Source organism: Bombus huntii, chromosome 3, assembly GCF_024542735.1.
Source record: "Bombus huntii isolate Logan2020A chromosome 3, iyBomHunt1.1, whole genome shotgun sequence".
Classification (NCBI taxonomy): Eukaryota; Metazoa; Arthropoda; class Insecta; order Hymenoptera; family Apidae; genus Bombus; species Bombus huntii.
In genome coordinates, this window is record NC_066240.1 from 14935811 (window position 1) to 15784651 (window position 848841).

The 848841-nt window shown below is 39.7% G+C and overlaps 12 protein-coding genes and 3 long non-coding RNA genes across 68 annotated transcripts in view; 8 read left to right on the plus strand and 7 right to left on the minus strand.

Annotated features, from left to right (window-relative positions):
- The window catches only part of LOC126864009 (zinc finger protein 271-like), a 14782-nt gene extending 4739 nt beyond the window's left edge, over positions 1-10043 (minus strand). For 2 of the 14 annotated variants that reach the window (XM_050614880.1, XM_050614875.1), the window contains exons 1-9: positions 9257-10043; positions 8397-8502; positions 7197-7592; positions 5462-5973; positions 5241-5382; positions 4817-5149; positions 4498-4742; positions 4000-4265; positions 1244-1465 (exon numbers count right to left, since the gene is read on the minus strand). In XM_050614880.1, the coding sequence (XP_050470837.1) occupies positions 1244-1465; positions 4000-4265; positions 4498-4742; positions 4817-5149; positions 5241-5382; positions 5462-5973; positions 7197-7592; positions 8397-8447 (2167 nt within the window). In that variant the 5' untranslated portion in view covers positions 8448-8502; positions 9257-10043. Of the gene's footprint in view, positions 1-1243; positions 1466-3999; positions 4266-4497; positions 4743-4816; positions 5150-5240; positions 5383-5461; positions 5974-7196; positions 7593-8396; positions 8503-8880; positions 9047-9256 lie in introns of those variants that run through there. The other 12 variants (XM_050614879.1, XM_050614881.1, XM_050614878.1 and 9 more) reach the window with 12 other exon arrangements.
- LOC126864077 (uncharacterized) lies at positions 8833-10580 on the plus strand. Of its 2 annotated transcripts, none has more exons than XR_007689052.1 (2): positions 8833-8977; positions 9044-10580. It is a non-coding gene; the product is annotated as an uncharacterized LOC126864077 (long non-coding RNA). The 2 variants fall into 2 exon arrangements; XR_007689053.1 differs by having other exon boundaries at positions 8919-8991.
- LOC126864030 (uncharacterized) lies at positions 10184-32212 on the minus strand. 5 transcript variants are annotated; one of them, XM_050614937.1, is made up of 6 exons: positions 31981-32193; positions 30175-30309; positions 12784-13102; positions 12548-12700; positions 12334-12478; positions 10184-12090 (listed from the first exon to the last, which is right to left on the minus strand). In XM_050614937.1, the coding sequence occupies exons 2-6, from the start codon at positions 30185-30187 to the stop codon at positions 11476-11478; spliced, it is 1245 nt and encodes a 414-aa protein (XP_050470894.1). In that variant the 5' UTR covers positions 30188-30309; positions 31981-32193; the 3' UTR covers positions 10184-11475. The 5 variants fall into 5 exon arrangements, with proteins under 5 accessions (XP_050470894.1, XP_050470897.1, XP_050470895.1 ...); XM_050614940.1 differs by lacking the exon at positions 30175-30309 and adding an exon at positions 24914-25038 and having other exon boundaries at positions 31981-32188; XM_050614938.1 differs by lacking the exon at positions 30175-30309 and adding an exon at positions 24914-25050 and having other exon boundaries at positions 31981-32188.
- Positions 32213-33054: 842 nt separating this feature from the next.
- LOC126863999 (uncharacterized) lies at positions 33055-44574 on the minus strand. Of its 8 annotated transcripts, none has more exons than XM_050614852.1 (7): positions 44065-44574; positions 39731-40939; positions 37520-39628; positions 37241-37422; positions 36819-37137; positions 36526-36735; positions 33055-36223 (listed from the first exon to the last, which is right to left on the minus strand). In XM_050614852.1, exons 1-6 carry the CDS (start codon positions 44075-44077, stop codon positions 36533-36535), a joined length of 4035 nt encoding a protein of 1344 aa, XP_050470809.1. In that variant the 5' UTR covers positions 44078-44574; the 3' UTR covers positions 33055-36223; positions 36526-36532. The 8 variants fall into 8 exon arrangements, with proteins under 8 accessions (XP_050470809.1, XP_050470810.1, XP_050470811.1 ...); XM_050614853.1 differs by lacking the exon at positions 44065-44574 and adding an exon at positions 42934-44013; XM_050614854.1 differs by lacking the exon at positions 44065-44574 and adding an exon at positions 42730-42920.
- Positions 44575-44722: 148 nt separating this feature from the next.
- LOC126864012 (inositol polyphosphate 5-phosphatase E) lies at positions 44723-52473 on the plus strand. Of its 4 annotated transcripts, XM_050614897.1 has the most exons (7): positions 44723-44804; positions 44943-46481; positions 47659-47880; positions 48568-48877; positions 48954-49513; positions 49614-50082; positions 50154-52473. In XM_050614897.1, the coding sequence occupies exons 2-7, from the start codon at positions 46013-46015 to the stop codon at positions 50266-50268; spliced, it is 2145 nt and encodes a 714-aa protein (XP_050470854.1). In that variant the 5' UTR covers positions 44723-44804; positions 44943-46012; the 3' UTR covers positions 50269-52473. The 4 variants fall into 4 exon arrangements, with proteins under 4 accessions (XP_050470854.1, XP_050470856.1, XP_050470853.1 ...); XM_050614899.1 differs by lacking the exon at positions 47659-47880 and having other exon boundaries at positions 44741-46481; XM_050614896.1 differs by lacking the exons at positions 44723-44804; positions 44943-46481 and having other exon boundaries at positions 46510-47880; positions 48972-49513.
- A 1292-nt stretch (positions 52474-53765) lies between these two features.
- Positions 53766-67308, plus strand: LOC126864003 (ubiquitin carboxyl-terminal hydrolase 7). 4 transcript variants are annotated; one of them, XM_050614867.1, is made up of 18 exons: positions 53766-54258; positions 55331-55429; positions 55764-56036; positions 56143-56261; positions 56543-56677; positions 56952-57146; positions 57259-57430; positions 57528-57720; positions 57816-57969; positions 58121-58315; positions 60893-61114; positions 61396-61690; positions 61845-62064; positions 62139-62306; positions 62397-62901; positions 62999-63070; positions 63132-63231; positions 63399-67308. In XM_050614867.1, exons 1-18 carry the CDS (start codon positions 54165-54167, stop codon positions 63521-63523), a joined length of 3336 nt encoding a protein of 1111 aa, XP_050470824.1. In that variant the 5' UTR covers positions 53766-54164; the 3' UTR covers positions 63524-67308. The 4 variants fall into 4 exon arrangements, with proteins under 4 accessions (XP_050470824.1, XP_050470822.1, XP_050470821.1 ...); XM_050614865.1 differs by having other exon boundaries at positions 54018-54258; positions 63420-67308; XM_050614864.1 differs by having other exon boundaries at positions 54018-54258; positions 63138-63231.
- Positions 67309-67438: 130 nt separating this feature from the next.
- On the plus strand, positions 67439-71160 carry LOC126864024 (serine hydroxymethyltransferase). 3 transcript variants are annotated; one of them, XM_050614922.1, is made up of 7 exons: positions 67439-67620; positions 68422-68604; positions 69321-69514; positions 69601-69812; positions 69893-70217; positions 70300-70799; positions 70888-71160. In XM_050614922.1, the coding sequence occupies exons 2-7, from the start codon at positions 68440-68442 to the stop codon at positions 71052-71054; spliced, it is 1563 nt and encodes a 520-aa protein (XP_050470879.1). In that variant the 5' UTR covers positions 67439-67620; positions 68422-68439; the 3' UTR covers positions 71055-71160. The 3 variants fall into 3 exon arrangements, with proteins under 3 accessions (XP_050470879.1, XP_050470881.1, XP_050470880.1); XM_050614923.1 differs by lacking the exon at positions 67439-67620 and adding an exon at positions 67662-67678; XM_050614924.1 differs by lacking the exon at positions 68422-68604.
- A 1036-nt stretch (positions 71161-72196) lies between these two features.
- Positions 72197-76358, minus strand: LOC126864043 (Golgi to ER traffic protein 4 homolog). Of its 2 annotated transcripts, XM_050614969.1 has the most exons (7): positions 76216-76358; positions 75117-75279; positions 74953-75031; positions 74345-74579; positions 74119-74257; positions 73890-74030; positions 72197-73799 (listed from the first exon to the last, which is right to left on the minus strand). In XM_050614969.1, exons 2-7 carry the CDS (start codon positions 75275-75277, stop codon positions 73550-73552), a joined length of 1005 nt encoding a protein of 334 aa, XP_050470926.1. In that variant the 5' UTR covers positions 75278-75279; positions 76216-76358; the 3' UTR covers positions 72197-73549. The 2 variants fall into 2 exon arrangements, with proteins under 2 accessions (XP_050470926.1, XP_050470925.1); XM_050614968.1 differs by lacking the exon at positions 76216-76358 and having other exon boundaries at positions 75117-75477.
- LOC126864031 (uncharacterized) lies at positions 76281-82346 on the plus strand. Of its 2 annotated transcripts, XM_050614943.1 has the most exons (8): positions 76281-76429; positions 76511-76644; positions 76952-77194; positions 77351-77735; positions 77836-78223; positions 78324-78446; positions 78669-78801; positions 78888-82346. In XM_050614943.1, the coding sequence occupies exons 3-8, from the start codon at positions 76953-76955 to the stop codon at positions 78934-78936; spliced, it is 1320 nt and encodes a 439-aa protein (XP_050470900.1). In that variant the 5' UTR covers positions 76281-76429; positions 76511-76644; position 76952; the 3' UTR covers positions 78937-82346. The 2 variants fall into 2 exon arrangements, with proteins under 2 accessions (XP_050470900.1, XP_050470899.1); XM_050614942.1 differs by lacking the exon at positions 76511-76644.
- LOC126864041 (protein-L-histidine N-pros-methyltransferase) lies at positions 78465-121797 on the minus strand. Of its 2 annotated transcripts, none has more exons than XM_050614966.1 (6): positions 121438-121795; positions 105788-105999; positions 85465-85677; positions 82530-82917; positions 82352-82460; positions 78465-78741 (listed from the first exon to the last, which is right to left on the minus strand). In XM_050614966.1, exons 1-6 carry the CDS (start codon positions 121627-121629, stop codon positions 78737-78739), a joined length of 1119 nt encoding a protein of 372 aa, XP_050470923.1. In that variant the 5' UTR covers positions 121630-121795; the 3' UTR covers positions 78465-78736. The 2 variants fall into 2 exon arrangements, with proteins under 2 accessions (XP_050470923.1, XP_050470922.1); XM_050614965.1 differs by lacking the exon at positions 78465-78741 and adding an exon at positions 81376-81603 and having other exon boundaries at positions 121438-121797.
- Positions 121798-121984: 187 nt separating this feature from the next.
- On the plus strand, positions 121985-278807 carry LOC126864080 (uncharacterized). The gene is made up of 10 exons (XR_007689060.1): positions 121985-125067; positions 125824-126138; positions 126931-127166; positions 127239-127396; positions 128480-128629; positions 129358-129623; positions 132038-132637; positions 135672-135794; positions 135877-136465; positions 273694-278807. It is a non-coding gene; the product is annotated as an uncharacterized LOC126864080 (long non-coding RNA).
- On the minus strand, positions 162046-572228 carry LOC126863993 (zinc finger homeobox protein 4-like). 11 transcript variants are annotated; one of them, XM_050614828.1, is made up of 12 exons: positions 571902-572227; positions 555467-555545; positions 485504-485554; positions 453050-453134; positions 426029-426064; positions 387027-387115; positions 295582-298952; positions 289212-292048; positions 287736-288668; positions 285915-287570; positions 284736-285192; positions 162046-169639 (listed from the first exon to the last, which is right to left on the minus strand). In XM_050614828.1, the coding sequence occupies exons 7-12, from the start codon at positions 298748-298750 to the stop codon at positions 168921-168923; spliced, it is 9771 nt and encodes a 3256-aa protein (XP_050470785.1). In that variant the 5' UTR covers positions 298751-298952; positions 387027-387115; positions 426029-426064; positions 453050-453134; positions 485504-485554; positions 555467-555545; positions 571902-572227; the 3' UTR covers positions 162046-168920. The 11 variants fall into 11 exon arrangements, with proteins under 11 accessions (XP_050470785.1, XP_050470788.1, XP_050470777.1 ...); XM_050614829.1 differs by adding an exon at positions 202882-202952 and having other exon boundaries at positions 169482-169636; positions 285915-288668; positions 571902-572228; XM_050614830.1 differs by adding an exon at positions 202882-202952 and having other exon boundaries at positions 169495-169639; positions 285915-288668; positions 571902-572228.
- A 7693-nt stretch (positions 572229-579921) lies between these two features.
- Positions 579922-611225, plus strand: LOC126864255 (uncharacterized). Of its 3 annotated transcripts, none has more exons than XR_007689109.1 (3): positions 579922-596425; positions 596911-597279; positions 597383-611225. It is a non-coding gene; the product is annotated as an uncharacterized LOC126864255 (long non-coding RNA). The 3 variants fall into 3 exon arrangements; XR_007689108.1 differs by having other exon boundaries at positions 579922-593333; positions 596243-597279; XR_007689107.1 differs by having other exon boundaries at positions 579922-582570; positions 582845-597279; positions 597383-605490.
- Positions 611226-629788: 18563 nt separating this feature from the next.
- LOC126864179 (transcriptional regulator Myc-2-like) lies at positions 629789-844559 on the plus strand. 3 transcript variants are annotated; one of them, XR_007689085.1, is made up of 6 exons: positions 629789-629974; positions 630078-630144; positions 695714-695912; positions 751219-751512; positions 805103-807198; positions 831996-832128. XR_007689085.1 is itself a non-coding variant. In XM_050615221.1 (3 exons), exons 2-3 carry the CDS (start codon positions 812931-812933, stop codon positions 832631-832633), a joined length of 1398 nt encoding a protein of 465 aa, XP_050471178.1. In that variant the 5' UTR covers positions 806096-807198; positions 812926-812930; the 3' UTR covers positions 832634-844559. The 3 variants fall into 3 exon arrangements, 1 of the variants encoding a protein (XP_050471178.1); XR_007689086.1 differs by lacking the exons at positions 805103-807198; positions 831996-832128 and adding an exon at positions 792856-793982; XM_050615221.1 differs by lacking the exons at positions 629789-629974; positions 630078-630144; positions 695714-695912; positions 751219-751512 and adding an exon at positions 812926-813690 and having other exon boundaries at positions 806096-807198; positions 831996-844559.
- LOC126864180 (CYFIP-related Rac1 interactor B) lies at positions 700179-727332 on the minus strand. 4 transcript variants are annotated; one of them, XM_050615222.1, is made up of 7 exons: positions 726754-727332; positions 708402-708538; positions 707984-708208; positions 706158-706492; positions 704370-704449; positions 704120-704246; positions 700179-703784 (listed from the first exon to the last, which is right to left on the minus strand). In XM_050615222.1, the coding sequence occupies exons 2-7, from the start codon at positions 708508-708510 to the stop codon at positions 703647-703649; spliced, it is 1014 nt and encodes a 337-aa protein (XP_050471179.1). In that variant the 5' UTR covers positions 708511-708538; positions 726754-727332; the 3' UTR covers positions 700179-703646. The 4 variants fall into 4 exon arrangements, with proteins under 4 accessions (XP_050471179.1, XP_050471182.1, XP_050471180.1 ...); XM_050615225.1 differs by lacking the exon at positions 726754-727332 and adding an exon at positions 713878-714015; XM_050615223.1 differs by lacking the exon at positions 726754-727332 and adding an exon at positions 711017-711199.
- Positions 844560-848841: the final 4282 nt, after the last annotated feature.

Below are 848841 nucleotides of genomic sequence, written 5' to 3' on the forward strand. Positions count from 1 at the left end.
TTTTCTTATATTTAATTCGTAGAATATGTTGATATCATTCAGAGGAAAGAGTTTAGGATGAACACTGTATATAAATTACTGATTTACTGGATGTACTGTTTTCATACCGAGATTTAAATGTTTGTGAGAGCTTCACTCAGTTTTCGCATTACGTTTTGATAATATCTATATTATCAATGCTAGTCATTCTTACATCTATGAAATCAATTTTTGATCTTGCCATTTCCTTACGTTACATCGATGAAAAATCAGATCCGGACAATGATAAATATTCAATGAAAATGTTTTATATATATATATATATATATATATATATATATATATATATATAAATCATTACCATCAAAAGAAACAACAGAAAGAAAAGGAAAGAAAAGTAAAAATCACTATTCTGTAACTATGAATCTTCTCTACATTAAACGAAATCTCATTAACAAATTTTGCTATGAAATGAAATGAAATGAAAATGAGAATGGAATTATGTACATATCTCAAACAAAAAAAGGGGGCGATAATAAGTCGAATAAGAAAACGTTTCTACAATGCAGAGGCATTATGAGAACGTTTCATTTAGCGAGAAGGCTCTGAAATAGTTAATAAGAAGCATATATGAGAGCGGTGTATTAGGCAGAACAGTAAATGTCTCTATAGGATCTGATGATGAAATGGGGTAATTGTGATCAGTTAAACTAATTGCTAGTTGGACATAATGTGAACTGTTATGCACAAATGGCGAACGCATTATCTCTCGGTATATTACCATAAACAGTACTATTAATCAAAAAAAGAGTAAAAAAAAAAAAAGGCTGAACAAAAGGCAACAAAAAGAAAAAGAAATAAAAACAAAATTAAAAAAGAAGTGAAGATATGTACACCTATACATTTATCTTTTTCCACATGCAAGTATGCAAATCATAGTTAAACATTGGGTAGAAGCAAAACCGAATGATGTGCGTGTACGCATGTTTGGAAACAATATGCACTTAAATGATCATCTTTTATGTGAATGATGAAACAATGGATCGATTGAGGTTTTGACAAAGGTGTGAACGATTTCTTGGTGTATGTAATGCGTGTTATATAATACGTTACATGAATGTGGTGACTCAGTGATATAGTAAGTACCTAGATTCGTATTTCTTAACTAAATATGATTTCTCTATTCACATATAAAACTACTACTCTTAGAGACAAATATCACAATTGGTTGTTTGTGAAGTGGATATCTGCCAACCGCTCTCACCTGTGTGTTGGCGGATGTGGTTAACAAGGTGTTCCTTTCTGGTGAACGATTTGGAGCAGAAGCCGCATCGGTGTGGAGACTCACCCGTGTGCTGGCGAACGTGGTTCAAAAGATGCTCCTTTCGCGTGAATGTCTTCGAGCAGAAATCACAGCGATGCGGCGTCTCACCCGTGTGCCACATTATGTGGTTCGTGAAGTGCTCCTTTCTTGTAAACGACTTACCTGTATTCGCAGCGGTAAACAACCAAAAAAAGAAAAACAAAAGACCAATGCTTTGATTATACTGTAGTATCAATTGGATCTGTAATTAAACTGCCATTGACATGTCATGTATAACACATTATGGGACGATTCCAAGATGATGATTAAATTGGGCTATAACGAAATGCTGATTTGGACCATCAAAATGTTTTGGATAATTTATTTTATTTGATTTCTCATGGTAAAGAACCGAAGTAACAGCATAATTTTTTCATATATTTCATATATGAGAGATTATTGCTTAAAGCGCAAAGTAAAAATTAATTTGTGAGACATCTATCATCAAAGAGATAATGATAAACTGTATTACTATCATATTTTTAAAAATTTCCCATTAGAGATACTTATTTCTTATGCATTTCAATACACGCGTACTAATCTTATCAATTTGCGGAATAAACCAGGCGCTGCACAATACCAATAACAAATTTCAATGCAGTTTCTTCCAAAATACAATTTGCTCAACTAAATTTCTTGTTTTGATACGAAGAGAAGTATTTAAATTTTTTGGTAACAAAATATATTCGTGTCAATATTGGTATGAATATTGTATATGTACAGGTATGGGAATATGGGTATAAATATCGAAGTAACACGAACTGTAGAGGTAATACCCACAATATCTGTGAATACCTACGTAGCAGTCGTGTAAATGGAATTTTTGTAATCAAATAAAAAAATATCGTCCTTGTAAGATATAGATTTAACATTAAATTTCATGCCCTTATTCATAATTAATATTATTCTACAAAATAGTTAAATACACGTGGGGCACTGCAAAATTACTATTCCCACATATCAAAAACGAATTTTTATTCTACTTTTTAAATAAAAATGATTAATTATTAAATAAGAAATTTTTATTTTTTAAGAAATTTTTAATGATATCCAAATCATTATAATTTAAATGCAAAACGTAATTATGGACAGTAACATTCTGGCCTAATTTATAAAAATGTATTAAAAAAGCAAAATATACGTGTAAATAAAGTAAATAATAGGCATGAACTTCAAATTTTTAAAAGCCACATCTTAATATTTGGATTTGTATATACTTTAAAAATAGAAATTAATTTTGTTTAAATTACTAATTATTAAAATAAATCAATTGGATTAAATTAATATGAATAAAATTAAAATAAATAAAATTAAAATTAAATAGATAAACGCATTATACTCGAATATTTCGAATAAATATTGTTGCGACCTATTGACAAAGAAACGTGCTCGCAATATGTATATGAACCGCTTAGATTTACGAAATAAGTCGTGACATTGAAGAATGTGGTAAAGTGTAGATGCATGAAACGACGGTAAGTGACCCATCACTGATAGCAATGCTACAAAAAAAAATCATATACGATGGTCGAACTCACTGATAATTCGAAGGTTAGAAAGACATTTCTGCAAAGGAATGCGCGCAACCTGTGACAGGATATAGCTAAACACAATGCGCGATCAATTCTCACGAATTTTATTTCATATCTTCTAATCTTCAAATATTTTGTCATTGTATTTAATATATTTATAAAAAACATTCATACTAAACTTTTTAAATTGAAATAATATTATTAATTTACTTAATTTTGAAAACACAGAATAAAATATATTTTTAAGAAAGTGCTACATTATATGAAATCTAATGTTGCTTTATATCTTTTTCTAAATATATAAATATGTGAAAGCAATTTAAAATATTGTATTAAAATGAAAGGCGTTAAATAATTTTTCATAAAAAATATTGTATAATTCTTTCTGAATAAGAAATATATAAATGAATGGTTAAATGAATAATTAAATTAATGCTAATATTAAGAAGGATAGATACAAGTTCTGAAAACTATTTGTGTAGTGTGTAAGTTTCGTATTTTTCCTAATTCTAATTAAAAATATATAATTAATTTTAAAAATAACTAATACTAAATAAAAACCATAAGAAATATATGTCAGATGTAAAATATTTTATTGTCAATCAATGTATGACAGTTAAAATATAACTTACCTTCAAAATATCTCAAATACTGTGTAAACTCAATCAATTATAACGTGTTACATAAAATGTTTTTTGTAGTACAAGCATTACTTCTATTCCAACTACAACACATGTGATCTTTTATCATTAATATATTAATTTTTTAAATATTCTGGAATCGTCCCATTTATATTATATTTCAATTACATACATCACATAAAAATAATACTAAATAATTAAACATTATTATTTTATCTGTATAGATTACTCTCTTTAGTGACTAATTAAAAAAATATTAAACTTCTATAATTAAATATCTATTTATTATTCGTTATTTATTATCATTATTAGCATAACAGATACATTAAGTTTAAATTAGTGAGAGTTAAAGAAAGTGATCTTGAAATGGAAAAAATGGCTCACTTTAGATGTTATCTTAGTGATTTTATATAACGAGTACTCGTATACTTTATGTGTGTAATACTTTACATCACAGGAATTATTGGAAAAATAGAGTACTTACCGCATATTTCACAGCGAAACGGTGTATCATTGGTATGTGAACGCATATGATTTGCGAGATGTTCTTTACGTGTATATTTCTTGCCACAAGCTTGACAATGATGAGGAGTTTCTCCCGTGTGCCACATAACATGGTTCATGAAATGTTCTTTGCGGGTAAAGCTCTTTTTACAAATATCACATCGATGAGGTGTTTCACCCGTATGTTTGCGAACATGATTTACCATATGTTCCTTCCTAGTAAACGTCTTTGAACAGTACTGGCACCTAAAATATAAGATAATAGTATTACTTTTAATCGTGATTTTACTTAAACATAAATATTTTAAAATTTTATATACATTTGAGACAATAATTATAAAAATAATACTAATATTATTAAAATCCTAAAAACAAAATACAATTACTCATTAATTAAAAATTAGAAATGTTAATATATCTTCTACAGTAATCTTTATCAATTTTTGAAATTTTAGTGAAATAGCGTAAGTGAATTTACCTATAAGGTGTTTCCCCAGTATGACAACGCGTATGATTATCCAAATGTTCTTTTCTTGCAAAGCTTTTTCCACATACGGTACAATTATACGGTTTATCGGTAGCGTGTCGCTTCATATGACGTTCCAAAGAGGGTGCATTTGCAAATACATGAAAACAAACTGTACAAGTAAACATGGATCCACCTAGGTGACACTTCCCATGTCGTGTCAAATCATTTGCATTTAAGAAGGCCTTGCCACACACCTACAAACAAGAAATTCATATATATTTAATAAAAATTAAATATAAGATAAAATATGAAAACACGTTTTATATACCTGACAAGTAAAAGGTTTCCTTTCCGTATGATATCTACGATGAACGATAAGCTGATAGCGAAACTGAAAAATTTTTCCACATATTTCACATGCATGACTTCCAACTGATACAGGCGAAGCGCTTGGTCCTGGTGTAGCTTCGCCATCGCTTGATTTAATATCAAACTTATTTAATTGAACTTGTTGTACAATTGGAGTTCCATTTTGTATAGTGGTAACTGTTTGAGTAGGAACTGTACTTCCAACTAAAGTTGTACCAGCTGCTATTTCACTTTGTAGTTTTCCAAATACTTCATGATATGCTAAAAGCTGATTAATGTCTTCGACATTTACCTGCAGAATGTAATACAAATTTTATAATTATACGTTAAAAACTATTGTTTTATATATATTATCTATTATAATGTGCCACATTAACTCTCACCTTGTACATATTTTGCACCATTTCAACACCAAGTGTTTTTGCTAAATCTTGCTCGTTCCCAGCGCTAATTTTCACGACTGATCCATCAGCTGTTCTTACATCCATCATATGACCTCCTGGTTTTAAATCTGGCACTTGGAATCTATACAAAAGTTATAATACCGTTTGTCGAAGTACAAAAATTATCGAACGTAATAGATATATAAACTGTGTGAACGTACTGCGTCATATTTAGTTGACGCAATTCTTTCTCTTTTTCAGGCTTTTCTGTATTATTTTGACTTCCGCCTTCACTCGATGAATTTCCGCTTATGTTTACACCAATTTGTTGCTGCTGTTGTTGCTGCTGTTGCATAAGACTTTGTTGTAAATCTTGAGATGTTTGTAATTGGAGGTCACATTGAACTTGACAGTGAACTTGATTGTCACTGCAACGTTCAGTTGTGCAACTTCCACTTTCATCTTTCACCTTGTTATCATCTCTCTGTGCGTTTTGATTATGTGCAGTTGGTCCACTGTTCTGAGCGTTCTGATGACTTTGCATCTGATGGTGAGATTGTTGCTGCTGCTGCTGTTGTTGTTGTTGGGGCTGCTGCTGTTGCTGCTGATGCAGCTGTTGTTGTTGTGCTGCCTGCATTTGTTGCATTTGTGCATGTGCTGCTTGTAAATGACTGACGCTGGCAGGTATATGTGCCCCGTCTAAATTAAGGCCTGGTAGAGAAACTGGTATCTGCTAAATAAAATATAAAGAAAAAATATTACTACATTCTTTTTCAGTATAACTAAATTATAGTTCTAACAATTAGATAATTGAAAGTATCATCAAATTAATAATAACATATTTTATGCTCTTTGTTTTTTTAGCATATTGCAAACTAGAAAAAAAATAACAGTTAAAAACACAGTATCAGTTATTTATATACAGTGTATTCCATTTATCTGGAAATGTCTAAATATCTGAAAAACTATAGATGATACAGAAAAATGTTTGGAACAGATATTGTACGAAGCTAAAGGAGACATATCATACTGATATTTATTTTATCGTGTAATAACCTTAGAGAAACCTTATAAAGGTCATGTTTATAATTTAACTGTCTTAAATTGTAACAACATCTTTTTCATTCCATATTGTTGTAGCCACTATAGAAAAATTTTCAAAACACTGTTTACTTATACTTTTCGCATAAATAACATAATATCGGGATATTAAATTTCAAATTTGATATGCCGCCGGCATTGGCGTTATCCAATGTACACCACGGGGAGGTTGCTCGGTCGGACTTCGTACATCATGGTGGCTTTAAAAAGAGCCAATTGTGTGTGTGTGTAATTTTCTTTCTACTTGTTTACCATTGAAAAGGCTACAACTTTCCATCCTTCTTAAGAATTAATATCTTGATAGTGGTTTATGCGAAACATATGAGTAAGTAGCATTTCAAGAATTCATCGTTGTTGGTTATAAGAATATAGGATAAAAAAAATATAATATCCATCTAAAAATATAAATGTGACATTTATAGGTCTTTTCGAAATTAGTGTAAGATAAAATAAATATTGGTATGACATATCTTCCTTTACATAGTACGTTTCAAAAATTTGTCCGTATCATCCACAGTTTTTGAGACATATGCACGTTTTCAGATAAATGACATACACTATATATATAAATATTATACATATATAATTACAATTAACATACAATTACACATAATAAACAAAAAAATGGGAACAAAAAAACTGTGATAGAAGCAATACTTCAAATTATAAATGTGAAACTGCAAGCATTCCATGTGTATGTATTACAAGACATAACTTTGTTATCTACTCACACTTATATGAGATTACATACAATACAGTATATTACCACAATTCCTGCAAACGCAGATACTAAACCTGGGTCATTTTTAAGCTACACTCAATAACTAGTCATTGCATACCTCTAAGTAAACAAACCTGTGAATTTGGTTGTAAAGAACTATGATGACTGCTACTGCTAACTGAAGGTTGGTGATGATGGTGTGTAGGTGTTGACTGATGATGTGAACTGGAAGTCAACGCCATTTCTTGGTTCAATGAAGAGGCTGGCTCTTTGGAAGATGCCTCTCCACCTCCACTACTCCTATGTGAGGAGTTGTGGTGGGAATGATGATAGACTGAGACCTGAGGTAGCGGTCCAGGAAAGAGATTGGTGAGGACCCAATATTTAGCTACCGAGGAGGCTAACGCTACGGCTGTACCTACACGCAGGTCCGCGGATGAATGCGGGGTACTCCCTACATTGCCAAGACTGGTTGTTGTAGCCAAACCACCTGGGTATGAAGGACGACCACTTTGACCCGCGTTTACATCCTACCGATATACATTCAAACATTTGTACAACATTGATAGAGCATGCAGCAGCATGCATCAGGCTCAAATCCAATCAACAAATGCGCTAGTGTTCAAATTCCTTTTTCTAGCATTACAAAAGCTATAAATTAATTTGTAGTACATTCGTGCAATCATCGCCAGGATTTTATTGATATTTATATACCAAATTCATATTTGAGCAAAAATTAAAGTATAGCTATACCTAAATCTAAAATTATACAAAATATATACCTTACAGTCAAAAGCTTATACATTTATATCCAATATTACAGTGTAATGTGAATTACACTATAATGAAAATTATAAATACTATGCACTATATACACATATTTGGGAAAATTTATTTCTTTTAACATACAGAATATGCTTTATAAATACCTATATATTGCAAAAAGAACAAGCTGATAAATACAAAATATTCAAGCAAAAGCTACTTTATTTAAATTTACTACAAGCAGCAAAACTTAAAAAAAAAGGAGAAGTATAAAGTTTTATACAAAATTTCATCATACACAAAAAATTTTATTTCCTACTGCCAAACATAAATTTTATGTAAAACTGCACAAAAGAATAAGCAGGTATAACAGAGTTCTAAAAAAAATTAATGCATTGAAATAGTAGTAAGTATTTGTTGAAGAATTTATAAAGGGAATACATATACATATTTCAATGAACAGGGATTTCTCAATTTATTACACAATATTTTCAAAATGTAGTATTTAATATATCAGTTGCGCATTTGTGGTTTGGTAAATAGCCCATATCAGTTGAAAATGGTCTTACCTCTTGCTGTGCCTGCGTAGTCGCTGGCAATGCATGCTGCTCACTGTTCATCTTTATTCACTGAAGGATACTAATTAAACGTTTTTGATATATTTCATTTCTCATCCTGCAAAATAATTTAATTAAAATTATTTCTTGCCTAAATTCCTAATATTCTACAAAATCTGATAAGATATATTCATTACTTGTAAAATGAATAAAATTAATGAAATCAGTATTATTATGAAAACGATATGATATATAATTAGTAAAGTATCTATATTGCCCTTTGCACCATTGGAACTGACTAGTAAAATAAACCTTGTGATTTAACCTCGAAATCAATTGGTTTAATATCAATAAGAGAAATAACTCTTTCTAAATACAATGAACTCGAGACAGCATTGGGCGGATACTTATTATTATATAATGCTCCTATGGATAGGTTAATATCGTGAAAAAAGTATCGACACGTTACAAAAAGAAGAAAAGTAGTTAATTTAACCTCACAGATATTTAAGAGTTCTTTGTTGAGTGAGCGGGAAAGGGTGAGTCATCCAATACCATCTTTTGAAGGCGACAAAGGCTGATAGAGTGAAATGGTATAATGTTAGGCGTAAGTACAAACGGCTCGAATGAGTACGCAGATATATTTCCACATTTGTCAGGACTCGCCGCAGATCCCCTCGCAGTTAACGGAGGGTTCACGGGCACCATCTTCTGGTGTCTCAGGCATATGACGCGTCAATTATCGTGACTCGTAGAACGAGGACAAGAGGCTACAAGATGGAGGTTCCTCGGGATACGGGGGCAAGGGGATTTCTAGAAACCGTCGAAGAGGGCCGAAGCGATAATCAAGAGTGCTCGGAGGGTGGACTCACGTGGTGTACGGTGCCGTCGGCGGTTCTGGCATCTCGCTTGGTCGGCCCTAGGCCGTCTCGTATGCAGGGAGACGCGCGTCCCGACGCAGGGGGGGACGCCTTTCGCCGCCTCTCGACGTCTCACCTCGCCACGGGTACCCACAAGCAAATCCCTGATAATGGCCACGCGCCCTCGCCCTCCACCTCCACAATATATTCCAAGGGAAGTCTGCGAAATTCAGGAAACAAGCTTGCCAATTTTGATCCAAATAGACAGCAACCTGTGCAACAATTTCACGAAAACGCTGGCAAGGGCATACGTGCTCGCGGTTAACAGAAAATACGACGACTGTCATGGCGTCCCTCGCCCACCCCGCAGGAACTTACGCGTTTGGTGCATCATTTAGTCGATTAGTTTTTCATCGATTTCTATGAAAAAATCACCCGATAAATAAACTTGCCATAACGAAAAACAAATTTCCAACGAAATTTTCTGGAAATAAACCGCCTAATTGTTAATATGGCAAAATGAAATTTGTCAAGTGCTCTTTGTTAATTCATTCAGTATGCGCGCGCAGCATCCGGTTGCGCGCGTCGTTTTATTACTTCCTGTGTTACAACCCGCCAAATTAGAAACATCAAAATCTAAAATGTGTGAATAATTTTATTTAATAATTTTTATTTATCTAAATTTCTGATCGAAGTATTATGTTTGCTTAGAAGTCAATTAACAATAAAAGGAGATTAATTTCTGTAAAAAACAATTGATACAAACAATTGAATTTGTATAAATTATATAATTTTACCGCACAGAAAGAATTGTAAAAATGATAATATTTTAAACACAGCAACATTTTATTGTAATGTTATAATTGTAGAAAAATAGTTCCTTTGAAAATGGAAATTAATTAAAAATATAAAAAGATGGATTGATTATATTTAGATATATATATGTATATATATATATATATATATTATATTTATAATTATCTTACATATTTGCTAGTAAAATATTATTTACATCAATTTGTACATACAGCCGACCATTCTGGTCTTTTGTGTAACAACATATACAGGTATGTATACATACATGTGTTATATCGTAAATATTTTGCAATTTTTATTTAATAATGATATGTTGGTGCATCGATAAAAAAATATTTGTATTAAAGATCTAAAACTATTTTTATAGACTTACTTCAGACATTGGTAGTATAAGGACATAATTTCATAACATAATTCATATTCTTGCATAAAAGGAAATATTGACTAGTACAGTAAATTATATAATAATTATTAATTTGTAATATAGAAATTAAATAAAGAATATCATTTAAACAAAACGCTTACAATTAGCTGATAGTATCATAAATTCATTCTATCGCAGAACTCATACATATATAATACACAAACTAGGATACATACATGCATACAGACACATACAGATTTTTTCAAAATCATGGAATATCAAGAAAAACAACTTGTCCTAAACAAAAAGAAATTAAGAAGTATTTTATTAAGTTGTACAATTCAAAGATTTGGTTTGAAGATTTTAAGTGTTTTAATTCTGGTGCATGCTGTTTAGGTATAGGATCAAATGTGCATTAGCGCATCATGTGTTTAGATCAAAAAATATCTGAATAATGATTTTGAATGAAAGATATGTTTTACGTCTATTACATTAACATAGTAGATTACGAATAAATTAAGAACATAATATCTATTTTCTTTCTTACAGCTCTTGAATATTCAAAAAACATTGAGAAACCAATATTTTATGCATTCTACCATCTAATACCTGAAATAGTATGTGCTAGAAATATAGGCTGGAAATTTTTACTTTTGGTTCTTGAAAATCAAGCTTTAGGTACAATTTTTCTATTTGTTTTGGTATGAAAAATTTACTTGTCTCAATCAACCTAATAATTATGAAATATTTTATATATACTTGAATGTCTAAAGAATGATATAGAAATAATATATTTATTTAAAATTTTATTTATAAGAATGGCTGAAAATGCATTATATACGAATAAATTAGTCCAATAATATGAGAGTCCATGATATTTCTCGATTATGGCTTTAGATATTACAGTTTTAGAATGAATGAAAGAATAGAAATAAATGAAATATATATTTCCTATTTATAAAATAGAAAATTTTTTTATTTATAGAAAATATATATTTATGAGCAAAAACTATAAAGAAATATATAAATTATGTATATCATAATATATTATTTACAATTCCGTGGTAATTTCATCTTGTGGTCGGAAACCGAGAATTGTAAAGTCATCAATGAGGTATTCACGAGCAGGTGACCAATCTGATAAAATAGTATAGTTAGCAGCCTCTGTACTACTTTGAAATTCCCACTGAGGATTTAATTCACGATCGAGTCCATTTGCCTCGCATTCATCTATTGCACAAGTGGATTCTGTTAATGTTGCACCAGTATTGTATTTATGATTAAAAGTGGAAATGGCAAGTTCTTGGAAATGTGTATTCGAAGGTTTCAGTCGTTTTTGGTTATCATATACTAGTGGAGTTGTTTGTCCTATGCTAGATCCATTTGGACTAAGTTTCTCGTTATAAGCTCCAGAGCTGTTTTGCCCAAGGCTGGAGCTCACAGGGCTATCTTTTATATATCCAAGACTGGAACTTGCAGGGCTGATACTTGATTTGTCGCTTGCTTGAAATGTTGTAAGTGGTGCATTTGGTTGGAATGTAGTTAGATTGGTTGGAGTGGTTCTTGTTTCATAAGGCTGAGGTGATTGTGTGATTGTTACTTGCTGTGTTGAATTTATTTGGACGGATGCTGTTGGTTGTTGTAAGAATGTTATAAGTTGAGCCACCTTGAAGTATAAAATGTTATCCTTTAAATTTGATACAAAATACATAATTTTTTACTGGTTTATATAATTTCACTTAAAAGAAATTCTTTTTTACTCATGCATATGTAATTACTCCTTCAACGTGCATGACTCACCAAAGTGTTTTAGAGACTTGCATGAAAAAAAGCAAAATTTAGAATAACAAGCTCTTTGGAATTCGATTTTTGTTTTTCATATAAGTTTTAAACAAAGAAATTAGCTTACTTCAGGTGAGCTGTGCCTTTTGTATCTTCTTAATAATCTCTCAGCCCATGAAAAAAGTCTTTGCCAATCATCTGGAGGAATTGGTATTTCATCGTCTCTCCTATTAATAAGAACCAGTATCCTTGCCAAATCCCGCAAAACTGGTCTATAAATCATAATTATAATAAAGAAAGAATATATCAATCGATAGCTTATGCTAATTGCATAATTGTACCTATAGGCTTGTATTCCAACAGCACCATCTCCATTATTTCCTGAATAGTACAACTCCCTAACTTGTCTCCTTGTGTCATTGAGCATAGAAAGAAACGTGTTGCCTTCCCCTCTAAGCATTGCAAGATGTTTCAAAAATTCTCTTCTCTCTGCACTAAAACATAAATTAAATCATATTTTTAATATTATTCATTTTTAATCACACTTACAATACATTAAAGATTTAGCAAAGAATACCTGTCTTCAAACTGTTGGATTAGTTTAGCAGCTTTTTTCTTTCTTCTATGTACAATTATAGCCCCGCATAATATTATCAGAATACATATAGTTGCACCAGAAACAACTCCTACCAAAATGGCTACTTGACTGCCAGTAAATCCAAACATATATCCTGTTTCTTTACAAATTCTGCCCATGTATTCATCTCTAGTTGACCAATCTGCAATATGACCTGGAGGACAAGTATCGACACAAGTTCCTTGATGTAAAAGAACTGCGCATCTTGCACATGTTCCATCTCTACATCTCTTGCAGCCACTGTGTCCTTCAACACATTCTGTAATCATAAAAAATGTACAATAGTTTCCTCTATATAATAATAAATATTTAAGAATCAAATAACTCAAAAATATATAATGGTTTTTTAATGTTAATTATTTTTATAATTATAATATTAATATATTTGTAGTGCTATTAACGATTCATTTTTAATATATTTCTATTTTAAATAATCCAATATAAATACTATTTTATCCATTTTACTAAAAGCTATATTATTAAAAAACAAGTATAACTTGAACTGTTTTATACTTCTAGAATAAAATGTGCCACTTTATGAATCTCGCGTAAGAGGGACGTAAGAAGAACATGCAAGTCGAATTCTTGCGTTGATCAATGATCCATAGCCTGAAGCTGTGCCCCAAATGCTTGACACACATACTCGCCAAGTACCAATGTTAAATATACTTAAATATAAGGAATGCTAATATAAAGTGATCTTTAATTACGTTATTCGAATCAAAAATGTCTCTTACGTGAAATATATTTATCCCTAACGCAACTCTCTTTATAATTGCAATTCCATTACATAATTTTTTTAATTATTGTATTATTTATAAAAAATTTATATAATTTTTAGAATTTTTGTTTGTGTTTTATATTGTTTAATAAGTAAATTGTATTACGTATTAGATGACCTAATGGAAACTTTACAATTCTTCGTGGTGGTATGTATTCTAAAGAAGAAGAGCAATGACTCGTAATACAATGAAACAGAGTCCTCGTATCAGGTAGACCTTATGCAGTTGTGAGGGCCTATTTAGTACGTATATGAGGAATGCGGTTGTTGGTTTCATGATTACGTGTTCCATCCATTTCGTAGGGTAGCGGAAGGATCAACGATTACATTCTCTCTAGGTTGAGTAGAAACACGTTATCTCGTGTTTCTACTTCCTTTGTCACATTCTAAACTTTGAATTCTCAAATTTATTTTACTCGATGTATAAACTCAAAAAGTTTACATCGCTTGAGATAAGATTTCAAAATATACACAGAGTAGAAAGCAAGATACATTTATTTGTATACGTAATTATATTAATATTGTTATAAATTAATTTTTTATACATATGAAAATTCAATAACATTTCAATAAAAAATTTAGTTTGGTCCAAATTTATGTTAGTTTATTTAATTTAGCTCAGTATAACAATGTATCAACAAGTAACGATATTACAATGATAAACAAATTAAATATTTAAAAGATATTTCCAAATTACATAGCTTTGTAGAAAATTTAAATAAATATGTGACATGCTTGACAATGAAAAATATAAATTGAAAATAAGTTGAAAAATATAAATAGAATTTAATACGAAACAATGCAAAAAATTCTTCTACTATATATGATAGTGTATAGACGAAGTAATAGATATTTAATGAAATAAGTGAAACTTAACGTAGCATAGAATACGCATATCGATTCTAAATACTTATATTTAGTTACAATAGTTGATTGTTTCGAGCATGTGCAGAAACAATGTCGAATTTTGTCAATAACTTCACGATTCAAATATAAATTCCAAAGCAATTAGAAATAGAAAACTTACACTATATATGAATACATAATATCTAATATATAATAAAGCTGAATGTGAAAATTATATACCAATTAATCTTATTTAAAATATTATTTTTCTTTAATCCAAGGCGTTAAAGAATGCTATAATAAAAAAAAAAAAAAATTGAAATATGTATAACGAATTTTGTTTCATCAACTTTATCGTATAAAAGGGGGTTAACGACAAAGAGGGTTAAAAAAGGTATTTTTAATTTTAAATGACACGTCGCGCAAGCTGGCAGAAAGAAAACCAGAAAATTCAAAACGGTTCCAGTATTACCAGTTTCTCTGAAGCAAACAGATCTTTAGTTCGCACTTGTATCGATAGTTAGGTGAGAAAACGTCTTTTAAAATCCCTTTGATATGCAAATGATTACAAGATGGAGTAAAGCAAAGGAAATTTCTCGTAGATGAACATTAAAGAGTTCCTTTGTTTGCTTATTCAATTTCCTATCTACACGTGAATATTTTATTCTGTATTTAGTTTAAATTTAAATCTGTTCCGTCAAATACGTTTTTAAATTTCTTACCTTAAATGTAATTTGATTATATTTTATACTATCTCGATTTTTGTTTCTGGTAGCAGTTGAACATATTATATTCATAAACATTTGAATGTTTATGAATATAAACACAACCACAGCGATCATATACAAATTTTTGTAAATTCTTCTACACGTTTCTATAATTAAATAATTCATATATATATACAAACGATGGTAAAGAAATTTCATTTAAACAGAATTGAAATAATTAGAATGAAACCAAAGTAATAGACAAAGAAGAAAAGAAAGAATAGATGATATGATTGGGTATGTATTCGGGATTTTAGCAGCGTTAAGCGTATCATCTTGGTGGTATACCCGTGGAAGTTGTACGACTATAAAACTGCAATCCAATGAAGGGTATATGCCCCCAATGAATCAACGTATAGTCCACCTGACTAGCAGGAAGTACCATTACTGGTCAGGTGAAACTTTTCAACGATCCGCGCACGGCATTCCCCTCTTGTTGCTATTGGCGCACTGCTCGTAACATCAAGTGTTGGTGATTTACCTTGGAGGAGGTTCTCAACCTCTAGAGATTAATTAAGATACTCATTAATGTTATTATGCACGATAAGAAAGGGACGTTCGATCAAGATCAGTTGTTTCCCTTGATTATTTTCTTATTTTTCATTTGCTCCCCTTTATTTTCTCAATTTTCCGACATCTCCCATATAAAAAGTGAATTAGCGCAAGCTAAGGGAAGTAAAACGTGCGAACTATCGTAGAAAAAAATTTTACTAGTAAAAGAAGGAAAAAGAATTTTCCTTTTCGGTACATCGCAGAATTTTACACAAATCGCTCGTAACCGTATGTACTTTCACTTTTAAGGAATGTTCGATTGTATTCGAATGCAAAAATAATATAGTCTCTTGCAACGAAATTATCGCTTTCTAACGTTTTTACACCGACTATCCTGTAGTTTCTTAAGATTTCCGTTGTAAAACGATAACAGATATTGTTACAGCTCTATTACTTTTAACGTAGTTTTTAGACTCATCGTGTTTTCTACTTTCACAAAAGTGATTTTACAACTATTCCTCTGTGTGCGCGGCATTCGTATTTTGATAGCGCTATATCACGCTGCGATAATCAATAACGCAATAATCGTTTATTCTGATTTTCGTGAAATTATTTTTAACGATAAAAAATTACACGAGCCTGTAAGTACTACTTCAATGAATTCATCGCTGTAAAGAGTGAAATATTTGTCGAAAAAGCGATCATGATAACTATCCGATAAACGATGAAATTTCAGGAATGAAATTATATATTAATGAGAGTCGCTGCAAGGACGTTGAGAGGTCGGCAAGCTAAAGCAATGAGTCTATTGCGAAATCGAAACTCGCGATATACAAGATGCAATCGGCGAACTCGAATGTTTAGCCTTTTCCTGTACCGGATGCACGAGGGAAAGTCAAAAGGAGGTTCTTCATTCTTCGATCCGAAAAACCAAGTGAAAGCAACTAATAATTAATCTATAGACAAATCCAATTAATTCATTCGCTCTTCGACGATTGTGAGTAGATGTATAAGCTACGAAAGAAACGATTACTGTATAGTGTGAATTCATATGTAAAGTTCATTATCGTCGATTTTTATGTCATTTGGTGCGTAGAAAGAAAGTATTTTCATATGAAATAATGGAAAACGAAATAACTTGTTAATTTCAAATGTAGATGATGAATTCGTGAAGTTTTCGTTACTTTCATTTCAAGCTTTGTGTGACTTTAAGAACATAGATAGAATCCATCATTTTTTTTAACGAGTCACGCCAAGTTAACGAGTCAGAATTTTTCGTCGAAGAAGAAATTATACAATTTGTAGAAATTATAGAAGCAATATTTGACAAATTATCGTAGAATGCAAAGATTAATTTCTTAAATGTTCCTTTGGATTTTTTTGTCGCACTTCCCAAATATGAAATAAATTTCTGCGTAGTTGTTGATTGAATGAAATTCCAAATTTTTTTTTTATTTGGAATAAAGGAAAAACGGGTCAGGAAGTATCGCGAGCAACGGTTTCACTAGAAAAATTTTCTTACGATAGATCTTGATATTCGCGATGTTTTCACAGTAGGGAATCAGAATGTGGAACGATTCAAATGTTAGAGGTACATCATCGTGTATAATTATACGATGTTACGGTAACAGTTTTAAGGTTTTATTATTTTCGTGTGTAATCTGCGGCCGAGATTCGTGTTATTAGGTTACTCGAGAATTCACTACGGACTACTTCGTATTTCATTACTTCGGGGAACGATTCAATGATTGTTGATTTAAATGAAAGCATAATAGCTTTAGTGTAATGATTTTTTTATGGAACATTCCAATAACGATTCCTTTAATTACAGGTTGTTTTACAATAAAATATAAAAGATTATGAGAAATTGTTCAGGAAGTCGTACTAGTTATATGTAATAACTTCCACTGTTCTCATACTAAATGAGATAGTAAGTTTAATATAGGATGACCTTTAACTCCTTGCGTGACTAACGAAATTTTAAAAATTGTTTTAAAAGTGCTTATTTTTTCTCAATCGAATTGGGGTCTATAGTTCCATACAAGCTTCTCTAAAGAGAAATGAATTTTTTATTACTAACAAATCAATTAGGTGGAATAATTTTTCAGATAGTTGTTTAATAGTTTTTCGTGTTTGGGAATTTTGTGCTTCAGAAGGAAGATAGAATTTTCTGGTGGAGTTGATAATTCGTAATGTCTACGGTATATTTTCATTAACATCTAACTAAGCAATTAAGTATTCCAGGTTTAATTTTCAGATGGTTTATTCCTGTTTTTGGACATTTTAGCCTGCATGAAATCCATTAAAGCGACCAATTAGCACGAAGGAACGGGGTGTCGTGAAATTAACGAGCGCAATTGGTAAATGGAGCCGGATAGCAAGCAGATGCTCGTGACTGGCGCGTGCGTACGCGCGTTTACGCGTCTGATCTGACATAAAACGCGTAGAACAAGCGGTACTGTGTCAGCAGCGCATCTTTTCCATAAATATCCGGCAATGGCTGTTCTTCCATTTTATCGCGACCGTTCATCAACGATTGTCGCCCAAATCTCAATTGTTTTAACAATGAAAAGAATTTATGGTAGCGATAAGTGTTATATGGGATTGAATAAAAAGTACATATAGTAGGTTTTACATTGTTAGATTGTTCGAATAGACGATTGTTATATGCCTGAAACTTTTCTTTCTTCTTTCTTATACAGAAATGTATTTATGCCGTCGTTGTAAACGATTCTTCGTTTTTTAATATTAAAATATCTCGTCGACACGATTTACAAATTTTTATCGAATTAATAAAATTTGTCATATCTTTTTATAATTGATTTGTTAAGTTTGTTATATATTTTAAAAAATCAAATGCAGATTATAATACAAGTTTCAAATTATATCGTTTACTGATATAGATTCACTGTTTTATACCGTAAGGGTATTAAACGCATCATTGTCCTGATATGTCTCGTAATATAAATTCGAAATTGTATCTAGCAATTAGCATTTCTGTTAAGAAACTTCACGTTGTTAAATGTTGAACCGTCATTACGCTTTACTGACATCATGCACGGTAAGTTCACTTATGCCACTGTATTATCGCATAAATGCATTACGTCACTGATGCAACGCTTTTGTTCAGCGATCTGACTGACGATCATCGTGTTCTTTCGACATAAAAAGGAAGAACGCTCATACGTAAGTGCTATATGCATATAGATATAATCGAGTTGCTGCCAATTAAATTTTCATTCTTCGATTAAACGGATCATTAATAGACATTATGCAACCCAATTATAGCAGATTTTTAGAGAAATTTCCAAGAAGATGAAAGAGGAGTTTTGACGAGCTATTCGATGGAACAAAATAAGCGAAACTTATTCTATTTTGTCAGTAGTTTAAATAACAATACTCTATTATTAAACAGATTATTTAATATATAATATATATTAAACGAATTATCACAATTGAAATTGTTTGTAAGTTTTTATAACTTTCTGATGTGTAAAATAGAGAAGCAGATCATCGAAGTAATTTTTATGGATTTAAAAATAGTTAAACTTATTTCCAAACATTTGACAGCCACATAGAAAATTATATTATATTAAACTGAGTCAGAAACAAGCAACGTATACTAGTTTCAATACCTTAAAGATATTTTTTAACAAAGCTTTTCGTCGTTCTTTGACAACATGTAAATTTTATTAACTTTTATCAGACCGATGAATCGTATCGTGACATTTGGACAAAGAATGTAAAACTCACTTTCCAGTATTTCATGTGAATTCGCATCAACGATCGGTGAGCATTGGGAGAAAGTTCTGGTCTTTTATATTTCAGGCTAACATTTCGTAGAACTACGTTCTACGGTTTTGCCTAGTTGCAAAATGATCCGTATCTTTATATTTTAACCGATTATCCCTTCCGGCAAGGAACGCAGTCTACGCAATTTCCATGTAACTATAAACTTACATGTTAGAAAATGTATCATAATTAGTTTAGAAGAAATGTACTTTTCGCTTGAACAATTTCTCGTCGTAGGAAAAATCGCTTTCTGATACGAGGAGTAAAAAGGAATCATCCTTTTTTTTTATAGCAGAACAATTTCAGAATTCAGAATTTATTTGATCTTCTTCGTAATTTTATAAATATCGCTTGTCGCGATATTGAAATATCGAAAGTTATTAGAATATGCCTTGCGTTTGCCTCAGCGGTATAGCTTCCACAAGACTTTGTCAATTTTTTATCTAACAAGTCCTTTTCACTTTCTACTACTTTTTGGAAAAGCGTTCCCTTTTACTCAAAAATGGCTTTAAAGTAACAGAAGTCGACAAAAAAGTATTTTTATCGCGTTTCTTTACTGTGATCTTGATATAACAAAAAAAGCAGAAAAGAAAGCTAACAATCGTCATCGATCATTGATTTAGAGAGCATTGCTAAAAGTAACCCAGTTTTGATCGCGCACGAGTTCGTTTTCGGCCAATTGGTGAAAGAGAAATTGTCATTTAGCCGCGTACGAGAGCTTTCCACATACCCACGGTCAATTTAGCTATCTAGAACGACAATCTGCATCATTGCCAAAGTAGGAACCGAGTTCTCTCTCCTAAACGTTTCCTCGTTGCGGAATCCGTTCCCGTTTCGCAAAGTGGAAGTTCCTCGGTCACCGTGCGACAATCAATGTCTAAACCAAGAGAAACTTCGTGAGATCTTCAACCAGACTGTGAAATACTTGGTGAATTGATATAATTAAACGCTGTCACGCCATTTACATCGGTCCATGCTAATTGCTAGCTGTATTTTGTAGAAACGTACAAAAGCTTTCAATGCAACGACCGTGTATAATCATCATAGATGCTAACTATTGTTAGTAACGTCTTTGTACTATAGTGAAAACGGCTAAACGATACGTAAATTAAAAGAGACGAAGAAATTACGCGTTGATCGGTATTGTAAAGGTATTCGTCGGTTCTATGAAGATACCAGAGAGAGAGAGAGAGAGAGAGAGAGAGAGAGAGAGAGTTTATGACTTGTATCAAAGAAATTAAAATGTATGAGGCTATTTAAAAAGATACGTAACGCAAAGAAAATGAGCCTTTACCTGGGTATGTGTTTTACGTTACAAAAAGTCTTTAAAAGGCATTGTAATGAATCTATTAAATTTCTACGCGAAATTAAGAGAATTGGGAATTTTTAATTTGTAATTGTCCTCTGGTAATAGAAATTTAATTTTTAATGAGGAAAGAGAACACTGACTTCTTAATACCATTGTACAGAAGCATGCTGAAAACAATCGTTTAGGATCCTTCGCTTAAATTAGCTTCATTAATTGAAGCTTTTCGAAACTTTCACTGATTATTGTTTTGATAAAATAACATTTCACTGGAAGATTTTATCAAATCTATACTACATTGTTAAGATGATTATCGTATCGAAATTTGCAAAAACAGAAGAAACATAAAATTAATTAGGCACGTGAAAGTAGAAATACTGTAGAAATATAATACACGCTTCAACCAAAACTCTTTTAGACGATAAAATATAAAACGTATAAGCAATTCGATATTTGTGTAGGCGTTATTGTTTATGAAAGTAAACAGATTTATAGTCGATCAAACATTGACGAAGTTACATATAGTCGATTAAAAGTTGACAAAAACCACGCAAGTAAGAAACCATTTTTGTTTCTACGTTCATAGTGATCGCGTAAAGTTTTCCCTGTTTGGCAAATCTCGATACAACATTGTAAAGCGATACTTAGGAACTAGCTTTCGGATTTCTTTGGCACCAAAATGACGAGATTACTGTAGTACCAGGAAGCGACCAAATTCTATCGGAATCCTAATCGTGTCGTTGTAGTCGGCTAGCCTCGATTGAGTACTGCGCGCATGACTAGAATATAACAGTATACGTACATTGGGATCTCACCGTTCAATTATCATTTTAAAGCGACAAAGCCTTCGACAATTATTTTCATTCGTATATGATTTTGTTGAAAATGGCTGATTTAACCAAAGTTCTTTAATTAAAAGTGCAACGTACAGAAACCTAGTTTTTACGTTATTTTCTTTACGATTATGAAACGAACAAAACCTGGGTAAAAAATCGCTTCTATAACTACTAAACGTTAACGTTTCTACTAAATATTAATAACCAATAAAAATTCTGCATATTGCGCGTATCCCGTGTCCTTTCGCACCTTCAAATGTCCCATGAATGCATAAAGATCATCGATCTAATTTATTATGCAACGTAACGTCACTCGAACGACCAACGCAAAAGGATAGACGCGTTTTGGGTCCGTTGACCGGTGGTATCGTCGCTCGAGTTTCTCGTGTTTGTACAAATAAGTAACTGTACATCGGGATTTACTTGCGTGGTCCCCGAAGCGAGCGGTCTCGATGCCGCGCCGCGAAGAGGGAAAAAGAGGCAGGTCGCGCACCGAGTATTCATTCTCCGAGGAAACCAGTCATTACGTAACTTAGTTAATGCCAAGACCTATCCCGGTACCACAGAAATGTACAGTTATAACTCGTGGCCCGATCCCGTGAAATAATAATAAGTAAAACGTAGGGAGGGGAATAGAGCGAAGAATGAGAGAGACGTCGAAGCTAAGAAGGAGAAGAACCCTGGGGCATTGTCGCGTAAAATGCACCGGTGACCTAGCAACGTTGTCCGCATAACAATGAATCCGCATCCCGCTTCACGTTTTCGAATTCATTTTCCCCGGGTATTTGCCTCGCTACGCGAGAATCCGCTTGCCGGTAAATCGAGAGGGGAAACGCACAGGTGTAAAATCTTGAATGGCCTGGAGGTGTTGAAAAATGTTTACCAGCTGATTCGAGGATATTCACATACACACATATTTCCCGTCATAAGTAATCGGTAGATTGCAGATGTTTATGCGTGTATGAGAAATTTACAGGTGGAAAAGCGCACGGTATAGACACAATACGCAGAGATGTATAAAATATCCGAAGTGCAGCGATCGGCGTAATATTTGGTAGGTGAAACAGATGACTGCTTAGCTTTCATTCTTTCCAAGTATGTTCATGAAGATATGAACCTGCATAAACGCTCTGATAGCCAGAATCTTGATGCATTAATGTCTTGTTCGGATTGATCGAGTTACACGAGTTTAAGAGACTTTACGAGGAAAAGGATGGAAATTTGATAAGATATTTTATGTCAAGTAAGTCATGTAAGTAGAGATAAATTTCTATGGAGAAATGGCACGGAGTTGAAAAATGTCTACCGGCTGTTTTTAAGCATGTACATGTATACGTATACGTACTTCCGGTCATAAATACATAATCAGAATCTTGATGCCATTAAAGCCTCGTTCAAATTAATTATTTGAATTCAAGCGACTTGACTGATGTCAAGCGATATGACTAATGAGAAGAAAGATGGAAGGATGAAAGGATGTTTCAAGTTAGTTAACAATGTAAACAGAAATAAAGGTTCATTAAGATTTCAAATGATCTAATAAAAAAAAAAAAAAAAAAAAAGACAGGTACGCGTTGATAAAATGGTTTCAAATTGCTTGAGTTCAGATAATTAAAAAAAAAGGAAGAAGAAAAAATACTAGTGAAAGTATAACGAAAGATGATGTTGATACTGTAGGTCGAAAAAAAAGGAAGAATAAAAAACTGCACATAGATATATCTTGTAGCAATATATCGTTATGAGGAAAATTCCGATGAAAGAACAACGTATTTCTTAATGAACGTATACGTTCTTCCATTCACACGACACCGTTACACGTATATACAGAATATCGGTTAAACTGTACTTTCAAATATGGGTAACGATCTTCAGAATAGATTCACAGAACAGAATCGGCTCGTAATCCAATGCCGTCGTTCGCATAACAATTGCAAACACCTATTATAGATGCATACATAATTTAATAGCTCATATTTTTCTCAGCTCAACGAGAGATAATTCAATGCATTGCTAATTACTATCAATCCCTAATCATCAGAAATGTAAACTTTGAATAATTTCAAATATGTATTATTTACACGTATAACTGAGAAATATTTACGACATCTCTTTTCTATGGATAGCTTACTTTTCATTTTTCTTTTATTGAATATACTCGACAATTATATTTGTATGCTATCTTAACTTCTTCCCGCTACTTTTATGATTCTGACTCTACATTTGATAGAGTTCTTCGCTAATTGTAATTGTAAAAGCTATGTTTTTTCATCTACTTCGCGTTGTGTAAAACTAGATCAAACTATGTATTTACCTGCATACAATATTTTCGTTGGCGAAATACTACATTTACAATTTATGTTCCAAACTGAGATATTTAAAGGTAATCGCCTGTTAATATGCTTGAAAAGTAGATCATAGATTAATCATTTTTCGCAGAAATTCGAGGCAAACGTTATTTTATTGCATCGCACGAGTATTGTATTTCGAAACTGTTCTCAGCGAATTAAAGTTCTTTATAGCAGGTAACGAGATAGTCGAGGATAAGAGGAACGGAAAATGACGAAGCGGTAGACTGAAGAAGGATGCAGATGTTCCACTGACGATGAGTTACCAGAGCCGAGACGGAAGTTGTCAGGCCGGATGCCGATAGTAAGACTGCCTCAGTGCCTCGTAAAAACCTGCATTTGGATGATAAACTTACTGCTTTCTTTAGAGGGGAGTCACTCTGATGTACATATGTCAAATTCTGTGTCTTCATGTTCCGTTACGAAACTGCTGAATAATAATACTGCCGAATAATTTGCTGAATTATATTCGACTATCGCGCAAAAATTTATCCTAAACTTTATTATCGATAATAAAGTTTTCATTCCAAATTTACTATAAAAACCATTATCTATAAAAACTCAAAATTTTAGTAAAAAGTAATATAAATGAAATTTAGCGGTATGTTTCCTTTGTACTTCCAGGAAAACTGTTATATATTTTATTAACAAAAATAAAATAAAAAAAAAGTTTGAAAAAAAAGTTTGATTATTTGATTATTCTCTTTCGCATATCGGTTATGTTCTGTATATTGCTTTTTATAAATTGGGTTCATTATTTTCCCCAATGCATCGGCTATTCCTCGAAACGTTTTGCTTTATTATTTTTTGGCAATTTTTAAGTTTTTAATAACAATATCTTTTTTCAACAATGAATCGTTAACTTTTTATCGAATAAAAATGTAATCCTTCCACGTTTTGCTTACCTTTTTCAATTTATAATAGGAGCATTCGTCCTGCGGTCGACGTGTATATCTGTCGTTGCTTGCTTTTATCTGCACACCCCCTAAGGAATTTTTGAAACTAAACTCCGCAGTTAACAGGTCAAAGACTGAAGAAAAATCTAAATATTATTTGAGAAATTACAGTCACAAGAAACGCGTGGATAATTAAATATTATTAAAATATCATTACGTACATAGATATCATCAACCAACTAGCTCACTAATTAAGATAGTCAACACAAATTCACCATAAATGCAACGATCACGGAAAAGGACAACGAGAACACCTAAACAACGAACACACTTGCCAGCAATGCATTTCCAGAATACTTTGCGTGATACTTCCGCTGAAGTCGGTCGCATGCGATCGCATAAACGTTCAAATATATTTACATTGTTCACTTGTTCAACTCGGGACCATCGGAACTATGTACCTGTACTGGTATATACTGTGGGTAGATGAACAGTAAGGAAGAAAGAGAGAAAGAAAAAGAAGAATTCCACGTTGTACACGAGCTGTGGATATACATACTTGGAAAATGCGGATCTTGTTACGTGGGTAGGAGTTAGTTTGCCCTGCACCCAGACTCTGATGGATCAGGCTAGTTTCGTGGAAGAAAACGGTACCTTGGAAAATCAAATGGTAGTTCGGTGCACAGACTACTGTTCCCACTTCCCTTTCTACTAGCAGCTCGCCGCATCGAAAAAGTCTAGATTCCGCTTACCTACGGTGCCTTCGAGATCGAGTATAGTTCTAGATAAGAAACCAGCGCATGACCTTAACGAACCTGCTAGAACTGTAGTTACGATTGGCTAGCCTTTCGTTCGATCGTCGAGCGATGATTAATTGGAAAGTTCAATGGAAAAGTAATACAAGTGAATTCTTTCGTGAAATGAGGAAAAATTGGACAAAAGTATCTTTACATTTGATAAATATAATTATACGTTTATTTCGTTTAATCATCGAGTAAGGAAACGATACTACGATAAATGACATAATTCTCTAATATTCATAATCTTCGTAATCTAAAATTCTTGTTTGCCGTCTCAACGTTGACCTATGTACAAGAAATTACAGCTATTTTCTGGTCTGATTTCTAAGTGGATCTAAATTATTTCTTATGTTATTTCCTTTCAACTTCACGGAACGTAGTAGCAGCGAGTATCGGTGTCTAAAGTACTTATTAATCCCACAGAATCTGAATGACATTTATTCTCGTTTCGATATTACCAATTGATACAGGGACAATTTTCAACCAATTCAATAACCATCGTAATACAACATATTATTCTTGATCCGCGAATTATGTGCTTACAAATGCGTACGCGCACTCACTGATTTAAAATAGGAGTTCTGACCTGGTTGCACTGGGTATGTAATTTCTACGGCAGTGGTGCACGCAAGTAATTCAACTGGTGATACGTAATTGCTTTAATTAAAGTGACCACGGTGGTGTAAAGATTTAGTGGAGTGGAATAAAATTCAAAACGTAAAACGTATGATATAACGGAATGAACGATTTATTTCAAAGTTTATTTCAAAGCGAGAATCTAAAAAAAGGACAATTTGTTCTGAATAGAACATTAAATAATAATGTATTGTAGTAGTTAGAAAAATTCGACTTGTCGTTGAATGAAAATCGATCCTTTTAATTAAAAAAGATTTTCTATTCACAGACATTTCTATTCACGTGATAACATGATCGTTATACCATTAAAGTATACAAAGAATCGTCTTCTACGGTTATACTCTGTATCAGGAGCGAATCGTAGAGAGTATCGATGCATATGAAACAATAATTGTAAAACGACAGTCGCACATGATTCTGCTAATTAAAAAAGCTCTGGAGTAATCTTTTCATCTAAATGATAGCTATGGTACTATATTAAGCACGCTTCGCTCACAGGATGCCACCGCTTATCGGACTATCAGCGATCCACTGATGGCACGTGTATATGATGGAAGACTAAACGCACAGTGCTAACCCCGGACATGCTCGATGAATTAGAGGGAGAATAATTTTTCCAACGAGAGAATGAATCATAATGTGCCAGGAAAATGCACCTGCTCATTAATTGACTAACTATTGCAAAATTTTATTACAAAACATATCGAACAATAGTGGATATATATATATATATATATACATTTACATTTATTTACATTACATTTACATATACACATGCACATTTTCTGCTATATACGTACTTTATTTTATTTCTTTATGATCACAGCATATCCGATATTCCATTATACCGGGATCAAACGACTTAACGCAACAAAGAGAGAGTTTTCTAATGCTAATCGTCAGCTGAATCGTTGCTCGTCAATTTTTTTTACTATTAATGGAATATATGAAATAGATGAACTACGAAAAATGTAAAGAAAATATTTAGAAATTGCATGTTATTTTATGCGCATTAAGGAATCGAAAATAATTTTTTGACTAATTTCTAATAATTTAACAAGGTTTTTATGCATTTACGAAAGTAGATTAATGATAGAATATTCTATATTTATTTTAGAAAGATATAATAATTATTGAACAGATTAAATCGCAATTTTCATAAAACTTGTCATTGCTTTCCAACTTCTTAATGTTCTTTGAAATTTATTACTACGAGCCTATACTATGTATAATCAAAATATACTTTAAATTATTAGACATCATAAAAATTACTTTATAATGAAACTTGTTAGTTAGTAACGCATTAGACGCTGTAGCACTGTTACGATAGAAATTACCAGTAATTTAGTCTGTACAGGTAACTAGTAGGTACCTGCTTTCTACTTGTAATGTGATATAAAAAGTTGCAAGTATTTACGTACAAGTTTCGCTTTCATCATAACTACTGACAGTCGCAAAGACATAAGAAAAAAAGGAAAACGAAATATCCCCACAACTACGATATAATGTTAAACTCCGTTCAACGTTAAAGATATTAAGAAAGACTAACGATAAATTCACCAGGATTAATTATAATTCTTGCAATGAACGCACAGTTAAACATCTCGCACCATTACCTCACTAAGTAAAAATTCAAATATTATTACGTTGAATAAACGTGTGGCGTTTCTTAAGAAATACAGGTGTCTCCTTTCAAACGCATGGACATTTATTCGTATTTCAATTGTGTCTACAGATAGACGTATTATAAATATCATATATTGTTCAAGGCAATAAAGTAAAATACCTATGTATTTAGTATGCAAAATGATTATAGAGAAAGGGATACGAGGATTTGCAATACTCGTTAAGCGTGAAACTCTTCGCTAAAGTATAATTACTTTATTATGAAACTAATCGAGAAAATTATTGAATATGACGCGAAGGAAAATACTGTGAACAGTGATGTCTGTTAAAAATATATTAGGTTTTACGAAAAGTTTCTTTCGTTTCATAACAATTTCTGTTTTATATTATTTTATTGAATTAGTTATGATCCATTCCGTTCGTGCATAACTCAATAAACTAATATAAAACAAAAAACATTGTGCGTCTATTATTTCCTTATAAAACGAAAGAAACTTTTCGGACAAGCTAATACAAGATGGCAAAATTGTACGCGATTGAAATTGACGCTACTGGTAGGATTGTAGACACCAAGTAACTTGGCATCGTTGTTTTATAAATATTTCTTATGTGTTATTACATAATATTGCAACGTAACATAATTGTAACTCTTGATCTACAGATGAAAATCTTTATGGGTGACGTTAATTAAAATCATTGTAAGGAGATTACAGAAAGGAAAAAAACTATTACACCGAGGCAAAAGAAATTGCGCAATCGCAAGATATCTTTTATTTAGCAAGGTATACGTCTCTCATTGTGCCCTAGAATTGTCTGTTAGCTCCGATTTAGCTTAAAAATAACAGTCGAACACAGAGAGAAATCTAAATAAATAAACGTTCAATTTCATTTTTGCACGCTTCGCGGAAAACGAACGAACGTTTCATCAGATAAGATGCACGATGTTTTTTATTCTTCATTAGGGAAAGGATGTTACGATCGATAATTAATTAACAGTAGCACGTTTCTTACAAATGTTTTACCTAATTACATAATCGTTTCGATAATCTCCGCGATTTACAAGAATTAAATATATGTCCCCTGTATTGCACAAATATGCATCGTAAATATAAATTATAATACATTACGTAATAATTATGTCGTAATAAGCATTTTCCTTTTCAACTTTACGTAACCAATTTCTTTTCGAAAATTTTACGCTGCCGTATATATTACCATAGAATTAGGTAAAAATTTATTCCATATTTCACATCTGACGAAATAGTTACGCGTTTTAAGTACTAACATTTTCATTGGAACAGTGAGGTTGGTGTAGGTGCAAATACTTTTCGTGCGTACCTTTCACTATCCCTCTTCTACTTTGCATGTTTTCACGTGCTCCTCAAAAATCCATTGCTTCTACGTTCTTCTACGTTCTACGTAAGTAGGATACAGGTATTACGATCACACCTCCATTATGAATGAAATTTACGAGTAAAATAAATAAAACGACTTAAATGTATATAAATGTAAATTTTTATTCCTCGTTATAATAATCAAATTTTTAATTGCGACGTAATTAAATTATCGACTATAGATATTCTTTCACATCACCGTATATACCAAGCAAACATCGTTCCTTCGAAAAAATTACAAAGTCACTCTCGCGCCTAGGCTTGATAAATATTAACTAGGAGAATTCGAATTACGAAAGCTTCGAACATTATACGAAATGAATAACGAATCTTTAAAGTAATATCGTGAACCTGTTAAGGAATTCAGCGAAAGTTACGAGCTCAACCGATTAATTGGTATGTGTCCGATGGAAACAATTAGCATGACTGATGAACTCGTATAGAACGAACAACGAAACTATTCGGACACTGGATTGAATTTATCATTCAATAATTTAATTGCTATTTAAATTATGAGAGTATACTTTCATACGTGTATTCGTGTATGTGTATATACACTTGGGCACAAGTGAACTATACCTCAAAGAAAAAACCTACGCCAGTTTAAACTACGTTGTTTAAAGAATTGCTAGTACATATCTCTTTGAAATACTTTATCTCGGTTTCCTGAATGATTCATGGTATGTAGAGGATCGAAATGAAAATTTTCAATGAGTAGACATATGTACAACTATGTTAAAAGTGACGGCAAATGCCGCGATTTGCTTCTAGAAGGTTTCACGGAGTCACTTCCATCCTAGAGCTATGGCTATACCTTTCCCCTGCATCTACGCTCCTGTGCCCGGTGGTGGTCCGTCCTGGTCAGGGCCGGTGAGCACAGCCTTCTCTAACCTAGAGCTCGTACACAACCGAGTTCCAACTACGTAAAAACGATCCTCGTCTCCTTTCACTTGCACAAACAAGCCAAACATCGGTTTAGTATCATTTGGCTTGATTAATGGCACACCTCTATTACTGAACTTCTTCACATCTCTTTTTTTTTTTCTCTTCTTAGAACATACAATTCGCTGTTATTCAATCGAAGCAATTACGATAAGAATTTTTGTAAAATTTGTAATTAATTAATTGTTTGTAATTAATTGTTGATACTAATCTTTTTAATTCTTATCTTCGATAAAAGAAAATTTTTATGAATATTATAAAGCTGAAATTTTTGTATAATTTGCAGCAACGTTAATAACATAAATTTTATACAAACATTACAGAAATAATTCACAAATAATCATAATTAGGATCTCAAAGAAATTTACAATTACGATAACAATTGTGTTATGAACACCTTGATTAGTGCGCTCATTCGGCTGATTTAAGCCTTCCTAACTTTATCCTAGAAAGTTATTTAAAAATAAGATGTATTTACGTCCTATAAATTCTATAGAAAATCTGAAGGTATTTCAGCTATGAAAACAATTAAAATATCTCGTGGACTCATCAGTTTTCAAATGTTTTACTGCAACACTTTTATAATGACAAGATTGTTTGTTATTGAACATGTTAGAAATAAAATATGCATACTATGCAGTGAGTATTAGAATGTGCGAGAATTAATTCTGCTAAACTCTAGAAAGCTCTTAAAAACATGACAATGTCCAAAAAATACTTGCGAATAAATATTTTACGTAGAATTAGACTCTAAGTTATATTCATTGACATTTCCTATTAAAATCATATAATTGATATATCAATAATTTCTTTATCACTGCAATATGCATTTTTTAATTACTACCTTTTTGCTATCACTTTGTTAACATTCCAGAATAAAATAGGAAACAGAAGGTAAGAATGTAGATTACTCGGAATTTTTCTAAATATTGAAAATGTATCGACAGTTTAGATCACACAAATACAGATAAGTTACACATATTTACTGTTTAAAAATTCTTATTTAAATACATATATTTCTATTTAATTATTTTTAGATGTAAAAATCCTTTTATGAAAATAATTGTTAATAAATAATTCTACGAATAATTGTTAGCATGACAACACTACAATGAACACTAAGGAAACAGGGTTGATATGAAAGGAGGATTTCTGGTATAGTGCGCCTACGAACTCGCAAGCATTGTACGACAATTAGCTTCGAGATGAACTGGACTCGATTACTGTTGTGTTTAATAGGTATGCAGTGAAAAAGAATACTTTTCATGACATGAAATAGGCATAGTAATACAATACAAACTAATACTCGGATTTGTTAATTAAATAAACAAGATTTAGTCAAAAAGTACAATCTAAAAATGTAATTGTATACTTTGTAACATGGGAAATTTAATTAAAATTAAAATTTAAAGAACAAATTTAAATTTCTTTAAAGAAAATTAAAATTCAATTATGGATTATCATTTAAAAAATAAGAGCCAGTATGCAATGTTGACAAACGGTTGATTCATCTTTCAAGCTTATTAACTTAAGTGTTCTGAAGTGGATTTGACGGAAAGCAAGGGCGCCAAAATATTAAATGTCAGTAAACGACAGTAGGAATCAAGTAGATTAGGATAACCACGTGTGCTTGATGTTTGGAACACCATAATATAGATATACAGAAGATTTTTATTACCTTGTAATTCGTTATCAGCCCGCGTATAATCCAAAATGCAGGAGAGAAGTGCCGCACTAAACTTCACTAGCGTTGGTAAATTACCCATTTTGAATCGACATAATTTCTATGTCGATGCAAAAGTTACAAAACTTCATGAAAACTCAAACACCATACAATCACCACACAACACGTCCATCTCTCACCGCAGTCAGTAGCATACTGAAGAAACTAATCCTACATCCTACTAGAAAGTGGGAAGTGGGAAGACTTTCTCGTTCCCTGACCAATGACAGGAAGATTAAAACCATTGATATATTGGGGATAAGACATACAACATTGCATGCCTTTCTTTGAATTTCAAGATGGCGCATTGAGCGCGACGTATGACTTCGCACAAACATTCAAATAAAATATTTTATTTTTACAGCACCTGTAAATACACAATTTTTCATTATTTTAAGACTCTGTAATAAGTCATGAAATTTTGCTTAGTTCACGTTTGTATTATAAAAAAATTTAAATAAAAGTGATCAAAGATATTATCACCTATAATTAGATTATTACATTCATTTTAAATAACATGAAAAATAAAATAAAGTAGGTTTATTTTATTACTTGTAATATATTTTTATTAAAAGAATATTAATTCGTGATATATAACAGACCATAAAGTATTTGCTATTATGCACTACAGTTCTACTATGAATTATTATAATTTAAATATCAAAAGTAAAAATAAATTATTTGAAATTAAAATAATGTGCTTGCTAACATAAAATTTTGCAAATCTCTTTCAAAAACAAATGTATTATATTATAAGATTTTACTTTTAAAATAAATTTCAAATATTTCTGTAAAATTTAGTGTCTCTTTTATTAAAAATATTCCTTGCAGTTTATTTTTGTCCTCAAATTATTTTTAATTGAAATAAGATTACCGAATAAGACAATTCTAAATCTATTTCTATCGCTAGTTCTTAATATCTTTTTCACGACATTATTGCATGTAAAATAGAATGCTCGTATTATTTTGTTAGATGCCGTAAAAAAAAACTATAAATCATTGGTATATAATTCACAATATAACAGTGCATATTTTGGTTATGGATTTACTGTATTTAAATATATTTACAAAAGTTCATTTCATTACGCTTTATAACAAAAAAAATTAAATATTAATAATACTATCTCTTTTGTCATGTACATAAAAATTTTCATTACGCAACCGAAATTTGTGTACTTTTTGTACGTAATGTTTCTTTATTATGTTTTGATTAGTGGGATCAAAATTGGTACAAGAACTTCATAGTACTTTTTTTTTAATTTTGTACATTCACCTAATATATAAAGGGCCATTTTGAAATTGTCTGTAGTTATTCTGACTTGTGACGTGTATCATATTTTATTATTCATTATATTTATATTACACAAAGATATATACTTAGCTGTATTATTGTATCGACTTCAAATACATTTCGCGAATTTTGTTCTACTATTCGGGCATCAGTAAATGGATTAAAACCAATACTTTTCTTTTTCTATTGATTATTAATATTAAACCAGGTCACAGAAATTGTGTAAAACTATAGGTAGCTCTTAAAAGCAATATAAAAGCAAGAAAAGAAAGAGGACTGAACAGAAAAGAGAAGGGAAGATCCGAAACTAAATTAGACCTAAAAAATACGAAGGCAAGGAATAAAAATACCTATTGATTTTTTAACATTACATAATTGTTTTTTTGCTACTTTCAATTCGCGAACATTACTACCGTTACCTCTCTCACCACGCATCACGATGTGACAATTTTATTTTACAGATCTATATTTTATACAAATTATTTAGGCAATGTGATATTCAAATTTTGTTTGCGCATCAGTGCTTTAAATTATTTTCTCCGCAATTTACAAGCCAAATGAATTTAGCATTTATACAAGACAGATAATAAAACATTTTTCTTCCATTTCACTTTCAAAATTTGTTACATATTGATAAACTATGCGTACAAAGAGAATTCTAAAATCTCTAAAACTTCTGACAATATCCTGCTTTATACTTTTCTTTCACAAATAGTCTAATATATGTATACAATACTACAGTGGCTTATCATAAAGCTGATCTGTACAGGAATATGTAGATAATGCTCTATGTACGCAGAGTTAGATTTAAAGGAAGAATATACTGGAATTATTCATCACACCTTCCTATCCAGAAATTTTTTTGTATCACAAGTATTAATATTACAGTTATTCATCTAAGATAGAATTTTGTTTCCCTTTCATACACAATTGTATAATATAAGCGTTTTGTTTACAATTTAATTTTCGTTATTAAACTCAGTAGCAATATTTTTTGGCTGTTTGTTTCTTTGTTTTTATCTTACAAAGACTGCCCTTGAAGTGACGAGCTATGTCTTGAGGAGTTTAAGAAAAACCCAAATACGTTGACTTTTATGTAAACTATTCATCATCTTACATTAAAACAGATAGACTATAGTCCTAAATAAAATGCTTTTTTTACGCTCTTTGAATCCTTTTTACAAGACATTTGTTACTATATGATATATAATATGTACAAAGAATCTTTTTTCTTAGACAACTTAGTTTCTGTATCTATATAACTAACGTTTAAAAATGATTACTCTTGCTTTGCCATACTCTGTGTTGCGAGAGGAGGAGTGGCAACTATCTTTTTTAACATGTTTGCAGATTTATGTATATACAAATACATATACACATGTATGTATGTATATACATATTTCTTTTTATCTACTCAAATTAATATTATGTACATTTTATTCTATATATTTTTATACAATTTTCCTGTTTTTTTTACTACTTCTCCCTGATACATTAAGAGAATCGATATTATCCATGTTCTTATACTTGTTATTATAAAAAATTGATTCTTTTATATTCTTACAAAATTTGATGGAAACGACAATGACAATAATGACGGCGCAGATGATTACAATAATAGTAATATGAAAAAATAATATAAATCAGTAATAATTACCATAAATTTTATAATAATAAGTAGCGATTAATTTAATCACTGAATTGTATATATACTATTGAATCTTAAACACTGATTTCACACATTCATAAATTATAGTATACAGTGAAGTTATAATTGTCACATGCCGGAAAAAGAGAAGATAATATTTCTGGAACAAATGTCCATCTTTTTCTTAGAAATTTATTGTTATATTAACAACGATAATTACAATTATTACAAGTGTTCTCTTTTCAAGTAAACATGTGAGCTCGTTCTCTTTAAATAAAAATGATTTCAACACATAGTTATAAAATAGACAAGGTTAAGAAATAAAGGGAAATATTATATGAGCGAAAATCTATTTATTTACACCTACAATAGATTTATATGTCACAATTAATCTTCAAAAAATTATAATAGAAATAAGTATTGTTACACTAAATGTAGTTTCCCGCAATAAAGAACATAACTACACATGCTTACTAAAATAGTATGATTTTTAAAAATGAAGAATATCGCAATATCATTAAAGTTGTATAATAATATAATAATAATTTTTTTCACATAAAAACTTTGTTATTTACAGATGATTTCTTACATTCACAGGAGAACACTTGTCTATATGTTTCTTATCCACACTTCATTCGAAACACGTGTTCAAATTCCATTAAATTACTTGATTAATAATTCATTCCATTTTATATACACACATACAACTTAGAAGAAATTTAATGCTTTCTCATTCTTTTGCCGAATTCTGATTTTTGTTCAAATTTTAATACAATATGCCCCATATTTTATTCCTGCGTACATGATGTTTTAGGGAAAAATTTGTAACGTTTTCAAATTTCATAAATATTAGCAAGAAAGCAAATACTTTTTTGATTAACATTGTTCCTCAGCAACGATTCGTCTATACTACAAATTTTAAATTAAAAAATCTTCCTTTTACATTAGGTCGAAAAGGCCACTGTTCAAGGCCACAGGCCAAGAAAATTAATTAAATTTAATTAACGAGAAGAACTTCCATTTCTTCATATCCGTTAATTTCCATTTTCATTTGAAATTCTTAAGACAGTAACAGCATTCTCGTTTGAACATCTTGTACATTGGAAGATATTTCTGTCGAGCATATTGATATTTCGTGTATGCAAATTACCATATGTCTGTCCTTTATACATTTGACATTTATACTTTCACACTCCAAACACACTTATGCATCGAATGATGCAAAGCGTAATTTCAAAACTTCTCAAAATTGTTAAATGCTGAAAAATATAAATTAATTATTAGACTTGATTAAAATCTCAACTTTTTTCAACAAAAATATTGATTATATATAATACAGAGTGAACAAGAGGTTAAAGAGTTAAATATTTCTCATAGTATATATGAATATACAAAGATGTTTTGTTTTACGCTTTGTTAATTTTAACATATTCTTTTATAAACAAATTTGGATATAATTTTCTATAATTATTAATCATCATTCGGTGCTTCAAATTAAAGCCATACGTTGTGAAATAATGCAGATAATTTATTCCATAGTAACGCATACTGGCGAACTCACCGAAGTTTCACGTAACCCGATGAAGGTTGCACTTCGGTATATACTGATTAGTATCCAAGTGCCAGCCTTTCGTTAACGCACAGGGGTAATGCGTAACGGCTTTACAACCGCGTTTAACGCAACCAATATTTGCTCCTGTTAAACCACAAGAGTCACATATCGACTTTGCTGCATCCCATACAGCTTCTTGTAAACCTGTTACTCTTCCACCTGTAATGTAAATTAATTTTTTCTTAAGAATCTTACAATTTTTTTTACTGCAATTAGTTCTAAGAAAGTTGTTTTTATTGTACCTGCCATGTACACTCCAGCTGCCCAAACAGCACACTGTTCATGAAGCCATACTTCCCAACGTTGTTCTTCCCCGGGGAGTACGGTCATTCCCGTAAACATGGCATTAGTATTACTTTCAATGGAATTTCTTTTCTTTTTACCCATTTTTGCAGTAAACTGATCGGCTAACCCAGCGTACCTCAAACTCCTTTTATTCTTACCACCTTTCTTCTGTTCTGTAGTAATCTCTTGTTCATCAGCCGAAAGAATTCCATCTTCTAAACGTTCTTTACCAATCAAATATGGCCCAAATAAATCACTCAAAACACCAGCTGGAACCTATAATTTGATAAAGAATGTTATTTCTGAATGTTACTCATAATTTAAAATAAAGTAAAAAAATATTTAATATACATGCTAAAAAAAAGAATATTATACGCACAGTGTATGTTCCAGGTGCTATATGTGGACCAGCCAAATTAGGATGTGGTCGAGCAGGATCCCCAGGTATTACAGAATGAGGACCTTGTTTACAAAATACGCACACCCATGTGGAATCTGTTGTATGTGCGTCATAACGTGATGACAACGTTGAACTAAAGAGACCCGCTCTACTGACTTTACCTATATAAAACACATATTTTTTTTTTTAGTTTTGTATATACAAATTTTCGTTTATATATATAAAATATAAATATACATAAATATTAAAACTACACACCCCTATAATCTAAATCGTTTTGATGACTGAGTCTCTTACTCCTTCCCGCATTACCATTTCCAATACTCTTTCGTTTTTCTTTACTTTTTTCTTCTTCTTCTTCCCGTGGTGCGTTAACTACTTGAATGCTTAATGGACTGTCCCTTGGACCTTCAACATGAACTACTGGCCCACGAGACCTAATAGAACTTGCATTTGATCCAGAATCATATGCCATTTCTCTTATTCCGTCCACCTTTGCATTTTTCTTAGTCTTTTTCGAGGCGTCTTGCTTTTTTGAACTCTTAGATATCCTTCTCTTTTTGATTTCCTTCTGAGGTATATCATTACCCACAGTTCCAAAAATATTTTCAGATGATCTGGATATTTTTCGTTTACTACCTTGTACTTTAGTTTTTTTCCCTTTCTTTCCAGACATTTTTGTATCAACTGTAGATGAAACATCAGTAGGATTTATACTTTGCGCCTCTTTTGTGTGTAACACATTATTTTCTAAATTTTCGACTTTCGCTGTGCTCCCGGATTGAAGTTCAGGTTCTGTAAGTTCTGATTTTGATTCTTCCTTTTTGACATCTGTCTCTGTCTCAACAATACCGGCAAACATCTTTTCAAGTTCTGATTCAACTTCATTAAACGGATTTGTATTATTTACAGGTTTTGGACTTGTTACTTTTGAAAATTCAGTCGCATCATCGCTAGATTTTCTTCTAACCCTCTGATTCGATGGAGTTGAACTAGGAGGTGTACTTTCACTACTCCTCCGCCTTCTAATAGGTTGATTCTCCTCACTTGTTTCGTCTACACTTTCTTCAATCTTTTCAGATATTCTCTGTTCTGCTGTGTCAATATTGTCTTCTAATTTGACAACTGGAGTTGCATTTGTTTCTTCTGTTATTGGTTCACTTGTTCTAGGTTCTGTTGGTTCTGTAGGTTCTAATTCCATATCCTCTACTTCCGTTTTAGAGTCTTTACTAAGCCGTACAGGCTTTTCTAGTTTTCTTTTTCTGCGTTGCTTAGTATTATCATTAGAATCGTCATTACTGAATGCTGGAGATACTACTTCGTCTTCCCTATTTGGAGATTTCGATTTCTGTCTATCAGGGGACATGCTTTTAACACTCGATGTATCTCTTTCCTCTACTGGCATTACAATAACAGATCCAATATTTTCAGCACTGCCAAGTTTTTTATTACCACCTTCTAACTTTTCTAACAGAGAATCCACACCCTTCTTACCTCTTTTTGGTAAATTTTTAGGTGATCTTACATTCGTCTCTTCGATCTTTCGATCTCGTTCTGAAGACGATTCTCTTTTCGGACTATCTGTTACATCTTTGTCCACTCTAGAGGTAAGGTTTACAATAACAGGCAAAACATTTCTTGGTACTTGTGCAATGACGCTTAATGTATCTTTATTTTTCGTAACCTCAGGCTCTTTCTTCTCTGAAACTACCCTTTCAATCGTAACACTAGGTGGTAAATTTATAACTTTCTGCGTAAAATTATCTACATTCATCTCCTTAATCTTATCATGAAGATTTGCCACTCCTTTTAAATTGCTTTCAAAGTTTTTTACTGTTATTTTAGGTGTTGTAACTTCTTTTGTTGAGAGTGAAACTGGTTCACTAACAGAATTAGGTGTTGGAACCGACGAACTAATTCCACTATCAGATGAAGTTTCTCCATTCAAAGGTATTGGAGGAGAAATAATATTTCCATTTCTGCTACCCTTATCTACATTCCTTGCAGTCAAACTTATTGGGATATCTTGAGGTATGCGAGAATAATTTTCAGGAATAATTTCGGAAGTAGATGATAAATCTAGTGTACTTTGTGAACCTGGTGAGTTTCTATACTGACTTTGGTTCTGTCTATTATCTACCAGCATTTGTAAACTAAACAAAGGATTTCCTGGTGTATTGGCTGGAGTAACTGTTTTTGATGGAACAGTTGGTGTATGCCATGTTGGAGGTGCTTGAGTATGTGCAAGTTGTGGTGTAAGTTGTGATGTTATATGAGATGCTCTTGCCATAGATGGATGTGTGTAAAATCCTGCCGGACTCAATGCTGCACCTGACAAGGCTGTTGGATGAATGTTCAACCCTGAAACTAAGACAAATATTTTTAATATAAAAGAACAATGTTTATCATTTTATATTAAAAATGATATTCTTTATTTAAATTTTCTAAAAAATTGAAGAGAGGTATTACCTTGACTTTGTGCCATTGTAAGATGATTCCAAACTGTCTGAGGTGGAGGTGTGCCAACCGGAGGTCGGCTATGACCTGGATATTGTCCTGACATTTCGAAATCTTCCCAATTACTTAATGTTGGTTTGCAGGTATTTACAAAATACGAGTTCTTTGACTTATTTATCTGTTCGTCTGAACAAGATTCACTTTTAATACTTGTATCTTTGACATTCAGAGATGAATTTAGAAAAGAAAGATTTGTATTCTTTCTCTCACGCAAAAACACTGAAGTTTTATTAGTCAAATATTTATTAAGAGCAAGAGTACTTTCTTGTTCTAAGTATTTATTTGGTACACAATTTAACTTTGTTTCTAAATTTTTACATATTTTAGGTTTTGAAGCTTTAAGTAACGTTTTATCAATTTTTAATTTAGGAGATAAATCATCTAGATCTGAGAATTTTAATAAACCATAGTCTATTTCCTTGTACTTTGTGTTGTAGCAATTTTCTATATTACAGGAATGATTTGCTCGATCTGAAATGGCACAGTCCTTTAAAGATACTTTTATATCTGTAAAATTGCACAGCTTCTTTTTATCTTCACTTTGTTTGTTACAACAGCCTTTATTATCTTCCAAGTTTTTTACTAAATTAAGTGGCTTGTCTTCTTCAGAAGCACAAAGATTATAAATATTTTTATACTGCTCCAAAATTTTAGACAATGTCTTGTACTGCGTAATATTTTGTATGTTTGATTGTTCTGACAAGCAAGGAACACAATCAATAATTTTATGATGATGATCAATTTTCTTCTTTGTTTCAGATAAATTTTCGCTTTTATCTTTGCAAAATAAGTAGGTGCCTATGGTTTGGTTAGTATCCAATAAATTAGATGGTTTTATTTTACTATCGTCACTGTGACAGGTACTATAACTTTCCTTGTGATTTTTAAGCACAGGCTCTAAAAATTCTGATAAGCATTTATCAACTGTTCCCTTCTGTATATCAGAATCTACAATCTTTTTATTGTTTGTTGATTGTATGAAGTTTATAAATTGATTAACATAAGTTAAATCTAAATCCGACACACTTATATTTTCTTCCTTGTGACGTAAATTATAAACGTCAGGCACACCACCATGTGCTACCAATTCTTGTATGTAATCCCACTGCATGAAATTATTTGATAGCGCCCATTTTGGCGCAACTCCAAATATAAATGGCCCTGTAAACAAACATGTTCATTGAAAACTATGATTACAATTATAGATTGTTTCAAATAAACTTGAAAAATTAAAATAATTTTTTGTCTATGAAATAAGTTATGTGAAGAAAGTGTCAAAAATTACATTTACTATTGATAGGAACAATTCATGTGTTTTGACGATTCACATCATAATGCTGCTCTAAAATATTTACTCTTTGCTCATTAATATTATGTACACATTAATAACATTGATAATTATTTAATGAATTATATAAATTGGAAGTTAATTCTTCTGCCTTGTAATGTGCAATTACAAATATTTTCTATTTCTGAAAGTATTATAAGAAAATATTTAAATAAACTAGTTTATTTTCAACTAGCTTAGTTTAAATTAGTTTATTTTATACTAATAAATAATTGAATGTTTACATCTTGTTAAGCTGTAATTGATATAAAATTAAAATATTCCAGTGGTATTAATAGTGAAACAAATATAAACATAAGTATTATTGGCAATGAATATTTCTTTATACAATTGTATAAATTTTTGATTGACTTAACGCTAAGCAAAAAGAAGATTAATCTTTTCTGTTAAAATATTTCTATGTAACCCACATATTTCACAAAACGCAAATCCTTTTTGCAACAAGGTTTGTAGTTTCAATGTTTACATCTTTAACTGGTGTTTATCTTATATTTTTACAATATCCAGTATTATGAGTGAATGTCACATTATCAATAATTTTAAGGTATTTGTATTAAAATACGATACATTACACTAATAATATAATCCCAACATGAAAAGTTCACAAGAGCAATTTAAAGGACAAACATATCTACTTGTTCAACAAATAGGACACATAATTGGAAGTAACCCTTCAAAATATTTAAACAATAAAGGACGTAAAATCCATAAAACACAAAAGATTCGATATCTATGAACGAAGATTAAGGATGATGATAAAAAATCACAGTATTTGTCAGGGTGTCAACGTTGATATATGAAAAGATTCAAGAAGCACCAAGCTCAGTTTATTTTGGAAATTTCTCATGATGGATCGAGCGTTATATCTTTGAAAGGAACTGTCACAATAATATCGATGTGAAATTCTAACAGTATTGCACAGAATCACGATACAAGGAATAACACTGTAAGTGTTTCGTAGCCGATGTTACGATTTAGCCACGAGGGGAGCTATGGACATGCGAGTGTAACACTGTGTATCTCGATTTGCTGATCCAACGGCGTGGTAGCAGGATTACAGTTCATGTACTTTTTCGTGAATTCCGATGGCATACAGTGTGCGTAGACGTACCGCACCAGAGCACGCATATATACGAATGAAACACGTTAACCAAGCCGCGCATATACACCCATGGAAAATACACAGGAGCGCACGTATGCATACATGTATGAATGACGTGCGTCGCGTATGCACACGCCTATGCACGCACAACGTGCAAAGCGTGGAAAGAAGACATCTAACCCCGTGGATACCGCACACGCACACAGAGACACTAACGAAACACCGAAGCAGGGATGTAGTGTTTCCCCGCACCTGGACGGTATCGTCGATAACGCGCGAGTCGCGTGTTGCCGACACGCGGAACAACGTGTACTTATATATTCAAAATTTCCAAATTATTCGTACAATCTCTACCTGACGCCCAAATATCTCACACTCTCGGGGACACTCGGATAATCGAACGTTTCGTTCACTTCGGACAACAGAATCTAAGATCGACAGATTGCATGGTGCGCGAGGACAGACGCGTTGCATTGTACCGGCACGCATGCACGCACGTACCATGCACAATTCAGGCAGCGCACACAACACCAACACCCCGACAAGACGTACGACACGGACATGGGTGCCTCTTTCTTTCGCGTAAATCGATGGGCACACTCGATTTCACTGGCTTTCCCCGGTGGGCCCTTTTTTATCGCTAAACATGCTACTGACGGTAGCTATAGTGGAGCCATGATCCAAGGATTACCGCGGGATACGCACCTTCCGCACAGGGCCCTTGCCAGGGGCTGGCGAATTTACGATTTTCCGTCAAAAAATTGTCGGGGCATCAACCAAAGCAGAATTTCAACAATGGTGGCCGCTAGCGAGCGAGCCGCATGCAATGCTGACACCTTGCGGTGGCGGCGCGAATTACGTTTCTATCCCATTCCCTCTTTTGTTAACCCTTCTCGCTCGCCCGTTCACAGTCATACACGTTCTTCCTCGTATATGTACAATCTTTTTCACAATATTATTTTTTTTTCGTACAATTATCGGAATATTTAGTAATGGATATCAATTTAAAAATGTATTCCTACTTGTTCATAGTCTTTTAGATGTAGTCTACTGCAAATTGTTTAGCGAAGTTGATTGTATAAAATATACATAGGTATTTTGAACTCATTTGTTAAAAGAAATGTTACCAAAAATATTGCACTGCTAGTGTTATCATCTAAGTTAATATCTATTTATTTGTCAAAATTATACACGAAAAGAAGATTACATGCGTTTTAAAACATTTTTCGCAATAGTATGTGAAATGCATATAATTATAGTTGTTTAAATACTAATTTTACGTTTAAATGCACTTTCTATCGCGTTTTCTGTTGATACTGTTGATATTATAATTATTGTTAACATAGTAAAAAGTGATTGAAAATTTGAAGCCACCCTTAACACCGCCCACATTCGCAATCTATATCTATGAAATTTTCTTTCATTAGAATTCTGCCCATGTATTTGGTACGCCATGTAGAAGCGCGTGTATAAATTTTAGTTGAAAAACGTAATCATTGATCATAACTTAAAAGAGACAAAACATATTTCACTCAAGTTATTGTTAAGGACTAGAATTGTTATTGACGTAGACTTATGTTGTATGCATTATTTTTCTTCCTAAAAATTTCGTATATACTATACACATACATATATTTAGAAATTATTCTTCCATTATTTACAACAGTTTTTCGTACATGAATTATTTTTACTTTCCTAATATTTATTACGGTCAAAATTTGTTGTAAAAATGTTTTTAAAAATGTTTAATACATTTATTATTATTCATATGAATATGAATATATTGTAGAGTCTAATAAATATTATAGCCACAATCAAGTCATTAATATTACTTACCATGCCGTGGCATTTCTTTTACTACTTTGTTCGTATATTTATTAAAATGCTTCGTATCCGATATCTAGTTCTGTAGAAAATTCACTATAATCAAGTCTCAATGATGGATGAATCTATATTACATCGCTTTCGTCAATGAATAACATTCAACGAATGTTTGGAAAACGCGGCAATGTACTTATATGCAAACATTTATTCCCTACATGTGTATAATACCGCTTCTGCGTCTTTCTGGAATCTTCTTTGACACGAACATAAATTTATATAAATGATCATTTTTACAATAACCGCGATCATCGACATTTAAATATTTACTTTACACTGTTCCTCGTTAATCGCACACGATTATTTGCTTATATTTACAATTATGTGTTATTTACACGATCGACTTGCAAAACAGAAAATTATAAAGTTTAAATAAACAGCTGCCTTTTTTTGTTTACGATCAAATAATTATTCTAGTTGGACATATATGTATCTTCTAGCATAATTTAACTGTGTATTCGCATTTCTTTAAACGTACACTTATCGTCACGTAAACAAACATTATAGTGACGCAACCCGCCAAATGAGCCAACCAAGTACTTACTACATATATTCGTATACTTACATATGTATATCGAGTACATGAAATATATTGCGTCACAGATGGTTTTTGCCAACAGTGAGGCGCCAATGAATGTCGTCTGCTCGCTCTGACAGTTATTCTTTTAACTGGTCAAGAAATATCATTTTTTCAAGTAATCATTATACATTTTCTAAAATATCAGAAATTTCTTATTTCAGTATATTGTTTAGACTGAATATTAGTCGGTAAAATATGAAATTTTATAGAAAATATTGTAATATGGTAATATTGTCGTCTGCTTAATTGACAGCTGCGCAAGTTCAGAAATCAGCGCCGAAGCGGTGAAGAGATACGGTATTTGGATTTGTGAGAGCTTTACCGAAAATAAGAACAATTTATCGCTAAAATGATAATTATAGCGAAGTTTATATGAATTTTTGAAAATATAACATAGATGTTACGTATTTTGTTTAACTTTCTATTTAAACATGGAGGCGGAAGTTAGAGTTAATCGTCGTTCTTCAAGTATTTTCAATCAGAATGCAGTTTGTTATGGATTTTAGCGTGAATGACGTGTCAATGTATAGATGTATAGTCAATGTGAGATTCAAAGTCAAAGTGAATTTCGTAATAATACAAGAAAAGTGTATACAACTTGAGTCTAATTAACCTCTGACTTTCAATGAGCACAATGTCTTTCTATCGAATTTGATTTGTAACAACAAAATTGAAAGATACATATATACATCTACAAGTTCCTTCGAATAATTATGAAATGATATTCATGTGCAAAGAAAATGAATGTTATGCCTAAGGGAAAACATCAAGAAACTAAATAGTCATCCTAAATATTATACTTACAAATATGTATTATTTACATTTACTCTAAATATTCTACCTAAATTATTCGATATGAAAGTGTTAAATTTATTATATTTGAAGTGCAATTATTTATTAATGTAACATTAAATGTATTTCTTTAAATATGAGAAATATGCCAAAGACATAAACATAACAAAGTGCTATAGATGTTAACAAGATAAATATCTTGTTTTACGATTCTAGTCTATATTATACAATAAAATATATATTATTAGTGATATAATTGCACACTGTTCATATAAGAACTATATATATGCAAGTACTTATACTACAAATGAGCATAAACATTAAAAAAATTTTTATTTATATATGAACTCATATTAGAAGAAGAATAATTATAATTATATAACAAAATTACAAATGCTTATGTTTTGATTTATTTAATAGTCACATGTATGATAGATTGACTTCGTTAAACTTTTCATGCAATAATAAAGTACTCTATTCATTGATAGTGGATTAATTACATGGTGTTCAAAATATAAAATTTCAAATACCATGGAGCAGTGTGAAGAAGCTGATGTATCTAACGTGACAAATACTAAGGCAGATATTTCCCCTAAGTCAAAGCAAAAGAAAAAATCTCTTTGCCGTATGCTTATGAATAAAAAGACCAAAGTTGGATGTTTGGAGACATCTTACAAAGATGGTGATTCAAATAAAAATTCTAAACTGGAAAATTCACAACATGGATCTCATACTAGTACAAAACTTTCATTATGCTGTGCAATGACTGAACGCAGCAGAACACCGCCACAAAGTTTGACTGTCAGTAGATTATCTCCAACTACGTTAAGCCACACATCTGTTAAATCTGAGATAGCTTCTGCTAATGGAAATTGTCAAACAGATGTGACGATAGAGAAGGAGGAGATGTATATAGCAAGTAGTACGCACAATGTTGAAGAAAATGTAGGAAGGAATAGTGTTTTTACGGGCAAAGAACGACAAAGTACATTTATTGAAGGTAAGAATTAGTTTCATTAAAAATTAAACAGTTTTCAAATTATATCAATTTTAATGATGATATATTAGGTTCATAAATTTAAAAATTATTTGTCAATTCCTTAAATGATGTTTAATTATTTAAGCAATTATTAACTGATTGTTTAATTGTTTCCCCTAAATAATTTTTTTATTTATTAGCTGTTTAAGGGTAATTAAGATATATATAACACTAACCAATACATTCCTTATGATGTTTCTCTTTTTATCAAATCTGTAATTTGACTGAATGAGGTAGTGACCTTGCACATCCCCACCATATCTTTTTCTACACTAATACCTGCAAAGATTGCTTCTAATGTGTTTATGCAAGGAGACATAGTTCTTATTGACAGTCAGTTAGTACCTGATCTTTGGCATAAAAACGTATCTGAAGCATAGTGTTAAGTATTATGTTTTAAGCATGTCTAATCCAAGTAATAAAGCAAAGAAAACTTCTTTTTTTAATAAATTGTTTAAAGCATTTAAACGAAATAAAAGTGGCAAACTAGAGAGAGAAACAAAGCAAATATTAAAATTTGGAGAAGCTTCTGAAAAATGTACTGAAAATTTAAATACTAAATCTCATAATGTTAGTTGTGAAAAAGAAGATACATCTAAACTGCAGCATGATATTAATGTTGACATAAATTTTGACAGTAGAGAAAATAATAAACATAAAATTGATATTAAAAATTCATGTGACAATCAACATTTTAAAAACAATAAAGTGACATCATATGAAAATATAACTCAAAGTTCTAAACAAAATGATAATTTATATCCTAATAACTTATGTACAAATATATTAAACATCCAAAAACATAGGAAGGCATTCAGTGCAACAAATATTAATATAGAACAGGATGAAAAAGGATATAAATGTGGTTCAGATAGAAATTTAGATAAGAAAATTGCATTTTTAAATGAAGATTATAATATAAAAAATGTATATCTACAAAATAAAAATGATTCTTCAAACTATTCTGATTCTTTTTCAAAAATTGCAAATTCAGTATCACATTCTGATTTTGTCAAAATATCAAATTTAGTACCATATTCTGGCACTATAAAAAATTTACAAAATACACATAAATTTTTACTAAAAGAAAAAAGCATAATGTCACAAAAAAATAGTGAAGATAGTGATTTCTCTGCAGAGTCAACAGAAGATTCATTTGAGGAATCATCAGAAGATGAAAATGAACTTTTAATTGATTATGAGAGAAATGAAAAAAGCTTCAAGGACGAATATTTTACAAAAGGAAAATATATCACTTATTTCTTCTTGGAAATGGAACGGATGTTCTACAATCCTTTTGATGTTTACAGTATGGTTCAATACCATGAAACTAACAATACTGAAAGACCAGGAAAAGAAGGTATAATAAAACAAATGAAATATACCTGCTGCTTAAAATTTGATTCTCATGCTTCTTCAAACATTTTTATTTTATTAATATATAAATGTTACATTATTTCTTCTATTTGGCCACTTAAAAAAATTTCAATACCTGAACTATGAAATTATTAATAACATAGACATTTATTAAGGACATTAATATTGTGTAGATTAAAAACCTCCGAGGTAATTATTTTGGATTTTTTTCCAAGAAAATTTATATTATGTTATATTATATATACAAAAATAAATTTTTTAATATAAATTTTATAATATTTCTATATATATTTAAAGACAAGATTTTCCATCTTAAAAGGACTTTAATCTTGTTCATATATGTAATCATATATCAATACTATATTTAATTACATAAGATATGTCTCTTGAGAAAAGAATAAAATATTTGATTATAATATTTCAAATGAATCACATTCTTGCTAATTTCTGAATAACTGTGTCAGTATCAAGAATACAATAACTGGCAATTGAACCAATTTAGTTTCATTACAGATACAAGTTGTAATATCCTTTATCATTCTATTTTCTAATATTAACTTCATTTCTTCAAGACATTACTTTAAAATACATATGTGTTACCTGAATTTTGTATTTTCCTAAAAGGTTTCCATATAGTTCTACATAATTTTATATTACTTTGATGTTCTAGGTGAAAATTCATCCTCTGGATCTATTTCTCCAAGTGTTCCTACATATTTAAGGCAAAGACTAATTCATAGGCGATCTGTGGATAATTTAGTAGGAAATTCACCAACAAATTCTATGAGACATTCAAGTCCAGAATCTATAAAAAGTGCACCTGTTCAGCTTAAACCACGTTCTACATCTCATGATGCATTGTCCAAAAAAAAAGAGCGTCATCAATCTCAAACTGGAGCATCTATGGACAGTTTAGCAAAACAAGCATTACTAGCTGCTCAAGTTCTTAATCTAATTCCTACACAAAAAGCACGAGAAAGGTTTATAAATTTTAATAAAGTTTTAATTTTGTACTTGTCTTTGTCTTTGTAAATGTGTTATGATTTTTTGCTATAGAAATTTCCTTCATGGTAGGATTGCTGCAAATTCACTACTTGGACCAGTAGAACTTGAAAAAGTACTACCAAATCGCGAACTGAAAATTTTTATTGGAACATGGAATATGAATGGACAGAATCCACCAAAAGAATTGAATGATTTTATGTTACCTTCAGATATAGAAACTGTTCCAGACCTGTTAGCAATTGGAACACAAGAATCTTGTTCTGAGCGGAGTGAATGGGAGGCAGCTTTGCAAGAAACTCTTGGTCCTTCTCACGTACTACTCTGTAGTACTGGTTTAGGAACACTACATCTTGCACTTTTCTTAAGAAGAGATCTAATTTGGTTCTGTTCCATCCATGAAGATGCTAGCTTTTCAACTAGGACAGGAACTGCTTTTAGAACAAAAGGAGCAGTAGCTATAGCTTTAATGTTATTTGGCACAAGTTTTCTGTTTGTTACTGCACATTTAACCGCACATCAAGATAAAGTTAAAGAAAGGGTAAATGATATTAAAAGAATAGTTAGAAATCTTGATCTTCCTAAGGAGTTACCTACGAGACATAAAAGCAAAGGTGTGGATATATAAATGTATATTACTATTGTTGTATTATAAAAACATTGTATTACATAAGCTTATATTATAAAAATATTGAATGAATATTATATTTTTAGATGTAACTCAAAATTTTGACTGTGTATTTTGGTGTGGTGATTTAAACTTTCGGCTAGCTCAGCCAAGAGAGGAAGTTATTCAATGGGTCACAGATGCATGCTTTCCACAACAATTACCTGTAAATTTGCACAAAGATCAATTAAAAACAATTCTTAGTGAAGGAGCTGTTTTACGTGGTTTTGAAGAGGCACCAATTACATTTCCTCCTACATATAAATATGATCCTGGAACACAAAATTTTGACTCAAGTAGTAAACAACGCACACCTGCATATACTGATAGAATTCTCTTTAAAGGAAAAGGACATACAAGAGGTTACATCAGAAGAGTTAGTTATGAAAGTTCTAATTCATATAAAGATGGAGTTATAGAATGTTTGATTTATGACTCTGTACCCAGCATTTGTACCTCAGATCATAAACCTGTATGGGGTGTTTTTAAAACAACCATAAGACCTGGTATTGACACGTATGTACCATTCATATTGTATAATTTATTATATAAAACACATCATATTCTTTAATTAACATCTATTACAGTATTCCTCTTGGTGGAGGTTTGTTTAATCGTGAAATATATCTAGAAGGCATAAAAAGGCGAGCAGCTGCTATGGATGAATCTCATGGAACTTCAAAAGTATGTTCAATTCAATAAACATAGATAATATAAATTTCATTGGAAAAAATATTTCATATTAAGAAATTTATATAACATGAGCATTATATTTCTATTTATTCTAATTTTTTAATGCCAAAATGTGAAATCATAGTTATTGCAATTCTTACAATTAATATCACTTCTTTTTTTGTATGCTCTATATATATGATAAATTTGTAACTGTTCATAACTTTTTTATATGAATATCAAATACCGTTTTTTAGTGCAGTTTATAGGACAAGTTACTGTACAATGTGTACTTTGTAATGTCTAGTCAAAATAAAGTAGACTTCCCATTCCTATAACTAGCAATGAAAATGCTAGATATTATAGATATATGTGCCATTTCTAAAAAATATAAAAAGAAGAAGAATAAAAGATGCTTCATTATTTGGAAATTTAAAATATTTATAAAAGACAAATAGTTTTTACAGGTTCTCTATGTATAAATTATAATATGTTATTTCATAATTCATAATGTTATTTCATCACTGCATTTTATTTCTAGAATATCATAAGAATATTCAACAGTGATTTTCATTATAAAAAATTACATATTGCAATATATTTTCCACTTAAATAATTTACATAAAAAATATGTAAGGCCTAAAATATGTTAAATTACACACTCCAAGATGTAATAATAATATTAAAACACGTATAAGTTATTTTGTTTATGGTTTTATATTTATTATAACTTATAATAATTTTATAGTTTGCTTATTATATTCAACAGTATTCAACTTAAACAAATTTGAAGATATTCAAATTATTCATTCTTGAATAATTGAAACGCATTAAGTAAATCCTATTACATAGTTAAACTTTTAAAAAGTTTGTTTTTGCTTATATGTAATTACCACCACTTATATCTACTTTTATTGTAAATATTTAAAAATGCTGATAATAATTATTATATGAAAATTCAAAGTCGTTATCTTATTATATAAGACAACAACAAAAATTTCATCAGTATTATTACTGAATATAATATTATAAATTATTTTTTAATGAATGGTTCAATGAATTTAAAATATTATGCTATAGTGTATGAAAAAATATAAACAATTGCAATTAATGTTACTATTTTCTGAAACCATTTGATATTATTTTTCTTCAAAACAAACTAAATTTTTTTATATACATTTTTTGTATGATATTGTTGTGTATTTTTCTGCGTCAAATAAAATAGTTTAATATTTTAACTTTTAAATAACTATGGAAGTGCTTTATTTAATTAAATTTAGATGAGCAGTGGTATAGATATATTATTTATCTTGCTTTAATACAATATTATATCATCTTTGGAATAATACTTTCAATTAACAATTAATGGATATTTATAATAAAAAAATATCCAAAATTTGGTGCTTGTAAGGTAGTAACTATTTTCCATATACAACATAGCATAACTATTATTATTATTACACAAATGATCATATTTTATTAGTAATTAAATATTTATTAAAAGTGGATTATAATTATCATATAACTGTGATCATTTTGTTTTATATATATTGCAAGTATCATATATTTAATTACTCATACTAAACAATAATGTACAACAATAATATATTAATATAAGAATTTGATTTATGTAATACATCATATAAATATTATATATTTAAGAACATACATATACTCATAATAACGGATTAACATTAACCAGAAAATAAGTGTTAACTGCAAAATGATCTAGGAAGACAAAAAGCAGCACTAATATAAATTAAATACTTAAAAAGTGATTATTAATTCAAATATGCTTAATTAGACTGATGTTCAATATGTTTCAAAAGCTTCAATGTGTACAAAGTATTTTATATTGAAAGATATTTAATTTGAAAAACATAAAAAAGCATGTATTAAATACATTTCTGTTTATATAGAAGCAAATAATATATTCAGTTTGATTGAATCAATATTGTAAAACGTTTATCTACTAAAATGCTTATCAATTCTATTAACTATTAACTAACTTTAATTGTAGAATCCTCATTTGTAAATAATTTGCAAACATTGTATAAAACTTGCTAATGATTTAATATACATATTATTGAAAATCACTATTTATGGGAGATTTGTGCTAACATGCTTTTGTATAAATATAAGTGAACATTTTAGTAAGTTATTTATTTTTGCTGTTTGTGAAAAATATAAACATAAAAAGAAATATTTATTAAAATATCAAGTAGCTTTCAATTATTTTTTACAGTAGTATTTCATTTATACTATTGTATCCTTCTTTTCCTTGTGCGTACTTCTAAATTACAATACATGAAATATAATACAATGATATAAAATTGTAATATTGTAATTTTTGAATTACAGCAATAAATAAATCCAACCTATATCTATAAAATTTATGATATGAAATTGTTACATTTTCGAAAAGAAATGTTTGTCAATCTAAAGACAACAATATTATTGTAAAGCTGTTGAAACTGATTTAATTAGTTATATGCAGTTGTATAATTAAATAAATAAATGTACATAGTCGTATAAAGTACAAAGATGTAGGTTAAGCTGTTAAGTGTAACATATGATGATGATAACTAATTTTATTTTATTTTATTATAAATTACTAAAGTTATTTGTATAATCACAATTTATTAAAAGACATTGTTTCTTGTAAACTGGAACTTTATCTTCAAATATAAAGTAAAATTTTATCATCGGTTGAATATGGATTGAATATTATATAACTTTTCGAAATTCTTAACATATATTTCACTATATTTATCCATTTTTTGGTAGAGTTACTTTATTAAATAAATAATATTATAAACAGAAAACAGCACATACGACTATGAATTATTTTCATAATAATTTATTTAGAATTTATTGTATCAATGTACTATATCATATATCATTTACTATACTTAACTATAAACTTAAATATAAGAACAATGGTATAGAATAATATTTTTCAAAAAATACAGATAGAATTGAATCTAAGACTGGATTTTAGTAAGTAATTGATCTAACCCTGGTTTGTAGTTATTTATATTTGCCGCGTTGACAAGACAAAAGGTAGCATCGAGTGTGCTATCTAAAAGACGTTGAAAATTTCGTGACTTGTATGAATTGTATGCAGAACAGACAGGCAGGCAGTAGAACAGTGTGGTTTGTCGCCATTTTGTTTATTTTCGCGTAAAAGAGGTCTGAAAGACTATCATCGAAGCAGATCGTCCTGCTTCGTCCGTGAAAAGATCAGCTGAGTGTATCAGTGATCAGGTTAAAAAGCTGGAAACACTGTACGAAAGATTTGGTTGTAAAGGTGATCGTTGCCAGAGGCTGGATGAAATAGTAAGATCGAAATATAGTAGATTGGTGGTTTGCAAGAAGTACGTAAGTTTGACGATTAGTAGCGCGCCGGTCCCGCGGTGCGGAAACCGTTCCTCGGATCGGTCGAGAAAGAGCGAGGTGATACATAGTGAAAAGTGCGAGGAAGATAGGTTCGAGAATAAGGAGAGAAATAGTGGCGACAAGAGCAGAGACAACGTAGAAATTACGAGGATATCTCGCAAGGGTGGAATATATGCTGTGGGCGTCCCCCGAAAAAGCGGGGGCACTTGAGAGCTGCAGAAATTGGTCTCATCGCAAGTAAATATCAACCATCGTCGAGTGGCAAAAAGACGTCGTTCTCGAGTCGTAGTAGTGACGCGAGCCCGGTTGCGATTGGAATCGAACAACTAAATCAGCAACATTCGCTCGAGCAAAAATCTTCCGTCCCTGACGAGAATAATCAACCCGTCGAACGACAACAGTCCATTTTTACTCGAAACTCGTCTGCAGTTGCATCAGTTAAATTAACTTCAGAAGTAACCTCGACGGCGGAAGCCGCCTCCGAGGTTCCCGGCGCAATCAAGACGACCATCAATATCGGCATTGCGATGAACCACGTTAACGATCAGGAAAATCTTAAACAGCTCAACCTGGCACCGGTTCAGGTCAATGAAGTCGAAGAAATGGATACACAAGAAGGAGGTACGGGTTACCCTCATCTGTTTCATTTCATTGAAATTTTTCTAGTTTTTTCTATTAGTTTTATATGTTTTGATTTTTGCTTTGAAGGTTATGGGAAATTATTTCGAACTTTATACGTTGATACGAACATTTTACAGTGAACTTTCTTTACGTATGTACGTATTTTAGTCAAAAATAGCGTTAATTAGAATATAAGATAAAAATTATGTTGGTTTTAGAGTTAAAAATATGTGACATATTTATATGATTTCGATAATTTGTGTTATATTATGCTATATTTGGGATAGTTTTGATTCTATACTACTTGATTGGTTTGTTGCATAGTCATGCAGTTTATATATTCAAAAAGAATCAAAATCTATGTGTTGATGTTTATTAAAATTTTCATTATAGAAAATATTGCAATGGGATATGTATTTAATATATATGTATAATACGTAACACACACACATGCGCGCGCGCGCGCCAATATAGTATGTATGTTGTATATAATCACGCAAATTATATTAACTTGACAAAGAAAAGTAAGATTCTAAATATATTTTAAATGTACTGTTATTTTTTGTTTCTCTACATATCTATATAAATACTTTAAACACTTAATGTTAAGTTACTGAATGTATATATACTCTTTTTAACAACTTATAAATATATGGTTATAAGCAGATCTTCATTTGATGAAAACATTCATTTGTTTTCTAATTATGACACAATGACTGGAATTTGACACAGCATTTTTCATCAAGTTTTATGTGTATAAATTACTACATGGATATTTCTGTAAATCACTTTTTTAAGTTTATTATAAAACATTAAGTAAATTTTTTACTTTTATATATTAGTATTGTGGATAATCTACAATTCAAACAGCTCAAATATACAACATTCCTTTGGTACTGTTTATAAAATACAAAAATACTGTCAAAAATTTATATATTATATACAAAACAGCGCATAATTCATTGTAAAATGTAATGTTATCCGTCTAATTTATTGCTAAAATTGTTATGAAAGCTTTTTTCAAAAAGCAGCTTTTAAAAATTTTGCAGTAATAGATGTCTTAACCTTCTAGAAACACCAAATGATGGTGGAGGAGATGGTAATGATACTAGTCCTATGAACGGAGAATCAGAATTAGCTTGTATAGTTCAAGATCAAGAGATGGAGGAAGGTAGGAGAAAAATATTTAAAAAAAGATTATTTTATTGATACCACCTTTCTTACAAATTAAACACAATATTAGCATTAAAATCTTAATAAAAGGCATAAATGTTTGCTAACAGTGACAGCTTACTTAAATTTTATTAGTAATTAAATTCAATTAGCGATTAAAGGGAACTTAAAAATTGTGGTATATAGATACATAATAGATATTAAAAGTTGTTATAAAAGTTATAATAAGTTATGATGAGTAAGAATATTATAATGAGATGTAATCTAATGTTGCAATTATAAAAATTTAAATGCATATCATTAATTATAAATCTCAATATCTTTTTATTTAGATGAAGCAAGATCAGAGGCAACATTTCGTTATACAGTGGAAAATCTTTCTAAAATGAAAGAAACCCAGTTGTCACCTCCATGTTACGTTCGTAATTTACCATGGAAAATAATGATAATGCCAAGGTCAAGTCAGACACAAGATAGAGCTCCTCAGAAATCTCTTGGTTTTTTTCTGCAATGTAATGGAGAAAGTGAATCATCATGGAGTTGTTATGCAGTTGCAGATCTTCGATTACTTTCTTGTAAGGAAGGACAGGAACCATTTAGTAGAAGTTAGTATATATTTTCATATACTAATATTTTATTTTTACTGAAGATTGTTTTGTTTCATTTAATTTTTAATTTAGTTAATATTATGATTCTGTATTCTTATTTTAGAAATTCAACATCTCTTCTATAGTAAAGAAAATGATTGGGGATTTAGTCATTTTATGACATGGCAGGATGTCCTGGATCCTGATAAAGGTTTTATTAAAGATGATTCTATTACACTTGAGGTTAGTGTGATATTAGATTTTTTAAATCAAAGAGTAATAAAGAAATATTTTGTTTAATTTGATGTAAAAATTTATAGTTATTCATTACTTTTATTTTAGGCTATCTTCAATCAAAAATTTTTAAAAATTTCCAATTTTCTGGTTATGTTATAATTTAATTCTCTGAGGAGGTTTATGAAATATTATATAAATATTAAGTTTCAATCCATTTGTTTCGTAAATATTTTCTGTAAACATACACGTTTATAGCTATTTTTATAACATTAATTCTTTTTAAATAGGTTCATGTCATGGCTGATGCTCCACATGGTGTCAGCTGGGATAGTAAAAAGCATACAGGATTTGTAGGCTTAAAAAATCAAGGTGCTACATGCTATATGAACTCTTTACTTCAAACTTTGTATTTTACGAATCAGGTAGGTTAATAAATTCATTTCGAGTATTTCAAAACTTAAATATTAACTATAATTGTTATTTGTATGAGTATGTGCTGTGTATATTATGTTAATACAAATTTCTAAAGAAACATTGATAGTGATGGATATTATGAAATTATCAGATTAACAGAAGTAAAATAAAATTTGTTGTATTTTTTAAACTAAAAACTAATTAATATTCTTTACTTTCTAGATCTTAAACTTTTTGTGATTGTAATATAAATATTTAGGTATTTATCCTTTATGTTTCTAGTTACGTAAAGCAGTTTACAAAATGCCAACAGAAAGTGATGATTCTAGCAAAAGTGTTGCTTTGGCTTTACAAAGGGTATTTCATGAATTACAGTTCTCTGATAAGCCAGTAGGTACAAAAAAATTAACCAAAAGCTTTGGTTGGGAAACATTGGATTCATTCATGCAACATGATGTACAAGAATTTTTACGAGTGGTAAGGAATTAATGTACTTACTACTATTTATAAAATCCTTAACAATAATCTGTAGTATTTTAAGCTTTATTTATCAATGATAAGAGTTTTTCTTTACTAATAATTGCTTTAGCTTTTAGACAAGTTGGAAAGTAAAATGAAAGGTACATGTGTAGAAGGTACAGTGCCAAAATTATTTGAAGGAAAAATGGTCTCATTTATCAAATGTAAAAATATTGATTACAAATCAACTAGAGTTGAAACTTTCTATGATATACAGTTAAATATAAAAGGAAAGAAAAATAGTAAGTATACGAAGAAATATTTCTTATTAAATACATAAAAATTTCATGTTTTGCGTATTGTTTATAAAATTTTATATTATGTAAAAATTAACTTTAGTTTATGAGTCTTTTAATGATTATGTGAGTACTGAAAGTCTGGATGGTGATAATAAATATGATGCGGGGGAGAATGGATTGCAAGAGGCAGAAAAGGGTGTTATCTTTTCATCATTTCCACCAGTGTTGCATTTACATTTAATGCGATTTCAATATGATCCAGTTACAGATTGTTCTGTAAAATTTAATGATAGGTAAGAAATAACAAAAAAAATTATAATCTTAATACATAGAATCTATTTTTTCATATTTGCGATCTTTATGTCTATATATATTAAATTTCATTAAGGTTTGAATTCTATGAAAAAATAAGCCTTGGCAAATATTTACAAAATAAAGAAGCAACAAGTGCAGATTATACATTGCACGCAGTCTTAGTACACAGTGGGGATAATCATGGTGGGCATTATGTTGTATTTATCAACCCAGCTGGTGATGGAAAAGTATGTGCATTTTTTTATTCTAATTATTTTATTCTAATTTAGTTAGAAATAATTATGTATTTCTTTTAAACATAATGTCATTTTCTATTTAAATAATTTTAAATAATTATATGCAAATATCATTGATTGTGTATACTCAATTCTGAAACAGTGGTGCAAATTCGACGATGATGTCGTCTCAAGGTGTACGAAACAAGAAGCTATTGAACACAATTATGGTGGTCAAGATGAGGATATGTCTATAGCTGTCAAACATTGTACGAACGCCTATATGTTGGTGTACATAAGGGACTCTGAGCTGGAAAACGTCCTACAAGAAGTCAAGGAAGAGGATATACCTCAAGAGGTCAGAAACGTCCTACAAAGAGAGCTTTCCCAGGAGTTGAGCGACCATGAACGTGACAAAGACGCGACTGACTCAATCAAAGACTCACATACAGAGACTACGACTCTTCGTCCGTGCACGCAAAATTCTCGAAATCCAAATCTCTATATTCATGATTTTTGAAGAGATGGAAAGAGTTGCAAATTGGTTGAATTCTTTTCCAATAAAACTTCCCATTTCTTAAATATGTCTTGAGCTAATTAGCTCATAACATATAAAATCATCAAATTCATAAAACATTACATCAAGTTATATACAAGGATGAAATAAGTTTAATAACATAGGAACGTATTTGAATAGATTCAATATTTTGGATATGTGAATTAATCAGAAAATAATATCTACAAATTAAATTTAATAAATTAATATTTTTTTTAGCACCTATACATACATATATATATTTTCAAATATTTGTTATAAAATTTCTCTTAATATTTTTTAATAACCAGAAATTTATAGCGTTATCAGCTACAGGCTGTTATATCACCAAATGTTGATATTGTATACATTGTGTCCATTTTCAGATACAGCATGTTGTATGTAATACGTCACTCTTATGTGACTTAAAAGTGTTACGCGCGCATTACTTTGCTGATATTTATTACATATTTAAAAAAGAAAGGAGAAAAAAAAATATTTCATTACATTATATTGAATTGATGTCTATATACAAAGATATTTGGTTTGAAAATGACAGTTAATCAATATAAAATGTTGTATTACAGTTATCTAATATGTATATTATCAATAGATTTTTATTAGTTAATGTTATATAGAGATTTGTTTTATTCAAATGAACGTATTTTAATCTTTTTGACAGAGGATTTTTTTTGTATGGACGATTGAGTCATGTAAAAATTAGATCTTTGTTGATTCTTTTAATTTATTTTTCTCGTTACTTAAAAATTTTATATTAATTATATATTAGTTGATTGAAGGTTAAACAGCTATAATTAATGTACGCGTTGCACTTCAGGTACTATACAAAAATTGAAATCGGGTTGGCATAAAATCTGATTATTAGGCTATTATCATGGTGAGCCTTAGAATCAGTTTGAAATGTTTATTGTAATAAATATTGTATGATATTATACCTAAAAAAAATAATTGTATTGTAGTATTCTAAAGCTTTGGGTAACAAATGCACAGACATATCGCAGAATAGGTTGAAATGTGTGAATAATTATAACAAAAGTACAGGCAAGAAAGACTTATTAGTTTATAGAGTGAGATAATTATTCAAAATCTGATTTAAAATAATGAGTTATAACTCATGAAATAGATAATGCTGTGGGAAAAAGAGAAAATGAACAATAAGTAGGATTTATTAATGTCTGCTACTTCCTTAATACGTCTTCTAAGGTGTATTTGTTATTTAATGAAGATCGTTTAGTGAGTGAGGTGAAATGTGATTTATATTATTAAATCTATGATTTTCACGAATTAACACTTTGAATCAACGTTAATAATAAAATTAGGATATTGAACCTTGTAATGAGGTCTGAATCAATTAATCGAGTCGTTAATTCATTAAATTTTGTCAATGTTCATAGTCAGTATGACCATCAACAGATGCTATCTATTTATTTGTTGTTACGTATTAATAAATAGAAAAAATTCAATGCCTCATGAACAAAGTGAATATTTCATAATAACTATAAAATACCTATATATATATATATAATATATAATATATATATATATATATTACTCTTTATCTTAGACATAAAATGAATGAAAAAATATAGAATAAACTGTTGAATACTAGAGAATTTCAAACACTAAAAATCATATTAGTTAATTTGTTACCATTTTTACTTTTTACTTGTTAAAAATGTAGTTGTTTTATTATTTAAAACATCCGCATGACAGTAATTCAATATGTAAAGCATCTCCACACTACTATAGTTATACATTACATTCTTTTTATTATTTAGCATAAATGATGGTCATGTATTTTTGTAAATATTCATAGCACACAGGTATGATAGTCTAAGATCTGCAAATATCAATTATTAACATTGTATGATTCTTGATTTCAAAGAAATATATAATATAACATTGTGTTTTATACTTTAATCAAAATGTAGTAGACAAAATGAAGATAATAGGAAATTTATTTTTTAGAACTATGAAACAAAAATTTAGTACATTTCATAAATCATTATTTAGTTATTAAAACATCATCCCTGTGTAAAAATTTATTAGTATTTTATGTATTTTATATACTTTCTAATTGTTTGCATTAATTTGAAGTACATTACATGAAACCATCATTTACAGCTGAATAATTTTCATTGTGTAATTGTTTGACTTAGTAGTCTGTATTGCGGCAGATGAACAAAATTAAAATTATATAAAGGACAAAACAAAATTCATTCTTTTGATGTTTCGAATACTATTTGTTCTCGAATCTCAAAAGCATGATACTAGCACACTGCTTTTCTAAAAGTTTAAATTTTAGAAGACAGATGAGGAAAAATTACCAATGAGATGAATTTAGTACATATATGGATAATTTTAATTTTGTTGGTCTAGCTGGTGGAGAGGCTGCAAGAGGAGAAGAGGCTGGAACAAATACGAAGAAAGGAAAGAACAGAAGCATACTTGTATATAACCGTCAACGTCCTTCTTGAGGATAATTTTGACGGTCACCAAGGGAATGACTTATATGATCCAGAGCATGCTTTGTATCGTGTATTTCGCGTACGTAAGCAGTGTACCTTGCACGAGTTTCTCGAATTGCTGAGTGATAGCTTGGTAAGTGTTGACAAATTTTTCATGCTATTACTCTCATCATATTGTATTAAAATATGCTACTATCGATATTTTATTTTATCGATATTTTTAATTATTTGATATTGAAATATTGGTGTGACTTCATAATATGTGCTACTAATTGGTTATATATTATATTATTGTGATCATCTACGAACACGGTAGGTGATTAAAAAAATTGTACTTAAAAGTGAAACAACTATTTTATCAAATTGAAGGATACAGAATCTAAATAATTAATTTTATGGGATTTTTTTCTACAGAAATATCCAATAGAACAAATTCGTTTGTGGCCGTTGAATGTGCGTTCAAACCAGACTTGTAGACCAATGCCAATTGAATTAGAAAATGACCTACAAAAATCCATTTACCAATGCGCAGAGAACCCAAATGTTTGGAACGTGTTTGTTGAACTTGTTCCTCCAGATTCTGATCTAACAGCATTGCCACCTTTCGATAAAGACACTGATGTTCTGCTATTTTTTAAATTATACGACCCCAAAAATAAGAAGATTCATTACTGCGGACATCATTATATGCCTGTCACAGCTAAAGTCCGTAAGTTTTATTTTAAATAACTTCCTTTCTTTAATTTCATTTTTTGCTATAATGTTATTGTCAGAGATTAAGAAACAAATTTATATATTATAAAATATAATAGATTTATATCTTCATAACAGTGGAAAATAATTGTTATCACGGTTTTGTGCAGAGGAACTTATACCAATCTTAAATGAAAGAGCCGGTTTCCCACCTGATACAGAATTGGCTCTTTACGAAGAAATCAAACCAAACTTGGTAGAAAAGATAGACAACTTAACAGAACCATTAGAGAAAGTCCTTGAGGAATTAATGGATGGAGATATAATTGTTTTTCAAAAAGAGGGTGACAATCAAATGTATGAGCTTCCAACATGTAGAGAATACTTCAAGTAAGTTGAGAAACATTTGTAAAATTTGATATTTATACAAATATCTTTATACAAAAATTTTTGTTATATTTCAGAGACCTATTTCATAGAGTGGAAGTTACGTTTTGTGATAAAACAATTCCTAATGATACTGGTTTTACAATGGAACTTTCATTAAGAATGACATATGACCAAATGGCAAGAGCTGTGGCACAGAGACTTGGTACAGATCCTTATCTTTTGCAATTCTTTAAATGTCAAACGTAAGAATATATATAATATATAACTATGCAATTTTATATACTTTTATACGTCTATATTATATATACAAATATTTCTTATTACATTTGCAGCTACAAAGATTCACCTGGTCACCCACTAAAATGCACATTTGAAGGTTCGTTGAAAGATTTAGTTTCTTATTGTAAACCTAAAGCAAAAAAGTTATATTATCAGCAACTTAGTATTAGAGTAAATGAACTCGAAAACAAAAAGCAGTTCAAATGTATATGGGTTGGTCCGTCTCTTAAAGAAGAGAAGGAAATTATTCTTTATCCTAACAAAAATGGAACAGTAGCAACACTGCTGGAAGAAGCTAAAAAACAAGTAGAATTATCAGAAAACGGATCTGGAAAATTAAGGATATTAGAAATTAATTCTAGTAAACTTTCGCCTGGACCAAGGGAAGATGTACCTTTAGATAATTTAAATACATCTGGCACAAAATTATACAGGATAGAAGAAATTCCAAATGATGAGTTAAATTTAGCAGAAGATGAAATGTTGGTTCCTGTTGCCCATTTCCACAAGGATATTTTTTCAACATTTGGTATTCCCTTTTTCTTTAAAATCAAACATGTAAGTATAGTAAAATATGAAAAGATGTTTTTTCAAGTAAATATTTTAATTTTATAATTTTACATTGTTTGTATTTTCGTCGTTTATGTGTTTACAGGGCGAGCCTTTTCCAAAGATGAAAGAAAGACTATTGAAGAAGTTGGGGGTACAAGAAAAAGAATTTGAAAAGGTAGGCATCCTAATCTAATTTTATTTGATATTCTATGAGAATTCATAAAAAAACTTTGAAGTTTAAGTTCGCGGTGGTGACGATGGGTAAACCACACTTTATTATGGACTCGCCAGAATACTGCATGGACCTTGCAGATTTCCGTATTCATCCAAATCAAAGTAAGTGTTCAAATAAAAAAGATACAAATAAAAAAAATACATACACTCACACATGCATATAAATACAAACGTCAAAGTTTTGATAGAAAATATTGAAATAGGTGAAGTAGCGAATAATTTTACAGTAAAAACTTTAAATTGACGTTGATGAAAAATAAATTTTGTAGTTTATCCATTTTTAAACGCAGGCACATCGCCACTTAGGCCTTGGCTCGGCCTAGAACACGTCAACAAAGCGCCAAAGCGCTCTCGTATCAACTACCTCGAAAAGGCCATTAAAATTTACAATTAGATTTTCATCACACCAAGAAAAATGAAATTAGGCAGCCACTCATATAATTTATACGACTCTATAGTAAGAAAGCGACGTTTGACATAGGATGGTTGGAAATGCGTTTATGTATTCGGTTCTTCAACCAGATAGTGCGCGGTTTTAATATTATGATCATGTTAACAAAAGGTAAATCTACGCTTTGTATACGATGGATTAAGAGACTGTAATGAACATGCAATGATATTTTATACATCATGGAAGTTCTCCCTTTCGAATCGACAGGGATTTTACGTAATGGCTGGATCAATCATATATACTGATGATTGATTCCACTATACTGCAACAATGGATTCTATTTGTGAAATTTGTAAATATTTTGTCACTCAGTGACAGTTATTTAACAAATATTTTTGAAAGCACTGTTTTTCACTGCTTTTACGTTTATCAAGAGTAAGAATTTATTTAAAAGCATATTTTATTACTAAATAAAAAAATGCTTTTGTGTCAAGAAACAGTAAGGTATTTATAAATATAGCGCATTAGTTTAGAAAAGTATAATTTTTTTTTTAAATCTCGGTTATTTGATCCTGCCATGTAAAATCTTTGTAGCTGAATATAATGAGACCCAAAGAAACATTATGTACTGTTCTACGTGATGTAATACTTAACGCCCATTATCACAAAAGAATTGTCTACATATTCCTGTTTTATATTATATTCAGGATGTTTGAAACGCAGCCATACAATTACTTTTTATAACCTTCTTCATATTTCTTCGCAAAATAGCAAAACATTAACATCTTGTTTATAGATTCGTTGCTTATTATACTTTAATTGAAGGGGAATGTAATTAAACAGTACGAAATTGTTGCATAACAAAAATTATTATAAAATATTTACAAGATAATTCATAAATAAAATTTTCGATTTGCTTTCCAAACACCCTGGATCTTTTTATGTTTGAGTATATTCTTTTTTGTGTGTGTTCTCTACATCTTTTCCTATATATTTTACTGGGATTCTATGAAATTTTGCAAATATCTAGCAGTAGACTAACATATTAATGAAGCAGTTTCAATTAAAATAACAAAAAACTGAAAAAGAATGCATCAAATATGGTGAATGTTGAATTCACTGTGCTATGAGCATAACTATATGGAATGCATTGGAAGATAAAAGTTGTTGTTTAAAAAAAAGTGTTTTCGCCATTTCGTTAATTAAGCCTTTGTTTTTGTTTTATTAAACATTATTTCATAGCTTTGTTCTTTTTTTTTTATTCTTTGCATACACTCTACGCACGATAACTTGCCACGATGTTATTACTAGATCTCCTATTATTTATGAATCATCTTTTATTCAACATTTCCTCCTCTCTTAACTGTGATTATAGTCTTTCTTCGAAACGTTTAAATCCATGGCTCCACAATACCTAAGAATGTTACTAAATGTTGAAAAAAGATGGAGCAATTTATTCAATTTATTTAATAAATAAATCTTTTTCTAAGAGAGTAGTTTGTTGCAATTATTAAAAAATAAAGAAAGGAAAGAGTTTTAAACTTTAAAAGAACTCTTTAAATAGGTCAAGTTAATGATTTTAATTCGAGCTAATTAGCTGTTAGTCTATTAGAATAATAAATTGCTGCAGCTCAATTGGAGCGGTAATTTATATCGATTGAGTATATAATTTAAAGAAATACGTCAAATGTAGCTCTTACAATGAGTATGTATTATTCATGATGTCACATGTTTTCTAGAGCGTATTTCAACATCGACGAATAATTACTATGAATCGATAATACATAAGAAATTTATGCGATGTGCAGTAATATTTACGAAGACTGGACATGCTAATTGTGAAGATTGCAATATTTTGTAAACCTAAACGTGATTGTACAGCTAGTTTGACTAACTACAGCCGTAATTTTAATCATGTATATGCTTGCAAATGTTTCGTTATAAACATGCAACTTGCAGTCGCTTATCTTTGTTTTCGAAAATAATTTTAATATGTGTTCTGTTAAAAAATATAGATAGAAATTCTTAAATAACACATTTCATTACGTGATTTTGAAATGAACTTTCTTTGTTCTCTTTTTCTTTTTATTTCTTTTTCAATTCATAAGATTATTAGAATCATGTAAAGATAAGACACTAAAAGGAAGTACATATTTTTTAAACATTAGAAAAATTGAAAACTTCATTTTTCTTTTAATTAAATTATATACAAAAACTTAATGTTTAATTTTTTGTAAAAATATTAGTATTCATAACTGGTTTTCCTGACAAAAGTAAAGCGAAAGTTTTGATCAAAGGATGTCATGAATAGGGCATATGTATTTACCTGGAAACATATGTATTCATTATGAAAATATGAATTACACATTTTATTAAATATAGATATCAATTCCGCATATTAGTTGTATACATATACATTTTATTGTTATGTTCCTCAATGAATACTAACAATAACAATGATTTTAAAGTTGGAGATAGTATGAATATCACTTATGACGATGTTAATAGTATCTATGTATTTTTTGCACTAAATCATATGAAAGTTATATTTGAAAAGAATTATTTAAGTTATTGTATTATAATAAAAAAGAGAAAAGCAAACGAAAAAAAAATATCAAATTTACATGTAACAAATAATCCGCGAAAATATGCACTTCTGATATATAATATAATGCTTGTAATTAATTGTAATGCTGTTTCTGTTTTTGTACAGCTAATATTGTAGCAGCTGCTCAATTGTGATTGTAAAGTTCATCAATAATTTTTCACTAATTTTTTTCTAAGCAAATAAAAAGCAAAATACACACAATAAACGAGACTATACAGAATGCATAAACAAGATAATAAATAAGAAAAAGAACATTTTATGAATTTATTTGATTATCTTCACATGATTTCAGTGTGACATATTTCAATTCGTTTTTCTTCGTACGTTTACTTTAATATTATTTTCTTTTTAAGGATTGAGATAATATTTATATTAGAACAATGTTATTGTTCGACATTACATTAACTTATTTAAAATTATATAATGACACTAGTACGAAATACTTGATTAAAAAATTACATTACAAGAAAAATTCATTGTTGAGATAAAATATTGGATATAAATATTGTATATAATTAAACTGTTTTCCTTTTTAAAAGCGGTATTAAATTTAGCGGATAGGTTAATAGTAACATTAACGTATAATGCAGATATTTTCTATCATTTCATGATTCAATATTATCAATATCTTCTTCAAATACCCTTTAATTTTTTTAACATACAAATTTAAAACAAACTTAAAAAATTTCTGGGTTAATATTATGGATAAATATTTCTGGATTACTTTTTATTACTATTACTTTTACTTTTAATTATTTTAATAGTAAAAAAATGACAAAAGAAGAAACGTTTTATTTATCTTTAAATAGCATTTGTCAATCAATAGTACGTTGTGTTACTTTAGTGGACTGAGGACAAATATTATCAAATCGTATTGAATAAAAATACGACTTTTACTTAGCATATGATGATTTATATATAACGAAATTTAATTTTTCTTCAATTACCGGAAATTTCCAGGGATGCTAAATATTAAAATGCCAATAATAAATAACAAAAAGAAGCAAAATAAAAAATGCTGTGTGCGAGTATAAAATTGTTATGATAATCTGTTTATCACGACAAGAAATTAACTTGTAAACATTTTTTGGAATGAACATATAATTAACAAGTAATTATTACAAAGTACATATATACAAGTGTATTATAATCTCTTTAAATAAATTGTTAAATTTTCAAATGTTTGCCTTTTTAATTATGCGATCATTTTCATGTTTATAATGCTTATCCAATTACGAAATGGCAATTACATAAATGTTTGTACCCTAGAAATTTCGTCATAATTGTAACAACATTAATTTCCCAATGTAGTATTATTGTTCGTTAAGTTATCATTAAAGATGAGAAGGAACAATCAATCTGACGAAAATATTTAAAGTTTTTGTAATGTGATAAAAAAAGAACGTTTAAACGGTTCTGATAAAAGTGTGGAGTGCATTGGTCGCTAAGAAATGTGATATATACGCTATAGACTTGCGTGTATTCGAAGAAAGTAAGTATGTCGATAGTGAATTACATACTTTCAAAGCAGTATTGCCCATAGTAAAACTGTAAAATCTGTTATCATTATTTCTTATTAGAAAAACATTTAAAGCATGTACTAAGTTGCATTGCAATTCAGTGAAATATTTCGAACTGAATAATTATAAAGTGAAGTTAAATGGTCGAAGAATTTTAATTAAACTGGTACAACAAGGAAGTGTCTAGGTCTATTATATCCTTTATAAAGAAAGGCCAACAACAAGAAACTTTTTTAATCGCTTATAACAGTTATTAAAACATTTCAATTTGATAATTACAATCAATTTCGATTGTTCTAAAAAAATGTTTGAAATATTTTATTGAATTACAGAAAAAATTCGCTTTCTATTATATTAAATTTATACTACATCTCGTATTACTACGTATTCGATTTCTTTATAAATTAGTAATAAACAGGAATCTTATTTTTTAAAACATATATCTTCATGTAATAATATGACACTTTTTATTTGAAAGTTGTATATTTTATTGAGGAACAATTTTAGATTGCTATATAAATTAACAATTTCAAATATTTTTTATTATTACGAATCATTTAAATCACTTCTCATAGTTGAACAAAACGATTACACTTAAAAATTACGCGCGTGTAAATTGCGAGCCGTTGAAGTTAAAGTCCTACACAATTTTTAGGTTAAAGAATGCAACTACGCGAAATGCTAAATGTGTCAGTTACAATAAATATGAATGATTTAAGAAATTTCTAATCACCTTGTATATTTCATGAACTTTCGTATATATATGATTTAAGAAACTATTTGTTATAACAATGAATTGGGCGAATTTAAATCGTTACGGTTTTCGATTGGCTGACAATCTGTTAATCAGCCGTATGCAGCATATAAAAGATCGTGTTCTTCAAGGACTATCAGAAGTCTTCCAAGATTCAAATCCTAACGTGCATTTTTCAACCACGTGTCGTACACTTAAACTCGTGAGTGATTGCAAAAGTTATTTCTCATTATAATTAATCTTTGTTTGAACAATCAGTAGTAATAATGCTACTTTTTTGCATAAATAATATCTTATGCAGTTTTTTTTATAATTATCTTATATATTAAAAATTTTTTTATAATTATTTATAATTATCGCTGTATATTATATTTAATTTATTATTTTATTATTTGCATAATAATTAAATAAGTTGTATAAAAATGTTTATATATTTATATATTATATTATATATTATATATCTGATTATTAATGTATAATTTCTTTGGACAATTTTTTTATTTGTTAAAATGCTTCTAAGAATCTATATTATATTTCTTTAAATTTAAAAAATATTAATCAAAGTATTGATAAGTAATAGAAATAATTGAATATAAATAAGTAATTAATAGGGAGTAGTAATCAGAGAGTCTTGTATGTAAAACATATATGCCTCTTGATAAAGAAAATCTCATTGTGTCATGCTATACACAAGGTTATCGGTAAAAACACTTTGAACTTTATCAAGATAATAAAAAGACTAATAACTAAACACTATTTTGCAATATCCCCTGCAGACTTAAGAAATAAACAAGTATATATTCAGGAAATAGTATAGCATTATTCCAATAAATTATTTCTATTATATGAAGTAAATGATAAGTATATTGATAATATATAAAATAGGCACTAAAATTCTTTGAATTTTTAATTACATAGCACATGCCTGAAATAATTTATAAGAATGTCTGGGAAACAGACCCAGAACTTTTTGAATTAATGAAAAAGGAAAAAAAGAGGCAAGAGTCTGGTCTTGAAATGATTGCTAGTGAAAATTTTACATCTCTCAGTGTTTTGCAATGTTTGAGCTCTTGTCTTCACAATAAATATAGTGAAGGCCTTCCTGGTCAAAGGTATGTTTCTTATAACTTACAATTATCATTATCTCTTAAGGTATTTATATGTTTATCAATTGTTAAAACTGTCCTTATATATTTAGATATTATGGAGGAAATGAATACATTGATGAAATTGAATTGTTGGCACAAAAACGTGCTTTGGAAGCATTTGATTTAAATCCTGAAGAATGGGGTTGTAATGTACAACCATATTCAGGAAGTCCAGCTAATTTTGCAGTCTACACAGGTTTAATTGAGCCTCATGGTCGTATAATGGGTTTAGATCTTCCTGATGGAGGACATCTTACACATGGTACCACATAAAATTTTCATACTAAAACATTATAAGCTATGCTATTATAGATGTTAAACTCTTTTGTTTCAATCTTCTAGGTTTTTTTTCTGCAACTAAAAAGGTTTCTGCAACATCAATATTTTTTGAATCAATGCCATACAAAGTTAGTCTTGATACTGGTTTAATTGACTATGATAAGTTAGCTGAGGAAGCAAGTTTATTTAAGCCTAAAATTATAATAGCAGGTGTTTCCTGTTATAGTAGATGCTTAAACTACAAGCGATTCAGGGAAATAGCAGATGAGAATAATGCTTATTTATTTAGTGACATGGCTCATGTATCAGGATTAGTTGCAGCTAAATTAATTCCTAGTCCATTCGAATATAGTGATGTTGTATCTACTACAACTCATAAGACTTTAAGGTAATTGTTAGCAAATATTGCTTATTGGTAAATAGCTTCTTATTTCCTTATCAAAGAACATTTCTTTGTTTATCATTACTAGAGGACCTCGTGCTGGTGTTATATTTTTTCGTAAGGGAGTCAGAAAAATTGGAAAAGATGGTCAACAAATTATGTATGATTTGGAAGATAAAATTAATCAGGCTGTATTCCCAGGACTACAAGGTGGACCTCACAATCATGCAATTGCAGGCATAGCTACAACAATGAAACAAGTTAAATCACCAGAATTTCTTCAGTATCAGAAACAAATTATAGCTAATGCAAAGAGACTATGTTCAAGACTTCAGGAGCATGGCTATAAAATCAGTACAGGTGGAACTGATGTTCATATGTTTCTTGTAGATTTACGAAATAAAGGCATTACAGGAGCTAAAGCAGAAAAGATTTTGGAGAGTATCTCCATAGCTTGCAATAAAAACACAGTGCCTGGTGATAAAAGTGCATTGAATTGCAGTGGTATCAGACTTGGTACACCTGCATTAACCACTCGTGGTTTAGTTGAAAAAGATATTGATAAAGTTGTTGATTTTATACACAGAGGTGCTTATGTTTTAAAATAATATCTTAGAATAGAATTGAAAATATTAAAAGTGTACAAAAAATATTCTTTGATTCTAATTTCTTTTAGGGCTATTACTTGCTAAGGAAGTGTCTAACATTTCTGGTCCTAAACTTATTGACTATAAAAGGGTATTGAATACCGATGTCAACATAAAGGCAAAGGTTACAGCTTTAAGAGAAGAAGTTGAAACATTTTCTAGGCAATTTCCTATTCCCGGTTTTGAAGAATATTGATGGTATAATCTTGTTATGACATTATAAATATTTACTTACATAACTCTTTGTATTGCACACATTTTTTATTAATTTTGTAAAAAAGAATAAAATATGTTTAAAAGAATTATGTTTTGTAATTATTCATAAGAAACATAAATATATACATATATGAATTCTGTGTGAAATATGTATTTATATACATATATAATGCTTTCACGGATATAAATTATTTGAAAAATGCTTATTATGGGTACATTAAGAAATTAAATATAAGATAATTTTTAATTATACATTTAAAAGGTATTACATTATGTGAATTACAATATTGCATTACTTATACATACAGTATAATAAATTCCATACTCTTCATTAATTTTTAAGAACTTTGTACATTTATTATTGCAACTAAATATAAACGTATCTTGTATATGTGAGTTAAATTTTCATTTGAAAAATAAAGTTTAGTTGCATAAATTGCTATTAAGAGAAATTTGAATATTACATTTATATAAACACGAATATTAAAAGTTTTTCTCCTATATTGTTACATAAAAAAATTTAATATTTATACTTTATTTTTATATTTGTTTATAAGATTCTAAATGTTGCTGTATTAATCATCAACATTTAAATATTCCCATTGCTATTATTCGTTGCTTACCAATTCTAAATAAAAATATTAATAAAAATCAATCCTTAATTTTTTTAACTATATTATGATATTGATTATTTTCACGTTTCTTTGTTTAGAGCTGTGTATTTTTATTTAACAATCAAGATTTATTCACGAATTGATAATTGATATTTATTTAGAATTATCACATAAATTATCCTGCATTACTATCAATCAGTATCATTTTTCTCGATTACAATATTATAACTAATTTATAATATCATATATTCAGTTATTGCTCAATAGAAATGAATGTAGTTAGGAATAGTTAATTGGAATTAACTTTTTATATTGTTTGCTTCGTTTCAGATTAGTTTTTCTAATTGAGATACCTTGAGACATTGCATTTCTTTTTACATCCAGTATAGTTATATTTAAAAAATGGACCTGAAATAAGACGTTTTAAGTTGCAATTGTAAATAAAATAAGATTTCTACTTGTATGTTATTTTTGTTTACTATTATGTATAATATCTATATACGCAGTATTCCAATGTTTTGTATTTCAATTTATTTATTGTTTCGTGATAAATCTTTTAAGGATAATGTGTTCATATATATAATATTTGTATATGGTATAAATTTTAATAATTTCCTAAATAATATATGTAAAATTATATCAATGTTCGCGCGCATATTAATATGAAAAACAAATACATATCACGTCTGTCAATGTACTATACGAAAAATCTATTTTATCAACAAATTTTAATTTATTTTGTTTAAAGTGGAACCATGTGTGTTTGTAACAAATTTAAACATTGCATATTTGCAAAATGCTTGCTGTGTTCAAAAATTATGGAAAAATAAGCTATTACACCCATAATACATATAACATATACTACAAGAATACACATATGTTTGTATATGTATATACTTATTATAAATCTATATCCTTCATCATATTTTTTTCCTGTACTTTTGGATTCAATACACAGCAATTGTACATTATTCTTATTAGTACTGAAAAGTGCTTTGTTACAAAATCATGGCCACGTCATTTTCACAATTAAATATACATTCTTTTTTCGCTAAAATTTGTAAACAATATAAATCATATTAGTACAGAGTTTGATAAATAAATATTTTACTTCCCGCTATGACAGTTACATACATAAGATTAATTTCACTCATTTAGTATTTCAGCAACAAATAGTATTAAGCACTCCTTCTCTGTAGCTATAAGTGTATAATGTAACGTTTATTTGTCACACGATTAAGTTTATATAAAATAAATCTTCATTTCAGCAGTTACACTCAAATACATGTTTTTTTTCTTGAACATACATCATCATATATATATATAATTATTAGTACAAGGATTTTGTTCAAAGTTCAAGTTTGTTTTTAAGCTTCATTGTGATATTTAAATAAGATTCCATATGTATAATTTGAAAGTTTCGACTAAGTTGCAACATATCAAATAATAGTTCAAATATAGTATCAAAAGAGACCTTCCATGGTGATATAAAGAAAGACATGTATAAAGAGTCATTATTTTTAACAAATATCTTCTTTCTATGTAGTTTTACTTTCTGATGAATGAATTTTTGAAAACCGTTCCTAACTTATAACTTTGAAAAATTCCTCTAGGAATGCATCCCACATATTTTTATTTTAAATAAGTTTATCTGTACAAGTCATTTAAGAAAATTAATTTTAATACAATGTTTGAAGATCTACTAGATCAACGCAATGTATGTATTAAAAATATATGGGACACCATTATATGTGTGTATATATATATATATATATATATATTATGTGTGTATATATATATACATATATATAAAGTTCATTATTTACTTTCATCACATTGCACAGTGACGTGTAACTTTTAATCAGTCAAGCTCTTGTGCTGTTTGTGAAGTTGAAGCTGTGTTTCTTTGTTCATCATCTGAACCTTCATCTTCAAGACCATTAAAAAATGATTGTAAAAGTGTACCAAATAATCCTTGATTGCGAGGACGTGGGGATGGAACGTTAAAAAATAATTGCCCTATTTTATCTAAGTACTGTCGATAACATGGATCTCTGTTTAAAGATATTCGATATTGTTCACAAAGTACTGTGAACACAGCGAGTTTACCACTGAAAAATATGAAGTGCAGAATATAATATTGCTACAAATTTCCTACAACTTTCTAATAATTAAACAAATGAGATAAAATTTGTACTCACCTGTCAACTGTTTTTAATAAAAAAAATAAAAAATTCAGTAAAGGAAGAAGATATGGTGGACCACTGTTTATTTTTGGATGCTGTGATGTATAAGAATTGAAAACTTCCTGTGCAGTAGTTTTATTTTGTAAACAAAGGTATCTAAAAATAAGTTAACAGGATTTTCTAAATTGTTTTAAAGTACTTTAAATACTATTTAGATGCTTAAATTAATGAGGTGCGTACTTACTGCAAAACTGCCTGAGCTATAAAAAGATCTATTTCATTTTTGTAACCACGTTGCTCATGGAGCTCGACAAGCATCGCAGCACATCCAGAACCATCTCTACTATATATAAAATGTTGCCTTGCCATTATATAATTTTTTTCTACGAAAATGTATAACAAATTTCTTTAATATTATTATTATTATATGAATGTATATTTAAAGACGTTTATTATCTTAATCGATTTACCTCTCCAAAATACTTGTGCTACTTTCTGATGCAAATCTGGATGACCTGTTTTATATTCTGTACCTTTTATACTCCATCGAAGAGCAGATTGTACAAATACATCTCTTTCAGGTGATAAAGGACTCATTATACTGAACAAATTTGTAATTTTTTCGAAATAATCTTGAGAAGGTTCTGTCCCTGATTGTGTTAAAACATTTATAAATAAGATTCCTAAGTCAGCTCCACTTGCATGCTATAAGTAATAAAATATAATAATATTACAATACTTTTTTATACATCTGTATAATATGCATAAATAATTGCAAATATGCTATATACAACTCAATGTTATATAGTATTATCAATTGATATAGAACATAATCTCATTATATCTTAAAATATTCTAGAATATTCCACAACATTTTAATTTTTATTTATAAAAATACATTTTAATATAACAGACATTAATGATAACTGATAATAGAACTTAATTATAGATTGTTCGAGAAGGGAATTTGTAAATAACACTTAGGAATGTGTATTATGACATCATTTTGAAAATAGCTTTTTTCGCGACATATTTGTAAAATCAATGAAAAATAGAGAAAGTGGAATAGATTACGTACTTGCTCGTGTTGTAATAAAAGAGTAGAACCATTATATAGTAATTCCAAAAGTTCCGAATACTTTTTCTGCCCAAGATATCTGGAAGAAGAGGTTAAGCAATCATATCGACGATTCTATAAAAATGATTCTTTGACGATGTTGATTAATTACGTTGTTGGCCCACCTGAAGTATAAAGTTCTATACATTTGATGAGCTTCATAATAATTTTCCGAATTTATGGATGCTTCTAATTTTGCTAAAACTCGCTGAATAGCGTGATTATACCGCGAGGCCATGTTTACGCTCTTTGGAATATTTTTTTCTGCTTTTGTAATTGGTATCATTGCTGTGTGTGTAAGTAATTTAAATTTGAATTTTTTCTAAAGATGAACTTCAATATGTTCACTTATAAAAGGACATTATTATACAACGTTACAAATAATATATATGTAATACATTATAGTAGATATTAATATGAAATATCACAAATTAATATAAACTGATCGCTAATACAATTAGCTTTAGAAATTAAGTTGTGCATAAATGTATGTTCGTACTTATTTATCTATATATGTTTTATAAAAATATATATATAATTATAATGTTGAGAATGCAAACTTTATTTTTAGTTGTGTTAATTATACATATAATTTATACTCCTCATTAATAATTAAACGAGTAATTATAATAAAGTAGCATGTGTAGTTACAATTTTGCAATGCTTTTATGAATAGAAAATAATTTTCTATAAACAACACAAAACATTCAGTGTGCAATTATGTTACTTGTTATCATATTTCTAAGTCGAGAAAGAGTAGTGTAAGCACTACTAAATTTATAGGAGCAATATTAAAATACTGCTTTATATATAAAATTATTTCAAAATATAACTTATATTATTCAATTTTATATGTACTACATTTTACTATCCAATTACACATACTTTTAACATATGAAATATAAAATGATTGTTTTACTTCAAAAACAATAATTAGGGATACATATTAATGAAATACAATATACATATGTATAATCAAATATAGAGATTAAATTTTATGAAATATATTAGAGAGAAAATGAAACTCATTTCGTTGTAATCAAAATACAAAGAAGACAATACAAGTCGTTATATAGATGAGAGTCATAATATATAGTTTTTAGTTAAATCGATAGGAAAAATTGGAAGGCTGTCTCGGAGGTGATAGCAATTGCAAAAAGTAATATTGATAAATGCGCAAAGTGGCGTCGCGTAAGCGCTGAAATGCCGTAGGTGCATACATACGTGGATACAGTAAAAATCGTGAAGGCAATGCGCCTCTGGTGGCCAGCCGCGCAAACAATCCTTGCGGAAATAATTATCACGATTTATGTTATTTGTAAATGTGAAGAGAATCATTAATGAGGGTATGCCAAGTAGCGGCGATTAGGGTGATAAGCGGGTCCTGTAGTGTTCCCGGTTACACTTCGAGTGAGTGAAAGTCGTGCTCGGTAACGGGGTGAGTGTCCAAAACGTTCATTCCCCCCGCTTTTAAAGGGGGGCGGTGGCTCGCATCAGTGTTTTTTTATCGTTTCTTTAGACGTCTTCATCCCGAAAATAACAATGGCCGGAGGATTCGAATATGCATGGATTTTTAAAATGCCAAGCTTGCTACCCTGGCAACCTACACACATTTTCCTGACCCTTTTTTATTACATGTGTCAATTAGCATCGGTACGGCTACTGTACATCTTAATATTTTCAACAATAGCATTCTACGAATTAATTTATCCAATGTGTACTATTCTGTAAATTAATTTTTATGAGATGTAACTCATCAGAAATTAACGAAATTTTCTATGTATTATAAGAAAGAGAAATGTTACCGCCTACGAAAATTGTAACTGATATTACACATAACTTTAGCAATTCAGTTTAGTCTACTTAATTTTATATTTATGATGTGTTTTTTAATTTTTTAATTGTAGAAATTATATGAAATCTTTTTCTTTATTTTGAAAAGATGATTTTATTTGCACAGGATGGACTTAGCAGAAACTATGAAAAACATTGTTGCCAAAGGTATGCAAACCGAAATGGGACCACCAGGTGGAGGATCTGGTTACCCTGGTACACCAAGTAGTGCTGGTTATGTTACTGAAAAGATGTATATGTTATTACAAGCCTATCTTCAAAATAAAGGTTGGAATCCAAGCATCGAACTGCTGCAATGTTTTTCTGAATTCAAGGATGCATCTATGATACCAAGTGCTGCCTATTTGCAGTAAGATTGCTTGATCTTTTGTCTTTATGTATTAATATATTATATTGTATGTTTATATATAAATGTAAACTGTTTGTATAGTTTTTTTTTATAAAACATAACTTTTTATGTAAAATTTACAATCCTTTTATTACATTTTCTGTAATGTATAAATAGGATGATGGCATCAAGAATAGCTTTGGACTCTCAGGGAAGGCTAGTGCTTAGAGAAAATGGAAAAATAATATTGCCCTATGAACATTTTGCAAATGCTGTGATGTTAAAGCATATGAATGGTCCACATGGTCTACATTTGGGCTTAGAAGGGACAGTTAGAGCTGTTATGGAATCATACACTATCGGACGGGAATGTTTTGGTATGGAAAAAGAATTTATAATAGAGGTGGTACAAAACTGTCCAAATCCTGCTTGCCGTTATTACAAAAATCAACTCGAGTTAACTCAAAAAATGGGACATATGGCACCAACTTACATTCAAGAAAATGAAACAACAGCTTCTCTCTTACGTAGTAGTTTTCCTCATAACACAGATTTTCAAGCAGTAAGCACAAAAGCCATTTTTATTGATAATTTATTTATAAAAAAAGAATTAACTTTTACATATTTTTAAATCAACTACATTTGATGTATTTATATTATAGACATTAAGCAGTGCCAATCCAAATACTCACATGGGAGGAGGATCAACAGCAGATTTGGCAGAAATGAGAGGTGCTGGGAACCAAATGAATCTTCAACGTCCTCCAAGCCGTCCATCATTAAATATTCCACATAGACCTGTGTCACAAGAAAAAAAAGTAGCCACTGGGAAACAGCATTATGAATCCTTAATACCTAATATTCCAATGTCTGATCATAAATTAACAGACTTCTTAAGAACGAATTTAGATAATTTGGACAATCTTAGTGGGCTTGGTTTGGGAAATTTACAAGGGATAGGAAATGCAAATAAGGATTTGTTAGCCTTACATAATGGAGCTTGGCCATTAGAAAATGAGAAAGGATCTCGGGCATCTTCAAATTCAGAAGGTTAATAGATCATATATATGTATAATATTCAATCTATGAAATTGAAACTATGTTTATATTTATGTTTTTAAAAAATGATTATTTTCTTATAATTTTACAGGAGGACAAGAAAAAATAGTAAGGGCTTTTGCAGAAGTTATGAAGAACATGGCAAGGATGAAAGCTTGTGTACGTCCTGCAATGTGCAAGCCATATGGAAAACAATCAGAAGCTTTGCAAAAAAGTAATAAAATACATAGCATCTGTCATGATTTATCTTTTAATATAATATTTCCATTAGGTTTACAAATAGATTCTTCTTATAAATTATTTATATTTTACATAATATCGATGCGTGATGTTATTAGATATTAAATACTGTGTTTCTTTGACTACTTTTTAGATCATGCCAATCTTTCTCCATTGATGAAAATGAAATGTATGTTTTGTGTTGGTTTTGTTACAGCGCTGGTGGATACAATACAGCTTGTACAGTCGCTAAGAAGTTTCCTGCCACCTCCACATATTCCTGTCTCAAGCTGGAAAAATGAAGATAAACATCGATTAGATCATACGGGTACTCCCTATCTCCCATCATTGTAAGTATCTCTTATGGTCTATATTTTAAGTATACCCTCGTTACATGACTAGAGATATCAAATAAAGAGTTATAATTTTTATGCAGAAAGACTGGAGGTTTAGAAGAGTTATGCGAACAACGCAAGCTAGACTAAACAAATGTCTTCGCTTTTTAAGCGGCAGACAAGGTTTTGTCTTTGCGCTCTATGATGTTCTAGTCATGTGGTGTTTATGGGTTAGATGGGTGTTTTGTATTTAAACAACCCGAAGGATTGCTCAAATGTTGTTGGCGTTTAGGACTTCAAAATACTAAGAGACAAAACGAGTCATGCGTGGACTGTGATAAACGTGGGTAGCGAAGAAAAAAATTTATATATAGTCAATCGAATCTCCACACCGTTATTTCAAATTCGAACTAGCTTTATTTCGTGTTGCTATAAGTTTTTTTCGAATTTTTATAATCTGCCTATGGGGCTTACTTGGAAACTATGGGGTAAGATAATTTTAAATTATCTACCTCATCATGAATAATTTACATATTATGAATGTATTATAAAATGGCATTTATATTTTATTGTTGTGCATTGATTTAATAGCTCACCACTTGTGTTCCAATGATTACCTGATCAACATTGTATTATAAAGATTCTTTGTTATATAAGTAAATCTTTTGTACGTATTGGAAGTTTGGACAAAGTGTAAAGACTAAATTCAGTCTTGCATGTAAGTGTGAAAGGTTTGCTAATTAGATATTGTTATAAGTATTTTAAATACGAGAGTATAAATAAGCAATTGCAATTCTTGTTGTCGCTTGACCTCGCATTATTTAATTTTTGAATATTTATTATATAATTATTGGACTATTGTTTCAAATTAAATAATTAAAATCACGACAAAATTATCTAGTTAAAATAAATATTCAATTTCTATATACTATATATATACATTTTTTAAAAATTATACTTGTATAAATTATTGTTTATTTATAAAAATAGATCACAAACATATATTGTTGTTATGTCTAGTATTATTATCTGACAAGTTAATGTTAAAACTTGCAATAATTTATAAGCTCCATGGGCAGTAACATGCGGTGTGCACGTATAAAAAAATAAATCATTGGTCAATTCATAGATATTTTTCGAGAAATAAATTATTTCGTTACTATATACGATTAAAAAAAAAAAAAAAATAAAAGAACGAAAAGTTACATTATTAGAAAATTTTCGAAGCGTGATTTGCACTGATGCTCAAAAATTTCTCTCTGTGCACTATTACTTACAAACGGTATTACCTCTGGCAACCGCGAAATGCGTGATAAACCGAGAGAAGAGAAAATAGAAAATATTATGCGTTATCTTAATCGAAATTCTTCGATGAAATGCATTTTATTTTGGTTGTAGAAGTAAAATCGTTTTAAACTCAATTGTTATACGCATATCTGCGATGGTAAAATGTTTCCTTCTCGCTCGATAATATCAAAATATAAACTATACGTTTCTGAACATAAACAATAAATTTGTGTAATGAATGCTTGGAAAGTGGATGAATGTCTGAATCTTGTTTGTACACAGGTTCGATGGATGTAAAGTTTCGGCTATCAAATAGCAAAATTTTATATGAACGTATCTGAATGCGTGAACGCGTGATTCTGTTTAGATATCTTTCTATAAACGTGTCTGTTATAAAACGCATGTATATTTATTTATAACATCTGCAGCGAATATGTCGATCAATTGTTAGCAGGGCTCAGATTTCTGTGATCCACTATTTACATCTGTGTGTTAACTTCGTTTTTAAATTCAAACATTTTTGCATTTCTAGTATGTAGGATGATAGGATGAAAATATTTTGATCATCTTCTTTCGTTTACATTCGACAATATTGTCCTAACGATAATTTTTTTGCTGTTGATATATATATTAATTGACGAAACATAATAAAATTTCAATTTATTTAGGAATTATTTAATTCAATATTAGAAGCGCGAACTAAAAATTTCTATTTTAATTTTGTATAATGTTACATAACCATTCATAAAAATTCATTTATATCATCTATATTATCTATGTACCAATTATTATGTTAAAATATCTCAGTTGAATAAAATTATTAATATAATTGAGAAAATAAAATATACATATGTGTAGATAATAAAGAAAATGTGAAGGAGTGTTAAAATTTCTAGGAAGAAAGGTAGAAAGTATGAAAGATATTTCAAAATTAATTACATTATTTAAAATATGTTTTTTAGCAATTTGCTGCATATACAGGCTGCAGGATTGTGGATGCTACTATATATATAAAAGCTGTGCAAAGATAAGCATTTTATTTTCATAGTTTTCAAGCAGTATCCTGAAGAAATGCCATTGATAGTTTAGCATATCTCATCATGTGTATCTAGCGTGGGTGTAATATACACATTATGTATATACATAACAATATAAAAGTAATGTGAAAGATAAAATATTAAACCATTTACCTTTATTTTATTTGATATTCTCTTCTCTACATCCTAAATTAATTTTGTTATCTTGTCTTTGTAGTTTACTATTGGAATGAATATTGTGGAGAAATAATATAAGCCAGCAAACTGTAGTCTATTAATAAAATTTAATAATAGAACTTACAATCGACATAGATTTCAAATCAACGTTGTCTGTGAAATTGCTGAAATTACTAGGAACAAATCGATTTTATGGTTTCTGGTGTTCTGATTTATGCTTGAGATTAGTGGACAAAACAGGTACAGGTTGTGTTTTCAGTTACGGATCATCCACATTTGGCACACAGAATGTTATACACTGAGCAACACATGCAATCTGAAATATCACCGAAATTTAAGTCCTGTATATCCCTTGTTTTTTGTTAATCGACATGAATCTTATAAGTAAAGCTGCTGCAATATCATCTAAGTAATTTTTGACGATTTACCTGTTACACGCCAAAGTGTATTTGCAACAACAACTAAATGGAACTATTTCTTCTAGTAGCTATTACGAGACTAACGCGAAACGTATCATCGTTTGTCTTGTTGTCGAAGTGTCGACACGACTAAGCATATCCATGACTAAGTCGCTACTTGTATGCCAAATGAAAAAAAAAAAAAAAGAGAAAAAAGTGAAAAAAATGAGAAGAAAAAAGTAAGAGGGAGCACGGAAACAAAGTCTGATGATAAAAGGTACAAAAAACCGAGTCTCGAGACAAATTAAACGTTTTAGGTGTATGCGACATAGAGTCGCAAGCCGTATGAACTGTTGTTCAGAATCCCAGTTTCCAAGTTTTATCGCTCTCGCGTCATATTTATTATCAATAGGAACCGTGTACAAGTTTTCTGCACCTTCTGACTTTGACAGTAAGAGATCGTTGTAAGATGCGCACCGTCGTTGTTCATTTATCAATTCGCATAAATGGACAATCGATTAATGAATGATGAATTATAATACACCAATGCTACCGCTGTATTTGCACATTAAGCTCGTTGTCGCTTGCCAGTATTGCTCTTCTGTATTCTTGCATAATTCTAACCGATGAACAGCAATCATTAAAGTTTTTACAAGTGTGACTTGCCTGTATTACATTTCCGTTCTTGATAAGTCTGTTGTTCGAACATGTTCGGGCATTCTTTTCCAGACGGTTCCGTATCCATCCATTCCGAAGCTGAGTATCGCGAGCTATCCTAAAAGCTTCTAGCGTATAAGTGTCTAGAAATATTTCTCATTGAATATTCACAGGATTGTGTACTAACTGGCTGTGCTTCTAGCACGAATATTACGTCGTCGAGAAAGTAATACGCCTGGCCGAGGTCTCCCTCGCAGAGGTAAGGCAGTTTGCTCCATACGAGACACCTTAGGCTCAATGGTGCGAAAACTCTGTCGACGAGGCTGGCTATTTGACCTTCTAGACCGTTCCCTTTTACTGGCAGATATTCTGACGGTTTGTGGTCACCCCTTTCACCAACTTCCACGTAAGGGCTGAAGGGAAGAACCAGCGCTACGACCAGACGTCCACCCGGAGCCAAAGATGATTTCAGACGGCGAAGTAGAGTATTAGGTCGATCGCAACGATCCAACAGATTCAGGCAGAGGATCACGTCGAATGGACCGCTTTCGTGCCATTTTTCTACGTCCAGCACCCTATAAGATAATAGAGTATATTTTCTTCCATTTTTATTCTATTCCCATAGAATATTATGTCATATGTTGTTTGATATTTGAAAGGGGTGATAGTATGCTGTTATAATTAATTCACACAATCTGTTAAACATTTCCTCTCATCATCTTGTGTTTAAGATGCTTCGTTTAATGTTTTGGAATTTTATTTACGTGCATGCTATTTGGTCAAAGGTATAGGAACTAATTTTAAGAGAAGAATGCACATGATTTGTGGATTGCGTAGGATTAAATTTAGATAAAAATTTAGTAGCCTATTTTATATAGAATATTTCTTCTAACAGATTTTGATGATTTTCTTCTGTTAAATTTGAAACGTATTACATAAAAAGAAATATAAAAATTAATATGAAGTTAGTAAATTCAGATATTTTAAATGCAGGCCATTTAGGTACGGTTATGTTCTTACAAAAAGTATTTTATCTATTTTGCCTATTTTCATATTCTCGTTATTTTTAATAACACAAACACTTGGATAACAAATTAAATTGGATTTGGATGATAAATTAAATTTGCATTGTCAGTAAGATTTGAAACAGCGAAAAATCTAGCGCCACATAGTAGATATTAGATTTTTCTAACAAAGTTTTATCTAATTTTAAAATAGTAAGAAAATAAGAATGATGTAATTACAATTTAGATACTATAGTTAAATATAAATGCTGTAGCAGGGTGTAGCATCCTATGTGGGATTTGTTTTAATAAATTCAATACTTAAAAATAATAAAATATGTTTATACAATCACTCAAGTTATAAATTTTAATAAAACACATACAATATTTTAATAAAATTATCAAAACATAAATGTTATCCAAACAAATTAGTTAAATTTTGATTAGTAAATCAGAAAATAAGACTTTTCAATTCATTCATTTTACAAAATATTCTTCCTTTATTAATAATAAACTCAAATACTATAAATTATTTAAAAGTTAAGAAACCTTAATGAAACACTACACAGCATTAAACTGTAAAAAAAACAAAAGTAATCCTTGAAAGCATATCTCACGAAAATCATATTAATAATTAGATAACAAAGAAATTAGTCTTAGCTCCAAAGCGGAAGCAAAATCAACTCAACGCTCGTACAAACCTATTGTTTAATTATTTTCAAGCATCGAATTCGCTCGTATAACTGGATCCCACATAATGCCACACCTTGGACATGATCCGAATCAAAGTTACTGTTTACTTCACGGTGACTGCATCTCTAACTACTATCGTATTCTAAGTGTTAACACGTACTTCTCTTCCTATTTTCTCTTCGAAGATCTTCATTCGCGCCTAAGATCACGGGGGGAGGGTTCTAAACTCGTCTGGAAAAGAGCAAACGGATTTCTATAAAACGGTTACGGGTACATCGCACCCTACGGACATTTATTTAAAATTCGAATAGTCTCGGATTGCAACCGTATCGACGCGAGACAGGCCGGGTGTAAAACCACCGTAAACTTCTACTCCAATCAATTCGGTGCCATAAACTTGTTAGTAGCGCACCATGGTCTATTACATGCACCGTCCTCGACGACATTGAGTCGTTAGATGTTCCTCCAACTCTCGGATACCATTGAATTAAGCATCTACGCGCTTAATTAAGGCGACTACGAGGACCTTTGAAATAGTCGACGTTCCATGAGTGAAGAATTCTATGTTCGTTCTAGGGTGAACTGGTCGTTCGATATGAAACTTAAGAATAATCAATTTATACATCGATACTGCAAGAATGACCTCAACGATCAGTTTCAATTTTCATGAAATCTATTGTTAACGAAATGTATTTTCATTTTTTTTCTCTTCTTTTTTCGAACTAAAATTAATGGTTTTGTCCAGTTTTTAAGAAATAGACGTCTACAGGGCAAAGTGGTAAAATAACGTCAATTTAAATGTACCTTTGATGTGAATTTTTCTTGCTAGATATTATTTATCTTTTTAGATGGTATATTGCATATAGTATATCTATCGCTTTTCAATCGTATAGAAGAAACCTGTAATAGATATCTCATACGTTAAAATACAATATTCAAAAGAAGGATAGGATAATTTAGAAAATTGTATATTTATTTTCAACAAAAGTTTTAAAACGTTTGTCAAATTCTCTTGATTTATTTTAACTACCTATTAATATAAAAACTTGCATTTTTAGATGGTTTACAAATTTGCAAATATTTTTGGAATATTTGAAAATTAGTTAACATTCTTTATTTCATCAGTTACACTTACTTGAAATATTCATAGCATCGTACGAATTTTCATTGCACATACTTGAGCAAAGAATTTAATCTTCTGTATATTTTAAACACAGATGGAATTACGACATTCTAATATAAAAAAGGTAAGATAGATGGGCGAATAAAAATGTGGAAAATTCTGTGTATCGTAAAATTTTCAAATTTCTACCCCATCGATATTTCGTTAAATAACTAGAAATAGGAACCCCTACAATTTTCTTGTCCCTTTTAAGCTTTCATTTCGAAGAATGCAAATTGAACGAAAGATTGAACGTGACTTACGTGAACTTCCTTCTCGCCAGAGCCCATCTCATCGGTGCTGATATGTCTGTGGCGTAAACTTTTTCAAAGAGGTGGGCTACATGAGCAGTGGTGGCACCGTCGCCAGCTCCTAAATCCACCAACGAATGCCACGGCCCTGTAAAGCCGCTCGCTGCCATAAATTTTTGAAACTGTTCGCAGGAAAAGACATGCATGGAGCCGCGGCCTAGCAGCCTGAAATCATCATTTTACAATGTTGAAATGCGAAAATTAATAACATAGAATATATGTACACAGAATAGCTTGTCTTTCCTTTGAGAAATATATTTGATATTAATATTGATGAGATTTCATTTTGATGGAATTATATAACATATAATATGGTAAAGTACTATTTTACCACATAACTGTTCGTAATGTAATAAAATATAACCTTATATATAATAATTTCTATATTTTTTAAATAAGTTTTAATCGTTTAAATATGTTTATATGATATCGGTATAGAAATTTGTCTTTATTCTCCTATGTAAAATTATAATTTTTCCAATCAAATGTCGCTTAAAAATGCAGGCATTTACAATCGCATTTGGATTATAAAATATTTATAGTTGAAATGTGAATAAATTTTAAAGTATTGAAAAGCGAAGAAAGTTTGCAAACACGTATAGAAATTTTCGCATTTTCTGTCTCGTACAAAATATAATTCCGCTGTAACAACTTTGACAAGGTAAATCTAAGTTATTACAAGATAAAGTCGTAAACGTCGAGATTTGGTGGTGCGCTAGGTCGGCTACAGAAGGGTGAGACGAATAAATCAACGCAACGGTAACACATATTTCAACATCTCATTGTGCGGGTCGACGGAGCTTCCATGATCGATGAAAGGCAGCTGCATATAGAAATCAAAAGGTCCGACGTGTTTGTGGCTCGGTTTAGTCGGGAGAATTCGATGATGCCTCGTTTCGGAGGGAATCTTCCGACTAGCCGGCGGATGATGGCGAGGGCTGAACCATGGCTGAACGCACGAGGAAAAAGGGCGGGTTCATTTGAAAATACCAGCGCTGCCGCAACGCGGCGCACAACGGTGGCGATCCATCAATGCCGCGGAACGCGGGATTTTGATCGTGAATTCGGTTACCCCCGGCGTTATAAATAAGGCGATGGTGGTCTCATGGTCCCCTTCTTCGTGGGCCCACCTCGATTTTTCTCCCTCTCTACCGCTTCCTGCGCTCGACCATAGCCGGTGCCATCAATTAACGAGCACCTCCTGGCTTCTATTGAATAATAAATAAAAATCAAAAAGAGAAAGAAAAAGAAAAACAGACGAGATAGGAGGAGGAGGAGAAGAAGGAAGAGAAGAAGATTTCAGAGGAGACAGAGGAAAGAGGTGCAGAAGAGGAGGATGTAAAGAAGCGAATGGAAAGAAGAGAAAGAAACATGGAGACCCGGTTGCCGCATTTTTCGTAGCATCTTTCCGATTCTCTATCTTGTTCTTTATTCTTTCCACGGATCATTCACGGTCTATCTCTCTTATTTCTCCGTTTATTATTTGCTTCTTTTCATTACCATCTTGTTTTTGTTTTACCGTCTCTCTCTCTGTCTCTCTTATACAGTGCCTGTTTACTTTGCCGTACCGTTGGGCTTGTTTCCATTGTCAGTCTCCACCATGGTCGCGTATAACCTGTACACGGGTCTCCTTGTTGCACGCCGGAGACGATCAACCAGCGAAGAATGAAAGAAATGGAAAGGGAAGAGAGCGTGCAACGAAAGAGAAAACGAAAGAACCAGTGAGAAAGAGAGGGTGAGGGGGAGAGAGCAGAGGAAAGGAACGGGTAGATACACATACGATATACACGCGTGCGGCTCACAAATCAGGCTTGCGGATCGTGGCGGCTTCGTCGGCGGCGCGAGCGACAATTAATTCACCGCTTTTGCTCTCGGCTCCTCTTCTTGGACCCCATTGTGTGTACGTACTCGTTCCTCCCTTCTCCCCGCGTCGCAATGTTTCTCCCAATGGAGAATCGTTCGGGGCCTATCGGTGCTTCCAACGTCGCCCTGTTTTATCGAGCGATTCCGATCCCTTCTTTTCGTCCTTTTTGCTTTCCACAACTTCGTCGTCGGGGGCCCCCTACCTCTACCTTTCGAAGCCGCGTCTTTAATTTCGACCCTGGCGTCATGCGGTCTAGAGAAGTCCGGTGCGCGCGCGGCTACACAGCGTTGCCAGGTTTAAAAAGCCGATCCCTCGCGATCTTGCGTTATTACGCGGATTTTGAATCGGCCCATTATTTCTTTCCCACGCAGTTTCGTTACGTTGTTAATAATATATTATTATTTTTCAAATCGTAGAAATTAGGAGCCAATTGTTTTAGGGTAAGATGCATTTAGATAGTTTGAATGTAATACTTACTTTATAATTAAATTCACACATTACAATTACAATCGATACGAGTCGTACAATTCGGTATCGATTTAATTACTCGATATTCAATTAAAACACTTATTCTCATTACTAATAAATACATCTACAAATATGTATCGTGTTTTACCACATACCAATGACGAATTGCACATAGCGCGCATTTAAACACTATCGATTCCAACATAGTAAAGTGTTATAAAAGTAACTATATATGTACATCAATATCAATAATCATGTAGCAATCTCAAAGCATACATCATCGGGATTAAGAATAACTGATTGTAAGAAGTTTCGAAGCGCTGACGGCTAGTCTACGAGTCATATCTACATGGAACGGGACAGTGGCGGGTATAAAGGTGATAAGAATCTTTTTCCAGGGGTTCTGGACGATTATTTACAATTCCAGCCACCTACTCGGTCCGGGCGGTGCGGTGGTTGAATTTTTGTCGACCGACAGGCGGCGCTGGTTCAGTTCGCTATGGCCTCGGTGGCTTTTATCGGTGAGGGCCTCTCGCGTTCGCTCGTAAAATACCTCGAAGGGCGAGCGCGTAGTGTTAAAGAGGCGCTCGAAGGACCGTTTACCTAATAATAGCAATAATATGTAAATGCGATGCGTATCAAGTCGCCATCTAAAGAATCCACCCCGCTACGGGCCTATTGTTTGCAAATCTTCGTTTCAGCCGTGCTGCTCTCTGCTGGATTGCTGCAGAGCTCTCGATACACCTATCTCCGTCTCTTTTTGCACCATCGTTTTACCTGCGATCTGTCCTTTTCTCGATACCGGACGCGCAAATAATCGAAGGTAGGCTAGCATTACAGAAACACACCTAACGACACAGACGCGAGACGCGTCTCATCGTATCTCGGTTTTTCTGCAGTATTCTGCTGTTTGCATTCGGAGAATCGCGGAGTCTAGGACGATGGAAAACGAGCATATGCCACGATATCATAAATTTACAGGAAGCTTTACAACAAATTATTTTTTGAAAATGTTTGGTACTAAACTGTAAGTATCTCAATTGAAGATCGAAGTAAATGATAAATGGCAATTACTATCGAAATTCGGTTCCAGAATTTGTACTTTTGTTTTGAACGGTTCGAATCAGTTTAAAATATTAATATCGCTGCGTAAATATTTTGGAGTAATGGTGTGCGATTTAGGTTAGTCAAGATACACGAATTGAATTCAAGTAACTTGAAACTTTTCATAGTGCCAACTGTAACAACGGCGTCAGAAAAGTAAAAAGAACTACTCTACTTGTAAAGAGAGTACTAAAGTACTAGAGTACTATCGCATATTCAATTTTCGACGTGGTCATATAATTCTATCGAGAATGTAACACATGCTTGTATTTATGGATGCAAAGTTCGGTTCAGCGTAAACCGCTTTAAGAGGTTACATCGATGCGGTACAATTATAATTTGATTCAATCTTGTCACGCTCGAGATTTTTCAAGCTTCGAACGTCATTATATATTCACGTCGTTACATTCGGGACCGGTGTAACACTGTAATACAACGTGGAACTTTTCGAAGTACGCCCTGAATGGATTAATGAACCGAGTGACATGGGATCTGATTGGGGCAACACTTAAGGAATCCGTCCAGTCATCTTTACCTTCGTTTGTCGCCCTGAACGAGCATAACGCGCTATCCTGACCTTTCTCCTCCTTCTTTTTATTCTTTCTTATGTCACTTCTCTTTCCCCTTCTTCGGTTACTTTTTCATATTGTTGCTCTAGATCGCTTTTCGACCATGTCGAGGGACTCGCTTTTCGTTTCGTGACTTACATTGCTGACTGTAAGCATTAGGATATCATACTCATCTTACTGTACTGTAATAAAGTAATTAGAAAATAAAATCAATGGGAAATGTTCAATTTGTACGAAATATCAAAAGATGTTGTAAATGTTTTGACGTATAGATACATATATGTTTATGGTTGGCGTTATCTATAATTTGCCACTGCAATTGCCAAAATTTTGGATTCCTCTATTTTCTACCGCACTATTGCGTTACTATTATCGAAGATTGTATTATAGATAAGAGACGTCTAATTAACAAGTAACTGTCATCAACTGTGGTCTGTAATAATTACAACATATCTAATGAATAAAATTATAAATTAACCAAAATAATTGATAAAAATGCCCTTATACATAGAATAACCCACTACATATGTAGATATCGATAGAAATTAATTTCAATTTTGTATTTCCTAATTACAAAATCAAATGTCGAGAGACAACAAGGATCTTGAGTTATGTTTATAACTTCCTCGTTCGATTCAATAGTCAATTTCAGCGGTATTACTTTCCTAGGATGCACTCAATCAATGTCTGCCAGACTGAAAAATGTATTTCGAATTGGTGAGAAGCAAAGGGATCACGGTGGCTTGAGAAATTTCACAGATCGTTCGCCAACTTTTCTTCGAGAGAGCTTTTCCTACGTTTACAAATTCAAATCGACCGTGAAACTTTTAATTCTGAGTCTTCTGTATCGTACATATATTCGCTGACAATTCGCTACAAACATCAATAATGGAACGGAACCGCTGAACTCAGCTTCTACCTTTCCGCTATGAAACATTATTGGCATCGACGATATTTATCATGTGTCTTCGAAGATATCGAAAGCACAGACGATATTTTAAGATATATGTATTTCTTTGAATTACTTGATAACAAAGGATCTCTCAGAACAAAACAAAACGATTCGCATAAGCTTAAAATATAGTAGATTATAAAGAATTAAACTTATCATTGGAGCAAATATATTTTTGTTATTTTCATTTTATAACAATTCTTCGTTATCAGATGGGAAGCACCTAAATTTAATTAATAAATGATTCAAGCGGTTCAGCCGTCATCGGACTGTACGAAAGAAGAACGACCGAAAAGTCGCAAAGATTATTTGAAAGAAATCGAACAAGAAGAGAACCAAGGGTCTTTCGTTCCGATGTCATCGTTTCTTGTAATTCCTCGATCTTCTTCCCCTTTTCATTCTTCGATCACGATTATACAATCGACGCTCTAGGTTTTAGCAAAAGCGGGACGAGACACGAGCATAAGCATAAGCAGAAACAGAATCGGAAGGAACGACGCGCTCGACACAGCGTATGCGCAGCTAGTGTGCGTCCGCGGTGACAATGTAGACCGTAGCCGGTTTTCGGATTCGTTCGACTATTTTCGTGAGCGCTCGTGCGCCGGATCACCGTGGTGGGGGTTAGCTAGCTTCGCTGATGTGTACGAGAAGTCAGCGCGTGGTGGGGAATAGCGATAGTGGGGATAGCATGGGGAAAAGAAGGACGAAGAGAGGGAGCGAGAAAAGGAGGGGAAAACGGTGTCGTTCGAAGGAAAAACGAGAGGAACGAGAACGGAGAAGACAGAGAGAAACGTAGCGTCTATTTAGCATTCCCCCTACCGCGGCGACGGTATCTCGTTAGCTGGCTTTTCGTTCCTTCTCCTTCTGCTCGTTCGTCGTGCTTGGAGCGCGGGTGTGAGAGACGAGAAGTTCCGAGGACTATGCGAGACAGAACGGAAAGCGGAAGAGAGAAGCGAGAAGAAGAGAAGAGGGGAGAGAGGACGTAGTTGGGAGCTAGGGATGCTGGGTAGGCGTGGAACATGGACCACCCTGTCCACGAGCGGTGGAGGGGAGGCCACGCCGCGATAGTCGCGGTGGTGGTGGCAGATCGGCGGCTAAAGGATGGGGAGGGAGGGTGGATAGGAGTATCCGTGGACAATAATTACTATTATACACGTCGGAGTTTTGCAAATGCTGTCCTCCGCGCCGGGTAAGAACGAGGAAACGGGGGAAGAGGGCTGAGTGGGTGGCTGGTGAGCATGTTTGCCCGTTATTTCGCTCAGCTTCGCCTAGGAGTTAAACGGGATAAGGGTTTGTCTCACGAGAGGGGGATGTGGAGCGATTCTTAAACGGGATCGTTATGCGAGTTTTTCGCATACTCTCTTTCCCTTTTTGCATCCTTTTGCCTTTCTACTTTCCTCTCTCTCTCTCTCTCTCCCTCTCTCTTTCTCTTTTATACTTCTGGATTTCCTTGTTCTCCACGTATCTCGTCTTCTTTCCCCTTACCCCCACCTTTGTCAGTCTCGAGGCCCGTTTCACCCCTGGAAACGTTATCCATCTTTCTTTCTCTTTTCCGCGAGCGTCCGCGATCTCGAAACGTTCGCGTTGCGTTCGTCGTGACTGCGAATATCGTCGGCGAGCGTGTGCGCGGAGACGTGGATCACACGTCGCGTATCCGTTCGAACCAATTCGACCCTTTCCCGGCGAGGGTGGGGGGAGCGGTTCCACTCCCCCTGGTCTCTATACACCGCGACGCTTTTACGGAAGGGGCGCGAGCGAAGAAATCGCAACGCTCTGTATCCTTTCCTTTTGTTTCCTCGCGTCAATTTTTGAAGGATACGATGCTCCGTTTGTTTCGCCGCGATAAGTCGGCACTGAAAAGGGAAGTATACGAAGGAAAGAATTCCTATTGTTGGTTGTATCGAGGAATAGCGTTTGCTGAAAGGTTATGCTCGAATATGAATCGACTGTTTAGAATAAAACCATTTTTATTTGGTTTCGAGATTAAACACGCAGTTCTCTTCCTACGTCCTTCTCGTGCCTCGATTTCGAACAGTAGTTCGATCGAATTAGTTTACCTCGATTCACCGTATAATAATTCGATTAATCGGCGGTAGTCTATTTTATTCTGTTACCATACGATATCATAGTTTGATAAAATGGCATTCTAATATTTACTCCTTGGCGAATCTGTAAGAGTACGATATCGTATCAGTTTGTAATTTCGTCGCAAGTTCGGGAACATCGTCCGATTTTCAGCGAGATTGTCGTGGGAGAATATAGGAGCACGAAGTGGACTATTCGCGAGGGAAATACACGCTTTTATAACTCGTTTCTTCTCGGCGCCAGCTACAGCAAATCCTCCCCCCTTCCTTGGAGACGTTTCTGAATTTTAGACGCCTTAAACACTGTGATTCGAGTACGATCCCCAAGAGTTGTTGCGCCATAAAAGATAAAGAAGGACGGGCGTAGACTCGATTCGACCAACCAGCTACATATTGTAGCTTACTAGGTATAAGAAAGAATGGGGGCGTGCGTCGAAAAAAAAAAATAATTTTCTTAACGTATAAAATCAAATTGGAATTATTAAGAATCGAGCGTTTAAACGAAATCGCGGATAGCTGTCTAATGTTCGGCTACGTATATTCAAAGAAGCTGAGATCCAAAGATTTACAAATGTATTTCTGATCGCGATCGATAATCGAAGGATAAGGGGCGGATAAAAAGTTATTCGTTCCGAAGTATACGAGAAGAATGAAGAATCGTGACAACAGAGATTAATTGCGTCGAAGCGGTGCAAGATACGTTTAACCGTAGCTTGCAGGTGTCGTTATAATATTATCCGAATTTATATTCGTTTTTATCGAGCGAACGTTCCTAACGATCGAATAACGTGAAATAACGTTTGAAGATGTCTTTCCTTCAAGCTGAGCTTTCTTCGATCGTCGTGTGTAAGGTCAATGTATCTTGCCCCCACCGGAACCTTCCATTCTATCGACTGCAGCGTATATAATAAGTTACACATCTTTTCCCAAGTGCAAGTTCCTCGCGAACGTGTTCGATATATATAATAAGCGTAACGCTCCATTCTCTGATATAACTTTTCCGATCGAACGCAGATACCGACGTTGTTACAACTCGGTTTCACGGGTAGCGTGTATTATGCACAGTTTGGCCGCAAGCTTTTCAGAATGGTTTAACGGGATTAGGAATCGAGCGAAGATGGTAAATTTATTTTTTACATCGCTTGAAAAGCTGTCGAACGAGCGTGAAAATATTTTTCTTCTGAAATGATAATGTTGCTCTTAGAGGTACGTACTTTGATTATTCGAAACGAGAAACTCGACGATCAGATCTACTCGATATTTCAACTGGCAATAATTAACGAACGTATCGATGATTATTAATTCTCCTTGTATTTCTCATTCTGATTTTTCTCTGACAAACGCGTAACAGATTACATACGATCCCACTATCGTGATATCAGGAAATTGTGGTATATTCTGATCAAAGAACGAATAACGGTAGATGTTAACTGCAATTTTCACGCAAGAGCATTACCGGAAGGTATAAATAGCGAAGGATTATTACTTTTGTACTGTCGGACACGATACGAGCAAAGATGACTGCGGAATGCGTTTTCTCGCTGTAACGTTTCGGGATTAGAAAATTTTTCCTCGATATGTATCACCGGATGGTGTAATTTTTATCTGTCACGACACACTCGTACTACGCTTATAAATAAAAGGGTTACATATATCCAAGTTCTCTGGATTTCGAACGTATTCGTCCAAATTGATCTCGATTTTACTTACTTTATGTATAACTTTCAAAATTGCATTTACGGTGGCTAAAGATATAGCTCCGCCCAGTTGGCTGAAACACCCTGTATATCTATATAGTGTACGTGGAATCGAAGAAGACACTGGTTCGCTGTTCGTTAGGCGAATGCTCATGGTAGCGACGAGAGATGGTGCGGGGGCCACGGCTAGTTTTTATCTTAGACGTTAACGGCCATTCCGATTGGCTGGTTGGCCAGCCCCATATCGTTCGATTTACGTGGACGCGCTACTCTACGAACGACACCCGTGCATATGTAATTCGTAGGGTTGCTCGCGGACCATTGCTACGCGGTCTACGATTCTTCCTCTGCTCCTGGTCCCGTGGAAATACATACCGGTTTATACCGATACTATATACGGGGAAGATGCGTTCGTCACGCCTGTACCGCCGATACCAATACGCTGTCACAAAGGGATGCTTCTTGCTTTCCTCTTTAACTTCCATCGCGTCAAGCTGTTTATTTTCGTATCGGATAGGATAGATGATTGGAGCGGCATTCGATGCGTTCGATGGCGCGTTGGTAGACCGAGTATTACGAGCTGCGATCAGGAACGGGGTGGTTGCCCGTTTGCAAGCAAATCGAAAACGAGAAATAATTTCCTATTTAACGTTAGAACCAGCAAACCGCGTCGAATCGACGGGATTCGTTTATTTACGATTGTTTATCGTAACGATATCTGATTCGACGAATATCGCTATCGTTGAATTCGAACGCATCGAAGTACGTAGAAATATTGAAATATCCCATTGCAATTGAAATAATAAGACGAAAATATGAAATTGATCGCAAAGATACTCGCGAGTCAAAGCGAGCAGGCAAATCGAAAGCGAGAAATAATTTTCGAACAGATTCTGTGAAAATAGCGAGTCCCGGAGTTCTCCGATTTCGCGCTAACAATTCGAAAAATATCAAGCTTGTTCGAGTGTTAAATTCAAACTTACGTGCACGTGTTTCGAGGGTATTAAAACGAGAATATCGTAACGCCCGATCGAAGTTAAAGTATTCGATCGAATGTAGAATTGATGGTAAAACTACAAAAAACTGTAAAAAAACTGTAAGATCGATATAAATAAATGAATCATAAGAGAAAGTATAAAATATCATACAGTTCAGTTTCGTCAAACGGTTACGTATTATTATCCGTATATGTACCTATGTCGCGTGCGCGGCGAGGGTGAATTTTAAAATTCTCTGCCCCAATCGTGATTCGAACGATTCCTTTCTTTTTTCTACTCCGATATTTTCTAGGGAGACGTAGTTAATATAAAAATAATAAGGCTCGTTATATACCCTATCTGCCTATTAATAATACGAACCACCGTTATTTTCTTTCTTTGTAAATATCCAACTGCAATTCTTGGAATACTAACAGGTTTTAAACTTACACGTTTGTTCTTCTTTGAGAGAAAAAGCGATATACATTTCGTAAATTACATCATACTGACTTTTTATTATCTTCTTCCTTTTTATACTTTCTAATCGATATTTTTTTTTTTTTTTTTTCATCGTCATCGAAACGATCGATGCCGTAAGAGATAAGCGAGACGCTTTCTTTTGTTACTTCGATGGCGTTGTAATTTCCTCGCTATTCCTCTTTCTATCGACGAAAAGGCAAACCACGTATAATAACGCGTCTCCGAATAAAGCAAACTTTTCTTAATTCTCAGCGTGCAGTCTTTCGATGTTGGAGCGCGCGCGAGTTTCGTCGTTCAACCCCTCAGACATCCTGACAAACCCTCCCTCTTTCTTCGCTCGTCTCGTTTCTTTTCTCGGTCAGCATCCTGCGATTGGTCCACGGAGACGACGTTGGCTCGTTGGTCAGTAATTATCATTAGCGCGTTTGCGCGGCGCTCGGCTCTCCTTCCGATTGGCAACCCTCTCCGTAATTAATGGAGGGGCGCAGGCGCGAATTCTCGCGTCTAATGGAAAAGCGTCTCGTGGGCGTCGACCCCTCGAAAACCTCTGGATTTCTGGCTTTCTCTCTGTTGCCAGTGCTGTGGCCACTAATTATAAACGAGGGGCGGCGCTCGTTTCACGCATACCCCCCTCTTCGTGGCCACGCGCCCTCCGCCACGAGTTTGCGCCCTGCTAATTGCTCATTAACCCTTTACCTCGCCAGAGACTCGACAAATGTGGGCGTTCCTAGGTGATTTCTTTCAGGTCGACACGGTTTTCTAGGAGGAAGACGTAACACTTTGTCGACTGAGAGTTTTATCTGTTCCACGTCCTATCTACAGGGTGGTTGGTAACTGGTGGTACAAGCGGAAAAGGGGTGATTCTAGGCGAAAAGTGAAGTCGAAAATATAGAATAAAAATTTTTGTTTTAATTTTTCCATCGAGACAACGATCTACAGTGAGATCCGTTATAACGAGACGCGATAAAGTGCACGCGTACCGAGCGAAAATTCAAAGTCGATTTTCTCGAAAACAAAGCCTCGAACGAAAAATTTGTATTCTATATTTCCGACTTGTTTTTTCGCGTAGAATCACCCCTTTTCCGCTTGTTACCAACCACCCTGTAGATAGGACGTGGAACAGATAAAACTCTCAGTCGACAAAGTGTTACGTCTTCCTCTTAGAAAACCATCTCGACTTGTACCACCAGTTACCAACCACCCTGTATATTTTCTTATCCAAAGGTGTTCTAACAGGCATACCAGTAGTAGGTACTGTTGAGGTTGATAGAGGAACGAGTGGATGAATTTGTAATAGAAAAATGTACCGAAATAAGCAAAGGTACAAGTATAAGTTGAGGTATAGCGTATGCTGATCCAGATCCTCGCTCTTACAGTGTTACGATACAACGGAAGAAGCTATGATAGGGAGCGTTAGGGACGTTCGTATATTAGGTCGTTCGAAAAGTTTCTTTCGTTTTCTAAGGAAATAATGGATGCACGACATTTTCCGTCTTATATTATTTTATCGAATTACGTATGATCCATTTTGTTCTGTCAAAATAAAAATCGCAAGATTAGTTTTCATGTTTGTATAAAGATGCGTTGTTGTAAAAGACGTGTCTGTAAAAGGAAGACGCTTTTCGGGCAACCTAATATTTATAGCAAAGGACATTACCAAAAAGCTAACCCTGTGGCTGTGGCTGAAGACTACGAGAAACAGCAATAAAAATTTGGTTACAGCTCTTTTCTTTCTAGACCTTGTGTTACGTCGCGTAACACTCTACCTAGCCGAGGCCACACACCGCGGGCAATATGGCAACCAGATGTCTTCGGATACTCGCAGCGTATCCTCCATAGTTTCAAGGACCTTTCATAAATTTCATAGATTTCCTAGAAAAGGTCCTTCAAACAAAACAAACATCTGGTTCGGAAGAATTTCTAAAGACTATTGTCTACCACGGCGAAAAAGGGAAAGTTAGTTTTTGTCATGTACGCTGCAACTTTCCTCCCACTAACCACTTTCCCTCGAGGGCGGTTAAGACCCTTCGTTTAACCAATTAAAAACGAAGCTTATTCCCTCACTCTCCTAAATAACATCGTCACGAACAAATCCGATGGTCCCGTGCGCTAGACACACCCATCCTTAGCTTTCCTCCGTCACAGCATCGTCTCAAGACAGTACTGGTTTTGCATCCTTCGAACGGTCAACATCCTTCGAGCGGGTATACACACCCGCAGATCACTCAGTCACTCATCTCGTACATACGCACCAGTGTAACTATCAGTGTAACTAAGTTGTGGAATAAACGGTGAAATATAACTTACTACTGTGTCATATTCATATCAACCACCTCTGTTATCCTAACCGAAACAGGGGAACGACTACTTCGCGGCGTCGATTCACCGAATCGTAGCGAGAATTTACGCCTCTCGCTGACGCGTTTTCCTCGCGACCGCGTCTCTCCGCGAACGGTCGTAACACCTTGTAATCCAAAACAAAATTTACATTCAAGGGCACGATATTATGGACCTTTCCTTGTTTCTTTTGTTTCGCTAAATTCTATTCTCTTCGTAACAGCGGTCTTCGGATGACGGATATACAGAAGAAAAAGATGTAGAGTTTTTCTTGAAGTAATTACTTCGACAGGTATTATACTTTTCTGATCAAACTCGAGATATTTGAACGCGTTTTTATTTCAGAAAAGTGTGTATTCTAACACGTGTTGCTTATTGTTACGAAAGCTGAGAAATCAAAGAAGACTGGCGCGAGATAACGAACGCAGCAAAAAGAACGCGAATCGTCCGATCAAGTTGAATTTAGAGGAGCGCGATTAGATAAACTGCAGGCTGAAAAAATGATTGGACTACCAATTTACGAGGTACAAGTATTTATGTAAAAATTCTAATCCTAAATGAACTCGAAGGGGAGTTTAATAACGAAACAGAAATATAAAGTGGTTAATGAAAAAAACGGATAAAATTGCTCCTATAATCGACACGTGGTTGTCTCGTTAGTTTTCCGTATCCGACGATTTTTATAAAATCGACGCCACTTGATACTGCGAGGCCGACAAGCACTTACGAAATTATATCGATGTTTGGCCGGCGACGAACAAAAACGAGGTGGGACGTAATGACGTGTTTTCAAGTGATAAACATCGCGAACACGTAATTCCCTGGCAACGTGTGTTTCCCAATCGTTTCCGGAAAATTACTGATTTCATTGCCGCGTCGTTGTAATTACGAAAATGCTCGGTCTGGTTCCCTCGAATTATCGACTCACGTGCTTCTGTTCGCTCATTAAAATCGTATTTACTTTATAACGCCATAAGTTTACGTGACTTTGCCATTTGCATTGTATACGACAAATGGAAATGAACGGTTTTACTAACGACGACGTTTAAAAATTAACGTGTCTTCGATCGTAGAGCACCAAGGGATATCTACAACGTCTTAACCCTTAGAGTGCTATGGACGTATATATGCGTTTGTCAATTTTTTCGAACACCTATGGCGGAACTAATACTATTTCGTTTGTGTGAGATAAATATAAATGCATTCCTTATATATATAATGCATATATTTTATATCAAAAATCTACCGCTTCGAAACAAAAATTTCGTGAATTTCATTTAGCGTTGATACGAGACATTTTACGAAGATATTTTCAACGTAGAAGCATGTTAGGAGGAGGAAAGAGAAAGTCCGAGGAGGATTTACCATTTCGTTTAATCGATAGGCATTTTCCATCAAAATGCCCTAATCGTGCCGGCGCAACGCAATTATCAAGAAGAAGATGTGTTGTTTGTGTGAAAAATAAGAGAAGGAGCGACACGCGATACGAATGCAGAAAATGCGATGTCGGATTATTAACTCGTGTTGTATTTACTAAATTTAACTTTCTAGTTTATCGTTTTCTAGTTTACTACCCAAATTCTAGATTATTGTAAATTTCAATGTTTATGATAAACAACTAATACTAAAAAATAACGCTCTTGAATCGTTTAATCTCGTGTAAAAGAATTACTATAACTTATTACGATTTGCGCTTTGAATAGTCAATCGACAGAGTTCAGTCTAGCGAAAAAGTATTCGGTCCACAGCGATGGTCAGCGCCGTCCGTACGGGCCGCATAGGCCGCGAGTATTCGGCACTCTAAGGGTTTAATTAGTAATTTCTCGACAACCGACTGACAACGAAAATGTAAAGAATTTCTGATTCTCGGATAGAAAATTTAGAAGCGGGGGAGACAAGCGTGACGCGCAAGTTGCGGCACGTGTCGAACGAACGTCTTAAAAGTATGGCCAAGCAAAAAGATATCGTATATACCCATGAGAAAATAAGGATCTGGTCACCCTTTGAAAGTCAGGTTTACAAGGACAGAGGGGAGGTCGAAAAGCGGACAGGGAGATAACAGGTGGCGCGCGGAACTAAACAGCCCCTTTCCTCGATCGTCCTCCTTCAGCAGGTACGTACTCACGACCATTCTAAAGTTCCGCACACTCCGGGACCTGACACAAAAACTGGCTGCTGTGTTCCGTCCGACTGCGGAATCTGTCGGGACCTCCTTGTCTCGCTTTGTTACGATCGATCCGACGTTTTCCACCCTCTCCCTTTCGCGCAATTTCACGTTATCTTTCTCCTTACATCGTTAGTCGATCGATAGGTATTAGGCGATCTCGATTTAGTTTACGAGAGTCGGATATTTTATCTACGTAAATCTGCAGTTTATACGAAACGTAGAACTTCGCGTACGAGAAATATAGCGTTATCACGAACACCGAACAATTTATGAAACACGGGAACCATTTAGTAATTCGGAGAAATTCGGAGAAACTTCAGTAGGTAGATACTTTATGCTACGTGGAAATTTTCTTCCAATTATGGAAATTCTCTTTCGTACCTTTCGACTCGTGCAACAGTCTCTTGTGACGTATCTATTATCCCGACACGTATTCTAGTAACTTCGCTAAACGGATAACCCACTTTATACGCGTTTCTTGGTTTTCTCGTGTTCCTTTGGCATCGCGTTTACGCATCTTTCACGCGTTATTTCGTCGGTTCGCCCTTGATACGTAAATCTGTCGTTTCTCTATAGAGATCGAGGGAATAAACGATGCAAACCACGAAAACTACCTCTGTGTCGAGAAAGGACGATTCATTGATCGGAGCCACGCGGATGTTCGCAGACCCGAGCAATCGAATTTCTCTGAAATATCACGTTCGTTAGTCGGAGAGAATAGATTTGGCTAGACGCGTATCCGCATCGGTAAGATCAAAAGGATCGAACCTTGTGGATATTCCTCCGTATTTATCCAAGGAATCGTTTAATCGCGAATTATTATCGTACAAACGATGGTAAACTGACAGTAGCGAGAGCCCTGGCGACTATAACAGACTACGAGAGAGCGAAACATTCAATTACGCGTTCCTTGATCACGACTCTCTCGCTTTTCTACCATTCGCAGAACGTATCAAAAGTGGCAGGATAAACAGGACGAAGGCACGAATCAACAGGCACGTCGATGGAACACCGGTATTAGAAGTGAAACGGTAATGGACCGGGCTATAATTATTCCGTGTTCCGCGGAGCAAACAGCCAGTAACGACCGAATTTGCATCTGGATACAATCGTGCAGCCATGGAAATAACAGAAACTCGCTGGTTCAAGGAGAACATTTCCGGCGAACAATTAGAAATAATGGCCGTTCCACGTCGATGTAGCAATCATTGTTAATTGACATCGAAGGAGCTGCGAAACGATTCGGCTCGACGTGGGTCTCCACCTGCTCCCGGATCCCTCGAAAATTGCGCGCAATTTCGTTCGATGGTCGAAATTCATTTTCAGGTACAGCGAGTATCTGATCGTTCTTTTTTCACGGCATATGCGATTGTTTTTGCAGGAGTAGAATTAAAAAGCGTAGTAGGGTAGAGGTTGTTCGAGCTAAGATCGAACGTCTTGAAGTTCGATCTTGAATTTCGTACGAAATGATCGAACTTGTATATCGCCGGACGTCGTCTTTACCAGTCATCGACGAGATAACGAAAGAGAACGAGAAACGTATCGCACGCCAGATCTTCGTATATTTGTATATTTTTCATATATATATCGTTAAAACGATTGTCTCCTCGTCTTAAAACTAGCGTCTTTTAATTCAAAACTCGTCGTAAATTTGTTGTACTTTTTTCGTTCCTTTGCAAACTTCCGAGTTACGATATTACGCTATCGAAGATATTAAGGCATCGTTTGTTTCATTAATAATTCTACCTTTCACTTTCGTAAAACTTCGTCAATTTGGCTACGTTTGAAAGACTCGCGTCTATAGCCCGAAACAAGTAGCTTCTGTTTTCAATTACGTCATATTAAAAGTCCTCTGTTTAATCGCAGAGTGAGAAAAAAAAGTTAGAAGCTCGAAGTGTCCCAAGGGAAAGATGAAGCTGGTCGAAAAATAAAACGAAGACGACGTGGAAGATTCGAGAAAGGCGAACATCGAGACCTTCGTCCTGCGAGCGAACGGATGCACGCTTCGACCAGACTTGATTTTCTTTCTCGTCTCTCCCTCTTCTCTCTCTTCTATCTTTTCTCTCGGATGCTCTTCGATCCCCTCTAACCTCCTCTCTCCTTCGTCTTTTCTATCTTTCGTTCGCTCGAAATCGTTCGCTTCGCTGGCCGTTTCTCTCTTGGTAACCGATGGAGGACATCTCACCGCTAATTATGATTAATTTGTGAGACGAGCGAACGGGTCTCGAAGTCAGCGGCTACCAAGATGCAGGGGATCAGCCGTGGGGGGAATGTAATTAATATTCTCAGCGGGAGCGCGTTGTAATGTCACGTGAACGTCACCCAGGTGACTCCGTCGTTCTTCTCATCCTAGTTTGGAGGCTTCGGCTCTCCTCCTTCCATGCCAACGTTCTGCCGTGAATACGCATAATAAAAGCCCGGGGACGATGGCTGCTAATTGCTGTTTAAGCCGTGGCGAGTCATCATCGTAACTAGCGATGGGATCAAGTTCGACGCGTGTTTGCAAAAGTCCAAGTCGATCTTCGTACTCGAACTTCGTTTCGCGGACTTCGAATAGCACTCGCGCGAAACGATAATTCGTTCGTTATCGATTATTATCGTCGATCGTTATCGAACGATCGTTCGAAATCATATAGGAGCGAGATTTCAAACCGATTTTGACTTTTGGATAATGAAAAGAAGCGACAGGCTCTGAGATACGTATGCGTATCGCGCGTATACAATTTTCTTTCCACTTAGAAATTCGTTAACAGACTTTATGGACGAAGTTACAAGGCAGCCCCGTTCGTTACGATACGATATCATTATCGTGCAATTTCGTTTTGTATGTGCGGAATTTCGATACGGATAATTCCGTGGCACCGAACAGCGACGGTACAGTGGTTTCTTTATGGAAACAAGGGGGATCCGGATCCGTCGATGATTGATCGAGTCAAAATAAATTCGCATCTAGTATTATGTATCGAGTTAGGCTACTGTGTAGCGTGGATCGATCCGGTTTCTTTCCGAGAACGAGTTAGCGCATAGTTGGTCGTCCGAGAAAGAGTTTGCTTTGGAGAATAAAATCATCGGTGTCTTTGATTTAACGTCGATGATTTTCGACAGCTATTTTCGCTCGTAACAGCGACATCGATTTCCGCAACGACGAACGTGAAAAGTCGCTAGATTCGAATAGCAGAACGTCGAAAGCGTAACGAATTACTAAAACGATATACAGGTACAACGAAATGGTCGGGAGAAATTTTTAGTTAATTGAGAGATTGTTTTTCAAGATACGTGGAGCGTGCGTAGAAAGTAATAATCGGACATACCGATGAGATAATGTGGCTGGATTATGATATAAAAGTAGGTATTCACGTAACGATAGAACGTGAAAAATTGCGAAGAAAATAACGCGTGACAGGCTCTATTTTTAAAATAACAGCCTTAACTGCGAGATTATGGAAGTTAAGAGGTCGAGCATAACGAAAATTATCTGATAGCGTGGAATTACTATTTTGGATGGTATAAACGAAAGTTATCTTGATAGTCCACGGCACAGGGCCAACCGATAAGGCGATGCAATTTGGAACGCCGAATATTCTACCTATACGCTTAGTTACTTCCCTTGTTTCACGTCGCGAATAATACCCATCTTAAATTCAACTTGGTATTACGAATGTTTTTCACGAATATCGAGTATACCGTATTACGTAAAAATATTTGAAATATTCTGGCAATTTAATTCATAGTTTAATTCATAGTATTATGAATTGATAATTTCAACGTTCGCGGCGAAAACAATCCTGTCTACTATCGAATTTTTAATACGCGGGCAAAATGTATTTACCGATTTTATCGATTCGACGTCGAGTTAACGAGAAAGCGACAAAGAACCGTGCTTTCTCTACCGTTCCCATATAAAAAAAAAAAAAAACGACGAAAAAGCTCTTACTTCTTTAACGATACGACCGATAAAGATCTGAACTTGCGTAAACGCTATTTACGCCAGTCTATTTACGGCGTCGTACAATCAAATTTCAAGATATACCAAGTTGCCCCAAAAGATTCTTTCGTTTCGCAGGAAAATAACAGATATGGATATGTTCTATCGAAAGAAAATGGATCATACGTAATTCGATAAAATAATATAAAACAAACTACTATTATTCTACTATTTCCTTATAAAACGAAAGAAAGTTTTCGGACAACCTAATACTTTCTACAAACGTTAGATATATATGTTCGAGACACGATCAAAATCAACCTAACGAGAGAAAATCGCCAAAAATTTATCCCACGATGTACCCCTATCCAGGTATTCCCATAGCGCGTTAATTGCTCAATCCTGCCTACACGGTCTCGAAAATTCGTACGAGAGAGAAGAAAAGAAAAAAAAAAAAAAAGAAAGAAAAAAGAAAGCTGCGCATCATTCTAATTCATGAAGCGACCGGCGAGGCTGTCCCGCCTAGTAGCACGCGGATAACCGTGCTGGATTTTAATAAACGGTTCCCCGGTCAATCCCATATACACAGGCGGCACAGTGGATGCGGAGGTGTTTCGCCTGGTAGCTGCCAGGACGACGCGTAGCTCGGGGAGAGGTTAATCACCCGCGTTGGATTTTAATAAACGGTTCGGGGGGCAAACAAAGCTGGTCATCAATAACCATTCCCCTCTCCCTGTACCAGGTACCCCTTGCCACCTGTCTCTGTCTCTTTCTTTCTTCTTTCTAGCCCTTCGTTCCCTTCTCTCTCTCTATCCTGTCTAGCGGCCGAGAAGAGACCCAGCTCGAGAGCCGACCCAGCAACGGGGTACAACCGGCAGAGGAGCCTTTGCCACCAGGTTGTCGAGCCTCATCGGACAGCCAGATAGGCGGAGATCGTATCTGCGTGGTTATTAATTAACCGGCGAGAAGGGAAAGCCTCCTTTCATCACCTCGCAAACGATCTACCTTAGCAAGGCCGAGGCCGAGACCTTGCCCTAGCGAGATGCCAGCAGATTCGCAAAGAGACCCTGTGGATTTTCGGCACTGGCCGAGTATTTGTTAGGGGGCTGTGCTTCCGGTTATGCGAGGAGAAATTGTTCGATGTCGTCGGAAGATCGGAGGGTTTTACGAGAGTCGTAGAGATTATCAAAGTTAGCGAGACTTCTGGATGAAAGCTGTACTCTTGTCGAAGATACGAAAGACAAATTTCACGCGCTTCGCACGATCCGGCCAGAATCGTCGACGCTTTTTCTAGGTGTATTCACAGACGTATCTCAGCGTTTTAATAATCGTGCGTTTAATTTCGTTCCGGGTCTAACGATCTCGATCTGGAGACTTTGAACAAATTCTTCCACATCTCGCGCGTATGTCTAAGCGGAACATAACATTTTGAAGATCGATGGTACGCGTAAATTTATGTCTCACGATCGGATGAGATAATATAGAATTTGGAACAGCGAGCAATTCGTTTTACGTATCGTTAGTTGCTAGTATACGATGCATGCAGTTTGTATAGGGATAAAATTTTTATCCCTTTTTAAACGTGCGGATGATCGAGTCCATTTAACGCGACGATCTTCCGATCTTTCGCGTCGTGGTTTACAGTACTCACCCGTTTATGGAAGTTCGGCTGATGAACCAGGACAGAGCGGATCTTGCCAGAGAATGCCAGGCTTGCAACGGTAAAGAGTCCGATCTCTCGATGGATTTCATTAGGAAGATTTCGGCGGTTTTGTCGGGTTGATCGTGCTGGAGTCCTGTTCCAAGGGGAATCCATAAACGCAGCAAATCTTCCCGGATTTTCGTTCTGTCCACTTTGTACCACTGCAACAAGGCCAAGAATTGCACGCGTGCATACGTGTGTGTGCGTGAAATATTTTTCAAACCTAATACAAATACCAATTCTTAAAAGTATCTGCTTTCTTTTCTCTATAGATTTCTCTATAGATACAATTTAAAAAAACGTACGGACGCAAGAAGCGACACATACAAACGTTAAACCGATACGACCGTTGATGCGACGCTGCGTCTGTAAAACGACAATCTAAGAAACATACAAAGACACTAGAACTAGGTATAAAAATTAAACTACCGATAAGCTATCCCGTGATCGTTTCGATCGACGTCTAAATCTACCGACAGGACTTTCCCGTGGTCGAACGTAGCGATAATTGCAATACGTTCGAGCAACGACGTACCAAATTATAATTCAAAGGCAGGCTCGTCGCTCCGAACGAAGCAAGGAACGATCCAAAGCCACGTTCGAGTATCGGGCAGGAATATTTTCAATTTCGCAGGCAATCACGACACGCATCACGTTCCGCGAGACCGCGGCCTCCGCAAAATTTCGCGGTGGGTTAATGCGTCGAAATAAGAGCCGCGGCCCCCTTGCGATTCATTAACATCCCGCAAGGTGTCCGGCAAAAAGTGTTTCTCGCTTCATTATCGGAGCCGCGTATCGCGACATTAACGATATTCCTCCGGTGCCGGCGAACGGTTTCGGTGCGGAACCGCAAAACAGTCGGAGAAGCAATTACGTTGACCGGTCCTCCGCTGGCAGCATCGGTGGCGGCGGTCACCACCACCGGACCATCGCCACCGACCGTCGCTATGTATATATACCATGCCACTACCACTAAGCACCAAGCAACGCCAGCAACACCAGCAACACCGGCAGCACCGGCACAGTCTGGCTCGGTGTGGCTGTGGTACACGACAGATATCCGATTTCACCGTCAGCTTCCGAGAATGAGAACCAATTACGCGGCCCGGGGCATTAAGGAATCGATCTAATTTGCGCGCGGTGGTGGCTCTTAATGGCGAGCGCCGACCGATGAAATTATACGAAAATGTAATCAACGCGCTTTTTGTCTCGTTTCGCTCCAAGGGCAGGGGCGTAATTAGGAATGCTTTTGCGCCTCGCGACGGGGGACACTTGTTGCTTTCTCTCCCTCACCTTGCCTCTACCTTCCGCCTTCTTCTCTCTCTCTCTCTCTCTCTCTCTCTCCCTCTTCTCTTTTTCTTTATACGCATGCCTTCTTTTTTCCTCACCAGGCAATCGTCCGTTTTCCTCTCTCGCACTCTTTATTTTTTTGTACGTCTTTTTCTCCTGCTCTCCCACCCCATTATTCCCTGTTCCTCTTTCAGACTCGCAAGTCAAGAGACCTGGAAAAAACGAGGAGAACGACGACGAAGAAGAAGAAGGTAGGTGGGGAATGGTGAGATGGAAGGACCCGGCCACAGAAGGAGAGTAATTAACGCCGTGGTGCCCAGGTGCGCGGCCCTAAGAAGTCGTTTATGGATTGCTCGGCAGCCGCACCGTACGCGGCCATCAATTAGATTCTCTAATTAAAACAGTCCCTTCTCGGCCCCGGGGAATTAACTCCCGGCAAACCTCTGTAATATTCTGTCGACTCTGTCATCGTCGAGGTCCATAGGGCCTTGGCTATCTCTGATTTCCCAATCTCTTCTTTCCTCTTGCTTCTTTCGTATCTTTTGCCTCTTTCTTCTCATCCTATCGCTCGTATTTCGAGCTTGAGTTTTTAAATCGCTTTGCGAGTATGTAATACGATGTTCGTTCGAAGACGCAACGTAAGAAGGCAACGAAATGCGTATAATTGCAAGATAGAATGGGAAATGTTAAGAAATTTGTTGGACAATGTTAAAAGGAATTTTTGTTGGATCGTCGTTACAAGAACAAGTATTTCTTCCTTTAAAGACGGATATTTCGTTAAGCGTGACAATTTCTTAGACCAATTCGGAGTAGAATAGATTTAAAGATAATTATTTAGCTGTCGTCGTCGACGAGGAAAATAATTCGATACTGTACGCCTTTAATTTTCAAGGGGAGAAACGCGTGAATTTGCACTTGGAAAGTTTTACTCCGCTCGTATCCCTCTGCAACGAGCCATCGAGCTTTTTCGCGATGCATTTATATCGTTGTTCGACGAAAAGATAGAAATACCGAAAGAGGAAGGTAGCGAATTTAGCAGAGAATAAGCGCAACAAATACGCGAAACAATAGCCTCGGCCAGATTACTCATCTCGAACGAACAACGCCTTAATTAAATTAACCTCGAGTGAAGAAGAACCGGAGAAAGAGACTGGTCGACTCGGGGCCGCATCTGTCGAAGCAATGAATCATGTAACTCGATCATTACTCTAATGAACTCTGGACGACTTTTCCCTGGTAATTGAATTGGAACAGTGACAAAGGGGAGGTGGCCAAGAAGAAATCTGAAAATCAGCGATCTACGCGAGCTACGCGGACGAGAGAAGGAAAGACAGACAGAAGGAGTGGCGTACGATTTTAATTATAGCTGGCAGCATGCATCGCTAATTGCAAGTAGCCAACGTTGCTTCCACCTCCGTCATCGCACTTTCATTCGACTTTTTCGCGATTTTTTCGCGACTTTTTCTCACCACGAATTACAAATGGCTACCGAGGTGCTGGTGCGGAGACCGGACAGCATTCCTCTTTGTGTCATTAGTGGCGACTTTCTGCGAGGCAACCGTCGGACAGAGACGGGGCGAAATCGTCGAAGGGAAGGAGCAAAAGGGAATCAGATTCGCGCACCTTCCGTCTAGTCCAGCGCACGCACCAATCGCATCTCTCCACTCGGACAACAAGTAGCCAACTCGGAAATCACGCTCATCTAAATCAACGTCTCGCGTACCACCGACAAACGACACGGACGCCTCGATCTTTCTATACGTATACATATTAAGTATTACGATGCGATGGTACGACCCGTGCATTTGCGTGTTAAAATGAGACGAAAATGATCTATGGAAGGTCGTTGCGACGATGAAAAAGAGAGACACGCGTATAAAAAAGATATAATTATAGAAATGTAATATAGTCGGACGATATAAATGTAAAAATATCGCGTAAACATAATATAACTTTATAAACATCGATCGTAGAGCAGAATGCCGTACTTATTCGAACTTTTACTAAGCAAAATGGGTAATTTTCGTTAGGAGAATATTTCCTCCGATTATTTTGCGTATCATAAAGCAAAAGTCTCGTGTTTTTTTTTTTTTTTTTTTTTTAATTTCTTCGTAATGAACGTATACTCGATGCGACTCGCTTCTTCGTCGTTAGGTTTCAAGCGACCAGCGTAATAAACGAACGTCTTAGTAACGAAGTACTCGCGTAAAAGGATGAAAATAAAAAGCAATGCGACAAACGTGCTTGATAATCAGTACTTAAGCTAAGAAAGAAAGAGCAGTTTCGCGTCACAGTTCGAGTCTATGAGATCCGTGCTCCTCATCGCGCGAGACTCGTGTTCAACGCGCTTCGTCCCGAATGGTTATGTGCCTGTTTATGACGGTACGCTGCAGTGCATAGGAGAACTTGCGAAACGTAAACTTCGCCGTATAACCCGTGGCACCGTACCTACTACTATTCCTCGTCAATGAGAGTATTTCAAGGTTACGACATTTTTGACTGTCCTACTTACCTACAGCTTGCTCGTTGCGACGTTACCTCGATACTAAGATCGGTCGTTCGACGTCCATCGATAGAAAAGTTTTCGCCTAACGTAACTTTATTTAACTTCCAATTGCTCGTTCGCGCGATTTTCCGCAAACTTTCTTTCGTCGACGGATTACCGATAAGTTGATTAACATCGAGAAGAGTTAAGAACAAGGAGAGCGATACACCTACATATATCGTCTCTCTCTCTGTGTGTGTCCAACGATTATACCTCGGCGTAGGATCGTCCGTGCCTGCAGCTATCCGGCGTTCGTCCAATAAAATGGAATTTTGCCAAGCGTAGATCGAATCGCGAGATCTTGAATCTCCATTTCCTTTCTCACTCTCTCGACCATTACGACATCGCGATATACACGTAGTATTCGTTTCTCTCAACGAAGCAAGTGTTTCCTCGAGTTTCTTTTTCTGAAAATCTCTCCGGTATTCAGAGATGGAGAGGGGGCCCGAAGCACGCGTAAACCTGGCGTAGGTAAACTGCGAACGATAAACAACGCTCGTCGAGCGGTTTATGCTTTCCGCGAAGAATACTGGGGATGTTTGGTCGCTCGTACGTGGAACTCTTCGAATTCCAGGGTCGTGTTGGATCGCGAGTCAAACGCATTCTCTTCCTGTGCCATTATGTTATACCGGAGGCGGCAGCGGTGGCGGGCGCGAGCCAAGCAGGCGTTATATTGGCGCCGTGGGAGAGAATCGACGCCATCTTTCCAAGTTTCCGAACCTGTCTCGTGATTTCACCGGCGACCACCGAGTGCCACGTCCCCGAGATTAACCGCGCCGATGCAAATGCTACGGATTTTCGAATCGATCGATCCTTCCGATGCTCCTTTCTTCTCCGCGTCGAACCGCGGTCCGAGACTCGGCGAGCGAGATCGAGCTGTTGCGACAACCGTTTCGAACGGAATACGTCGTTTGTCGTTTATCGTTGCGCAGCTGGCTTGGCATAAGAAACTTCGTTTTCTTTTCCATTCCACGGCAATTAGTTATTCCGCTTTGCACAGGGCTCGTTGAATTTGCTATTCACTTTCAACTAGTTAACCGAGTTCAACGAGTATACGCGTCGTTCGAAATAAACAATTACCATTTACTACGAAAACTCGCAATTTTAGTAAAAAGTAACGTAAATGACATTTAGCGGTATGTTCTCTTTATACTTGCAGTGAAACTATCGTGTATTTTATTTAAGACGAAAAGAGTTTGAAAAATGAAAGTTCGATCATTCGATTATTCTCTTCGGTATATCGATTATCCTCTGTATAATATATTGCTTTTTATAAATCGATTCGATTATTTTCCTCGATGCGTCGTTTTACTTTATTACCTTTTCGCAATTTTCGAGTCTTTAATAACAATACCATTTTTCAACGATGAATTGTTAATTGTTTCCTTCGTCGTTTCGCTTTATTTTTCGTAAAATTTATAACGGGGGCATTTACCTCGCGATCGACGTATATACTCGTCGTCGCTTCATTTTATCTGCGCAGCCTGTAAAGGATTTTTGAAACTAAACTCCGCAGTTAACAGGTTAAGCGGTAACGTATCCTTGCACCACCTTCAGCGACATAAAAATCCTAAAATCAAGAAATATTCCATTCGTTGGGTTTCTAATAACGATAAAGACTGATTATCTTTTCTATTGCGTTATTGAAAAGCGGCAAGTATCAGGAAAAATTTCAATTAATTTCTCCGTTTCCTTGTGAGAGTATCGAACAAAATTTCGCAAGGGCAGAATGCAGAGATGGTGCCCCTTTTTAGAAGATTCACACCGCGAACATTTCGGGTGGGGAGTGTTGATTGGAAAAGCAGCGGTGTGCAGAAAGCGTCGGTGTAACTAACCGTGAGGAGTTTTCATCGAGATCGACGATCGACTAACGAAGCTGGCCGCGCCTAGAATATCAGTTCGTTTGCGCGAGAAGAGAGGCAATTCGAGTTTTCTAAATCCTCCAGGCTGCCGACACGATCTACGATAACGACGACTCTACATCGAAAATTTTCGTACGTTCGCGAAAATAAATCGAAGAACTACTTGTCTTTGTGATTTTATGCGTGCCGTCTCGTATCCACGTAACGACGTAGCGATAAGCCTATGGAATTTTGCAAAGATCTAACGAAGCTAATCTCGCGAATAGGCTGCGAATGTTGGTGCATTTAGGAAAAATTTAAAGAAGCAAAAATACATAAAACGCGTACGGTATTTTTCAAAGCGAATAAAAAGACAGCTTTGGTAACATGGAAATTAATCGATGGCATATCGAGTTCTACGATTTCCCCATGTTAGAATTTAACGCGTTGACTGCCACGCGCGTTTTCAAAGAAATCTCCGTCAGACCACGCGTACAGCAGTACCGAGCGTTCTCTGCTAGGTGCACCCATCGATATTTTAGTAATGCGAATCGCTCAAGTGGTAGTCTCAAGAATGATCTTTCGTTTCGTTTGTTCGCAACGTTAAAACCACTTGCTGTTGTCGAATATAACGAAGGAAAGTGTGGTACAGATTATTCCGACCAAATGGTTTCTTACGCCACCACGATTAGAAAAGGAATCAAATGGTACGGAAAACTTGGCATTCCTTCTGCGAATTCCTGTTGCAAACGCTTTGACCGTTTACAAAATTGCGACAAGGGAAGATATAAATGTTAGAATATTTAGACAGTCGTTAGTTGCAAAATCATCAAGGTTGTCCGAAAATACAAAAAATTCTTGTCTTCGTAATATCGCCGTTCGGAAAAACGATTCCGGAAGAAGCATTAGACGCGCGTGCAAACTATGTTATGCGAATAAAAGACGTCGAATGGACCGAACAAAGGCAGAAAAGTTTTACATTCTAAATAATATTTTTAATAAACCATTTTCGTATTTTTATTTTATAACAATTCAACTACTATTACAATTAATTATTAATTAACAATTTATTATTATGGAATATCTTTTCAAATACCTACGACGATCCTTCGCAAGTAGTCGAATAAGCGACATCCGAATATGGGTGTCGTGGCGGTCAACGTGTTAAGTGAGCGATATGGTATAATTAACAAAGTGAGCAGGTAAAGAATTTATGGATCGTTGACAGTTGGTCAGTTACTCTCAGACTGACCGTACATAGTGACCCATGGTCCCTTAAAAGATTTTGAACCCCACTCTCCATACAGTAGCGAGTATGACCTGTGTAAGTGTCCTGTTCAAATGCCTGTGCAGGTGTCTGTATAAGATTATTCGTGTCTGTGTGTGTAATATCGTTGTATTCCAACATTCCATTACAAAGTATGACTTTTATCGCGTTATTCGCTTGTTGTCTCCGCGTACAATTTTATATAATTCCACATATACAGGGTGGTTGGTAACTGGTGGTACAAGCGAAAAGGGGGCGATTCTACGCGAAAAAAGAAGTCGAAAATATAGAATACAAATTTTTATTTTTTTTTTAATTTTTCCATCGAAACAACAACATCTACAGTGAGATCCGTTATAACGAGACGCGATAAAGTGCACGCGTACCGAGCGAAACTTCAAAGTCGATTTTCTCGAAAACAAAGCCTCGAACGAAACATTTGTATTCTATATTTTCGACTTGTTTTTTCGCGTAGAATCACCCCCTTTCCGCTTGTACCACCAGTTACCAACCACCCTGTATATATATTTCTATGAAATATATATAAATTAATTATACAACTGTATAATCATAAAATAGATATATAATCATATAATAGACATTTACAACTACAAATAAAATCTAGTATAAACTAAATAATAATATCTATTCCTCGACATCTAGTTCGACTAAATAAATTTCTAATACTCTCGGATAAATAGGTACGTATCTTGGAACGTTTTAAGCCAGCGCCGAAGCCACGACCGAACTGGTAGCTAAACCAATCGCAATCAACTATCTTCTTGGACATAGTCTTCTCGCTCAGGAAACAGCTATAACTATTTCGCGAACGATCGTTCTCGAACATGGTCGATTCGAAATTATTTGTAAGCGCTATCCGCGATGATGCAAAATGAATCGGATCGTTATCAGACAGCGCATCGTGCAGACGTATACGTAGCTACGTATAGGATGTTCCAGAAAGTTGATGCCAAACTTTAGAAGCACGTGGTATTCGTCGAAACGATCAAAGACTCTCCATAAAAGGAATTTTAATTTATACGTTTAAGACAGCTATTCGTACAAACGCTACGCGTACTAATTTTTTATTATATATATATATATATATATATATATATATATATGTCTTGTACGTACCAAGCAAACGTTTCCTATAGATAGGTACTACGTACGGCGTACATTTTCAGATTTGAAATTTGACCGATACGATCGCGACAGTCGCGTCTCTTTATACCGCTAATGAAATTTCAAACGTACGACATATGGCAGATAATAATCTCACCGATGAGAAAGTCTCGCGACACCAAGACCGATGATATTTGGCCCAAACGTCCGAACGCTCGTTCGCTTCGTTTCACGAGCGCCGTCGTGTACGTACTTTCCAAGTTTGGCATAACTTTCTGAAACAGCCTGTATAAGCAAGTACGTATACCCACACGGATGGAACCGATATAATCGTTTGGAGTGCCTTTGGTTGGCGCGAGACGCGATCGATCATGCGTGAAACGGCTGGAAGAGCACTCTCTGGTTACGTACGTTCTACTCTCTGTACGTTCCTCGACTTACCGGTGGTGCCCCAGAGGAATATTTCGAGAACGAGCCGATAACGATCTGTGTCCGTCCCGCGGCTTCGTTATCCGATCCGTATAGCCGCGTAAAATAACTTGCAAATTACGATGTGTGCGGCTCGACCGTCTCATCGTCCCCTTTCTCGGCCTTTTTTCAACAGGCTTTCCAACGTTTTCCACGGCTTTTATGACAGCCTTCTTCTTCTTCCCTTGCATCGGTTCATCGATAGGTCCGTGTTCACGTACGGAAAGCACTATCGTATTCTCTCCTACATCCATAATATCTCTTCCTTTTCTCCGCGATATCCACGAGCCGTTCCTAAGCCGTTGATATTTATTTTACTCGTTCTTCTTTTTCTCTTGGTTTTTAACTTTTTTCCCCCCCTGCCCCTTGCTTTTCGTTTCCTTTACTTCTTTGTTCTTTGAGAGGAACGATATCGCGATGCTTTTGTCGAAGCCACGATAAGTATACGGTGCGCGCGAAAATCTTCCGTACACTCGCTAATTTAGCTTGTCGCGAAGGATAACACCTTGCGCGCGGCAATCTCGTTTTACCAACTATTTCGTATTACCAACTATTTCACTCTGAGCCTTCGTAGCGATGAATCTCCTCTACGTTTATCGGTCGAAGCTGCCACGCTAACGAGAGGAGGATCCGAAATGTTGCTTTTCGATCTTGATCTTGGTCCCGCGGGCTTGGCTAGAGCGGAATCTCTATCGCTGCACGTAGAACCGCGCATGTGGTTGTTTAATAGTTTCAAAGATGCGAACCTGAGAACGAAACGCTGTTTCTCTGGATACCGAGACGATTATCGCGACTAATCAGATTTTAGCGTGTCGAAAGGTTGCAAAGATCGAATTTTTTCTTTTATCCGTGATCGAGAGGATTACACTTTCCTGGTAGTAAAAAGATAAGCGAGTACCGAAGTTAATAATGAATTCTCCTTAAAGGTAACGAGTGCTCGAGTAGATACCCGTGTCTTTCTATTTTTACAGTAAAACAGATATCAGTTACGGTTGTTTGATCTTTTACTACGTCAAGTTACCTGGAAGTTATGCATCCTTCTGTCCAGCTTATTATCCTTCAAACTTCATTTCATTCGTTTATTCGTTTCAATACCGTCGATCGAGGTTTCCAGTTGTCGGTGATCTTCAAATTTCGAATTAAAAGAAAAGAAGAAAACGACAGTCGATCGTAACGTTGCTTTTTCACGAGCAAATAAAATTCTGATCATTATTAATTTATGGATTATAAAGATATATTCCGAGTTTCGCTTGATATTTCTTATCTACCTACGATTAAATTTAATATATTAAATTACGTTTAGATAAAGACAAGTTGCGTGCAATTCTTTTTGTCGTCAAAGGCATTCGTCGAAGTCGACCCTGGAAAATCGGAAAAAATTCCTCGGAATCTATCGTTTACTTTACGAAATTACCGGATCGAATACCGAGTTAAACGTCACTTACGTTGACACATTCGGTATACTCGCGCAGAATCCGAAATATACCTATCACGTCGATTTTGATCTACCTTTACGAGGTAATAGCAACTTGTTGTTATTGCGTGTGAAACGTAAAGTGTCTGGTCGACAATTTCAGAGACATAAGTGGTTGAAATGATACACCTTACGAAGTGTTAATAAAACTTGAATTGACCAGGATGAAGGCGGTACAAGCGGGCCTCTGTTGGTAGATCCCGAATCACAGGATCCGATCCGGTTTACATGATATTTTTTGCTAATTGATTCCTGTTCGCAATGGCACCAACGAGGCACGATAACGAGTGGCCTGATAGTTATCGTACGTGCGTAGAGTTACAAACGGAAACTTTTTATTGGCACGATACGATACGTTAACGATTCTTAGCGATCGAACAGCATCTTCTAATCTCCTGTAATCTTCTAATAACGATGTTTAGATAAAAAAAAAAGAACGCGAAACAACTTGACGGAAAGGTACATTCGCCATCGAATAATTTATACAATCGTTTTATTAACTTAACATCGACGCGTAGCTGGAGCTCACGAGTCGAACCTTGTCGAGTCGTTAATTCCCAAAAATCAGCGATTCGAGTCAAAGCCAAAGGTTCAGCGACGTTGATACGAAGCGTAGCAAATGCGAAAGAAATCTCTAGTAAGAAGGAAAAAAGAAAAGTATGCCAGGCTAACGTCGCTTATCGCTCGTTGCTTTTTCACGGTCTATGCTCGACGAAAAGCCGGCGCGGAAGAAATCAGCAAAAATGCGAAATACCAAAAGAGCCGGGAGGGACGGGCCTAATGAAATCCTTCGTTTCACCGAGTCTCGTCTTGGAACCGTGCCTTTTTTTGCCCCGCGACTTTCAAATCGGTCGGCGGCACCGCCGGCCCCCTCGCATCGGCAACTCGCGTCTCGTGCGCAAGAAGTTCGGCGACAAAGCGTATCGTGTACGGCGAACGAGAATTCTGCCGAATGGATCGGCGTTCACGGTGGAAACCGGTATCCTGCGTACGAATAAAGACATAAATACGACTTGTTCGGTCGATCGAGCGTCGATCTACGCTGCAGAAATCAGTTTTTCGGCTGGTGGATCCACTGCGCACGCATGCTCGCGCACACGACGCACGCCCGCGATTATACGACTTGATAAACGAACATCCACCGACCATACGGATTTATCGCCGGTCCTGACAACATCTTTCGCGATTCTTCACCGTGAAAGTGCCGCGAAAGATCCTAGATCTCGCTTTATGTTCATGAACGATAGTCGTATTCACCGTTGGTCGTTCTTTTCTCGAAACAATACCATCTCACGCGAACGATAACGCACCGTATACTCGTCTTCGTTCCTCTCTAGATTCGTTCGTTGCACCGCGCTCTGCTACTGCGTCGCGTAACAACTATCGCGACTCGATATTATTTACATTGTCGTTATTTAGTCTGAGCCATGCGTGTCACGTGCTATTCTCCGCTGCTAAGTATGTACGTGTGTACGTATATGCCCGGTCTGTGTATTTATCGTATGTGAGATTTATCTCGAAGAACGCTTCGAAGCTATGAATACGCGCTCGCGTATACATTATGTATATTTATTTTTGTCCTTTGCGGTTTTTTATGCTATTTCGACGGAGATGACGAATCGTTCGACCGGCCACTTGTTTTGTAAATCGTCATTCGTGTTTGTTTTGATCTTTTCGGCTGTTGTACGGTGTCCGATTTCGTCAGAGATAACATCGAGACGAACTGTTGCAACACGGGCTACGATACGATGTAGCATTCGTTGGTGATTAATTAACTTAAATAAACGATTTTGTTAAACTTTTAGACTTTGTTATATATACGTTATATGTAATAGGCACGTATGTTTCGATCCACTTGGAAGTCGAATATTACTCTTCGCTAGCGTCTTCTTGTATTAAAAATTGTCCGAGATATCTAGCCTCTTTAAACTCTGTTACGTTGCGTGTCACGACAAGAAAATATTATTACAGTTTGACGTAAGAGACGAGTTACTGTTAGAATTCTTAATGTAGCACGCGACGAACGATCGTGAATAATACGACGGACAAATATTCCCGAAGAGTATCTTTTTTAAATTACAGTAGTATCGTATACGATATTACGTTCTAAAAAATCATTTGAAATTCATTTGCAATTAATATTCGTGAAGTAACGTTTCATTGATAACGCGAAGGACGTAAATAGCAATCGTTGTTCGGATACTTGACCATTATGGTACGCGTCATAGTTAAATTTAACTCGCCATAACACAATTCCGTTTAAATTAGCATCTACTTCAAAACATATCATTATAACACGGAGCTTAAGAAAAAAAAGACAGTCTTTGGAAAATATACTCTTCGTGTTTTGCGTTCAAAAATAACATCTTCCTCTCAGATCGTACATAATATTTACATTCTTGCAACAGATGTATCATCTTATGTTGCGTAAGCGCAACCTCTTTCGCTGATCAAAAATTTTTCATAATTTCAAAATCCATATTCATAATTCCGATATAAATTATTACGAAATATCTGTCGAGATTCCTTGATTGCTAATTCACGTTCACCCAACTATAATACCGCATAAGTAGATACGTATATTTGTACAGTAGCTACTTGTAAAGTCTCCTGGGCCACGAACGACATACTTGGCCATGAAAATTTCATTCGTGTAATTCGTTAAATATTTCATCCATAATACACCAAATGATCTACTTACATTCGCGACGACGTCGCGACGCACCGCAAACGTGAAGGGGTTAAACTTAAAATCGCGTCTCGTAGTTACCAGTTGGGCCTCATCAAGCAAACAGAGAAATTCTATTTAACATGGTCAAAGCGAATCGTCATTAGCCTCGCCGAAGTTGCTCGCAATCAGGACTTCTCTTTGCCACACTTCACGAAGGTAATAAACATTATTATCACGAGCGTTGCTGTTATTATTACGAGCGAGCTCGAGATACGCGTGTTTCGCAAGCTGCCGTGAACTGGTTGGCGACAGCACCGAGGACGAGTTAAAATTCCTAAGAAATGGGACGCGTTGTTTAGGCTACGGGGTGTAAAAGTGTACGGAAACGTCTTTCGGTGGTAGTTGTCTCGGTTGCAGGAGTTTTCTCTTTCTTCCCCTCAGGAGTCTCATCCATCAGTTACTTAATATTTCAAAGCAGCGTTCCACGCGACCCTCTTTCTCTCTATTTTTCCATCTCTTTCCTTAGAGGAGGATCCGCGAGGAAACGAACGGCGCCGCCAGTCTTTTAAAAACCTTAAAACACCACCGGGTCGACGCATCCACGCCACTCGGTCTGAGAGTAAAGTTTTCAGACTGCTCAGGGATATTAGGCGATGGCAGGCACAGAGAACTACCTAGTGCTACGCAAAGAGAGAGGAAAGGGTCGGGAGAGAGAGAAAGAGAGAGAGAGAGAGAGAGAGAGAGAGAGAGAGAAGGTGAAGCGACGTCTCGCCTCGATTTCGGTCGGCAGGGGGTTGAGGCAAATCTCGCGGGGGCGTCCCTCCGCACGAATTTCAAATTTCTCGTTTCACGCGACCGAATGGGATTCTTCCCTTTTCCTGCGAGCACCTGCTCGAGCGAGCGGCCCTCCGAATCGATTTGCTCTCTGTCGCACGCGAAAGGTTCTCGCAAACACCGATAAAAGCTTCTTTCTTCCGCTAGATGAATAAATACGCGATCGGACGCGCCAGTCGACTTTCTGCGGATTTCCAACCTATGCTAGCTACGTAATGGAAAACGTAAAGAGGTGTGTTTCTTTTTTTCTCGTTTTCCTTCTGGCCGCGTGTGAAACGATATAGATGTAAAAGGACGCGTTCGAGATCGTCGTGCGAAGGCATGTTCGAAGCTGAGAATAAGTTCAAAGCGAAGAATGGTAGGCGAAAACTCTTCGAGACGTTGCTTGCCTGTGAAATTTGTAAATTCGTTTGGGACGATACTAAGGAAAAATCTGCTCAATTTTGTAGGAAGAATTGAACGTGTATTTAAGTTCTGCGTTCTACTTCCAGGCTTAGATTATATAAAATATGTGTCTGTTTACAAATGTTGAAGAATTTAAGCGATTAATTGAACAACACCTCGTCATTTAAATTTAACCGACTTTATACCTTTCCTATAAGAAATACAATCATTGAACCGACGATAATACGGAGTATACATCTGTTATAAATAAGTATTGTTTATCACAGTCTCGTTAAATTACCTAACAGAAGGTTAAACATTACGCGTAACTGCTAATTTCAAAATATTTCAAACGCAACCGCTATCGGTCATAGGAATTTTATGCTTTCGTCGTCTTAGTTTCTTGCATTTCCAAATTCAATTTTTCTCGCAAAAGCGAATTTTACGTTTTAATCTTACTTTATGGTAAAATTAAAAATCTGTTCCTTCCGAACTACGCCATTATTTTCAACGTTCCTTGTAATCGCGTAGCATGAGTAACGACGAATCGAAACGCGAACCATCGCACGCTGTTGTCGGTATTAATAGATTGAACGTTTGAAGTTGTGTAACTAGCAACTAGCGCTGTTAGTAGCTTCCAAGTTGGCAGACTTTTGTCTTGTGATCGTTTTCATAGATTCAACGCGATCAACGGTCTCGGCATGATCGCTCGTGACTTCGAGGAGTTGAATTGAAGGCAACCATAAAGATATAATTATAAATAGAGCGAGGCAAGACGCTCTGGACGGTGTTCGGGACTGGCGTTTGAAGATGTTTCAGGAATATCGAGAACGTAATTATCCTGTAATTACTGAGCATGCTCTTGACTCTTGAGTAGCGTCGTTCGCGGAATGAGAGGGCAGTCAGTGGTTGGCCTTGTGCGGTAATTGTACTAATTATTACTGCTCTCCTTGCTCCCTCCCCCTTGCTTTCGCCTTAGTGGCTACTTCCTCCCCCGACAACCCAATTACCCTGCTGGCCCGTGCGCCACTCGGAATTTACTAAGACCAGATTCAAGAGATCCTTCATTCACGGAAAAAGAAATTTCTCCTCGACGTTATTTTAATTAAACGCGACTAAGGTCGACACCGAACATATCTCTAGTTATCCATCAAATAATACGAAAATAAACGCGCGAATCAGTTGCATTCCAAATTTTGCTATCTTATCTGACCCACTAAACAAATCTTACTTTTCAATATAGCACGATCAAACCTGTATCGAATTTGGAACGGCCAAATTCGTTACGTGAAGCGATAACACGAATTTCCCTTACAACGTTGAAATACATATATATATATATATATATATATATGTATATATATATATATATATATATATATATATATATATATATATATATATATATATATATATATATATATATATATATATATATATATATATACATCTATATATATTGAAAATGAATTCATTGTAAAATTAATATAACAATTGTAGTAATGTTTAGAAAATCGGTTAAATAAAAATGTAATGTAGTTGTGTCATTTTAGCTGGAAGCGCTATAACGTATCTACGGTCCTGAGGCCACTGACGTGACCTCAGGCGGCGATACGAAGAACGGAGTACGCGCGGGTTGGCTACAGATATGTATGCAGAGGATTGAATAGGAAATGTAACCTATTTACGTTAATATTTACCTGGGTTTTGTCGTACGCTTCGAGCTGTTCATCCGCCTTCTGCTTATCATAAAGTAACCTGGCGAGGCTCCCATGTGGTCTATAACTTCTTACGGCTCTACTCGTGGGTGAATCCTGATTGACAGCGGAACAGGTAGTCAAATCCTTGACGTTGCAGGTGCACCGTGGTACAGGCACGTCCACACCCGCCATGCCCACGAGGAGCACGTTAATGACTGCTAGTCACCACACGCGCATCATATGACTATACCCGATACCCAACACTGTAATCTCACAGCTAACACTTTGGTATATGAACAAGAAAAATACGAAAGATGACGCAGTTCACGTAAACACGTCTAGCACGTGGCCATGTTGGCGATGGTGGCGGCGACTACAGGTTGATTAGCGAATTACGTTTCCCGTAAGCAGCTACAGTCGACGATGTAGGAACACGGAATGACGTTTAAACCATCGACGATTTTCCAGGCAAATATGATATTCGACGCGTGTATCTTTCATTTATATAATATAAAGCTAAAACGATTTCAATAATTTCGTAAGTAAAATAACAATTCTCGATTGAAATGATACGTTAAGGAGACTTGAGTTTCACGAATAATGCTTGATAATACGTCGATAAATCTGCGGAAATAAACCATTGCGACAATTATACGACTGTTACGAGACTATTGTTCATAACTAATCTTCGTTATAATTGATTTCTGAAAATCCTTGGAAAATTTTATATTTTTATACTGTTATTAACGACAATTACTTACTATTTAAATGATTATATATGCTTCCTTTATTTAGATAGTACAATACAGACTGAAGTATAGCTATAGCATAATATAGTACCAACAATAGCAAATGATACTTATTAAAAAATACTGATAAGCACACTGATTAAAAAAATTTAGGTGACGAGAACATTGACGACTGCACAATGTCTTCGCAATTAAATTCCACTCATTTATGTCGCACGGTTTAATTCACACCTAACCTTGATTTGAATCTCATTTCAATGCGCTTCTTAATAGACTTAATAGATTCTAAGTGGAAAAGAGAATGCACGATCTCTTTGTTGAAGTATGAGACAAAGGTAGCGAAAGAATAGTGATTGAGAACAAGAAAGTATGCAAGCGTGAAGGCGAGGAAGAAAAGGACGTATACGAGAAAAAGACAGTGAAATGAATAGAGGTTAAAGAACGCGTCGAGGAGAATCGCGGAACATCGACGTAGTTCTTGACAGTGGACATAAACATACCAGTTCGTATTGTGAGTCATAAACATACACATATACATACATGTGTATTTCACTGGTGATCGTGTATTCTAATATCACTTTAGTTATTTTATAATTGATATTCTTGTCATTTTACCAATTAATTAAAAATATTAGAAGTTGCACGATCTATGGTTACATAAAATTGAATTATTTATCAATTTTTAAGGAGTACTATAGACGATGACGTTGATGGCGTTCCTCAACAACTGCTGATGGGTCCTCCCATTTATAACTACTGTAAGCACACGTCTTGACGCTATGTTTTTCATCGGTGTTGTCACCCCAAAGAATTTTACCGTCATACATAAAAGTTTTACGTGATATAAATACGCCTTAGAGAAAATTTCTTGTACACCGGAGTGCATCGATGAATATTTCAAATACCATATTGACGTACTGCGCGCGCGCGCGCGCGCGAACGTTTCTTCCTCCCTTATGCTCCCCATATCGAGTACTGATAATTCATTAATTTATGATAAGCTAGCCTCTCGCCTACAACCTGCATCTCTCCCACCTCACCCCATAAATCATTTTCGCCGCTGACATTAATTGCACGCCGCCCCTCGTTACTGGGAGAAATGAGATTTTTTTAATTGGCAAATTTTTCACCGTAGCTGACACTGTGACACCCTCTCTTGGGGTTATCATTTCTTTTTTCGTATTGCGATTACATCACGCAAAAGGATGTGTATGTGTTTCATACGATATATATGTATTTTTTATATGAAATATTTTCCTTTTTTGCACCTATGATGACCATGATTTTTATGGTTTATTACTAAATGTAATAAAAATACTGAGATTAAATATTAATGCATTTTAAATACATAAGATAAGAAAAGTCGAAGTGAAAGTAAAATGACAGAATGAAAACTGTATGTGTCAAATATAATTTTAAAGATATACATATACTTGTTTAAATGATCTGTAAACCATTAGTTATATAAAATATAAATTCAAAGCTCAAGAAAAAGATACAAGACTACTAGTTCGAAATTAATAATTCATTAATCCAATTAAAAATTTTAATAAAGCTGATGTATTGTGATAAACTTCACGTGCGATATATTTAGTACGGATACTTAAGGGTATTATCTTATTTACGAAATAATCTTAATCTCTTAAACAACTAACAATACGATATCATTATGTGAGCAAAAAATGTAAGATAACGAAAGTTCTCGAGTTGTATAGGAAATCGCAACATTCTCATAAAACTATTCGTCTCGTGTACAATACTGTACTTAATTTTACGATCTTTTTTTCAAGTGGTTTATTAGATTCGGAAGCGCGTTGAATCGCGGAAGGTTAAAGAAGGATGCTGCCGCGGTGAGTTGTGTGAGCTCTAACTTGTCCGCGACATGTTTGGACTGTGACCGTCACTTAAAGCTTAAACATGTGGTGCACGTGTCTCCCTTACAAAGCACGCCGTGCCACCGTCCCGTGGTACATTCCACCGATTCGAATCCCTAATCTTCCCTCCGGCTATTCAGAAGTTTCACATACGTCAGGTACTTAAGGAGCTGGACATTAGTGTAACGATATCGTATTCTATTTTTTTTTTACCCAACGAAGACGATGTACACGACAGTGATCGTGCTACTCACTTATATTTGATGAGTAAAAAGAAAGAACAGATTCTGTAATATTACCAAAAAATTCCCTATATTCTAAAAAAATGATTAGAAATGGATATTTTTCTCTATTGACCATCTGTTTGTAATATTTACAGCATTAAATTTTAAAGAAAAAAAAAAGTATTTTTAGGCGGAAATGGAGAGTTTTGTCGTTTAGAAAAAGTGAACATTTTTAAATACTGATCTAGTATTAAGATATCACTGAAATTTATCTCTCGTCGAGTAATTAAGAAAGATTAATAGCCTGTGTATGGATATCGACACGATAGCTAATAATTAGCAGCTCACAGCTGACTAGATTAAGTTCCTCGTAGACAAGTTTCCGTAAATGTTCCAAATGTCACGCGTTTGTACGGAAATTTACATAACTTTCGCTACCGCAATCTGAAACGGCAATTAGTTCCTTATCAAATATTGCATCATACTTTTCTGGTTTTAATTTTTAGTACCGTTCTATAGCATATGCGAATAAAACTTCTTAAGTTATTTTTAAGTATATGAAACCTTGATCTTTTCGTTTTATTCATAAATTCGAAATTTCAAAATTATTTAAACAATGTTATTGAAGTATTCTATAATTTTCTTAAGTGAACGCGGTTGGACGACATTAAGTTAACTATAAATCAGAAACGATTAAACTAAAATCCTTTATTCATGAGAAAGTGATTTAAAACGTTTATGCGAACGGGGTAACTGCTGAAAGCACCAGTTGAAAATGTCAAGGTAAGAATACTAATAGCTTACATGTATAAAATAATTCATTTTACAACAATGTAAGACACACTAATTTTCACGTAGGTAATATTTACTCTATAATATAATATAATCATATCTGTTATTTCTATAATTGATACAAATTATCACTTTTTATTGTTATTTATATTTAGCAATATATATGTTCGAAATTAGATAGCTTTGCATATTAATGGCAAAAATTAATGTCACGTGAAATTTATTTGCAATAATGCAAGAGAGTATTCTTATAATTAATTATACTTAAAAGGTACAAGGTATCATTATTTATTATTTTCGTGCAATTATTTTTACTTAAAACTCTTAATTGCAACTTACCGCTTAATGTATCAACGTACCTCATTTTACATAATTAGAATGCCATCTTTTTTACATCGCCATAAATCTGTCTCTCTAGAAAAAAGTGGTTTCTTTGCAAAATCTTCAACTTGATTTATTTGTCTCTCCTTCTCTTTCAATGAGAAACTTTATTTACCTAAAAAGTGAAAAACAATTGCACGATAAAGAAGTCGGACGAATCAATTTTCATTTCCTTTCTTCATAAAATTAAATATTCGCACACATTTGTATATTTTCTAAGATTATATATTATATATCTCTAAGACTACGTGATTAAATATTCTAATATAACCTCTTTCCTTAAATGTAAAGTGCTAAATTGCTTACCTTTCTCTCAGTACGAAACGCATTAACCTTTTACTATATTATTTTCCTTTCATCGTGAAGGGGCCTTCAAATCTTCAAGAAAACGTTCTATATTATTTTACACACTTTACGCGTGAATCGTGAATCGCCAGTGTAAGTGTAAGTGAAAATTCGTTTTCCACCGAGGGGGTATCGTTCGAGGGAGAGAAGACGTTGTTTGGTGTTCCATGGTTGGAAGGGCCTTAACTCGATAAGTCCTCACGGTACCTGAAGTGAGCTCATAATCGTGAACGAAGCGCGCAACCGCTTATTACAAGCGAGGGCATTGTAAATTTGCAGGGAAGGAGGTTAGAAAGAGGCCGAAACGAGAGAAGGATGGACGCACAGAGAGATCCAGTAAGTTGGAAAGAGAAGAGAAATAGAAAGGAAAGTGGTTGAGGGAGGCTGAGAGGAGTCGAAAGGACAAAGCAGCGCGAAACGTGCCCCCCAGCCGTGTTTCCGAAGTTCTCGTTCTACGTTGAAAATTTATCGTTTGGCTCGAAGAGAAAACGCAGGCGATCGGTCTCTGTGTGGTTTTATTGCGCCGTTCTCGTCGATCGACAAATCCAGATTTTACCGAAAGCCGGTGTTTAAGATAATAAGGACATTTTTTTAAGGACGCGTAATTAGCGGTACAGGGAGTGGGAAACGTTAATTAGCCTCGGCAGAGGTGCAAACCGTTATTAACGAAACTCGTACGTAGACACGGACGCGGATGAACAGGTCGCATGCGTGTGCGCGCGTCGATGAATTATCGTACCTGTAATTACGTAGCTGAAACCCGTGGTTTGTGTGTGTACAATCGTGCTATCGGGCGATATTCTAAAAGCGGTAAAACGGGTTAAATTCCTCGCAGGCTTCGAGAAATAATTTAATTACACCCAGCTAACGATAATTGCCGGAACGATAATTCGATGTTAACCCGCACCGAACCGAGAGTGTACATTTCCTGCGCACGGCGCTGCGGCTTTCTTATTTCACGCATACGCGACTTGTCGGCCGGCGTTGCCGAGTTTCAATTATCCGACGAATAAAAAGTTGCTACTTCGCTTATAAATCATCGCTACGTTATTATGATTATCTTCTAATTTATGAAACCAACTTTCCCTTCCAATTTCGACTTACTGATCGATGTTTTAAATTTTAAAGGACTATGCTTTTCGTCGGTCATTGGTTTGTTCGTCCACCGAGCAGGCGGCGCCTCAAACGTCAATTATACGCAAAAGTTCGTCGACCCGACATTGCCGATCGTACAGAAACATCCACCTAACCTTAACCTAACGACAAATTGTCAGTAGTTTCCCTTGTGGGGAAAAGATCAGTTAGAAACAATTAAGTCGGTCTGTGCAGCAGCTTAAATCAGAAACGACACTAATACGTCTTCCGTAAGTTTCTCTTTCTCTGTGTTTCACCTTGCCCCTCCTACCTAGCAGTCAGGTCCGGCTGTCTGATTACAGGGGAACACCGAAAGGAGATCCACGCACCGATCCCTGCTGTTTCTCTCTCCCGGCTCGTTCTTCTTATCCCTCGTAATAATAATTACCAACACACCGCGGTGCAGGCACACCGAGAAACCAACGGCAGCAGCAACACGGAACGGACAGCTATCTAAAAGGTGAGGTCGCCGGCGCTGATGTTGCTAGTGGTGGTGAGGGTTCACACGTGGAGTGATGTATGCCCCGTGTGCGGCACGATGCGTAACACGGGGAGCCTATACGTCTACATGCCCTGAGGCTTCCAAAGTCGAGCCTTCTCCGCTGCTCATGTCATACATGCATACACGTGGCGCGACACGCGTACATGTGCTCATGTGTGCGTGTGCGTGCCGTGCGTGCATCTAGAAGAACCGAATCGAACTTCTTCTCGCGCGAGAACGCCATTTTATGAGTTCGTGTTGTTTGCTCGACCGACAGAGGAGCGCCAGGCGTCGTTGAAAAATTATGGAATCTCGTTGCTTATGGGTCGCGGGTACTCTCATTAGCGGAAGATTAAAGTGATTACGCTCCACGTGAACGTACGTTTCTCGAGCGTAGATGGAAGGTGAATTGCATGATAAATTTTAAAGTTCTCTCGTAAAAACGTGGCGAGGTGGGCGCGATGCTCGATTTGGAAGCCAAACTAGGCGTTTCAGAGGTTATACACACGACAAATTAGAGGGGCGTGAGAATTCACCGGATTATGCCTCTTAACTTCGATCGCGGTATCGAAGTATCGTTTAATCACGCGTTTTGGTTTGTCGTATCGATACCTGGTTTAATAATTTGAAATTATGATGACTTTTGTGTGAGTATCGGTTAACTTCCTATACTTTTTCAGTGTATTTATCCTTAAAGTTGGACCAACGAGAAAAAGAATTAGATAACGTATGAATAGGTTAGAATTAAGTTTCGAATTTAATACTTTTTTTTGAATAGTTTAAGATTTAATTATGCAGTCAAAGGAACATTAGCTCGTTTGTTCGAACCAGACTTTCATCAAAGTTTAGATAGTTAGGAACGCCAAAGAACTGAACAAAATGCTAAGATATACATAAATAATAATAAATAAAATAGTAATCAAATTTACGATACGTTTACTAGATTGCATGAAATAAAAATTGAGTCATGCTAGCGATATCGATCTAACCCAAGCTACAAACTATTTATTTATCTTTTCTTATTTATATTAAAGACGATTAACATCGATCAATTGAATTTAGGTTGGGCTGTATAAAAATGTGGCCACCTGAGATGCCAGAATAAAATGTAATGGAAACTGAATCTAATTGAAGGCTTATATGAATTTCTCGGAAACTAAGACCGTACGGCGGCGAATGGCAACATATGTCAAGGTCATTAAAATCGACGAGGTGTGTCCTGATGTAAATATTTATGTAAAAGCGAGACTTGACTGATACACATAAAATTCGGGTAGTATGCATATTAAACGAGCGGATGAGGTACCTAGCTCGAAAACTCAGCCGCGTAGCCGATGTACGTCGATTTCTTTGAAGTGGCGCTGCATAATTTTTCTAAAACGTATCTCATGGAAAAGGTCTTTAAAATTTCGTTGGACATCAACAACCGTTATAAATCACGCCTAATCGCGTTTTTTAAACACTGCTCGTCAGTTCATCCCTCAAGCGAGCAAAGCGTTTCTCTTTCCTCACCGAGTCTTTTAGAAGACCAACTGTATGAATTGAAACGTATAGAAAAATGACGATCAGAAATACTTTTTTTTTGTAAATTCTCCTTAGAATCCTTTATTGTTTATATCATCTTTTCGCGATGTACAAACTTATTTAGCTTCAAAATGTAATATAAAGAGAATCTTGTAAATAGGCAGTAAACCAAAATTTTGCCGCAAGAACTGCTTGCCCGCGAAAAACAGAAAATGTGTCTTATCGTCTTTTTCATCTGTAGTCTTCGTGTAGAATCACTCAAGTTTCCCTTCTATCTTTTTCTCTCTTACTTACGTAGTCGTAATACGTAAAACGTTCCCGCCCCTTCATAACGATCGAGTTTTCGAGATTTATTTGGTGCGTGGCTGGTACTCTACACGAGACATGGCCAATCTTAAGGTAATCCTGTTTTTCAGGCCGTTCAATCAGCAAACCTGGGAAAAAGAAGTTTTGGGAATCGTGGCGCGTATAAAGCATCGAAGGTGCTAACCGATGCCCGAGCGCAGGTACACTCGTACGTCTTCGGGGACGGTGAGGATCAGGGTCGTTAACACTGGTTCGCGGCGGGTACATCGACGTCCGACGGGGGTCGGCACCTTCTTTTTTCGATTCTACATACGTACCGACGGATATACACATTGATTGCATTTTTGCGTCCGTGCCGGGTAATAATGCTAATTTGGTAAGTAGAAATGGGCATCAGCGGGCGGTCAGCCAGACCATGGAACACACGGTAGCACGGGTAGCGCTAATGCCTCGTTTTTGTCCTCTTCCCTCCTCGGTTTACCTCCACCTCCTCCTCCTCCTTCTCTTGTTCTTTCAGCCGCTGTTGCTTCGTTCTCCACCTTCTTGATCCGCTACCACAGGTCTTCCCCACCTCCTTTTGCCTCTCCATTCTCCTTCACCGCCGCCACCTCGGCGTTCTTCGTCAGACAAGCCGCCAGCTACGGCGGCAGGCGACATAATGACGGCCAGACCTCAAACCTCAAACCTCCTAACTGAATCATGAGTCCTCTTGGTCGTCCGCACCCGGACGGCTCCTCGACTCGCAGCTAGCGGCGCAGCTTCTCGATTTACCTCGCGGTGGAGCCTGCTGCGGCCCCCGATGTCGGCTCGTTTTGTCTTTTTCCTTTCGGCGACTCGCCAGGGCCCGATGTTTCTGTCGTATTGAATCGCAAACAGCCAAACAGCGAAAGGAGCAGAGCTCCGGACGAGCAACTCTCTCTTTCTTTTCTCCCTTTATTTCCCTTTCTCCACGTAGATCCCGCTTTTTCGACCAATAAAACCAGGTAGAGGCATTTTGTTGAATGATTGCGGGCCGTTTTAATTTCCCCCGACGAGCTTTAGATTGAGAGAGGCGGCGGATGCGCGCAGCCGAGTCATCCCCGCAGCTTGTATTTATGTCCCTCGAGCAGATGACACCGAGAACATCGTAATGATAAACAGATTTTGTTTAATTTGGACATTAGGTTCGCTGGGATGTTTGTTGGGCGTTTGTATTTTGATTATAGGCTTGTGCGATGAGTAATAGCATGAAAGAAGTCGCGTTATTAATGATTAAACGTCGTTAAGATTTGCCTTTGGAATCTGACTATTTCAAAAGTCAGTGAAAGCACGAAAGAAGAGCTTTCCAACATTGTATTTGCGCCTATTAGTCGCACTTTCTTAATTTGAAAATTCAGAACTAAACAATTCAATATAGATTTTATCATAGTCGACGATAGATAAACATTTTATCGAGCGTTATTTTCATTTCTTTATTTAACGCGTAACCGATAGTAGTTTTAAGTATTTTGTTCGTAGATTTAAGCAAACGGTTTTGTTGTGGCAACCCTACATTCAATGTATTTCTCAGGCGGTGGATGTTGCTGGGGTAGGCTGTCGAAAACTTTCTGAAAACCTTTATAATGGTTCCGATAAAAAGCACCCCTACGGGACACATATGCTACAGTGGTTTTTCTTTCAAACCACAAGTCCGCTCAATCTCCTATTTGATTCTGGCGACAGGTAATCGATAACTGTGCGATTGGCGTCCATCAGATCGTCATCCTGCGAATCTCCTAATAAATATAGTTTATTAGCGCGCATCGTTTTACTTTTCCGAATGTTTAGATCAGGAATACGATATATTCGTTAATGTTTTTGTAAAATGGATTCAAGCTTAGAATCGGTAACAAGATATCTATAGCTTTAAAATTATAACATAAGTGTTAAGATAATAATGATAATTACGATATTGTTAACAATTTTATCACATACTTAAGGAGTAATCTACAACGTGTATTTTTTTTTTTATCAAAAAAAGCAACTTTAAAAATAAACGCGAAGCATTTTGACGAAGATGGTTCCTTGGTAATGGCAGTCACGTACAGTTTTCTCTCTGACTGAAATGTCGAAGTCGATGAGGCTAGAGAGCTCCCTATCACATTGTAACTGTTACTGCTTAGGGGTTTTAAAAGGGGGTTGAAAGGACATTATGTCGACGAGCGAGAAAAGGGACGGCAGTCTACGAAGTTAGAGCACGAAACTCTAACCACGGTATGAAAAATGTTGTGACGTTGCTTTCAGCTGTTCATTGTCGAAATAGCGATAAATTAGTTGCAGCGACTTTAAGAAAGAGAATATCAGGCAATACTTTTCGACATTTATTTTACATTTCATCTATTTTTTTTAAAATGTGTATCGGCATTCAATGAATATTTTTAGATCCAATTTTTGTCAACCAATTTTATTAAATAATGCTTTTCGCTATAACTTTGTTCTACATATATCTGTCTACCGTTCTATCGAATAACAGTACCAGATATCAACCGTGTGAGTCGACGGTATTTCACCGTTCCATTTTTTTATTTTTGACATTTGTCTTGAAATCAATATCGTACGATGTGATGTTTGTATTTCTGTTATTGCAAACCGAACGTGATTCAACAAGACGATATTTGGCATTAATCTCCGTTTAAAATACTCGGAAGAAAAAAAGCCGTAATCAAAATTGAATTCATCTTACTTCGCTATCAATTTTCTGATCGAACGATGAAAAACTACACGAGGGTAACAACCTGTCGCCGTAATTTCCATATCTATTGCTTATTTCAGGCGCAAATTATCTTAGAACAAGGCTCGTTAAGTCAGACGTTGGTCGGAACGTGTGTCACGAATTTGCAAATGGCGTGAAGCTGACGAGACCAAAGAAGCGGCAACCGTGACTCGAAGTCACGGGCAAGAGAACGCGTGACAATAAGTGCATCGACTCTTTGAACGTGTCAGTCGAAAGTCGGAGCTCGCGAAGAGGATCTGTCGTCACTTGGTTGGTATAGTTGATTTCTTCGACAAGATGGAACAGACTGGCGAAAGAAAGAGGAAAACAGACTATTCCGTGGACCGTGACGGCGCACATACCGTCTTCGATATGGCATATACGAGGAAGAGTACTACCGATGGCCTGGGAATTTTCGTCGCGAGGATCTCTAACGCGGATCCGATGTATCTTCTCGAACGAAGAAGATCGAAAGCGCGAAAACGAAGCAGATAGACGGAAGAGCGAGACCGAGGAGACTGTTCGGAAGAAACAGAGAGAGAGAGAGAGAGAGAGAGAGAACAAGTAGAAATTGCTGGAGGTTTGAAGAGGCGCGAGTAATTTTGATAAAACAAGTAGGGAGATCGGTAGCTGAAACGAAGAAGGAAAAAACGAGGACGGTAAAGTATGGGTTAATTTGCTAGAAGGGGATGGGGATTGTAATTCCACGTGACGAAAGTTGGCGCAATATCGCATTAATCTTCGGGGATAGACGTACATATGTATCGATCGTTGTTGGAAAGGGTCAGACTCGGGGATCGACTGGAAATCGATTCCAGCAGGGCGATTCCGGAGTATAAACACTTTATACCTCCGCGATCTTTCGCCCCTTATTTCCTTCTTCTCTTTCCTTCTCTTCTCTTATCCTTCGATACTTGGATCGAGCCACCGTGTATTTCAAACGTACTCCTTTTCCTGGCGGATTTCTATAAAACGAGGCGAGAGCAACACGGCGTTGAGGCCGCGGCGAAGGGGGCAGAAAAGAGCGCGACGACATTAACCAAGAGACAGGAATGAAAGGATAAAGGAGAGATAAATCCTAGAATTGTAACCATCGGCAAGGTACTCGCGCGAACTAGCGGAATGGGGCCGAGAGGGGAAGAAGGAAGGAAGAAGGGACGAAGAAGGGACGAAGAAGGGACGAAGAAGGGGCGAAGAAGGAACGAAGAAGGAACGAAAGAGCGATCCGAGATGGAAGAGGATCGAGGGAAAAGATCCTTTCTGTGTCGGTGGATGTAGAGGGGAAAAATATAATGGTGGCTGGGGCGAGGAGGGGGATATACCTACCATCGATGGATATCGAGTAGGCGAGTTGGTACGTGAGATAATAAGGCGTGCTCGGGCATGCCGATGGAAACCGCACGCGGCATTATTCAAATTGAATCCGGTAAGAATTATTATTGGCGGGCAAGTCGGGGCCGAGCCGGCTCATTCCGCGGGCGCATTTGCGAATACGAGGAGGAAAAGAGGAGCTGTAGGAGTCAGGTAGAAGTAGGAGGAGGAGGAGGAGGAGGAGGTGGTGGAGGAAGAATAAGCAGGAGAGGAGAGGGAGAGAGGAAGCTAGAGAGAGAGAGAGCGTGGTGGTGGTGATGGTGGTGGCGTTCGAGGTGGTTCAGGTGGAGGGAACGACCTCGCCATCACGACCTCGCCGTATGATCCACTGCAGTATCGCTCGATGACCCTGGTGTCATTACGCCTCACTCTGGACGTCATTACGCTAATGTCCATCTCCTTTTCTTCTTCTTCATCCTCGAGACCCGATGCCTTTCGTTTCTTCTGGTCACCACACCTCCACGTCGAAGGATACTTGACACGGTTCGCGTTCCAATCCTTGAACAGCCGATGCCCTTGCCGCCTCCAACCTTCCTCGAACGACGCGCGTAAGGCTATTTCGATTGGTACTTAACCTTCGAGTCTTTTCGCCTTTTTCTTCCTTTTTTTTTACGCCTCTCTTTGTCTCGTTACCAGGTGGTCATTCCTGTTTTCATTGTGTTTCGATTCTAAGGCACCTCGGGGATCGTGTGTCCACTGAGATCTTTAATGGATGTATCGTTACGTCGTGTTGTTTATAGCGTTCTGAAGGGATTTTTGAAACCGCAGATGTTTATTGATTTTGAGCGAACAAAATGGCAGAATGGATGTTTCGATAGGCGCAAGAATTGCGGGTATTAAATGCTTGGTTGGTTTGGTTTAAGGTTTACCAATTCATTTATCGGTGATTATTAACTATTAATTTTTAGACGTGGAGATATGTTCTCGAAGGTGGAAATGCGAGGCTTGGTTGGAAACTAGTAGATATTGTTATTCCTACACAGGTGATTGCTTGCAGAAACCGATAAACGCGGTACAGCTGGTAACTTATTAATTTTATTTGTTGAGTTATCGAGCAAGTTTCGATCGCTGAACCGTAAAAAAATGTATGCCATAAGGGATGAGATAACGTTATTCCAAACGTTCCATCTTTACCACACGCATGACCCAACATCTAAGCCGAAAATCCTCTCACGAAGAGAACAATGCTCGCTTACATAAAGAAGACTAACCCTGAAGAAATTACTGGCGGTATCCCATTCGTATTCGAAACGAGACGAGCTGTTAACGAGGCGCGCTTGCCACTCGAATTCGCGACCAGAGGTGGTTCCGTCGTCCACCACGCATTCCGTTTCTTCTTTCGTCTATGCTCGTGTTCGCCTCGTTCTATTCTCTCTCTTTCCCATTTCCTAACCGTGTTCGCCTCTCTTTCTGTTATTCTACGTTGCAGAAGGCATCCTGGCGAGGTGTTTGGACCGCAGACCACACCGAGTCACGCACAGTAATAACCCTTGGCGAGGGTGAATACGGTTACCTACGGCCTACGGTTACCAGTCGGGTTAAAGCCCTACGGAGTTTCGTTCCGGCCGCTATACTTGTTTTTACGGTTCATAATTCAGCCGAGTGTATTTCAAACGCCTGCCAATGCGGGACCGTAACGTCGATGCGCTTGTGTCGTCGTTCGAACGGAGCAAACCCCGCATTACGAGGCGTCACTTTGGGCCCCGGGGAGATTTAAGCTCGTCGTACGCGACGCGAAAACTCGTCACCCACGATTGCCCGGTTATTTATGCACTTCGTCCACGGCCGGACGTTCGGGAATTAGCCACGAGGCTAACCGAACGAAATGTGCGGTCGCCGCGCGGCTCCTTCGACCGTTTACAGCCCGATGGAAATATGTCGCGCACGCCGGACAATGAGGGTCAGCCGAGTAATGAAATACGATCGAACGGCCGATAAATCTTGGTAGAACGGTCCGTTGTTCCGTAAAGAATCCGAAACGTCGATTACGATGGACAGTGGGGACGAACGGCAAGGGTTACGCGCCGCGAGATGCCACTTTGTTGTTTCAGGGTGGGGAAGCTTTCGGTGGTTAGGTCTCTGAAGCTTTCTCACGACGATCGTATGTACGCGAGTAACGCGACGAGAGAACGCGATAAGTTTATTTCTCGTTTCTCGTAGTAGAATAATTTCGAAATTTGTTGCATCGTTAACCGATTCTTTATCCTCTTTGTCGGTCAAGGATAAAGAAGGCTTTAGAGAGTCGAATTTTCAAACTTTCTTACGATGATCGCTAGGGGGTAATATGATGGGTAAGAGATTCTTTTTGTTTTTTTTTTATAGCTGTTGTACATCGATAATGGTTCGATGATAGCAACGAACGTGTTAAGAGCGAAGAAGGCTTGGATGGTGAGAGTCAAGATTTTGTAGCTTTTCTACAACGCACGTGAAGGTAGAGAAAAAAAGGTACGAGTAATAAGTCATATATTTTGCTCGTTTTAAATTTTGACTCTATACTACAAAACCATTTTTTTTTATTTCATTTTAGGATCGAATAGGTATGGACTACATGTCTCAACGACACGCAGCAAATTGCAATGTTACAAATTGTCCACCGAATCTCTTTCGATTGTAACAGCGCGGCATATCTTAGAATTCGTTACAGTCATGTCTGTCAAATTTCGAGGCTCACCTCGAGTAGTCAGTCGAGCATGATAGTTTATTGTTCCAGTATACGAGTGTACGAACACTGATATAAACACAGGCCAATTCTATGGCGTGTATGGTGTACAATTCTGGTTTACGGTACGCTTGAACATTCTCTGTGCAGAGCACAATGCATATACGTTATGTATGTATATAAAAGAAGAAAAAGAAAGGGAGAGAGATGCCTCGGAGGTGTTACGGCGTAACTCCGTCATTATCCTCGGCGGCCGTGATCGTCCGGGGAAAATTATATTCAGATGAGAAGGAAATCAATTCCACGATAGAATCGGCGAGCCTTCGATTAGAACCGAAGCTGGTGCGGGAAATGCAACGGAAAGTGGATTAAATTCCAACGGATGTTTCTTTTTCGAGTATTACCGTCGAGAACATTGCTTCCTCGGAGGCCAGATCGTCTTCGACGTTTCCAGTCGGTGAGTCATTTAAAATATTTCTGAAAATATCTGAAACGTCTTATATTTTCTTCTTCCTTTTGTACGACGAGTAAGCGTTCGTTAATTTTAATATCACGCTTAGCTAGAATTTTTTGCTCTTGAATTACAACATTAATTTCGTTTAACGTCGATCGTTCGTTAAATTTTTGGAAATATTACTCGGTGAATATTTGAAATGAAATTTGTAAATATCTAATTGTAGAATGATAATATTAATTCCAAAGTTTAAGCTGCTTTCTATTTTGATCTTCTCTGAAATTATTCTTTAGGTTTGTTTATTTTAGAAATAATCGTTACTTCTGCCTATACATTTTGATATTACATTGCAATATCTGGATCATTCGAGTAATTACAAGCGCTACTATAAACGAATTCGAGGAAAGAGCGTAAAACATCGATATGAAGCCACTGAAAGTATCGCTTAAATACCTTCCGATCGTTTTACAGCGTTATAGGGAAACATTTAGCCATACGATCTTCCTGTCCCTTCTTTCTTTTTTAATTTTCCCTCCTCTTCCTCGTCCCGCTTTCGGCCTGGAGCCTCTCTCCAGTTCTCTCTACTTACATTCCGCAGCCGGCTCCGTAGCGCACCGTGGCTTAATTGGCGATAAAACCTCGCGGCCTCGTAAAAAAATCTCGCCTACCCCTACATTGTATTAATTAGGGCCCTTATAATGCCTTAAATAAGGCGTAGCTTAGTTATGGGTTGGTCGAGGCCGAGTTGCGCCGTGTTATCTCGCTGGTTAACCACCCCGCCGCCTCCGTGTCCATCCTTTGCCTCTCCATTCTCTCCTTTGTCCATCTCTTTCTTTCTTTCTCTCGCGTGTTCCAGAGATACCTGAACGACCAATTATCAGCCATAATATCATCGAGGCCCGGCGGGCTCGGATTAATCGTATCCGGTTTCCTATCTCGCGGAAAAAGCGCTATAAAAGAATTTTCTGCCGCGGGAGATACGACTGGACGTGGCGGTCGTAATAAAATCTATCGGTCTATCGACCGTCCTTGACGATGCTTCGTGCTGGTTCGAAATCGTCCGCGCGACGATCAAAAATTTGTCACGTGGATCCCGTTCTAAGTATTTAGACGAAATTTGTCGAAATTCGATTCTATATCGTAGCGTTTATCTTGTAATACGGAGGATTCTGTACAACTAATTTATCCAGTTACACCGTAATCCACGTTGCTTTTCTTCTAAATATTTTCGCGGAACTTTTACAAAGTAGATTTTACATCGTTTTCCAACTAAACTCTGACGTCGGTCGTATCGTAAGTTCGTGGTAGAAATTTTTACGAATGAAATTTTGTGTTACGGCATATTATGACGGTTAACTCGTATTAATACAGAACGTTTCAAGTAGCTCCTTCGCTCAAACTTTAGCTGCATCAACAAGGGATTCCAAGTAGTTGGTCTCCGGTCAAACTTTGATCGGTATTGGCTTCGGGCGACTCAGGTATTAGAGCTACTCATCTCGAAACGGTATTTCCGTATCGTGCAACGATTTAAATATTACACGTTAATCTTTTTCTTTCTCTTCGCTTCACGGAATGTGCACGCGCGCACGATGACTGGAACGCGGGAAACGCGTTTAAATGGTCAGCGGGATGATTCGGTGCTCTTATTACAACGTCTGCTACACGCGAATGTTGCCCCTAATGATAGTCCGCTTAGTGGGATGATTACAGCCAGCAGAGAATACGGCTATCGAACGGCGTGGCGGAATCGATGGATTACGAAAATAAATCGAACGCCGCGATACACCTCTTTAAGGATGTTACGCTATGATTTAATATGCCCGAATCTCGGCGCCACGGTGATTCGTCGCCTGCGGCCTTGCTCTTCGTTTTGATTGTACGTTCGTTTAATTTTTCGTCGCCGCATTTTGCCAGCGAAACGCGTATTTCGTTTAAATCCCTATTTTCATCCTAAATATCGACCGATAATCGCTGAACAACCGAGAAACGGAAATACAGGGTGTTTCAGGGATTATAGGCAAAAGAACGTAACCGGCCAATAGAATTCGCGGAAAGGGAATAAATCGGTTTCGATAAATGTAGACCCGCGGTCTACAGGTTGATTTTAGACGTTTAATTTTTTTAACTTGGAAAGTTTCTCGACCGTACGACTAGGAGCTATATTATACAATATTCGTTATTTCATGGCTTCTATATGAGATTGATATTTCTAGAACCATCGTTACTCGTAAGTATCGTTATATCGTGTATCGTATATTATACATAGGTGTATTGTGTATCGTATTTGTGAAAAATATTTATATAGCTCAATACGTGCCGTTTGAACGGATTCTAACTATTCGGAACAAAAATTGCGATAAAAAGACAACGATAACATAGTTTGGAACCAAACGGGTTAAACCAATACCTACTATATATATACACACACACACACGCATATATCAGTATCACTTAAGAGGGATAATTGCTCGTCGCTACATCAACGATTCTTCCTTTCTAATGGCTTCCATTAAAACGATTCGTTTTAATGGAATCGCGCTAGCAAGTTGATTCAGAGTTACGGAGATCAGGTTGTAACCCTGTCGATTCCTGGGCGTAAACGGCACGCGCTTGGGTGGGTCTGGAACCAGGACTCATTGGACCCGACTTCTTTCGTTCGATTCTTATCTGGTCCGAGGCCGCATATAATTACAATTAAAAGAGATGGTCGTCGATAAGGGAAGAGGACCTCCGTGTGTCGAGGGGTTCTTCTTCTTAGGCCCCGGCTATATCCTCCCTCTTCTGCCTATCTTCTTCTTCGTTCTATCGCCTGTTCACTCAGGGGTCCAGTCGATGCACCCACCTATATGGTTATAAAAGGGATGGTCAGGGGAGGCCCGGATTACAGGGGGGAAGGGAAGAATGGTGGCATAATATCCGCTTGAACTTAAGTTATATTCCTCCTCGTGCAGCCGAGATATCGGTGCGGAGGTGGAGTTCGGTTCGAGGGTATGCTAATTCCGGCCTCGGGCCACCACGCAGCCCTTAATAGCCAGCTGAGCAGCTCTTATGCCAGCAACTAGCGCTCGTATATACAGCGTAGAGGGACGGTGTGCATCTCTCGTAGTTATAGAGGTCTCCCGGAGTCGATGGTACCGTCGGCGAGAATCACCGGTTTTTCGGAATGTTAATGTCCCGGTAGAGGCGCCCCTTGCTCGGCTCATGTCGACGATTAGCGCTCGTACGTGTAATTGGGATAATGCGTCGGGACTCTCCTTCTCCCTTCCTCTTCTTCTCCTCTATTACTCGTTTTCCAGGTATTCGGGACTTTTTATCGTATTTAAGCGAGGGAGTTTAAATGGCCGTGTACGGATACCTCCGGGGGTATACGTGCGCTTCCAATGGCCGCGTGATTGCTCTATCTCTGTTTCTCTTTCGCGCGCCGTTCCGTCGTTTTTAGCCAGAATTTCAGCTCGTGACTTTCCGCTCTTTGGATAATCCACGGAGCGGATTACCTACGCAGACGAATCGGGATCCTGCGGTTCCGGGAACCCCGTGTTTTCGAAAACACGGTTTTCAACGGAGATTGCTCTTCCTCTTTACCAACTTATTCATTTTCACCAGTTTCCTCTTCCTCTTCTTCTTCTATTTTAGCCTTTCTTTTAAGGATTTTGTCCTTCTCTTTCTTCTTCTTCTTCTTCTTCTTCTCGCGATAGAGGAAGCTTTTCTCGTGCAACGAGTCGTGCCATTCGAACGATCGTTATCTTTCCTTTCTCGTTACAAGGCGATAAGCGAAATAAGACAGGAAAATCTTGAACGTTTTTCACGTTGTAAGTAGGAGGTTAAGTAGTTTGGTCCTCTCGCGAGATTATTTTCAAGACGCCGGTATATTTATTAACGCCAGAGGTTTCAAGATATAATTTGCAAGGGGAAGCTAATTTTTATATCCCGGACATTCGGTACGACGTTTTAAACAAAAACTAGACAGATTCCAAAATACAGATTCGCGAGTTTGATACATCTTGCCTAAACAAAAAGCGCAAACCTGAAACGACGGAAGTGTCGTTCCAAACTGCATCTATCCGGAAACGTTTCGAAGTTCACGTCGAAGGATTCCTACAACTTCGAGACCTGTCTCGGAACTGTCTTTCATCCCGATCACGATTTCCAACCGGGAAGACTGACTCCATCGGTCGTCTTTGGGTGCCCCCTCTCCTCTCCTCTCCTCTCCTCGTACCAATCGCTCGTTCCAAACGCGATACGCGGTTCGGTCGCGAAGCGCACGATCGATCGTTATTTATCGACTAATTCGTCTCCATTTAGAAAAAACATCTGCCGTTTCCGAACGAGGGCTTTTGCACCGCGAGCTACGATCCGGGGCCCACGGCGAATAATTCTTAGGAGAGAACGATCCGACGCCAGCCGACGATTCCTACCTCATAGGCAGATAATCGCCTTTGATTTCTCTCTTCGATTCCTGCTCTCTACCCTCCCCTCCTCCGCTCTCTCACCCCCGGTTACCCTCCCTCGCCCTTCATCTCCTTCTGCTCGAGTCCGCGCGATCGGAGATCACTCCCTTCTTATATAATTACCTTATTTCCGAATAATTGGCCAATTTATACTCGAGTCCCAGCTGAAAACAATCCACCTCTCTCTCTCCCCCTTCTCTCCTCCGGTCTCGCTCTCTTTCTCTCTCTCTCTCGCTCTCTCTCTCTCTCTCTTGTCGACGTTCTTTCGTCCTGCTTGGTCTCTCACCGTGGACCCTGTATACACCGTGTGCCCCATAGGGCCCCGTAGAGCAGTTATTTTATGTATATGGGAGTGTGATTAGATCGGACTCCGTGCCGGTGTGTGGGTATGATAATTCTGCCCGTAGGGCTTCGTGGGGCAGTCTCCACCCACGCCACGCACACACCACGTATCCGCGTCTATCTCCCTTTTCCTTCCTCTTCCTCTATCGTATCATGGTTCGTTCAGTTTTGTCCCTTTCTATCTGTTGGCCCGGCGCGCTCTGTACCCAGTCGTCCCACCTTTCCTTCCGTCCTTCGATTCTGCAATTCTACGTTCTACCGTGCCGGTAACATTGTAATCATCCTCGTACCGTGCATTTTTGCGCCCGGTAACCGTGCCGTGGTCGTTTCGGCTCATTTGAATTCGCGCCCCTGCGCGATCTAGTATTAGGGATCACGAGAAGGTGCCGCGCCGTTTCCGAGCCTATCTAGCGTTGCCTTCTCCACGACCGATCGTGCGCTCACAAAAGACCATTCCTACCGATTCCACCTTTATGATCGCCGTACGCCGTGAATTGTTGCGTGAGATAAGCTCGCGGACGGCCTCGTCGCGCTTTCCGAAGATGTAGGAGGGGGTGGATTAATTGGAAAATTTTGCACCAGGCAATTGTTATTTTTTCGTATTTTAAAGCGTATCTTAAATGTTTTCTTCTTGTCAGTAGATATCAGGCATGTTTGATGATATCGAAACTACGAAAGTTTTAGGAAATGGAGTCGAGCCTTCTATATTCCAGTTGGAACGTTATTCGTTTTATCATCCTTTGCCTACCATATATAAATATTATATTCTCATATTATTTATATTTATTTGGTCATGAGACGTTCCACCTAATTGTCGAGTTTGTTACGATAAAATAGGGTAACGTTGTTAGTTCTACGTCAAAGAAACCACGACTGTTATATTCCTTTAAGCTTATTTTTTGAGCGGGACACGTTAGGTACCGAGGATGACTCTGCCAAGTTCATTGGACACTGGGAGAAAATAATACCTTCAGTAGTAGGTACATGTAACAACGAAATAACGATGTAAGATTATGTATAACACGAAAAATGATTTTTATATTAAGTATGACGTTATAATGCATACCTTTGACTTTGTATCACATGCCTCGCAACATATCGGAACCAATCTTCTCGATGCACGCGGAGCTGCGTCTCAGGGATCTTGATTACGAATCTGCCGAATCATTCTTGTCTGATTCGAATTGTTGAATGAATGCTTGTCTTGTTACCGCTGGTGACGCGTTGAAAATAACTAGTCAGGTTAAATACATTAATGATTGTCAGAAACAGATTGCGCACTTTTAATCACTGCGGGAAGAATTTTATCGATTCAAGAGTTCGCACGATACACCTTTTTCGTATTACGCGTACATATAATTTCGTCCCGTGATGTTTCGCTTTAGTTTCGTTTAGTATGGCATAAATTCTCTTTACCTACAGCGTTGTAATTATTCATTTAACGACGGAAGTTTCCAGTCGAATTAAACATGCATTGAAATTTTTGGATTTTTAAAAAATCTCTATCGTTAACGATTTATCACCTTTGATATTCGTACGATGCAGGTCTGTGGTTGTTTAATTTCATACGTCTCTAGAATTGTTCAATATCCTTCGAAATGATTAATACCGATATGTTCTCGTATCAGGTTGTAGTTTCTAATATTTTTAATATTTTTAATATTTCTAATATTGATATCAATCAGCGTCAGTCTTACACGTGACTTTCTTTCGTGATTTCATGGATATTATCTTAGTGTCGTGCATTATTAGAATTGTAAACGAGCGGTTGCTGAGCGTGTGCATGACGGGGCTTAAACAAAAGATATCAGACAAAAGTCAAAAGAGACATAAACGAATTAACAGCAGTATGAGTTGTGAAGCCAGAGAGTGCGGATTGCGTTGTCGAGATAGCGTTATTAGCGTTGTTGAGAGAGAGAGTCGAATCTGTGTTGACGAGAGTTGTTAATTAATTATAATACGTTGATACGATTAGTTCACGTTAAGTAACCATTGTTTTCTGTTTAATCCATCTGTTATTAATAAACTAATTATTATTATATTTACGATACTACATTGTCGACAAACGTCATTATCTCGAGATAACTCTCGAAATTTATTTAAAGCGACAAAGTGAATCCACGAGTCGTAAGGCTAATCGCATAATGCGTCCTCTTGATATTTCTCGGAAGAACAAACAAAATTATCCAGCGCGAAGGAAGTAGGCGAGTATCCCTTTCAGCGGACAGGCTCTTGATTCTCCGAGCGATCTACGTCCGAATGGCAACGAACGCGCGGGTCCCACGTTACACTTTTGCTACTTCCTACTCGGTGAGAGGTTCGCATGGAATCAAACGAGACAGCGAGAGAAAAGGCGAGACAACGATAGGAGGAAGAAATCGAAAGAAGATCGCGATCGGTTGCTTGGGAAGGGGGATGAAAAAGCGGGACCGATCGAAAGAAGAGGCAGTGTGTGTAGCAATTAAGTTGGTGCTTACGAGGATAATTAGCGAAGGATCGAACGAGGAGGCAGCTGGCCAGCGGTGGAATCGGGACCCATCTTCGTTTCTTGCCTCCTCGAATCTTCTTCTTTTCTCTCTCTCTCTCTCTCTCCCTCTCTCTTTCTTTTTTCATCTTGTAATTCCCTTGTAGCCGCATTTACCTACATAATTATCGTCATGATGATTATGACTGGCCACGGAGCCAATGGAACCCACGGGCACGTCGCCGCGTGGCAACGCGTTTCCCTCGACGCCGTACTTCTCTTTCCCTCTTCGCGGTACGAAAACTTATTACCGAGTGGCCCGAAGAAGCGGTCGCCCCGAGCTGTCCAGGAACTCGTTGCCAGGTTTAACACGCTATAGACGTGGATACGTACGAATGGTATTCGCGTACACGGTGCATTTTCTGACGTATCAGGATAGGATAGTAACTTAAATCGTTTTAAAACAAATTTTATTGGACGCAGACAGCTGGAATAATTAAACGGTATTCGTTGAAAGAGAAAGAAAGGTTTAGCTTTGACGTCGTTTAGTTTACAGATTTCATATTTAAAGGTCTTAAATCGTTAGTATCCTATCAAGCAACTCGATTCGTCCGAACAAGACTTTAGAGCGTTACAGTACGCGTAAAGAGAAGCAGAAACGCGTCGAATAAATACGTATTGTGGACGAAAAACTTGTAACGATAGAATACTAAGGGTAAATGGTACAGGGAGAGGAAGAAACGAAGGAGATGATCGAAACACGAGGGCCTGGTAATTGCTGCGGACCGGTCGTTAGGTGACTACGGAGCCGGGTGAAAGTTCAGTTAATTCGATTAGAATCGGCTTGGTGTATAAACCGCGGTCAGGATTCGCCGTGAGCGACTCTCCATCGCGGATCTGCTTTACGTTCGGATTATGAGAGGCTCGCTCGGCTAATCTCCTTTCTCGGGGTCGTGCGCTGTATTATCGGACTTCCTGGTGTTGATGGCTCTCTTCGATCCTTTCGCGTTTTAGGCCCCGCGACCACGGTGTTTGCGTTTCCTTCGCGCGGATTAATGGCCTTCGTATTTAGGAACACAACCGTCCCGGCTGGCGTTGCTCGTGAAATCTTGATTTAATAGGCCGACAAGGAAATTATCGTTTCGTCGTGCAACGTTCGGGGTTACTCGAGCTGCGATCATTACCGTTATTATTACTGTTATTTCATTACTGTTAGTTTTGTCTTCCATGTGATTTCACAGATTTTTTATTCGGTCGAGCGTGATTACGATTACGAGCGTGTTGAAATTCGTTTGACGCGGTTACGATTGGAATGCGTGCAAATTATCGTGCTACCGGGCGCTTTTATTTCAATGGAAATTTGTTTTTAGCCTGTTCGAAACACTTTAGATGCCTTTTGGTTTTTGTTTGTGCTAGACCTTTGTGCGTGGAATTGAAAATTGAATTGACATAAAAGTTTTACTCTTATCGGAGGGATTTCATAGAAACGTATGTTACGAAGTCGACGTTATGAGATTCCGGCGTGTGGAATCGTGCGAGTTGATCCTTCAGTGACAAATTATATCGTACGTCGTTTCGAAATAACCGATCGCAAATCATGCAAAATTTATTCGAGATGCAACGCGAATAACAGCGCGCTGGTATTGAAATCGAATTAAATCGAACATGTATCTACCGAGTCCACTTGTTGTCTGAAGAATACGTATTTCCATAAATGCTAGATAGTCAGAATGAAACTAGTTAGAATCGATCCATTGGTTCATATAGCACAGCAATAATAATCATAATTTACGTTGAGATATTCGATTTTAAAGTTTATACTTACAATTTGTACTTTATCCGCAGCAAAGACTGTTAATTACCGATTTTTATCCAAATATAGAACGCCAGAATGAAATAAGTTAAAATTAAATATTCTAACAATCCAACGATTCCTAGTCCAATGGTTAACACGTGTCCAATGTCCTTAACAATATCGGTTCAGTTGTGCAAAAGATTTTCGATCGAAAGAAACCAGTCTCGATCACCCATCCGTTCTCTTTCTTCCTCGTTCAAACGATCTTCCTGATCAACCCCTTATTTACATTCGATCAAGTATTCCCTTCTGTGCAATCTCAGCGTCCAGGGCGCTCGCCATGCAAGAACTCCTCACCCTTAAACGCGATTCACGATCGCTCCACATATGGATAATATCGTATCCCTTGGCGCGGCATCGGAGAAGAAAGAGTGGTTCTAATGCAAGGCATAAACATTCGGCGAGCAGGGCCACTGCAGGCATGCAGGAGTTGCCTGGCGGAGAGCAAGAGGGTGGAAGTGGTGGCGGATGGGTGGCAGTAGCTCTGCGAGATGACGAAGGAGCGTCGGGCGCGGGGTGGTTCCCCGGATCGATGTGTGTGCCCCCGCCTTCCACGGGGAAAGAGTCACCCAGCTTCTCCTACCCGCTTTCGCCGCTCCTGGGGGTAGTTATACAAATTTCCAAGAGTGTCTGCCTCCTCTCCCTGTCACCCTCCTGGCCCACCGTTTCTCGAATCTCCTTTTCTTGGCCCTCCACCCTGCACCGGCTACCTCTCACGCCGGCTCCTAGAGTTTCCATAGCAACCCGGAGGCGGGTCTTTGCATATTATACTCTGTGTGTGACAAGCCGACTCGTTATGTATGCCACTGTGTAGGTGTGGAGGTGTGCTGTACACCATCGTACGGCTGCGTGTGTGTTTGGCCGCCTTGGTGCGTTTAGCCGAACGAGAAACCGCGCTTACGTACACACCCGTTCATAAGTGAAAACTTAAGCGCGCACCATTTTTTGTTTATGTATACGCGGTTCAATCACGCATTTTTATACAAGTTTACGTTTTTGCTAACGTAGTTATGGAAATAGAATTTAAACGGAGACTCGTTTTCTCTACTAAACGTTGCAACGTGTACTCTACTTTGGGTATCTTACGTATCTTTTTTGTGTTTTGTACGAGCGCAGCAGGGTAGCCTCACGATCGAACCGACGTTATCCATAAAATCTCATTAATCGCGAGTTATAAATTACCGTTGCTAATAAACATTCTTGCACGTGTGTAATAACAACGAGTTCGCCAACGAAAGAGCAAACTTTCACGAACAAATTTTACAAGTTACAAATTTACAAATTACCCAATCGATGGAAAATGAGAAAATTTGTAGAAATAGGTCAGTAACTACAAAATTGGAGTTTGTCAATCTTCAAACGTTATTGCTTGGTGAATTATCGTACAATTATCGTGCTCAGGTATCTTAATACTTCTGAACGAGAGTGTACGTACGTACGTGTGTGTATGCCTAAGCACGATGAACTGGTGTCTCGCGTGTATGTATAGGCGATGTTAGTCCGTGTGGTGGTAGAGGGGTTGCAAAGGAATCGGGCGGAGGTGTGAGCAGAGGCAGATGAGGAATTGTCACCTCCGACGGAACCGGTGGAAGGGTGGAGAGTGCAAGGAGCGAGAAAGAGAGAGGATGGCGAAGCGAGAAGAAATGTGACGATGGGGTAGGGGTTGCACGGCTATGCCGGTTCTTTGTACTTTGCAGGGTTGCTGCAATCTCCCATACCCCACGGCAGCTTCCACCTCGCGAGTGAACTCACCCCATGCCGGTGGAGGCTGCCACCTTCCTTCCAGCTTTCCAGCCATCCCCTAGCTCCTTAGCCTAGCTTCCTCTCTCACCCTGCGAAGCTGGAATTTCTACGAATCCGTGCTATCTTATATATGGAGAAACGAGAACGGCGGTGAGCCGACGCGTTGTGATTTTTACCGGGGCTCTCGTTCAATTCCGGGAGCCGTGGTGCGAGCGCACTCCTGGGGGTGGCTTTGATTCTTTCCAAGGAATCGAAAGCGACGGTTACACGCGCTTCGCTGAAAGATAGCGAGACCATCGTCCTTCTGTAACTGTTTAGAGATGCGGTTGCAATTTTTGGCGACGTCGAAATTTTAACGCGCGATGACCAGGTAACCGAAGGATCAAATCGTATTTATTGAAAGAACAAGAAAGATGTACGAGTTTCATTTTCAGAAGCGTAAAAGTGTATTGCTATAGATATCGGTTCGCTATGAATTCGTAGCACGTTTCAAAATCTGATACAATTTTGATCGACTCTGAGTTTGTATTTCTTATTTTATTTCGATTAACGAAAAGCTGCCTTCTTGTCGCGACTATCTCTTCGATTCGTACTAATTTTACAGGTAATCGTTAGATACGCGTGTACCTGTGCATATTACGTACAACGAGTAAATAATTCATACTGGTTTCGTAGATAATTTCCGGCTACATGTTACGACACAAGTTTCAACGATTATGACAATACATTTGCATAACCATCGGTGCCAATCATTGCTTTCGATGAAGATACAAATTCTAGAAATTTCAAGCTTAAAAATAGTCTTACCTTATTTCGAATTGCCACCCTATCGCGTCGTTGAACATCTCGGAGTTAGGATATTTACAGTGGATGGCCCAGAGCATACGTGGGCCGTAAGGGTATCGCCGAATACGTAGGACTTTGTTAGGGTAGCGGCGGCCTTTCCACGGGGTGACATGTTTTTCTGGCAGCCAAGGGGTGCGAGCCCCTAATTATAAAATAAAAAAAATCAATATCTTACCCTAGCCCGGGCAGGGTGCACAAAAAAATAGGGTGACTCCCCCGTCTTCTCGTCATTTCCACCAGCGATTCTCATCCCACAAAATCCAACCCCGCGTCTTCCAGTCGTCGCTCCCTGCTCGTTTCGGCCACGGGGCTGATTTTTTTCTCTACCTCTCCGTCGCTCTTCTCACCCCCTTTTGGGGCTGTATTTCTGGTGGATGGAGGTAAAGACGAAGGAAGAGATGTTGGACGAAAGAGGAAGATGGAGCAGGGAGATGAAAGAGTAGCGAGCGCACATGGGATACGGAGTTGGGAAGTGGCGTAACTGGAAGAGAAGAAGGGGAAGTATAGCGGATAACGGAAGAAACTGCACGACTTTATTTCGTTGCGCTTATTGCGTTTCCTGAATTTTTATACGCCGCATGCGGCCCATACTTATGGACTTTTAATACCCAGCTGGCACGTGCTACACGCTCGCAATTTCGATATCTACTGCGAATAAAGATGCTAAAGTATTTTAGAGAACGACGAGAAACTGTTCGGGGGATTCACGTGCGTACGTTTTTTCTGCATCGCGAGAGTTCTTTCATCGGATGTAATTTATATGCGATTAGTGGCGAATATGAATCGTTGTTTAGCCGAGGTTATATTTTAAGCGCTTTTCAGTCCGGTTTCTGAAAATCGTGCTCTTTTTCATATTGTTACGAGTGACGATTCCTTTGCAAGAACAGCGATTGGAACGAAACGAATTTCAGAGGAGAATACGTGAAGATTTTAATATATGAGAGTGAGGCAGTGTATTATACGCGTTGGTTTATTAAAGAGACGAGTGATAAAATTGTAATAGTCAGTGTATATTAAAATACAAGTACAAAGATAGTGTATGCCGGTCGTAATCGTCGCTTGCTCCTTGCTATTATTCAACTCTACGCTTGCTATTCGACTCTATGACTCCGTATAATGATTCGCTATAATGATTGTCCTAGAGAGCACGTTCGTCTATTTGTATGGACCGGTGGTATCGTAAAAAGTTCAAATGTAACTCCGGTTGACGATTGCAAATAACAGCGACAATTTTTTGTCCGGAGTTCGTTTACCTTTGAACCTAGCAAACCAAAACAACGTTGTCACTTCAAGGCGCAACAATACGAGTCTCTCCCGATTCGAATCTTCCGTTGACTCATTTGCCGCTACTGGAGCGAGGATAAGAATTTGTCAGATTATGGCGGCTAACGTATGACACCGAAATATTAACAACTTTGTTACTTTTCAACGATTCATACAAATCGTTGATCTATATCTTGGATCATCACGCGAATAACCGCTTTCCTAATAACCCGTGTCGATTACCAATTTTAAACCCGATGGTGATACAACCAATCGTTAAACCTACCGAAAATGCGGCACAAGCGCAACGGTCGACGGGTTCAAAGCGACAGAAACGATATTACAAATCTACCAACGGTGGATCGTATCTCCACCGATACCGCTTACATTCATCGATTCGCGAACACGGCGGAGCAAAGCGTCCCAGAGAAAACCGCTCCCTCTCACCGGGGTCGATTTCACGTGAAACAAAAGTGCCTGGAGCGGTGGCCGGTGGTGGCGGTACTCAATCAATAGATACATAAATATCATCCTCGGGGCCTCTGCCCGACAAACCCCTGCGTGCACCCAGTACACGCGTGCGTCGCCTATTCTTCTGTTACGTCTTCAAACTTTTCTTTTCCCTTCCACGATTTCAGCCAAATGGCGATGCGGGTGAAAGAGGTTTTCGGTGGTAGTGGCACCATGGCACATCGATTCCGTGGATTCACCGGCGTCGTTTTTGTCTCGCGCGACGACACATTCAAATAAGTAAGGGCATCCCCTCGCCCCTTGGAGAGGTTCACCCTGTGGCACCCATCCCTGGGACCTTGCGTTGCCACCCCTTGGCCGTAAGGTCCTTCTTCTTTCGTTTCCTTCGCCTTCTCTCTCCTCCTCTTGCCGGCTTCGCTAGCGTCACCACCCCAATCTCCACCTCCTCCCTTTCCCCCACAGCTCAGGTCGACTCGAGGGATGGGTCGCGACGAGATTAAAAGAAGAATCAATAGCGCCTCTCACCCCACACCATCGTTGCGCTCCTCACTTCCACCGTGAAGGTGGGTGCCTCCTCTTGCCCTCGAACACCCTAACTCCCGCAACCTCAAAGGCCCTTGCCATATATTGAAATGCTCTAAGAGAGGACTACCTCGGAACCAACATCTTCCCTCTCTTTCTCCCTCTCTCTTTCTCTCTCTCTCACCACTGCCTGAGTTCTTCCGCAACAGCCACCACCCACACGTGGGTGGCCAAGGATGGGAGGGGTGACCACCCTCTCTCTATGTGCCGACCTCCACGAACACATTCGCTATACTTCTTCGAATCCTCTTGGACAAACACTGCGAGCATCGTTTCTTTTCTTCGCTGTCTGTCCTTTCTCCGCTCCCCTTCTCTTACCTTGCCGCGCGTTTTCTCCTAACCGTAGCTTTTGCAAGTAGGTACCCTCTCCCTTTCTCGTCTGTCTTTGGCTATTCTCCGCGTAGGAAAAGAGATTTGTCGTCAACCACCCCCTTCCTCCTGCTCTTTCTCTCTTCGTTTCTCGCGCTGTTCGGCCTTTCACTAAAGTCACCGAAAGAGCCAGAGAAAGGGATTAGAGAAAGGGTTGGCGAGGGTAAGATGGAGAAGCATCGAGGAATTGTCAATTTCTGTCTGCGCCTTACCTTTCTTTTGCATAGCGAGATAAGGAGCATCTTGGTGAATGATTTTAGCGGGAAATAGCGGGGGTCTTTGAATCCCCTTCCTTTGGATCTCCGGTCGGTAACGAAAGGCCAGAGGCAACAACATCACGTGAAATCGCCTCGAAGATAGGCTTTGGCCGCAGCCGCTGGACGTCGGAAATGCCATCTTCGAAATTGCTCTTGCAGCTCAGCCACCCTAGCCACCGTTTTTAATCGCTGCGAACGATGGACGGCGATCTTGAATTTATAATGGCCGATCCAGTTGCTCCTTTTATCGTGTTTATCCGATAATCGGCCGGATAGTCCCTTTACAACGGCTGGATAGATTATTATCTTATTAAAAGATGCTTGGAATGTTTCAGCGTTAACCAGAACGCGTAAAGCATCATGTTAATTTACCGTGGACCTTTCGCGATCAAAAGAGGGGACGCTTCAGGCTGAAACAGTAGATTTATTATAATAAATCTACCTTGATCCGATATTATTCGTCTTACCAGCGGAATTATGTTATTAAGATGGATTTTTAGGATCGCTGGAATGCGATAGCTTACGTTGTAATCGACTCATGCGCTTTGAAGGAACGAAAATTGTTTATTACAGCTTCGTAGATACGTGTAGATAACTGGTTGATAGCGATGAACATGTTGAAACAGGGATTTTTACTGTAACAGGAAGCGTACAACGCTATCTTCGTTTGGAATCGATGTTTCGGAATCTGATAAAAGAAGCGTAACAGAAGGAAATCGTTGTAGGTAATTTTATTAGTTTTCTAGTCGAGTATTTAACGATATCGTTGTTGGTAGATCGTTACGATTAATATACCTGTATTCACTGACGTAACGATTAATACGTCTTCTTCAAATCCATAACTGATCGACGTCGATACTTTTTCGATCGACTTGTACTTTTTTATACGGTTGTTACATTTGTACAGTTTTTATATTTTCGTAGTCTATAATTTAATAAGAATACGATTGAAATTTATAGCCGAGTATTATATTTAATCGATTTTAATCAACGCGTTAAACGGAAGTTTTAATCTATGGCACGTACGAATATTTAAGACAAAAATTTTTATCGCTACGATATGACGCAACTGTTGTATTATCTTCCATAGAATTAAATAATTATACTCTGGCCGAAGAACAATGGGCAATATGCGATTATCTAATTCGAATAAGCGTGGCTAAACGTCAACCATGATAATACGCACATGTCACACGGTCTGTTAATAACATGAGACGCGATAAAATCGGTTACAGAGGAGGCGAAGCCTACGGTAATTTCACGTGAAATCTGTTCGAGGCTGGCTGGCTGTTGTCCAGCAGCTAAACACACATGGAAGAAGCTATTTCGGAAATTGCTATCGCTGTTTGCATACTATGATTATGTTAATGCAGTTTGTCTTAATGATTCGATAAAACGCGTGTATCTTGCTTGCCTGTGTGTGTGTGTGTGTGTGTGTGTGTGTGTGTTATGCGATCGTAGAAGGAAGAAAAAGAAAACACATTTTTGTACACCGATCTAGATTATTAGTATATCGATAACCGTGATCGATGTGCCATCAGTTATATCAGGAAAATGTATTGTGGACAGTATAATTTAGAATAGATTGCGCTTTATACGAATCAAGCTGTTCTTTCGAGAACTTCCAGGATGTTTGATGGTAGCTACAATTTCTTCGTTAAAATTGAATGCCATTGTTCCCGAATTATGTCTATTTACATTAACAAACTTGGGAAATTTTACTTGGAATAAGAATGAAAAATTGGTATTCGCAATAACGGATCATTTTAACTACTTTATTACTTTTATCTTAAAGCGATATTATTTCGCGTTAACATGAAACAAATCATTTCCTCGGGTAATTTTCTACCTCAATTAATTGTTTCGGATAGAATAACGAATACTTTGGATTTTAATGTTAATTTCATTTTAAATATTGCGTACATTTTGCATACGTTTGAGCGATGAACGCGAAACGTAGTCAGATTATTCTACGACGTAACAGCGTTTGCTCCTAAACTCTAATCTCAATTTTATTCTAATCTCGACTACCCTTCGGTAACAAGCCTGAGCTTAGTACCTAAAACCCTGTGAATTGTGCGAAACTCGTAGCGCGAAAAAGAACAAACTCCCAGAGTTTACGTTACAACGCAGGCTTCAGCTATTAAAGCTCGAACAATTCTAGCTCGATTTACAAAAAGATAACGTCGTTCGACCTTTCGTCGTCGAAGGAATGCGATTATTATTTGAAAACAAATTCGTAGCTAGCCAACGCCTGGTACACGGAGGTACACGAAGATAAAGCGCACTTTTCTAGGAGGATCGTTTTTCTTTCTTAGTCTCTGCGTCGCTTTGAATTCGGTAGCCACGGAAATTGCCGTCCACATTTTGCGGCTCGGCTCTGACAAGGTGAATATTTTAGCGGCACCCCGTAGCTTGTTGGTTCTCACATACATATGCGTGCACACGTGCACAGGTTGAAGATACGCCTCGGTCAACATCGTCGAAAAATGTATTAAAGGCAAACACATGCATTCTAAGGAGGTTCGCCCTACGTCTCACCCTCTCCTACCTCCGTCGTGCGCTTTTTCGTCCCCGCGACATACATCCACGTATTCATACGAGCACAGAAGATACTTTTGCCAATCCCCCTGCTGTCCAAGTCTTTTATTTTACACATATACGCTGTTCCACACTATCTAACGCGTACTACTGTACGCGTGCCTCTGATCGATAATTTCTTGCTGGACCTTTCCGAGGATTCAGGAGCTTCCGATAGTGCTTGTTGGTATTTTCAGAGAAAAGTGGTCTTACCGTGTTTTCGCTTGAAATTTCTGGGTAAAATTGAATTTTCATATAGCCTTTCGCTTCGTTTTCCTCCTTCTGCTAGCGTAATCGTGTTCTTTTACAGTGAAATTTGAATTAACGCCTAAACGGTAAGGCGAGATCCTACGGCTAAGGTTGTCTCTGGAACGAGACATTTGCAAATTAAGAGAATCGATAAGTTTTCCACGTTCCTTGTTGCTATCTTGCGAAGAAGACGATTTTAACTCTGTTTTCACTTTGAGATTCTCGATAGAATCGAATCGCGCGCATCGTTTCCTTTCATTTTTTTCTGCGTATCGAGCGTTTAATTGTAGCGGCAGATACGTCGTTCGGTGCAACGTATTTCGCGATGGTGCGTCGTGATTACCATGGACCTAAGGTGTTTGCGTTTAATGAACACCATATACACTCGAATAAAGTTGCGGGGATATCGCGAAACGATGGTCGTGCCAAGGGGAAGAAAAGAGAAGAAACACCGGCTGGTTTTCTGTTCGAATACGATTTGCTCTCTTTCAGCTGGCCGCGTATTAAATGCTGTTAAACGAGCCGCCAATCAGCACCTGTCAAATTGTAATCAGCGAAACTGTGTACTTACATATACGTGGTTCCTCGTAGCTTTTCCGAATCTTCGTATCCTTCTGTACGATACGATACGTAGCAAGAAAGTGGGAACACGACCGCGAAGAGGGGAACGTGTTTGTCATTATTTGGCCATTAATAACGATGAGAATCGTCGATTGATTGACTACATAGATTATTTATTCCATGATTGGCGTACTTATACGAAAATAAAAGAGAAGAAGAAACGATCGGTGGCGCGATGCAGGAATTATCGATCTTTCGTTAATTTCCCATTGAACTTCCTCTGTTTAATGCGAAGAAGCAGAGGCCGATCGATGGAAAAAGGTTCGCTTTATTTTCCCATAAATATTTGTTACATGTTAACGAGTAGAGGTGTTTTCTATGTTAGCTGAACGCGTTGATACGGTTCACAGATCATGACTTTGTATTCGTGTATTATTACAGCCACTCTAATGCTAGAGCAACTCTCATTACCATTGGAATACAACGTGTATAAAAGGGCAGAAAAAAATAATTTACATTAAGTTGTCAAGCACTTGTGAAGACATGATTAAATTTCATAGTTTAGTGGCTTGTTTTTCGTGCGCTACATGCTGCAGGCTTCTTGCTATCTCGAATCCAACGGCTTTTACCGTGGCTCGCAATCGAATTAATTAGTTAGTCGAGTTAGTAGAAGCGAACGGAATACGCTGAATTCTGCTAGTTCTTGTTTACTTAAAAGGGAAATCTTCTGTAATTTAAGATGTGAGATTCTCTGATCCTGAGAAAGTCGAATGTCGTTTTTATTAAATTTCAATAAATTTTTCATCCACCTCGGTCATTATTACAAAATGTCAGGCCAATAGCCGATAACTACGTAGTATGCCCCGTGTAATTAAATTTATCCAACTAACTGTATGCTTTCTAATTTTTATTCCGCGACCGTTACAATTATAAAATTAGAAAGAAACATTAGCATTTCCGTGTATACCAGTTACATATAGATACTTTGTACATATCGCATATACGTACTATACACATTACGATAGCGACGCGCGTTCACTTCGATACACGTCTAATGGAAATTCCAGACTTACACAACTCTTCTCCAAAATTCTCAGATATTCTTACCAACGTCCCTTCTATAATTCAAAATTCTCAACGATACTCTAAACGATAAGAGTCTCGATAATCGATCAATTCGATTACAACGCGGCCGAAACCAAAATACACGCACGCACGCACGCTTGGTCGTGCAACAGCACACGTAATCCAAACTCAGTTCGTTTCAATAGCGCCACGTACACGTACCATAAACATGTCCGTAGGTTCGCGAGTTTTCAGATTTCCAGGACTCGCGCGTGCACAGCTCGGCCGCGAAATAAACATCGCCTCGTCGCGACGTGTCACCGTGGAATTCGTATTAATTGCAAGTGGACAAGCGGTCCAGCTCGGCTTGCCTCCGAACAGGGCTGGCCAAGCGGGACGAGTTATGTGGCGGAACGAGTTATTATTTACTTATTAGACGGCTGGCGAGCGCGGCGCCCAGCGAGGGGGTGTGAAAATGAACTAAGGCCAGCCCGGTAGAAATTAAAAACGTGACTCCACGGCGCGGGTAGCTTCATCGCGCGGCTAACGAGAAGATACGACCTCCTGGTAAACGTGTAACTATATACGCGTCTGTCTGTGTGCGCGTATAGGTATAGCAGTCTTATATGCTGCAACGTCCGAAGACGTACGTTCCTTATATACCGGGTGCTCGTTCCGAGAACGATGTTAACACCGGGGAATCGGTTGTGCTTGCATTCTTTTTCTCTCTCCCGCCGTATAATAATCTTCTCTTTTTTTCTTTCGAGTTATTAAAGCGAGCCGGAGTTTGCTCGTCTTTTCGATTCATTTTGTGGTTTCGTTTCTTTGGTTCTTTCGATTCCGAGGATACTCGGTTGATTGTGTTAACGTTCCGATAACATGGTACGTATACTTCTGCTCGTAAGTGTTTGAACGCAGTTGATTCGTAGCAAGAGTACGCGAATGTAGCGAAACGTATAGATTGATGAGAAACTAATTGCTAAAAACAACGTCTCGTCGTCTTACGGAATCGATAAATACGATACATCTTAGTTATTCGTTTGAAAACTGACCGGCGGTGTATCGAAACTCGAAACGCGTCTCGTTACGCGTTATATTCGATGATTTCAAATATCATTGCTCGAATTAATCGCGATAGCCTCTCTATAGGTCTAGAAAAATCGTCTTAGGACGGAGAATTTGTTTAGAATGCTTTGCTGTAAATTTGCTTGGAAAATTATTTTCTCCGCTCTTGTCGAATGCCAATATTTCATTGCATACCTATTAGCTTCTTTTAAATTACTTCCTTATAAGAGACAGAAGATGATTTATCGTATTTCTTTCCTGTAGTCTTCGATCATTACGAACGTACTTTTCCTATATATTTTACATCATCGTAAAGGAATGTCTCTTTAATTTTAACGTTGCACGAACGCGAAAGGAAAAAGAGGAGGAGGAGGAGGAGGACACAGAAGAAAAAGCGATAGCTTCGATAGAAATTGTCTCAAACGTACAGCGTGCTGTGTTGGTGACTAGATACCGAGATGTACGTAATGGTAAAGATGTACTAGATGCGATTGAGTGGAAATAGGGAGGATAAGAGGAAAACTATGTAGGTGGATGCATCTCTGCCTTCTTTCTGTCCAAAGGAATCTTCAACGGAGCTTCTCGCCATTTCCTTCAGATCCGCGTGCTGTCTTACGCCGTACCCATTCACTATTTCGCGTTGAATGCATTTCAGATGTATTTGCAATATGCAATTTTAGATTGCCACGTAATTCGAAATAGTAACAGTATACCGTGTTACGCGTTATATATTCTTCTTCTTCTTCTTCTTTTTCTTCTTTAAATGTAGTTATGTACATTGTACATTTCGAGTACTCTTTGTTACAAAGAATCTTCAAACAGATATATATTTATATATATTAAAATCGAAGAAAATAGTCATGGTAGATTAATTTACATTACGAAGTGATTTAACAAACGACGTTACTAGGTAATCTAACAAATAAACTCCTGTTCGTGAGAAGGGAAAAAGTACGTAGCTAAGGGTTACTTATCGTTTATGGATCTATCGTGACCGTGAAAAGTTTGGAGTAATTCTTTATTAGTTACAGGTTTTATAATTTTTCGATATTTCATTTTTATCTCAACTTCCATATATCACGGTTTAAAAGTATTTAGATTTTTCAAAATTACAAAAAGATCCACTTCATGTAGATTTTCGTTCTTCGTTGACAATTTCAGCTCAAATGTGATTATCAACTTTTCAAAAGAATAATCGGAGAGTTATTTCGTTATATCCTCCGATCTTTGGCATCGATGGTAATTGTTTCTTTTTTAGAAACTAAGCCGAGAACGATAGAAAAATCTAATTAATATCTTCACTCTGGATCCTAGCATAGCGCTCGCCGCATTACGTCTAACCGCTATAGATCCGTTTCAATAATGTTGGAATATAAACAATTTTATCGTAGCTCCGATAATTTATAGAAAATCCTATTCCATAGCGAGATTATTACCTTCAACCCTTCCATTTCTACTCTACGTATTCCCATTTGGCAGGCAAAGATACGATATTTAAATTTTCAAGTCAGTCGCCTATGGCAATTTCGCAAAAGACCAGACGCGGTACGAACTTAGCATTCGAGACGAAATCGCGTCGTGAAGACGCTTTGGGGGTTTCTCAGAGACGGGGGTTGAATCGGGGTTGGCTGAGACGTAGATAGAGCTGAACGATGCTCTCGCGTCCCAGCCAGCTTCCCAAAGGTTACGGATGGCGAGGGTGGGTCGCATATATTTTACGTGTCGCCTTTATTTCGATACGACGGAGCTTCGATCCCGTCTAAACCTAATTTGCGTTCCATTTCGCGAGCAAACACTCTTTCCAAGACCTTTCGAGATCCTTCTTCTCTCATCCTCTTCCGGACGAGTTGCTTCGTTCTCTCGAAACGCTTTTGATTCGTCGCGAATGCCACGTGAGTTTCCTCGTTTGCCTCGCGTATAGGGCTGTATCGAGCTCATTTTTCTTCGAATTCATGCGAATTTTTTCTTAATAGAATGAAAAAAGATGGCTTTCTATTTGGAAACTTGTATCTTTTTGGAAGAATTGTTTTGACAAATATCTACGACGGACGTGGTTTTACGACGGTGGAAAGTTCGATCGTGGTAATTGTTTTATTAGATGCGAATGTTTTATGTTTCAGAATTTCTTAAAATAATTTCTCAGTATTTACTGATGTGTCGTGACAGTAATATAGTCGAAAAAAATGTCTGGTATTAAATGATATAAAATTATAATATACGAATCGAACGTAAGAACCAGATAGAAATTTTATTATATTCATTTTTCCGTGATTTGTTTTTATTGAGATGGTATTATGGTTTATTTTATCGTTGTTTTATTTTACGAGCGAAATCCAAATGTAACTCGCGTGTAACGATAAATTTGATAAGCAGATCACCCTAAAACTTGACATATTCGATCCCTTAGAAAATTATAGAATTTTTACTTGCGTGATCAAAGGTTTAGAATATTCGAAATATTTGAAACTCGTACTTACCTCGACATCTGTGTCATCAAAAGTTTCACAAATGCACCTTTCGAGGAGCCTTTAACGATAGAGCGCTGCGACCAACGACGGACGCGAGTCTCGTGCAACGAAGTCGTTCGAGAAACATCGAATTTCTTACAGGTAATACTTACCATTTAATGGAACATGTGGAAATATATCATAGTAGAATGAATCCTCCTCGTTTGAAGCGAAAAAGATAAGTTTTAGTATTTTATACTAGAGTAATATATTTCAAGCACAAGGAAAAAAAGAAGAAAAGGAAAAGTACTTGATTTCGAAGTAGGATTCCAATAAATATAGGTATCCGTTCTTAGTCTCGAGAAGAATAACCTGGAAATCGCGTAGGAATTTGCCAGTTCTGTTCAGCAATTGCGCGAAATCACGAAATTAATAAATTCGATCGTATCGACAGTGACTGGAGACTGTCACGGCGATTGTTCGGAACGCTTCGACACCGAATGGAAATCCGTAATGGCGTCATTGAAAAATTGCATCGGGTCATCGTGGTACGAGCGTTACCGATGTCGCGTTATCACGCGACATCGCTCGCTTAAGCGGCCGTGTTTTCCGTCCCTATGCAAATTAGCAGGTGAGCTAATATTGGAACTCGGAAATGGGACGCTCTGTGGACCGGAAATAAAATGAAATCCCGCATAATAGAATGATATTCGCGCTCGGTGATTCGTTCATCCGCGATAGCGCACGGTACAATTGGCGGAGGAGTTTCCGAAAGTTTTGTGAAACTTGTATTTTATATTAAATATTTTTATATCTTTACATCCTTATCCTTTTCTCTTAACGATATTCCTAGTTTCTCATATCGATATTTCAAGTGTTATTCGAAATTGGTTAATCGAATTGAATCGAATTTCAGACTCGTTCGAGCCTTAAGCGAAATATCTTCTTTTAATTCAACATGTTTCTCGATAGAGTAATAAATATCTGGGAAAAACGAAAGAAAAACTTAAAGAAAGGTAACTTGCTACGTCTTAAAATAACAAGGGACAGGATACGGTAGTATTACGTGAAATCCCAGTGTTTTAGTTTCATAGAACGGTTCGAAGGAAACAATTGTATAAAGAATTCTAGCGTTTTAATTTCGTAGAAAAATTTCATGAAAGCGAAATAAATAATAACTGTAAAAGGAGACCGCTAAATAAACGATATATATCGTACTGTACGCAGAAGGAAATTTTTGTTTCGTCGTAAAACGATGTTGGTAATCGTGTTCGATGAAAGCTCCGTGTCAAAACTTCCGTTGGATAAAAAGTAACTCGTTGAGGCAGAACGAATTTTCACCTTTGGTGAAACGACGAAGACGTTCACCGTTGATGCATGCTGGACAGGAAGCGAGTTTTTTCACCGATCAGAAAGAGGAGAGAATAGTATTCGAAGTATTTGAAGTCAGTAAATTGGTAGAAAGACCCCGGAAAAATAAAGCGACGATGGAAAAACAAGATCAAAACAAGCTATTTTCGGAGAAAGATATTTTTGCAGAAAGATACTGCGTGTCCTGCAGTTTATTTTTCTCGCGGCAAAATCTACCGGAGTAACACGAACACGGAGTTACTTTAGAAGACACCATCGATGGGCGAAACGTTAGGAATCAAATGTTTTCGTTTACTTTCCCTCCTCGTTTTTCTTTTTTCGAAGGTCTTTATTTTTTCTTACTCGTACCCTTTTTCCTCTTCTTTTCTTCTTTTCACCTTGCCACGGCGTTTTAACGATTTCTTTCGGGACGTTGCGATTCTCTTTTCTCGTAAGAAAATATTCGACTCGAGATTTAACACATTCGAGATCCAGATGCAATTAAACAAGTCGATGCGTATCATGGTTAACTTTTATACTCCTTTTTCTTATTGCTTCACTTTCGTACAATATCATTTCGTTGATAGATTCTCATCGATAAATGATCGAGTAATATGAATTTATTTCGAAGAAGCACGGTATCGCGTGGATCCCGAATGTGTCAGTATTCGCTTCGGCGTAGCCATTTTATTATATCGGAGCAAAGATTGAAAATCTTCGAAAATCAGAAATTGAGAACTCTTTTCACTAGACGTTCGGTTAATGGCAATTCGATAACAAAATAAAAGGGAAAGAAAGAAAGAAAGAACGGAAGAGAACGTAACATCTCGCTTCTCACCCCTAAGCGGAAGAAGTGTCTCTGTAGTTAAACGAACGATTCAACTTACGAAAGAACGTTAATGTGAGGAGTACGCGCGTGAATTTCGTTCTCTGATTTTCCATGCAGACGCGAAAAAGAAACGAGAGATCGATCAGGGGAAAAGACGTTTCAGCTTTTATCTATTTAAGAAAAGGATTATAGGAAGGGGATTATTCATCAGTTTCACAGACTAGATCTATATATAATCGTATCGTATGTATATATATATATCCAATAATATATATATAATATCATTATATCCTTCTTCATCATTTATATTTAGTGGTATAATTAATTACTCGCTTAGATATGAAACCTAATAGGAACATGATTGCACCGCACCCATTTTGCCGTACGATGTTGATGCCAGATCGCAGATCTCCCTCGCCTCACTCTTAAATTCCTATTTTTTTTTTCTTTTTGTTCTCTCTCTTCAATTACTCTTTATAGGAATAGCGCACGTAAATATGTGCATCACTGTATGCTCGCGTATATTTATATACGTATACAGGTACAGCCATCTTGCATGGCACGTGTGTGTGTATGTACGTATGTATGTATGTATGTACGTATGTATGTATGTATGTACGTATGTATGTATGTACGTATGCATGTATGTATGTACGTATGTATGTATGTATGCATGTATGTATGCATGTACGTATGTATGTACGTATGCATGTATGTATGCATGTATGTATATAATATGCGTATGCATGCGCGCGCGCGCGCGCGCGCGCGTGTGTTTGTGTGTGTGTGTTTGTGTGTGTGTGTGTTTGTTTGTGTGTTTGTGTGTGTGTGTTTGTGTTTGTGTTTGTGTGTATGTATGTATGTGTACATGTAACGCGTGTATGCATGTAAATATGAATTGTCATGTGCTCGTGTATGTATATGTGTGCTCGTATGTCGATACGTTTTCGCGCTTGCATGTCGCATTTTCTCTCTCGCTCGCTCAACTCTTATTCCTTTTATTCTCTCTCTTTTTTTTCATCATTTTCTTTTCTCTATTATAAAATCTAGATGCGTGCGCGAACACGGGATCTTGTTCGCGCGCACATAACACATATGGCACCATAAATATATATTTGTACACAAGGGCGAGCGTGGGTGGACGAGATGAACAAGAAAGAACGTACGCGATGTCTCCATCTCTCTCGGCCGCGTTTCGCCTTCGTTTCTTATCGTTCCTCGGCCTACATCGTGATTCCCGAGTTTACGCGGCTTTTATATTTCGAGTTAATCGATCGACGATTAATCGGAGATCAACGAAAGGTGGTGGTCGCTGATACGCGACGAAAGAAATCGGACGAGGTCGATTTGATAGGAACGTGAAAATTGTCGCGCGATCGAACGTGACAGGCATCACAGAAGAATGCAAACTCGACAACGAAAAAAAATAAATCCTTGCTTGAAAACTTCGCTCGAAAATCACAAACGATTGCCAAATGATTAAAAAACAACGACACTCGGTACGTCTCTCTTGCGCATCTTCGCCAGCAAGTACGAGAAACGCACGTCTGTTTGCATGCTCGCGCGCCCTTCCACATTTTTCTCTCTTCGGTTATCGTTTTTCTCTCCTTTACCTCCACCTTTTTTTTTTTTTTTGCTTGCTCTCTTGTCTTATTTTTCTCGTTTATCCTGGTTTGTATTCGATCGAAGCCGTCGGTATCGTTTCCTCTTTTTTTTTCTTTTTACCGTTTCTCGTCAAGTGGGTCTCCCCGCGTCTCCGCGAGTTTTACAAAAAAAGGGGCGAGGCGCGAGGCGCGAGGAGAGAAACGTTATTATTTTTTTTTTTTTATAAGTATCGCGATCGAGTACCTTGCGACAGACACAGACCACGATCGCTCTCGAAAAAAAATTGCTCTCGCACGCAGAGGAACGGATCGCGCGCGGCGCCAACATCGTCGGGGTTCTTGAGCCGGCGTTTACGGGGTTGACCGCGCGGCCACGCTGGTTGCACGGCCTCTTCCGGCCCCATCGGAGGGCCACGGGCCCCGTAAGTGAGTACATATAAGATATACACATGGCAATCTCTCACAAGAATTAGTCGCTATCGTTATCAATTAGTATCCGTTATTAATTAATAGTCAATGAAAATGTAGCTCGGAACAAATTCACAAAATATTCAATCGGCGATAAATGTGAACCACGATAATAGTGACAATATTAATAATAATATTCATAATGCAATAATAATTATGATAATAATAATAAACGCCCTTTCAATCATTGCATTAATAATAATAATAATAATAATAATAATAATAATAATAATAATAATAGATAATAATCGCAATAGCAATAGAAATAACCAATAGGGTTATACCAATAAGTATAGTCGTATTCAACATATTTCATACAAACTCAACGACAGTTATAGAAAACTGAAAAACTTCCTCGCCGCCAGCCGCTCTTTTTCTCGTCGAATCTTACACGACGTATCGTTTTACCACTTGTGTTTCCATTTTCTGTGCTCTCCGATAAAGAAGAAAAAGGAAACCGCGATTCTTTCGATTTTCGTCTTTTCTTTTTTTTTTTTTTTTTTTTTTAACGAATCGATCTTAACATCGTTCCCATTCCACGATCAATCTTCTTAAAAATCGACCGTATGACCCTGTAAATACGTGTAACTGATCATCCGAATAGTTTCTTTTCCACTGATCGCATATATCTTCTTCTTTCTCTTTTTTCTTTTTTCTTTCTTATAAGCTTCGGTTTTGCAGCCGCGTCTATTCGTACGAGCTTCGTCGACGATTATAGCAGGCCGTGGATAGAAAAATCGATCGTGGAATCGAAAGGACGTATCGTCGAACGTTCTCGGGTCGCGTGATCTCGCGAGGAAATGTCGCACGATCGACGAGAGAAACCGGAAGGTGACGGGCGGCGATGGGGCGGTGAAAATTTCTCGCAACGTAATAATAGTTTCTGCATACTCAATTGCATCTCTTATAGTTCACTCCTTAAATTAATCCGCGCACGCTTATCACTCATTCATCATTGTTGATTTTAGGAACAGCTAGTAGCGAGGTTCGGTTACTCTATCACGCAATCTCCCGTACTCGAAACTCAAAACGCCAAAACCCAGTTTTGCGTACACGCGCACGTACGTTGCCGCGTTTTGAGAATTCCACGCGCGTATATGCGATAAACGTTATATCGATTCGAGACCATTCTCGATGTTTTCGATTCGCTTCAATTCTCGATGTGTGGTATCCACGTATATACGCATGTTTCGTGTGTATTACGTCTACATGTTCATATGTGTGTATTATATATGCGTACGTGTAGACAGTGTGAGTATATGTTCGATGTACATGTTTTTTCTCGAAACAAGTTGCGCGTTCGTCGATTCGTCTCGTGCAAATCTCCTGCGTGTGTATTAGCCGCGAATCGATTAGAAAAATTAAATATTCCGTGTATACATGTATACGCGTCTATACATATGTGTATGTATACAATTAAAAGGAACACGATGTTGATTCTTTTGTGCGCCAAAGTGCATACCATTCTTTTTCCTCTTTTCGTTTCTGTTTTCATCCTCTTTCGCTTTCTTATTCTCTTTCGTTAGAATGTACGCGCGATAAAAGGGGACGCGTTTCGCCCTTTTTCCAAGGTCTCGCGTCTCGTCTGCTAAGATTAGTGATATATCGTGTGTATGTATAGCCGTTCGGTTAGGTCGTTTGCAATATACAGGCTTGATGAGAGCGTTCGAGATCGACGAAACGTGGTGAAAGCCACGATTTCAAATAAGAGGGGGCTCGCTACTTCGTAATCTACAGATTAACATCTACGCAGATTTTTAATTAGCCCGTGATCACCGGATAGTAACAATTGTCCTATTTTGCGAGGTATCGGTTACGAACATTTCTCTTTCCTTTTCTCCATTCGTTTCGATGCTCCGTGTTACGATTTAACTAAAAAGGGAATCGCCGCGGAGCACCGCGATCAATTGGGAATTTCGATTTTCATATGTGTATACGTATATGTGTTTATATGTACGTGTGAATTCAATAATTACACGTGTCTCTCTTTGCGTGTATAAATACGTGTATATAAACGTGTGTGTACAGTGTCCCTAAACAGGTGTCGTATGTGTGTGATGTGTGCGTGTTACCGTGTGTCCATTCGTTTCAGTTTTAGCCCAACGCTATAACTTTTTACATAGATAATAATAAATACATGACCACATATATGTAAATATAATATAGTAAATCTATAATAATAATAATAATAATAATCGTAATAATAATAGTCGGTAATAATCAAATATAATATTAATAATCGTCGTCATCAACGTTTACATTAGAAAAATTATCTTTTGCAGACAGGAACCTCGAGTTGCTTAGTTACCTTACAAATAGTTATTACTTTGCGTCTCGTTCGACGTCTAACGACCACTACGCGTTTTGCGCCCGCCTTTCATCCCCATAAACATCCCCTTCAACCCCTCTCTCTTCTTCCTAATTTACTTTCCACGTAGCCGGGTAGTACCCTCTTTATACTACATATATATATATTCGTTTTCTTCTTACTTCGTCGTACGCTCTTTACCTTCGCTTTAACTCCTCGGTTTTTAATTTTTTTCGCTTTTGAGGTTAAGATTCGGAGCGCGACCCTTAACAGGTTCTTCTCACATTCTCTCTTGCACATACGGTGGCACAACCCCCGCTCTTTTTTCACATTCGCGATATCCCCGATTCACCATTTTTCCAGATAGTTTTCAGGCTTTTTGATAATTCGCTTACTTTTTTTCCTGTTCTATGTACGTGTGTATGTGTGTCTGTCTGTCTGTGTGTATGTATGTGTGTTCGATTTCGGCGCGTAAGCGTGTTTAAAAGATTAAACAAAACGCGAGAAACACGACGTACGTACGCGCGTATACACGTGGCCGTTTCGGATATTACCCGCGAGGATTCTAGTACGTTACAACATCATATATTTATATATATAATATATATATATATTTATATAATTTTCTACATAAATATATATATACTTTTTGTTCATTCATTTTATTCATTTATTTATATATATATACCTTTTTTTATATATATATATATATACCTATGCATGAGTGTGTCTTGTGTGTCGTCTACCGATGCATATCCTCCCATATTCCCCTTAAAATCTACAGTTTAATTGTAATTAACCGTTAACTTACGAGCTAATAGTGGATTCTCTGTCGTTCCCGAGCAGACCTTTACAAAAACCCCGTGTCCGTCGATCGAGAGGTGACTTTTATTTACGTCTTTCTTTCATTCATTTTTTTCTCTCTTTTTCTTCCATCGTGTCCAGTGCTATGCCGTGTTCACCCGATTCAACTGCGTTTAATTCTCTTTTCTTTTTTTCTCTCGTAACCACGGAGACCCGATTTGCGCGTACGCGAACTTCGCGCTTTCCTTCGGTCGACCCCGAAAGCATCACACGCGCCGCGCGATCCACCGTTTCCGGCTTTCCAGTGAGAAAGAACCAAAAAAGTTCACGTCTTGATCAGCACTGCGCCCGATCGCGGTCTCTGGCACGGCTGACCGATTTGCTATCGTATCGTCGACCGATTAACTAGCGATAATCAATTACAGCTATCGATAGCTATAACTATTTACCATTATTACTATCGTTATTATTACTATGTTTATTATTATCATTAATATTAATCATTAATCGTTAGGTTTTTTTTTAGCGTTATTAAATATAATTTATTAAATATAGGAACCATGTTTCTGGGTCTGCTTGTTCGTGAACGCGAACCGTATCGCGACGGGCACCGGGGCAACTTGCCCTCTCGCGTTTTTCTTCCCATTTCTTCTTTTTGCTTTTTCCCCGTTTCGTTTCGCGTCGTCGTTCTCGTTTCTCTCCCACGAAACTTTACTCTTCTTTCCATTCGACGTTTCTCCTTACGAGCGTTTTGCTCTCACGGCCAGAGAAAAATGAACGGATCTCACGTTTTAAAATTCGCGCGCCGGTAGCGACGTTTATTACGCGTTTTATCGTACTTAAAAAGAACCCCTCCCAGCCGCGGGGTTACCGTGCCCTGTGGGTGTTTCTCGAAACTATAGAATGGATATTACTAGGCTTGTGTATGCGTGTATGCACGTGTATACGTGTCACGAGTGAGTGCGTGTGAGTGTGCACGTGTGCGCGTGGGTTCTCTCTCCATTTTTTTTTTTTTTTTTTCGAAGAAAAAATCCTTCCAGCCACCGATTTCCTCAAAAGGTCGTCCGATCGTCCTCCGACACGTGAACCTCTCTGGCCTCTGTATGTACTTTCGCGCGTTCACCTTTTGCGGATTAAAAAAGAAAAGAGGAACACGCGGTGATCTTCCTTTCTTCTCGCGATTCCCTTCCGTTTCGTGTCTTTCATCTTTTTTCGTGGTCACCGTCGGTGAACAACGCTTCATCCGATTCTCGCATCCTCCTTGACACACGCTACTTACGCAGTACCACCCATACACACGCACGTAAAAAGAGAAAGAGAGAGACAGAGAGTGAAGATTCATTTTTTTTTTTTTCATTTCTTAGAGATGAATATGTACGTATGTATTCGCAACGAGCGCGACGCTATTAGTTTCGCGAACGCCGCGCCATCTATCCTACTACGCCGCGTCCTTAACGTCTGTCCGCTTGTTTTAGTAACTTTTTTTTTCTTTTGTTTCATTAAATCTTTATTATTACTTTACATAGGAACGTTTAAATCAGCCCACCTCGACGCGTCTTCCCGGCGTCGTCGATGCTCATTCTTTTCCTCTCCCCCACGTATTTATTCTCCTCCACGTGCTTCTTCGTCGCCTCGCGGTTTCCGCGCCGCCATCTCCATCCCCAAAATCCTACTTACGAAGCGACCGATGCGTAAAGTCAACGCACGTATAGAGGCGATGTCGCTTCGTAAAGAGAAAAAAAAAAAGAGACACAAAAAAGAAAAGAAAAGAACGACGATCCATCGAGAAAATCGCTCGTTTCTCGACTCGTGCAAACGTCTCTCTCAATTATCAAACAACAAACCGATAATCCTTTTGGTCGTTCGTTTCTCTGTTTTCACTCGTCCCGTTACGTGTGTCCGTCAAAACTCCGAAGCATTCTTCATTCTTTCTATCGAAGGAACTTTGGTGAGCGCGCTGCTTTGGTGGCACGCTATGTGTGTACATATATTGTAACAAAAATATTAGTTAAATTGGTGATTACGCGCGCGACAGTGGCCCGTGCGCGGCCCGAAATTAAAACGAGAATAAAGAGAGAGGTCCATTACGCGGCATCCTCGTTGATTGGTCCACCGTCCACGCGCGAGTATCTGGAGCCGGGGATTCCCCGGTGCCCGGAGCGGAAGAAAAAGCCCCCCCCCCCCCCCACCGACAGTTCCTGCCTTGGTTGGAACCCCCTCCCCTTTATTTAGCCAGTTAGGAACGTTGTTTGCTTTCGTTATCGAGTACCCCGTCGAAGAGGAGCACCCATCGAACACTCTCTCCCAGCTTCCGTTTTCTTCCTTCGTTCTCGTTTTCCTCTTCATCTTCTCCTCCCGAAGAAATCGTCGGCCTGCGAACCGGACGATTCGCGAACGTTCGATGGCTCATCTCGTCGTAGCACCTCTGCCTGACGATTCTTCTCCGTTGTCTTTGTTATTCGCTTCTTTCGCGCGTGACACGCTCCGTTTAACGCGCGCCAGCCAAAGCAGCAACCTCTTGGACCAGTTTCTGCCTCTTGACGTCGGGAGCGTTATTGTTGTCCTGGTTCGCCCTCTCGTTAGCCTGTGGCTGGCCCGTGGTGCTCTCAGCGGCCGCGCGAGCAGCCAACAGGGTGATTTGATTCACCACATCCTCCATCTCGTCCGTGAGCGGATGCACTTCCTCGCCACACTGTCCCACAGATTCCGCGCCGATGTTACCAAACTGTTGTTGCTGTTGTTGGCGTTCTTGGTTCGCTTCGAGGCGAGCTCGATGCTGCAACGTTTCAGCGTGACGCCGCCATTCGGTGACCGTCGTGTAAGTTCTCGTCGGGGTGTTTCCATCGCACAGAGAACAGGCGTAACGAGATTGGACGAGGCGCAACGCACCGCGACGCTGTTGATTGCCAAGATAGCAGGAGCGTTGGTGAGCGAGCAGCGTCGATTCTTGCGGATAAGCTCGGCCGCATCGGCGACAGACCAGGCACAGTTCCGTCTCGACTTCGCGACAGTGCTGTGGCGGCCCGTTCTCATCGGAGCCGCACGGAGGCGTCGGCAATCGGACCGTTTCCAGGCCTGGATGGTTCGGGTCTTGCTGCAGGAATGCTTGCATCAGAGAGCGCGGCACCTGGACCTGAGTGCCCCCTTCCACGTGCAACGACATTAGCCCACTGCCGTGCATGCTGCCGCTCAAACCTGGAGCCGCTACTGGAAACAAACCACAGATTCGTTCCGTTAGAAAATCGGTTTCTTAATCCGTTCCGTTTTTAAATTTCTACAAAACCATCTTAAAGTTGTATGAAAAACGCGGAAACGCGATTTATCAGGATCTTTTCTTAGAATTAGAAAGAAATTAGAAGCCAAAATAGTCGACTTGGTCTTCTGACAGTTTCGCGATCTTTCGTTGCTTGGAACACGCGACTAACGTTCGATATTTCATAAATCAAATACTATAGACTTCAACCAAAATGGGCAGCTTCGCTTAATCGCAACAACGAACGTAACCGGTGTCTGACTATCAATTTGCAATCTATTGTACCGAGATTCCTAACTACCGAAGCGGTTCTTCTTTCAAATGATTTCCAAACGCGGATAGGGTTATAATTGATTTGTGCCGACTTAGTTGTCATAATAACGTCAACGATGTAACCAGCAGAGAATTTATATGGAACCTGTTTTTGCTTCTACGAGACAGGTAAATTGGTAGTTATTAGCCTGGCCGCGGGGCGACGCGCATTGACGGGATAATTCCTGCGGCCGCCTCCAGAAAGGAGCTCAATGTCATTCCTTACGCTCTACACCGGCTTGCCTAACCGTGGCATCGTCTATCCACGGATAATTTCAATTAGACAACTATCGTCGTTGTTCGATCCGAATCAAGCAACCAGCTTGATCCGGATTCCGTTTTTTATCGCAGGATTTTATTTTTAACGAAGGATCATAGGTAAGGTAAGGCTTATGCGACAGATCACGAGCAATTTGCTTCCTAATTAACGAGATTTGGTTCCGCACAATGTCTTAGCAATTACGCGTTAACAATTCGATGACGATAGTCTTTTACAGGCGTAGAATTTCTACTCATCCAGCGATAACTGGATTAATATTTCGTGATATTCTGTAAGCGTTACTTCGCCTCTGAAACTTATTTTCTTGCTTATTCTGTTAATTTTTATACGTAATCACTTTCCGATATTTTCTTCTTCTTAGACCTGAAATATCAAATATTTTCACTTATTCTTTCGTCGCTGTATCGCAAACCGATAGCGCCCCGTATTGTACGAGTCGTAGTTATTCCACATAAAATTCGAGATTGAATTACAAGCTCGGCTAATTCGAATAAAGCTATGGCCTGTAAGAATGCAGGAACGCCTTCGTTGAACCAATTTTCAACGAAATATAGCGCGACACGGCAATGTATTTCAGACAAGATTCGATCGAGGCGATCCCGGTGAGATGTTCGAACGATCCTCGAGCGATCTTGGAGCGATCTTGGATCTCGTGGTCGGCGAGGATGCGTTGTTGCACGTCGATTAGGCGGGTTGACAGGTTTACGCAGTGACGCGCATGGGTATATCGCGTATCGTGTATCGGACGAGGAGTCGTTACGAGGCAGGAAGTGTTAATGATACCCCTGCTCATTCGCTGGACGTTCGCCTGTAATTATCAGGCTTGGTGGGGCGCGAGCAAACCTGGACGAGAGAGCGGAATATCAGGCAGGATATCGTCTCTGTCCCTCTCGCTTTGGTCCGTCTGTTCCGCGTCAACGTGGAATTGATAGTTATTAGAGTCGAAGACCATACTTGCCGTGCCTCGAACATTCGCTTCTTTTAACCTGAAACCCTAATGAGAACCTCTGCCGATACGAAGTGTGGATTTAGCCCTGTTTGGTTAACGCTTTCACCGTCTTCTTCTTCTTCTTCTTCTTCTTCTTCTTCTTCTTCTTCTTCTTCTTCCTCCTCCTCTCCTTCCTCTCTTCCTTCAGCTTCGTTTTCTTGACCGTCGGTAATTCGCGGCCGCGTGGATTATGGTTCGCGTCGATCGCGAGGCCAAATAATCCGCGTTTTTATGTCCTTGAACGTCGAAGGGACCTTTCTTGGAAGGAGTTGCTCGTGCAGTAAAGACGGGAGAAATGTGTTACGGATAAATGGCGGGATTAGCGCAGCGACATTCACCGCGGTATAGTTCTGCGAGAGATGGCATCGAGGAATTTTGTAAGAATCCAGAGAATTCGCCCATCGTCGTGGAGGATGATCTATTTGTATTCGTTCGAACTCCTTCGTTTGTAAATTAGGCAACAGCCAGAAGCTGCCTGTTGTATAAGTTGTCTGTTAGATCGCGGGCGAATTAGATATTCTAGAGAAACCAAAGGAATGGGATTAAAATAGAAATTTGCTTAGAAATAAAAAAGAAATTTACGCGTAATTTCCAAAGAACCGGAATTTAATCGCGAAACGAAGTAGCAGCCTGCAAGTATGTAATCGGTTGATCGTACGATGACCGGAACCGTCCAGATGTCGACGATCGTCCTCGACTCCGTGAATTAAGCGTAACAATTTCGTGGAACGCAAGCAGTCGCGCCTCCGCCGGGGATTTCAATCTCGCGACGGCTAACGCAACTTAAAACGTTTCCTCTCGAAACGATCTTCGCCGAAACCATTTCCTCATCGATGATAACGCAAGCCGAACGACGTCCACGCGTTCATAATCCCTTTCAGAAGTAACTAATCCCTTTACTTTACAAGTCAGACTCGCAGTACGTTGTTTGTTTTCGTTCGTTGCGCTAAAGATCGGCAACACACGGCGACAGCAGTATACGTTTCTTCCGCGTATACTTGTTGCTAACAACGAATATCGTTTTCAAATCCAACGCGAATATTCCATTAATTACGTGGACAAAATGTTTGTGCAAGTTGATATTCGTTCGGAACATGCGTCAACCACAAGCTACGAGAAGTAGCTCGTCTTTGTTTCATCGTCAAGTTCCCGATTACTTTCTTCAGCGTGGACAAAACGCATATACAAATTGATATTTGCAACATGTATGGAGCGACGAGAAGTTCTTGGCTGTTGCTCGAGTAAAGACGGAGCTCGAGAATATCGCGAGGTTCGTGAGATCTCTTTCGGCACCAAGGCCATTGGAGGACCCCGTTACAACCCCGAACGAGCTAATATAATAAGGAAGAGCGTCGAATGACGCGCAGTAGATCGCGCAGCTGTCCCGATCCGTGTGACACCCTTGAAACAATCGGCTCGACCGAGAGAACGGAGGGGTTATTACTCTTAATGAGCACTGGTTATTTCTTTGAGTGGCTGTGATTTGCCCTCTCCCTCTGCCCTCCCGCGATCCTCCTACTCGTCCACGCATGTGTACGTACACGCGGCCGATCATCACGGTACGTGAATCGAACAAGAGAAACTCGCGCGCGTGAAACACGTACGAGCCGACACACGCTCGGGTCTGGGCAACTTTTACACGCGCATCGCTCTCGCTTCGTCTCCTTAGAGGGCAGGAGAAGCTCATTTGCGTACGGATTGAGATAGTAGTGCTTCGGTACCACCTCGATGTGTGTTTTTGTTTAAATGTGTGACTACGTACGAGATTCTGATTGCCGGCCGCTCCCAGCTCGACAGCGGCTCTCAATCTTCCTTCGATATACGAACCGTTCGGACGTCGCGCCGATCAACTTTGTAAATTAAAATTCATACGACGATGACAATTAGAAACATCATTTTTCGAAAGTTTCGCCCGAATTTACGATTATCGACGCTCTCTTCTCGTGACAAATGAAAATATAAGATTTCTCTTTTCAGATATTCGCTACTAATTATATATCGTATATGCACACACCTAGGTAACGTGGAATTGATAACTTTATAAATAGCGGATTTGGCCAATTTGGCTTCTACGAGACTCTTACGCTCGAGTAACCGATCGACTACTTTTTTTTTGTAAATTTCTACCTGGACGTTTGATTAGTATCCAATTTTCCACTAGGTTTGTTTGTTACAACAGATAGGATGCACGGTTATAAATTTCGAGATAATTTTCAAAAAAATATTTGCGATATCGTCGCTTTTCTCTATTTTTCGATTTATAGATCGATAAATGCTTCTGATGCGTTTTGCTATAGGAAATACCGATTCGTAAAACGAATTAAACCTTATTTCAGTTGGAAATTTGCAAGCAAATAATTATTTTAAATTCAAATTTGAAATAACTTTTTGACGTATCTTCGGAGTAGTCGATCGATTCAATTTTTTAGCGGAGTTAGATAACGATTCGTTGTCGGTTGAGGACCACTGGACCTAAGATAGCCGCGACACATGCTGGAAATTTGTTCGGCGGGAATTTACGAGCGAGTTTCCGTGTCAGACGCAATACCGTGGGTTCCGCTGGTAAGTAGGTATATGTCTGTATATCCTGACAGCTATAAAACCGCATTCGAAGGGCGTCGAACAGAATAATCGGGAATGTCGTTAGTTAGCGCCTCCAGGAATTTTAATGGATGTTCTGGAACAGCGTAACGACAACGCGCAAGTTTGTCAAATTGAAGCTGGTTTGCTAAGCCGCGCGTACTGCGTCCCATCCAGGACAGTCGAACGATTCCTCTACCGATTTTAAATTGTATTTTACAATGCATTCCTCGACCGTGCTTAATTCTATCGCTGCGAGATTCTTTACAACAAGCTTTCAGTTATTACAACGAGAATTGCAACAAAGAACTTTGCGACAAGGGACTGTATTTCATTCTTTTTCTTTGAAATACTTTCTTAATTTTCTCGTTATTCTAATGAGTATTTTAATGACTGGAAGAGGAGGAATTCTCAATAGAAGAGATTAATTTTTTCGCACCGAGATATTTACATTTGTAAATGCGACTAGTCTCAAAGGGAATGGAACTTGATTTAAATTCGTTCATTAAAACTACGCTAATTCGTCGTTTATCCTTTTACGGTTTATTTAATTTATACGTATGGAAAATACCATCCGATATATTTGATCTTCCTATGAAACATATCTCTTTTATCTTTTTATATGGGTAATATCATGTTGTAATATAGAGCGTTAATAATTTTTCATGCCAAGGAAATAAGATACGAGACGTTGGTGTAACGCATTGATACGAATTTTGTAATATTTTCCTCGCGATACCAGCTTGCCCTGAATCTATTTTTACTTCGCATCGAATGTATTAATGATAATGAAGGAGAAAGAAGGGACACTGGTTATACGAATTTATATATAGTTACCAGGGAGACGAGCAATTTTGTGTCTATTTACACTAATTGCTCGAGCATTTCTTGAAAAGAAAATTACGGCCTAACAGTCTGTCTTCCAATTACGACAGCGAATGAGGTAATTGCTGCTGCGGAACGTTGCAGCCTCGATATGCTTTCTTTCAATATTAACTCTCGATATAAGTTTACTTTTTTCCCTTCGCTTCCATTCGTGACATGTTCGTTTCGATAGCTACGAAGCGTTTGTGGATAATTGACGCAAAGAATTACCGTCAGGCCAGAAGTCTTCGACACTATAGAACCTCTAGCAAAACGAAAACACAAGCTCCTTCGTTGTCGTCGTTTATGTATTTCTACCTTAATTAATTTCTTCCACGATGCAATTCTCTTTCTTATGCTCGTCTATCTAAATCTTCGTTAGCAATTATCTTTGCGTTTCATTTTAAAGTTGAGATTCGATCGACCAACGTTTTTGGTATATTAAAGAACAACTCAATTTCTGTCTCCGTTAATCAAGAGACGATATTACCAGTTTCCTTAAATACCGCGTTGATCTACTTTCCTCGCAACTCTCTATCGATGCTCGATTACCAAAATTTATCCAACGATAAATCGTAATTAATAATTTCAATTTCCACCATCGCCGCCTTTCTTTATTCTCGTTCGTTTATCCACCTTTTACAATCGATATCACAAACCAGAGATCTACGACAAACTACAAATCTCTTCTCCCAGCTGTCTAGCAAATCGAACTTCGTCTCGCCCGCAAAATTTCGTTTCCAATACATCGAATACCAATATCGTAATTAACAAATTTAGTCGTCGACGTGCCGTCGAACGAAGAATTCGTTGGACGATCAGGATCGCCCAAAAGATCAGCATGCCTATCGTATCTGCATAGCCGAAGATTGACTCGACAATATCAACGCACCGAACCAATACCATTTATACAATTGGTCGAAAGGAAGGTTCTCGTGTAAGGGCATTAATCTCGCGGCGATCCTGGGCGCAGTCGATCACCCGACCGATCCGACCATCTTTCAGCGCTCGGGAAGTCAATGCCACGGTTGGGGATCGATGCATTCGCGCGTTCATAAGCTTGCTACGCGAAGTATGCAACAACGGTGCATTCCACGTACGTCTACCAGCGTGTTCTCGCGCGGTGTGACCGTACACACCGACATAGGAAAACACGTTGTGAACGTGGGCGTGCATTCCTTCCCTCGCATTATCTCCTCTTCGCCTCTCTTTATAACCTTCCTCGCTATCTCTCTCTTTCTTCTTCTCGGTCGATTCCCATTCGTGGTGTCTCCGTCCCTTTTTAATTCACCGTCCAACCGAAACAGAGAGGGACCTTTTCTTCCTCTTTTTATTCCACATCGAGGCCCGTTATCGTGGATACCACGGTTCAGAACGGCTGTTTCACACCTCCGCTCGCGCGAGAATTAGGAAATAAATTAGCGGCCGGGCTAATTTCGTTATCTCGGCCGACGCGAGACCCTCCCGCTTGAGACGTCAAGGGACCGATGTCCCGAGCCTTCGAACCGCTGCTCGGACATGGGTGAAACCGTGTCCCGAACACCAGGATCAATGGCTCTTTCCATGATGTTGTCCGTCCCGTTTCTTCCAAAGAGTATATCTTTGCCGGATCGGCGAACGGGTCTTCGTTAGAAGACGCTTCGGTTCCGATTGAGATGGTGCCCGATGGGACCACGGTGTTTTATATAGAAAAAGTTGTCGCGCCTCGTACCAACCGTGCAATCTGTGTGCTTTCGTTCTCGAATCCGAAGGCTGTGGCTCTTTACGAAGTTGTTGGCAGGGAAGACACGGTTCACTGTATGGATGGAAGAGCAAATTGTATTTTGCTTCGTGCGAGTGTTTCTTGCTTGATTTTTTGTCGATCGTTGGTATCGGAGATCGTTGATCGGACGTATTGTTGTAGCTTTGTAAAATATTATCGCGTGATAGATTTGTGGTAACACGCGATGTTCGTATTACGAAATACCTTACGAAATTTTAATATAATAATTAGTTTACACGTATCAAGCTAATCGATAGAATATCGCTTTATCCATGTACGAGTTTTTGTATTCTCGAATTTTACTCTCGTTTGAACGAGCAGAAGGACCTTTCGCGTTACAAGAGAGACTTTGAATCAAAATATATATACGAGGCGAGTCATTCTAAAATTTGTTGTTTGCAGTCGTACACCGCAGCTTCTCAGGGAAAATTTATTGAAATGGTTATCCAACGATTAATGCATATATTTCTTCAACTTAGTTTAACATTAATTAACATTAATTTAACATTCGCCCGAGCCCTATAAAGTTCCCGCTATTTGTAATTCCACTTCAACTTTGTGCTCGTAAAAGATACAACACTGCAAGCTCGTATTCGAAACTTCCATTTATTATTCTACAATATCAACGACCGATAAGGTCTCGTTATATGCAATTAAATGCAATCTCCGAAACGCGTATCCCGATATCCGAGGAATCCAATAAAATTTACAACCGTCCGTCTAATTATACGCGTTAACAGAGTTTTACGAAAAGTCGAATAATTAAACGACCAAAAGCAGCTCCCATCCAGCTATACGTGCAAGTGTACGAGGTTGGCTGTGTACGAAATAAACGGTGGAATAGTTATTTATAACGGTGAATGGGCGACATTCATATTCGAGGGACCAAATTTGGGTTGGACCATCGAAGAGTCACCTGCCCACCCATTTGACGTTCGATACAGGCCAGGAGGTTTCGTTGTAGGGGCATTCTGCGCCTCCCTTTGGAAATGTTGGATGTCGAGGATCACGAGGAAGTCGTAATTTCTACGGGAACGAGGCAGCCGAGTGAATTGACGACGGCTTATCTCCCTGCACGGTCACAAAATCGTTTCGTACGCGTATCGGACAAGATAACGGCGGTGGCGTATCGATAAATTCTGCTAATTAATTATTGACGTGTCTCGGAGCTATTTTTGCGTTCGCCGCGCGCACGTGAACCTACGGGACCAGATCCCTTTCGCTTCTCTGCTTTTATCCTTCGTTCGCCGTCTCCTTTCCTTGCGAACGTCCTTCGACCGTTTTCGTCGCACCATGGTGGCCCAACAAAATTATTCGTACCACCGTATTAATCGTGAAATCGATTCTTTATTTTTTCTCTCTTGCTTCGTTCGTTTCGAGGTGGCCGTTTTCGTAACGAGATCGATAAATATCGCTCGATAACCGGCCGATTCGAATTTCCTTTCATTTCTATCGTCTCTTTGTGGTGGATCGTACGGTTGCCTTGTGTCTGCTATATTTCGTTACTTCGCTTTGTTCGTGAGATATTTTCGATCGTTTAGTTTTTTATGAAATTAGAGCAGGTGTATATATAGCGTTATTTGCGGGTTTTCTGACTCTAACCAAATACTATGGATGAAGAGAGAAAGTTGAAGAAACGCGATCTTTTTCAAACTTTGGCAACGATCGTTGTTTGAGAGTGAAAACATATAACGTAACGTGCAGTTTCGTAGAAACTTCGTGTCGTAGCGATGTTTCGCGTAAAACGAGGCAAAAGGGTAGCTCAAAGATTCGAAAGTAATACAAGGCGTTCGGAAAATATACGATTACGAACACACACGACGTATTTAATTTGTTTTATACAAGAAACGATGATTTTTTGAAAATGTCGAGGGGAAGAAAATTGAATCTCGGACATGACACGCATATCGAGGAAACGTCGCGAACCATCTTATTGGGCAGGTGTCTTTTTTCGACACCTGTGTATGAACGTCAAACTCGGTGGAAAAGGCGAGATCAAGCAAACGCTCTTTACGAGCAGCGAAAGAAACTCGAGCGTCCATTCGTTAAATGTTTTACGTGACACGATATTAATTCTTCGCATCGATGACTCGACGCTTTATCGCTGAATTACGACTTGTTGAATAGGACCGTTATAAAAAACTGCCGGCAAAAGTACACGCTTATTCGTCGTGAAACTTGAAGATATCAACGCCAACCACCTGTACACTTGTGTCACTCGTTATCCATCTTTTTGGTTAACTGCTGAACGATATCTGCTGAATTCTTTGGTGACCGGGTGGTTTACAGATCGGGTCGCGATGACGATTGCAACGATCCAAACACACGGACGAAACGAATTATGTTTCGATATGATCGTGTGTTCTCAATGGCTTGTATTACTTTACAAATATCTGACTCGTATTTAGTAACCCCCGCGTAAGAATTAAAGAGCACAGAGGGAAACATCGTGTCTTTTATTGGGAGACAACCTTTGAATTACTCGAGATATGTTTGCGATCAATCCAGTCTAAACGAAATTGTCTTTCTGTTGGATCATCGAATTAAACACACAGTTCCTCCTCTTGAATAATTAAAAAATACAGCTTGCCGTAGCATCAGTTCGATGCTTGACATTTTCAAAATTTTATAAGTTCATCGACGAATTAATTCGATCGAGTTAATTAGATCGAGTAATTTTAAATCTAGAAGCTTGTTCCTCCTCCCACTCGTACGTCATGTCAAAGTGTTCCTTTTTACCTAACAATTACCACGGAAAGATACGAAATGGAAACAACAAAGCACGATTTATTGCTTGGTTCCGGTGCACGATCTTCGTTGCGAAACGTCAGCGAGACGCACTAAAGGACTCGCCAAGGTCTCGCTAAAAGGCCAAAAGACAGCCTACGATTACGCTTCACGCTATCCATCGCTTAGGTTTCTCGAAGTTCTGGACGCGCGAGAATCGTGAGCGCGATCCACCGAAAGCCGGTGGCCGCTGGTATGTATTGAGTCTGCAAAACGGGAGGACGCGGCAGAAGCCAGGAGGTGGAGTTCCCTGTCAGGTACCTGATTCCCCGTGCTGTGACGAAGAGGCAGAGGAGAGGTCTTCGACCGGTAGCCTAAGTCGAGAAGCAGTCCCTAAAGAGGCACCAGGGTCATTAGCGAACGGAACATTTATCCTTGTCCCTCGTTTCTTCTCTTTCTCTTCTCTCCTGGTCGGTTGTTCGCACTTGATTCGCCGTCGGTATCAACGGGTGCCAGGCAGGAAGACCCGTATTATCGAGTCAATTGTCTCTCTCACCCTCCTCCCCCGGCCAGTTCAGCTGACTATAAAATCATTATCACCCGTCCACCACCACCGAGGCATCGTCACCAACCACCAACCTTTTTCTCCCCACCCACCCCCCCGTTTGCTGCCTTCCCCTCGCCGCTCCTCCGGCCACTTCTCGTTCGACGTTGAACGCTCGATTATCCCATTAATACCGACGAGTCCGTGCATCCATCCGTCCCGTCGGATCTTTAATTATTTAAATGCAGAGCAACGCTGCGGATCCGACGTGAAGGGTACACGCGGACCCGCCAAAGTCAGGGGCGGACCACGGCTCCAGTCTTTCGACTCGTTAAAGTTTATGCCCACCTTGCGTCGCCTTTACAATTTCGTCTTCGCAGTTTTCTTTTTAGGAGATTGGCAGATCGGTATTGTACGAGTGGATGGACATGTTTGGACGTTGTTGGGATTGCGAAGCGGTGTTTCGTAGTTTTAAACGGACTACGGATTTAGCTTTACGGTATATCGTAGCGTTATGAGAATCGACGACTCGAAACGGCAAACGACGTAGACAGTGACGGAGGTGGAGATTCGTGACAACCAGAGCAATGTTATATCTTTTAGGCGAGCTTTTCTTAGTTTATTCTCGACGTTGGTTCATTCCTCGGAGGCTATGGAGATTCAAGTTTGCCATAATTATCGTTTCGTCTCTTCGTCCGGAGTATGTCCGAAGATCGTAATTGTATCAGTGTCGATCGGAAAGAGAGAAAGTTTCTTGAAAAAATTCCGTGATATCCTTTAAATTCTCTTTTACGGTAGACACTTCCTTCGGGTTACTTTAGGATCGTAACTGTAAGAAATGACGAATTAGTAATTTCTCATAGAAATTTTATAAACTCCTAGCGGTCGTTTTCTCGCTTTCTTCCTCCTGCGTTTATTACGCTTTTCTTCGTACATCTCGATTTTGGTTTCTTTGGTTCGCGTCTCGCATCTTGGCCGTCCTCGTGGAAAGCGAAGAGTAGAATGCAGAGTAAGTTCGTTAAACGATCCGGCCCTGTTAGCGAGATTGGTCCCGTTGGGAATGGTGGTTGTGACGCGGTCGTAAATGGGTTTAGATCAACAATGTATCCGGTAACAATCCAATATTTGTCTCAACGAGTAGGTACGCGCATATAGGCCAGCCTGACCCTGACACGATGGCAAGCAATACCCCTTCGAAGATTTGCCTTAATGATTCTTAACTGGTCGACACGCGAATCACAGGGTTCTCACAGCACCCCAGCTCAAGAAACAGTGACGTACGAGATTGAAACCTCTTGATCGTACGTAAACTCTCTTTCGCAGATTAATTCTGAAAAGCTTGACTTTTTTGATCTGTTAACCGGCTCGTTTCTTAAACGCAAACGTTTCGTGCGCTTGAAAATCGACATATCGTAATACGACAAGTTGAGAAACTTATTAATTCGCGTGTTCTGGAGAACGTGGGAATAAAAGATCTTTCGATAGCGACGTATCGACGTAACTTATTTCAACGAATCGTTGAATTAACGTAATATCGGAAGATCATGGAACATCGTGCACGATGCAATGTCAAGAAAATATTTTAAATACATATAGAATATTTCGAATAAATTACGATGTTACAAATATTGGCCGATAGAACGACGAATTAACTTCTCCTTCTTAGTCAACTTAGATTAATCATTGTATAATCGCGAAAAGTAATCGAGAACATTGTATCGTGTCGTTTCGTAATATTCGACGTAGGTATAAGGGCAGATTTATTTGTGAGCGTAGCAGGTAACGAAATAAACGGGATTAACTAATACATGGTACGACGATCATGACGCGCGTTGCCATAACCATAACGGGTATAGACCGCAGCCGATTGCAGGTATCATTAAGCGACGACTTAATGAGCGAGGCGTGCCGGACGTGGGAAGTCGCCTATCGTACTGTAATTATCGTGCTGTAATAGCGATCGAAAATAGGAGTGGACTCCCTCACGTGATCACGATGATGGTCATGCTTCGCCACTTTGCGGCGACCGGGATTGTTTTGTGCAATTGTGTCGATTGTTCGTGCCGATTGTAACGTGGGAATACAGAGAGGAATTTTCCTGCTCTCTATAACTTCGTCCACCAAACTATTCGATATTTTAAACCAAACAACGGCCGACCTTCGATACTCTTCAATTTCGGACATATGTATATAAAATCGTTTCGACCGTCATTCGTATATTATGTTAAATATAAGAACGCAGTAATTTTCATCGTAACAGTCGCACGAGTGGTAATATAGAGAAGTAATTGTCTGATGAGACAATAGAAATGATTTAACCTTATGATTTAACCAAACTGTGTTCGTATGCTTCCACGTGCACGTTCACCCCGAAGGTTTCCATTTTAATTCACTTGCCGTTGACATTTTACGTTCATCGCGTCTATCCTCTTTCGTTATAAGGATCGATATATTGCAACATAGTAACGCAAGAAATACGGGAAAGTCGAGTGTCGAAGAATTTCATTTTTCTTCTAGGAACTGAAATTATCGAAAAATAAGCGAAGAAATTAATTAGAAGCGACGCAAGGGGTAAATCTATGTATATAAACTCCAGCCTATTCTCTTCTATCTGCTAAGACGCTATTATCCGAATTTCTTTGAACAAATTCTCAATAATATTGCCAAAGACAGAGTGATCGTAATTCGATAAGAAACGTCACGAGACTACACTAAAAAAAAAAAAAAAAAAAAAAAAAAAGTCAGAGCGATTAAAAGGAAACACGATAAGGGGACAACCTTCGACATCCAGCTTTACCATTCCATTTTGTTATTTCTTTGGGAAGAGACGCCACGTCGGCGGATTAGGTCTCGTTAGGATATCGCGGAGTCGTTAAAAATAATTGTCAGCCGGATAATTAAGGGGTGGAAGGTAGAGCCCGTTCGCGAAGGGAAAGAAGAAATCATTTCCATCGTCCGTTTCTTAGACGTAACCCTCTGCAACCTCTTATATTTGTCTTCCTCGTTTCCTTTTCTCCCTCTGTTCTTTTTTTCCCATTCTTATTCCCGACGTACGTAACGTCGTCTCCTCGTCAATCTGCTTACGTTCCTCCTCGAAACAGCTCTTTATCCGCGGCTCGTATTTTGTTAGCACATCGTTAGGAAGCCCAGAAGAGGGTGCGCGATTCCTAACCATCGGAGGGTGGAACGTGGATCCTCGACTGACGGCCATGCGCGGCTTGTTACGCAGATCAGACACGCTCGGATTCCAACTTTCCTCCCTTTTTCCCAACCCCTTTTCGGTTTGGAACAAGTCTCCGCTTATTTATATTCCTCGTTGAACAGTCTACGCTCGAACAGTCTCTGGACATCGAATTACATCCACCTACAGGAATTTCACGTTTTTAAGTATCATATAGATTCGTTTGCGTCGGCCGAGATTGCACGTCTTAAAATTCAATTGGACGTCTTTGTACAGAATAATTTTAAACTTGTCGTGTATTACGAGATGTTGAAGTGGTCACCACTTCTAAGAAAACTCTACATCTGGTCTTTTTAGTTTTCTCAAGCACCGAAGTCATCGACAGCGTGTAGACAAAACACTGCGACGAAGACAGACCACAAACAGTAGACAGGCGACGTTGGCTTCGGGGTTTACAGTTATTGGGTAACACAGCTAGCGTACGGATCTGGACCAGCTCAAATTGTATTCTTACTTATAATTACACTTCTATTTAAATATATTTTCTGCCTTACAATTTATCCACGAGTTTTCTCTGTTTACACATCGAATAACTTCAATACGAGACAACATCGGTCTTCCATATAACGACGAAACAACGAGAGCCTAGTAAGACAAAATGTTTTCTGTTATAACCATAAATCTACAATAATCGTATCGTAAGCGTAAATTTAAATATCTATAAATCTATAGTAAGGTTATTTGAGTTAATTAGAGATGGTTGTTATACGTATAAAAATTAACAAATTAAACAAAACAATTCGCAGAAATAGAACAATATATACACGCTATTAAACTACGATCATTGTGTACGAGACGAATGTTAACATTAGCATCGGCCACACTTTTTTCTCCTTTTGATTAGTTAAGGTTACGTGTATCCTCGTATAGAAGACTATGATCATCGAGTCGTTAACGTACGTGATAGATCTCGCTATTCGTCGCGCCGTAATATTGTAAACGAGGTAAGCAGTCCGATTTCAAACGTAGGTCGTTTACGAGTTGTTCGCAATCAAATTTGGAGAATCACAAGGTGAATTCATTAGCTCGACACAAATCAGCCTATCTTATCTTATTGAAAGTTTCGAGTGGCGATATTTCTTTGCACTGTAAACCTTACAAGAGCGTGCACGTAACGAACTAATGCGAACGTGGTCGAACGACCTTGCTCGTTCGTACGCTGCTTCCTTTACTTCTTACTTGTTTAATCGTTTTATAATGAAATTAGTGGACCAGACGAGAAATTACAGGGGTGATTTATGTAAAGGGATTTCGTAGTTAATCGAATAGAGCTGTCTGGGCTCGTTTCTTGCCAATTCGCTCGATTCTTGGGTATTTTCATGCGAATTGATTTACTTGGTTTTATCGATTTTGTCGGCAAAGCGTTTATTCATCGATATTTTGTTTATCTCGGTGTGTATTATCTCAGTTTTATTTGGCGAACGCATAAAAGGAAAGAAGTTAGAAAATTTCAGACGTTCAATGATTTTTTGGTTTCGAGTTTTGCGTTTTGTATCGCAACATTTATTTTTTGAAACCCTATTTATATTCGTAGGTGTATTTTTAAGGATGCGATTCTATGTTTTTATTTGTGGAACGAACGATCGAGAGAAAGGAATCTGCGAGACAGAATATCGAATGATTCTCGTGCGTGTTACAGAAATTGAATACGTCGTTTCGTAAGAGTCGAAAGATTTTCCGCGATTTGCTGTTTTAATTTTGTGTTTCAAGAGTTTGTAATATTTAAAAGTTCATGCGTGCCGCTATAAAACAATAAGAAAAATAAAGCCGAGTTAGAGAAAGTTGTTGGAAACTCTTATTTCACGTTCATTCCACTTTCTGCCAATCTCGTATTAATTTAGTATCTGATTCTCGTATAATTCATCTGATAAATTCGAGTACCTGTGTCTCAACATGTAATCGTTAACTGTCTCGCGTATGCGCCAATTAACGATCGTAAACAATTTTAATTAAACTTTCGTGAGATGTAATGCGCTTACTGGCTATCATTTTTTTACAATTTTTATATATAGGTTTTATCGATAAAGAAAAAGAGAGAGTACAAATTACGTTCCATCGTCCGTGGATAATTACTGGACTTAAAAGTTCAGAATATTTCATAACTCACGGATAATACGTGTATTACAACCGTGTAGCGAATTTTTTTCAGACGTTTCCCCTAAATTCAGAATGTAGAGTAATTTTACAGTTATTGCGGAGAGACAGGTACGATGATTAAATCGTTGTGATTACTATAATCGTAACTTAAAATACATAATTGTGATCGTAGAGTGGATTTGCATGAATACGAGCGAGTTGACATGAGAATTGATCAAAGTACGAGCAGCTCGTCCTAATTTAATTTAGCTCTGCAGCCGAACGACTGATGACGTAAGTTAGAGTTTTGTCCAACATACACGTGCGTAGTCTTACTTAAAAAATGTGGATGATTTTGAAAAATGGAAAACAATTATTTCGAGACAAAAGGAAAGAATAGCGAGTCGTTACGATGTTCTCCTTCGCAAACCAACTAATTCTGTTCTTGAGTAATCTTTTTTATTTTAATTATAATAACAAAGATATTAATGATTGCGATACAAAGAAAATATTACTAAATACACTAAATAATACTGAAGCAAATACATAGATATTCCGGTGTAATATCGAAGGAATTTGATATTTTCAAATTAGAAAATATATTTAACTAGAAATCGAAAGAAGCAGAAAATGTACAGGGTGGTCCTCGGTGATGGAAACGCCAAGTTCGCGAGGGATGCGAGTGTCGGGGTTTGCGTCGTAAATATTAATGCGACCGCGCCGGGGTAAAGAGAAATATTTGAATAATAATTACCGAGGCACCCTCGTCTCTTGTTATACCGGGTATAATAAAAAAGCTTCGGAGGAAGAAAGCGTGCGCGAAGACGGGGTCGCGACGAGAATTTCCTAATTAGGAGGATTCGACTCTGGCTCCCGCAAACAATGGTCCAGCAAACGCCCAGAGAAACACTCGAATCAGAGATTTTAATATCGAAACCTCCGTTTATTTATCACCCCCCCCCCCCCCTTGTTATCCTCGCGGAAGGAAAACGAAGCGTATTTCTTCAAAAGAGAAAGAAGGATCAGCTAAACAGGAAACGGGAACTTCGTCCGAGCTGAAGAAGCTGAAGAATTCCAAGCCGAACTTTCTTCGGTTTTGTAATTTACGGTTCGAACGAAGGGATAAGGAAACAATCCCCAATTAACGATTATCCCAGGTATCCCCTCTTTGCGTTGGCCGGTTTATCATCCACGAGATCGACGGGATGCGTTTTAATTTATGCGCCAATAAGGAAGTCCTTGGTGAAACTTGTTGAGCTGGTAATCGATACCGCGAGCTTTAATTAGCAGGCTGAGAATCATCGTGTTGTAAGCAAGCGAAGACTTTCAGAATCTGTATTCGGAGCGTTCTTACAACTTGTCACGTATTCTTACAGCTCTTACGAGTATCGTCCTTTCAGCGTATCACGATCGATTCCACGACACGATACGTTTCCATGCTTTGAACAAATATCGGATTATTCGAAGAGTTCGTGGTGCTTTTATCTCGGTGCAATTGCATTTATCGCAACCGAGTTCTAGTTAATGCCCGATCGAACGAACTTTTGCCGCTTGACCTCATTCGCGCGAACGCGAGATAAAATTCAGCGAGGAAAATTGGCGAGCTTCTGTTATATGAACAACCATTATACAAACTGTTTGTCATTCGACGAGTTCGGATAAATGGAGCAGCAGCGTGATAAAGGCACTATGAAACAACTCTATGAACTCTATAAGGAAACGATCTTTCGAGACTCGCTGGACTGCTGTCTCGAACGCGATTAGCGGTGCCGATACATCGAAATTAAGAAATAAAGTGGCAGTTACAGGGTGTAATAAAAGTGCTTCGAGGCGTTAATTGGATGAACGACGGTACTTATCACGGGAAACGCGAGATTCGTTCGGTGCATACCAGGGTCTTCTTCTTTCGAGTTCGCGCCAAGAGATTCCGTTGTAGCCGGACATTAACCAGTCTGCCGATTGGTCGATCCTCGTGACGCGACACCGACACGTGATTAGAGTAATTAAGTAGGGGTTCCGCGTGGAAGTAGGGCGTTAGCGTTTCCCAGAGGGGATTAAGAAACCCTATCGAGATGGCGACCGGTACCCGTATAATTTAAATTCGCATTTATGTGCCCACGCTGCCTACCATCTACGCTCCGAACGAGAGTTCTTCAACCGACTCTTATGTATTTCAATTTTGCTTCTAGCGTGAATTGTATTTAACCGATTGTTTTGTCTTTCGTCGTATTTCATTTCCTGCTCTTGTGCGATGGGCACAATTGGAATCATTGTTTACAGCTCGTTAACGAATAGTTTACTATTTAAGAAATTCAAAGTTCCTTTTAGACTTTCAGTATGCGTATATGAGACCTGTGGACGTTTCTGTACAAAATTTTGTTACCGTGTTCTGTGGTTACATGCGAGTAACACAGAGGCGTAGAGCGAACGAAGGTTCTTGAAAATTTCATCAAAAGGTTGTGACAAACGATGGATTTAAGTAAACAGCGTGAAATAATCGTAAAGTCGATCGCTGTTAGATCTTAACATTGATACGGCGCATTAACAACTGTCTAGAGGAGTTTCTAATAGTATTCTAATAATTAACGTTAACTTAATGTACATAGTTGGATACGTAGCTAGATAATTATCGGAAAATATCATCAGCTAGAAAAGAAGATCGGGAAATAGAAACGTAGGTAGGCGATTGATGCTAATTTCTCGAGTTTGACACAATCTGGGACGAAGCTTGCCGGGCAGAGGGTAAGAAACTGGGACGTCAGATTTGTCTGGTAAGATTAAGAAGCCCTATCGTGATCAAGACACGAGCGTCTAACTATTAGATACTCCGATGCCGTAATGAGAAATAAAGATTTCCACGGGGAATCACGACGCGTGAATCGTCGATTCTCGCGATACCGTGACTCGATCGCCGTTCCATTGCAAATCGTAAAAAGAGAAACTTTACACGGATAAGCGTATCGATAACGAAGAAAAACGAAGGAGAGAACGCTGAGAAACGGCGAAAGTACGGAATATGCAAAGGTTGGTCGGTAAGTTCAAAGGGGCTACTCGGAATAAATCAAGCGGATGGGCCCGCGGTACGTGGTTTTCTTCTTTCCTGCTGCTTCTCTGACAGTCATTAGGATAATCAACGAATTAGCGTTTCCGCGCTAAGGACTGGATAAGGTATAAGGGAGTTAGGAGGACAAAGTGCGTCTCGACACGCGATCCTCCGAAATTGTACGGGATGCACGCTCCAAGATTCGTCTTTTCGTCGATACCAGCTGTGTGCTTCAACCATCCTTTCGCTCTTCTTTTTCTTCTTTCTATGCATTCTGTTTCGAATGGAAAGTTTGAGAAATTGTTTGAAGTTTTTCAAATGCAAATCTCAAAGGATTGAATGTATTCACAGTGGTGGATACACGTATGTTTGCCATTCTTTTTATGGTATTTTAGGTATTTTAATGGTTTGGACAATGTACGAAGTGGTTTCTAAAGCGCGGATTTATCGTTGCTTAATTTTCCAGACTAACGGCACGTTAGAATTCGAGTTGGCTGTTACGAAGGTATATGAATGTATTTTCTCTGGAAATACGTTCATTCGATACAGTTAGAGGATTGCAAATACGAACACAACGTTATCGTATCGACCGATCAAATAAAACCTGAAAACTTCTGTAATCTGATACATCGATCGTAAGATTAGTCGAAGTCAATCGATTAAAAATATTGTACAAGCACAGGTACGAGAGCCAAAATAAAAGTGACGCGGAAAATGATTTTCTAATTGTTCGAAGCAGTGTATTTAAATTTATTATTGATCTTGGAAAAGAAATAAGTGCAAGAAATAAGATGGAAAGATTAAACTATCGCGCAGTATGTACGAACAACGAAAGACATTATCTCGATGGTGGCAGAAGTGACGAACAGTTTCCGGTCGGGGTTAAGGAGCATTTAATTAGTAACACTTAACATAGTCGTCTATAGTCGTGGTCAATTTCACACGCGAGCGTACCCCTTATGGACACGAGACGAACGATCCCGTCTTGGGGCGTGAAAAACACGATGAGATAGTTCAGCTCTCTGACCACGTGGGTTGGTTTATCTTCGAGGAAAATCTTAGGACACAGCTCGAGCAAATTCCTGCTTTCTCGAGGGTTCCATCGCGAGGGTAAAAAAAAACTCGTCTTCGCGTGCACGTAAGGTTCTGCGCCATTAACTTTAATACCTCATCCTTTCCGCGGTATTAAAATGTTTACACAACACACCGTAAAATACTCTGATTTCCTTTTCCTGTAATTTCAAATTTCACCGTGTTACCGTACCGTAAATTTAGCTTCGTTGGGAACAAAGATAATATTATAAGATTCCTCTTGGATTATTATATACGGCAGAATTCTATTTACGTCGAAGATCGAAGATTTTTATTTATGTCGATGATGAAGTTGACCGATAAATTTTTGATCAAACGATCAACATACGCGTTTCTCAGTTAACTGATAATCCAATTAACTAATGATCAACGCTACTTGTCACGCCATCGATACGATCGAAATTGAAACTTCTCTCGCGGCGATCGACTCTGCATAAGTAAATAGATCAAAGAAGAAAAGAAACGTACGCGTCATAAATAAGAAGATATTCGAATTCTTCTCGTCTCTCATTTGCTCCCACACCAGAAAGAAAAGAAAAAGCGAGAGCAAATAAATTACAATTAAAACACCTCGTTATCACCCCATTTCTCATTCACCCGATTCGTAACAGAACGTCTTCTATCGCGGTCCCATCAACCCGCCTCTTTAAGGGATCCTCCGCTTTAAGCCTTTAAGCACCTGACCATAAAGTCACTGGTAATTGTCTCGGTGAATCTGAGCGACTCACCCTCGCCGACAGGCATGCAAATAACTCGGGGTTAGTTAGCTAATGGGGTTGCCGGTGGCTCGATGCCCGTTCACAGAGTTCATTCATTAAGGGGTTGATGGCTTAATTGCCAGCTCGCGCAGCATCACTGCCACCCCCAAAAGGATCACGACCATCATCCTCTCTGCTACCTTTCCCTCTCTTCCTCTACGATCCTGGCTCGCCCATCCGGTTGATCTCTCGAGCAACAGGTTGCAACGGGAGACGTTTGTATCCAGCTCTCTCTCTCTCTGTCTCTCTCTCTATCTGTCTTGTTGTCTTTTGGTACATAGGATCCAACTCGTTTGCGTCCCGAATTAAACGGCCGGGCCGAGCATTAATTAATTGTCCCAGGTCGGTTGCCGAGAACAAGGGGAAGGGAAAAGAGAGACCATCCGGCGGGGTTAATTGTCGAGCACGTCGTTAACGCGATCCTTTCTGCCCTTTTACGCGGCGGAGAAAGTACTTTGGTTTTTAATGAGCCTCCAAACGATCCCCGTCATTCTTTACTTCCTTCTTTCTTCGACGTTTTTCGGTGTTACAATGACGAGTGTCATCCTTAACTCTCAAATAGGCGATTTTATATTGAACAGAACAAAATGATCTGTGGAATAAATATACACGCGAGCGACGATCGTTTGAGAATATTCACATCAGCCGAACGAGACTTATTATTATCTTTCGATGAGCAGAAATGACATTTCCGTAGAAAACTATGCATCGAGTATATAACGAGTTAAATGGTCTGTCATTAAATATAATATCGTTTGGTTACAGATTACTATGATATTTTTTGTTAGACTGCTAAAATTTGGAGTATTTAATTTTATTTTGTAGTTGATATCCGTCGCGATAGAGGTTAGTGGTAAAATTAAATTGAAAATTACAAAATTAAGCAATCTAAAGCTGAATCGTTATGGATACTCGTTGTATGCCCAGTGATACCAATTTAAGAGTATTATCTGTACGATTTATGCGACCGAAATATCAGCCTACTATTCATCGATAATATCTATAAGCCGTATATTATGATATATACATTTCTGATTTCTTCTACATTGATATATTTATCCCTTAAGAATATTAATAACGTTCTTCAATGTAGCATGTAAAGTCGTACATATGAATCTGTCGTTCATGTAGCTTGTCAAATCATTCTCGAAGAAAAATAAGCAGGCTCTGGAAGCGAAAGAGAACTGCTGATATTAGTGTAACAAGGTATAATCATGTACTTTTCTGACAGAACCAGTCCGTACGTATCCACTGGCTAAGTGCAACGCGTAACTAATTTTAACACGTTTGAGTATTAGTTATTCCTGAACTTTCGAAATCTTTTCAACACTTCGTTACGGCAATCGCGATTCTTATAGTTTTCGTAAAATAAAAACAAATTATTATACTTGACATTTAATGTATTACTAAAATTAATTTAATTAATCGAATAATATAACATAACACGCATCAAACGACACAAGTAAGGAATAAAAAATAAGAAATGAAACGAATAAATAAACGAAACGAAATTAATAAAATGATATATGCGTTATAGATACAATGGATTTCAAAAGAGTCGATAAACCGAGGAATTAATTTACCAGACACGAAACTCGCAGCAGTAAACATTACTTCGTACTGTTCGTCATTTGTTAATTTCGTTTCCAACGCGAAGAACAGGATCGCGTTATCCAGCGCGAATGGGAAACATTTTTTCTCTCGTTTCTCCATTTCTCTTCTTCGTTCAGCTCGGTCATGGGAGATTCTTTCTGTCTTTCGTTTTTTTCTCATTTTACACGAAGGTAACGACCATACGAATTTTCGCCATTTGTATGCGACACGGCGGTGCTGTCAACGTGGGTCGACGTGAATTATCGCGAGTGTCAGGCCTTACGACCCGTTCGTATGAACGGTTTAATTTAAGGTCGCTGGTTTAATTCCTGGTAGAAAGCGCGTCCTCGTAACAGTAGCTGGAACAACAGCGCCCAGGGAAAATAGAGAGAACGTTAATTTTGACTCGATGGCTCCGTTACTTTGTATGTACGTTTCGTCTGATTTCTGAAAACGATGCCACTTAAAATCCGTTCTTTGTATCAAATCGTCCGTGACTCTTTTCATACGTACGATACAACTAAAGACGAAGTTTATCTAAATATCCTTAACCAGGTGAGAACGAAAAATTATAGGAATAAATATACTTATTATGAATTTCACATTCACGTGAAATAGAGTTAGTAGGAATTTTATGAAAATAATACAGCGTTTCACAACGATGACATTGATTCGACGAGATACATTTCTTTCGATCAAAACTGAGACCCTTTCTACGTGGATACGTATCTTCACGGTCGACTTTTCTGTGATTCTTAAAGAACAGAACGGAAAGAATAGAACAGTTGCGAAGGAACTCGATTTCATTCGAATTCAATTTTTTTTTTTTTTTTTTAATAAAAAATTGTCTCTTTCGCTTGAAACGAGATTTCTACGAGACTCGAACTTACAGCGATTTCTCCTTTGAAATTCTCAATCCTCCTCGTTTTCCGTACCTAATCCACCTTTCCGTTTCATCAAGATTTCCAGGGAAATTCGGCAAGAAACGGCAAGAGTAGAGTAGTTTGCCGGATTGGAGATAACCGATCGCATAAACCGGCGATGTGCCGTGGATGAAAATGGCCGTGGTTAGGGTAGAATCCAGAAATTCCCATCTACGCGATCGTCTATCTGAAGGCAGCGCGAGGAAACGCGAACGATGCTCCGTGGGCGGGGATGATTTAGTAATGAAGATATTAACGGACCGAAAGCGCGCCACAGAATACTGAGATTCAACTATCCAACGGCTGACATAACTCACGTTTATGACTCGAAGCCGGCTGCTTCCACTCTCCCAGCCTTCAGACCCTTTTTCTTTTCGTACACCCGTTACATCGTGGCAATTAATGCCCGAATCGCTGGGGAAACGTTTAGTCTGCGGTTTCGACGCGGCACGGGGATGTTTTTATGTCTTCTGTAATTACGTGGATTAATTTGATGACTTGATTAAGTGACCGAGAATGCTTTTGTTTACGATCGAATGGAAACCGTTAATAGCTATGTTTAAGTAATGATACTACGTTTGGAACGAGGATGTAGAAGTTTTTCGTGAGTTATTAACAGCCAAGTTAATTTGAACGTTGGAAGTGTCGAATAAATGTGCGCGTGCCAAAGCTAAAGTTTTGTGGCAAACAGTCTTTTGTTTATCAGAACGTTATTTATCGACCGAATATAACGATATAATGTAACGAATAAATATAGAAAAGTATATACAAATACAAGAAAACTTATTTACACGTGCTATACTGTTTTGTATCGTAACTTTATAATATTTTTACTTTTAATATATCAAAGACTCGTTAATTAACAGTAAAAAAGAATTTTATATTTCAAGAAACGATGTAAGTTGTATAGCTTCCTTAAAAAGGTTGTAAGTGCCAAGACAGATTTTCTTATTCGATGGAATAATTGAAGCAGATTTGCTTTACGCACATGTTCAAGTACGAAGGAGTGGCACGTGACACATACAACTTAATTCAGGAAAGTGATCGTGTAACATACATCCTGTATCACACGCGAAACGCTAAAAACTGTACGAATTACTGTGATAACGCTTCCCTCCGTGATTATTGATATTGCTCCTGATAATAAAGAACCCGAATTTTTACTTCCGCTCTTCGATTATTTTGTAGAAATGGCGTGTAAACTAGAATCAGGTGAGAATCGTTTAAACTGTAAGAATCTATCGTTGATCGACGAAGTTAGTAGTAATTGCACGACAGCTTCCATTTTACATATTTCAATCTACTGTTAACAAAGTAAACAAGATTTTAACGAAACACATTTCCACTAAATAATTGTCTTCCAATCTGGCTAAATATAAAGATATCACTTGTTAGAAATGACTATAAATTTTCCAAACAACGTAACGTTAACGCTTCTCGCGTTTCTGTATTATTACTAATAACAAGAATTACGATAATCTATGTTAACGAAAACGTACAATCTCTCGTAGCATTTTGTAACTTTGATAGTAGTTTTTATAAAACTGAATGAAATTGAACGAACTTCGAAGTGTTCTATATCTGTGTTCGAACGTTCCTAACTAGTCCACCAAAATATAGAGATAGAAAATTTGCAGCTTTCGCGTTTTAGCGAATGTAGATCCTAATACAGACTGTTGCCTTTCTTTATATTAGCGGAGAAATAGGTACAGGGGTTGCAGAGGGTTCGGAGAAAGGGAAGAGACTTGCTAAAGGGAGAGATCGTAGCATAGAATAAGTTTCGCCAGGATACATTAGCAGAGTTATGCTCCCGGAGGCACTGCTGGCTCCGCCGTATATCTTGGTTATTTTTTACTATCACCCCTGGCGGTACATAGACACACGCGGAAAGGGTGATTTCTTCACCCTCCGACCGGCCCCTTTGTACTTTGTACAAAAAAAGAGCCAGTCAACCATCGACTATCCTAAAACCGTCGTAAACGTTTCCGTAGAAGTGTACCTTCCTAAGTTTTCTTCAACGTTTTTACAATGCTGTGTCGTTGATTTTTAGCTGGCATACTATATCGGACCAGGAATTTCTATCGCTAACAGTTACAACGCAACGAAACTGAAAATAATCGTGGCGTTTGTTTCCACGTAAATATGTTGGAAGGTCAGCGACTTGAAGAGATTTTGTGATAGAGATTATTTAACATTTTTTAAAAGAAATATAGATATATAGAGAGTATCAAATTGCCTACGTTAAAAAAACGTGTTAAAAAGTAATACGAACTCTTTTAAATTGTCACTTGAATATTTGCCGATGATACACATTCTCTTTTCACCGAAAGAATCTTCCATCGGTAGCGACGATCGAACAAAAGTTCCATATGTCGGTTTCGAATTGTATTTTCCACGGGCCACATTTTCCCGCATGGCTGATAGAAATTTATCCTAGGGGTGAGGGTTATTTTTATATTTATAGCATCACGAAGGGCGGGGACAAGGGTGGTACTAATGTCTATATCCCCACTCTTCTTTCTTTTGTTGTTAATAACCAGCGACGATAGGCACGCAGACCAAGAAGAGTCGAATTATGGGGTGGGTGAGGATATTTTACGGGGTAGAAAAAAAACTATGCTTCGAGAGGCTGTCTATGGACCGCACTAGATGATCATATTTTTTATACGAACCGTCACGTCTTTACGCGACCTATTCATCGTGTACGACGCTTTTATCCGTACTTCGATAAAATGTTCAGTCGATTTGGTTAATTAACACCTTTGCATTAATCTTTAAAATTTACAAAACGCTCGTGCGAACTCCAATTTACACGTATAAAGTTAAAAAACAAAATACTGTGTCTAATTAACCGTTGTGGTCGAGTAAAAAATTCAACTAAATATTTTGAAATTTAAAAAATATCGTCTATTTTCATAGAAACGAGATTTTATTATTTTATTGAATGTCATGCACGAGTAAACTTAAATAAGTTGGGGTTGTGCCGTAGCAGAGTAATGGTAGGTCGACGATAGGTTGCGTGCCCTTAAGAAAGGGTCGAAAAATGATAATGGAAAAGATTCCACATTATTGTTTTTTGCAACTAAATAACATTCAATTTACAAAATTTCATGCTTCGATGTTAATTATTCATTCCCTTCGCAGGTAAAACTTTACCGGGGGTTCGTTCTCTTCCTCTAGAAATTTAATATTAAAGTTTCTGCTTTGTCATACGACGCAACTCGGATAAATTATTAAATTGTTACACGTTGACGATCAAATTGGAAAACTTTATGTTCAATTTTATCTTGGACCTTCAATTTTGCGCTATTGCAGTTTAACCGTGAAAACTTTCATTCTTAATATTTACAGACAGTTATTGATCTTAATTCTACTATTTCGATGAATTATTTATTATATTTTCGTCCTAACGATCTAGTCGTATCTTCACACGAAACTGAAAGAAATTTTGCCAAAATTGCAACAAATTTAAATACACGTTTAGTTGTTGTTTCACGTTAAACGATGCTAATTTCCAAGAAATACAAACATATACAGGATGGTTGGTAACTGGTGGTACAAGCGGAAAGGGGGTGATTCTACGCGAAAAAACAAGTCGAAAATATAGAATACAAATTTTTCGTTCGAGGCTTTGTTTTCGAGAAAATCGACTTTAAATTTTCGCTCGGTACGCGTGCGGTACGTTATAACGGATCTTACTGTAGATCGTTGTCTCGATGGAAAAATAAAAAAAAAAAATTTTTATTCTATATTTTCGACTTCTTTTTTCGCGTAGAATCACCCCCTTTCCGCTTGTACCGCCAGTTACCAACCACCCTGTATATAAATAAATGTCAAAATATCGAAGAATAAAAGTACGGTGAAATTGTTCCTGTACTATTTTTATCAGCACCTTCGCGTAAAGAGCTTCGCAAGCACCCAATTATAACATGTATTTTGTATGTAAAGCCACACTACCCTTATTAATACTTCGTTTCAAGCGGTCGCTAGTTCAGTATACGGGGGGTGGCAAATTAGTTCTTCTATTTTTTCCCCCCTTATACGCGGATATCCGTTATTATGGGAAGTATGGGGGATGCGTGCTCACCCCAGTGATTCTCGCAAATGTATTCCGATTACATACATAGTTTCTTTGTGTGGTTGTGCGTTGCGGGCCGCAATTGCCGCTGGTTCTTACGGATAGCAGGCGTCGAAACAAAAAATAGCTTTATGTCACGAACGATCATTACCGAAGTTTTTTCAAAGGGGGTGGACGCGTGGCAGGGTCAGGGATGACCCGTAACCTTGGACAATGCGAGGAGACGGTCATTCGCCTTGACGATCGTGAGTCCTGCAGGTGCTGACCAATCCATCGTGTCATAAAATAATCATGTATATGTCTCTTTGTACTTCTTTACTTTCCTTTTTATCATATACTGTATTTCATTCGGGACTCTGAAACTTCGTCGCTTCACGATTGTCATTTCGCTGTGAGTTTTTCTGTCTACGCGAGCTTAACGCGTTTGCTACCGACGTCGTGTATTTGTGCGACGCTTTAAAAGAGTAATTTATATACTTGGATCTAATTTTATGCTGCGAAATAAGCGATCATATGTACATATGAATTTTATAATTTATAACTTTCGATTTAGAATCACGCGGACCATTTTCAAGCTGAGAGAAGGTAATTTATACGACATCGTTCCATCGGACGTGATCAACCTCGAATCAATCGGCGAAGGAGGTAGAATACAAAAAGACTATTTATACCGAGCAATTACTGTCATTGCTATTTAAAACATTTTAATTCGGACGTCGACCCTCGGTATCTCTGTCGTGACGTTTCGATACGCGACAGAGTATCGTCGCGAGCAGACACGATGGTGTACTAGTCACGAGATCCACCCTCTCGAATATATATTCCCTGAATGCACAATCGAAAGAAATTATTTTATTCGTAATTGAGATGGAAAAATTACGTTTTATCTAATCTTGATAAAATTTCTTGCAACGTTGCGCGAAGATAACGCTAAGTCGTTAAAGCGAAAATATAGTATAATAACAGAATTAAGATTACTAATGACGATACCTTCAAACATCAGGAATAAAAGTTTGCGCGTTTAAACTGCCATATAAAAGATCGAAATTTCAAGGTAAAACTGAACGCAAAGTTTTCCACTGCGATCGTCAACATGCATCCGTTTAATCGTTTATTCGCATCGAACTGCGAAATTTTACGAGTTGTATCGTTTAACGATGCGGCGAATTCGCTATTGAATTTGTAGAGAAAGAGAAGGGGCCAGACCCCCCTCACCCTTGCAAACGATCGCTAAACGACGAAAAGTACGGAAGATGGAAGCGTTTCGAACGGTACATACATCGTTTTCACGGTCCGTGTCGTCTGTCTACGAACGTGACACGCTGTTTAGTCGATACGACAACGCGATCGCTGGTGCAACCAGCAGCTGGCACACGTGATTTTCCAGAAAAGAGTAATTTCCACCGTCTAACAGCCTTTATTTCACCCTCTGCCACCTTCGTAGCCTTCTTTTTATTTTGCCCTTTCTCCTCGTTCTTCATCGGGCTCGCCTCATTTCTCGTCGATCGAAAGTCGACATTCGACGATCGCCCTGCCTTCAACTTCAAAGCGAGGACGTCTCATTATCGGACTTTCCGCTTTCTTGACACTGCATCCTCGCCACCTTCCGTTTACCCTCTCTTCGTCAACCATCACCCCCTTTATTCCTTACGGACGGAGCAAGGCTATCCGGGGAATTTATTTTTGCAATTCCAGCACGATCGGATGTCGTGACCAGGCGATAATTGGATACCCTTCCGCTTTTAAAATCCTTTTGTGAAACGTTTATTAGAACGCCGCGGTATGTGATCGAAGGGTGGAGGTTTCCAGGCGCGGAATTGACGATCATTCTCGTGAGATCCTGTGAACGGTGTCTTCGTGACACCGATGATATTCGGATGCCTGCTTTTTTCCGTCGTTTGATCGATAATTTGTTTATACGTTGCTTTCGATTAACGGACGAGAGGTATCCACGGTGTATGATATACGAGCGACGCTGTCCATGCAAATGGTTCTCTTGTATTTAAATTACACTGGAAATTGCTCTGTCTACGCGAATGATAATTATAGTTGGATTTTTTTTATATTTTACTTGTATCGGGCTAGTACTGTACGCGTAAAATATAGAACGATCTGGTTATACCAACGTGCAAGATCTTTTAGAATTTAGATGGATAAACGCGTCGAGATAATCGAGATCCAGCTTTAACATATTCGCTAGTTTGTTTCATTCGAATCATTTAGCATTCGTCCATCGCACGAAAGAATAAAACGTTAGTGTTAAATAGATCCTTAGCCAAATCTATCCCAACGCATCCCAAAATTTGTCCACACACACGTATTATAGAAATTTACGTTTTGATTTTTGCACGGTTAATCCCCGGTTTTCGTACCGAAACGATGTAAAAGCATCGTTGTTTTCATAGAAGACTCTCGAATCTATCCGTATTAAAAGAGCGTGTAGGCGTCAGGATAGTACCTTCGAGAGAAATCGATTTGGTTCATAAGTGGGGTTATAAATCATTGAGTAGTCGAGCTGTGCAGCATTGTTGCTGCATACGTACCGAGGGGTTCGCCTTTAGATATCGATCAGACAGTTTATCTTCTCGGTACAATAAAATAATCGTTCGTATCATTTGCTCGCTTTCACCGTTTTCGCGTCACCACGGAAATATTTCTTCTGCAGTAGAATATTTTTAAGAACTTTCTGTCAAACCTACAATCAACACTCGTTACGAAATGACGTACGTTTCGTTGTATTTCCTTCGTACACAAACGATTACGAAATCCGTTATTTCACTTTCAATACCTAATCGTGATAAAGAATATCCGAGTTTTTTAATTAAAGATTTGTAACCGTTCGTCGCTGTATTATTTTTCCGTTGTAAATTAAGCGAGCGTTTAAACAAAATATTTTTAATAGAAATTTCGTAGAACGATAACGAAAGAATTATTTAATTAAGCCAGATTTTTAAATCTAGAGCAATCGTTAATTCCATTAAAAATAATTCGCGAAATTACACGTACAAATTATTCTCGAGATTTCTGCTAATTCTATCGTTTCCTGGTATATTGTTGATTTACAAAATATAAAAATTCTTCTATAACAAATTTTGTCATCTTCCTAAGAAGCTATACGTAGTTTAATCGGATCAAAGTGAGTTTAATTGCGATTCAAGGTTCGATATAAGTCACAAATATTTTCCATCAGAATCTATTTAAGAAGATGGCGCTAAATGAGAGAATAATCGAAACATCTAAAATACCAGGCAAAGAAATCCAATCAAAGCGTAATTTTACAGCTAGATGGCCAATCATCGTACTAATGCAAGGACTGGTAGAAATTCAGCTTTTCTTTGTCGACATGTTTCTTTGTATCGAGGCATTTTTTGTCGATCGTAAGCAAAGGTTTCAGAAAAGGCTAAACACAGTGAATACCAGCGTGACTTTAATAAGCATTCACACTATTCCTGGGACTGAATGCCTCCATTGTTTGGTACAATGCGGAAGATTACGAATCTACATGACAACAGGAGGCAGACTTTGACGGTTTTTGGGTCGTGTTAAGGGTCGAGGTGACGTCTGGTAGACCTCACATCGAGTTTATTCTTTCATACTTAATCGTCTCCTTTATTTTCCTTCTTTCATTGCCACGTCACTGTTTTAACGCCAGACAGGTTATATTAAAAAGAGAATTTTCTCTATCTAGGATGCTTTATGAAATACGAAGTAAGATTAACAAAATTCAGGAGGGTGACTTTTATATCGTCTTGTGTATAAGAAATATGAATATTTATTGTTTCGACTAGAATTGTTAATAACGTTAGAAAAACCGCATGCAAGTCGTTATACCAATATAACGTAATATTATAATATTTTAGTGACATAAGGTGCTAATAACGTAACAGCGACAGTTGATACTAATCGAGTTAATAAAATTTATAGTTTGAAATTCGTTCTTCTCTTTCTCAACCATGGTACATCGTTGGCAAAGTATTTAATCGTAGTTAACGCAATTTCGCACGCGACAAGTTAATCAGTGCAACCCCAACAAACAGAGAACGCGGCCAAAGCCACAAAGAGAGGCGTTCTGCGTCGAGTATTTCCTTTCTAAACGAGACGAGCACGCCCTTGGCACGGGGCGAGGAAGATCCGCGATACGCTCATTTGCATGAAGGGTGAGATACGCTGGAGTAGAATTGAAAAAAGGGGAGGGCAAAAAAGCTTCTGGTCGCGCGACCCAACACAAAACAAGGTTACCCACCGTGCAGGTTTCGAGTTTCGTTGGCCAAAGTAGGGAAAAAAAGAAACAACAGTAACGAGACATAAGGCAGAACGAGGGAAACATTGGATGTTTGACGGGGAGCTAATTTGAGGTTAGACTAATTTCGCACGCAAAGAAAAAGGTCGTCCATGGCGAAGGCAACAGGGTGTACGGCGACGAAAAAAAAGTTGAACGCGATTGGGGATTGGAGAAAACAAGGGATGGTCGTTTGGACGTGCGAGGATAACGATGGAAATTATTAGGATCGTAAATTAATTCGGTGCCTATTTAATCTAAAATTGAAATTTTAGATACGGATTACGAGATACGTCGGATTTATCTTTAACGAGGAAAGCGGAAGACGCGTAAAAAATTAAAAATTTGTTTAAAAGTCTATTCTGAATATATAGATATTAGATTTTTAAGTACGTTAAAAGATATACTTAAATTTTAAGTAGAAATGGCTAGGTCTAAAGACACCGAATTAATACATAGATCTAACAATTACGACGATTTAAAGTTTCACGCGTATATTGGGGGTAAAAGATATATAAAAATTTGTAGAATTTTCTACCATGCTAGATATCAAGTAATATGTTTCGTAGTCTGGTAGATGATATTCGAAACGCACTGAAAAACAGCTTCGAGAAGCCTTTTCCTTCGTTGTCGGTGGTCAACAAGTTTCTTTGTTCCCAAGTTGTTACGTTCCTGCATAAAACGCGCGACAGTTTACGAGAAAAAGTTTAAGCGAACTATCGAAGTATGTTTCGTGAAACGATAATCGATAGGGCCACGACGCGTAACAGTGGCAGCAACCTGTTCTACGACTTTCTCTTTCACGGACTATTAAATAAATAATTGCACTGCCACGTTGTAATTGCTCGGCGAGGTTTTCTATACGCGTTATGAATTTGTCGCTAACCGATGTAAATCTCGTATTATATTGCAGTTTACACGTTATGGACAATATTTCATCTTTTCGAGCGTGCGTTCAATGACGTAGTTTTAACGATTATTGGTCTACTTAAGACAGGATTTGAAAAAGTGAAATTTACATGGAAAAAAATGATCAGAAGTAGAATAAATTATACTTTGGAAACGTTCGCTTATAGTATTGGAACGAACATTGAAAAAATTGATTTCAATTTCGTAATAAGAAACGTAGAGTAACTGCTACGTAATCATAAAAGTGTAAAATTTCGAATCTGTGTGAGCTGCGAACTTCGAATCTCGAAACTTTGAATTTCAAATTATTGCTCGAACTATTTCAATTTATTACACAAAGCCTTTAATGTAGAAATGAAATAAGTGAAATATCCGTCTCGAGCTAACGAAAAATCAACATATTGGTTATCAAAATTTGTAGGTCGAACGTTCTGTGGCAGATTAAATTGTACGTTGATAAAATTTTCCTTAGGAAGAATTTAGAATTTTATAAATCTTGCTACACCTATAGCTTTCGTTTCAAAAACTCATTATCCGAATATCATCTATACGTGCTACAGGTATCTGGAAACGTTGGAGCACCTATATATTTATCACTATAGTAATATCGAAATAAGATACCTAACTCACACAGCATAATATTTTTAAAAATTTCAAACTGGTTATATTATCAGGCTAAACGAACCAGCAGATACCTTATCCGACTCATTAAAATTAATGTACCTTTTCTTTTCAATAATTTCCATTTACTGAGAAACCAAGGTAAAAAGGTTACTCCTCGTCTGACACAGGCAAACACATCAATACTGTTACGAAAACGATACTATCTACATACAAGTCAAACACGTGCGAATGCGTGCCATGTAATTTGCGCACCGTTATCTACGCTATCACGTGTACCGTCATCATCGCCGCTTTCAATTAAACGATCCATAATGCGTTAACAACGCAACTATACGCTTCTACGATAAAACGCCGATTATCCGGATTTTACCGATTTTTTTACGTCTCAAATTGTATATTCTCCTATTTATCCAGATAATCAGCGTCATACCATTATAACATAGAACAGTGTTCTCGCTCGTCTGTCTCTATCCGCACGCTTAAGTTTCAGTAATATGTATGTATATTTATCGTTGTTACTGACCTGTTGATGGCCAGGACGCGACTGAGGCTGGGAGAGAACCTGGCCTGCATGGTCTACTTGCACCGCTGAAACTATCACAAGCATTTGGTGTTTTATTCGGTCGTGATGTATTTTCCTTAATTCTTTCTTTTTTTTTTTTTTTTGTCTTTTTAATTTTTCATACACGAAATAATTTTGAATAAAAGGAGAAGAGGGTCAGGACTAAATCTATGCAATACCTCTAACGAACATCGATTAGATTGATTCGTTCTGTTCTATTGGAACAAAATTATTGAAAATTTCAACGTTATCAAAGACGATTAAAAAAAAAATTAAATTTTTAACTTGTTCGAAATTCTTTTCCAACGTCTTTTCGTTAAAAATGAAATTGCTAACTTCGGAAATGGATTGGAGATAAAAATCAGTCGTTATTAATTTTGGAAGCCGATCGAAAGAAACCACAGAGCAGGCCAGACTCTCTTTCGCCTCGAAACCGGCGCCTCCGTCGCGTCGCCGTACTGCAGTAGAATTCTTTATACAGCCGTTTCACTCTGTCTGCCGTGAACAGTCTCTGTTCGCTTTTTCGGCGGGTTCGAGCATTCCCGCGAACGATAAACATCGAGGACGTTGATCGTTCAAGTAGTAGAGATCAATAATATTGTTGTTGGTGGGTCACGTTATGGTCGATTGTTGTTTCGTTACTGGCACGCGGAGGCCGGTTTAGTGCGGCCGTGGACACTTTCGTGCAGCGTGATTTATATTTCGTAGGAAAGCGGTACGAGAGTATCGTATGCGTCGATGGCAACACCACGTAGGTGCAGCTTGATAAGCGTGAAAGTTTATGCTACGCTTCGAGACTCGATTGTTTTGCACGTCACTTTCTATTATATAATCAATTTTTTCTTTCATTTTCTTTAATTGACTTGTCATTGTCTGGTTTTTAGCCAGCCTACCGATACGTTCATCGAGCCAAGTTACGCGTCTGATCGAAATCCTACGATAAAGCAAACTCGATTGAAAACGAAATTTAAAAGGGAAATTTCACGATAATTCGTAAACGAAGCGCACATGTGTGAGGATAAACGTAAATGTGGATTCTGTGAGAAAATATCTCTTATATTACACGTTCGCGAATTAGATGCTCAACTATCGACGTTATTATTCCTACAATCTGCAGCAAAAACTATAACCCAACACGTATTATTAAAATATAAACAAGACAAGGTAATACAGAACTTTTAAACGAACCTCGTATTCAACTTGTTCGACTATAATTTTCTACATCGTCGTATAATAATGATGGCAGTGGTTTCAGAAAGAGCAGAGATAATTCACAATTACATTTGAACAAGCCGAAGATGCCGAAGCATCGTTATTGCGCCTAACTGCGGTACAATTATAACGCGAAAAACTATATGATTAATTAAAAAACCCAAAGGGATTATACACATCAGCGAGTCTTTTTTTTTCTTTTATATGCTACGTTTACGAGCATATGCGTAAAGGGTTTCACAACGTAACGATGGTATCGGGGTGTTATAGTTTTTACTACGAAACTTCGTAAATCTTTGGCTTTGTACGAGCGAAATAATTCACCCGGGTCGAGTACAACGCTGTGGTTAAGTATCGGCACAAGGTAACGCAACCCATAATTAACATGGTGCGCGGATTGCGCGCATATAAAATAGCAGTTCGTCGAAGCATGTTAATAAACCGCGCTACGCATCGAATCGTTTGGAGTCGAGGTTCGACTCTCGAAATGCGATTTCATTGCTACTCGGAGAAATCATGCGTTCCTGTTGAATCGTTGAATCGTTAAGAAGCAAAGCACAAAGATCGATGCTCGATGATACGAGAGTAAATGAAATAATACGACACGGTTATAATTGAAACGGACGTCGTTATGTTTATAGCAGAATCGTACAATGTACTTATTTATCCAGTTGTAACTGTGCGTATGGATCTTTAGTTGTCGTTGTTGCGTGAAAACCATAATTTCGTATCACTGACCCAATTCTTCGAATCTTTTCTCCTTCGTGTTATTAATTCGGAATTACTACTCGACCGACCAGGTATTTTTCGCCAATTGTCAATGCAACACGATTTACGGATAACAGTTATTAAGCGTGACGTATATATCTCTTTCGAACATTTTTTGAACGAGATAATATCTATTATAGTACTGTGCGATATCGTTGCGAGTATTTCGCAGCGTGGAACGCGAAAAAGTCTACGCGTATCGTGGCGGGAAATCGAGAAGACGATCGATCCTCAACGATATCCGACTTATCGATTAAATACAAGAGGATGCAGAGACGTTTCGGGCACTTTGCGTAGAACGCGCGTATTCTATGATTATCGTAAATAAATGATAATTATACGAAGCAAGACGATCAGCGTCCGCGAAACGATATCTTGCAGGGTATCTGGATATAACGAACGCCTTAATAATTTTCTGCTTAAACCATCGATACACGAACGACTGCCATAGAATGCTCAATAACATCGGTACTAAAGCTATGGAAAAAAGAACGCAGCACGATAGGAGGATGGAGAAAAAGCGCGTGGAATTAGAATGGCGTGGTAGTGGATGGAGGCGGTGATCGCGGTCGTCGATGGGGAGCGGTGCGGTTCGAAAACGGGGCCCGGAGAGCCGTTTCATCAGCTCGTCGTTTCCGTAAATCATGCGAGGCATCCTTTCACTTTTATTCCGCGGCGTGCAGAAGGAGAGAGAGAAGAAAAAGGCTCGAAAGAAAGCGTGGCCAAAAGAACGAGGACAACGGGCCAGCGGAGCAGCTCGGGGCAAGAAAAAAGGCTATCGGGGTCCTAGGGGGAGATCACGAACCAGCAGGGTGATCCCGCGATGGAATTTAGTTAAACAGTCGTCGTTGGAGACGACGAGGACGAGGACGTTGCTCGGTCCACCCGGGTGCTTAATAAAAATCGAAGTCGTTCGTTCGTTTCTGCCCCTCGAAGCCCTCTCTCACACGTTCTACGTCGACGAAAGAGAGGAAAGGACGATTCAAGAGAGTGTCCAAAGGAGAAAACAAGAGGGAACAACCACGATGGTACCCTCGACTCACGGATGTGTGTTCCCTTTACACGGATTTTACGGGGAAGCGTGTGTTTCCTCTGGCTACACGTGTGTCCTTCTCGTGTTGTTCCGCGATGGTACACGTGTGTATATAGGTATATCTATTTCTATGTGTGCACGTCCGTCTCTTCGTCCGTCTGTACACGTTAGAAGAGCGCGAGGAGCGCGCGCGAGCGCCCCTTTGGCCACGAGTACGGTAGCGATACGTTTCTCCGACAAATAAATAAAACGAAACCGTAAGCGAGGGAATAAAATGTGATTTACAACGGTGGAAAGACAATGGCCGAGGCTCCGCACGATAATGTATGCGGATGGCGCGGACTGGTACCCGGGGATACTGACTTCTGATTGGTCGTGCCCCGACGCCAGCGCTACAACGGAAAGCGATAAATAACTACGAGCAGATAAAACCTTTCTTTCTGCCTTGGGCTTAGCCTGGCCACTCTCTCGCATCGGGCTTAGCACTCGAGGCTTCTCTTTTCTCTTTCTCTCTCTTTCTCCTCTCCCTTTCCTTTTCCGTTCCTCTATCATCTCCTCCCTTCTTGTCTCGCCTCTCCTTCGCCCTCCTTTCTCGCTTTTCTCCCTCGTCTCCCTTTCCTTTTCTTCTTTTCTCGCCGTTGTCTCCCGTTCCGCCGCTTCCATCGACCGATTTCGAATCGTAAAGGCCGGTTCGCACGAATCACGACACCCGCGATACGCCATCCCTTCTATTCTCTTCTCTTGCATTTCCACCCTCGCATGCATCGACCGTCCCGTCGATTTTTCTGCGATTTTTCCGATTTCTTCTTCGTCGATCGTTCACGCTGGATGGAACGCAGATTCGCGGAAGGACTTATTTTTCTTGCCGCGGTTCGAGGAACGGGCTTTCCTTCCGTCCGGTTTTCGTCGAACAAAGATATCACGGCGACAGGAGTGGCTCCGGTGATTTGAACGGAAGATCGAGAAAGTCTTGTCGCTCGGTTCGGCGCCGCCCGGATTCGCTTTCGTCCTTTTCTGACACTGTAACTGGTCGTAGATTGCAGCGTGGTCGTAGAACGAGGTGGATTTCACGGAGGAGGCGGTTTATCGCACTGATTTGTGGTTTGGATTATTATCTCGAAATTTTGATTTGCAGTTTGCGTTATTGTTTTACCGATATTTTACGATCTTTATTTTACGCGCAAAGATGTAACTTTTAACCCATTTAACAAATAGATTGGCAATGTTGAGGTTTAACAGTTCAGAGAAAAGATACGCGTTTATGCGAAATTGAAATATTATTGTAGGAGTAGTAACGATAATTGACGCGAATTGTCGATACTCTGTCGTTGTTGTTCCTACTTACTCGATAATTCGCTATCAAAAACGATTAAATTCGGTCTATATAAATATTATGTAACAACGTCGTTTCCCTGTCAATCTTTTTATATCAGTCGGTTTAAATAAAAATATGCTATTACGTGCACAATAACCAACGCGTAACCAACCACATTTACATTCATATTCAGTCAATCGCTATAAAAACGTTCTTCCAACGTTCGATACGTTTTCCATGCGATTTCTCGTCACGTTTGTTCGTAGCTAACCCAAACACGACCATACTGTCGCAATCGAGGATGTAAATTTTTCCAGCAGTTTTCCTCGCTTCACCCTCGGGCCATGCTGTGACAATAGAAGGGAGAGACGGAACCAAGACGATCGATCGTTCACCGGCTCGAGATGGCAACTAAACTTAAAGGGGGACGTCAAAGGGAGACGCTCGAGCCGCCTTTACAGAAATATGATATTTTTCCCCGTGGAGCAGCTTGTTAAAAAATATCGAAAAGCGAGGGTTCGATACCCTCGAAAGCGAGGAAAAGGTCCTTTCTAATTTTTCAGCGTTGCCGTGTCTCTATCCAGCAGTGTTACACCTCTAACGGCCATTATAATTTGCATCAAAAAAAAAAAAAAAAAAAAAGAAAAAAAAGGGAAAAAAGACGAAAAGAACAAAGAGGAAAGAAAAAAGATATTCATTGACCACCGAATTCACTGAAATCAATAGAACAGCCTGTTCAAAGTCCTACTCTCGTGCGAATGGAATTTCCACGGGAACACGATCGAATTTCCATTTCAATCCCGCAAATGACTTTTTTACCCCCGTCGATTCGCGAGTATTCGCGCTCAGCTTGGGCCGATAGCCAATTTCATAGAATCCCGTTTGGCAACGTGTCGCGCACGAGTGCCAACATTTTTCTTTTCATCGATCTCGGCCGCCAGTCAGAGAGGATTTAATTAAAAATCGCGAGTTACCGAAGCCATCCGATGAAAAACGTGGAAACGTCGCGGAGGGGCGAGTGTCGGAGAAGGGATAACCCAGGTCGATTTCAAATATTTTGCGCAAACGAGTCAGGAAGGGACTCCGCGACCGGATAGGTATAGAGATGCAATTATTTAAAACAGCAATCACGGAAATGAAAGAGCGGATTGAATAGAGAGCCACCAGAAGCTCGGTGAATATTCGAACGGCTTTCCCAGCTGGAAAAATTCTCTAAAGGCTTTCCTTCCGGGCCGGCGAACAGCAATGCAGATCAAAAATCAAACGTAACCGTGGAGTTGCTCGTTTTTTTTTCACCCCCGGTCTTTTTTCTCGTCCCACGTTTCTCGTTTCGAGCAGAGAAACTCGCGCACATGTGCGTTTGCGACACCCTCGCTTTTAATCTTCAGTGTTTTATTTGCTACCGTAACACGCGTGCAGCGTGTATCGGAAGAATCGATGGGAAAGATTCGTGTTACGCGTTCGAAGACGATTGTAAAAATGTTTGAAACGAATGAAAATAGTCTTGTTGAAAATTATGTCGCATGGATCACATTGAAACATCAAATTTCGTTTTTGAAAATGACAGTAATCGGTATTAGAAGTGGGAAGATCTGTGATTGCATCGGCGGATCAACAACCTTTTAACCGGTATACCAAATTTTCTAATTCATCTTAATCAAATACGTTTACTTGTCAATTTTTATAAATCGTTCATTCCGATGCTCCATGCGTAAAATCGCTGAAAATGGACATTGTCTATTTTTCTTTGTATTTTTATTCGTCGTATAAACGAATACTTTCATATATAGCTCTCTAGCGTTTAATCTACTTATATTCGATCAGGCGGCGGAATTGTTTGCCTTTTTCCTTGGATCTCGTTACGTTGCGTACCATTACCGCTGTACCTTTTACCGGAACCATTGTGCGCAACTAATGCGCCGGAAAATGCAACACGCGGAAGGGATTTTTATTTGTTCGTTAGCGTGCCGTGCGCGTTACTTGATTGTTCGGCCTGCTTTGTTCGTAAGGGAGCAGGCTGATTATTATCTTCTTATTGAGCTTCTATGTAGTTCGTAGGTTACGCGTTGCACGGAGATTTTCTTTTACGAATGTCAATCGCGTTTCTGGATAATCGTGAATAGCTTTCGTTTGGGTCTCTTTTTCATTCCAAGCACAATGGCAAATCTCGACTAATTTATTCTTTTCTCACGTACCGATCCTGTTATATATAACAGATATATCGATTATATCAAACGTTGTCTCTTTGGACGATCCGAAGAAAATTCCTCGACGATTGATTTACTTTAAAAAAGTTTCGTTCATCGTTGCATCGATAGCAAAGGTATCCTTGACAAAATCACTAAATGTACGTTGGTTTCCTTTAAAATTCTCCACGATACGCTTTCCAATACGTACAATGTCGACTACGCGAGTCGCGTTTGTGTAATCGAGGGATCATCTCTCGGGCGTTCAACTTTTCACGCAGTTCGACGCGAAATGATATTAAGTTTATTGTGGAAGCATGATCGATGGTCGGTCGAACGATTACGCCGATTACGAAGAAGATCCCTGTATTTACTCACACGAGACGGACACCCCTGATCAAGGTTCGAGAACGACCTTTGCCACCTTTCCCTCCCTTGAATCTGCCCTCGGTGACTTCTGCCGCCTTTTACCGGACCCTCTTGAAAACTGGCTGTCGCCTTTTGTGTTTGCCTCGCACCAGTGAGAAGGCAACCCTCCCCCGGTATTCGCTATTGACCCTGATGATTGATCATTTTGATTTGATAATAGGCTATGATAGCATCGACGTAGAGTAGGCGGAGACCGCCGATAAAATGCTTGCGATATTCTGGACGCTCTTTGGTAAATTAACGTGGAAAATATCGCGATTTCTGCTTTCAACGTATTACCAATCGTTGGTGTAGATTTCTTTGTACTAAAGTTTCACGCTATGGATATTAATATAACGATTCCTTATTTTACATTACCATTGTAATGGAATAATTATCTGTTTGATCGCATCTGCCGGTTTTAAGAACTTGACGATTTCTTCGCAGCGATTTTATTTCTATAATATTTATTGTACGATAATGGAGCTAACAATGCTCGTCAAAATATTCGAGTATTCTATATTAATCGGCATCATCGTCAAGTCGAATATTCTCGCAATATTACATTCGAAAATAATCGAGTCGTAGCTCTTGGTTCTTGAAAGCTAATCACGGTTCCTAATTGTTGAAAGAGATGCTACAATTAACGTCGATATCGGTCATGTTCTTCTCCAAATGATCTTTCAAGCCATGCCTAAAATATAAATTTTCATATAAAATTAGCAGAAGCCCCGCAAATTTTTAAAGCTCGTTGAAAGCTTCTTCGCTCGTCGCTAACAAATCGCGTAAGAAATGCATGGGCTAGGATTTTGCCAACAGTTCTTCTCTTTTCTAGAGGCTTCGGGTATCGGGGCTTTAATATTCTTCGACAAACGTTCCACCCCTGAAGACCAGCGAGACGAAAGGGGGAGTTTTCGCTCTGGTCGCCTCGCGGTTCGCTTCGAATTTTAATAACTCGGAGAATGCTCAGAATCCAATAATGTCCCCCGATCGACTCTGCTCGTACGAGTACGCGCTTTTCTTCGCGTACGAGTCGCCAGATTCGCCGGCTTATGCCCCTCAGCCGCTTCGGTGCCCGTTATATCCGCTTCTCTTTCTAGCTTCTCTCGCGAATTCTCCCTTGGACCTTCTTCGACCCTCGATCTCTTACGTACGACCACTCCCTCGCCTGGAACTGCTGGAAATCTCATATTCTGGAATGACGACGCGACTTCGACCCCTCGATTCCCCACCCCTTCGTGTCTTTCCGTGGATATTCTTCTTTCTGGCACCGAAATGTTCGCCATACCGCCGTTCCAGCCTCGATTATGAATAAATTTCGACCGTGTTTCTCGAGATACGGACGGTTTCATAGTTGATGGCAGATGAATTGTTTGGTAGCTGTCTTGGAGGCCGGGGAACGTTTGCCTCTCTCGCTTGGTTTCGACGTAATACGAGTTCTATGGTATTTTATATAGTATTTGAGCTTAGGTCGTGGATACGGTAAATTACACGAATCATATGGCGAACCAAAGTATAAATTACAACGCGAGTTATGTTATAAATGATATTTTAATTGCGTAAATAAATGCCTGTTTTAGGAGGTAGAAAGTTTTGAAGAAATTAGATTTGTGCATCGGGAATGTAGAAAGATTCGCGTTCCTTTCGATGTATTATCGTTTCATCGACGATTTGCGGTTTCCCTCAATTAAAATGTATTTTACAATTTGTTCGGTTGATTTTTGATCGATGGTTGGTATTTGGTGGAACTCTAAAGTAAATTCTAAGTCCTTTATTCGTAGTTCGTGTATTTGTTGTGTAACTATTCCATCTGAAACGAACAATAAGATTCCACGAGGAAATAAAATTTGCATTCCTCTCGAAAAATTCGAAACGTTTGTTTCTTTGCTACGCGCTCAACGGAATCATTAAACCGTGAAAGCTAAATTACCAACGATACCACCGTTTTTCTCTGTACGATCGGTATGCGATAGATCTCTCGAAGAAACTCCTTTCCCTATAGTGATATTTCGCCTGCATATTTGTCACGGCCGATGCTCATGGTACCGAGCCAAGCATTCCGGGATCAAACTCGAAACGACTAAAATTCGAATAAAACCGTCATTGTGTCCGCGCCAATTGCGAAAACTTTCTCGTAAAATTCTCCTTTACTTTAAAAGACAATAAATAGCTAAAAGCCATCGGAAAAACTATTTCGCGTTTAGTCATCGCCGAGTAACGTTAAAATCCGGAAACCGATAAAACTGGACTTACTACCTTCGCACGTAAGATCGGCTCTTTCATTTATAACGCAAAAGCACCTAAATGAACTTGATGAATCAAACTATATATTAATTACATTCTTAAACGAACTTCTAAACTACAAGATCAAAGATAAAAATTGTACGTACTGCATAAAGCGACACAAGAAATCCATGTGGATATACTTGGGACAACGTAGAGTAGAGAGAGCTTTTCCTACCAGATAATTTTGTTATGAATTCCAAATTTCTTCTCCAGATATCGACAGTAATTTACCTCGCTTTAATTCATTTCCTACGAAAGAATTGCCGAAGCTGCAGAATCCTTCTAAGCTCATTTTCTCTTTAAATTCTTAGATCTACCTGGAACGCGTACCGATTCCAAAGTTTTGACCGATTTTTTCTCAACCTGCAACTATTTCGTTAACAAACTTCCTCGTGGTAAATCTTGTCGATTATATTCACCCTAATTTCCACTACTCCTCCTTATGCTACCCTCATCTTCGTCGCTCTAGCCCTTTTTCCATCTCTTTATCCGTGTTTCTCAGTCGTAGTCGGAGCCTTCGCGAAGAGGATCAGCTCTGCGACGAAGGTGAAAGACCATCGGGGATTTCGAGGGTAGTTGCACCCCGAACGATAGATTTCCAGAGCTCTCTGATCAGGCAGAAGGGAAGGGGGAGGGGTTTACGTGGAACGCGAAGTCGCTCGCGATAGAGTCACTCTCGTCGATGTCCCGGAACGAGAATGGCGAATCGAGGATCGTAGAAGAAAAAGAGAGGTTCGATGGGGGCTGGAGGGGTTCTCGGAATAAGGTAAGGATAATCGAAGCAATCGAACGCCGCTGCCGGGCTATAGACGAGGGCGTTGGGCCGCGAAATGAATTCCACCCTTGCAGCTCGAGCGGGGCTGGAAGAAAGCGAGCGCCCTCGCGCTATCTCACACGTATGCACGGACACATGGTCGCCGTGAAACGACGCTCCGGGCTGCTCGGAGAATGATAACGTCGCGCTAGAACGAAGATTTGTGAATACATTAGAGAAAATGCACGGCAGTCGGAGGAAAAAGAGGGTGAACTGTGAGGGATAGCGGGTTCCTCGGGGGAAACGCCTTGGAATCGTCTTCTGTTGGTGTATTTATCTTCTTAGGATCGCTTACGACTCGTGGCGAGTCAACGAACTTGGAACTCGGCCCTCCCTGGTATTCCAGGAGAGATTGTCGCACCCCGAGACAACAGACGAGGGTTGTGAGCGTTCTTTGATTGCTACGAACTTTCGGCGATGTGTAACAGTGTTATTTGTATGGCGGTGGACTTGACATTTGGTGAGGAAACGGACGGAGAGAATGGAAAGTTTCGTAATAGTAGAGAGTTTCGTGGTTTTGAGTTTCGAACGTGTATAAATTGGCTGAAACGGGTTGTTCGTTACGTACGGTATGCTAAGTTTCGTGATTAAATTAGAATTGCAACTTTTCTACGTTTCTGCGACTGTGTAACTTTAACGAGCAACTTAAACTCATAGTCTGCTGTTATTCCATAAATAGATAGCAAATACTACGTCTAATTACCGATTCGTTATTAATTTCCATTCTTTTGATCGAATACCGAATTCGAATACCAGATTCAAATAGAAAATTCGAACGATACGTAGAAATGCTAAATATCAAATTTAAGTGGCCATTTCAATAAACGTTGTTTAAAATATCGCCATTAAGAATCAAGCAATTTATCTAAATACTTGCGAACGATAATCTACGTATCATATACACTGGCGTGTGGAACAAGTAGATCGCGAATCAATTTGCGCTCGTTTAAAAAGCTTGTTAGCGCCTGGTAGAGATCGTTTGTTCTCGGTCCCAGTTCTATCATCCTCGAGGACGCCTAATTCTCAGCTGGACGAAGCGATCGACTGGATCTAAATTGCCCCCGTTACTCTCGTTTCACGAGGCTAGACTCGGAACGTTCAAAGGGCAACGTGTTTCGCGACAGTGATAAAAAGAGTCGTCGGTATTACGAAGGTGGAGACATCGTTTCGTGGGTCTGGGTCGAACGTGTTTCCCTTCTCTGTTATTTCTCGAGGGCCACCTCCGCCACTTTCTTGCTCGCGCACTCTCCTGGCGAGAGACTGATGGCGGTTTATATTACGCGGATTCATATTACCACCAATTAAACTCCTATACTACCTCGAGCCTGTGGTGTTCATACGTTATACTGGGGGATACGGGACGTTGGTACCTGGTGCACGATTCTTCTACACGTTCGCGTTTAACGTTTTCTAACGGGTGTTTCTACTCGATCTCTATTCCAGGTCCCGTGTTTAAGATTAGATTGCGGATTTTGGTGCATTTACGAGGAACTCGAAAGTGCAAAGTTGTACACGATACGAATATCTTTTAACGAAACAGTTGTTTCCAGCGTATGTTTAAAAATAGGAATAGGCATAAGAATCAGCAGTCGAGTTATGACAGATAAATATACGATTTTAAAGATTTTTAGATGTCTCGTGGAATCCGGTTTAAGAATGATCTTCTGTACGCTGGTGATTAATATCTTATCTTCTCCTGTGTCTATCTTCCGAGCAGCTTATTCGTTTCGTCTCTATCCATGAATTTTAATTCTGTGGATTTTTTGAACACCGTTCGCATACATATTTCACGATCGTGACACTCGAGGAATGCAGATTGTTCGATTCAGTTGGTCATTAGTCGAAGAATCGACGGTGTTGCTTAGTCCCCGTGTATCGGTTTCAGTTCATTATCGCAATTAGAAGAATGTTTGCTCCTTCGGAAATTACCTGGCGACCTTTGCGTGCAACGATTCCGCTTGCGAAAAGTCCCCTGGGCGAGGTGACTCGCAATTATTGGCAAAAGTCATGCAGTCAGAACGAACGAAGAAGAGTCAAGGAGGGTCAATGATTTCGATATCTTCGTTAATTCTCTCCTTATCGCCGTTCTTACGGAAACGAAAGGCTATCCGAAGTTTCCTCTTTCGATAAAGAGTCAACGTAACGAGCCACGTGAAACGTAAGCCCAGCGATTGAAAGCAGTTTCATATTTTTTGGTATCCTCAAAGATTTCGTGACAATATCGTTTAGAAAATTACCCAAAGGATATCTCACGTTAGATATAATGTTTTTATCCATCTAAGTTTAGATTTCAGCGTAGAAATTAGACAATTTGATACTAATTTTAGCTACGAAATATTGATTTGAATATTATTTAGAAAAATATTACTACTTCGATCGTCGACTTTCCAACTTTCTAACGTAAATTCACTTTGTAATGTCTTGTTTCGAATATCGTTGCACGTCGTTCAGAGTCACCCGGTGTGTATGGATGCGAGGATACCACCGCGCGAGAGGAGACATTAATATTAAGCGTCCCCACTCGGGCAGCACAAAGATCGCCGATAAGATTTTTATAGTACGACCGGGTGGCGGCAGACTCGCGCATTGCCAAATCGCGCTAAGCTTCTTCGTCTTAAATTTTACATTGACCAATATTACACGTCACCTTTTTTTTGCATCCTCCTGTCTGTTCAGAAATTAACTTTTTAAGTCAAACTGATCAACTTCTTCGAGCTTAATCTTTTAATTAAGATTAAAAAAAGAAAAAAGAATCGCATATCAATCGCGCGTTTTAGTAATAAAAATTTTTTGAAATTAAGATTAAGAAATATTCGGAAGGTCGATCGATTTAACTTGCGAATGCTATAAACATTTCGAAGTATTTATAGAAATATCCATAGTCTAGCGATTTCTTAGTTACAAAGATTCTACGAAGCAATATACGAAAGCAAAATTAAACGCTTCTGTCCGAGTTAAATTATCCTACTCCTGCGTCCTTCGTCACTAAGAACTTCCTCGACCTCCAGCCTCTCAGAGAACGTATTCGTTTCATCGACTAAATTTCCAGTGAGGAAGTTGCCAGCCGAAAGATTTATTTTAAGAATCTCTGGCCCGTGACGTGGAAGGACTCACTGACCGTCGGAATGTCTTCGGCACGGAATTATCCTGCCGGATTGAAATGAGTTCTAAGAATCGGGGTACGAGAATTGGCTCGCTCCGGTACCGTTCTAGAGAGTCTAGGAAATTAATAGCTCTTCTATCGTTCAAACTGCTAATTTTAGATGAAATGTTTTTATACATATTTTTCTCCTTATTCTTATTGTTTCGTTCATTGGAATTATCTCATCGGGAGACGTTGATTTTCGAGTATCGATCCACTCGGTGCTGACTGAAATAAGTAAATGCGCTTTTTAAGCAATTTGAATTGCAAAATTCTTGTGTAATTTTCGTTCTAGAATTTCTATTGCCGCATAAAAGAAGGAGCAATACGTTTGCTTCGATAGTGCAAGAGATTTCACGAATATTGCATAACGGAGGATTCTACGTTTTTTTGCAATGACTATTTTAACGTGTTTGGACTTTCACGGTGATAGATTTGCATATTTTCTCTGGTTATGGCTTGTAACCAACGAAATAGGAGAAAAGTCGTAAACGTAGCTTTGCAAATCGAGGTTTGAATCGCTAACTACATCAACTATCGTCTAACAAATTTAGAAAAGAGAAACCTTTACGAAATTTGTCATTTATACAAAATGCAACGGCACAAACTACCAACGTCTTTCTCGAATCTACGCTTTAATTTTTTATTTCGTTCCTAAATAACAAACTAACAAAAAGAAAAAAAAAAGAAACGACAAAAGTAAAATGACTGTCTCTGAAATTCACGTGGACGATCCTGGCCGAATCCTGGCGATTCGATCTTGGCCGGAGAATCATAGTCCGGCCAGTCTGACGAGGAGGAAGCTATCGGCTCGAGACACGAGAATTCAGCGCTGGACTAGCCCGAAGCTTGTTCGGGATTGAAAGTTCACTGGCATTGGAATTATCGTGAGGGCAACGATACGTGCGAATCACGTCGCGAGTCACGGCCCCTTTCGTGACCGGCGCTCGTGAATGCCGATGGGCGTATTCGTGTATACGTCCGAAAGGGAGAATCGATCTGAAAAGATCGAGCGGACTGTCCGTACGGAGGCATCGGTAGCTGCCTTCTCTTATTGATTAACAGAACGTTACGCCTTCGCTCCAACGTTTCGAACGTCGATCACCTTTGAATCGGGTGATGATCGTGCGACGTCTCATCGTGATCGAGTTGACGGCAGGATTTTGTCTCGTAATTGGAATTTTGATGGGATAGATACGTATTGGGTTGATGCATGTGAAACCGTTTTTCCACATAAGAGTTTGATCGAGACGGTTTCTTTGGAACCTCGTATTAAACCATAGATTCTCTCCTTGAAATCGTATTTGCAGTGCATATAGAGAAAGTAATTTTTTAGCAGGTCTTATATCTCGTTGTCAATTTCTTCTTTTTGCAATTATTTGAAGATGCGATTAAATGGTACGAAATTTAATATACAATAGACCTGTATTAATTAAAAGGAAATTGCAATTAGTGCACGGTTAACTGGACTTTTGTCCATCGAGTACATTCGTCTGAACGCGATCTTCTATTGTGCGAACGAAAAATAATAAGCGGCGGACAAAACGCCGTATTGAACTTGTATTACGTAAATTCCGCGGTTATATCAACTGTTTGCCCCCACAAGTTCGGACAAACGGAGTTTTACTACAAAATTTCACGCGTTCTCCGTTCGAATGCAACGTCGCGCGTAGCCGAAGGTGGGTCCGTAACATTGTTATCATCGCCGGACGTGTAAAAGTCAGTCCGTTTCGTAGCGCACTTTGAAATTTCGAATCACGTCGCAGAGACGCGGCCGTTGTGTCCGCGATCCTTCGCGATCGGTTGTAAACGCCGCGACGTAATTTGTGGAAATTCGCTTTATGGCCGTACGCGATCGGTGTTCGATCCAAGCAACCTCGACAACGAACGAGCTTTTCACCGTGAATGTTACTCGAAGTTGGCAGAATAGTCGAGAACCGAACATCGATCCTGTACTTACGTAACGAAGTCAAGAAATCAACAAAAATTGATCGGTTCGACTGCGTACAGGCCCGCACGTATTTCTCTATAAGCGAGCATCATCAACGAATGTTTCTCTTTTCCACGAACGTTCGCCCTCTGTAAAAGCCTCGGCAACCACCACTGTGGTGTCTAACTTTTCATTCGTCCGCTAAGTTTCTTTCTTTATTGGGCGACTGTGCCGCAACGAAAGCGTTTAGCTTTCGAGGAAGAACTTGGTGAAGATAAATAAGGAGAAGCGACGGCGAAAAGGAGAGCTGACCGTGCGACAGAGAAAAGGGGAGAGGGTGGAATCTGTTTGCGAGGGAAGCTGAATAAAAGTGGAAGAGCGAGAAGGAGGAGAAGCGCGAAGCAAGCAAGTGGCCCTTTTGTAGTCGTTGGGTGATAATTTTTAATCAGTGCGCCCGTTGGTCCACCGTGAACGAACTCGTTCCTTTGTGCTCCTTTCGCGGGCAACTGGCCAAGGAAAGGTATTGACCCAGACCAAAGGCTTCCAGGCGGAAGGACAAAAGTTTCGGGATAATTGGAAGTGGTCGGACGCTGCGGACCCGAAAATGCATAATCGTGCCGCGCTGATTTTCAATGGGACCCGGCGTTATCTTTGAAATCGTGGTTTTAAGGGCTCCTTAGAGGCTCACGATGTTTGTTGTTAATTTAGAAGGCGATCATCCGTTTCAAGTTGCATTAGATGGGTTATTCGCAACATTTTTTGTCGCTTTGCTGACAACGGCGTAAGATGTAGATCGAAATAAGATGTAGATGCTTTTAATTGACCAAATATATATTTATTCTAAGATCGCTATAAGCTACATAGCTTACAAGCGAGAAAAGAACGCTTCTGCAGAAAGAACGCTCTTTTCTACTTCTCGTACCATTTTCTTTCAACATTCGTTAAGAATACTGTCCGAAATTTCATATTATAAAAGCGATAATTATCATCCGCAAGGACAAAAATGAAACTACAAAATCGAATCGGCCGACTTACACGAGTACGTCTTGCATGAAACATCATCGATCTCCTCTGAAATCTGCATTCTCAAAATTCCTAAACCTTTCCGACTTCTGTGCAAATTTCTTACCTAACCTAATGCAGCGTTGCTTATACTCGGAGTTTTCAAGACGACCCGACCATATTCAAGCGTGCAGTAAACTCATTTCGGTTGGCGAGGCGTTCTGACGATTTGCCGGTCGCGCCTCGTGCACCCAAAAGAACGAAACGAAATTGCGTGGCTACCATAACCCCGAGGTCCTCCGCCGCGTTAGTCGGTGAGCTCGTGGCACAGCTTCCTCCAGGGTCCACGAAGGTATGCGGCCACGAAGAGGACTAGACTGCGGGGCACGCGGAGCGCCACCGGAGGCTATTAGGTGTGCGGCATTCCGAGGTTCCTGGCTTTGCAAGGGCAAACCGCGGCGATCTACACGTCCACGCAGGCGAAATCATTCCTAGCGGCTTGAGAGTCCTTGCTTAACACACTTCCTATCAATCTGATTTCGAATTGCCAGACTGCGCGTTTATGGGAAACAAATGGATGCGAATGTATTAGGTTGGCAATTAAGTGATTGCGGATTTTGTCATTTGGTGGTATTGACAAAATCCGCAATTACTTAGTTGCCAACTCAATACAAAGAAACGTGTACAATTTTCAAAGCGAAAGATAAAATATGCAGAGAAGTCGGTGATGATGATAGATAAAAAAATAAAACGAGAAAGTCATTTTATCCTAACTATTACTTTGAGACGAAACCTTACAAAAAGAAAAGAATTTCTATCGACGTTAGTTTACGTCACGAATTCTTTACAAATCATCGTTCGAAACGCGAGTCGTCTGAAATAGGTTACTTTATACAAAATTCTATGAAAACAATATGAAAATTCAAATCGTACCTAGTTTCCAAATGTTAAGTTAAATGTTAAATGAACCTGTTACTCGGCTCGTCGATTATTTAACGAATCAATTGTACGAAGATACTGTCGGCTCGTTAATGGATCCACGCGAAAAAATAAAAATGTTGGAAGTTGTATATATAGAAAATACAGGAATAGAATTGGTTTGGTATCCGTCGTTGATGGAGCAGCTATTGGTGGCGTGGGTGAGCGGTCAGGCGTATGTATACGTGTTTGCGTATAAAGGGAATACACCGGTGGTGTGGGTGCCGCATTCCAAGGCCCATTCAGACGGCCATGCCCAACGATGTCAGACATGCCCACAAACAGACAGGCAGACGCCCGGGCGAACCTTTTCTCAATCAGGCCGATGCGTTCTAAGTTAATTGTCCCGCACTTTTGGTATGTCGTCGTAATTCTTTCAGTCCCGTCTCGTTAAAACGTGACCCACCACGCAAGAAAAATATCCGTCCTTTGTGCATCGATTTCCCGTTCATTTTCGTTCGTCTGTTTCATCGTCGAACCTGTCTGTACGATGACGTGTTAAACAGACGAGCTTTAATCGTTACAGGGGGATAATAAAGCAGACCGAGTTCATAAATTACAGTTTTTAAAATCGCGTTATGAATATTACAAGTAAATTTCAGTCCGACAATTATGTATAAAATTTACCCACGTTCGATCGAATCGAATAACACAATGAAAATAAATTATACAAAATAATTATATAGCTAAGTGAAATATAGAAGAATAATCTTACGTTGTCACGATAACTTCAGCCGAATCGACGCGACGCTTCGACACAGAACCTTAACACAATGAGAAACCGAATACCAGCTTTCCAACTCCAATAAATTCATCCAACCGAGCGAATCTCGTCTAACCACACGATCAAGCCATCCTTGCCATACGAATATTAAGAAAAAAGAAGAAGCTCATTAACTATGCGCGGCGTACGATTCCAAGGAACTCAGCATGGACCTAAGGGATCCGAGCAAAAAGATATCCGAGACGGTTTCGTCCGCCGTTTCCTAGTCAAATTAAAGCCTCTGCCAACTGTTCGGTGAGCGAGTTTTAATCCAACGAAACGAGAGAGGACTGGCGATCGCGTTTAATCGGCGAAGACCAGCCGCGGATCGGCATTGTTTTGTGGAATTAGGATCGAGATTCGAGAGCGGCCTGGCCAAACGTAGAAGAAGAACGGGTCGTCGAGAAGATCGAAAGAAGAGCGAAGAAAGGAGAGAGGAATGGAACAGGGACGAATCCTCGAGGAGGAGACGGAGATGCCGGTGGTTTTCGCATACCTTTAATATCTCCGCACACAGAAGAGGTCCTTTGGATAGCTGTTGGACAGGCACGGCGATGACGTGACACTACTGGAGTTAAGTGGCGAAACGCGCGGACAAAAAGCCCCATGAAAAACCGAGGCGAAACCGAGGCGAAGCGGCTAAAACAAAGGAGGTGTGGAGGTGTGACGAAACGCCGTGAAGAGAACTGGAGGAACAGCTCGCCGGAACCTTCTATCGGTCTCTCTTTCTCCTTTCTTCCGTTCGCCATAAAACGCGCTCCCAAAATTCGCATTTTCGTTTCTTTGTCCTCCTTCTTTTTTTTTTTAATATCTAATTTATTTTTAAGGTTTTTGTAGTTTCTTGGAATTTTCAGAGATTTCTTGATTGGACAGAGTCGTGGTTTATCGTTAGTGTTAAATCAACGATATGTCGATGGAAAATAAAGTCGATGGAAGATATCGAAGTCGTAATGAAAAACTTTTGAATGCGGTGGAATCTTAATTATCTGTATTATAATTATGCCCCGCGATATGTAATTTAATTTTTTCATTTTTTCTCCACTTTTCAATAAAAATCTAACGATTTACTGTCAGTTTCTATCCTAACTTTCCGGCCTATGTCTAACAGAGTCGAGTTTTAAAGAAGACATTTACTGGCTGCAAAAAGGCAAGAGAACGAAATATCCTCGATGCAGGAGGACCATCGAACTCGCAACGAAACTCGATCAGACCCAGGGAAGATTATGAGGCTAGCTCGCGTGAGTCGGGATAAAAATTATTTTTCGCCTTGATTGAGATCTCTTGGGAACAGGTTCGTGAGGCAGTGGTACGTACGTGTGAACCGTGTTACAAGATCCAGCCCTATGAAATATCAATGGCTTATTACTAATGTAATCTTTCGTTCAATGCTCGATGATTGCCAGACAAGCTACCGTGCGCTTCGGCGCGGATGTTCGATCGAAAAACTTTTTTTTTGTTTGTACAGATACCACGGATCGTCGATCCTTTATAGAATTGATACAACAAATTATTCATCTACCAAAGTATATTGTTACATTTGTTAGTTAGAAACAAAGAAATATTTGTATATTATTGATTGCATAGATCTTTAAACTGCGAGGTTCGTAGCTAGCAAAGGTCTTTCGATAGGATTTAACCGATCGTTCCTCGCAAAAATATTCGTCGCTTATCATTCAGATAACAGACATTGGAAGGGATTTAAACAATTTTTCAATAATGACATTTTTCTTGTCAAACGATAATAATTTTTATTCGACGAAATAATGAAAATTCCATTCTGAAGAATATGACATCTCGCTCTTAGGATTAATCTTCCGAAAATATCTCTAAATGTACGACTGTCGTCCAAAAGAAGAAGTGCATCAAGAAAAATCATTTTTAGAACGAGACAGGGATACACGACCGATCAAAGAGTGTTCTTTCATTCTCGATCGGAAGGAGGACGAGGGTGAAGTGACAGGGGTTGGAAAAAGTAATCGAAATAAATCCAAGAGAGCGGAGTGAGCTCGGGCTTGCATGCCAAACGGCCATTTTTAAAACTCCACCGGGAAAATAAGAAAAACTCATCAAGTAGGGATGATTGCCGTTCCCTCCACCGTGAACCGCCGACAACCCTCGCCCACGGGAGCCACCACGGGTCTCTATGCTATTCCATGTCTGTAATCTAGGCTTCCCCCCCTTCTTCCATGGGTCCTCAGGAATTCGCCTACGGGTTATTGTCCAAGTATCTTCGCTATGTTGACCTTCAATAATGAAAGAATACCTTGGAAGAACGATACACAGGAGTGGATCTGCAGGGACGCGAAAGATGCCGAAGATTAGGCCGAGAGTAATATTAAACGAGCCGGTTGGGCTGTTCCAATGGTTGGAAAAATTTGATGAAAATTTTAGGTGAATTTAGAATTTGTCTCTGTATTATTGTTATTGTTATTATTATCATGATTATTGTCGTAACTAATAATCGTGGTTTAGTTTCAAATTTTGATTGTACGAAGGTCGATGAAAATTTTAGGCTAATTTGGAGGCAGTTTTGTTATTTCTATATTGTTATTGTAACTAATAATCGCGAGATATTATGCGCGATCACAACGATTGCTTCGTATTTTACATAATTTCCCGAAATTTCGTGACTATGGAAACACGTAATTGGGAAGTGACGGAAAGAAACGGATAATCCTCGCCTGATAGAGACTCGGTTATCTTCGTCACGAGTATCCAGTATGTTTTATTTTATAACGACAAAGCAAAGAATCGAACGAAAAGAATTTTTCCGACGCCCATTACATATTCGGTTAAATGTTAAAGTTGCTTAGGTAATTTAATGAAATAATAACACGTCAGTGTTACCTGGAAAGTTACGTTTCTGGCATATTTCCGTCTCAAAAATAATATTTAACTACGGCCCAATGGAATTATTATTTCTCGTAAAAATGTTCGTGAGATCCCTTCGAGTGATATTTTAAAACGGTGGAAAACGGAGAGGGTCGCGAAAAGAAAATTGACTGAAGAAAAGTCGAGCTCGTAAGGCAGCCAGTCCCGTGTGTAAACTTTTCTGAATTTCCTTAGGCAAATATTGGCCCTGGTCGCGTAACAGGGGCGTACAGCGCGCTGGCTCTTAGGGGAGGTCGCGAGGGCGAGGAAAATGAGATTTCTCTTCGATAGAGAAGGTTTCGTCGCGCGGCTCTGATGGCAATGGCGAATTTCAAATTAACTCGTATCGTGCTCTGACGTGCCGCGTAATATCCAGAGACGCGTGTTCGGTTGAAATCATTTTGCAAAATGAAAAGTAAAATCACCTCTGTGTAATTGACTCAAGCTGTAAAGACACGTCAACGGGTTATTACTTGCGAAACCTACGAAACTTTATTATTTAAACCTACGTTTAAATTACGTAAATCTACGATTATATTCGATATCCTACTTAATTTTTTCACTTTTACATCGTATATAGAAAAATATATCTTTACATCTTTTTTTACAATACAGAAAGCGTCGTTTAAAATTTACCGTGATCGTTTCCTATTCGATCGAAATTCGGCTAATAAAAATAATAAGCTCCTCTCCTAATAGCCTCTACAAAAGAAAGCAGATGGTTCCCCAACGTGCCATGAACCTATATCGAAAACCCTTTCCATACTGGGTTTCTGAAAATCGTAGTTCTTTGCCTTTACCTAACTTCTTCCTTCCTTTCCCCTCTCTTACCTCGGACGTTATCGAGTAATATGCTTTTCAAAGGAATTATCTTAGAGAAGCTAGTAAAGGCGACACCTAAAGGTACGTACTGCTAAAGCCTAGTGACATTTACGAGATAATACGCGACAAAAGCGAGTTAGGAAATTTTACGGGGTCCCAGTCACGGTGAAAATATATATATTTTTTTCTTTTTCCTTCGGCGGATAGCCGGACGGGACAGAAACCGCAATTATAGTCGTATTATGTGGCGTGGTTCGCGCGCATTTTCTTTTTGCCAAGTCGGCCGGACCTGGTCACGTGTAAAACCCGCGTTTAAAGGCGCCTGCTCAACGCGGCCAGCCCGTAAAAAGAGCGGCCGGCGACAATTCGTGAGATAACATTGGATTCTTTATCCCGTTTTATGGCCGGACAACTCGGTTCCTCTGTTTTAGGCTCGAACGTGTTATGTTTTACATTTCCACGTCCACGCACCGCGTGATTTTACTGTTTCCTCAGCCGGGACGCGCCGCCACGAGCCTTCGAACGCTCTTTTAAGAGCGCGACAGGCCATCTTTTTTTCCCGCGGAACTGGAAATCGGTTTTACGAGCGTAGCTATTCGAATATCTTAGCCAATGACAAAGAACTCGCTTAGAAAGTTGTACGAGAGATGTTAGAGACGCGAGAGAATCGAAGGAATTTGCCGAATGATAAATAGATCGTGAATATTTATGCAAATTCCCGCTTTTACGAATGTAATCGAAGAACGAAACTTTGGCAGAAAATCGTTGTATCTATTAAATATCTAACAAAGAGTATTTAGTATATTTTATTGCATTTGCCAGATTTCCCATAAATCTGTAAAAATGCGCATCTAACGATAGATGCACAGCGTAATTACGTTTTAGAGAACTGATCCTGTATATACTTGACTCGTTCGAATTTGGCTCGATCGTTGCTTTCGTAAGAAGGAAAATTTCAATAGATTCGCTTTCAATTTGACAATTTACGAGTGAAATTGATTCTGCTCTTTAATGCTTTACGCCATCGTTACATGGACGCGTATTCGGACGTACTGGTGTTCTTACGGGCGGAACATGCGAAGACCGTGATGCACACGCTCATAAAAATCTATATACATACATATTTGATTACATCGCCATATCGAGACCATCAAAACGTCAATTCGTCCGGATACGGATCCATTGTAACCACAGCGTTAGGAATATTCGACCGGCGAAGAATACGCGAGACTTTCGAGAGAATTTTGCCTTTTCACATTTGATACTTTTAATGGCTTCAACGCTTAGATTCCTGGGAGAAGCAATTTGGAAATATACAGACAACGTTGCTTGGATTTATTCGTAATTTCAATGGATTCGTGCGACGACAAACGTACGTAAGATTTATAAGAAAAATGATCGTTTGATAGCGATGTCTGAGTTTGCTTTAGATACGTCAAATTCGAATTATCGCGAGAAATATTAATTGTCTGCGACTGAAAGAAACTTCGACTTACAAATTGTGCGAAGAAGGGAGAACCGTGATCTCGTTTCTAGTATCGACTCGCTCGCAATCAGACTTTTTCCTCTAGAATAAGAGAAAGGTAAAAAGGACTGGTACGGTGCAAGATAAATTTCTTTTCTGGTCCACGATCGTCGACGGGTCAGAAAAAGAAGTTTCCGTCAGTTCTTGCCGGTGGAAGAACCTTGGAGGGATTTGAATACGATCGATTCCCAATAAATAAGGATTGCTCGTGATTATGGAGCTGGTCCTTCCACGTAGAAAGCGAACGAGGTTGAGAGGGTACGGAGGTGGGTCTCGCTATCTGTAAAAGATAACAGGACAACCCTTGGCGATGGTAGTTGGGTTGGGCTTCGTTAGACCGAGTCCCTTTCACGGGTCCTTCGATTTTATTCGAAGAACCGATTGGGAAAGAAAATCCTCGTGTTAGACTTTCGACTTCACGAAAGAAGCTTTTTTTTCATCTGATATCGACTATGCGATTGTTAAACGTATATATAAGGTAAAAGTATGGCAAAATGTTAAAAACATTGGGTTACTGGAAATGAAATAAGTCGATGAAAGGGAATGGAGCAGAGCGTGAAACGGGAGAAGATCAAAAAGCTTGAATTATTCTGAATGCGCGAAGAAAAGAGAATGCCGAAATTTGATTGCGAGTGAAACTGAAACGGAACAAACGATTGCGATGACGCGTCGAGTTAAAAAGAGAAGAGACGAGAAGAAAGCTGAAATTCCATTGCGAATCTATACGAGGAGCAAGAGCAAATGTAATGGTGACATGTTGAGGCAAGCCGAGTGAAAAAAGGAAGGCGAAAAAGGAGAAGCTCGAATTCCATTGCGAATCAGACCGAAACGGAACAAACGAGTGCACCACCAACATGCCGAATCACTACGGGAAACAGAAGAAAAAAAAAGACCTAACTCGAACCTAAAAAGGAAACGTAAAAAAAAGAAAAACAAGGAAAAGAAACAAGTATAAAAGAAAGAAAGAAAGAAAGAAAGAAAGAAAGAAAAAGAAAAGAAGAACAATCGAATACCTGGCCGGTAAGAATTCGCATCGCAAATCCGTCCCACGTCAACAGCGGACCGAAATCACGAATTCTCGGACTGTTGCGTGATCCGGCGTTGATTTATGACAAATAAGAGAATTCGGCCTGGCTACGCACGTTTCGAGCGGTATAACCAGGCGCGTACCAATAATGAATACGTATAAGGAAGAGGGAAGGAGCAGCCCCAGAGTCGAAACGGGGGATGGAGAAGGGGAGAGCGAGAGGGAAGCCCAGAGCGTACGGAGCCGTCGACTTATTTGAAATGTAAAGACGCGCCTCTCTTTTCTCTCTTCTTCGTCTTCGTCCCTCTGGCCGCGAATATTCCATTAGCGGCGCTCTGTGTGCGTGTAGGGCATTGCGCGTGGCATACATGCATAATCGTATATCAAATTATTTATATGTGCACCGGTGCACGGCAATGCGTCTGCGGAATGTACGTGCACACCGTATGGGAGAAATGTGCGCGCGAGCGAAACACACGGGTAATCCTCTAGCTCTGTCGCTGCATGATTTTCGTATGGTCACCTCTGTATATATACACCGTGGTCCTAAATTCGCGATACGAGTAAAGTCAAAGGAGATGCTACGGGTCGAGATAAAAAAAAAAAAAAAAAACACACAAAATCACGAGAAACGAGATAGCATTGAACGCGATCGGTTCGAAGGAAATTTAGTTTCCTATGGTTATACTACCTATAGAATCATACCGATTTGCTTTCGACTACGAATTTAGCATCACGATGTATATGTATTGTTTGTGTACGTGAGTGAGTTTTATAGCATCGTGTACAGGAGTACGAGTACGTGGAAACGCGAGCGTGAGAGCACGATGGCGCCGTCAGTCAATATTTATAAGCTACAGAGAGTTCTGTCCGTTTGTTTAACCTGCAGACGGAGACGCTCTTTTTTCTTATTTTCCCCGCGAACGATGTAAAATACGACGCAATAAATTGCTGCGAAAATTTCAGTCGGTTTCGGGGTGCCTAAAGGTTCGCCAAAGCTCTGTCACCAGCGAGGCGAATTTTGAAATGAGTGGAAAGTTGTTTGCTTGAAGTTTCTGTCGATCAGGTGTTTAAACAAATTGCGTAAATATGAAATACAAATATATATTTCAAGCGATACGTAATTCCTATAACGTTGAGCACGCGCAAAATAACGTAGGAATAATAATCGAAACCTCTTTGATGTGTCCTTAAATTTTCACGCTAATATCTTTGTTAATTCGAACACTAATCGAAATTAATCGGTTTAAAATATACGTTTCGAACAAAATGAAAACTCTTCATCGACGAAACGTTGTAGCTTGGAATAGAAGCAATCGATGGTGTTGCAAATGTATTTCTTGAAAATATATTAACGATTCTTAAATAAATTAGAAGGTAGACGGGAAAATTGTACGCGAAGAATCGAGTACGAGAAACATCCGACTGAACGAGGAACGATTGTACGAAGAAGTATATAAATATAGCTAAAGAAAATGCGATCGGCAATGAACACATCAATAAACGTCATCAAACACCACCTTCCATCCTCGTTGCGCGTATTTCTCGGAAAATCCCCGAAGAATTCTCGAGTTGTCCTCCTAATTGCAGATGCACGCGCGTACGAGATACTAGAAGTAGCGTATCTTCGAGCAATCATCGAATCGGAATTCATGGCTCGTATCATTAGCAAATGCCGTAATGCGGTGACCAATTTGGATTCCCAGCAATCTCGCTACATACCGTACCAACTTTTCCTTTTCAAAGTATCATTTAACGTTTTTTGTCGGTCTATTTCTGCGCATCCTGCATCGATCAAATCGAATAAGCATCGAAAAGGAACAAAAGGAGGAAAAATGGAGATCGTTCGAATGACGATCGTTTCATACCACCGCGTCCACCTGCGCTTATGCTTGCGAATCTCTCTGATCTATGTGTCGGTCTGTTGTATGCGTGATCTTGTACACTTTACAATCGCGTCTTCGGGCTATCCTTTGCGCGTGTATAGGTGGGTATACTTGAATCGATACATCGAACGTAGGTACGCGCGCACGGATTATCCGCAAAACGTCTGCCATTATGATTATGTTACTCTACGATCCAGATGTACGTGGCACGTTCGATCGAGCTCAGCTTTGTACGTGATCGGTAAGAGGGTACTTCTCCCCCCTCTCTTTCTCTCTCTCTCTCTCTCTCTCTCTCTCTGCCTCTCTCGATATTCTTATTTTCTTTATGCTCGATGGAGCACCGCAGCGTTACCGATCGATTACCGAGACTTAATATTTTTACTACGTGAAATTTCGCTAAAGGCGGCATTACCATATTTTTTGTCATTGGCCTACGCCTACGTGAAGGGGTATATTGAAACCGCGAGAGTGCATCGAGGGTGAGCTGCACGGTAGAGATATTATAATGCGATCTCTTCGTACGCGCAACTTCTGTTTTTTGTTGCTTTGAATTTTTCTTCATTTATGCGGGCACTTGGACGTTTGGTTGGCAATCGACTTTTGATAGAAATTATTACCACGTAATTCATTCGATTTCTTTCTCGGTTTTTATGATTCTTTATAAGGACGTTTCTGATATAATTGCTATATAATGCGGGTTCTTTGAATGCCAAGCTACATTATTTGAATTCGTGATAAACTTTCGACGGAGATTATTAAAACGTAATTTACTCGATCGCGATTTTTCTTTCTTGTAAAATCTTATTTATAGCAATTTTGTACAGAGCTACATCGAACTTCCTGCAAAGCTTGAAAGAGACATTTTCGGTTATCTTTTTTTTTAAATTTATACTACGATCCTTTTCACAGAATATTAGATAAACGTTAACGTACAGTACTAAGTTGAAAAGTCTGCGGTCAAATGAGAATGTATTACACCACATTTAATTGCGATAATAATAACGCTGAAGAACCAGCGTACGTTGTTCGACTATCGATATTTATTCGTATTTACAAGCATAAAAATGCAGCGCACGTTTCAAAACCAACTCGTATATCATGTACCTACTTGCAGCGATACAATTGAATATTCAGAACGAAGTTCAGGATTATTTCAGGGTCATCATATCACGGGTCATCGAACCCATTCTACGTCTACGCATTCATAGTAAATAACACGTTACTTTCTAAATATACGTTGCCTTAGTATTTAAAGGGTCCTGGAACGATGTAAGATATACCTGCGCATATTATTTATATGGTACTCCTACTTAGTATGACTACTATATAGTAATTTCGTTTAAGAAACCCTTTACCATTCAGCAGGCAGGCTTAATAATTGATGCAAACCCTGATGACAGTAGGAAGAACAATATAATACGTATTCTACACAGAGTGATGACAAAGTTTAACTTTCCGTGTACGGTTTGCATACTGATCCGGGCTGCATCTCGTATGCACGCGCATTATCCGTGAAATTCTTCCCATTATGATTATCTGTTCGTTGCTGGACGATCCAGACGCCGCAGCGCCACGGCCGCTACGTTCGATCAAGCTGATCGTTGTACGTGATCAGTGAGAGGGATATATCTCTTCTTCTTTTTGGTATTCCTTCTTTGTAGTTGACCGCGTAAATAGATGTCAGTGATCTTTGCGTTAGACTCTCTTCCTACTTCCTATTTAAATTCCCTCTTCTCCGTCGTTTCGAATATTTCGGGTGCTTTAGCTTTGCAAAGTTTTTTTAAATAGCTCGGAGAAATATATAGTTGTTGGAATTTAGAGATTTAGAAATACTTAGTTGCAATTATCATTATAGTGTCTGGTATTAGGTTGTCCGAAAAGTGTCTTTCTTTTACAACGACGCATCTTTATACAAACGTGAAACCTAGTCTGTCGAACGTTGTGATCTTTATCTCGAAAATGGATCGTACGTAATTCGATAAAATAATATAAAACGAAAAATTCCTCGTAAAACGAAAGAAACTTTTCGAACGACCTGATATAATCTCGACACGCTTCTCACGAAAATAGCGTACGTACAAAACAACGAGTGGTATTTCCTATCGTAAAGAGACTATTTTTATTTAAAACTTTGCGTTTTCTGATTTAATCGAGTCGAGTGTACAAAGAACGAAAGTAACATTCTAGATGCAACATTTGCCTACAATGTCCGTCTGCGTGAACTTTAAATATATTTCGATATCCAATCTACGATTGCTGTTGTACATTTTTCTTTTTTGTAAACAAAGTAAGATTAAACTAAGACTATTCTAATTTTCAATGAACCAAAATTAATCCCCCGTTAAGCTAGAAAAGGAAATTCGAATTTGTTTGGAGGCAGGCACTGGGCTTGTGGCAACAGAGCTCGTAAGAGTAGAAACCGTAATGACATTCTCTCCGATCAAAGGAAGCCACCCTCGAAATAGTCGAGGAAATTTAAAACGCTCCCTTTTTTAGCCAAAAAAGCAACGAAGACTGACGAGGGTTAATGCTGATCACGTAGCCGTGTACGTGTAACCTCTCTTCCCCTCGACTTTCTCCGGCGTAAAATCCATCCCTCGTCATTTTTCCCGCTGGCCGACGGTGCCATCGATCAATCAGAAGCTTTTGAAAAATTGTGGAAACCGGGGGACTGCGTTGAATTAAAAGTCGCGATTAACCGCACGTACGAAGCTCGTCCCATTTCTCGGATCTTCTGCGTTCCTTAAACGATGGACGTTATTCGACTTTCGTAAGCTATATAATTGTGGGAATTTGTGGTTCAAGCGTCGTTGAAATGGTCCATCGAAAGATAATTGGAAGAGTCGTGAAGATTTTTACGATTTGCGTTGTCACGAGTAACGTTGTTACGTCTGTTATTATCGTAGATAAAATTGCCGCGTTCGATATTGTTCGAGGTACATCCAGGTGTGATATATCAGCGAATATCAGTGCGTCCGCCGACCCTTGACGAAGCTAGCTACAATGATAGCGAAACATTGGCAACTTTTTTTTTTACACGACTCGCACCCGGAACCCTCGACCAGTGTAGATCGCAACGGTATCGTGTGCGATATCGCTAAGCGTAACAGAGTTGCTTGCGATAATTGAAAGGTCCCTTGGAATTCAAATATTTTGAAGTTTCGAAAATTAGATCTCGCTAGCTTTTCATTTCCAATTCAACGAATAGCCTTCCATTCTCTATAAACAATCGTCGTTTTCACCGTCAATGGGAAAGCATTTTATTTGTTCCCCTAGTATTCACGGTGAATCGAATTTTAAATCGGACAAACAGAAACTGCGTGATCGTTCTTCCGTTTCCATAGCAGGGGGAGACGACACGTTAGCACGTGGAATGATGATCGTGACCCGAAAAATGGCAAGGGGAGAGTATCGTTCGGAGTATTGATTGCCGATCGTGTCGCGCACCCCTGACATGAATTATCATCGGCGATAGCAGTAAAAAGAATAGAAGAAGAAAAAAAAAAAAAAGAAACGCCTGAGTCATCGGGGCCATTCGATAGCCACCCTTCATCGGAACATTCAACGCGGGACATTCGACGATTTTCGTATTCCGTGCGCGATCTTTGCATTGCTCGCTGGAGAAACCTCGATACCATTTATCATAATCCATCGACATCGGCGAGATAAGACGACGAATTAACACGTAACTACCGTACCGATCACGTGCAGGAACAATCGGAACATTGAACAATGTGATTGCACGCGAAACGATGTAACGTTCTACTCGCTAATGGAAAATTAAATGTAATAGCTGAGGCAGTGGAAAGAGACGCGTGTTTGTTTTTAACGGATATTTGTGTTTCAACGTATTTGATCGCGTGAATTTTATAGCAGGTTTCCTTGGAAGGGGTGAATTGTGTTATAAAGAGGGATACATTAAAAAAAAAGTCGTCAATTGTTTGATTTGCAAGAATTAATTCTAAAAGTAACTTATTTATATCGCAGTTCGATGAGAACGTCCAAATATTTTCGTGACAGGCTGTACTACGATGAAGATCAGAATTATTTTAAAGATAATATTTATAATTCACAGTGGAATTGTTTTATAAGTTTTTTTTTTTAAATAGCAAACAACACACTCGAGCGATATTCTATTGGAAACTCTCAAAGTTAGAAAACTCAAGGAATATTAAGCAAATAGTAAAAGAAGAGAAATTGTTTATTGTTCGAGTAAACGCTGGAACGAATAAACTTTACGTTCGAAATCAATTTATTGGAAGATTCATTGCGTCAGCGTTCTGTAATTGCCTTAAAACTACGTTAAAATTCTTCTGTTATCCAACAACTGCAACTTTCTTCAAACTAAATACGCTTTTACTTCTGTCAACGATTGTCACGATATTCCTCGAGTAGGAACACGCTTGTTTTTTCCGTTTCCGGTAACCTTGCAGTCAAACGACGTTAGCTTAAACGTTTTTCGCGTCCTCCACACCGCCGTAAATAATTCTGATAAGCAACAGCGCGCAAACGTGCGAACAGGAAGCAATTAGCATCGCGCTTTCGCGGATTATTGTCGGACGGTTGCTTTCTCATCTCATTTTCTCGGTAATATAATTGCGGAGAAAATAACACGCGTAACGATTTCCAGCTAGACCGCGGTTAAGCATTCCCGTAAAAGCATTAGCCACGTTTACCGCCTCGGGAGCAGCGGAAATTTTTGTATCAGCTTGCATAATTTAGCTATTTGCTTGTCGTTTTAATGGGCGACCCTAGGCCGCCATTTTCCTTCACGATTTTCCACGCTGCTCTCCAAGCCGTTTAGATGACTTTGTCAGCGTCTCGTCCGCGACAAAAACATAATTACCTCTCTAATTGCGCCTAATGACACTACCGATATACCATCTTTTTGCGGGGAAACGAATCTCTCGGGCAAATTGAAGACTTCTTGCTTGGAGTCAACAGACTAAAATAGACGATGATAAGTTTGAGGTTCATTTTTTTGGAGAAATAGAATCGTGCGATTCGACTTGTTAATCAATTTGGTAACGAGCTTGCTCTGTTCGTAAATGTTAGAAAACATAAATATACCGTTTTCGATTCGTGTTCGTTGTATAAAACACGTAAATTGTATTTTCTCCGCACATGTGTTACGTTTTAGAGTAAAAATGGTATAAATTATTTGTAGTAAATTAACGCGCGATAAAAGCAAATGGACTTTTCCTCGTTCGTGTCAATCAGATCTAAAATTGACAGCTGAAACCACACTGCCCGAACGATTCAAAGAATTTCACACTGTCCAGTGTAAATCAATCTAACGCGACGCTTCAAAGAAAAAAAACTTTCTGAAGGCGTTACCTAATTAACACCTACGTAAAGCATACACGTGTAATCAGTGAGTTAACTACTAATTTTAGGAACCGAGACAACATCTTGTTAACGAATTAAGTATCAAACATAGGAAGAATAAATCTCCGAAACAATGCTAACGACGTGGCTTCTGTAAATATTTCGTTCTTCGATTTTTCGATAGATACACATCCTGAGAATTGTAAAATATCGTACTAGTAGAATTTTAAATAGAATACACTATGATGTACCTTTTTAAAGTTTAAAATGCATTTAGATTAAAAGAAGCAATGTGATAGGCAGTGTATTAGATTGAAAAAATATTGTTTAACACAACTTGTTCCTTGTTCTAAAAATTCGTGTACATTTCTCTAACTGATCGTAAATAACGGAGAAATTGATTCGTTTTGATATGTATCTTTTAAAATACGGACAATACTTCGAAACATATGTCGCAGCGTACAGTAGTGAACACAATCGCGAAAATTTATTGTAACAACGTGATTTGCATTGCATCGCTTTACGTTTCCCTCTTTTTATCACTCGAACGACACCGCGTGAAAATGAACGTGAAATTCGATTATGTCCATGCGTGTCAGACGTATCATAAATTATTTGCATTGTACGCACTTATTCCTTTCCCTCAGCTGTTCCCTTATTACGTCGTGTTTCAAAGGAACCTCACTTTGTTCAAGTATCCACATCTAGTACACGAAAAATATATAAACCATATAATAGGACATATAATATCCTGTATTTTCTGTCGTATCTATCTATTTCTGGCCTTTATTGGCCTTCAACTTGGTAATTATAAAAATTTCTGGTTAAAGAATACCAGCTCAAAGACAAATAATTCAACTTTAACTAGTTGCATTTAGCTTCGTTCGAACAGCACCCTTATCCCTATGGCACTATAATTCTACTTGAGAGTGGCAATCATAATTCCATTTAAGAATACCATTTATTCTCATATTCAAAATCACATTTAATATAACAGTTCCTCTTACATTTCGTCTTAACGTAGCGTCTCTGTTTCGTAGAAACGTAGCAAATTCTACCTCTAATCGATAATTCCTCGTTGATTCCTACACTCCGGTGAAATTCATATACGTGTTCTCACGTAAACCATAACTTTCGAAACAGGAGAATGCTGCACACTGCGTTCTCGGTAGACCCAAGGAAAACAAAATTCATGTACGCTGTTTTTCCCCGTTCCCGTTTAACCCGTTCTCGCTATTTTGGATAACAGCGAAGACGCACGAAAGAGTGGAAGGAGCAACGACTACCAATATCAATCAGCTTCCCAGTGGATCAGAAGGAAAACGAATCACCGAGCGCACGATCACTGCGGACTACCCGGGACCCAGCCACGTAAGATTGTCCATTCAAAGTAAATGGCGCGCGGCCCATTAAAAAGAGGCTGGATGCCCATGAAGAATTCAGAAGCTCGCGGACGCAGAGGGCAAGAAGAAGGTCGAAGGTGGCGCGACGACGCCGTGGTACGCGGTTTTTCCTTTCGGTGGCGTGGCTTACGGCACCCAAGAGGCGCGGCCGCTTCGACGCCGGGCATACCGAACAGGCATTACTTGATTGTCTCGTCAGAAACGAAGCAACGGAGCTGCCATGGCCTTAATCTAACTTTCTTGCTCGCTCTGGTGGATATCGTCCGGTGGATATCGTCCGTACACGTGGTTCCAGAACGTACGATCTCGGAACGGAGAGAACGAATCGAGAGACACCGAGGAACGCGATCTACGAATTGCCTCAGAATTGCGTTTTAGCGAGTCTCGTATCGGAGCGGCCGTGTCGAGCAAGTTTGAGCGAGTTGCATGTGTTTGTTGGTGAAAGGGTTATTTTCCTAGGTAGGTTTTCTATTCTAGCAAATGTCGTTAAAATTGCGATCTGTGGGACGAATTTACAATTTTTATTCTTTATTCGTATTTCTGTAAGAAATTCCATCCGAAGAAGATCGTAAGATGTTGAAGTCGATCCTATATTTAATTGAATTCAATGTTCTAGGCGGAGATTTTATTTCGTATTTTATTTCGTAACTGTCACAAGGAATTTATCATTTTTCTCTGGTTGCTAGCTTTATGTTCTTATTGAAAGAGGAATGTGAAACACAGAGCGGAATATATGAAAATGAAAATGAAAATGAAAATATAGAAGCAGCGTTTTGAATTAAGCGAGATAAGGTGAGAATGATAGAACGTTTTAGGCGCTGCGATTTATCCGAGATTAATGCGAAATATCACGAAAGAAGCAGCAGTCGCTTTGAATGAATTACATTTTGTTTTAATCAAAACATTACTAATTACGTAGAATCGGTATAGTTTTATGAGAAGCTTGATTATGCTTTAGATAAGACAGTAACAGGGCGTGCAAGAGAAGCGAAATCTTTTTTCCCCATCTATTCTAATTTATTCATATAGAGAATAAATATTCAGTATTCGGAATAAGCTAATTTATTCTGATTTTAAGCAAATTGCTCCTCCTTCTTTCAAATATACATAACTAATTGATTTATACCGATATAAAGTATCTTTTCTCGATGCATATAAAACTATTATGAACTACTTAGGGAAACTCAATAAGTAGATTTTTTTCTTCCTGATTAGCTACGTTATTGATCCGATCGAAATCGAAGAACGAATGGAGAGCAAATTAGACTGCTTCTGAAAACTAGTTAGTGTCTAGTTATTACTTTGGTTTACGCGTCCAGCTACACGATATATTTTTAGAAATTATTTTAACCCGTTACGCAAGTGAATATTTGCTTCGACTAAGAGATCAGCAAGGTAATTCTACACCTACGTGACGAATAAAACTGAGTTGTCCATTGAATTATTTAATTTCAACTCTATTTTCGTTCAGGCAACATTTTATCTCTGTTGAAATAAATAAATTGCAATAGTTGATCGTACACGGAAATTATATGATTTTTACACTTCTTCTCTTTGTCCTCTTCCTTCTTCTTTTTTTTTTTTTTTTGAATTCTTTCTGTTGCTCGACGTAATTTCACGAACTTTTACGCGGTTGTGAAACTTCTTTACATATGCGTGGAATCGTACAACTGGGAATAGTACGGAATAACTGATAAAACTGTTCGATGTCACGTGGACAGACCCGGGAACAGAATTAGGAATGTAAATGGAGCCAGACACGAAGACACTTCGCGTTTCGTTCTCCTCGGTTCATTACTAACAATGCAGCAGCTAGCATGAGCGGAGACTACAAAATTATATTACTGTTTTATTTCTAAAGAAAGAAGGAATTTCAAAAATGAAACTTCTGTCCGTTCTAGAGGAGAAGTTTCGGGAAACTTTACTTTTAAGCAGTTTGTTTCGAAAATAAGAGATGCCATATTTGGCGAATGGACCGTACAAGGATATAATTATGTCTCTCAATCTTCCATGCTTTCTCGTTGAGAAACGAAGTTTTTTGAGTTAATCAAATGTAATTTCTTTTTGAAACAGGAACGGTATTTGCCCGATACTTGACAGAAATTCACGATTACACGGAATAATTATGAATTAAATATAATCACGAGTACGTAATACAATTTTGAATACTTCCTACATCGTTCTGTATTACGTGCATCGTTTAAATTTCCCACGAACGTTCCAAGCAATCTCACAATTCCAAAAACCCTTAGATTCCCCTCGAAAAAACAAGGAAGAACTTGTTAACAGCACCCAAGGCGGTTTTCCTCCGAGATGCGGACAATTACTCTTATCCACGGTCGCGTCGATGCGACGATAAGGCTAAGGTGAGGTTGGCTCGGCCTCGCATAATCGCGATCACTCGCGGGACGCGGAAAGGGTTCGGGGAAAGAAAGAAGCGCGACCTGTGCGCGCGTGGTCAGGGCGGGGACCACCTCGCGAGGCCGAGACGTTAATCAGAATATAATGCGACCAGTTTGTAGGTGGGCGCTTTAATCGAAGCTACGTCCCTGGCCAAGAAGACCGGACGTCTTCAGCCGTTTATCTTTGTCCGCGTCTCTTTTCCCCTTTCGCGGTCAATTAGGATCGGCCGTGCGCGTCGTGACAATTAGCACGGCCCAGTCACGAAGCCGTTTCAAGCCTCAAACGATGTTCCGAGAGAGTCGAACGATGATTAGCCTACCGTGTTAACCTCCGATCCGACCGATGCCTGTGTAATTAAACAATTAACGCTCTGTTCTGATTAGTTAAACAAATTAAGGTTGACGCAAGAAACGTTAAGTGGAGGAACCTGGTCCCGTACACGGCTAGCAACATCATCGGACCAACGTCTTCTTTGTCTTCCCCTTCTTCTTTATGTTATTTCTCTTTGTCCTCTTCCCTTTCCATCGTCTTCTTCCCAAACACTTTCATCTTCGTCTAACGGCCGTTGAGCGTGGCAATTAGAGGCGTGCATAATTAAGCCTCGCTGATTGTTGACAATGGCTGTTAGCGAGCCCACGACGACTGTCTTTCAAGGGAGCGTCTCAATTAGTATAAGCCGGACGAACCAGAGTTAAAGTGTTTGCGCTGCCGTTTCGCGTGTCCCGGTAATTCCGTCGATGGCTGGTTTATTAATTACTGGTTGGGTAAAGGAGACACCGTCGCGACAAATTGCTTGCAAGTCGCGAAAAACGAGGCGCACCGAACCGCTGGTCCATGGAATTCTAATCGGTGTGCAAACAGACGCGGGACACGTGTGTTGAAATCACCGAGAAATGGTGTCCGCTCGTTAAGATCGCTGGTCTAATGAGTTTCGTGGAGGAGATAGAAAGTCGAAGAAGTTATCGTTTTGGTGGAATGTTTGAAAGTGTTTTTCTGGGTAATGTGCACGACTTTCCAATGTATTCTAACTATTTCCAGTGTGATATGCTAATGACTTTATGCCAGAAATCAATTAAATACAATTTTTTATATACACGCTGCACGATTTTATATTTAACCGCGAGAGTTGCACGTATGTGAATTATCATCCTCCGCGAATCTTTTCCAAAAAATATTCGTCGCAACGTGCATCTTTATCTTTTTCTTCGAGTATCTACACGTGGAGACCTAGGTTTCTCGATTTTTTGGTTCGATATAAATTAAACAATGAGCTTAATTTTTATTACAAGGAAGTAAGAAAGGTGGGAACGTTTCGGCCGAATGGAATAATCGGTTCTACCATTCGCATTCAAGGTTATGCTTAAGTATAGAGTACACGTGGTACGTGATTCGAATGACGGCTGGGTCAAAATCTTTATTTGTGAGCGTGATGATCTTACGATGAACGTGAGATAATTAAGTCTTTTTTAAGAAGCTAGGGGTCGTGAGCGGATTTTCAACGAAATTCGACGGTGGAATTCCACAGGACTTACTCGAGGATTACTCGGAACACCGCTAAGAATGCCTCAACATCGGAGGTTTCTGACGTTTTTAGGAAACGCTTTCGTAACCGACGCGTCTTCCACGGTGTCGTATTCTTTCCGATTTTTAGAATCTTTAACAATTTTTTATATCATTTACAATGTCTCTTTTTTTGTTTTATGTATTCTCCACAATTCCTGGAATTATTAACAACTTTTTACATCATTCGTTATATCTGTTTCTTTTCTTTTCTTTTTCTTTTCTTACCCGCTATGTATTCAAGCTATATATCGAAAGGTAAGTCTCAAACGACACTTTCGTAGACGAAGAACTTTTTTCATCTTTTCGATATTTACAATCGGCTAGAAATATTCCTCGCATAATATCATTTACCGTAATCATCTACTGTAAATATCATTTACCGCTTCAAATTTTCACCATTACGATAAAATATAAAATAAAATAAAGTAAAATATAAAAAGTCCGAAAATCTTCATTCCGATAGATTCTGCTCTTGTTTTTTATTAAGAGTAGAAGATAAACGTTTCTCGTCTAGCCTGTGTATTTACATATCTCGAAAATTTCCTCACGAAGCACCAAAGGAGATCACGACGGCAGCGGTTTCCGTCGCCGTGCCGGGTCCATCCTGTGCCCGTCCTGCCAGTGGTTCTGGCCTTTATTTCCGTCGAGCCGGTCGTTTACTATCGGCAATCTGCATAAGCGTTTAACCGAAGCGAAGCTGAATCATACGCGCGAGAAGAATAGGAAGGCAGTCGAGGTGTTTGCTGCGTGGGGGAATGTTCCTCGGCCGTAGAACCGTGAAACGAAGCGGAGAGAGAGAGAGAGAGAGAGAAAGAGAAACAGATAGCGAGAAGGGGACCAAAGAGGAAGAAAAAGGGTGCAGAAGAAAGAGAGGAAGGTGGACCAAGGAAGGCGCGAAGCCGCTCGCCGATGGAGGCGAAAGTTTACGACGCGTCGCCTGGCAGAGTTACCGACGCTACCACGGAGGCTCTTCGCTCTTTTCGCTCTCCCCTTCTTCTCTTTACTGTCTCTACCTTTCTCTCTTTCTCTCTCTCTCTCTCTCTTTCTCTCTCTACACCTACGTAACAACACCTCGTACACAACAACCGTCTTGGTGTATCCCGGTAACACTATACACCGTCCGGTGTAACAATGTGCCGACCCGCTAGTAGCGGATCATTGGCCAGCCTCATCGCTCATTCTGCCGCCTGCAATTGTGTGTGTGCGTGTGCTGCTATGGCTGCACGTATATGCGAAGTTTCACGTGGAACACTCGGGGTTAGCGGAATTTTGTTTGTTTTCCCGCGTGGGCGGTGGAGAGCCGGGAGTATAGGATGTTTGACGAGGATTTGGATATTTGGGAGGAAGATTTGGAAGGATTGCTTTTTCGAGTGGATCGATGTTTCACCGGCAAAGACAGCTGGACAAGGTGATGTTTAAGGAATTGGTTTTTTAAGCAATTGATGTTTAAGTCATTTTGCCGAGTACGTGGTAAGTTACATCGGGGGAGAGATCTGCGGTTTGTAGAAACGAAGAGATTCGGAAGGGTTGTCTTTTGCAGTATTTCTGTAGAAATTCGAAGGCAGAGGCGAAACTTGAAATATAACGCTTAACGAGGATGAAAAGTTATACGATATTCCATTACTCTCTGATCGTGGCAACGAAGAAAAATTCAGTTCCTACGCGTATAATCGGAATTTCATAATTTAAATCCCTCCTTCGATCTGACGAGGCTCGTGACGCGCGAAAGGTCTGCGCTTGCACGCGTCCGTTGCCGTCCCGTTTCGGGAAAGTCAGCGAGCCACGCAAAAAGCGAAAGGTAAACGCGACGTTTACGGCGCTCGATGATGATGATCGTTCTTCGGGGAAAGAGGTTAGCCGACAACCTCTATACAAGTACGTAGCAACGGAACGGCAAGTGGTCGACGATGGATCATCGATCCACCTCGGCGAGGAGATCGTTCCCCCTTGGCATGCAGCGGGCCTATCGTGTTTCTTATTCCCGGCAGAGAGATATCCGCGGCTACCTGAAAAATCCGACGACACGTGGACAAGCTCCGTCGTTAGATTCATCTCGGTGTATCGTTTACTATCCTTGGACACGGTTGGTTTAGCGTAATATAGATAATGTAGCTTAGTGAACGCGATTGCTCTCGTAGACGAGACGCAGGGCAGAAAATCAGAAGAATCTGAGGATGGAAAACGGTTGAACGTAAGATCGTTTGCAACGTGATCGACGACGAGCGTGTTGGAGTCGCGTGTGTAAATCGTTGCGCAAAATCTCTCGCTCCTACCCGACCATTATATCGTTCGTTGTGTCTATCGACGTTCGTATAATTGACTCTTTATTTTCACTGGTCGACCACAATCCACTTTAAATGTTAAACTCGACTGGACAGCCAGAATGTGTCTATATACGTGTGTGTGTACGCGTGTATGTGCATTTGCATGAGACTCGCTGGCTTCTTTGTTCCCTACTTTTGTTCCAGCCAACGGAAGACACGAGCTACGTAATATGTTTTCGCCTATCGAGACGCCATTACACCGTATCACTGTAAAATCGCTACGTATTACCGCCACGACTGGTTCGTCGCTGTTACGGGCCATCGTTATTCCTATATCACCGAGTACCTTTGACTCTCTGTCGTCGCTATGATTTAAATCGCTGGAATGTTCGTAGTTTCTAACGCCAGAAGAACGCTGCTGTCGTTTGTTTATCGAACGAAGATACCACGGAAACGAATCCTCTACGGGCATCGTATTTTCCGCGGGATTAAGGTCTGAAAGTTTCGTAAAGTTCTCTCGTGCCAGCAATTAAATTAGAGAACGAACCAGGATGAAATATTGAATTGCAGGGTATTGAAATAAGACGTGATCGCTCAATAACTCGCGGAGATCTCTGTTGGAATAAACGAGCGGTGGTAAATCGCCGAACAGAAGTGAAATATCGGATTCGTAAAACGGCCATGGTATGGAAATCCAGCGATGAAGATCGTTTATGCGGAGAGGCGACTCGTTTTAAAGCTAGCGATATTTTTAATCGATGGGTTTTAAATGGCGAGATTCTCTCTTCGTTTTACGTCGTAGCCCCCTCTCTTCTAACGACACTCGACACGTTTTAATCTGCGATTTAAATTTGACGAAAATATGAAAGAACGTCGTTGACACGCGTGATATTATTCTATTTCAAGTATACGTTCGTATTTTCTTGGAAACGTTCACGATCTTCTCGCTTATTGCGGCAACAGCAAGCTTGGAACAGAAAAATTAGAATGGAAAATTCGTATCAGAGTCGATTAAATTCCAACTTGGATGCTGCCAGATAGATCGTACGCGAAATTATTTTAACCAGAACGATACACCAGACGCCGAAGGGCAGAAATTACGTCGGAAGTGGTACGGATGGTCGAAAGCTTTCGCGGTTCCGGTTCCACTGGGAGTCGTGAGCCGCGCTCGGGTGTCGGCCACGAACGAGAGAGAGATATTTTTACGAGTCTGGCTGAGGTTAGGCTCTCCGGGTTCGACTCCTCGCGGTGGAGTTATAATTTACAGCCCTTTGCCTTGCCTCTCCCTCCTCCCCACGTGCTCACCCTTTCTCACTTTTCACACGTACTCTCGAGGAAGATTGTTCCGGCGCGCTCGCGAACTCGCTAGAGCTTTAAGCCAGCCACGCCGCTTAATAGTGTGTCTGAGTCCGCCTGTCTGTCCGTCCGTCTACCCGGCCCCCACTTCGGCTTCTTCCGCGGCTGAACAGAGTACGTGTGGGTTGTTAGTCGGCCAGTTTATGCCCAGCCTGGCCGCATACTCTACCTACTGCGTTCGTTTCTTCCAGATTGCAAACTCTCGCCCTCTACCTGTCCCCGCGAAACTTTAAATTGGATCTGGTTTCATCGATGCGAACCGCCACAATTTCTTCTTCTTCAGAAAGTTTGGTCTATAAAGAGGAAGAGTTTCTCGGTACTCTTCGTGGAAAGATGACTAGCAACACCGTTCGTCTATTTTTTTTTCTGGTAGAGAGTGCCGTAGGAAAGGTACTCGTACGTCATTTTGTATTTATTATTTCCTTCGTACAAATTCATGTTCATTTCGTGCAAGTACATTAAATTTCAGTTAGTAGTACCACTCGGTAGTACTTTTGTATCGGCACGAGATGTGGTACTGTAAAAATAAAATATACAGGACCCGAGGGAAGAAGGTTTCGTTGGAGAATAAAAAATACGCACCGATAACTTTCCGTAGGCAGACTTTGACTGGATTCATAATTTCACGTTCGTAGAAACTTCCAGTTAGAAAATTCGAGTTTCGAAGGTTTTAAGACTGAAAGTCCCTTTGGTCGCAGTCGACTGCACCAAAATATGTTGTATACGTGTGTTCCGATAATAAATTTTGAAAATTCGTAAAAATGGAATCGATCAGTCTGATTTGTGAGCGGGTCGATTGTCGCGAGAGGCAACGTAAAGGGAACATGGGAAGACTGAGTAGTTTTTACCGTACGTAAATCAAAGGTGCCTTCGTTCGGCCGCCTCCGCGTAGCTTCCCTGCTCGCTAGTTCCGTTGGTGTCCGGGTCTAAGTAATAATTTCGAATTAAACGTTCGAAGTAATGTAATAAAGTCGTTCGGGGGGATAAATTTAGTGCGGTCCCCGTGGCTGACGCGGTGGCGGCATGGCAGTGGTGCTGGCGGCGGATCGCGGTGTGTGGACCGGGTCAACGGAGCTCGGGACGGATACAGTTGTGCCGCGGCCATGTAGGTAGGTGTTGGACACCCAGCGGGGTTTACCGGGAGTGGGCGGCCCGTTGCACACGTTGCAGAAGGACCCTGACAGAGCGCGACGGAAAAGAAGAACGAACGACTCAAGGAGAAGGAAAGGGAAGAAACGAGGGAGGACACGAGTGAAAGAGAATAGTAGAGAGAGGAGAGAAAAAGAGAGAGAGAGAGAGAGACGAAGAACGGAGGTCCGCAGAAAGAGAGTGGCTGTGTTATAGCACCAGAGAAGTTTGGTATCTGTATTTGTAGATACCAAAGTCCAACGGTGAGCGCGAGCCAGAGAGAAGAAAGAATGAAAGATGGATAGAGATAGATAGATAGATAGAGAGAGATGGAGTACACGGTGAACGGTGAGTAAGAGAAGAGAAGAGAGCGAGAGAATCCGGCCGAAGCAGCGGAGGCCCCCGAACCCTCCCAACACCCACACACAACGACGCCGAGCAACCGGCCATAACAATAAATAACTCTATCCTTCCATGTGTTACCGCAGGATTCCTCCTCGCGGTAGAACCGCGCCCTCTCCTTCCTTCGAGGAAGTCGCGTACCACCGTATTGCCACCACTTCCATTGCCCGCGAGGAGGTTCCCCTTGGTCCAGGTTGCCCTGTCGCCTCCTGCTCCTCCTTCGCCATCGCCTCTCTTTCTCCTCTTCCCCTTGTTTCCTCTCGCTCTATGTACAGCGAATTTTCTTCGTTTATCTCCGTCTTTTTGCCTGTTTCACGTTGCACCCTGTTGTCCCCTTTGTGCGTGTGTGTGTTTCGCTTTAATCGAGTTACCTTTCGCGCGAACGAGTGTGCGCCTTATGACCGGATACACTGCCGATTCAGACGTTGCGCCCGCTCCACCTCGACAACGCGCCGCGATAAAACCACGTGTCGACTGATCGCGTCGTGGCCCCGCGCGACGATGCCTCTGCGAAGATTCGGTAACACGCTCGTACGTCATGCGATAAATTCTCTGCCCCGAGCTCTGCGCGCGGATACCCTTTGGTATTTATGCATCGAATCCGCGTAGAAGAACGGGCGGTTTCGACTTTTTCACGTCGAATGCTTTCTTCCTCTTTCTTTCGGTTTTCGTACCGAAGAGATTGCTTGACTGCCTACGCGTGTTACATATATGGACGTATTAAAATGTCTAGGAGGAAGGTGCACTTGCATCTAGTATCAACGAACGTTCCTATTACGGTGTTTCTCACCCTGTTCCAACCGTATTCACGCTCGGCAATTATCACGCGATCATCGACTATTCGTTTCCAACCAATCACCGCCCTCAAAAGACACCAATTTCCACCACAACACCTCGTGTGTTTTCCGAGTTTAGAAAAGCGTCTCGTCGTTCGGATTAACCCGTTCTCGCGGTATTACACCGTTGGTATTGGAAATGGGATTGCCGTAAAGTTGGATCGCGAGGCTATCGACGGAGATCCGGCAAGGAAAAGACCGAAGGTGGAGAACGAGTGGCCGGTCTGTCTGATGGTTTTAACTAGATCGAATGGCAGCCTGGCGAGAACTAGGTAGTCGAAAGTTTTTGCGCGGCTAGTTTCTTCCCTTCTTCTTCCTTTTCTCTGCTTCTTCTCCGAAGCCTACGTTCGTGTGCCGATGCCGGTGAGAGCGGCGATATTCTGACGACCGGCTACGGGCTACGAGGCGCTGTCGAGCTCACCGGGACGAGCGTCGAACGAGAGGTAAAGAGAGAGAGAGAGAGAGAGAAGGGAAAAAAGGAAAGAACAAAACACGGCAATAAACCGAGAAGAGATAGGCGATCCAAGGATTCGCCAAGGATCCCAGACTGCTTGGAGTCTAGCGGTATGCTGGCCGCGACTCTCGACTCCGATTTCTTTTCAGAGACGATAAATCCACCTCTAATCAAAATTCCCATTACGAGAGAGAAAAGGCAACCGAGGCGGAATGCGCTCGCTATGACGGGTTCGAGTTCGTCCGAAGACGCGAGATATCGATGCCACTTCTGCGAGAGCTGATCGCGATCCTCTCGGGAAGCTATCTAGGCGTTTCTCCAGAGTACAGAAGGCTTCTTCCAAGTGGAATTCTTCGCAGTAATTTCTTGCGAATTGTTAGGTATCGGGAGAATGCCGGATGTTTTGTGTATTTTGAAGGAGATTCGGCGAAGATTCTGGAGAATAGGACGGTTCGCTTGAAAATAAGTTGAATATAATTTTTTTTCTCCCTTCAAATCGTGTTAACGATCTATGATTATAGCGTATAACCACCGTAGTGAATTTTCTGATAGATAGAAATTTCTCGCGATATTGTACATTGTCTAGTAGCGACGACGATGGAAGGGTGCAAAGGAGGCGACCACCTTCCCGTATGAACACATGCTGTTATACATATGCTTTCAATGATCTCGATAATTTCCAAAAACTCGAAGACCGCAAGGTATAAATTTACGCGTGGACAATGAGAAATTCGGTTCCTTGCAGTCTATTTCCATGGGCCAGTCTGTCTGTCTGTCAGTGAATGTACTGTTAAACGAATAAGTACAATTATTGATTGGTATAGTTATTACCTCCTTACGCTACTAGATCTATGTTACTACCAAAAGTCTATAATCTACAGTTCGTCACCTGTCCAAAACGAAACTGACCAAATTGATCAAATGGAACAAGCGAAAAAGGAAAAGCTTGGGTAAAAGCTTGGACAGTCTAGAAACGCGTTAAAACCCGTCAGAACGGTACGCGGTTTCGCGTATAACGACGCCACGAGACGTTCACGGGTCGTGGTTTCTTCTTCTTCTTCTTCTTCTTCTTTCACGGTCGGTCGTCTGGTTGTTTTTTTCTTTTTCGAAGAGGGCGAACGAGGTGTCGGAGGGCCAGCGTTTATACCCGAACCGATGCACACCGAGAGCCTCCCCGGCACTTGTTGTATTTATTTTAACGGCATGCAACGCCTACGTCTATATGCATTTAAAATATAGCACAGTTGGGCCCTAGTTTATGAAGGGTCAGGTCATGGTGCGCGGTCAGCGCTGCGAGGATGGAAAGGAAGCGCGAAAGAGAGAGAGAAAAGAAGAAGAACGAAGGTGTAGAGGAGAATGAGTTAGAGAAGGTAAGACGAAGGTGTGCTGCTCGTGGAGAAGGATATCGGTGCCAGGGGACCATGGAACCGTCGAACCTTCTTCGTTGGCCTCGGGCCCCGTTTAACGAGACTCGGTTAATGCAACTCATAGATCATCTCGGTATGCACTAAACGCTTGAAATATAAATACGTATAAACACCGTGTAAATCAACGTGATTAGTTGGAAGTATAAGCGCGACGCTCAAGTGATTTCCCACAGATTGGTTTTGGTGAATCGTTTGGTTTGTGGTTGTTATTGACGTAGAAAGCATGCAGTGCTGATTCGTTTTGATTAGCACTAATGAACCTGTTTGTACGACATATGTTTCGTTTTATATATGGTAATTGTATCTTACCACTGAGAGACGAGGGTTGTACGTCGATGTATATTACATTCAGTAAGAATTGTGGTAGCCAGCAAATTTAGCGTTTATAACTATCTGGTATTTAAAATCGTTTGCAATTTATGGCGAATTGACATTTTCAAGAACGTTTAAATTACTTGCGTATTTCGTTATTGTTTCCAAAGTTGAAAGTTAGAAACCAATAAATATCACGAATAAAATATTTTGATTCGTGGTGGTAATGGAAGACACGTAGGTAAGTAATTTGCAAGCGACATCGTCGTAGAGTATCGATCGTATTGATAAACGTTTCTTTCCTGAAACTCGGTAATTCGAAATTACCGAGTGAACGATCTGAATGTTCCGCAAAGTACAACACGCATTCATCCTCCATTTTTGAAAATAATAAAAACCGTATCGTTAGATCGTACAACGTGGGAGACGCCGAGATTCGCGAAACATTAAATTCACCCTCGCCTGGCCGAGCGTCATTATGTCATCGTTTTGCGAAACCGGTTTCGCAACGACGCCGGCGACGATTTTTGCGGTCGCACTTTAACAAAGTACCGAGCCCCGAATCGATTTCGCGTCCCCTCTGGGCCGTGGACTTCGTCAAAATTCAAGAAGCACGACGGGCCACGCAGAAAAGGGAAACGACGGAGAAAGATACACCATAGAGAGCAGGATACATCATAGAGAGAAAGAAAGAATCAAGAGAGCGGTTCGTAATCGTTTACATCCGCCGGTATTATCAATTTTGCTCGCATCATCATCCGTCCCTTTTCGTCTCTCTCGCTTTCCATCGCGCGAACCAAAGCCACTTTTCGCCTTTCTACGCCGACTCCGACAGGGCACAGATGGCACCCTGTTAAACATCGTCGAAGCATCCGTAAGTCATTTGTCATCGCGGTAAAATTGCTAACCGACGCGACCTTCGTTCAACTTTCCGCCCTCCAGAAGACAATCCCAGGCCGATCCATTAATTCTTCCCTGATCACTCGACTCGAGCATTCGACCCGACTCCGGCCACCGGAACCACTGTCACTTTCTCCAAACTGCATCGTTACGTAACGGGCAAATTGATTTATTTTTTGTTCGGAGGCTCGTTCGTTCTGACGGGAACGAGGTTGCAACAGCCACTTCGGCTCCTCTCCGCGGGGCAAAACACATCACTTTCCGTTTCGACGCGGCTTCGCAGGATTTCTTCTGTTATTTGCCTCCAACTATTTCCCTACGTGTAATATAGAATGTTAGACTGTTACGTAGAAATATGAACGTTCTTGATTCGATGATTTACGGTGATGATGAAGTACACGATCGGAGCTGTTTCTTCTTCGCAGTCTATCGACATCAACGAATTCTATAATGTAGCGCTTGATCGAGTAAAAATAAAGGGCGCTTAAGTATGTAAGTTAAAAGAAGCGTTGATACATCAACGTCCACTTTCCTACCAGCTTATGCTATGGTACAATATTTTTCGTTCACGCTCTTTCCATCGATTTGAAACTTATAAAATTAATTTATTTCTGTTTGCTCGGTTAATGCGATAAAATCATTCGCGTTGATTCTCTTTTTATCGTACACCAATTTTGACGATTATATATCGCGCAGAAAAATCCATTACTCGAACCTACACATCCATAAAATCCTAAATAAATTCCAAAAGTCTCGATGTACAAATAAATCCAAGTATAGAACAAACCGATCTTCGCTATCCTCCGCCTTCTTCCTTTTTTTTTTTCAATTTTTACACCTGGGTGCACGTCAACCAGTCCGATCGCCGAAAAGCGAAACGACCTTCCCCACTTGGATGACCTTACTCCTGACCTGTACCATCTCGAACACGGTAAAACGAGTGCAGTGGCCGAAGATGCAAGGGGACCAGTGGGTCTGGGGGTCTTCCACGGAGAGGATTCCAAGGAGCTGGTCTCGTAATGCGATATAAATGGAGGCAGGACCGGCCCAATGAAAAGCCAACGGGCAACCTCGGGTAGAAGATACATCAAGATTGGGCTGACGGTTGACTTCGTGCACGACACGCACGAGGGGAAGGGGGTGGAAAGGGAGGACGAAGCGAAGCAGTAAAAACTGGATCCCTCTCGCCACTCTCTCGGATCTCGGGTCTTTTCGAGCCTCCACCCTGGCCCGGGCATAATAAGGACAAACCTTTAATCTCCGACTCAATTATAATTTCCCCGCTGGTCGCTGGATGTCGCGGGAACAATCCCTCGATCGGCCGTGCTGAGTAGAGTCGTGGATCGAAAGTGGACCACCGGTTCGCCGCTTTTTGCAAACGTATCCAACCGGACCCCGTGCGCGTTCTCCTTATCTCGGGAGTTCGATAGAACTCGTGAGTTCCACGAGTAAATGGGATTCACGGCTGTATCGCGTCGTTCAGGGAATTTGCGCGGGTATTTTATATGCGCGGAATTATTAAAAGGATTGATTTGCGCGTGATCAGGACGAAGATAAGGCGCTGACTGGTTTTACGTAGACGGATTTTAATTTGAACGAGTATTTTTTTCTTTTTTGATACGTTTGATACAGTATGTACGTATATAGATGGAAAAATTTACGTATTTTTCTGTGAAAACGCGGAATTTTCGGCCGATATAGAATATAAGGGAATGTATGTCAGAGTTTGCTCTTAAAATACTCCTGTATGTTCAAAACGATCGTTATTTAAAACGACGCTGGAATTGATAATTCCCTGTATTAACATCGACTTTTCAAAGAAAACTCTTTTCTGTTCAACGAGTTACAAACTAAGATAACTCGAGAATTACCAGGAACTTGCTTGCCTCGTATTATCATTCTGGCCAACGCTCCGGTAATTCTATAAATCATTATCAAGAAGAAACTTTCTTTCTCAACGAATCCCAAGTCGAGATAACCGCTAACAAAGACTCCGAATTCAAACTAATATTACAAGGTTCACGATATAATACAACCAATGTAACAAAGAATAAAATTCCCTTACTTCCTTCACACCCTCGTTAATTCAGTTCTACGATGAACCCACACTCCCATAACTAAAAACCGTGCACGACCTGTACATCGATTATTCTTTCGGTGAATAGCAATTCGATAGCATCCTTTTCTAAAAAAAAAAGAGGTCGCGTACCAGAAAGAAATCTCGAAATCTGCCCCCACGTCGCGATCGTGTCTCAGTTTTGTGTGTATCCCTTCGGGCCAGGTAATCCTTAGAAACGTTCTTTGTCCTTCTACTAGCGAGAAAACGCTTTGTCATCTGCGCTTCCGCCGTCGGGGGTGTGCGAGGAGCCCTCGAAAGGCCGGGCCTCGACACATTATGTTTATTCGGCCCCGAGAAAGCAATGCCACCCAGCCAGGTGTGCCCGTACGATCGAAATCGTTACAGCATCCAGAAAACGCTCGGTTCCTTAGAATTCTCCGGTGAACAATGGCGTCGTTCGTCCTCTCGATTCACAACAGCGTAACCGAAATGGAGCAACGTATTTTAACGCGGATAAACGTGGCATCATCGTGATTTAATCACGAGTGCGTGTTTGAAATCCGTCGTAGCTTTGCGCTGAATTATATGCACGAGGCATCGGGTAAACAATGGCGCAGATGGCAGGGGATGATTTTGTCTAGAGAACTAAGATATACACGCGCGGAATAAAATTTCTTTCTTTCTAAGTTTCGTTATCGAGACAACTGGATTTGTAGAGAGATCGCCATGTTTTTATTTCATAAATTTCGTATACTAAATATGTAATATTATTCTTGGCGTGTGGTATATTTCGTCTTTAAGAAAGTTAAATTGCAAGATTCATCAGGTTTATTAACGGTTTTAGTTGTTATGTCTTGTAGGTCATCGGAGATGTTTCGTTCGAAGAAAAGCCCTTAAATTTGTAATTTAAAAAAGAAGCGATATTTTTCGTAGTTCTTATTGCTTTCTTAATTCATTTTTCCTATATGCTGAAAGTCTAAGGTAGTTGAGGATTCTCATTAACCAATCAAATGTTCTATACACTGCTGTAAACATCGGTAAGAACGAATTTACTAGTTCTTTGATACAGTTGGTATGAATGTTGTTGGATAAATGATAGAATGTTACTAGATCTAATTGTAAGTAACGAAACTTGAAAAACTTCTTCCGTTCGGTTTCTGTTATAAAATCTCGTACGTGTCGTATTACATGTAAGAAATTGTATTAATGAATACGAATGCATCTTGCAGGGATGTGTCGATTTTTTAAAAAGGGAATCATCTGCCGCCGTGTTTGAAAATCGACGAGTCGGTTCTTATTCCTTTGGCATCAATGATTCATGAACGGCTTTTATATATTCTATTTTTATTGGAAATAACGTATACCTCGAAAGAATATATTTTATAGATAGCCCGATGTACAGGGAAAACGAGAATTTATCGAAGATTTTGTAATACATATTCGACATTTTATGAATATATAATGAACATAATTTATAAAATTGTTACGTCTCAATTTCGAATAAACGTAGTATCCGAATGTAGAATGTCATTAACCATTCAAATCGATGTACATACCGACGTTTAACGAATTTAACTATTCTTCGTAACGCGATACATTGCTCCTATAGAAAAATAAGAAAATAGAGACGCTCCTAAAACATCCAACGTCGCGCTTTCCCGATCTGTTCATTTTATCGATTTATCGATCTTACTGGCATGACAAACAAAAACAATCCCTAAATTCCATTTCAAGAACGTTATACATTCATCATCTTCGACTGAACCGCGTCGCAATAAAAATTTAATAAGCCAAGCGATACACATAGTATCCGCCCTCGCAAAGTTTTCAAAATATTCCTCGTCACAATATCGTGACATTAAAGATATTAAAATATTCCTTATCTCCCGTATTCGCGTAAAAGGACCGATAAGACACGTGCACCGTGACCAAAGTGTTAACAAAGTTTGTACAACTCCATCGAACCCTATGAGATCCGAGCTATCGACCGAAAGGCGTGACCGTGCGGCAAATGTATATTAAAACGATTGCGATCTGCCGGGTATCCGCGAGATAACGCTCGATAGGCCAGGTGAGCGTCGTTGGGAGTCGTGGAAGGGACTGGCGATCGCAGCGAGCCGATAGCGTTTCTCCCTCTTATCCTTCAAGGCGATTCCCACGAGGCCAAGTATAAATATGCGAAAGCAATATCGTCGGCGTCCTATCGATATATTACCGAGGGATGCTCGTTGTACGCTTAGAAACGTCAGCGATGGTGGCTGGTCCATCGATGGCAGCTCTAACAGGTAACTAGGTAGAGAGAGAGACAGAAAGAACTCGAGCGAGAGGGGAAGATGCTATCAACACCTTCGCGGCTGTACCCGCGGCTGTACCCGCGGCCGCCATTTTCTCTTCATGTATGTGTATGAGGGCCCGCATTGCATCGATAATGCATCGGGCATTGGTTGTCGGCGGACGGTACGCGAACTAATCGATTTCCTATGGAAGTCGATGACTGTAAAACCAGGTATCCGGTAAACTTGTATTTTGTAACGAAAGTTTTTCAAAAGTTGCCGAATGTTCGCCGATATTAGCCGAGAAACGTATTTCATGCGTATATTTCATCATCGATGATGTATCGTTCGATCTTTGGTTTTTCGGTGTACGACAGATTTCGTATAAGGTATACATGTATGTATACATATTCAAAACATTTTAAAGAAAATGATAAAAAATAATTTGGAGCATCAAGTTGATTAGTATTGAATTACTCATTAAATTAATAAATAAAGTGGCGAATAGAAGATACGCAGCACAAAGAAACGACAAAATTGAGAGACGGAATTTATAGTTGACAAGCGTAATAAATTAAAATATAAATGAGAACTGATTACCAAAGGTGGTGAGAAACTTTGAATGCAAAAGTTATTAGGACTCGTCGATATTAAACCGTATTGCATATTATTGAAACACCAATTAATTATTCCGAAAAACGAAACTTACGATTACAACACTTTTATTTCTCAGAAGAACGTGTTCGAACTTTTCGCTCGAAAAGCAAAGCGTGCTCCAAACTTTCAAACACGAGCGTATACGTTGCTTCTCGGTATTCGTAAAATAATACTCCGCTCTTGCTACGCAATACAGTACAGATTTTCGAGTTATAAGAAGATTACCCTTACCAAAGCTGTAAACGTGCGTTTCTTGTGGCGTGTGTACGTACTTCGGCCCAAAAACTTCAGGTTACCAAACCTTAAGAAACATTCGCACATATTTTACAACGCTTAAAAGATCGCGTTTCTTTCCCGCGTTTCGCGTCCATGGGTTTCATTCTCGTCTTCATCGAGGGTTCGACGTTACGTTGGAAGATATTTTGAAAAAAGCGGGTGTCTCTCGCGAGCATAGTCATTTCGCACTTTATGCTCGCACGGCACGCTCGCCTTCGCGGATACCTGTTTATTATTGCTGTTTCGCGGATGTAGCTTCTGAGAATCGCAATACTGTACGCACTTTTGGCTACATGGCGCGTTGATTTTCCGCGAATGCGTGTAATGAATCTGATTTGTCTTATTGCCGGTTTGTCGAACGCCTTCGGCTCACGCAGATTCTGCCGAATACCTCAATCTGAGGCAATTCCAACCCGAAATTCGTGTAGCTTTTGCTAATTCGCGCTTCCAGTTATTATACCTTATGGAACTATGTATTACAAGTGGAGACTTTTAACCATAATTGTTTTTTTCCTCTACGATATTGACAATCGAGATAGAAAGAAATTTTCAATTTTATGCGAAATTTTTAGTTTCGTTGATACAGTTAAGGAGACGGTTGAGTGGACACTTCGCTCGCTAAGTACTTTACTTTACGTTATGCGTATTATGTATGTACATTTTTACGTTAAATTCTTCATAAATCCATGAACATCCGTAATCGATCGATAATTGTATGTTAAAGTTTGACAAAGTTCGGTGTCCATTGTAGTATTAGAACTGAATGATACGATCGACTTAATAGTTTAAACGAAGTAATCAAGTTCAAACGAATGTTGAAAAGTTCAAGTCTTTCTCTCTAAAGAATAATTGGTTCTGTTTGTGTAGTTGATAATTGTATATTAAAGTTGAGATTGAAGGATAAAGTAGGGTTTCCACAACAGCCTATGATAATTACCTAAAATTTGTTATATTCGAGGACATTTGAGGTTTGTCATTTTCCGAGGAAAAAATATTACAACCGTAGGGAACGTGGTCCGATAATTTGCTCAATAATAAAACGACCGAGGGAGGAGAGAATTATAAATCGTCGAATAATCACATAAGAGTTTCACGAAACTTTGATAACAATTAATTTCATTGGAAGACTACAGGTAAAGACTAGGAAGATTTTACAGGGAAGCAGTTTTAGGATTCAGTACGTTATCGATCAATCTCATATCACCAAACATTGTCTTTGTGTATTTTTCTTTCCGCTTCAAAATTTGCAGAGTATCTCCCGTATAACTTCGTCGATTTCTCAGCTATTTTTAAAAGACTCGCGTCACTTATGTCGTATCCAAACTCTCCCGTTCAATCACAAAACGACGTTCAATCCCGTTCAATCACAAAATCAGGACATCGACAAAGATATACTTATCCCTTTTTTCTCTCGCGATATTCTTTTAAAATATTGCCGAAATCTCTCAATTTACAAGAACATCGTCGTAAACGCACCGATGCTTCCGATCATAAAAAGTTCCACATAATTCAAAGCTAGGATCACTTGGCGAAAGCATTACCGATATGGATGACATTTTTCCACTATTAGTTAACCCCGGTCAGAGAATATCTAAGGTCTCGACTATTTATCTGGCCGTACTTCATTGACCCACTTCTAAAATGGCCCGTAAAAGAAAACAATCTTTCTCGAAGCGGACAAAGGGTAACAGAATAGTGGCACCAGCCGCAAAACCAGAAAACGTTCAAGCAGACGTCGCGGTAATCTCCCCGTGGAGAAGCGACAATCAGCAGGGGACCGTAAAGAACGGCGAAAGCCCATTAATCCTCGCCAGAAGAAATGATTTAGGATCGGTTCGTGTACCATCAGCCTCGCGTCTCAGGCCATCAGCGTAACGGCTACCAGACGAACGCGCGTTTCCCAAGGTTGCAGCCTAGCCGTGTGACAATCATCGTCTCGAACTAGGTCCCTCGAAAACAATTCGCGTCTCAATCGTTGTTGTGTCGTGAATCGTCAGCGTAATGACAGATGGCCGGATGATTGTATGTATCGTTCACAGGCGTTCAACTGATTGAATATACAGGGATTGGAAAGAGGAAGCGAGCATAGAATTCCATTCGAAAATTCTTTCGTTACAAATGGATGAAAACAAAGTAGAGTATTGTTATCGATATCGTGGAGAATTAATTTTCAAATTAGAATTTTAGGCGATGTAGATGAAAAGTTTTAAATATTTTTTATTTGTAGCGCACACGACAATCTCGTATAACTCAACGCGAGAAAAAGAAATATAGCTGCGAAGAGGTTTATTGTACGTAGTTACGGAACTTACGTCGTTTCGTTAACGTCTACGAAGATAAGGCGATCTCCCGTTGCTCGAAAGAATCTATTAATCTAAAAAGAAAACGAGCTTATGAATCCTATCGTCATCGAAAACTCTTTCGTTAAAAATCTATCGAAATAAACAACGTCGCTGTTCACATCTGAATAGTGGAATTATTTTTCCATTAACGATAAAGTCAATCGGTTATTTAATATAGGCAGATGATTCCAAATAATTTCTCGGTTCTATACGTAACAACCCTTACAACCTATCTGAAAAAAATAGAAACATAGGTCGCAAAAGGGTTGATACAGGTTTCTCTATCGACGGCGTTGGCGAGGACAAGGGGATTCCCCATTGCGCGAAATGGAGTCCTTGAACCCGCGAGAGCGGCAGGCGAGGAAACGACGTAAGTGGACAGAAATGTATAGCGCAACGTGGTTCGCGGCGCGTCAAGAGGGAATCTGTCCCCACCCGTGGAGGAGAAGGTGGACAAGGAAGCGGTGGTGGCGAACGTTTGGTCGCGAAAGAGGAGGAGGACGGAGGTGGAGAAGGAGAAGGAGTCACATCGTGGGCAACTCTCTGCGTACCGAGAGTCGAAGCTCTGTCTCGCGTACGCGAGAACCAATCCCAGTATTTGCGCTTCCTTCCTACCGTGGATGGCGACCACCTCTTTTCAGGGGCGTAGCCGTCGCGATCCCCCTCTCCCCGTGCGCGGCATGGATTTTTCGCGCGCTCCAAATTCCGCCCCGAGCATCAACGGGCCGATCCTCTTCATCGGGGATCGAACGAGGCCCGTCGAGTCTATCGATGTCGCGTCCGAGGTCGTTCAACTTTCCCATGTTTGCCCGTCACTGACTCGGACAGATTCCGAGGGCGGATTTCGGTCATTCGTGTTGATTTTTCATCGACGAATGCGTTCAGAGGCTTGTGACTTTGGTTAGATCAAGGAGATTACGGTGTACAGTAGAATAGGGTGTTCATTGGCTCGACGATATACGCGATTTGCCGTTTGTACAGCGGTGCACGATCGGATAAATAGATTCAGACAGCAGAAGTTCATTTAGTCAGCCGTTAACTAGAATCGATTTTCTGTACTATTTATGATCTCCGTCGTTTCTCGCGTATTAGTCTGCGTTCAAATAAGTAGATTCGGCCAGTAGGACGTCGTTTAGTCTGACGCTAACCAATTGCGAGAGTGACTCTCCCCACTACCTACGATCTTTCGTTTATACGATAGTTTACTTTCGGATAAGTAGATTCAGGCGGCAAGAATTTACTTAGTCGGACGCTACGTAACGTTCTGTCTTGTTCGTGAATTGAGTTAGGCAGCTTCCATGACGCAATAGAATAAGATTTTACTGATATTTCTACTGTTTATGATTGTTGCTCGTATAATACTGTACGCTCGGTTAAGTAGATTCAGACGGCGGGAGTGCGTCTAGTCTGACGTTAAGTAGATAAAACGAAGTTCGTATAAACGAAGTTCTATTGTGGTTGAACGTTTAAGTGTTATTGGAGCTGTTAGCGATTGCTGCACTGCTAATAGAACAGAAGTAGACGAGTTTATTGATCAGTAAGAGATTGTCAAGTTTGTTAATTAAAGGGTCGTTTAATAAATCATTTAAAACACCATGAATTCTCATGAAGAACTGTATACTGATATTAGAGCTCCTGCAAACTCCTGTCGTTTCAAATACATACGAAAGCATGTAAGAACATCTTCTGAATTATCTTCCACGTAGAATATGATAACACGAAACAGGAATGTTTCCTCCATATCTAGAGATCAGTTATATTATCCGATAAATCAGAGATCGAATTCGGAACACTACGATATACTCTTAATCGATGCACACAGAACATCTCGTACATTCTTCAGAAATCTCCATATTACTCCTTAACTTTGCTCTTCGCATAATACCTAAACACACCTACCAAAGCTGATACCAATTAGAACACTACGTACCGTCACAGAAGATGAACCACGATGAAGTACGTCACGTTCTTATCCGCCCATGAATACTTCGATCTTTATCCACAATTCTCAATCTCGAAACGCGTTTACCAACCTCCGTATGAACGCGATTCCGCAATTTCCCGAAAACTGAAGCGGATCGAGTAATCGTGCGGTTAAAACACGGCGAATTGTCGCGGTGGAGCACGAGTCAGAGGAGAGAGGATGCGGGCAAGGAGGAAGGGAGCAGATAGACGGATGGACAAAGCTGTAGAGGAGCCCTGGAGTATTCAGTCGGTGACGCGGGCAGATTTACGGGCGGCTCGCCACGCAGACGAGCGTCTCTTTGCGGATTCTTGGGCTTCCACCGATATTATTAGCGATCGCGTCCTCTTTTTGATCCTGGCAGAAGGACGGGGGAAGGCTCCTTCCCTTGCGGCCGTCGAGAGAGTGCTGGACACGGCGGGTGGTTTTTTTCGTGGCCGCGTATAATGCGCTCGATAGAAGTTGCTTGCTCGAAATCCTTCGAACCCTTTTTCCCTTGTTAGGGCCAGCTCCAGGTCCAGGCTCGAACGAGTACGCATCGAAGGGACCGCGAATTTATTTCTTCTGGCGTAGGCATTCGCCGCGTTTCCCATCCACCGGACAGACGCTACGACGACAACGACGATGACGTGCGGTTTAATGATATGCAGCATTCAGAATGATCGTCGTACCATGCCATGGTTTGTATATCTGGTTTCTGCCTTCAAAATTTCGAATTTAAGGCTTCTATATATTATATGGCGAAGTTGAGGATTTTCTCGAGTGTTTTCGTTGCTGTATGAAGGTAGTTGTCGTTACATTTATGAAGTGGTTGTTATATCGTATTGTAATTATTACTATATTGTATAAACTCGATATGGGTCGTGATAACAAATATCGTTTGATCATTTGATCGTTAAACATCGATCGAGTCTTGGGTTATTTTTGTATTTTCATAAGAACTAAAGTAACACGAAAAATGTATAAAAATGTCGGTCGATGTATCTGTCCGCTTAAATTATCTAGTTTAATCGCTCAAATGTTTCACTTCTTACTCCAAATCTTCGAATTTCATTCGAATTTCTTGGTGGTACAATACTCGAGTATTCTGATAATCTTGATGAAGGATTTACATATGGAAGACTTATAAATGAGAGCTGCGTGGAACGGAATCGTCTCTTCCTGTTCGACTGCCATTTATCATTCGCGAGACTGGTAGTGCAAGAAACGCATAATTACAGATAATTCCCTTGGTACTTGCTATGCGCCGGGATAATTGCGGCCGGGTATTGTGTGCCATTGTTCCGCCGACCGGCTATCCCTTTGATTATGGCAATTCAGGGCATCCAGATAGTCAGGCGATATTTAATTTCGTGAAAAATTCTGGCTGATTTTGATTTGACGTTGGGAATCGAGAGACGTGTATTTTTTGACGCTTCGGGTGAGAATATGTATATTAATAGGGGAAGTCGAGAGACGTGTTAATGGAATAATTGTATATTGAAAGTTAGGTGTTAAAATTGCTGTAAGCATTGAATTATAAGAAAGATACTCAGTTGTCGAAAGTTTATACGATATATTATAATATTGTACTATTTTGTTCAATAAATTTTCTTATCACTTTTGCTTTTGATCTTACGTTTCGAACCAGGATTGCAGATTCTCTTTTCGATGTGTTTGCAACATTTTTCAATATTTTAATACCGTTAAATTAATTGCAGAAACATGTTGCATTGCTTATTCGTGCTTGGTTTCAATGCTACAGTCTGGAAGTCGAAAGAAAGATCGATTCACTGGCATTCCCGTTCCTTATAAGCATTCATAGCAATAAGGAACATTTAGAAGTTCTCATATATTCGTATTCTTCATATTATATTACTGTAGCAAACTTTAGTTTTACTCAATCAGAATCACCCATCTTCGATATCTAAGTTCAAGTATAACTGGCGTCTACGGTCTTCAACCTCGTGATTGATTGTCTCTGGTATTTTTATATAAAATTGACTAACTCTGGTTACGAATAACATAGAATCGTATAGAACTCATTCCTTCCTTCATTTCACGTAAATAACTAATAAGAGAAGAATATTATATTCAAATTTCCTTTTTCCCTTCCTTTTCTATCGTAACGGAAGATTAAAAAACGATGGATCTATACTACCGAATGCCTCACGCCTCGCAGAACGTCGAAATAAGTATACCTCTCTCTATCCTAATTTTAATTCTATCCAACCTTTAAATCTCATGTTAAATTAAATTCAACTAACGTGTCTGCGTTTCTTTTCGCCGATTCGATCGTATTTTTAATGCTTTTGTTCCGACGTTTAAATTCGTACAAGCACAGATATGTCGTCTAATAATGAAACTTTAAAGTCGTAAAATCATAGATTTTACACACTCCGGGTCGACTCCTTGTTAAGTGCAAATAAATTCTCAACGATGAACTCGCAATTCAGCATTGGATCTCGCATCTTTCTCGCGTCGATTCCATTTTCGAATTCACACGGTGATTCTCGCGATTCTCACGTGCCCCGCGGAATCTTATTGGCTATTCAGGCCGCGATGCCTTAACTGCCCGGGATTCGATGCATAGGAGCCATAAAGCATGGAATACAGAGGCCATGGTGGGCACAGATCCCGCGAGTTACCATGTCCCTTACGGTAGGCATTACCGAGATTACAGACGCGGACTGGACCTCTGTTCGATGGTAACGAGTGAGAGAAAGACGAAAATACGCCATACCGATGAATCGAGAGAGACGATCCACCGCGTAATAACCCTTACCTCTTTCGATCCCTTTACCCACGTAGCCGATGAGATGGCCCTTTAGGTCTCTAAACGGCCCGACAACACGGGACCTTCTTGCTCCTCTCTTTCTGGGTTCTATTAAAATCCGTGCGAGATAATCGTTCGCCTTGATAATGCGCCGCAAACCCGTGAACCCTGCAGCGATCGTCAATTTATCTTCGCGAAAATACGATCGTTTCGTCAGTTTCCTTCTTTGTACGTGAAACGTTAAACACCGAATTTGCGCAAATATTTCATTTTCTTCCTTCGATCGATTTGCGTCATCGAATAATTCTCTTCGTTGACGGAAAAGAGCTTCAAAGATTCGTCTAATACAATTTTCGTCGCTGTTTCCTTTGCGTGGATTGCTAAGATATTATGAAATTGACAAAAATAGAAGAACGTTTATAACATTACGATCGAAACACTAAATATATGTTATAATAAAGACACGTATTATTACAACTTACAAATATGTAGATTCAACTGCTGCTTTCCTTTTTCTCAACTATATGAAACGTAAACTCATTATGTTTATCCCGTATGGTTTTTATATAATGTACGAACGACAAAGTTACTATAATTAACGATGCAGAGACGAGATCCGCAATAAACGCTAGTCCTATCGCTAGATCTGGCCAAGACTTTTCCATGAGTTATAAAATAACTTATCAACATCCATTTGTAGCTAAACCACGATTTTAAGATCGTAGTCGAAGTTACAACCACGTGTGACCAGTAGGTACAGGAGTTACGAGTTAAAAACGATATACCATCGAGGAAAACTCGGTTATCCAGGTTTGGTGGCGTCCGATTGGCGTAATATATGCGAGCTAATTATTTTGATCGCGAGTCTTTATGCCCACGCTGATTGCAGGATTAACGTTGATCTCGAGAAAGATTCGCTGGGCGTGGGGAATTGGAGTCGGCTCGACGTTTCTGCAAATTGCTCTTTGAACGCTCCAGTTACACGCTCCGAGGCTTTAAGTACGGCTACGAGAAACTGCCAACGCGGAATCCCCTGCAAATTCTAATTGACTTTCTAATGGAAAATTATTTAATGCCGCTTGATTTTGATCTTACGAGGAATCACGATGTAAAAACGAGAAATTCGTTCCACTCAATGTGGTAATTGAAATGTAGGAGTCCTGAGAGATTGTAAATGATAGCGTTTAAAGTGTTCGCGCAAGGATATTCTCAGCAGAAAGGATGGCTCTTTTTGTACGTGCAGATTTTCCGTAGCATTCTTTCCTTCTTTTACTTCGAACGCGATCTTTGGATTCCGTCAACGGCGTGCGACACCAATTGCTTACGCTACTTTCATAGAAAGGAGTAATAAGACCTATCAACAGTGTCTGACAATAACAACTTTCTCCACTTTCTTGGAAAAAAAAAGAAGTCTACGTAATGCAGAGTGAGAGATTGGGATTAGAATTTGAGGAATTTCAGTATAAACAGCATAATCTTTAACAAATACGGAATCGGAAATTCCAAGCTTTCGTAAAAACGTCACTGCTCGACACGTTTCTAAATAATTGCAACTTACTACAACTAAATTCGCTTCGACGTCTTTTATAATAACGAAGTATCAGTTTAATTCCATTCGCAATCATTGTGTCATTTGTACGTTCCAAAAGTTAAATATCGCGTATTATGAAAATATAAAAATTGCGAAAAATAATCTAAGATAAAGTAACGAAAGTGTTCAAGTAAAACTATCCAAGTTTAATATAAAAAGAAACCAACACCTTAAACCTTATACTCCGTATATAATATTTCGAGCTGAGAGAATTTTAGCAATCGATAACAAGGAAAAATTCGGATAGAAAATTCCAGCAGCTTGCGGCCTCGTAATAGAAGCCAAATTGTTCCAGCGGATACGTAGTGATTCGTACGAATTTGATCGAAAGATATCCCGCGTTGGAAAAGGAATAACTCAGCATAAAAAGAGGAGGAGACGGCAGACTGGAAAGATACTTCGGAAATAACTAGAAAGGATTGCCGGAGAGGGTTTCCTCGTTTCTTCCTAACAAGCTCCGCGCAAGCTTCCACCCGTTAGTCATACATTTATATAAGGGATGTATCTTCTTATTCCACGGCCAGGATACAGGAGATACGTATCTCCTGGTTATTAATGTATGTCTGCAACCCCCGGTTTCAACCCCTCTCCCTCCTGCCCGTTCTCGAGCCGACTTCGAAACCGAAGGAGCTTCGAATGCCAAGAAAATCCGAAACTACGCGAGAAGGAAACCGCCCCAACAATGGTTCTCATGTTCGTCTTTCCACTCTTGATCGAGCAATTTTATTTATTGTATTCGCTGTTTACGATGGTTGCATGTAAAAATTTTCTAGTTAAAGAACATTTAAGTAAGTTGGAGAATTTTACTGTGTAAGTTGAAGGATGTGGAATAGACAAAGAATTATTTATCGAAATTGGAGGATACAAAATAGATTAGAAAATATTTTGATTAGTTTGGTATCTTTTTTTTTTTAATATATCGCAAAGTATTAATGGGTAATACAGCTCCGCCATTCTGTTATATTGTTCTCATCAAAGGCGAACCTTGATACGCAATTGCTATGTTTTGTTCGATATGCTGGTGTATTTATATATAAATGATTGATTACCTGAGAGATCGTTTCAGCATTTTACAAATCCGATCGTTGAAATTTCAGAAGTCGTGGGCCGTAAAAAGTCGGAAATTGAATAGCAGTTTTAGACGATAAATCATGGGAATATACCTACGCAAAAACCTAATTTCAACTGTAAACTAAAATGAAATTGCTATAAAATTCAAATGGCCAACAGCGTGTTATTAAACAAATAACAATAAAACCAATAATAAGTATATTAAAATTGAAAAGTTACCTTCGAAAAACGTAGAAATAAATTGTCCTTAGCCCGGAGAATATTATAATTTATAATCTGTCAGTCATCAATCTTCTCGTATTATGCTTCGACAAAAACGAAAACACCGAGAAAGTATCAAAACATGGTTAGTAAGTAATAAACATTTATCCCCCTGGGTATCGTAATAAATTACGAATTCACACGAATTTTACATGGTACCCGATAGGGTATTACAACGTGTGTACAATACGCTAACAACCGTACAACGCCTATTAACTACAATTTATAATCGCGTCGCGCGTAAGCTGATCCCTCCGCAACAGGGAAGATATTTTTCGCCTAGCGAATTGAGTATCGCTGCTCATAAGAATAACTCCATATTGATCACACTTGAGAAGCCCGCGGCCAACGATATGAATTCCTAATGCACGATGTGCACCCCTTCGTTCAATATCTTATCGACGCCGACAAAGCTCGAAAAACTTCGTTACGTTGGACATTTCTGGCGGTGATCCAATGCCAATCACAGCCATCTTTAATTCTTCTCTGTCCGTTCGAACGTCGATTTGCGGCCAAAAGATCGTCTATATTTCATTTGGAACTCCGCTCGTCCACTTTGCCTTGATTTAACTAGGTTAGATAAGATCGTGATCCATATTTATTCGGATTTCGAGTAATGCGAAGATTATTAATTCTTAGTGTTTCGGATGTCTATAGTTTTTGGGGATACGTTACTACATTATGTACATTTGTGTTTTTCAATCGAAGCATATTTTTATTTCTAGAAATCATGATTAATTTTATGTAGATAATTACGTAGATCGAATGCTCCGCGCAATAAACGAAACTAAATAATGGTCTATCGGATTCATCGTAGATGTAACTCTCAGCGATTTCATTGAAACATAGTTTTAATAATTACCGAGGAATGAACGATCGCAGAGAAATACGCACCCAAGAATGTTATTTACGATTGTACGAATCTACTTGATCCGAGTGTTACGTCGAGCGACACTCTACCTAGACCAGGCCACACACCGCGGGCAAAATGGGAATCAGATATCCGCTCATCCTTACTGCGTACACTCAATAGTCTTAAGGACTCATCTTAAATCTCAGGAATTCGTTAGCTAAGGTCCTTCAGACCGAACAAATGTCTTTGTTTCAAGATCATTTTCTAAAGATTATTGTATATTACGGCTTAACACGGGAAAGTTAATCTTTCTCACGTACGATGCTTCCCACTAGCAACTTTCTATCGAAGGCGGCTAAGATCCTTCCTGGTCCACCAACCTTCGTTTATCCAATCAGAAGCAATGTACACTTTACGACCAAAAATGTCACGAACAAATCCGATGGTCCCGTGCGCTAGACGTACCCATCGCTAGCTTTCCTTCGACGCAGCATCGGCACTGTAAATTACTTATTCTATAACGTTAGAATAGTCAACATGTCAGTACCGGGTTAGTTCCTTTCCCCTATTGCTACGTCAAATATAACAAAACCTCTAAGAGCCTTGCTCCATCTCCAACGAATATTGTGCCAGTGAATCTCATCTCTATACGCTAAATCATTGTCGACGATATATATCATAAGCAACGGTGTAACTTAAGTGTTAAAAATATATAGCTTATAACCCTGTTAATCGCAGTGTTATACCCTCTCAACCACCCCTATTATTTTAACGGAAATCAGGGGATCGATCAACTCGTGGTGTCGATTATTATAATCGTAATGGGAATTTACGACTCGCGATTGCGTCTCTCCGCGATTGGTCGAAAATACACCGAGTCTACCTTTTACTATTTCAGGCGTATGAAAAATCTGACAGAATCCCGAAATACCTACCAACATCTTTATTATACTGAGAAATCGTTGATCAAGCCAAACGTCTAAAACTTTTTTCGCCAAAAATAAAGATTCTCTTCCATAAAGAAACTGAACGAACCGAGGAAAAAAATCTCTCTACGTAAAATTTGCCTACGAATCGTTAAACGATTCTGTCTGAAAAGGAAGGAGAACCAGAAGACCATTCTGGAATCGAGTGGAATAACTCGATCAAGTCGATCCGCGGAATTCCGGTCTGAAAGAGGATAAACGGCCGGTCCGCGACAGGGCGATTTCACTTTCGGTTTCAAGGATGCCGCGCGTTTGTCACACTGGCGCTGAGATAATAGCAGCCAGGCGAATTATCCGAATAATCGTGGATAGAGAAGAAAGGGGAGAAGGTAGGAGGCGGCCGTGCAGACTGCCGCAGAAACAATAATGCCAAGAGCGGATCGTCATTACCCGGCCGGTAGAGTTATTATAAGCGAGTTAGGACAACGGCGCGGCGAACAGATCGTTACGCTCTCGGGCTGCGCCGAGAAAAAGGAAACGATAGACAGGAAACCAGCTCGAAATTGCTAGAGAAAGAGTGTGTCTGAGGGGGACAAGGTGCCAAGAGAAGAAAAGGAAATGCCACTGGTCATTCGTGGCGTGTCCAACGATTTTCTGTAATCAGCTAATTTATGCCTAATTTAGTTTCGTTTCCCGGGTCCAATCCAGACCTGGTAATCTCGTCGCGGTTTTAGATTTGCGTTCCGCCGTGGAATCGCGGCGTAATTGATTTCGAAGTAATTCGTTCGGCGTAAAGCAACGAGTAAGGCATGGGTAAGGAGGATATACACGTACGTATGTTTCGAGGTGGAGAGTATTTTAGACTTTGTTAGATTTTTTTTTTTTGGTAATTATCTCTTATGTTCTGTAAATCTACCAAGATTCTTGGATTCTTGGAAACATGTTAGTTGTAAGATCCTTACAATTAGTAAGATCTCGAGAAGGCAAGTTTAATCTTCCTTAGGAAATTGTGGACAATTAAGACAAATCATAAGGGAGGTACATTATGGTGAGTCTGTTTCTACTGATGTTTTCCTGATTTTGAAGTCACTTAATGGTTAACAAGAAGGTGTTCTATATGTCTAATATGAGAACAGCTTCTAACAAATTCTAACTAATCCTCTTCTAACAGCTTAACAAATTAATAATGCTTTTGTTCTATAACTGCAATTCTTGTTAAAATAAAATATCACAATAACCAAACTGACCAACAATGACCAAACTGATCGAGATGACCACGATGACTTATTATTTTATATATTACGCACGTATGCTTCATTGAAACAAGAATGGTCTTTATGCAAATTATAGGAAGACCTGAACCTAATATTAAAATCAACTTCCTCAACAGTGTCGAACTTGAACGTTCAGTTCACTGGGTCAAAACCAAATTTTCAGGACCGAATCTACCCTTGTTCTTAAATACTATAGTTTTACATTAAGCAGAACTTGAAACTTCCATTTGGAAGCAGACTGTCCATCAGCATCCACGGCGACGTTCCGCGTGGCAATTCTCTTTCCGCTCGGAGATCCCGGCGGCGCGGCGAGGCAGACTCGTTGAATCGTCCGCGAGGCTATTTTGCAATTTTCGTCGGTCGGTCACGCGGCGCGAGTCCGCCTGTAACTAACCGTGTTTGCGGCGTGCACAGCCGGGGGCAACGACGAACAACTATGTGCCAACGTCACGTAGAGGCCAGACTCCCCCCGTAACTCGGAAATCGCGTTTCCACGAACGTTCTGACCGCCGCCGCCGCCGGATAGGAAAGATCGGCCGAGGGGATCGCATTAAAGCGCGATTGCGCTCGCCGAACTAGGAACGCGGACTGATGATGAACAGTTTGACGGCGGTCACGTCCCGCGCTCCCGAAGAATCGCGACATAATATCGAGGAAATGAACCAAACTGGTGCAAGTATGCGTTTCACCGACTCAACCTTTCGTTTACCATTTCAACATCGTTTCGTTCGTTTTCAGAGGAAACGAAATGGGCTTGCGTTCCGTATCGCGCGTCTGGTGGATTCCTCACGAGGAATTTCCGGTTAACCGGCGAGTTACATTTGCGTGTTGCGCGTAATGAGAGATGGAGTTGTCGAGAGAGGTGATTTGGTTTAGTTGCGGTATGAAGAGTAGCGTGAGATTTTTAGTATCTAAAGTGTCTATATCTTTGAACGTCGATGGTTATCATCGTCGATAAGTTGGAGCTGTTGAAAGAAAATTATGTTGCAGTAGTTTATCGAATGGCGCGAACCATCGTGTCGTTGTTCCTTGAATTTTCCTTTTCAATTGCGATAGCGGGTACGTTAACCGCTGATATGATTAATGCTTTTGTCGTGATCGTTTGTCAGGTACTAAATTATACGGCGGATTGGTATTGACTTTGCTAGATTTACGAGAGTTCGGTTTATGTAAAATAAGAGGCGTAGGACTCGCTTAAGTAACACGATGCGATGTCATTTTTGATAATACTTTTCGTAGGTGAATTTTAAATTCGTAGTAAATATATCATTGATCGATCACACGTTGACGAAACTGCTTTGTAGATTCGAACAAAATAAAGACCGTAACACGAAGAGCGAAGAATGAAGAATCGATAACAATTTTCTATCCATCCGAAATAAATCTTAAATACGAGATACACAATTTCTTCGAAGAATCACTGTCTTCGATAATAGAGCTACGTTCTAGAAGATCATTTCTACGACGATTCAAGTCACGATACGACGCATCGCAAGTGTACCATCGAGCGACACAATTCCGTCAAACGAGATAGTTGAACCTCGCTGTAAAAAAAATCCTACACACTAAGAATCGTATCGTCCATGGCACCGACGATCATCGACATCCTCGAGATCCGATAGCGACGATGCGGTGCCACGCCATTTATCATCCCCTTTGCTTGGAACTTTTTCCCGGCCGCATAAACGCCCCTGTCGATTGATCCTCACGGTGAAAGTTAATCTCTCGGTGCGTATGACATAGAGAACGAGAAAAAGAGCGAATGAGGTGAAGCTTCGTCGCAATCCAGCTCGTTAGGATCCATGTTCTCTTCTGGATCAAGAGGACCTCGCGTACTTAGTTGCCTTCGTCTCCTTCCTATCCAGATCGTGATTCCCTCGTCCCCCTCTCGAGGCCGTTTCATCCTGAATGGTGGCGCGGAATGCAGTAAAGCAAATAGGCTCCTCTCGCGGCCGAATAGCTAATTACGCTTCTTGGCATTCCTGTTTCTGGTTAGCCAGTCAGCAACAGTCAGAGAGAAGCCAAGCAGCTTGGCCAGAGGAATTATAGGCTAATCCTGGACTCGTAGGAGGACACGGGCGGCCGCGGTCACCAGACGACGAAGAAGACCACGAGGAACCCACCCAGACCTGATATCCTTCCTCTTTTTCTCGTATTTCTTCTCGTCTTCCTCTTCTTCTTTCTTCCTTTCCTCCTTCTGTTTCCTTCGCGTGCTCGCCTTCCTCTACGTTTCCCTCTTACTCGGCGTAATGGCGTTGTTTAATGTTTAATCATAGCCGCCGCGCGGCTAGAGTATAATCATAGTATAATTCAAGCAACAACATCAGCAACCACCGTGCCACGACGATGCTCTGATGGTGGTAAGTCTGCGCTCTGCGGTCGAGAATGCATCCGCAGCACCCAGATGCACCCACGGCTACGTGTTCCTCTTTAGGGCAAGTCCAACGTTGTTGCTGTTGGCGAGGGTGAATTTTATCGTTTCTAAATATGAGCCTGTAAAATGTAGAGACTGCCGAGTGGTTGAATCGATGTTAATTTAGATTTGGAGGTTGAGCTACGGAATCACGTAATTTATATTTGCGAATTGAACTGGAGACTTTTGTGGCAGAGACTTGTTGTTAGCGATATTGATAGATTTGTTAGTCGTTGACGCGTTATTCTTTAGATGTTCCATAGCCTAACTGCTACTTGTTTATTTATGCAATAATATATGGATACGCAGATAATTATTTATTAATTATTTATTTAATATCTATAAAACACTTTCATATAACAACCTTTCATATAAATTCAGTATTTTCTAAGAAATTAGATTTATATTTCAATTAATCACCTCCAGGCTGTCTATTCCAATATTCTCCAAGTAATGATATTTATCTTTCATTTTATTAATTATCTTTATCTAATCTTCAATCAATAATGATTCACGGATCAATCTTTTTCTCTAGCCTTTGATCTGCATATTTCGAACATATTTTACCATAAATTAAAATCATTAGTCCTCCACCGCGTAGTTAATAGCATGATTTAAGTGCGTACTCTGAACTTCTATTAAATACCTGTTTGAAGGACGATTTATGCCACGCGCGGTCGATGTTGCGACGCGTATAGCTACAAATGACAGAGTTCGACACAAACGATCTTTGATTGCGTTGGCAGGTAGATTCAGATGTAAGATATGTTCGCATGCGTGTTGCCCGTACGACTTTTCTATTATTCAACCTAATCATAATGCGGCTCCTTCCAACTCTGTTTGTTAATATATACCGAATAATACAAAATAATGACACGTTATTAATACGTATCCTGTGAAACTGCTACTTCAGATTGTTGTTAGATAAGAACAAGTAGGCGATAAGTAGTTGATCTATCGAAATCTCCCTCATTCGATGATATTGTTTTATCGTAATTAGTCTCTATCGTATTTGATCATTTTATTATCTATTCTATTATGTCATGATATGAAATTGATCCGTATGAAAGATCGTCTCTTTGACGAATGTATCATCGAAACCTGAGATCAGCAAGATATCCGTGAAAGTATCGGTGAACAAATTTTTCGAATATCGCGTTGGTGCGTTGAAATTATTTTGGTATAGGCGTACGTAAGTGTACCTAGTATTTTTAAAAAAATGTACTTGCTCTTAAAATTTCACTTTATAAACGATATCTCATATGCGCTACATCAATATGTATTTGATATTTCTATTAAACGTCTTGCAACTTCTATATATATTTTTCAATTTATTCGAAACTGTCTATTCCAACATAATCGGGATAGTCGTGTCTCGTTATACTGCCAATAAAGTTTTAACAACTACTACGTAACACGCGTAATATATCCTTGAAAGCGAATCTCTACATTAACTCATTCTTTATGTGCACTCTAGTTTATCTCGAATACGGAGCACGAAACATATATTATATTTATACCAAACTTTTTGCCGTGATGAAAAAAATTCGAAACACAAATATCGTCAAGATCATTCTCGTTCGAGATAATAACATTAACGTTACCTTGTAATTTTCACTGTGCCATATTTCACAACGCAGCTTAATACCGATGTTTCGAATCCAGTTGAAAACGATTCGTTCAATCGGGTACACGAAAATTTCTTCGTATCACCGTGAAAGTCCCGTTGAACGACGAGGCTTTTTCGATAATTAACACTCGATTCTTTTGTGTCGGTGACTGCTCGGTACGCGTCAAGGCACCGAACGTCGCCGATTTGCTCTTTTTCGATCGCCTCAAGGCCCATCGGTACTTGCGTCGTGCCGAGTCATGCGTGGAACTCCCGGCATCATTGCCATAACTCGTCCCGCCGTGTTGCCTTCGTGGAGAGTTTATGGTACCATCGTTCTCGGCCCGCAACAATTCGGTCGCCATCGTCCACGCACAATTGCTGCCAGATTTTTACCTATCCTGTTGCCCCGTGGATGAATTATCCTCTCGATCTTTTATCTATATCTTGTCGACATTTTTATCGAGGAACATTGCGTGTGGCATTATAATTGTAGATTTCTTTTCGATTCGTTTGATCACAAAATTTTATCTATTATATTTATATATTATATCATATACCTCAATTTTACCTTCAATATTTCTACAAAGAGAACTGTGTTATTCAATGAATATATAGAAAGTAATTGATAACTTCACAACTACGATTATCTCTACTTAAATAATTCAAAAGGAACAGTAGCTTGTCTATGCAATAAAATAATTCCGATTCTTCCAATCTCTCTATTCCTCGCCAAAAAATAATTACATCGTTACCAATAAAAAGATGGAATAAGGAAGGAATTTAATCAAACCGTAATAATTGTCCAAATGTAACGACCGATGGAAACCTCTTACTTCCAACTTTTTCGTTAGTTCACGCGATCTTCTAATGGAACACTTACACATTTCTTACGATCTTCCTATTCGTCTAAGAGGACAATTACATCGCTACCAAAAAAAAAAAAAAAAAAAAAAAAACAAAGAAAGAGAAGAGAGGACACAAGAACAGAAGAGAGAAAAGATTTAATCAAAGAAAATTACGAAAAATACGATCTTATTTCGGAGTTTTTCGTTAGTTCACACGATCTTCTATTGTAGCAGCGTTTGAATCTTTGTCCCGGAATCGTTTTCATGGCGTCGAGGTCACGAGGAAGCGACGCCGGCACGGCGCGCGGCGTGGCGGTGGCAGCGTTGAAAATAACGTGGCACATTATAGGCAAGCATTAGAGTGACCGGTAGCCGACCGGTGAGTTTTTTGCCGGATTCCAGTAGCGCCTTCGACAAACACCGGCGAAGAGGGAAGAGTCCGGTCTCTATAGTTCGCTACTTTTACTAGGTTATTCACGAACGGTCTCGTGACTCGTTCCGCGCCAGCTCCTCTCAGCACCTTGTCCGACGCGGAGTCTGCCAAGGGCCAAAAGAAGTCCCCTCCGGAATTCCTCGTGGCGAAAGTGAACGCGCTGGAATCGAGCTTTGCTACGCGCGAAACCGAACTGTTCCGTCGCCTCTTCGCGCGTCATCCTCGCGTATGCGTCTTTCAGGGACTTCCTTCTTCGAGTCATAGTTCATCGCTTGCAAAGATGGAGATGTTTTTCAAATACCGTTCGTATTAGGTGGTTTTAACGAGTTTTAGATTTTTAGAATTTACCATAGTTTCTGTGATTGATCGATAGTTAGCAGTGCGTGAAGGATTTTTGAAGTATGAAGATTCGACGTTAACCTGTCAATGTTTTCAGAGAATGAAGGATAATTAGTGACTGTGAAATCGTGTACACCGTGAGTTATAGAATCGTACAAATTTCATTACTCCAGGCTATGCATTTTTTGGTCCAGTCTATGTACCAACTCTTGGAACATAAATTTCTAACGAGACGGCTGTGATGTCTTAAATTAGGATGATTCTCGAATCTTCTAATCGTGCGATCAATTAAACGAGAAAAACATTCGTAAGACGAGAAACTATTCGATGTCACGTCCCTTTTAATTGCCGCCGGCAACGTATAAAATCATTCTGATGGGAAAATAATTGCTGTATTATTAATTATTCGACATGCATCATTTTTCTGAAGACCGTCGTGCGGTTGTTTTGCAATCGCGTTATTAAAGAGTTCTGATTGCGAGGATACCTTCGCGAATATAATAAATGAGATGATTCGAGAAAAGATATAATAAATGTGAAATATACTAATTATTTTCCTCAGTGGAATGACTATTAAAATGAAATTAGAATTCTGGGACCCATTTTAAGAAGATCGTACAGAACGTTCAACTTCTTTCCACAAACTATATCCCTCGATACATTAAATTTTGAAAATCATCTCACCTAATCCCCAACATTCTATTGCTCCTTACATCGCTAGGACGCGCCTAAAACAATACTCTGATCGACAGTTTTTTTAATGTATCTACGATTTCCTTCAAACTGCGTCAAATTCGATCAAACCAATTAACGAACGTTCCCAGCCAACAGCGATTTTGTGTTCGAACGAAAGAGAGAAAAGAGGATGAAAAAACGATATCCACAACGGTTACTCTGGGGGATGAACTGTCACCCCCCATGGCAGGATTTTTTTCGGCTCTCCTTTCCTGGGTTCTCTCATCCCCACGAGCCATGAGTCACATAATAGTTCCTCCGTGGCCCCTAATGATTTATACCTCTGGTCGGGTTTTATGTATTTCTGTGCAACGCGCTTCAGCATTTTTCTTCTTTTTTTTTTTTTTTTAGCTTCTCACCCCGGTGTCGCTGGATCGACCGACGATGAGAGAGAAAGAGAAACTATCACGGGACCGTGAAGGAAGAAAAAGGGGATGGGAGAAGAACCATAAAGCGTCGCAGGGCCCTGGTACTGCTTTTCGCTGCTACGGCTAACTACGCAGTCTATATAGATCGATATAATTAATAGCTCCGGCATGGATCGGGTAACATATGGCTCGGGACACGTTCGAAGAACGGAGAAGGACAGAAAACTCGGGGACAGCAGAGTGGAGAGAGGAGAAAAGACTCGGGGCACATCGAACTCTTGGACCGCGCTGCATTCAAAGGGATTAGAGGCGAATAAACGAACACCGCGAGGTGTTCTCGTGCAAGCGAAAAAAAACGACAGCGGCATGCTAATTCCTACCTGGTGGCGTCCTCAAGGTCCAAGGAGGAGCCTACCAGTTGAACTCGTTCGCCTGTTCGTCACACTATTTTCGGTGTGAGTTTAATATTGACCCGGCGAGATTAGGTGCGAGCCAGGTTTGGATTAAACGAAGCGACGGCTTTCTTGATCATTCGTGAAGAAGTTAAGGGTTTGGTTTCGTTTAACGTTTGGAGAAGTTGAGAGAAAATTGAGGATATCTGTGAAGGGTGAGTTTCCTATGCGATTAGATTGTTTTAAGGAGGATAGCGATGAGGAGGAAGAAGAATTAGAAGAAGAAACGGTGACTTGGATTGCGTATTCCTTCTTTTAACATATGTCATAGACGATCAAATTTTTAGGCAGAATTTTATTCCTAGTTATCGGTGTTGTATTTCTCTAATTGTGATTGCAAATTTCTAGATTTCGACGATTTTAATTTGTCAGAAACGAAGCACGTACAGAGAGCAACCGAATGAGTATCGAGGAATCGAATGAGTATTGATACTCATGGATAGAACCAACAAAAAATATACGACAGGGCAGAACAAAAAATTCTTTCTGTTCCAATTTCCATCCCTCGCTATTCGATACGATAAATTCAAGCAGCGATAGGGATACCACAGTAATATCCATTAAAAGTAACCTAAATAGAACACACAACCATATATATAAGTGCACGCGTACTCTCTACATTCTTAACAATAATTTATCGAAGAATAAAGCTTCCGTAAAGAACATCACTTTGTATTTCCGACCTATTTTCCCCATAAATTCGTCCTTTCTCAAGTTGGTAGCATCAATTCAAAAATACCCTGTATATCGCATACGTAGAGTTTCCATGTGAATTGCCATCGATGGACAAAGAACGAAAGAAAGATGCCAGTTCAACCCTCTAGTGGAGATATCATTTGCATTCCCTCGTCGACAAGGCCACGTGGCCATACCGTGCACACGGCCTTTTTCGCACCCCGCGCTCGCGCGAGTAAACGGCGCGCGTTTTGCATAATTTCACGAATCGCGCGTATAATCGTTCCCCGCCGGTACAAAACGCAGCGGCATTTTGTGTCGTACTCGCGCGACCCTGGCCTCTTCTGTATTAGCATAAGCTTTTCGAAATGACGCAGAAAGAGCGACACGTGACCCGTCACAAGCCGGAAGGACCAGGCCCTCGAAAACGAAAGGTTTCAGGCGTCATGAATTTCTGAACCAACTCCGTTCTTTTCTTCCTCGTCCCTCGAATTACCTCCCCACTGTCGATTGTCGATGTATCAAAATTTTGTCGAGCTATGAGACATATAGGAGGAAGCTGAAGAACGTTTTCTAAGGGACACGTGGCAGACAGAGAGAGAGAGAGAGAGAGGGAGAGTCGCCTTGAACTTTTACACGAGCACGAGCCACGCTATTATTATGGTAGCAGACGATACACCGATGTAAATGAATTTTATATGTGGGTTCTGAAGGAATCAGTTGGAGATTTGAAATAGGTTGTGTTGCATTTGTATGTTGATGAAGTTGTTTGAGATTCAGGAGATCTATGAAGTGGCTGATGGGGTGGTACGTTGATTTGAATATGCGGATTTGTCTATTGTCTGATGATTTTTAAATAATAGGTACTAATGAGTACTAATGAGTACTAATAACAGGTAATAATGAGTACTTGTGTAGGTAAATTTGTTATGTTTCTTTCTTACGAAGCTTGTAATGAATTCGCGGCTATATGGTATATAAGCTTTTTACTATAAGTAGGATGATTTAAGAAGGAAATGATTTAGTGAGAAGATTTTTATCTTTGTGATTGTAATAACACGCGAGCTTACATCGATAGTAACTACGTAATTATGGATCGAATAATCAGAAATATTATAACTCGAACTCTTTGCAATATGTTTTATAGTAATGCAGATTTCATAATGTACATAATTTCATAATGAGTAGGAAATAGACATAAGTATCTCAACAAGATGTAACCATCGATCAAACTTACTCGCAATTAAAATGTTGGCCAAAGTTTTAAATTTAACCTAGCTACGCGCGTATAACTATTCTTTTTTTAGCTGTAACTTTCACTATTCACCTTCGCGATAATGATTTAATTGTCTCTCGCGTATCCATATACGGTAGAGTAGTTGGAAGAAAATGAATACGTATTGCTTTGCTATCTGATAATTGATAATTTATACCTAAGGATTCACGATGAAATAGAAACTTCTTACATAATAATTGGCGAAATAGATGTTAAAATAATCAATCTACGAAATGTACCACGCGTATCAATCATCCTACAAGAGGAATAAAAAGAAGCAGGGATATCAAGTGATAATTCCAGAGGACATAAAGTGAGAGCTACCAAGAGTAATCACCGGATCGTTACCAGGCACAATACTTTCATGGAGCGATTTAACGCGCGCGTTCTCGAACAAAGCCATTAGATTTCACAAGGAATATCGAAGTCTTTGTCGTGTATAGTCGGTACAAAGGCCGCGAAAAAGGCGAAGCCAGGGTTCAAACGCACCGACGATCGCTCGTCACCAAGGAATCAATTTTCCGAATGAATATCCCAACCTTTTGTTCTCCTTCTTTTTTCTCTCTTTCCTCCTTTCCTTCCACGCGTCCGCTTCCATTCAGAGCTTGAATCGCGTCGTTTAGGGAATTTCGTGGCGTCGCGTCGGTGGCAGTGAACGGGGCCGTCAACACCGTCCATGACCACGTGTACAATGGCCCTCTCTCGCAATCATCCACCTCCCTGCGTATAGATCGCCTCTATTGTTACCTCGAAAGACGCGACGAAAAAGTGGCGCGACTAATTACCTCGGCCGGCCCGATCGACAAAACCTTGGAAAGTCGAGTGTAAATCACGTAACAATTACAAAGGCGTCGAGCCAACATCGTTTCCATTGCCAGTTCCCCGTGTTGTGTGTACAGTAACGTTGTTTTCTTAACTGTGATTGAAATCGATCGACGTGGATCGTAAATATTCTAAATGGTTCGCTACTTGGGAATTTGTTAAGACGACGAGTAGACTGTAGATATTCGAATTGCTCGGTGAAAATTTAAAATCACGATGTGTTTTTATAGGATTCGATATCTTTAAAGAAATCGAAAACTTACGTACGAAAATACTAGACTGTGGATTTTTATCCATTTATGAGAAGTTTGAGGGCGTAAAGATGTATAGAACACGCATAATACGCTCGTTCTTCGTTTTAAAATTTTTTCTACGTGTCTCTGATACTTTTGAAGAACATGTTACGTACGTATATCTTTCGGAAAAATATTTCTCAACTTTCAAACGCGACAGACATACTTAACTGTATTTCTTTTACTAGATTTTAAATGATATATATTTAAAACGTATAGCGTAATTTCGATATTTAAGAATTACTATTACTGACATAGTTCTCTCCAAACATGAATATACTTCATACGATACGAATCAGAACCTTCTACACATAAATCTACTAATAACGATAACTGTTATTGTAGTTGTAACTTAAGACCTTATTTATTTTATTACCAAACTGATCGATACGTTACACACCCGTGCCTTGTAAAATTTTCCTAATAATATCGATCCAATTAAAAATTACTTGTTACCATATAACACGAATAATAAAAATTCAAGTAGAAGCGAACGTATCGAGTGAATCTCCCGATAACCAGACACTACAACTCCAAATCTCAGTATTCTTTCCCTGAAACAAAATTCCATGACCAAATGGAAATATTCTGTAGGACGCGGTTTGACTGTCGAGCATCTACGTCTCCGCATTAGAAATCCAGGCGCGAACGTGTAATCTTACGGAGTACGGTTAACGCTTCCCTGTCGGTTCTAATTCATTGCTTGAACGCGAGTCGATCGAGCAACCTCGGCCCACGATAAACTCGCTTGTTTTCCATGCCAGTACCAGCTTGGCTGGTCTCGACAATGCCATGTATGTACTCGTAGAGCCGAGTCGTCGAATCGTCCGTGTCACGGAATGAACCCGGCTTAATTACCTGGTGATGCACGACTACCAGACGAACCACGTCGTAATTCGCCTTAACAGCCGTGGTTTACGCAAAACTCGCGTGATCGACCGGCCATGGTACCTGGAAACACGCTTTCTTCCGTCTCGAGTGTCGCCTCCTCGATTCACGCGGGTTAGGTAGTCGATATTTCACGCGTTCCTCTCGCCAGGAATTTAAACGTTTATTTGAATACGAAGGCTTGAGAGAAGAACACGATATGTCATATTTTATATTTTTTACAGAGGAGCAGTTTTAAAATTTAGTTTTCTCCGTCAATTAATTCCGCGTTACTACGATTGTTCTTTTGTTCGATTTTGGCATATTTTTCTATCTTCTTCGTAATTTTATGTAAACCCACGTTCGTAATTCCCACTTTTATCGTTGTTTCCACTCATTCGATCTATCAAATCCTTAAAATTTCTCATACGGCGATAATTGAAGTCATAAAATCAAGAAACATGAATTTATCGTGTTCTCCTGCTGTGACTTTCATATTTATATACTTATCGTAATCAATTAACTTGTGTTACTCGTAGTAGGCTAAAGTAGGATTATTTTGAGTTCTGTTCGTTCACTTCGAATCTTGTAATTAACATATTCGGTTACGAGCATCTTTGTAACGGTCTATAATCGAAAATAGACTATTTGATTCGTGATTTATTCTTAGTGGCGTCTCTGCAATTAATTGATATCGTGTTGCGAGCATAATTTTGTGCGTACTACATACGAGCATAGTTCTTTTTGTATACAACGTTTATGCTCTGCAAAACGTAAGGACCTTATTTAGTCTATTGCTACTTTGTATAAATTTTACAGGAACTACTAAGCGAAGGAACTACGATAATCTTTAGATATCGTTATTTAATGCGATACGACTTACCTAAAAACAAATCTAGAAACGCAAAGGGGATGATTTGTCAGGGTCCTGGGTAAAAAGGAATGGGGTGAAATAATCAAATAAGAAGTAAACCAAAGATTAGTCTTATGATAGTGTAGCTTTATTTTAGACTAGAACGGAAAAATAATATAATATTAATAATATAAAATAATAATTAATAATAATAATAATAATAATAATAATAATAATAATAATAATAATAATAATAATAATAATAAACTATATACACGAAAAGAGTAGGACCGACATGCATGACGTTGATACGTATAACTGTGCTTGTCGTGTCCATATATGTGTGCCACGTATGCACAAAAATGTGGTCCTTACTATATTTCGTACATGTTTATGCGTTTACGGATTCACATATAATGTGTATGTGCTGAAAAAGATAAAAGCGAGAAATTGAGCCACACCCTCGTCGGCTGCGAGTTCGATCTCTTAAACGCGTGTGCTAACTTTTTGTTAACTTACGTGCCCGATCATACATTACTTTGTTGTAAATGAACTTATTCGTGGTACTGTAGAAACGTGGTAGAATTGTTCGCTTAGAAATGTTCTAATCGAAGCAGATTCAGCCTCTACGTAAATCTACGTTGAACAAGATTTAACACTTTACTCGTATCGTTGACTCGTATAGAATATCGTAACAGTTTGGGTTGGATTTCAATCCAGTACTTCAATTCCAAAATATTTCATCTCAATTCGTCATAGATAAAATAGGTTTTTAAATATTTCTAAAAAATTTAATCCTTGAATTTGTAATGAACAAATTCTTATTTTCTAAAATGCTTTAACACGTTGACTGCCACGTGTGTTTTCAAAGAAATCTCCATCAGGCTACGCGTGTTTTCAACGAAATCTCCGTCAGACCACGCGTGTAGCAGTACCAATCGTTCTCTGTTAGGTGCACCCATCGATATTTTAGTAATGCGAATCGCTCAAGTGGTAGTCTCAAAAATGATCTCTCGTTTCGTTTGTTCGCAACGTTAAAACCACTAGCTGTTGTCGAATATAACGAAGGAAAGTGTGGCATAGATTATTCCGACCAAATGGTTTCTTATGCCATTATAATTAATTTTTTTTTAATTTATTTATTTATTAAAATTACAATCAATTCTCGCGTTGAAAATTTTCAGTAATTCCACTACAATTAGAAAAGGAATCAAATGTAGTATCGGGGAAAAGGGCCTAAGAAACATCGAGTTAACTATAGACAATGTCGCGAGAGCCGAGACGCTATCGGGTCTATTAATGTGTCCTCGATCTTTACAAGTGCCTAATTTCGTTAGAAAAAACCTACCTGACCCTGGCTACGAGCGTCTGCGGAACACGTGTGCGGTGGGCTTAGCAAAAGACAAAAGAGATGCTACAACGGCCAAAGAGTTAGTTGAGAAGCAGAGTGTGAGTTGGGAGGTCACAGAGTATGAGTTGACGTACGACGATATTGTAATCGGTCTTGTTGTTATTGAGTATCACTTATTAAACTACACTAAACCCTAAAATCTACCATCGTCACTTATCCTTACTCTAAGAATCCATACGTTACTACACAAATAATACTTGAAAGAAAACTTGGCATTCAACTCCTTTTGGGAATTTCTGTTGTAAACGCTTTGATAGTTTACAAAATTGCAACAAGGAAGAATATAAATTGTCAGAATTGAATTAATCATGGTCGTGTGGCGGAGGTATCGCTGCCAGATGAAAAGAGAGTTGGTCGGTGGGCTCGTCAGTAAGACTATGCCCGGTAGTTCCTGCCTTAGACATAAAGGGAGTCTCGCTAGGTGCAGTATTTTTATCATTCGCCCGTACATTCGACCGCTAGAGAGATAGACAGAGTCGTTGTCGACCTGTCAGCGCCCTATTGATACCGATCCGCCACAGTCGAATTGCTTTGACGTAGAATTAGTGAAAAGCGAATTCGTGAAACGCGATATTATATTCGATTTTGTGAGAGTGTAACGATATTGTGTTTATCATACTGTCTTTTCTGTTAATTTATAATATAACATTCCTACATAAATATTAGAATATTTAGACAATTGTTAGTCGCAAAATTATTAGGGTTGTCTTCCTTGTCTTCGTCGGAGTCAGCATAATATCGCTGTTCGGAAAAATGATTGCGGAAGAAGCATTAGACTCGCATGCAAACCATGTTAGACAAATAAAACGTCGAATGGATCGAACAATGGCACAAAAGAATTTGAAAAAAACAACAACTTATTGTCCAAATTGTCCCGATCAACCTCAGCTATGTATAAAATGCTTTAAAGTTTTTCATTCTAAATAATTTTTTTAATAAACCATTTTCGTATTACTTTCATAACAATTCAACAGTTTTATTGTTATGGAATATCTTTTCAAATAATTTTTTTTTTTTTTTTTTTTTTTGTACGTGGAGAAATCCTCATGGACACACCGCTGCTGCAGTAATCGCGTAACAGCAGAGTAGTGTCGGACTATCTTTTCAAATACCTACGACGATCCTTCGCAAGTAGTTAAATAAGCGACACCCGAATATTGGTTACGCGGCCCGACCAGAAACTTTGCTGACACTCGAATACAGGTGTCGTGGCAGTCAATATGTTAAAAGTATTAACGAGTAGTTCGAAAACTCTCGCTTCTAAGTGGCAAACGTCAAATAAAAACACAGGCTGAAACGATGTACTGTAAAATTGTATAATCCAATCTGCAAACTGTTATAAAATATTTATACGATTTAAATATTAAAGTTCGTACTCTACGTTTAATATTACCATGGTTGACATGGTTGTTCGATAAGGTATTAAGAATACTTACAAGCGATGACTGGCAATAATTCATGTTTGTGAACTAGATCTACAAAGATCGACTGAAAATTTCACGTTCCAGTTACCCGAAAAAGTTGGCTTAAGGATTCGATAAGAGGGGAAGAATATGAAATTACAAAATAAAAAACTAGGATAGAGATCGTAAAAGGAAGAAAGGGAAAAGAATACAACAGCAATGTATACGTTGAGTTTTCAGGCTGTTCAAGGTCGGTACGAGATCGAGTCGATTCGTTCGTGTGGGCAGACGAGAGTGTGACTATCACAAAAAACGATGAAGAGAAAGAGAGACAATTTCTTGGGGGATGTGGGACTCATAAATAACTAACGCATAAAACAATAATAATAATAATAATAATAATAATAATAATAATAAAAATAATAATAATAATAATAATAATAATTAGTAATAGTGGTGGCCCTGATTAAGATCGATGTCGTCGTAAAAATGGCAAAATAGGATTGTCTCGCTTCGCAGTGAAGGAAGAAGGACAAAACCAAGTTATGTTATGCGATGACACAGAAACAGGTTCGACTGAGATTGACGCATGCGTGTGAATGTATGAACAAGATGATTCAGAATGAATTTCACGTTTCGTGCCTAGGTACTATAAAAAATATAGGAAATCAACGGAAATTTGCCATATTATATATATATTATATATATATATATATTATATATTATATATATTATATGTTATATATTATATATATACTATATATATATAATATATATATAATATATATATATAATACATATATATATATGGCAAATATATCTATATGTAAATATATGCATATAGATATATATATCTTATATTTGTTATATGAGATAAAACATCATTTATTATACATGAGTTTAAAAAAAGAAAATATAATTTCGACCCTTTTATTACTAATACTAATTAAGATTTTTTGACCAAACAATGGGAGTTTACGTTCGGATAAACATATACTTAATAAAATTTCAATAAGTAAAGTTCATATAAATGGAGTTTATCTACGATTATCTGAGATCTAAACAACAAAGTTATTTATGTTCCGTCGAATTGGGAATTTTTGAGAACTTCGTAGATAAGACGTAAATCTCGAAATCGAGGTAAATATACGAAAATACTAAAATACTAATTCGTGCATGGCCCTCGCTTAGTCACATATACACATATCACATATACGTCATGATTTAGCGCATAATAATTTTTGAAGCAAGTATCAAATACAAATAACGCAGAGCCTTAAATATATAAATCTCTTCAAAGTTTAAGATAGATAAGATTAAAAATTTGTTTCGTGATGGTAATTATAAAATGGCTAATTTTTAACCTAACTTATGCACGAAATTTTCTACCTTCATAAAATCAGTATCGTTAAGTAGCAAATAACTAAAAAAGGAATCTTTTAAAAAGCGTTTAATTTCATTTGTACGCGTATTTCTAAAAATAGGACAACAAATTTCCTCAAACGCGATAATTCTATAATATCAAGCTCTCGTAATTCGTCGAAAAATGAAATCCATCTTGCGTCACTGTACTCCACTGTAGAATGCGCGTATGTATGTATCTACTTATGTATAACGTATGTGTCGCTCGTCACAAAAAAAAAGGCAGAGAGAGTCGACTCTCTGGCGGTCGTTACGGTTGTTGGAGGCCAGAATCGGGACCGTTCGAGATAAAAGGGCCCTATCCGAGCCTCGGATAACAGCGAGGGCTTTGCGAAGTGTATTTACAATGAAACGCTTCAGGCGCAACAAGGAAAAGGCACTGAACGTAAGATGACACGGTGTTGGAATGGCTTCGCGGCTATGCATAATGACGACGACGACGACGATAAGTATGACGCATATCGAAGAACAAGGAGAGTGAAGAGGGGAGGGACGAAAGGTAAGGATAAAGGGGGCGAAGAGATAAGGGACGATATTTCGCTATACTATGTAGGAATTGAAGGCAATGTATTCTCCGTTCTTTCTGGCTATACTATAATGAATCAAACGCTTGGACTAATAATCGAAATGGACAGTTACTAAGGATCCATTATAAAATATAATAATAAAATTCGTAATAATTTGCAATATAGTCTATAACTGTACAGCAACTTATAATCAAGATTTCTTGGTTACCATTTTCAGCCACTTTCATGATATTCTCACTTGGTTAAGATTATTCTGCATATTTTACTGGTAGCGATATTAAATCGATATTAGACTAATTAGATTAAAAATGTTTAATGCTTGATATTCTCACGCATAACGGCATACTCGACACTTGTACGCTTTCTTTAAAATTTGTATCCTTTTTTAAAAATCCCATTCTTCGGAAATCAACTCACTCGCACACTCACTCACACATACATTTTGTATTTTCGTTTACTCTTCAACGTTCGCACTTTGCTTTTTTTCCTTTTTAGTCGCGTTCTCCCTTACGCTAGAAATAGTCATCTGATAGGAACTTTCAGTATTGCCTAGCTCTGGATATATTATTATTCGCACTATACATATAAAGAATCTTCGAGATTTCGGTTTGTTTTTTATTCCTTTTTTTTAATTTCTTCCGTTAGAAATTCTGTAATCGACGGGCCCACTAGAGTATCACACGGGCCAAATTATATAGTATGCGTACGTATAAACGCGGTAAAGGGGCACGTGCACAACATACAACGACGGTGACTCGCGAGGGTTCGAAATTCATCATCACGATAACAATAAAAGACGGCCAGAGAAAAGAGTAGAAAAGAGAAATCTCATCGAAGAGATGAAAATTATTCTTGCATTGCAGACGCAAAATGGGCAGTTCGAGCATCGACGTATCGAAATATCGACTACAAAGAATAAGAAATAAGAATGAAAGGAAAGACAAATATCCTCTGTTTCAAAATTTCGAACTCGTCGCGGGCCAAACGATCGTTTACGAGTCTAAGAGGTCAGCCAGACACTCACCGGCCGTGGTGGTAGCCGTACTAGCCGCTGCGCTGCCCGGATGTTGTTGTTGCTGAGGCTGGAACATCGCCGTAGGATGGAGGAACAAGGATCCGTACATCATGTTTTCGTCCGATTGCTGCTGCTGGCCGCCTTGCTGGTTACCAGGCCCGACCACCGGCGAGCTACCGATTCCTGCTGCGCCACTGTTGCCACCAGGAACGATCGGTGCGCCGGGTGTTGGCGGCACGAGGCTACCTTCCTCGACGGCGACACGCACCGATTCGATGTGTCGTCGTGAGAATACGTGCTCCTGGAGCGGCGACTTGGCCGAGTATCGAACAGAGCAAAGCCTACATTCGTCGGGCCCGGTCGGACCGCGATGAGGTTGGACGGCCGATCCTTCGGCTGGCAAACCTGCCGCCAGTCTAGCTTTCTTCTCTTTCGCGCGGGCGTTCTGGAACCACACCTGCCACTCCTTTCTATTAGATCGCAAAGCCCATTGGTGACTCGATTATCGTCAATAGGGTGACGTAATTGGAGGAATTATTGTGGAGTTGGTGAAACTTCGGAGATTTAACAGATAATGAGAAAGAGGTATAGATGTTAATTGCTGTAGAACTCCATTTATCTGAAATCCAGTTATAAGAACGAAATCTTCGCTAGTGCATCCTTGAACGAATTACTTATTGACTCGACTTATTTGAACGTCAACTCTTCTTATATGAACGAACAATTTCTAGAAGTAGGAAGAACCAATGTACTTGTACAAATATTATACTAACCCTAGTTATGCAGCAACTGTTTGTTCTTCTATATTCTTAATATAAATGAAGTACTACTGTAATTGGAAGTTTGTTAAGGATTCGCATAGTGTTTGATGTTTCTCGTGCAGAGTTGTAAAATGCAGATGCAATAAATCAGAGTAAAGGTAGGAAATAATACAGTAGAAAGAATTTCATTTATCTAAATCGGTCAAGGAATTTGAAAATTTTTGAAATTATGTTTATTATCTGTATCGTTATATCGAAGTTATATTTATATTCATTTAAAATTGCATAATTTTTCATTGTTCCAATCTACGAATAGAAACTAAAATAATCTTAACTTCAATTACAATAATAAACTGCCGCAAGAGAAGTTATTGCAAAGTTCATGCACGATAAAATAGAACTCAATATCGAAACAAACACTGCTCACCTGAACCACGCGCTTCGGCAGTCCGATCTCGCGCCCGAGCATCTCGCATTCGGCCATCGTAGGCGTCTTGTAGTCCGAGAACAGCGACTTCATCACTTTCACCTGGGTAGCGGACATCTGAGTGCGATATCTCTTGCCGCTGGACTGGCCTGTTCCGCTGCCGGTGCCGGTAACCGGCGGGCCCGCGGTACTTCCGGTCCCCGCCGAAGCGGGTCCCTGTCTGGAGCTCTGTGTGCTCGAGGCTGGACTCGCCGGTCCACTCTCGTCGTCTAGGAATTCCGTTGTCTCGCTCATGCTGTCGTCGTCACAGATACTTCTTTCGGAAAGGTCGGTCAATGGACCGCAATCGCTACCACCGCGAAAATGTGCTCCGTGTTGCTCTTCGAGAAGATTACTCAGTCCACCGAGACTCAGTTTCATCGGGCGACTCAGGTCTACCGGTTTGCTCAGATCCAAAGGAGATTCACCGCTGTTACCGCCTGCCTGATGGTTCGCGGTTTCTTGTTTACCGTTGCTGGCGTGAGCCTGTAGCTCACTGATATATCGTTTCATCGACTCCTCGTAATACTTCTTCAAGGATGCCTCCATGTCGGTGTTGAAAGGTGGGAACAGAGGAGGCATCATATTCGGCGTGCTCGGGTTCGAAGGAGCCGACTCCATCGAGAGTTCTTCGTCGGGGATATTATCGATATTAACTTCGCCACGCGCCACTTGATCGGCGTGTTTGCTGCTGAGATGGGATTCTAACGCCGATTTCACTTTGAACAACGCTGGACAGAATGGACAACGTTTGTTGATCACTTGGCTGTGCGCGCGGAATTGGCCTTTCCGTTCCCTAGCACGTGTATTTTGGAACCACACTTGAACAACACGTTTTTTCAGACCGACCTCCCGAGCGATGGTTTCTAACATCTTTCTCGATGGATTCGACTCGACTTGGTACTTCTGGTACAAGTAATCTAACTGTTCGGGCAGTATCGTCGTTCTCAATCGCTTGTCTTTCGGCTGCTCGTTGTGCTCGGAGTTCGAGCGGCTGTCACCTCCTGTTCCTTCGTCGAAATCATCGTACTTTCGCTTTCTCTCCTGCATCATAGCGATCAAAGGATGAGGACTATCGGCAGCTACTCCGGTGGTAGCGTTCAGTGCTTGTTGCTGTAGAATCCCGAAAGGTGAATCTGGTGGATAAGCCGGTGGGAAAAGGGATGGGTTCATGATATGTACCAGCTGATGTTCGCGCCACAGTTCGAATCGCCCGAACATCAAATTACACTTGTCGCACTGAAAGCTACCTTCCTTCGACTCGGTTTGCGACTGCGACTGTTGTTGCTGCAATGGTTGTTGTTGTTGTTGCTGCTGCTGCTGCTGCTGCGACTGTTGTTGAGGTTGTTGATGCGTCTGGCCCATTGTTGTCTGCTGCTGATGGTGGGGAGGCGTAGTGGTGTTCAATGGTTGCTGCAACTGTTCCGCGAGAGCGGGAGTGTTCGTTGGGTTGCTGGAGACGGCGTTAGCAGTGGTGGTGGTGGAACTGCTGTTGCTATCTTCGGAACTGAGAACCGCGGCAACTTGGGCCGCGGCCGCCTGCGCTTGGGCGCTCCTCTTCGCGTCCTCCTCCTTGAAGCAGTGCGTCTTCTGATGACGTATGAGCTCGTAGTATCTCTGAAACACCAGCAAACACTTCTTGCATTGGTAATTCAAGCCTGGGGTCCGCTGGAAGCGGCCTGAACCGTCGTCGCCCTCGCGGCTGCCCGTTGTCACTGGCTCAGCGGCTGGCTGATTCTCGTACACTTTTCGTGCTTTCTGTCTAGCGTTCTGGAACCATACCACGATCACGCGCGGGCTCAGTCCAAGTAGCTTGCTCAGATACTCCAGATCGTCGTCCTTTGGGTACGCGTTGTTTTCGAAGAATTCCTGAAGTACTTTGATCTGGTAGTCGGTGAATCTTGTCCTGTTAGCTCGTTTCCCGGAGCTGCCACCCGACGAGTTGTTGCCATTGGTGTTTCCACCGAAGGAGTAGTCAGTTGGTCCACGCCCGGGGCTCAGGGATCTCTGGGGCGTTAGAGCCATGGCCGCAATGGCGCCTGGAACGACGCTACCAGCTCCGGGATTGGGGCTGGCAAAGTTTTGTGGTGTCAACTTTGGCGGGAGCATAGGAGTGCTTGGAGCGTTGGTTGTCGATGAAGCGTGCGATGACACATCGTGATGAATCCCAGAGAACACGGAGCTCATGCTGAGCGCCGGTGAATGCGGTCTCGACTGCTGTCCACCGGAGCTTCCAGGAGAATGATGTTGCTGTTCTTCTTGATGCTGCGATTGTTGCTGCACGTGACACTGCGGCTGTTCTTGAATCTCTTGTTTTATTTCAGTGGCCTGAGATGTATTCACGGTCGTCGTTGACGGTGGTGGTGTTGCTTGCTTGTTTGGACTTTTGTCATCCGAGGAACTGCTTCCAGATACGCTAGAGTTCAGCGGTGTCACTTTTGCCTCTCCGGTTTTTTCATATTCTTCGAGATTCAGAGTAGTGCTAGGTGGATTGTTGAAGTTGTACGGGCTGTCCTTGTTACGTTGCCGCTCTTTGAATAACGTGTTCCTGAACCAGTGTTTGATCACCTTCGGCGGTAACCCGCTTTGAGCCGCCATATCTAGAATCTGCTCCTCGCCGGGAGAATTGTTGATGTCGAAATGCGCTCGTAATATCTTTAGCTGTTCGTCGGTTATGCGCGTTCGCGCTCGTTTCTGCGAGGCAGCCGCGTTTGCCTGTAAGAAAAGGTCGCCTATGCTTTCTTGTTCGCAAATTCGAGTACGATTTACCACGCTGATATACGCTTTCAGATCGAGTGTCTGCTTTTAATTCGTATTTTATATACTTTAACATATCGTAGTTTCTCGTGAAGGTTGTTTATTGGAAGAGAACGAGTATACGATCGCATAGTGATATGATAATGATTGCAAATTGAAATGTTAATGAATATGAAGATCGATATGACATAGAATAGTCTCGAACTTACTTAGTTTCATACTGACAATTTTCTATAATCGTATAAATTATATTTATAGACGCCTTAATTCTAAAATAATTGAATTAACATAACAACAGATAATAGAGTTTAACTGCAGATTATAATTATATTTTGCTCATAGATTATGAATTTTAAAAAAACAGAGATGAATATCGAAAATTATTAGAATTCATAACAGAAAAATGACGGCTTGACTAAATAAAATACTAACTAACTTAACGAAGAAATTTAAACAAAACATAATGAATCTCTATAAAGAAGGAATCACAAAGTTACTCACGGCTGCTACTTGCTGTTGTTGCAGGGCGAGATGTTGCTTGGTCAAGAGGTCAGCTTGAGCATTGATAGGCGGATATCCGGTAGCCGTTCCATCGTACGGCGGTGGTGGTAGCATCATCGGTACCAAAGGTGGTTGTAAATTCATAGCAGCCAAAGCAGGTATTCCAAGCGGTAGACCCATCATACCCATCACCAATCCAGGATACTGTTGGAAATGCTGCTGCAGTTGAGACGCAGCCATTGCGTTTAGGGCAGCTTGCATTTCGGTCATCTGTTGCGCAAGAGTCAATTGTGCATGCTGTTGTTGTTGCTGCTGCTGCTGCTGTTGCTGCTGCTGCTGCTGCTGTTGAGGTTGTTGTTGTTGTTGAATATGGTGCTGAGGATTGGTCGGCAATACGATCGAATTCGTAGAATCTGTACTCGATACAGGCGTGTTGCTTAATGCTGGAGTCGTTACTGGAGTAGTAGAAGTAGCCTCTGGAGTCTTACTGACACGATCTTTGTTCTCATTAACCTCCTCTTTCTCTTTTTCACGTTGTTCTTTATCCGAGGAGAGATCTTGCGGCTGGTTAGAAGCTGGTGTCGAGCTCCTAGGTCCGGACGACGTAGAAGAAGACGTTGCAACAGTCACTACAACGCTCTTCTTCTCGTATTCACATTTAAATTGCTGAGCATATTTCTCTAAGAATTCGCGCGGCACCAGATCACGGTGTACTTCTTCGCAATGAGCTTTCAACACCCAAACGCTACTAAATTCCTTGTTGCAATGCTGGCAGGTGCTTCTAGTCAGTTCTGGTATAACGTCATCATCAGTATGTTCTTCAGCTTCTTCCTCTCTTTCACGAGCAGCTTGAGCAGCTAGCGCCTGTTTCTGTTGCTCCTGCTTCTGTTGTTCTTGCTGAGCTTGGAGCGCCGCAGCAGCTTCTTCTTCTTTACGTTGACGTCTTTGGTGGTTCTCATTGAATTGCATCACCAGATCGAAACCGAAACTTTCTAGAAGATGCTTGTACATTTGCGACGTCTTGTGACGAGGCTGAGACAAAATATCTTGCGTTGTTTGCGAAGAATGCGTACTCTGCTGCATGTGTTGTTGTGGACCAGGTGTCGTAGATGAAGGAGGTGGAGTTTTCGCTGGTGTGGATAAAGGGAGCTGTTGAGACGCTATTTGTTGAAACAACGCCAATGGATTGCTAAATATGCAATAAAGTTGTTGGTGAGTGGCAAGCTGCTCCTGATTGACAAAAAGAGCACTACATCGAGGACATGACAACATTGTTCCGCTGTTTCCAGAGGTGCTGGTGTTAACCGGTGGACTATTTGGGCTGCTTGGCGGAGGCTGTTCTATCAATGGACGTGCAAGATCCAACTGACCACTGGCAGCAAGATCTGGTAATTTACTGGCTCTAGTCTGGTGCAGCACGCTCCTCATGTGAATGTCCAAAGTACTGCCTTGAGAATAAGCTACCTTGCAAATGTTGCACTTGTAGGGTTTCTTGTCCTGGTCTTGCTGAGAATCAGGGGATTCCGTAGGACTAGGAGGCGGTACGACAGAGATTAGTGTGTTGTTGTTGCCTTGCTCTTGCATTGCTCTCTTCAACTTGTGTAGATGGCTCACGCTGTTGTAATGAACTAACAGAATATTCTTCTGAGTAAAACTCTCCTTGCAAACTTCGCACTTGTATGGCCTGTTAGGATCCAGATACTTCTCCATGGGATAGGACATCTTTTCCCCTTTGCGGTGCAATAGCGTCTTGTTGTGTCCAGTCAAGTAACTCTGCCTGGTAAACGCGACTTTACAGCGATGACACTTGAACTTTCTCCCCGGATCGTGATACGAGTCCTCGGCCACTGTTTGACTATTCAAATAATCTTCTAAAAGACGTTGCTCCTTGTGTAATGGCGACGAGTCGCTCGCGTCACTCTCTTCCTCCTCCGCCTTGCTGGCATCATCCTCGATGTTCTGTTCTCCAACCAAATTCCCCTGCCTGCGAAGAGCTTCCTCCGTGAGAGCTTGAAGCAACGGATGAGCGTGCAGCAGGCTCTGCTTGTACTGTGCGAGTTCGTCTTCGTGTAGATCCGCGTGAGCAGATTCCAGATGTCTTTGGAGAGCCTGGACCGAGCGAAACGATCGTCCACAGAGGGCGCATTTTGTCGCATCTCGGATAGCGTGATACTGCGAGTGCTGTTGCAGCTTTTCCAGAGTCTTGAACGCGAGACTACACTGTCCACATCGATACTTGTAAACGTGTTTCTCGCTGACGGCAAGAGTGGGTGTAGTGGCTGGATGAGTCTCCCTGTGATGTTGCTGTAGTTCCTCCAACGAGCGGCACACGCGTCCGCAGACGGTGCATCTGGTGAGCTCCTCGATCTCCTCGTTGGCTCCACGTTCGCTCAAATCCTCCTCTTGCGGCTGTTTCGTGGGGGTAGCCGGCGAAGTCGGCATCGTTACCGCTGCAGTCGAGGTGTTTCGCGGATTGTTGTTCAACCAATGGCTCTGGTCCACCAGTAACAGCAGTCGTTGTAAGCCGTCCGCGTTAACCGAGTGTATTTGCATCACGTGTTTCTCGAGCGCGGAACGCTCTTTAAAACCATCCTGACACAGCGGGCACAACAATTCCGGCGGCGGCTCTTCCTTTACGGTCTCCGCTTTGTCCTCGGCATCCTGGACATGAGCCACTTGCAAATGTTGCCTCAATTCTTCGCGCGACGTCGGCTGATAAGTGCAATATGGGCAGGTGACTTCCTCCTGCTCATTTTCTGGGTCATTTTCCGGCTCCTGGTCGTTATCCGGCTCCTGCTTCACCTCGCTGCCACAGTCGCTACCTTCCTCTCGTCGTTCTGTAAATGAAACAGTAACAAGCATTCGCTTGGTGATCGGGCAGTCTCGTCGAGCTTAAGATATTTTTCGTCGCTTGAACGGTATTATTATATCGAGAGCGCGAGAAAGATAAATTCTTAACTGGTGTGCTGCTGATCTGATCGTTGATGAAACGATTTTTGTAAATAGAATTAGTTTAAATTAATAATCGTATACAGAGGCCTTTATATTTACGAAATAAATCAACGGCAATGAATGATTCAGCAGACAATTAATCATAGTTGGGCTACTAATAGCCAATAAGATATAGTCAGATAAGTAGTATAGAAACTTTGTTAGAACCCGAAGTACCTTCCTTTCAGCAAACTCGTCTCTTTTATTTTGAATATGTACTTTAATGTTAATTTTGGTGGTGTCTTAATGCAAAGCATCAAAATTTCCGAACGGTGAAAACCGGAAATCACGATGGTTACACACCGTGCAATTGGGCCGCATTAATGTTAACAGTTTTGATTCGTGCAACATAAATTCTTGTGCCTTAATATCACGATTACTATCGGCCGATAACGCAAACCTGTAATTCCCCCTTTCTATTAAGGCGTCGATAAATCGTCGATCGACATCAAAAATCTTAACAGCCGAAAAAATAACCATTAATCTTGCAGCTGCATGCGAACAGAGGCATGAGTCGATAATGTTGTGAGAGAAAGTAAATTACGTTGAACGGCAGCGAAAGCATTTCTGTCCTGTGACGTTCGATGTTACATTTCGTTAAAATCGAAGTCTGTTCTTTTATTCTAACTTTATATTAGATATCTCATAATCGAGATGTATCCTTGAATTAACTGATATAATTTGTAATAAATTATCGAATAATAAGAGCACCCTATGATTGTTAATATGGAAACGATTGTAATAAAACATCTATTCCTATATAGTTATATACACAATGTCAAACGTGCAAAACAATTAAATGTATTTCGATAAAAATTCCGAACCAATCTCTTCCAAAAATTCTAACATTCAACCAACGCTAATAAATTTCGATCGAATTGCTAAAATCCATCGTAGCGATCAATGGGACTGTGAACAATCAATTAACAATCAATGGAAAAATTTCCACGAATTACCTTCTATTTAGAAGAAAACAATCAATTAAAAAAGAAAAGAAATTCTCACGAATTTCTGATCGTTTGTAAAGAACCAATCTCCTATCAAGCGCTGAGAAATCAAATTGCCGATGAAGCTTATGACTCAGTGGTATAATCTCGTCATAATGGATATATAATACGTAGAGAGGCAACAGCCTTGTCCCCAGAGCGGGACAATCGATGAAAATTAATGTAACGTTAAAGAGTTTTGGTAACAACGAAAAGTATCGAGGGAGAGCCACGGTGGTGTGCAGACATCGCAGATGCTTCCTTGTCCGTATAACAATACCGCTTGAAATTATAGATTGCCGACGCGAAATTATCGATGGGTCGTTCCTCCAAAATAAAGGGAAGACCGCCTATTCGCGTGGTCTGCCATTGTCCAAAACCGCATTTACATCGAACAGGCGTCAGTTGCGAAGGCAAAACGCGACGATGCAACGCGTGCTGCTGGTTTTCGCTTTGTACACGGTGCCGCAGTTCATGAATAAAAATCCTTCGCGCGATTTCGTGTCCTTTCAGACGAGAAATTTTGCAGAATATAGGAAGAATATAAAAGTATAGAAACTTTGAAGAATGTCACATCAAAATGGAAAATTTGAAGAATACGGATAATAATATAATATATCTGTGTGTCGGGTATAGATCTGACGATATTTAATACAAATCCGAATGGATTCCACTACTTTTATATTTTAGTCATCGTATTATCATTACATCGTATGATTAGACGAAGTAACGTATTTTGTGTTAGAGGTTCCAATTGAACGTAACAAGTAGATGACCTAATATTTATGGCCGACAGTGTATTTGTTCTGAAAATAATTGAAGCGCTTTCTACCAGGGAAAACTGATCTTGGCCCGCTAAAAATTTCATATGAAATTTTACTGCCGTATGAAAGAGCTTAGAGAAAGCAATCGAGCTTTAGAATAATAATAAGAAACGACAGAATCTAGAAAATTAAGGGCTAAAGAATAAATCGATATCGTGTTTTTCCAACGAAGAAATGATCAAAGTATTGTAGATCTATAGGGGGTAGTCTATTTCTCGAAGATAATGAAACATTTGTCAGAGTTGTAATACTGTGATAACAGCGACAAAATGGGAGGAACTCTGGAAGTTCTGGAGTAGTAATAGTTCGAATAGCACGTTGCGGTATACCTTCTCGTACATTTATATAAGTACAGGTCGTCGATATAATAACACTCGACATTGTGCGTGTCGAAGCACACGGCATCGCCATATGCCATGCAGCATTACCGCAATTGCATGTTAATTGCGCGATAATCGATGAAAATATTGAATTCATTAAAAGAGGCGATCTTCACGAGCGACATGCTAATCTTCTGCGAGTTTATTCGTTTAAAAACGTATTAACAGATGTGAGTTCTATTTTCATGCGTTCTTTCACATGAAAAATATGATTCAACGTCCTTGTAAACATCCTGCTTTTAGTTAGTTAGTCAGATTTTAATCGTATTTAAATCGAATGCCTTTGTAATCAATTACTGTTTTCTTGTAGCATTTCCTTTCTTAATAAGTTGATCGTATTTAAATCGTGTTACGATAAAAACATTTCAGAACAAACATTATGTTTCATGTAGCATTTAAGGACAAGTGAAGGTAAATGTATTCGGTGAAAATAATTATGACGCAGGAATAGATAGATCGAGTACTGTACATCTAAATTGATTTTACATCAGGAAATAATTTAATGATATCGTAAAATAATTATTCTCAATTATTATTATTCTCCTATAATATTATGATTGAATAATACGATGATTCCGTCTTCTCCGTAAAATAATTTATATCGATCGATCTTAAGAATCTAAACCGCTTCAAAGATCTAAAACCCTGTAACATTTTGTGTAACTGACCATGTCCCTTCTCTTATGGATTTAACACTGACAATATTCTTTTCTCGATAAATATTATTTTGAATACCTCACACTGTTTTAACGACAAATCTTTAAAAACTGCGTTTCTAAATCTATCTTACGATCTATCTAAATCATACTACGATTTCTTTCGTTCTAAATTAAGAAACACACATTCTTTTTCTTAACAAATGTGACATCGAATACTTCACGTCATTTCAGCGGTACCCCGACTCAAATCAAAGCATGTACATAGTTAAATAAAGACAGGAAGAAACTATATAATAGCAAAACTGCGAATATTTATGCAATTTTATACTTTTACCAATGTAACCAAAGAAATGAAACATGAATCGAAATTTATTTCATCTAATAAATATTATAATGAATACTTTATCTCTGAATGCTTCAAATATTCTTCCCCATTTCAATTTTCTATAGATGCATAGAAATTCGCTGTCTAGGACAATGCTTTTCACTATGTAACTCTACCTTATCTATAAAAATGTCTTTCCACTCACCATTGTTGGCATTGGTAGTATTCTGTGTGGTTGGCATGGTGGGACTGGGCTGTTGCGCAGGTGGAGCATCCGGGTCGCTCATAACTTGGAAAACATCTCCGATATCAGTGTGCGGTGTCTCGTTCCCTTGAATACCGCTTCGTCTGTGAAGTTGATGTAACTGCTCCATTTGAAGATGTCTGAGTGATCGAACATGTTGCAACAGAGGCAATCTGTGTCTCGCACTGAAGCCACACAAAGCGCAATGGTACAACTTCGCTTGGGATGGTACATTGCCACTGGCCTCGAGCAGGTGACGAAGAAGTAGGGCTGCAGCCTCGTGCCTGGGTGACGCGGCATGCAGGGCCAATTTGTGAGCGCTGTTCGTGTAATAGTCGCACGCGTGACAACGTAATTGCGCGGCGCTCGTGGGCGAGGCCAGGTACTTCAACTTCCATTCGTTTCGAAGCCCACCCTCTTTCACATGGTTTACATGCTGCAAACGTTGGAGATGCTTGTCTGTCTTGCAGTGCAATTGGAAGTTAGCTTTTAGGTTGGTTTTGTATGAACAAAGTTTACAAACGAAGTGGCCAGCTACGAGCGCGAGAATTTCTCCTTCTCGTGTCCTCGTTCTGTCCACAGCTAAATGGTGGCCAAGAGCTTCCAAGGAATCGGTGGCGAAATTGTTGCACACGCAGCAATGATACAATTGTGAAGGGTTAGGATCAGCCGGTTCGGGTGGTGGATCCATGCTGTCTGGTGACAAACCAACATCACCACCGAGGTTGCCCATGGCTCCCATACTAGCCATGCCACCCATAATTTCTGGTGGAAGCTGCGGTGGCAATTGACCACCCGTCATCATCTGGATCAGCAAAGCCTGATTGTAAGCCATGTCCGCGAGAGCCGCCTCCGCATGCTGAGGCTTATCCAGGCCACCCAAATGAAGTAGCTGTTCGATTTGTTGTTGATGTTGCTGTTGCGCTTGTTGATGGTGATGTTGTGCCTGTTGGTGGTGGGACTGGAGCGCGGACAGCGTCTGCATGTGCTTCACGTTCTGCTGCAGGACCAGCATATTGTGCGTATGCTTCTCGCTAGTCATGTGTATCCTTAGGTTCCGGGCGACATTCGTTTCGTAGTTGCAGACGTCACAGCGAAATGTTGGCTTCGGTTTCCCTTGGTTCCCGGTCTGACCAGCGATGTGCGGACTGTTGTTGTGTTGGTGATGAGGACTTCTCGTTGCCATTTGTGCATCCTGCGAGGACGATGGATTGTTCGTTGCCGAGCCACCGCCGCCGCCGCCCTGCTGCAGCTCCTGCATGTTATTCAAATGTTTGTCGCTCTGCATGTGAATACTGAGATTGCCCTTGGTCGTGGTAGAATAGTTGCACACTTCGCATCTGTAGGGCTTGTAACCGCAAGTGTAAGTCTCGCCACGTGCTAACCTAGGGTGTGGCTGTCCGGCGATGCAGTAGATGCAGGAGGTTTCACTTTCGGGATGTTTCTCCTTCATGTGGATTTCCAAAGTTTCTTGGTACTTGTAGTGCCAATTGCATTTCGGACACTTGAGCGTTTTGCAAGAGTTTCTACTGTGAATTCCAGCCAGGGGTCCGCCTGGGCCCGCCAATCTGCTGCTGGCTAGAATCAGTTCGCATTTGGGGCACTCCACTCCGCTCGGTCTTCCTTGCATGTGCTCGGGGCAGACACCGATGGTCGTGCCTGTGAGAAAATTCGGTGGTTGCTGGGTCAAAGCGGCGTACGATGATGGCGAGCCTTTCGTCGACGAAGCAGGTGGCGGTGGTGACGTGTAGTGTATGGCGGAAGCGTCAGGTGCTTTGGCCCAGGAAGCGGCGCTCACCTGGGCGCCGGTCCACTGATGCTGCTGCGTTTGTTGATGATTGTACGCGAGAGGATGATTCGAATGGGAAGTGGGAGTGGTGGGTGTGCTAGGTGACGGCCTCTGTGGTTGCTGTTGTTGTTGTTGCTGGGGACTGCTCGGTACTCCGGGAGTGCTGGCAGGCGTACTGGTCGTGGTTGGTGTTTCGTGATCGGTGGACTCGGTACGCTGCTGCTGTTGTTGGTTCTGCATCTGCGCGGGCGATGGTTGCGGACAAGTGGAACTCGTCACTGGTTCGAGAAAACTGACCAACGGTTGCTTGCCTCTGCCCACGGCTTGAATGATCGCCGACGCGGTGGAATGGGAGAGTACCTGTCGCTCGTCTTCCATCAAGGTAAGCTGGTGTTCGCCCTGAGCGTGTGCCACGAAACTCTTCGCGTAGCCGAAACTGAGCTTGCATATGAAACACATTAGAATAGGTTTCACGGGTACTGAGGTTGCTAAAGAAGGTGCTGCCGCAGGTGGAGGAGGTGGTTGTTTGCTACCCTCCGCGCTTCTGTAACTTATCACCCGATAGCTGTGCATCACAGGAAGATCGGGATTGTGCTGCTGCGCCACCGAACGTTGTTGTTGTTGCTGCTGTTGCTGCTGATACGCCTGATGCGCGTACAGTCTCGAAACGTAGTACGCGCTCGCGATTTGGGGAAATACCAACGAATGAGGAACCGAAACACCGCGTCCATCTACGATGCAACCGTCAGGTAACGAGTCATCCTCGCTGAGTTCACTTTCTCCCTCGATGATGTATGCTGAACCGTCCGGATTGTAGACGATCTTCCCGTCGAACTTCTCCACATCACCTCCCGTTGGACTCGGACTAGGGCTTGGACCTTGTTGTTCTTGCTGTTGCTGTTGTTGGCTCTGCGACTGCATGGTCATAGTGGTTGTGGTAGTAGTTGTCGTTGTATCCGCGATCGGTGTAGGCGTCGGTATGGCATCGCGGGTGCAGGGTTCTGTGCCCGAGGGTGGACTGGCTGTCCGGGGGTGATGGGGCTGATGTAACGCAGCCCCTGCTGCCGGGGGGGACCCGCCCCCTCGACCCCCCTCCTCCTCCGGGCTCATCTCCTGCTTTTGCTGCGTGTACGTGGAATTTTGGAAGGGCGCGCCGTGTTGCTGCTGTCTGTGCTGATGCTGCTGATGCTGATGCTGTTGCTGCTGTTGATGGGCCGCCACCAGCTGCTGGTAGAGCTGATGTTGCCCGATCGCGGTCGACGTGTGTTGTTGCAGATGCGAGGGAGGAATGTTGTGGTTCTGAAGGTGGTACTGGGGGGGATGAGGCTCACTGGAGGGCATCACCCCAAACGTGAGGCGGGCGCCAGCCTCACATCACCTACGGCGCCTGCGCCTACACTCTCTCGACTTCCTCTTCCTCTTCTTCTCCTACCGTATGTCGCACTCCCCACCCCCTTCGTTCTCTCTCTATCCGTCCAAATCTGGTCTCCACCGCCGACAGATAATTCTTTGCTAGCTACCCCGACACAACCCCAGGTCGTACCTGTAACAAAGAATAGAATTTTATGTTTAGTAAGATATCGTCGAATTTAATTCGTTATTAAGTTTTTCTATGATATAGACAAATAACTTCTTACATTGTACCTATAAAAGTATTATTATATTAGAATATTATTAAAGTATAGATTTAGCATGTTTTATTTTCGTAATTCTAAATTGATACCAGGTGTTTGGTCCTGACCGGATGTACAAGAATCTAGCTCGCAGTCCCAACGAAGAATGATTTCGCGGAGGAACATTAGTAGATGGTCTAGTCGGTTAATCCGGGCAAACAGAGGCGGTCTAAAGGACAGTGGAAAGATAGCGAAATACGTAGAAAACGTCGGCAAGCTGCGTGTACAGAGGATCAAGGCTGCGATGCCGGGTACACAAAGCGGAAGGAGACTCGCCATGGCGACACAAGGCGTCCTATGTTCGGATTACCTGAACCCTCGTCGTGGACCCAGCTGTATTTACAACTAAGCGTCGACCAAGCTTATCTATCGATTGAATATCGACGTCCCTCTTTAACTCTCGTACAGCCGTACAACGAGAAACATAACGGAAAGAAATCAACTATCGATGAATGGTCGCTGTTGTACGATTAAAAACGCTCCTTTTCTAGCCTGTCCTAGATTCTCCCCTATTTCTAGCAATAAAGGAACAATCTCGTCATCATGGCAAACAAACGGAAACACGCATAAATCCATAAAGTCACGTATGTATCTATAAAAGCTTCTACTGTTCTATTTTGGCATTCGAATTTCGAGGACGCGTAGATCTCGCGATGGCGAGGATCACCGTGAGATATCGCCTTCGGAAGTATCACTATGCCGCAGTGTCTACGTGAATTCGAGATTACACGCGTGGATTGCTCGAGGCAACGAGCATGCGTCTAATCATCCAATCCCAATTACGCGGTCTCGGTGATCGCGGTTCAAAAGACGGCCGCGAGTATTCGCAGAATCTAACGGATTAAAGGGGAGGGGGGGCGTAGTGTACGCGGATTTATGCGGCCGCGCGTGTGGGGGTGTATCACGGCGTGACTGAATCAGGAATCTCTCCGATCCTCGCGGAGGCTACCTAGAGAAATTCTTTTCCCCTCTTCGTCCTGCAGCAACTACCTTCTCGTCTCTCGTTCGTTCCAGACACGCCGCTGGACATCGTGATACATAGATGCATTATACGTTCTTTCTATCCTCGTCTCTCTTTCCTCGTTACTCTCAGTCTTGTTCCACGTTTTCCTATGCTATCAGCGCAGTTATAATTCCGCGGTGCAAACTCCATAATCCAGTGACCATAGGCTAGGTACCAGTTTTCTAATGCGTGAGCCGCGGCAGGCGATCATTTCCTCGGATTATCGTCGATCGATCGCCAGGCAAATCGCGGTGGTCAGCACCGTTTGTCGAGTTTTTCCGCGCCGAAACACCGCCAATTGCTAATTCCCCCTCTCCACTCCCACTCTCTCGCGATCAATTATTTCGGATTGATGCTCAATTTACGTGTTTACGTGGAAAGTGATTCGAGCACGCTGCGGGGTGTACGCTATTTATCGCGGAGTAACGTGCGTTTCTGTGAACATGACTTAATCTTATTCTACTATGCTATCTATCAATTGGTCTCGACTCGTTTGTTCCTCGTTTTGTTCATAATTTAGGAAGTTACAGCGTGGTATTTTTGCTCGTCCTGGAAATTGGTTTCCTTTGGAACGTGTACAATAGATAAGAGCGGAGTTTGAATTGGAAAAGATAAAGATTTTTACATGATGGTTGACGTGTCGTTTCTCAGACGGTTGAAACAGATATCACGGTCGTTGCGTGACCACGTTATGCCACGTTTGTACAACGTGTAACAAGCAGATAGTACGTTAATGCTCGCTTGATCAGCGAGTTGGATCTTGCTGTTAAAAAGTTGCATTCCGAACGGCTAACATGGTAACAGCGAGGGTTACAAATATTTCATAAAGATAACGTAGCTACTCTTGCGTATGAGTTATATTTTTATTTAATGACACATTTACACGACGTTATAATTTCTATTAATGTTCGAATTATGACAGAGTTGGAAAATTTCGTTCGAACGAAGCATGTGACTCTAATTTGTGAATATTATTCACAGTGATTATTTCCTTTTCATAATGCATCGCGCAATTAGAGAGGATCGACGACTGAGATATGACAGTGGTGTTTAGAGATCGACTTTACTTCTTATAAATTTCCCAATCTCATTAACCAGCTACATATTTAGTGCTTTACTGCAACAACAAAATTCAGTCCAACAAAACTGTACTAAATGTCTAATTGAATAAACTGGTGTCGATTGAATCCACTTATCCGAACGTGAACTTTGATTATACAAACTATTTGTCCACGAATGAAGTCGTGTAAAATGAATCCTACATCTGAAATGATTTTTACAAGAATACGTAAAAATAATTCGTAAATACCATCACTCGAATAAATAAAAATATCATCGCTCTTCTCTACTTTTCATTTTACAAATTCGATCGGTCTAGCTTCTAAACAATTCGCACGATATCTAACGAAAATCCAGTGAAATGCGAAGAAATACGCGGAAAGTCGAAACCGTAACCGTTAGTACAGCAGTGTAGGTGTGTATAAGTAAAAAAATGAAACGAGCGTAATACCGTTGCCGGTTAGATTACGGCCGGAACTGTTGTGTAACCAAAAACATCTGCCAATCTGACATCACCTGCCCCGTGTTACCTATTTCTAGTTAATTTATCATCCATTTTGGACGAAGTCAGAAATCGAAAGACGTCGAGGCTGGCTTCTCGAGCAGGGCTAGATCTCAATATAAAACTTCGCTCTTTCCTCGGACCATGGTCTTTCATTATACGATAACATCTTAACTGCTACGCCAGCATGCGAATTCTCGATGGCGCACGGTTGTTCCGCCGATTCGCGCTAATAAAGCCTCGATATCGCAGAATTTCTCGCCAAGTCGCAGGTCAGAACGCGGAATAAGCTAATTGTTTAACCGCCTGCGAGAAATTTTGTACGAGAAACAGATTGGAAACACGTCCAATTCTAGCGAGAATGATCGTCTCGATGAGTTGGCGTTTGAGCAACGTAGCGGTTTTCAAGCGAGCTTTTTTTTTGAAACGAACAGTAGGAAATATCGGATATTTACAGAAAAATTTGTGAATTTTTATATATAAAAATTGAACGCGTTATTTCGAATACTTAATAATTCCAAGTTTGACTAATTTGAGTATCCGTCGATGACACTCGTTTCAATTTGACAATCCAAATAGATTAGCTCATTAAATTGCCTGTCGATTTTGAATATTCGCAAAGAAATTTGTAAATTATTTCTACGAACGCTTAATGTGTAATTTAATGTAGTTTCGAGTATTTAGGAATTCGTCGACTGATTAATTCACAGACCTCCTTAAATCTAAAAAGTTTGGAAACTAGAAAATGAGGAAATAAAAATTTCTCGATATGAAATTACGTTTACGCGAATTTTTACGTAGCGATGTCGCGTACAATTGAATAGCCACGTAAAAATTGGAACGTGTTTTAGAAAAGGCGTTTGAAAACCACTGAGGAAGGGAGGAAACGCGTCGAATGAATTTGATGGCGTGACGAACGCTGTGGATGACTACGTATTTCTAGGAGGATTCATTAAACAAAGCCGATATATCGATTCCACCTTTCCTTCAACGACACAACAAGCTGCCTCTTCCGCGAAATATTGTTGCCACTAATACGATCGATGAATTTGATTACGGCCTACCTATCGACCAGCGACGAAGGTTGCTCGAACTTGTAGCAAAGTCAGAGTAATTTTCGTCCGACTAATAACAGATACGATATCACAACGATTGACGCAACTCGTTGGTAAAATCGTGTTTCTTTCAAATTAAACAATTTACGCTTACAGAAATTCGATATTTCGCGAGGTAGATCGTAATAAGCTAAATTGCAATTTTACAAAAATGTATATAACATTTAGTTAGTTAAACGTTTTCTCTACGAAATATTTTTTAAATTACGAATTGAAAGATATATACAGCTGCAAATGACACGTTGTTGCTCGCGTGTGATTGTAATTCTTTATAATAAAAAGCTTCGAATATCGTAAAAGATACGGCGTGACATACGTGAAACAATTTTCGTGTCAAACGCACGTTTAAACGGTTCTGAAATAAAAACATAAAACCTCCTTTTAAAATTCATGCAAAGAGAACTATTCCTATAATCCTATCTACTCACGAGCGCACTGCTAAAATACGGAAACAGTTACGTAGATTCATATCTTTTACGTTATTTGAGGTTTCCATGGGATTTCACTGGTGATACCATACCTGCAACCTCCCAGGTATAAGTGGTATCCTTTCAAAATATTCTTTCAACGTTCCACTATCATCCCGGGCAACTTCATCAGAGATTCCAACAGGCACAAAATCACCGATCTCTATCTCCGAACCACGTTCCAGTAACATGTGAAAGATCTAAGATATTTCCGACGTATAATCACGTTCTAATTGATGGGACGATGAATTAATCTTGGAATCGTAAGGATTTTTATCTCGTCCAATAAGATATTTCATAATTTTAGGTGCAAAGAGAAAAGTTTTAGAATAAGTTTAAAAATATAAATAACAATACAAATATAATATTTACGATATGACGTGATATTTAAGATATAATATTTCGCAAAAGTTAAATATTATGGCGTAGTATATTTCAATCTAAATTTGCCAATGTGTTAACTAAACTGACGAGACGCTACGTAAGTTACTCCGAAGAATTATAATCACATCTGAACGGAAAGTCTCCACTATCCGTGTGAAACGAAAGAATCGCGTCGATTCCGTGTTCCGTGGACGACCCTTCACGCGGAAAGACAATCGGTGGACGCCAAAATGCGAAACGAGCAAATAATACGCGGAATATAATCGTCGCTCGAGAGAAAGTGGAGAATGAGCACAGGTGGTTGATGAGTTCGCACTCAATGACGGAAGGGGAAGAGAACACGAACTCTTGAAAACCGACTAAGTATAAGAGAGAAAGAGAGAGAGAGAGAGAAAGAAAGAAAGAGAAAGAGAGAGAGAGAGAGAGAGAGAGAGAAAGAGAGAGAGTTAAACATTCGGGGAACGACCGCGAATTCGAGGCAGCAGGGCTTTTGTTTGTCGCGCCGTTTCACCGGAAACCGAACCGATATGCGCGTCTCATCACGCGAAAGTCCCTTTTGTGTCGGTCCGACGGTAGGTAGGAAGAATCGAAGGGACCCTACGGGGCCCACATGACGATCGGTCGCGCGTTTCGACCAGGCACGAAATACGCAAGATGCGCGCAATTATGGCTACCCAATTATCTCGTACGCGTCTCGTTATTTATTGAATATCGTGCCTGCTTATTTCTCAGGCGAGTTTGCGTGCCACCGCGAGAGGGGAAGACCGGGGGCCCTTCTCGCTTCTTCTGCGAGCTTCCGCGCGGAAATTCAATGGACAGAAAAGGTGGAGCGTGAGCGGTGCGCGCGTGCGTTAACGCGGAACGTCTGTCTGGAATTAAAGGCCGCGAATTAAGAAAAGTTGCGAACAAAAGCTATGATTATAAGGTATTGCGGTTAGGAAACAGACAGGTAGAAACGTCCGTCGAATGTTACGTTCGACGTCAGAAGTTTGAGATTTTTATGCTTAAGTGTCATACTTATCATTATCGTTATTATCAAGAACGAGGCTTCCGGGTGTAAACCGTTTCCTTTTCAGGAATATATTCCCATGATTCACGTGTATATTCTACTAGCCACTCGCTGTAGCTTCGTCAAAGGTTCACACGTTTGACTCCACCAATTTGACGATCGGGTTTTAGTTCGATGATACGGACAAGTGTCGAATATTGTTTCGTCGAATATCGAAGATTATCGACGTAATGGATGAAACACTTTTCCGATCTCAGCGAAGTATACATACAGCTGTTCCGAATATCTCGCAATTTCTATATACATCTCCAGATTTGTTTCAGATTTAACCAATGTAATCATCATTGGGTTTCATAATAGCTCGAATGAAATTTCAAAATGTTTCGTGTAACACGTATACCTAAGAATAACGTGTCTACAAGTATTGAAATACTTTCGTGAGCCTGTGTACACCTATTCCACGAATCGAATAAAGCGTTTATTCCACGCCCACTCTTCTAAATATTCTTACGAACCAGAGCACATTTCCTACGGCAACGTTCGTTATTTATGCAGATTTAAGAGGCAACGTTGAGAAATCCTAGCAAAATACTGCTTGGAATCCGTTTAACGATATCGATCGTTAAACGCAACACTTGGCGACTCTCGATCAAACCTCGTGCACCTTTCATTATTGTCGTTATTACACCGGCCGCTTTCAGTTTGCTACGCGCGTACCAACGCGCCGATAAGACCTATCGAATGCTTGAAACGCAAGCTCGAGCAACACGAGACGCGTTGCACGAACGCGGAACGCATCCACGCGAGACGATCGTCGTTGCTCGATAAAACTTCGTTCTGGTTCCCTCGACGAACTGCCAATTAACGTCGCGAACTATTTTAACGGAGCGACCACGATTTCCGGACGTCGTATAGACGGCATGGACGTTCTTCGATTTTCCTAGTGGAATCTTTGAAACACGTTAAGCCGTTTATAATTACGAGACCATAATTTTATCCAGATTATTTTATGATAGCGAAAGGTGGAGCGTGTAGTTACGGTGGGCGATGAATGTTGATTATGCGGAGTTATAAGGGAAATTATGGACGTGGTTGGATTGAGTTTATGTTGCTGGTAATATAAATAGAGAAACGACTGCGCGTTCTATATGAATATTCGATCGGTTAGAATCATTAATCGTGTTTTTATGATTTTAGTTAGTTGGAGGAATAATCTACACGAACGTATTGTTAGGAAATTTAGAAACCAGGACGAATATGGAGTTTAACGTTAGAATATCTCTCAACGTACCTAAATACGAGACAAATAAATCTAATTGAAACGATATGATGAAAATAAAATTCATATATGTATACATATATAGACACATACATAGCACACCAAGACTTTTCATTGGAAAAATCTGCCAATGTCCCTGAACGAAACTTTCGAACCTACCGCCAAAGTAGCACATGCGATGAAAGAACGAAGAAATGCATGGAGAAACACGAAGAAATCGCTACGATCAATTGTAGCAACTACGAGAAAAATACCCTAACTGAAATGCCCGTGACTGGGACGCGCGTCGAAATGATTAACCAGCTACGAGCCTAGCGAGCATCCAATTATCATGAAAGTTACCCATCAAACGTTTACGATCCAGCAACGGAATCCCCGTAACATCTAAAACTATCCAGCAGCCAATAATCCCATCATTGAAGTCATTTTCCGACTCTGTTCGACTGCGAGATCACGAATCGATCTGTTGAACCCTATCTTACAGACTCTCGCGGCCGACTACATTGGTCGACGACGAGGACGATGGAGAAAGAGAAGAAAAAAAAAAAAAAGAAAAGAAAAGAAAGCAAGACGAAGCCTCGCGAGCGTTAGTCGATTAATCAATGATTTTCCAATTGCTTCATCCAAAGAGGAACAGAGAAGAAACTGCGGTGTGGCATTCGCGATGGCCGATTCGCGGTTGTAGCAGAGCAAGATGCCTCCTCGGGCGAACGCTAAACGACCGGCGATCGAGAAGAGGGGCAAACATGGCGGAGGGGAGAGGATGAACGCGAAGGAACGGGGGGTGGAACGACGAAGAGGAGAACGATGGGAGAGAACCACTACGAGAGGCTTTCGAAGACAACGGTAATAAGTGAAGGGCAGAGCGCGAGCACGAAGGAGGCGCGCGTAATTTACGTGCAACATGGATTCGGGCGGCGTTTAATCCGTCGGACGAGCTGGCGATTATGAAGTTAGGTTGGGTTAGGTGGTGAACGCAAGCAGGGCCTCTTTGTGATATCAATTAAGTATGATTTGCCCCCTCCGAGCTATGCGCGCTTCCATCTCTCTCCTCCCTTTCTATCCTTTACGTTTTCTCGTCTTCTTCTTCTTCGTTCTTCCTCTTCATCTTCTCTGGTTCGCTGCTCTGTTACCCCCGCGGGGTAACCCAGAGTTTAACCCATTCCCTTATAATTTCCTTCCAATGCACCGTGAGAAACTCGACCGTAACACGCACGCGCACGCACGTGTAAGAAAGATAGGATTATTCGAGTCACCTAAGCTTCGACATCTTAAAATTCAACCGTAAACTTTCTACCTCGTGTGATATTATCAGAGACTATTGGTCCTTGATATCGTGTAACGAAGGAATGACAAACTGTTACGTATTTTATATTCAGTAGAGTAAGACATGAAAAGGAAAAAATCATTCGAATAATCCTATAGTAAGGTTAACTAGAGGTCGATCAGGAGATATTGTATAAAAACTAATAAAATAAAGAACGAAATAACTCACAGAGTTATAGTAATCAAAACTAAGGTATTCACATTGATGGAACAAATTTTCCTTTGCACGAGACGTTAGATGATCGTTGCGATGATCACGATAGGTTTGATCGTTTATTACTCCACAAGATACGACATTGAATAGTCCATTTTCAAATGTAAATTGTTTAAAAATTCTATATAACCGAATTTAACGAATTACAGAACAAATTGCTTACCTTGACTCAAATAACCCTATCTTACTTTATCATCCGCGCCCGACTTCGCATGACTCGATCTCCTCCGTCATAATTGTTACGTTTCATCGAATTTTCGTCGTCCGCTAGCGAGTAAACCGAACCCACGACCAATCCGGTTCAGACTCAAATCCACCAATTAACCCCGTTAACGTCTCTCGCCCCCGCAATTAAGTTCTGATCCTGAATATAAGAGAAGCAGATTCCCGCGAGTTGTATGCGCGTTTCTCTCGGCGAGATCACGGATCGTAGGCGGAACTGAAGGATAAAGAGCAACACGGAGAGCCGCCACGATCCTCGAAACGCCACCTCCTGTCGATATGCTCCCGATAAGGTCGCGTGGGTCGATTGTAATTTCGAATTAGTCGGCCTGTCGGTTTTATCGTGCACGCCGCGTTTCGTGTTTCTTTGGATGTTTTATTAATACCGGTGTCGAGATAAGCCCCGGTTAGGCAGATTTCTCTCCGACGAGGTTCCAGATTGTAAAAATAGACACCTATGCTAATTTCGTGTTCGTGGATGCTGATGGAAAATGCTCGATTGATGTGGCGTCGGGAATGTGAAATTGAATTGACCAAACTATGACAATTGTTAGCGGAGTAAGTAGTTAAGTAGATGGCTGATACGATAAGGTATCGCGGTTTAATCTATACGAGCAATTATATCTGGAATTATTTTATATATTTAAGCTGGATATATCTATTTCTGTACTTTGAGGAATCTTATCTATGAACAGTAATGTTTGGACGATGATGTCTCTGGGATATTAAGGGAATCTCTGTATTTTGTTAACAGAAGATGTGCATTTTTGTTTTATAGATTCTAGTCAACGGTAACAAACAGAGAGCGTATTTTCACAAAGTTATAAATCAGACATGTCGTCGCCGATCTTACTATGCGAACTTCCTTCAAGAGTTCATTTATAAAACATTTGTGACTTATCTACATTTTAATTTAAATTTCAAACTAAAACAGTTACTTTTAAAAGCTCCGTAAACTTTTCCAACGTTCAAAACATGTCGCTATCAATCTTTGTACAAAATACCACGACACGAGGTTTCTAGAAAGTACATATAAAATTTACCTAAGATATTAAACAGATTATTAAAACGTTGTTACTGTCTCCTGTAATTGTATATTTTCCTAACCAAAGGCCATGTTAATTCGACCAAAAACATTCGAGAGTTTCTAGTAATTTTCAAGAACGAAACATCTCAAACCTATCGTTCCGACTTCGGTAATTCTAGCAAAAGATTGGCAAGACACTTTTTCATATATGCTTCGCCAAAGAACCGCTGGGAACGAAATATCTCTTCCAAAAATCTATTCTATCTACGTCAAGCCTTTCATTGTCGATACCATCTCTTCTTAACCATCTGTAAAGCAAAAGAAAAAAACTCACCTACTTCTACATTCTCTTTGAAATCACCCCGTAACGAAGCAGAACCTTTCACCTAACCATCCTCTGGAGGATACCCGCAATCCGGAACCCGCGATTCGAAAACCAAAGCGACATCGTGGGCTCGGTTGTAAAAGGGGGACGGGAGAACCATTCGCTCGGTCTGGCTTCGTCGTCGAGCGTCGATAGGAAATGCTTTTTGCTGTGACGTCGAGGCCGCGCCGGCAACAACGGCCGGCAGGGGTGGCTAATGACAAAATCAATGCGACATAATTAGACATGGCGGCTAGCTAGCTTGGCAGCGATCCGCGTGTGTACGTCGATGCACGGCGAGCATTTACGTGCGCGTAACAGTGTGGCAGCGCGCGCGCCGGGAATTATTGTAAAAACATCCCTTAATGTGATCGATACGGCTTCGTCGACGTAGCTTCACGACTTGGAACCATCGTTGTCGTCGTCATCGTCGTCGTCGCCGTCCTGTACCGTTCGAATCTCAATGAAGACGATCAGGTGGTTTGCTGACGTTTAAATTTCGGAAACGGAAGATCCGGCAGTGCGAGGATCCGGCCTGGCCCTGGACGTAATTCATCGAGATGGATTTTTTATCGGGTCGAAGACGCGAGCCGTTCTCTCATCGGCGGCCGCCAGCACGAGCGGATGACCCTGATTGGGTTTGGAGCCGGTTCGAGGTGGCGCGCTAATGATCTCTGTTAGCGGACGCCTCGCACACCGAGAGAAACGGCTCTCCTCTTTGATTTATGATCAACGCCGGATTTCGGCGAATCGGTAATAAGGACCCGAGTCTCTCCCTCCACGTTCTCTGTGTACATTGCACGCCGATTCGCATTTCGTGGCCGCCGAATAAGTCCACGCTGTTGCCTGCACGCGACCAATTTTTATGGTTTCACCGGTGTTACCGTTTCGATGCTGATTGCACGGCGAACGTAAAGTCGGTGTACTTTGTGTTTCTGTGGGCCTCAGTTTGATATACACAAGCTCGCGCATTTGGAATACTCTGATGTATGGTTATTTAATCGAGATCCATCTCTGCCGCATAAAGCATTTGAACGAGCGAATAAAGAATCCAATATAATACAAAGTTACTTACTGTCCAACGTATAGAATCAGTGTCATAATTGCAACATATTGAATACTATATGGAGTCTTGTATGTTCGTTGGAATTCTTTCAAATAAGGACTACCAAAGGAATCGTTAACTTGGAAGATAACCATACTTTGATATTCCCATTATTTCGTGGTAGAGCGACGAAAACAATCGATTACCGTTACACCTCGCAGACACGAGTTGTAGAAAGTCGTAGACAGATAGAACTCGTTAAATAGTACAACGTTCCCCTCGACTAATTTTCTCAATCTTCGCTCGGCAAAGAAAAGTTATAGTCCGTCCCAGTTTCTGGAATTACCATGTAAGGCAATGATCAAAATAATTGACGGTTCGTTTATTCCATCACCCGACCAATACTTTGTAACTTACTCATACAATTGCAAACAGTAAACATACTTAACGATTCTTTTACTTTCATTCTTTTTTACTTTGTCTCGTCAACTATTTGTCGAATGTTTTCAAAAGGAACCACAGGAATCATTTTTGTAGTGATTTCTCGATGATAAACGATCTTATAGTTTGATAGAAGAAAGACAGTAACGTTAAAAAAAATTCGTGCCAAATGTTACGAATACGTGGCAGAGAATCGGAAGCATAATTTTTTCCCAGAACGAGTAAAGTACAAGCCGCGACATGCCGCTTCGGCCATGCCATCGTCCGCTTCGATTTCAAGCGAATCCGTAGGTGGAAGAGCTTCGTACGCTCGTATGTAGAGCTAATTATATTCTCGAACAAAGGGTTGCTTCGATGATGCACATGTAAGGTCAGAAGTGAACTTTGATGAGCAGCTCTACACATCCGGTCAACGATATGTGCATAAGACGGATAGAACAAGGAGAAGGACAAAGAAAAAAAAGAGAAGGAAATGAAAAAGCGACTGATCGATAGAATTTCGAAGTCGTTCTTCTCTGCTCGTCCTCTGTCGATGAAAGAAACAACCTGCTCAGAGATATAAGACTTTTAACAACAAATGACAAATCCATGAAAGTTTGTAAAACAAACGAATATCTCCTGAGAAAGTTGAAATCAATATTTTTGATGTAAATAATTTTCAAGACAATCACATTTGATAAAATGATAGTTTCGATAGTATGTTATTTATTGATACGAATATCGACTATGAATTTATAGCTCGTCTCAAAAATCGATTTGTCTCTAATTGATTTTCAGCTGGTTCTTGTAGGTTTACTAAAATTACTAGAAAGTGGGGCTGCTCGTTATTGCGGCAGCCCTCTCAATTTGCATAAACACTCGAGGTCTAACGATCATGAAAAAATCCTGAGTCCATTACTATTTGTCATTCGATCGGTAAAATCTCGAAGTCATTCGTCGCTCTTGGTCTTTTTTACTTGATCGTCTGGTTTCATGATCGTGAAAAAATCTTGTGTTTTCAAGGACTCGGTTGAAATCGATGATAGGAAGCGCCTTTATAGAACGCTGGAAATACACGTCGCGGCTACTCGTGCGTGTCCGCAAATTGATTTAAATGCTCCACGCCTATATCTGTCTGAAGCCGTGGGATCGCTTCGCAAGTCAACGGGCAGATCCATCAACGCCGGTGTGGTAACGCGAGCACCGTGTACCGCGGCAATTACAAAAATAATCTCGCAGCAAATAATATCGAACCGGTCGCTACAGCGACCGACAAAAGTCGACGGACGCGTCCAAGCTTCTTCCATTCGTGCCTTCGAGATCTCCAACGTTTCTCACATTTATGGCGATATTTACCAGATATGTTTGAAGAAATTTTGGTTTTTTATATTCCACCCAAGTTAATTGTATTAAGGTTGTAAAAGTTAAGGTATATTATAGGTATATTTAACGAAGAGCTCTTAGTAGTGTTTGTTGAATTAAGGACATGCGAATCCTATGAATTAAACAATTGTCTACGGTGGGTATCACAAACAGATTTATTCGTTTTATTACATGAGATTGTATTGTTTATTTTATATAATTGTTTCTGATAGAGGAAAAAGTCCTAAGATCCGTACTTTCCGAAGCTCCTAGATGAAAACCATTGAAATTATTAAATACGTGATTGAAGGATAAATAGAAAAATTGTGTTACAATATTACTTTATAGAGAGTAAAAGGTGTTGCGTAAAAGTTTCTGTTCGCTCATTTTTGAGCCTCGCTGTACGCTCCCATCCGATCATCAGTCTCGCATTATGGTTCAGACATGTAGTATACGTAATCTAACATCGAGCCATTTAACGACGAAATAAGTTAGACAGCATTAATCGAAGGACGCCAGTTTATCGAGAAGGTATGGGATCAATGTTTTAAGCCATACAAATTAGTATTGTCGGGTTAGTACCGTCAATTATTTGAATTAACTAAACTAATTTATGGCGGAAAATAACGAATTTCCTTGCAAAACCAAAAATAATATTTTTATATATACATCGGCATTTTAATCATGAACGAACATCTATAAAATGTCAATTAAATTATTGATTAAATATTCTGATCGCCTTAAATTATACGAGAATAATGATAAAATAAAAAGTACGATATCCGTCTGAATTATAATTTCCCTTCGTTGCATTGGAAAATAATAAAATATATAATTATATCTTGATTTCGTGATCGAAATACGTCTTATCGAAAAGAGAGAATACTTACGTACGAATACTTAGATACCTCGTAAAATTCCAATTTCCAAATCAACTATGGGATTAATCGATCGATCTATGAAATAATCGACGCTTTCATCGAGATAACAAACGAACTCGCATAAAAAAGTTTTCTTTCCTTTTTTCCAATCTTTCTGCTATGGACTAGAAACGAACCTAGGAGAACCGGCGTGCAAAACCTGTTGGTTTTGTAGGAACGCTCACGCGTTTCCGGAAAAGGGCCGTTCTGTGGCGAGGTGCGTTGCCTCATTAGCAAGCTGAGCTTACAATACCTCCGTTCTCGCCCACCCCCGTTGCCGTTTTTCAGGCCCGCGATACGTATCTCACCCTGTCGGCGTAACCCTTTACGGTGGAAACACGCGTCCACGGTAATTCGCGTACCTCCACGATCGTTTTATTGGCTCGCAACGACAGCTTCTATTGCAGTTAAATCGGAAAAGGAAATTATAAGAACCGCGCGTTGATGCTGGATTCGTGAAAAAGCAAAGAATGCGAAGGAGAATGGGAAGAATCCAACAGGAACTCGAAGCTGCTGACGTCCACCAGAAAAATGAGTAGATTCCTTAAATATAAATTGATTAAAAAATGACGAATCTATTTATTTATAGCAACGACATTCATTTTATATTACAATAAAAGAATTAATTTCGTATTTCGTTATTATTGGGTTGGCAACTAAGTGATTGCGGATTTTGTCATTAGGTGGTATTCATAATAATACGAATAATACTTACATAAATAATATCATGCGACCGTTTCTGTGACTCAAAGTTAATATCACAGACCCACATACCCTGCACTAAAGATATAAATTCTACTTTCTTATATTTCCTCTTCCAACTACGCCATACGTCCTATAATCGTTTTCCTTATCGCAAATCCCACCATTTTATTCCATTGATAACGTTCCAGCTGAATATACATTCTATACCTCCACTCCGAATCTTCCCTCTCTTCAAAGACAGAATTTCATTGAAAAATCTTGCCTACTTTGTTAGTTCGGATAAATCATGATACAGCGAGCTTCAGGTTCGTTCACAATGCTTTAGCTGTATAAAGCTACAAGTTCCGTAATTATTGATAACGCTTCGTATACTTGGAACGCGTTCATGACTATTTGATCGAAGGAATAGAAACGGTGAATAATAAGGAAATTAAATAATCGAAGAATTTGCTCTTTTAATAAAATTAAATTCGCGGAAGCGATCGATGAACCTCTTTCGTTACGATCGAAAGCAACCGATATAAACGATCATCCGGCATCGAGCCGTTCGATTCAGTTCTTGTACCACGAGACTTTTCAAGTGTCGAATAATCAAGTTATCAAGCCGATCTTCATTTACCAGATACTCGGATGTCATTAAGCGATCTTGCCAATCAATTATAGCTAAGTACGTTCGCCGGTGTACGATCGGTCGCGATTCGACGCGCAAGTAAACCGATTCGAGACCAGAGAGGTTAATAATAAAGCAATCGATGAAGAAACGGTGCTGTTTCATCTATGGAACCGACAGAAGCATCGTCAAATTCCACGAGCAGAACAAGATAGTTAGGGGATGGTTGTGGAAGAACGCAAGAACTCCGTACGTGCTGGGACGTATTTCATTCCCTCTTGAACCGATGCATACGCAGAAACGCGTTCATTATTTCAGCTGGTTCAACGTGAAAAATTCTGTCATGGGACCTTCGCGCGTAGAAAAACGAAGCAGAGGTAGAAGATCCAAGCGATTGTCGTCAATAAAGAGACAATTTGAAGAAGAGTGCTGATGAGATTAATGATTACAGGAGAAGAAGTCTTTGCTCCTTATGTAGGACTGCTTTTTTTAAAATAATGGAAAGGTTTTCTGGCATTGTTGAATTTATAAATTATCTGTAATATCTGTGGCGGATCGGTATCAATGGGACGCAGACAGGTCGAGGCATCAACGCGGCGTAACACCTCCCGGGCGACCCGCTGGTACCAACCGCCAACACTAGAGGGCTACGACGACAACGAGTCTGTCTAACTCGCTAGTGGTCGAATATACGAGCGATTGATACAAATACCGCACCTAGCGAGACTCCCTCTACGTCTAAGGCAGGGACTACCGGGCATAGCCTTACTGACGAGTCCACCGGTAGTCCCGGGACGAAACGCACTCTCTCTCTCTTTTCATCCGTCACATATCAATTAAAAATTGAATCGATATAGCAATCAGATCTTATTAGTAGCGATTAATCGTTGTTTATATCAATCGCTTTTAAAGATAGAATTAATATAAATATAAAAATGCGTTAGATAGTAAAATGACTCACTGATTGTCGAGTCTAAAATGTTACTTACATGGATAACGAATAAATTCATCTCTATTGATTAATAGTCTAATAAGCAATTTAAGACGATATCACGTTTGTCGAATGAAACAATTTCTCAAGGTTCGGGCGAATCTCAATTCCTAGATTTCAAAAATGATAATAGAATATTTAAAAATGAATCTTGCTAATGAAATTAAATAAACTTTCAGAAATTCATACTACGATGTTAATATGAAACGTGAGGCAATTAATTGTCAATTGAGGCGATCGGAAAGGAAAGAATTCGGACGTGTAGTCGGTTTTAGTAATCCGCGAATCTTGAGAAATGATAGGCTCGTCCCGCGATTGGATTTTACATAACCAGCATGGCTTCAGCAAATAAACGAACCGAAGACCTTTTATGCAGCGAACGCGAGAATGATTATCAGACGTTGCGTCTCTCTTACATCGCCCCCATCTGCGAATGCGGGCACGTTGCCTCTGCCGGAGTTATAACTAATTGTTAGACGTCCTTCGAATAATTGCCACGTGCACTCGAAATCTTTTCCATGGAATCTCGACTTTCAATTACCGCCCATTATGAAACCGCCCTTCCTTCCCCACGTGCGCGCCTTTTAAATCCATTCTAATGAGTTCTGACGCGATTAAGAAGTGGGATCGGTTCACTCGAACACAATACCAGATCCTCTGAAATAATTGAAGCAGTTTTCATTTTTCATTGAACGCGTCAAATCGACGCACTATCGAAATCGGAATCCCATCGGAATTAGAATTTTAATTAAACTATCTGCTAAAGCCAAATTACAAAATATTGGAAAAGATTTTTTTTTTATTTATTTGTTGAAATTACAATCAATTCTCGCGTTGAGAATTTTCGGTAATTTTTCTGGCGTGGCGCAGTGACATGGCTGTTTATTTACAATAAGTTAATACTTATTATAGATAGGTATAATTTATAAGTATTATAAGTAAGTGCATATGCTTAATTTGGATAATTAAATGAATCTAACGTTTAGGTCTAGCGGGTAGTGCCTCTTCAGCCTGCGAATCTGGTCCGTCGTAACGAGTAGTCCAGTGATTAGGGGGTTTCGGTGTTCGTTGAATATTGGAAAAGATGTGCTTGGAATTTTTTTCTAAATTTCCTTATCACCAAACTCACGAAACCAGCGATACAATTTAAATCGACATGAAATAAATTTGATTAAGAAGCCAACTATCTCTCGAGCCCTATCTTCAGAAAATCCGATTCTATATAAAAATCTGGCTTTGAAAAATAACAATGTACTACGGTATATTCCATTCTATTTATTCGTGGAAGACGTCACCGGGCTCCCGGTTCCTCCGCAATCATCGATGATTTGTATATCTGCATCGTGGTAACATAATTGCACGTATTATATTGTAGGATGTCACGGGCGAAAACGACAATATATGCATATCCTGCAATTGTTACGCGGTTCGCATCTAAACAGTTACGTTGTCGTTGGGACTAAATTAGGGAACGGTTCCCCACGAGGATTATCATCCCCCGACATGCGAGACGCGCGAGGGTCTCGACTATATGTGTATACATGGAGTATGTGTAAGCGTGGAGTGACGGGACGCTTACGCGGTGTATATCGACGCTAAATTGCACGGCGTTCGCGAACGTGTCACGGCCGACCGGCATGTGTTTGACTGACGGACAGATTCTAGCCGGACAGGACGGCGACGCTGTTCCTTTTTCGAGCATACGCTTCGAAGAATTCGATGGGAATTCGACGAACGATCGGGGAATCGCTCGATCGAGACCTGCTGAACGTAAAGAAAAATTGTATCGATCGCGAAGGTTTCCTTTATGGAAAGGCTTTTTTGGTCGCCGTAATTGAGAAGCATGCGTTGTTTTTAAGAGCGTGAGATGGACGTGAATTTTGAAGACTGAATTTATCACCGGATCGCGGTCACTTGGATGGGGATTTATCGGAATTCAATTGAATTTATTAGATGTTAATACATCGTTGGTATATTATAATCGCACTGTGAGAGAATTCTATTCCTCTGTAAAAATAGACGTAGATTCCTCTGTAAAAGACTGGTGAATTGCTCGATCGAGAGATTCGACTGTCCGTTCTACTGTTTTCTTTCATAGACAGTCGTTATTGTCTCTTATTTTTATGAACTTTCTAACAATCTTCTTCGAAAAACTCAACTTAGGGAACTTCAGAATTTTCAACTAGGGCGTATTAATTGTCTAATGTTTCATACGTATCTGTGAATTTCATCTTCTTAGATCTCGACCATCAATCCAAAGCGTTCGTTTTGCATAAAACGAACAAGAATAAAGATCGGTTCTGACACGGTCTTGCCAATCAGTCATTGGAAGCATGACTCATTACACAAACCAATCGTCGACGCTAAAAAACGCATTATCTATATCTGTTATCAACGATCGCATTGTGCAGTCATTGCACCGTCTATCTTTCTCTTGCTTTGCCCTTACCATCTCCCATATGTGCTCCTCAAATAATGACACGTTGTTCCCAAGGAAAATTGCGGCTGTTCTTACAAAACAGGTTGGCCAGCGTGAATCTCTACGTGGACGGTACACCCGGTACATGCACGCCAGCTAATGGTATATGAATAATTGAATATCCGCCCTATCCGACACGTATCTATGAACGGTGGGTACATCGCTCCACTGTGTACTCGATAACGGGTGTCCAGTTGCGATTTCAGCTTAATTTTCACCGAAAAATGTTAATGCGATGTTCTAAAGTTCTTATAGGATTAATTCTTTATTCGTTAATTTTGGCAAATTGACTTTCTCTTCTCGATCGATGCAGATTAATATGGTAAGAAGCGAAATCTGACTACTGACAATGATAACTAGATAAAGATTTGTCGATTAAACGCAATGTCAACTTTACGTGGTATGCAAAGGAATTAGAGAATTAATAAAAAGTTAAAAAGGCAGAACCCAAGCCGGCAATTTTTTCCACTAAATACTACAATAAATACATTTTTCAACATTAAACGTATTCGACCCAATTCATCTTAGAAACAAATATACCGAAACTTTCCAATTAACCGCTCATATATCAAACTTGTACCCGAGAAACTCAAAAGTTTGTAAAAACAAAGCTATATAATTTATTATAATTATTGTTGTCCTAAACTTTCACTTATTAAAACAAACCTTCGACACAAAGAAAGAAAGCTCTTTGTACTTAAACGAGCGAAAGCTCGAAGGAACCACAGGAGTCAAGGAACCTTGATGGAGTGAAAATCCAGGACGGCGTGTCCACTGCTCACATGACAAGTACGAAATTTCGGTTCTCTTTCTCTCTCGATGGGATAAATGGACAAAGATAATCCTATTTCGAAGGTGGGACGTGAGGAATATTCTGGTTTCCTGTGTTCCGTAGGGTTGCAACTACGAGAGAGAAGCGCCCTTATCAAAACGTGGGATCGCTCGGTTAGGGTCGCCTACGCCCGACCGAACTTCCTCGTTCGACCGCGAAGATACCTATCGTGGCCGTGATCCGATTAATTAATTCGTAGGATTAATTGCCCGGTCTTTATCTCGATGGATCTTCGCCGTCTGTTCGAGCATTATGCAGACATCGAGAGAGCCGGACAAGACGAGAAGGCGAGACACGGGAGAAGAAGAACGAGAAGAGAGATAGAGAGAGAGAGACTCGAAGGTCGCGTGGGAGGTTCCACCGGGGGACACGGTCATCTGGAGCACGACACGAAGAAACCGAAGGCGATATGGAGCGCCCTGCAACCACCCACGCCAACTTGCAAATTCGTAGCGTCAAGGTGCGCCACCGCGGCCGCGTAGGTGGTGGACTTGGGCCTTCTTCGGCGACAGAACATTGCTTCGCATCTGTAGTCCATGTAGCCATGTTTCGAACCTTCGTAGAAACGTGGTTTATGAAGCTTTCTTTAAGGCGTTAATGAAGAGGAGAGTGAAAGGGCGAGCAGAGGAGTGATATGAATTCTTAATGGATTTAGGAGATGAATGATTTCTTTGAATTTGAGATAAAAATTTGCGAAACTGTGACGGGACTATTAATCTCATATTAAATATTAGGTATTTCTACAGAGTTTTCGATATTTTAATACGTATTTTACGTGTTCGAAATGCAGTATCGCTGATATTCCATTAGTTTCGTAACACAATCGTGGTGCTCCACCTCGATTGCGGATCGCTGAATTGTAAAAATGAACGCAACTGCTGCGGTTGCGTCTTATAAGAAATCTTTGAAACACATCTGATTTTAATAGCAGTGGCAGTAGCTTTTCTCTGCTTTCACTACTATCCGTGGTCTACCGCTGTATTTCAAAATGTAAGGAACTCCGTGGTCAGGCTAGAAATTAGGAAAATGACTATCGCTGTTTCCAAATCGAATCGATCTTTGCAACCGCATCGAAGGTGCCAGAACACGTTTCTCAAACATACAACCACGCCTTTCAAATTTATAGTCTCATTCTTTACGTGCAGCAAGAATTTAAACCAGAAGAATTCTCCCGGAGACGACTCTCTGCTATAATTGTATAAAAGCTTAAAGATTGAGACAAGTCTCTATTCCATTTCTTCAATCGTATTCACAAAAATACAAATCTGCATAAAAATCCACCAGCTACTTTACTTATCCCTAAATCTTTCCTCTGCCTTCTTTTCTCTCACTTTTCAACCAAAATTCCTATGCGCTCTCGAAGATACAAAAATTCCATCGTGCGACGCTTCCTTCTCCAAATCCTCGTTCGTTCAAAATCAAGGCTCCCTTTGGCTTTACCATTTTCCATTGAATGGTTTTACGTTCCCTCAGTTTGGAAAAATTTCCCTGAACATGCAGGTGTTCGGCTTCTTCGATAGCGCGATCAAGAATGTGTGCAGGTCATTCCGCCAGGTGCTGCCGGTTGTTCGTGAAAAGACTGTGCCGCTAACTGATCGAGGTCATTGTTGTTTCGTTCACTAAATACTCTAAAAGCAACATTCGTGCGTTTCATTATACGACCATGTTTCAACCCCCCATTGTGGCTGATCCCCCGCGGCTCTAAACGGAGACACACGGAACGCGACGCGTACTATTCTTTTCAATAGCGTAAAGATGAATCCCGCCCGTTTCCTGGAAGGAATCGATCGAGCCTGATTTTTTCGTATTGTTCGGAAACGAACCACGAGATGTATCCGCTCGAGGATTATCCAAAGAAGATCCCATTGTGCCAACGAATAGGAGTTTCCAGATTTTTCTATAACTCTTGCTGCCGTTCCTGGAACTGTTTCCCTGATTCCATGGCTTTCGTCCATTTCCTAGCTTCTTTTTCAGTTCTTTGCTCTTTCAACTCTTGATGTGTTTTGGTTACTACAGTGCAATGTGGTAGATTCTTTTCTGACTGCAAAATGAGTTGGATCGATAAAGTCTTTCGTCAATTTTACTTCGGTTTTCATATTATTACTAAATGTATAGGTATTATGAACGATCGTAATGTATTAAATAATGTGAATTTTTACCGAATCTTGTGTTAAATGTTATTTTTTTGTATGAAAGATGAAGGCGGAAGACGCAGGTTTCTATTTTTAGTGATTTTATAACGCATAAATACATTTTTAATAACGAGTCAGTATATGTACTCAAGAGGAAATCTTTCTTCAATTACTTCGTTTCTTAACAATCTTTGCACAAAGATATTGAATCGAAATCGATGAAACTGAAGGGCCGAAGCTATAAAACGCAACTGGTGGCCGAATCCAGTAACGATAATTCACAGGAAGTAAAAGTGTATTATATGTGAGAATCGTGATCTTCTCGGCCAGTTTCCTCAACGATCTTTGTGATTTTCCTCGTGTCGGTATAGATAAAGCCAGGACACACCTGCGCAGGTTTTGTCGTCTAACAAGAAACATCGTGTTTCTCTCTTGGGTCGTGCCTTGAATTCAAACACAGTCGCTAGATTTCTAGTGAAACCTGGAAAATTCAGAGTGTCGAATAGACAGAGGGGTCCAAAATGAACCGCTATTTTGAGGGTTTTCCCTTCTTTTTTTCCTTCTGAAGAGATATTCGAGTATTTCAAAATAACTTTCACTGTTAAAGATTCACAAAAACATTCCTTGATGTTGATTATTCGTGATATCACAATCTCAACAACATCTTCTCTTTTAAAAATGAAATATTTGGAAAAGATGAAAGATAAGTCAATTTTGTCTAGCGAAAGAAGCTACTTTTTAATCGATCGAATTCTCTTGTTATTAGCGTTATTCACTTAGAACAGTTTCCCAATGTCGAGCTAATATCCAAAAGTATGAAATATTGCAAGGGCAGAAGGGATATTAAGGAAACGAACAAAAACGTAGCAAGGTAACAAGATAAAGTCACCTTGAAGATCCAGCGATTCTGCAAGTAACAGACAGGTAATAACAAAGGGAATACTCCAAAGCGAAACTTAACGGGATAATTTAACTGTTCCTTAACAATAGTTCTTAAGACGACCATCGGCAATTAGCCGTTGAAGAAGATAACGAAGGAGAACTTTGAACTATCAAAAGAATATCAAGGAACGAGAGAAACTCGAAGGATAAATTCATCTTATAACATAAGTAATAGATGTAAGATATTCTAAATATTAGCATAAATCTAGTTTTATTGAGACATAAAGACATAGCATGAAAACTTGTTAAATAATTACGGAAGTCGGTCAACTATTTACGTCAATCATACGTGATTTCTTTTCATATTGATGCAAAACAAGATATAACGTCTGAATATTTTGTTTCAGTTCTTTAGATTTCATGTGTCGTATATACGTGCGCAAATATAATTACTGCATCTTTTCTGTCTATGTCTCATATCTTACGTCGCGTTAATTCGTAATTAATTCGTACTTGAAAAAAGATAAAATATTCTAATCTCTGCAACTTTTATTCGTACTTCTCGTATCTTATTTACATTGACAGCGATAAATATTGGTACATCTGTTCGTTAAAATTTGTTGATGAAATTCCACCTTATTTAAGATAAAATAACTAAAAAATAAAAGCACTCGATTTCTAATACTTGTAGCCATTATATACACATATATACATAATTACCACGGTACACCACTCGTATCCAGTAATAAGAAAGAAATTAACAAGATAAATACCGAACGCTAAAATCAAACAATAATCACCTCGTATCAGTTAATTACGTGTAATTATATCGTAGAAGTAAGAGAAGAAAATTTTAACCTCGCGCCGTTTATACACGAAGATAGCTGTTAGACACTTGCATGATACGTCGTACATTAAAATCATACCCATAATAATGATCACGCAAGTGCCTAATATTTCCATGAATCGAGAGTGCAAAATCAGAATTTTCCCTTTTGCTTCCACAATGGGATATGTATACCTACGTAATTGCATAATTCGCGTAATTACCACGTTTTCCTCGTCAGTAATTGAATACTGCCGTGTTAATTGAAGCAGGTCCATCCGGTCGAGTGGTGGTTTTGAGAAAAATGACGTTTAACGTCTAACAAAAAGACATCGATTTAACGTAGATCCGAAATATAAACTGTTATATCTTCGATTTCGGATACTACTTTCTTATATAATATACATATAGGTAAATTATTTCTGTGCTACCTGGCAGCAGTGACTTGATTTGTTTTTTGAGTTGATTGAGTTTTTTCAAATTTGTTAATTATTTTTATTTTAAAATAACGAATTAGCCGCAAATTTTCGCACAAAATCGCGTTTTTCCCTTCAAAGTGTTCCAAAAAAGTGAAAAATTGAAATTTCGAAAAAATCTTCACAGCGTTACCTGGAGAAAGCTGTTACCTAACGAATGAACTTTAATTTTTTGATTTCTGATGATCCAGCACTACGTTCTGACGGGCATCGCAATTATACTTTTTTCCGAGACACGTCCGAATAATTGCTGCCATTGCCGTATTTTTTAATATTTCTCCGTGAAAATTTTATACAATATTCTTCGAATGTCATACTTTAATGCACTATTAGTTTTAAAAAAGAAATTTTAACTGTATCGTCAGAAAAAATTCACAAAAACATGCCTTTTTTCGTACGAATTAACCTTACCCTCCCCTTAAAGATACGCCGTTTTGACTTGACACGGCAGAACATTCGTAACTATATAATCAGAACCTTTCTTCTCGCCATTAGGACAGGAATCAAGGGGTGAAAGTTTCATCGTTCTGATACTCTCCTCTTACGTTAGATGCTCGCCGTGCAAACGGCCGAAGGTCGCGTTAATAAAATATCGCGCGGGAATCCCCATCAGTGGCGGCGATTACGCGCGCTCGTTGACTGGTTGCATCAAAAACGCGCGTGCCACTTTTATCAGGATTCCTCGGTTCGATTCGTTCCTCCGCTGGATGATTAAACGGGAATGATACTTTAGCTGTCACGCGAAGACTAGCCAGCTCGTATCGTTCGACACCGTACGCTTGACGGACGGCCTTTAAAAATGAACAAACCCAGAAATCCCGTGGAGTGGTGTAATAATTGGTTTCTGCGTCTACGCGTAACACGTTGGCGTGTCTACGACGATTTCCGCCCGAAAGGCAAAGATTTCCACCCTCTGACACGATGGACTCTTTGCACGATGTTATACTTACTAGGTGTTTCCTTCGAGAAAAGGTTCGTTGTGGATGGTCTTCGGTAGATCACTGATATTATTAGACTGCGGATTTCTATTTATCTATAAAAAGTTTAAAGATACATAATGCATAAACATGGAAAAATATATAAAATATTCGAAATATAGTATTCATTGTAATATTAAAAATATATATATATATATACAAATCGGTAGACTAGCGATGATAAATTTTTCATATGTAATTATTAGTTATTATTCCGTTTAGTTAGTTCTCTTTACGAAATTCTAAAATTTTTTTTCGTTCCTTATGATATCTTGCGCTTGGAGGATCTAGGTGGAGGATACGTAGGTGGATCTAGGAATTACCTTCTGCGAACGAAAGTGCGTATCAGTTTTTAGTATGTCGAGTGTTCTATATATTCGAGATAATGTTGAAACAAGGATCGAGTAAAGAAAAATTCTGCTTCCAATGTAGTTGCAACAATCCCTTTGCATTACTCGAGCGTATACCATTTCTCCGTTTGAAACCCCATTTGTGAAAAGATATGGCTAATTTTCTAGAAAAATTGAGAAAATCAGAAGGTATTGTTCTTGGAAAAGAAAGTACAAAGACATCCTTCGTTTTATATCCTTTCCTATGCAGCGGTTCAGGAAAATCAGGAAAGGTTAGCATCGTTGGTGACCAACGAAGTGTCATTAATCTCAACGTGTCTAGTAAGTAATAGGTGAACGTACTTTTATCTTTTCGATTGTCTTTAGCCTAACGCAGCCAATTGCCCTCGATCTAGTTAATAAATCTATGTTCATAAAGAAATTTCTGAATTAACTTGTATATGACACGTTAAACGTATCCAAACATTGGAATGGTATCAGAAAGAAAGTTCATGCTGCGTTCCTACTTTCTAAGGAATGACGGTAGGAAAATCGCGTTCTGTATAATTCGACCATAACTCTTTGTGAAAGAGGCCACAGTGTTATAAATTTCTGATTGAACAATTTGCGCGAATTAGACAATTTGTTACTAGGACGAAGGATTATAACTTGTCGTTAAACTGATTGTTAAATACAATTAGATAACAGGCATTCACAGGCGCAAAATTAAGTTACTTTATGTTTAGAAACGAATTAATTAAGTAAAATAATTCTTTGAAATTCCTTGTATTATGGATGTCTAATATTATTACGATAATTTTTTCATTCGATTCAGAGTTGTAAATCTTTCTCGCATGTTATAATACAGATATGGAGTAATAAAATCGATTTTATGGTATTTAAACAAGAAATATCTTTGCCTCTTCTTAGAAGACATATCAGTTTCGATTTCTTCATACGATAATGATTAACTACCGTTGCAAAAGAAAAAGAAGACTATGTTACGATTATAAATTTAAACTTTCTATGAAAACTTCAACGCCCGTCAACATCTCACAAAATAAACAACCCTTATGTCAAGAAATCGACGTTTAACACACTTTATTATATCGATGTATGTATATGATTTAAACCAGCGGTATAAATCGAAATCAATAAAATAGCGATCGTAGATATCAAAAATAACTTAAATGTCAATCGCGACGACTGAAAAACAAATAGAACGGCGGCTACATTGAAACGAAACTGACTAAAAATGACGGCCGGTGGTATTCGAGACGAATAAAATGGCGATCACAGACATCTGAAATATGTTAAATGCCAATTACCGTGACATAAAATAATTAAACTGGCGTTCACGCTGATAAGAAGTAATGAAAACAACCGTCGTGGTAATTCGAAATAAATGAAAATAAGAGCAGGATATGAAGAAAAGACTAAAAAAAAAAAAAAAAAAAAAAAAAGAACAAGGCAAGAACAAACATATATGCGATCTGGTAATTAAGAGGAGCAAAAGTACCGAGGAAATTCTTGTGGCGATTAAGAACGAAAGGGCTGTATATTAAGAACGTGACACCGACCACGACAAAAGTCAGCTAATGATTCATGTGAACCCCGAACGGTAGAACGAGCTAAAAGACCGATCTCGTTTCGCCGCTACGATTGATCGATTTCATGCATAAGGTAGCTCAGAACTGGTTCTGTGTTTTCAGCGTGCACCACGTAAGCGTGTATGCTCAGTTAAAGCCGCATTCTAAATTCCTTGTTCCCTGAATCAGTCAAACTCGATCTCTTCCTCTTTTCACTTTGTAGCAAACCTCTGATGGAAGTCGAACGTAACCGAGAAACGAACACGATGATCAATTTTGACGACAAACCGGTGACAACGTTTCATCGTTGATTTAATTATATAGTACCGTACAAAAGGAATTTTAAGAGGTAAAAGTTATAAAAAGGAAAAATACATAGTGTTATAAAATGAAACTATATTTGACAAACTATCATTGACGGCAATGAATAGACGTGGTACATACTGTGGTATATGTCTGAATAGATGACTGTTGCCAACGTGGTAAAAATGTCTATAGTACAAAAGTTATAAATACTAATATCGTAAAAGTGCCAATTTTAAACTTTCCTCTGTCAGCTACTATAATTAAGGTAGGAACTGTAATATCAGACTGTTCTAGAAACTATCGCATATACGAGCGCTTTACATTATTATTGGGAATGCAAGAACAACGAAAAGGCAAATAAGTCAAAAATATTTTTAGAAATCTGTAAAAAACAACCTCTTGTATCGTACATATTGGAATTCGTTTAGTCATTTTAAATTGTTCAAAAATAACTAGAAACAAGGCGAACAAAGCTACATACAACGTTTTCTAGTTATCATTGAATTAATCGAGGCTAACGGTAGATGATTAACATTCTTCTTGGTTGATCTGCGAAAAAAATAAGTCTTATTCTTCGTTTGTTTAATGGCAATGACACGATTGCAGTGAGTTAGAGAGGTTATACAAGATTTATACAAGATAGGTATACGTACAGAATCGGTGTGACTCTCGCTAAGAATCACCGTGGACCAGTTAGATCGTCCACTTAAACGTAGGTCGACTTCGTCCGATAATTTACATTTTGCACCCGTTCGCCGACATCCGCGAGTGATTAGGATAACAATATTTCACGGCGAGACGTACAACGTAAACGACATGCTTTAAATCCGTCGGAAACGCGATCGGTATCGATATTTCAGCGCGGTTGGACGTGTCGCGGATCTAGCCGAGTGGGTCGTATCGGCGATCGAACGTTACGCATGAAATCGCAAATGACCTCGCGTTCGCTGGGGAAAAACCTGCGGCAATTCACGTAGCGTCGTGCGCGCAAATGAGCCACGGTTTCAAATTAGAGGAACTTCTAATAAAGCCGCAGTCGGCACGTCAGAGAACAGCTTCCAAATATTGCAGGTTTCGCGTATTTTTCTTCCTCCGAATGAATTCATATTGTACAAAGATATCGATACAATACGCAATGATACGATATTTTAAATAGAACGGAAGGAACAAAGTGAGTGAAAATAATAAAACTTGAGAGATGTTCTCTCTCCGAAATGGTAGATTTTAATCCAGGAGAGCGGTACGATTCTCAGCCTCTGTAAATGTCACTGTATCACGATGTTCGTCCATAAGTGGAAAAATATAGAAAAAGATAAGGAGGAAAAGACAAAAAAAAAAAACAGAAAGAAACGCCGGATTGCGACAATAGCAGTGTAACGCCCATTCGATGACGAGCACATATTTAATTAAACAATCGTTTAACCGGTTTTCCTGTCTTGCCGCGGCGTTTCCAATAAATAATCGTGGACCGATCGACGACCTCGATCCCGTAAAGACCGATCGTGATGAAAATCGGCCAGTGATTCATGCAAACGTCGACACCGGGCAGAAGATCGACCGTTCCACCATCACTCACCGATCTTGTACACGGAGGGACGCGATTGGCGGGTTTTGAAGCGCGGGCGCCACGCAAAAAGTCGCTGGAAACCGGTCGTATATATACGCGATATGGACCTTTGTGGAAGCGTACATGTTCGATCGGCGACACGTTGCAGGCTCCTAGTGTTTTAAATCACCGACAGACACCTCAAGGCTGTCGATTGAACTCGCTGGGCGTCACTTCCACTGGATTCATCGCCGCTGCAAAAGAAGTCAGTAGAAAAGAGAAAGACCGACGAGAACCGCTCGTTTTCGATCGATCGACCGTAGAAATCTCGACGCTGGCCAGAGACAATGATAGCAACGGTTAAGGCTGTTCCTCTTGCTACAGCAAGCTGTTACGATAAATTGTCAGCCAAATGTGGCGAATACGTAGATCGCGTTTAATTAACAGTGACGGCGCAGAAATGTTTTTTAATATTCTGTTACTTCATGGAGTATTAAAATTGAACATTGAAATCGTGTGTTTGTCTTCTGAGGAGATAATGGAAGGTAATAAGGTAGAGATGTTAAATTAGGCTCACAAGGATAAGTGAATGAACGAACGAGAGCTGACGTCTGACGTGTGGTTATGAAGAAACATCGGATAAAAAGGAGATAAACAGTTATCATCGAGTGGCTGAACAGCGAGCGAAGCCTTGTAAATCATGTTGTAGCGACTTGATTTAATTACGTACGTTGAACAACGTTTTCAATTGCGATGGAAATATTCCTGTGACTATGAGTGCGGACATTTTTGTAGAATTGTAGGATACTTTTTTATTAGAATCCTTCGACATACGTTCTGTGATATCAGAGATCTATCGCTGAAATGGTAGAATACTTTAATTCCTGAATTTGTTGTATTACTTCAATAAGTAAATAGTTGAGTTTCTACATCTGTTCTACACAGAGCCACCACAAATCGTAGGTTGATAAATCGTTAAAAAGAAGACATATCGATTACTCTGGATTGACAAATTTATTAAAGAATAAACCATTAAACTATACGCAACTTATTATATACTAATATGCTTAATTATATACTTCTTATATACTTAAATCCCTTTATTTTAAACAGAATTACAATCGATGCAATTTTACATATATTTTATTGAAAAATGAAGAACTAATAATAAGTATAAAACAATAATACGATATAGGTAGCAAGTAGATGAAACAAACTTCAATTGTTATGAATATCCCGTGATGTTATAAAAGATTATGCAATAGAAATGACCGAACTTCGATACAATCGACTGAAAGGCAAAGAGAGGATTACAAAGCCGTCTGAATTTTAATAACGAGCCACGGTCGTGCAATGAAATTAAGCCAGTCGCGTATCGATTAAAATGCGACTTGTAAACCAGCGTCTCGAGGCAAGTTCATAGAGAAATTTAAATGAAAGTTTACGTCGGGAAATCGAGTTGTGACATAAGATATGTCATTGGATTTGTCCGAGCGACAGTAACGCCAAAGGCTTTGTCGATAAAGCGAAATAATTAATGCTACGAAGCCGTTCGATTTGTTTCGATCAATAAAAAAAGCTTCCATTAATATCACTCTATTCTTACGTAAAACGAATTAGACCTCCATTTCCACTTAATACAGTTCGATTATCTCGTCTACTAAAGAATTCGATTAATTTAAACGATAATTAATAATAATAGATAAATATCAGATATACGTAACGGTGAAATGATATATCACAGTAAATAATTGCGATGATAGCGAATAATAACAGACGTTTTAAGAATTATACGAAAAACGTTTCCCTCGAATTAACCAAGCCGATCGAAACGATGGCGAACAACGCTCTAGCAACGCGTAATCATACATTTCTTCTTTCATTAACTTTCTCGTGCTCCACGCTACCGTTTCTTTCACAGTCGGCTCTTTTAATTCCAACGTTGCGCGAAACGACTATAACTCTGTTCCGTATAAATGTAACAAATTTACAATGTGCAAAGCAAGCGGAATTATTTTATCGATCTCGAAACCTCGTGCTACGTTACTTCAACGAAAACTTTCCTGTGTTAAATAAATAATATTCCCTTCGTTGTTAATTCTCCACCGCTGTTTCCTAAATTAAATGGAATTTAAATATAGTGATCATCAAATAAATAAATAAAACGGATGTTCCGTGAAACACTGTTTTAGAACCTAATATCAAAATGAAATTATTGATCGATGTTTCGTATTGATCCTGTCTACTGACTAAAAATACACATGTTCGATAATAATAAATCAATGCATGTACATTATTAGATCACAGATATTTATACGAATTCGTACCAAAGAAATAGATCTAACCCGATACAAGTAGAAATTTCTTTCATCCCTCGAATATTATAATACGTATCTCACTTCGGATATTTTCTATAGTTTCACGTATTGATCGTATTCTCTGTATATTTCTGCACATTCAAACTTGTCACAAATATCCGAATATCCACGAACATGTTAATTATTTCCATCGCAACGAATCTACATCGATCGTTGCTCTTCCGTCGCGATGTGAAAACGAGGAAGCGCTATCCTACATCCGCTTCGGCTAGACTCTTCTCGCCGTCAGCTTAAGAATCTGCCGCGACGTCCTCCGCGGTGCGCGGCAGTTCCTTCACGGCTTCGACCTTTACATTCGTACAGCATGTCGAACCAATCTGGTCGCGACATCACGCGCCAAATATGCGAGGTGTGGCGGGAGAAGGATGGAGAAAGAGAGACGGGGAAAGAAAGGTAAGAAAAGAGAGAAAGAGCGGGAGCAAGCAGCGCCCACACCGAATTCATGCTACGTCATTAAGTCACAGCACAGGAGGTCGCTGTCTTCGGACAAGGTTGTCGCCAAAAGTTCCAACATTTTGTTCCCATTTGTCGGATGTTTAAAATATGATAAAAGGGATCTATAAACGAACTTATTGGAAATATAATATCGCGCGTAGAAAAGAAATCTATTCTTGTAATTGTAAGCAGCCTGCTATAGATTGAGATACCACTGCGCCCTTTAGCATATTTATGCAGTCGACATTTAAAGTAGATGTAAAGAAGACGATTGTGACTGTACTTGATGTACGTATATCACACTGATGTCAATATATTGTAGTAACATATATATTTGTACATCTTACTGCCTTAACCATGCCAAATCAAAAATCAGTAATAATTATTAGATCAATATGCATGAAAGATAACGAGAAGCTGTTGACATCGACGAAGAATATTTGATAGTCGAATTAATTAAAAACTAATTGCTTTAATTAAAAAAAAAAAGAAAAAATACGACGATACCTTTCGTTCATAACAGCACGGAATTCTTCTTTCTCTGTTTTAATGCTTTTGCAATATTTGCTTTGAAATTTCGCACTTCCTCGTAGAATCTACATATCGTATAGACACTTCAAAGAACTAGCAACGAATTCTCTTCCGTTTTACAATCCAAACACGTAAAAGTAAGTAGATCATAAATATTTACACTCTGCTCGATCTCCTTTCTAAATCAATTCCATTCACCCAGAAACACGATTTCTAAAAATTAATTTTTCATGGCTATCGAAAAAGAGAAAAGCCACGTTACTCTGCTTCGACAACACTCGTCGGAGATCAAAAATTAACTTGTTCATCTAGCAACGTTAAAATCCGCAAACATCGATTACAGCGAAAACACTCCAACTATATTCTCACACCCTTTCTAACAGGTTGTCGAAAAATATTCTAGGTTCACGTGATTCGTTAAAGAAACTCGATGGATCGATCGACGAGCGAAAAGGGCGAACGTTGGACGATTACGGCGATGGATCGAGCGAACATCGTGAATCTTAGCAGAAGGGAAAAATCACGGGACTTCGATCGCTGGAGGGGTTGGCAGAACGAGCGCAATGCAAAACGTGCCAGACCAGTTGTGACATGGAAGGGGCCCCAATGGCTATCTACTGGCCGGACACATCTTATCCACGATCTGATCTCTCACCCTGTTACGAACCAACACGCCGGGGCCACGACCCGCGATGTTCGTTTCAAGCATTTTTATCCCCGCGCCAATAACAAAGCCGTAAATGTTATAGATACAGATAAGGGAGAGCCGAAGCACCGATTCGACCTTACTTCCTTGTTTTTTCTTTTTTTTTCTCTTCAGCTTCTTTGCCTTTTTTTTTTTTTTTTTTTGTTTCATCGGTGAAAAAGGGTCGAGACGCTAGACAAGATGGCTCTGAGACGAAAATTAATTCATGAAAGCAGACTTGCTGTTCTCCTCTGTGATAGCCTGTGGCTTTATTCTAGATGGGGGATTTAGATGAAACCAAAGATTGTTTATTGCGTTACAACGTGAAGGAATCGATTCGAATATCGATTTAGGATATTTTTCATGCAGAAGTAAATTGGACGGTGAAATGTAGTTTTACTCGGTCTAGTGGAATAGAGCGTTAAACTTTGACCAAATGTTTGAAACGTCGATGAAGTTTTAGTTGAAGTTTATTATTGATCACGTAACATGGTAATCGATCGAAGATAAAATGCGATAGTGAATCTTCGTGTGTAAAATTGTATCGAAAGATACATTGTCGTTTCATTCTTGAAATCTATAAATTTCGCCAAAACTTTTAACGTACACAACTTTACTGATCTTTCTCCTGCAACGTTGAAAATAGATGAATAATTCTTAAGAAGAGTACATTATATATGTCGGAGATGAAAGAACATCGTGGCCTTTTTTTAGAATGTTTGGAAACCCCCCATATCCTAATCCAGATATTTACGACAACGATTTCATCCGCCACAGAATTATTGCGAGAATTATCGTATATTAAGTTGGCATTCGTCACTCCGTGGACCGTGGTTTCGTTATCGAATCCGAGGCCATTGTCACTAGTGTCGCGAGTGCCTAATCGCTGTGATTAATTATCAGAACTGTAACAATCTCATTATTGTAATAAACTATACTTGTGTTATACCACATTAATGGCTGAGTCCCGTGAAGATTCATTTGATACCCACAACCTTTATTCCTGTGCTCATCCGACATATAAATATAAAGAGCCTTCTTTTCGCAGAATATTTCCCTTTTTATCTGTGACAAAAATCAGTCTGCAGACGGTTGGAATAACACCTCGATGCTTTGAACAAAACGAATTCGTGGAATTATAGTCTAGTCATCGAGATCCACACAGCAGAACCACGAAACTCGTCAGGACACCTGTAAAAGTGCAAGCGGTCCCCTAAGAGCTACCAAGAAGAAGAGTAGCGACAGTCTGCTTAATGAATGCACGGGCACATCCGATACCGTCGTAGCAAATTAATCCGTCGGACTAACGAATCAACTTATTTGAATATCCTCCTCCCCTCCCGTCTCGATACTCAGCCTCGTCAATGCCTTTGTGAGTTGTCTCGTCTTCGACCACGACCAGTGATGGATAAATAATTATTTACAGAAGATAATGCAACAAAGTGACAAACAGATGTATCGGTGACGAGATAGAAACGAAAGTAGATTCTTTTTTTTTTTTTTTGCTGATTATACATTTATAACAAGAATAGCGATTTATTCTTTTGACGCGTGTCAGATTGGTATGCATTTTTTAAGGGGAATTTGCTCATAGTTTAACGCGTAACTTAACATTGTTTTTATTTTTGTATTATTGATATAACTTTCTTTTATGCTATAACTAGGGATGTATTTTTTTAAAAAAAAAAAAGAAAGACCATTCGTTATTTAATACAAGATGTCAACGTATCGTTCAACGTTTCCGTAAATCAGAAAAAGTAATAAGAATAAAAATACATTTGCTCGGGTTTAAAGATCGATAATTGTCTCTAAAGTACAGAAAAATGTTACAAGATTGTTATGTTCCGATCTTAACAGGGGAAATGGAATAAAATCGTTGATTGAACGTACAAAAGTGAAATTGAATAATATAGCAAAGACATGATTTATAGAGGGACAGACGTATTCTGAAGTTAACGCCGCGAAAAAAGCTATATAGAAGTATTTCTAAACAGTTAGGAAAGAAATGAAAACGCACATACGTGAGTACATAAGTGAAAATAGACGCGAGAACTTGAAGTTAACGACGTGGATAAGGGAATTGCAGCTTGTTGCATGATGAAGCAATAGAACCGGCAACCGTACCTTTTTGTTCGACGAGATAATTGCAGGGAAAACGGGGAATTGCGTTTCATTGTTTGATGAAGTAATTGCAACGAGTTTGCGAGACTTTGTCGAACTGTTTGGTAAAGCAACCACAAGGAAAACGTAAAACGTTTAGACGGCTGCGTGTGTGGGTAAGTATATACGTGGATTATCGAAGTTAGATTTTCCAATTATAGTATGCTCTAACTTTAGACTAGAAGTTAATACCTCAATCTGTTTAATAGATATGTTACAGCCAACTGTATCACACAAGTATACATTTTGACAACAAAATAATTAATCGTATATTATTGCCAATATACGTAGATTACAAGTATAGATATAGAGATAATATTTCATAGATAGCGATGATTAAAATATCCTAAACCAATTAATACACTTGATGACTTACACTAATGTTCAACAAAAAGAAGGACAATATCATCGTTAATTAATAGGACTTTATCTAATAAATGTAGCATCATATGTAGACGTAATCGAAAACGACAAATAAATAATTCCAAAACAATTAAGCATATAAAAACACTCGTATATCCAATCTATACTTTAATCTATACCTTTTACAAAAAAACGGTAGAATATTACGACTGATTAATGGGAATATAATAACAAGTTCTTTATTTCCAAGTTCCTTACAATAGCCATATATCTATGGTTGTAATTAATTCTAATCAACTTCCATTTACTCGCATCCTGTAAGAAATTGCAGTTTCAATAATCGACGTAGCTTCAAAGTGCCCTCTGTACCGGCTCCCTATCGTTCGGCTGTTCTTTTCTCTCCCCTGGCGAACACTACCCTCCGATGCATCTTTTTTCTTCTCTCTGATGATTTTAATCTCTGATAATCCTCCTTAGCGCATGTACGCGAGCACACCCTCGGCGCGCATCCGTGTGCTGCGCTCCCGATGCCTGCGCACAATGGTCCCTGATTGCGGATTAAGGATTAGGAGACAAAAGCAGCGAAGCCCAGAGCTTCGACCGTCTTCGACAAACAAATGGGATCGACTTCGATTAGGTTTCTACCATGGACACGTCGTTCGCCAACCAAATGCGGATCAAGCTATATGTCTCGCGTCTCTGATGTCTTGATTAGTTTGATTTAGGGACCAATTTCGTTTGCAACTGTCTCTTAGATTGTTTTAGATTGCTCCTTCGATGCTTGCTGGTTCATTGATTTATTTCCTTTCGTACGTGGAGCATTAATTATATATGTATCAATTTATGCGATCATGGGATATTAAAATTTATTAAAGGGGCTGGAATTCTTTCGACGATACGCAAATTTTTCAATTCGTAAGAGAAATTGATTTATTTCAATTGTTCATTGTGATGGTTTAGATACAACGGAGAGAAATGTGTATGGAAAAATTTGTTTGAAAGAAATTTAACAGTAGCTTCTTCTCTTAAAAATTCTCTCAAACATTAATATTCTAAATGATGGATACTTTTATACTTACATAAATAGCGAGCTTACATTCTATCCGAATTCTATAATATGAAACAGAAAACAAGTAAATTGAGGTAACATAAATACGAGTGTATGAATTCGATTTACGTTACTTAAAATACATGAACAAACAACGCTTTACAAATGATGGTAATAATTTTTCACATTGTATATATGTCGGATTATCATTAGGATTTAAGTCGCGTAATGTTTCTTCATTTGAATTAGCCATTGTTTTACAAAACAGAGAATATATTTACACGAATAAACAAGATTTTACAAAATATTATGAATAATGAGTTTAATAAATGATATGATTAACAAATGATAAGTTTAATTAATAATTAGGTTAAAGAATAATAAGTTTTATCGAACAATAAGAGGAACGAATAATATATCTTACGAATAATGAATTTAACGAATGAATATCTGATGAAAATCTTTTTCGCTGTACGACTGCATTTGTTTGTTATATGCTCGCTGGAGACATCGAGAAGGTTCCAATCGTTGTTGCTAGGCAATTTCTGTCAAAAGTTTGTTGTATACTCTTTGGAAACATCGAGAAAGATCCAAACGCCGATACTAGGCAGTTTCTGTCTGGTTCCTAATACAATGTGTGTCCCATTATATCAACATCTAAAGTACAATTTTATGTGATTTCTAGGGAGAACAATACAACCGATCCACACCTTCGTCAGGCAAAACGTTTATCCCGTGACCGTGGCTACGTTCGGCGACCAGTTGTCACCTCGAACCCACTTTCGCTTTCACAAATGTCAAACAAATGACAATTGCTTAATTACAGTTATGATAAAATCTAGGCTAAAGCACTGGAAGGCTTCCTCAAAATTGCAAAGGGAAGGCTCCGGTTCCTTTCATCTCCGACACATATATATATATATATATATATATATATATATATATAATAGTATCGTGTATCTTTCTTCAGCTTCGTATCAAAAAGGAACATGTGTAAAATATTTGGCTACCAAAAAGCAAATTAAACGCGTATTGCGACAAGTTCCTGTTTTAATCGTAATTTAAATTTGCAGAACAAAAAAAGGACACGGCCGTTGTGATGAACGATGCTTCTCACAAATGCCTTCGCGCCTAGGTGATTGGCACCCAAAGTTGGTCATAATGGAGTCGAATTTGAATGCCGTCGGCGTATTGCGTTGGAAGATTTTGTATTCAGTTTGTGACTTAAACAGAACCTTAATCTGTGCCTTACACATGCTCAAAATATTTTGGAGGTTTGATAGGCTTAACTTTCTCGCGGTGATTAAGTCGATGTAGTATTAAACAATTTTAATTACTTTCGACGACCTTAATCTTAAATCCTGGAACGGGTATCCTTAGGTCTTTTTAACCGTTGTAGTCACCTTGAATTACGTAACACGTACCTGATTCATGTAATTACTGTCGTGTAAAAACTACATTATAATAATATATAATACATCTACTAAATTCTAAGAAAATAAGGAGTAATTATCAAGCGATCGATACAGTAGAATAATGTTAAAAGAAATCTTATTCCGGATACATTTATTAAAATACGTTTTATATTCTATACGACTGAAGATACCTTTACACATAGGGAAAGGAATTATAAGGAAACAATTAATTAAATACAATTTCTTGCTTTGATTTAAAAACCAGAGATTTAACGATCGTGAAACTCCCAGCAATTAAATGCACTGCTAATAAAAAAAAAAAAGATTTAATGAGAAGTAATAAAGAAAGATTTAAAAGATACAGCAACATAGCGTCATAGAAGATTAGTATTCAATTATATCGGATAATTGAATAACGTACACGATATTATTCGTTCGACGTACTGCTTGTCGTACGAAAAATAATCAACTTCTACTCGCTGAATATAACAAACTCAGAAAATTTCCCACTCACCTGACCAAATTCAATCCATAGTCAAAATCCCCGGTATTGTTCTCAGGTGGACTAAACGTATAGGTTCGCTTTATAAAAAAAACGAATGAATGAATTCATAATAGTCAGTTGTATTAAAATCGGTACAAGTACAAGAGATAGCGTATGCCGATTATAATCGTCGCTCGCTCAATGCTATTATGCCAATCGCAGAAAGCATAACAATACTCTCCTAGGAAGTATGTTCATACATTTATATCGACAGAGGTTACCACAAAAAGTTAACCTTCTTATGTAACTCGGATTGAAGATTACAAGAAACGACAATAACAATCTGTCGCGAGTTCGTTTGCCTCTAGACCTTGTAAACCAAAACAATCGTTGGTATTCAAAGACACAATAATACGAGTCTCTCCCTGATTCGAATATTCCATTGACTTTTTCTACGCTCATGCGCCGATACAGCTTCCGAGAATCATCTCTCGGCGAAAGCAACGTATCTCCGAACACAATCGCGTCGTTAACGAAACATGGAAATAATTTTTCCCCAAGGGAGGCCCGTGGTCAGGCCCGTATAAATTGCTCGCGTCCGGCTGCCGGATATCCGAGATTGCAAGACATTTATTAGACGAGCTCGGGCGACCGCTCGAACGGGCCAACTTCAATTTAGCCGGTGGTACACGTGGACGTGCGCAACACGCCGGGACGAGGAGCACACGTGGCTCGTATAACTTGGTCCGTCCGTTCTGGCATGGCGGGACTGACGATGAGATACCGAGCGGAGGTTTCAGGGGCCTGCTGGAAAGCAAAGGGGCCTGAGGCCCGTGACCATCGCTGTAGGAAGAAACGAGACGGAGAAACTGCGAGGACAGAGGCGGAGAGAAAGAAGGGTGGAAGCGAGAAAGACGCTGATAAGCCAAGACGATGTAACACCAAGAGCGACAAGGATAGAAGGAACAGACGAGAGAAAGGGAAAAGAGAAGAGAGAAAGACATACCAGGCGACAACTATTGTCGCCAGCTTGAAATATTGTTTTCCATGCCAGGCACGGCGCGTATGCACGAATAACGACACGTCGATTAATGTCCGCATTGCCAACCACACGGCCGTCTATTAATAGCGGCGCCGACACACGAGATTTCTAACTGCCATCGAATGGCAGTTCGGTTTACATGTAGAAAAAATTGAATTTAACGTCGAATCGATAGAAATCGATCGGGGCCGACGATTATCGGAGAAAGATTAACGCGTTCTGGTAGGATCGAATTTGCTGTCTCAATCCTCTTTTGTCTCTAAACAACGCCGGATACAGCTAGCGCCGCACGTTCGCGTGACTCGAGTTGCCCCACGCTCCTGCGTATACAGTATACGTATACACGACGATCGGCGTAATTGCCTTTGGAATTTGAACAACGGGAATTAAACGTTACTGTTATTCGTCTGCTCGCGCGTGAAATATGCTTCGGAGAACCTGCAATGGGCTTGGTGATCGTATGGTTCGCGGTTTGAGGGTCACGATTCTTTCGGTACGCTTTTAGAAATATAGTTGGAAGGTCGAGGTTTCGCGTGTTTGGGGAAATTTATTTATGTAATTCAGTTCGTAGTAACGTTAAGATTGTTGGACCTGAATTTTGAAGAACAGCTTTTTAGCTTCTTAGGTGGAAGATCTAAGAAGGAATTTTAAAAAATGGTCATCGTCAATCGTGCTTCTCAAAGAACATACATACGAAGAAGCTATTTGAAATGAAAGCAATGCTAATTTCAAAATCCGAATACAATACACGATATTACAAGATCATTGTACGAGACTATCTCGTGAATTTCTTGTTCAATATAAATAACGAAATATAAACGAAAAGCTCACATTCGCACAAAATTCCACGATACCTATAGGTTCTCGTATTTTCTACAAAAAAAGGATTAACAAAGAACATCGTTCTATTTTCTCGAAAATAAAACCTCAAGTGGAAAGATGGTATCCTATATTTTCGATTTATTTCCTCGCTATTTAGGGTCACTCTCCTTTACTGATTGCAATGACATAACGACTTACACGACACTTTATATACGCCATTTTAAACACCTCTTCCTATGCACGCCACTTCCGGCGCGTTTCGCGCCTGTAAATTCGCCAATCCCTCCACAGTCGACAAGAACGAACCACTCGACTTCGTAAATCGCGGCCGCGCGACGCGACGATCTACGACGATCGCGTGCACGCGGCGGACTTTTGGCGAGCAGAATAAAACGAGAGACGCGACGTGCACCTGAAACGCCCCGCAAATTGCAGTTTATGTGTCGCGGAGTGTCAGGAATGCGAATCTGTTATGCCGGCTAACCGTCCTCTGGTTCTCGAGGCCGCCATTCCGTCCAATCGAATTCCACGCAAAAGACTACAATGTCCGATTCCTTTGAAATTCCTCGTCTCATTCGAGGACTTTCTTGATCGTCGGAGAAACGCGATCTCCTGTGTCGATAAAACGTGAGACATTGACGAAACGCGTGGACTGAACTCGATGCGTATAGCAATAAGATAGGACTATTTGAATCGTTTAAGCTTGTACATTTTAAAATGCGATCTTGAAGTTTGCACGGAACGATCTATTGGTGTCTCATAGTATACAACAAGTTTGATTAAAAGAATGAGAATATATACTTATATTTATGTACTTTAGGGAGCAAGGGAAAAGAAAATACGAAAGATGAGAAAATAATTCGAGTAACGTTAGGTAGGTAGAACTATTCGAATCAGCAGGGGAATATTAGGATGCGAGCCGATATAATCAACAATAAAATAACTTGTAGAAATAAAGTAACATAGGCACGCTATTGAATTACGATGATTACGACTCATATTTGATGATTACAAGTCATGTTCTCATAGAAAACTGATGAAACTGTCAATACATGATATATTTCGCTATTTATCAAGAAACTAATAATGAGTTGGTCCGTTTTCAAACATAAGTCGCTTAAAAATCGTTGATAAACGCATTTGGCGAATTTCGAGGCAAATTATTTACTTGGCTTGACTCAAATAACCCTATCTTACCCTATCGATTTCTGTTGCGTATAGAACGCTCACAATTGCCGAACGTTCGTCCGGGTATCGTTAGATCCGGTTTAATTGACAGCGACAGGGCCGACGGCAATATTGTGACGGCGTTCGTCAGCTCTTACGCGTCGATCGACGATCGTTCCAATTAAGATCGGAGCCGAGCAGCCACGGGTCCCTTTAATTTTCCGTATGCGCGGCGAACGCGACCCATAAAAATTAGAGGAGAACTCGAAAGATGCAATTAAAATGATCGGCCAAGAGAAAGAAAGGGAGCCTGGCTACGCTTTTTCTTTTCCTATTTTCTTCCCTCGTTCTCGTTGCTTCTATTTCACCCTTGGATCACTGTAATTCCGGCGGACAAAATGTAATTACGTTAATGACGGAACCACGGGGCAAGTCTCGTTGTCCGATTATGCGTATCGCGTTTCCGCGTATAGGAAACGCGTTTTTAAGCCGTTCCTCTCTCGTGCTTCTTACGAGAAACAAATCTTTTCGTTTCATTAAATATTCAAAATGGAGGTGAAAGAATTATCGAGTTTTTTCCGATACGCAATGGCGATACGCATAATTGGAAATACCTGTACCTACGCAACAGCGCTTTATGGTAATATGTAATTTGAATGCGAAATATGTAAAAGCTGCGGAGAGAGAACGTGATTACTAACAATACGACTCAGACGTATAACGAAGAACGTTTTGCTGCAACATTTAATACAACACATATTAATAACCTGCAGAATTAACGCTAGAACATTTGATTGCATCGTTTTTGACTCATTAATAAATCGATAAATGTTAGTATTTTTATTAAGAAAGGAAATTCTATTCGCAAATTGTTTACTCGAAAGAATGTTGACAATTTTTCTGTATCTTCCTGGAGACAAAGGTAAAGTTTCGAGAAAGTAACAAGTAAAATATTATATATGTTAGGAGAGCATCAAACGAACGAAACACTGATATTTCTAATGTTAAATACTGAACTTTGAAATCGAGAGAAACAAAATGCTCGACATCGTCTACAGCGACGATTAACAAAATACAAATTGCACGCACAGGAGAGCAAAACGTGGAAGAAACTTCCAGACATGTTCTTCGTTCCTTAAGAAGCTTGTGGGAATAAATGATTTTTGCGACTCTCCGGAATGACCATCCTCTTTAACTTATTGCTCGAAGATTATTTTTTTCGTTTCGATCCTGCATGAACTTATTAAATCCTCGCGAGGAACTTGTGCAGCACTTCGGTTCAGATATTAGTCGACAATAGGAAGCTAATAATACAACAAAAGGGCACAACCGGTTGAACCCGGAAAACGTGCTCTCGCGTTTTAAGCCGCGTTTACAAATGCAAATCGCAGCGTGAGGACGACTTTCCACGAGGATTAAAACACGGAACTTGTTTCTTCCTTCGTTCGACTGAATTCTCCGAGCTCTGCCTGTCCCTTTCGCAGGGCGTAAGCTGTTATTAACAATCGTCAAATTGCAATCTCGAACATTGCCCTGTGCTACGATTCATTGGATAATTATGATTGTTGAAATTGATGCAATAACACGAATTTTTTAATGTTGAGGTTATTCGGTGTGTAAACAGAGAAAATACGTGGATAAATTGTAAGGTAGAAAATATATTTAAATAGAAGTGTAATAAGTAAAAACACAATTTGAGCTGGTCCAGATCCGCACGCTAGCTGTGTTATCTAATAACTGAAAAATCCCGAAGCCAACGTCGCCTGTCTACTGTTTATGGCCTGACTTCGTCGCAGTCTTTTGTCTATACGCTGTCGATGGCTTCGGTGCTTGAGAAAACTAAAAGAGACCAGATGTAGAGTTTTCTTAGAAGTGGTATCCACTTCAACATTTAACAAAGTTTTTCGCCGAAGAACGCGAAGTGAAGAATAGCAACATTTTTTTGAATCTTTTACATCTTATCGTTAATCTCAAAAAGTTTAGACTCTTTTTAGAAAGTTTCATAAGATATTTTTCCGCGAATAATTTGTCTCTTTGTGTCTGTAAAACGCTATGCTAATTATTTGAATATGGTTTATTTTCGCGAGAAATATGAGCTAATGCTCTTTTTCGGAGAGATGCTCATAAATTTGCAATTCTGTACGATTATGAAATAAGAATTTTAATATTAAAAAGTACAAAGAATCGTTAGCATACTTAATATTAAAGAACAATTACATTTATTTAATACCTCTTTACTGTACAAGAATAGACAATTTGTGGAACACGGATAAAGAATTTAAAATCGATCATTATATTCGAATGACACAGAAACTCGATTAATATTCAGCACGCCGACAAGTAGCAACATTATAAAACAACGGTAAAGGCGATAATATAATTCAAAGACACATTAGCATAAATCTTATCAATTTAAACAATGTGATCTGACGTAATAACAGATACAGTGACATCACTACTGCATCTTGCATTCCTTTCTCTCCGCACATTCCGTTATACCAGTCTATTTACTTCAAACATTAACTCGTTTGATCGTTCAAAATAACAACTTAATAATTCGATTTTAATAACCCTCGCAATTATTTATACAGGCTGTGGTCTAATTGGTACTGAAACTCGTAAGTAAGTAATGTTATATGGAGAGAGTAACAAGAAACGTAGAACAAAATTCTTTGCTTCGAAACGTAAATGAAAAATCTGAGATCGGCAACTCGTTAATAATTACGTTTCGTGAATTTCAAAAGGTAAGAAAGAATGTATATTTTCCTACATTGTATAATCTCCATTATCGAATAGAATAGTCAGGAGAATTTATTATAGATAATTTATCGAATCAATGTCGGTGACAAACATTGTACCAAAAGAGAATCCACTGTCCTCTCCTTTACGTTTCATGTCTTTCTTCCAACTTCTTAATAAATTAATCGATCTATATTTCTATAGCACTTTGATATTAGTTTATGGAACACCCTGTATGATAATCTGTACGTTACACGTTCTCAGAATCTGAAAACACCAAGCACCAAAAAGAAAAGAGAAAATCTTTATATCCACCCTTCGGTTTCAAAAAAACTTCTTTAGCCGCGAAGCTGCGCGCGCATACGAAATCACGTGGAACCACCGGCGCGTGGAGCTCGAAGATTCGAAAAGAGAGAAGACGTTTCTACCATCCGTTCCACCTACGATGTACGAAAATTCCCTTTTTATTGGAAACGTTCGAAAATCACCGTGATTCGGCCGTAACCCTTTCAAGCTCTCACCATCACATCGGAAAGGAATGCAATACTTATCGATCGGTTGGGGTCACGGGCTCGCGCGCGACCGGAATCGTCGGAAGACAAAAGCGTCGCAATTAATCCGAACGAAACGCGGCCGTTTCGTAACGAAAAAAGGTCTTCCAGGTCTCGGCGGGAAGCCCGGCGAAACGCGATTACGCCGTAATCGGCGGGTAGAGGCGAAGCGTGGAATTATCAGGATTTAAGGAGGCAACAAAGTGCGTTTTTACGAGGGTCCGTCCAAGGATGGCCTTTATAGTCTACCAACGCTCGTATTCGCCTCGCCCGTCACCCTCTTCGTCCCTTTCTTATTCGACATCTTCGTCCATATAGTCTATATATGTATATATATACATACATACATACACTACACACACTTACACTATGTTGAAACACATATGTGTGCACACGTACTATCATACATATAGGCAGAAATGCCGGAATAATCGCCGGCGAGATATAATTAAGCCACTAATGACCACCGTTCGCCGAGCGGGTTCTCGCACGACCGCTCGCTGGTAATTATCAAATAAAATAAACACCTTCGAGAGAAGGGACACACAATGAATCAAATCGGTGGTCTGTGGACTGTCGTGTTGCGCTGACCGAGACTAATCTTTCCGGACGATCGGAAAAATTCTCGCAGGAATATACGTCTCTTGTGAACTGTCGCGTCGGCTCTCATCGTCTCTCGCCATTCGTCCCCATCGTCGCGATACCATGCGTTTTCGTGTTAACGCTGATAAGGGAGGGGAGAATATTGCGTGAGATCGCCGCTGCGATAAATGTAATTGCACGTGCGCGGAATGGAATGGATCTAATGAAGAAGTTCCCTTTTGTAAACGTGTCGCGGGAACTTGATCGGCATGCGGTCGTTGATGAATTTTAAGATCGCGGAGCTAAGATCGAAGGATTTCAACGTGCGAGCTTCGCTTGGTACCGGTAGCTCGTGGTCTGAAATCTTTGGAGCTTTGAATTTAGTAGAGTTTTTTATTTATTCGCATATATTGATTTCGATAATAGTGCAATCTATATAGAGATGGATCGTGGTCCTCTTGCGCAATAATTTACCGATGAATAATAGTAGTGGATCGACATGATACAAGTTATAGTACTCTTTTACAAGTTTCAAACGAGATAGTCAGAAGCAGGATTGTAACTTGCGAAGGCGATCTGCTGTATAAATTTGTGAAACTGACAAAAAATTGCAAAAAAAAACATTTGGTTTATTTTATTGTGAAAATTGTCATTTAATAGCTTGGTAATAGTAATAATTTGTACCATATTGTGGCATGTAAAATTGTACTAACGATATCGATTAATAGATTGCAAGGGGGTTAAGTCTTTTTTAAATCGTTTATCAAACGTTCAACGCATCGTCGTTGTTTTTGAAACGATTATACAATTGATGTTATTATAGTTATTCGTAGTAAATGTGTATGCAAAACACCGAACACGTGTTCGTTACGCGACGAAGAAATCGTAACTAATCTACGGTAAGAGAAGAGGAAGCCCTCGCGCGAAATCATGGCGTATTAGAGATAATACCGCGCGGAAACCACAGCGTGCTAGCGCCTTCTCGCTCGAGCGTCATTCCTCGATGAATGTTCAAGAGCGAGATAAGAGCATAATCGTAGGTAGACCCGATCCGAAGAATGCTAAGCGGTATTTAATTCCTGCAGTTATACGACTGCCCCGCGCCATTAGCGTACCCAGCCGCACGACCGATTTATATTAATCAAACGAATAGCACACACGGTACGTATTCGGGGAACGCCACTTACGGGGTTTTCAGTCAATATTGAAGAATAAAGGAAGCTCCTTAAGACTTGTTACGAATAATTAACTCCTGAGCCAGAACCTCGATGAAATACCACGACGGTTGGCTATAAGAGATTATGCAGGTTTACGATCGGGAGGATCGCGATTTGGCTGAAAAAAGAATTTTCATTACGATTGTTATTAATTGTTTACTTTTTTTTATTAGCACTTAACCGTAGGCAAACGTATCTTTTAACATTTTGTAGGCAAACTGGGTCTTTTATCTACATGCACTAAGCAATAACTTTTTACTGTCATAGGTTTGAAAACATATGGAAAGATTATAGAATATTTAGCAATATATTTACAGGATTATATAATCGTCCGTTAAGTCAGACGTTTGAAACGTTTTCCAGTAGTGAAATTTCGTAGGAAAGAAATCGAAGAATGAAATTTTATCAAGAACTTTGACTTTAAAACTTAACGACTTTAAGATCGTTAACAAGTTTCTATATGGAAGGTAGTAAATTCAAGCGGTATTATTTGTGCTATATAGTTCAATTACCGAATCGTAAAACTGATTTTTCTATTCCGGCTGATGCTTGTATTAATAACGACAAAGAACATCGAACGTTTAAACTTCGTAATCTCTTATTTCAAAAGCAAGCTTTACTACTGAGCTACGGTTAAACACAAATTACCGCTAGAATCTTAACTGCGCGACACTAAAACTTTCCAAAGTAAACGAATGTGGTATAAAAGAAAGATACTAAAGATTATTAGCGTTGCGCATATCTAATAATACCATTTTTTAAGTGTTAGCTTATGTCATACTTTGGCGGGTTACCCGAATGAAGAACCATCGGATAAAAACGTCGTCATTGTGGATCACAGTAATTCAAGAGCAAATAACAAACTCCAACAAGTGCCAGTCAAAAGATATCGTTAAGAGGAGAAGTTAACAAATTCGAACGGCAGACGAATAAATCGTGGAATCTCGATCTTACGAGCTCGCGTTTGCATCAGCGAACGAAAGCTACCGAGCATCGAAAACGATTTTAGCGCCTGTATTACTGAAACGTCCGACTTGATAAATCGGTACGTATAAAAATTATGTAAAAATTAGGTCATTAGCCGGACCGCTTTCCTCTCCTCGTTAACTAACACTTGACGCGTCGGTGAACGTCGCTAAAAAGCAAACCAAACTGAATGCCCACCGCTGTGTACATCTTCGGTTTAACGGTCATTCCGTTGGCATTTATGATCGAGAGGCGTAATTTTTTCCAGTAGAACGTCCCACAGCCGTCGCAAAGATGCATATTAAAAACGGGCGCTGCTTAAAAACCGAATACACGCCGCTGAAACGTTCCACTGGTCCGGATGTCAAAACACCTTGTAGCTTAAATATTAATTTGCATCCGTTCTTTGAATATTTTCAACGACACCTCCGTAGACCTCCCACGTTCTAAATGAATATGAGACAATAAATCATATACGATACGTGAATTTATCGAATATAATCGATTGTCGGAATCTTTATCGCCGCGATAAAAATCTTCCTAACTATGCGGATATCGATCGATCAAGTTGAAATTACTCGGCATTAGTTTGTATTATTCAATATCCAAAACAAAGTACTTACGAAGGAACGAGAACACAAATTTACTCGTGTAACGTCACAGGACAATTTTTACTGATGTCGATCTTGAGCAACGTTGAAACAGATGGTGGCGGAAAGCTTTGAAAATTAATATCGTAAACTAAAGAAGAATGGTAAATTTGGTAAAGGGTTAATTCTTGAATATAATAATATTCGTACCCAGGATTTTACATTCTCTTGTGTATCGTTTCGTTTCTAATTTTTCGCTAAATTTACGCGGTAAAGAAAAAGATAAACGTCAGCAAACACGAGGAATCGTCATACGTGTGAAAAGAATTCGTTGAAATAAAATTCGTCTCTATCAATTTCTAACCTGGAAATTCTAAACATCTGCTGTGAACATTAAAATGTTAATGTTAAACATTAAAAAACATCAACAAGTATGAGAATTCACCACCAACGATCATCAAAAGAGAATAAAGAGGGACACCTCTTTCGACCACCCTGTGCAAACAAAACTGACTAAACCGTATCGAAAGATTATCCACGTAAAATTCCACGAGACATTACCTCCAGGCTAGCTGGAATCCAAATTACGACGTGTCACCGTAGGCACGCAAACATCGTCGCACTTAGTAAACATACCGCGAGGACGAAAGGAAAAATCCGAGGCGAGTCCGCTTCGACTGGCGGAGATTTTACAAGAAGTGGACCAATGATCGTTCGAAGGAAGAATCGGTGGAAGACGACTGGATCCGGGCGTTTCTCGAAACGCGGCGAGGGAAGAGGAAATTCAAGGACAATCCCTGGAAGGGCCGTGTCGAGTAACGAGCGTGAAAGGATTCGACGTGTATCGGCCGCAACCCCGGCTTCGCGTTAGTAACGGGCCAGCCGAGGCACGTTCACGTAAGCCGCGATAATAGATTATGATAATAAACGGTATTGTGCCGACATAAAGGCACCTAATACCGGGTCTCAGTCATATTCATGGCTCTCCCTCGTTGTCCGCTAACACGGACACTCGCGGAGATATCGTAAAGAACGCGCTGCTTTAGCCAGGTAGATTTCGTGCAGCATCGGCCACTCTGGAAACTTGCTCGCAAAGCAACGCGTTTTCGTGCGAAATAACCCAGCTTTTTGTTCTTTTCCTGCTCGTTTTTTGCTACTCGTATCGTTTAAATTGATTTTACGCGAAGTTGTTTCTTCTTCGGTTCTCTTACGATTTATCATGGAAGATATTTCCATTCTTGTTTTCAGAGCGACGCAAGTCATTGCGAGAAACGTCAGTTTGTCAAAGAATGCGGAGAATTATTATCTCGATAGAGTGATACGTTATTTTGTTAATAAAATTTATCAACGTGAAAATTCACGCTTACGAAACAGCATTATTTTTGACACTTCTACGTTTCTAACTTTAAAGAGGCTTAAAAGAATTTTTTTACAGCAATGTCTTTCTTGGCATGGCTTAGGTACGGTTTGATTTTTAGTATTTATTCGAAGGTTGAATGGTTTTAATGGTTCTTGTTAATTTGAAGTCTGAATGCGTTTTAATGTCGTTAAGAAAACGGTAGAAGGTTAAAGAAACTACGTGCTCTGGATTTTTGTTCGAAATATGCAAAGTTTCTCTATCGAGTTAAGTTATTTATGTTGTTGAAATTCACGGATATTCAAGTTGAAAGCTTTTGTACAATTTAAAAGACAAGTATAATAAACACAAGAGATATAGGTAGATTTTATCGCGTGTGACATTTCTATCGGGTGTTGCTAGAAATATAATTGCATACGAGAGATATTCTTGAAACAACATACGAACTTGTCCGTATAATCAAGATACATTATAGAATTCTTTAAGTAGTAAGATAAAAATTACAGGTACCACTTATTCGTTGGGTTACCGATTGGCGCGCGGCCAGTTTCAGGTTAATCAACGGCTAGGATATAATTAAAGCAATTAAAGTAGTGATTTAGTGCCGAAAACAATTATTCTTTTTTTGTTCTTAGAACAGTTTCGTTCATACGTTACAAGGTATAAGGTTAAAAACGTAGAGTGATTCGAAAAGGCTTCAAAATAATTTAAAACGAAAGCCCGTTGCCTCGTATACCTGTTTTACTGGTCCCCGACCATTTTCGGTCCTTCATAATTGTCCTCGATTCACAGAAAACCTCTCTGATTTTATAGCGAATTTTTACGATACCAGACATTCGGAGTCAATGCGTTTAATATAAGATATATTTTTATGATCGAACTTCACTTCCCCAAAAACTAACTCGACACAGCGAGAACCGATTGAGACTTCTCGCTTTTAAACCAGCAAAACGGTAATCCGCCGTATTTCACTGCGTTCAACAATCATTTAGACAAGGAAACACGTAAAAATCTCGACAGATATCGAAAAATCGTAAATAAATTGCATACTTGCATAAGTTGCGTTTATTATACCAATCGAAGTAACGTTTGATAAAATACATACATCGTAGAACTTCGCTTATGAAGTGCGTAAAAGGCAAAACTTAACTGTTAAGATCGTAAACAACTTCAAGTTATAGTTTAAAAATGATGATGAACGAATGAATGACAATAAAAATATCAAAAGGGTCCAAATCTTTCTAAACTCTCTATTGTTCCATATAACGTTTCCAGATAATCCGATAGAACGTTGTTAATCCGACAATCGGAGAAATAAAGTCGCATTAAGCATAATAATTTCTTTGTTTAGAAATCTTCTATCTCTTTGCGCATCGTTCCGTTCATTTAAAAAATACACCATATCATATCATATCTACGTTTATTGACTCAAATCGATATATCCACATTAATCTTTAATTTCATGAAATCTAGGTTAAGGCAAAATCACTATAGATACTGGAAATCCTTGGTAATTAACGTTCCACTTAACAAATTCGAAACGACGAGTATCCAAAGACAACTTCTTAATCGAGGCTATCCATGCAGCTTTCGACTTTAAACCAACCGTTTATCCAAAATCTATGCACCACGAGGAACCCTTCCCAGTACAGCATCGACGGAATCCCATTGATCCTACGGAAACACGTCGAAACGTGGCGACAAATCGGACGCATGCCCGGCACGTGTTGCGTCAATGCCTTATGATAATAAGTGGCATCGGACCGGTACCGCGCACGGGCCAACTTTCCACGCGCAAAGGCGTAAGCGAGGCTGCAGGTCCCGGGATGGATCTGCGGATCTATTTCTATTGAAAGCCAGCCACGAGGCGAAAGGGCGACGGTGGCAGCAGCGGCAGCTCGCGGCGCGTGCTTCCTCTTCGTTGGTCGAGCGAACTTCAGCGAGTTCCTCATGCAAATTACAAAAGGGGGCCAAACACACGGAGAGAAAGAAAAAGAAAACGAGGAGCGTTCGAGCTTTATGAATACGAGATTAGGGGTGGCTCGTGCGCCGCCGAGGAAAACCGAAGCCAGCCACGGAATGGGAATTGGTAATCGAGAATAAAACGAGTGCGTTTATTAAAAGCAAGACGACGATTGTGTCTGGTCTCTCTGTGAGAGCGTGGATACTCGCGACGTTATGCAAATATGTATCCTTGGGATTTTTCGTGGAAAGGAAAAGGGAGCGAGAGGTAAAAAGGGGATGGAGAAGCGAGACTTCGACGATAGGAAACAATCGGATAGAGCGTTTTACGATGCGCCACGCGAAAGCGTACTCACGCCACACAAAGTTATTCGATCGAGCTTATTCTCTGACAGTCTCATGCAAATCCCTCGTAACAGGGTTGCGAAGAGAGGCATCATCCTCTGCTTCTCTCTACCCTCCCAGTTGTTTTTTTTCCTCTTTCTTTGGCTTCCGTTCTTTATGAATAGCAGATTAAGGCGCTCCGAAGACCACCGAAAGGCACCCACGGTAGAAGCAAGCAAACGGGAATTCTTAATCAACGGTCGAGTCAACCCTTCGTTACGGATTGTGCTTATTAGCAGGGGAGGTACGGTAACGGTGGTTGTAAATATTCGTCGTGGAACAGCACCTTTCCCTGCCAGATTTTTCACATCGTCCGTGGTTTCCAGCAATCCGATGTTAACAACTATTCAAACGACAATGAATAGAATAATTCATAATTGATATATTGATTTATGTATGCAGCGAACATGTTAGTCATTTTGTAGGGTACTTTGATTTAAAGGATTTAAGTTAAAGAAACGCGAGGTAGATTAGATTCTATCGTCCACGAAAATTGATTTAGGCCAAGAATTACTTTCAGCTGCTAGTTAAGGGGGGAAGCTTTTAAAATTTTTTTTGCATTTTTTTTTATTTTTTTAATTAAATGCATAACATCTTAGGAATATTCTGTTAAAATTTCAAGTTGATTGGAGCAAAATTGACGAAGTTACGTGTATTTTTATACATGTCGGATGGTATTACCTACCCGAGCGTGCTATTGTTACTTCGCAGACGTTTTTTTCTCTATATGATACCTAATCTTACCCCCAGATCTATTTATAGTACTTAACAACTTAAGTACAAACCTCCTTATACCTGTACTGTATATTTTGTCAGTGTAGAGTAAAAAATTTAGTGTAGGAGTAAATATTCCATTTTCATTAAGTTTTATGTTAAATTATTACTAAAATGCCTAAAAAAGTTACTAGATCTGATAGACAATCAACTGGTTCGAGATTATATCGACCTAGAAAAATTGTACCTCCGCATAAACGTAAATACGAAGGCACTTCAACAAGTAGCGCGTCAATTAAAAAAATAAAAATGACCGTTGAAGATCAAGTTACGAAGGATCGTGAAAAATATTATAGGATAATTGATTTTTTATTAGTCTTTTCAACAATTGCTACGATAGCGAAGAGGTAAGCCGATAAAATTCGCTTATGAACGTTTTATACTAGATTTTTTAGTGTTCAAATCTTTAAAGCGTTTTCCCCACAACTCACGTTTTCAAAGTCGGTGCCCCCAATTACTTCAAAACTACTGCACCGATCCTTTTGAAATTTTGAAGACTATTTCTGTACATAACTTACGAGGTAACGCTGTAGAGTTTTTTCAAATTTGTTAATTATTTTTATTTTACAATAACAAATTAACCGCAAATTTTCGCACAAAATCGCGTTTTTCCCTTCAAAGTGTTCCAAAAAAGTGAAAAATTAAAATTTCAGAAAAATCTTCACAGCGTTACCTGGGGAGAACTGTTACCTAACGAACGAACTTTAACTTTTTGATTTCTGATGATCCAGCACTAGGTTCTGAGGGGCACCGCAATTATACTTTTTTCCGAGACACTTCCGAATAATTGCTGCCATTGCCGTATTTTTTAATATTTCTCCGTGAAAATTTTATACAATATTCTTCGAATGTCATATTTTAATGCACTATTGGTTTTCAAAAAGAAATTTTAACTGTATCGTCAGAAAAAATTCACAAAAATATGCCTTTTTTCGTACGAATTAACCTCCCCCCCCCCCCCCTTAAGTTAAAGAAACGCGAAGTAGATTCGATTCTATCGTCCACGAAAATTGATTTAGGCCAAGAATTACTTTCAGCTGCTAGTTAATTGAGCGTTAGTTGTTCATTGATTCGTCGAACTAATGCCAAATGTTGAAGCATTATACGTAATTTATATTCATCTGCTTATTAAAGAATAGAAGTTGGAGTTATAGTAGAAGATGGTAAATTTGTTATACACATGCATATACATATTATAAATTTGCAAGTAATTACATCTCTGCTTAAATGTTCCAAAACAATCGTATTATCACCGTTGAAATCCGAAATGAAATCGAATGATCATCGAAAGATACATTTGATACCTCATACGATAAGAAGAGTAAATATGTAAAGCTGACAATTTTATCAAAAAATAAATGTACTAAAAATATACTAAAAGTTCATAACTCGTGACAAGTAAGTACTAGTTATAGAACTATCGATGAATATTGTCAATCGTCAAACACCGATACAAATCGATCAAACACCTAGCGAATATCAAGAAGGCAGAAAAAAACCTCGTCGTATCGTGAACATCCAAAATGTTACTTCGCAAGTAGAAGACGAATATTTTCCGAATTTTTCGGAGAAAATACGATCGGATGACCATAGATAAGATAGAAAGATGGATGATTACCGCGAAGGGAACGCGAGTCGAAGACACAAAACCCGTCACAACGATTTCGAGTTTACGGGACCAACGAGGTGTGGCGAAGCGCGAGAAAAACATCGCCGATGAACGCAAATTTACGACGCTTAAAAATCGGCGTGGAAACGCAAAACTGCATTATTTCGACTTTGTAACGACCGGCGGTAAAAAGTTCGTAACGACTTCGACATCTGACCACCCGGCTCGGGTTCTTCCACGTCCCGATGCTTAATCAACGATGTTAAAAATTTACGAGCAGCCCGTGTCCTCGAATCGCGCGCGATTCGACTCCATTTTCAACGAAACCGGAAAAGCTTCCAACATCCAACATCGAAATTGCGTCGTACTCTCGATACGTAAATACAAAAATTCAAAATAAATCGTTGGTTTTCGATTCTAAATTTAAAGCGCGTACATTTGAGCGTAAAATTAATGTTTATGTGAAAAATAAATGATTAAAATCGTTTGATATTGGTGTTTGATACATCGAATAAGTGTGCGCTTTTGATGCAGTAGAAGTCTTTAAAGGAGAATTTCGAGTTCCATCATTGGCAAACATTTTAAAGTTCGCAGGCAAATTGGATAAGGAATTTCATTTGAGAAAACGCAGACAAATTTTATGTATTATATTGATATAGAATGTTAAGACACTGATATTATTCAAAGGATCTTTGATAAATACGTAAAATTTCTAACAACATACCAGTAAATGATTGGTAGAAACAGTGAGAGCATTTGTAACGATTCGTTTGACAGCACTAAACCTTCTAATAATAAGTATTGCCAATTTCTTATAGGTACTGAATTTGCTTAAATAATAAATTATATAACTCAGAATTGATAGGCAACTCTAAAAACCCAACTAGGTACAAAACAACGCTTCAGACTCTACCAATTCTACCAGCCACAAAGCGTTAAAACTGCACGATCCAACAGTAATCGCGAAACCTAATCGAATTTTCTAAAACATTACCATTCCCTCGCTATCAAAAGCACGATCTCTCTCATTATAGCCATTATCAATAACCTACACGACATTTTATCGCGTCTTCGAATAAAACACGTGCAAAAAAAAAAAAAAAAATAGAAAAAAGAAAGAAAGAAAGATCAAGCAAGATTCAAGGAACAAAGAAGCCTTTTCCGTAAGAAGGCGAAGCGTTGAAATTCGCGACGGCTATAATTTTCAAGCAGACAACGGCATTCCGGCAACGTTCGGGAAACCTCTCAACCTGTCCCGAGGCGCACACCGGTTCCGATGGGCTCCCTTTTGTCTCTTCTTTTGCTTGTTTTCCCCCCTCGTCGTCGATGATCACGGTCGTCACGTCAATTAACGCCGTCCGCGGTAAATGCGAGCCGAAGAATGGACGCCCTCATTTTTAATTGAATCGGCGCAAATCGAGAACCGGCCCGATACTCGCCACTCGGGGTGTCCATTAAACGGTCGATCGTTTCAGATAGAGAAAGTAGTCAGGGCCGTTTTAATGGAGGCCCGATCAGCCGAGATAACTGGATTACATTTCGAGTCGTCGGAAACACACGGCTCGACTAATTTCGGATTTCGTTCTGGTACTGCGGGACGTGCGACCATCTCGCCGCCATGATCGGACCGCGCGTTTCATGCGAAACCCGTGCATCATTACGCGCGATCCTGACGATGATTACCGACGCGCCCGTCCCGTCCCATGCCATCCTTCCAATCGGCTTGCGTTTCGTACTTGGTGAATTTCGCGTAATTACAATGAGGCCGTTTCTGATATCGTTTCTTGGATCTTTTATATTTGTCGGAGATGGAAGGACAGTGGGATTTCCTGTCCGGAATGTTGTGAAAAACACCAATACTCTAGTCCAGACTTTTACTATAGCTGCACTTAAGTAATAGAAATAAGGAATAGTTTAAGGACTAGACGTAGCCACGGTCACGGGAGGGACGTGTACCTGACAGAAGTATGAAATGATTGTATGGCTCTTCTTAGAAACAAAGATTGGCCCGAGTGGTGGGGACGGGAGTAAGGGCAGTTTCTTTTGGACGAAGAGAGAGTTTGTCAGTTAGTCGTTGGACGAATTACTGATTGAGTTGTCGCGAAGTTATCCGAATCGAGTAGTGCGTTGATACTTGTCATCTCGTGGACCGTGGATTCGTTATCGAACCTGAATTCGTTGTCACCATCGTCTCGGACAGCCATTACTCATAGCCTCTTGTAGTGTTCACATTTTCGACGGTAAAGTAAGCAAAGGTTCCATGGAACGCCCCAAAATGCCAACCTGACACCTACATATTCTTTGCGGAACTACAGTGTGACGAGGTAGGAAAAAGAATTTTTTAGATAATATCGACGATAAGTAATTGTGTGTGTTAAGTTATGCTGATGTATTCATATTAAATTATATGTACCGTTGCTGATTGGAATTAGTAGAGCATAGACGTTAATAGTTTTTGTACGTATGATATTGGACATTGATATTGTACAACAAAAATGAACAAAATGTTAATGTATCAAGGGTGAAGCAGATATCTATTTAAATTTGCATAAACATCCGCGATCTAACAATCGCTAATGTATAGGAATGTTTTTGATAAACTGGTCGCAAAGAGTATGCAGTTACGCTATACATTTAGAATAATTCGTGAATATATAAGTACATGAAACTTCATACGAACCGATTGTACTTTCCAATAAAATGTAACGTTCGTTACAATTCAATTGCAACGGAGCCAACCTGACGCACGCTTCTGTGTCATAATAATAGTCTGCTTATCGTATCAGACATCGAACCCTATCGCTTATAGCTACAAATTTAGCCGACACTCTCGATCTAAACCTATCTACCAACAGAAGCATCAGCGTACCGAATCAACCGCATCAGAAACAATTTCCTTCGCATAACTTCACGCGAGAAGTCGCGGCGTCGGTATAAATATTCATGGAGAGGCGCGCGGGAAAATACGAGTGAAACGTTCGAATTAAATTGTCGTTCAACTGGAAATTATGAAATTGACCTCCCAGCACGACGTACGTACTTCTTCCTCCCTGGTGCACCGTACACTCTTAACGAGCGTCGTCGGGATTAATAATTTGACGCCTTCGGAACGCCCGGCCCGGACTCTGAGAAATAACTCAGACGCGGTGTGCCGTGGCGTGAACACACGGAAGCGTGCTACATCTTTCGAAAGGTTTCACCTCGAAATGAAGGAAAATGAAGAGGAAAGGATGGAGCGAAGTAGGACGGTCGATCGGCGACGCGACGGGTTTCTCGGGATCTCGGTGTTTCGAGCGGGACGAGCACCTATTTCCGGCTATGTTGGTGGCCCGCCACGGTGATTTCAATGCGCGGCGCCGCGCCCGTCGGATTCGGACCGCGCCACGAACGCGACGAGATAACTCGTCTTTCACTCCAATGGAACTGTCTTCTAGCGACGATAACGATGACGCTCTCGCTTCAATCGGAGAACTAACGTTTCCTCGCTTCTCCTCCTTCTAGGTACCTATTCTCTCTCTCCCTTCCTCCCTTCCTCTTTCTCTCTTTTCTCCCTCCTTCTCTCTTACTTTTCTCCCTCTCTGCCTGTTTGTCCCTCGTTAACCCTCGACGAAAGTTTTTCGGGTATCCACCTCTGGTTCTTTCAATTATACCCAGCGAAGAGAGAATATTGTGTTCGTCGGCGCGCGCACGACCGCGTTCGCGCGTAAACACGAGTCGCCGCGCCAAGCAAGATAATAAATTATTACTATTTTAATTGCGCCGCGTCGACCGTTCTTCCGCGAGTCTAAATTATGGGCCGAGTGACGATAATATATTATACCGAGCGATATTCCTTCCACCAATCGCTAATGATTTATCGCGAGAACGACTGGGAACTGTTAAATGCATCTCGCTAATTTTTTTTCGTCCCTCCTCGCCCCTACCCGCTCCAACCCTCCACAGCCCCTTCCATCCCCCTCGAGATCTCTTCCCCTTTCCCTGACAACGTGTGCTGTTTGAGAACGCGAGTGCTCGTTGAACTCGAACCTTTCCGCTGGCGAGACACGGCGGAGCTGTCGAGAAACCAGGCTTGCGAAACGAGGTGTCGGGGAATTAATGGGCGCATTGAGAAAGATGAGACAGTTTTCGCCATTTTGTGGAAACTTCGCAGTACGTACTATCGATAACCGTACTGTTGCGCTTGTACACGGCGGAACGTCTGATTTCGCGTAAAGGTACGCTCAAGGTACAGCTCAATGTTACCAATTACGCGGGAACTTTCAGAGATATGTGTATCAATACAGTGCTTAATATAGTGTTTAAGTGCTGTTCTCTCGTGTAAGGATAAATTGGAACCAATTTCAAGATCGAAGGGCACTGTGAAAATTGAGTTCAACGTGTATATGAGAAATATAGCTCGTTTAACAAAGAAAACTGAATACATAGGGAAGTTTGATCGAACCAATTCAACCTACAACCCTTTTACAGTTATTTTAATCGTATACGATATTCGTGATTTATTTAAAATAAATCTATCTATGACCTATCTTTTTCGCAACTAATAAACTAGTTTTTATTGATAGTGAATGTACTATAGAAATAAGTATTAAATAATCGGTAATCAATCATGTTGTATGATAATTTTGATGGCTAAAGTAGCTAAATAGTTAACGGATTAATGATTTTAAGTAGTTACAAAGACGATTTATTTCGATAAAACATAAAAATGAAATATTTCTCTTAGATACTTAGTGGACACAATTTTCAGTCGACTACCTTCTTGATAAATTATCGATATTATAAATAATAAATAGACAATAATTCACAATTGTTCGCTATTACATCCTACTAAATTTTGATTCATCGGAAGAAACATTTTTCCCGAATCTTGAACCGTTTGGTGCTTGTGTGCTTCGGCGAATGCAATTCCCAGCTTCTGATGTTTACGACTGAGTATCGGATTCTTTCGAAACACGCGTCCTTCGATATCAAAATCACGAAGATGTCACCGAACGGTTCTTGCAGGAATGTTCAGATCGTTTGTAGCATAGATTTTATTTTAGAAATCAGTAACAGTCTGAAAATGATCATTTTCGGGGTCAAAATCACGAACATGCCTCCGAACGGTTCTTGTAGGAATGTTCCGATCATTTGTAGCGTAGATTTCATTTTAGAAATCAGTAGCAATCTGAAAATGATCCTTTTCGAGGTTAAAATCACGAAGATGCCTCCGAACGGCTTTTGCGCGAATGTTCAGATCATTTGCAGCGCAGATTTCATTTTAGAAATCAGTAGCAGTCCGAAAATGATCCTTTTCGGGGTCAAAATCACGAAGATGCCTCCGAACGGCTCTTGCGCGAATGTTCAGATCATTTGCAGCGCAGATTTCATTTTAGAAATCAGTGGCAGTCCAAAAATGATCCTTTTTGAATAAGCGGTGGATGCAGTGGTCCATCTTTGCTGTAGTTTCCTGATTCATCGTGATTGCGTCCATCTTTCTAGATTTGTTACCGCGTACAAGTTGTCTCTTTCCCATAACATTTGTTACATTTTGGTAAATGTGTTTTTCTTCTTGCGTAGTGACGCAACAATCTTTCTGTGTTCTGAGCGTAGGCCGCTGACGGTATCCATTTTTTGTTTAAATTTGTTGATTTTTGTTGTTGTTGTTGTTGTTGTTGATTTTTGTTGTTGTTGTTGATTTTTGTTTAAATTTAGCAATTGTTATCACAATAATGTGACTGTGAATGTGTTTAATATGTCACGTTAAACAGAGTTCTTCTAGTTCGATTAATTCGGAGCGCTGCTGTGTTTGAATATTCGTCCTAAATTAGCGTCCGTAGCAAATACAGCGTCGAATCCTTTCGTACTCATTCTCTCAAGTATTGTTCACGTTTTAAAAGTCTCGCGGCCGTTTGTAGATAAAGTGCGAGTGCATATGTAATCGTAAGGACAAGTTCGGACTGTTGGTTGTTCAATATGTATAATATGGTGCGGTGATCTATCAGAAAGATAATCGTTTTCATTTCATGATTTCATACATCCAATATTCCAACAAATGTGTACAATACCAGTAAATATAAAAAATCTTACAGTACCAAAATAACTATGATTACCAAACTGACCGCATCTAACTACCCTTCACCAATAAAACGTTCCTCATCAATGAAACGCACTTAGAGTTCTCGTCTAGAATCATGTTGCGTCATCAGGCCTCTTCCAACAGATATTTTTCTCCGTCTAATTTTCTCCTACCAACTGGATCATCCCGCTGCTTTAGAGCGAGACAAGAACAGTTAGAAAGTCAATAGCCACCGTTTCAGACACAGTTCATCGAAGATCTTCATCGCGCTACCGGAACCATTTTTTACATCGAACCAACTTCCCTTTTTTCCCTGGTCACGACCAGGAACGGGCAATCGCGAGCGTTAACGAGACGGTGAACGGTGTTTCCCTTAATTAATCCGGTTACGAAATAATCGGTGCACGCACGTTCACGGATCGAGGCGAGCCGTGCGGCTCGCGGATCTAATTAGTTCGCGAGGCGGCCGGTGCGATCGTGAAAGCGGCCCGCCTAGAGAAACGTACCGTGGACTTTCCGCCGCTCTCGATTAATTAGCCCCTGGGGAACATCGTGCAGCCCCACCAGCCGCAGAAATTTCTGCGTTTCGGTAAACAAATTGCCGCAATACCGAAGGTAGGACGCGAGAAAAATGCCGGTGATGCGATGTCGCGACTCGCCTTTTTTCCACGCGTTCCGATACCCGTTCCCGACCGTCCATCGAGACTTGAAAATGCTTAGGATTCAAGGCATCAACGTGTTTCGAACGCTTGTGATCTGTGGGCAAGCGAGACGCCATGAATTTCTAGTTTCTACATTTGTTGAGGTGGTGTTTTTTCCTTGCACATTTAGATAACTGCGGGTTTTTATGTGAGTATACATATAATAGCAGAGTTGGCTAACATGTCAAAATCGTTGGCTCTTGATTTCTTGTTTTTGATAACATTACAATGTTGTATCTTATTGAGATAGGAATTTGATGATTCGCATCGTTTTAATTTAAATTACTTATGGATAGATGGATAGATATATACCCACCGTTAAGGTTTTAAGCAGGAAAAATTATGGTTCCCCTTTTATAGCATATATATATCTAAATAGGTTATTAGTTGGAGAATTTTTCTGTAATTGTTAGAAGCCTAGGAACATAAAGTATTAGTTAGTTACTTATCACTAAGCTACTTATTAATAAGTCATTGGTGAGTAAGTTAGAATATTTCCCAGATTTTCATTCGTACGATAAAATAGGTATCGGGTACAATAGGTATAGGAGTAGGGTCAGTTGAAGCTTTGTCTATCATAGAAACTACGAATATTTGTATTTTACAATTATCTACTCTTATGTACAACTGTCTTACATCTTATTTTTCGATTGTTACTTATTATTTAATTATGGTTATACGACTATATTTATAAACTATCAGCTTATTTAATTCATTATATCCCGTCGATACTATATTTTAGTATTTAATTCAAAATTGTATACATGATAAATGAAAGAGTTAAATTCAACGGAAATATAGAAATGATCTTCGCGTAAGAAAATTGTACAACGTTTTATATAAGTAGATATTTATTTCCAGGTTTGGATAATTAACGATGAGAGGTTAGTTAAATTCTCGCCCACAAGCAATTGAATGCAATATGCTTTTTACATTAAACAGATGATGCCAGTGACGTGCAAGAGTAGAAATAAATAGAATTGATTATGAGACAAACAGAAAGCGTAGCATTGTAAAATCTCTGCTTATTCTTTCTTGTTATTTCCTACCTAAGAAATATAGATACCTTAGAACTCATAATCCATTTATCGCTGCAAGTATTTAGAAAAAAAGACACTGGGTGGAGTACTCCATCAAATTCTGTATCTCCCCTTATCTCTAATCCGCCATAGATATCAATAACGAGCCTTATCATAGGAAAACCTACCGTACCAATAACCAATGTTCCAAGAATTACCATTCCACTATACATTTAGTTTTCTTTCAAATCTTCGAACAATTCAGTGCTCTCCGATATTTATATAGAAAAAAGATCCCAGTAATACATAATTTCACTAATTTTTGTAGAAAAAAAATTAAGAATCGGATCAACTTTAATCTCTCTCTATTATATATACATTCGTGAATGACAAATATTAATACAAACGTATAATTTCGTGAAACTCGATTAGTAACTTTTTCTCTATTTACAAGATATATAAGTACCTACTTGAATTACACGTGTAATGTTCAAGAATGTACTTAAAAGTACTTTGATATTTGAAAGAATCGGATTCCATGAAAGAAGTATCTACTTGAACCTTGTAGGATAAGGAACTACAATCAGAGATATACATCGTGTATTTCACTTGAGTTCGATATTGTACATAACAAGCTATTGCAAGCTTCCGACTACGGTTTAGCGTTCAAACATATTTTACGTCATCTCTTACTTGATTCAACTAACATTTATGCAAGTTTCACCATTTTGTGGAAAATATATTCAGAGAGATTAATTTTCAAGTAAATATTTAAACGAAACATCTTCCGCAGCCGCTGTACAAACATTTCAAAGAATATCACCTAAATTCGAGTCAACTTAAAATTCAATCTGCAAAAAGAAAAAAGACCGACAAACCACCTACCAATTATCACTACACTGCGGATTTCTATGCACTTGTGGAAAATTTGAAGATGCAAACGTACAGAACGAACATAAGATACAAAAATATATGAAATATCCAAAATATAGTACTCGTAATATTTAACACCAGAACTATCGATCTTTAATTTGTAGCTAAATGTTCTACGTATAAATCGGTATAATTCAAACGATATTAAATAAAGTAAGCATATCCATGGTAATTGAGCTTCGTCTAAATAAAAATCAATGTTAATTTTAGCAGAAATATTCGTATCCTTTCAATAATAGTCAGAAAAGATCTAAAGCTCGTCATTTTGATGAATAGGTTCGGTAGTTCTAGTATTAATAGAGAAAAAAATTTTTCTACCTAGATTCTGCGCTTTCAACGCTTTTACTCTGCTCTATTCCTAATCTACTCTTTGATTCATAAAAATATGAATTCCATAAATCTCCGCGATCTAATTACCATGTTCCGCATTCGTTCGATTCCTAATCTCCGATCGAAAGTTGGTCGAGCAACCAGAATGCGGAGAGAATGGGTCGTTGGCGCGCGTCGCCCGGGTCGTTCTCAGCGTCGTTGCCGATGGTGTCCGGTGTCGCGATAAATTTCGAGATTCCCTCATAACGTTGCAATGGTGTCGGTGGCTCGCGGGCCATGCGCGCGAGCGATCGCAGAGTTTCTAGCGCGCGGGGCCGGGCGTATATCAATCGCGGTTAATTAGTCGGCCGCTGGAGGCAGCCAGGCCGCTTCGTGGGCGACGAATAAAGGCCCGGCTACGCACGAGCTGCGGCGCACCATCGGGCAACGCGATACCGTTGACCCCGATGGTAAATTGTCTTTCGAGAAAGCACCCGGCAGATGCAAACCGCGCGGGCCTTTAATTAATTGCGCACGCATCGCGCGGCAAACCAACACCAGGAAACAGAACGAACGTTGCCTCGCCGAGCTAATCACGATTAATTAGCCCGGCGAGCTTCGATTTAGAGAAATAAATCGTCTAATGACGGTGGGAAATGAACCGGCAACCTGACTTTTCAGACCGAGGTCAACTCCCTAAGAGGACGAATATGTGGTCGTCTCTAGGGGTTTTCACAGGTCGAGTTAACTTCTACGTCTCGTTATCGATAGGTGAAACGAGACAGAGCGTCGAGACAGGGGCAAAAAAGGTCGGTCACAATGGCTGGCTAGAAAGCGGCACCGAATTATTCGCTGTTTATGGAAACACCGGCGTGCAAGCTTCCCTATCGAACAACCTCGAGTAACAATGAGCGCCTGGAACGGATACGCTTCGCCTTCGACGTCGATGCTTCGCTGACCTTTGCATCCGCGTCTCCGAATACAGATAATTGAATAGTTCGCTCGTGAAAATCGGAGGAAAGAAATTCGTTCGATGGAATTCCTTCGGGATCAACTGTCCGGTCCGGTTTCTTTTGGATGGGTGGTTTTCTTCCATGGTTGTACAGATTTAGGTGGGTGGATCAAGGAGAGAAACAAGAGTCGGATGGTATCTTTGAATTCTCAGCAAGATTTAGGTAATTCGAAGGTATATGGAAACCTGGATTGGTTTCGGTGGAACAAAATATAAATTCTACTATGGATGTATTGATAGTTTTGATGGAGGATAAAGATGGCATTAGAGGTACAATGTTTGACAGAATTTTATTTTCGGATTGACTAAATCTCTTTAAGGTATCGAATTGTAAGAGATCGTTTTTATTTATTTAAAATCCTTCCTCATATTCTATCTTTAAAGAATCTGACACAATTTTGTAATACTTATCAATATCCCTACTAAACTACAGAATCGTCCTTTAACTCAAACTTTCGAAGCGATTTGCAACAAAAGTAAGAATACATTTTTGATGGAAACCAAAGGAGAATTTACCAACAGGCACATCAACATTTCACAGTTATCAAAAGATACACAACGAACTGAAAGTAACTATTATTTCCAATATCACTGTCACTTAATTTGGTATCAAACTCAAAACACCTGCGTTCACACACGAGATTATTCTTTCTCTGCAAACTTCAATTTCATCCTCGTGAACACATACCTACGATTAACGATCGCGTGGTTCTACCTACATCTAAATACCTGCCACTTCTCCATCACTTATTCACCTTTCAAACACGAAAAACTCGAAATGATACCTTCGGATTCAACGAGACAGCTCGAGACAGATCGACATTGATTCTGACGTTATTGGCATTGAAAGTGGAGCGTTATCGAACAAGTCGGATTACACGGATTTTTTCGCGGATCCTAATCGCGGTGTGCAACCTCCACTTCGTCTGAGTGCGATGTTGGTAAACAAAAGGCTGGATATCTAAATCGCGACGGGCGTATCACGGGCTCGCCGGCTCGAGAGGGTCCCTAATACCGGTTTCCTTATCTGCACACGAATCGAAATCTGGCGTGTCGCACGCGTTTCCAACGCGTTCCCGGCGCTCGTTGCACGCACCTCCCGAACACACGAACGCGACTAACGTTCACCGGAACCGGTTGAAATTTCGACGCGAGGGAGGAACGCTCGACGCCCGGTGAATTCGTCGAATTCCCTGTGAAACTGGTGGATTCCAACGCATTGCGATACGAGCGTAACGAGAGCAATCGTTCCAAACACGATCGTTATCGTTGTTACGATATAATTAGCGGATAACAGAGAAATATAAGTTTTCCTTTTCAAATGGTGTTTTTTTACCGATTGAGAGTAAAATGTAATACTTTCACACACAATTAATGGATAATAAAGAAATACTTATAGGATTTCTCCTTGGGAAATATGTTTCACTGGTGGAGAGTAAAACGGAACTTCTTTTATAATTTGCAAGTAATAAAGAAACGTAAGATTTTTTTTGGAATGATATTTTTCACTTGTTGAGGGTAAAATAAAGCTTCCCATATATGTACATAGTTAATGACCAATAGAGGAGTAAAACATTTTTCACTGATTGAAAATGACATGAAATTTCCATGAGAATTGTAATTTAAGTATTCAAGATAAATATTGTTTGTCATTTCCCTGAATATCATGCACTTTTTCAGTTTTCGTCGATGCTCTCCAGATAACCGTGATCCACGATGAGTCGCGAGAGAACCGGACGCGAGCTGGGCCAAACTGAATGATATCTAATGCACGGTGGAAACCGAAGTGATGAGAAAGTGTATATTGTGGAAAATGGAATACCATGAAAGAGATTTTCACCAACTACGATACAATCTTGACGGGGACCATTTCGGGAACCCAACAACTATACGATTCTACACAGAGTACTTCACAGAAACTTTGTGCATTAACTCAACTCACATTCAACAGCCAGAACACAAAGAACATTCATACACACAAATTTTTTCGACCATCTAGAGAACCTCACTTTACGTCACAGCACAATGTTGCGTCCCGATTGATCCGGATGACGTTTATCAATTCCGCCGAGTTAAACAAGAACCATAAGATCGATTTTATCACTCTAAAGATAGTAATCACTGGTCGTAACGCGAACTAGATCACTAACAGTGGATTTACATCCTGTGTAGGCATAAGATGATCACGTACCTGGGTTCATATCCCGCGAGCTGCCAGTTTCTCTTCAAGCAGCAGTTGCACTGTTTCTCTCAAAACACTGTATCGAAACACGATATTTATACTTTTTTATCTTCTTTTCCAAGTAAACAACTGGCGATCAGAAGGTCCGAACACTTTTTGTTGGTCGCGTTTGCTTCGCATTAAATCGGGTCGTGAACAAAGACCCGAGTCGTAAACGAGGAATCGGGTCGTGAACAAGGAACCGGGTTGTAAAAGAGACCTATACCAACGTAAATTGTTATTTACGCTAAAATGAGAACTCGATGAAACAAGAAATACGAAATACAAATACGTTTAAAAAGCACCACACACAGTTTTCGGCGGCGTCCACGAGCCAATAATAACAGGATTAATAATAAAACGATCACCCTCCCAAATCCGAAGACCTACTACGGAATACACCACGCTAACTATCCTATCAGATTCGAGCACGTCCCGACACTTCGACACTCGTTATCTAAGACTCCGCAGAAAAGGTGACAAAACCGGCATTCGTTGCTCACGACAAATTTCCGGTTCACCAATTCGCTCTACGGTGATCCAAGCGAATTCCGTATGACGATGTTCGTGATGGTAGTCTGTACGTTGTTGCGTCGAATGATAGCCAAGTCGTATGTTTCCTTCCCTTCTTTTGGTTCTGTTCGCCTCCTCTGGGACACGAGTTCCGCGCGACGCGTCACAGCCTGGCTAGAGGACACGGAACGAGACCGAGACCAAGTCACGCACTACGTGGAAACACCGATTCTCGTTGTGCAACACCGTTTTCTTCGGTCGCACACGCAGCGCGGACTTGCCGATAATCCTCGTTGACGAGTGTGGCGGTCCAACCGGCAGAAAAAAAACCAACTCCGCGACCGCGTCCAACCCCTCGATAATCGCGAACGATACGAGGCCCGTGACGAGGGGGTGGTGAGAGTGCGTTGCTCGTGGCGTGAAAACGGCGGCGAGGGCTCGCCGGGCTCCGCGGCTCTCTCTCTCTACGCACGGAATAATATTTTAATGAAGGAAAGGCCGGACAGCGAAGTGCCCACGTCGGGTCGCGCTGCCGAACTGCTCGCTTCCCCGCCCCTCCGCAGCCGGCCGCTTCCACCCCTCCACGACACCGGGACGGCCGAGTGTGCTCCGTGTCCCGACTATCCCTACCATTCGTCTCACCGCCACACTAAGCCGCGCTCGCGTACCCCTCACGCCGCGAGCACCGCGGCATCAGCGTCGCCGTGACAGTGGGGGAAATTGGGCGTGGTCTTACGCTGCGACGGGGCGTGGCCTCGCCGACCCTGGATGCTGCGTTGACGTTGCCTGGTGGGGGAGCTTGCCGAGCTGTTCTCCCACCACGACCCGAGTCTCGACCCCTACTACTCAGCGTGGTCTTGACCGGCCAAAGATAGCGCTACCACGACAGCGCAGAAGCCGCGAACGACTCTGCTGAGACACCGGGAACACCGAGTGGGGGTAGGGACGCGAGTCGCTGCTCCTGCCTTGCAACTTCCCGGATATCTTTCCGGTAAACTTTCCTCTCCGAGGGGTAGGCTCTCTTCTGCCTCCTCTCTCGCTCTCCCTCTTCGCTCGCTCGCTCGTCCGGACGTATCGTCTGCCCGACTCGATCGAAGATCCAGGATTTCCGACGGCAGGAGACGCCGGTAGACGTCTTCGTTGTGTACTTTCGTTCTCTTTCCTTTTTTCGACCAGCCCGCCCGGTCCCTATGTGAGAGTTTATCGGTGTGTCTGTGCATGATTTCCTCCTTTTCAGGAGAACCTGTTAAATTGTGACTCGCGTCGCCGACCGTCCAGCCCGGATCAATTTGGACGAGTGTTGAACGGGGAAGCAAGTGCGTTTTCGGTGACTCGTCGCGTCTCGTTAACGGGAACGAGGGTCCGTCTCCGTTTCACCACGCATCTCTTTATCATCCGTTCGGCGTAACGATGGATATTTGAGAATCATCCAATCCGGTGGAAATTACATTTCCACGATGTTTACGCCCTCCAATGGAAAATTGACAAAATTCGTATAAATGTGCGATTTATTCGTCGTCTACGTAAGTCTAAATGTTATAAAATATTCCTCTTCGCGGAATAAATTGAAAAGGTTAGTACGAAGCACAGCGAGGTAGGTACCGGTATTTCCTCTCGCGCAAAACGACGACAACCGCCATTGTGCTTGGTACTGGCGTCCTCGCTGTGTCAACTACCAGCGATTATTCCTGAGAAAGATAACTAGAAAACGCAAGAATGCGATTTCCATCGGGTTTCTGAATGAGAATGACGAGTTTCTGTGGGACATTTAGCCAGCTACAAGAAGCTGTCCTTTTATAGCATAGTGGAAGACTCATCGTTTCTTCGACTTAAGCGCTTCATGAGAGACGATCATGAAAAATGTCAATGTTTTCCTCGCTGGTACGCCGTGCTTCACCTATTTATAATGATACCGTGTATTAACACTTATTAACACAGGCACTACGAAAGTGGGTAGGAGTTGGTGTTACTTGTGACTGATCACTAGCTTAGGAGATTTCATGCTTTCGAAACGTTTGCCCGTTAATTTGCGCGTAAATTCGTTTTCCGTCAGGGACGACTGTCGATGCCTCTTAGAACCTCACGGCTCTCTTTAGCCTCTAATTAACTCGATTTGTTCGTTTTTTGTTATAGAAGGAGACGAAGATAAACGAACTAGGCCTTATAGAAGTTTCCATGACCATCTTGTTTCAAGACCGTCCGCTAATCGGTTTATTAGAACCAAAGCTAATTGCAACGTCTTGTTTCAGATCGAGTCCTGATTAAAAGAGCAAACAGTCCTCTTTTTTTTACCAATTAAACGACGTACCGTAACTGCTTTACGCACATTAAACAGGTATCGTTTTGTAAGTATCGTATAAGGTAGGAAAAATATATTAAAATACATTATTATATAAATTAGAAAAATGTCCATTATCGTGCTATAAAATCTACTCAAATTTCTATTTAGATTTCTCCGAATTCCATCAAATTCTAGCGTCTATGTGGGAGAAGCAACCTTGTAATAACGAAAAGAATGAAGATGTAAGAAGCAAGTTTGTCGAAAATATCCTTTCAAAATAGGAAAAACAGTTTTACTCCTTATTAGAATATTATACATAGAAATTAATTGCATTTTGGAAAGCGTTCGCGTCTCAAGAATGCATTACACAATTGGAAAGAATCTGCTACTGATAATTTTATGGAAACGTTTACGTTGGAAGACTCTGGTCTACGGACTGACCGGTGGAAAGCAAGCGGTTGCGTTCGAAGGGGGTTGAACCGGCCGTTTAAGGGGCAAAACGTAGAGAGCAGGGAATAGGAGAGGATAACTGTGAATGGATGGACCCAGAGGAAGAACGTAGTGTTCGTTTAAAAAGGGGCCAGTTTTACTGCACTTTCAGGATTCCGATGCCTGGACGTCCAGGTGTCCCGTCTCTAGCAAAGGGAAACTCGTAAAGTGACTTCAAACCGATTCCTTCTTTCGTTCCTTCGTTCCGGTGAATCACCTGTGTGCTTCCTCTCGTTTCTTTTTTTTTTTTTATTTTTTTTATCTTTTCTTATTGTTTTTTTTTTCGTTTTTGGAACAGAACACGCCCGTTAGTGACGCTCGGAAATCCGTTGTTCTCTATGAATCCTGGATGGATTCTTTTGAAAGTGGCAAAATAAAGAGCCGCGATAAAAATTGTGGGGTTGAGGAGTTCATGTTCGCGTTGTGATTTAAGACGAGATGTAAAAGTTGTCCGAAAGAAGGGAAGGTTTGCTTGTGAAGGAGTTCGTAACGATGAACGAAAATGAACGATTAATTTGGTCGCTCTGTTTTTCATTCGAATAAAGAGAATTAGGAGACACTTTAAGGGAAAATTAATTTTGTAGTCCTTTTAACTTTTTGTCAATTTTGTACAGTTTCGTCTCATCTCGTGATAACGAAATTCATGATACAAGAGGAGAAAGAAGTTAGATTTGGAAGAATAACGTTGTTTTATTTTAGTTTTCCCGACCTATCATTATGAAAAATTCATCCAAATCCGAGATTCTCCTCGTAGCTTTCTTCTTTTTCCATATTCTAAACACTTTCTTCCCTTCAAAGTTTAATTTCCGGCACATTTCCCGCATAAAGAGAGCCAACCTCCTTCTGTATTCCAGCTCGATAAAATATACGATATAATAAACCACCTTTAAAGCCTCCAAGTATTCCAATCTCTGCTATCATCCCACACGATCTCTCCAACGTTTCACTCGGACTTCGCCACAGATCGTTTGTTCTTTACACCTTTCTAAAATCACTTCCAACACCAAGTAATTAAATCTAATTCTTTTCTCACTCGTCAAGAGTGACCGAAATTCCTCGAACACAACTCATCTATGGATAGATGTAATTTCTTTATATCGCAATACTAGATCCATATATAACGATTACATTTCGTTTATCGTATTATAAAAATTTATCATAATTGGATGCGTCGACTCTGGATCCAGTAGTTTTCGTACGACATCTGGTGTGTAAACGCCGAGGTGCGGAAAACATATCTACATGTACCGTGATGATCCCTTCCTAATCCTGTGTTTCCTGCAATTTTATAGTTGCTTTTACGAATTTTTCAATTTCCAATAGAAATATCACAAAATTGCTTCTGCAGGATCTTCATTTTTTAAATATCTTTACGTCGAAATTTATACGAAAGTTCTACATGTTAAAGCTTCGAATTTCCTTATACACCTGCAACCATAGAATTTTGGTTACCTACGTGAAGCTTAATCATACCTGCTACCCTCGCATCAGAGATTCCATATGAAGCGTAACACTTTCCTTCGATCCGTCATCTCTGAGACAACAAACGGAGAACAGAGGAAAGAGAGAAATCAGGACGCTCAAAAAATACAAAGGATCGGAGCGTGCGTCGAACGGTGGTTCGTCCGTCCGCGCGGTTTTATGGGGTCGTCAAAACGTACCGCGATACTTCGGTATGCGGCCAGCTCCACGCATTCCACGTCGTCGCTGAGGCGCTCACCGTGAGCCGCTGACCGTGGCCCGAACTATGAGAAATATTACAAAGAGTTAAAACAGCGACACGGTAGCCGACGATCCGCTTTCTGCCGGTGGGAAACGCTCCGCGCGAAAAAAACGCCGCGGCCGCTTGGGAACCCGAAACGATTCCGCTCCGTTCTGGCCGTAAAATCGAATTACTATCGTTTTACTCGACAACTATCCGAACGATTCGAAAGAGAATCTCTCGACGCGAAACTGTTCGCGCGGCCACCGGTTAAATCCTATGGAAATTTCTGCGGGCAGTAAAAGCTAGCAACGAACGAAGAGAACGCGCTAGTCCGGCTTTGATTTCGATTCGACGTTGTGCTCGCCTCGGTTCCTGGCAATTTTCCTTGCTCGTGAACTTGACTTTTCCAGAGTCGTGTGTTTTACGGTGGCATGCGTGAATGATGGTCTTTGTGTGGATTTTTGTTAGTTTGGTTCGGATACCTACGAGTCATTTTTCGTCTTCTTGCCTATCGATATAAAGAAAGAATAAACGTGTATCTGATAGCTCTCTAACGATAAAGAAAAAGTTAAGCGTGGACGCAAATATAGATCCAAATACGCAGGTATATGAGAATTATATCCACGAGAAGAAAGAAAATCGAGAAATCACGACGTCCAAACTCGTCAATGAGAACGACATCAACTAAAAATTGCCGAAAATCTGGAGAAGATTATCGGAATATCACCAATATCGACATGTTACAAATCCAACATCTATTACCGCATTATTCGCGTTTATTCGACTTCTACAATTACCATTTGTTTAAAACAACTTCAAATCAAACACCAAACACAACAGACGACGAAAGATAACAAACGTCCGATCATTCAGTACAAGAATACCAACCAACTAATTTGAGTCAAAAGTCCGACGCAACTCGAACCCCTTCTTTATTTACCGACCCCTTGCGCGGTTAGGAAAACGGTCGCGGAATCGACCAGTTTGACGAGATTTATGATTTCAAACATAATACACGATGGCGATCCTTATTCGTCGGTTAAGCTGGCTAACGTGTACGAATCGGTAAGAAGGTCGGTGGCTCGCGTTCGTCGACCAAAAGGAGGGTGAAACTTACGGCGCCCGGCAGTCTGGTCAGTCCGGTTTCCTTCCGCTTGAAAAGTTGCGCAGCCCACTGGCCAGCGTGCGCTCCTCATTTCACTAACGACATTTTTCTTTTCTCTCTCGTTCTTCTCTCTATATTCATCCTATTCTTCACCCCTTTTACGTCTAGGATTCGCCCCGAGGAACCGTTCACCTGGCGACAGGCCACGTTGCGTGCGTCTCACGAGTCGACGAGAGAACGTCCTTCCTCGAGAGGGTTGCTGTCTCCACCCCTCCTGTACGTGCTCGATGCACACGCAACCAGGGACGACCCTCCGAATCGTGTGCACGCGCGTGAGACCACGTAATTTTCTGACGAGTTCGCATTCACCGAGCGAGGGTGAGGTCAGGTTTTGTCCCGGTGAAACCGTTCCAAGTCCGAATACCACCGATTCGTGCGCGGTTTCGTTAAATAATGGAGCTGGTTACACGGGTGACGAATTACGTGAGAATTTAATGGGCTTGTGGGGATACGAACGCGAAGAATTCGCGAGACTCTTTCGCGAATAGGTTGTTTCGAAGGTTTCGAGGTTGCGTTGTTCGTGACCTAAGAATTCTTGATTGTTCAGGCGGATTAGCGTAGTTTTCGCTTCGGGGTTACTTAGGCCCAGAGCGAATAGAATGTTTAGAAAAGAAGCTATTTACGATCATAGTATCGTGGGATAGCTTTTGTATCATTTGAATGTTTATGGTTCTATGGTCGCGATAGCTAGCACATTACGTAAGGGCGATAATTGCAATTTTCGAAGTATCTTCTTCGTTAATACAAAAATCACAATTTCTTTGAAAGAATTTTCTATCAAGACAGAATACAATATTCTACGGTTAATATAACGGAGTAAAAGAGCACTAATTTGCGCCACGAGAAAAGATCGATATAAACGTCAACAAGATACGTCACGTACTGATTTCTCTTTATCAAATTCCTAAACACCACGAAAGATATTAAAATAACACGCGATGACAGATAAATTAGTATCAAAATTAGCTTTGCCGTCGAGAGACGCTATCTTGTCAAGTCGCTCAAGTTCGAGAAACTTCTTCCCCCCACTAAATCTGTGTTAAATCTGGACAACAATCGAGCAACGGTAGAGAATCGCGCAGCATGATTCATTCTATTGTCTCCGTTGTTTCTCGGAATCTATGTGTTCACGGTTATGAAGATGATCCTGATGTTTCAAGAGACAATGGTCTACGACCTACGAAAGGAAACAAGAAAACGAGAAGAAAAAAGAGAAGAGAAATTCGGCAAAAGAGTCGCCTTAATTGTGCTTGTCAGGTAGCTGCTGGACCTGGTGATAGAATGGACTTGGCGATACCAGCAGGTGTTAGCCATCGGTATTCAAAGCAAAATATTTTTCTTACGTCCTCGCAGCTGAGAGCTGCGAACATGGAAAGATTTCATCTCTTTGTCTAGGATCAGCCAGAGTATTTTTTCGTTCTCAGGACATCCATTCCTCCTCTCTTTTCTCTGTAAGCCTTTCATTCCTCTTACGACAATCCTCCTTCTTTTCCATCTACCTGATCGTTCGACTGTATTGTTGCTGGTGCTGCTACATGAAAAACCATCACGAGATAAGTAATCGAGGTGAAGATTTCGTAAGATTATTTGTCTTACGATTCGTATCTTCTTAATAGAACAATAGCGAGCAATGATGAAGGTAATATAGGGTTGTGAAGATTTGTATAATGGTTAGTTTAAATATGATGATTGTGGTATTGTTTGAAGTTTGGGCTTCGTCTATTGTTATGGTGTTTTCTATATAAACAAAGTTAGGTGATGTATTTTACATTAGAGACATGCCAATTGATTAATTGTAATTAATATTTCTTGTGCGTTATCGCGATCGGTGTTTTTAGTTTGAATTCGTTGCTTTAAAATCGACTGCTCAATTAAATGCTTAATAAGATAAAATTGATTTGAAATTCATCGAATGTATTGGAATATCGTTAGAAGCATTCCAGATTAACAAATCCATTGTATGTTTATCCAACTTCAATTAGCATCGCTCGCAAAACACATTTACCAATTTCCGTTTTCCGTTTCCTCCATCATCGGGCAAAAGTCAATTCGAAGGAAATAATAGCCACGCGGGGAGTAGAATTCCAATAAGAATCAGAGCGGTCCGACAAGTTCATTTCCAGGATGCCATAACTCGTTGTTCGCGCTTTCTCTTTCCTCTCCTCTCACAGCCTCCTCATCCACATACCCAACTACAAAAATAATTATTGCAAACAACTTTCCTCCTTGGGAAACATCGGAAGTTAAATCCTTTGAAAAATTATACGCATTTCCAAACGGCTGAGAATCATAATGTTATAAGATAGTTCACTGTTATTTTTCATAAGATAGCGTTCCGCGTTATAAAGAATTCATCGTACATAGTCAAATTGTGTAAACGTATCATGGTAGAGAATTGTAAAACTACTAAATTCTACAACTATAGTTTTCTGCGAAGATCTAACTTCCTAGAAGGATAGTTAATATTCTTAATAACCATTAATTATTAATAAACATTAACGTTCTTAATTGTGACTCTCATAATTCAGTAACCTGTGTATATTCGTTACTTATTAACGTAATACCTTCTCGCTGAGTCAAATAATCTTACCATAAGGACATTCCAATCATTTTCTCATATTTGATATTTTTTCTTGCTTGATCTAAACCGCACGACATTTTCTTATTCTTTGGTTAATACGTATTGGAGAAGTACACGCGATTAGGTACATTACACGCTAATGATGTTTCATAATACGCAACAAGTCTTATTATCGTGTACAAAGTTCAAGATCGAATTGCAAGATGCGGAAGCTTTGGTGACTCGAATAATCCTATTTTATTATATCCTAATAGAACGAAGAAAAACCGTGAGACAAATATGGAAGGGGACGTTGAGAAGTAGCGGAGGATAATTGAGGGAGATAGAAACGGAAAGGAGGATGAAAAGAATGGGGGGATCGGCGTCGAGCAGCCGGCAGGATACGCGAATGTAGTTTAAAGTCTAGACACAATGTAGGACCCCCGAATTAGTGGCCTCTGCCGCGCGCTGCTTCTACGGTAATTAACGAAATTAGTCGCAATTAGAGAGTGCTCGGCGTGTCCCTCTTTCCTCTGCTCAGCAATCGAAGAAGGAGAAAAAGGACGCCGTCAGACGATCGGAGTGCCGGGACGTCCTCGAATGGTGCGTTTACGTCAAGACTTAATGACTAACCGCATCGTCCGAAAAACTATCTAAGCACGAAACTATGGGAACCGGGAACTGTTCGACCCGCGATTACCATGCCGGCGGAAGGGAACAAGAAGAAAGGGGAGAGAGGACGTAGAGAGCGTTACTCTCCCAGCGAAGATCACGCTAACGGATAGAAACAACAGGACTATGGATGATTGGATCGTCAAGTTGGAGGATTTGATGAGATCGTTCTTGCATCGTAAGGATCATCGATCGGATATGATGCGATGCATTTTTCTATAAAATCAAAATACGTTTCATATATTCTCCGATACGTGATATTACGTTGGAGAAGCAGAAGCGATTATTTTACTCTTGTTTTCACGCATGTTGATAAAATGTTAAGCGAGTAATTCCATTTAAGCGATAACATTCTCTGTACGAATCAATCATAAGTTAGAAAAATGTTCTAGTCGATACGATTAGTAGGCATTTTATGAAGAAGAGGTATTATTTTGATATTTCCTTATCTTTGAAATTACTTGTACTCTTGTTCCTTTAACTCGATAAAAATGGCCACATCTGTACCGTATTATGTAACGCGACTCTCATTGAAGATCATAAGAAGCGTCGATTACAAAAATTAACAGAGACATTATGAAAGAAATAAATCCTAAATATAAATCCACAAGGACACCTACCACTTGACCGTTCTGTATTCGATGCTAATACCAACTTCCCTTTCTCGCTAAACAACCCTCTATCTCGAGTCGATACGATATCAACGAACAATCGTGTTTTCGAATCGCGGTGCCAAGAGAGAAATTCGAGGATCAAGGTCACGTAGACAGATTCCAGCAACCTGTTAACCGCGAGGCTCATCGTCGAATGACATTGGTCAGCTCGACGATCGTACCGGGACTAGGAAAGCGGAAAAAAGGATGCAACGACCAAGCAGAAAGCGTAGAAAAACGAGGGCCCTTCGTTATTGGACGACCCCCAATAGGATGTTAAAAGAACGCGTAGCACCTGCTTCGTCATGGATGACCGTAAATGCTCGAATATTGTCGGTAAAACTATAGTAACAATGAACCACCCGCCACCGGTTGACCATTGTCCCATCACGAATAGTCTACGAATGGTATGCAATCGTATGCAGAGAGATGCCTCATACAGTGTCATTATTTTCAGGCGTGTAATCCTAATTCCTTTGAGATCCTCACGGCAGACTTAGGTACAGGAGTTCCTGTCATGCGCTTCATGGTCACTACGCGTCCTCCGGGTTATTTATTATCTTTGCTAATAGTGTCTCATCCACAATTAACGTAGATTAGTCCCGCACGGATTTCCTTCGACCTTCGCATCTTCGGATGGAACACGTGCTAACACATTTCAACGGCTCACCGAAGTGCAAGTTGGTCGGTATGGTTCGTTTCCGAGAAACTACAGACCAGATCACGAGCTATCTTGCCCGTTTTTTTTCGAATTTTTTCAAGGTTATTGACGGTAGGGATCAGATGCAGGTAATGTACGATTTTGGATATTTTTTATAAAAGTTTGAAGGAGGAAACAACGGCAGTGTTGTCGAGGAAGTGTTGGATTGCAACGACAATTCTAGTTGATCGTGTACACGCTTTTGTTTTAATACTGAAAAGTGTTCCTTGAGACTTCCAATTTTGTTAAAGCTTGATTGAACATCAAAAATCGATATGTGTAGTATCGATGCTGGATTTATTCGTACAACGAAGGGGCTTGAGATGTACCTATAACGTGGGCAAGTGATTCAAAGTATTTCGTGAACAAGACGAATCTTTTATGTTTCATACCGCGCTTTACGTTTGAAATTAAACCATTAGAGACCAGAGGAAAATTTCGAAATAATTATAACTTCATTAATAATTATAATTATAAATTTCGAAATAAATAACAAGGAAATAACAAGTTAAAGAAATATTTCAGATAATTCTATTCAAAATGAAAAATGTACCAACGAAGTGCTAAATTTTTTTTCAATACCGTTCACTCCAACGTTCCACATAATTTTTCAGTTACTTGCATCAATTTAATCAAACAAGAATTAAGAAACTAAAATTTATGCACGATGAGTGGATGACGTGTAACGATAAACTTAAAAAAATAAATTCTAACAAGCAAGAATATGGATAAGACGTATAAAAATTCGTCCGACTGCCCAGATATTAAATTCTTATGTTCTGCCCGTGGCCTTTTTTGATTCATCCGAACGCTGAAACATGCAAATTTCGACACTTGGTCGATTTTACGATCTCGCTTGTCATGGAAGCTACTATACCGCGTTTAATATCTCCTCTTTATGAAATCCGTGGACGTGCACAGCTGAACACGCGGCTGATCGTGCACTATTATAGTTTATGTGTTCGATCTGTAAACAGGATTACACCGAGCGCCAATCTAACTATACGTACACGTTCCTTCGAACCATTATTATCTTACGCTCGATGCACGTCGCGGCATTAAATCGTCGTACACCTGATCGGACTTTTACCCCTTCTTTTATTCTCCATAAGGCTGTGGTGCGAGAAGCGACGAATAAAAAGGAAACGGCGACATGTCTATTACTCGCACCGTCGAAACGTATCTCTCGTAAAATTGTTTGCCAAACAAGGTACGAACTCCGTTGACAGGTGAAAGTTTGCTCTCCATCGGATGTCTGAGTGGAATCAATTAAATCAACAAATCGTTACTGCTGGGAAATGTGGTTTTCTTAATTGTTGCTTAATCTCAATGAGTTTTGTTCGTTTGTAATTTAAGGGAGGGGGCGGGTAGTCATTAGGGACGTTATTTAACTTCAAACACTTATTGCTCTAAGATACTAGGTATTTAGGCTTATTTTTCATTGAAAAATTTTGTGGAGCGATAAAACGCTTAGTCATATGTTGTTTATGATACGTTTCATTTTATCATAAATTATATACCGAAAAAAGAATACAGTGAAATACAATTATTTTAGAACCTAAGTACTAAGAATTCCACATCGAAATTTTCTAAGGTTAAACATATTTTATTTCGATCTTATAATATATTTATTAGATTAATGAATTTGTCTTGTCAGTAGGAGATTAATTATAACGCAATGAAATTAAAAATACACGATGCCATTTAAGAAACTTCAACGATCTTAATGACCGTAAAAAGAAGATTTTGAAAAAATCTCGTGATTTTATGTATCTCCTAAAATAGTGCAATTTTTCCCTCTAACAGATTTGCATCCAAGGTTTATAATTACTTTGAAATCCCGAATTGCCCGACTTGGCGGGAAAAAATCTGATTCTTCTACGTTAAAAAGTCGACAAAGGGTGTAATTGTTGAAATTAAAACCAGGGATCGAACCTGAATAACAACTAATGTTACCGATCTTGCTTTTCAAACACGAAAGTCGATTCTTTTCAGTGATCTTTACGAGGCTAATGACAGACATCGGGAATACGAGCCGGCGTGCAGTGGAATGATTTCCAGTTTCACGGTCGGTATGCAAATTCGAGGAGTATCCGTGCGAGGCGTTCGAGGGTAATTCACGGACAAGAATAACACCTCGAGCGCGGACATTGAAAGCGAGCGGTCCGCGAACAATTCGCTATTTGCATTTCTGCGGCCAGCTCGCGAGGTGGCCACCGTCGTGCGTGCATGTGTGACGGGACAAAAGAAGAGGGAACGAAGAACGTGACAGAAACTCAAACGGGTAAAGACGGGTTTGTATCTCTTCTTCGGTTGAAGGGGGTTGAAGACTTCGATCAGGGGATGAGAATTGTTTCTCGCAACGAGAGACGACCGTTTTCTTCTCTTTCTCTCATTATACCAAGTTTGATATATTCGAGATACTTGCCAAAGATTTAAAATTAGTACAAAGATTGTACGTTTTCAATTTTCTCATATTAGAGTAATACATTATCACGATTGCCTGCTTAATTGTTACTTTAACTTGATACTTAATTGTAATAACTAAATAATACGTAACTCACTTTATTATAGTAATAAAAACCAGACACTACTTTATGTGTAGTCTTATCTCCTCTATCATCTTCCGGTGTATTTAATTATAGTAATTTTCTAAACATTCGCGAGAGAATGAAATCTAGAGTGCAATCGACACAAATGAAGTCTTCAAAATATAATTAATAAAGTCGCAATAATCCTCGACGAAGATTTTCATTCCCACTCTGGCATCTAATAATTTAATTTTTCAAACACGCGTCGATGTCGTTCTCTTGACTCACGCGACGCAACGTCAATTTGTTTCTACGAGAAGAAACGCCGTGAACCATCGATCTCTCGTGATGAAAACTAGATCAGGAACGCGTTGGTTTTGCGTGGCGATTTGGTGGTCACATCAATGGCCACGGATACGTGTTCAGAAACGTGGAGCTGACTGCACGACGCGGTGGCCAGTGAAACGCACATAAAAGCGGTAGATAAACGTAAGGGGGCATTGATCGTCCGTCGCTCCTCCATTCACGAAGTTGCCGGTTATGGCTATACTTATGTGCTTAGGTGCACATCACATATACCGACCGTGTACACGTTTGCACACACGCGATACGATTACTCACGTGTGCACGAGGCCGATGTGTGTGCATACTTGTGTGTATATATGTGTGGCTGTGTGTGGTTACGTATATACGCGCATCTCCAACATAGTCGACAGCGATTCTTGCCACGGCCATGCGTGGTCACGGCACATACACACGATGAAATCGTTTCGGGGTCGGGAGAATAGCCCTGACCTTCCGCAAGTCCCCGTTCGTAAGTTGTGATAAAACGAAAGCCCGGTGACGTCACTGGTCCCCATGTGTCACGATATGCAGCTGAAACTTCGATACGTTGGTCTTTGAGCGTTTCGTTCTTCAAACTTTCGTGAGAATGGATTTTTATGCGATGGACCGAATGGTTTTTATAGAAACAAGTAGTTAGGTACAAGCAAAAAAAAAAAAAAAAAAAAAGAGAGAAGAAAAGCGAAAAACAATGAAAGGCGTAGAAAAAAATTGAGCTAAATGTTATGAATTTTAAAATCATAGTAAAATTTATCGTAGGCACGGAAGTTATTGACTAGGTAAGTTTCCAACGAGAATCCAGTTAACCATAGAAAAATATGAATATTATACTAATCACTTCTCCAAACCACTTAATTCTATGTCTATCCGATTGAAACCGAACAATGCCATTTATCTTTCTTCTACTGCATAAAACCCAAGCCTAACACTAGGTTTACGAGACCCGTCAATTTGACGAATTTAAAAAATCACAGCACCAATTTTAACCGTTTTGCATCGTAAACTAATCATTTGAACCTAGTGTTAATGTTATTGTTATTTTTTTAATGATAATTTAAAAAAAAGACTTTATTTATTAATAATTTATTTAAACGTGAAGCTTAATATTGGTCCTTTCAGACTTAATTTGAATAAATCGATCTTTCATAGAAAAATTTTCGTTTACCCGTCAATTTAACGAGAGCTCGTAGAGATAGGTATATACGAAACGCCCGTAAACCTAGTGTTAAGTATTACTAACTACCTAATTAATGTGAATTGTTTCAAACTAATTGATCCTTTTAAACGCCTCATTCAAAATTGTTTAAATCTGTAACGTCTATTGATGCAAACAGAAGAACATATGTAGGAGTTTAGGGAACAAAACTGACCAGAAGAGCTCTAGCTTTGGGACGGAATCATGTGGTTCCGGAACGGTTTGTGCATATCTGGCTGGCAGGTAAGCGATGCAGTAAAATGGAATTACTTCAGAGAAAGCAAAGATGCATACAGAGGAAAGCAGAAAAGAGAAACGTTTTGCTTCTATGTTATCATTAACGATGCAGGATTTGTTTCTAATCTAGGATCTCTCATGGTTCTGGCGAAAAAAGACGAAGCTGAAAAAATAAGAACAAAGAGGATAGAAAGGTAGTAAAAAGAAAGACAATGCTCGAAGGCGCTTCGAATACGATCAGACCGAGACCAAAGAGAAAGTGATTTAAAAAAGCGTCCTTCGTGACTATATGTACCTACTCGTAAAAGTTACGACTATAAGTTGCGATATAACTCAGTGATTTGAACCCGTTACATTCATATTATACGCGCAATAGGTTCAAAAGATATTTTGGACGTAGGAAAATATATTTTCCACAAAACTACGAAATAGTGCTTTGAAAAGTCTATCTAGAAAAATAAATTATTTATGTATCTTCTTATTTGTATAGCACAAATTCGGGAAGTATTTAAGACAATAATTTGTCTACTAAATTTGGAGTAAATTTGAATCCCGATCGAATTCTAACGTATCTCTGCACACAGAAAGCATAACTGTGAAACTATTGAAAATAATCGAAATTCATAGGTTCTAAACAACATGAAATTTGTTCAAATAATACTTTTATGGAACATGTACATATTATACTTGTTTCTCTACATCAAAGGAAGAATTGCAACAAAAATACAGCGGATTTCTTGCATACTGAAGAATTCAATCCTTCCGTGTATTCCTCAAGTAGCACCACTTTATCCAATTTGCACGAGGCAAAATTTAATCTAATCCAGCAAAATGTAACGAAAACCTCACATCCTATCGTTCATATCGTCAAAGGTACCGCCACTTATATCCAAGCGTGCTTCTAGCGTCTCGCTACATTTCATCCGGCAAGTATACACGTGTCCAACTAGACATAACCATAGACGTGCAAGAAATCCAGACGAAAAACAAAACGGAAGAACGGAAAAGAAAAGAGAAAACTTACGGTACGTAGTAAGGAGAGATTGATCGATAAGGTGAACGTTCCATCTAATAATGGAGAAATTTCGTTCGAATGGAAGAAGGAGCGCGAGGTAAAGGGAAGAAGAAGAGGCATGTAGACGGTGATTCCCCGAGCCAGAAACGTTCGTGATGAACGTAGCGGTGCATCGATAATCGCTCGCGTGCCACGAAGGCGCGAAGGACGTAACGGAGATACAAGCTCGATACGCTGTACTACAGGCCGATCAACTCGATAAGGTAATTACTAAATGCTAATATAGAGAATCGTGTGTATTTCTGCTTTGCACATAACTATCCGCATGCCGCGTCTTTGTACGTTGATTTAGATGGCGGCTCGGTATGGGTGGATCGCGATAGCTACGACAAAATTATTATATTTGTATCTGAAAAGAGGAAATTTCAACGATTAATTGAAATTAATCAAACGAGTGAATTGAGATTTATGTGACGAATGTTTTTTAGTGATTTGTGAACTTTTGTTAATACAGTGTATTTGATGAATTTTGTCAGCCAAAATATAGCGTGTATTGTGTTAAATTTCAAATCTATTTCAGATTATGTATCTTTTTATTTTTGTACATTTTTAAGATGACGTTTATAGTACGACCAGAATTTCCTTTCTATCCTCGTTAAACTATAGCGTTTACATTTGTGAAATTTTTATGTAAGAGACAGTAGATCGATGTCTCGGTTTTTATAGTATGAAGTAATTAGATCATATTGTTATTTGGTCGGCTTTAAGCTTACCAGATGAATTTCATCATTCGATGTTCACAATTCGTTGTAGGACAGACGTTCTTTGAGAAAGATATAAGACAGATCGCCAGCTACATAGAGATCGTTTTTCCGAATAAATTAATAGACAAACGAAATCTTTTTATACAACATTCTCCAAACTAATGAAATATTATTGACGAAGATAACAAATGAATGGTACAATTTTATAATAAGACTAATTAATTTCCAATAACTAGTCTTCGCATAAAAATCATTTCTAAATCCCATCTAAACATCCGGGTAATAATATAAAATTATTTAACTAGAACTCGCAACCCTTTCCACTGACCAATCACTCTCAACGTAGCGCCCATACGCACTCAAAAGCCTCCAGCGCCTCTCTCAGAGCCAGTCGCAAATTCCACAGGTCAAGAACGACTTGTGGTGTCTGTCTGGTTGTCGAACGATATCCTCGAGCACTAAATATTACGAATGCCGGGCGAACTTTAAATTAAACGACGGTTCAAGCCCGGCCAGATTAGCCACCGCGCAATGCATAAATACAGTGCAGAACCGGCGCGGTGTCCCGGTCCCTATGTAACGCCGGGACTTACGAGCGCCTTGTGTCCCGAAAAACACGTCCCTTATCGTCCTGGTATCTCGTGCAATGCCGATGTTACATGTTCGTATCGAGTGTCATTAAGTGTGATTATATTACCCCGTCTGTTCACGTGTACATCGAGATAGAACGAGATAGAACGTGAGAGGGGGGTGGAAAACAGAACAGGAGAGAATGGAATGGAGAGAAAAAGAGCGAGTGAGTGAGAGAGAGAGAGAGAGAGAGAGAGAGAGGAAGGAGAAGAAAGCACGTTCGAGGACTGGGACACAGGAGGGCACAAGAGGAGGAGGTTTTCGTGCCGTGCTGCCAGAGGACGGGGCCAGAGAAGCCGCTTTTACGTCGATACGTAATTTATTGCCATATCCGATATTAAAGTATCGTGGATAAGACGAAGGGATTGGCAGAAGGTCTACCTGCGAGTTTCTTCCCTTTCTTCTCGGCCGCGAGGACGCTACGCGTGTGGGAGTTTCTTTCTGCACCTCTTTTGTTCGTCCCCATTTCTTTTCTCTTCCCTCACCCGTTGCGTTTCTTTTCCACTTCGCGTATTATTTTGCTTTAGTTTCAACCGTATTTCTGTTCAATCGGATTCGAGCGACATTTCAGGAGTTTCGAATATTCGTCAGTTGACAAGAAATTATTAAGACAAATTATTAAATCAGGTGGTGAAAGTTATAAGTTTAGTTCGGCTAGATTCGTAAAAATATTTAATTTTAATATTTTGCGACAAATTTTACAAATAATCTCGATTTACATTTTATCGATTCCATAGAAATAATGATCGATAGATCGTGCATCTATACTTTTATCGTCTACTTTTATCACTTCAATTTAGAAAAAATTTAAAAGCACAAATATTCGCCGAGTGCATTTAACATACAAAATTATAGAACGCGTACAAAATATAACATCTTCTATGATGTATAGTGGATGAAAGAAATTTCTGCCTAAGTTTCATTTCTTTAGTTCTATGTTCATAAAAATATAGATTTTTTATCAATATTTACAATTAATTAATAATACCACTTACAAGCGATGATTCGATATCAACGTGTGAATCCGGCTTTATAGGAAACACGAGTCGCATTTCTGTGGAGTAGTTCACAGGATCTGTGCGTTGATTGATGACAAATTGGTGTGTTAAGAGTGAGAAGCTGATGGATATTTAACGCCGCATTTAGCCTGGCAACGAGGCTAGTGGAAACACGGTTTGATGTCGCACGAGGATGAAAACGGCTGCTTAAAATCCTGCTACTTAATGCATCGTTCGCTCGGAGGTTGAACGTGAAAGATGTTATTTTCCGGTGCTGTTATATTATAGATATTATAGCATATTTTGCAGCGGAAATGGAGAAATGATATCATTTGTCACCAGGACGAAAAGTCGTTTAAGCGAGTGGACAACACTAGTGCTTTTTGTTAGGCTCGTCATTCGTTTGGATAAATTTGGAAGATGTGAGAGAGAACGTTTTGGCGGAATTTGTGTACTATATTCTAAACAATCCGCTTCAATAATCGAACGGTGCACTTTAGCGATTAGATGAAATTCTGATTGAGTGTGGTAATGTAAGTGATAGTTTGAAGTGGAAGTGATTAGTTTGTGGTGATAGTGCGCTACTGCTGGGCTGTGTGTAAAAACTCCGCTGGTGGTGTTCCGCTGGCTGAGATAGGGATGGGTGGTTCTGCTGCGGGTGTAGATGTCGCTGCTGGGGTACTGCTGTATTTTCTTCTCATTTAAGAATCGTAGAAGAAAAATCGGAAAACTACGGGGTCGCTGGGATTCGAACCCGGGTCCTTAGGTTCGTAACCTAAGGCGCTAACCACTGCGCTACTGCCGTCAGGCCGTACTTCGTGTCGAGCGGTAGTATTTATTGTCGAGTGCCGCTACATGATAAAGGAAGGAATTAAGTTCTTTAATTTTTTTACTAAACTCAACGTTTCTGAATACGAAAATAATTATTATCAAAAAAGGTAGATCTTCAGAAAACAAATTGGCAAATGTTACAAATTCTGTATTACGTAACAGAATGAAGAACTTCGAGGGAATCTTGAAATTCTACCAATATAGAAAACTACTGAATCTTTCGTAAAGTTATTATACCTGAACTTCAAAGCCATGTGAAATACGGCTAAAAGAATAGAAAAAAGACACTATCGAGAGCAGCGGAAATAAGTAATAGTTTCTTAATGGACGACAAACGAAAGGAAAGCAGGTAAGGCAAAGATAAAACGAAAGATCGTAATACTCCTTAATTTGGTGGCGCCATGAATGAACGAAGGAACTCACGTTTCACCCTGGAACGCACACTCATCTTCCCTTGGGCCGTGTTAAAACTAACAAACCGGTGGCTCAGCCGTCTCTGTAATTTTTTAATTACAGGGCCGCGTCTCTCAGTCACTCAGCCCCAGTGACTTGCAACCGGTGTCTAGAATCCACTCCCTAATTTTTAATAACACCTAGCGTCGGAGAGAGCCAGAGTAATAAGTTTGTAGGCGGTTCTCCGTGGGTTCCGAACCAGGAGCGGAAGAAACGAAGGAGCGGCGAAAGAGAGAGGCAGAGCCACCGGAAAACATATTGGTAGCGTACAACGAAAACCTATTTTGTGGTAGGTGGTTCAAATTACCGCGCGTCGTTTTAAGAAGAAATTACTAGATTAGAGATAGAAATTACTAGATTAGAGAAGAAATTACTAAATACTAGATTTGCTATAACTAGATAACTAGAATACTAGAAAAAAATTCCTAACGTGTGGGTGTTTTAATTATTTACGGTATATAAATTTTACTGAAATGAAACGACATTGTTTTCTTGAAAATATCGACGCAGAATATTATATTGATTTTATGATATAGATAGATATTGCATGTGTGTGTGTTGTAATTGGTAAACGACAAGGGGAACAGGAAACGTAATAAAAACTACGCAAATGTCCGTTAATGTTTGTGACAATTGTAACAATTTTCATTTTGCCCTTTTGTTGATATTCAGAATGCGTGAGTCATTCTGTTCCATTTATTTGGCTTTCAATTATTTGTTCATTCGAGATACACATCAAAAAAGGAGATTTGGAATAATATATAATTATAGTAGTCCTGCGAGTACCTATGTGTCGGTATTAAAAATGTGAATAACCTCTGAATTATATGTTGAATACGATTGAAAGATTGTACGCAGAAGTTTCATAGCTTTGACGTGGCACAACACGTGCGTATAGTACTTTCTTGTTCAGCGCAGTCCAAACGCGACAAACAAAAATTCAATTTCCTATCTATATTAAAGCAACGAACCATTCAAGTCACACGAAGAAATATTTTCAGCCCATAATACACCGGTTCAATCGGTTTTTTCGTTGAAATATTCATTCTTTCACACAACGTTTCTTCCGATTACGATCGAGCCTCCACAGCTGCCATTACATCAACCCTTCAATACAATGTCACAAAATAATCTAATCTTATCATGCGTAATAAACAATTCCAGTTATCGTAGCCAAAAAAGACAAAACGAAAAGAAACAAAGGAAAACTAAAGAATACTTGATGAAGACTAGAGACATACGACTATGCCTAAGTTGTGTTAACCGCAACAGACGAAATGGGAAAAAAATAAGGAAGAACGGATGGTAAACGCGAAGAAGGGACGAGGAACCAGAGCAAGACGTCGGACGTTCTTCAAATCAACGTGAACGCGATGGGTAGAAGCAGTGACAGCCGGCCGAGCAATACGCGGTTTTATTATGCGCGCGATCCGCGCGCGCCTTCTAACCGAGGCTTATGAATAAATATCGCGATTTCCGTCGGCCGAGAGATCGAGAGAGTCGAACCTAGCATCGACGGTGCGGCAACAGAACGGATCGATAAAAATTCGTCTCGTACAGCCAGCCGCCATAAATATTCCAATAAAGGTCGACCGTGCGTCGTCGGGCCGCCTTGAGAACGTTTCGTCTCTGTCCCTATATTCAATGCCCGTCCACGGGCTGGCCGGCTTACGTCGCGTGGTACGCGAGAAAAATTTTCCAGGATATTCTTTCTCTCTTTTTCTTTTTGTTCTTCTTTCTTTCTGGTGTTTCTCGTTTGTCCACGATCGACGTCCCGGAACGATCTCGCGGGCGTTTCGCGTCGAGACGACGCGACGTGTTGCTCTGAATTTTCCCGAGGTGAAAATCTTTCTATTTCCAATGTGATATAGAAACGATAGGTTGTTTGTATCTTGTGACGCGAAATACGAAACGAGATTTTAAGTGGAAGTATGTGATTTTGGCGAAATTCTTGTAGACAAATTTGCATGGTGTTCTTTATAATTTTTTCAGATTTCCGTCACGGATTCTCTCTACCCTTTCAAAGACACGTTTCTTAATGAAAAATGTCGCTGATTTAGCGATGGGATAATATAGTTTCGTTGGAAGATTGTTTAAAAGCTTTTCCATTTACTTGTTCACAATTTTAGAATAAACGGATCTTATGGTTTCTTCGTTTCCATGATAGCGCGCGGTAGAATTCAAGGAACTAGTTTCTCTAATTAACTAACCACAACCTAATTAAAGTTACTAATACTATAGGTAGTACTAAATGTTTTTAAATTATGGTTAGATGAAAGTAGATAAATGGAACAATACCTTTGGTCAGTAGCGTTGCTGGTTTAACGGAAAGTAGAAACTTTAAATTTGGTATTGAAGTGGGCCGTTTTCGCTTGCATGACCTGAAACTGAAACAACATCGATTTAAATTCGATTCCAACATCCATAAGATTTTAAAGTGTACTTTCTTTGTATTTGCATTAAGCTACGCCAGATTTCCATTACATTAGATACCTACCAACGTCTACCGCACTTTTTTTTCTTTTATAATAACTTAGTTGAACAATCATTTTGACTTCTAGAATTGCAATTGCGTTACTCTTCGTTCCTTTCTATCTCTGATCGATAATCATAGTATCACGTACAATAAACTTTTATAATTTTTAGCCATGTCGGATAAATATGTAATTCCAAATTATAAATAATTTCTTATACGACTCTACACCGTGAAACTTTACTCCAAAAGCAAATTGTTACTTCCAATACCAATCTATCCAACGAAAAATCAACTAAAAAGTATCTAACCGCTTGGAATTTTTATTTTATCGTTCAACAGTCAGGATAGGCATGAGCCATCGCGTTTCAACGTCGCGTCGAAGGGGATGATAAACGCGAGGAGCCACGGTTCGCCGAACGGTAACGTCGATTACACAACGGCGAGGGATCGTTTTGAAAATCACTTGACGATCGCGATCGAATCCAACCGGCCGTCCCGTTCAATTTAAATATTTAACGGAAGAGAATAATAACGGTCCATTATGTTCGCGCGACAGCTACGCGATGCTGTGTGAGCGCTGGTGTTGGTTGCGCGCTATCGGCCAGTGTTATTAATGTTACTATTTACCATCGCTGCTGGCGCAATTGTCATCACGCCAGACAGTACGCGGCACTAATTACCGTCACGGCAGCCTATTGTTCCACTTAAAGCTGATTGTTATCGTTACGCAAATTGCAGCCAATGCAGCGCGCGCCAGTAATGATTTCGCACCGATATCAATTCCGTCGAGCGTCTGAATGCCTATATACTAATGCACTTATGTACATTACATATACATGTATATACGTGGAGAACACGTTGCCGTGGATGATAATTTTTCTTATTGTTAACGACATTCCGATCGTTAATAAGCGGGGCGGAATAGTTTTCCATTAGCGGTGGACAGCGAATAAATGACCGACTACGTAATCGGACAAAATAATCGCCGGCTAATGTCTTGATAGATTGACGCGATCGAACGAGGTCGATGCGCCGCTGGCTGCTGCTTCGAAGCGAATTTGCAAGTCGAGTTTTGCGAAATTCTTCAACACGACAGTGATCAGGGGGTGAGATCGCGCGGTGACTGTTACTGCGAGCCAAGGTCTTCGGTCGAGAAAACGTGCGTTGTAGAAGATGAGAATTTTATGATTTAGCGTCTGTGTGGAAGTATCGTAGCAGAAATACGGAGAGATTTTACATTCGGATCGATGAAATTGTTGATATCAAGAGAATCTGGATATTACGAAGTCTATAGATGTTGTAGGATATCGTATGTTGCACGAGAATTCATAATATTTTTGTATCAAATTAATATTTCAATCTTGTTCCGAGTTGGAAATTCTTGGCAATTGGAAATTTGATGCAAAGAGGTGGGATTTTTTAAAATGAAGCTCATACGCGAAGGTAGCGTCGATAATACAGAATTGATTGGCAACGCGTTGAATTTTAAGATTGTTTCACGTACAAAAATTGGAAAACGCGATATATTTCTTTCTTGTATTCTTCAAATACGATTCTTTTGAACTATTCCTCCTAATTACTTTAAGAGCAAGAACAGTTCATTTTCGCAACTGACAGGATAAAATAAAATCATTGTCGATCCTTTTCATCGACTACAATCAAATTTAATCGAACCGATGGTTTACGGTAAAAGGAATGTTCAGATTTAAAAGAGCGAGCACAACTTCACCAGCCTAAATCACGCAAGCGATTGACGTTGTGAAAGCAGTTCTTGTTGGTTTGAAAAATCGTTAACAAAGATTCTTCACGGCGACAAACGATAGATAGATCCTTTGAAACAACGCGACGGTTACGATAAAATTCCGCGGCGGCTACGTTCGATCGTAATTATCTGGTCGTGTTTATAAATCACCATGGATCAATTAATGCACGAAACGAAGGGAGAGAGATAGAAGGGGGAGAAAAAAAGGGGGCCAGTAAAGGTAGAAAGCATGCGCCGTTTTATAATACAGTCCGTGATCTTAAATCAACGTCCTTTTCTTGGCCGGAGATAAATCTTGCGCGGTCGAGCTCGGCCTAAGAAATATAAATACGATTGTGCATAGAAACGGGGCGTTTTGTCGCTCGAAGCGCGCGTCCAACGAAATAGTCCTCGCGATTTCGCTCCACGTCCCCGTTTTGCAAGGAACTCGCGAAACAGGGAAGGATTTATAAAGAATTTAAAAGAACTTCTTCATTTTTTAATTTCTTAATTTAGAAATATTTCTTAATTTTGACCGACTAAAGAAAAGATGGATATTCTGTAATTAAGATGACAGAATTTGGTTCGAAGGAAATATCACAGCGAGAAACGCTGTAGATAGTATCTTCTGTGATTGGAGCAATAATTGTTAGATAAATAATATGTGATCGTTTGCACTGTTATTTAGGTACACTACTTAGGTATACTACTTGGGTTGGTTGTAACATATAATATGTTATCTCTCTAACACATAGCTATACGTAAATCGTTCTAAGATATTTCAATGTTTTGGAATTTGCAAAAAGCAATATCAAATTCTGAGGAACTTTGAAAATACGTACGCAATGCAAACAGATGCGAAATTGTTTCAATGCTTGGAAGATTAAGCAAAATAGATATAGTTAAAGATAACAGATCTCTATGGTATTTATTGATAAAAAAAGTTGTATATTTTGTCACATTTTCATAAAACGATCATCCCTCGCATCGAATCATTAATTAAAAAAAGATATCGTTTTTAATCAAACAGTTATTTTCTCAAGGCAAATGGATCGATATTCTGTCGAGCATACATCCTATATTAAGTTCTAAACGATATTATATACAGAATTTCTATTATATTTTCCGCTATGTAATATCTTTAGAAATTTTAATATTTCAGAAACAATCTATGGCTTCCCTGAAAGCATCGGGATGTTTGTTCGTCGAAGCGAGGAGAATTCTCCGGGAAGGACGCGTCTGCAACGAGCGCTGCAACGCGAGTGGACGCCTCCCGGTTCGGACAGCGTCTCTTATTAGCCGCTAAGGCGTCGCGACGCCCTGGTTGCAGAAAAATCCGCGAGATGGGGACGCCCGTAAAGCTGGCTGCCACAAAACGCAAGGCAGAATCGAATCGGGAAAGACGAAGGCGCTAATTCATATGCCCGATTCTGTTTCCGCTGTTCTATTTTATTCTCAAACGTCTTCGTCGTCGGATATTCATCAGAGATGGTATCTAACGCGAGACATGACATCGCAAATTATATTTGCTCGAGGATGTAACTCATTTATCATATACTTCGTGTAGTTCTTTACGTTCTAACGTATTTATTTACATGTATAAGGAACGTACGCATGTATATGTACATACGTACGTGATGTATATTAAAATGATGTCTCGGGAAATTTACATTTTACAGAATGTGATAAGCGAACCACGTGTGAGCAAGGATTACTCGGTTCTTTGACATTCTTGCAGCTTCGACTTGCTTTCACGGTAGCTGACAGATTCCTCGATATATGAGCCTTCCAGAAGGTAATGATTAACTTCTACGTTTTGTGAGTTTCATAATTTTCTCACTCAGGTACACGATTAATGTTCAATTCTCGGAAAACGAATAACTTACTCCTCTAAGTTTCTTTATTGCAAAAAGAGGTATAAATGATAGCGTAGACAAATTTTAAGGGTTAATACTAAAATTTCAAGAATTAGCGATTATAGCATTATCAGATTCTTTTACTTTTTAATTTTGAAACTGATCGATGAATCTTCTGGATGGTTCACACGCCCATTCATAGTATATACGTAAATTGCGATTGTTTCTATAGTAATTTTGTTTACTTGATTTTTTGAAAAGTACTATCCAAGTTCAGATATATCGATATAACGAATATTTTAGAAGTTACCAATTCCCGACAAACCCTGAAAATTGTTAAAGCCGTTTATTTATTTCCTTATTTATCATCGAGAGATCAATTATCTAACGCATCGTCGCTGCGTAAACGTAACAACATCCAGACATGTACACCGAATCCCAAGAACGCAACAGAGTATCCTTGGTTTCAACAGCTTCAAAATTTTCTGGAAAGCCAGCCTGTTGACGCGTCGCGGAAACGCGGTCGTTCCCATTCCCGGTTCCATCGCGCAACAGAAATATCGACTGAAGTTTTAACATACACCTCTCGTATGGCTGCCGAGTGCATCTGGGCTGTCGTCATGGGAATATAAAAGGGAGCTGCAACGATAGACAGATAACTAGAAGAGGACAGAGAGGGAGCGAAGGAAACGGCGGGATAACAAGGGACCAGAGGGGGTTGAGTCGAAAAGATAGACGAAGGAGGGAGGAGGGCTGCAGGGGAGAGGGAGGAGGGAGTAAAGGGAAAGAAAGATCGAAGGAGATGCTTGTCACCTCCTACATCTTACACCTCCGCGCGCGCGGATCCTGCACGCTTTCCCATTCTACATACGCCTTCTTTTCTGCATCCTTCGGCTCCCTTCGCTCCACCCCCGTGTTCCACCCTCTGCGGCGCTTCCGCGTCGTCTTCTCAGCCGCCGCCGCTAACCGTCCACCCCCGCAACCGTGCCGCGGCAGACAGAGAGAGAAGCAAAAGACGATCGTGCCTGCCGGAGAAAAAGGTGGCCGAACAAGCCACCGGGAGGGGATGTGCTTGCTTCGAGCATAGCTAACTAGCTGAATCTGAATCAATACTTACTTCCGCCCCCAACCGACTCCCATCCTCTTCTCTACCGAGTCTCAGCCAGCTCCTCTTTCCTTCTTCTCCCCGACCACCCCCTACCGGGGTCCTCCTTTTTAGCGAGAAAGGACTTTCGGGGTACCCTCCTGCGCTTACCTCTCACCACCACCCTCGACCACCCCCATTACCCTTCGCGTTACTGTCTTTCTATGTGTCTCTTTCTCCCTGCTTCTTCCGTTATTTTTTTCTCTCTTCTTATTCCCCGACCTCCTCCAACCTTACCTCCCCCCGTATAGCTCTTCTTCTACCCTTCGTCGCGTCGAGCCTCGTTCCAATCCTTATCGGAGGAACTTCTTTTCCCTTTGCGGACGGCATTTTTCGATAGTCGCGACGTTTGATCAGCCGAATTCACGCTTCCGCGATCCTCGCCCGTTGTAGATTTCGTTTGCGAAGCTCTCGCGAGTGGGCACAGCCGAGCGGAAGATCGGATCGTTCTCGCGAGCGAGTTTTCCTTCGTTTCTGGGATCTTCGGGTTCAACGGTTCGCGTTAATTTCGTTCGATTTCGGTGTTTTGCGATTCCTAGCAACGAACGCGGCTTCCTCAGTCTTTATTGCGAATTGAACTGTTTTGTTGGTGTTGAAAGATTGAGCCATTGCAAAGATCAAGTATTGGCCAGTTATATCTGATGAAAGTTTCTTAATTTTGGTATCGAACTATCAAATATTATTGTAGTTATTATATACAGATACTACCATCATTGCTTTGTTTAACTAAGCGTGTAACATTTTGCCTTTAAATAAAATTTTAAACAAAATAGAATTGTCAAAAAAGTAGAATTTTCTTGGTGCAAAGAATAATTAAAATTGGCATCTGCGATGAATATCGCGTACCTAAAATCGGGACAATTTCAATACTATTTCGAATTTTGATCTAAATAGCCTGTGAAGTTTGCTACCAAATTACCATGGTAAATCGTAATTACAAATAATCGCAATTATTATTAGACAAAGATAAATTGTTTTCTTACGCACTTCACTCAGATAAGAAGAAGTATTTGCATAAAGAAATAACGGCGTAAGCGCGAGAAGAATAGACCAGAGGCAATTCTAGTCTCGGCTTAGCTACTTTAAAATTCGAGTCTTCTCTTGTGGCATCACGATCTACTAGCAGCCACGACTCGAGGACCGATTCGAGGGGTTGTTTCCCCTTGACAACCTACGGGCATCCCCTCCATGGTTTTACGACACCGTTCCACCACAACGCTCTTAAAACACGAAGCTTATCTCTTAAGTAAAAAGTACAGGAAATCCTGGCTTCGTGCAGATTCGTCTTCTCACGACGGAACCAAATTTAATTCCTGTCTGGAAATATCCACACCGAGCGTTTATATGCAATTTATACTTTGGGTCTCCATAGACATTCCATCAAGAAACAGATCTTTTTACAGAGATTTTTTAAATGCAAAAAGATACTATGTAAACTAGTGAGTAAATCAATGAATAACCATTAATAAATAATACTTTTTTAGAATTCTGTGAATAAAAAAAAAAAAGAAAGGTACAAGATACAATATCTTCAACCGATACTCGTCCTTCAGAAATACTAGTTAATTTTACTATTTTATTAATCTTATTAAAAACTATAAAACTTAATACTGCGTCGTTTTATTAAAATAAAAGTCATACTAAGAAATTGTCAATTGCCAACTATCCAAAATCTCGCCTGTTCCAGGAAAGAATTTCTTCTATTCGTACGAAAGCTACAACGGTGGAACGCAACGTTCAACGTTATCGTCCATATTTTCATTTTCCAACGCTTCAAACCAAAAATGTAACCAATCTGCCACAACAAGAATCAACCTCTCCACCCAAAATCGTTCTCCCGAGGCAGCAATTCGCAGCATCGCGACAAGCCGAGCAAATCCTCGTCTGAGACGTCGTCGTTGCCTCGCCAAACGTTCTCGTATTTGCGTCCGCAGGAAATACGTGGAAGAGAGGCAGAGAGACGCGAAATTCGTAGGTGAGATTACAAACTGAAGTCTTGGGACGTCGTTCATCGCGATGTTCACTGAACTGGTGCGTCCCACCCCACAGCATGCACCCTTTAGCTCGAACCAAAAGGTTGTTTCCTCCGCGTCGTGGCGGTTGACTCGCGGGTATTATAATTCCCCGACTGGCCGCGGGCTAATTGTGTTGCGTGGGTGTGAATATGGTTTATAGTTCGGCGGAAAAGCTGGCCGCGGGCCAGGCAAACGAGCTCACGTGACGTCACGCGACGGAAATACACGAGCGGGCTAATTAGGCGAGGCACCTCTCCTCTTACGCTCGAATGCAAGCGGAACCCATGCGTCGCGACGTTTCTGCAACAACGTGACTGGAGACGTCCGCCGTCTCCTGTCGTATCGCGTGTCTGGAGTTGTGGAAAAATCAGAGAATGGGGGAAAGATGCGTTAGGAAAAAATTGTTCGGAGCTGAAGTATCGTTGACGAGAACGCAGGATGGTTTAGAGGTAGATTCTTGTAAAGTTCGGGATATTTTTGGATTAACTTTAAGGTAACATAGAATGTTAAAATGTCGTGTTGAGAGCAATTAAGCAGCAAATATTAATTCTGAAGAAATTGGAAACTTTCGTACGTTACTTCCGAGGCTCTGTTATATTGATTATTAAACTCGAAAGTTTCGTTAGTAAAGTTTATTGTTGGTACTATTCGTTCTAAGAAATTCAAACTTATTCCATATATCGTACTTCTCCGCTAGAAGAAATCTGTTTCCTAGGAAAATTCGTTCAACGTTCTATCGTCATAAAGCACGTTGCGTAATTGATGCTTAATTTTTGCAATAATAATTTGACAGATTATTTAATGGCCACGAACGTTTATTTGCAATTTTTTTGCCTAATATTTGGCGAATAAATGCTTCGTATAACAATTCTGACATTTGGTAACGTGTAAAAATTGCTCGGGAGGGGAAAAAATTGAGCTATAAAACTATGATTAACGTCTGGCAAGAGTATCGTTCTACTTAATGTTTCTAAATGCGTAGGCGGAAGCGAGAGGGTTAATTAACAAGAAATAAGATTCTACTGTACATTTTTGGCGACTGTTCTATTCAGTGAATTATATTTCGAAATAGCATAAATGAAGTAATGTTCACAGACGACTCGACTTTAATTTCTAGGGTGCAGATAACAGTTTCGAACACGTGATGGTTGGTTGGTATTTATAGATTCTTGATTGACGTTCGTTCTCGTTCTGAAATTCTCGCCATGATTCTATTAAGACATATTTATCGCGAAATTACTATTGCATTTACTATACGCATTTACTACGATTGCTTCATTTTAGTGTTTATAAATCTTACGTATGTTAACAAGAAGCATCGTGTACAACATCTCGACAAGGATTTACTTACTTTTGGCATCGGAACGAACAACGTAGTTATGCTTTTTCGTCAAAGCATTATCACAAGATCATTTATTTATAAGACTATACCGAATGTCTCGCTAATGAAGAACGAATCTCGGAATTTTATACTACGTAAATTCTATAATTCTATTTATATCGTACTGTCATCTTTCTAATTTTTATACGAAATAATTTACATTCATTTTTTATCTATTCGTAATGTCCGATAACTAAATATCTATTCTACTTTTAGCATGAACGAGCTATCGCTTAACGTCTTTTAAGATCCGTTTAGTTTATATCTAACTTGCGAGTTGCATTTAAAAATTATTCGCGACTTGATATTATTAATTCCATATTTTCATTTCTACGCAATCCATCATTATCGACAAAAAACGATCCGCATCAGTCTTAGGGTTTGTAAATTAATCAGATTTTCGTAGTCATCGAACCGCAGATCCTCCTATCAACCTGGCGCTACATTTACGCGAAGAGGCGACCATGATCGAGGAAATATTCTAGATCCACATTCGTGGAAACGAAGTCTAAGCCTTGGTCGGTGAATCAAATCGACTGCGACTAAAACGCTCGCATCCTCTCGCGTAACAACCTATCTTTCTACGAAATCAGCCGACATATCTATACCACGTTAAACCGGTACACACGTAAAAGAACAGTTTAAACGATCAACGACGAGACTCGTTCGCGAGCGCACGTGTATTCCCGACTAGAATACTCGCGTGGGGTCCGCTTCCTGGTCGGCGCCGATCGTGTCGCGTAGATCCTTAATTAACCAACGCCCAATCGCAATTTCGCCGGCGGACAAAGTGAATCGGTCGTCGCCTTCGTTCGCTCCGACGCGATTAGAGGAGACACGAAAAAAGAAAGACTAGGAGAAGAAAAAGGAAGACATACGTCTATCGAATAGAGAGGACGAGAGGAACAACACGGAGGCCCACGCGTTTCATTTGCATCGGAAACGATCGTCGATGCACGCACCGGTTCCCCTCGCGGGCACAGAGCTGTGTAATTAGCGGGGCATAGCAATTAACCGAGGAGAGCGGCTCGTGCGTGTGCCTCGGCCCGCGTGAGCTCGCGAACGGACGAGACCGAGCGTAAAGAGTAAAGTAAAGAGACGAGAGTGGAGTAGACGTAGCGCGCGAAGACACCCGTTTCCTCGAACAATGTAAAGCGGCGTGTAAACGGTGTAAACGCGAGGGGTGGGCAAGCGGGCGTGACTGCGTTAAGTCAAGTTAAGTCGAGGTTAACTCCCTTAATTACTCAGATTTAATCAGAGCCCGAGGCTACGTGTGCGTATACACACGAGCGGAGGTACCGTGGGCATAACTAACCGTATATAAACCGTCGAGAGGAAGAGCAACAGGGAGCGGACGAGTTATGAGACGTCGCGTCGGAGAGGGGAAGCACTTGGTCGGTCGGTCTTCGAAACAGGAACGGATACCGGGGACTGACTGCTCGCGACTTTTGCTTCACGATTGCTCACGTGTTCTCTCTTTCTCTCTCTCTCTCTCTCTCTCTATATATATATATATATATGTATGTATGTATACGCGTACCTATAAGCAGTATGTGTATATAGCGGCATAGTGATCGTGTGTGATGCACGAGGAAGACGACCGCCATGGACGGATAGTAGCGTGTTGAACGTCGGTGGAAAGTGTGTATATACGCGAGGCGTCCGCGCGCGATACGAGTAAGTAAGTAGAAAGGCCCTGGTTGCTTGCTCGCTCGCTCGCTCGCTTGCTTGCTTACTTAACGAAGATTAATTGCGCTTAAACCAACCGCGCGCGCACGGCCTCGCCACACAGCTTCGTTGGTCGCTCTGCTCTCTCGGTTCGACTCGTGGCCGCGTGCATTCTAACGTGACCCCACGAAATCTTGACCGTGATCGAGGATCGAGCGGCGTCGGTATGCGCAATTCGAATAATTTCGCGCGACCGTTCGTGTCGCTGCCTCCGGCTGCCTGTCTGTTCCTCTTTCTGCCATCTTTTTGGTTCTGTCGTAGAGACTTTTCGAGGAGAGTCGGGGGTGGCAGGTCGATTAGCCACGGCTCGAAAACGGCGCTCCTCGCGGGCTTAGTTTTAAGCGCGACGTGATTTATACGGTTAAATGAGACGCCGCGCGGGAACCGGCGCGGCGGGACGCGCCAGCGGACAACCCTCCAAGAAAAATGATCGGGAACCGCGGTGATGAAGATTAATGACGATTAATCCGGCCGGTTGTGATCCATCGGAGATAATCGTTAAGTGACTACACGAAATCTGATCCGGCCCCGCCGTAGAAGCTCGCGAGACCCTCACGGATCCGCGCGTATTGTGACCGTTCAACGACCGTGGAGAATTCCTCTCTGAACCCAACGATTTCGTCGTCCGATTCACGATTCAGACGGTTCCATTCATCGTATCTTGTGTTCGTGCATATTAAATGCATTCGTTTTTTATTTCAAATAAAATTTTAACAGTAGTTTCTCTGCGATATATAAATTCAACCGAAGCAACTCTTATACACTGCATTTTCCCAACCATGTAGTTTCGTTATCTCGGATTTAGAATGTTATTTTAGAATAATTTACGCGTTAAGAAATTTCCCACGTTGAACGGAGAATATCTGTAACCTGTACCAAATATGTGACAAAACCGCTAAATTTTGCGAATACATTATGAATTTACAGTTATTTATTTATTCCCGTAGAACGAGGCTAACTATGATTTCCATTAATCATACACAAGGTTAATCACAGGGATTTGAACACGTAACTGTAAAGCCAGCCGGTAATTACTCGTACATCAAAAATACTACGATCAATTTGCAAAATTGATCTCAAACGAGTTCCGTTCGATTCCATGATTCACCATGAAATTAGTAAACGTCCGTACAATTATTTATACCGATACGATCGTGACAGTCGTGTCTTATTACAGTACTAATGAAATTTTGAAATGTTTCATAGAACGCATATACAATACGGGCATAAAAGTTTACTATAGTAATTGCTCGAATACATTCGCGAGCCACAGTGTGTAGTACGTACGCTTGCTATTTTACAGCTATATCGTGAAACTCTCGAATTAACGTACAAAGACGTAATTATCCTGGTGGCGCGATTACGCAATCTACGCGGCGAATCTTTTTCGCGGGCATAAAATCGCGATTAATTTGCGCTGTGGAGCTCGCTATCAACGGAAATCGCTACAAGGACGAGCGAGAAAAGAACGGAGGAAGGAAGAAAGTAAAATAGCCAGTTCTGTATAGGTGCTAGGTAACGTCTCCTTGATAACAATCGCGCGGAGGGTGGAAAGGGCGAAGGTTGCGGTACTGTGGGTGGAGGTGAGGGCGGTAGCCGTGCCGGGGGCCGCTTTTGTTGTGTATAAAATATTATTTCGCCGTGGCCGGGCATTCATTCGGTAGGAGCTTTCCTTGAAAGGCGAGCTCAAAGATTAAGGACTGGCTGGACGGTAGGATAATTATCAAGAAAGGAAGAATTCTGAAAGCGCGGCTCACCGAGACAAAGACGAGGGTGGGGTGAAGAGCCAGTATCTTGACCAACTTCTTTCCCTTCGATCTCCCTCTATCTTTCTTTTTTTTTATACCTCCTCCTTTTACGTTTCGTTGAAATCAGCTTAGCAGCGGCCTTATTAACTTCCGATTACAATTTTATGAAATTAGAAAATCGACGATAATTGTTCGATTTTTGGTTGAGTTTGATACGTTGCGGCAAGTGCGAAGACACGCTACGTGTCGTTTTTAAAATTTTATTCGCTCGTTTTCGACGAAAGAATTTCAAAATTTTGCTGTATGTGATATGAACGGTGTAACTGTGAAATCAACGAGAATTCGCCTTAATTTTTGATCTCATTTCTACGTTTTATTTTTGGTTAATGTTAGTTGATCCACGTACAACCTCTTTCCTACGATAATTGCAACTACTTCCTTCTCCTCCCATCTGATACGTATCTTTATTAACACTTCACTCATATCGCGCTTCTCCGCCACCTTTCAGTGTCTAATCAGTCCACTCATACCGCGTTTGTTAATCACCAACATATCAATCAGAAATCCAACCTTCCTCCCCCCCTAATTAACTCTCTTTTCCTCCAAGTATTTTTATTAATCGCTCATCTCGCGAAGGAATGATTAATTCCGTACCTCCGCTTCCGCCCTGTTTTCCAATAGCTCAATTTACACCGGTCGTTAATCGCCGAGGAATCCTTGTTGTAACACGCGAAATTCAAAGCCGAGCAGCCTGAAATTCCTCTTCGGTGAATCGAACTTTCTCTCCCCTTTTTTCGACCAAGCGGAATATTAAAATAAATGGCGAGAGGCATTCGGTTATTACACTTTGTTATTGGGCGAAGGTCTCTCGCGAAGATCTCGCGGCAACAGCTGCCACCTCGAACTACGTAGGCAAATAAGGGCGAGGGGAATAATTATACGATGGCTAATTGCCCGACATCTCGACTCGCCGCGAGACATAACGAAATAATCTCGAAGCTCTTTGCCTCGTTCTATCTCTTCTCTTCCCTTCCTATCGTTCTCCCTTCGCTTCTCTTCACCCCCACCCCTTCGTGTTTTTATTCGTTCTTTTCTTTTTCGGGGCCGACCGTATTCTTAACGGAGAGAAGCCACCCCCGCGAGGGATTCTTTTCTCTCGGTGAAATTAATTAGACGGACTTCCTGTCACGGGAGAGCGAAGGTTAAAGGCGCGTGCTTGATGAGCTTGCTTCGTCACTGTTGCTTTCTTTATTGCGGCCAGGGGGAGAAATTCTGAATATATTCGCGATAGCGCTGATTAATGTTCGCGAGGAATTACGGTGGCCGCGCGCTTTTGATGAGGCAATTAGACGAGCGTCAAGAGCTTGATAAAACGTTTGCTTGCCGCGATAACGTGAGAATTAGCTAAAGACTGTCGATAAACGTAATTTGAGTCGTCCTGTGGTCGTGTACAATTTTTTTCAATGACTTCATGATAGGTATGAAGATAGCAAGAGCGTTTCTACTTGGTAATTTAGCAGTCGGAATGGTAAACGATGTGAAGATTTGAAGCGAAGAAAGAATATTTTGTAACTGTAATCGTTAAAATGAAAATCATTTCTGTAAAATCATAAATTTTATAAAAGTTTATAGAAATGTATGTGTATTATAGTAGTCTCCAAAGGTGAAACGAATTACTTAATATTTGATAAGTTTTAATATTTGACATGGATTCGAATGAAAGCATTATTCCTTCGCTTCCTTAATACTTAGATTGTTTACTGTTTAAAGTCTACAATCATTAACTGTGGTTAAATAATTCTCAGAGAATGCAAAGACCGCGACTGAAATAATTTTGACGATAACAAATTCTGGTAATACCTGAACGAAATTGTTTATTGTCTCCTGGAATTCTTATCGAATAGATTAGTACTTTCTAAAATTAGCATAATAATTTCACAGGTAAACTGAGGCACAAGTTCACGTACCACTGAACACAGAAATGCTAATAAAACTATATGAACATAAGTAATAGCATGTCTTTGAGTTGTCATAGTAATCCTACAGATAAATTCCAACCCACTTAACGTAACAAAAGAAAAAAAAGAAAAAAAATATACAAACTAGTAAATGTATAAATCTCGTGAAACTAATCGTACCAAGGATCGAGAAATTTTAATTCGATAAAATTGAATTCTTCTAAATTATTACGCTGATGTAGCAATTAAATCCTGATATATATTGCAACGGTAACACTTATAAACGACATTTATAGACGCGTGTAATCTTACATTAGTTAACAGACCGATGCCCGTAAAACTTTGACGAAACAATCGTTTCTGGAACTGTAAATCACACGTAGAAGCATATTGCGTATGCCACATGACACATTAGAAACTTGTAATATCTTACTATAATAATAGACATACATGTGTATAACTGGTCATAATAAAAATACAGTTCATTGTCATACTTGTCTTTTCCTTTGCATATACGCGATTGTAAAAAGGCTTCGCCAATGATTAATTGCTTTCCATTTGCGCAAACTTGTTTCCGTTCAAACGAACAAACTTTCACCTCAACCTAGTATCTCCTACACATTCTCTTCGTTCGGAACCTGCGAATGCTTGCAAATTCTAAATTATTGTATTTGTATATCAAATTAATTTACTTACGTATAAATTTCAGCACTGTCGTAACAATTTTATGCATAATTTACATGCACATTACGATTGAGATTAATTCTTTGCACCAAGAAACCAGGATCTATAAGGCATATCATCGGTACAAGATCCAAATTGAAAAATCGCACGTACTGACAACGGTCTTTCGTACATGTTTCGAACAGGGCGAAGAGAAATTCATTTTATCATTTACAAAAAAAGAGAAAAAACGAAATTTATAATACTTATAGTTATACATAAATAGCATATACGAATTCTGTACACGTAATGTCGAGTTTGCAAGTGCAGCGCGCGAAGAACACAACCTCGTCTTATCGTTGACAAGACGAGTATTTCGCGACCGATGGAAATTCGAAATTCGACAGATCGCAGGCGAAGTGCTATGTACAATTAGCAGCGGACGCTGCAACTACACATCTTCTCGAAGTTAGGAAATTTGTTGACAAAGAAAGAATATAACGAAGAATAGGAAGAATTATAAAATCTTCTTAAATGGAAAAAATTCTTAAATCCCAATTATTCAACTTTACGAATCCATCTGTGTTATTTCTTCCTGTCAGCCGCCATTCTCAAATTTCTGACATCCAACGTCCGTCAAACGATCCTGGACTTCCGTCAGGTCGCGAATTCGCGCGCGTCAGCTTCTAATTTCCAATGTCTTCTGCGCGGGTAACACGCAAGCCGGGTTTTCCTCGCGTTACGAGATTCCAAGAGCAGCGGCACGCTCGAATCCGCCCGAGGAAGGTGGTTTCACGTGCAGAAATGCAGAGAGCCGTCAGCAATTTCACGAGAAACGATTCCCCCGGTTGAGTGTGGCCCATTCTCGTTCTTACCTCGTCGAGGCTCGGTGCCGTGGTTCCGAGAGGACCCCGGGACCGCGTATTCGGCGTTGGCATTATAATCACAGGGTCCGTGGTCGCGGGGGCCAAGGGGGCGAGAAGAGGAAGCATGGCGGCCCATCGAGAGGATCATTTTCGCGGCGATAATTAGGCAGCGAGTCGCGCGGTCGTGCTGGTTGCACGATGAAAAATAACGAGGAAATAATTGCCTGCAGAGGATCTCGAGTACCTGATGTTCGACGGCGAGCGATTTGAACAGCCAGAACGGCGATAAACAAGAAAAGAAAAAAAGAAAAGAGAAAATTAAAGGCAGTGAAGAAGGAGGAAAAGAAGAGAGAGATAAAGGAAGGTGGTCTTTTTTAAGAAGGGGATGACGGTGGTGAAGCGTGGCGAAGAGGACGATGCCGGGGGATGAGTCTCGTCGTTGCGGTGGCTCGAGGTGATGAAGAAGAAGACCGTGGTACAGGAAGAAGAAGTTAATTAAGTAATAAAAAGTCACCAGGCTGCCCTCCAGATCCGGGCTGAAATTAAAATAAACATCCCTTAAATGAGTCGCCGCGACGGTATCCACCCCGCTTAACCGGAGCCGCTAATTAATTCCAGGCTTGTGAAACCGAGAGGAACAAAAACCTCGGGGTTGAAGTGCCTCTGGATTCTGTCCTGGTGCCGACCGGAGACGAGAAACGAGGGTGTGAGGGTCAACGGCAGACAGGGAGAGAGAGGGAGGGAGAGAGAGAGAGAGAGAGGGTGAAGGAATGGTGTATTAAACACCGCGAAACCAGCCACCGTCTGACTCTTTAATTAGCCACCCCTAAAGCACCGCAACCGGGAGTGTCGAGGGTCGGTGTCGAGCAACAGGTGAGATGCAAAGCAAGGGTTATTCTTGGCTTTAGAGCTTGGAGAGGCCGCGGAGGGTGAGTAGCCAGCACCGTACCGTCAACGAATCGGGCCCCGGGCTACGCTTTGAATATTGCCGAGAGATAACAACGATGAGATCGATGGTGAAACGATCTGGCTGTTTTTAGAATTTTTCCCTTTGAAAGTTTTCGAGTTTGAATAGATGTAATGTGTTTTGTGGTAGAATTTATATCGATATTAATCGACGGGTGTTATTAGCAATGTAAGAATAATAAAAATGGTTGAAAATGTATTAGTTTGGTTCAAAAACCAAGACTGAAAATAGACTGATTTGTATGTACGAAAGGTAAAGGAACAAATACTGATCCTTTGTTATAATTAATAGTAACATCTTTGATATTATATATTAAAATATTCTTGGATATATCTTTATAGTAATTATACTTAAAGGATTATACGTTTAACCTGTGAACTGCAAAGTAGCCAACCGCCAACACTAGAGGGCTACGACGACAACGAGTCTGTCTATTTTGCCAGCGGTCGAATATACAGGCGAATGATGCAAATACCGCACCTAGCGAGACTCCCTCTACGTCTAAGGCAGGGACTACCGGGCATAGCCTCACTGACGAGTCCACCGGTAGTCCCGGGACGAAACGCACCCTCTTTTTTCATCCGCCACACTTCTTCCCTCGTGAATATCGTTTCCAATAAGACAATAATTTTCTCTAAAAGTAGAATGAAGAAGATTTAAAAATTAACGTAACGTAATTCCAATAGGTGAACTCGTTTAAAAAATGAAAACTAGTCACGTCGCCAGCTAAACTTCCTATCGATGATCGCGCGAAGGGTTGCCACAAAAGAATCTCGCGATTGAAACGGGAACAAATAAGTTGTCGCGTGAAAAGGGTCGGATCTCGTCATCGAGAAAGTGTCGACGCTAATTAAAACCTGTTGAACGAGCAGCTCGTGAAGCTGTAAAAGGATCTCGTGTTGGGTAAGGGAGAAGGGTTGCAAGGCGATGAATATTCCAAGATTGAATCCACTTCGCGAAAGGGTTCGAGGCTAATGAAAAGTACATTATGACCGACGTAGGTATCCAGAAGCGCTGGTGGAGAAGGTACCGTGGGGCGACAGTCGCCGAGAGCTCGAGATCGTCGGGGGTTAAATGCGATAATTTGCGTGGGAGGGTGAACGTGGCTGGAGACGATAAACCCTCTGCCATTTAATTACGCTTAAAACATGCATTAAATATTGTCGGAGGGTGGAAGCGTCGGAAGGGTTGAACCCTTGGGTTCGTTAAATGAGCAGAGATTTCCCTCCTCGACATTCATCGCTTCCGCGCTTACAGTCCTGTTACGGATTTGTAAATCCGCGAAACAGCAGCTCTTCACGCGTGCTATGTATTTCGTGATGCGTTTGAGAATCTCTTTATTGGAGGGTTGAAATGATTTCATTCCGTAATAGCAAGCTTAGATTTTTATGCTAGGGGGAATATTGATTTAATGTGATATACGAGCGGTGATAATATTTAAGATACGCGTTGCTCGATATACAGTAGATACACATTCTATGTTCTCTAATATGGCGCATAATTGACTGTTCAAATATTTTGGTGATATGTGGGAAGTGTAATGTTAGCAATGGGTATCTTGTAATTTTCTTATACAATTCGCAGATTCGGTTCTGATGTCTGACCAATGTCTTGGTGTTAATGAAGTTTGAAAACGTTTCGTATAATATATATTCGTACAAAGTCTCTATGCATGTTCAGATATTTTCATTCAAACCTCGGTAGGTCGAAAGAGGTGCGTTGAGTAGGCGAGTATTAACAAATAACGTTTAGTATATTAATTTGTCATATATTCAATATATTCTAATAAATATAGCATCAAATAATTTTGATAAAACGTTAACCCTATAAAAATACTACGTTTTAAAAATTTCCCTTGAATTTCGTTACAAATTTCCAGAATACCCCAATTTAAATACTCTAAAGAATATTCAATCAACAAAGTAAACGATATAGGTACACATTATCTCTATCACGATCGCCTGCACACGATCGAGCGCGAACAAAACGGCAGGCCACAATTAATACAATAATATCCAACATACAGGGCCCGTAATCAGCATAAATGCAATTAGTATCTGGCTGAGGGTGGGCCTCGCGTCGAGTACGTAAATTAGCAAGGTAACCCTTCCGTGAAGTTTCAATTATCTCGTCGAATGGCGATGGAGTTTAACGAGATTCTTAGATGGTGCTTGAAATTCAAAGGACGAAGCCACTTTACGGTACCCTAACGAAGCCACCTGCCTGGCAGCGTCCACCCTGTTAATTTTAATCGAGGGAGACGCTTTCACGTGAATTAGAAAGGGGGTGTCGGTGGGGGGATGAGCTGGCGGTGCCAGTGGACGACGGCCTTACGACTGCAGCAAGCCGCTCGTAAAAGACCTTCGTATCGAAAGTGTCGTCGCGTCGGTGGATCCGCTTGGGAACTCCAAGCACGATCAAATGAATCAACAGAGACAATTAATAGCCCAGCGAGGACGCCTTGGAAAAGCGTCGGGACGCCGCCGCCAGCCTAGCAGGTCAATGTGTGGACAACAAATCTATCTGGCTGTCCACTGAGCACACTACCGTACGAGCTATGAACTACCGTCGCGAGAATTCCACCATGTTTCTATACAGTTTCTGGTTTACAACGCTGGATATTAGTCAGATTTTTCTTGAAATCGCTGTGTTTCGTTACTGAAATTAATTGGATTAACATAAAAAGTTTGGACGTTTGAAGTGGATTTTTTTGACGGGATTAAGAATACTTTTTAATCGGCAGAGACGTAGTCAAATCAGATTTTCTGCAGTTTGTAAGTCTAATTAGTAGGTTGTATTCGATTCTATTAATTATATTAATATAGAAGTGGTAAAAATTTTTATTTTCATTAATAAGTATAATCGACAAATCTTCTGCTTCGAAAAATGTCTTTTCTACAGATTTCTAAGATATGAAAATCTCACTGTACTTAGGAAAGGAATCTCTGAAATATCTGATACCAATCTCTGAAATAAAACTAAAGTACGAAATTTGTGCAACAAATTAAAATACCAATATCTTCTGTACACAGATGGGTTAAAAAGTTCTTAACTTTCATAACCGAAAGATACGCAGTTGATTTCACCGGAAAGTCGAATGAAACAAACGCCTGTCGTGAATATTATTTTGACAGGCGGGATGCATTGATTCCGGTGAGAAAGGGTCCAGTTGTGAGACACGGAAACACGAAGACCCGAATTCAGTAGCCGGATGAGGGACACAGGGTGACGGTGTGAGGAAAAGAGGGGGGGGGTTAGGTTAGAGGTTTCCAAATCAGGACAATTGAGTGTGCGCGACTCAACCGCTAATAACTCATTTCCGGCGTTTAAAAGTGATACGTTGCATCCCGATTCTTCTCTCTCTGTCTCTCACTCTGTAAGTACCAGTGGACCATGTGACTCGTTACCACGTTCATCAAAGAGATCGTATCGCCGATATTATTACACTCGTCATTTTTCTTTTGACCGAAGGAAGTATCTTCAATAGAAACATTCAACGGTCATTATCTAAATATTACGAATGCATCCGTCATTGGTTAAATGGACCAGCTAATTCCGGGTTCGAAGTATTCTTTGATTTATATCTTCCACTTGAAGCGCTGCGTAGGTATGTTTCTTAATTGATCGTCCTGTGTACTAAATATTTTAACGATCAATGCCTTGTTGATAGCGTACGTATACTATATACTATACTATATACTATATAATACGCGTATATTGTATATTTCATACTGTATCATTTAGTAGTATACCCATAAGGATACGTATAATTCAATTTATCTGACGAGAAAACGTATCTTGCGTTTTGTTAAGCGCAACAATCGAAATACGGTACAAAATCCATGTCACGCTAGTATGATTCTATTCATTTTAAGAATCAAGAAAAAAATCAATGTGATTTATGAATAAATAACTATTTCGTTCATTCCATTTAGTGTGAAATAAAAATAATTCCACGAAATAAAAATAATTTCAATCAATCCAAAGCAATTTAACGGAGCATTTTATATCGTTTATAGGAGGGAGAACTATCACAGCGGATCGGAAATTAGAGAAGAAACACCAGTATCGTCCCAATGGGAGAAGGAGCGTACGGTGAACATCTGTATCTTCGATTTTCTTCTCGGATTCTCTGTGTACCTTATGGCAGCGATTCGAACTCGTCGCCAAAGTTGAAGATTCGGCCTTGACCTACCTTCGTATGTGCGAGGTCATCGTTTTCTTTTCTACTAGAGGAAACGAGAAGCAGAAAAGTACATACTTGCTCGCGTACGTCAGAGTGTTGTGCACGTTCCACGCTCGAACGTTGCAGGAAATCGTGATATTTGTGCGAAGAGTTATCGGAAAGTGCTTTTGAACTTTTACGAAATTGACGATGGAACCTTGGTTCTCGATTAGAATTGCAAAAGCACGTTTCCCGATAATTTCGAAAACTCGGTAAAATATATTTAGCTTTCCCTTATCGTTTGCAGTAGTTCGATAAAAAAGAAATTGAAACAAATTCCAAGTACATTATGTATTGATACTAATTATAGATGATCATTACGCTACTGATTATAAATAGAAATTACAATTTAAATGTCACCTACGTAAAATTAGTGCCGGTGTGCTGGAGAGACGTAGAAAATAAGATAGAAATATTGAAAGAAGGAAATTGAACATACACTCCTGTTCCTTTTCGTAAGTACCGAGATAGAAATATAAGAACCATAAAGAAAGGGCAATAATTGATTGAAATTATTATGGAACCAGATAAAGAAGCCTACAAAGTACTCGAAATCGTTCGATTCTTCATCTCTACACGCATTCGCAATTGCCTCAAAAGACTTACACTTGCTAGACCACGAACTCACCATCCGCTTATTCAAGCTTCGACTACGTAGCATTTGCATGCGCGTTAAGACGGCTGTCGGTGAAAAAAGTCGACAGCAGTAAACGGCTTCACGCGGACGAACAATCATTCACGCTGTTTTATCGCGTCGCGGGATTATTTCAGCGGCCTCTGGTCGGGGACGACACGTCGTCTAGACGTTTCTGACGAAGTCGATGACCACAGAATCCACGACCCGTCCCTCGGGTTCTCCAACGGTCGTAGGATCGTTCCCTCCGCCGCCTCTGGGTCTGTTGAGAACGGTGCGCGATGTCGTCGCCGTGGCGACGGAAAAATAAAGATAAAGCCTGAGGAATTAATTAGGACCGGGTAATCAAGAAGATACCGCATGGGACCCTAAAGGTGGAAACGCGAGGCGATCCAACGGCCAGGTGGAGGTAGAAGGGGCTTTTGGAAGGCGACAAGCATGGCAAAAAAGGTGCGAAGGAAGAGACCGCGTATAAATATTCACTCCTGTTCAACACTGTTCGAACGACTCGCTTATCCCCGGATTGAGCAGATCCGCACGATCCGTTCTCTCTCCTATGTGTTGGCTTCTTCCACTTTCTGGTCGGATCCGAGCTGGAAATTCGAAATGCCTCGTCCGGCATTTTATTTTCTTTTCTTCGTCTTCTTCTTCTTCTTCTTCTTCTTCTTCTTCTTCCTTCTTCTCTTCTTTGTCGTTGGTTCTGTTCTTCCTCTTCTCCCTTGGCTGGTCCCCTTTCACTAACGCGACGACGCTTCTTCTCTTCCTCTCGCGTTGTTCGGCCCGTCCACCGCCTCTGGTTCCCTCAGACTCCTCAGGCCGTTTCGCTCGGGCAATACGGGCCCCGATCTTCGGCCGTGAGTAACGGCTATTCCAAGAAGTTGTTTCAGATAGAGGGCTAATTTGTTCGCGTGCTCTTCCCGCGCGCCAACGGCCGGCAAACATACGGGACTGAGCCGCCCGACCCGCGGCGCGCACCCGCCGAGATCTCTTAACGCGACGCGTTACTTCCATTTTATTTTATCGACGTGCTAACGATTTTTCTCTCGACCAAGACCTTCTCCGATCCGTCTCCGGAGGACATCCCGAGGATGTCCAAAGAGGCTATTTGGAATGGCCACTCGTTCCGTATCGATATCATCATGCAACGCAACTTTATATATGATCTCGTGTTGCGAATATGTTCAATATTCGAAGATGGAATCTCGATTCGATGGTATTAATTGGAAATCAGAGAATTAGCATGTTGACTGCGTTGCTAGTCGTTTGATCAAGTATTATATGGGTTATACTGCTTTCTTTGTATCGGAGTTTCGATTTTGAAAATGCTTTTAGAATATAATAAAGGGTTATATAAATGACTGTGTAGAAGAACTTCGCAATTCCTACTTCTTACATTTAAAATAATATCATTTCTTCGTGCAAAAACAAACATCTACCGTCAGACATTTTCATAGTGAAATAAAAAATCAGGATAAATATTTCGATAACGTTATATCCATACAACCTAACAGACAAATTCAAGCTACTAAGTTTTTGCACTTGAGTGGCAGTATTTTTTTAAATCTCGGACACTGTCTTTTTTTACATTTGCTATAAAAATTCCAGATCGTTTGATCTCTTGCATACCTAATTACTTGATAATATAAAAGTCTTTTAAACCTCTTTAAAAACCACCATCTTTGAAGCCTTTAAAAACAGGCCTCGTGAAGTAACGTAAATTCCATAGTATTTTATCCTGATAATGTATCAACGACAGATAATATTAAACGAATTATCAGAATATTCTCTCGAAGCATTTCCAAAGCGAATAACAGAACAAACCACGATCCAACAAGCACCCAAACGACACCTATGTCTGTAGGAGAGTTAATTAACCCTGGACCGAGCGCTCTCGCGTGAGATTCGAAACGGAAGAACAAAAATGGAACTTTCGGGCAGCCGTATTCGGGCAGTAAATCCGCGCGAAACGGGTCACGCACTAAAAAGGTGCGCGTATGGCCGTAAAAAGCGGCCGTAAACAGCCGTGGCGAAGGTGCGTGAGCACCAAACACCGTATGTATTACGTTTTTGACGCCTATACGCAATGTGGAAGGCGTGGAAGGAATGAGCAGGATTTCCTGGTTCGGTGACAGCAGAAAAATGCGCAGACACAAGCGTTTTCGGCTGATTCTTACCCGCTGGAATATGCTCGAGATATTCGCGCAACTACGCCCGGAATGTCCAGCTCTCGTGTTTACCCCAACCTTTCCGCGCGCATATTATAACGGCGTATCTGGCGGCGGGGCGCGGAAACGGGGAATACCGGGGGTTGATAACGGCGGCGGAGGGCCTGGATAACAGAAGGAAGGGGGTGGTATCGCATGAGTTATTAAGATTCCGGCGCGCATGCTCGCGGTTCTTTCATCGATTCATAAGAATATCCTCTGCTCCGCTCAGGCCACCCACCTCCTCCGCCTCCTTCGCTCCTCAACCTCCTCCTTACGGCTTCAGGGACGTATCTATCGGCTGCATTATTTACGCCAGATCGACGCGAGCTATTGGAAATTCTCGTTGTCCGATCCTTGACGGACATCGATACGGTTTCACAGGCTGACTACGTTTGCGTCTGGTCGTCCTCTCTCAAGGGTTGTTTCATAATTTCAACAGCGAGTTGCAGGGTGTTTCGCATATGATGGTTGCTCTCTGACAGGTTTAAATGACGTCAGAGTATGCAAGTTTTGGAAGATTTTGGATTGCAGTTTGTTATTGGGTTGTTGTATGTTGACATCATATTTTAGGAAATATGTGTATTTCAAACTTTGTCTTATATCACCGGGTGCGCGGATTTAAAGTAAAATAAAAGTTTCTGAAACTTGATTTATGAGCAATTTCTTAATTAATTTCGAATCATAATTTCCAGAGGAAATAAAAGGTTAAAGAAAGTTTCAAGCAACCAGTTCATCCCATACACGTTACAAGTACACGTTCCGATTATAGTAGAAATTCTAAGTAAAACGTCAGTGTGTTAAGCAATTGCACGAGTGAAATTATAGTTAGAGGAATTGAGTAAAACCTTTTAATCGGAAGGTTGTTATTTTAACTGGCACCGCTAAACTAAGGAAGGAAAGCGTGAATTCAGGACGATCGATATTTTTGTGTAATGAAATATTATAATAGAGGGTAACACCATGACCTATTTATAAGGTTTTATCGGAAACATTAAATTCTTTATAGCATAGAACGGAGTCAGGAATAACGCTGACGTGCAAACGAAATTAACGATAAATGAAATGCAATTTTAAACTTATATTTAATCTGACTAAATATAATACATTAGCCGCATAGACCTGTAATTTCGAAATTAAAAAATGTCTAGAAAGTCAACGAATGAAAGATAAACTACAAAAAGAACTATTAATAAATATTCACAACTATTGAAGAAATTATCTTATAAAACTATTATCTTATAAAACATATAATATGTTATTTCATCAAGGAAGATTCAAGTTTTGTAAAAGAAATTTCGTAGGAACAAATGTTTATTACCATATTGATGATTCATTAATCAATATTAATTTTCATTTCCAGTAAACGGCGACAGAAAGGCCGCTACAGTTTCACACGCGCATTAAAATTTATTATACCTACAACAAACTCGCTAATAATATGATGCTATTTAATAAAACATCGTATCACAGTTAACATTCGCCGCAAATAGAATCGTTCCACTCGATCATCAATAATCACCTCATAAACATCCCTCTGCCTTCGGTGCATTTGAAGAACCATTAACACATCTTTCCTTCCACGCTGCCCACGTGAACCCACGCGAAGCGTGCAGCAGCTGTTAGACGAATTGCGAATAACAATAAAAATAATAGTAAAAATCGCAATACAGGTCGGCCCATTTTTTCACAGATGTCCTGGATTGATATCGCGTCTCGGTACACGCGATACCCGGCAGCGTCGTTAATAGCGTGGCCCGAATGAAATTTATAGGCATCAGACCAGAGCATGGAACCTTTCGTTCACTTTTCAAATAGATTCATCGAACGCTCTTCTTTAACCAATGTCCTACACATCAACCATTTATTCGCAATCGCAGCAATTGGCAATTTTAGTTAGATCATTTAGCACTTAAAGTTTATCATACACAATGAAACTTTGAGTATTTCTTTATTAATCAAGAAGTACTTTACGAAGTTTCACGAAAAGAATACAATGTCAGAAGAATTGCCCTCAATATTGCATAAAATTATGTCACGAACGCAAAATATAAAATTATAATTGCAAAGAAACATATTATTATACACTTTACAGCAAAGAAACACAGCCGATTGAAGAAAGGAATCGATCGTCTTTTCTCTCGATTAGCGTAAATGTAAGTGATAAAGGAATTGAACACTGTACATCGACATTGAAACGTTATCAAGTTAGAAATTAGCGAACGCGCGCGAGTAAGGCGCGTTGGGAGCGTGGGTTTCACGGCAAACGGGTCAAACGATCGATCGCGGTGAACAAGCGAGGAATCGGCGACGGGTTTACCCGCGTAAACGATAATGAGCGTGGACGGTAGTTTCAAGCGGAGGTTACGCCTTCCTGAGAAACCGGTATGCGTTACGGAGGCCTACCCCCTTTTGTCTTGTTCGTTGGCATCACGCGTGGTAGGAAATTCAAGGCGCGCAACCTTCTTCTCGAAAGTCGTGCGAGGGTTGATGGAGCGGGAAATCGTTCGCGGAAAATGCTTCCTATGGCGATCGAAGGTTGTAAAGAACTCGTGACTCGTTACACTTTCTCGAGTACGATTTTAAAATTGCGAGGAGGTTATTCAGATTCTTAGAGATGGTTCCAAGAAGATGATATGAAATGAATATTAAGCTTCATTATATATTACGATTGTGTTTGTACATTTGTATACGCTTCGACCTCGAAAGACGTAGGAGTAAAGAAATGAAACAACTGCCGAGAGATTATACGAGTTGATAGCTGATATGACATAGACGATATTTGTAAAGTTTTGATATACCAACGTTGTTTAAACGTTTTACTAAACAACTTGAATGCAATTTAAAGTTTAGAGACTACACGAAATACTGAAGTTCCATCGAGAATAAAATGTGTCACAAATGTGACTTTTCTACGTATATTGGGAGTGTACATTGCTAGGCTTGAATTTTCAATTTATCTCTGCTGCGATATCATGATGCGTGGAATTATATCGTGAATGCGTGAAGTTTAATTATGAGGTTACAAGACGAGAAAAGGATTAATGTGCTTTAAAGTATACGTTCCGAGATTTTTAACGAAGGATACAGCACTGGCGGCGTAAAAGAAGGCGCACATGCACGTTTATAACGCGGAAGAAGTGTGCGCGCATTTGCAGGGTGGCTGGAAAAAGAGAAGACACTGGACAAGGGCGAGGGTGGAGTCAGGGGTGGAGGGTGAAGCTAAGGAGGAGCTGGTGGAGATTGCGAGAGGAGGGGGAGGGGTGATCTATGCGTTTAATTAACCATAGAGACGCTCCTACCAACTCTTAGCCGCTCTTAGTTCGAGCTTGCTGGAGCTCGGTGGCTGCAGAGGGACAGGGTGGCGCAAGAATAAAAGAGAGAAAGAGCAGGGGAGAAAAGAAGCAAGAAAAAGAAAGGATTTAGCTATCGCCGGCGAAATTAACCCCGAGGAAAAACTTATAATGTGTCTTCCCCGGAAAAGCAGCTCGAACGTTGCGAGCTCGTGCCGATGCCTTCACCGCATTTGTCCTGGATAATTGATTCCGAATATAATTAATCGGTGACATACGGATAAAAGTACTGTTTTCGCATCGTTCTGGAGCATTTTTTTGGATAAGATTTTTACTAATGGTTCTTTTTCTGAATATTGTTCTAGATTTATATTATGTCGGGAATTTTATTCATATTTCGTAAATTGAGTTGTTTTGGAAACGTTTTTCTGTGTTTCATTAGTATCGCTGGTTTCCTGTACCCGAAGTCCGATGACATGCTGATTTAGTATCACGCTTAATATCACTATATCATCACACGCTTGATATCTCTGCATCTGTAGCAAGAAAATCATTAGAACAGTTTTTCGAAAGGATACGATTTGTATCAGGAAATATTAGACAAGAAATCGAATTACAAAGATTTCAAGTATACCGCTTCTTACTAGATACCACTAGAAATACAAATTCATTTACGCGAGAGAATTATTCCAACGTTTAGAAAAATCTCGATTTTCACAGTCATTCGTAAAATAGCATATCGAACGATTAGCTTGAATTTGTTATTAGAAGTCAGAAACTTCTAAAATTCGTTCACGCATTCCTCTTCGAATTTCGCCGGCACATCAAACCAGACATAACCACGTGACGATCATTATACGTGTTGGCTACCTCGGACAGGCTTCCCTCCCATTCATCTCCAACGACATACATCAACTATAAACCCAGTAGCCGCACGAACAACAGAGAGCCCGGTTATCGTTATTACCGCGATGATGTGCCAGTGCCAAAAGACGACTTAATTCCGCCACGGTAATCCGACAATTGTTTACACATGTTCGTTATTTACGTGTAACCGAGTGTGTCGAACATCACACTCGGCGAAAACGCACGATCAGTCGCATATAATCACAGACACGCGTACACGTACCAATATTCGCACACCCATGTAAAAACTGGCCCAGCCCCCAGTCGCAGCGGCCCCAACCTTCTCGTCGTCCCACCCGCGACGGTGATATTTTGAGATTTCTTTGGCTCTTGTCTCCGAGTCCCGCGATCGCGTTCCGAGAAAAGGGAGGTTAATGAGACGGCCGCGGACAGTTATAAATGAACGATAAGGCGCACGCCGGATTCCTTTAATAGCTGGTGCAAATTTATGGCCGCCGCTAAGGGACGTCCGCTAAGGGGTTATAGATTGATTGGTCGTGAAATCGGCTTTAATCAATCGTGTGTACCCTCTGAATTATACGTACGCCCGGCGGAGTTAATTAATTCCAACACATCGGTCGATCGCCTCCTCCCGCTCGTTCGACGCCGCGGCATTAATCTGCCCTTTCGTTACATTAATTTGCCCGGCTGATAACGTTGCTCCTGGCCGCTCGTATTTTAGTAGAAAGGATCAGAACGGTCAGAAGAGAAGAAAGAGAAGGGATGGGGTTTCCGTGTGAAAGAGATGGAAAGAAGGTGCCGGACGCAGAGTTTCGGGAGCGTTCTTGAAGAACGCACGAGGAACAGAAATTGGGATTCCTCCGCGTGTACGTTGTTCCAAGTCAACGTCACGCTCGTTCCTCGTGACGGTCGTCGTTCAGTCGAACGAGGAACGAACACGACGAGGACCAAGCGTCGATTCGGCCGTGACGCGAGGCCAATTATTATAATTACCGGAATTCACGGTGCGCAATTAGGCCGGGCAAAGGACAGGAGGCGCACGGTTGCGTGTATCGCCCTTCTCTCCTCCTTTATACCACTTGATTTTCATCCTTGCGTGTCGTATATCGATTATAAATACCACGACCGCGTTATTACACACATGTGCAATTACACCGGCAGCTCTCGCTATTACATTATCTTCGGCTTCGTTACGTTTCGTTTTAATCGACTGGAGAGCCGACTCCACGCGTTCCTCCGGAGGACGATCGCTCTCTCTCTCCGTGAGCGCCGGATTCCAGTTAGCTCCGTGGAATTTAAGTATCGCGTATGCGTTCCCCAGGATCCTTTCGCGGCTGTTCTATCTTAATTACCGGGCTGATTAATAGTCACGCGTGCGGCTAATTAATCGACCGCTTTTGCCAGCCTGGTTTCACCCAGGCCAGGCTTGCACGAACGCGAGGGCTTCTTGTTGGTTTGCTCCTTTCGTGGAGATCGAATATTTTCGTCGAACCAAGCAGGTATGTTTACTTATCGGTACACTGAAGATCCTTATGCAAATTTATATCTTCGTGGACACAATTAAACAAATAGAAGTGAAATAGAAACTCGTTTCGCTTGTTACAATCGAGATTATAACGAGCACCGTATTTTCAATATTTTATATATTTTTCTATATTGTATCCACTTTGCGTAATTTCTGTATCCTTAAATTTGTCGTAAATGGACAAAAGTCTGCAATCCACTCGTCAGAGGAAAACCGAAAAAACGAAGGAAGAACGAAAGGGTCACGGTTAGAAAGAGAATACGCGAAGGAAGAGAAAGGAAGAAAGAAAGGAAGGAAGGAAGGATGAAAGAGACGAGAGTTACCTGTGTTCACGTGGCATGTATACACGGTGTAAACAGGCACGTCCGTGTGCTCCCGCGTGGAGCAGGAAGTGTCTCGTAATAAAAGAGTGACTTCCGTCGGTGAAACAATACCGTCCGCGGGATTACCTCGTCCACGGCTCGGTTCCATCTCCTCTGCCTCGTTACCTTATCCAGCCGCTGTTAATTTGCGTCGAAAGTAATTTAGCGCCGTCTCGTTGTCGCTTTTGTTATGATTCGCCGTGCTGTCCCTCGTTGGCAAGCAACCGAGGGGACGACAGCTTTGTTCTTTTGCGCGGGAACGAACAACATTCGAGGAACGATACTAGGAGTTGAATTTCTTCATTTTTCTTTTCTTTTTCTTCTTTTTTTTTTTATGAGAGTTTGGTAAGATGAAAGTTTCGACGAAATTTGTTGTAACAAACGCAGCTATACAGTTCGTGGAGAAACGCGATTAATATATTCGCGTCTATTTCTGCGTAGAGAAATTTCGATGGATTTGTGGAAGAAACCGTGGTTTTAGATTAATTGCTTGAACGAGTGAAACTTGAATTTTGTTGCAAGAAAAATAAATATATTTTGGATTCCTTGAACGTCATCGAAAATTATATTGGAGAAATTGACTTTGTTTTTGAAGGAACACGTTTTTGACAAATAATAAGAAAATGTTATATTTAATGTTGTAATATAATAAATGTATATATTTCTGTGAATTTAGTCAACATTTTCCTCCTATTGTTATCGTATAACCTCTCTCTTTTCACTTTAAGCATCGCTCTTCAATTCTCCATTGCCGAGTCTCACGCTCGTTATTTTGTAAATGATCATCCACAGGTGTTGAATTTTACGCTAAAGAAACTATTTAAAAGAGCGACTCGGTGAAATAATTGGTTGGCACAGGATTATTATATTCTCACTTCTTCCACGTCCACAGCCAATTATCGTGTGCCAGTCGGAGATGTTTTATGTATGTTTGTCGCGTTGTCTATTTGCCGTTAATTTCCATCGAAAGTGATTTATTTTCTCGCTTCGATAGAGCCTCGATTAATGAATTCGACGTTACCGGGAGGACGAATACTATTAAGAAAATCGTGTCGAGTTGTAGAACATTTTGTATCGTCTCAAACACGTTTCTCAGTCTTTTAAGTATTATATCAACATCTTGGATCTACTTAATATTTAAACGAATCTCATGATTCAGGTTTTAAAACAAGATGATGCCTTCTTTTATATCAATCCCGCTGTATCTGATTTGGTATTTAAATATCCGTTGGAAACTTAGATCGTAGTTTATATGATTCATACCGTTGAGAAGTTACCGAAATTAAAATAAAAATTACCTTGTTTGATATTTCGGTATTCAGTAGGTCAATTAAATGTCTCTGTTCGGCGTCTATAAAACCGACTCGTAATTTATAAGTTGGAGCACACGACAGTGGAGTTACTTTAATTGCCATGTTATTGCTATTGGCAATGAAACGTTTTTTTATAGCCAAAAATTTACACGATACATCGAGTCTGTGGAATTTATCAGTTGAAATTATTTCAACTTTTGTATAGAATTATAGCCAAGCGAGCGTTGTCTTTGTCCAGGAATAACGCAGATAATATATGAGAACAATTGCTTCTTAAATGGAGGAAGAATTAAGTAAGAAATAATGGGATAATGGAATAAGTACTACAACTACACAGTTTCTAAATTGCCTAGAATGGCAAGTCCAAACGTTTCACTTTCGTACATTGTTTTCTTCTTTTCTTTCGCTCGGGGAATCGAGACGGTAGCTAATTTCTTCGTAATTTTTGCCATGATACAGCTTCCCTCTAACTTTTTGTTTCTCGAGATACTATATTGTCTTAACGTGTGTCAGACTTGAAACTATTTGATGATGTTTCACTTTATCGTTGCTTCTATTAATATCGAGGTATTTCTTATGTTTCTAATCGAATCGGAATTCTCAAACACGAATTTGTTAAAAGTTAACAAGAGTAACAGATAATCGGACTCGTCCCCTTAACTGTAACAAATGGTAAAATTAATTTAGATCCCTCGAAAATACATAAACATCGTCAGTCTGGTTATATCAGTCCTTACATACTTAGACTAAATAAATTATATCGCTGTACAACGTTCATACTTAACACGCACAACTTGCATTGCTCGCGACAAGTTAATAAATCAGAGTCAAAGACATCGGATTACCAGCGCGTTGAAAGCAAATTTAACAAATTCCAGTTCCTTCCGAATATCGCCACACAGCCATCAACCTTGTCTCCATCTAATTTCGTACGAGTCGTGTACGTACCGATTATACGTAGAGCGAGACACGCGTCTCGTCGAGACATCGTTTGCGATACGTCCCGTTTCTGAAATCACAGGGTCCCGCGTGATCGATGCCTTTCTCGTGCTCGAATAAGCAGCGACGTGTAATCACTTAATCCAACGGTGCAATGGAAACGCGGCGGAATCGTCGTGATCGCGAAGGAACAAGATGGAAGAACGGCGAACGAACGAAGGAGAGAGAAGAAAAGGAAGAAGAGAATGGTTACTCGCACGAGGCAAAGGGACTATCGCAGCGAGAGGACGTTCTGCTTTATCAGTGCAAATGGGATGCCAGCGTGTTTCCATTAATTCAAATCGCGGAGTAAAATCACGGCGCGGAATGTCCATTAAAGTCAAGCGGGGAGAAGTCGTTAGCCTGTTCGTGGCGACGTAAAGTGCCGGGCGTTACACCGTCGGTGTCGCGTTTTAACGCGGAAACTCGAGAAAAATGCGTCAGCCAGGCCGAGGTGAGAGAAAGAGAGAGCTGTTTTTCTTCGTAATAACGTCTTTTAACGATCAGCACCGGTCGGTAGATTCTCCGCCGCGAATCGAGTACCCGCGACGACCAACTGGTAACGCGTTGGAGGAAGATACGCGAAAACGCCAGTCAGCTTTATCTTAACTCTCGCGTTAGGCTTGTCCCGTGTCGCGCGACCTTTTCGTGCTTCGTCCAATCTCCGACGAACGGTTTAATTAGCCTGTAAACCGCGAAATACGAGTCAGATCATTTTCCAGATTCGACGAGCAGTCGATGAATTAATCTAGGTTCGTTCACGCTAGAAAGTATCATAGTGGTCGGAACGATCAATTTTTCATAGAATTTTTATAGATTCGCAATGATAGCTATTCAGGGATTTGAATGTTTTTTTTCATAGAAATTTTATAGACCATTTTTCTAATCTTTTTCGATCATAGATTTTTGAGGATTCGAATATTTTGTAAAATACGTATGATGGAATCAAGGTGATTTCCTCTGATGATAGCTCTTAAGGGTCGAGAAAAATTTGAAGTAGATTATTCCATAAAAAAATTACCATATTTTCACACTTCAATCTATAATGAATAACAGAAATACGACTTGATCGACTTCTTTGATCATCCGCGTTCCAGAACATAGCGCGCCATGAAAGAAAAACGAGTTCATCGGAGTGGAGAGGGAAAAAAATGTACGAAAGCTACGACTGGCAATGATCACGCAGCATCTTATGGCTATGACTACGACTAGAAAAAGATCACGGCGAGTTAGAAGAAGAACGAGAAAACAGGTGGGACGTTACGCAGGTACTTTGGCGAGGGTTTTTTCTCGCCACGCGAACACGAAATCGTTTAATTCGAACAGGTCGCGCGGCGCGTTCGAGAGGAGACGAACAGGCCCGTGAAATGGACGTTCCGGTTTATCCGCGCGTATAGCGCGCGCATCGTGCGGCTTGTTTCCATTAATTCGCGTTGCGCGACGAACTCGTGCTATAGGAATGCCCCGTTCGAGTCGTTAGGAGGAGAATGGCAAAACGAAACGGGCTAATTCACGACCTTGTCGTTGGATGCGTCTGCAGCGAAATATCGATTATGAACCAACTCGAAAAAGACGATAAATTAGGCTCAATTACGCTTATTAACCCTCGTTTAGATTAGTCAAGTTACTTCGATTCAAGTCGCCCGAATTATTTGATCATACTTTACGTTCATGATACGTTTATAACTACAATTAACATTCATATAGACGTAAATTCTTCTTTCGACAACATTTTAGGCATCTATTTTACATTAAGTATTCTGTCGAATTTAGGATACTTGAACAAACGATTGCAGGCTAAGTAACTTCAATTTAAATCTGCGTTCATAGGAATTATTTGACAGTAGAATAGATGCAATCGACCATCAGACATTGATATCTTTCCTTTCGTCTTTAAAGATCATAGCAGATCTTCGTTGAAAGAGCGCGGAATGTGTTTTTATTTTTATATTCCTCTTAAAATTACTTTTATTATCATCGTACGTCACAACCTTGACTCCGTTTCAATTATAAGATATTTTATTCGAGCTTAATTCTTTCATTATAATAATCGAGACTAAAAGGGTGCAATGGAAATGAATTAACTGGACTGGACTCGTGCTCGATTCATCGATGCATAAATGAACCATAATATCGTATCAGTAACGATGCTGTGACCCCTATGAAATCGATCTTGCCATTTCAACGTTGGCCGCTTGTCGTTTCTCGAGTTATAAGCTTTAAAGAAGATTATAACGCGTTGAAGTTACTCGTTCGTACGATTTAGGACAATCGCGATAATTCGCGATTATTCGCGGAGAGATTTATGATGACAAAGCGAGATGAACTTAGAGAGCAAAGTTCAGTCAAGTAGGCCATGAATTTCACTTATGCATGGAAAAACTAGACCCGACTATGGTGGAATGCGATCGAAGGCGTCGAATTTCTTTGGATAATTCGAAATACAAAAGTAGCCACGTATCTATAGGTCAAATCTAATTAAAGAGCGTATGCATACGAAGAAGAAATATGCGACGTCCGGCGAAATGTGCGAAGAGTGATAAATGAATTCGTCCAAAAACATTGGTGACAGAAAGGAATGTCGCGAGGAAAAGTTGAAGTTGTTTTATGAGACTCGGTTTTTGCAGGCGGTGGCATTAAGGAGATTTCAAGGTTATTAAACTTTTTACAATGAAAAACGACTTTTAATATGCACGACTGCAGTTTACATTCGAATGGATTTAATGACTACGGTCGTTTAAAGTCAATCGAGGCCACGATGGAAGATAAAGCGATGGTGTCATTTTAATTACCATCATTTTTTATACCTTAATGCCGGTTTATTAGAATTCCGAGCATAGAAATCTGTAATTTTTAATCGCGATTCTATGATAAAAGATAAAAAGAAAATAATAAGCCTCTGATTAACATTCTTGCAAAGCAGATTGGCGTGAATTATCTTCTCAATATTTATGTAGTGTGACATTGTAAAACCCGGTGTTATTCGTGACAATCATTTTTCATACAGCGTTCAATGAAGATTTATGTGACACATAAATATAGAGTTTAAATTCGGAATATTAAAGCACCGAGATAGATATTAATTTTGTTAGCTACGACTGTTAGAACAAATATGTCAAAGTCGAGAAAACTCAGTGAATCGTAGAAATTGTGAAAATAGTCGTCGATGCAGTTGAATATTTCTAGTTTATATCGCGTCATCCACTGTCGTTATTTCTGAATGATTATTTCAAGAGAAACGAAATCAAATGGAAGATTCAACATTTAGCACAAAAGATTCATTTCGTTCTTCGTAAAATCTAAATCAAAGGGATTTATACGACCGACGAATCTCTCGAAATTAGGAATTACTGTTTCAATTAATCGCAGTGATCACATTCATATAATCGTACAATCGTAATTACGAATTAAACAATCCGAAGATAAAGAACTTCTCGAACGAAGAAACAGTTATTCAAAGTTTGACGATGAGTAATTCGGATTTTATTGTAACGTATTAGCTTTAAAAAAATCAACCTTATTACGCGACTATCATAAACAACAACATCTTATCAACCTAATCAACCTATTAATTAATTTTCATCCTGACAAGAAATAAGCGAATGCCTGATCATTTCAGGTATCTACTCACGCATATATCTAACGATCCATCGTAATCTTTTAATCAATTTACATTCCAACAAAACTAACCAGGTATCTGACCACTGTAGGTCATATCTACTTGAGCAGATACGTCCAGTATTATCGTAGAAACCAAATGGATACAAGTTACAAATTATAACACATCCCAGAACATAATACTCGACAGGATTACATTTCAACAACCCTTAGAAATTCTTCAGGTAATCAACGCTGGCAAGAATCCCGTAAAACGCGCGACGATAATTACAGTTAATCCAGCGGGAATAATTCGCGAAAGATGGCGGCGGCGTTGAATTGAATCGGCCGCGAGCGGAAATATTCATTTTCCGCTGGCGAAATCATTTATCGTGACCGGTGCACGGCCGCTGGACGCGGAAGAAATTTACCGCAAAGGAAACAGATGCGTGCCCTCGTGCGCTAGCTTCTTTCCTTTTGATATTTCTTCTTCTCTTCGTGTTCGCGTTCGAGCGAGCTTCTGCGATCGCGCTCATGCGTGAATACGGAATCGCTTCATTTAAGACGCGTTGCCGTGTATCGTGGCGGCTTCCAGAGGCAAGAAGGCGAAAGAAAGAGAGAGAATGTAAAAACCGACGGTTAAGGACATTTCTATCCGTTGCCGCACGCTGCTTGAACAAGCATGTACCTCCTATGGGTTAATTGAAAAGAATTATTGCAGCTTAAAGTTTAATGATCGGTCTCCTTTGCCAGTTGATAGCGATAACCCTTTCCTTCTTTCGTGTTCTTCTCCCTCGTTTTCCTTTTCTTTTCTTTTCTTTCTGTCTTTCTGTTTTTTTTTCTTTTTATTTTCTTTTCAATTTCAAGTCGAAGAACTCGAAAAGCACACGGTGAGTGTACTTGTACTAATGAAGTTTATCGAGACAGGTTCTTCGTAATCAATCGATCGTGACAGGTTAAGATGTAGACGTAATTTTCCAAATTAAGTTTGACAGCTTGATGCATGTACATATGGCTGTTTTTTCGCCGTGGAAACAGGTTGGAGAAGCAATCGTTCAGAAATTGTTGTATGATTTCGTTCTGAGAGCGGAATAATAGAAATTGTATATGTATGATTTTTTGGGTGGCAAGATGTTAGAAGTTAATTCGAGGAATATGTCTTGTGTGCGCAGATGAGTCTTGTTCTTGTATGTGAGATATTAAGCCTTGTTTCAGGCCTACATAGATATGCTTTTCTCCACAGATATTTCGTATCGTACATGTAGCTGATATTTGTTATTAACTTTTAATTTACAAAGCAAATCACGATATTACAAATATACTTTATTAAAAGAATTGCTCCTTCTTTTAAGAAGGCAAAGGCATAAAAATTGTAACTATAACATTTCAATCTTAAATACATATTTTCCTATTTGTTATTTTATTTTCTATTATCCATTTTGTTCTCTCGCTTGTATTTCAGCGCAACCATTTTACAAAACATTACTAACTACAAACGAAACGAATAAAGGCTGCCATCGATCTTCGTCAAAATTAATATCAGCACATTCTATTCCAGAACCAAGGTAATCAGAGGCACGTACACCAGAGTGTGTAATTTCGTGCAACAGCTGAAACTTCCTACGAAAAATGTAGCTGACACTTTACACAGCGTACCAAATAAATTAAGAATCTAATTTGTCAGATCCTGTTCCAGAATCGTTCGATACCGAATCATGGGAATAAATCGTACAAATAATATCGACGAATCAAAATACTTTCACAATACGTTCTCGTTAAGCAATAACATCTAAAACAGTAATTACAGAACTTCAAATAGCCGATTTACATCATTGCAAGAATCTCGCCAAATATATCCAGATTTTTGTCGGTACTTATCGAGCCAATTTGTACTTCGGTAAGTGGAATAACTAGTTTCACGCGTGCACCTCCCAATATACCAACCCCTGCAAACGAAATCATTCACTGTCTAAAATCCTTTCAGCTCCAAAACTTATCTCGTTTTACATTACCAAGCTCATCACACCGCATCAATTCTACATCATCATCGATCACGACCTACTACAACATTTGACTAAAAAGATCATTAAGAATAATACTTCAACCCCTGTAACTCCATTTCCACGAAAAAAAAGTAACCTAAAGAAAACTGATCAACCTAAATCCTCGCAAAAAGAGTGAATGCGCACTAAGATTGCAAGACTAAGTCTACACGTATAATCGAACGTACATATACAGTTTCCATATGAGTAGGCTGCTAATTTTTATGCAATCTCATATTTTTATTAACACAGCTGAAGGAGTGGAAATCGTTGAATCGGTGAAACGTTACGGCAGGTAATTCGCTTCGAATATTTTCTCTATTTTTGCATTGTATATACGTGTTGTATATTTTTGCGACACTAAATTTTCCATAAATGCATCAAAATGTACGCATTTCGATCATCGAAACGTCCATTCGTCGGAACGACAGTTCGTCAGAGGACGCGTGCACGGCAGTTACAGCCCACCGCAAACCTTCTCCGATCTACGGTAAACCTCTTGTCCAAAGGTTCTCCGGTAAATTCGCGCGGAAGTCGCCTCTCGATAAAGACGAGCCAATATTGCGCGCGTTGTTCACGCGTGGCGAAAGATTACCGATGGCACGCGCGCGGCCAAGCATCACGAATTTAAGATTCCGGCGGATGCCAGCTGGAAAACGGGTCCACGATGCTCCGAATGGACAGAGCGAAAGAAAACAGTCGAGCCAACCGACGATCGTGACTATTAAACAAAAAAAAAAGTGAGGAAGATCTGCGTAAACGCGGAATGGTCGGGGACGAAACGCTGCGCGAGGTGCTTTCGTTGGGAAAGGATAGAGAGATACGAAGGTAAGGAAGGCGCGTTCCGCTTTATCAGCGCGCGCCGCATGCCGCGGCGTGTTTCCATTAATTCGCGTCGCGGGGCAAACTCGTGCCGTTGGAATGCCCGTGCTGAGGCCGAGGAGAGAAGTCGTTAGGCCTGCGTGCCGTTCGGCCGGGCAACCGGTTTTCCCATCGGTGATTCGTCGTTAATTCGCCGATGGAGAGTAAGTAATCGCACGCGTACCAACGACCACCTCGAGTGTGTTACACGGTTACCTTCGCGCCGCGCCTACCTCGGGGTTGTTCCGATTTTCCTCGGCGATAAGCGCCGCCACTTCGACGCGAGACGCGAGAAATTCCTTTGACCCTTTTTCGGACTCGTCGGGAATCGCCGCGTTCCTCTTGGCGCGATTCCAACGCGTGCGCGAGACCTAACCGTTGTCATACGTCGCGCTATTTTTTTTTCTTTCGCGCGACCTTCCGATTACACTTTATGATTTGTAGAATTGTTATTTATTCATTGAAATGCGGGATCTATAATTGTATACATGCATATACATATGTAAGTTGAAAGATTGAAAAGATTAAAAGGTGTATACGTCACTGAATTCTGAAAAGGTTTTTTCGTTTAGTTTCTCGTTGTTTGATACATTGTTTGATGATTCTTGAAGGCCGTGTGCTAATAATTAATCGACAGGAAGACTCAGATTCAAACCCCAATTTGCAGTTTCAATGGAATTAAGTTTAATTGTGGCTTAATTATACGGAGTTTTATTTCCATGGAAAGATCAAATCTTACTTCGACAAACTTCAACACATTCCTACATTTTTGTTGTTTCTTTAAAAGAAACAATGATCGAGTGTTCAGGTATATATATCGTGTTAATAACTTTTTAATATTAGCGATTCCACTCACCAGATAAGTTCGCCAGCATAGAAGTAGAGGTTCCTTCTGCAACAAAGGCACAAACTAAATATGAAGTGACCATATAATAATGTAATTGTTGGAAGTAACATAAGATTCATACTAAGATAAAAATATCATGCGTACGGAATTACCATATCCAATCTATAGCAATACGTATTTACCAATGCAGCATCGGTTGGTTAATGAATGTTGTGACGCGATCTTGCTTCTCCCACGCGTAATCGACGCATATTAATTGCAGTTTAATAATACCTACACCTTACTCAATGTTTAGAAGTTGCAACACGATGTTATGCAACTTTATTACGTACGCGTTAAATTGTTTTAAGTTACATTGTAAGAAGAGAATTACGCGAATCTCGCTTTAGGGACGTATTGGATAGTTTTCATCGAATAAGCGGTGAGATAAAGAAAATGGAGCTTCGATGAAAATTGCGAAGCTCGCGAACTTGGAATCTTGATTAATAAAAATGGAGAAAAAGTTCAGCGTAACTCGAAAAATAAATTAGTCTTGAACCATTGGATTAAAACAAGACTCAAAATAGTTGGAAGTAAAATACGTTACTAAAAGATTCACGAAGCTATTCTACAAAGAGTGTCTAGTATCGTTTGAGCGGCGTGAGAACTGGCGCCGCGCACTTCATATTTTCTTTTCTTTCCCTCTCTGAAATTTTACAACGCTTCGCTGGTCTTAAATGCGCGGTGACACTTGTCGTTCGAAAAGGTGGACTCGCTTATCTGGAAAAACGAGCAACTGCCGAGCAAAATTGTTAAATATGCCAAGAGACACTCGCGTGGCGTGCACGCACGCGCGATCCCGTATTATTATATTTTACTTCGCGGCGCGCGGAAACCCCAGAATAATTTGCACGAATGAGCCGTAATTATTTAAGGGTTTGCATATGTAAGAAGGGTGGCGGCGACTAACTAACAGCTATAGTTATTTTAGCCACACACATTATACACCAACCTCTATCGATTCGCCTTCGCCTTCGCGAGACGAGCTCGTTTGCCTCTTCCGGGAACCACTGTTCGCAGACTAATAAACCTTTCGCCGATAATTATCGTTGGCACCGCGTGACTTTCCCTTTGACGAGACCGTTTGCTTCGAGAATAACTTCGATTCGTTATCGTGCACTTAGTTAGAATTTATTTAACTTTAGAACTTACGAAAGGAAGTCGTTATTTCTTGCATGTTAAAATCGTGTACTCGATTAATGAAATTAACAAGTTTACAGAAAATCCAATGGATCGGTTTAACTCCTGAGAGGCTTTCTCTTCTGTTCAAGATTTATTGCATCTATTTGCGAGAACAAGGATACCACAAATTGAAATTGACTTGTCCGTACAAATTTTTATTTCTAACTCGAAGGAAAGGTTTAGATATGTTATCCCATATTTTCAAGCTCTGATATATGCTGTTTCAAACTATTATGTGAGACCTTCATCGTAAGAGAACGAAAGTAACTTTCTGCGTGTCTCTCGTAAGCTATGAAGCTGAACGACCACCTGATGTGTAGGCGTCGAAACCAAGTGTGCAATAAACCTGAATCAAGAAAAATCGAACACTTTTTTCTCCTACTCTTTCGGTCTGGACAGCTTCTTAACTGCTCCACTGCGTTACGATTAATTTGAAATCAATCTTGTTATTCGGTTTTAATCTCTCGTATCAATCGTACATCGATATTATACATTGAACATCTCATGTTATTAGATTACGTTTGAAATGTTACATAAATTATTCCGTAGTTAGTAGTTATAACCCATGGAATATCAAGACAAAAAACATATCATTATTTAAAAGTATCTGTTCGTAGATACATATTAATTTTCATACGATGTAATTTAATCATTTGTAAAATTCCTGAAACCAATCTGACTGAAATCGTTGTGTCTATATTGATTTCTAATTCTACGCTCACGGAATTTGTCCGGTTAATATATTAACATATTCGCTGCCGTTAAAATACGAGTATCATTTGCGCAAGTATGAGAGTATCAAAATTATCATCAATTTCTAACCTGTAACTCTGTTGCAGCCCACGAATTTTCATTTCTAACTCTCGTTTCAACAAACACAAAGACTTTTAACGTTTGACAAAATCTTTTATCGCAAAGTTAGAATGAAAATTATTAAAATTATTAGACAATAACAATAACATTTTTCCAATACTTTCCTCAAGGTAAAGGGACTTTCCAACAAGAGGAAATACAAGTTTCACAGTGGAAAATGGCAACGCAATAAGGTTAAGAAGATTCTTAAAACGACACCTCGAAACCTTGATATAACGTTTCCCTGTGTTTTCTGCTGGACTTGGAAGGTTAAACGCCGGCGACGACACCGATTTAGAGAACGCTTTATAGCTCAGGGTGGTAGCGCCGCGTGGCACACGGACAAGACCGCGCGCTACGACAGAAGCGCGACGACGCCGGCGTCGAAGGTGGTGGCTCGAGTGGCTCGGGGGGTGATTATGAGCGGGTAAGTGCCGCCGTCCAGTTTTTACTCCCCGCCGGACGCCCTTCGCCCCTATCGTGGCAACTATCCCCGCCACTTTTGCCATGGCTCAACTAAACCCCAACGGATCAATACGCTAAAACATTGCCATATCGGGACGCCGCCGTATAAAATCTCAAAGAAATAACAGTGGTTTTCGTGTTTTCCTTCGGTCACCCTGTCACATCCCTTTCTTGGTCTACTTTATCGAATTTTCGTCAGCATTCCATCAGATACTGGGCTTTCTGTGGATTTCCTAGGTAATTTGGAAGCTTTGTTTTCATTCGTTAGCAAATTTACGCGGGAAACTGTTTGTCGAGCGACGGAGACGAGTAGGAGGCTATATCGTGGGTGTTCGACTGTTTTCCTCGACGCTGAGGTGGTTGGTTCAAGGGTTAGTAGGGTGAATCATTGTTGCGATGGCTTCTGACGATAATTTGTTTATCTATGATTTGTCGATTGGAGCTTGTCGAATTGGTTTCGATTACGTATGAACTGAAAGAAACTATGACAATACCGGAATAAATTCGATTTACTTAGGTTAATCCAGGTTAGAACACGAACCTGGAAATCCGATGTAAAATAAGGAGAAAAATTTCCAACGATTAAAATCAATCCAATCATCTAAATTACTTCTCAACCAACTATTTACCACGTATTCATTCCATTTCCAACTTTCTATCTAATCGATCGACGACCGACTTTATCTCCAAACTCCAACTACCCTACGTCTCAATGACGCCATCGATAAATCTAATTAGACACAGCATATAAGAGTGTACGTATGTAAGCACATCATTCTAGCAAACAGTCGACCCAGTAGAAATCTTTGCTAGACGTTAGAACTCCGAATATCCGAATCATTCGCATACCAAAGTGATTAAAATTTCAGGAATATTAGTGTCAAAACACTTGCTCCATGTCTGTCTTATATAATTTCATTAATTTTCTCAATTTTTGTTTCCTGGAGTTAATCGATTTAACAAATAAGTGACAACTCATCTATATTTAACAACTCATCTATATTTAAGGTGGGTCGGTTAGTAGAAAGCAGTCGTTTTTCAGGGTAACGTCGGTAGCTGGTCCTCGAAGGGCACGAAAGACGGATGAACGGACGTCCGTGGCCTACCACAACCCACGTAAGACACTGATTCTCCTCGTCCCTTCCTCGTGAAGGCGTGCGAGCGGGCGCACGCACATGAACGCACGTTCAGGCGATTCACGTGCACCTCGATGACGACGTAACGTTGCCTCGACGCGGATGGTCGATATATCGATTGTCGTCGACGAACTACCGACTGGTCGACGACCACAAGAACCAGTGGGGAAGCGAACAAGAACGAGGCTGATGGCCGTGTGTGTCTGGCTTGTGGTCACTTGTTGCCTTCCACCCCCGGGGGCTGGCCTTGTCCCTCTGTGTTTGGGGAACGCTTGTCGCCGCTCCAACGACAAACCATCCATGCCAACAGAGAGAATGAGAGATGTTTCTATCCTGTCGGACGGCAGGATCAGCCTGGAGGAATTCGAGGCTGCTGGAGATTCTGGTGTCCGCTTTCTTTTCCTTCGCCGAGCGCATCGCTTGACGGAGGTCAGTAAGCGATGGCCTCGTCCGTTTATTCGAACCCGTGTATCGGTCAGCGAATTAGTGGCCGTGATCAAACCTGACGAGATTAGTCAGGCTTTTTGAAAGGTGTAAAGCTTAGTGAACGTGTGCTTTTGGTTTGTTGGATCGATGGGGTGAATTCTAGAATGTGATGTTGGGTCGATAGCTAGGTCATTTCGGGAAATCCAGCATTGGGAATCGTAAAGGAGTGTCGTAATATTTCTCTGGGATGAAATAAATTTGGAAATGTTAACCGAAATTTCTGAAAGATCTACTAGTCAATGTTTCAAAGAACTGTCAATTACATTTAATTTCGTGGTCTAATATTTGGATTTGATTAGAAGGATTAAATTTCAATATCGATACGATCAATACATCAAGCTCTTTCCTAATGTAACCACGCTTTTGTGGTGTAGAAAGAGAAATCGACGTCTGAAATCGCGCTAATTTTATCAACAATCAATTAAACTCGAGACATAAATAGCGTGCGAACTCCATTCCCTTTATCGGATGAATACACCTTCGCACTCTGATAAATTGACATTGGAACGGAAATAAAGTTTCATCGGCGACCGAGCAAAGGCCGTTCTAATGGTTCTGTGTTTCCGAAGTCAATTCATTTACAGGGCATAAACTTCTTGCCGTCAGATAAACGCGCGTTATAAAAATTACGCTGCGTTTATCTTATCGCGCGTGTACAACGTTCTGCTTCGCTACCTTTCAAATGGCGCGAGGAATAAAAATAGTTCACCGGGGCGCCCCGCACGATGGAAAAACACGAAACCGCGCCATCGTCGATTTCGATTCGCCGTGGGGCGTCGATTATTCGATAATTTCGCACGTTCTCTGTCTCTTTCGACGACAAACCCGCTAATCAACCCATCGACGGCCATGCCCTTTCGTTCGTCTTAAGAACAAGCTCTTTCGAGATTATGCTTATCGTTCGGAATGTGAGATACGTTTCTAGACAGTCGATAATGGCGCCCTTAGCGTTTACCTGGCACCCACCCCTTTTGGAAAAACGTCCCATGGCAAACACAGATGCGTTCGATCCGATGAAATTTCTTTCTTATCTCGTTTGGTGGAATTAGAAGCAGGAAAGGAAACCATGCAGGAACCGCAAGGCCTGTTTCGAGAACATCTAATAAAGATTGCCGGAAACGATCTCGCGCCACGACGCACATCATCGTTCCATGTCGGGTTTTTGTTGAAATTCGCCGTCAACTTCCTGGAATCCTCGATGTCTTCCAATAAAATTCAACAATGATAATTGTCCTGGCCGATAATTATTCACGGTGGGCCGTCATAATGCTCGCACAAACATTTTTACGACCGTAATTAGCGCTTTCGCGTGTTATCTTCCATCTGACAGCACTTGCAACTCTCTGTCCACACGTGTCTCACCGTCTCTCTCTCTAATTATCGCCTACAATTGTCTTTTTATTACATTGTTGTCCATTCCGTGAACGCTGGATGGTTGAACTCTATGCGTACTCCGTGTCCGCTTTTGTCATACCGAGTTCTCTGATATTTGGTTTCGATCTGGACATGGATTCGTGCGTTTTATGTTTCACGGGCTGTACGTAGGAGAACTATGCGATTATTAAAAATCTTTGGATCTTGTACCTTGTTATAGAATAAATCGGGACGATGTATTTAAGTATTCTTGTTGCCTAAATTTACTACGTCGTACTTTACTTTACTATTTTTACTTTGAAGATGTAACACGACTTTCGTTAAATATTAGACACAAAGTGAAAAGTTGCTCTATTCGCGTTAAGGACAGCTCTGAAATAGCGGACTGAAATGTTCATGAAATTTGACAGGACAATTCGCAACGTACTAATACCACGATCGAAACTCCAAAAGTCACAAATGCGTGACCTAATCATCGAGAAGGTATGAAATCTACGAATCATTTCGGTTATAGAAAATCGCGAATTCGATTTTCTTCGAGTCTTACACATACGTAATCGCTATTACGCGACAGTAGGTAGAGGCCGACAGGCAAACAGCTAACAACGTCCGAGTTCGTGGCACGTACGTGGGAAACACGACCACTCTGCTCTCTGGCAGGGATTATATAATATTCAATTTTAGCATGCGTGCGACCCGTCTTAATCCAGCCATTACGTCTAATTGGTCGAGATTAGCTAATATCCTTGTAGTGATTAGGCCGTGTCTGTAGCCACGGCTCGTTTAGATTGAAGCCAATTCCCCCGAGCGTGTAGCGCATGCATTGCTGCTTCACGTCGCTGCGAAGGATCGATAGGCTGATCAAACATTATTACCCGGAGAAACCTCGAACCGTTCTTTTCACGCGTGCACACAGGGGATCGCGTGTTGCGTGCATGCCAGATCAGTTCGTTCGACTCGACGTTACGCCTACTCTAAAAAGAATTCGAGTTCGTCGATTCGAGAAAAACGGTTGCTACAGACCCTTTCGCTGGATGGTTAACTGGCATCCATTCGACACAGCGTCTCTGATCATTCGTTAGAAGAAATGGACTCAAACTGATTTCATATGTCGGATATTATACGAGATGTATAAAGGTAACTGTGTCGTTTGGATCGCATTACCGTTGTAAGGCTCGAAAAAAAGAAAAAAGCAGATGATTTTTTATCGCAGTAATTGCAGACTGTGAACTAACACTATTTTACAAATTATAGCAAAGGATTGAAGATTAATTATCAGCGACGATTTAAAGAAAAACGTTACTTCTAAATGTAAAAATCTATACGTATGCAAAATATATCGTCATATTGCTCCGGTTGATTAAAATTTCAATTGGCATTCTTTGGAGATCTTCCACTGTGAATCGTGATTCGAATAAGATAGGATTGGTTACGATATACAGGGTGTTCCGTGTAATGAGATTAAAGGATAAATTAGGAATTACAGCTGGCGATTCAGATTTAGAAAATGTAATATCCGAATGTAAAGTACGAACCGACCAATTAACAACGAATCGTCACAAAACCTGTAGATTTTGACTGAAGCATCGTGAACCTTACCTCGTGGCCTCTTACTGGGGAACTTGCAAACCTATAATTTAATAACCAGCTGCTACGTTTCCATATAGCCGACACGCAGTTAGACACGAGTAAACAGGCTAGAACGCTCCTTCTAGAAGCCTCTCAGCCAAGAAAGCGAACCTTTCGAGGATACTCGAAAAACTACGGACGCTTCTTTGCGTCGTTTTAGAGATCTTGGCTATATTTTACACAAAGTCGAGTTCCAACTAACGAGGTCTCATCAGCTTCGTTTCAGATCTTTTATCAAAAATTTTACGAAAGTAAATTAGTAACGCAGTTCTTGGAAATTTTGTAAACTACGTAAGATAGTTTCAGATAAGTGTTGTTTCTACCTTGTTGAAGCTAATTTATTCGTATCAAAATTCATATTTTAAATAATATTCCGAAGCACTAGATAATTTTACAATTTTCCTCATTGAGAAAAAAAACCTATCGCTGGAAGGAAAGACAAACATGGTTTATTGAGAGAAGATAACATCTTCAAACACTCTGCTCATTATCATGTAAATATCGATAATAGCGCGGCTTGATCGCTCTTGTAATTTTCTTCCACAGCTAAAAAAAAAACTTGGAACGTATCTCAATCGAGATACTAAAACCTCGAATAGATTTCAATTCATTTCCTTAAAATGATTTTTTTCGTTTCCCCATACAAAAAAACCTAATATCTCCTTCGTTCGTTCCAATAATTCCCGCCTCTCTACACGTTTTCAACAATACAAAAAGAAAAATTACAGAGTAAAGAAAGAAAACGAGAGTCCTGCAGCCTATCCATTACCCGTTATCAGGCTTAACGCGAGCTTATCAACGTAAACTCCGTGTTCCTCGCCTTCTACATACTGGTCAGCCGGCCACGTCATATCTTACACGCCGGTTGAAGGAAAAGGAAGATCTCTTCCCTCCGCTTTGCCGGCTAATGTTACAAATCTGGCCCGCGAAAGGGCGGGGATGTCGGCTGTCTTGTCTGTGCTACCAACTGGCCTGTAAAGAACCTATCTCCCTCTGCCGGCTCACGATCCTCCAGGTTCTTGTCTTTATAGTTTTATATTTTCCTCGCTAAAACCTCCCGTCTACCGTCTCTCTACGCTCCTCTCTAACCACTCTATCCTTCTTCCATTCTCTCTCCTCCTCTCGCCTTTGATCTTCGTTCGAACTCACGGTCCAGGTAGACGAGAGACGAAACGCGTGCACGCGTGCACTTCTGGCGGTTCTCGTGCGAAGTCTGCATTACTACGACGAACCGTTTGCACACCGCGACCAGGTGTGTAAACAAGGCTTGTCACTTTCGCCATGACAAGACCGCCGGGTGACCGTCATCGTCTTCGTCGGATCTGACGCGCATCTCTCGCGGTTTCGGCCTGTCTCCCGAGAGGAAGATCGCGCCACGCCGATTGCCCGGCTTTTCGAGGCGTGAAGCACCCACGGCTTGCGAGATCACCGCCGGCTGATAGCCGGTGAAGAAATAATTAGAGGCGTGGATGCTCGACGGACGCTCCCCGAGGCACCAACGACGAGTTTGCTCGCGATAGCCACGTTTTATCGGTCACCAGTACACCGGACGATTCCTCCTCCGGGGAAACAGTCGATAAGAGATAGTCGCCGACCGAGGGAAATATTTTATTTGACGAAGAGTCGAAACCGCGATGCTTTGAAGATCAGCCTGTTTACCGAAGTTCGAAAAACGTGTTTCACGACAGAGTTTGGGGCACGATAGGTTCGCGAGAGGTGGAACGATTAATTTCGAGGTTTACGATGGGGGATTTATGGCTCGCTGTAGATACTTGGTTCTGCCTGGCAGGAATGTTGGTTTTGAGAATCGAAGGTTTAGGATGTATAACTGTCGCGCGCTATGGTAGGAGCTTCTTTAAGCTGCGATAAATGTGGCATTCTTTTCCGTGCTGATTTACGATATTAAAGCGGGTATTACATGGAAACGCATGACGTTTATATGCGCTGTTTAAGTTTTCGGGTTTTGTTATTGACAAGCTTTCTAGCTTTTTGTCAAAGTTACAGAATCAGGAAGAGAATACGATAATTACGTTTACATTTTTCTTTTCTGATTTCAGTCTCAGCTTATGACGAAAGAATGGTATTATATTTTAATATCACATAGTTAACAGCTCCCAAGTTGACGAAATTTTGTAAAAATTAGAGATCCAATTATCGAGGGAAGTGTGATAACGACCATACCCAAATCCACGTCATTCCATACTATCTGACAGCGAACTGTTAGGCTTTGACCTGACCTTTGTACATAGCCCAACATTACATTTTCCCCATTACGTGGGGCAATCAGGATCCTCTCCTTGCCCCTCAACACTTACAAACGCAACATATAAAAACTGCAAGCATTCGACCACAAGACTAGTTTTATGTACAGTTTGGTCGTGATTTGAACAACTATTTTAATTTCGCTACTTCATTGTAACATTATACTTAATCATTTTCGTGAATAAAAGCCTACAAAATGATAAAGGCACCGTCAACTTAAGTTATTGCTCAGTTACTCCTTTTTTACCATAAATTTTACGTAACAGAAGCATCGTTCCAGTGTCCTCGATATTTTAATATCGTAAGAAGCAACATTTTTAGAATTACGAAGAGGATGAGACAACACGTGTTCAACTTCAAAATCAAATAAGATAACTTTAGTAACACGTACAACAACGTACTAAATTAAAAAATTGCCATACAAAGAAAGAAAGGATAATTTCTCGTAAACCTACTCTGTGGTCTTCGCTTTACATCCACGTAACAATAAATAGCACATAACACAAACTGTTTCCACCTTTCTTACATTCCTCGACGTTTAAACAATTCCGATAAGATGTAACGAAGAAAATGACGTTTTCGAAATTCTCCCTCCAGAACTATTCCAAAAATAAAAAAGAGACGAGAGACAAAAAAGAAAAAAAGGTAAGGGAAACAGAAACTAGAAGACGCAGCCTTCTCACCGCACCCTCGAAATAATCTCGACAAATAATCCTCGCAATCCAGGCGCGACTGTGACCTGCCCGGAGTCACGCTCGCTCTCCTAAGGACGACCGTTGGAGACACACAAAGGGGAATCATTCCGTTCTCTGAATGGACTTTTCCAGGTATTCAAGGCCGGAAGATTCCAGAGTGTGTGGAGAGGCCTCCGCGTGAAAAAGCTTGCCAGACGGAGAAAGAAAGACACGAAGCTGAAAGAGGGCGCGAATGGAAAGATCAACGCTGCAAGAGACACACGGTTCGCAACGAAATCAGACTGTGCATCGAGTGTTTCAGTGTGAGATGATCTCGTGCAGCGATGAGACAGATTTACTAGGCCGACGAAAAGTCACAGCCTGTCGACCTAGATGACACCGGTCATCCTGGGCTTCGAATGCATTTTCATACATTAACCCTCTACGTAGATAGCGTCCCTAGCCAGAAACTATTCCCTTCATGGTCTATAGCTTCTTTCTTTGTCTCTTTATATCGTTTAATAACTCTCATTTTGTTTCATTGCCTTTTATTGTGATTTAATTTCATGATATTTTTCTTCCAGTTGTTTCGAACATTTTTTTTCAGCGATTGTTACGGAACATATAGAATAATAATATTGACATCCAAAACCGAGTAAAAAGTTCTTTTCCCTTACTTATTACCGTATCATTTAGATTAAAATTCTCTCGTATAAAAACCTTATGAACGCAATTAAGTTATGTATTCATAGCGTACCAATTTTAAACCTTTCCTTGTTCGCTATTATACGTCAGATAAGCTAAGTATACACAAAGCAAATAATGTGATGGCATCCACGGGGGTGATTCCACCCAGCGAGCACAGATTTCGAGCGTATCTTCGGGGATTCCAGTAGGCTGACTGGAATTTATCGGACCATAAGGCACTTTTATAATATCCCCGACCAGTGGTTTCTCCTTTTCTCCATTCTATAGATTTTATGTGTATGCGTAGCGTTAAACCGGCACCTAAATTTCGTCTGTAGTGGATCTTTTCTTTCTATTATTTCGTGGCAGGTGTTCCTTCGCAGGTGTGTGCGTTCCTACGAAATGTGTTTTTGATTTTACGGCGGAAAATAGTATATTTATCGTAACAGAAAGGTAGTAGTGATTAAATCTGAAGAAACAATATGGATTCGATGTTCTATTAGAATTGTACATTTTGATTAATTTAATTTATTATTGGTGGAATCGTTTGAAATAAAGACAAGCGCTATTTTTGCTATTTCACAAGCTATTTTATATGCATATTATTTGATAAATTCATTAATTTTATTAGGGAATATTACATATTAAACGGTAATATTAAATTTAATAAATATTCAAGTAACGAAACGAATGATATTGACTTGCCTGAACCAGATAATTTGGTTTTATTGAAAATCGACAGTGTGTCATCTTGTTTCTTTAAAAGATATTTTTATATATAAATACGTAATGAGGCGCTCATAAATCGAGGTGTATAATAATTCGAATAATGTCAATTGAAAAATTGTTAACCTGATAATACAGTAAAACGTAATGTAACTTCGTTGCGACGAAAATGTAGTATTTATCTATATTGCCACAAATATAAAATTTCGAAAGTATTACAGAGCTCATTTTACCGTCATTATGAGTTAAAACTGCTAAAACACACATACTCAAATGTTTATTAAAACCATCACACGGACAGAAAGCTACATGTCCAGGCCTGAAGCCATACATCAATTTCCATCCCGAATTTTTCAGACGAAACATCGTTGGACTTCTTCAAATTCCTTCAAACTTATCAATCATCCGTCTTGGAGGATTCGGCTTCGACGGACACCGGTTCTGTCAGGATTTTAACGCATCATTAATAAAATCGAAGCGCGATATCGGTTAGCATTTAAGTGCGTGACGCGAACGCTGTGGAAGTGTCAAGTATCGGAGCAAAAGTTCAAACTCATCGGAGAGGGAAGGTGGAAGGGAGTTTTCTGGGAATTATGACGAGTATATGCTGACTAGTTCCCGCCGGGTGGTATCCCCGGGCCTCATGCTCATTCGGTAATTAATTACACCCGCCGTCGAAGCTCGTTCGTCGATCTTCATCCGAGATATCGACTGGATTCACCGTATACGATTCGTAACCGATTCACTGACGCGAGCTTTTCTTCGCTGGCAGCTTCGCCGCACACAAACACGCTTGCATACACGCGTTCGCCACCACGGTGAGTCACGCCGCGAGATTAATAAGATTGTGTGTACATTGTACGTTCCCCGTTTGACGAACAGTCCTTCTTTTTTTCTGTCAATTTCTCGCCTGTAGGCCTTCGTATTTTCTTTTTTCACCAGCAGATTTTGAAACGCCAAACGAAATGAAGATATTTAAGGAAAGAGTTAAGTCATCTTTGCGATCGTTGAAAGTTGTACGAGGTTTCAGGAAGTTCTTACAGTGGTATTGTCACGTTTAATGTGTTAGTGAATACGTATCACTAGAGATACTTGTACTATGCTATATTATAATAATCAGCTTTAAGGAGGTTCAGAGGGAAAAATAAATTTTGAAACAGATCCTTGATAACGCATCTCTTAAAAAGCCTATAAAACTATTTTCTCTCAAAATTCAGACAATCACGAAACACCTGTGATCGGTAGCAGCTCAGTAATATCGATGTCGTGATTAGTCTTCGCATCGTTCATTAACCTTAACAAGATCTCCCCTATTCACCAAACATCACGTATCTCCGTTTGTTCCTATACGTTTATCAGAGCGAAAGCCACGTTCAAAAATCGACGCGAGCAAACATTCCGTCATTCTTATCGTCTTTTCGCAGATTAACGAATACTCCGGCTCTCTATTCATTTTCACGCCACTTCTCTCTGTCGTTCATCACCATGTACTCAATAAGCGAACACGTCTCATATACATGTGCGTCTACGTGCGCTCGAATTGCGATAATCAAACCGGAATATCACGATCGGACGAAAGAAGCGTGAGTTATATTTGTCCGATGATTTGTTTGTGTGTAGAAATGAATTTGATGGCATTTTAATTCAAGTACACTGAGTTTCGTCTTTAAATTAGACTTTAAAAGACAGATTTACTAGACATGTAGATTGTAGAAAGATGAAATTACTCTACGAAGATTGAATAGTCCGATACTGGAATAACAGAACAGGTCAATACAACGAAGGAAATAAGAGGTGACTTCTGCATTGGAAAAATCACCTTATTAATTACTATAAGGCAATTAGTAAACGCAGTAGCTCGATTAAAATGACAATATGATTAAGATATTCGTTTATCTATCTATCGAAGATAGTTAGAAAGTATGTATGAATATTTTACAACAAAGCTTCGAATCTCTCTGCATCGAAAAATGGTCTTACTTGCGTTTTTCATATATTCTCGAGAAAGGTCCGAGTGCAAGGGGTTATAACACAACTTGGAGCGATGCATGGACGTTTTTCGCGAAATGGGCCGGCGTTCGAGGGAAACGATAACCGGCTGGTCAATTAAAGGTTGGTCCGACGTTCCTAAATATCGTTAAATCGCTTTTACATGCGTAAGTCCGAGTACATAAGCCCCTTAATTTCAGTGTAACCGGCCGCGACTCGACGCGATACGGACGCGACGTGGTGCAGCGAGGGACGAAAGGTGCGGTCGCCCTAAGGGCAGCACCGTAGCTACATGTGTATTCATATTAGCGCTTAACCGGGCGCAACAGAGGCCTCGTCGTATGTCCAATGTAAAGGCCTCGTGTGTATAACGCGCAACGCCGGAATATTATTCAGCGTTAGCGTAACCCTTGTCACGGATTTAATAATTTATGGTAATACGGAATCAAAAAGAGCGGGGAACGTAAGCCACTCGATGCCGTGCTGATTCCTACACGATGTAATTATAGTGTTTACCGGTGCGCCGGCCACTACGTCCGCCACGTTATTAGACGCTTGGACGCTTTACTCATAGACAGTGCTTCCTTTTTATTTTCTCTTCTTCCCCTCATGCTCTTTTTGTTTCATTGTTGTTGATTCTTCTGCGTTGTTTTTCTTTCGATCGTTACGACATAGTCGAGGCAAAATTGATGAGAAGCTCCTATGAAAAGTTGATGGAGGTTGCCACCGAGCGAAGGGAAAATAGCTCGCGTTTTCGACGTGGAATTAGAGCAACCACTTTTCGATAAAACGAGTTCTTGGCATTATGTCGGTTGTTTTGTAATTAACGTAATGGCAAAATTGGAGATTTGAAATATGTATATAGCGCGATTGTAAGGATACGTTTGTTAGTCTCTTCGTTAACGAGGCATGTCTTTTAGCATAGGAAGTAAGAAAGTTAATCGACGATTTAATGATACTCTTATGTTAAATGAAATATAAATGTAACATTGTTAGAGAAGATATATCGCTTACGTTACTACTATTGTGAGTCAAGATTAGTAAAATATTCATACGAATGTACTTTGCTACAAAATTCGCTGTACAAATTTTCTATGTAAGTGTAATCTCTTATATTTTCTTCTTTGACGTATAACGCAATTTAAAAAGAGCGAAGCAACCCTTTTGTTTAACGTTGCGTTCTTCGATTTTTTCAAACGTCCGAATGTTTTGATTTATATTCCACGTCTCACCCACGGTTGCAGCCGCGTGATGTTGACTCGTTGACCGGTTTATGCCATTATACCATGCTTCCTCTGATCTCTCTTTCTCTCTCGTACTCTCTCATTCACAGCACTCCCCTCCCTCTCTTTCATCGCGTTCTACGTTTATTCTTAATAACGCTCGATCGATTACGACGCGTTTCCAGACATTATCATTTTACGTCGTCACGTATCGTACAAAGTTGCTACCACATAGTTTAATATTATATTACTAGAGAGAATTCTTCCGTTTCTCGTTACACGGAACACAAGCTCCTCGATTATTTGAAATTTCTCATGCGGTTCCCCTTTATTGGCGAATATTTTTAGCCTCGCGATCTTTGAATTGATTCATGAGATTAATAATAACAGACTCGTTAAGTTATAATCTACATAGTTGCTACGTGTTAAAATATAGTTATCTTCGAAATAAAAATATTGAAATATTGTATATAATTCGTGTTTGTCAATGAATTACTTTATCATTGAAACTGTATCGAATATAACAATTATGATGATAGTTTAACTAGTTAAAATACACAAAGTATTGAAACAAACTAGAAATGGTAGAAATATGAAACATCTGATATATCATATATCAGCTATATAATATTTATTGCATATATAGCCCATTATTATACAAAACACTGTTAAACTTTTCTGTTTAAAACGCTTTCTACAATTAAATACAACCCCATAATCTTTATCGATCACAAATTTTCACTTTTATAAGAACTTTGTTTCGTCCAAAATTTTATGAATCATCCTGTATTCCAGAATCGAGTTAGCGCACTTCTCGTTGATCATAAAATCAGTGCTGCAAAAAAGGCTTCTTGCTAAAAAATGATATCTGCGACGATGGAAAAGAACGAGGCGTATAACATGACGTATGAAAATTCGAGAAGTGGCTAGTTGAAAGGGGTTGCGAGAGGGCGAGCGAAAGAGGAGCGAGAAAATCGGGGAGAGACTTTATATACACGAGTCAAGGCACGGGTAACGGATATACGAGCCATATTACAGACTGCTACTGCACACTCGCCAGGTTTTATAAGGCGCTTAAAATTTTATTCGTTATAAAATTCCTTCGTTCCCGCCCACCTACCCCTGTCACTCGTTCATCCCGGATGCACACTGGAAATTTCGTGCACGATAAAGGGAGGGATGATTTCGAGTGATTTACCGACCTTCGATCTGCTCGTTTACTCTTTACCTTTAGTCACCCTTCGTCGAATTCTTTTCTGGTTCAAGATACTTCTAGTCGTGGTTAGTACCACCGATGTCTCATATTTTTATGTCGAATATCTATGATTATCGTTAGAACCGAACTTTTTAAAATTTAAATATTTTTATTCGCCTTTTTTTTATTGCGGATTGTATATTTATTTATCCTTTGAAGTTATTCTGCCAAAAGCACATTTTTTTTTAAACAGAATGTACTTTGGATATTTAATAAGAGAATGAGCTTATTTCATCAAATATAGAATATTATAGGTACAATATTCAAAGGTGTAAGAGTCTTCTTTACTCCTTTATCAGTAAAAGATAAGATAAATTAATTCCGCTCACGATATATCTACAAGCTTTACACGCTTACTATAACATACGTACTTTATGATGTATGTAAGATCAAAGTTTAATCGTTTAATTTTAGACGAAGCAGCGAATAATTACACAATTAGATGCTCGATAGATTTAATGTTCATCCACGCGATAGTGGAAACACTATATTCATCCTTTTCGATAAGAAACACGTCTATCTTCGTACGTGGCCGTTGCTTTAACTTTGTACAACAGCTTGATTAAATTACTGACTTGTACGGCACGCTACCGTGATAGGTATCGCTATATTTAATTAAGAGTGTCCTTTCTTCTTACTGACGTTAATTACAGCGAACCTTTATCCAGCCATTAAAAAATTATTACGACCACGGTGGAATACCACGTGTACCAAACAAATATTCTTTCCTTTCTCTCTAGTTTACTGGCTTATTAAGTGCAAAACTGCTATTTATATCCTAACTTTCCGTTACGAATTAGGACTCGCCCAACATTGTTTCGATAAACTTTACACGGTATTATTAAAAGTAATAACAACCCTCAACAGAGTATCAACTCATTAAAAGCTTCTCTTCATGAACTTACCAGAAACTATTCAATCTTCTTTACACATCACAGAAAGAAAATAATTGAGGTCTTATAGGTCTATGGTAAATACCGTATATAGACATGCATCGTATTTTATAGACAGATAATTGAATTATTATGAAATTTTTATTTAGTTCATAAATACAGAAAGAACGAAGTTCTTTAGATACCGCTGCAGTTATTAATTCAGGGGCAACTGATACTAAAAAAAAAAAAAAAAAAAAAAAATTGAAATTAAAACTTCTGTGGCAATTTACACGATTTACCATTTTGTTCTATAGACCGTTTTTCAGGAAGCTCGTCGATACGAGAATTTATAGATCAACTCACTGGCGTTGTTTAATGGCTTGCAAAAGTCAAGACTTCCATCGAACGAACACGCTGCTTATCCTATCGCTTTCTTCAATTAAAACCATCAGAAACGTCCCGAGAACATCGAGATTCGCGCCATTTCCCTTCCAAAATTTTATTTCAACTTCCAGTTAAACGTAAGCAGCTCCTTTTCGTGGAAAGAAAGAAATACCACATCGAACGTGTCCCTTTCATGATACAGGTAAGGGAGGGTGGTTCGACGAGATTCTTCCTCTTCGAGGGATGGAACGAGAGAAAGAGAAGGCTGCTCATCAGAATAGACCGTACTCGCACCAACGCATTGTTACTGAGTTATGTTCAAAAGACTGCGCCTGAATTCGACTTAATTTTCCCGAGAAAAGAGATTAAGCGAAAATGGCCGCCGGGGGACGAATGCAGCGCGCTCGTTCTCCCGGAAAGCCACTAAAATATTCGAAATTGTTACCTTAACCGGTGCATTGTCGCTGGTACGGATCCTTTCAAACGTTTTTTCTTTTTTTCTTCTTCCTTCCCCCAGCGAATTTCTTATTCGTTCACCTCGCCACCGGTTCTCGGGTGACGAGCGACGCTTAAGCGAATTTTAAACGACTCACGGTTGATTAATTGTGCGTCGCCCGCTGGTCAATCCTTTCGGGCCTCGGCGAATGTTTTTTCGTAGCCAGTGACGAGAGTAATGAAACGAAACACGAGAGACACAAAGGCGAACAACTCGTTCGTTCCTCTTCGGTGTTTCGCTGTTTGAAAAATATCGAGGCTGCTCGTTGTTAGAACCAACCGAGAGTTATGAGTTATGAGTCGTGTTTCGATGACAAGGTTTTTGTGGAACGTTCGATTCTTTCGAGAAAATAAAGTGAACATTAGCAGTTAATTGGATAAATTATAATATAATACCTTCTAGATCGAAATCTTACATTATAATTTTTCTATATTGAATTTTAATTCTACGTTAGCATTTTCCTGAATTGTATAATTCTATGTTTCAACTTTTCTATGCTGTAATTTAACTATACGTTGCAATTTTCCTATATCGCAATTTTTCTGTATGGAATTTTAATATCATATTGCAAGTCTTCTACACCGCATTTTAATTCTATATCGATAATACTTTCGCATTATTCGACCCAACCCGAACATGTACATTTCATATTTGCTATAAAAAGGTAGAAAATACATCAAAATAATTTCCTCGTACAAAATCTCGAAGGAAACGAACCGGCTAGCCTTCGAAGCTCTGCGAAAGCAGAAACCGATGGGACACGGTTTAATTCGCGCGAATGAAATTAATTATGAAGATAGAGGAGATCCTGGAGGATGTCGGCCGGTCCTCGCATCCCTCTTCCTCGTTTCCCGGAGGGAGGCGGACGGCCACGTCCTGTCGGGCTGCAACCAGTTTCGAACAGTTCGACGGAAACCAGTCGAGCGAGAGGAAACAGGGACTCGGGGAAGGGAGAGGAGACGAAGGGAGAAAGATAGACGCTTAGCGGAGGGACTTACGGATACTTGGCCGCTCAATGGCGCGAATTTAAGAGCGCCAGCCGTTACGCTTCTCATTCGTTAGCATAAATTAATTATTTTCCAAGGGAACGTAGAGATATGCCGGACAGAACCGTTTAGAAATATCAGCCGGAGACACCGGTTGGTTGATTGTTACTACGAGTTGCACACCGCAATGCGGTGCTCCCGAAGTGTTCGTAATTACCTCGCATGTAAGAAGTCGTTTCATAATTATCTTCCGGTCACATTGGAATCGATATTCGCTGTAATTCAGCGGAAGAATGGCCGCTCGCGAAGCGAGGCCTAGGTTCGGTGAAAAGAGGCGTGACTTCGAATGACGATAATAAAGGAAGGAGACCGAGTATGAGAAAATTGTGCGCTTTTTACGTGGTCGTGCACAAAGTCTAGAGATTTGTTAAGTTTTCGCTAATAAAAACATGCTCTGTTAGTCTTAAGGAATCCTTGAAATTCTCTTTCACAACCACACCGCGAAGAAACGTAATTCGATAACGTTAATTAACTGGGAAGAACCGCAAATGGAACGTTGCGTAGAACGTTACTAATTAATGGGTTACTGCAGTTGATCGCGATTACAAGAAAGACAACGCCATACTTCTGAACGTTCGGACGATAGGAGTGTTCCAAAACGACAAACCAAGTAACAACGAACGTATAAAAATAACGGGTATACATTCACGCGAACAGCCGAGCACTCGTTAAAAAAATTACCAATCGGAAGACGTATTTATAATCTTTGAAAACCACGTTTGCTTCCCCCGCACATGGAAATCCAGTCGAGAAACCAGTCGCGCTAGAACGTCTCGCATCGATGTCGGACGATTCGAATCGCAATGGTTCGAGAATAAGAGAACGAAGAACGAGAAGAACCAAAGACATATTTTACAAAGTTGCACCCACGAAACAGACGGAAAGAAAAGAAGACGACGATCAAACGGGACGAATTGGAGAAGAAAGGGAGGCGGAGAAATAAACGGGACATCCGGCTCGAATTAACGAACGAAAATTCAGCTTGATTAACGCGGAACGAAATCGGCGAGGAACGCGACGCGGTCCATTCCGTGGACCCCCGCGCTCGCGCGAATTAATTAAACCTGCGTCATTGCGCGCGATCGGTCGAGGAACACGCGTAGAATCATAGACGCAACACACGTCCGTTGCTCGGTTCGTGTCTCTGGAAATCGGCGCGGATAGGTTTTGAGGTCGCGTCCAGTTCGTGCACGGGCGCGCACAATAAGCGAAGTGGACTTAGATTGGGCTAATTAATTAATGCGCACGTCCTGTCTCGTCCCGCCTAATTATCTCGCTTGTCAGCTCGACCGTCGTTCGCCACACCGTTAATACGTGTCTCCCCTTCTCTCCTTTGCGCATTCCACGTTTGCCTTCTCGTTCTCTCACGTTTGCTATTCTTGTTCGTCGTCTCTTTCTTTCTCGTTCCTGTCTCGTTCCTAGCTCCGGTGGATCGTATCTGTGCGTGTTTCTCGTTTCTCGTACGTTCGGGGTCAGCCTGTCTTTCTCTATCCGTAATTATAATCAGGCTAATTGTGACGTCAGGCACAGGAAGCTACACCTAGAAAAATCGCCCGACGTCCGCGAGCCACACGAGATACCTACACCACGTCCTACGATCGTTTAAGCGATACTGATCTAACGCGCTCGGAGATTCGTATCTGAGTATAAACCGCGGTTCGAATGGTGTATCATGGTTCGCGGTTTGATCTTGGCACGGTGACACTTTATCGAGAAGAATGTGAATTAGTTAGAGTAGACTTGTAACGCGTGGTATGTCGGCCTGTACATACAGTGACAGGTTGGATAATAGTAGACAGGAGACGTTCACGCAAATTCATATTTTTCTAAGAAAAGAAAATGAAACCTATGAAATGGAAATTTGTTTCTCTTATTAAATACGATATTACGACGTGTTTTTCGCTCTGAATGTTTTATATATTTTTATATATTTTAAACTTTTGCTACTTTACATACAGTCGATTTTTAAGTGTTCAAGTACTTACACATATTGGGCCTTTTTAAGTTTCGATACGATGTGAATTAATCGTCACTTGATACGCTTTGATCGTAGGTGATTCACAACAGCTTCAGTTAAGTTATTAAATTATAGTTCAAAATCAAAATACTTTGTTTCTTTTTAAATTCTGCAATCTACCCGATAGAGATCAATATTAAACGCAGATTAGAATTAAATATTCCAAAGTAGAGTACATTCAATAACATATTTGGAAGCAATGAATATACATTAAGGATACATAACGTCGTTAATTTTAATATACAATTATTCAACTTTTTAATAGATAATTTGCATGTATAATCTGTCGGTTATACAAGTTGACGAGCACTACTATAGATCATTAACTTGTCGTTAGTTTATGTACATATATTAGCAATATTTATATGCTGCTATTATAAATCTGTTTGGACATTTATGATCGGGTAGTATATATAATCGATATGTTTCCGACACAAATTTAGTTGTGAATTAGGGGATTTTGCACTTCACAGTATAAAGGGTGAAATTGTTTCTTTAAATCTAAATAGTAAAATAATACTTTTTACAGCGAAATTTCTAAAAATTTAGTTAAAACGACAATTCAATATTATAACATATTCTTCGAACATAGAACCAGCAACTTAGTAAAATTAAGAATAAATATTTCGAACATACTTCTGACAAATATATCTCCTTTATACCAAAAATTCTATACGTATACTGGAGATAGAATTGAAAAATATTTTTTCCGAATAATAGCTACCAGATACCTAACAATATTCAAGCACCGTACCTAAACCCAAAACCAAGGAAAGAAAGAAGCAAGAACAGCCCATTATCGTCATCTAAATAAAATTACGGTTTATTTTCGCGAACAATTAGCCTCGCTCTGCTGGAGTAGGTAGCAATACTCGTTCTCTGTTCGTAAATAGCCTCGAATCTCGCGGTTCATTAATTTCGAAGAATCCATAGGCAGGCCTGCGCTCTCTCTCTTCTTGTGTCTCGCAAAAGGATCGTTCGATTCTTCTCTACGTGGAATAGGCTCGAATTTGAATCGACGATCAACCACGATGGGAACGAGGCATTGATGCGTGTCCAGAGGAATCGTCGATCAGTTGCGTGCGCGCGAAATTACAAGCGATAAACGTGAAAATTTACCGCACGACGGATCGATTTGGCGGCGAATTAACCGATGAATCTCGATCGCGGTATCGCCCCTAATGTGATTAGTTTTTCTCTCTTGTTGCCGATCATACTCGCGATAATGGTAACCGTAATAATGGCCATAACGACGGCACGCTGGCAGAAAAGTCACGCGAATATTTCCGCCATGTGAATTCGTACTATGACAAACACGAGCGTAAGTGTTGTCGAGTTAGTGGAAGGAGTAGATGAAAGACAATTTAAATGGATCAGAAGATTTGGACGAATTTTTTCTTTGAAGGAAAGGCGATTCAAGAGACGAAAGAATTGGGAATTACACTTACAATTGGATCTCCGAAGTATGAAGCGAAGATTTGAATCACAGGCGTCTGCAATTTTTGTATTAACTTAGATCTCGGGTTACTTGGTAATTTCATTTATGAAATCATTGAACTTTAACAATTTATCCGATGTAATACGACTCTTGCGTTTAATGATATATCTGTTTGTGAAAATATTTTTGCAATTGATCAAATCTCGAATCTTCTAAAATTTTTTACTAGATCACGGTAATTAAAATTATTTATTGCAAAACTGACTACTAATGTTGCCTGAGTAATTTTTGCGTAATTAAAGATTCAAATTGCGTATTACAAGATCATATAATTTAAAAATTGCATGTGACTATTTTTTCTAAACCTCGTTTCATTCGGTTATTACTTTAGCAGTATGCTTATTAACATGGTTAATGAATTGAAATGAAAGCAAATGTATGTGCACTTTCTGAGATTACGTATTGATACGCTGGTTTTTATAACTTTTTATTTAAAAATATGCAAATTTTGTGCATTTTTCTCATATGTGCTGCATATTCAGAGATATAATTAATTACCTTCCTCGTCATTAACAGTACGAAGCGAGGTTAAGCATAAAACTTGGAAGTCAATTTTTTCAGGAACAATCAAAGTCCTTCATGAATCTCAATTCTAGTCTTATCTGGGAATATAGTTAAGATAAATTAGACAACCGTCGTGTAAATTAATTTATTACCCTAAGTAAGAATTCTAATTCTGGAATAAATCCTATCGATTTAGCAATTTTTAGTCTCAAGCATGCATTTTAATCCAATTTATCTTTTCTCTTTCAATCCATCATAGCTCACGTATTTCTTGGAATTAAAATCGGTCTGATTAAAATTAATTCTGAATAGCTTTCTAGCCAACAAACGACCCAGTTTAATTGTTCACTCTATCCTCGTTATAAAAATAACTTGAAAAAATAAAACCCACACACACACACAAAACGTCCATAAAATTATTTTAATCCTTTCGAAAATAAAAGATTGACACAGATCCGTAACCTCTTTTCCTTTAATAAAAAAATTTCATCGATCAGAGGTATAAAATGGCGAACCTTAAAAGAAGATTTTATAACACTTCGTACGGTAGAGAAATTTGTCAAATTTTAGAGCTATGTTTTGTACAAAAATAAATTATTATTCAGCATCGGAGATAACAAAAATTCAATCAGCCGCGAATGTATGAAGGAAAAGTTCCAAAATTCACCAGAGTACGAGTCACGGTACGAATCCGCAGTGGAATTGATGGGCGTGGTATATTTTCACGTGATTTATAGATATAGAATTCGATTTAGGCAGGTACGCGAAGCGCGAGGAGTTCGCGTCGCTTGTAAAGACTCGCGAACTGCCTGGAATTCGAATGAATAAACGCGAATCGAGCGTGTCGCGCTCGAAGAATGAACGTGGAGGGAGGCCAACAGAAGAGCGAAAATGAATTATGGAGGAATGTGGCGAAAAATGTGCACCGCTTCGATTGGCGCGCGCGACTGCCTTTTCCCACGAGTTCTGGAACGAGGGCTTTCGAGGCTGCGTCAGAAATAACGAATGCATTAACCTTACTACTGTTAGGTGGCCAAGAATAAGTAGAGCTGCACGAATTTACGCCTTGAAACAAATGCAAGCTATATTTTATTTATAAAGGAATCCATTTATCTAGAACGTTCTAAACAGATGGTTTAGATTTCGATAAAGTATAACGTAGCACTTGAATAGTGGAAAAGAAAAACAAGCTATGTATATTATATATATATCGATATTTTATAAAACGACGAAAGTCCATTTATAGCGATTTTAATTAATAGTGATTAATCCCATGGAATAATCTAAATCAACGATTGGTCGATTAAAGAAAAAAGATTAGTGCCTGAATGGAAAAATTTGTTTCGCTTTTGATAAAATAAAGAAAGGAATCACGGTTTATTCGAAATGCTATTTTAGTTAGAGACGGTGACAGTTGCTAGAGAGACCAGTGTAATACATTACTACACAATGAGCTATAATTTTAAATAATCGCTGCATAACAGTAGCAATATTTCATTTTCCGCTAGCCAAAACGCCTTGATACTATACAACACAACCGAACTTAGTTTTTCTTTGGAAGTTTCGAAACAAGTTGTTCGGTGTAACAATGTTTGTTAGCCAGAGAATCATCAACGCAATTTATTTTCATTGCGAAAGCTAAAATAATATATGTATTAACTTCTAAAATTTGTCCACGACCTATAATCTAAAGGGAAAAGTAAAAATATTTAAACGATGCGGTAAGACCGCACTGATTAGCATCCACGTTAAATACAAAATGACTAAAATTACTAGATTAATAGTTCTGATTCTTCAAGTAAAAAGGAAACTACTAACCGCATGTTCTACTTGCGAAACAAAAATCGTTACGATAATTCGAAATTTGTCACAAAAGGCAGAAACTCGATCCATCGGAATCGAACCCGCTAAATAGGTAACCGATGTTAGGACACAGAGGAGGGGACGATTTCCAGCCCACTCGACCTCAATTCGGGTGCCACGTATTCACGATAATCAAACGGAATTATGCTTGCCGTGGGGCAACGACTAACCGATCCCACAAATCAAAGAATCTACATGGAAGCGTTTCGTTCGAACCCCACGGAAACGATGAATCGAAGGGTGATGAAGATTCGGTTATGCCGGTGGAATAAAGAGACTCGATCGATTGGCTGATCAGCGAGGATCAGACGCGGTGTAACGAGTAAAAGAGAAAAGAAAAAGAGGATAATAACGGAGAAAGAAATAATCGAGACCCGGTGGAACAGGTAGAGAATTCGGGTACGCTGCTGCTAGATTTCATCTTTCACCCCTTTCGCTGACATAAATCGAACGACAAACGAACAACACCTAAAGAAAAGGGATCGGAGAGATGAAAGAGGGGGATGGTTCGAGCTTTAAAGACCGCAACGTACTTTAATTGTATCGTTGAGCCGAGGCGGAGAGAAAAGGAAAGAAAGAAATCTAGCAAACTAACAGGCAGAGAATAAGAGCAAAAGGGACGAAGGGAGGGAAATGGAAGAAATAGAGCAGAGGCTCGTCGTGTATCATGTATTTTAAGGTATTTGGGTCGCGGCAAGGGTGCTACCACTGTTTCTATTATTGTCTCAAAAGGGAAGCAGCCCCTTCGCTTTCAGGACCCTGGAGCACACCTCTGTTCACCTGGAGTAAGCAGACCTGACGAACCGATCCACGCGCATTCATCCGCCTCTCCCCTCTCCTACCGTCAACCTGGCCTAAGAATCGAAAAAGTGACAACTTCTCCGCGTATATCTCTCCGCTCTCTTTTCGTTCGGTGTATCTGTCTGGACCAGCTGGGCGACAATGCCGGGAATTAAGGGCACGGATCGTCATAGGTGTGGGAATCCCGGGTGAAACAGAGCTGCGGCCCGGCTTGACTCTCACAAGAATGCATACTAATACCGAGACGGATAGTCCGTTCGTTATATCGAGGAAGCAGAAACGAGGATTTCCAACTGCTGTTGGTTGCTTGAAGGGGGATGCTGTCGAGATCACCCTTTGAATTTATTCCCATGCTTCTTGATGATCGTATGCGATCTGCTGGACGTAGACAGAACCGGTAGCAAAAAGGCGTGGAAGACGTAGATTTAAGAAGCTACGAATGCTTTTAGTAAGACGGTTAAGACAAATACTTATAAATACTTTCGTTGTACGAAGATGTTTCAATGACTTTGAGAGGAAACTAGGAGGAAATAGCAGATATCTTTTCACAGATGCTTGTGTGAACATAATATATTATATATCTGTGTAATACTTGTTGAAGTACGTATGAACGAAAGTTCTACAGTAGCAGTATCTTCTACAGGGATGCATTATATATCTGAACAGAATTTTACAAGTATTTAAACAGCGACAGACTATAATATGTCTATTGAAATCTTCGGTTTATGACATTCTTGCAAACTTTAAATTCATAAATTCCATATGTCTACTAGAATGCTTCATTTATTCTATTATCATCTATTCGAATAAAAAATAGCTAAAATAAAAAAACAATTTTCCGTTCGAAAATAAATGTTTAAAATTCAAATATCGCCTAAAACGTTAATCATCGTTGTTTGCCCCCTCCTTCTCCTTTACAGATTCAATTCTAACGTACATATTCTAACACCTATAACTTTTCCCTCACTCCTTCGACGAATCGTTCAGGTAAAATTTCTGCTGGCTGGTAGATTATCGATGAATGAAAATCAACAACGATGCGTAGAGTGACTGCTCTATCGTCATTAACAGACTGAAAAATCCCTTACTTCCTTGCCAGTCAGGTATTCCTTTCTTTCTCTCTTTCCTTCCCCGTTTCTACCCTTTGGAGAGTAACAAGTGCACGCTTCACGTGGAAATTAAGGATGCAAAAAACGCGCTGCGGCCTCGCAGCGGGAAATTTGAATGTGAATTCGAGGCAGCGGCGGGTCGCGTGCTGCTATGGATCTAGGAGTGAAATTTGCATACGGAAGGTCCTTGGCACGCATGAAAGCCCCGTGGCTGCCTTTGTCGGGAACGTGCTACGACGAGACGTTCGATTCCTTCGATACGCGTAACGGCCACGGTTTTAAACGGTTTTCGATCTTGATTCATGTCGAACCCTTCGATTCGTACAACGACTCTTCGAATCACGCATTTACATAAGTACGTTTCGAGATACTTAGCGTGAACGAAGATTGAAAATTATTTTATAGGAATACGCGGCGATAGGAGATTAAGATTAGAATATCTTGATTTAGGTACGTACCTTGTGTTGTAGATCGTTCAACTCGCCCTGTAAGCCTTCCATTTAAGAATCGAAAGCAGCCTTAATATCCCACTAACGCTTCCACCTACAAGGAAAACAGTATCGTTCTTGTGATAGTCTTTACACACTCGTAAGAAATATTTAAAACAAAATGCGATAGAAATATATTTTCAGCACATTCGGATCAACGTGTATTTTTATATACATCCTTCTAATTCCGATCAAATTTCTTTCCTTTCAATCCTTCAAGCAGTTACACTATCACAAACATCACCAAACATTCGTCTCACGTTTACAAATTCTATTTAAACTTTTGACCTAAACGTATTCACACTCGACAGTTACCCGCAAGTCATTCTACCCCATCAAAGCGAGTCATCGAACGTCGAGATCCTAGTGGAAAGCGTGAACCACCTAATCAAACATATAGCTGCCTTCGAATTGCCTTTTGGTCCGACTTAAACATGGAAATAAATTCCGATCGCACGTTCCAGCCTCGTGTTCCCGATTTTAATTATAATCCAGGGAGGCTGCACCGGTGTGCCGTATCCGTCGCCTCATGCAAATAAATCATGGCAGGCCACAAAGCACCACTTCCGGCTCGTGTCTTCTACCCGGAAAAAATTTGAATATTTTCTTCTCAGACGTTTCTGTTTCCCCGTTCGAACGATCGTCGATGCGCACAGGCACGTGTCCAAAAATCGTCGATTCTAATTCTAATCTCCACGAGTCAAATTTGAATAACGTTCCTCACCCTCGAGTTTGATCTCGAGCGCGCGCTAGACTTTGCGACACAGAGCGTGCTGGAAACGGGATCATCGAGCACACGCGACCGAATTTCGTTCTCCTCGTTCCTGGCGAGCCCTCCTCTGATTTGCATCATTTTACTTTCTTTTTTATTTCCGCGCGTGCCGGAATAAATCTCGGTCTGATACCAGACGTTACTCGAGGCGAGTCGAACGAGCGGATCAACGGGTCGAACGCTGCGCGCGTTGCCATCGTCTGAATAAATTTATTTGATGGTGGATGGAGGCTGAGAAAATTTAAAGGTTGAAAGTGTAGCGATGGAGGAAAAGCGTAAGGACGAAGTTTCGGGTTTCCTTCTTAGCATAATTATATTTTTTGTTTCGCGAATTTCTGTACAGTTAAATATTACATAATTGTGTTATATTTCAGGTAGTTAGGTATAGTAGAACAAAGCGTGGCATTCGTTAATTGGAGTATGAAATATTAATAGCAGGATTGTATCAAAATTATCAAACAAAACAGATTTCTCTAATCACCTCTTACACTTTCCAATCTGATCGCATCTTCTCGCAACTTATCGAGTATAATCATCAAACTCCAAATCATCTTTTCTCAAAATGACGTCACGCTCTTGAAATAAAGGCAACCGCTGGATCGATACGAAAATCTGCCAAATCACTTCCATAAAACCTCCCCTCTAAGACTGGACCCGTTCCGTTCCAGTCGCTACGCAGCTTCGTCATTGAACCGACGATCTAGCGGGACCATCGTGACGCGAAATCACGCGAATAAAACGGCGTTAAAGTACATGGATCGCAACGAATCCCCCGTATAAACCTGTTGGAATCGTTATTGTCACCCACGAACCCGTGGTCTTGCTGTTGCACGACGAACGAACCTCGAGTCTCGAGGCATCGACGAGGGGACACGACGCGTTTAGGACGCGCGTACGAGCCTACAATTATTGTCATTGTCACCCACGAGTTTCCATACGCGTCACCAACGACGGAGTAAAAGTCGATCGGACGCAGGCCGCGGAGAACGATCGACTGATCGAGGGCCGCGTAAAACGTGCGGAGACACAGCGAACGACCGATCGATCGCTCGTACACACGACGATTATTACTATCGTCGCGCGGCGATCTTCGTCCGTGGAACTTCGTTAACGCGATAAAAAATCGCCATCGTCTCGACGAGTTAGCGAACGATCGGTCGTTTCACCGAGGCGGGATCGCACGGGTATCGATCGACGGTTATTGCGCGATCCAAGATCGTCCGGGAGTGGAAGACGCGCGCTGCCCACGGGACAGGACGATTCGCAGGACATTCGATCGACGTCCAGCCAGGAATCGATTAGCTATCACGATTTTTCACGTGTACCTCCGACAAATTACCCGGTAAGTTACGCTCGCCTCGGGTACTGCCTCCGCCCCCGACGATCCAGCAACGATTGACGTGTTTCTCGTTTTTTCCCTGTTCCTACGAACAGAGACTACGTTTCCAGAGGTTTGTCCAAGAGAATGCTTCTTATCGTTAAGATACGCTAATGTGTGTCCGGGAGATTGCTCGGAAATTTACTGATATTTCTGCGAAGAGAACGTATGGGATGTTTCCTGCGAGATAAGCTTGACGATCTTATAAATTAAGAAACTGGGAGATGGTGAGTTGTGCACGATGTTTCTCTTTTATAGGTAAATGGATGAGAGGTGCGGTGAAGGAGAATGCGAGTGGGATAATTTAGTTGGTTGTTACGATGGTTGAGCATTTGACGAAGTTGATGTTTATATGATTAAGGGAACGGAATATGTCTGTTACATTTAGATTAAATGAATATTATAAGATAAATAAATTAACACGTCCGGTGCCTATCGATTATGGACACGACGATGGAAATGTTGGAAATTGGACAATGGAATTTAATTCGAATTGTTTCTGGCGTGTGTATCTATAAATTTGTCTTTGCAAGATTCTATCGACTGACATATTAGTCAAATGTAGATTACATTGCTTAGCAAAATATTCCATGGGTGAGTAATATAATCATACAGTTTCATCTATGATTTAACGATAACATTTCACGCACGAATAAAACTACATTTCGATATTCCGATACAAAAATAATCCATACACTTTTACCTATGAACTTACTTTAACATCAAACTTCTTCAAACAACGTTAAACATACTCCAGAAACCTTCCCGTAGTTTATTAATTCTTTTTGAAAAAATGTTATGGACTAGTCTCTAACACTTGTACACATAATTTCCGCTAAAATCGTAATCACGTAAAAAAACTCGATCATGTCGAAGAAATCGCGTCGTTAACATCAAGAAGCTAGGGTTAATTCGTGCAAGCTGCGTACAATTTGTGGAATTCCGCGAAAAGGAGGACGAGCGTCCTCGTCGTTTATAGTCTTTTTACTGTGACTTCGGTGCTCGATCGATAAAAATATTACGATTCAAGCGGGACGCAGACATTTCGCGGATTGCCGGCCATTCAACAACATCGAACGCGCATCCCGTGGAAACTATGCCGTCGTAAAAATCTCTTTCGCGCCTGCATGAGGGACGAGAGGACCAACGTTCTCTTGATCGGCATAAAGTACAGCGGGTATTAAATGCAAAATTCTGTATATATGCCTCCTGCCGCGTTCTTTTTCTCTCGAACGAGTGAAAACGTTGACCGTTTCGGTCGTGTCGGGTGATAAAAGCCGCGTTCCAACAAGAAATAAAGGAGATCGCCGTGATCTTGGCACGGCGAATCCGAGATCGTCGATCGATCGTTCGAACCCCCAGGCAATAATTATTATCGTCGCCACCCACGAGTCGACCTTGCGTCTTTTGAGCGACCGAGCTAAAGAAGAAAGAACGAACCCATAGGAGGAAAAGAAACCGAACGAAATAGAAAGAAACGACGCAAACTCGAGGCATTTACGACAAGCCGCGTTTCCAATAGTCCCTTCTAAGCTTTCGTTATCCTCTTCTAGATCGTGTTCAATCGTTTCTTTCTCTCTTCGCCGCGAGACCGTCCAGCGGGGCTCGCGTGGGCGAACGAGCGACTTTATTGGCTGGTCCACAATGCGACATTTGCAGCTTCGTGTGTCGTAGGGTCGCTAGTATAACACGGCCACTTCTGGCTCAGGAAAAATTGCCGTGGATTACGTAGTCCCCCGCGACGAACTCGTTTTTCCTCGTATCGAAGCGCATTCGATGGCCGGACAACGTCAAAAGTGCGCTCCAAACGTAACCAGAATCAAACAATCTATCCGTATTCTTGGACGAATTTTAGATTCGTGACGATTTCGTCACTGTGAAGTACTTTTTTTAGTTTTTGGTTGGATGGAAGTCGGATGACATTTATTAATTGCAAGATTAGTCGGTTCAGAATATTTTAGGATTAGGGATGAGTTGTTAGTATAACGATTTTCTCGTTGAGAAAATTAGCTTTGATTTTAAAAACGAGAAACTTGGAATATGTAATCTTAAATGAAGCGGAGAAATATAAAACACATATAGAAATTAGTGTCAAGTACATGATGTTTAAGATGAACTTGCGGGGACTCTCTCTTTATTAATATTAAACGCGCATTTTTAAAGAATACGACACTCCTCTGTATTATAACGTAAATGATTATTAGAGGCAACTCATAGTACGTAAATCATAACAGATATGGCATCTCAATTGTGGTAGTTAATACAAATATATAATAAATTTGAAAAATATTCATAACAATGTACATTTTTACTCCTATTAAGTCAATGCATTCCCAATTCTCAGTTTTCAAGCGCTATATTTAAAATACTGATGTAATTATAGACATTTAATGCATCAAATATTACCATGGAACGTCAATATCTAATATCCGAACGTCAAAGATATTCATATCGATAATTGCATAAATGCCATCCAGCTACTATTTACTAGCTACCCAGAAATATCAGCAATTTCGTTCTTTACTGTCTTCAACTATCAATAAACTTCGACCAAAAAAAAAAAAAAAGAACACGCTGGAGAACATTAATAGCCTCGAAAATTCCAATAATTCTATTTCAAGATACGCTTACATCATCCACGTCGATAAAAGATGACCGTTCGACAGTGAGCAGAAACATCGTGGTCGATTACTATCCGTGCCTCTCATAAAACCGTTGTACGGAAGGAATGTTTGTTAAAGTTTCACGGGTGTCATGGCGTCTTCGCCAACTTCGTAACGACAGCGTATCTACAATGTGTATCCGTACTCCGGCGAGAGAAGACAACAAAAGGGAGGGCAAATAATCGTGGAACAATGGCTGGGCAGGCTGCTTCCGCGATCGCCGTTTACATTGTGCAAACGAACGCCCGAAGCCTTACGGATTCTAAACACGAGACATCCCACCCTTGTCCGCTTGTTTTCCTCTCGGCTTGCACTCTGCTCTCCGCCTTTCGAAACGAGGGTGGCCCGTGTAGTAGCTCGGAATTTTATAGGGTTAATTACGTAATAGGGTTAACTGCGATTTTAGACCGAATTAGCGTTTCAACGACACGAGAGTTACGAATCGAACGATATTAATCCTTTGTGTAATGAACACCGTGGATGTACGTTAATCTACATTCACTTTCACTCGTGGATTATGTTTCTACGATTTGTTCGGAAAAATTAGAATATCCTGTATCATTTGATAACAAGTCATGTACACAAGCTCACGAACACTCGTAGATATCTTTTATGAATATATTATGTGTGTAGTGCGTAACGTTATGAAACTTTACTATCTGCGCTATAAAATTTGTCTGCCTTATTTATGCTAGTAAAGTTTGACAAATCCGAAAATATGTATAGAAATTGCAAGATATTTAATAGAAGTAGACGAGATTATATATTTCGCGCAGATCACAAAACTATTTAAAGTTCAATTATTTATTATATTAATAAACAGCTATATATAGCGGCACGTGAGTTAAAAACCAGTTAGAAAAAATTCAAATCATTGTTGTTTCGCCTCGGAGTATCAAGATCGTTAGGATACACGTAATGTAAGAATAAATAAACTCCGAGCAAAACAATGTCGCCGCCACGTGCAACCGTCGAACAAAGACGAATTTGGATTTTCCGACTCTCCCCCGACCAGTATAAATAAGCGGTCGCGATCGCAAGGAAAGGAGTTACAGTCAGTTGTCGATCAGTTATCAACCCGTTATCAACGAATTATCAGCGATCTAATTAACGAGTCATTAGCGATCCTATTTTACGACTTATACACAGTCTTAGCGAACATTATCTGCATACTAATTTATCATTTTAAATATATTCGACGATTTCAACAACGAGCAATCTCGTCCATTAAACCTCACCGACCAATCATCCTCTACACATAAACCTCTACATATATATTTCAGCTAGATCATATTTGACGCTTATTATATCCTTAGAACGACTGTTCATGTTGTATATTAATTTTTTACTAAATATATGTTTGCAATAAACATTTTGTAATTTCTATAAACATTTGCAGATTAATTTTCAATTTGGTTAGTACAATCATGATCATCGTTTCGTAAATGTCGCAAGGAACTAGAGTCACGAACGTCACTAACTACAACTACAGAAAAAGTAAACAAATTAAATATATATGTGTATATCTTTTCAGTTTCTTTAACATGGCAATTAAAAGTTAAACGTGCGCTAATAATGGATGTAAATTATCGAGAAAGTAACGAGATCAATAAAACGAAACGTCCGATTAATATCAATCCAATAATAAAACAAGACTTTCTGGATCGTTAGAACGAAGCTACTCATTTCTTCTCCCAACAGCCATTATGTTCTCGTTTTTAACGATTAATTTCGGCATTTTGCTACCCCAAATAATCGTATGAAGTGCTCCTCCTCGTCGAGGCTCGCCACGCCACGTGCAAACTTGAAATTTTTTAATTGAAGGTTAACGCGGACTCTTACTGCGTCACTGTTATTTCTGCTTTATGGGGAAATAATTATCTAGTAATGACAGCTCCGTATGCTCTTACGATCGCCGTTTACAGTTTTGCACCATGCAAGCGTACGCTCGCCGCTTTACGGATTCTAAACACGGAACACTCCCTTCCCCTGTTCCCACCCCTTTACGACGCTGTTACCTCCGCTTTTGCCAGGGGATCGAAGGAATAATAGGGAATTGCACGTGTACAAATTCGTCGGAAACGTCGTTGTTCCTCGATCTTCGAGTCGATAATATCTTTCCAAAAGAAAGAAAATGGAAAGGACGAAAAGAAGGATCGGTACAAAGGGGAAAGAAAAAGTAAAATGAAAGATATAGGAACGTTAGCGCGATGAAATAGAAGGGGAAGGGAACGAGATACATGTTAGAAAACCTCTAATCTTCTCTTGGCTTAATATTCATCGCGCACATATAAACGCGCGCATACACGCGCACGAAAAACACGCCCAGCGTACACGTACTTAAGTCAAGTATCGCGAGGTATCATTCACCACTATTTTCCCCGGTTAAATCCGGTAATTAGGTAAATAAAGCTGCCTGTCAGTGCATCCCTGCGATTGTTGCAAATGCCTCCCAGCAGTCACACGTAATCACGCGTAGTCACACTTGGCTGAGTGTATGGGTGGCCAGTGGAGACAGCAGCCGACCAGAACTCCGATCGGAATTTTCACGCGTCACTACCGCGTCCAATGGATGTGTTACATTAATCAAACTGACTTTCATACGGATTAACGTAATGCGTTTCATGATTTTTCTTTCATCGATGCCTCGTTTAATGCCTGCGTGTGATTTCACCGAATTATTCGTGTAATCTGCGCTTCTGTTACGAATTGTAAATTTTAAGATATTTTGTGATATTTACAAAAAATAGAAAAATGATTTTTACGTTATAAACTCTCATCTGGACGAAAACATAGAATATTCGTTTTATTTTATAAACTTATTACACTCATTGACGAATAATATGTTATTTAACACTGCAAATATTATAAAGTAATATTCTTATAATTCTTAAGATTTCACTACGAATCTCATTCAAAGTCCTCAAATTATACAAATTATACAATCAAATTAATATTCAATTAACACGGTCATTCACCGTACGATCTTCCACTCGTCAAATTAACATTTTCTTTTTACCACTTAATCAATTAAAAATCTACTTAACATCTGCAAATCGTCCTCGAATGGAATCAGATACTACGAGATTGCCGAAAGCGTTCATCCTTGGAAACATCCATCAAAACATTTATCCATTTGAAACAACATCAGAGTAGAAGCCGCCTGCTCCACCCCGCATGACTACGCCAATGTGCAGAAGTAAACCGTTTACAGCATTGTACAATTACCCACGCCGGGATTCCATGGTCCTGCCACACCTACACCTACGCGAACGTCCGCGTCGCCCCGAGTGGCGAAACACAGTCGCAGCAGCGCGCCTGGCCACACGAGACCGTCCACGTAGTAGAACTCACGTGTGTACACGTGAACGTACACACGGCTTGGTTTAGGTTAAGTATAATGCGCGGTCGTGCAGCTTTGGGGGCCCGGAGGCGCTAACATGAAAATCGTATGGTAATGGGGCACCGTGGCTCCTCCAGCATGGGGTCGAGCCCGTGTAGGAACCTAGCGAAGCCCGCGGTAAGTCTAGCTTTCTTCCTAGTATTAGCGAGTCAGCCAACCACGTAGTTCAGCGCGGAGAACAAGAAGAGGACGAAAGAAAGAACCGAGAGAAAAAGAGAAACAGCGAAGAGTAAAGCTACGAGCAAGAGGAAGAGAAGTCGTAGGCCCTCTCGAGGAGGGTCCCTGGGTTCGCGTGCCTCTGATAATTATACGCTCGAATCGAGTCCCGGGAGAAACAGAGAGCGAACAGCCAGCGGGAGGGAGGAATAGAGAATATCGAGTCTGCGGTTCGACAGGGTCGAAGTTGACCGGCGTCTAATCGATTCGCCGCCTCGGCATGGAAATTTCTTTCAGGTTGCCCCGCGGCCACCCTGCATCCGCAACACCTAGCATCTACGAGAAAATTCCGTGGGACTACCCGTGGAAGCCACCCGCTGCACGATCTTCGTGGACGATGCTCTTTCAGCTAGGCAGAGGCGAGCTGCACCTTCGATTTGTCTTAACGTCGGATTACGCGTTGAGAGCCCATGAATGTTAACCGTGGTCGTGCTGAATCCTTTCATTACGAGTAAGATATTTTTAGTCGTAAGCTTTTTCGTTTACGTAAATTACTCATTAAATAGGCTTTATGTTGCGTATATATCTACGTCCCTTTAGAGCGGGTATATCTGTGGAATATTAATGGAAATATTTATAGGACTGTTAAACGCTACACGAAGGAATATTAACGTCTTGAACATCGAGTTTAGGATTAAAATTGAGATTAACACGAAGATAATAAAATCGGGTTTCGTTGATTCTGTCAATAGTTGGAAGTTTTATTGGTGTGTTAGAGTCTCGTTTGGTGCTCAAGTGTTTAAGACACTGGCTTTCGCGGTAGAATTAATGGTGTCGAAAAATATGACCAATAAAGTTATAGGACTAATTAATCTGTTGCTTTACAACTTTTTCCATGATCGTTATTAGAGATAGCCATTTTATAGCTTTAAGTGGTGTGTACGATGGGGAAATGGGAGGAGTTGGAGTATACATAGTCGTATATATTCTATTCGGCCCGATATAAGAAGACAAAGTAAATTAAATATAAACTATTCACATTTTAATGGTATAACGTAAAGAATATCGCGATAGTTATTGCAGCTGAAAATCTTCTTATAGCGAATTTTTGAATCTTTGAAAATAATTATCAAACCAAAATAGTTATACGTATTTTTTATCAAAGTTCCACGAATTAGCGACAAATTTTTTGCCACAGTTATTAGAATAATTAATCCGTTGGCCTAAGTTAAATCGACTCGACTTCTCGGAAATAGCAGCTACACGCTGCTGTTTTATGAAGTACGATGTCCCCGATAAAATGATCGCAATGGAACAAACGCATTCGAAGTCACGAAATCTATTTACATTATGCACATAACCAATTTCGTGACCTCACGACGACCACGAAACAACAAAGACAAAAGCGATAAATAGTTGTTGAACTCGCACCGTGGAATGTCTCAACAGCGTTAAACATCCTTCTAGCGATTTTCTACTCCATTCGCCATAAAAGAATAGACTTTAAAAGAAACTAGCCAGATATAGCTTCTTTGTTCCTTTCCAACCGAAGAAACAGTCCCTTTTTGGAAAACTTTGATCACTCTGGAAACTTGAAACGCCCTAAAGACAACAAAGAAGACAATAAAAGATGTGAAACGTTATTTCTAAAACTTTCGAGCATCGTTTCTTCTATCATTTATTACGACAAAGCATTTAGATTTTAACTTCACCTTTATTTATAGACGATTTACTTTTGATTAAATACAAATTAAATTTACGACAGGATAATCCAAGCAATCGTGGAATTCAATGCTTAAATTGAAATTAAATTGAGATTAAATCATCATACCATAATTGATTCGATTTTATTGTCTGCAAAACGGAAGTAAAACGAAATGTATGGTTGAAATGTTTTTAATTATTCAATACTTTACTCTGTGAGTTTGACATTAACAACGCATGTTAAAATATACATGTCCATTTTGGTTCAGCTTCGAAGCTTTGCAAATTAAAACTTTAAAGCCTCGATACGACTCTTTCACTCGTAGCAAATTCACATACCTCTGATAATTCCAACGATCAATCGTATCCTTTTCTTTATTCATTGCAATACTTAGAATCTGAGGAAAACAAACGAAATTTTTCCTGCGAATAAACTTTCGAGTAAGACCTCTCTGTCCCTTTCTCGCGTCACAATAATCGATACTACAATATTAATTTAACTTCGCCTTATACTCGGTTCTATAAACACCCACAATCTATATTCTAAAAATACGTGGGGCGGCACTCGACAACAAATACCGTTATTCGACATTAACATTAATAAAACGACGGTAGCGCAGTGGTTAGCGCGCCTTAGGTTACGAACGTTTGGGACACGAGTTCCAATCCCAGCGCCCGCGTAGTCCTTTTTTTCTTGCAGTGTGAGTGTGAAGATCGTATGAGAGAGCAATAGCCGCGTAGAGGGTTGTGGGTTCTTTCTGGGACAATTTTGCGATTATGAAGAATGTGAGACTTTACGGATAGACTGATTCTCTTCGATCTTCCATTGCGCTTGGAAGAAGTTTTGAGTAAATGATTACGGGACGCCACGATGCGCATCAATAATCTTATCCTGTGTTTCCGAACGGATCTCTGACTGAAATTATTAGTTTTCGCATCTGTTTGATGAGTAATCTAAGCGTCTTGTTCGTTGGGATCAACGGTTCCATGATCTTTGAGAACGTTTCTCCGTAAACGAGAGTGCTTAAGATATCTAAACAGATCCCTTCCTTTTTTTCAGTCAGATATCAGATTTATGCGTAACGACGTGGCGTCCCGTAATCATTTACTCAAAACTTTTTCTTCCAAGTGCAATGGAAGATCGAAAAGAATCAGTCTATCCGTAAAGTCTCACATTCTTCATAATCGTAAAATTGTGCCAGAAAGAACACCAGAACCCTCTAAACGCGGCTATTTTGCTTTCTCATATGATCTCCACGCTTAAACAGCAGGAAAAATAGGAATACGGAGGAGGCGCTGGGATTCGAACCCAGGTCCCTAACGTTAGTAACCAAAGGCGCTAGCCACTACGCTACCGCCGTCCGGTTGAAATTAGTGTCGAATGGCGCATTTCTTGTCGAGTGCCGCCACAAATACGCCACACTATACTCGATCTATGTTATTCATAAATGCAACGTACCTAAAATTAACTTTCACCAACGCATGTCACTCGTATTTCTTAACCCTTAGAGTGCTATGGATGTATATATGCGTTTGTCAATTTTTCCGAACACCTATGCAGAAATAATACTATTACATTTGTGTGAGATAAATATAAATGCATTCCTTATTTATAATGTATATATTTTAGAACAAAAATCTACCGCTTCGAAACAAAAATTTAGTGAATTTCATTTAGCGTTGATAAGAAACATTTTACGAAAATATTTCCAACGTAGAAGCATGTTAGGAGGAGGAAAGAGAAAGTCTGAGGATTTACCATTTCGTTTAATTGATATGCATTTTTCATCAAAATGCCCTAATCGTGCCGGCACAATACAATTATCAAGAAGAAAATGTGTTTTTTGTGTGAAAAATAAGAGAAGGAGCGACACGCGATACGAATGCAGAAAATGCGATGTCGAATTATGTATCGATAATTGTTTTGAAATTTTTCACACACAACTGAATTATTAACTTGTGTTATATTTACTAAATTTAGTTTTTTAGTTTATTGTTTTCTAGTTTATTACCCAAATTCTAGTTTATTGTAAATTTCAATGTTTATAATAAATAATTAATACTAAAAAATAACGCCCTTGAATCATCTAATCTCGTGCAAAAGAATTACTATAACTTATTACGATTTGCGCTTTGAATAGTCAATCGACAGAGTTCAGTCTAGCGAAAAAGTACTCCGTCCACAGCGATGGTCAACTCTGGCCGCGCGCCGTATGTACGGACCGCATAGGCCGCGAGTATTCAGCACTCTAAGGATTAACCTACACATCAATTTTAACGAATCATCGTCTGAAACCGCGTTTAAAAAAGTACGAAAATCGTGTTGTGCCAAACACAAAAGCCATATATCAACTAATCATAATCAAATCGTTCAATCAAATCCAAAGATTCAAAGTCGTGATCGTCGTGACAATCGTGAATAACGCGATCTGGCGAATTGACGCGATCTGGCGAAATCTTAGCTAAATTAGTCGGTGATAATGATCGAAATTGTCGGCGGAAGGGCACGTGAAGTGCGACCTTCGTCGGAACACACGGCAATATCGAACTGGAGGAAATAGTGCAGGACACGTGCGCGTTAATCAAGCGTCACTGACGTCAGGGATGGTCGCGCCGACCGAGCGAAGGACGTTCACAGGCGGATCTCCACAGAAGCGATCAGCGATCCCACGGAAATCGGAAACAAGGTTCCGGCCGGTAGTGTCAACAGATTTGCCCCTGATAGTTGCTCGTACACAGAGAGGACGGTGTCGAGAGTGAGGGGGTGGTCAGGAAGGGGTGCAGATCGATCGCGAAGGATCGGGGTGTGAGTCGTGCTACAAACGCTTGTCTGTATATACGTGTGTGTATGTATACGTGTGTATGGGTTGAGTCAGAGCGAAGCAAGGGTGGGCTCACGATCAAATATTAAGTCTTATCTGGCGCCGCTTTACCCAGAAGTCGCGTTTTCTTTCTCTTTTTCCTTCTCGCTGAACCAGCCTTTTCGTCTCTTTCTCGCCGCGTCTAATTATCCCCGCCAACCACCGATGCTTCCAACAATATCCCCTCTGTTTCGCCTCACCCTTCTCCAACTAGCCACCCTCATGGTCGCGGGGCTATTCTCGATCGGTGAAACCACACACGTTGAGTATAGAATACATAAAAGTACCGACTTGCTTCTTCTCTCTTCGTCCACCGATCAACCACATCCCCATCCCCTTTCCGTTTCTTACACCACACCACCCCCTAAACGCTCCACGTCCTGCACCCCTTTGGCTTTCGCGCGCGTTCCTTCCTTCGATCGTTGGACGTTAATAGCTGCCACCGTCCCTCCCCTCTTTCTACCCCATCCTCCGGGGACCGTAATTAAGAGAAGGAAAGACGCGGATGGAGCCGATGTGGGTTCATCAAAGGAGGACATTCAGTCGAGGAATCCTAGGCCAACTGGAACAGTTTTCTCGATCTTACTTTTTCTTTTCTTTTTTTCGAGATGTTTTCGAGAATCATCCTCTCGTAGTGGAAAGAATTAATGTTTCACCGATCTTACGGTTCAATTAAGAATTTCGTCGTTTGGATCTTGGAAGATTTGTCTACGAGTATTTATGTTTCTCATAGTTTTACAGAATGTATCTTAGTAGAAAGAAATTAACAAAATTCGGGCTACGATATCATCGATGTATCAAATTATTTATTTATTTTATATTTTAAATTTTAGTCTATATTTCAAGATGATTAACTTTCTTCTTGACCATTATGTACGTATAAATTAGAACGAAAGTACATAAATTGGAATTTATATACGAAGAATTCCTACAAACGGATACCATTAGTATAATAAGAAATATATACCATTAGTATAATAAAAAATGAAAAACAAATATTTCTATCTCGAGAAAAAGCTCCTCTAACATCCATCGATGCACTATACCAAACTCTCGGGTGGCTTCTCGTTCTTCAATCATCCCCGCATTTCTTTCGAGTGGAATTGGAATTGCGTATTTCGGGGAAGAAACAACGGACAGAGGATTCGTAGGTGGCGGGGTGGTTGCGCGCGCGAGACGATGGGACGGTGCGAGAAGCGAAGGGTTGGACGCGTCCTCGTTACGCGAAAACGAGGGCGAAAGCGTTTCGAGGATTGCGATTCGATTGAAAATTCTCTCAGGTCCGTGGATCCTTGGGGTCGGATTGGTTGGCGCCAGTGGAAAGAAAGTTTTTCCCTAATGACCAAGCCGAAGTGGTTACCGTTAATTTGGCCCACCCCCTTTTACCCCGCGTTCCTCCCGACCACTTCTTCACCGCAGTCGTCTCCCTATCGTCCCACCCCCCCCCCCCTCTCTCGCTCTCTCTCTCTCTCTCTCTCTCTCTCTTTCCACCTCTTCCATTTTTCGTACACCCGCCACACAGTGTTTATAGGGTGACCCAGAAAAACAATGACAGAGAGCGACAAAGAGGAGTCGAGAAAATTGAGAACAAGTGAGAAGAAGCGAGGAAGAGAGAGGAACCAGCGGAAAAGAGTAGGGCGGCGTGCAAAGATCGATCACCCGTAGCAACAGCCACGTCGAAGATCGACGCGCCCGATCGTGATCGATCGATATTCTCTGACACCAAGGTCAGCCCCGATGTACTTTGCATAACTGTCAAGCTTGCGCTCTGTGGCCAGAAGTTACGAAAGATATCATCGTTCTTCGTTCTAAGTAAACGCGTTTAACCGATCGCCGGACGATATAGTCGAGTTGCGTAGCCCGTTTCGGATCCCTATTAATATGGAATATGCCACCAGTGATGAATAATTTCGACGTTTATTGTGACATGTATCTGTAATGGAGTCGCATGTACCGAACGAAAGACAATGGTTTATGTTTGGTCGAACATGTAAACGAATTTCTTCGACCTTCGTGTTAAAATTACGGGATATTGGAATCTTGGCAGAGGTATGAATTATCATAATAAATTGCGTTCCGATGATGATTTATTATTGTCATTAAGTATGGCTTGATGGACGACGTGATGTAAGCTAAATGACGTTGGCAATTGACGAGTTACTTGCAGAGGTAAGCAGCTGATTTAGATTTTTGTAATAACAGGAACTGTTCCAATCTGTATAAAAAGTAATCTTTCGATTCCGTGGAGGTTGTAGCGAACGGATTAATCCACGTTTGTACTAGAAATTTGACACACCTACTTAAAATGAAACGCAAAACTATCCTTTGATGCATCATTCCCGGAAGGCAAGATTCCAACCTCGGTTTAGCACCAAAACATCGAACACATAGATCCATCTCCTTCGCCCGTTTCTTCGTTATGAAAATAAACGCTTGCACCGCAACTTTCCACATTTGAGAAAACGTTGAGTAAACAAGGAAAAAAAATATCAAGTCGAAGAAAGCTTGTAACTCGCGAGACAGCTAACGCGCGATAAAATTCCGTCGCCGTTGGTTCTTCTCTTTTCGAGCACCGAGTATCGTCTTGCAGAAGGAGCCAGGATAGCCACAAGCATGCGGGAAAAAAGAAGCGGCAGAGTGTGAGGGGTGGCTTTTAGAGGAGGACAGAGAACAACGAGGGTGCGAGAGAACGGTGTAGCCGAGAGAAAGAGGGCGGTTGAAAGGGGGTGGCGGTGCTCTCACATTCTTTTTACCAAGCGAAACGTTGCCGGCGGAGGCAGCGAGAGCGTCGCCTATCGATTTTTACTTCTAATGAATTCGAGCTAAAAACCCACCTCTCTGCCCCACAACCACCTCCTGGCCCTCTTTCTCTCTCTTTCTCTCTCTCTCTCTCTCTCTCTCTCTCTCTCCCTCCCTCTAGAATTTCTCCGCCTTCCTCCCTCTTTCTCTTTCTTCTACTTTGCCACAGCCACACTGTGCTACCCTCGTGCTTAGCCACGCTTCCACCCTCTGTTCCACGAACCACGCCAATCACTGCGCGGCATAATTACACGGTTGAGGCTAGTGTGCGACTCCGGCGAAGTCGTGTTTCTTAGACCTCGTGCACTGCAGTAAAAAAAACGAGAAAGCTGGACGAGGAGGGTGGTCGGGGGTGCCGAGCGTCTGCTGGGCTTAGAACGAGTTTCGCGGGGTTAGAACGCCGACGTTCGGGGATCGACTTCTTCCCTGGTTTTCTCTCCCCGTTTGTTTTCTACCGAACGTTGCTTCCTCGATGGGGAATAGAAGTTGTTTCTTTTTGTTTTAGTGACTACTAGTAGCCAGAACTTGGCTGAGAATGGCTTATAATTTGTGTTCAGCGAGTTGGATTTGTTGGAATTGCAGCGGTACTTGAATGTTAAAGAGAAGTACATCTATTTTATTTCGTGTATATTTTGCTTTAACGTAAGGATTTTATCAAGAATATGCAAAATTAACGAGCACAGTAGTTGCTAATGACTGCTATATGTGTTTTACATGACATTTAACGCGAGAACAAACATTTAATCCAATATAGCATGTACGAATATATTTACTCTGGTATTTGAAACGTATGAAATATTTTGTAATTTAAAGATCGTTTTAAGGAATTCTGAAAGAAAAAAGGTTTGGTGATAGACAGAAGATTAATTTCTACAAAAAAAAGTGGATTCACCTTTTTTCTGTATCAAACACTAGCTACGCAATTGAAATATAAAAAAAAAACACGATCATAATTATTTACCAATTTTCAATAATTAACGATATCTATAATTCTTACTAAAATCAACTTTATTCCACGCAAACATTTTATCGAAAAATGTAAATATGAAAATAATACATACCTACGCGTACAATCCAGCAATGATCGATAAATACAAATAAAAGAGACCAACTGTCCTACCAATTAACAGGATTCGAGGAACGAAATTGATGTGAAAATTTCGCGATCCTTTCGAACCATCGCGACGTGTTGGACGAATCGCGAAGATTCCGCGGTATCGCAAAACGAGGACGCGGGATGAAAACGGAATGTATAAATCAGGTGGCTGTGAACGAGAGGCAGTCAACTGACGAACGCGATCTGAATCCGTGCCAGTTGCACCGCTCGGGGGCAATTACTGTATTAGAAATGATTTCGAATCACCACGAGCCCGTGTACGTGCACTTGAAATCCACGGGTGTATGCACCGTTTGCATTGTGACAGGCCGGTATGCGCCGCTGGTTGCCCCGTTGATGCCTGCACAGGAATAGATTGGTAACTAGTTGCCAGATGCGCGACTCTGTTGCCGATCGTCGGAGTCATAGCTTCCGTTCGCTTCCAAAATCTCATTCCTTTCCGACGCGATTAACCGATCGTTCAGAGGATGTCCCAGAAAATTGGCTCAACGCTTTCTGAATATTTCACGCTTCCGACCAATCTGTTACCGGCTAAGAGAATAATCTGAACAGTTTGTCAGCATGATTATATGCAGGAATATACGAAGTCTGCGAAGATAATAGACATTGATAGAAATTATTAACACGTATAAACGTATATTTGGTAATCTTATATGTCTTACGAATAGACTGGGAAGTTTCACGCAAATTAACCAGAAAATGGAATTATATCGGATATACTTTGAATAGATCTCTGATGAATAAATGAAGTACAATTATTTTTGAACGAAAAATTTCGCAAATATAAAGCGGCAACGAAGCTCTACGAAAGAATCAATTACACGCGCGGTAAAAGATTCCTTGCTCGAGAAAGGGTTGGTTAATTTATTCAAATTAGAAGGACCGGTCGAGGAATGTTGCGATCAACCGTCGTTCAAAATTAACGCGGCCATTGAAATCGATCGGCTCGTCTCCTTGACCACCCCTTCGCACCATGGAAAATAAAAACCCGGTTGAACTTACAGAACAGCGCCTCAGGGTGAGAATGGCGGATAATGCGAAACCGGTTTCGAAATCCATCCCTTAAGGAGCCGCTAACTCGTTCGAGTTACCGCGTCGCAATTATCGGTGAGACATCGAAATAGACTGACTAGAACTGTATGTGTGCCTGTGCGTCTATATATATGTACATATATACAAGACGATACCAAACCCCATGGGACGAGGGAACGTTAATTGAAATGAAACCGTGCGAACGAAATATTCCATAGGGCGAGTTTTATGTTCGTCCTCCCTATACACTGGCTCTCTTACGATTCTTTCTCAGCTGATTTTATGCAAATCGAATCAGCGCCTCGCGTTAACGATTACGACTTTTCCTGATTCGGATCAGTAGAGCTCGTAAAACATGGACAGGTCTGTTCGTTTCCATAAATCGGAAATCTAAAATAAGAAAATATACTTTCAGATTGGTTTCAGATTGTACCGATAAAATCCTGGCTGTCGTGCATTATTGCAGTGTTAACGAAATTTCAAAACGTTTCGTATAACACATACAACATAAAAGTACAGCATAAAAGTGTTCCATTTAGTGTCTTCTCATTATGTTTTTCTTTTTCGGTTTTTTAAACATTTTTGAAGTTGTTTCCCGTAACAGTGTGTACGAACGATTCCAAGTAAGCGCGAGCAATTCTATTTCGAAGCGAGCTGTATTGACGAAGGGGCGAGTTTGTTTCGCTATACAGCCGGTTTTACATTGACCAGACGATGTTTCTTTCGGAAGAAACTTACTTAGAAACTTCTCATTCCGATAAAGCTGCTCTTCTGCTCCCCCCTACTTGGAAATATCGATCGTAAAAAGATTCCACAAAATATGTCTTTTTCTGAATGAAACAATTGAAAGAATTCGATTTAGTACATTTTTTCAGGTGTTTCACGCTTTTACACCTTCCGTCATAATATTTCTTTTCCCGGAATAATTCTTACAGTCGACGCGTGATAAAAAATCGAAACGAGTATAAAGCTGAAAACAAAGAAATATTAATAAATGAGAATACTACCCTAAAGCAATGCAAGGGGTAAACATATTCAATTTAAACGTCGGTTTCGTAGCAATGAAAATCCTCGAGTCATATTTGCCCGAATCGACGAGGAATCCTATCTTCTCGTTTATCAATTCAGGGTTTCACGCGAGCCGTCTCGATGACACGAAACGAAAACGCCAGCAACGAATCGCTGTTATCGTGTCGTGACGGGATACATAACGGTGACCGAATACGAGGCCTGCTACGCCGGCATGCTCGGAACTCGGTAATTATCGTAATTATTGCAATTAAACGGTGTCGCGACGAGCGCGGATTACACGCAGGCCCAGTTTCTCGGAACGTATTCAGCTATACATAGGGTGATTTAAAAGAGGAGCTCTAACAATTTAAGGGATTATTCTTCACAGTAAGTAAAAGAGCTTAATTAATACAGGTCCCTCGATTAATCTTGAACAGGATGTAGAGCAGTTATTTTATTTAGTGAATTCTGCTGCTTGACGGTATCAAATAATGGACAGAAGAACGAGCTTTTATTAAGGTTTTAATAAGTAGACCTTATAGTAGATTAACGTTAAACTTGGGTCTTTTGAAAAATTATATCGCTTCCTAACATCGGATGAGAAATAAAAGATCGATATCTTTTATTACACCTATAGGATTCTAACTGGAAACCATAACTGTTATAAGCCAAATTTAAAACAGTTATAGGAATAAGCAGGAAAGAAAAAGTTGAGAATGGTCGCTTTTGACCATCGTCAACTTTCGTTACACAAATTTGAGTTTCAGAGAATATTATACGTTTTATTTCTCCATCGTGTCCTTCGAAGAAATTTCTAATTTAATTTTCAATTGTAAACCAGTTCTTAGGTGAGCAGTGCCGTATAAATCTTCAACTTCGTGCGCACTTCGTAGCCAAGTATCCTTCTACCTCCTATCCTTTGTCCGTTTATTTAACTCAATGCAAAATGTATGTATCGCAATTTGTAATGCAAATGGCGTAGACGAGTTGCACAGTTTAAACTTTTAAGTTCTACCTATAGGAATTTTTATTCGTCCGCACTCTACGTCTTTAGAACTTTAAACTATTTGTTTCTGGATCGCTTTGTGCATGCAAGCTGAATTAATAGACGCATCGAAATGTATCATTAGAAAGAACGATCGAGTACGATGTAACAATGGCGATGTTCGAACGATTCCTGTCGACGTTCGATAAAGTAACGCAAATGGACGTCGGAAATGGTATATAATCGAGGCTATCTTTTAATTGCGACGACCGAGCATTCTGCTGTTCGCTTTTATCGGAAATTGATTTGTCCGAATAACCGATGAAACCTCGTTTTTTAGGTGAAACAGCAATACACGTTACGAGGATTGTAATTTCTAGCTGATGCAACTTTTTCAACATTAACTATTCACGCTAATCAATAAGTGACTTGTACATGTCACGAGTTACAAATTTAAGAGATAATTTTCATACTATACAAATGATTACATAGATTTTGTTTCGTCTAGAAAGAAGTAAGAAGGATTTAAAGTGTGAAATCTTGTTCTGTGATATATCAAGCGTTCGTTTCGAAATTGACACAACCTCAACTTGTTCTAAAAATAAGAGAAAGTGTCTTCGAACTTTTAATAAAATGTTATCTTGTTAAGCAAATCTATCAATAGGAGGAATAACGAACATAAAACTGAAGAGTCGGAACGATTTTATGATATTTTCGTCAGAAAAAGAAATATAGAAATAGATATTAATTAGGAATAAGTCAATATAGAAATAAATATTCGCGTTAAGCTTGACATTAATAAACTATTTCTAGCAAGACAATGATACTAATTTCAAAAATATCAGACCGTATTACACTCCATCACGTGAAATCATCTCGACTAGGTAGCTTACTCGTGGAGAATACCGCAAAGAGCAGCGAACGCATTTACAAATCTTCTAAATTCAGCGGAGCCGCGGTGATGTGCGACGTCGAGACTCGGCCGCGGTTAATCGGATTTCCCGAGTCTGCTGGACAACGATGGCAGCGATAATGGAATTACCGTGCGGTCAGCACTTAATTACCCTGATCTCAGGTCCGATACAGGGAACAACGTTTCGTTCTCGTCGACTACGCGAACCTCGGCCAACAGTCGTGGACGGTTTTAGACGTTCTAAACCGATTCGTCGAAGAACCGAGTACGTAACCCGGTTACTTGGTTATGACTACCCTTCGTGGTCAATCGTTGTTTCGCTCGCTTGCCATTTTCCACCAAGCTGACTGAGTTTCGGTGCGTACGTTTCAAGAAGGGGTTGTTCTTCCACCAGTCAAAGCCTAACACTGGACACGGTATGTTTAAGCAACAATTGGAAGATTTTTTTTTCTCGATAGAAACGAAATTTAAAATTTAATTCAACGTGATATTGTTTTTAAATCAGACAATTTTTAAGTTCAGAGTAAGACAAAGAGAAGGGACCAGAGAGAACAAACTATATGCTGAATGTTAAGCACGTAGGTCTTATCAATAAATTTTAAATTGTTTCCACAGCTTTTCGAAAATAAAAACTTCGTTGCTAGTGAGACTTTTCTCCTGTCGTTCAGTTATTCTACAAACATCCCTTATCCTTCTACCCTCTATAGTTTCCAACATCTCTAACATCTCTAACATCTCTTTCCTCTGTGCTCTTCGATGTCTTTTTGCTGTATCGCACACACGAGATTCAATTATGTACATCCTTCCAAGAATTTATACAACATCGTTGTCCATCGATCGTTACGATATCACGGATCGCGCACGTATAGAGCGGTTCCTTGAGTAGACAACAAACGAGACGTTCACGACGAGGACGATAGCCCTGTCGAGGGTAGACGATCGAAACCGATGTCGAAATAATTCCATTTCAAGACGGCTGCGGCAGTCGGATTACACGACGGCCCCTGCCTTCCGGGAAGGGCCAATCGATAGTCTCGTGGCTTGACCTGGGCCATGTTTGCACACCGATCGAATCTGTTAATCGCCCACCATACTGTTTCATTGACACACGCTTCGATGCTCGTTGTCGCGTTATAATTTCAAGTTGCTCGATTCTGATCGATATGATTTTTCATTGGTAGGGCCATATGTCGGTGAAAGCTATTTTCCCGTTACTCTACGATTTCTTATAACATAAGCTAATTTATAGTTTATCGGTTCTAATTCCCATTCTAGGGATTAGTTTAATATCTGCTCCAATGATTTACGATATTGAATCACAATATCACCCACAGAGTGTTAGCAGCTCCTTTGCTATTCAACGAAACTAATCCGAAACACGTGTTTTATCCTTCATTCTCCTTTCAATTTATAAAAATAGTAAAGGATAAAAGTCGATAGCATCGAAGCGGTAAAAGTTACGAGCTTCAAATTTATCAGCGATCCAGTTTTTTTACCCCTGTCGAAAATACGTGACACTTGCACCGTTCACAATTTCAACTCGTCGATTCAATCGCTTTACGCGTGTAATCACGCGATCGTGTAACTATGGAATAATAACAGGCGGTGTTGGTTCGTTATAAATTAATGATCGACTCCGTGGCGGGATAAAACGCGAGGGGGATGTCGAGGAAAACTAGTGGAACAAAGAGGAGCAGAGAGAGTACTCGTGCTTCGGCTCGAATGGGACCCCGTGATTTCGTAACTGATTTCATAGCGGAGTTGCCAGCCTCCTCTAGGAGCCCGTGCTCGCCTTCTTTGTCACGAGACACCGTGGACCCGGTAGCGGCGCGGATTTTCACGCTGGAATTCGTCGGCTTTTGTCTGTGGATCACGTGAGAAACATTGTAAGAAAGAGGCACGATGGGGGCCCGATCGAACCGATCGAAAACGGTTCGAACGGTTCGCAGAGCCCTCCGGAAGGTCGACACTCGATATTCTTGCCGATACGTGGGGACGAATCTGGGCCCCACCACCTGCCGGCCCGCTTTTGTAATCGTCCTCGTGTTCCTCGTGACCTCGGCCTTTTCGATCCAAAAATGTATAGGTCCCGAGATGCTCGAGATCGAGCTGTGAAAGGTTCTTCGTCGTTTCCAGGTTTATCAGAGAATATTTGGAAAACCAGAGGTTTGTTCGGTTCGGAGAATTCGCAGATAGGAAAGGGTTGTTGGATGGTATCCTGAGATTATCATATCTAGCGTGCGAATGATTATTTATAATATGAAAAGATACACACCATTAGTCGAAAATTTATAAGTCTTCTCATTGTTAGTTGTATCTATGAATCTTCGATTAATTTCGTTATTGATTGAAAATAATTTTATGAAACGCATGGCAGTTTCAAATGTTTGGTCAATAACGTACGGAATATATATGAATAGATATTCAAATGTGTAGTGTACGATGATGTAGAAATGGGGATAAAAAATAGACTAATGTTTCTTCTATTGTACTCTAATTATATTGTATTCTAAAAAGTAGGAAATTTATTTGAGGAAGCTGTATAAGACAATATTAAGAGTGAAATTGGGGTCGTGGCCCGATGATGAAACGGATAGAGAAGATAGGAAAATTTATCGAAGTAAAGGATCCTATGAAAGGAACGAAGACTATAGCTTAGTCAAAGGGGATGAAGCAGAACCACGAAAGAAGATCAATCGATAGGGAAATATCGTTGAAGGGAACGAGTTAGTCATAGAAAACTATGTGGAAAAAGAAGACGAGAAAAAGGGGATCAAAAATGCATAGGGGATGTTGTACTCAAACGTTGGAACCCTTAAAAGGATGATCGTTCCCTTCATTGTTTGGAACGTTATCCACAGGCATGGACGCTGTTGGCGGATGAAAACGAAGAAAAAGTCGAACTTCCATGAAATTAGGTTTTGCACGCGTATTAAGGTCTTTTTAGCGGACGAATACAATTAGGAGAAGTTCTTTCGACGAGGGATGCTTGCTATTCGAATTTCTATTGAATCCTTCGACCTTGAACGAGGGAAATAAGATTTTTGTCGCGATAATCTATAATACGATGATTATAAAGTTGACGTGCAAAAAATTGTCATCTACGAGATTGTAATTAAAAACGTAAGTAGATGCAATTTATTAAGTTAAATTGTGGATAGAAAAAACTGCAAAATCGAAAGACCTTAAGTAAAAGTTGATCGTTAAAAAAGTTATTGCTCGTCGATTCAGAAAAATGATCAAAAACGAATTAATCGTTATCGATCGAAATATTTTGACGCAACAATGGACATGCATCTCGAGATTCGGCCGTTTCAGCAAGAACGAGAAACTGAAATGTCTAGCGATCGATTAGCGCAACAAAAAGCAATTAAAGAACCACGTTGATTCGTACAAAAAGGCAGGGACGCGGCAAGAAAAAGGCGAAGAGACTTTTCTTCGACGCTTCCAAGCCAAACTTTCCCGTGCTCAGCCCCTCGAGTCTCTTAATTCGGGGATCAACGTGTCTGTTTTCGAAGACTAAGTGCGTGTAGGAGAAATTAGAGAGAGCCTTTACACGAACTCTGTTTCCATTTTTTACCGGACGCTTTTTCTCTCCCCGGCATCGATAGGATTCCGTTAAAAGGATATCTTTCTTTGTTTTCAACAGAAATTACTTAGAAAATGAGTTTGATTCGCTATGGCGGATTTTCGTGGAAATTCTAATGTAAGCAATTATATCTTTGTTCAATTCGAAGGTATTCTTCCCTTGCATTTCTATGCTCTCGCAAATAATCGAACAAGAAAAACTGAAATTTCCATTCTCATAAATATTAATGCTTTACTCTGAATTCTCAACCTAAATATACTTGAGCAAGAATTCTAGGTTCGTGGAATGATGCAAGCAGTCATTAGGATCATACAAGTATACAACGATAACAATTACATAATTCCAGTTATAATATTAAGCACCGTACAAAAGATGATATTATAGGTGTGTTTCCTAAAAAGTTCAACAAGTTCCTGATCATTATACGTTTTCCATCGCTACCATCGAACCTCGAAACGTCAAATCGTTGGAGAATAAAAAATTAAACGAAGAAAAAATAAAAGATTAAGATAGCCTATAGGAAAGTAGATCACGCTTATAATTAAACTACAAATTACTATTTTATTTACCAAATGACCGTAAAATACAGTAAATCTGAAAAACTCGATATAATATAAAATAAGAGACGAAAGAAATAAAACTGTTTAGTGTCTCGTCAAAGGAGTTTAAAAATTCACGATGATAAAAAATAGAATAAAACTAAGATCATATCGCATCGATCACTTTGATTCCATAGATATCCCTGTTCAGGGTCAGCAACCTGGTAGGTTTCACGATCACTCGCAATGCAGTCGAACGACTCTCGATCTCGTGTGGTTCCTCTTCATCATCTTTACTTGGTCCGTTATCGAAGCTATCCAGGTTCAGAGAAACGACCGTATACACTGGCGTATAGTAATCGGATGACCCGCGGCCACGTACTTACACGACGCGCGGGATTTCAATTGCAAATCGATTTCGCTTCTTTGTAGTCAACCACCTAGTGCGTGCCACCTATCTTCAATACGTAACAAGGAGGATCGACGTGAATCCAGCCACGCAACGTTCCCAGAAACGGTTCTAATCTCAGACGTGCTGGAGACCTGCAGTGTGCTCGCGCGGGAAAATCCATAAACTTCTGCTTTCCAGCAGGATCGATACGACCGATGAATGATTAAACCGCGGTATCGGCGCGCCGCTTTTTATTAATTCCCACGTCTCTTCGTTTCTCTTGCTTTTTATCAGCGAATGGATCGTTTGTTATAGGAACAGTTAAAACGTTACTTTTCCTGCTTTTTGCTGTTTTATATCGAGATTGAGAACCGAAGATCGCTCGTTGCTTACTTCGAATAATTATGAACTTGGCCTGATGCCGATATTATGTATTGAAAATATTTCTAGCAGATTTTTAATGTGATATTGAAATTGAATTATATTTATGTATGTCGATATAATCATATTTATGATCGATATAATTTGTGAATCAAAAATGGCAAATATAATGGCTTTAGGGATTTGCTTAATTTATCAAGATTTTATTATAAGATCCCAGGGTATTTTGTATAATCGAACTGTTTTTCATTCGAAAAAATAGACCTGGTAGCAAGATAAAGTAAATTTACAATCAACTGACTGATTGGATCAAACGAGGTTTCACTCGATTAAATTTTATTCGTTAGCCAGAACGTTATATACTTTTAATCGTTCGTAATGTGCATAAGGCACAAAAATAGTCCACGATAAGCGATCTAAATTAATGAAAACTAGAATGTTTGGTTGATTATCCGATGCGATCCGCTCATTCAAGTTTTTAGCGACTATAGCTAATAAGGTAAGTGAACGAAAAACGGTGCCTTTTAAGGCTATTAAATAATGATCAAACATCTTTAAACGAACAATAATCCTATTGAAGTTTCTTTTAATATTTACATACATACTTTCCAACCTCGTTGCGTTCTTAGATTTATTTATTTGTTCTATATTTAACAAATTTCTTGTATATTTTATTCTTATCGTCAATAGGATATGGTTGTTTGAGATAAGATGAAAAAAGCGCAAATTACACGTCACTGCATCGCACAATAATGCGAAAATCCAAATACCTACTTGTACTACATAAGATTTCATTGCGTATAATGATAGTAATCTATATAAGTATATCATCTGCAACAAAGAGGACAGACTACTCTATTCGATTGATTGACGATTTCTCTAACGGAATAACACGACGCCGCATCTTCGAGATACAGACGCGAACTTTACGAATAAGAGACACTGCATAAGCTGTTTACAAGAGCGTGACGAATTTCATTGACAGCCATGACGCGGATGTCGAACGCGTAAAACGTTAAACCATAACTAATTTGTCAGTAACACGATTCACGATAAAAATTCAATTTCCGCTTTCCGCAACGATTTGCATGATAAGTATAATTTATATGATAATTCTACATTAATAACGATTAAAATATAATATACATAATGGACTTCTTCTTAAAAACTCACCACATCTTTCTCGCGTGATTTTAAGCATTCTTGCGCCTGTCTGTTCTCTTTTTTTCGTTCAATACGTTCTCGCAAGGTTACTCTCGCGTCTTTTAATCGATGTCGTCGTCAGTTTTTATTTTCGCGCGATTAAAATAATTTTGTTTGCGACTTTGAAAATTCAGCATGTTTTACTCTCATATGTAAATAATATAGCGTTCGATCGTAATCAAAGGTTCTGGAAAGATAATCGTTAATTGGAAAATTAATAAATGTCTGTGAATTATAAAACGAGAAACGCTGTCGAGAGATAAAATTACTTTCGATCGATGTTTGAGTGCCTACATGTACAGTTGTAGTGTGCGATACCAGCGAATGAAGGAAAGCAGCTGAGGAAATGATTAAGTGTCAATTTCGTTAGTGGGTATATTGTGATCTTTGGATTTTGATAAACAATTTCGAATGAACGTGGGTTAACGCCTCGGTTATTGATAGTTACGAACGTTAATCGTTTAACGCGATTGACAAATGAAAATGAATGGCTCGCCGGGGAAAAAAATAAACAACTTTGCATGAAAAAATTCTTCTAACAAATCAATGTGATACAAGATTTCTATACCGACATTCTCGTTTACCGCAATTAAGCTACATTAATCGAAAGATTTATTTCGCCGGTATAAGATCGTTATCATCGGCGAACATTTTATCCAGGTTTCAGTGCAAACTTTCAAAACCGTGCCATTTGACGTGATTGATCGCTAATACAAACGGATGATGGATTAGTTTCACACAGGTCATTCGCGCGATCATCCGAAATAAAAGTGGTCAAATGAGTGTTCGTCCGATGAGTGATCAATGTGCTTCATCAAATTCTGACCCCGTGACTGCGAACACTTTGTGATCCTCGATTTAACAATCCGTTTGCTCGTTTCCCACGTATAGACACGTATTTTGTTCGTTTCAATATCATTTATCCATGTCGAATTCGCGTTTCTTTTTTCTCCTTTCCAAAAACGATATCCTTTTTACGAACACGCGTCTTCGATAAATCGTTGTTTCATGAAAAGCGTTAGTTGTTTAAACTACGTACTTTAAATTCAGATCTTATTTCCATCGTATTAAAGATACGAATAACATCGTTTAACATATAAATTATACCGCTCTGTTGCAAATATTTCCATATAACTAAATAGTAAATCGATTATTGACACGTTCACTCCTGGTTGGATTTTCCCTACCTAGATATACTAAACAAGAATCTCGTAAGTCGAACTAATTAACTCTACTTCTTGCAGACTTTTCAAACTCGTTAGCTAGCTATGTGATTACCGACCAATTTAAAAAAAAAGTATGAAGTTTTACAAGACAATGTTGGTAACATGATCGCTATTCTCTGCCTTTTAATTTAAGGTATTGTACGTGATTCATGTATTTATTAACAGACGACTTTTATGCGAAACTTAAATGTGTCGCATAAAGTTTTACGCGTGTGGATTGCACGAATTATTATTTTCTATATTTTCTTCTTTAATTTCATGATTTTTACTTCGCATTCTTATATCAAAATCAGTATCGCGCGCATATTGTAATAATGAACAAATACGTTACAGTGAAATTCTCATCTTCTCTGCCGTTAATTTTTTGTTAAGTTCATGGTTCGACATTTTGATCTTCTTCCACGAAAACTTTTTTCTCTGTACCATACGGTTCATTAAAACGATAATTATGCTTGTCCTGTCTAAATTTGCGCGTTTCTTTTACGTCATTATTGACTTCCGTCTCTAATGAACGTTCGACTTCAGCTTGATTACGTAAATTGGTGTTTTAAGCAACAAAACCGGCGTTAGTCACTCGATAATGGCAGATAATCACCTCGCAATTAAAGCGTTTCGATCAGATAGACAGAATATATTAAGTGTACTGCCTACGTTTGGCTAATAACATTGTACACGGAGGTTTTAACATTACCAACACTAAGTCGGTTCTTCCGCGATTTGCTCGTGCTTGACAACCGGTATTTAAAAAATCGAGATAACGAAATATTTTTATTACCAAGAATACGATTTTGTTCTGGTACAGAATTGAGTAAATTAAATAATGCTGCTAAAGCTGCCTTTCACACACTTGTTCAGTTATTATTTCAGTTAGAATTTTATTTTATTAATTTACACGAATAATATTCCATAGAAACGAATAATTCCTATTATTATACATTAATTACACATACATCTTCTTGCAAATTATTTAACCAACACGAATTTCATTTAATTTAAATTGACATTTAACGTTTAACAATGATAGGAAATTTTGAAATAGAGGCTTTCTGAAAATGGATATTTTATTTGTAACCATTGATATCGCTATTATTTATATCATATATACCATTAATAAGAGTTAATTTAATATTTCGAACCAGAATGAAGAATTTACATTTGAATCACATTTCGTAAGCAGAAGTTAATCCGGAGAAGCCTCTGATGAAATAAATTTGAAGAAATATTGCTAAACGACCAGTTCTCGAACCTATATTTACAAATGCTTCTGCCTGCTTTTTCACGAATTCCACCGATTAATTAAGCGTTGTACCTGCTATTTTGATACAGTCAGTGTTTCAAAGCGAGCAGAATGGCGCGAGAAAATTATACGCGGCACGATGTTAATTAGTAGAAGAAGCTTCGAACGAACGTTTTGCTCGTTACCTACTAGAGGATCGACGCGATTAAAATCTTATCGGTGGACAAGAAACGCGAGTACCTGTAGAGATCATTAACTGTTGTACAGTGGCAACCTTAATCCTCTTAATTTCCATAAACGGTGCTCTAAATTCCACGGAAAAAGGACAAAAATATTACAAGCCAGAAAATTACACGGAATTACGTACGAGATTGTACGAAATTGCTTTCATTACGGCGACACTGTACGAGGATATTTATTTCTGAGAAACGATGCACCCGTTTCCTTTCAGTCGGAAATTAATGAACTAAATAAGGCGACAGAAGGCAACTAGCAATATTGTGCAATGCAGAAAACATGGATTATTAATTGCGTATAAGATCATTAACGAAGCATATGTTGTAAAGATAATTAATGGTAAGTATTCGTACGTTCATTATTTATTGTCGATCATTTGCATACTTTATTTTTTAAGACGCTTCGTTGACAGACGAAACGATTTTTCGTGAGATAAAAATTTCGTCAAATCGTTTGAGAAGAAGGTAAAAGAGTATATTGAGAGGAACGATTTTATATATTTGAAACGAAATGTATAGATACAAGCAAGATATTTTATTTCCAAGCCATAATATCCTATCGTCACCAACTAATTAATTATATAATGAAAGTCTGATATAGGAATATATTAGAGAATATCGAATAAAGATTACCGTTTCTTAATTATTCTAGATTTGATAAACTCCGATTTCTAAAGATCCTGCTTTAAACAGCTCCGTTTTTAAATAAATTCCGAAAGATATTTTAAAGTAACAACGAGAGAACCGATAGATTATTATTAATCGAATATTTTCTGCCCATAGTTCTGAATCAATAGTGCGAAAATAGAGAGAGAAAGAAGTAGAACACGGCCGAAAAATAGAAAATTAATTACAGTAGATTTAATAGCGTTCGTTGCATTTTCCGCGAAGTAAACGTGTTTATCGCGGCATTCTGCTTAAAATATCTATCAAAGACCCAGCCAAAGCGGATAGAATTTATGATGCTATAAACGACTGTAAATTTCTACGATTCGTCCTATTTTATCGCTGGATGTTCGAAATCGTAAGGAAATGCTATTTCCTGATAACAGCGTTTAATTATTTATGACGAATATTTAACGCGAAACACGCGGCATTTCAGCATCTGCGATTTACTTACTCGTATGAATTCGAGTTGCGTGCAAATAAAACGCGCGAATTATTTGAATCGCAATAACTACATATTTCCCGAAGGAACACGGTCGAATGAAAAATGCCCCTGATAAGAAAAGATTAGAATAGAAAAATAGAATCTAGCTATTGGATGAAAGAGGAAAAGAAAACATGTTCGTTAATACGACCCATCAAGCAGGTGAAATTTCATTTACTCGATCGTATTCCCAAAAAAATAAATTATTTTGGGGGAAAAAGTAATTTTTTAAACGTATATATAATAAACATTCACAGTGTCTAATCAGAACGCGGGAACGATGAGAATCCGCGCGGGGTCGAAATTCTGGTGGGCGAACCGCGCGTGGAACGCGTTGGCGATAAATCTGACGGCGATCTCGACGCGGAATATTTTATTCGCGTAACGCCTCGCGTTAACAACTCATCGAGCGATATTACTCGCGCCATTCGAGATTACCGGTGCCAATAACCCTGCAGTCTGATCTATGCTCGGTTCGGACGTCACCATGGTCGCGAGAAGAGTAGGCTCGGCTGGTCGCGCGTATTCGCTCAAGAGTAAGCCCGTTTATTGTCGTGGACGGTGCAACGCGACCAACAGAGCTCCGCTTAGCCGTGGTCCAACAATGAAACGCCGCTCGGGAAAAATGATCGTCGTCGTCGTGGAGACGCGGAGGCAGGTCCGATGGGTTTCTTCGCGCGCCGCTTAACGACGATTTCGATCGTTTACGACTTTAATAATTTAGGCGCGGCCAGCCTCGCGAAGCTCGACACGTTTTCGCTCGTAAACCGCGCGACTAAATCCGTATTTATGGGGAAGAAGAGGTAGTCCGGCAACCGGACTGTCTCCTTCATCCTTCGCCTCTTTCCTTCTTCCACAGTTTGCTGCCACGTCTCAGTCTTTCGTGTCTCTTTCTTACTCTCCTCTCGAATCTGTATTTCTTTCTTCGTGATACGGGGCTGGCTTGGAGTCTCGCGAGGAATCGTTTTCATTCGAAAATTTGTCCCGATGTCGCTTCGCAAGTTCAGTAGAGATTATCGGTTCCGAGTATACGATTGGGGGTAGCTACGGTTTGTGGTCGACACTCTGAATATAATTTTTCGCTGAAATTTTCCGTATTATTTTTGTGTCTTTTTTAACGACGTTTGTCGTGTACGTTTTCTAATCAGAAGACATCTTTATTAAGAGAGATTGTTATTTGTTAAGAGAAATTTAAGATTAACCAATCTGGTCGAGATACAGCGGTTTAAGAAATATTTGAACACGCGTCGAATCTTTTTACGAATGTATTATAAACAATTTTAAGGATAGGTGGTTATTTAAATGTAGAATGCATCGGTTTGATTTTCACTCGTAATTTGTTTCGTACCTACAGATTCAATTATCCAAACCAAAGCAGCAACAAATCTTTCGAAAAGAAGATTATCCCCGACGATCGAAATAGCTATAGATATAATTTATAAGTTAATTGGTTAAAATAAAACCGATCAGCTCATAACTAAAGCCAACTCCTGAGGCTCGTATCATTTTGAAAGGAATGTAACGTTACACCGCGACATTTATAAATTTCAAAAGGCGCTGCCTCGTTAGTTAAATGAAAGTCCGTACAGGTCGGATAATACGTGCATGTCATAAAGACCCCGTGCGCTCGGTCGTGAGACATTTTATATTATCTTTATATTCGCTGTTCACGACTTACCGAGGACGCAGACAGTAGAACTCATCTACGCTCCTTCCGCTCCCTTATATCCTGTAACAGAAAAATACGAGCATACGTTGAACACCACGTGCACCAATACAACCATCGAAAATACACAAGAACACACGCTTGTAACGTGAAAAACATAACAAACCCTGGGAACATTAATGCTCATATCGCGCAGGTGTGAAATTCACCGACTGGATTATGACGCTCCGAAGCTTAAACGCGTCGCCGATCATCCGGCGAGATTCTCGCGCGATAAGCGCAACATCCTGCGCAAAAATTGTTCGCGGAAATGCTTGCTGCAGGCGAACGATCATCGCCCAGTGATATACATTGTACCTTGCATACGTTTAGAGTGACGAGATTATAGTCAGATGGATCGAAATAACGTGTTCGATACTTTTGGCCTGCGCTTTCGTTGCAATTTTTAACAAAGTTCGAGGTAATCGATTTGGATATGACCATCAATTCTTTGTCTTAAGATGGAAATACGTAAATTTCTCAAGTGAAATAGATGACTTTGAAACTGTAAATTTTTATGTGTCGCAAAATCGTAGGAACATGATTTAAGAAATGTTCTGTATCGCTGTTTTGCAGTTTTTTATTTGGAAGATTCATTGTCAAATTTATTTACACGTTTGTAGTGCGAAGAAATACTAATAAATAGTATGAATAAGCCCGCTATTTCATAATTTCATCATTATGACCTTATTATATTTTTATGTTGCAAACAGATCTGCAATAGCAAAAGGTCGCAAAACTTACGAAGCATTAAAATTCCTTCACTACAGAGTTAAAAATAACATTTTCAAAACGTAAGAAGAACAACGAGCCAACTCGCTGATTCAAATTCGCAATTTCACAGGTTTGAAAAATTCCGAGCGCTTTCACATCCGGCGAACGGTCGACACGCGTCGCCAGAAACGATTCATCGGAATCGTAATGAGTTTCGTTCCCCGAGGGGTCTAATTAAAAAAACAATTATCAATCAGCCTAACAATACCACGTGTCCCACATTAGCAAATACCGCCTCGCCGTGCACAACGCGTTCACAATGCGCTCGCCACGAAACAATGTGGCTACGAAGAAGGGACACGCTTCTCGAAATGCTCACCTCGAGGTATCCTCGAGGAAGAACAATACGACGAAACGGCACCGGCTGATCAGCATAATTTCGTGCGTTCGACCGAATGCAAAGACAAAAGAAGATCGAGGACCAAACCCAACGAAGGAAGAAACGACACGAGGCAAGACGAGGCGAGACGAAAGGAAACGAAACAAAGTGGAAGTGTGACCAGCATGGTGTGCAGGTACAATTAAAGCGACATTAATTAATTGTTAGCGCAACAATGCATCTGTGTCGGAGGCAGGGACGTAGGCAGAAGAGGGACCTCGAGGGCCTTCATAAATTTACATGTCTTTCGCCGCGAGAATCATTTTTTACAGCCGTTAGGAGAGTGTCCACGGTTGGTGTGCGTGCGGAGAGAAGCGGCGGACCTACAGCAACGCCTCGGCTATATTACGGGTCCCCATGGTGTTGCTCATAATAACCATCGATGTCTCTCCGCGGGCATGGAACCAGCCTCGAGCTTCGATCTTGTTATCCGTCTCCGGTATTCCAATCGAAACGTCTCGATCGACTTTGGGTTACGATTATTCTCTTTTCTCTCGTGGTTTCTTGGAATTTTCGAAGGATTTTTTAAGTTAAATTCGTCTTGAGTAAATTTTTGTGAAGAAACTGATTCGATGAAAGAGAAAATGGCAGGTATGATACAGTCTCAAACAATATCGAACTGACAGTGTTGGGTTAAAGATATTTGTCCTATTGTTGCGTTCCATGGTGTAATAAAACGATGTAATTAGCTTTCTTACTTTTTGCTTTTAGCATAGTTGGGTAGATAATCCTACGTATTTCTATCATAAAATGGCAGCTTAGAGAAGTTTGGAGATTAATTTCGAGAAACTTCTTTGATCTCTGATTCAATAACGAAAGCTGATGAGTTCGAAGGTGTATTATTTTATCTTACTGTATTGATGTAAAAATATTTGCTCAGCTTCGTGTATTGTTCTTCGTCCAAAATTAAATGGTCGCTTAAGGTCAAATTCGTCATCGTGAGGGATGTAATGTATAGCTGACCTCCTTCTTTATAGTCTTGCTATTCGCTGCAAACTGTATGCTTACGGTGTTTATTATTCTTCAATAAGATAGTAGACTAATGAACAAATGAGCTACATATCTACGTATAATGATATCTTGTCTGATAAATTGGTATGATTGCTTCGTTACAATTTCAAATTGTTGCAAGAAAATCAAAGAATTGTTTCATCGACTAGATAGAATTTTTCTATTTGTATAGAATAAATTTGTGACAATTTCGATCCTATGAATGCTTATATGCGTAAAAGAAACACACAGGTACGCACACAGCCAAAAAGATTCCATTCTTCCAGTTTATGAATGTTAACGTGCATTTAACAAAATCAATAATCATTTTCCTTCGACAAGAATATCTACGAATTTTCTTCGCAATTGGAGAACCAAGTGCTAATTTAATGGATTTATGCCGTAACTAGTCCCTGTAGTTTTCATAATAAATCGTTATCTATCCCTAACCTTCATAAAGACTTCGATAATAAACGTATCCCGATCGTAAATATACCTTACTGCTTTAAACACTCCACTAACATTAATACGTGACATAAAAGACAATTCGTAACAAAAGGAATAATATTCCTTAATAATTCCTTAACGTGTCGTGTCATTCGTTGCAACAAAAACTTACGAAACCACATACTTCTTGAAAAACGATATCTATAATCCGTATTCTTCCTCGAAGCATACCAGTGATCTAATTACAAAAGTAGCGTTCAAGAGCAATCGAAATCGATATCAGCATAGAGAACAATCCCATGTCTTGTTCATTCCAGTTTTCTTTACGAGATCGCGATAATCAGCATTGGTAAAACTCATTGTGATAGTCGGACGAAGCTTGTGGACGAACCACTCTATTTTTCGCATAATAAATGTGATTTGCACGCTGGTCAGATCTTCGGTTACCGGTGGAACGGATGGTGAAGGGTAGGGTAAGCGTGGTTATTTTCGTCAATAGCGGCGTCGTTCGTTGAAAATTCAAAAAATTTCGCATAATGCCCTCTCGGCGAAGCACCGTATTAAAAGAGATACGCGATCGTAATGTGAGACCGAGAGACGTGGGTGGTTCGTTGCACGAGGGCCGATACCGTGGTTATTTTTAATGTTGCCTCCGAGCGTGATCACGGACAGACAGAGAAAAAGAACGTTCTCTTATAATCGATACAGGTGCTACCGAAATTAATTCGACGCTGTTCGATCGATCGCGATAAGGGCTCTGCAGCGTTGATTCCGGACGAGTCGAACCAACGATATTAATTTGTCAGCTGCGATATACATACAAGTACGTACGACGCTTGGTTCAACATGTACGATATCAAACAGGTAGTTTTTTTAGCGATAACTCTTTTAGTTGGGTTATCTACCGTGTATGCACTGGCTATTATCGAACACGTAACACACCTCATCCGTAATAATCGGTCGAGGTTGAAGGTGCTACCATATTTCGAATAATACGTTTTTGAGTCTGGGCAAAGTATTCGATGTTTTTATATATTTCACAAGTAATATTTAGTATTTTATTAAAATCTGTACTATTTCGTTTCTGAAAATTTTACTTCTCTAAATGGCTACTCTTAACGCGTTAATTGCGATACACCGGATATCGATTAATGCTTCGTCAATGAAGAATTCTCTTGCTTTCTTCTATTCTCCGTTCCAACAATACAGAAGCCTTTAAAATGCGAAAAGGGTCGTATACTCAGAATCAAAATCAGCGTTACAAGCTTTCTACCTATATTCATCGCACAGCGTTTTTAACATTGTACCCTAAATCACAGTTACAATCGATTCCTACCGCACTATAGTTCACAATCACCGTTCTTGTACATCCAAGCAATCGAACGTGCCACGAACTTTGCAAATCGTTGAAAAGCTCGTTACAACGTTACACGGCCCTATTGCAGAGGCGAGTTCGCGAGACGTACAAGAGAACACGGTGTCTTCCCTTTCAAAACAATGTCCTGGCCAGATCCGGGCGGAGGTAACGTCTTGTCCTTCCTGGCCAATAAAAAGCCGCGCGAGCGACATGTTAGTAGCAACGCTTTTATTACCGCCTTTACGATGCTTTTCGGCCCTCGTCCGGTTGTTCGTCGTTGATCCACGAATCACCGATTCGCCGCTACGAAAAAGCTTCGTTCCGGAATTTTGACCAGGTCCTTCCCCCGCTTCGTTCCTCCACCACCTACCGCCAGGCCATCGGGGCATATTTTATTTACGATGTCCTGCATTATCATCGGGCGGACGCGCGCGCCATTGTGGCCTACGTGCGCGCGTTATTGCGGGGAGAGAGAAACACATAGAGAGAAATTTATGCGTGGGCGAAACGAGCAACCGAACCGCACAAAGTGGACGTATCTCGCCTCGCCTCGAATTAATAAACAGCAACAAATGACCGCCTACGTCCGCCCCTTTCTCCGTCACCGATTTCATCGTTCTGGTAGTCGATCCGTAAAAGATTCCTCTCTCCTCGCCTTCCCTCATAGTCTGTCTATCTCTGTTTCTCTTTCGCGAGGTACAACGTCCACTGGAGAGGCGACCCTCCTTTTCCGTCATCCTAGCGCCTTCCTCCTCGTTCTTACCCGATCGTGGACCGCCCGCGGTGTCCCTCCCGGAGGCTGCTGAATCCTCCGTGGATCATTTGCCCCACGATCGTTACCGAGCTCTGAATTCGTCCTGCTCGAAACTTTTCGAGAAATGATTTTTTCTTTTCCTTTCTTCTCGTTTCTTCGTTTTTTTTTAATTTAGTCGGTAATGATCGCGGGTGTGCTCGAATGGTTGGAGATTCGATCGTTGACGAGCTGAATTCGTGAAGATTCTAAAGATTCTTTAGGCTTTCGAGGTTTGGTAATAATGTTTGCGTTATCCTTCGCTTCCTCTTGTAGATTGGAAATAAGAGTACGTTTTAAGGCTGTAGTAGTTGCCGACGATGAATACTTGGGGATCGGAAGATAACGATCATGTAAAATAGAATGCACTAGTAATGTAGAACATGTGTGGCGATTACTGTGTCAGAATAGCTAATAATATCTAAGCAATAACGCTAAAATACGTTGCCTCTGATGATAAGTAACTTTTATATAAAACTTTTTAAAATTGAAAAAATATGCGACGCAAGTACTATAACTTCGTGTTTTTTAATTTACGCGGTGAATTATTCAACGAGGAAATCATATGTAATAAAAGTTGGACTAACCATCTACAAATTGTCATCTATAAATATTACGAATTCTGTAGAGGATAAAGAAGTTGCACAAAACTTCTCGAGTCTGCTAGTTCTATCTCAATCGCGTATTAATGTGTTGTACCTGTGGCGTAATCAAGATGAGACCTAACGATCTCGTAACTCTGAAAGAATTACAACACGTACGACAGGGATTGAATAAATTCCAGAAATTCCAAGCAACCGAGTTTTATACGAAAGCCAACACTCGCACGAGAAACGAGACACATATTCGAAACAACCACTAACCAAACCATTGAGAACAATTAAACACAAAAGCCTTCCGTTTATTTTCATTTCGTCGTGAAAGCTTAAAGAAAAACGCGCGTTTCATTTGCACGAACTGTTCCACGAAAAAAAAAATCAGGGACAAATAAATCCACGAAGCTTCGAAAATCTATTATTACACAGCCGTGCAAACTTGTACGAGTATGCCAAAAACAATAACGAAGCACCGAACACAAATATTGTCGTCGAAACTATGTTAATCCGTCAGATTAAATTACTCAACCGTTTTGATTTATCGATTATGTTCCTGTCGTGTTCTACTCGTCTATTAGTAAAGTACACATACTTCTGCGTATTTTCATATCGTTATTTCCACAATTCCATTTCCTAATTCTTCGTTTTCTGAGTGCGAGTAAAGTAAAGTAAAAAATAACGCGACTAATGCCCTTCCCCTTCGATTTTCCTAGGTATACTAAATACACTTCAATTTTATTACGAAATAAAAAATATTTCGCGCACGATTGTTACAGCGAAAGACAAACTCTCGATAATTCGAAAATACGAGGATACATAAAAAGGTGAAACTATAGATACACGCCAACAGAAAGATAAACAGAAAGACGCGTACTATGAGCAATTGAAAAAGGTGAAAGGCACTCGTTGTTCTTCTATCGAAATCCAACATCGAAGGGCAACTGCCTCGAGGCATTTCCCTTTGTGGGACACGGAGGACGTGGGCACACGCACGGCACTGAATAATTAACTCCGCTTTGCCGGCGCCGGTTTTATCGTAATTATCGCTGCGCGCCGTAGCTGGCTGCCGCCAGTGGCGGACCAGGATCGATCGTAGATCGCGAAAATGATCGACGCGAGCGCGCAGAGGTGTGCCGCGCGCGTTTTCTCTGCCGTGTTCGTTCGCCACAGCGAATAAAACGACTCTCGCGTTTGCCTGGTTACTTCAACTATCGCGCCGACCGTATCGTCTGGGTTTCGCGGGCTCTTTGTTTCCTGAAAAGGACTAATGATCATCGGTCGGCCTTCGAAGTGCTGCGTGCCGGCCCGTTTAGAGAGATCGTAGCGAAGACGCGTGGAAATTTTCGTGGCGCCATCAAAGATTTCGTAAAAATAATCATGCGCAGCCTTCGCGCCAACGCGACGAATATTTAGCCAACGCTTCGGCGTCCACTACTCTCTACTTCGCAGAAGAATCGCCAGTGAAAAAAAAAAAAAAACGGATTCACGATTGTTTTAATTTTAGAAGAAGCGAACTGCACCGAGTATAACTACCTACGCAGTTCGACACGATCTGCATCGAATTCTTCAGATATTTTTAGATCGAACTTTGTTATACACGTTTCCAATGAAATTCGCGTTACTTTTGCGCCGATTCATCGAGTTCTATCTATCTGCAGCTCTAATGTAAATACTCTATTGCGCAATCTCGTGATACATTACGGAAAGACTTTTTTAAAGATCGAATAGTATTAATAGCAACAACCGTTTTGTGAAATAAAAGTATTTAATTAAAAGGGGGATCTTCGAAAATTATATTTGTCCATTTGTTTATTACATCTATCTTTGTGACGCGTATCTTATTCGATTTAGAAAAACCATTCGTTCAAGACTTAACTCATCGTAAATCTGGAGAATGATCGAATCGAGTCGAGAATCGACAATCATCTAAAGGAGATTCTTCGATCGCCTTCTATCTTGACGATCGTTTTCGCGCGTGCAAGCGATATTATGAAATTTTCCAGCGATAATATACGAACAATCGCGTGGAAGCGTCCGTTAGAGGGCTGATTTGCATCGGTAATTACTACAGCAAGCCATTAATAATTAATTAATGAGAGAATCTGACGCGTGACGCAATCGTCGCGCAGCCGCGACTTTTAATTGATCGACGATTAATCACGCTCCTTAATCGTCTTTTTCCCTATCGATTCCGCGTCTTCTTTTTCCTTTGCCCCCTCTTTACCAGCTGCTGTGACTGTGTAATTACCACCGAATCGACGCCCGTCACGGAACGCGTCTCTAATAGTCGGCTGGAATTTGTTCTTTTAAACGCTGCCGCGCGCAACACCGACGGAAACTCGTAACAAGATTGATAGAATACTTTCTCGTGATGCTTTCTGGTAGCTGGTACCGCCGCTCCGGACGAATGATGAATTAATGAGCCAACGAGTGTACACACCGTTCCTTGAAATTGTTTAATTCAATAGAAGGCTGGCTGATTTAGTGCTAGATTTCCTCCTTCGTTCTTTCGACAGAGGAAATGTCAACGAAACTGCCTTTTGATTTTAGAAATGACTTTCGAGCTGATCGAAGGTGTTGTGTAATTTTGTATTAGCTTGTGACAGTTGAGATGCAATCGTTGATGAAAGATTTTCTTTACCGAATGTCATTGACTAATCTGTTTATTTCCTGGTATCTCTGCATTATTTGTTATTTATACAGCAAGTAGTCAGATTATTGCGACGATGGTTACGAAATTGGCAATTATTTGAGGGGAAAAAGTGGGAAATGTATTTAAATTGAAGAGTTCTTCGTTATACAAAGTGTTTTAGAGTTTATATAAATAATTAAAAATTTTAGACTATGGATTCTGCGATCTTTTCGTTACATCGCAATCATCTGATCATCCACCGTAATAAAATGAACGTGTAATAAATTAAACAGGGAGCTGTTGTTCTTTGTTTAACGACGAAAATGGTAGAAGAATCTAAATTAATTGTAGAGCTGTTCGTTAAATATAATACCGCGCAGAGTAAAGATCGAACTAAAAGTATGTATTATACGTTACGTTTGCAATTAAATTACATGGATGCTCCTTTAATTACATGTCTGGCAATTACTGCAAAATAAGAATAAGAAGTTTGTGTTAATAGTTTCGGTGACGTAATTGAAACAGTAAAAAAGCGGCAATTATTCTTCGTATCCTTCGTCTGACATTTCAATCACATTCTCTGAACAACTAAAATACATTGATCGAGCCCCAACTGCCAATATCGTAAACACGTTGCATAACTTAAAACCATTTAATCGCGTTACGAGTTTTAATTAAGAATCGTTAGAATTCATACCACGCGTCAAATTACACGGTTTTAAAATAATATCGAATCGTATTGATCGATCCAACAAGATGGCTGGTACCACCTTTGTCATAGAAAACGCGTCTATACCAGTTTTAACGTATAACATTCTTAACACGTATATCTCGATCGTAAAAATTGTACGAATCTTCTTTAAGAAGTAAATTCACTGGAGAGATTCCAACTAAAAATTCCTGAGAACTTTTTACTAAAATAAACGCTGAGAACTAGCCATCGATTCGATTAATCTTTAAACGAACTACATACTTTCATAGGTTTGAAGAGACAAGCGCTGCAAACATCTCGATCGAATGTACGAATAAAATACGAAGAAAAAATGTGTCAATCCTAATGAACCGTGTAAAAGCAATTAACAGTACCAAAAGAGATTTATAGAGGAGCGGTTCCAATAAATATCGATAATTACATCGCTAATTCCGCTCGAAAGCGACCGAAGATTTATGCGATCCTAGGATTTCGTAAATGTACCTGGTACCGAAATCGCCGCATTTTTACGACTTTCCGGAATCGGTGTCCATAAAGCGATCGGACTTGCCCCGGAACGTGTCGAACGTTTTCTCGTTTAACGCGTCTAGGAGCGCCGCGACGTCGTTGCAGCCAGCCAGAGAGAGAGACTTATTAGTTCAAGGTTGCTAAGGTAATTCCGTGGCTGACTTCACGCTGCGTGGATCGTCGCTGCCGGAACACCAGGCCGCGATCTTCCGTTCGAGTAACGGTTACACGATCGAAGACGGAAGCTTGGTGATTAATGATCGAGAGGATCGTATTAATTTCGCAGTCGATAACCGTGCGACTCGCGAAGGATAAAGGCGATAATTGTTTGAAATTACCTGGATGTCTGTGACGTGACCTCGTAGCGTGAATTTTCGTTTTATACATAATCATGCCTATTCGATGGTCACGCTATTAAGATATCTCGTCGAAGAAATTTACATTTTTCAGAGGAGAAAAATTGCGAGATGATCAGCGGAATTTAAGAAACAGAACTCGAGTCGTCGTGAACTTGATTGGGGAATGAAATATGGAAGTGATGACTACGAACATCGAGGTGTAAAACTGACAGCGAATCGCTTCGTGATAAATCGAATGGATGTGTAATTATACACAAATAATGGATTTCGTTTTGGAAGGGAGAATCTCTATGCTTCTAAAGTAGTGAATAACACTTAACGTTTAATTGGATTAAGCACTCAAGAATCATATTAAATGGATTAACGAACGAAGAACGTTAAAACATCTTTTGAAACAGAATCATAAAATATTCACCGAAATGTGTTCGTACAAGGTTAACGTCCAAACGAATCACACGCCGAGTGATAAAAATAGCAACTTTATAAAATCCAGGGACAAAACACAGCCTCGATAACTGTTTCGCTACTATTTTCTTCAGATTCTACGACTACCTTTTTTACCAGCTGAGAAATATGCATACCACGAAAAGAAATGGAACAAAGAAATCTATATTCTTCGCGGAGATCACAGCCATAAAATCAATCAACTCACTCATCGATTAACTACCTCGAAATTGACCCACGTCTGCTACTACCCTCGATCAAGTAAACCGTTCTTGGTAGCACGTACCATCGTCGGAATCATCGTATAGTTTGTTGAAAAACGCGAACCACGCACTATATACGTAATGTATATTTTTAATGAAAAAAAAAAAAAGAACTCCTACATTGTTTTAGGAAGGGACAAGCGTGGCTCTTACTCTTGAAATCAGGGATGCATCCGAACGGAAGGGTTCCTCTTGCCGGACGTATCGCGGGAGGGCGTCGTTGTTTCGGCTCGAGCACGTTTTCACTGTGAGAGCTGTCCAAATGGTCGCGCGCGCTTTTTCACGCGAAGCAGAAAGAAGCGCACACCGGACGTTCGAGGGATCGAGATATCGGTGGAAAAAATCGTGACGAAATAAGGAAACGAGCGTGGTGGCGCTGCCGTCGGCGACGACGACGACGACGACGTACCACGACGACGGCGACGGCCACGACGACGACGACGACGACGAGGACGAGGACGACGACGACGACGACGAGAGAGGCGTCTCTCGCGCGACACACACACGTGGTGGGGGCGTCTGCGGCCGCTACGACAGAACTAAGGGGTTGTTTGCCCCGCTGGGGGGTCTCGAACGGCTCCGCCACCCCACCAGCCTTACTATTTTGCATAGGGCCTGCGCGTCGAAGGCGGCACACACCGCCACCCACCCTCTTATTCTGACTTGCAGCGACGCTCTATCTCCTCAAGAAATCCCTCTCCACCCCCGACCTGGCTGCTTTCGCACGAGGGGTACACTTCGATTTGTCGAATCCGCGTTCCGCGGCTCTCTAGCTTTCGTTCGCAAGAAAAAGAGAAAGGGAGAGAGAGAGAGAGAGATGACAGAGTGAGAGAGGAAGAGAGATAGAGAGAGAGAGAGAGAGAGAGAGAGAGAGAGAGAATCTCGGTCCGTTGCTTCGCCCTCCATCCAAATAACCACCCTTCTTCTTCTCCTTTCTCTGCCTTTCTCTTTTTCACCCTCGCTTTTCCCGAATCCCCTCTTGTCTTCTCTCTAGTCCGGCCTTCTTCGTTTCCCTCTCGTATATTTCTGTCTTTTTTTCACCATTCCTACTCGCCGGCTGTTCCTCGGGCTTCTTCTTATTTATCTCGTTGCGCCGGCACAACCTCGTCTCGGTCATTTCCACCATGGAAACGAAGATCGAGCCGAGGAAATCTTTGACCTCGAGGAGCGTACTCTGCACGCTCGCGGAGAGCGGTCCGCTCGTAAATTGGAGATTGCGAGGTCGTTACTTCCCGCGGAGCGTCTGTTAAGATCGCCGGAGGGTGAGTGTTTGTCTTGCGAATATGAGATTAAGTCGAGCCCAGGGGCCTCGCGGTGGAGGAATATTGAATCGGTGATAGCTCCTAATGGGATTGAAGGCAATGAATATAAAATAGGACGCCTCTTTGTGTGTCGTCCCCGGTTAATTATCCACGGGAAACTGATGGCGTGGACAGCCTCGCGCGATCGAGAAAACGGACTGAAATCGATCCTGCGTTCAGCAGCGTAGAAACCAAATAATTTCGAAGTTAAGTAGGAAACTTTTGAATCGGCAACCGATTAAAACATTGTACCTCTTGGAAAGTACCTTTCGGAATTCAAGGTCTGAGCCGAGTTTGTATAACTGTATTACTATCGAGCAATATAGAAGATATCAAACGACTTCGACGTAGAGATTTCAAGATTAACACCGGGCAGAAAAAAAAATTACGCGTTCCAAAGCTACGTATCGACGACCACGATATCGATTCACGACGCTTTCTCGCTCTGCTGTAACCGCTGCACATAAACTATATTCACGATCTCGTAACACTCTCCCTCTCTATCCTTCGCTACGCCAAGAATCCAAACACGTACCACGCGTATCAAAAACTCCGAACTTTCTCCTAATGGCTGCCTCTTCCACGCCCATTAAACTCAACTATCCTCCTAAAACAATCAATCTCCGACTCTCGTACAGTGATTCTTCAAAGACCGATATTCGTATCACCAATTTACAATTCGCAGTTCTAATTTATCCTGTCTCTGACGGAAATGAAGTCACAATGGAAAGCCAATCAACGGTTACGGTCCACGGCAAAGGGTTGCTGTTCAAGGGTTGGCCGAAAGCTAGTTAACGCCTCCGCGTAATTAAGCAAAGCAACAGCGTGCCGTGCACGGAGATAGGTCCATGCTCCACCCAGACTCCGACGAGTGAGGACAAGAGTGGTTGAACCCTCTCTGCAGAGAGGGCGACAGGCCCGGCCTCATTGGAGGCGGGTTGGTTAGCGCATGTATAATTAGCGCGAACAGACAGGAGGGTTCTGTGACTGTGAGAGCGGCGCGGAGCGACGAGAGGAATAGGAGGAAGTAGGGTGGGTGAGGAGAAGAGAGAAACACAGCGAGTCCCGGTGGAGGACAGGGTGGAGCCACCCCGTCGGCGCATGTGCCAGCATCCCTAGAACCGGAGATATAATGTATTCATAACGTAGCTGCTCTCCATGCAGCAGCCCACCCTCTTCACCCCCGATCCACCCCTCATCCCTCTCTCTCTCTCTCTCTCTCTCTGTCTCACTCTTTTTCTCTGTCCAGCCAAAACCCACTCCCGATTCAGCGTCGCGCTGCGTTCCAGCTTGACGGTCGATTAATTGGCGGATTCTAAGAACGCGTCGCGCCGGAAATGCCCTCAGACGATATTCGATTTCAGGAAATTCCGGCGTAATTGAATAGGCGGCGAGACGAGCCAGGGTTGGAACGTTGATTGCGTACCCGGGCCGCGTACCTGTTAAAAACGTTCAGATGCCGGGGATAACTTGGGCAATTCATTTGTTTGGATAGATCCGTGGGGTCTTCCCGAGGCACGTTCTCGAGGTAGGAGGGTGGAGGTATGATCGAGTGGCGAGAAGTTGATGCGGATTTGTAGTTTGGTTGAGCAGGTTGAAACGTCGAATAGTCGTATGTTACATTGTATGTCAGTGGATGGATATTCGGCGAAACATCGATGGTAGTTTGTGTACCGAGGGATTGTAAAGGAACGTTCACATAGTCAATATTACTGTTATGTTGTCAATATTACTGTCAATATTTAAGCTTCTCAACATTATATTGACAGTATCTATTGATCATTTAGAGGCTCTTTTACGTATGATAATATTGGGAATCTTAAACATTGACGATAATATGGATCGTTTGAACGTTCCTTAAGTTGACCTTAGCATGTTGAAGCATATGTAAGTTGAAACACAGACGTAGAATTAAAACACTTTCTAGAATTGATATACATATGTATAAAATATTCAACGATAAAGCCTAAAGAATATTGGATATAGAATTTCTTTCCGCGAACAAAATTTTATATTACTATATCCTATTTTATATATTTATTTAGGCACTGTACATCGTGTTTGGATTATCTAATATTTTATGTCACGTGCTACGTATCATATCCGTGCATTTTTTGTATTACATATCTTCTGTTATATATCGAACCACGTTTTTATTGATCGATCGATTAACCTTTTTTGATGCTTCGAATCAAATTTTTCTCTAGTCGCGTCTACCCAGATGCAAAGAGAGCGTTTAGCGAGAGAGCAGACAGCCAGACTATCGCTAAAGGACCAATAAAGCTGGCCCTTATCCAGGTAAACGTGACAGGATCGTCGCCCTCGCAACAGAAGAGAGCATCGTGGCTCGAAGAACGAAAAAAACGACCCTCGAACGTGTGCCGTGTATTTTGGTCCGGATCCTAGATAACCCGGTGTGCTTTTCCGGATGCTTGAGCACGACACATGTCCCGTCCGTCCAGGCTTTTCCCTTTTCGTGCGAGGGTTCGTCCACCGGGGGATGGTCGGTATAAGGGATGGCGAGGGGGAGGAAGGAAGCTGAGGAAGAAGAGAGCGTTCTGCGGTTTCACCCCCGAGGACACGGTGTCATCAGGCGCAATTAGGGATGAGTCTCGGTCATCAACACGTGTACCAAGCTTTCTTTCTCGATGAGAGAGTGTTACAATGGCGTACCAGCGTGGATGTGTGTGCGACCAACCGGATAACCCCCCTCTGGTCGCCGCTACTTTCTCCTATCGCATTATTTCTTTCCTTAATTTCGTTTCATTCCCCTATGACGCTGCGAGCAGCGATACTTTCGTCTTTGTTTCTCCCCCGTCGAACTATCCACCGTCGTTCGTCTCAGTTTCTACGAACCTCGTTGCAGCCTGACTGCGCCCGTACGATTACTACCGTTATACGCCTTTGACGCAATTATACTTTGGCCCTTATGATGTCTCGTTAACTCCGCTAACCCCCTGGAGGGACGCTGCATTACCGCTGCGCCATCACGCTGGAAACCACGCTGCTCCATCCTGATGGAAGCTTCGCCGCGTAAGGCTTCGAAATCGAGAAATATATTATTTATAACTTTTTCCTTGACCGAGCTGCGCCAAGTGGGACTGCGCGCCGGTTGGTTCGTTCGTTGATTCGGTATAGAAAGAAACGGAACCTCGAGCCGGATAGTTTAGGGTGCACGGAGATATTTATCTTGGTGATTAATGGTGAATATCGATACGGGTGTTTCTGCCTGCTGGAACATGCGTGTTAATGGTATCGAGCTTTGTTTTAAAGCGACGTTTCACTGTGATAGTATCCTCTAATGATTCTACTACCTCTCTAAGTGTATGTCATTGTTGAAACGTATTAGTATAAAAACACGTGTGTTCCACAAGATATAGAAAAGTTAAGATGTATATGAAGACTAAAAAAGTCATTGAACTAAATACAATCGCCTATGTGTTACGATATTACCTGTATAGAAGTGAAAATTCAAATTTAATCGAACCATTTACCAAAGAAATTGGGTCAATCTTCTCCTAAAATTAAAAATATCCGACGTTTAATGATATGTAACCGAAATAAATATTTTAGTATTAGAAATTCCTAGCACGTTAGAAAGATAGATAGATCCAAAAGTTGCAGTAGTATGTAATTCCAAATAAAGCTATAGAATTTTCTAATTTAAAGAATTCTTCCAAAGTGGTAGAAACACGTTAACAAAGCGCAGAAGCTCGAGTGCATAAAGATAATTACGTGCAAAGTCGCATCCGAGCTCGCACCATTCCCAAGTAGTAATACACAAAATTAAGACCACGGTAAGAACCTGCACGCGTGCTACCCTTACGAAAAGTCATCTAAATTACCTGACAAGATTGTTTATGGTAAATTTCAACGATTGCATGGCTAAGAAGGGACGGCAAGCGCGAGTAATCAGCGAAATGGACGCGAGGGATGTAATCAACCGTGGCCCTTTCGTCGAACAAATTGATCTCTCCGGTGTAGGCGCAAATTTGCGGCAAGGAGCGTGATAAACAAGCTCGTGTCGTTTCTATTGTTCTGTGAAAAGCGTCGTTACACCGTGCATACGTAGAATTACGAACGTGGATAGGCAGTAATAGCGGCTGCAACCGTGACATGCCAGGTTTCTACGATTTCCTGCGGTGTTTACCCAGTGGAGGGGCGACTAGGTCGTGAGAGGGTTGGTTTCTAATGCCACCGATCGTGCCGTAAATTTATCGATTGCCACGCGACTAAACGACGATTATTTAAAAATTGAATCGATTACGTCGTCGTGACGAATTAGTTCTTTAATATCGTTACGTTGACGAATCGAAGATGACATTACAAACCTGACAGTTCTTGAGAAACATACTTATTTAATGGAAATAGACAACAGTTCTTCGTAGGGTATAGCTTTTTTGTTTTTAGAAGAACGAGTTCCTCGAATTATGTCGATATTTATAAAATATGAACAAGGTTAGGTAACTTTGTTATACGACGAAGTAATAACCTGAGATTTTTACTGACTTTCGAATTTTGAGAATTTAAAAAATTACAGATACGTTTGCTTAAGTTGCGCGACGATCCAATAATATTTGGAAACTACCATACGTACAAACAACGCCAATATAACATGTACAAGGAGACACTGAAATACTGCAAGAACAGGGTCAATGGTAGTCGACAAGAATACAACTTAAATACCTCTAAAAGCGTATAACACATGCCGTTTTAATGTTTAGGTACACGCATTAAAGATTTGAAACACACGTGGCAAATATCCAACATCAAAAACGTCCATAATCACATCAACCGAAACGATATTATTTACACCACAAAATTCGATCGTTGTCGTCACGACACAAGTATAGCGCTGTCACTCGCAAACACGAGCGTGCATTTCACTGAATTTAAATACGCGAACGCGGCCAATATCCACACCGTTGCGTTGGTCGTAAAATAGCGAAAGTTAATAATTCCCTAGCCGAAGTCCGAGGAACCGTAATAAGCCGCGAGTTTAACCCCCGATGCACGCATGTAACCTCATCGTGTACACACATGTAAGCGCACTTATGCGACCGTACGTGTATGTTTGCGGTTCTTTCCGGCTGGAAAGGGGATCGCCAGCCGAGGCTCGATGTTTTTAATAAGCGGTCGACACGTAGCACGTACTAGATATTACCACGACAGGCCAGGCGTTGCACCCCCGTCTCCCTCTTCAGGGTGTTCTTCCATCCTGACGACGGTCGTGGCTAGAAAACCGCTAACGGAGACCGTAAGGGGGCGCTCCACCGTACAGTATGGCCTCTAATTAACTCACACCCACCTGACCAAGGTGCACAGTGTCCCTCGTCGAAAGTGGACGAGGTTCACGAACGCAAGGGCGACCTTCTTCGTGGAGGTGGCTGCGCTAGGTCGACTTCTACGGTCGATGCACTACCACCATAGGTCACCGGGTAATAATCCGGGGAAAATTTCATTATACCGACGCTAATAATTCAACCGGTGAGTTTATAACGTTGAGAAAGAGTTATAACGTTGGATGGCTATGTTTCAGTTTTCTTCAAGATGCTTCATTTTGCGAGTGATTTGGAATACGATGAGATTGAAGAAGATTCTATCTCGATCGTTCTCAGCATCCTTGATTTTCGATGAATAGTACGGAGAAGCGATAATGGCGAAGCTAAAATATCCTACGAATCGCACTAATACGTATTATTATACGTTATCTTACAAATTACGATGTGATCACAATATGTACTTTGACTGATAAACAGACTGTGGATATTCATGCAAATGTATATTTTTATGAACTAGAAAGATAACATCTAGTAAATTAATATAAAAAATAGTATTTACTAAAAGTGCTACATTCTGAATATTCCATGTACTTTTGCCTATTACATTACGCTATATATACTACAAATTAATAGACACGTAAACATCCGCAGTCTACTAGTAAGAGATACGTAAATTCCGATCAAAATAGCAAAGATATCTCGTCAAATGTCACGAATCCCACGCATCGTACTACATCGATGAAATAGTGCTAATCGTTGGCGATGTATTATAACGTACGCAAGACCAATTACGAAAAACATTGATCGATCGTCTCCGGTGCTGATTAATGACGTTCCGGCAGCATCTCGATGCACGCACAGGTCCTCGTTTCCGGTTGCAATCGCAAGGGCGGGATCACCGACCAGGGTACCACGAGCATACTTGTACGGCCCTGAACTTCAGCCGCGATTAGATCGTCGTAAATTGCAATGTGGTGCACGTCGACCATATCCATTGCCAATGGCCGTAGCATTTCCATTGAATATTCTTTTCATGAATTACATACCTAAGAAACGTCCTCGCGCCTCCGCGGCGATAAAGCGTGACGAGAACGCCAGATATCTACAACAGTGTTAATGCGAGTTGACACTCTAATCACGAGCGGGATAAACGGATAGATAGACGAAAAATATCGGGACGATCTCAATATTCCCAGAGTTATTTCGCTTTTAATGTCGCCGACAGATTTAAATTTTCTTGGGGATGTTATATGGATGTTATCGATGGTAAAAGCGATTAATCGAACTTATTTAGTTTTACTGATAGAGTAATATCGAGATCGAGGCAATTTAGCTTAATAGATCAAAGGTCGATAAATTTTATATTCTCGAAACTTGATCGTTAGTTTAAAAGAGTATAGTTATAAGTACGAATGTCCTGTTTGATGTTGACGGAATCAAATTATTCATATGGTTGTTCGCGTTTTATATAAAATACTTTTGTCCCAATCTTAATCGTGATTTGAATCACAAATTCGTTAGAATTAGTAACCAGGAATTTCATCCTATCCTTTAAATCAATAAAGATCTGCAAGAGAAAAGCAGATCAGATCTGTTTCAATTTCTACCCCCGAAGAGCCAGCGATTAAAGAAGTGGCCAGGAACCTCTCACCCCAACGGGCGGTGGCTTCATCAACAACTCTCTGCTGTATCACATTAATGATATTGATTTCGAAAAATACAATCAACGCGGTTCTCTTCATCTCCCACCCTCCGCTGTCGTCTTTATACAAACTCACCCTTGTATTATATCCTCACGCTCACGCTTACGCGTACCCTATGGTATTTATTATCGATACAATGTGTTCAACAAATAAACACAGACAGAGGTTCGTACGTGTGCCTTCGTTAAGCTAGAAGAAATCAGTATCTCTTATTAATATCAGACTTGTTTTTCATTTTCTGTCTCCACCATCCCTTCCACTAATCTCCCTCATCTACACACTAATATCCAACCTTACTTAACTCCGATGGATTTATCATTTGATTCGAAATGCGTTGCTCGTGTCAGCACTTTTCACTATAGGTTTGCTCAGAGAATTTATAACGGTTATTTTCCGCGGAATAATTCCGCGCCATCGCGTAACGACCGCTCGTCGTCTCGGCGAGGAGGAGGAAACGAGGAGGTCGACGACGACGTTCGTTCGAGTTTTGATAAATTACGGGAATCCACGGCGGTTTACAGATTTATGGTAGCCCCACTCGACCCGGAAGCACGATCTACATCGTTAATTAGCGTAACAGTCGCGATCGGTCGCCATGATACTGTTATGTCTCATAAGAGAAAAATAATATTCGTCGTGCCCTTAACTCCACTCTGACATCGCTTATTATTATTAATTACAACATCGCAATTCTTGTAATGTTGGAATTCCTGCGGATTTAATCAGATAACGATGGATTTACGATCTCGTGAATTTTACACGACGCGTGGCAAGCAGAATGAGACTCGATAGAGACAAGCGACGTGATGTCACTGTGATTTCGCAGCGGTGACGCTGTTTGATTCGGCAGGATTATATTTTTGATGATGTAATCGCTCGAGCGTGCTGCGAGAAACGTATAATAAGAGACGAAAGTATTCGTATAAAAGGAGAAAGATCGTTAATTATGGATAATGTGAAATTAAGACACACGAAATTAGTAGATACAAATATATGTGTAAATATTCACAGTACGATATTCTTTGAAATATTTATCGGATGAGACAGATCTCAGCTTAGATTCCGTTTCTCGAATCACGCGTATAAAAATATGAAGTCGCAAAAATATCCGCAATCTAATTTATTCGAGCATCTCATCACCATGAGAAACGGGGCATAGTTTCCAACAAATACTTTTTCCCGCAAAGTTCCACTTCTCTTTAAGGGTTTTCTCTTTTCTCTAGCCGTAGCTTGGCATCGCGATCGCGCGTATCCGACGAATCGTCGGGACGAGCGCCACAAAATCGATATCATCTTCCACCTGCAGCGATTAATTACACGGCGTAGTGGCGCGCGGCGTTTCCATGCATCAAGTCGTCGTAATTAATGTTTCTTCGGTCGCGAACGACCGATCGAGGCGTTGCTAAGCTTTCATACCTCGCATCTCTCATACCTGGGTTCCGTCTTTCGCGAAACGCAATCGCGAAGACGGCACGTTTCGTAATGGCGCCTATAAAAATCCGAATCTGCGGACGAGATCGTACGAGGTGCAGCGTTTAAATAACGCCAAGGAAGATAAATGCAACATTTATTGATACAAGACGTATTGTTCGCGCCGGCAGGATAACTCTGATTGATTAGTTTCAGTGGATGTTGCACGGGACGCCGAGTGACGTGGTATTTTATAACGTACGCACGTCGGTAATTAACCTTTCTTCTAATGATCGCGGCCACGACCGAGACTTCGAGAAACGTCTGTCCGTCCTCTTTTTAATAAACGGGATTTGGCTTTCGCTTGGCTTTCTAAAATTCTTACACAGAGTCTTTGCACAAAGACCAATGCTATTTATCTTTTACTTAAGACGAAAGTTGCATATTTTAATTTGCATTTCGCGTGCATTTTGGAACGATTAATTTAAAATTAATTATGATTAATATCGATTTACATACCATTACCGATATTTATTAATTCAGAAAAGGCAAAAGAATGTTAGAGATAGAACAGAGAAAGTATAGCTAGGGGATCATCTATACGTGAAATGAGAGGACTACGAAAGTAAAGTGAAGAGCTAGTAGTTACGGTAAAACTTTATATAGCACATTGATTCATAAGACGATCAATGGAACAGGTTATAAAACTTGAAAAAATTATTGAAATAAAAGCTGCACGGATTAATTATAACACTGAATGTTAGTATACCCATCGTGTAGTAGCTTGTCACGTAAAATCTTCATTTATCTCTATCAGCTAGTATTGCATGATGCAATTGATTAATTTAGAAAGAAAACTATTACGAGGATTTAGAAAAGATCTTACTCGTTGCTTCAACAAAATATGTGTGTGCAAATCCTTTCTCTAAGTACGGCACAATTTTTCAAATATAAATACAAAAGGAAAAAAGAAAGAATAAGACGTGTCATTTTTCTAATTACTCATCTATATAATTTTATAACGCGTAAATGCAAAATATTTTATTGTAGAAAGTAGAAAAATCAGCCACCGGGAGATTTATGGCAATAAATATCGCGACAGAAGAAAAGAGAAACAATCAAAACTAAAGATACAATGCTCGGTCAAAACTCGATTCCGGACAACGGTGCCTCGAACACGCTCGAACAGAACGTTTGCATTCTTTCGCGTATCCCAGCAATCTCGAGCGAGTCGGTCGGAAGATCAAGACGGTCGATTTTAAATTCGAATCCCGAGCCGTTACACTCCCAGCCCGGGCCGACAATTCGCGGAACGATTAATCATATTAATTGCACGCGGCACGGCTCTGGACCGGCTCACGAGGCATCGCGAGCTTAAGCTGCTTAATTATAAATTGTAATTAGCGCTCGCTCGACCACGCAGCTTCGATTAATTAACGGCCCGTCTCCCCACCTAACTCGCCGGCCGGGGGCTCTTAATTATTAATTGCCGGGACCAGAAGCGCGCATCCGGCTGTTCACCGCGACACTTTGTACCCTCGATCCCTGTCTCTCCTTCTTCCTCTGTCCGTGTTCGTTTGTAAACGCTTTTGCCTCCTCGCTTATATTTCTTCTTCCAATCGTAGAATAAAAATATAATTTCTACCTGTTTTATACGAAGTAGCTTTCATTTACTATTTTATACATTAAACGATGGTTCTCTTCTTCTGTCTGCATTTAAGAGACGTTCAATCATAATAAACGTTTCATATTCTAGAGCTCGAGATCGTTCGCAAATAATATTGCATTATATTTTAAGTAGGTTCGCGATGTTTGCGTACGGCAATAAAGAATTTCTTCGTCCATCGGGTTAACTATCAGACGGTGTCTCTTTGTTGGCACGGTGTTAGTTAATAGACCAGTACCTACTCTTCTTCGTCATACTGCCCCAGTTCATATTTCAGATTTGACACTGTGTAAATTCCGCCTGGTTTGTCATACTCGTCAGATTGATCTTCCAGCCATTACCATGTTTCTTTTTTTTTTTTTTTTTTTACCACTTAAACAGCTTTTAGATAACGCAGCTGTAGAAAATACTATTTTGGAATTCATAGAATCGAATAACCTAGATTTCCTTACGCGTGTAAACCAAATTTCACTCGCTATACAGTGGAACAGAACTATATTACTTTGTCGTACTACTTAATCGATAAAAGAAGTTTGAAAGTTTTTAATAAAACTCGCATGTTCTTAGATATCAACAAATTATTCGTACATACCTTGAAAAGACGTAAGCATCAGGCAAGGAATATATGCGATTTTCTTCTTCGACGTATTTTTAATTTAAAGGCAAGGGAAAAAGAAGATGGTATAGTAATGAAATGCATGCATATATACTTCATTACATCACAATCCAATAATACTTTAAAATCGCGCCGCTTGCAACCAGTTACGTTACTCGTGTTCGGTATCCTATGCTATACGTGCTTCACGAGACGCATTCAACGCGGAATGAATCGCAGACACGCCTTCGGCCGATTTTACCGCGCATTCGACGAACTTTCTCACACGTTGCTCGTACATGTCTCCTCGCGCCAGATGATTCCCCGAATATTAGTCTAAATATATTGATGACGAGTGACTAACTGACAGTCGTTGATTAGAATTGAAATCACCGAGTTACGGTATCGTCGAGCTCAAATTCAATCATTTCCATTTCTTACGGTAATACGACGTTTGATATATGTAGAACGTAGATAGACTAGAGCCTACTTTTAATGAAAAGAATTTCTCGTAAATTGTAAACCTTTAACCTTTGAAACGAATATCGATGTTTTTCATTCTCCGTAAATTGTTATTCTTCGATGGAAAAACGAAAGAATACCATTTTCTCGGAACAGATTGCTCGAATTCTTATTCGAGATGCAACTTAAGTGTCAAGACGTTTTTAGAGGTCAGTAACACCTTTTCGTACATTCCGAAATCCAATAAAGCCGATCAAAAATTATCCCATCGAAGATAGAAAGATACGTAAGCTATTTCTGAATGTTAGAAACCTCCCTTCGTATATACTTAAACATTATCGAACTAACTAAAATCATCCAAGAAACCCATCATCCCACCTCCGACCGATCTGTAAACCAGCAACCAATCGCATACCACCCAGGCAATTCTCTTTATCCAAAAGCGTCGTAACTCTCGTACTCTCCCTCATTACCCTCCATTATCTTCTCTGCGGTGCAACGACTCGCAACGAAACACTCGCGACGAAGTTAAGATTCTGCTCTCGTGTTCGAGATCGCGATCTGTTGGCGAGATCGAAAACACCGCTCGCGGCGTTTCGTTATATACGTGGCTGACCGGCTGGCGCGGCCGAGGGAGGCTTAATTATCGGCTCGGGGCCGCGGTAACGACAACTCGCGCGACACTCGCCGGACAATTAACTGGCCGAGTGTTTACAATCTAGCGCTTAGCGACGCAAGCAAGTGGCAATCAAGCGGGCCAATTAATGAGCGGCCAGCGTTCGCTTCGAACGTTCCCGGCTTAAATTCCTTAATTTGCGGCAATTATGCGCGGCCCAGTAATTAGCCGTTCTCTGGCTCGTTCGGATCGACGAAGGACGCGACACGAGTTCGTTCGTATACGGACGTTGACAGACGGTACGTACCGCGTGAACGGACCAACAATTCATCCGGTCGACGTCGTTTTCACCGCTTCCTTCTGTCTACCTGCGGTTTTTCGCCGGGAATCGGTGAGATTCGTGAAAGATCCAGGAAGAGATCGTGGGAAGTAATATCCTCTTCTAGGGGAGGAACAATGGCAATATGCAGAAAAATTGAAATATTTCGGGCAACGTGGTTAATGCTGCTGTGAGAAACGTTTTACGCTTCCGACGAAGGTTGCTAGAGTTGCTAACAACAGTTGCTTCAATTCCAACATTGTTGCGTATCCTTTTATATTTTCTGATTAGCAGACATTGCGGATGTTGATAGGTTTATGGAAAATTTGTATGTACGATGAATGGTAGTATGAAAAAATATTCAAGTACTCGTTAAAATATTAAGAACCTCAAAACGAGGCAAATCTCAAGTTCGGTGTCATTTTTTTTCTGTTGTGTTAGTAAAACATCCGTATATTTATCGATTACTATATGGTTGTTTACCATTGGTACTTTATTACCTAATTACTAAAATTGTTTTGTTTTGTCTCTTGAAAGATTATTACTTTTACAGTATCGTCTAGTGTTGTTCTGAAACGACGATAGATATGTGTACGGTTATCTATCTGTTGAATTTTGTAGAGAATTCGAGTCCACATTTGATAGATCCTATCTATGTATATAAGATAAAAATAAAACTGGAAAGAGAGAAGTGTAAGCGTGCAGTGCAAGTTCTCACGCCGCCCACATGTTGGCACGATGTGTATATCCTTTTCTAGGATAGCTCGGTGAATTTTTAGCAATGGGCTTTCACTGGGATGACTAGCAGTTTTGTTGTCAAACGAAAGACGAAGTTTTCGTATTTACTACTTGAATGGGAAGAATTTACGAAAGAAATCAGAAAATTCAAAGAAACGATTAAGGGAAATGAAGATATGTAAAATCTTATACGATAATAATGGCATTATCAATTTACGTGAAATGTAATTGGATCGAGTGTTCAAGGAGAATGTACATCGATAAAATAGAGATTTTGTGACAAAGATTAATTTGGCGTACCGTTAATATGCTAAACAAGCATGTGCAGGATACAAGATAAGAGAGGTAGATACTACAGAAAAGATCTGAAATATGCTAGTAGATTTATCATGAATCGCTTCATTAACGAAATGAATATCAAAGTAGTAGTTACTGTATACGTATACTAGAAATAGATAATATTTTGTGACTAATAGCAGGTTGTACTTCGAGTGTTGATAGAAAACAGGTTTAAAGAAAATGTAGTAAAATTCTGTAGGAAGAAAAGTGGACTAGCAGTATTATGTACGAGATAGTGCTGTGGGAGGTTCAAGGAGCAAAAAGTTGATATCTCAGAAAATTCACGAATCATGCTATCTCATCCTGTAGTCAGAAAATCACAGTGATTATTTCGTTAATAAAAGACCGGTTATTAATAGAAGACCGATCCGTAAGAAACGAAAGACGTTTCTTTAGAGTATGTTTTCTACCTTTAAGTGACAGAAAACGAATAGATATGTAACGAAATCCCAAAATGTAACCGTGTGAATTCCTTCCGGTTATAGTTTTATTATAATTAGCAGATATCGAAAAAATGTCCACGCGTAATCTAAACAGAGAATACATTAAATTTTTTACGAACTGTTATAAAAAGTATAAGATCATAGGCATATCTTTTAGAACGTAGTTTCCTGTGCATCTTATCACATGCAATGCTTGAGTTCTCAATCAAAATTTACATAGAAAAATGTTCTATTACTTTGAATTTCTAACGACAGTAATGAATAACTCATTAATCTAAAGCCTTTTCTAGGGAATAAATTATTTTGGAGGAATTGACATCGCACATTGTATACATTACTTTTTTACCTCGCTATACTATACCTTTGAATGGATCTGAATTGAATACGTTTCTATTGAAATTATGAAAAAAAATTTCAGGAATTTCCACGTTTTTATCGTTTTATTGTTTCTTCTACCATTTAGCTTGTACAATTTTACAAAGTTTGAAGAAATTATAGTATCTTTGATCGCTATAATAAACTATTTTCTTTTCAAATTATTTGCAATTTTTTTTTTCGTTACTATCTCTCCTTCTATCCAGATTCTACAATTTTATAAAGTCCGAAGAAATTGAAATATCTTCGAGCACTGTGATAAACCATTTTCTTTTCATATTATAGAATCTCATTTCCTACCTCCAATTTATGCAATGGATTTCTGTAACGTATCTATTATCCTGGTACCAACATTTTGTATCTCGACAAAACGGTACGATAACTTACTAACTCTACATATTTTTAACAACGTTGCATTCATCCAGCTTGTACGCGTTATTTCGTTGCCTCGTTCTTAATGACACAGTCTTCGTTTAAAAATGACCTTTAGCAACACTTTAATCAAATGTCAAAGAAAGCACGAAAGAAACCCCATCAAACGTGAAAAGTTCACGGAGTGCATAAAGCGTGGGTGAGGAAAACGTAGTTAACGGCGTTCATTGCGGCATAGATTTGCTTCGGCGTATGGTAGTCGCGCTGCTGAAAATAGTAGCGCACAATAATAACATGCCCCGCGGAATTACAATGTTTCGCGAACGCATAACTTCTCGCCATCCGTTTTATTGGCTCCTAGATATTGAGCAAGCGTTATGTATTCCCATTTTGTTTGCACGTGCAAGCTTACTAATATCGGTACGCTGTGGATAAACGAATAAAATCGAAGCGGGCGCGAAGTAAAAACGTCACTGCAATTATCGCTGCTACTTCATTAGCCAATAATCAAATGCGTCCGGCAAAAACCTTCGACACAACGTTCCAGCGTCGTTCGTTATAGCTCGTAAACTATTCCTTTTCCGCTTGCACGTTCTATATATCCACTGCACGGGCTGCCTCGCTTCCAATATCCAGGCAACCTCATTTGATTCTGGCACGAACCTCAAAGTGGCTCATCATAAACTCGTTTAAATGATCGAGGCAAAAGGAAACGGAGGAAAACAAAGAAAATCAAAACCGAGGAAAAAGAGAAAAGTATTAATCACGGAAGCTGGGGATCGTAGCTGGTCGGTTGGTCTTTTAGCGTAACGATTCCAGTAAATTGCGTTAGAACAAAATTTTCTTCCGAGGCCAGAAGCCTCGAGAGTGCTTACGCGGAATAAGCGATACGCTTGTAACGCAAATAAATTGGCCGCGTATAGAGGAAACGGCTTTAGCTAATCTATCGAGCCGATTCGCTTTAAAATCTGCATTCGACGGCTAGTTAGGACGAGGCGCGAGGTTTTTTGCTTCTGCTGATTCGAATTATGCTCGGTTTGAGCGTAACGCGCGCTCAATGATAGTAACATCGAGATTAGTTGATCGTTAAGGGGAAGTTGTTAATAAAGCTGAAGATGACGATTGATACGTGTTGTATTATAACGTATGAAGTTTCTTTAGGGTAAAATATAAACTTCGAATTAAACCGAAATTTCTTTGCAAGCTTAGTTACACGTTTGTCGAAACAAAACGGTGATGTAGAAAGAAAATACCAAAGATTAACAATATCTAACGTGTTTAATGCTATTTGATATACCTAATATGTTTAATAAGAAAGCACAAGTAACGACACTTAACGTCTCATATTTCACTGGATCCTAAGAAAAATACGGTCATGTACACAAAAGGTGTAACAAATGTAATTAAACGTAAAAGAAAAAAAAATTCACCGTTTAAAAGTTTTATAATATTATCGGCGAAGAGAAACATGGTTGTCGAAAAGAAAGGTTTACAAAAATTGGTAGGAAACCGAGGATTTCACATATTGTAACTTAGAGTATGACGTTTCGTCGGCGAGTTAAACAAGACGAGCTTTAAAGGCCGTTCGATGAGCTACTTATTGTTAGAATACATTTAGTCGAAGGACAACTGACTGGACGAGAGGCTAAATTAAAGGTATCGATGATATCGCTGGTAAAATCCTCGCCCACGATTCCTGGTCGATCGATCCACTCGCCAACCGCGCAACAACGTGAATTAAAAGTGCGTGACTTTACTGGCGCGATAATTACCGTACGAAAGTGCCGCTACGAGCCAATTATTGTGAAAGGAACAGAAATACACTGGCAACTCCGTGGCAGGCCACGCACCACCTTTATCACAGAAATATCGACGACGAACAACGTTGCTCGCTTGTCGCGCAACTATTTCGAGTATGCGACTGTATCCTGTGTGTCGATAGTGAAACTGTTCCTGCTCCTGCCGGTCGATGATATTCAACAGTAACTTTTCTTCCAGCTGGATACAATTAAATTCAAATTTTCAAAGCTCTGTACGATCTCTCATTATCCTTTTTTTGGTTTCTTTTCGTAATTAAGAAATTGAAGTATCGTTGATTAAGAAATTAGTATTCGAACGCTTACCACGGACAATTTTTACGAATATGTTATATGCGTTATACGATACTCTGAATTTTGAAATTTCATCAGAGTCGTAGCGAAAGACGAGTATCGTGACTGTATTGGTAAAATTTGGAAGGTAACTGAAAATGTATATAAAAGTTATATTAAAACAGTGCATTAAGAGATTAAAGCTGATTTTTAGCATACATTTACATATCGAACTTGATTTCAAGGAAAACCCGTACTGATTGTGTGGTTTTTATCTTAGCTGGAACGCTATTAACTTGAATTTTTTATGAGATAAATTTTAAAAGAGATACGAACGCTTCGCTATATTTTGCTTCGTAGAATCTGATGCGTGGGATTCGTTCCTAAATCATGAATATTTGAATTGAACTTGGACTTGAATGTGTTATTGAAGTTCAATGACTTTGTGGCTCGTGGTTCCGAAATATATATTGCATATTGAAATATCACTTATTTAACTTATTTATTTAAATACAGTAATACCGAATTACATTAGACACGCTATATTTTTAGGAAGGAGTAGAACGAACAGAAAATAATCCGGAAGTCGATATCCCTAAATGAAGAAATAAATTGGGAGCTGAAATTGGCAAATATTTCTATCTTCAAGATACTTAAAATAAAATGGATTCGAATGTATCTAAATATGAAAATTTGAATTTCGAAGCTTTCTCAATCAATTTTATCCGAGTCTGATCTTAAATTTAAACGAAAAACCTAGCTACTTCTGTTTTTATTAATTGATTAATCAAAGTATCTCTGTAAATGTTTTCGGTGGCTCGAGAATGTTTCCAAAATGCAAAGCTCTTAATTTATCTTCACCTTTAATTTCGTATTCCGCGTAGTGTGAAATTAATAATATTCTTATCGGCGATTCGTATGCGTGGTACTTAACGATTCAAAGATTTTTTAGCAATGAATCAGCCACGGTCGTAGCACCGACGTTTCTACTCAATTCGCATCTTTGATAACTTTATTCTTTTCTCTCTTTTTGCAACAGCTCTTTTTTTGGACCAGCTACTATCGATTACACAGGTATTAAAATTCCTCTAAATTCCATTCCATCGTTCCGCGTCTCGTGAGGCAACGATTTCTTTGAATATTCATTTATCCAATCATTTGAAACCTCTTATCGATTCAGAATACCTCTCGTGCGGGTAATTAAATATTCCAACGTGGTTTTTCCACGCGAAAATTGCAACATTTCCTTCTTTTTTCGAACTTCTCCGTTTAAAAATCGTTCTAACCTAACAGAGACAGAAAAATGTAGGACGAAGAGATGAGAAGAAGAAACTTTGAAAATAGCTAGCGGTGAAAACGAAATTTGCGAACGATTCGCGCGAATTGTGGAGCGAGGTCGAGGCACGAGGATGACACGCTTTTGGATTCCAAAGAAAGAATTAGTCACACGTTGGTCGACCGCGGTATTTCCTACACTTTTATATGTGTGCATAATTTATAGGTGGCGTAATGAACGCTACGCGTTCGGCACGGTGTTAATTGACGAGGAGACGATTACGGCATATCGTGAACAAGACGCTTCGTTAGTCATGATCTGCGTCATTTGCCGCGGTCGAAGGACGTATACGTTGCCGAAGCGCTGATGAAACGCGACGGAGTGATATATCAAATGGAAATTAATAGATCGTCAGGAAAGTGGAGTATGAAAATCGTTCGGTGAAACAGGCGTCGTATTTTTCATTTTAACTTTCTGTTAAATTGGAAACGATTTTTCTAAGGTATACTTTTAATCCAGGCTTACTATAATTAGTTAATTGAAGAGTCGAAGTGTTTGTAGGCTGTTGCGAATCAGTAATATCGGAAATTTCAAAGGGATTTTAAGTGGCAGGGTATCAAAGATCAAAGGAATTCTCGTATAACTCATTTGAACATTTTCAAACACTAGTTCCTCGATTTAAATCTTTTTGTGCTTCGATGTGCTTGTATATTTCGTTAAGCATTTTCGTTTGCTTTTAACATTTTCTACATTTCAGTCACGGTAAATTCAGTCTGTTTATTGTCTGTCTAGTATGACTAATACTACAAGTAATTAACATTGATGGTATATTAGTCGTTATTTATGTAACTATCATTTCTTGAAAAAAAGAGACTGAATATACTCATCAATAGTAGTTTCGCATAATTAGAATCATTGTTTATTTATATCGCTTTAGAACTTTTAACTTATACATTCTGTATTCTAATGAATCTAATTTCTGTGTTCGATCTAGCAACTCGGTTCTTGTCGGCTTGATAAATCTCAATTTCTATCAAATTAATAACTTCTTCTCTTTCACTGATATCATCTTATATAGAAAAAAGATGTAATTTATATAGAAAACATGTATACACGAAATAAGATCTACACGAAGGAAAAAGATAAGGCATTCGACTCGCATAAATAATCTTCACACGCTCATAAATATTTCAAAATTGTTAAAAACTAGCAACTCGTATACTCCGCTACGGCTTTCGATTAACGGCAGTCGAAGGAAAACAGACTCGTCGGAGGATTCGTGTGCGAAAATGTGAACAACACCGAAATTTATAGTGTGCATAAATATCGTTCAATAAAAAGTCGTCTATCCGTGTCGGACGTGTCGCGAGGAGCCGGCGAATAACGAACGATTAACGCCGGTAAAAAATAAATGACCGGTGAATAATGCGGGGCAGAAGATAGAGCAGACTCTGGAATTCGAGAACAAGAAGAAGCTTCGATGGTGGGTGGGGGGCCTGGCAATAATATTTAAAAATAGAGGCGACCAGGCACCCAGAACGATGCTGAAGAGGAATAATAATAATAATCATCCTCTGAAATTAAGCCGAGCCTCGACTCGAAGCACCACCACCACCGGCAGGCAAGCCAAAGAGACAGAGAGTGTGAGAGATGCAGGAAAGTTCGGTCTGGCTGGCAAATTCGAAATGTTTCGCAACAGGTGTTGCGGAAATTTGGTACGTCCGCGACTGAAACTTAAGCCGTGCAATCGTGTAACACGGAGGGAAACACTTGTTGCCAACAAGTTCGAAATTTACCGCGGCTGCACAGCCGCGGAAAAACGTGAACGCGAACAGTTGCGGCGTCGCGCTTTTTCCGCGCGTTCGACAGCTGTTTGACAAGAACTACCGGATGCACTGCCACTGACTCGGACATTTTTTCCACCGCATCGTACAATTTTTTCTCTCTCTCTCTCTTTCTTTGTTGTTTTACGATGAGGTAAGGTGGAGCTTGCGGAAACTTTCTGGACAATATGGAAAGTACGAGGGAATATTGCGCGACTGTGTAGAGTAGTAAAATAACAGTTCTATTTTAAACATTTTTATATACTTTTTTGGATGTATCATGAACGTTCTGCATCTTGAATATTTCAAGCAATATAGGAAAACGTTATCGAAAAAAAGTTGTATTTTTTTTTCTTTCTTCTGATGGGATATTTCACGATTAAAATTTGGTCGAATATTTAGCGGTATATAAAGATACTAAGACACGTTTCCTAAATACGCGAAAATATTTGTCATACGAAAGTTATTTCGTTTGATAAAGAAGAAAGACGAAAATTGTTATCACTGGAGATTTCCATTTCCTATATTTTTAATGAAATTGTATGTTATGCGTTATTATCGATTTACGTCTTAAACATTTCAAGGTAACGTTCAGCAACATATATTTGGCCACTCTTCGATGCTCAGTAATACTGAATACGTCAAAATTAACGACTGCCGAACGGACACAATCGTTACTTTCACGCAAATTAAAGTGAAAGTGGAAAAACCGAATCGATCGAAGTTGGAACACGAATCGGCCTCCGATCGTTCCATCGCAACGTGGAAACGTGGCAACGAGTTTTTAAGGACAAAAACGAATGGTTTTCTCTAACCAGTTCCTCTGCGATTGTTATATCGATCGTTAATTGTGCAACGGTTCGCAGCGATCAGGCACATTGTAACGATCCACAATGAAAACGTTTCCGCGCCGAAAACGACGTTGCCTTTCCCACAGAAATCGATCGCGCATAAAAACCGAACACCGATACCGATGAAATAATCACTTGGACGTTAATCCTGGCTATAACGCTTAGCAATAAAATCATTTACACCCAGCAACAGACCGTCCGCGCTCATTATAATCCATAGAAATCGCTTTCTCTCTTCGCGCCATCACTTTCGGCACTTGTTTTTTACTCGCTCCTCGGGTCACGTTTCTTGTAACAATCATTGTACGAACATGACTTTGTCGATCGTGAATTGCTTGTCTATACTTTGTAGCGCGTTTCCTTTGACCAAAATGAAAAGACGAATGTGACATGTATATAAAGCGTATATAAAGTATATAAAGATGGCGAAAGTAAGGAAAATCAGCGTTAATTACAGTTAATATATTCATGATTGTACAGGAAGATGACTATGATGATTATTAATAGATTCCGAATGTTTATGCATTTGCGAGAAATTTCGAGATGCAACGATGTATACGATATGTATGAATATTGAGTATATCGCAAGTGTAGTAATAAATACGTTGTTTTTATAAACGTTACATAGATTGAAAGGAGAACGTATAAAAAGGTATGACATCAGAAGAAAAATGTTCCTGGGGAGTGTTGCTAAAATATCTGGGTAGAAACAGAAACACAAAGAATACGTGCGTGCGTCAGAGTGGCTGAATGACGACTACAAGTGTGTACGTTCGAACATGTGCAGGGGTAACTATCCTTAGGGTTGGTCAGTGCATGATGAGGGTGGAATTTTAGAGAGGAACGAGCATAATGCGTAGAGCAGGTTAATATCTTATTATATCGATCGTTATTTGCATTAAGACCAGTAAAATTGTATTGTAAAAGATACTCTATACAATTATACAAAATTCAAATAATACTGCTTCTAACACACGCAATTTTTCTATCAACAACTTGTTACGCGTTAAGAAATAAATAACACGACTTTTTCAAATAACGATTCGTTTCGAAGATGAATTTCCAAAACGTATCCTCATCTTTTATACATGACATTAAAGATATATTAGGTTTAAAAAGCAAATAAATCTCCAGAAAATTGAAACTGCAAGTTCCTCGAGTACACGAACTTAGCCCACCAAAACTTCGGTTCTTCAATTAACTCCTACTTCCTTCAACGAAACAACCGAGCGGCCAAGCCACCCAAAAAACCAAAACGAAGTGACCACTGAACGAGCTTATCGCGCCAAGGAAACATCGCATTCCTGAGCAACCTCATTAAAGTGCCATCAAACGTAATTGGCATCAAATTTTCGAGCTGGGCTACCACGACTCGCATCGCCGGTGTATATTAATTTCGTATCAACTGCCTCCCCGCCAACCTACCCTCCGTACACCCTATATTCCTTTCGACATTCTAAAATACACCGCATAAAACTGCTGCAAATCGAACATGGAGGAAAACGTGGGAACATCACGGTGCGATAATTCGTTCCTTTATCTCCGGTTCGGAATTACGCAACGGCTAGTTGGAGCGCGGCGGTGGTCAGCGACGCGGTCTCGTGAAAACGTTCCTACCGGAAGTGCGTACTTTAATTAAACGTCGTTTCCTGTCTGTCATTAGCTCGGTCGTTTACGGAGCGGAGCGAGATTAGAGCTTCGTGTCGGCGGACATTTCGGAGGCGGTTGCCGCCATCGCTTCTTCTCCTCTTCGACATCGTCATCGTCGTCGTCGTCGTCGTCGTCGTCGTGCTCGTGCTGCGCGAAGAATCTCTGCGAGGACGTAGCGACGGTTATCTCGATGGTTGTTTATTTTTACAACGATGCGGGAATTACGTTAGCCGGTCTTTACGATGCTTAGTGTACCAAGCAAATTTCTGGCAAGCGGACGCTTGATGTTTCGCCAACTAAACGCCGGCGTACTTGGGATCTATTCATTCAGACTTGGCGCGATAGTATTTTCGTATCGCGCGCGGATATTGGAAATTCTACGGATCGTCGATACGTGTATCGCGTTGAGAAAATGATGTCGAAGGTTCGAAGGTTTCTTCGCCATGTAAATCGATATCCTATGTAGGTAGATAAAGAACTAAAGTTTGTCTTTATGAAAGGCAAACTTTGTTATTTTCGTGTCTCAAGGTGTGTTAGTATTTGCGAAACTAGTATTGATTTGTTTATAAGTCTAGGGCAATATTTGTATTTGTTGAACCAGTATCGGTTTGTATAGTTGCAAAAATAGCGGTGTTTTTAGAATCAGCGTTGTGAGTAGCAATGTTTTTGATTTCTTAGGTCTTTTTTTCACACGTAACTGTTGTGATGTTTCGTGTGACGAGGCAGTTAAGATTGTTGAACAATTTTTCTAGGAAAATGGCTTATATTAAAAAGGGAGTAATTGTATAGATCGTGTGGCACTGTTGATTGATGGCACTAAAGCATTCGCGATCCTGAATTTTATGCTCTGCAGAATGCCATGGAGGGGAGTGCATGCGTACCATTGCTCTTCCACCTCCCCCTCCAATTACATGCACTCGGTAGTCATCTTGTTTCGTGCATTAAGAACCGAGAAAAAACGTGTTTATAATCTCCGTTTGAAACTATCGATTTCTTTATTACAGTCATATCTTATAACAGTTCGCGTGGTCTAATAGATTTCTCCGAGTGTTATTTATGAGTTTTTCTTTCGGTGGTAATGTAAAACTCGTGAGTTACTAATTTACGAAAGATAATAAGTTAATATATCTAATTCGAGAACAAAGATCAGATAGTAATTAAATAAATTACGGTAAATATAAATGTTTCATTTTTGCAAAGATAAATAACGAAGCAATTCTACCATAATAACGTATTTGCCAATAAGATATTCTCAAAGAATAAAACGTCACATACCAGACTAAAGAGGAAGATCTTCGTTTCCGAGTGGAAGGTAGAAATTTTGTTATTATCAGGAAGAACAATTTCCTGCTGAGCGAAGGTGGGTCGATAGGTCTGTGATTAGTCTTCTGGAATATGCACGAGATTGTAACTTTTTTGCTGATTCCCCAGGCTGAATCACCTAATCACCCGTCCTCAACCGGAGTAAATCATCGTTGACAATCTCTCGATTAACCTATCCGAGGTGTACCTTGTGCGATGTAATTCCTTTCGAGTTTACCCTTCGACTCGTTCACGACGCACCATTTAGTTCGTTGATCTCTTCCTCGACACGACTAATATAAACACGTACCGTTACCAGATACAACTGTCATTAAACACACTAGACGCGCGAGGCATCTAAAGTAGAAAGAAAAGGATCTCTATCATCGACTCTCGGTGAATTACGTAGTTCTCGTCGACCGATAAACAACTTTTTCTTATAATATCGTTACCGTTAAACCGTAAACAACCACGGAATTAATCTACAAGTTTCACTGCGTGTTCGTTACATAACATTTACCATATTTATGTTTTGAGAAAATGTAAAAATGACAACGAAAAAGGAACGAGCGAAACAATGGTATACACTTTTTGTACACAAAGTCATCGAACTCCGTGGATCACGTTAAAATTTGGGAATAATAGTTTCGCCGCAGAAATCTTCGGCGACCAACGGCCAGAGATTCGAGAGAAAAGAAATTTTCCTTGACCGGCAAGTTTTATTCACTGTTCACTTCTATTTATAACACTCGAAGACACCAACTTTCTCCTTTGTGTCGATAGAAGACAGTACGTCACGAATTACGACGTTAAATTCGACGCGCAAGATTCAACTTCGCGAGAAAGATCGAATTCGAGACTGGTTCGACGATCCTTGCCGTTCGTCAACGCGGTTCCACGGATTATTCGTCGTTTCCATGCTCGAAGACTTTCGCCCACGAGTCGAGCATGCTTTTATATTTAGAAGGGAAGTAGGATCTGCGTGTCTAGATGACACCGACAGAAAGGCGCAACGTCATATGGGGTAAAGACATTGGCCTAGGTCAGGATCACCACGTGATGACTACGATGACGTAGATCGATTCCGGTTCAGGGCCGAGCAGACCTGGTATTATGGTTGACGTTCCGGTTTTTAAGGATCTCGTCGTACGCCTGTTCTACAGCCAGTGCATTCGAAACGATCCAGTGTCTCGTTTTATTCACTTGTCACTCGATTTCTACGAGTTTCGTTTAAACACCGTCCGATCAATCGGGAGAACATCGTCGTTTAATTTTCATAGACATACGATACTCCCGATTATGGTCAGCGAAGACCACTAATTCGCGATGTTACAAGGAGAAACAACTGCGTAGGTAATCGTCGTCCGCGATGTCGATTCGTGAACACCGCGGCAAAGTCGACTCGAAGATCGTTCGAAGCGATCCTGTTGTCTGAGCTCGGAAAGCTGACGTTGGTGGGTGCTCGGCAAAATGCAGCTGCAGGATCGGGTGAAAAGGCGCGCGCGATATCCTGGTTCGCGATACGGCGCTGAACTCACGTGGCGATGTGGTCCGAGCCCTCGTCGACGGTGACCACTTCCTCGAGGTTTCGGCCAATCAGCGGTGAGCCAGGATACCCCGAGAGAGACGATCGTGGCGACTCGTTGGCGTTCGGTCGCGCTCGGTAGCGGTTCGTCTTCGTTCCGCTCACGTGTGCCGCGTGGTCGACGATGTACGATCCGTGACTACTTTTCGGACGTGTTCGTTCCTCTCTGTAGACGACTACTACCAGCAGCGTTGTTTCCTGGTCCGCGGGGCCATGCACGATTCACGGCTGGTCAGTCCTGTCGACGCGACGATACCTCGAAAGCCGGCAGGACCGCGTGGACACCACCGGGTCCAGGACCAACCGTGTCGTGTCCTGGTACACACACCGCTTCCTGCTTTCCGCGCGTGAAAGCACGCGCTGCTTCGCATCGAGCGTGCGCCTCGTCCAGCGTCCGACACGATACTACCTCTCTCCCCTTCCTCTCTTTCTTTCTCACTCTCCCTACGCCCCCTCCACGAACTCCGCTAGCTCTGTCTCCCTCTGGCCGCGATTTCTGTTCGAGTAGGGACGACGTGGGGAGAGGCTGGTAGCCGCTCATTAAACAAACGCCTCGATGACGTCAGGAAGTATCGCGGGACCATCGAAAATCAATCGTCGCGGCTGGGAAACACCATCGCAACTTATCGATCGATTCCTCGATCGTTCGCTACGTCACTGGTTTTTCATTGCACGTACGGTCTAACTCTTTCTACTTGCCGCTTAGTTGCAGGAACGTGGTCCGGTTCGAAGGTCTGTTTCTACTGCCGTCGCTGCACACGCGTCGGATAGTAGATATACGGTAGATTTGAGGAACGCGCGCGCGTCGGTCGCGCTCAACATCCGGTGATCGCTTAATTGGAAACTTTTCTGCTAATCCTTTGCCGCGTATTTTTAGAACGAACTGCGCGCAACCAGACCAACTTTCCGTCGACGGATTTACTCCGATTAATTGGTCGCTCTTCGAACGCGATTCTGGTTTCAGACTTCAAATGTTCCGAGAATGAACATTTGACGGCAGGTGAAGAGATAGGATTTTGATGTGTGATTTCTATTTCAAACATGGTGTCCCGAAGGTGAATATAATTTTGCAAAGTCCCTTAATAGTTACGATTTGAATAATTAACGTCTTTCATTCGTGAATTATTTAATCACGTTGCTTCATCCACGACTGTTGGACTAATATTAACTTACGAATAATCGCAAAAAGAATTTATTTCGATAAAATGTATAAATAAAATGTGTTTGACATGTAACCGCCACGCAAGAAATACAGATACAGCGAAACAAACTTTTAAGAAAAACATGAAATGTTACCGATGTATGAGAACAGCTACCGACGTCTTAGCATTAAAAACAGCAATGAAACGGTGAAAATAGGCAAAAGCGGTTCCGCTGTTAAAAATTCAAAAACGAGAAACACAGATTTCATAGTCATAAGTGACATGATACTGCGTAGATTCATTAGCAAGTAGGGGGGAATTTTAACAGCTTATAAAACGTTACGTCACATTAAACGCAGACAGGTTGTCCTCCGTTTTCAGACGGTAAACCTTCGTATCCGCATGGTGCACAGTGTGATCTCTATATTTATACTGGTTGAAGCAGCAAAGCTCGGTAGCGTTCATTAAACAAACATCTCGATGACATCAGAAAGCATCGGTAGATCATCGAAAATCGCTCGATGCCATTAGCAGCGGTTACTGATCACTCGATCTTTCCTACGAATTCGTAGTTTGGTCGATTTATCGTGATTTGTCGATCAAACCGCTGTAATCCACGTCGAATTATGCCCGTTTGCTTGATTTTTTAGAACCATCGCTGTTTGTTTTAGCTAGTTTCTCGGTTTTTCTGATCGTCCACTTACAAAATGAAATCGCTTTAGGTTTATTTTTGATTGCGCGTATTTTAGAAACGTAAAAATCAATGTCAACCAGATATAACTATTCTGCAAAGACGAAGAATCATAGTGGTCGAAATTGTTATATGGTCGAAGAATTTATGAGGAAATTGTAAAGGATACAAACATATAGAAAACCAAATTGATAGTCGAAAATTCGTGGAGCTCTCAAGAGAGTGGAAATCTAATTCTCGGATACAAATTTCGTCTTTTTTAATTATAAATGAATTTCAATAAAATGTAATGCGTTCCAAAAATGTTTTATGTAGCGTATGTGTTACTAAGTGAAACTTGTATCCACCGTATTTCTATTGATATTAGTCTAACGCTATATCGATAGCTTTTATGCTTGAAATTTTGCATTCGTGACACACTCTTTAAAAATTTGAAACTCTGTGAAACAAAAATTACAAGGAAATTAATACCGAGAAAGCCAAGTTAATAGTACGCTCGACAACCTAAAACATTAAATTTTTTAATTTGCATTTTTCACGTAATATTGGATAATTTTCAGTCTGTTACATTACGCCATGTTGCCATACTCCTTAATTTAAAGTTCGCACAGGTATTAAAGCAGTTCATTGACACAAATTCCGAAGAGTTTTTATTGCCACCGTTGCGACACGGCAGCGTTATGATCCTTTCTTTTCTTATTTTTCCTTGCGATCAAATCATGGTCTTATGATCAACGACAGCCTACGCGAAGGCTGACAATTGCTAATTAAACAAACTTTCCGATGATGTCAAAAGGAATCACGAAATCATCAAAAATCTCTATGTCTGTTCAACAATCGACGTCGATGCTTCCTGCATCTTATAAGTTTTCCAATGATCGTACGTATCTCAATTAACGATCCGATAATTATTACTGAATCGTTAATGAATCCATGATTGCTTTAACGACTTCGGTTAAAACATTTGCAATTCTAAATATTTTTAAAAGAACAGGTATGCATGAAAGGAAAAGTAGGATAGGAATATGATAATATAATGCAATTCGATCAAGACGAGTTATAGGAAATAATTTTGTCGAAGGATAAGATTAAATTATGAATTTAAGAACAACGCAAACAATTACTGTTAAGATTCGATTAAACAACAGTGCGATATCAGTTTTTTATGCTAGATAATGTAATTACTTTCTTATGTTAAGTAGTAGGTATAATTGTGTTTTTATAATAAATACTACAATTTATAGCAATAGATTAGTAGCAAAAAATGATAAAAACTTTCCTGTTAATCTTATTATCCATATACGATGAGAATAATTTATACATATCGAATAAATTATTATTACTGGACTTACACCATGACGATGACACACGTTAACGAGTAATTTCAATATATCAATGTCACTTATAAAATCAATTTGCAAAAGAAGCGGAAATACAAAAAATAAAACATTACAAATGCATATTTAAAGATAATCAACAGGTTCTGAAAATTCAACAAAGCTTTGATTATACGCATTTACGAGACTTCATCTAGCAAGTTCAAGTTCTAGGTCAACAACTCTTCGCTTTTCGAATGTAAGATAATACATAATCGCATCAACGCGCAAGAAAGTATCGATAAATCCTTGAAAAGATGTATCGATCGATGCTCGTATTTTCACCAGTATCGTCGCTTCATCGAAAATCATGTAGTTTGTTTTTTTTTCATGTAAATAATGGCTGCCACGACCGCCACGCAATCGCTGCTCGCAGTCTCCTCGATTTCTGGCCGAGCGAAGAGAACGCGGAGGAGAGGCTGCTAGCATTCATTAAACAAACGCCTCGATGACGTCAAGAATAACCGCGCTCCCCTTGAAAAGTACTCACGTAATTCACGCCTGGGAATATTATTGATTCTCGACGCATCCGCGTATCGTCCGAGTTACTGGAGCAGAGATACGTCTTTAAGAAGACTTTTTAGACCGAATCGAGAATCGTGGTTGACTTTCATATTAAATATATTCAGAACGTGAATTAAATTATGTAATTGATTTAAATTTGAAGATTCACGAAATTGAGAGGGCTTTGCAGATTTGGAAAACTTTCGATCTTCGTAGATTTAAAGCTGTCTAATTAATTAATTAATTACGCGCGAATACCAACTTGATAAATTCTGCCAAAAATATTCGTCTGTTTTCTGAATAATTAAATAGCAATTGCATAAGCTCGCAATAAAATGAAGAAAATTTCAGAAAATAGATTTGATTACTAACTTTTGAATAACTTAACTACGAACTCCTGTACAACGCGCAAAGGGAACCACTAAAACTCTCTCTTTCCCTTTTTCTCTCTTCCAATAAAATTAAAAAGGAATATTCTGAAAGTTGAAATCGAAATTCCAAGTAACCCACCGACACGACGAACATTGGTGGCGACACGAAGAAGCACGAAACGCGTTGATCCATGGGACCACAAACGAACGATGCTTTTGGCCAGTGTAATTTGGCACGAGTGAAAATTCAATTGCAATTTCTACCGAGAGATCAGCGGGACGATTCCGCGTATAAGACGGATAGACGGGATGAGATGGGGCCGTGGGTGGTCCGTTCGGTACGTCCTAAGCTACTTGGAAATGGATTTCGCCGCGACGGTAGACGCGGCGTCCAACTGCTATTTAAAGACGAAGCGTACGACTCACGCGCGCACTAGCCCCTTCCTTTTTTTCGACGACGCCCCGCGGCCGCACTCTCTTTCCCTGTTACAGCACGTGACTCCGTCAGTGGAAAACGCCGTGAGTGCAAAGACACCTTTCACGCGATACCATCGACAATAATCGCCAGGGCGAAAGGTCCCGACACCTAATGCGCGCGCGCGACTGCCAGCACGCTTTCGTACCGATGTGTTGTAACGAGACTCGCAATAACGGTTGATAATTATTTCCTGTGAGCAGGAGAGGAGTGGACGAAACTCGAGAGCTGGACACGAGTACTTTTGATCGAGGAGTTGAAATGCTAAACGATGTAAATGCTAAAAGAATAAAAGATTCTTTTCAGTTTCTTTCTTTCTTTTTTTTCTTTGGTGCGGAAGAATGCAAATTCTATGTGGAGTATAGTGGAGAAAATTACAGGTGGTAAAATAATTAATAATAATATCATTTAAGTAATGTGTATAATTATTGATTATAATTGATTTTATAAGTGAAAAGTCGACTGTGGTTGAAAAAGGTGGATGTATATAATAAAAGAGAAAGGAATACAAATTTTCTGACCGTGTAAATTTCAATTGTAGTTTTTTTTTTTTTTTTTAGAGAGAAAATACAAAAGCATTTCGAACGAGGATACAAGATATCTCTTTAATTATTGATGTTACGAAGATCCGATCCAAATTTCGAGGGCTACGCTAGTTTCATAAATTAAAACGTGTTTTATTATCACCATCCGTAGTTACTCAAAAGTAAATCGAACCAAAGTTGAGTGCCTGTTAGATAACCTTCTGGAAAGTTATTCATAGAAATTTAATAAACGTCGTAAAATTCATAGCTAGCTGCTCTGTTTCATTAGTTATATTTGCGTATATTCTGTGTAGATCAAAGTTTCTATAACTAGATCTTTGCTGCTCTTATTCGTTTGCACCTTATTTGTTACTTCCTATCTTTGTACTTTGATATTAACTTTCAAATCGATATTAGCATTAACCTTTGATCAAAATATCTGATTCTTTATTACATTCGAAACAATACTTAATATTTTTACTCACAATGGACAGCTACGATATCTTTTATCGCTTAATTTAGCTGCTATTGTAAATTGCTGCTATTAAAATGGCATTAACGCAACTAGAGGTAAACACGATAATGATTTGCTTTTACAATGGAAAATATGTAAATTGTTAGGTCGCCCGAAAAGTTTCTTTCGTTTTATAAGGAAATAATGGATGCATAACATTTTCCATTTTATATTATTTTATCGAATTACGTATGATCTATTTTGTTCTATCAAACTAAAGATCACAACGTTCGACAGATTAGTTTTCATGTTTGTATAAAGATGCGTTGTTGTAAAAGACGGGTCTGTAAAAGAAAGACACTTTTCGGACAACCTAACAAGTGTCTACTAAATATCTTTTATTTACATTAAATTAGAACTGTACGTGATTGAAGCTTGAAAAATGTATCTTTATTAAATAAGTGAGAGCAGATCGTTTATTTCTTGAGAATTGAACATCGATTGCCAACTTATGTAATTAAATTAAGAAATTAGCAAAAAATGGAATTGATCTTCTGAGACTCGTTTAACCTAGAAATACCGGACTTAATGAAACGTTCCTTCGGACGATCGAATCACCGGAGAACACCAAAGAAAATCGATTGCTCTCCGATCCACGGATGGTCCGGTATTTTTCGAGAGATCAAAGCCGCGATGGCATGCGCGGGATTAAATTACGCGGCCGTTTACACGCCGGTGTTCACCGTCAGAAATTTCCCCGAGCGACAAGTGAGCCACGAACGGGTGAGCTATGCGCGATTCTCGCCTACGACTCGTCGTTTCATCGTCGGCTATCGCGCGAGTTATTACCATTCCCGTAGACGAGCCACGGCAATGGCTGACCGCGTAATTATTTTAAATAAATTGGACGGCCGTGGCCAGGCAAAAGTGGTCGATTAATTAAAGTCGAAGCGCGAAACATTTGTTGCTCGAAATATCCGCGGCGTCCTAGATACCTAAAGCGAGCGCTCGCGAGCTCGAGCTCGCCATCAGGTATCGCGGGAGTAATTATTTTGAATAAATGGTGGTCGGCCTCCTACGCGGTCGAGCAAAAGTCGTCGCGGCGTTAACGTCGAAACGCGAAACATTTCAGAACCGAAATAACCAACCCGTCCACGTCACGTACAGGCTGCGTCTGTACGCTCTAACTTCTCATTGTTTTTCTTAGATCGCAAGGTCGAACGAGCCGTGAGCATCGGACTCGCGAAACCAAGGATTTGTCGAAGATCTCGTGTCCTTTTCAAATCGAACGCTCTCGCGTCGAGTGGATGTTTCTTCAATCGATACTCTTTGATTCGAACGTTTCTTGAAAAATTGACAACGACGATCGGTCATTGTGACTACGAAAATTTGATACCTTGAAATTGAAATATAGCACCTCATAAAAAAAAAAAAAAAAACACCTCGTTGAAAACTAAGACTGTGTGCAAAAATACTTTCTTGTAGCCAGTGTATATTATAATTAGGCACATACGTATTTATAGTTCTAATGATAACAACGAAGAATTATTCAACGATCCAAAATCAAACAATCAACCGTCAAAGCCTATCATTATACGTTTTTACCAAGCAAGAAGTCTCACTCGTAATTGTCAAGCAAACTTGTAAGAGGTAGGTATCTCTCGAAGATCCTGAGAAGCAGGCGGGTCAAAGGGTTAAGAAGGGGGATTAACGATGGTCATTAACTCGGCGAAGGGTTAAAAAAAGGGCAAAATCAAGGCAGTAAAAAAAGGAAAACGAAGAGACCGGAGAAGAGCTCGAGGGAAGAAAGATCGTGGAAGGGTGGAGGCTGTTTCGCGAACGAGTAATTTGATCGAACGGGGCGAATTAGCGACAGAGCTTTCGCTCGTCTAAGGAGAGCACGTAGGAGGAGATACCCTCATGCTATAAACGTTCAGTTCAGAATTAGCGTGGCCAGCACATGCTAAACATTCAATAAAGCGCGCTCGAAAGCCGTCCGGAATAATCGTAATCATAAATAATCGGGCCTAAATATACGTCGAGGCACAGTAATGCCCGTGAAGCTTCGCTCGCGTACCAACTGCTGTCCGCGGACCGTTAACGCGAGCGGAAATCGGTTCGCCGAGTTCCATCGGTCGATCGCCGCCGTTTTTTCATCGTCGTTTGTCTACGCCACGCGGCATTGTAAAAAGCTAAATAGCGGGCTGGGACAGTCGCGTAATGAATCGGTAATATTGGGCCCCGCGAGCCGTGGCACGCAGGAAATGACGAGGCGATCGTGACGGAAAGTCGTTTTGAAAACGAAGACGCAGGCTCGCGTGCAAACGCGACAGAAATTAGATTACACGCATCCTCTTTTCTTACGCTTTTTTGTCTTCGCTTTCGCGAATAGTGCGCACGCGTTTTTCTTCCTTTTTTCTCGTCTTTTTCTTCTTTTTTTTCTCCCTCTCTCTTTCTCTTTGGCTCCCGCAGAGGATGTTGCGCTAGCGCGACCCAGGAACGCAGTTTCTCGTCCGTGTGTGCTCGAGATTGTTAGGTACTCGGACGATTTATTAGGTTCGGTATTATTTTTTTAATAATAGGAATTTGAGAATGTTTCAGCGTGAGAGGAGTCAAGGTTAGTGGAAATTTAATGGGACGGAAGATGTAAAAGTAGATTGCTCTTGCGCGCTTCGAAATTTCTCACTGATACGGTTTCTTTTTAAATCGTCGATTCAACGAGTACGGAGATAAAATTCCAACGAAAATAGATAGGTTAAAAGAGAGATTAATATTCGTACAATAGTACGGCAGTAAAGTATTCGGAAGATGTAAAAAATGTTTCTAGGAGACAGCATTTATATCGTACTCCGTAAGCCAAGCATGCAAGTAAAGCGCCAATAAATCAAAGCCAAGATCCGCTGAAACAATAAATTATATTTCCAATAGTCTCTTCGTCAACTTGTTTTCCCTGTTCTCTTAACCTCTTAGCACCTCGTCTAATGTACGCAAGTTATAATTATCAAATACCAAACATACCACATATTTGCTTTATATTAAGCGATTTGTAATGTCGATTAGCTGCTAACTACTTTGCCATATTCATAATAAGTCTGCATATCGCTTCTGAGAAATTATGCAAATATTTGTTGAACCATATTTGTTAGAAATCGTTATTTCGTATAACTAGCATCAACTTTTCTTTGCATAAGAGATTAATACACGTAGTAGTTTCTAAATAAAAGAAAAACCCTCTAAATCTTAGTCCTTTCTTACCAAAAACCAAGCTATTCACGTACTAAACTGAAAGAGAATACATCAATCTTGTTGGACGATATCACGAATGAAAAGGCTCGTCACGCGTGATCGAAGCAAAGTCGTTCAGAGTGAGGCATCGGCGCTGTCGAAGAGGCAGCCTTGACGCTTCGTCATATGTTTAACTAAGCGTGCCCGCGATCGTCATTAGTACGCAATAATGGTTAATGGTTAGGTTTAGCATGTTCATCTCGGTGCAACGCGAGGCTGACGCTCGTTGCGCACAAACGGACATATGGTCGGCTGGCTCGGCCGATTAGACACATTTGCATCACAATGCCGAAGTCTGCCCACCGCGGCTCGGGGCTCGCTCTCTTTCTCTTTGTCTCTCGCTCCTTCCACCTCTCCCTTGTTGCTTTATTACGTGCTCGTACAGGGTGTAGCCTGTGCCAGCATAATGGCACTTAGCCGACAGTGCAAGAGCGAAAAAGAGACACGCACAGAGAGGAAACGGGAGAACGAGAGTGCCGGCCGAGGAAAAAAGAGTATTGCAACTTTCGGTTAGCACGGCAGCCCGTTTGTTTACGCCGACCCTTTAAATCTTGTTCACCGGATCCGTGAACCAAGTGCACTCCAAGAGGCCTTGCCGTCGACGATGTCCTGCGGGTAGCAAGATCCATGGACAGGGAACGGAAGTGGATGCGTTCGACTACGAAATTATGCCTAATGACGAGGAATCAAACGTTTCGAAAACGGTTGACGAGGAAATTTTGCTTTCTGATCTGAGATGACTGTTTGGAAATATATGTAACGATGTTTCAGCCTCGACAAAAGACAACGTTAATGTTGTCAGAAGTGTGTTTCAAAAACACGAAGCCTGAAATTTATTATTTCGTGTTAAAATATCGAGATATTTTCTAGAGAGTTCCATAAATTTTGAAATATTAGATCAGCGATAGGATACGAACAATGGAGAAGCAAGACACTAGGAAAGATCATTGAAACGATGAATCAATCTGTAATCTCTTACGATGAATGGTTTAAGAATAACCGACAATAGAGTGATTAATGCTATGCACTATTTTGCAAGACGTCTTAATAGCTTGAAAAATTGCGATAAATTATTGTATGTAAATCGAAAGAGCTGGATGAAGATATTACGATTATCGCGTCGAAAAGCAATTAAGAAGCTTTTAGTAAAAAAGAGGTACATTTAGTAAATAGATATATTCGGTAATAAATGTTTCACAGAATATTGCACTACGATACATTTCTTTGTAAATATACTATGAGTCACTTAAATATAGCTTTCTTCTGAAAGTAGTTTGTACGTTCACTGTACGTTTATCATCTGCGCGAAAATAAAAGAAGAACAACATGAAAATATCATATTTTAAAAATAAAAATTCACTAAACAGATCTCAGCTTTGAAAATTCTTATTTTTATCAAAAGATATTTTCTCTTGGTGCCGAAAATTATATCTTACACCAACAAATATTGTAACAAAGTTTCCATTTCCTCATGGAAAGCTGAATAAAAACTCTCGTGATAATAAAATTCTTCTGACGTAATTATCTCAGAAAGGAATCCTTAATTTTTTAGGAAATTAAATATCACGGACAGTAGCAGGGCACATTAAATGATACATATCAAAATTACACACAGGATGCCCTATTATTATACAACCGTCACATACATATAATACATACGAAACCACCCTAGTGTTTATTTCCTCTTACAGGAAGCTATAAATCGTAACTCTTTTCTCAGACTTTAATTTTCTACACGAAAAAATCGATATTCCGTTAGAAAACTTAGCAACATATAAAATAATCGATAGGAATCGCAACATAGTTGCGATACGAGAAAAAGCTTATGTATGTAGTAATCTCTGTATAGCGAATGCTAGACATGTTAAGAACGGAGCAACCAGCAATTATCTCGAAGTTACTCGTGGTCTCCGAGGTGGTATCGCATTAATATTTCAATTAAACGTTTCAACGATCTCGATTTCCACCGGTCGAACCATTCGCTGGTCAAACCATTAGAATGGAATTCCGCGACGAGCGGCCTACGAAACGTCGTTTTTCGAAATTACACATCCGGTCACGCTATCCTCGCTCTGAATCGCTGAACATTATCCAACGCGTGTCCGCGTTGCGTCAATGACTTTATCGCTCGGTTAAAGATCCTTGTAATTACGTAAGAAACTGCACGCGACTTAATTAATAAAATCTCTTCCCTTCGCTTCTCTTCTCGTAGTTAAGTCGAGTCGAACGTATACGAGACGCGGAGAAGAATATCGTAAGAGATGGAATAGGAAACGAGAAGCTGCGTCTGGGCGCGTTTTAATCGCGCGACTGGAACGCCTGTGATCTGTGCCTTGCGCGAACACAACGAATTATGTAAGCAGCTTGCGTTCCTTTAAAGATTTATGACTGAATGGAAGGATCAGCGTGAATTATTAGCGTCGAATACAAAGAAGATTGTGCTGCACCGTGCTATGGAAGCGTTTCAGAGAATGCCAAGGTGTGGGTAAATTTGTTACTCTTAAATAATGTTTACTCTAGAGAGTCTGGTTATTTGATTTGTTCTCAGCTATTTTCAAAAATTGTCGTCTCTCGCGTGATCGTAGAAGTGTATCGAATATCATGAATATCAAGGGTTTACTCTGGTATTTCGTTTTAATTAGTTATTAATTACTATCGTTTACGTAAATACCTGTTAACAATATGTGTAACCTACCATTTTGTAATACGTCCGTCATGCAGATGACATAAATTATGATTCCGGTATATCAAAGCAAGTCATGTTCATAATGCAATTTGCGTTTAATATGCGTTTTAATATTTGAAATGATATAACAATCAACGTCTTCGTTGAAGATGGCGAAGTAACTAAACAATTTGCTATATAACCGACCTACTTGTAAAATATCATTTGTTTCATTATCAAACTTATTGATATATCGCGCAACAATGTTTATTAACGTCGCTAATTCGTGGCTTGACAATTCCCCTAGTAACGCTAATTCAACGACTGCGTAAAACGACTGCCCAGTTCAAGGATAACCGTAACAACGAGAGGGTTCCATTATCCTCTAACGAACAAACGAAACGTTTTACATGGCGCTTAACCAGAAACACGAATTAACAAGAACCAAACGCTGTGATATCCCCGCTCGTTTCACGGACTTACTCTTTTCTGCTATGTCGTCCTCGCATCGATCACGCCGCCCTATAAAAGTGACGACGAACGTTCCGTTTCCACCCCTGTTGGATCGTGGCGGGCGAAGAGAAGCAGAGGGTCGCCGGCAGACCGATAGGTCTACGGACTAACCTCGAGTTAGAAATTAATTAGAAAAGTGCGGAGAGACGGCCTGGATACGAGACTGGAACGGTGGAGAGCGGCGCGAGGGGTAGGGGCAGGCAATCAACGAGCAGATGAATTAATGGCCATGCCAACTACCCCTCCGAGATGCCGTAAGAAGAAGGGCGCCCTCTAAATGCGCCGTTGCGCGGCCAACGCCAAGTAGATTCTTATAACTACTATCGACGTTCCACTCCCCGCCATTTCACCCCCTCGCCGTGAGAACGGTGCCGTCCACATAGCCGGCTTTGCTCTTCGATCACCAGTAACATTTCCGAATCTATCGGCCGATTTTCCACTTGGGACTTCCGTCTCGCTGGAGAAAAACAATGAACATATTGTCGACTACCACGATTGTTCCTGCTCGTCCAACAGGGGTTAAGACTGTCCCGAAGATTAGAGTGCGCGTCTAAGATGAGGGTGACGTCGGTCTTTTTAAATAGGTACACGCATCGTGGAACTTTTTGTTCGACTTCCAGTTTCCAGTTTGTATCGTAAAATTTACTTTTTTCGTCCTTTTTTTTCCGTAATTTGTAAAACTGGTTTTAACGCAGAATGATCGAATCGCTATTTCGTTCGATCGATAGTTTTACGAGTATAACCGGAAGAATAGGATCTATGCAAAGATTTGTTTCGTTTGTTAAATATTATAACGGTGTATGTACTCTGGATATTTTGTATATTAGCACATTCTATGCGCTGAATCTTCTGAATCTTTTAATTTTCCATAAATACGTAAAGTCTGCGGTCAACTCGTTATAAACACAGACGAAAGAACCACTGATGACCACGCATGCAAACCGTGCTAAAATTTGCAATTTCGTTTCATACGCTCTTAATTTTCCATTATTCCACCGCAAAAGGGTGTTATCAAAATTCAGGTATACGATACGAGTAACTCGAGAAATTCCTACTATTCAGCCGTGCAGATGCAACACGAAAACTCGGAGCATGGAATTACGTTAGCCCACCTGTACATTCGACTTAAACGTCATAAGTACTGGTTACGTGGTACTCGCGGCGCAATTGAAGCGAGGGTTAATGCTCGCGAGGTCCCTTAATATTTCATGGATAATTTCTCCCCTCGGGAAGCGATGTCACGAGCCCGGAAGCCATTGTATGAAAGAAGGAGCAGCCAAATCCTCGCATGTCCTGTCCATTGCCCCTCGACCAACCGACCCAAGGGTGGTTAATTCATTGTTAAGTAACGTCCGAATGCGTTTAATGCGGGCCTGTGAATGTCGCCAACGGACATCGTTCTTCCGTTTCGACGCCTTGGGCTTCCAACAATGCCAGGCCAAGACACACGCGAATGAAACGATTTTTATTAGCTGGAGTCGTAATGGAAATGCGGCATGAAACATGAAAAGGCACAAGTATGCTCGCAAAACGTGGACATATTATGAGCACGAAGCTTGGAACTCTCCATTTTTTGTAACGAGTTCTTTTATTCTTATATTAACGTTAATGGAAACTGCAGAATCGTGTCGTTGACCTGATAGACTCGAGGATCGGACGAGTATCTGAACAAAATTTTGAAACCTGCCTCTCAAATAAATAATTACGATATACGCAAACGATAAATTGCAACATTTTTCGTGTCACGAAGCTGATTTTCGCGTTATACGCATAATGGCGCCCGTTATATTAGCGTATGATGTACTACATCGAGAAAGACATCCACTTAGATACTATACACAATTACAAACACCTGCAACCTATTTAACACCCGTCAATTAATCAACCGTGCTGCACCAAAAAATGATTCGAATCGAAACCGACGAAGAGATCCTTTCTCTGGCCGTTCGAGACCGAAGCAGTCGCATCGTCGGAGTCGCAACGATACACACCGATTCATCATCTCCTTTCGCGCTACACATCCAGAGTAGAATCTAACGAGCGAACGAGCTGGTTCGCGGCTCCCACGGGCCGTTTCGACGGCGTACCAACCGTCGCGTCGCCGGGAATCGTTTGCAACACACAAAATCTCGTTCGTCAATCTCCGCGATCGAAGATCCGCCGGTCTCTCGCGTGGCCCCTCATTTTCTCTCGGATTAATCGATTTCAGTCACGAGCGTGTGCACGCGGATCTACAAGAAGAACACTAGCAGCTGCCCTTCGAAACGAACGGCACGTACGAGCCAGCGAAACCGAGATTATAAAGCGTTTATAGCGCGGCTTCCCACCTCAGGGCGCTCTCTCGCTTCTGATCTGCATAAAAATAGGGGTACACAGGGCCGCGAGGGGGAGAGAAAGACGAGGCATCCAGGGTAGAGAGGGCAAGGGGGTCAGAAAGGAGATGCTTAATACGAGATCAGATTATGATTTTGCGGGGGAGTCCGCTGGCGAGGAGAAGACGGAGAGAAAGTAACGGAGGCCTTTATGAGTTCCAGCAGGCTGGATCACGGATCCGCGTCTTGTTTCTTTATCTCTCCCCCGGCTTCGTCTTCGTTAATGGATCGCGGTTAATACGCTGATCTTGAGATAATCGCGTGGAAAAGAGGTTCTTCTTTCTTATTCTTCCTTTTTCTTTTTTTTAACTTTAAGCAACCTCTTCTCCTCGTTTCCCTTCTTGGCGATAAATGCCACTCAAGAGAATTCAACGGGTTCATCGTGCCGTTTATAATTAGATTCTGTCCCGATATTTGGATTTGACGAAGGCTGAATCGCGTTTAGTAAAATGTTCTATCGCGGGCGTGACTGGTCATTCTATACCGAGGTCATGATTTTTAGAGTTTACACTCTTGCGAAGAATGGCGTTGTCGACGAATAGGATCCCGAAGAGTAATTAGTACGAGATACGTAATATTTAATTTCTCCGATATTTCGTCCCTATTTTGCGATATACTTACGAGTGGTAGATGATTCGCGTGGTCTATAAGGAGATAACGAAAAAAGATGAAGCACCTAACAATACCGAATATATCTATCAATCAACGAACACAATTAAATATCTAAACAACGTTCGCAGAACAAAGAAATTTCTCATCGTCGAAAGGTCAGGACATAAAGTTCAATCGAAATTTACCAACGCACCGAGCGGCTAGCGCGGTATCGCCAGATCGCTGTCTCAGATACGCAGGCTATAGCGTTCAAATATAAACGAACCGTACAACGAATTTCCATCACGGAGCGATGGTGACTAAAGTCACGGGAAGACAATCGGTGGTCGCGAAAACGCAACAAAGGTTCGAGAGCCTCTTCGAGGTAGCCGGATATACATTCCAGTCGGCGTATAATCGAAAGCATCGGCGGCGAATCGGCTGCGAGTCGCATTATCATTGCCTCGAAAGCGAGCGGGGCCTCGCGCGCGCCTCGTAACACCCCGTGAAGCCGAAATAAGAAGTGAAAGAAAACGAAGAAGAAGGAGAATCGAGCGTGCCAGTATAATGGCGCCGAGATGCGAAAGGGCGAAGCTAACGATATATCTTGGACTATTGTCTTGTGGGCCGCGACAGTCGCGGCCATTATATCAAGATTAACTCTCTTATTCCCTTGGAGAAGGTATGGAAGGGCATATAAAAGTACACAGACTCCCGAGGGAAGAGGTGGAGGGCAAGCAGGAGGAGGATGAGGAGAACGACGAAGAGTGGTAGAGGGGGTGAGCGAAAGAAGCCTGCGAGGCAGGCCTTATGGCGCGTACACACAAACCACCCACACTTTAACGTGGAATACGAGAACGACGACAACGACAACGACAACGACAACGACGACGACGACGACGACGACGACGACGACGAGAAGGAGAAGGTGCAGGAGGGTGAAGAAGTTGGAGGTAGAGGAAGGAAAAGAAGAAGACGATGAAGGAGGTGGAGAAGAAGAAGAGGGTCAATGGTGTGTTCACGGTGTTCCCGAGACGGCATACGGGAACGGGGGTGTATGCTAGGCATCCGCAGAAGAGGACATTATAAGGAGTTATGAGGTCCTGCCTCATACGTGAGCATCCTTGCCTCCGTCTCCCTCGCCACACTCTATCCTCCCACTATCCACCCTTTTATCGTTCTTTCCCTTTCCCTTTCTTTCTTTCCGTCCCCGTCCGTGCCGCGGATCCTTATACACAAGATCTGTAGTGGTTCTTAATGTCCTCTCCCTTTTAATGCCTCGCTCGGCCTGCCCTCGAGGTCGATCCACGAACATTTTTGCCTGCTGCCTTCTTTTTCGTGGCCCGATATTGAGTTATACGCGCGGCGTATTTATCGTTCAAAATCCTTTTGCGAGAGAGAGTCTAAAAAGGGAGTACACAGAGGGAAGAAACGAACACGAGAGGACAGGCCAGCCAGAAGATCAAGAAGAGAGAGAGAGAGAGAGAGAGAGAGAGAGAGAAAAGGGGGTTGACCTGTGTGTAGTCCGCATTTGCGTAGAGAAAGAGTGGATGATGGGAAGAAGCAGCGGAGAGATTAAGCGCGTGCATCTTATATACGCTCATTGTATTTGTGACCCCCTTGCATGAAACCTTTAAGGTTCTTGAACTTTCTTCAGATGTAAATTCGGTCTATTTCTGGCCAGTTGTTCGTGTGAATATTATATTAATACAAATAGAACCGTAGACAGGCATAATGACACTGTAACGCTGATCTTTATCCGGCAATGGTGCCAGTAAACGTTTCGATTTCAACAAAAAATAAATAATAAAAAGGTCTTAAAATTGATTTCAAATATGATATCTGACATTCTATATGACGGATATTGATATAAATAAATAAATTGATATAAATAAAACGGATTAATCGAAAGTATACAGATCCCCATAAAATTGATTTATCACTGATTTATCACTCCACAAAGCACGAAACGACAAATATTCGACGCTCGTCATCCTTAAAAGAAATCAAACTCTTTGCTGCTTTCGCGGAAGAAAACAATCGCGAACGCGTTTTCGAAAGCAGATCGAAATCAAAAGAATCTATAGGGAGGTCGTGACCCAGTGAGGCCGGAGCATCGAAAGCATAGGAAACCAATGCTACAGAGGGGTGGCCGTTAGATCGACTGAACTGGATTCTGGTAAGTTTTACAGCCGTGGGTTATAGCCCTCCACGAGCGTGCAGCATAGAATCGCGACGCGTGTACCGACACGAGACCGGGACCACCACCTACCCCTTCGAACTCGAGGAGTAACATCGTTGTTGGTAGTGGTAGTTGACTATACTATCGTAGTGGTAGCGACGGCCCCACTGACTCTTCGTTTCACCCTCACCTATAGTGGCTCGCTGGTACCCTTTACCCGCCACCCGTGCTACCTCCCCCTCCCTTCACCAGTCGCTCCCTTTGACCTCCACCTTCTCCTAGTCGACCTCCAGCCAACGTGCTCGAACCGTAGTAGTATAGCTGCGGCAACCATGAATGGGGACCACGTGTCTTTCTCTCTCTCTTTCTCTGGCGCGCGCCCCTCGCTCAGTTCAATGCCACTGAAAGCCCGTGGATTCCGCGCGTCGCAGTCTTTTCGATGTGCTGGCCACGTGAAACGCGCGCCATTGGGACATGTCTCAACGTTTGGACACCAAGTTTCGTCGAGGTTGAACTTTTACACGAACGACGTAGTGGTGGTTGGTGTGTCTAAGGTTCGTATAGTTAAGTAGAAGATATTTCAGAAATGAGATGTCCGGTAAACGAGAACGATCGACGTATGTAGATTCGTACGTAGACGTTCCAGATTTGATAGAATTTTTCATTTCTTGAGATATTTGGAATTAAATATTAAAAATGTCGTAACGAAATGGCAACGTCTGTGGCTAGTTATTGTCCGTTATACTAGTTATTGCAGTGTAATTTCAATCCTACGTTTCAAATGAAACAACGAAAAGAAATAAGGGCGCCTAAAATCTCACCATAGATACTCGGCGGAACAATTACGAGTGAAATTTTAAAAAAATTCTCGAACGGACGATTCAATTATAGCGTGTCAAAGGAAGGACCCAAACTGGCCACGCACCAGGAAACTGGAGCAAGAGGGCTAGACAAAAGGGCATTGTGACGAATCTTCTCTCTCTCTCTCTCTCCCTCTCTGCCCCCTCTCCCTCTCTCTCTCTCTCTCTCTCTCTCTCTCTCTCTCGGTACACTAGACCACCAGTACCCTAAACACGGGCCGTGAAAGTGAAAGAAAAAAGATTAACAAACTCGGGGGCACCTCTACATTTTTACGCTCGATTGCGATCCTCGCTTTTGTCGCTCGCCCTCGACAAGAAAACGAGGAACATAAGTAAATAAGGCACTGGATCGAGATTCCAGATAAGCTTTCGTTTTCTACGCTTACTCGAACTTGGAAGATGTTTCGGCCCTCTAATTATAATATTTACCGCTTCCACAGACAGGCGGAAGTTTAACGAATCGTTGTGTTTTCATGTAGTGGTTTATAGAGCAGTTTATAGAGTACCAACAAAAACGGGGTTAAATTATTTCGTCATTCGTAATTTCATTTTTAGTTGAGCGGTTCGGTTTCTACGTTCTCTGAATCATAGACGCGATGATGTTACATTGAAAATACAATAGATACGAATTCCAGCATTCCGAAGCTTAAGTTCGGGATTTCAGTTTCGATCATACACACAGGAAGATTCTGTTCTAAACAATACATAGAAGTAAACCAAAGCGGAGGTGGCAACAAATCAAGAAATATGTTTATCGGACATACGATAGCGCTAGCCTAATTACAGCTATACAAACGCGTGTTTAAAACCAGAACAGCGTTCACATTCAAAATAACAATAAAGACAAACATACATATAACATAGCTATTCATCTTTCTCCAAATACTCCCGTTTACCCCGATGTCCCTAACGTTTTCTCTCCCCTTTCTCATACTTCATCTTCTCCTCTTCTCCAATCATTTACTTCCTTGTTATTATCATATCGCTAAATACAAATGCAAACGAAATCAGCGATGGGTGTGAAGTAAAGTGTCTAGGAGATGAGAAACTACGAAGACAAAGAATCGCGTGAATTTTCACACGCTTCGAGAGTTAAGAGGGAACAAACACGAAGGACAGAGAGTAAGTTAAGGGTGGTCGGCCGTTGTGGACCGGTCATCACCTGGTCAAAGAAACGAGTCTTGGTACTGTGTCGGTACGTTATCGCATAAATTAATTCGCCACCCTCCAGAGACCCTCCCTTTAATGTACCCCTAGTGTTGGTAGACTCAAGGAACCGTTACAGCTGATGGGAATTCTTACTGTGCCGTTTCAATGGGAGCGAATGCTGCGATGCGTCGCAATGACCATCGTCCGTGCCGAACGATTACCACGAGCTTAATTATTCTTCCCGTGAATTTTCATTGTTCGCCGACTATTGTTATGGAAATAGGAACCTCGAGAAGATAGGATAAAGCTGTGAGAGTACGTGCTAGATGATGATCCAAACTGGTTGGATCGTACGTTGAAATTGCGAACGGTATTAATTCGAGAAAAATTCTAGATTAAAACGCGGCCAGAGATATTTGAGTCGTAGTTATTTATGTTTTAGAATGTCTCACATATTTTCTGTGATAGTAACTGTGAAATATATAGGCAAATGGTTTTGAAATTAACACGAAAACGTTAATACGACATAAAGGGAAAAGACGTTGAAGATTCTGGGTTTCGTTGTTATTGAACGCTATAAAATAATTTAATATTAAAATGAAAATAATTCGATATTTCTACCAATAATTGATCGGGGACTTGTTATAAATACGATTCGATAATATTGTAGCAAGTACTTCAAACTAAAGCAGTATAATATATTAAATAAAGATGTATTCCATAACAAATATTTTCTTACTAATCATAAGAAATATCTATATTTCCCAATAAATTTAAGAGATACGGATTGTACATTGAATGAGATAAAGAGTTGCATAAAAAGTACATTTTGCTACATTTTTACCGTCTGAACCGTTTACTTTACCAATATCTTCAGCGAGTCTTAAGAACGTCCGCAAAGAGGAAACGACTTTACATTGTTCTTTAACCAATCAAAGATGAGCAAGATCTTTCCTTAAGGGTTTCGAGCAACTTTCAAGAATCTTCTTGGACATTCTAAGGAAGTACCCTTGATTTCATGTTGCGGATTGAAGCAAATGGCTTGTTAAAGACGCAACCATCCCTAAGATTCTCCTTTATACCAAGTACCCTTATAAGATTCTCTCAATTCTTCGTTTATTAGTAATTTAAATAAGATCTCTAATTACCACAGTTCATACATAAGTTAGGGAAAAACCTTTGTCTGCCTTCTTACCAAAATTAAAATATTACTTCTGAAGTAACGAAGTCTCTTACGAATGAAACAGAATATCAAATAAATAAAATACAGTTATTCTACTTTTTATTATTTAAAAATTTCAAAAATTCTCTAGAAGAATTTTTTAATATTTCCTATTTCCTACCTAAGAGTTCTTAATTTTCTCCGCGTAATTACACGTTAAAAATAACAAACGTACCTACGAAATATGCTTCCTTGGCAACGATCTATGATAAAAAGGATCTATAGCAAACAAAATTCCACTTAATGATTCTAAAGCAACGCGGATCAGTGCAAAGTACAATAGGTATAGAAAGAAAAACGCGGAGAAGAGAGATTTCGTTCATGCATTCTAACGTTGCCCTACCTCCCTTTCTCATCGGTTAATTCTTTCCCGAAGAGGCTACCGAGATGTTCTTTCCATCTCGCTTTTTTTTCTATCTCTCTCTTGATGGAGACGCTTTCAGAACACTGGGAACACTGTTTCTCACGGTGTTCGAAAGGGACCGTCCATCAGGTAAACCCGATTGTGTCGTTCACGTCGATTAGCACGAGAGTTTTCCAAAAATTCGGGATATGCATTATACTCCCTTTGGTCCCGTGAATATCGAGCTTCTCTTTTGTATCGTTCTATCTGCATCCCCTTTATGTACCATTACCCAGACATCTGCGGTGCACTCTGCTGCTCGTCGAATCATCGTAATTTGAGATTCTGCCGGATTTTCGACGATCATGCTCTCGGGAGTGGACTTCTCTTCACGCGAATGCAAATAAGATGGAACGAGATCTCTCGCGTGTTTCGTCGGTCCTGACCATTCCGATTGAAATCTCGTGTTCTTAAGATCGCGCGCTGTTTTCAGTTTCTAACGAAAATTACTGCTTGCAGATAATTGCTTAAGGAAATTCAACGCTTTCAAACTTACTCCACTGAGTAACGTAAAGAGACCATTTTTAATTTTATCAGTGATCAGTATCAGACCGCGGAGTTTTAAACGTTTACTCGAAATCTAAAGGTGAAAAATGTCCAGAATATACGCTTACGTAAAAATATTCAAGGTACTTTCTATGATATATAGCGGATAAAACGATTTTCTACCCAGATTCCATCTATTTCGTTATATTCGTAAAAATAGGAATTTGCACAAACATGTAGAGGCTAGTGCGTATATCGTCATATTTTACACTGATTTCTCAAACTACAATTTTTTCTCACTTATACAATCGAACCTTCGGTAACCAAAATACCACGTAAACTTTGCATCTTCCAACCATATATCACGCCATAAGGAATCTCCAAATAGAGAGCCATTATTACAACGAACGAAAAGACGGAAGACGCTAAGCCATCATCGTTCCAGGAAAAGGTGAGGAACCATTATTTATCGAAGAAAGAGTCACGGTGTCGTAGCGTGATCGTCGAAAATCTGCGGACGTTCCATCGGGAATAGATCGATTCTCTAGGCATCGATACCGATCTAAAGGATCCCTATGCGTCGCGATCGTGTGTAAACTACGTTCGTTGGGACGCGTCAATTCATCGAAAATCGCACGATTTCTGGACAACAAAGAGCGAGCACGGCGAGACTGTGCAGAGAGGGAAGCGATCCATCTTTGGTATTCATTCAACGAAAGAATGAAGAGCCGTGGGAGACGGCTAGCTTGTCCTGGAAGAGGGTGGACAAGGGATGATGTCGGCGGTAATAGAGGCTGAAGAAAAAGAGAGAGAGACAAAATGAAGGAAATGGTGGGGTAAAAATGAAACGAACGACTAAAGGAACACGGTGGTATACATACGAGCGTTACGGGGAGCATCGGAAACGGATGAATCGAAGGTGTCAACCCCTATCGCCTAGCGAGATTTTCGTGGGCTGGAATTTTGTTTTACGCCGCAACGGAACGTTGGATCACGAACGGCCATAATGAGTGGCTGGTGAACGCATTGTCATGCTAATCTCGCCGCAGGGACCATCGAGATGCTCCTTCTCCCTATAGTTTAGGAAGGATCGAGGACGAAGAATCTTAGGTGGACAAAGGGACGACCAGTCCTACGTGGATCCGGGCGCCCTTGGCTGGGAGGCTGATTTTTATATTTCATATTGCGCACACTTGAACGAGAAAACCACGATCTGGAAGATAACGGCAGCGAAGGCGGTAAACGAGACGTTAACGTCGACGTTGGTGTTGATTCTAAATAAAAAATTTAAGGGACAACGAAGATCGACACTGTGGTGGGTTGTTGGTATATTTAATGGCAAATTTAATTTCTTTAGATCATTTTGCGATTTTTCTGTTTAAATTTTGCGAGCGTATCACGACTAAACATTACAAGAGAAGATATTATAAGCATATTTTTGTAGATTTTCTAACCTTAATATCGCTGTATGCTTAAGTAGGAGGAGTCACTTTACGATTTCATATGACGTAAAAATGTTAGATACAAAATTGTCAAATTTAAAAACTGCCTTCCTGAAAAAAGGTAGAAGATTCGACCTATCCTGCTCTTTCCCTATAGTGTCCGATTTGCATTTGTAGCTTGAAACATACAAGGAAAATAAGAAAATTGTTAATCGCTAAAAACATTGATTCCTAATAATATCGTCTTTCTTTCGAGTTTCTCTGCAAGACCAATCGAGCCGTTAAACATCGCACTTTGCCAAAGTATCGAAAGTGAAACAAAGTATCGGTACGATTAGGTGGATGGAGCGGCAATTGGTAATTCAACGTGATTCACGTGAAATGTACGGTTACACAAGATCGATAGGAATCTTCTGAACAAATACTCTCGATTGCCTGAGCGTTGGTCGAGAACCAGTCTTCGTCTTATTTGGACCAAACAAAAGCAGAAACGTGTCTTGGTTTCGTGTTAAAAGTATCAAGGGGCGAATTTTTATCGGCTAAAATTTAACGTTCCTGGAGGAAGGATCAGAATCGAAGAAACTGGAAGTTTCAGGCTATTATCGTATTATTAAAACACATTACTGCTCTGTTAGGCTTCTTTCTCCCTAGCGCCCCGAAAATATGTCCGTAGTGTCGATCGCGTTGTGAAATTCGAGGTGACGAATGAATCTGAAAAATTCTTTTTAACACCGATCGGACTCGGTCAGGTGGAGAGATCCTCGTCGAACTAAAACCCGATACCTCAATCAGGAACGTGTCCACGCTGCTAAATACCCTGCGTTTTCCAAAAAAAAAAAGCGTTACATCGTCATGGAACTGATGTTTGTCTGCTTTTATTTAATTTTTATCACCGTGGGAAGCGATTGTGTTGTACAATTTTGCAATTTCATAACAAGAGTGTTTCGAATAACGCTTTAAGTAAAACCACCAAAGGAGGAAATCAAAAAAGTAGTTGCAAAACCGAAACGAATTCGCGAATCTTACATGACCATCGAATACAATTCATACCGCGCTAAATGCAATCGGTAAAGCATCGATCGACGGAATAACGAGAAAACATCATCGTGAGAGTGGCTATCGATCGAAGGCCGAAAATGAAAAGCCAACGACTATCAAAGGAAGCGTGGAGAAGCGTGGCCTCGACGATTATTACGCAACCCGTTGCCGATCAAAGACAAAGATAAAGGGGCCGGTGGACGAGGTTAAATCGGACGAGATCGTTAAGCTTGTGAAATAAATCATTATTAGTCCTGCGACTGGGCGTGGTGGCGTGGTACCGGCTCGGATACACACGCCCCTGACCTCTTCAACACCCACCCATGTGCAGGTAAACTGCTGCGAAGGTGAAGCCAGGTGTGCTTCGCCTCGAAGGGTAGCGAGTCGGTATTTCTTTCTGAGCCGCGGGCCTCATTGTTGTTTAGTTTATGTAGGCCTGTCCCGATCGGTCGCTAAACTATTTGTTTACTAATGACGAATTGTCCCGTCTCCCTCAGCCATTCGACGATCCGGTCACTTCCCCCCACCTCCACGATTTTCTTTTTTCGCATATCCTCTGCTGTCTTCGTCCTCGTCTACGCGTTTCCTTCCCACCCCCTCCCCTCTCGCTTTCTTTCGCTGTTAGAACCTCGACGTTTCGAGTCCCTGAGGATTCGAATCTTGAAAAGTGGATACGGAATAATAGCTGAATCGGCTTATGTAAAGACCAAATAAATATATGTTTTCTGCAGTTAGGAAGGAGACGTATTATTCCTGGCGAAGGGCTAGCTCATCGTAAATTTCCAGCGAGACTTAGGCATCCTCGACGAATGGTAAAGAATTCGACGAAGACAGAAAGGAATTTAATCAGATGGAAGTAAAGCCAAGGTTTAATAAAGAAGGTTATTTGGTTATTCTTTGGCATTAATTAAGCTAGTTCTAGTATTATCTTATTAGTTTCATTGTATGGTAGTTCTATCCTCTCCGTATTTAACGCAAACTTATCGATGAACGAACTATACGATACATATAAAATTTCTCAACAGAAATAACTAACTTTCTGCCCGTCAGTTTTTACTTTTCAACCAATTATATCGTGTAACATGCTAATATTACGAAGGAAACATGAGAAACTTGGAGCCTTTAGCGATAAAAACGACATTTACTCGATTAAGAAGCAACCTTTGCTCTTAACATCCTCGCAGCAAGAAACAGGGATATCAAACCGAACAAACTGTAAAGCATTTCAGAATCTATAATCCAGCATCGCCAGAGTGGTATGCCGAGAGTTATATAGGCATCAACTTTCATGAACATGACCGCGATGTAGCCGACGATCAGCAGATATGGAAAAGCATCGCGCAGTGACCGCTTCGTAACATCTTTTCCGCGTCGATGAAGCAATTACCAGCAAGGAACTCGATCGTTAATTGCTCATTACGTATGTGCCAGTACCGGCTGCGAATGTGCGTGCGATTATTTATGATCGCCTGAGATTGCAAACACCCGGGGTATTAGTACCGATGCTCTGGGAAACGGTAGAACAAATAAACCCGTGAAGGTGGGCGAGGGACACAGTGCTGCACGCGTAATTAGAGGCATGCAATTACAGAACAGCGCTATGGTAAACGGTATGTAACGTAGAAACGCACAAAACATCGATACCGCCATTAAATCGTTCCTCGATATAAGGAGAAAAATCGTAAAAGGAACGTGGGAACATCGCGATCACAGATCTTGCTAATATCGCAATCTTCTCCGGAGGAGGTCGAACATCTTCCTCATACCGCTCTTGTTCGCTAGAATCCCTTGCGGGACATCCTCGTTCTCATTCGAGCTTGCGAAAAAATGAAAGCGTGAAAATACTTTCGCGAGGATAAAAGATTTTACAGATTTCTTTATTACAATTGATTCGTACGGTATTAAAGAGTTCTTGCTAGGAGAAAATTTTGAGGAGTCTCGTATAGGTCTAGAAATCTAACAATTTGTCAAACTAGTCTGTCCAGTAGTTTGATGTCGAGTAACAAACAATAATACGAAGCACATTGTCGTAGCTATTATAGACACAATCTGATCGATAAACTGTTTTTATTAAATCTAATATTCCCTGATACACGTTTCATAAATAAATGTCAAATGGAAATGCGAATCTAACCAAAAATTTACATTTGGAAATATTTCCTACATTGAATTATGACAACGAGGATTTTGCTGGTTGACCGAAATTTTGTGTATTAAACATTCATATAAATCGAAGAGAAATAAATCGACTGTTTCCAATCGTTGAGCATGGCCCTGCCGGCAGCATTCCAATATTCGAAGTTCATAGACCGAAAGAATTTCATGATTTCTATCAGCGTGTTCATATAGGATGTTACGCAAGAACGAAGTTTTCGGTGGTAAACAGAAATCTGTCAAAACATCAGGAAGACAATACTTCTGAAACGAGGGACGCTTTTCCTCTGTTCCGCAGTTTCTTTAAAAGTTTCTCCTTTTGCAAATTTTCTAAGTTTGCACTTGGAAACTGCGCTATGGCGACACTTGAGCATATCTATAAATGGATATTTTGCTATATTTAATCACCAGTCATTCCTTCCCTGCTACGTTAAATTATCATTTAACGTTCATTGTAAAAGAAAAAAAAAGTATTCGCAGGTACTTAAACAAAAGCTTTGACACTTTTAGTATCTTTTCGAAAGCGCGATATTTCACACGCACGAACGATAAGGACAATATAAAATAATACACCATACGTAATCGTACAAATATTACTGTTAATTAATTATCCTTAATTTCGTATATTGCCATAGAATGAAATTTCTAATTTCTCGTATCTTTCGTACAACAGAATTCGTCCACGAAATTCTACGTAGATACACTTCAAAAATTACACGGAGATTGTTATATCTTGAAAAGAAAATAACTGCTGTATCCTGCCTCGGCATCGGCTCAAAAATATTAAACCATCGCAACAAGAACACTCGTTTAGAGGGAAACAAATTACTTTCGTACCACCGGTGCAAAACAATACGCTCTTAATACACTTCAGTTCTAACTCACTGCTGTAACTTCGTATGATTGATTACGGCAATTACTTTTCGCGTTTTGCATCGACGACGGATGAGAGGCAGGGAGGAGGGCGAAGATTCTGAAAACGAGGACGATTCCGTGGCCGCTTTCGCGTGTGTTTAGCCAAGGTAAAGAGACGAAAGAGGTTCTTCTTGGACGATGTTCGAGTCCTCGGGCTAGTCGCGGATCATCCGTCCAGCCAATCCGAGTTAATTGGCCTCCATAGATAATTACGCGCAATTAGGAGTAGGCCGACCGGTCGTCCCGTCCTTCTCGTCCTTTCTCTCGCTGGTCTGCTCTTTTGCTTTCCCCTTGTGCCGACTTCTCACAACGAGAAAACCCATACGAAGCCAAGGAGCCTATGGAATCGGTGGAAGCGAGACAACCCGAAGCGATCGGGTCTATCGAGGCGACGAGAGGGAGAAGGATAAGAAGAGAAGAGAACGTTCAGGTGGAACTGAGAGATCGCCGGCAGGTACACAAATTATCTGGCGACGAAAAAACAACGGAAGAGCAATTAAATAATGCTACGTCGCCACATAGTAGTATTCCCTACCGCTCTCTATTCTATACCGGGTGTCTGAAATAATCTAGCTGCACATTAATTCCGAAGCAGAACGTAGCTGAACGATTATTCGAATCGTCGATACTCGTGACGTTCAAAATGAAAAATAAATCGATGCAATAGAAACGGAAAAAGAGGTAAGAAGTTTTCCATCGAAGAACTTTGCGAGCGCCAAAGTTACGAGTATGTTTGAACGAGTATTATGTGTATTATGTAATTCTACATATGGGTACTATAACATAATAGAGAATTAATTACGATACTGGTATGAAGTATGGATCTAATAAAGGTTTCAATAATACTCACGAGAAAAGTTTGACATATTTTTGTATGATTCTTTGCGAATTGAAAAGTCAAGTCTATAGTAACCTAGAGATCGTTTATTCGTCGATTGATCGATAGTTATCCAGAAATTTAGACAAACCATCGTCACATCAACCATTTAGACAAACCATTGCCACAAAAAATTGCAAATTGAATTTCATTATTAAGTTTAGGATTCTTCTTCGTCTTAACTATCCATAAATGTCTACTATTATATTATTCTTATATTATAAATGTTTGTGACTATTAACGGTGTAGAATAATCGAATAAGATAAATGCGACGTTAAATTCTTATCCAGCTATCCACTGGACTCGATTTCAATCTCAAGAATCAGAAAGAATACGAAAATCTGAGAAAATACAGAATTCTATCATCGTGTTTAAGAAGAGAAATTTATCGATAGATCACCCGTTAGACGGAACCGAAGCAAGTTTTAAGGCACAACGTGTGCTGGTGCCGTTGCATTAGAGCAACCCGACTCATTACCGCTGCCACAATTAAGGCCCAATTTCGGGACATAATGGCCGCCAATCTGACCGCACAAAAAGCCCGCGGTTGCTCTGTTCGAAGGAGAGTTAGAATCGTGCCGACGTCCCTTGCCTAATAACCAACCAAATTCTCGACTCGTCCTTTTCAGCCATCACGAATCTAGCTCTCGTATTCGGCAGGCCTAAAATTCTCTTCGATGAAACGCGTCTGCGACACGGCGATCCGTGAACTTTCACCTCGAGGCAACAGAGCGCCGACGTAACTCGTCGTCGAACTTCCACTCTGGGAAACATCGAAGAAAGTAGGACGAAATCGGCTGACCCACTGAAATTTGTACACGATCCTCTAAGAAGTTAAACCTATCCGCTCCACTTTTCCGGTACTAACTTTTTATTTTCATAACAAATATTTCGATAATAATTCCTAGAAGCAATCTTCATAAGGAGACAGAATTTTTTCTAAGAAAATTATTAAGTCGGATGATTCAACTCTATTAAAATTGTTCAGTGATATCGATTTTCCAGCTACGTTTCAGCAAACGGATTAAATGTCGAAACATGAAAGAGTCGTTAGAGTTGGAATATTGAAATGATCGATCGAAACGTGACAGAATTGCGCGTACCGCATCGCCGAAACGCAGTCTCGTTGCGTTTGGCGGTAATATTCGAAAAAAAAAAAAAAAGAAAAAAAATGGAAAAAGGAAGAAAAACGTTGGAACGTCGCGTAATTGGTGGAACCGGTGAATTTCTTTTGGCGTCGTTCGAGGTAAATTCGATTGGCGAACGAATCGGCGGCATTGACGGCGAAATATTCGAAAACTGGAGAGCCCGGGGAGGCTGCCACGCAGCCACGGATCGGACAATGGCCGACAATAGGATCGCATCCGATTTTTGCATGCCAATTTCGCGGCCGGTATTGTGCCGTAGACAATGCGCCAATAATTACGCTAAACGGCGACCATTCATACGCCCATTCGGCCGGATTCAAACCGCCTTTCCGTATCCATTATCGTCGCGCGGCGCAAATAATCGCTCCGATGCGCGCCGCTTCCAGTTTTTTTCAACTGCCGCGTCCTGCAGGTGGCATCGATCATCGATCGATAGGTTCAAGTGCGTTTCGTTTGATGCGTATTAGCGAAATCGTAACAAGATTCGTTCAGTGTGTCGCGTTTCACGTCGGTTTTTTCGTCGCGTGGAATACAACGCGAAATGCGAATATATGTGAAATGTGATGTGTTAATGGTTCGGTATTTCAGTACAGTATTCTTTTGATTTTTCTCTACTTCGAAATACGTTTCAAATTAGCTGAGTCGGTAGATACGATATATTATATCTCAGAATGCTAGATAATATGATGAATTTAATGTGTGAATAGAATACATTAAAAATATAAACAATTTTATACGCGCGTATAGCTGAGAATCAATCATATTAAGATGTTCATCATTTAAAAATTGTAAATCGTTATGTTTTTGCGTCATTACAACGAGTCGGGTTAGGTTCGATTACGTCTTTGCGTACGGTGGTTAGAGCGAAGTGTAATATTTCACCCTTTTCCTTCTTATTCTATCGATTCTATTAAGGTATACTGTATGCAACTTCGATAAAGAAGTATAATTATTATTATCATTATGTACCAATATCTCGTGATCTTTCTCTCCGAGTGGATATGGCTTGTTATAAATAGCCATAACCATAACCATAGTCATAATCATAATCGTCATTATAAAATCGCCTATTAGCTGTTGACACGCTGAACTCCTGAGTCATTCCACATTATGTATAACCTTACGAAGTATAATTAACTTTTTCGGCAAAAGAAAAAATAAAATATACCAGGAATGATTAATTCGTGGATGCACATTTATCAAGTATGTTTTATAGTTTCATAAAGTTCATTAACGATTTAAATTTGCATGGTGCGTCGAATGTCGCGTCTAATCGCTTATAATCATCGGAACGTTAAATCGATTTTATGAATATCCTCTCGGAAGACGATTCAATATTCCCTTGCAACTTTTACAATCCTTGTCGTAGGAACATGCGCTTTACGTGTGCTATATGTTTTGGCGTCAATAATTCATAGATGCGGATAAAAATTCGCAATATCAGGAATTTCCTTCGAGAACCTTCGAAGACAACTGTATAAAAGAAGTAACCTTCGAGCAAATCCCTGAGAAACCATCTAAATCCCAAATTCTCCAAAATGGTAAAAGAGTCGGCATTCCTATTAGATACGAATTCCAGCATCGGTCCCAGCGCACAACTTTAATAAGTCTTTCGATAGAGTTGTCTAGGTCGCAATGGGCGGCGTACTAAGCAAGAATCCGGCAAAGGAAATGCCAGCGTCACGTAACGAGCGGCAAACGAATTTCCATGAAAACTAGCGCGCGGCGTGTACCTGAGGGGTGGGCGTGCGTTCGAAAGAGGGCGGGAGAGTCTCTCTCTCTCTCTCTCTCTCTCTCTCTCTCTCTCTCTGTTTCTCTGAACACGGCGTGCAAATCGGATTTCCTTTCGTTAGAGTCGCTCGGCTCTCCACGGTTCGGCCAACGATATAGCTTGGTCTCGCTCTCGCATCTCGTTATGCGCGCCTCGTCTTGAAAGAAGAAAGTCTACAAACGAGAGGCAGCTTACGGAACGGGCGCGAGTCGGAAAGAGGAAGAAGGAGGATCCTGACGGTCGACCGTGAGGAAAAGAGGCTGCCGGCTCTCTGGAGAGGGGCACATCCCCCTTTGACTCGTAGAAAAGAAGGGGCCAGAGGTGTGAGCCACGGAGCAGGGCTAACTGCTCGTTTATTATGCATCGAAATGCCAGCAACGATGCCACGCGAGTGGACAGGACGTTGTAAACGGTCCGCAAAAATGAAGTAACGGCCGGCGCTGCTCTGAGTGATTCCGCGTCGCTCCGGGCTAGAACGCGGCGAAGAGGCCCTCTTCGACGCGCGAACCTTCTTCCCTCGCACTCTCCACACGACCGCCGGTCCTTTCCTTTTCGCGCGAACCCTCCTTCGATCGTTATTACCAATCCGATCGATCATTCCGACCGGAACCGTTTGCTCGACCAGCACAGGTTCTTTCTCGTGGAAGTGGCTCGTGCCTCGGCTTTTCGTGTAAATGCGAGTATGATTAATGCGATTTGATCGAGAGTATATTCGTTGGGATAGGTTTGAGTGGGATTCGCGATATATGCTACGATTTATAATTATTCGAACGATTTCGAAAGTGGATAGACATGGACTGTTTTTTTTTTTTAGTCACGGCAGACCACGACAACTTACGTCAAGTTAATTTTATGGTATTAAATACCCACGAGCATAGTGGATATAGCGCAGGTTGGAATACGGCGTGCAAAATAAATATATAGAAGTAAGAATATAATATAGATATTGCGTTGGAATAATTAATAACAATTAATAAAGATAGAAACGTTGCCGTACAACGAATTACGAAGGGATTGTACCCATGTTGATAATTATCGTGACAAAAACAGATTACCTACTACGATTATATTGGAAAAATTTGTAAGGGGACATATATGTACACATATGTCATACATAATAATTGTAAGGAATTTACTTTAAATATCAGAAGCAAGCGGATATACAAAGTTGTCTAGAAAATGTTACCACCTTAATTATTTTCAACATTGTTGCGATATAACCCTCTTCGAGTAATACCTACATAATTAGTAAAATTGATAGCTGTATCTCACCGTACCCATAACAATATTTCAAAAACTTCGTAACGTAGCATATGTTATGCAAATTACAGGTTTTGACTACAAGCACTTTCACGACCTGAAATACTTGTCTTCCATTGTTAAACATTGTAATATCATGCGCTCGAAATTTATTCGCCAACCAAGGACACCAAAAAAAGATATTGTACGTTGTGCTTAAAAAAATTGCGGAAAATTGATACGTTTAATTTTTAATAATAAAAATCAATTTCAAAAATACATCCACCATGCTAAAGAGAAAAAAGAATAAATGAATACGCGAAGTTACTTATTGATATTCAAATTTAGGAAAGTATATCCCGATTAACTCACTCTCTGGTATTCCTCGTATGGAACGAAATTAGAGCAGTGAAATTACTGGCAAATGGTAGTCGTTTCAACATGAAACCGGCGCACAATCGGGCACAATGTAGTAAAATAGTCCCAAGTTGCAATTTACTTCCAGCTACTTAACAAGCATCGATCTTCGAAAAGCGCAGACCTCGGCTGCCCTAAATGTACGCATATAAAAATCGCACCCGGAGAAAATCGAACTAAGATTAAGTTAAACCGGATCGGGCGATACCGCCTGGTGTCCGCCATTTCCAGCCGAGCCCGGATTCAATAATTCTTTCCCGTAATCTCTCGGTAATTTCGAAAAGTAAATTCTGTGAGTAAATTCCGTCGAAAAGCGGAACGTTATCGAGGTCGTTCTGAATTCCCTAATAACGCTACTTCACTGAAATCTGAAACGCCCGGCCAAACAGAGAGAGCCGCGTATTTATATTCATGGAATGCTTTATCTCGGTATTATTAACGTCATCATTTATATGCCGGATTGATCTTCCGCACGAAGCTCGGGCATGCAACACACAACCGGCGTTGGACGGTCGTTTCGCGACATAAAACTCCATCGATTGCCGAGTGATACGTTCGCGCGCGGCTGGTTTAAACGCGACACACCACGGCTAACGCGCTATGATTCACATCGCGAGGTGGGTCTCGTGTAAATCCCTGTTCATAAGTATCAGGATACTTATTGGTTTAACACGAAATGTTGTAATGGAACGATATTAATATTAATACAGAAACGATTAATTTCGCGACGACGTGGTGTACTATGATATATGTTGAAATCAGCAGTAATATAGTTCCGTTCTTGTTGTACTTTTCCTTGAGATCCGTTCGTTCTATTTTTTTACATTTCTCACATTCCTTCCATCCCTTGCATTCCCTACATTCCGTCCATCCCTTACATTTCCTACATTCTTCACTTTTCTTTTCTTTCCGACACTTTGTATCCATTGTCCCGCTTTGCAATAAATAAATGTATGGTAGTAAGTAATTTGTTTGTCGAAAAGGTTGATGTTAATCGTGTGTCATGTACTCGTATAAAGTGGTGCTGATCAATTTGACTCGAGAGAGAGACTCGTATAATTTTGAATTAGATTTCTTGCGAGTTCACCTCGTTTCTTCAATACCTATGTATCCTAATAATCGTGAACGAGATAAGCGTGCTTCAACGACCGTTAATTACTCGGATTACCAAGCCAAGTAATTAACACCTGAACGAATACGGTTGATTAATTACCAACTCACCATTCCGGGGATCGGTGTTCTGCACAGTCTTCCCGCCTCTCTGTTTCGTTTCTGCCGACGTCACATTCTTCGCGCGAATCTGAAAGACAGAAAAAAATCGCTCGTTACCAATCTGTCGCGTTCACGCGGTGCTACATCGTCGTGGACGCGGAAGGTGTGCGGGTCGTTTGCGGTTAATATCGTCGATCATCGGCGTAGATTGGATCGAAGAGCCGAAGCCTCTGTATAACTTCGAAACGCGTAACGCATCGTCCTCGTTGAGAAATAAATTTGCGACGCGTCACGAGGCAATTGGGGAGAGAGGGGAAGAGATCGATCCTCGATTACGCGGCGGTCTGACCGTGGACGTGCAAACAGGCCTATACCGAGATCTAATTATCCCGGCTGTTCGTCGATAAAAACAATATTAATTTTCCTCGAGACGGGGTATACAACCGGCGTATCGATTTATCGGGTGTTCCTTCCAATTTCGGTTACAGACCTTCCTCTCGCACGCGATTAATCCTGTATCGATCCAGTTCGGATCGAGTCACTAGCGGATATAAAATATTTTTTTCACGCGTTTTACATTTTCCTCGTCAAAATATTGCACTACTATTATATTGTACTTGTACTTGTATTATACTGTACTAATTGTTTTTGACAGTCTTACAATGCAGGATCAGTTGTTGGCTTATTGCGTTTTTTATTAATTAATTCTTCGTTTATCGTCCGTTACGTAAAGATTTAGTCTACATCGCATCGTTAAATTTATTCACCTACAAACACCCGGTATAATCCAGTGGCGCACCGTATATCGGTAATTCAAGCGGCGTTTGCTCGATGAGCGGTATTCTATAATTAGTATCGGACAGGGGAATTTTTATTTTCGTTTAAACTTGAACGTCCTTGCCTGGCGGCCCAACGTCACGGATTCGTATCTTTTTTACCCCGGCTCCGGAGGCGGCAGACCACGGAGATTTCGCGGCCGGTTCGATAATAATTATTATCGTCGAAGCTTATTTTTTCACCTAGCGTCCTCATCGTGCTGGATCGCGTTCGGCCGTGTAGTACTCACGCGTTACGAACGCTAATTCGCTCTCTCTGGCGGTCAGTTAAAAAAATGAGGATTACAAATAATTTGAATCGCAAGCACCACGATACGCCGGCGGCGGACATCGTCCGGCGACCACCTGGCGTCTTCTTCTCTTTCCTTCGAAAATTTTGCCCCGTCTCCACCGTCTCCACACAGAGTCTGTTCTTTTCATTTTCTGATTATTGTAGTTGCTAGGAGTATTCAACTATAGCAAGATATCGCCCTATTGTCGAGGTAATAGATTTTTCACATTTCTCACATTCCTCACAAGGAGAAGATTATCGCATAAGGTTATCACGAAGACAAAATATGTTCTCAGATGCATTAAAATTAGGATATATTACTGAAAATTTAAGAGCAGATATCTATATTTAACTAATATGTAAGAGAACGAGAAGGACGTACCCATATTATTTTTGGATCTTATATTATAGTAATAGTGAATAATAACGAAGAATCTTTCGTTTGGTTCGACACAAAGGGTGCAGCATCGGCTAACTATTAAATTCGAACTCTAACAACGTATTTCTTTTACCGTGTCCTATCTTTATTTTCTTAGATCATTGTTCTGCATCGAAGCCAAAGAATTTTTACCGCTGTACTCGCAACCTACAAATATTATCCTCTATGCAAAAAGTTTCGGTATTTTTATATCGATCCTACCATGATATCGGTAGACTTTGACTCTCGATGAATTCTTCTGCAACAACTTTTCGGGATCTCTTAATAGCCCAACTCGCGTTATTCATACGTATATTTCCGTAACAATCAAATTTACAAGCGTTCCGAGCAAAAGGAGAAACTAAAAAAGAATCGTTCATCCGTGAGCCTGTTGGTAGTTGGTCAGCCCCAGCGAGCATGTAACGACCGATGATTATTTTCGGTATTTTTCGCAAACGTCCACGACTAATAGCTCGTGACTGGAAACCTCAAAAAGCGTCCATAAATCCGGCCGGATTTTGTTTTCACGATTTAGTGACCGCTATTTTTAATTCATCCCGCGTAATTTCGAGAGCTTTAGCCTTGAGTGCCTCGATGAGATTCATGCTCCGCTAACCGGGCCCGCTCGAAAACTATTCTCTATGTATTATACACGCTCATACATTTTCATTTTGAGGACGTGCGTCGAAAATGAAACAACGCTCGTTCTACGAATGGCTAGCGTGTGACACACGGTCATCATCATCGGCGTCGTCGTTGTCGTCGTCGTCGTCTTCGTCGTCTTCGTCGTCTTCGTCGGCTCCGTCGGCTCCGTCGGCTTCGTCGTCTTCGTCGTCGTCTTCGTCGTCGTCTTTGTCGTCGTCGTCGTCGATGGCCTCGGCGGCGGCGTCTCCGACAACAAGCATCGGTGGATACGGGAATAGGCTTAAAAAACAAGATAAATGAGAAAAGGTGAGAGACACCGTGGCAGGAAAAAAAAAGAGGTCACCGGCAATGTCTACGAGCGTGCTTACTACGCTACTTTAGTTAATTAGAGGCAAAATAAGACAAGGTCTAAAGCAAGACTCGCAGATTCTTCTTCTTTCCGCCACCCATTCGTTCTTTCTCCTTTCTTCCTTCGTGCGTTTCGTTCCCTTTAAGCGTTCACCTTTCCTCCCTCTCACGCTTCTCTCACTTATTTGTGTTTCCCTGTGTTTGTTTAATCAGGCGCCGGACTCAGTCTTCATTACTAGCACTAATTTATCTGCCTTGTCGTCCGACTCTTTCCAACCATCCGACCACGATCCTTCTTGTCCATTGTACGTACGTAGGAGAAAACAGTGGCGTAACGAAATAACTGGGAGCCTTCGTTTCTGTTGAACGCGAAACCGAGATGTTTTATTGTCCTCGTTCCATGTAATTCGATGTAATCCTCCTCGAGCCTGCGTTCCTTGTTTTCTCGCCGGTTCCTTCTGCTTCTTTTCCTGTACCGTTCCTTTTTTTCCCCTGTCTTTTTAAGCATCATACATTTCAGCAATTTATTTGTAATCTCGGTACATTAATCACGGAGTGTGACGAATTCGAACGGTATAGGACGATGCGTAGCAATCTGAAGTCAATTTGCACGGAATCGACCAATTACTGGGAAATTTTCCTATCAAATGTACGAGAGAACTTACGGTAGCGACTAAAAAAACACGATCCTCTTTAATAATTTGCGAAGGATTAATTTTATGACGATCTTGACAAATTTTATCGACGACGACACTATCCGCTTCGTTTAATTCCATCTCAATAAAAATTGATTTTCAGATCTTTCTATACCAGAAAGTCAGTTTTACTCTTCCTTTTAAGCGTTACATGCCGACACACGGAGAGAACATTTTCGTCCTGGCAAATTTCAGATTAGCCAAATGCTCGAAAGGATTTGAGAACTAGAAAGATATTGAATCGACCATCGGTCGGGATCACCTCGAATACGAAATCTCAGGGAACAAATTAACTTGCGCGTTAAATTAACCCGGCCGTTCGTCGAATCGAGCGACGAAGCTCGGTAACGCGTCTTACCGTCCAGGGACAAAAGGGAGTTCGATAGCAGGATGAGGAGACGAAGAAGAAGAACGAAGAAGAAGAAGAGTCGTACGGGGGGCTTCTGGATATCGACGGCAATATTCGTTAAGTCCCGCTAAGACCCTGTATGTGGTGTAGTTCGTTCATTCGGATTGCCAAGTCTCTTTCCGTCCTTTTCTCTCTTTGATTTCTCGCCCCTTGCCTTTCTTATCCCGACGACTCGTGGGAGAGGGAGAGCGGTGACGATCGTTTCTCCGTTCTGTCTTTCTCACCCACGCGACAGACTTTAGGTCCAGGAATACCTCTATGCCGAAGGATCAGCGTGTCAATAAGGTGTTTGTTTAATTTGCGGATTTGTCTGCTTGCGCCTTCCACGCCCAGTGCCTCTCAACTAGCTAGCGTCAGCGAATTGACGAATACAAAGAGAGAAATCTTGGATAGTTGGATTCATCGAAGACGCGATAATAGTTTCGAAGAATTAGCAAGCTACGTAAGTGGTCATAATTGTTTCTAAATCTTTTTTACGTTAATATATAATTATTTTTGTCGAATATAATCGTTGAATAATCGTTTTTAAAAGAATTTACGTTTGAACTGTACGATACTACTGGCTTTTCGAACAAATATTATTACACTCAACGTGAAATAATAATTATGTTACATTAGCTGATGTCTATAGTCATTTGAAGGTCGTAGAAGGTCGTCGAGGTTGTGCCGATTGAAGATTATTTTGAGGGGCCATGAAAGTCATTCTTCCTCTCATCGTCTGTGGGTGGATGTTGGAAAGTTATCGAACACTGCGAAGACGTAGCAAATACGTTACTTTTCCAAGTGAGGTAGCATTGCACATTGATGATATTGCACTTCTGAATGAGCGAAGTATGCACTTCGTTGAAAGAGAACTTCTCTGAATATGTTTTTGTTCTATGAAACATAAAGGCTGTAATTTATTTCAAACGCTGTATTTAGATAGATATGCCGTCGTTAATTTGATACGTTGAATTTGTAGTTTATGGCAATAAATACTATTGGACGCTATTCGTGTAAATAAAACGACGTCCTAACGAGGTTTGTCGATACAACATACGTGTACAGCACGTATAGTAAATTTCTGCTTATCCTATTCGCAAGAAAACGATTCGGATAAATTTCAAACACTGAACACACCAACTAGGTGAAAAGAAAATTTACTGGAACAATGAGAGATTGTATAAAGTACTAATCATTGCTCCATCGTTTGAAATAAATTAAAGCCTATAAAATATTAATACATCGATACGGTGACAAAAATCTTTTCACGGAAATACTTTTCATAATACATGCCTCGTTATGAAACCTACAGTTCTATTTTATTCTTTCGTGGACAAAACTTTCGTCGATGTCGTAAAAGTGTTTCCGTCGAATCATTCGATCCGTAATACGAGCAAATTTTAACGAAGCGCCATGCTGGTAACAAGCGAGCCCCGGTGACTCGCGGGTAGAATACGTTTCATTGTGTGCGCACAAAAATCAGGAAATCACGTATTCCTCGGCATGCATAATTCTGGCACAATGCATACACGAGCGAAATGTTTTATCGTAATGGTCGTGACGTGCGGACGTCACGTAAGTCAACGCGATTATGAGAAAGCAGTTAACGTCATTTCAGTCGATTCCCATGCACATAAATACGCGGAGCGGAACCAGCTGTCCACCACAATGTGGAAGATCCTTCGATGAGACGAACAATTACATAAGGGACGCGACGTTCTCTCCTCTGCCAATAGACGGGAGAGAGAGACGGGTCAGCCTTTCGCCTCATTAAGCCGTTCTTTCCGCCAAATAAATGAAGAAGTTGCGCGGAATTTCAGGCCACCGGTATACGAAAGGGACAGCTATTAAAACGCATGAGAAGCATATTTCTGTTGGAAACAAATTCGAACTGTCCTCGCCACGAGAGCGGATTTGCTTCTATTTACGCTCCAAGGCATGAACTTAAGAGAGGCACGACAGTTTCTTCTTTAAACGTATCAAATTGTTCGTGTAACTTTGCCAGCAATGGTAGGTAGATTAGCGAAAGGTGGAGTTATTATTTTGTTACGTACAGAGAATGAAAATCATTTCAGACTCTACGATTCTGTGATAAAAGGTTCGTTAAAAAAATTTCCGTCACTTTTATGCGTCAAACCCTTTCTCCATGTTCATTTACGGTGGCCACAAAAATATGTATCGTAACATTTATATATCAATCAGTTGGGTGTAAACACATTTAGGTATAACTAGATTACGATATATCGAAAGGTAAAAAACGATAATATGTCAAAACTAGTAAATCGTGGAAGTAAACTAATTTTCAAAATATTCATCCGCGTGCTTTCTATACAGATTGCAACGGTAACAGAAGGTCGCGTGAAACGAGTAAAATCGACGATTAAACGCCGATGGCATAGCATTTAAAGCGGTGGAATGAGTCCCCATCCTATCCAGATTACGCATTGTCTCTCTCTCTCTCTCTCTTTCTCTCGGAACTCTGGGAAATAGGGGTCGTTATTGCAGTGCAATGTAACGGCCATGAAGGTCATTGTTCAACCGTTTTTAGGGTTCGAGCAATGACCAGTTCCGGCGCGCATGAGAACGGACTGAAACAAAAGCTGGCAAACCTGTTGGAAACAATCGGCCACGGCTCACCCTTGGTTGGGGGAGCTTATAACGCTCAGAAGGGGATGAACAGTTGGGTGACTTTTTTTGGCCTAAGAGGAGCTGCCATTGTGCGATACTCGCAACATGTGTGCCTTCGTGTTGTCACGATGAGATCCCCCGATCATCCTTCCACTATGTTTCACCGCGATTCTTCAGCTTCCAAAGATGCAACTTTTGTTTCTTTTTCCTGTTATAACGTAACGAATTGACGATTACGTGAAAACTTTCATAACGTATTTGGTCGATTAAACGGGCTAATTCGAAAAAATGAAAACTGTGTCACTGTAAATTACGCTACGGTTTAGTGTCAGATTATATCTTTTGCATGTTTGCCACATACTTCGTCAAAGACGTCATTAGAAACCAAGGAATTAAGTTAATTGCAGTTAGGACAATTTCTATCTCTTTCTGGAAGTTACAAATCGTCGAAGCTTGTAAAAGTATTATTTCCACTCTACTTTAAACGAAAACTTCAAAAAATATCGTGATGTTCTAACGACAGGCGTATTAAGAAAACTGCGATATAAACAAATATTCTCCAGGGACGAACCTGTGCAATATTATACAAGATTTCCGGCTAATTCACCGTGTGTCTATCTTCCTCCACCGTTTTTCACCCTTTCCAGTCTCATCTACCTTCGATTCCTTCTTTACACGTTTCCCGTATTTCCCTCATTTTCCGTCTTCTTACACAATCCTCGGCTTTTCCTCTTACAGAATGAAGGTTAGGGAAGGGTGTGAGGCCACGGTGAAGGCGAGAGCATGAAGCGGGCAGAGGCGAGTCGAACGTAGGAAGTAAGCTGCTCGTGGAGGGGAAGACGGGGAACGGGGTTGGTCAGTGCTCCTTACTTAGAGGGTGGCGAGTCTGTTCTTAATTAACGCTCGCCTCTTTTGCTGCACACCCCTCGCCACCGTGGCACCGTAATGAGGCTCCTCGAGTGTGTGTGTGTGTAATACGTGTGTACGTCTATGTATATGCGATACGTAAGTGTCGGGCATGGCTGGGAGCCAGTGTGGGTGACCTAGATGAGACGCGCCCCCGTCTAACTAATTCTTTTCTTCCGCGCTGACCACTAAAGTAAGTAGATGGCCGTGTACGAGGCATCGACGTCGGTGTGCGGATAGTTCCAAGGTATTCGTGCCGGTTCCACCAGCGTCTGGAAACACGTACATGTATACATGGTGGATATATGCTCGGGCAGCGTGGCCATATTCCTCCGAGCGAGCCACAGCCGGCTACCACTCGTACAACTTCCACGTTACCTCGTGAGAGTTAGGTGAACGTAAACACTATACCGTAGCTTCCGTGCATTAAAGTGTATCAAAATGACTTTACGTCGTGTGCCACTGTATTTCGTACATTAGCGGCGTGGATCGAATGTCACCGAGAAGCCTGGTTCTGCTTTTGCGCAGGTTAGCCATACAACGGCTACGGTGCTATCGCAATTTGCAATCGATCCAGCGTTTGCTCTTAGTCCAGACTTTTCAGATTCAACTTCTTTCCATCGAATTCTTCCGTCACGATCGAACCAAGATTCCGCCGGGTGTGCTGGTTTCATCGACTCTTACGATTGTCCTTTTACCGCGTTTCTTTCAGACCAGCTTCGAAAGCTTCGACGTATTATCATAGAAATGAAGTTTATTTTCACGTGTTTCGTGCGACTTGCTCTCTCATACGTTTTTCTATTAGTATCGTTTAATATTTATGGCAAAGCTATAGAGAAGCTACGGTAAAGCTGTGGTAAAGCAATCTCGTATTGAATTAACTATTTGATCACCTGAAGGGAAGGTGGTCAAAATGATCAATACACTCTATATGCTTGAATTAAAAATTTAGAAACGTATAACACAGCGTATAATCTGATTTATAGATCAACGATGTGAATTGACGCTGCTTGTTAGATAACTGTCCACTGTCAAAAATATCAACGTCAAAGTATCAAAGTATCGTTTATGTTATAAGAAGCGTCACTGGAAGAAAACCAAACGTGGGAATGGTGTAACGCAAGAGAAGGTCACGGCGCGTTTATTTCACGCGGGGCGTCACATCCTAAACCATAAAATCGTTGGTTTCGCTAGCGAGAAACGAAGCGTTCGCCACAAAGAAAAGAAAAGACAGGTGGACGATCGACGGGCCCATTCTTCAGTCACATCCTGGGCTGGTCCCACCTCCGCCTTCTGCCTTCTTCCTGCTACCCCCTTTCCTAGCGGACCACGGCGTGGATAACAGCAATTAAGCCTTCCCCGTTAATAGAGACGATTGTGATTAATTATCGGATTTAATGACCGGCTACTTGTACTTGTAAATATAGGGACACAGGACGCGCGCATGTGGCTACACCGTAAAAATTAGAGACCATGATTCCTCAGGGTGCTCCTCCTTCTACTCCACCGATCTCCGCCTCCCCTTGCGCCTACTTCTTCTTCGTCCTCGTGTGTCACCGGTACGCGTGTGCGCCCGCCAGAGAGAAACGGCCGTGTCACACTCCGCTGATCTTTTAACCGGCAATCAAGCAGACCTGTGGGACCGTCCACCTTAGCATCCTATACGAAACCTAACCTATTCTGCTTACCAACGTTCCAGTGTCTTTCAGAAGAGCCTGTTTAAGCAGCTTCTGTGTATCTGAATTTTGGAAGCTTTCCCTCTCGGTATTTGGCCTTTAGTTACACTTACGTATGGAAAAACAACGTTACACTCGTGCGGAACACGCACACAGCTTATTCGTATCGTGAACGCGTGGTGTCTTATTCACACCTTTTTCTTTTTCTCCTACAGTGTGTTATCAAACGTGATCGCGCACATACGTTTCAAAAGGCAACCTATAAGTTAACTCGTCGTATTGGGATTGAGTGTCGTTAACAAAGTTGGACGAGTTAATAAACTTGTTAATATTCGATATAGTTTGAAATTCTCACGTGCGAGTTGTTTGATTTCAAAGTGACGTATTAACAAGTTGGTCAACGCCGCAATTGAATCTTATGGCGCGTGATCTCGTAGCACATTAACGTTAAATAGTGGCAAAATGTCAAAATATCGTTCGAAGAAAACGCGTTTTATGGCTGGAACAGTGCGAACTGTAATAAGAATCCGGGACGCGAAGGCTTGAAATATCTCATTGGTTAACATTGTTTGTCGAGCAAGAAAGGCCGCAGTGTCTGAAGCGTGACTTTTAAATGCGCCCAGGCTATTTTCAACAACGATCTCAATGGAAAACTAGCGATATTATAAACATACAAAGTGTAAGACGTTCGTGGATGAAAGGTTTGAATCACGGCCAAATTACCGTACATATTGACTAATCGGGACCGAGAGTATTATAGCTGGGCGAAGTTTCGTTTAAATGCTATGTACGCCAATATTTAAATGATATGTATTCGTAAAATCGACCAACCGGTGCATATTTAAGTATTGTGCATGAATATGAGACGCCGGCGTGGGAGAGCGTGAGCTCACGTGCCGAAATTAACTGTGGCCTCTTGGCATTTAAAAATAATTGGTAATTATTGGCATTATTAATAGTTTCGCTGGCTCGAGCGGACGGCGCGTACAAGTTTGCAAACGCGCGTTCACGAGCTCGTTTCGTGCAATCGAACGTGTGTTCGTAAACCGCGTACGAAATGATTTTTCTGTCGGGTTTACTCGCGAATCCAGAGAATTTGTATTATACTCGACGATCGTAAAAATAATACGATAAAAATGAAAAAAAACATTGGTGAATCTGGCTCTACTCTTACAACTTCCATCGTGTCTACGCTATTTAATTACATTTTTCTTAACAACTTCTTATTATTTAGTGGCAAATCGTTCTTTTCGTTTGTATTATGTACGTACATTAGATTTTCAAAGCTGTACATACATACGCGAACAAATATAATATTTTTGTGATTGTTGAAAAATTTCCCCTATAAAAATAATTAAAAATAATTATCCTACTTCGTATGTGATTTTGTATAAAAATTATTTTTATACAGAAAGAATATCAGAATATCATTCGATATATTAGAAGAAGTATTTAGAAGGGAAGGATAAATGCGTAATATTTTTTGCCACTATAATATTCTGATGCGGAAAGTCCGTATTCGAAAAAGTTCATTTGACAAAGGAAGAAAATAGCGGTTCCACCTGAGAACGTAATCAATTCGATGGAAGAAGCTCGGCGTGCTTTTTTTCCTTCGACGAAGAACCGAGTCGTTCATCGAAGTATCGATTGGTTCGTATAATAATTACCTCCCCTGCATTAGGGGTGACTACCCCCACCACGATCCTAAACGAGCCACGCTGCCTTGTATTAGACTAGACTCGACGAGGGGTGAGTGAACGGTGGCGTACCCGGGCAAGAGCAGCTGTTACATTCTTTGAATCCTTTCGAGTCACGTTAATTAATTATTTATCCGGCTCGTAAATAACTATCGGCCGGTTGTTATAGCGAACGTACCGCTCGATACGTCAAGTTTTCTCTGGAACTCAATCTATACCTTCTAAGAAAACGTGTCGCAACAAATACAGCGGTAAAAGCTCCGCCGCTATATTCCGCAGAGCCTAATCAACCTTTCAAAGCCATTTAACCTCGATACTCACAATTTTCCAAGGGAAGACGCATAAACTTTCACGCGAATAATTTACTCGAGCCACGAAAGCTTGTTGGATGGATCGCGAACGAGCGAAAAGCGTAAGGCAGAAGACCCACTCTCGTCTTATCTATTATTCAAGATTAACAATTAGTCAGGCGGCTTTACAGCTTGAATAATTAACCGGACAAGACGAAGTGGAGCAAAACGGCGTTTTCTCGGCCGATTCTTGAGTACTCGTGACGGCGGCCAGTACTCTAACTCGGGTAAGCGCGCGCTACGAGCAAAAGCAAAGGAAACAGCACGAACACGAGCACGACAACGCGAATGGCGCTTCATGCAAGCGCGCTTTCGGATCCGGGATCCGTGAACGCACCCGCGCTTTCGCTCGACATGTCGGCTTGTCGGTTGGATGGGTGGGTGGCGGTCGGGTATTTTTGTATCTAATTATAATCCTCGGGTGAGGGAGCGAGGCAATCGCCTAAAATTAGAGCATATAGTCTAACCGGTACACGTCGCTCGCTATTTTATATTTTCCCGTCTCTTTCGCGCCCGTACGCGTGCCACCGACCGCGCTCGCTCCCTTTTTCCTTCTCGGCTCACGCCGCGCGACTCGTCGCTCATCCTGCCAGCCGTTTTATCGCCTTCCCTCTACCCCACCGAGGTCATATCTATTGCTCTCTTTCAAAACCAACCGCTCACTCTCGTTAGAAGTCTAACAGAAGTCACCGGGAAAGCCGACGTGCGGGAATTCGTACGCGATTATCGCGCGTTACGTCCACACGATCCAACGTTCTGTCTCGTTGGAGTTCTGGCTCCTTTTATACGACCAAGCGTTATTATGCATGCGGTGGTTCGCGACGAATATACAGAGTGAATTTTGTATACGCGAAGAATGCTTGAAATTGGAGGATCTAAATACGACACATATTAACCCTTTGTATTTCGATCGTGATATAACGTACAATGAACAGATCGAACAGGTTTCTACAGTGACGCTTTTTAAAACAAACAGATCATTGAAGTTTTCAAAAGAGAAAGATTGAGGAAATATCGAGGATCTTTTAAATTTATCAGTTCGAAAGAAGTAACATTAGATCGAAGTTGCAAGAATCTTCGGTAGTTTAAAAAGAGCGAAATTCATTTCTATTGCAATTATTCCATCTAGTACCGTCACGCTATACATACGCTAAACTTGACAATCAATATACCGACAAAAGCACCCAATTTTGTACATTTCATAGTACGACGATCAATCACTCGATCTACGCAGATATTATCGTAAAATCTCAAAAGCAAAAGTTACCAGAAAAGGTAGAAAATGGAGTCCTCTCCATTAGCCTTTACGCCACGCGATTAATGTGTCTCTTTCAAAGATATACATCCATAGATTTGGTCTTCCGGTCGCTTAATGGACTCCTTCGCGTCGAAGATCAACCGTGTAGGATCAAGCGGGTCACAACGAACCGTTGTCGTATCGACGGGGGCGACTGAAAGGAACGTCGTCCGGTAGAACGCGATCGTGGGGCAGAGGAGGGCAAAGGGGTGAAAATAGAAGGAAAAAGAAATAATGATCCATAGTGAAACAATAACACGAGTGACAGCTTGTGATTAGCCGGCATAGAAGCATAATCAGGATAATGACGGGTTTACACCCTCTCTCTGGCTGCAAGAAAGGGAGCCGATCGAGTGACGGCGGGACGAGAGGACGGCGGTTGCACGGTTTGTCGAGTTAATTGTCGTCTAGCGTGTCGATGCGAACGTACCCCCGTCCAGGCACACGCAAATGTCACTGCGAGGCACGAGCAGAGGGAGAATAATAATAAAAAAAAAAAAAAGAAGAGAAAGGGGGAAAAAAATGAAAGTTCCTCGCGGAGCTGCCACGACAATTAAAGGGAAAAGCGCGGGGCTGTTCCGTCAGCGAAATTGCGATGCTTCGGGGAACCGTAATGGACGGGCGATAAAGAAATACGATCGCGCGCTAATTGATGTTAAAACCACGACCTAACGTCTGCTTAATCGATTGTCAAATAGTTGAGCCACGAATGGCCGTAACAACACGACCGTGTTACGAAACCGAGTATGAAGATAAATTGTTTTTGAAGTAGAATTGAAACGTAACTGTGATTTTAGTGGCTAGTTCGTGTCCATTGTGTACGTATCTTTCTAACTTTCGAATATTTCGTACGTTTAAGAGGAAAATACGAAACTACTGGTAATATCTACGTGTGATTCTTTTTATTCTATATCGCGTTCGAATTTCTCTTAGTTTGCCTTCTAATTCCTCTCTAGAAGTAAGCATAGAATTATAGCGAGTGGTCAGTAAAGGTACCTTAACTTGTATAAAATGGTCACAATGGAAGTTCTGGAGGAAAACAAAGACTCGTGAAAGAAATCAATATTTCTGTTAAAATAACTGGTCGACAAACATAATCTACTGGCACAATATAGCTGGTCGTATCTTCTCGGCGAGAAGCAACGATGGTCGTCTAAATATCCCTTTCTAGGAATATTAATTTCAAAATAATCCCGAGAAGGCCATTTTTAGGCCATTCACGGTACATACACGTAAAATTCGAAGACAAGATTCAATAAATCGTTAAATGTATTACTAGTATATCTGTGAGCCGAATCCTTCAGGAAACAATTACCTAGGAATTTAATTCGTCCCTAGAATTTTTCGATGCTGTCGAAGATTACGATCCACACACCACCCATAAACGACGAAAAAAAGCAAAATCATAGAAAGAGACCAGGAACGTTGTAGAACGATCGGCGAACGCATGAAGCGTGAGTTTTTCGTGGCGCGATCGAACGCGATGAAGATAATCGTAGGTTCGCAAGGTAGCACGATCTAACGCGATCGTGAAAAGATCGAGGCCCGACGCTGGCGAAGATCGCCGGGCACGCGGATAATAATCGTTGATTGGCATCGATCGAAAGTCGTTCCGTAGGTTTTATGGGAAAATCGGCTGACACGTGACGATCGTTGAACGATCGACAGTCGGCTTGGCCGTACGTGACTGCGATCGTTAATCGCGACCGAAGCAGGAAAAAGGGGGACGGCTAGAAAAATGCCGAAGAAACGCGGATAAAACGATAATTCGGTCAACGGGCCCCCAACAGGGAAAAAGATTTAATTTCTACGTGGATTATTAATCCGGAATCCGACTTCTTGCGTACGATACGTTTTCATGGGATCGTGTTAGGAATACCGATCGTTCTATGCTTCATTGTGACCGCGTGAAACATTCAAACTCAATGACGCAACGTGGATCGTAATTGTGTGTGAAACAAAAACCTTCCACTTGCTTCTACCTAAGCGGTTAATTTTCGCAACAGAGGAATATTTCGGGAATATTTCGTATGTTCGCGTAAAACAATGACGTTAGTGTCCAAAGGTGAGTACAGGCGGGTTGAGTAAACTGACAGACACACGATTAAAGTCGTGGAGGATTCGAACAAATTTTTATTCGTAACACACAAACTTATATAACAAGGTGAATCGGCGTAATCGTAAGTAGAACATTCTAACGTATAATCAGACAGCTCGTGATCGGACGAAGCGACAATGCGAGAGGCACTACGGGCAACCTATCTTCGAACAAACGGTCATTGTCTCTTTATTGAACTTACGAACGATCGGCTTGGTAGATAACGTTTTGCCAAAAATTTCAAAGGCAAACCGTTCGGCTCGAATTCGATAGTCGCGATAAGGAATCTGCTTGTTTGGAAGGGACACAACGTTCACAATGACAGGCACGATCAAGCAAACACACAGACAGATTCATAGACGAAGTGGTATGCGTACGTGCAGGAAAAGGAGGATAGGATGGAAGAATTTTTCGCCGCGACGCAACCATCTCGGGTCGAGCTGCCGAACGCGTGGATCGAGGCCTCGCAGAATTTCGGATTTCTCGAAGCTGCGACTGGTCTAGGCCATAAGAACATCGTTAAGATTATATTTAGGCATCGTAAAAGAAAATATGCGCCCGTTGGAGCCAAGTCGCTCATTACGTGAGACAGCATTAACGCCGCCGTACAACCAACGAGTTTTCAGCATCGTATACTCGCGTTAAAATATATATAGTTAGCGATCTACGTGGTAAACCGGTGGATCCAAGGTGTTATTCGAAATTTCATGCAATTAGCTGCAAGCGTTTGTCCACGAGGCATAGTTTATCTCCCTCTTGAATTCTTGCAACGTCAAATTAAGAAATACCTAACACGTTACATGATTTTAAACTAAAGCAGCATAGAAAGGTAGGAAAAGTTTCCTTAACTAAACGAATACCGATCTTTCTTTCTGCGCCGTATTTCCTTCTTATTTTCCTTTCGTTTCTTTTTTCGTTGGTCGACGTGGATTTTTACGAGACTCCGCTTCCAGGCAGAAAAGTCTTCCGCGCTGTTCACCACGGGATTGTAACACGGTCCTTGAAACCCAACGATGCTCTTCACTGTCTGCGAATTTCTAGGTCAATGCTGTCTACCGTGGCCGTTGCACGGGAAAAGTAACTAGTCGCCGTCTTCGAAAACAATTTCAACTACCGAACCAAGATGCCAGCCCCTGGAAATTTTAATTGAACCAGAATTTCCGTTGCTTAATGGATGCTTTAGAAGCCATCAAAAGTATGAGACTTCAATTCGAGCAATTTATTATGCGGAGTATTTCTATCCTTAAATCCAACTAGTAGGTATCTTCGAATCGTAGCCTATGATTCATAGGAGATCCTAACAGTATGGAGTAAACACGAATTAGGTTACGTAATTTTATTTCGACGCAAGCTATCACAGTTGACCTATGACCTAACGAAAATTGTATCGAAATCAACAAACACCTACAATTCTGGTTCGAACTAAACAACAAGCGCAAAGAAATTTCAAATGCTTGTAAGGCATAAGGCTCAAGATCGAGCTTCCGAAATCAATCAAAAGAAGCCGATTACTTGTCAACCTCGCGACAACGAATCAAACGCGCATCAACGTGGTGAAATCCCCTCCGCGCGAGGAGCGAGATGGGAGCTAGGTTCTAAAAAAGGGATAGAATACGACGAGTGGCGCTTGAAGAAAAGTCGGAAACACCGAAATTCGACGAGCGGCCCAAAGGGGTTGGTCGCGGAAAATCGCGAAGGGCGGGTCGCGAGAGGAAGGTAGACATCGGCGGGAAGCAAGGGGCGACCAGGGGGTGTTGGTGTGCGCGTCCCGAGGGTAATGGGAGGCGGGGGGAGCCGGTTTAGGAAGGGGGGGTGGAGGATGGTGGCAGAGTAGGGCCGGCGAAAACGCGGTATGCAAAGCAGGCGGCGAATTTAAACGGTCCTGCGCAGAACGAATGGCCTCACCTCGTGCTACGCTCCCTCGTTTCTTCTCTCTCTCGGCCTCGTGCTCGCTCGCACTCGCGCGACCACGTCTCTGGATGCGACTTCGCGAGCACCCACACGCAGGTACCACCAGAGGGGCAAAGAGAAACACACCGAAGGAGCGACAGACACCGAAACAGACAGCGAGGCGAAGAGAGAGGGAAGCAGCGGTAGAGAAGAAGAGGAAAAGCGACACGGACCGAGAGTAGCGCGGACAAAGACGGAGAGAGTGACCGCTCTTTGGCTCCCTCTCACGTTTCCTCACCGGTTCTCTCTCACTTGTCTCCCCGTGGCACACGTGCACGCAGCGAAACTACGTTCTCCTGTCAGCAGAACTCCCGATGCGGCCCGTACGACCTGCGAAGGACCGTGTGTCCACCTGGACGCGGCACTCGCGCGACGATCCTCACGGCCAACGCGTATAATATCCCCAGGAAGCGTGGCAACCTGTCCGCTCGACGGACCACCGCGACGAAACAACCACGTCTAGGCGCGTTACATTCGATCGCGTTGACCGCGGCGACGTTTTCCACCCGGATTCGAGTAAAATGGCTGCTCTCGCCGCTGCGGCGCGCCCGAGCTTACTGGCTTGCCTCCCTTCGTTTGGGTCTCCACACAGACAGACGCGCGATCGCTGCCACGCGTGTGTGCGGATGCACACGTACGTCGGGGGCGCACACGCGCATGTACACGTTTGCCACGGAGAGGCACACGCGCGCGACCATCCCGACCGCGACGGTACACGTATATAGAACGCGCGGCCTCGTGTATACACGCGTGCTCCCACACGTAGCTTCGTGCACGCACACGCGAGACCGCTTCGCCCCCGCCAACCACGCGCGCACGTGTCTGCGCGCAGAACAGCTGAGCGGAAAGGAACGCGCTTCTTTCTTGCCTTTCGCCAACTTCGCGTCTCGCGCTTTTCGATCTTTCTTCGACCATTCGGTACGCGTCGTTCCTCTTCCCCGTTCAGCAGAGTTCGATCGGATGCGCGGAGAGTTTCGTCGCATCGATCCGATCGATCGAAAGAGGCGAGGATCGTCGAGTGCGCGGTGCCATTTAGCTCGAAAGTTTCCAAGTTTCAGACGCGACTGAGCAGAATTTAAGACGATTCGACACGCTGTCGGAGAGATTTAATTGTTCTCCGTCCGGTCCGCCTTCGCGTTCGATACGGCCACCCATCCGAATGTCAAGAACCACAGAGCCAGATATAAAGAATCCCACTTTTGCTCGCGGCCGCGGCGTTTTCTCGAATCTCCGATCCCGTCGGAGAAACTTCGATCGCTCGACACGCCAGCTTGGAAAGTTGCCGCCCGTTATTTTATCCAGCATGACAATACCGTGATCGCGAATTTACGACTGGCTCGTAACGGCGCCTGGTTGCGTTATCCTATTCCGGCCCACCGTTAAAGACACCACGCGGACAGGGAATCGCAACAACGTAAATCGAAGATCTAGATTATCGCTCCAACCGGTGCACCGTTTCGTCGTCGTGGTTAACGTTACTACGGACTCGCGCGTTTAATTAGATCAGAGTGGATCGAAGCTTGGCACCGAGACGTACGTCGACGACGATACTTTACTCGTCGCGACCGCTGTGTGCCAGAACGGAATGTCGCAGCGAATGAAGCTGAAACGAGGATGAGCTCATTTGCTCTGACGTATTTAAGAAACACAAAAGATCCGCAGAAAGTAAAAAAGAACAAGGAAAAACCTCTGCCTCTATATCGTTACTGACAGAAAAGCTTCGAGTCGCAACGCGGTAGACAACTGCAGTAGGGCAGAATCGTCTGGTTTTCTGCATTCTTGCAGCGCTTCGTGCCATTATTGGCATTATGAGTATGCAAATTGACGAAGAAGGATAACGGGTGCGTTGACCAACCTATTAGTAGGCATAGGCCACCTCGATCGTGTCTCCTTATTGACGTAACGGTTCTCAGTGACGATTTTCGTTCCGTTTGGGAGGCCGTGGCGGACGCGGAGGCAGCGCGTCTCACATCGATCGTACTGGCATGCTCGTTACGTCAGGATCGTACGATTTCTAGAATTAATTAGCCGCGATAGATCACGTCGCAGCTTTTTCACCGTTCTCCTCCGACCTTTTTTCTAGCCGCGTGCACGAGAAAAAATATCGTAATTGCTTTGCGTGGGTAAGAAAAGTTGATTACGCTAACGGTATCTCGGCTTCTTTTATCGGAGAACTTCCAGCGGAACGGCGACCCGACGGTCTACCACGTGAAAACGAAAGCTATTCACCGTGAATGTTTAATTTCGATTCCGATCGATCTTACTTATACCTCAAAAATTTGTACGTAACATTTCTAAGGAAAGATAACGCGTTACTTGTTGGTCGGTTGATCGTTTATCTATAGTCTACGGGTAATACGAGTATTTTCCTTCTTGTCGAGTATCTGCAGAACGAGGTGTTCGGTATGGTTTTTGATGTTTTTATCGTTTGCTCGTAGAGGCCGATAGTTCGCTGCTAATACCCTAAGTGCTGTGTGCCTCGGATTAATTTCATACTTCGCGACGTGAAAAAAATATAGCGGGGCCGACGAGCACCTCCTTCCCCGGCAATTTGATCGTTTATCACGATCAATTAAATTTCCTGCGCGGCGACGATAATTGACCAACGCCATCACCCTTGTACCACGGTGTCGAGATAATCTCTGGTGCAAGTGCCGATAAATGGCGCATTCGCGTGAATGGCGCATTCTGTACCGCGCTATCATTATTTTACGAGATACGTTTTAAGCGTAATAAATTTTATTGTGCTTCTACCGTCCACCCCCCTCCACCCTCCCGCTACCACCACCATCGATTCCTTGGCCTTCCTCGAAACAAGCTCGAGCGTCGCGGCTCCTCGCGAACAAACCGGAACCGGTAAACAGATTTTCTAGAATTCCGGATGGTAAACGAATCGAGGAAAAATCCTGGCATCGCTCGCGATCGCTGGAAATCGTAGCTATTTCACGAATAACCTTTCTTACTTTACGCGATCTAACGAGGATCAGACGATTAGGAGAGTCAGACGATGCTTTGAAGGTTTCCATCGCCTCCTTATTATTTTTATCGTTCTAAGCGAATGTCGTAATAATTACTATTAATTATTTTTTTCATCAAAGTTGAAGTCTACAGTCTAACGAATTAATAACTTACGAATATATCAGAAGCAGATTGTTTAGTTCTCTGTCAATCACGAACATATTAGAGGAAAAATGAAAGAACCACGTATAGACATGTGGTTCCTCGCGATTTTACCACCTCGCCTCCCTGTATTGCTAGCACGTATATCCCATAAATATGTCGTAAATTAATGTTATAAATCATATAACAGGAGACAATAATTACATCTTTCCGTTCAATTTGCCATGACACGCATACAAATAGGGAAATATGTACTTTTTTTATTGAATTGACTACGATGACATTTACATACAATATATCGTGTTCCAAGTTGCTCGTTGAACACGATAATTGCCAGAGAAACCGAGACGTTTCAACGAATTATTCTTTAAGAAATGCTCGTATTGTTCGAGATGCAACATAAGCATAGTGGCTGAAGGTAGTGTTGTGCAGCTAGGAATAGTGTCGGTGATTTCCGCGTCGCGACGCTCGCGACGGGCTCGTCGTTGTAACGCGGTGCCGGCCACGAGCACGCGCGACTATACAAATCAATATTTTCTACATATCTCACGAGTTTTCCCTAATTGGCCGGCTGCACGAGCCACACCACTCGACATGGCCATGCCGCGTTTTTATGATTGTTTGCTGGAAACACGTATCTCGATTGAATCTGGAGGATGCGCGTCGTTTCTTGTTTTTCAAATAAAAACACCATTCAACTGTCGTCAACCCTGTGTCGCAGGGCAAAAACCAACTATGACAGAATGCTTGCAAAAACTTGTTGTTCGTCAAGCGAATCAACGTGATCATCCCTTTTGTTCCTATTATTGGATCGTTATGGTAGCCGTCCTAGTAAATGCGTTGCAAATATGCGATGCATATTTAGATCATAACGTTTGTTGCATTAAGAATGTTGGTAGAGTGACAATTACGCTCAAACAGATTCTTTTCTACGTAAGTTTATAAAATATTTGAATAATTAAAAAAGAAGAAACGATCTATAATTTTTCGCTACTTATCATTTACTTACATTTCTTATCAGACAAAACCTGCAGCACGATACTTCTCACGATTCGTTTTCAATACACTGTTCGGATATGCAAATAATCGTATAGTATTTCCATAGATACAAAGTGGAATGACGATAAAAACAAATGAAATTTCCAAGTAAATATACTTATGACAAATTACAGTTGTGTAACCGCTGTAATTTTCCTTTCGAAATGACCCTGATTTTCTACAGAATTTAAAACGTCGTTGAATATTCTACGAATTCTACTACAAATCGTGTTTACAAATGGATTATTCGTTCTCTAACTGCTTCCAATTGCCTCAGTTAACTCTAATTGTAGATAAACTAATTTCTTGATAGTCAATGTCGATAAGCAATATTCCATCTGGTGTCCTCGCGTGTGTTTGATCAGTAACGTAAGCATTATTTCGGACGAAATTTTCGGAAAGAAGGAGAAACTATCTTCTGAGAAATTGCAGACGTTCGTCCACACGGTGAACGAGTTCGGAGGTATTATGAAATAAATCTCGTTATTGCTTGGTCGAGGAAGAAAAGCGGGCGGTCAGTTTTAATTAAAGAACTCGGGGCGTCAGCTGCTCCTTGCCAACGGCTCGCTGGTTTCCCTTCTTTTCCTTTTTTTCCCTCTCTTTCTTCCAGTCGTGCATCGCGACCGATATCGCCTACGTATGTGCCATAAAACCCACGGTTTCGATGGGAAAAATAGTCACCGAACGAAAACGGTGACTCGTCAATGTTGCACTATATCCGTAAATCGAAGTACAAGCGAGTTCATTAATACCACGATCATAGTAAATCAAGTAGATCTCTTTCATACGCGTCATACGATCAACGTGACGTTACGTAAATCAATTTTATTTAACGTTTTACGAACCGATGTAAACGCTAATATCGGTAATTAATGTCTTATATCGAGCCATAAATTAAAACGAAATTCATAACGAAAGAATATGCCAATTAGATTTGCATATGTACAAAGAAACATGCTTTTGAAGAGCGAGAAATGGTAAATTCGTGTCCTTGAATTGGTTTAGATAACGATGTAATTGCGCAATCGATAATATATTGCAACTTTGTATAAATAAAAAATAATAAATACATTATGCATGATTATCGTAAAGTTAATAAATGTCATCGTTATTATTTCTCTTATTCCACCAAAGATTATTTGTTACCATATGCAGATAAATTTTTTATGTTAATATATTTATAATTTGTTAGGTATAAGTTCTATGGTGAACGGATAGATAAATATTGTTATCAATGAAATAAGAGTAACGGACAAAAATGAAAGCGAATCGTAAACTACACGTAAGAGGCTGCATTCCTAATAATTTGCACACTTGGAAACCTGTCGCACATATAACCATCGATGTCTCATCGCGCCACGTGGATCGTAAAACTAAAGAGTGACTAGCATCGTGCTGGAGGTACTTAACGAATAGGTAAAAGAGCTCGAAGAGCAACGGGCAATCGAAGAAATTGCCGGTGCAATTTTATACGAATGGGAGGAGGGGGAAGGAGGGAAGGACGCGTCGCGTTCCAGTTAATGCGAAAAATATTTACAACGGTACACATGTCCACGATCAGAAACACACCCAAGATGACGCTTTTATTATTCCAGCGAATGTGCTCCACGAAAGCGTGTACTACATCATAGACGTAACATTTTATGGGTCGTACCGGTGACCTTATGAGGCAGCCACGGTGAATTCTTTAAGACTCCTGCAGAGATAATATAATCCGCTATAACGCGGAGCCACCAAGTAACCGAGTAACCAAACATCACTGGGATCCAATAAAGAACTGTACTTGACGAAATAATGCTAGACTACTGGCATGGAAAGTAGACATAATTGACTCGGTAATGACGAGGTAAACGGACAGTTCTATTAAGCGCTGTAGTACGTACGTGCTGAACATGATGGATACCACCGCGTAAGTACCTGCAAAAATAATTACTTTCACATTTTGCATGGGGCCAGACAAATGTCAGTGTAACCGGTGAAATTCGATTTTTCACGAAATTTATCGACCGATATAAATATTCTTTCTTACGAAGAGTTTTGGATAGTCGAAGTTCGCATTAGGACGTTACCTGGTTAAACAGGCAAAGTTATCAAAAACAACGATTTGCGTGTACGATGTGTATGTTTTGTGATCTAAAACTTGCGAACTGCGGGTCACACACGGTCGATGTGTTAAGTGCCATAAACAGTGATAGCCCAAGAATTTCCTACTTATCTTTCAAGTTACAATAATAGCATAAAATGTGAAATACTACATGCGTTATAAGCGTTGAGCAATTTTACTTTTTAATAAGATATACATTTTACATTTTACACGCGTTATGTTATACATTTTATGTAGGTATGTCATGTTGAAATGCGTATAATATATGGCACTATCTTAGCGCTGTGAATAAGGCTTACAAAATCTGTTCCGTAGGTAACGTGCGCGTTAAGAAAAAAAACCCTACTCGCAAAGAGAACAAGCGTGTTGAAAGCTAAAGTGAAAGAAATAGTCGGAGAACGTTATCCGAGAACACGAAGCTCATAATTAGAAATGGAATGTAATAACGAACCGAGCGAGCGTTTCTTGCCCTAGAAACTCGTTTCTGTCGTTGCGGATATGCAGCATCGTGGCCTACAATTCCGTGAAATATCGCCAAGCTGTATGTCTCAATTAGCCACGCGTCGCAATTAGAACGTCATTTTCGCGACATGTTTTAAACGGATCGCGTTAAAGTCTCGGGACAAGCCAAGACGAGAACCGAAGGTACCTAGAACCGGACAGCAAGACGGATAAACGCGCAACGAGACGAAACGCGCGTCCTCCTCGTCGCGAAACAAAGTTACTCAAAGTTGTAGCGAAGCGTCGAATGGACCTAACGAGCAGCAACGAACCGCCGGAACGAGCATCACCGTGCCTCATTAGTGACTTTTAATTTTCCAAAGCGAGCCTCTCTCCTTCGAGTACTCGGAAACGACCACTAGGCGTTGTCGCTGTGAGAATAAAAAGAGCGCAGAGAAATACAGAGATGAAGGAAGAAAGAAAGAGGAAAAGAAAGGGAAACAGCAACAGCAACACGGCACGGTGCGGTGGCCCGCGCGCCATTGTTCCCTCGGTTCTTTATTCCTCCTCCGCCTCCTCCCTCCTCTTTTTCTTCTGTCCTCGCGCACCGTGGCTTTATTGTGTTTGAGCTCGACGCTCCACTCTTTTGTTTTGCTTCGCGCGCCATTAGAGGGGCTAATTGCCGCTCATACGCGATCGCCTTTTGTTTCCTCCTTTTGCCACCTTTTCTCCGGGAGTCCCTTCACCCAACAACGGAGTTTCATCTCTCTCACCCTTGACGCGACGTCGCCTGTGTCCACTTCATGCCTTCCTCTTTGCGGCCACGAGAACCAGACAGAGCTGAGTCATATCTCCTTCTTGCACCACCCTTGTCTTCCTCTCGCTTCTGTCCCGTCCAATACAGTCGGGAACTTGTCGTTCCGTCTTCTTCTCGCCGGGAAACGATCGGTTTTTATCATCTTCCCCTCGCGATCTTCCACGCCATCCCATCGTTCGCGTTCCACGCTGACTTTCCGACTTGGCGCGATTCTGCTTCTCTTTTCTACCGGCAGCTTTTCTCTACGAGGAAAAGCGAGAGAGCGAGGGAAGAGCGAGAGACAGAGAAGGAAGAAGAACGAGGGAAGGAGAACGAGGGAAGACGAAGAGACGCGTTTTAACGCCTCGGTGACCTTCGTCGATGCTTGTTCTTCTTCACCGCGGTGTTCCTCGGATTGTCGCGGTTGCGCGTGTACGACGTTCCTTTCTGATTGCCTAACTAAAGCGAATTCATTCTATCGATGCATCATAGTTGATAAGATTAGACGATCGATCTCTCGTCCATGTTGACGGTTGTGTGTAGAAACGATCGAACGTGAGACGATTAGATGATCGAGCGCGGCTGTATTACTCGGTGAAAGAAGAGACTTGTTCTTTGTACGGATGCTTCCAGCAAATTAACGACAAATCGGAATGAACACGCGGAGATGAGGCGAGATAACGGTTATTAGGAAACGCGATATTGTACTGCGTGTTTGAAATACCAATTTTTGTGTTGAACTTATTGCTTTCGGGGAAGCAACTGTTTTCGACGTTGTAATTTATGGACTGTGGAATGAAGATTCAACCTTGAGCATTGGATGTGCTTAGTGGGATCGAGGATTTTATATCTTAATTCTTTGTTAATGGGCTTCCTCCTCGAAGATAAACAGTAAGCTACGCGTCAACCCTCGTTTGTCTCCCTTTTGTTTCTTAGAAATAAAACGATCACATTGGCGAAAAGCTACTCTATAACGAGAAGATAAATATTTTCAAATTCTTTAATTAAATATAATGATAAAATAATGTACGGGATATACTGAATTTGACATATATTAACACAGCGTGCGAAAACGCGGACGAGTTAAACGAGACTCGTCCCTTTATTTTATTAAAGAAGAGTGAAACCATTATGTTATAGCAAAGCAGCACACAAAATTTGAAAAAAATTGCAACAATTCCACGAAGAATTCTTATGAAAAGTTAGAAAAACGAGTGCAGCTTAAACGTATCCACGGAAGAATAGGGATATCGAGGGAAAAACGAGGAGCAGCCCGAGGGAGGCCCATAACCAAGAGAGAAAAGATCCAGCAACGGGATAGACGGTTTTAATTCGGTGGAAAGCTAATAATTCCGGTATTGTGCGATCCTTGCCAACGTTATTGTTTCCCTGCGGGGCCTCGTACTCGCGCAGAGGACTCTTCTCGTATCCTGCTTCCATCGTTCTTTTCAATCGAGCCGAACAATGAGAAGAAGAGCCAGTTCTCTTCCTTTTTCTCCTCCGTATATATATATATACGGATATATATATATATATATTGTAGCTTAATTATTGGTTTTATTATGATTTTGTCCTTCTCGCCGAGAGCTTGCTCTCGCGGTCATCATCCCACTGGCAAAGGAAAAAGAAGAAAAGTCGAGAAGGCAGAAAAGGAGAGACGGTGAACAACAAAAGGAAGAAAAGAAATAGAGACGAGAGAAAGAAGGTGCAGTCTCGATGACAATACGCTTCGTTCTCCCTCTGCCTCTGACGCTTATTAGAACGAAGATGAGAAAGGACTTGGAGCGAGCAAGCAGCTTCATTATTAATTTCGAGGGGCTTGACAACGACCATCGACACTCTGGCTTTGCTCCGCCAAGGTCACGCGTGCCGATTAACCCTCTCGTGGCAGTATTTTAAAAAAGGCAAGGAGGGTGGCATATGAATAGGGTACCGAAGTCGTTGCACGAGTCTCGATCGTTCGATGCCTGTCATTTATTATTTCATTGTGCCTCGACTCGTTAAGCCGGCAACATAAACTCCGATTGTTTTCGGGTAATCGAGTGTTCATCGCGTGCAGGATGCACATGAATGAAAACAAGCATTGATAATGTTTTTAGAATAAATAATAGTTCTTTGTTTGGAAGACATTTAAAATGAAGATTTAAACCAAATTGGAATGGAGCGAAGCATTGGAATCACGAATGCAATAACCATTTTGTGGAATTTCTTGCAGATATGAAAATTAATCTGTAATATTGAATTTTCCATTCGTTACGACTCTAACGTCTACTATTTTAACAAATTCAAGAAAACTTCACCGATAGATCAGAGATACGAATATCTCATAATTTCTAATTATTTCCGATATTACTAATTTTCTGGCGTAAATGTCCATTCGCTCTATTTTCATCTTGCCACCTTGTAACGAGTTAAGATGCCGGAAATCGACGCATTCTCGTCGCGATAAATCAAAGTAGTAACAAGGTAGCAGCGACGGAGCAATTCCGACATTTACACAACCATGCCAAGCCAGAAAATTGTCCACCTTTGTAAAATTACACGGTCCTGGTTAGTTCCTGACCGATTTCGATCCGCGAGCGCGCACGTGAACCCGGGGGTTGAAGGTATCCCCCGAGATATTCATCGAAAGAAATGAATTCGCACGAAAGCCGCGCTCGAGCTCGGCCGTAATCGCGTGATTGTAACATCGTGAAGCGCGGTAATTACGGTGCCGGCGCGAGCTACGACCGATTTTCTCGGAAGCGATTCGAAAAAGGCGAAACGTCAGCTGACCATATTGTAGTTTACGCGAAAGAAGGGTACGAGGTAAATGGTAGGACCCGAAACGCAGGCGAAACGCAGGCGGACAGAAGGTTTCGAGCGAGGAGGACGAACGTGTTGGTCGAGTTCGGGGACACCAGAAGGGGAGGAAGATGGTGAAGGAGGAGGCCGAAGCCAGGGAGGACATAGCATGTCCCCCGTAATTATAGCAACAATAAAACAATTTTGATAATTATCTCAACTAGTGTATGGGAACACACGACATTACAGCGGGCACGGGTATAGAAACGGAAAGAGAGACGTACGGCGGAGAAAGAGAGCGGGGTAGAGGCGGAGAGGAGAGGAGAGGAGAGGAGAGGAGAGGAGAGGAGAGAGAGGACACAACGACCGGGGCAGAATAATGACAATAATTACCATTTATATGCAAGTGCCGTCATTACCTGCACACGAGCAGAGCACGCATTCAATTTCGTATCTAATTTGAATAATTCAAACAAATCTCTCCTTCCTGCCCTCCTTCCTCTGCACGCTTTATAATCCCAATAAACGCGACGAGACATCGACAGTGATTCGCTTTTTCAGTGCTTACGAAGACTCCTTCTCTACGTTTACCTCGATTCCCTTCTGCGCTGCCCAATTGCACCGGTAACAATCGTTCGCTATCTTTTTTATTAAGCTAACGAGAGGCATCGTCAATTTTCCTTTTGTTTCCTTTTTCTCTTTGGATAATCGCGTGCGACGTTTGTTACGCTGCGATTCCACCGGTAAACAACGGAAGAATTATTATGTACCGTTTCTGCGATAATTAGTCGATACGTATTCGTGAGATAGAAATCCGGAAATCCAATAGCAACTAACGATCACTCGTGGATTACGAATGTAACGATTTACGATAAAAATGTATTACACGTGTTCCTAGTGTTGTAAGCAGCTTTGAAACGTGCATCGATAATATCGCTGATCGCTTCAAATGGGACGTCAAGTACTAAAACAGTGCCGACCTATCGCTTTAAATTCAATGGTGTGACATAAAAATAATTTCCTCCTCGATTGGATGAGATCGACGCGAACGAGACGCGAAAGGAAAGCGAATTAAATAAATAAGTAGGTCGTAAATTCTCGGAAGCGTTATGCATCCGAGGCACCGGCAGATTTCGCTAAATCAAGCGCAATTACCGATCCGTCGTCTCGTCTGAACCTGCAATTCCCCCATTGCCCTTACCTTCGCAACGATTCCAGTTCCTACCCTGGAATCACTCAATCCCCGTTTACCTCTCCCGTTCGCGCAATGTTTGCGCGCAGTCATGGCACCAGCAAAGTGGCCCTATCAATATTAATCGCAATATTTGCCTGGCATGCTCTTCGTCGCACTCTCTATTACCAATTAATCCGGTCGTGCGAAGTATGCTGCGAACAAGCAGATAGGCCATAACGCGCGAGATGAAGCGAGGGAACGAGAGAGTAAGAGTGACCAGGGGACAAATAAAAATGATGGAAGAAGAAAGACGGACAGAGAGGAAGAGAAAGAACGGGTGAGACAGTGAGACGGTGAAGGGGAAAGCGAGAGGGGCCAGAGAGAAAGAGAGAGAAACGACTCGTTGACGGGTTAGATATTGTGTCAGCCGAGTCGTCCAGCATTAAAAGTAATTACGACGTGATTGACCGAGGGCCCGTTGGCCGAGGGTGAGGCGACGCCGAGGGGAAGGCTAAATCATCGGAGTGACGCACGTAGCTCGTTGTTGCCTCCCAATTATACAATCAGCGAGACCAAGCAGAGGAGAAGCGAGAGGGAAAAACCGAAAGATAGACGGAGAGTGGGAAGGCCAGCCCGTGCAGCAGAAGAAAGAAGCAAAGAATATACTTGGATCTTGTATCTCGTGACGGACGAAAGACGAGAAGAGACGGTGGCGGAATTACGTCAGGAACGTAGTGGGGCAGTCGTGGTCGTTCGAGTCGGCGAAGATCGGTGCCATCGCAACGATAATTGCCAACCGGAACCACTAGCGCGACCGGGGATGGAACGACCATCTCTCGAACATCGACTTTTCACAGCTACTTTCAAGGACAACGTTTGGTACGCGTAAACGTTACAGATTCGAGGGAAGGTGTTTGAATCCGCCCCTGTGCAAGACGAGAAGAAGAGGAAGACGGACGAAGGAAGATGGACCGATCGCGATCGTTATCGTCTATTATAAAGTCGAGTAAGTTGGCCTGTGATGCAGCTGCCGTTTTGTACGGCGATGACGACGGTGGTTTATAAGTCGTGATCTAGAAACAAATGAGCCATTGTGGAGGACAATCGTTCCGTTAAGGACGGGAGGAGGGCCAAATAGGCGTGAAGAATCGAACGACCGAGCTGGCAAGAAGAAGTAATCGATTTCGAGATGGTTTCCGTCGTACTGCGACGACGTCTAATCCAACCGTTGCAAAAGGAAAACACATTTCGCGCTCGAACACCTCCCAAGTGCTACGCGCTACCATTCTTCATCCGTTTAACGTTTGTTCCTCTCCGCGAATCAACGTGCGAGCTTTACTTAAACGTTTCTATTCTTACGTTACTTTTCCACCAAATCGATCCTGTGATATCGAAATAACAAAGAAACAAACTTGGACGAAAGTACTAAAACTGTTCGGCTAGATATAAAAAGTGAGCCGAAGAATGCTAAGAACAACGAAACGAAATTGAACGATACCACACCTGTACTCAATTAGGTCGAGTATTTAACAGGTAGGTACACACGTAACACCGGAAGAAAGGGAAACAATAATGTTTTGATTTTGTTAGCTGTATTGTTCCAACCGTAGTCTTGTGTGCCCTTCGTTTTAAGTACTGCACGCTTGAGTATTTCGCGCTATGAAGTACGCGCCAATTGAGAGACAAAGGGCTGCACGAGTTGGCAAGGGTGACTCTGTATGACGATATCACAATAGTTTCTATGAAGCCTTTTCTTCGAAGCTATGGCCATTAGTGGCGCCCTCTTCCTCTTTCTGCCGATCGTTCATTCCGTTATTTTACTGTTTGACTCAACTTTAGAGCCTTTTCAAGGTTGTACTTGAAGACATTCATCGTGATAAATAGTCTCTTACGTGGCGCGAGCACAATTAACGGAACCGTTTTCACGCGGCAGCGACTCTTCGTGGCGGCTATTCAGAAAAATCCGCTGTGTTGCATGGGAAAATACCAGACGCGAATTTTTTCCCTTTCGGGAAATCAATTTCCTGCCGAAGATGGATATTTTATCAGCGACAAACTCGAGAACTTCGAATCGTTATTTACGATGAATGTGATAATTGAGCGTGAAGTATAGATACGTTACGTTATTGCAAAACGAAACGTGAGAGCAAATTAATCGAATCCGTAATTCGTTTGCTATCGAGCGCACAACAAAGCGTCGTACATATTAACTTTTGAAATCGTCGATCCACGTCGCAAAACTAATTCGTCGGTGAAAATCGGTGGGCACTGGCGAAACGACTTTGTGCTCGTTTATTCGCGATGCGTGTACAAATTCGTATTGCATACACGTACCGTGTATGCCACTCCTGCGTTTAAGCCACCAATTTTACGACATTGCAGAACCGTGATTCAAATCCTGGAAACCTTGCTCGAATTAAACACCGACGCGTTCCAAATATCAACATTAATAATACACCAGCATCTACATGCCGGTTTAACAGTAACTTTCAGATCGAAAAACATTTTCCTACTTCTTCGCTAATTTACTTTGCGAAAGGAGATTAGATCGATAAGGATTGGGCAGCGAATTAATACTTAGAACGTGGTTAAATTTAAATAACATAATCTACGTGTCAAGGTATAAAAAATACTTTAGAATAGTAGATATTCTACGGAATTTCAGCAATAAATTGTTTATCGCGCAATTTTTACAAACTCCACGAAGCTATGAAATCTACGTGGCAGGAGAAAAACGTTTCAAATCCTCCAAGTTCCTTCTTATAAGTAGAAAAAAAACAACGATCGATAATATTTAAGTGAAAAAAGAAACTACAGATGAAACGTTGCGTTAAGAGAACGTCGACCCTTGACGAATCGAGATAAACCAATTCACAGAAAAGCTTCTCACTAAATTTCTCTACTCTAACCATTCCATCCTAGTAATAGCGACCGAACCATTACCATTAATTGAAGAACAACAATCGAACAGGCTCTCGACCATCATTATCCTCTAGTAGATCGCGTTTCTACGATTCGTTCGGCAACATGAAAGAGTGGGATTCGCGGGCCTTCGCTCGCGTTTCACGACTCATCGACGAAAGCCGTCCGATCGATCTTGAATCTCGCGATCCAGGTTCCGTGTTCGATGTGGGACCCATCGAAGGGGCCCCGCGTCAGCCAAGGCAGCTCGCGTCCAACGGTTATCCAGGCACCGACGAGACGCGTCCGCGGTTTGAAAGGTGGGCGCCCCGGCACCGGTTACGAGCCTGGGCGTTAAAATGTATCGAAAAGAGACAGCGTTACGTACGCGGCACGTATTTATGGGCATGAACCCGGTCAGAACGGAGAAAGAGACAGAAGGAGGCGATCGGTATGGACGAGTCGGCGGATCCGGGCTAGGTCGTTCAACCAACCGGTGAACCATCGAACCATCCGAGCGACCAGCAACGGTCGGTGCGGAGCACCTTGCTCTCTTAACAGTCCTAACCGAGGCTAGAAAGAGAGGAACTGGACCCTCGCGCGGGACGGGGAAAGGGGCCGGAACGGGCCGCGGAATAGAGCGAGAGAGAGAGAGGAGCCGTAACGATCGGCGGTCGCACAGGATCCGCCAATGGTGAGTGACTTTGTGTCTCCGTTGCAAGTGTGAACCGGGCATAAGCAGGCAATCTTACAGAGAAATCGCGCGCGACTGTGCACGCCAATGTTGCGATACGCCCGACTCTTCTCGCTCGTGAGCCCTGGCTCCCCAGGGTGGAGTCCAAAGGCTCGCCGGTGTATTAATAACGTCGCCCTGATTTATCGCGACGCGAGGGTTTCACTCGGTCATGAGCTCGCGAAAGTGTTTTAAACGCCGGTATCGTGGCTAACTGGTAAATGGATTAATTGAATTGAAAGAGGAAGTTGGATTTATGGATGTATATCGGAGGCCAGTGGGTTTGAAGATGATGAAACGGTAGAATTTTGGTATCGTAAAGCATCTGACTGAAAGATGGTAGTGATATATAGTATGGTAGCAGGATACACGTGCGAGGATATACCTATTTTTCTTGCAAGAGTAGCGGCACGAGAGAAGGCGAATTCGTGCTCCTTTGAAGATGCTCTTAAACGTTTCACAGATTCCAACTCTGTCAAACAAGTCCCTCCTTCCTTGCTCGTATGCGCCAACGTACGAAAGGTTCGTTTGTTTCCACTTGCTTCGCAGAATCTCTTTATACAGTCTAACGATCCCGTACGTGAAACAGGGTTGTTACACATACGAGAGAAGTCTAACTGGTACGTACATCCCGAAGAAGGCTACGAGTCGGAGCAGCGATAAAACCTTCTCGAAACGCTTCGGATAATTGTTACGAGAAGGTAGGAATCGGAGGAGCCGCATCCGTTATTCGGCGTGCACTGGTGAAATGTAAAAAAACGCGCAGAGAAATAAAAACGAAGATGCGTTGGAATTAAAAGGCCGTTGTTTATCCGAGTCTTCCATTGAGTTACTTCGCCATTAAACAGATTAAGGGGCCACAATCAAGGAGAAAGCACTTGTCGTCGAAAAAAACACCTAAATCAATGATATCTCGACGGCCTGAAATCGTAAGGTACGCGGGTCTGGCATCCCGCCCACAGTTCAGGCTCCGCTCTGTTCACGTCCGTTCCTCCCAAACATAGCAAAATGGAGAAACGTGTTGTCTCGACGTCAAATCGTAGCACGCGGCGAACACCGTGCCTCCCCCGGGCCGTCCATTCCTCGATCTCTGGAATAATATTCCCAACGTTTTTTTACGGGCCACGTATTCAAGACAAGAGGAAGGAAGAAAGGGACCACGGGCAGAACGAGGAGAAGAACAGTGGAAGACGGTGGAGGCGCTCCACCACGGAGAATTGAAAATGATGATTGGCGGTAAGCGGGCTGCCAACAGTGATGGAGGAGCAGTAGAGAGGTGGTCAGCTACGAGAAACGGACAGAGAACGGGATAAAGAGAAGGAGATAGAAAGAGGCGATGGGGTACTAAATAAGAAAGCGATGAGGGGGAGGTGGAAGCCGGAGGAGGACATCCAACCTAACCGGAGGGGAAGAGAGACCACTTGGAAGGAAAAAGAGTCAGGAGCGCGCGAATTAAGTCGATCGCAGTGCGTGGAACCACATCCTTCGCGCCCGCTACCTTCGAGGATATCGCTTTTCTTTCGTCCTTTCCCTCCTCGCCCTGTTTCGGCCGCCTCCCTCTCTGTCCCACCTTTTAACGTTGTTCGAAGCGCGTACCTCTTCTTTATTATCGGCATCAAGCATCGTCTTTTGTTTTATAATAACCGGCGTTGCTGCGGTCGCGCCGCTCTCGTAGCTCCTTTTGCAATGCCGGAGGAGCAGCTCTCCAACTACTGCAAAGAGCAGAGTGGAGAGACGCGCGGGACGGGGAACGAGAGAACGAACGAAAGGAGAGGGGTATCGCGATAAATTGCCAATGCCTCGTAACGCTGACTTCACGCGCTCTTGAACACGCACTTTGGGTATTGTCACTGAAAAGCCGCGTCCCCGTCCACGGGACTATTCTTGTGATTAACCGCAAGGCGAATTATTTCTATCGAAATCGCTCCAACGGGAAAAATCGGTCGAAAAGGGAACAATGTTTCGAGACAAAGATCGGTCGTGCGAATCGTCGTAAGGAATATTTCGTAAAAGGAAACCGTGACGACAGCTGGCATCAGTCGCCGAACTTGCGATATTAGACGTAGCCGACGCAAACACGGAGTAATCCCTCGAGCAGCAGGGTGCATCCGGAAGTATTTAAACTCAAGTCGCTGACATTGCGCTCGAAGCTGTTCATCTCGCACCCTTATATTAAATATTCTCCATTGCATCCCGGGGAGGCGATGACCACAGAAATATATATGTACTCTCTCTCTTCTCTTTTTTCTCGTTTTCCATCTTCGTTCTTTTTTTATTCTTTTTGGACTGGAAGACGAGATCGAGCGGACGGATAAGGCTGTGACACGCAGCGACGCGCAGGGCGCCCTTAATCCGGCAATAAAAACCTCGGCTCACGTATATTATTTTATTTAGTTTCCCAAACTGCCACGACTTAAACGCATCCATAATTACCGGCGACTACGTGAACCGCTTAACTTATCGCGCGTTTCGACCGACTCTCTCGACCCTCTGTGCACCGCTGTACGATCGTCGATGGTCGTGTGTGCGTGCACGCCAACATGTATCGTCGATCGTACGTACGAACGTAATTTATGCGTGCGTGGATTTTAACTCCCACGCCATGAAGGCATACCACGAGATTGTTCGTGCCCACGATTGCGCGTATACCTGTCCGACCCGTAAGAATTATCCGTGTCCATTTGCGTCTGGCTCCCGATACGCCCAGCCCGAATTCGGCTCAATGGAGTCGTTATCTATCGGGAACAAGGTGTTGAGAATTCGGATGGTCGCGATATTTCCCTCGTAATTTCCTAGAATCGGATATTAGGGTTTTTATGCGACCAGCTCTTCTCTAGCGTCCGTTTCGATCGCTCGATGGACCATGTTAATAAATATATATTATTCTTAAAAGCATGCAGTACGTTGAAAGAAAATTGTTGGAATCGAAGATTAGATATGCGTGAAATCTTAGTGCAGCAAGTTAAGTTTAAGTTACGTTTTATTAGAAAGATTTATACGCTTTGTTCGTGGATACTGATCGTAAAATTGAAGAGGCAAAAATCATTTACGTTCTCCAGGTTCTATAATGGCAAAACGTCCAGATACATTAACATCAAATATCAAGTGAATTGGCAGTAAGCATTTCATACTTCATACGTGTAATGAAAGTTTAGTTACGATGTAACAGATTGTCTATGCAAACGCATAACCTGTGAAACGATTTAACTGATAAAATTCGCAAAGCATGGGAAAATTAAAAATTTGTACCTAAAAATACATATTTTTCTATATAGGATTAAACTTCTTTAACGTGATTTTCAACTAATATTCTTTATTGCGATATTATAATGTACTTTCAATTTTCTCACAGACCGTAAGATTGCAAGAACAAATTCTTCGGTCTGTTCAGTAGAATTCTTCCAACTTGTCTCAATTTCTAACCGCGTCTCGCGCTGCGAAAGCACTTTGAGAGCTCGCGTTAAATTAACGCCGGTCATAAATAATATACGTATATATCGATATGTATGTAAATTAGTCGCAATTTTACGTTCGTGTTCGTTGTCTTTTCGAGGTTCGTTCCTCGCCGACTCGAAAGCGAGTTAGTCCCCCTTCGGATGGCATTACTTTCTCTTACTTAGTACCAAGAGAAATAAAACGCATCCCTTATACTTAACTACCGTATAATGGCTTGCAGTCGCCTAGGTAGCAGTCGCGAATCATTGTATCCAAAGCAGAAGCAGCAGCAGCAGCAGCAGCAGCCAGTTCCTTTGGTCTCTGGTCGACGAAGGGAAACACGAGAGGGGAACGGCATAACAAGTGAAGCGCGCGATCAAGAATAATGTGAAAACGGACAGCGCGCGCGGACAAAACAACGAAAAAGAGGAGAACAATGAACGATGCTCGCGCTCGCTCCACGTAGACCCGGCAATTTCGTCGAATTGCAAGCGATTACCGTCGCACGGCAGCTCGAATTTTCCGTTTGTTTGAGTTACGGAGTTGTGCAAGGCCGCGAAATGCTTCGAGGTTCGACGAAACAGACCCACGGCCAGCAACACACCAGAAACATCAGAAGACTCTCTCTCTCTCTCTCTCTCTGTTTGTCTGTCTGTTTCGTCTAGAGAATAGCCATAGTTGGAAAAGGGGAGCGAGTTGCACGACGAACAGTTTGAACAACGAGCGCAACGAAGAGGTACAACAAGAAGAAATTAGAGGTCTCGAAGAAGAAACGAGAACGGACAAACGGGAAAGAGATACGGGAAAAGAACCCACACGGTTTACCTGCGCGTATTACCGGTCCGGTAATATGCCCAATGGCCACCGATTAACACTCAAATGAACTGCGGGAAACACCGGAGTCTTTTGCCCTTTCGAGAGAACCTAGTTTGCTCTTTACCGGACTCTTTGTTCGAAAGGTTTCTGAATCTTCGTTTGCCTCTCTGTCTGTTTGTCTGTACGTACCACTGCTAGACAATGGTACTGGCTATTCCACGCCACGATTTTTCCGGCTGCCGAATAAAGAAGGAGCAGCCGAGGGAGATAGGGGGGAGATCGGAGAAAGAGAACTCGCGCGCGCGTCTCCAGCAGCAGACCCGCTAGAAAGAGGATAATTCCCTGTAAGTGGATAATGCCTCGACGGTGCTCCTTGCCTACGCACCCAAGATCGTACTCCAACCTCCTGCTTCCTCCTCGTTCTCGATCCTCCTTTCCTACCGTCGTTTCGCATGGTAGTTTTGTGGCTGGTGGTTGAAGGCTTTGTAGTTTGGAGCCCGGTAGTCTCCGTCGCTCCTTCTATCGTTTCTATCTACGCGGTTCTATCTCCGTCTTTCTGCAGGATCTTATTGTACAACTCGCTTTCAAAGTTCCACTCGTTGCACCCGGACGCGCCACCACCGTGGAATTCGCGTTTTTCCTTCCTCGTCGCTTTCTCCCACCTCCTGTCCTCTCCCTTCGCTCCTCTTCACCTTCCTTCCCTCCCCCATCGCTGGCTCTAGGGTTTTATCGCGCGAGATACCCTCACTGCCGTTTGCGGTTCATCCTCCAATTATCCCTAATACAGAGAATACCGTGGAGCGTTATTATTACTCCCGGCTATTCCCGATTGTTGCTCTTTCCTCGAGATTTTCGTTTGTGCCACGTTGTACGTGCAGTCTAAACTCGGACGAACAGACGGATAGTAATTGGCCTGATTCTTCCAGCCGAAAATCCATCAGCATATTCAAAGTGTTTCGTTGCTTAATATTCTGAGGTATTCAAACATTTCCAGAGAAACAAGGTTCGATCGAAGAAACAAGACAATCGAGGGCTATAATTGTAAAATTGTTGGTATTTTAGTTTTGAAAGTTTAACCCTTATGAAAGTGAGCAAAATTTTGCTGTTATTCGATAGGCGTATACGTAAATTCGGAGCTTTGATATTTAAAACTTTCACGGAAATTCTCACATAAAAATGGCGAAAGAAATGTGGATCCAGAGAAATTATTTTCATTTTCCGGAGGGAGGTCGTGTTATCGCAAAAGTTTGCACGCTCTGTGATATCTTTTCTCCAGAAATGGAAGCGGTATGTACTCAAAGAGAGGAAAAATATGTACCGAATAGGTTGTTCGAGGTCGTGGATAATTGTCGTATTTCGAGTCGGGCATTGGAGTACGTGCAAACTGTCGACGGTACATCCCTTACGGTTAAACGAACGAAAGAACGTGGTAATACTGTTCGTCGTTAAATCCATGGCGTGGCCTAACGTAGCGTTTCGCATGGCTACAGTGTCTGAAAGGCAAAGAACAGACGGTCAAACGATACACCGCCCTGAAATCTACATTTATCCTCTGAATTTTATAGGCTGCCGTCAGAGCGATTCCGTTGTTCTCGGCACCGAGAGCTTCTCTCTTTGATGGTCTTTCCTGCAACAGCTAAATGCTCGACGCGGCGTGAACGAATCATCCACCGTGCAACTTTTTGCCCGTCGATCGCAATGACTTTTACGACGGTCAAGTCCCTGGGATGGTTCTTACGATCATAAACGTGTCAGCTGTTAACTTTCGATCGGTATGCTATCGCGCGAAGCGATGATAGCGTTAGGAAGCTCGCAACCGAATATCCTATCCGCGCAATGCCTGGCGGAGGAACGATTGATGCGCGTCATTTCGAACGAGAATCCGCAAAGTTGCCGCGTACTTTAACAGTCACGCGTGAATCTCGCGGTTAGACGATCCTCGAGTCGGTATTTCAGTAGAAATGCAGATTCCTTTCTCTTCGCCAGGTTTCTCGAGTATAATCGCGAAGACGATGCGCGTAAGATCGTAAAAGATCATCGTGCGAACAGAATACGATGGTCTGTCGAGAATTTTAGCTAGAAACGAACGATCTAGGAAAAGGAGTAACGAGTATCGAGTTTCCACGAAGAATGACGAAACAAGGAAGTAAATTTTACGCTCGTCTAGGTTTCCCGCGCGACCAAACGACGAACGATGGAACACACAGAGAAGCGAGGAGAAGGAAGTGAGCGCAGAACGATCCAGAGCAACGGAACCAGTAGAAATCTCTCGCTACCTTTTCCAGACCTCCAGCGGCGCAGCGATCGAAAACGATCGAATAGAGCAAGGTATTCCGTGTAAAGCGTTCGTCAGGCCAATCGTATAGCGGTGAGAACGAGTTCGCTCGCGTTTCATCGAATGTTCCCATGGATGCCGTGGTTCGTGATGCCGGAAAAATCCATAACGTCAGCCACTAGTAGGCAAAGCACAATCCTATTGGCTCTCTTCCCGTTGCTCGACACACTGCGAGAGAGCTGATAGCGTCCAAGCTGACGAGTCCATAAGCCAAGTTTTCGAGGTGCATCTTGAGACTGCTGCGCGTTCCTGTATCGTGTATACCACGTTGGTCGCGTACAAGTATATATAAGTATTTCCACGTACGGGGATGACTCGGTAGACGACCAGCGGACAGGGATCAGCGAAGACCTCGGCCGAGCACAGTTTTGTTATGAGGATCGTATAATATTCCAGTCAGACTCGCGGCTGTACAACGGGCATCGGCATCCGCGAGCTGAATGACAATTCGGCGGATCCGAAGCGCTGGGTAATTGCCAGCTTAGCCAATCATTATAACGTGTATGGTGGATATGCTACGGGTTGACAGGCCTCGAATAACCGACAGTTAACGGACGGTTGACATTCGTGATTTACGTGAATGCGCCATAAATCTGGCTAGCTCTGAAACCTAGACTCCTTGCGCTCGTGCCTTTTTAACATGCTGCGGCCGATTCGTTCTAAAGCTTCGGCTACCTTATTTGGAGGATTTGTCTACCGCTTCGTAGATCAGCCGTCGATAAATGTGTTCATAGTTGATACCAGCCATGGCTATTATATGAAAACTTATGTGTCTAGTATATGATGTAACAATTTGACGACTGACGCAGTTAAATTTGATTGCATATCACGAATTGGTATATCAGATATACGAAAAGTTCTTCAGACATTTATTTATCCTTTACAAGAATCAACTCTGTCTCGACTTCCATGTGTCTTAATGTACGATGTTTGGCGATTAATTTTTATGCCTTTCTCTTTGCAGTTTCGTATCGATTGGAAACACAATAGATCGTGGATGACCGACTTAGTCAGATTCACAGCGATCCTCGATTTATTACAAAGCGAACTACTACGATGCGAAGTTATTATGGAAAACGTATCCATATTAGAAATCGAATTAAATGGCTTCTCTTGCCAAGGAGAAGTAAACGATCGCGACGATATTCCTCGAGGTGAATCGGAATACGATAAATTATTGCAAATAATAATGTCATCGCGTACCGTGGAAGGTGCTCGTTAAACAGAAGGCAGTACAATCGTGCTGCTAATGACCGGAGCAGGAGAGTTGTTTCTTAGTATAACAACGCCAGCGACCGTAGATACTTCGTCACGCGTAGAGGATGTACGAGTCCCAGCGAATCATTAGTAAGGTATCCGCCTTGAAGGCTGGTACTTTCCTTTTAGCCAGATGCTTTTGTAGATTTTAATCCGCAGATCGTCCGTACGTTGCCACCCAAATGAGATCCTTTATTTCCTCTTAGCTCAATAAACACGATATCTCACTGCAATGCTTATTCGATTAAACCGCGGGAACCATGTGATTTCGTAATTCTGCGATCGTCGATATTGACGCAAGCACACGTATTTCTCCTGTGATTTGGTAATATTTACGTTCAACTTGGTAGTTCATTGTCCCTTGAATATTGTTTTTTCTCTTTAGTTCATTAAAAATTTATCGAAGACGATCTTTAAAATTCACCTAATGGCCAGGAGATATGTTCCAGCTCGAGAAAAAAAACAATGAGTGGAAATCACGAATTGGAATTTACGTCACATAGTTTTGAAGTTGGTGTGCCGGCTATTTTTACGTGCTACGCGAAGAATGAATAATAAACCGCGTATCCGCGTTTTAACTTCTGAACTGGAGAACAACATAACTGTTCAGGTTGCGTGGGTTATTCGTAGTATAAATGGATATTGACAAAACCATCTAATTAGACTTGTAGCGAATATACCCAAGTGAAAGGTTCGTAGGCGTGGCAGGAAGTGCACAATGGATGGGAAACATGATAGCACACATTAAATATATATGACCGCGAAAACCTGAGGCTAAGAAAGTTACTATACCGCAAAAGGTTAATTACTACGCAAAGTATTATTATTCTTACTACTAGTAATGCACTTTGATCGCGGACCATGATATTTCCTTTACGTTACCGAATCAAACCTCTTCCATCGAAATCGCGATATACATAAATCAATTCCTGCCCGATGGAGGCCGAATCACCGCTGTCACGAGCATTATTTCATATATATTACGTTTTATTAAGCAAAGAATGAAAAAGTCTTTGCAATACCGGAAGGCAAGCAACGGATAAACCTAACTATATGCAAAACACTTTTTACCTCTACGTGATAATTACATGAATAATTACAAAAATAAGGTCGCTCACATGGTTCAGATAGCCGTTGAGAAATATTTGCATATTTCTCTAACGAAGGGTTTCCTTATCAGGCTTTATTCATTTCACTTTCATGGTTACTTTCATAGTTATATAAAAATACTACCATGTAAATGATACGAAATTTAACATACTAAGATCTGATAGATCATCTAAATAAATATAATAATATGCAAACGCTTTTCGTAGCTACTGTAAATGTAGCCTAGAAAATAATAGACGTGTCTTCACCGCCCGTTAAGTAACACGTATTGATTATTTAATTTTACCCTATACTATTAGAGTTTAACACTACTCAAGATATCGTCGGTTATTTTAGTTTTATTTGCCACCACTGAACGCGTGTACGTCGAAGCACGGCGCATTATGTAAATTATTTGTGATGGAGTACACGGTTCGCGGGTTCGTTAGTTAAAGAAAATTATTGCGACCGGCAAAAAGGATCGCGAAGAAGGATCGAACGTATTAATGCGTTCAAGGAAGGTATGGCCATGTAATGTTTCGAGTTTCTGTTTCAGGAACCGTACGACGTTTCGCGGAACACAACGGCTCGTAAGCGGCCGTCGTGCAGGCGTTAAAGATCTGATGCCCACTAATGACGAAGTCTTGTGTTCACGTGTTGACACTAACTGATCACGAAAAGGAGGACGAAGAAGTGTCAATGATTGCTTCGCTGTGTCATCCTGTCCGTTTGATAAATGGTCAGAACTCTAGTAATATAATACATATTTCAGTACGGAGCATGTGTTTGGTATTTTTTCAAATTCCACCGATTGAATATCCTTTTCGCGGCCATTATCACCATCCATTTCCTGGCCATAATAAATCGTACAGAATACGTTCATTACGACTGCTATCGCCTAGGTATCGCTGGTAGATCTCCAACATTCTAATTCAATTAGATTCGAGTTTTACATTTGATCCACCATGTCACGTTTTCTTATCAACTTCTTTCTGAATAAAAATGTCATAGTCGCAGACCGATTTCGTCTCGTTATTGATTTAGAAATACAAAAGTTCTAGAGAAAATTAACGTCATCGACAAAACGATCAGAGACTTATCGATGATTCGCGAATCCCGCCTAAACAGCTTCTCGCGACTTTTCATTTCTTGTAACAGATATAAATATAAGAGTACATAATAGGAAAACGAAAGAGGCAACGAGCTAATAAAACGCACTATTAGGCTGGAAATATCGGAGAGAATAGGGTACCGAGAAATCAAGCGTCCGGTAGAAGAATCTCCGGACGGATCCGAACAAGGGCTGGTCGTGCAGGCGTTAAGGATCCGATGACGCTAATGACGAGGCCATGTGTCCGCATATTGACGCTAACTGGACTGACCGCGAAGAAGGAAAGCAAGAAGGATACGAAAGAAGAAGCAGAAGAAGAGAAGAAAGATAAAAGGGGAAGAGGTGGCGATGGTTTGCAGTACCACGAGTAGAGTAGAAGACCGGTGTGCACGGAGGTAACGGAGGTAACAAACGTCTCCTCGAGGCCTCGAGTGTGGTAGAAAGGCGGTGGAGGGAGGGCCGCGGCAAAGGGTTCTTCCGAGGTGAGGAGGCCGTTTTTGAGCCGCGGAGATGATTTACCTTACAACTAACAATATCCCTCCTTACGGCCCTGGCGGATTTATTAGTTCTCTCTCTTTCCTTTAGGGTTAGTCCGCAGAGGTGAGAGGCAGATCGTCTCGCGAGAAGGACCGCGCTCGAGGGAGAAGGAAGATGAGAAAGCCCCAGGCTCGAGCCCAGCACCTCATTACCCGATAATTTACTACGCGAGTAATTAACTGGGCACACAAACGGTGCCACGTTATATACACCCTGCGCGCATATATACGCCTCGACGACTCTTCCCTGGCTCTTTTCGATTCTGCAGGCTCATATATTACCGGTGTCGCGTCCTCCTGCCGATCTATTTATCCATTCGTCTGTACGTGATGAACCTTCGACGTGCGAGTGCACGTAGGTATTTCCAAAGACCAGTCTGACGATAATCGCTTAAACGATAGAAAATGAGACGACAGAGACGGAACCGTGTGCGGAACATCGCCACGGAATCGTACGCAGTTCGGTGCACCGTGTTTCTTTCGTTCGCACGGTTATAAATGCGACGCGATATTCCTCGTTCGCGCCCAACGTGTTGTATGCTTACAAAGCACCGGCAAACGAGTGTATATATCGGGGGATATCGTATGTTACGAAAGAAAGTATCAATCGAATCCTCGTTACGTGTGGTACACGCTTGTTTCATGATCTATACGCTGTGTTAGCCATTCTTCTGTATTTGTACTTTTCAACGCAACGTTACAGGCAGGTACACTTAGTCCGATATTACCTAACAATGTCTCTCTGAATCTCGTGAGAAGCTTTAACATTTATCTGGGAATTTACGACCATTTACCTTACCTGCTTGTCATAAATAAGTTTGTGCAAGTCATCCGGTTTTGGAGAAATTGAACAGCGTACCGAACCACCTCGGGGGTAGTTACTTTATTCTTGGGAATTGATCCGAGCAATAAAATGAAAAAAAAAGAAGATCTTGTTGTCGAAAGAATAGGACGAAATACGTATTTAGACCGCAGTTCCCCTAAACGCATTTCTCGATGCTTTAGTTTCGCAAATATGGATCCGGTGGACACTAAGAATATATAGTATTTTGAGCTCGTCATTAGCATCAGATCTACGGCCGTTACTCTGCTGATTCCCCGAGTTGGTGTTCGCAAAATATGGACTGGATCGTTGAAAGGCGGCCGTGTGTCGGCGAGGCGAACGTTTCCGCGAAAGACGGACGAGAACCGAAGAAATCGCCATTTATAGGCGCTACCGAGGTGGCTATCGCTTGTTATTCGTACGAGCCCCGGCACGTTCCTGGATTTTTCATTTGATACGCATTTTACGATTTTTCGCGTGCGACTAGCTTAGCCTCGGCTTCTCTGTGCAGTCATCAGATCGAGGCTGCCTGCATGCTAATCGATCTCTCTGGCTGAGCCAGAGAAAACTATGCATGAAGAATGGTTCGCCGTGCTAGGGCTGCGAAATCGATCGTTCGATTTCTTTCAGCCGATCCGAAAGCCGATTGGCGCGGTTCGATTCGTTGTCATCGTAATTTTCATTACACGATGCGTCCCATCCATGAATCAACGCTCTACGACATTGGTATACTGATTCGGTTAGAAGCACGTGGACGTGATTGATAACAAAAGCGCGAACCGGTACTTTTCCTTTCCCACAACCGCGTGGTGGTTCGCGGGTTCGTACACGGCGCCGATCGTCGGTGCCAAACTTAATTTATTAAAGGTAATATGTTATCATTTTCCGTTAATAAATTTTTGCCACATCGGCAATAATTTAGCAATGCAGGCAGATTAATTTGAGCGTCGCCTCGGCGGGTTGTTAAGCGGACGATAAATATCCCCGTAAATCTGCAACGACAATGTAAATCACACCTCCAAATTTATCATCTTTCGGCTATTTAAACGAAGAGGAGGAAGAGGAAGAATAATTCTAAGACGGGGATGCGTACGAATATTAAAATAAGGTGTCAACCCCTGGACGGTATAATAAATTGCTGGCAAACGGTAGGAACCACCGAAGAGATAGTAGTTTATTATCAGGCCATGAGCACCACTGGCAGACTGACATCGTGTTGACCACCGACACGTTTGCCGGGAAGGATGCATATGCTGGCCGCCGTGGTGCAGAGCAGTTTGGTACGCGAACAGAGCACTAAAATAATAATGCTCGCGACTATAGGGCCCTCTGGGGCTTCGTCGACCGCAGGAGAGGCCGCGAAGAGAAGCAAGAGATGCGTGCCTAGGCCCGAAGAAAAGGCGTCGGAGCTGATTAGAATGAGAATAGACGTGGGTGTGGATGCGTGTTAAAGTTGAACGAAGAGGGAAAGAAAAAAGAAAGGAACTACGTATACGAGAACGAAGGGAAACACGAGCAACAGAGAGGGAGACAGCTACGGATCGGAGAACGAACAGATGAGAGATAGAAGCGAGCAAACTAAATAATAACCCCCACTTTCGGGCCGAAGCCATCAGCCGTCCTCTGAAACCCGAAAAGACCACCCGGTGCAACGCAACGGAACGAGAAGTTGTGCGCCGAGCCAACAAGTGGGCTCAGGTGAGCAGAGGTGAGCATTTGAAATGGTAATTACGCCCTGAAACCGACGATCGACGATAAAACGATTTCGAATGGTCACCTCGGTTAGATGAAGTTTCACGTGCCTCCACCGACCGATAGCACATCCTCGCAATGTCCTCTTCTGTATCGTATTTGTCATTTCGAGGCGCAAAAATTTATCGCCTCTCTTCCACGCGTTCCACCTTCGATTTATTCTTCGTTCTTTCTTTTTCTTATTTGTCGTATTGCGTGAAAACACGAAGTAAATCTTGTTTCTCGTTATGACGAGCGTTGAAAAGATACATTGTTAAAACGGTACGCACGAGCACCGAGCAGGAACAAGTATAAGCTCTTTCGAAGCGCAATACCGGAATTTAATTATTCTTTCGTTCGTGTTGCTCATCTTGGACCACGGCGATCGCCAGGCGTCGGTGCATTATGCATACGAGAACCTGAGACCGGGACTTATGAAGGATCTGATTGAGTTCTGAGTAAATGGCATCTGGTTAGCCAAGCTGCTAATTAAACACCCACAAAGGATACTAACCTCGTACCTCTTAGGTGTATCGCCTTACAGGCGGACTCGGGTACCGTGTTTGAGTTTCAGTTTCTCGAATCAATTTGTTATATACTTTTTGAACGTCTTCCAACCTCTCAAATGCCCTTTTATAGGATAGAAAAGACTATAACGTTACGAACGGAACGATATCCTGAATTTCTATAATTACACTTTGATACGTCGATCGATTATTATTTAATAATATCCCATTGAACAATATTCCAACGTAATAAATTAAATGCTTAATTTTCAATCAACCGCCAATAATGCTGTTTAATTACCTGCAACGTGTGTTGGTCTCTTTCCATTGATCGTGGCGGGACATCTCTCACTCGGCATACCTCGAAACACCGAACGTCGGTACATTATGTATACGAGACTCGGAGAGAGAGGTGCGCTTATGAAGGGATCTGATTGAGTTCTGAGTATATGGCGTCTGGTTTGCCAAGCTGCTAATTAAACACCCGCGAAGAGGGTCCCGACACACAGGCACACAAATCACACACCAGCTTTGTCTTACTAACTGTCGCGTTCTCCTTTACCTCGTTTTCTCTTTCTCTTTCTCCTTATCTTTCCGTCTCCGTTCTTCCTTCTCCCTCTTGCATTACCTTCGCAACCAAGAGTCTCTCGTCCCCTTCCTGTTTTCTTTGCTCTTGCTTCCGCTGATTGATATTTAAGCTTGAGTTTAACCCACCCATGATTCCCCCCTTCAACCACCCTCATCCATGTTCTACGGGGTCGTTAGCGAGCTGCTGCTCCTGGTACTGCCGCAGCTGATGTCCCTGTTGTTGATGTTGGTGTCTGTGTCGTTGCTGGTGATTTCAGCACACCTGGCGAGGAGACTCGCTGGGTACCAGCACGGCTGGTGCCACCGAAGCAATGGCATACACCTCGATTAAATCCGTTTCACTAGCCGATGCCCAACATCCTTTGCGACGATTTCCTTCGTCTCTCGGCGACCTAAGTGCCTTATTCCAGTTGCTCTGGCCGGAAACAGGAATGCCATGGAAATGCAGATTCATGAAATCGGCTAAGCCGGCGAAGCAACGCGCCACGACACGAATAATTTGAACCAGCATATTTCTGAAGAATATTGAAATTGGAAAAATCATAATCCACGTTTATGCATTGAAGATATCATACGCTGAATTTTCAACAAAGGGAGAGTATTTCACGAAGGAAGAGAATTTCATCTTTTAAGAAGATGCTGCTTTAACTCTATTCTCGTACTTGAACCTACGTTACGACTAAACTCTAAAAGGAAATCTGTCGATTTCTTCTAATACGTTATGGCATTGGCTCGATCTCTGCGTAAAACATTATATGGCAATAAATTAAAATATTCACACGTGTGTATACTGAATTTTCAAAAAACAAGGGAGGGTAGAAAAGACGTGCGTCGAACGGAGTAGTGTTGGACAGGATCGTAAATCTGCATCGAATTCCACGAGGTGAACCGTGGCCTCACTTTCAGGCCGGGTTGCAGGAACGGCGTCAGCGAGGATATATATGGCTCGCGTGGCTTTTTACGGGAACGCTTTGTCCGAAGTAATTACACGTGTACGAACGAATCCTCGCGCACGTTGCGCCACGTACGAGGCGGGCAAGACAAGAGGTGTTCGAAGTCCAATAAACGGTCGAAGACACGCGTGGATTCTCGCCGCCTGGGAGTCACAGTGACTGGTCCTCGCGTACGTACACGTATATACAGGGTTACATCAAGAGTGTAAAAGGTTCCTGTAAGTCGCTCGGGGGACCCCAGGACGATTCTCCTCGATCCTTCTTGCCGGACAGGCACGTATAAAGCACCTGTTGGTCGGCCGAATCGCACGCGTTCTTTGCTTTAACCGGCTTGTATATATCGTGCATCGTGCCGGCCCTTTTTGCCACTGGGAACAGAAATATTTTCACAGCTGACCGAGCATCGTCGAGAGCGTACTTGGCACCTCGTCGCTGATGGATACGCTTCGACTAGATTATATGCAAAATTCCTTATCGTGCCAATTCCTCTCTTCCCTCTCCTTTCCTTCTCTTTTCCCCTTTCCCCGCTTTCTTTCTTCTCCTTGTTGTTTTATTTTGTCGTACTGACACGATTCTCTACACAGGCAATGAGATAAATTGCATCCTCGTTGAATTACAGAATACGTACTAACTTCTTTCCTCGTTGTCTGACTCTGGCTCCAACCAACTGGCTGTATTATAATGGTGGTTAATACACGGCTTTATCGAGCTGCTCGATAACGGGCCAAGTCCGCAAGATGATAAAATTTCTGCGAGCTGGCAGTTTTATAACGATCTCGCAAGAATAGAGCGGCCGGCTTCATTACCGCGTAATGCCTATGAATTATACGCAGTTATATATGAGTTTCTATTATCCTAAGTTTCAATTTACTGCACTTGTGCGTGCGATCGATGCGTTTCTTAGCAGCGGACGCGATATTTAATTGGACAAAATAGACGGGGCGCGATCGTATCGTGTACACACAGCCCCGCGTCACCTCGCCGCCACCAAAAAGATGTAACGCAACGTGTAATTATATGGTGGGTGTCTCCCGTGTATATCAGCGACGTGGCTATCGTCGAACACGGACCATTAACAAGTTCATAATCGTACCAGCAGCTGTTATCCTTACACGATACGCCCGGTAATTGATACGAGATTTCGAGGAAGCGCGTCTCCGCTCCGCGACCAACCACTCCGTGCCCGCTTACCGAAGTAACAAAATCAAAAGGAGAAGAAACCGAGAGATGCGCCACTCCTTGGCACCTTTTTGGTGCTGCAGGTCTGCTGGACTACCCGGATCAACGTCCATGAAAGATATCACGAACAGTCTCTAACGTGGTCGCCGGAGGGTCCTCCTCTCGAGGTGGCTGGTAATTTATACGTTTATCTCATTCCGTCAATATTTAAAGAAGGACGCGCGGTACGGTTCGTTCGGAGCCCCCTAAAACCCGCTTCGGGATCCCATTTGGGAATGGCCGCGGGAGAACAGCTTTCGTCGCACCGGTTAGATTTATGTCAACCAAAGTGTACGCGGCTAATTTAACGTTAATATGCATATCGTCATTAAGATCACGAAAAGTTCTGCTTATCTGCTACGGGCATCTTTTAACGATGAGACGAGTTTGATAAATGGCAACTCTCTTACGAGTTGAAGTGGATATTGCGTTTTCAGTCTAATGTTTAATTAGTAGTAACGTAGTAACGGCGTTTATTTACAGGTAAACATGCGCGAATTATGCGTTATCGATGTTAAATGAGAATAACGATTTGTGTATTGAAGTACTTACCACTATTTGAATTAGTGAAAATGTAGAACGTTGTAGAGGAAAGTGAACGAGGCGCTGAATAATTTCCTGAATAAAAAAAAAAAGAAAAAAGAACAAGTGCTAAGTCGAAGTGGTTGGTTGAGCAAACAGCGAGGTGATTCATAAGGAAAAGAACACGCAGCAACACATTTTTACGCATTCCAGTTAAAAAAACGTTCCGCAGTATATTTTCAGACCCAATAGCATTTGCATAAAGTAAATATCTAGTTCATTGTAGCGATGTTTGCACGGTGAGGTGTAACGCGAGATCAAAGAGGCAAATTTGACTTTGGTGCTATCGGATTTCCAAGGAATCTTGACATTTCCGTTACGTAATTATCCTTTATTAAAAAATTAAGAGCATCAGATAAGAAAATTTCCTTACTATTTCACATTTCTTCGGATATATTTGTACTCTTTACAGCTTATTCCCCATTTCTATCTTCTAAGACAAAAAGATCTAACACAAAGAAAATAAATTACATACGATAAAGTTTGTTCGAAAATCGAAAGACGAACCTTGTTTCAAAAGTAATACACAAATTGCTAATTGTCTGCGATCCACGTGAAATTAAAAATACTCTTAAACGATATGTCGTATGCTATTGACTTTAAGAAATTTCTAAAATTATAAAAAATATGTTTCTCCTGCGATCGATTTAATAGCGACTTGATTTTTCATTAACTTTAATCGAAATTATTAAGACTCGAGTTTACAAACGCTGTTCCAATGAATTTCTAGAGAGGGCTATTTTTACTAACAAAAAGAATAAAAGACGTTTAAAAATGTATCTGTATCTGTATCTGTACACCGTAGAATACATAGGAGATAAGAGCGAAACAGAAAACGAGGAGATCAGAAACGTATCCCGTCTCATTGCATACAGGGAGATGGCAATGCAGTGTTAGCAAACTGTGCATTAGCATCACAAAGACTGCATCTGCAGCTTTGCTCGCGTTGCTTACGGATCGCATGTGGCCACGTGTGCGTGTGTCTGTGTACCGTGTACACACTACGTAGACCCAGGTATCTGTGTGTTAACGCCGAAACGAACTCATGTGTGCACCGATTTCATAGCGTACAGTGGTGACACAGAATGCTACGACGAAATAAGCAACGCACGAACCGGGCAAGCCTCGTAATTATCCTTAAACACAGTAATTAACGTTCGCGGGACGAGTTCGGGGGTGTCGCGGCGACGTTTTCACCCTTCTTTAACCCCTCATCACGGCCATTATCGTCCAGGTTATGATTATACGACGGAGGCAAGCTATACGCGACAGAGAAAGGGAAAAAGGCATTGAAAGTCACATCAGACCGGCCACATGAATTAATTCTACTGAAATTATGAGCGACTGTGCGTGTGGAAAATTAGTCAGAGAAAATGTGGACTGACGAATCGACGTCCTCGGCCGGTGATTCTTTATAACGCACCGATGTATAATGTAACAGATGCACGTTCCAGCTTTGATTCTATCAATACGACGAATACGTGTACGTATAAGGATCGATGCGATGTATTTGAATTGTACAAGATGTCACTTTCGTGATCGGTGGCCTGATGAGGTCAGATAAATTAACCCGTATTCAACGTAAGGTACTACGAAATTGGTGATAATAAAATTAATAATAATAATATAATAACAATTTCCTATTGATAATTTTCCTCTACTTCTGTTGGTAAATAGGTAGAAAACTTAGTAAATAGTTTCGTCGGTATTCCCGACGAATAAAACTAAAAATTATTAGAATTTATTCGAATAAATTCCTGACTCCTCCACTCTTGTAATACGATTATAATACAATCTAGCTCAAGAATACATAAATACATGTTTTAAACTAGATGTCAGAAAAAAACCAACATTCTGTTTGAGATTAACGCGCAAAGGATTGAAATCCGTTACCCTAATCCTGCACAGCGTACATCATGGTCGTTAAATTCATGAAAGATGTTCTAGCCGAGGCAGCAATAAAAGGGACAAGAGAATCAATAAGGTTGCATAGTATCTATCGCGGAGACTAAGTACAGGATTTAATCGACACCAGGGACGAATCGACAGTTGGCGGTAATCGCAGACAAGCGCTACCGTACCGAATAAGAGGGTCAGGCGACCGCGGTGGAATAGGAGGATGGAAGGAGGGATGATTGTGCAGAGCACCGCGTATAATTAGCGTAATAAGTAGTTTTTTGAGGCGGGGCCCGTGCAGAGAGAAAACAAAGCGATGGCTGGAAGGCAGCTAATTTTGATCCAGGATCGGAGGACAAAAGGAGTTAAAGCGCGTGTGTGCGTTGATAGAGCCAGGAGCAGGGTGGTGAAGGGCGGAGGAGGAGAAATGCCAGAAAAGAAAAAGCAGCGCCTGACGCACATCCTCCCTCGTCCATTCATTCTTTTTCAGCGGGTCCGCTTGGTTTCGAATCAAAAGGCGGGGGCACCCTTTGGGTCCGCGAGACCGTATTTTTTTCTCCGTCTATCTCGCTCTTTCTCTACGTTCGACCCCTTTTATACGCGGCCGTGCCGACAAAAGATCGGGGTGCGCGCGTGCACACCAAGACAAGAGAGACGATCGCTGGGGAGACACCCGGTAAATCTCGACAATGAACCGCACCGGTGTACAAGCTCCTCGAAAACGGATTAATTACAGTTTACCTCCGTAATTAGCCCCGCGGGAACGGCCTCTCGCTGGGCCTTCTATTTCTCTGGGACCGATCACGTAATCGTCCTGTGCGCGAGTTTTTCTTCCCTCCAGTCCTGCCATTATATTATACGTTTAACCTAGCATTGTGAATATTTCTGGACAATAGTCAGTCCGCGAGTTAAATATTCTCAAAAAACTGCATCGTGTATATAACTAGAATATCGATACCAGCGTTTCGAAGAACAGATAGATGATAGAAAAGAAATCTCTAAGAAAAATATCTAAACTTTCGTTGGATGTTTTCAATCAGACAGGACGACATTGGGATAGGTTTCCTTTTAGAAAACTAACAAAAAGAAATAAACCGCGAAGGGATGTCAAGAAAACAGATCCGGCACGGAGAACCAAGAGAGAGCAACGTTTGTGCAAGATCGTGCGATGTTTGTACGAATTTACGAGTCGCGCTAAAAACGTAGCGGCATAAAGCGGTAACGATCGTTCCCTTTATCGAACAGTCGCAAAGGAAACGAAGTAAGAAAATGTAGAAGACGATACACGTACATGTGAATGCAAATCGCGTAAGTAGAGAGGACCGCTAACCCGATATATTTCACGGACGAGCGCACGAACGCACGGCGCACGGATTATTGGTATCAAGCACAAAAATAGAAGAAGGTTGTCATAACGCGAACAAATAAACTTCCATCAAGCTCGTGCACGGATCAGATCGCGATTTCTGGTTATATTAACGCCAACGGCGAGGTTACCAGTAACCTAACACCACACATTGAACAACTTGCACAATTAATTAATTAACATAAGCTTCAAGGCGTCGTCGCTTTACGTTTATTCGATTCTTCCCCCTTTTCCAAAGCCCTCCCCGCTGTTCTGTGTACCCGTAACCTAACGAAACGCAACGTTTGTCTTCCTTTTATGTCAAGAGACCACGAGTGAACGTATCTAAACTACATCGAGGCATTACAACGTTTAAACTCCACCATGCCAATTTCAGCTAGAACCTGGCTTTTTCTTCCTTTCTTTCTTTATCCTGTAATGCGACCGAACGCAGTGTCATCAAACCTGTGCATATAGTTGACTCCGGCCGCGATATCTCGTTGTATTAATGCCAACGGCAAGCGCAGCACCGTCATGAGAGAGAGCATGATAATCGGGTAGGTAGTATACCTGGAATTAGCATGCCTCCGAATCATCGATTTTCTACTTATCGGCTATCTCCGGCCTTCCCTCCCCTTCGTCTCTTCATCCATGTTTCGCTCGACGCGACCTCTTACCGGTCATTATACAACGTTCTGCTAGCTTGTGCTCGCGAACCCTCTAACAGAGAGCTGCACTTAGCTGTTCGCCGCGCATACTTTGCCTGGATGGTGCTTGGTGCCGATGATGAAGAGGAGGACGTTCCTGGCTGCTAGTCGAGCTCTCATCCGAGGCTTCTATATCGATACTTTCGATCGTGTTCGCATCGAAGATCGCGTGTCCACGCGCAACGGTTCCGCGAACGGCCAAGCTACAATGGGCCGCAAGTGGCAGTCGTGGGTGATCGCCGATATAACACGTGTGAGAACTCTACGCCGCGCTTCAGATTTGTAACAGCGATCACCGCCAATCGTACACGACGTACCGTGTATTCCCATTCCATCGAACGTTCCTCCGCGGAAACGAACGCTTGTTAACACCGACCGTTTGTAATCAATCACCATACCGCTCGAAGTTGGTCGCTTACCAACGATCTTCTTATTTTTGTACCGACGCGACATGAATCCGCGAAATTGGAAAATTGACATATAACAAGTACGAGAATCGGTGGGATAGGAGAACCGTTATAGCAAGGCAGTGGATTTACTTTGAAGTAGGAATGTTTTAGAAACGAAGATATCGATATAAATATTAGATAGAGAACTGTGTTAAAAAATCTTATCCGTCCCCCACATGTTTAATTTTTATTCGCTCGTTTCGACGAAAAGCGCAGAATACGTACATTTGCTGGTTCATCTATCCAATTGGGAAAATCTATCGCTTCGTGAAGCAGTGTATGGTTAACAATAGACTGTGTGCGAGAGGAAACAAGATTGTTAAATAAATATCGTAACGGCTGTGAAATGCTGTAAATATGAATTCTTATTAAATCCGTGATTACAATACGACGCAAGAAGTTGAAGAGCACGAGTCACGACTTAAGTTTGATTATCAGTGAAAGAAGAAAAGAAAGTTTATTACGTAAGATAACAACCGCGAGAGAATTGTAGGAATCTGAAATCCTAGAAACTTTCGCTAAGAATATAACGGCCATAATTAAGAAGATGGTTCTCGCGCATTGAGAACTTTGCTAATAACTCTGGATGAAACGCCATCTCTCGAAGATTCTCGTGGTGTGGTTCGCGTTCCTGAAGTTTGTTAACTCTCGTAAGCTTCCCGTTTGAAGAGGAAGGGTACTAGGGTGGTATACGGCGAACGAAATGAAGGGAGTTTCCCTGCGTGGAGTGAGTTTTTGGTGATTAGATTAGACTCCGCTCGCCGATGGGCCAGCTGTCCACCGGAATTCGCTCAAGAATCTGCCTAAGTGGATGAAACCAACAAGGAAGGTCGTCCGGTCGATTCGACTCGTTGTAATGAACGAACCGTACGAGTTCCAAGAACTTCTTTATTGCCAAAGTTTCGTCCTACACTCTGCCCTGTAATGATCGGGCGTTTAGCGATAAAGGATTAAAAATTTATCAACGACGACTAGCCGAGCATATATGCCATTTCTTTCGAATGGAATTCTTGAAGAGAAAAAGGAGTATAATTTGATTTCCTCGGCAGAGCATCGCGACAGCGATAGGAATATTAAATGTACAGAATTCGAGACGTCAGATACGTATAAATAATACGTATGATCGTAACTTACAATTTCTTTTGTTTTTGAAGATTTTGAAGCCAGTTTAAGCAATCAATTTGACAGAGTGATACAACAAAATTTGATCTTCTTATTTCTGCGGCTATTTAGAAGAATATTTGTCAATTACATAAACCGACAAGTGTAATATTCAGTACCTATATATAAATTTGACGTGTTCTTAGAAGCGAGAGCCGTTTCTTCCGGAGTTATCCTACAAAGCATCGTTTTCCAGAGAACATTTCAATTGGACCTAAAATTACGAGCACGAGCAGGATCGAGACGTTCTGGCGATCGCTGATGCTGAACAAATCAAGGAAAGAAATCGTGTAAAATTTTGTAATCACCCGAGTGGCCGGGGATCGGGCCGAGTACGAATCAAAGAACGACGAACGCACATTCCGAAACGAGATCGAGAGTTAAATTTACCGAAGTTATTTCCATTGGTCGGTCGAGCACACCACGAATCGTCGCAATATCGGCCGAGGGGCAGCGGGAGGAAAGAGAGGAGAGGTGAAAGGGGAGGGGCAGGGTAGGGCACGGCGATCGATAACAATAATAATGGGAAATGATCGCGACCGCAGTGGCACGTGATCCAATGACTATGCCCAGGAGGCGATGCCTCATTATTTCGATTTCCAAGCAACTAACCAGCGACCTTAGCAGCCTCACGAAATACGAACGCCTCCTCCGCCCCCCAATTCCCCTTTTCCTTCGTCTCGTCATCATCTTCATTCTTCGTGCGAACCCAATCATTCTTGCCGCTCGAGCTGTACCAAGCCTGATGCATTCGACCTCGAATATCTTACGGTTCAATAATCGAATGTTATAATTGCAGGCCCGAGAACGATTCCTTTATTGATTTTACGAGCGAGTCGATCGTCTCGGCACCGTCTTAAGACAAGCTGCTTAATAACACTTCGAATAATGAGCGTATCAATTCCAGAGCACGAGATATCATGACGATACTGTTACAAAATTAATAAGAACACGATATAGCGACGTAGGTAAATGCCGACGTAAAGGGATAATTTTGCAGACAGCTGTTTCCGTGAAACGAGTATCTTTCGTTACGAGTGTTCGGTGATCATTTCGAATGTTATGCACGAAATGTTAAATATCCCCATGAAACGTTTGAAGAAGTAACATTCAGCCCACCTCCGGCCTTTTTTTCCGACGTCGAGATCAAGATTGCGGCGAAGATTTAACGATACGAAACATAATTACACCGAAGCTGCAGGCCGGCACGGTTAGGCGCAATTATAACAACGCGCACATCCCAAGAGTACCGTCCTTCCACGAAGACACCGGAATATTGACCCCGGCCTCGGAGTCTGCACCTGCAGGGGCTATATGCAATCTTTGCGCGCATAACGACCCTACCGAGAGGAATACATTCTTCGGGAGTATTGCATTTCTATGTTGGATATATTAGAATAGAAAGATAGGAGCTCTCGATATCTCGTCATTGCGAGCGCGGAAATAAGACATCGGAGCGAGGAAGAATCCGTAGGGGCAGATAAAAGCGCGGAGATCAGGAAATGGAATACCAGCCGCTGCCGCCAGCTGGGAAGTTACCGCGAACATACTGTAGAAAAATTCTCGAAGGTGTATAACCGCGCGCGCTTTCTTTGTTCCGATATAGATAGAGAGCACGAGGTTCGAAGGTTACGTGGTAATTATTCGGGATAACGACCGAGCAGTTCGTTTCTTGAAAACGCTCTTTCCCACCGTTGGCCGAACGTTGCTCGAAGCTCGCGGTATTCGCTCAACCAGAGAGAACGAACCGAGCAAGCGTTCGAAGAATCGAAAAGAAAGGAGAGAAGGAAGGGAGTGAGTACGTAGGAAAATCATCTTTCGCGTACAATTTTCGCCGAATAAAATCTGTCTAACAGCCGACCGCTCGAATACGAATAAAAACTATATAAACGAAAGACCCTTCTTAGCCGATAATTTCTCGTGATCCACCGTCGAAAAGCTTGATAGCCAAATGGTTGTTGGTTATTTTTTTCCTCTCCTCTCCTCTACGAAAGACCTGAAAAGCCTACGGGTCACGGGTTAAACGGGCCTTCCCGTGACAAGGCCCTCAGGACGCGTTCCTCGAGACAGGATGCGGCTCGCTCGACAGGGTATACACACCGAAGGCTTCGGTTCCTGTGATAAAGTGCTCATAATGTTTTTAACGAGTAAGCTGCGCGTAATTTTATAATTCGGCCGTGGCTCCGGCCCCGTGGTATTTCGAGAGTGGATATAATGATTCGATGATTATGCGGCCATATCTCACCCACGGTTTCGTCCCAGGGGAGATACAGCCGGTGAAGAGATCACCATCCCGTCCGTCCGGATGGAAACAATGTCGATGGACCCTCCCACGCCACGTACAGGGACTGTACCACGGCGAGCCGGAGTAATTCCCCCAATTATAAAATTATTATCCTGCGGTTGGCACCCCCGGGCAACACGCGGGACCAGCCTGGCCTCTACTCTCCTCTCGGCCTCGTTCGCCATCTTCTCCGTGTACTCTCTTCTTTTCTCCTCTTTTCTCCTCTCTCCTCTTTATTCTTCCATTCCTTTCCCTTTCCTTTCCCTTTCCTTGCCCCTTCCTTCCACCTACCACCGTCGTGTTCCATCCGGCCTCTCGTCGATCCTCGTTGATTCGCGGATTGGATGCTGCGCACGTTTGCCGCGAAAGATCACCGCTCTTTCCTCGCCGATCGGGATTATTTCAAATTGATTAACCCTTCGCCCGTATTTGGCCTCGGTTTACAATGTTTTGTAGTCGAACGTTTTCGGCATTCAACCGCCATTCAACGGATAATTATTGGAATAATCGTGCCGGTTATATCATTTTGAAAAATATCCTCGTCGTATTAAGTATTCTGACGGAGTAACTTCTCCGATTTATATGGCTCTCCTCAACTCTCACGTAATTGGTAACGATCGTAACATTTTAAAAACACTTTGCCGCTTAATGTCGTTCTAACGATAATTCCAGACTTCGAGAATAATGTATCAGAATCGAATCGTTTCTTTCTTTGATTATCCTTTGAGATACGAGCTGATGAATCCTTGGTGTGCGAAGAAACACACTAAGAAGTTCATTTTTTTTTTTTTTTTTTTTTTTGACCTATGTATTTCTTGCCTTGATTCGTGATATTCGTAGTTATCGTTAAATTGAATTTCGATAAACTTAGACTAATTGCAGGATAAGTAGCAAGATCGAACATTAAAATTGGTCTCGATGGTAAACAAAGATCGAGTAGAAGGAAACAAGCAAAAAATAAGAAGATGTCTGCTTTGTAAATCATAAATTATGGTAGTACGGTGGTCGTCCTTTTCTTCTTCTCCTACTTTAAATTCGTTTGTGGTGTACTTCTTTACGTTATTGAAAGACCACTCTGGAGAATGGTACTCCTCAACGATAAAAAGACGGAGTACTCAGAAATTAGCGAACCTTCCTCGCGTCGTCGCCAAGTTTCCTTCCTGTCTCGCAGAACTGGCAGTAATGTTGTCGCTGAGGAGCCATTTATAGAAGAATTTATACCAGCCGTTAGGGTAGAAAAGATCGATCCGTAGAAGGGTGAAAAATAAATAAATATAAACGGAGCAACCCTCGCACGGGGCGATCCTTTCTTAACTCGAGCTCGTTCATAATCTTGCCAGTGACTGCTGGTGACTTTAACCGAGCAACGTCTCTGTGTTCCATCGTCTGTAACAACGTGTGGATACGTGCGTGAAATTTCGACGACACAGGCAGAACACTCGAAACGGCGATTCTATTAAAGAATGACAACCACAGGCAGTGAAACGCGTGGTTTTCTCCAACGAAATAGCAATTAATATCGAAAAATAATAACAACATTCCAAGTATCGAACCGCAAAGTATTATTGTTGCTTTGCTCGATACGTGTTTCTATAAAATTATTTCACGGAGAGTATAGTTGCTAATTAATTAGTTTCCGAAAAGGACATTCAGAAGGAAAATACAGTGTTTCTCCTAATGCTTAAATATCGAGGAGAAGAAATCCCAATATCCAGCATAGCCGAGAAATTAGCGATCCGTGGTTCTCTGGAAGAGTCACGATCCGTCACGGACACGAACCATTAGTCTGGTCTCGACGAGGTTTCGGTAAAAATGAACGAGAAGAAAGAGCGAAGATAGAAAGAGGAGCTTATGTTGGTTGAAGAAAGGCGACGCGACGTTGGTCCCCGTGGGTGGGGTGCTCCCGCGAGTTAAAAGGACAAGAATGTTTGACAGCCATTTTTCAGTGATCACACCGAGTTAGTTATCGACGTTGAGATCTTTCACCCCAGCTGCCCCCTTGACACCCCGTGCAGCGACCCAATCTCAACAAGCCGGTCTTCGTTTTCTATTTCTCTTCGTGTTCCCAATGAAGAGAGAAGTTATCTCTCATCTTCTCCTTCTCGCGTCCGGGCACGTATTCGGTGTTTCTTCGTGGTTCGGTATCGAGAATCTTACGCCACGGTCCTTTTCTCTCCCTCGTGTGCCACCCTGTGCTATCGGTGGCCACCGACTCACTGACGAGGCGAGAGCCAACTCTCCAACGAGAGAGAGAGGGGTCCTCCTCTCTCCTCTAATGCGAGCCATTGTGCGTCTAGTTAACGGCGATCCGCCCAACGCAACGTGATTCATTTTTTACTTCCACGAAAAGTTTTTTGATTGATCGGAAATTAGGGACTTTAAATACCACCCCGGGGCACGACACGTCCGAATAGAGATCGTAATCGATCCATCGGCGTGGAGCCGGGGGACTTTCGACTTCCATTGTGAACCAGCGGAGAGCAACGTCGATGCGTGTGTAGTATACATAAATTCACTCTTCTCGTCTCACGACGCGGCGTCTCTCTCGCGTTTTCGACTTCGCTTGGACCTTGCTTCTTCGTTCCCTGCCAATTGACGAGCGTGAAGCCCTTGCTGCTTTCGTGGATGATGTTCGGCGTTGGCCCCTCGATTACCCATAAATCTGCGCTAAAGGTTTGAGGCCAGCGACTTAAATGATGGACCGTCTTTCTTCCTTTCCTTCCTTCGGGTGATGCTCAACGCCAGGATCGCCGCGAGCAACCGCGAATGGAACGCAAAGTGCCTGGACGGATCGCGCGCTTTTACGGGTTCCCTTCGCTGTTCGTAATTACTGGTATTCTTTAAAAAAAAGTCCCGGCCAACCGCTTTTCGAGGCGTCCGTACTAAATCATACAAAGTCCAATCCATCGCGGTGAGTCGCGCGGCGATAAATAAATTGTATCTCTCTTATAAAAACGTACACGACGCACAGGTGTATCGAGCAAGGTTGCGGACGAGTCTCGTAGAAATTGGAGAAAAGAAACGAGAGGACGAATTTGAAGCGTGCCGGACACGTTGAAGACAGTTATTGAACAAAATGACAGTAACTATATGCAAATATTGGATGTCCGGCGGGACATTATCGAAAATGATTTTGCAAAATGATCGCGATGATGTGGCAGACGTCGAAGATAATAATGTAAAGAAAACTGCTCGAATCACGCGTGTTTGCCGGCTTAAAAATAATTCACCGACATCCTCGATCAAACTGGTCCGATTGCGAGATAAAATTGAATCCTGTATACGAAGTTTCAATGTAACTTCTTTAATTCCCTTTTTCCGTGATTCGACGAGTGACGTAGGTACGTTCCTGCTCGTGATTTAATGTCTTTTTCAGCATATTATTCCCCTACCTTTCGTACGTCTTTGAGTACGATGTTACTTGCAGTCGATTATTTTAATGCTTTAGCGATGTAATTTACAAATAAATTCTCAATTTTATGTAAGCGTAATAGATGTTTTAAACAAACGTTGCATCTATTCGACGTTGTTTGGAAACTTCACGGCTCGTTTGACAGTCGATATATTACGCTTATATTTGATGAAATTGAATGGAACTTCTGTCAAATATATAAAATACTGAATTCGAACGAAACATCGAAAAATCTAGAGGTGCTGGATAGAAAAAGTGTCGTCAGATCTTACGTATCAATGCTAGCAGAGTATCTGACCTTACTTTAAATTCTTTTCACCGTGAAAAACGATACATGCATTATTTAATAAAACGCTAATTCTGTAAAAGTTTCGCTATCCGAATAATCGAATATTCATCGTCCAGAACCGCTCTTGATTAAAGTAGCCCTGTACAAATATCCGTGCGCAACGAACTTAACGAACAGCGAACGGGTTCCTAATAATCGTTAAGGTGACCAGAGGTTTTCAATATTCAAAAGATCTCGTCCGATAACGGGGTCTGACAGTTTCATAATAAATCTTCATCGTTCTCGGTATCTCCGAAAAATCTTTTCAATTCCAAATATCGGCTGGGTGCCCTGACCTGCCACTTCTTCGTGCGTACAGAAGAGAGTCGATCACACGCGAGGTCTCGCAATTAACGAATCAGATACGGCGCGACATCAAAAAGACAAATGACCCCGGAGAGATGGGAGCGGATAAACCGCGTTCTTTTTTCCCTCCCGTTCCTGCCTCCCCCTGTGGTGATCGCCTCCCTCTCTCTCTCTCTCTCTCTCTCTCTCTTCCTTCCTCTATCTCTCTCTTTCTCTCTCTTGGTTCCACTTCGCTCGCGCTTGACGAGTATGAATCGGGGATCTGATAACCGAAGAAACGGTTCGAGCGACCAGAGAGTATGGGGCAGTTGAGAAAGAAGAGAAGAGAAGGTGGAGAGAGAGGCGGGAGAGGCAGGGGAGACTGAAAGAAGGGAAAGGAAGGTGGATGAGTATGAAAATTATTCTTTGGATGCGCGTACGGGGCGCACACTTGTCAAGATGGCGCATGGAATTAATTAAATTAAGCCTGCACCTCCCTCGAAGAAGATAACCTGTCCGACAGAGGCCGCGATTCCTTGGTAAATCGAAGAAGGAGAGAAGAAGAGATGCCGGGGCCGAGGGGAGAAACGAAGACCAAGAGGTATCTTCGGTTCGACATCGAGTGCAAGTCATTCCAGTCATTGGTTGCTCCATAGGAATCTTAGCTGTTAGTGTGTACGCGGTCGAACGACCGGCCATATACGTGTGGGTGGACGAGGTGTGTTTTGACGTTTGCCCTCACGCCAGGTATTCTCGTTCCTCCGACCCCGTCGTGACGGAATTTCTGGCGCGCGAAACGCTTTTCTAACCAGTCTGATTCGCGGATTTCATCCGGTACGCTGGAGGAGAACGCGTAATTTCTTTTGAATAGATAACCGATTAAACTTGAGTATTTTTTACAGACGTTGATACGTAAAATGTTATAAGAGAGGTTGAGATGTAGTTACGTTGCTAGTCGATAGAAGCATTAACGATGGTGAAAAAGAAAATTAATTAGCATCTGAAGACTTTGTCGTCGAATTACCGCTTGTTAGGAAATTATCGTGAATTCCTGCGAGTTCTTTTATATGGCTGTAAGATTTCTGGAATTCGTAAGATTTTCATCGTTCACGTGGCTCTATATCATCTCACTTAACTATTTTAATCGTCCATAAAATAAACCATATACAAATAATCCTACTCTTTCCTGGTATTCACTGGATATATCGTCACCGACAATGTCTCCTTACATTTGTCACCGTCTCATTATCCACCATTTCATTCGTCGATGCTGATAATCCAACATCGCGCACGAGATTTGATCAAACGCAAAACAAGGAGGGGAAAGTACGAGAGAATAGGGGAAGGATCGGTCGAAGGGTCCAGTCGTTCGGATATTGCTGTTAGGTGGTACGTACCTGAGCAATGCCGGCTTGTTGACACTTGGCCCCTGGGCCGCTAAATCGCTTTGGAGTTAAGCATCCGATGGCCTAAACGGCTCTCCCCTGCAGAGCGAGAGAATAACGCGGAAAGAAGAGAGGAAAAAGAGGACGCTGGTCGAAGAGCCGTGATACTTCTCTTCCTCTTTGCTAGCGCGCGGAACAAAACAAAAAAAGGGGGGGAAAAGGAAGAAAACGGCTGAAACAAGGACAGAGGGAGCGAACGCGAGAAGAATGGCGGGTTCCTGGGATAAAGGATGCAAATGCTCATGCCGGCCATCAAAATCTAATTAACCAACGAAAGAACGATGCCTGGGCAAAAGCCAGAAAGGTTCCAGGAAGAAAAAGGCTCGGGTGGAGGTTTAGCAGTTCGAAGGTGTCGGAGACCGGTAAGGTTCCCTTATGCATATGCCAAGTGCCTTCCACCCACTCTGCCTTGCCCCACCACCCGACGAAGCCTTAACCTCCTTCATCCGAGTCTATATGGGGTGAGAGGACCAGAGCAGAGAAATCTCTATAGCAAACGTCGTTACGAGTCGGGTTTTATGTCGCTCGCCACGTATAACACCCTACAGCATGAAATTCGTCGGCATGTAACGGGGGTCCTAAATTTCGAGCGTGTACTCTTGGAGGAAGCGCACAAGATCGAGTCGTGTTTAAACTTTATTCACTACAATGCCCATGCGTTTATTTATCGGTGGAATATATCTTAACTTGGTCGTGTAAGATATGACTGGTTATGTTTCACACAATAGTCGCCAGTTACACACGTGTAATTTATATTACCTCGCGTGCTTATCAATCGCCACGCGAAAAACCTTCAAAAGGAATCGCATGCGGATAGAGGTTGGGATTTGAAATTGAAATGCTGTACGCGTTGGTCATGTCAAGTATATAAGTAGTAGCTAGTAAAGATTATTTTACAAATGGAGCTCTTTACAGCTATATTTTGTAGTTTTTCAATTCCATAAATTGAAACGCAGAGAGAAATGACGATGCCGCGAACACCATTTTTTAAATTTACCCTAGAATTTAGTATCGTCGTACTTGCTGTAACGAATGATCTTATGGAAGTAAATCATCTGTTCCTTGAAAGTTCCTTTAGCACCTGAGAGACTGATATTGTCACGCTTATCGTCAACTTCAACTTGCTCCACAGTCTCTCACTCTGCGATAGTCTTCTATAGAAATTCAGGTATTTATCATCACTGAAGTTCGCCCATTTGATAAAAGAACTTCTCATTCTCGCGATAAGTACAAATCTCTTAAACCAAGAACGGTTTCTAGATCATCTTCCTTCATTATCGCATATTATACTAACTTGACCAGCTTTGAAATCAATAATCGCATTATGTCTCGCGAGACGATAAAACGATTCAAAACTAAGGTAAAAAGCACGTTCCGAGCTTGAGCCTGAGTTCAAATCGAGTCGAAGGATTTGTGGATCGAAGCGTTGGAACTAGAAGAGAGCCTTTGCGATACCACCTTTGCGCCAGCTTCACGTTAGCATAAGTAGTTGTAGGTTTATTAAGATTATTGATGCAAGATCGGATCTACAGCCGGATTAGTCAAGCTGGTTCTGATTCTCCTGATCTCCCTTCCTCCCTTTTTCACCGTCCACCTTTTCAACCGCCTTATCACTGGTGCTCTCGTGTATTTATTCCTCCCACCTCCGCGCAAATTCAACCGTGGACAACCAAACTTGTACCACTAGACGAGTCTATAGCACGTTCAACAAAGATTTTGCTCTCTGCGTTCGTCTCGAATGACTTCGACGTTTAACGACTTCGATACTCGTTTCGAGAACCATCCTACTCAATAGAATATGGAACGCGTGATATTTCTCATTGTACTTCCCACGTGTCAATAGTAATAACAACATTTTCCATACTTTAACCTTAAATATCAAATATTGTTCGCGCAACAATACGTACAACTGTTCTCTGAATGTAAAATCGTACTGCACGGTTGGCACGAGAAGAAATTCATTACAAGAGACACGATGAGTAAAACCAAAGGGAATCAACGACGAATAAATCTGCTTTCGAGTAAGAAGAAAACACTTTTTCGAAGCGAAAGTTCGCTTCGATCCTGGGAGCATTTTGGATGGCGATCGCTGGCCAGGTGGACCACGAGCCGGCAATCGAAGATCGAAGTAGTTTCCGATGTCAACGACTGCGACCTCCGGCGTCTACCGCGGCCTGTTTCCAAGGATAATTCGCGATTCATGTCGGCCGTAACTCTTCTTTCTCTTTCTCCTTAGCAGGCCTCTCGCACTCGCGTCCCTGCCCGGAATTACAGGCGGATTTACAAGGAGCGGCGGATTTACAAGCCGGCCAAGAGTGGCCTTTCCTGTTCGCCGATGCCCGCGCCGGGCCCTGAAATCGTTGGAAAGTACCGAAAAAGCAGACCGCGAGGCAGCATAGCCGGAATGTTCGAAAGAAACTGCCGCGATTATTTCGAACACGTCCAGCCGCGATACAAAGTCGCAGCGTTAGCGATCGACCAGCTTGAACGCTCAGTCTTGAGCTATTAAACGTTTCGCTACAACGAATAGAACCCAATTCCTATAATTGTTCGATTCATCCTCGCGATTATCGTAATCCGTTGTTAACGAGTTCGAAGCAGAAGGAACATGGCGGTCGCGAATTAAGCTGAAATCGAATGTACCTAGTCCGACGAAAATCTTTTCTGATCCCGGTCGATGTAGTCTTACATGGTTTGTTCGTAGCCGCGGGAAAGAATTTTCGATAAGCAACCGCTGCCCCTTTAAAAGTCACATTAAAGCGAATAATACAGAATCGACATAATGGCTCAATTTATGGCCAAGATTATTGTAATTTCGTGAGTGGCGAACCGTCGAGGAACCATTAAGCCGACACGATGCGCGTTGTATAATAACGATTCTCGCTTGATAAATCGACTAGAAACGTAACGCTCTTGCCGCGATACTTTGAAAGGAAAGAATGACTCCGAGAGTGCGGACCGAGCAAACGCAGATATTCTCCTGTAGCCGTGAAAAATCGTCGATTTAAGGTGCTTCCGAGCAGATAGATAGTATTGCGAGCAGAGAGACCGCCGCGACGGATTATCCAGAGTGGAATAAAACTTCGCTTTCCGCCGTGATATAAATACAGACACATCGAAGACTCGATATTCGATGCGTTAGAGCGCGATTCTTTCGAACGCGTACCTAAAGATAGGCACACCCATTGAATTTGGTCAATAAAATCTTTCTTTTCCCTTTCTGCTTTCGTTCTTTTACTTTCTTCCGTTCTGCCGTGTGCGCGATACATCGACATTATCGCGGCGGACACCCAGTATAGTTGCGGGCGTCCTAAAACAACAATGGAGGCATTAAGATGATCTACGGCCAAGTCGCTTGACCCTCTGATTCAAAAAAGGTGTTCGAATCCACTCGGTGAACGAGGAAGGAAATAGAAAGAACGGTGGATAAAACGAAAGAAGAAGAAACGAGTGGACGAGCAAAAGAAACAGAGGGAAATAGGGAGAGAGAAGAAAAGAGAGGGTTCTCTCTGGCTCGTTCGTGTGGGTGTCAGCTTAATGTTCCTGGTCAGCTGTGTTCGTGGCCATCGAACGACTCAAGTGTGAGTCCAGCCTTTAACTCCCTGTGCATGAGCGCGCGAGCGCGCGCCAGCGTACTTTTGGGCCTGATTAAATATATATTAGGAGTGAGAGAAGAGCTGGGAGAGGGGACTCGCTCACGGCGGGGGGTGTGGTATTTTTTCAAGAGGGCAAGCAAGTGGGCCCCCATGGCCAAAGGGTGCGGTCCAACGGTGATACCAAATTCGTGAACCAACATTTGCCCCGACGATGCTTTTCCCTCGATAGGATTCATAAGCTGTATTATTTTCGTTAAGAATTCCTTGTAATCCCGCACTGATCAAGATTTATGTAGTTAATGTAATTGAACGCGTACAAGGACACACATTATCAAACATGATATTCGATCGTTCGAAATTCTCTTCTCAGAAGAAGTATATCACTTAAATCCAAAGAGTTTCTTTAAACACCTTCTTGTTAAAACCCAATGATTTTTCGTTTCTTTTTTCTCGATATAAAGGTCCGTCGAAGATCATAATATTTCGACCTTACTTTACTAGGTTATTTCGTGATAGGAATATAAGACATACCACGATGAAATTCTATTCTCTTCGCGAGGTTTGCTCAACGCATAAACTAAACAAGATTTATGAAAAGCAAGCTTTTGGTTTCGCCTCGTACGAAGTGCCGGCTGCTGCGCTCTGTGGCTTTGTTTATTCGCCAAGCGTCAGAACTGTTTCTGATTTGCATAATGTAAGAAAAATGAATACTCGATCGACGTAATGGAAAGATTATGAAGAGGAAAGGGAGAACGAGGAAAGGGGTAAAATATGAATCAGGTGAAGTGGGAGACCATAGTGACAGAGACAAGTATCGAATTAATCATCAGGTTTTACGCTGTCATTAAACAGCAAAAGAGTATCTTTAGTCGAGACGATGTGGATCACCCTCTATCACGATTTCGTCTCTCTTCGTTTAGAAATATGAGGAAGGCGCCCTCCCAAGTAGCCACGACCGTGTCGTGTCTCCGAATTTATCTTCGGCTCATTAATAAGAGACGACAAGCATCGATAAGGAAGTAGTAAGGGCTCGGCTAGAACGGGCTAAAATGAAAGGAACGACAAACGACTGTCGGTGAAAACCGTACAGCAGGTAGTTTCATTTACGAACAGCCTATCCTAGTCGCGTTCGTTGGCCATCAGTCATTAATGTGCTACCGGATGCCTTTCAAAGTACTTCGTCGTTCAATCGGGTATAAATATCAAAATTCAATTCCTACGTATTAAATATAGCCAACGTTTTTGCGCAATTATTCTGTACATTTATAATTGCAAAAAAAAAAAATATATTAGATCACCGCATAAATAACACGATTTTGCCGAAGGCCAAGTTTAAAATAATGGACTTGGTTACTTTTTAAAGAACTCATTTTAGAAATTTATATCTATATATGCAAATTAAAATATGCGTATTCCACGTTTATATTCTTATACCGTACTAAACGTAGAATGTTACCGAACGATGTTGTTAAAGATAGTAAGGGAGAAAAGAGGGTGAAACCGGGGGTGGTATTGTATTCTGGTCCCTGGTCAGATAAGTCATAATAGTGGCTCGGTCGACGTTGTTAATAGTCAACAGAGGATCACGCCGAGATAGCGCGCTAATGCACGCATTTATTTGAAATATTAAACCTCGAAGAAAAGAGAAGGAAGAGGCAGGTTCTCTTCTTGTTCTTCCCCTTCTGCGAGGACCAGCTTTGCTGGGAGGAAAGGCACGGGAAGAGACAATTATAAATGACGATAATTAACGAAGATCTTAACTGGTCAGTCCGCGACTTTACGGTTGTGATTCTACGTTCGAAGCCCAAGGCGTATTTGTTTAATTTGTTGACTTTGCAAATAGTCTAATCAGGTTCTTATTTATTCTTTCAATTATCATAAAAATCGTTGCTAGAAAGAGAAATGCTTCCGTCTGTTATAAAATGATTTTCGTTGTTACTTTTAATTCCCGCATTCGTGTATAGAAATTTTAATTCTGGCCAGGTGAGAAACGTTTAAAGAATTATGAAAAATTTCTTTCTAGTGGACAGAAGAATGGCAGGGATCGCAATAAAAATCGTATTAATTTAACGAACAAGAAAACATTTCTTTTCGAACTACCTTAATAATTGTTTCTTCTTCGTTCGCGTCGTATTCCATGGAGCAGACGAAGAATCCCAGACAGAATGATCAAATCAACACTGAGCAACAGTGATACAACTAGCTCTCTTGCTTTTTCACTCCTTCGTTCTCTGCCTAATTATTAATGTGCTCGAACGAACAGATAATCCTCACAATCATCGTCGATGCATTCAAAGCCTTCTCGCTCTATATCTCGTTATTGAATATGAGTGATTAATTAAGAACACCTCACGACCTGCTGACTCGCCGTTCACTCTTCCCCCAGCCGAAAACAAACTTTGAATATCACATCCAAGGAATTGGTTTACACCGAACGCGTGCAATGGAATTGTTTTTGAGGATCAGGCACCGTTCGATCTACGAAACGAGTGATCGACGACGAATCACAAACAACGGAATACCTAGCGGTCGAAACGATATAAAAATCTCGATCGTACGGAATTCTACGAGCACTCCGTTTGTCAGCGTTCACTGTGAACAATCGTAAAGACCCTTTGTTTCATTCTTGCACCCCAACAGAGTTCAGGCTACGTAGAGAGACCTTGCTACAATGACTCGGAAAAAAAGAGGCGACGACGAAGACAACTGATACAATATTCATTTACTGCTACGTGTGCCTATGTTTCATAATGTCACGCTGGAAAGAGAAAAGGGAGGAAGAGCAAAAAGAGACAGATGAAGGAGAGTTGCATTCAAATGAAGGAATGCCGGGGGCGGTGGGATGGGGGGAGGATAGGTGGGACCCCAGGATGACACTTCTCTTAGGTGATTTATACCCGTTGGTCGAATGACCATCATCTCGTGGAAAGATCTACAGGATCTCAGAGTCACTTAGTTAGTCTTTGGACGAAGGATAGTTAGTCCCTAGGATGCTACACAGAGTAGGAAGAGGGGGAGGAGGGTGGATACAACGAAGACTTAACGCATAATGGGGGGCCTTATGTAACGTGAAACATATAATTCCGTGGCACTCTCGTTACTCTCAGGTAACACTATCATTTATTTAAGCATCGACGTTCATTGCGTCGTTTGCAAACCTTAAGCTTACATTTCTCTCTGGCGCAGGCGGATCCGTATCGATAATATATCACGCTAAAAAACCATATTTGTAGTGCGAGCTAATAACGTTCTTGATTTACATAAAAAATTCGCTTGGTGTAACGCCACTTTGAGATAAATGGCAAAATACCTGTAACCTCAGTTTTTATTCTGAACAACTAGGAAAATATAAAATAGTTACCTAGTGAAAATATTTTTACTCGAATTTTAATAATTTTTGCATAAACAAACAACTTGTTGCCAGTAGCAATGGACGTAACACGGTGATAAGCGAATAGAATAAAGCTTAGGGAAATAAAACTTGTTAAAAATATTCACTCGTCTTGTTTGAAGTAATACATTTAAGAAAATGTACGTGCTTGTGCATGCGTCAGAAGAAAAGCTTGTACGTATGCTTCATCGTGATGAAAGAATTAGTGCAGCAATTTGTACATAAATTTAACGACTAGTATGAAGATAATATTAAGTGCATATTCATCGAGGTAAATATGGTTAAAATAGCCCAGGGATCAGACCAACGCAAAGTTAAAACTCCTCTCCTGAATTTTACTTCGGGCTAGGTACACGCACAAGTACTTGCATTAACTGTGTAAATAGCTACTTCAGTTTTAAGTGGTTGGATAAGAATTAGTGTTTTAACGCTAGAAAGAGGCAAAGAGAAAGAAACGAAAGTGGTATCTCGAGTGACACCAACTGGATTTTCGCTACTTTTTTCAAGTATTTGATGAATCTCTTTTTCTCTTCATAGTTCCGATAAATGAAAAGATATAACCGGTTTTAGAATAATCAAGTCTCGTGGGTAAGCAAAAGGAACAAACGCGTGTACTAAATTAAATATAAATCTACCAATTATTACGATTGGGAAGCAATAAAGTTACGCTACCTGCAAATGACCAAATTATAGAATAATTTGAAAATTGTAGAAAGCGATGGTTTATTGAGCAATAAGCAAAATTTATGTAGATCACAAAAATGACAATATCTCGGATTATATGAAAGTTATAAACCATAAATCTTTACGCTCGATTTGTGACCATTTTTCGCCAGCGACATGCTTCCGTGATAATTCGTGAAAGTCTCGAGAAAGTTACGAGAAATTAGAGGAAAATCGTTTTGCGGCCAGAATCTTTCGTTCGACTACACGCATCACTGATTATTAATTTCAAGCCTCTCACGACTTACGGTGCTTCCAGATAAGGCTATCGGGCCTTTGTAACTGTTTAATGTATACGATGATTAAATAGAATTATGAACCAATAGAGAATAATCAAATTCTTGATGCGCAGCCCACGCATAGTTATTTTCGATTTAGCTTCGTGCCACGTAATTTGAATCGCTAATTCAATAAAATACCCAGATTACGTCAGATTTTGGTAACTACCGGAAACGACGAGGATGGTGAACAGGACTTTCAAATAATATTATTAGTAGCCCTGTAAGTATTTATGATAATGAGACATGCCAAAATATGCAAAATGGATATTGTATTTTAAATTGCACTAAAGTATCGTTATTATTTCTAAATGAAATGTTAAATGAAACACGTAATTACAGCATCTGACTTGCGAGAAACTGTAGGTAAATCTTAACAATTGATCTCGGAATACTAAACATTAAGCAAAAAATTAAGCAAACTGAAGGATTTGCATTGAGAAGATTTCATTTGGCCAACTTTCTCCTTTAATTTGCATTTTTATGACTTTATATGAATTTTTTATGATAAAAGAGATATCGTCCATTGTGGCCAGATACGCAACAGACAACGTTAATTATATAAAAATATTACGAATTTTTCAAACAGCTCAACGATAATGGATTATTCTTACGAACAACCGAATATACTTTAGCAATTCACTTTCGAGTAAGTAATCGAAGCTCGGATTCGTCAAACCAAGTTATATAGCATGACGAAGAGAACCACGAACTGACGATATGGTGTAATATCGAAACCATAAAGATTCGCGCGATTTGATCAGCGGTATAGAAATTGTGGAGTACGGGCCGAAAGGAGCGTTTCACGTGGCAAAAAGAAGAGACCTGATTTGACAGTCATCGGTGTGGGAAACACGTCGACTTTGAGGCTAACGAAGCTGCAGGCGTGTGTACACATAAAGTCGATGTCGAGAGTTCACGAACCATGAAGTAGAGGAGGAAGAAAAGAAGACGAGGACGAGAAAAGGTGGTGGTGGCGGAGAGGAGGCGATGGAGGACACAACGTAGACGAAGAAGAAACCGGGGAGGCAGAGGACGTTCCGAAGGTAAGAGGAAAAGAGAAGAACCGGCGCCACTCTTCGAAACGGAGCCTTGTCCTCGTCTTCATGGTGTGCAGGCTCGCGCGCCAACTCGCGGGGGTAAACAGACGAAATTATATCGAAGAAAAATTACCCCGAGATAATAGTGATTAATGATCTGCTGCCACGCGCGTGTGCGTGGACAGGATTGTGTGCGTGCTTGTCGGTACGTTGATGCCCGGTAAAATATGATACTTGGTAAACTCTGCACCGTTCGCCTTCCTTCTCTATTGCTCTTCCTGTCTTTTCCATTGGCAAACTGGCTTGCCATCTACCGTCCAGTTTGGCGACAGCGTACGAAGGCCGTGGAACGAACAAGAAGAAGAGGGAGTGGAGGAATTGGCAGAGAGCAATCTTCTCTAATTAACACATTAAGACTAATCAGAGCCAGTTGGGTTATTCCTGTTCGAGGGCCCACTCGCCTAGATTTAACGTTCCACCTAAATTAATTCTAATTATTACCATGCCCGTTGCGAGCCGTATATTGGGATCGACGTCGTCGTTTCGCTGGTCGAAAACGCCGCAACTGGCCTGACATTAATCTTCTTTGTCTGTGAACATTTTGTTTCGAAAACAACCCGGTTCTCTCTTCGATCTTAAACGCTTCGCCTCTGTATATTTTTCATCTTATCTCACACAATAATTACTCAATTTTGCTTCAAAATGACTGTTTTAATCTATATCTCTTTTGTCTTTTCTGATTCTTTTTTTTTTTTTTACGTTTTAATCCGTACTATTGGATCTATATGGATTATATTATAAGAGTGTAAAAATCAAAGCAATGAAAGAAATAAACGTTTGAACACAGATCTAGCTTGATTTCGTACGCGAAAGCTAAGTACTCGTGATAATTAATAATCGTCGGAAGATCCTTTCTACACACGAACGAGTTTCCGAGAGACCCTCGTGGACGAGCATAATAGCGACCATACGAAAAAATGAGAGCTGAAGATCACCGTCGAGATCTGACCCGAGATAGCTGGACGGGCCTTATACATTCGAGCGTGCCAGAGGAGCGAGTATATCTCTACCTATGTAAAACACGTGCCCAGAAAATATTTAAACCAGTTCCCTCCACATGTCCCCTCTCTTAAACCTTTTTTCTTCCGTCACAATGTACGTACGATGGATCAGTCATTGTCATTGACAATTCAGCCGCGGAACGTTTGTTTTTATCACACCAAACCACATCTCTCTTTCCTTTTGCGGCTACCTATCTTTTATCGCGGAATTGTCTTGTCAATACTAACAAGATATAAACAAAATAAAAAATAATAAATTGCTTCATATAAATTAGAGATACTTACACACACACACACACACACACACAAAATACTATTTGTGATTATTTTCTAAAGCTTATAGATATTCTTAACCATTGAATTTGTCTTTCATATTTAACTTTAAGTCAGGTCAAATAATTCTATTTTAAATAAATTATCATTTAAATAGTGGTAAAACTAAATAATGAAATTACGTTTAAGTACGCGAAAAACAAGATTGATACAGAGGGATATTATTCTTTACATTATCTGATTTTCACTAATATTTATATAGACGGTATTTTCCTAAATAAAATAATAGTATTCTTCATCTATCAAATTATAAAATAATTATATAATATTTTAAACTTTATCGAATAATACTGTGCAAAGGTAACATAAAAAATTTGAGAAATATTTTTGACTCACCAAAATCTCCGACACACCACCATTGATACAAATATCTTTCGCCAAGTTTTTCAAATCGATCTTCTTCTTTACAACAGCAAAGGCAGCTCACACCACACACTAGCAATATAGTATAAAAGTTAATTAGGTTAAATATACGATTGTCACTCGAGTACTGATTAAATTTAATCATGAATGATCTCATTAATATTCCGCAGGTGATTGATACAATTCGTATGATTATGCAGCAACCTACGTGTCATTTACAATAGATATCTTTCATAATTAACGGTGTCAGTCTGACGAAAGAGATTCTTTTTGTGATCACAATCTACGGGTGGTATAATGGAAGACTGATTATCCGAGCATCTTTCAAGTGTACGTTCAATGACCCAATAGCTAATAATCAATGTATAAGAAAAACATTCTTTTTGTAAATAAATTATATCGTTAATGCATTACTTTCAATGCATATATTCAATATTTATCTTGAGATATCGATAAGCCGATTCGATTTACCGTCTCAATAATTCGAATAAAAGTTTAGAATTGATATTGATAATGAAAATGATGTAAGAGAATATTGAAACTCAGAATTGGTAATATAAAAGATAAAATATAAAATAATAATGAAAATTGAGGAGAATAATAGAAGAAAACGTATTATTGCAAAACATAAAAAAAATTAATATAGCGAATATTAGAACACATAAATTATCCTATTAATATTAATAGGACATAGTAATTAGTAGATTTAATAAATAATCATAAAAGGATTAATAATAATATGAAATTACAATATAGTAGAAATGTAAAAGAAGAATACAAAACATAATTGCAGTGACAAGTTAGCTTGAATTTCAGAAACATTATTGTTAAGAATTTGGCGAAAAGTACAAATTACATTTGGCCGCATTCTTTTTATCTCTAAATACCTCTTAGCTTGTTTCTGGCGCACCTGACATTGATCATTTCGTGGAAAGAGCAGATATTTGCTCACTGAAATCATTGACCTGTTTGTTTACGTGTACGATCGTTCGTGTGCAACTATATCGAATAACAAAACATTTACACACGGGCAGCTTATCGGTATTACGCCAAAATTGTGTGATCGCGAAGCTGTTCTAAAAATTTTATGTATTATTTTTTACGAAATTCATACATTTGAATATGTTTCTAAACCAGTTAGTATAATTAGATATTTATGCAAATGTGAACAACTCTACATACGGTTAGAACAAGCAATATTTGATACCTTATAAGAAATATTATATTAGTTTTGTTTCATGTAATTATGTTTGCTATCCAAAAGGCATGCAACGATCTAATACGTATCTTTTGATGCACTGCATATTGTTGTACAACCTGACAATACGTATATATAAATATATATATAACTCATATTTTATAAAATTACGTTTATTCGACCACAAATGATAACTCTTTATTACATATACCCATTGATACTTAAGTGACTACTGTCTTATTTATTATTTATTCATTCTTTATAATGTTATTTATTATTTTCTGCTTTCCCGTATAAAGTTTTAATAACAAATGTAACAAACATTAAACAAGAATTACTTAGTAATCGGTTACGTATATCTCGTGCTATACTATTTCATTCGTTTCCCGCTATTTTCTGTCTTTCGTCTATTCACCATTGCATACTTTTTCAGTACAAACAGTAACAAAGTTTACTTATATTTGGAACACTTCGTTTTTATTGACATGGATACGTACTCACTTGGTTCGATGATTGTGTATTATAAATCACTTTGACATTCACTGGCAATTAATATTTTAACTTCGTTCGTTATCAGTAACGATAAAACCAAAAGCACGTACCGAACACTATTACACGATTCAAATCGATCTATGAACGTCGTACATGGTATAATTTTCTGTACCCAACTTAACAATTATTGGGTCGCCACCTGCGATAGTGTATCGCGCGCCATCTACCGGAAACATTATCAACTAGTTTCATGCATAGAAACCTGTATGCACTTTCGTATTTACCACATGCGCAATTTATGGTTAAGGACAAAAAATGTCGTTTTACAATTAGTGAATTTAAAAGTTTAAACGATCGATACTTGTTGCTTTATAGTGTTAGAAGTTCAAGTATTAAGGTATTTATGCAATGTGAAGCCTGGAGAGTATCTTATACCTTAAAATATATTTATCTGTACGTATTAACTTTTTGTTATGATTATTCATACGTATGTATATTTTTATGCAAGAGAATATCGTTTGTAATTTAAAATTCGAACAACACGTACCTTTTCTAGATTTAACGTCACGTTGCAGAGTACAGAAAAATAGAATTTGGAATTTGTAAGGATATCACAACGAAATGTGAGTAAAAACTTTACACAATAATCGAATGTCAAAGAAAAGAGGTGCGTGTGGTATATATGTATATGTGTGTGTGCGTTATATGTACAGAATGTCTATAACAAATGTTTGGTTATGATTTATCTTTTACAATACATCTTTCTCTGTTTAAAGTATCGAAGCCTCCAAAATATGAATTATTATAAGATTTATTACATAATTTTTTAACAAATAAGTTTCTAAGAATAATATCTACCATATTAATACACTATTTAATCAAGTGAAAAAGCAATAATTGTTTAATAGGCAAAGATACTTGATCTGTTCATTCAGATATTAAAAACGATTCTTTCCTCCAATGTTATATTTCATTATTTATATTCATTCTTGCTTGTACCTTACTAAATTGACATCCAAATTTTTTCAAATACAAAAAGTATGTCACATTCTGTCTCAAAAGCTTTCTCAGATTCATTGTTTATTATAAAACACTGGAGTTTGATGTAGATTATGAACATTGAACTTCATTTTTTCTCTAAAAATAATATAATTTTTTCAAATTTAACATAAACAATAATTACCCTGAAACTTCTAACCGACAGGGTGTATATACCTGATTTTTTGTGCATGTCTAGAAAGTGCATAAATAGCGTACACTAAATAAACATAGAAAACTATTAAAAACCTTTCTGAAAGCTATTTCTTTCAATAACAGCTATTCGTTTCCGGCTTTCTAAAGCTCTCGGATATAACAAGAACCGGTGACATTTCTGAATAATTCCTTGAAACTGCACGGAATGGTAGCCAGCCATTAAGAGCTAGGACGCGAAAGACGTTTTACCCGGATAAATATTTGAAACGTTCTCTGACAGTCTTGAGAGGTTCATTACGGGGGATTACACAACTCATATCGAGGACTTAGAATTCTCCTTTCGCGCGAGAAGACATGATCACAGTCTTTGCAAACTGATTCGAGCGTAGGAAATTAGTTCGCTGAGCTTTCATTCTTGAATTCTCAATACTCTTCTCGTAGGTAATTATTCCTTCGTGAAATGGCCTTTTTCGAAAATGAATGCTCTGTGTTCATTTCGTTTTATTGCTGCCTTTCTGATATGCTTATGAAATATTCAACCATTGGATATTATATCATTAATGAATGTGAATCAAGATTCCTGCATCGTTTTCTCAATTTAAAATGGCGACTTTTTATTATATATATATATATATATATATATATATATATATATATATAGTATACAACTAATTGCTCTGCTACATATTTTATTTTTCTCTCAGTAAGTTCTCAAACTGTCAAATATTAATATGAATGGTGTGTTTGAGTGTCTTTTTATAAAAAATGAATTAACGAAATCATCAGTTTTATGTGTCTGATTGGAAGGCAGATTTAAAATCATGTCAACTCAGTGAAAGGAAAATTAATTTTGTCATTCATGTAATGTGTGTAATTTCACTGAATACGCTAAATTTTTATGCTATTACACACGTCCATAATTCACATAAGCATTAAAGTAATATCACAAGAAGGAAACGACAGTAAACAAAACAAATGATACCGTACAAGTGACTAAAACAATACGTATTTCCCATTTTAAAGAAGTCACCAGAAATTCTACTCTGTTCTCCATATTATAAAGTATGTTTTCAATTTAAACAACCCTGCAAGCATGTTAACGTAATATCGTCCAGTAGAGACGTCCAAAAGTCTCATCATTACGCGATTCTCGATGCGCAGTGAATATTCAATGGCCAACTAAAAAATATCCATTGCCTCGGCGCACGTTGCCGTGCATGGCGTACAATTTTTCATTTCTCAAGACGTTGATATGCATACTGATTACTTGTGTACACGAAAAACCTTTGAGAGTATGCGAATGTACGTCTATATATGTGTGTAACGTGGATTTCGAATTCGGCTCAGCTAATATTAGCATCGACGAACGCTATAGAACAACACTATTCTTCGGATAATAGGCATTTAAGGCTTAATGTATGCATTGAAAACTATTAGGTATTCAAATACTCGGATTGCGTTACGTTATACTATAATATCCGACTTCCTCCAATACATCTACCAAATTGCCACCATTATCGTTATTATATCTTATTTATTAGCCACGATGGCCTTAATCCATCCTAAATGGTATCGGTACAGACATTCGTGAACTACGATCTTTCCGACTGAGCAGAAGCTAGTCGTTTTCAAGTACATACATATGTTATTTTCAGTACAAGAAATTTACGTTAAAATTCGAAGAATGAAATTTTAATTGACATCTTCTACTTCTCAATCTTATTCCAACCTAATGTTTTATTCATATAGTAAATTAGGTATATAAGATATACCTTATCAAAAGTAATAATTTTAAACGAAATAAGTGGGTACCCGCTTGAAAGTAATTTAAATAAAATATTTTGACGCTTTTTTCAAAAATATTCAACAATAAATTTAAAAATCTCGAAATCGCTACCATGTTTCTACTATGATGTACGGGTGATGCTTCGAAAATATACCTCGGTAAGTTTTATAAACTATCCAAAAATACTACAGACAAATAATAGCTATCATTTACAATTTTGAACATAATTTTCTTTAAATTTTTCTGAATCTTCAAAGATGAATAATGTCTAAAACAATATATATATATATATATATATATATATATATATATATATATATATAGTTTAACATTTCATTCAGCATCAGAGACAAGTTACATACTATGAACCTTCACAGATTCTAAACTTCGGTCGGAGAGAAGAAAATAAAACATCGATTTTTATTATCGAATTTTTATCTAATACGTAACACAGCGATGATTTTAATTAACACACACAAGCCAGAAAAAGAACTATACGAAACTCTAATACGAAGGTCGTTGATTGTTGCGAAGGCCTTCGGTTCGGAGAGGTCCGATTCGATTCGCTGTTACAAAACTCGTTACACGACGGCCGGTGTACCGAGGCTTCTTACAAGACAGTGGCCGTGCTCGACGCTGAAGAAGGCGTCTCGCTTCATTAGCGATAAGCCCTTTTTCCTCTTCATTGCCGTACCGACGAGTTTTTCTACTCTACTCGTTTTTGACTTCACCCGCCTCGCGACTTTATGGACCTATGCGCATTCCTTGTTGATCGTTTCAAACCAGATGCGGTACTGTCATTAAGGATAAATCATATCTGAAGGATGTACGCTCGAATGTTTGCAATGACTGTAATACACTTACACGATCTCGTTACTTAAAACCTTCCATAATTCCGTGCTACGTTTCAACCTTTCAGATTACTTCGTGGTTCATTTACGAACCGCTGCAAATTCGAAACACTCTTCCGCAACACTTAATGTTTTTTTCCTTCTTCCTTTGAGCAAAATCTTCAGCGTAGGAAACTCAGAGTAGTTTAAAAAAATCTAGAAAAAAAGAAAATTTGATAGCTAATGGCAGTTAACATCTATTTCAGTATAAAGAAAATTATTTGTCTAGCAAGTATATAATTCTTTGAAATTAGAGATCGAAAGTTAAAGTACAAGTTTTAATACACATTCACAATTATAAATATCTTTTTTTTACAAAAAATTTCGTACATATATTTTAATAATAATAACAATAATAATAACAATAATTTGTGTAGCTCTCATATATTTATTTATTTTCAGGTTACGATAGTCCTAAACTAGTCTTTTCAATAATATACACACGTATACACGAGACATCAGATATCTTATATAACCAAGGGGAAAAAGAAAGGTCGTCTTAAATCGTGGAGTCACATCAGGCAGATCTCGAGCAACAAAGAAATTGTGGCTCTCGGTAAGTGTGTCGAGTGGTGTCGGGGCAGTCAAACGGAGCCTCCGGGCTGTCCGGCAATTAATTTCGCGGGGTTTCGGCGAACGGGCCAGAAGAATCGTCCGAGGGATTCCTGAAACCGAGAACCGATATCGGATCTGGCCCTTTTCTCGAAGCCGCTCTTTTCCGCCCGATGCCGATCTAATTAATAACGGATCGGCGCCTGATCCCTTGCCCCCTGTCCAACTCCTTCCATCGTTCTTTCTCTCTCTTTCTGTTTCGCCAGCCCCTTCTGGCTACAACTGGCTCACACAGAGCTCCGAAGCTGAGTCCCGTTCACCGGTCGGCCGCCGGTTCGATTTAAATTGAAACGTTCGAAACAAAGGAACGGAGTGGAGAGCGCGCGAAATTAAACAACCTGCAATATCTCGGGGCTGACTATGCCACCCTACAAAGGCGCGTTCACACCCGATTAGGCACAAGGTCCACATGCTATGGCTACGGAGTGGCAGGATGGGGCGTTTGCTCGGATCTATCTATCGGTAACGCAGGAATGTCTAATAACGAACGTATCTCTCGCTCCGACGAACCACTTCGTGCATCGGGACTCGAATTCGCTAAAGGAGATAGGGATTGTACCAACCTTTCCAGAGGCAAAAATGTGGGTTTCCGAATTTCACGATTGTTCATGGTATACGTATACTTCGATAAGTATAGCAAAGTAAGGTTTTGATTATTTGAGTCACCAGAGCTTCGATATCGACATTAAAATTCAACGTTGTATTTTGCATAGAATAATCAAACTTGTTCCTTATGCAACTTATGTATCAATCTTTGATATAATAACGAAATTATATAATAGAATGTAACAACGAATGAAAAAATATTGGTGTAATTTATGGCTGGGAAGGAAAGGTATCAAAAAACGAAAAAATAAGAGTGAGAGGAGCGTTATTTGCAATGGAGATTAGTTTTCCACATGTCGTTGGTATAATAGAATAGGTTGCTCTGATAAAGTTATAGACAGGATGTTGCCAATTACATTGTTTAATGGTTGTACTATAATGATGAAACAAACATCTGTCGAGGTCGGTTTCGGTAATTACTGGCCAATTTCGTCCATTATTCGGCGTAGCAGGACTAAGTGGGCAACGAAGCGTGCACCGGTTTCTACAGATTTGAATGTAATTAGTGCCTCGAACTGTTCGCGATACCATCTTCGGAACTAACACGATCTTTTTCATTTATAGATTCTATAGTCTATAATACCCTGAGCGTTATTACGGCCTTTCGCGAAGCGGAAACAAATTGCACACCTCTCGACGATTAATTGTATCAACCGGAGCAATGCCGAGTTCGGGGAAATTAAAGTTAACTTCGCAATCAATCTGGAAAAACGCGTCCTTCGTTGGCCGTAACTTTGTATAAAGAAAGTCGTTCTGTGAGGCAGTGGTGGTAAGAGAAACCGAGGGTCGGAGAATGAAAGGAAGCCGTGGGGTGGGTTAGATTCCGGGGGTTGAGTTTTTAATCCGGCAAGCCGCCCCCGTGTAATCGTTCCGTTTTTAAATTAAAGAAATAAAGGAAAAGATCCTCGCGCTGAAAAGCTCGAGGCGACGGCGGAACTCATTTGCACTTAAAAAAATGACGAGCCATAAAACTAACACCTGGAGAACGCAGAGAATTAACGACGAGGAGAGAGAGAGAGAGAGAGAGGCTGAAGAGGAGACAGAGGCAAGTAGGCTGACGAAGGAATTTTAAGAGGGGCAAGCGTTAATAAATGAACGCTTGCTTTATCGGCCGGAAACGATTCTGATCCTAACCATTTTCTCGTTTAAATCTTTAACGCTGTACGCGTCAGATTCTTTAATCGGATTTTTAATTGGTGCTATTTGCGCTACATTAAACTACCCCTCGACTTCTAAATACTTTCCATCTCGCTCTATATTTATTTTTATTATTGTATCCGACAATTTTCGACCATCTCCTTCATTCTTTGTATAAATTTCTTCGTTCCTCGACACCTGTATTCAACCAAGACTTATTGTGAAATCTTCGATCAATTGTGTAGCGATATATCGTTTAAACAGTAACACAAAACTTTGCAAATAGCTAGAATTTTATAAAACATTACAAAATGTTACAATACAAGTTAATCGTCGTATAATTGCACGAGTCGTGAAAACGTCGTCAGGATCGTTTTATCATGGAAGCAGCGGAAGAGAAAGAGACTCGATAGAACGCGGATTAGGAGCACGTTGAAAATCGGTAGCATGTAACCCCAACTCCCGTTCGTCGGTGACGAAACATCGCCGGAACATTGACGGTAGTAATAATCGCAATAATCACAATCGCACCAGGGCGCGAGCCAATTTGAATATGAATCCAAGTGCGAACAATGTCATCGCGAGGGTGGGTGGGGGATTGCAGGGGTTTATACGTGCCGTATCTCCCCCACAGATCGGCTCCTGCCCGGTACTTGCTAACTGTCCGGGACTGTTAGTTAGTTAACTGGCCCGCCACGATGACAGTCACGTACTAGAGAGAGCATTCGAATCCGGAACTCTCATCAGAATCAGCGCTCGCTACGTTTAACCCGATAATTAAACTCGCCGCCACCCTCTGGCTCGTTTCATCGGCAGAGAGAGAGATGGAAAGAGAGATTTCTCTTCAACCGTGACCCCCCTTCCCACTGGATTGTTCAACCCCGGACCGTTTCGACGAGGGAAATCGTGCGGTCCGGAATTTGCATTCGCAGATTTCGTTTTCATCGGCGAGCGGACGTGTTCGCGCCTCTAATCCGGATTATTTCTACGGTAGTCACTTCGCGTCACTTGTGATTCATTATTCCAGCGACCGACTCCACCGGGGATGACGGTTACACGGTGTCGATTATTCTCTGATTACGGCTGCATTAAGCCCGAAGTACGCGATCGTGTAAAATTGCCTCGGTACGTGGAACGGGAGATTAAAAGTTTTCGTATCATGAATCGCATTATCGATGAAATTTTACTTTTACTCCCTGTTGCCTGATGCAATTTTTTTTCTTTTTTTTTTTTTTTTTTGGTCTTCTACTAATTAAATGAACAATGGAAATCATATCTGAATATTTGCAGTGTAAAATATGTATTATCTTTGAGTAGAGAACAGTTTCTTTTTACCAATTTTAAATGTTATATTTTTATCTATAGTGGAAGGTATAAAAAATTACGATCGACACAGGATATAAGTAGTATATAATTTTCAATCTTCGAAACAGCAAAATCTAACTTTGTCGTTTGAGATTAGTTTCGGAATAAAGTGCACCACTTGAACGGGGTAAAGGACGAACAAAGTTATTTAAAACAGTTTACACTTGTTCCCCCGATAGAAGCATTCGTGGTAGTTTTAATAGGAAGTTGGAGAGGGTATCTTCCTCGAGTCGCGGAACAAAAAGCAGGTAGTCTATACGAGAAGCAAGCCCGTGGATCTATACCATAAAAGGGTCGCGTGGCTGAGAAACATTCGCGAATTGGGTGGTTAGACATCGCTAGGCAGTGGCGATAGTGGTGACTGGCCCCAACAATTACATCCGAATAAAAGCAAATAAAATCCTCCCCGAGGGGGAAGTCAGGGTGGAAGTCGTCTGAGTGGGATGGATGATTCGTCTAGTAGGAGGGAAGTCGGGGGTTAAAAACAAGGCTAGACCAAAATAATGGTTAGATCCGTCGTAGGAGATAGTTGCCAAGGGTAATGGAAAAGAAACCATTTAAAAATAGGACTTTAGGCAGCTGATTCGGCCGCGATTTCGTGACTGCCACCGTTATGCTAGCATTCACATGCTTTATGTGTTGTTCTTACGTGTTCTTACTCGCGTCAAGCAGACTTAATCCGTCGTATTCTTCGCTGGATTTTCGCTCGGTCGATCAAGGTAATTGTCCTCGAGATTTGTATCATTTTCGACACGTGAATACGAAAACTGTTTTCGAATCGGTGTTATAATCGAATAATTAATTTTGATGCAAACGTTCATTGATAAAGGAAAAGTCAAGATATATATTATTCTCTATAGATCGCTAGATATTTGGTAGATTTACAAAACTGATAGATTAATATTATATCTGCAAAAGGGTTGACTAAATCGCACCATGTTTCTAAAATTCTATTGGTTATTGGAATCCAATCTTTATTAAAATTACGTTTAACGCTACCATGTGTTGGGTAAGTTCTAAGATAGAAGAGTAACGTGAAAGCAGTCAGGTCAACAGGTTTCCATTTTCTGAAAGTTAAGGTAACGAATCTCGGGAAGAGGAATACAGGCAGCTTAATCAAATTCTCAAAGGCAGTCATGGATCGTAAAAACAAGTCATGGGCATCGAGTCGAGTAATGATAAGCGAGAGTAGATAAAGAACAGCTGACTACATCTGTCGGTGAGTGTACGAACTACCCAGTGGCCGGCACCCTTCCGTCCAGCGATTCAAGGGGTTGCTCGCCCTGGACCGTTCCTTCGGAGCTATCGTTTTTCCCTTTTCTTCCCGAGGAAACCGGCTGAATATAGGAGCTGGAGGAAACGAGAAAGGAGAAGGAAGGATCAGGGAGAAGGTTTAAACGTGCAAGAGAGAAAGATACGAAATATAGCTAACGTAGCGAAGGCTAGTTAGTATGCATAGTGCGGGAGTTGGCTGGGAATGAAACGTCAACCCGAGACTCGTCATGCTGGCCTCGTGCTTTCGTCCTTTCCAACGACTTTCGTCTCTACGGTTCCTCCGTTTCTATCCCTGCTCGATCAAGCTACCCTTTGCATGCGCTTTATCCGCAATGACATCAACACCGTCACGATTATTCCAATTGCCTGGTTTATTTTTAAATCCGCAAAAATGGAAACTTCGATGCTACATAGCATTTTAATATAAAACATTTTTTAAGTAACAAATAGAAGAACGTTGGCTACGTGTCTTTAGTCTATAATTTTGAATTGTCTATAACTTTTTTTTATTAATAATTGATATAGTAACATACGCGCTTTTTCATAATCGCTTTCATCATTTTCAATGGATTCAAGTACACTATTGTAACAGTTGTGTCTCAGACAGTATCTACTTTCGCAGATCTATAAATATATTCGGAAATAATTAAAAATACTTGTACTTTTCTTTTGTTGTTCCTACAGCTTTTTACTCTGTTACAATTTAAATTATCTCTCTAACAATTAAGAATTCAGATATCTTTTATTCTTAGAGGATAGATGGAATTTAATCTCCGAATAATAATTTTTATCGTAAATGATTTTCGATATCCCAGTGATTGATTGAAACGTTCACGCAAGAAATATTCTATGCATAGTAAGCGTCAAGATCTTCAAGGGTGTAATCGGCTTTTCGAAACACAGTGGCAGCAATTGCAAGAGATCCTCATCAATTGCGAAAGGGTTGGAAGGTCCCACGAAGACAAGGGTTCTGTGATCACTTGGCAGGATCAGCATTACGTTAGTACGCCAATTAGGGGTGAACGAGGGGTGAGAATAGCCCGCGGCTCCGGAAAGGGGTAAAGAACATCGCGATCCAGGCTGCAGGGCACTAGCTCACGCATCAGAGGGCAGTATCGCTCAAGTTAGTCGGTTAACAATGCTAATAATAACTAAGAGAGGTGGCGGGATACAAGCGTACCCTTTGCTTCCATTTGCAATGCTAGCAGAAAGCTTGTTCACTTTGTCGAAACATAAGAAAGTATCATAGTTTACTCTAACTAAATATACCTTTCTAACTGCATAAATAATCTGTTTGTTAAATAGTTTGATCAATTTAGATGTTATTTTACGTGTACTTACAAATTAACAAGTACGGATCAGCAATAACAACTTAATATTACGCTGAAACAGGAAGGACATGGAAACATTAAGGATTTAGCAATTTTCTCTGAATTGAAAGTCAGAAAATCAAAATGGACTTATCATACTTCTCTCTGTCGTTTTTCAAATAATTTACGGAGCATAATAAACTTATTCATATGACAAAATATCATTTATCATGACGAGCACGAAGCACAAAGCGTAATAACCCAGAAGCCATCCCATGACTCGTTTCCACTTTGTCTTTGAAGATGAAAAGATCCGTCTGGCTTCTGCGGAAGCTTCCGGCTGGAGTCTGCGAAAGGGGTTGATTCTTGGTCCCAATTAAACCTCATTCATACAAGGCTAATTATTATCCCCGCGGGTTATGCACGGGTACATACACGCGTATCGCGCCTAATTCGGCCAATCGGCACCCAGCGGCGGGTCGTTAGTCGCTTGTTTCGGGTATAATGGCGAGCTCGCGCTGCGAAGCGCATTACGATCGTGCATGATTTTACATAGTTCGGCTCTATTGTACCGCCATAATCACGTGATTTCGTTAGCGATCCTCGTTGTTCATTCTGCGCGCCACGTTTCTACGTACGCGCCAAAATTTCGAGTAATTTGCCATTATGTAAAGCGTTTTCATAGAATTATATAATTAGAATAATGAGGCAATTAAGCTGTAAAAATGGAGAAAATTTAGTACTATGAGAGAGCAATCATATTTCTTTTAAAGTAGAAAGAGAAGTGGTTCAATTATATAATTATGTAGTTGAAATTCTCTATAACTGATATATAAAAACATACAATTGTAAGGAGAAAAGACGAATCACGCTGATTAATAACATTTAAATCAACCTGACCTCAAAATATAATTGCAAATGTTTTTAATGATTACATAAGAAGCAAATAAGTCTAGAAAGAAAGCAAAGTAAAAATTGATAGAAGTTCTCTGAAGAAACAAACTTTTATTTATTCTTTACGAAATGTTGTATATTTTCGAGTATCTATATTCGCCTTTTTAAGGCAAAAGAAAAAGAAAAGTGTCATAATTTTCGCAGAAAGGGAGCGTTTTGCACACAAACGGTAATCCTTTCGGTGTTCTTCTTATGAATCACCTTTTAAGCCGGCAAAAGTGTGCGCGCACACCTAAGGAAGATCTCGTAGTACATCCGACTGTCCTCTTGGACACCCAAGGACTGATCTAGATGGGTGTTAGCGAGGGGAACATCGAATCGAAGTAGCAGGTGAAGGAACAGGAGAAAGGGACGAGATAAATTCAAATCCAGGACTCAGAAGTCCCGAACCGCAAATCACGTTCCGCTCCTATATACATCGAGGATCATCTCTCTTCGACGCTGACCAACCCCTTACACCGTTACACCCATAGCTGTCATCCCCTTACTTATCCAATGTCGACCAGAAGACGACCAAGACGCGTTCGAGACTCGATTTCAAAAGACACGCGAGATCTATCGCCCCCATCCGCATTCAAATCTACAATGACGTATCGTGAATAAAATGTTCTCCAACCATGAACGAAAATTTCGTTTCAAAGTCGTGGAATTAGTTTTATTTCTAATTCAATATGATAAACGAAGTGTCGTCCAAATACCGTCCAAAAGGTGTTAATCAAACTCGAATATAGAAGGTGTTGACAAAAATGACTTGTTAAGCTGCATATTCGTACCCAAAGGTGACTTACCTTAACTATACCTACGCGTCATATATCATTCCTTGGTGTTAAATTGTTCTGAACCGCGCAAACACAGCCAACATGCTCCAAAATAGCATTTTTATCGTACGCACTACGTTTTCCTCCGAATGATTTAAATGGTCATCTGCATTTCCATCTTCTCTACACGTACGCGCGATTACACGCACTCGCGCAAGCACGCGTGTCGAAAGGACAAACACAGGCAAAGAACATCGCACGGCGCGTACGTCATGACAAATTCGGAATAAACAAATGTGACAAGCCAGAATGGAAAATAACTCGGCTGACACAGATGGTCGTTGCTCGAGCAGGCAAGATACGTACGTGTATATGCATCGTATGCACGCGAATATGAAAGTAAGCAACGAACGACTGCAGTAACAGGTGCATCTGGCCTTTGCTTTTGACCGCGCAGAAGGATAAGGATGTCTGAAAAGAGTTTCCTTGGCGCGACCGCAGAATTTCTCTCACCGGAAGCGATATGAAATTATTCGGTATACCGTTACACGGTGACACGCAAACTTCCTTCTTTTCGATAAGAAAAAAGGAGGCAAAAGAGCGGAACAAGAAGAGGAAGAAGCTAAACTCGATGAAACAGGTTTCACGTGCGACTCGAACAATTCATTTGAAAATGCGCCCTCGGCTAGCAAGGAAATGGGAAGAGTCTCGCATAAGAATAAAACCGCGGAATAAATATTGGATGTTTCTGCTACTTTAAACGGTAACGGAGCACCCCGTGTATAAACAGAAGTAGGTATGCACATGCAGAAATCCATATACCATGGAGGGGGCGCAATATTTAGAGAGCACGGGAATCGAACGCTCGCACCGTCTGCTGTGCCATCAATATACATGATCTATGTATATACCGCTATACGTGTGTGCTGTCTTTCTGCGCGTGTCTGCGTACACGCATACGTATGTCTAAGGATACACGTATGGGCGCACATGCGCGCGCGATATCCGCGGTTACCAAAGTTACGCGAAGCTCCAGACGGAAACTGCCCCTCTCACCCCTGCCACCCTATTTCCAGAGGGTCGAATTTGCATACATACGACGTCACACACGACCCGCTTTAATATCTCCGGCCATGGCTGGAAATTAAGTCCCGAAACCCAAGCCGATGCACGCGGAACAATTGGACTAGCAAACGCCGCCATATTCGCGATTGCACTCGCTTCCGGTGTTTCGTGTCGTAAACGGGACTGCTAGAACGATCGGCGGTGGATGATAACGACACGGGAAATATCGTGGTTATCAATCGACCTTTGGTCCGATAAACGATTATTTGATAACGGGTTCTTCGTAATTTCGCGTTTCAAAGAGATCATTGAAGTTTCGAAGAAAATATATGTACGTAACTACGTGCGTGTGGTATAAAAGTTCTTTGCAGAAAACATGGAATCGAATTTACGATTTTGCTCACGATACGATTCATTATTTTCAGAAGCGAATTTTTTATTCATTAGCGATGAAAACATACCTATGTCTTTACGAGATACATACTTGGAAGATCCTTTAAGTTAAGAGCGTCGTATCGAGCGACGTTCCTTTTGCGCAATCGTACCGGTTCGATGGAAAAACGCAATCGTCCGCGTTCGCGGCAATTGTTAATGGACTCCCGCGGTACGAACGACCGATCTAGATTCTGGAATGTTCTCTCATGACCGTGACATTCTTTGCCGATGCGTATCTGCGTCACGATCTCGAAGCGCTCGCTGATCTCATCGAGGATACCGATCGTTTCTGTCCCTTGATGAACGATTTAGATATCAACATCGGCTCTCGGTGCGCGGGAAGATTGATTATCGCCACGGCTAATAATCCTACGGTCAAAGAGAAGATGTCAGTAGGAACCTGATTGAGCGTTTAGTCGTATAACGCACGTGGCTCCGTGCGGTTATTAAGTCGCTACGTGGCATTGGAAACAAAGACCGCGTTAATACATCATCCAATCAAACGATTGATCAAAAATTCAGTGAGCGATAGGCTAAGACCGCGGAGGCCGTGCGGTTGGGGACGATCAACAATGAGATTTCTAGACCAGTGACCAATATTTCTTGGTATTTCTTCTACGTACTACCAGCGAGTCCGTAAATCCTGTCGCCACTCACTGCGTCCTCGGTTCCACTCGGCGAGATCCTAAATACCAGGACAACGAAGAGAGGACCGCGGATCTCCAGCTGGGCCCCCGAAGGATCCCTTCGACCTGTGCGGCACACATGCGTAAATATAGTGGAACGTGTGTTCGTTGGTATAAGTGTGTGCACGCGTAGGAGACGTAGTCGACGTATAAAAGGCACATGGGGCCCCAATGGCTACCATCACTCGCTTTATAATTCGCATATTCCTTTCCCCTCGCGCCCTCTTTCCCTTATCTCTCGTCGGGATCTACCGAGGGCCAAGGAGAATCCTCCTTCCAACCTCCTTCCCTTCCACGAACGGTTCCTCTATCTTCCACCTCGGCCTCCTCTTTCACCTTTCGGCCTCCCTCTCCCTATCGACGTGTACACATCGTCGCGCTGCCCGTTGTTTCTAATAGACGATTTGAATTTTTGAATATATTTCGGCTCCCGGCTCCGCTTTGTCCCTACGATCCGTTCCCGTGTTCTACCTCCCGTTCGCTTCCCTTTCGGCTCCCTAACCCTCTCTCGCTCCACGTTTCACGTTATTATCTACTGTGCCGCTGCCGATAGAGAAACTGTCATCGTCTTTTCGGTGCTCGGGCGAACGAGAAAAGGAGTCAGAGCCTACGAAAGGAATGATTTTGAAATATTTGTCGCCAGGCATAAATTTGGTGGCGGCGGTCTTGCATACTTAAATATGGACCGGACCTTCCGTCTTTCTCCTTTCTACCTTTCTTCTTCTTCTTCTTCTTTCGCTGCTTCTATTTCTTTTTCATCTCCTTCTTTTTCTTCCACATGCTCAGCTCGTGCTCCAAGTTGCTGCTGACTCTTACCTCACCGCTTCTCTCCTTCCTCGTTTTTCCTCTTCTTCTTTTCGGGTCCCGACCTCCATTGTCTTCAGAGCGCTAATAAACTATCCCGGGGCCACCCCGTGCAGATACCCATTGTCGTTATTATTGTTCCTGCTCGCGAGTACGAGGAACGAATCGAGCAAGATTCGTCCCGCGCTCGTGCATTATGGAGTTTGAAATTTTCGATTGGTTGACAATCGGTTTGATCGATTTCCGTACCTTTCCTTCCTCCAGTATTCTACGTAACAACGCGTGCCGATAGAGATATCGATAGGAAGATAACAATTATTATTTAAGTGTCTTCTCGATCGAGATAATTAATCCTGAAATTTGATTCTTCTTGCGATATCGTTGTATAATTGAATTGTTGCGACGCAAGTTAAATAATAGAGAAGTAAGTTCTTCGACAAGAATCTCTCTCATCCTAATTCATCGATCATCATGCAATTAACGTTGTTATACCGGAAAGCCTGATCACCTCGGTCTCATTCCACTTCCAAGTAGTATCATCTCTATCAGCGCACACCGCTGTTATTTAATGAGTGACACAGCCGCGTACGCTACGCGGTTGGGGTTTCGCTATCGAGTCGTTGAAAGATTGCCGCAGATAGACAGAACATAAACGTCTTTCCAGTCGTGTAACTCCATTACATTATTTCAACGGGCGTATTGTGGAGATCGGCGGGTATCTGTAACCAGAGGTGTACGCCCGTGGTCGTTCTCGATCCCGACAATCTCATCGTGCACCTTAAGTATCCGGATAAGATTAAATCCCTAGACGACGTGGCCCCGACGCGACGTAACAGGCGTTCGCAATCCAGTCACACTTAAAAAGGACGCGCCGCTAACGTTATATCCAGCCGCGTCAGAGCCTTCGAGGGAATCCGGAAAATTAAGATTACCAGATAAGGTCGGCTTAAATCCAGCCCTGTTGCCGCTACGACTTCATTTCGAATATACGCTGGCTGCCGACCGCACGCAACGTCGTAATGATAATCGTGTAACGCTCGCAACGCTGATAACGGGCCACGGTATCAGGGAAAAGCGGTATCCGTGATGCTGAGGATCGTGGTTAGAGGGAATGAACAGGAGCGAAAGCCAAGGAACGACATAGGAGTAAAACGGGAGCCGAGTGTAGCAGCACGCAAACTTCTCTCTACATTGGCCTCAAAATAAAAAGGATGCCGGGTGTAATATGAGAATCTCGTATAGTAGTGGCTAAGATCTAATCTGCTGTGTCTGTCCACGGGGGGAAACACTAGACACAGAGGGAACACCAGCGGACAGGCGGATGGGCCCCTACCAAACAAGAATCTCGAGCTACCTTCTTGGAACAAGGAGTCTCGCGGATCTTTCGAGGTCAGCATCCTCGAAATATTACAAAATTTCGCCTGTCCGTGTCGATACGTTCGACCGTGACTCTCTCTACTTTTTAACGACTTTGTTTCACGCGGTTTGACGCATGAAAAAGGGTTGGATTTAACGCGAATGCGAATTGTCATCGGCATTGAACAAGAGTTCCTTTCTAGCGATGCGATATTTATTAATCGTTCTTCGCGATATTTTTGATATTTTACGATCTAATGCGTAACCGTATTTAATTCAGAAGCAACGTTATATTTTATTTGCGATCTTTCACATTCAATTTATTTTAGCGAATTCCACGTTATTTTGCTGCTCGATATAGACGACTCGAAGAACGACACGTGTAAGCAATGATCGTTGATCTTTATCCCAAAATTTCATGAATATACAAAAAAGATAGTAATTGATTTATCTGGCCATAAAACAGACGAATTCCACACAATTTAATTTACGTAGGAATTACTGGAATTATCTACTCGACTGAGACAGCAAATTTATTCATGAACCAGGTCGTTCGCTTCCCAAATGTCGCATTGCTTCCTCCGCTACAAATAAATTCTTAAACTGGCGTCTTCCGTTCGTGGACAATTAGGCAACCGATGACAAACCTCGAACAGCAGGCAAGCGTTTCTTCAACTTTCACTGGAATCCGTTCTTACGAAACGTATTTCCTCGTTCTAACAATTCATTCCAATATCACAATATATTGTCTAATAAATTTTACGAAAACTAATTTAAACAATGACTTGACGAGTATACTTGGAATCTTTATTAAAAGAAAGAGTCGTAGTCTCGATGGAACGACGATATTATTTTTAGAAAAGAGTGTTTAGAATTTCGTCAGGGTCCTTGAAGGAGAGCTAGAAATAGTAAAAGAAAAGGTGGCAGCGTCGGCGGGCGATTAAGCAAATAAGAATCGTTTCGATTAGCATATTTGGTTGGCCGGCTGGCCATCGAGGCGCAACGGATCGTAAAGGAGACGAGTTGGCTGACATTGCGCGGGGTGTGCTTGTAAGGTGCCAAGGGGGATGAATGGAAACAAAAGACCGATCGGTATCAACGCGCACGCGGTTCTCGTCACGGTTTCTGGCTGACCCTTTCCGAACAACGACGAAGCAGCCTGCGTGGCGGTCCTTCGATCTTTATCTGCCATGTGGATTGCGACGAAATTTCATGAAAGCACGATCAGCTCCTTTATCACCGACAAAATTCATTAAATCGATCGATTTTCTACCATCGTTTCTACTCTAAAGCAATTTATTCACTCTCTTCGATCATTTTATTCCTATGAAAATAAAATCTTATCAAAATTTACGTATTTTTCTAATTAATTAAATTATTCAATTGGACAAGCTTTCGCAGACATATTCGCAAATCGCAATGCCTTGCGCATTTCTCAATCTAGTCGTTAATAAATCACAGATTGCACAATATCGTATTCGAATGCGTAAAATCAATTTCCCGTAGTTAATTCTTAATAGTTATTGAAACTCCGTACGTATGCAGCGCGATACTCGAGCACTCCCATCGGAATCGACTTCTATGAATATGAACTGACTAATGTCAGCTATAATGTCGCGCAATTACTAAGACACAGCGTATATCTGCAATTACCGTATCTCGTATATCCCTACGTACGAACGATGGCGCGAATACGGATAGAGAAAACAGAAAGACGCATTGGGATATGCACGCGCGGTGGTTCTACGTGTGCCGAAGAAATTGTACATGCACTCGCGATATTGCACATGCAGGTACAACGTTGCACGTGCACGCACCTTGAAGTACATCATCACACCAACGTGAATGTACGGATGCACCCGCCGGCAGGTCGCCACGCTATGCAAGTGGGAGTTGAATGGAATGCTGGTAGGAATGCAGGGCTCCTCCCTGCAGGGCGCATGGTGCATTATAGAGTTACGAACTCTTCGTTGCAACGGGTGGGCCTGGCGATTTCGAAACTCTCTCCATCCTTTCTTTTTACATTCGCGCGGCTTTCTGCACGTGATCGTCGAACGACGACGACGGCACGGGTTCCATCCAACCGTCTTTTTTACCGAGCATTTCGCTAAGCCACGCCGTGCCACCTTGATTCGTTCATTGAGTTGTTCGTTCATCGTCTAAGATGTCCTAAGATAGACTCAAAGTATAATTCAATGGCTCAGAAACTACGCTAATTAATTCCTCGAATCTATTTCTTACAATTTGTCTTGGGATTTGCGATTATTCGTGTTATCCCGTGATCAATGAATTTATGTAAATAAATGAAAATATAACGAATAAAGCTTGAAAGAATTCGCTATTGAAAAGAAGGTAGATTCTTCGCAAGAGGAATTGTGAAATTGTTCGTAAAATGTAAAATTAGAGCATATGTATAAGCACAAAAACAGACTGGCTTTGAATTTTTCTTACAATTAGCTACGAACATTCGGAGGAAACCGATATATTATATACGATTCCGTATCGTTGCAAATTCCTTTTCGAAAGACACCCGTTGTGTACCGGTGAGAACAGTCGAAACGGAATGAGTATCCGACCCGTAACATCGCCGGACTTCGGAGCATTTAAAATTAATTTGACCGAAACAAAACGCGATCGATCAATAAGTATTGTTGGCATAGTCCGACGGGACGATCGACGAACGTCACGTTGCGAAGAGGGTCGGAGGGGAAGAAGGTAGGTGTGGGGCGCCCCACGGGGTTTCAATTTTTGAATTTTCGAGTCATTAATCTCGTACGTCACCGACAGCGCCGAAGTGTGCGTGCATCAGGAACAAACCATTGTTCTAATTCAAATCAGCTCGATCCGATCTCTAACGTTAGCTCCTCTTCGTCGATCGACCGTCTGTTTCTCTTCCTCTAACATCGTGCTCTCTATGTGTCTAACATCTACCCATCCGTACGTCCGGTTGGACGTTCATTCGTCCCGTGATATATTATAATAGATTCGTTGCCTCGGAATCATGCATTTCGTTTCGAACTCCATTACGCAAGTTGCACGTATTACTAACCGAACTCGCGTTCTCTTGCTCCTTCGATCTTTTTGTTTCTTTCCTAGATTCGTTCGAATTTCAACAGACGTCTATGGAAATTGACGAAGAACCTTGACATTCGAGCGACTGACGCACGGAGATCATTGAAAATCGAGATCGATTGGTTAATACCGTGCGATACGGCTAGAGGCTGCGACGAAACCTCGATTTGACGATTATTTCTGGGACGATTCTTCCCGGCCTGCCTTTTTAATCGCTTTCAAACAATTTTTAGGGGTTGGAATTTCTGTCAGTTTGCACGTGCACCTCAAAATCTACCCAGTGCATTTTACCATCAGACAACAGAGATACGTGTGACTAATTCAATAATTCTGCCTGCCAAAATATGTACCTATTCTTGTTAAAATTTTGTCCAAGCGCATTGTTGACGAGCTCGAGATTGATCTGGCCAACTTAACAAAGAGCCAACTCGCCGGTGACTCGCAGAGGAAATATGAAACGAGTTAACGACTTTTTGGCCAGCTACGTCCACACGTCCTTATCGAAATTCTTCCTGGAAAAAGTGCTTGACACGGAGTGGCACTTGGTCGTGAAGCAGCCGAGTGATCTCGCGAGACAAGAGAGTGGTCCTCTGGCCCTGGTTGATGCGTCCAGGTACTCGAAATTAACCGGTCGGCTACCCGTCATAACAGCCACTGATACGCGCCAAAAATTCGCGTTTGTCGTCCGGAAGCACAGGGACAAGGTGCGCGTTCCTCGAGCACGGAACGACCGGGCCGTGCTCCAACGTTTTAATTCAAGAATTTTTTGAATGGAACCGCTTCTGACTCGCCGCGAAGCAAGTTGAACTGGCCTGTTAACGGGCATTTCGGGGCCTACCACGCACCGCTCTGGCCCCTGCTTTTATCCATAATTTCATCTTAATTTCAGACCGGTGTGTGTCTGTCCGCGGTGCCGCGTCGCATTCTGGTTTATGAAATTCCCCGCGGCATGACAGATGGTTCCGGCGTGGTTTCGTACGTGATTCTCTCCTTTTACATATTCCCCATCTCGCCTAGCCTCTTTTCCTCCTGCTTCTCTACTTCCTTCGTCGCCGTGTATCCGCGCGCGGTCGCGCGATACGGTCGGTTTTCTTTTCTCGCTCCCGCCTTTTTTCTGATCGTACCGGTCGATTGCGCGCCTGGACCAGCTCCTCCAGTTCGGTCTTTCCTCTCCACCTCCTAAGTTGACCGCCTTCTAACGCGGCGCCGCCATGAATGAGACCGAGCACGACTCTTGTAATTCAAATATTTGAATTCATTAGGCGAACCACGCTCGTACCCTCGTTCCCCTTCGTCGAACCGTCTTGCCGTCCACGTTGTCGTGCCGCCTCCTTCAGCTTTCTCTCCCCTTTTCCAACCCGATATCTCGCCTCTTTCTTCCTCTCGTGGACTTTGCGCGAATGTAACAGGCCCCTGCTATTAATGGCCCCCTGTTGTCCTCTCGTAAGCACGTCCGTTACATGCGTGCCCGATTTCACGTTTCGTACAGATGGGGGAATAACAAGTACGCACTTTTATGGTAACGCCGTGCCTCGGTAGGTACATTCCGTGGGGCTCGATTCGCGTGCTCCGAGACTACACAGATTCCGTATCCGGGAATCTTTCGTTTAAAACTCTACCTCCTTCGATGTTCGAAGAAATCATTCGTAACGCCTTGTTTCGCCTCGTTTCTTGTTCCTTCGACAATTTATATTTACTTCTCGATCTATATTTATGCCGATGCTATTCGATTAGTTATTTCAATTGGAGTAGATTTTCAAAAGATCTTAAAATCGCTGGCTTATTTATTAATATCTCCGTTACATTCTACAATCGTTTATTAAGTCAAGTGTTTGAATCTTTCAGTAAAGGTAGAAATCCAGAGATAAGAAATTAAAAGATAGAATTTCCTCCGTTTTACTTTGCTTACGGTTAATTTAAATAGTATCATCGATAATCATAAATATTTTACGATGATGTTGAACTTTAATAAAGACCAACGAAGTAGTATGTACATGTATAGAAATGTTCATTCCTCTTAACAGTTAGCAGAGATTGTAAAAAAAATGCGAAATCTCTCCTTGCTGACTCGCAGTGGTATTCATACAATAAGGAAGAGATCCGCGGTTAAACCTTTAGAACGTTCGTGTAGACTAGTGTAGAGCAATATAACGCAGATATTCCGCGTGAAAGTATCCCATGCATCTCGTCACCGTGTTTCTCGGTTTAGCCCCTTGTACGTGTGTCGAAGAGGTACGTGCGAATGCAAGTGTACCGTTTTTTATGGTAACCAACGCATTCCGAGCGTATATGTACAATTCTGGGAGGGCGAACGTCCCGTGTTTTTCCAGCAATCGGTCCCGGAACGTGCTTAACGAACTAACGCGCTCATTAGAAAATTCTATTGGCCGGCGATCGATTCGCATTAGCAATCGGCCGATCGCCGCGATAGCGAAACGCTTATCGCTTCGAAACGACTGACTAGTATGGCTGCCAACCGACCACCGGCCGAGCCGTGGCATCGACAACTAGAGCATCTAGCCTGGAGAAACCTCGCGAGAATCCCGATGTCCTTTTCTTTATTCGAAAGCGAAGGAACGTTTAGCACCAGGTGCGATATAATTCTGAGCTGGTGAACTACCGCGAACATCGCGCTCCTCCATGTTGATTCCTGTCACGCGCACTGAAATCGTGCCACCGACTCGACAAAAACCTTTGCGTAAGAAAGATGATGTTTCAATTCGTCCAGGCGTGGCTCGTGTTTAAGAATTTCATTTTAGTACTACGTTTCATATTATGGTCGATGCATGTAGGCTCTTTGAGTAATTGTGTAATCTTTTGTAATAGAAATATAAGATGGAGAGTGGATCGTTGCGACAAAATAGTTAGAAGACAAAGAGAATTAAATTGTTCTAGGGTTCTTGGATCTTTAATGTACAGTAGAACTCCGCTTATATCAATATGTTGAGAGACAAGTGGTTTACAAAATTGGAAGTCGTACAATATTGTTTTAAAATATGTCCTAAGATCGCAAACGTATCATTTCATCAAAGTTTATTATGTAGGTATCACATTTTATGAAAACAAAGTTATTTAAGTAAGTAAAATGAAATAAATATTTTCAATTCGTATTTATATATTTATTGGACTTAATACTTATCTATACTCGAAACAACAATACAATTATTTTAGCTACATAAAAAATTTACTAAAGACTAGTCATTACTAAACTCTTATTTGACATACTATAAATACATTCCTTTATTAAATACAAATAATATGCTGGTTCAATTTTTCTTAATACCGAAAATATCATTCGTACATAACCATGCTCTACTATAAAATTACCAAATTCTCCGTGATATTCCATATTAATAAAAGAATAGATGCAGCGATCTGATAAAACGTTATTGTGCAGGACGAAAGACAAAATTCGGCCGTACGAAATTGGATTCACTGACTTGCAATTTAAGATTCACCGGTTCCTATCGAGATATCGGTTTTCATATCGTGTCGATTCTGATTCCGAGGCATTTGCAATTGTTTAAAGTAAACGTTTGTCCGGAATATATGTTCGCATGAATATTTTGGCCATTGTCGGTCTGACTGCTTCAGAAAACAGATCGTGTGTCGTTCTTCCACCCTGTCGCTATTCTGTCGACATCGATCCTCTCGATCCACCTGCGTTTTGTGACAGACTTCGTACCATGGTGTAGGACCATGATGAATGTTCGACCTGAAAGTAGGCTCTTCATGAAGATGTTAATGCCGATTGACGGATACTCCCCGATGCTATAGCCGGACGCAAAGATGAATCGAATTTTCATTGAATATTCCATAACTTATACGCTACAAACACCAGCGGGCCAGCATACCCGCATTTCCTCGACTACGTCTATAACTATGCTCTTACAGATTATAATTTACGTAGTTTCCCTGTTATTTTGAAATGTATGGGCACGCTTGCACACGATAGGTGAAAAGCTGTCATATAGAAGTTGTCCAATCCATTATCTAGATTACATCAAAGCGCAGCTCAGTGCTGTTTCCGAAGGAAATCGAAAACATTGTTTTGGTGACACGAGATTCGTTGAATCTTCTTTAGAGTTTCTCGCACATATGTTAAAGATATAAATTAAAGATACATTACAACGACGAATGAATCTCTCGACATTGCCTGGAATCTTTAGAATTTTTACCATCTGAGTATACCAACGAAACTCCATTCTTTTAAAAAATCATCAATCAAAATCCTAAAATAACAAAACACTATCCATATATCGCTAAAATCAATTAGCTTTAACCTCCTTCGTGACCATCTTTAAACCGACGTTCAACTATTTTCCCGACAAGCCAAGGTATCATTATTTTCAATACAATTCAATAGGGGATAATCGATAACAGTTTGAAAAAGGAGTAATAGGAGATGGTGTTTTCTTGAAGGCCTTCTCGTCAGCCGAGCCGCTACTCTCGGGGAGATCTTACGTCTCGTTACACACGTGTGCCGTGTAACTACCGTGCGCGGCTATGGGGAGTCCTCCACGTGCAACAATCTCCAACACGTATCGGTGGGGTATGCATAATAAATGAGACTGGTACGCGTCGGTTAGCGGTGGTACCCGTTAAGCACCATGTTTCGTTTTCTATCGACGCGGTCATCTCTAATTCGGCGTGGGCGATACACTTTTCTTCGTACGATGGTACCTTTGTCGTACACGGTCACGTAAGAAGCACGATTGGAAATAAGTCACCGATAGAGTGCTTCTAAGTTCGAACGTCAATAATGAGAATCATCTACAAACATTTTTATACTCTTTCTCTCTTTTTTTTTTTCGAGATGTATTTGGCATGTTGTATACGCTCATTCGAACCTACCTTTCATTTCTCAAATGATATCTGCATATTGACGTGCATCAATTTATATCTTTACGTATTGTCAGTTTATTACAGTTGATCGCGACTTTCACCAGAGTAGAAAGGTACACAATTACTGTTCTAATAAGTCTTACCGATTTATTGCAATTGGAATAAAATTCAAGTCAATATATAATCTTACTTCATATTTATCTTTCCTTACGCAACAACATGCCATTATATATATCCCGCTATATAATCATTTATTTCCTTGGCCGAGTTGCGCAAGAATTAAATTCGTCTGCGTTGGTAAGCCTTTTAGACAGGCAGGTGAGACATTATTTAAGCAAAAATGTTAATCACCATGTTGGGAACACATCTCTTATTATCGGGCAGCATTGGTTAAATGAACAGTGATACCCTGCGGTGCCGATGCATGCTAATGATCGCTCGATGTGACACCAGCGTTAAGAAAAGGGTGGTACACGTTTATCGAGAGCGATGATCGACACCGACGATATCCTGAATCCGGTACTGGCCGAAAAGGAGAGGAGCGAACGCCTTACGCTAATAACACACCTTGCCTGTAACATTCTCGCCCCCGTAATAATTGGTTGCCATGGTCGGTCGTCGTCCGAGCAGCGATGAAGATCTCGCTCCGTTTCTCTTCTCTCGTGCATTAATAACACAACTGGCGCACTGCCACACCAACGATGCGTTTTGTTTAACTCGCCTGCTACTCGAGAATGTCGATTTACTTTACTTTTGTCTCGATTATTCTCATTATTATCATAGCGAAACATGTGTATGAAAGCCTTAAAAAGAGAATTTTAAGAATTATATCTTTGGAGAAGATGTTCAAAATCATCTTTGATACGGTAATGAAAGATAGATCAATTTGCTAAAGTTAGAGGCAGATGTATCCCGAACTATTAAAGTATAGTTTGCAGTCAAGATATTAGGTTTCTAGGTGATTCTAGAAGGTTCTCCCTTATCCAATGCGTTTTAAGTGGAAATCTAAGCTATTTTCATATTTATTCGTTCTTCCAAATAAAAATTACTTAAATGAAGAATATCTTTTATATAACTGTTACAATTACACAACATGTTCGAAAATAAAATACAAATAAAGAAAAAGCGCTTTAAACACCTTAAACAAGAATCTAATTTCGTTCAAACGTTGTTGTTATTTTCATATTTATTTGTTCTTCAGAGAAAAAATACTCCAAACGAAGAATACATTTTATATCACAAACAAAATTCCTTAACAAACACAACGAACGGTGGAAACAAACGATGATTGCCAGACTATCGACTCTACCTCCTAAACATCCTCCCAGATAATAAATACTTTCAACAGACCTTCGCGTCCTATACCATCGTCAGAATTGAAATAAAAAATATCATGAGAATTTCCCCGTAAAGCGAAACCCTATCCTGCTTTTACAGACCAGGTGAATCCGATGCGAGGGACGAAATGACGCGACATCACGAAAGTGGCATGCGAGATGACGAGGTGTAACATTCGCGCGACGATAGACGCTACGGGTTAGTCGCGAACTAATTTACAAAGATCTTATTAATGCGCGGAAACGCATGTGTCCAAGCCGGCGGAATGCCGAGTAAGGTGGACGCCGCGTGAATTTAAATTGTCCTGTTAAGCGCGGGCGCCGGTTGTCTAGCGGGAGGATCTCGCTCACGTACTCGGACACGTTTCTCTCGAGGAACTTGTGGACTCGGCTATTGGTATGGTTACGTGTACAGAAACGACGGCGGCACCAGCAGCCAGCACCACCGGCACTCTGGGCTAAAAGCGACCCAAAACGGTTTCCCTCGTAGAACGAACGAAGACGCGATTGCCTGAGTGTCATTCACGAGGACGGGCTCGTTTACGATAAATATGTCGTTTGAATGACGCCGGTCTCGCGTCGTTATTATCTTTCGTGAATTCGTACGTTTGTACGAGGCTTTCCTGTTTACCGCCGCTACTCTCATAAATTAGCGGTTACCATTGCGAAAGCGATTTGCTCGAAGAATTGGTAATTAGCAGTTTATATGGCTTTGCGTGTCGTCGAGTATGGAAACGGAGTTATCCTACAATAACGTGTATACAAATCGTTGGTTTGCTAGAGGAATAACGCAACTAGGAAAAATACATTTTTTTGAAAATTTCAGAAGTAGAAGAATTTAAGGTAGAAATGATTGTACAGGTACATGATATGATCAATAGTACATGATTATTCAAAGAAGATATTTTTTTTTACAATTTAGGTAATTGTTTTCGAGTTTGTCTTTATAGAGTAAAATACCTTATGCGACACACTTCGATTTCGCAACGGTAAAACTGCATTATTATCATTGATATTTAATATTAAAGTGGTTTTTACTTTAAAATAAGCAGAAACTCACGGTACAGCGTCTGATAACTTATTCTCCCATGCGACATATGTATGTACATCCGTATCAGCTTTCGCAGCGCGCGTTTTATGTAGCTTCCCCCACCCCCCTCAGCTTCAGAGAAAATATTGAAGAATTCTACTCGATCTCGCACTACCTCGCCGACAAAAATGGATTCGCATGCATACCCTAAAGAGATAAGAGTTATCATCTACTGTTACATGCATTATACTTATCTCTTTTTATGAGACAACAACATTTTATATTGTTCGAACATCGCGGGTCTACATTGTTATTGGCATTCTTGCTGCATTCGTCTCAAACAGAGTCAACCCTTTCAGCAGTACTGCGCTACACTGTACGCGTCTGCGTCATTATGGCTGCCTGCAGCCAGGCGCTGGTGTTGTAGTATCTTACCAACAGAAAATATACAGTTAAATTTAATCTTAAGAAACTTATTTATTAAGATAATAAGAATAAAATTGTCAAATTTACGTTGGATTTAAACTTTTAATTTCACGATTTAAGTTTTAAAACGAGAACATTTCTCACTTAACTAAGGTTACATCCATTCTTTCTTACGACACTATTCCCGTTATTATACAGCATCTAATGAATCAAACGTTCTCCATTGACCCATTGGCGTAGTTTCCTTGGAACGTATTTCAAACAGTTAAAGATGTAAAATTCTAAAAGACAGCTCTACAATCTATGATCAATATATCGACAAATTGATTAGATGCTCTCGCGTTCCAATTCGCGCCGAGCGCTGCGACCGATTACTAATCCGTGGAATCGGCGAAAGAGATACCGCTTGGTTCTATGGTCTTGGTTGTGGGCTTCGTTGGTCGCAACATCCGAAGAAGGACACGACTACGAAGAAGAAGGAAAGGAAACCAAGTCTGCCGCGTACCGGAGAAGCCGGGAGGCTGCTTAGCACACAAAGAAAGTTCGAAAAGTCCCTTCTTGCCAACCTTTTTGCCCTCCCCCCGTTCAGCTTGCTCCTCGAGTTGGCTGCTCTCGAAGGAGCGAAGGTTTGTCCTCCGTCCCGTTTCCTCCCTCTTTCCACATCCTTTCGTCTCTGCCTCTTTCGCTCTTACACTCTTTTTCACTGCCCTCCAGCATGCTAATGCACGCACGAAGCGCAACTGTTCTCGCGGCCCTCCGTTCTCTCTTGCGTTCCTCCCGGTTTCCCCTTCGTCTCTTCGTTTATTTGGCCAAATTTGATTCACCAACGAGATCCGATCTGACATCCCGATCGCTTCTTGTCCTCCAGCTCCTCTTTCTCTCTTTCGCCGGCTCGTCTCGCTCGTCTAGCTCCCTCTCTGCCTCTTCTTTTCGCCCTTTTATATCATGTCTCGCTTCATCCGGATCCTCTTCGTCCTCGCTGTCGTCGTCGCCGTCGCCATCGTCGTCGTCGTCGCTCCATCGTCGTCGAGTTTTTCTCTCGACACCGTTCCAACTTGCCGCTCCAACGTCACCGACTGCCTTCGATTCGGTCCACCGAATTAGGAGCTCGCTTTTTGGTGGTCGGCTGGCTCAATTTTTTTCTCTCCTGCCGCCTTCTATCGCTACCGTGTACCGCCTCGTAATAAGCCGGAATTTTCCAGGCTGTACGCATACGTCGATCCTCCTGCCGCGGAAAGCTTCTTTAAGGGTCCTGGCTTTAACGCCGATCGATCATCGCCTGGTTGTTATGAACGAAAGACTCTGTAGAAAGTAGGAATCTTTTAGAGAAGAAAATATATAATAAAATAACATCTCGTGAATCTATCGTACAAAATATTATAAACGGCAAAATATAAATCTTAATGGTATTAAATTCAATCCGTAATACCGATCGACAAATTAGACTTGGTTGCTATTTTCTTCTCCTCCTAATTCACCATTCGTCAGGTTTTTTTTTTCCGAACTATCGACTTTCTGATTTCGCCTCGTGGCCAATAAATACCGTACGATTTCAGTGTGACATCGTTGATTATCATTAGAAGATAGGGCGGGTCGAGTATGCTTCGATGAATTATTATCGATGCCATTATCGACGACGCGCTACATTCGTTTCGCGAACAGCGCAGACACTCGTGGAAGCTTTACACCTAACGAAGCCATAAATACCAGGATCGAGATATACAAGCGATCGTGCACGTGGTGCAAGTTCGAGGTAAAGACGGAGAATGCCACAAATGCGTGCTCTTTGGGGCCCATTGTCCGCTGCGTTTAAATTTGAATCGCGGGGAATCTGATCGTTTATTGTTTAAATTTGTAGACCCACTCTTAATTTGAATTTAAGATTATTCGCTGGCGCGATTCGAGACGATTTGACTTGGTGATGGTCGCCAGCTCGCCTTCCTATACCTATCCCCTCCGTCTCTCCTCTCGAAAGACTGCTTTCCTCCCTTGGACCTTCTCTTTTTCGCTCTCCGCTCTTCTCTTTCCTCCATTCGTCTATGCTTATGTGCACATTTGCCCCGTATATACAGACATATGTACATCGACGTATACTTTTGATTCGTTATACTTCGGATTCGACGTGTCTGCTCATGAACGCGCGCTCTAACTTTTTACGCTTTATGTCCTCTTTCGTCGTAAATCGAAAAATGCGTTGATACGTGTTAAGGAAAGACTCGATAAGAATTGGAATATGGTAAATTAATAGATAACACCGTTCTGAATATTTTCCGAGAGGACCGTTCGATAAGAGACGCGAAGAAAAAAAAGAGAGCTGAATAGTAATATCGATTCTTTGATAAGAATTCCATCTTTATTTAGAGGGGATAGTACACGATTCTTCGTTTTAAGAGTCTAGTTCCTCTAGGTCCTCTAGTGTATCTTTAGTCATTAGACATATTTTATTACTCTTAGAATCTATAGACTTATATATGTGTTAAATTTATAAAATATTGGATTTGCTCAAAAAATTCCTGGCATTCCCAATATTTCGTTATTTCACATAGAACGAAACAGAATTTTATACAACGTATCTTTACCGAGTAACGAAATGCCGAACAACTCGTTAAAAGACGTCACGAAGAGGCAATAACCAGTAATTACGTTACAAATCGTATGATGTCGTAGCGACTAACGCGTCCGTGTGCGTACATCGCGACTTTTTCGACTCGCATCGAATTTTCACGTGCGCGCGAGTCGTTCGATAAATAATGGATAAAATGCGTTACAAAATCCTTTTCTCACTCGAGCCGTCGAACAGGAATACTGCGCGCTCGTTGTCTGGTCGAGAGAAAAAAAAATCAGGTCCAAGAAAGGAATAGAACGAAGTCGGGGCCAGTACAGTCCGCTCGTTCGTCACGCCAGTGGTCTTGGTTTCCGCGCGATGACCAGCCCTCCTGCATCGCGAGGGCTTCTCGCCGGACTGTACTTATCTACATGGCATACCAAATGGGGATTCACCATGGCGAGTCGCAAGATCTCGCTGACTGACGTTAGTCAATCAAACCGGAGAAAAAATGCTCACCTTGGCGGATGCTCCGGTGAATTCCTGCCAGCGGTGCTCCAGTCACGGCACCCTCGTCAGAATCGATACTTTGTATTCTGTGGCGGTCGCACACGGCCTCCTCCAAGGATTAACATTAAAATTCGAGCGTCATTAAGACATGCCGCAGAAACTCGATATCCGCGCGAATCTCGCTCGTTCTCGTCTCGTGCGCGGCTCGCAGATGCAGAGAGAGATCAGTCGGACGATGGTACGTCGGCTGAAACCTCGACTTATGATAATTTTATTACGGTAATTACTAGATAGAAACCTGATGAGATGCAAAACGGATGTGGCGGGGGTGAAGGAGTATCCGGGGCCTGGAATCTCGTTGAGGCAATTTTTCAGGAGATCTCGCTTTTATCTACTTACCATGTAGAAAGAAAAGAAACAGAAGAGCGGCATGACGAGCCGCTGCTTCGGTTCTTCCTAATTGAATTAAAGTTTGATCGCTCGTCGGCCGTCCAACCGGGCTTTATACCGGCGTCCACCCCGGAATAATGGAATAATGGCGGAATGGCGAAAGGTGGAGATCGAGATCGGCAGAATCTTGGTGGCGCGGGTAGCAGGTGACGCTGTCTGCCTAGCTCGTCCCTTCCTCTTTTCCTTTTCGCCCCCGTCTCTCTTTTCCCCGTTCCATTCGAATAAATTTAAATTCAAGCGCACGCATCTGTTACATCTCTATCGGGTGGTTAATTAGGAACGCTTAAACGAACCTGATTCCATGCATATCCATTATCATCACCCGTTTATTACGTTCGATAGAATACTTTGCGTGTAGCAATAGGACGTTTGAAGGTATAGGTACTGTTAATTATTTTGCGATTATAGGGATTCAATTAGTTTCGATTGTGGATCACGTATTAAAACACTTAGACGATCGGGATGAATTTCGCATTGTTGAAGCGTAACAACTATTTATGTAAAAAATTTGGCAAAAATATGTAATCGTATGCCTTCCGTCAGTACGCTACATAACGTAATTACTTTCTATCGTACTGTCTGTAGGTTGTAAATCGGTAGCAAAAATAAGATCTTGCGATCGTTAGTAACTACAATCTTCACGCATTTCGTCGTAACGCGAGAAAGATAAAAGACCGAGGGAATATCTAGCGGCTGTTGGCAGTTTCTGCTTGAGCGTTTGACCGCGTGGAACCTCTTTTGATTCGGCCGGAGAAATTAAGCGAATTTGTGTTCCGAATTATTCATAATTGGAGCCGGCACTTTGTGCGGTGTTCTACGCTCGATGGGACGGATCAAACGGCTCTTTTGCCGGCTAATTCGATTGCAGGGAAATTTGAATTTGAAATCCCATTGCGAGGTCACGATGCGTCGATTGGACGAATGATTTTTCACCGCGGCCGTTCGCAGAGTCAATATTTTTTGAAATGTGAAAAGGCCAATTTGGTAGTAAAATTTCAACGAACGCTTCGGATTCCCACCAAAGTGGGAGGGGATGGGTGGAAAAAAGGATGCGATTTTGTAACTGTGCACCATGGCGGCGAACGATGTTAGCATTTCCATGAAAAGTGAGCGTTCCATAAATTCGAAAATTATACTACGTATTTCGGCTGGAAAAACTGTTTCTCCCTATGTCGTTGTTGCTCTCTCTCTCTCTCTCTCTCTCTCTCTCGTTCTCGATTCGTATGATTTCTCTCAAAAATCCAAAATAACCGTGTTCCGTTAAATTACTATTCAAATGACCAAAATATCGTTATTATTCATTGACAGAAAATACATTATTAAACACGTCGGAAAAGTTTCATCATTCAGCAAATAGGAATAATCATTGAGAGAAAAAAGAAAACTGTTCAAAATCCAACTCCCTTTTCCCATCATCAAATATTCGAAAGTAAAATAGTATGTTGCTTTTAATATTCGGCCGAAACTCTATTAACTTTTGCATAAAATATCCATATGTTAATCCAAACGTTGGTCATTCTTCAAACGTAAACTTTCCCAAGTGCGGGCATAAAAATGTCAACTCTCGACACTGGAATAAATCTATCTAATTCGTGGATATTACAAAAACAGAAGGAAACGAACAATTTATCGCGTTTACTTACCCTCAACGAGCCCATTCATCTATTCCCATTAAGCGTGGCCGTTTCTTCCATACATTACGTTTCTCTCGGTTCGTTCGTTGCTGTGCTGGCCTATAGAACGGCGACACACGGCTAGTTATTCACCTGTATAAATATGCAGAGGTAAGTGGTGCGTGGCGTGAAATACGATGTAATAAAAAGGTGGCGTAAGCATTTTCAGTGGGGCTGTTCCGGGGTTGGCCGACAGAAACCGGAGGGCCGCGCGTACTTATAAATGAACCCACGGTAACTTTATAACTTTTTAGAGGATTACGTCATTAGCCCGACAGCAGCCAGACGTGGCCCACCCTAGCTTTTAATAATTTAAACAAAATTACCTTCGCGCGCCGCGGTTGGATAAATTAAGCCGGGAAGGAACGAGGCTGTTCCTTTTCTCCGCTCGCTTGCGCACCGCGGACGCATGAATCTCCACCTAATTTTCGAATCAGGGCGATTGTCCGTGATATTATACCGGGAATCCGTTCCCCTCCAGGACAGCTACACGGGACAGATTTTATGATATCGCTGCGTATCTGTCGTTCCAACGTTTTAACGAATCCCTGCTTCGCTAGGAATAATTAAATTTGGCATTGGGCCCTTTTAGAATCGAAGAATCGACTTTTAAAATGATTTTTTGGAACAGCTTATAACAGTCGAGGCGGGAAAGGGTAGTCTGTTGTAAAGAACGATGCATGTATCTTTGTTATGTATTGGCTAGGTAATTAGAAACCAGTTATTTTTCGTTTTAAACTATCCTTAAACCACTAACAATTTCTTTGTCTATTAAAACAAAACTAAAGCAAAATTTAAAAATTTCATATGTCCTGGTAGATAAACGATCGCAATAATTATACACAAATGTAAATTTTTGTAGGTACACGTAATATATTAAGTACACTATACCAGTACACTATGAGACTCATTGTTTCAATTTTTACTAATTTTTATTAATTATTCCATATTTAAATGCATAAAGCCTTAATAAAAAAAAAAGTATTCAACGATTAAACCACTCGACTAAGTCAAAGAGATGAATATTCCACGAGCCACCGAAAATTCCACTTGCAGTGGCTGTCACGCGAGCAGTCTGTTCAAAACTCTCTTTTTTCACTGGGTGTCGTGTCCGACTGCACCAGGCGGCGTAGTTCAGAAATTAATCTTCCCTAGTGTTTCGTGGAGCGCGTCTATCTGCCGGGAAAAGAGGAAATAAAAAAGATACCAGTTCGTAGGTGTTCGAAATGTGAAATATAGTGGCAACGGCGACGAGGGGTTTCGTTCTTTTCGTTTTATTCCGTCGGTGGAAAGGGCGAACGTCAACAAGGTCGTTCGTCAACTGTGAGAGAACTGCTAGTCTGACAAGGGAGAAACGGATTATATTGGTTATTAGAGAAAAAAACACAACAGCATTACGGGACAGATGTGATACTTTGTCAAATGAGCTTCACTTTTCCATGATTGAAAAATATTTCGTCGTATAAGTTATCTTGTATCGAAAATGTTCAATGCATCGCGATAACTTTTATCTTTTTCCGATAGAGTTATTTTTATAAAAATGTTTATACCTATAAGAATTTACGACGATAGCAATTAGTTATAATAAAATTTGATCTTTAATCGTTAATCGTTGGTCTCAAAGCTGAACGATTTCGAAATAGTATTTTCACCGGATGTTCAACCAAGCGAAAGTTTCCATCCTACATTTTATTGGAGAAATTAATAGGCGTAATGAAATTCAGCTAACCCACTTTATCGGCCAGTTTATCGTCCCTCGGATGATTCTTTTTAAAATTTCAATCTTCAGCGACCTGGAAAACACGTACACGTTTATTACGCGAGATTGGATTTAATTAAGGATAAAATTAAAGCCCGCCAGAGTAATTGCGTGATTAGCTGTAGAGAGCGGCAATCCAATCTAGAGATCCGCCGTATGGCCAATCGAGGCCTCCACTCGAAGACGCATTCGAGCAATTTGCATGGAATCTACATGTCCATTCGTTTGCATCAAAGGAGATACCACTGAGATATTATCAGTGGCGAGATTTTCATGCCGAACAACTTACACGTGTACAGAGAATTTTAAAACTTTTAATGAACATACTTTCGTGATTTGTATCTTTTATCACTCAATCATTATCTGTATCTCTGTTGAAAATACTTGAGAACTTATTTCACTTAGTTCTGATGTTAATAATTACTGATATCTTCTAAGGATAAATTTTAGAGTTGCTGGTATAACGAAAATTATTTCAAATCTTTATCTAATTTGACGTTATCTAATAAACATGATGATATGTAATTTATTAAAGATCGTACGATAAGTAATACTATTTAAATACGTATTTTGATTTTCATGTAAAGCATTATTTGCAAAATTGATCCAACTACTTCTTATAACACGATGATGCAATCCGATAATGCAATGATTCAAAGCTTTCAAATGACTTTCTTATCGCGTACAGATCGGTGCCCAATTGTGACCATTGACGCCAATAAACGTATTATTTCCTTTTTCCATCTATCTTTCACTTCGTTTCGATACTCTATACCATGATTTGTTACATAAAACAGAAGAAGTAAATTTTTGTTTTTAGTCTCGATCCCAATAAAATCTTCGATTTGGAACATTCTCCTGTGAATCACTCGATGTAAGTTCAAAGTTATTTTAGAATACAACTAACAGAAATACTTTAAATTCGGCTTCATAAAAGTAGCCATAAAAGTAAAGCCATACTTTAAAAATTACGCATCAAATATAGATCAAAATATTCAGCGTAACGATCTAATAGAATTTCTATACTCTAACCCTAATATCGGTGCAAGACGCAGCGACGAGTACTACCTCCACCCTTCGATACTACCCTAATCCGACGAGATACGCCCAAGATCGTTCAAATTTCCTAATCAACCAAAAACCTGAACGAAAATATCAAAAATCGAACGCATTGCTTAAGCAAGGGTTGAACGGTCGAAAAAGAACCAATCTACATCGTTGCCGGAAGTCTCGGAGCGGAGGCAACGATGGAGGAAACCCCAACGGAGCCTCCAATCAGACGTTTCGCCCTTAGTTCTTCTAATTAATATCTTGGTCGTCGGTACAGGGGTGAAGTGAGTCCGAGGAAACGGCGTGATATCATTTGTTGGTGGGCGTCTTAATTAATCCCCGAGTATCCGCCTTTGGTGGCTCGGCGCGAAAGGGGCAGGGCGTGGCTCTCCAGTAGAAACAACTGAGCGAGTGCAGTGCTGCCTTCTCTGCCCCACTGACCCCCCTGTCCGCGCTCCGCGGCCGGCCTGGTCCCCTTTCTCCCCCCGTAAGCCGACGAACCAACACCCCCCTTTCGCGTCCTCCTACCCTTCGGTGGCGTTCGTTCGTTCCATCGGCGTGGATGTCACGTGACCGGCCGACAGCCAATCGACGCCCACTAATGAGCAACGCTGCGCCGACGTTTAATTAATTGCACGCGCTGCTGCACCGGTAGGCTCGATCCGCAGTTGCGCAAAGTGCATCCCATACCGGCAGAGGGGCAGCGCGCTCAAACCTATGGCTTTTCCATGGGACTCGCTCGGGTCTGTTACGAAATTTCGAAACGTCTATCGATACTTGATGAATGGTAATGGGTCGATTATTTGTGGCAAAGATATAAAGGTAATTGAGGTGGATGGTTGTTAGATGTTAAATAGGAGCAAATGCGGTTTGATTGTGAATTAAGTATGGAGTTTGCTTTTTTAACAGATTTATGGATTAATCAGGATTGTCAAGCTTTTTAGAAAAATGTTGAACTTAGGGTAATGCGTAAATAAGCGTAGACTATGTCGCGCTTTTTAAATTATGTATCTTGCAACTGAGCTGTTCATAAATCACATTGCTCAACCCCGTAGATTGAAAAATGCAGGAATATGATGATTGCGCGAATACGTTAGAACTTTCTTACTGTTATTTATGCCATCTTTTTCCAATAAATGATTTTACGCGAGTCATTCGTCTCTTGAGTGTTAAACATTAACTGTTGAGAAATTAGCAAAAAGTAGAGTTGTTCGGTTTGGCATCTGAGGCTCATTATAAAAGTAAATAGAAAAACAAAGAGCCTTTCTGTAATTTGAACAACGTAGATATCAAAATATCATATACATCTACTAATTCCAGACGATCTATTTTCACAAATATCGCGTACCATATTTTCAATACATTTAACACTCTTCTAAAACCACCCCCCTCCAATCTCGTAACAAAGTTCTCCACTCGAACTTATTGATCATTCGCCAAGATTTATCCGCGCTGCAACTGCGAGTCGTTTTACTCTACACGAACCGCTGTGCAGCTAATATTCGGAAGTGTCATCGCATTCATTTAACCGGCACTAGCCGACGCATGTATGTGTGCGCGCATAAGCTCATGCAACCTGACACCTACGTCTTGTATGTCGTGGGCGTCGCGTGATTCTCGCAAAAGAATTCTATCCGCGGCGAGAAATTCCAATTCGCCGAGCAAAGAGGAACGAGTATAGGTACCTACGACTACAAGTACAGGTACCTGCATCCCTCTATTCCCGATGAAACGCGAGCACACGCGAACCAACGATAGCCTGTGTATGTACGTGTGTGTCCACACGAGTGTATCCGAGTTTGTGTCGACTTGACGTGTATAAAGATACACAGGACCGGTAGAATCTACTTTCCTGTCTCGGGCAAACTGAAAATTGATCCAACGACACCCCCATATTTGCGATACACCAGTAACCCTTATAAAACTCGATGCCTGAAATTGCATTCCACGATAAAATAAATTAATATCCGCTCGGTAATGCTCGCGCATTCCCAGGAGCCCCGTCGATGACTCCGCCGGTTTACGACTCTACGACGCCTCGAGTTTGCGATCGTCCTCCAGTCGTATATCGAATCGGGTTGCCTTACGCACGAACACCGTTTACCAAGAGACGAATCTTAGATCAACATGACTGATTGGCGAAATTTTTGCATTTAAGACCCGTCTGTAAACCAATTGCGCATACAGATTCTTCCGAGGAACGATACAAACCCTCCAGCCGCCAAGCTAAAGAGGATTCTGTCACCTCGAAACATTTCGAGCCGGTATTGCCGGCCCTGTAACACGTACACCTATACGTACGTTAACGGACACGCATACTAACACCGGCGCATTACTACATACCGATGGTATGCATCGAGTGTCCTTCTATTTCCTTAAAATTCCGATGGATCGTATGCCCCCGGCCTCCACCGAGTGTACTCTGCTCGCACACGTATAGGTGTACACACTCGCGAGAGCAGGGACGTACATGCGATCACACGAATCCCCATCCACGCGTTCAGCTCGTTAAGCGTGTGTGGGTGGCGCACACAAGGGAAAAAAGAAAGAGAGGAGGTCTCTCGCGAGGAGAGTACGAAGAGGAGGAAAGCCACGGGAGGAGGAGAACGAACCTCGGGGAAGAGCAAGAAGAAGCGGACGAAGAGGAAGAAGACGAAGAAGAAGAGGAAGAAGAAAGAGGGTTGAGGAGACGAGAGTAACGTAGGACGACGCCGGCGGCGGTGGTAATGGTGATGGCGAATGGCGATGGTGGTGGCAGGACGCTTTCCTCTGTCGCTGTATACGTAGCCTTGCACGTGTATACGTGTACGTGCACACGCTGCCCGTGTGTGTATAGGGATTCCAGTTTAAAAATACAAATGGAGTATCGAGCTTTCGAGGAACGTTCCGCGAGGGGTGGCGGTGTTCGGTGGCGGCTGGAGGCGGGTGGCGCGCTCAGGCAAGGGCGAGGACGTCGATGGGCCGAGGGGTGGGGAAGATATTTCAAAAATCGAATATTGATCAGAGCTGCCAATCCTACCCTCTGTAATCCGTACGTGTGTGTCGGTCTTACATATCCCTTAGGTGCAGCCAGTGTCTGCGCTCTCTCCCGTTCTCGTTCCTTCAACTTATGCGAGCCTGTGTCATCTTCTTGCGCTGGTGTGCGTACCGGGGATACGATCTCAAAACTGAATGTCGCGGCTATGTATACTGCCCCTCCGTCAGGTGGGTTTCATTGCGATTTTAACTAACGCCCGTTACCCTCGGCAAGCATAATTGGACAGATGCGGGACGTAAATCATATTTTTTGGAAAATTAAACCCGCTGCATGGGGAGATGTAGGAACTTGTTGAAAATATTTTATTGGCAATAACGTCGAGTACAGTTTTACTATGCTCTCAAAATGTTTGGTTCGTGCCAGAAGCTCGTAAAAATATAGATACACGTAGATAAGTAAATGTATCATGTAGATACACGTAGACGAAAATCGGTCGAGTAATTATCGTTTGGCAATGTTCTTTTAAACATGTTTGTTAACGAACGTTAAAGAACGATATGTTTCATTAGTTACTCTGTCGAAATATGTGTAAAATGTAAATAAATATCCATTCCACGCGAAAATCTCGTGACACCAACTCTGAAACTCTAACGGTATTAACGATTATTGGAAAAGAAGTTCACCCCATGAGCGAGCTTCGTTACGTATCCTTCTTCTAAAATCAGACCTCGCATAAAGAAATAATACAAGTTGCGCGCGAAAACATGAAAATAGAAGCTATGCACAGTTTCTCACAATTTACACCCGGCCCTCTATTCTAACTCTTATATACAGCGAAGCCGGTGCTTTTCTGCGAGTGGTCGACCGTGTTCCGTGTATTCGTGAACGTACACCACGAGGACCAGTCGCGGGCTCGTAGGGGAAGGAGGAGAGTGAGAAAAAGAAGGAAGGAAAATAAGAAAGGAGGGGTGGCTCTCAGATTACTCACCCTTATATATGGGTGCCGCGGGCGAGAGAGGGAAGGGATGAAATCTTTTAATGGCAGCCATCCAACCGCTCCCCCTCCTTCTTCTCCTCCGTCGGCCACCTCTTTCCCACCCCCGGCTTTCCTTCGCCATTTCCGTATTAGCTATTCTTATGTCCACCAACGAATGCTACCCCTACGAAGGACACCCTTCGAGTAATCGCATTTTAAATTACCCGCGTAGGTATACGAGCTTTACATGGTTCTATATACTCCGGCTCTATGTAAGATGGAAATAGTCGACGGAAGATCGAATGTCAGTGTACGCAGGGGTCGATGTACATGTCGGGATGTACCTCGGATATAACCGGCTCGGCTATCACGAGCCGCGAATACGTCGAGCTTCGTTAAAGCTTCGCTGGAGGTCCCTTCCTATTTCAATGAAAGCTAATTTCGTATGTAAATTGGCGGATACGCAGAGAGGAAACTTCATAGTCATTGTCGTTTAATAACTATTATAAATAAGTGCGATTAAAGTAAAACGTTGTTTCTGAGCATGTTCGTGAGGAAATCTTTCCCTTCCAACGATGGTAGATTCCGTGTCGCGATGATACGATTTATCCCGCGACCTGTCGCGAGTAGCGAATCGAGAAAACCGTCGATGGGTGCAAGAAGAGACGCGCAGTCCGGATTCGCTCTTAACCAAAGCATTGCCTCCGACTGGTTTCAACTTCACCCTTTCCACGAGCTTCCTGTTAACGGTGCAACTTCTTTCCTCGTAGGAAGACAAAACACTGGCGTCTCGTGTGACAGTGCAAAGAAAACAGTAACAAAACACCCCCTGGATTTCCAAGCCCCGTCTAACAAACGAGTCCTGGCACCCTCTCCACTCACCGTCGTTTTCTTCCTTCGCTAGCTCGCATAATGGGGCTGATAGCGGTGCGTGTGACGTCACACGAGCCCAGAAACACACACACACACACACACACACACACACACACATGCTCGTACATACGTATTTACACATATAAGAAGTATATGTAAACGCATACAGAGAGGCGAACATTCGCGTTCGCGAACATAGAGCCCGAAGGAAAAGCCTCGGCCCTGGAGGAGAAGTAAATCCATATTTTACACCACCACCACCGGTAGCTTCATCTCAGCCCCACCATCAGCACCACCACTACGGACATCAGCAGTGCCACCAACACCGTCACGACGCCTTCGCTTGTTTCGCTAGCCCGCCGACCTCTCTTCTGCTCCCTCACCGACACCTCCACCCGCCCACAACTTACATACATCCCCTTAAAGATCACGCGCCCGCTCGAAACTCGGGGTGGGGTTTAGAGTCCACTCGTTCAAAAGGGGTTCGGGCCGTGTCTTCGACCGGACACGCTCGTCACCGAACCATTTTTTTTTCTCCTCTCTCCTCCCTCCATTCGTGTTCCTTTCTTCCCCTCTCTCCTCGTCGCAGGCAATAATGACGGGAAGCGTTGTAATATCGAGGCGAGCATCAAGAAGATCAGCGGCGGGGGATGGCGTGTAATTTATGGAATTTCATGCGGCCGATATTGCCGACGAAGTTTGGAAATGTGCCTTCGGAGACGTTGGAAAACGTGACTGCGAGTAATTGAGATCACCGTGTCTCTCTGATGCTGATGTTATATAGTCAGCCTTCTATAGACCCAGCTATAACTTTGGATACCCGGGCCAATGTAGTGTAAAATGTTACGCAGTCGCTCTATTTACAGAGGCTACCGATGGAGTCCCTTACAAAGGAATCGTCGTCAGAGAATTATCATTTCGAGACGCGTAAAATACGGCAACGTGACAGTGGTTTGAAGGGAATAGAAGTTACTAGTAAAAACGAGCTTTCGTTAGATGAAGGAAACTAGGAGGATACGAAGGATAAGAATTGAAAGAATGAAGTTGGAATCGTACTATTATAGACGGTATATACCTTGTTCTATAATTATTCAAATGACCTCGAAGTCTAATATAGATATCGTTTTAGCGATGTAGGTTTAAAGTATGTACAGACAATCATAATCAATTTATGATAAAGACAGAGTTCGATATTCTAATATAGAATCTCTGGTGTAACTCGGCTATGGTTTTCCTTATTTTTAAATTGTTTGGAAATGCCACTAGATGTATGACACTCACGGAATCGTTGAAAAGGAGCCAGAGAGGAGATGGAAGTCGGAAAAGAATAGTAATAACAGCAAGTATCTTGATATCCATTTCTAGTATTGTACATTAAAGGTACACAATTAAAAGTGTACATGAAAAATATAATTATTGGAACAGAGAGGAATAGCTGTTTCCGCTTATTTAATTAACGCACGCGTTTACATCGAATAAACACGTAAATCTAAAAAAGCAACTAAGATATCGAAGAATTTCACTTTAAAGGATAAAACATTTTCCCAAAATAATCGAATTATCCTACGCGGCAAATGTCAGAACAGTTACTTGCAAACCGGACTACAAACGTCACCTATTCCAAACAAGAACATTAATTGTTAATGCTTTCTGTCAACAAACGCGCCCGTCGTAGCTAGTTAGGCTAGGTTTGCCTTAATCCGCAGTTAAAACAGAACTGGACACTGACCGATCGTTGGTAGACGGTCGAGGCATCTGGTAGCTCGGACTCAACGAGATCTCTAGATCCAGATTAATTACTCCGTGTTCGCGTGTCCCTAGGACAGAAGGTAGATAAATCGCGACTGACTACCGAAACCGTTACAGCAGTCAGGACCTCGTAAAAAAAGAGAGGAGAGGCAAGAAAAAAAGGAGCAGCGGCTGCGGGGTCGGTGATCGTTAAAACCGTAAAATCGACACATGGGATTCGTAGCAATCGGTCGTCGTTGGCAAAGATCAATAATTCGATCTCGATATAAATTCGACGATGGGGGAGGGGATCGTTTCTCATGCGCTGGGGTCGCAAACACGCTTCATGGATGGGGTTGAAACCGATCGCCCTTTTTTTTTTCATCGATCACTCTTCCCGCTCGATGCATCGCTTGCCACTCGCGTCTCTGGAATCTAATTTTAGCGGCGGCACGTTGAAAGTATATCGAGAAAATGTGACGTAACGTCGATACTTCGCGCTTAATAATTTCTGTTTCACCCTCTGTGCGAGCCTTGTCCGTTATTATTGCTTAGCTGGATGACTTTGGAATCGGCCGTGTTAAGAAACCGAGGCTATGTGCTGCTTTTTCAACGTCATTGTATTTTAAGGTCGAGTCGCAAGTCGTATGCACGTGGAATAAATCGTTTTATCAACATTTTTGGTATATACATAAGTTATGTTCGATCACAAGTTTTAATAAGAATAAGTAACAGTGAACAATCACGAGCTTTTTACAGTTGCTAGGCACCTCACACTTTTAAGCCTCTACTAATTCGATCATTAAATTTCTATTTATCGTTCCATTTGCAATTTCTTAATTGATTAGTGGAACCGATTTTTCACGTTTAATTTATACACGGGCACAGAGATTTCCCAGGAAACATGTTTCGGACTTATTCTGCGTGATTCATTCGACCACAGTGTAACGGCTGCTACACTTCTGCAGCCGATTCAGCGATTTCAGCGAGTCTTTTATAGTTTGGCGCGCTAAAACCTGTAGTTTTTTCCACGCACGTCCACGGTTCGTGGCATTTCGAAAGTTTTCATCGAGCTGTCGCGAGGCATCGCGACAAGAATACTAGAAATCGCATGAACTCCGAATACCGGGAATCCAATAGTCGTGAGCAGAACAATGGTTGAGCAGAACATCACGATGCTCGATAAAAATTGCCATGGTTTTATTATGCAGTCCAAGGGCTCGAGCCACTCTGCGAGATCGTCTGATGAGGCGAGCCAAGGATCCTCCTCTGGGAAATACTCATCTTCACCCCCGCGTTTCCCCATACTGTTATGTTACTTGTCTCTCCCATGATAGACTGGCCCTTTTTTTAGTGCTATGATTGACTTATCTTCACGTGCCTGTTTGCACATAGCAATTTTTAACGCTTACAATTTTACGAAATACGCACGATTTGATTCAGCAGGTAATAGATTACTTTTATAAAATTATTTTTAGCTGTTATATAAAAAATTCGATTTTGTGGCTTTATGTGGAATTATTTTTCGAGGTGTATTAGAAAATAAAAGTCACAGTTACCATTTCTACGAATAGTACGTGATCTTTCTAAAATTTAATAACGTATTATTCTTTTCCTCTGATATTAAGAAGCCTACCCTTTTTATTTCCGTAGTTAACATTCTCCTAAATTTTGCGCATGCATGCAACATCATTTACGAGCACGGTAACTTTCGATTCGGAGAACTGCGTTAGCTGCTCCATTCAAGCACACGATGCTACATTGCAAAGTCATTCGTTTCGAACAAGAAGGAAAAAGGGGGTAGTTTTCGCGAGGGTTAGAAAGATGGAGAGCAAAGCAAAGTGAGTCCCCCGTAAGAGGAATGAAACGAAGCAGGCAAAAGTAGAGAGGTTTATGAAAGCAAAATGAAAGCAAAAATATAGAGACGTGCGTTGCCTATATTACCCCGAGTGAACTCACGGTATCCCTTTGTTTCGAATTTAACGTCTGTCACTCCTAACATCATCTTCTAAAATTATTCCTATATTATTTCTTTCTAAATATTTTGGACAACATGATATAAAAGAGGAACTAATTATTTCTGTGTTAAGAACAACTTTTACTGTAGTTTTTCTTACAGAAATTTTGTAGATACACAACGATGTGTCGTTCGGAATTTGGTAAAAGTCAATTACCAACTTACCAAAGTCAATTTGGTAAAGTAGTTGTATAGATAAAAGCTTGTTTTGCGTAAAAAAGTTTTTCCCACAAAAAAAGTTAGCGCAGGAAGTACAAAATGGCAACACATAGTAGGAATTAGCGAGGAGAGGGATGGAGAAACGGTTTTCGAGAAACTTCCCGTGTCGAGACACGTAGGGGACCACGGTCATCCATAAAACCCGAAGGGTACGAGCGACAGCCACTCCTTCGCCGTGCAGTTTCGTAGCCTGAATAAACTCCCGGCACGAAGCTAATCATATTTTCTAATCCAGCGCTGAAAGTGGAGAGAATGGCGGACGAAGGCGGAAAAAGCTCGCGTTCCCAGCTATCATATAATTTTTCTGACAAAAAGCACTTACGCTTCCTCGTCCCTTGCTATAACCTATACACCCTCTTGGAAACACGTTGCAAGCTGGACGAGGACAGAAAGTCTCGAAGAAAGGAAGGGAATTTATATCGAATTCCGTGTAAAATTTTGCGAGCTTCGTGACATGTTCGCTGCTTAAGTTTGGCGAATCGTTGTTTCCTTCGCAGGAAAACAGTTTTAAGCTCGTATTGCTCTCGAAAGCGTGTTCACCGAGCAGTGCCTCTGACAATTGGTTTTACAAATTTTTCTCCTCGTTCGAGAAAAATGGTTTTAAAATCGAGTAAAATATCGAAAATGCGGATAGAACGAATGAATCGAATTCGATTAGTAAATTTGAAACCTTTCCATTTTGATAAAATTTTTATTCAATTTTAGATATTGATGTTATCTGTTTAGAGATTAACATTAGCATAAGCTTTAATGACGGACACGTTTGATAATAAGTTTCAATTAAATACAAAGAGAGTTTACTGTATTTTACGAAACAGATACAAATTCGTGATAATCGAGGAGAAATAATATCGAAGGAACCTGAAGGAATACAAGTGTCGCCATCTATGAACAAGAACGTCGCGTAGGTTTCTCCCAGTTTCTTCAAGTACGACGACCGTTCTCCACCGTTGATTGCCGCCACGGTCAGTTTTCAACACTCGATACCATCCACGAGTTAATAAACCCCGACCCACTGATCAATACCAAAAACCTACCCTTCGAACAAACTCGGACCAGCCATCTGGATTCCATGAAACCCAACGAAGTAGCAACCGAAGAACATTATACATAATTCTGCCGGTTAAAGTACAAGGCATTCTCCTAAGAGAATCATCCTTTTCTAACAATATTCTCTGAAACGATTCTCTTCGCCCGCCTCTCGAGAAATTAACGGGAGAAATAATCAGCAAACTCTTGAGTCCTTTGAATCCCTTTCAAAGAGCTCTACCAAGAAGAAGTTACCCCGTACCGGGCGAGGAACGTGTAACGAGCGGGCCCGAGGGTACGGGAGGCGGCGACGTGGGGACACAAGGGGGTGGAGAGGGGTGGAAGAGAGTGGTGACGGTGGAAGGTGACTGAGGAGGGAAATGTGTCGGAGGGGGTGGCAGAAATTAAGTCGGTTCCCCACCCTCGACGTTCCTCGAAACGACACCTCTTTTTCCTCCTCTTCTTCTTCCACTACTTCTTCTTCCTCTTCTCCTCCTCGTGCGTTGGATTCTGAAATAAGCTCGTCTTTCCCCTTCCCTCCCGTCCCTCGACCGCCTATACGAACCTTCCACCTTCCACCTCCTCGATCTCCCTTCCAGCTTCCAACGCGACTTCGAGCACCTTTCCACGCGAGAGCGCGCGCACACGCGTGCGTTCACAGACACAATCGAGCCCTCGTGCTGCCTAGACCGCGACATTCGCGTTCGTGTGTATACGTGTGCCGTCGTACGTGTATCAAATCCCCTAGAAGGGTGGAGGACCTGCGCGTGAGGGGTAGGTGGTACCAAAATGGCCGAGGCCGCACCCACAACCCGCGGGTGGGGGCGATTCAGGGGAATCAGACCTGGTGGGGGATTACACACGACGGACACACGTGCACCGGCTGGCTGATGCGGGTGAACCAAAGTGTGTGCGGACGATGAACCATGTGTACGCGCGCGCATGTGTACGTGAGAAAGGGAGACAGCGAGAGAGAAGAAAAGAGACATCGGTGCGCGATACACTTCGGTCACGATGTAACCCCGGGGATACCGGGTGGGAGGATACAGACCTGGGCATACCTATGCGCCACTCGAAAGGTGTGGCTCGGTTACCGGGCCAATTAAGCCGGTTAATTAGGTTGCTTAATTAATTACGCGTTAATTGAAGCTGGAATAATTTTCATAAATGTCATCGGTGTTCTAAAATGGCTTTCCCATTTGTTTCACGGTGTTTTGCGTAAAATTCTTCGATTTGGAATTGGTATTTCGTTTATTTTATCGCAGTTGTAGGATGAATAGGAATACGATTGATAGGAGGGCGTTAATTACAAAGAGACGATAGCTTACTTGTATTTTGGATAATTCAAAAATAGCCAACGTTCTCAGTCCCTTTCGTTTTCGCATATGCCTACTAACGAATGCTTAACCTGTACCTGGTTTTTCCATGCCAAAAGAATATATCATATCGCACGATCATTAACGAAACGAAAAGGAAACGAGAAATGAACCGATTCATCGGTTTACATAATGAAAATCCTTTCCAGACGTACTTGGCGGACTGTCAGTAACAAACAGCGCGGCCAAACTTAAATCGCGTTTTCCTCGAACTCGATGGATGCGAAAGAAGTTTCGTTTCGGACGACACGAGGAGCAGGGAGCTGGGAAAGAGAAGGAGAGAACGAAGGTATGGGGATTGGCGAGGTCTCGTCGAACCCCTGAACAATTGCCGCTTCAGCAATAGTACGAAGGCAATATCGTTTTCCCCGAGGAAGAAAAACATGCAGATTCGATCGATCGCGCGGGAGGTCGAAATTCCAGCGTGTTCCGGGGGCTTCCTGCGGCAGACAGAGTGTCCTTTTTTGTCACCCTAAATGTCCACCCTCTTCGCCGGCAAAAAAAGGACACGGGAGACACGCACGGCTCCTCGACGCTCGTGGGGGATGCACACGAAAACGAGAGCGAACGAAACACGCGTATGTGTGTGTGCGTGTGTTATTTTTTCCGAGGCATTAAGCTTGCTTTCCTGAGGGTAGGGATGCTTGTTCTCCGATAGGGATGAGGTATAGTTTAGTTTAGGGATTCCACGCGAAACACAGTCAAGGACTCTGCTTCTGTAATACGCTTCGCGACGCTCTCCAACGTCGACAGATTTGTCATGGGATTCGGTCGCGTTAAACGACCGAGCTTGTCCTCGTTAAAATATCGAACGATGCCCCGAAGCTTTGACGTCGATTCTGATCCTGTCCTTGCTTGCTTAGTGTATATTACTATGCTCTATAAGTAACGTAATATCTTTGCTCTCTCCCAAATCGAAAACACTCCGTAATCGGGAACGATGGTTGTTGGTAAAAATGCTATTTAGCTTGGATACTCTATACGGAACAGAAGATGAATCTACTGATCTTTTGCGTTTGAGAGTGTTGCACCAATGAACATTTAACTTTTGCTTGAGTAGTTTCTATAATTAGAGTGAGATCATTCCAAAATAATATAAATAAAAATTCAAGGAATGCCATCGTTTAACACCTACTCTATTTAAAGTATTCGAACCATTAACGTAATATACCATTTTCACGTATTTTTACCTCTTACCACTTAGCTTTATCTGCAAAAGAAATAGGAAAATATGACAGTCTAATTTTTCTATCGTCTTCACCCGGCGCCGAATACATACTTCGTTCGCCAGCCGCTTATCCCAAGCCAGAAGGACGATTCCGTGGCTTTTCAATCATCGCTCGGCGACGAATTCGCGTCGCGGCGAAGGAGCCGTCCCGAGTGGAACAGGATTTGCGAGATGGGCTTCTTACAATCACAAATGTAGCCCGAGTTAACTCGGCGATTCGTTCTTATTGTTCGAGCAAGCAGACCGACTCGGGTTCGTCGACTGCGCTGGCGTGGCCGGTGCCACACGGTTTGTCCTTGCTCCTGTACGCCAGAGAAAGATAGACTCGATTTCCATTCATTTATTTTCACCGCCATTTCACTGATTGCCACACCATCGCTCCTCCTTCGCTCGCCTCTCCGTTCCACCGGAGTTTCCTTCGCTCTAATTCCCGGCTTTACTTTAATCACCAGGAGTGCGGGCCCTCTCTCGTCTTCTCTAGTCCATCCTCGTTCGGGTCAAGTGCTCGGTAACCCATCCGACGTTATTTTGTCCCCGGGAACTCACCCCTGTCGCGCGAATTCTTCTCGAGACAAAAAAAGAAAATATAAAGAAAAGAAGGAAGTGCGCCACTCGGTCCTCCGTTACTCAATATGCCGTTTACTCCTTCGGGGAAATATGAAAGTGCCTTGAGCTTGAGACGGTTTCGTGCACCTTTGTCTCTGTAAGATGCCATCCGCGTCTTCATTTGTCGATGGAGATCCTTAGAATGCACAACCACCGCCGCGGGTCAATTATTCCGCGAGCCTCTTTGACTCGTTAAGTTCACTCTACTCGTGGATGCTTTCTGACGGATTATTCCGACTCTGCCATCTTCAGCGATTTTGTGCGTTTTGTTTCTTTAGAATCGCTCGAGAAGATTGTACTGGTTTTTAGACGAGCTCGGACAATGGACTTAATTTCAGCGTTGGCAAAGGTACTGAGCATTTGTTGATGGCGATGTTTACATTAAATCTAGCAATGTAGCTTAAATTACGATTTGGAAGATACCTGAAAATTTCATAGAATATTTATTGTATTTTTATCGAAGATATAAAAGTATTTGTTGAAATAAGCGCGATAGTTAGCGACGATCGTACAAGTTTGACCATATGGTCTTGTGAAAGCAGATGCTACAAATGATTTTCTTCTAAATTTAATATTCTTCCAACGTACTTAGATATCATATGAAATTATTAAGCTTATGTATCATATGGAATTATGAAGCTTATGTATCATATCGAGTTGATAAAATTTGTTTAAGAATTCTTAGGAAAAAAAGAAGTATCGGCGAGAAGAACATAGAATATATTTAAAAAAAAATTCCGGATAAAATACATGAAAAGAAATCAGAATGCTGTCGTTCGCTTTAAACTACGATTATATCAATATTACCAATAATTATTAAATCACTGTGACACAATCCCATGTAACAAAAAATCGAACTATACTTCCTATCACCATGTTTTCCATCGGAAACATCCTCGAACGCAATTTTCCTCAATAGCGCCCATACATCTGTCGCTTTCCGCCTCTCTACATGAATCAATCTCCGAATCGATCTCTCGTCCTCGTAACGACCAATCGACGCATTTTGCTTGATCCTGATAACTCCCTCGTTCCTGAAACAACGAAAAAAAAGAAAGCAGAGCATCGAGGTAGAAGAAGGGAATCCTGCAGGGTCCGCGTTCATTAATAACTGGCCAGGGCGAAATGTGTTTTTGGCAAGAAAAGTCACGTATAGCGAATAAATGGTCAGGAAGAGGTGGGCAGGTGAAGGGGAGGGATCGGAGGCTATGACATTAATGGCAGAAGTGGGACGCATAAAGCACGGGAAATCTACGGAAAAAGGCAATTTATGAGGTGGGGCAAAAAAATAACGGTATGATAATGAAAAAAATGTAGTCCGGCGTGCGTGCACGTGCGCGCGCGTTAACTCGCTTCCTCCGAAACAAGCGGGCCACAGGAAAAGTAGAAAAAGAGCGGGAAGCGGGATAAAGGAGAAAGAGGAAAGAAGAAGGTAGATAGCGGCAACCTTCCCCTTTTTCTGCCAACTCGACGTGGGGAGTTGACTTCAGGGGTGGTCGAGCGTGGTCCACGGAATGAGTAGAGGCTCGCTACAAGGGAGAAACGAAGAGGGAAGACGGCAGGGATAAGGGCAAATCCACGCTTATGAGGCACGCCAAGACAAAAGCCTCCATTTCGGCAGAGCCAATATACGAGCGTGCTGCAATTCGATATAAATGCATCTGCGCTGATCGTAACCTTCACAAATCGTACGAAGAGACGAGAGAACGAAGGCGGAGAAACGATAGAGAGATACACGAACGGGAATTAGAGAGAGATCGGAGGACGTCTCTTCGATCAAGGGTCCATCTATCCGCTGTACGGATTAATTAGGGGGTTTAGGGATTACGGGTCTTATCATCCACAGAAACAACAATTCCATTTACTCGGCGGATAGGTTGGGAACTAATATAGAAAGATCATGTGAAAGCTCGTTATTTTGAATATCGACTGATTGGGATTAAGGAAAGCGTTTTTCCTTTTCTAAATAATTATGCATAGTTAGCTCTAAAAATAAAGTCTCAGCGACCGACAACCACGCTTTACTTTCCACTTTAGTAAATTAATATTAATGGAGAAGGTCGCACACTTCGAAGAAGACATTCTTCATCGGAATATTTCTGATAAATTTTGATAAATTCGGGCCGATATCGGCGTAGAAGGTATCGTTTATTTCCACGGCGAGAAGCAATTCCGCGCATAAATCAATATACGTTTCGACAATACGTAAGTTCCAAGGCGATACAGGCGGCCACGCTGGAAAGCAATCCGAGTCCAAAGATTCAACAATCACCGTCGCTTTCGCACTCTGATCCCCGGTATAAATCTCTAACGTCGCGACACCCGCTCGCGGGATACAACCATGCCCTGGCACGGTCAACGCCGTGAAAACGTGAAAAATTCCTCGCGATTTTCCTCGCAGTTTTTCGGCGGAAGAACCATTTTTGTTTGCCGCTTATTCCTCCCGTGGATATAAGCCTTTGCAGCGAAGCCAGTGGAAGCTAATCTAATCCTCGAGTGTATAGTCGGCTCAGCGTAGACACAGAACGTCGTGCATCGAGACACACGAACGCGTCGTGCACTCGAACGCGCATCAACCTCTGTGTAGGTGCGTATGTGTGTGTATACACGGAGGAGACACGGAAAGTGGAGAAGGATGAGAAGTAAGAAGGAGGAGGAGGAGAAGACGTTTGTGTAATACCTGAGAGAGGTTTACTCGTGCTCACACGTGTGAGGCTAAGAGTACGTTATACGCGTGTGTATGTGCGCGTGATGAGGGTGGCATGAGAAGGAGGGATGGGAGGAAGATGTGGATAGGGAGAGGGTGGCAGAGCCAGCAATGGCGCCCCGCACGGGCGTTTATTATTATGATTATACTTGATATCCCCTGCCCAAAGCAGGGCCAGCCAGCCAGCCAGCCAGCCAGCCAGCCAGCCAGCCTGCGAAACTTTCCCTCCTTTCCTTTCCGATATTAATATTATTTTTGCCCGGGCGTAGCGGCCGCCATATATCTCGCTCTGGGCATAAAATCCATTCCCCGTTCCCCAAACCACCTATCCACCTCGACTGCCTCTCACCCCCTTCTACAGCTGGAAAGAGCGGAACAGAGAAAAGGAGAAAGAGAAAGAGGAATAGAACGGGGATCGTGGAAGAGAGAACAACCCTCGTTTCCGTCTCCCTTTCACCCTCGTTCCCCCGTTTCTGTCCTCTTTCTCGGTTTGCCAGTCCGCGGCTACGCGCTCGGTTCTATTATTAATTAATGGCGGGCCGGCCATTTTCTTTTCTCCGACCGTCCGGTCCTTCGTCCGACTCTCCTCGACGTTCCTCGAGAATTCCTCTCGGCTGATTAACGTGTCTGTTGCACGCCCACTTGCGCCGCCACGCGCGCTGCACGGTGCGGTCCAGGTGAGCGCGCCGGCCAATGAGCGAGAATCGCGAAAAACAGATCGTTAAATATGTATGAATAAGTTCCACCGGTGCGATAGTTTAAAATAGTCCGCGTTTGAATAATGTATGCGCGATAGAAGGTGGATCAGTCGCCCCGTCGAGTTCTCCAATTCATACCTAACCAGAGGTCAACGACCATCTTTCGATTTCTTCGCTTTCCAATTTATCCGATAGCTTTCTCTCCATTTCAAAAATTTGCCATTTTCCTCCTTCTTCTTTCATCTGCCTTGTCCTTATTTTACTCGTGAGTTCCTAGCTTCTTAAAAATCGTCATTGCAAGATGTAGCGATGATGTGCGAATCTGGACGCGTGACGAGTAACGAGATAGCGTCGTTTGTAGACGTCGTCGCGACCACTAGCGTGCGCCCGCTCTAGCAAGGTTCGCGAAAAATAATTCGTCAGCGCAACGTTGACAGGGCGCGAGTCACCTTAGAGCCCACGGGGTCGGGTGGATTGGCGGATGAGCCGGTTGTCTTGGATGAAAAGGGCGCGGGTGGTTTCCGGGCTTCGTGTGAGAAATTTTAAACTACGATCACCTCGAGGGTAACCCGATGGCGGTACATAGGAAAGAGGTAGGAGGTCGAAAGGAGTTTGTATGGCTCGAGATCGACCCAGAAGACGCCCATCGCCAGGTTCTACGTGCAGGACATCATAGGACACGGGGGTTGAGAGAATTGCTCATTTGTTCGCCATAGTGACGGGGCCGGAGGATGCCCTGTAATGTCCTACAGCCTCCTTCTACCTTCTACTCCTCCTACTGCTCCCATCTCCCCCTTCTTCCTCTTTCTCCTCCTCCTCCACCTTCTTGCCTCCTCCCGTTCTCATTTTCTCTCCTGCTCTCTCCGCTTCTGCTCTATTCACCCCTCTCGTTCCTCTGCCGTGGCGGTGTTCGATCGAAATTCAATTTCCACCGAGCCACCCCTCTCACCTACCACCCCCTGTTTCTCTTCATCCGCCACCCCCCTCCGTTCCCTTCTTCTTTCGTGCTTTCCTCTCTCTCTCCATTCGGGAAACCCTGAGGACTCGGGAAAGGAAGCCACCGGCTGCATTCCTTGCGATAAATTACGCGGCTCAATTATTCACGGGAATCTCCTGCGCCTCTGTTTAAGACGTGGATGTTCTTTTCTCGCATCCCCGACCTCGTGCGATCTTCACCGTGAGAGAACAATGTGCGAAGTCGTGCTTCGTGCTAAATATTGGAAACATGTTACACCGAGAAAATGTTCGAATGGCGATTCCAGTTTTTCTTCGTCCTGATAGCTCAGAGAAGTCATATCGTTGCGAGCGATTTTCGGATTATTCCTATTTCTTTTGACATTTCGTTGTTTTTTTTTCTCTTATTTGTTTCAACGCAAGCTGGCGGTACGTAAATTAACGTTGATGCGTTTCTTGGCAAAGGTCAAAATGCAATAAAAAATGTGATTTCCAAAATATTCCTGCAGTAGATCATGCATATCATCGTTCAGTTTATATCGCGAGCAATTAACATAAATTGGAAGTTACGTATAGATGAATATTAACTTCAAATAATTCTCTTCTTATTTGGAAAATAAGATACGAGAGATGTACAAAAATTAAGCTATGATTTTCTATAGAAATAGGTTTATTTTCTGATTAATTAATATTTATATCGATGGGTATAATAATCTGAAATAAACGTTACAGCGGGATTAACTATTTCATAATAAAACACTTAAAAATCTAAAGCGAATCAGTGATTATTGTCCAATCGAAAAAAATTTAATCCTTCAATATTTATTATTTAACGGAAAATGATTCGTTCCTTGAATAAAACATATAGCATTAATGAAACCTTCTATGGTACTCATTCGTATGGCCGATTGCTGCACATTGAGATGAAGCCATGGAGAACCGACCCGCCATCAAAGCAACCCCACCCACCGTTGGATCGTACCTATTTAAATAGCTTTTTTTCTGAGGGGAGTTCGAATGAACCCCACCCTCTTGGCTTCCTCCATTTCGGAGCAATGCACTAGTTACTACGAATTCCGAGACCCTTCTTAAGGCTGAATTATGCATTTAATCGAAGTACCGCCATTTTCTTTGCACAATGTCTGTTAAATGAAAATCTGTAGGTTGATCTACCTGTAACAAATAACGAAATATAGTTACATTTTAATTTAATAGTAGGAATAAAAATTCTACGTGCGAATTCATTTTCCTTGTTTTGAGATATTAATAAATTCTATAAAAAGGTGATAGAAATTCGTAGCTCTGAAATCTTTCGCAAAGATTTATTGCAGCATACTGTAATTACGAAATGTACGAATTAAATTATGGAAACGAAAAGAGTAAGAAGGCATGTAACATTTTCGATAAAAGCATAATGTATCTGAAAGTTCATTCAATTCATTTCACCGGTATATTCAGCATTTGTAACTTCTACGTTAATGGTTCTTCGTACAACCACAAATAATGTAAAATGATCGATAATAGCCGTCCTAGAAACGCCAAATGTTACACATTAGATTTGTTAATATCCAAAGTCTACCGTGGTTCACTTTGAGAATCTATCGCGAAAAATAATTTATAAAAATATCCATAAAACCACTAGTTTTTTAATATCGTTTCCATTAAGAATTTATTGACGTAACTTCGGAAGATCTCGTAATTCATGTTCGTATATATCGTAATCCAAGCGTCCAACTAAAATCTACTAAATTACTAAATTGAAAATGTGTACAAACCTGAAGTAACGAAAGAAAAAAGATTAATTGACATATAATATAAATTACGGTAGACAGAAGATCCATCAACTACGTGTGACAGACCGTGAAAACGCAAAAAAGTGGGAAAAGGGAAGAAGTTAGAAGGAAATGCAGAGACACTAAATTTTATGCGTCATCCAGGGCGATCTATAACGAAACACACGGAAACAGGACACGGAGGTGTGCGCGGCTCAAAGAGGCATCAAGAAACACAGGAAGGCGGCAACGGGGGTAGAAGGGAGACGGGCCTTTGCACACAAAAGCAATAACGGGCTGATATTCTACGCGGGATTCGAGCTCGGTCGTCTCGGCCATCCGCCTCGCCATCAGACCTTTTCGCGAGACCGAGTCTTTACCGGGGGCATACGAGGGTGGCCGCAGAACAAATACATTAATTTCACTCCCCACCCTCTGTTCGTCCCTCCGCGTCCCACATAAGCGCAGGCTCTCTCGCATACTCTCGCACAGTTCTCGTTCCCGGTCTCTTCTGCGAATCGTATCTACGTATACGCATACGAAAGATTCGACTATGTGCGTATGTATGTGTACGCGTGGTGATAACACACGCTCTCTTGTACGCATACAGACACAGACAGGGAGGTCGAGCTACCACCTCCATCAACGGGTACACACACAGACAAGCGCATACGTGCACATGTGCCAACGCGCGTCCTCCGGCATATAAGTAAACGGGGTGCAGAGTGTATGAGGTGGGAGGGGGGACGGGTAGAGGGTGGTGTGTGGTTTCCATGGAAACGCCCAGTCCCTCTCTTATAATTATATGGGGAAAAATGGCTCGCGGACTTTTACCCCGCGTTACACCCCCGCCCCATTCGCTCCACTCTTTCCCCGCTCGTTCTGTCTCTCTTTCTCGCCCCTTTTCCACCCTCGTCTCTTTCGCGCGCCATCTCCGTACTTTCTTTCGCCTCTGCCTTTTCTTCCGCCTCTCGTTCGTCTCCTTGCTCTCTCCTCTGTTCCATTTCACTCTTTTTTTTTTGCTCTCCGTATCCTTCATCCGGTCTCACCTCCGTCGTCTCATCGTACCGCGGCACCTACTTTCCCCGCCTCGGGAATATTATGCTTGCACCTCGCCGGGGTGACTGTGTAACCGTCCTTAACTCGCTTTAGGGCTGACTGCTCGACGTCTCTTGGATTTCGCGTTACTTTCCCGGAAACGCTACGCGGGCCAAAGCTGCAAGGTTCGTTTCGATATTCCGCAGCGAGACCGATCCTTCCTGAAGAATTTACGCGGAAAATCAGAGCGACGTGTTGTAAGTAGTCGATCTGTGTGGTTATTGTTAAACAAGGAACTGACGGATAAACGTGTCGAAGAAAGGTTTGACGCAAGCTTGGTACTGTCGATCTATAGCATTTCTAGAAATTTTAATTAGGTTTACGAGATAATATTACGAATCAAATGATAACCAGATCGAAAGATTTGCGGCATTAAGTAAACAATGCCAATATTTGAATTATATTTATTGCAGTGGTGTTTTAGATTAGATATTCTTTGTATTATCCTTCTTTTTCGTAATTAATTATTTCCACCCTATCGATCAAAGATTGGAAATTTGCATAGAAAATATAAATTACTCGGATAAAATGCGAGGAAGAAATTGATCGACTTGAAATACTTTCTTCTATTTCGAAACTCAATGAAAAGTTAATCCTTTTATCAAATCGGTTCATTCATCGATGTTCGGGATTGAGGTGACATTTTCTTACTAACACGACTAAATCCGATTAACTTTTAGCGTTAAAGTCAATATAGAAGGCATTACTACAAATCGAAAAGGAAATTAAGAGGAGAGGACACTTGAGCGGTCGCCAAAGAAAGAAAATTGAAGGAAGAAAAGGCGGAAAGGCAAGAGAGGGTAAAAACTAGAAGGGAGGAAGATCCTCTCGCAGATAGCTAATGTCTTTGGTCAGCATTTAGTGGCATAGTGTATCGAGCAAAGAATTGGCATCGCCGATACAGCTAGAAAATTCTCATTTCGAGCTGACTTCTCAGATAACAACTGCATCTGCGTCATTACTTTTCGAAGCACATTAAGGTTTCCTTTTACGTTTCTGACCAAAATCTTCGCTCATTTAAGACGCGATTTAAAAACTTGTTGCAATTATAAATAAAAAATAATTAAGAAGAATTTTGTATATTCGCTCTTTTTCTTCCTTATTCCAATATTTATTTAATTATACCTGTTTTCAATTCACATGGCCATTTATTTGTAATTGGCAGGACATAATTAATCTTCTCAAAGATCGACAGGAGAACCATATATTTGGCTAGTTTGTATAGGAATGACTTGCGGATTTCTGATTAATCCGTATAAAAACATAATTCTAATAATATCTATCAAAAATTATTGTTCTCCCAATAATAATCGATCCACCTACAAAATTAATCAGAAACGAGTCTTATGAATTACAAATGATCTTTTATTGAACAACGATAAACCCATCGTTGGTTTTGAATTTATTAAACATCAGTACTCATCAATCGAATATGATCATTTCCTCCGCAATAATCGATCCACCAAATTACCAAACGTAATCAGAAACAAACTAAATCATTTCATTAACATCCACACAAAATTCCCACATCGTCAGAAGTAAATTAAAAGAAATATCGATCGTCGATGATAAGAGGATTCAAGACATAAAACGAAGCACACTCTGAATGGAGCTCGTCCATCGGCGGCTAATGCCATACGTTGAACGTTTAACGACGAAACGCAACGATAGGTTGAGTAGGAACACCAGGCAAACTCTCGTTGCTTCTCGAGATAACGGGCATCGGCCGAGAGATAGAAGATTGCTTGTGTATATTCCGCGTGTGTTGGCCACACGTGTGTCCACTCGGGGGTGGTGTCTTCGGGAACGAAGCAAGAGGGTGAAGCAAAGAAAAAGAGAGAGGGAGCATATTGCTTCGGAGTAATCCTACTTGATCGCGGTTTTCGGTTTCTCCTGCGCGCGCGCGCGTGCACTCGTAGCCAAACACCCGTGTCTCCAGCGTGTACACGTATAGAATCGCAGCTCCAGTTCGATGTGTTCATCTTATAGACGGGACTAATACTCGTGCGTGAGAGCCCGGAGGATTACTGCCTTTAGGAGCCGCCCTGGCCCGTCTCTCCGCCCCTGCGCGCTGCCTCGCGAACGATGAACGAAGGACGAGGAGTCTTTAAATACCCTCGGGATGCGAGCGTCCAGGACGCCGAGAACGTGTCTTGACGACAAAAAATATAATTTCGTCCGAACAGCCCCTGCCTCTGACCTCGCCGTCATCCTCTTCACCCTTTTCCTCCGGCTCGCTGGATCGAGGATTAGACCAGTTCGACTAAAGCTCGATCCTCGTGTACATGTAACTATTGTAGACTCACAGAAACTTCAAACACGATAAGGCAGATTTCTCTGTTTTATCAATTATTCTTGTAGAAGTCATTACGTACGTTATAAATGGTCGTGAAATTGGTTCAGATGTATTGACCGTTTCAAGGAGCTGATTTCAATTGGAGTAGGGTCTATGACGAATCGAAGTAAAGATTTATTAGAATTTATGCGCGAAGTACTCGATGAAATTGTGAATTACGAGATCCAAAAAGGAGTTTTTTACTCTTGGCGTGCATTTTTCAGCACAGTATCTTGTATTATAAACATACACGAATATAATCCGTGTCATTGTAATCAACCATAATTAAAAATCATAATTTTCTTACTTAAAAGTAATTATCGTGATTTCATTATTGACGACCCTAACAGTCGTTTAAATCCCAATACCTTGGAAAATGTATATATATACTATTTGCTAGTATTAGCTATACCTTTGCCTTGATCTAACGAGTAATTATAATTAAAGGCACATAACAAAGAGTAAGTTACAACTAAAAAAAGAATATAATTGTATAAAATGTTTCATATGTGTCTTCTATATGTTTTATACCGTTTCGGCGTATAACGAATCGAGTTTAAATTCGATGGTGGCGTATTTAGGATCGATCTTCGGCTTTTAAGTGCTCGTCCGTGCCTGTTCATCGAGAATCCTCTGTTCCGGTAGGCCATGCGAATGATTAGTCGATTTAATGAAATAATCCCCTTTGATCGACCTCCTTCTCTGACCTTCCCACCCCCCTTTGGCCTTCCTTCGGGATGCCCTGGCATCCTCAAAGGGAAACACTTGAACCAGAACGTTTTAATTGCGAGGCCCGCAGCGATCTCATTGTTTCCGCTTGGCCTGTGAGTGCTGCACCGCGATAGAGGATAGGGAAATACGAGGAAAATACTTCTTAAAAACTTAGCGAAGAATCAAGAGGGGCGATAGCTCCTTTGATTGCACAAGAGTAGAAAGGTGTACATATATATCCGTCCTCTTGTACTTCTCCCCTTACTTGGTCTACTTTTTAATCATTTAACTTTCTCTCGTTCGAAAGACTCCCGTTTCCCTCCTCACCACGAGGTTCATTTTTAATCGATAAATTTAATGTAGGTCGCTTGACATTTTTGCCCGATGGAAATTCTGCTCATAAATATGTAAATTAAGAAACCGTAAATTTGGAAATAAGGCTGGTTAGTGGGGAAGTTACGCAGTGTAGATAACATCATTGGCAAGCGTGAAGCACTTTGTCATCGTTGAAAAGATATTACTGGTACTGTATAATGTTACGAAATTAACACTTTTAAGAAACTAAACACAATTTTGTAAACGTTCCAACGAGGGATAATCGAGGCAAGAGACATTTAACGTTATTGTTCCAAGAGGCCATTATTTTATGAATGCTACGTTCGTAGCTAAAATTATATAGTAGTGGTCTCCCAACCACTAAAGAGGAAGAGCAAGGAAAATGTAAATGTAAAGCTAACGTAAAAGCTGATCGAAGGATGAAACGAAAGAGGCAAAACAATATTCTGTAGAAGTTTGACGTGTAACAATGGATCCGTTTAAACGTAAAAGATCGAAGATTGTTAAGAAAATACGAGTATCATTGTAACAAAAAACAAATGAAAAATTACAATATCACTGCCATATTGAATAATCAGAGCAAAATACTTCATACTCTAGTTACGGATATGAAAAGAAAGTCGATATTCCTTCGATCGTACATCGTCCAATAAAGTACGATTGCTCTAAAAATTTCAACGGATGACGATGGCACATTAAAAAATACGCACAAGGTACATGGAAAAAGAGAATACGTGAATAGGAGAAATATTAATAATTATGTTAATGTGGTGATGCAGGGTTCAAGCGAAAGACGTCGAAGGGAAGGGGTGGCCCTCGACGTCAGAATATCTCCTTAGTTCCCTCCGATGGGGCTGGCTTCACGGGGGTGTGTGGGGGTGGGGATGGACCTTCGCGTATTTTTATCAATATCTCGCGAGTTGCGCCTGCGCACCATCCAGCATCCCTTCCGACGAACCCTCGAGGTCCACACGTAGAAACAGTTGGAGAAAGGGAGAAAGCCAAATGCGACTGCCAGAAGAGAGGAGAAAGATGAAAAGAGGAAAAAGGGAGGAGAAAAAGGGAGAAGAAAAATGTACGATGGTGTGTGCCACGGCAGCGTGCATGCGTGACCGTTCCTAATGAATGTGTGCACCATGAGAATGTCGGTGTGTTGGTTGTGTAGCGTGGAGGCGCCTAAGGACCCCCAGGACAAAATGGAACCCGCTTATACTCCGTTGCTGCTGCAAAGTGCATCCTTTTCCAGAATTCCCTTTCTTTCTTCCCTCCTGTCCCGTTTCTTTTCTTACCAGTCCTCCTCTTCGTCTTCTTTCTCTTGTTTCTCCCTCGTTTCTACTCTCTGTTTCTTCTCTGAAATCCGTCTCAGGGGTCAGATATTCCCTCATGCGGATGCAAAATCAACGGAGCTTCTTGAGATAATTGCTATGGTGAATACTCGGTCGTACCTCAACCAGGTCATTTTCCAGACGGAACAGTGTTCCTTTAGAATTTCTTCGAGTTTTTGTAATTTCAAGCTTCGTAACTAATTTTGAATGAATATCTTGTACAGCGACGAATGGATGTTTACACCATCATGTGAACTTCACTGTGAATTTAAATTACGATTTTTCCTGTCTTCTTCCACTTATCCTTTCGCTTGCCCAGCAGGTATTTCCTCATGCGAATGCAAAGTCGCTGAAGCTTTCCAGGATAATTGCTGCTACGGGACTCGATGCCAAACATGAATATATTTCGACTACTTGAAGAAAGGTTTTTCTCCTAGCCAAGAGGCTACACGTAGTAATCTTTCCTTTTGAATCGTTCCTTAGAATAGATCTTGTTCGTTACCGTTCATGAATATACTTTCACGGTAAGGAAATTGAAATATTCGAGAAATATTTGCAAAAATAATAATTCTATATTTAGCGTGTTACAGAGATTTGCTAAAATTTTTGTAAGGAATAAATAAATTAGATTCATCGAACTTATTGTTAGTATAAAAATGATCATATCATTCGATGTTTATCAAACGTTCGAAATGAATATTTCACACGATAGACGGTGAAAGGTTCTCGATTTAAGAGTAGTTTTCATTAGATGAATATTATTTAAGATCAGTCCGAATTGTTTATTCAACGTTTAAAACAATAATATAGAACGTATGCTTTTTTATCCATCATTGGTTACCTTGTTTTATTCACCCCACACGGGATGGGCTGTTCGACTCCTTAATTATGAATCACTGACGTTATTTACTTTTATTTATCGTGATACAATTCCGCTTGATTTATCTGTTCGAAAGTTACGTCTATTATTCCAGTTTTTGTGCTCCGCTTGAGATCTATTATTTGCCCGTGACAATCTGCTTTCTCTTCTCTTTTTTCGAGCGTTTCAGACTTTTTCCGACCGCGAGACATATGTGCTTAGGACTTTCAGTGAAATAATTCACGAGTCCTTCTTCCAAATCAATAGCCCATAAATATTCGCGTAACTGCGACCACGTTGCATTCATGGATTCATCGAATTATGGACACGAGTTGCAAATAAATTCCTCTTATGTACGATCCTACGATAGATTATTTTTAGAGAATTCTAAATACATTCTAGAAAATCCATTATTTTAATAAGTCTTGTCATCCCGTTACGAACGACAAACAAGTACTATATCGTAGCTTAATAGTTATCAATCTTCGATAAAATCTGTCGCTAAGTAATCTTTAAGTAAATTTTCTTTCGCCTTTATCTTTATCAATATCTTGTTTTAATCCCATTAAATTCGACAACCTTATATATCTCTTTAATAATTGAGAACATAATGAATTTCCATATTTTTAGTTGTATTTAACACACCTATCTTCTAATCCTGTCAAATAATACACAGACTTTTCTCTTTTCGCGAAATGACAGGGAATTATTTGAGTATATTTCGTACAAGATCTCGGTTGCTTTCTCCGCGAATCTTCAAGTTCTCTTACATTCTCCGTCAATGACTTTCGATTCTTCTCTTTTCCTTCAATTCGTTTTACGTTCTTTTCTCCGCGACCGAGTCTTTCTTGTCCAGTCATGCGTTTACTCGTACGAACGCAAGCCTCCTCTTTCTCCGGAATCATCATTTCTATCAATGGCTTCGCTCGCATTCGTCCCGTCGCCCGTAATGGCCATTCGCATAAGCAAAACTCCTCAACTGCGTGCGTTTCGTTCGAACAAAAACCATCAGCTGCGGCAAGAGCCCCACGTTATTAACTCCATTATCCACATGGAAAAAACTCCGATTCGCCGTACCTGTCCGCGGCAAACCAGCCATAAACACCTCCCCTAATTACCATTAACCCAATGAAATTGTCTTGATTCCCTACAGCACGGGTAGATCCCGTGGAAATTGCTTTTCCTCTCGGATAATATAACGCGGCTATCATCAAGCATGTACTTATACATCGTGCTCTTCCTCGCCTCTCCCCCCTTCCATTTCTTCGTTCTCTCTCTCTCTCTCTCTCTCTCTCTCTCTCTCTCTCTATTTTTCAACTAGATCTTCTTCGGCGTTGCCACTCGTCGCTCGCAGAGAGATAGATATTATTTCCAACATCGTGGCATGGCCAGGGATGAGCAGCGAGAAGGAGAGGGTTGCCAAGAGGGTGGCTTGGGTGTTTTGCAGCGCGAAATACCCTCCATTACACCGTGGGCGTCGTATATAAGAGATTATTTTTCTTTTCTCTCGCCTGACGCTACCCACCATCCCCCTCTACTCTTTTCTTCTTCGTGTTTACCTTTCCTTCTTTCTCTTTTCCATCTTTTTCTTCTGGAGGCCACGTCGACGTGCCAGCAAGTCTCTGAGAGCGTATCGAGGGGGATGAGTGTTGCAGGGGGTAACGTCCAGAAAAGCTCCGACTTACTCCGCGCTCCTTCTTCTTCTTCTTCTTCCCCTTTCTACTTTCCTCCTTTCTACACCCGTCCGTGTCTTCTGTATTCTTCGACCTCCTTTTTCTTTTTGAGAAATTACAGAAAATTAGTTCCATGACGAGGTCGCTTCGTTATCCGACTCATCTTGTCGCAAGCGGTTGAGAGACACAGAGAGAGAAAGAGAGAGAGATAGAGGAGGGTGGTGGAAAGGAAGATAGACGTGGGGTGAGAGTATAAACGACAAACGAGTTCACGACTCGTTCGCGAATGTTTTAATCTCGGGGGAACCCGGACCAAGGAAAAAAGCATTTTCTTTTTAATGGAAGACCAGAAAGACAGAAAGTAAGGGAGCAGAGACGGCGAATCTCTCTAACTTTCGACGACCGAATTTTTCGCTTCGTTTCAGCCTTTCTGACGTGTATAGAAATTAGACGTTCCTTGAATATATTTGTTGTAATTAACGTTACTAGAAGGTGATTGAATATTTGGCGTATCTCTGAGAAAGAACGATTTTGGCGGAAATTTTAACTACGTAAGAGAGACAGACTTCGAGGAAAGGACAAAAGATTTATTTAAGAGAAACGTCGACTATGCGAATTGTCATCAAACGATGATCTTCTTTGAGCGACATTAGAAGTCGTAGAAAACCATGAATTCGTTAAACTTTCTAGATGATATACTACAAAAGCAAGAAAGTCAAATCCTTATATCATATTCTTGGTATATTAGATCCTTACATCCGTATAAAACTTTTGTAGTTACAATTTTACCTATACTTGCACGATAGTACTTTTAAACTCGTTTCAAACTTTAGCGTACCCTTCTACATAAATTAATAAGAGTAAAAAAGATATTAAACATACCAACCATTGTACCAGTGTCATTTGTCAAACTGCGATCGATGTAACTTTCCACACACTATTCGCACTTATTCTGCCGATCATTCGATGAACACTACCTGTTACCTAGTAACATTTATATTACAAACTGGCAAGATCTCTCACGACTAACGCAAGAAGCGTACAGTTTGATACGAACCGAATCGAGAACAAGTTTTCCAAATGCTCACCGTACCGAAGTGAGCCAGGTGAGTGACTGGCTGACTGAAAAATTTTGCTTTCCTAGCCACGGGGGTACAGATGCTGGTCTATAAAAAACGATCTCCACCCCAGGCACGGGTACCCTCGGAATAAAAAAAAATGCTCCCCCCTCAGGAAAACCCTTGTATAAAAACCGAAGGGGGTCACTCACCTACCCAACCTGGGTAGCGAGGGGACTGAGATGTTCACGAAATTTTTCGAGCTGCGCATATCGTCCTGGCATCTACTAAAATAATTTAATAACACTATAAATTCGATTCTGCAAATTTTTTATGACGGGACAATAATTTGTACGATTTCGTTATAATATAGATTACTATCGCTAGTTTAAGGAAACTTCTTCGATGCATACATGTTAATATTTCGCTTCGAAGTTTTGTTCCTAAGCAAAAGGTCTGGTAAAGTGAAAGTAATTTATTTCGTATTTCATTTTAAGAGGTTAGAAGATATCGAAAGGTTAGAAGATCGTACAATAATATAATAAATGCCTCGTATTTTTGTTAATAATATTTCCTTTTTAAAACTATCGCGCATATATATTGTTATTATTATTAATTTCTTCGAAAAAATTTGTATATTATAGAAATAATAACTTTTGAAAAACTTATTGCTACCCCATACACGATGTATACACTAAAAGTAGTTCAGATTGCGATTCTTTTATAAGTCTTTGTCTCTATCGAATCCAAATTTATAAACAGAGAAAGCTTATAAAGTTATTTAACACTTTAAAAGCACGAAACAAGCGTGAATATGAATTTTTTAAGAGCGTAAATAATCGTTAATTTAGACAGTAATAAATAATATTTACGTGGCATTAACCCAGAAACGCTTTGTCTTCGAACGCAATGGACACGATAAAAAGTTTTTTTCAATCGTGGGGCCTGCTTCCTGTCCCATTCTACGATCGTGGGGACATAAAAATTTCGGGGGTACTCAGAGAAGCGCGTGCCCCAGGTTTTTTTTTCATTCTCACGTCGCTACTACCCCCACAGAATTTACAGAGCCCTATGCTGTCCGTCATCAAACACTCGTTATTCCTGTCCATCCGGGATTACGGGATTTCCAGGATATTTTTTTCCACGAAAAAGTCTTATATCCAAGTGTATCACGATAGGATTACACGAGCGGCGCACCAGAAAATGACCACCATCCGTATAATCTCCCAAAGAAAAAATTAGTGACCGTGGTAATCGCACTCGAGATCGTCCATTTACCTATCGGTCATCGTCATCTCTCGTACTACGAACAAAAGCTGGAAAAGCGGTTACATTCGTTGGTTTCTTCGATTTATCGCCCGTTCGTAGTTTCAACTTTTGTCTATTCCGTCTATCCAAGTACTAGATTCTTTTTTTGTTTCAATTCTACGTGAGTAAGGAACGAATAAGGTAGGAGATGAATTTATGCGAAACAGTTTGTGTTATTGGAATAATCGTTATCGCGTTAATTCATATCAGGATAGAAATTTTTATCTCTACTATCTACACTGTTGTAAAAGGAAAAAATTTCTCTTTCGTCTGTTATCGGGATATGCAGGAGTCACATTTCCACCGTTTGTAAAAGAGGAGACCCTTTGAAAGAAAACGACCGATTCGATGAGGTGTTCGTGAATGGCACGGTTCCTGATCGTGTACGCGCAGCCGATCAATTTCGGGAAATTTTTTTGCGAAAATAACGGTGTTCCATCGACAGAGGAAAGAGTATGAAAAAAATGAGAAACATCTGTCGATCCTCGATGTCTATCGAACGGTTCGTCCTATTTCGTTGAATACCAATATTCTTGCCTACATACGAAGGAATCGGGGGACAATGATAGAACCATGTTGTTGCTTGAAATATTATTTAAATTTGTTAAGTTAATCATATTCGTAAATTGTTGGTAAGAACGGAAATCTATCAACGATTAGTGTAAACGAAGAGATTTTAATTCATTTTGTAGGTTCAATTTATCGTAAGTAAGAATAACGGGAATAAAGGAAAATTGTTTAATTATTTCAAAGAAATATACGTTCCAGAAATATTTCTATTTCTATTTCTACTAAGATTAAAATCGTTTTGATCAATAATAATTCAACGTCTAACCAGTTAGTATTTGCAGTTAACGGTACAGAATAGTTTCAAAATAATTCATAAATCGTTTCTGAAAAAATACTGATATCAAAATTGGTACAACTAATTTTGATTACGTACGAAGAATATTCGTTATTTATTGACGCAATGTAACTTCATGCACTGAAAAACCAAACACGCAGCCAACTGCATAATTTGCTCTAGAAAAAGCAACATCCCCACATACATACTTGAAATATTAGTTACGCGTGCAATAAAGCATTTCCATAAATGACTATCACAGCAAAGACGATAATACTCGTATCGTATATCGTGAACGATACTATCTGGTGGAAACGAACAATTTTCATGATCGAAACGAGGCGATCCGGTCGGGGCAGCGTGTGAAAAAAAAGAAGAAAAAACTATTAGTTCCGGGCTGTGAGGGGGAGTGCATGGGGTGCTTTTTTATACGCGAGAGTGAAGAGTTTCGAAGGAGAGAGGGAGAGAATGGACCTCCCTCGTAAGGCTTCACCCTCGAAGGACCTCGCGTTGCCTTCCACGCTCATTTCATAAATTCTAATTTATCGTCCGCAGAAAATTGGATCCGACTAATCCCGACGATCGATGCTCGACTACGTCCACGTATCCAGAACGAACCACGTCGATGCGAATGATGCACGGTTCTATCGAACCACCTGAATGGGAGGAGACGTTCGATTGTTTCCCGTCACGATTAATTTCAAATAGAATTAGAAAGGATTCTAGCGTTCTGCGGATGAAGATTATTCGAAAGGTGAGTCGACTGTTGTGTAATTTCTTTAAAAGTATGTGAGAGACTTGTGCGTATATTATACGTAGTCATGCTTCAAATGTGCGTGTTCTCTTCTGCAACACTGTGGCTAATGATCTTTAATATCTACCTAAATATATTATACATAAAGTAAAATAATTAATGCGATACGATAAAAGCAAAGAAATATATGCAATCGTGTTTCTGTCTTAGTAAAGGTAAGCATTATTATTGCCAGAAACATACGCTTGCAAGTTATCAGTAATAGCAAAATCAACAAATTTGATATCAGTCGGTTTGATATTGTAGTTACAGTATTAAGATAAAATGTTCCTATTAGAAATCAATAAGTATCGGTAGCTCGTTACGAGTTCTCAGAAACAAAACGTGCCTTATTCGAATCAAATGGCACTGTAAGAGAGTTATAAGTCGCTGATCAAATTTTTCAATCTATTAGAAGCTCTAAAGCAGACGAAGAAATTTATCTATTAAACCAACATTAGCTAGTAAATAAATGAAAATAACATGTGAATAACGAAGCGAATAGTTTAGAGTAAAATTTCCGAAAAATCCCTTTCGATCCTGTCAATAGGTTTTTCTTCTGTCCAGTATCAACAACGAACGCAGACAATATCAGACGCATAAAGCTGCGTCGGTTCATTAATTTTTCCCAGTTTACAACCACTGAGACGTGTATCTATAAAATCACAAACGACGTCTGAAGTTAATAAATTACAAAACTAATAGGTTTAAAACTACCATCTCGCCAAATATCATAATTCATGACGCCCTAATTATCTCTTTCGAATTCGAGAAACCCTTTCGAACTCGTACCAGCGTGACGATGTTGAAGATATTTAACGCGTGTCCTTCGATTAGTCGCTCTCCCTTTCTTCTAACATCTAGCAACGTTTTTTCTTTCTCTATTTTTTTTTTTTTTTTTTTTATCATCTCATGCCGAGAGACAACCGCGTGTTTTTCTGCGCCGGCCAATTTTCGGGTGTGCAAACACGGTCCATTGTCATGGCGCACGCGCCCTTACCTCGATCTCTTCCTCTCTCTTCTCTCTGAACGGATAACACGGCAACCCCTTTCTCCCCCTCTCTTTCTCGCTTGAGCCACCCCGTTTCCAGCTCCCTCGATCCTGCTCGCATTCTACGACGGATTTAAATATGCAAAACGACTTTTTTCTTCGCCACCGCGGCTCCTTCCCTTGTTTGGTCCACCGCGCCCACATAATTACCGGGTGGCAGGAAAATAACGCGCAAAAAACGATAGACGAGAAGACAGACCGGGCGAGGTACGAGCCTAAAGGAAAAAAAACAACGAGCGAAAAAAAGGCGATATCGCAATTAGACTGGTTACAAGGGTGCATGGTATCCCACAGCGTGGCGAAAGGGGTGGTATGCCGCTATTGTAAACTTCGCATTATGCTCGTGCGTCACTATGCTCCCGGAGGTTAATGGATGTAGACACTCGATGCGCTACTTTCTCCTTTTTATTTCGTTTTTTTTTTCTTTTTCGTCAGTGAAGGAACGTGACAGAGTTTTCGTTAAATATTAGGTCATTTTGCAAGTTCTCATAGTTCGAGGCTGTTCGTTTTAAAGGAACGGAGGAACTTTATATCCTTATCGAAATTAAACATTTTTATTTAAAATAATTTCTATTATGTTCGATTTTTATCGATGTATTACGAGAACATTGATACGTTTACTGCTGATTGAATTTTTGCTATTCATATTCTATGCTAGCAAAATCTTTACCCAGTAAGATTTTAACAAATCCTCAAATTTCTTCAATTTTTAATAAAATTTTTAAAGTAAGATTTCGCTCATACCTCGTACTTCGTCGTATGGTCGTTGTCGAGTAGTTCGTTCTATGATGCACTATATCAGATATGTATGACGTTTTCTCCAAGCTAATAGAAAATAAATATTACCACATAGCAGAGCTCCCCATCGTCAATATTATCCTCAGTTAGCAATAAGCTTCGAAAAAAAATTAAGATCTAAACGCGTTACCTCTAACCAGTAATACGATATTTAAGATTTATATTCATTCGTGCAAAGTGAAAGCCAGGTATGTTAAGGACAGCGTGAGTGATCCATATCCGCCAGATCGAGCCTCGCGAAATCATAAACACAGTCGAACTGGATGTTTTTATTGGTCCATTAATGCGTGGCCCTTGTCGCGCGATTACTCTCGAGGAAACGCAATTCGTATCGGTAAGACTTTCGAGTGGTCGGCTGGAGGAGCGGACCGTGCAAGGAATTAATGTACAGGGTGTGTCGGACGGATTAGTCTCATTATTATTCCCGAGCAGCCACGGTACCGTGGTGAGGAAAAAAGAAAGAGGAAGAACAAAACCGTCGGAAGATTAACGAGCGACGAACCCTTATGAGCCAGCTCGACGCCTCGAAAATCACAGAGAGACAGAAGTGAAAAGCCACGATACGACAGACAGGGACAGACTGAGAGAAAACGAAACCGCTGGAAAAAATAAGATGAATCGCGAAAAGGTACTGGATATCGCAATTAAACAGGCCGCCAACCCTACAAATTGGGGGTTGAATTTTTTTTTAGGACCTTCGCCAGGGGTTGCTCGAGCCCTTAAAACATCGTGGACCGATCGTGACAAGGGATGGCGGGGTAAGCACCGACAGGGGGGCGAACTCGCGGTACGGAAAAAATCCATAGGGGTCCCTGCCTCCTCTTTCCATCTCTCTCGCGTTGTCGACTTTCGAGCTGAAAAAAAAAGAGAAACGATCACCGGTACGGGTAGTGTGAAAGTTGAGGGGTGGTGGGGTTTACAGCTCGACGGGGAAAGAAAATTCTGTAAGGGTGGTACTGATGGCGGTGGCGGTCGCGCTAAAGGCAAAACAACAGCCAAGCGACATTCTTGGACGCCTTCGAAAACATGGCCGTGCTGGCGAGTGCTGGAGAGCCCAGTCAGAAACGATTTCATCGTTCCAAGCTCAAATTCGATGTATTTAACGCGATGAAAGAGGAAATAAGATGTTACGATTGTTAAAATTTCTCGAACACGATGTGAATCCGTCTATCTTTTTATTGGATTATTGGAAGTCGTTTATCGTGTACAATGATTCGTGCAGATCGATTGATATCGATTTGCAATTGCCGAATAATATTTACAACAGTATATGGTAAATAGTAACATCTTGATATTGATTTCTTGCAACTAAATAGTCGAATTATTTATTCGTATTGAAAATGAAAAGTTTCTACAAGATAGTTCCAAAATATCGAATATACTCGATTATTTAAATTCACTGTGAAACGTATAATACAGTTAAGGAAAAGGAATTTCGATCGCGAGCGTATTACGGAATACATAATACGATCGCCTCGTATGATAATCTTTTCTCCTTCGAGTATTTGAATGCATATACTGTCCGAGAAATATATGTTAAATATTCTACAATGATTGATGGAAAAATCAACGATGCGATCCTTTAAACCTTTTTTTTTTTTCATCCAACGTGCGCGAAATAAGAATTCAAAGCTCGGATCGAAGTTACCCCACAAAATTCAACGATAAACACGCTCAAAAAATGTTCGATACCACGATACGAATGATAAACGAACGCGTGATCCTTCGTTAAACATTTAAACGAGCCGATAATTAAAAATTTATCTGTGAAATAGGCCGCATTTATAATGGGAGAAAAAATCCATAGAGACCGGCCGCGCCCATCATATATAATAGACGATCTTCCCTTCCCATCTACCTTCTCATCTCATCTCGTCCGTTCGTCTAACCTCCACCTCTTCCTCCCCTCCCTCCGTCCACCTTGAGCTTCCGCCCACCGACTCCAACCCACTTTCAATCAATATTTAAAGAATTGCGCCTTAATAACCGCCGTGGCGTCGCGTAATGGCGGGCTTTGACCTTTTTTCAACCACCTGCAGACGGATCTATGTACTAAGTTTTTTAGAGAGATTTTTGTCGTTAACTCGGAAAACAATCTTATCGACGAACGTTAAGAATAAATACGAACATTTTCTATATTATGAACTGTAGATAACGTGTTGATAGTATCGACTGTGATCAAACAAATTTTGTCACATGCGACATTACCGATACAGTATAGAATAAGAGCGTTGCATATCTAGTGGATAGAATTAGAACTAAATTTTCCTGTGAAATTGTGAATAAGCTATAGGATATGTCTTGTAATCGCATACAAGATATGGAATTTTGGACTTTAGAATATGTGCTGTTCACTTTTATATTATTAAAACACGAGGTATTTATATAATGTATTTTATTAACTTTCGGGATTCTACAATTTCATTTTCAAGTAACAATGTTTGTAAATAGATAATATAGCGCAATAATCTTAAGGTATTGATCATGAATGTCACTTAAACATAAATACACTGAGAAACCGAAATTCTGTGCACAACGTATCTATTGAATAAACATAAGCTTAATTCAACTTATTGTATCAGAATAGATTTGACGACGTTTCTAGAAATATCGTCACGTTCTACTTAAAATAAAGATACATTTACATGAAAACGCGCGTACAATAGAATTATAAATTTCGTTTCTTCTCAGACAGTCATGATTAAATTAACATTCGTAGCAAATTCACCGACAAATGCAAATATTTGTATTTATAAAAAAATGTGTTCGTACGTTTGTATTTTTCAGTCGCACACAGGTATCTTTATCTTGTACGTAGAATTTAGCTTTCTTTACGCTCTGAAAGTAGTATTCCACGAGATATTCGTATTATTATATTAAATTTCTTTTATGTAACCTTCGTGCTCCCTCGTTGATCCTTTTTGTACAAACGATGCAGCTAAACTTTCGGATCGAGGAAAGCGTAACAAACCTTTGAGTATCGATCATTAACGCGATTGTAAAAATCAATATATTTCTATAACTACGTTAGTAACATTTCCTTTATTTTACGATAAACGTCGGAATCTTGCAACCGTCTTTTTTTCCGTTCGTGCTGTGATTAAGAAAATGGAACATCGATTGATCATTTTTAAGAAAATCGCTGGAAGATAAACGCGACACTCATACGAGTACAAGTATAATCTGCATATTTAGAAGGAGGAAGTATAATATTTGCTATTACGTTTTTACTTTCTTTATACAGCGACGTATATAAAGGAAAGTTTATTTTTTGTACTAGACACTTTTAATCATTTGGTTAACAGTCATCTATTGTATTTACCAAATACAATGGACAATTCATCGCTTTCGTAAATATAATTCCATTTATTAAATTAATGTAATTTGTCGTACTCTATCGCTTCTAAACTTTCTTTTACCTGACACTGTGCATAAAAACAGCGCAAATTGAATAATTTTACATAGAGTATTCTTTCTATTTCAATTCTAATTCTCAACTAATATCGTTGAATATTAGAAAAGTGATCGAAACAGCAGTTTAGGTTAAATTATTTCATTTTAAAGCACTTGATTTCGTACTCTGTGTTTTAATTGATAAAGATCATCGATGACACGTGCAATCGTGTAAGATATAAAATACGAATTGCAATTAAGTAATCTGAATATAATCTAAACCGAACTAAATCTAACCCAAACTGTCGTGGCCATTCAGTAATATCAGTTAAAAATTAAGTTAAAGAATTTTTACTTATAATTTATTCTAAAATATTTTAAATTTCGATGCAAAACTAGATTCACAAGTCTAATTATTGCTCTTATTTGTTATTATAGTTAAAAAATTTGTCTACATAGGAAGAAGTATATGTACTACACACTATAAAGTTATATAAATTACATTCATTAAATGGTAGACAAACAAGGGAATACTGTTAATTAAAAACGATCAATCGATTTTTTGATAATCAAGCTTACAACAAGCAATTTATAAGTTACATGAAATGCTATACGGAAAATAGTTTGTCATCAGTCTGTCTTGCAAAACGGTATCAAAAGATGTAAAAGACGCAATTATGTAGTAAAAGTAAAAAAATGTATCCGTAATTAGATTCGTATGAAAGCAACAATCGCAAGATTATAATAAATATCACTGAAAAAGTTCAAACTATAACTAACGCTTGAGAATTCCGTTTTTAAAAGCCGTCTCGTGTCCACCTGTTTTTTAAATTTAGAATCCAAAATGGAATGTGCAATCATAGGTATTTGTAAGAACCTTGTTTTAAATTTAAATTCGAATTATTAAATAGCTTGGACAAATGCAAAAGACAAGAAATTCATCGATTCACTTGGAAAATAGAAAAATTTTGTACTTCTTAATCATTTTTCGTACTAGTTTCAATTAATAGTAACTTTACTATAATTTCACAAAGCGCGCCAGACAGCTTTTAAGAACGGATAGCGTACTAAATAATATAATTTTATAACATCAGATATCTAAATAGTAAAATTCTTGATGCAAGAAAACCTACACTGTAGATCGGTCACGTACGTTTAGAATTCTTAAATGTGCACTTAGAAAAAGAGTGTGCGACGCGATGCCGGCGCCAACAACAATGTCGTTCACATATGAATTTGTTTGTCGCGAGAACATTGACAATTTTTCCCCATGGCAAAGTATATATATTCGCGTCAACCGATAACTTTTTTCACTGGCGGTATAAATAACGTGTTTCTCGGAAATACTGCAATAACAAATTTATAATAAAATCAATGATAGGTATATAAACGTTAGCATAACAACATCTTTGGTTCTTAATTCTCTATTATATAAAAACGAACAAAAAGCTGAAAAAAATGAGAGGAAATACAGCAACATAAATTCTTTTTAAAAGAAGAAAGTACATTTGTCTCAACTATTAATAAAGAGATAAAACAAATCTATAATAAATATATTGACATTAAGAAGACAAGATAATGAGTCATTCCCGATTTTCGATTCCAATGATCGATATCCAGTCCCAGTATTTATAACAATTTCTCTTTGATCGTCTCTTCGCCCGGATGACAACCATTCAACAACGAAAACAATTGGTAAAGATCTGTGTAATATCTTACAACGTTCTTAAACCTCTCATTGTAACACTGCGAATCGTTTGCAATCATTGAAAATTATCCTATATATGTTATTGATATGCTCTAATTAACTCGATCCCTTCCTCCCTGATCCGGGAAGACAAATACAATGTTAATACACGTGGTGACAAGTTAGTCAGGGCAATAATACTTCGGATGACAATAATAACTGGAATAAACGTCAAAAATCGCAATAATAATAATGATCGATAATAATCAAGGTATCATGTGTGTCTGTGTGTCTGTATGTGAAAGATAGAGAGGGAGATAGTAATATTATAATAATAATTCCTAGATGTTTTCGCACTCGTAACGGCGATAAAGGCATCGCTTAAGAACGAGTTTAGCAATTCCTCCAATGTTCAGTCGTTTCGATATTTTTTTTTCTTCTTTTTGCCTTTCTACGATTTCCCTACCTGTCTTTTTTACTTTTTTTTTTTTTATTTTTATCTTTTTTTTTTGTCAGAAGGTATGTAGAATTCGGCAGTTTTAGGGCAGCTATAGACTCGGTTACGAAAGACACGTTTTTAGTGGTCCACCACCCAGCCACGATCGGAAACAGGAGATTGCTCTTGGATCATGTGGAGTCGCCGAGGATATCATCTTCGATATCCTCGTGACGCTACACAAAATAAATGGCATCGCTCGTTTAGCTTCTGACATATCAGCAGCCAACTGTCTCAGCTTCTGATGCAGCAGCCACGTTGCTTCGGTAATCATGCTGCTAGCAGATTCTTGATGTTTTTTGGTGTATTCTCCTCGTTCAGGTGCTTGGTAGTATAACGGAGAGCGTTTAGAAGACCCTCGCTTTTGCAGGGTGGTTGATCCTTCAACAGCTTCACACAGCCTTTAACCTGAAAGAATAATATACTTTTAGTGGAAACCATACAAGTATGTGTCCAAGAATCTCGTGTTTAAATTCAATATAAAGCTTTAAATTATATGTATAATAATATCATAAATAATATAATTATAGATATACTAGGATTCTTATTCCTATAAATATAATCTAACCCGACGTTATTTCTGTTCGGCTATAAATATCTAGAATATTTTGTCCTTTCATCACGTATTTGCTACATATATTTTTAAAGTATTTCTTAAAATAGGTCGATCCATCAACTGACGTCAGGGAAATATTAAATATATCCATTTTTCAATACACGTAGCAATAAACGTTAATACTTACATCGACATTCGAACCCTTAACAAAGGCACCTTGGGGATGAACGTGATCATAAAGGATCACTAACCCTACCATCACTCTCAGAACAAAGAGTTGAGTTTCCTCCCGTTGGAATTGCGCCAGTAGATTCCTAAGAACAATAACATATCTCATCTGGAACTGTTGTTGTTTCTTTATTTTTCTTTAGAAATCTTTTCCTCTAAACTAAGTGAATGTTCTTTCGACTCAACTGCCAGTTCAATGCATTACTTACGGATTTTCTAACATGCGCAGGCAAACCTTGGCCATGGTACCAAGCGTTTCGGTGATATTTTCGCGTGCTACATCTTCGTTCTGAAACAAATACGAAATATTTGAAATTTAATATAGTACAAATTTTCTACAAATTACAATAAAATATAAATATTACGGCAATAGTATATCATACTGTTCTATTCTCGATACTTCTGTCATTCTTTCTTACAGCTGCCACCAGCTATTGTAACGATAATCGTCTAAGGTGAACAAGGAATTGTAATATTATCAATACGAATGCGGATACGAATCGTATTGATCTATCGTACGTCGATTATTCTAAACTTCTATCGTGTGTTTTGTACCCATTATCTGGCTTATTGTATCGACATAACGTAGAATTGTTTGGAACAGCCTTGTTAAGCATACACATACGAAACTTGCACTATCCTTTTATGCTTGCATTAATTATTTAATTTCGTAGCAAAAGGAATATCTGAGTCAACAAATTACGCACGATAATATACTACACAGTATGAAAAATGCTTCTTCGTAAGCTGAAGGCTTACACAGTATTTAATAGTACTTACTATATCGTAAAACGAATAACCACTTCCTCTGTGGTACCAATTAAAATACACATCTACAGATTTATTGCGAATGAATCTGTTATCCATTATGCGGGTAAATGTTCCGAGAACTGTTTTACCCTGAATCACTTGGAATAATAGCTTTTAATTTTCTGCTTCAGTGCCTGTCATTATTTATATCGACCTATTTTCTTCGTACACTGTCCCTCCGCGCGTTTCGTGCCGTTAACGAAGCTACCCCGTTTTAATATTTAGACGAGGAAACGCAACGTTCTTTTGTCCTCCTCCAAAATGAAGACGGGATGAAAAATGGAAAGTTAATTATTAATTACGAGGCAAGATATAAAGCAGAGTGTCTAGTATTGCGTAGAGTAGAAAGCCAACTATATATATATAACACACATATACTCTATGCGTACACACGTGTGCTTGAAGAATGGATTTTGCGACAATACCGCCTATTCAGTGTTGCCGAAGCAGGTAAATTTATTTTCAAGATTCTACAGACCTTTCGCGTTTCTCTTCTCTCTATTGTAAGTTACCTTTTTGCTCGTTTACTCCCGGAAACAAAGTCGATTTTAAAGCACGTTGAATGATTCAAAGGCGATAAAGCTCGCGAAAATTGTCAGAATTTTACTTGTTGCTTGAAACAACGTTCCACAGAATGTGCACTTTTCCTTTGCCCATTATAATTTGCCAAGTCCTTTTCAGGAAACATTTACGTGACATAATGTATAAAAGAGCTATTTAAATAACTTTTATTACGTCTGAAAAATTCTACGCATAAAAGGTACGAAACTTGATTACCTCTACTTTTACAAAATTGTTTTCTTCGTTTGTGTCGTTCCTATTTATTTGACTATCGTAGTGTCAAAAATATGCAACGAAACATACTGTAATTGTATTATGAAACAGACATTCAGATACAAAAATGTTTATTCTAGTCAAACCACAAAATCCTAGTAGTCATCCAAACTGGAAAGAAAGAATGACAAGTCGGAAAACGTGTATCTTCTTAGGAAATATAAGCAAAAGGATTTTTTCACAAACGAGAAACGATATTTTTCGTTTCTATTACAAAGTACTAGTTTCTATTAATTCCATTCAATCGGAATTCTTGGCAATCAATATCGATTGGCGTCCGGATGGGTCCATAATTGTCGAGAAACGGTGCATAGATAGGGGAGAGTTCAAAAAGGAAAAACAATACCACTTACGTCCATCAAGAAAGTAATGGTCGCGTGACTCAGAACACGAAGCATGGGTGTCGCGTGGGCGTAGAACAAGGACATTCGGTTGGCGAGTTCATTTCCAACCACGAGGTCCTTCTCGGCGTTTTCCTGCCGCGCCAGGGATGCTCTGGTCAATGTTCTTCGATAATAACTGAAGTCGTTCTGAATAGCGGGAGTCTTCATCTTGTGTTCATCGAACTTCAAAACAAACTCCAGAATTTCTGCCAGCTGTTTCACCAAAGCCTGCTGAGTCTCGAGATGTTGGGTCGGCGAGAGGTTGCCAGAGCATAGTTCACCCAGGATCTTTGGTACTACCTTTTCTGGAAAATATCAAACCAGTTGCAAGATGAGCCTTACGGTTCCTAAACTCGAACAATTTGTTCCTTCTCTTCCTTTTTTTGCTACTTCGTCGGATGGTTAAGAATTCTTTTCTGTTTACTACACGTGTGCAGAATTATCTATGAATCGGTTGCCATGGTGTTTCAACTGATTTTATTAGTTAAATAAAAAAAAGTATTACAAAGATAAATTCGCTGACATCGTTCGTAGACACGGTTCGTTGGAATAAAATTAAGAATTTATTAATGCATAAGGAAACTTCCTTTTCATAAAAAACTGAGATCATCTTGCCTCTTTCTTAAATGATATTCGAAATAAAAGAGAGACACTTAGATAAACAAAATTTTTATTCCAAGCTGTAGATTTATTTTTTCACGTGAAATCACTTTTTCGCTGATCGCAAGTTACATGATTGCCTTGTCGTTTCAGCACGAAGCATTCGTCTTTTTACTATTAGCTCTTAATTTACCTGACTAAAATCTTACGTAATAATAAGTTATGCAAAATACTAGTTTCAAACTGCACAAGAAGAAATATTCAAATTTCAAGGAATATAAAGGTCAGTAAGCAAAAAATGTCGAAGAAGTTCGTTTTAACTCTTTACCTTATCCTTTTTATTACCGAGTTTCCAGATTTGTTTATGAAAGAAAGATTCTGTCCAGATGATATGCTTCTGGTATTAATAGTTCACGAGGTGGCGAACATTTTCACTTCCACTTGGATAACTATTACTACGTTATGCAAAATAAAGGCAATAAATGCCCCTAAAATTTATAAGCGGTTGCGAGTTTCGCTGGTGCCGATGCAACGATATTGGATTTCCAATCACCGTGTGAACCGGAATATTCAGGCTACATTGAGGCTAAACAACAATCCCTGGCGATTCGTTGCTGAACCAGTATCGACATTTAGTTTCTTACGTTCTTATTTAATTTCAGCGAATGACATCGTAATTAAAACTATACAAAAAATAAATGTTCGTTTAAAAACGCGACAGGCCTGTACCACGGATTTTTAAGGAACTGATAGTTTTTGCTTCAGAAAGAATAATGGTCAGTCTTCGAGAGGAAAATTAATCGTGTCATAGGAGAATTTATTCGAATAAACTTGCGTTAAGGTACCCTCGCACAGCCAGTAGCCTTGTGGATCCGCAATTTTTCAATTACCCACGATAACATATACATATATACGGAAATAATTTACCTTTATGCTTACGTAATCTTCTATTTGTTTATCGTATAAGATACGACGTAAGACACCTCTGGCGTTTTACTATTAAATATTTATTGACTATTACATATATATATATATATATATATATATATATATATATCGTGCTACTTTAAACAATCAATTTTGATAATATCGATAAACGTTCCGCTTAATGAAACGAGGTTTTATAAAATGGTCTAAGACGTTTCAAAATATAGGAAATGATTAAAGGAATATGTATATGAGAGATTAACACTCACCAAGTTCCAATGAAAATTCATAGAATCTTTTGAGCTTCGCAACCAGAGGGGCGACAGTCAGATAGGCTTTTCGTTGACATTCCTCCGTGGGCGCCGAAATCGCCTCTCTGATTTCTTTCCCTGCCCCTTTGTAGCACTGAATCTCCTCTAAGATAGATTCTGAATTTTTCAGAACCCTTTGCACCGCTTCAAAGGTCTCCCGCTCTATCTCAGAAGGTTGTGCATCTAAAAAAATTTGATAAGAGCCAACTATTAGTCTTTGAAAACAAGCTTTCTTCACAAACGTCAAACAGTACGATATTGCGCAACGTTCTGCGTTGTCAAATAAAAGTTGGAAAGCATTGTAAACGACAAATTCAACGTGCAAGAACTACGATCGAAAGGAACGTTTCCGCTCGAGTGTGCTTGTCGAACTTACTTTCGAAATCCAAAAAGACATCGTACTTTTGAGGCGTGCAACAGGTAGACTCGTCTCGAGCCAAAAGACTCAAAAGCTTGCCCATCTTCAGTCTGATACTTCTTTTCATTCAGTATTATTTACAAAATGAAAGACATCTGTAACAGATGAAAACACACATATTAAAGTCTCCTTAAATTTAACAGCTCGTTAAAACGAAATATCACAACCTGCTACTCGCTTTTATCTATCCAACAAATTATTTAGTCTCCTTTTAAACAACTTATCGCGTTTATCCTTACAAAAAAGTTACACGTAGAACTGGAAAAAAATGGTAGAGCTTTAAAATCGGTCTCTAATCAAAGTTTAATCAAACTCTAGTGAGAGTTTCTCCATGATACGAAGTTTATCTAAAGTTGGAATATCACGAAAATCGAGAACACTCTTGGGAAAACTGGTTGATGGGTATATCACGAGGGTAGAAGGACGGTCGAACGAGTGCCAAAACCTATCAAAAACAGTCTGAGTGGAAGAGAGTGTGAGACAGTTGGCCTGGCGTTCGGAGTTTGCGTCGTTACTGCACGGAGTCACAGCGGAATTTGAATTTCTGACTCGATCACTGCGCTGATCCGCGCGTACATGTCGAAGTGTTAATTCCAGACAAACGACGCGTGCTTGTACGTACGTATATACGTACGTGTAAGTGCACATTAGGCAAGCCGCGTGTCCGTATCGGGAACGCAGAACGAATGAGTTCTGCGAACTCGTCAACGAGGGATGAACCTTCTGTTAATTCCAACTAATAGAGTTAATCTGTATTGACCTTACCTGGAACGGCTAAAGATTTCAAGGACTAACGCCTCTCGTGCGTATCAAGGCCAACTTACCACCGTAAGCTTTGATTGATTTTCACCCTCAACTTTTACCCTCGTTGGGTCATAGGTAATATCATGAGATTTCGGAATAAATACTGGTTAGCTTATTTAATCTTAAAACTTTTAAAATTTAGCGTCCCATACCAAACGTTTGCTTGATACTGTAGACAGTAATAGAATTAAAAAAATAGACACATATATATGGAATAGAATAAACAATGTGAAATGAGTAAAAGATTGTGTGAAAAATGATATGGAAATCCAAAGGTTGCATTTTTTTTGGGAGAATAAAATAAAATTCGTACAATATAGAAGCTAATAAATATCTGCTTTCCGTTAAAATATTTATAATCTTTATTGACTACCACCTATCGTGCGAGTATTTGTTAAAAATCTCTAATTTTCATTTCTCTTATAGAATCTTCTCTGCTCGTTATTCAGGCATTCGGAATTAAGATACGTATTATGTATTTAAACGCCGTTTATGTTCTTTATCGCGTAAAACACAGAATACTAATTAAAACGTAATGCTCTAATATTAAATAAATTAATCGAAACTCTCTGGCGATGATGCTACTTGAGGTTAAAAGTATTTACTTTAGAAGCATTTATTTCAAAGGATTCGTTGGTATAGCAGAAAATTTTGCGTTTGTATTCAATTCCTGGACTGAAGATGTTTCAACGTAGAGAAATTAACACCAGTAGAGGCGGAGAAATTTGTTCCGGTGGTAGAAGAGAAACTCGAGTTTTGGATGAAAAGCAATTAGAAACGAAGAGCTAGATAAAGATAAGTTTAAATTACCAGCGAAACTGGTTTGTTAGTTCTCCGTGACATAACAAGAGAACCTTATCAACTTTCCTTGCAAAAGGCAATTAAGTTTCACTCGCGGAATGCAATCGTACTTGAATGATGGAATGAGAAGTTCCTTTATCGTGCAACGTGTAATCAATGATACATGGTAACGATAAAGTCCCTGACAAATGCTGGAAACGCTCGACGAATGCTTGTCACACACGTGAGGGGACAACGATCGAGTTTGCTAGATCTAAAATTGGGCACGGAGAGATTCCAACGTACCGGCGAATGTCTCCGTTATTTTTAGCAGAAAACGGTGTATCTCGTTAACGAACTTCTCTTGTCACGTTGAGCCGCTTAGATCTACCTAATTAGCCAGCGATTCTTCGCAAGATCAGTTCCCATTCGTTCCTATTAAAACTATTTACATAGAAACAATCTATCGTAAAGCTATGTATTATCCGTTTCTTCGAACACGGTGCTGGCTCGATCGCGTATCGGATGCAATCGAGGATAACTCCCATAAATGCGATAAATATTTACGTTGAAAATTCCACCGATGATTCGACGCAGAAGCGTATCCGGGATCGCAAAATGTTATCACAGTAGGGATACGATAATCTCCGTTTTCGTACCATCGTAGGCTAACGAAACGATTCTTGGCCGAACGGAGCGATTCCCTCACGATCAATCGTACAAACAAACCATTCGAACCATCTGACATCGCGTTAACTGAATCACCTCGTGGCACGCGTTCTGGTTAGAATTAAAGCACAAAGAAAAATCTATCCTCGAAGAAATAAAAATATCTATACACACAAATGTACGAACAGACAAAAAATAATAAAATAGTCGGAAGAACCGGCAGATTCTCCTGTTCGAAAGCCGAAAAGAGGATGACAACGATTTAGTGACACGAAAGATGATTTTGTTAATATGTGAAAAAGTTTCCTTCAGAAACTCACCGTGAAGAAGAGTCGGCGTGATCGCGCTCGAAAACGCGAATACATGACGCTGACAGGTGCACGTCGAAACCTGGGGATGGTCAACAAGTACGCGTACCGAGTGCAACAACTGTCATTCAACGGACGGCCATGTTGCTGTTCGTAAGGGGTTGCGTTGTGTAGTGGCGCGGTTCGAGCCCTCTCCTTATTTGGTAAACGACAGTGGCGGCGGCACGTTCGCGCGAAAAATCAATGAGGTTAGTTCACCGGTTCATCCTCACGGTGACGCTGCTTACCACTTATTTAGAATCGCAAAGGATTTCGAAATTCTCTGTTGTTCGAATAATCGACAAAATTTGTAGAACTTTAGAAAAATGTTAAATGAAAGAATGATCTTTTAATGGTACATAATCGGTTCGGTGAGAATTTGCGAAGAATTATGTCTTTAGATACAAGTAATTTACAGTAACGGATAGTTTAACATCGACAAAAGCTATTATCGAAGTTCATATATAATCATGGAATTTTTTATCGATATTACGCCAGACTTTTCGTGCTCAGCACATTTGGTAAATAGTTTAAAAGCTGTTATAAATCGGAGTGAATTAATTTAGTTTCAAAATATAGAAAGTTTAAAATTATCGAACATTTCCTGTCTTTTTTCTACCGCGTGTAATTTTACGTCAATATTGTGGAAACTTTAAAAGTTATCTACTACATCTTTTATCTTTCATTGCTTAATTTGGCGGAACTTACTTAAGCCAGCTTTAATTTTTGATGCGTTTAAAATTACATTACATTCTAGAGTGCAAGCGTATGCGCAAATATGTAGAATTCAGATACGACCTGTGCACGAATAAGCGAAAGAATGCAAAGAGGGTTTACCTAATAAATAAAAGAATATGACGACGAATAAATAAAATTTAGAAGTAATTAAGGCATCGAACATCCTTGTTTTAATCTCCAAAATTATCTCCAAAGCACACGTTTATTTAATCTTTTTAATATTTTTGAATCTTTTCCGACATTTGTCTAAAGTATCATCACATTTTTCAAATATACATCGATCGATATATCTTTTCTAGCATTCGATTCTTCCCATTAAAATTGTAAATTGCAAACATGTCGAAATTCCCTGTGCCTTTACTGTCGGATTATCGACGCCGGTACGGTAACAGCTCGCATTACAAAATACGTTTATAAATTTAGAAGTCCTCTAGAAGTCGTGCTCAACTCATCTGTGAGGGAGTACGATCCTCATCTTTTTTCATCGTAGACTGTAGACCAACGGATTGCTAGTGACGGTCAAGATGAGATTCAAAAGGGTGAACAATATCTACGTCTCGTCTGACTGACAATGAATATAGCCTGACCGATTTACCAGGAATCAATCGCGTTAATGTTTATACAGCTTTGCCTAGAATTCTCGGGTCAGTACCTTTATGGGTTAACGCTCGTGGGGTAAACGAATGACATTGAGATGGCAAGCCATTTATGGACTACAAGAATATTCGTCTCACTTGTTACTAAACTTCTTTCAGAGAGTTTCCTTGAAAGTTTTGCATTTCTAAGAAATGATTTGTCGATTCGATGATCGTAGAAAAGTTTTAAAAATGTTCCTTTTCACTACTATATCGAACTATATCTTTAAAATGAAAGAATAATAATAAAATATAAACATATTTTTATAGAAAAAGTAGGAATATTACTATCTTTTCTCTTTAACAACGATATAAACGGGAACTCGTATTTAAACAACTACATATCACCCAATCTTATAGATCGTTATACATCGTGACACGTTCAAACAAGATGTGGAAAGATCGTTATTTGCTTCAAGGAAATTCCGTGTCAAGAGAGAATTAGTTCGTATGATCTATCGGATACTGAAAGAAGAACCAACGACGTGGATAACCGTCGCGATTTCACTACCATTTTTTCGATAAAGCAGTAATCGTCGCTGACATTACACAAACCACCCCACGCTTCGCAAACCTCACGTGCATTTACTACTTGAAATGCGTGTGATAGGGCGAGTCTTATCTGCAAATGTTTTCTCTCACTGTATCGCAAAAGTACGACCGCGTTCCATAATAATGTATGCACCACAAAGTGTTTCTTTCCATTTGTCCATGCACAACACAAACCGTGAAAGAAATTAAGGTGCCTTTGACCAGATATTTAAAAAATTTATTTTACACGAGATGGAGTTTTTCAAGCAGCCTTTGACAAAAATAAATTTTGATCAAATTATTATAAAATATTCGTTTAAGTTGTTCATTCGGGTCAAAGATGTAGATAGAATTATTAATTTCGATCAAAGTCTGAAACGAATTTCGGGAAATATCTTTATTATTCGGTTAAAAATCAATTTACTCATAGCAACCGATGTTATCGTTATAATCCCAAGACTAACTACTAAGTCTTCGAGTTTTTAAAAATATTGATAAAATCGATATTATATGCATAGCGTATTTTGAATTAATGCCCTCGCGTATTTTAGCGACGTCAATCAGCATATGCATACGATGCGTTAAGATTCATCAAGATGTAAATCAAGCTTTTGAGAATCCAAGTTCAATCATATATTTCAACTTCTAAAATTATCATTCGTTTAGTTTCATAGTCAACTAAAAATTAGAATTTCACTCTTCGCCATGCTATTATATCGTAATTACAAAAAATATATCGAACTTTTTATTATAATAAATTATAGAGAGTAGAAAAATCTTACACCTTATCTCTGGTGTTTGGTCTCTCTCTCTCTCTCTCTCTCTCTCTCTCTCTCTAAGTTATTTATTATAAAACAGGAAACAATGGTTATTTAACATGAACTTAATGCAGTGATGTGCTTTAACTGACAATAACAATTAACAACTTACGACACTTTCAAAAAGAAAAAGTCTTACAACACTTCTCGATTCCGCACTGCCAACACTGTTCTCTTCGACTCTTCTTACAACTCTACTCTCCTCGACTCTTCTTACAACTCTATTCTCTTCGACTCTTCTTACAACTCTACTCTCTTCGACTGTCGTTACAACTCTCTGTACAACTCTCTAGCGACTACCTTTTATACTACGTTTTGGTATTCACACAGGTGTGGGTGACTATGGTCAAGTACACCTTCCTTAATTAAGAACTACGGGTGTATGGCCCATCCGTTAGCATTTATATTGCTTTTTACTTGGGGTTCGTTGGATACTACAAAATTCCAAATACTATTTTATGGATATTACCAACAAACTGACTTATATCACTCTAATTCTCAACAGAATACGTAATTATGTAGTAAATAACAAGCATCCTAATTTACGTGACAAAATTTCTGCCGAAACGATCGAATCACGTTGTTATTCCACGTACATATTCTTCTTTGTTCGCTTGTCCCTAAAGTGCAAGACATTTAGTGTCTGTTTAGACCATCGTCAGTTTCCGCGATGCATCGTTCCAATATTGTCGCGGTGTCGTGATTTTTGCACCTCTTTCAAGTACACGATTGGATAATCGTCGGAAACCGTGGGCGAAGATAATCGACGTCTATTAAAGGCCTTTTTGTGCATCAATTCCAGCAAATCAATTGAGACCCTCACCACCTCCCACCATGACCCTCCATACGGTCCTCTCGAGCTCCCCTTTCCTTCGGTCAACCTTAATTTTCGTCGCTGCGACGATAGGCAAACCGACAACCATGATCACGATGACTCTGCTACCAGTTACTTATGTGCTCACGTACTTACGTATGTACATGTATAGACACTTGTAACCCGCCAGATATTTTATGCGTCAAATGTTACCACGACTTATGACTGGTACTGTCTTTTTCTTCCACTCCTAGTTCTCCTTTATTAAAAAAAATTGCTCACCAGAACGGCTTTTGTCCGTTTCACGCGTAATGTTCTCTGGATAAACTGTATGACGCAGAGTTGTCTAATAAGCAGGTTTATCGAATGGAAGAAAGTGAAAGAAGCTAGGGTATAAACTGGTTCGATTTTTCTAGCAGGTCTGTAGGAGTACATATCCAACGCTTTTTCGTGCTACCGGTTGCACATTATACTAATGGCATAATCGGATGAACGTATAATCTAAATGCATAATTCAGGATTTTCAGTCGATAAAACGATTTGGAAACATTTTTAGTTTAAGGTATTTCGTATAAAGATCGATTAAACTTCGTTCAAAATGATGTTCGGTTGACATTTTATGAAAACGACATTCTGTCGCCACATATTCCTATATTATCTCTCAAAGCGAAAGTGTTAAATACTATGACAACCGATGGCGCTACGCTGGGGTCATATGAGTATTAACTATTAACGTTAATATTATTTTTTTATATCAGCTTCGAAGCAATGCTGGTGTGTGTACGAGCGGCCATTGATATATAATTACTGTTGTTAAATTTTCTAAACACCTCTTAGAATCCCTGTAGACTTAAACAAACGTTGTACAATCTATCAAATGAAAATAAAATATTTGAAGTTATTCAACTTCTCTATAAACCTAACTCAAACTATACTTTATTAAGTTGACGGAAATAGTCGGCCTCTAATTTGCTCGAAACTATCCAGTCGTCGTATTAACGACGCTTCTTAATCGAAGCGTAGCATAACTAATCGTAAGACCGCGAAGAAATAGCTTGGTAGTGTATGTTAAGCGCGTAGGTAAGCACGCCACTCATTCCCGAGTGGCTGATGAGTCGGGATACGCAGTGGCGTGCGTGCTTAATAAGGGAAACGTGTGCGCAAGTACGTACGCGGCTTAAATACCAGGCGAGTAGCGCACGTACCAACGACGCATCGCCGCGACATGACACGTCGCGATATGGTAACGCACGCTTGGTCTCCTCGACTCCTGGCCAATCACTAAACCGGGCTAACCATATCGTGCATAGCTCGGTGGCCTCCTTAACAACCTGAGCAAATTAATCGCGGAACACAGCAAGGATCAGGGCCACCGGGGACGAGCACGTCGCTTTAAAAAGTTATGCGACTATTAAGTCGAAACTGGCACTGAAAGTGGCGCGCATGGAATACAAGAAAGAAGTCTCCCTGTCTGCTCGGAAGAAAGATGTTCAGTGCTACTTTTGCTTGTGGAAGCTCCTTGAGCTTGCGGGTTGTAGAGTGGAATCGAAACAGTTGCTTTCTTTTAACGAGGTATAATTTGTTCGTTAAAGTGACGTTAATGGAATCGTTAATTAACAATTTAATCCCCTCTGATACCATTCAACGTGTACGATGCAATAACGTCTTCTATCTATTCAATTGTATAAAAGTATTAAATACATGTTCAACGAAATTGTTTCGACACATCTAATAGAAATATTGTGCTGGCAGGCAATCTATTTATATTGATTATTAGTTCCATATCCCCTATCGGAATATAAGTAACTGCAATCGTATTGCATGAAGCGAGCATGTAATCATATTATTTAATTTCGTTCGATATTAGTTGGATTTGAATTGTAGGAGCGTGTTCCGTAAGTAGATACCTTCTTCTCATTTAAGAATTATGAGGAGGTATGCATCATATTTTTGTCGAACGTGTCGCTGTTTATTTCAATTTGTTTTTCCAAGTTTCTTAAAAAAAATTATCTGCAAAAGTGTGTCTCTGCAACATTACGAGTTGACGCTATCGTGTTAAAAGAAAATAATTAATTGACCTATGATACTGATCACTCTGCTGCTGCTTAAATACGAGTAGAGTTAAGGTCTGTTTGACTCATTCGTATCAAGACACTGAAACGTTAAACCAACTAATATCGTTGGAAATTTTTTTAGGCCATAGATATGTCATAACCAGTACGTCGTATCGTGCAAGTACGTGGTCTGTGATATCTGGAAGGATATAACGTACTAATAATTTGTACGTTGCAAAATTCTTATCCCAAAAGTTCTTACAAAATACAAATACGAATTACGAACGTAACGAAGAATGTTCTTATATTAAACTACAGAATTGCTTTTTCTCATTCAAATTAGATAAATAATTTCTAGAAACTCTTATCGATTAATTCTCTCCCTTTGTTTTGTTCTCTAAAATTTCAACTTAAATAGAAGCTTAATATTATAATAAGAAACTTAAACATTAAAGTAATGGACGACATTTTATAACAATAAAAAGTTCAAACGATTTAGAAACCATTCGCACCCGCACGCACCATACGAAATCTTTGAGCACGCGAGGCTATTATTGTTCAGTGGCCCTGTCCTCCTTAAGAACGAGGCAAATTAATTAAAAGCGGCAACGGTGGAAAGAGGAAATGACCGAACCTCGGATTATACCGCAATTCCTATGTGAGCATTAATAACGTGTCAAATTAGATGTCGCTAAATCATGCATATACCATCATTAATTTAACTTTGTTTTCCCATACGAAAGAAAAGGAAGAGAATTAAAAGCTACATTGAACAAATTCATCTAAAATAACATTCTGACTTTACCAATAAATATCATATAGCAGTTTATCGATCAACCATGATCAATTAATCAATTATCGTGCGTCAGTTAATCAAATTAATTCCATCATCCTATTTGCCCTATAAAGCATCAAACCGCTTCAGAATCTCTAAATTGAATTTGTTTGGCGGCCTGATCGAACATCCTGTCATAAACCAAGCAATTTTATACACGTAGTTTATGGATTTCCAATCTTATCCGAAAGTATCCAATCTGACAATGTTTCGGAGTACTCGAAGGGGTGTACTTTATTTACCGATTTGATATAATGCGATTGTCCGCTGCTCTTAGTATCAATGGGAAGTTGAGATCGACAGTTCCATCAAATCCATCGCTCCATTAAAATTAGAAGTTTCACGGACGAATTACCGATATGGCACAGGGATCCTGCTTTTCCCAAAACGAGAACATCGCGTACAAGACGGTCTAAAAGAGCCAGACTTTCTATTTCGTCTATTCCAATATAGTATTGTACTCTATACATTATACATATAGTGCAGGTTCTCAGATAGTTATAGATATACATATAATAGAATATCACATAGTTGTTAAACAAGATTTACTTCTTGAGAGTAGTTTAAAATGACTCAACTTTAACAAAAGACTAATTATCTGACACCTCATTCTTTCGACGAGAAACTAAAGCCCAACGTTCGACCATGAAACCATGAATCTAGTCGTGAGCCAGATAGCTTTCAGCACGGACAAGATGCTCCATTTTTTGAAACAGATTCCTGTAATCACGATTCAGATCCTAAAGGATGGAGTGATAAAGAATGAGTCGGTAGTTTTGTCACAACAGAGAATTAGCGAGAGAGCTGTCATTGGGTACTCCTATTTCTACTATACATATATCTCTATGAATAACGTACGTGTGATAGTGCACGTGTTCGTATAGCGAGAGAAGGGACGAAGGGAAGAAAGGGCTGTCGTGCTCGTAGATGCATAGATCATTTCAAGATTCAATGGTTAATCTATCCTTTTTTCTCTTCTTGCATTCTACTCTTGTTTCTTTTCTTCTTCTTTTTTCGTTCCTTCATAAGTGGATGCATGTAATCGATTCAACGAGGTTTAAGTTTCTGTTTCGTATCTCGGTACTTGGGTTACGTGATGCAGAAGCAAAATACGATAGACGTGAAAGTCTCTCACGCTGTACGTTAATTTTCCGTAAGCTATCACATGACAATCATGCGAACGTGAAACATATCTGAAAGGGCGATACCCTGGTAAGAGCGTTTTAATTATTCAGATTCGGAGCAGAGCGTTTCTCCTCTCGATGGAGGATGGGTTGAACATTCAGGAAGAAAGTATGAATCGTTTAGATAGAAAGTAAGCAGTGAAGTATCAGTTACGTACCGATTACGGTATTACACGAGTATTTGAGACTGAATAATTTTTAAATAATTACAAACACGATTCACCTTTAACAACTATTTTAATAGACGAATCGAAAGACGTTAGAAATTTTATAGGTAACCAGCAAAAATTTATATAATACAATTAAAATTCGAAATCTATAACTTTTTAGTTTAGGAACAAATTGCAATACGAAACTTTCCTAAATGGTAAAATTGTTTAATCGAATGATGTGGTGGACCCCAAAAAAAAAATTAAACATTTAATATATCACAGAAATATTTTATATCTGAAATATTTTAAAGGAAGCAAATTTCTTTAAAAAAATTTCAATGGTTACATAATCTGTCATTGAATAGTATGGCTTTTATCAGAAATCGCACGTACCACGGATATTTTTATGGTTGCTTACGCCACTGGCCAAGCAGGGGGGATATCGTCATATCCCGGACGAAGACAGGAAACCTCCGAGCAAAATTCCCCTCTGCTCGTATGCACGTTTGCTTTGACAAACCTCTCTACATACATACGTATATGTGCACTTGATTACAAATGAAGCAAACAGAGAAAAGGAGTGAACCGTTATAGAACGATCGCGATTAGTTGACAGCGATCGATCGACATCTGTCGTCTGGGCAGAAAATATTCAAATTCGTAGCATATATCGCCAAGTCAGTGGAAAATATTTATAGCACCTATACAGAAAATTAATCGCACCAGTTATGTATTGGAAAATTATTGACATAGACAGAAATATTATATTTACATTCTATGGTACTTATTACCTGTTTATAAAATAATCGATAGTATACACTCTAAGGGCAAAATACTTTTTTATACAACATGAAAGCGTGTGTCGAGTTAAATTCAATCATGTACGATGCAATGATTTTTCAAGGTAAAAGATCTGATAAAAATAATCTCTTAGCACAAAATGCGTATCATAAAATACATATGTACGTATTGGTTTCTTTCATTGCGAAAATTACTATTTTATTTTGAGCGTTTTTGTTTCAGCGTTGATTAGTGATAATTGGTATATGCATATATATTATGCATACGCAATGAATTCTTTTTTTGTACTTTAACTTCGATCCAGTGACTTAGTACGTATCTCCTTACTCCTGACATCCCGTGTTTTTATATGTTCATTTTCTTACGATAAACAGAATTACGTCACGGTGTACGAAGCACACACGTGCGATAGCATGTAAGTAAATACTTTCCACACACGTGATCACGCCACATCCGCCTATATGCGATACCCCATAGAAGGATGTTAATGCTTGTTTCTATGGTTACCCATATTGAAGAGTCTACGGTATTTAAACAAAGTAGTACCACCTCTATCAACACGATACGAATTTCATTACGTTCCGCCATGCGAATTCCGATGTTTCGATCGTTTTTATTTCAGCTACGAATCCAATTATTTAAATGAAATATCTACCTTGCACGAATACGAAATATCCTCCTTTACAATTATAATCGAAGCGTCTGATACACGACGTTACAGATTACTCGCGAGCTACGTGTCTCAACGAATTACCATATAGAAAAATTGTAGCAAAAGCTGACAATATCTTGCTGTGTTATCTTTCTGTTTCTAACTTAGGTACTAAAGCGAGTTGATAAGTTGATTGCTTCCGGTCAGACTTTATAAATAATTCAATTAAAATAATAAGTTAAACATGCAGGATATCCTACGAGCATCCGTAGAAATTAAACATAAAAATAGACCCACAAATGATCTATTAAAAGATCTTGATAAAAATGTGAAATTGAAGGAAATAATAATTTGCTGCTAATGTCAGTACATGTCATATTCTGCTGAAACTACACACTTCTCTATCATTTTCAACTATAGAATATAATAGTTAAATTTATATGGAAATCTATGGAACACACTGTATATTTATACATTCAGACAGTCTTTATTAGATGAACGTTACATTCGATTAAAGTTCATTAAAGTTGCATTTCTATCATCTTAATAATACTCCCCTCGTTATTATACACGTAGAGGTACCAAGATTTTAATATTACTTTCAAACAAACACAGCTGCACAAAATCAATCTTTAGATCAAAAAATCAAATCGAAGGAATAGTTGATAGAAATTTCCACAAATTTTTTACATTTTTAATTTTTATCGTATGAAGATCTATGTAGATGTAAGATTTATGTAGATGATCTATCGTTCAATTTTAGATAGCATTTAGCGACCCCAAAATCGCCAAATTCCCCATTGGGTCAAGGGTATTGACCAGGAATGCATCGACATGCGGTACCGTTCGGCGAATCAATTTCTACCTGGAACAGCAACAGCCCGATGGAATTCGATCGATGAAATTCTCCGTAGTTAGCCAGAAAATGAGTACACTGCCGTGTGGCTCTATTATATAGTCGGAATCAATACCAATTTCTAGCATGCACTGCTTGGGTCTCGATGTAACTACAAATTGAGGAAGACTCGACCAACTACGTATACACACCAAACAAGCTCCAAAGTTTTGCCACTTCTGGAAATTTGTATTCACGACCGTTCGCCTGCGAGACAATTCCATTCGAACGAGATTCATCTCTCCGGGCAACAAAATTGTTGCTTTTTCCCCAGTACCTACCTGTTGTTCCTTTGTTCTAGTTTTATTATAAAATATTACGATCCTTTCAATCCGAAAAGACACATAGTGATCTCTTCGTAGCATTTTAATTTTATGATCTACGTCTGTTTTTATTGTAATATAGTAATTTGATATTAACGTACAAATACCTGTATTACCGTAAATGTCAGGGTTTAGGTTATTTGTTTTATAGATTTTTTGTAAAATGTATTCGAAGAAATGACGAAAGATTTTTATGATCAGAATGATTACGACGAATGAATTATCGCTCATTAAATACCACTGGCACAAGATCAAGTTTCTTCAAGATTAAAACATATCCACGTAAACTAATTATCAGTGACTTTAAAGAAAAGAATTTGATTAGCTCATACGTATTCGTAGAAAACAATGGAATAACGGCGATTTCTACAATGTTGCGCTAATTAATCTTCAATTTTGTATGTACATAATTTGCAACCTTTAATTAATAAGAAATATCTTGATTTTATACGGGGAAAAGATCTCATTCGGTCTTGATCATGAAGCTATTGTGTGCTAACATTCGTCATTAACCAAATTTCTCCTGTGTTCGATTCTTCTGAATCCTCGTTAATCGTTAATAGAAATTCTTTCGGTTCCTTTGCACTCCGTGCGGTTTACTGTTCCTCCGGTTCCGTTACTCGACCGATAAACATTTCAGGAATATTCCATTTATAGCGATGTATATACAATTAAACTTACAAGTACTGCTTGTTTCCACAAAGGATTCAACGTTTTTAATCAGCATACTGAATCACAAGATTTAATTAGAATCGAGACGCAACGAACAAGATTTATTGGCAACAAATGAAGAATACAGTTCTTTGTAAGGAACTCGTGCTTGAAAGTTAAACTATAAATATGATTAACGTAACGATTGAGTGGAAAAAATGTAGTATGATCTGTGCGACGATGTATCATCATGCCTTGTTCAATTTTTTCAAGAGTTTAGATTCAATACCTTTCTTCTTATATTCGTATCTAATTGGTAGAGATCGGTGAGAAAATAATACTATTTTTAACAGCATAGGAACATTTAGATCGTGCATGTTTGTGCAAATTCATATTTTTATAAATAGAACACGAAAGAATTGAACCTAAGCAGATTTACATGTTATTTACGAGTAACCTTCCTCTCATTGACTCAAATAACTATTATAAAATTATTCGAGTCATTTTTTCGTTCTTGCAGACACTTTTTCCTGCTCAACTTAAAATACACAATATTTCCACATTCTTCCGTTACTGTATTAAGGTGTATCATAATATGAAACAAGGTTGAATTTTTTAAGGCGTAGAAGCTTAGCTGAGGACAATAACCCTACCTTACCCTATAACGGGTAGTATACTTTATCATATACATTTTTGTAATTTTAAGTATCGCAGCCACTCTAGATTAAACTATCGTCCAGTTGAATAATATGTGGAAAACGCTAGAATCGTTCGGTTTTTTTGTGAATGGTTACGGTTTACCATTTTACGGTTTCCCACTTTCGGTTCCCATTTTCGGTTCCCATTTTCGGTACCCGCAAAAGAGCGGATGACCTACTTGTTAATTGGTCGACAGATAGGACAGATAGGAGCGTCCTGATTACGAGTAACGTGCCTCGATAATCTAATAACGTATCACCGGTCATGGATCCATAAAGAACATGATGAAAAAGAAACGAAGACCCTCTCAGGGTTCGATACTCGTTTGATGTTCGTCGTTGAAAAAAGTATCCTATAGAAGTTCGTATTTTATCGCGCACGATTCTGCACCAAACGCAACCTTGCTTTCATCGCCCTTTTTTCTCTTGTTACTTTCTTTCCTGACGCCTTTTTGCAGTGTATCGAGTACCGTAATTATGGCCGTGTTAAGCACTCTGTTGATATAAAAATTCGTCGTATAAAAACAGTTGATTGCAATCATTTTTATCGAAGTCACTCAAAACGCTCGTAAACTCTACTTTTTCTTCTTTAGAAAATTCAATCACGTATTTCATTTGATAAGACTAAACATGTTATTTAAACATTATTACGAAACATTAGTTAACTAAGTGAAATCTTATACCCGGAAAAGATACGTATGTTGTAATGATTTTCATTTGCGTGACTTTAAGAATGTTTGCTTTATTTTTTTTTTTTTTTTTTATTTTCGTGATAGATAATATAAATAACGTGATGACTGCTGGTACAAACGCAAGCTGTTATATAATATTATCATATTTATCGTATATAGATAGGTTAATAAAAATAGTGTAGCATAGGTCAATAAAAATACATTTGTCACTTATTCATTGGTAAACCAAACCTTGTTGTTTAGGTACTAGGAAATATAATTTTCATTTATCTATGTATTCTATCTATGTATCGTTTATCTATCTAAATAGTAATTTGTGAACTTACGCGCCTTTCTCTTCCTTTTTCATGGTTAATAACCCGTGCAACCGCTCGATCGATTACAAATTTAATGATGATTGCACTAAGAAAATATGGGATAAAGCAAAACACGGATAGGAAAACACGATAGTACATCGTCGACAAAATTCAACACGGTAGGTAGAGAGTGCGTGAACGAATTTTCAATTAAAAGGAATTAACGATAACGAGTTCGACGAAGAAGAAAATAAAAAGTTCCGTAGAGGGTTCGAAATAATAACGCATAGGCGATCTTCGATGCACGCTTCCTTCTTCCGGCGTTCGAACCAAAACAGAATTTCAAGACAGCGCGCACAAGGAAATAGAAAGAGAACGAGAGAAAGGGAAGCGAAAGAGAAGGACAGGGGGCAAAGTAAATGCGTTTAACGTTTTAAATGATCCGGAAAAAGCAGAAATTAAGCGAGTATACTCGCAATTAAGAATAATTAACGATAATCCGTTCGGGAGAACACGGGTTCCTCGCGGTTGTACGCGCGAGCGCGCTATTTCAAATTCTCCAGGTTCTGTCTTGAAATCGTCTTGAACGACGATTTGTCGTCTGGCAAATCGACATCGTGGAGGACGTTAGTATGAAATTGAGCCGTCTGCAGCCTCGTGCGAATTTATTACGCTCGCCTCGAGTTTCGCGGTTTCCTTTGTCCGGCTGATAAAAAATTTTTCAACGTGAAAACAGCGCTCGCGCGTGCATCTGGCGTAGAGATTCCCTTCTCTCCCTCTCTCTCTCTCTCTCTCTCTCTTTCTTTTACCCTCTCGATTCATCTTTGTCTCTCTCGCTCGGTTCTCCATCGAGCATTAATGACTCTGTCCTTGTCTCTTCGAGAGGCCTGATACGCACTTGACTTCCACGCGGAAACGAATCGTACACGTGATACAAGAGCACTTCCGACGACAGAATAATTCATATATACATAATTTAGCGAAAAAACAAACAAATCATCGTCCCGTTTTCACCGTGTCTCGCGCTGGAAAATCGATTGTTAATGCTTTCGCGCCTCTTCAATGGCCTGAATCGCGTGATCCAACAGCGTTTGCAAAATATACGTGTGGGTATTAAGCGTGTATTAGTAAATTGATCTGTCTTGGTGTAGAAGGGAAATTCGATTTTAAACATTAGTTAAGCGGTAGCTTTTATCTCTATCTTACGTTAGGTTTGGTTACTAGACAACAGCTATAATATGTATTTGTATAAAGTTGAAAAAAAATTGGTGTTTAGCGTGTAAGAAAAGATATTTCTCAGAATCAACGACATTGCTCGTATCTGTCCGAGTATTTATGCTTCTCAATGCGCGACGTGTAGGTATTCCATATACAAAAGCATAAAACAATGGACAAGAGATGACGAAATAATTTGCATCGTGGGCAAGATGACGAGACCTTGCATCTGTCAATCATTTCCGAAACGGCAAACATACTGCGTTGATTTGCAGTCGATGATTAACTGAGCGTGTTAGCGTTAATAAAACAATTTTTGTATTTGCTAGAAATATAAGTTAAGAAAACACCAGCGCGATGATATATGTAATATTCCATTTTCAGTATGTTAATTGAATTCAGGCGAAATTTCTGAGAATTAGGTGATTCGCATAGCTCTTCTAGTGTTACTTTAACGTACTTAAGATCAAGTTTATAATTTAATTGAGCCACGTTTTGTTAGTAGTTATGTTCAATCGTATTACGTTTATCTCCCTTTACTCTTGTACATTAGACATAATATGTGGTAATATGTATAAAGTGCACACTGTTACATACAATTACTCGTAATTTCTTCTAGACATGATACAATAGCAATGATAAAATTATCAATCAGTATTGTTGATCTAAGTTACAGTATCGAAAGAATATGATGTATATTGATACAATTTCTAGATAAATGATATTTTTAAACTTGACAGATACTTAGAATGTACCTGTAAACAAGTTTATCTGAATTTATTTAAAAAAATAAAATATTTTATCTTAAAATTAGTCGGTACTGTAACAAATATGACTTATATTTGAAAAAGTCTGAGCTGCGTTCATCAAAATATTCAATTGCATTGTCATATATTTGATTCGACGCACCATCACACGTTAAACCTTCGTACAATAATTTTATACCATTTTTCCCTGTACGGTATTTCTCATTAATTTTTAATTGCCTCGATCCTCCTGTTTCGCCGAAAATTCCAACGAAGAAATTATATTTTATTTCCCTTCTATCTTTTATCAATATGAGTAATATCATTTATCAATACTACCGTATTAATTGATAAAATTCACTTGGGTAAAAGAATTAAGTGTCTCATCCGTTTTCTAAAAGTCTTATCGTAAAGTCTGACAAAATTAATTAAAAGAATCGTTACTTTTGCAATTATTATTTTCCAATTTTTGCAATATTTTCCAACCAGTCTTCTACCGTATCAACTGCAAAATTTATCCCTATTTCTAGCCCAACCACGCAAGGACAATACGATAGTACAAATACGACAATAGGTATAAAAATACTCGTCACGCTCTGAAAACGGTTTCTTTGACGAATCCCCGGTATTATCCGCGGCGATTATCGCAATTTGCAGCAATTTCTTCAATCCGCACGTAATGACCGTTGGCGAGGTGCACGTTTTGCAACGAGGAATCCTCGCGAAAACTACACGACCCTATATTCAGATGCGTAACGAACCAAAAGGAAAGAATAGAGAGGAAAGTTTATTTACCTTTCGTTGAAGCGCAAGAAGGCAAAGCATGACTCAACGGGCCCGAATTATTATCTTGAAGAACGTGCGTGCGTGCGGGTGTGTGTGTGTGTGTGTGTGTGTGAGAGAGAGAGAGAGAGAGAGAGAAAGGGAGAGAGAATAGCGGCTTCAAGGGAAGATGTTCTCGAGTGTCGACATTGTTCTACCTTCGTCTGGTTAATAGCCACTTCCGGTTATCCAGGAAGAAGTAACCCTCTTCAGGCTTGGGCGGGAGAGAAGAGCCTTTTTCAAAAAGGAAAACGATCCGCCTCTTTCGCGCTGACCCAAAAGGTCTCCGGTTGCCGCGCGACGATAAGCTTTTATCACTCACAAAACACGCAGCACAAATTCGTAGAATGTCTCAATACAGATTTCCTTGTGTCTGGTACTAGATGTTTGTTTTATCTTGTTTACCGATGCGTCTTGGGAGTTTCTAACAAGTTCTCGAAAAAAGAAAAACGAAGGAAACTAAAAAATGGTACGAACTAACGTTCCTCTCGTTCTTCCCTTATTTCCCTCTACCCCTTCCCCTTATTCGCTCGATCGTTTTTCCTATTTATCTTTCAAAACTGTTCCAGACTGTCGTAAAGAGTCCCCCACACGAATGTCTCTATATGCGAATCACAGTTCGTCGGAAAATTCTCGATGGAAGTTTCTCTTTCTTTTGAGTTCCAGAAGTGAGATTTATGAAAGAAGAGAACACACCGACTGCGCTCGGCCGGAGGTTGATATAACACTGTCAAAGCAACGGCGTGCGGCAAACGACGAGACAGTTTCACCGAGAGGCCAGTCAGCTGGTGCTCCCCACTCTTGATACGTCACTGTGTACACTCCTCCGTCGTTCTTTACGGATTTTCAATTCCACGGGTCGTTCTCTCCTGTGATTTCGCTTATATAGAACCGTGATGGAGCTCATTGTCCATCGGGGGATTGGAAAACGTGTCTCTCGTGTCTCTCGCGATCCGATGTAAAAATTTTGTTTCTACCAGTGGCCCCGTGAAAGTCTCCACAACCAATAAATACGTTGATTAACGCACGCTTTTACCTATTCGAACGGTGGATTAGATTTTCACCGCAACGATATTAGAAACGATCGTTCGGTTTGATTTATGCGCCATACTCGTTAATTTGTTTCATCGGCTGCAGCATGAAAGTCTACACAAGTAATGAGAATTTTGATTAATACACTGTAACTGTATAATGCATATAATTCAGTGGGTGATATAGGAAGAGGAAAGATCGTTAATCTTATTGCTTTTAATGCTACTACAATTTTCCAATAAATATTTATTTAATCGTAAAATTATATTGATATTCGAAATAATAGATTACATGAAAATTTATAAAAATAATGGGATTCGAACAAATACGCGATTATGCAACGAAGATTAGTCTGTATTTGTCATTTTTCTATCGGCTTGATAATATTAAAAAACGTATATTCGAAACGATTTTATACTTTCACAATCGATAAAATACCGTGGCACAGATACAAACGAATCAAATTTTTTATTAAATTTCCAAAAGTTCACGACGCAATGTTAATTCTTGCAGAATATTTCCATCGTGCATTTGCACTATGTACATGCAACATTTCGTAACTCGTGATTCATTGCTTCTTGATCGATGAACTTGTTTCTACGAATGCTCGAAGGGAAAAAACAGTAATAGCGTGATTTACTGAGCAGCTTTGTACCTTGTTACACTGCTTCTGTTTCTATCGACATCCGTTCAATATTATTCTATTATACTTATAAACATTCGTCTTCGATAATGTACTACTCGCGAAACTTATAGCGTAGGGACATGTAGTACACGCTTTCACGAGTTCTACTTTACGACATAACTTTAATATACTTTCTCAAATAATTGTTCCATTATCGAATTTAAATCGACTACGGTTCGGTCACTATTAATTTCAAAACAAAGACAAATTATGTTCCAAAGAAGCAGAGCTTAAGATAAATGATCAAACTGAAGATGACATGCATGACCGCCCACGTTAATTACGTGAGCATATTATATACATAATCCTATGGTAAGGTCCATTTAATTAAGTTTTAATGAAGTACGTGCATGCTTCGCGTGCTTTCCAAATTGATTTTTTAGAAGACAAAAACTACAACAGTATTCTACTAGGTGTACCTTTGCTTAGAGACACATCTACGTACCCTTGCTCCCTAGCAATTTACCTAAATTACCTTCGAGAAGGTAGCATCACACAAAGTAGAGCTTCTTAATTTGAAAATAACATGCACCCACTTTTACAAAGTAAAGTATAGCCCAACTACATGGAAATTACATTTTTTTCTATTCGATAAAAAAAAATATGTAAGTTTAACTATTCGCCTTTCCGTCGTACCGATTTTGCGCTATTTATATCAGGCGACACAGCAGATTATGCAAATGAAGTTAAAGTCAGTCGAGAGTTGTCACAATCTCATTATCAACATTCAAATTACAACTAACAAAAATGATGTTTCAATACATCGTTTGGAATAATGGAAAAATTATAATAACATGAAAACGATGTTAATTTAAGACTATCTAGACTTAGAACGTGCTTGCAATCACCAGTCTGTTCACGTCGACAGCAAGAAGAAAAATCCGCCAAAGAAAAGCAGGTATGAACAGATCTATAAATATTAATATCCACATATCATGTTCACTCGGATTGAAACTCGTTACCAAGTTGAATTCGTTGGGTAATCGCTGGTAATAACGCGGCGTGATACTGAAGCAACGAACGTAAAAAGCGAGTGCAGGTAGCGCGAGATGCAAAATTACACAGTACCACGGTGAAAATTAACTCGTTTCAAGTCTTCAAAAGGCAACCATATGGTGTAGCCTGAATATCGTTGAAAGAGCAAGGCCGAGCAAGGAGTCATCTTCTAATTCAGTCGAGGGAATAATGACATGTTGTAGCGTAGATCATGAATAAATTCGAACGAAGCCAGAAAAAGTTTAAAATTTTTATATTTCTTTCTACAGAAGCTTCTCAGTATGTATTTCGTTACTAAAGAATTACGAGAATAATATCAGAACACGAAGGCCGCAGATGAAAAGCACGATAGCAGAGCAATTTTAAAATTCGATGTGTCGTCAACCAATCTCATATCGAAACTATCTTTCCGCTTGATTTTGGGGTTAAATATGCGTTGTTGAACATTTAAAAAATATTAGGAACGTTAATTGCACAGAAAAATTGCATTAATTAAAATTAATTAAGATTAACACAGTGATTAATCCAACGTCGTTCATCTCTTATAAAAAATTGTAGATTTATGGCTTATTTAAAAAAAAATAATAGTCATATATTCTTGTCATATAAGAATTAACATGGTTATTTTTGTTTTATTTTCCTTTTTTATTTGGACATAAATATTCTAAACTGAGAGAATTATTGCACGGTGCATTCCTTCGCCATGAAATGTAAATTCCGAACATTTCTGCAACTATCATTAAGTGGCAATCGTTCGACATATTCCTTTTTCACGACGTGAAGAGTGAAACGCGAGGGAAAAACTGGAACAAAATCGAAATGGTTCGAAGCTGTCCCCGAAAAGGATGAAATTAACCGGTGATTTGTATTCACCGAACGGCGAATAATTTTTGCGTATAAATTATTTAAATGATCGACAATAAAAAAGAAAACGGAGGGTTGGCGAGCAATTTTAACGATCGAGTTACCCGACGCAAATAGCGGCGCGATCGATGGTTCCTTTTTGTTCCTCAAGTAAGTCACGTGGTGAAACCTTTCTTCGAAGGACGGCGAACAATCGCACGTGCGACCGCTATTCGCACGTAAATCTAGTGCTCTCGACCAAAGATCCGCAATTTTTCATGCTTATCTGTTTATTTTCATCGAAAGAACAACGATTTCTTTAATCAATACGTTTGCAAAATAAAAGCTAATATCCAGAGGAAAGGTATAATTAGAAATTGACTTTGTGATATGCAAGCATCCAATTAAACTTGCTATGATCCTGAAATTTCTTGTGTCTCGGAAAAAGGACTTGTAATATTTAAGAAAGATATTTAACACAAAATTAATACGTTCAATGTTCAAATATCGATAACATTACTCGCTCAATTAGGAAACTGTATTAAAACGACAAAGATTCGAAATAATTTATGAGTCATTCTTATCTATCTTCTGCCTAATCCTAACGCATTATAACGTTCATATATCAAAAATCAACGAGATTCGTCAGAAAGAAACTTAGCCACGGTGAATGTACCGATCTGTTACGATCACATGTTCGGAAATTATAATAAATGGTATTTCATAGATTTCTACCAGAAGGTGAAAGCGCGTTATTAAGTGAAATATCTCTTTGCTTAGAAAATTATTTAAAATGAAACGTAGAAAGCAGCGTGGCGGGATTCGGTCAAGTCATAGAGCAATCATATTAATAACCACGTTCGTCGACGTTCCGCACGAGAATCGACGATTTGAGAAAGATGAAAGATTTCGCTTTTGACGAACCATCGTGGAACCAGTGAAATCGGCAGGGAGTTGATTCCTGTGCGAAAGTGCTTCCTTGACGTGCATCAGCGACCTGCCTTAATGCAATGCGCATATGTAATAATGATCAGCGCATGCCGGGTACAATGACTTGGTAAACGCCAAGCTGCACGCAAACGGCGCAACTGTCTTGCCCACGGATGCATATCCTTTTGTACTAGCGGAATGGCACACGTAATATTTTCAGTGGATTAATTAAAAGGCAATGCTGTCGTTGTGTTGTCTCTTCAACTTTTCTCGATCCTATCGTATAGAGTCGAGTATCTTTTTAAAATGTCTGATTCTCTGATCAATTTAATTTTTGTATTAATTTTTCAGAATATTTATTAGTTTGTAGAAATTTCTTTACATTCGTTTTTAAAATTATCAATAATTATGCTAGGAATAAGGAATTTTATATTACTAGAAATATTATGAAAAAAAATATTTATTAATATATGAATTTTTTTAATTCACCACAATAATGTGCAATGTGTAAAAAAGATAACGGATATTTATCTTAGATTGTATTTTCGTGGTATATATGTGAGAATGCGAAAGATAAGTGGACGAAGAATTTAATAATGCATAAAATTAGTCTTGTAAATAAATTAGGGAAAACAATTAGAATGAAATTACAGTATTACGAAAACTGAATGGAAATGTTGAATATAGTATGAGCACGTGGGTTATGTAATTATTACACCAGATATGACCATATCGCTATGCATGAAATCGGAGCATGCAACACTTAGCAAATAAGTATAATATTATCATAATTATTCCATTCAACCGCGGTCGACAAATGTTTATTAAACAACAGCCATTACTAATATAATTATCTTTTTACCATTAAGGTTAATTTTTAACTTTAATATTTGATCACATTAGTTTCATTAAATAATAGATAAAATAATTCGTTTGTAATGTGAACAACAGTTTACCTGTCTCTTTCTGAAATCAATCAATCCAAAGTATCAACTTCTGCTAATAGAATAGAAAATGTCCATTAATTGAAACGACATTAACCAATGTGATCGATTAATTGATGGCAAGTAAAAGACGTTCTTTTGGAGTTCATAGCTGGAACATACGTATAATACTTGGCTGGCTAAAGAGCTTTGTTTCTGCAACTCATTGTGGAACGACTTCTCCCATAAGTACTTACGTAGCACGCATTGTGTGCTACACGTACACAAGCAAAATCGACACAGAATGTATGCAACTCTTGTTTAATTTACATTATGCAAGACTAATGCCATTTCCACGCCTATTTAAGTCGACGTGTTCAGCTTAATCAAAGCATGTCCTAAATTACTACGCTGAAGTTAAAAGCGATAGCGAAGGCTATTAGCTGTAGTATCTGGCGTGTCGTTCGGTATACCGTTAAGAAGTACGAGGATTAATTACTAAATTGTTTTAATTACTAAAAAATTGGTAAAAATATTTCAGCTTAAATTTATCCAAATCAAAAATTATCCAAACATCATTCGCATTAGATACGTTACATCAGCACGTTTTCATAAATATATATTTAGATATACAAATCCTTTATCTTTTATTTCTCTTTAGATCTATGTTTCATAAATTTTGAATTATTACCAAAGCCAGAAACAATTCAACGTTAAAGTAATTATTTTAAAAGTACGTCAAAAGTACGTTTTTTTCTCTCTTTTTACAGACAAGATTTTAAAGCACAGGGAATCGAGTGATACGATGATATATAAAATGTAAATTTTATTGTCCTTTCTTTATCGGATTAAAAATTTTCCCAGTAATCTGTTAAATTCGTTTCAACGTCATTTTTATAAAATTTTCTGTTATTTATGAAACTTTATATCCTGAAGTTTGCAGATTTTTCTCTATAAAGCTTCTTTTGTCGTAGAAATCAACATATTTGAAATCACGATTCATTTTCTACCATCTTTGTGGCGTGCTTCATTCATACATCTTTCTTTGCACTTGAAAAGACGCAGCTCTACAGAAAATGATCTTATATCTATGTCTGCCTTTCCATTTTCAACGATACGCTTTCAGGCAAGCAGACAAAAGTACGTACATAAACAGCATTTAGACTGTAACAACGTCACAGTCAGGACTTGTTGCCCTTATGAGAATTTATCGAAATTCACGCTTGTCAGTTTTCGCAAATAATTTCGTTCTTTGAAAAACTATTCGACGTCCTATCGGTCGTAGTTTAATTTCTAACTGTGTAAGACACGATATTGCTAGAATTAATTCCTTCCCTTGGTATAAAAAATTTAATTGTACATCTCTGAATATTTTTTTTATGTATGCTTCTGCATGATGCCTTAAACGTTGCAATTTATTAAAGACGAAAAATTAAACAAACATTTTTAATTAATGAATATCGGCTTTTAGATGTTCTACGCTTCATATACTTCCATGAAGAGAATGAACTACATATTGGTAATATATAAAAGACAAATACTCGACGATCGTTGAGTGAATTTTGTAAAAATTTCAGTTTGCAATTGAAAGCGCTATCGACCTGTATTGATTGAGTGCAGTGCTTATCGTTCGTCGTTAGTGGAAATTATCTATTTTCAGCGTGCGTATGATACACACGAACGTATACAGAGTGTCCGCCCAGTCAGCTATTCAAACTTCGCACGCGTGATTAACGAATTATTCTGACAAAAGATGTCACGTATACTATAAGTTTGTTTCAATATTCAGATGAACATTGTTTATGAATTAATTACGAGGCTTCCTAATAAAAGATATTTCCTAATAATAAAATAAAGTTTGTGTATGACATTTCGTCTTTCAAGCTTCATTTAATCATTTCAATAGAATTTATGGTGCTCGATATTTTTTAAAGTACGCAACATGTGAATTGATATACATATAGGTTATTATTGCCAATCAATCCAATGAAAAGCCGTGTAATATTATAAAATATGGTCTACGATATTGATTCGTGGTAAGTGTATATAGTAATTCGAAATAGTAAACGGGTACTTCGTTAGGCTATATATCATAGGGACACAACTAACAGCGAATTATACATTAGGAAGTTTGATGGAAAATTAGAAGGAAAATCGGAATAAAATTAGAAAAATAGTTTGAATGCGACGAAATCTTATAGTATTTCGTATTAAAACAGAAGTAACAGTCACGTAATAGTTATTAGATCAGTGTATCACTTTTGTTTTTTTTTTTTTTTTTAATGTTTTGTTGAACGAGTACAAAGTTTATTGAATATCTCATGTAAACATCTCAGGTATAAAGTGCAAATAAATTGTACGTCTATGTGAGTAGTTCTTTGGAAAAATGGAACAGATAAAATTCTTATATTTACTCTTGAGTAAGGAAGGAAACGTATGATTAAATGTAAAGGCGTTACGAAAGTTATATTTTTGAATAAATTTATAGAAATATTTTTTATATCCATGATAGAAATTATAGGAGTCTCTATGGTGTTTCGCCTACATACTGCATTGCTGAACAGCAATGATGCAGCATTGATGAATGCAGGATAACTTCGTCGTCATCGACGTATTCTTAAGATTCAACTATCATCGGTGAATTGTATTTTCCATGACTGAATCACAAAATAGATATTATATGTATGCATGTGTACGAGACTACTGTCCCATGTTCTGTAATACCGACTTCCTACATATTCAATTCAATCAACAAAGGCGATAAATATATCATGTAACGAAATGACATTCGCTTTGAACACTCGCATTTCAATACAGAATACAATGAAAGAAAGCGATAATGCTACCTGCATTGATTGAATGTCAAGTTTATCGTGCATTTAATCGAGGTGTCAAGTGTATTTTACCTCTAGTCAATAATAAAATCTGTTACCAATACTTGGCAAATTAAGGAAGGTAATTAAAGGACAGCAAGTACTATCGAATGATAAAACAGTAACAGTTATGAATATCTACTTTATCAACACTGCTGATAACTACATACTGTATTACCAACATAAACCGTACGTCGGTAACTGTAGATTGCCCCTACTTAACGTCGCGTGCGACACGAAAATAATATGGGGAGTTACGTGAGCATCACCCGAAATAGTAGGACGTGAAAATTTATCGAATATCACACTTATTGTGCATCCCGTTGGTGTTCCATACATACATATTAACACAAGTAAAGTACAGAATAGGCATGACATTTCTCTATTTAGTTAATGCTATTAAAATATTTCTTAACTACTTGAAAGAAATTACTAATAACTTAGGAACTTTTCAATTAATTTTCATGGTAGTGAGCTTTTTATTAGAACCGAATGCAAAATATATATACGTATGTGCATATCTAATAGAATTTTTAAAGCGTTGTTGAGTCGGTAAACGTAAGCCATGTATCATGTAGTTGACGCGTGATCTGCTAGGTGGCACAACATGTTCGATCGAATGATAAAATTTAAACCTTATTGCGCGAATGAAATATTAAAAGTTAAAAAATTTTATTACACGATAATTTTAAAAATCTGTAACATTATCTTAGATATATAAAAATACGTTTAACTCAAATGAATCTTAACGCGAAGGTCTTTCACAATTTTTTATTTATTCCAAAGTACATACAAAGAATCTTCTGGCCTAAAACTTTTATAGTCGATTAACCGCTTCCGAAATTTCACCTAAAACTATTTCCTTTGAATACATTTTGACATTCTATTCTAATCAACTCTAAAACCTGTTTCCGACTAGTTAGTTTGAAGTTCTAATTCAGGCCCTTGCTCAAACTTATCTATTCATTCATAGTTCCTAAGTAGGTCAAAAATGTTTACCGTCGTATCGTCTATTACTTTTCATATACCCAATGCTTCATTTAGAAATAAAATTTGCATTTGTAATTCCACGACATCGTAATCCGTAACTTCGCCGCAAGTTAACAAATTAACTTTCTCGAATATTCGCAAACCAGTGAGATATCATTCCCCACTTCCAGGTTAGTCGATCGATTACAAAATCGCGTCATTCCCTAATATCAATTTCCCTCAATTTTGGTTCGCCTTGTCGAGCAATCGTAGCTTCCTTTGCACCTGGTTAGTTCCATGTAAATAAGGAATATTAACGAAGCCGTTAATCCAATAAGATTTAAAAAGCGTTTAATTTTAATTCCCTTCGTGATTATCTCTATCGCATATTTAAATCGACAGCGATACGATCGAACTTTTTCGGTAACTAAAAGCCGACTACAAAATCTCCATGACACACTGGCGAAACAGAAAAATCAAAATCAGAATGTGATTGTCCCTTGGTAACCTGTATTCGAGGACTCGATGAGAAATTAGCGATTCTAAGCAGTTTCTTTTCTGTGCACACGCACTGCGTTTACACACGTGTTCGACATAGCCAACGCTCGTTAATTACTTGGCGCCAATGATACCTATTTGAATTTCCTATTTCTTGCGTCTTATCGATCGTCGTGACATGTTCTTTATGGCAGCTTCGTGTCTGTTCTGTTCGAAGAATAACGTTTCCTTATTCGTTTCTAGAATAATTAAATAGTACGTCCGAGTCTTAGCACAACCCTCAGACTCGAACTTTATTTTTCTTCGGTTGAACGAGGGTACGTGTGAAATACACGGGTAGAAAATGAGTTTGTTGTTTTACGATATATTATATACATTGTTAAATTCGTTCGCGTTATCGATAAAAGGTATAAATACTCTATGAAATTTTCTACAATGTATTTTGTACCTTCGAATCGTTATTACAGAGGATATGCGCCAACTATGCACAAAATTTGAAGCAAACCGATGACCCGAATGTTACGCGTTCCCTCTGTCAAAGCAACGGCATACGCTACGAGCCATTAGATAACAACCGTTTCCTTTACTATCAGACATTCAAACGCGTTATATTATCGGAATATTTTATTTTATATTTTAAATTGTCCGCGATATTTTAAATGTCTGGGGATAAAGTTACATTAAATTAAAAATTCCATAATTAATCTCACTGATACCAATTTAGGAGTAACTCGTAAACACAAATTTTTCTGAAAACCTTGTGAAAGAATGAAAGAGAATTCTAAACCTTCGAACATAACAATCTTCGTACATCACTGTATAAAATTCTACGCCAAATGTACGATCTTACCATCGAGACTTTAAGATACCTACAGTTAAAGAAGAAATATGCAAATTCGGTAATAGATATAACATAAGAATTAACAACCACCAAAACCCACTAGTTACCCAATTATTTGACACGACGGATCAGATCCGCAGGATAAAGAGACATTACCCTCTAGGTTTAAACATTAGATTCAGCTAGAATCGAATATAATCGATAATCATTTATTATTCGCAATTATTATTCTCAATGAGAATACATTGTAAACTACTTTCAAATAAAACAAAAAAAAGAAAATGTACGATCTATACTGAAACGCCCTATATAGAATCACAAAAAGTCCAAAAATCACGACACTGGCATTCAAATGGAAAAATTTGAATGCCAGTTTTTTTTTTTTTTTTTTTAACTAAATTAAATAAAAAAAAAAAAACTGGCATTCAAATTTTTCCTCGGAAGAATGACACATCCTGTTCTCTCTTTCGACCAAACGAAAAGAGAAAAGAACGCTTGGAGTGTACCGATAAAAAATGCTCGATAAGCTCATTATCGCAAACGCAAGTTCATCGCTAGTTGGAGCGTCGCGTCTTCTCCGTTGTGGCGGAGGCGAGCAGCCAGCAAAGCGATGGTGCGTGCGCGATCGAGCACGCGAACGGATCCTAAAGTCATGGAGGCGCGAGCAGGTGGTACCCGCATTCGAATCAAACGAAAAAATCCCGGGAAGAAATAAACGGCTAGGCGGACCGAGTCTGCCACATCGGGGCAAATTTAATTGGCCGTTCGTTTTATTTGAACGTTAGTATGGAATTAAATGGCGATACTCACCGGACGAGGTTGCGCGTCGACGACGAGGACAAAAATGGCGTTCTCGTTGTCGTCGTCGTCGTCGTCGTCGTCGTCGTCGTCGTGGTTCGATGATAAGATCGCGCGATTAAAGGCTTCAGCGTCTCTAACAACGCCGGTGAATCAGGTGTTCTAGGAGTTCTAGGAGACGAGAACACGTGCCACGAGCAATACGAATTAATTAGATAGAAAATGATGGAAACTCGAACTGATTAACAACCTCTTCGATATGATAATTCCTGTATTTAGAAGTTTTCATTTTTATTACTTGCTATGTGACGATATTTTATTTATTCGCGTGGAGGACAAATTACGTAACTTGTGGAATTAAATGTGCAAAGAAATGTAATTAGCAATTATTCTGTTCTGCTCGGATTTGTTTATGAATAGAGGAATAAAATTTGTACGAATAAAGTATGTGAAAATTTTGGGAAGAAAATATGTTTAGCGATGCAATTGTGAAGAATAAATGCGAAGAGATCGGGAAGATCGATATTATTAACGTTGAAAACAATTTAAATGTACGATGATAACGATAAAAGGAGATATTATCGCAGTTTGTAAAAGAAAGAATAAAAGTCAGAAATAAAAAAAAAAAAGATTAATTCTCGTGTAAGGATAAAGGAAAAAGGAAAGACGCAAAGGGAAAGAAACTGGCTGGAACTCGTAAAAAAACACAATTTGCTTGAAATGTGGACCACAGCCAGTTTCGGCGTGAAGCTTTCATCGGGGCCCGCGTTTTACGTTTCAATCATGCTAACGATACATTTTCTGAAACATTATGCGGAGTACATTGCAACGAAATTGCAGTGCGGCAGCTCGTACTGGGGCAAGTTCGTGTGTTGCACCTGCAAAACGAGGCAGAACTAATGCAGCCATCTTGTTCGATCGATGTTGCGCACGAAAGAAAAAGTTTATAACGGATAACGTAAAAGACTCGAGTTTTGCAATATTCCGTCTATAGTATAAAGATGGATAAACAATATCCGCGCAGTTTTTTTTCATTTTCTTCGAAATTCTACCCTAGCTGAGTGCCGTCGTTCGTTCATAATTTGTAAAACACAATTTTTTAAAAAATCTGCGTGTATCTACAAATATGATTTTCGAGACAATTTTTCAAATAATAGATATTTTTAATCGTCAAATCAGGTTGACAATTGTATCTTTAAATTTTATATTTATCAATTATAGGGCATTGTTAATTAGGAAACCATTTCCTTACGGTCAAGACCGTTAAAGAAGATTGACAACCCGCATAGACTTTGTATGCCTTCCATCTAGTTGTATTTAATCGCGGTCACTATAAAAAATTTCCAGTTAAATTATTACGTATGACTCGTACGTAGTCGGATATAACATATATTATCATAATATAAAAGATTTGTCTGATAATATATTTATCGATTTTACGTAGAGTAATATAACAACAGATAGTATAATATGATTAACGATTATTTTCTTCGTGGATCGCGTACAATTATTTTATACGTTTAATCGTGCAGCTGAAATATTAATTGTAAAATTTTCGAAAGTACTTTTCACTTTCGTAATTAACGATCTTACAAAGAATTTAATGAAAGTATAAAATTGCTATGCATATTCGCAATAACAGTCAAATGCGCCTTTCCCGAGTGTTTTCTTTTTTTTTTTTTTTTTTTTTAAGAAACGGATAGCGAACGAGTAACTCATTCGAAGAAATGTTAATTGAAGTGTAATAACTTTTGATCAACGAAACAATCTTGATAAAGAACTGAAGTATACTGATTTCTATAATTTAGTTTCAATTATTCGAATAGAAAGTACATGGATAATTAAAAAACAAGAGTGCTCGAAGGCGTGTAATCACAAACGTAAGCGATTTATAGTGATTATAAACAGAGCTGCTCCAGACCTCAAAAATAGCTGCTTAGAAGATACTGTTATAGAAACTCGAATCTATTCTTAACCTGAGCCCAAAATGATGTTCTGAATCCTGAGCCCAAAAATACTGTTAACTAATCTTCTTTTCACGTAAGAAACCCCTCGTCGTTGAACATCTTCGTGTAAAATCACACAAAGATCACGTGATAAGTCCATTTCCGTTGATTTTCTGATTTTCACCGATGGCTAAAAAATAGTACGTGAACCTAAACCAAACGCAAGTAATATTTTTGAAATATCCAAACTTATGACAAATATATTTGATTTCAAAATCGCTTAGAAAGACTCCATCGCTGATATAAAATGTTAAAATAATTGCGGTATAAAAATTGAAAAGTCCGATCTATGATGTTTCTGCTCCTTCTACGATCTTCGTATACATATACATATTTTACAACGTACAATGTGCCATTGAATTTCTGCTTGAGAATCTTTCAACATCCACGATCGTTATACACAATCGTATTTTTAATTGTCAGTGCGCCAAAAAGAGACGAACGGAAAATCACGAGGAGATCGTGGAACGTCATCGCGACAACCCTTTGCAGCCGTTCAGGCTAACTACGATCGCGTAATGGTTCCTCGGGCGGTTGTTTTGCGCGTCGCGGCGCGTATTTTAATGCAACAAAATTGCCGGTCTGCAGGCCGGGCAAGGGTGAATTTCATACACCTGCATGATTTTATATACACCTGCGGAAGAGTTGTACGGTTAAAGAGCGCGAGACGGCAGCCATGTCGCGCGTAAAGTGGCAAGGTTAAACCGTACATACGCGACTTCTCGTCAAAATGGAAAGGAGGAGGCAACGAGACGAGGACGGTAAAAGCGAAAAAGGGCGGAGAGAAAATAAATGCTCGCCTCTTATAAATACTTTTTCCATCGAATGGCAGAACTCGTCGTACCTCCGGAAATATTTGTTCTGCTACATAAGTTTCAGATATACATCCGTGCAACCGGCGTCGCATTCGAATAGATACGCATCCGTTTCGACGTTGTTGGGGAGGATGAATTAACGAGAGAGGTAGAGATGAAGGCCGACGTATATGAGCAGCATGATTGTACAGGATTTATGAAATGCTTCGACTCCCCATTTTTAATCCATTAAGCATCAACGTCGCGTTTAACATTTCATTTGCAATCTTTTCTTTTCTTCCTTTTTCTTTTTCAAACATCGACTTCTTGCTCGTTTTTCGAACATCGTTACGATAAGAGGGAATTTCGACAATTTCTTTACTGTTTTGTTCGCCGATCGCTGTTCTTACGCCAACGTTCTATAATTTTACGAAATTTCAAGAAATCTAAGTTTTCTTATTCGTGATTGGTACAGTAGGTTTCCGTGGTATCCAGTAATAATTATTATATTTAGATACGTTTTCGAATAGGTATTGACGCGTCTACATAATTTTTATTTCACTGTTTGGCTTAACGAATCGCGTGACTTCTTTGTGCAATTCGCCGTTCACAGTGCGATGTGTACGATGGTAGTGTTTGGTTTGAAATTAAGTTTAATTAATGGTCGTCAGATGGGAATGGAACGTGAGTACACGACACGTAACACGTAAGTTGGAAAATTTGGATCCAAGTGAGATCGATTAAGTAAGGTCCGAACGAGGCATTATTGATTTAGCAATTTTCTAGGAGAAATCGTAGTAATTTACGTGCAGACGCTACTTTTAAAAGACATACAGATATTTGCAATTCTAACTTTGATAATTTGATGTTTTAAACACTTCGTATTGTCGTTGTATTCGTAAAATCTTGCACCAACGGCGTAAACAAAATTAATTATACACCTCTTTTAAGAAATTTAATCAAAAAATTCATTTACATATTCTAAAGCATGTATGAAAATAGGGAAAGTCAAGAAATATCGTGTTCCAAAAGTTCGCTAAAGTAATTATACCAATCTGAAAGAGATGGCTAATTTAGAAGTACACAAAGTAATCTTGCAACAAAATTGTTCGAAATTACGCTTACCCAACCACATTGCCAAAGAATATACGGAGATCGAATCATACTTTTGCGTGCGTGGAAATGTACGGCGAATTCAGCACCGTATGCAATTAAGGAAGCCATAATTAGAATGATATCCCTGCAGGGAGCAACAATTTCCGAAAAGATAACGGCTCGAAGACAGAAAAATCGAGCTCGTATCATTTTAGATGCGATATACACGAGACTCGTTAAAAAAGATCGTGCAACCTTCTTTAATCCTTGATCCTTGTCCCTTTGCTGTCCGTATTAAGCATCGCTTTACAAGCCAAGCGTACAGTTTGAGCAATCGAGCTTTGTCAATCAGCTAATCAATTGAATGGAGAAGGACGATTGATGTTAAAGAAGGATCAAAGAGGAAAGATGGATCATTGTACTGTTAATATCCTTCAATCTTCAGGATTAACCGGCAACAGCCTTGAGCGGTTAGTATTAGAGAAGCACAGTGTAATCAGGATAACGGAATTTACTGCAACGTCGTAACTGTGAGCGGTTGAAGATTATTTTATACTATAAAAAAGACTATAAGAATGAATTGCTCTCCCTCTGCCTCTCTCTTTTATTGTTGATCAGGTGATTATAGAATAATACGTGGCAAATATTTCAAGTATAATAAATCTAGTATAATAGTAGTATAATAATTCTATTCTAGTGATTTATGCGTATATTCATGCCGACACGAAGAATTTATTTTACGATTATGAATTTTATTTATGGAGCTTCTTCCGTGGCCACTTTATTTCTCGTTTCTCCCCTGTAATCCCTTCCCAAGTATATTAGATTTCGTATCATTTAGCAGCACTTTCGTATAATTATAAATAAATTTGATATTACGAAAATGAAGTGTAGAAGCTGATAAAAAAACGATTCATTGAGAAATAGGGCTATGTGCAAATACGTTTTGTAGCCACTGAATGTAGAGGGTTCAAACTCTTAAAAAAGTCCATTCGAGATGTGTGTGTGTGTGTGTGTGTGTGTGTGTGTGTGTGTGTGTGTGTGTGTGTGTGTGTGTGTGTGTGTGTATAGAAAAAATATAGAAAATATAGAAAAAAGAAACAGTAATCGCAAGAAGAATAAAGAAAACAGGTTTTCTCGTATTTTTGAAAACGTTTCGATTTAATAACAAAATAATAATAAAATATAATTACTAGCGAAGTTAACATACTTGCCCCCTTTATACGAAGCATAATGAATATACAGCTGAGATAGCTGTAGATAGCTATAAAAGTTTATGTCAATTTGTGACAAATTGGTTCAACAGACACTGGCTTTCTCCATATCCAAACTGGTTTATCACGTAACCAGCAAAAATGGGTTCGTGGAACTGTACACGAAGCCAGATAATATCGCAAAGTTCCACCAACCATGGTTCGAACTTTGCGAGCTGATGGTGGCTGGTTTTTTGTCGAATCATCTCCGGACATCGAAAGCTGTTTCGCTCGTTTCCGTACGCGTCTGCAACAATGTTGCACATCGAAGACGCCAATGAGTCGGCGAATTTTGGACAAAAGAGGGTAGAACCAATCTAAGAAATCTGAAATGAAGCGAAGAGAGAGAGCTCTGTGTGCGGATAAACCGGCTACGATCGTTGAATGAGCTTATCGTCGAGCAAAAAATCAAAGTGAAATGTTTCATTAATTTCACGCGCGCGTATTCGCAACACGAAGTTTGAAGGCTGATGGAAGGTCGATCTTCGTTCTTCTTGTTGCGATCTCGAGCTTGAGCATCATTATTGAGCTGTACCTATCGTTTTATACATTCGCGATAATCGAGGTTCACGAACAAGGTCGTCGGGTTGTTCGTGTAATCTATTCATCACATAACTGTGAAATAAACTACGTCAAATCATAAATTAATTTAAATTAAATTGATTATAGTAAAGCACGATATGGAAAGCCTGCGTTGATGTAGCAACAAAGTTGAATGATACAGATCCAAATGTAAAGAGAATAGAATCAAAGGAATATCGTCTACGATTGAAAAATGTTACTTTTCTTTTTCTCTTATTGCAACACTAGAATTCTACAACTGAGTGAATTAACAGTATCGATCGAAGGTGCTGCTACAATAAGAAAACACTTTTCAGTAGTATGAGTAAATCAACAAAAGTCAACTAAATATCGTTGAAAACCAAATCGCTTTTTCAAACATGCCAAAGATTCATAATCAACTAATATTTGTAATAAAAAACTTTTGCAGTTTTGAAAATGAGAACACGTGCCACGATCTTGATATTACGTTTGGTAGAGATAAACGGCGACTTTCTATCAAAACGACGACCTGGCTATAACACAACTCATCTGTCTTTCCACACGCGGCGCCAAAACCGACATGAAAAAAATCATTTAGTGATTACACCTGCGTTCGATGGTGTTGGTTTGCACCTGGAATTCGATGGCCCAGTTCGGTAAGGGGAATCCGGGCCACTTATCTGCTTCGCTTTTCCACGATGACATCGCTTCGTGTTCCAAACGTAGGAAGTAAAAGTAAACGTCGTACAATCCAGGTGAAACTTTTCGTAGTCGTGATGGACGAGAGGCGAGCGAAAAATTCCGGGAAGGCCGGCTTTTCTGTTGTGTGTTATTCGTGCAAAAAGCGGAGGGTTCGAGCTCCTATGGAGTTTCGACTAATCCAGCTGGCGAAAGAAGAAAAGAGATCACCGGATCTCCCTCTTGTTCCTCTTCCTTTTCTTCTTTTCATCGAGCAAACTTGCCACCCTGCCCCTTCTTACATTTGCACGCAGTTGTCTTCTCTTCCCTTTTTTCATCTGGTCTGCATTTTTCACGTGGCCTTCCACGAAAATCCCGCCGACAAGTATGATTTATCGAACCAAATCCAGAGTACTTCCGACTGGTTGTCGGATTTTAGGGAAATCGAGAGACAAATTCGGTCCCAGCGGACTTGAAAAATGCGTGTCATCCGAGGTATAGCCGAATCATGGCGGAAAAACCTGACCTGAGAAAATGTTGTGGGCTGGTTAAGAAGTTCGGAAGTTATTTTCTCAGGTGGTTTCGAAATAATAATATTTCTTTGGCTTTCTTTTTTGTACTTTAGTGTTATTCTGTTTTCTTCTCTAATTTTTCATTTTGTTTATGATTATTCTTTACCTTTGTTAGAGTCGTACTCGAAGGAAATAGTATAACATAGACGTATTGCCTACTTGGTAAAATATCGTTGGCTAGAATGTTCTATAATGTATGCAATGTTCAATTCACCCTTAGCAAAGGCCACGTGTGTATGATTGATGACCCTATCAAACTTGCTTGAAAATGATCCTGCTTGATCTTACTTTGAATAGTTTTTCCATCGAGAACCAAAGCCTTCCCTTCCATTTTAATGCGTAAGATGTGATTTTTCAAATTTCAAACCTTAGATCTCATACTTTGACTACATACTTTAAGTTTGTGCATACATGTCGCTGCTTGACATTGATAGTGGCGCGAAAACTTAAACTTTAAAACTTTTAAACTACGTGGCTTTTTAAAATGTACAGTTTTGAGAATACTAAATAATTGCCCTCTGACGGGAAACTGATAGAACCATAAATACGTAGTTTTATACGATAAGAATAGAAATATAGACCTTGTATGCAATAAAAGTCAATTTGAAATTTTTTTACTTGTGCTACTATATGCTGTTATTAGCGTTACTCTTAATTAAACAGCGAAGTGTACAGTACAATATTTGTACCGGAAGCGAAACGAAAAATATTAAAAACACAGTTTCTTACTTCGTCATTTCCGACTGCTCCGCTTCCTGTACTGTGATAAAAAGACGGTCGAACCCTACCCTCGATTATTTACACAGCATTCGCGGTCACTTGTTCGCCAACTGTTCTGGACCTGTTTACTCGACGTGTATGGGACGTTTATCGTCACGTGTTGCGAGAAAGTTGGTTGCAAAACAGAGCGTAAGAAAAAAGAGAAATAAAGCCGAATGAAAGGAAATAAAACACGGACGTAACACGTGCGAACGAATATTCATACAAAGTACAGTGTGAAATACAACTTTTGCTAATTGATCCATAAAGGCTGAATCAAAAAAGGAGGCAAAATTTTGCCCTCTTTACGTTTTCTTTTTACCATAATTGCTCGTAATTTGTACTCAAAATTGAACTCAGAATTAATGCTTGACTTTTTGTCGTACGGAAGTTGCCTGACAGCTAACAATAAGAAATTACATATACGGGGTGTCCCGTAGTATCGGGGATCCACCTCGGCGATAGATTTTGCATACGAAAATAAAGGAAAAGAGTTTATATAAACATATACCCTATTTCAACTTGTTTTCGAGTCATAGCGAGTTTCTTTTCCAACAAACTGTATCTGCGCACATCTTCACAAGAGCTGTCCAACATGACCTCCTTGCATCCGAGCACATGCCTGGAGATGTTTTACCACTGACTGCCTTAACCTTTCCATTTCTCCAGATAGTGTTCTGATCTTCTAAATATACTGTACATTTTTCGACTTTTAAATTCCACATAAATCCATAGAAATCCGCAATCTACTCATAAAAAATTCGAATTAAATTTCCCTCGAGCACTATAACTCAGCTTCTACGGAGTCGCTTGTCCAATCGTTCGTTACTCGCAATAGAATCGTTAATAACGATAAAAAGCTACATATAAACGTCACGAGGAGATTCCAAGTCCGCGAAGAAGAATAGAAATTACATGGTGAAACGACGAGTTCCTCCGTTTAATAAACTACCCCCGATACAGCAGAAGCGTGCTGCTCCGCGTCGATAGGATTCGTCACGAGGATCCTATTCCCCTGGCGGATCGATGAATATTTATCTTCCGTATGGAAGCGACAGATACGTTCTCCCTTCTTTTCGTCCCCCTTCCTTCTTTCTCTTCGATATTCATTGGACGTTTGCGTCAGAAGGTAGAAGAACCTCTACAAACCATGGCCCATTAGGACGAGAAGGAATGGGTTAAAGGCTCTCTCGGTTCCTTCGGTATATAAAGGAAGATCGCGAAATTCGCAGCTGTCGCTCTCTCAGCACCTGCCTCTCCTGCGATCGATCTTCTCTCTTACTCGCGGTGTAGTACGCGTGTGTGTGTGCAGGTTTGTCCGTGTTACACATGTGTATTGGTGCGTAAGATTTTATGTGTTGTTTACCTGCAGGCTGGTCTCTGCTACACGCGTATATCGATACGATTTACCGACACGTCGTAGGAAGGGGTTAAAGAGAGAAAGAGGGAGGAAACTGGGTACATATGGCGATGACGAGGGTAGGAAAGGATACATGTATCTGATCTATAGCATACTACGGGTCCTTCTTTCTTCGATGCCACGTTGTTAAGTAATACAAGCTACTTCTTGATACTTAGCGACGCTCCTGAGACTTTTACGGTGTGTGAAAAATTGCCAGAAAGCGGCCTCCTTCCAAAGTACCGCGCAGTTTTGCTTGCTTCTGTTGCTTTTCTCTTTATGTTGTATTATTATTGTTTCTTTCGTTATTATTTGTTTAGAGGTGTGTATAAAGGTTGCAAATAAGCTCGTTAAAATTCAATGAATATCCGCGAAGTAACAGCCGTACATTAAGAGGAACAAGTTTGACAGAACGTAAAGATCGGAAGTTTTGACTGACCGCTTGTGACAATGGGGTGGAACCACTTCCATGGCATCAGGGATTCTATTTATATTCTTGCGCCGATCTCTGTCGTTTCCCTTCTTTCATTATACAGATACGTGACGCACATAATACTCGTCTATCATTACCAAAATCGACTATAAAAGGTGTGCACAAAACACATTTATAGAAAACTATTGCAACTACATAAAATAATAAATTTACGGATAACTATTTTCTAATTATTCTTATTTTTATATCGGCTATTCGATATTAGAGCGATCGGCTATTACAGTAATATTCTTTTAATTTCGATACCTCTTTAACCAATTTTACGACTTCGATCGTCGTCAATGTATTTTACTTGAGAGACACCCGTTACATGGTACGAGCAACCCTCCAAATGCCATTTACACGAGTCTCGAGACTTTACAACTGTCGTTTGCCTTTGTACGCGATATTGGATCGATTTGCATTTACATTTAAATTCATCAAGCCATCGAAAGTTAAGCGAACGAATGAAAGATGAATAGCCTGATGGAGAATGCGAAATGTTACGCCAGTAGGACAAAGCCACGCTTAAAAGTCGCCGATACTTCAAGTTCCGACTGCGTTTTCTACTCACACCATCATGTTATGATTCACGATGCATTGTTGCGGGATGCTTTGAAGCGATCTATACCTCAGAAAACTGAAAGAAAGTTTTCGTTGCAATGAAATGTTTCGCATTGCAGTCGGATTCCAAGAGTTTTCGACTCGATTTCACGAAAACTGAATTACGATGTAGAATTTTAACGACAGTTATATCAAACAATTTTCACGTCGACTTTTAATTGTGATTTACATCGTGGATTAATAACATTTTCTTGTAAAACCTACGATCATCTGCATTGCAAGAAGTAGGATTTTATCTTTGTGAGTCTAAAGCGTAAGGAGTACAATTCTATCTTCGTAACTCCACTTTTAAACGAAACGAAGATAGAGACATTCCTATTTCCGATTTAATCGCTTAACCTTTGCACGAGGATTTATATCAGTGAACGCTCGCTTCCCAAATGTAACTGTGTCAAAATCTTTAACGCAATTATACATAAATCCATTTATATATCTTGTAACGTCAAAGGCATCAAATGGCGTTCATATCGAGTTCTTTCTGACTTTTAGCCTACTCAGCTATATACGCTATATATATGAAAAATATTTCTCTTTCGTTAGCGAACGCATATTTTACGTAAAACTATTTTTCAAATTAGCAGTTTATACTAAAATGTCACAGAAAAATAAATTATAGGACACTTCGTTTAGATACTTTCTTTACTTTGCTAGTAAGCAACATTATCCATTTAATCTCCCATTGCTATCGTCCGATCGTTAATGAGATTGGAAATTCACAATAATTTCAATTGACATAACTTTAGTTTACTTAAAATTCTACTCTATATTTTCACCGATGAAGGCTATTAATTAGAAAACCTAAACTGACAATAAATGATCGTCCACTACGTATTATACAATCAAAAGTTAGCTCTAGAACGCCAGAAATACGACAAGAAGATCCCAGAAGTATACAAAATGGCGAAGAGAGTATAAGAGGAAAAATACTTTCGCGGTAAGGCGTCCAATGCATATCATCGCCCGGACGCATAAAAATAACGGAATGCGATGAATATTCCGCGCGATATCGCTGATAGACACCAATACCGTTGTAAGTATGTATACACGGGCGTCGAAGCCGAAGAAAAAGCAGCGCGTAAGTACTTACAGGCGCACGCGCGCCACGCCGATGGAAGGGGACGTCGTTCACCTTTTTTCCCTTTTCTGCTGGTCACGTGAATCGGCCTTAAGAAGCGAAGTAAGGTGGCGGAGCCATCTGCCCCCAGATTGCGTGGCCAGGAGGGTCGAGGGAGGGACGAATAAAAATCAGGCCCGAAAGCATTACCCAGCTGGCACGCGTCTACCTCGCAGCCATTATCTTTAAACAGGATCACATCGCGAGGACTCCACGGGAGGATTTCTTCTTCTTTCTCCACCTTCCCGGCCCCCTCTACGGAGAGTGTCTTTTCTCCTTCGGCCTACCTCTCCTTTTCCTCTCTCTCTTCTTCTCTTTTCTTCTCTTCTCTTTCATCCATCGAAGCTCGTGCTCGTTTTGTTGTCCAGAAGCACCTGCTGCCACCACCATACCGGTGTTTTCATCCTGAAAGCCCTTCGACACGATAAATATTCCTCGTTCCATCGAGGATTGGCTCAGACCTCTGCCTAGGATATCGCTTTCGGCGGTTTCGATTTCGAAAATCACCGGGATTATGAGACATCGACGACAAACCTGCGGCGACTCGACGTATCCTCCGATGTGACTGGCGGAAGTTGAATAGGTCAACGAACGAGAAAGTTCGCAGTAATCGAACCCCAGCGTTAGGGGGTTGAGAATCACGCGAGGATCATTGGGGTGCTTTTTTCGGATGCATTTAAATCTGGCCAGCTTTCTCCAAAGTTACAGTTTTGTGAACGACGGTGACGAGGTCGTTGACGCATAATACACAATTTTATTTTTATTTCATTTAGAAGATTAGTGTTATATGTGTGATATGTTATAGTGTTATATATATGTATATGTGTGTATAATCAGTTTTATATGATATACATATGTCGGGTTAAGGTTGGAATTTTGCGCGTTTGATGAACCTTCACTCAAATTTACTTCAATCAAATTTATAGCTGATATTTATTGGTACAAATGTGGTCACTACAAGAGGCTATAAGTAATAGCGGCGATCGAATGGTCGAGATGTTGATGACAACGAATTCAGGTTCGATAACGAATCCACGGCCAACGGGATGACGAATGCGATGTGATACACGTGTGACTCCACGTACAAGTAAAACTTATCTGAATGAACTTACACCCGCAGTCCAAGTGGAACTGTCCTTATATATTCTTCTCCCCACCTCTCTTTGTTTTTAAGGAGAGCTATATAATTATTCCATACCTCTATCAGGTACACGTCCCTTCCGTGACCGTGGCTACGTTCAGTGACCCGTAATGTCACTTCGAGCCCAAGCCCGATAAAATCGGATTAAAGCATTAAAACTATTTCTTATTTTTATTACTTAAGTGTAGCTATAGTAAAAGTCTGGACTAGGATATTGGGGGTTTTCCAGCATTCCAAAAGGGAAGCCCCGATGTCCTTTCATCTCCGACATATACAAGAATCTTGTAAGAAGAATCTTGCGTTTAGTTTTCGTTTGGATGAGAAAATGTTATAATTATAAATTTTATAAGGAATATATTTTATAATTTATATTTGTGATTGTTATGTCGCAGCTTTATTACAAAACGAAAGCTATGAAACTAGGATTAGTATAAAATTACGAAAAAACAAAGAAACTTATAACATGAAAATATTAAAATAGGAATGAATATCGTATAAAAAAATTTAATCATTGCAAAACTACCGGCGTTACATTAAACGTGTCACGATCTCTTCGCCTAATAATAAGTTCTCTGGTTCCTATCATAAAAAGAATTACCCATATTCCATCTTACTCTGTGGTATATGAAATGAAAGTTTAAAGGGTCAAATCGATCGCTCGCGAATTGGGTTACCACGAGGTCAGAGACACTTAAAAATCGTGTTTTTTAATCTTCGGGATAGTAATATCGATGTACGCACGAGCTCTGTCTTCTCTTAATCTCTTTTTTTCTCTATGCTCGCAGGTACGAAATTGTTCGAGTTTTTTTGCGCTCGTTGCTCGTGATTCTGGACAGCTGAGTAACGGGGAGAGAAGAAGCAGATCGGGAAGAAGAAACAGATGTTAAGTGTAAACGCTTGCGCTAATTTCAACGGCAAATACGTAGACGATTGGACTTCCTCGCTATAGACTCGCTGCTTGATTACTGTGTAGTTGAAAATGGCCCGTCTAATTGAAACTGAATAGACGAAGCGGGAGAAACGGAGGTAGAACTACGAGAGGAAATGTTTAACAGTTGAATCTTTTTGCCGCGTTCCAAGTAAGTAGCTTGTGTTAATATATGGATTGCGTTACGATTTTCGTACGAAGGAATAATTACATTAGTCTTAGATTTTCCCTTAGAGAGTAAATAAAACCAACTTTTGTGCTACATTTGGTATTTGAACGGCCCATTTTTTATAATCTTTGATTTTCATTGATACTAAGATAGCACATATGAAATAATTCCCTCAAATAAAACTTTTATTATATGCAGCTTTTTCAGAGGGTCAAATTAATATTCTAATTAATATCAAAAGAAGTTTTCCTGGGGGAAAAGATAAATTCCATGATAAATGTCAGAGCTTTAGAATAATGTACTTTAATTATTTACATAGTTAAAGTTAAGTATTAAAAAAAGAGATGAAATCATATTTTTTCATTATGCTAAAAATCATTAATTCTGGCAATTACATCATTTTGCTTCCTCACTTATCTAATCTGCTTTTATACGTACAATTCTGCAAATCACTAGTCTGCTGTTTTTCGTGAATCACTAGAATGTTCTGATAATTTCAATCCAACGCTTATATTTCATAGTATTACCCAACATAGCATTGTGTTGTGTATTTTAGAATTTGTTTTAATATCAAATTTCACTTATACATTAACACCATATCGCATCGATAGGTCTCGTTTCATGTTGCAAACACCGAATTAGCATAGCATTCGAAAATATACAAAGTATCCTGTAAAATTTAAAGTACTCATAACTAGTAACATTTAGCCAATGAAACGAAGTTAAGTTTCATAGCTTCGTTCTTTGTCGTGAAAATATAAATTTGCATAGATATCCTCGGTTCGCGTGTAACATTACAATCACTGTTCCTGAAGTGGTCAACGGTGCAGAAACTCCATATGTATTCTCAAATAGCACTACACAGTCTTAGAAAGGTTAACGGCGTATTAAATTTTAAGCCTGCTTCCTTTAATTACATTAACCCCAATTGGGTATTTAAATGAATCGAACTGACATATCCCTCAACTATTTAACTTTTCACAACACGACAAGAAATCATTACCGCGATATAGCCGCGTCGTCGTATCCGAATTCCTAGATTAATAATAACCGAACGTAAACCGGGTAGAATTGGCAAAAAGCGAGGCAGACTTGGAACAGAAGAGACGGTACTTACGTTTCAACCTTAACTCGACCGGTTTGCTAGCCGGTATCCCGTAGCAAACAAATCGAGTTGAAGAGCGCGCAGGGCTGGCCAGCATGGCGCGCAAAATGAATTATTCGAAGCACAAAACGCGACACGGTGTTCGTGAGAAGAGAAACACGGATTCGAGACATTAAACGGCAGGGAAGAAAAGCGGGAAGAAACGGCAAATAGGTCGATCTGCATCGCGCCAAGGAAAAACAAAGAGAAAGAGAGAACAAAAGAAAGAGAAAAAAAAACAAGAAGAACCAAGAGACAGAAAGAAAAAGGAAGAAAGAGAAAGAGAATTTAACATGCGTTTTCCCATGCTTCCTCGAGCGTGCCCGACGTGTAACAACGAAACTCTAATTGGAATATCGTTAACCTTGCTCGGTAGCAGCGGCTGGTTCACAGAGACCGGCGACGTAACAAAGAAAAATTTTTGAAGACGCTAGGCGAACGTTTTCGAATTCAAGCCCTTTGTTGCGCGACCGTGGAATGTAATCCTTTTCTTTTTCTTGGCCTAAATCCTTCCTAATGATCTTGCGGCCGGCCCAAAAGGAAACTGTTTGCCCGTGCCGCTAATGACCGGGTCAGGCCATTTTTTTTTCTTTTTGCGCGCGAGCAAGGACCTCTTCGCTCGTCTCGAAAATCGGCCGACTTCGCAGAAGAACAGGCTCGTGCGATCTGCAATTAACCGGCAGGCATTTCTCCGTGGCAGGTGAGCTTGAAACCAGCAGGGGAAAAGAAGTAGAACTCGGGACTGTCTCGGATACCACGATGCGCAGATGACGCATGGAAATCGCGTGTCGCGATCAACAATTCGATATTCTGTTTCTGCTGCGTACCGCAATTGCGTAAACCGACTTTGCAATTACGTGGCACGACGAATCGCAATACACCAGGGTTACGACTCGTTTTGTGATTATACTCTTTCCGAGCCCACTAACTTCTCTTTCTATGCATACCAACGATACCGAATGGAAATGGTTGTTTAGTAGCTTGATTTAGGTGTTTGTATCCTGTTTGTAGATTAAGAGTGTGTGGATGGTGAGACAGAGGAGTCGACGGGGTTGAGAGAGGATGGTGATGTTGATTGATTGGCGCTTAATAGAGTTTGGAAAGTGATGTGTAAATTATAGAGACGAGAGGTGGTTATATTGTGATATATATGTCGTCGGTTTGATGGGAGAAAGACGAGCAAAACGATAATATTTTATACAACAATCGCGGTCTTTGTGATACTAGAAGGAACGGTTTAGATTTCTTATTTGAATACATTCTCATGAGAAAACGCATAAACTCGTTGTTGTCCCAACAATAGAAAATTCAAATAAAGTCCATCGGCATTTCAAGAGGAAGAAAATTTTTATTCTCGTACCGAACCACTCTTATTTGATACATTGTCTTAATGATATCGAGCGTTTTATCTACTTGATTACTTTATAATTACGGGTCCGACGGTTCCATATCATTAGTGTCCATTTTTTTCACCTTGCCATGTCGGATTCGCGTTAATTTGGCAAACAGAAAAAAAATATTTTTCACCCGGAACATTATTTTAGTTGTACTGTATCTGCAACTCTTGAGCCGCGTACCTCGGAAATTCCAGGAAACGAGAAAAGGACGAAGGTCGTAAATTTAAGCAACCGAACAGCTGGAATACGAATGCACGCACTATTCGTGACTTGTTGGTGCGTCTGTGTTGCCTTGGTATCCACGAACCCACCAGGCCCACGAAGAAAAGAGGGACACGAAAAATCTGGAGAACAGGCAACATCGTGTCCGATCGCGGTCGAAAAGAATTCTTTCTGCCGATTTACGGTCGGTGATGCCCAGTTTCTTTATTAAATTAGCTACTTTCTTAACCTGTTAATCGTAGAAATTAACTCGTCACTCGAATTCCCAGTCTTTTAGATAACAATTTCTTTATTTGCATTTACATCTCTTATTTTTTATTTTGTCGTAATCAGTTCTGTGTATTTATATTTTTAAGAATTAAAATCGACTTACCTGGAATTAATTTATCTTAATCAACTGTTAATTCTGTAATTGTGGAAATGTTTTGTCAAAGAATAACTCCGTTATCAGGTTAAGTAAATAACAAAAGGGTTAGATGAACGTAAAGTCGTTACTCGTTACCAATAGAGAAAAGAGAGTTTTAAAATAAGAAAATATTTAATAAAATAAAATATATACACAAGCAGAAAATGAAAAGTTCTATCGTATTACGATACGATACTTGGTGTTATAAATAGCTTTATCGTGTAACTTAATGAGTGGATGGAGCAACTACGAAATAATGAATTAATATTTTATCAATGTCCATAATTTATTCTAAACGGAAACGTTTGATATTTTATAGCAATTTTCATTTATTAAAACACAATTCTTAATACGCCAAGGCAATTTTGATACCTACGTATTACATAAATACTTTCTAAAGAATTTACAGGTGTCATCCCGAAGATAACCTTAATTAATTGCTTTCTCTTTTACGATACATAAATTTATGTGTAATAATGTTAAGATAAACGAATAATTGCCACGTGACATTTATCTACTACTTCGATATTATAATATCGGAAAAAATTGCTTTTTCTTCAGCATCATTACCAGGGTATAACATGTTTCTAAATAACATTAATTCTTCGTTATAATTATATTTCTTTCATGCTACATACAAATATAATAATCAAATTAAACATTGTTAAAATATACGATATGAATGTGATCTTTTTCAGCAATCAAAAACTGATAAAATTTTATGTACTTTACAATCTAAACAAAGTTATAAGAATGTAATTCATATTATTTCACAGTAGCACGAATACACGCGTCTCTGTTCTTCGTCGTAATGAATCTGCATCCCTTAATTCTTCATCTTGCTCTGGCAACTCTACTAATAATAAGTTGTATTTTGCATCTCACTCGAATTAGAACAGGAAACTTACATAACATTTATTTCACTTATTTAACGACATTTTTACGTAATCTTGATTTAAACACTGATACTTCTCAGCGATCTTGCAAAGAGATTGCGGCCCTGTGTAAGTTTATTAAGTGAAAAATCAGTTTGGGCATAACTTCAATTTATTCTGAGACAGCTGAACAAGACTTTCTGTCAGAATTGAGACAGGCATAAATACTACGAGTGAAAGATATTCGAAAACAATCATTTCGATAAATTGCCGCAACAAAATTGCGTCCTTAAAGACGAAAGCATTATCGAATAACCTGTTACCGTACCAAGTGGCGCAGCTGCTTCTGATTTCGTTCAACACGTTTTTCCCGAAGTTAACGAAATGTTGTACGCCTTCAATTAGTATAAACAATGACGTAGCAAACATATAATTTATATAGTTATATTTTTGTAATAATTATATATTATTCTACAATCAAGCAATAATACTCGTAAATAATTGAGATAAGTTTCAATTTAACTCTTTGGCGTACGGTTAAATCAGAAGAAATTTTCCATATAATCCGCCTCAACAAATACAATCAAATTTTCTATATAAAATATGCAAAAATTCCATACGAAGAAATTTCCAATTTACGTAAGAGACTTTTCAAAATTAAATTTCTGTAAATTTACTTAAACAACCGTTTAGAAAGAAGAAAGGTTTAAGGTAATTCCAACTTCTTAATTAAAGATCTTCTCACTTTTCATTTGAGATCGCAATCGTCTGAGAAGAAACTAGTCGTAACTTCTCTTCTTTGCTTTATGAACGACGCGTTCTCACGTGAAATGATGACTGGTAAGAACCACGTGGTGGCCTTGCCAATGATTTCGCGCCTCGAATTGCGTTCATTGTCTGCTTCGTAATTTCCACGTGCTGCGTTCATTCATTCTGACGATTCTCGCTTCTCTAATTATCCGCGTGTATTAGCGAGTTGGTCGTAACACGCGGAAGGTGTAATTTCCGACACGTATTTCCAGCGGAAGCGCGGCTCGGAATTATAAGTAGCGTCGAGCTGTCAAGATAATCGATTGATTCCCCCCTCTCTTTCCATTATCGTTCCACGATTTTCAGTTCCGTTCGATTTCTAGTCGCGGAATCAATGAATCGTGTTTTCCATTCTCGACGAGAGTTCGACACTGATACTTCCTTCGTTGAGGTAAACAAATCCCAGACGAAGATTAGTTCCACGAGTATGTACATTGAAATAAACTTTCTAATTTTTAAAATACGAACAACATTCGCTGTTCGGTAAGGTTCTAAGAAGAGGAATAAAAATAAATATATATATATTAAATAATTGTGTCAAACAAGATGTGCTTAATTTAGCGTAAAAATCTTTGTTAATGTTCATTCAGTTCGATTTTGTATTTGTTTCTTAAATCAGATTTTTTTTTTTATTATTTAATTTGTACTGTACAATTTGTCCAGCTGGACATAAATTTTTCTAGCTTAATTGCTAAATAACATGTGAATGGCTACACCGAGCGGAATACCATCTTGGAGTTTGACTATTTTATTTCTTTCGTGAGGTCACTGGCGTGTTTTCTTTTTAGTCTTTTTTCTATGAGAATTTTGCTCGCTTCAGCAGCCAGCTGGTTTGGATGTGTTGCCGTTCTTTCCTTGTATTTTTCTGCGTATCTGCCGACTTTACTTGAATCAGATACGTCTTAAAACTCTGTCTTAGTCTGTTTTCGGACGTTACAAACCTTTATTAGATCTTCTTCCCAAAATTTGAACTTGATTTTTTAACTCAATCTACAACATAGGAAAGAATGTGTAATATTCTCTGGTAAAGAAAAAGAACGTTATTTCACGAGAGTTAATAAAAGTGAAACAAACGATTAACCATGGGAAACTAATTATCAGACAAATTCTTTAATCAATCGATTCACAAATTCTCATTAGTAAACTCCACGATTATGATGTGTACAGTTTGAAAGTATTATTAAAGCCGGCAACAACGTAATTTACATTCTACAGATAGTATCGTACAGTTGGTTCCCTGTCAGCTTTACTATTTTCTCGGACGTGTGACTGATCGCGGTCTATCATGGAACGGTAAAATTAGTAACTGAACTTTGCTTTTCGATATGCATACAGAGACCTCTTTATAATCGTGTTACTTTGCAATCGTAACCAGACAGGCCGTGAATTTTTCCACGGTACGACATGTGTTCATGACGTGTTCTCAAGAAAGACGATACCTCTACCTATCGTGTGTTTGGTTTGTAAGAAAAAAAAAGAAGTCCTTTGACACTCTATAGTCGGTCATCCGGTTAGATAGCCATTATCTCGTTGCAACTTACAACGTGTACGATCGCACCATGTTGTAGAAAAATCGATACCGTGCAGACATTTGGTAGTATAAAGTACAGTGGGTTAGGTTAGGATAGAAAGTAAACTGGTATGTAATTGGTCTACAAACCTCGTTCGTATCGCTCGTTCCTTTTAACTTACACTAAAATATTTGCAGTGATAGATACAAAAATCCTAATAGATAAGTAATAAGTGAAAAATACTGTGATTATCATAAATATAATCCTGTCTGATAAAAAATATAGAGGATAAACCGAAGGAATTTGTTATCGAAAATAACTTGTTGTTGTTATCAGTTGTATAAGAAAATGTCTTCGCACATCAGGTGTACAGCAATCGTTTGCATAAAAGCAAAGATAGATTACAGGAACTTTATGTCTCAAATTATAATAAATTAGGAAAGTAGCGAAGTAAATATCGGTTAATTATATACAGTCTGCTTGCTATTTAATATATATTAAAATTTATTTTATCGAATATCTTATTTTACTTTGCCACCCCTCGGAAATTTCACCCCAATAGCGAAACAGGTGCGCTAATTAGCGATTACCCAAAGACCAACTTATCCTCAGTTTATCCAAGTAATCGATGTTCTACCATGTTTGCGTATCCAATTTATAAAATATAGGTCACAATATACATACTTTCCAATAATTAAAGGTATATTTCATTAAAACGACTGGAAATGTAAAATGTCTTCTGAGATCCGATAAGACAAACAAGTTTGAATTTCCGAAATTCATTATCGCAAAACTATCACAAACCAATTAAATTAATTAAATTAATTAGCAAATTAATCTATCACTATTCAGATCATATCTTTAATATCAAAAATTATATCTACGAGAATACGATACAAAAGAAAAATCTTTGCTCTTAAAAGAAAAATGACTCGATCGAATTTCCATTATTCCAATAATTCAACTGGGGACTATTACCGGAAATTGGTCGACAAATTTCACAACCGTTAAATGCTCTACTTCGAATGGACGCTCGTAAACGTCATGGCGTGCAAAGTATGATTCGAAAACGCTGAAAAAATTGACCAAGAACAAACCATCCCGAATGCAATGACGATTCGATAAACGGAAAACCGGCCGTCCATTTTCACTACACAGCGGAGTTGCTGTTACATTATTCAACAGCTATTTTTCCTCCTGGAATTCTGACAAAAGCGACAGGCTCAAGTGGCTATTGTTATTCGACCAGGAATAGAAAGAGAAAGAGAAAAGACGTTCTTCGTTCACCTCATAAGCTGTACGAGATTTATACAGATGCTGTCGATTTCGCTTCACACAAGGGTATTTTGCTTGCACGAGGCGAACGAAAGAAAAGGAAAGTTATGGACGAAATACTGGAACGTAACAAAAGCTAGCATTTACTTCGTGAATGTTAATGCTTCGACTAAATTGGTGTCCTAATTTAAATTCATTTTGTATTGCAACTGGGTCCAATGTAATTAGAATTCGGTAACACTGGTTATAACTAGTAACAAGTTTGAAGAAATTTGAAAGGAAAACTGGTTAGTTAGGGAGCATCTGGCTAAATGTAATAGATTTACATAATTATCCTAAATATGCTTGTGCATATAAAATATGTTAAATGTGAAATTATAAGATACGTATATATGTAAAATGTAAAAATCTTTTATATACGTATTTTCAAAAAATCATTGAAATTATTTATAAATCCGTCAAATTCCTACGAAAAATTGGAGATTCATAAGAACGAACTAGGATGCTCATTTTGGTATAAAATATCCTCAAAACCTAACCCCAATCGATCTCACTACTGTATACTCTCACACTCCTTATTTCTCAAATATTCTAATGCATTATGTATCAGTTTAACACATTTATCTTCACGCACGCTAACCACGATGTATCGAATATTCTACGGCGTGTCCTATTACCAAAAAAAGAGAGGAGAACGCTCTAGATTATCTATAATTTCCCAAAGCTCCGACACTCCATGGGTCTTGTATTAACGGAGAAAGGGAGAGAAAGCTGAGGAAAAAAGGAGTTTAACAAAGTTCTCCGTAACCGAAGAACAGATGCCACGGCCAGGTCCTCCCCTGGACCACATGGAACGAAGTAATGCGTGTGTTCTTCCATTAGTCACGGGAATTTCTTTACTCCCGTAGCGTATCAACCCCACGCTTCGATCTCCACGTATCGATAAAACCCACGATGCAAGGTGAACGAATGCGATAAGTCGCGCTTGCTTGACTAACGATCTTGTATTTTTGGGATGATACGTACCGATATTGGCAGTGGAATAATCATGAGAGAGCTCTACGAGAGATAACAAATTGAATTATTATTGCCGCTTGGCCCATGTAAGCGACGATAATGCGAGGTTGTAATTTGCACTTTTTTTCCTCAACAGTTTCCGTTCCATCCCTATAAAAGATTATATGGTTAGATTGTCGTAAATTATGATAAATAGACGCCTTTAAATAGCGTTCGTATAATCTTTAATTATTTGGAGGCTATAAGGAAACGTGAGCAATGTGAAGAATATATTATGGATATCGTAAAATTTCCTGTTTAATATGTAATTTGTAAAATTAATGGAGTGAAGAAGATTTTGCAGATATTATGTTCTTTAGTTGCAAATTATAGACTCGAAAGATATTTCGCCACTACAAAGAGTGTATATATTTTTTTTTTTTTATTTAGTTGTTTACATTCACAATTTGTTCGATTTGGACATTTGGTAAAATTTTTTGGCTGTTTGAGAGTGTATATGTGATCAGAAATTTTCCAGTTTCCCGTAACATAAAAAATTTCAAGCATTGAAATACCCAATTAGATACTATACTATAATCAAAAGCAAAGAATGACGTAAAGACAAAGTTATTTAAAACCACACGAGCTGTCTATTCCATATTCAACAACAGATAATCAGAAACGACTAATATTTCTCATATGAATCACTATAAACTTTAATCGAATCTAATTTTTATTCTCCTACTCGTTCTGTCTTCTAAAGTTCCTTGCGAAAGATCAAACTATTTTCAAATTAAAAATTACAAATTACACCAATAGTTTCAACTACTATCAATTCCCTGGATTACCAAATCTACCGAAAATACTTATTCCTAAACACGTAGACCAACCAGAGGTATCCGATTATCATCAACTTGTCATAGGATCGTTTAATTATCAATCTCTAAACACGTACACACACGTTTAAACCCAAAACGTCTCCAATAGGTATTTATCGTTATTTACACGGCTGTGTCCTTCGGATTGATCCAGGTCGATGCACCCAAAACCACTGGCGATCGAAGATTAAAAATCTCCGGTTCGTCTGTTTTATCTTCCTCTCTTTCCTACCTTTTCCTCTAAACGAAAGAGTTTGAGACGCAATGAATTACGAATCACGACCCTGGTGGAGGCGTGCAACGATCCGCAAATGCGAACGACAGCATTTCCCCTTGAATCTCCGCAACTGGTGCAACGTGGCGCAAAGCGTGGCGCAACGTGGTGCAACACCCTCGTGACCGCGACCTGACTCAACTCGAGGCCCCTCGGTCGCGATCGATGTGGTTATTTCGAGACGAGAGAATCGCTGGAAAGATCGTAATAGCCAGCTACGATAAATAATATACGTGTCCGGAAGATCGCGGGGAGGGCGAGAATGACGCACACCTATCTATTTCATGATTGCGCGATCCTGCGTAAGAAGGAAACGCGAAGAACGAGGACTGCGGAGGAACTAGAGAACTAGGTTGACCGATATGCTTAGTTAAGAGTAATATCTACTGGGTTAAGGCATAAAGCGACGATTTTTAACCAATGTACCACAGAATAATAATTAGTAGTTTGTGTGTCATGAGATGAAAGTCGTTGGCTTAAAGTAGGGTTTCTTAAACTATGGGTCACAACGCCATATACACTTGTGTAACAGAATTATTTGGCAGTGAAAATTTTTGTAATTGCCACACACCAATGACACGAAAAATATCGATCGTCTGCCATTAAAGGATCAAGGAGAATTGATCGAGTTATTGTTCGAAATAAGTGTAAAACAGCGACTTCTTAAAAAATCATTTAAATGGATTTTTAATGGATAGACTTATAACTTATAACAAAAAATTGTTTAAAATGAAACTTCTTTGATTTATTATCGATTAATATTTCATTTGCATATTTATTTTATGTACTCTCTTATGTACATAACTGGATTTGCGTAAAATTCTGTCGAGTAAAATGGGGTCGCGAATGAAAAAAGTTTAAGAAGCGCTAGCTTAAAGGATTGCCATTGAAGAGATGGTAGACGATTCTATCTTCAGTTAAAGTGTCCTATCTAGCATAAGTAAAACTTTGTTTGATTCTTTCTTTAAGATTTCTTCAGATTTCTATCTTGAATTATCGTTGGCATACGAAAGGAACAGGGAACTTCGATTTAAGTGTATTACTACATCGATAGACCCAATAATAATAAGAGATAGTAGTTTAGGAAGTATTTTAAGTTCATATAACAACGCTTATCCGATGTTGAAATCAATATAAATGTTGACAATCGTCGTTATTATAGTTAACAGATAAAGCAACTATTGTACATACTGGGTTTCAAACCAAGCTCCTATTACTTAATATTAATATTCGTGCATGTATGAAATGCATCAAATAATTGAAAAAAATAAATTTTAAAACATTCGTATATATTTAAGATATTTTAATTTCATTTGAACTAAAGTTATTACGTAAAATAATTATATCTTTACAGGAATAATTATTATAGAAAACGAGATTGCGAAGAACAAAGTAAGAAAGAATATTAAATTAAAGTGAAATTTATTCAAGAAACGAAGTCATCAAGTGAATTGACGTTGTAATTCTATCGGGAAGTAATGTTTGGCAACTTAATTTGAACATGGTACACATTCTACGAGAGAAATTACATGACAATTATTAATGCAATTCGCGCGTATTGTCTAAAATATACATACTAAGTTAGCCTAAAATCAGATTAAATCAAATGTACTACAAGAAGAGGGCGGATCCAGTCCTTCAAACTCCAAATTCGGGTGGAGTCCCTTTCATGGTTACCAACTGCTGCGCCGCGCATGCGATTTCCCCTGTATCACAGTCAAACTTTGCTATACTATCAAATACAGTCGTCACAAGTTAATTTCAAGATATCGAGAGAGAAAAAAACGATTGTTTCTTAACAATCAATTACAAATATTTTGTTTAAACATTCAACACAACAAATATCTCGTTCTAAAGTAATTTGGTTCAACGGTATCGAAATATAATTTTTGAATCGCTAAAATTTTTAAAGACAAGAATGCTTTTAATTCTCAACGCGAGAATTGATTGTAATTTCAACAAATAAATAAAAAAAAAAAAAAAGGAATGCTTTCATCAAAATTCAATTTTGGAAATCTTTTTCTTCTGAAAATATGCAATCCTCCAAAATTCTTAAAAGATGGCATGAAAAGGAAGTATCTAGAATATTCGTAAAATACTTGAATACATTAACCCGATAATATCTACTAAAATTTTAATTTGCAAGTAATGTAATAATTCATTTTTCAATTATTCTTGACAAAAATAACTTTTCTCGACGTGCAGTCATATCACAGTCTATTTCGAATACATATAGCAACATTCTCGTTATAAATTCCTATTATAATTTGACAAATTTCTTCATTACAAAAAAAACTTCTCTCAGAAATCTCTCGATGAAAAACTCTAGCCATTGTCTAAATTCTAGCCTGCTTTTTTTATGTTAACTCTATACCTTTTGTGCCTCATATGTTATTAAAATATTTTGTAATTAATTTAAAATTATCACCTAAGTCAAGCGATCTTTCTTCCAAATTTTAGGTATAGTATTTATTCATGTAGAATTTAGGAAGTACGCTGAAAGTCGGAAGGCGCAAACAAAGAAAAGGCAGGGTCGTTTCCCGACGCTTTCGCGCGTCCCATCGCCCGAAAATCAGCGTCGGCTCCTTCGGCGATCTTCGGGGGTAAATGCGACCTAGCTCAATCCGACGACCTTCGGGGCCAGGGTGGAACGAACGGTCGGGTATACGTATACGAAAGTTGGGTATGAGGCTTGCGGGACAGAGACGAAGGAGCGGCGTTGCTTCATGGGGAAACATCTCGGGGAATAAAGGTATGGGGACGTCTGTCTCCATGGTGATCCCATCGAGCGGTTCCGAGCGAGCCGAGAGCCGGAGAGCGGGAAAACGCCCTTCGCGTTCCGTTCCCTTGCCTCGTCGTCGACGACAAGAGGGTCAAGAAACCTCTTGTGCCGTTTTCCTGATCGGCAAACAGATATACGAGCCGCTGGATGAAACCTCCGAGATATTGCACGGCAGACAAAGACATTTTTCAACTCCGTTAATTTCGTCGAAAGATCTACCCCGCGACAGAACTGGGAACTTACGATGAACGGGTCTTTTTCTTCATACACGTCTTGGAGCTACTCGAAGAATACGTTTGGCAAGGTTCGTCGAGAAACGAAGGGAAAGTCGAGAAAACGAGGCCTCGTGACGAGTCGTTCGTCTCGCCCGGACTGAATTTCACCCTCGGACGTCGCTGCGTTGCACGCTCAAGATAATTGGAATCGACTAGTTCGAACAGGAAGGGAGATTTCTTTGATGGAAGCTGTGTGAGGTAAGGGTGAAAAGTTTGGGATAGGAGGAAATTTTGGATGCTGCCAGTAAAATATTTGTGTAAGGTGGAAAATGTTGGTGACAGAATAGAGAATGGAATAACGTGGTCGAACTAATGCGGAAACCGTCGCGAACGAAATTCTCAAATCAATTCTCTTAATCAAGGCGGCAAATTAAGATCGTACTATGACTATTCGTAATCGTACTATGACTCAAAACAAATTGACATGCTCAAAGCTGCTCGATTAAGGCAAATTAAATGTCGTACGGCTTCCAACAACGATGGCACAAACTTCGCCGGCTAATCTCGACGTCGTTTTAGCAAATACGAGACTCGCCGTTCAATCAAATAAATTCAAGGTCCTTAGACGCAATTATTGGCCCTCTTGATTAGACGTGACTCATGTACTCCGCCAAATCTAACTACGCGACCAGTCCATCGCTCTCTGAATGGATCTGTGTACTCGTTGCTTCTGTGGATGATTAATTACTATACGGGATGTTCAATGAATGTGCGTGGGAAAGTACTATTCACCAGCACGTGTACCGTTTTAACGCATTAAGCTTCGACTATTTCGAAAACGGTGGTACAATTTTTCACAATTATGGAATGCTTGTAGAAAACACTTTAAATTCCAAAATTGAAAAATTTTGTCTTTATGAGAGAATTTTTTACCTGCCAGTGAGAATATTGTAGTATAGAATTTAAGTACAATTTCTCCTCCTAAAAAAGCTACCAATAGTGCTAGAAGATGGTGGGCTTCGCCTCGATTTAAATGAACATTGAGCTTTTTTGACAGCTAATAGGTGGCATGTAAAGGTTTTTCGACAGATAGGTTCTCCTTTTTCGTGAATTTGGACTATATTGATGAATAAGTTTTCTTTCCCACTTGTAAAACTAGTTTCTTTGCCGTTACAGGGTTTTATAGAAGTACTCTTCAATCATTATACGATGATGCAGTATAAATATAGATATTTCTGTAAAGAACATGGTAGATTTATTTTCCTTAAATGTTAAAAATGTAAACTACAGGACACAAGAAAGAAGAAGCAGGTTTAATCGATTGTTGTATCAATAATGGTAAAAGTTTCTCTTTTTCTCTATATCTGAAAGAGTAAACCGACTTTAAAGAAGCTTTAAGTCGTACGTATATCTCATCCGCTTTAATGATTTTTTGTCTCTTACAGAAGATGAATTTCATCAATTTAATGAACATAGAAAATGCATGCGTAAATAATTTTCATAAGTAATCGTATTATCAACATTTTTGTGCGTTTAATTAATTTTTCTGTTATTCAAGAATTCTTTTACGTTCCCAACGTGACATTCATAGATAATTGTACTTTTTTGAAAAAAATTATAATTCATGCAGACTATGAATATCCGTGAAATACGATTCGTTCCTTAATTATCTACGGACGTAAGAAAAGTGAATTACGATGAGGGTAATGGACTGTCTCTTTCAAGGTGCGCACTCGTTTCTTTTCTTCCTCCCTTTAATTAATTGCTTCTCCCTTATATTAAATTTTCGTAGAATAATTTATACGGTATCGATAATTTCCGAATTAGATCAGTATTTTTGCGAGCTCCTCCCATTTCGCTTCAAGAGAGTGATAATAAAATTAATGAAAACGAACTTGCGTTGATTAAACACTATTTAAAAAGGTCGATACTTGTATTATTTGCACAAGATCTTATTTAATAAAAATAATCAACTGATATTCATAGCATATCAGTATAACGTCCAACCAATTATAACAATGCCTGCTACGTTATATTTATCACAAACCACTTTTTTTTTACTACAAACTAACTTTTTTTTTAATTTCATAATTTTGTTTTTTCATAATTCATGTTACATACGTAAACTCGTTACATCTTCCTCTAAACTATTTACATCTAGTACGATAGAGAATCAATACCACCTCGCATCCTCACGCCTATCCCCCACTCTCATCTAAGTGACAAAGATTACCTGCACGTCTGCAATCCTGAACGATTCTTTATCACGACTGTAATTCAAAGAACCTATTTCAATTAATCAAACGATCAATTTATTTCTAAGAATCATCGCTCACCATTCATCGATCGTCTCCTTTGCGATACACGAAGCCTTCTCCTTTCTTTGCCGATCTTCTTCCTTTCTTTGTTCTTCCGCTCTTTCCTTTCAGGCATCGATAGATCCATCGTTGCGTTTAATTTCTTTTGCACGCGCGTCGTAACAATCGAACAATCCTTCGACCCCTCGTTCACGTGCATCTACGTGTACAGAAACATTGTTGTTCGCGATTGAGATTACTTAACAAGATTAAATTTTATAGTCTATACAAAGTTGTCGGGCTGTGCTAATGCCATACCGCAGCGTATCGGGTCTACGATCGTAGTACCGTTTAATAAACGTCCTGAGCACGCGCACGTAAAAATATTGGCCTCGATAATAAACCGTGGTACGTACATACTATATTCTGTACCATCCACTTATTCTGCTGAGTGAATGCGAAGAGGTCATCCTCTTCGTCGACCAAAATGTGAAATTGCACGGTTTCAGGTGATTCTCTTTAATGAAACTACTTCACCTGTGGCTTCGTTACCTTCGTTTCCTTTCGGTCAGCTATTCCCTGGAGAGCTGCGGCTTTGTATTTGTATAAATTGATTATAGTTATAAAGACACTTTTTCCAAACTTACTTTTAACGCTAAAAACCTGATATTTTCCCGCGCAATTATAATTTTATTTCAAGCAAAACGATTAATGTAATTGGAGTTCATATAATAGTTCGCTAATCCACCTCGTAACCTGTGATTTTTATAAGAATCTCTACTAATAAATCAAGTTTTAATAAATAATGAAATAATCGCCTTAAAAATATTTTTACTGCATATCATTTATTTAATTTCTAAGAGTCCTTGACTTCTGTTCGCTTGATCGATATGATACGATAATTCATGGTAGCGATCGTTTTGTACAGTGTATAGTAGAACTCCGTTTATTGAACTTCTATTAAGTAAATGAAAAAGTACAGATAATGGGAAGGATCAGTATATTATTAAATAAAGTCCACTTTAAACGTTACATATTGTTCGCCAATGTTCCATGCAACTCACCTCAACTTCTCGGAATAGCTATACATATACATACACATCTTGCCTAGAGGTAACGCGGCACTTCCGTGTTCGAAAAACTCCCCTAAAGGATCAGTAAGATCATTTAACCCGAAGTCTGCCTAAAAATTCGACAGAGAATACCTTCAGCAAACCCCCATTTGAGATATAGTAGTCATCTTGTAATTACATAGCGGGACATATCAAGCGTATTCGCTCGGTTACATTGTATTATACATACGGGGAAGAAGTTTTCGGGCGTTTCGCATGCAAAGCCGGCTGACACGACGTGAACCACCCTTCAATCAGGAACGTCATTATAACGGTTGTAAAACTGACCTTAAAACTAAAATACCGTCGTCGTTGGCCGTTAGGATCGTGCGAAGAATTACGCTTCACGGTCGCGCATCGTACGAACAAGCCAACGAACGATGCTTCCGCGAAACGAGCGTCAAGCTCGGAAAGTACGAACGCTGTCTTATTAACGTTAAAGGGAGGTGATCATGTATCGTGCACGTGGCGAACACCTGTCATGCAGTTTCGTTAAAGGAAATGCGGCGTAATGAAAGAGCTGAAGCAGAAGCGCGCGAAAACGGAGCCAAAGACGAAGAAACGCGCTCGCTACGCGTAACGGAAGAACTCACCCCCCTCCCCCTTAAGTAGAACGTATCTACCCCATAAATATTCGTAATCGGTCGTTTTTAAGTATAATAGCGTCGTTCGTTCTATCCTGTCACTTCTATTCGTATTTCCTGAAAAATCTCGAAACTTGAATTTCCATTCAGGTCAAAACCATTACATTCGGAACATTCGGATCGATTATCAATCTATGCATCACCATTTTGGTTCATTAGCGAATATGATACATTTTAAATCAAAATTGCAGAAAAATTTCGCAAATGAGACTGTATGATGCATTCAGCATATTCTACACAAATTCAAATAACACTCTTTCTAGCTAATTAGCATCAGACTCTTGCAAAATTTTTCCCGTACATTTTAATTGTAGGTATATATAACATAAACGATTCTGCCACATTATCTGTGAATGATGATTTTGTTTGAACTGTATCTGTTAAATTAATCGAGAGACTGTGATAAAAATTTGTGGATATTCCAAGAGCACATAGCCAAGCTTCTTCCTTCTATTAGATATAGAACGAAGTTTGTTTTCGTTTCGACCTCCTGGTTCATAAGAAATATGTACAAGTACATACCACATCTCGTTCTCAGCAGTCAGCCAAATGGAATTCTCGACCGACAAAGTTTGCCGGGTTATGGTCTATTGTGCTGCCGTGCTACCCTCCTTTTGTTTCGTTCAAGACTTGCCCGCGACTCGATTAACTCCTACGTGAACGCCTCTAACGCGTGTGTATCTTCCTCTGAAATCTAATTACCTTCTTGAAAGGTGCTCATGACGATACACTGTATTGGAAGGTCCGTCACGGTGTTTTGTGTTGATCTCCAGAGGGTGGAGTTTCTTTCTCCGGGAGCTTCCTGAACTGTGTGTAGCACGTGTGGGATTTAATTTGCGTAGGAAGTCAGGAAAGAGAACTTTTGTTACTAAATTGTTTTGTTAATTTTGTTGATAAATGCTATATGTACTTAATTTTAGTTAAAATAATTCCTTTATCCATAAAGAAATTATTTTACAGTACATTAAACAGTCAAAATTTTCAAGAAACGATCGAATAAAAGTTACATATCGTTATGATAAATTTGTGGAATAAAACACTAATAATATTACTTGGTTCTTTTTTCTCAACTTTATTAAGATGTGTAATTTATATTTTACATTATTTCTAATTGTTTCTATCAAAAATTGTTTATTATTATCTCTTATGTACCTCTCGGCTCGCGATCTCCTTCGTTCTTCTTGCACGACAAGTGTGGCTTTGTCACGAAAAAACAAGGCTTTCGTTGTAGTTCCACGAAGTCCTCGACATTTTCGAAGTTTCTTCTTTGCAGAAAAAAAGTATTGGATTGGCCGCAGAAGAAGATGATGTTCCCACGAAGCATGTCCACGGAATGTGGTGGGTGTGGTAAAAGTTCCCACCCGAATACGTGTAATTTTTTTGCGCTTGCCTTGCAATATTCCGACAAGCGTTGCCTTGCCAGAATACAATGCTACTACCGATTGATAAATCGCGTCATTTATCAATTGTGGCCGACTCGAATTCTTCCGATCTAGCACGGTGTTTTTCGAGATTCATGGTTTCATTTGTGCTACTTTTTTAACTAATTTGTCAGTGTTCATCTTATTCCCTCTACTAACTTCGTTTATACTTTATTCGCCTTGGACTATCATACAAATTTTGCTGTTTACTTTTAATTTCTAATTAGTATATTGAAATTAGCTCATAATTTTTATGCAATGATAATTTTTTCCACGCTTCTTGCATTTCAATATTTGCGTCGATCAAAAAGCTTACATCACTCCAGTACATCAATTTTTCATTTCTTAATATTAAAAATGCAATGATTCTTCAAGTACCGCAACCAATTTTATATGAATTATATTCAGCTATTCAGTAATTTTATGATTCTTTTTCATTACAGTCTTAGAGATGCACAATCTTTTCCTACATATCTCAGAGAGTCGTTGTTTAATCAGTGATAAAAAATAGATAGATATGCAAACATTTTATCTTTTTCTTAAAATAACTCGTACAAGAAGAAAGAGAAATATTTCCTGTAAACTAATTTTTCTCTTCTGTCATTCAATATTCGTGAACTTTAATATTCGTCAAACTTATTTTTCTTGAGTCCAATAAATCTTAAATAATTATTCGATCATTTATATATAATCTGTCTAATTTTTTGTGTTAATATTTTTTCTGTAAACATTAAATTACACAACAAATTCTACAACTAATTTATGAATATTTTTACTCGAGTGTTTAATATTTGCTTCCACTATGGAAAGCAAAATAAAAAACGGACAAACAGGTATACATTCGGATTCTAAAGATATTCAGAAACAGAAGAATTTCGGAGAAAAGATAACCATTTACGTTGTATTTAAAGAAGAACATCATGCTACTAATTTACGATTACTAATACGAACAATCGTAGAGCATTCTAGTATCATTTGCCAGTTGAAAATCGTTGGCCATGATAAGACACGAACTTTTTTTCTTCCTAGAAAGCACTTTATGTATATGCAGGTATATTGCAGTACACATGTAGTACACAATTGTATTGAAAATACGAATTTTTGTGAATTTTAAACCCTTACGAAGAGAAATATAAAGTTCTATGCGCTGTCCAAATAAGAATTAAAAAATATATTATGTAAATGTATCGCGTGTAAAAAGTTATATTGTAACTTTTTATCTTTTTTTATCTTTTTATCTTTATCTTACACGCGTATTTCGTTTCTTCAAAATGAAGTTCTTCTTAAAATGTTGTTGAAGAGTTTTTTTGTATTCGAGATAACAATATATTTTAAAGTATATATATCAGCATCACTTTTTAACATTTCACTATGAATATCACGTATTCCAGATCATTGGTACGTGACGAAATCTGACCCGTTTTGATCTTCGAAATAAAATATGGTATTTTGCTTGCCACGTATGACCTTTAAAACGGCATTTTTTTTTTTTTTTTTTTTATAGATATGTGGATTATTATTTCAAGAAAAAGTTGGAAGATAAAAATATCCAACTTACATATAAACACTATTCCATAACTAGTTTACCTACTAAATATTATAATGAATAATTTACCGAAGATATATTTTAAACATTTTAACATATCACTCACATAGATTCCGTATATTTTTGCATCTTTGAGTTCATTACAATTTTTCGCATAGTTAAAAAGAACCAATCCAAACCCCGAGATTGTATCTTTCTATGCAAACAGCAACCACGATGTACTTCACTTACCATCCAAGAACAGTTCACCAAACTCACTCAAACATATCTCAACATTAAACGAACAAATAGCCATTTCACGACGTCAAAGCACATCAACATCGAACGAACGAAGAAGAAGCGTCTTGCATATCCAAAAAAAAAAAAAAAATATCTCCCATACAGGCAAATTATTTCTTCGAGAGGCCACCGTTCGAGACATTGTACGCGTCGTCGACCGCTTAATAAGAAATAATCGAAGAGACTCGGTCGGAATCGTGGAGACGGCGAAGAAGCAACCGTGTAGATGACGCGGACGGGACAGAATTTAAGGACGCCACGAGGTTACGACACTTTCAAGGATCGGTTGTTCGGGTCCTGAAACAAAGGGAGGCGCCTGTAGCACGAGGCCGGCTCGTAACGAGAAGAAGAGCAACGATCGCGTTGTATCTGGACGAAGGGAGACAGACGGTGCCGAAAATTGCTGCTGCAGGCCAACCTGTCTGCGAAAAATAGAGAAGTTGACGGTGGCAAGGAGAAAGAGAGATGGAGGAGAAGGAGAGTCAGAGAATTCTACCTGTTCGAAGAGGCATGATCACTCGGGGAGCCCGTACCGATCTTTCCGAGCCATGCAGTCTCTCTCTTGAAAAAGAGCGATTTCATTCAGCGAACAGTCATTGACAACGTCAGCGTGTCTGGTTCATTAGGCCAACTAACTGTGCTGTGCACCCGGAGCTATTTTCTAGCCAAATTTCCTGCAAATTGTGGCTCTCGAATTTCGTTTATAATCCAATAAAACGAACGTGTACGGGGTTTCGCGAGAGGTAGAATCGTTTATGGAATTTCTACGCGAAGCTGGGTAGCTTGGCAATCGAGGCGTGTCGTTGGTAGACAACGTTGATAGATTTTTTATTGCCAGAGTTAAACGCGATTATCGTCTCGTTCGAGAGACGTTACTGGAATACAACTGACTTTTGTCCGACTGCAGTTCATTCGATGTTGGGGTCCACTAATTTCGTTAATTGGTTTAGGCTCGGTATTATGTTACCATTGGTCCGTGGTAATTAAGATTTTGAAGAGAGATAAAGAAATTGATAGAGAGTTTAGCGTCTCGCGTGGATTGCTGTAGTTAATGATTTGTATAATCTTTTTGAGACTCGGTGTGCTAACGACTTTTACAATTTCAAAAGGTGTATATTATCTCTGGCAATAAAAGCTTTCTATTTTTTCGTTTCGTTTGCTAGAAATAAACGAAGATAACATTAATCATGGTACCAGATACCCAAGTTCTACGAATGTTCGTAATTGCAAAGAAAACAGTACGCGAGTCATTATAACTTTGGATGATATAACGTAATGAATCATACATAGAGGAATTACTATTTGCTCGAGTGTATGCGCACTATGAAGCACGCCACTTCGATGAAAGTATTTTTGTTCCAACTGGAATATAATTAATTTAACGAAATAAATTCAATTAAATATAACGCGTTAATGAGTTGCAATGAAAATTAAAATTGTGAATTTCATAAGAAGAATTGTGTATAAAATTGACATTTGAAAGTGAAATTTAGAAAGCGTAAGAGAAACTTTGTTAAAAACAACGTAAATATAATTTAAGATCATTAAAAGAATGTAATAGCACAAAATATTAAACTATAAATAATAGACCAAACACAGAAGAAATTTTTTATAATCATTAAACTTTAATTTACCAGTTGAACTTGCAATTCATAATAGGTATCATTATATAACATAGTCTTTAAAGAACCGACCAATTTTTTACACAAACTTTATATTAACCAGACGCATAAAAAAGACAAAGCGCATCAAACAGAAAATTAATCATCTCTCGAAACTGACAACTAATCCGTACCTAAAAGAAACATTTCAAATAAAGTCTATAGTCCCCAAATAACCAAAATTAAGTAACACACTTAACCTCGATCAAAATCAAATTCCCTATCAAAACACCTACTTATCTTTCGCAATCCGCGTCTCACCAAATACACCTGTCCTCTCAAAAACTTCATTTTCAAGTCGAACAAATCTCCACAATCAAACAATAAAGTCTCATCTAATTGCTACAATGACGATGCACAAAGGCTGCCAGTACATAAGCCTATCTTCCAACGAAGCGTTTTTTTATGAAGTTTTACATTTCATTTTGGTAATATCAAATTGCTATAGTTATACGGAAATACTATTGAATGATACAAAATTTAATATACTTGAATCTAATTAACAGAATGCAAAAAATGTAACATGTAAAAATGCATAAAACATCCAGGATGTAGTACCGGTTATAACACTTAGCATGTAAAACAATTCTCTACCTAGATTTCACATTTCTAATTATCTTCATAAAAATATAAATTTGCATAAATATTCGCAGTCTACTAACTAATTTACTCCGCAATTAATTAGTATGTAAATGTTATAATGAATACAATGGAGCGTCAATACTTTTTGTAATCACTGTACATGTATATCACCTCTATTCTAGGAGTCGAAAAGATCTAAGCTCTATCTTGGTGTACCATTTTCCCCTCGGCTGATCCCGAAATAGAAATACCCACTCGCGTATCGATTCAACGAGTACGAGTGAATTCCCGCGGTGTGTTCGCAATCCTGGTAAACTGGGTCCCTTTATTTGCAGAAGGATAAGGCCGGATGCGGTTATCAGGCGGACCGATAAACAGCCCCTAGGGCCCCGAGAGCCCGCGTCAAGACTTCTTGTATTTATAATATTTGATCTGCACGAGCTGTGTTGCTTTGGATAGTGTCAAGCCATTGAGCCTTCCTCTGCCTCTCTGTGGGGCCTGGTCATGGTCCTTGAAGGATCCCCAGGCTCAGGTAGACAGGACAGCCATTCATGGTCTCTTAAAGAAGGCTAAGCCTCGAACCGGAAACGCTGGGACCGAGTGGATGCTATTTAGAAGTGTTTTTTCAAAAAAAACTCCTAGCTGCTTGGTAGAAGGATGGCACTTTACCCAACCCCGTTTCCACGACCCGGCTCCGCTTGTTTGTTTTATCCAAGCGTGCGCCTTGACTCGGAATCATCCTGAAGGGATCGAGGTTACCTGATGATCCCTGCTTTGGATACTGCTTTGGATACGCCGACATGCTGGATCCTCTCGGCCAGTCGATATACTAAGGATCGACTACGGATTTTGATACCTTGGTAATGGAGTTATATGAGAGGATGAAAGAAGTGTACGCTTCTGTTCCCCCTTTCACCAGTGAATCAGCCTGGTTCCTTTGGATTTGATACGATATTGTTGAGCTGTCTAGCGTGTCAAGATGTTCTGCTTGTATTTTTGGTGTATATGAACTGTTTTTTTCTTTTTCTGTAGAGAATGAGTTTCGATGACTCCTTTAAAAATTAGAGAATTATGAGAATGATATTGAGTTGAAAAGTGCGTTCGAGAAGTTGAATGAGTAGAAATTAATAGTAGCGTGTTGGGAAAGGAATTGAAGTATGTATTTAATTTGTACTTTGCTAGAATCCAGTCATCTGAACGTGAATACCTATTATATGAATGAAAAATCATAGGCGGTGGGAAGTATGAGGCGGTCACCTATTATACTTGAATTATATAAACTGTTTCCCGACAAATTCACATGATCGAGGATCTACTGTATTTTAAAGCTGATGTACGTACGCATAATACATTTTAAAGCGAGAGATATATGTACAGTCTGCATCACAATTTGGAAAACATAACCACGTTTCTTTTTTAATTCTTTCGCCATTTCTATTTTTCTTAGAATTTGCGCGTGACATGAATAAGTCACGTAGTGGTCACGTAAGTGGCTGTCGCAATTTACGTCTTTCTAAATCATTCACCGTACCTATCGCGTAAAAATTTCGAAGTGTCTTGATATTTATAAATTTTTCGTATCTTCACAGTCAAAAAAAGAAATCCCAGAATAGCTCAAGTTACGTCATTCACTATCGTAAATGATACAAAGTTCCCGCGATGATTACAAATTTATTGCCACTCGACGTACATTTGGTCCAAGCATAGTTGATCTATTTTCGGAGTCTCATTTGTCAAAGGAGCTGACTCTGATTTCGAAATCGTCTACGCAATGGTCGGTGCAGATAAAAGAACTGTGAGATCGCGTGTGCTTTTTAATTTGGACATGCATTTCGGCACGCATTTAATATCCCGCATTGTGGATCCGGTCGAGATCTCTCGATTAGGCGATTTAAGATGTTCCCCGGTTGACGTACGATCGCGATTCCCCCATTCCCGTAATTGCCCTATTCCCTTATTCTAAATTGCACAAAGAATGGAAGTGCCAACGTGTGTCATGGAACAATTATTTTATCTGATAATTAATCTTTAACTTAACAGAACTCGTCTGTAACAGGAATGTAAACTTTTTATTTCATTGCGATAATTTTATAGAGAATTTTTTAAACTTCGGCAATTGAGCTTTATTAGCTATAAAATTTTAGAAAAGAGATCGGAACGACCCATTTAACGTTATTAAAATAGAATTAGAAGAAGGTGAATGAAATTCAAGTACACTAATAACATAAAATATAATAAGTTACATTGCGATAAAAAATAATCATAAAAGAACAGATAGATGTCGTGAGAAAAAATTCAAGAATAAACGCAAATTCCAAGCAAATTGTATCAACATTGTTTAGTGATTTAATCTCTCGTCGTTAAAAAATAATTGCTAATGTCCTACATTGAGTCATAGGAGCTCGTAGCTTTTTTAACGTCCTTTGTCACGCATAACGTCTTACTACGAATTATGTTGTAGCTTATAAAATTCGTAAATTACTGCTATCTGTTCCTACTTCTTTCGAATAATTGTCATAATTGTTCTTATCAATAGAAATCACTGATATAATACACAATTGATCAATTATTTCTTCCGGAAAATAATTCTAACGATTTTATCTTGACAGTAAAGAGATAACTAAAAATACTTGTTCCTATTTAATTTCTTGTGTGCAATTTAGAATAATTTGTTCTAACTTATTTTTGTTCAAGAAAAATATATTTTCTAAGACAGCGAGGAACAAAATTTATATACTTGAAATTCAGAATTAAAAAAATATTTTTTTACTAATCAGTTTTTAGTAGAATCTGATTTCTAACTTCTAATCCATTAAGGAAGTAGCTGATTCGTCACACAGAAATAAATCAAAAATATGAAACAAAATTTTATTATACGAGGAAAGATCGATAATTTAGAAAGCGTAATTAACGTTCGATTGAACAACCCTTATCACCATTTTTATCAATATTGACAATTCCAAAATATTTCTTATGTATGCTTCGCGGCAGAACCGTACGATATTGACTCAATACAATTTCCTCTAATTTTCAAAGAAACACTTGTATCGATAACGATAACCACGTACAAATTGTTTCAGATTGATTTTTTTATTAGTGCAACATCGTATTCACTATATAATAATGCAAAGTGAAATGATTAGGGGAAAGTATAATACACGGAACAGAACTCGAGCTATGTCGATAGAAATCGTATTCCTCTTTTCCAGCAAATTGCTGTAAAAAATTATAATATTTATGTAACAATAATTGATTGATATATATACCACGTGATAACACATCAGAATGTGAATCTACATTAAACAAATCTTTTTATATAAAATATAATATTGCAATAGTTCCTCAAAAATCTAATAATCGATTCCAAAGGCCAACTAAACTTTTTTTTATTATTTAATTTGTACTTTACAATTTATCCAGCTGGACATTCGGTAAATTTTTTAAATTACTAAATAACATGTAGATAGCTACCCCTAGCGGGATACCATGAGGCCAACCAAATAGCCATCAGTCATTGCATCATATCACTGATATCACACAGATACACGCAGAATTATTATTAAAATTTACAGCCAAAGTAAAATTGTATAAACAACCAATATATATCACATATCAAATTCTTCCAATAGATTTCGAAGAACGGTTACTGAAGAGAGCTGTATGTAAATACCCACATTATCGGTGCGGGTATAAAATGTGGGAAACAGTTATAGTATCTATGCTAAAAGCCCGATACATATGCATACCAAAGATACAATAAGTTCTTGCAATGTCAGTGTATTCATTTCAGTCGCCGTTCAGACGGTGACAAATCTACATAAATAATTTTTCACTGCCTTTCCTTCGTCGAAATTCATAACTAAAATGTGGATCTTTATGTATTTACATGTTTATGAAAAACTTAACACTTAATTGATATCTTCGAATTATTGGTAGTAAAAGTTTAGAATATTTAATTTTCATTTAAGCAATGACATTGACGATCATTTAGTTCGTCTCTGCAAATAGTTATTGAGGAACTATAATCTTCTAAATGGAAAAAGAAGGTGAAATCGGTTTACTATAGATTTTCTATTTTGTACTTTATATTATCAATGGTGTTTCTCCTGTATAGCGTAAAATGTAAACTGAAATTGAGCAGCCTGTCTAAAACTCAACTGTAGCGATCAACTGTAATTCGTCGATACATGTTGACGATCAAATATACAAAAATACATAAAATACATATAATACACAAAAATATGTAAAATATACAAAGTAAGATATCCATATATTATAATATTCAAAAATAAATTTGTGAAATAAATTTCTTCAATTGTGCCCATAATAATATGAATTTACAGAATACATATTTGCATTCGTAGTCTACTTGCATCGAAGAGACAGTGTTCCGAATAAGATGGTTTTCCATATGGACGCTTCCATGATTCCGTAAGACTGGACGTATAATTACAGGCAATATCATTAAAAATAACCTCTAATTCAAGGTAACCAAGAGGGTATCACGATCTCGTGTCCGGATATAGTTGGACAGGACTGATCAGAAAGTTGCACAATTTACATAATTAGGAATAATCACGCGAGATGAACCGTCAAGATTATCAGTTCGCTACGTATCTTCGTTAGCATATCTATTGCACGGTAAAGCTCGATATTCCCGACGTTCTCCTTCCGATTTTTATTACGATTGTTGCGGTATTATCGGTGAATTTCATAAGAAATGCAAATTCTAGCACTTTATCAAAAGGAGGAAATTCGTGACGGTGTCGGATTTGAAATTTTTATGCCACCTTCGTCCACCGTGAAATTAATTAAATATCTGATATACGTCACATTACTTGTTTCGTTTTTCAAGTATAAATGAGTGTGGTTTCGTGCGCAACTAAAAGAACAGATCCTCCTCTCGTGATCACGAGATTAAAACAAAAAGAAATACGAGTGGCTCTGTTTCTTCCTGAAGGTTTGTAATCAGGCTTAAGTTATTCCTTACGTCTTAATATTTTATCTATATTATACCTCATATTAAAGAACTAAAAATGTACTAATTAAATGATTAAAACTACAAAAAATAACAAATGTTCTGATTTGATACTCTCTGAATCTTATCAATGAATAAGATCATTTCTACAAATCTGTTTCTTGCTTTTACGAATTTCAACCGTGTCAATTACTCCGGAAACCTTATCGTCAATCCATTCCAAAACCCCAATTTCAAAACCCCAATTTCAATCCACCTAATCTTACCTCAAAAGTCCCTCAACCGATCATCCATTCATTCATCCCTCGAAAACCACATATTCCATCAACACCCCAAATGAGCAACAAATATCCGTCTCCTATAACCACATGGATTCGAGCAAAGCAAATAAAGCGAAACTAACGCGGCACCCTGTGTCCGTGATCGACCGACGAGCAGGAAAATCTGACGTCACATTTTTCATCCCGATGAAAGGAAAGGGAGAGCGAAGCAGTGTCAGAAAATAGTGGCGCCGATTTCTACCCGTCCTTGACGCGAACGTGAACGTGAATGCTCTCTCAACTAGGCGGAACATTATCGTTTAAGCTAATCGGCGATTAATTTTTGTATTTTGGTGCGGCGGCGGCGGCGGCGGCGTGGCCGTGGAAGAAATTCAAGATCCGATCGAAGGTCTCTGTGGCTTGTAAAGGAGAACGAACCGGCGGGCCAGGTGCTGCTGGCCCGGATCCACGAGGGGAAAGAAAGAACCAGTTTTTTTAGGGTCTCCTTTCTTTCAATTCGTCGCGACGAAGGGCACCGTATTCGCGCGTCTGCCCTAAGCCATACGTCGCCTCGTTCTCCTCGCGCCTGAACAGTGGGAAAGTTACACGGTGCACACCGTTTTCGAATTTGCCGGGGGTTAGGGTTGCTCTTCATCTTGCTCCTTTTTTTCTCTCCCTCTCTTTCTCTTTTCTTCCTTCCTCTTTTATTCCACCGTTGAGCACGACGCGTACCTGTCGGCGAAGAGTCCAACATCGACGACTATTTATGGGATCGTCCTGCGATTGCGTGCCTACTTTCCACGTCCGGCATCGTTTGCGCGTTTCCTGTGATGTTTGTTAAAGGGTGGAGTGCGTACGGCTCAAATGGCACGTGGGTTTTCTTGACGTGTTACGCTAACGAGAAACGGGCGGGAATCTATTTACGTTCCAACGTTGGTATTGTTCGATGGTTAGGGACTTAATTTGGGGATGGTCCTGGATGGAACAAGGGAAGATGAGGAGTTTGTGATACGTGTGTTTATAGTGATTCGCTCGTATTTTTATATCTGTTACCGTTTCGATAGTTTGTGAAATTAGATTTTTAATAATTTATTAAATTAAACAGAAATAGATAGAATTGTATAATCGTAATTGAATCGTATGACATGACAGAAATTGGAGTGGTTAAAAAATCTATATTACGTTAATATTACGAGGAAATAATAATTTATAAAATTAAAGAGACTCCTTTGTTCAGTGCATATAATTTAGTGACGAGAAAGAATTACATATAAGAGAAGTAAATGGCCTGTGTAAAGCATTTCTATGTAATTATATTGTTCGAATAGCAGTTGATACTTAATTAAACTTGTGTTTTATACACCGATGTTCACCTACATAGTGCCTTATGTTATCCTGCACCATATATATAATTGAATTTTATCGATCAGTGTACCCATCTCATAATATCATCTGTTACCCCTTTCTCTCCTTCCCTACCTCTAGAAGCAATAAAACGACACGCTTGGTGTATTCTAAGTCAGTATAATGAAATTATCCTCTAACCTTACTTCCAAATGACTTATGGACTGCAAGAAGATTCGAAGTATAAAAATTAATTTTTGGAAAATAAAAACTAATTTACTCAGATAATAATATTAAATAATCAAATGATTATAATTTAAATTACATATACCAAAGAATAACGTAACAATCTTTTCGATTATTATTACCACATTCTCATAATATTCCCTCTCGATAAAAATTGACACAGCTATTCCTATCCATTCATCAATTAACGTAAAAAGAGAAATGTTAAGCTCAGGTCGCAAACTTGGCTTCTTTTCTTCCAAAAGAGTCCTGAAGTGGTTGAACTCGAGGTCCAAAGGAGAGATCGATTAAAGAGGGCGGCGAGTTAAATGGTATTAAGCTCGAAAGCTGTTTCTCCCTCAAAGGGTTTCCAAGGTGCCAAAGTCGATGGCTTTCGAGTGTTTCACGCCATTCTCTCTCGCCTATTCCTCCCTCCCCCTCTTTGGCTCTCAGCGAGCCAAAACTCTTGCTAATATTTTTATTGCGGCAGACCTCTACGAAAGTGAGAACGTTCGTGTGAAACGAGAGGGAATAAACGATCTTACCCTTCATCCTCTTAATTCGTACACTCTCTTAAGCACAGGAGTGGTAAAAACCGTTTTTCCGAGTTTCATGCATGTTTCATGCGTATAAATGTGCGTAAAATGCTTTAAAAGCATGAAATAATTATTAGTAGATAACAATGTTACAATGTTATTGTAACAATGTTACAGTTACAAATCAGAAATATTAGATATTATAATTAATGTTCAATGTAATCAATGTATCTTAACTTATGAAACATTTTTATTTGCGTGATTACGCAGAATCTTTAGCAATAATTACTTTGGAAAGTAATTATTCATATGTTATATCGTTCCTTAGGATTTTTTAATCTTATCGGTTACTATTATAAATCGTTTAACTCACGGAGCAATTCAATGACCTATGATATAAAAGATGACCTTTTACATACACGCTCAAATCTAGTGTATATGAGATGTATTGTAAGATGTGTCCGTATACAAACTAACTGACGGGTGATAAAAAAAAACGAGTATCGTTGCTAAGTTAATATCTTATATGAAAATTAATAACAAAAATATTACCTTCGCGAGACACGCACGACGCTCACAACAACATCATTAAAAGTCAGGCGTTACCACAAGAACGAATCACGTTTACCTGTAAAATAATTAATCAACTCGTCTCATTCTATAACCTCTCATATCAAATATACCAAACAAACAAAAAAACAACCATATCATTAACATATCACAAAAGAGTTTCTCGCTAGAAACGTCAATTAAAAACCCGGAATCCTTTCTGCTCCTTCCCCTCTCAGCAGTCCATTCCCCTTCTAAATTTCACCGCGAGAACATTTCAATGTCCCGTGATCGTACAAGGATGTCCGCTGGTATCTACACAGCTGGCAAAAAAGCTAACAAGCCAGCGTGCAGGCAGGCTGCGGCGAACGCAGACGATCGTGCAACGCGCGGAGCCCGCAAAGTCGCAGTGGAAGGTTAAGGGTCAAGAACCCCGCAGCCTTTTTGCCACTCGATTAGCGACTCGTCGGTGCGAGTCGTCCGAAACTTCCGGAGGACGCGGTCGCCTCTCGCTTAATCCACACGACGATCGTTCCTCCTACTCCTCATCTTCCTTCCTGCTCTTCATCGTCGATTTTCTTCGTCGCCTTCGTCTTCTTCTGTTTCACGCGCCTCTGTTCCTCTTGCCCCTCCATGGCAATTTTCGGGCAGGCGATGCGACGCAACGCGACGCGACGTATCCCCATCGTACGATCGCGAAGCTGCATACGAAAGCGCAGGGGCAGACACAGGAGGCCAGACGCGTCGCGAACGAGTAGCCACGCATCGCTGAATAAACCGATGCGTCGTGTCGCGTACGAACGCTACGTGCAACGTATTTTTGCAGGACACGCGGCTTTCGTTTCGATGAACTTTCCCTTTCTGTTCTTTGAGTCCGTCCGTCTTTGTTCCTCTTTCACCCCCTCTCGCCTCCTTGAGCCGTCTTTATCCTCGGACGAACCGCGTTGCCTCCTCTTTTTTTTTTATTATTCTCGATCCTTTTATTCGTGATTCTTTATTCGCCGTTGCGCGCTAGGCGAACGGACGTCTGCGAGCATGCGCAAACCCGCGTATTATTTCGCTCGTAATATGCATTTGAAACTGGTTTTTCTTTCGGACACGGTACAGTAAACGAAGCCGTCGCCAGATCGCTCGAAAATGAAACTGGGAGTAACATTGTCGGAACAATCGTTCTCCCATATATGTTAGAGCTGTTTGGAAAAAGATTATACGATAATGGTGAAGTGTTTCTTTTTTGAGGGGTTAAGGGCGGGATTCTAGGCGCATGCGCCTCCTTTAAAATAGCGACGTTTGTTGACGTTCGTTTTAAAGGCCCTGCTTTAAATCGTGGTAGATATGTTTCGAGTTTCGGCTTCCTTGTATTTCAAAGAAGCTTTTAACGTTACTTTTTCAAATGCAGCGTATAGAATAACAGCATACTTTAATAACGTACAATATCGTAAAAGGAATCGTGCATTCACGAGTAATGAAAAAGTTGTAAAGGTAAGATGGACAAGAATAACATCAAACAAAGATGTATCGGCATTAAAAAATAGTATCTAATCAGAAAGAAACAGCCAACAAATCGAAACGAACAACTTCGTTCATCATCGAACTATGAAACAGGACAAACTGAATCGTCAAACGCGTCATCCATCATCGTGCAACACCGATTCGCGGCGTCATAATATTCGAACCCTCGAACAACGCTAAGTTCGCAAGACGATTCCATACATTCGGCGTAGGATCGCAAAGGATAACCTCGTTACGCGGCTTCCTCTGGCCCTCTAACCTTCCTCTATCTTGGCCGAGGACTGCCCTCTTCTTTTCACTCTTTATCCCTGACGCTTTATTCTCGATGGCCCGGTTGCAAACGTGGCATAGACAGCAGAAGAGTATGCGCGCTCGCGCGCAGCCCCCGAATAGCATAATGCATTTCGAACTGGTTTTATTCTGGCGAACGTAGCGCGTCTCATTTTTCCCATTGGCCTGAATCGTACGCTACTCTTTCCCTCCTCCTTCTTCTCCTGCTACTCCTTTCTTCTACCTTTTTTCGTTCCTCCATTCTTGTTTTCCATCCTCCCCCTAACCCCTCCCCCTTCTTTCTCTATTTCTTCGCTTCTCTTTCTTGCTCATTGTTAACGCAACAGGGAGTATAAAGAGTCTAGACCGACACCTGTGTACCCCCGGACAACTGCCTCTCCTCTCTTCTCCACCCCTTTCTCTCTTTTTTTTTCTCTCTTTCTCACTCGTTTTCATATTTCTCTCGTGCGCGTCCTTTTTTCGCCACCCCATAGCCGAGTCACCCTTGTTGCATCCCGTTTATACAATTTTCCCTGCCGCGCCTCACCCCGGAACTGCATTTTGCATAGGGGAGGAAGATACACGCGCAGGGAGGGAACGATACGTTGGGGATGTCCGTCGACCTTTTTTCGAAGAACGTTTTCACGCTGACCGCGTATCCGACATTAAATGGGGCCGGGGCGAATGGAACGAGAGGAAAGCGAAGGCCCTGAAGAGGATGGTCAACGATAGGGTAGCGGAGGCTACGGGGCACGCATTATTGCCGATTAATACACGAATGAACGATTGAATCACTATGATAATTGAGAATCCGTTTTCTATGGCTCGTTCTTGTTCTTTAAGCATTTTAGCCTCGAATGTTTTCTCGATTGTAGGACAATTGTTTTATCGATTATTAGTAATGGAAATACATCTTTTCCGATGTTTCTGTAGAGAATACGTCGTGTACCAAAATTAGGACCAGTTTTACCAAAAACAAACATATTTATTGTTCATTAGCAATTCGTTAAAGTACGACTTTAACGAATTATGTCTATCCCAATATTTTAAAAATTAGTATTACAATTATCGATGTTAACTCAGACTATCTTTTTGCGGTTAAAGATTTTCTTTATTTTCTCTTAACGTTATTCGATGATAAGAGTTCTCGATCCGCAGTACGGGACCGTACACGTTTTCCAACGACTAACTGTGAATCGGCGTGCGCCCGCGCCTGTCCGAACAGTAACAGAAAACAAGTTTCATAGCCCGGTAATTCCGCCCGAAATGATTCATCATAATTTAAGTTTCACGCGCGTGCACCCAAATTGACGGTTATCGGACAGGAAGAGAGATAGCGAGAGACACACCGTACCGATTCGGGTTGACATTCGATCGATGCGCGAACATTTTTTTTCAGTGTGCATCGTTTCGCTCTGAAACGAACGTGATGCCTCTTAAACGCGTAATCATTCTCCTTCACGGGATGTCCCGCGAGGAATCGAAAAGACGAGCAAACTAAAACGGCAAGAAAAAAAAGGAAAAGTAAAGAGAAGGTGAGAACGAACTACGAAGGAAGAAGCGGCCGACGAGGCCAGATATAAATGGCCCGATTTAAATCCATCCGTGAATAAGAAAAAGGGGCAGGAAGCAGCACGGGAGAACGTGTAATTTTTTCTTCGATGCCCGTCGAATGTGGCGCGTAATTAAATTCGAGCGCGATAAAGGCACGCAACCGACTGTGCAGAGAGAAGAGAGGCAAGCCCGGTATCGATTCTTATTACCGACGAAATTGCATTCGCGAGAACGCATTGACGTGAATTTATCGACCCTCGGATCCACCCTGGACCGATGGTTGGACCGTTAATTAATGGTTGGAAATAAATAAAAATGTTTCGCGTGGCCCAAACGTCGATCGCGATGCCAGCGCACGTGACAAGAGGAACGAAGAAGGACGAACGATGGCAGAACAGATGAGAGAAAAAAAGAAAAGGAGGTGAACGGTAGATCGAGTTTTAATATTCAATCGATGCGTCGCCGATTCTCTGTAAACCTGCCACTTCCGGCGGGTGTGCACCGCCGCGAGTTCCGGTGCTGATAGTAAACGTTATACATTAACTTCTCCGCGAGTTCCAGCTCGTATAGCTTCACCCTCGTTTTTTCCAGCCACCGTGTCCTTACGTTCGGTTTCGCTGGCGCGCATCACGACCTTTAACGAAGCGCGGCAGGATGCGTCGGGGATCAAGATTGCTAGCAACTTAATTGGCTAATTAATAAAGACGCCTAATTACCGCGTAGCCAAAGCCTTTTTAAGCTTTCCCCTGTTCCTGGACAAAGAGAGAATCTAACCGAATGTTCGTTGCGTTCTCTTCGATTGACTGATAAATCTCACTTTCGATCAAGTTTCGTTTCACTTCTGTCTATTATAATCTCGGATGATGCGTATTACGCTCGTAGTTACACTTGACGGTAGCTTAGATCGTGTTGTTTTTACAATTTCGTAGTACAAGTGCTCCCTATTTTTTTCTCGTTACAACTTGAGATTTCAAGCCATTAATAAACAAATATAATCGACGCCGATTAAAAGACGCGTGTAAAATCATCCAATAGTTTCAATGAGATTAATTTGCGATTTAACGATTATAGGTTCTTGCTTTGTTTCCATAGACATAGTGTATCAAATATGAATTCATCTGAGAAAGAATTAAATTAAAATTAAAACAGGCCAAACCCGCCATCGTCATTATATTTTTGTTTTCTTATGTCTAATTTAAGCTGTCAAGAAAATTGCCATAACACAATGGTGGTGATAAAATTGAATGAAACGAACAAGATAATTTGCAATTTCACGGTAGCTACATTTTGTTCATACCTGAACATGTTATGTATCAACTTGTGAACTGTTTGAAATTCTTTTAAATCAACATTAGACATAAGTCACATAGTATTTAAAATGAAATTAAGATATAATCTTTCCCTATATAGGTACAATAATCTTTTTGTTTTTTCTTATGGCAAGAAGATATTTTTGCGCAAGTTATATTCAACAATGTTCATGCATCAAATTAAAAGCGTCAGCACGCTATTAACCTTAATACATGGTGAAACCATGGTGGAACCGACATTATTATTAATTTACTTCCGACCTAATTAACGTATCCTGTAATTTTTACAGTTTTTACCGCTTGACTCTCGCTTATGGCGAGTAAATGTACGATTTGATGCATTAAATTCTCCAGTACACCGCATTCTTCCATCGTGATAACTCTTATATCCTAACTTTTAATTTCCTTCTGGTTTGTACACGTTCCTTTTTTTATGGCAAACATTGAAATGCGACATATTATACGTTTTCATTACATCGAAATAATTGTATGAATTATATAATTGTGTGAATTGTATAATTGTGTGTATGAACAATTACCATTCATAGCTTGCGATTTCATTTACAATTTAGTTTATTATTCTACACTAAATACTATAATTACAACTAACGATCGCATTTAAAGACCATAAAAAACATGTTGTACACTTAGACGTAATTACAGATCCTCTTTTTAGTTATAAATTTCCTTGGATTTCTTATTTTCAAACTTCTATTTTCTAAGGATAGTACGAATCTATTTGATAAATAGAATTTACTCATATTTAGAATCCAAATTCAATTAGACTGAAGATCAATTCGAACGAGTTAAGATTACATTGCTTTCAAATTCTACGCTAAATTTGAAGTCCTTAATTTCAAGAAAAAGTCCTTAGGTTTATCTTTGTAAAATGCGCTGTTTCAAGATATGATAACGCAAACTAAATACGATATTTTATTAGATAAAAGGTACTTGTCTTAAATCGATAACGCGTTTCTTGTCAATTGAAAAAATTACCACAAGGCAACGGGACACATTCTCAATTTCCCTAATATTCGACAACTTCTACTATAAAAACTAAGCTAGTCTAAACTAACTGTCAATTTCATCAAGCGGACATTGCGAAATTGTAATTAAATACCAAAATTCCAGAGCTAATGCCGCCCTTCTATCTCTTAAGAGAAAGTAAGAAATTTCTCATAAGAAGAAAAAAATCTGCCCGAGGAATGCCAGTCTGGCAGCTAAAGAACGTTCAGAACGTGAAAGGGTTAATAAATAGCCCCTTCTACGATGTTATTCGCGTCTATCATCTTTATTCGTTGATCAAAGTAGTACGAGGCCGTTTAACGCTGTTCTGCTCTACCTTCTAAACCAGGTAATCCCCCGATTTTCTGTTCTGTGCTGAAATTCCGCCACAGGTAGGTAGAAGCAGAGAAGAGAGAAAGGGAAAATAGCGGAGAAATAAAGAGGCAAGGATTCCTTTGTACACGAAATTCCCGACGCGGCGTCCTTATTCGGAGTAGCGAAACCAACTGGAATCGTGCTCGCTGTTGGGTTCATTTATTTTCACTCGCGGCTAGGACGCGGTTCGAACGGGTAATTAAGGTATAAATTTTAACAAGGCGACCTGGCAACTAATTAGACTTTCGATCGGGGACTGCCTGACTGGACGAACAATAAAAGAGAACGGAAGACTTGACAGATTCGATAATTGAGAAATAGGCGAGTCCTCTCTCTGTCCATCGATCCTTCCGAGGGCCGTGCCTTTAAGTAACTTCTCAAGATTTCCATTCAAGAATTGATTGTAATTTTAATAAATAAATAAAAAAAAAAGAGATTTCCATTCGTGTCGATGGTGGTCACTTCGTTGTTTTATAAAAACTTTAACTACCTGCAGTAGGTCAGTAGTAGTAGTGTCATCAACAATCTAAAGTATATTCCTTTCCTAAATTTCTTCTCTCCGAATCTTTACTTCGGCTGAAAAATGTCCAAATAGATTTTCTTTTTTTAATATTTATTAAAATTGATGTTCGACCTAATTCGCTGAAAATTATCAGCTCACAGAAGAAGGAAACTTGAAGATTTTTGATACACTTATCGAAATTAAGCCTTCTGTAGCCAGTCTACTGGAGTGGTTATCTGAGCGCGTGCATCTTATCATCACGTAAAAGTACTTTTAAAAAATATTCCTATTACTTCGATATAAAGATATATACCGTAAACTTGTTTTACGAATTATGAAATTGAAGTCTTCAAGAATTGTTTTCAATTCATACTTCTGATGGTATTCCGCCGGAGGTAGCCATTCACATGTTATTTAGCAATTAAGTTAGAGAAATCTACCAAATGTCCAGCTAGCCAAATTGTAAAGCACAAATTAAATAATAAAAAAATTCATACTTCTATTTAGTTTCTCATTCGTTGAAGAAATCAGCAATCTTATTTGTAGAAGAATTTAAAAAGAAATTGGAAAAGGTTATTATCGAATTTCATCTACTGTTAATCGTAGATAATTATTATTTGACATTGCGACAAAACAATCAATTATCGTACTCTTCAGAAATCCGGAGTCAATTTTTTAGCAACTTACCGATTGCGCTTGAAGTCAAGGTCTCGAGTTTATCGATAACCTCGAGATGCCATATAATCGAAACAGATAATTGATAATTTCGACTTTTACGCAGCCAGATAAAATTATACTTGATATCGAGACATGTATTAACATATTGAAATAGGTACGCTATGAAGAGTTTTAAAAAACGAGTTTTTTAGAGTTTTACATGGTTGATCGAGCAGAAGATACGTCATCATTTCAAAAATGAATTACAACGTAAAAATAATATTTAGTCACTTTTGTATACTGCACTACATTGATTTAATTTAGTTAATTCTATATATACATAAAATATATCTATATCTAATATACATAAAATCTAAGTAATATTTTCAGATGATGAAAATTAGTATCTTTTCAGATAGTCGCTTCGTTCTAGAGACGAATTAACTGTTACATATTAAAAGATAAATTGCAGAGAGGTACGAGATGATACTTGTAACGATATTTTATATGTTTCGCATTTGTAGAATGTTCGTCTCTCGAAAAATATTCGTCTCTTTGAGCCGGGAAAATGTGACATTCGTTACCATCATTTTTAATCCTGAACTCACGAACACACAGAAAAATTTTATCTCGGTGAGCAGATGCTGCACACGTGGCTGTAAAAAAGGGTACATATCATATATCATAAAATCATGTAGCAAGTTCCTTATTTGTAGGAAACATTAAATAAAACAATATGAGATCTCGTTATTCCTCTTTCCCAAATATTTTACCACATTCTGAATTCGTACGTATCCTTTTATCGAGTCTTGTATCAATCTTTGAACAAGTCCTACGTAAATTTAAAAATCATAAATTATTATTAAATTAAATATTTCTTCGATTCTCTCTGTACAATAAAATAAACGTTTCAATCGTAGGATAATCGAGATACGAATAAAATATTCCTTACACACGTCACTATCGTAGCAGGATGTCTCATCAGTTGCACCATACATCGTCTCAACTCACCCGAGCTTTCATTTCATTACGTTATACACTATCACTTCACTATCATCCAACTCAGTGTAAGATCGCACACTTTAGATAAAGCGGCGATTAAGAATCCAAAATACTTCATCGAATGCACGATATGTACCTCTCGCATCCCCACTACTACAGCAAAATGGAAATACTCGAACCTGCTAGAAGTTAGTCCGCGAAACTAGGTTACCCACTGTGTTATCGTTATTCGATGTATCTCAGTGTACACCAGACACTCGTAGCTTAAATTATTGCTTTTTGAAGATTACGCGAATCAAGAAGGTCGTCGATTATCACACCGAACGAACGCCACTTTCGTTTCGACGATCCATCACATCCACCTCCTGCTTTTTTGACTTCGTTTTCTAACTTCTATATTCGAAATCTTCAAACAGTCGAGGTTACACATCTACCCTATCGTGACGACGACCGATCCCGTGATCGTACTATATGTTGCCTCTTGTGCAACGACTCGTGGTGTCGTGGCTCGTCGTCGATCCAGGATCATACGAATCAATTCTGACTTTACGATTGGCCGAGACAGGCGCGAGCGACACCGCGGCACGAGATTATGCATCTGCAAGATAATAAAGCCTGTGACTACTTAATTGGAAGAATCAGAAAACAGGTCGAGATAGTGGCCGATGGGTCGTTATCTCTTGGCAATTTCTGAACTTTTCCACGATCCGCCGCTTCTTTTCTCTCTTTTGGTCTCATTCAACGACGTTGATCCCGCGCGATGAATTCGTCACAGAACGTTTTATACTCTATCCATCTTTCGATTTTTGTTGATAGATAAACCGCGAAGGTTTTCGTTCGCATTTATATTTCTACATTTTTAATAAATCGATTAAAAAATCTGACTCCAATTAATCCACTCACCCTTGATCGATAGAAATTGTTTTCCACGAAAGAAATGAATGGATCAACGCGAGAAGCATGAAATTATCATTCTCGATATTGAATGTAAAATGGCTTTTTTACAATTGGCGATCTTCTCGTTCGAGAAGAAAAAGGAAGAAAAAAACGCAACAAGCTCTTAAGTTGTACTTCGTTCGGCGATCGTGCAACAAGCATCGTCAAAGGTTCAAGACATTGAGCATTGACAGAATGGCGCCGGTTACGTAAAATCGGACCTGGTTCAATGCCAAAAAACCAGCGGAGGCACTTTCTCGACTAGCCGTCACACCAGGGTGCTTCCGAGAAAGCTGGAAAGCGGGATGAAAGTCGTTTAGACTTTACCACCACTCAGCTCGAGGGTAATAAATGATGTCAAGACTGGGTATGTTTATTCTCCGCAGTTCTCTGCGATATTTATGGGAACATAGTAAAACGACAATTTCTCGTCGAGTTTAGGATGCTGCGCTCTCAACCATCCCTATTCTGGTACACTAGATTTTTTCTTGCGGTGTCATGTATCTGCTTTCTCCAAAAAGTAGCCTATACAACCGGAGAAAGAGGATAGGTTGCATTGCCGGTGGACGAAATGCCAGGAAACCTTACCCACGCTGGACTTTAAAGCAATTTAGTCTTTAATAGAACGAAGGTCAGATCGAAGAATAAAGTGGTACCATCTCGTTTCTTAGTGTGCACGTGTACGATGTGTGTGAGCATGTTTGAGCGTATTCTGTAATAAAATAAGTGGTTCCCAGAGATCCTTATTAGTTGCAAGGGTGGAGAAGGAAGAGAAAGAGAGGGAAATAAAATGGAGATGATCATAATCGATATCACAAGTGCAGCGGAAGGAACGAGATGTTCCTTTGATCTGATTCGGCGTGAATGATGCTTTATTAGTGTCGGTCATTATCGGGCCAATTGCTGTTATATAGGGTGTTTTATTTTACAGCGTTATTCAAAGTAAGCGTCTTAGTTGGAATAAAATTTCATTTCTGATTGTTTCTTTATAGAAGTTAGTAGATTTATCGAAGCCAGCGTTCGTTTCTACATTATTGCGAAAATAATAATTGATGGAAGATCGTATGTACTTGAAATAATTCATTTTTATGTGATATTCTTCGCGGATTTATTGTCTAATTGCGTAAGGAAAAATTTCCATTATGCGACAAAGTAACGAAGAAACTCGTCAACGCGGAACGTATGATTTGTGAATCATATGTATTCGTAGCGATAAGAAGATTTAGGGATTAACTTTGAAGACTCTCTTGTTAAGGAATTTCATCTGAAATTATCACGAATACAATCGACGATACTGAAAGAAGTGAAGATTAATATTGAACTTAATTGAATGAATTGTCGTCCTTGAATTAGTTTATATCTGATCGTATGCCTTGCACGACGTACCGATATTACTGATCGATTAGACTATTCAAATGACATTTAACGAAATTCGTGTCAAACATCACATCTAACAGCCAAAAAATTCTACCAAATGTCCAAATCGGACGAATTGTGTATGTAAGCAACTAAATAAAAAAAAAAAATCACATCATATGCTGTTTGATTAGGTATATGTATTACGAGTTTACATTCTGGAACATCCCTCAAAGTAAGTTAAAATTGTAATCTAAAATTGTTGACTACGCAGAAAGTATTTTATATCAATCGATTAACTTCTATCATCTTGCTTCGTGATTACCTAAATATTCTCTTTGTATCTGTGTATTCGAATTTCTTTGATTATTTATTGTACCAAGATAATCATCTCCAGTAATTAAAGTCGCCAATTCTACATTGTTCCATTAATTATTCCATTTGTAATTCTATTTAAAATTCATTTGTATCCATTTGTACTCGGAAATAATAAATTACTACTCTTAACAAACAAGAGAAAAAGATAAAATAACGATAAAAAAAATGGTAACGAGAAAGTTAACAAGATCTGAAAATTGAACTCGAGGTAGCCATTGTTCTATATATAACGTTATCAACCGTTTGCAGACTTCACGGATTTATTGTTCTACGAGCATGGACGAATCTCTAGTAAAGTAATCTACAATGTTCACTGGGAGCCTCGACTAGCGAGCTCGGATGAGTGTCGAGCACTCACGAAATTCTTTCGGAATGTTTAATTACCTTATCGTCGACTGCTTGGCCTACCACGTATCGCGTATTACCTGGCGTCTACCGATAGAAAGCGGCCAAGATAAATAGTGGAGGAAAACGGAGAAAGGTATCTCTGGGATCGCGGCTACGAGATCCCTTTTCACCGGGCCGATTCAACATGGAATTTTGCAACCCTGTTTCTTGGAACATGCCATTCGACACAACGAACGAGACGTAATTCCATACAATATTATCTCGCGCCAACAAAACAGATGTAATCCTAATCGTTTTATTAATATCTACTTCGTCTCACGTAATTCGTGCTGTCTATTATCAATTAAGTAATTGATAAGTGATTAGTTATCATACGATTGTTGTGTATCGATCAATCAAATATCGTGTATGTCCGTGATATGAATAGGTTTATGAGAAATAAGATATTCAGAGAAGAAAAGATTCTCAACGAGAATTGATTGTAGCATACTCCCAAATAAAAAACAAAAAAGAAAAGAAGAGAAGAAGAGCTATAGTTTAGTAAGAAAGGTTAGAAAGTGGGATCTGTTTCTTTAAGATACATACACGATCACATACCATATAAATCGTTTCACTTTATCTTGAAAGTTTTATTAATGCATCATAGCAATTTCGAAATTACTATACTTATGATGGTATATCAGTATAGAGTCAATACGGTGCGTCAATAGATAATTCTACGTTAATCAGAATTAAATAGCAATGATATTACAATGATTTATAGATAAGTTGAAAATAATAGTCTAAAGAAATACAAATTAAATATTAATAAATAGTTAAAAAAAATAAAAACAATCTCTCATCTCCGACTTATCGCTAGATTCAATTAGTTATCTAAATTAAGTAATATTTACTTACTTATAAATTATACTTATCTATAACAAGTATTAACTTATTATAAATAATTAGCCATGTCACTGCGCCACGCCAGAAAAATTACTGAAAATTCTCAACACGAGAATTGATTGTAATTTTAATAAATAATAAAAAAAAAAAGAAAAAATCTCCGACTTATAACTAACCTAATTCGATATTCCATATTTCGAAACTTAAGTTTCATACCTGTTAACTAATCACCCAAATCTCTACGAAATGCAAAATTCCATCGAACCCATACCGTCCCAAGTTCATCGATAACACCCAAAAAATCGATCGTATTACATCGACCCAATGAATCAACCGATATCACGAGAAAGGTTAATTATCGACTATCGTTACGAAAACGAAAAGGCGCCACGAATACCTGATTCCAGACTTTTACGTACAATCCTGTCACACTGGGTTCGGTCCAAAAGCGGCACTTATTCGCCATAGAGGGACCATTACTTTTCGGTTCCCCCGTGAACCTCTTTTCCGGGGCCAGATCGTTGTGAAATTCGGGAACCCTTTTTCTCGGTATTCCCTGGGTATTACCTTGGACGGCGACCTTGCGGCCAGGGCCAACAACCATCTGATTCCAAGATACTCTGGAAAAGACACAGAAGAAGAGTGGAGCGTTGCCGATTCTCAATGGACCCAGGAACGCTTATTTCACAATTTACGACTCTGCACGTGAAAAGTTTCAGGGAAAAAAAGAAAAAGGGAAGGAAGAAGAAAAATCACTTTCAACTGTGTTGTCTTTTATGCTTCGGTTGCCCCTGTCCGTTTTGACCCTCCCGTTAAGCTCAAATGGTTGGCGTGTTCTAAAGTGACACCTCGGGGCGTAGCTTGATTCTTTTAAGGTGACCCATGCCGACGTGCTTGCCTTTATTTCGTTTTTCTTTCCCTTTTCTTTTATTTTTTCAGGGCTGAGCTCTTAAGTGAGAACACTTGTAGAATCTACATGGTGTCGACGATGAAGCCACCTCTCGCGTAGAAGCGCGACATGGCGTTTTGCTCGCGTTTTCTGAGCTTGGTTTAAGCGCGCGTGCGCCTCAGCGTGTCCAGTTCTCTTCCCAGAGCAAGTCCAGGGACGAGTTTTGGAAAAAACTTTTCTGCGCCAGCTTGTCTCGAAGTCTTCGCTTCGATTACGCTCTCTCGATCCCGTGGCGTTTGAATATCGCGAAGTAAATATCTTTCGAAGTGAAGTGTTCGGCTTAAGAACTGTTTCTCGTTGGCTACGCCCCTTTGCTTCTTGAGGTGGTTGTTATCCACAGCTTATCTCGTGAAATTATACATAGGATGGATGGTCTTGGTTTGTATACTAAGATCTTTTGGAGAAAGCTTTTTTTTTTTTTTATTTGTTAAAATTACAATCAATTCTCGCGTTGAGAATTTTCAGTAATTGGAGAAAGCTATGAGAGACTTTTTAACGCTACATCTGCGTTTTTATCAATTTTTAAGGTATTTTTTCCGTTTCATTTGTACTGTGCAGCATTTTAATTATTCCCATGTATATATGGTTCTCAACTTTTAAAGTAATCGCGTTTCGCATTTAAAGTACTCTATGTGTTATTTATTCGTATTGAGGTAATCGCAGATATTAGATAATCTGATTTTTCGATTCGCACAGTGACAGAGGATTTCAATTTTAAAAGATTGTCGCGGTGATATAATTTCGCGGAAAGATAGGGTTCAAGTGAACCGGTAGTGTGTTGCCGTTTTTAATACGATTAGATTCGAAATAAAAACACATAAATCTATCAGTGGCGCCAAACGAGACAAATGTTCGTCTGCATCTAGATCAAACATAAATACTTGTATAACTTATTAAATAAATCGACAGTTACCGAAAGATACGAATGATAGATTCCCAGTTAAGATATACGCCGAACAGTCCTTGCTTGATTTTAAAGTTTAAATAGAAGACGTTAGCGCTGTTATCGCGCTAACCATTAAAGTCCAATACTAATACTCTCCTATCGAGATTAACGCTTGACCGTTACTTTATCACTCGAGTCCCTTTTTCTGATACTGCTTGCATCGATTCGCGTAAACAGTTTCCACAAATACTATTTCACACTAAGTAAACGTTATATCTTGAGTAAGGTAAGGTAAGGTAACCTATCTCCAATCGAAATTCAGTTTAACCCTAGATTAAAATATTTCTCTCATATTTATGATATTATAGATACAAAAGAAGTTTGCTTAACGAAATTAAATTAAAATTACCTTGAAACTTTGTTTTTGGATAAGCAGTTGTCGTATCGCGAAGATAAGCGTCATGATCGACAGTGATTTCTTTCTTACGAGGAATTCCACGGCACGTGAATTTTTTAAACTGCTATGGGCGTGTCTACGAGATCAAACAAATAGTGCACAAAAAGTTTGTTTGTATTCTTACATTCTTGAGCATCTTTTCTGCGATTATTTGGCATACAAATTCCTGAAAGTAAATGAAAAATGTAAACATACGTTTGTTCGGCAAACTTCTTTCTGCCAGCAAGCAACAGAAGCTCAGAGGAAAATAAGTAACGTATTTAAAAATACTTTATATAATTTATATTTAAAAATGAGAATTTTAATATATAAACTCCTTTTTTTTCCTCCATTAGTAGGCCGATATAGGGGATTTATTCACATAGGAAAACAATTTTTATATCGTTATGCAATGCAATCGAAATGCAACGCACTGGATACAAAATATTTCATAAACAGAAAGAAGTGAAAGTATGAGACCTCCAGGAATCGTACGGATATAATGAAAAATGTGGAACAACTATTATGTATAAAAAAAAAAAAAAATGGCTGAACATTGGAACCATATATATACAATATTGTATATATATATAACACGTGTTAATACGTAGTTCGAAAATCAGGTTATTGTAACATCAATCACCTGTTGAGGAAAAAATTATTCCCCATGACACGGCTTTATTCTTTTCATAAAGGATTTCATACTGAACGTGTCGATCCTTTTCCTTCGTTACGCCCCGCCTTTAACTGTTTTTCTTTTTGATGCTCTTAATGGCAAAATACTTTGTTGCTGATACCCATCTCGATCCCTCGCAATATTGCAAATCACCAAGATCAATCATCCGCATTATATTCGACATCTGAAGACGAGCAAAAAATTCGATTTCGTAAAAAAAAGATTTTAGTGTCTTGTGGCCCGCCTTGATTTCGTGTTTACCATTTCTGCCAATTTCGTATTATCCATGCAAGAAGGCTATTGGTTTGTTACTCAATTATGCAAAAAATGTCTTCAGTTAGCTTAATCTCATTAACTTTTGCTAATTCATTAATTTTAAATTGATTATTTTAATAGACTTTAATAGAGTTCGATGTTTCTTCGTATATACCTTCGAAAATATCAATTTTCAATTGATATTGCTTTTACATATTTTTCCATAAGATTTTGTATATCTATGATCCTTCAAAAAAACTTTACAATTTTTTCGTCCTTTTTAACTTTAACTTCGCCAAATTAAGAAACGAGTAAATTACAAAACACTACGATATATCTTCCAGAAAACAAAGATATATGAGATTATTCTTTTTATTATTTTTTTTAATATATAAGATAAAGACATTTCCTACAAAATTTCTCGTTTACAAAACATAAATAAATTGCCCATAACATTCAAGAAATGAAATATATGTTCGTCAGATAATCCAATAATATTGAAATATACCCTTTAAAATGTTTTATTGACTCGTCGCCTATCTCATAAAATTCAAAATGTGAAAATTGAAAGATCTCTCATTTTCAATAAATTATTTCTATGAGTAATAGACAATAATGTAATAGAAAATTGTACATTGGACATTGTATTAGTTACGTACTAAAAATACGGGTATAAACTCAAATGCAGGGACTACCTCTTTGCAGACAATACCAACACCTACCACTACTTAATTCCCAAGCAGTAAAAGGATTTATTGCGGATACTTCTTAGTACCTAGTACCGTTAGGTCGAAGGAAAATACCTCCAACGGCCACTAAGTTACCGAAAAATATTCTCGATCCCTTAGGTACGGATTTTTGTACTTCGTCTGATGTGACTAAAGCACTCCGCTGACAAAGCCGTAATGTTACTACGATTTAATTATTTTCAAAACTGTTATTAACGTTGGGGGTAGACTACTACGTACTATGCTTTTATAGGGTGAAACGTATAAAATTCATAATCGTAATTATCTTAGGATGGTGTTCTTCGACTTATTTTGTACGATGTAGGTGTATAATTGCTTTTTATTGACGGTTAGTTGACCCAATCTTTATTTTATATTATCCTATGATAGTGAAATGAAAAAAGAAAGTTTTCAAAAGAAGGTATCGATACATGTAGTACGAAAAATTTTTATTAAAGAGATATTGATACTACATGAATTTTTGACCCATTCTTTTGCAGAAACAGATCGAAACTTACTGTTAACAAAAATAATTAATAATCTAACAAGTTCGACTTTCGTATTAGCCTTCTCTTTGCAGATACTCTACGTTTATGTTGAAACAAGGAAACACCCAACAGATCTCACAAAGGACATAACCTAACAAACAAACACTCGCCACACTAAAGAAATAAATCAATCAAATTCGAAGATGGTATCCCACTGAGGGTAGCCATCCACATGTTATATTATTATACCACTAAGCTATAATATTTTATCAAATGTCCTACTGAACAAATTGTAAAATGTAAATAAATAAATAAAAAAAAATCGTACTATCAATTTATTCTTCTAAATGTTCTATCGTTCAAAGCCAGGAATTCATGGAAATTCCGAAATTAAACATTTAATTAAATAGATGTACGATATAATTTTACGATATTATTCACGGGATGAAATTAAATTCGGGTATAATTTTCGCAATAAGTAAAGAAGCATCTATAGAAAAGATTAGTTAAAGGCTTCGTCAAGAGACGTGGAATTCATTTCTCACAAGCAGAGCATTTACACGAGTTAAGGGTGGTCCCGACGTATTTTGGCTGCTCGTTAGCGGAACAATTGAAAAGCCACTCGAACGGGAAGGAAGCGTATTCCTCCTGCTCGGCGCTAACAATTAACATGCGACCCAAGGAAAGTATATATGTATATACTATAGGTATACCAACGGAGTTTCGTCGTGACCAAGTGGTATGGCGTTAATTTTCCCTTAGAACCTGCCTTGAAATTTCAATCGGCTCTTCAAGTTAAACTTTCTTTCACTTAACATTTTCATCGTGAATTCGTAATCGTGATACCACTTATATAACATTACAGGATATCCCTGATAAATATAAAACGCTTTTCTTCGATATACGAATCTTAAACCATGCAAAACAGTAAAAAGACTACTACTACCTAAAAGAAATAGAATAAATGTTTACGATACATCATGTAGGCTCAAGAAAAATTCAAACACGCGTAGACATCTTTTATAAATATATGCAAAATTGTAGAAAATATGCACAGTAAATCGCTAATTACGACAATTAGCGTGTTCTCTATTTATGTTCCATTTCTTTACTTGCATCGACGACGATCGAAAATTGCATAACCTTCCGTGGTCTATCGATCCGAAAAACTTCAAAATACAGAACGTTACACGATCGAAGGAAAAATAAAAGAAATCTCAGGACGATCGCCTACGCGCGTTGCAAGTCAGCCGGAACGAAGGGTGAGCGTTAGTTCGCATGCATTCCGCGGTCACGGCGGCTTCCGTCGATCGTGGAGGGGCCAGACGGTGAATCAAAGGTTACGCGATTGCACAAATTCGCATAAGATCCACGCTCGAAGGATCGACGTATCCGATGACGTCACTGCTGGCAAATCTCACCTTCTGGGTGGAGGCAGACGCCGGTTGACCTTGCTTGCGCGCGGTCATCTGCCAGTCGGTTATTCACACGAGATGGCGGAAAGGAGAAGAGGTGCGAAGGAAGGAGAGGAGAAAGAGGCCGCCAGTGGAAAAAGCGAAGAGAGAAGGTGGTATCGGCGAAGAAACACCGAGATAGGTATAGTGAAAAAGAGAGACAGAGGAGGGTGTGGAGACGCGCATGCGGTCAACCAGCTCAGCCTCCCACTATACTCGCAATACCTCCTTCTCATCCACCTCAACCTTTCACTATCTTCCGTCCGCCGTGGCCGAGGATACTACGATACTACTTATTGCTGTCAGTCAGTGCACTCGTAGCGTGGTTTAATGAATGAAAGGAATCGGAAACGTTCCCTACACGGATGGTACTTCGATTTCGAGCTCGTGCAATTGATACTATTGATCGACGAGCAGACGAGTTAACAACGATAGAAATAGACAGACAAGAAACGGTTCTGGATAGGGTTGACTGAGTTTCGGTAATGGACGCCTTTCGATTGACCATGGAGCATTTTAATTTTGAATCCCAGGATTCTACATATATGCAAATGTTTTCCGCAAAGTTCCTCGAAGAATGAATATACTAAATTCACAATAAAAATGTGGATATTAAGAAGACAGCATTTAAATCTTCGTGTTAAGGAGAATTCTTTGTACGATGATTCACTCAGTATGAGACTATACTAGTTTCATAATTGATGGATCACCACAAAGCTGCGAATTGATTCTAGAATCGTACAAGAAGGTATGCAAAAAACCTATCAACGCGTATAACGATTTAACGAGACATAAGATAATTTTTCCTCCAGCGTTTCACTCCTACTATCGCTCGACATTTATTAATCAATAAGTTCTCTTTGGCGTCATATCGCCTAACAGTTCGTTCCAATATCGTAGTCACAAGTATTTTAACACCCACACACATTTTCACACAAAACTGCATCCAACCATCAGATCTCTCTCCGACCCACGCCTTTCTCAAACAACGTCACAAATAGACACAAGTGAAATCGCGCAAATCCGTTCATCACGATCGACCGTGCAAAAGAAAATCAGATTCTATGATACTTTCAGAAGCTAAACGCTTATAATCTTGGAAAAAGCGAAGATTCGTCGTATTTGCGAAATATCACCTAGCGCGAGATGTATCCGTCGATTAACCCCAATTAACCCAGTTAAAACGATTCGTCCCGTAAATTGGAATCGGGAAACATCGAACTTTTCTGCTGGTGTATGCTCCGCATAGGGCAAAAGGAAGGAAAAACTTGTGGAATGTTGTTACGGTACTGTCAAACACGCGTTCCGAATAATCCATCAGTTTGCCCTCTCGAAGCCTCTCTCTTTGCCTACGCCATTTTGAGATTCATAGATAGACAGTTACCTGGAAAGAGGGAGACGACCCCGAGAGATTTGTCGGCATGGTCAAGCTCTTTCAATATCCTTTCGAACAATCAAAAGATCGATCCTCTATTGACCGTTCACGGTTATCAGTCGAGTGGCAGAATAATTGATCGATCAGCGACACCGTCATACCGGAGTTGGAGATCTTTGATTGTGTTTTCAGGTCGCTCTCCGACGCGAAATCGTACCAATGGAACAGCCAAAAGCGATAGGACGAATTTGTTTTTTGAGAGTAATTGAAAAGTTGAAAGGATGCCAGATATAAAGGGAATCTTTTTTTTCCTTTTTCGTTTTTGCTGCTCGGTTAAACGAGAGTAGTGTTTGTACAGATTTTTTTATCCTTTTTAGTTATCGTATTGTGATATCTTTATGGTAGCGCAAAAAAGGTTTGAACATATTGTTGACAAAGTTGACCAGATTCCTAGAAATGTTATTATTAAACAGCTATATGGAAACAAAGATTTACGAAGATGAAGAAAGTAAGTATGTACGTTTTGTGTATACTTCTCGGCAAGAAATGGGAAAAAACGTTTCGGCTGTTTACACTGGGGATGAATGAAAAACATGGTCGAATGACAAATATCACGACGACAATTCCTGTTGCCCATAGTTTTTCTTAAAATATTTGAAGCTATCGTGGAGAGCATTCACTATTCCTCAATTCCACATTGATAGTTTTCAAAACCCAAGGACGTTTGGGAAACGACATAACGGTTCATGTCATTCTTTTATGATAATTAGGGACTATCTTTGGTTGTCATTCCCTAGCAATTTGCTGAAAGCATTCTATTCAGTTCACCGTATAAGGTTATAATAATATTAATCATTCAATACACACCTTTTATTTTTCAATTTCTCCAGGATATTTCACGTTTGTAAATATTTAAGAATTATATATGAATCATCAGACGTACTAAAAATTTGAAAAGATTATCAAAGGTACTAAATTATCGTAGAGAAATTTCAATTAAGACAATAGATAACCGATCGAACAATAAATCCTAAAGAAATTTCAGTCATCAAACTGTATTGGCAAAGAAATAAAATCGAACCAACGAGTGTTCTCGACACGAATTTGTTCGCGCAAACGAATTCGTAAGTCGATTTGACGCAGAAGTCAGATTTCTGCGAGATTAGCTGTTCATTGGTTCTGGAGGGCGGATGATTTCGCAACCTCTGAAACTGGATCGATTTTCAAAGTTATCGAATTTCACAGCGACTTTAGAGGCCGAATACTACGTTGCTTCCGTACGAACCAGTCGAGTGTGAACTGTCAAGGATGATCTGACTCTCTGCCGCGTCCTTATTGACGGTTCCAGTCTAAACAAAGTGCTGCTTTAAGAACTACGTCTCGACCACGGAATTCGAAATACGAACCAACGTTTGACCACTTCGGCTACGCGTCAATATTTACAAATTTTCATCATCGCTATCGCGACATCGTATTTCGAACCGCTTCCTTTGTTTTTTCAAAACATCTACGAATATCATCCGAACAAAAGTGAGCTTTTGCGGTGTTATGCGACGAGAAAAAAGACCCGAGAATGCGACCTGGCGAACGAATCGAGGTAGAAATCTCTAAATTTGTTATCTAACTTCCAACTGCTTATCGGTCTTTGCTTTGGTTCCATTTTTTTCTTACCCAAGATCTCGTAACGAAACACAGATAGTATGCTTTTTTGCCCGGCAATAACTATATGCATAAATAACTGGCGTGAAATACGAGTATGTTAAACATCAATAAAGACAAAATTTTTCGACCTACTGAGTTCCCTTCGATGCTTATAAAATTTAGTAGCAAAATCCGAGATATGGTATTGCTTTTTTTGCCTCGTTATTTTGGTATTCTTGTTTTTGATAAAAAATATTAATCAGTTTAGCTGTTGAAAATTACAATATCTAAGTAAACTTAACCCAACGACGCTTCAATAGAAAGAAAGTTGATCAATTATAAGACTGAAAAAGAACTGAAAAAGGTTATTGAATTCTACACAGAATAATAAGGTAATACTTAACAACACGATGCTTAGGTAAAGTTTGTTAAAAGCACACATAATATATAGCTAGCTATATATATACATATATAGATAGCTAGCGAAATTCTAGATAGAACATAACACACGAGGTTCTAGCATTAACACTCAAAATAAAAAGGAATGGAATCAAAATGGTGTTACTAGAACGTTATTCTTAAAATAAATAGAAAGAATTTTCACAACCTACTGCAACTTACTCGTATAAGAGTTTGTACATATTTGATAATGTTTACTCGCGAGCTGCTCGAATCTGTTACTAAGGCGTCTATGCCGCAGCGCTCAATACTACGCGACGAGAAGTAGTCCGCAAAGCCGCTATTCCACGCCAAAAATCTCTCGAAGTACATCACGACAGACACTCAAACTTGTTGAGTAGCTTCGATTAACGTCGTGGACAACTACGATCGAGCTTTCTGCAAACAAAACGACGTAATTTCTGTAATATATGCAACATTATGGCAACGAGAATCGGGCGGGCGCGGCCCCCTATACGGACTCGTCCAGGAGCGTCGCGCGCGATTCTAGCACCCAATCGATAGATTTGAATAGAGTGACTCGAATTTGAAAATTTTCAATCAAAATTTATCAAAATAGTATAAAAATGAATAACGTAGTCTATGCGATAGTATGAATATCGTAACATGTATGGATATAGTATTTGTTCATTTTCGTAATAAATAATTTCACGTATCAGATGGCACAGTATACGTAATACATATGTATTTAATTGCTACTTTAAATGTATAAAAATCGACGTGAATTTTATTACAGTCCGATATTGCATACAAACAGATATTTATCAAGCTCGTATAACGTATATTTTGAGCCCGACTCTCAAGAGATTAGATCGAATTAGAAACCGCGAGTTGAGAAAAATGTTTACGGTATATTACTCCCGTATACAGTCTTTTAGTGAATCGTTTTCAAAGAATACACAGAGTTTACCTATATTGATAGTCGAGTTCAGGGTTAAATAACGTTCAACAAGTTGTTTTCATGAACTCTATGAATAATTACGATAAAGGGTGCGCGGATGCGAACAAATTAAAGTTTTAACACGTTTACGAATGGAGATTGTTATCCTTTTGTTATCCTTTGCTCGACTCACTTGCAGACGATAATGAAAACTTTGATAGAAAGGGAGATCTATCTATAATCAATAATCTCGGTTCGTTGAAACCTGTTATAAATTTAACCCTTTACTGCTGAAGGTGATGTAACGTTAAGACGCTATCAACCGCCGGTTTCCGTGCTGCTTCGAATTGCACAACATTGTGTGTCAAGGGCTACAAACGTTAGAAGCAGCCTTCTCGGGCATGGCCAACGTGAAACTTCTCTTAAGTCTTAAGTTAATAAGTACCTCGAGAAGAAGATACGTTGCCACATGCTCGCTAATTACATTGTTCCTTAGGACAGAACTGAAAGAGAAAGCGGGTTCCGTGAAATCAATAATAAATGCAAAAGAATTGAATTCTTTGAGACGAAAGATGTTCGAATTTATTCTCAAGTTTTTGTACTGAAATAACTCTATGCATATCCCCTCAAGTTTCAAGAAAAATTGCCACTCTTTCAATTATGTTTACTCTTACCGATACTGGCTCCATAAACGAATCTATTCTAGGTATACTTTATTTTAGATATTCTTTCAACTACTCGTTGAGTTGAAAGGAACAATAATTGCTAGATAACATAATATTATTTATAGTTTAACGTTTGCGAATATCGCCTACATCGATTTCAGGTATTCGCGATTTTAGCCATTCTAGTTGCTTGATTTGAAGTAACTTGACTAACACGAACGAATCTCTAAGCGACAATGTTGACTTGAAATATTATCGAGTCAGTTTTTCTCCGTTATTTTTTCAATCAGTTCCTCGCTATTATGTAAGCCCGATTTAAAAACGAGGCAATCGCATCGTAACGCGTAATAACAGGAATATGATTGTTTCAGTTGCCTTGGAAACGAACGTGCCGAAAGGAAGTTGTTACGGGATTACGTATAAAAACCAGGAAGCGTGAATCTCTCAGATTTATTTACGAATTTGCCGTTTGATGTTTGGCGATAAGGAAAACCCGATTAAATTGCAGAAACGACAAGCAAGAAAAGGAGAAAGATCGGTTCTTGAACGAAAGGAGCGTTCGACGTTGGATTCGCCTAGAGCAGAGCGGTTGTTACGAAGAATAATAACTGTGGGAGAGTCGCCAATATAATATCTTTTATACTACACGACTGGTTGTAGTATTAAATCCGCACAGGTTCCGACAGGTTGCCAACCACAAGCTTACTCCACATGTGGCCTCCACATTTCTCCCATGACAAATTCATGCGAGATGGCGTACATCAAACCATAACATATTCTCTCAACTACACAGGTCGAGCAGCTGCGACGTGATACAAAAGAACGCTATACTACCTGTCTAACGTGAGCGTGGGGTAAACTGTGATCGGTATTCGAGTCGTCAGAAACAATGATCGCTCTATCTTGGAATCGACTGCAGATGGCTTCGTTCGTACAATGTGTCAATGAACTTGCGTGTATACGGGCTATAAATTTTAGTTAGCAAGTTACGAAGATATTGTTGATTATGCATATGCAAGTTAGTTAGCGCTGGAAGGATTGTAAATGCTTTGTATTCAACAAGTCAAAAATAGATGATATATCGCGATTGTAAGTCAGGACGAACAATACCAATTAATAAATATATCTCTCGGTTGTATATTTTCATAGAACGAAAATATACGGTAAAGTTATGTCTGATCTTACGGATATTATGTACAATACATCTTATTTATAAAAAGTGAGGTATTTCGTTGCAATTTTGTATTCCTTCTTATAATAATTTTTATTCGAGGCTCGTTAAACATCTTCCAAATAATAAATCACGTATTTCTGTAAGATCCGATCTTCAGTTCTAATCATTAATCCATGATTAGAAACAATGATTAGAGCTAAAAGGAAAACGTTGCAAAAACAAGCAAACGCGGAAAATTCTCTGAGTCATAAACGCATAAACAATTTATCGTTAATTGCTGGTTTGATACTGGAAAACTGGTAAAAAAACAAAAAATTGTTTTTTTTTTTTGTTCAACTTCATCACTTATCGTATCATGAAACATCAATTATAGCCGTACGTACTCGATGATAAGGTAATTATTTACGAATAGCAGTTAGTAGTATGTAGACAGATACTTGTATACGATTGGTCGTATATGATAGAATGGGAGCGCTTTGACTAGACTGTGTCCTTAAGTAGCAACGCGATTATCGAGCGATACGACACTAGGGGGCGAAATACTCGAACCAGAAGTATAGTATGCGTAGGGTGGTGGTAGAATGGGGCGCGACGATTGGTGGCACAGCCCTGACGCCGGGTCCCGTAGCGGTGGGCATGCCTGCGGAAGATGGAAGGCGCACGAGCCGAGTAGTTTAGTCGCCTTTAACCGGCCTTAAAGTGAAGATCGGATCGCCGCCGATTACCGTGCGCGTGCACAAGAAAGAGAGAGTTAGAGCCACCGGCTTACCGTACGGATCGCGCCGAGAATGAAATTCTTTCTTTGCTTGGTAAAATACAGCAGCAGCAGTTGTAGTAGCAGCAGTCTTTCGTTGTACAACAGTCTCGATAATACAAGAAAACGAGTGGAACGTTTACGGCCAAACGACAGTAGTACCAGTGGCTGCATCGCCTGAACGAATTTTTCTCGTCGATAAACACAACACTACCATTTTTCACGCGTTCCGTCTGCTACGGGCATAACGAAGGAAATCGACACCGTTTTTTCTTTCATTCTTTTTCGTCCTTTTTGTTTACGTATAGTTTGTTGCTCAGTGCCGCGTAATAGTTCGGTTTCGCGAGGCTCATCCATCATTCGAGACCGGGCCAAACAGAATCTATAGACAACGCCATATAGAAGAAAAAGAGGCGGGACGCGCCTAAGTTTGTTTTATTGGTTTAGTTTCTAGCGCGAGACTCAAACTCGCGCCAAAGTGTGTTCCACAGTGGAGGATACTATCTCTCTTTTGGGTTACAACGATAGGTGGCCGACAGGTTAGTACAGTGCAACTTATACATTTTTTTCCATTTTCGTCTATCCTTTTCTTTTTTCATTCGCTCGATTTTAATGGCGAATTCGAAATGAATGACGTTCGTAATCGCGGTTAAAGCATGTATCGACAATAGACCTCGCGCTTGTGTGCATTTCTTTTCCCATTTTGACAGTTCCACGCGAACGCCGCCACTCGCGACCGGTTCGAGCTGGAATTTCAATGAGAAACGGGATCGTTCGCGTCTCAATCGTTCCCGAGACATATTAACGTTAATATACTAGTAAACTTTATAGACAGATCCATCTCGTCAAGTGATACTTAGAACGTATTAAAATTCTGCCAAATAGTCCGGCGTGCTTTCGAAGATTCATCTATAGCATTTTGACTCGAATCCATGGTTTCGCGTATAAATATCGATGAGAGCTTATTTCGCGAAAAGTGAAATTCCTCGAACACTTTGTAGTAAGTTAGGAATTTCTTCTTTGGCAACTGGCCGGTCTATTCGAATTTATACTGTCTCTTATAAATAGAATTAAATATATTCGATTCACCACCAGTCTATTCGGTATGATTTTTGGTTATTAGTAAGTTTACCGCCAAAATTTGTGGTGTTTGATTTTTCGCGCGTAATTTCCGATTTCGGTAATTAATTTTAAATAACCGACGAATTTTGATCTGTAAATACAAGAATAATCTTAAAATTTGGTATTTTCGATTTTTTTTCGCATATATCGTTCTGATCTATTGAAATTCGGTTTTGGAATGTATATTTTAACGCATCATCTTTATTGTACGGAATTACTATTTTTATTGTTCGATAACTTTTTTAAATATTTGTCGATATTTTATTTTTCATTCTTAGATACGTTTTTCAAACGATAGACGAATTGATTTTTGATGTGTGATATTTCGATAACTGTTTTACTTCCAAATTTAAGTTTCCTGTGTTATTCAAAATAATTTCAAGATTTAACTATGACTTTCTTTGCGTGTATATTATTCTTGTTGGAATTTTGTTATATGTTTGACATTTCGGAAATCGTTTTACCATCGGCCATAGCCATACACGGGTTGTCGTTCATGTGACCAAATAACACGCGTCGCGTCTCATCGGGATCGATATACGTGAAAATATGTCAAGTGGAGATAGGCACGCTAACCGATATGTTGCACTTTCTGTTGCAACATTATGCAGTATGTCAATCTAGCCCGCGCTTTCGCGCGTCTCCTACGGTTTCACAAATTGATGTAACTACGCCTCTGTATAGGAACTTTAGTAAGACAACGAATGGGAGGAGAGCGTCTTTTTTCATTTCGCTTTTGCCGGTGTGTCCTGCGTCCTTTCGTCTCACGAAGAAAGCCACCGTTAATTAGAGTGCGGTAGGAAAGCTGTCAGCTCGTTACACGCTCGAACGATAATGTTCGACGGAAGTTAGCGAGACACACGCAACACATGCACACGGCGCTACCTATATCTAAAGCTGTTGCCCGTGGACCGGTTTGTCTGTTTCTCTCAGCGCGTGTAGGCAGAAAAGTTCGATCCATCGATCGACGCTCTCGTGGCCATGGAATGTGCTTTAATACACTTACAAGTATGATCGTACGTGTGGTACATGTATATATAGATTTTCGAAAGTCCTGTCTAAACGAAAGCGGTCAGCCGGTGTCTTTATCGGGTCGGTAAATAATTTCTTTCTCTTTTTTCCTCTTTCCCTCGCTCCCGCCTTTGTCGATATTCAATTTACCATCATGCACACGAATGTAATAAACTTCGAAATCGTGTCTCTCTTTTACAAGCATATGCATATAGTGTGACATTAGCCTGTCGTGTATCGTGAAATTGAGTTTTTAAAGCCGATGAAGTGTCGCCACGCAATTTTCGTGAAAGTGTTATCCATTACCAACGAGATCGCGATACACGTGATTGTGTCTGTTACGTAACCGGGGAGAAAGAAGACTTATCGATTGGTAACAAGGTTCGGTAGAAACACGACGCGCGTTCGGTGAAATTCGCACCAGATATTATTACCGACGTTTCTTCCCAAAACACTTAGCGCGAGCTCTGTTGCCCCTGTCTGTTTATTATTCGACGAGAAACACTTTTTTCCCGCGTGTTTGGTCGACGCTTCGAGAACGGTTTCACGAAAGTTTATCTCGTTTCTTTTCTACTCTCCTTTTTCCCCTCCGTTTTTCTCTCTCACGACGAGAGTAAACGCGAGGTATACACTGATGCTTTCTTTCGCTTCCAAGGCCGTTCTAGGAAGGTGATTTCCCCTATCGACCGTCTTTTGTTCGATTCAGAGGTAAAGCAGGGGCAAGTAGGAACGGATAATGTGTCTTTGTTTTTCAACGGTGTGCGTTTTTCACGGGTGACCGAGTCATAAAGGCCATGGTTTTTCTTTCTGTCTCTCTCCTTCTTTCACCTCTGTCGCCTTTCTGTCCCTTTCACTTTTTTTCATTCTTGTTGCTTATTTTTCTGGCCCTCATGCCAGTTTTCGATAAGAATCTCACGTAAAACGTGAAACAGACTCATTTACCATTAAATGTCTTTGTCGGGGAATGCTTGTCAAAATATTAACACCGATATGTAGTTTAGTTTTTCGGCGAAATCGTTCTCGAACCTTGTTCGTTCTTCTCGTAAATACTGCGCGGGATTGTCTTTCTTGTCGATCGAAAAGAAACAGATGTGTATACCAGTTTTGGCGCGCGTATATTTTTTTGCGTTTTAATTCCACTGCTTTACTATCGTTACAATGTTTGGTCACATGGTACGAGATTGTAAAGAGATACGTAGTCGGGTTGTAAAATTTTGAGTAAAGACAAAATTTAATTGTTTAAATATATTCCCAATGACAAATAACTGTGTGGTAATAAATAATTCTATCGTTTAACTCTTTAATTGCTTAACACTTTGACTGCGAATGTATCCTGTAGGTCATGTGTCTTTTTTCGTACAAAAAATGATAAAAATCTGTTCATTTTTATTTTTTTCATAATTCCAAAATTGTCCAAAAAAATGCTAAATACTTGAAAACACCCACAGCATTTGAAGATGTTAAATAGAATCTATATTTCCTAATGTGCGGAATTTTTAATTATTTCCCAACGATATCTATTTATATTTTTCTCACTCTTGTTTCCTTTAAGCGCACTTTGTCTCAATACTTTTGTTTTTTTCAATGATACATGCAACGGCGTATGCGCATGTTTATCGCGAAAGTGACAGTTTCCGCAATAATCGGCGTTATGCAACGATTAATTGGCTCGCGGAGGGTGGTCGGCGCGGGAACGAAAAAGATAACCGGCGACCGCACGCGCGCTTTCGATTGTCACCGTCGAGGTGGGCCTAATCGAGCGAATGTAATGTTTGAGTTAGGCCGCCGACAATAAAAAGCAGAGCTTCTCTTCTGGTGTTGTAGATCCGCGAAACCGATACAGCCGACGAATTTCGTTGTAAGTCTCATGAGTCACTCGAGCCGCCCATATCGAGTCATTCCATTTGACTTTTCGATGCATCTCCATCCGAGCTCCCTCCACCTCCATCTTGTGTGTTCTTCTTTCTCGATGAACGTTCCCAACGATCACATTGGCTACGAGTGATCGCCAAGATCGAATCTCGTTGCCAGTGTGTCAATGTGCAACGTGTTAACGTATGCAAAGCGATGCGTCATCCCGCTAAAGAATTAGTTTCTCTTCGTATCGTAGATGCGGCACGGTTATTCCTAAGTATATATCACTGATGTCCACTACTGTCCTCTTTGCATTCAGATGGTTATTTCGGAATACATAGTTGAACCGTAGACTTAGACAATCTGTTCTTTGCTTATGCGAGATTACACGAGATTCTAAGGATCTTACTGCAACACCTGGTGGACAAAACGTACTGTGAACCGTTGTCGGTTTGCCGTTCGGTGCAGAGAAAGATGCGTAACGGTTCCCTCACGCAAGGAGGGAAAAAGTTGCGTTCTCTAGGGATGTTTCGTGAGGCGGGCCGTGATTTATTCGAAGGCACCTCGTCCGAGCGAATTCGATTCGTACCGGTTCCTTTTTATTTTCTGTTCCCATGTGCAGAGGATTATCGACCGCTGTAAGTGTTTTGCACCAAGAACCCAAGTATCAGAAGTGTGAAGATGTTTCTTCCCAGTAAATTTATCTAAGTTGATTTTATTATTGTAACGAACAATTTATAAGTTACAAATTACGATCATCACATCAGCCGTATCGTTTATCGGAGGAAGCAGAATAGCATTTCTTATTTGGTATTATAATTTTCAATAGACTCGCAAGCAGAAAATCGTAAAGAATGTGTCACGTGTCACTGATTTATGACCTTAGTTACTTATCGATAAATAGCGTAAATAACGCATCTGTGAATGTAGGAGACATAAATATGTGTATAAATGCATGTATTTTTTCCCTAGTATAGTTGAAGATAGTCTTTTGTTAACTTGTAAAGATTCATATAAGAATACATAGTATAGAAAATACTTGAAGCGAACAATAGACCTGAGTCAATGTAAGAGACAATATGTCTATGGTGATGGCAAAAATGCACGAATTTTTAATTTCGTTAGAAATTTTTGTCGTTTTGAGCCTTTGATTACAAGAAATCTTTTCTCTAATAAACAAACAAAGTTGTAGTTATAGACATTCTGCATTTTCTGTTTCGTTAATCGTCGATATTTTATCCCATGTTTAACTGGCGCTTTTTACCAAGACGCAGCAAAAAAGCGTGCAAAGTGGATATGTCGGCAACGAAGGACGTCTATTTTTATTGCGTACACGCGAGCCAGTTCCGACCTCTGTTCGTATTTTCATAGCATTAACTGTACATATTCGTTTCGCTGATTTCTGTGATAATGCGTTGATGTTACGACATGCGGCGCAGTACCGAACAGTGCTGTACGGTAATGCAACATGCTGTAACTGTAAAGGAACCGGGCTGCTTTCTATGGATGATCGATTAGATAATCGACAAGTTTCATTTCCAATTGAAATTTATACAGATAGTGATAACACATAAAAGAACTTTTGATTTTCTCTCGTAGAATGCCTTCCTTATTTTCCCTCTTAAAATTAACAGTGATTGGGGTTAGGTCTTCTTTTGTCGTATGTACTTTGTCTTTGGGTATTACACTATCTGTATAACATGCATAGTGCGAAAAACGTTGAAAGTTAAAATTCGGAAGGAAAATATTTAACCCTTACAGTGCTATGCATATATGCGTCTGGCGAAAGCTTTCGGTGTGGACTAAGGACGCATATATGCGTTTGTCAATTTTTCCGAACACCTACGCAGATGTAATACCATTACGTTTGTGGGAGATAAATAATGAATAATAACTAATTAATACTAAAAAATAACGCTCTTGAATCATTTAATCTCGTTTAAAAGAATTACTATAACTTATTACGGTTTGCGCTTTGAATAGTCAATCAACAGAGTTCAGTCTAGCGAAAAAGTACTCCGTCCACAGCGATCGTCAGCGCTGGTCCGCACGGACCGCATAGGCCGCGAATATTCAGCACTCTAAGGGTTAAAGGCAAAAACTTCTTTTTTTTTTAACTTTCAGCGTTTCGCATTATGCATGTTATTCAAATAGTGGTGTAATACTCAATGACAAAGTTTTTAGCAATTTTATCAAAGGCTTGAACATAAAACGACTTAATTTCCTACGAGGATTTAACCGAAATGATTGTTGATGAATGGTATGGTTGATTCCTCTAGGCAAAATGCCGGTGCCGGTTTGGGACTCCTCTGACCTGGGCCTGTTAGGCGAGCCCCTGGACACTGCGACAGTGGTGTCCGACGACATATGGAAGAAGTTCGATCTTCCGGACTTCCTCTCTATAGATCACAGAGCGGACGTCTACACGGAAATGTATTGCGAGCGCACCTTGGACGATGGCATATTGTCGGATCCACAGTACGACAAGACCTGCCTGTCTCGAGAGATACGTCATCACGACTGTATGTGGGCAGGGTTATGCATCAGTAAAGAACACAACAGAACGTTGCCTGCGAAGAAGGAGTCGCTAATACAGAAAAAGGTGCCGGCTGGTCGAAGCCTTTTGATATCACGAGCAAATACCGCTTTTATAGGGACTTCGTTGGCAGTCAATCAGCAACAGGCTCAGCAACTGTGCCGTGCAAGAAATCTGGAGAGCGACGGCGAATCCACTAGGCCGGATACACCACAAAGCTCCAGTTCCGATACAGAAACAGAGGACGAAGGTCCGTTCTTTAGACACGACCAGATCAATATACACGAGAAATTATCCGAGTGTATATCAGCACCAACTACCAAAACTGCACGAGTAAGCCAGAATAAGCGAAAGACCGGTCGACGTGGCAGAAGGAAAGAGCAGGATCAGTGTCAAGTGCATAGAGAGACGAATATCAGAAATACTCTCAGCGACCATTGCTATCACTTGAATCAGTCGTTCAACAAGAATTTAGAACACCTCGGAGTGCAGACACCTTCCGATTCCGGTGAGTCACGATTCTGTTTTCCTTCTTCACGTTGTTCTTTAAAATGTTGTTTTGTATTTCCGTTGTCCGTCGCGTCATCATACTCATATCTCTGACTATATATATATTATATTATTATATTATACTATTGTATATAATATATTATATATAAGTATATAGATATGTATAGATACTATACATATAATAAAAGAAATAAGTGAAATACTATATATATGTACGTTTTCATAATTATAGGAAATGAGTAAGGAAGAAGTTGACCAATTTTCATTTCATTTTTTGCTCGTTGAATAGTTTAACCTATGCGTTGCGACATTGACTTCACTCCACGTGTCGTTTATACTTCTTCGTCTCTTTTTAATCACTATTTTTCCAAGTCCAGTTGAAATGAAATAATTACACTTAAAAAGAATACGTTCATTAAATTTTCATATTCCTCTAATATAAATATTCCAGATTTTTCATTTTTCTTATAGAATGTTGTATATTTTATCTTTGGTTAATAAGTGAACATGTTATCTAGTTTCGTAATTGCTAACAAAATAGCATGGTTAATTAGCGTGAAGGTTAACCAGACTATAATTCACAGGAAATATTAACATCGTTTCATTTTCATATGTCAATATGTATGCGGTTTGCCGTGAAATTTAAGTAGCAGAAATATACCTCTTGTTCTGGGTCGGGATACGTTTTATCTGATGCATCCGCCAAAGGATCAACCAGTTTATTCATCTGGTTCTTTTGTACCCTCCTAAACGGAGGCAGCAAGGTCGGACTAAGAATCCTCTTAATCGAGTGCAATTGAAGGCACGGCGCTCCGCACCCGGGAGAGAGTGCAGTTCGCCGAATTCGGGTACCCGCATGAGTATGCTAATCACGCGTTTGGTTATTCGTCATTCGTCGCGGCAGTACCGTGAATGCGACACAATCGAGAAAAGAAACTCGTTTCGGGCGAGTTCGGAGGTCGTTACGCTAACGTCCTCGGCTCGACAAAACGGCGTTCTTTCTTCGTGGCTCTATTCTTTGGTAGGGAACGGAAAAAGCGAAAAAAGGACGGAAAGAGATAGAGAAAGAAACCCGTGAGAATTTTGTGTTTGCTACACACGCTTGCCTTTCGAAAACCTGAACGCACGTGGGTCGCACGACGTCCTGTTTCGTGTTTGTGCAAACAATTTGATCCGCGTTAGTGTGCAGGATGGAGGACGAATTTTTCGCCATTTCTTGTTTTATTTCTCTTTTCATTTTCATTTACCGCGCAGGTTCCAAGGACAAAGAGGAGGCGCGCACCTTTTGTCGTTACCGCGGCGTGAACAATTTTCACATCTCGCAGGTAATCTTGCCGAACAGAGACGTTTTTGTTCCGTAAGGGTGTGATTTTTCAGCCATCCACGGGTGTCACCGTTTCATACAATATATGAAGTGGTTCAACAGTCGATAGAGATATACAGAGTCGAGAAGGCCCTCCTTTCACGTGCCCGCGATCTCGTTGTCGGCATATACGTTCCTATATACGTTACCGACCCTCTTGTATATTTTACAACGGTATCTTAGATGCTCTAGCACCGTCTGCCTTCAGGACGAGATATTCCACTCGTTTTAGTTTAATAGCGGCGAAGGTTATGCATTGGGTATACACTCGCCACGGAACATAAGTATAATTTAATTGCTGTATACGCAACGTTCATTTGCTTTCAATGACGAGGATGATTGCTATCGGTGAAGAAGGGAGTCGATGTTTATCTCGTTGCGTCAGTATCATTGGAAAATCTTTTACAGTAAATATATGATAAGGATGATTTTTTCTTTTAAGTAGCAATAAATAGGTAGAGTAAGAAAAGGGCGAAAAATATTTTAATGTGTTCGATATTTGACAAATGAAATATTAACGAGGGGTCTGTCCATTATACAGCGTATTAAAGTAATCGCATTAGCTGATAATAGTTCACTACATACGTAATCTAAATAAAGATCGTATTCGGCTGTTGGTTAAATATGTACTTGGCTGAAATATTAACATATTAAATACACATATAGCTCATTTTTGGACCTACATAATTTCACAAAGAAACGTAATTCTCTAGGTTGTCCAACATTAATTACTTTTGCTGATTTGCCTGGACACATTATGCCAACTTCGTGCATGTGATGTTTGCATACGACATTCAATATTCGCATTAAAATACACTTGTACGTTTACAACATTCGTAGGTACTAGTAGACATTTAATACTCGTTCCAAACAGTGAACATTATTTTTATCCGTGTCGGTAACTTCACGCATATTTAAGCGCACGAGCACACTTGCTTGTCTCGTGCCACATATAACGTAGAAAATTAGAATATCTAAGTCAGGAACATCGGAGAAGCAGACGTTTGATTATGTACGATGAATAGTATAGTTTAGGCCAATGTGTATTACATTTTACAGAAAAACAGGCTTATTGAATTGCAATAAACTGCTAAAAAGAATACAATTATGTTACAAGAGGACAAAGTTACCATAGAAAAATTCAGGGTGGAGTTCGAGGTTCTTAAACTGATTCATTCAATATGGAACGATGTATATTAGGTTGTTATTTATTACGATTGCAAGCCTGACCTCCTATCTATATGTAATATATACAAGTACGTAAGTCATTTGAAAAGTTCTCGGAACAGAGTGGTATTTTTAGTTAATTGTCAATAGCTTTTTCAACTCTTTCTTCTAACAAACATTTCATACACAGAGTTCGTTTCAGACTCTGTAACATGGAAATTCGTTTATATTTGCATCTCGAATTATGTCCACTTCATTTTTAAACCTCCAGATATTTAGAGGAAACATACTTCTCTCGGTTTTTTTTTAAATTCTACGACAGTATAACTCTTTCAGTCTTAAGACGCGCTTGGAGTCAGCACTGCGCAGACGGGTCCGCAACGACGATACCGGTGTGCGCGCGCAGAAATATGCAGGCGCGTCGCACGAATTTCTCCAGTGGTCATTTGGGTTGTTCGGTCTGGCAGCTCGCGATTAGGTTAACCAGCGGTCGGTTTTCAGGGCTCGTCATGTATAGCTAGCTTCCTCGTAGCCCAGTGGAGACGTCGTTCCATGTCTGCTTGATCTAACTATAGCTATAACGATTCCGGGAGAGAGTAAGAGAGACAGCCCTCTGAAGAGAAACAGAGAGGGGAGCTGTGCACAGTTTGGCGCGACTCACATAATTCGCTCGGACTGTGCACAGTGCCGTCTCTTCGACCTAGGGGAATGGTGTTGTTTGCCACCTGAAAATATGTTGCACCACATGGTGACATCTTAACGTCGTTTTATAGATACCGAGAATGCACGCACACGAAGATAGCCGATGTTATTCAGATGCTGCAGCTGCGCATGTGTGCGGGGTTCGTATGATAGGAGAACATGACGAGGAAAGAGTCGCGCAATGACCGCGTCGCTCTGCCTGCACACGCGTGTATACCGGTTGCAGTTGCGTGCACGTGTGCGGCGTCACTTAACGCGCGCGCACGTGACCCGACGCTTAGCCGGTGCGCACGGCCTTTCCTTCCGATTACTCGTCAAATCGAACCTCGGTGCACTGGGCCGTGTAGTTACGTCGTTGCCCTCTAATTCTTCTGCGTCATGCTTGCGACGCGCTCGGTACAATGTGACATTTCGAGCACGCTCACGAATAGCTGTCTTAACCTTCGTGTTCCTGCCAGCATCTCGCGGTCTTCGTTTTGGCTGATTATTGAATGTTGTCGGATGTGATCGAGCAACGAAACTTGTAACATATCCTTGCGCATATTTCATATAACGAAGTACTTATATTCTTTGTATAAACAGTTTCTCATATACTTGCATAAAAACCTTCTTACAAGATACATACTTAACACAGGCAAAAAGCTCTGTAAAAAAAGGGGGAACACGATTGAGATCAAAGCTCAGGCAATCTATCTTATTCTTTTCTTTTTAGATTTTTATTCAATATTTACTTCAAGCTATGCGCGTCTACTATTCAAAATACGTATCCAGTAAATATTTTTTACGTTTTATCGTAGAAAGCAGCAAGCTAATCGATTTGGTGCGATACGTGTTGCGTTTACTCGTGACACATTAGCGATTGTATACATGATTCAACGAAAAATCGATAGAACCCGGAGACCGAGTAATTGTCTGTAACGTTTGATCGGCGTAGTTGAATTTTCTGAGTGGGTGAGGAATGGGAGAACGCGCTGGCTGTAAAACGGTGAGAGAATTCTTGAGCGTAGTACGTCGACCGCGCAGCCGACCTCTTATAAAAGCTATCCGCCGTTTCCTGATCGGTCTCTTAATGGATCAAGAAGACGGCACCGTGTGACCGGACACCATCGCAATTTCGGCCTTCGTGTTATCGTGTCACCGTTCGTAATTGGTAATTGCCAGGGCCACGACTTGCAAATGGCTACTTTTGACCGCGGTCAGACAGGTCAGTGAAACAACGAGAAACCGGTGCACAGGGACGAACAACGGCGTAACCTGGTTAAATGTATTAATGATTACATAATGTTGTTTCATTCGGAAGCCGTTAACGAGCATCAGTTTTTGTTTTATCGATGGAATAAGAAAGAAAAAGATGGAAAGAAGATGGAAAAAGATAAGATAGCAGGAATAGAGAAATTAATGTATGGATAACATTAGTCGATCCACGAAAAGTTTCAATATCGATGAGACATTTCAATTCGAAGAGCGTATATATATATATATATATATACGCACAATCAGCTCTCACTCTTACGTAATTTGTGATTATGAGATCTGGCCTCGTTTCTGGTGAGAAAGCACCCGTTCTTGATATCTGGCAAGACCTCTGTACCGTTGCCCTCTCGTGTAATCTGATTTGTTCGAGAGTCCACGGGATGATTTTTTTACCCTCCATTTTTCCCGTTTGCGTTGATATGAGGCAATGTCCCGATAACGAACCAAACTTTTTTCTCTTCCTCTTTCCATTGCTTCTACTTACAGACTCTAGATAGTACGAAGGTTTTATCATCCTGTTCAGTCGATAATTCAATCCTCTCGATAATCGAGGAGAAAATTCCACCTCGGAAAAAGTAAACACTGTTACATACGATTCTATTCGATCGTGGAACACGGAGCTTTAAATTGAACAATTCCCTGCAAGAGATAAGGTAAAGTCAGGGTTGCTGCACCGGAGAGGCATGACGGCGAACGCATGCGCATCTTTTTCATGCGAGCAATGCACCGCGAACTAGGGGGCTGCGCCACGCTGCGTGACGTCTGCGGTACCTGACCGGTCATTTACTGCCGACCAGCTTACGTCAAGTATTACCTTCTCTGCTCAATATACCAAAGTCATCCAATCACCTCAAACTTCTACTTTTTCCGTTTATTTTGTTAAAACATAAATTTCAAAAATAATCCACAGTGATAAAGAAAATTTTAACGAGCACGCTTGATAAGGAAAAGAACGTAATTTTCAAGCGTTATCGCGTTGCATTTTACCTGCTGCGTTCACGGATGCGCGAGCATGTGTGCAGGTGCACACTCGGTTGAAGCAGGATCGTCGGAGCATGCGCAGTTAATCGCGCGGGAACTCGAAGGTCACGCGGTACCAAGTGACGTCAATCGATAGCCGGCCGGCCGGTCGGTCGCTGCTTGCGGTCAAGCGTGGGACCCCGCCGCGGCGGTTTAAATGGTCGCCGGAATGCGGTTAAGCCTTTTTGCCATTCGCGCCGTAGTCGCGTTCGCCGCGGCGAGGGATACTACAGTGGCGTGTTACGCGGGCACCGTGCCCCCTTGGCATCTCTGTTTTCACTTCAATATCTTTGAAATATTTTCAACTTTGTACAATTACATTTCATATAATGATAACGATGATAACGATACGTAATACTTGTGTTATCGTATCATAGGAATACAAGGATACAGATAAGCTCTGTTATTTTTAAGCTGTAATGCTAACGCTGATAGGTTAGGCTCGTGATGCAAAAAATAGCCATTTCGAATGGAAGGTCGAATAGAACGATGATTATCGCATTTTTTAGAATGTTTCAAGTTAGATCTTGTTGTCGAAGGTCCTGTCAGAAACACTAATGTGAGAATCTTTTTTATTATCTATTATCAAAGTTACTTATCTGCTATGTATTCAAAATTCAGTTTCGTTATCTCTTACATGAATAATCAGAAACGATTGAAAGATTTTCGTTATTCGTATGCTTTAAATCTAATCTATATTCCGATTAGAAGATTTGGTTTTAGTAGATACTACCAAGAAATAGCGCTAATCGAGAAATCCATACCGAGGAATTATCTTCCACTTGCCCCGCCGTTAGCGGGAATTTCGCATCATAAAGTATCGCATTGAAAATATCAATATTTGCATAATACATACGTAGGATAGTTTAGTCTAGTTGTAATTTCCTCGTCAAAGTCGAAGAAAGACCGACGATTTTTATGCACGTGTGTCATCCACGTGACAGCAATAAGGAACTTATACATTGTACTCTATTTTTGCCCGGTAGCACGTTTCACTCTTTGATCGAACGACGTTTATCTGCATTCGTGTGTGTATACGTGTGTTACGTGTAGCGCCAATTGCAGCTGCCTAGCGCCATTAATTACGTAAACCCCGGTAAGTACCGCGTAAACTTGGACGTCGCGGAGGATAGGAGGAAAGGGATTCTCGTTACGGAAAGAATGATCATTGAATTCTACGAAGTTATTTCTATTTTCTGAATCTCGGTGGTTTATGGTTTAACAGATTAATCATCCCGGTGAAAAATCAATTTTCTCAACGGAACACACGGTCAACTGATTCTTGGAAACGAGTGCCGCCTCAACGTCGAGGCATGTATTTTAGCGCGGAAACGCGTCGTGCTTAGAAATCGTTAGACTGGTCTGTCAGGCCTATTAAGAATCTTCATCGACTCTGTAATATCACGGCGCACGAAGGTCGTGCCAAGTCCTACTTTTATGCGCCGCAAACGTTGGAAAGTAAAATACGCGGTTGCAATATTTCTCTTTCCGTCCGTCGATGACAAGTTGAATTCGTAATTAACTCGAGCCATAGGAATTTTTCTATGATCGTTAATATTCAACGGAATGTCAGATGCTAAGAAATTTTTTGTGCAAACACGATACCACATATTCGTCGTTAAGTATTATGAAAATCAGTATCTGCTAATCTATATATTATAACTTAATGGTAATACGATAAATACATTTTTTTTAATGATCTGTATACTTCTGAACATATTGCCTGTGCGACAAAATGATCATCATGCTGATTACGGGTTAAATTTCTGTACTATATTTCAAATATAAAAATGAAAAAGTTTTTATTCCGTTTGAATATAGAAGGAGAGTTTTGAAAGATATTCCGTGTATGACGAAGTTTTTTTAATTCGAAGCGCGAGATGCATCGAGTATCGTCAACCTGGTGTGACTTTCCTCTTTGTAGAATGGGTTACCGGGTTGTCAGTACCGATCCTCTCGAGTTTCTTCATTGTAACGAGGTGTCAGGGTATATTGGTACGATCCTGCGATCCCCGGGACACATTCAACGAAGACGCCGGTTCGTCTTACGTCTGGACCTTCCTTTTTCGTGGTATTCGCACGCAACCCCGCCTAGCCTCTCCTTTACCATCGACCAGGACTTCATTCCGTTGCTCATGCAAATTCTCCAGTTGAAGGTTCCTGGAAAATCGCGCGGCACGCTGGAACGCGAGCGGAGAACGGGTCACGCTCATAAAAATGTACGCGTTGTCGTCTGTATCGTCACCTCCAATGTGCTCGCCCGATTCTGGAATTCAGTGGGTGCAGCGTGCATGCACTTTAGATAGACGCACATATATACGCGATAAGCCATAGCCTAAGTTTCGATTTCAGCGAATCGGCGAAAGCAACGTTCGAAGAAAGTCGATGGCGCGCAGCCACCACGAAATTCACGGTATCATTTTCACTTTGATCATTTTCCTTCACGGTCTGAATCGGTTTGTGCCAGTTACGAACGGCTGGTCCGCTACAAAAGGAAATAAACGTCGTGTTCGATATAGTAAGAGCATTGATTTGATATCGAGAGCTGTTCAACACGTTTTATCTACCTCGCGCCGATTTTAGCCGCGTAACGAAACGAAAGTGGAAATACGGCGCCCGACCGCCCTGATTTACTAATATTAAAATAAGTCTCTATCTCGGGTTCTCTCTCTCTCTCTCTCTCTCTCTCTGACACACACACACACACACATTCCTCCTTCTGACTGACGTGGGTACTGCATTCTGATAATACTGAAATGTGGTTTTACCGAGAGCGCGTAACGGTCCTTGCGGTTATTGCAAAACAATTCAGCCTGGCGGTATCGGTTTTATACGCAGGTGGGTTTGGCATCTCTCGAAGGTATTAGTTAATATTCTACATAAGTATAAGCTGTAAGCAATTATTTTCCCGCTCTCTTTCTCTTTTTTCTCGTTAAGACGTTACATCGTGTTACTCCCACCACGAATATTCGCGGTGGTGGTTGGTTACTCTCGGTTCTTTCACCAAGATATCTATAATTATGCCTTTCCCTCGGGAGAGCAAGTGGGTGCCTATTTTTGTGCAGGAACTCCTCCGACGTTGTACGTATAAGTGCATCTCCGGCTGTGACGTAATTCATTCATTCATTCATTCATTAAGTTCGGCCGCGTGGGAGAGGCTGCTGCTCTGATAAGTATCGTAGTAAAAACGTTAGGTCACTCTTAGGACTTTTAGTTTTATCGCTTCTAATTTTCATTCCGCGTTCTTAAAATCGATATTCCGTTTCTTGCTTGATATAAAACTTGAATTTTACTCCTCTTTATTTGCCAAATTTGTAGAAGAATTGAAGTTGAATATATAAGTTTACACGTAGAATTTTTGTTACTAATGCAATTTATTGGTTAGACTGTATATATTTGGAGTCGAAACATTTATTCCTCTTCGAATTTTAATTTCATAGAAGGATTTCGTTGTACTGAATTTTTGTAATTGATATTAATTACTGGTCATTTTATGCCGTTTCCGATACAAGAGAAAGAAGTACACATTAATAACCGATCATTTTTCTTCTGTATCAAATGTCTGGTCGACGAACCAGGATGCCTGCACCACCTCTGTAACAAGAATTAGGAGGTTGATCGCCGAAATGTCAGACAAGTAAAACTTGATTCGGGAATGCCGACCGGCATCAGCGGCGGCCAGAGAACCTTTTTCTTTTTGCCATTTTTTTCTCCCTCCTTCTCCGTAATACACTCCATACCACAATTCCCCTCTTTACAATACAAAAATAGCAAATTATCAATTTTAATTTCCGTCGCGAGTTTTATCAAACGTACATTCTGATAACGAACCATTCAATTTTTTCATGGATAAGAACCTGCATAGAAAATGATCGAAGTTTTTACCCGATACTGCAAGCAAAATAAAAAGACAGGAGAAAGAAAAACCTCGTAGGAGTAAATACCGCGTTGGCCAATTAAAAATTCGAAATTGATTAGATCGTAAGTAAGAGAGGACGTAACGAAAGGAGAGAGAGAATGTTGGCGGTTCGCAAGTTCTCTCGCACGTTCCTCCCGCGCACCTACTCCCCGATACGGCACTCCTTCCTCTTTACTCGATCGCAACGGCATGGCATGGCGGCAGCACGGCGGTTGTCCTCTTCTTATTGCATTTCTCGTTCTTCCGAGGCGGCATGCCAGACTCGCTCCTCTCTGCCTCTCTTTCTCTCCTGTTCTCTCGACTCGATCGAATGAGAAACAGAGAAGAATATGTATAGCCAAAGACAGTCTTCTAGAGTGAACAGAGGATGGAAAGAGAGGAGGAGTGGAATTGAAGAGGGGAGAAAAGGGAGGGAAGAGAAAGGAAAGAAAAGGTGGAAAGAAGGAGACAGACGTAAGAACGGCGAGTAACTGGCAATTTCTGTGAGTCAATCGAGCAAGGAAAAAGACGATGGAGGAGAGATGTCTTTCCCCACGTCTGTATTCCATAGATACAAAAGTGGTATCGATGACGATGCGTCAGTAGCGCGGAAGTCGTCGTCAACGTTCGTCTAGCGCGATATATGTGACGGTTCACGCGAACGTCGATGACGCGATGTGCATCCCGTTTCGTGGGCGGATCTCGTCTCGTGGGCAGAGCTTAATGGTGTCTGGTCACCGGGTCGTTTCCTGGCTACTATCCCCCAGATACGTCTGCCGTATTTCGTATCTCGCGTAGGTTGTTATCCATGGTAGTATCTCGCGGCATGCTTTCCAAGTGCATCCGTGTACTCACGCGAATACACGGGGCGGATACACAGTGGAGCCCGGAGACTCCTCGTAATTGGACTTGGCCGTCGGATAGTAACGCGTTATGGTCTGTGATTTTTTTGAACGAGCTTTACCTGTTCGCTACGTACTTCGCTACCTTCCTCCGGTTACTCTTGCTCCGATTCGAACAAAGTAGAACAGAAAACGCCAGCGGGTCTTTATGAATTTGCCGATAGCGAAGTAAATTGGCAGATGTGTGTGGGCGGTGGCTCGTCGTGTTGGATCGTTAATGTTACCTTTAAATCAAAGGGGTTGTCTAAGTTGGTATTTAGAGTAGAGAGTTGTTAGTCGGAAGAATTTAACGAGCTCGCTCGCGAGGCAATTAGAAAATTCGTCTCGGAGGTATGTCTCGGCGCCGTTGGCTGGCGAACATCGTGTGTATCATCGTGCACAAGGAGAAAATCCATGGATCGTTCGGCTTCTTGCACGCAACGCGCCGATTTCTGTGTCCCCCGCGAACCGTTTCTCGCGTGGAACGCGATGCCGCCGCGGTGTTCCGTGACTTTCGAGCCGTCGACCGGTACCTGGCGAGAGAGAAAGAAAGCATTTTGCACGTCGTGCGCGCGCGCGCGCTCACTTTCGTAACTGGAGTGGATGAGTCGCCTGGTAGTACGAGGCATTAGCCGCGAGCGCGCCAGAGACTTGGGCACGACGAGATTTATGGCTTCGCCTCGTATACGGATGTGTACATCCAGTGACCAGGAAGAGAAACGTGCCGTCACGTTCGCATATGTGGCTCCGCTTAAAGGGATTGTCATCTCGGGATAGTTCGAATCGTGGGATTCGTTTTTGGGGACAGAATTCCACGAAAAGTAATTTCATGCCGTGCTCGTCACCGAATGCTTTTTGCTTTGATATCGCTGGAATTCAGTCTGCCCAAGGTTAGAGAACGATCGAGCAAATCGTCCAACTGGCACAGGAAAAGAAAATGATAGAAGAAGTCGCTTGTCGAATTTGTTTTACATATTTAAATGTCGACACAACGTTCGGGTGTAATCTGTGCACGTTCTAAATGGTCTTTGCTGTTATCATCTTGTCCGTCGAAGCTCTCGTTGGAAATGTTACGCGATTTCGAGAAAGTTAATGATCCATAAATGACGAATTAGCGCAACACTCTGCTCAGAGTTCGCGCGGGTCACTATGGATGCAGAGCGCTCGTACAGATTTCTAGCGGAGTTCACATAGATTTCTCTTATCTGACGGCTATCTGTTGTGCGAAGTAACGGATCATCGGACATTGGCAGACCTACATATCGTGTGACGGGTCTGCGAAACTCGAGCGCGAACTCTGCGATCTTTTTCTATACGAGTTAGTGTCAATGGGAGTAGCGAATCGGTATTTGACTGCTGTACAGACTGAATCACGTGCCACGTAATATACGCTGAGTTGACTCTCTAGCTACAGTACCGATGGTACGTTATCTGCTTACTTTCCCCTTGGACTATAGGTTGTAATGGAATTTTCACGCCCTTCTCGCTGCATACGGACAGATTAGCAAGCGCGTTTATGCACGTGTATCTCGAAAGAGCGCATGCTCTCCTCCGCATTGTGCTATAATTTTTTCAATTCTAGCTCGTCGGCGATAGCGATCGTTGCCTCGCGTAACGGAACCACCTAACGCCGAGCCTGGCTAAATTCCATAATTTATATACAGACTTCTCGCGAGTCCAGTTCGCGAGCCTCCCGGACACTTGTCTCAGTTATCTGCGAACGGGATCAAAGAAATTTATATACGGTACGTTCACTTCCAAAGCGAGCGTGCCGCACGCGTGTTACACGCAGGGTTACCGCGTTCTGCGCATTGTGTTTTCTCCCGGGCGAGAGGTGTACCTCTCGCTGCCTCCCCTCGGAAAATATTCGGCCAGCCAGACGGGTGTGCCGCGCCCTGTGCGAAACATACAAATCAAAACGCGTAATCAGCCAAAAGGGATTTGTCGGGTAAAAATTGCGGGACTTTCATCCGGATACCCGACGTTCGAGGGTGTGCGGAGCAGAGAGATAGGAAAATAAAGAGACGAGAGAGACAGCTTTATACAGTTCAGCCTAAAGAAGAGAAAGAAGAGAAAGGAAATTCATCCCTTCTCCTGGTTTTTTGAAGCTCGCTCCGCAGGCAGACAGCCGAAGCGACCGTTCGATATCACGAAAACCTCTCCCCTCTCTTCGTGTCTCTCTTGTCTCGCGGTCGCCTATCCCAACGAGAGAGGAGAGCCGATCGATTCGCGTCGACGTACTACTATGGCCTGCTTACACGGAGAGCACTGACCCCCAAGGTCGCTCTTACACGGCTGCACGTGCTGCCGCGAATTGACGTTACCACCCTTTCCCTCTTCCGTCTCCCGCCAATCTCCCCCTTCCCCCGGCGAACATCGCAACGTGGTCGACTCGCGGTTCACACCGTACACCGTCATCGCTACCCCTCCCCTCTTTTTCGCGAAGCAAAATTGCTCCTCAAAGTTTCCTCTCGTCGCAGCGTCACGTCGCGTCGCGCCTCTTTCTGGGCCGCCGACCTTTTCCGCAGCCTCCTCGCGCGCGCCCTCTTTTGCAGACGCGGCTATGCGTTGTCACATACGTGTACACTGTACACGTAGTACGTACGTTCCTCGCCATGTCGTGTTTCTTCCATTCTTGTCCTCGTCTCTTTTGCGCGCGATTTGCGCCTCTTCCTGACTCGGTTTCTGCTTCTGCTAATTTTGGACGAGTTTCAGTCCAAGCCGAGTGGGATAGGTTGGGAGAGGATGACGACGTTCTCTTTGACGTTCGTGATTCCGTTTGTAGTTATGTTTGGTAGGTGTATTGGGTGTGTGGATGTTTGCAAGAATCTCGAAGATTGTTGTAGATAATCTGGTTAATTTGGTTTGGGTTGAATAGACGATGATGTGTGATGAATTTTCAATGTTAATTTGTTAATTTTCTTAACCCTTAGAGTGCTATGGACGCATATATGCGTCTGGCGAAAGCTATCGGTGTGGACTAAGGACACATATGCGTTCGCTGTAAGTGTCCGACATGGACTAAAGACGCATATATGCGTTTGTCAATTTTTCCGAACACCTACGCAGAAGTAATACTGTTACGTTTGTGTGAGATAAATATAAATGCATTCCTTATATATGATGCATATATTTTATATCAAAAATCTACTGCTTCGAAAGAAAATTTTAATGAATTTCATTTAGCGTTGATACGAGACATTTTACGAAAATATTTCCAACGTAGAAGCATGTTAGGAGGAGGAAAAAGAAAATCTGAGGATTTACCACTTTGTTTAATCGATAGGCTTTTTTCATCAAAATGCCCTAATCGTGACGACACAACACAATTATCAAGAAGAAAATGTGTTGTTTGTGTGAAAAATAAGAGAAGGAGCGATATCGGATTATGTATCGATAATTGTTTTGAAATTTTTCACATACAACTGAATTATTAACTCTCTCGTGCAAAAGAATTACTATAACTTATTACGATTTGCGCTTTGAATAGTCAATCGACAGAGTTCAGTCTAGCGAAAAAGTACTCCGTCCACAGCGACCGTCAGCGCTGGCCGCGTGCCGTCCGTGCGGACCGCATAGGCTGCGAATGTTCAGCACTCTAAGGGTTCATTGATAGACGATATTTTATAAATCTTTAAATAGTCGGTTCTGTTTTAAGAATATTTTTTTTTACTGATAAATGTCATTATTTTTGAAGCTTGATCGTAGTTTCACTTGCTATTCAAATATGCTAAATAGTCAAGCTGGGAGTCTTTCATAGTGCGTCACATGTACATATTTCATGTTAATGTGTGATGCAAAATTGGCGCATCAGACATGTAACGTGTGGTAACTGGATAGCTCTATGATCTATATTTAATTCTTTTCAATATTAAATTAAAGTCAATCACAGAAATTGATCTAGCAAGACGCAACTCTTATAATGCATTTAACCATTTATTTTGTCACAGCAATTAACTATTCATGAACTGTCGAATGAAAATGACCAGTTCGATAAAGAAAACGTAACCAAACACAATTCGAGCGAACGTTAAAATTCTCGTTCTCCATTAAAGACTCGTATTAATGCAATATTAACATAATTTCTGTATTCTGGCTACGATTCACGGTCTTTTTCGTAAAATATATCGATCAACCTTGTTCAATTAGCGATTCGATGGTCTCGACTTTTCGACTGCTGGGTCATGCGACAGAAGAACGAAATACGAGGCACTTCCTTCCTCGCTGAGAAACATTAACGCCTTGATTTGCGCACGAATTTCGTATAAATTATCTGTACAATGGAAGTGGCGTTTATTTCGGCGCGATATATTGCAACGTATGAGTCACTCACAGAAATAAAGCTAATCGATCTCACTTTCTAAAAAATTTTTTAATTATAGTCTTTCGTTATAGTGACTTTACCATTTTCAAGTTACATGCAAATTATTAATAAATTTATGTAATTATCGTCGCTATTATTAGATGCAAACTATAAATGTTCTTCGATAAGAATGGAGAAAATAGAGAAGAGCGGGTAAAAGGAATGTAAATCAAAGTGAAACAGAAATAGGTGGCACGTGGGTCGACGAGTATGATGTCGGGTGCTATTCCAGTGGAAAAGAGACGAGACCAAAGGGGAAGTGGTTCTCTCGACTCGCGACCCTCGGTGTTCCTTCTATAGTTAGTTTAGAGTTTAGGTGGCTCCTCCTGGTTATTTTTAGAAATTTCGCGCCTTTTCACAGTTGCTCACTGTCGACCTGGCGGCACGCCAGTTTCGGGAAGATTCGTGCGTCTGGCCTAACCGGCACGATGATACACGTGCAAGCGGCGTGTATGTCTGTGAAACGAAGGCGGAGGATTGCTGCGTTCGTTGCCTTGCACACGGACATACGCGCCACGTATGCGGCGTCTCTCCTCTCCTTTGGCTTCTTCCTCGTTCTTCGAGAGACTCTTTCCTCTTGGCCCCGTTCGAGACTTTAAATGGATTCAACTCCAGCCTCCGATTAATATTTCATCCAGCGATGATTTTCAATTTGGGTCAGTTATTCGAGTTCTTAGTAGAATTGACGTTCAAATAAAATCGATAGATTCGTTATTTATTTGCATTTGTTAGAATCAATCGACCCTGGATGATAGATAGTATTGGAACGGTTGATAGGCGTGTGATCTAAAGGAGAAAAGTAGAAGGTGCTTTTTTTCTCGGTTTGCCGGGCATTAATTAAAAGTTCACGCTGCGATTGCAGCGGCCAGGTAAAGTGAAACCGGAAGACGCGGCTGGATGTTTTGCAGGCCGAGCGTAACGTGTTCCAAGATATTCTACATATAGCTAGGAATTTTTGTAATTTAAATCGATAACTGACCGTCTGTGTTTTGTGTAACGAGACACAGTCTCATGGAAGCGGGTGGTAAAAATCGACAAGGTTTAGTGAATCCAGTGCGGGTGATTGAACTCAACGAAACGAAACAAGAGAAGAAAATAGAAGAAAAGAAGAAAAATAAACAGAAAAATAGTAGAATTAACGAGCTCTTCCTCTGTCACATCGGAGAGGAACTTGGGATTTTATATTTCAGGCCAAGTTCGTTTCACGTCCGATCTCGGGACATCTATATATTTCGCATCTTCGTTTCTCTCGTAGCAGATAAAATAACTACTATGTGTAACTACATATAAGTTGGTTCACATTAACAGAATGATGTATGAAAGTGCAGCGATCGTAAAGTGAGCGGATCGGATTCAGGTAAGAGAAACGTACTTCCTCACCGTGAATCGACTTTACGCTTCGAATCGACGATGTACTTTTCATCGTTAGATTCCTTTATCAAACCATCCCTTCCCCGCCATTTGTTACACTAACCTCGCCACTAATACATGTTTATTCGGCATCGAACGATACACACCGGGAATTTATCAAATGTCGCAAAATACGGTTTACCACGCCGATGTTGTTCGGAATTCAATTATAAATGTATTTACGAGCATTGCCCGGTTAATGGTTCGTTTTATGAACGAGCTGTTGCGGAACGAAATTTATCCGTAAATCGACCGCACGTAATCGAACCGCTATACAGACAGACAGATAGAGAGAGACCGATATACGAAGAGAAAGGCTTCCTGTCGTGAAACGCGCGTCGACATTGAGCGATTGTATCCCGAACGTTGTCCTTGAGGAAAGAGTTACGATCCGTATCCGCGGTAGAGAGGAATCTGGACCAACCGGATTTCCACCGATTGTGCCAGACGCTATGGATGACACAGTTTGCAGAAACGCCCACGGTGTCGTATGTCCCTTCGAACGCCTCCGCAACTGTGGCCACGTGCTTTCAAAGGATAACCGTTACCATATTGATCTTCCTTTTTTTCTCCTCTAGTAGGGTAGGATCGTTAGAACCCTCACCAAAGCTTCGATATCTTAAGATTCCTTCTTGTACTTTGCACAGAATAATGAAACTTATACGTACATTACGAGACTCCGTTAGTTAGACAACGAAAAAACGAGAGAATATCGTGTACTTGAGACATAGCAAGAAAAGATATCTAAGCGAGAAGATAATTCGAATCGCTATCACGCTACTGATTTATGATAATTACAACTGAGGATATTAACATTAATGGAATTTTTCTTTTAATGGGAAGTTATATCTTCGTAGAATGGTCGTCGAGCTGTTTGTCGCGCCACTAATAACGATGTAAATATCTTTATACGCAGATTGCTTAAAAACTGTTCCTGACAAAATTTGGCAAATAACAAAATAAATTACATAGCTCGGCTCGAATATTTTTCTGACCCACATAATCCTATTTTACTCGGTTCTCTGACGGCTCGTACGCAACGTCTTCTATCGTGGCAAAGATAGACCATAGTCTATTTAGTCTGGCTCGTAACCGGCAGGGAATCTCTCGAGATAAACGATATCGATGGCATCCGGTTTGGGTTCAGGGTCGATTCGAAGTTAGCTCACTCTCACGTGACACGATCTCTTTCCGTTGTCCGCAGTCAGCCTTCACCCTGAATATAGGATTGCCGAGGTGAAAACAGAGCCGAGCTTGTTCCGTCCCGACTAATTAGCGACGTTTCACGGCTGTCCGCGAACGCTAACTGCTTCTCTAAAGAAAAAATACTATCGGCGTATCTCGCAGCATCTTTGCAACTCGTACGGGTGACACTGTCCTTCGGTAAATCGCCTTGATCCCTGATTGCACTCAGGCTTAATTCGAATAGGGAGAAATGGGATTGTCTCTTTTTATACTGCATTCTAAGTAGAAGATTTCTTGCGAATAGTATATGTATTTTTTTATTTATTTATTTATTTAAATTTTACAATTTGTCCAGTAGGACATTTGGTAAAATATTATAGCTTAGTGGTATAATAATATAACATGTGGGTGGCTACCTCCAGCGGGGTACCATTTTCGTGTTTGTTAGGTTATATCCTTTGTGGTATATGTATTTGACTAGTAACCTATTAATTGTTAACATAAGTCTATTAATCTATTATCGTATTAGGTATTAGGTTGTCTGAAATGTTTCTTTCGTTTTATAAGGAATTAATACAAGCACAATGTTTTCTGTTTTATATTAGTTTATTGAATCAATAGAAATAATAATAATAATAGAAATAGAACGAAATCGATCATATGTAATTCAATAAAATAATATAAAACAAATTATTGTTCATCTATTATCACCTTATGAAACGAAAGAACCTAATAATAACAGACTTCGCAGTTAGTCGAAGCAGTCAATAGTAGCTATGTGGACTTTGATTTTATGAGGAAATGATGGAAAAGACCAATTGTAACAATTTATGTTTTAGTGTCTACATCTAAATAGTTTATCGTATGAAGCTACAATATGACTACAATAGACTAGAATACGAATAGATTTTAGATGAGAAATATTCGTTCGTCCCAACAGTTTGAATCGTCAGTTTCAACCTATCTGATATACTTAATCTAAATATCTCGTTTCGATTATTTGGACAAGTTACGTTCGTCTGAATAACCATAAAATTTCTTTTTCTTCTGCCTGTTACAGAGGAGGAAGAGATCGATGTGGTAAGCTTCGACAAACCGTGCAGACCAGCGGTTTTACCAACGAATCCAAGTTTGGCCGACCAGCAACACTTTCAATTAACAGTTAACACCGCGTTCAAAGAGAAACCACCAGGTTCGAGACCTCGTGGTCGACCTCCCTCGAATCCAGCACGGAAAAGAGCTGCCCAGGTCGAGCAAAGACCAGCGAAAAGAGCTCGTCACAGGACCTGTCAGAGGAGAAACAAGGTAGGACGCACCATGTCGTCTACGTCCGTATCGTCTTCGTCCGTATCGTCTTCGTCCGTATCATCTTCACCTTCGATGAGATCAACCACATCAAGAAGTTCCTCCGACGATGAATTGGACACTGAGAAGAGGAGAGAGCATAACAACATGGAACGTCAAAGGCGGATAGAGTTACGAAATGCGTTCGAAGAGCTACGCATTCTCGTGCCAGCTGTTGAGAAAAAGGAGAAGGCACCGAAAGTCGCGATTCTCAGGCAAGCGTCTGCATATCTTGCTTCGTTGACCTCGAAGGAAATGGGCAATGCAGCCAAGGTGGCGGATTTGAGGCGGCAACAGGAAAAACTTCGTGCGTCGCTCAGTTATCTAAGGAGGAGTCTCGCCATGACGCGCTAAGGGAGAGACTCTGACCGTGTCGGATTTACTCCAACACGACAAAGATAATACCTTGCTCGGAACGTTGTAGAGTCGAACTTGTTACCCTGGTGGATCAGTGACAAATCTTCACTCGGCGTTTCGAGATCAGACGCTATTATCGAAAATAAATGCCTTTACGCGAATGACAAAGACCGCCTGCCTTGTCTGTTTTGATCTGGGTATCCACTTTCGGTCGCGCGACGGACGAGGGGGAAGAAGGCACTTCAAACAACGTGTTTCGGAGAGTCAGAAGTGCGCTGTTTGAAGAGACATAGAAGAGCCTGGTCCTGGTCATCGACAAGAGAAAAAATACTGTGTTGTGGTTCTGTGATTCACTTGGGCGGATATGGGAAAACCGAATCTTTTAAAATCTGTTTTACCATAGAAGAAACAAGTATATTTGTGTATAGACACTTGCGTAAGAACAAAGAGAAAGTTAGGCCGAAGGGAGAATCGAAGGGTGGATGATGGGTGAATGCGTATCGAGAACGAAGAAGGAATACCGTTCGCGTCGAATCGGCATCAAGTGTTGGAAGAAATCGAAAGAACCGACGCAAACAGCTTCGAAAAGAATATTTATACGTATAGGTATATTTATAGAAAAGATACTTCGAATAGCAGGTTACTAAAGAGAGGCGGAGAATTGATCGTAGATTGCTTTGGCCAAATTCACGAAGTTATCTATGAGAACGCAAAATTGAGTTTAGCTAGTTTAGAGAGAAAACGTTATCGACAATAGATCTTCAGTTTTTTGTTTTTTTCTCTCTCTTTTTTTGTTAATACACATACATGTTACATTAAGAAAAATTCACGATTTACGAGGCTGAATCGTCGCGAATAGCGTCAATTCCATTTTTAATCCTTCGAATTCTCGATCAGTGTCATCTTAACGCGTTATAGACTAAGACCGGTTTCCGAGCTGGGGAATGTTATATATATTTTAGAGAAAATGTTTTAAGTTCATGAAGATATTCGAAACGTTCGACGAGATCGAACGACACCGCAGTCCGCTATTTATCACGCATTTTTTACGCGTTTCTGCACGTTTTGTATAACACGCTCGTATACACACGAGCTTTTCTTTTTCACGTAAAACATGCATTTAGGCGAGTCGAGACAAATCCGACGAGAGAAAGCCAAAAATGAACAAGACTACGATTGTTATTAATAATAGTCTCGACTGTATTGGATTTGGAATCGGCCTCGAATCGTTCGATATCTCGTCGTTGTTTGGAATTTCGTTCTGCGATGCGAAATCCATGTACGACGGAGGAAAACGAGGCTTATTATCGAACGTTATCCGACGTTAGTTGCACCGGTTCCGAACTAACTGGTCTTAGGACGCATTTCAAAGCTGAACCGGTTTCTAGGTATATCTTTCATTTTTAGGAAATGAATGAGAAAAAGAACAATATAGAAAAGAAAGAAGAGTGGGAAGCACACGCAGATTCTTTTTCCAAAACTCGTATCGATAAATCGCAATAAAGATACGAAAGAAATAGCTGCTCGTGATGCTGCTTGCTTTTTACATCAGCGATTTTGTATGAAATAGTCGAGATAAACCTGTAGTTTGACAGGTTGCCATTTAAACTTGTACAAGATATTCGCCTTATAATTACGGTACTGGTATTGTCATTCGATCGAAACGAAATTCGTACAGATTCACGCATTATCGAACGAGTTTTGGTAATCGAACGAGTGCAAGGCACGAATTACGCGTGTGACTTCAGAACTGTTATATTCCTCGCAATCCTCGCAATTTCACGTAATTTGAAAGATTTCAAGGTAGAAATTATAGCAAGTCTCATTAATATTATCTCATATGATCGAGCAAAACCGTCGAGATCCCGAAATCCCGATGAACGTGTTCCAAAGAGAGGCGTGTTTCGCGTTACGGGTAGGAAACGCGCGTGTTCGACAATGCCATTCAACATGGAAAAAGAAAAACCATAGATGACTGGTCTGTTAACAATATCTATTCACAAATATCTTCCTTATCGAATTCCATTGTTTTCTCCATTGCAATCTCGCGTTGTTTTTTTTTTTTTTTTTTTTTTTAACAGCGTCGCTAATCGTAGTTACTTACCGATCGATTGATGATCGCTGTGCGATCTTTACGTTTTTCGACGTTTCACGCCTTCGCTAGCATGAATCTAAACGCGTTCTATAGTAGAGTGATTGTATTCTGGTAATCTTGCAAGTAGGTGAAAGATCGTATGAGTCACAAAACGTGTAGGTAGAGACAGTTTGCACCTAGTACATACGCGTTATGTATGTACCGTAGGGCACAGAGAGAAAGTCATAGACATACACGCATACTACAAAGAGATAATATTAGAAATTTAGTCCGGGTACCTTACACACACACATATATTCCGTTTTTGTTACGAATACATCAGATGCATCTTCATTTCGGATCATTTCGGTACGCGTAACGATATTAGCGAAATTCGGGTTTGGAGTCGAAGTCCTGTCTGTCTTTTGTCTACCTTCTTCCTCGTTCTTCTAATCCGGTTATGGCGCAAAACGGATACAAACGCGACAAAAATCTCGTAAATGGTAGTTTTCATCCTTTTCTTCGCGCCTCTGTTTCCTTCTTTCCGCCGATATTTCGCGCAGATAAATACGCCACGAAGATCGACGAAGCACACCGATCTTCGTGGATGAGCGCCTATTCACGTGTGTTCAGTTTTTATATGCGAGTGTGTAGAACTCTTTAAACTGGTGCAATAAGAGACACGAAAGAATATTACCTTCGTGGTAGATCGTTATTTTGTTGTTAAACGATCATCGGTATCTAGCTTATCCGAGAAAGAAGTAGACAGGGCGCTGAAAACTCGAGACTAAGGATCGAATTGTTCACTTTCTTATTTTCTATCATTTCTCGTTTTTATAATACAAACGATCGATCCGATATCTGTGCTCGGTTTCGAAGCTTTTCTACGGCTGAGAAACGTCGAGTTGGAAAGGAAGAGACGTCAGATCTCGCGCTACCAAGAGATTGTAAAGGTTGAAGAGAAAACTAACCTCGATTAGCATGTTTTCATTTTTTTTTTGTATTTAGGACTTTTTGTTTTCCTTCGTACACGGTACACGTTCGTTAAGGTGGATGCTGAACGGCAACACACGGTTTTATAACAAGAAGGAAATCTTTTTTATCTGATTAAGATCCGTGCGGAATACGCTTTTTAAACGCGTGTAAATAATGTACATACATATATAGGACAATATATAAACATGCATAAATAATACATAGCCATGTATGCATGTACATTGCAAATTATAGACGCTGAAGCGTGTAAGTACGTAAGGGTAGAGAGAAAGAAAAATAGATCGAGAGGGAGGGACAAACTTGGGTGGGAGAAGAATAATACTACTACCAATTATTATTATTATTATTATTATTATTATTATTATTATTATTATTATTATTATTATTATTATTATTATTATTATTATTATTATTATTATTATTATTACCATTATTATTATTATTACTACTACTACTACTACTACTACTGCTACCACAAAACTAATACTATTGCTACTACTACTACTACTACTACTACGCTACTACTACTATTACTACTACTACTACCACTACTACTACTACCACTACTACTACTACCACTACCACTACTACTACTACTACTACTACCACTACTACTACTACTACTACTATTACTACTATTACTATTATTATTATTATTATTAATATGTTTCATTATCACCATTATAACTATTATAATTATAATTGTTACGAGTTTTAGTTAACAAGTTTTTCCTGATAATTCACTGCTACGATATATAAATATATATAATATATCAGATGATGATGATAATAATAACGACGGAGTTTTAGAGAGGAAGAAAAAGGAAAGATGGATATTTTATCACACGGACGATGAGAAACTGGATCGTTCGTGTAATGTTCAATTGATTGCGGACGCGCGATCTATATAATTAGATTACGTTGTTTGGTGACGATTTAGATTTAGATGATCGGCAACAGAGATGAGAAAAAAATATATTATGGTAGGGATTATATTATATTATATATTACGATGAAAAAATATATATAAATATATGTCTATGTATACTGTAATTAACAGAGAAGAAAAGAAAATCGAAAGAAATCAGGAGGATTAAAATATTAGTAATATACGGACGCGCATGAGAGAAAGAAAAAAATACGTCGTTGTCGCGGCCGATCGCGGAAATATACCGGAAGACGTGTTTATAGAGAGAGGAGCGAGTGCAGTGCCCTCGCGAGGGGAGATAAAAGAAAATATAGAAAAGGCAAAATAATGTGTTCATTACAATTGTAGGTAACAGTATTCGTTTATATACATACTTTTTACGGGCTATATTGAAAGAAATAGAAAATGATAAAAAAAAAGAAAAAAATATAAAGAAATAAGAAACGGTAAACGGAGAAGTTATAGCAACGACCGGAAGAAACAATCTTTCGATAGATAAGCTTTTTTCACATATACGTACATGCATACGTACCTTTATGTACACACGATATACACACGCGTACCATATATACATATACTCCCTCTCCCATACATATTACAAACATACACAATTTGTATTACACGCAAATATTCTAATGACCACACCTTCGCGTACGTATTATGCATTACGCGTGTGTATACACGCGCGACTACGAACGAGTTAATATCGTGAACGGATATACTCGGAGAGGAGAGAGGGCTACCAGTGAGAAGAACGCACGCTCTCTCTACAATGTCGGACGAAAATTAAAGAGGGATTAAAAAGTCGCGATGACAGCGTGGTCGGGAGAGACTCGAGCGGTTAGAACTGATTGACCGATACAGGACGGACGCGTACGAAATGCAAAGACGTAAAGAGATCGGCCTCTCTGGGAATCTACGTCCGAAAGCGTGTGCACGTGCATCCGGAAATAATGTTTCGACGTATTCGTCATTCCTCACTCGGCGTTGTAATATACGATCGCTAAAACGCGTGTATACGCACGCATATACACATATACATTTTATACACCACACCTAATAATACCGTGCAAATAGCGCATATACATGTACGGACAGATCGCATACGAGACACGCGGCAATCATCTATACACGCATACGAATACAGGTTAATTAAAGACTAATCGACGATACGACCTGAAACCTGAATCGCAACCCAAGTGCTTCAAATTTATATAGGTACATATTAATCGCAGTAATAATGCAGTTCGGAACCACGGGTGTAACGCATTTTTTTCGGCTGGCGTATATTAAAGTAGAGGAGGGTGGTGTGGATTCAATAACGTCGAGGAGTTCGTTTCAAAGGGTAGTCGAAGGGACTTGACTGGAAATCCCTTGTTTCTTTCGTTCTCGAGCGGTTCAATCGCGTTCTTTTTAATTATTGCTCCGAGTATGAAAGACATACGAGATCATTCGCGTGTCTTTCAGAAGAGATTTCTCGAAATGAGTATCGGAACGAGTACGATAAACGTTGAAGTCTAGTTTTATGAAAATCTATCTGTAAAGATAGTTGAAGAAAACATTTTTACCTGTACGCTTTACATACATAATGACCGACGACGTGGCTTCACTCGTCGAAAAATAAAAGATAAAAGAAAAAGAAAAGAAAGTTTTTATGTAGGGAAATATGACTAGCGACTCATCGTAGGAAAACGAGATAATATTTGAATACCGAACGAAATATGCACAAAGGCCTTACAAATCGAATCACAGTTTCGACCTTCTTACACCCGCGACATTTTCTAGGCGTAGCTCCCGTTCTATTTTTGACAGATTTTTTATACGTTTAACCCTGCGATCGCAATGACGATAATTATTAAAAAGAAAAGATTTACGCGATTACAGGAACTATTATTATATTATATTATTACCGGGTAGAAACACAATAACAAAACAAAAAGACTAACAAACATTAGAATCGAGGGAGAAGAAGAAAATAAAACATGGAGGAAATGTTTTTTATAAACGAACGAAGTGGATTAATTAACGAAAACAACGTTGTTCGCATACTCAGGATAATAATAAGAGGCGCCTTAATTTTTAACCGTATTAAGAAAAGTAAAAAGCAAATTTGGTCTCTGGGAATCTTTTCGCACGACAACATGTATTTTACGTGTACATAAGAGAGAATCAGGGAATGGAGTAAAGAAGAAGAAAATATAACGTTCCTCTTCCTCTGCGCGTCAAAATTTCGTCGAAGGGGGCTCGCGTTTTGAATTGAGCGCGCGTTTTAAATTGGGCGCGCGTTTTGAATTGGACACGCGTAAGCATTGCGTATGCGCGAATTGCCACTGATCGAATAACGAAATAGGACGACAGACAAAAAAGAGAAAAAGAATAGTGTAGCATTATATCGGCCACGATTTTGAAGTTCTTCCGCTTTTAACGAAGATGAGAAATTCATTAGTTTGATGCGACGAAATGAAACTCAACTATATATATATATCTATCTATACATATATATATATATATATATAGCATTATGTATAATATACATACCTCGCAATAGATTTCGCCTTCACAAGACGGTAGCCTTCTCGTCACGCTAAATAATAAAATAGCGAATCCCCGTTTTATAGCAGCTCTCTGCTTTCTTTTTTCTCGACTTTTGCTCGTGTGTCCGACCTGTGAGTTCTTTATATTGTGCCAAATTATGAGAGAAGGGAAGGTGGATCGAGAGAAAGGAAAAGGAAGAAAGAGGAATCATAGTTGCAGATTTAACCGAGCGTTATTTTAGCCGAATTTAGTCCGATGCGTTTAGACTGTCCATTAGTTAGAAAAGAACGACTAACTTTCCTGTTTTTTCTTTCTTTCTTAATATTTATCCGAACATGTAGCTCAAAATACAAGGGACGCCTTTTACTAGGGTTGATTCTCGTTGTACTACACGCTTTTTCCTTCCTTTCCCTTTTTCCTGTTCTTTTATTTAGTTTTATTTTCCCGTATCTTTTTCGTTTTTCACCATTGATATACATATATATATATACATATATGTATATGTTTCTCCCTTCGATCGACTAGAAAATATCTCTAGGCCTTCTCTCGACAAAGACATTTCTTCGAAAATTGCTCAGAGAGTGACCCTTGCTGTTGGATCGTGGAAACGTGCTTTTTTTTCTCGTTTTCGATCTCTCTTTTTCCCTGCTTCACGATTTTCCCCCCTGGTTAGTCCATGCGACGCTTTTTATCCTACGAATTGTCGTTCGGGACGATAGCCGACCGGGTACACGCGTTAATTGAGGCTTTGAGGAACGGAGAGCTATTTTCCTCCGTTTCTTTTCTTATATATAAGATATAAATATGTATGTATATTAAAAGGAAATATTAATATTATATACGTCTTCGTGATTTTACATAAAGATATTTGCGCGTTTATCCGCGGGGTTCAGGTTCCATCGTTTCGAATGTCGGTGTGAATTTTTACGCGCGTTTATCGATCATGCGTCCCGGGACGAGCCGGGGTTGAAAACTTTAGAGATCAAGGCACGTTGTTCGAAATTTTCGAAAAATTTTATGCAATCCCCCGCGACATATCGCAAATCGTGTCTGTTAACAGTCAGCGGAAGCCTGAGAGTGAAATGACAGATGTCGCGAGAACGATATTTTCGGTGAATTTGAAACAAACGTATCGGGAGAGGGGCCGAGAACTAGTAATAGAATTTATTTAGCATTTTTAAAGATTATGAACTAATATAATATAAGAGAAGGAATAATGTTGCGAGAAAAGAACACGTTCCCCCGATCTTTTACGGCGATTTTGAAGAGTGCAAACGTACCTGCTAGCCACATAGACACTAAAAATAATAATAATAGTTAATTGTGTAAAGGAAAGGTGTCGTGTACGAAACATTATGCGTTTGTAAGCGACGCGCATCGACGTAGCTGTAGCTTAAGAAAGGATAAGGCAATTATATACTATTATAATACTGTTATCATTGTATAATAACGACTCGACGTGGCGCATGAGATTCGCTTCCGACATAGAGTTCTGCGTTCTGCACCAGGAACACAAATATGTTGTATTTTCTTTTTTCGTTTTTCTCCTTTTATTCTTTCATTTTGTTTTAACAATTCGAGATACACACTCATGAGAATAATTAGAATAATTGAATTTGCGCGTTCCCTCGGATCCAGCGAATCTTGCGTCCACGGTGTTTCCTTTTTGTAAATTTTTTTACATATACACGCGTGCAGTGCAGTCGTTAATTATAAAATACGTGCATACATGCAGAGAACGTCCCCTCCTCCAAATGCAACAATATCGTGCTTAAACGATTACGCATTATATCTTTTCTCCCGTGTTCTCTTTGCTTAGTTTTTCCCTCGTTTTATATCATTTTTTGTTTCGTTTGATTTATGACGTGCGGTAAACGTCACGTTCGCTCATTCTTTTTGCAATGCACGCATAAACAATGCCACAAGAACGACTTTACCGCTGTGCGCAAGTATGTCGATACGAATGTGTAGAAAACAAGAAAAAAACAATTAGAAAAAATTGAATAGTAAAAGCAAATGAGTGAATGAGTGAGTGAATGAGCGATCGAATGAGTGTGTCTGTGTATGTGTATGTGTGAAAGAGGACGAATGGTAAAATACGAGAGTGAGACTGAACGATTCTGAGATGGAGCATTTTATGTATGTGTATTAGTAAAGTACATATAGTTTGCTATTAAGAAACCGTGTATCACGTTGTATCGGACCTTTAATATTTTTAAAGGTAAGAACGTGTATCAGAGAGAACGAAAGAGAGGGATGAAGAGAAAATTCTGGTTGCGCGTGACGAATCCATTTTTTCAGGGGAGGGGGAGGGGATGGGTTCTCGACGAGAATACTTAAAATGTAACATTAGGTTTTTTATTCAAAGCAAAACAATATTTTTTATTTATCCCTTTATTTTTATATGACGTTGCTACTGGAAACCGTCTCACGAGCGAAAAGAAGGGGTGAATGGGAAAGAATGACAGAAATCGAACGAGAAGATGGAGCGAATGAGACAGAAACGTTTAATTATGTCGACGAGCGGATGGTAACCAGAGCTAGACAACGAAATGACCCCTTGTATAGGGTGGGGAAACGAGAGGGGATCGTATATATAATCCGGGATGAAATAGGAGTAAAGGAAACATAAAGGAAAATAAATTGGGAACCCCCATATACAGATTTTTGAACTGCGATATTCATGTTATATTATATTATATTATATATATAATATATATATATATATTATATACAGATATAGACCGATAGAATCTCTTATTTTTGCAAGAAAACCAGATTCCCGAAAAATAGAAAAAAAAAGTAAAAGCGAAAAAAAAATACTGAAAACTACGTTCGTCGTTGCGCGACGAAGAAGACGAAGGACGTTTCTCGAAATCATTTTTCCCTTAATATAGACAAATTTTCTTTTCATATTTCAGTCTTTTGACGCCTTGTATCTTTTCTATTCTATTTTATTTTATTTTATTACACCTTTTCTTTCTTCGGTACTGAGGCAATAAATTTCAACGTTATTTTATTCGTTGTTTTTACTCGACGAATCTGTTCCGTATTCTATGGAAACCGAAAAGGGCGCGTCCTTCGTCTTGTTCGGTCGCGTTTAATTCGACGGACGCGCACCACAGAGACTTAGCCGCTTTAAACCGGGGGTGGCGTACGTTGGAATTTCGTCTCGATTCTCGCGACATTCGACGACACAAGCTTTCTACGTAATCATGATATTTTAAAGAAACAAAAAAAAGGGATAAAACAACAAAAAAAAAAATGATGACGATAATGATGATGATAAGAAACAGCGTAATGTGTAAATCGAGGGACCCTACGTTCCGACCGTATGAGATAAAGATCTCGCTTTTTAAAGGAAACGCTTATGAATAAAAAGAACGTGGAAATTTTGTTCTCCCTCTGAGAGGGTGGAAGAGCGCGAGTTTTATATTACAGAAGATTTGGTCCTGCTAGAGGACAGGTGGAAAGTTCGTGACAGACAGTAGGTAGATATAATCGTATAGGATTTTTGCTTACTAACTATCTAACTACACTATTATCGATTATCGAGCAATACTGTTAATAATTATTTAAAAACTATTAACGGTAAATAACGATTGTACTACTCTCTTGTAATTGTATTATATGATAATAATATTTAATATATAATATTATATAATATATTATATTATACATTTTATATAATAATCATACGCATATAGAACAGCATATACTGTATAACCTTTTATCTAATAATATAATATATTATCGATAATATTAATATTAATTATTAACGATAATAATATTCGATAAGGTATCTGCGTGTAATGGATGCTTCTCGAGTTTCGTTTCCACCGAGACGCTTTCCTGGATTTCTTTTTACGTTTATCATACGTACGTTTTAAGGATTCGTGATCGGCCGATCTCGCGGATAATAGACGAAGTTAACCGGACCCACCTCGTTTATTAAAAATGAATAAATAAATAAATTAAAAAAAAAAGAGTTCACTTGTACCTATACCTCGAGCGATTTGTTGAATGTAAGTAGTAAGCGGAAGGGAACGTCACGATTTTTACGATTTTACCGAGAACGATCGTGATTGTCGTTCCCCGACAACATTCGTATTCCCATTACCGCCCCGGTCTCTTTTCTTTTTTTCACTTTTTTCTTCCTCCGGTTGTGTACTGTGAGATCGGAAGTTGTCGGGGAATCGTCGAAACGTAAAAGTCACCCCCGTACAATTACGTAACATTGACCTTATATAATACATAGATATATATACGCATACATACACATACACATACGCATGTTGACTGGGAGAAAAGGAAAAAGAAAATGAAGATGGAACTATTAACGATAAGCGAAGCGCATCGCGAAGAATTAAGACATGTTTATACGACAGCACTATGACAAGATTAGTGGTGTACACGTACATGTGTATACGCATCCCGCATATTTGATATTCCGTGTGCTCGGTGCACGTGTACGTGTATACGGCATATGCTACATTACTAGATAGAAGATAATAAATGAAAAAAGAATATTTATTCCACAAGTTAAATAGTAATATTAGAAGTAATATTTATATCTCTTTATTTACTATTTGCATATTATATAACGACGTAACCCTCACCATTTCGGTAGGATGGACGGGTGGATTTTGTACAGCAAGAATGATACAAAACAAAAGAAACAAAAAAAAAAAACAAAAAAAAAGGAGAAAGAAACAGAAAGAAAAGCAAAAGAGAGAGAAAGATAGACAGACAGACAGAGTGAGAGAGAGAGAGAGAGAGAGGCAGAGAGAGTAGGAAACAAGATTGAAAAAGGGAAACAAGAAAAATATGCTTATTTGTACTAAGAAATAGTAGAGTGTGAGTGATGGAAAAAGTGTTACAGAGAGAATGTGATAGCGAAAGAAAAAACTAAGAATGGACGGAAAGAATAGGTTTTGTACTTAAATTTAAAAGAAAACGAGATAAAAAAGGTCATTCGCGTACCTAACACGCTTCGTTTTCGTTTCTTATTTTGGTTCCGTTTTCGTCCACATAGAAATATATTATCGTACGCGAGCGAAATTGTTCCTTTCTCAGCGGCATTGCGTCCGTTTTCCAGGCGTTGTTGGTGGTCGACGATCGTTTTTGGTTAAGTCGAAATGGACAACAAAATGATAAAGATCGTGCTCGATGGTTATCGTTTAGTAATCAAGTTGTACGACGGCAATATAAGTTTGAGTGATGTGCATATTAGGAATTTTTGGTTTTTTGTTACATTAGTGGTCAACTGCGATAAATTAGGCAAAAAGAAAGTCTTCGATGTTTCTTTTTTTCAGAAAAAAGAATGAAACAGTTCCTCAACATTTATATTTCGAACTATCTTATTATATCAATAAAAATATTATCATTTATTCGAAACTGCTACTTTTTTCTTATACCCTTCGATCCTATATCCAAATTCCTATCTTTAGTTCGTAAGATCGAAGATCGTTAGTATCGAGTTACGTACAATATTTTGATCATCTTTACGTCAGTCGCTCTGAAAACTCGGATGTGTAGCCATTGAGCAAATAATAAGGCAAGGGCTTAAAGATTACAAGTTGCTGCGGGGTGAAAAAAAAGTTTGTTTCATATGTTTCTGATAGTTCGCTAATCACTAGCTTTCATAACCAGTGACTTATCGCAAGCAATAGAAGAATGTTCGAAAGCATCCTTATCGTACCAAATAATGAACCAGATAAAGCTATGTCTTCAAGGGGACATTTTCCTTTCGTAAGATCGAGTAATAGTAACGTGTCTGTCAAGATACATGCGTTGGCATGCTATCAACGAGGGTAGCTGAAGGGGTCGAAAGAGGCACGAAACCAAAAATCGGAGAAGGAAAAAAAGAATGGCAAAAGAAAAGGGAAAAAAGGAGAATATAATCGAATTCCAGTCATCCGGTTCATTTCACTCATACCGTATATCACGTTATGGCGATTAACGGTACGATCGACGACCGGCACCGGTTTTACGAGCCTTTATTTCGCTCGTTGAATTAATTCGACGTCATAAAGAGCAAGATAATGGCCGGCTGGGATGCATCCGAAACAGCGAGCCGGGGAGAAGGTAAGCCAGAGCAGAAATTTAACGAGAAAGCCACCGTAGTCGCGGCGTTATACGCCCCGGACGAACCAAAACTAACCATTCTACCGATCAGATACGCGTTTTCTCTTTTTTTCTTAGCCTTTTTGCAATGTTCCTTCCCTTATATCCAACTCCCGCCTCTTTATTTTCTCCTTTTCTGCCATTTTCTTTCTACTTTGCTTTTTGTTTCACCGCGTCTACTCCCTTTCACTTTGTTCCTCTTTCCCTTGTTTTCTTCTTTCAATTTTTTCCCCGTGCTTCTTTCTGTTCCATCCGCGTATTTCGCAACCCCCTGTTCCCATTTAATCTTTTCATCGCTGGATAGCTTTATCTCTTTTTATTTCTCTTATAATTTCGCGTATTTCCTGTCTGTCTATTTTTCTTCTCTAATTTTCCTATTCCTCCTGTTTCTTTTCCTTTATAACGCGTGCTCCCCGCCTCGCTCGCTTTCCTTCAGCTCTTTCTCTCCCCTTTTAATCCGTTTTTTTCTCATTATCCTTTCAGTTATTCCCTGCCGATCGTTCTCTTTTCCGTAAGTCTTCCTTCTTCCTGTCTTATTTCCTTTACGTCGTGTGTCTCGTGCCCTCGATCGTTGATTTCGATTAGCATTCTTTCTTTCTACCTTCACAACGTTCGCGCTTCCTGTGGAAAGTTCCCGTGCAGTTGCGTCAATAGAATATTTCGAACAGGCCAGCCGCGATTAGGCGGCTAAATGCGAGAATTATGGAAAGCAGAGGCAACGTGCACGCATCCGCGGGGCTAATAAAGCGAATGATATATAACGGGTCTCCGAAATACCACGCGTAATCCAGGATTCCACAAAAGACGACTGAACGCGAAATCGTCGGGAAACCTTTATCGGGTGTAAAATTCATTATAAATCAAATTGCCCGCCTCGACGATTCGCGATTCCGCTACGAGGAAACTTTGTTCCACCATTTCCCCCTGATTCTTAAAATTTTAGATTCCAGCTTCCGAGGAATTTGAATCTATTGCCTTTCGTCTTACATACATACGTATACTTCGTGCAATTAACTCGTATTTAATGTACCTATGTTTTATATAATAAAAGGATATCAGATAGTTAAAGCTAGTGTGAATAGCGGATAATAGAATCTGCATAATAATAATATTGTTATTTCTATACTCAGAGGTAAGATCAGAATAGTTATTTATTTAATGGTAAAATCTATCGCACCGTTCTGTGTCAAAAAATCTTTATTGCACGCGCTTACAAAAAACTAGGGATAAAAGCAAAAAAGCATCTTAAGCCTATCGATTAAATCTATCGATTGCAACTAGGATCATCCTCTAGTTACTATTTCTTGTAACTAACGCATCTGCATATGGATGACGAGCACGAACTCACGTCATTTTCAACAAATAAACAAAATCGTAAGTCAATATCACGTACCTTTGCGCTATATAATCATAGTTTAGCGTGATTTATTATAGCTTATAAATGAATTACTTAATTATCGAAGTTTCAAGTATTCAAATTTTCCAGTTATCCAATTTTTCGCTTTCGTATAAGAACAGCATTCAAATACGAACCGTCCTCGAAATTTCTACAATCTTGATTCGACTTGGAAGGATTTTCTAATAATCCTGATAATAATAAGTATCATCATTTTGCTTTCTATCTCGTTCATTTGAATTCTCTAAAGCAAAATTTAACTTCACATCTAAATTTAGAGCCAAGAAAGATCATAATTTGAGGTATGTATTTCAAACAGTGGATTCTATAGAATTTATACGTTGTTAAGATACACAAGCCTTCACTTAGTTCATGCAAATCACAAAGAGTGTCTGTGTAGATATAAGAACGTCATTCTAAAAGCGTATCTTTTTCAAAATATAAGCATTCGATGATATTTGGTAAAAGAACAGAACGGAACAAGAGATTACGTAATCTCGAAAGATGTTAAGTCTACGGCCGATAGATTAAAGGCTATCGAGCCTCTCCAAGTTGGTCTACTAAACGTCCGTCTAGATTGACAAAACTGTGAAGAAATCGCCAGTCAGCAGGGCCACTTTTGAATATAAAATTTTCCATTGCTTATTTATAGCTATTTTTTGCATATCATAATAATTTTTTATGCATATTTATGAGAACACGTGTGCTAATGTTAACACATGAGTTTTGCGGATTACGACAACTTCCGTTCAATACTTTTATCGCATTAATTGATGGTATATTTTAATTGTAATTTGCTAAAGTTTTCCTTGAAACTGAAATAAGATTAGCATAATACGTAGTTAATGCTTCTTTTTATATGAATTATTCTTTAACTATGATCACGTGGCAACAGCAATGAATATTTCACTCTTTCGAAAGAGACATATGGGAAAATTCAATTGCAACAATCTCAGTTTCTTTCCTAAGTTAAACAGAAAAGATATAAAACTAGATTAAATCCTAAACAAAAAAAGAAAAAGATTCCAGATGCGTGTAGCAGTATTAATTCTCTCAACACATATCCAGGAAGATAATATTTTGAACTTCTCTTCAAAATGATGTTCTACATTATCAACAAGGATGCAGATATTGATGAGACTACGATAATTAGTAGCAGAAGCAACGTTTAACCACGAAATAAGCGTATCTTGGTGGTATCAGTGGCTGGTCCCTTCCTATTATAGGATAAAATCCAACATATCTTAATGGCCGAATTATCTGAGTTCATATAGATAGAAATTATCTGAGATCTCCCACGACCAGGTAAGGTTACTTTTTTTTTACAATACCGTGTTATCTTATCAACGCTCTTGAAGGCAGAGCAAAATCAGAAACTACTTTTTCTTTTCTCATAAATAAATGGCGACACGTAATTAACCGTACTGCATAGACGGTAGGTTGGTAAATAGTGTCTATAAATGCTAATAGAGAATATTATGCAATAGAAACGTAAAGAACGATGTAACCTACCAGATAATAATTTGTAAACAGTGTCTATTTCGAGCGAGTAGAAATTGACTTTAAATAAAAGGAAACAAATATTTAAATATTTTAGTGGACGATAACTAATTCAAATGGTCTGCAATTTAATTAAATAATTTTATTTTCTTCCATTTTTGCATGCACTTTATTAATATACACTTAAAATAATATGTACACATATATCCAGAAGATTATAGTTAGATAATACATTATTACACGTACAGTAAATTTTGGCAGTGATGCTTAATCGCTAAGTTTGTCTTTCACGTGATACAAAGTATGCACTGAACGAATATCATAGGCATAATTGTATATTGCGATCTTTTTATATATTATCGTATCAATGGTAAATATCGGTGCGATGTTTATGTGACGAATCTTTATTTCTTATCTATTCTCTAGAAACAGAAATAGTGAAGGTCTCCGAACTATTGAATTTAGAAATCTTTGGGATATATATAAATATAATAACTTAATCAGCAGTTATCAATCGTCGATAGGTGGATCTAGCCAGTCGATGAGCCTTCCAGTCAGCTGTATAAACTATAATATGTACATCTTACACTCTTTATCTCGAAAGTATAACCTGTGATATAACAAGTGCCCAAACGCTATCTCTTGTGGAT

Coding starts and splice junctions, on each gene's coding strand:
- LOC126864180 (XM_050615222.1), bottom strand. CDS start 708,510: ATGAAAAGAAGTATCAGACTGAAGATGGGCAAGCTTTTGAGTCTTTTG. Junction 708,209..708,401: donor TGTCTTTTTGGATTTCGAAA/GTAAGTTCGACA, acceptor AAATTTTTTTAG/ATGCACAACCTTCTGAGATA. Junction 704,450..706,157: donor CCATTACTTTCTTGATGGAC/GTAAGTGGTATT, acceptor TATTTGTTTCAG/AACGAAGATGTAGCACGCGA.
- LOC126864179 (XM_050615221.1), top strand. CDS start 812,931: ATGCCGGTGCCGGTTTGGGACTCCTCTGACCTGGGCCTGTTAGGCGAG. Junction 813,691..831,995: donor GCAGACACCTTCCGATTCCG/GTGAGTCACGAT, acceptor TGCCTGTTACAG/AGGAGGAAGAGATCGATGTG.
- LOC126863993 (XM_050614820.1), bottom strand. CDS start 298,750: ATGCCCTCCAGTGAGCCTCATCCCCCCCAGTACCACCTTCAGAACCAC. Junction 285,193..285,914: donor TGCCGAAGCGCGTGGTTCAG/GTGAGCAGTGTT, acceptor TCTAATAGAAAG/GAGTGGCAGGTGTGGTTCCA. Junction 169,640..284,735: donor TACGGCTACCACCACGGCCG/GTGAGTGTCTGG, acceptor GTTTGTTTCCAG/TAGCGGCTCCAGGTTTGAGC.
- LOC126864024 (XM_050614922.1), top strand. CDS start 68,440: ATGAATTGGGCGAATTTAAATCGTTACGGTTTTCGATTGGCTGACAAT. Junction 68,605..69,320: donor CGTGTCGTACACTTAAACTC/GTGAGTGATTGC, acceptor TTAATTACATAG/CACATGCCTGAAATAATTTA. Junction 69,813..69,892: donor TGGAGGACATCTTACACATG/GTACCACATAAA, acceptor TCAATCTTCTAG/GTTTTTTTTCTGCAACTAAA.
- LOC126864003 (XM_050614867.1), top strand. CDS start 54,165: ATGAACCACGTTAACGATCAGGAAAATCTTAAACAGCTCAACCTGGCA. Junction 56,262..56,542: donor ATGATTCTATTACACTTGAG/GTTAGTGTGATA, acceptor CTTTTTAAATAG/GTTCATGTCATGGCTGATGC. Junction 57,147..57,258: donor TACAAGAATTTTTACGAGTG/GTAAGGAATTAA, acceptor TAATTGCTTTAG/CTTTTAGACAAGTTGGAAAG.
- LOC126863999 (XM_050614849.1), bottom strand. CDS start 42,289: ATGCGCGGCTTGGTTAACGTGTTTCATTCGTATATATGCGTGCTCTGG. Junction 40,940..42,195: donor CCATCGGAATTCACGAAAAA/GTACATGAACTG, acceptor GTTTGTTTACAG/GGCCATTTATATTTGGAGTT. Junction 37,138..37,240: donor TAGCACCTGGAACATACACT/GTGCGTATAATA, acceptor ATCAAATTATAG/GTTCCAGCTGGTGTTTTGAG.
- LOC126864043 (XM_050614969.1), bottom strand. CDS start 75,277: ATGATACCAATTACAAAAGCAGAAAAAAATATTCCAAAGAGCGTAAAC. Junction 75,032..75,116: donor TATAGAACTTTATACTTCAG/GTGGGCCAACAA, acceptor CTCTTCTTCCAG/ATATCTTGGGCAGAAAAAGT. Junction 74,031..74,118: donor ATAGCTCAGGCAGTTTTGCA/GTAAGTACGCAC, acceptor ACTTATTTTTAG/ATACCTTTGTTTACAAAATA.
- LOC126864041 (XM_050614965.1), bottom strand. CDS start 121,629: ATGGCGGGTGTGGACGTGCCTGTACCACGGTGCACCTGCAACGTCAAG. Junction 82,461..82,529: donor TCGTGCTAGAAGCACAGCCA/GTTAGTACACAA, acceptor AGAAGCTTTTAG/GATAGCTCGCGATACTCAGC. Junction 81,604..82,351: donor AGAACGGAAATGTAATACAG/GCAAGTCACACT, acceptor GTGATATTTCAG/ATTGCATGTGTTGCTCAGTG.
- LOC126864030 (XM_050614936.1), bottom strand. CDS start 32,068: ATGGGTAATTTACCAACGCTAGTGAAGTTTAGTGCGGCACTTCTCTCC. Junction 12,479..12,547: donor GTTGGAATACAAGCCTATAG/GTACAATTATGC, acceptor TATGATTTATAG/ACCAGTTTTGCGGGATTTGG. Junction 12,091..12,333: donor AAAGGCACAGCTCACCTGAA/GTAAGCTAATTT, acceptor TTATACTTCAAG/GTGGCTCAACTTATAACATT.
- LOC126864031 (XM_050614943.1), top strand. CDS start 76,953: ATGGACTTAGCAGAAACTATGAAAAACATTGTTGCCAAAGGTATGCAA. Junction 78,224..78,323: donor GGCATCTTCAAATTCAGAAG/GTTAATAGATCA, acceptor ATAATTTTACAG/GAGGACAAGAAAAAATAGTA. Junction 78,447..78,668: donor ATCAGAAGCTTTGCAAAAAA/GTAATAAAATAC, acceptor GTTTTGTTACAG/CGCTGGTGGATACAATACAG.
- LOC126864012 (XM_050614895.1), top strand. CDS start 46,923: ATGTCTAATCCAAGTAATAAAGCAAAGAAAACTTCTTTTTTTAATAAA. Junction 48,878..48,953: donor ACACAAAAAGCACGAGAAAG/GTTTATAAATTT, acceptor TTTTTGCTATAG/AAATTTCCTTCATGGTAGGA. Junction 50,083..50,153: donor ATAAGACCTGGTATTGACAC/GTATGTACCATT, acceptor CATCTATTACAG/TATTCCTCTTGGTGGAGGTT.